General features: G+C 44.0%; 4 protein-coding genes and 1 long non-coding RNA gene across 13 annotated transcripts; 3 read left to right on the top strand and 2 right to left on the bottom strand.

Annotated features, from left to right (window-relative positions):
* The first annotated feature begins 26,374 nt into the window (after positions 1–26,374).
* Positions 26,375–184,183, top strand: mllt3 (MLLT3 super elongation complex subunit). Of its 4 annotated transcripts, none has more exons than XM_041187007.1 (11): positions 26,375–26,557; positions 26,887–27,070; positions 93,551–93,633; positions 96,623–96,766; positions 108,925–109,500; positions 139,309–139,390; positions 143,744–143,858; positions 151,363–151,465; positions 157,904–157,975; positions 171,976–172,047; positions 181,742–184,183. In XM_041187007.1, the coding sequence occupies exons 2-11, from the start codon at positions 26,974–26,976 to the stop codon at positions 181,871–181,873; spliced, it is 1,476 nt and encodes a 491-aa protein (XP_041042941.1). In that variant the 5' UTR covers positions 26,375–26,557; positions 26,887–26,973; the 3' UTR covers positions 181,874–184,183. The 4 variants fall into 4 exon arrangements, with proteins under 4 accessions (XP_041042941.1, XP_041042939.1, XP_041042942.1 ...); XM_041187005.1 differs by having other exon boundaries at positions 26,375–26,553; XM_041187008.1 differs by lacking the exon at positions 181,742–184,183 and adding an exon at positions 180,948–181,027 and having other exon boundaries at positions 26,375–26,553.
* Positions 184,184–322,219: 138,036 nt separating this feature from the next.
* LOC121276993 lies at positions 322,220–504,833 on the bottom strand. Its single transcript, XR_005942774.1, has 3 exons — positions 504,750–504,833; positions 324,789–324,844; positions 322,220–322,280 (listed from the first exon to the last, which is right to left on the bottom strand). It is a non-coding gene; the product is annotated as an uncharacterized LOC121276993 (long non-coding RNA).
* A 1,017-nt stretch (positions 504,834–505,850) lies between these two features.
* slc24a2 (solute carrier family 24 member 2) lies at positions 505,851–814,249 on the top strand. Its single transcript, XM_041185294.1, has 13 exons — positions 505,851–506,792; positions 517,908–517,918; positions 520,145–520,159; positions 521,492–521,504; positions 693,073–693,181; positions 703,423–703,473; positions 734,597–734,695; positions 753,852–753,935; positions 764,873–764,895; positions 791,290–791,433; positions 795,907–795,996; positions 801,465–801,631; positions 813,991–814,249. Exons 1-13 carry the CDS (start codon positions 505,851–505,853, stop codon positions 814,247–814,249), a joined length of 2,007 nt encoding a protein of 668 aa, XP_041041228.1.
* A 142,701-nt stretch (positions 814,250–956,950) lies between these two features.
* On the bottom strand, positions 956,951–1,037,236 carry acer2 (alkaline ceramidase 2). Of its 6 annotated transcripts, XR_005942824.1 has the most exons (7): positions 1,036,644–1,037,236; positions 1,032,818–1,032,932; positions 1,020,529–1,020,670; positions 991,471–991,608; positions 967,983–968,120; positions 961,236–961,338; positions 957,873–957,992 (listed from the first exon to the last, which is right to left on the bottom strand). XR_005942824.1 is itself a non-coding variant. In XM_041186234.1 (6 exons), exons 1-6 carry the CDS (start codon positions 1,036,743–1,036,745, stop codon positions 957,806–957,808), a joined length of 822 nt encoding a protein of 273 aa, XP_041042168.1. In that variant the 5' UTR covers positions 1,036,746–1,037,236; the 3' UTR covers positions 956,951–957,805. The 6 variants fall into 6 exon arrangements, 5 of the variants coding, with proteins under 5 accessions (XP_041042168.1, XP_041042172.1, XP_041042173.1 ...); XM_041186234.1 differs by lacking the exon at positions 961,236–961,338 and having other exon boundaries at positions 956,951–957,992; XM_041186238.1 differs by lacking the exons at positions 961,236–961,338; positions 991,471–991,608 and having other exon boundaries at positions 956,951–957,992.
* A 15,210-nt stretch (positions 1,037,237–1,052,446) lies between these two features.
* On the top strand, positions 1,052,447–1,065,928 carry rps6 (ribosomal protein S6). The gene is made up of 6 exons (XM_041185247.1): positions 1,052,447–1,052,558; positions 1,052,909–1,053,040; positions 1,060,732–1,060,942; positions 1,062,169–1,062,315; positions 1,064,883–1,065,040; positions 1,065,791–1,065,928. The coding sequence occupies exons 1-6, from the start codon at positions 1,052,553–1,052,555 to the stop codon at positions 1,065,884–1,065,886; spliced, it is 750 nt and encodes a 249-aa protein (XP_041041181.1). The 5' UTR covers positions 1,052,447–1,052,552; the 3' UTR covers positions 1,065,887–1,065,928.
* Positions 1,065,929–1,153,433: the final 87,505 nt, after the last annotated feature.

Raw genomic sequence — 1,153,433 nt, forward strand, 5'->3', positions numbered from 1 at the left:
CAGCACGTTGGGAGATGTTAACCCATAAAGATAACACGCATTCTTTGCAGAAGGTAATTATGCTTTCACGTTAATTTTATATGTCAAAAAAATTAAAGGGTTAATACAAAATGGTGGAGCTCAACGCATTGTATACAACGGATGTATTCCATACATCGTTCCCAGTGGCATTTCTCCTGGCTAGCTGAAGGGCAGACTATAAAGCACAATACTTGGATAAAGTGGAAACTGAAGGGTATGGAAATAGGAGCCTTTTTTTGTCCAAGTCAGTGGGGTGTTGTAGGACATGCCCAGTGCCACACGGATGTCAAAAAGCACACTCCTAATTATAGGGTAGGCCATTCATTTTTTTTAATGACCAAAGTAAAGCAAGCCCATGTAAATAAATCTTTTTTATATCTAATCGGAAGTTTCCGAACTCATCTTGTCCGTGAGACCAACCTGCTCCCACAACTTTCTTCCCACCAAAATGTGAATCAACCAACCTCCTTCCCTGGCCCCCATGTTAACTGACAATGTTCACAGTTTCCTCTTCGTGTGTGCTATCAGCTTCTTCTTCAAATCTGCTGACATCACGCCCCTTAAAAGAACCCACTCATGAGCCCTATGTCCTTGCAAATTACCACCCCAACCCATTCTTCAAATTCCTGGAAGGTATTTTCACCTGAAATCTTTTCCACAACTCCTGAGTTTGAAACCCTGCCATCAGGTTTTGTACTTCTCAACATGTCTGCAGCTTTTGACAAGGTGACTGCACCATCCTCTTCTAACGTGACTCCCCAAAACACATCAACTGCCACATGTACACTGATGGCACCCAGATCTAATAACCACCATCTCTCTTGACGCCTCCACTTCCTCTGATTCATTATGCTACTGATCCAACACCCAATATTGAATGAGCAAAAGTTTCTTCCAATTAGATATTGGGAAGACCAAGGCAATTGCCTTCAATCCCAACCTCAAGCTCTGTTTCCTACCCACAGACTTCATTGTTCTCCCTAGCCACTGTCTGAGGCTGAAGCAGACCGTCCACAAACTTGGTGGCCTATTTGAGCTTGAACTGAGCTATCAATCCCCTGTCGTCTCCAACAACACAATTGAATACTTCCACCTCCACAAAATCACCCATCTCTGCCCCTGCATGAGCTCATCTGAAATCTCATCCATGCCTTTGTTACCTCTAGACTCGACTATTCCAATGTTTTCTGAGCTAGTCTCCCATCTTGCATTCTCCATAAATTGACCTCAATAAATTTCTGCTGCCCATATCCTACCTCACTCTGAGATTCATTCACACACCATTCCTGTGTTTGCTGACCTATATTGACACATTGGTTAGTTTTCTAATCTCTCCATGGTCTTCTCCTTCCCCATCTCTGTAGCTTCCTACAGCCAGTGTTCCCTTTAATTTCCCTTTGCTGTGCACAGCCAGCATTTTTGCACTGTATGGTCCCTTTAAGATTGCAGTGCAGTCATGGATGTGAGCATGTAAAAGAGAATATTGGTTGTGCGTGGCCTGATTGTTCCCTGTGCAGTTTGTCCTGGATTGTTATGCAGCCATACACTCATGCAATTTAGAGATAACATTGCCTACAACCATTCGAGATCTCTGTGCTCATCCAACCCTGGACTCTTGTACATCCCCAATCTTAATCCTTCCAACATTCATGGCCAGGCCTTCAGATGTCCATAGGCCATAAAATTTGGAATTCCCTCTCTGAACCTCTTCTCCACTCTACCTCTCCTTTAAAACATTCCTTAAAACCTACCTCTGACCAAGCTGTCAGTCATCTGTCCTGATATCTCCTTATGTGGTTAAATGTCAAATTTTATTTGATAATGTTCTTGTCAAGTATCTTGGGTATTTCACATATGTTAAAGGCATGAGACAAACACAAGTTGGTGGTGTTGTTGATATCCTGAAGTGTCTAGTCACTATGGAAACTTTATACTTTGCAATAGTTTTGCGCCAATTGATTATTGATAAACTGTCCATTAAAAGGTTTTTACTTTGAAATTACTTTAAAATAGTTACCAAAAACAGAGATGTGACACTAAAAAATAAGTAGATAATCCCAAATTCTTATATCTTCTGATCTTTGGCCAAGGAATTTTAACTTGTAACAGTCAAGTGAGTGAGAATTTAGTGCAAAGCATTCAGTATTACATCTCGACAATCTGCCTCAACCAGAACATCAGAAGAGTAGCTCCTATTGTGGTAATGCGAATTTTTAAATATCCAATAGTAGCTATCCTTAATATTCATCAGTGAGAGACTGGAAATTTAGTTGGAACTTGAATTTAGTCAGAACTTGTAGCATGCTTCAAGCAGTTTTATGCTTGTAAACCTAATGTCCACTAATAATGAGGAAAATGCCTCTCATGACCTGAGTCTTGGTCACACTCATTCATTTGCATATTCTAAAGCAGTTTAATGAAGGCTGGTTTTGCTTATCCATTCCGATACTGTAGAATTCTCTTTCTACTTCCAATTACAGTTTCATCCCTCCACAGAGATTGACTTTCAGTATAAATGTTGGGCCATACATCTGCTTGATGGACTCCTTGTCCTTTCTTCAACTGTTTCTTCTCTAGTGGAAAAGCGATATCATCTGGCTTCCTCTTGTGATGCTGTGATGTGGTTCTTGTTGAGACATTATCTGCTCATATGTCCCAGCTGGCTGGGGGAAGTTTTTGCTGCTGATATGCCAGCTGGGTCTCTACCAATTGTAGGAGAAGTGAATGAGAGAATTGCCAGGAATATAAATCACCACCACACAACATGGTTATTATGTTATGACTATTTTGGAACAAGGGGTTGTATATTTTGGCATCAGTGTATTTTTGTTGCTTGATATTATGTTTTTACAGATTGGCAAAAAAAAAATGTTTTAAACTTAACTCATGGTACTTCTGCTGGTATATATAATTTGCAGAATTTCTGCATTTGTAATTCTTTTGAAGAACAACAACATTTATGTTGCATCTTTAATGTACAAAATATTCCAAGATGCTTCATAAGAGCAAAATATACAATGAGCAATAATGGAAGGACAGTTGAAAAGATATATTTTAAAACAGTTGTAAGGAAGGCATCAACTGGAGACTTCAGGGGCAGAGTAGGACCAAAAACTTAAGAGTCCAATGCTGAAAATTAACAGAAGGAAGGAGTGATACACAGGAGTAAGAGAGAAAACTCACGATAATCCAGTTAGCGTGAATGTGGGGCAAGCTTGATGGACCAGCTAGTCTTTTCCTGTCTGAAAATTCTCATGTTCGTATAGGTGAAGGTTGCAACAGTGCTTTTGAATGAGGCAGGAGCACAGATGGCTGATGTTGTGGAGGTGAACATGGCAGTCATGCTAATGTGTAGAATTTGGGGATTGAAATTCCACTGTGGGTTGAACATGGCATTGAAAAAGCAGTTCCTCTGGTTCAACCTGAGCAAGCAGTAGGAAAAGGGGATGCTGTTAGAGTTTGCAAGGTGCAAGATTTTTGTTTGCAAACTAAGTGTGATGTCTTTGGTTAATACAGTGTTCAGCTGGAGGAAGCTCTAGCTTGTCTATGTTTTGACCTGAGTCAGACTTTGTGCCTGAAATTCTGTGGAGTGACAATCAGAATCAGACTGCCACTCCACTCCTACTTCCCTACCTTAAAATTTTTTCAATCCTGCCTCGCCTGACTTTCCATCTCAGGCCAGGTGAGAACTGTGCAGTCCAGTGCATTCCTGAAGCCTTCAGCCAAGCGCTGCTGAATCGGAAACATGGAGGCCAGGCCCCCTTTTTAATGGCACTGGCTGCCATAAATCAGGTGAGTTTAAAGGTCCAGCCACTTTCAAGCCAGGGAGAAGGTAGGTTCGTCGCATAAGTGGTTAGAATTTGGCAGGTGGGGGGATCACGGCCAGTCGGGGGAGGTGGAAGGAGTCCCATGAGCGGGGGTCAGTATGGGTTTGTACAATTATTACGCAGAGGCTGGAAGTGGTTTTAATTTTCTAACTATTTCTGGGTAGCTATTGATGTAACACAGTCAGAACCATCTTCATGATTTAAATCGCAATTTTAGTTTGATTCAAAGTGCAGGGCAATTTCCCATGGGAAGTTTGCACTTCCCAGGCAATTGCCGTGCAAACCATACCTGGGAACTTCCTGAGGTTGGGGGGTTAGGCGGTGGGTTCCCCAGAGCCTCTTTAGGGTTCCCCCAGATACGTAACAGTAGAAGAGGTGGTTGTGGAATCAAGGCTGATGGTGCAGAGGTAGAACATGGCTACAAGGTGATTTGAACTCTGCACCTTGGGAATAGTGATCATAGTGTGTAAGATTTTGTTTAGTTATAGAAAATGACAAGGAACAATCTAGAATAAAAATGCTTAACTGCAGGTGGGATACTTGCAATACATTGAGGAGGGATTTGATCCAGGTAAATTGGAGCCCACGACTGGCAGACAGAAATGATATAGTGCAATGGGCAGCCTTCAAAAAGCCGATGGTTTGGGTAAAGTTTAGGCACATTCCCACATGGGGGAATAGAAGGGCAACCAAAGCCAGAGCTCCATCTATTAATGATGGAGGAGTTAGAGAGTAGGTTGAAGCAGAAAAAGGAGCCATGTGACAGATGTCAGCTTGATCATACAAATACGTAATATAAAATATAAAAAGGCAAAAGGACAAGTGAAAAGGGAAATTTGGGGGAAAAGAGAGAGTACAGGAATAGATTGGCAATTAACATTAAAGAGATTCCAAAGGGATTCCAACCATACACCAATATATATATTGGTATATTAAAAATAATACAGTAGTCAAAAGAGTGATGGGCTGATTAGGACCAAAATGGAAATCTATTGGTGGAGGCAGCAGGCTTAGCTGAGGTACTAAATGAGTACTTTGCATCACTGTTTTCCAGGAAAAGACAATTTTGTTAAACCTGTGGTAAATGAGGAGATTGCCAGGATTCTGGATCAGATAAAAATAGATAGAGGTACCAGGAAGGCTGGCAGTACTTAATATAGGTAAGTCACCCAGTACTTGGGATGCATCGTTGGTTGCTGTGAAAAGTGGGGCTAGAAATCTTTGAATCCTCCTTAGGTACAGAATTGGTACCAAAGGACTAGAGAATTACAAGTGTTGAATCCTTGATCAAAAAAAGGGAGAAGGATAAACCTGACTATTATAGGCCAGCCAGTTTAACGTCAATAGCAGGGCAGCTTTCAGAAACAATAATCAAGAGAAAAGTAACAGCCACTCAGGCAAACATGGACTAATAAAGGAGAGTCAACATAGATTTATGAATGGAAAATTGCGTTTGACCAACTTTATTGAGTTTTTTTGTTGAGATAACAAAGTGAGTGGCAGTGTGGTTGATGTTGTATATATGATCTTTTAAAAGGCATTTGATAAATTACCACATACGAACAAATGAACACATGAATTAGGAGCAAGGAATAGGCCATTCCGCCCGTTGAGCCTGCTCTGCCATTTAATATGATCATGGCTGCTCTGATTATTGCCTCTACTTTCAATTCTACTTTCTTGCCTACCTCCTATAACCTTTGACTCTCTTGTCAATCAAGAATCTATCTAACTCAGCCTTAAAGATACTCAATGACCCTGCCTTCACTGCTCTCTGGAGAAGAGAATTCCATAGACTAAAAAGTGTCTAAATGAAAAAAAGTCTCCTCATCTCCTTCTCAAATGGGAGATCCCTTACACTTAAACTGGGTCCCCTAGTTCTAACCTCTGTCACAAGGGGAAATATCCCCTCAGCATCCAACTTGTCAAGTCCCCTCAGGATCTTATATGTTTCAATAAGATCACCTCTCATTCTTCTAAACGCCATTGGATATAGGCACAACCTGTGCAAGCTGTCTTCATAAGATAACTCCTTCATTCCAGGAATCAGTTGAGTGAAGCTTCTCAGAACTGCTTCTAACGCAATTATATCTTTTCTTAAGGAGACCAAAGCTGTACACAGTACTCCAAATGTGGTCTTGCCAAAGCCCTGTACAACTGTAGCAAAACTTCTTTATTTTTATGTTCCCTGATCACTTGCCATAGCTGCATTTTTATAATTTACCAGGACACCAATCTACGGCTTGGGATAAAAGAGGCAAGAGCAGCATGGATGCAAAATTGGCTAAGTGATAGAAAACAGATCATGTGTATCGATGACCTGGGACACAATTTGAAATTTGCAGATGACATGCAAATTGGAAGTGTAGTAAAATAACAAGGAATCTAAGAAAAGACTTCAAGGAATGTAGAAAGGGCACAGAAGAACTTTATTAAGATGGTTCCAGGGATGAGGGATTACAATTTTGTGCATAGACTTGAGAAGCTGGGGTTGTTCTCCTTAAAGCTGAGCAGCCTGAGAGGAGATTTAATAGAGTTGTTTGAAATCATGAAGGGTTTAGCTAGTGTGAGCAAAGAGAAACTGTTTCCAATAGCTGAAGAGTTGATAACCAGGGAACACAGATTTCAGGTGATTGGCAACAGAACCACATATGACATGAGGAAAAACGTATATGTGACAAATGGTTAAGATTTGGAACATGCTGACTGATAGGGTGATGGATGCAGATTCAACAGTAGACTTCAAAGGGGAATTAAATAAATACTTGAAGGAGAAAAAATAGCAGGATATGATGTAAGAGCAGACAAGTGGAACTGAAAGAACTGGTGCAAATTTGAAGGGCTGTATAGCCTACTTTTGTGCAGGACTATTCTATGATTCTATGACTAAGAGACAGAAAGTTACCAATAAACCAAAGGTTCATTCCAGAAATATAAGTACAGTAATTGCTACAAGTTAACTGGCTACACTGGAACATGTAGGCATTAAACTAAACAAAGGCAGTTGAAACAGAGGAGAAGCAGTGGAAGAAATCAGAGTAACAATAGCTTCCATTTATATAGTTTTTAACAAACCAAGGCATTTCATAGAGGCATAACAAAAGAACATGTCAAGCCAAAGGCGAACATATTGGGAGGAATTTTAACCTTGAGGTACACATGGGTTTAGGTACAGATAGGAGGTTAAATGCGTGGAAGACAAATCCAGTGGGCCAGTTTCCAGGTTTAACTAAGGCACGTTCAGCTACGAGTGAGCAATCACCTCTGGAGAGGCAGGTGAGCAATTAGAATATTTAAATCAGTTAAAGCAACGATACTTTAGCCAGCATTTAAATTGAACAGGCATACTAGGACCACTGTGGTTCACTATTTACATAAATGATTTAGACTTGGGAATCAGAAGTGGAATTTCAAAATTTGAGCACAATACCAAATTGTGGGGTATGGTTAATAGAGAGGAGAGCTACAACAAAATACAGGAAGACAATAATAAACTTACAAAATGGTTGTGTCCTTGGCAAATGAACTTCAATATAAATAAAATCAAAATACTGTGGATGCTGGAAATCTGAAAAATAAACCCAGAAAATCTAGAAAAACCCAGCATGTCTTGCAGCATCTGTGGAGAGAGAAACAGAGTTACTTTGAGTTTCGAGTCCACATGACTCTTCTTTAGAGCCCCAAAGAAGAGTCATACGGACTCGAAACGTTAACTCTGTTTCTCTCTCCGCAGATACTGCCAGACCTGCTGAGTTTATCCAGCATTTTCTGTTTCAATATAGATAAGTTTGAGGTGATCCTTTTTTTTAGGAAGACTAGGGGCCATATATTCCATAGAAAATAAGTGTCAATAATGTGTGGAGGAGCAGAGGGACCTGTGGGTACTGGTACACAAATTGTTATAAGTAGCAGAACAGATCAATAAGGCCATAAAAATGCAACAAAAAAAACCTGTGATTCATTTCAAGAGGGATAGCAGAAAAATTGTAGTTAGATGAAACGGGGGGTATATTGAATGATTCTGCTCTCTATATTGTTACGATCCTGCTAGGGTCCACTGATGTTTAAAGAGAAATCCAAACACCTTGTAATTAACTGAAAGAACTATGCCACAAGATTTCACATTTTTAAACAAAAATAAACTTTATTGTATATAAAAATTAAACAAAGCAAGCACTAGTAACTTAACACAATAGTTTATAATTGCTTATGCTATGAACTCAGTTTTTAGTCCCCCTCGCCCCCCACCCCCAACAGTTCCCTTATACATTACAGCAATATTGAAGGGTTATTCACTTCTTTAGAGGCCAAACCACAAGGTATGCCACGTTCTCCGGAATTCATTTTAATCCTCCTCAGTGTTTCAGTTATTCTCCAAGGTAAGGTATGAAGAAAGAGTTGTCTAAAGTGGGCTGGGAAAATAGACTGAGGGGAAGATCAGTGGATGAGCAGTGGCAGACATTTAAGCAGATATTTCCTAATGCTCAGCAAAAATTTATCTTGGTCACAAAGAAGGGCTCGATGAGAAGGATGAATCACCTGCAGTTAACAAAGGTATCCAAGGAGAGTATCCAATCAAAACCTAAGGCATCCAAAGAGGCAAAAACTAGTGGTAGGCCAGAGGATGGGAGTTTTTTAGGAACCAACAGCAGGTGGCTAAAAAAGAGGGAGAAAATTGATTGTGAAAGTAAATTGGTAAGAAATATTAAAACAAACAACAAGAGCTTCTACAGGTATATAAAAAGAGAGTGGCTAAAGTGAGCTTGGGACCCTTGGAGGATGCAAGTGGAGAATTGGTAACAGGGAACAGGGAAATGACAGATAATTTAAACCAATATTTTGCATTGGTCTTCACGGTGGAGGACACTACAAACATCCCAAAGATATCAGATGAGCGAGGAGCTAATAGGAGGAAAGATCTTGTAACAGCCTCTATCGCGAGGGACAAAGTATTTGACAAACTAATGGGGCTTAAGGCAAACAAGTCACAAGGACCTGATGGCCAGTATCCAAGGGTTTTAAAGGAAGTGGCTGCAGAGATAGTGGAGGCATTAGTCAGAACTCACTGGATTCTGGGAGGGTCCCAGTGGATTGGAAAAGTGCCAATGTGACACCCCTGTTCAAGAAAGGAGGGAAACAAGAAGCAGGAAACTATAGGCCAGTCAGCCTAACATCTGTCATTAGGAAAATGCTAGAGTCCATTATTAAAGAAGGAATAACAGAACCTTTAGAAAAGTTTAACACAATCAAACAGAGTCAACCTGGTTTTGTGAAAGGGAAATCATGTTTGACAAATTTTCTAGAATTCTTTGAGGATATAACAAGCAGAGTTGATAAAGGGAAACCGGTAGATGTAATGCATTTGGATTTTCAGAAGGCATCCGATAAGGTGCCACATAAAAGGTTATTGCACAAGAAAGGAGCTCACGGTATTGGGGTAATGTGTTAGCATGGATTAAGGATTTGTTAGCACACAGAAAACATAGAATCGGGATTAACAGGTCTTTTTCAGGTTGGAAAGATGTAACCAATGGAGTGCCACAAGGATCAGTCCTAGGGCCTCAATTATTTACTATATATATTAAGGATTTGGGGGAGGGGACAGAGTGTAATGTATCCAAGTTTGCTGGCGATTCAGAAATAGATAGGAGGGCATATTGTGATGAGGACACAAGGAATCTGCAAGGGGATATAGATAGATTGAGTAAGTGGGCAAAAACTTGGCAGATGGAATTTAATGTAGGAAAGTGTGAGGTCATGCACTTTGGTAGGGAAAATCAAAAGGCAGACTATTATTTAAATGGAGAGAGACTCCAAAAAAGTGCAGTACAGAGGGATCTGGGTGTTTTTGTGCATGAAACACAAAACGTTAGTATGCAGGTGCAGTGAGTAATTAAGAAGGCAAATGGAATTTTGGCCTGCATTGCTAGGGGGGTTGGAGTTTAAAAATAGGGAAGTTTTGTTACAACTATATAGGATGTTGGTGAGGCCACACCTGGAGTACTGTGTACAGTTTTGGTGTCCGTATTTAAGAAAGGATATACTGGCATTGGAGGTAGTTCAAGAGATTCACGAGGATGATTCCTGGGATGAAGGGGTTGACTTATCAAGAATGGCTAAACATATTAGGCCTTTATTCATTAGAGTTTAGAAGAATGAAAGGTGGTGATCTTATTGAAACATACAAGATTCTAAGGGGGCTTGACAGGGTAGATGGTGAGAAGATGTTTCTGCTAGTGCGGGAATCTCCAACTAGGGGAGATAGCTATAGAATAAGGGGACACTCATTTAAAATTGAGATGCAAAGGAATTTCTTCTCTCAGAGGGTAGTGAATGTCTGGAATTCTCTACCCCAGAGAGTTGTGGAGGCTAGATCACTGAAAATATTTAAAGAGGAGGTAGATAGATTTTTGAAATATCAGGTTGAGGGCTATGAGGAGCTGACATGAAAGAGGAGTTGAGGCCTAGGGAAGATCAGCAATGATCTCATTGAATGGTGGGACAGGCTTGAGGTGCCTAATGGCCTACTCCTGCTCCTATTTCTTAAGTTCTTATGTAATATTTTAGAAGGATCTTTCAGTTAACCTTTTGGTTAAGCAACCCTCCAACTTTTATTTGATACCTCACAATTGTGTACACTTTGGCTCCTTGTTCTGGTTGCCAGCAGATTCCCTACTGCCTTCTCAAAGTTTCCAAGCTAACTGCTGACAGCTTTGTGCCACAAGACACTATGAGGACCACTGTAGACCTCTCCCTCTAGCTACAAACTAGGCCAAACTTTCAGCAGCTTTTCCCCTCATGAAATCTAAACTGCGCTTGAGCCCCACTCACATTCTGCGCAGTGAATGATAAAGTTGGTATTTTCTCTTCTTAAAGTGCAAGCCTGACTAACATTCATCTCCTGCTGGCTCTCTCAATCCAGTGAGATGCCGCCTACACCAAAGCAAAACTGCAATTGCTTACTTTCTGAGCAAAAGCACAGACAACTTAAACAAAAGAACCTTCTACCCCACAGCCCATCTGTATGATAACACGACATGCTTTGGTATGTCCTCAAACAAATTCATTATTTTACTTTCAATACAATTCTTTGATTCTGCAACTTAGATGAATAATTTATATTTCTAATGAGTGTAATTGCCCGTCTCTAGACTCTCTGGGTCTATGAGGAGATATCCGTGTTCACAAAGCTGCTTTCAGATTCTTTTATTGAGATAACAGTAGACAACCTAGCTCCACCAAGAGGTCCAGAGATGGGTCATCCATGGTTCAAGTCCTTTCACTTCTAAGTCTAACCTCATTAGATATTGAACTGTAATTAGCCCAGGTCTATTTGAATTGCATTTACTTAGGGGTTGTTTATAAGTTTCTCAATGTAATGTCCATTTAACACTTTACCCTCCAATCTCAAAGTTGTATTCCTAAAACTAAGAGTTATATTCTAAAACGTATTAATTATGAACTAGATTTTCACCACAAATTTATTAGAAGAATATAGAGGCACTCAGGAAGATACGGAAAACATTCACTGGGATGTTACCAGAAATGAAAGGTTATGTCTATCATGACAAATTCAATAAGATTTTCTCTAGAAAAAAGAAGACTGCATGGACCTGATCAAGGTCTTTAGGTTGTGAAAGGTTGGATAAGGTAGACATGGAGAAGACCTTTGTACTTGCAGGGGCAAACAGAAATAAGAAAGTTATGAATAAATCCAAGAGGGAATAAGGACAAAATTTACCCAGAGAGCAGTTAGAATGTGGAACTCATGACCAAAACTCGTAGCTAAGGTGACTAGCATTGATGCAGCTAGATAAACCATGAGGGCGAAAGGAATAGAAAGATATGTTAATGAGGTGAGATGAAGATAGTGGGAGGAGACTCGTGTGGAGCATGGACCTGTTGAGCTGAATGGGTTGTTTCTGTGTTGTAAATGCTTTGTATTACTATCTCATGGGGATAATGACTGAGCAAAGAGAGCTGTTTAGGTCTAAACCTTGGTTCAGTGGTACACTCTCAACTCTGATTGAGTAGGTTATAAATTCAAGATCGTCCAAGAAATTCTTGGAGTTTTCAAAGGATTTGATCTTTTCCTTCTTATTTCTTAGGCAGTCCTGCAGGATCAAGGATGATTTGCTTCCACTTCGGTTCAATGGGTTCTGAGATGGCTGATAAATCCCATGTGTGATCTGCAGATTCTGCCACATGGGGCAGGTGGTGCATGGAAGGTCAGGTAGATGAGTTATTTGGAGCTTTGAACACTCTGCAATACCTCAACTTGCCTCTGTGTGTTCCCAATGAACTCTCTCAATGTGTTCTGTGCCTTCCTGAATTAGCTTCCTTCATTTTGGTCAATCACAGGCCAGGGGCTCCCATGAGCGGGGATGTTTGACCTCTCCAGGAATGCTCTGAGGGTATCCCTAAATTGTTTCCATTGTCCTCCTGGGATTATCCCCCACGACCAAGTTCCAAGTAGAGCAGTTACTTTGGGAGTCTGGTGCCAGGCAGACAAATGATATGCCCTGCCCAGCAGAGCTGGTTTTGAGTGATTAGTGCCTTGATGCTGGACATCTTGCCTTGGGAGTGGAGTTAGACCATCTTTCTTCCAGCCACATTTGGAAGATCTTGCAAAGGCAACACTGACGGTACTTCTCCAGTGTATTGAGGTGAGTGCTGTAGGTTGACCAAGCTTCTGAATCATATAGGAGTGTGGGGATTTCTGCTGCATGGTAAATCATGACCTTAATCTCAGGTTTGAGATCCTGGTCTTCAAATATTTTTTCCTCAGTCAGCCAAAGGCTGAGCTGGCATATTGGAGGTGATGGCGAATTTCATCATCTGTGTCTCCCTGTGTCAAGGGGAGACTCCTAAGATATGGAAAAAGGTCCACATTTTCCAGGATCTCACTGTTCATCTTACCCGAGGTGTTGTGCTATGGCAGCTGATTGGTAGAGGACCTTAGTTTTCTGGGTGTTTACTGAAAGGCCCATTTTCTCAAGTGCTTTGGAGAAGGAATCGATGATGACCTAGAGCTTAGTTTCTGAGTGAACACACACACAAGCATCATTTGCGTACTGGAGCTCAATAATTGAGGTTGGAGTGACTTTGGGTTTGGATTGAAGGGGACATTCATTGAACAGCTTTCTGGCCGTTCTGTAAATTATCTCCAGTCGTGTGAATAGTTTGCTGGACGTAATAGCTCCTTAATCTTACAAAATCTTGAAGGCTCATTCACTTTTCCTGATACCAACCAGATGTATGCTACAGCTCTGTTAAGTTCATTTTAATTCTTCTCAGTGTCCCAGCTATCCTCCGAGGTAAGATTCTATGGGGTCCTTCCATTAGCTTTTTGGCTACACAGCCTTTTCTTTACAGACATCGCAACTGTGAATCCCTCAATTCCCAGTTGTAGTTGCCAGCAGATACCCAACTGCCTTCCCACAGCTTTCCAAGCTAACTTTGTTGACTGTTTTCTGACATAAGTTTCTGTGAAGACACTAGATTCCTTCCACTAGCTTAAAGCTAGAGCAAACCTTCTAGCTGCTTTTCCCTCACAAAATCCAAACTGAGGTAGAGCCCTACCACATGGGAAACAATGAAGTTAGAATTTCTCTGCTTGCAGGTCTAACTGGCTAGCATTTATTTTCTTTGGCTTTCCCAACTAAATGAGCTGCAGCCTACATCCAGTCCGAAACTGCATCTGCCTCTGTCTGTTCCCAAACTGAACTCCCTGCTTCTGTCAGCAAAAACACACAGATTTAATTTATCAATTAATACAAAAGAACCTTCTAACCAAGGCTCCACCCTGAATTATTTTCCAAATGGCAATGTAGTATGCTTTGGGATGCAAACAAATTATTTTCCTTCAACACAAACCATAGGAATAATTTATATATCTAATGAACATAATTGACTTCTCTCCAGACTTCCGGGCTCCATTACAAACTTAGAGATGGATCATTCATTGTTCAACTTTTTCACTATTAACTCTGACCTTGCAAGACAAACACAGGCTATCTTTTAGCTGTAATTAACCCCAAGCTTGTCTGAATTGCATTTACTTTAGAGTTGCATTCACCAGTTTCTCAGTCAGATGCTTCTATTAATCTACAGTCAAGACTTTAATTCCTAAAACTACAATTTGTATTCTAAAATATATGAACTATGAGCTGATTTTTCCAACAATATTCAAGGCTGAGTTTGACAGATCTTTGATCTACAAGGAAGTCAAGGTTTATGTGGGGCAGGCGGGAAAGTGGAGTTGAGGCCACAATCAGATCAGCCATAATCTTGTTGAAAAATGGAGCAGGCTCGATGGGCCAGTGGCCTATTCGTGCTCATATTTCCTATGATGTTATGATTTTATGGTGAGAGTAATGTGGGCATCTCTGCATCCCTTGCTTAGGAGCAGGAGTAGGCCATTTGATCCCTCGAGTCAGCTCGGCCATTCAACAAGATCATAGCTGAACTGGTTGTGGTCTCAACTCCACTTTCTTGTCTGTTCCCCCATAATCTTTGACTCCTTATCTACCTAAAATCTATCTAACTTTGCCATGAAACGATTCAATGACCCAGCCTCCATTACTTTCTGTGGGAGAGAGTTTCATTAACTAATGACCCTCTGAGAGAAAACATTTCTTCCTATCTCTTTCTTAAAAGGGAGACCTCTTACTTAAACTGCGTCCCTTAGTTATTGTGGATATTTCCCACAAGAGGAAACATCCGCCTTGATTCCACCGTATCAAGTCCCCTCAGGATCTTATATATTTCAATAAGATCATCTCAACATGGGGGTTTGTAGGGCCAAATAACAATTTCCTGTCCCTAAAAGTCCGTATGTTCCCCATTCAGAGTCCATTGATTCTGATTCAGGGTGCTCACATTTGCTGAGAGAAGATTAATCCAGAGCTGCAATGGGGAAGGAGAGAAGAGGAAGTAATCCCTACATAGCCAGCAGAGCAATATTTTAAAAATGTTGTCCTGAACTTACAGGAATTTCCATGGTTTTACTCAGCGTCTCTCTTAAAACTGGTGCCCAAATTTAAAAAGATTATATTCCCCAGCAGCGACAATCTTCAGATTTCAATTGTCTTTTTTGAAAAAGGTCAGTTATTAAACAATGGAATAAGATTTACTGAAAAGAAGCTGAATGGATGGCAGATAGCCATTATTTTATTAATTGATCAAAACATGTTATAAACAAATTAAGAAAGTGAAGCAACATGATGAAACACTTGCAATTTGGTCTAGATTGTGATATAAAATTGATTCATTATACACTGATCTTCACTTTTTCTTTTGTTTCCAGATACTTTTCTGTTACTTGATCCTGGAGTATAGGACATAGTACCTCCAACTCCACTGTGTTTTCCATCTCAACATCTTGGGAATATAATGTATGGAATTCAAGTGTCTCCTGATTGTTCCAAGAAAATTGGATGAAAACCCTATGGTTGGTTGCTCGCCAAGAGTGTAATTGATAGGCATAAACACTGCTTCTACCGAAGTCTCTTGGATGCAGGAGATGCATAACCTGGAGAATTGAGATTGATAGATTTTTATTAGGTAAGGGAATGCAGGGTTACAGAACCAAAATGGGTAGATGGCGTTTAGATAAAGACCAATTACAATGTAACTGAATGGAAAAACAGACTTGAAGGACTGAATGGTCTACTCTTGCTCTTATGTCCTTAACTACTGAGGGAGAATAAGAAGATGAAAAACATAGGATATATGTCCTCAAACAAAAAATGTTAGAAGTTTCAAAAATGTTAAAGTGCTCTTCTTACATCTTAACAAAGCATGGTGATGTGTCCCTTCATGGTCCCAAACTTGAAATGCAATAGCCAAACATCTTTTTGTTTTCTACCATTCTACACTTCAATGTTATTGTAACAGTGAAGGAAAATAATGATGTTGCCTCATTGATAGAAGATGTTTCAATGTCTTCTCAATTTTCTATTATTCTTGTACCCAGATCATGAATAATTGTATGAATGTCTGGCCAAGAGGATGTATAGGTTTTCTAATATCAGGTCTTTGCTAATGTCATACCGATCCAGCTTAAAACAGACTCACAATAAAACCTGAACATGACATTCTTGTCATTTTTTTTCCCCTTAGCATTTAGCACAGCACCTTCTTACAGTGACACAATTGAGTTCAAGAACTCAGCAATGAAGAGTATTGATCATGTAATGCATCAGAACATTAATAAAAAATCAAGGACATTCAATCTATCTCAGCTCATGCCATTCCGAGGGAAACTCCTGTCCATTCTCCTTTCTCTTCAACCTCACCTCATACGACAACATCCGTTTCTTAAGTAATCACAGGATTTCTAACTTCAATATCCTATCCAAAAAACTGATATTTAAATAACAAATTTTGGTTCAGCAATAAGCTTCCTATAGTTAGTGGTTTGCTGAGACTTGGTGTTAAGGTTTTCATGAATAATGACAACTAACACAAGATGCCAGCATTGTTGCATAAAATGTTTGCTTTTAAAAGCTGAACTTTTAACGCCCCCCCCACCCCTGCCCCTACAGAACGTGGCAACAGAGGCCAAACATTTTGGAGGAGCTAAGTTTGGGCCCTGGGAAGGCTCCCCGATGCCACAAAACAGGCAGGAAATTAGGCTCATTGAGAGCTTTGTTAAAGGTAAGTTTAAGAGGCTGATGGAACTTTCCAGTCAGCCTCCAGCTTCCCAACGTAACAGAGGGAGCGGGTTGGCAGATCAAATGCCTGGAGGTAGGAACCCAGTGGCAGGCCAGCATACTGGCACTCTTGGCACGCCCACATGCCCACTCTGCCTGTCTGTGTGGGGGTACAGCCAAAGACCACCCTATAGAGGGACTCAAGCCCATGCCCTCCCACTCCCCTACCCCCTCCCCCTCCACCTCTCCCACCCCATCTCACCCCTTCCCTCGCCGCCTCCTCCCCCTCACCCTTTCCCCCACAATGGTGACCTGGCTGCTTTTACTGTTTTTTAATTAAAATTTTTAAAGGTGGCTGAGGGGGCATCTTCTGTTTGAGGCACCGTCTCAGCTACTTAACTGGTACTGCAGGCGGGTGCTCCTCTGAAGCAAGAAGGCTCTGATTGGTCCTCCAGCTTCAACAGCTCACCAACTGCCCTTACTTGGACAAGAAACCCATCTTCTTGCCAATTAAGAGCTCACCCACTCAAAAATTTAACTTTAATTAGATCCCCCTCCCAACCCTGAAGTGGGTTTCTGACTCAAAGATAGTCCCAGCTCCTATTTCTCACCTCCATGGCAAAAATTCAGCCCTAAGTATTTAGACCGGAATTCTCATAATTTTTTATTTGAAGTACGGGAATTTGATAGTAGTAACTGATGGTTGTGATGGTGGTAGAGTTTCTTACGTTAGCATTCCATTAAAAAAAATCTGAACTCAGCTCATATATTTTGTTTAGATGTCACTGTTATATAATCTAGTGACAATATTGATCATTGCCTGTTTATCAAACTGAGAGACTTTGAAAGAATTTCTAATTTAAAAGGCAAAGTCTAACAATCTTTCCATCTTGCATTCATCAGGACAGATGGAAGAATGCCAATTTTCAAAGGGAGCAACAATCTATACTGCACGAGAAAAGGGTGCTGATTGGTAGGCAAGTCAACTCTCTCCGTATTGCCATATAGAATGCACCAGGATGCTATTGCACCCTACACTTTTGTTTAATTCAAAAAAGATGCAATGACTCAACATGTTCCATTTGCCTGCAAAGGACAGGATCCTGCCTATGAATATATGTAGCTTCTAGAAAGTGGAAGTGAGCCAATTGTGAGCCCAACTGATGATCTTAAATTAGTTGTTAGTTTAATCCTTAGTTCACTCGGGATTGCTTAGCAATTGCTGTCTAATCGCAGAAACACATCTAATGTTAGACATTATGTTCTGAATTTTGCAAGCATGGGCTCATTGAATACAGTCACTAATCTGCCTTTTGAGAACAGATGAAGGGACGTACTGTTTGATATGATCCGCCAGTCATTCGGATGTATGGCCTACATACATTGCATTGCCTTGGCTCTGAAATTCATATACTACACTACTCAATTGTGTGGAAGGCAGAACTTCTTTTTGGCATGATGGAAGCATCCTGTTAGTGGAAAATACCATTTGTGTTGCTACTGCATAGTAGCAATGTGAAATGGCTGGCTTCACCTATTGCTCAAGTTTTTGAGATGCCTTACCCTTCAAGGGTAATTTGAGATAGACTGGGCATTTTTGGGTCCGAAAGTGAAAGCCATAAGTCCATTTATGAGTATGCATGATACACAATGAACAATGATCTGGTTGGGGTAGTCATTATCCCACAGGATAACTTTGATGTGCCCTACTTCTGTGTCTATCTTGCACAGTGAGCAAATGGCTTGAGCCCTATTTACAAGATTGCCAATGAGACCAATCTTATAGCACGTGGAGCTGTCAGAATCCCAACTTGTATATTGACCAGTGAATTGACCTCTTGTAGTAGAGGCTAGTAGAGAACCCAGTGAATATCTCAACTAGCATGTTGAGGAAAGGGAGCTCATTAGACTGCTCCATTTGAACGATGAATTTCAACACAGGATGGAAGGTCATACGCAGGGACCTGTTCTCTGCAGGCACAAGGAGCATGTCCAGGCAATGCACATTTTTTTGTATTAAACAATAGCATGGGGGACAATAGTTCTCTGTTGCATTCTCCATGGCAACATCTTGACAAATCAAAGTCGACTTGCCAACCATTTGTTACTCCCTTGGAAATTTGGCATTCTTGCATCTGTTCTGATGAGTGCAAGACAAAAAGCTTCAATAACATGTCTTTTTTTCAACAATACTTAAGTTCAGTACTTCTAGGTGACTATCTGTATAATAATCAGTGTGTAAGTTACAACTGTAAGTAAGATCACAAACCCCTTCCTCCATTTACTTACTAAAATTTTATAAAGGTAAATCATGTTTTAAAATTATACCTATTTCTTGCTGAAACAAATACAAGTCTGTGTTTGAAATTATTCTGCTTTTCCCTCAGCAGTTTTCAAAGAATTATGTTCATTTGTAGCTGTAACTATTGGCAGCAGAACTGGTATTATTAGCTTAAACTCTCTTTCTTTGGAACACAAATGTTCTATTTTACTTACAAAATATTTACCACTATTTACCTATTTTCCTGTTTTACATTGATTTGTTAAACATGAAACTTGCAATTTATCAGTTCTGTATAATTTGTATCCTTTGATATTTTTGGCAGATGTACATCCCCACAAAGTTCCAACATTATACCGCTGGAAGTTCTTTGAGTTCTCCATGCTGCTTGCATCTGTCTTTTCTGGAAATCTTGGTCTTTTTCCTTTTCCTAAACAACTGCAACTGATTCCTTCCACTTGTCAGTCATCGACTCTTCTCAGTTTGAATGTCTGTCTTGTCTTGCATTTCCTTGCCAATAACTTTGAATTCAAAATGTCAGCTTAAAGTCAACTCCAAAATCTTGAAGGTGCCAAAATGTCAGGAGGCAGAAGATGTGTGACCTGAAATGGCATGGAAAGATTAATCCAAACCTTCCACATTTTTATCTGATGATCTAAAGCATTGATTCATTTAATAAGATTGCTTGATTTTGTTCAGCATAAATTAATTTACACTTACAATTTTGCTCTATAAAAAGCTATTTCTAACTAAACAGCAACTTTAATTAGATTAATTCAATACCAGGGACAATGCTAAACCTAATCTTCTCCCTTAATCTTGGCACTTGCTTTCTTAATTTTTTCCCTGCATTTGTCGACCATTTTGTATTGCTGTCTATTTAGTACATTTCATATGTTTCTGTCTTAGTCTTCTAGTTCCATGTTTCCAATTTTCCATATTGAGCTCTGATATCAAAAAGTCTTACACTGAATTCTATTATCTGGTAACCATTTATAATACACTGTGGTCTTAAAAGAGAACATAAGTGTTGAATGTAAAGTATTTCCTACATGTAACTAAGTTATTTTAATTACACCCTGAATAATAGAGGATATCCTAGAAATTATTATTTTTGATATCAGCAAACATTTAATATGTTCATTTGACGTTTCTCTGACCACCAAAATAACAAAATAAAAGAACATCACAAGCATATTAGGCAATCATCCACTAATATTGCCAATAGTTATTTTCATTTTGTTGCATTTAAAAGATTATTAAAAGATTCCTTTAGTATATCTTCCTGGCAACGTTCAAGTGTATTATTAAAGTACTATGCAAATTAACAGCTATGAGTTTTTGAGGCAGATTGTACTTATATCTCTGGAGATATTAGTAAGACAAAATTAGTGTGGGAAAATAAAGCCAGTGAGAGTTGATAATCAGATTCTGCCAAGTTTATAGTTCTGTTTCAATGCAATTTTCTCCATTCTGCCATATCACTGCACATTTCTGACTGGTAGATTCTGCTTCACTAAAATCTTATCACTTGGTTTCGATCTATCCACCCACATCCTTACTGTTCCATTTCTGTCCAGAACTTCAACATGAATTCAACTGTTTTGTGATCTTTATAACAAATATGTATTTTTGGCAGCTACTTTAAGAACATCCCTATGATATCAACACAGCTGCAAAAACACAAACTGAGCTCTGAGGTGCGATCACCCAGCACTGAACTAAGCACAGAATGCTACAGGCACAGTAACACGTCAACCTCATCACTTTGAACAGCTTAATTTTGATATTTTTCACCTATTTTGCAATTATATTTAAAACTTATAGTTTGGGGTGACTACTTGCTGCAATGTGTAAGACTACAGCACCGTTACCTCTGGAAATTGGATCTGACACCGCTACAAACTGCTAAAATACAAGGTTCATATCTCTGTCTCTCCCAGGTATAAGAATGCTATGTGTAATGATTTTCAGCAGGTTCACTCTAGCTTGGGCACAAACCCATGACACAAAATTGCCTAGATTCCTACAGTAATTAATGAGACATTAGTAATATTTCTCAGGGTGTCAGGTGTAGGAAATGGAAGTGTCACACTGTGCAGCAGAGGGTGCACTTCGAAGGCTGTGCTAAAGAAACATTGTTGATGTAGTTTAGAGAAGACCTTACTCTCCATGTACCCATTCCATATCTGCACTAAGAATGACTAAAAAGACAATTAAAACATTAAAATATTACTTTTTAGAATTTGAAAATGTGATCTACTTTTATCTATTAAAACTAAACATAATTCCACACTTTGCAATCATCTGTGCACTCTGAACACTTGCAATGTCAGATCTATTCCTGTAAAAACAATGCATTGTAAGCACAAATAAAACATTTATTTATATGAATCTGTGGAATTCACTACCTCAGAGTGCAGTGGATGCCGGGATGCTGAATAAATTTAAGGAGGAGATAGACAGATTTTTAATTAGTAATGGGTTGAAAGGTTATGGGGAGAGAGTGGGAAATTGGAGTTGAGGCCAAAATGAGATCAGCCATGATCGTGTTGAGTGGCAGGGCAGGCTCAAGGGGCTGAATTGCCAACTCCTGCTCCTAGTTCTTATGTTCTTATTTGAAATAACAATGTCATTTTCTGCAATAAAGCTAATTTCTTGTTCCTACATAGAATCAAGAAGTGCAGTTACATATTTTTGAAATTTGTTCTCAGGGTATAGGCAATGCTGGAAAGGCTGCTTTTGCTTTCCATCCCTAGTTTCCCTGAAAACCTGGTAGGCATTCTTCTTTAGCCCTTGCAGTCCTCATAGTGATAATCTTTGCACCATGATATTTGGTATAGAATTCTAGTATATTGAAACATCAATGATTAATAATTGCTGTTATGTGTCCAAGTCAGGAAAATGCATGAGTTCACACGATGTTGCTGCTCCTTACTCCTCTAAGGTAGAGATGGAAGTCTGAAGGGTGATGTTGAGATAAGCTTGGTGAATTACTGCAATTTCCTGGGTCCTCTTGGCAACATATCCAATTTCAAACAATATTCTAATATAACACAAAAAGATTTCAAATGTTGCAACACTATAAATGTAGCTAGTTAAAATGGTTTGAAGATAATACTGCTGAAAGGTATCAAAATGTGGACAATATCTCCAGGATAAATTATTACTGACAACTGCTGTTGTGGAGTATCTAAAAGACACTTGACTGTAAGTAGATTCAACAACAGTTCTTTATTTAGTACATATGTGCACAAGTGGGAATTCAAAGTTACACAGTTTCTGCCAGTAAATATACTATCTTTGGGTTAACTCATCATTAACTCACAATGTTCATATCTTGTATTTCTAATTGTTACATCCTTAATTACAAATGAGGATACAACATAAACATGGAATGACCTGTTCATCACCTCTGCAATTATAGAGGAGTTTATAAAACAATCACGGAATGACCTGACCTTTAGCACAAATGATGTTCACAGTTCATTCCAAAAAGTAAACTTTGCTTATCTATCCTGATATTTTGCTGCTATGCCAAGTCATCTGCATGTCTTGGCTTGACCCTGAGGTTAAGCAATCTGGCTTATTACAGTATAACTCATAGACCATTCATCAATTTATTTTATCCTGACCCAAGATCACATTCATTAGCTTTATCATGAACTGACCCATAGGCTAGATATTCGAGGTGATATTCAAGCCCTTTTAAAACTTACATCCGCAACTTGGCTAATCCTGGGTAATACCATGATGCATCCTGATATGCCTTGTCACTGCTTAGTTTGCTTTAACTGAATGGTAGAGGTCGGGGTGAGGGTGAGGGGGGTGCAGTTGGCAATGGCAGTGGTCTATCTGATGGTCTGCTAATTGTATTTTTTTCCATGGATCAATGTCTCGTGTGTTACGGTTTTAAAAAATAAACTTTCAATTAATGTGGAGAGGCAATATGAACCAACTGGTACAACTTGGAAGCAGATGCGGGAACAGAGGGACCTGTGGGTGTGTGTACACAAATCTTTCAATGTGGTAGAAGTTCAGAAGGTTGTTAAAAAGCATTTGGATGTGATCCTTGGCTTTATAAATAAAACAGTAGAGTACAAAAGCAACAAAGTTAGGCTGAACCTTAATAAAACACACTGATTAGACTTCATCTAGAGTACTTTGTGTGAGAATGGATGCTATTTTTTTAATTTTGGGGAATATTTTGTTATTCTGTAAAGAAGTCTGGTTGTCTCTGTGTGTGTGATTTAATTAGGCTGGGCAAGAGTTTGATAACAGTCAGGTTGTCTGGGGGCTGTGGAAACATGTAAAGGATAGAGGTGTTAAGTTGAGTGTAAGTAAATAGGTTAGATCTAACATTTGCATTTTTAGGTAAATCGAGAGTTTGTTTGAATATCAAAGGGGAGTCAGAGGTGTAAAGTAAAATGGTTCCATCTTGCAGAAGTCCATAGGTAATCAAGTGGTGGGGATATGATATTTTATTGATCCAACCACAAAGACAAGATAGAAACATAAAATATCTTATATTTGGAAGGATTTGAGTTTCATAAGAACAATGAGACTGAGATAAAAGTGAAAAACCATATATTAGAGTTACTGTGTAAGGCTGTTAAGCTAGAGATAGCCATTGAGCTGGATAGCTATTGAGCTGGAGATAGCTGAAGCTGTTTGAGCTGTTGAGATAGCTGGAGCCCTGTGCTGGGAGAGGATGCAGTTTGAATCACCTATCTGGGCAAACTGGAAAAGTCTTGGGCTGCAGTAAGCAGTTTTATTCTGAAGTGGATTCCACCACAGAGTGCAAGAGGGTAAAGGTCATGTGGTACACCTTTATTGAAGCTACAGCAGTTTGTCTTGTGTAATATTACTGGATTTCAAATGTAAACATCTACAAGGGAGTGTTGCCTGGAACGTGGTTACTTGTGAGTTTGACCAAGTAGAGAGTTTTCCAGGGAATATTTTGTAAGACGAGCCTTAATTGTGTAACTGTAATCTTGTGTATTTATTTTTATTTTATTTTATTTTTTATTAATAAAACTTTTATTTTTAATTTGTAAAAATCCTACAAGTGTTACTGCATCTCTTCCTGCTGAGATTGGTACATCTTCTTTTCCATTTCAGAATACAAAAAAAAGGTTGTTTCCCTCTGGGATTTGGTCTGCGCAGCAATTAACATTGGCTGTGGGCATAACATGTGTCAGTTCTAGATACCCTGCATCAGGAAGAGTATTGAGGGTGCAGAAAGGATTAACTAGAATGGTACAAGAGAATTTCAGTTGTCTGGAGAGACTGGAGAAGTTAGAGAATGTTAAGAGGAGGTCTGAAGGAGGTGTTCAAAATCATGAATGGTTTTGATAGAATAAATAAAGACAATTTGCCCAGTGGCAGAAAGATAGGTTGATAATCAGATTTAAAGTGATTAACAAAAGAACTAGAGGCAACATCTTTCTGAAACAACAATCTAAACTGACACTCCAGTGAAATGATGCTAGAGGTTACTGTCTACCTACTCAGGTATAGGCAAAAGATCCCATGGCACCATTTTAAGAACAACAGGAGATTCCGCTAATGACGCCGAAGCAAAATACTGTCCGAGCTGGCATCCCTCAACCAACATGAAATAAAGAGATTAACTGATCATTCACTCTATTGACGTTTGTGGGACTTCGATGGGAGCAAATTGGCTGCGTCCTTTGCCCACAAAATAACAAGGGACTACGCGTCAGAAGAAGTCCATTGGCTGTAAAGCGCTTTGGGAGGTCATGAGAACATATGACAGGCGTTATATAAATGTTCTTCGCTTTATCTTCTCAGTTTGCGGCTGGTTGGGGGATGTCGCGGGCGGTAAAAGAAGTACACCATAATGAAGAAAGTTGTTACAAAGTTATTAAACGTTGATTTAAGTACACTGCGGCTAAACCAGGAATAATAACGTCGAATGCAGAATGTTATGTTGAAGAACTGTGGCCTGAACTAGACTGCAATTTAATAGTTATCGATTTATTGATGCGCCCGATAAATACATCTAAGTATACGGACCGGAAGTGTTGATTTACGCGCAGAATAAGCAGCCAGTGCGGGGAACCGACAAATGCAGAAAATATTTTGAAGGATGCATCGTGCTCAGTATTAGGACCGTACGATTAAGAGTAGATTCAGTTTATAAATCTCATTTCAGGCGTATATTCAACAAGCGCCAGAGTTTCATCAGTATTTACATATATCAAAGGGCCCGGACGGTGAAGACTGTTACACAGCGGCACTTCTTCCTATTCCAGTAAATAAACACCTCGTACAAAATGCGGGTAGAAATAAATAAACTACTTTAGTACCAACTGATGGATGAATATTAAACTCATGTAATAGATATATTTAAAACGCGGTGCCGAACGTTTCTTCGGTGTTCTGCTATTTTACAAATTCTGAAATGTAGCCCATTGAGTTGATCAGATCTGATTTAACGTACTGATAGTCAGTCCAATGATGTGATGAGCCATGTTGCCGAGTTTTGTTCCAGAATCGAAATAATACTCTTAGGCAACCAAATGAACAACGAACAGCCGCTTTTATGACCCGAAAATATTTTGTTGACATTTCGAGAGGGTTCCTGTTCAGACTCAGACGACTTATTTGTGAGGGGAATATCTTTTGGTCCCTTTGCTCCAGGATTCTCAGGTGTCTTTCATCTGGCAGATTTACCTCCTGTATTTTTGCAAGATCTTTCATTGAGAAATGCACTTTATTAATTCACGTTAAAATTAAGTTACATTTTTCATCGAGTGAGAGTTTGAATACATTAGATCATTGCCTCCCACAGAAAAACGCATAGTTTTGCTTTATCTCTGCTGCTCTGAAAGCAATGTTTGTGCGGTGTCCTTCCACAACGTCCACTTGCCGCCCCCTGTGGGCTGAATAGCGGCAGTGATGTGGAGCTTGCAGCGCACGTTTTCCGATCCGCTGTGTCCTGTGCACCAAGACCAATAAATGACAGGAAAGGCAAAGGGATAAAGAAAGGGATTCGTTTCTTTCTGGGATTTGTCGGCATAAATACGATATCAGTGTTCCCTAGCTGTTCACACTACTGATGTCACTGTTGCGGAAATATAGCTGACCATCCACACGGCGTGACTTTAGCAGAGAAACCATGCACGTTTCTTTTTACAGAGACATGCTGTGCATTTTATCATTCTCCATAAAAATAATCACACCTCCCCTATGATGGGAATATATTTTTTCTTCTTACCCCAGCAAATATTGTTTACAAGTCCTTTCAATTGCCAGGGAAGGCTTATTTTCCCTTCGAGCTGGCCTTTCTGTCTGTACACTTTCCAGCTGGGTCTTTCAGAGCAATAACAATAAATATGTCCTTGCTTCTCTGCCTGTGTTTAGTGTTTGTATATATGTGTACCTGTGTGGGTATGGGGTTGATTTTACCCTGGTATTCGTGCACTGGGCTCGCTCTGTCAGTGAGAGAGCTGATTGTATCCAATGTTGAAGGTGCTCAGCCTGTCTGAGAGAGAGAGTGAGTGAGAGTGAAGTGGGGGGGTGGGGGGCAACGCGCATGCTCGGGGCGGCCGGACTCCCTCTCAGTGAGTAATAAGAGAGAGACACACACACAGAGTGAGAGAGAGAGTGTGAGTGAGTGTATATACAATGTCCGCCATCGGCGGGGGCTCCGTCTGTACTCTCATACCAAACCCCCACAGCAACTCTTCACTTTGCATCAACTGCCTCTGAGGCCTGTCTCTCTGTGAGGATGGCCGCCTCGGTAAGTAAGCCGCAAAAAGACACAACATCTCTGCTGCCAAGTGGCCCGTAGCTGACAGGGTGTTTTATATATATTTTTTGCCCGGAGTTTTTTTTTGTTGTTGGCACATGCCTGAAGATTGCAAAAAGCGGCCAGCTTCCCCCATGGTGTCCAAGTGCAGGGGGAGGGAGGCTCGGAGGAGCCCTGGCGCCTTTCGCCGCTCCTGTCGCCGTTGGACCCCCTACTCCCCCCCCCCCCCCCTCTCTCTCTCTCTCTCTCTCCTCTCCATATCCCGGGCTCCCGGCGCCGAGGCTCCTGCTCGTGTTTAATGTGCTGTCTCTCTCTCCCTTTCAGTGTGCCGCTGTTCAGGTTAAACTGGAGCTAGGCCATCGGGCCCAGGTTCGGAAAAAACCCACGGTGGAAGGTTTCACCCACGACTGGATGGTCTTTGTCAGGGGTCCGGAGCACAGCAATATTCAGCACTTTGTGGAGAAAGTCGTCTTTCACTTGCACGACAGCTTCCCCAGACCTAAGCGTGGTAAGGAAAGAATTCAGCAACAAAACTATATAACATATAAATATTTTTTTAAAACCCGGTTGTGTTTTCTGTTGAGTTTTGCTTGCTGCGGGTCATAACCTTTCTGCGTTCATGTTAAGCTCAGGTGTCCTCAGAGTCCGCTGGGAGTGGGTGGGTTTATGAAACAATAGCAGCAAGGCATTTGCAATAAGCTTGTGCAATAATGTTTAAATATTGCCGTGTTTGTTATTTAATGTAGTGATATAACCTTTGCATTGAGCTTCACATTCTCTGCTACCTAGATCAGCCTTAGATTAAACTGGCAGTAACGATTTCAAACAAACTTTTTAAAAAATATTGAAATTATGCTGATGTTTTGATTTGGTAGCAGTAGATTGAGTTTGCATTAGTTACTGAAACATTTTTTCCCAAATTTAGCATGTGTTTTGGGATGGTGGCAGAAAGTGTTAGTTTACACGTTTGTTGTTCGGATCTGTGATCTCTAATACTGCAGAATTAGACAGCTGGGATTAGAACTGGGCATTTTCCGTTAATCTTCCGGAATTGCTTTCATTGCCTATTGTTAAATAAATGCGGGCAACAACCATTCAGTCTGCGTTTGGTTCGTCAACTTTACTTTTAAGAAACACCCATTTGCGGTCGGAAACTTGAGTTAAAATTGCACTAAGTGCGGTAGTGACAAACACAAGTGCGAAGAGACATTGCATTTAGACATTGCACTTGTCTGCAAAGCCTAACTTCTCTAATCAAAGGTGTAGATGTAAAATACCAGAACTTTGTAGGTAAATCTGGAAATACCCTGCAGATCTCAGCATCCGAAAAAAGTTAGCTTTGAACCTAGCCCCTTAATCAGACTCGAACTGTTCAATCAGGTAAAACTTCATATGTGTCATTTTGCACAGCAAACATGATGGGAAGTTCCCGTAATGTTCCCGAGCTTGAAAGACTTGGCAATTTCATTTATAACTGCACGTCTCTTTTTGCAATGCCTTGATTGGGCTGCTTCTTGTTCTGCCAAGTACTCTGAGCTGAGGTTGCCAGGTGCGCAACTGGTGCGTTGGTTATAATCGTGCGAATTAAGGTTAAAGTCACTGTTTAACAAGCCCGGAGTTTAATTTATACAATTTGTGCATGTGTCTCTCTCAATCTGCTGGAGTGCTCGAGAAATGTGTTAACTGGTGTATTTCCTGCTCGTCCCGGTGTTTGGTTTGTGGAGAAGCGCCCAGCGCAGTATCGGCTGGTTGCTGCTGTGTTCCAGCGCTAAGGAAACTGGGGTTCACTGGGAAACAGGATTGAGGGGGAAGCGGTCCAGCAGGAACAGCGCCCTGCCTTACCCTTTTTAAATGTCAGAACTACCTTTGATCACAAAGCAGCATTTTAACATATTCCCTATTACCTGCTATCAAAATTGGTGTATCTTTTGGGTGGAAAGGATAGCATCATCTTGTTCAAAATCTACAGTCTCCTGAATTAAGTTTGATCGCGTTCATTTTATTTTATGGAGTTTTGGGCACAAAAGGAGGCCTTTCGATCCTCGAGTCCATGCTGGCTCTCTATCTGGAGCAATCCAGTCAATCCCATCATCCCCATAGCTCTGCAAATTTATTTCACTGGTGTCCATCCAGTTTCTTTTTGAAGTCATTGTATCTGTTTTTCACCACCCTCAAGTGGTTCTGACCTCTGCTTTCCCTATTCTGCAACTGTTAATTTTTGGGGACCATTTGACCTTATGGGGGCAGACAGAAATATCAGTCACATTTTTCTCATGGGCCAACCTAAGAAAATTAGTGTTTTGTTTTCCCTTCAAGATCTGGTACTTGGGAGTTAACTTAATGTCCCTGTATGCAGAAGGCACTAGCTGTTCAAAAACTTCAATTTTTTCCTTGGGTGTCATGCTCAAGATTTTTGCATTTGAATGGGATGGGTATACAAATTTGCAGCTCAGTTAAATCATTATTGTAAGTCAATAAGGAATGCTTACTTTGCTGGTGTCAACCAGTTGACTCATTGTTTAGGTAAAATCACATGCTCCTCAATTCATGTGTATATACTTTATGATGAATAGATGAATTGTAATGATTCAAGGCATCATAAAAAGGTCAGAGAGCCTCTGATATTCATTCATTTGTTTATTCGCTCATTCACCTGTCCATTTATGAAATGTGGTATTTGACATCCCATGTTAGTTAAATTAGATTGTAACCATGCTTGATTAATTATCAATTGATTCTGAGGTCTTCAGAGGCATACAATAGCATAGTAAAATCTGAGACAGCTTTACATTCGCTTGTTTGTTATGGTAACTTAACTCCTTTTGAACTTGTCAAAGGACCTCTGATGTTGTATACTTTGATAAATAACACCTGATATAATTTTGTCACATAAAGTGAGCCTAGTTGCTGTCTTCAAACCTATAAAATTGAAAGTGACAGGAAAAGCAATTTGTATGCTAACCAATTACATATGCAGCTTGTGGTAGTAATTAAAAATAAACAGTAGATGCCTGGCTTTACAATAACTTGCATTCGTGGAATATCTCCTTTTGTTAGCCCAGGGCACTTCACATTATCAGAGACTGAATCAAGCGGCAGCAGTTGGTTGAAAATATGGTGAAGAAAAAGTTTAGGTTTGGAAAAATGAGATAGGAAACAGTAAGATAAATAGGTTTGGGGAGGGCACTCCAAGGTTTATGAATTAAAAAGAAAGCAAGGTAAGAGAGATTAAAGCAGGAACATAAACTTGCAGAGTTGTGATGGGATACAACCCTGAAGGGATTTGTAGAGCTCAACAAGAATTTTTAAACTCTAATGTCCTCTTTTGAGGTGACGAGTGAATGATGGTTGTGCAGGACTTCATGAGGGTGGTGGAGTTTAGCTCTTGTTGGTGTTTTTTAGGGAGGATCTGAGATAGAGATTGTTGGAGTAATTGAGTCTTCAGGCAATAAAGCATGGAAATGGATTTCATTGGAGGGTGAGTAGAAGCGGAAGTGGAAATATACAATAGGATCTGAGGCTTGGCGAAAATGTACAGAATTGGGCTCCAATATTTGTAAAATGAAACCTGCTTCATATTAGCCAGAATGACTTTCTGGTTTGTTTTGTGAAAGAATTCCAGAATTTTATTTCAGTGGAATTATAAAGGGGGGAAATAGAGGCTGACAGAGAGGGAGAAGCTTCTTAGGACCGAGTTACCTTCTTGAAGGAAATAGGCAGACTGCCATGGATGGTGGGGGTGGGGAATGTTGGGAGAAAGAAGATTGAATGCAAGAGAATATAATCTGTAGAGAAGAAATGCACAGCTAAGGAAGATTCAAGAGAGAATTGCTGTTTGGGATTGGGGTTGTGGGGATGGTGGTGTGGGGAAGTTCAGGAAGGTATATCCAGCCCTGCAAGGAAGGGAAAAGATATCAGATTTTGGGGTGTCTGCATCATAAAAGTGCTCTTTCTCTGTCTGAGTGAACGATGCCTCTGAAGATCCACAAGTTGCAGTTTATATACACACTGCAGGATAACCCTGTCATCTTGCTAAAATTGATCAATTTGTACAAAGAACTGCAATTCATAAAAATGTGAAATACTTCATTTATTTCAAACAAGTCAAAGTCTGGAACTGTTAATGATGTTAGAAATTGTAAACAGTACTGTAACTTGAATACAACACTTGTGTAAAAGTCATCTGTAGGAAGAACAAACACTTATTTTTATATAGTGCTGATGTTTTCCGGATGTCCTGAAGTGCTGCTCAGTTAATGAATTAATTTTGAAGAGTATTCATTGACTGCCACATTTACTTGCTTAACAATGCGAAATCTGTTTTGATGGTGTTGGTTGAGGGATAAATATTGGCCAGGCCACCAGGAGAACTCCCCTGCTGTCCTTTGAATAGGGCCACAGGAATTCTGTGTTTACCTAAACAGGCAGACATCGTGTTTTATTTAGCATCTTGTCAGAAAGACCTGTACTGACCCTGATATGACTGAACTTTCTGGACTTTGCAAGGGTTGTTGTATTTACCAGAAATAGTCACTTCAAAGTTCCCTTGTGAGGAGTACCTATGTATTTTGGAAAGTTCCAGCTGATATTTTTTTTAAAAAAATTAATCATTTCACGCCCTTTTACATTTATTGAGAGATACGCTGGATAGAAGTTCTGGTCGCAAAATCCAGGAAAAGACTTTGAAAATCCATTAGTGTTTTCACTGCTTAAAATAAGATTTTACATGTGTGAAATGGTTTTCTTAACTTTTTTTTCTGACTTCTGACTGAAATTGAGTAGGAGGGAGAGCTGACAAGCTTGAGACTTTTAGCTGCCAAATGTTTTAAGGGACTTTTTTTTGGCAAGGCTGCAGTTTGGGCTCACCCATCAAAAGTTCATCTTAAAATACTGTTCTGTAAATTTTTAAGAATTGGCTCATCCTCTTTGTACACCCAGTGCTGAGCAGTTGAAACATCTAACTTTATTGGTCATGGCACGATGACCCGGAAATGCGTGAGATTTTTTTAAAAGATGAAACCCGAGGATACTTTTGTGACTTTGACATCTTGTGTTCCTTTAATGATATGAACTGTCTGACAAGTATAATAGTGATTTTTTTTTTACCTTTAACAATGATTGTAGTTAGTGTCTTGGACTGGTTTGTTCATTAAACTGCACACTCGGTTTGAGAACCAAAATGCTTGAAATGCATAAGTCAATCAGCAGTTAAGAGAAAGATGGGCAAGTTTTGATGCGTTTTAGGTTTGTACCTTAGGACTAAAGGCACAGTTGATTTGTGAATGGAAGTAAGCACGTCCCAAAGCCATCAAAGGTTTATACATGTGATTGGTGGGAAGAGGATGGAGACATTGAAGTTGCATTTCTATCTCATCTGTAGAGTAGGTATAGGCCAACTGCATCAAGTTCTGATGTTGCTGACAGATAATTGGTAGTAATAATAGGCCTTATGATTTCACTAATAATGTTTCTTGGGCAGACCTTCTCACATTCTAACTCTATTCCTGTAATGAATTGTTTTATGTGGTATTGCAGACTATGATTCTTAAAAGAATTACCAAGTTAACAAAAGCATTTGGTGGTTTTCGGTAGTCTCATTATACTGTCTGGAGCCCTCTGACAAGGTTTTTCTATGCGCATTACTGTCTTTTTGGTTCTTGAAGAGGTGAATCAGTAAAATTTATCTTTTTTAAGATCTGAATCAGGGGAGTGCTTAATTGTGTAGTGAGCTAGTTTTGACAGGTTAAATATTTAAAACAAAGTGCCAGAAATGCTTGACAGGTCAAGTCTACAAGTTAATGTTTTGGGTGTGGACCCTTATCAGTGTTCTGATGAAGGGCCTATGGTTAAAATGTTAACCAGAGATGCTGATTTTTGCTGAGTATTCCCAGCATTTTCTGTTTCTGTTCTAGATTTGCATTACCTGTGCTTTTGCCTAAGTGTATTTAGTTGGGTTTTGAAGCAAGTCAGGTATTAATGCTTCTATTTTAAATTATCATCCTTCCCTTACCTCCACTTTATATGCATACTAGGGTGTCCTCAAACCTCCTTGATTTGCACCAGACTTCATAAGCCATGTAATGTTTCTACTAATCCTCGTGAGGAATTGCAGCTGTAAATGGAACATTTTCCCTTTCTAGGCATTGGATGCTGGCATTGAATGTACCCAGATTAAGCATAATGCAGCCAGATGCAAAGTAAATCATTCTCTATGCGCACATATTTAAAAAATGCAATCTGCAGCATTGAAATTCTTACACTTATCACTTTGATTGGCGATGGAATTTTAGCAATGACAAAATCATCTCTAACTTTACATAGAGGAGCATATCTTTAAGTTCCTATTGCACTTGCTTCCCTGTCCATAACTGCTCCTTTGTCACATTTCTAAAACTTCAGACAGGGGCTTGATGTCTTTTGGATATGCTGATTTTGAGTGTTGTTAAATAGGTTTTGGTTTATTTACAGCAACAACCTGATTAGAAGTGCTTTTTTAATATTAAGTCTGTTTTTAGGGTGGCATAAAGCAACACTGAGAACAGAGAAGGATATGGATGCATTGCAAATTGGACTTGATTGTTGGCATGTTCACATTGAGACTGAATATCTATTTGTTAATTGGGTACAAATATGCAAAAGATTACCCGCACTCTATCCTCACAGCCCTGGATAGGCAAGAATTTGATAGCTGGCTTAGTAAACTCTTGGAAGCTATGTGTGCCATCCTTCCTGTAAAGTTGTCAAAATATGCTTTGTGTACTGGAAATGGTGGAGCAGGGTGTGAAATGGCTACTGTTAACCCCTCATCGTCCCTGTCAAAACTGAAAGGGAAGAGGGGGAGCTTCTTCATGCTAAACTTTCAGGCTCTGGCTTAATTCAGGATTTTGCCTCATTTCTTAAGTTGCACCGCAACTAGATGGCAGTCTATTCCACATTTAAAGGCTTTGCATATAAATTTATTTAAAATCTTTGCCTATACATGATACTTGTCTATAAGTCATCAAATGAATTTTAATTAAGCATTCCAAAAATTGGTGCAACTTTCTAGTAGATGTAATTTTATGACAAAATCTGCTAACCACTTAGCGCGATGTGAGTGGAAAAGGAGCATGTGTTTATTTTCAAAAGAATGTTACGTCTCCACAATTTTTTGAATGGAGAATTTAACTTGAAGAAATTTACATGTTTTTTGGGGGGGTGGGGGTGTTTTTAACTACTTTTTTTTCTGGAAGAGAAAGGAGATGCACACTTTTTTAATCAAAATTTTTTGCCTGATTTTTAAAAGATTAATATTAAAGTAGGGAATGTCCCTTGTCCAAATAAGAAGTAGCTTCTGTGAATCTGTTGACCACAAGCGGCCATTCATGTAAGCAATTATGGATACCCAGGAACCGTGTAGACCACCCCTCTGTTCTAATGAGAGGCCCAAATTGGTGGGTGTCCTAAAAGAACTTCAGGAACTTGCATAAATTGTGACTTTCCATTCTGGTGGAAAACTTTTTCTATGCTAGTTATATTTCTAATTTAAGGGGCTTTGACTTCTAGATTTCACTGAATAAGTAAAGAAGTTTTGGATGTTTGGATGAAAATCGAAACTCTGGTGTGTGTTACATTTGCTTTTCTGAGCATCAATTAATGCCAAGGTTTTGTGAAGCTACTGACCATGATATTATTAGGAGACTAACCTAGGAAAAACATGGTTCATGATTAAAATTTCTAGCCATCAAGCCCCAGCATTCAGATCTCTTCCTTTTAAATTCCTTTGCCTTGCTATGCCAAAAGCTTTCTCAACTCTTCCTTTTTTGGGGGGCTACACATTCACTTATCTCCCCTAATTGTTTTTCTTCACTCTTCTGTTTTACTGCTTTTGTTTGCACCTTTTGCCTACCCTTTCCATTTCCTACCCATCTTGGAAGCATAATTGGGCATTTAGTAAAAGTAGAACTTGCATGTGTTCGACAACAACCATGATGTTCCAAGCACCTGGCAGCCAGTGAACTACTTTATTTTTTTATTATGTGATCGCTGTTATTTTTTTTAAAATGTCAATGTGGCCGCCAATTTGTGCACAACAAGGTGTCTCAAAACATCAGTGAAAAACATGATCTTGCATTTTGATGTTGATTTGAGGGATACCTGCTGGCTGGGACAGCAGGTGAACATACTTGCTCTTAAAACTCTCTCTCTCAATTGTGTCCTGTCCTATTAATATAACTTTAGCCATGTATCCTTCTGATACTACTTGGTTCGGTCTCTTAGCAATTTATTTGCTGCGCTTCACATCTCCAACCCCCTTACCTAAACCTCTTCACTCCCTGCCTTAACAAAATTGATATTCACTTGGACAAATATGGATTAATTAAAGAAAGCCAGCACAGATTTGTTCAGGGCAAATTGTGTTTGATTACCTTGCTTGAGGTTTTTGATTTTCCTGACAAGACTGTTATGTGGCACTTTATTAAAGTTGAAGCTGATGAAATAAAAAGGAAAGTGACAACATGGATATAAAGTTGGCTGCGTGACATGAAACAGATTAATGGGGAAGAATTGTTTTTCGGACTGGGGGGGAAGGTGTCCAGCGGGATTCTATGGGATCATTGATAGGACCGTAACTTTTCTTGATTTATGCTAATTACTAAGACTTGGGTGTGTAGGGCACAAGTTCAAAAGTTGTGGATGACAAAACTTGTAAGTATTCTGCACTGAGGAAGATAATGCTAGGTAAAAGCAAAATGCTGCGAATGCTGGAAATCTGAAATAAAAACAATGCTGGAAAAACTCAGGTCTGACAGCATCTGTGGAGAGAGAAACCAAATTAACATTTCAAGTCCATATGATTCCTCTTCAATGCTAAGATAATAGACTTAGGTGGATGTGGACAGGATGGTGGAACAGGTGGACATGTGGCAGATGAAATTTAATGCAGAGAAGTGTGAAGTGATACGCTTTTGTACGGAGAACGAGAAGAAGCAGTTGAAAATAAAGTAATTCTAAAGCAGAAGCAGAGGGAACAGGGGTGGGAGGGCGAGGTAGGGTGGTATATGTGCACAAGTCGTTGCAGATGGCAGGGCAGATTGAGAAAGCAGTTAATAAAGCATATGAGATCCTTGGCTTCATAAATAAGGGTGCAGTGTATAAAAACAAGGAGGTTATACTTGCCCTTTATAAGACACTGGTTGGGCCTCAAATGAGTATTTGTGCCCAATTATGGATGACACATTTTAGGAAGAATGTGAAGGCTTTAAAAAGGGTGCAGAAAAGATTTAAGAGAAAAGTTTCCTGGTGAGGGACTTCCATTATGTGGATATATTGGAGAAGCTGGGGTTCTTCTCCTTCAGAAGAGAAAATTGAGAGGAGATTTGATAGAGATGTTAAAAATCAGGAGTGGTCTGAACAGAGTATGTCAGAAGAAACTGTTCCCATTAGTGGGAAGGGTTGAGGACCAGAGAACACAGATTTTAAGGTTGAATGGCAAAAGAACCAGACAACATGAAGGAAAATCTTTTTATAAGTAGCAAGTGCTGAGGATATGGAATGCACTGCATGAGAGTGTAATGGAGGTGGATTCAGTTGTGGCTTTCCAAAGGGAATTGGATAATTAAGGGCTGTAGGGAAATGGCAGAGGAGTGAGACTAGCTGAGTTATTCTTGTAAAGGGCCAGCATGGACACAATGAGTGAAATGGCCTCCTTTTTGTGATGCAGCTATTCTATGATGAAGCCAAAAGTTGCGTAAGTTAAATTCACAGAGGCAAATTTAAGATTCTTTCATAATGATCAACAAATGGAACAAACTTTCAGAAGGGGCAGGGTAGTTGAGGTAAAAACTCAGACCAATTAAGAAAACGAAGCTGTGAAAAAAGTTGGAGAGCGTTTCTTTGAGTGCTGTGTTTACTTGTGAAACAAAGCTTGAGTTTTCATACAGAATAAAAATAAAATGTTGGGAATGTTCACCAGGTCAAGTAGCATATATGGAGAGAGAAACAAAGATTAACACTTCAAGTCCATGACCTTCCATCAGAACTGAGATTAAGTGACAAAACGGTTCATGGTACAAGGCCAAAGGGAGTGTTAATGGGGCAAGTAAAAACCAAAATATGTCCAGAGGAGATGTGAATGGGCAATGCTGTCAAAAAAACAATGGTTGTGCCTTTTTTCTCTCAAAAATGGCAAAGGAAAGGGAAACAAAATGGGGTGCCAAAGCTACAGTTCGAAATTGTTGAAGTCACTACTTAGCCCAGAAAGCTTAAAGTGCCCAATTGAAAGATGAGGTGCTGTTCCTTGCAGAGAGGTCACCATGAGAACGAGGTGTAGGATTAAAATGACAGGCAACTGGAAGGGTTGCTTTTGCGGACTGAATGGAGGGTTCCACAAAGCAATCATCTTGTCAGCATTTGAGTTCCTGATCCCTGAAGTTGAGTGGAATTATGTAAAATCTAACAGTAATTGACCTGAGGCTAAAATTTTATATCATTGGAAATATTTATTCCTTTATTTGGATGAAACGTACTTAAGGTCTTGCAATGACTTGTCCTTATTTGTGGGGAAAAATTTTTTTGACTTATTGTTAGTCAGCAAAGCTTCCTTTTTTATGATGGTACTTCTAGTGCAATAAATTGTCAGTCTTTATGACCCCTTCAAAGACTAGTATGAAGGATAACCTTGGCTGGTGGCACTGTTGCTTGTGAATTGGAAAGTTTTTTAGGTTCAAGTCCCATTCCAAGACATGTACATATCATTGCTATTTCAGTAGAATACTGCTATCACTGCCATTTTTGGATGCATTATGATGCTGAGGTCTTATCTGCCTGTTCAAATGAATGTAAAAGGGCCTTGTGACATTATTTGAAGAATAGAATTCTTCTGGTAAAAGCAAAAGATTGCAGATGCTGGAAATCTGAAACAAAAACAAAAATTGTTGGAAAAATTCAAGTCTGACAGCATCTGTGGAAAGACAGAGTTAACGTTTCGAGTCCATATGATTCCTTCAGTTCCGAAGAAGAGTCATATGGACTCGAAACGTTAACTCTGTCTTCCTCTCCACAGATGCTGTCAGACCTGCTGAGTTTTCCAGCAATTTTTGTTTTTGTTTTGAGTTCTTCTGGCGTCCAGGTCAACAGTTGTTCCACAGCAACACCACTAACCTGACTTGGGGGCAGTGTTTCCTTTATCCCTCATTTTGTTGATTTACTTTATTAGGTTGGCTTTAAAAGAGCGACGTTTGCTCGTTGTCGCTTCAGTTGGAGCCAGAGAGTGAGGAGAGGAGGGTGCTCGGCCTGTATGCTCCTGCTCACTTACTGGCTGCTGCTGGATTGTTCCTGTTGGCACTGCCTGCTCCAACACCACTAAAACAGATTTAACTGATTCAGTCATCTCATCGTTATTGTAGTTTGTGGAATCTTGCTATGTGTAAATTATCTGCTTTGTTGGCCTACATAACAATAGTGATTACACCTCAAAAATAATTGTTTGTATAACATTGCAGGATATTCAAAGGCAATGAAAGAATGATAGAAATGCAAGTTTTTTAAAAAGAAATCCTTTTAAAAGAATGTGAAACATGGTAGCAGAGTTCATTTGAAGGAATGCGCCAAGATAAACTTTTACACTTAGGTGGAAGAGAAACTGGTTTCTACTCCATTACTTTGCTTTGTTCAACTACTGTAGAATTTGCTTCAATCAACGTCACAAAAACAGATTATCTGGTCATTATCACATGCTGTTTGTGGGACCTTGCTGAGTGCAAATTGGCTGCTGCATTTCCTACATTTTATAGCAGTGAATATAATTTTTTTAAAACAGTACTTCATTGACTCAAGTGCTTTTGAGACATTTGGTTGTATAGAGCGCTACTTAAATGCACATCTTTCTGTCTTCAATTTGGATCTTACTTTATTTGAGTATACGATGAAACAGTTTATTGTTTATATGTAAACACAACCACGGCAGTTGTTCCAAAGCAAAAGTAACAGGAGCAATTTGAATTGATTTAGTTGGAATGCAAAACCTGAATCTGCAAGGCAGCATTTTTTCATTCCTTCCATCTTAGCGCAGATGTGCACAAGTATACACTTGAAGTTACTTCCCTATGTGGGTATTCAAATTTACAGAATTTCGAGTTTTCTGGCTTAGTGATGCAGCTACAAAAATAACATGGAACTTGTTTGTGGCCAACATTTGTGCAGCTTCATTTTAATTTGTTTTCTCCCTATCCCACCTCCTTACCACAATAACCACTTTGGGTTAGACTACAAATACATCCTGGTTTACTTGGGGACAGGTTGGCCTAAATAGTTGAAATAATGCAATGTGCTAATAGTTTTGTTGTACTGAGAAATTTATAATTATGCAGGTCCACATTTAGCTGATTTTTACATAACTTACAGCCTAAATTTGTTTCTTTTTTAAATTGAGAATTCTGGCAATAGATTTTCATTAATATGTAGCATATGTATTTGAGTTGTTATAGAATGCAAATTTCCTGTATGTTATTCAGTAATCACGGAGAACTGTTGGTAATATTATAACTATTTGAAACTAAATCACATCACTTTTTTTGGCTGAAAAATGCCTTCAAGTTCATTATTTGAACAAGATTCTTCATTATCTCTTGCACATATGTTTAATTTTAAATTGTTTTATGTATTAGGAATGTTTATTTATGTTTTGGCACTTTCTGAATGCTGAACACAATTACTGATCCTTTATGTCTTTGAGGATCTTTATGCTTATCCTTGAATCTTAAATTCTTCCTCAAATGGCAAATACTTTATCTTTTAAATCTGTCAAAAACATGTTTAAAAGAATTGGTATGCCCAGGGTAACATGTTGAGGTTAGAGCTCACCAATTGCTTTGAACCTCAAGGCAAGCCTAGAAATCAAAGAGAAGCCAAGAATTTGGCAGTAATTGTTTTATGACTTGCCAGAAATCATACCTAACTTCTATAGGTAGAACACAAAGGATAGCTTTGAAGTGACAGGTTGGTGCTGCTAGCAAGAAACAAAAAAAAGAAATGGGAGAGCAAAGGGAGCTGGAAAGAACGTGTAAACAGGAACTGCACCATAAATACAAATTCTTATATGGTTTTCTCAATGAAAGGACTTCTCAGGAAGTAGTTTATTGAAGCATAGTTAATAAGGTCGTCTGCTGCTGGGTCACTTCCTCTTTAAATCGTGAGCTGCTGCAAAAAAAACTTTATTCTTGTAACATTTCTATCCTGCTTTTAGGACAGTGAACATCTGGAGTACAAAAGTCACAGCTCATTGATGTAATAGTCTCAATGACAAAATGGTTTCTGATTTATATGTGAATATAAAACAGTTACTTGGAAGCTGCAATGAGCTTGAAGTAATATTTTCCTTGACTTGCATTTCATGGAGCTTAATGCTGTGGTTGGGAATAGAATAGTCACCATATTGTGTTAGTAGGAACACTTTTTTTGCAACCTCACTGTTGAATTTCTAGATAACTGATTGTTTGATACAAGTGGCTATGTCCTGCAAGACCTGTTGGCTCTCAAGTTGGTTTTTTAAGAATTTTTGTCTTGTTCATAAGCTGCAGAAATGTACAGTTTCAGTTGAACCTCTGGAAAATTAATCCCAATTTCACAAATAGTTGTCAGGTTGCAGTTACCGGCTGTGGTTCCACAATTTGTGATCCTGTGTTTTAGGATTGGAATTGTCCTGTTGGCTGAACCTCACTGTCAGCAGTAGAATCCTGCACGTGCATGCACTGAGCATTTCTTTCTCCCTCTTCCCGGTGGCAATTTTAAAATCTTCAAGCCTGACCTCTGATGAAGAGTCATACGGACTTGAAACATTAATTCTGTTTCTCTCCCCACGGATGCTGCTGGATCTGGGTTTTTCCACTTTTTTTGTGTTTTTCAATTTCCAGCATCCATAGAATGTTGCTTGCAATCTGAATTGAGTTAGGCTGCTGTTTGTTGATTTTTATTTTAATTACTTGCACCTTTGCAAAATATGCTGTTTAATTGCAGTCTTAAGCTACCGCTTTTTGACCAATCATTGCCACATGAAGACCCTCAGTAAAGCTTGATGTCTAGCAGAGTGAGATGTACACTATCCCAGGTATCCTACTCCATTGTGTTATAGCCAAGAACAATTGAAACTTAATTTTTTCCAGCTAATGACAAAGGGCAACCTATAACTGTGTCAATGTTTTGCTTTCTGCAGCAACTATTCCAAGAATTTTTTTGTAGTGAGTTTAAATATCATTTTAAATGCACTTGGGTTCAAATGGAAGCAAGATTGTACCTACTTTTGGAATTGCATAATTTTGTTTGTTTTGGTTCCCACACTTTTTTCTTTGTTTTTGTGCTTTGTTCACTAGAGTAAAACAAATGGCATTTGTTTAAACCAGTCAGTGTTTTTTAAAGTTGTTGAATGTAAGTGCAAACAATACAACTTGTTAATGTACAACTTTTTTTTAGCACTTGAGTTGTGTTGCTTAGACCCCAGTAGCCTGAATTTTAAGCTTATCTTTAGACATATCTGATTATTCAAAATATCAATCTTGCTGACGCACTTTTAACCAAATGGGAAGTAGCAAATTGGTAACTACAAAGGGCCAGCAGTTTTTCTCTCTCTCTCTCTACTCTCTATGATCTTTACAACTCCCAATTGGGGGGTGTTGTTCCTGTTTGTTTTTACACACTGACAAATGAATAAGACTGAAACCCGTTAAAGCAGTAACAAACTCAATTTAGACAGGTGTCCTTGCTTTCAGAGTGACTACCTATGCAGAACTGACCTTAGAAGAATGGTGCTGGATTTTGTACTGCTTGATTACTTTAGTTTTCTCGCTGCCGCCCACCCCCCCTCCAACACCACGAATGATGATATGATTTATCCCTCAGTTGTCTCTACTCTCTCTTTCTGGAAGCTGCAGGGTGAGAGGAGTGGGTTATGTTTCAAGGATGCCAGAATATCAGCTACTTCACCACTGAACTCAACACACGAGCCAGGCCTAGACGGTGAGTGTTGGCAGGACATTCAGCAGTTGAGACGATCACAGCCAATCCTAACCCCCTCCTTGCGCAATCGTCTCGTAATAGCCATGTGCCTGTCAACAAATTTCTGGGTATCAATGTTTTAGTTTCCATTAAACCTTTTCAGCTATTCAAAATGCATGTCAAATGAGCAGTCTCCAGGAAATCCTACTTCAATTACTTATAATCATAAAATTACTTTTGGATTATGTTTGATGTTGAGACTTGCAAAATATTAATTATTTTACTTTACCCTATGTACAAGCAGAGTACCATAAATAACAATCAAAAGCAAAGAGACTTGTATGTTTTTTTTCCATATTCCTCACTCACCCATGTACCGAGCCTAGTTCTAGAATCTTTATTGCTCTTCTGGGTGAGAACAGCCAATTAAGTACAAACCTGAGACTTGATCTGTGTGGTTTTTTACTACACTCTGCTTTTGCCCACTAGGCTTTGCTTCTGCCATGTATATCCTTAATGTAAATTGATGTCTCCTCTTGATAGAACTCCAATTTAAAAACTAGCGAGGGTAACACATTTGTCTTCTAAAATTGAAAGTTATATTGATGCTCGCTGAGGGTGGGAAAAATAATTCTGATGTCCTTTGTTGCTTTCGACACATGACAACATTTCACTTATTCACCAACACGTTTTATTGCAGAATTTTAGGTTTGATGTTTTCTGCTATGGCTCTGGCTCTGTGCCATTGCACATGCACCAGTTTCTACTAATGTTATATTGTGACTTGTTCCACACGAAGTCAGGTTGAAACTATCCCTATTCCTGGAGGACTCTTAAGGTGCATTCATACTGCATGTCTAGTGTCCATGTGATTGTGCTTTGGCTTTGCACTTCTATGAAACTTTGGTGTCATGGCCTAATATTTTTAAATTGCCTGAAATCCCTGTACAAGCTTATAATTTTTTTTATATATGAATTTACTCAAATGTTTCAGCTTTCTAAATTTCCCTTTGGGTTTAACACCAATACAGATATTTTGGGTGGGGGGGGTGTTTGATCAAAATGAACATGATGATGTGATTGCATACTGAGCCACATAGACTTGGAAGGTTTATGATTTGATCTTTGATCTGTACTCAGCTGATTTCAGTATGAAGACAGTATAATTACAATTTTTCTCCCTCTTTAGTGCTGGGATACATATCAGCCAGATCCTGCTTCTCATTCACAACGCACTAGATGGAGTGTGTAGACATCAGGTCAGTCTCAAAATGACAAAAGGGTTCTTTGTTGGCTACTGGAGAGCTAGTAGTACTAGAGCATTTTATACCCCCGTGTAAGTTAGTGTTTTGAAAATGGGAGAAACTGAGGAGGAAAAATTAGGGAGGTGATTGCATAGTGGTATTGTCACTGGACTAGTAATCCGGAGACCCAGAGTAATGCTCTCGGGAGCTGGGTTTGAATCCTGCCATGGCAGATGGTGAAATTTGAATTCAATAAAAGTCTGGAATTGAAGTCCAAAGATGACCATGAAACCATTGTCGATTGTTGTAAAAAAAAACCCATCTGGTTCACTACTGTCCTTTAGGGAAGGAGATCTGTTGTTCTTACCTGGTCTGGCCTACATTTGAGTCCAGGCCCACTGCAGTGTGGTTGACTGTTAAATGCCCTCTGAAATGGCCTAGCAAGCCACTTGGTTGTAACAAACCACTACAACAGTCGCTAAAAAGGAATGAAACAGGATGGACTGTCTGGCATCAACCTAGGCACTGGAAACGACAACACAATTGCAGCCCTGTCGATCCTGCAACACCTGAGGGCTAGTACCAAAGTTGGGAGAGCTGTCGCACAGACTAGTCATGCAACAGCCTGACATAGTCATCCTCATGGAATCATACCTTACAGATAATGTCCCAGACACCACCATCACCATCTGGCAGGACACCCAGGAAAGATGGCAGCTCAGTGGTATACAGTCAGGAGGGAGTTGCGCTGGAGATGCCTCAACATCGACTCTGGACCCCATGAAGTCTCATGGCATCAAGTCAAACATAGGCAAGGAAACCCCCTGATTACCACGTACCGCCCTTCCTCAGCTGATGAATCAGTACTCCTCCATGTTGAACATCACTTGGAGGAAGCACTGAAGGTGGCAAGGATGCAGAATATATTCTGGGTGGGGGACTTCAATGTCCATCACCAAGAGTGGCTCAGCACCACTACTGACAGAGCTGGCCGAGTCCTAAAGGACGTAGCTGCTAGACTGAGTCTGTGGCAGGTGGTGAGGGACGCAATGAGGGAAAAACAGACTTGACCTCATCCTCACCAAGCTGTCTACCACAGATGCATCTGCCCATGACAGTATCGGTAGGAGTGACCACCACAGAGTCAGTGTAGAGACGAAGTCCTGCCTTCACATTGAGGATGTCATCCATCATGTTGTGTGGCACTACCACCATGCTAAATGAGTTAGATTTCGAACAGACCTAGCAACTCAAAACTGGGATCCAAGAGACGCTGTGGGCCATCAGCAGAATTGTACTCGACCACATTCTGTCACCTCATGGCCCGGGGTACCCCCCACTCTACCATTACCATCAAGCCAGGGGACCAACTCTGGTTCAATGAAGAACGCAGGGGGGGCATGCCTGGAGGTGCACAAGGTATACCTAAAAATGAGTTGTCAACCTGGTGAAGCTATAACACAGGACGACTTGCATGCCAAACAGCATAAGCAGCAAGTGAAAGACAGAGTTAAGCAACCCCACAATCAACGGATCAGATATAAGCTCTGCAGTCCTGCCACAGCCTGTCGTGAATGGTGGTGGACAATAAACAACTCGCTGGAGGAGGAGGCTCCACAAATAGCCCTATCCTCAATGATGGAAGAGCCCAGCACAGCAGTGCAAAAGATGATGAGGCTGAAGTATTTGCCACAAACATCCGGCATTTTTGGCTGAAGAATGATCCATCTTGGCCTCCTCCGAAGGTCCCCAGCATTACAGATGCCAGTTTTCTGTCAATTCGATTCACTCCATGTGAGATCAAGAAATGGCTGAAGGCGCTGGATACTGCAAAGGCCATGGGCCCTGACAATATTCTGGCAGTAGTACTGAAGACTTGTGCTCCAGAATTTGCCACACCCCTAGCCAAGCTGTTCCAGCACAGCTACAACATTGGCATCTACCCGGCTATGTGGAAAATTGCCCAGGTGTGTCGTGTACACAAAATGCAGGACAAATCCAACCTGGCCAATTACTGCCCCATCAGTCTACTCTCCATCATCAGTAAAGTAATGGAAGGGGTCATGAACAGTGCTATCAAGTGGCACTTGCTTAGCAATAACCTGCTCACTGATGCCCAGTTTGGTTTCCACCAGGGCCACTCAGCTTCAGACCTCATTACAGCCTCAGTTCAAACGTAGACAAAAAAGCTGAACTCCCGAGGTGAGAGTGACTGCCCTTAACATCAAGGCAGCGTGAGTGTGGCATCAAGGAGCCCCAGCAAAACTGGAGTCAATGGGAATCCGGGGGAAAACTCTCTGCTGTTTGGAGTCAAACCTAGCACAAAGGAAGATGGTTGTGGCTGTTGAAGGTCAGTCATCTCAGCTCCCCGACATCATGGCAGGAGCCCCTCAGGGTCGTGTCCTAGGCCCGGCCAACCATCTTCAGCTGCTTCATCAATGATCTTCCTTCCATCATGATGTCAGAAGTGGGGATGTTTGCTGATGATTGCTCAATGTTCAGCACCATTCATGGATCCTCAGATACCAAAGCAGTTCATGTCCAAATGCAGTAAGACCTGGACAATATCCAGGCTTGGGCTGACAAGTAGCAATTTACATTCGCGCCACACAAGTGTCAGGCAATGACCATCTCCAACAAGGGAGAATCCAACCATTGCCCCTTGATATTCAGTGGCATTGCCATCACTGATTTCCCCCACTGTCAACACCCTGGGAGTTACCATTGACCAGAAACTGAGCTGGACTAGCCATATAAATACTGTGGCTTCAAGAGCAGGTCAGAGAGGTTAGGAATCATGTGACGAGTAACTCACCTCCTGACTCCCCAAAGCTTGTCCGCCATCTACAAGGCACGAGTCAGGAGTGTGATGGAATACTCCCCACTTGCCTGGATGAGTGCAGCTCCCACAACACTCAAGAAGCTTGACACCATCCAAGACAAAATAGTCTGCTTGATTGGCACCACATCCACAAACGTTCACTTCCTCCACCACCGACGGACAGTGGCAGTAGTGTGTACCATCTACAAGATGCACTGCAGAAATTCACCAAGGCTTCTTTGCCAGCACCTTCCAAACTCATGACCACTATGATCGAAAAGGACAAGGGCAACAGATACATGGGAATACCACCGCTTGGAAGTTCCCCTCCAAGTCACTCACCATCCTGGCTTGGAAACATATCACTGTTCCTTCACTGTTGCTGGATCAAAATCCTGGAACTCCCTCCCTAACAGCACTGTGAGTGTGCCTACTTCACATGGACAGCCGTGGCTCAAGAAGGCAGCTCACCACCACCACCTTCTCAAGGGTAACTAGGGATGGGCAATAAATGCTGGCCCAGCCAGTGAAGCCCACATCCTGTGAATGAATAAAAAATAACGTAAGTGGTCATTTAATTGAATAAGTCTCTTTGCTAACTTTCTCACTGAAATTTCATCTATATTGATAACTAAAACCTGTTGATAGACAGAAAAAGCTAGAAGTGCACGCAATAGGTCAGTCAGCATCTGCGAAGGAGACAGATGGCCTATGTTTTATTTCTTTTCCCTCAAACTGCTTAGTGGTGGGACCAACAGTAACTGCTGCATTTAAGGCTTTGTGACTTTTTTTCCATATAAAATAGGTGGTGTGTGCAGCACACCATGTTCTATGAATTCTGTAGTGCTGCGTTAGTGGAATCTGAGTTTTTGAGGTTACAGGGTTAATTTTAGTATTACAAAGACAAAAAGTAAAGCTTTGCGCAGGAAGTAAGTTTTGAGGACAAACCATATTTTTTAAGATGGTGTCTCTAAATGGGATTTGATTTTAACTAATAGATGCAGTTCTGAAATCAAGTTTGTTACTATGGTGATCTTAATTTTAAAAAATGTGTCTTAATGCTTGTCTGTCAACTAGGTGAAGTCTTTCTTGGAAATTTTTACACCCTGAATCAATTCAACTGTCAGACTTCAAATCAGATTAATAATCTTGTACTGAGTGACTTCATGTGAAATAGCTTATTTAAGCATCAATAAATGATCATCCACTATGAAAATTGGGCATTTCTGAAAACCTGCTAAATGTTAATGCTGGCGTTATAGGCTCATGTTGGAGATTTTTATTCCTCATTGTAACTCTTAAAGTTTTGTTCAAACAACTCCCTGCTGCACCCCACAACCCCACTTGCACTTTTCTCTTTTCCTTCATTTCCATCTATCTTTTGAAAGTGCCAGGTGTTCCATGTTCTATAAATGCAGACTACTTTCCAGTACTTTATCCCTGCGACCATTCTACATGTATGAACTTGGACAAGAATTGCCAAGAAGCAATTCAATTTGAGGAAAGGGATTTGTTATGACATTTCCACACCGCAAGTTTAGATTTTCCCTATTGAAATCATGGGAGGAAGAAGCCTGAAACTTTTTTTTTAAAAAGCCACTCTTTTTAAATCCCGGTTGCAGAAAGGTCAATGCTGTTTGCAGTACCTTACTATTATCTCTGTGCATTATGCTGATTGGGTCCCTGTTGGTCTGTGGCTGTTATGCACTAGAAAATACACAACTCAAAAAGCACCTTTTTAGAATTGCTTTCTTTTCTTCCATAAAAAGCTTATTGGAATACTAACATTGATGCCTAAGTTTAGATTTCTGTTGAAAAAGCTTAATAAACTACATCTACTGCTGGCTTGTTTGTTTGGTTTTGTAATCGACAACAATTTTGCACTGCAAACAGCCAACAAATGTTATGACTTCAATGCTTAATGAAACTGGAATATAATTAACATATTCGGAGTAATTTTCTGACTTTGTGCTCCAGAGCGAGAAGATTGCCTGCTGGAAATGGGTGCTGAGAAATTCAGGCACATACTCTGCATGATTTTCTAACCATTGTGGTCAGCAAGTCATGCACACAAGTGGCTGCATTTCAGATGTGTTCCTGGTGAGCGAGGTTTCCCATTGGGGAATACAACGTCGGAAACTAACTTTTTTTTATGTAGAGATTTGAGTTGTCCAAATTTGACTGTAGGCTGTGGGGATTAAACTACTGAAAAATTAACTTGTGGTTCCATATGCTCACCAGCTTGAAGTCTGTCTGCGCTTGTACTTATTTGCTCTAATACTCTAGGTAAAAAGAAATAATGATTGTTTTTTAAGAAAAACCTGTGTTCAGTGAACCCAACCATTTTAAAATTTTCTGTGTAATGTTGGGGTAGGTTACAGAATGTTCTCTTTGGGAATTCCTATCCTAACTTCCTAAAGATATGACTCAAAAGAAACAATGCTATAGAAAATGTTGCTTGCTTTATAATGTGACAAAAATTGCAGAAAAAAATGTTTGTCAGGCACAGAAGCATGAACTTGAGGAGCCCCTTAGCATCTGGTGACTTAAGTTTAAAAATAATGGTTTAAGTGGAGAAACTGGTTTGAAGTATAAATATTTCAAACACCCTTGATTCAGATACAGTGAGTCCATCTTAAAAATGCCCACATCCTGTAGGCAGATTGAAACCATTTAAGCTTGGATTTAGATGTCAGCCCTAATCAAAACCAGTTCCCTTCAACTTACTTGAGTTCCTGCTAGTGCCTTTAGAGTGATACATATTTAGTGCTGATATTTTATTATGAATGGCATCTTTCAAACCTGCTTCAGTTAATAGTATCCAGATTTCATTTTGAGGAACGTTTTTGCATTTCGTTCAAGAGAATGGAGTAAATATTCAGTGCTATTAATAGCTTTCCTTTTCTTTAGTACAGTTTTAATGCTTGCTTATAATGTTTTTCTCTCAGCCCTGTTCTCGCTCCTCTTCTTGCCTTGCCTGTGATTAAACAGTTAGTTAAAGATGCATGGAAAGGTTTTGAAGCCCTGAAATTCTGGATTGGCATCCATATTTATAATGCCAGGCTACAGTTTTATTAAGTGGCACTGTTTAAAATTAAACCTTCTCTTCCCACCACTTCACACCAATCACTCAGATTTTTAACATCATGCAATCTAAGATTTGTAAACCTGTATAATTATATGGCAATATGTGAACCTCAATGAGGTGATATCAGCAAATGTTTCTTAATGATTCTCTATCCCATGGTAGGCCAAATGATCCCAAGTAAGCAAATTCACTCAGAGCAGTTTAGCCTGTGTCCAAGTAAATGTTATTTTTAAAGTACAGATTTTTCTGAATATTCAATTGTACACTGGTGCTCTGTGAAATAAATAATAAAGGTACTGGCATTTGGAATTTTTGAACAAAAAAAAAGGAAAATTATACAACTTCAAACTCTATCCATTGCGTGCAGTGACTGGATTAGAAGAGCAAAACTTCAAACTGGTGAAGGAAACTTTTTAAATTTTGCACATCCTCGAGCAAAGTTAAATTACTTGCATTATTGTAAGTTAAATAATTTTGAAGGATTATTATGATCCTTCTTTACTCACTGTATACTCGTACTACATTTTTTTCAGAGCTGGAATGGTTTGACTTTTTGGACAAAAGCCAGTGGAAGCGTAATCCAACCACAATTGTGTACTGCTTAACTGCTGCAGAGAAATGAACACTGTGGTTTTGTTCAAAGAATTTCTTTTTGGGTAGAAGAAAAAGATTTTACTGCCATGTGATTGCAGTTTGGTGTAGGTTCTAGATGGTGTACTCCATTTTGTGTCACCTGATTTCTGAAATGAACTGTGCAGTGCATTTATGTGGTAATCTGTGTCTGCACAATATAATGTTACATGTCTTCGAAATTGAGGTTAGTAGACTTGCTCAGAACTACATATCCTACTTCCTAAGCATCAAAGCAAGGAAAAACTAGGACTAATTTTTCCTTGTGATTATCCCTTCACACCAAAGAGCTTTCACATAAACAAAAACACCTGGAAAAACTCAGCAGGTCTGGCAGCATCTGCGGAGAGGAACACAGTTAACATTTCGAGTCCGTATGACTCTTCAACAGAACTAAGTAAAAATAGGAGAGGTGAAATATAAGCTGGTCTAAAGTGAACCTGCTTATATTTCACCTCTCTTCTATTTTTCCTTAGTTCTGTTGAAGAGTCATACAGACTCGAAACGTTAACTGTGTTCCTCTCTGCAGATGCTGCCAGACCTGCTGAGTTTTTCCAGGTGTTTTTGTTTTTGTTTTAGATTTCCAGCATCTGCAGTTTTTTGCTTTTAGCTTTCACATAAATTTCACTTGAATGGATTCTTTACAGTCATCAGTGAATACACAGCTTTATGCTGTCCCAGCTTGGGCTGCCTGACCTACTGTCTGATTTTGAACAGAAATGAAATAGGTAGTAAATGGGTTGGAGAAATGTTCTGGTTCTCTGACATCAGGCATCATTTGAGATTTCCCATTCATGTTTTCTTTCTGTCCATTGTGTAGAGAGGCTATCAAATTTAAAGCTTCAGTTTGGCTAGTGAAATTGATTACAGAACAATTCTATATTTATTAGGTAAAGCATGTTTATTTTTTTAAATGGCTGTAACCGTTTTTCCCAACTGAGGTGACATAAGTATTGCTGGGGGCCTGACACCTGATGGAAATAAGCCTGATCCCAGAAGATCCATTGGTACCATCACACTAATGAAGCCTATCCTGCTGCCTATCCAATGAGATTCCTGCAGGTTTGGGAAAAGTTTAACTCATCAGCTGCCTTTTTACTGTCAATACCACCCTCCCACAAATCATGTTGTAAATATTATGTAGTTGTATTGACTGCAGTTGTTTGGCTTTGTTGGTCTTGGGCAATTTAATGTGAATACACAATTTTTGTGGACTGGAAATGAATGAAGCTAAACGTTGAGAAGTCTGTATCTTGTGTAGTAGACATGACAATACTTTATTACACAGTTAATGAAAACCTTGAAGGATATTTTGACTTGAAGATCCTGTACACCATCAGCAACGGTCACGTAAAACATTGGAAAGGTTCAAGTTTAAATGATCATTCCAGAATTCAGGTGTTAAGAAAGCAGCACAAATGTCTTGTAATTCAGTCTATGTTTTTTAAGGTTGTCACACATTTTGCTATTTTTCATCAAGTTTAGAAAATGTCACTTCTGAATGGCAAAACTCCATTTGAGTTTTCATTTAATCCAATGGAGCAAGAAGCAGATTGGTGCTACAGGCATAGCACTGATTTGAGCATGGTAGATACAAAGCTTCTGCATTGTAGACCCGATGTTCTGAAAGATTTCTAAAGTAAACCTGTTCTTTAATCTTGCTGATTATATTACAAGTAAATCTTTATACAAGACACTGTTTTTTGGGGATAACTTTTACACCCTTGGAAATTTTTTTGAAAGTGTTATAGACTGGTAAATATATCATCAGTGGCTCTCTCACAAGTTTTGTTTTTAGGGGGGCTGTTAATGTAGGTAAACCTAGTGAGCATGGAGGATGCAGTACGTAAAAACACTAGTGCCTGATGGCAAGGAATAATCTCATATCTGTGTGGGTAGGACCAAGCCATTCAAGTAGGTTCCCACCCTGTCAGCAATCATTTGTCTTGGAGAACTCAGTTGAGAAATGAGAGGAAATATTTTCTAAAAAGCGAGGAAGGGGAAGAGAAGAAAGCTAGGAAGGGGGAGAGAAGTGCTTTTGCCTTCAACTAGGATATTTTTATCATTCCACATCCAGCGCACATGGGAATATAGTTTTAGCCTCAAAGATTATAGAGAAACAATGCATTAAAATGCACATGCAGTTACTTTATACTTCATTTTTGGTCACTTAACATCAGTCCCAATACCCTGGAACCTGTGATGACACTGGCTTTTCTTACTAAATGTTCCTTGCTACTTGTGTCAGACTGACTGTGACAAAGTCTCCAGTCTTTTTAAATTAGGCTAAACTGACAAAGTATCAAATATTGTGTTGCTAAATCTTTTCTGTCCAAGCTTTTGTGCTTCTTTCAGGTTCCTCAGGAAACTGATACCATTGAATTCCAAGAGAAATAGCAACTGCAGAGTCTATCCTATGCTGGAAAAGCATACAGAAATGTTGTGCTTTTTTTTTTTGGTCATATCACAACAGCAGTGACTAATCCCTGTGTTCCAAAATTAAGTAGAGAGCAAATGAAGCAGTCAAAAACAAATGAGCAGTTGAATGCATGGCACAAAGCTGAATTTTATCAGACTTTGTCCCAGCTGGCATGTGTTTTACTATATGGCACTGACCCATGTAATACATTAAGTGCCAATGCCAACATCTGCCAATGGCTTTAAATACTACGGAAAATGCAATAATCCATTCACAATTATTGCAGATTCCAAGTGTTGAATAGAATGTTCTTTTTTGATGTGGTGCTGTAACTTGCCAAATTTGCCTAAGATTCAAAAAATTGCACCCATAATGAATGCCTGAATTTTTTTTCCCACAAAAATATGTTGAGCACAATAGCTGAAATCCAACCATGCCCAGCCAGGCATCATAGAACACCAATCGGCATGAGTTCATCCCAAGTGAAAGATAAGCACCTTTTCACAAGTTGGAGCTAGAGAAACAAGTTTTCCTCTTCAGATAACTGTCTGTATTTTCATATTTTGAATGAGGTGTTTCCATAATTTTTTTGATTCCAGTGGTTTCAAAGTTATACTCAGACACATTGGGGTCTAATATGACACATGGATTTGAAGACATTTTGAACTGGTTATTGAAAGATGATGTTCTGAATAGTGTTCACATGAAAAATGTGCAGTTACGTTTTAAAACATCTCACAAGGACTTATATTTCAGAACAAAATTCTTAGACATTGGTTTACAACCTTGTTCTGCTTGGTTTTGTGTTGCAGCTATATCAAGTTTTTGATTGTTGGGGGAGCAGCCATTGAATTATTTCATACAAACTAAGAAATCAATACTGCCCTGCAGTACTTCACATTCATGTTCATTGTTTTTGAGATAATGGAATTGTTGTACCACTAATTTGTGAGTGTGAGTAAATGTCTTGCTTAATGTTCTGTAGGAATTTTTTTAAAGTTGGTACAATGGGTTTATTCCTTGAGCAAAAGTCAGAGCTAGAACACCCTTTCCACTATGTAAATGCTTCTGCAGAAATGTTTTAATTGGTCTCTGCAACTATTGGTTTGTTGTGGAAGAATCCAGAGTAAGATGACAACAAAAGAATGGGTAGCCAAAGGATAATGTGCATTCTTCACTTGATCATATCTTGCAGGAATAATCTGGGGGTCAATTTTCAAGGGTAACAACTACGATTTTATGACTATTCCTTAGGAAAATCTCAATTGGATCCCAGTTGATAAAGTACACAATGCTACCTTATGGAGCAATTTACAATCACAGTGACCATTACTGTCAAGATGTGATTGTACTCTATGACCTACCTTTGCCACATTGGTCTCAACAGCTGATGTTTTCTCTCTTTCCCCCTGCACTTTAGGAGGTTAAAGTACAGGGTGTGAAGGATGCAAAATCATGAAACAACTTGGGTTTTCCTTCCAGGTTTGCTTCATTCTTCAAATAGTATGCATTCTTTAGACACCAGGTCTCTATCTAAACTATTTGGAGACATAGCAAAGACATAGTTTAATGATGGAGTTTGTTTGTTTTAGTTTTCATACACCTTCAGGCAAAAAACCATTGGCACATGTCCTATATAGTATCAGTTTGGTATCTTTAACAGTGTTGAAACTGAAGTGCACGTTTGTATTTATATGATGCAGGAGACCACGTGTGACACTACTTGTATGCAATATCATGGCATTTATATACATGCTCAGTGCATGGTTCCCCAGAATTTAAGCAAGGTTATGCTGCTGTGATGTGGCAAGGATGCCTTTCATTCAAAGAAGAAGCTTCTACAAGGTAGGCGATCTTTTTTGTTGTAAATTTTAAGGATTTGAGCAAGAGAAGGGGTATTCTAACACCAGATGATGGTAGGGAGAATTCGACTTCTACCCAAAATGGGTGCAAATTTGGTGAAGTGGCCATGCAACCACATTGAAGTTTGAGTAGGGATGCCCAAGATGAATTTGCTGCAGACATATTATGATTGCTACCAGTGAGCTGTCAGCATGAAATGGCTCCCCTCTACAACTTGTTGATTCTAAGAAATAGCCAACCAGTGTGCTGAGCTGGCCAGTAGTTTGGCTGCGGGAGGGTGAGCTGAATTGACTGGTTGAACACTGGTCAGCAATAAGTCACAGTATTTTTAAAGAGCCAGGGAGGAGCAGTTTTGCTCTTGCTGGCTGCACAAATGTTCTGCCCCAAAAAATATGGGCCTTGATCGAACGGCTGATTTGGATGTTCACTGTCAGGTACAAGAGAGTGGAGCCTACTCAGCGTGTACTCTGCCATTTATACCTGAAAGTTGCCCCACCCAAAATTTGAATTTGCTGCTTGTCCATTTTAACGATGAGTGTGCAAACTGTCAGTTGTGCCTGGGGAATCATTTGGGTGGCTGACCACCCATTGTTTGGTTTAGCAAGAATGTTTAAAAACGATCATTAATTTTTTTTCCAAGTTTTGCAATAATATTGTGGGCATCAAAACAAACATTTTACTTTTTCATATTTAAGGTATGCTTGCATAACATGACCAACTAGCAGTGAGGTGGTGGTGTGGTGGGTTTGAATCCCACCACAGCAGGATCGTGAAATTTTAATCCAATTATATATATTTTTTAAAACCTGGAATTAAAAGTCTGATGATAGCCATGAAACCATTACTGATTGTTGTTTTAAAAAAAAAACCATCTGCTGTCCTTACCTGATTTGGCCTAATTTTGACTGCAGACCCACAGCAATGTGATTGACTCTTAAATGCCCTGAAACAGCTCAGTTATCAAGGGCAATTAGGGATGGGCAATAAATGCTGGCATTGCCAGCGACACCCCTATCCCATGAACAAGCAAAGAAAAACTCCATCTGTGTGACCATATAATGGAACAATAATTATCAAAAAGCTCAACTTAAAAATTTCCTCTTGGCCACTGAACATTTTTTTGAATTTCCCATTTGATGTACAAGTAAGATGATCCAATTTCCGAAATTCAAATCAGATTTTTGTTACATTTTTTTCTTGCAGAAACTTTTTTTCTGCCGAACTCTGGTAGTGCCCTTTCCAAGCTGTTTAGTTTCAGATTGTCTTGATCGACTAAATGTTTAGATTAGTAGGGCCAACAATTCAACCCCACGCACAATATGACATGGAGGGAAGATGAGATTTTTTTACCCTGTTTATGAATGAACCATTTGTTAATATTCTTTCAATGTATCTAACATTTAATCATCTTAGCAAATAGTTGGTGGATCAGCTCTGCACAGAGCAGGATATGTGGTTATCAATAATTTCACTCTTGGTGTTTGAAGCATTTAGCTCCAGTGAAGAGGTGGTGATGTTACAAGCAATTTTGACTTGTGATTTTCAATTAAAGGCCTAGTTAGAAAGTCAGAAATTTTAATAATTTAGTCATGCTTCCAAGCGGCCCATATGTTTCCCCATTTAAAAATTGAATAACAGTACTAATGCATTCCTGTCTTTGGAAGTTGTACTGAATTTAATGTTGTAGTGAGAGAGAGAGATGATGTCTACTTTACAGTGGCCACACACCAAGTCTTATGGAGAGGCAAAGCTTTCTTCTTTTGTAAAAGAATTTTCCATATGGGATGATTTCAAAGACCTCCAGTACTTCTTAAAAAGCTAAATCTTTGGTCCATTTCAAACCTGCAGTCCATCACCGTTAATTGTATGCAGGCTTAATCGAAATCAAATGCCCGAGACACTGGAGTGTTGCATGAAACTGGTGACAGGTTTACACGGACCCTTTCGATTATGAACCAGTTTAGTGATCAGTGAAGTTGTCTGCAAGGTTGTCCAAATGTTGGCTATCTGTCTGGGCTCTGACCAAAAATGCGTATATTGATGTCTTGAAGTCTTTTTTACTGTATAGTTGATGGGGGCAAGACTTGTGCTCATAGGCTCATTTTCTAAGATATGGAGTTTAGCATATAAGCTATTGCCTGATGACTTTCTATAACATCACTTGCGTATTTTAAAGTTGAGTCCACTGTTTCAATTGTGCACCATTTGAGTCATAATCATCATTTGGGAAGCTAAAGTCCATTCAGGCCTCTAAATTCTAGTGCCAGTTTGAATTTAAACTGTTATGAGCTGGATATTAAGAGATGGCTTTGACTGTTGTTCAAAATATAAAAAGCAATGAATTATTCTTCTGTCTGTCATGTTCATCTTTAAAGTAAAATCATGTCCGTAATAAAATGAGGATGAAAACCTTTGGGTGTTCAAGTAAAGAAAATTTCAGAACAGGCTTTTAAGAATTAACAATACTGTACAGGAAATTAAATCACTCAGAAAGGAAGTAGAATTGAGTTGATTGCAATGATTAATGCTGTTTTAATGAGGGCTGTATAATGGGATGTTACCAGGCAACGGAGATTTCCCTAGTGTGTCAATTATGAATTGTGAACCTGGAATTCTAAACAATTAACGGTTGCAGTGGATGATTCAAAAGACTGAAGCATGTAGCAGAATTAAGTTGCATTTTCTTCATAACATTTCCATTGATGATAATATAGTCATTATAGGATATTGTAAAGTGCAATTTTTTTTTGTTGGATTGTCAGGTGGGGGTGGGGTGGTGGAGTGGAATCTGATCAGTCTTTTCTTTGGAAGTTGATGCCAGCTGTATTTACAAGCCTGTCTTAGGCAGCCAGCTTAACATTTATAGATGCATTAAAATGCTAGCCAGCTGCAACTGGATAGTGAAAGTTTTTCCAGAATTAATATCCTAGGTATTCTGATTTGTGTAGCTTACATTCTGTTGGTGATGCCAATCTTGCATCAGTCTGTGTTTTTATACTGCCTGCGATCATTATGTTTTGCCTGGAAAGAGGTGTGTGATTTCTTACCCTCGGGAGTGTGGCTCCCAATTTAAAAACCTTCAGCAGCAAGCTTTTGAGGTTTTTCTCGCAGATTTACCTGAATTAAACACAGCATTTCTCTCACTCAAAGATTAAATACAGATAAGATAATGCACTTTTACAGATTGGTTATCTCAGTTTGATTTACAAACTCTGATTGGCCCTGTGGTGGGATCTTGGTCTTTTGAATGGATTTGAATTGAAGTGAGGAACTTTATATAGCAAATGTTTCTCAGCAGACTTTGAGGTTTTTTGTAGTCAAATTTCTAGGAGGTTGGTCCTTAGGTGAATTTGAAGTTGGGACTCTCTGGGATCTCCTGCTTTCAAGGTGTTGTTGTTAATTACCTTGGCTGCTTGGTGACTTGCTAGTTTGTGGTCTGGCTCTCTGACCACTGAACTGTTGGTTCGATGGCTTTGGTGCAACTGCAGCTACAAACAGCTGATTTTTAAAATCAAGGCAAGAACATGGCTTTCTCACCAGTCCAAGTCCTTTCCCAAATCAAGGGTGGTGTTTATGTTGATTCCACAACCTGTGTGATGGGTTAACACCTATGAGGGTTTGAGACAGTCAGTGCCTTTGTTCGTGAATGTCCCATTCAATCTGAAAATACCTTTTTTAGTTTCAGTGAAGGACACAATCACATTAGTCTGGAAGGTTGCTTTGGCCCATCCTTAAACAAAGAAATGCGTGAATTCCCTGGGTGCTGTGAAGGTCTATATTTAATTAGATATTTGCTTGATGTGGCACTGTCTGTAGTTCAAGGCCAAAGGTCACATGATTTGCAGCAGCCATTTTAATAGCCTGTTTGTGTCCAGTTTATAAAAGTATTGGCTGAAAGTTCATAATATTCTGGGGCTTGATATTGATAGTGGCTCTAGACCTTTCTGGTGGCAATAAGAGTAAACATTACGACAATACAGACTCTTATAATTACTGCCCACCCATTTGTGTAATTAAATGATCGTCACATTGATTAATGGATTCTAGGTTGAGCCAACTTGAATTGCACTGCATCTGAATAGTGAGTTGAAAAGCAAACCCGAGTGGTTATGTTGGTTTAAAAAAACTCTGATGTTCATATTGGTTGTTTCATGGTCTAAAAGCACTGTGGGCTTCTTCCAAAGGCTCAGGGACTTCATCTAGTAAAAGTTAAGATTTGATAGCTAATATCAACCCGATGACAGGAGTTGGTCTGAGCAGCCTTCTAGGTTAGGAGAAAGTTTACCATGGATTTTTATCTAGTGACCCCTGTTGAAAATATGAACAAGATCAATCTGGAGAACAAAACTGCCATTGTTTAATAGCCTGCATTCACAGTGTCAAAGTTCCTGCATGAATAGTACAATAAGTCAAGGTACCAATTGGAGCCCAGTGTTTGTAGAAATTCGGGAGAGAAGAAAATTTGGTGTGGAACCAACGAAAAAATGTCCCACTTGTATCAAATGAGCACCTTGGTTAATATCTGATTCAGTGTTCTGCAAATTTATTTTTAGTTACCTTTTCTGTAGTTTAGAAAAAGGAGAACTTGACCAGTTAATATGCCTAAAGTCGTTCTAGTCTTGTGCCAGGGCAGGTGTGGGTATGCATCAGATAGTGACCATAAGTATTGGTATCAGCGACGGCCTCTCCAAAACTTGCCAGAGTCTTTGCCCGTATTCCACTGCTGCCCAGGGGCTTTAAACATTTCAGTAATTTGTACAGTATTACGTTTTAAGTTAGCTACCTATTAAATACAACAGAATAAAGTTTTGCATGAAATAGTATTTTGTGAAATACCTATCTGTGGAATGTCATTGTGCACTAACACCCACAGCTTCAAGCACGTAAGTGTAGAGTTTATAAACTAGTGCTGCTGCTGTAGAACTTCATACATCAAGGATGTACATTTTGAGAATTTAGGGATTCAATTCAGCCTTTCCCAATGTGACTGCTCACTAAAACTAGAATCGATTAACACAATTATGTGGCCCACTGACTTCCACGCCCGAGTTCCTGATGTATCCTTAGTGACAGCTAATTTTGAAAAAATGCTCGCCTCATCCTCTGTATTGGAAATAAAATAATGCTCGTATAAATTTTACTTGTAACAGTTTTGGAAGAGCTGTGGAATGTGAAAGAAAAGTGCTGTGTAAATGCATTTTAACTATTGAAGTGCATTTTATTCTGTTAATATTTGTGCTTCTGGGCTCCTGCTCCCACTGGCACTTGTTAGAGCTACCATTCAACAACAGCCATCTAAAATATATTGCCACTTTGTTATATTAATTTGCCTCCACTTTTCAATTCTGCTTTTGAAAGAGGAATATGTTGTTGATGGCAGTGTGAGGGTGAGGATTGTTGCATCTTGTTTCTGCAGCTCATTTCTTTTTCAAATTTTAGCAAGTACAAGATCCAAATTTGGAAGGTAATTCCCTTCCCTTCAGTCTGCATTTATCACGCTTCTAGATTTCCTGTTGAATTAACTCCTCTATTTGCCTTGGTGTGGGGTGAGGGAGTTCCACAACCTGTTCAAGCCACATTTCCTATCTTGCAGACCACAGCAATTTGAAAGAGCGGTTGGCGAGGGTGAGCAGGGAGCTGCTTGTGTGCAGCTAACTTGAGCGTAAAGCTCAGTCTTCCAGTCACAGGAAATGCATGATCTCCTTCAGCTGGATGGGTTTGAAAGCCTCCACCACGCACCCTCTCAACAAACTCAACTCAGACATCAACTTGGATCTGTTTTAACTTGTGTCATTGTGCCTTACATTTGACATGAAGAAGCAATCTTGCCCATGTCCCTCTTAGGCTGTTTTTAAGGATATCAGATCTGAATTGAAGTACAATAGCTCCATAATGACAATGCACCAAATTCTGTCTGGAGGAGTTTTACTGTTTTATCAGTTTTACCAGCAACAATTTTAATAAAGGCATCAACTTTGGCTAAGTGGCAGCATTCTTGCTCTGAGTCAGAAGATTATGGGTTCAAGTTCCAGTCTAGAGTCTTAAACGTCAAGTCCATGCTGATGCTACAGTGCAGTATGAGGGGATTCTGTATGGTGGTCAATGCCATCTTTCACTGAGGCCTTTAAATAAAGTCCCTGTTTGCCCTTTTGGGTGGATGTGAAATTGAGTGACAAAATGGAAACCAATTCTCAGGAGTATTGGGGTGCATGTGCACTGGTGACAAATTGGTACAGCAAATAAAGATTTGCATTTACATAGTGTCTTTGAAGACATCGGAGCATCCCAAACACTTCACTGCCGATTATTTAATTTTGAGATGTGGTCACTGCCCTTAACTGTAATTGGTGTTTGCACAAACCTATGAATATTGCTGAAAAGAGAGACATGTCTAAGCTTTTTGTCTTACACTCATCTGGATACTCTCAAAAATACCAATATAAGGTGGGAAACAACAATTTATACTGTATATGTGAAGTGCTGATTGGTTGGCAAGTGGCATTGCCATGGAGAATGCACCAGAAATGGTGACTGATAGTTAACTACCAAACATATTTTGTTTGAAATTTAAACCGGGCAGCTTGACCCTGATTGGTCAAGGCATTTCTCTGAGTAATGAGTCAGCGAATGACTGTCACTTGTTTTGTTTAGCTGAAACAGACGCAATGTGTGTACCTGTTCTTTCTATCTATGAAGAACAGGGCCCTGTGTATTAATATATGTAGCCTGCAGTACACGCAAATGTGCCACATTGCGAGCCCAACTGAAGCTTAACTTGGCTGTCAGCATAATTTTTAGCACACTGAGGATTGTTTAGCAAATTTTGTCCAATTGTGGAATTGCATCTAATGTTAGATGTTTTGAGTTTTGCAAGTAAGGGCTGGTTGGGTACAGTCTGTGCCCTCTGCCCATTGCAAACTGCAGCCGGGACATGCTGTTTGATATGATCCGCCAGCCTTTGGGATGTACAGCCTACATACCTAGCATCACACAGGCACTGAAGTCCATGTACCACATTCCTCATTTGTGTGATGGGCAGAACACTTTTTTGGCTTGAAGGCAGCATCCTGTTAGTGACCAATACCACTTGTGTTGCTACTAAATAGTAGCAGTGTGAAACAGCTAGCTTCACCTGTTGCTCAAATTTTTGTGATACTTTGCCCTTCCAGGGTACTTTGAGGTAGACTAGGCACTTTTCAGGGTCGAACATGTCGGCCTTAGGCCTGCTCATGTGTTTGCATGATATATACAGTGTGATACAATCTGATCAGGGGCGCCATTATCCTGCTGGATTCCTCTGTGTCCTATTTTAGCTTCAAGCTTGCATGGTGAGCAAATGGCTTGGGCGCTATTAACAAAGTTGCTGATAAGGCCAATGTTAGAGTTCCACACTCTATACTCAACAGTGTTGGTTAAACCGATATTAGTCGAAAAAGTGACCAACATTAGATGTGATTCCATGATTCAGACAACATTTGCTAAATAATCCTCCGTGTGCTAAGAATTACGCTGACAACCAATTTAAGATTCAGTCGCGCTCTGTGTGGCACATTTTATGCTGTACTGGAGGCTACAGATAGTAATACCGAGGGCCCTGTTCTTAGCAGACAAAGAATATCCACACACACTGCACCTATTTCAGCTAAACAAAATAAGTGACAGTCATTCGCTGACTTATTCCTCAGGGCAAGCAATGCTTTGACCAATTGGGGTGAAGCTGCCTGTTTTAAATTTCAAACAATGTTTGGCAGTTAACTGTCAGTCACCAGCACTGGGGTATTTTCCATGACAATGCCACTTACTAACCAATCAGCACACTCTTCACAAAGAATATAAATTGTTGCTTTTATCCTTATATTGGTATTCTTGTGTGTATCCTGATGAGTGCAAGATGAAAAGCTTGGACATGTCTCTTTTTTTCAGCCAAACTCTAGTTCTGTATTATCAAACAACTATTAAAACTTATGAATGTGCTTCGCTCTCTCTAACTTGATGGCAATTATCATTTCAAGATTTTCAGGCCCTTTTCCTCAAAATTAGTCATAATTTTCATAAAATATATTTTTGAATATTCCTCTTTCAGGTCTAGAGCACTCCACCAGTGTTTTTTAAATTTATTTTTGGATTACAGCCCCTTACCAGGTTGACATAGATGTGCTTGTAAAGGATTTAAGTAACACACCACTAGACACAACAGCCATTTAAAATGAACATAATCTGCCTTCAAGCAAGAAGCACAGTTCTGGCTGAAAGAATCTGAAGTAAACTCTACCCTCTAAACTGAGTTGGCTAGCTGAAATTCTCCACGCTCCTTTTCTTTCCATTCAGCATATTCAGAAGAATTTCAGTAGTTCTCCTAGCAATTTTGGGCTGAGCTCTCCCACAGAATGAATGTATTGAGGCTTGAAAAGAATTGGTTGTTAGTTTTGACTTGTAGACTGACAGTAAGTAACATCACCTGCATAACATGGGAAAGTAGGTCATTGGAACAATTAGTATTTTTTTGTAATGTTTGGCTCTCTGTGGAAAAATTTACATATATTTTCTTTTAGTTTAAGCAAAGGAGTTTTGTGACCTCCAGCAAAATTTGGGGAAGATGTTTCTGCTATCTTCAAGGATGTTTCTAGGAAAGAAGTTATTGTTTTGGAATGTTGATATTTAATGAGAATAACTTGAAGTTATTGTTTCAGCAATTTCTACTAATTTGCTTTTGCGGATTGAAATTTGAAGTACATGTTGAGATTCAGTTTAGGCTTAATATGATTTACCCAGTCCTAAAATGTTGGCGTTATGATGTTTCTTTTTACACTCCATCTTTACCTATGCTTTTATTTTTTGAGCTAAAGCTTTGACCTTGGCTCGACAGCAACCTAATGCATTTATTTAGTTTGTCAATTAAGACAGATGAGTTAAATGCCAGCACTGTACTTCATTTGCATGCAAATTTTCTTTCCTTTAATCGCATAAACCAAAACATTGACAACTGAATGGAGTGCAACGAAAAAAATAGTTGAAACATGCACTGCTAGATGTATTGTGAGGAAGGTGTAAAACTTAAATTACCATTTGTAAATGGTACCATGGTAGCGATTAAGACTACTGACTGCTCATCCAATACATTAGCTCAGTTCCAGGTCATAGTGGAGAATGCAGCTTTTTGATACTAATTTGTTGCCCTTTTCTCTGATCCTGTCTGGTTGCTTTTAGTTAATGTGCTGCAACAAAAATGAATTAAAATACTATGATTCCCTTTGCTGATAGATGTTCTGCAATTGCAAAATGCTTTGAGATTCTGATGAGGCAGCAAAGCATGTGCCTCATTGCACCAGATAACATTTTCCAGTATTGATGACTGAATAACAAGTGGGACCTCTGACAGGTTTTCCTTTTTTCTGCCAACTATGGAGATACTGAGGCCAGAATGTATCAATCCTACTGCCATCCTGGTTGTGATTAGTTGGTTTGCATAAAGCAGGGATTGAAGCTAGGACTTGCTTGATTTCAATGGCTCTGTGTCACTCTATGGTGTGTTTGCTGATTTTATTGAGGGAAATGCAAGGGATTTTACTTTTACATTTGCAAGCGATTGTGGCTTGAAGCAATTGATATCTTTGTCTTAAAATAATGACTGGGAGTTGGCCACAACACAACTAAAGGTATGTTAGAACTTTGATCCACTTGTTATGGACAGGAGGGAGGTTAATTTAGACAGCCCTGATTTCTCCTCTTGCCACCCATTGATAAACAGGTGTTTTGATTTGTTTTCCCCTTTATTAATGGTGGCATATTTCCCAGCCCCTCAGTCTTGGTGTGATCCAATTTCATATTAATAACCCCACAGCAAGCTTGAGATAGAATGAGCTCAAAGAGTTAGTTATATGCACACACTCAAATGTGGGAGGAGGGTTGCAACATAACACCCTGTGCACTGATGCAGTTAAACAGGAATAGAGAAAAGAGATTTATAGGGAAAGGCCACAGATAAAATAATTATTGTTTCACCTGGGCCCAGAGTCCAGAATCAAAGTCCAATGAGGAATTACTTCAGGTAGGTTGGCAGGTTGTAAACCGATGCTGTATAATTCAATTTGCCAGTGCAGTTGGCTTCCCACAAAGAGATATGCACGGAGAGATGACTCCATCTTGTAGGCGATCGTACAGAAGTTCCAGCAGAAACCAGTGTAGATGGGGCCAGGTATTCAATCTGGGCAGAACTCCTTTTTTTTGTGGTGCTGCTTGTAGATGGTAAAATGTCAGACTGTGAGCTTTACAGCTCCATGAGGCAATATTACTGGTTCCACAAGCTAGGTTCATGCTAAATGACTCTCACCTCTCTACAAGGGAATGTTAGGATTTGAGCTGATGGTACCACTGGACAAGCATGATCTCAGGGTGGAACCCAGCTTGATAGATCCTAACTTGTATTTGTTTGTTTAGATATGTGGGGAGTAGCTACTGAACAGAGTCACATGAGTCACCTGATCTTTTAACAAATGCTTAAAACATTTATTAAACAAGAAAAGATGAACTATATTATAATACTCTTTCACCCACAACTATACCTTTACAGATAAATGCAGATTTGTAAGGATAACAAAAGTTACAAAGCTATCTTATGCTCAACTGTTCACAGTAAGTACAGGGTCCATGTAAAACAATTGACAACCTGTTGTCAGGCACACCACACTCTGAAACCTAGTGACAGATGCTACTCCAAACAGTTGCAATAAATCTCTCATTAACAAGCCCCCAGATACTTGTTGCACGGTGAGCCAACCGGTCTCACTGCACTCCGTCTTTCACACAAGGGCCTCCAATCTCCACTCTCCAAGAACTCACTTTGGAATCTTCTCCCAAACCAACGCTTTCTCTTAAATGCCTTCCACAAAGGCCTACCTCCAGCATTTCAAACTCTCCTTCCGATGTCCCTCTCCCCTGGACCACCACATACATTCAAGCTTTCTTCCAGGCATGGTCTCTCACCGACTCAGCCGTCAACAGTACACTACTGCTTCACATACCCATGGCAGAGTTACAGACCTTTAGCTGTCTCCTTGGACTATCTGGCCTCTCGCTTTAAATCTGCTTCCTGCAGCATTTATTCCTTTTTTTAGGCTTGGAGCCTCCCTCTGCTCCTCACTCTTAACTTCACTTAACAGGACCGTTTTTTTCCAGCTTCTTGTCCTGTCCTTTGACTGGAAGGTTGTCTTGGGACTTTCTCCCATTTGTGTGAGACTTATTCCTAACATGCACAAATGCAAATATAACTTAATTAAACTCTCTCTCTCTCTCTCTCTCTTTCCTAACAACAGGATGTGTAACCCTTGTCTTGGTCCCTGAGATGGTTAGTTGTCTCACCCATTAAGGATTGAAAGGAAGATTGCAGGATCCTTTGTCCCAGCAGACGAATAAACTCCAGTTGATCAGCCTGAGTTATGAAATGCAGATGGCCATTGTATAGTTCTCTTTGTGGGCTGCACAGACCAAATTCAATGTCATTTGTGTCTCCTTCACAGTTAACGAGATATAATTTTCTCCGAAACTGCCAGATCGCTCCTTTTGTTCAGGGGTCACAGACTGACACAGATTCAGCCATTTTAAAAGGTCTGTGTCCAGCTTTTAAAATTTTAGAAATAGCCATGAGGATATTTGTTGTATAAAAAGTATACAGGGTGAGGTCTTCAACCCTGCGCACGATTCTTAGTGGCCATTTTCATTGTATACATTTTGCAGTGTAGGAAGACTGCACAACAATTAATGCAGAAAGATGATCTTGTATAGCTCTGGCTCAATTAAATTAACTTTTGTAAAACCCCTTTTAGAAAGGACGTAATACTGGAAAAAAAATTTTTTGTAAATTGAATCTTCAAAAGTTTTTTCTCACAGCTTTCTTTCTTGGTTGGCAGGCGGGTGTGATGTGGGGAGAGAAGATATTCAATCCTCAGGATTGATGAAAGAGAAGGAGAGTGGTATTGCTGTTTTCTATTGTGCCAGCAGTGTACCCATAAGCACAAGGTACTCTGATTCTTTCTGCCTAAAAGGCAGATTTCAGGTGCAACATTTGAGCATGAAAAAAGAACTTTTCAACTATGTGCTGTAAAGGCTGTTGAGAAAAAAATTATACAGTACCACACCTGTTTAAATGTGCAGCACCTATTCAAATTGACCTGTAATGACTTTGTGTTTTCATATCTAAAGGATGCTTTGTTCTGTCTTATTCGCCATCTCCACCCACACACTGACGCCCCCCTCAATTTCACCAGAAGATACCCTTGTATAAAGGAAAATCATTTGTACTTGCGTCCTCAGGTCACTTTGCAGGCAGTGAATTGGCTTTGAATTGTGGCAGTCAATTCCACAAGGTCCTACAAACTGCAAATGATTGACTGATCAAATAGTGTTGGTTGTCCAGGATATTGAACTCGCTGTTACCCTTTGAATACTTCCAGGTGGACATTTGATGTTGACCTGATCAGGCAGAGGTGATCTTTGTTTCACACCTGCTATGAAAACAATACCTCTGACAACGCAGTATTGCCCAGTGCTGCACCACTCTGATTGTGGGCTCATGGCTATTGTAAGGCTTAAGCCCCTAACCTTACGAATCAGGAGGCAAAAGTGTCACCGACTGAATAAGGCAACTGCTTGTTCAGTTCCATATATCCTAGCAGATCTTGTAGTACAGTAATTGGAAACCTGAAATTACTGACTTGCCACAGTTAAACCTGTGATCTGTTTGTGTTGGCATGTAAATGCTCTTGCATTTCATCATACCACATACGCTTTGCAATAAATGAGTGTTTTTTTAAACTGTGTACTCTTGCAGTATTGGTTCTTATACATTTAATTAGCTGTTTTCAAGTTTGGAATTGTAATGGAAAACTGTATTTGGTGTCAAAAGTTAGTTACCTATTTAAGGATATTGAAGTTCAAGTAATTGTCTTTTAGATATGTCCCTAGTTAAAATTACCACAGTTATCTGAATGTAAATAACAGGATGGCTGCTTTCTTAAGGAATAATATTTTCACAGGACTACAGTTAAAGGTTGAATTCATTTTTGTTTCTTGGTGACACTTTAATACTAAATCTATAATTGGAGACATAGGGCTAAATCTTAACTAATGGTGGGCTGGGCGGGAGCGAGCGTGAAGCTGATCGCTGCCCACAGTTGGCTGTGTGCCGCCATTTTATGTTGGTGGGCCAATTATGGCCCACCCAGTGTAATGCACTACCTGTGCAGGCGGGAGAGGAGGGAGAATCAGGGCCTACACTCTTTCGAGCGCAGCAATCCCCCTGAGGCATGGAGCTGCCTCAGGGAGATGAAGGTGATAAAATCTTGTTATAAATAAAGTTAGAAAATTATTTAAACATGTCCCCTCATGTGACAGTGTCACATGAGCTGGGAAATGAGTGTAGCAAAATGTATTAAATTATTTTATAAAACCTTCTGGAAACCTCATCCTGCCCATGGATGAGGTTTCCTGAAAAACGTGAAGGCCTCTGCCTGCCTGCCAACCTTAAGGTTGGATGGGCAGCATTGTTAATAAGCTTGATTACTTTTTTTAATGACCTTAATAGGATGTTGACAGTTTGCTGGGCGCACACCTGCCAAACAAAAGATCTAAATGATGTGCGATGACGTTGGGACGCAAGCCCGACATCATTTTGTGTGTCGGGCCGGACCCCGCACACTAGCAATATTCTGGCCGTGTTACCTTGTATTTAACATAATAAAATGTCCCAAGATGCTTCACAGGAGTGTTACTGAATAAAATTTGACAGTCGCGTAAAGAAATGTTAGGAAAGATGATCAAAAGCTTACTCTAAAAGATAGGGTTTAAGGAGTGCCTTAAAGGACAGAGAAGAAGCGGGGAGGTTTAAAGAGGGAATTCCGGAATATAGGGCCTGGGCAGCTGAAGGCTCAGTCGCCAATGGTGGAGTAATGGAAATTAGGGATGCTCAAGAAGTCAGCATTGGAGGAGTATGGATATCGGAGGGTTGTCGGGCTAGGGGCATATGGAGGGACTTGAAAACAAGAATGAAAATTTTAAATCATGGTATTGCTAAACTAGAAACCATAATAGGTCAGCGAACACATGGGTGAACGAGACCTGGTGCAAGTCAGGATACCAGCAGAAGAGCTTATGGAAGGTGGCAGATGGCTACTGACCAGGTATCCATTGAAACATAGGCACAAGTGAAGATCTCAACATCTGATGAGCTAAGATAAGGGCAGAGTTGCTGTATGTTATGGGATGCAAATAGGCGTCCTTGGGGATAACACGGGTACGTGGTTGGAAGCTGATCTTGGGTCAGATATAACAAGAGGCTTCAAGTAGTCTCGTTCAACCTTGGACAGTTGCCAGAGGGATGGAGTCAGTGCCTAGGGAATAGGATTTATGGTGGGGACCAAAGATTGGCTTTGGTCATCCTAGAATTTGGTTGGAAGAAATTTCAGCTCATTGATTAATGAATTGTCAGGCTGCTTGTCTGAAACCAAGAAGCAATGGATAAGTCTGGAAAAGTGGCAAGACCAAGTGTGCTTGGGGAAACTGCTTCATTTTTGAAATTGCCAAGAGGCAGCATGTAGATGAGAAATAGGAGGAGACCTAGGATAGATCTTTGGGTGACACCAGAGGTAATGGTGCAGGAGTGAAAAGAAAAGCCATTGCAGGTGATTCTCTGGCTGCAACTGTATAGGTAAGAATGGAGCCAGATTAGTGCAGTACCATCCAATTGGATAACAGTGGAGAGGTGTGTGGTGTTAACCATATCCAAAGCAGCAGATAGCTTGAGAAGGACAAGGAGGGATAGTTTACCTTTTTATTTGTGTAGGATGTTACTTGTGACTTTGATAATAGCTGTTTTGGCAATATAGCAAGTGCAGAAACCTGATTGGAGGGATTCCAATATGAAGTCCTGGGGAAGATGGGTGTGGATTTGGGAGGCAGCACTATGTTTGAGGATGCTGGAAAGAAAAGGGATCTTGGAGATGGGGTGGTAGTTTGTGAGTGTGAGGAGCAGAATGATGCTGTCAGATTTGAAGGAGAAGGGGAATAGTACCTGAAGGAGGTGAGTTCAGTAGCATAGGGACTGAACTACTGAACGAGTGACCAGAATTCATATCACGCCATGGCACTTTTAGAATTTGAATTGCATTTGTAGATTTAAAACGAAAACTGGGAGTCAAAAGCTGGTATCCAATACGACTGTGAACCTGTTTTGATTAATAACCTGCCATCCTTACCTGATCTGGCCCACAACAGCTTAACCATCCTCCAGAGAGGCCTGTCAAACTTGCATTAAACCACAACGGTGAAAGTGACCTTTACATGAATAACAGTGGTGGAAGTAGATAGTCCAGTTCAAACTTCTTGGGGCTATTGCTAGGAAATAGTTTGTTATTTGTCTTTTGGGTGTGTTAGGAATAAGGTGCATCTTTAAGTTCAATTTATATATTTTTTTCTATTTGTGGGTTGAAAGGTGAAATCTGGGATCTGGTTTCATTTTTGAGTGGAGACGGCAGGTTTAAAGTTTTTGTCTATCTGTGTTTCTAATGAGATTTATGACTACTGGTAGTGGAGAGCTGTGTTATCAAAGTGAGGTGGGGGTAGTGGTTAAGGAAAGTTAAAATGAGGCTTTCTTAAAAGAAAACAGTTGTCTAGTAACAGGGATTCAAAGGGAAATGCAGACACATATGCACGCACCCAGACAGAAAACTAGAAAAGCAGTTTTGGTTCAGTTTGAGTTCAGATGAAGCCAGGATTCCAGAAAGGCTGGACAGCAGAGGGACAGATAGCAAGTTCCAAACTAGAGTTGAAGCCAGCTGCCAAGAGAAGCAGGGCGGGAGAAGGAACTGCAGAAGCAGGTTCCAGAAACTATAAAGAAGAAAGTCCACAAATTTAGAGAAGTGGAACAGTGAAGAACCAAGAGGAGAATCTAGTCAAAGGACAAGGACAGGAATCTGGAAAAGGTCCCCTTCTGTGGAAGTGAAGGAGCAGAGAGGAAGACTCCAAGCTTCAGGCTTAAAAAGAAAGCTACAAGAAGCAGGTTTGAAGTGAGAAGCTAGAAGCTTCAAGGGGATAGCCAAAGGTCTGTAACTCTTTACTGTGGACATGTGAGGTGTTCTGTTGGCACGGCTGAATATTTGAGTGTGTGCATGGAAGGAAGTTTGAATGCATGTGGCGATGCAAGAGAGAGGAAGGTGAATTTGAAACCCTGGAGGTGGACCCTTGCAGAAGACATCTGAGAGAAAGCATTGTTTGGGAGAAGATTCCAGAGTGAGTTCTTGGAGAGTGGAGATTGGAAGCCCTCATGTAAAAGACTGAGTTCAGTGAGACCATTTGGCTCACGGTTTGATAAGCATCTGGGGGGAATTGATGAGAGATTCATAGCATATGTTTGGGGTGGCATCTGTCACTTGGTCTCAGATTGTGGTGTGTCTGACCACAGGTCGCCTATTGGTTTGCATGTACTTACTGTGAGCATTAAGAGTGTAAGATAGCTTTTGTAACTTGTGTTATCCTTACAATTCTGTATATATCTGTAAGGGTATAGTTGTGGGTGAAGGAGTATTGTAATGGAGTTAATCATTTCTTGTTGAATAAATGTTTTATTATTTTGTTATGGTCATCAGCTGACTCCTGTGACTTGTTCAGTGGCAACTCTAGACAAATCTAAACAAAAACTTAAAGTTAGGATCTATCAAGTTGGGTTCAACTTAAGATCTGGCTTGTGCATTAGTAACATCAGTTGGGATCATGACACTACTAAGGATGGGCATTAATGGTAGCGATGCCTATAACCCAAGAATTAATGTACAAATAAGTGTAAAAAAGATTTGGACATGCTGTTACATTAAAATATGCCGAGAGCATATCTTACAACCAATTTTTTCACACCCAAGTTCTTCACTTTTCCATTTATAACTGTGCTGAAAATTTGAAATGACTGTGTATTAAATTTTTGGACCATTTAAAACTTCAGAGGTGTTTTACATTTTTGTTTTGATCTGATCATTTAAGATAGCCAGTGGTGGGATACTTTAATTCCTGCAAATGACTGAAAGCCTGTGTATAGTATTGTGTTTAATGTACAACAGGATAAAACTACAGCTGTGTGATAATTGAGTCTTCCCACTAAAGGCATTGGTTTGAGGCTATAGAACAAAATCTGTATTTGGGGACATTTTCATCCAGTATGGCCCAGATTTGAGGTCAGCAGTGAAGGTGCTCACCACTGATCTCCAGAGCTGCCCACAAATATCTCGCAGTCTTTCTTGGGTGTAGAGTGGATTTTTCTTTTCCTGAGGTATATTTCAATCTGGTGCCAAGCCCAGGGGATCTCCGTACATCCGGATGTCATTCAGCAATGTAAGCAGCCATTAAATTGAAGAATTCTCTGATGGCAAATCAGGAATTGAAATGCATTGATAATCGTTCTCTTTTTTTAAAGTCAATTTTAGAGAGTGAGATAAATGAGAATTGCTTAAATATTGTAAGTAAAATGTTGGCACTAGGTCAAAGGTATTTGGAAGCATGATGAAGGATATGGTAATAGATAAAAACAAAAAAACTGCGGATGCTGGAAATCCAAAACAAAAACAGAATTACCTGGAAAAACTCAGCAGGTCTGGCAGCATCGGCGGAGAAGAAAAGAGTTGACGTTTCGAGTCCTCATGACCCTTCGACAGAACTTGAGTTCGAGTCCAGGAAAGAGCTGAAATATAAGCTGGTTTAAGGTGTGTGTGTGGGGGGCGGAGAGATAGAGAGACAGAGAGGTGGAGGGGGTTGGTGTGGTTGTAGGGACAAACAAGCAGTGATAGAAGCAGATCATCAAAAGATGTCAACGACAAGATGTCGTTGACATCTTTTGATGATCTGCTTCTATCACTGCTTGTTTGTCCCTACAACCACACCAACCCCCTCCACCTCTCTGTCTCTCTATCTCTCCGCCCCCCACACACACACCTTAAACCAGCTTATATTTCAGCTCTTTCCTGGACTCGAACTCAAGTTCTGTCGAAGGGTCATGAGGACACGAAACGTCAACTCTTTTCTTCTCCGCCGATGCTGCCAGACCTGCTGAGTTTTTCCAGGTAATTCTGTTTTTGATATGGTAATAGAGGTGGTTTCAAGGGGGGCCTTTAAAGGAGAACTGAGTAGAGAGGTTTGAGTAAGAAATGTTGAAGCTTACAGTCTAAAGGCATGGCTGCCATTGGGACAAAGTGAGTGAGGGATACACGTGGCCAGGGTTGGAGGAATGAAAAGTCGTCAGGATTGTGCTGTCTAGACGATTGTAGGGATAGGGGGAGGGTTTTTAAAAAGGATGAGAATTTTAAGTCCAGCAACATGGAATTTGAGGGGTTGAAAGTGGTAGTGGTGAAGTAAAGGTGAGTCTTATTGGAGTACATGTAAAATCTGAGTCCATGCTTTCAGATGATGCTGCTCGGGGGCAGCATGTAGGAGAGCATCAGATGGACCCTTGTGGAGGGCTGGGTATTGGTTTCCAGAGATGATTGTATAAAGATGGGAAGAGAAGCCATTATTGGAAATGCTTGGCTACAATTGGATGGGTGCAAGTGTGGGGTCAAGCACTTTTGGGAATCGAGTGCAGCCCCATTTAGCTAAGCAACATAGGAAAGAAACAAGGGAGCCTTGAATTAAAGAGGGGATAGATAGAGACAGACAGACAACCCCCGCCGCCTGGCACCAATGCTAACAAACAGCAGCATGGTGCCGAATAACATGGTGATGCCTTGCATTCATATATCACAGGACTTCATTGCCAACTTCAACCCAATTTTTTAATGGTGCCGAAGGTAGTAAACTAAATAAATGAGTGAAACAAAAACAAGAAATGCTGCAAACGCCACAAGTCTAGCAGCATCTGTGGAGAGAGAAACAGAGCTAACGTTTCGACTCTATATGACCCTTCAGAGCTCTGAAGAGTCATATGGGCTCGAAACATTGACTTTGTTTCTCTGTCCACTGATGCTGCTAGACCTGAGTTTTTTTTAGCATTTTCTGTTTTTGTTTCACATTTCCAGCATCCGCAGTATTTTGCTTTTATATTAAATTGAGTGGCCTGAGCATTAATATATAAAAGGATGTAGTTAACCTGTTTCATATTGATATGCTGAAGTTTCTTCACTTCAAAAATCATCTTGTAACATAGCTTCAAATTGTTCCTGATTAGATTCTCAATTGCAATTTTGAGACTGCCTCTGGAAGGCTGTCTTTAAACTAATCATTCCTGATCCAGTATGGGCTGACATTCCAGTGTGGGGTTTTGTTGGGTTTTAAAAAATACTGAGGCAGCTTAGTTTGTTGGCCCACTTAGATTCTATGCAGTGGCTCTCGAGAACGGGGGGTGCTTTTGCCAGCACACTTTCACTATTAAAGTCATCATTCTATATTAATCCAAAAGGTCCCTGGTTAGGTACTGACTGTACTGGAATGTAAAAGTGTGTTGTGTGCCTTCCTGCAAACAGTTGCATTTTATAGTCCGTGAGCATAAGTATAGAGTCATCTGGGCTGTTCATGGAGGAAGCATTTGCAAAATCTTTCAAATTACAAAACTATTCTGGCTGTTTACACCAGTCTTTTGGTTCTATAAGGATACAACTTGCCTCAGGATTGATTTTTAGTATTCTGCTTTCAATTCGTATTCCCAATTGTCTTTATCATTTTGATTCTTCAAAGAAATCCATACCCACTATTTTCTTTTTAATGTAAACAGAAGTACTGATGTTTCACATCTGTAGTTTTGACAATTACCATAGGTAGGCCAGTTACACTGCAATCTGTCTCCATGTCCGATTGATCTGACTTGTTGAGCACAGACTGTGGCAAATCTAGATTACAATCATAGTATGGTGCAGAAGGAGGATATTTGGCCCACCCAGGAAAAGGTTTAGAAATGTTAATGGTCTCCTACCAACTCTCCTTTTTAGAATGAACTAAGCAAGGATTGCTTAGACAAGAACAGCTCCTTGTGTTGGGACCTTTTGGATTAATATAGAATGATGGGCTGGAGTGTGTTATTGCAGTGGAAGAACTCATGAAAGAGTACCACCATGGGAACTGAGTTGATATAATGATGGACATCTCCAGTTTGTAGTTGTGTTTGCACCATGGCTGAATGCAATATGTATCTTGGGAGTAATTTAACTGTCTGTCAGACGAGTTATTGTGAAATGAATGTCCATTTGAAAAGGTAATAAAATGATTGAGTTGAGCATCACATTAAAATAAATCATGGCGGGGGGGGTGCAGGGAAGGCAGCAGAAGGAAGAATGGCGGGGGGGGTGCTGCAGGGAAGGCAGCAGAAGGAAGAAGAGAGGAGAGAATTGGAAGGACAATGGTTGGTATTTTTCCATTAGCATAAATTGAGGCTGGATTTAAGATGAAATGCTCCATGACTGTTATATGCTGATGGGGTTAGATAAAGCGCTGTGAGCAGAGACTTGAATGGGAGCACAAACACTGGTATAGACCAGTTTAGTCGAGTGGCTTATTTCTGCGCTGTAAATGCTATGTCATGCATTGTATAGAGAGGAAGAACCCAAGAAGGTGGAAAAGTTATAGCTTTCAGTTAGTCGAGACTACATTTTCTTGGGTTAACTTCCATTAATCCATAGTGAAAGATGGTTCAATTTAAAAAATCTGACTGGCAACGCCTACATCTTTGCAGTATTACTTTTTATCAGACATTACTCTGTAGTGTAGAGCCCTCCCTGCTGCTCTCTTTGGGGAGGGAGCAATAAAGTTAGTTCAGTAATGGCTGCCAGCTGTGAGTTCACGTTAATCTTCTCTCCATGCAATGCACAACAAAAAATGGTGACAAGGCTGGAATGGAATTTTCTTTTACATTTCGTTTGACAAATTTAAGAACTGAAGAACATGATGACATTTTTTCTTAACTCCTAAAGTTGATTTTGAGTACCTTTTTGAATGATTTGGATGATTGCTTTGTGTGCCCATTGTATTCAGGGACATGGTGAGCCAGCCTGGCATCTAATTGAAAAATTGACACTGAAGGCATATTTGGGGATAATGGGGGAATTCAACCCTAGCTAAGAGAACTGTTGTTATTACTAACTAAGGTTACACGTTTGGCCAAAAGAGAACAAAACAAGATGAGGATAAAGTAAATGTTTTCCTCACTTTGGTGCGCCAGATGCTTTTGGTGATGTAGTTATTAACCAGTGTTGTCCATGAGTCCCCAGTGTTATGGAAAATTCTGAAATTGAGATTTTATTTTTAGTCATGGTGTGGTTGTCTCTGGCAGGGCAAGCATTTTTTTTTTTTTTGCTCATTCCTAATTGCCTTTGAGATGGTGGTGGTGAGCTGCTGCCTTGAATCACTGTAGTCTCTGTTGTGTAGGTATACCCACAGTGCTGTTAGGGAGGAATTTCCAGGATTTTAACCCAGTTACAATGAAGGAATGGTGACATATTTCCTAGTCAGGATGGTAGGTGGCTTGGAGGGGAATTTCCAGGTGGTGATGTTCCCCTATGTCTGCTGCCCTTGCCCTTCTAGATGGTAGCAGTAATGGGTTTAGAAGGTGCTGTCCAAGGAGCCTTGGTGAGTTCCTGCAGTGCATCCCATAGACGGTGTACACCTGCCACTGTACATCGGTGGTGGAGGGAGTGAATTTTCGTGGATGGAGCACCAGTCAAGCAGGCTGCTTCGCCCTGAATGGTGTCGAGCTTATGTTGTTGGATCTGCACCCATCCAAACAAGTGGGGAGTATTCCATCACACTCCTGACTTATGCCTTGTACATGGTGGACAGGCATTGGGGAGCCAGGAGGTGAGTTACTCACCACAGGGTTCCTAGCCTCTGATCTGCCCTTGTAGCCGCAGTATTTATATGGCTAGTCTATGTCAGTTTCGGGTCAGTGGTAACTCCAGGATGTTGTTGATAGGGGATTCAGCGATGATAATGGTGATGGTTAGATTCTCTCTTTTTGGAGATGGTCATTCCCTGGCACCTGTGTGGCATGAGTGTTAGTTGCCACTTGTCAGACCAAACCTGGATATTGTCCAGGCCTTTCTGCATTTGGACTTGGACTGCTTCAGTATCTGAGGAGTTGTGAATGGTGTTGAACATTGTGCAATCATCGGTGAACATCCCTACTTCTGAACTTATGGAAGGAAGGTCATTGATGAAGCAGCCGAAGCTGGTTGGGCTGAGGACACTACCCTGAGGAACTCCTGTGGTGATGTCCTGGAACTGAGATGATTGACCTCCGACAACCACAACAATCTTTCTTTTTGGTAGGTATGACTCCAACCAGCAGAGTTTTCCCACTGATTCCCTAGTTTTGCTCAGGCTCTTTGATGCCACTCTCAGTCAGATGCTGCCTTGGTGTCAAGTGCAGTCATTCTCATCTCAACTCTGGAGTTCAGCTCTTTTATCCATGTTTGAACCAAGGATGTCAGGAGCCAAGTATCCTGGTGGGACCTAAAGTGAGCAGGTTATTTCCAAGCAAGTGTCGCTTGATAGCAGTATTGATGACCCCTTCCATCACTTTACTGATGATTGAGAGTGGACTGATGGGGCACTAGTTGGTTGGATTGGAGTTGTCCTGCTCGTTGTGGACAGGGCACAGCTGGGCAATTTTCCGCATAGCTGGGTAGATGCCACTGTTGTCGCTGTACTGGAACAGCTTGGTTTGGGGCATGGCAAGTTCTGGGACACAAGTCTTCAGTACTATGTCAAAATATTGTCAGGGCCCATTGCCTTTGCAGTATCCAGTGCCTTCAGCCATTCCTTGATATCATGTGGAGTGAATTGAATTGGCTGATGACTAGCATCTGTGATGCTAGGGACCTTCAGGGGAGGTCTGATCATCCACTCGGCACTTCTGACTGAAGATTGTTGCAAATGCTTTAGCCTTATCTTTTGCACTGCTGTGCTGGGCACCTCCAGGAGGATGGGGATATTTGTGTAGTTATCTCCCTCTGGTGAGTTGTTTAACTGTCCAACACCATTCACGACTGGATGTGGCAGGACTGCAGAGCTTAGACTTGAGCCGTTGGTTGTGGGATTGCTTAGCTTTGTCTATTGCATGCTGCTTGTGCTGTTTGGCACACAAGTAGTCCTGAGTTGTAGCTTCACCAGGTTGGCACCTCCATATTTGTGTATGCCTGGTGCTGCTCCTGGCATGTCCTCTTGCACTCATTGCAGATTCTGGACTTATAGCCCAACAAGGAATGTGATTCCATTGAGATGCATTCCAGCAAAGGAAGTAGTTGCCAAGCAAGACTTTTTGCAGTATGATACAACCTTTAGTAATCAACTTTAGAGATCCATTGTTCCATCAACTTTCTACAATAAAATCCAGGCCAAGCTTCTGAGCCAATGTAATAAGCTCACATGACAGGAGGTCTTCACTAAGGCCACAGGCTGCAATTTGCAGCTTCCTGCCAAAGAGGTTCTTTGCTTAAGCCAGCAGCGAAGGACCACCAGATATCAGTGGGATCCTGGCCATAGCAGCACAGTTCAGACTTGGAGTCAATTAAGTACTCAGTTATGTCTTGAATGACAGGCCTAATGAGTGCAAAGATGAGAAATTGCAGGAGCATTTCACATGTAGAAATGTACTGAATGTAGATCAATGCTGTCTCCTTTGGGCTTTAAGAGCCATTATTCTGCTATGGTTTAGAGAGTGAATGTTAGAGGAACTTCATCAAGAGCACACAGGTTAGTCCATGTGAAAGAGCAGCAAAGACAGGTTGAGATATTGAAGAGTTGATGAGATACTGAAGAGTTGGTGAAAAGTTGTGAAGTGTGTCTCAAAAGAAATGACCTCATTCCATGGTCAAACACATGCAAACCTTGGGAATAAGTACATGTTGATTTTAAGTGAAAGGAAAAGTGTACCTTGTTTTGGTTGATAGCTATAGCAAGTGGATAAATGTTGAATCTTTGCCCAATACCACAAGTGCAAAAACTCTGGAGGCTTTGAAAAGTTGGTTTGCAATTTTGGGGTTGCCAGAGACGTTGGTATCAGATAGTGGTCCAGAGTTTGTCAGAGGTGTTTGAAATATTTAAGTAAGAATGGAGTCAAACATATTAATACTATCTTTATCACCCAGCATCAAATGGTACCGCAGAAAGTAGCGTACAAATTGTGGAAGAGGCCTTTGCAGAAATATTTGCTCAATGAAGAGGTAGGCAGTAATTTCCATGTTTCAACACAGGCTAAACAATTTTCTGTTTTCCTACAGAATAACCCCACAGCCTACAACAGGTGGGTCACTGTAACAGTTAGTGTTCAAATATGCTCCTCGGACAAGGTTTAGGTCGCTTAACCGTGATGTCAAAAGCAAAGTAAGAGAAAAGCAAGACTAAGTGAAGATGAGACATGAGATGCCAGGCATGAAACTTAGGGAATTCAGTGCTGGTCAGAACATCACGAGCTCATGAGAAGTATGTGACAAGTTGTTGTAAAGAGATGAGGTGCATTCGCATTTCTAGTGAAGGTTAGAGAGAGAGAGACTCCATCAGTGTTATGTAGGTCATTTGCTTGAAAGAGAAAACCTGACAAGGGGAGAGCAGGAGAAATCTCCTAATCCAAATACCTCTTACAGCCCAAAGTGAAAGTCAGAAAGAAATTGCAAGTTTGCCAGTATTACAGAATCCACTGGTAGACAAGTAAGTCAAGGTCTTTAGGGTGAATCAATCAATGTCACAGTCCCGACTATTAAGTGGAGTTGGTAGTTTAAAGTTCAGATTTGACACCGGGTTTTTAAGAGCAGAGAGTAGCTAATGGAAATGGAAGGAGATGCCCAGATAATCAGAAAAGTCAGATGGATTAATTGAAAGTATATAAGAAGGAAATAAGTTGTTTTCATTATTTCTTGTCAAATGATGATTTTGGATAACACAGGTGTTAAGGAAAACATCTTTTTTAACCTATAAATTACTCTGGTAATTTCAGTCCTATGTTTTGGTTGTTTACAGTTTTTTAAAAAAATCCTAGCCTGTTAAATTTCAGGTATTGTTGATATTGGTTTAGTCTTATAATATTCTGGCAAATTATTTACCTACACCATTATAACTTAACTTGGGAGGGAGTGCAATGAGAGCTCTCTCTGGGGAGGTGTAAATCCAAGGTAGTTTAATAATTACTGCTGGCTGAGAGTCCACATGTTAATTAATAATTTCTCTGTGCAGTACACAACTGTTTTACTGTTGAGCAAATGCTTATTTTGCTTCTCAGTACTGTTTGTAATCCTTGGGTCTTTCGCTCCAAAATAATCTTCCCTTCACCTTACAGAACTGTTGTTGGCTGCCTAAAGGTCGGTGGCAAGGCTGTAAAGTAAATAAAATGCAGCTGTTACCTTCAGGTGCCAAAAGTCACCTAAGAAGAGGTTTTCAGTGCTGTCTTCACAGATGGAGGCTGGCATTTTTCTGAATGTTCAGCTTGCCTGCGCACTCTCGTGATATAGTTTCCCAGTTTCTGGCCTCTGAACAGATTGTGGGCCTTGCACTGGGAGCCAGATAAGAAGTTCTGAATTATTATTTAGAAATGCCTTTGTATTACTGCATTTTCAGCCAGTAGAGAACTTCCTGGGGTCAGTGGCTCAGGATTGACTCCCAAGTCAGTGAAACTGTTACAATCTTTCCCCATTTTAGACAAAGCAAGAAGAAAGCAGCTGCATGACTACCAGCATCACTAGAACAGATGTGAACCGGAGGAACCCTAAACTGGAACGTAGTAACTTCTAAATAAACATTTCAAGCAAGCTTAGGTTTAATTAGTGTATACAACTGCAGGAGAAAGTGTCACCGAACTTTCTGTGTAAATTTAAGTTAATTTTGTAGATTGTACTTCAGGAAAACTCTGCTGGTAACGTGAAACTTGTATAGAACATGCCTGACTAGTTTGCTCATTCAGTTTTCAGGCTGAAAGTGTAACTGGCCATTTTATGTTACTACTTTGTGTCAAATGTGAAATTGTTTTTGGATACAGATCAACTCAAAACTAGTCATGTGTGTTGAAAACTGGAATTAGATTGCACTGAATGCAATAAATGTGAGACTACCTCCAGGAGATTCTATTGCATCACATTTTGCACTGGCTGTAGTGCACCCTTTTTAAAACAAAACATTTAATGTTGACTTGCACTCCTATGAACACTCTCACAACATCAAATTAAGTGGTTTGATGGGACATCTGTAGAATGCCATTTCTATTTGTGTGAATAAATAAAACCAAAGACATTAAGGGGAAATTGCAAGTGAATTATAAAGATCTTCATAAGAATATAAAGTGATGTCCTAGAATTGGTCTCTTTCAGTTTTACTCTTAATTATCCTGTACAAGTTTTGGTTTTCCAAAAGAATTTTGAAAGGGAGAAGTATTGAATTTGTGTAAAGTGGAACAGAGAATTTAGTAGAACAAACTCGGTAAGCACTTTTACACCTGTCGTTTAATGTATATCAAGAAAACAACTAAATCATGATATGGACTTACAGGCGCAATTTCAAAATTTGAAGCCTTGTGAACTATGAGTAGGATAGTGAAAGACTTCAAGAGGATAAAGATAGATTGATGGAATGGGCAGACACGTGGCAGATGAAATTTTAATGCAGAGAAGTGTGAAATGGTGCAATTTGGTTGCAAGAATGAGGAGAGGCAATAAAAATTAAAGGGTATAATTCTAAAGCGGGTACAGGAAAGCAAAGCATACAGGATCCTAGACTAGAGGCATAGTGTGCAAAAGCCAGGAAATTATGAATTTTTATAAAAGAAATAAACTGGGTCGGCCTTAACTGGAATATTGTGTCCAATGCTGGACACCATACTTTAGGAAGGATAAGCCGGTTTTAGAAAGGATGCCTCTAGGGAAGAGGGACTTCAGTTATGTGGATAGACTGGAGAAGCTGAGGTTACATCCCTTGGAGAAGAATGAGAGGAGAGTTGATAGAGGTGTTCAAAATCATGTATCTGGGCACAGGAGAGAAACTGTCCCTTTGAATGGAAGAGTTGAGAAACAGAGGAGACCAATTTTAAAATGATTGACAAAAGAGATAAAAGGCGACCTGAGAAAAAGTTTGTTGCTCAGTAAGTGGTAGGATCTTGAATGTACTGTCTGAAAGGGTGGTGGAGGCAGATTCACTTGTGGCTTTCAAAAGGAATTTTGATAAGCACCTGAAAGGGCTACAGAGAGTGGCACTGGCTGCAATGTTCTTGCAAGGAGCTGGTCAAGCAGAATGTCCTCTGTGCTTTAACCATGCTAATATTATTATAAGAATTTTAAATATAAAAATATTAAAAATCATCTTAAAAAGTTGCTCAGCCTCAATTTTTTAAAGAATTATTCAAAATGCAGCATGGCAAAAATCAAATCATTCAAATTTGTGCAAAGAAATTCTGATATCCTGGTGACCAATGACAGTTGTGAACAGGATTTTGGGTTTCTGCTGTGGCACAAGGAGGAGAGGTCTCACAGAGACTTTTGGAGGTAGGGTGAGGGAGCAGGGATACTGTGTTGTGATCATTCATGAAGGACCAGGGGAGCTTATTGAAAGATGGTCATAGCCCCTGGTCTGGGGCCAACTATCACTGAGAAATTAAAGGCAGTCCTGGGATTCTGTGGACCCCTCAGTCAGGGTGAGAGATTAAAGGCAGTCTTGGGACTTCGTGGGCCATGTTACAAGGCTTTACATGGCACACATGTTGTACTCCTGCTCCAGGAAGGGGAAAGGACTGTGTGCCCAATTGGGATAAAGCACACTTGGTGTGCAGGGTGCTTTCACAGTCTGTGGCCTGGCCTGGCTCAGTACTGGACAGATGGGATGGCCATGGTTCAGGGAGGCATGTACACGGGGGGCACACCCAAACCAATCGGGTGTAAAATTGCACAAAATGACATTGAGCAAGTGTCCTGATGTCATTGTGCATTCGCACGACATTTATCTCGGCAGGTACGTGCGAAAAAAACTGCTTGAATTGTTGAGGTCCCAAAATCCAATAATTTTTAAAAAAAATTAAATAATGGCATTTCATCTAAATATCTATATATGTTGACTACATTTCTGAAAATACTCTTTTTTTGAATAGGAATGTTCTGTTTGATTGGCAGTTTTGAATTATTCCCGTAACTACCATTATTCCTGTAATTACCATCTATCCCAAGTTTCAGAGAATTCTGTCTGACCTCACTAGAATGGATGTGAAGGGTAGGAACCCTAAATTGGAAAGTAGTAACTTCTGAAATCAAGCTTGGGTTTATTTGTTTAATAGGTGCATGCAGCTACAGGAAAAAGCACCATCAGACCACCTGTGTAAATTTAAATTATTAATTTTGTCAAATACACTTCAGGACAATTCTACTGGTAACGTGAAGAAGCTAATACAGACCAGATTGCTAGTTCAGTTTACCGGCCAAAAATATAACTGGCTATTTGTCATCTTGTATCTATTTGTCTGCTAAGCTTGTTGATTTTACTAAAGCTGAGTTGGTACAGTGGATTACAATTGCATTCACCTTTTTGCCTTCTTTGTATCCAGCCCATTTTGAAAGCATGGTATTTTTTCTCTGACTGTGGATCAGAAGCCAAATCGGTTTACAGCAATCTGTCCAGTCCCTAGTCAATGCTACAACGTGCAACAGACTGCATTAGGAACATGTGCTATTCTTGTGGAATGAATCTAAGCCAGTTTCATTTTGCAGTCATGCTGGAGAAGGCTCTTTTCCAGAATTGAGATTAAGGTTTCTTGGAGTAAAAGGGAAACCCTCCCTGTTCCTGCTTTCAGTTGGCCTGAAGAGTCCTTGGCATTCTAATGCTGAATGCAAAACTAGTGGATATGTTCCAATTCTTAACCATGATGAACTTGAATAACAGGAAGAAAAAACTGTGTGCATACAACTTTTTCAAGTAAAGTTTGAACAGAAGAAATTCAAGATGATAGTTGTGTTTCCAGTTGGAAGGTTAAACAAGTTCTGTTTTTAAAAAAAAAATTAGCCACAGAACTTTATTCTGATACTTTGTGAAAAGAGGGCAGAAGTTATGTACATTTGGGAGTCAGATCATATTACAAGAAATCATACAGAGAACTTCTCTTGAATTCTGGTGTTCAAAAAAGAAGAAATATCTGTAACACCATCTGTTTGTGCACCATTGGCTGTGACATTGCTGAGCACAAATTGAAAAGCCTGCCTCTTGTTTCCCCAAGTTGCTCGGAAAGCCTTGTTTAATGGGGTATTGCTGATACCAAGTTGTCATTTTTTGGGTATGATTTGCTGTACTGAATTAAATTGCTGTGGGGTGACATTTTAGCGGGGTGTGGGCACTGTGGCATCCTGCAAAATCTAGCTCATCTGTACAGAGCAAAAGGTAGTGACTGTCACTATTGGCTTACCTGCAGCATGGAAGGTCATTATTTCTCTGCTTCTAAGAGAAAAGCTGCAGGTGGGAAATAAAACAATGCACATTGTCATTTTCAGTTTTGCTGCAGACATTATGAAGAAATATCAATAAAGGGCAATAACGTGGAGGCAGCTTCACTAAAGTTGACATCAAGTTATGCACTTTTGGGCCCATACAAGGAGAAACTTAGCTTTGCATGAGGCTTAAAAGTGCAGTTGGGAAGAAAATCTATTAAAACATCAAAGAGCTGTCAGATATTCTTAGCACTATATACACAGTTCATATGAAACTTCACTGAAGGCATTGTGTATTTCAGGCCCTTTTTTTAAAAAAAAAGTTTCTGTCTAAACCTGTGTATTGATCGTATGTTTTAAAAGTATGAAACAATAAGATGTGTAGTTTAGTTGTGATCAAAAACTGCACACCTCTGTTTCAGATGCCTCGCTTGTGTTGACCCATTTCTTGCCTTCAGCTCCAAACAATTGAAGTGGATTTGTCTCTTTCTTAAACTCGAAAGCTGGAGGTGTCTTAGAGCATTTTGTCTGGTGGCATATCTACCCTTGTCTTATGAATTTTGGAGTAGTGATTAAGAAATCTCTTAACCAGTGAAAGTTTAAAAGGGAATAAGGTCAGTCATAGTTCAATTTGTAAGTGGTAAGTTTGCTGCTACTTAGACAGTTGGAATGAACATGATGAATCAAAATTACTTTTTTTTCTAACGGGTTTTAAGCTCTTATGGTTCTTCCAAAGGTGGGACCGAATGCCACAACTCTTCCATTTGTTCACACCAGGCTGATCTTAACTAGTTGATTGCCAAAGATCAAAGAATCAAATTTGGCTGTAGATTACAAGTTTGCGAAGGTAGTTTTCGATCAGTTCCCCTTTAGCCAGTTGGATTCCCAATGCTGAAATAAAAGAAGCTTCCTCTGGCAGAGTCAGGTATCTTTGCACTCTTTGGTACAGTAATGCAGCAGTTACCTTACTGGTTTAACAACCCAGGAGTTCAAATCCCACCATGCCATGAGAAAAAATACCATGAAAGCTACCAAATGTTTGATGAATCGGTTGTTTTATAAAATGTTTCAATTAAAGGACTCTGCAGCTTTCACTTTTTGATCTGCACCTGAGTCTGGACCACATTAGATGGTTTATTCATAAAACCCTCCTGATTTACCCAGCAATTTGCCCAATTGTGCAAACAATTGCAATGCAGCCTTGCTGTCACCATTGCCTACAAACACACCTGATGAAAAAATAAATACCAAGACAGTCAGTAATGTCCATGGACTTCATTCAGTTTTTCTTGCATCCAGCTATTTGGCATGACAGAATGCTTACAGACTAGGCCGCATTATTTGGCTATTGTACTTCAACAATAGCTGAACTGTGCAGTGTCTGCACCTCACTTGATATTAAAGAATGTAATTTCTTGCCTGAACCTTAAAGTTTTTGTATGCTCCTTTATATTGAGGATCAATCTTACGCTGCAGCAAGGGTATGGTGGGTATGTAGTCTCCTAGATGCTCATCTTCATGTATTTGGTGATTTTTTTGCTTGGCATTTTTTGTTGCATTAATGGAATAGGAATGCCTGCTCTTGAGTAAGATCCAGGTGGCATGTGCTACTAATAAGTCACTTTGGGGTGGTCTCAATTTATCTGAAGTTTGCTGATTTTGCATTGCAATGCAGATATCATTGTGTTAACAATTGTATATAGCTGTACAGATACTTAGTGAAGTTGAGCCAAAAATAACCCTTGAAGTAGATTTTTGACTGCTTTTGCCATTTATGCCTTTTCTTTCATATCCAGAAGAGAGAGTAAAATACAAGCATGATTCAGGGACGTATAATTCTTGCCTTTCTTCAATTCCCTAAGTTTTAAAAGTAGCATACAACTATTCTCTTGGGAAAGGAAGAATAAAGTGATCTAATTAAACCTTTCAAAATTTTGGATTAAATGAAAAGATTGTTCCAGGCAAAATGTTAACTAAGGTAAAGGGTTGAATACATGTACCATAAATACTTGAATTAGAAACAATAACAAAAGCAAAACTGACAGAGCAATACACAGTACAGTGTATTCATATTACCACTTTTAAGTGTTTGTTGAAAATTAAGTTCGCGGCAACTAACTCCTTTTCTGAAGAAGGAAGGAAATGAGTGAGGTCTGAGAAGATTGTTAGGTTTGATCAGTCATAGTGGTCTTTTCCTATATTTTTTTCAAAGAAACTGTGACCTTGAAACAGTTTGCCCCTTCCAATGAAAAACACATTGTACTTTCCGTCTTGACAGATATTAACAGCATGCATATTTATCTGCCTCTTATTTTCTACCAAATAAAGTGTGTACACTTAAATGATGTACCAACAACCATAATTAAGTTCTGACCATGTTGATTTGAGCTCCATTGCCCATCTATTCGAGGTAGGTTGAATATTGAAGCAGCCACATTACTTTCAGAGTTTCCATGTAGTCTTGTGTGTCAGCAAATGCTTGCAGCTAGTCATTTTGGTTCCTGCCAGTAAGTTGAATTGACTGAATTTGTTTATTGGGAAATGTAATCCATTATATTGCCTGGAAAATATCTTAATTCATTTATTACATCTTGGCAGGCATAATATTTGTAGAATCAAGTTCTTGTCATAGGGCAGTGGATGCACTTTTGTGGTGTCTTTGTTATAATAATTGGCCAGTGTTTGTTGAATTGTAACAGTGAGGCAGTTGGAGCTTTATTTATGCACAAATTGCATCTTTTATAGGTTAAATGTGAATATTCAAATGTCGTGCCTGAATTGGGCTGCTCCGCTTTTAGCTTGGCAAAAACAGCATCATGCTGTCTGCCCCAGCATTGAAATGCATTTAATGGCATGAAGTTGCTGCATTTACATGGTAGCTATGAAGTAATCTTGCCATAGAAAGTTGTCATTTCAGCAGCAAGATAGCTTGGAATGGATTTGATAGAAATATATTTACTCTATCTAAACCTTTCATAATTTTATAAAGAGCAATTGTAAGGTGAAGAATCAATAACCGGAAAGCACAGATTCAAGGTGACCGGCAGAAGAACCATGTGAAGCGAGAAAAATGTTTTTATCCAGCAACTGGTTGGGATTTGGAATGCCCTGTGTGATAGGGTGTTTGATACAAATTTAGTAGTAACCTTCACAAGGGAATTGGATAAATACTTGGAAGGAGAAAAAATTGCAGAGTACTTTGGAAATAGTCGAGGTGTGGGACGAATTGGATTGCACGTCAAAGGAGCTGGGTGGACTCAGTGGGCTGAATGGCCTCCTTCAGTACTGTTCTATTATTTTATAGTAATGGCACTTCAACATAGAACAATCACCTTGTGATTTTTAAAAAAAACTTATATGGGGAAATTAGAATCACCAGTGCTTCAATGTCTAAATTTAGGGTTAGTTTGTGGAGAGTCGTTGTATGAGTTATGCTGATTTGTGGCATTCTCTAGGGAAATTGTAATATTCAGTCAGAAAATAAAACAAGACTTGCAGCAATAGTACAGAGTCCTTTCCAAACTTTAAAAGTAAATTCGTAGTTGTTGAGCAGCTCAATCCAGTCACTTCTGCATACGGTTTAAAACCTTGTCGTAAAATGGATGCTAGGGGAATTTTGATAGTCTGTCTACTTGCTGTTCATCACCGCACACATACTGGTACAGCTATTGTAATTGAACTTCTAAGTGACTGTAGAGAGACTTGGGACTTTTGTTTTTAAAAATTAGTATGCTCTTAACAAAATTATTAGCTGATTTGGCTGGGGAAACACTTGTTCAATTCAAGTAACTTTATCACACCATCCAGCGAGTAAAATTTTGTAACTAGACATACCAGCTGGTTTTTAAATTTGATCAACTATGCATTGTCCTTGTGAAGTTCTTTGCTCAAAAAACAATGATCGTTACCAGTGCAGGAAGCTGGTATAAAATTTCTAGGAATGGTAGCACAGTGACATTTTGTTATTGGGCTAGTAATCCAAACGCCCAGACTAATGTATTTCACAGGTACAAGTTTGAATCCTGCCACAGCAGCTGATGGAATTTTAATTTAATGTGGATTAAAAAGATAGTCTCAGTAACGGTGACCGTGAAATTATTGTCAATTGTCGTAAAAATCCACCCGGTTTACAGATGTACTTTAGGGAAGGGAATCTGATGTCCTTATCTGGTCTGGCCTTGTGACTCCAGACCCGCAGAAATGTGGTTGACTCTTAACTGCACCCTGAAATGTTCTAGCAAGCCACTCGCTTGCAACAAAATGCCACTGAAAAGTCAAGTGAGAATAAAACCAGATAAACCACCCAACGTCGACCCAGGTACTGGAAACTCCAAAGACACACCCAGTCCAGACAACCCTGCGGAGTCATCCTCATTAACTATCTTGGAATTTGCGCCAAAATTAGGAAAGCTGTCCTACAGATTAGTCAAGCAACAGTCTGATTATAGCCATACTCTGAATCATACCTTTCAGCAAATTTCCATCTCTGGGTATGTCCAGCGGAGTGGGTGACAGAGTGGTATACAGTCATGAGGGAGTGGCTCCGGAGTCCTCAAAATTGATTCCAAACCTTATGAATCCCATGGTGTTAAGTCAAACATGGGCAAGGAAGTTTCCTGCTGATTACCAACTACTATCCTCCCTTTGCTGATGAATCAGAAGTCCACCATTTTGAGCATTGTTTGGAAGAAGGACTGAGAGGAGCATGGGCACAGAATGTATTGTGAGTGGGGCTTTTCCATGTTCATTGCCAACAGTGCTTTAGTAGCACCACCACTGACAGAGTCCTGAAAGACATATCTGTTAAACTGGGCCTGCAGCAGGTGGTGATAAAACCAACAATTGGGAGAAACCTAGTTCACCTCTCCATCACTAATCTAGATGTTACAGGTGCATCTGTCCCTGACGGTTGAGTGACTGCCACACCATCTTGTGAAGATGAAGGGGATCCTTTGTCATGCTGTGTGGCACTGCCACCATGTTAATTGGGCTAGAATCCAAACTGATGTAGCAGTTCAAAACGGGACACCCATAGACACTGAGATGCCTCACCAGCAGCAGAATTTTATTCAGTTTGTCACCTTTGTGGCATATCTCTCACTCTGCCATTACTATTAAGCCAGAGACCAACCCTTGGTCAGTGAAGAGTGCAGGAGAGCATACCAGGAGCAGCACCAGGCACACCTAAAAATGAGCTACCAACCTGTTGAAGCTACAGAACAGGACTACATGCATGCTAAACAGCAGAAGCAGCACGAGCGAGAAAGCTAAATGATCCAACAACCAATGGATCAGATCAAAGTTCTGTGAATATTGCTGGACAACTTAAACAACAAACGAGATAGAGGCTCCACAAATATCCCCATCCTTTAGGATGGGACGAGTAGTGGTGCCCAGGAAGTCAGTGCAAAAGGCAAGAGTGAAGCATTTGCAGCATTGCTAGCCAGAAGTGCCGAGTGGATGATCCATCTTGGCCTCCACCTGAAGTCCTCGGAATCACAAACGCCAGTCTTCAGCCAATTTGACATCGGGTGATTGAAGGCACTGGCTGCAGCACAGCAAAGGCTATGAGCCCTGACAGCATCTCTGCTGTAGTGCTGAAGATTTGTGCTATATAACTAGCTGCACTGGAACAGTTTGGCTCAGGGTGCAGCTACAACACTACATCTACCCAACAGTGTGAAGAATTGTCCTTTTTTTTTTAGATTGAACAGAAAAAGCAAATTCAAATCGGCCAATTCCTACTATGTCATCAGCAAAGTGCTGGAAGGTGCTGTTGAGTGCTATCAATTTGTATCTTAGTGACCCTGGCAGAACTTAGTTCCAGACTTATAAACATGGATGAGAGAGTTGAATTTTAGGTGATGCGAAGATGACTGACCTTGACATGAATATTGTGGTTGTTGGTGGCCAATCATATCTACCCCAGGGCATCATTGTAGAAGTTCCTTGGTAGTGCGTGGGGCCCAACCATAGTCAGTTGCTTCATCAATGGTCTTCCCTCCTTCTTCAAAAGTTCAGAAGTGGTGATGGCCTGAGTATTCAGTACCATTTGCAAATCTTCATTTGCTGCATGCCCGCACAAACTGGTTCAGTAAAATCAGGACAACGTTCAGGCTTGGGCTCAAGTTGCAAATGACATTGCCTGGCACTTGTATGGTTCCAATGACCATTTCCAAGAGAATCTAACCATCACCTCATGACATTCAATGACTACCCTCACTAAATCCCTGACCAACATTCTGGGACTTACCATTGATTAGAAACTGAACTGGATCGGCCATAACAGTACTGGTTGCTTTAAGATCAAGCCAGAGGCTGGGAATTCTGAGGTGAATAACTTATTTCCTGACTTCCCGAAGCCTGTCCACCATCTACAAGTCAGGAGTGTGATGAAATACTCTCCACTTGCTTGCATGAGTGCAGCTGCAACATCACTTAAAAAGCCAGACACCAGCCAGGACAAAGCAGGCCACTTGATTGCAGTAACAATGCGCGTGGTACTTTTCACTAACAGGATGCACCTGTCAAGCCAAAAAGATGGTTTAACTTCCACACAAATTAGTAATGTGGTATCTAAATTTCAGCATTCGAGCAATGCCAAGTAAGTAGGCCATATGTCCTAAGGATGAGCAGATCGTATCAAATAGCACATCCCTTCAGCTGCTCACAATGGGTAGAGTACTGACCATACTCAATGAGTCAGTGCTTGCAAAACTTAGAATATAATGTCTAACCTTGGATGTGATTCCATTATTGGACAGCACTTGCTCAATAATCCTGAGTGTGCTAAGAACTACTCAGTTGGGCTTATAATCCAGCTTATCTACACTTGCTGGAAGCTACATATATTTGTACGCAGGGGCTTGACCTCTGCAGGTAAATGGAACATATCCAGATATTGTGCCTTTTTATGAATTAAACAAAAGCCTGGGGACAATACTTCCTAGTGCATTCTCCATGGCAAACCTTGACCAATCAGTACCCTTTCTCATGTAGTATGAATTGTTGCTCCCTTTAAAATTTGGCATTCTTGCATCTGTCCTGATGAGTGCAAGGTCAAAAGCTTCAATAGCAAGCTGCATTTTTTGGCAATACTCAAGTTCTTTACTATCAAGTGACTAGATATTGGCAGGTTTAGTGAATGTGCAAAACTAGCAAATGGATTTCAGTGTAGATAAATGTGTCTTCATTTGAAGGGTATACTTTCTAAATGAAGAGCCAGAAGCAGTGGAGGTCCTGAGAGATTTGGGGCCCCTGTACCTGTTCATGTTTTAACTAAGAAGCCTAATGGAAGGCTAGATTTTATACCTAAAATACAAGGGGGTAGAACTCCTGCTTCAGCTCTACAAAGCTCTGGTTAGAACACACCTGGCATATGGTGAGCAGTTCTGGGCATGGCAATTTGGAAGGATATATTGGCCAGGGAGTGAGAGCAGTGTAGATGTACCAGAATGATAGCCTGGGCTCTGAGGCTTTAATTATAAGGATAGATTGTACAAACTAGGCTTTTATTCTCTGGAATTTAGAAGTTTCAGGGGTGATTTGATCAAAATTTTCAAGATATTAAGGGGAGCAAATAGGTTACGTAGACCTAATTCTGCTGGGTGGGGAGTCTAGGGCTTGGGGACACCTAGAAATTACAGCCAGACTTTTCCTAATTTTTCTGCTGAGCCATTTCTATACACTAAGGGTGGTGAGTGTTTTGGAACTTCCTTCCACAAGCAGCACTTGATGCTCAATCGATTCTTAAATTTAAAATCGAAGATGGATTTGGTTTAAAAAAAAAACTCATTACAGATTTGAGGCAAATGCGAGTATGTGGAGTTTGGTTGCAGATCAGCCACATTCATATTGAATGGCAGTGCGCACTGGGGTGGGTTTGGGTAGCACTATTCTTGAAACTATTTTACTAGAATATCCCATGAATACTGTCTTTTAAGATCGGGAAGTGCAAGTTCCTCCATTCCTTCCTGGTTAGCCTCGTGGCACCCTTTTGTCCTGGTGGCTGGAACAGCATGCAAGTTGCAGTCTGGCTCAAGCACAGTAATTTTATTTGTCAATATACTCAGACTTTCAAACTGTGGCTTTGCTTTGGTTAGATATTTTAAACATCAAGTTACTAGAACTCTCAATCTTTTTCAATTTCAACCTGAACTATTTCACTAGTTTTGTAATGACGTATATATATGTTGCCTGTTGTCCTGCCAGTACTTGACTTCTATCTGAATTAACTTTTTCATCTTCCATTATTTTGTCCACTTGCAGAATAAGTTGGGCAAAACATATGCAATATTGAAGCTCTCTGTTCACCAACTCTGCTATTTTGGGAAAAGTATTTGTATTGGTATCATGAGTCCAAGTTATTGATGTAAAATAGAAACTTTACTGGTCCCAACACTGATCCCTGGTAATTTTATTCCCCTTCGTTTTGGTGTCAGTTTAGGCTTTAACACACAGCTTACACTCCTAATCTTTAAATGCGTTGTCAAGCTGCAGCATCAATATTTAATAGGAGTACATTAAACCTACTCTATAAATCTATGGAGTCTGTTGGAATGCTAAAATCAAGACTCAAATGATTCACCCCTTGATTATAACTAACTCACCAATAGCTTCATTGCCATTGCTTAATTTTTATGTATTGTTAAAAACTATTTTCTTGGTCTCTATTGTAAAATTTTCTTTTGCATTTTTATATATTTAATTTTAGTACAGAAAGAAAACTGATGTGTAAACTATTGAAGGAGTAAAATCATTTCAACCCAAGATGGAAAGAAGCAAGAGGTAGCGGAATTAAGGAGAATAAAAAGGCAATCAAATTAATAGTGACAGGTTCCAAATTAATCTGTACCTCAAAATAAAAGATGATACCATGCATTTCTCAATCTGAAATTTTGAATCTCAATAATATGATTTCTGGTCGCCAGCAATTCCAGTGAATAGCATGTTGTACTAAAAACCTTTTGCTGTGCCGAACTGCTTCCTGTAAAGGCAGAAACCTGTGTGTTGTGTGTCATGGGTCACAATGTGCCTGACTGATGATAAATGGAGGAGTGGGGTAGGAGGTGTGGTACCCCTAACTTTCTGTCCCACTACTGATTTTTAAAACTTTTAACACCTTTAACAGCTCAGTGGCTCAAGTGCTTTGCAGCCAATAAAGTACTTCTGAAATATTGTCAGTGTTGTAATGTAGGAAACAAAACTTTGGAACCAATTTTACAAATGCATGTTAATGTTCTCCCCATAGATCTACCAGGTGGGTGAAGCTCCCTACCTGTAATACACATTTCCGAAGGTTGACTCGATATTAACTTTAAAAAAAGTCTTTGAAATTTGAAATAAAGAAAACCTTCAATGATGTTTAAAGAATGATACACCATTGAAGGAAGCTATTCAATCCATAACGTCTGTGCCAGTTCTTTGTTAGATTTATACGTTTTTTTCTTCTCACTCTCTTCCTCTTTCACAATAGTCCTGTGAATTGTTTACCTTTTAAGTATCCAATTCCCTTTTGAAGCTTGCTGTTGAATCTGCTTCCACCATCCTTGCAGCCATTCCAGATTACCACAACTTAAAAAAAGAAAACAGTATTTCCTCATATCGTCCCTGGTACTTCTGCTTATCTGTGTCCTCTGGTTACTGAACCTTCTGCCACTAGAAATAGTTTCTCATTTATTCAGGTTTTGAGCACCTTTATCAAATGTTAACCTTTATCAGATGTTGACATTGTGTTTTTCCAGCATTTTGATTCCAAAAGGCTCTTTTCTGCAACTTTAAGCAATACAGTTTAATTCTGAAACAAATGACTGATTTTGTTTAGGAATGTTATACTTGGGTTAGGTTTTTTGTTTCCAATCTGTAAATCTCTGTATCCAAGTCCAACCAATTACTCATTCAGCTTTGCAGTGCGAACTGCAACAAATGTGACACAAGTCAGTAAATCAAGTCTCTATTGTACTGCTGTCTTTAGGTACAGTCTGGCAGTAGGTTAACAATACATTTGTTTCGAACATCTATTTTCTTTCAACGGAGAACCTAATCATTTTGTTGAGAATTTTGCACTCGGTGAATGAAGGGGAACTTGCTTGGTACATGAAGATTCTAGACTTATATCTGTTTATTTATGAATTTGCTTCTCTTTGATATACTCTAGTTAAAAGGAAAGGTTTTCTCTAAGGGCCTATTTTGTTGTAAGCTCCAGTTTCTGAAGCTTGTTCAGCATTGCAAAAGATCCTACTTGACCTATCCTCTCCATCCGAAATGCTCGTCCTTTGCTGAGAAAAATGTGACATTTCTATAAATCTTGATGCTGAGAATCTAGAAAAGCAATTTCGGTCCAATTTTTCACATTTTGTATTTGTTTTGCTGCGTTTTTTTTATGGGCATGACTTGTGTTTTAGTAAGAGTTATTCTCAAATGTTTTGGTATCACATTGGTAGATTATTTTACTTAAAATTCCACTCTGTTACAGGTTATTACCTATACCTCTGGGTGAGTATTTTCTATTCTGAACTATTTCGTAATCTCTTTCTTTTTTGAGTGCAGTGTGCAAGGATCCACCGTACAAAGTGGAGGAGTCAGGATACGCTGGTTTTATAATGCCGATTGAAGTGTATTTCAAAAACAAGGTAAAGAAGTTAATGCGTGAAATTTTAGTGTGCAGTTGGAATGAAAGCAGGATAAAGTTGACAACTGCTTTTTAAGTGTGCACTGCAGCAGGGGTTGTGAAGTTGGCTGTATGCTGAAATGGGTCGACAGTTCAAGTTTGCAATGTAACATTACCCCAAATAAGATTTGCATAACTTTTAAGCTTTTAACTGGCAACAGGATTTAACTCTCCCCTCCATTCATTCTTACCAGAATTGGTTGAACACATTCAACTTGATGCCTAGCAAAATAGTTTTAAAAGGGGAATGAGCCCACAGTGATTGGGGAAGGGAGGAGAAGCCTTCTAAATGGTTGCTTAACACAATGAAATATCTTGCAAAATTGCCATTGCACTATGTTTACAAACTGATGAAGCATACATAAATAGTGTTCCTTTTTACTAATATAATAATACTGTGACACCCATATTCAGCACTTCTCACCTTGTTCTACAACATTGATGTAGTTGTTTCTATCTTTAGTTGCAGCAAATTTCAAGACAATGTTTATGGGGGAGGGGAATAGAAAAACAATGATCAAGTACTTTAACTTTTTAAAAAAAAATATGACTCATTGCGGTGAATAATTAATGGCTGAATTTAATTACATTGTGTAGCTGTTACACAAGCTAATGGAATCAGGAGCCTTGTTGCTGTGGTAGTTCAGCTCAGGATTTGGTTAGCAGACCAGAACATCTGCAAGTGCTAACAAAAGGATTGGAGATGACAGCAGTGGATTTTTCAATTGTTACACTTGGAGCTAGCTCTAAGTTTTTAATACAGCAATACTAATGTAAATGATGGGTCAAATATGCAAACTACTAGTTTAAAGGAGGAATAAGCCTGTAAAGGGTTTGGAGCAAGCCAGTTTGTTATACATTGCAAAGCATTTTCTTTCTCTTCCACTGCTTGCCATCCGCAACTCCCCTCCCCCCCTCCACCCCAAAAAGTGGCAATGCACACCTAACTTTCTGAGAGATGCTCTTCAACAAAATAGCTTTGCCTGGTAAGACAAAGCTCCAACGGTAAATATCCTGTGGCTAAAGTCAGCAGAGTTTGCCCTATTTCTCTTATTTTTCAATTCCATTTCTATATAGAATCTCACAGGACAAAAGGAGACTATTTAAGCCTCACATCTGTACCAGTTCATTCCCCCTAACTCTGCAAAATAACTCTTCAATTACATGACCAACTGCCTTTTGAAAGTTCCTGTGGAATCTGACTCCATCACCCTTTCAAGATAATACATTTTCAGGCCTTAACCCTCTGTGTTGTGGGGGTGGGGTGGGGGTGCTTTCATTTTTGTTTTGCTAGTGACTTCAAATTTATGACCTCTTGTTACCCACCCATGAGGAAACAGTTTCCCCCTATTTGCTCCGTCAAAACCTCTAAATTTTGAATACCTCTATTGAGTGGCCCTTTAACTTTCTGCTTTGAGGAGAGCAATCCTAGCTTCTGCAGTCTCTCCACATAATTGAAGTCCCTGACCACTGATATCATCCTAGTAAATCTTCTCTGTACCCTTTCCGAGACTTTGACATCCTTGCTCAAATGTGGTACCCAGAGTTATTCATAATACTCCAGCTGAAGCTTAACCAAAGATTCCGAAAAGAATGACTTCCTTGCTCTTTTTGTTCAATCCCCATAACTACAAAGCTAAAGATCCTGTATGCTTAACTGCCTTATCGACTTGCCTTGCCACCTTCAAAGATTAATGAATTTGTCGTCTCCTCAAAATAGTACCATTTAGATTGTACTGCCTCTCCATGTTGTTTCTCCAAAAGTGCACCACTTCACATTTAGTCACCTTAAATTGCATCTGTCATTTGTTTGCCCCTTTCACCAGTCTGTCTTCCTGAGGCCTGCTACTATCATGCCCACTATTTACTATATTGCCAAGTTTTCTATCATCTTCAAGCTTCAAAATTGTACTCTCCATGCTGAAGTTCCAGGTAATTTATATGTAACAAGAAAAGCACCAGTCCTAATACTAATGCACTGAGAGATGACATGGCATACTTATCTCCATTCCTATCTGTTATTTTGATCTTTTTAGAGTGGCATTATTGGCTAAAAACAGAAAATGCTGTAAATACTCATCAGGTCTTCCAGCGATTGTGGGGACACAGAGTTAATGTTTCAGATTGATGACCTTTCATCAGAACTGGGAAAATGTAATGGGTTTTAAGCAAGCGAAAGGGGAGGGTTTTTACCAAAAGAATGATCTGTGATGGGGTGAAAGGCAAAGATGGAATGGCAAAAAGTTTGGAGTTGCAAGGTCCAAGCAAGTGGTAATGGATCAAGTATAGAAACAAAAGATATGAGTAGAGGAGGTGTGGATGGCAAAATGTTGAACAGCTTCTGCCTGAAAGTTTTTTTCCAAAAAAAAAGGACAAGTAAAACCAACAAAGAAAAAGAAAACAAAATAGGGGCGGAAGTTAAAGTCTGAAATTGTTGAACGCTGCATCGTTCTACCTAATCAAAAGATGAGGCGCTGTTCCTTAAGCTTGCTTTGTGTTTCCTTGGAACATTGCAAGAGGCTAAGGACAGTGAGGATTAAAGGGATTGAGATTTACTATATAAAAGATCATGGACAAAAAGCCCATGTCCCATTGTCCCATGAGTAAAGCTGTGGCCCAGGATATTGGTGCATTAATGTTCTGCTGTATTGATTTTGTCAACCAATTTTGCAGTAGCTTTTCTCTTTGCAGCACCCTGAGTATTCTGGATGCAGTGCTCTAAATAATGCTGTGGTGATGAGCAGCATAAATCTCCTGACTATCAAGTTTTTGGGTTTTTTTTGAACAAATTGTTTGATAGCTTTGACTCAGTTTAGTGACTATTTTGACCAAGTGAGCTATTGTTCTTGAAAAAAGTCTAAGAAAATTAACTCTCTTGAAGCCAAAAATTGTCTGCTGAGATTGGAATTTTGAAACTAATATTGAGTTTTACGTGTTTTTTTGTTCCTTAGGAAGAGCCCAAGAAGGTACGCTTTGATTATGACTTATTCCTGCACCTTGAGGGGCATCCACCTGTAAATCACCTGCGATGTGAAAAACTCACTTTCAACAATCCAACTGAGGAATTCCGTCGAAAATTGCTGAAAGCAGGAGGGGTATGTTCTTTTACTTTAAAAATATTGGAGGTTAGGAAGCTAGCGGTATTGATAAATGAGTGTGTACATTTGCCTTTTGCTGAAAGGTACTGAATGGGTAAATTACAAGCCAATAAAATGAGCTTGTCTTTGTGAGGAATCATTGTTTGAAGATGTGTGGGTTGATAATTACCAGGTGATCTGAACAATCAACTTTTAGAGGATAGTTAACACACCAGAACAAGAGGCAAAGCAACGTATGTTTTTAAAAAAGCCAAAGGATTTAATGCATATGAAAAATTAGCGATGTACTGCTTATGCACTGCTTTGAATTCTTAGCACTGGTTTCAAGCTGTCACTAGTAGAGTTCTTGGAACAGTGCACGTGCACACCTTTTTGTTCTCCCCATTATCTTCAAGAAGCTTGGAAACAAATAAGATTGCAGAGTAGTAGAATAATTGGATGTTCATTGCAGAATCATAACCATTCTTTCTGTACCTTTTCAATTGAAAATTGAATTCGTTGTCCTTCTTAGTCTTCCTATTTCCCAATCATAAATCTCGTCGGTCAAGGAGATACCCTGTTAGTTGCTGTGCTCACTCAAGTCCCAGATGCTTTGTTTCCCTTGTTCTGCTATTAACAGCTCACACTTCCAGCAACTTTGTGGGGAAAACATTTTGAGCTGAAGGATGCAGGGCCGTTAGGTGCCATGCTACTACAGCAATCTGTCCAACTTTAAGGCAGCTCAATGGAGCATCCAGAGATGATTTATATTTAGTCTGTAGAGGAGGATTGAATGGCTGTTGGTCATTCTTTACATGTGCTCTTAGTTTTAGGTAACTCCACCTTGGTTAAATATTTAGCTCATGAGCAAGTTTGTATTATTTTCAACTAATACTCAAAATATCAAATGAATTAACTTGAATTTTTTGAAACACCCCATTTTTTTATCTCCCCAAGACATTCCAAGGAGTTTCACAGTCAATGAGTAACTTTCAAAGTTTGTTACTGGTAGACAAAACATGGCAGGCACTTTTTTCCCTGTACTGCCCCAGAAACAAGAATGCAGTTGACTAGTTAATTTGGTTTTGGTGGTGTTGGTTGAGGAATGAATGTTCACCAGGGCTTTGAAAGAACTCCCATCTCTTCTACAGAAAAAAGTACCATGGGATCTTTTAATGATCATTTGAGCAAGCAGATGGATTTTGATTTTAATATGTCAGGAAAAGATGGCACCTCTGACATTGCAGTGCATCTGTAGTAATACAGTGAAGTGCCAAGCTAAATTTGTGTCCTGGAGTGGATATTGGACACCAAGCTTCTGACAGGTAAGAGTCCCTACCGCTGAGCTAAGCTGATAGCCAAGGTTAAAACAGTTTGAAATTACAGAACAGCATTACTTATGTTCCAAATATCAAAACAAACTCTGAAATTGGATTACAATTTCTCAACATCTTTCATAAAACTTGAAGTCTGCTTTTGCTAAGATCTCCACAGTCCATGGTGGAAGCAGTATAACATAGTACTAAAAATGTTGATCGATTTACATAGACCAATCAGTGATTTTAATAGATATCAGCACTGGTATAAGTTAAATCTTCATTTAATGGCTTAGGTGGAACTTCATTTATGGATTAAATGGTTCATTCCCATTTCTTGTGCATGTTGGTGAAGATCAAAATAAATTTTATGCTCCATCTCATTGCTTAAACTGAAGCATACCAATTCACACTCAAATATGCTGCTTTTCCTCTAGTGTAAAGGAAATGCTTTTACAGCTGGTAAACTGGCATTTTCTGACCATGGAAAAGATTATGCAGTCAAATATTGCAGCTTAGAAAATGAACTTTTCTATGGCTTAGACGAAGTTTGGAGGAAAAGTCAAAACAAACTCTGAAATACCACTTTTAATGTAAGTAAGTAGTCTATTGCACACTCCATAAATCCTAATTTTATGTATATTGCACCTAGAAATGGAAAAAGTGGCACATATGTTGTATGTTTCACAGGAAGAAGAGGGAATAAGATGAATGAGGTCTGACATTGTATCAGGCACCCAACCCAAAAAAACTCATCCCATGCTTTTGTCACATCAGATTTCAAATATTTCACTGGCTGGCCTCCTGTACTCCAAATACAATAATTTTCAGTTGTTATAGTTGTGCACAAATTCCTGCTCGCCAGTTGCACCTGTCCCCATTGACCTTTTGTTGACTCCTGGTCCAAAATGCCTCAATTCAAAATTCTCTCCTTACATTTAAATCAGTCCATAGCCTTGCATCTCTCTATGTCTCTAACCTCTTCTCTACACCCACACTTTCGTTTTCAATTCCTTACAATAGAGTCATGTGCTTTCCCCACCAACTCCATCACCCCTGCCCTGCATACACACACACACACACACACACACACACACACACACACACACACACACACACACACACACACACACACACACATACTCTCACACACCCTCCTCCCCACCCCCCATGTAGTTGCCTGTATGGTTCCTGTATTCTAGAATTCACTTCCTAAATGGAGAAGTGGAAAGATGGACAGAAGGACGCTATTTGACGCATCATCTCCATGCCGGCCAAAAAAGAGCTGTCAGCCTAAACCCATCTTCCAGCTGTTGGTCTGTAGGCCAGTAGGAATGTTGTTTAAATGTAATGCAGTGAGCTCCAGACCCCCAATGTACTCTGGGTGAGAAAAGTACCCCTGCACACTTTTTTTAATCCTTCTACCAATTACTTTAAATCTATGCTCTCTATTCATGGACCTCTTGACTTATGGAAATTGGTCCTTCCTACACATACAATCTATGCCCCTCCATAATAATATAGATCTCCATTAGATTTTCCCTCAGCCTCCTCTGTTCCAAATAAAACAACCCCAGTTCAGGTGAAGAGATTTAAAATTCTTCTTAAAACTTACATCTTTGAAGCTTTTGATTGCTCCTCATAAAATCCTCACCTTTGCCTTCGTGTTCATCCCCCTCCTGTGATTAACAATATCAGCTAACATCAGAGCCATGACAGGAAGTTTAGTGAACAGCACTTGAGTGGGAATGGGATTGAAACAATTGGAGGTGATTTTCACGGGCAAGATGAGCTTGGAGAAAGCACTGGGTGAATGGGGCAAAAACCAGAGAATTATCCAAGTTCAGGGTTTCGGCCATGGAGGAACTTGAGAGGAAGTTTGGCTGATGGGCTAGTGGAAGGGAGGGACAAGCAGTTGATTGGATGATCTCAGCCTTAATGACAAATGTTTATGAGCCCCTCGCACTTAGTGTTAGACAAGAGGGTGAAGGAGACAGGAGAGGGTTTTAATAGATGGCTTGCAATAGAGAAAAGTCAGAAGTTATATTTGCTTTCCAGGATGAACCTGGAATAATGAGCAGTTTTAGCAGGTGAGTCACAGGACTTAAAACTTCCTTGTGGTCAAGCTAGATCTGGTATCAGTGAATGACTAAACTAGTTGTCCTTTCAATATGCACCCCTCGAATTTGAGATGTGAAGATGAGTCACACCAAGGGAATGGCCAGTGTGAGAGAAGAATGGGACTAGGGCGAACTCGGCCATTAAAGCTGGAGAAGAGGGTGCAGTTGATCAAATCAGTAGCTGCAGAAATGTGGTGAATGGAAGGCCAAAGGCTGGACAGTTGCGAATTTTGTAAGTACTTAAGTGAATTGGGGGCAGATACATTAACTTATTAAATGACTTCATCAACTTCATGTCCTTAACTGAAATATGGTTGAGGGGTGATAACACCTTTCTACTTAATGAAGTATCCTTGCCTGGCTGTATGTCCCACCGCTTGCCCTGTCAAGCTGGAAGTATGGCATTCGTCACCAAATCATATCTTGGTCAGCCTACCTTCTCCCTAGTATTTTATGTTCCACCCATCTTGTCTCTCATTCAAAATCCTCATTCTCTATTGCCATCCCAAGTATGATAAAAGCTCACTGAGATGCTTCGCTGCTTTTTTCCTTCAGCCTCTGCACCAAGTGACTTCTCATCCTCATTGGATTTCAAATTTCATCTCAACTCATCACGTTTTTTCTCCTGAGTTCACTGCCCTCCTTTCCCCCCAACTAATTCTCTCCCTCCATGTAAACTCCCAACCCATATTCACCCCCACGCCCTTTACCTTGTTGTTTCAAGTGGTCTTGCTAGTCTCACCATCTCAGCATCCCCTGTCCCTGCCCCAACCTACTTCCTTCTGTACACAAATGAATGGACATACTAGAGGGTGATGCATAAGGGGGGGGTGGTGGGTGAGAGCTGAACTGTTGGAGTCTAGAATAGGAGCAGTGGGAGAAGTGAATTGGTTGGCAAGATGAGCCCCCAGCAGGTTCACTGCGTGGGAAGGTTGATGAGAGAGTTGGGTGGGCAAATGGGGTTGCTGCTCATAATGAGGAAGACGTCAAGAAAGTCACAGAGGGGAGCTATAGGCCTATATAAGAGGGCATTTAGTCTGGAATGGCAACTAGAGAGCAGGAAGGTCAAGGGGTATTGAAGGGTAGGGGATTGGGAGGGCAGAGCGTCAGAGTGCAGAAGTGAACGAAGCATGTTGATAGAGAGGGATCTAGCAGGCCATTTGAAACTTCTAGAGAACATTGGTTAGCCCTCACTTGTAGTACTGTGACCAGTTATGACATATTATAAAAAGAATAGAGAGGTTTAGAGGAGGTTGAAAAAGGATTTGGTAGGATGATGCCTGAACTGAGATGTTATGCCTAATCAAGAAGGATTAAACAGGTTCTGGAAAAAAGACTGAAGGATAATCTAATAGTCTTTAAGATTTGGAGGATTGGATGGGGAAGACATAGAGAAACTGTTTCCACTTGTGGCAGGAAACCAGGACCAAGAGTCATAAATATAAGGTAGTCATGAACAAATCCTAGGGAAAACAGGAGAAACTTCTTTACTGAGTGTGTGGAATTCAACTGCCACAAGACAATTTGAGGCAAATAGTGTAGACGTTTTTGAGAGGAAGCTGGATAAACATATAAGGGAGAATGAAATGCAAAGTTTTATATTGAAGGGATTGGATAAAGCGGGGGAGGAAGCTTGTGTGGAGCATAACAAGCATAGTCCTGTTGGGCTGAATGGTTTGTTTTCTGTGCTACAAATATATATAAGATCAAACGAAATAAGTTCTTATGAACATTGAAAACCTGAAAAAAGCATGTTTTTACTTGCTAATTATATCAGTTACAGCCTAGCATTGAGGTCATGCACTCTGCTGTGGTAAGGCTTTTCATTGGGGACACTTTTCATGATAGTTTGGCTTCTAATAGATGAAATTAAGATGCCTAGTTTATTTTTTCAGAACACAATCATATCAATTTTATTCCCAGTAGTTTGATTTCTTTTTTCTCTGGAGCCTTGTAAAATTGCAGAAATGATTGTGTCCAGTATCCTGTGACTGCTCGTTTCTCTTTTTTTTAAAAAAGAGTTGAACTGCAGTTCATTTGAATCTCCAGGCTTACCAATGGCTAAAACTTCAAATTGCAAACCAAATGTAGACAATATAAAGTGGAAAATCCCATTTTATTTATTTTTTAAAATTTCTTGTCTTTGCCTAAGAAAAGGACTCTAGCAATTCCCCCCCCTATGGAAATGTGAAAATCTGATGTTTGGTTTTCTGATCTTCCTTCCCTGGTCTCAATTTTAATATAAAATTGTTTCCTTCAAGCTAACAAATGGTCAGTTCCATAGACCTTGAAATGACATCAGATAATGCGCTCAAGTTCCTCCTTATAACACAATTCACATTCAGTTGTCCTTTTATCTTAGACAGTGGCTAATGTCAACCACCCTGTATTTGTTGTTTGTCTAACTTTTATGATAGATCAGCATGATGCCAGATGGAACACCAGCCCCTTCTGGATTACATTTTCATCCCTGCCACCCCCAACTCCAGTCCTCCTCAGTAAGCTCATGTTTTTTTTCACATCAGAAAAAGTGAGGACACCACACTAGTTAGGTTAGACTTGAGTCTAACCTATGTAAAAAGTCGAGCTCAAACATTAGGATTATTTAATCAGCTACAATGAGAAATGGGCAGATAGCAGACGAGCTAAAGTTTTATTGCTTAGAATGTAATGTGCATATTCTGGCCATTGCTTTGTGGCTCAGTGTCTAATTTTGCTTCATAATGCTTCTCTAAAGTACCTTGAAACTTTTTAAACTTACATTAAAGATGCTATATAAGTGTAAGCTGTTGTCACTGCTGATGGTTGCAATTAATAAATCAATATGATTGATTGCCCTGATCACCTGGCAAAAGCAGATGAGGGTGCTCACTGTTTAAGTAGACAACAAATGGGAGTAGTTTGTTTTTCGGTAATCAAGCTATAAATCTCATGAGATTTGCAGTGTTTCATGTTCCTTTTTTGGAGTCTTGTTGAAGGCACTGACACAAGCTGATGTTTTCCTTGCAAATATTTTCTGTACAAATGTCATTTGGTAAGGCAATTGTCTAAATTCCAATAATGCTAATTTACTTCAATGCCGTGAATGCATTGTGAGGTGAAAGCCCTATTAGCAGCTTGGAAATGACTTAATTTCTGTTTCACTTTTTTAATGAGACCTGTTCATTGTCATAGATATGTGTACAGGAGTATTGAAGGTCATTTAATACTTCAAAATTTGCAGATGGTAATACTTGGAAATTGTGCCCTACACAACGAAGTCCAGGTCACTAATATCACAGAATAATTTCAGCATAGAAGACCACCATTTGGCCTGTCCTGTCTGTGCCAGCTCTCGGAAGGAGCAATTTACGTAGTGCCACTTCCTGGCCTTCTCCCCATAGTCCTGCACACTCTTGTTTTTCAGATAATAACCCAATTCCCTCTTCAATGTCTTGTTGAACATGCCTCCGCCGCACTTTGAGGCAGTGCATTCCAGATCCCAACCGCTTGCTGTGTAGATTTTGTTTTTCCTCATGCCTTCGTTGCTTTTTTTTTTGCCAGTTACCTTATATCTGTGCCCTCTTGTTCTTGATCCTTTCATTAATGTGAATAGTTTCTTCCTTATCTACTCTGTCTAGGCCCCTCATGATTTTGTATACCTCTATCTAATCTCCTCTCAGCTTTCTCCAAGGAAAACAGTCCTAATCTCTCCATTCTTTCTGTGTAACTGAAGTCCCTTATCCCTGGAACCATTTGTGTGAATCGTTTTCTGCATACTCTATATTACACATTCTCACCTTTCCTAAAGTGTGGTGCCCGGAACTAGATGCACTACTCTAGCTGAGGCCGAACTAGTTTTCAATACGTGTTTAACATAACCACCTTGCTTTTGTATTCTGTGCCTCTATTAATAAAGCCTAGGATGCTGTGTGTTTTATGAACCACACCTCTCTCAACCTGCCCTGTCACCTTCAATGGCTAATGCATATAGACACCTAGGTCCCTCTGCTCCTGTATATCTTTTAGATTTGTACCCATTATTTTGTATCATCTCTCCGTGTTGTTCGTATGAAAATGAATCACTTTATGCCTTTCTGCATAAAATTCCATCTACCACTTGTCTGTCCATTTCCCCCCAACCTGTGTATCTTGTTTTGAAGTTCTATGCTAGCTTCCTCACTGTTCACAATGCTTCAAGTTTGACATCATCTACATCAAGGTTGAGGTCATTTAATGTATATCAGGAAGAGCAAGAATCTTAACATTGGCACCTGGGGAACTCCACTGCAATCTCTTCAGTCTGAAAATTATTTTCTGTCATTCAGCCAATTTCAAATCCATGCTGCTACTGTCCCTTTTTATTCCATGAGCAATAACTTTGCTCAGAAGCCTGTTGTGTGGCACTTTAACAAATGCTTTTTGGAAGTCCACGTTCATCACATCAACAGCATTACCCTCATCAACATTCTGTCACCTTATCAAAAAACTCAAACAAGCTAAATGAATACAATTTGCCCATGCCAGATCCATGCTGGCTTTCCTTAATTTACCTGCATTTGACCTTGTGACAGTTTTGTCCTGAATTATCATTTCTAGAAGCACTCCCACCACTGAGGTTGAATTAACTGGCTTGTAGTTGCTGGCCTCATCTTTGCACCCTTTTTGAACTAGGGTGTGACATCTGCCATTCTCCAGTTCTTTGGCACCACCCCAGACTCTAAGGACATCTGGAAAATTATGGCTAATGCCATCGCAATTTCCACACTTTCTTCCTTCTTGGATGCATCTCATCTGGCCCTGATACTTCATCAACTTTAATTACAGACAACCTACCCAATGCCACGACCTTATTAATTTTAATATCTTCAAATGCCTAAATTGCCTCCTCCTTCACCAAGGCCTGTTCAGCATTTCCTTGGTAAAGACAGATTCAAAGTATTCATTTAATATGCTTAGCTGTGCCCCCTGCCTTCATGCATAAATCATTTTGGTCCCTAACTAACCTCACTCCTCCTCTTACCACCCTTTACCTGTTTATATGCTAATTTGCTGTTTATATGGATTCCTTTTTATGTTGCCTCCCAGTCTCTTTTCATACTCTTTGTTTCTCTTATTTGATTTTTTATTTCCCCATAACCTTCGATGTTCAACCAGGTTCTTGGATTGTATTATCCACTTGACATCATCTGTCATAAGCACACTTTATTCCATGTCTTAATCTCTATCTCTATCTTCATCCAGGGAGGTCTGGATTTGTTTGTTCTGCCTTTCTCCTTAATGGGAATATACACTGACTGTACCCAAGCACTCTTCTCTTTAAAGGCAGTGCATTGTTCAGTTATGGTTTTGCCTACCAGCCTTTGATTCCAATTCATCTGGGTTGGATCCATTCTTGGAAGTTGTCTTCCCCACCCCCAACCCCCGCAGTTAATTATTCTTACTCTGGACTGTTCAATGTCCTTTTTCCAGAACCAACCTAAACCTTATGATACAATGATCACTGTCCCCTAAATGTTCCCTTAATACACTTGGCTCACCTCATTCCCAAGAAACAGGTCTAGCAGTGCCCCCTTTCACATTGGAAGGAAACATGTTGCTGAAGATAATTTTCCTGTTTAGGAACTCCTGCCTCTCTCTGCCCTTTATTCATACAATTTAAGCCCCCATTATAACTGGTTTGTAATACTTGCCCCTCTCTGTAATTTAATTGCAAATTTGTTCCTCTACATCTTTCCTACTATTTGGCCCATAGATTACTTCAAGCAATATAATTGCACTTTTTTTTTATTCATTAACTGTAGCCAAATACTCTGTCCTTGATCCCTTTGGGACATCCTTTCTCTTTCTCACACTGCAATGTCCTCCTTGATCATTACTGCTATCTTTCCTTCCTATCCTGAACAACTTGCATCCAGGAATGTTTATTGCCCAGTCCTGCCCTTCTTTGAGCTAGGCTTCTGTTATAGCTACATCAGATTTCCACCTGCCAATCTATGCCTGTAACTCACCAATCTTGCCGCACTCCACGCATGCACAGTAACCCCACTTTAGACTTCATTGCTTTCTCCCTTAACTGAACCCATCTAATAACTTAGTATTTCCTACTCAATGCTATCTACCTCTCCCAGTATTCTGTGCAGCTTGGTATTCCCCTCTGATCTTAGGTCCTGGTTTCCACAACCCTGCCAAGTTAGTTTGAATCTCACCCAGCTGCACTAGCAAATTGCCCCGCAAGAAAGTTTGGTCCCAACTCTGTGTGTTTAGGCACCACCATTCCGGCCTGTACAGGTCTCAATTCCCCCAGGAGTGGCCCCAATATCCCTGGAATCTAAAGCCCTCCCTCCTGTACCATTTTTCCAGTCATGCGTTCATCTTCTCTACCCTCTTAATTCTGTACTCAATTGTGTGTGGAACCGGGAGTAACCCAGAGATTACTATTATTTGAGGTGAAAACAAAAAATGCTGGAAAAACTCAGCAGGTCTGGCAGCATCTGTGGAGAGAGAGAGAAACGGAGTTGACGTTTAGAGTGCGTATGACTCTTCAGAGCTCTGAAAAAGTCATACAGTCTCAAAAAATTAACTCTTTCTCTCTCCACAGATGCTGCCAGACCTGCTGAGTTTTTCCAGCATGTATTTTATTTCAGATTTCCAGAATCCGTAGTATTTTGCTTTTCTCTTCCTATTTTTTGATGTCCTACTTGCTAATTTCCTAGCTAATTCCCTAAAGTCTGAATGTAGGATCACACCCGTCTTTCTGCCAGTGTTCTGGACTACAGCCACTTCTCCCTACACACCTAGAGTGCTCTGCAGCCACTCACTGACGTCTGGAAGGTAACATACCATCCCCAGTTCATGTCTGTGGCTGCAGAAAGCCCTGTCTATTCCTCAAACTATTGAACCCCCTATCACTATTGCTCTTCTAGTCGTCTTTGAGTCCCACTGTATAGCTGAGCCATCTATAGTGCCATAGACTTGGCTCTGGCTGCACTCCCCAGATGAACCATCACTTTCATCTGTATTCTGAACTGAATGCTGGTGAGAGAGTGAGATGCCCTCAGGGGACTGCACTATTTGTCGCCTTCTTCACTGTTTGGTGGTCACCCATTCCCTATGTCCCTCTATACTTGAGCTCTGGGGTGACCACACAGCTCTGAACAGATGCACCACAATGAAATCAGCTGCTGCTCGAGCTCTGAAACCTGGAGCTCAAGATATCAAAAATTGTTCAACATGGTGAGATGCCCAGAAGCGGACATGCAGAGCTTTGGACTAATTCCCTGCTAACTTTAGTTCCATCCATCTGATGAATTCTTAAAAATCAGGTATCATTGTGGGCACTGAGAGTGGTTGGAGTTTATAATTTCATACTGAAGGAAAGGTATGGGAGTGGATGGAGGAGAAATGCAATTTCTGAGTACAGAAGCCAAGGGAATTGAAGTAGACTTGGTCTAGGAAGACTGCTAGATTGTTCCTGTATTCTCTCCAAAATAGCTGGAACAGTTTTTTCCATTTAAATGTAACCATATTTTAATTAGTGGTGCTTAACATGTTTGTAATTTGTTCATGTTCTTTGCCCTTCATTTATGCTTTAATATCATTGCACAAAACCAATGTAATGGAAAACTCTCTTCCCTCCTTAAAATCAAGCCTTTTCAACCTCAAAGGTTTGAGGTTTTTTAAAAGCTTTCCTGCGACGTCTTTTCTGTTTTAAAAAAAAATTTAATATGTTTTGATACTCTAGTTTCAATAACGTTTAAAAAATCCATTAATATGACATAATTACAGGCTTTGATTTATATTAGAAATACTAATCCTGCACAGCAACTGCATTCTATGTGTGTGGTCTAAAGTCTGGTGGTTTATTACCAGAGGATATTATTCAGTGGTGTTACCAAGATATAGAAGCTTTAGAATTTGAGGCAGGGTGCTGATATGGTGTTCCTGGGAAACTAGAAATTTTTTAAATCAATTTTTGAACTGATGTGAATTGCGCTCACACTTTTTTATGGGAAGAGTGACAGAGGTCTAGCTTCCAATCAGTTGCAGCAACAAAATTTTATTTTATAATTTCTAAATGTTTTAATATATACTGCAAGTGGGTGTTAACCTATTTCAATGCTAAGCTTCCCTTTCCTATAGCAGGCATAACAAGGAGCAAACTTTAAATTGAAGCAGGAATCATTTCCCGTTCTTTTCCTGCTTTCCCCATATCCTCTCATGGTAGATACGATCAGCCTTTAGACAAAATCGCAGGTCAGCTAGTGCACTACAGCAGTGCTACTTATCACAATCCCATTAATGTTGCTTTTAAATGTGACATCAAGAATGTATCTGAATGGGAATTGTTATGAATGCTGCAAAATTGACTAAATCAATGGGGACTTTTTTTCCTGTTAAATTCATCTATTCATCTCCTGAAGACACATCTAATGCGGCATAGTTCTATGGGTACTAAGCACCCTTCACTACCTTTCCCAACTGACCATTATTTGTGTGCACCACTTGACTGTAAGTGTGAACAAGAAAATATTTGCCTTATATACATGCTGCAATGATGTATGATCGTGTTCTGTCCTTCTATCCATATATGCATACATTCCAGAAGAAGCTGAGGTACGGTGCAATTTTCCTCACTGGTGCCAGGGCATCTAGATTCATTTGTAGCTCTCCTGCTACAGCTCTGTAACTCAGCACTATTGCACTGAGGTATATTTTCATATTTGGGTTTATAAAGCTCTTTTTTATTTCTATCTTCTAGGATCCAAATAAGAGCAGCAGCACTAACAATAGCAACAGCTTCTCCAAGCCCCATAAATCCATGAAAGAGCACAAGGACAAACCATCTAAAGACTCGAAAGAGCACAAAAGTGCCTTCAAAGAACCTTCCAGGGAACACAGTAAAATTTCCAAAGAGCTCTCAAAGAAACCCAAAGAAAACAAGCCACTAAAAGATGAGAAAACTGTTCCTAAGACAGCATTTAAGGAACCAAAACCAATGTCTAAAGAGCCAAAATCATTGGAAAACAACGTTGTATGTGGGGCTGGAGGCATTCAACAGGACATTAAGGCTCCGACCAAGAGGCCTCCTAATATGGACTCTGATGAACTTATAGCAAAGAGAAAGAAGAAAAGCAGCTCTGAATTTTTGTTTAAAAGCTTTTCCAGTGCTTCTCCTTCTGAAAAGAAACAAATGAAGGACAAATCGCATGCTAAGGCAGGAAAGGTCAAAATGGAAAATGAGGCAATAGAGAAAAAGAAGCCTAATTTACCACCATTTGAAGATGTTGTAGATCCAAATGATTCTGCATTAGATGATATGTCTTCTAAATCTGAGGTAAGTAAAATGTAATTTGAGCAATGGTGCCGGGGGTGAGGGGGCGTCTTTTTCTAAATATACATTATAAGATAGAGTTCATGTCTCTTAAAATGGGGAAGTAGGAAATTTTATTCCATGAGACCTAAGCCAATTTTCAAGCTGCTTTGAGACAGTGACAATAAGCTTCAAAGGGTACTGCAAATATGTTAAAGATAAGATCTACAAATTGATACATCAATCAACTCTGACCATTCCTAAAACTTTGTTAATACAATCCTTCAAAGTTTGTGGAGAAAAGCAAAACTGAAGTACATGTGGATTGTCTTATCTCATAAGGTGTTTAGTTGCAGCCTCTATTTCTCTTACTTGCTTCTTCATTATCAAAAAGTTCACACAATTTGCTTTTCCTTCTTTGAAAAATAAAATTTAGTTTAACGAAATATGTGTAGTTATTAAAGTTAGTATGTTTATGTGAGAAAAATGCAGAAAGATTAATTGGCAAATTTTGAATTCAGGTAATTTTTAAAAAATTGTACATGTGCTCACATTTGCTACAAGTAACAAGCAGTGCCATTCCCCCCCCACCTCCCCCCGCAATGTATGTACATAATACCATGAAATGGGTCATTGCCAATATAAATTTGCTGACTGGCTGCTGGGATTTTGGTGTTGCACCGACTGGAGCAGACGTTTTATTTATTTTTTTTGTTGATGACATTTTCGATTAGATTGGTTTTGTTTGTTTGACAGTCTCCTCTCCCTTCGTGGCTAAGTGATAAGCCACCTTTTGCCATGAAATAAAACAGAAAATACTAAAACAAAAATACCTGGAAACACTCAGCAGATCTGACAGCATCTGTGGAGAGGCATACAGTTAACATTTCGAGTCCGTTTGACTCTTCACCAGAACTAAGGAAAAATAGAAAAGAGGTGAAATATGAAAATACTGAAGTTGTACAGGCCAATCCACATTTGAGAGAGAAGGGTAGGTTTCACCTAAAATATTAACTTTTTTAAACATGCAAATTAGGCGCAGGAGCAAGCCATTCAGCCGTTGAGTCTGCTCTGCCATTCAGTAAGATCATGGCTGATCTGATTGTGGCCTCAACTCCACATTCTCACCTAACCCTGATTACCTCTTACTCCCTTATTAGTCAAGAAATGTACCTACTTCTGCCTTAAATATTCATTGACCTGCTACCACTGCTGTCTGGGAAAGTGTGTTCCAAAGATTCACGACCCTCTGTAGGAAAAAAATTCTCCTCATCTCTGCCTTAAATGGGAGACTCCTTTACTCTCAAACTGTCTCCTAGTTCTAGCCTCTCCCTCAAGGGGAGACATCCTTTCAGCATCTACCCTATCAAGTCCCCTCAGAATCTTGAATTTCAATAAGGTCACCACTCATTCTTCTAAACTCCAATGGGTACTGGCTCAATCTTTCTGCATAAGGTAACCACCAACCCCCATCCCAGGTATCAATTAAGTGAACCTTCTCTGAAGCGCTGCTAATGCATTTATAGCCTTTGTTAAATGAGACCAAAACAATACCCAGTGCTCCTAATGTGGTCTCACCAATGCCTTATATACAACTGTAGCAAAACATCCCTACTTTTATTTTCTGTTCCGCTTGCAATAAACAACAACATTCATTTACCTTCCTCATCTCTTGTTGTACCGGCATACTAACTTTGTGATTCATGTACCAGGCCACCCAGATCTCTCTCTCGCAGAGTTCTGCAATATCTCTATATTTAAATAATATGCTGCTTTTCTATTCTTCCTGCCAAAGTGGACAAGTTCACATTTTCCCACATTATGCTCCACCTGCCAAATTTTTGCTCACTCATTTAACCTAGCTATATCCCCCTTTGCAGATTCCTTACACTCTCTTCACAATTTATCTTTGGTTGCTAAAGCTGCTGATGATACATACCTTCATCCAAGCCACTGATATAAATTGTAAATTGTTGAAGCCCCAACACTGATTCCGGTGGCACACCACTTGTTACATCTTGCCAACCTGAAAATGACCCATTTATGTCTACTCCATTTCCTGTTAGCTACCAATCTTCTATCCATGCTAATATGTTAACACCTACACTATAAGCTCTTTTTTGTATTATTCGTTCATGTGATGTGGGCGTCACTGGCTAGGCCAGCATTTATTGCCGATCCCTAATTTTTTTCATTCAGAGGGCATAAAAGTCAACAACATTGGTGTGGGTCTGGAATCACATGTAGGTCATACCAGGTAAGGGCAGCAGATTTCCTTCCCTAAAGGACTTTAGTGAACCAAATGGGCTTTTACGACAATCGACAATGGTTTCATGGTCATCATTAGACTTCTAATTCCAGATTTTTATTGAATTCCACCATCTGCCATGGTGGAATGGAATGGGATTTAAAGCCGGGTCCCCAGAGCATTACCTCCGGATTACCAGTCCAATGACAATACCACTACACCACCGTGCGCGCGCGCGCAGCCCCCCCCCCCCCCCCCCCCCCCGCCCCCCCGGGCTAACTGGCCTGTGGTTTCCTGCTTTCTGTCTCCCTCCTTTCTTGAATAGAGGAGTCACATTCATTATTTTCCAATCTGATGAGACCTTTCTCGAATGTAGGGAATCTGGGAAAATTAAAAACAATCCTTCTACTATCACAGCAGCCACTTCTTTTAAGACCCTAAGATGCAGGCCATCAGTACCTGGGTACTTGTGATCCTTTAGCTCTAAAAAAAAATTTTCAGTACCATTTCCCTGGTGATTGTTCTTAGTTCCTCCCTCCCGTTCACCTCCTGATTCACAATTATTTCTGGGATGTTACTTCTATCCTCTACAGTGAAGACAGACAAAAATCTGTTCAATTCATCTGTCATTTCCTTATTTCCCATTATTAATTCCCCAGACTCTCTAGAGGACCAGCACTCACTTTGCTTACTCTTTTTTCTTTCTTTTCAAATACCTAGAGAGAAAACTAACTACTTGTTTTTATATTTTAACTACCTTTCTCTCATACTCTAATTTCTCCCTCCTTAATTAATATTTTAGTCATTCTTTGCTGTTCTTTATATTCTGTCCAAGTCACTCTTCTTTAGATGATTTTTCTTTCAATTTGATCCTATGCTTAACTTCCTTTGTTAGGATTGTATATCCTTCCCTTAAGAGTCTTTTTCTCACTGGGATTGTATATATTCTGACACATCTCCTTAAATGTCTACCACTGAATCTCGACCTATCCCTTAACCTTATTTCCTAGTTTACTTTAGCCAGCCCTGTCTCATTCCCTCATAATTGTACTTAAGTTTAAAACACTCTTCTCTCCCTCAATCTTATTGTCACTGCACCTAGGGGTATCTTCACAATGAGGCCAGTAATTAACTTTTATGTTTTCACATATAATTTGACCTTCTCTTTGCCCAGTGTTTCAGCTGAGGATGATCGATTGCATTTAAAAATCCAACAAGTTCATACAAATAAATTTTAAATGAATAGTATGCTTAAAGATTGCAGCATCTCTCAATGTTTTCCTCAGAAGATGGTTTTCCACACTCCCTATCCAGTTGCACAAAAGCTGATTTTCAGCTGGTGCTTTCTTGTATTTTTCCTCAAATCTCACTAAACTTTTAGGTTGAGGCTGTAATAAGCTAACAGTCGGGAGTGGTAAAGGGCACTTTGGAGAGCCATGTTCTCCAGTGGTTCTCAAAACATTTTTTAAAAAGTCTGCTTCTGTTTATCAAGCACAGTAGACTGCCTAAGCACTGGAGTTATATCCTCAACTGATATCAATCTTTAGCACAATTAGGCTCTGTGACCTGAGGAATTACACACCACTGTGGCCTGGAGTCACACTGGGACTGTCCAGAATTGCACTGACTTTCTAGTTATAAAACTTGCGTTGTGTCTGCATTGTTGTTGAGTTTTATTTGAGATACTTATCTCTGTGAATTTAGAAAAATATTTAGGATAATCTTCATTTGTGTATTGTTTTTCTTTCATGCCTTTTCGGCTCACTAAAGAATATATTCCTTTTGTGCTGCTTCCCCCACCCCCATCCCAAAAACTATTTCAGCTATCTTTCAGGTAAGTTTTTTTTTCTATTTTTTGTACACCTAAAGACACATAATTTAATCTAGGTAACTTTTGAGTAATTTGTGTTTTGCTGAAAAATGACACATGCTGTCGAAGCTTTTCGTCTTTCACTGATCAGGGCAATTTGCAAAAATACCAAATTGTAAGGGGAACGACAGTTTACTGCGGCAGCTATTCCCTGGTACATTCTCCAGAGGCAATGCCTTTACCAGTCAGAGTACACTTGCCAACCAATCAGTGCACTCTTCTCATGCAGCATAAATTGTTGTTTCGTTTACAAATTTTTGTTCTTGTGAATTGCCCTGATGAGTGCAGGACGAAAAGCTTTAACAGCATGTCTTTTTTTTTCAGCAATACTCAAAAGTTCTGTACTACCAAATGACTTTTTTCAGTGTATTGCAAGGAAATCGCCAGCAAATTCCAGGGATGAAAATATTTTTTTTTAAGAGATCTACTTGAGATTTTCACGAGTGCTACTTTTTGATTTTCTATGGTTACTTTTTGTTTTTCGGGGGCTCCTTTTTCATTCTCACTAACATTTTTATTATCCTGGCCAGACTCAGGCTCGCCTGAAGGAAGCCATGTGATTAAAGTTTCTGCTTTTATTTTGAGCATTGCTAACCTTTATTAGGTAATGCAGTCATATAGTGACATCTGTGTTGACATGTGTGTTGTTTAGACTTGCACAGAAGCAGAACTAGAGGAATCCATCAATATCCTCAATGGGCCAATTGCCATCTCCTATACTGCAACAATCCTGTGATTCATCACCCCTCCATTAAGCTTAAAGCCACAGCACAGAAGCAAGGTACTAATTTCTAGACACCTTGTGCCAATTTAAATACCATGAAAACAATAGGCATAAGTTAGCAACAAAAGTTTTTTTCAGAATAATTGACACACTTCTGCACATAAGAAGCCATCTACCTAAACATGCCTTCCACAGACTGGTGAGGCCACAGCTAATGCGTTTTCATTGCATATCTACAAAGCTGGAAGATTTTAACCAGGCTATTCCTATCCTTTTTGCTGCACCTCAGATCTCCACCTCAGATTTAAATTTAACAAATGATCTTGATATTGATTTAACTTCAGTAGATCCACAGAAGAGCGTTCCAAAAACTTCTACCATCTCATTCCTGAAAGATCTGGTTCTAATTTTTAGATTATGCACCCTAGTCCAAGACTCCCCAAAATTAATTGATCATTTACCCCATTACATTTCCTTCTTTACAACAGTGACTACACTTCCAAAATATTTCATTGACTGTAAAGCACTTTGGGTCATCCTAAGGTCATAGAAAAAAAAATGCTAAAAATGGAAGCCATTAATTATGCAGACTCAAAAAGAAAATAATACAACATCCGTAGAATCGCTTGAGTTATTCAGAAGTTGTTTGGCTGATTTACATAACTCAATAAGGATTATTTGTAGTATTATATTTGTAGACTCAACAGACTCCAGGCAGATGTGACCCACAAAGCCATTTCCTGGCAATGCATGAAAGGTACACAACTCCAGTCCAAATTGACAGATTGGGGCCACAAATTTGCCTCATTGTCCTCAATTGAGATGTAAAGAGATGTGGAATTTTCCTGTCAATTCTCAGCAGCGCTAAGACCTCCTCACTTCTTCTGCAGAAGGAGGAAGTATTCTGTGATTTCTCTCCCTCCAGCATGTAGACTGCCTGCACCACAATAGCGCAGCCTCCCTTTCTTTTTCTCCCGGCACCCCCTTCTCCCCAATGCCACCCCTGACGGGCAGCCTGTCCCTCATGGCCTCTTTCTCCCTGGTAGGCAGCCACTCCCATGTCTGGCAGCTGCTCTTCACTCCCCTGACAGGCCACCACTCCCTCGCAGCTGGTTCTCAGCCCTCTGGCTGATACACTGCCACTCGTTTTCTAACTGCTGACTGCTCCTCTACTTAGACTGTTTCTCTCCCATGTTTTCTCTCCTGCATTTGCTGCTCATTAGTGAGAAGTAATCAACAAGAATGGAATAGAAACAGCCTGGTGTTGGAGGAGTAGCTCCTCACAGGTTCTGTCATTTCCATGTATAGGGATGGCTTCCTCTGGTTGCCCCATGATTGAGTTTTCCCAGACACTTGGGGGGGCTTTTGAGGGCAGATTTGCCTTTTTCCCCCAGTGTATTTTGAACAACTAATCCTTCAGTTTTTGCCATTGTTGAATCTGGTTAATTTTTAAAGATAAATAACCTAAGGACTACCTCATATAACTGTTGCACGGTCTGATAGACTGTACAACTTACGTTCTCGCAACCCTTGTCTATTCCAGAGACCTTGGGGACCCAGCGTCAAATCTCACCAGATGAAGTTTGAATTAAATTAAAATCTGGAATTAACCATGACCATGAAATCATTGCTGATTGTTGTAAAAACCCATCTAATTCATTTTCCTGATTCAGGAAATCTGTCCTCCTTACTCAGTCTGGGCTACATATGACTCCAGACCCACAGCAACGTGGTGACTCTTAAATGCCCTCTGAACAAGGGCAATTAGGGATTGGCAATAAATACTGGCCTAACCAGCAACGCCCACATCCCACGAACAAATAAAAACAAATATTCCTTATTAACCTGCTAGTTTTTAAATGTATTGTGGGCCTGGTTGTCTGCTGTTTATCAACTATTTGTCTGAAGTGACTGGAAGCCACTTATGGAAGGTAGGAAGGAACAAGCAAGTGACTTTTTATCTGAGTGTTGATAGGCGAAGACATGCTGGAGGGAGTTAAAACCATACTAATGTGATATTGCACTTATGTTTGAGAAGGATCTAAGAAAAAGAGTCTAAGAAGAAAAAAGAAGGATCCGTCTTCTATAAAATTCAGCTGACATATCATTCCTTCATGCTCATGTTGTACGAGCTTGGTGTACTGCTAGTAGAGTTGCATTTTCTGTAAGTGGCTAGAAAGTATTAAATGATTTAAAGTAGAATGGTTTTGCAGTGTTTCTGAATGTGAAGTTGGATACTGATACCTTGCTAATAGACTAATTTCAGTAACATTTCTCCAGTCTGATAGACCGTACAACTTAAGTCCCCACAACCCTTGTCTGTTATAATAGGCACAATGCCTGGAGAAAAGTCAATGCGTGAAACATTTTTTGTTCACCGACTGCACATTCCTATTAAGTGAATTCAAGGACATTGTGTTCTTTTGCTGACCATTGTATTAACCCATGTATTATAAGAATTGTCATAAGCAGCTGTCAATCCATGTTGTGGAAAGTGAAGATATTCATCTCGCACATAGATTACTTTGTTCTACCATTAAAGCAAATTTCTGTGGATGCTTGAGATCTCAAGTATAAACAAAGTGCTGGACCTATTCTGAAGAACCATATTCACCTCCATCAGGTCTGCTTTTCTCTCCAAAAGTAACCAAACACTTTTCAGTGGTTGGGGGTGGTAAGGAAGAGAGTTAAATTTGCCTTTCTCTTCTCCCCTCCCCCCCGGAAAATAAAACACTGGTTGGGAGGAAAGAGGTTAACCGGCCCTACCCTCGTCCTCCCTTCCGTGGCGGGGAGGTGGGATGATGAATGGAGGTGTGGCTAAATTGTCAATTACCTGAAACTTGGCCCCAGCCAGTTGTGAATGTGTCTGCTTCTTCAGGCTTATGGCCAATTTGGGGCATCAGAGCAACTTGATGTGGAGACAATGGTCTGTAATTTTTGAATGAGGCTTCATTTCCTCTGATTTTTGATAGCCATTTGAATTTAATACTGGGAAAATAGTTTCCCGGTCTTGGAGAATGCAACAGCCGAAGTAACACGATCAGGCAGGTAAGTGCTTTTTGAAGAGCACTGCTTGCGGGCCATAAGGAGTGCTAACCTGAACTGAAGCACAATGTTTACTTTTCAGTGCAGTGAATGAAGGTAATGTTAAAATGAGTAAACCATATCCCATAAATAGACGTTTTCATACATGCGGTGAAAACAAGAAAAAAAGCTAACATTTGTGAAAATGAAGAGAAAATTAAGCTAGTTGGAGAGCAACAGTAGCATAAGAGTATAAATATACTTGAATGTCTGCTAAGTGCTAACAATCTTTATAATTTCCTGTTTAAAAATTGACAATTTTTATTTTGAAAAATTGACGTGGCATTGCTAACTCGTGTTTGCTCCTTGAAACTTGCACAATACATATTTACCAAATGTAATTTTACACAAGTGAGAAAACTGAAACCTTGTACAACTTCCATTTTTTCAGCAACAAAAAATCAATATTTATGCAAATCCATGAATTACTTTCTACAACTTGGCACTGAATACTGGATGCTTTGTATTCAGAATTTCAATGCTTTTTTGATGCAACCATGAACCTTTGTCATTATGATACACTGAAGTAGGGCTGATGTAAGATGCCAATTCTTTATGTGCATATTTTTCCAGTCATCTAAAATAGGTGCACCAACATAAGTGCCTTCTGGGTGTTGCATTCCTCCATGGATATGTAGAGCTCACCTACTATTTCACACAACCGCACCCTGTTCTCCTCCTCCCCTGCAGCCGCCACACCGCAGACACACACACACACACACCCCCCCCCCCCCCCCCGCCCAGCTGACTTGTCCCCCACTTCTTAGCTCCTGAGAACTGGAAGCTGGAAGGCACCAAGCAGGCTGCTCCCAAGTTGTCTCCTTTAAGAATCTGTGCAAAAGAATTTTAAGGTAACACATTTGAATTATCAGGCTGTGCACAAATGAAAGCATTTACCAAGGACATTGTCCTTTTCATCAATGTGGATGTCTGCTTTTAGCTGAGCCACAGGGAAGCTATTGAATTATTAGGAAATCAAATTGGGCTACTTTATTACATTTCTGACACTGAGGCCTGTCTTTTTTTTCCTGTCCCTGGTTGGAAGTGTGGCAAGGCAAATCTTAAAAAGGGCAAAGAAAAATAATAGAGATATAAAGAAATAAAATTTCTCAAACTTTTTTGACGTCACTAACCAAAAAAGCATCTTGGTTCCATTTATGTCAAACAAAGAAACTTTTGATTCATTGCTTAATCATTAATCTTAATGATATCTGGTAATTCAATATGGTAATATGCTACGACATCTGCTAAAATGATTTGAATGCAGATCCAGATGTGCAGCTTCTGAAAGCCAGGAAGACTCTTTAAAGAGTGGTTGATGGTGTGAGCATGTCAAATTGGTCTTTAGGTTGAACAACTGGTAATATGCAATACTTAAGTTATAAATGAGTCTTGTGTGATTCTGTGCCATGAGAAAAGGCTTTAATATTCTTATTTCTCTTGACTGTCTCTTCAGACTATGTTGACAGATGGCCTGAAAATTCAGCTGATGCATGAATAGCATTAACTTCAAAAGTTATCTGCAAATAAGAGCCAAGTGTTTGGAGTATCAGATTTGGGGCACCAAGTTCCATATGTGATATGGGATTTTTCAACAGCACAACTGCTGTCTTTTTATTTTAACTAACTTTTTTTCAATTTCTTCTGCCGCTGTCTTCCATCTGCTACTCTTACCTTTACTAGGTTCTCTTTTACATACACAACCTATGATTGAAATGGGTGGCCAGTTCCCAGAGCATTGTCAATGTGAAACTTGACTGATCACCTGTTCTGCCATTTGGTGACTTATGCAAGTGGTCCAGTTGTTCGTGGACAGTAGTTATTAGTGGGTTATTCAACTGCAGAAACCATCCTAGCTGAACTTACTTGTTTTCAGAAAGTAACAAGAATTTCTGATTGTCTATAGAGAGTTTCTGCATAGCCATCAGAAAAAGAAATGCTGATCATTGATGTCACCCCTTGGCCACCTAATGTTTTAGGCACTGATGTTGATTGTTGGGACCCTCTTGGCATCTTGCATTTGAGTTAACACACTTTGGAATCTTCAGGCTTATCTTTACTGGTCCGAGTTCAGTGGGGGTTTTTGACAACAAACTGTCAGTGTTCACTGTCATTTACCCCTCTGACAGTGACCACAACTTCAACATTTAGTGCATGAGCAGAATAATACAGATTTCCTAAAATTGCAATCTGTCTCTCTATTGCATCCACAACTCCCCTCATCCCCGTCTCAGCTCACAATTGGTGAAATCAGTTGATGTGCCAGAAACTCCAGAAAAAGTTAGTTTGTTCCATCAGGTGTAACTAGATTTTTAACAGTGAGCTGAGTAATAATTGTTGTTAAGCAATAGATCTGGCCCTGAAAAAAGTTATATCTGTGGAGTGGTGTTAATGTCTCCGTTATGCTTAAAGTTTAAAAGTTCTAGTTATTAAGTCTTTTTCAGCTTCTACCTTCATTACATTTGTAAGTCCCAAACTTTATTTTGCTCCATATAAGTTTTTTGAGGTAACCTCATTTTAGTGCTTTTCATTTCCTGGTTGACTGTCTATGATAATTCTTTCATGTGATTGGCATCTTGGACAGCTTGACGGTATCCCTGCAGCACCATGCAGGGAATCCTCATTAAAGAATACTGCAATCCACAAAGGCTAGGCAAAGCATTCAAGTCATCTATAGGAGAGCCCTGGAGTTGCTGGATACTTTCTGCAACCAGCGTTGTAAACTTCAAAAGTACTGTGGATTTGTTGAAATACTGTGCGTCCTTTGTTAATGGGATGGTGTTGCAGCAAGAACAATACTGCACATCAAGAGAGGATATAAAGTTCTCACCACAATGATTGCTTGATCCCTCAGTGACGGTTTCTTCAAGCTCTGCAGCGAAAGCCCTTGGTTTGCTTCGGCCACAATCTCTGGACTAATGTTTCTACATTTAGGTTTTATAATAGTTTACGTTGGTCAGTAATGCTTTGTAACATCTTGCCAGGGCACAATTAGCTGACGTTCTTCACAATGAGAATGGCAACTTATGTAACAAAGGCCAGGCAAAGCATTCAAGTCATCTATAGGAGAGCCCTGGAGTTGCTGGATACTTCCTGCAACCAGGGTTGTAAACTACAAAACTACTGTGGGTTTGTTGAAATACTGTGCGTCCTTTGTTAATGGGATAGTGTTGCAGCAAGAACAAAACACCACGAGTATATTTTGTTCCTGAGCAGCAGTTACCACTGTGATCAAGGCTAGTGAAAGTCCAAGCTAAGTAGAGTAGTTTAATTTTTTTGTAATTAGCCAGCTTACTGTTTTGCTGTAAGGCTTTTTAAAAGTCACACCAGTAGTCCCATTTAAAAATTGAACCTTGTGCTTAATTTAATAAAACTCACTGTATCACTTCATAACTTCTTTGCAACAGTTTAAAGATTTGTTTTGTGTTTTTGTGCATCCATCTGTCTCTGTCCTTCACATTTATATTGTGTCTGTTCTAATTTGAATTCGAGTACCTTAAATTTGATTTGCCTTTCGACCACTACCAACCCTTTTATTTCTCATGGCTGATTTGTTATTACTGTAGTTTTGTGTGTGGTTTATTCGGTGAATGGTGCAGGTTTGCTGCATAGGATCATGATTGATATTCATGTAATACCAGCTTTTCCCTGGTATTACAATTGAACACTACTACAAACTACCTAAGATAAATGTAATAACCAGCAGGAGACTACAAACATAGGCTTCTGCAATTTATAAAAATCTTTCTCAATAAATTAATGGCTGTGTTATCAACTTTATTTGGCCTGCTGTCAAGTCTATAGTGTACACTTGTATGTGGTTATGGCTCAGATGTTCAAGGATTTTGTGTGTCAGCATTTTCTCAAGTGTTTTTAATGCCCTTTGCATGATCCGGTAGGAATACCTCGAACCGCATTTTATAAACTAAGTTCCTTTGGATTGTTTTTAAAATTGAAAATACATTTTATCCATAAATAACTAACTTGATGGTGAATCACAGTTTCCCTGAATGCCTCAATAGGATAACACTGAAGCTTGTAATTCAAAGATGTGATGAACAAAATTCAATCTAGCAGCATGCTTCTGCTAGAAATTTGGTCTTGAGGTTTGGCTGTACATCCTTTTCTTTGCGTTTCTTCCCCATCCCCCAGTCAACTATTTTTTTTAAAGATTTCTCCAGATGTTAGTGTCCTCCATGCTAACCATTATGTTCCTTTCAAAAAATTCTTACACCTGAGATTTACCCATGCCATTTGGATCTCTGTAAGTAGTGGTGTATTCACTTTTCTGTTAGCACCAAACTTGATTGATTTTTCATCCTTAGTCAAAAACAGGACTGTTAGGACTGTGCTTTGGATCACATACTTTTGGACAATCTGTACTTGGCAAATTAATTTATCACCTCAATAATTGGATTAAAAAAACACCAGATTTGAGGCAATTTTTCTCCTCCTTAAATCAGTTCCTTTAGATAAGGATTTTGCATTTTTGACATTGAACTGAAAATTGTTTTCACATGTTTGCTTAATGAGCATGAATTTTTGTCACACCAATAAATTGGGTTTTAACCACACTTCTTGACTTGTTCTCAGAACATGGAATTTAGTTTTTAACATTCTATTACTAAAACCCTAACCCTGCAGTAGGCTAAATATGCTTGTACATTAGGTTTATATGGAATGCCGATAAAATATGAAACCTAAAATGGAAACCTTAACATTTTCCCCTGCAAGTAACTCAATACAAATTTTATGTCTTAAATTTGAGAAGCCAAGGTGAGGGACCAAGACTTTTAATGCAGGACACCGCCAAGGTTGAAAAGGCATAAAAACAATCAAAGGAAATCAGGACATTGTGATTTAATTACAAACTTGAGTTTTAAAGACGTGAGATTACAGAATGAAGGAAAGGGATGAAGGAGTTCCATAGTTTGAGGCCCTCAGATAACAAATTGGAGAAAGAAACTGCAATTACTTATTATCTCAATACATAGATCACATGAGAAAGAATGAGCTTAAAGGAGCAAGAATGGAAGGTTCTCATGGGCACTGTGCATAGCAAGGACAAAACATTAAAAAATTGAGCAGTTGCAGTGGAGTGTGAGATTTAAGATGAAGTGCCTTTTTTTTCTCTGTCTGGAGGACTAGCCTTTTTTATTTCCAAGTATGTATGAGAGGTGTTAGTGGAGCTTTCCTACAATGGAGATCAACATTAAGGCTTCAGTAGTTTTTGGATTTTAAGGTACATTTCCTACTTTTAGGAACATGGGAAACATACGAAATAGGAGCAGAAGTAGGCCATTTGGCCCCTCAGGCCTACTCTGCAGAGGGGGTCAGTGCTGTTTTGCTTTTAAAATCGACAAATAGTTCACACTAATTGGTTGTTATCTGCTTGTTGATAATTTGGTAAGATATGCCTGCCTTTCTGTTGGAAACATGGCCAATTTGAAATGGCCTATAATAATGCGACTCTCATGTCTTATGCATTTACAGTCATTTCAACTCATTGAGCAATGGCTAAAGACAATTATCCAGCTTTGGACAGTGGAAAACTGTTAGAAATTAACCATAACAGCGAGTTTGTACAATATAGAGCTATGGCATTGGAACCAAATCATTTGTTGTGAGATTTGAAATCCAAAATCAAGACACAACCACAAATTTTGTAAATTCTGCATTCAAAAGCTCAATGTTTAAAATTTTTTGTACAGGGAACAATCTACATACAAACTCGACTTTCAATTTCCCATGCGGTGGAAGGAAATAGATGACCAAGTAGTGCACTGATCCTTTGTTTAAAAAGCCTGTGGGTACATCGCTGCTAAGTGCCAGTGAGCTCAGCACAATTAACTGGTTTAAAAAGCTCCAACAGCCATTCTTTTTAGGGAAGCTGGAGGTGCTCTTGGTGGTGCCTGGTGTTCCTAGATCCTCGCCCACCAATTCTAGCAGCCAATTAATGTTACAATTGGAGCTGAATCCATGGTAAACAAGTACTGCGTCGAGAGTTTAGCTGCTGTATCGTTGCTTTAGCTTCAACTTGGCAAGTGAGTTTGTTCTTGTCTGATCATTTTCCCTTCAGAAAAAGATTTGCCTCTTGCACACATCAGCACTTTTGTTAAAAGCTTCAGTTTTTTTATGGTAGCAGAAGATGGAAAATAGAAAGCAGGGCAGAAAATGGAATATAATGTAAGAAAAAGAAGGAAAAGAACTGGTGGCTTCATCTGATCTCCCAGTATTCTATCAGCTTTATTGTCCTTCTGAAATGTGGTAGCTGTTAACAGCAAGCAGAAACCACTCCTGCCCATGCACCCCCCACCCCCCCAACCTTGAGCTTTTGAAAGGAAAGCGTTCTTTTTACAGAAGAACTGAGTGTTGCCCATGTTTCTTGCAATAAAGTTACCTTAAAGACGAGACTGTAATAGTCTACTCCAAGTAATTTGATTGTTTCTGTACTTCAATTGAGCCTTATAGCATAGAGGTGAAAATTTGATGCTTAAAATTATTCTGATCATTTGAGTTGAGAGTAAACTACTACATCCCATCTTTACATCGCTGACTACATGGAAACAACAATTTTAGTGCTGTTAAGAGTGCAGGATGTTTAATTTATAGCAGCTGCTGAGACAGGAATGCAGCTTTTTAAGGCTGTGTTGGGCTTCCAACATTGGGAATGCCTTCAACACTTCTGAATCTTTATCTTCTGGAGCTGATTAACAGAGGAATTGAGATTTTCTAATATTTGTTATGAAGAAAATTGGTGCTCTAGCCTTGCAGCAAGCAGCTGCTGATTGACTGCACAAATTTACCCCCAATATTACATTTGCTATTGCCAAGAGCTTAATTTTGTGAATTGCACGTGTACAGATGACATTTGTTTATAAAAGTAAGCCCACACAAGTAATTGTGTGTTTTGTGTTGAATCTGGTTTAATTTTATAACTTAAGTTCTTTTTGAGATTAAAACACCTCTTAATTCAGATGCAAGTACTTGTTTTTAGATTTTTCCTGAATTAGTGATAGCTGTGCACCATAGCAAATTTAGTTGGTTTCATGGCTTAATAGCAACATTGTAGAATTTCAAAATCTGTTTTTAATGAGTGAAGTGCTTTCAAGTGTCTGCCTTACCAAGTTCACATTGCCGATCTCGTAAAATTGGAAAGGTTGAAGTTGCAAAGTAAGTTGTATTAATTATTTTCTAACATTAAAAGGAGACGTATACTTTAATGCAGTTAACATCTTGCAGAAGTGAGGTCCATATTATCTTAATCTATTGACGTGTATGTTCTGGTAGAATCAATTGACAAACAATTTTGAATGTTTTACATACACCAATGTTCCCATGTAAACAGGTTGCATTTCGAAAGCAGTGCTTCCAGTGTAAGTTGATGTGCTTTCTGGTAACATTTGAACAGGAATAAAAAATGCTTTGTATGTCACACAGTCTCCGTACTTTTGTGGTAGATATGAATTAAACTTGCTCTAGAAAGTCAAGTCATTTCAACAACAAGAAGCCCTAGTGGAGATTTGGTAGAGGTGTTGAAAATCGTGAAGGATTTAGACAAGGTAAATAGATCAATCGCATCCAGTGGTTGAAGAGCTGGTATCCAGAGGGCACCGATTTAATGTGATTTGCAAAAGACCCAGTTGATGTGAGGAAAAACAGTTTTTATGCAGCAGGTGGTTAAGATTTAGCATGCTCTGCCTGGCAGGGTAATTGATACAGATTCAATGGTAGCTTTCAAAAGGACATTGGAAAAGAAGGGCATCATTGAAGGAGAAAAAATTGCAGGGAAATGGGGAAGGAGCAGGGGAATGGGACTGACTGGATTGCTCTTTCAAAGAGCTGGGGTGGACTCAATAGACAGAATGATGGTCTCTCCTGTGTTTGATTCTATGATTCATTTGGCAAGGGGAAAAGACTGTCAAAGTTTTTATTTCAAAAATATCTCATGCAATATTTTCCAGTTGTGTATTGTAGAACTCCCAAAATATTCAGTAGCACCTATAAATCTAAGATGTGGAAAAATGAAATTTTCAGTTTGGGATGCTAAAACTCTCATTATGATTAAATCATATACCTTTTATATTCACTACCTTGGATTTCTTGTGCATGCACTTCAGCATTTACAATGACATCAGAACACATTCTGAAACATATTGCAGAGTGTTACTAAATCAGCTTCCCTTTTGTGAGATTGTTCTGCTCGCTGTCCCATTTTCACCAATGAGAAAATAATTACATAGGAATAATTGGGAAATTGCAAGTCAGGAATTAGCATCTTCTGATTCATGAACCATGTGAACTGGAAGCAATTTGTATGCAAGCTCGTGTGAATTCCTAAATATCCATTTAACATGGCAAATAATAGAGCCACTTAATATGCTTTAATTTCAGTTTCTACTTGGATTATTTTCTAATGCATTTTGGCTTCTCGAGTGCTTTTATTCACTTCCAACCATGTACCGTTATCTTATCGGAATAAAGTGAAGGAAAATGGCATTGCAAATCTTTCAAGATGTGTTCTTTTTGATGTTTTAATGCAACAGTTCATTAATTGCCATAAAAACTTGACACAGTCATCAACTCAAAATTATGTAGGCTATTTGCTAACAGTATAGGACTTTTGCTGCATACTTAATGAAGCTTTGGACATCCTAAAATACAAGTCTTGAGCAGACATTTTTCCACTGGTTGTAGAGTGCACAGTATAAAAATATTGTGCAAAGATTTGTTTGGCTGAACTTTTTCTCCATTTTTGGATTTTCTAAGGAAATAGTAACAATTTGAGGAATATCCATCCCAGAATTCTTGTGCCTGTTTTGCTGATGGTCTTTAGCATTTATGCTGTTTTTGTAGAACTCTGTAGGCTTTCATAAGCAAACATGATTCATATTGATGCTTGTTTTTAGTTGAATAATACCATCATTTCTACTTCAGTATATAAATCTTCACGGAAACAAAGTTAATTGATCTACATAGTAACTTGCAGTTTAAAATCAAGGTTAGCTTGGTAAAGAGCAAACTGTCTCATAAAATACACAATTGAAATTAGGGTACTGATAAACCAATCATACACATATGGTGGCAATTGTGTTGGCTTGGCTCTGCATATCCTTAGAGATATCATGCTTCTGTATCATTGACTCTGCCATTCAAAACTGAATTAATTGGATGTGTTTTGTTTTACTATTCTTTGTGCATTCAATTTGTGGTATGTAATCAGGCTGATACCTTTTTTGTAATGGAACCATGTGTGGAGAATAGCTTCTGCAAGATGAATTGAAGTGTTCAAAGCAGTGCTGGTTTAAGTTGTGTTAAGTCTTTTTGAAACACATTTGTAAAATGTATTGATATGACAACTATATTGCTTCTTACAAGGTCTTTTAAGAAAAGTAACTTTTTTGTAATGATGAATGAAGCTTGTATTTTTACTGACTTCAAACAGTGTCCTGCAGGTGCAAGCTTTTATGATCCAGTTAGCGATTAATGTGCCTTTTGTCGACAGGAAACTCACACGGCCACCAAAGAGTGCCATGTTTATTGTGCCCTTTTGTTTTCCTTTTGTTTGTTTCAGGAAATTGATAATTGCAGGGTTCTGATTATTTCCTGTTTATGTTCCTGCTGACACGAGCAATCTATGTACCAAGGTAGGGGTGGTATTTCTAAAACCTACTTGGCCTAAAATGCTTGCTCCAAACTTAGTCGAACTCTCTTTAGTACTTAACTGTAGGTGAAGTCTGACTAGATCCAAGAATGATTCAATAATGAAATCTGGATTTCTTAAGTCATGCGTGCACATTAAAAAGTTAAGGGAGAAGAACCTTCACACAGGAGTGACAGTTTTATTGATAGAAGTTGAAACAGATTTATAGCTTTATGGTGCAAATAGAATAATAGTGCAGTCTGTGTGAAAACCAAAGTCTCTGCTTTTTCCTCCTTTCTTTTGTCCACTCCCTCCCTGAACAACTAAGCCCCTCAGGCTGCAGAGACCGATTGACTGACTTTTTTTTTGATGACTTTATTGTGTCCATGTTTTTAAAAATATATAATTTATCTTATTTGGATAATATTTCCTTCTGTCTAACATTTTAATGTTGCATTACAAAATTCAGCAGGAAATATTTTCAGTGGGTTAACAATTTCTAATGAGCTGTGTTTATTGTGAAGAAATTTCAGCCCTTGAGCTTAATGCAGTTGGGTAAGAGAGAACTTATTGTAGTGACAGTTTGGAGTTTGGTTCCATAGTTTTGAGATTTGTTCATTGAAATATATTCTAAATGCCTGCACTTTTCTATTTCAAGTAGGTTAGCTCTGTTGGTTCACTGTTGCACCAGGTCAAATGCAAGTTAGATTTCTGCCCAATTTTTCTTCGAACAGAGAAAATTCCACATGGCAGGCACTGCCTGTCTAGTTCTGTGTGTCTGTTGCCAACTTCCTCTGAGATGAGGAATATTATCCCTGCACAACGGTTACACACCTAGTGATTTGGTTTGGAGAAGTATTGGCAAAGACCTACAAATAGGTTCCCCACCTCTTTCCCCTCACTGTGTGGCTGGAGAGATTCAAACCATCATGTAAACGTGGATGAGTACTATTGGCAGAAAATTGCATGATTCAGCAACTTTATTTGAGGTTATTTTTTATATGGAGCACATGTACATTTTTAGAATCTTAATTTTTGGCTGTTACACTGGTTTGTCATAATTTGTAAGTTTGTGTAGATTTTCAAGCGTGGTCATTGTTTTTCTTTCATTTATTGAGCTGACAGCTTTGGAACTTCCAGGGTTGATTTTCAACATAAAATCGTACGGTTAAACTTCCCACTTTGGTTGGAAAGTGGGTAATAGCATATCAAAGTCAGTGGGCAGGAAAATAGGACAGGGTATATAATGAACTGCCAATCTACTATAGTCTTGTTTCACATCCCCACTGATATTGGAAGTTTTGTCCATAGGAATAACAACATAGTGTTGACTTATTGTGTCTGCCAGTGCTTACTCTTGACTAGAACTATCCACTTAGATCATTCTTCTCACCCTTTCCCAATACTATTTTGTATTTTCTTCAAATACATGTTTAATCCCTTTGAAGTTATATAGTCTTGGCTTTAATAGCTCAGTGTTTTAAAGCAATTCATAATCTAATAAACTCTCTGTGGAAAATATCTTGCTGATTTTCCCCCTTCGTTCTTTTATTTAATCCTGAATATTTACCACCTTGTTACCATTACTTTAACTGGCAGAAATGATTTTTCACTATGAACCTGCTTACAACCTTTAATCTTTGCTGTTCCCAGGCCATTCCTTGGTTCTTCAGTTACTTTCATTTCAGATATTCTGGTGATTCTCAGCTGTACCTTTTTTCCATGACTCTTAACATCCTTGCTATAAGGGTGTCCAGCATTAAATGCAATACTTGATCTATGACCTAGACAATTACTAAGTTTAATTTTCATTTCACTGCTTTTTATATTCAATGTCCTATTCATGGTGAATCCTAATTACCTTTTCTATCTCTACTCTCATCTCTTAAAGATGGCAACTGAGAATCCTAGAGTTTTCTCGTCTTTTTCTGAGTATCTTCCCATTTTCTGTTGCACTGATTTACTGCTCTAATTCTAGAACTTTTCTAATGGTACTTGAAAGTATTGCATTTAAATAAAGCTTCATTATGGCTTCATTGTCTCATATGGCTCTCGGAATAAATTCCTTTTTGCAATGCGTAATTTATTTGGGGACTATGGCCACAAGTTTGAGCAGTTAGTTGAGGGACATATTGGCGAAGATACTGGGAGAACTGAATGCTCCTTTTCTATTTGTACTATTGGAAATCTTGTCCAACTTCTATCTCCTAAAAAGTATGTTTCAAAGCTAGTCACTGTGTTTTCTTGCATGCTTTAAGCCATCTTTTCTTTTCCCCCTAATTTGCAACGTTAGTGAATTTTAAATTATTGTACATGAACTATATTGAGTTTCTCAAAATGTCAGCAATTTATATTTTCAGTGCGAGATTGGATAGATCAGCTTGGTTTTTTTTTTGCAAGGAAAGGATTATTAGAAGCTTATTTAAGTAATTTGCTTTTAGAACCTGAGATTCCTTTCAATTGTGTGTTTTCAGTAAGTGCCTATTTCCAAGATAAAAGTTGGCAATATTATTTGACCTTAGAGAAATCTTTTGCGTTACAAGATACAAAACCATTGGAATATATACTCCATGATCTACTTCCTCCTCTTCATTTTCTCAGATACATTTCAAGAGCAAAGTTTAAAAAGCAGTGTTTGAAACTGAAAGTTACCAAAATTCCAATTTATCACAGTCTGTACAAAAAAAAACTGGTCTTTTATGTCATCCTCCCAGAAACGTTATATGCTCACCTTTTTGTTCTGCTGGTAGCACTTGTACATTTACATGTTGATGTTGATTTGAGTACCATATCAGATCCTGTTACCAAATAATCTGTTCATGGTCACGTTGAGACTCCTACTTTGGGAAATATGTTTTTTGTTTATGCCTGTTAAAATATTAAAGTTCCATTTCACTTTCCTTTAATGTACTGATTTTGATATTTTAGGTGCTAACTTTTGTGCATTACCTATTGTTTTCACTCCTGCAATGTAGGAGTAAACATTCTTCGGGAGCTACGTTGTGGATAAAGCTGTTATTCATATTTAAAGTAAAATATAATTAATCATGGATGGTTGAGCTTTATAACACTTAAAGATTATGTACAATTCATAGATGTTTAAAAATATCATTGAGACATGCAAGACTTACAAGCAGTTTGGCTCACCAGATCTGTTCCTTCCCAGAATACAAATAATCCACCCATTTTGAGACGAGGCTCAAGGTTCTTTTGAAGTAAAGTTCTACATAAACGACTTCTTCTAGTTGTTTCAATTATTATTGAACAAAACTCAAATTCCTTTTATCTTCATGTTTCCTCCTATTCTATTCTGTCCTGTCAATAATGGACATTTCTTCCTGTTGTTTCCCACCCTCTCCCAACAATGCCGCTTCTTCCCGCCCCCGCCAAGTAGCAACATAGGAAATTATTGTTTCCCTATTGCTTCCTGTTTCTAGCCATATATTTCTCTATTTTGTTTCCCCTGAAAGGAGGTAATTGTTTTAATCTAAGCAGCTTTACTGGCGCCTATTCCATATAGCTTCTACTTTATGATGGGGGGAAATAGATTCTTTCTAACCACATATTTTGTGGTTTGTTAATTTTTATTTTGCATCCTGTAAAACATATAGTTCTAAGAAAGCTATTTGACCGGAGAAGCGAGGGCAGAGTTACTGGTCAAAATTGTTCTTGTTCTGGTGGTTGCAATTTAGCATGGAACCCAAAGTCCCATCATTCTCATTGTTCTCCTCTGTACTCTTGCCAAAATACCAAGGAATTTCTTAAATGGGGTAGGAAATATTACACACTCTGTTCCAAATATAATCGCATGAATTGTCTATTTAAGATTAAAGTAACTATTTTCAACTTGAACACAGCAAGATTACTGCATTACTATCTTAGATTCTTATTTTTGAATTATCATGTTACATTTTTATAGTGTTTAGAAGTATTGCGTGATAAATATATTAATAGCTATATTAATATTGCTAATACAATTGAAATAATGCTTTATTGGTATTTAAATGAAAAAATAAAAAAGCAAGACAGAACTATCTTAAATGTTTTTTCAAGAAATGAGAACCAGAAAGAGAGATATGCGTGTTGGGTTCTGTTCTTGAGTTCCTTAGTGATGACTGGCTAGCCAGAGCATGTGTTAGAAGATTGTGATTTATTGAAGATGCTTGACCATGTGTTTACTGTCAGCCAGACACCCAGACAGACAAACAGCCTGTAAATTGCATTAAAAAGACATCAAAGCACATCTCGTTCTCCCAGAAGTCCATAGACTTAACAATGGTTTACCACCCTAGTTGGTCCTTTAGGTTTCACAATGGTCAGATATTGGTAATGGTCTAACTTTAGCAGCATTGTGATTTGCAGTAGCTTTTGATCACCAAGTGTACAGTCCATCCTTAATGTCAAAACCTGTCTGATTATAAAATTGAGGATCTTTCAACTGCGTTAGAGAGAACACATTGGCTTTTACAGGTGTGGCATAAATGAGGTTGTTTTCCTTCTCTTCCCCCCCCCCCGGATTGTTTTCCTTTAGAATTAATTTCTAGCAAAGTTTGTCGGCTGCTGATCACAACCTAATCCGTATAAGTACACTAATTAGTACTGAAGAACTGCTGAAGAAATAAAGGAACTTGGACTAGTATTTAAATATTTTTATATATCTGGCTAGATTTTCTTGTGTGTATATTATGGAGCATGACATTACATAGGTTGCTGGAATTTCTTTTTTTTTTTCCTTAATATTTTTGGACCTGTGGAAACAGATGGCAGCAGTAATCTGCTGAGACCCTGCACATTAAAGACTTTGTAAAGTGGATATGATGAAGATGATGCCATGGTTTCCTTTTGAATCAGCAGGAGGGTATTAAGAAAATGAGCGCCTTGGAAAGCTATAAATCTTCCAGTGGGCCTGTGCATAAATGAGTAGATCTCGATGCAAATCTCATTAGTTTGTCTGGGACCAGAAAATGAGTAAAACAGGAAGAAGACATAGTTTCCGCTGTCAAGGGTCTATCCTAACATTTGTTTATTTTTTGGGGGAGGGAGGGAAACGAGTCCTCCTTTGTTGCAGGACGCCTTCACGCTAATTTTGGTCCATGAACTATCCATTCGGTGATTAGTAACCACAGGGTAAGTGGTCAAATGCCCCAAGTGAATGATGCCATAAATACCACAGTCTTTGGGATAACAGATTGTAAAACTGTCAAACGCATTTAGTGCTGAAGATTGCCTCTGCATTCTAGAGGTGTCAAAGCCAGCAGAATGGTAATCCTTTTTTACATCGAGAGCCAACAGGACACTAAACTACTACTGAACAAGAGTGCCTGTTGAATTCATAGCAGGCAAAATCTTTTTGCTATAAGCTTGGTGCTAAATTGCTTTCACTAATTTAAGATCTAAGATATTTAATGTATAATCCAAAAGAATCGTTATTTCACGATGTCTACATCACTTTAAAGAATTAGAGTTGTTGCATCCAGGGGTTCAGATTTTCATTGTTCATTTATCCGAATCCCAAATTGAATTATTGTTTTGCAATCATTGGGTCCTTAACACTAATTGATAAAGGGAATTTAATTTCATTGAGAGGGAAATAATAAACATAAATGAGAGATCTAGATTTTTCATTCCCATTTTATCAGTGATTTGTCCAAAATGACTCCATCTTGGAAGTTTAGTCCATGATTTGCTAACTGCCACCAAAATAGTTGCTTGTTTATTCCCTCTCCAACAAGAAGTTTACTTTGGGCTTGCCTTACTGGATTCAAATTGGTTATTTTCTGCATAAAATTTACTTAATACCAGTATTATCTCAATTTATACTAATCGCTACCAAATAAGTGCATTTTTGCTGTGGATAGGCAGTAACTGCTCAGAGCGGAATTTTACGGCCCCTCCTGCCAATGGGATTTTCTGGTCCCACTGAAGTCAGTGGACCTTTGGCCCGCCGCATTTTTTGACCCCGCCCTGCCGCAACGGGGCTGTAAAATTCTGCCCCAGGTGGGTTTGACAGAAGATAGGTGCTCAGGTTTAGAATTTTTTTTTTATAGAGAATGACTTGTGATAGTTACTGGATGACTTTAAGATGAAGTACATTTTTAATTGACTACCTTAACTTGATGCCTTAACTTTATTCCACTACCCCTATACACACCCTTAATGAGTTTCTATAATTTACCATATATACAGTAGAATCCATATAGCTATACCATAAGCAGTTTTCAATTCCCAAACACTACATTTTGTTATAGTAAGAGTTATGATTTATTTAATGTATAATCCAAAAGAACCATTATTTTGAGGTCTACATCACTTAAAGAATTAGAGTTGTTGCTTCCAGGGGTTCAGATTTTCATTGCTGTTCATTATCTGAATCCCAAATAGGATTATTGTTTTGTAATCATTGAGTGTTTTCTATATAATCCAACGCATCAGATTTTTTTGTTACTGCTGGTAATTAGTATATCTGAAGTTGCCTAGAATGAATTCAATTCCAAGTTAAGGTTCAGCAAAGCTTTCACTTGTCTATCAGCCTGGTCATTCCCAGTAATGCAAAATCACTTCAGGTTCAAGAAGTACAGGCTGTATGTCTTCTTTTAGACAGTCCCTCAGGATCAAGAATGACTTGTTTCCTCTCCGATTTGATGGGTTCTGAAATGGCTGATAAGTTCAGTGCGTGATCTACAGACTCTGTCTCATGGGGCAGGTGGTGCTTGAAGGGTTGGGTAGATAGGTGGCTTTGGAGGTTTGTGCACTCCCTCCAATGCCTCAAGTTCCTCTGTATGTTCCCGATGAAGTATCTCAATGTATTTCATGCCTTTCCAAATCGATCTCCATTTTGGTTGGTCATGAGCTAGGGGGGTCTCATGAGTTGGCTGGTATGTTTGACCTCTTTTTCAGGAACGGTTTGAGAACATCCCTAAATTGTTTCTGCTGTCTTCCTGGGAGTCCTCTTCTGTGCTTGAGGTCAGAATAGAGCAGTTGCTTTGGGTTTCAGATATCAGGCATATGAATGACATGTCCCACCCAGCAGAGCTGGTTTTGAGTCATTAGTGCCTCACTGGATTTGAGGCACTAATGACTCAAACTGGTTGCTTGTTTGCTTCAAGTTGGCTTGGGTGAAGACTCTGCTGTTGGACCACATTTCTGATCACCAAATTTGGAGGATCTTGCAAGTGCCCTACTATACATGTGTATTTGGAGCAAAACTACCCATCAAAACATCTGGCTTGAGTACATCAAGCTCTACCAAGACTTGCTGTCTTCTCTGTAAATCACTCAATGGTTCTAAGGTCTTCCTGGAGCCAAAATTGCTTTTGGCTTCCTTATGTTAAAACCAACTGTTGTCTTGAGGTCTTCTGCCTGCCTGTTTCGTTCCCATCGAGTTCATAATTTTGTGGCCATGACCTAGACAGCTTTGAGCTACTCAACTATTTTCAGCTCAACAACAACTTATATTGTAGCTTTTAATACTAAAGAACACCCCAAGGTTCTTCAGAGACATTATACAACAAAACGTGACTGAGCTACATAAAGAAATATTAGGACAGATGACCAAAAGATTGGTCAAAGAGGTAGGTTTTAAGGAGTATCTCAAAGTAGGAAAAAGTGGTGGATGAGGGTTTTGTCTGCAAGTGAGCTGAGGCAGGAGCGAAAGGGATGATTTTAGAAAGGTGAAAATGGGAACTCTTAGTGATGATGCAGGTACGTGGTTGAAAGTTCATTTCTGGGTCATGTGACACCAAAGTTGTGAACAGTTTAGTTCAGTCTCAAATATTTGACAGGGCAAGTAATACTGTCAGTGATGATGGAGTGGAGTTTGTGGTGGTAACCACAGGCAATGTGTTCAGTCTTCCCAATGTTTAATTGAAGGAAATTTCTGCTCATCCAGCTAGCGGATGTCAGATAACCAGTCTGACAAATTAGAAACAGCAGGAATGAGTTAGAGTTAGGTGTCATCAGCATTGGTGTGGAAACCGGAGTGTTTTCGAATGATGTCGCTGAAGGGCAGTATGCATATGAGAAATAAGAGGGGTGCAAGGATGGTTCCTTGGTGGGTGCCAGAGGTAACTGCAGGACTGGGAAGAGAAGATATTGCCAGTTCTCTGGCTGTGGCTATGATAGATGTATAAGAATGAACTAAACAGGTTGTGGCCCCACCCAGCTGGACTGTGGATGAGGAGGATGGTGTGATTAACTGTGTCAAAGGCTGCAGACAAGTCCAGAAGGACAGGTAGGGAAAGTCTATCTTTGTCATAGTCACATAGGATGTCATTTGTGACCTTTTGATAAGAACCATTTCCACACTCTTGGAGGAGTTGATCTAGATTGGAGGAATTCAAACATGGAGTTCCACAAAAGATGGGCATGAACTTGGGAGGTGACAAAACGTTAAAGGACTTGGGATTGGGAAGGGAATTTGGAAATGGGGCCAAGGGTTGGTCTTTGACCTTCTTCCACACAGCCCTCTGGCTGCCAGGCCACCTTCTACCCTTGCCATGAATTCCATTAGTCTAGTTTCATTCCCATCTTCTCTGAACCCATTTTGCCCATGAGACTGAGCAACTGCTTGCTTGACTTCCATTCCTACTAAATTACTTATTACTGAACTTCTCTTTCTAACCTCAGTGCTAGCTGATTGTTAGAAGTGGTACCTTCCCAACAGGCACTGCCATCATCAACTCTTTAAACTTAACATCTGTTTTTCTGCCCTTGCACATGTCTACCATTCCAATCTTCCTTTCCATCAAGTCCTTAAATGTGTTATCGCCTCCCAAATCCGCACCCATTGTTCTCACTGCACCAAAATGGCCCACACCAAAATGGCCCTAACTGAAGTCATATGGACATTTTTTTGACTATAACCGTGATGCCCTGCAAACTTCAACATAGACCACCAAATCGTCCTCTAATATATTGTTTACATCAGGGGGTTGATGATCTGACCTGTTTGTTAGGGCAATTCCAGTATAATGACTTTTCTTCCTGTCCCCACACCATTAACACAAGTTTCCAAGGGTCAGTCAGTAGTCCTCTTTTTGCCATCACTACAACATCGTGTAAGGACATGGGGCAACTTCTGTATATATGCTAATGACACCCATTTTCACCTATTTCACTACCTCTATATTCTAAAATCACCTGTCCAGTCTTGGACGAACTGCAGTTTCCTTCAGTTAAACATTGGGAAGACTGGAGATATTGTTCTCTGCCTCTGCCACAAACTTTTCACCCTTGCCACCAATTCTGTCCTCCTCCTGAACCACTATCAGGCTGTTTCAGACTTCTTATCCTGTTCAATCAGCAGCTAAGGGTGGAATTTTACAGCCCCTCCTGCCAGTGGGATCTTCTGGTCAATAGACTTTTGAACGGCTTGCTGCATTTTCCAGCCCCGCCTGTAAAATTCCATCCTAAGGTTTTGAATTCATCACAAAGCTGCATTCTTCCACCATTAACATTGGCTGTCTCTGCCCTTGCCTCAGCCATCTCTGCTGAATTCCTCATCAATGCATTTGTCCACCTCCAGACTCACTTATTCCAGTGCCCTCTTGGTCAGCCGCTCGTCTGAAACACATGTCCTACAATTAAAAATTTGCTTCCTTCCCATTGTTGTTCCATTATTGACCGTGCCTGCAGCCATTTTGATCCCTTGCTCAAGAAATCCCTCTTTAAACACCATACCTCTTCATCACTCTCTCCTCCCTTTAAGATCATCTTCTTTAAAACTGATCCCAGACCAATTTTCTGTCACTCCTTCTATGCATTAAAGACACTAAAAATGCAAGCTATTGCAAAAAATTGTGGGGGCAGAAAGAAGTTGAGTGACACATTATGGGAACAAAGAAGTTAGATGAACAAGAGATGTGGCAAAAACAGGAAGAAAAATGTTGGAACGATTTTTAAAAATGTAAGATTGTGTCAGAAGAGAAACTTGTTTACCAACAGAGGAAAAATTAGCTGGCTCAGGATGCAGGGATATTTGGGCAAACAGTCTAGAAGAAAAGTGTAATAAGGAGACCACTGGAGAAAGCAGAGGAAAGGAACATTCAGAAAATATGGAGATACACACAATGGTAATGCAGAAATAAGGCTACAAGAATGCTGAAATCTGTGGACATGGACAGATGAACATAGACCAAAATGTGGGCATGTTAACTGGCATGTAAAGATCAAGATTCTTGAAGAAAAGCACATTTCTTGATGGAAGAAAACAGTATGGGCATGAGAGCTCAGAGCAATACAGTTTAGGCACAAATATCAGGTGAACAAAGGACTTGGTGAGATCAATGCCATGAGAGTTTGTGCATTCCATCTTGATAATCTTAGTCCTGATTTCTCAAACACTGGATGCATTTTACTGAGGGTTTTTTCATATTTTGTATTTCGGCTGCTCTGCCTATTTGAGTAATGTGCAGACTAAGTAAAAATGATTTGGCATTTTCCAAGGCTTCAGTGGCTAACAAGTAGTGTTTTCTTGTGATGCCTTTACCTTATGATATGACCAGTTGAAATTACATAATAAATGGTCTATGGAGTCTAATTATGCAAATTAAAGGAAAATTCTGGTCTCTGTGGTTGTGGCCAGTTCTGGGCCATATAACTTTTCTAAAGCAAGCATATTTCCAAAAATTCACTCTTTGCTCTGACTGTCAAAGTGACCTGAGTCACTTGGAATTATGTGCAATTGAAAGGTTGCTATCATTTTGTATGGTCCCTACGTTTAGTGTTTTGGTTATGAGCAGTTAAAATTAAGGGAGTTAATGTTTGTTTCAATATGTTTCATCTCCTTTCTTCTGTCTGTTTTCCCTGCCCCCTCCTTTACCTAGCAGTCCTTATTACCCCATAGACTTAGCTGAATTGTTCCCGGGGTGGGTGGATGTATTGTGGGGGTGAAGCAATTACAGGTTATAAATCACTCTCCTCATTAGAACGGTACAATTGCTTGATTTATGAGCAGAAGCAACTGTTAAGATCATCAAAGATGTCTGCATGTAAGTGGTTTTGGTTCATGGCTTTGCTTTAAATGCCATAAATGTCACTGTTTTAACGTGACTCAGTTATCCCAGCAGAATGATTTGCCACCCCACAGAACAGAGTTTGTTTAATAGTCCAGTTTTCATGGTGGTATTTTTGTTACTGACCTAGTAACAGTGAACTGCCAGAATTACCTGAAGCCACGTATAAAAACAAAATGTCTGTGGGACCAAATTGACTGGCACAGCGACAAAGGTCAGGAAACTGCTTTCAGTGAAGGTCAGGGGAAACACAAGTGTTGTCCTAGGATGTGATGCACTTAAGTCTGAGAATTCTTGACTTTCTTTTTCAGAAGGTTTTTTATTCCCAAGTTCCCTTTATGTATTCAATTTGTTTTGTTACAGTATTATTATAACCATTATTTTTAAATGGGTTACTTTTAAAGGCTAATATCAATTTCAACTAAATTTTACCATCTCCCAGTAATTCTGAATGCCAGAGGACTCCAGAAGGATCCTCCTGCACTATGGCAATTAAGTTCATTCATTGGGAATCAATTGCCTGCAGTGTTTGGTCATTGATTTTGGTCATGATACCTATAATTGGTCAAGCAAAAGACCAATGTAGAACCAGAAGTGCATAAACTCCAGCATAGACCTGTTGAACCAAATGACCTATTTCTGTTGTGTCAATGCAATGCAATTATGTAATATTATGTTAGGCGACCTGCATACCCCCATTAACACACATATATATTGAGTGACCAAAGTGGTTTAAGGGCTGTGATCTTATTTTAGGGATTCCAGCAACGATTTTTGACTGTTGGAGTGAAATCTTCACTAAAACTAAATGGGGGGGAAAAAAAGTAAATTATGAAATAAAGATGAGACAAATGCTGGGAGTACATAAAAATGAAGAGACTGGTTAATATTTGGAGTAGACACAACTGTCTGTACCTGAAATATTAGTCATCTTTACAGTATCCCTGGATATAAAAATATTAATATCTATCAAATCACGATTTTGATTCTATTTAGACTGTACCTATTATTTCTCAGTCCTGGAGCTTAATGATTTGCAGCCTCATGTTTTAAATTGAGGGGAAGAGCTTTGAATTCTGTTTTGTAAACATTTTGAAATAAGGAACCTGTATACTAATGTATAAGCTGATATTTCCAGCAGGCAAATATGCTTTTAGAATAGCTTTCTTGGTAATTATTTTGATTAAATTTTTAGACAGCAACTGCAACAATATTAACTGTTTGTTTGTCTTGCTTTTTATTTTGTTCAAGTCTCAACAGCCAAGTCCTGCTGGCTCCAGTTCCAGTTCAAATTCCAGTTCAAGCTTTACTCCATCTCAGAACAATAGACAAGGTAAAGGTTTGAAATATTATCAATTTATGTATCTTCTGTGCCTTGTGATGTCATTTCTGTTAGCCCTGCAGGGATAAAAACTTAATTTTCTCAAAGTTTTCCTCTCTGTCCTCTAAGGTGAGAAGTCAGTCTTGTAGTTCATCTCTTTATCTGCCACCAGGGCTTCAGTGCCTTTGTAGAACTGAACACTCTGGTCCAGGTGTGAGCTGGGTACAATACTTAACACTTAGCAATATAGCATTTCATCTGTCATTGTTCTGCCACTTCCATATTTTGTTTAATTCATTTTATATTTTTCCTGATTTGATTGTCAAAGAAGCAGTAGTGTCATTAACACGTCTCTGGAGCATGCCACTTAATCCTCTTCCCCCCCAGGTTTTCCCCCCTTAATGGTTATTGCTTTAAATCAAACTGTTAGGATATTGTGAAGAACTTTGAATATGTTGTACAAGTTGAGGCATGGCCTGAATATCAATTTGCCTTTTTGCACTTAAAGATGTCCAGCAGGAATAGTTAATTGTGTAACTCTTCACTTCTCCTAGGATCACTTTTTTTTCCATTACAGAAGAGATTAAAACAAGCACCTCTTTCACTCCGTACTCTTATCTTTCCTGAGCACTGTATTGATCTGTTATATTCCTTACCATTCACTGTGGTCTACTGTATTTTTGTACCATTTTGTTCCTATTACCACAACAGTCTCTGTTTCAGTTATCTTACTTTAATGCTTCTCTGTGCCTTTAATGTCCTTGGTAGGCTCTGAAGTGTTTCACGCCAGATTATGGATTTGCCTGTTTTTTGTCTACTCATCTCTAGTCTCCTTGTTCCTCTACAGTATTTGTACCTGTCAGTTAGATGTCTTGTACTTTTTGATCTATCTCTTCTGGATTTAGCTTCTCACCTCTTTCCCTTTGCCACCAATGCACTTCCCCCCGCAAACCCTCAAGCCTATCAAGTTTAAATCATTCTCAACCACAGTATTCCTCATGAATGAATGTTTTGCTTAGATGCAAGGGGGGTGGTGGTGGAGGTGGAGGTGGAGGAGGAGGAGGAGGTGGAGGAGGAGGAGGTGGATGAGCTCATCCTCGTTAAACCAGTGCGGGTAAAAGGGAAACCTAATACAACTGTTCAATGCTGAGAGGTTTTGATAGAACAAGTAGGGAGAAACTGTGCTCTGTCAAGTGGGTAGGTAGCCAGGCATCTCAGATTTAAGCTAATTAGAAGATGTATTAGAGGGAAAATGGAAGAGAATTTTTTTCAAATCTTTGTCATAATCTGGAACAGTTGCTAGAAGGGTGGCTGATTCGGATTCCTTAGGAAATTCAAAAGACAGTTGGATAAATTAAGAATTTGCAGTTATGGGCAAAAAGCTAGGGTTTGGAGCTAAATTGGACAGCTCTTTAGCTATGTTTTAGATATTCACTGATTCTCATCATATTTGGGAATTGATTTTCGTTTGTCAGAGTTCAACAAACAGAAAGTGACGTAAATGACCAATTGTTCTGCTTTGTTTTGCTGGTTATTGGTTGAGATGAATGTTGGCCAGCTCATTGGAAGAAATTGTTTTTCAATTTTCATTACATACAGGCACATCTCACCTCTCTGTCATACTCCTATGACACTAACTGAAATGTCAGCCTACATTATGCTAAAATCAAGGACTGGGGCTTAACTCTTTTGATTAAAGCAGGTGTGCTACCACTGAGCTGTTTTCGCACTCCACATGACTCCATTTTCACATCAGTTTGCCTGCCACTTGACAACTGCTGTTTTGTTTTATGAACTCTCCTTGCAGCGAATGTTGCTTTGTATCCCTTAATTTTGAGGCTCATGGTCGATTAAAAGCCTTGTTTCACATAGGTGGACTGTTTGCTTGTGTGGCCCACAGTAACCAGATACTTTTTAAGGAGTGAATATGGGGAAAATATTAGGGCAGTTCAACTTGGGTTGCTTTTGCATGCAGTCTTGCAGGGAAAATATATGGATAAGAGGAGTGCATGGCAGAAAAGAAATGTGACAAAAATTAATTGACCAAGATAGGTTCAGTCATACTTGAACTTCACGAGTGCCATCGTTCTGTAACCAGGTGCCATCGTCCAGGTTCAGTATAAAATTTAGCAAATGGTATACTCTTAGCAGGGCCTCACTACATTACATAGTTTACTAGACAAACTATTCTTTCACTTTTAAATTTAAATTGGGCCAATGTTTAACAGTAGGCGAACAGCAGAAGTAATGGCATATAGCCGATAGTAAATGGGGCACAGAATATGAAGGATAAGGGAAGGAGCAGGACTGACTTGGAGTCACGCCTGCTCCCACTTTGTTAAAGTGGGTTTGAATTGCAAGCGAGCCACCCCTTCCAAGTTTGTTTTGCAATGTAAATACACAATTATTGGTTATTTGAATGTCTTTTACTTATCAGTCATTGGGAGATGTATTTTTAAAATTTTCATTTGTATGGCATTTTGTTTCAAAATTCATTAAATTGCTTTACATATGAAGAATTACTTTAACTGCTGTTTATGCAAAAACAGCAGGCATTTTCTACATACTCTCTACCCCCTGTTGTCCCTCACCATGGCACCAGGTAGGCATCATACAGTGTGGATCTCTCAAATATGCGTACAAAGGATGCTATCCATCTTCTACAAAGTTAGCAGAACCTCCAGCTCCAAGTTGTCATAGTCTGCAATCTCGCTATCCATTTAATTTTAAACCTTATTCTCACAGATAGCAAGTACATTGTATGGTTGGTTAGGATCAGTTTCTGTGGAGCCTTGTTCTCTACCTCACCTGTGGTCCCCTTTCTCTGCACACTATTGGTCACATCAATCATGTTCTTATCCTGCATCTCTAAGAAGTAGCAGAAGTCTGGAGCAAACTGGGCAGACACTTCTCCTTTTCCCTTTATGTCAGAGCATCTCCTGCTTGCACTCCAGCTCTGACTCTGAGCTGGTGAGATTGAAGATGGAGACATCTATTGCAGATGTGTTCATTTGGGACAGCCTTGCTGTCCACAAACTCTCACATGCTGCAGTCTAAGCGCACTTGCTCTGCCTATCTTAGTTTATACTTTTGGCAAGGATTTTTTGGTTTGTAAGGTTTATTTTCTCTATGCATTGACTTAAGCTGAACACTAAAACACTGCAAAAAATTCACTACTTATTGCCTTAAGCTTTTTGTGAACCACTACAAGTTTAAAGGGAAAAAAACAGTGCTTCCTTCCCACTCTGCACCAAATTTCCAACTTTTTCGACTGTTTACAATGAACTCCATTTGCACCCACTCTCATCAGTAAGATGATCTATTTTGGTTATATTGGCCAGGACAGAAATCTTCCTGCTTTCTGAATAGTGCCAAGGGATCTGTGGTGTCCATTAATGCCTCATCTGATGGATGCCACCATAGAGCACTATCCTAGTGCAACACTTTTGAGAGCTTGTCTAAATTACATGCTCAGATGCTTGTATAGGTTAAATCAACACCTTTTTGACTGTGTGCTACCAGTTTTCAATGTAGCTCAGAATTGAAACCAGATGTGAAACAAGAAGTCATGTTGTCTGCTCATATTTGGATTCAATTCTGAATTTTTCTCTCCTAACCAAATTTATCTTCTGTGCCTAGAGTTGGCCCTATGCATAACACATCTGCCCTGTTGCTTAACCTTCCTAATCCTCTACTATTGCTATGAAAAGATGAAAAATGGTATAAAACAATTTATCTTTGGGCAGTGAAATTAATTAATTATGGATTCTTGTGGCTTGAACTGTGGTGAATGTACATAAAAATTACTTATCATTATTTCAAGGATCTCAAGTTTTCGTGTACTTGTCTCTAGGTTATTCAAAATCAGGTTGACTTTTAAATTCAATCTAAAAGGAACAACTAGCATGAAACAAAATCATGGTGTGTGCCCAAGTGATTAATTGGTTGATGTGTGGTGCAGAAAACTTGAGAATTATATTATGGTTTCATTTTCTCAACTTTCCAGTTTTCCATAATGGGTCAAGTGTTGCCAAGTAGCGTACAAAGGCTTTAAAAGCATGTTCAATTCCCACTCTCTGCTGAATTAACTGGGATCAGTGCTGCAGTTTGTCAATGTGCCTCTTGGCTAGGTGAACCACAAGAGGAAGAACAAATTGGCCAACGTTCCTGCTCTTAATTTCCAAATGTTCACCCCTGTGGGAAATGTATATGTGGGAATGTGTAAAAGACTGGATATGATTGTAATGTAATATCTTCAATGATAAAATAGCTTTGGCTTCTCCTGGAGTTCATCCGTAGCATCCAAATGGCCTCCTCCTGTGCTGTAATGATTCTGTGAAGCTCCTTGCCTTTATTTTTGAGCAGGCCCGCTGAGATCTATAATGGAGGACCTCCATTCTGAAGACAATGAATCAGATGAAGATGAGAACAGAAGCCTGTCTGATGTAGAGAGATCGTTAAATACTCATTGTGGAAGAAGGTTAGTATTGCAATGAGCTAATTTAAAAACAAGGTTTAAATAAATATCTATTTGGCATCTTCTGTCAGCTGTGTTCATATATTCATTTGCACTAAAACCTTTAATTGTATTTTGCACTGTTACCTACAGAGTGCATGAATTATTTAGAAAATTAAATTTATTATAAAGATCCAAAACTAATTATACAAAACCTCAGCGTTACTTAAAAGCTGGTTATTTCACAGAATGATACGGATTGTATTTTATAGGGCAGAATTTTGCCCTCATCAGGCGGGCGTGCAGGGGCAGTTGGGAAGCTGACTGCCAGCTGCAATCAGGGCTGGACCACGATTTCACGCTGGCGACCCAATTAAGGCTCGCTTGGCGTGAAATGCATGCAGCAGCGCTCAGCGCTGCCTTTGTTGGGGAGGGGGGAGGAGGACAAGCGCATGCGCAAGTTCGCATATGCGAGTGGGTGCAGGCTGGAAAAGCTCTCTGAGGCACAGAGTTCCCTCAGGGAGATGAACAGTTTAAGAATTAAAAATAAACAATTTTAACTTGTTTAATAAAACATGTCCCCCATTGTGACTCTGTCACATGAGCAGGGACATGTTAGAAATTAGTATGAAAATGTTTCTTTTTTAATGACAGATTGAAACCTCCCGTGGATGAGGTTTCGCAAAAAAATGCAAAGGCCTTTTTGCCTTCCTGCCAACTGTAAGGTTGGACAGGCAGCGCAAGATTTAAATCAATTGGATTGTCAATGGACTTAATGGGCCTTTTAATTGTCGGCGGGCATGCTGCCAACTCCTGTGCGCCTGTCGACTGAAATATCATGCGAGTACATGATGACATCTGGATGCTCGCCTGACATCATCGCGTGTTATTTATCCTTGTTCGAGTCGGGTGCATGCCTGCCCAGTGAGCGCAAAATCCTGCCCATTGTCCTATTCAAAAGTAACTGTAAAAGAGAATATCCCAAGTCATGCTTTAGTTTAAACAAAGTATGATCCAGGTGTTAATTGAAGATCGTGCACAAAGTATTGAGTGGTGCTGCACATCATTAGACTGCTGCTCATCAGCAGTGCCCCATGTGTTGTGCTTGTAGCTTTTTTCATTGGAAGTATTAGCTTGCTACATCACCTGCATGAATGTTCTCTAACTCGGCTTTTTAAATGCCTGTAATAAATGGTACGACACTGTTACAGGTGTGCCTGTATTCTATTCCATGAATATACTTTGAAATGAAGGCAGATTCATTGTGTACAACTACTAATGCAAGTAAAATAATCAGAAGTTAGGTTTTAGTATGTGTTGCCATAGCATAAAGTTCTGTTAAGGTAAAAGACACACTGTCTCCACATTGATGTTTGGTGTAATGTTCCTTTCCACATTGCAGTTTGAGAGGTGACTTGAAATAACTTTTCAACACTTGAAGTGATGCAATAATGCATAAAGAATCTGATTTATAGTTCTTCTTACTGTGGTGTCCATATTAATAAATATTAACTGTAGACTTTTTCATAATTACTCTGAAAACTAAATGTAGAACTAGTTTTTTGTAAGATTGCCAGCGTTCAAAAACTGCAATAACTACAGTACCAGGCAGCAAACCTTGTTGATTGTGCATTTTTTCTCTGAGCAAATACCAATGACGATGATTTCATGAGAGAAATTAAACTACATGAGTAGGAAAGAGGAAAATCTCAGGAGAACTGTAGTGGCTTTTGCAGGTTTGTTAATGAAATTGCTACACACAAAAAATAGACTGACTTCAGACCATAAGATTCTTGGTAACATTGCTGAATCCAACTTTTCTCCAACTGAATAGATTTTAGTTTATGTATAAGTTGCCAATCACCTGTTACATTTACTCAAGCTTTCCCATGTAACTCTTTCGAGTACAAACCCGTTTCCATTTGTTTCAGATGAAGTTACATTGCTTCATAGTTTGCCATTGTGAGATTTGAACTCTTGATCTTGGGGTTACAAACCCAGTACCATAACCACTTGGCTATTTAGGCCAAACAGCTTTCCCATGTAGCTGCATCTCTATTGAACAATCCTATATTACTAGTTTTGGTGTAAAAGCTGAATGTTTCATGTTGCATTTGGGTATCTGTTACTAATGTAACTTATTTTCATTTTAAGTGCTTTATTAATTTAATAAACTACTTGCTGCCTCCCTCCCAATTACATTAGATCTAATCCAATCAAAGTCAAACAGTATCTGTGGAGAGAAACAGAGTTAATGGATGGAATTTTCCATGTTTGGCGTCGTGATTGGACAGTATGGTGAGAATCTGTGTCATGACGTCGTGAAACCGGTTTGCTATCATCCGCGCTGCGTTTCCCGCTGTCGGGGACCTCCATGTAATAGATCTGCATATTGTTATAAGCCCATCCCACTGGAATCATCCTCCTCACCAGAATCATCCGCCCCATGCTGGCTTACCAAGCACACTGGTGTGATTGCACACTGACGTGTTTCACAACAGCATATATGAGACGTACACTTGGCAGGCTGCGCTTTGAGGGAAATTCAGAAGTGAGTGCACAGTAACATTGCGTAGCACTTGTAAGGGTCGCCTGTTAGACTTCAAGGTTGAGGTGGGTTTGGGGGGACTGGTGGGCAAGGGCTGCCCTGCGGTTGAGACGAGTTGGGGGAAGAGGCAAGGGCTGCCCTGCAGGTGGGGGGTGGTGCGACAAGATGGTACACGAGCATATGTGGAGTCAGGGAGTAGGGGGGCATGAAGTGGCCACCCTTTAGGGAAACTTTGTATAAAGTGATCATTCCTGCACAGCTGAGACAGTTCAGAAGCAGCTACATTGACATGCTTGGAATTGGGCCTCTAGTTTACCTGCCCATTCAAGCAATGGAGAGGCATGAAGTTGCCACTACAGTGCTACAGAGCTTTGTACCCCTCAGGCCCAGACTGCAAACTAATGAGCATTTTAGTAGGTTGCAGAACTGTTGGATGTCTGCGCATGTTGTATAATCTCCTTGCAAAAGCTGACCACAGGCCATCACTGGTGGAGGCACTCATAGCCCCTTGCCACCTCATCATTCTGGTTTGGACCAGTCTCCCCCATGGTTCAAGCTAACAGTGCAGCCTTGCTGTGTGAGTTAGGAGAATGCCTGTGCCTGAGCTGAGAGCACAGCATGCAGTCCAATGGGCAAAGCTGCTGCCAATCGGTCAGGTGGAGTGGGGCGGAGGTGGGTGGGATTTCGGGCAGCCATGCAGCGCACTAAACTCTGGCCAGCCACTCTCCGGTATGTGTTAAGGGGCCTTCGGACTTAACCAAGAGAGGTTGTTAGAACACCCAAGCGTGTCTCTCTTTCACCCTGCAGGAGGAGTACATCAGGAGCATGGAGCCTGGTGAACTAGCTGTATGCCTTATGGCATACAGAAAGCAGAGGTGAAGGAGAAGGGAGTGACGGAGGCACCTGGCTGCACGGAGGGAGGAGCAGCACCCTCGGGAAGAAGGGGCGGCTGGGGATCCTGCACACATCGCCGAAGTTGCTGGTCAGCGCCTAGCTAGACCCACGGTCTATAGACCAAGAACCAGTGACGCCAACGACTGCGCGTGTCCAGGGAATTGGTCAGTCACAATTGCCAGCAGCTGCAGGATTTGGTGCCACTGGGACATGGAGGGCATCCACTACCAGTGGCTGTGAAAGTGACCGCAGTGCTCAATTTTTATGCCCGTGTCTCCTTTTCAGGGCTCCATAATTGACCTCTATGGGATATCATAAGCCTCCACCCATAAATGCATCCAGGAGGTCAAGGATGCCATCTTTGGGAGGGCACACAACTTTGTGCATTTTGCCCGGGACCAGGAAAGCCAGATGCAAGGACAATTAGATTTGCCCAGGTCTCTGGTTTCTCACAGGTGCAGGGTGCCATCGAATGCACTCACATGGTGCTCAGATCTCCGACGCAACAAGCGGACAACTACATCAACTGCAAGGGCTTCTGGTAGTTGCACACCAGCTGAATGTGCGACCACCAGAAACACAACCTGCACGTCTGCGCGCGGTTCCCACGGTGTGGCCATGACTCATATATCCTCAGTCGGTCACAGATCCCTGATGCCCTCCAGGGTCCACAGAGGCTGCAGAGATGGCTCTTTGAAGACAAGAACTACCTGCAGAGAACGTGACTGATGACACCATGCGGCGTCTTAAAATGCAGGAAAGCGAAGGTAAAATGAGGCTCGTGCTGCAACTTTGGTGGAGCAAACTATCGGGATGCTGAAAGTGAGGTTCTGGTGACCGCACCAGTCTAGTAAGCCCTGTAATATAGTTCGCAGAGGGTGTCATGCATCATTGTCGCCTCCTGTGCCCTTGACAACCTGGCACTGCAACAGGGAGAGGAGCTCCTGAGAAGGAGATGGAGGAGCTGGATGCCTCCCCCAAAAAGGAGGATGTCAACAGGGATGAGGGCGAGGTGGTTCTCGAAGGGGATGGTGATGAGGCCCTCGCACTGGCTGGACAAGGCAGGAGCCGTCAGGAGGCCCTCATAGCTGCTAGATTTGTGGAGGATGATGATGACATGCAGTGAGGAGACATCGTAGATCCTCACCTTGCATCTGTGAATGTTTGACTCCAGTCTGGCTTGTGCAGTGCACATACCCTCTATGATAAGGCTCCTGCCATGGAGATGCAGCGGAGGCCCTAATAGTCACTTAGCTCCAGAAGGATGATGACAACATGCAGTGAGGACACTCCATAGACCTTCACATGGCCTGTGTGGATGTCTGACTCCTGTCTGGCCAAGGGCGGTTCGCTTGTGCTCTGTAATCAGGGTCATGTCATGGAGATGCAGCCATGAAACTTTAAAAGCATCTGACCTTTTGTTTGCCTTCAGAATTTTGTTAATTTAGTTTGATTGTTTAACTCAAGAAAGAGTTACATCTTCCTAACCCTGCAGCTATGTGTTGGTGCCCCCTAGACATCCACAGCAGAGGTGGAGGCAGCCTGCTAACTGCTACATCCTGTTTTCTGTGATGAACTTGGCAAGCGTCATCTGGAGGGCCCTGGTCTGCTTTCGGGGTCCTGCTGTGTGGCAGTGGCACCCTCAACCTGTGGAGCTGGAGCTGCTGGGGTTACAGGAAAGAGGGGATTCAGATGGGCCAGACGCTCCCGAGTCACCTGGGTGGATGGCCCCAGGGTGTGCACCTGCTGATCCTCCTCCCTATGGGTGTCCGAGGGCCCCTGGCTGACTCCTTGAGGAGAAGGGAAGCTGGAGTAAGATTGAGATGCCCCACACCCCTCTCACATTGATGCTGTTGGAGGCCAATTATGGTGTCAGTGATGGAGTTCAGCCCACGCAGCAGTGCAGGAGCAATATCCTGGACCAAGGTCTTCATGGCGGCCACCGTCATAACAGTGTTGATCTCAGTGTGTTGGCATGCTGGTGCTATCACCTCAGACTGAAGGTGGATGGGCTCCTCCAATCTGAGGAGTGCAGTGGGCATCCTTTCCTGATGTTCCCCAGCTTGCCTTCGCAGCTCCAGCAACTGAGGTATGGTTGAGTCCAGAGGCTCGTTATCTGACTCTGACTCAGCAGATTTCTGGCCTTCAGTCCTCAGAGTGCTGGAGACTTGGGAAGTCCCTGCTGCCACCTGCTGTGGATCAGACAGTTTAATGTGCTCACCAGATTGTGATCCCAAGGCTACTCTAAAGCTAGGTTCCACTGAGGTGCATTTCTGCGCTGGTGGAAGGTGTGGGTGAGCGCTGTGATGGGCCTTCAATGAAGGTGCCTTCAGATTCCTCATCGGAGGTTTCTTCAGGGCTTGATTGGAGGACCTGATCATGGATGCCGTCGGCTGTTTCCCAGATGTGCCTGTGGAAGTAAGGGGAGATAATTACTGAATGGCAGTGGCCTGTGAAACAGGACACCTCATTCACAGCATGGTAGTCTGATGGATGTTGCACTGCTGGACTCTCACTTGGTAGAGCACCGCCAACTCTCTTCCTCCCCCCCCCCCAGCACAGGAACAGTCCAGATCCTAGCCGTCCAGCTAGATGGCTCTATTTTTAAAGTCCATGAGGACTTTTATTTCCGGCATTCCTCCACCAGTCTGTGACCTCTGCATCTTGTTGTGTGCCAGCTTGTCCTGCATGAATAGAGATGGAGAGAGCGTAAGCAGGGCACTTGTCAGGACAGATGATAAGTATGCCTGGCATGTGTGGGTGTTGTGGTCCCACGGATGGGATGAGGACAATGAAGGTGTGCATGAGAGAGTAAATGGTTTCTGTCCCTTGAACTGGCAGTGAGTGAGACCCCTGTGGATTTGTGATGGGCTTGAGTGTGTGAGTTGAGTGTTGAGCCAAATGGAGGAGATCATTCATCTCCTTTTAGCACTGGGTGGCTGTCCTCTTTTGTAGGGCGTTGGCACTGACCACCACTTATCACTAATCCAGCATGGGTGGCGGTGCTGTTGCTGCCCTTTCTGCAGCCAGAGCAGGGATAGAGAACAACAGGGTGGGCTTCCACTGTGTCCAAAAGGCGCTCGAGGGTCATTTAACCAGGGGGCTGCAGTCATCTTGCCTTTCGGGGCCCTGTCGCCTTTGCAGCAGTCGTGGGTTGGCAGCAGAGGTGTGTGCACGGCTGCACTTTAAATATGGCACCTGGCGTGATGAAGCAGCTAGTTGATGGTATGGTGGGCAAATGAGAGCCCATCTGCTGCCGATGGCATGTTTCCTGGGATACAATTAATTAGGTGAGATTGGGACAATACGGTGCGGAAAGCTGCCATTGTGGCCGGCGGGTAAAACATCCTTTTATCCACCTGCCACCACACTCTGTGCAAATCTGCGACAATTCCGCACCACTTTTCAGAACTGACAGGTGAAGAGTCATTGCGACCCAAAATGTTAACTGTTTCTCTCCACAAATACTGTCAGACCTCCTTCCAGCATTTTCTGATCTTCATTTCAGATTTCCAGCTTCTGCAATATTTTACTTTTTTGTTTCAATTAGAAAGTTCTTCCATTATGGGGACCTCTTTGGACTTTCTTCAGTTCACTTTTTTTAGATTTCAATACCATTGCATGATGTGAGTTTAGGCTGTGAAACTTGGATGGCAATTGCGGAGCTGCAGAAGACGAACAGAAGCAGTCTCTTCCTGAATAGATGAAAAGTTGGAGAATGAGTCTTCTCCCATGATATTTTCATACACTCCAAAGCACATTCATTTAAAATTAGAAAATGCTTGAAGAGTTTGACTGCAACCATTTAATCAATATCTTTTGCGGAGAGTTATAACACAAGTTAATCTGAAGAGATGATACTAGCAAGGACTTAAAAATGGATTCATCCTCTTGATCAGGAAGTGATGTTGTGTAAGGTGGGAAGAAGAGAAATAATATTTAATCATTGAAGATTAGCACTTAACAAGAACACATTTAAGCTGTTAAGTATATCCAGCAATCCATGTCCATATGAGAATGTATTGTTGGAAATAGAATTTCCTGCACCTCCTGTTTGTGCCTAAACTGTGGTGGTGTTTCTTACAGAATGAGTTTGAGTGATGGGAGTGACAGTGAGAACAGTAGCAGTTCTACCCCACCCAGAAATGAAGCACCTCCAATATTAAAAACCAGCAACAGCAATAACCAGGTATGAGGAAAAAGCCATGCAATAAACTGCAAACATCTTTCCACAAATTATTTCAAGAAAATTGAACTTAAAACCGCTTTGTTCAAAATTGGGGCCTGTGAAATTTCATATTTTTAAATTATGTTCCTTTTCACATGCTATAAATCTAGGTAATTGCACTAATTCATGAATGTGTCTGTTGGTCCTCCTGTGAGTTAGATGATATTTGTAATGCATGTTCATTAGTTAAAATATTTTACTAAACCCAGTTGTGATTTACATTCTTTGAAAGACTTTTTATTGAGGCACCCATCAGTTCATTCTTATAACTTGTAACCTCAACTGCCCCCCTCCCCCCTCAGCCCATCAAGAGTGCTGGAAGCTAATCACACCACCCCCACCTCCAGCTGTTGCATCGGATCAACACCCCTGCCCCTCTCTGCATTTCTCCCAGAATGTCTATTAACTTGTGGGCAAGGCCTTCTCTATCTATGACTGTAATTGATTATTGCTTTGATATCATGACTTTGCTTGAAACTTGTCTTTACACATGTTGACTCGGGCCCCTCACTGAATCTGGTTATACTGCCTACCTTCTCTGAACTGTCTTGATGGTATGATTCTTATCAAATTACAGCTTGGTTTTCTCCTCTCCCACTACTTTGGCACCTTCTAGAATCTCACCCACTTTCATCTCCTTTTAAAAATGCTGCTTCACTATTGCTCCATGCTGAGTTTTTCCATGAAGTTTCCTCTTCCAGTCTCTGTACTAAGCAGTGACTCACCCCTGCGATTTCAATCTTAATCTCTCTCGCTTTCTCCCTGTCCCACTTCCAATTCACTGCCTCCCTGTTCTCCATAAAATTATTTCTGTAATAACTCTCAACCTTATTCACAGCCATCTCATTGGCCCCTCTGCTACTACCATGGCTTTGATCATAGGCAAAACCATCTCCACCTACCTCCTTGTATTCCTCACCAGCCACATCCCCAGCCTCTCTCAATTCCAGTTGATTCTACATCAGCCCGTGGAAAAAGTTCTCACCCAAGTCACTTACAATTGCACTTAAAATTATCCACTACTTTTTAACCTTTTGAGTCCTCCATTTGTCATAATTATGCTGCTGTTGATCTGTTCAAGCACTCCCTCTCTTTTACCCTAGATGCCCTTGCCCCCAGTAAAACCTTTACTCACTTTGCCTGCACATGCACACTGAAATAGCCCTTGCCTTCACTTGCTCAAGTCCAAGGATGCAGACCTGAGTATATCTGGTATACAGCTGACTTTGCCAGCTATCACTAGAACTGACTGGACTAATCATGTGTTGGTGGACCACATGCATTTTTGCCAAAAGCACCCACTACTGCGGAATCAATCTGGAATGCAAAGATGCTGCCAGCTTCTTTTCTCCAATACCAGGCATCTCCTTCAACCCCATTTGTTTACCACCTCTATCCAACAATTGCGAAGAGGTCATGGGCTTTTTTTTTTAAACTTACTCTAGGATTGAAACTACCCATCTAGTACCCATCTTGCTTCCCCTCACTCCAGCTCTAATCTCAGGTCCTCCCTTGCCCTGTCCTTGAATTGTATGTCTTTCCGGTTTCTTTCCTTTTCTCACCTTATGCCTTCTTCGAACGATTCTTGTTCATGGAATCTACCTTCTATTCCGCATGCTGGTAAATGGTTTCCATGTATGAATCATGTCTCAGTGGGTAGCACTTTCATCTGAGTCAGCAGATTGTGAGTTCATGTCCCACTTCAAAAACTTGAACAAAAATCTAGGCTGGGACTCAAATACAGCATTAAGGGAGTGATGCTCTGTCAGAGGTGCTGTTTTCCCAATGAGGCATTAAATCGAGGCCCCATCTTTCCCTTTCAGGTGGATATGAAAGACCCCAATGCACTACTTTGAACAACGGGAGTCATTTATAACTCAACTACCATCGTTTACAATAAATTAAAAAAACATTATCTGGTCATTAATCGTAGTGCAGAACAAGGTCCCATGAACAGCACAAATTGGCTGCCATGTTTCCTACATTCCAACAGTGACTAGATTTCAAAAGTTCTTTGTGGCATCCTGAGATTGTGGAAGGACCCATAATATATGCAAGTTCTTTCTCTTGATATAGTTCCCTTTTTTCAAAACTGTTGTCATCACCCACTTGTCAAAAAGACCACCCTTGACCCCTCTGTTCTTGTGAGCATCCAACCTATTTCCATCCCCACTTTCCTCAAATCCTTAAATATTTTGCCACCTCCCAAATCCGTGCTCATCTTTCCACAATTCTGTTTGAAATTCTTGAAACTAATTCTGCCCCTGCCATGGTACTGAAACAACCCAAAAAAAAGATATAGAAGCTATACTGTATGCATTTTCTCCTCTTGTCTCCCTCTGTAGCCTTTTACATGGTTGATCACACCACGCCCTTCCAACAGCTCTCCTTTGTTGTCCAGCACAGTAGAACTGCTCTCATTTGTTTTTACATTGCAGCCTTTGCAGCCATACTTCAGCCTATCTTCTTCTGAATCTTTTATCTGTATCTCTTTCACTTGCATGTTTGATTATATCAATGCCATCCTAGACAGCTTCCAATCATCAAGCTCTATAAGCTTCAGCTCATTGAAAATTCTGCTGCTATGTCATACTCTGCACCTAACCCTGTTCACTTACCACCCCTATGCTTGCTGACTGACATTGGTTCCTGGTCCCTCAGTGCATAGTTATAAAATTCCTCATACACAAACGTTTAAAATCCTTTTTGTGATCCTGCTTTTCTTTCTCTCCAACCCTGGAAACTCCTTCCAATAACTTTCCATTCCCCTGACTCTACCTTTTGTGTATCTCCCCTTCCTTCTTCCCAATAATGGTGGTTGTGCCTGTAGCCATCTATGTTGCATGCTGTGGATTTCCCTCTCTAAGCTGCTCCACCTCCCTTTTTTTTATTTGAGCTTCTTTCAAACCCAACTCTTTTGGACAGGCTTTTGGTCACCCTTCCTAATACTCACTCTTTTGACTTAGGTTGTTTTTATCTGAATGTGTCTCTGTCAGACACCTTGGTGATTTTCTACTTTAAAGGTGCTATAAAAATTCAATTTGTAGGTTTACCATGAAAAAGCCTATCCCAGATTGGCGGTAGTGATTCCTCTACAGTAGACTTCTAGGAGGTGGGGATGACCCATCCTGTAGTTATTCTTCTCCCTCCTTGCAAGGAAATATCTGTTCTCCTCTTGCCCCATGGTCAGAACGAGATGGCATCAAATAAAACACTTGAGTGGGAGCAAGAAAGTATCTCTCTCTATCCATTTGAATCATCAGGGTGCCAATTGTAAATATGTTCTTCGTATTTTAATCCTAACCTGTTCATTTAGCCTGTACCTCTGTTTTTAATTTAGTGTAATGACTTGCCATTTGTATCCATATTCCAGATTGATTTTGGTTTGAGAGAATTCAGTTCGGAATGTTTTTTAAAACCATCTGGTTCCTTGGAACCATGTTGCTGTGAATGTCTTAACGTGTGCAGTTTTTACCTGAGATTCTTTTGTTTTTGATCACTCAAAAGCTGTCTCCTCAAGGTTGAACTATATTCTGTGCTTCAGTTTGAAATGAAGTCAAATATTCTACTGCATATATTTAGTCAAAATAAGGAAAAAAGTGAAAGTCAAACTATACAGTTTGTGAAATTCAAGGGAAATGTTTAACTTTGGTATACTAAAGTGTAATTATTTTGTTGCATCTTTTGACATTAAAAGTAGCACTTCAGAGCTTTATATTAACAAATGAGTTGCCTTACTGCAAAGCTAATTGCAGAAAAGGACAAGTGCTCTTTGCATTAGAAATTATTTTCAAACCTATAGCATAATTTGGCCTGTTGAGCTTTTTAACTTTGCTAACTTCTTGGTTTTGAAAAGATGATCAAGTGCCTTTTTTAAAAAATATGTAGTTCCTCTCACTAAATGTGCTCAAATAAGACAAGTTCTATCTATGTTGAAAATTACAGATAATCCCTAGATTCAATGATTGTGTTTATTCACCTTGTACCCTCAGCATGTTTAGATTCAATGCAGTACCTAATGATGGTGTGTATTTGAAAAAAAGGTAGCATTGAAGATAAGTGCTTTCAACTATAGCCACTATTGTGAATTCTTAACATAATAGAGATTATGTAATTCATCTTTTATGACCTCTGATAAATGATTTGCAAGGGCAATAGTGTAACTATTTTCTGCAACAAATACATAACACTTAAGCTTCAATTTCCTGCCTTCCTCCCCTTTTTCATTTTCAACTGATTCTGTTGACATCTTTGTACAGAAAACCATTTAAAACAGAAAAAATGATTTTTGATGTATGATATGTCATATTTAAATGAATTGGTACCTGGAGGGTATATTTCTGGTAAATTATGCCCATTTCTCTTTTGAACACAGGTGGTATACTCAGGGGTGTAATAGGCCAGTATTGCTGCTTTCCAAAGTAAGCTTTTCAAAAACTTAGTATGAAATCCAGGGGTAAGAAATGTTAGGCTGATGGATTTGTGTAACTGGATCATCTTTGACTTCTAAAAGTTTTCAGTGGTGCTCAGGTAAGATTAGGTATTAAGACCATAAGACATAGGAGCAGAAATTAGGCCATTCGGCCCATCGCGTCTGCTCCGCCATTCAATCATGGCTGATAAGTTTCTCAACCCCATTCTCCCGCCTTCTCCCCGTAACCTTTGATCCCCTTACCAATCAAGAACCTGTCTATCTCGGTCTTAAATACACTCAATGACCTGGCCTCCACAGCCTTCTGTGGCACTGAATTCCATAGATTCACCACTCTCTGGCTAAAGAAGTTTCTCCTCATCTCTGTTCTAAAAGGTCTTCCCTTTACTCTGAGGCTGTGCCCTCGGGTCCTAGTCTCTCCTACTAATGGAAACATCTTCCCCATGTCCACTCTATCCAGGCCTTTCAGTATTCTGTAAGTTTCAATCAGATCCCCCCCCTCATCCTTCTAAACTCCATTGAGTATAGACCTAGAGTCCTCAAATGTTCCTCATGTGTTAAGCCTTTCGTTCCTGGGATCGTTATCGTGAACCACCTCGGGACCCTCTCCAGGGCCACCGCAGCCTTCCTGAGGTACGGGGCCCAAAATTGCTCACAATATTCTAAATGTGGTTTGACCAGAGCCTTATAAAGCCTCAGCAGCACATCCCTGCTTTTATATTCTAGTCCTCTCGAAATAAATGCCAGCATTGCATTTGCCTTCCTAACTACTGACTCAACCTGCAAGTTAACCTTAAGAGAATCCTGGATTAGGACTCCCAAGTCCCTTTGCACTCCAGATTTCTGAATTCTCTCCCCATTTAGAAAATAGTCAATGCCCCTATTCTTCCTACCAAAGTGCATGACCTCACACTTCCCCACGTTGTATTCCATCTGCCCCTTCTTTGCCCATTCTCCTAACCTGTCTAAATCCTTCTGCAGACTCCCCACCTCCTCAATACTACCTGTCCCTCCACCTATCTTTGTATCATCTGCAAACTTAGCCAGAATGCCCTCAGTTCCTTCATCTAGATCATTAATGTATTGTTTGGTCCTATCTGCATTTATTTGTCAGCAGTACTTTTTGTAGCCATGGGTCAACCAATGTGCCCCCATATACATTGACAAAGATAACTTCTATCTATGGGAGAGGGAGAAGCAACTAGTCACAAGTATATTTTCCCTCCTTGGACAGTATGTATTATTTATTTAGGCAAATGTTTGCACCATTAATAAGCAGGAAGTAAATCTTAAAAAATATTGTGATACAAATTAAAGTTCTCTCTTAGCTGATGCTCCAGTTACAAAATGAAAACTAACTGGTTTTAAGTACTAATGTATGATCTTTTTCATAATGGATTACATTTTTGACTGGACTGAATTTTTACCGCATTTCCTAATTTTTTATCAGAAAAGACTGACTATTGAAGAACAACATCAGGCAATATCTTTCATAAAATGCAAGTATGTCAAGAAAACCCAGGAAATGCTTCTAGATAAATTAAGGTTTTTGCCCAAAATTTTCTACAGGACTTCCTCCTATAACTGTAGCAATTAAATACTAACTAGTAAGTGACCCCAATCCTATCACTATCTTAAATTGGCATTGAAATTGTGCAAAATATGTTGGCTTGTAGCCGAGAAACTGCTCATTGAAGTGCCCCATTTCTGGAAGAGGGAGGTTAAAGGGTGTTGTTGATAGCACAGATGGAGATGTAGAAAAGGCCATATCTTAGCTGATAAACCTCAAAGGAGTGTAGGATTGAGATGGGGAAATTGTGGAAGTTGCTCCAAGGTGTGGTGGGTGGAACCTTAAGACCAGTAGATTCTAATAAAATGTAGCTGTTTTTACTAAACCCGAGTACAGCCAAAAGTGAAGAGCACTGAGGATATTTGTAGCTGAAGTCTTTACGCCTCTGTTGTAACAGGTGTTAGAAGTCAAAAGCCCATTAAAGCAAAGCAAACCTGAGAAAACAATAAAGAATGGTGAATATGACAAGGTAAGCTGTGTTTCTTGCTTTCTTGAAGTTCTTTCATACAGCAGCATATTACAGTACAGAGGTTCTATCAGCATAGTGTTTGTGTACACGTATTTTTTTGTGTGCCACTCAAAGTAAAGCCACAGAACTTTGGCATTTTTCTTCTTTTTAAGTCCTGATACTGGTACAATTGCCCTGCCTCATTTATTTCATGCACCTCAAAAAGCCCAATGGAGAAAAGTCGCTAAGGGAGAAACAGTCCAGGTGTTTTAATACTTTATGAAGTTTCTTGTGTCATGATTTTTTTCCCCAAGATCATGACTTCCACCGTAGACTAGCCCCCTCTTCTTTCTGTTGTCAACAACTGTTGTTCTGCCAATGGACAATTCTTGAACAGACTGCTCTATTTCAGGATGAGACAGTTAAAGTTTGTGAATCCATCCTTGTCCTGACTTTGCTGAAGTTTCACTGTCAGCTTAGTTTCTTGTTATTTCTGTTGACATAGTTACACACATGATTAACAACACAAACAGACCATTTGGCCCAACAGGCCCATGCTAGTAAGTCACCAACTATTACACTTGCTAAAAGTCATTCTTCAGCATCGGGTTTGCAGATTGAAGTCTGCGGATTACCAGTAACTCCTCCAACACAGAAGGATATGGGAAGTTGGATCAACTGTTTTAGGAGCACTGGTCAAGGCATACTCTTGCCAAAAGACCTCTTTGCTCAAGCTGGCATTAAGGAGGCTCTTATGTAATGTTGTAAGAGTATATGTTTCAACACCTATCTGAGTAAGGAGACAGAACTATTCTAAACTAGGTATTTGTTGGCAGAGAAATGCATTTTGAAGTTTCAAGTGCCTTGACCCACACTAATGGTCGAAACAAGGTCCTGAGCTTTCAGGTGGAACCAAGGCTCTAACCGTACATGGGCAAAAGCATCATTCAAGATGTTAATCTAGAATCAGGGAGCCTATTGACTGGGAGCTTTGAGCTGTATCGTGTTTGACTACACAAAATAGTATTTGGCTCTGGAAAGTCCACAACCAACACTTTCTTACTGGGATCCTTCAAACCAAAAAGATTTGCCTCTTGCTCCAGCTATTCAGAATTTCTTATCCATATCTGTGCTGGTTTAGCCTCCACTCTGATTTTGAATCCAGGAGGTCTTTGGTTTTGGTTCCTATTCCTAAATACCATCAATGTGTGTGTCTGTCCCCTCTCACTATAACTAACTAATAATTGTAGGTCTACCTTTATGTACAGTCCTTGACAATTCAGATTGTGGTTCATGGACATGATGTTACGGAGTATGGCAGACTTGAGGAGTTTCTGGAGTTTCTCATCTCCGTTTGGGATTTTCTTCTATTTCCTTTTACACCTTCTGTGATCCATCATAAGCTTGATTTCAAAAGGCCTGAGTAATTTTCTTTCTCCATTTTAGCCAGAGTGACTAACTTGAGTGTTAGTGGCCTTTGCAGTTACAACCGCTGACAGTGATGCTTAAGATACAAGCTTGTCTAATTCTGTTTTATATGCTGGGAAGGACTATTGCTTTGATAGTTTAAAGTAAATGGCATTCGCTTTTACTATCTTCCCAAAATGTAAGATTTTGGATACTGTGTAATCACTTTATTTGGAGAAAAAAGACGAGAGTATTGGCATGGTGCAGGGCACAAATGCAGTGCAAAGCAGTTTCCCATACTAATTTCGTTCTCACTAATGTTCCAAGGTCTACTGACCTTCTTACCCAATAGGAAAAAACAGTTCAGACCAGTATCCTTATTTCCCACTTTTTACTGTTTTTTTTGTTCTAGGTAGTTTCACATGATTAGAAATTATATAAATTCAGTTTAATTATTCAATAATATAATCCACCTCTACTTCAGAATGAGACAATTAAAGCTTGTGAAGCCATCCTTGTTCTGACTTTTCTGAAGTTTCACTGTTGCCTTAGTTTCTTGGATTTACAAAGGATTTACAACACAAACAGACCATTTGGCCCAACAGGCCCATGCCAGTAAGTCACCAGCTATTACACTTGCTAAAAGTTATTTTGTTGGGCCAAATGGTCTGTTTGTGTTGTAAATCCTTTGTGTAACTATGTCAACAGAAATAGCAAGAAACTAAGTTGACAGCAAAACTTCAGAAAAGTGAGAACAAGGATGGCTTCACAAGCTTTAATTATCTCATTCTGAAGTAGAGGTGGATTAATTATTGAATAATTAAACTGAATTTATATAATTTCTAATCTTCTGTGAAACTAAAAGTCAGTGGCCATTAGATCAGTGAGAACTAATGGACGTATGTTCAATTTTTGGCATGTTCAGTTATAACAAACACGGCTTTTTAAATATTGCTTGAACAACTGCCAGGTCATCTGCTGCAATAAAGTAATAATCAGCAACCTTAATAGGAAAATTATATTTAGACAATGCAATTTAACTGAATCTGTGTTTTAATATGGGGGCAAAGATGTTAATGAAACAAAGCATACGGAATTTTAAGGACACATTTGATTCCATTGAACAGTGCTTTCGAGTATATTTGCAGACTAACAGCCATGGCAAGATGCCTGACACTTGGTAGGGAATCTTGACCTCGTGTTTTGACACCTTTTCACTAATCTGACAAAGTAGGTCTTATACACACTATATATATCCATTCCACCCACAGTTGTATGAGGAGTTCAGTCTGCACGAGCAGAAAGTTTTGCCACTTAACCTACAGAAGTGTCATTTCCTGACCATTCTGATCTTGCCCAATTGTTGAATTTTGAAAAAGTTGTTCGGATTCATTTGAACCTAGGTTCCAGAGGTCTAAGGATCGTGTACTTGATTCACTGCACCACTCAGCCAGTTAATTTGAGTTACATTTTTCTTGAGATACAATATACACATTCTTCCACAGTTACAATTTTGGAGGCCAACTTTCTGTGTTGTAGCTTTATAACCATCTAGCTGGCTGGTTGTTTCAGTTGGTAACCATATCAAGTAAATATATTGCTGGACTGAATAGAGAAGTTATATTTATTTGAGCTAGGAGGTTGATGGCTTTCATAAAGTTAATTGGACCAATATCAATAGTTGTGGAATACCTCATATGTGAGCAATTCTCATCCACTTAACATTTTTTTTTGTATGACTATTTTTGATTTTTCTTTTAGCTGGTTATCTCTGTGCACTGAATTCAAAATCATTGTCTTCAATCTTCAACTCTTCCTCACCTTGAGCCACCTCCAGTGAGTGTTCCATTATTGTCTACGCGCTCCACTCTTCCAGCTGTGGTCTGTTCTGTTTCTCCCCTCCACTCCACTTCCCCTTCAACTGCACCATTAGTAGCAGAACATTTAAACTATTTCATCCACGCATTCTGGGCCTGCCTCTCAAATCCTCTATCCTTAATAGATGACTTGGTCAACATCAAAAACCTCCTTTAACCACCTCCTTTGCAGCTTTTCACTAACTACCTTAATGCTCCCTCCTGGACAGTTTTGAGCTCCAACAATGACGCATCTTGAAATTTTCTGCATGAGAGGTACGATGCAAATAAGTTGGTGGTGGTTGTTGATGTACCTTCAATATCCAGTGACAGTTGCTAAACAAATATGAATGCAAGCCAGATCGAACTTCAGTATAGTGCTTCTCATTTTAAACCTTTTTATCAGGTTCTAGTTTTAGCATATGTAAGCAAAGGAAATAATGAACGGAAAATCTAGGAGGAGGAAAACTGGACCAGAACATTTTAAGGGATGAAGAAGGCTACTTGGCCTAATTTGATTGACCCTTTTGGAGAGATCCTAACACCTTCTCCATATAGCATCCAGTTTATTTAATGATTCCAGGATATTTGCTTTCACTACTCCATCAGAAGTCAATTTTACACGTTCGTCATTCTTTGTGTAAAGCGTTATGATCCTCAGCTGAGGTTACCGCTGGACAAGCCTGATCCCAGGGTGGAATCCAGCTCAATAGATTCTAACTTTTGTTGTTTGTTTAGATATGTGGAGAGTAGCTACTGAACAGAATCACGGAGTCAGCTGACAAACTTTTAACAAAAGAATGAAACATTTATTCAACAAGAAAAGATGAACTATATTACAACACTCTTTCACCCACAAGTATACCTTTACAGATGTATACAGATTTGTAAGGATAACACAAGTTACAAAAGCTATCTTATGCTCCACTGTTCACAGTAAGTACAAGGTCCATATAAACCAATAGGCAACTGTGGTCAGATATACCACACTCTGAAACCAACTAACAGATGCCACCTCAATCAGGTGCTATGGATCTCTCATCAACATCCCCCCCGGAGACAGTTGTCACACTGTGAGCCAACCGGTGTCACTGCACTCCATCTTTCACACGAGGGTTTCCAATCTCCACTCCCCAAGAACTCGCTTTGGAATCTTCTACCAAACCAATGCTTTCTCTCAGATGCCTTCCACAAAGGTTCGCCTCCAGGGTTTCAAACTCCTTCCGATGTTCCCCTCTCCTGGGTCACTACATGCATTCATGCTTTCTTTCAAGCACTCTCTCTCACGGACTCAGCTATTAACAGTACATCACTGCTTCACATGGCCTTGGCAAAGAGTTACAGACCTTCAGTTGTCTCTTTGGACCTTCTGGCCTCTTGCAAGCTGTCCTCACTTTAAATCTGCTATCTGCAGCTTTTGTCTCTTTAAATATGAAGATTGGAGCCTTTCTCTGTGCCCCTCACTCTTAACTTCACTTGACAGGATCTTTTCCAGTTTCCTGTCCTTTCTTTGAACAGACAGACTGCTTGGGACTTTCTCCTGTTCCACTCCCCTGGACTTTGGGGTCATTTCTTTAGCTTGGGACTAACTATCTGTTCCCATGGCTCCAGTGTCTCCTGGCAGCTGTCTTCAAAACCAACTGAACTCAAACAGCTTTCAATTTAACCTGCTGTTTCGAGTTTCTTCTGTCTCTCTCTCTGTGGGGGGTACCTGCCTCTCTGGACCATGTTGCGAGGCAACAGCCCAGCTTCTCTTCTCTTTGTTTAACTTAGCTCAGTTGTAAAACTCTCATTAGAAATGTAGACACCTTTTAAAGTGAAACTAAAACTCCATTTGACCTTTCTTAACACACACACATAGAAATACAAGTAAAACGTAAACATTAAAGCTAAAATTCATTCCTAACCCCCACAGATGCAAACATAACTTAAACTATCTCGATTTCCTAACAGAAGACCGATTCTTATGTAATATCAGTCTTAAAATTCCCTTTTTATTAGTTTTTAACTGGTGTCTTTTTAATTCATTCAGGGGATGTGGGCTTTGGCTGTGCCAACGTTTATTGCTCATCCCTAGTTGCTCTTGAGAAGGTGGTGGTGAGCTGCCACCTTGAATCCTGCAGTCCGTATGGTGGAGGTACACCCACAGTGCTGTTAGTAAGGGAGTTCCAGGATCTTGACCAAGCGGTAGTGAAGGAACAGCAATATATTTCCAAGTTAGGATGGTGAGTGACAAGGAGGGGAACTTTCCAGGTGGTGGTGTTCCCATCTATCTGCTGCCCTTGTCCTTCTAGGTGGTAGTGGTCATGGGTTTGGAAGGTGCTGCCTAAGGAGCCTTGGTGAGTTCCTGCAGTGCACCTTGTAGATGGTACACATTGCTGTTACTGTGCGTCGGTGGCGGAAGGAGTGAATGTTTGTGGATGTGGTATCAATCAAGCGGGCTGCTTTGTCCTGGATGGTGTCAAGCTTCTTGAATGTTGTGAGAGCTGCACTCATCCAGGCAAGTGGGGAGTATTCCATCACACTGCTGACTTGTGCCTTGTCGATGGTGGACAGGCTTTGGGGAGTCAGGAGGTGAGTTATTTGTCACAGGATTCCTAGCCTCTGACCCGCTTTTGTAGCCACAGCATTTATATAGTTAGTCCAGTTCAGCTTCTGGTCAATGATAACCTCCAGGATGTTGATAGTGGGGGAGTCCATGATGGTAATGCTATTGAACATCAACGGGTGATGGTTAGATTCTCTCTTGTTGGAGATGATCATTGCCTGGCACTTGTGGCACGAATGTTACTTGCCACTTGTCAACCCAAGCCTGGACATTGTCCAGGTCATGCTGCATCTGAACATGCACTGCTTCAGTATCTGAGGAGTCACGAATGGTGCTGAACATTGTGTAATCATCAGTGGACATCCCCACTTCTGACCTTATGATGGAAGGAAGGTCATTGCAGGAGTTCCTCAGGGTAGTGTCCTCGGCCCAACCATCTTCAGCTTCTTCATCAGTGTCCTGGAGCTGAGCTGACTGACCTCTAACAACCACAACCATCTTCCTTCATGCTAGCTATGACCCCAACCAGTTTCCCCCCCAATTCCCATTGACTCCAGTTTTGCTTGGGCTCCTTGATGCCACACTCAGTCAAATGGTGGCCTTAATGTCGAGGGCAGTCACTTACCTCACCTCAGGAGTTCAGCTCTTTTGTCCATGTTTGAACCGAGGTTGTAATGAGGTCAGGAACTGAGTGACCCGGGCGGAAACCAAACTGGGCATCAATGAGCAGCTTATTGCTAAGCAAGTGCTGCTTGATAGCATTGTTGATCCCTTCCATTACTTTGCTGATGATTGAGAGTACACTGATGGGGCGGTAATTGGCTGAGTTGGATTTGTCCTGCATACCTGGGCAATTTTCCACATTGCTGGGTACATGCTAGAGGGGTAGCTGTACTGGAATAATTCAGCTAGGGGTGTGGCAAGTTCTGGAGCACAAGTCTTCAGTAGTATTGCTGGAATATTGTAAGGGCCCATAGCCTTTGCACTAGCCAGTGCCTTCAGCCCTTACTTGGTTTCACGTAGAGTGAATTAAATTGGCTGAAGACTGGCAGCTGTGATGCTGGGGACCTCCGGAGGAGGCCAAAATGGATCATCCACTTGGCACTTATGGCTGAAGATTGTAGCCTCAGCCCTATCTTTTGCACTGATATGCTGGGTTCCCCCATCATTGAGGAAGGGGATATTTGTGGAGCCACCTCCTCCAGTTATTTCTTGAGTTGTCCACCACCATTCATGACTGGATGTACAGTGCTGCAGAGCTTAGATCTGATCCATTGTGAGATTGCTTAGCCCTATCACTTACTGCTTATGCTGTTTGGCATGCAATTAGTCCTGTGTTATAGCTTCACCAGGTTGACACCTCATTTTTAGATATGAACTGGTGCTGCTCCTGGCATGCCCGCCATCAGTCTTCATTAAACCAGGGTTGGTCCCTTGGCTTGATGGTAATGGTAGAGTGGGGGATATGTTGGGCCATGAGGTCACAGATTTTGTTCAAGTACAATTCTGCTGCTGCTGATGGCCCACAGTGCCTCATGATTGCCCAGTCTTGGGTTGCTAGACCTGTTCGAAATCTATAGCATTAAGCATGGTGGTAGTGCCACACAAAATAATGGGGGTTATCTTCAATGGAAAGGTGGGACTTTGTCACCACAATGTGCTGTGGTCAGTCCTACTGATACTGTCATGAACAGATGCATCCGTGGCAGGCAGGTTGGTGAAGATGATATCAAATATGTTTTTCCCTCTTGTTGCTCTACCTAGTCAGTTAATTTATTATAATCTAGTTTAACATTTTCTCAATCCCCAACAATTTTCTGTTCCTCCAGTCTTTCCATATGATTCAGACCCTGAACACGAGAGCATCCCTGTGGCTCTTCTATGTACTGCCTCCAGTACCTTGAACATCACTCTCTCTCTCGGTGATCAGAACCGTGTGCAGTTTTTGAGGTGCAATCTAACCAGTGTGATCACTCTTTCCTCCTTATGACTTGGTACACTGTTTGGCAATGTAGCTTAAAATCTTATTGGCATTTTTGAATGTTGCCCTTGCATTGATTTGCATTTTTATTGTTGAAGCTAACAAGATTCCTAGGCTATTTTCTGCTTCATTGTTTGCTTTTTCAATAGAGTGGTCATTTTATTGTTTTGTTTTCTCTTATGCATTGCACTATACACATGTTAAACAGTGGTTGATGCAGAGTCCTTGAATATCTTAAAGGTAGAGGTTGATAGATCTTTGATAAGCAAGAAGGTGAAAGGTTATCGGGGGCAAGCAGGAATGAGAAGTTAAAATCAGATCAGCCGTGATGTTGAATGGTGGAGCAGGTTTGAGGGGCCAAGTGGCCTACTCCTAATTAGTATGCACGAGTGTATGTATGCATCAAGATTTTTCTTCCTTGTTCTGCCCTTTTATCCAAATTATTCTGAAATTTCTGAGTGGTGTTTTAGGATTTCAATCCGCTTGTAGATTTTATCATTTGATTACATGTAGTTTCTGAATCCAAGTAATCAGATGTAAACTTAAAACGATAACTGTCCCAACACTGATCCTTGAGGCATTGTATTCTTCATTTTCTAACCTTGAGCCAGATTCTTCTCCATTCCCAGGGTTTATCCCAAATACCAGCAACTTTCCTGTGGAACTCAAGAAGTCAAGGTTCATCGAGTCAAAGCTTCCCACAGCCCACTTGGATTATTGATTTTTTTTTTCCAAAGAAATGAATTGTTAAAAATCATAATTTATATGAAATATCGCTATTATTCAAGATCTCAAGTCAGGGGCTTGTATTGTTTGGTTGATGAATGTGACGATTGAGATTCAGTATGAGCCACAGTGAAGTTGAACCAGATAATTGCGTTTCTTCCAACCCTCTTTGGAAAATGAGGTAGACACCACACCGTTTTAGCCAGAATCTCAAATTAGAAGAGGAGGAAATAAAATCTGGATTTTCTGGGATTTGTTTTGCCAAAAATTGAAGCTAGCAATTGATATGAATTGCGGCAGTGGCATCAACCTGCATTATGCTGAACCTGATTTTGGTGCAAAGAAATGAAAGATTCTGTTTACAGAAAAGCATTTGAGAGATGATTAATTTGTTGTTCCACCAATATGAAAAGTTCCATGAATTTGTGGAGAAAATGGAATGAAAAATATTTCTTTAACCATTTATCTTTCAGCTATTTGTTCTATTATAATCTCTGCAATGAGATATTTGGGAGGTTATAGAATAATAAAATCGTAGTTTGACAAGCTTTTCCACTGGTGACTATAATTTACATGGCAACATACCTAAGAGGAAAAAGTGAGGACTGCTATGTGACTGTCAATCTTTAAAATCATATTATACCATAAGACATAGCAGAAATTAGGCCATCGAGTCTGCTCCGCCATTCAATCATGGCTGATAAGTTTCTCAATCCCTTTCTCCCGCCTTCTCCCAGTAACCTTTGATCCCTTTACCAATCAAGAACCTGTCTATCTCGGTCTTAAATACACTCAGTGACCTGGCCTCCACGGCCTTCTGTGACAATAAATTCCATAGATTCACCACTCTCTGGCTAAAGAAGTTTCTCCTCATCTCTGTTCTAAAAGGTCTTCCCTTTACTCTGAGGCTGTGCCCTCGGGTCCTAGTCTCTCCTACTAATGGAAACATCTTCCCCACGTCCACTCTATCCAGGCCTTTCAGTATTCTGTAAGTTTCAATCAGATTTCACCCCCCCCCAACCAAACCCCATATCCTTCTAAACTCCATTGAGTATAGACCTAGAGTCCTCAAATGTTCCTAGTATGTTAAGCCTTTCATTCTTGGGATCGTTATTGCTCCAATTTGACCCATGATCTACCAAAGGAAAAATCAACCTTGAAGCTTGTGCATGCTAAACCATATTGATAGAAATGATGATTACTTATGGGAACAAACATCTTTAAAACTGTTGTTTTTACATGTCCATGGTTATTTTTTCAACAGCTTCTTGAATGATTTTTGTACCATTCCATGCTTCATCAATCTTGCAGTTTTTATTTCAGGAAAATTTACTGCAAATTCGGTTGTAAATCTTGCAAATTACTTTTGATTAGTTTAATCTGTAAATTTGAGAGTGGGTGCGTATCTTCAGAATTACTTATATTGAGGGATACGTTAACATGCAACTTTTTTCTGTACAAATTTAGTCCATTTGTATTAGAACGTACCTTAGCTAAAATGGCCAGTGCAAATGGTGCCAATTTTCATAAATCTATTATTATAATATAAGCTAGCACAAGCTTCATTGCTCGTCTGAGAATGTTACAATATTATGGAGATGTTTTCAGGATTCTGAATCATGTGAACATGTGCAAATAAAACAAGCATTTTGTTGTTGTTTTCATTAGTATAAAAGCACTTGGAATACCTCTAGTTGAATCTTGACAAGTGCACCAGTTCTGGGGGGAAAAAATTGTAGGGTGGAATTTTCTGTGCCCGCTGGAGTTGGGCATCACGGCAGGCGTGAATGGACACTAAGGCAGGAAGGCCAAAAATCGGTTTCACGCTGTTGAGACCAGTATTCAATCGTACCTCTGCCAGTCAATGGCAGGCTGCGTTTCCCGCTACCACAAGTCAGGAATTCATTGTAATACATATGTATACTATAAGCCCAGCTCGTCGGAATCATCCCCTGCCCTCAAGCTGCATCAACCGAGCATGTCAGCATCATTGCAAGCCGATGTGTTTTACACAGCATTTATAAGGCAGGGGAACTTGGAGCTGAGTGCACAGTAACGTTGCGCAGTGCTCAGGACAGTTAACTATTTGACCACAAGATTCAGGCGCCGGCACAGGCAAGTTGCATTTTTCCCAGCTGCCTAACAGTGTGATGCCAGGGTAAGGACTGCTCTGCAGTTGGGGTGGGGAGCAAGGGCTGCATTGCGGCTGAGGCGAATTGGGCTGGGGAGCAAGGGCTGCATTGTGGCTGAGGTGGGTTGGGGTGGGGGGGGCCGCAAGGGCAGTACTGCGGTTGATGGCAATTCATAAGCACGTGTGTGGGGGCCGGGGAGGGAAGCGGCCCCGCGTTAAAGGAAATCTGCATAAGGTAATTATTCCTCTGCAGCTGAGACGTTCGGGCGCAGCCTCAATGACATGCTTGGAGTCAGGCCTCTAGCTTGTGTGCCCACTCAAGCAATGCAGAGGACTGAAAGGGCCACCAAATTCTCCAGAGGTTTTCACCCCATAGGTACAGATTGCAAACTAATGAGCATTTTCGTGGACAGCAGAACGGTTGGACAACTGGGCCCGTTGTACAATTTTCTTGCAAAAGCTGGCCATGGAGCGGTCACTGGTGGAGATGTTCACAGCCCCTTGCAATGTCGTCATTCAGGTTTGGACCAGTCTCCTCCATGGTTCAAGCTAACGGGGCAGCCTTGCAGTGTGGGTTAGGAGAATGCCTGAGCTGAGAGCATAGCATGCAGGCCAATGGGCAAAGCTGCCGCCAATTGGTCAGGTGGGGGTGTGTGGGGTTTTGGGCAGACCTGCAGCAAACTAAATTCTGGTCTTCCATTCCTCCATACATCCTCTAATAGCTCATGTGAATGTCTGATTCCTGTCTGTCTGATGGCACCTCGTTTGTGCTGTGTGAACAGGGTCATGTCATATGGAGATGCAGCGGGGTAACTTTAACTACTCCTGATCCTATGATATCCTTCATGAGCTGAACCCTTCAGGGCCACGCTGTCACCGGACACGGATGCCATTGAGATCGGGGGCCAGCTGCACCTCAAAGGTGTTGGGAGCACAGAGAGAATGATGGAACTCTGTGCTGCTGGCCCAGAACATTCTGGCAGCAATGATAAGCCCCATCGAGATGCATGCATGACTGATGTGTCCAGCAACAGTGAAGGTGCACCATCAGCGTGCTGAGAAGGTTACACAAAGCACAGGGAAGAGGCCCTGGACTGAGATACCTGCCTTTGTCATGTGCAGGGACCAAGGTTTCACAGTCGAGTGACACAAACACTGCTCATCAGAACAAGGAGCCACAGGCAGGGAGACATTCTTAGGAGTTTATTAACAGAGTGAACGTTATGTACAAGTGATTAACACACGTACCAAGGCTGTGCAAATACATCTTGACCTTCCTAACCCTGTCTTGGTGCTCCCTCAACATCCACAGCAGAGTTGAAGACAGCCAGCTGACTGCTATGCCCTGTCTGTGATGACCTTGATGGGCATCCTCTGGAGGGCCCCGGCCTGCTTTAGAGGTCCTGCTGTGTGACTTGACACTCTCCTCGGCCTGTGGAGTTGGGTTTGCTGGGGTCACGAAGAGGGGATTCAGATATGCTGGACATCCAGGAGTCACCTGGAGAGATGTCTGGTGTGCATCTGCTGATCCTCCTCCCGACGGCCCCTGGCTGACTACTTGAGGACAAGGGGAAACTGGAGTGAGATCGAGCTGCCCCATGCCCTTCCCGCATTGACCCTGTTGGAGGCCAACTATGGCATTGGCGATGGAGTTCAACCCACGCAGCACCGATGTCCAGGGCCAAGGCTTACATGACGCCGCCATCCTACCTGTGTTGACCTTGGTGTGTTGGCATGCCAGCCCTATCACCTCAGAATGAAGGTGGGCGGACTCATCCATTGCAAGGCACAATCTGAGGAGTGCAGCGGACATCCGTTCCTTCCTGATGTTCCCAAGCTTGCCTTCGCAGCTCCAGCAACTGAGATATGACTGAGTCAAGGCTGGTCATCTGACTTGGACTCAGCAGGTTTCTGGTCTCCAGCAGTCTGCCAAGTGCCCTGCCTCCACCTGCTGTGGATCAGTCAGTGCAATGTGGTCACCAGATTGAGACCCTGAAGCTACTCTAAAGCTAGGTCCCACTGAGGTGTGTCTCTCTGCTTTGTTGGAGGGTGTGGGTGAGCGCTGAGACAGATCTTTAGTGAGGGTTTCAGCAGGTTCCTCTTCAGAGGTGTCTTCAGGGCCTGAGTCAAGGACCTGGGTCGTGGACTCCCACAGCTGTTCCCCAGATTTGCCTGCGAAAACAAAGGGAGATAATTAGTGCATGGCGGTGGCCTGTGAAGCAGGACACAACACTCTCAACATAGTTGTCTGATGGACGTTGCACTGCTGGACCCTCACCATCAGCACAGGAATGGTTCAGATCTTCGCCAGCCAGCTGGATAACTCTGTTTTCAAAGTCCATGAGGACCTTGATGTCAGGCATTCCTCCACCAGTCTACGACCTTTTCCTCTCGTGTGCCAGCTTGTCCTGCATGAATACAGTTGGAGAGAGTGTAAGCAGGATGCCTGCCAGGCCAGGTAAGTATGCTTGGCGTGTGTTGGTGGTGAGTGTTGCCATGGACGAGTTGAGAGCAGTGAAGGTGAGTGTGAATGGTGATGCCCTTGAACTGGCAGTGAGTGAGATCTCTGTGGATATGTGGGCATGAGTGTGTGAGAATTGAGTGATGAGAAGAGTGGCTTATCCTGGCAGAATGAAGGAGACCATTCATCCTTTTTCAGCACTAGGCGGCTGTCTTCTTTTGCAGGGCGTTGGCGTTGACCATCGCTGCCACTGCCTCCCAAACTGGGTTGATGCTGCCCCTCCTGCAGCCCGAGTGGAGGTAGAGGACATCATTGGCCTCCACAGCATCCAAAAGGCATTCCAGGGAGGTGTCACTGAATCGGGGAGGAGCTGCAGTCTTCTTGCCTTTTGGGGCCATGTCTTCCGTGCAGCAATGCTAGGCTGGGAGCAGAGGTGTGCGTGTAGCTGCACTTTAAATATGACATCCGGTGTGAGGAAGCGGTGAGGTGACGGAAGAATTGAAGGCCACCCACCAGCAAAACGGCGTGTTTCCCGGGAATGCATGATTGATGAAGCAGTATTGGGACGATACGGCGTGAAAGGCCACCAATGTGGCTGGCAAGTGAAATACTTTTTCCTGTCCGCTACCACACTAAGTGCAAACCTAGGATGACTCTGCCCTTAATCAGGTTTTATGAGCACTGCTCACAAAATGATGACCGTCAGTAATGTCGCAGCTGAACGTAAAACACTTGTGTATACCAAATATGATCTTTCACTAAATGTTGATCTCCCAAGGGTATAACTGGCATGTGAAACAAAGTTTTTTCAGGGGAACAGAGCAATGTTTTATATTTAAGTTAGGGGTATACATTTTTAAACATTCAAAAGGTGTCAAATAGTAATTCTGCATTTGACCATCTGTCTTCAGGCATATCTGGATGAGTTGGTTGAGCTTCATAGAAGGTTAATGACACTTCGCGAAAGGCACATACTACAACAGGTAGGTTTTTGATTGATGTACATTTCATCTTGTTTTATGCCATGTTAAAAATATTGTCTATTCTCGTTTTGCTATCCTGTAGTCCCACCTGGGAGTTCAATGCGAAACATGACAAAGGACACCTGTGCCTAAGTCAACTTGGCTTTCCTTTTTCAGCCTCAAGTGGATGCTTTCTGCTCTTCTGATATAATATCCATTTTGCGTATTGCTGAGGAAGGAGAGATGTCAGAGCTTTACGTCTTTTACACATCAGGGCACTTTGCAAGAAAACTAATAAAAGGGAAAAACAGCAATTTGTACTGTGTGGGAAGAGAGTGCTGATTGGTTGGCAAGTGGATTCTGGTAGAGGCGTTCTCATTGAGAATGCACCAGTGATGGTGACTGACAGTTAACTGCCAAGCATTGTTTGAAACCTAAACCAGGCAGCTTAACCCTGATTGGTCAAGGCATTGCCCTGAGGATTGAGTCAGCAAATGACTGTCACTTATTTTGTTCAGCTGAAACAGGAGCAGTGTATGTACATATTCTTTCTGTCTGCAAAGAATAGGGCCTTGTATATTAATATATGTATCTTCCAGTACATGCAAATGTGCCACATTGTGAGCCGGACTGATGATCCTGAATTGGTTGTTCATGCGTTTGCATGATATATAGCATAAAATGATCTAATCTCTCAAACTCATGAACCGGCCAAAGGCCATCATTTTCGGCCCTGAAAAGTTCCCAGTCTACCTCCGATTACCCTGGAAGGGCAAGGTATCTCAAATTTGAACAACAGGTTTCACGCTGCTGCTACACAGTAGCAACACAAGTGGTATTGGCCACTAATGGGATGCTACCATCAAGCCATAAAAGATGTTCTGCCTATCACATAAATGATTAATGTGGTATATGAATTTCTGTACCAGTAGGCATGCAGGCCATACGTCCCAAAGACTGGCTGATTGTATCAAACAGCATGTCCCAGTTGCTGTTTGTAACAGGCAAGTTGCAGACTGTACCCAACCAGCCTGTGCTTGCAAAACTCAAAACAGCGTCCAACATTAGATGTGATTCCGCGTTGGACAACATTTGTTAAATAATTCTCTGTGTGCTAAGAATTACGCTGACTTTCAATTTAAGATAGTCGGTTGGGCTTGCAGTGTGGCGCATTTATGTATACTGGAAGCTACATATGTTAATATACGAGGCCCTGTTCTTGGCAGACAAAGAAGATGTACACATTGCACCTGTTTCAGCTGAACAAAATAAGTGACTCCCATTTGCTGACTTATTCCTCAGAGCAGTGCCTTGATCAATCAGGTTCAAGCTGCCTGGTTTAAAGTTCAAACAATGCTTGGCAGTTAACTGTCAGTCGCCATTACTGTTGCATTCTACATGGCAGTGCCTGTACCAATCAGAGTCCCCTTGCCAACCAATCAGCGCGCTCTTCACATTAGCATAAATTGTTTCCCCTTGTATTGGTAGACTTGCAAAGTGTCCTGATGAGTGCAAGACGAAAAGCTTCGACATATCCTTTTTTTCAGCGAAACTCGAGTTCTGGAGGACAAAGTGACTATTAATATCCATTGTCTTCTGCTATTACTTCTCTAAATGGAAGGGGCAGCAGGGGGTAACAGGGGAAACATTTTCTTCAGGATAAAACTATGTCTAATTTTCAAGCTGAGATTTCCTAATTATTTTATTCTAAGAACTATGAATTTTGATTTTAAGTTTTTTTAGTGCATGCCAGGTTCCAGCACCAAAATAAATACCAAGTAAATTGAAACTTTTTCTGATTTGATGCTTTCCATTGAATCATTTCTGTGGACATGCAGACATTGTACTCAGGTTAAACTGCAGGAATCTTTTAACCAGTGAGAAGTTGATTGCATCTAAGCTGTCTTATAATAGTGATTGTCTTTGTAACCAAGTACAAGAATCGTAGCTTATTGACCTTAAGTCATCATCCTCATTTCTATAAGGGAAAAGCAGCTAAAAAATATCAGGAAAGAGTCGTGGAGTCTGACTTTTTTCCTGAAATCAATATTGGATTTTAAGTCTGTATCAAATATCTCATCCCTTGCATAAAAGTTCTGTGAGGAAACAACCCACCACTGATCCTCCCCGCCTTTGTCAAAAAAGTGAAGGATTTTGACTGGGCTTTGCTGTTTTTGCAAGGCATTGAGATTCAGTCATGCTGATTGTAGCATTCCCATCTACTCTATCCTGTCTACCGATAAAGAGGAGTTAACCTTAAATCATCATGTGCAAGTTTTATTTTAACTCTAAATCTAGGTTTAGAAGCAAAATTGCAATATTCATCAACTCTATGCCTAAAGAATGTGCTGAGCTTCACAATGTTTTGGCCGTTTGTCCACAGGAAAAATTTAAGAAAAAAAATTGCTTGAGCGTTGGGTTTTGAAACAAAGTGGATCTCCACAAGTTTAAAACACAAGATTGCAGACATTTGTGAAAATGTGTTAAAGCAACATATGTATCATGCTGACTGGGTTGATTGCAAATACAAGATGTTACGTCACCTTGGGGGTTTCTCAAAAAACAGACACCACTGGGGTCCGCTCATGTTGAGATTTGCATAAAGTTATTACCGTGGTGCAAGAAGAACCATAAAACCACAGAATGGTCACTGCACAGAAGGAAGCATTTAGGCCAACATGTCCTTGCTGACACTTTGCAAGAGCAATTCACCTTGTGCCACTCCCCGGCCTTTTTCCTCATAGTCCTGCAGATCTTGCCTTTGCAGATAATGACCCAACTTCCTTCTGAATGCCATGATTGAATCTACCTCCACCACACTCTCTGGCAGTGAGTTCCAGATCCTGACCACCCTCTGCATTTTTCAAAACAAAAGGTTTGCCACATGTTGCCATTCCTTCTTTTGCCAATTGCAAGTATCGCTGGCAAACCCAGCATTGATTACCCATACCTAGCTGCCCTTGAGAAGGTGATGGTGAACCACCTTCTTGAACCACTGCAGTCCATCTGGTGTAGGTACATCTGTAGTGCTGTTAGGGAACAAGTTCCAGGATTTCGACCCAGCAACAGTGAAGGAGCAGCAACATATTTCCAAGTCAGGATGGTATGTGGCATGGAAAGGAACTTGCAGGTGTGGTGTTCCCATGCATCTGCTACCCTTGTTCTTCTGGATGATAGAGGTTGCGGGTTTGGAAGATGCTGTCGACGGAGGCTTGGTGTGTCACTGCAGTGCATCTCATACATGGCACATGCAATTAGTGTGCCAGTGGTGGAAGAAAATGTTTAAGGTGATGGATGGGGTGCCAATCAAGTAGGGTGCTTTGTCCTGGATGGTGTTTTCAACTTTTTAGTGTTTTTGGAGCTCATCCAGATGAGTGGAGAATATTCAGTCACCCTCTTGATGTTGCTTTTTAGATGGTGGACAGGCTTTGGGGAGTCAGGAGGTGAGTTACTCTCTGCAGAATTCCCAATCTTTGACCTACTCTTGTAGCTATAGTATTTATAGGACTGGTCCAGTTAAATTTCTGGTCTTTGGTAACTCCCAGGATGTTGATGAGGGATTCAGTGATGGTAATACCATTGAACATCCAGAGGAGGTGGTGAGATTCTCGCCCTCACCCTCGCTGACGTTGGAGACAGTCATTGCCTGCCATTTGGTGCAAATGTTACTTGCCACTTAGCCCAAGCCTGAATGTTGCCAAGGCTTCAGCATCTGAGGCCTCGAACAGTACCGAGCACAGTAATCATCAGTGAACAACCCAATTTCTGATCTTATGGAGGGAAGGTAATTAATGAAGCAGCTGAAGATGGCTGGACCTAGAACAATAGCCTGAGGGAGTCTTGCAGTGATGTCCTGGGACTGAGGCAGGGTCAAATGCTGCCTTGATGTCAAGGGCAGTCACTCACCTCACCTGTTTAATTCAGTTCTTTTCCCCATGTTTGAACCAAGGCTGTAATGAGGTCTAGAACCAAGTGGCCCTGGTGGAACCCAAACTGAGACTTGATGAGTGGGTTATTGCTGTATAATTGCCGTTTGATAGCACTGTCAATGGCAACTTACATCACTTTGTTAATGATTAAGACTAGACTAATAAGGTGGTGATTGGCCAGCTTATATTTGCCCTGCTTTTTCCACATTGTCAGGTAGATGCCAGTGTTGTAGGTGCACTGGAACAGCTTGGCTAGTGGCACAAATGGTTCCTGAGTGCAAGTCTTCAGTACTACTAATGATAGTTTCTCATGTTGAATGCCATGTTCTGATGAAAGCTCACAAACCTGAACTGTTGACTTTCTCTTCATAGATGTTGCCAGACCTGCTGAGTATTTCCAACATTTTTTTTAGATTGCATCGGTAGTATTTTGCTTTTGTCTTCAGTATTAGAGCTTGGATGTTGTTGGGCCCATAGCCTTTGCTGTGGCCAGTGCATTCAGCCATTTCTTGACATAAGTGGAGTGAAACAAATTGACTTAAGACTGGCATCTATTAGTCGTTTGGTAGTACAGAACTTGAGTATTGCTGGGAAAAAAGAGACAGGTCGAAGCTTTTTGTCTTTCACTCATCAGGACACTTTACAAGAATACCAATACAAGGGGAAACAACAATTTATACTGTATGAGAAGAGAGTGCTGATTGGTTGGCAAGTGGACTGTGATTGGTAGAGGCGTTGCCTTGGAAAATCTACTTATTGATGGTAACTGACAGTTTTCTGCCAAGCATTGTTTGAAATTTAAACCAGGCAACTTGATCCTGATCCATCAAGGTATTGCTCTGCAGAATGATTCTGCAAATCGCTGTCACTTATTTTGTTTAGCTGAAACAGGCACAATGTATGTACAGGTTCTTTCTGTCTGCAAAGAACAGGACCTTGTGTATTAATATATGTAGCCTGCAGTTTACGCAAATGCACCACGTTGCGAGCCAGATGGACAATCTTAAATTCGTTCATGAGTTTGCATGATATACAGCAAAAATGATCTCATCATGCAAACACGTGAACAGGCCTAAGACAATCACTTTCAGCACTGAAAAGTGCCCAGCCTACCTCAGATTACCCTGGAAGGGCAAGGTATCTCAAAAATTTGAGCAACAGGTGAAGCTAGCTATTAAACACTGCTACTACGTAGTAGCAACAGGAGTGGTATTGGCCAATAACAGGATGCTGCCTATTTCACAAATGAGTAATGTGGTATGTGAATTTTAGTGCCAGTGCAATGATAATTGTATAGGCTGTATGTCTCAAAAGCTGGCGGATCGTATCAAATAGCATGTTCCAGCTGCTGTTTGCAATGGGCAAGGTACAGACAGTGCCCAATCAGCCTGTGCTTGTAAAACTCAAAACACAATGTCCAACATTAGATGTGATTCTGTGATTGGACAACATTTGCTAAATAATTCTTAGCACTAAGAATTATGTGGGCTACCAATTTAAGAATCAGTTGGGCTTGCAGCATGGCAAATTTGAGTGTACTGGAAGCTATATTTGTTAATACACAGGGCTCTGTTCTTGGCAGACAGAAAGAACATGTACACACATGTGCCTGTTTCAGCTGAACAAAATAAGTAAGAGCCATTCACTGGCTCATTCCTCAGGGCAATGCTTTGACTGATCAGGGTCAAATTGCCTGGCTTAAATTTCAAACAATGCTTGGCAATTAACTGTCAGTTACCATCAATAAGTACATTCTCCATGGCAATGTCTCTACCAATCAGGGTTCACTGGCCAACCAATCAGCACCTCTTCTCCTACAGTATAAATTGTTGCTTCCCCTTGCATTGGCATTCTTGCGACGTGTCCCGATGAGTACAAGCCGAAAAGCTTTGACATGTGTCTCTTTTTTCAGCAATACTGGCATCTATGTTGTGGACCTCAGGAGGAGGCCAAGATGGAACATCCACTCAGCACTTCTGGCTGAATGAGTGTAAATGTTTCCGTCTCATCTTTCGCACTAGCTTCTGGGTTCTGCCATCATTGAGGATTGGAATTTGTGGAACCTTCTCCTATGGTTAGTTGTTTAATTGTCCACCATTCTTGATTGAATGTGGCAGGACTGCAGAGCTTTGATCCGTTGGTTGGGGGAATTGATTAGTTATCTATAGCCTGCCGTTAATCCTTTTAAGGTAGCTTTACCTGGTAAGCACCTCATTTTTAGGTATGCCTGGTGCTGCTCTTCACATGCCATCCTACAAGCTGCATTGAACCAGGGTTGATCCCTTGGCGTGATAGGAATTTTAGAATGAGGAATATGCTAGGCCAGGAAGTTAGAGATTGTGGTTGAGTACAATTATGCTGATGACACTCACTGCCTCATGAATGCCCAGTTTTTTTCTGCTAGACCTGTTCTGAATCTATGCCATTTAGTGTGGCGGTAGTGCCACACAACACAATGGAGTGTATCCGCAGTGCGAAGACAGAACTTTGTCTCCACGGGACCATGCAATGCTCATTCCCACCAATACTGTCATGGATAGATAAATTGACGACAACGAGGTCGAGTAGGTTTCTTCTCTGGTTCTCTCACCACCTGCTGCAGGCATAGACTGACAATTAAGTCCTTCAGGCCTCTGCTACCACAGTCAGTAGTGATGCTACTGGAGCACTCTTGGTTACTCTGGGTAAGGGAGTTCATTCTGTGCCCTTGCTACCATTAATGTTTCTTCCAAGTAATGTTCAACATGGAGAACTTTGCATGGTTGACTGGGGAGAGCGTGCCTTTGTCATTTCTGGTGCCTAAGTTGATGCCGGGTGGTCCTTGCAATTTTATCTGTCTTTTCTGTAGTGGTTTGAGTCATCAGTTGAGGGAGGGCAGTTGGTGATAATCAGTAGGAGGTTTCCTTGCTCATAGTTTGACCTGATGCCATGAAACTTCATGAGATCTGGAAATAATAGTGAAAACTTCAAGGACTATTCCCTCCTGAGTGTACACCATTCTGCCATTGCCCACATGTGGGTCTGTTCTCCCAGTGAGATGGTACATAGGTATAGCGACGGAGGGGTCTGGAACATTGGTTTTAAGTATGACTTGATGAGTGTGACTAGGTTGACCTGTTGCTTGACTAGTCCATTGTGACATCTATCCCAATTTTGGCACAAGTCCCCAGATGTTAGTAATGAGGATTTTGCAGAGTGGATAGGGCCTTTGTTGTTTCTGGCATCTAGGTTGATGGTGGTTTTTCGGTCCATTATTCTTCTTTGAAATCTCTATAGTGTTTGGTACAACTGAGTGGCATGCTAATCTGTTTCAGAAGGCAGTTAAGAGTCAATCATATTGCTGTGGGTCTGCAGTCAGGTGTAAAGATGGTAGATTTCCTCCACTAAAGAACACGAGTGAACCAAATGGATTTTTACAACAATCCCATTATTTCATTATCATTACTAAAACTAGCTTTTTATTCCAGCATAATTAATTAAATGATTTTAAATTTCCCCCAGCTGTCATAATGGGATTTTGTGTATCTGGAATATTAGGGCCTCTGGATTACTAGTTCAGTAACATGCTAATGTTCTCTCATTAGATCAAGATTAGTTTTACCAATTTAAACTAAGTGTATCTGATCATAACTGTTGTTTTCTATGTTGACCTGACTGAAATAAAACTTCGCAACAATTTGCATGGAACCTTGCTTCGTCTGTTGGTAACTTGCCAGCCTTTGGAGTTTGAAGTAGCATTCATACAAAAGATATTATTGAGTCCAAACCACAAGATTGTCATTTCATTTGAGTTGTGCTTTTGTACAAGTAGATACAATGAGTCAGTTCCCATAAAAGTAAGGTGCTTATATTACAAATACAATGTGAGTGACTGACTTTGACTTTGAAGCCATTAAAGCTGAGAAGGTAACCACAAAACACTCAGTTCTGTAACAAAATTCTAAGCCTGGCCTATCTCATTGGAGAAAGTTGTGGCAGATAATTCTTTCTGGGCCGTTGAAGGTACAAATCTTAAGCGCTACAATTTTGTTCAGTTAGTAAATAGTATGCTATGTTCTCCAATTGTGCAATTTTTAAAATTGTGTCCAGGGCTCTGAGTCCAATTGTATGGTGTCCTCATTATTCGCCTTATTGAAATTGAAGCTGGGGCCGTGTGGCTGTAGCACCCCAGTGCATGTGGTGCATTAACCCACTGGATGATCAATAGAATTGATTGGGCAATCCAACAGATTACATCAGAAACCTTATTCCTCTGGATAGGGAGTTTATACACCAAAAGGTGCAGGTTGACGTCATAGGTACCTTCCAGGGTCACATGGCTGTTTTACCGAAGTATATTTTGTAGGGCTGATTGTAGAAATGATGGTGAATAGAAAATTGTGTAGTCATGCCTGTGATTTTCTGATGAGCTATTATAGCTAGGCTCCCCAATGGTATTGTGCATTTATAAAGTTAGCCCTTATATCATCAAATGAATCGGCTTCAAAATTGTTGTAAGGGCCTAAAGATTGATCAAAGTTTTGTCTTCTGCAGTGGTGGAAATTGCTACTACCTGAAATGATTGTGGCAAATAACATAAAAATATTTATGGGGAAAGCTAGATAAGTGCGTGATGGAGGAAGGAATGGAAGGATATTTTGGGACGAGATGAAACAGTGAGCTTGTGTGGAGCTCAACGGCCATTTTTTGGCTGTAAGTGCTATGTAGCCAGTGTGCAGCTAACTGCTTTCAACTTGAATCACTAGATCCTGCTTCAGGGTGGGCTGAATGTGAACATTAGCATTGTATTCAAAATTATTTTGTGTAGATTTGATATTACACAAATTTAGATTTAAATTTCCAGGGATTCTAACCAATAACACTGTTTTAAGAATCTGTGAAACATTTTCCCCTTCCTTTAATATAGTCAGCATTGAGCAGGTTATTATATTGTTGCAGATTTTTAATCCCTTGAATAATTATCCAATGTGTTATTACTATGCTCTGAAACAGAAGAACTTGGTACATGTGCAAGGTGATTAATCCATCTAATTGAATTGGCAATCAAATGGATCCAAAGTCGAGGATTGGATCTTTTGCTTCGGAGAGATTTTTCCCCTCAAGTGGTTTTCACGAAAGGTTTCCATTTCTTGGAAGATCTAATGGGGAGAAGGAAATTTACTTAAACTGCATGGTATGTTATTGTTGCTGTGATGCTGTGGAATCTGCCCCACAATACAAATATGGTAGATTGAAATCCAAATGTCTTAGAAAAAAACTCCTTGAAGAGAGGTAATGATTCTCTGGAACATTTTGTCTCTGTTTGCCAGTTATGTGCACTTTTAGTTCACATCTGAATTGAAAAAAAACTAAGTTGGCAACAGTGCCCCTGGAAAGGGAGTGCTCAGCATCTATCCTCTCATGGTAACTTGCATTGACGCAGTGCTGCTCATGTAAATAAATGTCTGGATGAAGTGGACACTGAACAGAGATTTGGAGTGGAGGGTTAGAGTGTAGAGACCAAAAATACAACTGAAAGAGAAGATTGCTTTAAATATAAGAGAGATAATGAAAAAAGCAATTTTGGAAGCAGATTTTGGTATCTACAGTATTGGGGAAAAGATTGTCCTCTGGCTGTGGCTCAAAGGGAGCACAGAAGCCGCAGTTACCTAATATTATTGCCTCTACCTGCTGATGGACCATTGATATTAAAGATTCCTTGATTGGAGCTGACATTTGCAACTGTATCATAAATAAATAGCACATAGCATTGGCAATCTGCTAATTTGTTGCTTATCTGTCTTCAGATTGTTAACCTAATAGAAGAAACTGGACATTTTCACATCACAAACACAACATTTGACTTTGACCTTTGCTCACTGGATAAAACCACAGTCCGAAAACTACAGAGTTATCTGGAGACTTCAGGAACGTCATGAGGGCACTGATCCCGGCTACGAGCTGGAGAATTGAACTTTTAGCGATGCAACCAATACAACTATCCCTATAGAGCTACTTAACTGCAGCTTTTTTCCAGCCAGTCATGCTTCTCTCTCCTGAACGTGTTGCTGGGGGAAAATGCCGAGAGATTCAACAGATCCTTACCAGCCTGAGGAATGTTCTGGAAGTTTTGGACCTGTGAGGTTCACCACCTCCTTTGCCTCCCATCCCCTGGATACTTGCTCTTTATGAATCTCTGCGGTAGTGTGTATCTTTGTGGTGTCCATGTCCACATGGCGAATGATGCATGTGCAGCACTGCCTTATTATGTAACTGATCTATCTATTTATTGAAAAAGTCCAGTCATGAAAAATATCTTGGATCTTTGGAACACTACCAGACATTGAGCACTGTGGTCACGTTTATGACCAAGGCTTACGAATGCAGTAGGAATCAGTCACCAGATGTCTGGTGAATTCAACTCCAGTGTTTTGATTTCCTTTGTAAACTAGCTGCGATCATAGTTACGATCATAGGGACACTATGTAACTACACAATGTTCTAGCCTTAGTAATTGAACTGTAATGCTTTAAAACCTATTACTGTGCACTGTTCGCAGAAACATTACCAGCTTTGATATGTTTTAATTAGTGATCGACCAATACAAATGATCAGATCTGTACTTATACTGGAAGGAATATTGTCTGCACAATCATGCTATTAAGCAGAGTTTTTTTTTAAATTTCTTCCAGATTTAATTCAAACTTTTTACAGGGAGCAAGAAGGGATTTTTGTGGTGTAAGATTCCTTGCCCTTTTAAAGTACTCTACAGCTTTTTTTTAAACAAAAATGTAATACTAGTCACCTGCAAGCACAGTTGCATCACAAATGTTTTGCCTACATTGGCCTTCCTTCACATTCTTAAATCTTTCTTTGGTTTCCTGGTATAAACTAGTGTGCACACCTTCCTGTTGTTTAGGCCTACAAATTAGGTGAAGAGTGAATACACCTGAAGAGTCACAAAACTAATTGAAGTACAGAAAAAAAACTGGTATAAACCAGGCTGGTTGATCACTAGTTTAAAGCTTTTGGCATATCAAATGTATTTAAATTGTTTTTTTTTAAGGTGGAATTGTCTAAAATATTGTTCCCAATTTTCTGTGTTTGTTGTAGAATATTCTTAATTTGGGATTAATTATTTATTTGAAATATTCCCTTCACTGCCAAATCTGGTTTTGCCATCTTCACCATCTGGGAAAATGTGTGTGCTTATTGGTCCATCCTTTGGATAATAAAATTATATTTCTTAAAAATAAATCTTTCTTTAGCAAGTATGTTGCAGTAAAACCATGTTTCAATGACATCATTTCCAGAGACCTCAACTGTTACTTTCAGTCCAAAGATGGGATGAATTTTAGTACTTTTTTTTATTACTGAAGGTTCTGAAACTGCTTCCAGCAGAACAAGTGTACTTTCCAATGATAACGAGGTTCAGATAAGTCAGTGTCCATTACTTGAAATGTTACCTTTGTTAGTATACTTTTAATGTGCAATTCATATCAGAAGCAGACTTTTTTAAGAAAAAAGAGGGAAAAAGAAAACTTGTTTCATTTCATGTATGTGATGTTCAGTGTGTGTTTTCAATTGCCATTACACTTTGATTTTGTCGTGTCAATGGTGAAACCAAGACTGTTCATTCTAGGGAAAAAAGCAGTCTTCAGAAGTTTAACTTGGTACTTTGAGTCCCTTTAATTTAATGTAGTTGCTTAATCCATCTTGATTGTTGTGGCTAAATTTTGTGGTACAACTCAAACTCTCAAAAATATTTTATTAAATTTGAAAGAGAATGTGTCCTGTGATTCATCTAGTCATTCTTTATTTGCATATACTTCATACGACAGAAATGCAATACAGTGAAAGCTGTTGGTATTTCAGCAGGATTCTACGCTCCATGAATTAGGAAATAAATATTAGTTTAAGATTGCGCTGCTTCGAAGGAAAAATACACGGTAATGGAAATTTGTGGTTTAAATCAGTAGATGTTATTTTGCAGTCAAACCAAGAAAGAAATGAATCGGTATATAACCATCTGTTGTACTGTGTAAAAGTGGGACGCCAGCCTAAATTAGTTTATTGCAAAAATCATGTATATAAAATATGACCTAACATTTCAAGCTTGAATCCCAATGAGAATTTGCTGCAATGTTGAGTTTGCCACAATATTTAATTAGAACAAATGTCATACTTGCATTAGCTTTTCCATCAACCTTTTGTAATCGAGAACAAAATAAATCCTTTTTTTAAAATAACTAACACTTGTGTACTTATTTTCTAATATTCTTAGTGCTGTTTCTTGAGTATCTTTGTTTAGATAACATGCCAATCATGTCTGGGGTTATTAGATTGTGACATTTTCCCTTAAAGTAGCTACTATTTTACTTTCAAATATTAAATGAAAAATTTTTAATGAGCAGTTTCTAACACTTTTTCACTCTCTACATTCTTAAAACAGTACCTGCAATATGATGAACTAGGAAATCTTTTGTCATTGCTTGCAGTTTAAGTACTGTGGGTGAAAGACTGGTATTGCTAAGCTTAATCAGTGACACTGAAACTGTGTTAAGAGGCCACTTAAGAACTAACTAACTCATGTTGTGACCTTCAGCAGACCCAGTATTATGTTGCTTTCTGGATCTCATTTTCTATCTTGCCAGCTTTAGAATATTGCTCTGGACACTATAGATGCTTGTATACTGAGGAAGAGATGTCAAAACAATTTTACAGGAATAATGCTGAAGTAACTTTTTTTAAACCTGAAAGTAGTTTCTTTGTGGTAGCTCTGCAAGAACAGCCTTTCAACATGTCACTGTTCTGGACTCTGACCCTGAACTAAAAGTTAGAACCTTCCTTAGTCATGTGGGTATTTAGTTCTAAAATGAATTACTGGATTCCCACCAATTAATGTAATAGACAAAATAATTTCAACTGCATTTTCTGAAATAAGGTATGTCTTCAAAGCTACATTTGTACATTGCAAAGGCCATCCTATCAGACTGTGAAACTCTTCTTGTAAAATAGTTTAATTTTATGACTCTGGAGTTCCACAGCAAAAATAAATGGCAGACTATACGAACACTTGATTTACTATTTAGATTTGCCTACAGGTAGGTTGTTCATCCACCGGAGTCAACAGTGCACTTTTTATCTTGGTGGCCTGTATGGAACTTACCCAGAACACGTGCCCCTCCTGTTCCCCCTATATTTGGGGAATGTTCACAAAGATCATCATGTTTGGAATTATCAAGAAACTGTATCTGTGCAATTGCCAAATGTCCACGACAGTATAAAATTGATATCAAGTCTCAGCAACATGTTAATTCATGTTTTCTACTTTTTTTACAATCAGCCCACATTACCAGCAGGGAATATTTGAGTATAAAGATGCTGGAATGCATAATCTTGTGTGAAATCAAAAGCAAACCCTTCGTAACCCATTTAGATTTTCATGTAGTGGCTCAACACCATCCTTTTGCAGCTCTCAGTATCAGTTAAGTACTATACATCTGATTTTCCTTGATGCAAGAAATGATCACATCAGATCAGGGACTTGTCAGCCTTTAGTCTCATTAGTTTTCCTAGTACTTTTTCTCTACTGTTAATTATTTTTAAATTTTAAGTTCATCCCTCTGTTTTGCCCCTTGATTTTATACTTTTCTTGGGCTGCTTCTTGTGGCTTTTACCATGAAGACATTCAAAATACTTCAGAGGCTGAGACTGGGGAATTGATAATGGCAAGCAAGAAAATGCCAGTGACTAAGAGGTCACTGTTTACTTGATCTAATATCTTCCTTTTAATGTACTGGTAGAAGTTCTTGCTGTTTTTCTTACTAGTTCACTCTATCTGTCTCTTATTCTAATTTTATTTATTTTTAAAGAAAGCAGCAAAGGAAGACAAATTTTCCAGTCTTCTGACCAACACTAATCTTTGCAGCATTGTACACCTTTTCTTTCAATTTGATATCATCTTAACTCCCTTGGCCACGGATGATGTATTCTGTTTGTGGAGTCTTTCTTAGGGGAATATATCTTTGTTGAGTGTTATGAAATATCACCTTAAATGTCTGCTTATCTACAGCCTTACCTTTTTAACCCATTTTCCCGGTCCAATCTGTCTTCATACCTTTGTAATTGCCTTTATTTAACTTTAGAAATCAAGTTTCAGACCCAAAGTTCTCACCTTCAAATACAAGTCACCATTGTTTATTGATGTGTACTGTGTATTACAATGCTGCTACTATAAACTACTCCCACTGGTGACTACTTTTCCTTGCTATTTCCTACCTCAATCCAAATTGATTCTACATCTTGATCTTCCAGGCCAAGATCATTTCTCACTACTGTATTGATCTCCTCAAGAGCTACCCAAACTTCTTTTACTTTCTTCCTATCCTTCTAAAATGTCAAATTCCTTTGAATATTCAGTTCCCAGCTATGGTCACTTAGCCCATTACAGAGACATGATTGCAATCATAGCACATAAAAATAAATGAGAATATGATATTAGTTCACCCATCTCATTACAAATGCTGTGTGCATTTAGATCAACAGCCTTTAATTCTGTCTTTTTACCACGTGTCCCACTTGACCCTTTTTTCTGGTGCACGCATGTTTGTTTCTTCTTATCAGACTCTGATTATCATTCCCTTTATTGCTACCCTGCATTATTGTCTTGTCATTTCTCATTAATTCTAAATCTCCCCTCCTGTCCCCTGCACTGGAGGAGGTGCAGAGGAGATTCACCAGGATGTTGCCTGGGATGAAACATTTAAGTTATGAAGAGAGGTTGGATAGACTTGGGTTGTTTTTGTTGGAGCAGAAAAGACTGAGGGGTGACCTAATCGCAGTGTGCAAGGTTATGAGGGGTATGGATAGGGAACAGCTGTTCCCCTTAGTTGAAGGGTCAGTCACAAGGGGACATAAGTTCAAGGTGAGGGGCAGGAGGTTTAGGGGGGAGGTGAGGAGAAACCTTTTTACCCAGAGGGTAGTGACGGTCTGGAATGCACTGCTTGGCAGAGTGGTGGAGGCGGGTTGCCTCACGTCCTTTAAAAAGTACCTGAATGAACACTTGGCACATAACATTCAAGGCTATGGGCCAAGTGCTGGTAAATGGAATTAGGTAGGCCAAGTGTTTCTCACGTGTCGGTGCAGACTTGATGGGCCGAAGGGCATCTTCTGCATTCTGTGATTCTACCCTTTTCCCCACCACCACTATTTAGTTTAAAGTCCTGTCTGCAACTCTAGTTATATAATTCACGCAGGCTACTGGTGTCAGTGCCCCATGAATCAAAAACTCTCCTTTGAGCAATGAGTTCAACTAATCTTATTTACCGTGCCCTTATTTACCCTCAGCCTGTGCTTGAATGTGGCCAAAACAAGACTCATAGCAACCCATACCTGGTCAGTCAAATATTGCACCTCCCATACCTGTTGAAGGAGAGATTCTGGAATATGTTAAGCACTTCCCATAGCTTGGCAACCACCTCTCTAAGGACCACCATTGACGAGATGGTCCGTAGAGATCAGCTGCACCAGCTCAGCCTTCTACAAACCTTGGCAGCGAGCGTCTGACAACAAAGATCTCCAAGTCAACAAAAGTCCAAGTGTACAGAGCAGATATCATCACCCTATTCTTGTATTGCCGCGAGACCTAGACTGTGTATCAGCAACTCATAAGAGCACTAGAAAATGCCTCTGCTGTATCCTCCAGATTCAATGGGAGGACCATCAAACAAATGCTAGTGTCCTCCTTGAAGCCAGCTCCATAAGCATTCAGGGAAAAACTCCTGCAAAATTGATTCCAATGGTCTAGACACTGTCTGGATGGTAAACCATTTCCCCCGCCAGGTCCTATTTTCGCAATTCTCAAATGGCAGGCATTCCATGGGAGGACAAGTAAAATGCTTCTGAAGCTCCTTGAAGCACAGCAGCATTGACATTAATGACTGAGTGGAGCTTGCTACCAACTGTTCAAAAATGGTAACAACTTGTCCATGAAGGCGCATCATGCTTTGAGTCCAAAGCCTTTAATAATAAGGCAGAGCAGTGGCAGAGAAGCAACTCCTGTATTCTGGATCCACTACCTCGTGGGATGTCCTGCCAGATGTGCCCAAAGACCTGTGCATTTCAGAATCTGTCTGCTCAATCAGATGAGGAACCATAGCAGAAATTTGTGACCCTGAATAGACATCATCCTTGAATCAAGGGGCAGCTGATGATGGCAACTTCTCTTAATAATTTGCTCATGCTCAGCTAGCATAATTACCTTTGTGATTCTGTTTGTTGTTATCCAAGTGGATCATGACAATTAGATTTTCCCTTCCCACTCCCAAGTTCCTCTGCAGCTGGAGGAAGAGATGTTCTTGACCCTGGCACTGGGCATGCAACACTGCCTCGACACTTGCTCTGACTGCAGAGAAATGTATCCTCCTCAAACCATGGATGCTACCTGGGATAATTCTTTGTGTCAGCCATTACTCATTTGGAAGCACTCTTGGCTCAGAGTCAGAAGCGTGACATCCTTCCGTCTATGAGATGATGGGAATGCAACCTCAGATCTTTGTTGAGGTCAGATGGGATCATCTTCACTTCTGGCTGAACAAGGAGATTCTGGAATGGCAAAGTCTGTCACAAGTGCCACACATGAAGTTGTCCCATGCTAGTGGTGTGGGATGATTTCTGCTGATGCCTTTTTGGAGGGCTAGCATCTGCTTCGGAGCAGCTGTTGCGGCTATTTCCTGCCCAGAGCTGGTGTTGTCATTTGCATCTATGGTCAGCTAGAGTTCCCCACTTGTCATGTTTGAGGTTGAGGGCTTTCATGTCTCTTTTGACAGCATCTTTGAATTGGAGCTTTGGGTTACCTGCTGGTCTCTTGTCACGCTCTACCTCCCACTATAGCATACCCTTAGGGACGTGGCCATCTTCTATTCTGCGCAAGTGTCCAAACCAGCAAAGCCTTTTTTGTTTGATTTAGTACTAGCATGTTTGCTGTAGAAAGGTCTGCTTCATTGGTGACTTTCACATTCTATGTGATGCCAACGATGCATCGTAGACACTGGACATGATGTGAAGTTGCAAACTTACGAATTAGGAGCAGGAGAAGGCCACTTGGCCCTGGAGCTTGCTCCACCATTCAGTTAGATCATGGCTGATCTAATTGTAACTTCAACTCCGCAATTCCGTCTACCTCCAGATTACCCTTTCATCCCCCTTGCTTATCAAGAATCTATCAAGCTCTGCCTTCAAAGTCACTGCTTCCACCACCTTTTGAGGAAGAGAGTTCCAAAGACTTACGACACTGAGCCTTTATTATTGAGCCTTTTTTGTTAGTAGGTGTAAATTGACCAGGCTTCACTGCCATATAGCAATGTGCTGAGGATACAGGCCTTAGATAAGCATGTTGGTCCTGTGAGCCCATGCTTGTTTTGTTAGTTGGCCAAGTTTGGTGACTCTCCAATGTATGTGCTGAGTCCTTGATCTAGAGACAGTTGTCTGTCACTGTAGATCCACTGTAGAATTTTCTGATTACTTTCAAAGGTGTGTTATTCAGTCTGATCACAGGAGGAGACGAAACACCCTGGGCAAGACTTTTCACTGAGCGGGCAGGCCCCTGATCCGCTCAAGCATAAAATGATGTGCAATGACGTCGGGTGAGTGTCCCGACATCATCACGCACTCGCGTGACATTTCAGTTGGCGGGCACGCATGGGAGTTGGCAGCGCACCCGCCAACAATTAACAGCCTATTAAGGCCATTAAAGTCACAAATATAATTTTTTGCTGCCTGTCCAATCTTACGGTTGGCGGGCAGGTGAATTGGCCAAGCGGCCTTTGTATTTTTTATGAAACCTCATCCATGGGTGGGGTGAGGTTTCCAACATAAATTAAAAATAAAATAAAAATGCTGAAATCTTTTGTAACATGTCTCTGCTCATGTGCCTCTGTCATATGAGCAGGGACATGTTTTTAAAAATCTTCAGCTCCCTGAGGCAGCTCTGTGCCTTCAGGGAGCTTTCAGTGCGTGCACACACAAACATCTGCGCTCCCCCTCCTCCCGCCCCCACCCCGGCAGCGCTCAGTGTTGCAGCGTGGGATTCACGCTGGCTGGCTGTTAATTGGCCAACCAGTGTGAAATCGCGTTCGGGGCCCAATCACAGGTGGTGGTCGGTTTTGCTGTCCAACGAAGTAAAAATCCTGCCCCCATCCATAACTAGTTTTCTTGATGCTGATAGCGAAGGGTAACGTAACACAAGCATTGGACAGACAATCCATGAGCCTTTGGAACTGGTCTTCTGTCTGGGCAACTAGTGCAGCATCATCAGCATAAGGAGTTCTCTGATCAGGACATGCCACACTTTTATCTTGGCTGTCAGTCTTGATAGGTTGAGAAGGTTCCAACTTTATCATTTGTGGAGGTAGACTCCTTCCATGTCGGCAGAAAAAGAAACAAAATTAAACTGGGGCTAAGATGCAGCCCTGTTTCGTCCCATTCTTGATCTCAAAACTTAGATGGAGCCGTGAAATGGGATGGTGCTATGCATGTTATCATGCAAGCCAATTTCCTCTAGCGTCTTGTAGAGACCTGTCCTGCTCAGTGTCAAATGCTTTTGTGAGGTGTTTGCTGCTCTCTGCACTTTTCTTAAAGCTGACCTTTTTTTAAAATTAACTTAAGGGATGTGGATGTTGCTGGCTAGGCCAGCATTTATTGCCCATCCCTAATTGCCCTTGAGAGGTGGTGGTGAGCTGCCTTCTGAACTGCTTCTGTCCATGTGGTGTACGTGCATCCACAATGCTGTTAGTAAGGGATTTCCAGGATTTTGACCCAGCGACAGTGAAGGAACGGCGATATATTTCCAAGTCAGGATGGTGAGTGACTTGGAGGGGAACTTCCAGGTGATGGCTTTCCCATGTGTCTACTGCCCTTGTCCTTCTAGATGGTAGTAGTCATGATTCATTCCTCAAAACAATGCCTTGATCAATCAGAGACAAGTTGCCTGGATTAAATTTCACAAAATGGTTAGCGGTTAACAGTCAGTCACCATTAACTGGTGCATTCTCCATGGCAAAGCCCCTACCACTCAGAGTCCACTTAACAGCCAATCAGCACTCTCGTCTCATACTGTATAAAGTTGTTGCTTCCCATTGCATTGGTCTTGTCCTGATGAGTGTAAAGACAAAAAGCTTTGACAAAATGTCTTTTTTTCAAACAATACTGAAGCTCTGTTCTACCAAATGACTATTTGGAGACGGTGGTATTAATTTGGAATTCTCGTTGAAGAACTCTTGGTTTACAGCAATGAGGTCTTCTGGTGGGTTTTTGAAATCATAAAGCTCAGTTTTGATGAGAGAGGTTTCAGGTGCTCGTGTGGGAGCCTCTCTCTGACTTTCCAAAAATCCAGTATTTTTTTTAAACCTAAGGGCTGGATCATGTGACCTCTCCCTGAAAGCTCCATAAAAGCAGCTTGTGTCCTTTTGCTAATGCAACATTTTGGCAGCTATAAGCCAGCGTCCTTTGCTTAGGAAAAAAATTCTTTTCAAAAAGTCCAATACTTCTTCATGCCCAGCCAGTGACATTATAAAGTAACATATGTGCAGCTGATGACATTCTGAAGTAATATTTTATATAACACAACTTCAAAACAATAATGCTATACATAGCGTGATGATTACCTAGCAGTTTGCGCTTTTCACATAGTTTGATCCAATATTTGTTAGCACACTACCTTGCTCTCTTTTGCCCAACTTCCTTGCTCAGCATGAGATTGTAATGTGCTTTGGGGTTATGAGACAGGTTGTAAGCCAGGTGAACTACACTCATGATAGGAGTCCTTTCTGCAAGGTGAGTCTCAAACTAATCTTTGTTCCTTTTTCTTCCTTTGCCAAATATAGTTACTGTAGCTTCATAGATAATTAACCACAGATTTCCGGGCTTCATCAGCATTTTATGGTGAACCCTCAGGTGGACAGGTCTGCCCGAGATTCCCTAAGCATGTCTGACATTTGTTGTCGTCCTTGTGCGTGGAACGTTAATGTGCGGAATTCCATTGTGTTTGGACTTGTGTATTTTCTGTGGTTGTACCTTGACCAGATACTGACAAGTGAGTGATCAGTATTGTAATCCACACCATGATAGATCCAGGTGTGAAGAACACTAAAGAAATCACGTCGTCTGGTGATTATTAGATTGAGTTGATACTAGTGGCCACATCTCAGATGGTGCTCTGGTATTTTATGCCAATGCCAGTCCTGGAAAAAAACCAGTTAACATTACAGGCCTGTGACCTTTCATCAGAACTTTGACGCGTTAACCCAGCTTTTATCACCATAGATGCTGTCAGACCTCTTGAGTCTTTCCAGCATATTCTGTTTTTAATTCAGTTCCATAATCCTCAGTATTTTACTTTGGTGCTATATAATCCTGTCAGAAAGACAAACAATATAAAATTACTTAGTAAGTTGTTTTCAGTGCTTGGGTTATTGTATTGCTACCTTCCCAGTACTGACAAGTTTGCCAGTGCAAGAGGCCATCAGACATTGCTTTTTAAGATATGACAGGCCTCACCTTGTCACATGATCAGGTGCGACTAGTTATCCTTTCTAGATGGACTATATTCTCATTTTAGTGTTGTTTACTGCTTTGGGACAACATTATTGAAGAAGATATCATTTTCTGACCACTGACTATAAATGGATAGAACATTTAGCTTGGCATTTCCAGATTTGTTATTAACGATGTTTCTCTTTCACTCTAGTATGGCTTTCTGAATTTATAGTATATCCTTCTGGCAGCTACAGATCTGGTGGAGAGTGGCGTCCTAATTTGTAAAATTTGCCTTCATATTTCAAAAGCATCTTTTGAAAAAAAAATCCCTGTTTTGAACAAATTCAAATTGATCCAGCAGATTATCAAGGATCTGGACATAGTACTTTGCTTAGTTATATGTAGTTCTCTGGGAAGAATAATTACAATGATATAAGTAATTGGGATCAGAATTACCTGGAAAAACTCAGCAGGTCTGGCAGCATCGGTGGAGAAGAAAAGAGTTGACGTTTCGAAATAATATTTCAACTCTTTCTTGGACTCGAACTCAAGTTCTGTCGAAGGGTCATGAGGACTCGAAACGTCAACTCTTTTCTTCTCCACCGATGCTGCCAGACCTGCTGAGTTTTTCCAGGTAATTCTGTTTTTGATTTCCAGCATCCGCAGTTTTTTTTGTTTTTATATAAGTAATTGGGATAGCTGCATAATCTGGCATTCTATTCAACCATTTATACATATTCTCCAATAGTGCATTCTGAGAAGAACACCTAAAAACTGGCTTAGTTTTATTTAGTTTTCACCATCGCCTTAGTGGGACAATTGACATAGTCTACAATCAAGCCCTTTCCATCTCTCCCTTTTAAAGGAATCAAGAATTATAGTAGTGACTTTCATTTTCTCAGCATTCCACTGTGCTTCATAGCCTATTAATTACTTTTGTAGATTAGTCACTGTTATATAGACAAATATGGCAGCCAATTTGCACACAGCAAGGTCCCACAAACAACAACGAGATAAATGACCTGACCTGTTTTTCCTGGTATTGGCTGAGGGATAAATGTCACCCGTAACATTAAAAATAAACCTCTCCTACTCTACTTTTAAATAGCAAATAGGGTCTTTTTACATTCACCTGAGCAGTCAGATGGGATCTGTGTCAGTCAACATTGCAAGTAAAAGGTAGCACTTCCAATAAGGGAGCACTCTTTCTATTTTGGGGAGATGGTGGTTTGGTGGTATTGTCACTGGGCTAGTAATCCAGAGGCCTAGAATAATGTTCCAGGAACACATGTTCTAATCCCACCATGGCAGCCGGTGGGAGTTAAATTCAATTAATAAATCTGAAATGATAAACCTAGTCTCAGTTATGGTGACCATGAAACTATCATTGATTGTTGTAAAAACCTATCTGGTTCACTACTGTCCTTTAGGAAAGGAAATCTGCCATCCTTACCTGGCCTGGTCCATATGACTCCAGACCCGCAGCAGCCTGGTTGACTCTTAACTGCCCTCTGAAATGGCCTAACAAGCCACTTAGTTCAAGGGCAATTAGGGATGTGCAACAAATGCTGGCCTTGCTTGCAACACCACATTCTATAAAAGAATGAATAAAATGGTGCTCAAGCATTAGACTAGATCAGATGGTCACATCCGTTATTGTGGATTGAAACCAGAATTTGTGCTTCAGGAGCACAAGTGCTGACACTTAGGTAGTCATGCTAACTTGATGCTTTTGGAATTGTGTGTGTGGATGCACGAGACACCTTGGAATGTTAATGTTACCACGTGGTTGCTCCCATCAGCACCACAGGATATTTTATGCTTTAATGTTACACAAATGCAAGTTTTTGTTATGTCAAAAATCTTTTGCTTAAGAGTTTGGCACATTTCTTATATTTTACAATCTCGCAGCAGAATGTAGTAGTGATTTGCAACATATGGGATCATGCAAACAGAGCAAATAAAGGCTGGAGGAGGAAAGGGTCTTCCCCTGCTTGATATTCGCAGATATATTAAAAATGCATACTTTTTAAGCACACTTCAACTTTCACTAGAATTAATGCGCAAAAGAGGCAGTCCCTCCAAAATTGATCCTCAACAATTGATCTTCCTCGTAAGGAAAGTGAGGTAACAACAACTTGTATTTATATAGCACCTTTACCATAAAGAAAATCCCAAGGTATTTCGCAGGAGTGTTATACAGTAAAGTTTGACACTCAGCCATATGAAGTGATATTAGAACAAAAAAACTGCGGATGCTGGAAATCCAAAACAAAAACAGAATTACCTGGAAAAACTCAGCAGGTCTGGCAGCATCGGCGGAGAAGAAAAGAGTTGACGTTTCGAGTCCTCATGACCCTTCGACAGAACTTGCGTTCGAGTCCAAGAAAGAGTTGAAATATAAGCTGGTTTAAGGTGTGTGTGTGTGGGGGGCGGAGAGATAGAGAGACAAAGAGGTGGAGGGGGGGTGGGGGTGTGTGGTTGTAGGGACAAACAAGCAGTGATAGAAGCAGATCATCAAAAGATGTCAACGACAATAGTACAATAGAACACATAGGTGTTAAAATTAAAGTTGGTGATATTATCTAAACGAATGTGCTAATTAAGAATGGATGGTAGGGCACTCAAGGTATAGCTCTAGTGGGTTTTTTTTAATTTTAATATATAATGGGAATAGGTGGGAAAAGGAAAATCTTTATAATTTATTGGAAAGAAAAGGGAAGGGGGAAACAGAAAGGGAGTGGGGATGGGGGAGGGAGCTGACGACCTAAAGTTGTTGAATTCAATATTCAGTCCAGAAGGCTGTAAAGTCCCTAGTCGGAAGATGAGGTGTTGTTCCTCCAGTTTGCGTTGGGCTTCACTGGAACAATGCAGCAAGCCAAGGACAGACATGTGGGCAAGAGAGCAGGGTGGAGTGTTGAAATGGCAAGCGACAGGGAGGTTTGGGTCATTCTTGCGGACAGACCGCAGGTGTTCTGCAAAGCGGTCGCCCAGTTTACGTTTGGTCTCTCCAATGTAGAGGAGACCACATTGGGAGCAACGGATGCAGTAGACTAAGTTGGGGGAAATGCAAGTGAAATGCTGCTTCACTTGAAAGGAGTGTTTGGGTCCTTGGACGGTGAGGAGAGAGGAAGTGAAGGGGCAGGTGTTGCATCTTTTGCGTGGGCATGGGGTGGTGCCATAGGAGGGGGTTGAGGAGTAGGGGGTGATGGAGGAGTGGACCAGGGTGTCCCGGAGGGAGCGATCCCTACGGAATGCCGATAAGGGGGGTGAAGGGAAGATGTGTTTGGTGGTGGCATCATGCTGGAGTTGGCGGAAATGGCGGAGGATGATCCTTTGAATGCGGAGGCTGGTGGGGTGATAAGTGAGGACAAGGGGGACCCTATCATGTTTCTGGGAGGGAGGAGAAGGCGTGAGGGCGGATGCGCGGGGGATGGGCTGGACACGGTTGAGGGCCCTGTCAACGACCGTGGGTGGAAAACCTCGGTTAAGGAAGAAGGAGGACATGTCAGAGGAACTGTTTTTGAATGTAGCATCATCGGAACAGATGCGACGGAGGCGAAGGAATTGAGAGAATGGGATGGAGTCCTTACAGGAAGCAGGGTGTGAGGAGCTGTAGTCGAGATAGCTGTGGGAGTCGGTGGGTTTGTAATGGATATTGGTGGACAGTCTATCACCAGAGATTGAGACAGAGAGGTCAAGGAAGGGAAGGGAAGTGTCAGAGATGGACCACGTGAAAATGATGGAGGGGTGGAGATTGGAAGCAAAATTAATAAATTTTTCCAAGTCCTGACGAGAGCATGAAGCGGCACCGAAGTAATCATCGATGTACCGGAGAAAGAGTTGTGGAAGGGGGCCGGAGTAGGACTGCAACAAGGAATGTTCCACATACCCCATAAAGAGACAGGCATAGCTGGGGCCCATGCGGGTACCCATAGCCACACCTTTTATTTGGAGGAAGTGAGAGGAGTTGAAGGAGAAATTGTTCAGTGTGAGAACAAGTTCAGCCAGACGGAGGAGAGTAGTGGTGGATGGGGATTGTTCAGGCCTCTGTTCGAGGAAGAAGCTAAGGGCCCTCAGACCATCCTGGTGGGGGATGGAGGTGTAGAGGGATTGGATGTCCATGGTGAAGAATAAGCGGTTGGGGCCAGGGAACTGGAAATTGTTGATGTGACATAAGGTGTCAGAGGAATCACGGATGTAGGTGGGAAGGGACTGGACAAGGGGAGAGAGAAGGGAGTCAAGATAACGAGAAATGAGTTCTGTGGGGCAGGAGCAAGCTGAGACGATCGGTCTACCGGGGCAGTTCTGTTTGTGGATTTTGGGTAGGAGATAGAAGCGGGCCGTCCGAGGTTGGGCGACTATCAGGTTGGAAGCTGTGGGAGGGAGATCCCCAGAGGAGATGAGGTCAGTGACAGTCCTGGAAACAATGGCTTGATGTTCAGTGGTGGGGTCATGGTCCAGGGAGAGGTAGGAGGAAGTGTCTGCGAGTTGACGCTCAGCCTCCGCGAGGTAGAGGTCAGTGCGCCAGACAACAACAGCACCACCCTTGTCAGCGGGTTTGATGACAATGTCAGGGTTGGACCTGAGAGAATGGAGTGCAGTAAGTTCAGAGAGAGACAGGTTAGAATGGGTGAGAGGAGCAGAGAAATTGAGACGACTAATGTCGCGCCGACAGTTCTCAGTGAAAAGATCGAGAGAAGGTAAGAATCCAGAGGGAGGGGTCCAGGTGGAGGGAGAATATTGGAGTTGGGTAAAAGGATCTGTTGAACTGGGAGAGGACTCCTGCCCAAAGAAGTGAGCCCGGAGACGAAGACGGCGGAAGAAGAGTTCAGTATCATGCCGAGCCCGAAATTCATTGAGGTGAGGGCGTAAGGGTATGAAACTAAATCCTTTGCTGAGCACTGAACGTTCAGCATCGGAGAGGGGAAGGTCAGGGGGTATAGTGAATACACGGCTGGGGTTGGGATTGGAAGAAAGGGTGGGGACGGAGGAACAGGCAGGGGTGGGGGGTCCTAGATGGGTGTTGCTGTCGATGAGTTGTTGGAGCTTGCGTTCCTTAGCACTTGAGAGAAAGAGAAAAAGTTTCTTGTTGAGGCGTCGGATGAGCCGAAGGATAAAATGAAACTGGGGGCACGCGCAGCTTTGAGAAAGGGTACGGCGGTGCTGCTGGAGGGAGAGGTCGAGTGTGTTCATATGGCGGCGCATGGCACTGAGTGTGGATTTCAGAATGTGACGGGAACAGCAGTCCGAGAAACGTTTTATGTCCCGGAGATACCTGTAATCCTGGGTGGGTTCGAAACATGAGGGGTGGAATTTCAGTTGAAATCCACGTGGGGTAAGTCGGAGACGGAGACAGTCACTGAGAAAGGAGATATGGCTGTGAAAGCGGGTTTTAGTAAACACCTTGTCAAACACGGAGGGAAATGGAAAGCAAAGAAGGTGAGCAAGACAACAGAGAGATACGGAAATCTTGTCGCAGAGTGGAACAGAACTTCTTCAAGGAGGTAGGCATTTCTTGAAGAGCAGTGGCAGTCAATTAAACACAGATAAGAACAAAAAAACTGCGGATGCTGGAAATCCAAAACAAAAACAGAATTACCTGGAAAAACTCAGCAGGTCTGGCAGCATCGGCGGAGAAGAAAAGAGTTGACGTTTCGAGTCCTCATGACCCTTCGACAGAACTTGCGTTCGAGCTCTCGTCAGGACTTGGAAAAATTTATTAATTTTGCTTCCAATCTCCACCCCTCCATCATTTTCACGTGGTCCATCTCTGACACTTCCCTTCCGTTCCTTGACCTCTCTGTCTCAATCTCTGGTGATAGACTGTCCACCAATATCCATTACAAACCCACCGACTCCCACAGCTATCTCGACTACAGCTCCTCACACCCTGCTTCCTGTAAGGACTCCATCCCATTCTCTCAATTCCTTCGCCTCCGTCGCATCTGTTCCGATGATGCTACATTCAAAAACAGTTCCTCTGACATGTCCTCCTTCTTCCTTAACCGAGGTTTTCCACCCACGGTCGTTGACAGGGCCCTCAACCGTGTCCGGCCCATCCCCCGCGCATCCGCCCTCACGCCTTCTCCTCCCTCCCAGAAACATGATAGGGTCCCCCTTGTCCTCACTTATCACCCCACCAGCCTCCGCATTCAAAGGATCATCCTCCGCCATTTCCGCCAACTCCAGCATGATGCCACCACCAAACACATCTTCCCTTCACCCCCCTTATCGGCATTCCGTAGGGATCGCTCCCTCCGGGACACCCTGGCCCACTCCTCCATCACCCCCTACTCCTCAACCCCCTCCTATGGCACCACCCCATGCCCACGCAAAAGATGCAACATCTGCCCCTTCACTTCCTCTCTCCTCACCGTCCAAGGACCCAAACACTCCTTTCAAGTGAAGCAGCATTTCACTTGCATTTCCCCCAACTTAGTCTACTGCATCCGTTGCTCCCAATGTGGTCTCCTCTACATTGGAGAGACCAAACGTAAACTGGGCGACCGCTTTGCAAAACACCTGCGGTCTGTCCGCAAGAATGACCCAAACCTCCCTGTCGCTTGCCATTTCAACACTCCACCCTGCTCTCTTGCCCACATGTCTGTCCTTGGCTTGCTGCATTGTTCCAGTGAAGCCCAACGCAAACTGGAGGAACAACACCTCATCTTCCGACTAGGGACTTTACAGCCTTCTGGACTGAATATTGAATTCAACAACTTTAGGTCGTAAGCTCCCTCCCCCATCCCCACTCCCTTTCTGTTTCCCCCTTCCCTTTTCTTTCCAATAAATTATAAAGATTTTCCTTTTCCCACCTATTCCCATTATATATTAAAATTAAAAAACCCACTAGAGCTATACCTTGAGTGCCCTACCATCCATTCTTAATTAGCACATTCGTTTAGATAATATCACCAACTTTAATTTTAACACCTATGTGTTCTATTGTACTATTGTCGTTGACATCTTTTGATGATCTGCTTCTATCACTGCTTGTTTGTCCCTACAACCACACACCCCCACCCCCCCTCCACCTCTTTGTCTCTCTATCTCTCCGCCCCCCACACACACACCTTAAACCAGCTTATATTTCAACTCTTTCTTGGACTCGAACGCAAGTTCTGTCGAAGGGTCATGAGGACTCGAAACGTCAACTCTTTTCTTCTCCGCCGATGCTGCCAGACCTGCTGAGTTTTTCCAGGTAATTCTGTTTTTGTTTTGAAGTGATATTAGGGTGGTTGAATAAAAATTTGGTGTCTTAAAGGAAGAATGAGAGGTAGAGAATTTAGGGAGGGAATTCCACTGCTTTTGGACCTTGGCAGCTGAAGGTATGGGCACCAATGCTGGAGTGATTAAAATTGGGAATGCCCAAGAGACCTGAATCAGTGAAGTGCTGATATGTTAGGATTGTTGGGTTGGTGTAGATTACAGTAAATAGGAAGGGGTAAAGCCATGGAGGGATTTGAAACAAAGGATAAAGATTTTAAAATCAAAGTGTTGCCTAACTGGTTGCCACCGTCAGTCATTAAGCACAGAGGTGATGGTTGAACACGACTTGGTGCGAGTAAGGACAGGGGCTACAGAGTTTTGGATGACCTCACATTTATGGAGGGTAAAATATAGGAGTCTGGCCAGGCTTTTGTTGTAGTAGTAGTCAAGTCTAAAGGTAACAAAGGCTGGGTGAGAGTTTCAACAACAGATGAACTGAGTAGAGGCAGGGTTGGGTGATCTCACTGATAGTGTGAATGTATGGTCAGAAGCTCATCTTGGGGATCAAATATAACACCAAGACTGTGAACAGTCTGTGACAGGCTTAGGCAATTACCAGGGAGAGGGATGGAATCAGTGACTTTGGAATGGAGATTGCAGCAGGACTGAAGACAATGGCTTCCAATATTCAATCAGAGGAAATTTCTGCCCATTCAGTACAGGATGTCTGACAAGCAGTCTAAGTGGAGGAACAAAAACAAAAAATACCTGGAAAAACTCAGCAGGTCTGACAGCACCTGCGGAGAGGGATACAGTTGATGTTTCGAGACCTTCATCAGAACTAAAAAATATAGAAAAGAGGTGAAACATAAGCTGGTAGAGAGGGGTGGGAGAGGTAGTGCTCAATAGTGGGCTAGTGATAGGTGCAGGCCAAGAAGAGATTGCCAAAGATGTCATAGACAAAAGTACAAAGGGGTGTTGGTGGTGGTGATATTATCTAAAGGATGTGCTAATGGGGACATAAAGAGTAGCAAGCAGGACAAGCTAGTGGCAAATGGCCCTAGTGGGGGTGGGGTGGGGGGAAGGGATCGAAATGGGCTAAAAGGTGGAGATGAAACAATAGATCGAAATAAATTTTAAAATAGTTGGGAAAAGAAAAATATATTTGTTTAAAAATTATAAATTATTGGAAAAAGGGGGATTGGAAATGGGGTGGGGATGGAGGAGAGAGTTCATGGTTTGAAATTATTGAACTCAATATTAAGTCCAGAAGACTGTAAAATGCCTAGTCGGAAGATGAGGTGCTGTTTCTCCAGTTTGCGTTGAGCTTCACTGGAACATTGCAGCAGCCAAGGACGGACATGTGGGCATGAAAGCAGGGTGGTGTGTTGAAATGGCAAGCAATAGGGAGGTCTGGGTAATGCTTGCGGACAGACCGAAGGTGTTCCACAAAGCGGTCATCCAGACTGCGTTTGGTCTCTCCAATGTAGAGGAGGCCGCATTGGGAGCAGCGAATGCAGCAGACTAAATTGAGGGAAGTGCAAGTGAAGTGCTGCTTCACTTGAAAGGAGTGTTTGGGCCCTTGGACAGTGAGGAGGGGGGAAAGTAAAGGGTCGGGTGTTGCACCTTCTGCTGTTGCATTGGAAGGTGCCATGGGAGGGGGTTGAGGTGTAGGGGTTGATGGAGGAGTGGACCAGGGTGTCCCGGAGGGAATGATCCCTGCAGAAAGCCACCGGGGGTGGTGAAAGGAAGATGTGTCTGGTGGTGGCATCGTGCTGGAGTTGGCGGAAATGGCAGAGGATGATCCTTTGAACGCAGAGGCTAGTGGGATGATAAGTTAGGACAAGGGGGACCCTATCATGGTTCTGGGAGGGAGGGGAAGGTGTGAGGGCGGATGCGCGGGAGATGGGCCGGACACGGTTGAGGGCCCTGTCAACCACTGTGGGTGGAACACCTCGCTTAAGAAGAAGGAAGACATGTCAGAGGAACTGTTTTGGAAAGTGGCATCATCAGAACAGATGCAAGGGAGGCAAAGGAACTGAGAGAATGGGATGGAGTCCTTACAGGAAGCAGGGTGTGAGAAGCAGGATGTGAGGAGCCATAGTCAAAGTAGCTGTGGGAGTCAGTAGGCTTGTAATGAATTAAGATGGACAGTCTATCACCAGAAATTGACACAGAGAGGTCAAGGAAGGGAAGGGAAGTGTCAGTGATGGACCACGTGAAAATGATGGAAGGATGGAAATTGGAAGCAAAATTAATAAATTTTTTCCAGATCCAGACGAGAGCATGAAATGGCACTGAAGCAGTCATTGATGTACCGGAGAAAGAGTTGTGGGAGGGGGACTGAGTAGGACTCGAACAAGGAATGTTCCACATACCCCATAAAGAGACAGGCATAACTGGGGCCCATGTGGGTACCCATAGCCACACCTTTTGTTTGGAGGAAGTGAGATGAGTTTAAGGAGAAACTGTTCAGTGAGAGAACAAGTTCAGCCAGACGGAGGAGAGTAGTAGTGGATGGGGATTGTTCAGGCCTCTGTTCGAGGAAGAAGTGGAGAGCCCTCGGACCATCCCGGTGGGAGATAGAGGTGTAGAGGGATTGGATGTCCATGGTGAGGAGGTGGTTGGGGCCAGGGAACTGGAAATTGTTGATATGATGTAGCGCGTGAGAAGATTCGCAGATGTTGGTGGGAAGAGACTGGACAAGGGGAGAGAGAATGGAGTCAAGATAGCAAGAAATGAGTTCTGTGGGGCAGGAACAGGCTGACACGATCAGTCTGCCAGGACAGTCCTGTTTGAGGATTTTGGGTAGGAGATAGAAGCGGGCCGTCCGAGGTTGGGAGACTATGAGGTTGGAAGCTGTGAAGGAAAGATCTCCAGAGGAGATGAGGTCAGTGACAGTCCTGGAAACCATGGCATGATGTTCAGTGGTGGGGTCATGGTCCAGGGGAGGTAGGAGGAAGTGTCTGCGAGTTGACGCTCAGCCTCTGCGAGGTAGAGGTCAGTGCGCCAGACAACAACAGCACCACCCTTGTCAGCAGGTTTGATGACAAAGTCAGGGTTGGACCTGAGAGAACAGAGTGCGGCATATTCAGAAAGAGACAGGTTAGAGGAACAGAGAAATTGAGATGACTGATGTCATATTGACAGTTCTCAATGAAAAGATCAAGAGCAGGTAAGAATCCAGAGGGAGGAATCCAGAGGGAGAATAGGAGGTCTCCCTTTTAAGACTGAGATGAAGGAGAAATTTTCTCTCTTGACAGTCATTAATATGTGGAATTCTCTTCCCCAGAGAGCACTGGAGGCTGGGTCATTGAATTTATTCAAAGCAGAGTTAAACAGATTTTTGATAGACAAGGGTTATGGGGAGCAGACAGGAAAGTGGAGCTGAGAACACAACCAGTTTAGTCACAATCTTATTGAATAGCAGAGAAGGCTCAAAAGGGCCAAATGGCCACCTACTGCTCCTCTGTTCCTATTCTTACTGGCAGAATACCAAATGCCATAAAACGGATGTCTGTGATAAGTCAAAATTCCACACTGATTACTCTGGGTTAGCCAAACTTGTCTGAGCTTGTCATATAACTGTGCTGAACAATCGGAGCAGAGTTGGACCACACAAGTGTGGAATCAGGGAGCAAGCCATCATTTTGATATTGGGATCTCCCTGTGAAAGGATGTGCAAAGCCTATGGGTATGGCTAAACCTGTGAGAAAGTGTTGTTGATTGGAGAGAAGGTGAAGACGATGCAACAAGTGGAACACTGTGGCATGAAGTGGAAAGTGGACATCTCAAAGGAGTGGGAGATTCCACCATCAAATGTGTCCACCATTATGAAACACAAGGTGAACATCTTGGAACAGTTTAACAAGCGGGCATTCTCTCCAGGAAGGAAGAGGATGAGAACGGCTGCCTATCCCGACCTTGAAGAAGCTCTGCTTAACGTGGTTCAAGGCAGCCTGAGCAGAGGAACGTTCTTGTCTCCGGCCCAATCCTTTAACAAGGACAGGCCATTGTAAGGTGTGAGTAAATTGAATAAAGACTTTTTCACACATGTGCTCTTTACTATGCTTTCATTTGTCATTTGAATCCTTTGTTTTTGATGTCGGCCATGTTTGTAAGCATATCAGGTTACATCACAATGCATTCATGTTGAAATGGGGCTTTCTTGGCTATCTCAAACCTCTGTTTAACACAAGTTTGTGAGCGGATCCCCTGGGGTTCAACTCATCAGGATTTTACTGTAGTTACTCCATCAAAAACTTCCAACTGTGTAGAAATCTGCTTAACCTTGAAAATAGTTCTTGTGAAGATGAGGATTTTCAAAGCTGGACAATGGAACCTTTTCAAATTTAGAAGCCCTGTAGCAGCATCAGGTACTTCTACCTGTTATAAAAGACTTTGAAGTCCCTTTCCTCTCTCCCAGCATTTGTTATTGCATAAATGCATTCAGCTTTCCATTCCCCACACTAACCATCCAAGGCCTTTTTGAGTATAATTCCTACTCTACTGCCAATGAAATACTGAATTACTGCTATGGACCTATGTTTACTGCAAGTTAGTTTGAAAGTACCCCAACTTCTTTCAAGTTGAACCCTTACGTTCAATAATTTGGACTGGATTTAAAACCAAGTTCCAAAAATTAGATCGTAAGTTTGGTGAAAGAGCTATGGTAATCAATGAAAACAGTAGAAAACCAATGCCCAGAAGGGTAAGATATGATAGTGAAGGGGGAGGCACTTAGAGAACTAAATTCATTCCTGAGCAAAGTACATATCAGATCCATTTGTGTAAACTTAGTATAAATACGTGTCAAATATTTCCTGTTGTGGTAATGTGCAGGGGTTGCCGTGGTTCATCAGTTAAAATTACAGCAACTGATGGGTAGAACCCACAATAAAGTTCATCCCTGTGTCTCCAAAACCACAGAATTATATTATTAAACAGGAAAAGAAGTTGTTTATAATATGATTTTCTAATTTTATTCCTATTAATACTTTTAAAATTTTTAAAAGTTAAACATTCTTAATATTTAGAAATACAGCAATATAAGTAGTTTAACTATTATACATTAGCACATGCAGAAATTCCACAAATTGTTTCCAGAGATTTGTTTATTGAACTGAATTAATGTTGTCAATAGCCATCATTTGCAATTTAATGTACATACTTTACAACTTGGTTTTGAAAATGTTTTCAATTTTGGGTAGTTGGATGGCATAGTATTCTAGTGCATCAGTGCCTGCTGCCATGAAACAGCAGGCGCCAGCTTTGCACCAGGCTTAATATTTTGGCTTCCACCGGATGGCAAAACTGCCCACATCAGATACAGCACCGAGCAAAAGGGAAGATCAGTAGGGTTCCTCAGGAATTGTACTTGAGCACCCTCTTCTGTCAATACAGTGTGGCATTGGCAGCAATTCTGGAGATGCCTACAACTGCTAGTGTGCACAAAATTGACAGTAAAAAACCCTGGTGAATTTCGAAAGGGATATGGAGAGGGGACAAAATTAACCAATGGGAAGGAAAATTATTTTAAAGTTACATTTGTTTAAAAACGAAGACTGCTACCACAGCAAAAATGGACATATAAAATGAATTCTTGTTTGGATGTCGCAATCCTGAGTTACTATTTCTATTGTACAAATGTGTACAAATGCTGTAATTGTTCATATTGCGTAACAATTGCTCACTGTTCAAATAATAATTGGGTTCTTAAGAAGGCCAGAGACAATAAGGAATAGAAAGGGAAATGGATTAAATACAAAGCAAGCATTGAATATGTAAGGAGGGGATTTAGTTGAAGTTCCACTGGTAAATTATAGTGGGCCTGGCATTAAACCAGTTCCCAAGGGTGGTCCTGTTTACAATTAAAAAGCATAAATCATCTTGATATGCTCTGTTTCGAGCAATGGACTTGGAGTAATTTTTTGATTCAATCCGATTTCTAAACATTATTATAGAATAGATTCAGATCCTACAAGCTGCCACAATGGAAGTATTTGATCTATATATTTACACGACAAAGAATATGGCACAGACTTTAGCCTGGAATCAATTTAGCATTGTAAATCCTGTGCCCATTACCAGCATAAATCACACCTCTGCCATGATTATCTGTATCATGTCAGTGTCATCAGAATATAAAAGCTGACATGAGTTTTTGACTTCTTCTACCCATCTCCTGGTAACAGTGACAGTGGTAGGGAGAGAGAAACATCAATGTGCTATTCTTGTCCCTAACCTGCATGATTGGGGTTGAAAGGTCCACATTGACCTGCCTCACTGGAAATACCACAATGTCCTGCCTGATACCCACACTGAACATAGCTCTGGAGGCACTCCAAAGTCCTGATATAGGCTGGAGGGCAAAAGTATCTAATATACCCTTCAGTTTCAGTATAAAACCAAATTTGGAGCTTATTTGATAGAAGTTGGTGGCCTTGATTATTTAATATTTGAAACAAATAAGCTGAGGTATATCCAAACATCTTGGTTTGTTCCCTGAAATTAGAACACATTATTGTAGCAACAAATCATTGGCTTCACTTTGTAAGGAGGAACAGCAGTCTATACATTAATTTAACCAAGTAGAGCACAAGTAAGACAACCTTCTGGCCTGTTATCATTGTGTTTGTGTTGTCTTTACCTTCTCGTAAATCAGATGTAGTGGGATACACAATGTAGTATTATATTCTCATCTACAATCAATATGTCAAAAAGTAGTTAAGTGAATTGATAAATAATTGATATTAGGTTTCAAACAGACATTATTCTTTGTTAGAATCAAGCTGCATCTGATAAGAAAATCAGCACAGTAAATTGTGTTTATATGCAACCACATAAAACTAACCAAAGATACCCAAAAGATGAAACAAGTGATCTTGTCTGAGAGCCAGCCTGTGCATATAATAGGGTCGTAATGCTGATATTGATTTCCATTAACAGCAGACATTCCTTACACATGTGGTTTTTGTGTGTACATCAATGTGGGTGGTCTCGAGTGGTAAGTGCAGCAAGATGGCTTAGTCTTGGAGAATTAGAGAAAGATGCTATTAGCAGACTTTTAACAGTGTTACTGAATTCCAAGATGCATAAAACAGAGTTTTGTTTCTTCTCTTTTTTGCAAAAAAACGCTTTTATTTTAACTTGTGCTAATCCTTTAAATCATAAAAAGACCATTACTGCACAGGCTCACTTACCTTGAGAGGGTTAGTGTTTCTCCCATTGCTCTGAGAACAATCATAAACTTAATGCTTTTGTTTTTTTTTATCTGCTTAAAGCTCCTGACCTTTTGAAATGCTGAGAGCTCATGGGTCCTTCAGTAAAATCCAGTGTTCAAAAGTTAATATTTTATTGAAAGTTAGATATTTCAAAAATTGTATCCTCGTTTCCTATGGATTGTTCCAATGAATGTCAAGAGTTGTATGAAAATATAAGAATCTAGGGTAGGAAAAGCCCATTAAATGTATCAAGCTTCCCATGTCATTTTGGTTTATGTAAAGAATCTATCAGACTATTTTCATACAGGACTTTTTTCTCTTGCTTTACATCTCTCCATGCACTGTTGAATGAGGAATCAGTTTGTTTCTTTTCCAAGATTTCAACTGATTCTACATTTACTGTACTATTGTGCGTAACCTACAAGCCTTAAGGCTGCAGTTATACTGTTATATCACAGCGTGATCTGAATCTTACTGACAGTTACAGAAGAGCTCTGCATATCCGTTGTTTGACATCTCTCTCTGCGGCTATTTTTTAATGTTGAGAGAGGAGGGCAGCAGCATCTGTTTCCTCTTAACAAAACAAAATTGTTCAAAACGTTAAAGGTTCCTAAGCACTCCAGTAGACTGCCTTAGATCTCTTTGAAATTCAGCTTCACACCAGACTGGAGTTAAACAGCAACCAGTATAAACTTCAAATTAAGTGAGATATCCCCTCAGAGGACTTAAGACCATTTTATTTATGACATGGAAATGGCAGTATAACTGCACCGTAAATGCAAGATATTTTCTTCCTTAATTTGTCCATATCTGCGTTACCAACCCATTTGTGACCGTATAACACATACCTAAGATTGAACCCATGATGTGGTCAGTTGAACTATCCACTGTAAACAGTTAAGTAACATAAATTTGATATATTTGTCATTCTCCCATGGTGTTGGACAAGGGGAATGAAGGACAAGCATAATTTTAAGGTGAAACGGGTTTGGAAGCAGGGATTATTTGGACCAGAGTGTGCAAACTTAATTCGCTCCTATTTGAAAGGCATACGTTCACTCCCTAATTTCATTATCCATTTCAATGTCCACATTTAGAATATAAACTGCCCATGTAAATTTCAGTACAGCTGGAAGTGTCAGCCTAGATTATAAGCGAGTCCTGGAGTGGGACTTTAATTTCTGATTTTTTTGCTAAAGTTGGGAGAGCATTTGAGCCGGTAACACTAGGGAAGTGAGCACATTAACCAGCACTCCGTTGCATTTCAATGGAGGAAAGAGCTGGACCATTTTTCAAGAAGATGTTGTGACAAAACATGGAAAACTTGTTCTACAGTTTCTTTTTTGTTACTGTTGTTACATTTTGGGGGTATCTTAACATTTTTTTTACGGTACATATGTTTTACTTCTGTATTTCAGACCACTTTCCTAGGTGCATTAGCACACTATACCCTAGAAAGAACATTTTAGTTTACCCTGACATCAAGATAGGTTTGTAGCATGCCCAAAGAATTAACAGGGAACCCTCTCCAGTTTGTTTCAGCTAGTGGTTTTATTCCAAGCTTTTACAAAATCTTACTTGTCTTCAGAAGACAGCTAATGACACGAGACCATGACTAAAGCTTTAGCTGCCAAACAAATTTACTAAATAGTAATTGATATTAACTATTTCTATTTCAATCTCCCAGTGGATCAGAAAATAATTCAAGTTCACAACTGCTGTTATATAAGATGTATTCTGACACTGCAGTTATTTTTCCTTTCTTTCAGTTTATGGCAGTTACGTGATCTGATTATCCTCTTTTTAAACACTTCAGATAGAATCAACAACTTAACCAAGATATATTGATAAATACCTTAAAGTTCCCAGGATTAAGCAGATTTAAATAATTTGCTGTTAACTTCAAAAAAAAGCTGCCAATCAAACATATATCTGAACAAATCCAAAAAGATGTTTGTAGTCAAATTGATTGGCTTGGTGCCAGCACTAGTCAATTAAAATCTATAACAATTATTAAGTTAAGCTTAGGTTCAATTTCTGAGTGAAGATTATTTATAACCTCTTATGTCCCTTGACAGTTTAAAACAGAAAAGGAGTGGACCTGAAGTTGGCCTTTATTCTTTCTTCACTTGTTTATACACTTACTCAATTGTGTATGATTCATTCACATGCATGGATTCCTGCACAATGGTATGACACACTCTGGCTAAATAAGCATTGTTTGAAATAGTGTCAGGAACAACATGATTTACCTTGCAGCTCACAGGACCCTGTGTCAAATATTTCACCCACAGCCAGTATTAACACAGCTATATCTGTTCTGGAGATTTGGGTTGTTCACTTAATAAGAGTGCACTGAGTGGAACGTACAAGTGAGCAGAAGCATGTGATGGCGGCAGGGGAGAAGCAGGAACCTACTGGCTGGCAGATTAACTAGCATGCTTCCTCAGCTGCAGAGCCCTGAGTTTCAGATGTCATGGCACCAGAAGAGGGATGCTGTCTGGGCACCAACCCTTTTTGTTGACATTAGGAACTGCAGCAAACATCATGAAAAGGTATGGCAGTGACTATGGAACTCTCAGAAATCTGCTGGACATTGGGAGCCACCACAAGACAAATTCAGCTCTTTGAAATGATTTATTTCTGATTTGGCTTGATTTTCATCATCCACTACATATAGGCAAAGTAAGCCCATAGCAGATTCCCCGCATGAAGGTAGGGAAATTGTGCTTGCACTTGTTATAATGTATAATATTTAAATGAGTTTCTTACATATTTTATGTGAGGGCACATTAGGCCGACCTAAAAGGTCAGCCATGGGACCGAACACTCTGCAAAATGGGCAGGGATGAGGGGGTATGGATCTTTGGCCAATTTCACAACACCCGCTTGTCCATTCTCTGAGGTGACACCAGCTACAAGAAATGTAAGATATCCACTCACACATTTTAGAGTAAATTTGAACTTGAACTCCTGAGGAAGTATATCCTAACTCTGAAATCTTTTATGCTGCAGTTATTCTGTACTATTAGAGTTGGTTTAGCTTTTCAAGTGCTCCCCTAAATGTCTGTAATGTTAACCAGATGGGTGCAGTCCAGGTAAGATACAAAAATTGTCAACACTAAACATGCTGGATGGTGAGAGATTTCTTTTCCATAGGTAGTTTCTTAAGGAGTTATCAATTTCAGTTTAGTGCTTTGGCCTAGTTCAAGTAACACTAAATAGGTTAAGAAAACCTATTTGAGAGGGTTGATGGCAACTTGGCCCCACAACCTTAGCATCAAAGCAAACGCTTTGCTTTTAATTTCGCTTCTGAAAGAATTGAGAGTTGCTGCAACACAAATAGTTTTGACAGGAGTTTTTGAATCATTCACAGTATTTATCTAGGTGTCCTGAGAGGAAACAGGGAGCACAGAAGGTACAATGAAGGAATGTATATAAGCTAACAAAGTAGGTAATAAAACTTTTATGAATCTGTTTCAAAAATGGTGCTGTCCATCAAAGTATTTTCAGGGTCTCACACCCTGAAATTATAGTATAGGCAGTCAGAGCAAAAAAGATACAGGAATTGGACATTATTACACTTTCCTGGGTTTCTGTAGCATTGCATTGGTAAATAGAAAATGTCTGTTAGTTGGCTGTTAGCAATCTTTACATATTTTTTTATATATCTTTCATATTATCCAGAATACAATTTATGTTAAAAATAACTTGTGGGAAATCTTAATTCTTCATGATTAATTTAAAAGAAATAATGAATTACTATTAATGTTAAAATTGCAGCAGGCCATTCTTGCAAAAAAAATCAAAATTACAAAAATTTTAAACAGATATTTGACTATGGTCTTTCTGTTCTCATCCACAACCTGCACTTTGTCAAGCGTGTCTGCACTTCAGGTTTTACTGCAGGGCTGAATATGATTTGTTAAAACTGTGACATTAACAGTTTAAATAAGTTCTCCACAAATGGAGGGATTAAGTAAAACTTTAGGTCCTCAGGAACTGGTTGCAGCCTATGGAGCATTGAGGAGCATTGTATACATCTTCAGTCTTCTATCCTAGCTCCACATCTGTTTTGCCTTTATATTTAATATAGCACAAAGCAATAAAATGTTATTGCAAAGTAAACAATAAAAAGGTCCAGAGAGATGTAAAATTCTATTCAGTTAAGTAACAGATTTATCATTTTGATGCATGACTTGAAAGTTTTCTGCTTAGTTGATTTGACATTGGCAGCAAGTAATACTGCAATACTGCCACTGAGATGGATCATTAATTTTCATTGACCATGTAAAGACAGATTTGGTTCCGATTATTTCTTATCTATGCACATTTCAACTATTTCCTCACTGTATGGGGAACTTTTCAAAAGAATCTTTGTAAAATATATGAGAAATTGGAAAATTATTTAAAATGTATTATCTTAAATGCTTCTCCTTAATAATTAGTGAGCTGTATCAGAAAAATTGTTTTGATAATGCATAATTTGAAAAAACATAGTTCACCCAGATTGGCATTCTACCTTGAGAGCAGAATAGCAGTTGGTAGGAAATTAGCTGCAGCATTAAAATTGTAGTTGCAGCATTCAACACCCTGAGGAGATAATTTTATGATGCAGCAAAATGAGGCTTTCAACTAAAATGTGCATTTTCTTGGAAGATGGAGTATAATGTGGAAAAATGTGAACTTGTCCACTTTGGCAGAAAGAATAGAAAAGCAGCATATTATTTAAATGGAGACATTTAGCAGAACTCTGTGCAGCAGAGGGTTCTGAGTGCCCTGGTACATGAAACGCAACGTTAATATGCAGGTAGAGCATATCCTGGAACTCCCTCCCTAACAGCACTGTGGGTGTACCTACACCACATGGACTGCAGCGGTTCAAGAAGGCAGCTCACTACCACCTTCTCAAAGGCAATTAGGGATGGACAATAAATGCTGGCCTAGCCAGCGACGCCTACATCCCATAAATTATTTTTTAAAAAGTGATGGGAAAGCAAATTAACTCTATCCACCATTCCTTTTTCTGCCCCACCACCGTGCCCCCACACTACCCCTCCCCCCTCCAGTGCCAGTCTTGCTCCCCTGCTTTGCTTTCAGGCAATGCTGACCCATTCTGCTATTAGCACCTGCTTTTGTCTTTAATATTATTACCACTCCATTTGTCGTGTATTCCATGACATCATTGTCATTTAATCTCTCCAGCTCTCCCACCTATCCCTGAACTTCAATTTTGCTCCAGCTGCCCCTCCCCCTCTTTTTAATGGCATAAAGCCCGCCACGTTTCTCTCTCCAGTTCTGATGAAGAATCATACTGGACTCAAAGCATTAATTCTGTTTCTCTCTCCACAGATGCTGCCAGATCTGCTGAGTTTTTTTTTCAGCATTTTCTGTTTTATTTAAAGCAAATGGAATGTTGTTTATTGCAAGGGGAATAGAATATAAGAGCAGGGATTTTGCATCCAACTCCCCTCCAACCCTTCGCCAGCAACCCTATCCCTGCAACCTCCATCCCACCCACTCATCTGTATCCAGGGATCAGCACCAATCCTCTGGGTAGGCCACAGAGCATTCCTGACAGTAGCCACCCTCCCGTTGCCAGCTTTAGAAAGCTAGTAGGCTCTGAATGGCCAGCAACTTCAGGGAGTGGGATTTCCATCCTCCTAGGACCTTAATCATGTGGGAGGCCATATGCTGCCCAGTTAAATGCCTGAGTACACTTAAATAGTGTTGGGCCTCTTGCACAGAAGCAATGCAGGGCTCCTTCTGGTTCTGCAACCTGTGGTGGGGGAGGCAACTCATGTCGTTGGAAGTAAATTCCACTCTGAGTGCCTACTCCCTTCGACGATAGGTCATTCTTCCCTGTTTCCAAGGCCAGACTCAGTGCCCAAAAGATTCTCAGTACCTGCTGCAAATGCAAGGCACCTTCCCTTGTGGAGGCTGGCTTTAAGCAGTGCTAGCAAGTATCAATTTTGGACCTGCCTCTGATGTGTGCAGCCAATCAATAGCTGTACAGGAAAATCATTAGAATGAGCAGGCAACAGGAAGATACCATGCTGCCTACATTATGTCAAACAGGCATGAGGTAATCGTGGATTGTGTGCCCTACGCTCAGTTTTGAGGGCTATTCAATTTAGATTCTATATGTGAAATTAAAACTTGGTGCACCCACATATCAATTATTCCCTTAGCCATGCAGTATGCTTATAATGGTTTGGACAACTACAGCAGATGTCTTCTCCAAACCCAGTTCTCTACACAAGTCACATTCTACCCTGTTATGCTGATGTACAGTGGCTGGACGTGCTTGAGCACAGTGATATTATCCAACCACTAAAACTGGGTTGGGTCTAAAGATATATGCTGAAAGATGTTCAGCAAGATCCTTCCAACTACTTTGAAACTGGGTGACTAATGTACAGAGAAAAAGTGCTGAACACGTTAATCAGCATTGCTGAAAATTTCCATTCTAATAGGCACTGTGACACAGCTATCACGTCTGTAAAGTAACTTTGATTTCAAAAACTGATCATACAAGTGGCTGGCTATCATTTTGAAATTAATTAGAGTGGTTATAGGCAATATTCTGCTGCCTTTAACAGGTCAGGAAAGTTTGATTCTGAACATGTTTAAAAATGCTATAAACTGTGATAAATTAGCACATTTTTACCCTGGGGCATAATCAGATCAGAGGAATTTATTTGTCTCCTATAGCAGAAAGCTAAAGTAAACAGAACATTTATTTTAGGCCAGGGTGCACTACTTAACCAATGCAAATAGTTGAATGCAATTGTCTCTCAGCTAATACATCATTTATTTTATTAATCAACAATAGAAAATTGTCAAATGTAATGCTCCTAGAATGCAATGCACAAAGCCAGTGGACTTTCATCTTAGGGCTGAAGTTTTTCCAAACAGTTTGAAATAGAGAAAGGTAACAGCTGTCCTGTTGACTAGGGAGCAGCAGATGGATGTGCAGAGAATGCCATGCGATTATAATCGGGTTTAGCACGCCTGTCCAACATTCCAAATTTGAAACTGTGTCATAATGTAATGTATGAATTCATGCGCAGCATTAACTCTCAGTTTGAATTTATATATTTACTCTCATAAAGTTAATCCCTTTTAAATTTTCTTCTTTCTGACTTCTTTCAAGCGACCAGTGGACATAACTGCCTTTAGTCTCCCCTTAATGCCTCCTGCTATTCCTAAGGTAAACCAAATCTTATTGTGGAATATATAATATAGAGCAGTGTAGATATGCCTTAAGAAGGGCTCGATATAATTTTTATGATGCCTAAAAGGAAGAAGATTGTTACCAATATTTTTTCCATTTTTGAAACAAGAATATTGAAACTTTTTTTAAAATTTAGATTAACCTTAAGGTAGACCAGACATCTTGGAGAAGTAATTTGCGTTTTGTAAGAAAACATAAAAATGTGAGTAAAACTTTAAGTGTTTTTATAATTTACTACTTACTGCTTTAAAATATTGCAATATTCCAGCTATAGATAAAATCACAATTAGTCAATGAATGGCTCGGAATCAGGTATCATACTGCCACCAGGAATGAGTATTGGAAATGCACCAGGATAAAGAAAAGTATACACAAAAATCTAGGCTGACACTCCAGTACACGATTGGTCATTATCACACTGTTGTTTATTGGAGTTTGCTGCATGCAAAAAGGCCTTGGTTCCTACACCACAACAGTGACTACACTTCCGAAGAACTTAATTGGCTGTAAAGTGTTTTGGAATGTCCTGAGGTCATGAAAGACACTATATAAATGTGAGTCTTTTGTTCTAATAGGCTGTCTATACAAGGCTGCTTAAATTCAGGTAAAAACAAAAAACTGTGATTGCTGGAAATCCAAAACAAAAACAAAAATAAAAATACCTGGAATGCAGGATGCTTTTCAATACAATCCCAATAAACTTGAACAGCGGTACCAAACTTGCAGAATTTTTCATTTTTTATGAATTGTTACTTACTCTTGGTTGTTTTTGAGTTGTCTCTCAGATGCATGGAATGGTAGAAAATGTTGTGCTTTACATGTAAAGACCACTTTTCCAAGTGCATGCTAGAAGTAGGGAGCCTCCACCACCTGGCCATACATATCAGGAAATTGCAAGCATGCTTCGCATCATTTTATATATGTGGTCAACAGGCAAGGCACCACACAAGTAGGGTGCTATTGGAAAATCAACCATTGTTATGACCAGGATAGGAGGAGTGCGCAGTTTATCTAGCCCCACTACTCTACAAATTGCACCATTAGTGTAAGTGTTTAATTTGCTTACCAAAATGGCCAATTATTTACTTTTACTCCTGTTAGATCCAGAATAAAAGAAACATTAATCAGGCTTCTTTCAATAAACTCAGATGATTGATTTATTATAAAAAGAAACCTTAAAAAAACAGGTTGCAAGAACTGGTTAACACACAATTGGTAATCTGGAAATATAACTATCTATCCCTTTTAAAATTCCTCAGCACACCCCAGCATGCGCATGTGCATGCACACACACACACACACGAACAGATAGGATCTCTGCAGAGGTGGGCAGTTGAAGAAAAAAAGTTATAAAAAGGATAAAGTTCACAGGGTTTTGACGCTGTCGATCTGGTGCTCGCTTGTATGAGGATGGGTTGCTAGTCCCAGTAGATGTCTGGAGGTAAAAACTGAATATTGAAGTTCAACAACTTTAGATCTTAAACTCCCTCCTCCATCCCCACCCCCTTTCCATTTCTTCCCCCTCCCTTTTGTTTTTTCCAATAATTTATATAGATTTTTCTTTTCCCACCTATTTCCAGTACTTTTAAATGTATTCCACCCATCGGTCATTTCACCCCATCCCCACTGGAGCTACCTTGCTTGTCCTGCTCTCCACTCTGCATTAGCACATTCTTTTAGATAATATCACCACTTTCAACATCTCTTTGTTCTTTTGTCTGTGACATCTTTTGGTTATCTCCTCCTATCACTGCTTGCTTGTCCCAACAACACACCCCCTTTTTCCCCCATCCCCTTAAACCAGCTTATATTTCACCCCTTTGCCATTTCTACTTAGTTCTGTTGAAGGGTCTGTTGAGGACTTGAAACGTCAACTTTGCTCTTCTCCGCCAATGCTGCCAGACCTGCTGAGTTTTTCCAGGTATTTCTATTTTTGTTTTAAATGTCTGGAGGTTCTCACCAACGGAGATTCAATGTGGAGGAAAATAGAGCCAGATCAATCCTTCTCATCTCAGCCTTTTGGATTTACAAATACAGACATATTCCCCTAAGATGAGGATTCCTACCTGGATACCGATAATCACACTGTATTTCAAGCAAGGAAAGGAATGCTCAAACCGGGCAGCTTTCTCCCTTCTCAGTTCATTCCCAACTGAGTTTAAAACAAGAAGCTCAAAACATAAAGCTACTCAGTCAGGTGATTTCCAGTAAATCACCAGGCCTTTGCCTTCAAAACAGTTTTTGTCCATCAATTAATGTGATTGCAGTTCAAATAAACAAATAAACAATTGCCATGCTGGTCATTTAGCTGACGTCATGTGATTTCTTAGAAAAGGCCTGCCCGTTCCCACAGTCCAAGATGAACTTATGACATTTAAAAAAAACCCAGCTCAGTTCCCACTTGTCCAAATAATACAATATCCTTCCAAATTTTAAAAGAAAATATAGTTCTTGAAGATATGTTTCTAACACCATATGGATTCCAATGCAAGCTGGGGTGTGTTACATTCAGGAAACCACAGGCTGGTATGTGACACAATAGATTGATGATATAGAAATGAGCATTATATTATTATTAACAACAGTTGCATTTCTATAGCATGATTAATATTGTAAAATGTCCAAAGGCAATTGACAGGGGTGTTATCAAAATTTGACAGTGAGCACATAAGGAGATGTTAGGACAGGAGACCAAATCTTGGGCTGGAATTTTCCAGCTCCCCACCCCCCACCCCCCACCCTCCAACCAAAGTGGGTTGCCCTGCGGCAGGGCCAACGAGCCATTGACACCTCTATTCACATTGGCAGGATGGGAAGATCCCACTGGCATGAGGGGCTAGAAAGTTCTGGCCTTGGTTTTAAGGAGTGCTTTAGAGGAGGAGATGGAGAGGGATTAGGGAGGGAATTTCTGAGCCTCTGGCCCAGATATTTCCAATGCAGTGCTAATATATTTGGAGCTTTATACAGCAGTGTCTACCTTTTTATGACTTTGAACATTTTTGAACAGCTCACCAGAAAACAGTAGTTTGAGAGAAATAACTGAATCATAGAATAGTACAGCACAGGGGAAGTCCTTCAACTCAATGAGTCTGTGCCAGCCCCTCACAGAGGACTTATGCCTTTAAATACATTTATAAAGTATTTTTTCACTTATTCAGAATGTCCAAAACACTTCACAGCCAATGAATGACTTCTTGACACGTAGTTTATGTTTTCATACAGCTATTGTCTCATATGAATCTTGTCCAGGACAATTGCCTATTCATCAAATAGTGATGGAAGTCTTTATGCCCACCTGAATAGGGGTCTTAGTTTAACAATTCACCCAAAATACAAACACCTCCTAGACTGTAATACTCCCTTACTACTGCACTGGGGTATCAAGCTACATGGTGTGCTTCAGTCCTGGAACGAGCCTTGAACTAGCAACCTTAACAAACAGAAGTAAGCATACGACCATTTGAGCCCAACTCGCTCGCGAGCTTGTTACCGCATCATATGATTAGAACTGAAGTGCTACTGCAGGACATCTCGAACGACTGAAGCGATCCTGGATGCAATTTCACATCGCGTTATTGAAAAGAATGGTAGACGGAGCGCAATTTGTTAAAAAGAGTTTAAATCAAAGAGTTCTTGCGGCACTGGGCTCCAAGGCGCCAATCTGTCGCCCTGGCTAATGTGTGATCTCAATACAGATTCGAATTACAGAAAACACGTTTCTTTCATGTTTATACACAAAGAAAGAGTAGTAAATGGGGCTAGACTAAATCGTTCTGGTGTGGAGTTAGCACCGGCACAGATACAATGAGCCAAATGGCCCTCATTTTTTCCCTGGGATTGCTTTGATACTGTTATTTTAAAATGTGATGAATAAGCACTTTGCACACTCAGCAGAACCCTGAGATTTTCCTAGGTAAGATGTTCCTAATTTTTGGCTTTATGTGCACAACTTTTTACACCAATTTCTCTTGACACCTTCGATGTCATTGTGCGTGAAGTCTTCGGCTTCTTGAGTTGCACTCTGTGCTGCGCTGCTCTCGACTTATGACTAATGAGACATTAGACCGCTAATGTTATACCCGCCTCCTCCTAACAGTTTCTCTTGTAATGCCACTCACTGGGCTGTATTTATTAAAGCCATTCTGCACACTTTAATTGGATGTTGAGATGTTTCTTTGAAAGCTGGTTTGCTGATTTGTTTGTAAAGCAGGGACACCACACCAGTGCAGCAGGCGGGAGAAAAACACTAGGGTCATGATGGCAGAGGAAGACAAGGGCGTATAAGAAGGAAATCATGCCTGCAGGATATTAGGATTTTGACTTATTGTACACACTCCTCAACTGATGCTATCCCTGTTATGTTAATCTGCACAATCAGTACAAAACAGTTGGCGAGGACAGGTGAGAGATTCAGAAACAATGAGTCATCCACTAGTATTCACATAATTTGTACAGAGCCATTCCTGTTGTGCACACTTATTAACCCAAACTGTGCTAAGGCGAATTTTCCGGACTTTCAGTGATAAGAGTTCCCTTTCTGGGTTCAAAGAACATCATAAAGTAAACGCTCGCTGAAGGAGCTGCGGAGTTTAGATTCCAATTATGATGAGATTCTGTATGGGTCAGTCCACTACAGTACTGCCGCCAATAACCCAGACACTGACAGAGTCGGCTCCTGGGGCTGCTTGTCACTCATGTCCACCCATTGTTTGCGAAATGGAGAGAATTTCACCAGTTCTTAGCCAGGCTACTAACCCAAAGTGCCGTGCAAAGAAAATAATAAAATTACAATGTCAGGTTCATCCTGCAGCTAGTCAGTCACAAGGCAGAAGTGATGTCTGGTAGCAGTCCGGGAAAAGTGTACAGCCTGCACGGGTCTCACCTTTATAACCGAAAGCGACTACATGGCACAAAGGGTTTGTGGGGTTAAAAGTAGTCAACATAGTTTAGGTTGAGGAACTCCACAATGCAATGGCTTAATGAGACGTTAGCCTTTCTAATGTACCCTCCACCCCCACTCTCTATTCATTACCTCTAGCTCCGGAGAAATTTAACAGCAACTTATTTTGCCTGTTCATTTCGCATAAAATGATTTTGTGGCTGTGGTATAAGGCATAAGGAACATTCATCATCACGGAATAAATGTTTCTCGGAATCTCAGTCGCCACTTCGGGCCGGTGAAGTATTCTTTTTGAAGGAAGCATGAAGTTATTGCTATAAGTGGCTTGAGTTATGACACAAAAGCTCATCCATAATGCCAGGCTGCATTCATCTCCGTCATAAAAGAAATCTGTGGCTGCGATGTACTCGTATGCAGGATTAAGCTAAGCCATTTTACAGAGCCTGCACAGCTGAAAAAAAAATGGAGCCTTTCACAGCCTGAGACATCAGCAGGACATCCTGTTTCAGTTTAGAAATAACCCCGTTCCCTAATAAAAAAGAAACTCTAGAAATAATCTCCAACAGAAGAGTCTGTTCAGTTGCTGATTGTCATACTGGCAAAGGTCCAGCGCTGTAGAAAGAGGTCCTGTGGAGCTACTGGAAAGCAGTCAAACAGCACCTAAGGAAGTCATTAAAAAATCTCATTTATTTAGTTCTCATTTTATGATAGTTTGTCCCGCAAAAGCATCCTCTAGGCTATTAAGGAAGCAATACAAATAATTATGCAATGAAGAAGCATTTCATTTGAATTAAAATAATCTCACAGTGCTGATTTTGGCACAAGTTCTGAATGTTTGGCATAACATCATGGGTAGCTCATAAATGATTATGTTATGATGTTTTTATGATGGGTTAAATTGTTTCTCCGTGTACTTTCTTACTCTAAAGGGCTTTGAGCTGTCAGTTCAAATTAATAGTTCACTTTAACATATATATTATATATTCTGCAAATGTTAACGGAGTGCACAGATACAGGAGGAGGGAAGGATTTTGAGAAGAAAGAACAGAAAGAAAGGCAAATGAACAGCTTTCTTCAAAATTGCAACTAATGGAAAAAGGCAAGGAAAATGTCAAAGTGTAAACACTCATTACTACTGACATTTTCGGTTTGTCACTTTTAATTGAGGTTGATTGGGTAATATGTGCTAACATAAGATGGAAGTGGAACTTTGCAAAGTTTCACTGAAATGTTCCTAAGACTGTTAATGTTGGGAATGATTCTAGGGATATCTACAGCAAACTTAATTTTGAACAGGTAATAATGAGCTGTGGGATCAAAAAAGGGGAAAAATATTAATTTAAAAGTTTAATAAAGAAAATGGTAGAGGCTGAAAACCATGCATACTGATCCCAAACCACAAGACACCAGAAGAAGCAGGTCAGCATCAATGACTGTACATCTCCCTGTGTTTTTGCACATATTTTGTTCAGTATTTCTCTTGATGTCTAACACATACATTTACAATTGCCTCACAAACATCTCATCTCATGTAAACAATTATAGTGTAAAGAAATACTCATAAACTAAGCAACAAATGAAGCATTGAAAGCCTTTCTTTTTGAAAATGATAATAGTTGCAGTGATGTGTAAGAAGCATTATTTTAGCAATAATACCCATTAAAATTTACACGCCATGCAAATGGGCTATTTCACCGTTGGTCATAGAAATCTCAACACTACATAGAGGTAATTGGATTTGTAAATACTGGATCTTTTTGTTGGTAAGTAAAGAACTTTTTAGAACAAATCACGTTCAAAACATGTTCTTTGATTTCATTTTCCTGACGACTGCTGTTAGAAGCACTTTGTTCTCTTCGATATTTCTCAGCTACTCACTGATGTGTGAGCATTCCCTGCCCACCACGTCTGGCCTAGCTAACAGACAAAAAAACAAAAATCGCAGCCAGCAAATCTGCACCAGTTGGCTTTGAAGCAATCTGGCTCTCTTCAGAAAGATTACTGACCTTGCTAGGTTTCCTTTTTTTACCCCTTCGTTCCTTTTTAGTCAGTCAGTGATGTGTGCATCTCCAGTACTGAAAATGTGAGCTCACAAAATGTCTGGCATAATTTACATGCTTGTCCTCCTTTCAGACAGGCAGTGTTCAGCAAAAGATTTCAAAGAAAGGGAAAAGGGAAGAAAGGATTTTGGTGTGGTCTATGTATGCAACATTTTCTATTGAAACAGGAAAACAAGCAGAAAATACTACAATTTAGTTCCCCATTCCCATCGCTGCTGAATGTGGAACCTCTTAGCATTTAGCTTGTTTTTAGCCACAACCCTTTTCCTGTTGTAAAGCCCCTGAGATAATTATAAATTCCACAGATCCATGAAAAGAGAGATATGGTAATAGACAGATTGAATGTGCTTGATTGGCAGAAATGAGCCCTGATCTTGTAGCCTGTCTCTTCCATACTCATCTTTCTATCATCTGTGCAGCATCATTAAAATTCAGTCAAATAAAATAGGCTTTATTAAACTCCTGGTTTTATTTTGCCTTTAAAAAATGCTGTAGGATATAATTTGAATTATTAAATTGAAAATTCAGTGAACATGGTGATCATTTTAATGTTACAGTAATGAACGATGAATCGTCAAAGCTACACAATAACCCACCATCACACACTGAATACGTTATGTAGTAGATCTGTGCCTCATAACTACAAATAGGAGTGAATTTTGTGGTCTTTTATTTGTGCAAAATCCACTTACATTCTGCACCCAGCTCTGAGTTTCAAAATGTTCGTACAGGAAAGATTTAGCTCAACGCTAAAGTTGCTCTAAAGTGCCAGAAAACACTTTTTACTTCATCTTCAAATCCCAATATAGAGGCTTTCTCCTGCTTTAGGTGCATTTGCATCACACAACTTGTCCAGGATGTGGGTAGCATGTCAGTTGTTCCTAATCCTTGTCAATCCCCTGCAGCTAGAAAGTATTCAAGATTGCCCAAGATTTATCTCCCCTCCCTAGAATTTCCCCTTCTGTGGGAGGAAGCAGATTTACACACGACTCAAGTGAGATGGGAAGCTTAACACATCAGGGGTTGTGAACTTACATCCCATCATTCCACTGTGTAGATTAGAAAATGAACACACTATATGTATTGGACTGACTAATGAGTAACACCTGCGTGACCATCCCCACGTTTGGACGAGTTTCATTTAGTTGATTTATCAATGATGTCCGTAATGAAAACCTCACTGGCCACCAAACAAGATTATTGCACTATAAGCAGACTTACGAAGGAACTCAACATGATTTTTTTTTAATCTTTCATGGGATTTGAGCATCACTGGCTAGGCCATCATTTGTTGCCCATCTCTAATTGCCCTTTGGGAAGGTGCTGGTGAGCTCAACCACCAATTCATCTGATGTAGGTACACCCACAGTGCTGTTACAGAAGGGAGTTCCATGTTTTTGACCCAGTGCTGGTGGAGGAAAGGCAATATAATTTCAAGTCAAGATGGTGATTATACATGGAAGAGCTAAGTATGTGAACGATCCTCCAGCAATGGAACCAAAATATTATTCTACCGGATCTATTAAAAACACCACATATCTTATCATAGTATGTTCAGCGTTTTACATTTAGTACAAGAAATAGCCTTTGTAGGTGACAATGCTAAAGGTTAGAATCAGACTGATAAGCAGTATTTTTAAAGGAGTATTCTCATGAAAAGTTATTTATCTTTCTTTGTTGGTTCATAAACACATGATCTAATGACAAAATCCATTCAAGCAACACCGCTTTGGGCTGATCTAAAAGACATGCTGGAGAATTTTGGTCAGCATGGATGATGCACAGATCTGGTCATATTAGTCTGAGCCAGGTTTTCCAGTTGCCCCGTATCTGTTCTGCTTCTGTGGCCATTTAGGTTCCTGGATACAGCACTGGAGTAGAAGGCCTAATGAAGCATTGACAAGGAGAGAGAGGTCTCAGAGGCGGCTATGTGACTCATGGGGGGAGATCGCTGGGAGTAACAGCAAGGAGCCCTGGCCCCAGAAACGGCTCTATCGCAGCAAGAAATTTAATGACTTGACATGACTGGTCAAGGTAAAATCCCATCTCACACACTGCAAATAACTACACCACCAACAGTATCACAACCTCAATACATTTCACCCACCATCTAACCATACATTGATATTACTGCACTCCATACCATTGCATTCTTCGTGGGCCCCATTCACATCTCAAAGCTCTTCAACCACATGGTGCATCAAACACACAGAAATGCACAAACACACCTGTCAATACACTCATTCACAATCACTACTCCCTCACTTCCAGGATAAAATAGCACATAACAGGCAGCAGGACCTGACTGAGAGGGGAGAAGCACACCTGCATGATCTCACTCCCCTAGAGGAGGCACTGTGGCCATCATCAGGAGGGGAGAGGGAGATGCTGTGGCCCGAGACAGAGCAAGGGGTATATTGCCTAGAGGTCTGTGGTCGCTCCAGCTTCCTTATAGTGGCACAACCATTCCTGATCCCGAATCCCCCCAAATTATCATCATTTGCAGGCTCCATATGGTTTTATCTCTTACATTCACTGGTTACATGTACAAACCCTTCCAGCTTTATCCCAGCAGCAAGATCCACCTCACTCCTGGAAGAAACGGAAGTTAAGAAAGAACCACCACACTGCAGCAGTCACCCACCACTCCTGATATTGCCTTGGGGTTGCATTTCATACAAGCACTAAAGTCGGCAAAACTACTTTTCTGTATAGCCACTAAGGAGTCGGGGCGGGGGGAGAGGTGGGGGTCGGGGGGAGCGGAATAGATTAATATTTCTTAGTTGTGTGACAATTCTATTTGTTGCTTTTACTGCAGATAAAGAGTGATCATGGTAGTCGAGTAGTGGTGGAAGAGTTTATCTTTTTTCTGTTCTTCATGAGGAAGAGTTGGAAAGGATTGAGTACAGATGTTGGATTTCCTGATTGATCCACAGTCATGGAAGCTAAGGCTAAGGCATGTGGTAACTGTGCTCCGAAGCCTGATGGTACAGCATGTCTCCCAAAATTCTCTTTGATTAAATGGCAGTGAGCACTGTTGGTGCAGCAGCTCAAGAAGTCAGCTGATCACCCATCACCTTCTTAGGGGCAATTAGGGATGGGCAATAAATGCTGGCCTAGCCAGCGACACCCACATCTTGTGAATGAATAATAAAGAAACACTCCCAGGCACACGCCGTAAACCTGGAAGCCTCTGGTATTTCCTTGGTCTCCCTCCTCCTCCTCTTGTGGCCGCTGAGCTTCACCCTCTGAAACAACCGCCAGTGGTAATGGCCGATCTCTCATGATCATCAGATTTTGGAACATGCAGTAAGTCATCATAAGTCTGTACAGCACCTTGGCTGATTATTACAGGGCACCTACTGACTGGTCAAAGCATTCAGACCTCTGATGGGAGGTCTGCCCTTTCTGGTGGCTGAGTAGCTGTCACTATACAAGTGCTTCACTGGTGTCCGAGGCTTTCTTAAGGGAGTCATGAATCATGACAGAGGATAACCCTGTCACCTGTTAGTCAGCCATGCACACCGCATTGGGGCTCAAAGATATGTGGGATGGATGACTCTCATTATAAACACATGGTGGTAGCTTCCTGGGTAGCAGTTTCAGCTTCATTTCAGTTTCATGAGCTGCACATTGAGGGAGTGGATTCCCTTCCTGTTCCCAAACGCTTCTCAGGCTCACATGACCACATGTGCGCAGTCAATGGCCCTTTGGACCATGGGGAATCCTGTGCATCCTAATGTTCTGCCTCTGGTATTCTCTGACAATAGGGAATTGATATATAATCATTCCACAGAGTGTATAGAGCCATAGAGATCTCCCTGACCCAGAAGCTCACAGAGAATTGTGATATGTGACTGATATTATCTCTGGAAAACTGGAAGATTCCAGCAGCATAAAAATTAAATGCGATTCTGTCCTTGACTACTACAGGTAAAGCAATCCTAGCTTCTGTGTGGTCTGAGCCTTCATTCCACAAGGCCACAGATTTTTGTGATGACCTTGGCAAATTGCAGCCTCCTGTATGGGTCTGGGTTATGTAAATGCAGGAGGCATACTCTGAAGAATTTGGGTAGATAGATCCTCCTGCTGAGAACCCTCCTCATCCTCCTCTCCCTTTCTCCTGTAGCAGTTGATGCTGCTCTGCTGAGCCTCATCTCCTCCTCCAGGTCCTCATGCAGAGCAAGGGGGAATTCCTAGCAAGAAGCCCATGGCTGAGCACATCCTTTCTGCTGCTTCCCATAGGGTGCCTGTAAGATAGGAGGTGAACAGAACTCACTCTTGGATGAAATCTGGAGAGAATTTCCAGAAAAAAATTGTTGATAGAATGTTGGTGAAATTTTAACAAACTGTTCCAGAAAGCTCCCATTGTGTCTTAAAAGTTGTCTTCAAATGTAGCCCATCTCCAGCAGCAAGTGAACATTGAAAGCTGAGCTTGGCTTGAAGCAGTGTTTAAAATATTGAACAATGACGTTTTTACTCCTGTTCAGCTGGTCACTGTTAGGGGAGGTTGTTGAAGTGTTTGCCACCAAAATGCCATGCAGTCTCTCTAATAGTAGGCAATTTAATTGTCAATCAGTCCCTTAACAATCCTCTGAGCAGCCGTTCCTAGCAGATGCTTCACCTCCTTTACCAAGATGGCATCTTGTGTCAATCATAGGTTTAGAGAAAGAGTTCGTGGAATCAATTCAAGACGGTTTGAGAACAATACGGCCAGGAACCAATTAGAGAAAAGACTATTTTTGATCCAGTATTATGTAATGAGAAGATGTTAATTAGTAATCTTATAGCAAAGGATCCTCTGAGGAAGAATAACCAAAATATGATGGAATTTCATATTAACTTTGAAAATAATATGGTTAATTCCAAAACTAGGGTTTTAACTTTAAGCAAGGCCAATTATAGAAGTGTGAGATGCAAGTTGGCTAATTAGATTGAGAAATTAGATTAAATAAGCAATGGCAAACATTTGGAGAGATAATTCATAATTCTCATTGAATATTTCTTGAGGAATAAGACTGCTGGTAAAATGGTACAGCCACAGCAAACGAGAGAAGCTAGGGATATTATTGACTAAAGGGGACTTATAATATTGTAACAAGTGTAGTAAGCCTGAGGATTGGGAACATTTTAAAAAGCAGCAAAGAATGACCAAAAAGAACATAGAATATGAGAGTAAACCAGCAAGAAACATAAAAACAGTTTTTAAGGGACTTAAAAATTTCAGAAAAAGGAAGAGATTAATGTGAACATGGATCCGTTAGACGCAGAGATAGGACAAATTATAATGAGGAATAAGGAAATGGTGGAGATGTCCAAATATTTTTTTAAATTAAAAACAAAAACAGAATTACCTGGAAAAACTGAGCAGGTCTGGCAGCATCGGCGGAGAAGAAAAGAGTTGATGTTTCGAGTCCTCATGACCCTTCAACAGAACTAGGTGAATCCAAGGAGAGGGGTGAAATATAAGCTGGTTTAAGGTGTGTGTGTGCGTGTGCGTGTGTGTGTGTGTGTGTGTGTGGGGGGGGGGGTGGGGGGGAGAGAAGTGGAGGGGGGTGGTGTGGTTGTAGGGACAAGCAAGCAATGATAGGAGCAGATCATCAAAAGATGTCACAGACAAAAGAACACAGAGGTGTTGAAGTTGGTGATATTATCTAAACGAATGTGCTAATTAAGAATGGATGGTAGGGCACTCAAGGTATAGCTCTAGTGGGGGTGGTGGGAACATAAAAGATTTTAAAATATTTAAAAATAATGGAAATAAGTGGGAAAAGAAAAATCTATATAAATTATTGGAAAAAACAAAAGGAAGGGGGAAAGAAACAGAAAGGGGTTGGGGATGGAGAGTTGGGGATGGAGGTGTTCTGCAAAGCAGTCGCCCAGTTTACGTTTGTTCTCCCCAGTGTAGAGGAGACTGCATTGGGAGCAACAAATACAGTAGACTAAGTTGGGGGAAATGCAAGTGAAATGCTGCTTCACTTGAAAGAAGTGTTTGGGCCCTTGGACAGTGAGGAGAGAGGAAGTGAAGGGGCAGGTGTTACATCTTTTGCGTGGGCATGGGGTGGTGCCATAGGTGGGGGTTGAGGAGTAGGGGGTGATGGAGGAGTGGACCAGGGTGTCCCAGAGGGAATGATCCCTACGGAATGCCGACGGGGGGGGTGAAGGGAAGATGTGTTTAGTGGTGGCATCATGCTGGAGTTGGCAGAAATGGCGGAGGATGATCCTTTGAATGGGGAGGCTGGTGGGGTGATAAGTGAGGACAAGGGGGATCCTATCATGTTTCTGGGAGGGAGGAGAAGGCGTGAGGGCGGATGCGCAGGAGACGGGCCGGACACGGTTGAGGGCGCTGTCAACGACCGTGGGTGGAAAACCTCGGTTAAGGAAGAAGGAGGACATGTCAGAGGAACTGTTTTTGAAGGTAGCATCAGCGGAACAGATGCAATGGAGGCAAAGGAACTGAGAGAATGGGATGGAGTCCTTACAGGAAGCAGGGTGTGAGGAGCTGTAGTCGAGGTAGCTGTGGGAGTCGGTAGGCTTGTAATGGATATTGGTGGACAGTCTATCACCAGAGATTGAGACAGAGAGGTCAAGGAAGGGAAGGGAAGTGTCCGGGATGGAGCACATGAAAATGATGGAGGGGTGGAGATTGGAAGCAAAATTAATAAATCTTTCCAAGTCCCGACGAGAGCATGAAGCAGCACCGAAGTAATCATCGATGTACCGGAGAAAGAGTTGTGGAAGGAGGCCGGAGTAGGACTGGAACAATGAATGTTCCACATACCCCATAAAGAGACAGGCATAGCTTGGGCCCATGCAGGTACCCATAGCCACACCTTTTGTTTGGAGGAAGTGAGAGGAGTTGAAGGAGAAATTTTTCAGTGTGAGAACAAGTTCAGCCAGACGGAGGAGAGTAGTGGTGGATGGGGATTGTTCGGGCCTCTGTTCGAGGAAGAAGCTAAGGGCCCTCAGACTATGCTGGTGGGGGATGGAGGTGTAGAGGGATTGGACGTCCATGGTGAAGAGGAAGCGGTTGGGGCCAGGGAACTGGAAATTGTCGATGTGACGTAAGGTGTCAGAGGAATCACGGATGTAGTTGGGAAGGGACTGGACAAGGGGAGAGAGAAGGGAGTCAAGATAATGAGAAATTAGTTTTGTGGGGCAGGAGCAAGCTGACACGATCAGTCTACCGTGACAGTTCTGTTTGTGGATTTTGGGTAGGAGGTAGAAGCGGGCCGTCTGAGGTTGGGCGACTATCAGATTGGAAGCTGTGGGAGGAAGATCCCCAGAGGAGATGAGGTCAGTGACGGTCCTGGAAACAATGGCTTGATTTTCAGTGGTGGGGTCATGGTCCAGGGAGAGGTAGGAGGAAGTGTCTGCAAGTTGACGCTCAGCCTCCACGAGGTAAGGTCAGTGTGCCAGACAACAACAGCACCACCCTTGTCAGCGGGTTTGATGACAATGTCAGGGTTGGACCTGAGAGAACGGAGTGCAGTAAGTTCAGAGAGAGAGAGAGATTAGAATGGGTGAGAGGAGCAGAGAAATTGAGATGACTAATGTCACGCCGACAGTTCTCAATGAAAAGATCAAGAGAAGGTAAGAATCCAGAGGGAGGGGTCCAGGTGGAGGGAGAATATTGGAGGTGGGTAAAAGGATCCGTTGAACGGGGAGAGGACTCTTGCCCAAGGAAGTGAGCCCGGAGACGAAGACGGCGGAAGAAGAGTTCAGCATCGTGCCGAGCCCGAAATTCATTGAGGTGAGGGCGTAAGGGTATGAAACTAAATCCTTTGCTAAGCACTGAACATTCAGCGTCGGAGAGGGGAAGGTCAGGGGGTATAGTGAATACACGGCTGGGGCTGGGATTGGAAGATGGGGTGGGGACGGAGGGACAGGCAGGGGTGGAGGGTCCTAGATGGGTGTTGCTGTCGATGAGTTGTTGGAGCTTGCGTTCCTTAGCACTTGAGAGAAAGAGAAAAAGTTTCTTGTTGAGGCGTCGGATGAGATGAAGAATAAAATGAAACTGGGGGCACGTGCAGCTTTGAAAAAGGGTACGGCGGTGCTGCTGGAGGGAGAGGTCGAGTGTGTTCGTTTGGCGGCACACGGCACTGATTGTGGATCTCAGAATGTGACAGGAACAGCTGTCCGAGAAACATTTTATGTCCCCGAGATACCTGTAATCCTGGGTGGGTTCGAAACATGAGGGGTGGAATTTCAGTTGAAATCCACGTGGGGTAAGTCGGAGATGGAGACAGTCACTGAGAAAGGTGATATGGCTGTGAAAGCGGGTTTTAGTAAACACCTTGTCAAACACCAGGAGAGAAATGGAAAGCAATGAAGGTGAACAAGGCAAAAGAGAGATACGGATATCTTGTCGCAGAGACGAATAGAACTTCTTCAAGGTAGGCGTTTCTTGAAGAGCGGTGGCAGTCAATTAAACACAGAGATAAAAACAAAAAACTGCGGATGTTGGAAATCCAAAACAAAAACAGATTTACCTGGAAAAACTCAGCAGGTCTGGCAGCATTGGCAGAGAAGAAAAGAGTTGATGTTTCGAGTCCTCATGACCCTTCAACAGAACTAGGTGAATCCAAGGAGAGGGGTGAAATATAAGCTGGTTTAAGGTGTGTGTGGGGGGTGGGGGAGTTGGGTGGGGGGAGAGAAGTGGAGGGGGGGTGGTGTGGTTGTAGGGACAAGCAAGCAATGATAGGAGCAGATCATCAAAAGATGTCACAGACAAAAGAACACAGAGGTGTTGAAGTTGGTGATATTATCTAAACGAATGTGCTAATTAAGAATGGATGGTAGGGCACTCAAGGTATAGCTCTAGTGAGGGTGGGGGAGCATAAAAGATTTAAAAATAATGGAAATAGGTGGGAAAAGAAAAATCTATATAAATTATTGGAAAAATCAAAAGGAAGGGGGAAGAAACAGAAAGGGGGTGGGGATGGAGGAGGGAGTTCAAGATCTAAAGTTGTTGAATTCAATATTCAGTCCGGAAGGCTGTAAAGTGCCTAGTCAGAAGATGAGGTGCTGTTCCTCCAGTTTGCGTTGGGCTTCACTGGAACAATGCAGCAAGCCAAGGACAGACATGTGGGCGAGAGAGCAGGGTGGAGTGTTAAAATGGCAAGCGACAGGGAGGTTTGGGTCATTTTTGCGGACAGACCGCAGGTGTTCTGCAAAGCGGTCGCCCAGTTTACATTTGGTCTCCCCAATGTAGAGGAGACCACATTGGGAGCAATGAATACAGTAGACTAAGTTGGGGGAAATGCAAGTGAAATGCTGCTTCACTTGAAAGGAGTGTTTGTGCCCTTGGATGGTGAGGAGAGAGGAAGTGAAGGGGCAGGTGTTACATCTTTTGTGTGGGCATGGGGAGGTGCCATAGGTGCGGGTTGAGGAGTAGGGGGTGATGGAGGAGTGGACCAGGGTGTCCCGGAGGGAATGATCCCTATGGAATGCCGACGGCAGAGGGGTGGGGGTGAAGGGATGATGTGTTTGGTGGTGGCATCATGCTGGATTTTTTTTTTTAAATTGTTCACTATAGAAGAGACAAGGAACACACTGGAAATTGTGGGGAATCAAGGATCTAATGGGAATTAGGAACAAAATAAATGCATTAGCAAGGAAAAAGTAGTGGAGAAAATAATGGGACCAAAAGCCAACAATTCCCCTGGATCTGATGACCTATATCCTAGAATTTTGAATGAGGTGCTTGCAGAAATAGTAGATAAATTGGTTTTGATCTTTCAGAGTTCCTTAGATTCTAGAACAGTCCCCATGGATTGGAAGATAGCAAGTGTAACAAATGTTCGAAAAGGAGAGAGGAAACAGTGAACTTCAGGTCTGTTAGCCTGGCATCGATAGTAGAATCTATTGTTGAGGATGTGGTAACGGGGCACTTGGAAAATTACAATACAATTAGGCAGAGTCAACACGTTTTTATGAAAGGGAAATCATGTTTGAAAAATTTGTTAGCGTTTTTGAGCATGCAACAAGCAGAGTACATAAAGGGGAAACCAGCGGATGTAATGTATTGAATTTTCAGGAGATATTTGATAAGATGCAACACAAGAGATTGTTACACAAAACTAGGTTCATTGAATTGATGGTAATATACTATCAAGGATTGAGGATTGATTAATGGACAGAAAATAAAGTAGGAATAAATGGGTTAGTTTCGGGATGTTTGTGTGCAACTAGTGAAGAATCACAAGGATCAGTGCTGGGGCCTTAGCTATTTACAATCCATAAAAATGACTTAGATGAGGGAACTGAGTGTAATACATCCAAGTTCGCTGATGCTACAAAGCTAGATGAAAGTGTTAGCTGTGAGAAGAATGTAAAGAGGCTGCAAAGAGATATAGACTAGTTAGGTGATCAGGCAAGAAAGCAGTAGATTGAGCATAATGTGAGAAAGTGTGAAATTACAACTTCGGTTAGGAAGAATAGAAAGCAGAATATTTTTACACGGTGAGAAACTTGCTAATGTTGATATTCAGAGGGATTTGGCTGTACTTATACAATAATTACAGAAAGTTAACATGCAGTTTCAGCAAGCAATTAAGGAGTCAAATGGTATGTTAGTCTTTATTGCAAGAGGGTTGGAGAATAAAAGTAGGAACATCTTGCTGCAATTATATAGGGCTGTGATGAGACCACACCTGGTGTACTGTGTAGAGTTTTGATTTTGTTGCCTAATGAAGGATATACGTACTGTAGAAACACACCCAGGGAGGCTTCTTAGTCAAACAAAACAAACTTTATTTACGAGAAAGCTTCCATGGCTCTTTGTATCCAGCCAGCCACTCCTACAGCCATTTTTCCTAGGGAACCCCTCCCTAGAATTTATTCCCCCACACTAGCCACACATTGGTTGAACAAATCACGTGACCCTTACTCAGTTGAACTGATCTTAAAGTGACAGTCATCACGCATACCTTGGAAGGCGTACAACAAAGGTTCACTAGATTGATTCCTAGGACAATAGGGCTGTCCTATAAGGAGAGATTGAGTAGAATGGGCTTTTATTCTCTGGTGATTAGAAGGATGAGAGTGGATCTCATTGAAATATATGAAAATTAGGGAGCTTGACAGGGTAGGTGCTGAGAGGCTTCTTCTTTTACCAAGTCTAGAACTAGAAGTCATAGAAACATAGAAACTAGGAGCAGGAGTAGGCCATTTGGCCCTTTGAGTCTGCTCTGCCATTCATCATGATCATGGCTGATCATCCAACTCAATAGCCAGCGCCCGCTTTCTCCCCATGCTCTTTGATCCCTTTTGCCCCAAGAGGTATATCTAACTCCTTCTTGAAAGCATACAATGCTTTGATCCCAACTACTTTCTGTGGTAATGAATTCCACAGGCTCACCACTCTCTGGGTGAAGAAATTTCTCCTCATCTTAGTCTTAAATTGTCTACCCCATAACCTCAGACTGTGACCCCTGGTTCTGGACTCCCCCGCTGTCTGGAACATCCTTCATGCATCTCCTGTTAGAATTTTATAGGTTTCTATGAGATCCTCCCTCATTCTTCTGAACTCCAGTGAATAGAATCCTAATCGACTCAATTTCTCCTCATATGTCAGTCCCGCCATCCCAGGAATCAGTCGGGTAAACCTTCGCTGCACTCCCTCTATAACAAGTACATCCTTCCTCAGATAAGGAGACCAAAACTGCACACAATATTCCAAGTGTGGTCTCATCAAGGCCCTGTATAATTGCAGCAAGATATCCCTGCTCCTGTACTTGAATCCTCTGGTTATGAAGGCCAACATACCGTTTGCCTTCTTTACCACCTGCTGCACCTGCATGCTTACCTTCAGCGACTGGTGTACGAGGACACCCAGGTCTCATTGCACATTCTTCTCTCTCAATTTATAGCCATTCAAGTGATAATCTGCCTTCCTGTTTTTGCTACCAAAATGGATAACCTCACATTTATCCACATTATACTGCATCTGCCATGCATTACCCACTCACTCAGCTTGTCCAAATCACACCGAAGCATCTCTGCGTCCTCCTTGCAGCTCAACCTCCCACCCAGCTTTGTGTCATCTGCAAATTTAGAGATATTACATTTAATTCCCTCATCTAAATCATTAATATATATTGTGAATAACTGGGGTCCCAGCACCGATCGCTGCAGTACCCCACTAGTCACTGCCTGCCATTTGGAAAAAGACCCGTTTATTCCTACTCTTTGTTTCCTGTCTGCCAACCAGTTTTCTATCCATCTCAATACACTACCCCCAATCCCATGTACTTTAATTTTACACTCTAATCTCTTATGTGGGACTTTGTCAAAAGCCTTCTGGAAGTCCAAATAAACCACATCCACTGGCTCCCCCTCATCAACTCTACTAGTTACATCCTCGAAAAATTCCAGTAGATTTGTCAAGCATGATTTCCCTTTCAATAAATCCATGCTGACTCTGTCTGATTCTGCCACTGTTTTCCACGTGATCAGCTATTAAATTTTTTTATAAACGGACTCTAGAATTTTCCCCACTACCGATGTCAGGCTGACTGGTCTATAATTCCCTGTTTTCTCTCTGCCTCCCTTTTTAAATATTGGGGTTACATTAGCTACCTTCTAATCTGTAGGAACTGTTCCAGAGTCTATCGACTCTTGGAAGATGACCACCAATGCATCCACTATTTCTAGGGCCACTTCCTTAAGTACTCTGGGATGTAGATTATCAGGCCCTGGGGATTTATCGGCCTTCAATCCCATCAATTTCCCCAACACCATTTCCCTACTAATACTGATTTCTTTCAGTTCCTCCCTCTCACTGAACCCTGTGGTCCCCAACATTTCTGGTATGTTATTAGTGTCCTTTGTGAAGACAGAACCAAAGTATGTATTTAGTTCGTCAGCCATTTCTTTGTTCCCCATTATAAATTCCCCTATTTCTGACTGTAAGGGACCTACATTTGTCTTTACCAATCTTTTTCTCTTCACATACCTCATGGTCTCAGGAAAAGGGGTAAACCATTTAGGACTAAGATGAGGAGAAATTCTTTCACTCACATAGTTATGCATCTTTAGAAATCTCTACCCCAAAGTGTTGTGGATATTCAGTCGATGGGAATATTCAAAACTAAGATTAATAGATTTTTGACCACTAAATGAATCAACAGATATGGGGATAGGACAGGAAAGTCAAGTTAATGTAAAAGTTCAGCCGTGATCTGAATGAACAATGTAGCAGGCTAAGAGGGGATGTATGGTCTACTTCTGCTCCTATTTTGTGTGCTATGTATAAATCTTGGACACCTAAAGTCTCTGGGGGAAATCATCCCTTTGTTGTTTAACTTATCAGTTATCAATTAATTCTTTTAGTTTTAAGTGCTAAGAATGATAAAAGTAACTGACAAGTTGCTGTAAAGACACAGTGCCTCTGACACAAAGCTCTTATCCTTCAGGTGTAATGTCATGATCAACTGTATTATCCTTCTATGTCAACTATTTTGAGATTCAATCGACATTCAGAATCCACTAAACATTGTTCTTGTGGTTTAGGACATTAGCCTAAACCTTTGGTTGACAGCCTTGTAAATCAGTTGCATATATGTACTATTTTATCTGCTGACTGTTTAAATGAAGTGAATTTGCATTGTACATAGTGTAAAAGTTAATAACTCACTCATACCTGGCCCTGTACATTTGAAGATCTCATTATTAATTCCTGTAATGTGTATACTGTACATTGGGTGCCCATATTAACAGAGCAGCTGATATTTAAAATTGGGAAATACCACAATGGTGGTGATAGACCTTATATTCATTTGGCTAACATCTCACATCCCAACAGCCATATCCAAGACATGTATTGCCAACCCCATATTAAAGGTGAATATCACTTGTGCACTAACTCATGTAGAATCATGTGCAAGTGTCAGTTTTGCATTTTGTGCACTGCATAAATTTGGCTAAATAGCCTTCTCTCATAGTACTACAGAGCTATAGAAAGGAATTTATTAGAGATTGAATCAGAATAGCCTAGTAGTGTGCACACAATGGAGCTTTGGTTTGCTTTCTGCCTCATGCACCCTGCAAATACTTGCATAACTGTACTCTCAAGCAGGTACTCATGTCATATCGACAACCTTGGTTTTGGAAATGACTTCAAAAGTTCACAAGTTACATAGAAAGCATGGAAGGCTATATAACATAAATAAATAAGAGTAAAGCTTGATGTTTACATGGACAGCAAAGCAAATTGATGAATGCTAATTTGAAATGCGGCCACCTCAGCATGCAAAGCCAACTTTATTTAGTTAAGACAGATAAAATCACAAAATACTTTTAAGCCACACAGAACTTGTGCGCTCCACAAACACGTTAAACAAAACCAAATAATAAAAAGAAAGCCCCTTTATTCTAGAACAAGGAGGTTAAAAAAAGACCCAAATTAATCATGTCAATGCACAATGTCCTATTAAAACCAGCACTCCACTGGCCTGAAAGTATTTGTCAACTTTGCTATTAGTGCCTTTATGCCCTAATGCACTCTTTAGCAACGAAATTAATCAACTTATGTCTGGGAGTTCAGGGCTTTGTGAATTCACTTATCGAAAATCATGGAATATTTTGTGATTTTTATTTCAATTAATTGAGAAACCCCCCCACATTTCAAGGAACTTCACACCTTATCCAGAAATGGGATAATTAATGTTAATGCTGTTGCTGGCCAAGCTGATTCTTTGGTCCATAATTTAAAAAGGGAGCTTTCAGGTTAAGTGCAATGAAAGTTAAGTCACTACCATACGTCAATCCCATGTAGTTTTTTTTAAAATGCCACAGTTAAATTAATTACATTTCGAAGGCTCCACTGTGGAGCCTCATTAGTCTCCCTTTGTTAAGTTAAGCAGTAGAGTTAACATTATCCAAAAAAATCATCGGAGACGTGATTACTCTGAGAATAGACACATAGCAAAACTGGTGTTTGGGTGGGAACGCACTCACAGAGGATACTGTAAATCTACACCACACCTAGGACGTGCACAAGAGAAACATATAAGAAACAAGAGAAAGCCAGTTAGTTTTCTCTTCCTCTCTTTAGGGAAATACCTTGACTTATTTCTGTGACTTTTCAGATGGCCCAGCAGAAGCTGGGAAATTGTGTAGGGAGTTGCAGGAGGTAAGACTGTTGCCTATCACAGAATGCATTATGAGTGGATGGATATCACTGAAATATCAACAATTGTACTCACTGCTTCTAACTTCTGAATGCATCAATTCAATTAAAGGTCTGGGTTCAAGGACATTTTTGCTTTATCAAAGTCACAATTCAAGTGGTGTAACAATCTCCACTTATTTACTTACAAGGTTGCTGGTTTCCTAATCCAGGTTCAAGTCTAATATACAGGTGAGAATATAATTAGATAATACCTGGTGTGCACTACTATTATCATTCACTTACTGGGAAGTGGTTTGAGAGTTCTGTCAGTAGTGCTAGCTTTAGTATGATTCCCAGTGAACTACATTTTTCATATGGCATTAAACAGAGTGAAATGTGCCATTAATTAAAAACAGGAATTGCATCAGTTTGTATGAGATATGTTTTTAGGGGTGGAACATTGTCTCTTTAGGTCCATCTAGTTGTAGGTTTTGATTCTTCCCAATATGTTGCTCTAATATTTCATTAGATTTGTAATTGATATTTATAATGGATGAACTTTAATTACAGAAATGTACTATAGTGTAGTAGCCAGTAATTTTAGTAAATTATAATGTAATAATATTTGTGATTTTGTGCAGATATATATGTCAGCTTGGCCCATTATAAGTACTCTGGTCTCTTACTCAAAGTTATGGGTCCAAGCCCCACTCCAGGAGTTGAACTGTAGGCTGACACTGCACTACAGTCCTGAGGGAGTACTACATCGTTGAAGATATTCTTTAGATGAGTTTTTAAGCATCTTGTTCATGCAGGCATAAATCATCCCATGTCCTAAGTAACATTTTTCCTTCAACTACCATTGAAGAAACAGGTAATCTCCATTTGCTGTTTGTGGGATCTTGCTGTGACTACACTTCATTGGCTGTGAATGCTTTGAGAAATCTAGAGGATGTGTAAGATGCTGTGTAAATGCAAGTTCTTATATGCATATATGCAAAGTATCTACTTTGATTATTGAAAGCAAGTGAGTAGGCAGCTATGGAGGAAATAGCAGAAGAAGTGGAAGAGCATAGAATTTTTTAATGTGTTCAGAAGTTAATAATTACAGTCATTGTTTTTAATATCTGAATACATCAATTCATTTTGAGACCCGGATTCCAAAACTGTTTTTAGAAACAGAAATTAATGGCACAGCAGGATGCCATTCAGCCCATTGTGTCTGTGCCAGCTGGCAAAGAGCTATCTAGCCTAATCTCAATTTCCAGATCTTGGTCCAGAGCCCTGTAAATTATAACACTTCAAACGCATAATCCAATATATTCTTCAATGCACTGAGGGTTTCTGCCTCTACCGCCCTATCACCAAGTAAATTCAGGTCCCACCATCCTCTGGGTGAACAAATTCTCTTCAGCTCTGCTCTATTCCTTCCATCAATGACTTAAATTATGCCTCTTGGTTATTTTTCTGCTAAGGAAAATAGGCCCTTTCTATCTATTCTTTCTAGACAACTCAATTTTCTACATCTCAAGTAAATCTTCCTTCAGTTTCCTTCGCTCCAAAGAAAACAACTACAGCCAATCCAATTTTCCTCATTGCTAAAACTCCCTATTCTTGGCAATATCCTTATAAATCTCCTCTGAGCCCTCTATAACTTTTCTTACAGTCCAAGTGGTACAACAATCTCCACTCATTTTTTTTTGCAAGTGTGCTAATGACTTTTATCCATTCATCTTGGTTTTTCAGTTTAAACTTTATCAGTTTGCATAATGGCCCTGCACAGGACTTTGCGTTGGAACTGTGACAGGCATGCCTCAGTCGGTAGCGCTCTCATCGCTGAGTCGGAAGGTTGTGTGTTCAAGTCCCATGCCAGAGACTTTGGCCAGAATTTTCAGTCAGCATGTGGGGGTGGACCCAACATGCTGGCATGTAAAATGACGTGTGATGATGTCAGGCGTGCGTCCCGATGTCATTGCGATGTTTCGTTCAGCGGGCGCACGCCAGAGTTGGTTGCATGCCCGCAGATAATTACAAGGCCTATTAAGGAACTAATTAATTTAAAATTTACACTGCTCATCCAATCTAATGGTTGGTGGGCAGGCAAAGCAGCCTTTATGTTTTTTAGGAAACCTCATCCCCACAAGCGGGATGAGGTATCCTAAAGCTTTAGCAAATTGAATTAAAATTTTTCTGAAACATAAAAACATGTCCCATCTCATGTGACACAGTCACATCAGGGGGCATGTTTAAATAAACTTTTCTTCCATTTATTTATTTGAGGCAGCTCTGTGCCTCAGGGAGATTGAAGCAATCTTTCGCGCCCATGCACGAAAGAGCGCTGGCCTGACTCTCCCTCCTCCCCCCCAACCCCCCCCCCCAACCCCAGTCTGCACACGTAGCACTGAGCACTACCACTTGCATATTACACTGGGCAGGCCTTAATTGGCCAGCCCGTGTAAAATGGCAGCGCGGAGCCGATTGTGAGCAGCGATTGGCTCCATGATCGCCCCTGCCTGCTCCCGCCAAGCACAGGAAAAATTCAGGCCTTTGAGTGTAAAAAATCTAGACACCGAGTGTGATACTTAGGGAATGCTGCACTTTTGGATGTGCGCTTTCCGAAATGTTAAACTAAAGCCCTACTCACTGTACAAACTGGATGTCCCATGACATTATCTTGATCAAGAGAAGGGAGTTATCTCTGATGTCTTGGCCAATATCTAGCCCTAAATCAACATCACTAAAACAGAAAATCTAATCATTGTCACATTGCTATTTGTGGGAGTTTGCTGTGTGTTCATTAGCTGCTGCGTTTCCTACATTAAAACAGTGATTATGCTTCAAAATGTGTGTCAGTGGCTGTAAAGAGCTTTGGGACAATCTGGGGTCATGAAAGATGCTATGTAAATGCAATTTTTTCTTTTTTCCCCTCTCTGATATCCCCCCATGTTTTTTTTTTCAAGGTTGTGCCATTTCCCCAAAATCTCCAATACTGTCAGATTGTATCCTTTCTTTTATTCTTGGGTTCATTTCCACCTATTCCTTGAGCACGTTGGGTTATTAATCTAAAGATTCAGTTGTTGCATTGGAATATACCCAAGTCATCACAGTGCCGATGATGTACAATGCAGGAATTATGAATTCATGCTGTACAGCAGAATAGTAAGGGTAAGATTCAGTCGTGGAGGTGATGCAAGTCATGAGACTGCATGCCTTAGATGATGCCAAGGTGGGTTGGAGTGGAAAATTGTGTCTCTATGTTGATTGCTACAACTTAATAAAATAGATTTGTGCTGGCTGCTTTGAAAATGCAGTGAGAATCATTTATAAATTATATCTGTCCCCAGTACATGAAGCTTGTGAGCTGATTTACCCAAATCTGGAACATTAGCTGCTGCCATCATTAGTTTGAGAATTAGAGCTTTTGCAGAGAAGAGTGTAAAACAAAGAAAAGATATGAATATGCAGTAGATTTTTGGGGAAAAAGTGAATCTGTTCAACTCAGAATGATGCAGTCTATAAAAGTCCATATAAAGTATTCAAAAGTACTAACTACTGCAAAGTAGAACTGACCTTAGGTATACAATCCCACTTTTAAAATTATTTTTATGAGCATTGACTGAGCAGTGATGTTCTGTTTATTTAGAACTTTTCTACCTGTCAGTACTTATCTCATGTCCTGTTTTGAAGACTGACTATGGAACTCAACTCTGGATACCACTTTGAATGAAGGGTATGTGAGCTACGTTAAAAATATAACAGATTGGAATATAGGATATTTTGCTTATTTTTGATCTTGTGTTACTGCAGAAATAAAGTGCTCATTATGAATGTTATTTTATGCAAATTGATTCATGTCAACCTTATTTATCTCAGAGAAAGCAATGCATTCCGATTTCCTGGGCCGCATTATTATTATGAAAAGCAAAAAAGTGTCTTTCCAATCTTTAAAATCTCAGGTGAGGTATGGCATTGTGGATTTGCTTGGCAAGACACACAAAAAAAAGACAAAATGTTAAATGACCTTTCAACCGAAGTACAATTAGAATTAAGGTTATGAAAACTTTGAATAAAGCTACAAAATTAGCTTTAAAATGACTGTTGCCAACCAAGTTATTTTAATAAGTGACTTTACTCGTTCAATTCTACCTTAGAGTACTTGCAATTAGAATTAACTGTAATGTTACTAGTGACAGAAAACAACTGTACAACCTTTTGGTTAAAACTAAATTCTAACTTGGAAACCAATTTAATTCTGAAACTTCAGTACACTAACCTTTCCACTATGGAAATCTATTGTTCAAAAACATCAAGTGGGGTGGAAATCTTTTGAGCAGACCCTCAATGTCATCAGCATCATTTTAGTATAGTACTTTTGGAGTGGAAATATGAACAATACAGTATCTGGATAAGTAACACAGTTTGTATTACTGCCTTATAATGTTTTATCACTGTTTATCCTTTCAGGTACAGTAATATTTATATCTATGATGTTTTCCAGTTCACACTGTTGTGGTTAGGCATTCTAACATCATTGTATAATCCAGAAAATTCCAAAATCCAGAAATGACTTGGTCTGGAGCATTCCAGACTGGAGAGGTTACAGAGTACAAAATTTCATTTGAAACAGAGGAATTATACAGGAATAATTTTATTAATACTCTGGAGTATTGACTTAGTTTTCCTGACTAAACAAAAACCATGTTGGCACAGGAAGGAGAATAAGCATAAAAGTGCGACTGACTTGTGATGTGAACTGCAGTCATGAAGCTGACATGATACAACAGACAGATCTTCATCTTGTTGAATACTAAAAATTGGATGAAACGTCTCACTGGGATGTAAGAATGAACGAGCATAACTTCAGTCCAGAATGTTACTCATCTTGCATTATTTATTGCATTTTTCTTAGCATTCTGCTAGCTGCTTACTGCATAATATGCTCCAGGGAGATAAAAAGTCAAGTCTTGACAGTTTTGATGTAACCTAGTCTTCTAGAAGCACTGAAAATTTGTAATGGACTTTGCTTGCTGGTCTTGAGGTAAAATTCATGTAGCTAAATTGGAAGTGACACTTGGACAGTGGTGGGGAAAACAGCAGATGGAAGATAAAAAGGGATCAGGCAGCAGATGCCAGTCACAACAAACCAGGTAATGCACCACAAGGTCACGGACTTACAGCAGCAGATAACTAGGCAATGGATACATGTTCATCACGGCTTATCCCTTTATCCGGAGGCCCAGGGATTTCCGTTGTTACTTTCGATGTAATAAAATCCCTGTCGGGAAATTCATTGTCTTGGATCATGAAGCAGAGCTAATCCAGGACAGACCACCAAATTCAGCATACATTACAGTAACATGGGAAATATTGTATCGTCACTGCTATCAATTTTCATTGAAGGGCCAGCACCACCATAATAAAGGTATTGTCAAACACAAACAATTTGAAAACACTTTCAGCTGTTCTCCGTAGTTTTGAATTTTCTGGAAATAACACACCTGATGCATTTAAGCAAGCATCTTGGGTACTCAACTTTGGTGGTTCAGATCTTTTCTCAAATACATGGAGGAGGATAATAAGAACTGACAGTTTATAGATCCTACAAAAAAAATCAAAATAAACAAAGTCTGAGAACAGATAGGCAGAAGGATTAGGTTTCAGACTGCAGAGGCTTCAGTCACAGTCACTTAGACAGCATTCTTGTACGAAGAGGCTTTGTTTGTTTTTCCTGTCGGCAGTCCAAGCAGAACATTTACGATGTTGTTTTATTTTCGTCATCCAGACAGTTGAAGGTTAAAGTTCGTGTTTCTGGGTGTTAAAGCTTGAATATTCATTGTTCATTTTTAAAAAAATTCTTTGACATGTTATTCATATTAATCGACACCCTCATCCAGAGAATCGGGGTAAGGGGTCAGAGGTGGAGCTGTTGAAATTGTTTTTTCCTCGTAGGTACTTCTGCTCACTATTCCAGGGAATTAACACTGGAGCTAATTACACCTTACATTTCTTTAGTTTATCCACTGTCTTGTGCGGCAATATCCTACAAGCTGGATTAACTTTACAATAAAATGAGACGTTAAAGAGCAGACTTAAAGAGTTTATTATAAAAGATACTGCACCATGGTCGCCACATTTAGGTGGACTAAGTTATAAAATGTGAGAAAGCTGATACAAGAGCCAATGATGTGAAGCTGTGGGCCTCTAGTTAGCACATTAACTAGACGGCAACAGGTGTGGTTTGCACTGTGCTGTAGGAAACAATCACCTTAGAATTTACTAAGCAAACTAAAGCTGTGGGGATACAGTCCTTCTTGTGCTGAAGTCCTTCTTGTGCTGAAGTGCTATGGCAACGATTAGTCCTGTTGAATGAGCTTCTGAGACTAAACTGCTAAAAGAATTGATTATATACCAGCTTTGACCAGTAAGGGGAGGGAAGGGGAAAGAGAGGGTAGTGAGGAAGAATTAACAGCATATTCCATCCATGAGCAAAGACGGTATATTCTAATTAATTTAGTCTCTATCCCACTCCTCTTCATTGGAAAGCATGGTGTGGCATACAGAACGGATTATTGCAACTTCATGTAGAGCTGACATATTGATTACACCTGTAATGTAATATTTTCTGAGATTTCTTCTGTCTAATTAAGAATACAGGAAATTGCACATCGAGCTAGAATATTCTCTCTGTAAGACGCTGAAGTGGTGTTCCTGCTGTGGAGAGATGCTTAGTTTCTGCTTCACACTACCCCATAGAGGGTGGGGAAATTGCAGAATCTTCTGGTCATTCTTGTATCCCCGGTGGTGGGCTTGAAGTAATTTTATTGTAGGCTAGGAAAGCCGTCTATCCACACAACTGTAATTAGTATGTGACATAAAGAGGGGAGGAACGAAGATATTTCATCTACTGTTTTTGAATATATGGATCCGGGACCTGTGTTAGATTGAAGCCTCGTTTTCTGCTGCCTTTAAATGGTGCAATATGAATTGGATCTGGGCCTAAATAGCCAAGTGTTTATGGTACTGGGCTTGTAACCTCAAGATCAAGAGTTCAAAGCTCACCATGGCAAACTATGAAACAATGAATTGGATCTGGATAATTTTAACCCTATTCTTAATGGTATTTATTCACGACACAAAAGCGCGCATTAAATTGAATCTCACTCGGAGGCTACTGTGAAATTCACTTATGCTTTATCAGAAAGTGGGTTTAAGACACAATGAAAGAATCTTCATACCATCAGATAGGTGTAACTTTAGCGTTACCTCTGTTCACTTACCACCGTCCAATTCCGTCTTTGGCTCCATTGAATTATGTTAAACTGAAAGTGAAAAATCACCTGAACAAGCTAAAAGAAATAGAGTCACTGTTCTGTATAAACTAATTAAGCAGTAATCTGCGATGGAGCCAATCAGATAATTGCACCCTTCACTTAAATGTAATCCACACTTTGAAAAACACAGGGGGTTAAGATAATTAAAAAAAACTAATGCCTTGTAATTTAGAGTTTGGAGGAAGGCTGAATAAAGTCAAGTGGAAAGTCGATATGATTTCAAAGTGCAGGCATAGGCCAGAATCTGCAAAAAATAACGCAGTGAAAAAGCTAATGATCGATCAGAGATTTAAACATCAAAATGACTCTGTAGTTAGTGTACCAATATCATTGTACAAACATTAATCACTTATCGAGTGTGTTGTATAAACAGAAAGTGCAATGAAGAGTGTGGGATGGATATGAGTTATCTCCCGCTCATAACACAAGCTAGGATTTGAGTAACAAGGTATCAGACTAGGCAAATTGTGCTCTGTAAATTTTGGAATAGATTTTTAAAATTAGCACTCCGAGTGAAGAATTTTGTGCAATGGGAAGAAGTCATGTTGGGAATCTCGGTTCAAAATCCGTACTGCACTCCCACCCACCAAATCCCATTCCTGTATTTCTAATATGCACTCCTGTCCAAAGCTCTTGTGTTGGGAGTACTAAATTATAAGCCTAATTTACGCTCCATGCCTCATCATCATGTAGCCATATCTCTTTAGATCAATCCATTATATATAAACCACTGGAATTACATGTATGCAAATGACGAGACATTTATCAGAAACATTGGGGCAGATGAAAGTCATCCCCAGCAGACCTGCTCCGTCACTGTTGTCAAGTTACAATTTAATCGTGTAATACAATTCGAGAAAAGAGACTACTTTATAATAGGGATATTAAATCCTCGGTTATTACGCAGATAACAATGGAGATTATGAATAGTGCGGAGTGATTATGTTTTGAGAACCATGTACATGCCACAATTATTAATCTTCAACTGCAGTCAGACTTTATTCATGCGGCAGTGACCAGTGTGTGGATTAATTGGTGTTTAATGCACTTCAACACAGTGTAAGCTTCCTATTTCAATTTGAGCTCCAACCAAGCTGGGCACAAACGAAACTATAATTTATGCACACCTTCCCATTCATTGCAGTTTAATTAGATTGCACAACCATGAGCGGAAATTGGGGAGACTTCAATCCACATTTCCACTGAGTAGATGCACGTGTGCTGCCGGCTTTTGAATAGACTTCATAAATTTAAAAAAAATCTGTAAATACAATCACCAGTTACTCAATAGACCAAAATAATTAACTAAAGGTCTTTTCGCACAGTGTGAAACACGTGCCAATGGATTGAATTAAATTATTTTCTCTCGCGATAGATAATGGCTAAATTAATCAAGAGGGAAGGCGCGATTGTTAATCTTAAATAAGTGTAAACTACCTCGTCGCTTAGGTAATTAGAGATGAATATATCAACCTGAAAACAACACCTGTTGGTATTATCACAGATGGTGGTTTGTTGAGGAGCACTTCTGATCTATTAGCGCTGTGTAAAATGGTTTATGAAGTTTAGGTTAATCCAGATATCCCGTCATTGTGTACTTGCTATTATCTTATTTAAACCGCACATCAGAACCAGCAGCAGATAAACCTTCCCTGCACGTTGGTATTTTATTAAATATTTTATTTTTGAGTAACTCTAGCTGTGACAGGATGATGAATTTCTCCGTTTGTGAATGATTTTTTCTTGGCCGCAAATGCTTTTACATTTACTCTTATCTGTTTCACTTCATCTGACTTGATATACATCTATGTTTATCTTTTGCTTCATTCGAACGCCACCTTCCTTCTGCCCCCTTCTCATGGCGGCCAAAAGTGTACAGGGACATCCGAGTGACAGGTTGAGGTTCTTAGGTAAGGGGAAGCGAGCTTCACCAATTCTTACGAAAAGTACTTGAATGGCGCCAAATCCGTAGCTTCCATTCTTTGTGAAACTGATTAATTTTTACGTGTGAAATGTCCAGGATACCCTTTTGGAATTTAATGAACCATGATGTTGATTGCGTCAGTAGCTGAGGACCAGTGAGTTATAAAGTCGTCTTCACTGGTAGAATTCTACCCAATAACCGTCGAATGCAATATTTTAATATGCATTCCAGTTTTTCACTATCTTAATACATTTAACACAAACTACCCCCTCCCCCTTTCGATGAAGTGCAATTTTGGTGTTTTTTTTTGTGTGCATAGACTTCAAGTTACGGATCCAAAATACTTGACAGTATTCATTCCCAAACGTGTGCCTCAGTCGCTGCTGGGTGGTTGTGGAAGTGTGTGTGGTTGGCTATTACAGTCTGGCAGGAAGGTTGTTGGATTGAACTCCGGTTCAGTTGGTTAGATGTTGAAGGACATATTTAACCACACGTGTTCGATATCACATTTATCATGTGATGACGCCGGCCATGTTGACTCGTAACGTCAACTTTTCTCCGCCGATGTTGCCAGACCTGAATTTTTCCAGGTAATTCTGTATTTGTATGGAACGTGCAGTTTTAAGAAGCAAATCCACGTAGATTGGTAAAATATGATATTATGTTATGAAGACATTGAGATTCTTCACAGTTGCAATAAATTCAAGCAAACAGCTTGAAGCAAAATAGTGCCCAAAATCTTGCACTGCCTGCCTACCTAAAACCGTAACAAATCCAAGTAACACAAAAGCACGATGTAACCGTGATTGCTGATATCTGAAGTTCAGACTACATAAGCCAACAAAAGCTCTACTATCTTTTAATATAACACAAATACGTTATACAAACCCCCAGCTGTGCTGTACTGTGTTTCAAATAATGACTGGAGGCAGTATGTCTTTACTGTAATGTTTTTGGAATAAGCTCAATGCATTACAGACAATAGGGCCCCATTGAAAGTGAAGCATTACATATATGTTGACATCTTCTGAAACGCAGGATTGAATTACTCAGAGCTGAAAGGCACAAAAAAACCCTGCCACTCCTAAAAGTAATATTTGTGAGCAATGATCAATTGGAAATGGTGTTCCTATCCCACTGGGTTTGAGGAAGAACTGATGCTGCCAGAAATTCATTTTTTCTAATGTAATGAGTACGTAGCTGTCCCTAAACCTCTCTACGTCACTCTCTTCCCTTAAGGTGTTCATATAAAACTTACATCTTTAGCCACTTTTTGTCCTTAAGTGTAAAGAATTTTGTAAATTTTTGCCAAGAATTTTGTAAATGTTTGTATCACACTCATCTGAAGTACCTCAGGACTTTTCACTAAGCTAAAGGTATTATGTAAATACAAGTTTTTGTCATGATTTCCCAGTGCCCTCTTTGAAGCTTTTAGTACATTTCAAATTATCGGTGCTGCAGGGGAAGAGATAGGACTTGGGCTGAGTTAATATTTTTGGCCAGTTTGCCTGTAAACGCTATATCTCAGAAACTAATGGAAAGATTTCAACAAAACTTTGTACACAGGGCATGGCCTAAGAAAGGTCTGGTTAGTTTCTTGCAAGATTTTTTAAAGGGTCCATTAACATTGGGAGATTGGGTAAATTTTCCTTTTTTGGATGTTGTGAGTTGTTTTATTTAGAACATTGTTGATTGTTTAAGAATGTTGTGGATTGCCTGAGCTGCTGTGGTAGAATTTGTCACAACTTCAAGATGTGAGCAATCAACATCAAACAACCTGCTCTGAAAACTCTGCTCACATTTTGATGTTGATTGGCCTGAAGCCTCCTCAGTGAGATGGATGCTCTTAATTTTTTTTTAGCATTGTAGTTACCATGCATCAACCAGTCTGGGAAAATCCTCGAGGGAGAGCTATGTAATTGTAATAACTTAAGAGTTAACACAGCTTGATGGAGGTATGTACTCTACTGAGTGCCCTCTTCTAGTTACTGCAGTATATTTATAAGTTTCAGGAGCTTTGTTACTTACTCCTTAGAACCATAGAACCATAGAAAAGTTACAGCACAGAAGGAGGCCATTTGGCCCATCTTGTCCATGCCAGCTCGAGGACACCCAGGTGCCCTTTCTAATCCCAGCTTCCTGCACTCAACCCATAGCCCTGCAGCTTACAGCACTTTAGGTGCAGATCCAGGTACTTTTTAAAAGAGTTTAAAGTTTCTGCCTCTACCACCAACTTGGGCAGCAAATTCCAGACACCCATTAACCTCTGCGTAAAAAGTTCTTCCTCATGTACCCCCTTCTGCCACTTATCTTGAATCTATGTTCCCTGGTTCTAGAATTCTCCATTAAGGGAAACAATTTTATCCTGTCCACTCTATATATTCCCCTCATAATTTTGTACACCTTCTCAAGCCATGTTTCCTCTCAGTGGCCCTTTGCCTCCTATGCCACACAGTTTGTTATTCTCTCCAAGCTGTTCAGACAACAGTTTGTAAAATAACTCCTAAACTTTTCTATGAGGCCCGATTTCACCTTGCATGAGTCAAAACCAATACTTCGTGGAAATAACTGTTTTTCTCTCTTTCATTGAATCAAACAGTATTTCTTGCAATCTGGGGTAACATAGAAGATTGTGAGAATACTTGTACTAATAATTCAGGATTAAAGACAGTATACAGATCACTAACATTTTCAGGTCTGTTCACTATGTTACAAAAGTAATTTTCAGATCAAATATACAAATCATTTCACCTGGAACAAAGGAAGAGGGCACTCAGTAGAGTACATGCCTCCCCCACGCTGTGTTAATTCAATGTTTTTGCAAGTATGCAGTTCTTCCTTGAGACTTTCCATGCCTGGTTGATACTTGGTAACTGCAAAGCTAAAAGAAATCTTGTCATTAAGAGCTTCCATCTCACTGGTAGGCTTCTGTCAATCCACATCCAACAACCTGCTCAGAAAATTCTGCTCACACTTTGAAAGCAGTGACAAATTCCACCAATAAACAACATTCTAAAACAATCAACAACATTCTATCTAAAACAACCCACAACATTCTTTAACAAAAAGCCAATTCACATTATCTCCCAATCTTAACAGAGCCTTTAAAAAATTCCAGGATCCAAATCTGGATCCATATCTTTGCCAAAAACTAATCAGTTCTTCCTTGGGCCATACCCTATCTGTGTACAAAGTTTCGAAGTAATCCATCCATTAGTTTTTGAGATAAAAGTAAAATACTGCGGATGCTGGAATTCGGAAATAAAAACAGAAAATGCTGGAAAAACTCAGCAGGTCTGGCAGTGTCTGTGGAGAGAGAAACAGAATTGCTGTTTTGAGTCCGTATGACTCTTCAGATATATTGTTTACAAACAAACAAATTAACAAAGAGGAGCAGAAGTATTATCTCCGCCCACCGTCAGTGGCAGAGGTAACAAACATTTTAGTCACAGGGAGCATCTTTTAATTGAATTAACAAACTGGCCTGATGTAAATACAGATTAATGAATAATAAATTCAATAAAACAATGTAGACTGATTCCAGCTTTGCCCACCAGCAGCACAGCAGCAAACATGCACAGGTCACAGATAGGACAGTCTAATGCAGTACAGAGCTGCTTGTACATTATAATTTACATAGATCAGTATTTTTAAGTCCACAATTTTCTTCGTGGATTCTGAAGTTCAATTCATATCAGGAACTAAGCTGATATTCACTGCATGTATTTGAGTGTTTACATGATTTATGAAAACACAAATGAGTAAAGTTTTATTAAATGCTTTACTTTTCTGATATCTATTCTCAAGCCTATCTGACCTAACTTAAAGGACAGGGTAAAGATGGAATAAGCCAGTTTTCTGCCATCCCAGTTGGGGTATGACTGTGTTTCTTAGTCAAGTATTTTAATATTAGACTATTCATCTCCTGTCATGTTGTACAAGGAGAGGCAAGACCAAATGCTGTCTTCAGCTGAAATTGAACCAAGGCATGCAGATATAATTCAGTCCCCATTTTAAAATCATGCTTCTGGTCTAACTTATATAAACTTTTGAAATTATGTTAATAGTTGAATAGCAAAATTTATGGCAACTTGGGAATCCGTGGGTAAAGTTGATTGAAGCATATTAGTTTCCCCATAGTACACATTGAGGAGCATGTGGAGAAAGTGGAAATAGATAATAGTTAACTTCCTGACTCCACCATCTACAAGGCACAAGTCAGGATTATGATGGAATACCATCCACTTGCCTGGATGAGTGCAGCTTCAACAATGATGAAGAAACTCAACAACATTCAGACTAAAGCAATTTGCTTGAGCAGCATCCCATCCATCACCTCAACCATTCACTCCACCACTTGCACAATGTGGCTGTGTGTGTACTATCTGCAAGATGTGCTGCAGTGATTCTCAAGGCTTCTTCAACAGCATCCTCCAAACAAGTGACCTCTGTCACCTAGAAGGACCAAGGAAGACCGGCACCTCCAAGTTCCCCTCCATGTTACACACCTCCTGACTTGGAAATATATCACTTTTCCTTCATTGTCACTGCTTCAATATCCCAGAACTTCCAACTTAACAGAACTGTGGAAGGACCACAAGGCTACAAGCAATTTGAGAAGACTGCTCACCATCACCACCTCCAGGGCAGTTAGAGTTGCACAATAAATGCTGGCTTTGCCAGCAACACCCCAAACTGTAAAAAAAAAATTAAAAGCATTTAGCAAAAGGGATAGCATGTAGAAGGAACATTGTGAATCAGGGAGGAAAATCAAAACAATCAGATTCAGGCAGGGAAAGGACTGATTAAAGGAAAAAAAAATCACATTACATATGAACAAAAAAGTGCATGAATTACGATGGTTAGAGTGTGCAAAATAAACTGAGGGAGGTAGAAGTAATTATGTCACAGGTAGATATAAACCTAATCTTCTTCTCCTTTGGCAGGCCCTCGGGATTGAGGATGACTTGCTTCTCTCCAGTTTGATAGGTTCTGAGATGGCTGAAACAAAAACAGAATTACCTGGAAAAACTCAGCAGGTCTGGCAGCATCGGCGGAGAAGAAAAGAGTTGACATTTCGAGTCCTCATGACCCTTCCACAGAACTGTTCTGTGGAAGCGTCATGAAGACTGGTGGCACTTCTCCAGTGTTTTGAGGTGCCCAGGTTGTACAAGTCCCCAAAGTATATAGCAGCATGGAGATCACTGCTGTCCACTAAAGCATGACCTTAATGTCAGGTTTGAGATCCTGGTCATCAAATACTCTTTTCCTCATTTGACTGACGGCTGAGCTGGCACATTGGAGGTGTGATACATAAATTGATATCACTTAAAGGAGTGGCTGTAAATTGTTCAGGAGTGAAAAATAAAAGTTGGGTTACTGTATATTTAGGAAGGATAGAACAGGAAGAGGAGGTGCTGTGGCTTGGAGCTTCTACCCCCAGGCCTGAAGCTCCGTATTCAAGTCCCACATCAGGGCTTGATGGCCTCAGAAGGTGTATTCATAAGCTGGCCAAACAGGTTGACTTATCAGCCTGTAAATCCTTCCAACACATGTGATGGCAGGCTGTCAGAATGGGAGAGTTTCCGGGTCAACCATACTGTAGAAGGCAACAGCAAACCACAGCAGTACTTTGCCGAGCATAACCATGGCCTAATCAAATGGAAGTCCATGGTCACCAACACCTTCTTCAGGCATGTACCTGGAGGAGGAGGAGAAAAGGAAAGAAATGAGGAAGTCTTGCAGTTTAAGTAAAAAGAGAATACATGTAGTACAAAAGATTAGTGTATACTTATGTAGTTCAGACAGTCAATATGGTTAAAGATCAAAAGTAAAAATGTGGAATCGATATAGTAATGGGGCTGCAATATGGGAGGAAAATGGAATACAACGTCTGTAGATAGATCAGGGAGATGAATAGGAATAACAGAATAAATTAGGAGATTTTATTGATTCACGCATTGATTGTGACAGAGAATAGGGATTGGAATTCATAAAAAGTGTCCTTTCTCAAGCAACTCGAGCAGAAAGCAAGGAAAAAACTGAAGAGAATTTCAAAAAATATCAAAGACCAGTAAAGTATTCTACAAATAGAGTTGTTAAATATGAGGGGAGAGGATGGTAAAGCTGATGGTTTTTAGAAATTATATCTAAGGGTTCTATTCAGTGTGATATGTGTGACAGAACTGGAGAGGGGCCAATGCAATACCCATTTGTGAAAAAGGAAAAAGCTAACCCAGATAATTACAGGTCAGTTAATCTAACATTTCTGAGAGACAAATGTTGGAATAGTTAATTAAACATGATTTTTAAAAATATCCTGATGAAGAGAAAGTAATTAGAAACTGGCAACACAGATTTCAGAAAGGAAGATGGTGCTCGAGAAAACCTGATGGTATTTCTTTAGTAGGCAGTGGTAAATGTAATCAATGTAGCATACATGGAGTTTCAGAAAACCTTTAACAAAGTACTACATAAGACTACTGGAGTTCTGGAAAAGAAAGCAAATTCGATTTTAAGAATTGATATAAGAGTGAATAGAGACTTGAAAACGAGGCCAATTTCTCACACTGAATTGAAATTAGTATTAGAGACTTTCTGTGTTCTGTTCTGGAAATATTTCTATTTGTATTCACTGTATATTGTTTTACATTTTCTTATGGGGGATTTTGAAAATTTTCCTTTTCCCCCAAATGAGAAAAAATGTCAAACATGAAGGCAGTGCCCTTTACCATAATGAAAACGAACTGTGGCCTTTGGCTACATTTCCCTGTTGTACATCATTTGAAGCTCTTTAGGTAAGGATTAATGCAGACTTTGTGCTATATGGATTAACAGCAACATCTGGTGCACTTCAGAGCTCTAGAAACTCTTATTTCAAACTGATCCATCAATGTGCTGCAGACAGTCAATCCATTTTGTAATTCTTAATTTTGCAATATTTTATAAACCTGCTATTTTCAGCCGCACCGCACAAATTAAGATGATCACAACTTTGTGCCTGAACATCAGGCAAGGTCATTATTATGATGTATTTTCCACAATCAAAGAACAAATGAAGCCATTTCTGTGTCAAATTCATTGTATCAAAGGGAAAATAGCACACTGGAGACCCAGAGGCACAAGTCATTTACAACCAATTTAGAATGATATGTTATTAATGCTGCCTCTTTTTAGCTCAAAGTCCATTTGACAACATAAATTTAATTGCTTGCACTCAAGTTATGCTTTTCCTAAAGTCACAGTTCTGCACTTTCAGTAAGTAAGAATGCACCTGTTTCAAGAAGAAGTTCTGGAGTTGTGCCAATTTTAAAATGTATTATTGAAGCGCTTTTGTTAAACATTGTCTATTTTGTGCTTGTTTTTAAGCATCTTAAATAACAGAAGTACACTTGTTCTAACATTTTTATAGATTATGCAAATATATAAATATCACCAATGTATTTCAAAGTTGCACAACTGAATTGCATCTTCGTTTGTAGCTGAGAATGATGTGAAGTGTAAGGAGACAAATAGCTATATGAAATTAAAGAGAAAATAAGAAAGATGTTATCTGCTGCCAGGTCTTTACAAAAACTATTGTTTAAGTGAAAGGTGCAAAATGTGTGGAACTCTCCCGGTTTGAGTGGCCCTCTGTTCTTGCTCCCTGTGCAGATGTACCTAATCTCCATGGTGTAGCTGTGATAAGTAATTCACCACATGGAGAATCTCTACCATACTGTGCTATTGTATGTTTGTCTAACGCATCTTTTGATGTTGTAATATATTTTTCTCTAACTTTAGGAAAAAAATATATGCGCATATGAAATGGCAGCCCCCACTTTATACACAAAAGCTGCTTATTTTGTTAAAATTAGCAAGCAGAGGAAAATTCACTACTTATTACTTAGTTTCTGGGTTGCCTTCTCTTTTTCCTCCTACACCACCATCTCAGATCATTTGCAGAAAGAGAAACCTAATCCTAGAGAACCGTCAGGGTGTCTGGTAACAAGAAAGGCCGAGGTATCCAACAGTAGGTGAAGAAAGATTTAATAACTGTGGGTAGATAATAAAAATTCATGATGCAAGTAGAGTCATCAATCAGTTGCTCATGCACGCTGAGGTATGGTAAAGGTTCTGCAGTTGCGCAATATGCACACTATATGGTCCAGCGACAGAATGGCTTTCATCTCCGAGATTGTGAGGGAGCTAAAACACGAGTGGAATAGTGGCAAATAGAGCTATCACAAACAGAATTGCATTCTGAAGGCAATAGATAGTGCTGAGTGTGACATAAAATAAGTTAAAACAATTGAATTGATGGGTATGTCTATATTAAAATAATTATGATTTGCTTCTTGATGACTCTGTCAAATTCACTGTCCAGTTTCAAGCTGGACCTGGGTCTTTTGTCCATATCAGCACCCCTGGGCTAAGGAGATGATGAATTAGTCTCTTCTGACATTACCATCTGATGACTCTTGCTGAATAGTGAGTATGTGGGATAGTTGGGTGAAGATGGATTGGTTGCAGCTGCATTGTCTCCTCAGTAAGATAGTTGTGTACTTTCAGTGAAGAATCAATGGGTTGATGTGAAACCCCAGTAAGAAAGCAAGCTTTCAGGAAAATGAGGAAACAGTGAGAGTAGGGTTTTGTATATCAAGCCCACACCACCTTCAGTGTACTTATAACTTTTTAAATGGCACATACGTTCAGCAAGACATGCAGCCCCCGAAACAATGTAACCAAGGTGTGAGGATTTAAAACTTAAATGGACTTGGTATCAAAGGAAATTATTGAGAGTTTTTTAATGTAAGTTTTTTTATTCTGCTCCACTATGTGCTCCTAGCTTGAATAATGCAACCACAACTGAAAAGAGATGAGTAATTGGAGGGAAAGCCATATCTGAGCCATTTTCATCATGTCCAGACCTGGTGCTACAGCCTCTTCTCAGCCAGAAGTGATGCATATGTTTAGGTGAATATTGGGAGAATTAAAAATTGATAAGTATTGGCATAATTGGCCAAAAAACTAGAGGGGAAATGAAGAGAAATCTTTTTAAGAGGTGAGTTATTATCATCAGGAATGCACTGCATAAAAGTGTGGTGGAAACAGATTCAAAGGCAACTTTCATATGAGATTGAATATTGAAAAGGAAAACATTGCAGGGCCATGGGGATAGGGCAGGCAAGTGGGGCTAATTGTCTAACCTTTACAAAGAGTCAGCACACAAGTGATGGGCTGATTAGCCTCCTTCTGAACGATTCTATGAATATCAACAACTAAGAACTGAAAATTGAAAAATTTTCCGCACTACCAGCATCAAGCACTCCAAAGTACAGCATTGTTAGATACAGAGTTAAAAACAAAACATCTACTACTTTGTGTCAATCATATGATTCAATTCCCAATTTAGGCAAGCTCTTGCTAATTCACCATATAAATATGTTCCATTTCCCACACCAGCCATGCTTATCATCAGCCAGTTTAGTGTTTTTTTTATTGACAAGTCATTGGATATTTTGTTAAGACTGCCTAAATTATTTTAGTGTAAGAGTTTCATTGTTGGCAGTGAGGAAAATGCACATCAGTCTTGACTGGATTCAAATCCAGGTCGCAGAGATGAAAGACCATTAACCTAAATCACTAATCTATCCATTTTGTTCTAAAATATCAACCCCTTTGCATAAGACGATTCTTCCACTATTTTGTAATGGAAACAATGGGACAGGTGTTGTATGCTTGAAAGGGACAACACCTTTAGCAATGGTTTCCTTCAATAGGCTGAAGTTATTTTATTCTTTTTCTAATTTTCCCCCTTTTTCCTAATAATTTTTCTTCCCTGTTGGGCTATGGTCCCATGAATGCCAATTATTACACCCACTACAGCCCCCACAATGTGGCCATATTTAAGCCTAGATCTTGAGCATCATTAGGGTACTTGCTGACAGCACAGCCTAATTCAGTTCTTGACTGTCTTGGTCCATCACCGCACATGCATACGTGCATGCACATGTGCCCATATACATGCACATATATACACAAATACATACACATTTTCCACATCGCCAACTTGGCAAAGACCATATGTCAGATTTGGGATATTAATTCATTTTTGTGAAAAAGAAGAGAGTAAGTAATTTATTAGACAATGCGCACATATATTGAACTTCTTACTCTTTTTTGCATCTTGTATACTAGATTTCTGCTCACTTCACATTATAGATCGGTTGCATTGATGCATTGTTCTAAATTACAGGGAACCCTTGTAAACATACTGTGTGCATCCATCTAAGTTATTTTATATATACATATGTATTGCAACTGTGATGGTGTAGAGATTATACACTTTGTAACTCAAAGGAAAATCGGCACACCAATGTTGTGTGACATTTTTTGACATAGAACAATAACATGTCACCCCTGACATCTGGTGGGTGCTTTTCACTTTTCATTCTATACTGGTGGTGTGTTGACTTGGTACAGGGAAAAAAAATCTTTCATTATGTCTCTTGCTAAGGTCCCCTTGATCTGTCTCATATAAACATTGTTCTCGCTATACTTGCTGTTTGATAGGAAGTTTACTTAAAGAATAACAGATGTTTGAGAGTGACTACATCACAGAAATCATGTAATATTTGAAGAGTGAGAACAAATTTGGAGACTGCAGTGGTTCAAGAAGGCAGCTCACCATCATCTCTCAAGGGCAACTAGGGATGGGCAATAAATGCTGGCCCAGCCAGCGAAGCCCACATCCCATGAATGAATAAAAAAACACACTCCAGAATATTAATAAATGGGTGGTGTTGTGGTTTCATAATACAAATTTAGCATTAGAAAGCAATTTCCTGACAGTTGAGTGTGTATTTACACAATCAAATAATCTATACAAACTAGTAGATTCTTGAGTTTAATTCCTGACTTGTTCTGAGATAACTTATCTCAGCCAGGGTGCTTTTCAAGGATGAGCAAGTGGGTTAAGTGTCTCTTGGGTTACAATGCTGCTGCTAAAAACTAACCTCAGCTTTGCCAAGTACAGAGATGAGACCAAGGGTGGATCCTTGGGGACTCTGGAGGTAGTAATGCAAGAAAAGGAAGATAAATTGGTTAGTGGAACTAAGCTTGGGCAGTCTGAAGAGTCGAGACAACAGAGAGGCATTGGAGGAGGAGGAGGGTGATGTTTAGATTTCCTTTCCCAGTGGTGTACAGGTCGTCAGCCAGCTGTTTATTTTTGAGGATTGGGCTTCATTAAGACATGGCTGGAAAGGTGGAGGTAGGAAATGAACGGTCTGAAGCAGACTTTTGCCTCCGGGCCACTTCAACATTTGGCGACTTGACTACTCTCTGGTGGCGTGTGGCAATGGCCCAGTTTGGTTTTGTGGATCCAAAAGGAGCACTCCTCGTCCTACAACAACAAGTAACAACCTACATTCTGGGCTTCTCTTTGGCTGGAATGGCAGCTGAATCTGTGCAGAATGCGCATCATATGCATTTCGTTCAGCAAGTCCTAAAATAGCAATCAGGTACCTATGTATGTCACCAGACTCTGATTTTTAAAAAAAATATACTTTATTCATAAAATATCTGGAAGAACATTCCAAAACATTTCAAAATCACCATCACAAAAGTACAATCAGATTCAACTTTTATACATGGATCACAAGATGCATCAATGAATCATTTCGATATGGTCAATATAGACAATCAGACAATGGTATTGGAGTCACCAGACTCTGATTTACATATTAAAAGGCCTAATGCCCAACCTGGGCAGGCAACTCTGCTGTCCAGTGGTTGACCCTTGGGAATAGAGAGAGCAGGTTTAACTTAGCTTGGGGGCTTGGCCTAAATAGCCAAGTGGTTATGGTACTGGGTTTGTAACCCCAAGATCAAGAGTTCAAATCTCACAATGGCAAACTATGAAACATGTAACTTCATCTGAAACAGATGGAAACGGGTTTGTACTCAAAAGAGTTACTTCTTCATTATTTGAAAAACCTTTTATTGATGTTTTGTTTGCACTTCAGCCCCACGCTCCTGATCTATGGGCACCCGGTGCGGAAGGGGGTCGAGAAGGAGGAGGACCTCCTCGTGAACCTGCTCCTGGGCCTGGCCAAGTTGGCCATTAACAGGTCCAGGCAGCGGGCGATCGACGGGGGAGTCCCGCCCGATTGTTTGTCCCTCTTCCGCGGCTACGTTCGCTGCCGGATGTCCCTGGAGAAGGAGCACGCGGTGTCTGCTGGCACTCTCGAGGCCTTCCGTGCTCGGTGGGCACCGCGGGGACTGGGGTGTTTTGTTGACCCCTTTAATCACATTTTGATTTAAAGTTTGTAAGTTTCCTTTAAAACTTTGTTCTTGGTTTTACAGCTGACCTGAATTAGGGGCTGTGCCTGATTTTTCCCAATTTTGTTGATTTGGTTTTCATTTAAAAGATTATCAAGAGTTCAAATCTCACAATGGCAAAACTATGTAACTTCATCTGAAACAGATGGAAACAGGTTTGTACTCAAAAGAGTTTAACTTAGCTTGCCCATCAGAGAGTAATATTGGATGGTGGGGTGGGGATGTTTCAATCTGGTGTTCCACACAACCCTGTGAGTTTCTCAACTGGTGAGTTAGATAGATTAGTTAGATTACCCCCAAAGTGTCAACTGCACTGTTGGTAGGAATGAGGCGGTGAATCCTACCCCACCATTTTCGGGGTGATACATCCCTGATTCCACCAGATGGGAGGTATCAAAACCCAAGGAAATTCCTGGTCATTGCTTTTAAATGAAAATAAACAGTCTGCACTACACCAGTAAACAAAGGATTAAACCTTTTTACTTTCTTTGTGGTCTAATTATTCAAGTTGAGTTTTATAATATGGCAAGAACTGTCCAGTTTTTCAGGACAGGTTTTATGTTGGATCATTTACTGTCATGTCTTTCATGCTAAATAAGTGAGAGGCAGAAGACAAACAATTGTCTGCCCATTCATTTGATATCCTAATATGGCAAGGATAAATCATGTTCAAAGCTAAGGAGTTCAAAGGACATGGTGCATGAGGTGTAAATCTTTCACTTCATCACTTTACTCATGCAGAACAGGCCTGATGGACTCAGAAAGGTAGTGAATCTGCACACTGGAGATTCCAGTCTCACTTCACATGAATAGCAAACAAACTGGAAGTTTGAGAATAAACAGTGAAAGACGTTGAAGAATGTCTTTTCAGCTGAAGTTTCCACTTTGTTTTGGAGACTGGTATTTGGGGTGTAACTTCCCACCCCCCAAAAAGGCAAATATTGAACTACTTCTTTAACACAAGTAAGCCATTCAGTACTTTTTTTAAAATTTGACACAAATGGGGAAAGAAGATGGACATAAAGTGTTTGTCCTTCTGATTTTTTTGCTGGTCATACTGATGAGGCAGCATATCTGAAGAGGTCTAATAATAAGAGGCAAAGTGCATGCCATTTATATTGAAACACAAACTTTTATCTTCATTAATCTGGCACACAGGCAAGTATTTGCCTAATAATAATAAACCTAATGATTTCGTAGATTGGGTTCCTGCCCAATGCAACACTAACATATATCGACCACAGAAGGGAGTCTGTGCAGCATCAGTTGATTGTTTAAAAGTTCAAAAAGATTGCTTGCGTACATTTTGTGAAATTGCTGCACTGCACTTTCGGGGCATATTGAAATTGTTGGTACAGTTATGGGAAAGCTGGGAACTGCATGCTCTGTGGTGTCAGTTTAATTCAGGTTTAGTTGAGCCGGAGAGATTTCCAGGGACGTCCCTGAACAGCAGGTCTCTCAAATGTGGGTGTTTCACAGTCGGGCTGAATGGAAAATGATCTTTCCCAGCTTGTGACTGTGCTTCTAGTTAAACTATTGTGTCAGCTGCGACTATAGCTCAAAAAGTACTTTGGCTGTAAAGGGCTCTGGGACACCCTGAAGTTGTGATAAGTGCTATATAAATGCAATATTTTCTTCTGTTTTTCCCATTGTCCCTGTCCTGTGGGGCAGCTTAGTTGTATGAGTGGGTATATAAGGATAGAGTAAAGAAATAAAATGAAGAACTTGCATCTATATGGCACCTTTCATACCCTTGGGATACAGCAAAGTGCTTTTTTTGCCAAAGAGCAGGTTTCTGAATAAAAAAGCTCCAGACCTCGATGCTGTGGGGATCCAGGTGCCATCAGACATTACCCATTCTGCTTGCTGTCTGTCCCACAAGTATTGCCGCGTGAATCTCCGGTGCTGATATTGGACAGTCCAGTGATTGAGTTTCCTTTTGGAAGAGTTAGGAGAAGGCAGGCATAGAAGAATGCTGGGATGTAGCCTGCAACTCTAAATTGTATAAAGAAGTCTGAAAAACACATCTGAATCTCCCTTGAGTCTGAGGTTAGTAGACCCCCTTCATTCTTATTTTTCTTAATTACTGTCATAATTTTTTGCTTCACGTGAGGTGGCAATGTATTAACCAAACCTTTCCCTGGTTTATGTCTCGTCATAATATTTTGTCTTATTTTGGATCAGAAGTGGGACATGAAAATGTAGTGCTTATGTTGGATGAGTAACCCAGAGAACTCAAGATCCTTGATGGTATGGAATAAAAAACAGAGGTTAAAATCAAGGCCCTTGCCTCTAGTGGTTGAATAATCCAAATTGAAGGATCATGGATACAGTACACAATTAAATGTAAGGCATCTAGGGCAGAGAGCAGGAGAAACTTTCTTTATGAAAGACAACGTGTGTGGAATGCACCAGCAAAGCAAATGATTGAAGCAGAGACAACGAGGTGAATTTTCTCGGCCCCATGGAGGCGGGGTTATAGCTGGGGTGGGGGGGAAGGGAAAGTAGGGAGGAGCCATGCGGGGATGGCTTCTCAACATATTCTGGTCTCTTAGGGACTTTCCCAGAGGTCGTCTGGGGCCAGAGTTAACTGCCCATTCCATGGAGGCGGGCAGCTAATTAGGGCAATTAAGGCCCCACTTAGCCTCCATTTTGTGAAAGCGCTGGTATTTTCTCATCATTGGAGCGGCCCTACCCACTGAAGGAGACCTTCAACTTATTCAAGGTGGTCTCCTGGCAGCAGGAAGTTCTGCCATCAGACCCAGAGGCTCAATGTTCCTATGTATGGCAGGGATCAAAGTCCACAACTGTCATTACTCCTGCAGATGGATTTCCTCTCCATCTCAGTGGCTCTCCCATCTTCGAGTCTCTTTATTTGATTAATTCTTTGAAGGCAACTGAATTTGCCTCCATCATTCCCACACTCACCTGCCTGCCCCAACAGCACAAACCTCTCCAGTAGGGCTGCTGGTCTGACATCGCTGGGGCCCTCTAATTGGACATTCATCCTCATGAACCAACCCAGTGACCTAATAGGATGGTGAACGCAGAGCCTGCCAATTAGGAGGTTGCCTCCTGGAAGGTTGCCCAGTGGGCACTCTGTGACATGGGTGGGCTGGGGACCCCCATATGGACCCTATGTTGGGATCCCAATGCCTCTTGGAGAACTCAGCCCCATGTTGCTGTTTACGAATAGGTCAGATAGGTGGCTGATGAGAAAAGGGATAAAGGAATATTGGAACAGAGCAGCTCTATGGGATTAGGACAATTGCTCGTGTGGTGGGTAAAGACTGAACAGCTTGTTTAGGTGGAATGGTTTGTTCCAAATTGTAATTTCTTTGTAATTCTATGCAGAAATGTACAGAACCAAGCTATATACAAAATGTTTCATTGATTTTCTTTTCATTTCTCTGTAGGAAGCAAAATGTGTTTTAAAAAATAAATGAAAATACAGAAAGAAGATGTGTTGTCCAGAAAAAAAGTGTGATCAAGAAATGAAAACAGTGAAACAGAGGAAACAAAACTGCACTAATACCGCACATAACTGGACTTAATCTTTAGTGAGAGCCACAAGCTCAAGAGGACAGTGTCAGGTTCAATTCATAATATTCTTGTCCAGAGTCAAAAAATGAACATGAGCTAAATAGCCCAAAAACTATTCAGCTTCTGTCCTTTGGTCCACATTTGACTCAGCCTGTGGATGAAATAAATAAAAGAAAATGACGTAAAGAGAGAGAGAAGCTGACTTCACAGCTCTAGTTTCACCAAAGCTACAGATAGATGCCCACCAGCAAAGAAACTACTTTTCTCCCAGCTAAGCCGTATGCAGCACAGAAAGACCATCAAAGGTTTATATACTTAGATGGTGAAGCCATGCAGCTTCATAGGGATGTAGTTGATTTATAAGGATGCTGTCAGCCCTTCTTTTTAACTTTACCTTGTTTCATACCATGTCACGTATTTTGTGCTGATATTTTCCTGAGCAATTTTATTTCAGTTTATTATTTGGGATACATTGCTTCCATTTCAGCAGTGATTTTTTTTAAAATCAAATTGCGTAGTAACTGTAAAAGTCAAATTAAATTTCCACTTGGAAATAAACATCTTGCGCCACCCTAGACTGACAGAAAATTGAATGCGTCACACTCAGAAGAGGAAATGCTTCACAGAGGCCAGAGACCATGGGCCCCAATCTTCATGAGGAGGCAGGAAGAATGTAGGGGAGGCTGAAACAGGCCAAAGAACTGGGCAAGGTGCAAAACCCAGGGGTCCAGCTTAATCTAGTAATAGGTTAAATTTGGAGTTGGTAATGAGCTGCTTTCTAACTGCATTAAGGTGTTATACATAGCTGTGCCTCCAAAACTCGCCTAAAAGCCATGAAATAGACCAGAAAACTCTCTGACATCTTTAGAAATTCTCTTTCTACAGAATTTAATGCCAATTATACTTATCAGAACCAACACTGTGGAGGAGTTCTGTCCACAGATTGGGAGCTTCTTTGATTCTGCCCCTTGTCCTCATTCATATTATGTTTAACAATGAAGCTTGGCCACATTCATACAGGTAAGTATGATAGGAAAATTGTATTTGAAAGATAGCTTTCAGTTACAACCAGGTCATATTGCCAGGAATCCATTTGCCCAGTTTCCACACACAGGAATCCATTTGCCCAGTTTCCACAAACTCATATCACACTGGCAAGAATGATACCAAAGATTAACAATTTGATCTACTTGTATTCATACCCTGCATTTATATAGTGCCTTTTAATATTAGGAAGTATTTAACACATTGTAAAATGTTATTGGTTTCATGTAGTTATCTCTTATTTTTGTGGACCCTGCTGGATAATCAGAAGTTATGAGATGTGACAGATGGCTATAATTTGGGGTATAAATTTTGAAATTATAAATTCATAATTGTTAATAAGTAAATAACTTTGAAACAGCATTAAATATAGCAAGTATGGATTAAATTCTTGTTCACTTACCACAATTATTTGTTTATCTGGGATTCACTTGCATGAAGCTGACTGCTTGACATTGGAAGGTGGGTCAGTCAGGGACATTTTTCATCTCAGCTTGAGCCTTAAGAACCAATTGTGAAGTCCACCTGTGGAAAAGGCTGTCCAATCAATCACACAGTTGACAATTTCAAAGAAAACTATCCCCTTCAATAGCATGGGTCCTTAAGGATAGTTCTGTGCAAACGTTTTTATCTTGACCTTTTGATGTTAGCTTTTGTTATAGTCAGTGTACATTTTCTTCAATATTAGCCTCCTCAAAGCACTGACTCAGGCTGAAATATGGTTCCTTAATTGATCATTCTCCATCTGTGAGCCTACTCAGCCAGTAATGTCAGAAGGCTATGTTTCCATTGAAGGCATCACAACCAACTCAGACTTGATCCTGCCCTCTCTTGACAGCTACAAATCACATTGTGAAAACTAACCACACCACAACTGGGAAGTCACAAAAAGCTCCATCTTTATTTTCATTCCAGGGCTGTGGGTGTAAGGCTGACATTTATTGTCAATCCCTAGCTGCCCTAGCTGAATGGTAGTAGAACCAATCACATTGGTGTGGGACTGAGTTACATATAGGCCAATAGCGATTAAGGCAACAGGTTTTCCTCCAGAAAATATATCTGTGAATCAGTCGGAGTTTTAATGACAATCCGACAACTTTATGTTCAATTTTACTGATAGCAGCATCTTTTCCAACTTTTTCTAAAAGTGAATTAAAATCCAATCTGCATAGGAGGTTGAAATATAAGGATTGGGCAACCTGACCCCATTCTTACCCATTTAAACTTTAAAGTGATGAAATAAGGCCATCAATAAGGCTCCTGCAAAAGGCAGGGGATCCCTATTAACCATAGCAAAGTTGCAGTCCAATGGTAATATGGAAAGAGAAGGCTTGAGCCCAGCAGTTGATCCAAAGCATGGGCTGTTGGCTTCCTAAGGTAAATGGCTCTTTTAGCACTCCTTGTGGGTAAGGAGGAGCAGGAATGCTCTGCTATTCCCAAACTCCTGCCTCAAACCCCCACTTTAGCCCTTCCAGTCAGCAACATTGTGTCATGGGTAACAGGCTGTCCTAAGATACACTAATGAGATCCTGCCATTAAGATTGACAGGGCCTCCATGCCTAGCCTTCAGTCAAATTTAATGTTTTATTTATTATTAATGGGGTGTAGATGCAATCTTCTTGGCTTCCTGTTAATATTGTGGTCAGCGCCCATTTCCTATGCCCATCCCTTCCTAATTTCAAATTCCTCTGTCAAATTACCTTTTAAGTTCTCCTGTTCTAACAAAAGAAACTGCAATTTTTTCCAATTCTCCTCTTCCATATCACCCAGCCTTTCCCTACTCAAAGTATAATTATGATGTTTGCTTTAACCAAACTGTACCGCCTCATACTGACTGACAATTCCACCTGTTAATTTTTTGCACTTTCCTACCATATTATTAGTATCCTCTTGCAGCTCCCTTTGATACTCAGAATTATTTATTGTGCCTCCTATTTTGGCATGTCTTGCAACTGTGGATACCACTCCCCCGGCCCTATATCCAAATCTCTGAAGTGGTTCCAGGATGGAACTCTGCAGGGCACCAGTACTAATGTCCATTCACTCTCTCCCTTCTCACCAGCTTTAAAATCCATTTTGCCACCCTTTTCCCAATTCTGCATTTTATAATCTTCTCCAATAATCTATCTTGTGAAACGCTTTCCTGGAAGTTGTGGTACACCACAGTCAACATATCTGTTACTACCTAACTCTGTCAAGCAGAAATATCTTTTCCAAAAGCTGTGATGCTTTTCTAATTATTTTCTTCATCTAGGTATTGCATTTGTTTTTTACTTGTTTGCACCTATCGTTTTACAATAGAACAGGGTACAACATTCTAAATATCAGAATTATACAGCATCATAATGGTATGTAGAGCTATTTGTTGTTCAGCTGTTTATTTCTTTTCTTTCCCATCTGCTCCTTGTATTTTGTTCTCTCCTACCTCTTTCTCTGTTTTATTGTTCTGCCATTGCATGCATTGCTTCTCTCAGTCCTGTCACCCTTCTATTAGAACCATAGAAATGTTATGGTGCAGAAAGGCCATTCAGCCCATCGTGCCTGCACCAGCCAAAAAGAGAAGAAAGAAAGCAGCCGCTTATTTTAATTCCACTTTCCAGCACCTTGCAGGTTACAGCACTTCAGATGTAGATCCAGGTATCTTTTAAATGAGTTGAGCATTTCAGCCTCAACAACCAACTTAGGCAGTGAATTCCAGATGCCTACCATCCTCTGGGTAAAAATGTTTTTCCTCATGTCCCCTCTAATCCTTCTACCAATCACCTTAAATCTATGCCCCTGGTAATTGACCCCTTAGCTAGGGAAACAAGCCTTTCCTGTCTACCCTATCTAAGCCTCTCATAATTTTGTACACCTCAATTAGGTCACCCCTTAGCCTCTGTTCTAAGGAAAACAACCCTAGCCTATCCAATCTCCCCTCATAGCTGCAATTTTAAAGCCCTGGCAATATTCTTGTAAATCTCCTCTGCACTTTCTCCAGAGCAATTATGTCCTTCCTGTGATGTGGCAACCAGAACTGTACACAAAACACCAGCTGTGGCCCAGCCAGCATTTTATACAGTTCCATCATCACATCCCTGCTTTTGTATTCAATACCTCGCCCAATAAAGGAAATATTCCATATGCTTTCTTGACCACGTTGTTCACCTGTCTTGCCACCTTCAAGGACCTGTGGACATGTGCTCCAAGGTCTCTCACTTCCTCAACCCCTCTCGATAACTTCCCATTTATTGAGTATTCCCATGCTTTGATTGCCCTCCCAAAATGCATTACCTCACACTTTTCCGGATTGAATTCCATTTGCTACTTTTCCACCCAATCAACCAAACCATTGATATCATTTTGGAGTCGACAGTTATCCTCTTCACTGTCAACTACAGAGCCAATTTTTGTGTCATCTGCAAATTTCCCAATTACGCCTCCCACATTTAAGTCTAAATAATTAATATATACAGCAAACAGCAAGGGCCCCAACAGTGGGCTCTGTGGAACACCACTGGAAACAGTTTTCCATTTGTAAAAACATCCATCGACCATTACTCTTTTTCCTATCACTGGGCCAATTTTGGATCAATCCTGCAACCTTCCCCTGTATCCCACGGGCTCTCACTTTCCTGACCAGTCTGCTATGTGGGACCTTGCCAAAAGCCTTACTGAAATCCATGTAGACAACATCCACCGCACTACCCTCAATCCTCCTTGTTACTTCCTCAAAAAATTCTATTAGGTTAGTAAGACATGATCTTCCTCTAACAAAACCATGCTGACTGTGCTTTTCCAAGTGACAGTTTATCCTTTCTCAGAATTGTTTCCAATAATTTGCCCACCACCGAAGTCAGACTGACCATCCTATAATTTTCTGGCCTATCTCTCATACCCTTTTTAATTAATGGTACAACGTTTGCAAACCTCCAATCCTCTGGGACCTTGCCTGTGTCTAGTAAGGATTGGAAAATGATCCTCAGAGCATTCGCTATTTCCTCCCTGGCTTTCTTCCACAGCCTGGGATACAATCCATCCGGCCCTGGTGATTTATCCACCTTCAAGAATGCCAGTCCCTCCAGTACTTCATCTCTCACTGTGCATATTGTATCTAATATTTCACACTCATCCATTTTAACTAGAATGTCTGCATCATCCCTCTCCTTACTGGGGTCAGAGACAAAATACTCATTGAGAACCCTACCCACAACTTCTGCGTCAACCCACAAGTTACCGTGTGCATCTCTGATAGGCCTTACCATTTCCTTAGTTATTCTCTTGATAATAATGTGCTGGGAAAACATCTTAAGATTTTCTTTGGTTTTACCTGCCAATATTTTTTCATACCCTCTCTTTGCTTTCTTAATTTCCATTTTTACTTCACCCCTGTACCTTCTGTGCTCCTCTAGGCTTTCTACAGAATTAAGTCTTCTGTGACTGTCATAAACTTTCTTTTTCTGCTTTATCTTGGCCTGTATGCTTCTGGATAACCAGAGGGCTCTAGATTTGGAAGTGTCACCCTTTTCCTTTGTGGGGACATGTGTAGAATGGACCTGTAGAACCTTGCCTTTGAATGCCTCTGACTGATTTGACACCGTTTTTCCTTCTAATTGCTGTAGCCAGTCCAATCTCGCCAGCTCACCTCTCAGTTTTGTAAAATTGGTCTATCCCCAATTTAGAACTTTTACTCCTTTGTTTTTTGAATGCCTCCAGTCCATATTTCACTAGGCCAAAACTAATTAAAACTTAAGTGGGGAATAAACTTCAACTATCTAACTTTTTGACCATTCTTCTCTGATACTCAATCCTCTTTATATTTTTATGATGCCACTCATACCTCTCCTCTTGGCTCTATTTGCTGAGACTTTTTGTGACGTTCTGGCAGGAAGTGGAGGGTTGGCCTCTTTCAGTTGCCAAAACATTCTTCTAGGCAGCGTGACAGAAGGCAGCAAATAGAGTCTACCATTTGTATCCACCATTGAGACCAAGAAGCAACTATGCTTTTTTGTAAAAGAAAAAATGACCCCCCCCCCAACACGTGCGGATGGTGTAGCCCGCATTTCAGTGTGTAAAATGGCGTGCGCTGATGTCACGCGAGCGTGCCGATGTCAGCACACGCCATTGCAATATTTTGGTGGGTGGGCGCGCTCAGTTCGCCCGCCATTAATTGAAGGGTTCATTAAGCCCCTTAACTTGCCAATTGTGTATGATTTTAACGGGCCCGTGTGAACTTCGGGTCGGCGTATGGGCCCAATGGGAAGGCAGGTAGGAGATTATTTAAGAAAACTTTTGCAATGTCGAGATATGTGGACTCAGAGGAGTTGTTCATGTTTTTCATGAAGGTATAATTGATGTAAGTGTTTAAAACATACCTGTATGATTGTTAGTCATTCTCATCGATGCCCAAGAGGTTTTTGTGTAAAGTGAAAAAATTCTGCAGACAGCATTCTTTTTCAGCCTTGCAGCTTTCCGGTGGTCTCCATTTAGCCTGGGGCTATGGGTTCTGACCTCTCCAGTGGAGGCAGCTCCCCTGAGGAGGAAGAGAGGGATAGAATCAGGAGTAGGCCAGGACTGGACAATCAACATCCAAGGGAGGCACCTTTGGGTGTCCAGGCGCAGGCACAAGGGGTGCAGGGCCAAGAGGCTGTCCAAGGTGCAAGGGGCCACAGAAGACGCCACTATCCTGCTGCCAGGGTAGACAGGCGGCGAAGCAGCTACCTCAATATGACTGACGTGCAATGCCGGAGGAAGCTCCGACTCTCAAGGGAGACAGTCAACTATATCTGTCAGGTGACTGGCCCTGAGATCTCCCCTAACTGTGTGGGAGGACACCCCATGCCAGCGGCTCTGAAGCTCACACTTCTATGCCTCTGGCTCCTTCCAGGGCTCAGCGGGTGATCTTTGCGGTGTCTCACAATCAGCTGTCCACACTTGTGTCAAGCAGGTTACAGATGTTCTGTTCAAATGGGTATCCACCTTTATCCACTTCTGCTGCAACCAGGCAAGTCAGGCACAGCGAACCAGAGGCTTCTCAGCCATTGCTGGATTCCCCCGCGTCCAGAGTGCTATAGACTGCACACATGTGACCATCAAGGCGCCAGCAGGTGAGAACAGTGCCTTTGTCAACAGGAAGGGCTTCCACTCCATGAACGTGCAGATAGTGTGCGATCACAGGATGCAGATTTTACAAGTCTGTGCAAGGTCCCCAGGCAGCGCCCATGATGCCTACATCCTCAGACACTCTCAGGTGCTGAGGCTCTTCAGTGCTCTGGCTCGGCTGGATGGATGGCTGCTGGGTGACAAGGGCTATCTCCTGCGAAGGTGGCTCATGATGCCTCTCCGCCATCCAAGAACAGAAGCTGAACATTGGTACAATGGGAGCTAGGGCACCACAAAGGCTGTGGTGGAGAGAGCCATCGGTCTTCTCAAGATGTGCTTCCGTTGCCTGGACTGTTCAGGGCACACCAGTACCCCCCAGATCACAACTCTCTGCTGCGCCCTGCACCATCTTGCGCTGGAAAGGGGGGATGGAATTGACAATGAAGACCTTGACGCAGTGGATGAGGCTGCACATGATGAATCCAACAGTGCCTCAGAGGATGAGGAAGCACAGGGCGATGATGAGGGCTACAACGACAACCCGCGTTTACACCAAGGAGGCAGGGACATCCGGGACAATTTAATCTAAAGAACTTTCAGCTAGCTCCACACACATGGATCAGCAGGAGCAGCATTGCCTGGCACTTCCACACGTGGGACTTAGGTGCTACATCTTCTACCTCATCAGCTGCAAATAAGGCCTTAGTACAGAAACATCAATCTCCACTCAAACACTCATGATAATTATGTGAAAATGAAAAAAGCACCACAATGAAAAGACACTCAGCCATGGTAACAAAGGTAGACTTTATTCTGTCCACAATTAAAGCCCACATGATTATTCTACAATGTTACAAAAAAAGGGTCCCTTTTCTAAGGCCAACACAAAATCACCAGTGACATACCTGGGGAGTGCCTAAGGTGCCTTATGTTTTCATTTCTGGGTGCTATGTCTACGCGCCACCCCATCGCTCGGAGTGGCTTGTGAGACAGCTTGGTGACTCTGCTGTCCTATTGACCTAGATGACCTTGGTGGGCGTCCTCTGGCCCGTGGAGCCTGTGCTGGCCCTGCCTGGGAGGGAGTGGCCAGTTCCTGAACTGACACCTCCCCAGTTGTCGCAGCCACAACGGATGCAACGGTCACTGGCAGAGGGGCGGAGGAGCTGCTGCCCTCATCCGGAGCGCCGTGAGAGGAGCAGACAGTGACGACAGGCAGCTGCTGTGCCAACGTGAGGTCCAAATCTACCTCACTGCTTACCACAGATGCATGGGCACCGAGTGCCGGCGCTTGGTGTCCACAACATCTTCTACAATAGGAAAGACCACCTGTGGCCAGAATCGCTTTGAGGGCTTGCAGGTCAAAGCGTAACCCAATCATATTTTGATCCATTTGGTGGAAGCCCCTCTCTATGAGAGTCGCCAATGTCTCATTGAAGGAAGCCTGAATCTCTGCTCTGAGGGCCAAACCTTCACGTGCACTCTACCTGGACTCCTCTGTCACAGAGAGTGACTGAACCACTCCCTCATGCAACCCTGCCAGATACAAACGCACTTCCTGCCGCCTGTCCTACAACTGCTGCAAGGGGGACAACTCCAGAGGCACATCATCAGTACCGGACTCAGCATGTGCCTCATCCCCTGCAGGCCTCCGGCTGCTGGCGCAATTGGCACTCTCCGCCTCTACCATCTCCTCCAGCGATTGTGATGTGCCCTCTCCACTGTGACCCGGGACACTAGTCGACGGTAAAGTCCCCACCGAGGTGTGTGTATCTGCGCTGGTGTCTGGCTGGCTGATATGATGTGCCGCAAGTTGCACATGTTGGCCCTCAGGTGTGGAGGGGGGGCTGCGTTGAGAATGTGTGGGTTGCTCTGGTGGTGATGTTGAACTTAACAACAAGGACAGTGCATCAGTTAGCGTGCATTCACTTCAACCTTTTATCCCTTTCTCCCTCCACCCTCATAAGTAGCTCACCCTTAAAGACCCTTAAAAGAAGAATGTTGGTGAGGTCCAAATGAGTCAAGATGGGCCTCAAGCATTAAGCACACATGCAAACAGGCTGGTTAGATAGCCTCATGAATGGCACATGGCTTGTAAAGAAACAGAGGAGCGGGCAGAGTGCAGAGGTATCTGATGTGGATGCATTGTTGCCTGGATAGTTGCGCGGCTGAGGAAACATTTCAAACAGTTGTGTCATTTTCTGCCGAACTCAGGAGATTGAGAGGTCATATAATTGCTCTTCATTCTGTAAGGAGGGGTATAGACCAGTTGGCCAGAAGGCAACATTTCCCCTTGGCACAGGGATGAGTAACGTGGTGACATTTATCTAAGTTGAGTGCCATGAGGTTCACAGCTGAGGTGCTGAGGACCTTCTGGACAGAGTAATGTGGGACGCACGGGCTGAAAGGGAGCAGGAGGTCCCAAACCCCCGAAAATGGAATAAGTCTTTGGCTGTGCAGCAGCGATCAAATGGCATGTGAGACCATGGTGATAGTGGTCACAAATGGGATAAGGTGACTTTGGAAGGCGGTGGAGAGGCTATTCCTCAAGGGGGTGAGGGTCCCTCCTGTATGACCCAGACTTCAGAATGTCTCAATCTGTGATTGAGCATTGTTTCAGCATTAACGATTGCAGCAACCATCAGTGGTTTGGATGGTGGGCACACAGAGTGGATGGGACTGTGGACCTCAAATACCTGCCTGCTGGACCCCAGCCTCACCGCCCCCGGCTGCCCTGGCCTCCTGCCTCCTGCCTGGCTCCATGGCCTGTTCCTCGAATGGGGTGAGGCACTGGAGGAGGGCGCACCCACCACCAGTCCTTAGGCACTCCCGGGCATTGTGGTGACTTTTTGCCTGCAAAACACATAAGAGCATTTATTGGGACAGGTCGCTAATGTACTCTGCATGCACATGCCACACTCCAACCACAGTGCCCATCTGAGGCCTCCAGCAACTCCTTTCCACACTACTAGTGATGAGTCCCCAGAAGATCGTACGGCTGGTCCCAACCCCCTCCCCCAACAGTCTCCTTGGACACAATCGGCTTCCATCACTTTGAATAGCACACGAGTCCTAGCACCCATGGAAAGGAGGATCAAATAGGTGCGGCGCCAATGCCAGCAGATAGGACTTGCTCAAAAGACCTTGAGGCACCCCTTGGAGCATCTCATTACCATCAATATGACATGTGTTGGAGTTCTGAGTATGCGTCTACTGTCCTCCCCAGCAGCTTGCTCCAAACTACTCAAACCATCAGAAACCAACATATGCTGTGGGGAAAGCCCTTCTTCTCCTCAATCACTAAGGCTGATGTAAACATTGTCAGTACCTATTTGCCCACCCAGCGTGCGACAGATGCCCTATGCAGTAACGACACTAATACATGGTAGGGGTGGAGACAAAGGCTAAGGCTGTCTTCTGCCTCAAATGGCCAAGACAGACGTGGTACTCACCTGTCTGGAGTGCAGCAAATCATTGAATAGTTTTCTGCACTGTGTGTCAGTGCGTCTGATGTCATCATGGGCACTTACAGCCTCGCCCACCTCCTCCCACGCCTGGCTGGTGACATGGTGGGGTCCTCCTCCTCCCATCCTCAGGATACAGAACATTACATCGCTGGCCCGCCTCTTCCAGGAGGACAGCAAGGCAGGAGTCCGAGAATCTGGGTGCATTGTGGCCCCCACTGGCCTCTTCTGCAGCCTGCCCCCCCTCCTCCTCCACCTCCTCCTCCTCTGCCCTCCTTGGAGCATTTCTACCTCTCTGAGTGGCCATGGTGCACTGCTTCAAGCAGGCTGCCTGGCCACTCTTTAAACAGGCTGCCAGCTCCCCATTGGAATTGGCAGTCTGAGGCACCACCCCCCCCGCCCGCCCCCCTCCCCCCGGACTATTTTCCTGTTCTCCACAGGAGTTGCAAAGCTGTGGTGCGGGCCTTAATTGGCCCGCCCGCGGAAAATGGCGGTGCGGCCCATTTCGCCAGCGGCAATCAGCCGCCCGACTGTCGCCGAGTCAGTCGGGCCCGTCCAACCGACAAACGTAAAATCTGCCCCAAGTCTCCAAAGTCAGTGCTAATCAGGATTCCACAAAATAAAGGAGATAGATAACACATCCAACTCGCCAACTGTTCCTTCTCATTTTATTTTGTACCATGACTGAGGCAGCATGCTCAGCCCTCAGAAAGCAGTTCTTCCTAAGCTGTACTTGCATGACCATGCTGCTGCGTTGGCACATTTTTTAACTGCATCTTAAAGCTACAATTGTAGTCTGATTATCTGGCAAGGTGACTACAAGGAAAACTTGACATGCAATTATATGATACAGGATGTCCACCTGCTCTAACTATTCAATGTGCTGTTCCAAATTCCAGTATCTTGCTACTTCTTGACAGCTCTACAGGGTCTTAGTTAGACAACATCTGGAGTACTGTGTACAGTTTTGGTCTCCTTAATTAAGAAAGGTTATAAAAGCAGTTTAGAGAAGGTTACTCGAATCATTTCAGGGATGAAGGTGTTCTCTTATGAGGAGAGGTTGAGCAGGTTGGGCCTATACCCATTAGGGGTTAGAAGAATGAGAGGTGATCTCATTGAAACGTATAAGATCCCAAGGGGACATGAGAGGGTGGATGCTGAGTGGATGTTTCCCCTTGTTGGGGGAGTCCAGAACTAGTGGACATGGTTTAAAAATTAGGGGTCTCCCATTTAAGACTGAGACAAGGAGTCATTTTTTCTCTGAGGGTGGTTACTCTGCGGAATTCTCTTCCCAGAAAGCAATGGGCTCTGGGTCATTGAATATATTCAAGACTAAGTTAAACAGATTTTTGACTGACAAGGGAGCCAAGGGCTATAGCGCAGAAGGAAGGTGGAGTTGAGGCCACAATCAGATCAACCATGATCTTGTCAAATAGCGGAGTAGCTCGGTGGGTAAAATGGCCTACTCCTAATTCTGTGCTCCCTGTGGGACACAGCAACAAATGGCAGAGCCAATTCAGTGAACAGCCTACATTCAGTTTGCAACTTGCACACAAGTATTATGACACAGCTGATGGTAAAGGCTGAGTTGTTCAAATCCCAGAGGGAAAATTGAAACAACTGTCATAACTCATTTTTGCACTTTGCATGTTTTGAGATGCAGGCTTTGAATTCAGGATATTTAGGAAGGGCAGACAAATAGGGAAAGGAGGGCAGCATTGCTAGTAAAGGAGGAAATCTTTGCAATAGTGAGGAACGATATTGGCTTGGAAAATCATGATGTGGAATCTGTTTGGGCGGAGAAAAGAAACACCAAGGGGCAGAAAACATAATAGAGATGTAAGGGAAGGCATTAAGCAGGAAATTAGAGATGCATGCAATAATGATACAACTGTAATCATGGTTGACTTTAATCTACATATAGATTGGACAAACCAAACTAGCAATAAAACTGTGCAGGAAGATTTTCTGGAGTGTGTACATGATGGTTTTTAGACCAATACGTTGAGGACCCATCGGGAGAGCAGGCTATCCTAGACTGGGTACTGTGCAATGAGAAAGGATTAATTAACAACCTTGGGGAAAAGCGACCATAAAATGATAGAATTGTTCATTAGGTTGGAGAGTGAAGAAGTTGAATCCAAAACTAGGGTCCTGAATCTAAATAAAGGGAACTATGAGGGTATGAGGCAATGATGGATTGGGGAACCTTACTAAAAGGGTTGACAATGGATAGACAATGGCTAATATTTAAGGAACGTATGCATGAATTACAACAATTATTCATTTCTGCCCGGCGCAAAAATAAAACAGGCTTACAACCATGGCTTTCAAAAGAAATTAGGGATAGAATTGGATCCAAAGAGGAGACATATAAAATTGCAAGAAAAGGCAGCAAGCCTGAGGATTGGGAACAGTTTAGAATTCAGTAAAGGTTGCCAAAAAGATTGATCAAGAAAGGGAAAATGGAGTATAGAGTAAAATTTCAAGGAACATAAAAACTGACTGTAAAAGTTTCTATAAATATGTGAAGAGAGAAAGATTAACCAAGACAAACATAGGTCACTCACAGTCAGAAATGGGAGAAATTATAATGGGGAACAAAGAAATAGCACAGGAATTGCACACATATTTTGGTTCTGTCTTCACAAAAGAGGACACAAATAATTTCCCAGAAATGTTAGGGAACCAAGGGCAGAATTTTCTGCCTGTTGGGTGGAGGGGCCCGATCCAATCTCCGGCGGGCAGGGAGCCAATCCCCGCCAGTGAAGTGGGCCACACCGCCATTTTATGTGTGCGGGCCAATTAAGGCCCGCCCAGCGTGACATCTGGCGGGAGCTCCGTGTGCGGGTGGGGGGGGTTCCCTAAAAGCGAGAGTACACTCTTTTGCACATGCACATAAAAGAGCAGCCTCAGGGAGATCACTTCCACTTTGAAAAATATTCAAAATAGAGAAAAAAAATTCCCTAACATGTCCCCTCATGTGACAATGTCACATGAGATGGGACATGTTCATAATTTACAGATTAACTTTATTAAAATTTTTAACACCCTGCATGAAACCTCATCCCGCCTGTGGTTGAGGTTTCTTGTTTTTTCTAGTTGCCGCCAGGGCTCCTTAAGGTTGGATGGGCAGGTCCTTTAATTGTTTAAATGATCCTGTCAATGGCCTCAGTTGGCCATTGACAGGTCGGCGGGCCCAGAGCTGATTTTGCTGCGGGTCCGCCTTCCTGAAAATTTAAATGGGGCAGGATGACGTCGGGGGTTCTGCCCAAAGTCAACCCGCGTCATTTTACGCATCGGTGAACGGGCCCCGCTCTCTGCTCGTTGAGGGCAAAATTCTGCCTCAAGGGTTTAGTGAGATGGAGGAATTGAAGTAAAATCAGTATTAGTAAAAAAATGGTGCTAGAGAAATTAATGGGGTTAAAGGCTGAAAAATCTCCAGGGCCTGATAATCTACATCCCAGAATACTAAAGGAAGTGGCACTGGAAATATTGGATGCACTGGTGGTCATCTTCCAAAATTCTATAGACTCTGGAGCAGTTCCTACAGATTGGAGGGTGGCAAATATAACCCCACTCCCAAAAAAGGAGGGAGAGAAAAAACAGAGAATTACAGACCTAACATCAGTAGAAGGGAAAGTGCTAGAGTCTATTATAAAAGATGTGATAACAGAGCACTTGGAAAGCATTAACGGGATTAGACAAAGTCAGCATGGGTTTATGAAAGGGAAATTATGTTTAACTAATCTATTGCAGTTTTTTGAGGGTGTAACTAGTAGAATAGATAAGGGAGAACCAGTGGATGTGGTGTATTTGGATTTCAAGAAGGCTTTTGATAATGTCCCACATAAGATGCTAGTGGGCAAAATTAAAGCACATGGGATTGGGGTAATATACTGGCATGGATTGAGGATTGGTTGACAGACCAGAAACAGAGAGCAGGAATAAATGGGTAGTTTTCCGGGTGGCAGGTGGTGACTAGTGGTGTACCACAGAGATTTGTGCTTGGGCCCCAGCTATTCATGATATATATAAATGACTTGGATGAGGGAACCAAATGCAACATTTCCAAGCTTGCTGATGACACAAAACTGGGCGGGGTTCTGAGGATGCAAGGAGGCTTCAGGGTAATTTAGACAAGTTGTGTGTGGGGGCAAACACACGGCAGATGCAGTATAACATGGATAAATGTGAAGTTATACGCTTTGGTGTGAAAAACAGAAGGGCAGAGTATTATTTAAACAGTGATTTATTGGGAAATGTGGATGTTCAAAGGGATCTGGGTCCCCTTGTACACCAGCCAATGAAAATAAATAGGCAGGTGCAGCAAGCAATTAGGAAGGCAAATGATATGTTGGCCTTCATTGCAAGAGGATTTGAGTTCAGAAGTAGGACGACTTATTGCAGTTATACAGGGCCTTGGTGAGACTACACCTGGGGGCAAATTTTCTCCCTGTTGGGTGGCTAAGCGGGAGCGGGCGCGCGACCGACTGCACACCGCCATTTTATGTGGGCAGGCAAATTAAGGCCCACCCAGCATGACACACACCCAGAAGCGCTGCACGCTCTCTGTGTGGTTGGGGGGAGTAGGCTGAGTCAGGGCCTGCGCTCTTTTGCGCGCATGCACGTGAAAGAGCACAGAAACCTCCCTGAGGCACAGAGATGCATCAGGGAAATTAGTTTCATTATCAATAATTTAAATAAAGAAGAAAAAAAATTTAAGACATGTCCCCTCTTGTGACAGTGTTGCAAGAGCTGGGATATGTCAATGAAATTTAACGAAAACTTTTATTCAATTTATAAACAATTCATGAAACCTTATCCCATCCTTGGATGAGGTTTCATGAAAAACGCGAAGGCTGTCTAGGCTCTTTGCCTGCCCGCCAACCTTAAGGTTGGATGGGCAGCTCCGTTAAGTATTTTAATTGATATTTAAATGGCCTTAATAAGCCTTTGACAGTTCAGCGGGTACACAGCCGACTCCGGTGTGTGCCCGCTGAACTGAAAGTCGGAATGACGTGCCGTGACGTCGGGGCGCACGCCCGACTTCACCGCATGTCACTTTATGTATCGGCAAGTGGGGCCTGCCCCTGCCCGCCGACCCGAAGATTCTAGCCCTGGGGTATTGCATGCAGTTTTGACCTCCTTACCTAATACTTACCATAGAGGGAGGGCAGCGAAGATTCACTCGGCTGATACCAGGGTTGGCAGAACTGTTGTATGAGAAGATATTGGTTTGACTAGAGTTTAGAAGAATGAGAGGGGATCTGATTGAAACGAATAAAATTCTATCGGAGCTAGACAGTCTGGATGCAGGGAGGATGCTTCCCCTGGTTTGGTGGGGGTGGGGGGGGTCTAGAACCAGGGCCACAGTCTCAGGATACGGGGCAGGCCATTTAGAACTGAGATGAAGAAAAATTTCTTCACTCAGACGGCGGCCATTCAAATGTATTCAAGAAAGAAATTGATAAATCTTTGGATATTAGGGGCATCAAGAGTTATGGAGAGAAAGTGGGAATATGGTGTTGAGATAGAGGATCAGTCATGATCATATTGAATGTTGGGGCAGGCTCAAAGGGCCAAATGGACTACTCCTGCTCCTAGTTTCTATGTTTCTATGTTTCTAGGAATAATAATAATACCAAGTCTCAAGAGGTTTTTATAAAACTAATAAAAATTAAACATTTATTAATACAAGAAAAATTGTAAGCACATACATATGCCTACAAAATTGCCACTATAATAATGACAAAAATCTCCTAATTAATCTGACTCTCAGTTACACCCCTGTTAAGGCAACAGTAAAATGCATAGATTTTAAAAAGACCCCAGGCAAAGCACATTTGACCTTAAGAATTCAAAATGAAGTTCCTTGCAATTTGGTTCTTTTGCAGACACAGTTCTAGGTTTACAGGCTGGTTAGATCTTAAATACCTCTGCCTTACACATACAAACTCCTTTCTGTTTATACCTAGCTTTTCCTTCAAAGGTAAATTTTCCATTGTATCCTAGGCTTTTAATGTCACTTCTTCTAACAATAACATTTTCATCCCACTAATTTCATCAGTAATATAAACACATTGCTTGGCATCTCCTAGCTAGGTACAAGATTTCACCCACAGTCTTGAAAGTTTTATTCAACAAATGTAAAAGTACGCCCTTGACTCCTATATTTCTAAACTTCTCCATGTTTATCTAATTACCATTTCAAACCTACTTCTTTCTATACATCAAAACACCCAGACTAGCTGGCTTTAATCCAATTAAGACATGCATACACATACACACACATAGACATAGACACGGCTCAACTCCATTTAAAAAAATAATTTCCAATTACATTATAGACATTAATCTCTTCATGACAACAAACAACTCTGCTGAACTTGCTTGTGCCAGAGAATGCTGAGCATAGTTGCTTCTTGGTCTCAATGGTGGATTAAATGATGGACTCTATTTTCTGCCTTCTGTCACACTGCCTAGAATGTTCTGGCATCTGAAGGAGGACAACCCTCCATGCTTGGGAGGCCAGAGGATTCCTGGAGGACTAGGGCTAATATCATCCTTTTGCTGTTACTCTTCATTTGTCTACAAACATCTGGTACTCATGTTGCAACAAGCTACCAAAAATACAAAATTTAACATGTTGATGATAATTCATGGGCTGCAGCTCAGCCTCCATTAACATGCAAGGTTCTTCTGTTTTACTGGCATCGCTGAAGCTGAAGTTGCAGGTCCACTTGGAAGCCCTGACACTAACACTTCACAGCAGTCAGTGTCACCCACAACACCTGTACCAACAGCATTGCAGATATATCAACCTTAGGAAATTCAGGCACTCAGGGTACCAGGTGACGCAAAGAGTCCAGGTAGACAGAGCAAGTGGTGGAGGGGCGGAAACAGAGAGGGCCAGCTCATGTCCAATTTCATCTGCAAATCCTTAATCAAGTGGGGCCTGGCTTTAAGGAAAAAGTTACGATTTGGCTACCACCATTTTCTATAGCCATTGCAGAAACTATAGATAATTACATGGCAAGTGGCAGCCATTTCAATTATTGGCTCTTAGAGCAATCCAAAAGAAATCATTCTACTTCAACTATTTATCCAATTTTCCTTAACATGCAATGGTCTCAGATTTAGCCACTCTGTGTTCAAGCATTCCATGATCCTCTGTGTAAAGAAATTGCTCTTCTTTTTCTTAGTAATAATTTGAAATGTATTCATTTGCTATCAAAATCCTTTATAGTATTAAAAATCTCCAATATATCTACTCAAGTGAAAATGGTCCTAGTACCCCAAGTTTCTACTACAGTTACCCATCCCTGATATCATTCTGGTGAATCTAGTTTCTCTATGGCTTTAATGTTGTTCCCATCATAAAGTGCTCAAAACTGCACACAGTAGCCCAACTGTGATTAAACCAATTTTGTGTACATTTTATCATTACTATTTTACTTTTAGACTCCATGCCCCTAGAGTGTTATCATGGCATTTGAACCCCTCCTTGCTTCTATTCATCCATACTCTTCAGTATTTCACAATTGAGTGTGTACTTTTGGACTCAAAATTCAGACACATGAAGCCCACTTTTTGAGTGCCATAAATTGCCTTTGATGTTTGAATTAGCATCCACAACACATCTGCACACTTCTGGTGTAAGTCACATTGGCTGCCATGTTTGTGAGCGACAGGGAGCATCCATCATAAATATGTGGAGTAGGGAGATCAGGACATCAATCGGCATGCAACTTGATTTGATGCCAGTGCTGCCACTTTGGAGATCAACGCTCCAGCTAATGCCACCTCTTAACCGTGCACATCTGATACACATTCAGCAGCAGAAAGGATCCCCTCCCCTCCCCCAACCAAAGCCATTTAAAGGAGTTATCAACTATTTTCAAGTTAGTTGTTGATTGATTTCTACTGGCAGTTGCTATGATTGTCCAAGTTGTTTAACATTGCAGAAGTCCGCAGGGAGTGGTGTGGCAGGTGCTGAAGGATTTGGGTCCTGACCTCAAGGTTTCTGCACAAACCAGACATGGGTGCAGCATTGGACATTCCCCTTAGATTGCAGCATAATTGGGAGAATAAGCACAGGGCATGCAAAACAGGGCAAGCTTCAAAGAGGGGGTGGGGGAGGCCATATCCACCCAGGGTAATAAGGAAGCAATTCTCCTACCTGAAACTTAGTGAGGAATAGTGTGTGAAACATCTGTATGTCACTAAAGAACAAGCCGAGGACCGCATTGCCAGTGGTTGTAATGGTGACTGTGGCCTTGAACTTTTTTGCATCTGGATCCTTCCAGGCTAGAGCTGGAAGTATTTGCAACATCTCGCAGTTTGCCACCCACTGCTGCATAAAGACCCTTTCTATTCAAAGAGACCTGACTACATTTTATTCTCTCTCACCATAGAGCAGTAGGTACAGTGAGCACATGGCTTTCAATCAAATCAAGAGCATTAATGGAACATTAACAATGGAACATTAACAATGTTATAAGTGCCCTAGTGATTCTCTTTGTGCAATAAAGATTGTTTTCTCCTAATGCTTTCTATAACTCTACCTGGCACTATACTTATGGTTTCAGCAGAGCTAGAGGCAGGCTGCTCCTTGCCTAGCTTTGACAATTGAGATGCATGCAGTGGACATCCTCTGAGCTTTGGAGCCTATGCTGGCCATGGCCAGGACTGCCTCTGTGGGGCAGACTCAGTCGTTGGGACAGGAGGCAGCATGCATGGCTCTGTCTGAGGAGAACAAGGAATGAGCAGTGGGAGTGCCTTAAGAAGAGCCCCCACTGCCATCAACCATTTCTCCCTCTTCCCTCTCAGGACCCACCAACACTTCCCTACAAATCATGAGCTGGAGAATACCTTCTGCATGTCAGTTTGGTATCCAGCCACCAAGTTGATGATTTGATCAGTGTTGTGCAAACTGGCAGCAATAGTGTGCAGGTCAATTATGTTGGTCAGCATGGACTTGGTGACCTGTCGCATCTGACTGTTCAGTAGGTTGGCCACTCTTTCAATGAAGGTTGTCATTAGCTCAAATGCCTGAGGCATCATGACACTCATGCTCAAAATGGACTCCTTTGTGCATTTCCTCTCTGGAAATTCTGACAGAAACCACACATTTTCTATTGCTGTTGCAGATGGTGCTGAACTTTGTGCAATCATCAGCGAGCACCTTCCATTTCTGACCTTATGATGACGCAGCTAAAAATGGTTGGGCCTAGGACACCCTGAGCAACTCTTGTTGTGATGTGTTACAGACTGGGGAGAGATGTGGAATAATTTCTCCCTTTTTCTTACCCCTCAACTGACCACAGCAAGATGTATTTTTAGAGAAGTGTTTCAACCCTTTGAGTGCTGTGACTTTTAAGAAGCCACAAAAAACAGCCTTTCTAGTAAGTTTAAATCAAAAGGAAAGGTAAACGTACATTTATTACAACACAAAAAAGTACACAACAAACACCCATTCCTTATTTACATGGACATACACACACACACACAAAAGATAATTATAAAAAAGGGTAGCATGTACTGATATCTTTAAAAAGAGTTTGAGAAAATTAGTAAGACCTTATCCTTCAAGGTGGAGATTGGAAATGTTGCAGGCCTGGAAAATCTCTTTTAGTTCACTGAAGAAATAAGAATGAAGGTCGAAGGTTTCTGGTGATGATTCCACAATGGTACTCCAAGCAGTAGCAGGTTTCTGGCTTTTCAGTTGTAATTGTGGTGGAGCGTCTGAAGTGAAGAAATATTGCTGGTAAAGTTAATTAGCCCCATTTCTCTGCCTATGGCGTATTTTTTCAGGCAGGGTCCTTTCTTGTTATGGGCAAGGTGGCTTTCCTCTGGCCTTCATATCCCAGACTAGCCCTCTCTGGCCTTTTCTTAGAATAAATGAGATATTTGCCATCTCAAGCTAGTTTCTGCCATGTGATAACAGTACCGATGTTTTCCATTGTCCACACAATGGGTTGATGACTGAGCAATTTGCCACACAATAGAAGATGGGTGATAACGCATCAATATTCCAGTCGTGAATAGCATCCGAGGTATCTTTATTTGTAATTCTGTCTTCCTGGGGCAACAAGTCTAGCAGTCATTGTTAATTTAATTCCCTTCAATGGAAGATCCTCTAAGGTCATTTACATAGTAATGCCTTTCCAAAGGCATGCTCAAACATGTATGTCCTCATCTGTACAGAAACCACAAAAGAAGTCACGACCTTTTTTGCCAAGATGAATTGACCAAATCCTTTGACTCTGTCATGAAGAGATATTAATGTCTATAATGTTATTGGAAGTTATTTTTTTAAAATAGAGTTCTAATGGCCTGTGTCTATGTGTGTGTCTTAATTGGATTAAAGGCACCTAGTCTGGGTGCTTTGACATATTGTAGTTTTGAGATATTGATTAGGTGAAGGTAAGGAGGGTGGAAGGTAAAGTGTAAATTTGTTAAAAGGAACCATTCAAGACTGCAGATGAAATCTTAAACCTAGCTAGAAGAGGTCAAACAATGTGTTTATTTTTTCAGTTTACTAATAAAATTGGTGGGATGAAAGGATGTTATTGTTAGAAGAGGTAAAATTAAAAACCAAGTGATACAATGGAAAATTTACATTCAAAGAGAAAGATATGTATAAAGGAGAAAGGAGGTTATGTGTAAGGTAGATACATTCTAAGATCCAACAAGTGTGAGAAGCTTCCAGCCTGTAAGCCTCAAGTCTGTCTGCGAGGACCCAGAGCTGAAAGAAACTCATTTTGAATGTGACTGTCCAGGATGTGCTTTGCCAGAGGTCTGTTAAATCTATGAGATTTACTGTTGCCTTTACAGGGGTGTAACTGAGAGTCAGATAAATCAGGGGATTTTGGTATTTATTATAGTAGTAATTTCTTAGACGCATGTATGTGTTTACAATCTTTCTTAACAAATTCTTAATAATTAATAAATGTTTAATTTGGTTTTATAAAAAATTTCTTGAGACTCGGTGGTCTTATTACAACTGAATTCAAAGCCTGCATCTCAAAACATACAAATTGCAAAAATAGGTTATGACAGATGTTTCAAGTTTCCCTTTGGGATTTGAACAATTCAGCCTTTACAATCGGCTGTGCCATAATAGCCTCTTTAAAAAGTAAAAATGTCCATCGTCTTCATGGGGTCATGGGCATTCGGTGCGAGCAAGACAGATATCCCAGAGCTGAGACGTTTGGCCACCAACAACTGCGACAATCTTCCTTTGTGCTAGATATGGCTCCAATTGGTGGAGAATGTTCCTCCTGATTCCCATTGACTTCAGTTTTGCTAGGGTTCCTTGATGCCACACTGGGTTATATGCTGCAGGGCAATCACTCTCACCTCACCTCTGGAATTCAACTTTTCTGTCCATGTTTCAACAAAGGCTGTAATAAGATGTAGAGTCAAGTGGCCCTGACAGAACCAAAACTGAGAATCAGTAAGCAGGCTATTGCTGTATAATTGTTACTTGATAGCACTGTCGATGACACCTTCCATCACTTTGCTGATGATCAAGAATAGACTGATGGGCCGGTAATTGACCAAATTAGATTTGTCCTGCTATTTGTGGACAGGACATACCTGTGCAATTTTTCACATTGCATTATAAGCTTGCTGATAATAGTAGAGTGGGAGATATGCTGGGCCATGAAGTTACAGATTGGCCTGAATTTTCCTGTTGGAGATTTAGGGGCGGGGCCTGCTTTCCGACGGGAAAATGACGTGGGATGACATCGGGAGGAACTGTCATCCCGGTCCATTTAAATATTGAGGAAGGCGGGCGGACAGCGAAATCAGCTGTCCAACTGCCGACCTGTCAATGGCCAATTGAGGCCATTGACAGGATAATTAAGCTCACTAAATGCCCTGCTTGTCTAACCTTATGGTTGGCGGGCAGGCTGGGAGCCTCAGTGCGGAATAGAAAATACATGAAACCTCATCTACTGGCAGGATGAGGTTTCATGTCCATTTTAAAAATGTTTAATAAACTTTATGTCCTTTTTATTAACATGTCCCATTTCAAGTGACATCATCACATGAGGGGGACATGTTAACAAATTTTTTATTTGTTTATTCTTGATATTTAAAAAACTTTGAGCAATCTCCCTGAGACAGCACTTAGTCCCAGGGAGATGTGCGCTCTTTCACGTGCATGTGTGAAAGAGTGCTCTTTGACAGTTGGGGAAGCATAGTGCTTCCCATTGGGTGGCCTGCTAGGTGGGCCTTAATTGGCCCGCCCACTTAAAATGGCGGCAGGGCCCGCTTTAGCGGTGGGGGTCGGCTGCCCGCCTGCTGCCGAGCTGGTGGAGCCCGCCTGCCCTCCAAGGGCAAAATTCTGCCCATTGTGATTTAATACAATTCTGCTGCTGCTGATGGCCCACAGCGCCTCATGGATGTCCACTAGATCTGTTCTGATTCCATCTCACAACAAGATGGATGGTATCCTCCGTGTGAAGATGGGACTTTGTCTCCACAAGGTGCTACACTCCCCATAGAGACCAATGGCTTTTAAAAAAGAAATTCGAACTTCCAGTTCATAGCTGAATGAATAACACAAGATTTCACAGTTTAAAAGACATTTACTGGAACAAAGCTGTAAAAGCACTATTGACTAAACATTACTTTTGTAGGGAACTTACAGCTTAAGCCATAGAACAGAACTTTTTAATACAACCAAAAAAACCTACTTTCAGGTACATGTTACAGTGTCCCTTAAGATATTCAATTCTCCCGGAACTAGTCCAATTCTTAACTCATGTGGGTTTACTTCCAATCTTTATCTTTCTCAGCCTAGAAACTTGTGGCTCCAGGATTGTCTTTCCCGGTGCAAGTTTTCCTGGAGACTTGTCTCTCTAACTAACACAATGCCAATCTTCCAGCCTCATTTTAACTCCTAACAAATTTAGTTTTTCTAATCTGAGTGCAAGTTCCCACCTGCATTCCTGAACAGTGAACCACAGAAGCTTTTGGCCTCTAGCTACTCTCCCTCCAGGACCCTGGCAGACCAACCTTATCTGAGAGTTTCCAGGGATATCTCAAACCTTTCCCCTCTGAAAGCACATCTCCATGGCAATCTGAATCACATGGACCTTGTTTTCAGCTGGAAATGCTGATTAGCTTCCTTGAGACTCCAACTCTTATCTTGGAAGTAAATGGACAGTTTAAAGCATAACTGTTTACAACCTGACATTCTCAACACTCTTCTGGGACTTTGGAGACTCTCAGTCTATCATCTGTTGCTCACAGACAGCTGCCATTGTCCCCAAATGTATACACATTGCACCTTCTTCCCAGTAAAACAATCTGGGCCCCCTTTAATCTCTAAAATCAAACCACTCAGGCTTGCTGCCAAGAAGGCTTCAGAACAAGACACTGTCCCAAAACATAACAATCTTTTAAACTTCATAATTGTAACACCTCTCTAAAGAATGAAAAGTCATCACCATAATTAACAGCTAGCTTCCTACAAACAGTACAAATAATATTCTTCCCCCATGCTGTCACATTTTCTATTAAACAGTCCATCTTGGAAGCATCATCATGTTTAACCTGAATCACCCAAATAAATGTAACAATTAAGATTTAAAGTTCACTTTATATCAGTTTTAAGTTCCTCTTCTCATATGCATGAGCATTTGTTTCTCTCATAGGGCCTTTACCTTCTGAGGCGTGTCATAGTAAATCTCCTTTCTCATGATGATTTAAGTTCACATTGTTTCCATGGCTTTGGTTAGACCATTTTATCCTTGGCCTGGTTTGGTTAACCTTGTCAAGAACAACATTGCTGACTTCTGATAATCCCTCTGGCTTTTGAATGCTGGCAGGTGTAAATTGTGGACCAGGATGTTAATCTCTGTTATAATGCTTCTTAGCCTCTGAATTCTTTTGTTCTTGTATTTCCTTTTGTCTTTCTTTAAAACCCAGATCTTACATTGTTGTCAGGGTGTTGACTTTTTAACTCAATCTTTGGATCATCCTTAAGATAAAAGCAAAATACTATGGATGCTGGAAATCTGAAGAAGGGTCATACGGACTCGAAATGTTAACTCCGTTTCTCTCTCCACAGATGTTATCAGACCTGCTGAGTTTTTCCAGCATTTTCTGTTTTTACTTTGGATCACCCTTCACTTTCAGAAGTTCTTTAAAGTCTACATTTAAAGAAAAGTTTCAGCTAGCTAATCATCTGATTCATCTTTCTTTTGTTCCCTTCACTGTTTTAAGAATTGCAAAGATGTAACGCTGATGTTCCTGTGAAAAATCCTGATATTCTTTTTTAATCAGTTCTTGCATTCTTTTACATTCTTTCTGTTTTCGCCTTCCCACACAGCATAAGCTTTGTCCATTTCCTTCTGAGCCAGAGGCACAGCTTCCTCATTTTGAAGGCTAATTTTCCACTCTTAGACTCAAACCTGTCCTCATAGTTCCACAGTAACAATGTCAGTTAAAGCCAAGCCATTTTGGTTTCAAGCAATTTTTGTATTTGTTTGTCCATTAGCCTGGAATTCTGCTGCTGTGTTCTGTTTTGACATCTGTGACTCAGTCTGCTGGCAAGTTTAATTGGGACAGATTCAATCAGTTTCCAGCTGGTTTTAACTCTATCTATTGTCTCTTTACTCACAGATGTCTGAACTTTTGATTCTTTGGACACATCTATAATTAAAACAGTACTTTATTCAGTAGGATTATAAATAGTCCCTGATTTCTTTAGTATAGTGTCAGTTTTAATGTACTTGCCTACCAGCCCTGGAGATGGCAGCATTCTATCTCCTGCGAGGACATTCCCTCATATGAAATTGACATAATTAATAGGTAAATTATTGCAACGATAACAGACCCACTGACTAAAGCACAGTTTTCTGCACAATGGAACAATTTCCATCAATATCTTGTATCAATTGACTTTTATTTAGCAAATTCTCTGGAGAGAAATTCATGTATATTGCTGGCATTAAGCTTTGAGATGACCCTGTTTCTCTTAGAATAACAATCTTTTTGGCTCCCTTATCCAACAAAAATGGAGTTTCTTCACCCTCAAATACAAAACTCCCGTAATCTTTTATGTTCCAATTAACACCCACTGTAAATCCATTCGATCGTATCCATTTGTCATAGGTTCATTCACAAGTACAGGATTTTCTGGAGAAACACTGAAGACTCCCACAAAAATTATATGCTTAGCTTACAACTCCTAGTAGTCTGCCTTTGCATACCCTGTTTTATAGCAAAAGTAACATGTTGGTTTCCTTGAATCATTTTTATCTCCCATACTATCTCTTTCACTACTCTGAGAAGCATCTGTCTTTTCATTTCTACTATCCCCCTCAGGGTAATTAGTGTTCTGCTCACCATCACTTCCCTTGTCTCTCCACTTTGTGTGGGTTTCCAAACAAAGGTTTGCTGCCATCCATGTGTTTGTGGGATGCATATAATCAGCCAAAACAGCCGTTTCCCCTTATTTTAGAAACTTTACGGTCTTCTAGGTGGGACTTGGTTCCTAAATGAATACTATTTTTAAATTTCTCCACTAATAACACCTCCAGTTTTCAAAACCTTGATCAAGCTTCCTCGCCCTATACCATCGATCAAACTCCATTTTTATTTTCTCCTGAAAATTCCACAAAAGTCAGATCTTGTCTCTACCGCAGGGGCTGGATTTTACAGTGGGTGAGTGGGGGCGGGGCAGAACTCCCGACATCATCATGCCCCATTTAAATTTTCAGGAAGGCGGGCGTGCAGCAAAATCAGCTGCATGCCCGCCGACCTGTCAACGGCCAATTGAGACATTGACAGGGCAATTAAAGTAATTAGTGGACCTGCACGTCCAACCTTAAGGTTGGCAGGCAGGCCAGGAGCCCTGGCACAAACTAGAAAAAGCATGAAATCTCATCCCACGGGTGGGATGAGGTTTCATGTAGGGTTTAAAAAAAATTAATAAAGTTTCTTTGGAAATTATGAACATGTCCCAACTCATGTGATATTGTCACATAAAGGGACATGTTAGGGAAATTTTATTTTTCTATTTTGAGCTTTTTCACATTTAGAGCCGATCTCCCTGAGGCTGCACTTAGCCTCAGGGAGATGAGTGCGCTCTTTTGTGTGCATGCGCGAAAGAGCGCACTCTTGATTTTAGGAATCCCCTCCTCCCACACAGGGTGCGCATAGCGCTCCCCTGCGGACGTCACGCTGGGCAGGCCTTAATTGGCCCACCCACATAAAATGGCGCCGTGCCTCCAATCGGGGCCACTGATCGGAAGCGCGCCCATACGCACCTGCCCATCAACTTCCCCCCCTCAACAGAGGGGAAATTCAGCCCCAGATTTCCAATTTTTTTGTCTTTAAGCTTTTGGAACTAACTCATATGCATTGAGCACAGCAGTTTTAACTGTATCATAATCTGCAGACTGTTCATCAGAAAGTTTTGAATAAACTTCCAATGCTTTTCCTACCAAAACACTTTGTAATAGAAAATTCCAAATTTCTTGTGGCCACTCTGACTTTGGAGTAATTTTCTCAAATGATTACAATATAAATTTTAACTCCTTCCTCACTGAATTTATGCACTAGGCAAATATTACTTGTCAATTCAAAGCCAGGACTTGAATCTTGCATTCTGAAGTCAGGTGTGTGCCCGACCCGAATGCATGTAAAATAGCGTGAAAGACTTTGGGTGTGCTTCCCGACGTCATCGCCCATGCATGCAACATGGAGGTCAGCGGGAGCATGCGGGAGTGGGAGCAACGCCTGCCAACAATTAAAGGGCTGATGAAGGTCATTAAAAAGCCTATTGGCTGTTATTTTATGTTGCCCATGTGATTTTTAGCTCATCGCATGGGCAAACGCGTGGTCGGAATTCATGTTTTAACCATTTCCTCAGCCAAGGGTGGGATGAAATCTCTGTTAGGATATAAAATAAAAATAAATATTTGGGGACTTTTTTATGAGGTATGCATTTAGATGCTTGATTGTGCTCATGGACATGTTTTGCAGCACTTTTGTGCTTTATTTTATTATTTGGAGGTCTGCAGCTCCCTGAGGCAGCTGTCTGCCTTCAGGGAGCTCAGTGGAAGCGCTCACCAGCACCCACGGTGACATTGGCGCCCACCCTCTTTCCGCACCCACCGGTAGTGCTGAGCCTTTCTCATGGTGTGCTTCATGCTGGCTGGCCATTAATAGGCCAACTAGTGTGAAATCACAGATGGGGACCCATTGCGGTTGGGGGCCCATTTCCCAGCCTTCCACGGGCCCATCGATTTCACGCGCCCAACGAGTGCAAAATTCAGACCCAGGAGTTAAATGTGAATCATTCTCAAGTTTGCCTGTTGGACCGTGCTCACATAATCGAAACCTTTTTTTTTACCCGTTCAAATTTCCTGGCTTCTCTCACTCTTTTGAAATTCAATTCAAGTTTTTGCATTTCCTTTCCTTTTTCTTTCTTTGCTCTTTTGAGTTTAAGTTTTTCATTTCTTTTTCTAATTCACGTTACGTCATCTGGAACTGAATCCTCTCTATGTGAACTACATTGTATCTTGATCAGCCTTCTCTTCCTCAAGGCTCAGGCATTGAACCAACACTCATTCTGACTTCTTAGTGCCTCCTTTTAACTCTATTTCTAACTTTTCTGCCATTGCTTTTAAAGTGACCTTTGTTAACTGTTGCAAGATACCCACAGACAAATTCTCTCTTTTGCGGAAAGCTTCAGTGACAGACATACCATTTTAACTTTTCAATAAATGCAGCAAAAGGCATTGTGAAATCTTGTTTGCCTAAACCCTGATCAAACCCAGAATACCCATCTCAGCTTGTGGAATCAAAATCCCAGATGAGCTCCCAATTTATTACGGTCACCATAGAGATCCCGTGTGGGGGAGGCAGTCACGTAGTGGTATTGTCACTGGACTGGCAATCCAGAGACCCAGGGTAATGCACCGGGGACCACAGCAGATGGTAGAATTTGAATTCAATAGAAATCTGGAATTAATGATGACCATGAAAACCATTGTCGATTGCTGGAAAAACCCATCTGATTCACTAATGTCCTTACCTGGCCTGGTGTACATGTGACTCCAGACACATAGCAATGTGCTTGACTCTGAACTGCCCTCTGAAATTACCTAGAAAGCCATTCATTTGTATCAAAATGCTAAAAAGTTTAGAAGGAATGAAACCTGATGGACCACCCGGCATTGACCTAGGCACTGGAAATGACAATGGCAAACTCAGCCCTGTCGACCCTGCAAAGTCATCCTTACTAACATATGGGGGCTTGTGCCAAAATTGGGAGAGGTGTCTCACAGACTAGTCAAGCAACAGCCTGACATAGTCATCCTCACGGAATCATACCTTACAGATCATGCCCCAGACACCACCATCCCCATCACTGGGTATGCCATGTCCCAGCAGAGGTGGTGGCACAGTGGTATACAGTCGGAAGAGAACATTGACATTGACTCTGGGCTACATGAAGTCTCATGGCATCAGGTCAAACATGGGCAAGGAAACCTCCTGCTAATTACTACGTACCAACCTCCCTCAGCTGATGAATCAGTGCATCAGTGCTTTAAAATGTTGAACACTGTTTGAGGAACTGAGGGGGGCAAGGGCGCAGAATGCAATATCTGCATCAAGGATGGCTCAGTAGCACCAACACAGAATGAGCTGGCCAAGTCCTAAAGGACATAGCTGCTAGACTAGGTCTGCAGGAGGTGATGAGGGAACAAACAAGAGAGAAAAACATACTTGACCTCGTCCTCACCAATCTGTCGGAGATGCATCTGTCCATGACAGTATTGGTAGGAGTGACCACTGCACAGTACTTGTGTGAACGAAGTCCCGCCTTCACATTGAGGATACTCTCCATCATGTTGTGAGGGACTACCATCGTGCTAAATGGGATAGATTTTGAATAGATCTAGCAACTCAAACTGGGCATCGATGAGGTGCTATGGGACATCAGCAGCAGCAGAATTGTACTCAACCACAATCTTTAACCTCATGGCCCTGCATATCCCCTGCTCTACCATTAGCACCAAGCCAGTGGATCAACCCTGGTTCAATGAAGAGCGCAGGAGGGCATGCCATACCAGGCACACCAAAAAATGAGATGTCACCCTGGTGAAACTACAACACAAGACTACTTGCATGACAAACAGCATTAACAGCAAGTGATAGACAGAGCTAAGTATTCCACAACAAACAGATCAGATCTAAGCTCTGCAGTCCTGTCACATCCAGTCGTGAATGGTGGTGAACAAGTAAGCAACTCACTGGAGGAGCAGGCTCCACAAATATACCCATCCTCAATGATGGGGCAAACAAGAACATCATTACAAGAGAAAAGGCTGAAGTATTTGCAACAATCTTCAGCCAGAAGTGCCGAGTGGATGATCTATCTTGGCCTCCTCCAGAGGACTCCAGTATCACAGATGCCAGTCTTCAGCCAATTCAATTCACTCCAAGTGATGTCAAGAAATGGCTGAAAGCACTGGATACTGCAAAGGCTGTGGGCCCTGACAATATTCTGACAATAGAACTGAAGACTTTTGCTCCAGAACTTGCCGCACCCCTAGCCAAGCTGTTCCAGTACAGTTAAAATACTGGGATCTACCTGACAATTTGGAAAATTGCCCAGCTTTGTCCTGTATACAAAAAACAGGACATATCCAACCCCGACAATTATTGCCTCAGTGTACTCTCCATCATTAGTAAAGTGATGGAAGGGGTCATCAACATTGCATTGCATGCAGTTCTGGAATCCGCATTATAGGAAGGATGTGATTGCACTAGAGAGAGTGCAGAGGAGATTTATCAGGATGTTGCCTGGGCTGGAGAGTTTTAGTTATGAGGAGAGATTGGATAGACAGGGGTTATTTTCCCTGGAGCAGTGGAGAATGAGGGGGGTTATGATTGAGGTGCATAAAATTATGAGGGGCATTGATAGGATAGACAGGAAGGAACTTTTCCCCTTGGTGGAGGGATCAATTACCAGGGGGCATAGATTTAAGGTAAGGGGCTGGAGGTTTAGAGGGGATGTGAAGAAGAATTTTTTCACCCAAAGGGTGGTGGGAATCTGGAACTCACTGCGTGAAAGGGTGGTAACATTTCATAACATTTAAGAAGTACTTGGATGTGCACTTGTGAGGTGCAGGCATCAGTAATAATTCCACAGAGTGGGAGGCCAGACCATCACTTTGGTCTGAAGGCTGCACAGAGCACAGTGAAGAGGCCCTGGACCGAGACACCCGCCTTTATCTTGTGCAGAAAGGTTTCACATCTGAGAGACATGAACACTGATCATGAGAACAAGGAGCCATAGGCAGGGAGACACTCTTGGGAGTTTACTGACAATAGTGAACAGTATGTATAAGTGATTAACACCCGTGCCCAGGCTGTGCAACTACATCTTCTTAACCTCCTAACCCTGCCGCTACGTCTTGGTGCTCCCCAGACAACCACGGCGGAGGTGGAGGCAGTCTGCTGACTGTGATGTCCTGTCTGTGATGACCTTGGCGGGCATCCTCTGGAGGGCCAAGACTTGGGGGGCCCCCAGCCTGCTTTTGGGGTCCTGATGTGTGACAGTGGCACCCTCCTCGGCCTGTGGAGCAGGAGCTGCTGGGGTCACAGGAATAGGGGATTCGGATGGGTTGGACACACCCGGAGTCACCTGGGTGGATGCTCCAGGGTGTGCACCTGCTGATCCCCCTCCCTATGGGTGTGCAATGGCCGCTTGAGGAGACAGGGAAGCTGGAGTGAGATGGTGCTGCCCCGCACCCTTCTCACCTTTACACCGCTGGAGGCCAACTATGGCATCAATGATGGAGTTCAGCCTGCACTGCAGCGACATCCTGGGCCAAGATTTCTATGATGGCTGCCATCCTACCAGTGTTGGCCTCAGTGCGTTGGCATACCGCCACTATCACCTCAGCCTGAAGACCGACGGATTCTTCCATCGTGCCTTGCAATCTGAGGAATGCAGCGGACATCCCTTCCCTATGTTCCCGAGCTTGCCTTTGCAGCTCCAGTAACTGAGGTATGACCGAATCCAGAGGCTTGTCACCTGACTCGGACTCAGCAAATATCTGGTCTCCGGCAGTCCTCCGAGTGCTGGGGATCTGGGTAACCCCTGCTGCCATTGGCCGTGGATCACAAAGTGCAATGTGCTTGCCAGATTGTGACCCTGAGGCCACTCTAAAGCTAGGTCCCACCGAGGTGTGTGTCTCTGCACTGGTGGAGGGTGTGGGGGACTTCAGGGGGGGTGCCTTTATATTCCTCTTCAGATGTTTCTTCAGGGCTTGATTGGATGCCCCGGGTTGTGGACTCCGTTGGCTGTTTCCCTGATGTGCCTGTGAAAGCAAGGGGAAATAATTAGTGCATGGCAGTGGCCATGATCGTCTGATGGATGTTGCACTGCTGCATCCTCACTTGGTAGAGCAGCGCCGACCTCATTGTCAACACAGGACCGGTCCTGGTCATCACCAGCCAGCTGGATGGCTGTGATTTCTTAGTCTGTAATGACCTTGATTTCAGACATTCCTCCACCGATCTGTGACCTCTCCACTTGTTGTGTGCCAGCTTGTTCTGCATGAATAGCGATGGGGAGAGTGTATCAGGATGCCTGCCAGGCCAGATGATAAGTATGCCTGGCATGTGTGGATGGTGATTGGTCCCATGGATGGAATGAGGGCAATGAAGGTGTGTGTGAGAGAGTGAATGGTGATGTCCCTTGAACTGGCAGTGAGTGAGGGCCTTGTGAGTATGTGAGTTGAGAGTGATGAAAAAAGTGACGTACCCTGGTGGAAAGGAGATCATTCATCCTCTTGTGGCACTGGGTGGTTTTCCTCTTTTGCAGGCCGTTGGTGCTGACCACTGCTGCCACCGCCCCCCAAGCCGGATTGGTGATGTTGCTGCCTATTTTGCGTTCAGAGCGGGGGCAGGTGGGCCTCCACAGCATCCAAAAGGTGCTTGAGGAACGCAATACTAAACATTGGGGCTGCAGTCTCTTTGCCTTTCGGGCTCTTGTCTTCAGTGCAGCAGTTGTGGGCTGGAAGCACTGGGGGGTGCGTGTGAGACTGCACTTTAAGTATGGTGCCCGGCGTGATGAAGCAGTGAGGTGATGGTGTGGTGGGTGAATGAGAGCCAGCTCGCCATGGAAATGGTGTGTTTTCCTGGAATGCATGATTAATGCGGCGAGTTTGGGATGATCTGGTGAGAGAAGCTGCCATTGCGACTGGCAGGTAAAACGTTATTTTCCCCACCTGCTCCCACACTTACTGCAAATCTAGGATGACTCTGCCCTTTGTTTCCATCAACCTACTTTCTACCTACAAAAGCAAAACACTACAGTTGCTGGAAACCAGAAATAAGAACAGATAATACTGGAAATACTCAGTAGGTCAGGCCACATCCATGGTGAGAAACAGAGTTGGTAGGCTGGATATTACACCCCCAATCTGGCATGTATGAAGATGGTAAAATGCTTCTTGCAGCCTGCCTTCCATGTTCCCGCCTGCCCCTGATCTGTCTCCCATTTTACAGGGATGTGGTGGAGGCACTGGGTTGCTAGGTCGCCTTTGGGCCTATTGAGGCCCTTAAGTGTCTCATCCCAACTGGGCCGCTATTTTACCTGGGGCAGGGGGAGGCCCATGCCAAGCCGGTAGTTCAGCTGCTTTTACTATTTTTATTCATTCATGGGATGTGGGCATCGCTGGCTAGGCCGCCATTTGTTGCCCAAACCTAATTGCCCTTGAGAAGGTGGTGGTGAGCTGCCTTCTTGAACCGCTGCATGTGGTTTAGGCTCACCCACAGTGCTGTTAGGGGGGAGTTCCAGGATTTTGATCCAGTGACAGTGAAGGAATGGCAATATATTTCCAAGGCGGTCTCCTGGCAGCTGATATTCCACAACGGTGGCCCGGCTGCTGAGTCTATTTTAATTTAAAATTTAATAAGTTGGAGAGAGAACATCTCCACCTTAAGACACCCTCTTTCTCTTACCTGAAAAGTGAATCTGCTGCTCCTTCAGTGGTGGAGGCCCTCCTATAGGCCCTTCAGCTGTCCTTGATTGGATGGCGAGCTGGCTCACTGATCACTAATTGGCCGATTTGAGGATTTTCTCTGCTTGGTCACTGTTCCCCACACATGGGTTGTGACGCCCATTTGACTCTGACTTAGGGGTCCTGACCCAAAATCCAAAATCTTACCCTCTATTTCTCTCTCCACAGATGCTGCCTGACCTAAGTATTTCCGGCATTTTATGTTTTCACTTCAGGTTTCTGGCAACCACGGTATTTAGCCGTTATGTTTGAGAGTTTAAAAAAATTTGTTCATCGGATGTGGGAGTCACTGGTTGGGCCAGCATTTATTGCCCATCCCTAATTGCCCTTGGTGGAGGTGAGCTGTTTTCTTGAACCGCTGCAGCCCATTTGGTTTAGGCACACCCAGAGTGCTGTTAGGGAGGGAATTCCAGGATTTTGATCCAGTGACAGTGAACGGCGATATATTTCCAAGTCAGGATGGTGATTGGCTTTGAGGGGAGCTTCTTGTTCTTTTCTGTACAGTACAGGACAGTACTTTTCTGGCAACCCTGTAAACCCTCCTTCACCCTTTTTAGTAAATGCAACTGGAGAATATTTGTTAATTGGCTCCAATGTCCATCCTGCCACCACTATAAAGGCTGCCTTATTGGTTTTTTTTTACTGTCCTCACCCCTTCTTTGACTATCCTCTTGCCTTTGCTGTTTTTACAAAATTTCTTGATTTGACCACCAGTCTTTTAATGTTGTAATCTCCGTTTCTTGCTCTTCTTTTATGCCTTTGGTGTTTCTGCTGGGTTTGGTCTGCATTGTTAACTTTAATTTGATTGCACAACTTAATTTTTTTTTAGGCTTAATTTTAACCTAATCTTATTTACCTAAGCCTGTCCTTTGTCTCAAATGCTTTACCCCTGGTTCAAATATTTTTAGTTTGTAGTCTATCCATGTCATACTTAAGTATTTCCCACTGCTGGTCTGCTGTTTTATCTGCCAACATTTCCATTCAATTAATCAGATGTGTCATGTTAAGTCATTCATCTGGAGTAAACCAATGTGGAATGAAAGAGAAAATAGTTGCTACTCCACAGGGAGCCAAGTTCTTTGAGTGATTACTAATCTTCCTGAATTTTCTTCAAATAATGAACAATGTTTATAGTGTCTGCAGTAATATAAGATTTTTCTAGGAAAATGTTATTTTACATTTGTAGTGAACTGGCAGCACAAGAAGGGTACATCTAACTTACACAGGTTTCAGAGCACAGGATACATGTTTCTGTGCAATATTCAAGATTTGTACACGTTTTCAAGTTGCTAACTCAACTTGTCAGCTATTGCCTGCCATTAATTTGGACAAGTTGGGTATGAAATTATGGTGGCAAGATTTCCATGTTGGGAACCTCTGACACCATAGCCAGAATTGTTACGATGGCTGGGTTTCTCTTCCTGCCATCTGAGGAGTCAATGCGTCACCACCTATACAGTTTATTGCTTATTACAGAGCTTAATACCCCACTCTAACATCAGATACCCAGCGCTTTTCTTTTGATGAAACCAACTAAACTAAATTTTTAAAAAACGAGGGACAAAATAAGACACAATCCCTTGAAAGGACATTGCCACCTATACTAGCTGCCCTGCAGCCATTTAGCCATTCAAGGAATGTTAATTTGCTGGAGGCAGGACTTCTGTCCCTCAGTCACGAGGGAGTCCCACCTCAGAGAGCTGCCAGCCAATCTGATTGGCCTGCAGCTCCCTAGCTGCAGCAGTGCCAGAAGCTGTAGTGGACAGGACTGGGACTGCAAGCAGTCCCAGAGTCTAAGTCCCCAGGAGTCCAGGACCAGGTAACTTTGGAGGGCTCAGGGCAGGGGGGGACGTGGAGGCTAGTCCTGGGCAGGCATGGTGCTGGTCAGAGAGGGGTGTGGGTAAACTGCAGAGGCCGAGGGATGGAGGGAACACCCACAGGAACTAGACCTTGTGGGGTGTGGGTGCTCGAAGTTGAAAAGAGGCTGCTTATGGAGGCTCCCACCCTACTTTCCTGCTCAAGGCCTGAGCAGGGTCATTGTCCAGGCTTTCCCGCATCTCTGAACTGCTCCCGGCAGCCTGAAAATTGAGGCTGGGTGGGAAATGGCCTTAAGTGGTCACTTATTGGCCACTTAAGAACCCCAACTGGGGAAAGGGTAGGTATGCCAACTGTTGCAACCCAACTCCAGGTGAGGTTCCCCAAAGTTGGTGACCCAGGCGAGACCTCTCAATTTATCACCATTTGGCTGGGACACCCCAAATTGTTAAGCCCCTGGTGAGGAAGGATGAACTGGCTCCCTGTCTTTATTCAGCAACCCCAACCCCCCCACCCCTTATGTTAGTTGCAACAAGCTTTAATCTAAAAAGGATCCCTTTTCGGATACCTTTTTCCCAGACCCAATCGTTCAGATTTTGAAGGAGCCAATTTGGTCAGACTTTCTTGAGTTAAATGTAAGAGTAAGTTTATTAACTACTAAAGGCAAGAAAGGGTAAAACACATGCATATACGGCCATACAAGTTAAAAGTAAGAATTTGGCTTCAATTAAGTGAGTATATGTATTTTTTAAGAGGTAAATGGAACGGTCCTTGACTCATGGGGAGTAGGTGATTGAGCCGTTGCAATTCAAGATTCCAGTAGAATTGTCTCCGGTAGACCGATAGTCAGTTTCAAGGTTCTAGTAGTGTTGAATTCGGTAGAGAGGGGGAGAGATTAGGATACCTGCAAAATGGCGATTTGCAAGGTTACTGGTGTGTGGCTATTACTTCTGAGTCAAAATTCCAGCACTTGCTTTCTCAGAACACCCACCGACAGACAGACCCCGGGGCAGCTTTTCAGCTCATTTTTTAACCCCTTCTTTGTATATTCCAAGTGGGAAGCAAATTCAAAAATCTGTCTGGCCATTTCTCACAGGATTTCTTGATGAAATTATACTCATCTCCTATTATGTCCCGTTGTCTTGATCAGAGGGAGCAATTAGTTCCTGGGTGTCTTTAGAAGTACCTTGTCTGGCAACAGGGTGTGGTTCCATTACCTCTTGGGGAGTCACCCTGCAGCATTCCAGTCAGTGGCTTGTGTGCATTTTTATAAACTCAGGTTTTATTTTTAAAGTCCAATATTCCTGGACGCAATTCAGTGTTTTTCTTTCAGTATCATGACACTTCTCCTCCCCAGAATGAAATGAGATTCGTTCTCATTTCTTTACAAAAAGAGAAAAACTTATAAACAACAAAACACTCTCATACAGATGTTCATTCTTTTAGCAATGGTCAATTTAACTTTCCTGGTTCTAACTGGGCTGCTTTAAACTCTGGACAGGGCATCCACAATCTCATTTGATTTTCCAGGAATGTGGGTGATTTTTAAGTGGTTTTGCTGGAGGAATAAGCTCCAACAGCATAACCTGCTATTCTGGCCCTTAAACTTTTCCACAAAAGTTACGGATTGTGGTTGGTATAAATGGTGGTCTCTCTGTACCCATTTTGGACATATATCTCAAAGTGTCTGAGGGTCAGTAATAAACCGAGGGTCTCCTTCTCTACTGTGGAGTACCATTTCTGATGCTTGTTAAGCTTTTTAGAGAAGTACCCGATTGGTGTCTCTATTCTAGATACTTCATTCTGTAGGAGAACAGCCCCTACCCGATGTCACTTGCATCAGTGGCTACTTTAAATGCTTCATTAAAGCCTGGGGCTGCATGCATGGGCTCAACTATTAAAATGGCTTTCAGCCTTTCGAAAGCTGTCTAACATTTCTTGGTCCATACTGCTTTTGCTTTTTTCTGTTGTAGGTCTGTCAGCGGGGAGGCTAGTGTGCTAATGTTTGGGACGAACTTGCGGTAGAGCCCACACATCCCCAAGAACCTCCTGATTTCCTGTTTTGTGGTGGCAATGGGGAACTGGGCTACGATTTGTACCTTGGCAACCCTGGGCAGTATCTGTTGTTGACCTACTACATGTCCTAGATAGATCACTTTAGCCTTAGTGAACTCGCTCTTTATGAGAGTGAACACTAGGTCAGCTGACTGTACTCTCTGGGCGAGGGCTTCCAGTTGCTCTACATGGTTTTCCCAGGTGTCGCTGTACACTAGGAGGTCATCCAGGTACACAACACAATTGGATAAGCCCACTATTATCTGGTTCATCAGCCTTTGGAAGGTAGCCAGGGCATTTCAGAGCCCGAAGGGCATAACCCGACACTGGTATAACCCACCCAGTGTTACAAAGGTGGAGATTTTCTCAAATGAGCTGTCAAAGCAACTTTCCAATATCCCTTGAGTAAATCTATCTTTGTAATGTAGGCTGCTTTACCCACCCTTTCTATGCAGTCTTCCAGGTGGGGTATCGGGTAGGAGTCGGCGTGGGTCACTATGTTAACTTTTCGGCAGTCAGTGCAGAAACATGTGGAGCCGTCTGGCTTGGGCACGAGCAAAATTGGGGAGCTCCAGCTACTGCTGCGAGGCTCTATTAGTTAGTGCTCCAGCATGTAGTTAATCTCCTCCCAAACCTGGGTCAGCTTTTCTGGGCCTAGACGATAGGGATATTTCCTTTTGGGAGGGGCCTCTCCCATATCCACATCATGTAGGGCTAGTGTGTTGCAGTCTGGCTTTTCTCTGCATAAACATTTAAATGCAGTGAACAGCCTTGTCAAGTCTGCCCGCTCCTCTGCACTTAGGTGGGTGAATAAGGAGTCTAAGTTCGCTAGTATCTGTATTGGTTAGTCGGGTAGTAAGGGGTTCAATGTGGGCTTCACCCACGTCAAGGTTTGATAAGAAATATAAAGGCCGCCTGGATAATTCGTCCATCTGCCAATCGTAATGTTGGACAGGCCACAAAAAACCTGAGACAGTTGCACTGTTAATGAGTTTAATTGCCCTATTAATTGTTGGTGGGCGCACTTCCAACTTTTGCGCACACTCACCGAGCAAAATATTGCGCGAGTGCACGATGACATCAGGATGTTTGCCTGACGATGCTTGTCGCGCGGCTTTATGCCCAATTAGGTTGCATGTACGCCCACCCGCAGGACATAAAATTCAGCCCACAGGCTTTGCTTTTCATCTCAGCACCACACTGTCTGTCCTGAAGAGGGTCCCCAGCATTTTCCTTTCTCCCATGGGTGCTCAGTTTCCTATCACTCCCTTCACCTCTATCCTTTCCAGTTGGTTGGGGGTGACTAGGGGAGGGTCTCTTCTGGAATAAGGGTTTGTGGATCAATTCATAACCATCAGCCAGTGTGGCTGCCTGTTTGGCCCCTGTTATCCTTTGTCCCTCTATGTGTGTTCTTATTGGGGAAGGTGTGGAGTTTTTAAACTCCTCCAGGAGAATTATTTCACAGAGGTTTTCGTAAGTAGCTTCTGTTTTAACTGCAAGTTAAAAGCAAGTTGCTTAAGCTTTTCAAATTCCAGGTATGATTGGTCAGGTGTTTCCTGAGGGTACAGAATTTCTGATAGCACACCTCCAGCACTAACTGGTACGCACTTAAAATAGCCCTTTTTGCTCTCTCATGGTCAGTGGCACTTTCCTCAGGCAAGAGGGAGTAAACCTCATGAGCCTTCCCTGAAAGTTTACTCTGCAGTAATAGAGGCCAGTGCTGAACTGGCCACTTTAACTGCTGTGCTAACCGCTCAAAAGATATGGAGAAGGCTTCCACCCCTGCTTCACCAAATTTAGGGATTAGATGAGCAAACCGGGTTACTTTAATCCTTAAGTCTGAGCTTGTGGTGTCTTCAAGGGACCTAGTGGAATGACTGCGCCTCAGTTCAAGCTGCTTTAGTTGAAACTCCCTTTCCTCTCTCTTTTCTCTTTCCTGAAATTCTAATTTCCACTTCTCCAATTTTAACCTCTCTTCTGCTATGCTATCCGTTTCATCGCCTTCCATTCCACCTGTAGACCCATGGCCACCCCTTTTGAAATTTCAGGTTTTCTGGCTTTCGGCTGTAATTCTAATCCTAAATGCCTCATTAACTCTTTTAACTGTTCGAAGGACAGAACCTTTTGATCCTCAAAAGTAACTGCTTCTGGTTCTGCTAGAAAGGTACTGGCATCAAAAGTGGACATTTTAACACTTCAGTAGTATAGACTCAAGAAAGTCATTTTGCAGTTTCTAAAAAATTGATTTCAAAAGGACAACTTATTTTCCCCCCTCTAATTCATTTGTTTCGCCTCTGGGAGAAAATATTCCAGACTCTGAGCCCCCAGTTCATTCAAATCACAGACGGGGGCTCCAATTTGTTATGACCTAGCCCCAGGTGTGGTTCCTCAAAGCTGTTGATCCAGGCAAGACCCCTCAATTTGTCATCGCCTAGCTGGAACATCCCCACATTGTTATCCCCAGGTGAGGAGGAATGAACTGGCTCCCTGTCTTTATTCAACATCCCTCCCTCCCTTCTGTTGGTCACAACAAGAGTTAATCTAAAAAAGATCCCTTTTGTGGATACCTTTATCTGAGACCCAATCATTCAGATTTTGAAGGAGCCAATTTGATCAGACTTTCTTGAGTTAAAGGTAAGAGTAAATTTATTAACTACTAAAGGCAAGAAAGGATATAACACATGCATGTACGGTCATACGGGTTAAAAGTAAGAATATAGCTTGAAGTAAGTGAATATATATATTATGTATATATCAGAACAAGTCCTTGACTCGTGGGGAGTAGATGATTGGACTTTGCGTTGTGAACATTGTGATTCGAGATTCCAGTAGAATTGGCTCTGGTTGACGATCATGGGTTTTGAGGTTCCAGTATTGTTGAATTCGGTAGAAAGGGAGAGAGAACAGGATACCTGCAAAATGGTGATTTGCAGGGGTACTGTGTGTGTGGCTGTTACTTCTGAATCAAACTTCCAGCACTTGCTCTTTCTCAGGGCACCCACCAACAGACAGACACTGGGGTAGCTTTTCAGCTCACTTTTAACCCCTCCTTTGTATATTCCAAGTGGGAGGCGAAATCACAAATCTGTCTGGGCATTGCTCACAGGTTTTCTTGATGAGATGATAAATGCAAATCAGCAATAAATGCTGGCCCAGCCAGTGATGCCCACATTCCATGAACGAATAAAAAAAATAACTCACCTCCCATTATGTCCCATTGTCCCTACCAGAGGACGCAATTAGTTTCTTGATGTCTTTAGAAGTACCTTGCCTAGCAACAGGGTAAGGTTCTATTACCTTTTAGGGAATCACCCTGCAGCATTCCAACCAGTGACTTGTGTGCATTTTTTTGAAAGCTCAGGTCTTATTTTTAAAGACCAATAGTTCCGGGCGCATTTCAGTGCTTTTCTTTCATTGTCATGACACAATTGAAGCCTCACCTGTCCCACTCTAAAATCGCAGAGAGGTTGGGGTGGGCAGGAGCCCAGTGGGAATGCCATATGAGGAAATTTACAGGCCCACCTGCCTACAAACCCTGTAAAATGCTGCCTCATCTTGATTCGGCTTCTGCAGAAGAGTCCTGATGGCCACCTCAAACATCCATTAGATCCCTTGTCTTTGCTAATAAGGGGCTTAACATATACTTTAGGACTCATATCAGGAATTGGTTTGCCCTGAGTGCAACAGGTGTCGGACTTACTGCATCCAGGATCACCAGGTCTATACACAACTTAACCTACAGTCATTAAAGGGACTGCTGGAGGCCACCACCAAGAAGGTAAGTCTTTAAAAAAAATACATTGCTTTAATCTGGATCTAAGATGAGTAGGAATACTAGTCCTGGCTCCACAATAAAACTGAAAGTCATTGCTAGCCTCTGGTTACTCTCCACTTCCCATTAGCCTTCCTCTACCAGGTAAGCCAGTTGATGTTGCAACCTCATCTCATCATTGGTGAGTTACTTCTAGGTCTGTGATTGGCCCTCATGGTTCATTAGTAGCATACTAATAAGGCCAGTGGACAATCTGTTGTGGTGCTGCTGTTAGTCTCATTAAGGCATGTGCTCTACACACAGATTGTGCCCTGCTTTGGGCATGGTCCAATTTTAGGCTATCTTCTTTCAGCTCTGAATCAACTAAAGCAGACATCCTTTACTGTATTTCATGAAGCAACTTCTCAAGCTCAGAAGCAGGGAATCTAGGAATGAGGCTTGGAATACTTTTGCAATATTGCAGATAGCTACAATCATCTACAAGATTGCCTCCTTCTAAATAATTGCTGCAGCTGAGATTGTAGAGTCTTTCTGAATGGATAATCCTGTGGCTCAAATGGTTTTCCTCATCTTTATTTGAATAATCCATTTATGTTGATATATTATTGAAAGTCTTAACAGCTATGCATACATCTTGTCTATAAAACCCAACTTCACACTTTTCACCAGACTTTTGCAACAATTTTTTGAACAAAAAAAACTTAAGCTCAAAATTATAATGGAATCTACCTATGTAAACTTGTCAGATCTCAAATGTAATCTAGGGAGCTCTCTCGCAGCTGTATTATCATCCTGTCAGATGGCTGTGAGCCCAAGTGAGAGTATGAAAATTTACTCTACAGTTTCTTTTTACTCATTTATTTGGGCGATTTAAAAAAAAACACACTTTAGTTGAAGCAAACAACCTCAAATACTCTTAAAATCACTTGGATTATGTTTTAGACATTCTAATTGCCAACCACTGCGAAAAACTGCCACAGAGAGTGTGTTTTTTCTTATCTTAAATTGAGATATTTTTTACATTTAAAGAAACAAATGAGATGAATTATGTTTTATTAATAGTTTGTAATTAGACCACTTGGAAGCAGAGAGACACAGAGGGCAGTCCTTGCCAGCATGTGATTTCTGTCCTTGCCTCCTCCCTCACTCTAATTAAAGTGAATGGGTGTAAAATCACAGACAGGCAAGTGCAGAGGTGAAAACCCAAGCTAGTGATACATGTCCAAAAACCAGTCACAATACACCAAATTTCATGTTTTGTGATCTCTTAGAAAGTCACATATCAGTATTTGCAGACATGGAATTTCAATCTTTCTGTCAGATTCATGCCCCACCCTTCTTTTCACTTACTGCTGACAGAAACTCAGAATCTACCAGAGAGTGAAATCTTACATTTCAAACCCAGTTGTGCCCTCCAGAATCCTGGCAAATCTCAGATTTCCCCTTTGCAGAGACGCAGGAGCAAGCCTCACCTCAATATTAAGAAATAAACCAGTACTGACAAACTCCAGGGCTTGAATTTTACCTTTGGTGGGCGTGCACGATTGGCAGGCCTGGGATTGGCTGGGAAATGGACCACAGACCATGATTGGCCCCCAACTGTGATTTCACGCTGGCTGGCCAATTAATGGCCAGCCAGCATGAAACTCGCGCTGAAAAGCTCAGCGTGCTGGAGTGGGGGGCGGGAAGAGGGCAGGACGATGATGTCACCATGGGCGTGGTCAAGCGCTGCGAGAGAGCTCCCTGAAGGCAGACAGCTGCCTCAGGGAACTGCAGGCCTTCAAATGATTAAATAAAGTTTTAAAAAGCTGCAATAAAATGTCCATGCATCACAATGAGGCCCCTGAAAATATGCCTCATAAAAATGCTGCCCACAGATATTTATGTTCATTTTATTTCATAAAGGAGATTTCATCCCGCCCTAGGATGAGGTTTGATGAAAAATGTAATGGCCGCCTGGCCAATTTGCCCATCCGCCAACCGTAAGGTTGGATGGGCCATGAAAAATCGGAGATAATTGCACTGTTAATGGGATTAATTGCCCTCTTAATTGTCGACAGGCGTGCTTCCAACATTTGTACGTGCCCTCCGAGCAAAATATCGCGCGAGTGCGCGATGACATTGGGACACTCACCCGATGTCATCTCGCGTGAGTTTACACCCGATCGGGTTGGACGCATGCCTGTCCACGGAATGTAAAATTCTGCCCCAGGACTCTCACGGCAGGACCATCTCCCTTTGCTACCGAAGCCCATGAAGTACAGGTAAAATTTAGTCACAAGCAACAATATTGCTAAACACCAGATATCAACCTCCAGTTGGTGCATCTTAAATAACAGCTTGCTGTACATTCTTAATTATAAAGATGCAAAGGATAGAAACTAAATGCATGTGGGTAAAGGGATAAATAAAAATCTAATTTGACTTATTCAATGAATCTTGAATTAGTGGTCTGGATGTCATTCTCTAGATGACATTGTTATGACCACAGCTGATGTTATTGCTGAGCAAGCCAGACTCCAGAGTGAAGTCTGTCTTGCTGACATAAGCATTTTTGTAAATTGTGAAAATGAGAAAGAAGACCTACTGACCTCAAGAGCATAGAACTCCCCTAACACCTTTAGAATTTTAAAAATTAAAAGATTATTAAAAAGAAAAAATAACATAACCACACAAGATAAACATTTCACAGTTTAAACAGTCTTATAGAACAACCCCCAAAAAAATGCTTGGTTAAAAGTACACAATTAAACTACCTTTATGGCAACAACCCTTTATAGATTTTAACCATAAAAATCCAGTAGCTATTACCTAAGTGAAGGAATTGTTGTCGCTTTAATAAAGGTGCCTCACAACTTCTCAGACACTTCCATTTTGATGTGTAATTCCAAAAGGCAGTTCAGAAACAAACTGTTTCCTAAAACAAAGACTTTCTTGGCTGTGCACTGAGTTGCTTTCTTCAATTTAAATCTTTCTTAGCTTTTCAGCACTCCAGCACATAGAAGCTGTTTTCAGTGGGCATCTCCTCCACAGCAACAGCTAAACAGTTAAACATCCCTTTCCCTAAATATCTTTTCCCCCTTTCATCTCAGGTTCCATTGTCCTCCATAAACACCTCTTTGAAACTCAACTTCTCCAAATATAAAATTTTTTCATACTTCCTATTTCGCCTCTACTTTTGGGTCAATAAAATTTAATATATACCTTCCCTTGTTTACTCATGGAACCCCTGGAAGATGCAAATCATCTCTGTCACCTTTGAACTCCCTTTTGAAATTCAACAGCTGAAAACCAATTTCTCCACTTATCTGACAATGAAAATGTCAGATCCAAGCTATTTACTTGTAACTCAAACCCAGCATAACCTCTCATTACAAATGCACAAACCTAACACCTTTAACCTTTCATCTCTTAGACCTCATAGACAACCTGTTTCTAGTAACCTTCCCCCTGTTTAATTAACCCTGGACACACATCCACAGCTTTCTGGACAACATAATCACAAAAATATAAAAAATATACATTGTTCGCCATAGCATGAACAACCCTATTGTGAAATAACTACCCCTCTACCACTCCAAGAGCAATGCCATAGGAGATCTATTAATGAAGAAATAAAAGTAATGGACAGTAAGAAATTTGAACACTCATTGTGGATGTAAACTACAAATTGTAACAAAACAAAACATTAAATACCACACAACCAAACATTTAGGTGCCTTAGGTTTTCCTTAATGTTTCAAAAATGATTTTTGGTGGTATAATGTGCAAAGCGAAATCATGAAATGTTTATTAACATCTATCGGTTTTTCATGGTAAATGAGCATTTGTCCTTGTATGGACAACATTCATGTTTACTGTGAATTCAGTCATAGAAGCAGAAGCCTGAAAACACCATTTTATAAAAAGTCTAACTTGATTTATTCAGTTATTGTAAACCAGTGGTCTGGATGGCCTGGGACAATGCATTTAAACTAGAAATATTCAGGTACACAATAAATGGTTTAGCCTGAAACTACAACCAAGGTTTTCTGTAAAGCTTCACAAAACTGAGGCAGATTGGTACCTTTATTGTCTTTTTCAACTTATCCTGGAGTGAAAACTGCATAATGGGGACAAATCTGGCATAGACTCAATGGACTAAATGGCCTTCTTCTATGCTGTATGATTCTACGAATAATGTCTTCACGTTCGGGCTTAAGAACAATTGAATGAATGTATCTTTTTCCAAATGTGCATTATGGAATTTGATTTGTATTTAACGTGTTAAAACTAGAGCAGAAAGTTCAAAGAGTTAGAGATGCTAGAGCAGATGCTAGAAGCTATGAAGCAGGTCTTTGTTAAAGGGAACTATATTTATAACCACTGGATACAGACCATAGCGATTTTCGGCACTAGGGCTAGAACTTTTTGAGAAGTGAGGGAAATGTCACTGTAAATCTTCCTCTCCTTCCCCCATTCAAAAATTAACAAACCTAAGTATAGGAAAGTATATATTAAACACTCATCACCTTGATCACACCCAGTGAATGAATTAAATTTTCTTTATTTTAACAGGTATCCTCCTAATTTAAGTTGTTATACTTGTGACAAATTGCCTTATGAAGGAGCTTGCCAGGCAAATAGAAAAGTGCAATTATTTCATTGATCATCAACCATGTTTGATTTTTTTAAAATTGTAAAGCAATAGTGTAGTTGAAGTTTAACACTGCAGCTTTTATCATTTCTCCTGCAAAGCAAATTTGCCATGGCAACCAACATAGGAGGTTTTGAAGCGGGTTTTTCAGGAACTGGGTTAAAAGAACACACACTGAGCAGTCTACGCCCCTTTAAACAACCACAGTTAGCTTTGAACTAGCATAGCACTAATGCTCCAATCAGAATGCACAGAAAGACTGCCACTGCCACTGAGAATTAAACCAGTTATCACACTATAAACAGCTGGATTATGGAACCCAATAAAATATGCTAAATTTTTTGTGAATCTTTTTGAACATCACTGATGCATTTCTTGTGTCTTTTTTTTCAATTTTATAGTTAAGAGCATGCAGCAAAGAAAAATTAATGAACACAAGATAGCTGAGACCACAGCTCATAAGCATCAGGGTCTGAAACTGAATCTTAATTATGTTATGGTGACATGCATAGGATAAATATGCAATAAATAACTTATATTCTTTCTTTTACACAATAATAAATAATAATGCATTTTGTTTTAAACAAAATCGCCTCACAATTTGGGGTACTCCATCAGAGCTCCTCTTAACCTCCCCGTTCAAGTAAAAATAGCCCTAGGTTGTTGGGTCTCTCTTTATAACCAAAGCTTCCCTGGCATCACCTCCCTTTATCTTTTGTGAGCCCTCTCCATGGCCTTGACATCTTTCCTTCATTAAAGCAGCAAAAAAACTGAAAACAAACCCTAATTGTTGTATAATCAACTAGTTTGCTTTGGTTCTTTCACTTTCTTTTTTTATTTCACCCTCTTCTTTGCACTCCTTTTTGCTTTCTTTCACTTTATTCCTCCACGAACCCCTTCTCGACGATTTGCTCTCATTTGATCTTTCTCTTTGCTTCGACCTTTATTTGCTCTCCTCTCCAGCCTTGTTGGTCTCTCTGGATGTTTCCTCACTCTTTCATTGTCCTGATGTGCTTGGCCTGAATCCAGTTCATCCAGTTGATAGCTGGGCCATGGTTAGGCATTCACTGTGTGGAGAAATCCGAAATACAAACCAATATCCTCCCACTCCATGTCAATACAGATGTACATCAGTCTACACCATCCTGTGCATGTGGATTGATGCATGGCTTTGGAGTATAGTATCTGCTGTTTTTTTTTTAAGCAATCAACCGATGGGCTATTCTATATGGATCTTGCATATTTTATATGTATTGCTTGGTTTGGCACGAAGACTCTCAAAAATATTATAATATCACTCACCTACCTTCAGTGCACCTATACATTAGACCAGCATGAACTATTATTTTGAATACACCATAAAGCTTGCAGTAAGAGACATACACAACACCTTATCAACATGTAAAAAGATAAACTGCACTCGGTTCAAAAACTCTGTTTATGATCAGTCTTTTCTAAGATATGTCATTATATTCCATCTAAGCTTTAGCTATATTCCCTTGTACCTTACCTGTGTATTATCAAAAAATAAACACACCTAAATATAAGTAAATATTTCAAATATGATCTTAAAATCAATAGTGTATTTCATATCTATTTATTATTCACAATTTATATTGGAAAAGACACCACGCTTTTAGCCCATGAGTCAATCACATCCACTAGACTGACAATGGGAGGGAATTGTCTCACTGCAGACCCAGCTGTGAACAGGGTATTGCTTAAGGCACACCCCTGTGGTATCTGAGGACCCTAGCTGGTGGACAGTGTTCTCGAGGATCCACCAACTTCACATCAACAGAGTCTGCTTCACATCCGCTTGAATGAAATGGTCGTCTCCTGGGCTCTACGGAGAAGCTCTTCAGCTGAGTATTGCTGTTCAAAGAAAAGAGGCTATTAAAGTTAACGATGCGGAACACACATGGGAGTAGGTAACTTACACTGAAAACATTATGCCCATGGTCATTTTTCCTTTAATTATGATTTTTTGTTTGGTGTGTGAAATAACCTCAGAGGCCAGTTAGAAGTTACACCCAATGTTTGTTACATATTTTTTCAAAGAACTTTGCACATGTGTCAATTTGCCTGTTAAAGTGGAGCCTGCTGTAAAGAGAACAAACTCAAGTCCAAATTAAATGAAACGTCAGACACACTTCATTCTGGGTTCTCAGATTACGTGATTACTATCACAGAACTTATTGCAAGTTTATCCATTGTTTCAACATATTCTTTGTCAGTAGGGACAAATCCATATATAAAAATGTTGAAAATATGTCTCAAAGAAGATTTTTATTTATTCATTTATAGAATGTGGGCTTTGCTGGCTAGGCCAGCATTTATTGTCTATCCCTAGTTACCCTTGAGAAGGTGTTGCTGAGCTGCCTTCTTGAACCGCGGTAGTTCATGTGGTGTAGGTACACCCACAATGCTATTAGGAAGGGAATTCCAGGATTTTGATCCAGCAACAGTGAAGGAACAGTGGTATATTTCCAAGTCAGATGGTGAATGGCTTGGAAGGGAACTTCCAGGTGGTGGTGTTCCCATGCATCTGCCTCCCTTGTCCTAGATGGTAGCAGTTGTGGGTTTGGAAGCTGCTGCCTAAGAAGCCTTTGTTTCTGCAGTGCATCTTGTAGATAGTACACACTGGTGCCACAGTGTGTCGGTGGCGGAGGGAGTGAATGTTTGTGGATGGGGTGCCAATCAAGTGGGTTGCTTTGTCCTGGATAGTGTCCAGCTTCTTGAGTGTTGCTGGGGCTACAATCATCCAGGCAAGTGGAGAGTATTCCTTCACACTACTGAATTGTGCCATGTAGATGGTGGACAGGCTTTGGGGAGTCAGGACGTGAGTTACTCCCGACAGGATTCCCAGCCCCTGACCTGCTCTTGTAACCACTGTATTTATATGGCTAGTCCAGTTCAGTTTCTGGTCAATTGTAACCCTCAGGATGTTGATAGTGTCGGAATTCAACGATGGTAATGCTATTGAATGTCAAGGGACGATGGTTAGATTCTCCCTTGTTGGGGATGGTCATTGCCTGGCACCAGTGTGGCACAAATGTTACTTGCCACTTGTGAGCCCAGGCCTTAATATTGTCCAGGTCTTGCTGCATTTGGACATGGACTGCTTCAGGATTGGGCAGAGCAGTAGGTTAGCACACTGTACTTGCATGCCAGAATCCCTTGCTCAAGTTAAGCCTAACCTGATGGAATGAAAATCTTCACTTTCCATTTGCTGTTTCCCAAATTTAACAATTTCAACTTCATTCCAGTAGGCAGGGAATAACTGTGCAAAAAGCCAGATTTTCATGTCTGAGGTGGGAATCAGGTGATGATATTAATCCCACTGTTGCAATCCTGCCAGTCTTGAGACTGCTGACACATGGGATATTTTAGGTATCCTGGCCCTAATTGGCCTGGAGATGGGCCTGCCACATCTGAGGTGGAAATAGAGGCAGACCCAGTTCAGAGCAGACAGGTTAAAAGGCCCGCTTCCGTTTCCAAAGAAACCTCAGCTCCTGATGCATCGGTGGCTCATCTGTGAATCTTCTGACCACTTTAAACCCCCTTCCCCTCACCCTCATCCCCCCTCACACCCCTCAAACTCCTCACTCCCTCACCCCATCACCTTCACCCCTCACCCTTACCCACCACACACTCATACTCTCATCTCCTCACCGGCTCATCTCCTTAAATTGACTCCCTCACTCCCTCACCCTTACTTCCTTTACCCCTACACTCCTTCAACCCCATCACCCTCACCTACTATCCACTTTATGAACAGAACTCATAAGCTCTATTATAACAGTTGGAAGCCGTTGGATAGCCCATAAAAATAAACAAACTCTTCACACCATCTGTGTAAACAAATTCGAGCATTTCTAAAATGATTAGGCAGTTGGATTGCAGCCAAGAGCCCATGAAACTCCCCAAATAAAGAAGCAAACTTCAAAATTGCTATCTTAATAGATGTATGGACTGAATACATAAAAGCAATGGAAAAAGATTAAATATCTATACATTATTATCATAGTAGGCTACCCTTTCAATAGTGTGAAATGCATTCTATCATTTTATCCTTCAAATGGACATTTTTAACTTATCTGAAGACCATTCCATATACACTATGTTGATCTTTTACTTGATAGCTTGTCAGTTGTCAGAAGTAACAATCTGACAAACAGATTGTTTAAGGGGGAGTAACGTCTTCCAATCACAGCATTGTCATAACTCACCTTAATGAACACAGGTACAACTCATGCTACAACATTTAATGATGAACTGTAAAGTAGGCAAACCATATTACTTCCCTTTTAAACTCTTCCCACCTCCATTCCATGGTTAATAACTCCACGCAGCTGGTATAAAACCTGACAGCTGCTAAAGTCTGGCCACCTCCATGAAAATTAAGAAATTACTGGAGATAAGCTCTTAATGAGCCCAGAACACTGTCAGTTGCCTGTTTCATAGGACCGGGTGAGTTCCAGGGCCCTCCCTCTCTCCTGCCCTTGTGAAAATGGCCAAGGGCACAAACAAAGATGGAATCCTGGTGGGCTTGCTTGGCGCCCAATCTTTTCCAATCCCGCATCCATTTGACCTTGATCAGCACCATGAAAATCCAGCCCAAAGTATCTAAAATTCTACTGAACACAATTTTACAGGGTGTTGCCGTCCTAGCTCCACTGGCTAAAATATTGGGGGAGCCCCCCATGATCCTCACGGCTGCCCCGTTGCAATTTAACATTGGAAGCAGCACTTGATTGCTTTAAGGTGAGACTTCTATCCCTTTCTCAGGAGAAAGTACCGCCTTAGAGAGCTGTTGGCCAATCAGATGTCCTACATCTCTATAGTCCCAACAGTGCCAGCCAAGAGTAGCTGACCACAGCTGGAACTACAGGCAGTCCCACCACACTGAGGAGCTCAGGTATTCGGGGTCTCAGCAAGGGGAGTGGGGCGGGGGCCAGGATCAAGAAGCCAGGTAGAAGGGCTAAAGGTGGTATGACCTGCCTCTGATGGCCTAGAGGGCCTGCAAAGGTGGTCCGTCCCCCTTGCGCAACACTAGCCCATGCAGCTAAAGGTGGCAGGCTTCTCACATGGCATGGGCCTCTTACCTGGGGGCAGTGGGTTGAGGCTCTCATGTGGCCATTAATTGGTCACTGAAGTTTCTCAATAGGACCAATGCCCTGCCCTGCATAATATTGGGTTGGGGTGGGTGGCAGCAGGATTTTATGTGCCCCCCACCTTCAAACCTGCCAGTGAGGGAACATTAAAATCCGGTCCAATGGTTTGGATTTTGCGATCAGCTGTGAAGTGACAGTGCTTGCCACTGACTTCGAACAAGAATGTCCAAAAAGATCTAGCACATTCTGCCATGTGGATTTCACCTTCCCTAACGTTATTTTGACTCTGGCTTCAGCTATAGGGCATCTCTAGTGTCCAGCAAAAGTGACGTCGTCAAGCAGGCTGTGCAATCAATCACCTTGCAACATTTTCACACCTAACGAACCAGGTTTTATCATTTGCTTTTTAAAATCTCATAGAAAGCAAAAGAAAGATTGGCACATAAACATTGTAAGGAACGTATCTTTTTATTTTTTGTTGGACTGCAGATTAGAATTACAATGGCTGCAGTTTAAAGGACATGTCCACTGGTACAGGATGAGAGATAGATACAATGTTGCAGTCCTGAGGCAGAATTTCACAGTTGGCGTGCGGGGGCAGGCCAGACACGCATGCATGTAAAATGACATGCGATGACGTCAGGTGTGTGTCCCGATGTCACTGCGCGCCATCACGATATTTCAGAAGGCGGGCGTGCTATGAGTTTGGAGGCACGCCCGCCATTAATTAACGGGCCAGTTAAGATCCTTGAGGCAGCAATTGACATCAATTTTGTGCAGTCCGTGCAATTTTCAGTGCGTTGTACCGGTGCAACGGGCAGGCAGGTAGGCCACATTTTTAAAAACCTCATCCACGGGCGGGATAAGAGGGGTGAGTGGGCTCACAAATGCGAGTTGTTAGGACTTTAGTTTATTGATTTCTGCTACTTATAGGAGAACTTCATTTCACTTCAGAGCTGCTTTAACAGAAATAACAGGCTTCAGTTCAGGACTCTGGAGGAGTCATACCACTTGGGGCCTTCAGGTATCAGACAGGCTTCTCTTACCCTGGGAATGGGGATTGTGGTCTCCGCTGGAGGTGCCTTCTCTGACGAGGAAGAGAGAGCCAGTAGGGGGAGGAGGCCAGGAGTCCATATTCAGCCTCCAGGGGAGCCACCTGTGGGAGGACATGTGCAGGCACAGGCACAACAGGAAGTCCAAGGCAGAAGGGGCTGCAGCAGATGCCATTATCCTGCTGCCAGGGTTTACGTGCGGCGATGCAGCTCTCTCAATGTGTCAGAGGTGCAATGCCGAAGGAGGCTCCATTTCTCAAGGGAGACAGTGACCTCCATCTGTCAGATGATTGGGCCTGAGATCAGCTCCTACTGTGGGAGTAGACATCCCATGTCAGTGGCGCTGAAGGTCACAGTGGCCCTCAACTTCTATGCCTCTGGCTCTTTCCAGGGGTCAGTGAGGACTCTTTGTGGAGTCTCCCAACCAGCCTTCCACAGTTGTGTCAAGCTGGTGACAGATGCTCTGTTCAGGCATGCATTGACTTTCAATCATTACCGCTCGGATGAGGCCAGCCAGGCAGAGCGAGCCAGAGGTTTTGTCATGATTGCTGGCTTCCCCCGTGGTGCAATAGATTGTACACATGTGGCCATCAAGGTGCCAGCAGGTGAGCCCGGTGCCTTCGTCAACAGGAAGAGCTTCCACTCCATGAACATGCAGATAGTGTGTGATCACAGGATGCTGATTCTACAAGTCTGTGCAAGGTACCCAGGCAGCTCCCACGACGCTTACATCCTGAGACACTCCCAGGTGCCGGGGCTCTTCAGTGCTCCAACCCGGCTGGATGGATGGCTGCTGGGTGACAAGGGCTATCCCCTCAGAAGGTGGCTCCCATGATGCTTCTCGACCATCCAAGAACAGAGGCCGAGCAGCGCTACAATAGGAGTCACACCTCCACAAGGGCGGTGGTAGAGAGAACCATCGGTCTTCTCACAATGCGATTCCGATGCCTGGACTGTTCAGGGGCGCACTCCAGTATCCTCCAGATCGTGTGTCACTGATAGCGGTTGCATGCTGCACTCTCCACAATCTGGCACTGGAAAGGGGGGGCATGCTGTGGAGGAAGAAGATGTTGATGCAGCTGCTCTGGCAGCAGACCGATAAGTCCAGTAGTTTGAGGATGAGCACGCTCAGGGGAACACTGAGGGGATAGGCACCAACCTGGGCAGCCTCCAGGGTGGCAGGGACACCCGGGAGGCTTTGACCCAATGCTCTTTCAGCTAGTCTACCAAAGATGAACCACATGCCAGGGCTGCAGGCTCCATACTCGATACCTGACAGGAACATTTGCTTGGTGAACAACGTGCACTATGTGCCTTGTCAGTAAAGCTCAATAACAAACAAGTCACTCATAACATTATGGGTTACCTCGCACCTTCAGAACTAATGAAGCACCCAGAGGCTTGTTGAGAACCAACACATTAAATGCTTTTCAGCTTGGCATACAGAAATCAAACTAAATGAAAAGGTGTTCAACATCACACCACCTGAACAGTAATTTAAAAGTGGGGCAAGAAAAGAACACCAGTGATAAGCCCGTGTTGTGCCGAAGGTGATTTATGTTTGCATTTGCAAGCGCTATGTCTAGGTGCTTCCCCCCTCGCTGGCAGCAGCATTGGAGACAGCCTGCTGACTCTGCTGTCCTGTTGGCCTTGTTGGCCTTGATGGCCTTGGTGGGCATCCTCTGGCCCGTGGAGCCTGTGTTAACCTTGCTTGTGAGGGAATGGCCAGTGGCACGGCTGGCATCTCCCCAGTCGCTGCAGCCTTATTTGTTGCCATGGTCACTGGCAGAAGGGCAGAGGAGCTGCTGCCCTCATACGGAGTGCCCTGAGAGGAGCCCGCAGAGACGACAGGCAGCTCATGTACCAACGTAGGTTGTTTTGGACCTCCCTACTCACCATTGATGGACAGGCACCTAGCTGGGATACTGGGTGCCCAATCCATCTCCCACACTGACACTGACCACCTGAGGTCATTGCCTGTGTGAGGGCTTGTGGGTCCAAGCACAGCCCCTGGAAGCCCTGATTGAGCTCCTGGAGCAGCCTCTCCATGAGAGTCGCCACTGTCTCCATGGAGGAGACATTGCGCTCGGCCATGAGGGTCATTGCATTGCTCATGCTCCGCATGGACTCCTCCATCACAGAGACCATGGCATGCATTCCCTCATCCATCTCCACCAGATCCTCCCACACACCCTGCTGGACATCCAGCATCTGCTGCCTCAGGGACGGCTCCAGAGGCCCATCATCAGCTACTGACTGAGCAAGTTCCTGGTCCCCAGCAGTCCTCTGACTGCCGGCACCCTGGGCACTCTCTGCTCCCGCCTGCACCTCAAATGAGTGTGAAGTGCCCTCATCGCTGTGCACCAAGATACTAGCTGACGATCTTATTGCTACCGAGGTGCTGGTATCTGTGTTGGTGCCTGCCTGGCTGAGAGGAGTCATAGCATCCGTGTCCTCAGGGGTCAGCAATGGCTCCTCAGGCTCCTGAGACTGGGCATGCTCTGGTGAGGCTGAAAGGAGAAAGGAGAGAGGAGCATTGATTAGTCCACCCTGTACCTACATTGCCATTGCAGCCTGTCCAACCCCCACCTGAGTGAAATCTTGCAGGGCTCAGCTGATTTGTGACCCTGGTGCTGCAATACATTCATTCCAAGCTGCCAGGGCTCACCCCCTTGCACAGATGCTGCCTCCATGACATCTGCCACTCACACTCTAAGAACTTCCAAACCCACATCCACTACTACTTAGAAGGACAATGCCAGCAGATGGATGGGAATGCCAGCAACTGGAAGTTTTCCTCCAAGTCACTCACCATCCTGACTTGGAAATGTTTCGCCATTCCTTCACTGTCGTTGGGTCAAAATCCTGGAACTCCCTTCCTAACAGCACTGTGGGTGTACCTGCACCATATGGACTGCAGCAGTTCTAAAAGGCAGCTCACCACCACCTTCTCACGGGAAACTAGGGATGGGCAATATGTGGCACTGCATCCATATGCGTCTCACCACATCGTGGGAGCTGACCCGTGATGCCACCTCCTCCCAGGCACGTTTGGTTAGGTTGGCGGGGCTTCCTTCTCCCGTCACTTGGGACAAGGATATCCCGACGTTCAGCCACCCCCTCAAGGAGTGCAGTGAGGGGCTCATTGGAAAACATCAGGGCCGACTGCCCGCCAACCTGCCCTCCCGCCTGGCCTGCTCTCCGACGACATTGTCCATTGCAGCTAACCAAAGTCAGTGGCAGATGACCGAGCTCATTGGCAGCTAACTGAACTCAATAGCAGCTAACCGAAATCAGTGGCAGCCTTAGGACAGCTGCCTGCACTGCTTTTGAATAGGCTGCCGGGCCGCCATTGGACCCAGCGGACATTGGCCTCCTGCCGCCGCCTGATCCTTCCCACAGATCTCGGGAGTCCCGAATTATGCTGGGCCCGCCTGCATAAAATCACAGTGCGCAAGTGATCACAGGCAGCGGTCAGGTTCCCGGCCACCCCCGCCTGGTCCCGCCGAGCCCACCGAGCCCGCCTGCCAACTGAAAAATTCTGGCCCTGGAACAGAATGTGTCATGAAAGACAGGATGGTGCCGTAAAGGAGTCCTGGACCAAGGGAGCTGCCCGACAACAGCATTTTAATTGGCTCCTGACCAGATGACCAGGGTTTGCGTGAAGAGCAGGGCAAAAAGAAAACATCTAAAATCTCCTTTCCTCATATCTCTATAACCTGCTCTATCTCTGTGGAAACCCTGTAAAAAGGAAAAGGGGAAAACCACTGTAAGAGACATTGAAAAGCAAGCCCTCAACCAGTAAACTAAATACTGAATGTGCTGGAAGACCACCTCGTGCCATCAACAAGAACTGAAAGGAATTTGGAAGACATCGATCAAAATCAAACCATTGAATCTTGTACTCTGGAATTGGTGCTATTGCACTATTTTAGTCCCACCCTTAAAATCCATGTTTTGTGTGTCTAATGTATCATGTGTAACTCTTTTGAGTATAAACACGTTTCCATCTGTTTCTATTCAGATGAAGTTACATTGTTTCATAGTGAGATTTGAACTCTTGATCTTGGGGTTACAAACCCAGTACCATAACCACTTGGCTATTTAGGCCAAGCTTCTATCTGTCTCTGTATAGGGATTTATGAGGGTGCGGTAGAGTTTAAGTTATAGTGTTATAAGTTAGCGATTCATATTTCTTTTCTTCTGCCACTTGTTAATGACAGTTTGTTCAATAAACAGTTATTTATTTATTAAGTTTACAAAGCTGGCGCTCATATTCTGTTAACCTAAATTAAACAGTGAGGTAGAATTGGGGCAGTCTGGTGGCTTGGTCAAACTTTTCACATTTGCCATGACTCGGGGAACAGTGGGGCTTGATATTATTGTGCACTATCCGCAGTGAGTCGTGGCTATATCAGATTATGGTTAAAAACCTATGGAATGTTTTTATTATGGCTTGGAGAAATTTGACATTCTACAAACTTAAAATTAGCTTTCCAGGGCTCGAGAGGGTGTTCAGTAATATGGCTTAGTATGCCATTAAAAATCCAGTTGTATTTCATTCAAGTAGGCATAACTTTTTCAAGAGTTTTTAAAGCAAGAATAATAGCATAAAAAATGAAAGTTCACATTAATTCAGTGATTTTTAGATGATTTTGAACTGCAAGGACTTCAACAGCACACTCTGCTCACAGCAATTTTTGTATTTTCACATTTCATTGCACAGGAGTTGCTGTCAGTATCATGATGGTAAACACTGGCAGCTTTCCCATCATTACAACCGCAAAATCTGGGCCGTTATTTCCTGGGCTGCTGGGATAAAGAGTGAAAAGATTCGTCGCAGCATGCTTTACATGCAGACTATAGAAAACAACCAGGGCTGAGCAGTGGAGGGAGAGTATTGACAGTGCAGTTTTGTTTGGTGAGCAGAAAGACATTTTGCGGAAATCTCTCTGAGGAGATGTGGTCAGTTGATTACTGTCCATAGTGGGTAGGTTGCACATATGATCACTTGTGGAAGAAATGTGCTTTATAGAATGAGTACTTGAATGATTGAACTTATCTCATTTTCCATTTAATCAATAGTCAATTGGCAATCTCACTCAGAGTAACTATATAAATGCCTGCTACATGAAATAGGGAAACTGCCAATCTGGTGCGGTAAGATGTTACACTGGAACAACAGGGAGAGGTTTGTTTTTCTAAGGTTGTGGTTGAGGTACGTTGTTGTGGAAGTGCAGAAAGGGCTTTATTCCACATTTACTTCAAGCTATGCCTGATTTAGTAATGTTCAATACTGGCATTGGCTGTTAAAATAGAAAAGGGTTCATTTCCAACCTTAACTGGGATTACAAAACCATATTCACTTCAAATAATTACACTTAAAGAAATCACCTATGTATTTTTCTGATCCTTTGAAATTGGCTTGTGAAGACCTTTACATTTTTCAATTTCATTATCAAAAGGAATGTTAAATCATATTCAAACACACACTAAAATCTTTTGTAAATCATCTTGGAGCATCTGCGCACTAAAATCACTCTACTTCTGATTGTAGGAGATTTATTTTACAGTGCTGAGGAGTGTCAGATGAAACGACGTAGTCAATCTTGTGATTAGAAAGCTAACCCAAACTCTTGGAGCCCTCTAGCGGTGACACCATCTAATAGCTCCATAGTAACATTTCCCACTAACATGTCTTTTGTTAACTGTAAGCAAATTGTCACCACAAATCAAGAGAAAACCATTTTGTTCCTTGATATAATCTCTGATTTTTACTTTCAAGGCGATACTATCGATTTATGGCTTTAGGAAAAATTCCTGCTGTTTCCCCTGAAGTATGTGGCACTGTTTTGCTAAACCAACCTATATTATGCTAAGGGGAAATAGTATAGCTGTTAGCATATTATTAACCTTCCGTCCAAAAGTGCTGTTAGCTGCTAGCTTCCACAGAACAATAACCATAAAGAGAACCTTAATGTCATCTCCTAGTGTGAATAGGAGAGAAAGATAATGCAAAGATCCATTAAATATTTCATACCAGCAAAGAGAAGTTTATGTCTGTTTTTTATTAATCAACTAATGACCCCAAGGCACTCCATATGTATTCATTAACACAGCTGTTGTTGGTCAGGAAATGACAGTAAATGGTACAATTCACATAAGAACATTTATTCCATTGCTGTTACGGATAATGAGATTAGCACAAATAAGCACTAACTGCACAGCATGCAGGACACAGTCTTATATTCTCCACTGGTCAGAGGCCATAAAAAACAACATTACTGTATATATACATGCACAGAGGACACTGTCTATTAAAGACATAGTACCATTCAACATTTGAAGGTGTCTGGGAATGCTGTCTCACCATGTTATATGGTAGAGCAACAATCAGTGATAGATTAATGAAAACAAACAACTTCTGCAGAACGTTTGTGACACTGGTTAAAGCAGTTGGTGGTTGGCGGATAATTTTCAAAAGAGCTGTTTTGGTTAATGTAAACAGCCTGTAGTTACTATTACTGATGAGAATTCAATTAGTGCAATCATTACTTGGTTTGATCAATTTTTTGATCAGTAATTTTTAAACAAATCTATTATTGTTTTGTGAAGAATCCTTGCTTAATGAGATCAATTTTCCATTCTTGTTTCTTGTTTTGCTTTCTCTTGGCATGCGAAAATAAAATTCCTGACCAAGAGTCAGTGTCTGTCAATTCTGTCAAATGATCTGGGGCAGTATGACATCCTGTGACAAGCTTCATGAATTTCTATATGTGCCACGTATACGCTAACTTACTGCAACTTGTACCAAATGTCCCGGATAGGATTAACCCTCACAAGAGGCAGAATAGGTTCAAAGTGGATGCTGTTAAACATTTAAAAATAGAAATGCAACCCCAGCCCACTGCAGAAAATGCTGGAAAAACCTGCTGAGTTTTAACAGCATCTGTGGGGGGAAAAAAAAAGAGTTAACGTTTTGAGTCCTTATGACTCTTCTTCAGAGCTCTGGAGAAGGGTCATACGGACTCGAAACATTAACTCCATTTTTTTTCTCTCCACAGATGCTGCTAGACCTGCCAAGTTTTTCCAGCATTTTCTGTTTTTCAGATTTCCAGCATCTGCAGTATTTTGCTTTTACTCAGCCCACTGCATATGCTTTTCTCACCTTTTCACAGCAGTGGGTTGCACTGGTGTTCTGCTCCCAGGCGGCAGAATGGTTCAATATCATTTTTAAATCAGGCTTCAGTAGTGCAGTTGGAAGCCTGACTTAAATGTAACATTTGGGAAACTCGGCAGCCAAATGGAAGTGGGAGCAGCCAAATCAAGTGGGTAAGTGTGTTTTATAACTCTGCTTCTGAGCCAGGAGGTACGCTGCATTCGAATCCTCAGAAAGATCTGCTGCGGACTGCAGTCTCTTCCCACTGCCAGAATCAGCTAACCATCCCACCCTTTAAAGCCTGCAATCCTGAGCCGCCCACCCTGTGATATGCCAACACTTCCCATCCCAAAACTCAACTTGTGCTCTGTGATCTTTCCCGATTTTTGGGAACCATCCCAACAGTCACCAGTTGCAGCCTTCTCAAGCTGGCTTTCCTGCCCAGCAGCAGCCAGCCTGTCAATCTGGCCAGTAGCTGGGCAGGAAACAGAGTTTAAAAAAAGACAATAAAGCCAGGGCCTCTGCATTTCTGGGATTTCTGTTTCCAACACACTCTTTCCCCATGACAAGGATACTCCCCAATCTCTCTGCCTTACACAAAGAACGAGGCCTCCCAAGAATATGAATGTCAGTTTCTGAGCAGATTAGAGACAATAAATCAGTTATCCATCGTTATTAGTGATAATCTACATTCATGAAAACAGTAACTTTTGGAGGGTTGATCATCTCCTGGCATCATTAAAGTGGAAGTTAATAATAGGAGGAAAGGATTTGAGTGGTGAAGATTTGGCTCTTATGTATGCCACATGGATAATTTTTAAAAGCCTTCCTTTGAAGGCAATGCTTAGTTATAAGTGTTGCCTTTTACCTGCTGTCATCCAGCCAATTACCATTGTATTCAAGCAGTAATAAAGTGAACACATTCTGTACATGTTAGACTATGAAGAGGAATAAATCATCAAGCAGTATATTAGAGGCTTTTCTAAAGGATGAACACATTCTGAGCAGTCAGTAAAAATAAGGTTCACTATTAAACAAATTCCACAAGAATTCCTGGCCAGATATTAGCACAGAACATCCTCTCGTTAAGGAGAACTGATTATTATGGTTTGGCAAACCATTTGACTTTTCTTCTTCTGTTGTGTTTAAGTATGCTACTTTATGGTTTTTATTAGCCTGAATTTGTATGGAAATAACCCAGGGTCCTATTTGTTCCTTCTCCCCAGCCATGCCTAAATTTCATGATTCAAGCCTTAGTCAAGGCAGGACCTGCCCCTTTGCATGGAGCAGCATTCTAAATTTGAGACAGAAATCCAGCCACTGTTGCAGGCCTCTCATAAATGGTGACTGTGGTGCTGTCTGACAGCTACCTAATGACAGTATATAGAAGGTCTCAAAATCTGAATTCACATTGGTAATTTGCAAGCCAAAATTTGACTTGCTTGTTGACACCTCCCTGCCATTGCTAAGTGATCCGTTCAGACTGGTGGGCTGGTGGAGAGGTCTGGATAGCCAGGGCTTGAGTGTCTGGTTAACTAGGTGTGATGGCACACATGCTTTTGGGGGAAAATAAACCTATATTTTACCTTGTGGTGATGCTTCCTTTAAGAAATAGTTTTCTCTAGGATCTGATTTGCTGGTAAAGTACCTGGCTTCCAGAAAGCAATCATGTGACCAGGTTGCCTGGGAGATAAACAACAGAGAAAATAGAGTTGAGCATGAGAGAGAGAGATAGAAAGATTTCAAAAAGGCAAATCAAGGATAATTTGTTTTCACATTCATATAAACAAATTCATTTAATAAATCCGAAGAACCATTTTAAGTAGCTTGCCCTCAAATCAAACCTGAAAAATTTACTCATCTTTGGCAGTTGTATTCCTTTGTCATATTAATGGCAAGAGTTTGAGTTTAATTTTGCAAGGCGGGCTGCCAGATATTCAGTGAACTGCCCTGTTATGTCATGGGGAAATATTCAGGGTCATTGCAGAAGCAGTTTGAGTGAACAAATTAAAGGTGAGAGAAACACTGGCATCTGTCATTGAGTGATACCTTAGACAATTGTAGAGTTTTTAATTTGATACTCTGATTCTCCCACTTCTACTGCTAATTAATATGTACAAATGCAACTAAAAATTAGGTAGGACCTTTTTCATAAAAGAGTCAGCTCAGATGGGACAGTTATCTTAATACATTGCCTTTTGTATATGTGGAGGTATGTAAAGTTTATTTCTGATGGCATGCCTATTTGAAAATTGATTTCCCTTAATACAGCAGCAAAGACTGAAACATAAACAATACCAAAATACCTGGCTGCATGTAAATACTCAGGGCTGCATCTTTTGGTTGGCGAGCGAGGGGGGAGGGGGGCCACTCGCCGATGTGTAAAATGGTGCAGGGTGATGTTGGGCGTGCATCCTGACGTCACCCTGTGTCATTTCGATTTTCAGTTCAGTGGGCGTGCAGCCGAACTGGCAATGGTCACTTAAAGCCTTTGAAAAACTAATTAAGCCAATTAATGGACCTGCCCATCCAAACTTATGGTTGGCGGGCAGGCCGGGAGCTCAGGCGGGCTTCTGAAAAAGCATGAAACCTTATCCACGGGCAGAACGAGGTTTCATGAGGGATCTTAAAATTTCAGAATATTTTAAAATCAAAGTTATGGACATGTTCCAACTGATGTGACAGTGTCACATGAGGGGACATGTCAGTAAAATTTTTTCGATTCTTTAAACTGCTTTTCACATTTGAGCTGATCTCCCTGAGGCAGCACTTTGCCTGAGGGAGCTCTACACGTGAAAGAGTGCCCTCCTGGCTCAGGGAAACCGCCCGCCCCCCGCCCCACCACTGCCTGCACAGGGAGCGCACAGCGCTTCCAAATGGACATCATGCTGGATGGGCCTTAGTTGGCCTGCCCACGTAAAATGGGGGTGCGCCCCCAATTAGGGGCGCCAATCAGGAACCCACCCTCATGCGCCCTCTCCCGCACATACCCCCCAACTGGGGGCAAAATGTTGCCCTGAGTGTAGTTGGAAGAGAAAGAAGCTGATGGTAAATATATTGAGAATGAAACATTTAACTTCAGCTGTGTTCCAGTACAGCTTTTTAAAAATTACTTTTCAATGCTAATTGTCATTTCTTTCCTTACCTTACTAAGATTTTTTATTCACCTTTCAGATGCTCATCCTGCTGACCGGGACACACACCTGGATGCCACAATCTGTCTTTTCTGATCACAGATGCTACCTGATCTGTATGATTCCTGCCTTGATTTCAGCTGTCTGGGAGTTGTGGTTTCTTTTTCTTTGAACATAATAGGGTCAGAGGTAATTTCATATTTGAATGGATGCTCCATATAGGCCTGGACTCCATTTACTCTGAGATACAAACAGAAGATGTTCTTAGCCAGTAATGCAGCTTATTTTCTTTTGACTCTTTCAAGATTATTAGGTTTCATCCGTGATAAACATGAAGCAGTTCTGTTTTGTTTTGATCTGTAGTAGTATATTTAAATCAGGAAAAATCAACAAATTAACGTTAAACATTTTTAATAGGCAAAAGACCAAATTTTTAAAAACCACCTCTGAGACCTCTAGAATGTAAGAGTGATTATTACAGCTTCCGTGTAACAAGTGTGCATGGAATTGTAAGATGCAGAGTTAAAAATTGGTTTGTCCCATTTTTTGGGCACAGGGGTCATGCTTCACAACCTGCCTATGCTGGTTCTGGTGAAGGGGCTTAGAACACAACTTTGGTGCTGTCCACCTCGTTTACATGATAGTAGCACTGGGCCAAGCAACGCCCACGATGCCAGCTGCCTCTGCACGCAGCACGGACCAGGCAGATCAACTCCTTGCACCTGGACTCAAGTGTTAAAATTTACTGCTCACTGAGTAAAGGAGGAATCTGGAGCCAGTCTTTACTTAACACAAGTTTATTGACAAAAATCCCAAGAACATAGGTACTGACTCCCTTTTCCTTCCCCTCACACGGGTGGAAACCAGTTCTGTATACGCTTAAGAATAATGCCTTAACCTTACCCCAATTAGTAATAGCAGTTATTATCTACAATATACGCTTCATTGTGACAGGATTGCAACTTTAACAGAATTCTTTCCTAAAGAAAAAACAATACATATTTACAGACAAAATTTCAATAAAACCGAAGAAAGAGAAATAAATCTCAAGACTCACACGTGAGTTGTGCTTCTTCTAAGACTCCCAATAACTTCTCACTGGAAGCGATCCTTCTGGTAAAACAATCAGAAAATTGGTGGCTTGTATGTACCCATTTAAGTTTGGAGATTTCCCTTTTCTCCAACATTTACTTCAGACTTGTGATATCAATTCTTAAGCTCTTCTCATTCACACACTTTGTGGAATGTACATTATCCCAAAGGGAACAAGTGTCTATATAACATTCTATTGGTATCATTTAGTATCACCTTAATATAGAATTTCCTCTAATATCTTTGAGAAGAAGAATGCCATGTCATCTGCCTCGACAAGTGCATGAGTTTCAGAAGACAAAGTACATTTTACTATTTTTCTTATTTTCTTGGCTTCCTAAGCCAAGGGCCAACATTTCCCACTTTCTCCCATAAGAAATATTGTGAAACTGGCTTCACTTGAAAACCCATCTCAAAGGTTTGCATGAGAGGCATTGCTAAAAAAAAACAATTTTATATTCTTAGGTTTGCCCAAACATGGAAATTTCAGCACACATTTCCCAGTCTTTCATTTTTCTTAATATTTTGTACGCCCGTAAAATGTCCTCAAACTTTGGATGTTTCCTTATAGTACTCATTTCTAAGACATCAAAACTTGCATCCAGCCTTGTCTGTGTGCTGAGCCAATTCAATTGTCCAATGAGACTTTGCAGCTGCTTCATCTCAGCTTTGGAAGCATCTGCATCTTTTTAGGAGGACCTGACACAATTGACTGTGTTGGGGTTAACACTTTCTAACTAAGATTGTTGATGTAAAGTAACATCAGAACCTTAATGCCTTATTTCCAACCCAATATATATTTAAAGGCCACAGAAGCATGAGTCCCAACTTTAAATTCTGTTCTATTCTTGTCAATAACATTGTTTTGGAACTTACTAGTACCACCTCATAGGAATACATAAACATGCATCATAAAGATGCCTGAGAGTTTCCAGCTATGTTATCAGTAAAATGTGGCAGGATCGGCTTTCAGTCTGAGAGAACTCAACTTTAATAAAACAGATCTAACTGAAAAGTACCATGCTCTGGATGCACTATTCAAATCATAGACTTATTTAATTTCCAAAGTCTTCTTTCTACATCTGGAGGTTGAAGAAACACTTTTCTCTGGTGGTGATCTGAAATATATACTTCATTCTGATGACCCATGAGGAATGGGCTTTTATTGTTTGATTCCTATTTTAGATAGTCACTGTTTTCCCCTCACGTCCTACAACATTCCCTGGCCCTTTCCATTCTCTATGCTTCCCTGTCTTGTAATAAACCAGATTACTGGAAATAAAGTGTACCTCAGATTGTCTTATGCAATGTTGCAATGCTCTCCGAATTCTTTCCAAAACTTAAGACTTGATAAAAGCTTTCCTGCCTGCATGTAATGCATTCAAGTGGGAAGAGAAAATAAAACTAATGGTAGTTCCTTCTAGTGCAGGGGGAGGAGCAGACAGCACCAAAGGCAACTTTGGATTCCTTCCATATACCAGTTGGTATGGGCTATACCCCCAACTGTTTGCAAATAACTTTTAGCATGGACTGCCCATGCCAGTGCCATTTGCAACTTGCAAACTTTCAAATTCTCATACATGTCCCGAAATTCATCATTTGCAAATTCTCCTCCATTATCCATCAAAGATTTTATTGGTGTTCATTACCACTATGTCATTAAATTCTCTGGCCAGTGGAATACTTACAACAGGACATGTTGGTGTCCTCTGGTATTTATTACAAATGTCACATTGAGATGTAACTTACTCAATAAGGGTATCATATTCCCTATTGACTACTCCAGCACCCTGCAGCAGAGCTTTTAGTTTCTGTGATGAGAGATGTGTGAATTATCTATGTAATTTTCAAATAATTCTTTTCCTGTCAGCCAAACTCTCATCCCCTGAAGCCAACAATACTGCCTGAATTTCTCGATGAGAAACATCTGGTTTCCTCAATGGTATGCAATAATGCCCTGATAGAGTGGAAGGTAAATCCATGGTTTTCCAGAATACAAGTTCCCTATCATTTTTCATGTCAAGTTTCATCTGTGCTTTTTTCACTGATGGCTTGTTCAATAATAAAAGTATCTCATGGGAGACCACATTAGAACTAATGAAGAGACTTATCCAGCTATCTTGCACACAATGACCACTCTCTTGAAAGACTTTAACCTTATATTCCAGGTAGCAATTGAGCCAGTCTACCCCACACACTGTAGAGGTGCAACTGCTATCCAACACCTCACAGATAAATGAATCAGCAACCAAAATGCTCATCATCAGACTAAAGTTTCCAGTAACTAAAATAATTCCTTCAGGTGAGTCATCCTCATCATTCTCAGTGTCAGAATTATCCATTTCATGCGTTACCTCAAAGACTCAATTTTTTTGCGCTTCAGGCCACTCATTTTGTAATGAATCTTGGAACCACAACAAAAACAACTGTTAATCACTCCACGTACATTTGTAAGGATTAACGACCTATGGTTGCCATCCCAGACCCACTTTTTGTCTTGATTCTCAAATTGGCTAAAAGCACGACTCTCTTCAGACAGCCTATCAGCAACTCTGTCATTGTATTGATGTCTGTGCCTAGTATCTTGAAATTCAGCAACAATGAACTCCTCCATTTTTTGCATCACTGCAGAGTTGCCTGTACTTAATCTGAAAGTAGCTGGAAAGGGTTGCTTTCCCAATTTTGTTTTAGCCCAACAGCCATTTGGTCTAAAACAGAGTCTTCTCCGTGAAATTGAAATCCTATCAGTACCAGAGGTTTATCTTTGAGCAGAATATTGCTGTTGGCATCTGGGGGCGGGCCTGACATGCCAATGGGTAAAAGGACGCGAGATGACGACAAGCCTGCACGCCCGACATCATTGCGCATCATTTCGATATTCTATTTGGCAGGCGTGCGCCAGAGTTAGCTGTGCCCCCGCCGAACTGTCAATGGCCTATTAAGACCATTAAAAGAGTAATTTAACTTATTAACAATGTTGCCCATCCAATCTTAAGGTTGGCGGGCAGGCGAAGAGCCGAAGTGACCTTCGTGTTTTTCAGGAAACCTCATCCACAGGCGGGATGAGGTTTCCCGAAGGTTCACTATAATAATTAAAGAAATTTTGTAAACTTCACAAACATGTCCCAGCTCATGTGACACTGTCACATGAGGGGACATGTTTAAATCATTTTTTAGGTCATTTATTGAGAAGTTTCATTGTCAACTTAGTCTCCCTGAGGCAGTTCTGTGCCTCAGGGAGATTGCTGCACTCTTTCTCGCATGCACGAAAGAGCACAGGCCCTGACCCTCCCTCCTCCCCTTGCCCTCACAGGTAGCACTGAGTGCCACTGGCAGGGTGTTACGCTGGATGGGCCTTAATTGGCCTGACCACATAAAATGGCGGCGCACAGCCAATTGGCTCCGCGCCCACCCGCACCTGCTCCCAAACATCCTGCCCGCCATAGGAAAAATTCACTCCCATATGTGAAATCGCTGCACAATCCAGTAACTTGAATGCAAGCACAGACTCAGAAATCTCTAGGTCAAACTTTGTCAATCTCTTATACAACTTATCAAAGTCCATAACATACTTTTCCGTGGACTGATTGTCTGTCTTTTTAAATTTATCAAAAGTTGACCATGCTCTTTAGGCTTCCAACAGATCACCTTCCTTGTAAAACCTATGGATAAATTGTAATAGAAGAGCTCACCCCTCCCCAGTATCCAAGTCACTCACATCCAGCTCCAAAAGTACTTACAACCTTATTTTTTCCAGGTAGTGACAAAGCCAAAGACATACCTTGCTCTCTCTTGGATAACAAGTTAACCTGAGTCCACATTTCCACCTCATTTTTCCACTGCTCATATAGTTCAGACTCCAAAATACCAGTGAATAGTCAAAGCTTTAGAATTTACTTTGGGCCTCAGTCATTTTGCACCAGAGGTTGCCAGGAGCAGTATTTTTTTTAGAAGATAAGACAAAGTCTGGAATTTTCCACCCCCCCGTGACAGGTTTCCTTGTGCGGGGCTGGCAAGCCAATGAAATCTCCATTCACTTCGGTGGGACAGGTGGATCCCGCTGGTATGAGAGCTGGAAAATTCCAGCCAAAATTTCTTAGTTTAGCTTCCAACCACCACAGCTCGATGTTCATTCTCTGCCACAGGGTTATAATTTGCTGCTCATTCACCGAGTAAAGGAGGAATCTGGAGCCAGTCTTTCCTTAATATAGGTTTATTCACAAAACCCCCAAGAACATAGATACAGACTCCCTTTTCCTCCATTCCCCTGCCCTACAGGGGGAACCTATTCTTATATATACTTAAGAATAATGTCCTAACCTTTCCCCAATTAGCGATAGCTGCACTCACTTAGAACTAGGAATACTTCATTGTGACAGGATTGCAACATTAACACTGAGGACCTGGCAGCAATGCCACGAGAGGTCTAATGACCTCATGCAGGTGGTCCGGGTCTGTGAGTGCATCTTCACATGACAACTCCTACTCACCACTGCACCAATCTCTCAGGCTGCTCAATGCACAACACCATTGCTCACCCTGTGTCCACTCCCTGGCACTCAGGAGTCTCATGCCTGACACCCAGACACTCCACCTTACCCTCACACACCTACCATTGCTGCCAGCCTCAGACCTCCCTCTTGCCGCCTCTGCTTACTCTAGCTATGGCAGGCACATCACCCAAACACCGTGCTACACAACTACTGACATTCTGCTCTCTCTTCCTGCAGGACAAGTTGGCACACAATAGAGGGGAGCAGAGTTTTATATTCCAGAAAGACAGGTGGTGAAGAATAGGACTGGAGCCAACCCTTTCACACTTTTAGAAGCTTTTATTCAAATCACCTCATTTTCACTCTTCTCCTATTTATAGGAGCACAAGTGAACTCCCAGCTGATGCCCACCAACGGTATACAATTAGATACCATTAATATACTAATAACACACAGCAGAGATGGTGGGGGACAAGGAGACATGCATCTCGTGAGCCATATAGAGGAGGTGGCTCTTTGATTCATGGTGCCGGTGGTGACAGAGCTTGGCACATCCGCCATCACGGAGAATGTTGAGGATGATGGTATGCCCCTTCTCAACTCCCAGCTCATCCTCATCCTGCTATCTGGCCTATCTGGCATGATGAGCAATCTGCAGAGGTGTCAACATGGACCTCTTGCTTCCCAGCCGACACCCCATTCCCTCACACCAACCTTCTGCTTCTGATTTTCTGCTTTCAATTCTGTCACCTGCCCAGTCACAGCAGCCTCTGGAGGTGAAGAGAGAGAAACCCCACACTACTGATGAAAATCCACCATCACTGGATCTGACACTCACAGCCACTGGCTCAGATATTGGCACTGCACATACCTTAAAGACTATTATAGATTTGAGATCTGCATATGGTAAACCATCTGGACTTAAGTGGGCAGTAACCAGGTCCGGAGAGAGGATGGTTCACGTGCCAGCTCACTGAAGGACGAGGTCACAGAGTAGTTCCAGATGATGACTTCTACTTGGTGGCATACAGGAGACTGCTGATTGGGCATGTACACTGAGGTGCTGGGCACATTGGCTGATCTATCAGACAGCTTCTTGTCACTGGAGGATTTTAGGTCCAAGTTGGCAGAGGGCATGGCGCAAAGTTTGCTTTCTCTGTGACACCTGCTTCATTTCCTTGGCATGCTGCTGACCCAGAGGGACTGCCACTGCAGCCCACACCCTTTGCAGCCTTTGTGTGGAGAGATCAACTACTCCTCAACCATCACGGTCAGGATGCAGCAACTCTCCTTGGCAAATCCAGGGACTCATCACAACTGCAACAACTCCAGAACACTTTCAGACTCTTTGCAGTAGCAGATGCTCTTCAGGATCACCTTACCTGTAAATTGGTTACCTGGCCCTTTAAGTAACGCTGGTTAGGGTCCAGCCTTCAGCTGAACACTTGAAACTTTGGTGAGTTACGTGCAAATTGGTTGAATAGATGCAAATGGTCCAAATTTGCCAAATGGGCATCACATCAGCTGGTAGTTTGAGTGACATCTTGTTGGGAAGCAATCAGTTGCTTCTGGTGCTTGCAAGAGGTGCCTGTGTGAGTGCCCTTTTCAAGGTGCTGCACCGTGCTGGAAGCGGATGGTGTGCAGCCCCCACCCCAGGAAGGCATTTGGCTTCAATGCTCCAGTGACGATACTGATCCAAATTTCATGTTCACAATTTTCAAAATGATTCACATCATGATTCAGTTATGAATCTGGCAACAGAATGGGATTGTCAGTTATGAATTTCTAATGTGCCTAGGCAATGAGTCAAGAGCTAGAAACGTAGCGACCTGTGAACAGTATTTTGAGTAGTGTATAGTTAAAAGAAACTGCAATCTCCCTAAACCTTGGAAACTTTAAGTTAGCTCCCACAGCTAGTAAGGTAACAAGGAGGGTAGCCTTGCAGTATCAGATCTTCATAGAGATACAGATTAAGTTAATCCACATCATTTTTATACGTGTCCAATTTGCAAAGATAGATTTCCTACCGTAAACATATAATGCATGTGTTTATTATATTGTTAGATATTTGCTTGTTCACTATGTAATAAATTTGCTTAACCATTTTGAACTAGGATATGATGTTTTGGATAAGTGGTTCTCAACTTTTTCCTCTATGGACCATTTAAGCAAGGTAAAAGATCCCTTCAGACCACCTGCTGGTGCTACCCCACCTGCTTTTGCTTTCCACTGCTAATAAGCTCATCAGGGTAAATGGGCAGAATTTTACACCTCGTGTAAATGTGAAATAGCGCGAGATCATGTTGGATGAGCGTCCCAGTGTCATTCTGTAGTTGAGCAATCTTCAGGTCGGTGGGCATGTGCAGGTTGGAGCCTCGCCTGCCAACAATTAAAGGGCCACTTAAGGCCATGAACAGCTAATTATACTCAATTTCACGTTGCCCACTCGACCTTGCGCTCGTCTCATGGGCAAATCAGGCAGGCAGACAGACCACTTTTAATGCAACCTCATCCATAGTTAGGGTGAAAAAAGTCAGCAGTATTGCCAGTGTGAGTAGTGAGGAGGTGAGGAGATATTTCGCTGCTGGTTGCTTATTTGAACTTGACAGCTTCATCTCAGTTCTGAGCTTCAGTCTTAGCATTTCCGGGCTTCATTCCAGGGCTCATTGGTGTCCAAGGCATCTGGAGAATTTTGACCGTGTGGACCCTTCCAGATATCTGACAGCCTTCTGTTACCCTGGTAATGGGGATTGTGGTCTCCGCTGGACACACCTCCTCTGAGGAGGAATAGAGGGGCAGAAGGGAGAGGGGGCCAGGTGTCCCAATGCAGCTTCCAAAGAAGGGACCTGTGGGAGGAGAAGCGCAGGCACAAGGGGCACAGGGCCAGCAGGAAGTACAAGGTGGAAGGAGCCGCAGAAGGTGCCACTATCCTGCTGCCAGGGTTTACAGGCAGCGATGCAGCTACCTCAATATGTGTGAGGTGCAGTGCTGAATGACGCTCTGCCTCTCAAGGGAGACTGTGACCTCCAGTTGTCAGATGATTGGCCCTGAGATCACCACCAACTGTGTGGGTGGACACCCCATGCCAGTGGTTCTGAAGGTTACAGTGGCCCTCAACTTCTATGCCTCCGGCTCTTTCCAGGGGTCAGTGGGGGATCTGTGTGGAGTCTCCCAATCAGCTGTCCACAGTTGCGTCAAGCTGGTGACAGAAGCTCTGTTCAGGTGGGTAATGGCATTTATTCATTTCTGAACGGACAAGGCCAGCCAGGCTGAGTGAGCCAGAGGGTTTGCAGCAATTGCTGGGTTCCCACGTGTCCAGGCTGCTATCGACTGCACACATGTGGCCATCAAGGTGCCAGCGGGTCAGCCGGATGCCTTTGTCAACACGAAGGGATTCCACTCCAGGAATGTCCAGATAGTGTGTGACCACAGGATGCAGATTCTGCAAGACTGTGCAAGGTACCCAGGCAGCTCCCATGATGCTTACGTCCTCAGACACTCCCAGGCACCGAGGTTCTTCAGTGCTCCAGCTCGACTGGATGGATGGCTGCTGGGTGACAAGGGTTATCTGTTGACAAGGCTTATGATGCCTGTCTACCACCCAAGAACAGAGGCAGAGCAGCGTTATAATAGGAGTCATGCCTCCACAAGGGTGGTGATAGAGAGGACCATAGGTCTTCTAAAGATGTGCTTCCGCTGCCTGGACCATTCAGGGTGTGCACTACAATATCCCCCAGAGCAGGTGTCACTGATAGTGGTTGCATGCTGCACTCTCCACAATCTGGCTCTGGCAAGGGGAGACCTACTGGAGGAAGCGGATCTTGAGGCAGCTCCACAGGCCACAGAGGATGAATCCAGTGGTGAGTCAGAAGAGGAGCACGTTGAGGGGAATGCTGAGGGCGTGGAGGCAGATCTCTGGATCCTTCAGGGAGGCAGAGGCACCAGGCATGCCTTGATCCAATGCTCCTTCAGCCTGTGCTGGCCACGCTTGGGAGGGAGTGGCCAGTGCCATGATTGGCATCTCCCCAGTCATCGCACCCTCGTCAGGCGTAGAGTGGCCGTGATCCAGAGCGCCCTGACAGGAGCCTGCAGAGACGGCAAGCAGCTCATGCACTAAAGTAAGGTCGCTCTGGACCTCCCTGCTCGCCATTAATGGACGGGCACCTAGCTGGGATATTGGATGCCTCAACCATCTCCCACACTGGCACTGACCACCTGAGGTCATTGCCTGTGTGAATGCTTGCAGCTCCGAGCACAGCCGCAGGAATCCCTGATTTTGTCCCTGGAGCTGCCTCTCCATGAGAGTCGCCACTCTCTCAATGGAAGAGGCAGTGTGCTTGGTGATGAAGGTCAACGCAGTGCTTATGCTACACATGGGCTCCTCTACAACAGAGACAATGGCACTCAGACCCTCATGGATATCCGCCAGATCCTCCTGCACATCCCGCTGGGCATCTAGCATCTGCCACCTCATGGACGGCTCCAGAGGCTCATCATCAGCCTTCAACTGAGCACCATCCTGGTCTCCAGCAGTCCTCCAACTGCTGGCACCCTGGGCACTCTCTGCCTCTGCCTGCTCTTCAAGCAAGTGTGGAGTGCCCTCACTGCTCTGCACTGACATTCTAGCCGATGAGCTAATGCCCACCGAGGTGCTGGTATCTGCCCTGGTACCTGGTTCAGAGAGCAAGTGTGACACAGGAGCATCCAAAGCCCCATGGCCCTCCTGTGTCAAGGGTGGCCCTCCAGGGTCCTGCATTTGAGTGCATGCAGATGAATCTAAGGGAAAACAACGACATGCTATTAGTTTAAGGCATCATACTGTCGCTGTGCAGGCCAGGCGTCCTGGTGACACAATGAAGATCTGCATTGCCTTTCAATGATCGGTGTGGGCTCCTGGTTTGAGGCTCCCATTAATGATGAGACTACACAAGAATGTTTGCACCATTTGAAACTCTCACCTCTGTGCACTGTACTCCTACCTTCGCCTGACACCCCAGCCTCTTCACGACTGGCTGACCAAGGTGGGTGGCGGCTCTCCAGCTCCAATGCATCCATTTCATACCTTGTCAAGATTAGGAGGCTTTGGGGCCTTTCACCTGTCCTTGACCTCTCGGTGTTATGGGTCCTCTTCTCCTGAAAAGACAGAGGAACATTGATTAATCCACTCTCTATCTTGCAGCACCATTGCAGTCTGGCCAGCCCCACTTAAAGAACACCTTGCAGGGCACATCTGAATCGTAGCCCTCGACCTGCAAGGCACTCAGTTCAAGCAGCCAGAGCTCAACCCCTTGGCCAGCTCCGGCGTCATTGACAGTTGGCACTCAGATTCTAACACCCCTGAGCCCCATGGGGGGATGGCCAGTCCTTAACACTTCTACACTGATCCATGCCAACATGGTACTCACTTGTTGAGTGCAGCAGGTGGTTGAACCTTTTGCATCACTGCACCCATGTGCGCCGCACAATGTCATGGCTGCTAACCTGGGCTGCCACCTCCTCCCAAGCTTTGTCGTCAGGTACGGTGGCCTCCTCCTGCCATCCCTGGGTACGAGAGTGTCCCCCCGACACTGACCTCCCCCACGCGGATCGCAAGGCACTCATCCAAAAAACGGGGGGCCAAGTGCCCACCTGACTCGCATCCCGCCTGACGTGTCCTGCCGCTGGTGAGGTAATTGTTCCAGTCTCAGGACCGACTCTAGAGATTCTCCCCTGGCAGCTGTCAGGGAGCTGCCTTTGCCGGTTTTAAAGCGCCCGCTGGGTCTCCATTGGACCTGGCATCTGACAGGCCCCGCCCCCACCCGGTCCTTCCTGACCATTCAGAAAACGGGTTTCATGCTGGGCCGACATTAATTGTCCATCCTGCATGAAATTGTGTTTGCAATGCGGCCGCAGCGGGAAGTGGATTCCACATCCGCTCTGCTGCGGCTGACTTGGCGTGCACACCAAGCATGAAATTCAGGCCAATGGGAACTTATGGAAACTATAAATATTTCACTGCTTTTTCGCTAATAAATTTACATGCTTTTTTATTAAGTATACTAAGTAAATTATTAATTTATGGCAGAAACAAAAGTTTAGGCATTTTCATATTATAAATATTAATACCACAGGAGAACACATTTGTTTGAAACATTTTAATATGTGGTATAAAATCAGCACAATAATCTTCTTCTGAAAACTGATACTCATCTTACATCTATACTAATCAAACAAAATCAACAGTAACATAAATCTTGCTTATAAAATTGCATTCTTATTTCTCACACTTATGGCGACTCATGCATGCCAGTGCCAGTCTGGTTGTGTGATGTCAGCCGAGTGGTGGGGATGAGGGTTCTGCCCTGTTCTCGCACATGGCTTTGGCATGGCTTTGTGCATCAGTGGCTTGCATTTTGGATCAATGGACGATCTGGAGGGCCCTCATGGACTGACCACAATTTGAGAACGCTATTCTAGCGGATGTGAAGATCTGGAAATAGAGCTTGTAGAAGCATATCAATAACTCCAGAAGCTCAAAAATAATTTGTGTTTGTGCACTTATTCCCAAAATGTAAGTTCAACTCAGATTTATTAGTTAATAAATAAGAATAGAAAATGTTGAAAATACACAGGAACAGGCACCTGAAAGAGTGGGGCCGTATAGTGTGTGACATTTCACAAGAACTGGCAACATTAACATTGCACATGATGCATTTCCAGGAGGAGTCTTCCTTTCTTCTGCCCTGTATTTTTTTCAGAACTTTGTTTGTATTTCAGATTTCAAGCAAGTGCAGGTTTCCTGTTTATCTCAGAAGTTCAGAAAGGAAATAAATAAGTTCGATGCATCTAAAAAGATTCATGGTTATTAAGAAGTCCTAGCAGGACTGAACAGCTTTGTCCTGCCTGAATGTAATGCATTACTATTGTACTGTGACTGATGTTGGAGTCTTGGTGCGTACAGGTGAGTTGTTAAGACTAGTTTCACTTCGTAAGATAAATGTCAAATGCACAACGGAGCGCTAAAATAGTTTATAGCACCGTGTAGGAATTTAGGATTGAGGTCAAACATACTAGGATAAATGAAGAAAACCAACAAGCATAACACTTCAGTAGAGTGCCTTCATAAATCTAAATTTAATACCACAGTGCATATCAAACACATCCTGTCACTACTCGAGGTTATACATGGACAGTACTTGGATATCACTTGTAGTTGTTGGGGTAACAAGGCAAAAGCAATCAGCTCTCTCAGAATATTAATTTCCTACATCAGTGTTTTATAATATAAAGACCTTAACTACCCTCCGTCTCAAAAATTAGTCAATTTAAGAGAACAATGTGTGGTCCATTTTCTGAAAAAAATAGGATTAGTGATTATTCAGATGCAATGTTTCTCTTGTCAGCTATGAAAGATTCCCATGCCTAAACAATGCACTAATGGCTACGAGATAGCCTACCTTATGGTATTTGTGGATTTCCAAAAGGCATTTGATAAGATGACACATCAAAGATAAGAGCACATCATGTAAGGAGGATAACATGTTAACATGGATAAAGGATTGGCTAGCTAACAGGAAGCAGAGAGTAGGGATAAATAAGCCTTTTTTGGGTTGTCAAGCTGTAACTCATGGAGTGCCACATGGGCCAGTGCTAAGGCTCAACTATTTATAATCTGCATCAATGATATGGATGAAGGCACCAAATGTATGGTAACCAAATTTGTTGATGGGACCAAGATAGGTAGGAAATTGTCAAGAGGAGGTAGAGATTCTACAAAGGGATATAGGCAAGTTAAGTGAGTGGGAAAAAATTTGGCAGATGGGGTATAATGTGGGAAAATGTGAACTTGTCCACTTTGGCAGGAAGAATGAAAAAGCAGTATACTATTTAAATGGAGAGTGATTGCAGAACTTAGTGGTACAAAGGGATCAGGGTCTCCTGGTACATGAATCACAAAAAGATAGTATACAGGTACAGCAAGTGGTTCGGAAGGAACGTGGAATGTTGGTGCTTATTGCAAAGGATTGGAATATAAAAGTAGGGAAGTGTTACTGCAGCTGTAAAGGGCCTTGGTGAGACCACATCTGGAATACTATATTGTGTACAGTTCTGGTCTCCTTATTTGAAGAAGCGTATAATTATGTTGGAATCAGTGCAGAGAATGTTCAATTAACTCATTCCTGGGATGAAGGGCCTATCCTATGAAAGGTGGAACATTGGAGTTCTAGAAGAATGAGAGGTGAACTTATTGAAATATATAAGGTCCTGAGGGGACTTGACAGGGTAGATAATGGGAGGATGTTTCCATTATGGAAGAGACTAGACCTAGGGGACACAGTTTTAGGATAAGCCTTTTAAGACTGAGATGAGAATTTTTTTCTCTGAAGCTCGTTAGTATGTGGAAATCTCTTCCCCAGATAGCAGTGGAGGCTGGGTCATTGAATTTATTGAAGGCAGGTTCAGACAGATTTTTGATAGACAATGGAGTCAAGCGTTATGGGGGCAGACAGGAAAGTGGAGTTGAGCCCACAATCGGACCAGCCATGATCTTATTGAATGATAGAGCAGGCTCAAAGGGCTAAATATCCTACTCCTGCTCCTAAGTCCTATGTTCCTCTCTTCCTATAACATGTGAAATTTCTCTCATAGAAAGCATGGATATGAAGGTGCCGTTAACATTTTGGTGAAAGGTTTCTGAAACTACAAAACTGTTACGAATGCATTTCATCCATACTGGCAGTCCAACGCAAAAACTTGTTAAAAATTTTATTAAGAGAAAGAGAGTAGTCAGTAGTAGTGTGGGCCCTTAGAAAATTGATAACAGTAATATTAGCAATGAAAATACTGTAACAAAATGATGGACATTGGGTCAGTTTTTACAGCAGAGGAAGAGTTTGTCATGCCGGACATCCCAAGGAAACTAATATTGAATCAGGATCAGGGACTAACTAAAATTAACATAAGCAAAATAATAGTAATAAAGAAAATGATACTAATGAGTGATAAATACCATGGATCAGATGTTTTTTGTTGTGTTTTCTACCATACACAAACACACCAACCACAAGAAGAGGATTGGTAACTCAACCAGGTGGGTTCTCTTAACTGTTAAGTAAAGTTGAAGCTCATGGAATTGAAGGCTAATTATTGACCTGGTTATGAATTGGCTGGGCAGCAGAATATACAGAGTAGGGGTAATGTCCAGGGACCCTAATTGGTAGGTGGTGTCCCACAAGGATCTGTGTTAGGGCCTCTGTATTCATTAATGACTTAGATGATGGGATGGAAAGCCACAGATTTACCATTGACACAAAATAGGTAGCATTGTAAGCATAAAATTGCAAAGCAATATTAATAGATTAAGTGAATGGGCTAAACTGTGGCAAATGGATTTCAATGTAGACAACTGTGAAGCCATCCACTTTGGATCTAAAAAGGATAGAAGACAGCACTTTCTGAACCTTGATAGGAAGAAACAGAGGAGGTCCAAACAGACTCGGGCCAGGAATTTACATTGGGCATACAGGGACGGGCCTGACACACCGGAATTTGCATCCCGACATCATCACACTGTTTCGCAATATTTCGTTCAGTGGGTGCATGCTGGAGTTGGCTGTGCGCCTGCTGATAATTGAAAGGCCTATTATGGCCATTAACAAAGAAATTAATTTCAAGTTTACACTGCCTATCCAACCTTATGGTTGGCGGGCAGGCGAAAAGGCCAAGCAGTCTTTACATTTTTTTAGAAAACCTCATCTATGAGCGGGATAAGGTTTCCTAAAGCTTTTACGAAACAAATAAGAACTTTTTCTGAAAAATAAAAACATGTCCCATCTCAACTGCGGATGTTGGAAATCCAAAACAAAAAAAAAAACAAAAATACCTGGAAAAACTCAGCAGGTCTGGCAGCATCGGTGGAGAGAAGCACAGTTGACATTTCGAGTCCTCATGACCCAAGGGTTGAAACATCAACTGTGCTTCTCTCCACCGATGCTGCCAGACCTGCTGAGCTTTTCCAGGTATTTTTGTTTTTGTGTTAAAAATTAGAGCCAGTTCTCTCAGGGGCCACCGAGGAGGGAAGGCTGTGGAATGGCAGTGAGAGGGAAGGGTGAATACTAGGGGAGCCTTTCTGGGGTCATCCTCTAACCTCTTGTTGCTGCCAGAGTGAACAGGAGTCTGCTTAGAAAGAAAGGAGGGAGACATCCTTGTGACAAAAGCCACTGAAAGCCAATGGCTTCATTAGCACTGTTAAAGGACTACTCAGAACCCACTGGCTTCACATCACAATCACTGCATCTCAGGAGAAACATATAGGAATGTAGAATTTGGGAATGCAGGCATTAGTGAAGGAACATAAGAACATAATAAATAGGAACAGGAATAGACCATTCGACCCCTGGAGCCTGCTCCACCATTCAATAAGATCATGGCTGATCTTCTTGTGTTTCAATTTCCACATTCCCATCTAACCCTGAATAAGAAGGAGGCACAGCTGTATCATATATGGCATTCCATCAATGAAGGCCTGTTATGTGTTCACCAGATTTGACACTCCTAATGGGCCAAAGGGCATCGACTCAGTGACTCATCCACACTAGGCTCAAGATGTTACATATCTGCGATGCCATCCTGGTCACCTCGATGTGTGCACTAATGTCTCAGGGACAAGGGGCATCAGCCACCATGCATGTAGGGCAGGAAAAGCTATGAATCCTTACAATTTCCAAACATGTCATCCTCTGAACTTCACTTTCTTGCCCCTTGAATCATTAATGTCTTCAATGTCTCCTTTCAGAGAGAAGGCAGAAGTAGATATGGATCCAGGGCTCAATGTTGCCTTTGTCAGGGTCCTAATGCAATGGAGGAAGCAAAGGACGGAGCGATGACTCTGCGCGCAGTTCTAGCAGGAGGGACATGGTCAAGCAAAGCCAGAGCATGAACAGGAGGGTCAGGAGAGGAGACCCAGACAATGGAGATGACTCGCCAGACCTAGGGTTTATCACAGAAGAGTCTCCTATTTACAATGAGTGGGAGGCAATGACATGCACGTCTGCGCTTGTCCTGAGCTCTGATAAATCATGTATGCCACATTCTTCATGAAGACCTGATGCCACGTGGAGTTGGAGGGTTTCCCCTGCCAGTGGCTTTGAAGGTGACTGCAGCACTCAATTTCTTGGCCTCTGGTTCTTTCCAAGGATCAACAGGTGACCTGTGCGGCACCTCTCAGTCCACAACACATTGATGCATAAAGGAAGTCACAGATGCCCTTTACAGGAAGGCCCATCATTATGTCAGGTTTGCTCTGGATGAAGATAGCCAGACTGCGAGATTCACCGGCTTCGCTGCCATCTCAGGCTTCTCAAGAGTGCAGGGTGCAATAGACTGCACCCATGGGGCTATACGGGCTCCATGGCAGCAGCCCCTAATGTTTATAAACCGCAAGGGCTATCATTCCATCGATGTGCAACTGGTGTGTGATCACCGGAAGCACAAACTGCATGTTTATGCACGGTACCCTGGGAGTTGCCATGACTCCTACATCCTGAGTCACACCAAGGTACCTGAGGTTTTTGAGGGGCCATTACGTCTGCAGGGATGGCTGCATGGGTTTAAGGGGTTCCCACTGAAATGCTGGCTGATGACACTTCTGTGTCACCCTGAGTCTGTCTGAGGAGAGGTACAACACTACTCACAGGTCCACACGCTCCCTTACACAGCAGACCATAGGGGTTCTGATGCTTGGACTGCTCAAGTGGCTCACTCCAATACACTCCTGACAGGGTTTCCCGCATCATCACAGTGTGTTGTGCCTTTCACAATCTGGCAGTGCAAAGAGGTGAACCCCTGCCAGAGGGTGAACTGGAGGAGGATGACAGCTCATCAGAGGATGAAGATCTGGAGGCCCAGAAACCTCAGGAGACTGCTGAGGGTCAGTATGAGCGGGATCACGCCATAGACGAAGGAAGATATTGGAGACATGCCTGTGATATATTAATTGCTGACAGGTTCCAGGTAGAGTAAAGTTAACTGAGGGAACATAGCCACATCTCTCCTAGCCCTCAAAGCCATTTTCTTTCATGATAGGGAATGTCCACCCACTTGCAGCGAGAACGAGTCCTGCATTCACACTTGCGTGGTGTGGCCTCATGAATCACCAGGCTATGACTTTTGCTTTGGTTCCTGGAGCCCTGTGAGTGAGCTCACTCTGGGAACTGAGAGTCCACTTAGGAACAAGGGCAATGCGAGAGAAGACTTGAAGCCTTTGCGGCTATTTAATGATGCAAATACCGCTACGACTGAGATGTGCACAGGCCGAGGGATCTCCTCCTCCCATGCATGTCTCCCCTTCTGCCACTACCACTGAGGAGACACAAGTGCTGCTAGAATAACAAGGCTGATGAGCTGCCCTCATTCAATAGCAGTCTTTGAGGAAGAATAGTTAGAAACGTTTACATCACACATTTCCAATAAGGATTTAAACACATCTCCCTGACATCACACAAGAGTGCGGAGACTGGCTCAACAGTGGTTGACATCACGGGAATGTGAATCTCACAATGGGACACTATCACTGAATGGGAGGAAGGCTAAACCTCAACATAAGAGAATTCCAAAGTATAAAATCATAATGCCTTCAGTTGCCAAGAACATTCACATAACCATCAAATGTATTCACAAAAGTGATTTTTTTTTACATGTCTAGCACATCCGTGACCCTAAAATGACATCAATTTTTCTTAACTTTCCTAAATCTACTGCTATGCCTGGGTGCAGTCCCGACATCTGGAGTAGAGGTGGAGGCAGCCTGTTGACTGCTATCTCCTGATGTCAGTGATGACCTTAATGGACGCCCTTTAGTGGCCCGAGCCCTGGATGGCCCTGGTTTGATAAGGGTCACCTACTCAGGGGCAGAAGTGCCCTTGGCGGCCTGAGAAGCTGTCTGATGTTCCGCCACCTGTTGTTGCATCTTCAGCATTGAGTTGGCGGCCCCTTCCAGATGTTCATCATCTGACTCGGACCGAGCGGGTGGCTGATCTCCAGCAGCCATCACGGTGCCAGAGTCCTGGGCTGTCCCTATCTCCGACTGCTGAGGGGAGGTGTTGGTGAGGTGTTCCCTAGAAAGTGAGGCTGAGCCTAATCTACAACGCGTGTCTCTGAGCTGGTGGAGGGTGTGTGTGAGCGCCATGACCGATCGTCCAGAGTTTCCTCCTTGGGTAAAGCCTGGGGGCTCACACTGGTGGTGCTGGTCTGGCTTGGGGGCCTCGATCTGCTGTGCCTAGAAAATAGAAAACAGAGTTTCAGTTAATGAGCATGAGCTATGTAAGACTGTACATGACTCACTGTGAATGTCAGGATTTGATGAGGTGATGGAGCTGTGATCTGTACTAGGTTGCTGGGAGAGGCTGATCTCCCCTTTCCCCACAGGAGCGATCCCTGTCCTACCCAGCCGGCTTGGCTGCAGCCTCCTCAAACTCACTGAAGGCAATGATGTTGGCCATCTCTCCCCCGGCCTGTGCTCTCTCGCGCTTGTTGTGTGCCAGCTTGGCCTATATGAAGAAGAAAGAAAGGCATGTGATGAGAAGGAATGGAGCAGAGTCTGGGTGAGATGTATTTCCCCTGGGAGTGGTGACCCCTTCCCAGAAGAGCCAGAGGCTGGAGTGTAAGCGACATGATAGGTGGGATTGTGGTGAAGTAAAAGTCTCAGTGAGGGAACGAGTGTTGATATGTATCCCCCTCTAATAGTTTTGTGAGAGTACTGAGGAGAGTAGCTGTTTGAATGCATGATGCCAAAATGAGAGTTTGATATTGGAGGATGACTTACCCTGGCAGAGCGGATGAGATCATTCATCCTCTTCCTGCACTGGTTGGCATTTTGGGCATGGTTTGCCAGCTGTGCTGACCTGCTTTGCGGGGGCGTCCCATGCCAGAGAGGTGAGGCTGTTATGCTTCCTGCAGCCATCCCTGGGATAGAGCACTTGCCTGTGTGCCTGTACCGCTCTGATCAAGGCCTGAGGGGCTTGGTGGGTGAAGCGGGGGTGCTGCCTTCTTCTTGAGGCGCTCAGACTTCTTCTTCTGGCTGCCAGGCATCTCTGGTGGGCTGGAGAGAGTGAGATTATGTGTTGGACTGGCCTTTAAAAATGGTGCCTAGACCTTCAAACCCGCCAGCTGATGGCAGGGGGATGGATTAGTTCCTGATCCGCCAGTTGATTTGAGCCTATACCTTTGCATAATTAACCACCCTCCAAGTGCGGAAGTGGGCACAAGTTCCTGCCATTCCGGCCAGCGGGGCGGGCACTGCCGGAACCTCCCGCTACCGCACTGAGTCTCAATATCGGAAAATTCTGCCCCCAGTTTGTGTAGTCAGCCCTCGTAATTTAACCCTCGGAGTCCATGTATCATTTAGTAAATTAAGCTGCACTCCATCCAAGGCAAAAGTATCCTTCCTAAGGCGTTGCGGCCAGAACACCTTATTATTACAGATGTGCTATAACCAGGGCACATAGCTGTAGTATAACTTCGACCGCCCTTTATATTTAGTCCTTTAAACGTAAAGGCCAGCTTTCCGTTAATTCTTCCTGATTTTTTTCTGTGTTAGCAGGATAGGAACCCCATTCTGATCCCAGATTTGCACATAGTGTGGTCGCGGGTGGGAAACATAATATTTTACCCGCTGGCCGCAATGGCGGGTTTTCGTGCCATATTGTCCCAATCCTGGCACATCCTGCCTCATCAATAATGCAGTCCCGGGAAACACATCGGATCGCTGGCGGGGCAGCCTCTGATTCGCCTGCCTGCCCTCACCCCAGGCCTTCAGTACTGTGGGGGCCATATTTAAGGGTGCCCCTGAACAGAGCTAGCTCTCTCTATAGCATCAGAAGTTGCTGCAAAGTCATGGCTGTCAAAGGGAGGAAACATGCTGCCCCCAAATTTGGCAACACTTTCCTTGGGCTCCTACTGGATGCAGTGGAGGCCCGCTGTGAAGTCCTGTACACCCGCTCTGGGCAAAGACCAGCAAGCAAGGTCAGCAATCCAGCCTGGGAGGCAGTGGTCACTGCCAATGCCCTGCAAAAGATGGCAGCCATCCAGAGCCAAAAAAGGATGAATGATCCCCTCTGTTCTGCCAGGGTAAGTCACTCTTCTCATCAGTCTCAAATCACACACTCACAAACCCATCACACATCCACAGGGATCTCACTGACTGCCAGTTCAAGGGACATCACCATTCACTCTCTCACACACACACCTTTATCTGCTCTGCAGATCATTCATGCCCTTATCTTGTCCATGGCACCACTCACCACCCCCACATGCCAGGCATCCTTCTCACCTAGCCTGGCAGGCATCCTGCTTACACTCTCTCCATCTGTTTTCATGCAGGAAAAGCTGGCATGCAACAAAAGGGAGAGGTCACAGACTGGTGGAGGAATGCCTGAAATCAGGGTGCTCACTCACTTTGAAAATAGAGTCATCCAGCTGGCCGACGACGATCTGGACCATTCTTGTGCTGACGGTGTGGTGAGTGGTGCTCAACCAAGTGAGGATCCAGCAGTGCAACATCGAATGGACGACCATGCTGTGAGTTAGTTCCCCTGTTCCACAGCCACCTACAATGCATTAATTATCACTCCTTGCTTTCGTAGGCACATCTGGGAAGCAGCCGAGTGGGTCCTCAACTCAAGCCCCGAAGACACCGCGGGAGAAGAATCTGATGACACCCTAATTGAAGACCCATCACAGTGCTTACCAACACTATCAACCAGCGCAGAGACACACTTTGGTGGGACCTATTTCTAGAATAGCCTCAGGGTCACAATCTAGTGAGCACATCGCACTGTCTGATCCACAGCAGGTGGCAGCAGGGACTTCCCAGGTGTCCGGCTGGGACTGCTGGAGGCCAAAAATCTGCTGAGTCTGAGTCAGATGACGAGCTTCTGGACTCAGTCATGTCACAGTTGCTGGAGCTGCAAAGGCAAGCTCGGGAACATCAGGAAGAGATGTCTGCTACACCCCTCAGATTGCAAGGCACGATGGAGGAGTCTGTCTACATTCACTCTGAGATGACAGCTCTGGCATGCCAACACACGGAGGTCAACACAGGTAGGATGGCAACTGCCATGGAGACCTTGGTCCAGGACATCAGTCCTGCAATGCTGCATGGGCTCAACTCCATCACTGATGCCATGGTTTGCCCCAACATTGTCAATGCGAGAGGGGTGTGGGGCAGCTCAATCTCACTCCAGCTTCCCCTTCTCCTCAAGGAGTCAGCCAGGGACCCCCGGGCACCCAAAAGGAGGAGGATCAGCAGGTGCACACCCTGGAGCCATCCACCCAGGTGACTCCATGGGTGTCCAGCCCATCCGAATCCCCTCTTCCTGTGACCCCCGCAGCTCCAGCTCCACAGGCTGAGGAGGGTGCCACTGCCACACAGCAGGTCACTGAAAGCAGCTGGGATCCTCCAGGTCTTGGCCCTCCAGAGGATGCCCGTCAAGTTCATCACAGACAGGGTATAGCAGTCAGTAGGCTGCCTCCACCTCCGCTGTGGATGCCGGGGTAGCACCAAGACATAGTTGTAGGGTTAGGAAGGTGAAGAAGATGTAACTCTTTCGAGTTAAAACCAATAAAACCAAATTAACAAAATTGGGATAAATCAGGCACAGCCCCTAATTCAGGTCAGCTGTAAAACCAAGAACAAAGTTTAAAGCAAACTTACAAACTTTAAATTAAAATGTGATTAAAGGGGTCGATAAAGCACCCCAGTCCCCGCGATGGTGAAGAAGATGTAGTTGCAGAACCTGGGCATGGGTGTTAATCACTTGTACATAACATTCACTATTGTCAATAAACTCCCAAGAATGACTCCCCACCTATGGATTCTTGTTATGATGAGTAGTTTTCATGCCATTCAGATGTGAAACCTTGGTTCCTGCACAAGATAAAGGCAGGTGTCTCAATCCAGTGCCTTAAGACAAAAATGATGGTCTGGCTTCACACTCACTGGACACATTACTGATACCTGCAACTTGATGGTGCTGGTCATTGCTGCCAGAATGTCATGGGCAGGCGTCACAGAGTTCTCTCATTCTCTTTGTGTGCTCTCAGCACTTTAAAGTAGGGCTGGCCCCCATCTCTTCAGTTTCTATGACCAGTGACGCTGTGATCCTGAAGGGGCCAGGCACTGAAGACTGACAAAGGCTCAGGTGCTTTTAAAGTTTCATGGCTGCATCTCCATGATACGACCCTGATCACAGAGCACAAGTGAGTTGCCCTCAGCCAGACAGGAGTCAGACATTCTCCAAGGCTATGTGATGATCTGTGGTGTGTGGATGGCCAGTGTGTAGTGCGCTCATTGGCTGTCTGAAACCCCGCCCTCCTCTGCCCCACTCCACGTGACCGATTGGCAACAGCTTTGCCCATTGGACTGCATGCTGTGCTCTCAGCTCAGGCACAGGCATTCTCCTAACCCACACTGCAAGGCCGCACTGTTAGCTTGAACCATGATGGATACTGGTCCAAACCTTAATAAAGACATTGCAAGGGACTGTGAGCACCTCCACTATGGCCACCTTTCGCACGGGGATTGTACAACTTGCCCAGTCGGCCAAGTGCTCTGCTGCCTCCTAAAATGCACATAAATCTGCAGTCTGCACGCAAGAGGTGAAAAGTTCTGGAGCACTTGGTGGCACGTTTATGCTTTTGCGTCGCTTGAGTGGGCAGAAAAGTTTCAGAGGCCCGACTCCAAACATATCAATGGAGCTGCAGCTGAACGGTCTCAGCTTCTTGTCACTTCTGACAAGCTTCTCCTCACTACCCCTCCCTGTCCCCCCCACCCCCTGCCATTTGCTTGTGTACTTCCTTCAGTCTATGCTGCCTTGCCTCCCCACCTCCCCCACCAGCCTGACCAGTCTGACCCACACTGGAGCCGTTGCCCTGGCACTGCACTGAAAGCCAGCTGGGATAAAGCGACTTGCCTATACCCCCTGCGAATGCTTGGCACCTCTTCCTTGATGTCCTATGGGTGATGCTTGTGAGTGCTGCGCAAGCTTGTGTGCACTCACCTCCCAGTTCCCCTTGAAGTTCAGGTCGCCAGGTGCATGCCTTTTAAAGGCAGTCATGAAGCATGTCACTCTGAAGTCACGCCCACGTGGGCGATAAATTATAATGAGATGCAAATGCATTAAAATTAGGTTCCCGATGTGCAGTGGCGGGAAACACATCCACCATTGATGGGTGGAACGAACGATCGCAAACTGGGCTTGTGACGCCGTTAAGTCGATTTCTGGCTCTTTTGCCACTCCCCCCACCCCACACCCCACCCACCATGATGCCTGATGTCAACAGGGCCAGAACATTCTGGCCCCAGCCTGCAGAAATGAATTTGCTAGTAGTAACAAATGGGGCAGTGGAAAATTATAATATAATGCACAATGCGCCATTCTTCACTTATGTTATCTACTGGTGGCAATAGTCCATGTGTAGTACATTTGAGAGTTTCATTACAGGTACAGTGTATCAACTCCAGTTCACCGAAAACCAGAGATGTCCAAAAGCAGACATTTTTCTAAGCTGCCATGCATGAATTTTAATTCTTAGTAAATGAACAAAATAACTTACTGGCTTGTTCAGCTAGGTGTTGCATTGGCACAGTGCGCGTAGGTCTAGCTATAAGCTTCGCACACCAGTTTTTTACTTTGCTCCGAACAGTCTGAGCGACCCTTGACCCCACCCAACTTGGCTTGGCCTGATCCACCTGACCCGAAAACCAGCAAGATCCGAAATCTGGCACGGAATCAGTCCCAAGATCACCAGTTTTGAGACATCGAAACATAGAAAATAGGAGCAGGAGTAGGTAATTTGGCCCTCCGAGCCTGCTCAGCTATTCAGTATGATCATGGCTGACCCTCTATCTCAACTCCATACCTCCTCTCCCATTCCCCTTTACACTCTTATAGTCCAGAAATCAATTTCCTTCTTAAATATTTCAGTGACTTGGCCTCCACAACCTTCTGTGGTAGAGAATTCCACAGGTTCACCATCCTCTGAGTGAAGAAGTTTCTCCTCACCTCAGTCCTAAATGGCCTACCCCATATCCTGAGACTGTGACCCCTCGTTCTAGACCCCCCCCTGCTGGAGGAAACAACCCTGCATCCAGTCTGTCCATCCTTGTCAGAATTTTTTATGTTTCACTGAGATCCCCTCTCATTCTTCTAAACTCCAGTGAATACAGGCTTAGTCAGCTCTTAGGGAAGGAAATCTGCTGTCCTTACCTGGTCTGGCCTATATGTGACTCCAGACCCACAGCAATGTGGTTGACTCTTAAATGCCCCCTGAACAAGGGCAATTAGAGATGGACAATAAATGTTGGCCTAGCCAGTGAAGCCCACATCCCATGAATGAGAAAAAAACCTTTCCTCATATGACAATCTTGCCATCCCAGGATCAGTCTGGTGAACCTTCGCTGCACTCCCTCTATGGCAAGTATATTCTTTCTTAAGTAAGGAGACCAAAACTGCACACAATACTCCAGATGTGGTCTCACCAAGGCCCTGTACAGCTGCAGCAAGAGATATTGGCCGGGATTTGCCCGCCCTGTCGTGGGTGGGACCCGCCGTGGGCGAGGTGGCGCCCCAGCCATAAGTCCATTGACTTGCGGCAGGACCGGAAGATCCTGGCGCCAGGCGGGTGTGGAAAATCCCGCCCATTGTACCTGCACTTATACATAATCTATTTAAATGTGAACCTTGCTATACCTTCTGAGATTTAAGCGAATGTCCTTCCCTAAGTTTGCCTTTTGAGAGCAGGTATCCTGCATGTCAGGGACTTCTTAAAGATGCGCTGCCTTTTTTTTAAAGAAGAATTTCTTTTGTAAATGTTGATAACACGTTTCAGGACTTGTTTGTCCGTTTTACCCCCCAGAATGGAATTTGGAAATGAATTCCTGTTAATGCTGAATGTTCAAGAAAAATATGTTGTCGCATGTTTAATAAAAGACATTTAAATGACAGGTGGCTGATAGGTTAAATGGGAGTTGTTTTCCTATAGAATAACCAATAAGCAATTAGGTATAAACACAAAATACTGCATACGCTGGAAATCTGAAATAAAAATAGAAAATTCTGGAAACGCTCAGCAGGTCAGGCAGCATCTTTGGAGTGTGAAACAGAGTTAACATTTCGGGTCTGTAACCTTTCTTCAGAACTGAGTAATTTGATAGCTTAATTAAATCATAAAAAACACTTTACACTCATTCTGTTGAAAAGTCCTTTGCTCCTTATTTCTGTGAACAGATGGGAGATAAACAGAGACAAGGCACACTGGGAGTAAGACTTTTTGAAACAGCAAGGCTGTTTTGACATTCACCTTTGTAATTAAGTATGTTAAATGATTCATATCAGGCTGTGTCTCACCAAATGTTCATTCATCTGCATTAAGGGGATTACTAAAGTACATAAGAGAAAGACACACATTCATGATACAACGGGTACCATTATTACACTCCCAGGTTATGCTATCATACTAGGATACACAGGGCAATATCAGTTTATAAAGATAAAATATTCAGACAACTTATAGAAGTGACTGACCCAGTTGGATCTGAGAATGTAGCTACAGCAGCCACTGGAAGAGACTGATTGCAGTCTGCAGGTTTTGCATGTGCAGTTTCCACACAATCAGAATGATACAGGACAGGGGAGGCCATTCGGCCATTGATGCCCATGCTGACTCTTGGAAAGACATGCCCATTCAGTGCCACTAAACCGCTCTTTCCCTGCAAGTATTTATCCAATCTCTTGAAATTTATTGGAATTGTGGACATAGGAGTCCATAGTGGAAAATGTTGACCAATGGTTCATGCAGAGGTAAGATTTTAAGATTGCTCCCAATGCGGTTTCCTCTACATTGGAGAGACCAAACGCAGACTGAGTGACCGCTTTGCACAACACCTTCGGTCTGTCCGCAAGCACAACTCAGACCTCCCTGTCGCTTGCCATTTCAACATTCCACCCTGCTCACATGTCCGTCCTTGGCCTGCTGCATTGTTCCAGTGAAGCTCAACGCAAACTGGAGGAACAGCACCTCAACTTCCGACTAGGCACTTTACAGCCTTCCAGACTGAATATTGAGTTCAACAATTTTAGATCATGATCCCTCTCCTCCATCCCCGCCCCCTTTCCAATACCCCTTTTTTCAAAAAAATGTATAGATTTTTCTTTCCCACCTATTTCCATTATTTTTAAATGTATTTCCATGCATTGTTTTATCTCTACCCTTTAGCCTATTTCGATCCCTTCCCCTCACCCCATCCTCTCTAGGGCTATCTGTACCTTGCTCATCCTGCTTTCTACCCTTAATCTCACCTATTAGCACATTCCTTAGATAATATCACCACCTTCAACACCTCCTTGTCCTTTTGTCTATGACATCTTTTGGCTATCTCCACCTATCACTGGCCCTCTATCCAGCTCTACCTGTCCCACCCCCCTCTTAAACTAGCTTATATTTCACCTCTTTTCTACTTTTCCTTAGTTCTGATGAAGAGTCATATGGACTCGAAACGTTAACTGTGTTCCTCGCCGCAGATGCTGTCAGACCTGCTGAGTTTTTCCAGGTATTTTTATTTTTGTTTAAGATTTTTAATACATTGTGCAGGTTGCTGATCTTCACTTACTGCAGTGTGGAATAAGGTCAAAGTTGACTTGTTTGCAAATAGCTTGTTTCATTCAGTTGTACAATGTAATGTGAGCAGTGACCACAACATGAAGATGACTGAAAGACTGGTCCTTTGTTATGACATCTGAATGTTGCCTCTTTTCGTATCCTTTTGATACCTGCTGATGCAATCTGAACCAATACAAGATTCAGGTCTTGCCTTGGATATATTTTGGAATACTGTGATATTGGTCACTATTTCAAAGAATCTGAGTGCCTTGAACTTAGGGGTGTGTTGTAGAGTTGAATATCCAATATGTGATACTGGAATCCAGGCATGTAACAATATGATCAGAAATGGGATCTTTGTGCCTTTTACACATGGCCTTATCCATTCCTGTCCAATCTTTTTGAAGGTGAACTGTGAAAACATTCAATGAGGTGAGGGCACTTTTTAAGGTTGTTTTATTTCACAGGTAAGTGAACATGCAGAAGAAAGACTCAGTCATTCAATGCATCTTCATGTACTATTGTGATCTTTGTAGACACCAGTAATGTGTTTATTTATTTATTTTTAGAATCCAAAAATCCAGGTATTTCTTAAAGAATGAAGCCACAAGGTTCATTCTTTAAACCAAAAGTAGTTTATTAAATAAAAATCAAAGAACATGAGTATTAACCACACTATCTTAAAGGTCAGTTACATTAAAGATAATTGAAGTAAAATGAACACAGTTACATATGCTGTAAACCAAACTGCTTAACTCAAATTTCCTTCTACATCCAAAACAAAAACAGAATTACCTGGAAAAACTCAGCAGGTCTGGCAGCATCGGCGGAGAAGAAAAGAGTTGACTTTTCGAGTCCTCATGACCCTTCGACAGAACTTGCGTTCGAGTCCAAGAAAGAGTTGAAATATAAGCTGGTTTAAGGTGTGTGTGTGGGGGGCGGAGAGATAGAGAGACAAAGAGGTGGAGGGGGGGGTGGTGTGGTTGTAGGGACAAACAAGCAGTGATAGAAGCAGATCATCAAAAGATGTCAACGACAATAGTACAATAGAACACATAGGTGTTAAAATTAAAGTTGGTGATATTATCTAAACGAATGTGCTAATTAAGAATGGATGGTAGGGCACTCAAGGTATAGCTCTAGTGGGGGTTTTTTTTTATATAATGGAAATAGGTGGGAAAAGGAAAATCTTTATAATTTATTGGAAAAAAAAGGGAAGGGGGAAACAGAAAGGGGGTGGGGATGGGGGAGGGAGCTTACGACCTAAAGTTGTTGAATTCAATATTCAGTCCGGAAGGCTGTAAAGTCCCTAGTCGGAAGATGAGGTGTTGTTCCTCCAGTTTGCGTTGGGCTTCACTGGAACAATGCAGCAAGCCAAGGACAGACAGGTGGGCAAGAGAGCAGGGTGGAGTGTTGAAGTGGCAAGCGACAGGGAGGTTTGGGTCATTCTTGCGGACAGACCACAGGTGTTCTGCAAAGCGGTCGCCCAGTTTACGTTTGGTCTCTCCAATGTAGAGGAGACCACATTGGAAGCAACGAATGCAGTAGACTAAGTTGGGGGAAATGCAAGTGAAATGCTGCTTCACTTGAAAGGAGTGTTTGGGTCCTTGGACGGTGAGGAGAGAGGAAGTGAAGGGGCAGGTGTTGCATCTTTTGCGTGGGCATGGGGTGGTGCCATAGGAGGGGGTTGAGGAGTAGGGGGTGATGGAGGAGCGGACCAGGGTGTCCCGGAGGGAGCGATCCCTACGGAATGCCGATAAGGGGGGTGAAGGGAAGATGTGTTTGGTGGTGGCATCATGCTGGAGTTGGCGGAAATGGCGGAGGATGATCCTTTGAATGCGGAGGCTGGTGGGGTGATAAGTGAGGACAAGGGGGACCCTATCATGTTTCTGGGAGGGAGGAGAAGGCGTGAGGGCGGATGCGCGGGAAATGGGCCGGACACGGTTGAGGGCTCTGTCAATGACCGTGGGTGGAAAACCTCGGTTAAGGAAGAAGGAGGACATGTCAGAGGAACTGTTTTTGAATGTAGCATCATCGGAACAGATGCGACGGAGGCGAAGGAACTGAGAGAATGGGATGGAGTCCTTACAGGAAGCGGGGTGTGAGGAGCTGTAGTCGAGATAGCTGTGGGAGTCGGTGGGTTTGTAATGGATATTGGTGGACAGTCTATCACCAGAGATTGAGACAGAGAGGTCAAGGAAGGGAAGGGAAGTGTCAGAGATGGACCACGTGAAAATGATAGAGGGGTGGAGATTGGAAGCAAAATTAATAAATTTTTCCAAGTCCTGACGAGAGCATGAAGCGGCACCGAAGTAATCATCGATGTACCGGAGAAAGAGTTGTGGAAGGGGGCCGGAGTAGGACTGCAACAAGGAATGTTCCACATACCCCATAAAGAGACAGGCATAGCTGGGGCCCATGCGGGTACCCATAGCCACACCTTTTATTTGGAGGAAGTGAGAGGAGTTGAAGGAGAAATTGTTCAGTGTGAGAACAAGTTCAGCCAGACGGAGGAGAGTAGTGGTGGATGGGGATTGTTCGGGCCTCTGTTCGAGGAAGAAGCTAAGGGCCCTCAGACCATCCTGATGGAGGATAGAGGTGTAGAGGGATTGGACGTCCATGGTGAAGAGGAAGCGGTTGGGGCCAGGGAACTGGAAATTGTTGATGTGACGTAAGGTGTCAGAGGAATCACGGATGTAGGTGGGAAGGGACTGGACAAGGGGAGAGAGAAGGGAGTCAAGATAACGAGAAATGAGTTTTGTGGGGCAGGAACAAGCTGAGACGATCGGTCTACCGGGGCAGTTCTGTTTGTGGATTTTGGGTAGGAGATAGAAGCGGGCCGTCCGAGGTTGGGAGACTATCAGGTTGGAAGCTCGACCTCTCCCTCCAGCAGCACCGCCGTACCCTTTTTCAAAGCTGCGCGTGCCCCCAGTTTCATTTTATCCTTCGGCTCATCCGACGCCTCAACAAGAAACTTTTTCTCTTTCTCTCAAGTGCTAAGGAACGCAAGCTGCAACAACTCATTGACACCAACACCCATCTAGGACCCTCCACCCCTGCCTGTTCCTCCGTCCCCACCCTTTCTTCCAATCCCAACCCCAGCCGTGTATTCACTATACCCCCTGACCTTCCCCTCTCCGATGCTGAACGTTCAGTGCTCAGCAAAGGACTTAGTTTCATACCCTTACGCCCTCACCTCAATGAATTTCGGGCTCGGCATGATGCTGAACTCTTCTTCCGCCGTCTTCGTCTCCGGGCTCACTTCTTTGGGCAGGAGTCCTCTCCCAGTTCAACGGATCCTTTTACCCATCTCCAATATTCTCCCTCCACCTGGACCCCTCCCTCTGGATTCTTACCTTCTCTTGATCTTTTCATTGAGAACTGTCGGCGCGACATTAGTCGTCTCAATTTCTCTGCTCCTCTCACCCATTCTAACCTGTCTCTCTCTGAACTTACTGCACTCCATTCTCTCAGGTCCAACCCTGACATTGTCATCAAACCCGCTGACAAGGGTGGTGCTGTTGTTGTCTGGCGCACTGACTTCTACCTCGCGGAGGCTGAGCGTCAACTCGCAGACACTTCCTCCTACCTCTCCCTGGACCATGACCCCACCACTGAACATCAAGCCATTGTTTCCAGGACTGTCACTGACCTCATCTCCTCTGGATCTCCCTCCCACAGCTTCCAACCTGATAGTCTCCCAACCTCGGACGGCCCGCTTCTATCTCCTACCCAAAATCCACAAACAGAACTGCTCCGGTAGACCGATCGTCTCAGCTTGTTCCTGCCCCACAGAACTCATTTCTCGTTATCTTGACTCCCTTCTCTCTCCCCTTGTCCAGTCCCTTCCCACCTACATCCGTGATTCCTCTGACACCTTACGTCACATCAACAATTTCCAGTTCCCTGGCCCCAACCGCTTCCTCTTCACCATGGACGTCCAATCCCTCTACACCTCCATCCCCCACCAGGATGGTCTGAGGGCCCTTAGCTTCTTCCTCGAACAGAGGCCCGAACAATCCCCATCCACCACTACTCTCCTCCGTCTGGCTGAACTTGTTCTCACACTGAACAATTTCTCCTTCAACTCCTCTCACTTCCTCCAAATAAAAGGTGTGGCTATGGGTACCCGCATGGGCCCCAGCTATGCCTGTCTCTTTATGGGGTATGTGGAACATTCCTTGTTGCAGTCCTACTCCGGCCCCCTTCCACAACTCTTTCTCCGGTACATCGATGATTACTTCGGTGCCGCTTCATGCTCTCGTCAGGACTTGGAAAAATTTATTAATTTTGCTTCCAATCTCCACCCCTCTATCATTTTCACGTGGTCCATCTCTGACACTTCCCTTCCCTTCCTTGACCTCTCTGTCTCAATCTCTGGTGATAGACTGTCCACCAATATCCATTACAAACCCACCGACTCCCACAGCTATCTCGACTACAGCTCCTCACACCCCGCTTCCTGTAAGGACTCCATCCCATTCTCTCAGTTCCTTCGCCTCCGTCGCATCTGTTCTGATGATGCTACATTCAAAAACAGTTCCTCTGACATGTCCTCCTTCTTCCTTAACCGAGGTTTTCCACCCACGGTCGTTGACAGGGCCCTCAACCGTGTCCGGCCCATCTCCCGCGCATCCGCCCTCACGCCTTCTCCTCCCTCCCAGAAACATGATAGGGTCCCCCTTGTCCTCACTTATCACCCCACCAGCCTCCGCATTCAAAGGATCATCCTCCGCCATTTCCGCCAACTCCAGCATGATGCCACCACCAAACACATCTTCCCTTCACCCCCCTTATCGGCATTCCGTAGGGATCGCTCCCTCCGGGACACCCTGGTCCGCTCCTCCATCACCCCCTACTCCTCGACCCCCTCCTATGGCACAACCCCATGCCCACGCAAAAGATGCAACACCTGCCCCTTCACTTCCTCTCTCCTCACCGTCCAAGGACCCAAACACTCCTTTCAAGTGAAGCAGCATTTCACTTGCATTTCCCCCAACTTAGTCTACTGCATTCGTTGCTTCCAATGTGGTCTCCTCTACATTGGAGAGACCAAACGTAAACTGGGCGACCGCTTTGCAGAACACCTGCGGTCTGTCCGCAAGAATGACCCAAACCTCCCTGTCGCTTGCCATTTCAACACTCCACCCTGCTCTCTTGCCCACATGTCTGTCCTTGGCTTGCTGCATTGTTCCAGTGAAGCCCAACGCAAACTGGAGGAACAACACCTCATCTTCCGACTAGGGACTTTACAGCCTTCCGGACTGAATATTGAATTCAACAACTTTAGGTCGTAAGCTCCCTCCCCCATCCCCACCCCCTTTCTGTTTCCCCCTTCCCTTTTTTTTCCAATAAATTATAAAGATTTTCCTTTTCCCACCTATTTCCATTATATAAAAAAAAACCCTCACTAGAGCTATACCTTGAGTGCCATACCATCCATTCTTAATTAGCACATTCGTTTAGATAATATCACCAACTTTAATTTTAACACCTATGTGTTCTATTGTACTATTGTCGTTGACATCTTTTGATGATCTGCTTCTATCACTGCTTGTTTGTCCCTACAACCACACCCCCCCCCCACCTCCACCTCTTTGTCTCTCTATCTCTCCGCACCCCCACACACACACCTTAAACCAGCTTATATTTCAACTCTTTCTTGGACTCGAACGCAAGTTCTGTCGAAGGGTCATGAGGACTCGAAACGTCAACTCTTTTCTTCTCCGCCGATGCTGCCAGACCTGCTGAGTTTTTCCAGGTAATTCTGTTTTTGTTTTGGATTTCCAGCATCCGCAGTTTTTTTGTTTTTATTCCTTCTACATCCATTTGACAAAACCCAAATTTGAAGCCAGATACTTATCAAAATTTGGAAGATTGACCACTTGGTCTGAGTATTGCTTCAAAGATTCATATGAGTGTTGAGATTTATTGGGCAGAATCGTCCCAGATTTGCACTAAGTGCAACGAACATTTTACCCGTCGGCTGCATTGGCAGCTCTTAATGCTGTATCATCCCAATCCCACCTCATTAGTCAGGTATTCCCGGGAAACATGCCGCTTTGATGGTGGGTGGGCTCTCATTCGCCCACCACACAATCACCTTGCCGTTTCCTCATGCCAGGCACCATATTTAAAGTGCAGTCACATGCACAGCTCTCCGTGCTTCCAGCCCAGGGCTGCTGCACAAAAGACATGGCCCCAAAAGACAAGAAGACTGCAGCCCCCCAACTTAGTGGTGCATCCCTGAAACGCCTTTTGGACGCCACGGAGGCCCACTGTGATATCCTCTACCCCTGCTCTGGCCGCAAGAGAGGCAACAACATCACCAATCTGGCTTGGGAGGCAGTAGCAGCAGTGGTCAGTGCCAATGCCCTGCAAAAGAGGACAGCCACCCAGTGCCAAAAGAGGATCAATGATCTTCTCCATTCCACCAGAGTAAGTCACTCTTCTCATCACTCTCAACTCACACACTCAGAAACCTATCACACACCCACAGGGATCTCACCCACTGCCAGTTCAAAGAACATCATCCTCATCCCATCCATGGCACCACTCACCATCCACACATGCCAGGCATACTCATCATCTGGCCAGGCTGGTGTCCTGTGTATACTCTGTCTATCTGTATTCATGCGGGACAAGCTGGCATGCAACAAGAGGGAGAGGTCACTGAACGGTGGAGGAATACCTGGTATCAAGGTTCTAACAGACTTTGAAACTAGTCGTACAGCTGGCCAGCGAGGATCTGGACTGTTCTTGTGCTGATGGTAAGGTCGGCTGTGCTCTATAAAGTGAGGATCCAGCAGTGCAACATCAATCAGACAACCATGCTGTGAGTCTCCTCCAACTGTCCCACAGTTGTAGACTGCCAGTTCAATACAGGCATAGCTGGCATCTTAAACGTAGCTACCTTGGGTCAGAACTCTCAGGTTCTAATATTCTTAACTCTTGAGTCCTGTAAGTAGAATTCTCTCTCTATCTCTCTCTCTCTCTCTCTCTCAGCCTCTATCTCTTCTCATCCTGGCTAGCCAAGAGCCCTTCAGTTTACTAGAGGTTTGAACTCTTTTAGCCAGCACACCAAATTTCAAATGAACTCTGCAGGAAAGAAATGTTCCCTGCTCTGCAGCCAGATTGTTCTACAGACAAAAAACCTTGCTTGAGACCAGAGCCATACCCACAATCTACTCATCCCCATAATTAACATCCTGTTGACCCTTTGCTATTCGATTGTTTATCTGCCAGGTAACTTGGTCACATGATGATTTTCTGGAAGCCAGTTGGTTTACCAGAAACCAACTCCTAGAGAAACCTAGTTCATAAAGGGATCCCAAAAGCACATGGGCCATCACAATATAAAATAAGGGAAAAGCTGTACTGCCTTTGAACTTTATGCCCAGGTGTGAAAGTGGCACTGTAGATCAGCTTCTAATAATAAACTTTCAATGAAATCAATATTATTTTGCATATCTAACCCCACACCCCCAAATCAGTCAGTGAACTCGTTTAACTATAACAAAATGAGGTCAAAGTTGGTTATTGGTTTTCAGAGCATGCACTCCAGCTGAGAGAACTGAGGTTCCCCTTTAATTGGGGTTTACTCCTCATTTGCTTAAGTTAGCTACCTGATGCATCTCCACAAGAAGATTGCTTATTTTGCCTACATGGATGTCATGATGTTTGCCTTGCCAGCAGTGGCCCAGAGGATGTGTCAGGGTAATGGAGTGGGATGACCATGAACACTGTACTCCTGCTCCTCCTGACATTTTTAGAGATCCATTTTTTTTAGAAACTAACCTTTCCTTGGAGGTCACTGCTTAGGCCCCTGTAATCACTGAGGATTCCTGGGGGAAGCCTGATGCTTTCCTCTACCCATCACTGACATTTATATGTAAAGAGGCTTAAAATGTACATTGTTTCCCTCTTTACAGATGTAAGTTACCTGTTGTAGGTTGATACTAAAGATGTCTGGAAAAATGGCTGACCAGTTATGTATGGCACTGAATAAGACTAACACATGTTCAACTGCAGGCAACCATTATTGAACAAATTTATTTATACCTCCCCAACAGAGAGGGCAGTATAAAAAAATGCTCAGCTATTACAATATACTACACACCCTCCCCACTTAAAAACCAACTTATGCATTAAAATGTAAAATAGTACATGTACATAATTTTCCAGAATACAATATGACTAAAGCAATATCAAAAGCACCTGACATTTAGATTGCATACCTGCAATCAGAGCTAAAACATATATCACCGACACCGCTACAGTAATTTACCTGTAAAGAAAAACATTCTTACTTCACAACAGTACGTGTTTAACAAAAATATCACGATTTGGCAAGAAGAAATGAAAAGAACAACTTATTTATTCTTCTTTCCTGTATACTTTCAATTAATCTATCTGGCTTCTTTCTATTACTATCTGGCTATCTCCTCGGATTTCCATTAGCTTGACTCTGCTGCCTCAACATTTCTGTATTAAATCCGACTTTGACTACGAACTCCACTTAATAGTTGGGACTATGACATTGATTTATTTGTTTTAGTCAAAGACCCTTTCTAACTTTGCTAAACCAGTGAATTCTGTAATAACGTTAAACTTTGTCTTTGTGACTTTCACTTTCTTTCTGACTTTCACCTTGGGCTGTAAGAGATATTTGGACTATTGGAAATTTCTCCTGCTCTCCCTTTGTCAGATTTTCTGACTCAGGCAAATGATCTACATGACACTGATGGAGTCTCTCTCTAATCTTCACTAGAAATGCAAATGTACTTCATCTTTTTACAACAACTCCAGTCACATACTTCTCCTCATCAGCTCGGTGGTGTTTAACCATGACGTTCTGACCAGCACTGAACTCCTTAAGTTTCATGCCTGGCATCTCATGTCTCATCTTCTCTTTGTCTTGCTTTTCTCTTATTTTGTTATTGATATCACAGTTAAACAGACTAAACCTTGTCCGAGATGTGTGTTAAACACTAACTCGTAAGGGGAGCAACATGTTGTAGACTGTGGAGTTATTCTGTAAGAGTACAAAATATTGGCTATCCTGTGTCGAAGAGAAACATGGAAATTACTGCCTAGCTTGGCACCGAGCAAATGTTTCTGCAAAGACATCACAGTCTGTACACTTCTTTCTGCAGTACCATTCGATATGATAGTATTAGAGTGTTTTTGGCTGCATTCTTACCTTGGAAACATTTCAAACTCTTCTGAAGTAAACTGTGGACCATTATTTGACACCAATACCTCTGGCAACCCATAACTTGCAAACCAACTTCTTAAAACCTCAATCGTTTGGACATTTGTGATATTGGGCACAGACTCAACATTTATCCATTTGCCACATATATTGACCAAAACAAGGTACTCTTTCGTTTCCACTTCAAAGAAATAGACATGTACTCATTCCCATGGTTCTCTTGCATTCGACCATGGAATGCAAGGATTGCTTCCATATGGACTGTCCCTGTGTGCTGTTGATGAAGTTCCTCTAACAATCTCTCTCTAAACATTTGTGGAATAATGACTCTTAAACCCCAGAGAAGGCAGCCTTGATCTATACTCATTTCATTTCTATGTGTGAAATACTCCTGGAATTTCTCATCATCACACTCTTTAGGCCAGCTATTCATGATATACTTTACTGAGCACCACATTCTTGCGAGTTTTTTCACTAATATCTCAGGCAGACACTGACATGTTATTTGTTTATATAAAGTAACTTATAGGAAACAAAGTGGCTAAAAAGAATCACCTTCATGGGAAATCTTGAAAGAACATCCACATTTGCATGATCTGTTGACTTACGATATTTAATATCGCACTGATGGGCCATCTTCCCCGAAGCTGAGCTGCCACTAGGGATGGTCTTCCCCTTTATGAACTAAATATGATCATAAGGGCTTAGTGGTCAGTTAACAAAGTGTACTTCTTACCATACATGTATTTGTGGAACTTAGTAACACCATATATGATTGCTAATGCTTCCCTCTCAACTTGAGTAATTTTATTCTGACTTTGTTACAGCACATGAAACAGGGTTCTCCACTTTGCCTTCTATTAGTGTCAGTACTTTTTTCACTTTCTGTGAAAATACTTTCTAACAATCTACTCCCCACTCCCAATCTACTCCATCTTTGAGCAATTGATTCAGTGGAGTGAATGCTTCATCATAGTACCAAGTTCCAACACGTCATAACTGGCATCAGATCCAGTCTGAGTATATAGCCAATTTAATTGCCCAATCAAGCTTCTTAACTGTTTTTTTTTGGATGTAAGATCACCTTTCTGTGATAACCTACCCTGATGTATTGGGATACGATTAACACTTTCAAGTTATGATTGTTGGTTCAAGGCTACTCCTGACTAATTCTGATTCATGTCTAAGCCTATATACTTAAAGACCATCAAAGCCTGACTTCCAATCTTAAATTCCCTTTTGATCTTATCTATAACAAATTTCTCAATTCTGCAGAACATCCCCATAGAAAATCATTGACATACATCATAAAGATACCTGACAGTTTCTCTTTGTGATATCATTTGAACATTGTGGGAGTGCAGCCTACTTTCAGAGCAACATAGAACTAACCAAGGAATAGCATATCCTTGACGCATCATTCAATCTATAAATGCATTTGTGGAATTTCCACAGCTTTCCTTCTATATCACTAACTTCTTTAGGTGGTTTCAGAAACATTTTGAAATTTTTAAACCTGCAAAAATGTGGCTTTTATATCGACTGACCTGCATTCCCATGGATACGTGGCAAACAGAGCTAAGAAAATTTTCAAGGTTAATTCTGCCATACGGTAGTCCACTCTAATATCTTGATCTCCAAGTCTCTCTTTGAAACCCCAAGCCACTAGTCTTGCTTTAGCCTTTTATGTCCCATCAGGAAGTACTTTTTCCATATATATCCATTGTATGATAAGGCTGGCTGTCTGCTATCTGGCACGTCAGAGTAGACATCAACTTCCCTCTAGCTATCCAACACTTTTTGTTTTGCCACTCTTATTAAATTATTTTCTAATTTGTTTGTAGCCACCAAAACTTCCAGATCATAAGGGCTTCTACTTCTAGTAGTGTTCTTATATTGTTCTATAACCCTTATTCTTTCATATAGCCTAGTCAAGCTATGGCCTCTGCTTGCCCTCCTATGTCTTTCTGGATTACTACTACAGGATCTCTCCCTCCCATGATCAGCAGTTCTATTGCTGGTACATGATTATTTCCTAGTGCCAGAGTCACTCCCAGATCTATTATAGGGACTCGCACAGCATTTTCTTGCTTTCCACTGTTCATCTCATTTTGCCAATCTATAGATCTTACCTCTTGTCCATCATTTTGGAGATTTAGTCGATATATGAACTTGCCAGTGGCTTTCCCTGCTCTCTGTACAATAGTCTCCTGCTTCCATTCACTGGACCTTCTGGTATGTATCTCATCCTAGTACCCATTACACGCAGTTGTCCTTTTGGCATGATAGCCCTGTTCTGTGTTTCAGTATCACTTTGTTTATCATCATCTGGTCCCTCATCAACCATTTTCTGTTCATTATAACTGTCAATCATGTGAAGATGTGAGGTACATGATACCTCATCATCTTCTATTAATTACTCAGATTCTGAAAATTAATAATCAATATTGATTAACTGAGATGAATGGACATTAATAGTTTGACATTCATGTTGGAGAACCACTGTCTTCCCATCACACTCTATCACCTTACCCAGATCTTTCCACTCTTTCTGATCCTCTCTCTCTTATAGAATATTAAATCCCCAGGATTAAAGTCTCTCTTGGACATTCTTATGCAATGCCATAAAGCTCAATGAATGTTCTCTGAAGTTTTTCTGTTTTGATGAATGTCCTTCTCCCTGCATGTAGGGCATTCAGATTCACAGAAAAAGTGGAACTAATTGTAGTCCCTTCTAGGGCCAGTGGATGACCACATAGCACAGAGGTATTTTGGGATTCCCCCCAAAGACCAATTCATCCGGACAATAGCCTCAACCATTTGAAGTGAATTCTTTGTATGGGTTTCCCAGGCCAGGGCACATTAGCTTGTAATTTGTTTGGTCGGCTAAGATTGTATGGCATCTCATTGATCACTGCGTGATTTCTTTCAGAGAGTCCATTGTCGAAAGGACTTTCAGCTGTGATGTTCATAGTAATGTTTATATTTTTGTACATTCCTTTAAGTTCATTATTGGCAAATCCCCACCCCATACCCACCGCCCCCACCCCCACCGCTATGCCCAAACATTGTAAGCCAGGAATTTAGATGTGCTCTCAGTCTGGTGCCTATCCATTTTTAATTCTTTTATCTACAATAACTGTTTTGTCTTTATCATGTATTACTGTAGAAAAACTGAATCTGGTTGACATGTCTACGAAATGCAAGATGAAAATGTTTCTGTCCTTGTCCCACAACTGTAAATCCATAGCTACTACTTCATTGAAGTCTTGTGTTAATGGGACACTTACAATTGCCATGACAGTTCCGCCATTGCTTTTTGCATTTATCATATTTTTCACTAATCTCTTCAATGAGTTTTGAGTACTCATTATCAACCACCCCTGCATCCTTCAGTAGGATTTTTAACCTGTGACATGAGGGAAGAGCAAATTGTCAATGTAACTTAAAGTCAATTTGCTATTTTTCTCTCAAGCTCCTATCCCCTGATGTCATTTACACTTCTTTAACATTCTGATTAGAGATGTTAGATTTTGATAAAACAATGCAACAATGTCCTGATCAGATGAATTGCAAATCTACTGACTTTCCAAAGGCAATTGCATTTTTGCCATATTTCATTTGTGTATTGCATTAAGACAAATATGTGCTCTGCTGCAGGCTGCCATTATTGAACTTACTTTATTTACACCTCTCCAACAGAGAGGGCAGTACAAAAAAAATGCTCAGCTAAATGTATGAAAAAATGGCTGACCTAATTTTGGATCAGAGGTCATTCATGTGTCCTTGGGGCACAGAATGTTGCTTTCCAGAATTGGGTCTCATTGCAGCCTTTTTGCATCCCTAAAACTGTTGCAACAAAGTCTAAATTCTAGCCTAATGACCTCTAACACTTGGGTATGTGTAAGGGAAAGGATTTCAGAAGGGCCTCTTGATTTGGGAGAGAAGTGGAAGGAAGCTGGTACAGGAGAGGCCTAAATGTTCCTTGTGGGTCCCAGAGAATCACTCCTGACCCTTCAAGGAAAGTAAAATTAAATGTTCTTTGGGCCTTGTCTGATGGGGAATTGATGTTGTAGTGGTATGGTTGCTGGACTAATAATTCAGAGACACAGGGTAATGCTCTGGAGACCCGGGTTTGAAGCCTGCCATGGCAGATGGTGGAATTTGAATTCAATAAAAATCTGGAATTAAAAGTCTAATGCTGACCATGAATCCATTGTCAATTGTTGTAAAAACCCATCTGGTTCACTAATGTCCTTTAGCGAAGGAAACTGCTGTTCTTATCTAGTCTGGCCTACATGTGACTCCAGACCCACAGCAATGTGGTTGACTATTAACTGCCCTTTGAACAAGGGCAGTTAGGGATGGGCGATAAATGCTGGCCAGTGACGTCCACATCCCATGAATGAATTTTAAAAAATGTTGGCTCCTCTTCGTGTTAGGCCACAAATGTTTTCTTGCTCAGGCCCATGGCTAAAAGAGCAGCTTAAAATCTAAAACTATGAGATGAATGTGGTACTTCAGTGAATAAGTGATCTGGGATGATTATAACTACCTACCATGGTTTCTGTTGGGTGAGTGATTACAAAATCATCCCTGCTCTTTTTTATCCTTCTGTGTTCCATTAGTTACAATATCAAATTGCTGAGCACAAACAAGTGCTGCTCTTACATGTACTAGTAAATTGCTTTCTTAAACTATTGCTGAAAGCTAGATTGCAACCACAAACCAATTAACTGCTCCATTGTGTGAAAACTATTATGCAGTTAACAGAAAAAAGCAAAATTGTGGCTTCAAGTTATGTGCCTAACAGTGCTCACATACCAAAAATTTAGTGCAATTTATTTTTATTTGGCAGCATCAAAACAGTGATTTCCAAGCTAGTGTTCATGGAATGTGCTCTTGATCTTTATGGGGTCATTTTATCAATTTACTTTCCTGTTGTGGAGCATTGTCTGCTAGGAGACATATAGGGAGTTTTAATCTAGACTTTGCACAGTTTCCCATCATTAATTTTCATAGGTACAAATCATTGTGGTGGAGGCAGAAAAGAGAGAGGGAGAGAGATTGTATGCCTGAAATCATTAAATTACATCTCCAGTGCCAGATTATCAAAACTACTTAAACTCTTTTCATAATATTGAGAGATTGTTGAATTTCTAAACAGGATATGACCTTTGGATAGATGGACATATGATTGAATTTAATATTTTTAGTGGGAGCCAGCCTGAACGAAGCACCATATGTCCCTTGTGTGCATTTTGTTTTCTTCAGAAATACTTGTAAATGTCTCCTTTCAAATAAATTATCAGACTTTAGCTGATAGATCAACCCTCCTCTGCCAATAATAGTCACTATGTTCGAAGCTGTTATCCTTATCATGCTACGATATGGATTGGTATTATGGATCTTCTGTTGTCACATCAGGCAAGTTGACCACTTCCATTGTCTACAATGTAATAATGGCCTCAGGTAGCTGGACAAGGAGCCCAACACAGATGACCTCAAGCACTGCAATATAGCTGGAACTGAGGTTACTATCATAGGTGGCCAGTTGCATTGGTCTGGGCATGCCACTCGCATCCCTGATTATGGAATTCCCAAATGTGTCTTCTATGTCAACCTGTGGTCCGGATATTGCAGCAGAGGTAAGCAGATAAAACTTAATAATGGCACATTGAAATTCACCTTCAAATATTGCAATATTAACTCCACAACCTGGGAAAATACAGACACAATAGCAGCATGTCTGCCAGGTCATTTTAATGAATTTAAGAGTATGAGCTTGCAAGATCTGGCTGCTGAGTGCCTGGCAGAAGGTAACTTGATTATCCACCTCAATCTGATAATTTGCAATTGTACTTGTATGTCCAGGATCAAGCATTGTTCCCATCAGTGCACCCACACTTGCCTATCAACTTGACAAGATATACCATCACATGTCTGATCAATTAGATGCAGGTAAATGTGCAGAGATGAGTATGTGGCTATACTAATATATAAATGTACAAGCACACATATCCAGGAGATCCTGTTCCCGTGACTGTAACTGTAATGACTTGATGGAGTGGATAGGTTTCAACAAGAAACAGATGAACTTTATTACAAAGAGCTTTTCAGGTGCTACGTGCTCGATCAGGACTCTCATCTGGAAGCCCCGACGCCCCTCACGCATTTGCACACACTTAGGGCTTAGAGGTCAGAGCCTCCCAGAACATCACCTGATAGACAGCAGGAGACACTATAACTTCAGCTACTACATTTCCTCCCCATTTAGTTTCTTATAATTTCTGTTTATAGGGGAACATTTGAATATCCAACAATACGGGATGCGGTGTTGTTGTGGTATTGTTGCTGGACTAGTAATCCAGAGACCCGGGGTAATACTCTGGGGATCCGGGTTCGAATCCCACCATGGCAGGTGGTGGAATTTGAATTCAATAAAAATCTGGAATTAAAAGGTCTAATGATAACCGATTGCTATAAAAATCCACCTGGTTCACTACTGTCCTTTAGGGAAAGAAATCTGTCGTCCTTACCTGGTCTGGCCTACATGTGCCTCGAGACCCACAGCAATGTGGTTGACTCTGAAATGGCCTAGCAAACCACTCAGTTGTAACAAACCGCTACAAAGTCATAAAAAAGGAATGAAACTGGATGGATCACCTGGCATCGACCTGGGCACCGGAAACGACAACAGCAAACTCAGCCCTGTCAACCCTGCAAAGTCCTCCTTACTAACATCTGGGGCCTAATGCCAAAACTGGGAGAGCTGTCTCACGGACTAGTCAAGCTACAGCTTGACATCGTCAACCTCATGGAATCATACCTTACAGATAATATCCCAGACACCACCATCACCATCCCTGGGCTTGTCTTGTCCCACTGGCAGGACAAGCCCAGCAAAGATGGCGGCACAGTGGCGTACAGTCAGGAGGGAGTTGCCTTAACTTTGACTCCGGACTCCATGAAGTTTTATGCCATCAGGTCAAACATGGGTAAGGAAACCTCCTGCTGATTACCACGTACTGCCCTCCCTCAGCTGATGAATCAGTGCTCCTCCATGTTGAACATCATTTGGAGGAAGCACTGAGGGTGGCAAGGGCGCACATGTACCCTGGGTGAGGGACTTCAACGTCCATCATCAAGAGTGGCTCGGTAGCACCACTACTGACTCAGCTGGCCGAGTGCTAAATGACATAACTGCTAGACTGGGTCTGCAGCAGGTGGTGAGGGAACCAACAAGAGAGAAAAACATACTTGACCTCATCACCACCAAACTGCCAGCCTCTGGTGCATCTGTCCATGACAGTATTAGCAGGAGTGACCACCGCACAGTCATTGTGGAGATGAAGTCCCGTCTTCACAATACCCTCCATCATGCTGTGTGGCACTACCACTGTGCTAAATGGGATAGAATTCGAACAGATCTAGCAATTCAAGACTGGGCATCCATGAGGTAATGTGGGCCATCAGCAACAGCAGAATTGTACTCAAACATAATCTGCAACCTCATGGCCTGGCATATCCCCCAGTCTACCATTACCATCAAGCCAGGGGATCAACCCTGGTACAATGAAGAGTGCAGGAGGGCATGCCAGGAGCAACACCAGGCATACCTAAAAATAATGTGTCAACCTGGTGAAGCTGTAACACAGGACTACTTGCGTGCCAAATAGCGTAACCAGCAAGTGAAAGACAGGGCTAAGCAATCCCACGACAAACAGATCAGATCTAAGCTCTGCAGTCCTGGCACATTGAGTCGTGAATGCTGATGGACAATTAAACAACTCATTGAAGGAGGAGGCTCCACAGATATCCACATCCTCAATGATGGAAGAGCCCAGCACATCAGCGCAAAAGATAAGGCTGAAGCATTTGCTACAATCTTCAGCCAGAAGTGCCATGTGGATGATCCATATCGGCCTCCTTCGGAGTTCCCCAACATCACAGATGCCAGTCTTCAGCCAATTTGATTCACTCCTTGTGATATCAAGAAATGGCTGAAGGCGCTGGATAGTGCAAAGACTATGGGCCCTGACAATATTCCAGCAATAGTACTGAAGATTTGTGCTCCAGAACTTGCCGCACCCCTAGCCAAGCTGTTCCAGTACAGCTATAACACTGGCATCTACGCGGCCATTTGGAAAATTGCCCAGGAATGTCCTGTACACAAAAAGCAGAACAAATCCAACCTGACCAATTACCGCCCCATCAGTCTACTCTCGATCATCAGTAAAGTAATGGAAGGGGTCATCAAAAGTGCTATCAAGCGGCACTTGCTTAACAATAACCTGCTCACTGACGCCCAGTTTGGGTTCCACCAGGGTGACATCAAGGAGCCCTAGCAAAACTGGAGTCAATCAGAATCACAGGGAAAACTCTCCACTAATTGGAGTCATACCTAGCACAAAGGAAGATGGTTGTGGCTGTTGGAGGTTAGTCACCTCACCTCCAGGACATCACTACAGGGGTTCCTCAGGGTAGTGTCCTTGGCCCAACCATCTTCAGCTGCTTCATCAATGACCTTCCTTCCATCATGATGTCAGAAGTAGGGATGTTCGCTGATGATTGCACAATGTTCAGCACCATTCGTGACTCCTCAGATACTGAAGCAGTCTATGTAGAAATGCCGCTGGACCTGGACAATATCCAGGCTTGGACTGACAAGTGGCAAGTAACATTCATGCCACACAAGTGTCAGGCAATGACCATCTCCAACAAGAGAGATTCCAACCTTGCCCTGTGATATTCACTGGCATTACCATCACTGAATCCCCCACTATCAACACCCTGGGGGTTACCATTAATCAGAAATTGAACTGGACTAGGCATATAAATACTGTGGCTACATGAGCAGGTCAGAGACTAGGAATTGTGCAATGAGTAATTCACCTCCTGACTCCCCAAAGCCTGTCCACCATCTACAAGTTACAAGTCAGGAGTGTGATGGAATACTCCCCACTTGCCTGGATAACTGCAGCTCCCACAACACTCAAGAAGCTTGGCACTGTTCAGGACAAAGCAGGCCACTTGATTCGCACCACATCCAGAAATATTCACTCCCTCCACCAGTAGCAATACTGTGTACCACCTACATGATGCACTTTAGGAATTCAACAAGACTCCTTCGACAGCACCTTCCAAACCCAAGACCACTATCATCTAGAAGGACAAGGGCAGCAGATGAATGGGAACATCACCACCTGGAAGTTCCCCTCCAAGTCACTCACCATCCTGACTTGGAAATATCTCACCATTCCTCCACTGTCACTGGGTCAAAATCCTGAACTCCCTTCCTAACAGCACTGTGGGTGTACCTACACCACATGGACTGCAGCTCACTACCACCTTCTCAAGGGCAACTAGGGATGGGCAATAAATGCTGGCCCAGCCAGCGAAGCCCACATCCCATGAATTAATAAAAAATATATACATATATACAACTTCAGGTGACTAAAGATCAAGTCTCTGAAGTGCTCTCCTTACGCTGCTAGAGCAATGTAGCTCTACCACTTGAGGTTCCTCAATAGGATCCACTGAATCTGGAACTGCAGCACGAGACACATCATTAGAAAATGGCAGTTCTGTGTTTGGCAACTCTATCTGGTAACTGTCTATTCTAGGTCAATCTGTCACCTCAGGCATTGATGGTTTGATGTTATTCACAGGCGGAATAGTTGGTCGTTGGAACGTATCTCTAGCATGAATATGATCTACGTGCTTACGGATGATTCTATTTTCCATTTGTACTTGGAAGGACCAGTCTCTGAGACAATGGTTCCAGGAACCCAACAAGGTCCAATTCTGAAATTTTGCATGAATACAGTGTCACCTACACTGAATGTGTGAGCTTTGCTGAGTATATCATGATTCAATTATGGAATACTCTGATTCCACTCTACCTTCCCCTCTAAATTTGGAAACACCAGGCTTAACAGTGTAAGTAGGCGGTGTTTCATCAATAATTCAAACAGTGTTGTACCCGTAGTGGAATGTGGTGTTGTACTATAACTGAGAAGAAATCAGGAAAGTCGACTTTCTAGAGTACCTTCTGATAACCTTTTCGTACCAGATTTGAAAGTTTGCACAGCTCTCTCAGCTAACCCATTCGATGATGGATGGTAAGGGGCTGTTTTAATATGTCTGATTCCATTCAGATTCATGAATTTCTGAAACTCTGTACTGGTAAAGACTATACTGTTACCAGAAATGATGATTTCCAGTAGGCCATGTATGCTAAAACAGTGATGCAGCTTCCCGATAGTTGCACTCGATGTTGGTAATTTGACTTCATATACATCTGTCCATTTAGAATATGCATCTACGATCAGCAAAAACATGGTACCTAAGGATGGTCTTAGATAATCCATATGTAGTCTACCCTAGGATCAACCAGGCCACTCCTATGGATGCAGGGGAACTGAAACAGGCAACTTCAGTTGCCGCTGACAATGGAGACAGTGCTTGACCATGCTTTCAATGTCACTGTCAATGCCTGGCCAACTGACACAGCTTCTCACAAGCAGTTTCATCTTTGATATGCCTGGATGTGCACTATGAAGCTCTGTCAAGAGTGGTTCTCTACCTTGTGATGGGATGACAACTCTTGATTCCCACAACAAAATTCCATCTTGACAGCTTAACTCTGTTTCTGGCCAGGAATTGTCTCAAAATTTCAGATACTGGCAAATTTGGCCATCCTTGCAAAACAAAGTCTCTGACTTTCAACAAAATTGAATCTCTGTTCATCCAATTTCCAATTTGCTTTGCACACACAGGCAAGAATCCAAGAAGTTCAGTAATAGCACAATCTCTTGTGGAACATGAGCATGTACAATGCTATTCAGTAACAGGAGGTGACTGAGTGCGTCCATATTTGCAATGTGTAAGCTAAGACAGTACATAAAAATATACTCATATGCAGGTAATATCAGGGCCCAGCGTTGTATTCTTGCTGATGCTATTGGTGGAATGCCCTTATCCTCACTGAATAAACCCATTAATGGCTTATGGTCTGACACAAGGATGAAATGTCATCCATGCAGGTACAGGTGGAATTTCTTCACTTCCAAATACCACTGATAAACCTTCCTTTTCTAGCTGGGAAATACCCTTCTCGGCTGTGGAGAGGGATCTTGAGACATAGCCAATGGGCCTTTCTCAACCATTTTCCATTCTATGTGATAACACGGCTCTTACACCATGCAGAAAGGCATCACAAGCTCTTTCGATGAGTCATAGTGTACCAGTAATCATGATGAATGCAACAGTTTCTTTACTTTCACAAAGGCTTCCTGTTGTGAATTCCACGACCAACAGTGATTCTTCTTCAACAAGTGTAATGGTGTCAACACAGTTGATAAGCAGCTATAATAGGGATCATAACCAGGAAAGACTTGAGTTCGGTTACATTGGATGGTGAGGGAGCATCTTTTATTACCCAAACTTTCTCTTCTAGCGGATGCAAACCCATGGCACCCACCCTATGACTCAGGTAAGTAACTTCTGGCACTTGAAACGTGCATTTTTCCTCCTTTCACAATGCGCCGGCTTCCATGAACCTCCTTGGCACCTCTTCCAGGTTGGCCAAATGTTCGGTTGTGGTTGACTCTCTGATTAGAACATCATCTAGGTATATTACCATTCGGGGAAGTCCTTGCAAAAGACACTCCATTGTTCTTTAGAAGATAATGCATGCACACAATACTTCAAAAGGTAGGCGAGTGTACTGATAAAGACCCTTGTGTGTGTTAATAGCCAAGAATTCTCTTGACATGCTGTCCAGCTCTAATTGTTGGTAGGTGTGGCTCATATCCAATTTTGTATCGGACTTGCCTCCAGCCAGCTTTGCATATAAGTCCTCTACCCTTGGAATGGGATACTTGTCTAGTTTTGCTATCTTATTTACGGTCAATTTATAGTTCCCACAACGGGTATGGTTTGGTCAGGCTTAACCACTGGAACTATGGGCATTGCCCATTCCGAGAATTGGGCAGGTTGAACGATGCCCTGCTTTTCTAACCAGCACAGTTCTGCATCAACCTTCTCCTTTAATGCATATAAAACAGGCCTGGCCTTAAAGAAATGTGGTGTTCACCTGAGAATCCACATATATCTTGGCCTGCACACCTTTTAATTTCCCTAATTCATCCGGAAATACCATGCTGTATTTCCTTAGCAATTCAGGAACTCCTCCTGTTTTCAGGTGAGATATCTCAGACCAGTCAAGCTTGATCTTCTGTAACCAGTCTCGGCCTTAAAGGCTGGGTCCTTCTCCTTTCACTATTATCACAGGCAGTTGGGCAGTCTGTTGCCTATAAGACACTGGTACTGTGATGTTCCCTTTACCGGAATAGATTCTCCAGCGTATGTCTTTAATTTAGCGATTGTCCGCTCCAGGTTCATTGGCTGCCTGTCTTCATTAAGGTATTTAAAAGTGTGCTCTATCACCGCTGTAGTTGAGGCACCCGTATCCACCTCCATTAGTGGCGGTTTCTCATCAATTTGGATTGTGACAGTGATAGGTTTGGTTTTTACAGCGGTTACGTTATGCACAGAATAAATGTTGTGTCGGCTGCTTTAGGATCTGCTGTATATTTTAATTCAATCATGTTGGTTTGCTGCTTTATGGGCTGTTTTGACTTTACCCTGCATTGCCTAACTACATAACCTTTCTTATGGCAGTAATGACATTCTCCCTCCTTGAATTTACATGTTTCTGGTCCATGGCCACCTCCACATTTATAAGAACTTAATCTTGGAGTCACTCCTGAAGTGTTTCTACTAGGCCTTTTCAAGTTTCAAACAGCTGACATTGTCTCTAACTTCGATGCTGCATCTCTGATTTTTGCGCCAAATTTGGTAATAGGTTCCCGACCCACATGAAGAACAGCGCCATGTTGTAAGTGTTGCAAAGCCTGCGAGTCTCTCACAGCACTTTCCATGACGAGGGAGATTCCTAGGGCGTGCTTAAAGTCGATGTTGACCTCTGTGAGTATGCGGCACTGTATGACGTTGTCATGAACTCCACAAACTCGGTCCCGCAGCATTTCTTTTAATGTGTCCGTGAAGTTGCAGTGTTCTGTCAACTGCTTATGGCTCACCACATAGGTTGCAATGGACTCTCCCAGGGCCCTAACTCTGGAATTAAATTTAAAATGCTGCATTATTACGGTACACTCAGAAGGATGGCTTTCTGCTTTTCCTCCGCGGTAATTTTGTTCGGTACGAAATAAAATCTGAGGTGCTTTACATACTGGCTCCAGTCTTCCATAGTCACATCATAAGGATTGGTTCTGCCGAAGGGTGGCATGAGTGGTGAGTAGTTTTTTATTTTTCTTAAGATTCGATATACTCACGGTAATAAGGCAATGTGCAGCGCAGGAGCTATTTTACCCTCGTCGCCAAAAGCAATGGCTCGAAGAAGTGGACAGGTTTCAACAAGAAATAGATAAACTTTATTACAGGGAGCTTTTCAGTGCTACATGCCTGATCAGAATGCTCAGCAGGAAGCCCCACCCCCCAAATTGCCTGAGCAATTGGTTGGAGCTTCCCAGAACATCACGCGACCCCTGATAGACAGCAAGGAGAGGCTATACCTTCAGTTACTATGGTAACTATAGTTTTTGCTGCAGCAGGGCACTACAATAAAGGACCGTGCTTTCTGTGCCAAGCACTTCTTCCTTTATAGGTCTCCCATGAACAGCAAAACACTCTTTTCACTGTGGTTTCTCATATAGCCTCTGAAGGTATAGCCAGTGAATGGCTTCATTGCATCTGAGGTACTACTGCTCAGTAAGAAACAAGTACATTTTGCAGGTTGATATATTGTTTGGGAGACAAGCTCTCCTCCCCTTTCATTCTGTTGCAAAGAGGTGGATAAATACTGCAGCTGACTTGGCCATTTCCACTGACAGTACTGTGTACGTGCCTACGCTTAGAGTACTCTAAGGTTATTGGGGCCAAGTGAATGTTGATCTTAGTAAAGCCAAGCAATGATGCTGGAATTCATATGGGTGTATTTAACATCCAGACATATTAAAGCTGTTACACTCATGTTCTAAGGTGCAAATTACAATGCTGTCAGTTTATGAACAAGAGGCACTTGCAGATACTCGTGTTTCTGCCTACATTGCTCTTGCAAATTCTTGATCATTATTTGTGTATATATCTATAAGTGAAAATGCATCAATAAACATATGGTAGCAGATCGGTGATAGGAGGGAGCTCATTTTAGATTTGGTAACCAAAAGGCATTCATTTTTGAAACCAGTATAAAATAATTGAACTCTAAAATACTAGTTGCCTGCTGGTGGGAAATAGATCATCTGGGTAGGATATGGGCTAGGGTCAGGGGTACATCCATAGGGCAAAAGATCTTTCTCACCTCAAATCAAGCCCCAAATAAGCTAGCTTGGAATTTCTGGGTCCAGAAGCAGAAAACACAGCTCATTTGGAGGTTTTACCATTTTCCTCCGCTTTGGCAATATTTTGCGTTTAGAAATTCAGAATAGTCTATCAACATGGGAACATCAACACTGAAAGGTACAAAGCATGACTGGCTTATCTTGAAGGCTTGAATCCTAATAGAAATGTTCCTGATGGAAATTAAGCAGTATTAAGCTTTCAAGGTAACGTTGCCAAAACAAAGTGGAGAATAACCAGAAAAATGAGAGAAAAAAAGCCGAATGGAAAAGATAGACCACTGTGTGAAAAGTTTCACACAGGAAGACAGAGCCTGTGATCCAGACCTCCACCAGTGCATTTTTAAGTTAATTGTCAGGAGTTCAGTGAGAGTGGCCTAGGCTGAGTCACTTTCTTTGTCCTGTTCTTACAAATAAATCATTGTTTGCTCCAGCTGATATTTTCCTTGATGGTGTGTTAGTTTCAATATCTCATTCTGTGAAAAAGTGTCAACAGGAGTTCTGCCTGCCCAGTGCATTATTGCAACACCAGGGAAAATGTATTTAAAAGACCATTAACTATGAAGAGCCTTTACTGTTTATCATCGCTTTGTGACATAAGTGATATGATAGATTATTTACAAAGTGGTTAATTTTATCTGATTATTTTGCTGGGTTGGGTGGTGGTGGGAGGTGTTGGGGGGTGGGGGCAGTTCCGGGCAATGAATGTGAAACTGTTTGTTGGCCTTAGTTTCAGACAGGTATTTTAACTCCCATGAATTTCCTTTTCCTGCCAGGAATGGGTGATGTTAGAATCATATCTCTCAAGACTGAAGTTTTCCTTTACAAAATGGAAGGACCTGGCATGATCTGGTCATCTGGGTGTTAACCTGGAACTTTTTTAAAAAGAAGGTCGTAAGTTCACTATGGAACTGTAAACAAGCAGGCCTCTTCCAAAGAATCACCTGACCTATATGGAATTTGAGAAGGTGTTGTTTGTTTGAACTGCAAAGCACTTTAATTAATGAAAAGCTGGGAGACAAAAAAGGCACTCATATGGGAGAGAGGAAAAAAAACTTAAGTTGTGAACCTGCTTGTTTTGAAGGCAGTTGTTGGAGAACAAGCTGAGAAAGGAAGGCTACCTTGACTGGCTCCCCCTCTCTACCTTGCCTAAAATTGTGTGTGGCTATCAACCTGTAGCCAGGGAACACTCATCTGAGTGTAACTAGTCTGCATTTGGGCCTGCAAAGCTGAGGCCAGTGGTTAGAACGTCCAGGTCTCCACTGGGACCAGTGTCTTCACATGAGAGAACTCCAAATCGACAGTGTTGAGACCCTGTGGACTTTATCCCTTATTTTATAATGCCCATTCTCCAAAGCCCATCTCTGCAGAGAGACTGCATCGGTTTGTCCTTTGTTTGTTTGCATGTGTGTCTGTATGCGTGCTGGGGGAATTCTTTAGGAAGAGGTAAATAGTTATACTTCCCAATTACAGTTGTGTGTTAACCAGTACTTGCAACTTGTTAAAAGAAGTTTTGTTTTAAAATAAATTAATCATCCTGAGTTTTTGAAAGAAGCCTGGTCAGAATCTCTTTTCTTCTGGGTGCTAGAAGTATAGGTACACAATTGGCCATTTTGGTGAGAAAATTAAACATGGCCTGTGGAGTAGTGGGGCTTGATAATTCACGCTCTCCTCCCATGCCAGTCGTAAACGTAGGAAGGGGGTACAGAGCAGCTGCCAGCAGGGATAGATTGGACAGTCAGCTTGCATGTAAAAGGAGAGCTGCAGGGGTGGGCTGTGGGGTGGGAAGGGGGTACAGGATTGGTGCAAGAAAGGGAGGAGTCTGGGGCAAAGGAAGCTGCACCTTCATTGTGAGGCTGCTCCTCTTCACCCCACAAAGGAAATAAACTTCCCAACTCAATTCCTGGTTAAAATGTGACTTGGATTCTATTGACATCATAGGACCATGATTAGCATAAATTCATGAGGCTGCCATTTAAGTTCCCAACTGGTGCCTAAAACAGAAGCGCTAATGTTGGGAATCAGAGGAATGGAGCTGCTTTATTTTGGCATCTCGTCACTTCTGTCCCTGCCTAGCTGGAGAGGCAAAATCTGTTACAGCCCCCACCACTTATAATGGGTGTACGGATGTTTTAAGCAGTGTACGATTAAACCATAACAGGTTATGTCTCCTTGTAGCTCAAAAAGGTGAAACAAGCTAACATATCTTCACCAGGCTTAAATCAAAGAATATTCTGGCACTAAGGAGTAAATGTCAGCCTATGAAAGGAGCTGTTACAATTGTGCATTTCGCTCTTCATGACTCTATTTTCATGTCTTTGATGAATCTAACTATTAAGCCAAGGAACTGCTTTTATAAATACAGGAGACTAATGAGGTGCAGATTCGTTGTCCCAAACAACAGCATGCTTCAAATGTTATAAGCAGTACCTTTTAGAATTGAATTCAACGATACTAGCCAATGGTTATTGCTATTTTCCTGATATAGGCAGCTGCCATGATGATTAAGGATGATGGAAGAGCTGGGGACGGAACCATGTACTAGCCAGTTAAAGCTTCCCCTTGCAAATGAATGCATGACAAAGACAGTATGCTTCTAACAGCTTCTGTGCATGATGTTGAGAATCCTTTCACCTCCACACAGAGACCTCACAGTAAAACTGGGATAAAAAGTGGTAGTGGAAGCTCTAAAACACAATGAAATGGTTGTCTGCCTCAGCACTGCTGTGTGTTAGTTTGATAACTGACCAGTAGCCACATGTTGCCAATTCTTGTCCCCTAACCAGTGAACTGACCATTTCAATATGGTCAGGTCATCAGTTGTGAAAGCATTGGTAACACACCAGTACACATAGCCACCCACAATTTACTTTCAAAATGACCAGACACAATATGTTTCTCAGTTTGAGGAATGTGCAGGCTCTTCAAGGGCAGCTCCATCCTAATTATTATAATTGTGGATGATTTACAAGGTCACTTTCCAGAACAATTGGCCCTCATTTGTTTGAAGCTAGGAATGTCGGGAATGGCAGACGACCTGAATTTTTAAAGCCTAGTCTGAAGCCACTAGCTTAGGTTAGTTCCAGATTCTGTGCTTTTCTATTGCTTATCGTTTAGTTTTTTATAGTTGTGATCCCCTTATTAATTTTCATTTTCAAACTACCCTTTAAACTCTCTTTCCCAGGGCTGAACACTCCTGCCCCACTGAAAGCATAGGCAGCAAACTGGGCCTCAGCAACTAATAAAGACCCTCTGAGGGGCATGTGAGAAACTGAAGAAGCTGCACCATCTGGTGTTTCTCCTCTGTCTACAGAGAAGGGCCTTGCCCACCGCTTAGCCCTCGGCATGGCAGCTCAACCGTAACTGGCATTTCACCCAGGAATTCCAGTTATCAATCCAGTTTTAACAGTTTGTGGTGCTGGACATTCCAGACTGAACAACAGCTGTCAACAACACTGGCAGGGGTTTTGTTTTCCTGCCCGCCACAGGACCAGGAATTCCCACCCGGAAGTCAATGGACCTTTGGCTGGTGTGTCAAATTTACCATCCTACCTGCAGCAATACCCACCACAGGCGGACCGGACAATCCCGGCCTCTATTTCTTTTTGTTGGGGAAGGGGTGGTGATGGTAGTGATGGGGGATTGGGGGTGGGGGCAATTCCTCTTTTTAACAAAATTGGAGAAATCCTTGTTTTATGTCATCAACCAAGGGCCCCTGACTGAAAGCAATGGATGCAAGCAGCTTTGCAATGTAAGAGTCTAGAAATTTGATCCCAGCCGAACTGGGGTACAATCTGGGTGCAGCATTTGCTGCGCAAGCTTATGGGGTGGAATTTTCTGACTTGGAGGCTAAGTGCGGTGGCAGATGGATTTCGTGGCATATTTCCCGCCGGGCGGTGGGGTGGGAACTCACACACAATTTCATGCTCAGAAGCTAATTAATTATGCATCAGTGAGTAGCTCCCGAATCACGTGGCGGGGCGGGAATTGATTCAACTGCCCTGCCATTACCGAATGGGGCTGAAAGTCCAGGCGCCATATTTCAACGCCAACCGAACACACACATTCACTCGCTCCAGCCCAGCTGTGTGCAGGAAACTTCTTCACATGGCTATAGCCAAGAAGAAAGCTGCTCTCAGGTTCAGCAATGACTACCTCGAGGCCCTCGTCTGTGGAGTCTGCCACCATTGGGATGTGGTCTACCCGAGGGATGGCTCCAGGAGGCCCAGCAGCCTCGCCTCACCAGCCTGGGAGGTGGTTGCAAGCGAGGTCAGCTCGTCAGACACTCACCCGAGAAATGCCATCCAGTGCAGGAAGAGGATGAATAATCTCATCCGCTCCACCAAGGTAAGTCAACCTTCAGCTCACTCCAATCTCACACTCTCATAATAACATCATGCACTCAAAGGGTTACACTGCTCAGGGATCTCACATAATATTAGTGGAGCACTGATTGTCTCACGGGCACTTTAACATCACCAGCGTCTCGCCTATTATGCTGCACAAACTCCATCCTCAGCCCTTACTGGGGGGGGGCTCAGCACACACAGCAGGCACGCATCCTTCCCAATATCTGCTCCATCCCTTCTCATCACTTTACATCCCTTTATCTGCATGCAGACCAAGCTTGCCCACAACAAGAGGGAGAGATCCCAGACCGAAGAAGGGACGGCCGACATACAGGAACACGCCAAATTCGAGGAGGATGCTGCTGAGCTGGCTGGGGAGGACAGACATCGCTCCTGTGGGGAAGATGAGATCAACTTCCCCCAGCAAGCCAGTATGGATGAGCCCTCCATGAGTTGATTACAGCCTGACATTCTCAGTGAGTGACGTTCAGTATTGTATTCAGCCTGTTCATGAACTAAATCTATCTTGTCTCTCTTACAGGCAGCAGCAAGTTCTGACAGACCACCAGGGCCAACATAAACCCCAGTGCACAGGCCACCTCAGAGGAGGATGATAAGGATCCATTTGAAGAACACCTGTCACTGCGTTCACCTTCACCCTCCACCAGCACAGAAACACACCTCAGTGGTGCTAGATCTAGATTAGGCTCGGGGTCACAAACTGGAGAACACGTCAGTGACACATCTCCACAGCAGTCGGAGGCAGTGACGGCCCAGGACTCTGGCACTCAGAGGACTGCTGGAGAACAGCCACCCGCTGAGTCCGAGTCAGATGCTGAGCCTCTGGAAATGGCCATCTCACACATGGTGGAGATGCAACGACAGGCAGCAGAAAATCAGGTAGAGTTGTGAGAGGCAATTAATAGACTAGAGCAAAGGATGAGGGAGTCTACCCACATTCTATCTGATGTTGTGGCTGTGACATGCAAGTGCCTTGAGGTCTCCATGGGAAGGGTGGTGGCCGGCCACCATGGAGACCTTGGTCTAGCAGATCTTGTTGGATTTGCACTTGGATTTGCACTCCATCTCTATAGGCATTGGTGGGATCCATCAGCGACTATACAAGAGGGGATGGGGCATTTTGTCCTCCTTCCAAGAGCCTTTTCTCCTCAGGGAGTCAGGCAGGGGTACTCATGGGGAGGATCACCAGCAGCTGGAGACCCCGGGGCCATCCACCCATGTGACTCTGAGAGTGTCCAGCTGATCCCAATCCCCTCTGCCTGTGACCCCATCACCTCCAGCTGTACAGGTTGAGGATGGTGCACTTACACCACAGCAGGACACCCAAAGCAGGACAGGGCCCTCCAGATCTTGGCCTTCTATAGGGCGCCTGCCAAAGTCATCAAAGACAACAGGGCGTAGCAGTCAGCAAGCTGCCTCCAACTCTGCTGCTGATGTTGGAAATGCACAAAGACATAGCGGTCGGGTTAGAAAAATTAAGAAACTTTGACATCACTTCTGGGTTATATGTGTTCAATCACTGTATATATCATGCACCTTTGTAAATACATTTGCTGTTCGTGAGAATGGTCTCTTCATTTGGAAGTGTTGTGCATTTGCATCTATGTGCCCCCTTATTGCGAGGATGAGACATGACCCCAATGAGTAACCTTTTGTGAGCCTCACACACATGTGATGTGTAGCTGACTCATGATAGTTACTCAACCCTTGTGTTATGTCAGGGAGATGTGTCAAACTCTTTTCTGGAAGTGTTTGTAAAATGTGTTAGCAACATCAACTCCTTACAAGACAACATGGAGTTAGGTGAACTCAATAGCCTTAGAGGATTAGCTGTAATTTTTTCTCAAAATGAGAAGGCTGCCTTCATTGGTGGTGCCAAAGCACAAGAGCTGCAGGCACGATGCTCTCTCCAACTATGTGTGTCTCTCAGTGTCCACTAAAAATTTCTCATTAAGGTGGCGACGACTGCACCAAGTCCCTTGACGCAGTGATGGGCTGTTGTACCAACTTTCACTTCCATAGTGCACAGATACAGGGTTTGCTGCTGACCTTTCCAAAGATTAGGGCCTGCTGAATCATGAGGGTTGAAAGTGCAAGTCCAAATGCTGAGCTAGTTCTCAATGTAACTGGTTGTAAAGGCCTTTCATGGCACTTTATTCCTCCTGGAATCTTGTTGCTGTCAGTGTGGCATGGTCACATCTTCCATGTCATGCTTCTTCAATTATATCCTCATATGCCTCAACTCCCTCTTCAGGTTCCTGCTTTTCCTGATCTTCATCGTCTGAGGAGCTCTCAGCTTTTCTCCATGTCTCCCTCTGGCAAAGGATCCCCCGTTGAAGGGTGCAACAGACCACGATTATGTGGGACACCCTCTGTGCAGAGTACTGCAGAGTTCTACCTGAGTGGTCCGAACATCAGAAATGCATCTTTAGGATGCCAATGGCCTGCTCGATGGTGGATCACATTGACCTATGCACCAAATTGTATCTATCCTCCGAGACACTCTGAGGATGACGCACAGGTGTCATGAGTCATCATTTGAGCAGGTACTCCTTAGCCCCAAGCAGCCAGCTCTGTAATTGCTGAGGCCTTCGCATATGTGAGGCACCTGGGAGTGACTCAGGATGTATGAATCATGGGAACTCCCAGAGTACCTGGTACAAATGTGCATGATGTGCTTCTGATGATCGCACACCTTTCCTGTTAATGAACATCAGGGGCTGCTGCCATGGAGCTCTCAAAGCCACATGTGCACAATTGAGTGCACCTTGAACTCTAGGGAAGTCTGAGATAGCTGCAAACCCCAGAAATCTAGCAGTCTGGTTAGCTTCATTGAGTGTGAACTTCACGTAATGATGAGCCATATAGTAGAAGGTATTTGTCACCTTCTTGATACATTTATGTGTTGAGGACTGAGAGCTGCCACATAGGTCTCCTGTGGATCCCTGGAATCATCTGCAGGCAAAAAAATTGTGCTTTGCGGTGACCTTCAGGGGTATTTGCAGGGATATCCTCCCAGTCCACAGGGCATTAGATCGTCCCACAGAATGTGGCAGATATGATCCACCACATCTCTTGAGAAGCACAGACATGCACAGCATTGTCTTTCGCTCATCTTTAGATAGGAAAGTCTTCTTTGCTATACCCTTGATCGTGTGAGTCACCTCCTTGGGATGGGCCTAATATCCTCATCCTCTGGGTCTTGCTGGGGCTCCCTTGGACCTCAGTCTTGGTCTCCTCGCAAAGCTGCACTATGCGGTGCTGAGGACCTTGATTTCAGACATACCTCTCAGACTGGTCTGTGACCTCTCCCTCTTGTTATGTGCCAGCTTGTCCTGCACGAATAGAGATGGAGAGACTGTAAGTAGGACACCTGTCAGGCCAGATGATCAGTATGCCTGGCATGTGTGGGTGGTGAGTGATCCCATGGACGGGATGATGACAATGAAGATGTGTGTCAGAGAGCGAATGGTGATGTACCTTGAATCGGCAGTGAGTGAGGGTCATGTGGATGTGTGATGGGTTTATGAGTGTGTGAGTTGAGAGTGATGAGAGTGACTTCCCCTGGCAGAACAGAGGAGATCATTCATCCTCTTGCAGCACTGGTTGGCTGTCCTCTTTTGCAGGGCACTGACCACCGCTGCCATTGCCTCCCAAGCCAGATTAGTGATGTTGCTGCCCATCCTGAGGCCAGAGCAGGGGTAGAGGACATCATGGTGGGCCTCCACTGTGTCCAAAATGCACTCAAGGGACGCGTTATGGAACCTAGGGGCTGCAGTCTTTTTGCCTTTCGGAGCCATGTCTTCATTGCAGCAATCATGGGCTGGAAGCGCTGAGAGGTATAACTGTGGCTGCACTTTCAATTTGGCACCCAGTGTGATGAAGCAGTGAGGTGATGGTGTGGTGCATGAATAAGATCCCGCTCACCATGAAAACGGCATGTTTCCTGGGAATGCTTAACTAATGCGTTGAGTTTGGGATGATACGGCGTGAAAAGCCGCCATTGCGGCCGGCAGGTAAAATGTCGTTTTACCCGCCCACTACCTCACTTAGCGCAAATCTGGGGCGATTGCACCCTTTAACAGTTGCCTACATTTTCCATTCTCACATACCTCACATGGAGCAATGTATTGTGAACCAATCACTCCTGCAGTCTCATGTTAAAGCGAAACAGAAGAAATGGGTTCGAATGGCACCTTTTCAAGAAAGCTTTCCTTTCTCTCAGCTCTGATTCTAATTTAAAGTTGTGAGTCTAAACAGTTTGAGGTTGACCCCTGGATCCAGCGGTTGGCTCCTCCCCAACTGCCTCAGACCCCTCCTGTGCAGATTCTTTTCCAGTTTCGATTTCAAACTGTGCAGCAACTTCGGGCTTTCAAGGTGGTGGTGCTGCATTTTTATATTGAGATCAGCTTCAACCCTCCCCACGTCAGTGTTCGGGTCCCTCCAATTTTCCTGGAACCTCACCACGTGCAGGTGGATCTCCCTCCGGTTATTCTTCAGCCTCCCCCAGTAACCTTGAATTCCATTGTCATGTGGTGGACCTTCCAGCCCTGCCCCCCAACTGGTCACTGTTGGTGTCCCCATGCCCCATGTGGACTTCACCCCTCCCCATCTCAACACTGTGTGCATGGTCACATACAGAGGAGAGCATCCCGCAGGAGAGCTTTGAGTAACCCCCTCCATTACAATTACCCCATTTGCAGATGCCTTCCCTAACCATGACCATCCCATCTGCAGCCCAGTACTGAGCCAGACAAGCCCATCGCTGCCAACTGTAAGATTATGTCCACATCCTGCAGACCGAGCTGTGCCTTGTCCCAATTGAACACACAGGCCTTGCCCCTCCCTGGAGCGGGCCTACAATATACGGGCCATGCATTGCCCTGTAGCATGGCCTGCAAAACCCCAGGACTGCCTTTAATCTCTCACTCCAACCTCTTGGCCCCAGATCAAGGACTATGGTTGTCTTTCAATGATCTCAGCCATTCCCTCATGACCGCTCACGACTCAGTCTCTGCCCCATCCCCATGGGTCTTTGTGCATCCCATTCCTCTTGTGACACACTAGCACAACCCGGCCACTACTTCTATTCCAGAGTCTACATGCCTGTCCTCCTATTCATGCAGTTCGTACCCATCCACCTCCTTCTGTGTCTGCATTCTAGTCTTCCATGTTGGGCTCCAATTTCCCCACCCTCTGTTTCCCATATGCCTGTCATGGTACCTCCAGCCCTTCCAGCCCCACGATACCCAATTAACCACCATGTCTCCGTCATCCTCCCTTCCCCAATCCGCCGGTCGCAATGCTGGTCGCTGTTTCAGAGTAGCAACCCTGCCTGGGAGATACTACACACACTGAGTGCTGTCCTCCTGGAATATGGAGGCACCAACTGAGAGCAGACCTACCCTACACCCAAGGCACCCACTGTGAGCCAACATATCCTACACCTGAGGCACCCACCATGAGCAGACCAACCCTACACCCGAGGCACCCACTGTGATAAGACCAACCCTACACCTGAGGCACCCACTGTGAGCAGACCAACCCTACACCTGAGGCACCCACCATGAGCAGACCAACCCTACATCCGAGGCACCCACTGTGATAAGACCAACCCTACACCTGAGGCACCCACTGTGAGCAGACCAACCCTACACCCAAGGCACCCACCGTGAGCAGACCAACCCTACATCCGAGGCACCCACTGTGATAAGAGCAACCCTACACCTGAGGCACCCACTGTGAGCAGACCAACCCTACACCCGAGGCACCCATCATGAGCAGACCAACCCTATACCTGAGGCACCCACTGTGATAAGACCAACCCTACACCTGAGGCACCCACCATGAGCAGACCAATCCTATACCCAAGGCACCCACTGTGATAAGACCAACCCTACACCTGAGGCACCCACCATGAGCAGACCAACCCTACACTCGAGGCACGCACTGTGAGCAGACCAACCCTACACCCAAGGCACCCACCGTGCGCAGACCAACCCTACACCCGAGGCACCCACCATGAGCAGACTTACCCTACACCCGAGGCACCCACCATGAGCAGACTTACCCTACACCCGAGGCACCCACCATGAGCAGACTTACCCTACACCCGAGGCACCCACTGTGAGCAGACCAACCCTACACCCAAGGCACCCATTGTGAGCAGACCAACCCTACACCCGAGGCACCCACTGTGAGCAGACCAACCCTACACCCAGGACACCTACCGTGAGCAGACCAACCCTACACCCAAGGCACCCACTGTGAGCAGACTTACCCCACACCTGAGGCACCCGCTGTGAGCCACCAACCCTACACCCCCACCAATGTGGTGTCACATTGGCATTGCTGAGAAACCGGAGCAGTGTTGTTGTTAGTAGGCTCCGAATGTTACACTCACCTCGAAGTCACGAGTGAAATGAGGGTGGACAGCTGCGTGACACTCATTTCCAAATGTGATTTAGACTGGTATAATTTCCCACTGGCAAGATTGGGAGGGGGAATGTGATCCCGGTGAGTATTGTTTGTGATGAGTATTCCTGAAATGGAAATGCATGCAAATGGCATTCCCGACATGGATCGACAGGAAACCCGACCGGCCATCAGCCTACCAAGAACTGCGGACACTAGTGACCATAAGAAACAAATATGTCCAGGGGTTGGGAAGGGTCAGGTAGGGGCGGTGTGATCAGCAGCGGAGGGTGGGCGAGCAGTGGCCGGCTCCTGTGTGCACTTTTAATGTGGAGTCAGGAGAAGCACTCTTGATCCTCCTGGCACCTCATTGGTCAAATCATAGAACCATACTGCACAGTAGTAGGCCAGTTGGCCCTATCATGCTTGTGTTGGCTCTTTGAAGTTATCCATATAGTCCCACTCCCCTCATAGACCTAAAAAAATTTACTTTATAACTGTTTAGCAAATTCCTTTTCGGAAGTTACTTTTGGGTCAGCTTCAACCACTTTTTCAGGCACTGCATTCCTGATCATGCCAATTTACTGTGTAAAAGTAAAACTTTCCTCATCTTCCCCTGACCTTTGTTGCCAATTATTTAAATCTGTGAACTGTAGTTCCTGACTATGTAAGCAAAGAAAGGTGTCTTGACTTTATTACTGGCAGCATGTAGCAGTCTGTTTAATGCCTACTGGCTTGTTTGCTACGCACCTGAGACACTGGCACACAGCATGTTGCAATCAAACAGGAATTATTTTAGCAATGGGCCTGAAATAGGTGTTAGTTCCCTTATGTGCATAAGCAATGAGCGTAATACCAATATGGTGTAGTGCATACTCAGAATGAATGCACACATGCAGCATGCCTGATATATGCTTAAAAAGTAAAAATGTGTAGGGCTACAAAGAAAGAGCAGGAAAATGTGATCAGATAGCTCATTCAAAGAGCCAGCACAATCACGATGGGCCAAATGGTCTCCTTCTGCACTTTATGGTTGTATTGCTCCATGTCTGAGGAACCAGGATGAGCAAGAGTGCTCCTCCTGAGTCCACATTAAAATTGCAGGCAGATGCTGGCAAGACCCCCACACCCCCTGCCCACCCCAACCGACTACCGATGTACCCACTCCTGGTCTGACGTCCTTCCATTGCAACTGGCACACATAGCTCACCATTCGTCTGCCTGAGGCCAGCAGACCAATTTCCTGTAATCCTGTGTTGGCCTCTGAGGGTGTGTCCACTGCACTGCGTCTCCACCTGAAGAAAGGGGCACTGTGCTATCCAATTTCTAACCTGTGATTTAGTCAGTGGGTTTCCTGTTTTTTGTTAAATGGAATGTCTACGGGCGAAGAAATGACAATGAAAATATGGCATTCATGCATTGCTTTCTGAAGTGAAATTTACAGTGAAAAAATTTCAATAGATGCTAACATTAGAGGGCTATCTGTTACAGGAACCGAAAACGATTCCCTAAACATAGGGCAGAATTTTTGCCCTTGTCGGGTGGGCTCGGTTGGCGCGAGCAGCGCCGGTCGGGAAGCCAACCACTGCCCATGATTGAGGAAGGAAGGCAATTTCATACTGGCGGGGCAATTAAGGCCTGCACAGCGTGAAACGCAAGTGGCAGTGCTCAGCGGGCAGTAGGGGAGGGGAGAAAGTGAGCGGGGCTAGTGGAAGCTTCGTGCATGCATGCGAGTGCACACTTGGGAACCTCCCTGAGGCATAAAGCTGATTCAGGGAGATGAAGAATTTTCAAAAAAAAATAAAGATGAAATTAATAATGTAATAAAACATGTCCCCTCATGTGACTCTGTCACATGAGCAGGGACATGTTATTAATTAAATTTTAAAATGTTTATTTTATTGTTACTTGCTTTAGGAAACCTCATTCCGTTCATGGATGAGGTTTCCTAAAAAGTGCAAAGGCCATTTGGCCTTTTTGCCTGCCCCCCAACCGTAAGGTTGGATAAGCAGCAAAAAATTTATGTTAATAATCTTATTAATGGCCTTAACAGACCTTTTAGTGGTCAGCAGGCACATGCCTGCTCGCTGAGCTAAATATTTTGCCCACAATTATAAAGAAGAAATAGAAGAAAAGCATTGTTCTCCCAAACAAAAATATTTCAGTGACCCTGGTTTCAGTCTTTTCAGATCTGCCTGTCAAACTAAAATAAGATAGCAAATGATCATTTCAGGATAATTTACCTACCAATCAATACTAGCCTTAAGACTTCCTCAAACACACTAGAACTTGCAGTTCAGGTGTGTGGGAGGAAGTAGTGCAAATCCCTTCATAGGTGGAGATTAATGTCAAGTGCCATTATAATAATTTTACAAATCACTTCTCTAAAATTAGGAATGTAACTTGTTTATAAAATTAGAGTTGAAATAGTTTATTCTGTAATCACAATGACAGTGATGGAAATAAAGTAAACAACTGTAAAGAATTTGATCAGTAAATTTTTGAAAGAAAATCATGGACAGAGGGTTGCCTTTGAAATGAAACACTCCATAGGTAATGGCATAAGTTCAAGGTATCTCTGTGCTCGCTGAAAGTGTTCTCTGCAGTTGTCAATTCTGTTCCTGATGGTTGTGATTTTCGTCACCAATTCATACTGTGCTTTATATTATACTCATGTCAGAAACATGCAGATTATGAGTCGAGTATCTATGTACAATGTTTGGGATTAATTTGGCAACATTGGTTGATAGGTATATCTTAAGTGTGCCTTCAGAGCTCAGTAATACTGCCCATAACTGACCATGAGCACCACAGAGCTGTCACAGAGTGCTGACCCATGCTATTAACACATTCTGCTATCTTACCTTTTTGCCACTATCAACACCTTCTTTACTCTTTACCACTACCATTAACACTCCCTTTGTCTTGTGTCCATGACATCTTTGTCAATCTCTGCTTAGCTGTTACCTACCCTGGACCTTCTATTTCGTTCTACTTGGTCCACCCACTCTTAAACAGTATAAAATCCATCATATTTCTACTTCTCTTTATCTTTGAAGGAGAGTCATATGGACTCGAAACGTTAACTCTGTTTCTCTCTCCACAGATGCTGCCAAACCTGCTGAGATTTTCCAGCATTTTCTGTTTTTATTTCAGATTTCCAGCATCTGCAGAATTTTGCTTTTATCTTATATGGGCAGCACAGTGACTTATAATGTGTGAATCTTTTTGAAAATGGATGATTTAGGAGCATAAAGGAACATTCCATCAAAAAAAGTTTTGTTGCTACGTCCTGCAGAAGAGAATTTAATAGTATAGGATTTTCCTCATCTGATATCTTGTTGGGTATTGAGTGAACATTGCTTTGTTAGCCTACTTTGTGGCTCACTGGATGACTGTACTACCAGATTAGTTGCAGGTTTAATCCCAGGCATATATTGAGTTAGCTGATGTCAGCTGACAGGACAGTGTTTAGGGGGAAACTTGGGCAATGGAGGGTAGAAAGGTCAGGCAGGGATCCTGTTCCTAATTGCTATCTAGTGAATCCTGTCAGAATGTGAATATTAACTAAATAGAGGATAATTTAACTATGGTCCTATATAAAATAATATGTAAGCACATGGTTACTTGGCATGAAAGTGCTGCCAAATCCCCAGCATGAGTTAGTGCCTGACTGAGAGGAAAGGAGAAACTAAAGAAAAATGTTTTTGCTTTGTTAAAACATATTTTATGGTCCAGGTTTTTGTTATATGTAGAATTGAAATTTGGTCACAAAATTTGTGCAATATCCTTTGTTTAAATTACCAAGGGCAGGGGGAGTGACTTTAACAAATTAAACTTCAATAAAAGTAAAGTAATACATAACCAATAAAAATAACTTCAGTTAAAAGTTATTTTTTTCTCTTGCAACTGATACATTTACTGTGTACATGGGAAAAGTTAGTTTAATCAGTAGTATGTGTTTATACATGAGCTGGGAGCCCACTCCCTCTTTGTAATCAATCAGCAGTGGGAAGGAAGAAGTATGTGATTCTTTTTTTTATTAAATCTGAGCATCTGTTTAAGCAACAAATGGCTGTAAGGTGTAATTATGTGATCACCACTGACCTCCAGAAAATTCAACATGACCTGTCTTTGAGATGGCTGATAATGATAATGGAGGGGGAAGGAAAAGAGACCTGTCAGTCGGTTTCCTGGAGCTTATTGACTTTGTCTACCAGAAAGCTTTTCAGCTTTGGTGTTCATGCCCATATTAAGCAATAGTTGAATGACGATGGCAATGAATGTGAATTATCCTGGGTGTGTCAGGTCATGTCAGGTAAATATTAGTGTTGAAAGAGTAGCAAGCAAAGAAATAATACTGTGCACCCGGTTCATTGAAATAAGCCTAGATTTTTCACCCAAAGTGCCAGGCAGAGGTCAGGTGGCACTGATTCCTCTGCATGCATCCATTTTGTGTATGCAGTGTCATGGTTTCTGGGGTCAAACTCAGTAAAATAACTTGGGCTAATTCCAAGCATTAGGCGAGTCTTTTAGAAAGAGGTGAAGGAATTCAATAGGGCCAACGTCTAGCATGAAGTTGAAGGTACGCTGAGAGTGTGAGCTTGAAGGTGTTGGCCCAAGGCCTGATCACTGTTAGGCCTCAGGGCTTGTCTTTTTGAAACCATTGAGCTGGAGACACCAATTGGCCTACCTGATGCAGCTTAAGTCAGAAGCTCAGTAATTATTGGCTGGCTCCAATGCTTAGCTGGCCCACAGCTAATTGCTGGGTAAGGGGTGAACTGGTAAGGGGAAGGCAGAACCAGAGTGGGGAGATGAAGGGCATGGGAGTGACTGTTGGATAGGGCAGGCAATGAACAAGAAAGGCAGAGGGGGAAGGGTGGAGATCAGCCTGTGCTGGCAGTGACCTGCTATATCTTTATGAATCCAGAAGAAGCACTCCTGCTTTTGCAATACAAGAGTTACAAGCAGTACGTTCTCACTGCTTCTTTTCATCCCCAACTAAATACCCCTCCTCTTTAAGGTACTGCTGGAGGTTCTTCACATTTAGTTAACCCTAACCCCGATCTCCTGTCTTCAGATCACTGAGGTGCTATAGGGTTTCGGTGAGGTTTGGCAATTGCTTTCATAGATTGTTACAATTTGTGTGTCAAAGCTTGGTGTATTCATCTGCCTGCAAAGGTGGGTGAGCATGTACAGCATTGAGCTCCTCCTGAACCACTCGATTTGCTTTAAACCTCTTTGTTGGTAACCCCCCTTCATGCAGAAAACCTTGGATAAGGTGATTCCCATTGGGGAACCCATTAGTAGCTCTGAAAGAAATACAACAACGGGCATTAAAACAGAAGAAAGCCCACATAATAACAGGCAAAACAAGAAAAATGGTGAAGAATAGATGAAATACATTTAAATTTACATCACTGTGCTCTGTTCATGGTCACCTTTGTACTCTCCGACACCTAGCAACCCTGGACACCCATTTCACATGAGCATGATTTATACCAAATGCCAGGAAATGGCACAGAGAAAATCTTCCAATACCACTGATTTCTGTCCCATTTCTCCATACCATTTGCTCAATTAGCACCAAAAGTTAGACAATGACTGGTGGCAAATACCAGCCATTGCCTTGAGCACACTTTACAATTGCACTCTAGTCCTTGGAGCAATAATAATCTCAACGAATAGCAATAATGAATGGCTCAGTGGGTTCAAGGGCTTGGGCACAAATTCCAGTACAGTACTGAGAGAGCACTGCATTGATCCCCCTTGCCCTGGCTAATATTTATCCCTCAAATTGCATCACCAAAAATAAAAACAAATTACCTGGAGATTATCACATTGTTATTTGTGGGAGTTTGCTGTGCGCAAATTGGCTGCCAGATTTCCAACATGACAACAGTGACTTCACTTCCAAAAAATTATTTCTTTAGCTGTAAATTGCTTTGAGACATCTAGTGATCATGAAAAGTACAAGCCCTTTTTATTTATTTGGAAACGAGAAAGTCTTGCACCATCTAGTCCAGGTTGCAGATATACTGCCATTTTTAAATTTGATTGTACTATCTAGAAATTTGTTTTAGCCCTGGGGTTCGATTAATAATTTAGACACCACAGCTCATTTGTGTTTTTTTAATTTATTCTTCCATGGGGCAGAATTTTTGGCTCAGCGAGCGGGGACAGGGCACGCTTGCCGAGGCGTGAAATGACGTGCAGGGATGTCGGGCGTGCAAAGCACGTCGCCACGTGTCATTCAGACATTCAGTTTGGCGGGCATACATCTAAGTCAGCTGCGCACCCGCTAAACTGTCAAAGGCCTATTAAGGCCGATTGACTATCAATTGAAGCACTTAACTGAGCTGCCAATCCAACCTTAAGGTTGGCGGGCAGGTGAAGAGCCCAGGCGGCCTTCGCATTTATCATGAAACCTCATCCACAGGCGGTTTTTAAAGTCTTGTAAAAATTTTTAATAAAATTAATAAACATGTCCCAGCTCACGTGACAATTTCACATGAGGGGTCATGTCTAAAAAATGCTTTTTCCTTTATTAAATTTTTTTGAGCTTAAACTAATCTCCCTGAGGCAGCTCTGTGCTTCAGGGAGATTTCCGTGCTCTTTCACACGCATGCGTATGAAAAGCGTAGGCCCCGACTCAAGCAACCTCAGGCACTGCCTACGTAAAATGGCGGTGCCCAGCTAATCATGGGCGGCAATTGGCTGCATGTACGCCCGCACCCGCTCCCTCCCAACCTCCCTGACGGGGAGAGAATTCTCCCCATGGGATGTGGGCATCAATGGCAATGCCAACATTTGTTGCCTATCCCTAATTGCCCTTGAATTGAGTGAATTGCTAGACCATTTCAGGGGACAGTTAAGAGTTAGCCACATAGATTGGGAATCTGGAGTCATATATAGGCAGATTTCCTTCCCTAAAGGACATTAGAGAACTAGGTGGGTTTTTATGATAATGGATGATAGTTTCACAGTCATCATTACTGAGACTAGCTTTATATTCCAGATTTATTATTTGAATTTAAATCCCACCAGAGTATTAGCCTGTGTTTCTGGGTTACTGGTCCAGTGACATTACCACTACAACACCATCCCTCGCAAAGAGAGGTTGGAGAAGTGAAATTCCTGATAGTTGAGGATTTCAACCCCTTTTTCAGGTTTCGGCCTATAATATAATTTGAGTTTCTTAGAGTTTGGTTGCACAGTAGAATAATTACAGCAGCAGATTAGCAGTCTGGGAGCTGAGACATCAGCAGGATACAATTCCCTGAATACGAGTATGGAACTAGAATCTCAAAGCTAAAGGCTGTGAAGTGATAGTAAAATGCTGACTTATCTGAATGCGGTATACTTTTAGACAAATCTTTTTTCACATCACATGAGTGGTATAAATGCATATTTAGTGGTCATAATCCTACCAGTGGCTAGGAAGATTACTGTTTGCTGGTTTCAATAATGTAGACCATGAAGCACAAATTTCTAATTGAGCACCAAGGCCTGGATTTTACAGTCGAAGACTAAGCAAGGGCATTCACCACTGACCTCAATGAAAGCTGCACTGAGAGACCTTGTGATCTTTGTGGCAAGAACTTTACCTTACACTACACTCCATTGCATGAATAGAGAGTTAATGAGGAGTCCCAGCGTGGAACTATCGTAATATCATCAAACTATCCAAGCAGCCAATCATATTAAAGAATCCTCACAAGCTGTTAACCAGGAAATGAAAAGCACTAAAATCAAATCACTTCTTAAAAAATTTTACCTAAAGCAAAATAAAGTTTGGGACATACACGTTGATTGAAGGTAGAACATGAAGTATGATAAGCAAACTTACGTTTTTGAAATTATTTTCAGAAGCTAGTTTAAAAAAATCTTAGAACGAATCACAATGGAGACATTTCACAACAGTCGACAAATAGAAAATTATTTTTTCAGGGCCAGATCTGTTGATCAGCAACAGTTATTATTCCAATTTCCATCAAAAACCTGTAAAAATCACTTGATTGAACAAGGTGTAACTTCGTCAGGGGTTTGTAATAACAATGCGAAAGCAGAAAAGGGAGAGTTTTCACTAGGCCACGCAAATTCAATGAAGGGGTGTTTGGGGTTAGAGGGGGTGTATCCACAGTGCAGCTTGGGGCAGAGCAGTGAGGTGATAGACTGCAACTTTGGGATTTCTGCATTAATCCGCCCATGCGCTAAATTCTGAAGTAACATTCAGTTCCTGACAGCTTACTGTCAAAATCCCTGCAAATTCTGGGCCTGTACCTTTTTCATCACCTCTGAGTCCAGTCCATGTATAAGATTTATTTTAGAAATGTGCGCTGAAGTTTCACAACAGACAAGTTGAAATGGGACATGCTGGAGATCGGCATGAGATATTTTGCCTAATAGTCTCTCTGATGTCTGGAATTCCTGTTAAGGAGTAGCTATAAATCATTTGAAATATCCAGATGCAATTTGGATAATGCCTTATGACAAGTTGGGTCGTATCAGTTTAAATAAATGATGCAAGAAACATGAAGAGGATTGTGACAGAAAAATAATTTATAAATGAAATCTATAGGGGAAATTTTAATAGAAAAAACGATGGGTTTGGGTCGAGTGGCAAGTTAAAATGTTAAAAATCAGAATCCCAACACCAACCCACCTGCAACCCGTCTACATTTGGTTTTAATGGAGTTGGGGATGGGGTTCAGGAGACCAACCTATTCAAAGGAGGTGCGTTTGCCACTTTAAGATGATAATGCAATCCTCATTGTTATTCAACAATTTGAATTTAACTCTGAGCGACTGGGTTTCCTGAGCCTCTGGATACCTAGCAGCTATACCAAAGCCTGGGCTAGGAGATAAATTAGCTCCTCAATCCAGCAAGCCTACCTGGGAAATTGGACCCACAGCCCTGACCTTCATGATTTTCCCCCCAACCTCCTGACAAAGCCTTTGATTTTCTCCCCAGTGCACCCCCTCTCCCATCCCCTGGTCTTCCTGCCCTGGGGACACCGACATTGGCACCTCTCCTCCAGGACTGGGGAGGGAGAACTTTACCTTACGCTACACTCCACTGCATGGCGAGAGAGTTAATGAGGAGTCCCAGTGTGGAACTTTAGTAATGTCATTGAACTATCCAAGCAGCCAATCATATTAGAGAATCCTCACAAACTGTTAATCCCCAGGTATCCCTCCCCAGGTATCCCACCCCAGGACTGACACCCGCATTCGCAAGATTGAATCCCTGTCCTGAGGCATGGGCCTACCTTGTCCTGCGGCCTCCTGTGGACTGCTCCTCATCTGACTGGAAGCCAAGTCTGTCAATCATGTTGGTGTCCAGTTCGGGATCCTATCAGTGATGTCAGCTGCATGCTTAATCCACAGTGTGTGGGGGAACTCATGATTTCTGGGTTCCCTGTTCTCTACTGGCCCACCACCACACCCCATCCTACTCTCGATGGGTCAGATAAGTTAAAATCCAGATCCACGGCTTTGTATTTTATTAACAGAGCACTGTGTCAATCTGGTAACAGTTCTGCAGGTATGGTGCTAAGCTATTATAAGTACAGTTATATAGTTATATAGTGCCTCATCACATTGTAAGATCTGAAAGTGCTTCAGGCTATTAATCACTTTTTGGAGTACAGTGATCATTGTTATTTGGGTAAATAAGTTATAGAGACAAAGTCTTAGTATTAATTCCTGATCTGCGCTTTGGTAACTCATTTTAGTTCTGTTGGTAGTAGAGTGTTAAATTTGATCTTGATGTCCTTTGGATCTTCAGTTAGGGTTCTCATTATAGATCAATATCCAATGTTCCTATGAATGTGTGAAAGTTGGTGATTACAGAATCAGTCTCTGCTAGGGTGCCTCTTTCCACGTTCAATAAGATGATCGCACTCACTATCTTCACACGTGCATGAAGTATAGCCACTTAGTGACATGCTTGAACGATGCCAGTGACTGTAGGATAATAACTCAATATGAACCAGTGGGAAAAAGACAAAATTGCGTGGATATTAAATGGTGAGTGTTCCTTTAAGTGCTATTGTTGTATTTCTGTGTTTGCTTAATACAAACTTACCAACTCATACAGGACTGGTAACCTAAATGTAGGTTCCGTTTATTTGAAGATGTAGTACAGGAATAACTATAGTTGACAGATTTACTATAAAGATTCAACAGCTATTGTTAACAGGAAAGTACAGCTGCGACTCTTCCATACCATATGCTACTACCTAAACTGAAGGAGCCTGTGAACAATGTCTGCTGGTCACATGGTTTACATTCTGGCTACTTATTCATTAGCATGCTCCCACTTAAAGTGATGTCACAACATCCCCATTTTTCCAAGATAACGTTACATACATTAAGAGTGAAAATACATATACATTGACGGTAGTTGCAAAAACTATACAAAAAATAAATCTCTATTCAGGAGTTTAAGGATTTAAGAGTTTAAGAACCTACATAATGTATAGGTAGTTTAACAATCCTCCCAGATCTCGTAGTGGTATGACCTCCCTGAGATTTAGATTTACCACTTGCATGTTCTTAACTTGTAGGTGCATTGTAGGTGATATCTTGTATATTGTCAGAGTGTTGATTATTTACATGGTGGTCTTCCACAATTTCACTCTCCAAGTCCACCGTTGGATATATTCTATACACAGTTGTACTGCTAGATGATATACAGTTGTACAATTCCCTTAACTGGCTTTGGTTCCTTCTTAAAATCGCTCCATTTGGTGTTGTGACTTCATAGGCTCTAGGCTCAGTTGCACACTTTGGATCATTCTGCAGGTAACTAAGCTCCCTGGGTAGGATGTGTGACTTGAACATTTTGTCCTACGTGTAGACTAGGCAGTTCCACACCTGCATGTCAGTCGTACACTATCTTCGTTCTCCTTTGTTTTTCAAGAGGTTTCTCCTGTACTTCCGAGAAATGGACCAGGTGATGGCTTAGCAGGGTTGTCCTAACCTGCCTTCTGAACATGATTTTCGCTGGTCATGGTAAGCCCATGTCTGAAGGCGTTGCTCTTAAATGGTGATATGATCTTGTTTTGCTTCCCTGCAGTTCATGATTAATGACTTAAAAGTGCAAACCATTCACTTGACGAGACCTTTGCATCCGGCATAATGTGGTGAAGCTTTCACATGGTTTATGCCCCCTTTAGCACACATGACCCTAAAAGGTCTGCAAGTGTACTGTGGCCCATCGCCCCATATGATCTCTTCAGGCATACCAAAGAAGCTGAAAATTGAACTCATTGGCCCGAATTTTCCAGCCCCTCATGCCAGTGGGATCTTCCGGTCTCACCGATGTGAATAGAGATTTCAATGGCTCACCAGCCATTGTGTCTGCCATGGAGGCACTTGAGGTATCCTTCAAATGTCTGATTATTGAATACTTGGAAAAGTAGTCGGGGACGAGGAGAAAGTCATTGCCATGGATAGTGACTCTGTTGCGATTTTATAACAAGGGAACGATGGATTTCTTGAGGATGTAGAGGTTCTTGGCATTGATGTAGCTGGTGTCTCTGGCTTTCTTTGAACATCTTCACTGCCTTCTCAATATCGTTGTTGATCCTTAGCCAAAACACAGTGGGCAGAATTTTCTGGCTGGCGGACAGTTGCGGGACTGCAATGGCCGCTGGGTCCAATGGTGACCCGGCTGCCTGTTCTAAAAAATCTCCTGCAACCTTTCAAAGGCTGTGAATTGTGGCCAGTGGAAGGGCTCCCCGGAGCGCTGCTGGTGAGCAGGCCGGGTGGGGGGCACTGTGCCCCTCGTTTTTCCGATGATTGCCTTGCTGCCCTCCCCGAGGAGGTGGAAGCATGGCGGGAGCTCCTCATACCCCAGGATGGGAGGAGGAGGCCCCCCCACATGACCAAACGTGCCTGGGAGGAGGTGGCAGAGATTGTGAGCTCCCGCGACGTGGTGCGACGCACGTGGATCCAGTGTCACAAGCAGTTCAACAACCTGTTGCACTCAGGAAGGGTGAGTATCGTGCTATCATTGGCCACTTAACCCAGCAGGTAGGCTTTCCCCCCCCGGCGCCACACCCGCCAAGTCTGAGTGTAGTGACTGCAATGAATCATTGACAGCATGTGTCCTTCGCTGGGTGGGCCAGCAGATATTGCCCATGCCAAGATCACCCTGAGAGGGTGGAGAAGAGATGGGTTCTACCCCCGCAGCATGTGGTGCACTGAGACCCACATGACTCTTTTGGGGGCAACCTATTCTGGAAATCCAGGACATGTCAAAGTCAGGGTGAAGACATGCTGGGAGGGGAGCTTCAAGGTGGCGTTGGCACCGATCGATCTGCCGTCCTCTGCATTCCACATGCTTGTGCCTCCTTGGTATGGAAGATTAGACCGTGTGGTGCCTAATGTGATGTAGGCTGCATTTGGCCAAGGAGGTGGGGAATGGGGACACGCCTAGCATCTTTGTGTGAGTGTTCAGCAGCAGCGGGGCGAGAAGACACTGGAGCCCTGCAATGTCCCACTCTGGTTGGGCTGAGCCGTCCGTGAAGAGAGTCCAGGTACAATTCTCTTCTCTCCTTTTCAGGGGAAGAATGCACATAATGCCGCCGAGCGGGTGAGGACTGGCGGCGGCCTGGCACAGCTAGCAATTCTCAGCTGTTTTGAGCAGTAGGCCCTAAATCTGGAGAGGTGCCATGCGCCCAGGTCCACCAGTGTCGGTGAGGCTGGGGTGCCACGGGCAGGTATGTTTGCCCAGCAGTGAGGTCACCATTGTTCTCCCAGCAGCCATGGCAGTGCTGAATGTTCAGTGATTGAAGTTTACAACATGACTTGACCATTGCTTATGGAAGGATGAGCACACAATGATCCAGGGGACAGGGATGCACATTGACATTGTCTCCACGTTAACTGATCCAATGTCCTTGTTCTTTCTTTCAGCATCAGCGGAGCAGGAACTGGAGGAGCAGCAGGGGCCCCCTCTCACACCTGAGGGCCCTGCAGTCTCGGACTCACCAGTGTCACACCATTTCTGCCAGGCATGTACCAGTGCAGATACTAGCGCCTCGGTGGGAATTAGAACATCGGCTAGTGTCCCAGGGCACAGCGGTGAGGACACTTCACAGTTTCACAGTCGCTGGAGGAGCTGGCAGAGACAGAGAGTGCCCATGATGCCAGCAGTTGGAGGACTGCAGGGGACCAGTCACATGCTCAGTCAGTGCCTAATGATGTGCCTCTGGAGTTGTCCACAATGCAGCAAATGCAGGAAATGCAGCCGGGTGTGTGAGAACATCTGAGGGAGATACGTGGGTTCTGCTTGGCTTGGTGTCCATGGTGGAGGAGTCTACACAGACTATCGCCGAGGCAATAAGCCTCATGTCCGAGAGTCATGCATCCTCCATGGAGAGAGTGGCAACTCTCACGGAGAGGCTTCTCCAGGAGACCCATCAGGGCTCCCTGGGGATGCGCTCGGACCAGCAAGCCTTCACATTGGCATTGATCTCAGCTTGTCAGTGCCAGTGTGGGAGATGGTCTGGGCACCAAGTTTCCCAGCTCAGTGTCCATCCATCCACGGTGAGCAGGGAGGTCCGAAGTGACCTCATGTCGGTGCAGCAGCTGCCTGTCGTCTCTGCGGGCTCCTCTCAAGATGCTCCGGATGAGGACAGCAGCTCCTCCGCCCCTCTGCCAGTGACCATTGCATCCAGTGAGGCTGCGACGACTGGGGAGATCCAGCTGTGGAACTGGCAGCTCCCTCCCAGGTGGGGCCAGCACAGGCGCCACAGGCCAGAGGACGACCGCCAAGATCATCTTGGCCAACAGGACAGCAGAGTGAGCAGGCTGTCTCAGATGCCACTCCCAGCAAAGGGTCAGCACTAAGACATAGCACCAAAAAACATAAACATAAGGCACCTTAGGCACACCACGGGTTTATCACTGGTGCTTTTGTGTTGGCCTGAAATGAGGTCATTATGAGTTGGTGTGATTTCTAACACCTTTGTCATTTTGTTTCATTAAGTTTCTTTGGCTGTAATATTAAATTCAGATATGTCACCATGGCTGAAGGTGCCTCTTTTCTTCTGCAGGTGGATGGTTTCCAATGATGTCATGAGTGATTTGTGGGACATTCAGCTTTATTAACAAGAACCAGGCAAATTTTGCACTTAGGTATCAAGTATGGAGTCTGCAGCCCAGGCTTGTCATGGAGGTTCGCATGTGGTGTGCTAGCTGAAGGTTCGTTAGATTAAAACCTCCCTGGAGTTTGCCCAGGTAAGCGTCTGCCCCCTCAGCGCTTCCCTGTGTGTGCTGACCCTCGGACTCACTGCTGGACTCATCGTGTGCAACCGCAGCCACTACGCCGACATCTTCATTGTCCACTGCGTCCCCCCTTTCCAGCGCCAGATTGTGGAGAGGCAGCATCCAACCACTTTCAGCAACACAGAATCTGGGGGGTTACTGGAGTGTGCCCCCTGAACGGTCCAGGCATCAGAAACGCATCTTGAGAAGACCGATGGCTCTGTCCACCACAGCCCTTGTGGAGGCATGGCTCCTATTGTACCACTGCTCAGCTTCTATTCTTGGGTGGCGGAGAGGCGTCATGAGCCACCATTTGAGGGGATAGCCCTTGTCACCCAGCAGCCATCCATCCAGCCAGGCTGGAGCACTGAAGAGCCCCGGCACCTGGGAGTGTCTGAGGATGTAGGCATCGTGGGAGCTGCCTGGGTACCTTGCACAGACTTGTAGAATCAGCATCCTGTGATCACACACTATCTGCACGTTCATGGAGTGGAAGCCCTTCCTGTTGACAAAGGCACCAGGCTCACCTGCTGGCACCTTGATGGCCACATGTATACAGTCTATTGCACCCTGGACGTGGGGGAAGCCAGCAATGGCCGCGAAGTCTCTGGTTCGCTTTGTCTGGCTTGCCTGGTCCCAGTGGTAGTGGATGAAGTTCAATGCCCATCTGAACAGAGCGTCTGTAACCTGCTTGACACAGTTGTGGACAGCTGATTGGGAGACACCGCAAAGATCACCCACTTACCCCTGGAAGGAGCCAGAGGCATGGAAGCTGCGGGCAGCTGTGACCTTTAGAGCCACTGGTATGGGGGGTCCACCCACACAGTTAGGGGAGATCTCAGGTCCAATCATCTGACAGATATAGTTGACTGTATCCCTTGACAGTCGGAGCCTCCTTCGGCACAGTGCCTCAGACATACTGAGGTAGCTGCTTCGCCGCCCGTATACCCTGGCAGCAGGGTAGTGGCGTCTTCTGCAGCCCCTTCCGCCTTGGACTACCTCTTGGCCCTGCAACCCTTGTGCCTGCGCCTGACCTCCCAAATGTGGCTCCCCTGGAGGCTGAATGTGCATTCCTGGCCTCCTCCCCCTACTAGCCCTCCCTTCCTCCTCAGAGGAGATGCCTCCAGTAGTGAGTTCAGCTCCCATTCCCAGGCTATGGGAAGGCTTCCTGAGTCCTGCAGGCCCAAAAAAGATTCCTCATTGCAGAGTGCTGACTGAAGGTTGTGAGTCCAAACCAAGCAGCTGGTATGCATTTTGAAGTATTGAAGATCACACAGGCAAGTATCAGTAACTTTGAAACATCAATATTTGACAGAGCAAATTCACGACCCCACTGAGCCCTCTTATCCTGCCCGTGGATTCAATTCTTCTAATGTTGGAATCTTGTGTGGGTGCCTCCTTGAAGCAAAATTTAGACACCTTTGGTCAACGCATATCTTTTCAGTACGCGCATGATAGAACTGCACCAGCCGGTGTGCTGATGCACACAATGTTATGCCATTACGCTGCATAAGAGTGAGTCATCCAACTCACTCTTTAGCTTCTCCTGTATGTGCAGACTGCACTTTCTAGGAGGACCAATCGATGGAATTGGATCTTCTCTGAGGTGCAGTAAAGCATCACCTCTGAAGTTCTCTAAGGCATTGAATCTGTCTGGTTATATCTGTTGTAGGTCATGGACTGACTCAATGCAATTATTCTTGGCCTCTTCTGCTGCGATTGATACTTTGGTGATCTCATGTATGTTACGTTCTGTACATGGCAGTAGCTCTGCTAGTGCTGGTCTGCTTGTGCCCTCCAGATAGAATACTTATGGTTCCCATGCAGACTTGCCATAGCTGCATTTCAATGTCAATGTACCTATGAAATAAATGGGTCACCCCCAGCCCCACCCCCATCACAAATGAGATTAGTGTAGTCAGATCTTTGTTGACCAGCATGGACAAGATGGGCTGAATGGCCTCCTTCTGTGCTGTTAGTGTCTATGAGTCTATGTATGCAGCTAGTTTGTCTGTAGTAGGCTGCATCTTTGACTTCTAATGATCCAGATACATATCATTCAGGATTCTGACTGGTAAAGTACTTGCGCTCAGTCCTATATCAAATTTGGTTGAGCATATAGTTGCTGCTTTTCTTTGTGCAAATGGTTTTGCTAGTGACAAAAGCCTCTAACTGTTTGACTTAATCCACACATTGTGCCACACTGACAAAGTGAAAAGCCTGTTTGTTATCCTGTTGAAGATCTTACTGCTCTGCATCTTCACTCTGGACTGTCTTGCCGCTAATCTCATGTATGTGCTTGCCCTTATGTGGGTCTCTGGCACACTCCCTGTTGTTGCTGTGAATACACTGCACATACTTTTTGCTTGGTTGCATCTTACCTCTGGCTGGACTCTGGAACCAGATTTCCTGCATAGGTGAGCCCAGTGTTTTTGCACTGCATAGCTTGCAAAGATCTTGGAACGCGGGACAGCTTGGCAGGGGGTGTGGTAGATCACATTTCTCATATGACTTACTGGCTTCTTGCGTCCTGGCTACCACGCCACCACTGATAGTTTACCTAATGCTTGCAGGTGTTGTCCAGCTGTAATGGCTTAATATTTTCTGTTATCTTTTAGCAGTGTGTCAATACCAGGACTTTTCTTATTCTCCAAAAGACTTTTTGGAAAGCTTCAATTGACGATGATGCAATAACCAGCTCCATTTTTCACTTGGACAGTTCAGCTTCTGAGAAATCGCAGTCCTTGCCCTTATCATGGCAGCTACTGACGATCTGATTGATTAATTCTTGTGGCTGTTGTCTGGAAGCCATTTTTTCTAAATGATGCATTCTAAAGTTCACCTTTACACAAAGCTGATCCACATTCCACAGCTTGGCAGGATCCCTCTAATTTTCCTCAGACACGCCTGAAGTGTTGATTCTCACAACTCCTCATTTCCAATGGCTATCTTTATTGTCGCCACTTATTTAAAGAGCATAGCTCCATCCTTAGTTTAAAAAGCATAAATTTGAATAGGCCATCTGTGGCCTTCCAATTCACACTGGGGAATTTGGTGGTCACCTTCCTGGTGTTTCCTGTCCTTTATGAATGCTCTCAGTGTGCAGGGGAGTTTCAGCGATGCAGCTGTTCTGCGGGTTTTGTTTCTCCTCCTCTTTCTTTTTGGCTGGAGCTTGGGTTTTTCTGTTTTGCACTTGCTGCCTTTTGCTCGAGAGTGGCACCCGGGATGTTGCGATGCCCTGCAGCCTGTACTGTCTGACTGAAAATCAGCTGCCCAATTCAAAATGGACTGCCTGATTCACCAGTGAGCTAGCTATCCCACAAACCAGGTACTCACGGCAGAGGGAATCTGCTTATCTGGGCCTCCAATGCCTATACAATCTTTGGATACAGCATAAAATTTTGTCTGTGGCTTTTCCCATGATCTTTTAATCTTCATTTTTTTTAAAGAGGAACCACTGCTGCTCACCATGCTGCATTTCTTACTTGTTTAATACAAACTTTCCAATCTCACACAGGACTGGTAATCTAAATGTAAATTTGGTTTATTTGAAGATGTGGTAGAGTATTGATCAGCAGACAGATTTAATAGAAAGATTCAACAGCTATTGTTTACAGGAAAGTACAGCTGCAACTCCTTCACACCACGTGCTGCTAGCTAAACTAAACTAAACTAAAAACTCTGCTGAACGATGTCTGCTGGTCACATGGTTTACATCCTGGCTACTTACTCATGAGCATATTCTCTCTTAAGGTGATATCAAAACAAATACCACTTTAAATAGCACTTGAAATCAATATCAATGCCCTGTTTGATAGCTGGTTGCTGTGAGGCGAGAGTGTTATTTGAAGCACTAGCCACCAAAATGCCATGCAGCTTTATTACTGAATGCTGACAGACCCTTAAGTGAAAATCAACTGTTTAAAGAGTTTTGGGCTGGGGAAGGGGCAGGGTTGTTGGTGAGGTCCCAAGCACTGTGTCTTCAACTCCTTTACCAAGATGGCTTAAACTCAGGCTTAACTGGCATTTCAGCTTTAAGATCCCATCTTAGCTACATCTTTAATTACCTATTTTGCAGCTAAACTATTCAACGTAAATCATTATGAGAATACATAACCTGCTTTACGCTGCTCAGCTTGGGTTCTGCCAGGACCACTTAGCTGCAGGCCGCTTTACAGCTGAGGGTGGGCAGTACATGGACATAAGTGCTGAATTCCAAAGGTGAGATGAGAATGACAGCCCTTGGCATCAAGACAGCATTTGGCCAAGTGTGGCATTAAGAAATCCTAGGAAAATTGAAGGCAATGGGAATCAGGATGTGAACATCCCACTGGCTGAAGTCATACCTGGTATAGAGAAAGATAGTTATGCTTTTTGGAGGCCAGTAATCTCAGTCCTAGGACTTCACTGCAGGAGCTCCTCAGGGTAGTGCCCTAGGCCCAACCATCTTCAGCTGCTTCAACAATGACATCTCCATCATTAGATCTATGGGCATTACGATTGACCCTAACGATTGTTGCAAATATCTATGTTCATAATTCATACGCCTTAGAATGTAACTTTTAATTTTAAGAATTAAAGTTTTAACTGTAGATAAATAGCAGCATCTGTTTGAGAAACTGGTAAACCCAACTCTGATGTAAAGGCAACTCAAGCAAGCCTGGGTTTATTACACTTAAAAATAGCCTGTGTTTATTGAATAAGGTTGGAGTTGAGAGTGGGAACACTTGAACAAGGGATGACCTATCGTCAAACTTATGGTAGAGCCAGAGAGTCTCCACTCACTTCAATAAAATATTTAAATAATGCATGTAGTTCCCAGTTGAAAAGGAGTTGGAAGCAGTTGGTCAACAAGGGAGTTCCTTGACATGGCCAGAAATTCTGGAGAATGGGCCATAAACTCCATTAGCAATATAAATTTTTCAAAAGGGTTGCAGCATCAAAGAGTTATATTGAAGGTAAAATAATTAAGTTTACTTGAGAACATCCTAAAGCATGACACATTGTCATAGAGATGGGCTGTGTTTGGAGTAGGGTGGAGGGAATTGGTCAGATGATGCTTTTGGCTAAGTAATCTGGGTGTTTGCTCAGAAAGCAGGCAGAAACCGATAGTTGCAGTTTTGCTTTGATGTAGATTGCATCTCACTGGATTGAGAGAGCAAACAGGAGATGATTGTTAGTCAGGATTAGTAATCCAGAGACCCTGGGCAATGCTCTCGGGACCGGGGTTCAAATCCCGCCACGGCAGATGACGAAATTTGAATTCAATAAAAAAAATCTGGAATTAAAAGTCTAATGATAACTGTGAAACCATTGTCAATTCTATAAAAACCCATCTGGTTCACTAAACCTGCCGTCCTTACCTGGTCTGGTCTACACGTGACTCCAGACCCACAGCAACGTGGTTGATTCTTACATGTCCTCTGAAATGGCCTAGCAAGCCACTCAGTTGTATCATACTGCTCCAAAGTCTCAAAAAAGGAATGAAACTGGATGGACCACCTGGCATCAACCTAGGCTCCAGAAACAACAATGGCAATCACAGCCCTGTCGACCCTGCAAAGTCCTCCTTACTAACATCTAGGGGCTAGTATCAATATTGGGAGAGCTGTTTCACAGACAGTCAAACAACAGCTGGACATAGTCATCCTCATGGAATCATATCTTATAGATAATTCCCCAGACACCACCATCACCATCCCTGGGTATGTCCTGTCTCACCGGCAGGACAGGCCCAGCAGAAGTGGCGGCACTGTGGTATACAGTCAGGAGGGAGTTACCTGGGAGTCCCCAACATTGACTCTGGACCCCATGAAGTCTCATGGCATCAGGTCAAACATGGCAAGGAAACCCCCTGCTGATTACTATTTACTGTCCACCCTCAGCTGATGAATCAGTGCTCCTCCATGTTGAACACTGTTTGGAAGAAGCACTGAGGGTAGCAAGGGCGCAGAATGTACTCTGGGTGGGGGACTTCAATGTCACCACCAAGAGTGGCTCGGTAGCGCCACTACTGACTGAGCTGGCTGAGTCCTAAAGTACATAGCTCCTAGACTGAGTCTGCAGAAAGTGGGGAGGGAACCAACAAGAGGGAAAAACATACTTGATCTCATCGTCACCAACCTGCCAGCCACAGATGCATCTGTCCATGACAGTATCGGTAGGAGTGACCACCGCACAGTCGTTGTAGAGTTCAAGTCCCATCTTCACATTGAGGAAACCTCCATCGTGTTGTGAGGCACTACCACAGTGATAGATTTCGAACTGTTCTAACAACTCAAGATTGGGCATCCATGAGGCACTGTGGGCCAACAGCAGCAGCAGAATTGTACTCAAACATAATCTGCGACCTCATTGCCTGGCATATCCTCCACTCTACCATTACCATCAAGCCAGGGGATCAACCCTGGTTCAATGAAGAGTGCAGGAGGACATGCCAGTAGCAGCACCAGGCATACCTAAAAATGAGGTGTCAAACTGGTGAAGCTATACACAGGACTATTTGCATGCCAAACAGCATAAACAGCAAGTGAAAGACAAAGCTAAGCAATCCCACAACCAACGGATCAGATCTAAACTATGCAGTCCTGCCACATCCAGTCATGAATGGTGGTGGACAATTAAACAACGCACTGGAGGAGGAGGCTTCACAAATATCCCCATCCTCAATGAAGGAGGGGCCCAGCACATCACTGCAAAAGACAAGGCTGAAGCATTTGCTACAATCTTCAGCCAAAAGTGCTGAGTCGATGATCCATCTCGGCCTCCTTCAGAGGACCCCAGCATCACAGATGCCAATCTTCAGCTAATTCAATTCACTCTACGTGATTTCAAGAAACGGCTGAAGGCATTGGATACTGCAAAGGCTATGGGCCCTGACAATATCCCAGCAGTAGCACTGAAGACTTGTGCTCCAGAATAGCTGTGCCCCTAGCCAAGCTGATCCAGTACAGTTACAACATTAGCATCTACCCGGCTATGTGGAAAATTGCCTAGGTGTGTCCCGTACGCAAAATGAAGGGCAAATACAACCCGGCCAATTACGGCTCCATCAATTACTCCCAATCATCAGTAAAGTAATGGAAGGGGTCATCAACAGTGCTATCAAGCGGCACATGCTTAGTAATAATCTGCTCACTGACGCTCAGTTTGGGTTCCGCCAGGGCCACTCAGCTCCTAACCTCATTTCAGCCTTGGTTCAAACATGGATAAAAGAGCTGAACTCCTGACGTGAGGTGAGTGTGACTGCCCTTGACATCAAGGCCACATTTGACCGAGTGTGGCATTAAACAGCACAAGCAGAACTGTAGCCAATAGGAATCAGGGGGAAAACTCTCCACTGGTTGGAGTCATACCTAGCACAAAGGAAGATGGTTGTGGCTGTTGGAGGTCAGTCATCTCAGCTCCAGGACATCACTGCAGGAGTTCCTCAGGGTAGTGTCCTCGGCCCAATCATCTTCAGCTGCTTCATCAATGACCTTCCTTCCATCATAAGGTCAGAAGTGGGAATGTTCGCTGATGATCGCACAATTGTCAGCACCATTCCTGACACCTCAGATACTGAAGCAGTCCATGTTGAAATGCAGCAAGACCTGGACAATATCCAAGCTTGGGCTGACAAGTAGCAAGTAACATTCATGCCAGACAAGTGCCAGGCAATGACCATCTCCAACAAGAGAAAATCTAACCATTGCCCCTTGACATTCAATGACATTACCATCACTGAATCCCCCACTATCCACATGCTGGGGGTTACCATTGACCAGAAACTGAACTGGACTAGCCATATAAATACTATGGCTACAAGACCAGGTCAGAGGTGATGAGTAACTCATCTCCTGACTCCCCAAAGTCTGTCCACCATTTACAAGGCACATGTCAGGAGTGTGATGGAATACTCCCCACTTGCCTGGATGAGTGCATCTCTGACAACACTCAAGAAGCTTGACACCATCCAGGACAAAGCAGCCCACTTGATTAGCACCACTTCCACAAACATTCACTCCTTCTACCACCGATGCATAGTAGCAGCAGTGTGTACCATCTACAAGATTCACTGCAGGAATTCACCAAGGCTCCCTAGACATCGCTTTCCAAGCCCATGACCACTACTATCTAGATGGACAAGGGCAACAGATGGATGGGAGCACTGCCACCTGGAAGTTCCCCTCCAAGCCACTTACCATCCTGACTAGGAAATATATTGCTGTTCCTTCACTGTTGCTGGGTCAAAATCCTGGAACTCCCTCCTTAACAGTTCTATGGGTGTACCTACACCACATGGACTGCAGTGGTTCAAGAAGGCAACTCACTACCACCTTCTCAATGGCAACTAGAGATGGGCAATAACTGTTGGCCCAGCCAGCGAAGCCCACACCCCATGAATGAATTAAAAAAAGGCCTGCACTTTAAACAGATAAAATGCTAATGTTATCATTCACTGCATGGAACTTGGGTGTGGCTCAAGCTGAGTTTGGATTTTGTGAGGGAAAATGCAGCTGGAAAATTTGCCTAGCTTGCAACTAGAGGAAGAAATCTACAGTGATCCTCGCAGAGCCTTGTGGTAGAAAGTAGCCAGCAGAATTAACTTGGAAACCGTGAAAAGCCAGTTGGGTATCTGCTGAGGCATCCACAGTCATGAGGTATCCAAGTTGGAGGGCCACTTAGCCAAAAAGCTAATGGAAGGATCCCCATAAAATATTACCTTGGTGAATAGCTGGAACACTGAGAGGAATTAAAGCAAATTCCAGAGATCTGTGGCATACCTTGTAGGCTGATCCTTGCAGAAATGAATGAATCTGCAAGATTTTTGTAATGTATAAGGGAATTCTTGTGGAGAAATATAAAGTACAACTAAGTTCATAGCATAAGTGATTATAAACTTTGGTGTTAAATTAATAGTGCTTGTTTTCTCTAATGCTTCTATTCAATGAAGTTTGCTTTTGTTTAAAAATTTGAAATCTTGTGGCATTGTTCTTTTGGTTGATTGCTGGGTGTTTGGATTTCTCTTTAAATGCTAACGGTCCCTAATAGGATTGTAATGTGATCCAAAATAGTGCGAACTAGCATCAGAAGCAACAGGTGTGGGTTAATCCCACATTGCCAATACTGTGCCTATTTTCAAGGGTGATGGAATTTAGCCCCTGAACTCTTGAATGTCTCAATTTAAAGGGACAGAAGGTTGGAATTTCCTGTGCCAGTTTTCCCTCATGGAAGTGAACTTTCAATTAGAAAATTCAACACTTCAACCTCTAAAACCCAACCACAGTTACGGAGCATCTGTAATTTACAGAGATTAATTTTCAAGATGTTAGGATTAAAGAAATGGTCATTTACTGCTCTAGTAATCAAGTTAAAAATGGAGTTTTGCTGTTCATTTAACTGTATCATTTTAACTGTATTTTGAAAGGATTACTATTATTACATTTACAGTTTTTTTTATCCATTATTGTACAATGTTCTAATACTTCTGTTGAAACAGTGAGAAGATGATTTCTGTGGATTTGGTTAAACTGTGCCTGACAGTACAAGGGAGTTCAGTTAGACACTTCTATTTTCTAAGTTGCATAAATGAGTCATTTTTAAATTGTGTTGTGTTTGTAGTTCAACCTAGTTCATTGGTTATATAAAAAATATTGTCAAAATTATTCGGAAAAGTTAGGGGGATGAAGATAGGGTTGTTGGAACTGAGAAGGACATTTTAAAAGAGTGCTGTGTCAATGAGATGTACTTTTTAAGTTATTGGTTTGAAGATATTTGCTTTATACAAGGTCATTTAAATTACTGAATGAAACAAAATTCAATAGAAAACATTTTATATAATAGGTGGCTGTGGTTGTCTGATATCTAACATATAGCCTATCTATGAGGAGGGTATTCAATTAATCAATACAAAAGTTGCCAGTAACATGGACCGGGGAAGGTCAAAAATTGGAGGTCATACGTTTAATTACAGCCATAAATATTTTTTGTCGAGATAGATGATGTGCGGAGCTGAGAGAATGAAAATTTCAATATCAACAAACTGCTTTCCCTCACTGATTTTCCTTTATATATGTTTTTTTGATCATGACAATGCGCACTGGCAGAAGTCATTTTTTTAAGTAGTCCCGATAACATAATGAATTCTGACACTGAAACCTGTACATCTAACTATTGTCTAAAACAAGCTAAATAAATGTTCAACAACAACAACAACAACATTGCCTTTGAGGTAATGAAATATCTCCAGCTGCTTCACAGGAGCAGTAAAAGATAAACTATGACACCGAGCCACATAAGGAGATATTAGGTCAGATGACCAAAAGTTTGGTCAAAGGGGTAGGTTTTAAGGAGTGTCTTAAAGGAGCCAAGCGAGGTAAAGGAGCAGAGTGGTGTAGGGAGGGTATTCCGGAGCTTGGCGCCAAGGCAACCTGAAGGTTTAGCCACCAATGGTGGAACAATTAAATTTGGGGATGCACAAGAGGCCAGAATTAGAGGAGCGCAGATATCTCAGTGGGCTGCAGGAGATTATACAGATAGTGAGGGGCAAGGCAGGGAAGGATTTAAAAACAAGGATGAGAATTTTAAAATCAAGACATTGCTTGAGCAGGAGCCAATGTAGCTCAGCGAAGAAAGGGGTTATCAGGAAATGTTGATCACATTAACGTATTAATTGGTTTTTGCTCAAAGTAACAGCGCAAGGAAACTAAGTGTGTGTTTACACCACACAGTAAACTTTTGTCAATTTATATGTCCCTCGTGTAGAACTTTATGCGTCAGGATCTTGGGTTTGGAAGTCTGCAGAAATCCATCTATTCATTTTAATGACTCCATAATTGCTTCAAATTAGCGGTCCCAATTGGTTTCTCAGGCAGTGGTTTGGCCTCCAGCTCTTATACTGGAGCTACCACACTTGTAATGAAGTGTCAAGCTATATTTTGGATCTGATTTAATTGCAACTTTGGTGTTCTATGATGTTTTTTTCATTCATGGGATGTGGTGTCGCTGGCTAGGACAGCATTTATTTCCCATCCCTAATTGCCCTTGACAAGGTGGTGGTGAGCTGTCTCCTTGAACCATTGTAGTCCATGTGATATAGGTACACCCACAGTACTGTTAAGGAGGGAGTTCCAGGGTTTTGACTCAGCGACAGTAAAGGAACGGCGATATATTTCCAAGCCAGAATGATGAGTGGCTTGGAGGGGAACTTCCAGGTGGCGGTGTTCCCATCTATCTGCTGCCCTTGTCCTTCTAGATGGTACTGGTCATGTGTTTGGAAGGTGCTGCCAAAGGAGCCTTGGTGAGTTCCTGTAGTGCATCTTGTAGATGGTACACACTACTGCCACTGTTCGTCGGCGGTGGAGGGAGTGAATGTTTGTGGATGACTGTCAATCAAACGGGCTGCTTCATCCTGAATGGTTTCAAGCTTCTTGAGTGTTGTTGGAGCTGCACTCATTCAGGCAAGTGGAGAGTATTCCATCACACTCCTGACTTATGCCTTGAGCATGGTGGACAGGCTTTGGGGAGCCAGGAGGTGAGTTACTCGCTGCAGGATCCCTAGCCTCTGACCTGCTCTTGTAACCACAGTAACTGGCTAGCCCAGTTCAGTTTCTGGCCAATGGTAATCCCCAAGATGTTAATAGTGGGGGATTGGTCAATAGTAATCCCATTGAATGTAAAGGTGCAATGGTTAGATTCTCTCTTGTTGCAGCTGGTCATTGCCTGGCACTTGTGTGGTGCGAAGATTACTTGGTGATGAGCTGCCTTCTTGAGCCACTGCAGTCCAGAATGGGATTGCCAGACTTACTGTCCCACTAATGCTAATTCTAATGCCACTACTACATATACCAGAGCCTGCCACTGGACGGCTGCAATGCCTCCTGTTTCAGGCCCATATTAACTTGCAAATCAGCATCCTGTGATGTATGTATAATGCCGATTGACATTTTAGAATAGAACTAGTGGGAGTGTGTGCCGTGCAGTCTCCGACCAATTTCGCTAGTGCCAGAGGTAACACGTCTGAAAAAAATGCAAGTTTTAAATTATTTCTGTAGGACCAGGAGGAGGAGCAGTAGAACATAAACCATTAACATTGAGCTAATGTTTCCCTTGAGTCAGGTGGGAGGAGAAAAAAAAACAATGCATTGAAGGTGGACCACAGGGAGGGACATTGGAGGTGGATCTGACAGAGAAGGGGAACCTGTTGAAGGTAGCAGGGAAGTTAAGGAGGATGAAGTAAGATGGAGAGCCACAGCTGTAATGTCATAAGATGTGGTTGATCAATTTGGCCAATATAGTCTGTGTACTGTAGGAAAGATGGAAGTCAGTTTGTATTAACTCTAAGAAATATTGTGGGCACTTGAACATATATTGCAACTATGTATGTAATTTCTCTAAACCAGTTCTTTTCATAATGTCATCAAAACCTATTGCTCAAATAAAAAAATCTCAAAAAAAGCATCTGAAAACTCCAGAATGAAAGAACTGTTGGTTACTTATAATTATTTGTTTAACTTTTAAATTGAATGTTATTTCCTCAGAAGATTCTCTACCTTTTATGACCTATATGAAATATTCCCTTGTACTAATTTCTGTTACATTTCAAAAAATCAGTTCCTTTGAAAAGTGACCAGGATTTATCTCATTGAAGTCCAAGTCATTGTTGGCCAAAATTAAAACACTTAACTTGAACATAACGTAAATGATCCTTTCAGTGTACTATTCTTAATAGTTTTTTATGCTGTTCTTAATGACAGTCTTTTCATTTTTATTAATCCCCAATATTCCCATGTGTTTATCAATAAAATATATTTTGGCTGTGCTTCTAGCTTTACTGAGAGCCTCTGCCTTTGCACAGTGATGCTATTTTTTAAAATCCTGTGCATTTGTGTATTAATTGACTTGAATAGGTAGTAAGTTATTACGCTTCTGGACACTATATAGAAGAAGACACTTAAAAGTGTGTTCCAAGGCAGTATCTATCCCAAAGTATAATTGATGCCATCCTAAATATAGGGTTTATAACAACGTCATCCTTTGATGTGTTGTACTGTCACATAACATATTGCAGGCTGTGTGCTACCCGATATGTAACATGACAGTGTGCATCAGTCTTTTATGATTATAATCCTTATTGTCTCCTTGGATAATTTATTATGTATACTGGAAAACATAAATCACTGTCAGTGAGAGAACACCTGCAACTCTTTGAACTCTACCCAGAGGAAATGAATTTCAAAAATGAATAATATACATCTTTGGTGTTAGTCAGTTGGATAGGGGAGAACGACAGCAAGAAATGAGAGAAAAAGACAAAAAGAGCAGTTCTCACTGAAATGTATACACTAGGTTCTAAATTTCAAACATTAAGCTTACAAAACAGTGCAGATATAATCCCTAATTGCCTAATTGATAAAATCTTTGAATACTGAATTTTTGAGGTGCAACCAGGATATTTTCCATGGATTGTTTTGACATACTTTCTTTCTAACACGATAGCCCAGATCCTCCGTTCTCCGGATAGTCAGAGGCTGGACGTATCCCAGAAGATGCCCCACAGGACCCTTCGGAAGTCCCAACACAAGGATTCTGTGAGAAATGCCCAGGAAGTTTGAACTTCTGATGGGCAATTCCCCTACACCTGGGAAAAAGCTTCCAACTCTGAGTTACAGATGGAGATTTCGGACCGTTCCGGCTTACTTACCTGGATACTACCCTGGAAAACCCTAGTCTAACTCCTGGGTAACTATACACTGACTCCCCAAGCACTCACACTTACCACCTCCGACTACCCCACCAACCCGACTTAACTAGGCCCCATCACCCAACTCCCCCCCACCCCCCCAACTCCCCGTCGACTCCCCCAGACTCAACTCCACCACCTGAACTGCCCCCGAAACCCTGTTTCCCCCCATAACCCAGCATCACTAGCCCCAAACCTGACCTGAGTAACTCCCATTACCCACCTCAACCTCCTGACCCAACCACACCATCTGACTCCCACCATGACCCCCTGACCTGACCTGACTAGCCCCCACCGCAACTCTCCCCCTAACCTGACCTGACTAGCCCCTGCTCTGACAACCCCTCCCAACCCAACTAGTCCCCAAACCATCTATCCATTCGCTCACCTGCCACCCTAACCACCTGCCACCCCCTCACCTTCCACCATTACCACCTGTCATCCTACCCACCTGCCATCCTACTGCCTCACATGTTGCCACCTTATCACCATACCAAACTACCCGACTCCCATCCTGCCCAGCTGCACCCTACCCCCTTACCCACTTACCTTACCCACCCTACCCACTTATCCTATCCGCCCTACCCCTTTACACACTTGCCTTCTCTCCGTAGCTTTTCAAAGAAGCTTTGAGACATTTAAACTTTTTACTTACTGAATATGGCAGCTAGTGCCATAAAAAGGGGGAGTGGTCTCTGCACGGATTCTCTCCGGCACTCCGGCCGAGGTTTCCAGTGTTGAATCAGTTCTGCAGTATCCTCCATTGGAAAACTGCCCTGAAAAATCTGAAGAAGGTAAGTATATATTTTTTCTGTCTGATCAGGGTTGGAAATAGGGGTTCCAGCCCTGAATGGAAGACTTGGGCCATAGTTTCTAGCAATTTATAATTAAGCACAAGTATATACTGTAAGTTACTGATACCCATGTATTTGTGCACTGCTGAGATAACAATTTAGAAGATTGGCATTCTACTTCTCCTGGAAATCACAGATTCACCCAATTTAATTTTGATAATTTATTTTATATCTCTTGCCTTCCTTGCTTAACCATTCCTTCATTGAGAACAATGCAGCAAAAGAGTGAACTGCCTGTCACCAGCCAAAGACAACCCTGCCCTCACCTCCAGAAGGCACAAGATTCACCAGTTGATTTTCCTTCCTTTCTTATTATGAAGCAACAGGCCTCTTGACACATCTCATTGACTCCACATCTGAATTTGGGAGTAAGAATCTGTCACAGAAAGAATGTATTTGCTCTTTTACTGCTCATAATAAGTATGTTTTGTATGGAAAAGGGTCTATTTATTCCTACCCTTGGAGTATGTATTCTAATTAAATAATTCAGCATCAAGCCTTTGTGAGTTTAAAATAAAGGAGGTTATTTGTTCTCACATTCTAACCCCAAATTAATGCAATGTAACACACAGTCTCACAGACACATATGCACAAAGTTTGGATACAAATGACAGATTACAGTTAATTCAGTATCTGATTAATGATTTCCGCTCTCCTATGTGGCAAGACTGTGATTTTGTGAGTGGCTTCAATGATTTAAAGTTGAAGGTGAGCCTTTCTTGTAGTCAAATATCTAGGTGGTTAGATCTCAAATGAACTTTGAAACCGGAACAAGTTAAGTACTTTGGCTGCTTGACATCTTGCAGCTAGCTTCAGAGAATGGCTGTCAGACTAATTGATGACTGATAGTTCTGATGGATCTGCTGGGGTAATAGAGTGCAGTCTCTGAAACTAGTTTCAATCACATGAAAGCTGGGTTAATACTTCTGAGGCCCACACAGTCTTGTTTGGATAGGGGAGGCAATTGTGATACAACAGGAAGTTGATTGTGACCAGTGAGTTTAGATCTTCCCTTTTGTCTAGTATGAAACATGAAGACAGGCAGTCTGGAAATTCTTTAGTCTTTAGGTGTTGGCCCATCCTTAAACAATGAGATGTGTGAATTCCACAAATGGCTTTGAGATACCCTCACCCATGTCCATATTTAATTAGTTACTTGCCAGAGATTTGATACCATCTATAGTTCAAATGTCAAAAGTCATATGATTTGCAGTAGCCATCTTAACAGCTTGTTTGTGTCTAATTTTAAAAGTATTGATTAAAAGTTCATTGTATGACACGCCTGTACTGGGCATGACAGAACACAAACTCATGCCCTATGCTCTATTTGTAGGCTGTGAATCTCTGCAAATATTAGACATGGACAGTAATCTGCTAGTTGTGCTCGCTCAGAGTTCCCTTATTAAATTTCCATCCAGCAAAGTAACTGTGCTGAACACACCTGAGCTTTATTGGATATGGGATACAAAGCCCACCTGTGTAGTAATTATTAAACACTCTCGCCATATAGTGAAGACATAAACAACGACACTATTTGAATAGAACTTCACAGTATACTGCATTATTGAAATTTGCATTTTCTTAAGAAATTGGCTAAGCAACAATTGGTGACTGACTTTGTGTTTTTCTGTAAAACCCTGCCTCTTTTCTTTTCCTATTTGTCATTTTTTTTGTCTCAGTGCTCATCAAAGCAAGTAAAACCCAAATTAAATATTTTTCCTCTTTTTGTTCAATGTTAGTGTCAGGCATTCCTTGTTTGAATAGAAGCCTCAATGTCCTTTTGCAATACCTTCTCAATATGTCAAAGCCTCAGGGCCAGACTTTGTTCACACTCCAGATGTCTTCTTGCCCCAACACTTGTGGAAGTGTGAGAGGAAGAGTTGAATATTCCAGGTCCTCATCTATACTAGGTGCTCCCTAGGATGGCAGCATCTTTATCCACCTTTTACATGGCCAGTGACTCAAGGGGACAGAGTTGGAGAGCGACTCCTTGTGGTGGGACATCATTCTTGCCTGTCCTTAATGGCGTGCCTAAGGTGATGGATGCACCCTGGCCCCAGAAGGACTGAAGCAGCCTGGACCCCAGAAGAATTTTAAGAATTATTTTTATAATTGGCTCCCCCATACAAAGTTACTGAAGAAGTCTAATAAATTGTTTCTCCAGGAGGGAAACTACCCAAGAGGGCACCATGTAAATGGCATGTTCTCCCATTGGTTCAACATACTCCAGCACAGTGAATGTTATCTGGGTATAAAGTGCTGGAATTGCAGCCTGTATAATTTCAGGGTCTCAAATCTTCAATACACATCTGAAGAGGTAAGAGGAAGAACTGAAAATCTGAAATAAGACCTGAAAAAACTAGAAATAGACAGGTGTGTCAAAAATTGAAGAGACTGAAAACAGTTCAATATTTTATGAACATTTTGTCAGAATAGATTTTATCAAAAAGACTTTTCAAATACTGACAGATTAGCTATAGAATGCAGAAAATTTCAAGGTTTTCTAACTTTGCTTTGGTTTGTATTTAAATTGAATGCCATTTTAACTTGTCACATTTTAGCCTAATCTTCCCACTCAGTCTACCATCTTCTCCCCTCCTGGGCCAGAATTTTTACCGCGGCGGATGGACGTGTGCCAGAACCGCTCGAGTGTAAAATGATGTGCGTCCCAACGTCAATGCACAGATGTACTATATTTCGGTTGGCGGGCATGCGCCGGAGTTGGCAGCACACCCACCAACAATTAAAAGGCTTATTAAGGCCATTAACAAGGTCAATGAAACAAATTTTTCACTGCTCGTCCAGCCTTACCGTTGGCAGGCAGGCGAAAAGGCCAAGCGGCCTTTGCATTTTTTTGGAAACCTCATCCACGGGCGGGATAAGGCTTCCAACATCAAATAAAAATAAAATAAAATTTTTAAAATGTAATTTATAACATGTCCTTACTTTTGAGACAGAGTCACATGAGGGGACATGTTATATAACATTTTTTAAATCTTTATTTCTAATTTTAAAACTGTTCATCTCCCTGAGGCAGCTCTGTGCCTCGGGGAGATTTCCAAGCGCGCACTCGCTTGAATTGGCACGCCAGCGTGAAATCATGTTCCGGCCCCGATTGTGGGCGGCGGGTGGCTTCCCAACTGACCCCACCCCCGCCGAGCCCACCCAACAAGGGCAAAATTCTGTCCCTGGTTTAGTTCTTTCATTATCATCATTCCTGCTTCATGTGGGAGGAAATGTTTGTCTGCTTTACGCATTTGTTCAAGGTATACGTTAATACCAATCCATAAAACGCAACAGGAGATGCTTAAGTAGAGGAGATGCATTCTTTTTTATGTTATACTTGGAGATGATTAATCAGCCATTTCAAAATAATTCTTCTAAATATAGCCTAGATAAAAATTAAGACTTGCCTGAGACACACATGTCAAAAACTATGATCCAGGTTTTAAATATTCATTAAAATATAAATAAAATGTTGTGCATGCTGGAAATCTGAAATAAAAATAGAAAGTGCTGGAAAAACTCAGCAGGCCTGGCAGCATCGGTGGAGAGAGAAGCAAAGGCCAGAATTTTCCAGCCTTGCTGACATCGGGCAGGGGGACAATATAGTGAGAAGGCCAAAAATTGGTCTTACGCCATCGTGAAACTAGTTTGCAATTGTCCACTCCACCCGTCAATGGCGGGCCACCTTTCCCACTGTCCAACGTTGGGAACCTAATTTCAATGCATTTGCCATCATCATCTTGCCTGCTCACCAGAATCAACTCCCCACATCAAATTTACCACCCACAATAGCGGGAAAACATGTCGGCCCAGGACACGTCCTGACAAGAGTGAAGTGCAGAAGTTGGGACTTGCTCACATCGTGGACATTCGAGGAGCAGAAGATGCTGGACCCCTACAGCTACCGGACCCTGGAGGAACATGTGCCTCGCATGATGGGTGGATTCCCATGGACATGGCTCTGCCATGAAGCAGCTCACAGAAGATGGGAGGCCTCGGTTGATGTCTGGGGTCTGCTTCAGAACATCACAGTCTTGGCCATGGGCTGCTACAGATGATTGTTCAGGGGCAGGAGAGGAAGGTCCAGCTGTGAGTGGGAGAGGAGGGTGTACTGGTATGGGGGGGGGGTGGTGGAGGTGGTGATGGAAGAGGAAGGTCTAGGCTTGACTGGGACAGGAAGGTGCACTGAGGGGGCTGATGTTGGGAAGGGGAGGTAATGAAGGTGTCAAGTGAGGGTGAGGTTGGTGGGGTTGATAGAGGAAGGTGTAATGGGGGAGAATGTAACAAATGGGGAGGTAGGTGTAAAGGGGGGGGAAGGTGTATGTGAAGGAGTTCAGAGGGGAAAAGGTGTCTGGGGAAGAAAGAGTAAGGGTGGAGGAGGGAGTAAGGGTGGAGGAGGGAGTAAGGCAGGAGGGAATATCAAGGTGAACATGAAAAGGAGGGATATGTGGAGTCAATGACTATCTCCTGGGGAGTGAACTGAGGGTGGATGTGGTAGAAGGGAATGGTCAGTATGACATGGTGCAGAGTGGGCCAGAGGGGTGGGAGGGTGAAGGTGTGATGGTAGCAGTAGAAGGGACAGTGGGGGTGGTTGGAGGGGACTCAGAGGCAGACAGAGACCCTGGGGGTGGGAAGGTAGACATTGGGGAAGTCAATTTGGATGGGGGTGGGATTCTCAGGAAGATAGAGAACATGCACATTCACCGAGGCATCCTGGAAAGAAAAGGGTTCTGGCTGGTGGGTGACTGTGGGGAGGTGGAAGGGGATGACAGGGAGTCAACAGTGATGGGGAAAGAACATGGGTGGCTTGGGGAGGCGTAAAGATGGGGGAGCTGAGAACGACCATGTTTTTGAAATCGAAATTGAGAGGAGACTTGTGTTGGACGGGCACAGGTGCTGTATGGGAGTGTGGTCAGTGGGTGGGCAGAGATGCAGGTCAGCTCAGATGGACAACTGAAAGAGAACCCCAGCAGGCAGCATTGAAAATACTCAGGACATTAGATGAGTGTGATGGATGAAGGCTCTACGTGCATGGGAGAGTGCTTACACGAGGGTTCAAAAGGCCCTGCCACACACACACTTCAGAATCACTTAGCGCTGGCTGCATGCAGCTGAACTGCTAGTGGGGGGAGTAGGTGGTGGTGGTGATGCAGGGGGAGGACTTGCAAAGCCTGTAAATGATACTGAAAGACACCATTACGCATTGTTCAGTGAAAGTGGATGTATTTCCAGATTATAAAGTGACAAAATGTATTCATCCATGCAACCACTTGTGATCAGTAGTTCTTAACTTTTCTAGGCCTACCACTTCTTCCAGGTGTGGCCATGACATCCGCAGCAGGGGTGGAGACAGCTGGTGCAATGGTTGGCCCTGTTGCCCCTGATGACTTCGGCGTGGGCCCTCTGGAGAGCTGAGGCATTGAGGGCCCCGGCTTGCTTTGCTTGCTCTCCTGTGGGCCAGATGCTCTCTCGGTGCTGACAGAGGATGAGGTTGAGGGGGTCACAGGCAAAGGGAACACAGAGGGAGAGGACAACCTCTGAGATTCCTGAGTGAATGACACTGGGGTGTCCAGTCGCTGCTCCTACCCCCTTTGGGTGCCCAAGGGAAAGGAGCACCTGGAGGGGCATCGAGGTGCCCTGGTTCCCTTTTGCATTGCCACTGCAGGAAGTCACCCAGGGCTAGCACGATGGAGTGCAGGTCTGCACGCATCTCCAAGTTCTGCTGGATCAGGGTCTCCATGGCATCCACCATCTTTCCCATGGAGGTGTCCATACTCACACATGTGGGCATCACTTCATCAGAGAGCAGGCAGACTCACTCCTCCAACTCGTGAGCCACTCTATTGAGGGCTTCCAACAGCTCTGCATGATTTTCTCCACCTTCTGCTGACTCTCCAGGATGAGCTGGAAGGACAAATCCAGAGGCTCGTCATCTGACTCGGAGCTGACAGATGCCTCTTCCCCAGCAGTCCACTGAGTGCCAGGGAGCTCAGCCAAACCTGCCTCCTCCTGCTGCGGACATGTGGTGACCACCAGATTGTGAACCTGAGCCTGCTCTCGATCTAGGTCTCACCACCGTGTGTGTCTCTATGCTGGTGGAGGGTATGGGTAAGCGCTGTGACAGGTCTTCCAGGATGCTTATTTCCAGCTCTTCAATGGAGGAGAAGTCCTCTTGGCTGGAAGTGAGGGTCTGGATGGAGCTGAGGGACTGGCTGGCTGAGGGTGTCGGTCACTTGGCAGAGCTCCCTGTGAACCAAAGTAGAGATAATTAGTGCATGGCAGCAGAGTCAAAAACAGGAGAGAAAGCTCTCACATTTGGTTAAGAGAGGGATGATGTGCTGCAGAATCCTCATGAGAGTGTTTGCCACTGACCTCGCCATCCTCGCAGGCTCAGTCCACGTCTTCACCTTTCAGCGTGATGGCACGCTCCTCAAAGTGAGTGAGGGGCCTAATGTGGGCCACTCCACCCCTCGTCTGGAACAATTCCCTGCTGATATGAGCAGGCTTCTCCTGCATGAAAACAGATGAACAGAATGTGAGCAGGATGCACGGCACTGCATGGAATGTTTGTGTGGTGAGTGGAGCCATGGATGGGATGAGGACACGAGCTCCAGAGAATACGAGCCTGATGGAGATGTGCTGGGTGGCTTTCCTCTTTTGCAGGGTGCTGGCACTGACCACCGCTGCCTCTGCCTCCCATGCTGGATTTATGACATTGCTTGCTGGCCTTCACCCAGAGCAGGGGTAGAGGAATTCATAGCAGGCCTCGACTGTATCCAGTAGGCACTTGAGGGAGGCATCACTAAATTTGGGGGCAGCATACTTCCTCCCTTTGGCAGCCATCAGTCCCCAGCAGCTTCCTATCCCTTAGAGAGTGCTAGATCCGTGCTGGGGCACCTTTTAGATATGGTGCCTGGATTACTGAAAGCCTGAGGTGATGGCTGGGTGAGCAAATCAGAGCCTGCCCCACCAGTGACCGGGCATGTTTCCATGAAATGAATTATTAATGAGGCAGGAGACATCAGGAATGGGACAGCATGGCATGAAAAGCTGCCATTGCTGCCAGCTGGTAAAATGTCATTTCTCCTGCCCACTACTGCACTTCATGTAAATCTGGGATGATTCCACCCAGAGTTTCAGAAACAGAAGAAAAAGCCACATTGGACTTGAAATGTTAACACTGTTCCTCTCTCCACGTAAATAAGAAGAGTCATATCGGACACTATTCCACACATGCTGTCAGACCTTCTGAGTTATCCCAGCACTTTGTGTTTATTTTAATTATTCATTTTTTGAGTAGCAGCTGGTGGCGTAGTGGTATTGTCACTGAACTAGTATTAAACTTTCAGTGGCCAGTTAGCTCAGCTAGTTAGAGTGTGGTACTAATAATGCCAAGATTGCATATTCAATCCCTGTACTGATCAATAAGGCTTACCTGTCTTGGAGTAAGCATGGTGCTTGTTTTGTTCAAATGTAATCCCTATATTGTTGTGTTTTAAGAGGATTTTGAATAGGGCCATGTTCTTCTGCAGGATTGCAGGATGTGCCTTTGGATCTGGGCAGAGCAGATAGGGAGGAGCTGCTCCTGCTTGTAAAAGGATCAAGAATGAGAGGGCACAGATTTACAGTGATTTGCAAAAGAAGCAAATGTGATGTGTGAAAAATCTTTTTTACACAACGAGTGATTCAGGTCTGGAATGCACTGCCTGGAAGTGTGGTGGAGACTGGTTCAATCGAGGCATTCAAGAGGGCATTAGATGATTATTTGAATAGAAACAACACACAGGGGTATGGGGAAAAGGCAAGGCAATGGCACTAGGTCATAATGCTCATTTGAAGAGCCGGTGCAGACATGATGGGCCGAATGGCCTCCTTCTGTGCCAATAAAATTCTGTGATCCTGTGATTCTGAGATGTGGGCATTACTTTCAAGGCCAGAATTTATTGCCCATCACTGGTTGCCTGGAGAAGGTGTTGGTGGACCTTCTGTAGTTGCTGCAGTCCATGCAGTGAAGCTTCTCCTACAGTGCTCATAGGCTGAGGATTCCAAAATTTTAACCCAGAGACATTCCAGTTCCAAAAAGGGAAATAAACTCCTGTTCTCTCATGTCCCTTGAATATAAATATGACATTCTGTCCAAGGTTGTTTTAGAGCAATATGTTTTAGAGCAAGAGTCTATGTTGTAAGAAAGCTCTACTAAAATAGAACAACTTTTTAACTCCTACTATTGGACATTTCCAAGATGTTCTTCAAAAACATGATGCACTAGTGACATCCGGTGGAACAAAATCATCATAAAGATCACTATGCATTATGGTAAAGGTGTGGTGCATAAACAGATGATTAAACTGTTGTGATTTTGTGTAAAGGGCTTTAAAATTGTATTAGAATCACCTTTGCAAAGTAATGATGTATGTAAATAATAAAAGTAGAAAAAAGGGTTTGTTAAGGACTTATTAATGTCTTATCAGTGTTAGGAATGTGCTTTTAAAATCTCTTTTCACAGAAATAAAAATGGTATTGTTGTCTCATCAAACTTGATGTCGATTTAGGAGCAGGGTTTGAAGGGGCAAGGAGGCATTTTTTTCCCTTTATCAAGCTAAATAAAAATGTTTTCACAAAACAGTCTTTGTGAACAATAACAATTTAGCAATACAGTTTTTCTTTAGGTCAATAGGCAGAGAAAAATATATCACAAATAATCATCTGGCCACACAAAGCAAATCAAAGTACCTGATTTCCAAGGGATATGAATGATTGTCCCACTGTCTTTTCTGAAGGAGTCCTCCCATTACATGCAGAGTCATGGCCTTCACCTTCACCTCAAACTCCACCTGGTTGCAGTTCATATGAAGTACATGAGACACAAGTGTGCTTTCTTTGTGGGATAAACTTACACTATTAGCGCAGTAAGCCATATAGATAGCAAATTGCTGCTGGGCGTGCACATACTAAAAATCACCAAAGTTGTCACTACTTTTTTCCTACAATTTATCAGAGAAAGAAAATCACAGAATCCCAGATATTTAACGGCACAGGAGGAGGCCTTTCAGCCCATCGTGTCTGCACCAGCTCTCCAAATGAGCATCATGACCTAGTGCCATAGCCCTGCCTTTTCCCCCATATCCCTGCACATTGTTTCTATTCAAATAATCATCTAATGGCCTCTTCAATGCCTCGATTGAACCTGCCTCCACCACACTTCCAGACAGTGCATTCCAGACCCGAACCACTCGCTGTGTGAAAAAGTTTTTTCTCATGTCACATTTGTTTCTTTTGCAACTCATTTTAAATCTATGCCCTCTTGTTCTTGATCCTTTTACAAGTGGGAACAGCTTCTCCCTATCCACTCTGTCCAGCCCCCTCATGATTTTGAATATCTCATATCAAATCTCCTCTTAGCCTTCTTCTCACCAAGGAGATCAGTCCCAACCTCTCCAATCTATCTTCATAACTGAAGTTTCTCACCCCTGGAACAATTCTTGTAAACCTCTTCTGCATTCTCTCCAATGTGTTCATATCCTTCCTATAATGTGGCGCCCAGAACCATACATTATATTCCACAAGTGTCTTATATGAATTCAGCATAACCTCCCTCCTCTTGTACTCTACGCCCCTATTAATAAAGCCCAGGACACCATACGCTTTATTAACTGCTCTCTCCACCTGCTCTGCCACCTTAAATGATCTATGCACATGTACACCCAAGTCTTTCTGCTCCTACACACCCTTCAAAATTTCACCCCTTATTTTATTTTGTCTGTCCATGTTCTTCTTACCAAAATACATCACCTCACACTTCTCTGCATTGAACTTGATCTGGCACCTATCTGCCCACTCCACCAACTTGTCAATGTCCTTTTGAAGTTCCACCCCATCCTCCTCACGGTTTACAACACCCCCAAGCTTTGTATAGTCCGCAAACTTTGAAATTGTCCCCTACACACCAAGATCTAAATCATTAATATGTGTCAGGAAAAGAAAGGGGACAAAGGACAAGGACAGTAGATACATTGTAACACTGCCAACTGGAAGTTCTCCTCCAAGTCACTCACCATCCTGACTTGGAAATATATCACCGTCCCTTCACTGTCGCTTGGTAAAAATCCTGGAACTCCCTTCCTAACAGCACTGTTAGTGTACCTACACCACATGGACTGCAGCAGTTCAAGAAGGCAGCTCACCACCACCTTCTCAAGGGCAACTAGGGACGAGCAATAAATGCTGGCCCAGCCAGCGAAGCCCACACCCCATGAATGAATAAAAAAAACATCGATACCTGGAGAATTCCACTACAAACCTTCCTCCAGCTTGAAAAATATCCATTGGCCATTGCTCTCTGCTTCCTCTTTTTCAGCCAATTTTGTATCCACATTGCTACTGTCCCTTTTATTCCATGAGCAATAACTTTTCGCACAAGTCTGTTGTGTGGCACTGTTTCAAATGCCTTTTGAAAGTCCATGTAGACCATATCAATGGCATTACCCTCATTGACCTTTTCTATTACCTCTTCAAAAAACCCCAGCAAGTTAGTTAAACACAATTTCCCCTTTAGAAATTCATGCTGGCTCTTCCTTATCAACCCATATTTTTCCATGTGACTTCAAATTCTATCCTGAATAATTGTTTCTCGAATCTTGCCCACCACTGAAGTTAAAATGACTAGTCTGTAATTGCTGGGCTTATCCTTACAACCTTTTTTAAACAAGGGCGTAATGTTTGCAATTCTCCAGTCCTCTGGCACCACCCCTGAGTACAGGGAAGATTGAAAGATTATGGCCAGTGTCCCTGCAATTTCCACTCTCACTTCCTTCGGTATCGCTGGATGCCTCTCATCCGGCCCCAGTGCCTTGTTGATTTTAAGTACTGACAGTCTATTCAACATTTCCTCCTCATCAATTTTGAATCCCTCTAGTGACAGAGTTTCCTTGTCTGTCACCATGGCCTGAATAGCATCTACCTCCTTGGGAAAGACGGGTGCAAAATATTCATTTAATATCTCAGCCATGGCCCCTTCATCATTTGTAAATTCCCTTTTAGATCCCTAATCGGCCCTTCTCCTCCTTTTGCCACCATTTTACCATTTATATGTCAATAGAAAACTTTGGGATTCCCCTTTATGTTGGCTGCCAGTCTTTTCTCATAATCCCACTTCGCTTCCCTAAGATGCTTTTTCACCTCCCCTCTGAACCTTCTATACTCCTTTTGGTTCTCAGTTGTATTTTCTGCCTGACACTTGTCACACGCACGCTTTTTCTTCTTTATCTTAATTCCTATCTCCTTTTCCATCCAGGGAGCTCTGGATTTGTGTACCCTACCTTTCCCTTTCGATGGAATATACCTTGACTGTACCCAAACCAATTCTTTTTTGAAGGTAGCCCATTGTCCAGCTACAGTTTTTCCTGCCAATCTTTCGTTCCAGTCTATCTGGCCTAGCTCTGTTCTTGCCCCATCAAAGTCGGCTCTTGTCCAGTTAATTATTCTTATTCTAGATTGCCTATCATCCTTTTCTATCATCATCCTAAAATGTACAATACAATGATCACTGTCTCATAAATGTTCCCCCACTGACACTTGATCTACTTATCCCACCTCATTTCCAAGAACCAGGTCCAATTGTGTGTCTTTTCTTGTTGGATTGGACACATACTGCTATAGAAAATTCTCCTGAACACAGTCTAGGAACTCTTGCCCCTCTCTGCCCTTTATACTACTACTGTCCCAGTCTATATTCTGGTAATTAAAATCCCTCATTATAGCTACTCTATAATGCTTGTATCTCTGCAGATTTGTTCTATGTCCTTCTCACTATTTGGCTGTCTGTAGACTACACCTAGCAATGTAATTGCACCCTTTTTGTTCCTTAGCTCTAACCAAATTAATTCTGTCCTTGAACCCTCTGGGACATCCTCTTTCTCTGGCACTGCAATGCTTTCCTTAACCATTACCGCCATCCTGCCTCCTTTCCTTCCTTTCCTATCTCTTCTGAATACCTTGCACTCAGGAATATTTAACACCGAGTTCTGCCCTTCCTTGAGCTAGGTCTGTGTTATGGCCATAACATCATATTTCCACATGGTAACCTCCCCAATTTTATTTACTGTACTCCATACATTCACATACATGCATAGTAAACCTGATTTACATTTTGTTACTTTCTCCCTCACCTCGACCAAACCTAGTAACTTACTATTCTCTATACTAATGCTATCTGTTCCTGCCAGTATTTTGTGCACCCTGGTTCTCCACCCTAATATTTTCTCTTGGCTCCCACATCCCTGCTGAGTTATTTTAAAGACCTCCCAACAGCACTAGCAAGACACCTCGCAAGGAACTCAGTTCCAGCTCTGTTCAGGTGCAACCCGTCCAGCTTGTAGAGGTAACATCTCCCCCAGAGCCAGTCCCAGAGTCCCAGGAATCTAAAGCCCTCTGTCCTGCATCATCTTTCCATCCACGCATTCATCTGCCTTATCCTCCTGGGCTGAATTTTGCCCTTGACTCGGCAGCAGGCAGGCAGCCGATTGCTGCCTCCGAAATGGGCCCCGCCGCCATTTTAAGTGGGCGGACCTATTAAGGCCCGCCCAGCGTGATGCCCGACGGGAAGCGCAATGCACTTCCTGTGCGGGTGGGGGGAGGGCATTCCCCAAATGCAAGCGTGCACTCTTTCACGCATGCGCACGAAAGAGCTCACATCTCCCTGAGGCTAAATGCTGCCTCAGGGAGATAGCTGAAAGGCTTTCAAAGTTTAAAAATGGAAAAATACAAAAATCATTAACATTTCCCCCTCATGTGACAATGTCACACGAGATGGGACATGTTAATAAAGTGCACAAAAACTTTATTAAGCATCTTTAAAGCCGACATGAAACCTCATCCTGCCAGGGGATGAGGTTTGTTAAAAAATCACCTACCTGCCTGCCTGTTGGGCCCGTGCACCGAGCCGAAGTTCGCACAGGCTCCTCAAAATCGGCGTCAATTGTTGAGTTAAGGACCTTAACAAGGCCTTTAATTAATGGCGGGCGTGCATCCCGCTGCATAGCGCACCCGCCCACCTAAATATCGCAATGCTGCGCGCTGACGTCAGGAAGCTCGCGCGACATTTTAAGCGCTGATATGCGGGCTCCGATGCCTGCACACCAGCCAGGAAATACAGCCCCCTATTTCTGTACTCACTGACATGTGGCACTGGGAGCAATCCAGAGGTCACTACATTTGAGATCCTGCTTGCTAATTTTCCACCTAGCTCCCTAAATTCTGACTTCAGGACCACATCTCCCTTCCTACCTAAGTCATTGGCACCAATATGGGCCTCAACCTCTGGCTGTTCATCCTCCCAGGAGAATGTCCTGCAGCCGCTCTATGACACCCTTGACCCCAGTACCAGGGAGGCAACATACCATCCTGGAGTCACGTCTACGGCCACAGAAACATCTGTCTATTCCCCTAATCAATGAATCCCCTATCACTATTGCTCTTTCTTTCTTCTTCTCTCCTGTACAGCCGAGCCGCTCGTGGTGCCACAAACTTGGCTCTGACCGCACTCCTCTGAAGACCCAGCACCTTCACCAGCTTCCAAAATGGAAAACTGATTTGTGAGGGGGATCCGAGGGCACTCCTGCACCACCTGCCTACTTCTCTTGGACTGCTTGCTGGTCACCAATTCCCTCTCTGTCTCCAGGCCCTTAAGCTGCAGTGTGGCCACCTCTCTGAACGTGCTATCCATGTAGCTCTCAGGCTGGCGGATGCACCACAGTGACTCCAGCTGCCACTCGAGCTCTGAAACCCGGAGCTCAAGTTTCTGCAGCTGGCAGCACTTCCTGCCCACGTGGTCGTCTAGGACACCAGTGGCGTCGATGATTTTGCATGTTGTTCTCCTGAACTGGTACTACATGAAATATGCATTCACATTGGATTCATGCATTTCTGACATGTTTTTTAACTTTTCTACAGTGAAAATAAATTCACAACCTGCTTTATGGCCAGGAAATGACTCAACACTGCTCCCGATCTGCCTGCATTACTTGCTGGAAATACGTCAGAGAGCGTGTTTACAAGTATAGCTTTCCAATATTGCCTCGTTGTCCAAATCAAGGGCACCTGGACAATGAGCCAGCATTTACAGCCATCAAAAAGTCAATGCATAAGGAAGTTGTAGATCTGGAAAGTTAGTGGACAGATGTAAAAAGTGATCAGAAAGGTTGAAGGAATTTTGCCCTTTATCTCAAGGGCTGGATGACAAAGAGGAGGAAGTTATGCTTCAGTTCCACAGAACCTTGGCCAGGCCCCATCAAGAGTACTGCATTCAGTTTTGGCACGGCTCCGCAGGAAGAATATATTGGCCTTGCAGGAAGTGCAGCGCAGATTCATCAGGATGAAGTCACAGAAAATAACTTAAAAAGCTAAAGGAATGCTGGCTTTTAAATGCAGCAGACTAGAATGCAGGATGATAGAAATTGTGTTTCAGCTCCAAAAGCTCTGGTACACCTGGAATACTGTTTGCAGTCCTAGGCACCACAGCTTAGGAAGGATTGGCCTTGGAGGGAGCGCAGCGTTGATTTACTACAATGATACCCGGATTCCAAGGGTTAAGCTATGAAGAGAAATTCCACCAACCGGTATTGTATTCCCTGGAATTTAGAGGGTTAAAGGCTGACTTGATTGGAGTTTTCAAGTTATTAAGGGGAACAGATAGGGTGGATTGTGAGAAATGATTTCCACTAGTTGGGGAGTTTAAAGATTTTTAAGTTTGAGGATTAGAGTTTAGTCTTAAAGCCAGACCTTACAGAAGTGAAATTAGGAAACTAGAAGCACGTGAAACCACTTAATCTTGTGTAAATACACATTGTGAATTTGACAGTAGAGATTAGAGAGCCAGAGTTGTCAATCAAGCAATGTTTTCTTCGGGACTCGAGTGTTCCAGTACTCTTAAGGATGTCTGGGCTTTCAGCAAAGCCTCATAATGTACCCTTGGCTTGTATGAAGTGGTTATAGATGGGTATGGAGAATGAAGGGGTGTGAAGGGTAAGGGCTAGAGGGCCTGACTTTTTTAACTAAACCTGAGACTAAGTCCCACAGCGCTAAGGTTGGCCTTTTAAACAGCCTGCCTTCGCACTCGGCAGCCCCTGTGGCCATCTCTGAACTCTTTCCAGGGTAGGTTGGATGGACTGCAGCTCACACCCACCCCACCACAACGAAAATAAAATCTTTCCTGGCATTTTTTCCCGAGGCAGGTGGGCTGAGCTAGGAATTTCCCGATTTCCCGCAACTCACCTTGAGAATGAAACTCCAGCCCAATATCTCAGGGAACTTTACAGGAAGGTGGGCCAACACTGAACATCAAACAGGAGGGAGAAAGGGAAAAGTGGGAGAGAATGGGCCTTAGGGGGGCTTTTGAAAATAAAGAGAGATGATAAAATTGAGTTCTCAAGGGAGCATAAGCATACTGGTTGAATGAGTGACCACCCTATGATAGGATGGAAGGAATGGGAATGAAATGCAATGCGACATCAGAAGAAAAGAGGTAGGATGGTGTATAAGGCCATGTGGATAGATTTTAGGGAAGGACAGGGATCTCAAGGACAATTTCATAAGCTGCCGCTTTCAGCAGTAGTTGTAAGGTTGATGTTTAAGGGTGAAAAAATGATCTTGACTGTCTTTTCACTTTCTATTTGGACAGCATGGTCTGGATTCACTTTTTCGTAAGCTCCCCCATCTTTTCCCCTTCCCCAGTCGTCCATTTCCTTTCCTCCATCACTGTTGACTCCCCTGGCATCACCTTCCACCTCCCCTCCGTGACCTACCAGCCACAACCCTTTTCCTTCGGGGATGTCCTGGTGAACATGCACGCTCCTTACCTTCCCGAAAATCCCACCCCCATCTACTTTCACCTCCCTAACTTCCTCCTTCCCACCCCCAGGGTCTGTGTCTGCCCCCAGGTCCCCACAAATCACCATCACCGTCCCTTCTACTGCTACCGTCAAACCCTCACCCTCCCACCACAACCCCTCACTCTGTCCTCACCATTCCCTCATGTTACGTCCACCCTCAGTTCACTCCCCAGGAGGTAATCATGTACCAATCAAAACCCTCCTTTGCACAATCACCTGGACATCCTCGCCTCCCCTTCCCCACTCTGGACCCCTTCCCCCGAAATCCTTTCCCCCTTCCGGACTCCTTCACCCTTTTACCCCTCCAGACCCCTTCCCCCAGAACCCCTTCATGCTCCAGACCCCTACACTCCCCCTTAGTCCGCCCACCCCATGGACTCAACCCACCCCACTTAGTCCAATTGATATATTCTACTTTAGATTATTCCTTGCTTTTCTGCATTACCAGTCTAAAGCTTATGGTATAATGATCACTCTTACCTAAGTGCTCCCCCACAGGCACTTAGCCCACTTGGCCCATCTCACTTCCCAGCACCAAGTCCAGCAAAGCCTCTTTTCTAATTGGGCTGAGAGGATACAGATCAAGGAAGCCCTCCTGAACACACATTACATAAATTCCTCCCCCTGCACCCCACTTATCCTTTACTCTACCATTATCCCAATCGATATTTGGGTAATTAAAGTTCTCCTGTATCATCACTATATTGTTCTCTATTGTTCTTTCACATCACTCTCACTTCCCTGCAGATTTGGTCCTCTCTCTCCCTCTCTCACTCTTTGGAGACCTATAGAATACCCAAGTAGTGTGACCATATCATTTTTGTTTCTCAACTCAAACCAAATGGTTTCCAACACTACACTGTATTCCCTAATCAGCACTGTCACCCCACCTCCCGTTTTTCCTTCTCTATCTTTTCTGAACACTTTATATCTTTGTATATTAAGCGGCCGGTCCTCACCATTTTTCAGCTATGTTTCCATTATTGTCACTGCATCATATTCTCATAGGGCTATTTGTGTTTGTTGCTCACCAACCTTCTTCACCAAACACTATGCATTTACGTACATGCATTGTAATCCTGTTTTTGCATTCCTCATAGTCCTTCTTAGTTCACACCAATCTAATATGGAACTATTCCCTTCTCTAGTATTATTCAACATTCTCAGTTATTCCTCTTTGCTACTTCTGTATACTGGCGTCCACCTTTGTGCCAATTTAATTTAAACCCTTCCCTGCCACACTAGTGAACCTCTCTGCAAGGAATCCTACTGAGATGCAACACCTTCCCTTTTGAATAGGTGCATTCTGCCCCAAAACTAGTCCCAGTATCCCTAGAATGTGAAACTCTCCGTCCTGCACCATGCCCCAAACCATACATTGATCCTCCCGATCTTCCTATTTCTACTCTGGTTAGGGAGTGGCACTGGGGAGTAATCCAAAGATGACTACTTTTGAGGTCCTGCTTTAACTTCATCCCTAACTCCTGAAAATATGACCGTAGGTCCTCAATACCTGCCCTTTGTTGGTACCAGTGTGTACCACAGCTGCTCGCTCACTCCCTTCCCCCTGCAGAACCTACTGCATGCTCTCTGTGATGTCCTTTACCTTGATACCAGGAAGGCAACATACCAAGCAGGACTCACGATGACAATGGAATCTCCTATAATGACTGCATTTCTGTACTTTACTGTTCCCTCCTGTGTAGTCCCTTGTCCATTGGTGCCATAGTTCGGACGGCACTCCTTCAAGGTGTCATCATCCCAGCAGTCTGCCTACCAATGCTGACTACCTGTTTGAGACTAGCACACCTCAAAGCCTCCTGCACTTCCTGCCTCTTTCTACTCTTCCTAATGGCTACCCATCTACTATCCTGAGCTTTTACTACCTATGAGGTGGCCACCTCCTGGGGTGTACAATCCAGGAATGCCTTATCCTCTGTGATGCTCTGCAGTGACTCCAGCTGCCGCTCACACTCAGGAATCCTGAATCTGAGCTGAAGCAGTCGGAGACATTTTCTACACACATGATCCCCCAAGGAACATGAATCTGCTTTGCCGTTATTTATTAGCAAGATATTGGATTGGTGCCTCCAATGCATTGCTTGCTGTGAGGGGGAACCTCTCAGGAAATCACAAACTGCTTATCCATGTTTCCTCAAAATGCATTTCCTATGAGTGGCACTTCCCCTGGGGATGAAGGATCTCATCATCACCCTTAAAGTGATTCTTGAAGCTCATGATATTTATGGTAAAATGTTAAAATAAAAGAAGCCAGCCCAGTCAATTAGCATTCCCTGGAAATGTATGAGTTAATAAAAATTGGACTTTGATTCACATAAATCAAATCATTTGATGGACTTGAAATGACTGCTAGTTACACCAATTACAAATGATTTAGAAAGCAGCGGTCTATCGTGGTTCAATGTTCATAACTCAGTGTAACCAAACCTTTGCAATACTTTTCAGTTTTAGTATTGTTCACAAATAGGGTTGCCAACTGTTCCAGAATGGCCAGGGGCCCTCCTGAAAGTGGCATCAATCTCCCAGGTTAAAAGCTAAGGTCTAAGCTCTCACGTGTAGTTATAGAGAAGAGTTTACGTGAGTAATGGAATGGCCACCGTTGTCTCTGGGTGCTGGTTTTCTCTGTGGAAGACTCTGTGGAGGGTGGGGGGGAGGTGGTGTCTGCTGAAATGCCCCTGGCCTGTGAGGTGAGCGTAGGGTGAGTGGGCAGGGGGAATGGGCACTTCTGCAGGAAGTAGGTGCAGGGCCCAAAGCCACGGTTCCACGGATGGAGCACACACAGCAAATGTTCCAATGCCAAGTCTGTTACTAATGTGACCATTGGAAGGGAGCAGGCCAGGCTGGAGAGCAGAGTCTGAGGAGGCTGCTTGGCGGCACCGTGTGTACCAGTCCATGTGCGTGTTTGTGTGTGTGCCTGCTTGCTCAGGGGAATGTCTTTCAGGAGGCCCAGGAACTGTATGGGGGGGTGTGGGGGGGAAAGTGGAAAGGCCGGGGTCTGAGCCGGGGTTGGGGTGGGGGGTGGGGGTGGGGGGGGGTGGGGGGTGCTCGAGGATTCAGCAGCAGCGGCTTTAAATTGCTGCCTGATTGCAGGCATCCAGGCGCAGCAGTACCTGCACAAGCCAATTCTAAACAAGATTAGTAAAACAAAGTACTTTTGTTCATTTATGTGGATCAAAGAAACCCATCCTTTTCCGCTAGTGTCCATAGCTTTAAACTTTGCCCCCCCACCCTCCCCCCACAAGATGGGCTCACCTGCTTGCGCTATACCGCTGGGATTCTGTGACATCACTTCAACCAACATCTCCCGGAATATGTCCAGCGGAGTTGGGAACCCTATTCACAAGGCTACAGAATAATTACTAGTGAGGAAAGTTAGATCTGTTTTATAGAATCATAACAAGAGGCTATCTGGCCCATTGTGTCTGTGCTATCCAATTAATCCAACCCTCCTGTTCTTTTCTCATAGTCTTGTAAACCTTTCCACTTCAGGTATTTAACCAATTTCCTTTTGAAAGTTATTATTGAACCTACTTTCACCATCCTTCCAAGCAGGCTGTGCATTCTAGATCAGAACAACTCACTGAGGTTTATTTTTCCTCTGGCACCTTTGCCAATTACCTTAAATCTATGTCCTCTGGTTAACAACCCTTTTGCCACCCGAAACAGTTCCTCCTTATTTACCCTATCAAATTCCTTCATGGTTTTGAACAACACTATCAAACCTCCTCTTAAACTCCTGTGCTCTAAGGAGAAGAACCCCAGCTTCTCTGCTCTTCCTACTGAACTGAGCTTCCTCAACCCTAGTACCATTCCAGTAAATCCCTTCTGCACCTTCTCTAAAGCCTTGACATCCTTCCTAAAGTGACTATCTAACCTTAGCCAAAATATCTCTAGCAGTAATCTCTCTTTCCTTTCCAACATCATCTCCAATATCTCTCAACGAAATGCCTTTGGCCCCTCGTCACCTTAATCAACACACTGTCCAAGGTGAGATTAACCTCAGACATGTGGTCAGCTTGCACGTGTACACCAACAACAACTAGCCCTTGTTAGCCACTACTTCTTTTGGTCTTGTCATTGTCTGTGCACTGTCAGACCACTTGTCCAACAGTCAGTCCTAGATAAGTCTTAACATCCTGCACCTTTTAAAAAAAATTTTCACGGGATGTGGGCATTGCTGTCGAGGCCAGTATATTTTACCCATCCCTAATGGCCCTTGAATTGAATAGTTTGCTGGGCCATTTTATACAGCGGTTAAGAGTCAATGACATTGATGTGGGTCAGGAGTCTCATATAAGCCAGACCAGGCATGGACGGCAGGTTTCCTTCCCTGGAGGACATTAGTGAACCAGCTGAATTTCTACAACAATCGTTGATGGCTTCATGGCCACCATTACTGAGACTAGGGCTGCTCCGTCAAATTTTCTGACCCACCCATAATGATTCCTGCCACAGGTGGGACCAGAAAATTCCAGCCAAGCTTCCAATTCCAGATGTTTATTAATTAATTGAATTTAAATTCCACCAGCTGTCATGGTGGGATTCGAACCCTTGTCCCCAGGACGTTAGCCTGGGCCTCTAAATGACTAACCCATTGACATTACCACAGCACAGCTGTCTCCCCGACTTACAGGTTGGTGAAATCAAAACCACTTTTCCTCATCCACGAATTCCACGCTCATCTTACTAACTATCTTAGGTTGAGCTAGACTGATTGTAGCCTATACAACCTTTTTGAATCCTCAGTAACAACACCTGTCTCTACTCCAACCTCTCCCCATTCACTGCTGAAGCCTTGAAAAGATTTGTCACTTCTAAACTTGGAGGTGGAGAATATAAATGAAAGGCTGAATACCTGGTTTGGGCCCCTTCTGCCAAATTGGATTGTGATGAGCAGAGCAGCTATTGGGCTGGGGATTCTTAAGTAGTCACCAAAAAAGCATAATTTTAAAAAATATCTGAAAACATGTTTGTGGAGTTAGGAGGAGCAGAAGTGCTCCCTCGGCCCCTTGACACCACAGCATGACTCACCCAAACAGTGAGACCCTAGCTCCAGTTTCTCCCAGTTGGAATGCTGCCTGCATCAGGTTGTGAACCTGAAAATGGACTATAACCAGTCTCTCGGGTGATGACTCCAATGTTGTCTTGGCTGGTGTCCCATCCTGCACCCACTCCCACCTCCCCCAACAAAATCAACTATTCCAAAACCCTGGTTATTTCACACCCTGACCAATCTTACTCTCTAGAATTTTGGGGGGTTTTTGATGGTAAACTGCCATCACTCCCTATCATTGCCCCTCACCAAAACTGACCACGACTTCATAATTTATCACGAGCACAGATTAATGCAAAAATCCTAAATTTGCAGTCTGCTGTCAGAGGCTGCGCTGTGAATTTTCTTCCTTATATTTTAGATTCTACCTTAACCTCATGTGTTTGTTTCAATCTTTATTTTGCTGACTGTGAAATTTTTAAGAAGTGGATTGATCATTAGTGCTATTCATTTCCTGGTTTGCTGTCTGTGAGAATTCTTTAATGTGATTGGTTGCTTGGACAGCTCACTGACATTACTCAGCTCAACACCAGGAATTCCTGTGAAAACCCTACAATCCACTGCACGGCGAGAGAGGTAACCTGCTTGCCACCGAGATTGCTAGATCTCTCAGCAAGGCTATCTTTTAGGTCAGTGGCGATTGCTATCATTTAGTTGTAGACCACAAATTATGGACCCATGTCTTCTGCATCAGTTTCCTAAGGGTCAATTAAGTCCGAATTACTCGTCATCTCTCTGAAAAGATGCTGATGGACTGACTGTCTATTTCCTGCACTTTCAGGAAATTGCATTCATTTATGTGTATGGAATTCTCCTGCAGGGCATCCTTCCTTCTGTCAAAACTTACAGCTAAAATGTCACTGTCAGAACAAACACATTTCTCTTGCCTAAATTATCAATGAGAAATTTCCTGTATGAGTGCCCATCAGTAGAAAATGGTGAATATTTTGTCATTTTATCATGTTACCAGTTGTCACCACATTTATTTTGTTTTGTGTACTTATATTTTTGTATCGTGTGTCATCGAAAAAAACAGGCAGTAATCAGAAGAATTAATATTTTTCAAAAGGGTCATACTAGGTTGGTAATCACACATATCTCATTTTTCACTAAAGTTCATTTTACAATGTACGAACTCTTCCCTGCTGGAGCTCCTATTCTGTGGAATTTCTCCAGTGGGATCCATACGCATAACTAAGCTGAATTACATTTTGACTGTGATCTAAACTAATAGGAGCAGCACAAGTGCAATCGTCTGTGCTTAATTTTGCTCCCTTGAGGGAGCCTGAGGGTCACACCACCCAACACATCTGCTGAAAAACACTTCTACACACTCTTCTCTGTGCCAGTCTAATGTAAGATGCTTCAGCAGACAAAATTAACAATTGTTTGCTTACTATACAGTGGAATGTACTTTGTGAAGCAAACAGTGAGAAAATGAGTGCTGTTTTGAAGCTGAGGAAGCCATGCCTGTGGGCAGGAGTATGTAAAGCTGTGACCCCTTGAAAACAAGAGGGAGTTCCTGATGTGGTTGGTGTTCCTGCTGTGAGAGAGCCAGCCCATTCATTGCGCTTCAGGGCAAAGGCCAAGACATGACAAATGACCATGGACTTGGCAATAAAATTTCTTGGCTTTCAAGCTAAAGAATTAGTAGTGTACTGGGAAGAGAGAAGCAGATTTTTAAATATACATTGACACAGAGGGATACCTCCCTAAAATTGGTAAAGCAAAGTAAAGAATTTGATCCAGGCCAGGGTTGGTGTTTTGTGAAGATATGGAATTAGTCATGTTATTGAAAATAGGTGGTCTTTGTGATGGAGATGCTATGCAGCCAGAGGTTCAAATATCAAAGAGGGCTCAGGTTATGAAGAGTCTGGTTTGACCTGAGATAGTGGCCAGGCCACTTAAAAAAGGGCTCTCCACCTTGAATCAAATTTGGATTCATCTTCCAAGTTCCATAAAGATTAATGTAAAACTCCTGATAAAGCTTCTTGTACAACTTCGGTTGGAGTCGATAGTTAGGGAATGGAGTTTGTGGAGGGGCCCAAAGGCAATGACTTCTGTCTTCCTAATATTTTTAGCTGGCGAAAAGCTCTGCTCATCCAGGACTAAATGTTGGATGAGAGGTGTGACAAAACAGAGACAGTAAAGGGGTGGAAAGAGATGCTGGTGAAGTTAAGCTGGGTGTCATCAACATGCACATGGATCTGACGTGTTTTTAGATAATATGGCTGAGGGCAGCATGTAGGTAAGAAATAGAGAGGGGGTGAAAGATAAAACTTGGGGAGCTCCATAGTTAATGGTGCAGGAGCTGGAAGAAAGTTGTTGCAGATGATTCTCCGACTATGACTGGATACGTAAGAGTGGAATCAGGCAAGACCAGTCCCACTCGGCTGGAGAATGGAGGAGAGGCATTGGAGGAAGGCATTGTGTTTTACCATGTCAAAAGCTGCAGTTAAGTTGAGGAGGATGGGGAGGGATAGTGCACCTCAGGAATGGAACTTGTTGCTGTTCCATTTGTGTGGTAGTAGCCACTGGGAGGGGTCGGAGAAGATGACATTTTGAGCACTTGCTGCCTTGTCCTACAGTTCATGTTGCACCTTGGCAAGTGCATGTTATTGACCCTTCTGCTCCCCACATCAGTCAACATAGTCATGTCCAACAACAACTTGCACTTATCTAGCACCTGTAACATAGTTAAATGTTACAAGGAACTTTGTAGGAGAGTTATCAAATAAAATTTGACACCAAGCCACAAAAGGAGATATTATGATTGATATCCAAAAGCTTGGTTAAAGAGGCAGGTTTTTATGGAGCGTTCTTAAAGGGTAAAGAGGCAAAGAGGTTTAGGGATGGAATTCCAAAACTTAGGGTCTACCCAAATGAAAGCACGGCCGTCAGTGGGGGAGCAAATAAAATCGGGATGTGCAAAAGGGCAGAATTGGAGGAGTGCAGATACCTTGGAGGATTGTAGGGCTGGAGCAGTTTACAGGGATAGGGAGGGGTGAAGGCCTGGAGACACTAGAAAACAATGATAAGGATTTTAAAATTGAGCGATTGACAGACCAGGAGACAAAGTAGGTCAGTGAACACAGAGATGATGAATGAACAGGACTTGGTGCGAGTTAGAATACGGGCAGCAGAGTTTTGGATGAGCTCAAGTTTACGTGGGGTGAAGGGAAGTCAGCCAGGAAAGTGTTGGAACAGGGCAGCCCGAGAGATAACAAACGCATGGATGAGGGCTTCAGCAACAGGGGAGATGAGGTGGGAATGAAGTCCGGTAATGATACGGAGGGGAAAATGGGCAGTTTTGGTGACAGAGTGGAAAAGTGGTCAGAAACCCTGCTCGAGGTGAAATAGTACAGCAAGGATGAGAGCGTTCTGGTCCAGCCTTAAACAGTGGGCAGGGAGAAAGATGGAGTCAGCGACTCGGGAATAGAGGTTGTGATGGGGACCCTGGCTTCAGTCTTCAAAATATTTAGGTGGAGGAAATTTATACTCATTTAGGTGCTCGGAAAAGTAACATGATGTATCAGAGACAGTGGAGGGGGAGATGTGATGGTGAGATAGAGCTGGGTGTCGTCAGTGTACATTTGGAACTAGACGGTTTTCTGAGTGATGTCACTGAGGGACAGGATATAGATGTGAAATAGGAGGAGCCATGGAAAGATTCATCAGGGACTCCAGAGTTAACAGTGTAGGAGCAGGAAGAGAAGCCAGTAATTCTCTGCTGGGTAGAACACAGCTGGAAAACAGAGGAGAGAGGCATTGAAGGAGAATGCAATAAAAGAAATGATTCTTCCTTGCAGCACTTTGTACAGTATACAGTTAAGGATAACGTGAATCAAATTGTTGTCATTGGCCACCAGAGGGCAGCAGCAGACCAGCATAGCAACTGCCATCAATGTCCAGATGAAACGAATCTTCAGTGAAGATAAATTAAATTAGGTTAGAAACTTAATTGCCTTCAAATTAGAAACAACACAAACAGGACATTAATATGCTGCGTGTGCTTCAGACAAAGGAGTGCTTATGACATATCTGGCTCATCCTTCTGTAGATGTGTACAAAATGCAGACGCAGAATCACAGAAAGGCCCTGGAGGGAGCCTAACAGTGTGGGAGAATGATTGGTGGCCCCACTGCAACTTATAGTGACAGAGTCCAAGGTAGAAAAACTAAGTGACCAATTATTTATTGATGCTTCATTATTTAATTCTATGGTAGAATAGGCATCTACTAAATCAAAAAAGTAATAATACATAAAAGGCAAGGGTAATGACCTAACTGTCTGCTTTAAATAAGTAAACAGATGTAATACGCTAAATCCTAAACTCAGCAATGGAAGTAATTTATAGAAATCAAATTAAATCCCTCTGATAATTCATATCCAACTGAATCAGCAATGCCAATGAATCCATTACTGGTGGACACAAAGTAAATAAAATCAATAATAGCAGCACAGGCAGTTTGTTAGGAATGCAGAATGAGGAAGTTTTTGATCAGTGAGATTGTTCCAGGTGACAATACTTGAGAGGAAAGTGTCTGGAGACACTTAGGCTCAGCCGTTAAGCCAGAGGATAAGTTTGAGACTTTGGCACATAAGGAAGGGCAAGGTGGTTTACTCCAGAGCACAGTACACAGCACAGAGATACAGGTAGGGAAGAGGAATGTGTGACTCACAGTCTCCAAGGCGGGGGTGGGGCAACTAATGGATGGAGGACGGAGGAGCTGCAGAAACTGGTCCTGGCTAACAGGCACGATGTACTTGCTGCCTGTGGGGATAAGATAGAAGATTGGCCAGAACGCTGACCAAGGCACTGACCAAGAGCAGGACACAGTTTAGCGAGGGGGTGGAGAGGATCAGAATAGGAAGATTATAGTGATAGAGGATTCAATAATTAGAGGGCATCCTGTACAGTTGCAACCTCACAACTTTGGGCAAGATTTTTCAGCCCTGCCCGTTGCCAGGATGGTCCGGTCCCGCCAAAAGTCAATTGACTTTTGGGGCAGATCGCCAAATCTCCCATGGTGGGCCCCGCCACAATGGAACCGGAGAATCCCGGCCTCTGTTGCACAGCCGCTTCCAAGATAGACAATATATTGAAGCACCGAAAAGGGAAGTTTGTTGTGGTCCATGTCAGTACCAACAGCATAGGGAAGAAAAGGGAGGAGGTGCTGCTGAAGGTTTACCTAGATGTCGGAGCTAAATTAAAAAGCAGGGCCTTGAGAATGGTAATCTCCGGGCTACAGCCCAAGCCATGTGCCTAATTGATGTAGGGATAAAGAGACCAGGAAAGTAAACATACAGCTGGAGGGACATAGGAAAGCAGGACTTCCATTTCATGGGACCAGCACTGGGATAAGACACCTGCGCTGTGGGGATTGGCTGCAACAAACCAACTGGAATCAAGGTGGTAATGGAAAGGGATTCATAGTTTTGTAGAAAGTAAGGACTTTAAACCAGTAGCAGGTGGAAGGTAGAATGATAAGAATAAGAGTGGAAGAAAGTAAGGACCAGAGTGTAAAAAGTGATAACATATACACTCTTAGAACAGAAGAGGTTACATAGCAGTTTCTAGAGAAAAGAGTTCCAGTCTGCTCAATCTTTATTAATAGGTGTAACCTCTCAGTGCTGGTTACATCCTTATAAATCCTATTTTCACCTTTCTGTATCATTTTTACATTCACTTGCAGGGCAGAATTTTAAACTCCCCAGGGCCAGGTTGGCAGGTGGGTAGGGGATATAAAGTTAGGTGTGATGCCATTGGCTCCTTTCTCAGTGGCTATCTGCCCACCCCCAACCCCACCAAAATTTCATGTGTGGCCGGGGGTGGGGGGAGACAAGTATTTAATTAAAGCCCGTAAGTGGCCAATTAGTGGCCATTTATGGGTCTCTTACAGCCCCCATTGTAATCCTTCACCCGACGGGCAGGGGAGGGAGCCAGTTTGAAGTCCTGGCCTACTGGCTGGAAAGAGAATATACCTCCCTTCCCGGCTCCCTGCACCAATCAGAGGCATTACCCCATGCCATTCCCCCCCACCATCACCTCTCAAGGTCTGGCCACCTCCTAGGTTTCCCCTTTCCTCTGGCCTGTGCATCGTGCCACCCACCCACCTTGTCCCCCATTGCCCTGCTCTTATCTTGGCCCTGTCGAAAATCCTCCAACTTACCTCCCCACCCGGTTCCAGTGATGATCTCCATTGGGAACTGGATGCAGAACCAGCAGTGGCCACCACCCCCGGTGGCGCTGCTGGGACCAGAGAACTGTCAGTAATATGATTGGCCGTTACTCTTGGAGGTGGGATTTCCTCCCCAGATGGGGGCAGAAGTCTCATCCTGAGTCACTTCACATCCTCCTGAGCGTTAAACAGCTGTGGAGCAGCATGTGGTGGGGGCAGGAACTCCAGTAAAGTATAAAATGTGATCCAAACAGGATTCTGTATAGGTTCAGCATCGCGTCTCTGCTTTTCAATTCTATCCTTTTAGAAATCAACCCCAATGCTCACTTTGCTTTGAATGACCTTACTAGCATGTGTCGTGCTTTTAGTGATTTATGTGTCTCAGAAAGGAATCTCTTTGTTTCCCTTCCTCTTTAAGGGGCTGAATTTTCCTGCTGGATCTGGGACCCCGATGTTAGGGGTTTCAAAATGGGGGTCCAAAGCACACACTCGCCAGCAGCGAGATTGGTGCAAGGATAATCCCAGAAGCAGCCTCCTGATTGGCCACCTTCAAGCTTGCCGTCCAATTAAGGATGGCGGCTGGGCTCCTGATACTGCCCAATCCCGAAGCCGGCAGTCCCACCGGGAGAGGTAGATGCTGCTGTAGCAACATGGAGGCACCCACAGAGAGGCCTGTTTAAAGTAAAAACTCCACCTTCAATGGAACCCCTGGCAGCTGCCTCCATGGATCTGGCACTTGCCCCAAAAGGCAAGAAGCCACTCTGCCATTGGCATAATGCTGGTAGGCCATCTGAATCTAACTGGGGCCTTAAATATGGTAATTGGCTGCCCATCTCCATTCAGTGGGCAGCCAATACAAGTCCCTGCCCAGCAGTGGGAACGTGTTGCGGAACTGATGTGGTGCGCCACGATTTACCCACATCTGCCTCCCGCCTTGACTTCCTCCATCCTATGGCCAGGACAGTTCTGCCCATGCCTTTCAGGGAATCACAGATCTTAACAGTTGTGACCTCCTCTTCCTCCTACCCATAGTGCACCACCTTACACTTTTATTGAAATTACTTAGCCAATTAGGTGCCTATTCTTCATGTTTATTAATGTCTCCTTGTGATTTGTCACAGTCTTCCTCAGAAGTGACCATATGTCCCAAGTTGAAGCTGTACCTCAATTGAACCGTGTTATCTGTTAAAAGAGAAGCAGCAAGTCATGAAAAATGGGAACATGCTGGCCCAGAGCCTCAATTCCCCCGGTGGTCGTACCCTGGAGGTACCCCAGAAGATGAGCTGGGGTCACCCCTGCCCACACCAAAGCCCCTATGCAAGGACTGCATGGGAATTGCTCGGGAAGTTTAAACTTCCAATGACCAATTACCCTGCACTGGGTATCATCTGAAATTCCAATTTAAATAGGAGATTTCGAATGGTTCCGACTCTCTAAGCAGCATAGTTACCCAGGAAAAGTTAGAAGGGTGAGAACCAGTTGTAACTATAATACTGACCACCACCACCCCCCACCCCACCTGACCTCCCATCCCCCAAATGGATCCTCAACACAAACCCCATCCCTGACTACCCTCCTGATCCCCCGACCACCTACACCACCACGCCCCCCCAACCGACTACCCTCCCGAATCCTCGACTACACCATACTCCCTGATTCCTCCTGCCCCAACCACCTCGCTGACTACCGCCCCACTCCCCCCCACTACCCCCCCATTCCCCTGACTAACTCCATCCCCCACTACCCCCACCCACCTTAGTCCCCCTTCACTACCTCCCCAACCCCCCCAATTATCCCTCAACTACCCTCCCCAACCCTGACTACTCTCCCCACCCAACCATCCTTAAACTACTTTCCGCACCCCAATTACCCCCCCAACACCCCCGACTAACCCCCAACTCCTGACCCCCCCACCTCCCTGACTACACTGGGTCCTTCCCAGCTCCCGACAACCACCCCAGCCTTTGACTATTCCCTGAATACCCTTCCAGTCCACCTGACAATCCCCCAACTACCCTCCTGACTACCCTCAATTATCCCCCCCGACTACCTCCATCTCCCCGTCTACATTCCCAACCCCTGACTGACCACCCAACCCCATCAACCCCTGCCCACCTGACCCATCCTCCCCCAACCCATCCTACTCACCCCACTCCCCAACTAGCCCCCACCCCACCAACTGACCTTCTAATTCCCCGACCCATCCTACTCACTGCACTCTCCAACTGGCCCCCAGCCCCCAACGGACCACCCAACCTCCCAACCCATTCTTCACCCCACCCCTCCCACTCCTTGATTACATCCTCCACCCCCCCAACTGACCATCCAACCACCTCCGCGCCATTCTAGACCTCCCAACCCACCCTAACCCCACACCCACTTACCTTACACATTTACCTTCTCCCTAGCTTCTCAAAGCGGCTGAGACCTTTAAATTTACATGTTTTACGGCAGCTAGTGCCATATAAGGGGTCATGGCTTCACTCCCCCCGATGCTGTTGCCCTCCACAGAAGAGTCCCAGGAGCCAGTACACTGCACAGTTCTTAGCAGGCCTAAGTCAGAAGGTTGGGCAAGAAATGTGCAGCTCCTGACCAAGGTAAATAAAAAGGAGTGGAGCGGCAATCCAACTTTGACTCTTATTCAATTTTGTGTGCTTACATGCACTAACCACTTTGTTACGATCCTGGCTGATGTTACTACTGGACAAGTCAGATCCCAGTGTGAAAGCTGGCTTGATAGATCCTAACTTTTATTTCTGGAAACCATGGAGGAAAATTACTTCCAAGAGTCTGCTGATGAACTTTTAACAGAAAGAATAAAACATTTATTACACCAGAAAAATGAACAATATTACAGCAGACAAAAAGATTGGAAAGATCTCAATACAAACACAAGAAAATGATTCAAATATTCATGAGCCTTCACCTCAGCTATATCTTAACAGACACGTGCAAATTCAGAAAAATAGAATGCACACACACACACAAACACACGCAAACACACACACACACAAACACACGCGCACACACACAGCTATCAGAAATAAGGGGAGTTAGAATCCAATAAAAAAAGGTAAAAGAATATATGGTTAAGTGTCCATTGATTGTCCTTGAGGTGTAGATTGTCAGCGCTGCAGCCGATTTGGGTTAGCTGGTTTCTTGAATGCGGTCAGACGTAGAATTGCAATTATTACAAGATCTCGGTTCGCTGGTAGGTTTCTTGTAGAGTTGCTTCTTGAACCTGGCACCACATTTATTCCAAAAGAGAGAGAGGGAGAGAGAGCAGCCTTCAGCCTGTTTCCTCTGCTGAAGACTTTCTTGACACAGTGCCAGTGTTACTTGCAATCTCTCTCTAGTGGCTGGCAACCTTGCCCATCATATATTTCCAAGAGGTTTTCGGGCGTCTGCCTGTGGCAGCCATTGTTTCAATATCCAATACTTTGTATTTTTAATGTCTCTTCCTTAGACAGTTAGGGGAGAATTTTTCCTATGGCGAGCGGGGGTGGGCAGGGAGCTGATTGCCTCCCGTGATCGGTTGCGGGCTGCCATTTTACACGGGCGGGCCAATTGAGGCCCACCCAGCGTAACACATTCAGCGCCAGCTGTGCGGGTGAGGGGAGGAGAGACAGTCGGGTCCTGTGCTCTTTCGCGCATGTGTGCAAAAGTGCGCAGCAATCTCCCTGAGGCACAGAGCTGCCTGAGGGAGATTAAATAGATAATAAAACTTCTTAATAAATGAAGTAAAAAATTATTTAAACATGTCCCCTCATGTGACATTGTCGCATGAGCTGGGGCATGTTTGTGAAGTTTGCAAAATTTATTTAATTATTTTATAAAACCTTCAGGAAACCTCATCCTGCCCGTGGATGAGGTTTCCTGAAAAACACGAAGGTTGCTTGGGCTCTTCGCCTGCCCGCCAACCTTAAGGTTGGATAGGCAGCATTCCTAACAAAGGTTAATTGCTTTTTTAATGGCCTTAATAGGCTACTGACATTTCGGCACGTGCCTGCCGAACGAAATATTGAAATGACGTGTGATGACGTCGGGACACACGTCCAATATCACTTGCTGATGGTTGCTTCTGTGAACAGGACAGCTTCATTTTGTTTCAGAACTGCATTCAGAGAATTTAGAGCATTCAGTTCAGGACTCAGTGTTGTCTTCCAGGCCCCCGGAGGATTCACACCGCGTGGGGCCTTCCAGGTATCAGACAGCCTTCCCTTACCATGGTAATGGAGATTGTGGTCTCCGCTAGAGGCACCTCCTCTGAGGAGGAAGAGAAGGGCAGAAGGGAGAGGAGGCCAGGTGTCCCAATGCAGCTTCCAGGGGAGCGACCTGTGGGAGGAGAGACGCAGGCACAAGAGGTGCAGGGCCAGCAGGAAGTCCAAAGCGGAAGGGCCTGCAGAAGATGCCAGTGTTTATAAGCAATGATGCAGCTACCTCAATATGTCTGAGTTGCAATGCCAACGGAGGCTCCGCCTCTCAAGGGAGTCAGTGGCCTCCATCTGTCAGATGATTGGCCCTGAGATCAGCTCCGACTGTGTGGGTGGACACCCCATGCCAGTAGCGATGAAGGTCACAGTGGCCTTAAACTTCTATGGCTCCGGCTCTTTCCAGGGGTCAGTGGGGGATCTTTGTGGAGTCTCCCAGTCAGCTGTCCATGTTTGCATCAAGCTGGTGACAGACGCTCTGTTTAGGTGCGCATTGGCTTTCATTCATTACCGTATGGACGAGGCCAGCCAGACACAGCGAGCCAGAGGTTTCATGGCCATTGCTGGCTTCCCCCGTGTCCAGGGTGCAATAGACTGTACACATGTGGCCATCAAAGCACCGGCAGGTGAACCCAGTGCCTCCATCAACAGGAAGGGCTTCCACTCTATGAACGTGCAGACAGTGTGTGACCACAGGATGCAGATTCTACAAGTCTGTGCAAGGTACCCAGGCAGCTCCCACGGCGTCTACATCCTCAGACACTCCCAGGTGCCGGGGCTCTTCAGCGCTGCAGCCCGGCTGGATGGATGGCTGCTGGGTGACAAGGGCTATCCCCTTGGAAGGTGGCTCATGAGGCCTCTCCGCCACCTAAGTACAGAAGCTGAGCAGTGGTACAATAGGAGCCACGCCCCCACAAGGGCTGTGGTGGAGAGAGCCATCTGCCTTCTCAAGATGCGCTTCCGACGCCTGGACCGTTCAGGGAACGCACTGCAATACCCCCCAGATCGTGTGTTACTGATAGTGGTTGCATGCTGCACTCTCCACAATCTGGCGCTGGAAAGGGAGGATGCTGTGGGGGAAGAAAATCTTGACACAGCTGCACATCAACAGATGATAAGTGCAGTAGTGAGTCCAAGGACAATCATGGTCAGGAGGATGCTGAGGGCATAGACGCTGACCTGGACAACCTCCAGGGAGGCAGGGACACCTGGGATGCTTTGATCCAACACTCCTTCAGCTAGCCTACCAAATAAGGACAAAGGTAGCAGATACATGAGAACACCACCACCTGGAAGTTGCTTTCCAAGTCACTCACCACAGTGACTTGGAAATATATCGCCATTCCTTCACTATCACTGGGTGAAAATCCTGGAACTCCCTCCATAACAGCACTGTGGGTGTACCCACACCACATGGACTGCGGCAGTTCAAGAAGGTAGCTCACCACCACCTTCTCAAGGGCAGTTAGGAATGGGCAATAAAGTCTGGCCCAGCACACATGAATGAATTTTAAAAGAAGAACCACCACCACAGGCCAGGCTGCAGGCTCCATATCGATCCCTGACAGGACCAGCTCCTTGCTCAACATTATGTTCCACCGCAATAAAGTTTCAGGAGACGCACATCCATCATAACACCATGGCCTACCCTCCACCTACAGAACAAATGAAGCATACCAAGGCCAATTGCACAAAATAACATCTCATTAACTTGTGAATGTGAAACATTGCAGAAATTAACATTAACCATTGTTTTCCATCACACCATTAAAAAAAAAGAAAAGTGGGGGAACCAAATATCACCCGAGCTCAGGCCATGTTGTGCTTAAGGTGCTTTAAGTTTTCATTTGTGGGTGCTATGTCTAGGTGCTCCTCCCTCCCTGGCACCGGCATTGGAGACAGCCTGCTCACTCTGCTGTCCTGTTGGCCTTGATGACCTTGGCGGGCGTCGTCTGGCCTGTGCAGCCTGTGCTGGCCCCTCCTGGGACGGAATAGCCAGTGCCACGGCTGGCATCTCGCCAGTCACTGCAGCCTCATCAGATGCCACGGTCACTGGCAGAGGAGCAGAGAAGCTGCCCTGAGAGGAGCCCACAGAGACTACAGGCAGCTCATGCGCCAACATCAGGTCACTTTGGACCTCCCTGCATTGATGGACGGGCACCTAGCTGGGATACTGAGTGCCCAATCCATTTCCCACACTGACACTGACCACCTGAGGTCATTGCCGGTGTGAGGGCTTGCAGGTTCGAGCACAGCCCCAGAAAGCCCTGATTGAGTCCCTGGAGGAGCCTATCCATGAGAGTTGCCACTCACTCCATGGAGGAGGCCATGCACTTGGCCATGAGGGTCACCGCAGTGCTTATACTCCACATGGACTCCTCTATCATGGAGACCATGGCACGCCTCATGGATCTCTGCCAGATCCTCCCACACACCCTGCTGGACATCCAGCATCTGCTGCCTGATGGACCACTCCAGAGGCCCATCATCAGCCATCGACTGACCATCACCCTGGTCCCCAGCAGTCCTCCGACTGCTGGCGCCCTGGGTACTCTCTGCCTCTGCCTGCACCTCAAGCAAGTGTGAATTACCCTCACCAATAGATTACACTGTGATGTTATGCCTACCGAGGTGCTGATATCTGCACTGGTGCCTGCTTAACAGAGAGGGTGCGACGTAGGTGCGTGGCGAGCATGGTGGTCCACAGGGGTCAGGGGTGGGCCTTTAGGCTCCTCATAGTGAACTGCTGGTGAGACTAAAAGGGAGAAGAAGGACCTGTCATTAGTTTAACTCATTACACTGTCAGTGTGCTTGCCTGGCCCCCTGATGAGACAGAGATCTGCATCATGGTGCCCTCATCTTTCCATTATCAATGGGCATTCCAGGTTTGAGTCTCACACTGATATCGAGATTACACTGAATTGGTAGCAAAAACCAACATTCTCACCCCAGTGCACTGCACTCTTACCTCCATCTGGCACCCCAACCTCACCGCAGCCACTTGACCGAGGTGCATGGCGCCTCTTGAGTTCCAGGGCCTCCTGCTCGTACCTACTAAGGGTGAGGAGGTGTAGGGGTCCCCTGCCAGTCCATGGCCTCTCTGCATTGTTATGGGATGTTTTCTCCTGAAAAGGCAGAGGAGCACTGATTAGTCCGCCCTCTACCTGCAGCAGCATTGCGTCCTGCCCAATCCAACCTGAGGAACACCTCGCAGGGCTCAGCACATTCGTGACCCTAGAGCCGCAAGGCATTCAGTCCAAACAGCCAGAGCTCACACCCTTGTCCAGCTCCTGCCTCATTGACATTTTCCACTCACGCTGTAACACCTCTAGGTCCACAGTGGAATGGGCAGCTCTTAACTGTTCTGCAAAGTGACCCATGCCACCATGGTACTCACCCTTCCTGATCACAGGAGATCGTTGAAGCAATTCCGGCACTGGACCCATGTGCGCCTCACCATATCATGGCTGCTAACCCTGGATGCCACCTCCTCCCAGGCCTTTTTGGTGAGGTTGTGGGGTGGGTGGTAGGGCGTGGGGGGGGTGCGGTGCGAGGTGTGAGGGGACTCTTCCTTCTATCCCTGAGGACGTGTTTCTCTCCTCGCTGCCACCTCCTCCAGGAGGGCAGCGAGGCACTCATTCGAGAACAGCAGGGCCAAGTGCCCCGCTGACCTGCCCTGTGCACCCACTATGATTTCCATTCACAGTGCTTCCGCGTCTTTCAGTGGCAGCCTTCCGGGGCTGCTGAGGCCACATTTGAATCGGCCGCTGGTTCCCTTTTGGACCCGGTGGACATCATGGCCCCACCCCCGCCCGGCCCTTCATGCTCATTCCCAGGCCGCGTATCACACTTGCCAGGTCTTAATTGGCCCACCTGCGTAAAACCGCAGAGCGCTGCTGATCGCAGGCAGCGGTCCCCTTCCCGCCCGCCCCCACCGATCTCACAAGCCAAGGGTAAAATCCTGCCTCAGGTAAGTTTAAAGGTTCCACTGAAATTGACAGGCCAGGGAAAAGGTGAGTCTCAAAGTGCACGGATAGGACTTTGAGGGTGTGGGAGTTCAGAGTTCAGGTGGGGGTTGGGGGGGTCAGACATCAGGGGGGTTTTGCTTATTCATTCATGGGATGTGGGCTTTGCTGGCTGGGCCAGCATTTTTTGCCCATCCCTAATTGTCCTTGAGAAGGTGGTGGTGAGCTGCCTTCTTGAATCACTGCAGTCCATGTGGTGTAGGTACACCCGCAGTGCTGTTGGGGAGGGAGTTCCAAGATTTTGACCCAGTGACAGTGAAGGAACGGCAATATATTTCCAAGTCAGGATGGTGAGTGACTTTGAGGGGAACTTCCAGGTCGTTGTGTTCCCATCTATCTGCTGCCCTTGTCCTTCTAGATGGTCATGGTCGTGGGGTTGGAAGGTGCTGTCGAAGGAACCTTGGTGAGTTCCTGCAGTGCATTTTGTAGATGGTACACACTGCTGCTACTGTGCGTCGGTGGTGGACGGAGTGAATATTTGTGGATATAGTGCCAATCAAGTGGGCTGCTTTGTCCTGGATGGTGTCAAGTTTCTTGTATGTTGTGGGAGCTGTACTCATCCAGGCAAGTGGGGAGTATTCCATCACACTCCTGACTTGTGCCTTGTAGTTGGTGGACAGGCTTTTGGGAGTCAGGACGTAAGTTACCCATTGCACGATTCCTAGCCTCTGACCTGCTCTTGTAGCCACAGCATTTATATAGCTAGCCCAGTTGAGTTTCTGGTCAATGGTGACCCCAGGATGTTGATAATGGGGGGGGGTTCAGTGATGGTAATGCCATTGTACATCAAGGGGCGATGGTTATATCCTCTCTTGTTGGAGATGGTCATTGCCGGACACTTGTATAGTGTGAATGTTACTTGCCACTTGTCAGCCCAAGTGCAGATATTATCCAGGTCTTGCTGCATTTGGACATGGACTACTTCAGTATCTGAGGAGTCGTGAATGGTGCTGAACCTTGTGCAATCATCAGGGAACATTCCCACTTCTGACCTTATGATGGAAGGAAGGTCATTGATGAAGCAGCTGAAGACGATTGGGCCAAGAACACTACCCTGAGGAACTCCTGCAGTGATGTCCTGGAGGTGAGATGACTGACCTCCAACAGCCACAACCATCTTCCTTTGTGCTAGGTAGGAATACAACCATTGGAGAATTTTCCCTCTGATTCCCACTGACTCCAGTTTTGCTAGGGCTCTTTGATGCCACACTCGGCCAAATGCTGCCTTGATGTCAAGGGCAGTCATTCTCACCTCACCTTGGGAGTTCAGCTCTTTGTCCTTGTTTGAACTAGGGTTGTAATAAGGTCAGGAGCTGAGTGGCCCTGGCGGAACCCAACCTGAGCATCAGTGAACAAGTTATTGCTAAGCAAGTGCCGCTTGATAGCACTGTTGATGATCCGTTCCATTACTTTACTGATGATCGAGAGTAGACTGATGGGGCGGTAATTGACCGGGTTGGATGCGTCCTGCTTTTTGTGTGCAGGACACACCTGGCAATTTTCCACATAGCCGGGTAGATGTCAGTGTTGTAGCTGAACTGGAACAGCTTGACTAGGGGTGCAGCAAGTTCTGGAGCACTTCTGTACTATTGCCAGAATTTTGTCAGTGCCCATAATTTTTGCAGTATCCAGTGCCTTCAGCCATTTCTTGATATCAGATGGAATGAATCGAATTGGCTGAAGACTGGCATCTATGATGCTGGGGACCTCTGGAGGAAGCCGAGGTGGATCATGCACTCGGCACTTCTGGTTGAAGATTGTAGCAAATGCTTCAGCCTTATCTTTTGCACTGATCTGCTGGGTTCCTCCATCCTTGAGGATGGGATATTTGTGGAGCCTCCTCCTCCAGTGAGCTGTTTAATTGTCCACCACCATTCACGACTTGAAGTGGCAGGACTGCAGAGTTTAGATCTGATCTGTAGGTTGTGGAATCGCTTAACTATGTCTATCGCTTGCTGCTTATGCTGTTTGGCATGCAAGTAGTCCTGTGCACAGAAACAAAAATAGCTGGAAAAACTCAGCAAGTCTGACAGCATCTGCGGAGAGGAATAGATTTAACATTTCGAGTGTGTATGACTCTTCATCAGAACACCTGTAGCCCTGTGTACAGCTTCACCAGGTTGACAGCTCGTTTTTGTGTATCCTGGAGCTGCTCCTGGCATGCCCTCCTGCACTCTTCATTGAAGCAGGGTTGATCCCCTGGCTTGATGGCAGAGTGTGGGATATGTTGGGCCACAAGGTTACAGATTGTGTTTGAGTACAATTCTGCTGCTGCTGATGGCCCACAGTTGCTAGATCTGTTCGAAATCTATCCCATTTAGCACGGTGGTAGTGCCACAGAACATGATGGAGGGTATCCTCAGCGTAAAGATGGGACTTCGTCTCCACAAGGACCGTGCAGTGGTCACTGCTACCGATACTGTCGTGGACAGATGCATCTGTGGCAGGCAGGTTGCTGACGACGAGGTCAAGTATGATTTTCCCCCTTGTTGGTTCCCTCACCACTTGCCACAGACCCAGTTTAGCAACTGTGTCATTTAGGACTTGGCCAGCTCGGTCAGTAATGGTGCTACCGAGCCACTCTTGGTGTTGGACTAGAAGACCATAAGACATAGGAGCAGAAATTAGGCCATTCGGCCCATCGAGTGCTCCATCATTCAATCATGGCTGATAAGTTTCTCAACCCCATTCTCCCGCCTTCTCTCCGTAACCTTTGATCCCCTTACCAATCAAGAACCTATCTATCTTGGTCTTAAATACACTCAATGACCTGGCCTCCACAGCCTTCTCTGGCAATGAATTCCATAGATTTACCACTCTCTGGCTAAAGAAGTTTCTCCTCATCTCTGTTCTAAAAGGTCTTCCCTTTACTCTGAGGCTGTGCCCTCAGGTCCTAGTCTCTCCTACTAATGGAAACATCTTCCCCATGTCCATCTATCCAGGCCTTTCAGTATTCTGTAAGTTTCAATCAAATCCCCCCTCATCCTTCTAAACTCCATCGAGTATAGACCCAGAGTCCTCAAACGTTCCTCATGGACATTGAAGTCCCTCACCCAGAGTACATTCAGCGCCCTTGCCACCCTCAGTGCTTCCTCCAAGTGACGTTCAACATGGAGGAGCACTGATACAACAGCTGAGGGAGGGTGGTGCATGGTAAGCAGCAGGGGGTTTCCTTGCCCTTTTTTGACCTGATGCTATGAGACTTCATGGGATCCGGAGTCAATGTTGAGGACTCCCAGGGCAACTCCCTCCCGACTGTATACCAGTGTGCTGCCACCTCTGCTGGGTTTGTCCTGCCGGTGGGACAGGACATACCCAGGGACGGTGATGGTGGTGTCTGGGACATTATCTGTAAGATACGGTTCCATGAGGATGACAATGTCAGGCTGTTGCTTGACTAGCCTGATAGAGAGCTCTCCCAATTTTGGCCCTAGCCCCCAGATGTTAGTAAGGAGGACTTTGCAGGGTTGGCAGGGCTGAGTTTGCCGTTATCGTTTCCGGTGCCTAGGTTGATGCCGGGTGGTCAGTCTGGTTTCATTCTTGTTTTGTGACTTTGTAGCGGTTTGTTACAACTGAGTGGATTGCTAGGCCATGTCAAGGGGCACGTAACAGTCAACCACATTGCTATGGGTCTGGAGTTACGTGTAGGCCAGACCAGGTAAGGATGACAGATTTCCTTCCCTAAAGGGCATTAGTGAACCAGATGGGTTAGTACAACAATCAACAATGATTTCATGGTCATTGCTGGATTTTTAATTCCATATTTTTATTGATTTCAAATTCCACCTCAGCCATGGCAGGATTTGAATCTGTGATCTGTGTCCCCAGAGCATTACCCTGGCTCTCTGGATTATTAGGCCAGCAACAGTACCACCACACCATTGCCTCCCCCTGGGGGGGTGGTGGTTGGGGGGTGGTTGGACATTGGCAGGGATTGGACTTCAGGGGGTGTTGGACATGTGGGGTCAGACATCGGGCAGTCAGAAGGGTCTGAATATCGGGTGGCTGGGGGGGCGGGTCAGACATCACGGTGGGAGGTGTCGGAGGTTGAGTGGGAGGTCCTGCTGGGGCCGGGTCGGGAGTGGGGGGTTGCTCAGGTCGGGAGGGGTGGGGGTCAGTACTGTGACGGAGGAGTCGGGTCAAGGAGGGGTTGGGCCTGTAGAGGCTGGGGGGTGGGGCCGGGTCAGTGGGGTGGATCAAGTCGAGTTGGGTCGGGGGGAATCCCATGGGAAGTTGGGGGTGTGGGGAATACTGTGTGGGGGGTAATCGGTGGGGGGGTGGGAGTGACCCCTGGGTCAGCAGTGTGGGAGTGGTCCCCGGTGGTGGGGGGGGGGGGGGGGGTCGGGTGTGTCAGGGGAGTCCTGTGGGGGGAGGGAGTTTTCTGTGTCTTTACAACAGTTACCCAGAAGTCAAAAGAGGTTTTAATTTTTCTTACTTTTTCTGAGTAACTATTTGTGTAACACAGCTGGAACCACCCAGAATTTGCAATTTAAATCACATTTTTGGATGGTTCCCAGAGCAGGGCAATTGCCCAGAGGATCTTGGCACTGTGGGCAATCCCCGTGCAAACCCTTACCTTTGAAGTTCCAAGAGGGGTCCCCAAGCGCACCTTTGGGGCACCCCCCAAATCCGAAGTTGGGGAGCTTGGAAGTTACGGCCCAAATAAACACAAGATCTGCCTGGAGCAGGTGTGCTGCTGACTGAAAGCAAAAACAAGAGAAAAGCCAAAACATGCAAAGAAAAGGAAACAAAATAGGGTTGAGATTATGGTCTGAAAAAAATCACAAGACCTGACGGCTTTTAGCCCTAATATTAAAAGAAATAATCGAGGGGATTGCAGCTATGTTCATCATAATTATTCAAAACATTCTAGGTTCAGGAATTGGATCATTTGATTGGAAAATTGTGAATGCCATTCCATTATCTAAGAAGGGCTGGGGTGGGGTGGAGAAATTGAAAGCTAGAGGCCCATGAGTTTACCATCAGTTGTGGAGAAATAATTGGAATCTATGATCAAGAGACTGAACACTTGGACAAGTATGAACTGATCAGAATCAATGTGGATTTTTGAAGGGTAGGGCATGTCTAAACTGATTAAGTTAATTTTTTTTGAGGAGATCACTATCATGATAATAGAGGAATGTCTATGGATGTCGCCTGTATAGACATCTACAAAGCATTTGACTGAAATAAAAATGCACAGGTTTTGAGGTAACCTTGTGACATAGGGTGGTAAAGTATTGAGAGACAGTTGATAGAAAGTAGGGATAAAGGGAAATATCCTACCTGGCGGTATGTTCCCCATGAATCTATACTGGGGCCACAGTTTTTCATTATTCCATTTTCTAAACCTTTACTGTTAGTGAATATTAACCCAGTAAAAACAAATAAGTAATGTCCAAGATTGAGACAACGTACACAGTAGAGAGAAAGCTTAGCCAGTGTTGCAAATGCTGATCATTATCCAGTAATTTTTGCTTTGTTACTTGGATGCAAAGCTCAAACACGTTGCTCCTCAAGGCACATAACCCTGCTGCCATTTAATTCTAAACTAACATGGGAAGAGTGACCATTTGGGTGAAGTACTTAGGTCTCGCTGTGTTACTCTTCCACTGCAAATCAGCACCTTGAGGGGAAAACAATAAAAAAAAGTTTAAAAGCAAAAAACAAAAACAAAAATTGCTGGAAGAACTCAGCAGGTCTGACAGCATCTGTGAAGAGAATGACAGAGTTAACATTTCTTCAGAACTAAAGAGAAGTGAAAAAAATATACTGTTTAAGGGGGATGGGACAGGTGAAGCTGGATAGAAGGCCAGTGATAGGTGGAGGCAAAGGAGAGATTGCAAAAGATGTCATAAGTAAAAGGTCAAAGGGGTGTTGATGGTGGTGATACTGGCTAAAGGAGGTACTAATGGTGATATGAAGAATAGAAAGCAGGATGAGCAAGTGACAGATGGCCTGAGTGGGGGTGGGGCAAGGGTAGGGGACAGTGTGAGAAAAAAGATCGAAATAGTCTAAAAGGTGGGGATAAAACAAGGAATGGAAATAAATTTTAAAAATAATAATAATAGAAATAGGTGGGAAAAAATATATAAAAATTAAAAAATAAATATTTGAAAAAAGGGTATCACATAGGGGTGAGATGGAGGAAAGAGTTCATGATCTGAAGTTGTTGAACTCAATGTTAAGTCTGGAAGGCTGTAAAGTGCCTAGTCGGTAGATGAGGTGCTGTTCCTCCAGCTTGCGTTGAGCTTCACTGGAACATTGCAGCAGGCCAAGGGCGGACATGTGGGCAGGAGAGCAGGGTGGAGTGTTGAAATGGCAAGCGACAGAAAGGTCATGCTTGTGGACAGACCGGAGGTGTTCCGCAAAGTTGTCACCCAGTCTGCGTTTGGTCTCTCCAATGCAGAGGACACTGCATTGGGAGCGGCAAATGCAGGAGACTAAATTGAGGGAAGTGCAAGTGAAGCGCTACTTCACTTGAAAGGAGTGTTTGGGCCCTTGGATGGTGAGGAGGAGGGATGTAAAGGGGCAGGTGTTGCACCATCTGCGATTGCATAGGATGGTGCCGTGGGAGGGGGTTGAGTATTGGGGGTGATGGAGGAGTGGACCAGGGTGTCCTGGAGGGAACGATCCCTACAGAATGCCGACAGAGGGGTGGTGAAGGAAAGATGTGTTTGGTGGTGGCATCATGCTGGAGTTGGCAAAAATGGCGGAGGATGATCCTTTGAACACGGAGGTTTGTGGGGTAAAAAGTGAGGACAAGGGCGACCCTATCATGGTTCTGGGAGGGAGAGGAAGGAGTGAGGGCAGAGGCACAGGAGATGGGTTGGACACAGTTGAGGGCCCTGTCAACCACTGTGGGTGGGAAACCTTGGTTAAGGAAGAAGGAAGACATGTCAGAAGCACTGTTTTAGAAAGTGGCATCATCAGAACAGATGCGATGGACGCAAAGGAACTGAGAGAATGGGACAGAATCCTTACAGGAAGCGGGGTGTGAGGAACTGTAGTCGAGGTAGCTGTGGGAGTCGGTGGGCTTGAAATGAATATCAGTGAACAGTCTATCACCAAAAAAAAGCTTATTCATGTCACTCTTCAGCCTGGCTCTTCTTGTTGGATGCTCAGTATAATATAATGGTCCAACCCTTTAATAGCTACTCTCATTCTGTGTTGAAGGGCACGTGGAGGTTGCACTGCCTGAGAAAGTAGTTGCATTGCAGTCCCGTGGTTATTTTGATTATTGGAACAATGTAGCCTGACTGGAAAACAAAGAGATTTGCATATCTGGTACATGGCAGTCAAAAGGCTTATGCGACCAATCTTCAGATAGCACCTAACAATCTGCTCATCTGTGGAGGTACATCTGAAAATGTAACTTATTTCTACGTAGGATAAACATTGTTGGGTTTTAATACTCAGGAATGAATGGATGGTTAAAATAAGTTCTCTTTCCACTCACACCTACAACCTGGTTCCAAAGTAGTCCACTTCTGAGTTTAATGGAAGCATGTTTGGATCCCTGTGAATAACCTACTTGCCACAGTTAGGACATTCATTAGCACATACAGGTGGGTAGTTATCACAGCAATTAGGAGATGTTAATGAGATCTTTCTGTATTGAATTTTAAATAGATTTAAATTCAACATCTCCATGATTGGGAAACTAACCAGTAAAACAGAGGCACGATTGAGCTGTAGTTCATGTGGCTATTTTAATTGTCTGAATAAAAGCTCATTTATTACATCTGGTGTTTCAGTTCCCTCTGGCAAATCTTTGGCCAAGAGTTCTTGTGTTGATACAGCTTTTTCAAAAGCTTGGAGCCTTTCGAAGTGGCAGGACAGGAGCCAAGTTGGATATGTTGGACAATGTGTTGGGAAGGGAAGCCCACCATCATGAACCATGGCAGTGACAAGGTGCTGAGATGGGATCAGCACTTACATAGCAGAGAGATGTACAGGAGGGAGATTTCAGCTCAGGGGCCGAGGTCATAGCCCTTTCCACGCCGATGCATAGAGTGACGCGCGATGATGTTGGGCGTGCGCCCCAACATCATCGTGCGTCATCTCAATATTTCATTCGGCGGGCACGCACCAGAGGTGGCTGCACACCCGCCAAAATGTCAACAGCCTATTAAGGCCATTAAAAAGGTAATTAAATTAGTTAAGAACGTTGCCCATCCAACCTTAAGGTTGACAGACAGGCGGAGAGCCCAAGTAGCCTTCTCATTTTTTAGGAAACTTCATCCATGGGTGGGATGAGGTTTCCTGAAGCTTCAGGGAGATTGCTGCAGTCTTTTGCACACATGCTCGCCCCTGCCCTCTCCCGCCCAGCCTGCCGGCCATAGGAAAATATTTACAAAGAGAGATTCCATTTTCTTGGTCTTGGAACAGCAATGGCTCTGTAGCCTTATGTTATTACATCAGATGGTAACAGACATTTGAAACCTCCTAGAAGACGACCTGTTACCCTCTGGACCAGGTGGCCCATGCATTACTATTTGTGCGCAAGTCACCAATTTTTTTTGCTATTGTAGATTCAGTGGGGTTTTTGTAGTCTGCCGCACATAAGTGCATAAAACAGGTCATGTTTGGATTGTTTGCCAGGACAGGGGGCAACATTTTCCATGCCCATTGGTAGCAGGTGTGTTTGGCGGCGTGAGCGGACAATATGGCGAAAAGGCCAAAATTCAGTTTCATGACGTCATGAAACTAGTTTGCAATAGTTTGCTCTGCCCATCAATGGTGGGCCGCGTTTCTCACCATCGGACGCCAGGATCTTCATTGTAATACATCTGTATATCATTATAAGCCCAGGTCGCTGGAATCATCCCCCCACACTGGATTATCCGAGCACGTCGGCGTGCAAGTCACAACTGTACATAAGCGATGTGCACTTGCACGACAAACTGCACTTCACTCGGGACTTCAAGATTTGTTTGCCTACCTTGCTTACAGCAGCATTCACGGTCATCAGTGCCAGGCTTCACAGGCAGCACCACGTTAATTTTTGGGAGGCTCACGGGTGGGCCTCTACCTGCCAGACCAGCTGTAAGGCAGGGGTGGATTTTCAAAGGTTGCAGGGCTAGGGTTTGCTTCGGGAAGGGGGAGAAGTGGCCTCAGGCAAGGGAGGAGGCTCCAGGGCGAGGGCTGTACTGGCGAAGTGGTTATCCCAGAGTGTGTTTGGGGGCACATGTTGATCTGTGCAAGTGGCCTCAAGATGGTGAGGGCTAAGGAGGCAGTCTCCAGAGGAGATGAGGCCAAATGGAGATGTAAGGGTGTATGTGAGAGATTGAGTGATGATGTCCCTTGAGATGGCAGTGAGTGAGATGCCAGTGAATGTGTGATGGGTTTGAGTGTGTGAGTTTAGAGTGATGAGATGGCTGCCGTACCCAGGCAGCATGAACGAGATCATTCACACTCTATCTGCATTGGATGGCCATCCTCTTCTGTGCAGCATTGGCAGTAACCACCACAGTCACCACTTACCAAGCTGAAGTAGTGAGATTGCTGGACCTCCTGCAGCCAGAGTGGGACTAGAGGACATCACAGTGGGCCTCCACAGTGTCCGAAAGGCACTCAAGGAACGCGACATTAAACCTGGGGGCTGCAGTCTTCTTGCCTTTCGGGGCCATGTATTCTGTGCAGTTGTCCCAGGCTGGAAGCACTGAGGGGTGGGCACATGGCTGCACTTTAAATATGGCACCTGGCATGAGGAAGCAGCAAGGTGATGGCGAGGTTGGCGAATAAGAGCCCGCTTGCCATGGAAGTGGCATGTTTTCTGGAAATGCATGGTTAATGAGACAATAAGGATTGTGACAATAAGGTGTGAAAAGCCACCATTGAGGCCGACGGATAAAACGTCCTTTCTCCCACCTGCTTCCGCATTTACCAAATCTGGGACGATTCCGCCCTGGGAGTTACGTAAATTTCTCCTGCGATGGCCATAGCCAGAATGAATAGAATCTCCTCTTTGGCTGGATTCCCACAGGCACCCTGAGCACTGCCGTAGGAACCAGGAGTTTTTATAAACTGCAAGGGGTATTCTTCCAAAAGGGCTCAGCTGGAGTGCAACCACAAGAGGAGGTTCACGCGGGTCTACAGAGGCTTCCCTGGGAGCTGCCATGATACATAAGTACTGCGACAATCCAACATGGTGAAGTGTAATTGTCTTTTCTTTTATTTCTTACTGTTGCTACATGGTGCACCCTGTGTGGATTCAGCAGAAGTAGAGGCAGGCTGCTCAGACTCCTGTCCTGATTGCTCAGATGCTTTTGGCCCACACCCTCTGGGAAGAGCCCCTCACAGCTTCAACTACACCTGTACATGAGCAGAATCGCCATTGGAGACCATTGGCTATGGTGATGGTAGGGCACCGGGGGAGATGATTGAGAAGTGGGAGGACATAGCGTTCCCACGTATGTGCTGTCTTTCACCATTCCTTCTCATCACATACCCGGTTTGATTTTATTTTCTGAAAATTGATTGGGTTGTACAAGAAGCAGTCAATTTGCTGCCAGTTTTCTGTCACCTGATAAATTTGAAAATAGTGTATCGTACATTTCCCTGAACTGAGATGGAGGATGACCAGAGTACTGGATCTGCAATGCCACGACCATAAGCTTATATTAAGTGAGGCTCCCGACAAAAAAAAAATCATAGTTTCTAGCAGAAACGTATCTGTTATCCTGTTCCACCTCAACACTTGGTACACAGAGGTAGATAGATTCTTGATTAACAAGGGGTAAGCAGGTTAGTGGCATTTAGATCAGCCATGATTTTATTGAGTGGTGGAGCAGGCTCGAGGGGCTGAATGGCCTACTGTTGCTCCTAATTCATTTGTTTGTCTTGATTCACTGCAGGAGAAAAGCATAAGTGGGATTGATGGCGCTGAAGGAGGTCGGTAATGCTACACTGTACTCAAAATGGAGAAGAGTAGCTATGGTGTGTGACAATAATTTAAAAAATGTTAAAGTAAATTATTCATGCCTACGCCTTAAAGAAAATGTATCCAAAGGTTACTCCTAGTAATTAAAAAAAATGTCTCCTGTTCCTCTATTCAAGGAAAGGAATGCCACCTATACCTCTGCTGGGGGATGAGAAACCACTTCCCTCTGAAATCCTCAGCAAAATTCCAGTGTAATAGTGGGCCAGAAATAAACATAAAATATCTGATGACTAGATATTCATTCACCAAATCAACGAGGTAAAGTAGTGTCCCAGAGTATAGGGATGAATGTGTAGGCAGGGCTATTCCTTCTTCCCAGAAGATTAGAATTCAGCCTTGTATGCTTTAAAACATAAGAAATAGCGGGAAATGAATTTCAAGTAATAATTAAATGTCACAAATCTGATAATATCTTTGACCCACCCGACTGAACCATGACCCGAAATGCGATTGTGGCCATGAGTCATGGAACATGATCATGGCCACAACATTAAATTGATCTCCTTGTTTGATCTGTTCCAAGAGGCCTCTCAGTTCTCCACTCAGCAGGTGGAATTGACTGTAACCTGCCAAAGTGGGATTCATGGCGAGGGGGACCATAGAATCGCACAGGAGTGGGCGAGCTGGAATCCCGAACGCCAAAACTGACAGAGGAATTAAATGGACGGCGGGGCAGTGAGGTGGCAAACCCCCAAGAATGCAGCAGGAAGCCGGTTCAGGTTGTTAAGCAGGCAGATAGGAGACATTTGTATGCTGCTGAAGGCTATCAAACAAACCTTTTCGGGCATCATGGGTTGTCAGATCCCTGATCAGAGAAAGTTGGCAGTGCTGAAAGAAGTGGAAGGTTAACCAGTTTTCCACAGGAGGACAGAGGGAGTTTTGTTAAGATATGGCAGGTGGTATTTGCTAGGCTGACCAAATCCACAAGGGAAACTTGGCCACGTTATCACAATGATTTTGCAATTTGTATTTATCGTGAGAGGCCTGTACACTGAAGTCAGAAGTAATGTGTCCACTACTACCTTTAGAAATTCTAAAGGTTAAATTAAAACATTTATTAAGAGAAGAACAACAAACTTAAACACGCACAAGATTATAGTTATACAGTTATAACAGTTCCCAACATTTCTACTTAACCAGACTCCCAAATACATACACCCTTTAGGGCAACAGTCCAAATAGATTACAAATGTATAAAGTCATCCAGCAATTTTACCACAAGCACCCACCGGATAATGGAGTTCCAAAGGCTTTTAACACAACTTAGGTTACTGGAACAGCAAACTTCTGCAGGGTGGCTGGAGTTTTTTTCTCCATGTCTGTTTCACACAGTCACCTTTCCAGATCTCACATGGCCACATCTTGCATGGCTTTCCAGCTTTCCTACATATATCTCCCCTTTTTGATCTGTAAATCCCATTGTTTCTACTTGTCTACAGTCGTTATTTTTCCCAGAATATAAAAATCTTTCATGTTCTCTTTATGTCCAGCACTTTTGGGAAAAATCAAAGTAATAACCTTGCCTTATTTATTTTGCCAGTTGTAAGCATTTTCCATTTCCCTGTGAAAATCAAACACTTTTCCACTTATCTAAAAATGTAAATTTAATTCACAATATATCTTCTGACCTCACCCTAGCTTTACTCATCTCCATTTTAACTATATGTTTTACACCTGACTTCTTTGATAATTTAAACCTTGGAGCACAATTGTCCCTAATTAAATTAGCCCCACATACAGAATGATACACACACACACACATGCATGCACACACACACAATGTACACACACACACCTGCTTTAAAATTTTCCAATATCCCTCAATAATATTGGGAAAAATATGATAGTTTCTTGACAGTTTACAAAGCTACAGGCTGCGAGGCGTGAATCAGAAGGGGAAGGCCTGATGGAACAGTCTGAGGGGCCTAGCTGGGTACTTTAAATCCAGAGTAAGCAGCTAGTGACAGGGCTAAAATCAGACCCATGAAGATCACAAACTCAGTCATGTTGGAAATGGTGCAGGAGCAGTGCCAAAGCCACTTTTCACAACCAAGGATGTCCCGAAGTGCTTTACAGCCAATGAGATATTTTTGAAGTGTAGTCACTGTTGTAATGTAGAAAATGCAGCAGCCAATCTGCACACAGCAAATTCCCACAAAAAGCCATGTGATAATGACCAGATCATATGTACTTGTGATGTTGATTGAGGGATAAATATTTGCCAGGACACCAGAGATAACTCCCTTACACTTCCTTGAAATAGTGCCATGGGATCTTTTGCATCCTTCTGAGAGAGCAGATGGGGCCTCAGTTTCACATCTCATCTGAAAGGCGGCACCTCTGACAGTGTAGCACCCCCTCAGTACTGCACTGGAGTGTCAGCCTTGATTTTTGTGCTGAAGCCTTGGAAGGGCAATATCAGGTCAGCTGCCTTTTACACACCTCATCCAATCGTCCTTTATATTAACTTCAGTTTGAAAGAAAAATCAGGCCACCTCCTTAATGGGTGGGAGATCACAATATTGCACATTTTACACTATTGTGAACAGTTAAAATTAATCTCTCTTCTTACACTTTTCTGATTATAATCAAAATTTTTGCCTTTCTTGTTCACTTGCAAGCTTTTTTAAAATCAAGTTTAGATGAGGGATATTTTGTGTACGAGTACAGTTTAAGATGCAATTAAAATGATTCAGAAGAAAGGTGGATGAAAAAAGCAACTTGACTCACCAGTCATATTTTTTGCTCAAGTGTAGTCAGTCTGTCCTTTGCTACAACATTTTATTGAATCTGTTGAATAATACAGTAAGCATACTTTATATGCACCATCTGGAAGGTCCCCTCCGAGCCACATACCATCCTGACTTGGAAATATATCGCCATTCCTTCACTGTTACTGGTCAAAATCCTGGAACTCCCTCCCTAACAGCATTGTGGGAGTACCTACACCACAAGGACTGCAGTGGTTCAAGAAGGCAGCTTACTACTACCTTCTCAAGGGCAATTAGGAATGGGCAATAAATGCTGGCCTAGCCAGCGATGCCCACACCCCATGAGTGAATTTTTAAAAATTCCGATAGATGGGTACAACTGCAAGGTAACTTCCCCTTCTATTCCTTTCATAGGCATCCTTTTCCAACCATAGTTTTCCAGTTGACCAGTTTCAAAGCTATAGTAGCTAAACCACCATCACAGGAATACTGAAACCAGTTAAATAATGTCATAAGAAACTCACAACCCTGAGTAGAGGTCATCCTTGAATCAAGGGACAGCTGACAACTATGATTATGATAAAAGATTAAAAATCTATGAGTGCCCAAGAGTTTCGATGTTGCGATGTAAGATAAGGACTAATAATTTCAACAATAAAATTAGAATAACAATCCATTACCTTTTACTAAAATCATGTTTTTTCACAATAATATTAAAATCATCGCATTCTCATGCTGTATTTTATAGATTAGTCATAATTATTTACTATCTGGTTGATTCCCTGTGAGATTGCACAGAGCTCAAAATATAGTCTTATTCCTGCCTTCTCTTCTCTCTTTGTTGCTGTTTTCTCTCTCTTTGCACACTTAACTCTTTTTATTTCCCTTTATTGTCTTCTGCTCCACTTTTGGCCGGAATTTTCCATGGCTGTTGGTGTCGGGCATCAGGGCGTCAGCAGACAAGATAGCCAGAAGGCCAAAAGTCGGTTTTACGCCATCGTGAAACCAATTTGCGATCGTCCGCTCCACCTGCCAATGGCTGCCACATGTCGAGAACATCATTTTAATATATTTGCACCTAATTATAAGCACTGCTCGCAAGAATCATTCCCCTCCCGAGCTGCATCATATAGGCATATTGACATATTTCACAACAACATTTAAAAGCCGTGCACCTGGCAAGCTGAACTTTGAGGGGAGCTCAGAGATTGCGCACACTAATGCTGTGCAGCGCTTGCAAGGGTCGCACGTTCGACTTCAAGGAAGAGGTGCCATACATTCAGGTGAGGGCACAGGCAAGTCACTTTTTCCCAGCTGGCTGACAGTGCGGTGCTGGAGTAAAGGTTGCACTGCAGTTGGGGCGAGTTGGGGGCAGCATGTTAGTGCGTGGTAGTGTACAGCACATGCGGGATGGGGTGGGTGAGGGAAGCGGCCACACATTAGGGATACCTTGTATTAAGTGCCCATTCCTCTGCAGCTGAGACAGTTCAGATGCAGCCACATTGACATGCTTGGAGTCAGGCCTCTAGCTTATCTGCCCACCCAAGCAACACAGAGGCCTGAAAGTGCCACCAAATGCTCCTGAACGTTTCACTCCTTGGGCACAGTCTGCAAACAAATGAGCGTTTTAAAGGACTGCAGAACAGTTGGATGATTGGGCACGTTGTACAATCTCCTTGCTAAAGCTGGCCATGGAGCAGTCACTGCTGGAGGCCCTCACAACCCCTTGCAATGTCATCATTTAATTTTGGACCAGTCTGCCCCATAGTTCAAGCTAATAGCGCAGCCTTCAAGAATTCCTGCACCTAAGCTGAGAGCACAGCATACAGTCCAATGGGCAAAGCTGCCACCAGTTGGTCGGGTAGAGTGGGGTGGAGGTGGGTGGGGTTTCAGGCAACCATGCAGCGCATTAAACTCTGGCCATCAAAGTGATGGACAGCATTCTCCAGGATGTGTTAAGGGGCCTTCAGACTTAACCAAGAGAGGTTCTTAGTACACCCGTGCTAACCCTCTCATCTCTCTCTTTCATCCTGTAGCAGGAGTACATCAGGATCATAGAGCCTGATGACTTAGCTGTATGCCTGATGGCCTACAGGGAGCAGAGACGAGGGAGAAATGAGCAACGGAGGTGCTGAGCTGGGTAGAAGGTGGAGCAGCGCCCTCAGGAAGATGGGGAGGCTGGGGCTCCTGTGCACACTGCTAAAGAGGCCCAGCGAGCCATCACAGGTCGGCGCCTATTTAGACCCAGGGTCTATAGAAGGCGTTTGTCATTCTTGCAGATGACTGAGAACCAGTGTTGTTGAAGACTGTGCATGTCGAGGGAACTAGTCGGTCACATCTGCTACCTGCTGCAGGATTTGGCACCACAGGGACATGGAGGGCATCCACTGCCAGTGGCCGTGAAAGTGACTGCAGCGCTCAATTTTTATGCCAGTGGCTCCTCTCAGGCCTCGACAGGGACCTCCACAGGATCTTGCAAGCCTCCACCCACAAATGCATCCAGGAGGTCACTGACGCTATATTCGTAAAGGCACACAGCTTTGTGCTTTTTGCCTGGGATCAGGAAAGCCAGGAAGCAAGACTGCTGGAATTTGCACAGATCTCAGGTTTCCCACAGGTGCAGGGAGCCATTGAATCCACTCATGTGTCGTTCAAATCTTAGTGGCAACAAGCGGTCAATCACAAGGGGTTTCCATTCTCTAGTATGCGACCACCACAAATGCATCCTGCAGATCTGTGCAGTTTCCAGGGAGTGTCCATAGCTCCAACATCCTCAGTCGGTCTCAGATCCCTGTTATCTTTCAGGGTCCACACAAGCTGCAGGGTTGGCTCCTCAGGGACAAGGGCTACCCGCAGACAATGTGGCTGATGACACCCGTAAGACAGCCTCAGACTGCAGCGAGCGGCAGTATAATGAGGCTCATGCTGCAGCTCGCACTTTGGTGGTGCAAAGCATCAGAATGTTGGAAATGAGGTTCCGGTGCCTGGATCAGTCTGATGGAGCCCTGCAATAAATTCCACAGAGAGTGAAGGTGTATGTGAGCGAGTGAATGGTGATGTCCCTTGAGCTGGTAGTGAGTGAGATCCCTGTGGGTGTGTGATGGGTTGGTGAGTGTGTGAGTTGAGGGTGATGAGAAGAGTGACTTATCCTGGCAGAACAGAGGAGATGATTCATCCTCTTTCAGCGCTGGCTGGCTGCCCTCTTTTGCAGGACGTTGGTGCTGACCACCGCTGCTACTGCCTCTCATGCTGGATTGGTTGCTTTGCTTGCTGGTCTTCGCCCAGACCAGGGTTAGAGGACTTCACAGCAGGCCTCCACTGGTTCCAATAGGCACTCGAGAGAAATGTCGCTAAATTTGAGGGCAGCATGTTTCCTCCCTTTGGCAACCATCAATGCCCAGCAGCTTCCTATCCCTTGAAGCCTACTAGCTCTGTGCAGGGTCAGTCTTTAAATATGGCGCCCGGTTTACTGAAGACCTGAGGTGATGGCAGGGTGGGCGAATCGGAGACTGCCCCGCGAGCGACCCCCAGTTGTGTTTCCTATGAATGAATTACTAATGAGGTGGGTGCGCTGGGACTGGGGTGATACAGCGTGAAAAGCCGCAATTGCAGCCATTAGTGCAAATCTGGGATGATTCCGCCCTTAGTCCTTTCTTTCTTCCATAGTTATGGGGTAGGGCATGGTGGGTAAAGGAGCCACCAACAAACTTATGCTCATACAATGTATGTAACATCAAGAGAATTGTGATATGTATCACCTATGAGATAGAGTTTATCGCTGAATTGTGACCAATCATCCCAAACTTAGTCACAGGACCAAGTGCCATCAATTTTGATTATATTTTCCAAAAAGAAAGTAGCAAAATAAAACTTCACCAACATCAAAGTGTTGAAGATACTAAATAAATGTCAAAAAAAGATAATTAGAATGAAATCAAAAATACAATTGAACCCCCATTTGATTTGTGAGAAACTGTTTTACCTGGTCACAAATAAAAACCGAAAATGCTGCAAATACTCAGCAGGCTAGGTAGTGTCTGTGGAGAGAGAAACAGAGTTAACATTTCAGGTCAATGACCTTTTATCAGAATGGGGAAAAGTTGGAGATGTAATAGGTTTTGAGCAAGGAGTGGTTAGGACATAGTTAAAAGGAAGGCCTGCCTCTATTTCTGGTGATAGGCTATTTTTACAATTATAATGTTCATAAGATAATTATTTTTTGGATCGTGTCTTTAAACTGCATCTTACAAAAAGTTACAAAATGTTTATTGCTTGGAATTGAGTTTCTATTAGGATAAACCACTGCATTTTTGTAAATATTCAAAATGAGAATACTTAGGTCGTAAATATGTGATCCACTGATAGAAAATATATTGTTGCAATAAGCTTGCTATGATCTACCTTGGGTCTAATGCAAAAAGAATCAAACTTGAATGGGTAGCACTGTAGTGATTTAGGCCAAGGCACAAAATTCTCCATGTATTTTGCATGTCATCTACAGTCCCATAGTGTATACTGCTGGAGAGATGATGCATTTTATAAATGTCACAAAATCACCACAAGGTGGCAGGAGAGACATTGTATTTAAATTTACAAACAAGTCCATGGAATAAATACAAAAAACTGCGGATGCTGGAAATCCAAAACAAAAATAAAAATACCTGGAAAAACTCAGCAGGTCTGGCAGCATCTGCGGAGACGGACACAGTTAATGTTTCGAGTCCGTATGACTCTTCAACAGATCATGCTGAAGAGTCATATTGACTCGAAACGTTAACTGTGTTCGTCTCCGCAGATGCTGCCAGACCTGCTGAGTTTTTCCAGGTATTTTTATTTTTCCATGGAATAAATGATCACTGGCAAAATGCTAAATTCTGTAAATTATACATTTTTATTTTAAATAATATACAAACTTTATGACATAACTTTGCTTCCTTAAATGGTGTTATTACTGTAATTTAAAATGCATTTAGAAGAATATGTTGTACCAAGCTGATCCATAATCACTAAATTGTATGGGAGGAATATCTGTACAATAACTGGTGTCGCTGCATTTTCTGAACGAACTACTGGTTAGAAACACGCTGGGAACAGACGCTTTGTGTAGAATTCTTTCTAATGCGGCAGTACAAAGTCTTACTCCAGTGATGTTGCGGACACAACAATTATAGACAGAAGGAAAAATATTCAATTGTTTTAATGGTTTATTTTTTTGAAGCAACTTATTTTTAAATGCATAGAATTACATAGAACATGCAGAACAGGAACAGACCATTCAGTCCAACAGGTCTAAATGGGTGTTTCAAGTTTGACACAACATCAACATTCTGGGATTACCATTCAACAGAACCTGAACTGGACCAGACATATAAATACTGTGACTACAAGAGCAGGTCAGAGACTGGGAATTCTGTAGAGAGTAACTCTCTCCCTGCCTCCTCAAGTCTGTCTGTCATCTACAAGCCACAAGTCAGGAGTGTGATGGAATACTCTCCACTTGCCTGGGTGAGTGCAGCTCCAACAACATTCAAGAAGTTCGACACCATCCAGGACAAAGCAGCCAGCTTGATTGGCACCTCATCCACCACGTTAAATATTCACTCACTCAACCACTGATGCATAGAGGCAGCAGTGTGCACCATCTACAAGATGCACTGCAGCAACTCGCCAAGGCTCCTTCACAAGCACATTCCAAACTCCTGACCTCCACCCCCTAAAAGGATAAGGGCAGAACCTTCATGGGACATAACCACCTGGAAGTCCCCCTCCAATTCACCACCATCCTGATTTGGAAATATATTGCTGTTCCTTCAAATTTACATGGTCAAAATCCTGGAACTCCCTCCCTAACAGCACTGTTATGGACTGCAGCAGTTCAAGAAGGCAGCTCACCACCACCTTCTCAAGGGCAATTAGGGACGGGTAATAAATGCTGGCCTAGCCAGCGACGGCCACATCCCATGAAAGACAAAAGTAAAAAAACAGGAGCTTTTTCCACCTCTTTTTCATGAAAGCCTATCAGTATAACTTTCTATTCCTTTCTCCCTCATGTATTTCCCTAGATTCTCTTCAGTGCGTCCCCAGTCTTTGGAAAGATTTTCCGCACCTGCCCGCCGCCAGGATCTTCTGATCCTGCCGTAAATCAATGGACTTCTGGCTGGGACGCCGCCTCGCCCGCTACGGGGCCGGAAAATCCCGGCTTTCATCTCAACTACTCCATGTGATAGCAAGTTCTACATTCTAACCAGTATGGGTAAAGAGGTCATTCCCAAATTACTTAATGGGTTGAATGGTGACTGTCCTGTATTTATCGCTTCCAGCTTTGGACTCCCCTAGATGTGGAAACATTTCTCAAAACGCGTACAGCATAAAAGGATGAATCCAAAACACAGGATTATATTTTGAAAAATATTACAGAGTTGCATTCTAAAAATGTTCTGTGTGCATCCCATAAAGGAAAATTAATTAATGATGAAAAATTACATTTTTATTGAGCAAATCTTCACTAGGAGAAAGAAAATAACCTATGTTCTTATTTTTGCATAATAGATTAAAAGGTTGAAAGGTAAACTAGCTTTATTTTTTCCCTAAAGAATATACCTAATGTGAGGGAGAACATTATAAGGAGACATCACTACAGGTGCTAACTCCAGAGTGGAAACACATTAACCACTGTGGGACTTGAATTTATCCCAATAATTTTACTGGATTAAACAAAACTCTAAAGTAACTTGGCACTCTTGGTCATATTATTGATTAACACACATGAATCAAAATCCTTTCTCCATCAAATTCTTGGAGGTATTAACCCATTTATTTTAAATGATTCATGGCACTGTAAAAGAAGTACAGAGAGAAAAGTAATGCAAATGCATAAGGCACACAGTTCATAACGCCACTGAGATTTATTTCCAGGCTCCTATATGCAAGGAAGCCTGATTGGTAAGACCCCTGATCAGTACTAAAGAAGATCTGATAGCTTCACATTCACATATTAAACACTTCCTGCACATCAGGTAACCACTTTCAGATTTATAAGCATTTATTTTATGAAACAGAGAAACAAATCCAGGCTGCAAGTATTGGTTTTACAAATATTTGGCAATCAAAATTGATCCACAGTAAGTAGTCAGCTTGTCTTAGTCTATTCAGTGGTTTCTTTATTAGGTTGAATTCCTATTTGTGTGGTAATATGAGAAGCTGCAATTAATTCACAGTACAAAAATATAACACCCAAAATGGATTTTATATCTTGAGGACAGATGATGCCAAAACACAATAATGGACAAAATAATCTCATCTGCAGTGTTTACTGATTGGCTCATTACAACAATAGTTCCATAAATCGGAAGTTTTATATATTGCAGAAAGCATACAACTGATTTGTGAATAAAGAGTTAAAAACTGGAATACTTTAACACTAAGCATTGGAACTCTTTCACTTCCTTTGTCCCATTGCACAGCCATAGCCTAGACATTATGTGGTTACATTAGATTATGACTGTTTAATTTAATCAATTGAAATAATACCAGCCAACATTTCAATTTTAATCTATTAAATTTTAATTTCATTTAAAATGTTGAAAATGGACAAAGTAATGTTATATGAACTCAATTAAGCATTCATACATTAAAACCAAAATGTAATTTTCAGTTTGAGTTTCTAATGTTCATCTTTAACCAAAGCAATTGACTAATTGTTATTGGTAAAAGTCATTGATACATTTCAAACCTATTCAAATAGTATTCCCAAAGTATAAGATTATGTTTACTCTATTAGCCACGTTCCTTTTCATTTAAATGTGACATGAAAACATCATGCAATATTTTACAAGTTTAAAAAAAAGCCTCCTGGCTCGATAGAGTTCAATCCAAGAAAGATGGGGGGCTGACTATTCCGCACCAAAGTTCTGTTCCACAGCACTGAAGCTATCTGCCTGGGCTATTAGTCCTCTCTACTGCAGGGACATATAAAGAGATACTACACTTAGCCCAGACTGCCTCGTGAATATCAATAAATTGAAACGGTTCTAGTTGCATGTCAGCATTCGGAATCACATTTTGTTGCAGCTCTTCAATTTTCTTGGACCAACGATTGACGGTGGTGTACTCATGGGCAGAATTTTATGTTCGGCGTGCGGGCACGCGCCCAACACGTCCGAGCGTAATATGTCGCGCGATGATGTCGGGCGTGCGTCCTGACGTCATTGCGCACTCACACAATATTTCGTTTGGCGGGCATGCACCGGAGTCGGCTGTGTGCCCACTGATAATTGAAAGGCCTTTTAAGGCCATTAACAAGCTCATTAAAATCAAATTAGTGCTGCATATCCAACCTTACAGGTGGTGGGCAGGCGAAACGGCCAAGCAGCCTGTACATTTTTTAGGAAACCTCATCTGCGAGCAGAATGAGGTTTCCTACAGCAAATAAACATTAAATAAAAACTTTATTTTTGAATTAGAAACATGTCCCAGCTCATGTGACAGAGCCACTTGACAAATTGAAACGCTCTTCCGTGCGCATGCGTTAACTGCACTGCAGGTCCTGCTCTCCCTCCTCCCCCCACCCGCACAGGTAGTGCTCAGTGCTACCGCTCAGATACACACAGGGCGGGCCTTAATTGGCCTGCCTGCGTGAAATCGTGGAGCGGAGCCAATCACAGTCGGCTTCCCGACCACCCCGACCCGCTCCCGCTGAGCCTGGAAAAGTTCTGGCCCATGTTATGTGACAGGTGCAGTTGAATTAGTGATTGAGAAAGGAAGGAATATAGACTCGTATGTGTGAACTATGAACATATGGCTGAGGAAGATGGTGCAATGAGCAGCATGCACAACAGATCCGAGCTATTTGAACAGAAGTACTGTTTGTTCTTTTTTTCACTATAATTTCATGTAATAATTTGGAGTTCAAATTGTGTGCACCATATTAGTACCAAGACATTAGCCTTTTTAAATAGAGGACAATAGAGTTTCATATAAATACATTACCAGTGATTTCAACTCATGGCTCCATTTCGAAAAACTGCTTTGAGATAAAATACAATTCATAAATTGATGCAGGTTTTATACACATATTACAATATTCGACCAGATTATTGTACACAGATTATCCAATTCTCTTAAGCTTCATAAAGAGGATATCCATCCAGTGAGAGAGAATCATAATCCTGTCTAATAGGATAAGGGAAAAATAAGCATCTTTAGTTCTTGAACTCAATATCTAAGAAAGTCAGGGGCTGGGTAAGGTTAGACTGTTCCACACCAAAGTCTTTTTACTGAACACTAAAACTGTCTGGCTAGAGTACTGGAGAGATACAAGAATAGTCGCCATGCTTAAGCCACACTGCCTAATGAATACGAGGAAACCATAACCGTAATGCTGCAGATCAGCATTCTGAATCAGTTCAAAAAGTCTGCATAGAACATCAATTTAGAAGCTACACATACTCCGGCCAACATACTCTCTAATTTTCTTTTTCGAGTGTGCGGGGTGATTTGTTTAAATGCGTGGGCTCTTAAAATTTTTTTTGCGTGGCCATACATGAGCGGTTACTTAAAGGGAACGACTTTTGGAATAGAGGGAATATTGACCATAGGGCTAATTTTTCTATCTATTATTCCCCAAATGCACAAATTGACAGGATGTAATGATCAGAAAAATGGAACCCAGAATTGTTGTATTGGAGTTTTAGCCCTTCTGCATTGACACGTATTTCCAATGAGGTGAGCAAAGTGAGCTTTGACATAAAAGAGGTGGAGACATATCAAGAAGCTAGAAACAATATGGAAGTAATATTACATTTTCCTGTTAAAGCTGGGTGTGCAGCAGTTTTGCACAGTGCTCAAATAAATTGAGGCTATGCTGCATTCTGAGATTGAAATGTCTTTAAAGGAACAGCCAGACACTTAGGCCCGCATCTTATCTGAGTGACACGCTGGAAGCTGGTAGGGTTGGGTGTTTGATATCACATGGGAAAAACATCTGTCAGAACATTCTTAAAAATGCACAGTTAGAGTTTGCTGAGGAGGTTAACAGCAGGATCATGCAAGGCAGGAAGCGCTTAATGACATAACCGGGTTAGGAAAGGTAAGTACAGTGACACATTCACCCACCTACAGCTGTGCACATCACCAACCCTACCTTGCCTTCTCAAGTTATTCTATGACACCACTCCTCATACCCATTTACCTTGCAGGTGTACCCACCCATCTCTCTCTATGCACTTCCTCACATCCCCATCCACCTATCCTCCACTGACACTCACTCTCACCCTTATGTAATGTCATGCCTCTCCCTGATACTCACCCTCAGAAAAGGTTTATCATCCATCAGGTGAACACATTCCACTGCACTCTCATTGGTCCCTTCTTTCCCTCCTTGAAGGAGAAGAAAGAACAGAGCACAAGTCAAAGGCAGAGAACTGGAGTGATCCTTCAGTCATCTCGCAATTCACAAGCGCAGAGGAGAAGGCACTGGAGAGTATTGGAGTCTCAGCATGTCTGTCCATCAGAGATGAGAACATCCCAGCTGCTGGTGACACAGTTAAATATCAGACAGCCAAATGTCATACGGCACTCAGTGTCATGTAGACTCGATGTCAATAGTCAGTGAAATATTATCATGTTCTTATGAGCAGTTGAAATATTCTTGCCTTGCCTGTACATATTCATCTCTTTTATTTCTCACGGGGTCTTCACACATGCAGCAGGAGTTAATTGAAGTCATGAATAATGATTTTTCAGATGAGTTCATTTGTTCTGTGGATGCACCGTCACAGGACTCATAAAGACCATGCACCAACTAAGATACTCACACTTTGGTGAGACCAGATCGACAGTTGAGGTTTCCCCTGCCGCCTCTCACACTTCACAAGTGAGCGAGAGCAGATGGTGGTGGTGGGGGCAGCTGTTAATATTGGAGGGCACATTCCTCTCCAAGCCCTGCTCAGCTGGACACAGACACTATATCCTGGGAACCATCAATGAAGAGGATGATCATTGAGCAATAACAGAGGATGTGCAATAGACTGACAGGCCTTCCAAGCACAAAGGCAGAGAGATTGGAGGAGCCCACCTCAAGCAAGAGTGGATTCAAGTCACATGCACTATGATGATGTTTCTTGCATGGATAGAGTGGCTAACTGCATAGGCATCAAACATGACAATCTCATGAATCCATGTAGGCCTTGAGCAAGGGCTTGCAGGCTATGGATGCCATCTTAATTAAGATAAAAGGGACTCGAACTTAGGCTTTACCATGTCCCACTGAACTGCAGCAGAATGGGCTCCAGCACAATGGTAGCTGTGAAATGCACTTGGACCATGAAAGAGATGATGGCAAAAGTGCTTCCACTTCTCACCCACTGCACAAGCCCGGTTGGTACCCTACCTGCTGCCTTAGAGGCAGCCTGCCGGCCTTGATGACCTTGGCAGTCGCCGTCTGGCCGGCGCAGCCTGTGCAAGCCATGCCTCGACAGGAGCTTCCAGCACCATGGCTGGGCACTCTTCAATCATCACAGTTTCATCAGATGCGACAGTCACTGGCAGAGGGGCAGAGGAGCTGCTGCCATCATCCAGAATGCCCTGGAGAGGAGCTTGCAGATGTGAGCTGCAGCTCCTCCACCACTATGAGATTGGCGTCCCTGCTTACCATCAATGGACGGACAGCTAGCAGAGTTACTAGGTGCCTCATCCATATATCACACTGGCAGTAACCTGCTGAGGTCAATGCCAGTGTGTGGGCTTGCAGGTCCAAACACAATCCCAGAAACCCCTGATTGAGTTCCTGAAGCTGCCTGTCCATGAGAGTCGCCACACCCTCTATGGAGGGGGCAGTGCACCCAGAGCTCCGGCTCAACACAGAGCTCACACTCCACATGGACTCCTTCAAACCAGATACCATGGCATGCAGACCGTCAGAGATCTTTGCCAGAGTTTCCCACCGCACCTTGTTGAACATCCCGCATCTGCCACCTGATGGACGACTCCAGAGGCTCATCATCTGCCATGGACTCAGCATCATCCTGGTCTCCAGCAATCCTTTGGCTGCTGGCACCCTCTGGACACTCTTCCACCGCCACCACCTCAGGTGAGTGTGATGTCCCCTCACCACTGTGCAGTACCATCTGATCCAACTCGCAAATGCCCATCGATGTGCCTGTGCCCGCGCTGGTGTTTGGTGCAGAGAATATGAGGCAGTTGCATCTGTGAGCGGCTCCTTCTCGGAGGTCAAGGGTGGGGCCCTCGGGGACTGCCTAGCATCATGAGGGAGGAAGAGAAAATCTCAGTAACAATCATCATTACGAAGTCACAGTGCAGGCACTCTGGTTGCTTCTCACAACGGACAACTGCCTCACAGAGGCAATGTGAATGGACAAGCAACAGGAACTATTGGTTTAAACATCTCATTCCAAATGCCACGACCCCACATTTCTTTTACCCTCCCCCAGTTGCTTCCCTGTCTACTGGACTCTTACCTTCCCCCGAGACCCCTGCCTCTGTGTGACCTGTGGACTTGGCTCCATGCTTGCAGGCCATCTCCACAGCTTCCTTCTCCACCTCCGTCAAAATCAGGAGGTTGGGCACACCTCCACCCTTTCATCTTCGCTCCTGAGCATTATGACTCCTCTTCTCCTGTAAGGACTTAAGTATTTTCATGAGATCCCCCCTCTACATGCCAGATCATAGCAGTACCACCCACCCCCCAAGAGACACAGGTGCAAATGCCCATCACATGAGCATTCCTCAACCTTGCATATGTCCAAGCCAACCAGGCACATTTTTCAGTCTCTCAAGGCACAGGGATATCTGCCATTTGGCACTCTGCATTTCACACCCATGATCGCTAACAAGTCTTGCCACCCACTAACACATCCATACATGCTCCAAACAGAATCAATACTCACTATGGCAGAGTGCAGAAGATCACTGAACCTTTTCTGCACTGGAGTCCAGTGTGGCGCACATCATCATGCCCGGTCACCTGGGCAGCCACCTCCATCCACGCCTCCTTAGTTTGGCAAGATGGCCTCCTCTTAGTGTCCCGCATGATCAATTTATCAGGCTGGGCACTCATTGCCTCCAGAAGAACACGTAGGCACTCGTTGGCATGGGATGCAGGCCCTGAGGCTATAATTACTGCCCTAACCGGAAATATCCTTCCAGGCACAGATACACTCACATACAGCTCCCTGAGGCTTCTGACTGCCTCTTAGCAGCTTTCAGGGAGCTCCCTGTCCACTTTTAAACCCTTCCCCCAGCCCCCCAGAACCCCATTGGACATGACGCCCACCCTACATCTGCCCCCACTGGCAACGCTGAGCCAGTGTCAATGCGTTTCATGCTGGTCGGCCATTAATTGGTCAGCCAGCGTGAAATCGGGGCCGGGAGCTGATCGCGGGCGGAAGTGGGTATCACATCCGCTTCTGGGCCCGCCAGTCACTCTCCTGTGCCAAGTGTAAAATTCAGACCTATGAGGGGCCTAGATAGAATGGATAGGAAGGATCTATTTTTCTTAGCAGAAAGGTCAATAACCAACCAGGGAGCATAGATTTAAAGTAATTATTGGAAGCATTTGAAGGAAGTTGAAGAGTAATTTTTTAACCCAGAAGGTGATGGGGATATGGAACTCACTGCCTGAAAGGGTAGTAGAGACAGAAACACTCATTGCATTTATAAAACATTTGAATATAGCCTTGAAGTGCAGTAGCTTAAAGGGCTACAGGCCAAGAGCTGGAAGTTGGGATTAGGTTGGATAACTCATCTTTGGCTGGCACGGATACAATGGGCCAAATGGTCCCCTGCTGGGCCATAAAGTTTTCTATATTTCTATGAATCTAGGTATGACTCCAGCCAGTAGAGAACATTCCCCCTGATTCCCTTTGATTTCATTTTGTTAGGACTCCTTGACACCACACTCAGTCAAAAGCTGCCTTGATGTCAGGGGCCGCCACTCTCCCCACCACCTGTGGAATTCTGCTCCTTTGGATCAAGGCTGTAATGGAATCTGAATCCAGTGGTCCTGGAGGAAACTAAGCCAAGCTTCAGTGAGAAGATTGTTGGTGAGTTTGTACCATTTTAAAACACTGTCAACTTCCACCACTTTACTGATGATTAATTAAGAGTAGGCTGATAGATTGGCATCTAGGACCCTCCACCCCTGCCTGTCCCTCCGTCCCCACCCCGTCTTCCAATCCCAGCCCCAGCCATGTATTCACTATACACCCTGACCTTCCCCTCTCCGATGCTGAACGTTCAGTGCTTAGCAAAGGACTTAGTTTCAGAGCCTTACACCCTCATCTCAATGAATTTCGGGCTCAGCACGATGCTGAACTCTTTTCCACCGTCTTCATCTCCGGGCTCACTTCTTTGGGCAGGACTCCTCTCCCCGTTCAACGGATCCTTTTACCCACCTCCAATATTCTCCCTCCACCTGGACCCCTCCCTCTGGATTCTTACCTTCTCTTGATCTTTTCATTGAGAACTGTCGGCGCGACATTAGTCGTCTCAATTTCTCTGCTCCTCTCACCCATTCTAATCTCTCTCTCTCTCTCTGAACTTATTGCACTCCGTTCTCTCAGGTCCAACCCTGACATTGTCATCAAACCCGCTGACAAGGGTGGTGCTGTTGTTGTCTGGCGCACTGACCTCTACCTCGCGGAGGCTGAGCGTCAACTCGCAGACACTTCCTCCTACCTCTCCCTGGACCATGACTCCACCACTGAACATCAAGCCATTGTTTCCAGGACTGTCACTGACCTCATCTCCTCTGGGGATCTTCCTCCCACAGCTTCCAACCTGATAGTCGCCCAACCTCGGACGGCCCGCTTCTATCTCCTACCCAAAATCCACAAACAGAACTGTCCTGGTAGACCGATTGTGTCAGCTTGCTCTTGCCCCACGGAACTCATTTCTCGTTATCTTGACTCCCTTCTCTCTCCCCTTGTCCAGTCCCTTCCCACCTACATCCGTGATTCCTCTGACACCTTACGTCACATCAACAATTTCCAGTTCCCTGGCCCCAACCGCTTCCTCTTCACCATGGACGTCCAATCCCTCTACACCTCCATCCCCCACCAGGATGGTCTGAGGGCCCTTAGCTTCTTCCTCGAACAGAGGCCCGAACAATCCCCATCCACCACTACTCTCCTCTGTCTGGCTGAGCTTGTTCTCACACTGAACAATTTCTCCTTCAACCCCTCTCACTTCCTCCAAATAAAAGGTGTAGCTATGGGTACCTGCATGGGCCCCAGCTATGCCTGTCTCTTTATGGGGTATGTGGAACATTCCTTGTTCCAGTCCTACTCCGGCCCCCTTCCACAACTCTTTCTCCGGTACATCGATGATTACTTCGGTGCTGCTTCATGCTCTTGTCGGGATTTGGAAAAATTTATTAATTTTGCTTCCAATCTCCACCCCTCCATCATTTTCACGTGGTCCATCTCTGACACTTCCCTTCCCTTCCTTGACCTCTCTGTCTCAATCTCTGGTGATAGACTGTCCACCAATATCCATTACAAGCCTACCAACTCCCACAGCTACCTCGACTACAGCTCCTCACACCCTGCTTCCTGTAAGGACTCCATCCCATTCTCTCATTTCCTTCGCCTCCGTCGCATCTGTTCCGATGATGCTACCTTCAAAAACAGTTCCTCTGACATGTCCTCCTTCTTTCTTAACTGAGGTTTTCCACCCACAGTCGTTGACAGGGCCCTCAACCGTGTCCGGCCCATCTCCCGCGCATCCGCCCTCACGCCTTCTTCTCCCTCCCAGAAACATGATAGGGTCCCCCTTGTCCTCACTTATCACCCCACCAGCCTCCGCAATCAAAGGATCATCCTCCGCCATTTCTGCCAACTCCAGCATGATGCCACCACCAAACACATCTTCCCTTCACCCCCCTGTTGGCATTCCATAGGGATCGTTCCCTCCGGGACACCCTGGTCCACTCCTCCATCACCCCCTACTCCTCAACCCCCACCTATGGCACCTCCCCATGCCCACGCAAAAGATGTAACACCTGCCCCTTCACTTCCTCTCTCCTCACCGTCCAAGGGCACAAACACTCCTTTCAAGTGAAGCAGCATTTCAATTGCATTTCCCCCAACTTAGTCTACTGTATTCATTGCTCCCAATGCGGTCTCCTCTACATTGGAGAGACCAAACATAAACTGGGCGACCACTTTGCAGAACACCTGCGGTCTGTCCGCAAGAATGACCCAAACCTCCTTGTCGCTTGCCATTTTAACACTCCACCCTGCTCTCTCGCCCACATGTCTGTCCTTGGCCTGCTGCATTGTTCCAGTGAAGCCCAACGCAAACTGGAGGAACAGCACCTCATCTTCCGACTAGGCACTTTACAGCCTTCCAGACTGAATATTGAATTCACCAACTTTAGGTCTTGAGCTCCCTCCTCCATCCCCACCCCCTTTCTGTTTCTTCCCCCTTCCTTTTTTTTCCAATAATTTATATAGATTTTTTTTTCCCACCTATTTCCATTATTTTTAAATTTTTTATGCTCCCCCATCCCCACTAGAGCTATACCTTGAGTGCCCTACCATCCGTTCTTAATTAGCACATTCGTTTAGATAATATCACCAACTTCAACACCTCTGTGTTCTTTTGTTCTTTTGTCTGTGACATCTTTTGATGATCTGCTCCTATCCTAACACCACCCCCCTCCACTTCTACCCCTCACCCCACCTTAAACCAGCTTATATTTCCCTCTCCTTGTAAAAAAAAAAATCAGTTCTGTCGAAGGGTCATGAGGACTCGAAATGTCAACTCTTTTCTTCTCTGCTGATGCTGCCAGACCTGCTGAGTTTGTCCAGGTAATTCTGTTTTTGTGATAGATCGGTAATTGGCTGTATTCAGTTTGCCCTGCTTTGTGTCGACAAACTGGGCTATTTTCCACCTTGTTGAATATGTGCCGTTGTTATAGATGTACTGGAACAGCTGATAGTATATGTTCCCCGCAGACTCTTTGGGTAGCTGGGTGGGAAACCTCCTTATCCGAATAGTCCTGCCCACTGTTCCAGGAGTGAGGCTCCTACCTGACCACAGAATATATCAGCCTTGGCAGACTATCAGGACCCGACTGGGGCGGCAATGCATTCAGAGGTTCCGAGGTAATCCCTGTACCTTGATGGGAATCAAGCTTTGGGATTTTGGGCTAGATGGAAATTTTGTTTTAACCTGACTTATAGTTTTGATATAAAGTCAGATTCAATATTTTTATTTCATACACCCAAAAATCTAAATGGAAAATTTGGGAGGCAATGTTCAACTTCCAATATTGCTGGTAACCTGAGATTATTAGGATGAAATTGGACAACTACATAACAGGGAGGAGATCCACTTTACCAGGTTACTACCCAGGCAACAACGTTGAAACTTACCTCATTGTCTGTTAGTGAGCTCTGCTAGTATTACAAAGAGAAAGCTCTCTTCAGACAGAATAATTTCAATGAGGATGCGAGTTAGAAAATATTGTATTTAGCACACAATTAGGTGTAGTGTTCCATATTTTACTTTGTGTTATGAGAATCATAGAAGCTTGCAGGACAGAAGAAGGTTTTCAGCTCATCATGCCTATGCCAGCTCTTTGAAAGGGCTATTCAATTATTCCCACTTTCCTGCTCTTTCCCCATAAACCCTGTACATGTTTCCATTTCAAGTACTGATTCAATTCTGTTTTGAAAGTTACTATTGCATCTGCTTTCATCATCCTTTCAGGCAATGCATTCCAGATCATAATATAAAAAAAACTAAACAAAAATACTCACATCTGGCTATTTTATCAATTGCCTCAAATCTGTGTTAACTGGTTACTGATCCTTCTCCCAATGGAGGCAATTTCTCTTTATCTACTCTATCAAACTCCTTCATTATTTTGAATTAAATCTCCCCTTAACCTTTGCTGCTCTAAGAAGGACAATCATAGCTTCCCTAGTCCATCCACGTAACTGAAGTCCCTCATTGTACCATGGTACCATTCCAGTAAAGTTGCTCTGCACCCTGTTTAAGGCAATGACATCCTTCCTAATATATGGGCCAGGATTTTTCGGTCCTGTTGTGGCAGGACCCACTGCGGAAGAGTCAGCCATCCAGACAAAAGTCCACTGACTTTCGGCTGGACCAGATGATGCCGGCAGCAGGTGGGACCTGAAAATTCCGCCCAGGGTGTCCAAGTTGGAAGAATTATGAAATAAGTTGTAGTTCATGGTGAATTATTATTTTGCTAGTCATTTGAAAAATAAGTCAATGAATTGGGTTATATTTGGCCTATCTCATGAAAGCATTCATTAGAACGCATTTCAGAAAATAGGAGGAATCCATGTGAGATTACAGTGTACTCATGACAAGGAGTTTTCATCGCTATGACATTGGGCTATTCGATCCTGTGACTAGACGTTGGGCTGGAAGAACAAACTCCTGATCTTAAAGGATGCTGGTCCACTTATGGGAGAAGCTGGGGAGGCTTAACCATAGAAAATAACAGGCTGCATTTTACATGCCCCCGTCAGGCATGTTTCCAGCAAAGAGGCGGGGTGGGGGGGGGGGGGGGGGGGGGGGGGGGGGGGGGGGGGGGGGTGGGTAGTGGGTGGGACACGTATGTGCACATCCCATCACCTTCCCACCCAGCCCTGAGCTCACCTCATAATATGGGGAGTGAACTCAGGGCCGAATATGGCAGCCTGCCCACCAAATAGTCAAGGGTCAATTGAGCTCGTTAACAAGCCAATTGACCTTGATAATGTCTGCACCATAACAGAGTTGGCATAGACAGTCGGACGGGTGTGGGCAGGCCATTTAAAAACAAACTTCTTGAAAGAGCAGGAAGGGGTGTATTAAAGGGTGTCCTTTGCGCATTGGGGGCAGCCCCCCTAAAATAGTACCACCCTTTCTTCCTATTCACCACCCTGTAAAACACACCCACCCTCACCCCCATGCCCCCCTCCCTAAACTGCCCAAGACCTCCCTACCCAAGACCCTGGACTTACGTTGCTCGGGGATCCATTGGCCTTCTTCCTGGGCCTGCTTGCAGTCCCAGCAGCACCCACTAATATGCTCTTGACGCTGCAAGGACTGCTGGAGCTGCCGGCCAATCCAATTGGCCAGCAGCTCCCATGGGCGCGATTTCTTCCCCAGTGAGAGGCAGAAGTCCCACTGGCTGCCTAATTAGCCAGCCCGCAGCATGTTCTGGCTGCACAACAGGCTGGCATCCAGCAAGTCGGCTTCACATCAATCTTGCTTCAGGTGGGAAGGCCATCTGCCCCCTGCTCCGTAAAACGCTGTCAAGCTAGTGCACACTGGAAATTTATAATAACTGGTGACGAATATTCTTCAATCAAAGGTTTCAGATTAATCATCATGTTCCTCCTCCTAATGGCTAATTTGTGGCACTGTCCTTCCTAATCTTATGTTTCTTCTGACTGCGACTCTCAGGGTTGGGTCCTTTAAAGTATCCAGCTGCTCTGTGTTTGTGAGAAGCTCTTGTAATTGAGGGTGCTTAACAACTCTTTGAGCATAGATCTGAGATCATCTATCTCAGGCGTAGCCCTCTCCAGCCCATTAATCTGGTTTGTTAAATAAGCATGGAGGTAGTCAAACAATATGGATTGTTGTGGCTGGAAAAGGCATCATCCATTGCCACTATACACCTGCCCCTGTCCAACTGAGATTCCATTACATAACCAGAATTTAAATAAATGAAGAGTAAAATGTCTAAACATTCAACATATAGGAAGGACAGGCAAAAAGGAATAGGAGGTGGTGGGCTGATAATAAGGAATGGGATCAGTACAGTAGTAAGGGAGGATCTCAGATCAGAAGAACAAAATGTGGAATCTTTTTGGGTGGAACTAAGAAACAGCAAACATTGGTCAGCGTTGTTTATAAGCCACCAAACAGAAAAGGTAGTGTGGGGCATGGTATTAATCAAGAGATTAGAGAAGCATGTAGTATAGGTAATACGGTAATCATGGGTGACTTCAATCTGCATATAGACTGGGTAAACCTAAAGAGCACTAATGCTGTGGAGGATGAGGTTTCTGGAGTGTGTTCGGGATTGTTTTTGTTATGTTGAGGAACTGACTACAAGACAGGCTATTTTAGATCTAGCATTATGTAATGAGAAAGGGCCAATTAATACTCTTCTTGTAAAAGAAAGAACCTTTAGGGATGAGTGACAATAATATGATAGAATTTACATTCTGTTTGAATGTGAGGTAGTTCAGTCTGAAGCCAGGGTGTTAAAGTTGAACAAATGAAATTATGAAGGTATGAGGGGCAAATTGGCTGAGGTGGACTGGGAAAATACATTAAAATGTTAGATGGTACATAGGCAGTGGATAGTCTTTAAAGAATTATTACACATTCCTTCAAGACATAAAAACCCAAAAAGAAAAGTCAGTCACTGTAGCCAACAGAATAAGTTAAGGATTGTATAAAATTAAAAGAAAAGGTTTATAAAATTGTCAGAAATAGTAGTAAACCTGAGGATTGGGAGCAAAGGAGGACCATACGACCATACGAAATAGGAGCAGAAGTAGGCCATTTGGCTCCTTGTACCTACTCTGCCATTTAATAAGATCGTGGCTGACCTGTTTGTGTTTTGAATTCCACATTCCTATCCACCCCCAATAACCTTTGATTCCCTTGCCTAACAAGAATCTATCTACCTCCTCCTTAAAAATATTCAATGACCCCACTTCCACTGCCTTCGGAGGCAATGATGTAATGGTATTGTCACTGGACAGACAATCCAGAGACCCAGGCTCTGGGGACCTAGGTTCGAATCCTGCCAAAGCAGATAGATGGAATTTGAATTCAATAAAAAAATCTGAGATTAAAAGATGACCATGAAACCATTGTCGATTGTTGTAAAAACCCATCTGATTCATTAATATCCTTTGGGGAAGGAAATCTGCTGTCCTTACCTGGTCTGGCCTACATTTGACTCAAGACCCACAGGGATGTGGTTGCCTCTTAAATGTCCTCTGAATTAGGGATGTGTAATAAATGCTGACCTGGAATGCCCACATCCCATGAATGAATTATTTTTAAAAACCCTCTAAGAGAAAAAAATTCTCCTCATCTCTGTCCTGAAAGGGCAACCCCTAATTTTAAAACAATGCTCCCTCGTTCTGGACTCACCCTCCAGAAACATTTGGCTAAGACAAATGTGGGTCCATTACACGGAGAGTCAGGTGAATTTATAATGGGGAATAGAAAAATGGTAGGGAAGCTAAATGATTACTTTATGCCTGTCTTCACTAAGGAAAATACAAGAAATCTCCTAGAATTAGAGATCCAAGGGATTAGGGAGAATGAGGAATTGTAGGAAATTAGCACTAGTAAGAAGGTTGTATTGGGGAAATTAATGGGACTGAAGTTGCTAAGTCCTGGGGACTTGATATTCTATATCCCAGAGTGTTGAAAGAGGTTGCTATGGAAATAGTGGATGCATTGATGATCATCTTCCAAAATTCTAAAGATTCTGGAATCGGTTCCTGTAGATTGGAAGGTAGCAAATGCCACCCTACTATTTAAGAAGGGTTGGAGAGAGAGAAAACAGGGAACTACAGACCTGTTAGCCTTACATTGGTCATGGGAAAAATACTAGAGTCTATTCTAAAGGATGTGATAAATGGACACTTGGATAATAATGATCTGATCGGGCATAGTCAACACGGATTTATGAACGTGAAATCTTGCTTGATGAAACTGTTGGAGGTTTTTGGGATGTTACTAACAGAATTGATAAAGGGTAGTCATTGGACATAGTATATTTGGATTTTCAGAAGGCTTTCGATGAAGTCCCTCACATGAGGTTGGTTAGCAAAATTAATGTACATGGGATAGGAGGCCATATACTGGTATGGATTAAGCATTGGTTAACAGGCAGAAAACAAAGAGTAGGAATAAATGTCCAATCTTGTGTTGGCAGGCTGTGACTAGTGGGGGTGCTGCAAGGGTCAGTACTTGGGCCCCAGCTGTTCACAATATATATAATGATTTGGATGTGAGGACCAAATGAAATATTTCAAGTTCACGGATGGCACAAAACTAGGAAGATGTAAAAAGTGACTTCAAGGGCATTTAGACTGACTTAATGGGGGGGATTGTCCCAGATTTGCACTAAGCGTGGTAGCAGACGGGAACATTTTACCCGCCAGCCACAATGGCGGCTTTACATGCCATATTGTCCCAAACCCGCCGCATTAAATATGCATTCCCAGGAAACTCGCCATTTCCATGGCAGGCGGGCTCTCATTCGCCCGCCACGCCATCACGTCATCATGTCATCACACCGGGCGCCATATTTAAAGTCCAGCCCCATTCACACCTCAGTGCTTCCAGCCCACGATTGCTGTACGGAAGACAGGATGGCCGCAACATGACTGAAGCCCCCAGGTTCAATGACTCGACCCTTGACTGCCTTTTGGATGCAGTGGAGGCTTGTCGTGATGTCCTTTATCCCCGCTCTGGCCACAGGATGGACAGCAACATCACTAATCTGGTAGCAGCAGTCACCACCAACGCCCTGCAAAAGAGGACAGCCACGCAGTGCTGAAAGAGGATGAATGATCTCCTCCATTTCGCCAGGGTAAGTCACTCTTCTCATCACTTTCAACTCGCACACTCACAAACACATCCACAGGGCCCCCATTCACTGCCAGTTCAAGGAACATCACCATTCACTCTCTCACACACACCTTCATTGTCTTCACCCCATCGGTGGGACCACTCACCATCCACACATGCCAGCAAACTGATCATTTGGCCTAGCAGACATCCTGCTTACACTGTCTCCATCTCTTTTTATGCAGGATAAGGTGGCACACAACAAGAGGGAGAGGTTGCTTACTGGTGGAGAAATGCCTTAAATCAAGGTCCTCAAGGACTTAGAAAACAGAGCCATGCACAGGCCAGCGAGGATCTGGACCGTTCCTGTGCTGACGGTGAGGTCGGCGGTGCTCTACCAAGTGAGGATCCAGCAGTGCAACATCCATCAGACAACAATGCTGTGACTGATGTGTCCTGTTTCACAGGCCAGAGTCATGCACTAATTATCTCTCCCTGCTTTCGCAGGCACATCTGGAAACGGCCGGAGGAGTCCATCACCTTGGGTCTCCAATCAAGCCCTGAAGAAACCTCTGAAGAGGAATCTAAGGCACCTTCCTTGAAGTCCCATCACAGTGCTCACCCATACTCTCCATCAGCTCAGACACACACACCTCGGTGGGACCTAGCTTTAGAGTAGCCTTGAGATCACAATCTGGTGAGCACATCACACTTCCTGATCCACAGCAGGCGTAGGCAGGGACTTTCCAGGTGTCCAGCACTTGGAGGATTCCTGGAGACCAGAAATTTGCTGAGTCTGAGTCAGATGACGAGCCTCTGGACTCGGTCATGTCACACTTGCTGGAGCTACAAATGCAAGCTCGGGAACATCAGGAAGGGATGTAACCTGCACTCCTCAGATTGCAAGGCACGATGGGGGAGTCCGTCCGCCTTCACTCTGAGGTGCCAGCGCCGGCTGGTCAATGCACTGAGGTCAATGCTGGTAGCGTAGCAGCCACCATGGAGTCCTTGGTCCAGGTGCACTGGACCTGCACTGTGCACTGCACTGCTGCGCGGGCTGAACTCCATCACTGACGTCATAGTCGATCTCCAACAGTGCAAACGTGAGAGGGGTGCGGGCAGCTTGATCTCAGTCCAGCTGCCCCTTCTCCTCAAAGAGTCAGCCAGGGGCCCTTGGGCACCCATAGGGAGGAGGATCAGTCAGTGCACATCATGGGGCCATCCACCCAGGTGACTCCAGGAGTGTCCAGCCCATCCAAATACGCTCTTCCTGTGGCCCCAGCAACTCCAATTCAACAGCTCAAGGAGGGTGTCACTGTCACACAGCAGGACTCTGCAAGCTGCCTGGGGACCTCCAGAGGATGTGCGTCAAAGTCATCACAGTCACAGTCAGCAGGCTGCCTCCACCTCCGCTGTGGATGTCTCAGGAGCACCATGATGTAGCGGCAGGGCTAGAGGAGGTTAAGGAGAATTATTTGCACAGCCTGGGCATGGATGTTAATCACTTGTACATACTGCTCACTATTGTCAATAAACTCCCAAGAATGTCTCCCTGCCAAAGCTCCTTGTTCTCATGAACAGTTTTCATGTCACTCAGATGTGAAATCTTCCTGCACAATATAAAGACAGGTGTCTCAGTCCAGGGCCTCTTCCCTGTTCTTTGTGCAACCTTCAGACCAAGGTGATGGGTCAGCCTCACACTCCCTGGGCACATTACTGATGCCTGCACCTCGACGATGCTTGTCATTGCTGCCAGAATGTAGTGGGCAGGTGCCACAGAGTTCTCTCATTCTCTCTGTGTGCTCTCAGCACCTTTAAGGTGGGGCTGGCTCCCATCTCTTCAGCATCTGTGACCAATGATGCTGTGCTCCTGAAGGGCTCAGGTGCTGAAGGCAGACAAAGGATCAGATGCTTTTAAAGTTTCATACCTGCATCTCCATGACATGACCCTGATCACAGAGCACGAGCGAACTGCCTTCAGCCAAACAGGAGTCGGACATTCTCAGAGGCTATGTGAAGATCTATGGAGTGTCCACATTGCAGGTCGTCATCATCCTCCTACAATCAAGCAACTATTAAAGCCTCCACTGCATCTCAATGACAGGAGCATTATCACAGAGGGATTTTGCACTGCCATAAGCCAGACTGGAGTCAAACATTCATAGAAGCATGTTGTCTCCTCATTGCATGTCGTCATCATCCTCCACAAATCTAGCAGCTGTGAAGACCTCCTGAAGGTATCTGCCTAGTCTGATCAGTGCGACGGTCTCATTGCCTTCGTCAATGCCTTCGAGGACCTCCTCACCCTCATCCCCGTCAAGGTCTTCCTCATCGGAGGAGACCTCCAGCTCCTCCATCTCCTCCTCAGCCAGCTCCTCTCCCGATTGCAGTGCCAGGTTGTAAAGGGCACAGCAGGCAACAACGATGCGTGACACCCTCTGTGAACGATATTGCAGAGCTCCACCAGACCAGTCCAGACACCGGAACCTCATTTTCAGCATCCAATGCTTTGCTTCACCAAGTTGCAAGTTGCAGCCTGAGCCTCATTATACCTTTGTTCTGCTTCAGTCTGAGGCCACTGCACAGGTGTCATTAGCCACATCCTGTGGGTAGCCCTTGACCCCAAGGAGCCATCCCTGCAGCCTCTGTGGACCCTGGAAGATGTCAGTGATCTGTGACCAACTGAGAATGTAGGAGTCGTGCACATTCCCTAGAAACTGAGTGGATCTGCAGGATGCATTTGTGGTGGTCGCACGCCAGCTGAACATTCTGCGTATGGAATTACTTTCGGTTGATGTAGTTCACCGTGTGTTGCCACAGAGATCTGAGCGCCATGTGAGTGCAGTCGAGGGTACCCTGCACCTGTGGGAAACCCGAGAACTGGGCAAATCCAATTGCTCATCCATCCTGGCTCCTTTGGTCCTAGGCAAAATGCAAAAAGTTGTGAGCCCTCTTGAAGATGGCATGCGTGACCTCACGGATGCATTTGTGGGTGGAGGCTTGTGATATCCCACAGAGGTCACCTGTGGAGCCCTGAAAGGAGCCGATGGCATAGAAATTGAGTGCCACTGTCACTTTCACAGCCACTGGCAGTGGATGCCCTCCATGTCCATGTGGCGCCAATTCCTGCAGCAGGTGGCAGATATAAGTGAGCAATTCCCTCGACATGCACAGTCTTCAGCAACATTGGCTCTCAGTCATCTGCAGGAATGAAAGGTGGCAAGTGTAGACCCTGGTATTGCTTGGCACCGACCAGCGATGGCTCGCTGTGGCTCTTTGGCAGCATGTGTGGGAGCCCCAGCTGCCCCTTCTTCCTTAGGATGCTGCTCCTCCCTCTGTGCAGCCAGGTGCCTCAGTCACTCTCTTCTCTGTCATCTTTGCTCTCTGTATGCCATGTGCCATACAGTAAGTTCACCAGGCTCCATGCTCCTGATGTAGTATACTGAAAACCTGTCTTGGTTAAGTCTGAAGGCCCCTTAATGCAGCCCAGAGAGTGCTCACCACCACTTGGATGGCCAGAGATTAATGTGCTGCATGGGCTGCCCGAAACCCCACATTCCTACACCCCACTCCACCTGACTGATTGGCAGCAGCTTTGCCCATTGGACTGTGTGCTGTGCTCTCAGCTCAGGCACAGGCATTCTCCTAACCCACACTGCAAGGCTGCACTGTTAGCTTGAACCATGGGAGAGACTAGTCCAAACTGGAATGATGACATTGCAAGGGGCTGTGAGCACCTCCACCAGTGTCCATGGCCAGCTTTAGCAAGGAGATTGTACAACGTGCCCAGTTATCCAACTGTTCTGCAGTCCACTAAAACGCTCATTAATTTGCAGTCTATGCTTGAAGGGTGAAAAGCTCTGGAGCACTTGGTGGCACTTTGATACCTCTGCGTTGCTTCTGTGGGCAGATAAGCTAGAGGCCCGACTCCAATCATATCAATGTGGCTGCAGCAGAATGTCTCAGCTGCAGAGGAATGGTCATTTTATACAAGATGTCCCTAATGCGTGGCTGTTTCCCTCGCCCACCACTGCCTCCCAACCCGCACGTTCTTGTGCACTACCTTCAACCACAGGGAAATCTTTGCCTCCCTCCCTCACAATGTGCTTCAACCTTGAAGTCCAACAGGCATCCTTTGCGAGCACTCCGCAATGTTACTGTGCACTCACTTCCGAATTCCCCTCAAAGTGCAGCCCTCCAAGTGCACACCTTTTATATGAAATTGTGAAACATGTCAGCGTGATGTGAGCGGACGATCCCATGGGGGAAATGAGGCTGGCAGGCTAGTCTTATAATGATATGCTTATGTATTATGATGAGGTTCCCGATGTCTGATGGCAGGAAATGTGGCCCGCCATCAATGGGCTGAGCGGACAATCACAAACTGATTTCACGATGTTGTGAAATCGATTTTTGACCTTTTTGCCATATTGTCCGCTTAAGGCACCAAGCACGCCCAAAGGCAGTGGGCACAGATGATTTTGTCCAATGAGTGGGCAAGAACATAGCAAATGGAATATAATATGGCAAAATGTGAGGCTATCCACTTTGGTACGAGGAATGGATGTGCAGGGTATTTCTTAAATGGTGAGAGATTAGAAAGTGCAGATGTAGAAAGGGACTTGGGTGCCCTCATCAATACGTCACTGAAAGCTAACATGCAGGTGCAGCAGGCAATTAGCAAGGCTAATGGTATGGTAGCATTTATTGCAAGAGGATTTGAGCACAGGAGTAACAAAGTCTTGCTTCGATTGTTTATAACTTTGGTTGCACCTGCAGTAGTGTGTGCAGTTTAAGTCCCCTTACCTTAGGAAGGATATTATTGCCATAGAGGGAGTGCAACAAAGGTTCATCAGACTTGTTCCAGGGAAAGCAGGCCTGTCGTATGAAGAGACAATGGGGAAAACTGGGCCTGTATTCTCTGGAGTTTTGAAGAATGAGAGGTGATCTCATTGAAACCTACAAAATACTTAAAGGGATAGACAGAATAGATATATGCAATGAAGATATTCCCCCTGGTTGGGGAATCTAGAACTAACGGACACATTTCAAAATAAGGGGGAAGCCACATAATGTTTACTAGGTGGATATCCATTTACCAAATCAGGCAGCAGAAGACATTCTGTGAAACACAACTGTTTTATTGTTAAACTATAGTTCAGTACAGATTCCAGTTTCCATTCTTCCCTTCTGGATTCTTTCCCTGTCCAGAAGCATCCGCATCCACCACCACCACCACCAGGGGAAAAACTAGCTCTTAAGTACAGGCTTCAATGAGCATCGCCTGCTCTCAATTGACTCGGAAGCTTGTCCTGGTTCACTATTAAAGGGACCTGCATTTCTAACATTGGCGCATAGGACTGAGATGAGGAGAATTTCTTACTCAGAGTGTTGTGAATTTTTGGAATTCTCTACCCCAGAGGGCTGTGGAAGTTTGGTCAGTGAGTAGGTTTAAAGCAGAGGTTGACAGATTTCTAAATATCAATGATATTAAGGGATATGGGGATAGTGTGGGAAAAAGGCATTGAAGTGGATGAACAGCCATGATTGTACTGAATGGCGGAGCAGGCTCAATGGGCTGAATGGCCTACTCCTGCTCCTATGTTACAACTGGTAAAGCTAAATGTAAAGAACAAATATAAAGGATATGAAAGGAATTAAAGGATTCAAATGATTTGATGAAAGACCACAGTTAATGTGTTTATGTAGGCTGATTAAGCTAAGTGGCCTATTTATATAGTCTAACTTCTAGTTATGAGCCTGCTTAAAGAAGAGTTCATCCCTCTTTGAAGTGATTTTCAAGCAGGCTGTCTTCCTCAAACAGCCAGAAATAACCTGCTCCAATGGTTTAGCTTTGAGGCTGTCATTCCAGCTGCTATGAAAATTGATATATTTATTTTTATAGTTACAGCCCCTAAGGGTCATTAGTATATTCCTTTATTAATCATTGCACATTGCTTATGTGCTCGTTTTTAAAAAAATTCCCTGAACACGTCTAAAGGAGATTCATTGGTCTAACTGAATATATTGTGAAGATATAGAAGTTGTGCATGTTGCGTTCAGGTAAATTGGAGGTAGCTAAGGAGCTTCAAAGAGAAAGGAAAAATGGAAGGAGGTGAATATTGGGAACTCAGAAGCAATTATGTTTGGTTCCTGACCCAAACTCCATTCCCTAACTATCACCTCCAGTCCTCTCCCTAGCAACAGTCTGAGATTGAGTCAGTCTGTTCGCAACCTTGGTGCCACATTTAGCCCCAAGATGAACTTCCAAACTCAAATTTGTGTCATCATTACCACCACCTTTTTCCACCTCAACACCACCCGACTTTGTTCCTGTCTCAGCTCATCTGCTGCTGAAACTCTTGTTCATGCCATCATTACTTCTAGAATTGACTATTCCAATGCACTCCTGGATGTTCTCCTGCATTCTACCCTCTGTAACCTTAAAATCACCTAAAGCTCCACTGTCTTAATTCGTACCAAGACGCATTCCCCTATCATCCCTGAACTCGCTGACCTACATTGGCTCCCAATCGAGCAACGTCGGTGATTTTAAGATTCTCATCCTTGTTTTCAAATCCCTCCATGGCCTTGCCTCTCTCCATCCCTGTACCTTCCTCCAGCCCCACAACCCTCTGAGAAATTTGTGCTCCTCTAATTCTGACCTCTTGTGCATCCCTGGTTTTAATCATTCCATCATTTGTGGCTGTACCTTCAGCTGCCTAGACCCCAAGCTCTGGATTACCCTCCCTAAACCTCTCTGTCTCTCCACCTTGCTTTCCTCTGTTAAGACAGTCCTTAAAACTTACCTCCTCAATTTAAGCTTTTGTTCAACTGACTTAATATCTCTTTATATGACTTAGTATCATATTGTTTTACATTGCTGCTGTAAAGCTCCTTAGGATGTTTTATTACATTAAATGCACTGTATAAATATAAATCGTTGTTGTGAGGAGTTCCACAGTTTTGACACCATGTGAACTAATGTGTTAGACTGGGAGAGTGTATGATGAGCCTTTATTTCAACGCAGAGAGGACAACACAATCCATATTTTTTTTGAAAGAAAAGTCTGTATAATAAAATTTAACAATATGCAATAACCTGTGAACAGAAATATTGGGACCTGATAGAAATGTAACTTGCATAATCTAGGGTAATTAGTCACTTTAAGGTGCAGGGTTCTAAACTGTCATTAAAACAACTTCTTGATGCTGTTCTATATGATAATTGTTAATATATTCCGACTGGACAATTTTCTGGTTATCAATTGTAGAATAGCACTTGACAAATATGCAGCAATTGTTTTATAATCAGTGATCCTCAAGTGTGGATGTCATCACATGCCAGCTTCCTGGAACATCCTTGCATCATTATCTATTTCAATACTGCATCTGATGGAAAAAAGGGACTAAATTAAATAAGGCTTTCCTTGTGAATTTTACAGATATACTTGAGACCTGTTTTTATGACTCAATATCATTTAAACGTTCGACTTGAAATTACGGTACTATCAGTGAATCATTCACGGTGTTCATTACTGTTAATTTACTATTAATGATAACGCAAAAATACTTCTCCACACTTGCAAATTCATCTCAACTGAATGTTTGTATCAACTGAAACAGACATGTAGCATCTGAATATCTGTTTATCTGGTGTTAGTCATTAGAATTTACATTTCCACCACACCCTCTGCACTCTGTCCCATCATCCACAGGCTCCCTAGAGCTCACTGCTCTTGGCTCTTGGACTTCACTCTCAACGTTCCCACTCTTCTGACATATACCCAATTTGCTATTGCACACAGCTAATACCCAAAACCACTATCCAGCCCCACTGAGCTTCTGGGTCAACTTCTGCCAGCTCCTCATCGACTCTCTACACCACCTCAACCCTCTCATTCCACATTTGGCAGCATTTCTACTGATAATTAAACCCCTCATTCTGGATACACTCTCTACAGTGTCTGCGAACTTGGACAATGATCCATGGGTGTTCTAAGCTGACTCCAAGCTTTCTACAACTCAACTTCATTCCAGCACAGGACTTATTACTCTCTCATATTGAAATGCCCTGCTCTCTGTATATAACATCTCCTAATTTCTATTATGCCTATGTAACCTGAATTCCCTTGTGTTCATTTATCGAACCATAGAGTGGTTACAGCACAGAAGGAAGCCATTTAGCCCATCATGTCCACACAAGAGCAACTCAGCTAGTGCCATTCATTTGCCCTTTCCCCATTACCCTCCATATTTTTTCTTTTTAAGTAAGAATCTAATTCCTTTTTGAAAGCCATGATTGAATCTGCCTCCATCATACACTCAGAGATCCTAGCCAGTCTCTGCTTAAAAAAGTTTTCTCCTCATGTCGCCTTTGGTTCTTTTGGCTATTACTTTAAATCGTTGTCCTCTGGTTCTTGACCTTCTGCCAATGGGAACCATTTCTCTCTATCTATTCTGTCCAGGCACCTCATGGTGTTGACAAATTCTAGCAAATCTCCTCTCAACCTTCTCAAAGGAGAACAGACCGAGCTTCTCAAATCTACCCACATAACTGAAGCCCCTCATCCCTGAAACCATTCCTGTAAATCTGCATAATCTCTCAACCCTTCACATCCTTCCTCAAGCACGGTGCCCTGAATTGGACACAAAATTGCAGCTGAGGCTGAACCTGTGTTTTACACAGTTCTTTTGTACTCTATACCTCAATTTATGAAGTCCAGGCAGGATCCCATATGCCTTTTTTAACCACTTTCTCAACTTTCCTTCACTTCAGTGTTGTATATGGGTTTGTTCTTGCACATCCTTTAGAATTGTACTTATTACTGCCTCTCTTTGTTCTTCTTACCAAAATGTATCACTTCAATCTTCTCTGCATTAAATTTCATCTACACATGTTTGCCCATTCCACTAACCTATGTCATCTTGAGGTCTATTACTATCCTCCTCACAGTTCACAATGCTTCCAGGTTTTGTGTTATCTGCAAATTTTGAAGTTCCTCTGCAGACATCTCCAGTCTAACCACAAACCCACATTTCTCTCTTTCTATTTTGTCTCCTGTAACTTCATGCGCTGAGCTCAGCTCGTCCAGGGTAACACCTCCTACTCTCTCAACCCTATTCCTACTAAACTACTGAATACTCAACTTTGTTTACTGGCCCCCACATGAGATAAAATTGTAAATGGTTTCTCTACTCATACATTACCCACCTCCACTTTTGAAAGCACCCTAGTCACCCCTTCCACAACCACCTTTGTTTGCTCTGTCTTTACAAACTATAGTCCTACCCACAAACTGTTTTTCCTCTCAGGTCCTTGAAGCTGCCAAATCTGTGCCCATTTCCCCACAACTCTCCAGCTGATTCCCTCCAGTCAGGTCTTCGCCCTTACCATAGCACCAAAATGGCCCTAAGCCAAGTCATACGTGACATCCCTCTGTGACTGTGACAATGGGTAGGATTATTAACCCCTAATGAGGGCAAGCACAGAGGTGGGCAGGTGTGTAAGTTCACGCCACCTCCCAGCATGCTAGTTTGTCAACTCCATCCTGCCTTCAGGCCACTCTGTGTACAATTCTAAAACAAAGTAACTTAGGAATGAGTGAGGAGCATTTCTTTATGAGGCTGAGGCTAAGCCAGGAGACTGTGATGAAGCTGTTCCATATGCTGAATGAAGCCCTACAATCTAGGTTCAATATGGCACTCAAAGTGGCAATGAAAGTCACCATGGCCATCAATATCTGTGCCTCAGGATCATTTCACATAAACATTGATGATGCACACACTGTCAGCCAATTTGCTGTATACAAATGCACCAGAGGTAGCAGATGTCTTGTTCTGCTTGCCCAACATTTTAATTCTTTGAATGGACCAACAGCATCAGCACAATAAATTCCTATAGATTTGCTGACTTCCATGTATCCACTGACCTCATGCATGGTATAATTTGGTTCCCAGTACCCAATATGATTTTCTATATGAATGGCAATACTCCATCAATTTGCAGCTGGAATGTGGCTACAAGTACACAATTACGCAGTTAAGTGCCAGGAAAATTAGTTAGCTTTAAGGATAATTCTCAGTGAAATGATTATTTGAAATAAAAGGAAGACCAAGATTACTCACTACAGACATGGTTTATGGCACTTTTGTACCAAACACAGACAGAAGCAGAACGCACCTTACCTAGAAGGATGGTCACTGACCATTTGATTGGAACCTGAAGCTGAACTTAAGATATTTGGAGAGGTAAGTCAGGGATATGAGGGGTTGTCAAAGTACAAACCTTGCAGTATTTCAGGAGTAAACGTTGCCCACTGCATAACATTGCTCTGCAAAGACACCTTTCCCTTGAAGAGGAGCAAAGGCCAAAGTTGTGTCAGAGTAGGGAGCTGAATGATGACAAAGAAACAGCTAAGAAACCACTAGCACAACAAGAATAGTATTATATCAGTAATCATTCATGGGATGTGGGCATCACTGGCAAGGTCAACATTTATTGCTGATCCTTAATTGCCCTTGAGAAGGCAGTAGTGAGTCACCTTCTTGAATTGCTGCAGTTTATGTGGTATAAGTACACCCACAGTGCTATTAGGAAGGGAGTTCCAGGAATTAGACCCAGTGACAATGAATTTCAAGACTAGGTGATGTGTGACTTGGAGGGAAGCTTGAAGGTGATGATATTTCCATGTGCCTGTCCTTCTGGTGGTAGAAGGTGTGGGTTTGGGAGAAGTCTTGGTGAACTGCTGCAGTGCATCTTGTATATGGTACACACTGCAGTCATAATATGTCAGTGGTGGAGGGAGTGAATGTTTAAGCTAGTGAATGAGGTATCAATTAAGTAGGCTGTTTTATCCTAGATGGTGTCAAACTTCTTGAGTCCTGTTGGAGCTGCACTCATCCAACCAAGTGGAGAGCATTCCATCACATTCCACCCTTGTGCCTTGTAAATACTGGACAAGTTTTAGGAGGGTGATCAGGAAGTGAATCATGACTGCAGAATTCTCAGCCTCTGATCTGCTCCACAATATTTATGCGACTGGTCTGGTTAAGTTTCTGGTCAATGGTATCCCCCAGGATGTTGATGGTGGAGGATTTGACCATAGCAATGCTGACATGAATGGTGCAAATTTTACTTGCCACTTATCAGCTCAAGCCTGAATGTTACCCAGGTCTTGCTGCATTCATGCAAAGACTGCTTCATTATTTGAGTAATTGTGAATAGAGCTGAACACTATGCAATCATTAACAAATGGCTGCTTCTGACCTTAAGATGTAGAGAAGGCCATTTATGAAATAGCTGCAGGTACCTGGGCTGGCAAATATGCTTTGAACGCCTACAGTAATATCCTGGTACTGAGATGATTGGTCACCAACAAAACAACAATTTATGCTAGGTTTGGCTCCAGCCCGTGGAGAGATTTCCCCCCAGTTCCTATTGACTACAATTTTACTGGGGGCCCCTTATGCCACTCAGACAAATGCTGCCTTGATACAAGGGCAGTCTCTCAACGCATCTCTAGGGTTCAGCTCTTTTCCGCAGGTTTGAACTGAACATCGGCAAGCAGGTTATTGTTGAGTAAGCGTCATTTGATAGCACTGTTGACAACAATTTTTATCACTTTGCTGATGATTGAGAGTAGGGCTGATGGAGCAGTGATTGGCTGGAGTGAATTTGTCCTGCTCTTTGTGAACAGAACATACCTGAGTAACTTTCCACTTTGTCGGATGGATGTTTTGTAGCTCTATCGGAGCTTGGCTAGAGGCTTTGCTAGGTCTAACACACAAATCTTCAGCGCTACAGGCAGGATGTTCTGGGGCCCAAAGCCTTTGCTGTGTCCAATGTGCTCAGCCATTCCTTGAATACATTGAATTGACTGAAAATTAGTTTCTGTGATGCTGGGGACCTCAGAAAATGGCTGTGATGGATCATCCACTTGGCACTTATGGTGGAAAATGGTTGCAAATGCTTCAATCTTGTCATTTGAACAGACATGCTGTGCTCTGTCATCATTGAGGATTGGGTTGTTGATGGACCCTCCTCCTCCCATTAGTTGTTTAATTGCCCACCATCACTCATAATCATTTTGGGTTCAAGGCCCACAAGTGAGCACAAAAATCTACCTTGATACCTCAGTGTAGTACTGAGGAAGTGCTGCACTAATGAAATTGCCATCTTACGGATGAAACGTTAGAACAAGGCCTTATCTGCCCTCTCTGTTGGACGGAAAAGATCTTGTTGCACTATTTTGAAGGGTGTTGTCTCTGGTGTTCTAGCCAATATTTACCCCTCAATCAATGTCACAAAAACAGATTAACTGGTCATTATCACTTTGCTGTTTGTGGGAGCTTGCTATGTGCAAATTGACTACTGCATTTCCTTCATTGCAACAGTGACTAAACATCAAAAAGTACTTCATTGGCTGCAAAGCGCTTTAGGTCAGTTGTTGATCATGAAAGGCACGAGATAAATGTAAGTCCTTTATGACTGGGTGAGGCAGGGCTGCAGAGCTTTGATCTGATTGCTAAGTTGTGGTATATTTAGCTCTTGTCTATAGTTTGCCAATTGTCATGTATGTAGACTTGTGTTTTAGTTTTACCAGGTTGGCACTTCATTTTTAGGTAGACCTGACATTACACTTGCCATGCTCTTCTCCACTAAAAGCAGGAGAGTTATCCCTAGTCCCTAGAGTTATCCCACTGACCTAGTCAATGTTAATTCCTCAATTAATATCATAAACAAAAACAGGTTATCTGGTCATTATCACATTGCAGTTTGTGGGAGCTTTCTGTACACAGATTGTTTTGCCTAGTTTTCTACATTACAACAGCAACTATATTTCAAAATAGCCAATTGGCTGTAAAGCACTTTGGGGTTTCCCAAAGTAAAAGGAAATATTTAAATGTGCACCTTCTTTTGCTCATAATTAAACCAGGGTTGGTGCTCAGACTTGATAGCAATGATGGAATAAGGGAAATGCAGGGTCATGAGGTTCCAGACTGTGCTAGCATAAAATTCTGTTGATGCCCCATAGTGCCACATGGATGCCCAGCTTTGAGCTGCCATTTAGCATGGTGAGAGTGCATCCCAACATGTTGGAGGATGTCTTCAGTGTGAAGATGGGATGTCATTTCTACAAAGTCTGTGTGATGGCCAGAAGCATTTGTCACAGGTTGATTTGTAAGGATGAGATCAAGTAGATGTTTCCTTTGTATTAGCTCTCTCACCACCTGCTGCTGGCCCAGTCTGGCAGCAAAGTCCTTCACAACTCATTCAGCTTGATCAGTGGTTCTGAGCCACTCTAATTGATGGACATTGAAGTTCTATCCCTCCAACTCAGTGTTTTTTCCAAGTTGTTTCATCAGCTAAGGCGGGGAGGGGGAGGGGGCGCAATGGATCATCATCAGCTGAACGCTTCCTTGACCATGTTTGACCTTGGCTTGACTTGACCCCATGATGGCAAGAAAGAGTCTTGGACAAATGGTTGTAAGGTATGGCTCTGTGAGTATGACTATGTCAGGCTGGTGCTAGACTAGTCTGTGGCACAGCTCTCTCAATTTTGGCATAGAGCCCCAGATCTGAAGCAGACTTTTCAAGATCAACTGCATTGGGTATGTCTTTGTGGTATCCAAATCTGGTGCCTATGGTGATGCCAGGTCGTCTATCCCAGTTTATTCTTATTATGCTTTTTTTTTTTAAAACAGTGGTTTGGTACAACTGGGTGGCTTGTTGGTCCATTTCAGAAGGCAGTTAAGAGTCAACCACATTGTAATGGGTTTGGAGTAACATATAGACCAGACTGGGTATGGATGGAAAATTCATTTTCCTAGAGGACATTAGTGAACCGGTAGTTTCATGGTTACCTTTACTGATACAAGCATTTTATTTCAGATTCATAACATTAATTGAATTTAAATTCCCCAGATGCCCTGGTGAAATTAGGACTTGTCTCCAGCTCATTAGTCCAGGCTTCTGAATTACCAGTCCAGTAATCACAATGCTATTGTATTCACTGCTGGTGGTTTATGTTGGCCCTTTATAAGCCCATTATTCTTATCCCACATTCTTCTCCATCGTTATGCCCTATTATCTGTTCCCACATTTTTCTGTGGTTTGTTTCTCCTGAGCACTGAAATATAAATACTTTATGCAATACAGTCCATGCAGTATTTTTAGTCTTACGATTTTGTTGCCAATATAAGTTGACAGTTTGATTTTCAGCACTGCTTTGCTCTCTGGGACATGTGGCATACTACTGCTTCTCTGTGATTCCTAATGGAAAACAGCAGGTGCAATGGCTGGCTGCATGGTTTCTCTGCCAGCATTCTTAAATTGGGGGTGAAGTGTGGCCTCCATGTGTCAAGGATCTAGAAGCTCTGCAGGCAAGTCAGTCAAGCCCATTACTGTCTGCCTGCCTGGTCCTAATGGTTTCTGGCACACATAATGTGACTTTATCAGAGGCAATGATAGTCACATAGCGGTGTCATCATGAGAACCAAATGGCTTATTCTTCAATACTATTTGCGTCACCTGCCTTGAAGACACACCCTCAACATGTTCATTGATTTGTTTGAGAGCAGAGCATTGGGCACCTGAGATTTATGAATTTCCACCAAAAGGAACAATCCTACTCAGACAGCAATCTCCACTTGTAGTCAGGCTGTACAGCAGGACCAGTAACCAGGCTGGATCTCCACATAGCAGGTGTATGGACTGTACCAATTTATTTTCCTCAGCTGTAAATCATGTGTGTGTCTCTTCTAACTTATCAAGATCCCCTGGAGTGTGATGCCTGGCAGATCCTCTATTTCTACAACAAAAAAAAAGCCCAATTCTGCAGACTGCAGAATCACTATTATTGCATGGTATTCTCAGTGACATTGCCCAAATGTGCACCTGGATGACTGTTCTTCAGCAGGATAATGTTGCCTGACATAAACATTAGGTATTAGCTGGCATCCATTGTAAAGCCTCCAGCTTTGCTGGCCTTCATTTTTTCCACGCTTTCCTGCAAATGATTTCCAATATGATCCTGTCGAATAGGCCTAGAAATCCATACTACTTGGGTCCATTTCAAGTGCAAGAGTCTTAATGTCAGTTGAAGATCACTTTGTCCTGCAAGTAGAACAAAATCATGCATTGAAACTGCATGAAAGCAGTTAGCTGGTTCAGGATCAGCATACTTTCTCTGGCATTATGGATGTTTTTAGTGAAATTGTATCATCCTTTGAAGTATCTACTACTTAAACTGGCTTTTGGAATTCTTGTTGTACACACAAATTGCAACAGCCGAGCATAATAACTTAGTCACTTCACAATTGCATTTTTCTATACATTCTCAATCATGCAAGTTAGTAATTCTGCAAATTACCTTATAGAAAGCATTGCATTGGTTAATTTCCTCGTATAGCTTTCATAGGGAAGCAGTTCAGGATGAGAAGAGACACCATATATACAAGACATAATGTAAGAGATTGATAGGAAAACTTCCTGTCACATCCCCTTAGGTAGGTGCATTTCATAAATGTTTATTTATGTGTGGTCCAACTCAGTTAGTAGTATTCTTGTCTTTGACTCAAAGAATTATAGGGTCAAGCCCTTGCCAGGAATTTGATCTTACAATCCAATATTACACAACTGCCAGGCAAAGAGTGCAACAGTGTTGCAGAATCCATTTTTAAATGAGAAGTGAAATTAAGGCAGTGTCTGCCTATTTTACTTTACTGGGTGGATGTTACCCAGGAGCAATAAACAAATTGCTGTGTATTAGCTAATACTCCTTCCTGAATCAGCAGTATCAAGATTTTGTGTGGGAAAGATGACTGATATCTACATCAGCTGTCACTGCAATGTAATCAAATGTATATGAAGTGATTAGGGATGTTTCTGAGATATATGGAATTAGTGGTTGCAGCACAAATCTCTGTAGTGACAAGTGGTCCTCATGTTTTTATCCAAGGCAAGGCTCAACTTTGGCATTTGGCACAAATGTCAATGCAATAATTCAAGCCGTGAGGTGCTATATAAATGCATATCTTTCTTTTATATTTTGCATATGCTTTAGTGTATTCTGAGTTTCATAACGTTTTCCATCTTCCTGACATTATTTCAGGCCTATTGGGTTGTAACGAGCATTGACTAATTCAGCGATTTCTTCATATCAACTGAACCAGGCATTCCTTGCAGGTCTCCTTATGTCCCATATAGGTTACCCCACTATTTCCTCACTTCTATTGAAGGAGTGGCCTGATCTGATCTGATCAAATATCCTGGCATTTAGTGTGGGCTACATTCAGCAACAGTCATTGAAATAAAAATAGAAGATAAAATCTAAATATAAATAAATACCAATATAATTTATTTACTGCTCAATTCCTGGCACCTCACGGCTTGAATTATTGCATTGACATTTGTGCCAAATGCCAAAGTTGAGCCTTGCCTTGGATAAAAACATGAGGACCACTTGTCACTACAGAGATTTGTGCTGCAACCACTAATTCCATTACCTCACAAATCTGTAGAAAGCTTTTGCTTTTGATCAGTGTTCTAAATCTCTTACATTTTATCTTGTATATATTTGGCCCCACAACCACTGAAAGAGGCTACTTCTGTTTACACCATCCTTCATAATTTTAAATGTTTCTATCATATTACACTGGAATGCATGTTTTGAATATGAGCAGGATGAGTCCTAACAGAAAGGGCACAAGGTCAGAATGGCCTAGTTCTGACTCATGCTATTTAGGGATGCACATACCTTGTTCTATTTCCTACATTCCTAAACTGTTCTATACAACTGGCTACTTTAGCGGTTATTACACGCAAGTCACAATCTCAAAGCACTCTTTGTAAGCAGAAATGGATCCTCTGCAGTGATAACGGGGAGCTTCATTAGGAGAGAGGAATCCTTTCTTCCCAATGGGAATCTGCATACTTTATTCTGTAACCTATACTGTTCAAATAAAGTAACCCTTTTCTGTTTTTCACTTGCCAACCAATCAGCACTCTCTTCACATGCAGTATAAATTGCTGTTTTCCCCTTATATCAGTATCCTTGCGAAGTGCCCTGGGTGCAAGATGAAAATATGAAAGTAATACTTTATCGTTGCTAGCGTGCAGTTTAAAAGTGCGCCAAATTCTGTGGCACTCCTGATAGCACCAATCCATATGTAAATAGCAGCTTCTGTAGTATTTGTTTGGTTTACCCAAAGCCCTGGCATTCCCAACAGCTTACAGACAGTACATTTGACACATGTAGAACTTCATCCCTTCTCATCCACGAACAGAAACGTTTTGCAATGTGTAATTTGGTGGACAGTCCGTCCCTTTCAAACGCGCGAAATACCAGCTAACAAACTGCTAACAGCGATAAAAAAAAAACAAAGCTCCGGATCAAGCTACTGCGGAGCTGTGGAAATGCACGTATAGCATTGGCCCCCATTGTGGTGCATCCCATGACTATCATCCCGCATTCAAAACGAACAATTATCTATTATTAAAACAAGCTGACTTGCAATTCATCTAATCAGCAGCATTTCTGTCGCTGCAGAATGGCTAATCGCAGTTAATGCAGTATAGTCAGCAAATAAAGCAGTTTCATCGTGTTGAATCTTGCCTGCATACTGTTTAGTAGTCTGTAAACACCGTGGGAATGCGCAAAACGCACGATAAATGATGATACGCAAGTATACCAGATGTGAACTTTTACAAACACGCTCTTTGCTCACATTACACCTTTCAACTGATTTCCTTTTAATAAAATGCTCAAGCATGATTTTGTAACGTTCAGGATTATGCCAAGATGCACTGGTGGACTAAGTGATAGTATTCGGTTTGACCGAGATGCATTTTCCAGATGCTGTCACTATTTGACGCAATACACGCCGAGCTTCTCTATCCCAGTGATATTTCCTGTTTAAAGGTTCCCTTTAGTAAGCCTATTATGGTCACAGGTGAACCTTGCCCTGATACAGGTCACTCCCAGTGAATTCCAATCCCACAAGTGTCCCCTCCCCACCACGAATTAGCACTTTTAAACATCATTTTTCGAATGTGCACCCCGTATTCAAATGTGCCGCGTTGGTAACCATGGCTACTGCCCTTCGGCAAAAGATTAATCCGAGGACCGTGTAGATAGATTTCTTGGTTTGTCCGATGCTTTCTTTAGTCTCAGATCAACAAAGGAAGAGCTAAAATGATATCGATTATTTTAAAGAGTGTTCACGTGGTACGCCAGCGTCTGATGGTAAGATTATGGCGCTCTGCCTCTCTGGTCTCCTGAGGATGAGATTTGCTGGGGAAGGAGGATGAGGCTGACTGATAATGTGCGTGTGTGTGAATGCTGCCCTGCAGTCAGTCTCCCGGAGCTCTTCCTGATGGCCGGACAGCAGCAGTTCAGTCAGAAGAGGAGAGAGGACAGGACTGCACACTTGAAGCCCGTCTGCTACTACTGAACACCACGGTAAGATTTAGTCTTAAGTGTATGAGATTAAAGTATCTAGAAATGCGCAGACTAGCGTGTAAATATAAACAGAATACTTGCTTTAGCGATGTTTATCCCCCTTCGACCATTTTTTTATACAAGGGAATCAAATCGACAGCATTTACCACAGATTTCACTCCCGGTTCTCCCTCCAGTAAAGTACAGATCGGAGAACTATGGAACATTTGTGAATGTTAAAATACACATTAGGAGTCGGGCGAGCGTCGCTATTGATATGAACCTCTGAGCAAGTCAAAGCAAGATTTATTGGGGTTTTTTTGAACGTACTGACTACCGCAGAAAACATCAGCATGTGACCGACCCCATTCACCAAAAGCTCGTAAATATTAGTGAAATAATGTTGGATGAAAGACATGCGGTTGGCTGTATCAGTGTCATTTACCTGTTCCCTGGAGTAGAAAAGGCATTTCAGTTGTATCCAGTTACCCTTCAAGACTCGGTTCTACTCTGACACCAAACTGTTTCTTGAATAATCGGCTCACAGGGAATCAGTACAGCATTTCTGATGCTCACAGTTTGATTTGATCCTCCTGTGCGCTTCTGATCTTCCCGTCAAAGGCAGAAAAGGGCAAGCGGCTTTCCTTCTCATGTGATCTAATTTAAGACTATAATCAGTTCGCCCCTGATGGTTAGGAGCAAATTTGAACTGAAGACAAGACAAAACAATACTGTAACAGTCGGCGTTCCGTGTCGACTTATTATTTTCTGCCGGTGTTTACTCAATGACATTGCCGCTGAAATTGTTCTGTTTCCAGTGAACGGTTGCAAGTGTTTTTTTTAGTCTCGGAGTTGACGCGGTTTCTGCTGCTGCTTTCCCTGAAGAGCGAATGAACGCGCCTCGCAGGCTGCGGTTTCTCTTGCCCATGTGGACGCTCTTAAATCTCTGGGCTTAGACAATAAGAGTTACCCGATCTATAAAGGCCATTGCAGGTGGATCCTGATCTCGCCCAGCCTCCTCTCACTGTACCCACCAGCAGGGGTCACTGGACTGTGATTAAAGGCCAGAACCTTGGCTGTTCTTTTTCCCCTCCTCTTTCCCCTCCCTTTCTGTTTGTATGGCTTAGCACTACAGGGGAGGCTGACTTTACCCAGAGCACTAGCCAGTCAGACTGCAGTCGTTTGTGCCTCCTGGTAATGTAGAATAGAGACTACCTTTCGCCTATTGTTGCAGTTAATTTTTGCCTTGTGTTTAACCCAATTGTATGTGTGTGTTTTAAAACTAGCTGCTTTAGCTTAATTAAAGCTCAACGATTATAGACTGGTGTTAAATAACCTCTTTACATTCAGTCTTGCCTTGTTTCCGCAGGATATTGAAGCTCACATCAGCTCCACCAGCAGAAGGTTCATTTTAAAGTTGGCTTTCAGACTATCTTCTCAATGTCATGAAGACGAAAAGTGCATGAAGAATAAATTACCATCAGTCAAGTTTTTTAAAAAAAGAGAGAAAATAACGCATCATATTAAGTGAAGAAAAAGGCCAGCCATGGATTCGAAGACCTTGAACCGTGAAGTTGTGGAGCCGGCTGTTTGTTGTACGGGGCAGCAACTTTCTACCGCGGGACAAGCTTTCAGAAGGCACAAGCAGCAGATCATGAGGAAGCTGAGACTACCGCGAATTGTGGGCTTTTCCCTTGGTTTACTGGCTCTTTGCGCGTTTTCCCTCTTATTCAGTGCCTTCGCCTGCACGTCAGCCAACCGAGAAATCCCACAGGTTAAACGCAGAACTCTGCTGGGTTTCGAGGAGAAGCAGAAATTTTCCAAGCTTCAAAATTATACCCCCAAACCCAACCTTACTTTAAAGTACGAAGTGCGGGCAGCCACAACCTCTGTCAATAATGAAACGTCTGGAGACTATCCTCCCGATATCTTCACACTGGCGGAAAGAAGAAAAGGAGCTATCCTCCTCCACATCTTAGGCATGATTTACATGTTCATAGCCTTAGCCATAGTGTGTGATGAATTTTTTGTACCCTCACTGACAGTTATCATTGATAAGCTGCAGATATCCGATGATGTGGCAGGGGCAACTTTTATGGCTGCTGGTGGGTCAGCGCCAGAACTCTTCACTTCTTTAATAGGAGTTTTTATATCTCACAGCAATGTTGGGATTGGGACCATAGTGGGCTCTGCAGTCTTCAACATCCTGTTTGTAATTGGGATGTGTGCTATATTCTCCAAAGAAATCCTGCACCTCACCTGGTGGCCACTGTTCAGAGATGTGTCCTTTTATATTGTTGACCTGATTTTGCTTATACTTTTCTTCCGGAGTAATAGCATCGTTTGGTGGGAGAGTGTAATTTTGTTGTCAGCCTATGGATGCTATGTGATCTTCATGAAGTTCAACGTTGTGCTAGAACGATGGGTGAAAAAGAAATTAAACAGGAACAAAGTGGTGGAAGCAACAGCAACAGACAGTGATGAAAAGGTACATGCAGTTTACTATTTAAATTAATTAGAACACAGTTAAGGAATTACCTTCCCCAATGCCAGTGTGTCTTGTGTGCTGGCTGTACCTAATGAAATAAATTTTGAGGAGGGCAAGACTGGACTTTCAGAATTAAGAGATTCTCTAATGAAGAGTAAGTGGTGCACTGAGAATGAATCTGTGTTCTCAGGGATATAACTTATGTAATGTCCAGTGTTTTCAGATTTTTTACACGTGGAGCACAATTTTCATGTCAACTGGGGCTTTTGATTAAATCCTTGGTTCTGTGGATGATATTGTTATCTATGAGATACATTCTGTTTTGAGCCTATGCTGTACAACAAAAATATGTCCCGCTTTAAATTCAATGCTTGGGTTTAGACACATTGATTCCTATCAGTAATAGGAGCATGACTAAAATTAACGCAAAAGCATTGTCAAATTATCAGGCCATGGGACTAGCTGTAATTTTAACTAGTTATTGTTTATACTTGGTGCCCAAAATTGAGATGCGCTCTGAATTATTGGCTACAATTCTTAGCAAGTTACAAAAAAAAAGCCATCATTACAATTTAGCCAAATGGTCTATTTCTTTAGAATTGATGCACATTATGTTTGAGAAGTCAAAGCTACTTTAAAAAAAAACTGAATAATGGAAACGGGATGTTCCTACATGGTACTCATTGACCTGTCAGAGACCACAATATTGGTCAGTATGAAAAATATCAGAAAAAGTCCCCTGGTATGGTAGAGAGAAATCCCTTTCCAACAAAAGCTAAGCATAAGGCACATTATTAGAGCAGAAAAGAGGGAGCTTTACTCTCAATCTATTGTACTGTATCTGAAGAGAGGGTGCTTGATCCTAACTTTGGTTTGCCAAAATGTTCTAATTTCCAGCACTGAAATAATTTACTTTCAGCGTGTAATTCCAGTTTATTATCAATCAAGTGTTTTTTTTTTTGAAAAAGGAAGCTGTACTTTCCAGTTTCCATTTCTTCTTTCATTTTTAAAATACAGACTAATTTCTTGTAGTTGTACTTTTATCAAGATTCATCTGTACATGTTAATCTTTTTATTGCAAAATCTCCATGGACTGAGATCTGATCAGATTAGTACATAGAATATTGTTGCCAAAACCAACAGTCTGAAATGCACAGGGCACATGATATCAATGCTTCCTTTGGATTTTTTTAACCAAAATTTTATGTTTACTGTATTTTTGGCAAGGATAATGTTTCTGCCCTCTTCTGATCCCTGTGCTTCTCAGACTTTGACTCTTAGCTTTGAGACGCAGGAGATTCCCTGCATTTTTTTTATCCCTCTTTGAACAAAAATACTTGTTCCCTGCTTGCTAGCTTGCCATGACAATATGGTTGAGATTGATAACCTGAGGAATTGCAATAGACAATCCACATATTGTCACAAAACATCAGAGCTTCGAAATATCATTGAAACTTCCACACTTATCCAATTCACTAATTCCTGTTATAATAAAAGATCTTGCTGCACTGTTCAGTTTGCTAATGACGGAACTCTGTGCTAACTGAAGCCAAACAGTTAAGTGCCCACACAATGTAATAATGTTTTTCAATATGGCCCTTGCCCACCACCTGAGTTTGACTCTTTGCACTGTTATCAGTAATTCCCACAGCGATGCAGTCAACATTAAGAACTCTGAGGATGGTACAACATATAGATAGATGATCAGGCTAAAAGCTTTGAGCATCACTATATGCATTGAGAGTTTGGAGACAACTGCACCTCTGAATTCATGCAGAAACATAACACGGCATGAGTGAGGTGACATTATTAAATGTATGTTACTTATATTGGTTAGATGCTGGTGCAGCATCAAGTATTCAGCTGAGTTAGGCTAACTTTGTGGAGGTTGAAGCATGAGCCTTAGCTTTGACATCAGTGAGAACTATATAGGTGGGCAAGGTCAGTGGCAAAGACTAGATCAGTTGGGGGAATGGATTTGGAAATTAATAGCTTTCCCAAGGGCAATGAACTGATGTGTGAAGCACTGTTGGCTGTGTTGGTATATTTAGAGGGCTTCCTGTTGACTCCTCAAAACATCCATGATCTAATTTGACTGGATCAACTGTTTTTATATGTATATTTAGAAATCCAAGGAATCAAATTTGTGCAATATTTGAGAGTTTATTATCGACTAATTTAAACGAACTTTTATGTCTAATTGCTCAGGTTGTACTGAACTATGAAAATGTTCCCCTGGGGGAATTGCAGATCTGCCTGGTAATTTAGCAACATCATCTGTTCAGAAGGGATTCTGATTGTTGTTGGTTCTACAGTGATTAATGCCCTGAAGAAAACACAAAATGGCTAGCATGGCTCTCAAGGTTAACTAGTTAGAACTTAGTAACTGAACAAAATTTAATTTAGTACTGCTATCATTCTGCATTTAGATTTTCAAATTCTCTATATTTTGTTCATAATTTTCTTTTTCATTTTCAAATTGCTATTTTTTTCAACAAGCCTTGCACTTCCATTGTCAGAGGTGTCCATTATTGGCTGAACATCTCTCTTGGCAATTAGTTGTAATACACTGAAGGCCTATGGGTTAACTCATTATTAGCACTAAAATTACAAATGGCTAGATCATCATTTTGGGCATGTAGGGTGATAAAGTATAGATAAACTTGCTGTTAACTGTACATTGCAAGGTGGGGGCACACGGTGACCTTCAGTTCATGCTAAACTACAAGAATGAAGGAGTCAATGTCATCACTATCTTGAAATTTAATACTTTCTGACGTACTTTTTCTATGTGCACAATTAAGGACTGCTTATTGTTCTTCCTGGCAGGAGGAGCAATGAGCAACAGGCTTGCATTACCAAATCGAATTGTGTTGTATTAACAGAAAATTCTGGAAACACTTAGCAAGTCAGCACCTGTGAAGAGAGAAAGAGTTTACCTATTATGTCAATAACCTTTCCATCAGAGTTCTAATGTCTCGGGCCAACGACTTTTCGTTAACTTTCCTCCTCTCTCCACAGAAGCTGCCTGACCTGCCGAGTGTTTACAGAATTTTCTGTTTTCAGTTCAGACTTCCAGCACTTGGAGTATTTCATTACAAATATTGTCAAACCATTTGAGCATCAGGATTTATTATATTTGCCATAAGTGGCAGGGAGCTCAGCATCAGGAAGAGAAAGAGCAGCTCTTATCAAGGATCATGCCTGAAGCATAATCCTGTCTCTATTATCTTAGTTACTGACTGAGCCACTGTGCATGGCCAACATCTTTTTTTATTTTGGATTCCAATCCCTTCTTAGCCTTTGGCTTTAAATATCTGATACTAAGAACAAAGACCAAGAATTATCACAGTTATGTTGCTGTTGCTTTTTTTTTTGGTGGGGTGGGGGGGGTGTGATTTTTGTAAGTTTTAAGGCATCTGTCAGTGGCTTCTATAAAGACAGATATTCCCCATCACTCAAGACCTCCAATTTTTTTTTTTTGACAGCAGGCATTCGCTTATATCAGTCAAAAAATGATCAATTTATAATCAATTTAAATAATTCAACATTGCTAGTTAGTGTCTTTGCTCCATTAATTTTGGGCAGAAATAGCTGTTCTTGCTCATTTAGTTTGCACCTCATTTAAGTGTACTAAATATAATAAAAGGACTGCATTGAGACATATTTCATTCCACTATTTCACATTTTGAGTAAGAATTATCCATTAAAACCTTAAATGACTGTTCGTGAGACTTTCCCCATTAAAGACTGACCATTCTATTGAATTTGTGCCAATGGTCCACCAGTTGTAATAATTTCCCAGGTTTGAAGATCTAGCTAGTAAATATAAAAAGAAAGGAAAGAAATTAGTTTTAGTAAAGAGGTAGTACTTAAAGTTAATTGGGTTGAAGGTTGATTAAATCCCCTGGACCAGGTGAGCTTCATCTTGGAGTCCTGAAGAAGGAGGCTAGAGAGATAGTGGATGCTTGGTGGTTATCTTTCAAAATTCTATAGATTCTGGAAAGGTTCCTGTGGACTGGAAAGTAGCAAATGTAACCCCACTATTTAAGAAGAGAGGGGGGAGGGAGAATGGAGAATTGCAGACCTGTTAGTTTGACATCAGTAGGGGAAAATGTTAGAATCTATTATAAAGGATGTGATAACTGGGCATTTAGTAAAGAATGGTAAAATTGGGCAGAGTCAACATGGACTTTATGAAAGGGAAATCATGTTTGACAAACCTTTTGAAGTTTTTTGAGGACATTCACTTGTAGCATTGATAATGGAGAACCAGTGGATATGGCGTATTTGGATTATCAGAAGGCTTTTGAGATGGAAGATGAGTAAATAAAATTAGAGCATATGGGACTTGGGGAAATATATTAGTATGGAGTGAGAATTGGTTAACAGACAAAGCAGAGAACAGGAATAAACAGATCATTCTCAGGATGGTGAGCTGTTACTAGTGGAGCAGCACAAGATCTGCACTAGGTCCACAGCTGTTCACAATCTTTATAAATGATTTGGATGTGGGGACCAATTGTAATATTTACAAATTTGCGGATGACGCCAAACTGGGTGGGATTGTAAATTGAGGAGGATGCAAGGAGGCTGCAAGAGGAGTTGGACAGGCTAAACGAATGGGCTTGAACATGGAATATAATGTGAATGTGTGAAGTTATTAATTTTTGTAGAAAAAACAGGGAGGCAGAGTATTTTTTAAATGGTGAGAGGTTGGGAAGTGCGGGTGTCCAAAGGGTCATGTGTCCTTGTTCATGAACTACTAAAAGTTAGCATACAGGTGCAGCAAGTAATTAGGAATGCTAATGGCATGTTGACTTTCATTACAAGAAGATTTGAGTACAGGAGTAAAGATGTCTTGCTGCAATTTTATAGAGCCTTGGTGAGGCCTCACCTCGAGCATTGTGTACAGTTTTGATCCCCTTATCTAAGGAGGGATATTCTTGCCATAGCAGAAGTGCAACGGAGGTTCATCGGATTAATCTCTGGGATGACAGGATGGTGAGGAAAAATGTTTTCACCCGGAGGTTGGTTGGAGTCTAGAATGAACTTTGAGAGGGTGGTGGAGACAGGTTTAATCGAAGTATTCAAAAGCCAATCAGATTGCTATCTGAAAAGAGAGAATGTGCAAGGTTACGGAGGTAAGGCAAGAGAGTGGGACTAGGTAGAATGCTCTTTCAGAGAGCCAGTGCAGACTCGATGGGCTGAATGGCTGGTCCTGCACTGTGAAGATTCTGTGGATTGTCTTATGAGGAGAGATTGGGTCTGTGTTCCCAGTTTCAAAGAATGAGGGGTGACCTCATTGAACGTTGCAAAATTCTTACAGGGCATGACCGGGTAGATGTAGATATTTCTTATGACTGGTGAGTCTAAAACCAGGGGACATAAATGGCCTGCCCCTTATCCTGAGATTAAGACTGAGATGAGGAGGAATTTCTTCACTGAGGGTGGCGAACCTTTGGAATTCTTTACCCCATTGAGCTGTGGAAGCTCAATCATTGAGCATGTTCAAAGCAGAAATCAATAAACTGGAGGCTAATTACGGCAAGGGATCTGAAAATAGTGTGGGAAAGTGGTTTTGAGCTAGATGATCAGCCGTGTTCTAATGGTGGAGCAGGCTTGATGGGCTGAATGGCCTACTCCTGTTCCTATGTTCCTAAACATTTAGAGGTGGAGACTCTAAAGCTGAAGTCTAACCCCCAGTTGTGTGTTACTAGCCATCAGTGTGTTCAATAGTATTTGCTGTGATATCCTAATGAGCACTTAGAAGTACAAAGCCAGTTAATTGGTTTTCACTGTCAGCTGTCTCTGGAAGGATATGTTCTGTTTCTGTGTTCTATCTAGTGAGCTATGCGTGTGATTTTGGAAGGAGGAGTGGTCTGGTTTATTTAAAAGAAACTGTACACATTGAACAGTTATCCACATTCCCACCACACTTTCCTTGTGACACTGGCTAAGACTGAAGACTGCTGCCACAGCTGTTCTCTTAACAAGCACCCGATGTATGAAATCCAGCAGTGATCATTTGTGGCTTGACTGCAGGTGACTACAAGGATGGTACTTGCTCCATTGTCCACTACAGTGATGATAGAGAACCATTGCAGCTGTCAGAATACACTGTAGCAAGATGCTCATGGTGGAGTCAAAAGTTTGCAAATGCCTTTTGCTCCTGCATTAATACCTGTATGAAAACAGAACTGGTTGGATATTAGTACTTGCATGTACTATCATAACTTGGTCAGATCTTTGTGTCCATCCTTAACACCTTTTACTTCATATGCTTTATTTCTTAACTGAAAGCTTGAGGTGGGTAGGTGGGATTGAGCCACCACTTCCTTATGTCAAAATCAACAGGAAAAGAACTTTTGAAGAGGATATTTTATAATATATCCCTGAATATTGACTTCCAAGGCAAATGGAATTCCACAACATTTAGTAAATCATACGGCAAACTAATAGTTAATGGGCTCACTGGCATTGCCAATATAAAGGATTGTAGGAAATGCTTGCTAGATGGCAGCATGACTATACCAAACTCTCTCCTGCCAAATCCTCTACCGATTTATAAGTATTGTCTCCTTAAAAGTGATGAGTTGCATTAATATTGGTGGCCCACTTCCAGTCCTCTTCTTTCCCCATGGTCTGTCTTACAAATAGAGCACACTCTTGAGGATGTTAGCAAGTGGTAGAGTAGACAAAGCAACATATGCCCCCACGCACCTACTCCCAATCAAGCCCTGAGGATGTCACTTGTATGGTGGCAGTTTTCAGAGAATGAGTCTTTATTACCAGTGATCTGTCGAGCTCTGAATGTGGAGCCATTCTGTGGAATGCAGGTCTGCTGCAAAAGGGAAAGGCATGCAGTAAATGGCTGTTACATTTGGGACGCAACTCATATGAAGGAACAGTTGAAATGTACGCAGAAGCTCCCAAGGAAATTATTGAATGATATATTCCCATGAGTATGAGGAGCAGCTTAAATTGGAAAATTGTTCCTGGACAGCCTGCTGTTACCACCGGTGTGCAGAGCTCAAATTCTAGTAGGGCTACTATGTTTATTTAAAAAAAAATGTCATAGAAATGGTAATCCCAGAGTATTTAATAAATATATTTTCACAACCAGTACACATCTATGAAAGAACAATGGCAAAATTAAAGACAATACAGGAACAGTTCTTCAAATTACTTTCTCTTATCTGGACTCCTAGCCATCTTCATCTGCCATACACTGCTCTGCAGCTGAAAGGGGGAAGCAAAATGTCCCCAGGCAACAACACTTGCATCTATATAGCACCATTTAATATTGTGAAGGTCCTAAGGCCTATCACAAGAGTTTATCAAACAAAGTTTGACACTGAGCCAGATAAGATATTAGCACAGGTGGCCAAAAACCTGGTCAAAGAGAGAATTTTTAAGGAGCATGGCTACCAATAATTTGTGTATCCTTGAGTTTTATCAGAGGCCAGAATTGGAAGAGCACAGAACTTTTGAAGAGTTGGAGGAGGTTAGTGAAAAAGGAGTGTGGTCATGGAGTGAATTGAAAACCAGGGTGAGAATTTTAAAATAGTGCTGCTGGACTGGCAGTCATTGTGAGTTAGGGATGATGGGCCAATAGGTTTTGATGTGTGTGAAGATAAGTTCAATCTGGTGGAGGACAAAAGATGGGAGGATGGCTGGGAGAGAACTGGAATAGTCAAGTTTGGAGGTAGCCACCTTTGGTGTTGTTGCATAACTGCTAACTAAGTTATGTACAGGAATGGAATGTGTTGACTCATCTTCCAATTCTTCTGTTTCTCTGTATGCACGTATTTATTCTGATATCCCTGCTGTTAACTTTAGCTCTTGCCTTCGATCTCCTGTAGGTAAAAATATCTCTCCGCTTCAGTAAATTCATCCATCTCTATAGCTCTTCTAACCATGAGAAATGTACTTGTTCAGCAAAATTGAATCAATTCTGACTTCCCCCTACTGAAATTACCATTTTTAATAACATCTGTATTTATCATGAAGAATGACTTTGCTTCTTCTCAAACTAGGCTAGTAGTAAAGCCAAGTCTACTACTACTTAATGACTTTCACAGCTTAACAATCAGCCTAGTATTTCAGCTAATTTCTTGGACTTTACCTCATCTCACCTCTTAACTCTTATATTAGATCTATCTAACCACATTTTTTTAACTTAACTACTTTGCCTTCTGCACAATACTATGTATATAAAAAAAAATGCCCTGAAACTGCTTGAGGATTCTGCCTTTTGCAGAATCACAAGGTTGCAGAATTGTTACGGTGCATCATATCTACACTGGCTTTCTGAATGAGCATTATGACTCAATGCCATTCTCTTGCCTTTTCCCTGTAACCCTGCACATTGTTTCTATTTAAATAATCATCTGATGCACTCTTGAATACCTTAACTGAACCTGTCTCCTCCACACTTCCAGGCTGTGTATTCCAGAGCCGAACCACTTGCTGTGTGAAAAAGGTTTTTCTCACATCACCTTTGTTTCCTTTCCTTTCCTAAATTGTGCTGGCCAGAAATATATACACTACTCCAGCTGAGGTCTAACCGGTGTCCTTTACAAATTCAGCATAACCTCCTTGCTCTTATACTCTATGCCTCTATTAATAAAGCCTAGGATACTGTATGCTTTATTAACTGCTCTCCACCTGCCCTGCTACCTTTTAATGACTTGTGCACATATACACCCAGGTCCTTCTGCTCCTGCACACCCTTTTGAGTTGTACCCCTTATTTTATATTGTCTCTCCATGTTCTTCCTACCAAAATGAATCACCTTACTCTTCTTTGCATTGTTGTTCATCTGCCACCCATCTGCCCACTCCATCAACTTGTCTATGTCCTTTTGAAGTCCTACACTGTCCTTTCAGTTTACAATGCTTCCAAGTTTTGATCATCCGCGAACTTTGAAATTGTCCCCTGCTCGCCAAGTTCTAGATCATTAATATATATCAGGAAAAGAAGGGTCCCAATACTGACCCCTGGGGAGCTCCACTACAAACCTTCCTCCAATCTGAAAAATATTAATTAACCATTACTCACTGTTTCTTATTACTCAGCCAATTTTGTATCTATGCTGCTACTGTCTTTTATTCCATGAGCTATAACTTTTTAGTACAACTCCTATTTTCATGGTTTTGACTCTTCCTCTGTACCAATGATGTAACTGCATGGAATATTTATTATCTCCCCTCCATTAGGTATAATATTGAATTTTGGCTTAACCATGCCTATCATAATTTGGACAAGAATCTCCTCCATGTGGGGTTCATTGGTATACAGGGCAGGTGGAGTTGGAGCCCACCTCTTTGTATAAGCCTAATTGATTCAGAAGGGATTCCTTTTTAATTACATCTTGTCACATTCAACGATAAACACAAAATGTGAATTTAGGAGAAATCAGAGGCACCCATCTCTCAGGACATGTTTTTCACTTCAAATTATATGATTGATGTTTCAATCTTAAAAATAACTAGTGTTAACTCACCAGTGCATTGAAAAAATAAACAATAAGACAATTGCTGTGTGTTTTTTTGTGAGCTGTTACTGTGGCAACTCGTATTACTGTGACAGCTCTTAATATACAATTGGATTTTTTTTTATGGTGCTGTTCATGGTTGTTGACTTCAATGTAAAATAAATTGGGCAGAGTATACAGTGGGCAGCTAAATAATTATCATTCATTTTACTGTAACAGCAAAAGTTAAAACCAGCTCTTGGTTGTTGCAACTGGGTAAATCCTTGTTACAATTGAGGTGTTGGCGTAGTGGTATTATCACTAGACTAGTCATCCAGAGTCCCAGGGTAATGCTTTGGGAACCAGGGAGGGAGTTCGTAACATCAACTCCGGACCCCATGAAGTCTCATGGCACCAGATCAAACATGGGCAAGGAACACTCCTGCTGATTACCACTTACAATTTTCCCCCACCCCACCTGATGAATCAATACTCTTCCATGTTGAACACCATTTTGGGGGAAGCACTGAGAGAACGGCGCTCTCGACGGGGTACTTCAATGGCCATCACCAAGAGTGGCTTGGTAGCACCACTACAGAGCAAGCTGGCTGAGCCCTAAAGGACATAGCTGCTATACTGGGTCTGCAGCAACGACTGAGGGAACTAATGAGAGAAAAGTATGCTTGACCTCCTCACCAACCTGCCTGCCGCAGCTGCATCTGTCCATGACAGTATTGGTAGGAGTGACCACTGCACAGTCCATGTGAAGATGAAGTCCCATCTTCATATTGAAGATACCCTCCATCGTGTCACTATCACTGTGCTAAATGGGATTGATTTCGAAATGAGATCTTAACTCGAGACAGAACAACCATGAGGTGCTGTGGACCATCAGCAGAACTGTACTCAACGACTGTCTGTAACCTTGTTGCCCGGCATATACCCCACTCTACCATTACCATTAAGCCAGTGGATCCATCCTGTTTCAATGAAGAGTGCAGGAGGGCATGCCTGGAGTAGCACCAGGCACAGCTAAAAATGAGGTGTCAACTTGGTGAAGCTATAACACAACTACTTGCATGCCAAATAGCATAAGCAGGAAGTGATAGACATAGCTAAGTGATTCCACAACCTACAGATCAGATCTAAATTCTTCAGTCCTGCTATATCCAGTTGTGAATGGTGGTGGACAATTAACAACTCACTGGAGGAGGAGGCTCCACAAATATCTCCATCCTGAATGACGGGGGAACCCAGCACATCAGTGCAAAAGATAAGGCTGAAGCATTTGCTGCAATCTTCAGTCAGAAGTGCCGGGTGGATGATCCATCTCAGTCTCCTCTGGAGGTCCCCTGCATCACAGATGCCAGTCCTCAGCCAGTTTGATTCACTCCACGTGATATCAAGAAGTGGCTGAAGGTACTGGATACTGCAAAGGCTGTGGGCCCTGACAATATTCCAGCAATAGTACTGAAGACTTGTGCTCCAGAACTTGCTGAGGCCCTAGCCAAGCTGTTCCAGTACAGCTACAAAACTGGCATCCACCTGGCTATGTGGAAAATTGCCAAAATGTCCTGTGTACACAAAGCAGGATAATTCCAACCTGGCCAATTACTACCTCATCAGTTTACTCTCAGCCATCAGCAAAGTGATGGAAGGGGTCATCAATAATGTTATCAAGCGGCACTTGATTAGCAATAGCTTGCTCACTGATGCTCAGTTTGGGTTCTGCCTGGGCCTTCCAGCTCCTGACCTCATTACAGCCTTGTTTCAAACATAGACAAAAGAGCTGAGCTCCCATGGTGAGGTAAGAGTGACTGCCCTTGACGTCAAGGCTGCATTTGACCAAGTGTGGCATCAAGGAGTCCTAGCAAAACTGTAGCCAATGGGAATCGGGGAAAACTCTCTTGGAGTCATACTGAGCACAAAGGAAGAAGGTTGTGGTTGTTGGATGTCAATCTTCTCGGTTTCAGGACATCGCTGCAGGAGTTTCTCAGGTTAGTATCCTCGGCCCAATCATCTTCAGCTGCTTCATCAATGACCTTCCTTCCATCTTAAGGCCAGAAGTGGGGATGTTCGCTGATGATTGCAAAGTGTTCACTATTCAAGTCTCCTCAGATACTGAAGCAGTCAATGCCCAACTGCAGCACAACCTGGACAATATCCAGGTTTGGGCTGACAAGTAACATTCACACCACACAGGTGCCAGACAATTACCATGTCCAACAAGAGAAAATCTAACCATCCCTCCTTAACATTCAATGGCATTGCCATTGCTGAATCCCCCACTATCACCATCCTGGGGCTTACCATTGACCAGAAATTGAACTGCACTAGCCATATAAACACTGGCTACAAGAGCAGGTTAGAGGCTAGGAATCCTGTGGTGAATAACTCACCCCCTGACTCCCCAACGCCTGTCCACCATCTACAAGGCACAAGTCAGCAATGTGATGGAATACTCACCACTTGCCTGGATGAGCGCAGCTCCAACCACACTCTAAACTTCACATCCTGGACAAAGCAGCCCATTTGATTGGCACCCCACCACAGTCACTCCCTCCACCACCAATGTGCAATGTACCATCCACAAGATGGACTTCCAGAAGAACCAAGCCTCCTTAGACAGCACCTTCCAAACCCACAACCACTACTTTCTAGGAGGAGAAGGGCAGCAGATAGACGGGAACACCACCACCTGGAAGTTTCCCTCCAAGCCACTCACCATGCTGACTTGGAAATAAATTGATGTTTGTTCGTTGTCGCTGGGTCGAAATCCAGGAACTCCCTCCCTAACGCACTGTGGGTGTACCTACAGCACCCAGACTGCAGCAGGTTAGGCAGTTCACCACCACCTTCTCAAGGGCAATGAGGGATGGGCACTAAGTGCTGGCCTAGGCAGTGATGCCCACGTCCCACCAATGAATAATATAAAAGAAACAATTAGCTACTTGACTCCCAAATCAAAAGGACATGTTCTGGGCATGTCAAACAGATCACTGAACTGGTACATTAAGGAGTTTGTTTTTTGCTTGAGGCATTACAATAACGTAATGCAATACCATATGGTGCATTCCTATATGCCAATGAAAATGACCTGTTCTATCAGTAAGTGGAGCAGTAAAGTTGCTGCAAGATAGTATTTGATTTTATGTTAAAATTTTATTTCAGCTTTAATCCTCATCTGGTCAGGCAGTGAATAGGTGCAAGTAGGATTCACATCCTCAATGTCCTGTTCTCCTAGTGCACAAATTCAGAACATGATCTTCCTTTTAACAGTTGTGTGGTCAGTCGTTTGAACACTGGGGGCTGCCTTCCAATGTCTGTTCTTTCTAATCATGTTACATGCTATTTATATGAGGCTTTACTGTTACTGTAAATAAAATTTCTCATCCAATTAATAGATCTATATATGTACTTTTTCCCATTTATCAAGAAAAGCTAAGAGAGCGGTTTAAGTATGTTGCAAGTTTCATAGCAATTACAACTGTGGAGGTACATAAATATTTTACCTATTTATAATGTGTACATTTCTAAAACAGGAGAAGGATGTGATCTGATCATTTTATTTCATACTTAGGATTAAGTGGGATTTAAAACTATTTGCAGTTTCAGAGATACCATTGGTGATTGACCTTAGCTAATTGTTTTAGCTAGACTTTGGTTACATGATGTGTTGGTTTAGCTGAGTTCCAAAAGTTGCTACTGGATATTTTTTATTCAGCAATAATGGAATTACATGATGCTTGTTGCTGTTCAGAATTATTATAGTACTACCATGAACAGCAACATGCATTTCATGCAGAGCTATTGTCTCAAGGCAGAAGAAAAATCAGTACTGAACAATAATGGTGGAATGATAGCTGGTCAGAAGTATGGATAAAGATGAGTTTTGAAAAAGCTTTTGAAATGGATAGAAAAGCTGAGCAGGATGGAAGGCTGAGAGGTTGAAAGCAGTGTCTGACGTTGGAGTGAAGGATGGTTCATATGCACAGCAGGCTAGAATTGGGGAGTCTCAACTAAGGAGAGGCAAGGCCATGGAGGGACATGTAAATGAGGATTTTGAATAAAACATTTGGGGACCAACAGTCAATGGACATAGGTGGGTGAATGGAATTTGTGGTTGGCAGTTTTGGATAAACTAGCATTTGCGAAGGGTGGACCTTGGGAGGCAAGTGAAGAGGATATTGGAGCAATCAGCCCTGGGAGGAATGAAAGTGTGGAGGCAGAGGCCATTAGTTCCCTAAACTACCTGAGGGAGTGCACTCTCTCTTTTCGTCTGCTTCATTTGATACACATGCCTTATCTAATCTGGTTCATTGCAGAGCTTTACATTTCCCTGGCAACAGTGTGTTTAATACAATGCTTAACCATGTATGTTGCTTAACTATATTGGACAAAAGGTTAGACAAAGAGGCTGTATGCCTTATGCACCTCCACAGAAATCAATGTCAGAAACAGAAGTAAGTCATGTTTACATTGGAGAATGCACAAGAATAAGCTATACTATACAAAGGAAATTTGAAATGTGTGAAAATGGAATTCACTCTAGCAGCCTGGCAGGAAGAGTGATTCTAGGTAATGAGGTGGTGGTGATTAGAGGATTGGAATGAGGGAAGGGAAGATGGTGACTGGACTGGGTGTCAGCGGACAAAGGGAAACAGACAAATAAGGTTGGGGCTGTGGTCTTGTGGGAAAGGGAGCATGGATTGGATCTTGGACAGGGGGAGAGAGTATGATGGGATGGTCGCTGTCATTGGAATGTAGTATTTCCTGCATAGCAGACAGCCTGCTGCATCAGTAGTAAGTCCTAAGAGGTGGGCAGAAGAAAATGCAGGGCATGCTGAATGTGGGCTGGCAGTAGCCCACAGTGGAACAGTTGTGGAGGGGAGGTGGGGAAACTAGTCGGGCTTCTGTGGGGCATAGTCCATAGTCCACCCAGTTTTCGTACATTTTGCAGAAGGGTCTTGGAACAAGTGCAAGAAATGGCTTTGGAAACTTAAATTGATCCAATGCTGATTTCAGGTACGGTAGAAAATGGGACCAATATGGCTGTACTGCCTGTGTTGATTCTAGGCGCAGGATCTCCCGCCCAGAAATTGATATGCACTATTCTGGATTTACACCCAAAGAATAGGCAAAATGCTCATCAGTTTATACCCTATATACAAATAATTTTTGCAGACTGTGGCCTACATCAAGTTATAGGATATTGGATAAGACCCACCATAAAAGTTGAGCCTGGCACCTAAGATCTAGACACATACAGATGTTTGGATTTTCTATTATGGGTAATCCATTTAATTTAAATGGATTTTAAAATAATGGTTATTGGAAAATTCAAGTTAGCGAGAAGTTTTGTGAAGTTGGGGCTGAGATACTTTTGGCACAAAATAGAGGGAACTTAACACGATCAGTTGCTCGAAGTGCTTGATGTTTTCTGAAATGTTTTCTACTCCCAAACATTACCATTGCACAACTATATAATCAACTTTTAAAACAGTCTATGCTATCCATAAATAGTGGAGCATATTTGTACAATAGCTGCCATCAAAATGTTTTAATATCGATATACAAGACAAATGCTTTCCTCAAACAGAGTATATGAGCCAAAATATTATACAAACGAATACTACTGTTACTGTAATATACATTGTCTTAAAGTTTGACTTCCTGCTTTGTGGAAGTCCACAAATAAATTTAAATACAAAGCAGTATAAACGGCAGGCTGAAGGTGAAAGTTCACAATAATGATGCCCTGACATACTTTCAAAATGAAATAGATTATGCTTCAGAAGACCTGAAACCAATATCATGCAATAAAACACAACTTAGCAACAGCAACAATGACTACAGGCAACAGATGCATTTCAGGTAATAGATGTTCCCAAAGAACTGAGAGTACAATGCAAAACACAACAAATCGCGCAAGACACTCAAAAGCAGAAAATATATTTCATGCATTTTGGCAGAAATAAATATGTAACGTTGTCACCATAAGTTCAGCAGAGGTCTTTGGTTACCAACACAAAGAACACTTGAACAACTATCAAATACATGACCAGCGATTTCATAAAGAATTTTATGAGGGTGCATTCCTTCATCTTGTCAGGCCAAACATTAACTATGACCAAGAATGTCCAGATAACCTTTGCTTAGCACTTGCAAGTGAAGGTGCATTGAAGGATGGTGTGAGTTGATATGTCAAAAGGCTGCAGAGAAGACAGAATAATGATGTTCCACGGTTAGAGAATAGTATTTGTGACTTTAGTTTGGATAGTTTTGGCGCTATGAAGGAGGTTAAAACCCAAACAGAAAAATTCAAACAGAGTTGCAGGCATATGAGGAAGCAACATGTTCAAGAACTTTTGGAGAAGAGAGGTTGGAAATGGAATGCAGTATGCAAAAATAATTGACTATGACATTGTTTGGCAATGACAGAAGGGGAACAATGCCTGAGGAGAGGTTGTCATTTATAATCTCAGCCAGTGTGGAAGTCAAGTAGGGAAATTGGATGGATAGCAATTTGTTTGTCCCATGGGAATAAATACAATGCTATATGGAAAATCATTCCAAAGACTGCACAGACAATATGACTAAATACTAATCAACCATTCAGCCAGAAAACATGATCATTATTTTAATTTTTCAACAGAACCACAACAGCTCAAATAAATGTGATGAGTACAGGAAAACCTTCCCACACCTCAGTGAAATAGGAAAGCAAGGCACCTTGATCAGGTCAAGATCAAAATTGAAAAATTAAACACTGCTGTGAGTTTCATTAACTCATGAGCCTGAAGTGACAATTCACATATCTACACAGTAATTATGTATTTGATGTATATAACAATAAATAAAATTTAGCTGTCATGCTTCCATATCTGATCATCAATTTTTCTTTATACAGTTTCAAGTACATTAATAGACATCAAGAAAATATTCAACCTGATTTTAATACAAGCCCACATTACAACTATTGTGATCACTCTCCATTTTAAAATCTTTATATGGTCCTTTGCTTTATTTTCCATTTCATATTAATATATGTTTTCTTCAACACTTATCTCAAAAAGCAAATATGTAAGTTGCTGTGTTTTAGAATGGTGTTTTTAGTACAGAGATATAACGAATGCTTGCTTTAAAAATATGAAGTCTGTTGTTAGAAAGACATGCATATGTAAGGTTGGAAAGCGTCCTCCATGAGACCTTTCAGTTTGTGGTCCGGATATTCTGAACCTTTTACGGCACTTGTAACCCGTTATTTCGTTGTGAACCCAGGAACAGCTAAATTGTTCTCCTTGCACTCTCTGGAATTTTGCTTTTAAAAAAAATAACAACTTTTAAAAGCTTCTGCATAATCGTACACCCAGTAATCCCTTAAGTATCACAGGCTTCACTATTTGGAAATTTTAATGTTTGCATGTAATTATTTCTTTAGCTTGTATTTATTAAAAGTACAAAGTAAATACATTCCCAGGGCAGTCTGAAGAATTATTTTTGTCAACGACCTTGTAAATACCCCCAAGGAAATTTTCTAATCACTTTTATATCAAAACCATTAATCTTATTTCATTTGAATGTGTTTCTAATTTTGCCACAGCTAACCAGAGGAAATCTTCCTCTGGACATTGAAATACTGAAGACATAGCACTTGGAATAATTTTTCCTACCACGTACCACCATTCCTACCATCATTCACTTAGAAAATATCCATCCATCGTTTTTCATATGTTCATGGGATATGGGCATTGCTGACCAGGCCAGCATTTATTGCTCATCCTTAGTTAACCTTGAAAAGGTGGCAGTGAGAACTGCTATGGTCCTTGTGCTGTAGATACACCCATAGTGCTGTTAGGTAAGGAGCTTCAGGACTTTGATCCAGCCATAGTAAAGGAGTAGCAATATATTTACAAGTCAGGATGGTATGTAACTTGAGGGGAACTGGCAGATAAGTGGTGTTCCCATGTGCTTTTACCCTTGTTCTTCTAGGTGGCTTTGGAAGGTACAGAAGAAGGGAGCCCTGCTGAGCTGTTGAAGTGATGTCTTGCAACTGTTACACACTGCTGCTGTAGTGCACCAGTGGTGATGGGGCTTCTTTGTCCTGTATGGTGGCGAGCGTTTTGTGTGTTGTTGAAGCTGCACTCATCCAGGCAATGGAAACACTGGAGGGGAATGAAAAGACTGGGAGGAGTGTGAAACAGGTCAGGATCAGACACAGAATGGGAATTGCATGCTCAGATTGGGATCACTGTGCAGCCGGTCGGGGTCACTGGGAAGCGGACCGGGAGGAGCGTGCAGCCGGTCGGGGTCACTGGGAAGTGGACCGGGAGGAGCGTGCAGCCGGTCGGGGCCACTGGGAAGCGGACCGGGAGGAGCGAGCAGCTGGTCAGGCTCGGTTCTGATTACTGATTAAACTGGTGGCTCATCTGGGGAGTGAAGCCAGTGTCCAGTCTATGGCACTTCAGCTGGCTCAGCTGTACAGTGGGGGCATGAAGAGTGGAACAGCAATAGTGAAAGGAGATTCAATATTTAGGGGAACAGGCAGGTATTTCTGTGCTTGTAGACATGAACCAGGATGCTACGTTGCTTCCTGCTGCCACTGTCAAGAGTGTCATCAAACAGCTGCGGAGTATCCTGAGAGGGGAGGGTAAACGGCCAATGGTTGTGCTCCTCATCAGGACAAGTTACATAGGAAGAAAGAGGGATGTGATCCTGCAGTCAGTATTTAGGGAGCTAAGTAGGAAATTGGCAAGCAGGATCTCAAAAGTCGTAATCCCCAGATTACACCCAGTACCATGCACAACTGAATATTGAAATAGAAGGATAGCACAGATGGATGTGTGGTTGGAGAGAGAGAGTGCAGGAAGGAGAGCTTAGATTTTGCGATCAGTTCTGGGTAAATAGTGTGGTAAATAGAATTGGTTATTTGCAGATAGTCACATGGAAATATGATGTGGCAATAATGAATACCTGGCTCAAGGAAGGGCAGGGCTAGGTACTAAATATTCCAGGATACAAGGTATTTGTGAAAGATAGGAAGGAAAGGAGAAGGGGTGGTAGTATTAAGAAAAGCATTACAGTGCTGGAGAGAGAGAGAGAATATTTCCCAGATAGGTCCTGGACAAAATCTATTTGACTAAAGCTAAGGAACAAAAAAGGTGCAATTACATTGCTTGATGTAGTTTATTGGCCACCAACTAGTGGGAAAGATGTAGAGGAACAAATTTGCAAGGAAATTAGAGAAGTGCAAGAATTTGGGGGGCTTTACACTAATTATCCACATAAAGGGCAGAGAGGGGTGGGAGTTCCTATAGTGTGTTCAGAGAATTTTCTACAGTATGTTTCCAGTCCAATGAGAAAGGAGGCATTGCTGGACCTGGTTTTTGGGAATGAGGTGGACCAAGTGGATCAATTGTTAGTAAGGGAACATTTGGGGGCAGTGATCATTATATCATAAGGTTTAGGTTGGCTATGGAAAATGACAAGGAACAACCCAGAGTAAGGATAATTAACACTGGGAAGGCCAGCTTCAATGGGGTAAGAATTAATTAATCTAACCCAGTTAAATTGGAATCAGCAGTTAGCAGGAAGAACTAACTGAACAATGGAAAACAAAAACAGAATTACCTGGAAAAACTCAGCAGGTCTGGCAGCATCGGCGGAGAAGAAAAGAGTTGACGTTTCGAGTCCTCATGACCCTTCAACAGAACTTGAGTGAACTGAACAATGGGCTGCCTTTATAAAAAAAAAAGGTGTGGTTCGAATATAGTCAAGGTATATTCCCATGAAGGGGAAATGTAGGGCAATCAAATCCAGAGTTCCCCTGGATGATGAAAGAGGTAGAGATTAAGATTAAACAGAAAAAGTGTGTTTGTGATAGTTAATACAATCGAGTACCAGGCAGAATATAGAAGGTTGAGAGGGGAAGTGGAAAAGCAAAGGGACTGACATCTAACATAAAAAAGAATCTAACAGATTTTATAGGCATATTAAAAGGGGAAGTGGAGCCAATTAGGTACCTAAAAGGGGGTTTATGCGTGAAGGTAGGGGCATGGTTGAGATCCTAAATGAATACTTTGCATCTTTCTTTCCTAAGGAAGAAGATGTTGCTTAAGTCATGGTGAAAGAGGAGGTAGTTCAGACGCTTGAAGGTTTAAAATTGAAAAGGAGATGGTATTGGATAGGTTTACTGTCCTTTAAGACACCAGAACCAGATGCAGTGCATCCTAGGATACTGAGAGAAGTGAGAGTGGAAATAGCGGAGGCACAGGCTACAATTTTTCAATCTTCCTTTGACTTGGGGGTGGTGCACATATTTAAGGTAATTACCAAAAGAAGGAATGGTGACATGGGCAAAAATGTTTTCAAGCAGTGAGTGATTTAGAATCTGGAATTCACTGCCTGAGTATGTGGTGGAGGCAATGTCAACTGAGGCTTTCAAAATAAAATTGGAGAAAAGTCAAATGATGGCACTATAGCGAATTGCTCCTTCAGAGGGTGAGTGCAGGCACAACAGGCTGACTGGCCTCTTTCTGTGCTGGAATCACTCTGATCTGTTCTTGTATATTCTTCTGATGGCTCTGTATTCAAAATTTCGAATGAACCATAGAATTACAAGGAAAATCCTATCATGTTTTCTTTCACAAATACTAGCTTTTTTATCTGAATGTAGGTTTCTATGTTTAGAAAACTTAGATTCTGCTGTATTTAGTACTGAATTATAACTCATGCTGGCTTGCCTCAAATTAGTAGTCTATTGATAAAGTCATACATAGGTGACATTGGAAAGTTTTCTGTACTAATCTGAAAAGAAAATGAAGCTCTATGCATTTAAGAAATAAAATGCTTTCCACAAATCAAAGTACGTGCACAATATTCTCATCTCCAATTGCTTTTGACTGTCTGAACTCTTGATGCATGCTTCAGTATCAAGAGGAAGGTGGTGACGCAAATCTATTAGAGTCAAATGTGGATTTATGTAGGAGTGAATCAAATCAGTAAATGTGAGACCAAAATCAAAATGGGCATTACATCAATTAAATTTGATCAAATGTTTTTTAATATTGAGGTAGTGTATTAGTGTTGCTGTACCTCTAAAATATACTGTAAGATTAACTTTTAATAATGGAGAAGCACTCTGAAAGCCCCCGGCCCCACCAGATAAGAGAAAACCAATTAACAGCAGACAGTGCTCACCTTGGAGCTATTTTTCCTCAGGGTCATCCAGGGTCCCACAATTTATTTATAATTATCATTAATATTCCTTTGGTAGTAGAGAATTTGAGTATTACTGAAAAAAAGAGACATGCTGTCAAAACTTTTCATCTTGCACTCATCAGGACAAATGGCACATTCTCCATGGCAACCCCTCTAACAATCAGAGTCTACTTGCTAACCAAGTAGCGCACACTTCTCAAGCAGCATAAATTGTTGTTCCCTTTACAATTGGTATTCTTGCAAAATTTTCCTGATGAGTGCAAGATGAATAAAGTTATTATTAAATGTGACAGTTATTCCTAAAGACTCATTGTTACAGTTCGCATATTGCTGGCGTGTATTTCTCCACGCTAATACTAACATACTGTTGAATTAATTTTGTTTCTATGGTCCATAATTGCATCCATTGTGTGTAGTCTTTCAGGGTTTGCTGGGAATTATGAAGGTAGGGACATTTGTTAACCACCCTCCTGCTGTAGCTCTTGTTCTCTCTACACTTTACTGTAGAAAAGCAACAGTCAAGTACTGTAGCAACTTTTTAATATATTCTGAATGCCAATTCCCCTATTGAAGCAATTCCTCCAGGCGAGTATATATTTACTGCTTTGCAGAACTAAGCCTACAAGAAGCATGCTTGCATGATTTATCGTTATATACTTATTTAAGGATGACCAACCTAATTTATTGGAATAAACTGCAGATGCTGTACTGGTAACATTCATCTCTTTCACAATGATATATTGCAATTAAACTTTTTCCCTCCTTCATCCAGTTCAGAACTTCAGTTTGATTCATGCTCTGTTCAACCAAACAACACAATGTTTGTTGTGTGATTATCGCTTCTAATTAACAATAAGGAGCCTCAATAGTCAGAAAAGAAGTCACATTATTGATATTATCCAACATTCCAGCTAGTGTAACTGATTCAAAAAGAATGTAGCTGCAACTGAACCACAAAACATTCCATTCATAAAGATACCTTGTGGATCAATTTTATTTATCAGACTTTCTTGGAGATTATCTTTGCTTCCGCATTATTTTGTTCATTATATGGAACCATTACTAGTCATCACTTGACCAGGCATCCTCTAATTGAGAACAAAATCTTGAACAGAAGAATTACTATTTATCCATTTTTTTTCTTAACTGGATTCATAATTATTTTGATTATAATATTTCTTGCCAGCCTTGATATTAGCCATCCTATATTTAGTTTTTAATTTGCTTCTGTAGCTAGGATGATTAGAGGCAAAACTCTTATTTGAAATAATTCTTCATCTTCAATTACTTCCCTGTTAACTTAACTCCAAGACAAAAATGTCTCCTGATTTTTTTTTCAAGGATAATCTGGCAGTTGATTTTCCCCAACAAAAATGGATCTTTTAAAGTTGAGCCATTAAAATCATTTTGAGCAAGGGGAAACTCTGTGGCTGGAAAAGGGAACTTTTTTTCATCCAATTGAAGATTTCCCCTTGCCTGTTTATATAGTTCCTTAAACAGCATCTTCCAAACCCACCATCACTACCACTAGAAGGACAAGGGCAGCAGACACATGGGAACACCACCACCTGGAAGTTCCCCTCCAAGTCACTTGCCATCCTGACTTGGAAATATGTCACCGTTCCTTCACTCTCATTGGGTCAAAACCCTGGAACTCCCTCCCTAACAGCACTGTGGGTGTACCTACACCACATGGATTGCAACAGTTCAAGAAGGCAGCTCACCACTGCTTTCTCTAGAGCAATTAGAGATGGGCAATAAATGCTGGACAAGCCAACGACGCTTACATCCCATGAATGAATGATTTAAAAAAAGTTGAGAGAATTTGCACTTTATACCCTTGCCATTCTTAAGTGTGTTTATTCTTGCATACATTTTTTTTTACAAATGATTTAGTGCATAGGGAAGGGAGAAAATGGGCACATATTAGTTGGAACTCTTTGATTCTTCAGCAAATTCACTGGAATCCTTGTGAAGGAAAATTGGCAAAAATGTTTAATTATGCCAACTAAGAATAGGTGTAATGGGTTGTTCCTACTAAACTCTGATCTTCTGCAACACACTTCTAACCTGGTTACATCTCAGTTAGTGGATTAACATCTTATCAATCCAATTTAGAAAAGATTACTTCCTGCATTTCTGCACAGATTTTCTCATTATCAAGGGATTTACCCTTAGATAAACTGGACCCTGCCCCTCCCACCCTAGTTCACCATTTCAGCTGTTTAAAAGAGAAGCATTTAGAAGATATTCCAGATTTAGAAAAAAAAAGATTTGCATTTATATAGTGCCTCTCATGACCATTGGACGTCTTGAAGCACCTTGCCTCCAATGGAAGTGCTCGTGAAGTGTAATCACTGCTGTAATCAAAGAACTTCTAAAATCCAGACTTTAAAAGATGTTTGAAAATGTTTCTACCTCCTTTTCCATTTATAACTTGGGGAAATGGTTGCTGATCTCAGTTTAAACCTGGTCTAACTTGTCAATTTCACCTATCCATTTCTTTGTTTCCTCCATTTTACTACTCCTATTCCCTCTTCCTTTATAACTTCATATCAAAAAGGAGCACTTCAAGTAATCAATCTTATTACCTGTCTCGATTGTGGTATAACTTTGTGGAAGGTATGGTGGAATTGCTTGGCGCAACATAAACATAATTTAGCTCCCTCATGCTCTTGTGTTCAGGGAAATTGAATGGCGGTTAAACAACTCTGGGCCATTTGGCTTTTGCATCAATCTCAGTCCTTTGCGTTGTGATGCTGTTGCTTGATGGCATAGGCATCAGTTCATCTGTGGGCAATGTTTGCTTCAATGCAATATCACTGACATTTTCCAGCAGTGTCAACCACAGCCTCATCAAATGAAAAATCAGTGACAAAACCTATTGGGTTGCTGGAACTAATGCTGAGCTGTTAGGGTCTGTTTCCTGCAGTTGTAAGCCCTTACCATTTCCCATTACTATTTCATTGGCTTTCCAAATCCCACAGTACTTATTTTTCTCTCTGGATGCTCAGAACTGAAGTCTCATTTTAGGCACTATTCTTACAAGTAAGATAGGGAAAGACATTGAGAAATCTCAACCAATAGCAGGCGAGGGAAAACCACTCATCAAGCGACACTTCTGTTAGATACAACAATCTGAAAATAAAATCAAAATTAAAACTTTAGAAGTAGGAGTAGGCCATATGACCTACTCCGCCATTCAACAAGGTCAGGGCTGATCTAATCTTGGCTTCAGCTCCACTTTTCCTACCTGTTTTCCCCCATAACCCTTGACCCCTTCATCCAAGAATCTTTCTAACCCAGCTTTTGACATGTTCAATCACTCAGTCTCGGCAGCTCTTGGGTAGAGAATTAACGACCCTCAGAAGAAATTCATTATCCCAGTCTTAAATGGGCCCTTATTCTGAACGTGCCCCCTAGTCTGGTTTTCTACCACCCCCCAAGGAGGAGCATCCTCCCAGCATCTTCCCTGTCAAGCACCCTCAGAATCTTTTATGCTTCAATGAGATCGCCTCTCTTCTAAAGGTCATGAATTTAGGCCCAACCTTCTCAACCTTTCCACATTAGACAACCCCATCAGCCCAGGAATCAAATCAAGTGAACTCTCACTGAAATGCCACTAATGCAAGTCTAGCCCCCTTTAAATAAGGTGATTATAACTGTATGCAGTACTCTGTGTGGTCTCCCCAATGCCCTGTAAAGTTGTAGTATGATTTCACTACTTTTATACTCCTCCCCCCTTGCAATAAACACTAACATTCCATTTGCCTTCCTAATTACTTGCTGTACCTGCATGCTGACTGTTTGTGATTCATATATAAGGACACCCAGGTCCCCCTGTACTCAGCATTCTGTAATCTCTCTCCATTTAAATAATCTATTTTTGTATTCTTTATAACAAAGTGGATAACCTCACATTATACTCAGTTTGCCAAACTTTTGCCCACTGGGTTAACCTATCCTTTTGCAGACTCTTTGAATCCTCCTCACAACTTGTGATACAAAGACAGGTAGAAAAGCAAACTACATTATAAATTATACCTGAGAATAATGTAAGTTTATTTGTAATTAATGTTAGTTTTGTTAAAGGTCATTTATCACTTCAGTGCTGTAGACAGAGTGCTGGACTGTTAAGAGGCACATCTTTCAGATGAGACATTAAACTACAATCCTGCCTGCCTCTTGCTGGATGGAAAAAATTCCATGGAACAATTTGAAGAGCAGGGAGTTCTCCTGGTGTCCTGGTCAATGTTTATCTCTCAGTGTAGCGCCACAAATAATACCTGATTATTATTTTATTGTTGGTTTGGGGATTTTGTGTGCAAATTGGCTGCCATTACAACAGTGACTATACTTCAAAGCACTTTTGGACATCCTGAAGTTGTGAAAGATGTTGTTAAATGCAAAATGTTTTTCTAACGATATACTGAAATTGTACCTTGTTATTCAGTGATCCTTCATTCTATTATCAATGTTGAATTCCTTTTATTTTGAGTCATTTTTTCCATTGTTTATGGTATCAATCCTTCAGGATTTGGCACAAGATGTATTTCATTTTTAGTTGCAGGAACAAGTCAAGGTATCTTTAAAATATAAGGAAGATTTGTAGCTTGAGATTGGTCGTTCTGTTACTTTCTCCCAGCCAGAGTACAGACAAATGAACTATTTAAGCAAGATCGCTTAAATGCATAAGGTTTACACCAAGGGGTTGGAGAAGGGCTAGCAGGAATTAGATGATTGAGCAAAATGCTTTGAGGATCTCACAATCAGTTATGGCAGCAAGTAGAAGAAATTGATTGAACAATGCAACTTGATATTTTAAATTTGAATCAATTATGTTTCAGAAATACATTAAAGATTTTAAAAATTGATTTAAACCATGGAGAAGCTCCATGAACAATGAACCTCGAACAGCATTGCTCGAGTGAAGAACGCTTAGCAAAATCTGTGGGGATTTGAGAGAATTTGTTGGTTCCAAGGATAAGCACATTATCCTTTCACCTCTTAGACCTGGATTCGACCCAGACTGATGGGATGACTGTTAGCTGTATTGGTCTTATGAGTTTGAAGATTGTCACTGCAGTTCTACTTCAGCTAAGGCCCACAGCATAAAACTGACCTAATACATAAGAAATAGAAACAGGAGTACACCATTTGGCCCTTTGAGTCTGCTCCACTGTTCAACAAACGATGGCTGAAATCCCACCTCAACTCCAGCTTTCCACACAAACCCCAAAACCCTTAATTCTCTCTGTACCAAAAGATCTATCAACCTCAGTATCAACAACTGAGCATCCATAACTCTGAGGTAGAGAATTCCAAAGACACTTAACTTTGAGTGAAGCCATTTCTCCACATCTATAAATGACAGGCCCCTTATTCTGAGATTGTGAACCTGTGTTTTAGATTCCCTACCCAGAGCAAAAATTTTCTCAGCATCTATCCTGTCCAGCCCCTTAAAAGTAAAATATTCCACTTCCAAAAACTAAAGTAAATCACCTTGATGAGCGCACAATCTATTGAACAAACAACACAATTTAGGGTTTTAAATTATAGGGCTGGAGGAGATTAGAGATGGGGAGGGCTGAAGCTATGAAGGGATTTGAAAACAAAGATGAGGATTTTTAAATAGAGGTGTTGTCAGTCTGGGAGTCCATTTAGTCAGTGGGCGAGTATGATTTAGTGAGAGTTTGGAAACTGGCAGCTGAATTTAGGATGAGTTCCATTTTGAAGGTGCAAGAAGAGAGGTCAGCAATTGAGACCATTGTGATAGCCTAGAGGTAACAAACCACTAATGGATGAGTGGTTCAGGAGCAGATGAGCTGAGGCAGGAGTGGAAACTGGTGATGTTATGCAGGTGGAAGTAGGCAGTCAGTGATAGTGACCATGTGACGTTACAGGTTCATCTCTGGCAAAAATGACACCAAGGTTGCCAACAATCTGTTTCTGCCTTAGATAGTGGCCAGTGAGAGGGATGAACTCCATTTGTTTGTAGAGAAGATGATTTCACCTGTGGGAAGACCACAATTAAAGCTCATATATAGAAGACTCACATCTAAATTCAATAGGGAATTTAGAAGAAAAGTCTTCATCAAGAGACTGATTAGAGTATGAAACTCATTACCACAAGGAGCAGTCAAATAAATATAAGTATCATAATGGAAAGCTAGATAATCACATGACAATGAATTACAAGGTTATGCTCATAGCATTGGATGAAGATGGATAGGAGGAAGCTCATGTGGAGCCTGAGCACTGGCATGGACCAGTTGAACTAAAATGACCTGGTTTTGAATTCTGACCAATTTGTTTGTTAGAAGTCATGTTGCAATAACAGCTTTTCAGAAAGCATGGAATTTGCACTCAGTACTTGTGTATGGTGCCCAGATTCTCTCTACTTACTAACTTGGAATGCGAATGTGCTCCCAAGTGATGACAACATGAGGTTTCAGGTCCTTTTGAAATGTACCAATTTGTAACAGCTTGGTGTTCCAGTGCAACTTGAGGATACCACTCTTTCAGAGATCAGTCAATTCTAATGACAAAGAATCATCAACACTTGTCAGCATTTGCCATCAAAGGTATAGAAATGGAGAATGATATTGGACAGTTCATTGCCTCAATCAGAAATAATCACTGGCTCTTATTATAGCATCCATACGTCCACCAATGGTTATGATGAGGAACACCTCTGTACCTTTTCCTGAATGGCTTGAAGATCCCCATTGTCCATTTTGAATGTTAAACCATGCCTTTGTATCTCAATTCCAAATTTGACTATTCTAATACTTTTCTGGCTAAACCCCCATCCTCCACCCTGTCAACTGTAGCCTATCAAAAACACTCTAGTACGTCTATCCTAACTTTTTTTTTATTCTTTCACAGGATGTGGGCATCACTGGCTGGACCAGCATTTGTTGCCCATTCCTAATTGCTCTTGAGAAGATGGGTGGTGAGCTATTGCCTTGAACTGCTGTAGTCCATGTGGCATAGGTAAACCCACAGTGTTGTTAGGGAGTGAGTTTCAGGATTTTGACCCAGTGACCCTGATGGAACGGGGATATATTTCCAAGTCAGGATGGTGAGTGGCTTGAAGAGGAGCCTGCAGGTAGTGGTGTACCCATGTGCCTGCTGCCCTTGTCCTCCTTGCTGATCGAGGTTGTGGGTTTGGAAGGTGTTGCTGGATGAACCTGGATGAGTTGCTGCAGTGCACCTCATAGATGGTACACTGCTGCCACTATTCATCAGTATTGGAGGGAGTGTATGTTTTAAGGTGATGGATTGGACATCAGTCAAGCAGGCTACTTTGTCCTGGATTGTCTTGGATGAGTGCAGCTCCAACAGCATTCAAGTAAGTGGACAGCATTCTACCACACTCCTGATTTGTGCCTTGTAGATGGTGAACAGGCTGTGGGGAATCAGGAGGTGAGTTCCTTGCTGCAGAATTCCCAGCCTCTGACCTGCCCTTGCAGCCACAGTATTTTTATGGCTAGTCCAGTTCAGTTTCTAGTCAATGGTAACCCCCAGGATGTTGATAGTGAAGAAATTCAGCAAAGGATTCAGCATTGAATGTCAAGCGAGATGGTTAGATTCTCTCTTGTTGGAGATGGTTATTGGCTGGCACTTGTGTGGTGCGAATGTTACTTGCCATTTATCAGCCCAAACCTGAAAACTGCATCTGGCTACTTCAGTATCTGAGTAGTTGTAAATGGTACTGAATGCTGTGCAATCATCAGTAAACATCCCCACTTTTGACCTTATGATGGAGGGAAGGTCATTGATGAAGCAGCAGAAGATATTTGGGTCTAGGGCACTACCTTGTGGAGCTCCTGCAGTAATGTCCTGGAACTGAGATGATCGACCTTGAACAACCACAACCATCTTCCTCTTTGCTAGGCATGACTCCAACCATTGGAGAGTTTTCCTTCTGATTCCCATTGACAGTTTTGACAGGGCTCCTTGATCCCACACGTGGTTAAATATGGCGTTGATGTCAAGGGCAGTCGCAATCCCCTCATCCCTTGACATCCCCCTATTTTGTTCATGTTTGACCAAGGTTATATTGAGGTCAAGAGTTGAGTGGCCTTGCTGGAACCCAAACTGAGCATCAGTGAGTTGGTTATTATTGAGTAAGTGCTGCGTAGCAGCACTGTCAACAACACCTTCCATTACTTTGCTGATGATCTTTGCGAGTAGACTGAAAGGGTGATAATTTGCCGGATTGGATTTGTCCTGCATTTTGTAGGCAGGATGTACCTGGAACATTTTTTACATTGCTGGGTAGATGCCACTGTTATAGTGTACTGGAAGAGCTTGGCTGGGAGTGTGGCTAGTTCTGGAGCACACGTCTTCAGTACTATTGCCGGAATGTTGTCAGGGCCCATACCCTTTGTAGTATCCAGTGTCTTCAGTCATTTCTTGATATCACATGGAGTCCATCTAATGGCTGAAGACTGGTATTTGAGATGCAGGGGACCTCTGGAGGAGGCCAAGGTGGATCATCTACTCGGCACATCTGGCTGAAGATGCCTTGTCTTCTGCATTGATGTGCTAGGTTCCTCCAGCATTTGAGGATGCAGATAATTGTGGCGCTTCCTCCTCAAGTGAGTTGTTTAATTGTCCACCATGATTCACGGTTGGATGTGACAGGACTGCAGAGTTTATCTCTGATCCATTGGCTGTGGGTTTGCTTAGTTCTGTCTATCACATGCTGTTTTCACTGTTTAGCATGCATAAAGTTCTGTATTGTAGCTACACCAAGTTAACACCCCATTTTTATGCATGACGGGTGCTGCTCTTGCACTATTTATTGAACGATGGTTGATTGCCAGGCTTGATGGTAATGGTAGAGTGAGGGATATCGTGGGCCATAGAAAAATTAGAGTGCAGAAAAAGGCCATTCAGCCCATCATGTCTGCGCTGGCCAAAAAAGAGGAAAATGAAACTAGCTGTTCATTTTTAAGCCCACTTTCCAGCCTGCCAGGTTACAGCATTTCAGATGCAGATCCAGGTACCCTTTTAAAATGAGTTGGGCATTTCATTCTCAACCATCAGTTTAGGCAGTAAATTCCAGATGCCCACCATCCTCTGGGTGAAAACGTTTTTCCTCTTGTCCCCTCTAACCCTTCTACCAATTACCTTAAATCTATGCCCCTTGGTAATTGCACCCTCAGCTAAGGGGAAACAAGTCTTTCCTGTCTATCCTATCTAGGCCCCTCATAATTTTGTACACTTCAGGTCGCCCTTAGCCTCCTCTGTTCTAAGGAAAACAACCCTAGCCTCTATGCGCTCTCCAGGGCAATTATGTCCTTCCTGTAATGTGATCAGAACTGTACACAAAATTCCAACCGTGACCTAATCATTTTATACAATTCCATCATTACATCCCTGCTTTTGTATTCAATACCTCGCCCAATGAAGGAAAGCATTCCATATGCTTTCTTGACCCCCTTGTCCACCTGTCCTGCCACCTTCAAGGACCTCTGGACATACACTCCAAGGTCTCTCACTTCCTCAACCCCCCTGAATAACAAGGAGGATTAGTTAGGTTAGGGTAGTGCAGTAGATGTTGTCTACATGGATTTCAGTAAGGCATTTGACAAGGTCCCACATAGCAGACTGGTCAGGAAAGTGAGATCTCATGGGATATAGGGGAAGACGGCAGGATGGATCCAAATTGGTTCAGTGACAGGAAACAAAAGGTTGATGGATGCTTTTGTGAATATAAAACCGTTGGTGTCCCACAGGCTTAACAATGTTGGGGCCCTTGTGTTGTATATATTAATGATTTAGACTTAAATGTGGGTCGTATGACTAAGAACTTTGCAGATGACACAAAAATTGGCCATGTAGTTGACAGTGAAGAGGATAGCTGTCCACTCCAGAATGATAACCGAGGTTATAGATTGTGGGTGAGTACAAATCTGCTGCTGCTGATGCCCAAAGCACCTCCTGGAAGCCCTGTTTTCAGATGCTAGGTCTGTTTAAAATCAATTCCATTTAGCAAGGTGATAGTGCCACACAATACAATTGAGGGTATCCTCAATGTGAAGATCGGACTTTGTCTCTACAGGGATGGTGAGGTGGTCACTCCTACCAATACCCCCATGGACAGATGCATCTGTGACAGGTAGATTGATGAGCATGAGGTCAAGTAGGTTTTTCCTTGGTTCCCACAGCACCACCTGCAGACCCAGCCTAGCAGCTATGTCCTTTTAAGACTCAGCTAGCTCGGTCAGTAGTGGTGTGTACTAAGCCACTTTTTGTAATGGAGATTCAAGTCCCCCACCCAGAGTACATTCTATGCCCTTGCCAACCTCAGTGCATTTTTTTACTCCAATACCCTCCACACAAGATTTGGTGGCCCAGCCAAGCATCCATTGACTTTCAGCGGTACTGGATTATCCTGGCAGCGGGCAGGGCTTAAAAATCCCACCAATGGAGTGCTGGTTCATCAGCTGAAGGTTGGGGTGGTAGGTGGTAATCAGCAGGAGGTTTCCTTATCCATGTTTGACCACAAGAAGCTTGACACCGTCCAGGTCAAAATGCCATCCACAAACATTCACTCCCTCCACCACCGATGCACAATGGCAGCAGTGTGTACCATTTACAAGAGTAAGGAACTCACCAAGTCTCCTTAGACAGCACCTTCCAAACCCACCACCACTATCATCTAGAAGGACAAGGGCAGCAGATGCATGGAGCATCACCACCTGGAAGTTCCCCTCCAAGCCACCTACGTTCAAGGGCAATTGGGTATGGGGAATAACTGTTGGCCTAGCCAGCGATGCCCATTCATTCCACTGCCACGGTGGGATTTGAACCTGTGTCCCCAGAGCCTGGGCCCCTAGATTGCTAGTACAGTGACATTACCATTGCCTAGTTCAGCCCTACTTTCAACCCTTTCTGTCTCCTTCCTGAAATCTCCATTTCTACAACTGTGGCTTCTTGTGATCTTGCCTCCCTCCATTCGTTCATCATTGGCAGTCATATTTTCCAGCTGCCTAGGGCCAAGCTATGAAATTCTCTTCCTCAATTCTTTCACATCTCCAGCTCTCCATCTTGAAGATCCTCCTTTAAAACTCACCATCTTCAACCAAGTTTTTAGTCATCCCTTAATATTTGCTGCTTTGCTGTGGCATCCATTTTCATTTCTGATTGCTCCTACACAAGGTGTCTTTGGGCATTTTCCTTTGTTAAAATTGCTGCATGAATGCAGCTTGTTATTATATGGTCCACTGGATTCACTTACACATATTCAATGACTGTAAAATTTAACCCGTACTGCCATAAACAGAGGTTCAAATTTTGTGTACTACCAGGGCACAAATTGTTACCCAAACCCATTAGCCTGCTTTGAGATACTTATCATAAAACGAAATCCTAAATGTGAAATACATAATTTACACATTTACCACTTCCTGCTTTTTGCCACTCGAAAAACTGTTAAATTTATAATTTAATATATAATTACTAAACTTTGGATGACACAAATGCATTTCAGAAATTTGGTGATGAAGGCTCTTATGCCTGATTCTAAAGCATAATTTTCTGCCTGTTTTGAACAGGAAATTGTGCAGTCCTAGAAGTGAGCATAATGATTTGTATGCCTGAATTGTCAATCTGTGTTTTAGTCATGCAAAGCTCCTCACTGGGATAGTTAAATTGGAAAATTCTCTTACCAACGGCCTCACATTTCCACCCCCCCCCCCCCCACTCCAATCTTGCCATGATCTGTTGCAGCTTCTGTAAATTTTTCTTAATTTTTTCAACATGCCTTCTTGAGCTTAACCCTTTCAATCAGTTATAGTTGATTTTATGCAGCATTTCAGTGTTGTGTAAAGCTTGTCAATCTTAGCAGAGCAACAGTAGATATCAGTCATAATGGAAAGTCACCATGATGTGGCTCAAAATATTCCACAAAATAAAGCCTGGTTTTAAAATGAGGCATTGTCGATTTTGCTGTATAACCCACTGACCACCTCTACTAGATTAAAAATTAAATTAGTGTAATTAAATACAGGTACGCACAAAATAGCTCCCCTATTGCTAAGTTACAGTCTTAAATTAAAAATTAATTTTGTGTAATTAAAAACACACATAAGCTCCCCCCACCAAGCTAACTTAGACTTAAATTAAAAATTAATTTTGAGTAATTTAAACCACCATCTGACATCTGACACAACGCATGTATTGTGGGAACTCGAGTCTATCACCAAACTTTCGGTCCAATATTTGCATTAATGGAGGATATACCACAGAGACATCCAAACTCTGACTTCCTAGGTTTTTGCTCATGCTATTCACTGTTTATATTCACACTTTTTTTAAAGTATTCTTATATTGTTGAATTTGCTAGCTCTAGTGGTTTGCAGCACTCTGTGCTCCCTAATTCGTGGATTTAAGATTTATCTTAGGAGTTAAAAGCACTGCGACAAAGCTTCCTGAATTTTGCAGATCAAGCAATTTGTACAGATCAACCCAGAAGCTTTGGAGAACATAAGCACAAATGAATATGGTGCAGACTGCAGGTGAGTGAATCACTGGCCTTTGCCGGTTGGATGCTCAGGACTTCAGATGCCAGATATACAAGGCCTGAAGAACCATTGTTTCACTTCTTGGTTCACTGATGAAATATGTTTGATGCTGCTTCCTCATGCATAGTACTTGTAAGGATTCTAAATGTAGTTACCTATGAGCTAATCTTGATTAGTCAAATCTTCAGTAAAGAAGGTATGACATCTTATCCTAGATAAAACTGATTTTCTAAGATAGACAAATGCCATTATGTAGATTAAGGTGTAAGCATGCTGCTGAAAAGCACATTGACAATACATTGACAAATGTCAATTTAACAATGTAATGTATCTCCAAATAATCTAGAGTTTGATTAAATTTAATGGAATTTTTATTTTTGAGTTGGGATCTAGTATAATGCAATGAGAAAGGGTTAATTAATAATCTTGCAGCAAAGGGGCCTCTAGGGAAGAGTGGCCAAAGTATGATACAATTTTTTCTTGAGTCTGCCAGTGTTTTAGTTAAGTGCAAAATTAGTGTCTTAAATCTAAAGGAAACAAACAAACAATGTAGGTAAGAGGGGCAAGTTAGCTAAGGTAAACTCAGAAACTCAACAAAAAGATATGATAGTAGACAAGCAATTGCTAGCATTTAAAGAACTAATACATAATTTTCAACAAATATGCATTCCTTTAAGGTGCCAAGACCCCACAGAAAAAGTGGTTCCATCCATGGTTTACAGGAATTAAAGGTAGTGTTAGATCAAAGAGAGAGACTTCTAATGTTGCCAAAAGAGTAGTAGGCCTGAGAATTGAGGATTTTGGTAATCAGAAAAGAAAGACCAAGAAATTGAGAAGGAAAGAGAATATATCAGTGGATTAGCAAGAAACATAAAACCGATTGTAAATTATTCTATAGGTATGTAAGAGGGAAGGAATCAATGAAGGTAAAGGTGAGCCCATTGGGGACAGGTGAAATTGTAATGGGGAATAAGGAAATGGCAGAGACATTAAACAAATACTTTTATATCTGTCTTTATAGTAGAAGACAAAAAACATTCCAGAAATAATCGGGAGCCAAAGGTCAATAGAATGAGGAACTTAAAAGAAATCAGTATAACTATAATAGTCTCGTACTAAGTGGTGACATGTCCCTTGGACCTGACTATCTACACCCTAGGTTTTTAAGAGGTCGTTGCAGAGATAGTGGATACATTGGTTTTGAGCTTCCAGAATTCCTTAGATCCCAGAAGAGTTCCCAAGGACTGGAAGGAAGCAGGCATAACCCCCCTATTTAAGAAAGGAGGGAGAGAGAAAACTGAGAACCATAGGTTAGCTAGCCTAATATCGGTAGTGGACAAAATGCTAGCAAGTATTATTAGGGAAGTGTTAACAGGGCACTAGAAATCATATTATGAAGCAAAGTCTACAAGGATTTATGAAAGGAAAATCATGTTTAACAAATCTGTTAATTGTTTCAACATCAGAAAACTCTTATAGTTAAAACGGAAACCAGTGGATGTAGTGGATATGGATCTTTGAAAAACATTTGATAAAGTGCGGCCACACATTGTTATTATGCAAGGTAAAGACTCATGAAATGTGGGATCATGTATTAGCCTGGTTTGAGGATTTGTTAATGAACAGAAAACAGGGTAGGTATAAATGGGATATTTTCTGTTTGGCAGGCTTAACTAGTGGGGTACCACAAGGATCAATGGCCCTCAGCTATTTACAGTCTATATCAATGACTTTGAGGGGACTGAGTGGAATGTTGATGGTCAGTGGGAAAGTAATGGTGTGAGGAGGACCCAAAGAGATTGCAGATGGATATAGACAGGTGGGTGAGTGGTGATTGGTGCAAGATTGGGAAATGTTTGTATTCGTAGACACCTGGGTGTCCCTGTGCGTGAATCACAAAGTTAACGCGAACAGGTGGGAGGGCGGCAGGTGGACACCCTGCTGCCTTCCCACCTCCACCAAGATTGTCTGTAGCGGGAGGTCCAGTGACCGTCCTTCCTGCTCCACTGCCAATTGAGGCCCTTGAGTGGGCAATTAATGTGGGGGTCTCGCCATATGGGCAGCACGACAAGCAAACTCATGCCGAGTTGCTAATGGGTTTCAGGGAGCGTGGGGGATAGGGGTTCCCCTTGTTCATGATCAGCGTCGGGGAGGTGGGTGCTAGGAACCACACCCCTACCCTTCCTCCTGAACCTCCCACCCCCACACCCACCAACTATCACTCACTTGTGGCCTAGGATCTAACGATGATCCAAGGCCTCAGGTGGGGGTTGTACCGGCAGTAGCCACTGCCTCTCTGGTGGCACTGCCGTTCAATAGAGCTGCCGGCCTCTGGCTGACAGCTTTCAGCATGTCCAGCTAAGGGCCTGAGTGTTGCTTTTTTCAAACCCTAAAAGAGATGACGTGGGCCTCCCACTAATTCTCCAGCCAGCAGGTGGGACCCTTGTCACGTCCGTTAAATAAGTTCTATGTCTCAGAATAAGGGGTTGGCCATTTTTTAAATTAATTCATGGGATATGAGCTTCACTGGCTAGGCCAGCATTTTTGCCCTTCCCTAACTGCCCTTCAGAAGGTGATGGTGGTGAGCTGCTGCCTTGAACCGCTGCAGCCCATCTGGTGCTGGTGCTGTTAGGGAGTTCCAGGACAGCAACAGTAAAGGGACGGCGATATAGTTCCAAGTCAGGATGGTGAGTGACATGGAGGGGAACTTCAGTTGGTGGTGTTCCCATCTATCTGCTGCCCTTGTCATTCTAGATGGTAGTGGTTGTAAGTTTGGAAGGTGCTGTCTAAGGAGGGTTGGTGAGTTCTGCAGTGCATCTTATAGTGGGTACACACTGCTGACACTGCGTTGTTGATGAAGGGAGTGAATGCTTGTGGATGTGGTGCCAATCAAGTGGGCTGCTTTATTCTGGATGGTGTCAAGCTTCTTGTGTTGTTGGAGCTGCACTTATCCAGGCGTGTGGAGTATTCCATCACACTCCTGACTTGTGCATTGTAGATGGTGGACAGGCTTTGGGGGATCAGGAGATGAGTTACTTGCCATGGGATTGCTAGCCTTTGACCTGCTCTTGTAGCCACATTATTTATGTGGCTCGTCCAGTTCAATTTCTGGTCAATGGTAACCCCCAGGATGTTGATACTGGAGGATTCAGTGATGGTAATGCCATTGAATGTTAAGGGGCAATGGTTAGATTCTCTCTCGTGGGGATGGTAATTGCCTGGCACTTGAGTGGCGCATATTTTACTTGACACTTGGACAATATCCAGGCTTGAGCTGCCATGTCCAAATGATGGACATTTAGGGCTCATGAGAAATTTCTTCACTCAGAGGGTTTGTGAATCTTTGAAATTCTCTACTCCAGTATTGTAGATGCAAGTCATTGAGCATATTCGATGCAGAGATTGCCAAATTTTGGAGTACAAAGGCAATTAAGGGATATGGGGATCGGGGATAGGTGGAGTTGAGGTATTGGAGCAGCCATGATCTTGTTGACATGGGGAAAAGGATCAAAAAGCCTAACCGCCTATTCTTCCTCCTATTTCTTACATTTTATCATCTCTGAGCTCGCGGTATATGATATAAACCCAAGGACATTTTGGAATAACACTTTTTTTGTTGAGGCTTATAAATGGATGAGAGAGGGATAGGTGCTGCAAGGGCCTTTGGTATTGGATTCACTGTTTCAGAGCTATTAAAAAGTGATTTTTAGGAGAGTGCACAATGAACTGTTCTTCTAGTTTCATAATAACTTTGTGGCTCCTACATCTTATCTCAAATTGTAGTCCCTCCTTTCCTGTGATGTTAATATTGACTCTAAGAAATTTACATTCCTCTCTGATTAACTTCCCCTCCCACCCCCTTTCCCCAGCTATTCTTAATTTCTTAAAGCCAAATTTGTCCAAGAGTACATACTTAGAATGTAAGAGGAGCAGGAGTCGGCCATTCGGTCCCTTGAGCCTGCTGCACCGTTCAAAAGGTCCGGTTTAATCTGATCTTGACCTCAGCTCCACATTCCTGCCTGTCCCTCATAATGCTTGACTCCCTTAGAGTTTCAGCATCTGTTATATATCAGTTTTATGTCTTGAGTCTGAGTCCACTAGTTGAGTAAACTCGAATTGCATGCCTTCACATACACTTGTTAGTTGATGCTCACTATCCATAATGAAGAGAGACCAACATAAGAACAAACTGTGATTGCTTATTGCAACAGAAGGCAGAGCACTAAATCCTTGCGTGCTCCCACAACCACCTCCAGCACTAGACTTACAGTTAACCAGTAGCCTGGGCTGTACAGTGATTGATCTGTGCTGTCACATGGTTAGTCCACTTGCATTCTCTTAAAAGTACATGGTACTCCACTTTACCATATCCCTCCCTCTTTATTTAAAAAAAAAATACAGTTGACAAACTTAACATGTGAACTATTTACAAATCAAGTCTCTCAAGAGGCTTTCTCAGGAGTGTTGAGCATCACAGTTGAACAACCTCAGCTGGTTTTTCCGAGACCTCCTTTTCAGGGGACAGTTGTTCACTGGGTTCCTCGGTGGATAATTTCACCATCTTCAGGGTGAGGTCATGTTCACTCCTGCTGCACCTCCCCTCCACGTTGAAATAGATAAAGGGCAACAAGCACAAAGCAATACAAAGATATTTAAAAATTTGTTTTTCTTTTCAAGGATTGTCAATTCCTCTTTCTTCCTGAGTGCCCTTTTCTTGGTAGTGTTGATCCGTATCTTAGTCTTCCCTTCAATTTCGCTATTGGCTGGACTAGACTCGGGTGCAAGCTGAATGTGAGTGAGCTCAATAGTTGGGTTTTCTGACAGCTCTTTTGAGAACTCGGCCTTCTAGTTTTAAAACTTCAGGGTTTTTATGTAGCTGCTGTTTCAGCTCTTTCAATTCTTTCCTATTCTCATTCATAGTTTCCTAGAGAATCTCATATCATCGCCTCTTAGCTAATTTGTTTCTTAACTCGGAAAGAGACAGGTTTAACTCTTTTTATCTTTTCAGTGGCACAAATTGGGATTGAATGTTGTAGCACACAAAAGTCCTTTAATGGGTTTTCCTTTTCATTTTGAAGGACGCTGACTTCAGCTTGAACTCTGTCCTGGTGTAACACTTCTACAAGCTTCTCCTGTCAGGTCTTCGTGCACTCAATTTTTCTTGCAGCAGCGCTTCTGCTTTCCGATTGGGAACTTAGTGTGCCCTCAAGGTTTATCTCTCCCAGCCAATTCCTTCTGAGGAGACTTGGTCCCCTGCCTGACATTACAAATAGGTGTAATGTTGTAGACTGTTCCTCATACTGCACCTTGACTTGACATATCCCTTTTGGTCTTATTTCTTCACCCATGTATGTTCTCAGTTTGTGTCTGAAACTTCCAATCTTAAAAGAATGGGTTCCTTTATTCAAGTACCTGAATGTTTGTTCTCCAATGACGGACATCGACGCTCCAATATCAACTTCCATCTTTACAGGTTGTCCATTGACCATAATGACTACTTGGATTGGCCCGGTACCACCCATTTTCAGGTTATATAATGAGTGAATGTCTGATTCTATTTCTTCTGGTTCTTCCTTGAGACATATGTCACGATTCCTCCCTTTGTCTTTTAAATGCTGTCTCAGCCTATCTCTGCAGTGCCGCCTTATGTGACCATAGCGGTGGCAGAAAAAGCATTCGATTTGTTTGAATTGTTGATCACCCACTGGATGCCTGGATGCATTTCTCTCATTCGTTTTGTGGGTTTTCACTGTGGTGCTGCTGTTTTTATTGATCTGTACATCGGGGGCATTTCCTGCCTTTCTATGGGGTCCCATGTTTTTGCGTCTTTTGTAGCCAGTCTGTCCCACCCTACCAGATGGACAGTGCCATTTTGTGCATCACTTAAAGCTTCCAAGTTTCTAACAGCACTCTGCATGGTCATGGCTAATTCTGATGCCTTATTAAAGTCTAGATTAACTGTGGCTAGCAAATGCCTTTGAATAGTAGCATCTCCAATCCCGCATATCAGTCGGTGTCTCAACATATTACTGACAGGCGTTCTGAATTCGCAATGTTCAGTTAATGCCTTTAAAACGGCCACGTAGTCAGCTATTGGCTCCCCTGGAAGCCTGTTCCTTGAATTGAACTTGAAGCACTGAATAGTAACTGAGGGTGTTGGTCTTAGGTTTTTATTAACTCGTCGAAAGTTTTTTGATTCGGGGGTGTTAGGTGACATGAGGCTGCGGATCAGTCTGTAAGTTTTGCTCCCGCATGTGGACAAAAGAATTGCCCTCTTCACTTTTCCTTCCCCGCAATGTCATTAGCAGTAAAAAAAAAAAATGGTAGGTGTTTGACATGCTGACACTAGTCATTTGAAATGGGGTCAAATGGATCGACACGCCCGAACTGCGCCATCGTGAATGACTGCAAGAGGACTGCGCTTCCGATGGCTTCCCAGTTAATGACAAATTCAGGTATTTGGCTTACTGTGGCTTTCTTGACTGCCGTCGATCAATTCATGTTTTGCTTTTCACAGAGTTGCCCGCTCTCTGGGGTCTCTTGTAATTTTCTGCCCATAGCCATTTTTCTTGCAAGTACCTCTAAATGTAATACTGCTTTAAGAGCAGCACCAGTTTTTTCCAACTCCGCTGCAGCTGTTGGCTTTTCTGTGTTGGGTTTTGTGCTGCTTTTTTGAGTTTTGGCGGGATCCCTGCGATTGTGATTCTTCAGCGTTTTCTCAAATTTAAAACTGTAGCACTGCTTTCTGCTCTGCTGCCTATTCGACAACATAAGTACAGGTTCGCTTATATTTTGCTCACTCATCTTGTGGATTGTCACACGGGTCTTACAAATTTGCTATTTTAATCCTCATTGCCAGTTTCATGTGTTGAATCAGAGTTCACTCGTCAAGTAAACTTGAATTGTCTTCACATATGCTTGTTAGTTGATGATCGCTATCAATAATGGAGAGAGACCGACATAAGAACAAACTGTGATTGTTTATTGCTACAGAAGGCAGAGCACAAAATCCTTGCTTGCTCACAACCACCTCCAGCACTAGACTTAGTTAGCCAGTAGCCTGCACTGTACAGTGATTGGTCAGTACTGTCACGATTAGTCCACTTGCATTCTCTTAAAGGTACATGGCACTCCATTTTACCACAATCAAGTTTGGATATAATCAGTGACTCAGTTTCCACAGCTCTCTAGGGCAGAGCATTCCAAAAATTGTGACCCTCAAAGAAGAAATTCCTCCTCCAATGCATTTTAAATGGGCAACCCCTATTCTGAAACTATGCTCCTTAATTCTAAATTCCCCCATAAGGGGAAACATCCCCTCAGCATCTACCTTGTCAAACCTCTTTGGAATTGAGTGCCTCAGTAAGATCACCTCCCATTCTTCTAAACTGCAATGAATATAGACTCAACATTTTTGCATAACCGCTTCATCCAGGAAAGCGACCTATAAATCTTCTCTGAACCGCCTCCAATGCAAGTAAATAAGGGCCCGTAACTTCTGAGTTCAGGTGGGGACAAAACTGCAGAGTACCCCAAAGATGCGATGGGGAACCCCCACCCTCCAGAAGCCCCCAGGTAAGGATTGTAAGGCAATTGCCCGGGAAGTTAAAACTTCTGTTGGGCAATTGCCCTGCAAGGGGATCCATTCCAAAATGCCATTTAAATTGCAAACTTTGAATGGTTTTAAATGTCTTTCAGTAATAGCTACCCAGAAAAAGTTAGAATTAAAACCACTTCTAACTTTTGGGCAACTATAGTACTGACCTGTCTCCCGTGATGAGCCCCCCCAATAGGACACCCCCACTGGCCACCTGACTTCCTCCCCCCCACCCCCAATCCTACCATTTACCTTACAAACCTATCTTCTCCATGGCTTCTCAAAGGGGCTGGATCTTTAAGCTTACCTACGTTATGGCAGCTTGTACCTTACCTCTGACTCTCCTGTACTCAACACAAACTCTCAGGCACCTGCTGCACTACACTGTTCTCGCCCGGCCTGAGTCGGAAGATTGGGTGAGAAAGGAGCGGCTGGTTTCAAGGTAAAAAGCTAGAAGCGGAGTGGCAATCTGACTCTATCACTCCATGGAACTTATGGACCAAGGAGACAAAAACTGTATGGTACACAGTACTCTCGGTGTGCTCTCAGCAACACCCTGTACATTTGTAATAGGACTTCCCTAACTTTATACACTATCCCCCTTGCAGTAAAGGCCAACATTTCATTTGCCTTCCTAATTACTCCCTGTACCTGCATGCTAACGTCTTGTGATTCATTTACAATGACATCCAAGTCCTGGTGTACTGCAGCATTCTATAGTCTCTATTTAAGTAATATTCTGTTTTTCTATTCTTTCTACTGGAGTGGATAACTTCATATTTTCCCACATTATATTCCATCATTCAAACTTTTGCCCACTCACGTAACCTATCTATATCCTATTGCGGATTCGGGGTCATCCTCACAACTTGCTTTCCTACCTGTCTTTGTATCATCAGCAAATCTGGCTACAATACTCTCAGTCCCTTCATTTAAGTCATGAATACAGATTGTAAACAGTTGAGGTGCCAATCATAATTGTATTATGATTTTCTAACTGTCCTACTATTTATTTAATAATAAATTCTAGCATTTTCCCAATGGCAGATATTAGGTTAACTGGCCTATAGTTTCCAGCTTTCTATCTCCCTTGAATAGAGGTTTATTTTTGTGGTTTTCCAAGCTGCTGAGACATTTCCAGAATCTAGAGAATTTTGGAAGATTAAAATCAATGTATCAGCTATCTCTGCAGCCACTTCTTTTAAGACCCTCAGATTCAGGGCATCAGGTTCAAGTGACTCATCAACCTTTTAGTTCTATTAGTTTGCTTAGTATTTTTTTTCTTATTATCCTTGCAACTTCCTCCCTCTCATTTGCCTCCTGATTTTTCTACTATTGGGAGACTTAGTATCTTCAACCGTGACGACAGATAAAAGTAATAATTGATTCAAAGTCATTGCTATTTTTTTGTTTCTCATCATTAATACCCTAGTCTCATCTAAGGGACCAACATTTACTTTAACTACTCTCTTCCTTGAAGTTCTTAATTCAGTTTTTAGTTTCTGCTAGTTTGCACACACACGGCTGTGTGCTCAGGGAAAACCTGACCTGTGCACTTGTGCACCTTCTGAAATGCACACCTGACCTATGTATGACTTTGTCCAGGATTTTTTGTCTTTTCATGCAGCTTGTGTTCATGGTGCATTCTGCAAGCTGCGATGGAGTGCATGAGGAGACAGACAGATGGTCCACCTCAGTTCTCCAACACAGCAGCACCTCTTAGCACCTGCCTCACTAAAATCCAACACTTGCCAAATTCCCTTTCCCTCTGAAATCTGCACTCAGGTGAAGCTGCCCTGTTATATACTTCAATATTACACTTAATTCGCTTAACTGTTTTACTTACTCCAATTGATGTGCATGTTCAGTACAATTCGGAACTGAAGCAGTGTCCATATGCAGCAAGACCTGGACAATATTCACACTTAGGCTGATTTAAGTGGCAGGTAACGTTTACGCCATCCAAGTGCCAGACAATGAGAATCTCCAACAAGAGAGAATCTAGCCATCTTCCTTGATATTGATTGGCATAACCATTGGTGAATCCCCCACTATCAACATCCTGGGGGTTTACCTTGGACCAGAAACTGAACTGGGCTAGCCATATAAATTAAACAGATAAAAACAAAGATAAAAACAGAGATAAAACTCTTCTCTGCCGATGCTGCCAGACCTGCTGAGTTTTTCCAGGTAATTCTGTTTTTGTTTTAGCCATATAAATACTGTGGCTACAAGAGCAGGTCAGAGGCTAGGAATATTCAATCCCTCCACCACCTATACATACTGGCAGCAGTGTGTACCATCTACTAGATACACTGAAACAACTTGCCCATGCTCATTCAGCAGCACCTTCCAAACTCACAATCTCTACCACTTGGAAGGACAAGGGGCAGCAAATGCACGTGAACGCCACTTGCAAGTTCCCCTCCAAGCCACTCACCATCCTGGCTTGAAAATATATCACTCTTCCTTCACTGTTGCTGTGTCAAAATCCTGGAACTCCTTCCCTAACAGCACTGTGGGCACATGGACCGCAGTGGTTCAAGGTGGCTGCTCACCACCACCTTCTCAAGGGCAATTAGGGATGGGCATTAAATGCTGGCCTTACCAGCAACGCCCACATCCTGTGAAAGAATATTTTAAAAATTGAAATTTTTTATTTCCCAGCTTTTAGTTTAAACCAGTGCCCGATGATTTAGAGAGGAGAAAAAAAAGAGGAAAAGAAAGGAACAATACTCCCAACTAAAAGGGAGAAACCACTAACCAATCACTGCTTTCCTGTGGTGTCTCATTTTGATTTTTCTCTTTTTTTACAAACTTTTGATTCGAAAGCAATGTGCCCACTCCCACTGCAGTTGCTCCCAAAAAGCTGGATATGGGCCTTGAGCTTTAGACTTTATTGAAGTCTCCTCTGCCGCCAGGTCTGTCCACTTGACTACGGCTTCCAACTCAGTGATCATTGTTTACCTTTCTGTCCCCCTGAACAGGATACGAAGAAAAAGCTTGTCTTGAATGGTTGAGCTGCAGGCTCACTCTAGTATCCAACTTCCCTTCTTATCTCTCTCTGCTTTGTAAATACCATGAGTGGTGCTCTCCTGACTTTTCTTCTTTTCCTTTAAGTTCCAAAGATGCTGTCCTATCCTTGATCTTCTATCGTCTTTTTCCTCACCTTATTGAAATCGGAACTCATCAAAGCCCCCTACTTCCACTGTCTTAAATTTACAGTACTTCTCACCATCTTCAATCTTTTGTACTTCCAATAATTTGAAGATTTCTAAACCCAAGGTCAGCATCACCTAATCATAACCTCCTAATTTACCCAACCTCGTTCACTGATATCAGCTGTGGTTTGTTCTCCATTATGGTCTTGGCTTTTCATCGTGATTTATCAATAAGAAAAAACTGAGAAATATTGGAGGAATAGTAATGATGTTACAACAAAAGTTATTTAAAATGCATTTGAATACAGTATTTGCATATTCTGAATCATTCTAGCGTATTTACTTGTGGGTATAATCCATGTATTTTCCTGTCGGAGATGGGTGCAAGGTTTTTGGGATGTTAAAAGTCTGTGTTTCCAACTTTTGAAAAATAGGTCATATGAGTCATTCCATCGACAATTTTACCAGTATGGTGAGGATTCTTTCAGGCACGTCAGTGTCTCAGTCTGGATAGTGCTTTGAAAGTCAATCAAACCTCCTAGAATATTATTTTCTGGCATCTTTGATTCTGCTATTTATATGATCTTTCATTTATGGCCATAATGAACTGGGGCTCTGTTGGAGATGCTTTGGGAGATAAATGGTGAGGACACATTGTCTGATGGGTGAAAGGATATTAGTGCTGCAGCCTTCAAGGTCAGCCATCCGCCACAGATTGAAGTAAGAGGACATGTGGAGAGGTGCAAAATTTGTTCCACATTTGTCTATGCCAAGTTACTGAGAATAATTGGACTAAATTCTGATGTAGGTTAGAAATTTGAGTATTGATGTCCAACAGGATCTCATAATTGGCCTTTTGGTGGTGTATTTGAGCTCCTAGAAGTGAAAAAGACGCTGAATAATTTTTTTTAAAAAAAATCAAAAATGGCAAGAGATTTGGTTCTTGTTCACCAGTGAGCGGCAGAAGGAGGTTGCTGAAAGTTGAGAAATTTATGCCTGATTTGTTAATTTGGGGTGAAAAATTGGGGGGGAAAAACAAATAGACAAACTGTTAGCCAACAGACACACAGCTGGCATTTCTCCAGTCACTACAGCCTCATCAGATGCGATGGTCACTGGCAGAGGGGCAGAGGAACTGCTGCCATCATCCAGAGCACCCTGAGAGGAGCCGCAGAGATGACAGGTAGCTCATGCACCAATGTGAGGTTGCTCTGGACCTCCTTGCTTGCTATTGATGGATGGGCACCTAGCTGGGATACTGGGTGCCTCATCCATCTCTCACATTGGCAACCCCAGGATCCTAGACTCATAGATGTTTACAACACAGAAGGAGGCCATTTAGCCCATCATGTCCATGCCAGTCAACAAAGATTTGACCACACTAATCCCATTTTCCAGCACTTGGCCCATAGCCCTGGAGGTTATGGCAAGGCAAGTGAATATCAAAAAACTATTTAAATGTTACGAGAGTTTCTGACTCAACCACCCTTTCAGTCAGAGAGTTCCAGACTCTCTCCACCCTCTGGGTGAAAAACCTTTTCCTCAACTTCCCTCTTAGCTTTCTACCTCTTACCTTAAATCTATAACCCCTAGTTATTGATCCCTCTACTAATGGAAAAATTGCCTTCCTACCCACCCTCTCTATGCTCCTCATAATCTTATACACCTCTATCAGGCACTCTCTCAACCTTTTCTCTTAGAAAGACAACCCCAGCCTATCTGATCTTTCCTCATAGCTCAGACCCTGCAGCCCAAGAAGCTTCCTGATGAATCTCCTCTGCACCCTCTCCAGTGCAATCACATCCTTCCTATAATGTGGTGACTAGAACTGCACTTAGTACTACAGTTGTGGCCTAACCAGTGTTTTATACAGTTCCAGCACAACCTCCTTGCTCTCGTATTCTATGCCTTGGCTAATAAAGGCAAGTACCCCATATGCTGCCTTAACCACCTTATCTACCTGCCCTACTACCCTCTGGGATCTCTGGATATGCACACGAAGGTCCCTCTGATCTTCAGTACTTTCCAGGGTCTGACCATTCATAATGTAATCCCTTTCCTTGTTAGCCCTCCCCAAGTGTACTACCTCTCACTTTTCTGGGTTGAATTGCATTTGCTACTGCTCTGCCCACCTGATCAGCCCATTGATAGCTTCCTGCAGTTTACGGCTATCCTCCTCACTAATTACCATCCTACCAATTTTCATGTCATCCGTGAACTTCTTGATCATACCCCCTATGTTTAATTCAAAATCATTTATGTACACCACAAACAGCAAGGGTCCCAGCACCGAGCCCTGCGGGACCCCAATGGAAACAGATTTCCAGTCATGGACACATCCCTCACCATCATCCTCTGCTTCCTGCCTCTCAGCCAATTTTGGATCCAACATGCCACTTTGCCTTGGATCCCATGGGCTCTTACTTTCTTGGCCAGTCTTCCATGAGGGACCTTCTCAAAAGCCTTGCTAAAGCCCATGTAGACCACATCAAATGCATTACCCTCATCGACACTCCTGGTTACCTCCTCAAAAAATTTGATCAAATTTGCCAAATGCGACCTTCTCTTAACAAATCCATGCTGACTATCCCCGATTAATCTGTGTGTCTCCAAGTGCAGATATATTCTGTCTCAATTCTTTCTAGTAACTTCCCCACCACCAGGGTTAGACTGACTGGTCTGTAATTTCCTGCTCTATCCCTTCCTCCATTTTTTTAACAATGGGACAACGTTAGCAATCTTCCAGTCTTCTGGCACCACACCTGTGCTTAGAGGATTTGAAAATTACTGCCAGGGCCCCTGATATCTTTTCCCTTGCCTCTCTCAACAGCCTGGGATAAATCTTATCCAGGCCTGTGGAGTTATCCACTTTAAAGACCACAAAACCAGCTAGTACCTCCTCTCTCCCTATGTCAATTTCCTCTACTATTTCACAGTCCTCCACCCTAATGTCTATACCTGCATCGTCCTTTTCCATTGTGAAGACCAACACAAATTATTCATTGAGGACTGTACTCACGTCTTCTGAGTCCACACACCGATTACTTCTATGGTCCCTAATTGGCCCTACCCTTTCTCTAGTTATTCTCTTGCTCTTTTTACATTAAAAATACCCTTTAGGATTTTGCTTTATTCCACTCACCAATGCTTTCTCTTGCACTCCCTTAGCTTTCCTAATTTCCTTTTTAAGTCTCTCCAACCCCGACCCCCCTGCACTTCTTACACTCCTCTAGGGATTCTGCCATATTGAGCCTTCGGTATCTGCCATAAACTTCTCTTTTTTTTCTTAATTCTAATCCTAAACTTTTATGGCCCTTGACATGCAGGTTCTCCAGACTTGCCCCCCTCACTTGTCTTTATGGGAAGATAATTTCCCTGTACACTCACTATTTCCTCCTTGAATGCCTCCCACTCCTCTGACCAGTTTTATCTGCAAGTAGCTGCTCCCAGTCCACTTGGGCCAAATCATGTCTCATCTTAGTAAAATTGGCCTTTCCCCAGCTTTATTCCAGGCCCAACCTTTTCCTTTTCCATAACTATCCTAAATCTAATTGAGTTATGGTCACTACCTCAAATGTTCCCCTACTGATACGCCTTCCACCTGCCCAATCTCAATTTCTGAATATTAGGTCCAGAACTGTCCCCTCCTTTGGGATTTCTACATACTGGCTAAAATAGTTCTCCTGGATGCAATTTAAGAATTTTGTTCCCTTCATACCTTGCACACTCAAACAATCCCAGTTAATGTTTGGGTAGTTAAAATCCCCTATTACTTATTGTACTTCACTGAAATTTGATTACATATTTAATCCTCTATCTCTCTGACTGTTTGAGGGCCTATAGTACACAACCAACAGCGTGACTGCCCCTTTTGTGACTTTTACTTCTACCCATATGGCCCCATTTGATGATCCTTCCAAGATATCATCCCTTCTCACTGCTACAATTGATTCCTTGATCAATTTTGCGACCCTCTCCTCCTCTCTATCTCGTCTGAATACCCTATGACCAGGAATGTTGAGCAGCCAATCCTGCCCTTTTATCTAAGAACCCCTGATTCTGTTCCTGGAGCTGCCTCTCCATGAGAGTTGCCACTCTCAATAGAGGAGGCATTGCTCTCGGCCATGGGGGTCAACGCAGTGCTGATGGTCCGCATGGACTCCTCCATAATGGATACAGTCATGAATCTCTCCCAGATCCTCCCACACATCCCACTGGACATCCAGCATCTGCTGCCTAATGGATGACTCCAGAGATTTAGCATCGTCCTGGTCTCCAGCAGCCCTCCGACTGCTGGCGCTCTCTGCCTCTGCCTGCACCTCGGGCGAGTGTGAAGTGCCCTCACTGCTGTGCAATGACATTCTGGCTGCCGATCTAACGCCCACTGAGGTGCTGGTTCAGAGAGTGGGTGTGACGCAGATGCATTTGGAGCCTGACAGTCCTCTGGCGTCAGTGGTGGCTCTTCGGGGCCCTGTGATTGGGTGTGTAGTGGCAAATCTAAGGGAGAACAATGACATGTCATTAGTTTAAGTCATCTCATTGTCACTGTGCATGTCAGGCACCCTGGGGAGACAATGGAGTTCTGAATAATGGTGCCATGGTCTTTCAGTGATCTGTGGGGAATCCAGTTTTGAGGCGCCACAATGTTAGCACTATCCAAAACTCTTACCTTTGTGCACTGTACTCTTACCTTCGTCTGACACCCCAGCCTCTCCACGGCCAGTTGATTGAGGTGTGTGCCAGCTTTCCACCTCCAAGGCATCCTGCTTTACCTCATGAGGATTAGGAGGTTTGGGGTCCTCCACCAGTCTGCCACCTTTCAATGTTGTTATGGTCCGTCTTCTCCTGAAAGGACAGGGGAGCATTGATTAATCTACACCCTATTTGCAGCCCGGCCAACCCCACCTGAGGAACACCTTGCAGGGCACATCCGAATCGTGGCCCTCAAGCTGCAAGGCACTCAGTCCAAGCAGCCAGGGCTCACCCCCTTGGCCAGCTCTGGCATCATAGACGGTTAGCACCCCAGAGTTCCACGTGGGGAGGCTACCAGACCTTAACGCTTCAACACACTGATCCATGCCAACATGTTACTCACCCTACCTGAGTGCAGCAGGTCGTTGAACCTCTCGCAGTACTGGACCCAGGTGCACCGCATCAAGACGTGGCTTCTGACCAGCGCTGCCACTTCCTCCAAGCTCTTTTTTTTGTTAGGTGTGATGGCCGCCTCCTTTCATCCCTGGGGACAAGTGTGTCCCTCCTGGCAGCCACCACATCCAGGAGGATCACGAGGCACTCATCAGAAAACCGGGAAGGGGGCTGCCGAGTGCCCACCCAACCTGCCCTCCCGCCTGGCGTCTGCAGCCGCACTGGAAGCCATAATTCGATGTCATCTTTTCTGGCAGCCTTCCAGGGGCTGCCTGGGCTGTTTTTAAACCGGCTGCTGGGTTGCCATTGGACCCGGCGGCCAAGTCGGCCCTTCCTGACCAGTGCGGAGCTGCGTTTCATGCTGGACGGGCCTTAATTACTCAAAATTCTGCCCCTAGAAAACTTTTTATTCCTGTACTTGTTCATCTCTTCTGGCCTTAAGAGAAGCATTTGGTTTCAACTTGTCTTTTCCTGACAATGGACTAACAGATTAATTTTTTGAAAAGACCTCACCGTATAAAGAATCCCAGTAGCTGCATGGCAATTTGGTGGAGGCTCTAACATGCTCCAACTTCTGCATTGAATAGGGCTTTTAATTGGGAGGCACGATTTAAGAGCAAACTTATCAAAACAAATTATTTTCCTTCTCTCCTTATGCACAACCTCTAAATGTCTACAGAATTTCCACAACACAATGTAGTATGATTTTATGATGCTATGGCTTTCAAAGGCTGCTGACAAGCCCTGTAGTAATTGGAGGCTGCTGTCTGGACACTTAAAACACGTACTTTGAAACTTGTTTTACAAGTGAAATGAAAGTGTGCTGAGGTGGTGGGGGACACTTGTAGTCACTCTCATAATGGTGAGGGGCAGTAGTATCTCCAAAAGTGGTGGGCAAAGACTCACTGCGCCCTATGTTATACCCCAGTCCTCAAGAAACTAAGCCTGGTTTATTGTAGAAAGGCATGCCAAGAGCAGCACTTGGCATACCTTAGAATGCAGTATCAGCTCGGGGTTACCTGCATGCTAAACAGCAAAAGTCATAGGCTGTGCACATTGTGTGCAGTGCAGCTGCTGGAACCTCCAGGATGCCTGGTGTTGGTCTGCTATCTAAGTCCTTACCTGTCACACTTGTCATGCTGGTAGTGCCACATAACAGTGAATGGTGTCCATGCTGTGAAGATAAGATTTTTTTTCTCTACAAGGGCAGTGTCCATGACAGGAAGTTGCTACAAATAGATATTTTCCTGTGTTGTTTCCTTTGCCACCTGACGGAAGCCCAGGCTAGCAGCTATGTCATTCAGAGAATTGGCTGATTTGATCAGTCAATGTAGTGACATTGAGGTACCTGCCACCACTCATCCTCCACAAACCCCCCCCACCTCCCTTTTCTTCCTCCGGTGTAACATTCTGTGCTCGCTTTTCCCCTGAGTTCCTCCAAGTGGTGTGGAGGGGACACAGGTGATAACCAGTAGAAGTTTTTCCAGATCTTTAACCTGGAAATAAGAGACTTCAGGGGCAAAACTTTTACCTCAGCAGCTGGGCTGGCATGTGCCGATCCTCTCGAGGGTAAAATGATGCATGTTGATGTTGGGCGAGCATCCTGATGTAAACACACAGTCGCACAATATTTCAGTCAGCGGGCACACACCATGTCGGTAGCGCATCCACCGAAAACTTAAAGGCCTATGAAGGCCATTAACAAGGTATTTAGAAGAAACTTTTCACTGTTCATCCAACCTTATGGTTGGCAGGCAGGTGAAAAGGCCAAGCGGCCTTTGCACTTTTTAGGAAACCACATCCACAGGCGGGATGAGTTTTCCTAAAGCAAATAAAATAAACATTTTAAAATGTCCCTGCTCATGTGACAGTCACGTGAGGGACATGTTTTATAGCTTTTTAATTTCTTTATTATTTCTTTTTAAAACTCATGTCCCTGAGGCAGCTCTATTCCTCGGAGATGTATCAAGCGCGCGAAGTTCACACTCGCCCTGCTTGTATTCCTCTTCTCCACCCCCCCGCCCCCCCTCCCCACACAGGCAGCACTGCCACTCGCGTTTCATGCTAGGTGGGCTCTGTCTACCCAACAAGGGCAAAATTGTGCCCCATGAGGTGTGGACTCAATGTTTGACATCTACAATGGTCACTCCCAGCTAAACGTATAACCCAGTCTCTCACCTCTCCTAGGATGATGATGCAGTCATCTGGAACTTCAGCTGATACTCACGGTTAACACCTTTGTGTCAGCCTGAGGGGGACTTTTAAGGACTGGGTGTGCCTGAGTCTTGTCCTATTTGTGTGCCGTGTAATTGCTGATCGATCCTGCTTATATTTTCCCTGTGTATGGGCAGAATTTTACGGACCCCTGCTGGCGGGTTTGCTGGGTTGGGTGGGTGGGCATGTAAGATTACCTAGGCCTGAATTTTTCACTGGTCAGGCACGTGTGATTGGTGGACTCAGGAGCCGATGGAAAACAGGGCGGGGCCCCTGACCACGATGGACACCCCCCCGGACCACAATTTCATGCTGGCTGGCCAATTAATTACCAGCTCCAGTGTGAAACACGTGCTGAGAAAGGCTCAGCACTGAGGAGGCGGGAAGAGGGCGGGTGCCAATGTCGCCACAGGAACTGGTCAGTGCTTCCGACCAGTGAAGGCAGACAGCTGCCCCAGGGAGCTGCAGACCTCCACAGAATAAATGAAACAACACATATGCTGCAAAATGCAGCAGAATCAAGCACCTGAGAGCGTACCCCAGTCCCCAGATATTTCATTTTATTTCTCCATGGAAATTTCACCTACCCTCGATCAAGGTTTGAGCAAAAATGTAAAGGTTGCCTGCTCAATTGGCCCGTCCTCCAACTGTAAAAGTGGTCAGGCCACAAAAAATATCACTTTCAGTTGCTTCCTTAATGGGCTTAATTGCCCCTTTAATTGTTGATGCACGCGCTGCCCGTGACTGGCGAGCGAGATATCATGTGAGTGCACGATAATGTCGGGACACTTGCCCGATGTCACCTCGCATTATTTCATGGCCAGATGGCTCGGGCACCCCCCCCATCTGTGGGACGTAAAATTCTGGCCCTAGGTGGCCTTCCAGCCGCCATACCACCCACCTATGACCTGGCTGCAATTTTGTGGATCGGGCAGTGGGTGAGTCCCTGGGCTGCCTGTCTGACTTTGGTCCCATTTAAGGCCTTAAGTGGCCACTTGAGGCTGGGCAGAAATCAGCCCTTAATTTTGAGGCCGGTGGGAGGAAATCAGGCATTGGGTGAGAAAGGGGGCAATCGCCTCCCTTGTAGGCCCCTCTTCCTGGATAGGGGGTCCCACCACGCCCTGGCCCCTCTCTCAGAACCCAACCCCCTCAGTCTCTTACCCCCCCACCCACCCACTGCACCCCTCCTTTCAACCTAGGCTTCCTGCTCTGCCCCACTGAAAAATCCCCGCCCAATGCTTACCTTCTGTCCGGATCTTGCCATGATTTTGCTGGAACTGGATGTAGTCCCAGCAGTGGCCATCACTCTGGCTGGCAGATCTGTACCAGCACTGCCACCGATCAGATTGGCTGAGGTGGGACACACTGCTGAGTGAGGGGGAAAAGTCTTGTCTCAAGCCAATTACTCCCAGAAACGTCAAATAGCTGAGAGGCGGCTGGCATCCCTGCCCATGTGTGTGCGCTCTTCTGATAATCAAATGCTGTCATTGAAAAATCTTTGCAATATGTAACTTCAAGTTCTAAGTTACTGGCACCATTTGTCCTTCAGCTTCATAATGTTTCTACAATCCTTGATGTGCCTAGTGGACAATAAGAAACAAAAACAGCTCATTTGAGAAAAAATAACGTATCACGTGGAAAAAGTGATGAGTTCCTATCTTTAAATTTTTTTGAACTCTACTCTTGAAGTTGACGACATCGGGTCATCATTGAGTTACAGCCATACTGTTCTCTGCCAGATATACACTATAGATAAGGAAAAGGAATATCGTAGCAATAGATAAAAACCATTAAGCCCTATCAGCCCATCTTTGATTGTTTTCAAACGGACTGTATCACTTTATTCATTAGTTCCCTTTCTCTCTAAAAATACATTGTTTCTCCTGAGCCCAATTATGCTGTCTAGTTCAGTGACTTTTCTAATTATTTATGTTGTTTAAAATGTGTTGATCATCTGGTGTTGTTTAATAAGAAGGCTTCATCCTACTTTTCATCTTACTGTACCATACTAATTTTTATTGTGGATCTCCTGGCATTGAAACCATTTACTGGACACTCAATTTGTGTAGACCAATGTCTAGTGGGTAGTGTGAAATTTCGTCAAATAAGCCAGAAAGTTACAGTACTAATTCCTGGATTCTCCTCCAGCTGATCTCAGATGGGCCTCAGTTGAGGTATTCCAGTAGGGCCACCGTGCTTCTGGTGGCTTTGCAAAACGCATGCTGGGAAGTGGGCATATGTGGATGTTAAATGAGGATGGGATTAACTTCTGTTCTTCTGTCCTCAATGATTAAATAGCCCATTGATGCTCACTGTCGGAATTTGTGCATGAAAATGACCACCTGGGTAAATACAGCACTGCAATTATGCCAGTGTAACTATATCTCCTGCAAGAAATCAGTGCCTCCAAGAGGAGAAAATTTGGACAAACAGGGTTTCATTTTCTTTTTCTTCCAGGGTAAAGCAGTTCTAAATTGTTTTCCATGGTTTTAAGATTCACCTGCATCTCAAGTGAAAACTCAATTCTTTGGTCTTAGCTTGCTTGCATAATTATTCACAACTTGAGCAGCTGCAAACTCTGATGGGCCTCGGGATGATGCCAATTATAGAGAACAGTTGCATGTAAGTCAAATTTAAGGTGATCGGACAATTAAGGTGAGGTGTAGAGGTGAAGCAAAAATTCAGCATGCTTCTCAATCCATCAGCAGCCTTCATTTAGGTTGAAAGGGCAGAAGATTAAGTGGCAAGCCAAGATAAAGAGAAAGGGTGCAGGAATAAACCTGAAGACTAGATGATTGCTATCCAGCAGCCGGTTCCATCTTTGGCTCCTGTTGTGCATGAGTTGTTCACTCCACAACATCATTACTCGGTCAACACTGGAACTTACTTGCAAGAAGGTTCAGCCAAATTTCGGGCAGTAACTGACCATCACTGTTCATATGTAAAATCCCTATACTGCATGATAGCCACAGATGACACAGCCTGGCATCTGGCCCTCGCTGACTCAGACCATGAGAACATAGGTTCCCTTGACAGTCTTGGGCAAGGTTTGAAATGGCAAATGCTTCCTGTTTGGATACCAAAAACAGTAGATCACCCTGGCAAGCTTCTTATCACACAGTAACGTGGAGTATAGCATGCTGTGATTGAGGTGCTTCTTCCTGCAGGGTGGTTAGTTATGCCTTCACATGTCATAGTGATGCTACTCTGCCAGCATCACACCTGTCAATGTAAGGTATTGCACCTCTCTTTGCAGATGGTGGAATGTAGATGCTGGTAATAGGGTATCGGGTGCCTCTTGAGTATCCCTCTGCAATTGGCTTTTAATTTTATAGCTCAAAAGCAGACTATTCAGCCTCCCTGTAAGACCAGCTCACTTCCCTGCTCTTTCCTCATAGCCTTGACATTGTTTTCCTTCAGATAATTATCCAATTTCCTTTTGAAAGCCATGATTTGAATCTGCCTCTCATCACACCCTCAGACAGTGCATTCCAGATTGTAACTATAAACTGCACAAAAAAAGGATTTTCCTTTTGTCACCTGTTGGTTCTATTGCCGATTGCCTTAAATCAGTGTCATCTGGTTCTCGACCCTTCCATAACGAGAACAATTTCTCCCAATCTACTCTGGCCGGACGCCACCTCTATCAAATCTGCTCTCAACCTTCTCTTTCAGGAGAACAGCCCCAACTTCTCCAAACTATTCACAACTGAAGTCTCCCATCCCTGGAACCATTCTTATGAATATTTTCTGTGTCCGCTCATGTCTCCACATCCTTCTAAAGTATGGTGCCCAGAGTTGTACGGAATACTCCAGTTTTGGCCAAACCATGATTTTTGTTAATGCTCAACATAACTTATATATATAAAAAAAAATAAATAAAAGTCTCTCTCTCTCTATCTCTCTCTCTCTCTCTGTTCCTGCACACACACCCCCCCCCCACCCCACCATTTCAGAATTGTACCCTTCTTGTTCTTCCTACCAAAATGTATCTTCTCTGCATTAAAGTTCATCTGTCACATTCTGCTCCTTCCACCAGCCTGGTTATATCCTGTTGGAGTCTCATTATCCTCCTCGTTTGCAATGCTTCTATGCTTTGTGTCATCTGCAAATTTTGAAACCATGCCCTGTTACCCAAGTAGAGAATATTAATATTGCTCAAAAAATTGTGTGCTTAATACTGACCCCTGAGGAACCCCACTGTATATCTTCCTCCACTCCAAGAAATGACCATTCATCACTACTGTTTTCTGTCACTCAGCCAACTGCATATCCATGCAGCCACTGTCCTTTTATTCAATGAGCTTTAATTTTGCTGACAAGTCGGTTATATGGCACTTTATCAAAGACATTTTGAAAGTCCATGCAGACCTCATCAATCCATTCTGTTATCTCAGTTTAAAAAAAAAATTCTCAATTTTGTTAAACCTGATTTACCTTTAATAAACCTGTGTTGGCTGTCCTTTATCATTCAGATAAACGTGAATTAATTATTTGGGAGAAAACTGTTTCCAAAAACTTTCCCACCAACTTTTTTGAACAAAGATGTAAAATTATCCAGTTCTGGTCCCACCCCTCTAAGGAATATTGGAAGATTTTGGTAGTGCCTCTGCAATGCCCCACCAACCCCACAGCTTGCATTTGAGGATACTGAAAGAAGCAATTCATCCAGACTTGTAACTTATCAAGTACAGCCAGCCTTTCTAGTACATACTTTTCATCAATTTTGTTGCTCATCCAATTTCTCAATACCTCCTCTTTCACTATAACTTTGGCAGCATCTTCCTTGGCAAAGACAAATGCAAAGCACTGTATTCATTTCATAGCTTCAGCAATGCCCTTTGCCTCTATCCATATATCCCCTTTGTAATCCCTAATTGGCCCCAGCCCTCCTATTACCCTTTTACTATTTACTATTTTTGTTTATAGAAGACTTTTTTTGATTTCCTTTTATGTTAACTGCCAGTCTCGTCTTGTACACGCTCTTTGGTTCTCATTTCCTTTTTCGCTTCCCCTCTGAACTTCCTATATTCAGCCTGGTTCTCACTTCTATTGTCATCCTGACATTTGTTGTATGCAACAAAAACAAAAAATGCTGGAAAAATTGAGCAGGTCTGACAGCATGTGTGGAGAAAAAGACAACAGTTAACATTGAGTCCATATGACTCTTCTTCAGAACTCTGACTTTCTTTGTCCCACCTTTTCCATTTGTTGGAATATACCTCAACTTTAATGGAATCATCTTTTTAAATTGTTAACAGTTTTGCCTGCCAATCTTTGATTCCAATTTACCTGAAAAGAATATGCAAGGTATTTATACCTGGAGACAATGGCAGTGGTCTCTGAGTTTACTATGTGTGGATTCTTGAGTCTCCCAAAGTCCCAGAAGGTATTGTTGGTATCCAGTTATGCTGTGAACTATTCATTTCTTTCTAAGATGAAAGGATGTTGAGATCAAGGATAGCTAATTACCATTTCTACCTAGATACAAAGTTAATGTGTTTCACCTTGGTAAAGCAGAGGGAGCCATTTTTTGAGATCAGGTTACAGGTTTCCCTAAAATAAAAAGTCAATGAATAGCACAGATAGACAGTAGAAGTTTGGTGTGGTCAGCAGAGATAAAAGGTTGCCTGGCTTTGTGAAGTACCACAGCCAGATGTGGGAAGGAGACGGCCTCTAGTTGATGAGCCACATCTGCAACTATCTAAGGATTCCAGGAGATTCATCCTGGCATGGGCAAGTGAAGAAGAATCATGGGATCAGGCTTTACTGCTGGTGGTGGATTTAAACTCTCCAAATCCCAAAGTATCTGAAGACAGCCACCTGAGATTGCTAGTTGGCAAGGGTGGGATACTAGAACTCATTGGCAGCTGGGAGCAACTGTGGACTGTTTGCTAAAAGGATTGCAATTCCATGGAGATTGAGATGTGTGATAAATATAAAAGGGGAATGTTCCTGTTTATAGTTTTAAGTATAAGTTGTCTATAAAAAGAAAATAGTAAATAGTGCTTTTAGTAATTTGTTATAATAAAAGTTTTAAAATATGAAATCTTGCTGTGTCATTCCTTCAGCTAGTAACTATAAGTTTGAATCCCTTTTTAAAAGTTATCAATCTCTTTGGAGATCGTAACAATATACTTGCCACTAATTAGCTATTGGACAGGTAAGTTAGGGTAGTCTGTGTTAAATGTGTTACATTCAGAGGTCCTGATTTAAGTTTGTGTAATTGAGATAATGCTATACTTGTGTACTATTCTGTAAGCTGCCTTTTCACTATTATTCAGACAGATACGGTTTTTGGTTCTTGAGTGGGACATCTAGAATTGGTTGATATTTCAGGTAATTCAACTTTGGCAAGGCACAAAGTATGCAGCAATGGATCACACCAGTAATGCATCAAGTTGAGTTCACCTCTCCACTAATGAAAAGTCAGGGGTAGGTGTACAATGGGCAGTTCTCTTTCCCCACACCTCCACCGCATGTTTTCTGCAGCTGACTCTGTGTAATTGTTCCTATGCTACACTGCAGTGCAGTATTTGTCCAATAGTCCAAGGCCATTCTTTTAGGATACTGATAGTGTGCCAGATCAAGACTCAGATTAAAATATGAACTACATAATATAACTCCTTCACATCTTCACTCAATTTTTGTGGTTCTTCAAATAATGGTGGATTGCAATAAAATGAATTAACTACATGGATAGCAAACGTTACTGTACATAATTTGGCATTAGTGGTTCTGGACTAGCTGCAAATTGGTGAAATGGAACCTTTTTCTGTTTGTGAAGGTGGTAGCAATGGCAATAACTCTGCACTTTAAGGAACCCAGCCAGAAAACACTCGTTGCTATCTATTTGCTGTGGAAAGTTGATGAATTGGGTAACTGAGTACGCCATGCATTTGTAACCTTCATATAACAACTGTGCATTGCAGGTTAGGAGAGTTGGCTGATAGCTCCTGCAGTTATTTTGAATGACCCAAATTGCAGTCACCTTAACTGTGACTGATGGAATTGTCTTAGTTGATGAAGTTGTGAGCCGTTTTGACTGCAGAATGTGTAAGCTTCAGTGATAGCCTCATTGAAAAACCACAGGCTTGCAATCTGGTTTCTTTTGACAACATCCAGTATTGAATGTCAGGGACATTGTAAGGATAGGCCATCATTTATCTCCTTAGGTGTAAACACACCTGCCTTGACAACCTGTGAATTCTTCTCCCCTTCTAGAACTGACATGCAGCTGGATGCCCAAAAAAATTACCATTGCTATTCTCAAAAGCAGGATTAGATATTTACCCTATTTGTAAAAACTGGGTGGGCGGGCATGTAGTTAAAGTAAAGTTACTAACAAGATCAGATCTTGACTATTTACAATATTAACCTGCAGGGTTTTGCAGGTGAATAAGCCTGAGACAAGCATGCAGCAGCCTCATTATTTTAGGAAAACCGGAGTGCTATTCTGACCCATCTGCAGGGCCTTTTGAATAGGGGCCCAAATGTGGAGGCTTTCTCCATAGACAGAAACAGATCTTAGGTTGTCTGAGGACCAGACTCTTCATACAAATCTAAATCTTTTCTTCTGGTGCATTTTGAGGGATAGGAGTGTCCTTTATGCCCCACAAAAGAAGATTGTGGCATCTTCTGCCATCCTTTCCCTCCTGTGAGACCCTCAAACTCCCTGCATGCCACTTACTGGTGGCCAAGGACCCTGCCCCTATCAGCAACTAACCCGTATTATCTTACACCCATTCTGGGTGGGATGTGGACCTGCTGTATTCAAATGAGGCTGGTTATTTAAATGGCATGGCCATCTTCTGTCTCTACTGGACAGGAAATTAGCTTGTCAGTCATTTCCTGCCAGAAATGTGCTCAAAAAGTAAAAAGCCACCACATTATCTGTTTCTTGAGGAAATAGGCACAGATAGCAAATGTGGAGCAGCTTTAGGAAGCTCTCAATAAGTTTAATTAACTTTCCTTCTCTATCAACAGCACTATAACATAACCAGTAAATAGCAAACAGCTGCAGAGAAATCAGCAATATGCCTTTTTCTAGCAAAGGTGTCTCCTGAGGGGAGAGACTTCTCTGCCCCACTCTTCATAAAGGTGCTGAGCACCCACAGTGAGAGTGACTGCTCTTGATGTCAAGGCAGCATTTGACTGAGTGTGGCATCAAGGATCCTTAGCGAAACTGGAGTTAATGGGAATCGGGGGAAAACTCTCTGCTGATTGGAGTTATACCTAGTACAAAGGAAGATGATTGTGTTTGTTGAAAGTCAATCATCTGTTCCAGGACATCACTGCAGGAGTTCTTCGGTGTAGTATCCTAGGCCCAACCATCTTCAGCTGCTTCATCAATGACCTTCCTTCCATCATAAGATCAGAAGTGGGGATGTTCGCTGATGATTGCGCAATGTTCACCTTTTGCGATGACTCAGATACTGAAGCAGCCCATGTTGAAATGCAGCAACACCTGGACTATCCAGGCTTGAGCTGACAAGTGGCAGGCAATGACCATCTGCAACAAAAGAGAAACTAACTGTCGCCCATGACATTCAATGGTATTAGCATTGCTGAATCTCCCACTATCAGCATCCTGGGGGTTACCATTGACCAGAGATTAAACTGGACTAGCCACATAAATACTGTGGCTACAAGAGCAGGTCAGATGCTACAGAACTCTGTGGCGAGTAATTCACCCCCTGACTCCCCAAAGCCTGTCCGTCATCTACAAGGCACAAGTCAGGAATGTATGTGATGGAATACTCTCCACTTGCCTGAATGAGTGCAGCTCTCATAACACACTCAAGAAATTTGACACCATTCAGGACAAAGCAGTCCACTTGGTTGGCACCACATCCACAGGCATTCACTCCCTCCACCACTGATGCATGGTGGTAGCAATGTGTACCATCTATAAGATGCACTGCTGGAATTCACCAAAGCTCCTTAGACTTCACCTTCCAAACCCACGACCACTACCATCTAGAATGACAAGGGCAGCAGACACATGGAAGCACCACCTTAAAGTTCCCCTCCCAAGCCACTTACCGTACTGACATGAAAATATTTAGCTGTTCCTTCACTGTCGCTGGGTCAAAATCCTGGAACTCTCTCCCTAACAGCACTGTGGATGTAGCTACACCACGTGGACTGCAGCAGTTCAAGAAAGCAGCTCAACACCACCTTCTCATGGGCAATGAGGGATGGGCAATAAATGCTGGTCTAGCCAGCAATGCCCACATCCCATGAATGAATTAAAAGTAAAGCTCCCAGTGCCATTTGTATACTTTAAATATAAACAGAAAATGCTGGAAATTCTCATTCATTCAGGTAGCTATCGTGGAGTGCTGTGTTTGATAAATTAATTAGGTTTTTTGAAAGATGTAACTAGTAAGATGGATAAAGGAGAACCAGTAGTTTTGTTTGCTTGAATTTCAGAAAGGCATTGGGTAAGATGCTGCACAATAGGTTAATATGTATGATGAGGGCTCATGGTGTTGGGAGTAATAAATTAGCATAGATAGAGGATTAGTTAATGGACAGGAAGCAGAGAGTAGAAAATGGGTATTTTCAAGTTGGCAGGCTGTAGTTAGTGGAATGCTGCAAAGATCAGTGCCGGGGCATCAGCTCATTATAATCAATGTTAATAACTTGGATAAAGAGACAGATTAATGTATCTACGTTTGCTGATGATGCAAACCTGGGGATGTGACCTGTGAGGAGGACACAGAGGCTACGAAGAGATAGAGACAGCTTAAGTGGATGGGCAACAAGGTGGCATATGAAGTATAATCTGGGTTATTAAGGCTTTTCACCAATCTACCAATTTAAAAATACCTATGTATCCTTACTCTCTGCTTTGTAGATTTGTGCAGTGCTTTCTCTCAATTTGATGCTATCCTTAATTTCTTTCTTTAGCCATGGATGATGCATCCCTCTTAGGGTCTTTCTTTCTCACTGGGATGAATTTTTGCTGAAAGTTCTATGGTTCTATGTCTCCTTAAGCCTGCCACTGCATCTCTACTGTCCTAACTTTTAACCTTGCTTCCCAGTCCACCTTAGCCAACTCTGCCTCATACCCTAATAATTACTTCAGGTTTAAAGCACTAGTCAATGTGAAATTCCATCATGTTATAAAAGCTGTTGCCTAGAGGCTCCTTTTACTGTGAGGTTATTGATTTTAATCTGTCTCATTATACATTACCAGGCCAAGAGTAGCCTGCTGCCTGGTTGGTGCTAAAATGTACTGCTCTAAGAAATTGTCCTGAGTATACTCGAACTAATTTTCCAAGCTACCTTTGCCAATCTGGCCGAATCTACATGTAAATTAAAGTCACCCATAATGTTACTGGACTAGAGACCTTGGCTAATGCTCTGGACATATGAGTTCAAATCCTACCATGGTAGCTGGTGGAATTTAAAGTCCAATTAATAAAATCTGGGATTGAAAGCTAGTCTCAGTAATGGTGACCATGTTTTAAAATAAAACTCATCTGGTTCACTAACATCCTTGAGGGAAGGAAATCTGCCATCCTTGCCTGGCCTATATGTGACTCCAGACCCACAGAATTGTGGTCAACTCTTCACTGCCCTTTGAAATGGCTGAGCAAACCACTCAGTTCAAGGACGATTAGGTTTGGGCAACAAATGCTGGCCTTGCAGCAATGCCCACATCCCATGAAAGAATTAAAAAATAATCAAGCAAACTGCATCTATTGGTTCTCCTTTATCTACCTTACTAGTTACATCCTCAAAAAAATAGAATTAATTTGTCAAACATAGCACTCCACAGCTGCTACCTGACCGAATGGGAATTTCCAGCATTTTCTGTTAATGTTTAAAGTATCTGAACAGCACTGTGTGTGCTCAGCACCCATATAAAGAGTAGGACAGAGGAAGCCTCTTCCCTCAGGGAACAATCTTTGTTAGTAAAGGCATATCGTTATTTTGCTAATTTCTATGGTTATTCATATTAGCAGTAATAATAGAAAAGCAGAATAATTTTTAAAGTGTGAATCTTCTAAATGTTGATGTTCAGAGAGACTTGGATGCACTCGTACAAGGAGCACTAAGCTAGCATGCGAGAAATTAGGAAAGAAAGTGACATGTTGAGCTTTATTGTAACAAGATTGGAGTACAAGAATAAAGGAACCTTGCTACAATTCTATGTGACTTTGATGAGACCACATCTGGAATACTGTGTGCAGTTTTGAACTCCAGTCATTTAGGACTGAAATGAGGAGACATTTCTTCACTCCAAGGATTGTGAACCTTTGGAATTCTCTATCCCTAATGGTTGTGGATGGTCAATTGTTGAATATATTCAAGGCTGAGATAAACAGATTTTTGGCATCTTGGGGGATAAAGGAATATGGGTTTCAGGCAGGAAAGTAGAGTTGAGACAGAAGACCAGTCATAATCATATTAAATGGCGAGGAGGCTGGAGGAGCCGTATAGCCTAACTCCTCTTTATGTTTTTGGAAGCTTCCATCAGAACTGCATAATATTATTGATGTAATAGGGTTTTAAGCAAGTGCAGGAGCAGAGAAAAAGGGGGAGGAGAGGGAAGAACAAAGGGGAAGGTCTCTGATGTGCTGGAAGGCAGGAAAGAATAAACGTCAAAAGGGATGAAAATACAAGGCAAAAGGGGATGGCTGTGGGATTTTAGACAAAGTGTAAATAACAACAGCACTTGGATGGAGTGCTTGGAGCCTTAGATTATGGAAAGGGAAGAGGTCCTTCCAGGGCTTGCACATGGTAAGGGAAGATGATGTAGGGGGTAGCGGAAGAGTGGACCAGGGTGTTGCAAAGGGAATGGTCCCTTTGGAATGCTAAAAAGGAAGGGGAAGATGTTTGGGGGCACTGCAGTATTTTGCCTAGCCGCTATTTACGTTGTTTTAATGCCTCAGCGAGTTTATCACCCGACAAGTGCTCAAGGCCAAAGTGTCACATGCTTGGCAGGAAATCACGCATTTCAAATTACTTACTAAACAAGCCACAGGCTCCAGCTCCTGATGATATTGAGGGGAAATTGCCATCCATTGCACATCAAAAATTAATGTGTTGAAGATTGTGTTATCGGTCCCATAATCTAATCTGCATTTCAGTTAATTTTCATAAATCAAGATAACATCATTGTCTTAGTTTATAGCATCATTTGAAAAATCACAAGTTGTAGTCTAGTGATCACTCCTTACTTTCCATTCTATACATTCTTCACTGTTGGCGGGGATGTAGAGGGCTCTGAAAGTTGGGGGGGTGCAAATTTTCACCTTCACAGCCTGGGCAGCAATCTGGTGTGGTCAATTGACTGCTCTTTATGGAATCCATCTATTTTAATTCCATTGAAACAAAAGCCTGGCAGATCCCTATAAAGGGAAGGTGATCTGCTTCACCAGATTACTGTCTGGGCTGCAAAGGTGAAAATTTACACCTGGACCTTATGACATGGCTTTGACTGAGTTATATTTGTAACTGCCAGTGGAAACATTTCACAGGCTCTTGGTAGCAATGTTTTCTTTTAAAGAAATGGTTTTAAAAGCTTTTTTTGTCAGAGCATCCAAAGCTCACAAAGCTTTGTCATGATGTTTAAAAAGCATTTTTACTTTCCCAGCACTAAAACCACAACGGTATTGTTAAAGTAAAAGTTAAATGGGAGGTTCCATCTTGAACACTTTGTGTATCTGTTTGAGAGATGGGCAACAAAAACAATTTGCATTTATATCGAGCCTTTAAGGAAGAAGAACTTTGCGGTATTTCACAGAAAAGTACTCGGACAAAATTCAAAAGCTGAACCCAAGATGGAGATATTGGATGAAATGATGAAAAGTCTGCTGAAATGAAAAGTCTCAAAAAAAAAAAGCAGAACGTTAGATTCGATGTGAGAATATTACAGCTTGAGGTCTAGGCAGCTGAAGGCATGGCTGCTAATGCTCTAAAATGGAGAAAGGGAGGGGATGGACGCACAGTTAAATTTCTGGTGAGTAGTTGTCCCAGGATATTTCTGATGGGGAGCTTGGCAGTAGTGGTACTGTTGTTGAAAGTTAGGTGATTAGGCTATTTCTGGTTGGTAGCAGTCATTGGCTGCCATTTGTGTGATGTGAGTGCTACATGCTAATCTGTCAGGTTCTGCTGTAGATGAACATGGGCTGCTGTATTATCAGAGGAGTTGTAACTGGAGCTAACTACTGCAGAATCATAATGGAGAGCCACAATCAGGACCTCATGATGGAGGGGGAGTCATTGACAAATAAACTAAAGATGGTTAGGCCAAGGATGTTGCCCTGAAGAATGCCAGCAGTAATTTCCTAGGGCTGTGCTGACTGGCCTCTGGCAAACTTGCCTGTTTCGTTTGTTTCAGGTGTGGCACCAAACCTGCTAGATTTTCTCATTGAACCGCATTGACCTTGTATTTGCTAGGGCCCCTTGGTAGCATACTTGGTTGAATGCTGCTTTAATGTCAAGAGAAGCTACTTACAACTCTCTTGTGACTTTCAAGTCTTAACATTCATGTCCCATTCACCAATACTTGATTGCCAGCCATAGTTGGTAATGCAAAGATAATTTGTCTGTCATGATTGTTGTCACTTGACTAGTAATCCAGAAACCCAGGGTAATTCTCTGGGGAACTGGGTTTGAATTTCACCATGGCAGGTTGTGAAATTTGAATTCAATAAAAAATCTGGAATTAAGTCTACTGATGACTACGAAACCATTGGTTGTTGTAAAAACCCATCGGGTTCACTAATGTCCTTTTTAGGGAAGGCAATTTGCTGTCCTTATCTGGTCTGGCCTACATGTGGCTCCAGACCCACAGCAATGTGATTGATTCTGAGATAGCCTAGTATAGTATTCCTGTGTTCCTTTTAGATCTCTCCATCAGAATATGATGAAATCATTGTTTATTGACCAAAACATTAAGGTTTAAAAGTGGAAGAAGTCATTTTGAAGACCGTATTCAACCAAAAGGTCAGAGAGGTCCAGAGAAAAATGTCCGTATCCAGGATTTCATGTTATTTATAATATGCTCTAAAAGTAGCACATGTTCCCTTGGTTTACAGATTATGACAGAAGGTACCTCTTACACACACATGCCAAGATTTGTACCAATTATCATTTTCTGTCTTGTAGTTGCTGTTAATTGAACCATTTGTTAAATTTCTCTCCAGAATTATTTACCTGACATTGATCTTTGAAGTGGAGGAATCTAATACAAGGGATTCTCAGGATGTGATTTCTGTGGTTAGCAGTAGCTAAGCGCTGAATACTCAGGTCCTGTTGATATGCTTTACTGACCTCCATCAATGTTAGGAAAGCATTTAGTGTGCAATGCTACTTCTGTCTTTCACACCCAAATTAGCCTTTCAAATCTTGGCCTTCAGAAAGCATGTAACTGTCCAAAGTCTCTGACTCTAAGTCAGAGTCAGAGACATTCACAGAGGGTCCCCAGCAGCAAGGGAATTTCTGTTGGAAGCTGAAACTTCCTGGGCAATGCCCACATAGGCGTCAGGATTCCTCCAGGATCCTGACAGCATCTTCGGTTATACGTCCTGTTTCTGTTCTTCCGGAGGCCAGAAGATTTGACTCCATGCTGCAAATTTCCACGCTGATATTCATTTGGGTCGCTGTTGTGCTATAACTCTGCCTATCCAAGAAGTGTGTCCCTCTCAAAATGTTAGAATTTCTCTTTTCACCATGTTTCTCCTTTTCATGATTTGGTTCTAGTGCTCCAGTTGTTCTCTAATGCTATAAATTCAAGTATTAAAATGAGTACTGTTGTGTATAATACTTGATGTTCACTGCACAGTGACCACATTGGCAAATTATTAACTGAAGTAATTCTATTTAATATGACAAAGCAGTGTGACATTACTGGATTATTTACTTATATGCATGATAAAAATGCTAATATTTAATTGTATAATAAAAGGATGGACCAAATAATAATATTTGGTCAATTTTATTAGATTTGATTTACTTTTGGTTTGGCTCCCAAGCATTGCATAGCCAGGCTACCTTAAACATAACTGAGCCTTAAGTTTAAAAAATAATCTAGTTCACTAAAAATACTGGTGTGAGAGATCAATGTACAATTGGCAGGGCAAAACTTGATCGAAGCTGAGCTAACAGCCAGGGTAAGGATTATTACAAATATTTTAAGTAGGTTCCCAGAATAATTTGTGCCTCCAATGAGCTGCATGCTTTGGGAGAGGCAAAGTAAAGCCTGTAACAGGCTGCAGATGACTCTGGCAATGCAATGGAGCCCATACACCTTTGGGAGACCTGAAACAAAGCCTCAGATTTTCTTTTTAGAAATTTAAAACTTGCAGGGTTAGGAAGTATACTTAATCCCTTGATTGATTGCATTCTCTTGGGTCTTTAAAACTCCCATTCCATTGCAATGCTGACCTAAAGGAGGTATAGCATTCCTGACGCAGTTTTGCTATGACATCAATGTTAAGAACTAATGTTGTATATGCCTGTTCTTTGCAATTCATTGTAATACTCCAGAGCATATTTGGACAGACATGGGATATCTTGTTGGGAAGCTGGGAAAATGACTCACTGTTCGATTTTCTTCTTCTGCCTCAGCCCATATCTATCCTTTTCCTTGTGGAAAGAGAGAAGAAAATCTTTTCTTCTATTCCCCTATTTTTTCTAAAAAGTTGTTTATATCTGTTACCAATATTGGAGCTGAACCAAATTTAAATTAAAACTTTTCTGTCACAAACTATGAAGTGTTGAAAAGCGTAATTGGCATGTGGGATGAAATGTGCCTAGTATGTCGAAATGAGAAGAGGGGAAAATAGAGGAAAAATTGTGTACTAAAAAATGAAACCCTAAATTGAGTATACTTTATACATGATTGACAGCAATACGAATACATAGTTTGAATCTTGCAGACCACTGGCTTTGCACATGGAGTTAGGCAATGGGGCATTAATGAATGCACAGGTACACTTATCCATTTGGGTCTTGTAGTGCCATTACATGCACAATTAGTACATATAGACAGGTGATGAAGCATATCTTGTAAAGCATTAGAAAATATTAATATCCTTAGGCTGCACAGCCCCCTGACATCTGCAATTCTCAGGGCTTTGGTGGCCTTTCTGGCATATATCTACGATTCTCCCATATTGCACTTGAGATTTCAGATGATACGGCCAACTACCTGCTCCACTCTACTCTGCGGTTATCTCCAAGGCTAACCTTTAAAATCAGAGCGCTGTTTGGTCTATGGAAATTTCTTGCTGCAGTACATTCTCTCCCCATTAATGGCATAAGTAAGCTATTTTCCACAGTTGTTTTCAATTATATTCCTTGCAAATAATTCCCCGATTTTTGCACATATCTTTGACAACATCAACTTTCCTTAATCTCCGTATATTTTCTATACTGCTCCTGTACAGAAGTATGCTTGACTGACTCTTGTATTTTTTAAGTTATGCAATTTCTCCCACAAGGTCCCCTGTGACAATTTGCCAAATGTAGCCCCCAGCGTACTATGAGGCAATATGTTCCTACCTTAAAAATATCTGACCGTTTCTCTAAGTGCGTTAAGAAGGGGACCATTGGCATTCCTTGATTTTTCTCTCACTGCTCAGCATTTCTTTGAGAGCAGTGTTCAGTATGAGATTCTGAAAATGCCACAGTAATTTGAGAATTTTTTCAACTTTTGACTCCTTGTGCATTTATTTGACACCTTTTTCAGTTAAACCAGCCCTCCACCTCAGGGGAAATATAAACAAATACAAGGAGCCGATTTTACTCAGATATGATTGTTAATTTGACCTTTCCTTTCTCTCTGACATTACTAAAAGTGCTGAATAGTTCAGAGTATTTGAACATTGGACTGAATCTCCAGAAGATCCTTAGGCTGAATCTCACTAGGAGATTCACTCAACTTTCCAGTGTTTCAGCTGGATAAAGTTTCCTCCATTGCAGGGTGTGGGGGTGGGGTGAGGGACACGAGGGAAGAGAGAAGGGGATTGACAGGACTGTAATCAGTGCTTGCCACACGTTTACGAGTAGTGCTGCAATGCTAGTAGAAGAAACTGCTATCCGGGTCATCTTATTAGTTTCTTTCGATTGCCCTCTTCCTATTTGAAAGTTTGTTAACATTGTAATATTTGGGCATGGCAGTGACTATTTGCAGAATGTCAATAGTGTTGCTTTTTTGTTAAACTTGTTTATATTCAGCTGATTTTGAAAAATAATTTGTTATTCTAGCCCCAATTTGTGTGTTACAAAGTATTCGTCAGCATATGTTGGTAAATCTTGGAACATTTAACTCATCCTGCAATACCACAACATCTGCTGCATGCATGAAGCCAGGGCAAATGCTTGGCATTGATTATATCAATTACCAAAGTTCTATGTTTTGTGCACACTAAACGTGGATAGTCATTTTCTGCTAACAATTTCTCACCCGCAATGACTTTTTAAAGTACTATTTAATTGTGAACAATATGTTGTTGTACACAAACAAAAGTCATTCATAAAGCTTTTAGATAAAATAGGAAAATTTAACATATGCTCAAAAACAAAATGGTATTTCCATAGTCAAATTCATCATTAATTTTTAAATTAATAGCTCATTTCTGCTTAAGATTGTTGTGTTCCAATGTATTAAGCGTACTTCAAACTGGTAAATGTCAATAACACTTGTTTAGTAATTATAAATTCTCTGTCCTTTCCCTGCCCATAGCCTTTCAATGTGTTACCAGCTGTGTCTCAGGTGGTTTTATGCTTTCTTGGCTTACAGGCTGACTCACCAGTCATCTTTCATCAGTTTCTCTTCCCCTGCTGCCATTCCCTTCGCTCATTGATCTCATGCCACCTCTCTGTGTTTGTTCCATCCAGGGTCCTCTTTGTGCTGCAAATCATCATGTGCAATATCTAATTTTATTGTTTATTACTTATGTTCTCTTATTGCTCATATGTGCAACACTTATATTTCTTTCTTACTTTAGTGTATTGAATTTCTTCTGCACTGCCACACATTATGTTTCTGGGAATTCATTGCGCTGTTGTATCTCATTAACCTTTTCAAGAGTAGCCAGTACTCTTTTACTAATGTTTAGATATTTATCTTCTGAATACTGTTTTGCCAGAGTTGCTTACCTTTTTAAATTTATGCTTGTTTTCTTTACATTAGTTTCTTTGTTGGAAATTGAAATGAAAGACTTGCATTAAATGTAGATTTCACAACTGCCGGTGCTATTTCTCCTTTAATGAGCATTGGGTTTTATATTGTGCTGCTGCACCAGGAGTCTGCCTGACTTCCAGATATTTTTCAACCCACGTCGCCTCTCGCCCCTCTCCCTAACTCACTACCCCCGCACTATTTCTCCCACCAGATATTTTTCAGAATGCTCCCTCTTATATTCATTGAAGATGCACTTAGTCTCCCTCCCACCCCTGCTCCGTTCGACCGCATCCCTTTCCATCATAACTAAGATGTTGCAGACAATTTTACAGTCTATGTACCAGTGCCTGATCAAGTTATACTTTTAAGGTGAGTTGACTTCACCTGCATTCGAATAGTGCAACAGCTGCGTCAGAATTTCATCCCTAACCTAACATCTAAACGTGTTGCAGAAGCTCCTTTTTGACTTGGTTTTCCGAATCACTGTGTTTTAAGTAGTTTGAAGGCCAGAGACTCCAAAAGTAAACTCAATGACAAATTCCTTTGATAGATTGATTCAATGTTCATTACTGTTATACTGAGAGATTTCACTACTGGTTTGTTTTGTTTTCCAAAGAAGAATATTTGGCGATCTACTTTTGCTATTTTTTTAGTATTTTTCTCATGTATTTACAAGACAACCAGTCACCTGAAGTATCAGCTGCATTAGTGTGGCAAAACAAAACGTAATGATGTAAAATGTAAAGACTCTGCCATTTGGACATGATACTACAATGAAAGTGGTATGCATTACTTAACACCCCACCCCCCCAAAAGTTTGCTAAAGGTATTTTTGATAAAGCCATTTACTTTTCTAACATTCTATATATTAAAACAGGATTGTTTTGTTCATGCATTTATACTTGATCTTATTTGTTCTGGTATATTATTTGTGTAGCAGTGAGTAAACTGTTTTGGAGAACCAGTAGAAAAAATTATTGGTTAATGTGTTGAATTCCGAAACATAAATAGTTGAGTCCAGGCATATATTCTATTTAAAAGCATGTCCAGAAATAATACTAAATATACCAGTGTAATTTTACTACCTGAGTCTTGTTCTGAAATCAAGATGAAGTCACTTTAATAATGCAATTCTAAAGTAACAACATTACAATTGCATAAGCTGACAGCAATGCCTAGCTGTTTATTAAGAGTATTTCACTAGTTCTATATAGCTGAAAATATAATGCATGAAGACTAGTGAAGTAGCAGCTATGTAAATTAATCATATTTTGAGACTGACAAAAATAGTTCAATTCCTACTGTTGCAAATCAGAAAAGGACAATATACCTATGTTGGTAGCTGCAATGAACATTCAGGATTTACTGAGTTGAAAAGTGATCTACTAATCAATATAGTTATTAAACTTTGCTCTCCATAATACAAATATTGTTTATTGTAGCTGGCTCTCTATTCTTGGGTAAAGATTGATCAGTTGGTACTTACGATCAGATGGACTACTCAGTTTAAAAAATAAATACTTTCACAATTCTATCTCCTCAATCATTGTATTGTTTTCTGAATAATGAGAAGCAACCCAATACATACGCTGCACAATATACAATGGGTGTGCTCTGAATAAAGAGTGCATCATTTATGTGCCTTATAAAAAGGCATTCAAGATTTAATAGCACTTAACATTTTTCATCAAACAGCTTGTAAAATATGCATATTTGAAGAGCATTTTCCAAGTTGGAATCCTCTGATGCTTTTATGGCTTATATCTTGTGACCTTATGTTATGAACTATTAAAGTGATTTGAAAATTAAATGTCTTCATAAATATTACAATAGAATTATAAATAGATATTCTCATTCAAATGATTTTTGTATGTGCATCAGTGCTTACCAATACTGTTTCTTTAAAACTGATGTATCAATTCCAACAAATCTGGACTATGCATTGTTTGACATTAAATTAAAAGTATATTGTAATTAAGATTTGTTAGCTCAGGGTTGCTTTGCTGTTGTACTATTGGTGATCTGCCAAAATAATCTGCTTAAAATTCATTTTTTTTTTAAAAAAAGGAATATTTGTTATTCATCCATAATGGCACAAGAAAAAGGAGCAGGTGTAGACCACATGGCCCCTCAAGCCTGCTCAGCCATTCAATACGATCATGGCTGATCTTCTGCCTCAACTCCGCTTTCCCACCCACTCCCCATATCCCTTGGGTCACCTGAGAGATCGAAAGTCTGTTTCTGTCAGCCTTGAATTTATTCAACCATGGAGCATCCACAACTATCTAGGGTAGAAAATTCCAAAGATTCCCAACCTTCTGAGTGAAAGAAATTCTCTTAATCTCAGGCCCTAAGTGGTCGACCACTTATCTTGAGGCTTTACACACCTGCTCTAGATTCCCCAGCTGGAGCAAGCAAAATCTGTGTCTATCCTGTCTAACCTCTTGGAATTTTATGTTTGAATAAGATCATTTCTCCATTCTCCTAAACCCCAGAGAATATAGACCCAATTTACTCAGCTTCTCATTAATTGTCATTTCTGATATTGGTAGGTTGAAGAAACTCGAGTTGTATATTCCTGTATGCACCTGATCCCCCTTATCCCAACTGAATTTTCATACAGTTCATCATACAGGGAACGTTTAACTACCACATCTGTGACCATGTAAACCATAAGAATACAGAACCTTATGGGTTGGCTGGACTCGGTGAGTTTCTGAATTTCATTCCTGCCACCATCACTTATAATTGACAATCTTCCACTTCAACAGCTTACATTTGTATTGTGAACCTCATCAAAAAAAAGTCAGACTACAAAGGCAGAGCTGGTGATTACCACCACATTGTTAAATGGATAAGATGGCCACCAATATAAAATGGCATGTCGAATCAACAAAAGTGAAATCAAACCAAGTATTTCTGACCAACTGCTCCACAAATTGAGAGAAAAACTGTAACAAAAGTTCAGTCACAGGATGCCAACTTTAGGATCTTTAAGATCCATCATTTGAGGCTTCCAGGGACTCCCAAAGTATCAAGCATGCATTATTATGCAATAAATACTGAGCAATATTAATTTTTCTAACACCAAGTCCTGATCTCTTGTCACCCCTGTGCTCACTGACTTATATTTGGCTTCCAGTCAAGCAATGTCTTGATTTTCAAATTCTCACCTTTGTTTTCAAATCTCTCCATGGCCTTGCCCCTCCTAATCTCTAAGCTCTTCCAACCCCACATCCCTCAGATATCTGCACTTCCCAAATTGAGGCCTCCTGAGCATCCCCACCATTGGCCCCGAGCCTTGGAACACCTTCCCCAGACCACCATGCCTCTTTACCTTGCTTCTCCTTTAATGTTCATGAGGGTATCTGCAATGTGAAGATGGGACTTTGTCTCCACAAGAGCTATGAAGTGGTCACTCCTAATACTGTCATGGACAGATGCATCTACGACAGACTGGTGAGGAAGTGGTCAAGTATGTTTTTCCCTCTCTTGTTGGTGCCCTCATCATGTGCCACAGACCCAGGGTGGAATCATCCCAGATTTGCACTAAGTGCAGTAGCGGGCGGGTAAAATGACATTTAACCGTATCATCCCAAACCTGCTGCATTACTGATGCAGTCCTGGGAAACATGCTGTTTTCATGGCAGGTGGGCTCTCATTCACCTGCCATGCCATCACCTCGCCACTTCTTCAGGCCGGGCGTGCACATCTCCGTGCTTCCAGTCCACGAATACTGCAGTGAAGATGTCCACAAAAGGCAAAAATACTTCAACCCCCAGGTTTAGTAATGCATTCCTCGAGCAACTTTTGGACACTGTAGAGGCCTGCCGTGATGTCCTCTACCCCCGCTCTAGCCGCAGGATGTGCAGCAGCACTCATCCTGCAGCCTTTTCCCTTGGCTGAGGCCCCCCTTCCCTAAGCAAGACCTTGACCTGCAGTGATTGAAAAGCCACACACACACATGGCTGATCTGGTAGATAGAGACCTACCTGTGGTCCCCCCTAAAAGTGATGTAGTGTTGTCTGTGAAGCCAGCAGGGTTTGGGGGAAGAATGAGTCAGGTGGGCTGGCCTTATAATGATATGCTGATGTATTACAATGATGATCCCAATATTCAATTGCAGGAAATGCGGCCCACCATTGGCAGGATAAGCAGGCGACTGCAAACTGGTTTCATGCCTTCTTGAAACCAATCGCACCATATTGTCCGCTCATGCCATCGAACATGCCTAACGTTGGTGGGCACAAAAAAATCCCGGCACCAGTCTAGCAGCTATGTCCTTTAAGACTCAGCCAGCTCAGTCAGTCATGATGCCACCTAGCCTTGGTGATGGACAATGAAGTCCCAACCCAGAATACATTCTGTACCCTTGCTGTTCCATTTGGAGGAGTAGTGATTCTTCAGCTGAGGGCTAGGCAGGTCATAATCCAATTTCCTTGGTCAAGTTTGACCTGATGACTTGAGACTTCATAGAGTCCAGTGTCAATGTTCAAGAGCCCTGGCCTCCTGACTGCATACCCCTCTGCCGTCACTTCCAATGGGACAGGACACACTCTGGGATGGTGATAACTGGAACATGGTAAGGTATGATTCAGTGAGAGTGACTATATCAGACGGTGGAGGGGGAGGAGGGATCGTTATCATCTTTTGAACATTGCCTTAAATTGACTTCGAACAAGTACCAATGCCAAACCATTATTTCACATTCTTGGGATGAGTTACCACCACACCACCCCTCCCCCCTGCATGCCTTGGTATACAAATTACTAAACGATGAACATTCAGTACTGGGTTACTAATGATGCAAAGTATTGAGATTCATTTGAAGTTAGATGAATTGGAGCTCGGCAAACTGGTATGGGTCAGGCAAAAACTTAAAGGAATGCTGGTTGCTGCTTTCCGTGACGTTTATCATTTTTCTCCAGTGATGAGGGAAGCAAATAGTGAACCATAATTTGAGCCAACCATTAATGTTCTTTCTGTTTTCTGTCCAAAGTATGAGATCGCTGGATGAAGTGACACCGAACTCATGAAGATCTGATCTATTTATGGAATACACGTTCTTGGCTGATTTCATAGCTAAGAGTCTGTATTTATATATACTTTTCAAATCAGAAATACTCACCTCTGCCAGATGTACGATACATACTTTTTTTTTTAAAGGAGATTGAGTTTTAAATAAGTTGATAAAATATTCAGTCGAATTTAGCTTCTTTATTTGAAAAAGTGTTCCTGAAGTGGCTCATTTGAAAGCAGTCTCATCTCTTGAGTCCTGCATAGGTCCTACACTGAGACTTGAAATTGAGAATAAAATCCAATCTGACACTTCAGTGCTGTACTGATGGAGATGAAAATCTTGAGCTCAATGCACAAATTCTTTATATATTTGATCTGGAAATTACTAATAACTGGGTACATTTTTCTAAGTTCTTGCCAGCCAAGGCATATTGCTTGTGGCTTTCTAATACAGAAGGTCTCCTAAAATTTACCCTGAAAATTGACATGGCTCCTTCGATGTTAGCCCTGATATTTTTTACCTTGACAAGATTCATTCTCTCTCAAGGCTAAGCAGAATTCAACATTCAACTGTTCTGGCAAGTTAATAGCCTGGGAGAGAAAAAAAAAATCATCTTTGTTCTGGCATCATTTCTGATTTTCCCTGTTACTTTTCAAACCTTGACAAATGTAGATTAATTTACTTAAAGCAGATCCCCTACCCCACCCCACCCACTTATATTGGCCAAAAAAAGGGATAACCATTATTCATGTTTATTTTGGTCAAGAGCAGCTGTGCTTGCTCAGTAGTTTGCACTTTAAGGTGTGTTGAATGTAATTTTTTTTTAAAATAAGCCCCATTGAGGCAGATTTACCCTTCAGCTTCCATTTCTTCAACAATTTAAAATGCAGATTTAGAATCCCCTGAACACCGGCTCCAGACTTCATTGTTTTTTTTTACTTGTCTTCTCTGGCAGTCTTGTACAACTGTAAAATTGTACTTAGCAGCCGCTCAAAGTCAACTAATTGGAATTAGTGATTTTTTAACACTGGCAATGAATTGTATGTCTTAAAAGCACTGTTACAATAAAAACCCATACTGGAAAAAAACCTCCTAAATGAGGAGTTTCTACCTTTTTGTATTGCTCCAGGTTGAGTTGCACACCGGTAAGTTTGGTGTGAGCAGATTGCTGTCATTCTGCGGCACAGCATTCTGCAGTTAAGTACATGATGGCAGGAGCAGAGGTGCTTGGGGTCTTGGCTGGTGATCCCCATAAGGGTGATGGCCAGATTACTGAAGGTTCTTGCAGGTTTTAATTTTTTTTTCTGGTTTTGATGAGACGCTGTCAGTACATGGGGGTTCTATCGAGAGTAATGCCTAGATTAATTGGGTGGGCATCGTGCTTCAGTCCCTGGCCATCCAGGGTGATATTCAGTTCCTTTATAGTGCTGGCATTGTGAAGGCGGAGTGCACTAGAGACTGTTTTATTGTTGCTCAGTTGTAGGTGTCATGTCTTGCGGTAGTCGGCCAGCTTTTAGAATCATTACATTGCACATCATTACAGTTACTCTTCCACCAACTTAATTCCCCTGGTTCCCAGTCCTGAGCAACACTACCCCCACCCCCTGCCAACCAGACATTGAGAGGGTAGTTGCAACAGGCAAGCTATTGCAGAAGGTTTACTCCAACCCAAGGCTGCCCTTGTTCAATGACCTCCTCAGCCCACCAGCAGTACACTTTCCCTCACACCACCCTGTATGGTTAAACACATCACGCCGAGGAGTAACAGCTAAGGATTGGCAGGAGAAAACGTCCACCAGAAGCCATTCTCTCTTCGCAGATCCCATTGCTTTTATCTCCTGACAGCCCTTTTAAACTATTCTGGACTGGTCAAGGCCTCAGTGGAGTCACTAAGACCATTCAGGCTGCAGTTGTGGTGCAGTCCAAAGAATAACTCACTTTGAGGAGTGTCTGCTGACTAAACTTGAAGCCAGGAGTAAAGAACTCCATCTAGCCACTGACAAGGCTATCGCTTGGCTCTGTGACTATGTGCATGCTAAGTAAATAAATAAATTGCTCTAGGTAACTGGCAGTGTTTAACAGTGTCAAATTTTGCTCAACAGCCACTCAAGGCCAACTAACTAAAATTAAATGAAATGTTATACTGACAATTGGATATAAAGGTCAAATTTTGTGTCCATACAATTGTGCCCCCTGTAAGCAATGGGGACTGTGCTACATTTGCTCATCTTTGCAGCTTGGGAATAATAGTGCCAGATTTACTGGATGAACTTGTTCTTGGGTGAATGCTCTTACATTTTATTAACTGACTGGCTTTTTTTTTACTGGCCAGTTGCCCATAGTAATGACTAAAAGAGCCACAATTTTGAGATCTTGGTCTTGTGCACATTAGGCTGGCAACATGAGGGATACCAAATGAGTAATCTGATGCCAACCAATGTCAAGTATGGGAAAAGGGCTAGCAGCTGCCCAGATTATTTTGAATTTGGTTGTGCTGAGCCTTTTCAGCTATCTGATCAGTTCCAACCTAAAATGACTAGAGTTCCCAGGATCCTGATTTGCATATTTGAAGGTACCTGCCACTTGAAACGGGCAGAAGTTTCAGGTGACCAACAGTAAAGGAAGACCCACATTTATATTTGTATCTTTCACAACCATGTCGCCAACCAAATTTTTGAAGCCAATGGGGTAATAAGACTAGATCCCAGCTGTTACTGCCCCATTAGCACCAAGCAAAACAAGCTAAGATCAACACTGATTTTTCTATTGGAATCTTGTGGCTTTTAAATGATGCTGTGGTGTTGAGTGCAGTAACGTTTTGTTGGAACCTTTTATAAATTGTAGTTAAATCAAACTGCAGAGGGAAAACCTCTTTCCACAACCTTTCTGGCACGCAATTATAGAGTGCTCAGTACTGTAATGTTATATTTGTAAGCAGTTGTGGCTGAGAGCTGTTAATGTACTGGTTTCTGGAACACACTGTGGGCATGAAGGAACGTTTTCTTTTAAACAAAGGCCAACCAGAGAAAAGCCCCTTCATTTTTAGTCGTTGCTTCCTTTCCTCACTCCTCTTCAAGGTAATGTTACCAATGTTGTTTTAATGTAGGTTGCCTTGTGCACATCTTAAAATGATGGAGAAAGCACAATTTAACTCCAGCTCTCAAACTGTTCTCCGTACACCTATTACACTAGCTGTCCTCCCAAAGAATTAGCATTAAGATCAAATTTTCTTTACAATAGTTCTACCGATAATCTTTCCAATTTAATTCGCTGCTTCAAACATTAACTTTTCCTACAGCTATGCATATCAATATTGAGATCACATCTTGATCGATTGGTGTAAAAACGGAAAAGATAAACATTTTCCTGCTTTCTGCTTACACTTGTGTTTATCAGCTCTACTGTTTGTTCTGCTGTTGTTATTGTTCTGAAGGCTGCTTTTTTTTCTAGTTGGCTTATCAATGTGATTGCACCACACTGCAGAAATCCAGCTTGGGATTGAAACCTTCCTTTCTTTTTCATGTTGTGGAAAACCACTTGTGTTAACTGGAAAGTGTCAATTTGTAATGGTACGGTTTGTAGCTGGAGATTATGTAATTTTCTCCTATTTTAATTTGGGTGCAGTCATGAAAGATCTGCATGTAACACTGCATTCTCATAGCTCACTTGTAACAGATGAACAGTATTAGGTAAAAACAAAGCTGCAGATGTGACCATCTACTACCTTCCGGCATATTGTTACTGAATATGTTTTTTAAAAAAAATCAAACCAGGTGAATGCTTTTGCTCCAACCTGCAAAAAGGAAAACAGCTGACAAGTCATAATGACGGCAGCATTACTCATTTATTTTTAATAAACGTTACCATGGTAAACAATTTTCAGGGGGAGGTATTGGGGTTGTCACTAGGAAGCTCAAGTTATTTTGTATTCATGCTGGCTATGATGCAAAGAGTGGTGGTTGTTCTCTCACCAATACTGACACCAACTTTAACTTTAGTAAATTATACATAACAAGTTAAGCAATCAATCCAAAGGAGCATGCCAGAAAACCTTAAATAACAGAACTTGTCATGGAATAATGCAGGTATCAGTGCTATTGCTATGATTATGTGGGGCAGGGTTTTGCATTTTACGCTGGGACCTTAACTTCAGGGTCAAATGGGTGTTGACTCCAAACCACGTCGCCTGACACTGATTAATTAGCCAAAAGACACGCTTGCCATCCAATCAAAGACTATGGGCTGGCTTTTGAACCTGGAGGGCCAATAGGAGGAAGCTGCTGTAGCCTGCTGTTGCAGGTAAGGGAGAGAGAGGACACTTTTTTTCTATCAAGAGGCTTCCTCTCTGCCACTGGGAGACTGCCCTCAGGCAGCTGCCTTGTCACCAATCCCAACTGGACCGGGGCTCCACAGGCAGCTGAAAAGCTGCATTTTGCCTCTGATCCATGGCTTTAATTGGTTAAAAAACTTGATAAGCTACCTGCCAATTGTGAGTGGGTAGCTGTTCTGTCCACTGATCCAACCACCAGCAAATTGGTTTAGGGTGGTGAAGCGGATTGGTGCTGGCAAACCGTGCTTTGGCTGGCAGCGTGCACAAAATTTCTTGCCCACCTGCATCCATTCTTATCCAGTATTGGGACAAAAATCCTGCCCAGGGTGTCAGTTTGTGGCTAAGGCCAAAGGAATCCTATTTTTCAGGCGCCTTCTTGGACCCTTGACAATGGTAATCATACTTCTGAAGTATTGACAAATATGTCAGCATTTTAAAACATTCAAAAGAGGCCATTTTAATAACACATCTCCTGTTGCATTGCTCACTATGAAACGGGATATTGGCTAGAATTGTTCTCCATGATCCCATCTGAAATCGGGCAGGATCATGGTGAAGAATGAAGTATGATGTGGACAGTGAGGTTTATCACTACCACTCTGTCCAAGATGTGTTTCCTTTATCTGCCTGTTAAATGATGGGGAGGGAGAGCTGGAAGACGCTGACCAAAAGAAAGAACTGAAGCTATGGTGAATCCTGCTCATTGGCTCTTGTATTTCCTCCTCTCCCCCCTGTCAGTCTACATCACCCAGTTTGACCCTCAGAGCCCTTCAAAGTGCTGTAGCCCATAGGACTACAAGTGGAGTACTGGACTTTGAACAAGAATTTTTTCTATGTTTGGTTTATGAAGCTGTTGACTGGTAAAGGAGGAGGCAATGGGGAGGGAGAGCAGGATACTGGAGACCAATTTCACTTAGACACCTTGTAAGTCTCCAGCAGCATCAAAGTTTTTGTCCTCTGGTAAACTTGATTTCTATTAGTAGAGCTTTCCTTTATCCAGATACCATGTGCAGCATTGTGCAGTCGATGGCTTGCATCAGCAAAGTACGGGCTTCCTCTGACACACCCAGTTACAGATCCCACCCAGAACAAGAAAACAGTAAAAACTGGGAAATAAGAATACTGTTCTGAACTGTTTTTTTCCCTTCTGGGCAGGGAGGGGATGGATGTGACCAGGATTATTTGGGCATTGGCACAGCTTCTTTGTCAAATCTTCAAACTCCTTTTTCCCCCCATGTCCAGTTTGCAGGATATTTGGGAATCTGAAAGGAATATTCAGCATCATCACTTTCATAGTACAATTTGAACACCAGGAACCGTGAATCATAAAGAAAAGTACTATCAGGGAAAGAAAAAGTTCAAATCTTTAGATAGAGCATTACCCAACCAAAGCAGTTAATGCATGACGCAATAAAGAAGCAGTTAAAAAAAAATCCTGCATCTTTGAGACTTTCTTGTGCAGCCCTGATCCTGAGTCTCGCCAGCAGTCACTTTTTCTGGGCTAGGTTCATGTGATTAAAATTTGGTGAGGGATCTCAGTTGCTTCATTTCAATATTGAGAGAAGGCTCCTGCATGCTGGTGGGACAAACCTGTGCCCAAAAACATGAGTAAAAAATTGGGGTCTAGTGAATTTTATGTTCTTCCCACCTCTGGCACCATAACTTGGGCAGAAGATCATTTACCTGATCTATCCTGGGTCATTGTGGATGTGCTGGCTGATTAGGAAAATCTCCAACTAATCCCCAATTGCCAGTGAATAAATATAGCCATCTGATCATTCTTTAACTCTTTTCTGCTCTAGAGTTCAGATCCATGAGCATCTCAGCTCCTGGTTGCATTGAGTCTTTCCCACTCTTGACAGGCCTTCACAGGCCCCACTCAATACTGTTCTCAATCGCCGGAACCAGGAAACTAATTTCCATCTCTGCTTATATTCAGGCCTGGCATGTTATCCTACCTACCAGTTTGTAACTCTGCTACCCTTTGCTTCCTCCTTATTCAATCTCTCTGTTGCCCAACCCATGCCTCAGACAACCTCTGAGCAACCAGAGATCTACAACTTAACAATCGTGGGTCCTTTTAATCCATACAGTCTCCCAATTAGTAGGGGGGAGGAAATATTTCAGGTTTTTTAAATTTAAATAAAAAACACATTCACAGCAGAAGTGATGGTTCATTTTATTGTTTAGTAGTAAGTATAGAAAATGTCTTTCAATTCTTTTAAAATATAGGTTTGGTCCTGAGTTGTTGATAAATGGCAATTTTTCATCTTAAAAGTATTTTCCTTTTTGCTGTGGAGAACAGGAGCCAACAATAAACACTCTAATCATTATCTTGGCAGCTCATGGACATTGAGGATAGCTGATTGCTGAATGAAAAATAAATTGGTTCTATACTATTCACTTCTGTCCCTGTCGTGCTAACGCTTTGAAATTTTCCAATCTCACAATTGATTCATCAGATAATAGCTGAGAACAGCTGCACAAATTCCTTATTAATGACCTTAACGAGCAACATCGGTGCACTCCATTTTTTTTTTGCTAATGTTCATTAAATCCACTGTTGGCAAGGTGGAATTCAGAGCAGTACTAAACAGATGACTAGTCCATTAGATATTATATTTGTACATTTACTCCTGTGTTTTGAAGTACTGTTGGGCTATCACTGTTTGCAAAGCAGAAGCTGCTTTGCCAATAGCATAAAAAGAATCTGATCCAGCTGTGCAACTCCAATGTGATAACAAACTGAGTTTTAAGGAATGCCCAGGGGACGTTTTGGCTCTTTGCGGGGAGTTCTCCCCTGATCAAGAGTTGGGTTTGTAGCCTGGCAGTATTATTCAGGTACTAGCTGTTCTATGCATAGGCTGAAATTTCCAATTTTGATGGGCAGTTTTTCCCACGTCTATATTAAAACTAGAACAATGTTTTTCGAAGTTGAAACCTAAAGCAGACAAAGAACTAAGATTACTTCATTGTGTCACATTGTGAGATTTTCACCTATTTGACAGCGAAGGAATTTAGGGATTAATTTTATGTTGTATTTCTATGGTATTAAATTTGACCAAAGTTAACTCCAGTCACATACAAATGTTGCGCCCTCCCATTTACTCTATGGCCTCCAGTAGAGTCAGTCCTGGAGCTCACTGTCTTAACCTTGAAAAACTTGCAGGACTACAAAGGAAAGTGAGGGGAGTGGGGCAAGGCAAATTGCTCTTTCCAAGAGCCGGCACGGATACAATGGATTGAATGTGCTGTGACCATTCTACGGTGTAACTACCAGGAACACAGACCATGCATTTTAGGGGTCATACTGGTACTTTATTTCACTGGGACACTGTTTTCTGTTCATATATTTGGTGTAAATATTTATCGGCTTACAACTCATCACAACTTGGAGGACTGTGGTAGGGGAGAAAGGCAGGACTGTCTTCCAAACAATAGGCAAAACACATATGTGATCACAGTACGCAGTTCACACAATTGAGGGATTTTGTTACACTCCCACCTCAAGCTTCCCTGATCTTGCTGTTGTTTAACTCTTTATTGGGCAATAAATACTCCTGATTGTAAAGGGCACAGGTCTGCTAATGAGAGAAGTTAGACCAAACTTTTGGAAAAGAATTGAAAAAGGACCAGCGAATCCTCGGTTGTTCAATCACCATTGGAATGTTTCTCAGCAATTTTTTTGTACCCTTGGAATAACTAATACATTTTACAAACAGGTTTATAAGAATATTCTTGGAGAGTGAAAGCAAAATGTAAATTGACAACTTTATTTCCTCAAGGCAAATTAAAATATGACTAAAGCTTTGGAGCAAAAAACTGGTCTAAAATTAGAATTCTTTTTTCCACCAAAAGGTATAGGGTGAGTTTTCACCATGAATCTCCCATTCATCTCCATAACTTAGGAAGAGCTGTGGAAATCCCAAGAAATTCTAAGGTTACTATAGGTAATTTGGAGAACCCTGTGGAAATTTGCAATGCCTTGACTAAAATGACATCTATTTGTAGGTCTAGAGATAAGATGATAAACTATTTCTATGACTGAAACATGTCGTTTATTGCTGAAAATTACCAAACAGGGAAAAAGAGGTACTGTGCTGTACCATGTGATGTAACGTGGCACCAGGTGGCACAGCAGAGGACATCTTTCATCTGCTGTATTAACCTGTCATAAGAATATTTTCCTTGACCTTGAGAACAACAGTCACAACTTGAAGAAAGAAAACTGTTGAGGATCAAGGCAGCCTCCCTTTCTGTTGAAATTATGTTGTATTGCATGTTTTTATCATGCAAGTGTCTTTTACTGGAATGTAAATAAATTGTTAGGAACAGACAGAAAGCAAATGAGTATTATGTGCACCATCCCAGTATGTAATGATCAAAGCCCTTAGTACTGTAATAGTATAGTAACACTGCATTGTAGGAATGCATTAAGCTATCTACCATTGAAATGAAATGCTATGAGTTGGTTTTCATGACCACAGAAGGGTAGGAAGTAATGATCCATATAAATATATACACTTTGATATTCTTTATCAAATATGATTTCAGTTAAGGCTGTTCTTCATTATAAATGTGCTCTCCTTAAAAAAAAAGTCAACATTGTAGTCACAGGGAAGCATGTTTTCTCACTCACCAGCAACTGCTTCGTGGTCTAAGAGAAATGAAAACAAAATTCTCTGAGCTCTTTGTGTCATGTGAGTACTGCAGCAGCATCAAGGTGGCAGCTTATGTGACATCATTGCACCAAATACTGTTCATTTTAGAATTCAACTGGGCTATATTTTTCTTCCCCTCCCCCTTAATATACATGGAAATAAAACAAAGACCACTGCTTTCTAAGCACATCTACTTAAATATATCATACATAGAATATTAAAACCCCAGGAGTTTTCAATCTTTAATAAATTCTGCAGTGGCTTTAAAGCAGCATAACTGCTGGTACGTGAGAGATCTGCACCTAGATGTCTTTAGCGCGTTAAATAAATTACATTGCATGGTGGAGGGAGAAAGAATTGCTGTGACATCATAAACACTTTTTTGCAATTAATTTTCACTAAGGCACAAAATTCGTGGATATCCCAGAGACATTTGGTTGGATTTTCACCAAGTCAGGATGACTTTGGAGCCCTTTAAACATGGCGGCTGGGACCCGATTTCAGGATTCCCGACCCCATTCCCAAGATTTCCAATTTTTGGGAATGCCTTTTAAGGATGTGGGCTGTTTTGGGCCTAAAGCCCACACCCTGCATTCCTGACCTGCCTGGCTCACTACGGGAACAGGCACGTCCTAGCCCTCTGCAATTTTCATGGAGTCGGACCAGGTTTTCAAAAAGTCATGTTTCATGAGCCCTCGGGGATTTCGTGAACCATAGTTTGCATGCGGGGATCTTATTCAAAAGTAAGTTCAAAAGGTCCTCCCCATGTCAAGGTCTGTCTGCCCCAAAAAACCCTATGACCCCTAATGCCCCCTCTACCCAAGCTGTGGCACTTCATGTCCATTGACACACTATACAGTGAATACTACCAATTGCCCCTATAGTGACAATAGACTATATATTAAAAAAAAGTTAAAAAATCAGCCATTCATTCATAACTTTCCACTATGTTTTTTAAAAAAAAGTTCTTTTACTACAAGGCAATAGTTGGAGCTCAGTTACATTCCTGGGTTGTGGAAATTCTGATTACTTTTGTACTTATGGATCAACTGTGATTCCAGTAGCTTGTGCCATGTGACCTAGAAACGTGGTGACCATAGGCTTGGTGAGCTCACATTTCTCATTCAATGTTAGGCTTGCATCCTGTAAGAGTCTCAGAAGTGTTCTGACATGGCAATCATGGTCTTCTATCGTGGAGCCATGTACCAGTATGCCGTCCATATGGCATAATTACTCCTTTCATGCCTTCTAGAATGTGAGGCGTTGTTCTCTGGAAAATTCCTGGAGTGGATGGTATTCCAAAGGATAATTGATTGAAACAATAATGACCGAGTAGCATTATAAATTCAGTAATCCAGATTCTTTGTCCAGAGGCAACTGCCAAAATCCACTCTTCGCTTCAAATTTGGTGAATAAAGTACTCACGGCTAGTTTGGCAAGGCTCCCATCCACTGAGGACACCGGGTGGATCTCATGTTCCAGTAATTTGTTTGGCTGAGTTAAATCCATGCAGATTCTAGTGGAGCCGTTTGGCTTTGGGACCATTCCTGAACATCATTTTATTGGCATGGTTACTGGCAAAATAACCCCTTTCTGCTTCATCTTTTCAATTTCAACTTGACATTATCCAAGAGTGGGTGAGGGACTTTCCTTGGTGTAAAGAGACAAATTGATTTCGCATCCGCCTGTAAGGCGATATGGTACTCAGTCTTTAGTTTCCCCTAGGCCTATAAACAATTTTAGAAATTCATTTCTGAATGTACTGCTGTAAGTTTCATGAGCAACCTCATCTGCTTTATAGCTAAGCTTCAATATTAAGCATGCCTTTCTGCTAAGTAGAGAGCATTCTTGATTTTGAATGAGAGTTTTGAGGATTCCACTGTCTTTATATTTCAACTTTGCCATGAATTGGCCTTTGACTTTCAATGTAGTCCCAGCAGCCCTGTAATTTAATAGATGAGGGTTGCAATGTAATCTGTTTGAGCCATTTGACTTCATCTGATAAAACCAAAACCCCTGCACCTGGGTCTAATTTTAAACTCTGTGGGATGGCCATCCACTTTGAGTTCAATACTCCAGTATTTAATTTCAGTGTCCTTTTACCTTCCCTAGGAAGGTTAATTCCTTTGCTTGTGGTTCTTCCACTTTTCGTATGTGGCTTTGATTTAAAATATTCTCCCTCTTCTCACAGGTTCAGTTTTTTTGAATGATAAACAATTTTGAAGTGGCCTATTTTTCCACAGTTGTGGCACTCAGCTCCCCCTGCTGGACATTTTTCTTGTGCATGTCCAAATGCAGCAATACCTGGACAAAATCCAGGTCAAGTGGCAAGTAACATTCAAGTCGCACAAGTACCAGGCAATGACCATCTCCAACAAGAGATAATCTAATTCATTGCCTCTTGACATTCAATGGCATCATCATCACTGAATCCCCCACTATCAACATCCTGTGGGGTTACCATTGACCAGAAACTGAATTTGACTAGTCAATAAATATTGTGGCTACAACAGCAGGTCAAAGGCTAGGAGTCTTGTGGCGAGTAACTCACCTCCTGACTCCCCAAAGCCTGTCCACCATCTACAAGGTACAAGGCACAAGTCAGGAGTGCGTTGGAATACCCTCCCATTTGCTTGGATGAGTGCAGCTCCAACCATGCTCAAGAAGCTTGACACTATGCGGGACAAAGCAGCCGCTTGATTGGCACCCCTACCACAAACACTCACTCCCTCCACCACCAATGCACAGTGGTAGCAGTGTGTACCATTTACAGGGTGCCTGCAGGAATTCACGAAGGCTCCTTAGATGATATCTTCCAAACCCACAGCCACTACCATCTAGAAGGGCAAGGGCAGCAGACACATTGAGAACACCACCACCTGGAAATCCCCCTCCAAGCCACTCAGCATCCTGACTTGGAAACATATCGCTGTTCCTTCACTATCGCTGGGTCAAAGTCCTGAAACTCCCTGTGGATGTACCTACACCACATGGACTGCAGTGGTTCAAGAAGGCAGCTCATTGCCACCTTCTCGAGGGCAATTATGATGGGCAATAAATGCTGGCCTAGCCAGTGACGCCCTCATCCCATGGATGAATTTTTAAAAATGCAGCTTGTTCCCCCACATAGATGACATTTCAAGATGGCAGTTGGCATGATTTTCCTCATTTTGGCAGGCTTAGGCATTGTCATGTTTTCTCTCTTGTGGCCTATAAACTGGCCTCAGTTTAGTTTCTCCACCAGGATGACCACCACCTTTGCAAACAAACATCCTATTCTGTTTTCTAGTTCAGTTTGTCTCAGAATCTTTGCTACTTTTACTACTGTTAAACACTCTTGTCTGTATTCGAGGCTTGATAATGTTCCGTCTAGGAACCCTACAACCATTCTGTCATGAATCAACTTATTCCTTAAGATTCTGTAATCATGGTTGCCTGCCAGCCTTTATGGATCGTTGATGAACAAATCCATGGTTTAATGTCTTCGGTTACGTCTTGTTAAATGTATTCCTTTCAATTATTAGGCTCCCATGGATGCCGAAATGTGAATTAACAGCTTGCAAGACTTCTTCGTAAGAAGTTGAAATCTCATCAAATTTCTACCTTACATACACTTCGTGAGCGATAGACCCAACTGCAAAAAGTAACGTACTGACTTGGTCTTTTTTTGATCATTTTTGTGTAAACCAGAAATAGTTCTATACCTTGTGAACCTCTTTCTTCAGTTGTCTCACTTTGGGGCCTGTTGCGAGCCTTTAGTGCTCTGAAATGGTTCTGCGAGTGGTAGTGTGAATTCCATGCTTCTGAGCACTGGAATTGTTGCTGTTTTGGGCCTGTTTTTTGCTGCCTTCCGACCTGGTGTCTGTCTCAGCTTGCATCTGCTGCACACTCAATGCTTCAAATTCATGGTGAGTCTTGAATTTGTCCCTTTTGTCCTTCTTTCAAGGATCTCTTAACTTTCCAGGCCTGTAGTTACTCGCTGGATTTTACTTGCTGTCCGCTGCCACCATGTTGTTGTGTGCTTCGGGTCTAGACAGGAATCTTTGGAACTTGTCTGTTCTCTCAAAGTAAACTGCTTGAGATTATTGTTTTTTAAAACCATTACTCTATATTTACAGCAACTATGTACATGTTAGGACTTCTCCTTCCAGATATCTATCTCTCCATCATGTGATTATTATTCCTTCAGCATTATGTATGCTTCTGATGGTAACCCTTTACTTACACCCTCTTCCCTGCCGCAGTCTGAGACAAGCAGGACAAGGGCAGCACCAGATGCCGCCTGGGGCTCAATACTGCAGTAGGGTATGGTCTTGGAGGAGGGGGAGCTCTCAACCCCACCTGCTGTTTCTGTGACCCCAACGGGGTCGTGACCCACAGTTTGGGACACACTGCATGTGGAGCACAATATTCTGCGGTACCTTACAGAAAATCAAGGAAAAGTGAACGGGAAACGTGGTTGGAGAGAGGGTACGAAAGCAAAGCCAAAGAGAGGTTTTAAATAGACTTGAAGGTGAAAGAGATGGCAAGCTGGGAGGAGAATGGCAGCAGGTTAGGGCATAGTTGTGAAAGGAATATGGAGTGTTAATTGTGGAACAGAGATCAAGAAGTAGATCTGTCAGGGTAGCAGAAGGTACGTGCAAGGATGTACAGCTGGAGAACACAGGAAGCCGTTGATGAATTGGACCATCTCCTGGAACTAAATCTGAAACCGCAAAGCAAAAGCAACACTATACAGAGAGTCTCAGCAAAAGTGATGACATTCAACTTTCAGGCATCAGCAGGAGTTGGCAAGGATCAGCCAGCTTGCATCTCTCTGCTGCATAACCAAGGTCACAGATGTTCTATTTCGACATGCTGCTGACTACATTAATTTCAGCACTGGGGTACAGCAACAGTACAAAGGGCACATAGTGTTTCTTGTTGAAAACATAACTTTTAATCGCAAGCAATGATGCCAAGTTTTTTGTGCTTTGTGCCTTTTTGGCTAATGAAGATGTCCTTTTATTTCATATGAAATGCTACTTTTGTGTTAGATGTACTGGTGTTTTTCTTCTATTTTACTATTCCTCTTGTGATGTACTACTGGAAGGAATAGATGATCAGGGATCCTGAGAGGTCTGTTGGTGATTTGCTTCTAATTTAGCTGGTTGGCTGCCTTGAAGTATTTCAGAGAGATGTGTGTGTGTGCGTGCATTTGTGTGTCTGTATATGAGGCCAGTGCTTAATAATCTAAATTATTTTTGGTTGGGGGGGGGGGCCACATTTCAATTTTTCTCATACTTGGACCAATGAGCAAATTTCGGAAAGGTTTGACACAACGTTAAACATGAATTTTTTTTAAAAATGCTGACATATGAAAATTGCTTGATAAGCAAAAAAAGTCACAACAAATTGATTTTAAAAATGAGTAATAAATAAAGGCGAGCATTCGAGCATGAAAGGGTGAGAGTGTGTGTGCCGAGCTCACTCCCAGTCTCTGGGTGCTCACTTATTCACCCTCACCCACTGAAAGAGTGGGTGAGATTGTCTTTGGTTTGTGGAGTGAGGATGAATGAGAACCCTGAAATTGGGGGTGAGCCAGACACACACACCCTTCCCCTCCATCTCACCCCAGCGTCCCCTCACACTCTCTCATACCCTCCATCAGCCACCTCTCAGCCTCCTCACACACTTACCCAGCCACCATCACGCACTCCCCAGCCTCCTTCACTCAGCCACCCTCACCCACACTGCCTCACTTGGTCACCCTTACACTCAGCCATCCCCTCGGTCTCTCTCACTCAGCCACCCTCTCGCACCCCTCCACTCAGCCACCCTCTCGCACCCCTCCACTCAGCCACCCTCTCGCACCCCTCCACTCAGCCACCCTCTCGCACCCCTCCACTCAGCCACCCTCTCGCACCCCTCCACTCAGCCACCCTCTCGCACCCCTCCACTCAGCCACCCTCTCGCACCCCTCCACTCAGCCACCCTCTCGCACCCCTCCACTCAGCCACCCTCTCGCACCCCTCCACTCAGCCACCCTCTCGCACCCCTCCACTCAGCCACCCTCTCGCACCCCTCCACTCAGCCACCCTCTCGCACCCCTCCACTCAGCCACCCTCTCGCACCCCTCCACTCAGCCACCCTCTCGCACCCCTCCACTCAGCCACCCTCTCGCACCCCTCCACTCAGCCACCCTCTCGCACCCCTCCACTCAGCCACCCTCTCGCACCCCTCCACTCAGCCACCCTCTCGCACCCCTCCACTCAGCCACCCTCTCGCACCCCTCCACTCAGCCACCCTCTCGCACCCCTCCACTCAGCCACCCTCTCGCACCCCTCCACTCAGCCACCCTCTCGCACCCCTCCACTCAGCCACCCTCTCGCACCCCTCCACTCAGCCACCCTCTCGCACCCCTCCACTCAGCCACCCTCTCGCACCCCTCCACTCAGCCACCCTCTCGCACCCCTCCACTCAGCCACCCTCTCGCACCCCTCCACTCAGCCACCCTCTCGCACCCCTCCACTCAGCCACCCTCTCGCACCCCTCCACTCAGCCACCCTCTCGCACCCCTCCACTCAGCCACCCTCTCGCACCCCTCCACTCAGCCACCCTCTCGCACCCCTCCACTCAGCCACCCTCTCGCACCCCTCCACTCAGCCACCCTCTCGCACCCCTCCACTCAGCCACCCTCTCGCACCCCTCCACTCAGCCACCCTCTCGCACCCCTCCACTCAGCCACCCTCTCGCACCCCTCCACTCAGCCACCCTCTCGCACCCCTCCACTCAGCCACCCTCTCGCACCCCTCCACTCAGCCACCCTCTCGCACCCCTCCACTCAGCCACCCTCTCGCACCCCTCCACTCAGCCACCCTCTCGCACCCCTCCACTCAGCCACCCTCTCGCACCCCTCCACTCAGCCACCCTCTCGCACCCCTCCACTCAGCCACCCTCTCGCACCCCTCCACTCAGCCACCCTCTCGCACCCCTCCACTCAGCCACCCTCTCGCACCCCTCCACTCAGCCACCCTCTCGCACCCCTCCACTCAGCCACCCTCTCGCACCCCTCCACTCAGCCACCCTCTCGCACCCCTCCACTCAGCCACCCTCTCGCACCCCTCCACTCAGCCACCCTCTCGCACCCCTCCACTCAGCCACCCTCTCGCACCCCTCCACTCAGCCACCCTCTCGCACCCCTCCACTCAGCCACCCTCTCGCACCCCTCCACTCAGCCACCCTCTCGCACCCCTCCACTCAGCCACCCTCTCGCACCCCTCCACTCAGCCACCCTCTCGCACCCCTCCACTCAGCCACCCTCTCGCACCCCTCCACTCAGCCACCCTCTCGCACCCCTCCACTCAGCCACCCTCTCGCACCCCTCCACTCAGCCACCCTCTCGCACCCCTCCACTCAGCCACCCTCTCGCACCCCTCCACTCAGCCACCCTCTCGCACCCCTCCACTCAGCCACCCTCTCGCACCCCTCCACTCAGCCACCCTCTCGCACCCCTCCACTCAGCCACCCTCTCGCACCCCTCCACTCAGCCACCCTCTCGCACCCCTCCACTCAGCCACCCTCTCGCACCCCTCCACTCAGCCACCCTCTCGCACCCCTCCACTCAGCCACCCTCTCGCACCCCTCCACTCAGCCACCCTCTCGCACCCCTCCACTCAGCCACCCTCTCGCACCCCTCCACTCAGCCACCCTCTCGCACCCCTCCACTCAGCCACCCTCTCGCACCCCTCCACTCAGCCACCCTCTCGCACCCCTCCACTCAGCCACCCTCTCGCACCCCTCCACTCAGCCACCCTCTCGCACCCCTCCACTCAGCCACCCTCTCGCACCCCTCCACTCAGCCACCCTCTCGCACCCCTCCACTCAGCCACCCTCTCGCACCCCTCCACTCAGCCACCCTCTCGCACCCCTCCACTCAGCCACCCTCTCGCACCCCTCCACTCAGCCACCCTCTCGCACCCCTCCACTCAGCCACCCTCTCGCACCCCTCCACTCAGCCACCCTCTCGCACCCCTCCACTCAGCCACCCTCTCGCACCCCTCCACTCAGCCACCCTCTCGCACCCCTCCACTCAGCCACCCTCACTAAATCAGCTGGGGGAGCTGGTAGGGTTGTAAGGTGCAATGAAAGCGGAAGAGAGACCTGGAACGAGGCCTAGTCACGCCTGAGCTCAGGTGCCCACTGAGGGGAACACTGAGAGAACCGGGGATAGCCGGGGGAATGCAGCTGCAGCCAGGCAGAGCACCAGGATCTGGGGGAAAGTGGCCAGAGCCAAGGGAAAGCATGTTGAGTGGAGAACTCACATGCTGCAGTGTCTATTTATCTTCACAAACTTACAGTTGCTAATAAGATTAAAACAAAATACTGCGGATGCTGGAAATCTGAAACAACAACAGAAAATGCTGGAAAAACTCAGGTCTAACAGCATCTGTGGAGAGAAAAACAGGGTTAACATTTCGAGTCCGTATGACCCACTCTGAAGAAGAGACGTGGACTAAAATGTTAACCTTGTTTTTCTCTCCACAGATGCTGTCAGACCTGCTGAGTTTTTCCTGTAATTTTCTGTTTTTGTCGCAGTTGCCAATGTTCACTGCTCCTCTAATCACAGCCTGTTTCTCTTGCACATTTGTTGCTGATAGGCTCAATCAGCAGCAAATGAGGGAGAGAAACTGACTGTGATTGGAGGAGCAGTCCCCTGCAGAAATCTTCAAACTCGCTGACCTCTCTTACTGGAATTTTCAACAATCGTTCGGTGGCCACATAGAGGGGCTTCACAGGCCTTGGGCTGGACAAGCCTGGTCTTTGACTGTACAAATATCTGCATTTTTGAAAACTGACGTCTACCCAATTGATAAAACAACACTACATAGATGTTTTAATTTTTAAAATGAAGCAAGTGAAGATCTTGATTCTTGGACTAGAAATTAGATTAGGAGAAGCAGGATCCAAGATGGCATATGATGCAGACACACTTTACAGGATGTCCTAGCCAATATGGACAGTAGTGATGGAGGTCCCCTACCTGAAACTGGTTAGGCTTATTGTCTATGCTTATTGAGGGCCTAATGCCCACATCAGGCCGATTTTTGCCAAGTTCAAGTGTGACTGACTGCAGTTGTACTAAGTGCACAGCAGCCAAACCAAGGGACCTTATAGAGACCACTGGAGGCTATCACCAAAAAGGTAAGTAAAGGTTTTTTTTTTTAAACACTTGCTTGAATAGGATGACTTGTAGCTCCAGATTAAAATCGCCAGTTGTGTTTGGCACTCACCTGTTCCTTTTCTCATTCCACTTCCCAAGAAGACATTATTTTTCTACTGCATGGTTTACAGTACAATATATTAATTATTGGACAACACGCAGAATGGAGTAAACAAAAATAGCTGGAAAAACTCAGCAGGTGTGACAGCAACTGTGGAGAGGAAGACAGAGTTAACATTTTGAGTCCGTATGACTCTTCGTCAGAACGAGAGAGATAGACCTGCTGTGTTTTTCCAGCTATTTTTGTTTTTGTTTCAGATTTCCAGCATCCGCAATATTTTGCTTTTATCACAGAATGGAGAATTTTAGAGGCTGCAGCATATCAGAGGGGGCTATATTTATAATATAAACCACAAAGTTTATGATTAACAATGACATCTGAATCTTGGAATATATGTGTTACTCTTTTTTGTTTTTGTTAGAAAACATGCAGAGCAGTGAACCCATGAGCAGTCTGTGTCTTACATTTTTGGTATGCCTCATATTTCTCTATATTTACTTGCACAAGATCCTGGTTGGGTGTTACAATATTCCATAATTGTCAGATGGATAGATGTTCCTGTTTTTTGCATGAATACTATTTCAATCTCTCCAAAGGCGGGCTGAGCAATCATGATATAATGCTTGGGACAAATTATTGAGCTGCTTTATTTCACAGCAAATTATGTGATTCACCTAGTTCAACCAATACATCTTATCCAATTGTGCTAATGCAAACAAAAAACAAATATCCCAACTTCTGAGATCTTCCATGGAATTTTACAGTGCAGAAACAAGTCCCTTGGGTTTACAGGCCCATGACGATGTTTATACTCCGTGTGAGTCTATTCCCATTTTACATCCATCTCACCCTATCAGCATATCCTTCTATTCCTTTCCCCCTCCATGTACATATCTACCTTCCACTCAAATGATTCCACGCAAATTGCCTCAACCACTCTGCGATAGAGCGCTCCACATAAGGACAACCCAGTACAATAAATGTGAGATGTTTATCAATCACCAAGGCAGCTAATGAAACACTCATTATTTTTACTCCTTGAAGGAGCATCAAAGTTAGCTGTTTAGCATCCTAACTACCTATCAACTTGTACCCAATTTTTAGCCTGTGTGCATTCACTGCTTTGAAAAACCAGATTTAAAGTAACAATTTTTCCAAATCCTTCGTGGGGTTGGGGGGAGGGGGTTTAAATTGTCTCAGCAACTGTGACATTCTTGAAACACTCCCACCTGTGTTGTCCCATAACATTCATAAATGGGAAGGTCAGTTCCATCTGTTTTTTGTTTTTGCTGCCAACAGGTGCATTTTGGACAGTAACGGTCATCTGGCTGTGATAGCTAAGCAGTGATTTGAACTGAATTGTTTTTGTGCTGTGTTTTATACTTTGATAATTGATGGGCTTAAAATGGAATCAAGTCGGGCAAAGCTGACCGAAGCTAATTCTTCTCACTGTTGGTAGGAATGCCAGGACTGTGTACAGCTGAACTGCTAGTGGGTGGGGGGAGGGGGCATACAGGGGGAGGACTTGCAAAGCCTGTAAGTGAAGCTGAAAGACACCATTACACATTATTTCGTGAAATTGAATATATTTTCAAATTGTAAAGTAACAAAACATGCAACGAGACAGCCTCTGAGATTCCTGAGTGGATGACCCGTGATGCCCAGCTGCTGCTGCTCCTCCCTTCAGTTGCCCAAGGGCCCCGGCCTGACTCCGTAAGAGGAAGAAGCACCTGAGGGATGTCGAGGTCCCCCGTTTCCCCCTCTCATTGCCACTGCAGGAACTCACCCATGGCGCCTGCCATCCTTCCCATGGAGAACTACATATGCACACACATAGGTACCAGTTCATCAGAGAGCAGGTGGACGCACTCCTCTGACTCGTGTGCCACTCGGCTTCCAACAGCTCTGCGTGATATTCCCCTGCCTTCTGCTGATTCTCCAGGATGAATTGGAAGGCCAAATCCAGAGGCTCATTACTCCTGACCTCACAGATGCCTCTTCCCCAGCAGTCCTCCCGAGTGCCAGGGAGCTTGGCTGGACCTGTCTCCTCCTGCTATGGGCATATGTCCATGCGGCGACCATCAGATTGTGAACCTGAGCCTGCTCTAGATCTAGGCCCCGCCAAGTCGTGTGTCTCTGCGTTGATGCAGGGTGTGGGTAAGTGCTGTGATGGGTCTTCCAGGCTGCTTATTTCTAACTCTTCAGTGGAGGAGGTGCCCTCTCAGCTGGAGGCGAGGACACGGATGGAGCTGGGTGAGTGTCGGTTGCTTGGCAGAGTTCCCTATGAACCAAAGTAGGGATGATTAGTGCATGGCAGCAGAGTCAAAAGCAGAGACACACCACTCTCAATTGCACTGAGAGATGGATGATGTGGCTCAGGGTCCTTATGCGGGTATTCGCCGCCGACCTACCATCACTGCAGGCACAGTCCACATCCTTACCAGTCAGCCTGATGGCACACTCCTCAACATGATTGAGGTACCTAATGTGAGCCATTCCACCCCCAGTCTTGGTTCTCTCCCTGCTGTTGTGAGCCAGCTTCTCCTGCATGAAAACAGGTGGAAACATTGTGAGCAGGACACATGGCATTGCATGGAATGTTTGTGTGATGAGTTGAGTCATGGACGGGAGCTCCAGATGATATGAGCATGATGGAGATGAAGGTGTGTGTGAGAGTTAGTGGTGTTGTCCCTTGAGTTGAGGTCGCTGTGGATGTGTGATGGGTTTGTGAGTGTGAGAGTTTAGAGTGATGAGACGGTTGATTTACTCCAGCAGCACGGATGAGATCGTTCAACTTCTTACTGTACTGGATGGCTGAGCTCATGTGGGCAGTGTTGGCACTGGCCACGGCTGTCACCACCTCCCAAGGTGATGTTGCTGCCCCTCCTGTGGCCAGAGCAGGGGTAGAGGACATCACAGCGGGCCTCCACGGCATTCAAAAGGCATTCTAGGGGCATGTCACTGAATCAAGGGGCTGCAGTCTTTTTTCCTTTCAGGGCCTTGTCTTCTGTGCAGCAGACCTGGGCCGGGAAGTACTGAGGTGTGCGCGCATGGCTGCACTTAAATATGGTTCCCGGCGTGAGAAAGTGGCCAGGTGATGGCATGGCAGGTGAATCGGAGGTCGCCTGCCAGAAAAACAGCATCTTTCCTGGAATGCATGGTTAGTGAGGCAGCATTGGGACAAAATGGCATGAAACTCGCCATTGCGGCCAGCAGGTAAAAAAATCTGTTTTCCCGCCGACTACTGCACTTAGTGCAAATCTGGGATGATTCTGCCCTTTGAGATTTCTGCTTGAAAACTGCAAGGATTATTGAGGGCCTTTTTGTTTTTTGAGTCACTGATCTGTTCAGGTACCTTCGTGGGAACGGTTGAACAAAGCCATTTTTGCCCAGCCCTGTTAACAGCACTGCAATAGGTTTCCCTGTGAATCCCCCATATTTGTGTGTTTTGGAGGGGTGGAAAAAAATGGCCAATGACGGCTAAATGGCGGCAGATGAGAAGGGACCAGAAGTCTGCACCCATTCATCAGCACCCTTGCAGCTGCGTTTATAAACTGAGATACACAAACCTGTGAATGTCAGGAAAGCATTGCATGTGTCGATTTGCAGTTCACATTAAGATTGACTGAATTGGCCCATGTGTTACATCTTTACCTGTAACCAAACACATCCATTGGTGTAACACTGTGTCACTAACTGTGACGTTTACAATAAGCCCTTAACTCTGGATCTTGCAAGCAGATGTTTCCCACAGTATTCAATCCTCAGTACATTCCTATGCAAAGTAAATGTTGTAAAGGTTGTTTGGTGGTTTGTGGAGAAGTCTGGGGGCTTGTATGGTTGAACAAAATCTGTTTATTGATAACCCATAACTATGTACATATCCAAGGTACTGCCATGCATCTGCAATTAAGCTCCTTCCAGACTCTACCGTCTATCATGTGTTTCTCTACATCACACCATGGGTGGTATTGTTCTCCTGTCCCACATTAACCCTTGCACTGCTGAGCACCCTTACATTACAGTAAACAGCTGACTAATTACTTGTGCAAATAAATAAGTTCATAATTTTTATTGTTGACAATAGGGTAATTTTCTGAGATGATAGAATCCTAGAAAGTTCAGATGATTATAGGTTGTACCCTATGTCCCTAATTGCTTCACTACATGATGACGTTACCTACATGTATCCGACAGATTCCTCTTTCAGAAAATTCATTCATTTGCAATTATTCGGATGGAATTATTCAAATTAATGCTAATTTTCCAAGCAGCTCTTATTACGTTTTCATTCTAAGGCAGTTTATAGTCCTTCCAGTGTTTGACTTACTAAGGCAGGTGGTGCCCAGGTGATTAAGATTTGCCTCTGAAACCATGGCTTATAGCATCTTTGCAGTGTTCCAGAATACCAGTTGAACAAAGGTACAATGAGATGTACATATCCACCTTCAGAATAATCAAGCAGCCCTTTGGAATATTGAAGCAGTGCTTCAGGTGCCTGGAAAGACCAGGTAGCATTTTGCACCTTGGTATGGCTGATACTTCAAGCATAGTGGTTCTGTGCTGCATAACTTCACCCTACAAAGAGACATCATCATTAAGGCACCAGAGGGGGAACTTAACCGGCATAGCAAGGATAGCGCCAAGAGATGCTGTGAAGAGGCTGTAGAAGAAAACCTGTTACAGGAGACCTACGCTTCACTTGGAAACATGCCCACTGTATCAACTGTCCTATCTACATATGTCATGTTCTCCACAAATGTGCTTTCATTAAATCTTCAACACAACTCTCAAATCTCCCATTTTTGCCACCTCATGAAACATGTTTACAAACCTTTACACAAAGCAACTTGAGTGCAAGCAGATTTTTAATGACCACAAGTATCATGTTAATTAGTGTTTTCTTCATGGTGCTTTCCTTAGTGTGGCCTGCATGCTTTTAAGACTAGGCATATGCTTTGTTGTTACAAACTCTGGTCTACCTGGTCAAGTTCAGTGGGGGTCAGTCATTTGTATAAGCAATCTGAGCCGCCTCATATTTTTATAGGAGTTGGCTTGCATTGTTCTATACTTATTAGTACTTTAGCATGAACCAAGGGTATCATGATTAACCTGAGTTAGGTATACACTCTTCACACAGTACTTTAATCAATCTGTGCAAAGGTTGTCCAAGTATACATATGGATTCTGATGAAAGAGTTCACATTTTAGGCTGTGACCTATTTCTCTTTTCACAGATGCTGCCAGGCCTGTCATGTATTTCCAGCATTTTCTGTTTTTACTTCAGATTTCCAGCATCCTCAGTATTTTGCTTTTGTGATGTCATGATGAGCCTTGATACAAATTTACAAGCTGTTGTATTTCAGTGATTGAATGTATGTAGCAACAATGATTTAGACCAAATGTCAGAGCATGATTAAGAAGTTTGCAGATGATACAAAAATTGGCTGTGTAGCTAAGAGTGAGGAAGAAAGCTGTAGACTGCAGGAAGATATCAATGGACTGAACAAGGGGTTAGAAATGTGACAAATAGAATTCAATGTGAAAAAGTGTGAATGCTTTTGAGATGACAAACGGGGTAAGGGTAATATATAATAGGATACTGAGAAGTGTAGAAGAACAGGGGGATCTTGGATTGCACATCCACGGATGCCTGAAGGTAGCAGGTGGTCAAGAAGGCTACCGGATACCTTTATTAGCTGGCATATAGAATATAAGATAGGGAAGTTATGCCAGAACTGTATAAAACACAGGCTGCTGTATTGAATACAGTTCTGGTCACTGTATTACAGGAAGCATGTTATCACATTAGAGATGGTACAGAGGATATTTACAAGGATGTGGCCAGGAATGGAGAATTTTCTGAGGAAAATTAAGATATGACTCCTTTTCAGAGCTGACAGCCTAAGGACTCAAAATGTTAACTCTGTTTCTCTGTCCACAGATGCTGCCAGACCTGCTGAGTTTTTCTGGCATTTTCTGTGTTTATTTTAGATTTTCGTATTATTGGATAGATTGGGCTTGTTTTCTTTGGGACAGAGGAGTCTAAGGGGTGATTTAAATGAGGGGTATTAAGTTATGAGGGGCCTAGGTAGACTGGATGGATAAGACTTGTATGTCTTAGATCAATAACCAGGAAGCATAGATTAATAATTAATTAATAGAAGGATTACGGAGGAGTTGAGTTTTTTTGCTCAGAGGGCAGTGGGGATCTGAAGTCATTGTGTGAAATATGTTAGAGGCAGAATCCCTCAATGCTTTTAAAAAAAAAAACCAGGAAATACACTTGAGCTGTAACCTACAGGGCTACAGAACAGAGCTGGAAGCTTGAATTGGACTGGATAACTCCATTATGGCTGACATGGACATGATGGGTCAAATGGGCCTCCTGAGCTGTAAATTGTTCGATGTTTTAAAGTTCTAACAGTTCTGATCAAATTCACTTAATTCAATTGGTGCAACTTATCTTTGCATAAGAATACAAAATAAAGACATACTGCACATCACATCTTACTCGGCACAAACTGGACAAACCACTGGTATTTCTTTGTTTCTGAAAAGACTTCCTCACTTTTACAGTAACAAACCTGACTGCCACCTGAGGGCTTCCCTATTTCAAAAACTTTCTTCTCTCTCAGATCAATTGGCTGTTTAATGCCATAAATGGAAGATGTTTTCCAATTACCCAGGTAAGTTAGCAGACTGCTTAATGTTACACTTTGGGGGGGGGAAACAATTTTCACAAAGCATATTAGTCACTTTTTGCCTTTTTAAAAATTCTTTTGTGGGATTGGGTGCTCCTGGCAAGGCCAGCATTTGTTGCCTATCCTTAATTGCCCTTGAGAAGGTGGTGGTGAGCAGCCGCCTTGAACCGCTGCAGTCCATCTGGCATAGCTATACCCTCAGTGCTGTTAGGAAGGAGTTCCAGGATTTTGATCCAGTGACGGTGGAGGGAATGGTGATATAGTTCCAAGTCCAGATGGTGCTGTCTTTTTTTAAACTCTCTGGACAAAATGTGAAACATGCTGGCACAATGAGGAGTTAAGAAAAGAGCTTGGATGCAGTTAAGGATCTAGTGTTGCCATTCTAAGACAGGACCATCATCTGAATCCATTTTAACCTGCTGCTTGGCACAGTCTCACCATGGTCACTGATCAATAATATAGCAAAACTCCTTCATGGTTTCATCTGGCCAAGCCCCAAGCATATCTAACAGAAGAGAGAGCAATTTGAGCATTCATGGGAAAATTACCAACTGGTCTAGAATCTCTGCCCATTATAAATGTCTCTAGAATGCCAGATGTTCCATGATGAACCACAGTTTTGTGAAACTTTCATGTAAGGCAGTAGAACGTTTAGTGAATCTCTCCATGTAAGCTTCCATTGGAGTATTAACAGTGGCTCAGTTGGTAGTACGCTCACCTGAGTCACAAGGTTCTGGGTTCAACTCCCACTCCAATGCTTGACTGACACCCCAGTGCAGTACTGAGAGTGCTGCACTGTTGGAGGTGCTGTCTTCCTGCCTGCTGGGATGGATGTTTTTGAAGATGAGCATGGAAGTTATCCCTGGTGTCCTGGCCAATATTTATCTCTCAATCAACATTCCAAAAAACAGATTCTCTGGTCATTACCATATGCTGTCTCTGAATTTGTGCATAAATTGGTTGTAAAGCACTTTGAGACATCAATGGAAAGCACTATATAAATGCAAGTTTTTTTCAGTATGTTGATTAGCACCACTCCTAGTATTTGCACTAACGTTCAGAAAGCATTCTACTTTTGAAGGCAAGGCCCATGAGGCTCAAGAACACCAGGCTCGTTAACTAAAGAGAAACAAGGGCCTGCTTTCAGGACATCAGATTCCTGATCTTAATTTGCCTCCACCAGCTGCTTCTGTTCATTTATGCTCTGGATCTCACTCAGTACATTTCCCTCGACACCAATATCTAAAATCACCAGGTGCAGTGTATGTATATTTGGGAGAGAGAGTGTCACTGAGGGCCTGTAAAGGAAAGAGCTAGTAAGCACAATGTCATTGTTGCTGGTCTCTGGCATACCTGGTGTTACAATGGTATCCTTATGAGACGCCTTCACATGCGCCTTCCAATTGGAGTGATGTGGCAAAGGGTTTCAGTACTTTGTTTGTCATCACTTGAGCGTTGAATGTGTGCAATCATTGAGAGGAGGAACACTCCTCAGGAAGACCACTGCTGCTAAGTGTGCCCTTGAAATTAGCATTTATGGAAAGCATTGAAAGTAATTCGTGTGTGAGGGGGAGGTGATTAAGCTTCATTGATGCTTAGGATGCTAAAATAGTGAAAATTGTTCGTGAATTCTCCTACCTTGCTGAATTGGTGAGGTCACTAAACATCATCCTACACTGTCTCCTAGCAGCAGTGTATTCCTCATGATATTCTTGCTGCTCTACAGTGCTCCAAGTTAAAGGGACCTCATCACCTTTGTTCCATGGCCCCTTTGGGGAAACATAATTTTATTGTCTCTTTGAGCTGCTGACAAATGTTTGGAGAAAGAATGATGCCTTGCAAACCAGGATGCTAGCCAATTTAAGTTGTCGCAGGCAGTTTGTATGTGAGGAGTGCCAAAGGGCTTAAGCAAGTGTTGTTAAACCCAGCAATATGTATTATGGGTTTGGATAGATGATCTTTTTGCATTGCCCCACTTCCAGTCAGGCTGGCGTGCAATCAGAAAATCTAGGTGTCCACAAATATACTGTAATACTGAGGATATTGCGCTGATAACATAATAGAAAACCTACTTAAGTGCAAAAGACCTAAAATTCACAAATTTCACATCAGTGTAAGATTTTTTTTGTCCAACTTTGAACAGAAAAATAGTGTGTAATGCTTTATATACTTGTATACTTTTGTAATTTTCAAGAAGCCTGGTCTTGAGTATTGTAATAATTATGATTCCTCTTATGGTGTGAGTCCAGATTGCTCCCATGAGCACCTGTGGAAGGTTGTTCAGATTTATGCTTATATTCAACAGTTGTAAATATAACCGGGGCTGTGAATTGTTTCACAATGGTGCTATCACTTCGATTTTTACTGGTGCAAAAGGACAGTCGTATAGACTGTCATGTGGACTATGTGGACTTTATTAAACCTAATGAATGTGGCACTTTAAATAGTCTGCAAATTAGAAGTTGTCCATGGTATAAGTCCATGATAGAAGTTGTATGCTCTCTATTAGAAGGCAGTATTGAAGATATGGGGCTGAATTTGCCCAATTTAAGATCTCTTACTTGCAAAATTAACCACAGTGGAATTGGGATATGTCCCAGATGCTTTGCTAAGTTATGAAGTTTTCTTTTTATTCTTTCATTGGATGTGGGCATCACTGGCTAGACTAGCATTTATTGCCCATCCCTAATTGCACTTGATAAGGTGGTGGTGAGCCATCACCTTGACCTGCTGTGTCCATGTGGTGTATGTACACCTATAGTGCTGTTTGGGAGGGAGTTCCAGGATTTTGACAGTCAAGGAACGGTGATATATTTCCAAGTCAGGATGGTGAGTGGCTTGGAAGGGAACTTGCAGGCGCTGGTGTTCCCATGCAACTGCTGCCCTAAGATCATGGGTTTGGAAGGTGTTGTCAAAGGAGCCTTGGTGAGACGCTGCATTGTATCTTGGTAGACACTGCTGCCAATGTATGTTGGTGGTGGAGGGAGTGAATGTTTAAGTTGGTGGGGAGGGTGTCAATTAAATGGGCTGCTTTGTCCTGGATAATCTATAAGTTTTGCCTAAATAAAAACATATTGATAGAACAGATCAAAACAGCTTAAAGAGGGAGAATGAGAGGCTCTTGGGGCTGGAAACACCTAGAGATGGCCAGAATTAAAAATGCACAAGCACAATGGCTGGGATTTTCCAGCCCTGTTGTGGCTAGACCTGCCGCGGGAGATTCAACGGCCCAGCCAAAAGCCCATTGACTTTAGAGAGGACTGGATGATCCTGGCAATGGGCGGGGCCTAAAAATCTTGCCCAATGGCTTAGTTTAATTAAAACAGCTTCTTCATACTATTAACAACAGCTTGCAGACTCCTTCTGCTAGTACAATTCTGTATGGTAATTTCAAGTAAATAAAATATATATACCTGTATTGCATTTTTCAAAATACTAATACACTACAGTGTAAAATAGAAGATTCATCTTAGCACATTTGTGTTGTAATATGTTTATGGGGAAAATTCATGCCAACTTGTAAAATGGGTAATTTATTTGTTGTAGAAGCTATACTGATGGACAATATTCCATCAAATTTCAGTACAATATACAAAGCCTAATGACAAACTTGTGTCTCATTTGTCATGATATGGCAGATGTGTGCCAGGTGGACCAAATCCACAAGGGACACTTGGTCATGCTATCACAACGGTTTTGCAATTTGTATTTATTACAAGATTTGTGCACTGAATTCCGAAGTAATCAGTCCACCAAGACCTTTAGAGATTTTAAAAGTGTAAATCAAAACATTTACTAACAAAATATAAAAGGTTTCAAGCACATACATAAGATGACAATTACTACTATAATAACTTTTAAAATTCCCAATTAACCTGATGGTCAGTTATACCCCCTTTAATGTAACAATCCAAAATAGATTTTACATTTAAAACAGAACCAGCAAATTACTACACTACCCACTTGACAGTGAATTTCAAATGGTTTTTCCCCAACTTCAGTTTTGTTATATAATAGACTTGTGCACAAATGCTGTAAGCTTCATTTAAGTCTATTTCACACACACCTGTTAGATTTTACATGGCCTTCTGACACACAGCCTTTCATTCTCCTTTATATATGTTTCCCTCTTTTTAATATGTAAATTCTATTGTTCCATATGTCTTTGAAACTGTACCTTCCTCATAATATAAAACTTCCATGTTGCCAATATTAGCATTAAGCTTTGGGAAAAATAAACACATTTCTTAGCCTTGCTTATCTGGCTATTGTAAACAGACTAAGATCCCTTTGAAATTCAAATTCCTTTCATTTATCTAAAAATATAAATTCCTGTTACATCTTACATGCTAAGCCGGCATCCATGTTTACTCATTAGCATGTCAAGCACTTAGCTGCTTTTGATTGGTTTCAAATTTTCAGTCTACTTGACTCCAAATGTAATTAAATCACACAGACCAAACTATACTTACCCCAATAAACCTACTTCACAATAAACCAGAAAATTATGAAACTTTCATCACAATATGGCAGCTAGAACCATACACCGTACTCAACATGTGGTTGAAGCAAGAGTTGATACAAGTTTAGCATAGCTTCTCTACTTTTCTGTTTCATCCTTCCTGAACTCCGGGTATTATCAGCAGCACTATTTTTAACATTTTTGTGTTTGAACTCCCAAATCCCTTTCTTCCTCTACACCATTTAGATTCTTAGGGCCAGATAGTCAGGAAGGCCCTGTGGACCTTTAAAAATGGCAGCAGGATCCAGATGTGGGAGTCCTGCCCCCATTCCCAACAGATCCAATTTTTTCAAGTAGGGAAAAGGGGAATTCAGTGCTGAGTTCAAATAGACCCTACTTTGGTTGGTCCAAGGGCCTTAATCCACATTTTGGGAGTCATAAATTGATGGAATAGATGTAAGGGTGGATAAGGTCTGTATAACTCATGATTTGAAGTGTTTTTATATAGAATCTTCTCAAAATAAAAAAAAACAGGTTGCAGCTGTCAGTGAGAGTTTAAAAAGTCCTCCTGCTGGACTGTTTTGGCAGGTGTAGGTCAGGAAATAAAGTTGCATCTGGTTTAGCAGTTTCAATAGAGCTCTTTGTTGACGTTTCCCCAAGGGCTGCTATTATGTTATTATGAATGCTTGGCTGAGTTGTAATAGCTACAATTATCTTGGGGTGGGGGAGGGATTCTGAGTTCAGTTTAATTGACAGCTGAAAGAGTATTAAAGGATTCATTGTCTTTGATATGGCTACTGAGTAGAAATTTGTTTTTTATAAGAGATTAGCCACTTGAGATTTAAAAGCTTCAAATGGATATTTGTTTCTTTTAATATCAAGTGTGTAGAAGTGAGAGCTGTATTGGATTGTTAGAATATTTTTTTCATCCCCACATGGCTCCTGAGGTCTGCTTATGATGGATTCTGGGTGAATGGCTATGGAGGTAGCATGGAGGGTATGAGGCACCATGTGGGGTGAGGGCTAGAGGGCCTAACAGCTTTAAAAATGACAGGGACAAAGTCCCAGAGAACCAAGGCAGACCTTTTGACTAGTCTACCTCGGCACTCGCCTACTCCCTGGCTGTCTATGCTCTGTTTCTGGAGCTGGCGGGCCTGACCTTATCCCACACCTGTTGCTCTGAAGCAAAAATCGTGTGTTTCAGAGTACTTTTAACCACAGCGGTTTTGCCAAGTCTGGAGACTTCTTGATTTGAGCTATTGCCTCAGTTGCCAAAATCCAGCCAATGCTTTCTAATAGGTAGCCTCCTTATTTTTCTTGCCAAAATTAATTTCTCGCCTTCACCTTGATTGAAATTAATTTACCAATTACTGTATATGCCCATTCTATAAGTTAATTGATGCTGTCTTTTGATTTTTGCAGTCCCACTCTATTGTCTGCTCTCCACCATCTCTCTCTCTCTTCTCTCTCCCCCCGGCCCCCCCACCCCACCACCACCAACCCAACCCCCAAAGTCTAAATATAAATGGTAAACAACAGTGATCACAGCACTGATTATTATGGGATCACCTTACACCTCTGCCACCCTGGTGAAGAGGAAAGATAGATATCCATAAATATGAAAGAGAGCAAAGTGTTAATGACTAAATTATGGTTGTTGCTTAACATAAGGAAATCCTGAACTGGGCACGATGTAAAAATGAAATATTGTACTCTTTAAGAGATGCATTTAAAAATTGAGGCCTTTTTTAAAAAAAATAAACTCAGTAGGACCAAAACCCAGAATACAGGGCAAATCTAGAGTTGAAAAGTGTGGGACAAAAGAGAAGTAGTGGTCAGGTGAATATGTAGATTTTGGGAGGATCAAAAAATTTAAGAAGGTGTATACTTCCAGCAGTTTCGATATCCTGATTTTGATTTTTTTTAGGATGATTTCTCGCAACTGCCAAAGGCAGTGTGTCTACAATAGGAATCCATATCAAGTTCCTAACAAAATGTTGCACATTTAACTAATTTTGCGATTTACCAATCCTTTGATTTCCTCAACATCTACAAAGTAATCAATTGTACTCATGGAGTGTGAAGGAGATGTTGGCTATGTCATGGCCCCATCTCTTATTCATCTCTTTGTCTAGTGAGACTGTGTGTCTAGTGAGGCACAGCTCGAAAGCACAATCTCTCATAATTTGCTCTAAAAAGTAATGAGTAACTGTCAGAGTATATGACCAAAGGTTTGTCAGGACATAATAAAATGCAATAGGAAATTGGGAACTGATTATAAAGTTTCATAATTGTGATTTGTCAAAGTACCTTAATAATTTAGCCATTTGTGCTAGTGGATGAAAGTTATTACAAGGTTGCATCTTCAGATTAGTTGGTAGGATTTTTCATTTGTGGGCATATGTAATGTTCCTTTGTAAAGAGTTGTAGGTTCTGAAAAGATGAATGCACTCTGAAAATGTCTTGCCAGAGTCTGACTAAAGTCAGGAAATGCAATTAATGTTGTGGAAGAAATTATTCCACAAACTTTCCCACGTCATGGGGCAGAGAAATTGCTTCATTTCATCCATCTCATAGATGCCATCCTCAACATTCATCTCTTGTGACTTGAACCCAAAGAGCAGTGAGAATGTGGAACTCGCTACCACAAGGAGTAGGTGAAGTGAATAGTATAGATGCAATTAAGAGGAAACTAGACAAGCATCTGAGGGAGAAGAGAATAGATAGTTTTGCTGATAGATTTAGATGAGGAAAGGTGGGAGGAGACTAGAATGAAGCATAAACGCCAGCATGGACTAGTTGGGTCAAGTGGTTTGGTTTGTTTCTATGCCTTATACCTGATATGAACATTCACCTTGAATTTCTTCTAATCAGCATTATTGTTAATTTTAGACAAATTCCCTTGTACAAACTCTGGGTTTTGAGGATAATTGATTTTAAACTAATATGTCTTTATCCTGTATTAAGTGATAACCTGATTTTTTTGATAAGCCGGCAGTTTGATTAAAATTAATTGCTTTCTGCATGACAACAGCTTTTATTGTGCTTATTATCATCATACCTACACTTTGCCTCGTTAACTGGCTTATGGCTTACTGATGTTTAGCTTAAAACTAATGGTTAAATTATTAATTGTGAAGATAATGTTCAGGAATCATGAACCTAGGAAATATTCATTATTTAGTCCCAATAAAGATTGAATAGTAGCTCTGATTTTATTTTTAAAAGCTGTATGGACCTTATTTCGTTGAAGTTATTTGATAAACTAAATCAGCTGGTGGAAAAATGTTCTGCTAATTTCAAGCATGTTATTCTGGCTTAATGATGAATAAACCTTGTCTTGTGGTTTTCCTTTCCTGCTACTAGATAGGAATAATTACCCATACTGACGAGAGAGAATATTGATGCCGCTTCAGCTGGTTTCAATTTGTTCCTTTTTCCTATGCTGTAATCCTCCATAATCTCTGCCAATATCATTCTGTTGTAAACTGGTGGAGGGTAGTATTGAAATTTGACTGAAGTAGAATACTTGCAGATTTTGCATTTCCATCAGCTATGCACAATGCTCTCTGTTCAGTGCTAGGTCTGATGACTCACCAGGCATTTGCAGTCAGTACTGAGGGAAGCACGAATGTAAATGACAGGTGATGCTGAGATTACAACCTTTGTTTTCCAGATGGTCTTGTCAGCTCTTTTTTGTATTAAGTGATATAATATGTGGTCAGGGCAAACAGCAACTAGAACTAGGACAAATGTCTCTAAGACCTGATCCTATAGTTTATTGGGACCATGCAGAGAGTTTGAGAAATTGTACAAGGGTATTAACAGACCATAGATTTTCTATTGCCAGATGAATACTTTGGCAACATTTATTCAATATTTGATAGTTAATTCTGCCTCTGAATGCAAGGGACACAATTCCAGGCTACAGTGCTGCCTGGGCAAGAGACAGGGTAAGCAGTAAGACTCAGGGCTAACATGCTGTACAGGCTTTTTGGCTTAACACAAATGATGAGGTAAGGTTGAAAGTGCTCTTGTGTTCCTGACTTAAACATGGGGACTGGCTTAAATGTTGACTGTTCTTGTGGTACTAATCTTGTTGACAACACACTGGCTACATTCAGTCTAATGTTGCACAGAAAGGAATCTCTAACTTTGAGTGCATATATACTGCTGCTAATGGTCCAAGATGGTAGTAACTGTGGTACCCATCCCGGCATAGAAGCATCTCTTTTTATATTGCTTGGTTCACACTGCATTGGATGCATGCTTGTGTATACACACTTGTGTGCACTGATCTCCTCTTCTACTCCTGATCCTTGTGCTTGCACAATAAAACATTTAGACAGTGCTCAGGAAGTTCAAGGAACTCCCTGAACACTGTTTAAAGTGTCTAGGTTTAATGCTGCCAGGGCTATATTTCTTGCAGTGTCAAACATATTGCTTTGAGAAGATGACTTGCTTTTCCCACAAATAAATGCGGAAATTGATTATACCTAGCGCAATGGAAAATAAATGATTGTGGTAATTGGAGGCTAATCATCTGAGTTCAGGACATCGCCACAGGAGTTCCTCAAGATAGTGTCCTCAGTCCAACCATCTGCAGATGCCTCATTAATATTCCTTCCATCATAGGGCCAGAAATGGGAATGTCTGTTGCTGCTTACACAATGTCCTGTGCCACTCATGACTCCTCAGCTACTAATGTAGTCCATGTCCATATGTAGCAAGACCTGGACAGCATTCAGGCTTGGGCTGCTAAGTGGCAAGTAACATTTCACACCATAAGTGCTAGGAAATCACCATCCTCAACAAGAGAAAATCTAATTACCTCCCATTGACATTCAATGGCATTCCTAATGTTGAATCCCCCAGCATCAATATCCTGGAGGTCACAATTGACCAGAACTTAACTGGACTAGACATACAAATGCGGTGACTACCAGATCAGGTCAAACGCTGGGAATTCTGTGGTGAGTACCTCATCTCCTGACTCCCCAAAGCCTGTCCACCATCTACAAGGAGTGTGAAGGAATACTGTTGACTTGCCTGGATGAATGCAGCTCCAACAACATTCAAGAAGCTTGACACCATCCAGGACAAAGTAGTCTGCTTGATTGGCACTTCATTCTCCATTTTAAACATTCACTCCTTCCACCACCAATGCACAGTGGCAGCGTGTTCTATCTACAAGTTGGACTGCAACAACCCACCAAGGTTCCTTCATCTGCACCTACAAACCAGCGACCTCTACCATCTAGAATGACCAAGGCAGCTGAGGCATGGGAACACCACCACTTTCAAGTTCTCCTCCAAGCCACATACCATTCTGGCTTGCAACTATATTGCTGTTCCTTCCCTGTCACTGAGTTAAAATCTTGGAACACCCTTCCTAACAGCGCTGTGCATGTAACTACAACAGTTGGACTGCAACGGTTCAAGAAGACGGCTCACCACCTTCTCGAGGGTAATTAGGGATGGGCAGCAAATGCTGGACTTGCCATGATGCTCACATCCCACGAAAGAATTTAAAAAGAACTTCATAATTTATCAAAGCTTGTGGGACATATTCCAATCTGATGTGGTTAACTTTGCAAGTAAGAGATCCTAAGTCACAGAAACATGTACTGTGGCTGAAGAATAATCTTGTTTAATAAAGCAGATCTTGAAGTGGATCAGCAGTAATGATCTCTGCGATTGCCCTCAATGTCCTCTGACCTCCTATAATGCCTGTATTAGACACGCACACTGCACACACACATCACCACACCACCTGCACACCACACCACCCTGCGCCCACACACACCACACATTTAAAGTTTATGTATGTACCAGAATGAGTTAATATGTTGGTGTTACAGTCCGCTGACCACATATTGTAATATATTACCATTGACAGCACTGGCAATTACAACTCTGCCTATAATTTGGAGGTGCTAATATGGTTTGCAAGTTTATTTGAGGTGTGGTTTTGGACCTCTTTCTGTTCTTTTACTTTCAAATTAGTATCTCAATTTATCTGCTAAATTTGTCATCCAACTAAAAGACTTGACTTCACAAAGGTGTAGAAAGGTGCATAATGTCTGCATTTTAAGGAATCTATGCAAAATCAGATATTTAGAAGGTTCGTAATGCACTATGACCTAGGTTTTGCAGTCAACAGCAAAGGAATGCACTAGCCATTGACCTCTAAAAGATGCTGCCTGGTAAGATTTATGTGGCATTGATTTTCCCCTGATACAATGCTAGTCTCATCCTGCCACCATCCGTAGGGGAACTCTGGGATCAGGAACCGAAAAGTCATTAAACAGGTTGAGCAGCCAACCTGATTGGAGAATGTTTGTAAAGCAGACCAGCAAATAAAAAGCATTTACAATCATTCACTTTAATCATCAATAAGGATTGGGACATACGAGGGATTAAGATAGGAAATGAAGTATCATATCTTTTAAAAAAAATCTTAAAAATCTTATGGAATTTTTTTATCATGGAATTAAGGCACTGATGCTTCACATTTCTAAAATTAGGTTCAAGACCAGAGAGGTTGTTCAGCTCTAACTATAACTTAACTGAGTTTTTAAACTGTGTACTATGCTTCATTGAACAGGGCATAACATTGTCGGTTGCTTTTTTTTTACAGCAAAAATAATGCAGAAACAAGTTTGAAATTCATGTCAAATATCACTGTTTCCTCTGCAGTGCATCCTCCCTATGGAGGAGCAGAGTATCTCTGACAGCAACTTTCAGATTTCTGAGCTGAACTGTGCATGTGCAGGTGCCAGCAGTTGCTGAGAGTTCTATACGGTAATGACTCTGAATGCTAACAGTTTTGCTATCCTTTCAGCTGCAATTCCGGAGCAATGCTTTCTTTGAAGTTGTATCACTTCCGTAATTTAATGAAGTCATTAACTCATTTAAATAAATTGAATAAAGATTCTTTAATTTTTACACAGTAAAAGAACACGAAATAGGTTAACTTCATTAATTTAAATTCACTAAATACCTGGTTTAATGGCTTCATTAAAATAGGAAACAATAACTTTTGTGTTAGAGTTTTAATACCTGCACAACTGAATGTCAAAGCCTTCTACAGCTAAGATTAGATCATATTCACTGAACAGTGAATTAATATTTCAACATTTAAAACTGTACTTTACACAATCTTTTAACTCATTGGCATTAAGTAAAACACTTCATTTGTCTTAAAGAAATAAAAAGCAGGCACCACGTAGCATGACATGCAGAAGTTCAATTACTGGACATGATTGTTTGAACCTAATTTTAGAAATCTGAAGCATCAGTGCCTTAATTCCATGATTTAAAAAAAATCCTTAAGATTTTTAAAATCTCTTTCAAAAGATATGACATTTCATTTCCTATCTTAATCCCTTGTGTGTCCCAATCCTATTGATAACTAAAGTGAATGATTGTAAATGCTTTTTATTTCCTGGTTGCTGTACAAACATTCTCCAATCAGGTTGGCTGATAGGGAAACCATGTAATTTGGATTGTAACTGGTTCTCCTGCATAAAGAAAAAGGAGTTGGGTTTAGAAGCGATGGAGGAAAAAACACTTAATCTGTAGTAGGACAACATGGGGACAATGAGAGCACCGGGGAAGAACTGGCCTCACATCCAGGACCAGGCAGTGCAACTTCCTCTTTTTATCTCGTCCCCTCCCTCCACACCACCATTTTATTTTAAGGACAGTGAGCAAAAGGATTTTGTTGGCATTATATTTGAATATTCGTACAATGCTTTGTGACACTGATGTTATACATGTTGGACAGGATATCAGCATATGTTTACATTTTTCTTGTAGTTTGAATTTAATGTGGAAAATATTAAAATAGTTTTCAAAGAAAATGAGTTAACTTTACTATTCATTTACAAATATCTCTAATATTCTAGATTGTACAGTGGAGTTATAACTTGGTGCATCAGATTCACTCTCAGGAAACTCCACAAGGTCAACCCCTGAATGGAAATGATACTAGAAGTTGGTATCTGGTTGCAAAGCAGTGCAGTCAGCAGATTAACTGCAGAGGCAACCAGATCAGCTAACTATTCCCACTTTACATTTATGCTCTGCAAGGATGAAGTGTTATATTGCAGCTGCTGTGAGGTGACTTTATGGCATCTCTAACACCTGCTGGGCAATGATTCCTCAAGCAAATATATCTCTTGCAGGCTGAGAGCTTCAGTAAGGGGAGGGGAGTGGAGAGAAGGGAACTTCAATGAAGTCAGCCTTTTGTAATCTAGCAGTATGGAGGGAAGTGGAATTATATAGAGCGCTGCATGTTGTGAAGATGGACGTTATTATTTTAATACTTTGGGAATATGGTGGTATTCTGTAAAGAAGGCTGTGCGTGTCCATGATTAATTAAACTGGGGGAGGGTTAGTAAAGACAGCTAGTTGCATGCATTTGTAATGAGAGGCTCTGGTGAAGTGGATTTATGAGTAAATAGGTTGGGTTTTAAAAATTGCATTAGGTAGGGACATTACTTTTCAGCTGTTAAATTTCAAAGGGGAGTTCATAAGTAAACAAGGGAAGGTAACTAAATTTTATTTGACCTGAAAGTAGAGGGAATAGAAAAACATGAAAGGTTTTTATGTTTGGAAAAGTTGAGTTAAAAGAGGTGTGTGAGAACAATGGAATCTAAAAGAGAGGGAAAAAGATATTTAAGAAACGATGATAAGCTGAGTTGTGGTGGGGGAGATGTCCTGAGACCAGTTCTGTGCGCTGAGAAGGTGTGAAATCTGAAACAACCATCCAGTCAAACCAGAAAAAGCCTTTGTCTCAGAAAGCAGTTTGTTTTCTGAATTTCCTTTGTTTTCCATAGCAGATTGGAAGAGAGTGAGAAGTCATGTTGTATACCTTTAATAAAGTGACAGCAATTTTGCCTTGGGGTAATATTAGTGGATTTTTATGGTTAAAACTCTAAGGGAGCTGTTGCCAAGTAGTTTACTTGTGTGTTCTGATCAAGCTGTTTTTTTTTATTTGGTTGGTAGGGAGTGGAAGGGGTGGATGTTTAGTAAAACTGTTTTAACTGTGTAACTTTAATCTTGTATGCTTAAATTTTTTTTCTTAATAAATCTTTCAATTTTAAAATCTTAAGTATTACTGCGATTCTATGCTTCTGGGATCAGTAGTTCCTTCCCTCATTTTCAAAATACAGAAAGAATGGTTATGATCAGTTAGACATTTCGCTCTGGGATTTGGCTGGCTCAGCAAATAACATTGGCTGTGGACGTAACAATGTGCACTGTCCTCCTAAAGATTTGTTTTTTAGATTTGTTCTTCACTGTTATTGAGGCAATTAAAAATAACCACTCTGGTTTTGGCCTTGTTTGTAGCAAATGTAATGATCTCCATAGAGACTGATAAGTTTAAAGAGATATTTGAATTTCTGATGGTCAATTTAAGGAATCACATGACAAAATTTCAAGTTTTAAGACCTTAAAAATAACAAGCAAACTAAAAGCATCATTGACTAAACACTGTTGTTTGTAGGTAACTTAAATTCTAAACTATAGCAAAGAAATTTCCACTTAACTTATTGCATGACTGAACATCTCCCACTACAGTTATGTTACGCTGTCCATTAAGTGGACACTTAATTCTCCAGGAACCAGTCTAAAGTTTTTCTCAGCTCCAGATGGCTTGCTTTCTTCCAGCAGGGTAATTTCTAATCCCAGAACTGACTTTCACAGTGAGGGTTACACTGCAGATCCCTTCCATCTGGCCCAAGCTAGGTGGATATTCCAGCCTCCCTTAAATCTTCATGAACTCTTCAATCTGAGCATGACCTCCTACCCACATTCTACATGGTGAACTTTAGAGTCAGTATTTTCTCTGCTTCAGGTGCAGGACTGACTGCTCTACCTCCTCCTCTCTGCCTCTCAGATGACTGCAGACTTACTTGTATCTGTGAGTTTGTGATACAGTTAGAAAAACTGCACTCAATCTCAATGACTTTCTATTGACTTTCCCTTCCCAAAGCCCATCTTCATGGCAACATGAATTGCACAGTCCCTGTGTCCAGGTAGAAATACTAATTAGCTATCTGTTGACACCAACTCCATTCTAACTCAGAATTAAATAGTTTAAAGTATGACTGTCTCTAAAACCTGACAAGTCATAATACGTCACTGTGACTTGGCGACTAGTCAACCCACAGACAGCACAGCTGCTGTCTATTATGTACAGGTATGAATATTTTGCATTTTCTTCTCAGTAAGTCAGCCTGAGCCCCACTGACCCCCTCCTCCCCGCCCCTTCCCTTTAACCTTTAACAACCAAGTTATTCAGGCTTGTTGGCAGAATTCAGCAGGTCAAATGACCCCCTTAATTCCTCCAGTTTACCTGGAATTAAAGAGACAGTCCTAAAACATAATCTTAAACCTATAGTAGCACAAATCTGTTGAGCATTGTGAATGAAAACACAGGTGAGTGTTCAGTTTCGAACATATTTACACTAGCAAACTGTCACTAAAGAGAAATCTGCTCCTGCATCAAATTGTTCTGACAATTCTAGGAAGTGTCTTGGAAAATGTATACTTATGTCAATTTATTTGCTTTATAGTGCAAAGGACTTTTTTTTCTGGCCCATTTTTCTTGTATACCTTGGATCCACAGGGACGTGAAAAATTGTTCTGAATGTGAGAAATGTCATTTTAGCTTAAGTTGCAGATGTTACAATAATTATGGAACACTTCTGAAGAACATGTTCTGTTGGTGGTCATGTTACTTGTTCAATGTTGTTTGAGGGTAAAGTTCACCACTGTTTTCTTTGGACGTTTGATAAGTCATTGTCAATTCAACACTAGGAGATCCCCTTTGGGATAGTGATTGTTAATACGTTATTTATCTTACTTTGATTTTGTGTTGAATGTATTACATCAATGTAGCCAAGGGACACAAAAACAAAAATTGCTGGAAAAACCCAGCAGGTCTGACGGCATCTGTGGAGAGAAAGGCAGAGTTAACGTTTCGACTCGGTATGACACTCCTTCGGAACTGAAGAAGTCATACGGAGTCGAAACGTTAACTCTGCCTTTCTCTCCACAGATGCTGTCAGACCTGATGAGTTTTTCCAGCAATTTTTGTTTTTGTTTCAGATTTCCAGCATCCGCATTATTTTGCTTTTATATTGCACAAGGGACGTTGGTCAGGTGCTAATTTATGCTGCTGCCAAAAACTGCTCGTAAACACAGAACAACTGTGTAACAATTGCACAAACAAACGGGAAGCCCGCGTGCACTAGGAGACTTTTCTCGCAGGATGACAGCTGTTTTCAAAGATTGGCCCCAGTGTGCCGTGTACTCTGATTTGTTCCATGCAAACAAAAAGCATTTATTTTGTGGTAAACACTACCATACACCACCTGCCAGCACTGATGATCTAAAACCATACTTGCAGCAAGAGAGTGTAATCCTTCCTAATCATTTCTTTATGCTGTAGATTAAAGCTAAGCAAAGCATTTCAGCTTTCAGTCAACTAATTTTGCTGCCACTAATGGAACAAGGTTTGTCGAGACAGATTGATTCAAGTTTCTCCAAGTCAATCAGGTGAGGTAGGCCGTTCCGTGCAGAAGGGTACTTAAAGCAAATAAGGCCAGTGAAAGCAACATTGATTGATGAATTTCTGAAGGCAATTATTTTGGGTCTGTTCAAATCATAATGGGAATTTTCAATCAGGGTTTCAAAATGTACTGTGGCCATATGAAGTCTGCTGTTTCGCCTAAAATTGTGCAAGGCAAAATGAATCTTTCATTTAATAATCAATCAAGAAGCTGTTCCATTACACACAAACCTGGAAAGAATGACATCTTTCAGAGGGAGGGATTTAGAGTGAATAGCCCCGGCGTGGAAATAATAGACAGGAAAGAATCTTGTCTTAAAAGAAAAATTATTATGGCCGGAATTTTACGGCCCCTCCCACTAGTGTGAAAGTCTGGTCCCACCGGCGTGAATGGGCGTTTGAACGGCCCTACCCCCTGCTGCGGCGGAGCCGGAAAATTCCGCCCTTTGATTCGAAGTTTTTCAAAATTATTTTCCGGTTATTCTCACCAACCCCCGCATCCCAGTTTATTTTTCGAACCAGACTTCAAACCAGTAACCAGTTTTGTGGCCTTAACACCAGAGACCCCATTAATCAACAGCAGCTTCCAGCTCATGTCTTTTTATTTTGTTTGTGACTTACAATTTTTTTGCAGATTTCATAATGATCAAAAATGTTACAGAATCCTGGGATTTTATTGTTGTTGGAGTCATGTAAAATGTAAGTGGGCAGGTTAGTGACAGAGAAAATTTAATATAGAATATAAAGTCTTGCACCTAGAAAGAAAAACAGGATTGTACATACACAATAAACTGGTAATTTAGCTTAGGGTGAAGTTGAAAAACATCGAGGTTAAATAGTTGACTCAGTGCTTATGCAGTCAGTATAAAGCAGCAATCAACGGATGAAATAAAGTACTGACCTATATAAGTAAAAGCCCAAGTTGGAAATGAAAGTAACTAGAATGTGAAAATTGCTGTTAAAGTTGCATAGCCATTGCCAAAACAAAAACAGAATTACCTTGAAAAACTCAGCAGGTCTGGCAGCATCGAAAAAAAAGAGTTGACTTTTCGAGTCCTCATGACCCTTCGACAGAACTGCCATTGCCAGTCTGGTTGTACGTTACCTATTTGGCCATTCTTCACATGTGAGCTCAGACAAATGATAGCATGAGAAGCAATATAACAGCCTGATGCAGCCCTCACATGTGGTGCCATACACATTGTCCAACAAGGAGTAAGGTGGTCACTCGAGAATAATCAAAAGCAGCAACTCTTTCTAGCTTAGTTGTACACTTACAAATGTCCAGAAAACATCAGTCAACTATAGACTATCCTGCATTGTACAGCTTAGTACAATACCACATGTGCTTTGCCACTGAATCAGCAGAATAAAAGTGTTTCATCAGTTTTTCTTATTTTCTTTGCTCAAAATCGCAAATACAGAAATATTTTGTTAATGGAATTTTAATTCTCCCCCTGCATTCTCATGCTTAATCCTCAATAGTAATAAAACAGTATTTAAAAAAAAAGTTAGATTCTTTATATTCTTGAGAGAGAGATTCATTGAGCTTGTGTTTGGAGAAATTTAATTTTTCATTCCAACCACAGTTTACAGAAATGAATCTAATGTAGCTAACATAGACATTTGTAGGCTTTCAAATGATATTGACGGAATAACCATAAGAGAGTGCATATGGACATTGGTATTACTATTTCAATCCTATTACATTCTATAATCAGTATTTCAGTACACAGAATAATAACTGAAGCCGATGAGGGTTTTGGAAAACAGATTAGATTTCCATAAGATCAATATCTTTTATCCTTAGCTGGCTATTTATAGACTAATTCAGTTAGAAGTGACTTGTACAACAGTGTGTGTTTTTAGATGAGCTGGCTGATGCTGCTTTTTAAGTTTAAATTCAATAAAGGTAGGGTATAGATTGATCTTTTTGTGGTTATGCATTTGTGTAACATTAGAGGTGAGACGAAGGGGAACTGAAATATATGAAGATATTAACTTGGAAGTGTTATAAAAATATATTAGATTCACTGTTTCATTTTGAGAAGCACCTGATGTGACTTTTTAAAACTTTTATTATATATATTTATATTAGTTGCTGATTTTGGCCAGAGGCTAGCCCTAATGCAGTCAGATGGTTGGCAAGAAGGTAGCAGTGAGTGAAACCTCTAGTACTGGTGGTGACATGACCTGTCCTGTCAGCCAGGGCCTGCAGCACAGGATGGCGCACAAGCCATCTGCCGCTGAATGATTTGAAAGGAACAGCGGAAGAACATACAGCTCAGTGTTCTTCCTTTTTAGCTTTTAATGAAGAAATATCAGTAAATAAATAAGTGATAGCTCGTCAGTGACAGTGAATTGGTGGCAGTTTTTTTGTGTGAAAGACTTATAACTCATTAGCACCTCAGGTGCAAGTGATGCATAATTGACTTCTACTTGAGAGATATTTCAAAGGCATCCTCACTGATAAATTTTCTGTTACTGCATGTGTCACACTTGGTAAGAACACTAAGCATTGCTCTCTTTATAATTCTGAAAGATACCTTTTTCTTTGGTTCTGGCCAACCATAAACCATCATAACTGCAAGAGTATCTATTGCCAGGTCTTGGCCATTGCTACTCAGTATCTCGCAGTTAGAATGCATTCAAAGGTGATATAGGATGATTCCAATTAGTCATAGAGTAGCACAGAAACAGGCCCTTTGGCCCATCATGTCCACGCAAGCCATCAAGCACTACCTATTCTAATCCCGTTTTCCAGCACTTGGCCTGTAGCTCTATATGCTATGGCGTTTCAAGCGCTCATCTAAATACTTAAATATTGTGATGGTTCCTCTAGTTTTTCTTTCCCCACCTTCTCTCTGGGAAGATGTCATCCTCCTCAGGAGCTCCTTCAAATGATCCTGCTGGAACAGGGCAATTAGGGAAATGTATTAAAAGCCCTTGTCAATATTGCTAATGTCCTATATAATAAAAAAAATCATAAGGTCTCTTAAAGAATTTCGGTATGAATGATAGCTCTCAGGCACAAAATAGTGCTTTAACTTCTATGGGTCTGCGCTATAGAAACCTTCTCAAGTGATCTTTGAACACTTTGAGGTCCCATGAATCGAGTATTTTGCCAACATGATTTCCCACCCTTAATTCTTGTTGTATTTCTGAATCTGTAAGCAGTCAAATTGTCAAACACAATTTACAGAATAATGCAGTTTATAAAAATGCAAGAACGTAAGATCATCCAGCCCATCTGATTAGCTGTCGCATGCAAATTCTGTTTCAGGGTCTAATACCATCTTCGTTTCTGTAAAAAAAAAAAATCCAACCCTCTTGATTGAATCTGTAATTGATTCATTTCACCTTAGAATGTTTTGACAATCAATGTTAAGCATACTAGATGGAAAGATATTCCACAGGTGCAGCCATGAGTGAAGATAGCTATACATGAAGTAATTGTTCTTTACTAAACTTAGTTCAGTGCTTTCCCTGTCTATAATTCTGCCTTCTGGTTATTCTACCTTGATTTGTCACAAAATATTAAACCTGGATTTCCTTCCGTATTCAAAAATATTGGGGGTCTTGGGGCAGCACAGTGGAGTAAACATTGAGCGTTCAGGGGCTGAACTTTGTGCCCCCAGTGGGCATGTTTCCTGCAAGGAGGGGGGGCAGGTAAAATAGGGGGTGTGCACGGGTGCCAAAATCAGCAGCCCGCCTGCCATATTTAAATAAATAATCAAGGGTCAATTAGCCTTGTTATCAAGCCAATTGACCCTGATAATATGCTGCCTACACCATAAAAAGTTGGCGTGGACAGTCAGGCGGATGCAGGAAGCCTCTTCTTGTAAATCACCTGTTTTAAAGTTTGGGGGGGGGTGGGGTTTGCTCTTTAGGGGCGCTGGCCGTTTGCTGATCACAGGGAGCACCCCCCCCCCCCCCCCACTTAGAATAAACCTCCCTTAAGCCCACACCCTCCCCAAATGCCCCTCCAACCTGAACTTTCCCAAACCTTCCTAGCCCAAGATCCCAGACTTACGTGCTTCCGAATCCATGGGCCTTGATCATTATCATCATCTGCAGGGCCACTGACACCTTCCTGATGCTACCAGGACTGATGAAATTGTCAGCCAATCAGAATGGCTGGCAGCTCCAAAGGGCAGGACATCTACATCTCCCACTTGGCTCTCATTAGTCTGCCCTGCAGCAGCCTATGGGATATTGGCTCCCTGCCAATGTTTCTGGGGGGGGGGCGGTGGGGGCGTGCCATCCATCCCCTGCTCCCTCCCCCTGTATTATTCACCCCCAGATCTAGGACCTATGATGAAAGTCTCCTTTAACAGCTATCTATAAGTATTGTATTCAAAATGATATGGTGCAAGCTCAATCCAGTTACCAATGAGGGATGGCACACAGCTCATTCCTGCACTAATTTGCCACTGAATTGCCAAACTCATTTAGTGGCCATGATGCTAGTGGGGAGAAATGGGAATGTCATTAGAGGCAGTAAGGGCTGTTCTTCTGAGATTGGGATTGAGAAAAAGTCTTGCTCATGTCTATTTATGCTAACTTGGAAGTGATTACTGCTGATAGTGATGGTCCAAAGTTATTCTACATTCTGCTTAATGAACACACAAATTCAAAACTGCAAAAGAACAATTGAAAAGAATGGCGTAATCATCCCTTTAATTTTGTAACAGGGACGTTATTATGCAATGAAAACAATGATTAGGCTCTATGCATACTACACACTGCATAAGACGTTTCCATGAACTATTTTTAACGAGATCCATTATATAAAAAAACTGTTTATCCCATTATGTTTTCCTGTGATGCTATCTTAATGTAATGCATCTTGCTCTCGCATTCATTTTTCTCTCTTCCTCCTCTGAATTTCTCTGATTGCAATCTTTAGCCTCAAATTCTTTGACATCAAAGGACATTGTTCGAGTTAATGCAAAGTGTGGTAGGGGGTAGCAGAATTTGAGGCGGGTCCCATTTCTGTGCGTATCTAGCACTTCTATGAAGAAAAATCCCAGTGGAAGTGGGAGAATGTGCCAAAGGGAATTCATTCTTTAAATTTGTCATAAGACACTGAGCAGACACCAGCTGTTTACCTCACAGGAATGAAGGGAAAATCAAAAACTTATTTTAGTATAGTTTTGTATGACTCAGGGATTGTGTTGGAAAAGGTTTGGTAACCTGCTCTCTTGGCCAAGAGGTAGTTCATGGCACAAATGTACCTAAATGAGAGTGCTGGGCCTGGATTTTTGTCTGCGAGTTGGGTGTGCAGAGTTGGGAGAATTCCCAGCTCCTCGGGCCTGAATTTTAAAAATGTCTGGCGGACAAACCTGGAGGTAATGAGAGATTGGGGTATGTGTCTGGTGCGGGCTGAGTAACTTGAGCGCATATAAAATGCGGGCCTTCAGAAAGGCCCATTTGAGAGATTGATTGTTAATGGTGAGGTCCCTGTACCTTGAGGGAGACGTCTTTGCCTTGCCTGAGTGTCAAAGCTGTAAATGTTGTCCAACTGCTAGTTGACCCTGGAATGATGGCCCATCTTGGGCTTTCCCTATGGGAGAATTGTCATTTTGCTGCCACATCAGTGTATTCTACTGAAGCACTGAATGCATGGAGGGATTCTCAAGACACACACCCGTGGAGATAACAACATCATCTTGCCACCGCTACCTGGTACAGATATCATGCAGTCATTTAGTTAGCTGCCAAAATTCAGTGGATGAATGATGAACAGTGCCATGCTCATTATCCCATCCACTTGCCTGTTTTCTACCCATCTACTTGCCCTTTTCCTACCCATCTATCAGGATGCGCCCAAACTATTGACCCTTGACCAGGTTCCTTACATCTGCACACTGTCATGGCGTAACATTGTGACTAAAGGAGAGGAAACCAGTAGGGCTGTCAGTGGTCCTGGAGCACAGCATGCTGTGCTATCTTGGAGTCACAGCCACAACATACTAACACCAAGCATTTGCACAGAACCATTCTCTCCACCATACTGTTAACAGTATTTATTGATATGCAGAAAATGGTTAGTGCATGTAAGAGCGCGCACAAGAGAATGAGAGCAATGTAATCTGAATGACTCTTCTCGCCTTACATTTTTATTGATAGAATGTCACACGGAGGAGATGTGGGGGAAGGGATGGGTCCAGCTGCCCCACACTTCTTTGATCAGGCCTTTGAGGTGTTAATGGAAGAAGTCCAGAGGAGGAGATTTGTCCTGTATCCTGCTGGCCATTGAAATCCACCTGCCACAATCAAGGGCTGGATACAAATTGCAGCTTGCTGTTAGCACAGCAGGAGAGCACGAGCATCCCATGGTCCAGTGCTGAAAAAGGTGCAATTACCATCTGCGTTCCGGCAAGGTGAGGAGCTTGGCTCATCCACACACCGCTCCAAGGGAAGGGTCGTATCTGCATGCTGCAGCTAAAGTATGAGACATGGCACATGCCTCTGCTTCAGCATTGAGGCTTGTATGTGGACACAGCTTATGAATGTTCACACAGAACAGATGTGAATGAACAATGTGATGCACTGATGTAGTGAAGAGAAATATCCCTCCATGCACTATACGTCAGGCTAACATTAATCCATGTTGTCATTGCAGTTGAAGTGGGAGGAAGCTGTGGAGATAGCCCAGGCTTGGGGTGGGTCAGCCTTGCTGAGACCCATTCAGATGATTGAATAGATGGACATGGAGATTGCCAGGGTGCCTGAACGCACTCTGATAGTGAATCACCATTAGGTGATAAAGGAGTTGTTGAAATCACCTTGACACATGGTGGTAATGATGGAGGTCATGCTGTCACTTCACTGAGCACAATGGGATGTTGGCATGAGAGGGAGTGTGATGATGGGGTTGTGTAATAAGGGCAGCTTAAGCATGTTTAAAGGCAATGGCATGCATAAGAGGGTGATTTCACAATGAGAAATACCATTTTGTGTCTCCCACAGGTCCCAGCTCTGCTTGCTCACTCACTAACTCCCAACAACCAGCACCTCCCCCACCACCCCCCGTGGGCCAGATCATCCATCAGGTGGAAGAAGAGATGTCTGAGTATGCAGTGTCAGATCTGACACTGGATTGGAGGGATCGTAGAGTCAGTGGCACAGAGTAAAGGGCACAGCACCAGGGTGCAGGAGAAGCTATCAGAGTCAGAGACATCTGTGCAGTCCCCCTCAAAGGAGAGAGGAAAGTCACGATGATGCCCCAGTGGATAGGAATGTGGAGTCTCAGGAGTCATCTTGTAAGGCACAATATTTGTCCAATCAGCAGCAGATATGTGGACGTTGGCAGAGGTCCCAAGGCAGTGGGAGTTCTTGGACTGCAAATGGAGGAGTCCATCACCATCATGAGCTCTGACCATGAAAGATTGGACAACCTCATTGAGGGACACTTGCAATAACACTCGAGCCGGATGCAAGAGCAACATCTCAGCCAGGAAAGGGTGTAAGCCTCCCTCAGTAGCCTGGAGCAGTCTGCTCATTGTATGAGTGCTGACATCCACGGAATACATGAGGAGCTGAGTACCCTTAAACAGGACGGCCACCCTGTTGGCACAGTGGTTGCTGGAATGGAGGACTGCTGCGCACCAGCAGCCAGCTCCATCAAATGCACACGATGGCCAACCCAGGGCTGTGCAGGCCACTAAGGAGGGTGAAAGTACCAAGAACTTCAAAGCACCCTTATCATCTTCCACCTTCCCAACCCCTCCGCCAGAGCCTCTGTGTACTCCACAAGTGCCAATGACCATGCTGCCCACGCAGAAATGCAGAGGCCATAGTTTGAAGGAGGTCCCCAATGGGTACCTGCATGACGAGGCAGTTCACCTTGCTTATCATTGCTGTTTAGACAGAGAAGTGAGCAGCCTGCCTCCATCTCCCCTGAGACAATGTGGGGATTGCTTCATAGAAGTGTACAAGAGCAAAAGGTGCCATCTCTCCTAGAGTACTGATGGGTTCACTGTGATTACACTTTTCACATTGCATATATCGCATCTATATTTACTGATGCTGAGGCCCATCTTTCATGTGCCGTTAACAGGATCAAGGGTGTTGGCTGATTTGTGATGCTTTGGAGGGCTTCTTCCTTCTCTGCTGTATCACGTAGGATTCCAGTGTTCAAAAGCTCAAGCACTGAGTTGCTCCTTGTATCTTTCATTGTCCATTAAAGATTGACATTAAGGGAGACTCAACGATCAGACTCCACTCTGCTGGGCTGTAGGTCCATCTCGAGCATGAGAGCTGGGTGCAAGGCATTCATCTGCACTGTAGTGTTACATGTTGGCCTAGCTGTAGGCAATGCAGCTCGAGAGGCTGTAAGTGCTCCAGGTAACATTGTTTGTCATCTGTGCCCACTACTTTAGCTGCATCTGCCTTCCAGGTGTCACAGGATGTACTTTGTTCAGGAAGCGGAGGCATATAGAAGCCAGGAATGTTGCACATGGTTTTCCATGTCAGAAACTGGACCATTGGCCGGGATGCACAGGCTCTTTGAAGGAGCTGATGTTGCACAGATGTGGTCGTCTCACATACAAGATGCCTTCCTGCATGTATGCTGAAACTTTCATCCTGTAGCATGTATATAGTTTGAATTCTGACGTCGTGTCACTCTCAGTATTGTGGATGAGCATGGTTTGATTATGGACAAGGTTGAGGCTTTGGCACCTCATTTACAGGCACTGGCATTTATGTGAGGGTCCAGCTTGTGAACCATGTGTGTTTGCAACGTGATGAGGCCCACGGTTAGGATGGTGAAAGTTGCAGCAATTTACATGTGACTGAGTCAAACTCTGGGTGGAATTTTATGGCCCCTCCCCCAGCGAGATTTCCCAGTCCCACCAAACTCGATGGACTTTTGAACAGCTCGCTGCATTTTTACGGCCCTGACCTCGCTGCGACAGGGCTGTAAAGCCCCACCCATTGATTCTCTCCATTGTGGGAGAGGGGCAGTCCCTTCAGTAATTGTGGCGTTAGTGCACAAGGTTCTTTAGGTGGAAGTTTCTCACCAGGGACTGCCTGATGGCAATTGGGAGATCGGAGGACATTATGAGAATCTATTTTGCACAAGGACCCATCTGGCGATGATCCCTTCCTGCACAGAGTCAGCCCTGGCTACATGGCCATGCCTCCCAGCTGCTCTACCATTGGCAGCTTCCTTATCCTTCGTCATCATTGATTTGGAAGCGCCTCCACTGCACAATGTTGTGCAGCAGGCAGCACACCACTGCTATTTTTGATACCCTTGCTGGGGCATATTGCAGAGCTCTACATGAGTGATCGAGACACCTGAAACACATTTTTAAAATGCCAATGGGCTGATCGATTGTGCTCCTTTTGACAACATAGCTGCTGTTGTTGTGTTCTGCCTTAGTTTGAGCGCTCCTAATGGGGATCAGAAGCCAAGTTCTTAAGGGTTTGCCGTTGTCCCCTAGAAACCAACCACAAATCTACGTAGGTGGCTAAAATAGCTGAGAGAGTTGGGAACTCCTAAGTACGAAGGAGTTGTGGAAGTTGAGAGGGAACCTTGCACACACATGAAGGAAGATCTTGTGGTTACAAACCACCTGAATGCTGAGTGAGTGAAAGCGTTTTCTGTTGCTGAGTTGGGGCCTTTGTGACAACATGGGTGCAATCAATGGCACCCTGCACTTGAGGGAAGCCTGCTAATTGGGCAAAGGCCATTGCTGTCTGCGTCTGAGGTGCCAAGTCAATAGGAAAATTAATCTGATGCCCCAGACTATCAAACAGTGATGTGCTGCTGACTGGAATATGCCAGCCATGTCTCCTGGTAAATCCTGGAGAGAGCCTGAGGCAAAGAAATTGAAGGCAATGGTTACCTTCACAGCCACTGGCAGGGCATGAGGGGTGTGTTGATGGACTGTGGCTCAAGTTGCCACTGGTCTATATGACATATGTCTGTCACCACCTCATGGCTTAGCCTCAGTTGCCTTTGGCTCTGGTTCACCATCATATTGAGGTAGAATGTCCTACCCTTCCCACAGGGTAGGACCTGCTTCTCCTGCCTCTCCTCCTCCTTCCTGATGCACATGCCACCACCTCTTCCTCCTGACCTTCTGCCTTCCCTCTGGCATCCGGCTGACTTCTATGGCATCTATGTGCGAGGGTGCTGTACCTATCTTCTGTCTTCCTTCACACGAGCACATTGTGCCCTTCTCCGGCACACAAGTTCTTCATGGCGCCTGGATACACGAGGCAGTAGGGGTTTTAAAAAAAAAAAAATTACCCTGAGGACACCAGCCCCACCCTCCTCCTCCCTTGGCTTAAGATAAGACAATTGGAATTGATTTAGCGTCAATTCTGGGGCAATGAAGACAAGATTAAAACAAATTCCACAAGGTACCTGCACCTCTCCAAAGGATACCCTAGCTAGCCAAAGAAGTGCACAAGGTTCAGACTTGCTGTTACCAGGTCTACTTTGCACGCTTTGGGTTCCACACGCCTAAAAAGCAAAATGCAACTTGAGTGGAGGCAGCTCCTGACTTAAATGGCCAGCTGTCTCCATGAACTACACATGTATGAAATGAGCTCCGCCCCCATGGGGAAATGGGAAGTGCCGTGTTCGGGGGCGGGACTTGAAATCCCTGGACTCGTCCACCATTTTTTGCCACAATGGAGAGGCTTTCCATCGTGGTGAAGATCCAGGCCATAGAATTCAAAAGCATGCCTAAAAATTAACTAATTAATATTTAGCAATTGAAAAATATTCAAGAAAAAAGTTCTTGCTTTATTAAAAGCTCTTTTTCAATAGACTAAAATAATATATAAGTTACTGGATTGTTGAAAATAATCATGCAGACAGAATGTGTGAAACCATTGTACATTTACCTTGTACTTCTGGGTTTAAGTCTGAGAGCATTCTGCTAAACGTGATGACCTTTTACTGTTCTTAGACTCACATCTTAGATAAACTGTTGCCACTAAAAAGGGGTCCTACAGATTAATTCAACAATGCTCTGTGGCTATCCATTGAAATATACCAATGTTGACTATTGGCCCTTTCACAAGCTCCACAGTTGACTGTGACCCAATATTTAAATGGATTCGGGCAAAGGAAGTTTGACATTTTGACCTCCTGTGGGTGCACCAATGCAAGACAACTAATCCAGAGGTAGATGCAGTTTTACTGCCTTTTCCTCCTGCTTGTAAAATCAAGGAAAGCGCATTAAGAGCTGTGTTATAAATGATGATGCAGTCATGGTGAGATCTGAATTAATATTTCCACTGGAGTGAAATTGCCTTAATTCTTTAGTGATAGAAAATCAGAAAGTAAATGAGAAATGGTGGAACTGAATAAAAATGGAGGGAAATTAGAGATGTCTGCAGTGTATCGCGAAATGAAAGGATTCTCATAGCATGTAGATAAAAAATAGGAGTAGTTTTAAGCAAAATGAATTGCACTGAAACTAAGTTTAGTTGTACTTCCTATAAAATAGAAATTCTGGTATTTTACCATGTCTTGTTTTCAGCAATGTAACATGGTATATTTAATTCAAATTGAAATATTAATGTTTTGATTACCTATCAAGCAGATGCCACTCATAATACAGCTGGTAAAAGGCAATACATTGGTATGTTTGGATCACTGACTGCAGTAAATATAAAATAATGGCCATTAGGAATGAGTTATGAGACTGAAACCTGATCAAAAGATTCCCAAAATGCTAATGTAGTTTGCCACGTCACTGGAACACTCAGATTTAATTCATCTACAACTTACTCACTGTATTTTTATATACATAGGCATGTTTTGCATCTTCATGCTCCTGGTGCAGAGCTTTGTGCTTGGGGCTCAGCACACCATCTTAGGATTTTCTGTCTTTTTAGTGGATGTAAAATCCTGTCGTGCCAATTGACCTACTCGTTGAATTCTTTCAATATGAGCAGCCAGTACCTAAAGCTTTGTACCTGTACAGGAGGTCCTGATTGTAAGCACTGACGTTAACCCTGAAGGTTGCACTGGCAACTGCATCTTTTTTTAGTATTTTCTTTCTCACATCTTGGGAATCCTAACTTAACCATGCCACAAACTATTCCTTGACAAAGGGTAATGAGGCACCCTGCTGAGATGTTATGCTATACCTTAACTTCTCGTCTTATACTCTTTATAATAATGGGATAAGAATTGCCCTTCCACTTATTTCTTCAGCCTTATGGTTCAAACAAAAAAAATCTTAAATGCTGCCAGTTTCAATGAATAGGGTGATAGAAGTTGAGAATAATAGTTCATTCAGAGCATGATAGAGGGCTGTGAGAAGGCTGTGGCCAGCTTGAGAAGTTAGGCGATGCACAACCTCCAGACCAAAGTTTGCAAGTGTCATCTGAACCAAGGATCATGCTACTGGCTTCAACCCATCCCAGTTCGATCCAAAAAAATTAATTCACAGGAACTGGGACATTGTTATTTTACAGATGAAAATTAAATGCATCAGCAGGGTTATGGCAGCTTGGCCAGCAATGTCTGCAAGAGGAATTAGAATGGAACGTTTGCTGTGGCATTGTGGGCAGGGCAGACAGGTTGATTGGACTTCTGAGCCAGGGCAGGATTCTTACAGTATCATAAAGTCCATCCTGCTCATAGTCTGTACCATTGTCCACAAACATCCAGCATAATATTAGTGTAACACAATAGCTATGATTGAATGCTCTGGCCTATTGAGAAGGGTGACAGATATGATCAGTGAACACCCTGGAACCCAATTGAGCTCTACAAGGTTTTATTCCAGGACGCTCATTTCTGATTACAGCCACCCTTTGCTTGCCTTCAGGAGACAAGAACTTTTTCAGACACTTTGAAGACTTTCAATCATATAAAAGGACAAAGATCCCCAACCTTTGTTCATCGTAGGGGCCGATAACCCTATAAAACCTTTGACAATGTCCAGAGTGCAATTGCCCACACTGACCAAACCAGCTTCATATGGGATGATCATTCAGGTGATAATGCCAGATGTCCATTCAGCATTAAGCACCACTGCATGTTCACTGGCATCTCCATAGCATTGCTTTCCATTGTCAGGAAGAAAGCATTTGACAAAAAGGAGTGGGAACTTCATTTTGCTCATCAGTGCTTTCCAGATGTGAATTAAAATCCTGTACTTAATGCAAAGAACCCATGTGAGCTTTAATTGTCTTTGCCTTCTCAACTATATTTAGAAGGCATAAATAAACATCAAGTCTAAAATAGTATGAAAGGTTAAATGATTTACACCCCCCCCCAAAGAGAAGTGGGTATTTAGAGTAAACTCCCAGAAAGGACAAGTAATACAGTTCCGACTAACTTGAACAAGACTTGTGCTGGGGTTCAGCTGCCTGTTGTCCAATTGGCCTAGAGCCTCCAAGAATTGAAGATCAATCTCTAGGATAGTGCTGTTTGCAATCCTGGAGAAAAATCATAGGGACAAGATGTTATTTTTGTAACTTTTCTTTGGACTTTTCTCTTTACCAGATTCACAAATATTGAAAATGGAGGAAAAGGGCTGTTTGGCTGATAGTCAAGCATCATCCAAATAGGTAGTGAGTCTTTTTGCTTTCCAATTAGTTTAGGAAGACAGTATGTCACAAGGATGGATGTGTTGGCTGATGAATGGCTGGAGTATTTGATCAAGTCATGTGATGAAACATCCAGGAATACATTTTAATCACATCTGGCAACCCTTAATTATGGCAGAGTCCATTGAGCTCAGCCCAGGCCAGCAAATCCTTTTTGAGCTTTGTGCTTTTTTTTTCATTCTTTCATGGGATGTGAGCATTACTGGCAAGGACAGCATTTATTGCTCATCCTTAATTGCCCTTGAGAAGATGAATCACTTTCTTGAACCACTAATCTATTTAATTGTTGTAAATACATCCATAGTGCTGTTAAGAAGGGAGTTCCAGAATTTTGAACCAGCAACAATAAAGGATGGCGATATAGTTCAACGTCAGGCTGGTGAGTGACTTGGAAGCGAACTTGTAAGTGATGGTGTGAAACAAAAACAGAAAATGCTCAAAAAACTCAGCAGGTCCAACAGCATCTGTGGTAACAAAACAGTTCATGTTTCAAGCCCATATAACTTCTCTTCAGAGCAGAGTTTTTCCAGCATTTTCTGTTTTTGCTTTTATATTATTAAGTGGGGATGTTCCCATTCACCTGCTGCCTTGGTCTTCTAGGTGATGGAGGTCATGTGTTTGGAAGTTGTTGTCAAAGAAGCCTTGGCAAGTTGATGCAGTGCATCTTCTATTGTCATCATTTGCTGATGGTAGATGGAGTGATAATGAATTGTGCTGCTTGTCCTGAATAGTGATTGTCCTTCTGTGTTGTTGGAGTTGTACTTGTCCAGGAAAGTGGAAGAGTATTCCATCACACTCCTGACTTGTGCCTTGTAGGTGGTGGACAGGCTTTGAGGAGTCAGGAGGTGAATTACTCATGGCAGGATTCCTAACCTCTGACCTGCCCTTGTAGCCACAGTATTTATATGGCTAGTTGAGTTCAGTTTCTGGTTAATGGTAACCCCCAGGATGTTGTTAGTGGGGGATTCAGCAAGGTAATGCCATTGAACGTCAAGGGGTGATGTTTAGATTCTCTCTTGTTGGAGATGGTCATTGCCTGGCACTTGTGTGATGTGAATGTTACTTGCCTCTTATCAGCCCAAGCTTGAATATTGTCCAGATGTTGCTACATCCGGGCGCAAACTGCTTTCACGATTAAAGAGTTGTGAATGGTGTTGAACATTGTGCAATCATCAGCAAACATCCCCATATCTGAAGGAGGGAAGGTCATTGATGAAGCAGCTGGAGATGGTTGTGCCTAAGACCCTACCCTGAGGAACTCCTGCAGTGATGTCCTGGGGCTGAGATGATTGACCTTGAATAACCACGACACCTTCCTTTGTGCTAGATATGACTCCAACCAGTGGAGAGTTTTCCCCCTCGTTCCCCTTGACTTCAATTTTTCTAGGGCTCCTTGATGCCACACTTGGTCAAATGCTGCTTTGATAATAAGGGTGGCCACTTTCACCTCAAGCTCAGCTCTTCTGTCCATGTTGGACCAACGCTGTAATGAGGTCAGGAGATGTGGCCCTGGCGGAACCCAAACCAATTATCAGTGAGTAGGTTATTGATGTGAAAGTGCAACTTGATAGCACTGTTGATGACACCTTTCATCACTTTGATTTAAGAGTAGACTGATGGGTCAGTTAGTGGCTAAATTGGATTTGTTCTGCTTTTTGTGGGCAACTTCCCACATTGTTGTGTAAGATGCTTGTCTTGCAGCTGTGCAGGAACAGCTTGGCCAGGGGCATGATTAGTTCTGGAGCACAAGCCTTCGAGTTAGTACCACGGTAAGGGGGTGTGCACAAACCAACTGAGCTAAATAACATGATATTAATGTTAGATTGATACTTGGAGATTGCTAGATTTAGGAAGTTGGAGAAATGTTAGCCCTGTCTTCTCAGAAGTTTTCTATTTAATGTGGTTAACAACATTATTGGGGAGAGTCTATATAGGTGCAAATTTTATATTGTCTGTTTGAAACATGAGGGCTCAGTGGGCCAAGTGGAATTGTCATTCCTCAAGTAATGTCCTTCAAACTCTTCACATTCCTATTCAGTGTCTTCTGTATGACAGTTTTTTTGCTGATATAGAGATGCCCTTTAAACAAATCCCTCGCCCTCTCTCATTTCTTATTAGGTCCTGCATACAGATGGGATTGTGCTTAAAGTAACTATTCTTCCTCCAGTCCTGATTTTCTAATTCATTGGCAGTTCATATATTGCTGCATTGCATTGTTTGAAAGCATTTTTAAAAATGTGTGGAAATTAAACAGCTAATTCATTTTCTTTCAAAATCCAAGGATTAGATTTCATCACAATCTCAGTGGAGATTCTTATTGATTTTTCTGGTCATGGATATATACTTGACCTTGATTGAAAGTATTTTACTGGGACAAGTGTTATACTTAACCTGCCTCAGTGCATATTTAATTGTAGATCCATGTTTTCAAAGTGCCTTTGAATGGCTCAGTAAGTATCATCAACCTTTGTGAAGCCTGGTGTGCACTATTCACCAAACAAATAAAGTTAATGTAGAAAGTGCTGGAAAAACTCAGCAAGCCTGGCAGCACCTGTGGAGAGAGAAAGAGTTAACATTTCAAGTCCAATATGACTCTTCTTCAGAACTTGTCATGTCAGGCTCAACGTTAAATCTGTTTCTGTCTCCACAGATGTTGCCAGACTTGTTGAGTTTTTCCATCACTTTTGTTTTTATTTCAGATCTCCAGCATCAGTAGTATTTTGATTTTATTGACTGATTAAAAGGTCAGAAATGCAAGAGTTGATTACTGTGCATGGGAGGCCAAGGATCAAGTGGTTTCAAGGTCTCAGAGTTCCTGTTGCATTGATCAGAGCTACCTGTCTGTGCAATAGTTTCTCTGTTGAATGATGAGAAATAATGTTGCATCCAAAGTTGGTGCACATCCTCAGCCTTGTCTGCTTGGGGACTCTGAATTTTTTCTTAAAGCAGCTAATTCTTATAGATAACCTCCAAATCATGGGTGCATGTGCACCTTACACATGTAATAGTACTTTCTAAGTAGTAAGGGAAGAGGGTGGAAAGGAGAATGGAAAAATTCAGAGTAAGTAAATTCAGAGTAGGGTTAAGGACCTGAAATGTTAATTAGTGTGTTTCTCTCCACAGATGCTGCCTGACCTGTTGGGTATTTGCAGCATTTTCTATTTTTAATCTAAGGTTTCAGTAGGACCTGGCTCGAGTCTAGCTTTTTTTAAAACTGTCAATGACTAAGTCTGATGGGTAGAATTTTATTGAACCCCCCCACCCACAGTACCCTGGAGGCGGGGGAGCCAGTGAAATCGCTGGGAGCAGCGTTACATCGGGTCCCTCACCCATGTCCCGTCATCGGACACTTTTACCAATGACAGGACTGGGATCGGGCTGGCTTTCTGCAATTTAAATATATCAGGGCCCTTTTACCAATAGCAGATTGATCCTTGCGCAGTGTGGAAGGCCGCCGACCAATTGGATGCAGCCCAGCGGTGTGGGGGGGATTTCTGCAACAATAAAAGGGGGCTGCCGGCAGGATAAGCGATGTTGCGGCTCCAACGATTTCCCCAGAAGGCTTTCACCTCCAGTACTCAACTCCTCAATTTTTTTGAAAGAATTTTTTCCCCTTACCAGCTGAAGGCTGTGCTCAATTGGTTGCTGTTTGTAAAATTCAGAGTGCAGCCCCGCTGGCCGCCCACACACGTTGGTGACATGCATTTCCAGCTGACACTGGGTCATCCACCCAACTGGCAAAACTCAGCCTAATATCTCTGCACTAGATAGATATCCGATTGGTGTCAGGTGAAGTTATCTTCACTTGTTTAATAATTTTATGTTAAGAAACGGCAGTTGGTGTTTGTGTGATTCCCAGCAGCCTTGCGTTGCTAAAGTTGCAGAGTCATGATGGGGTTTGCGGGGGTTGGGGGTGGTGGTGTGCAGGTTAATGGCCTTGGGTGACTCGACACCTCGGCAGGACCCTTGCTGAATATACTGGAACAGTCAATGTCAATGACTGGTCTTGGAGCAGGTGTTTAGGGTGGTCAGGGACGGGCTGGGCTGGGTGGGTGCCAGGCTTATCCACCTCTGCCTTGAAAAGGTGATGAAGCTGCATTCTATGAAGGGACCACTTTTTGCATATTCTCTTAAAGAAGTGTTGCTCTCTACTCTTTGTGGGGTCAAGGCTCAAATCCCAGCCTGGATACCCAGGTAGACTAAGTGACGTATGTGTACCGATGTGAAGATTGGGCATAGAAACTCCAAGTTAGGGATTTCTGGCCCCTACTCCCTCGCATTGATGGCCTTGTAGGGGCAGGCAGAGGCTGTCGCCCCACATGTACATCCCAAAGTTCAACTGAATTTCTCGCCATTCCAGTGGACTTGATTCAAACCTTAAGCGACTGTTTTAGAGGCCAAAGTCTTGTAAGTGAATGATCTCTTTATAGTTTTCTGTGCCACACAGTGGAATTAACATGTCTTTCCTTGGTAGAAGCAACACTTAGGTAGTTCACTGCAATCTTCAGAAGTATCATGGCCTTACGTTTTCTCTTTTGCCAATGATAATCTGTTAAAATAATTAGTGTTGCATTCATTGATTTAGCTGATATGTAATAAAGGTATCTATCATTCCTATAAGCTGGTTTAAGGGGGGAGGGGGGGTGGCGGTGGTGGGACAGGAGCTTATATTTCACCTCTCTTCTATTTTTCCTTAGTTCTGTTGAAGAGTCATACAGACTCAAAACGTTAACTGTATTCTTCTCCGCAGATGCTGTCAGACCTGCTGAGTTTTTCCAGGTATTTTTATTTTTGTTTTCCAGCTTCTGCACTTTTTTGCTTTTATCCATCTTTCCTAACTGGTTTTATTGTTACTAAGCAAGAGAAGGTACTGCAGTATTCAGAAAAACTGGGGAACGCACATGTTCAGGTTTCCCAGCTGGAAACCAAAATCTACAACCATCTGGTTGAAAGTTGATTTCTGTAGTCAGAACCAAATCAACAATTTTCAGGACTGAGATTTTCCCTGCATTATTTAGAATAGTTTCCAGTCTATATAAGGGGGAACATTCAGATCTTATCTGCTTATTACATCAGTTTAATATTTGGAAGGATTGCCAGCCATGAGAAACACTGCAATGTGTTCAAAAGTCTGACAGTCTTTCTTGCAATGAAGATGAAAGGACTGTTGTCATTTTTCACAACATAGTTACTGCAAGTACCTTGAAGGTCAAATGTGGCTTTTATTTCTGCTGAGGAACTTTTTCATTCATGTTATAATGACAATGCACAACAATAAGAAATCAATTAAAGGGATGATTTTCAGAAGGGAGTGTTGCTGAAGTGCATATATGCACGCAGTCTGCTTTGACCTTCCCAAGCATGACACAATATTTTAGCAAAAGCAAAACATTTTGAATTAATCTAAAGATGCGTTATTGTATGATGCTTGTGAAATTGATTAGGCCTCTTACTGGTGACTTCAGAAACCTCACCGCAGATTTAGCATATAATCTACAATACCATACACCTATACTACAAAACTGTGCACCCATGGCAGCTGACACTGGTTCCATTTGAGCAATTACTCAATTAAAAACAAGCCGTGCTAATAGCAGTAGATACACAGTCATTAACCCAGGGTGCTTCAGAGACTATATAATTTCAACTGGGGATGTCAGTTCAGCTTGTGTCCAATGTTAGGCAATGCTTCTTGAAAGGAATATCACAGCACTCACTATTTAAGCAGAGCTATTCAAAATATCAGTCATTGAGAAGATGAAACAATGATATTCAAAGTTGATCCTAAAATTTTATATGGGTTGAATGTGAGGTGTCACACTCTGGATTCTTCAGGGTTGGGGAGGGGGAATGTAAAATTCCCTTGCCATTACATAATACACAGAGAACACAAAATCAAATGAAAGTCATTTTCAGTCTTGTTATTAAAATGCTTCTTCCGCGTTCCCTCATGTTTTTCAGCCTTCCTGCGATCGGACCCTGAATCCCCACTGACCTCTTTTGCATATGTCAATGAGCACTAATGGCGTAGCTCTTGGACTTGCACTGCTAATACAACAACAGGCGGGTGGTACTTGTGTTTACATAGTTCCTTTTAAGCATAATAAGATTAAAATTGAGTCAAACAAGGCGATATTTGGAAGGGTGAGTAAAATCTTAGTCCGGGGGCTCTTAAAGGCAGAGAGAGAAGTTGTGAGACAGTGAGAGTTACAGTGAACTCCAGTGTTAGGACCTAGAAGACAAGGCTGTCAATGTCATGGGAAATGGAGCGGGGGCTGCATAACAGAGAAGAGTTGGAGCATGCAGAGTTCTCAGAGGGTTGTAGGGATGAAGAAAGTTAAAGATACTATGTAGGGTTATAGAGAGGGACAAGTCTATGAACTTATTTCAACAAGAGGATAAGTATTTCTTATTTAGTTAATGGTCTCGCTTCTACCACAATGTAAATCAGTGAGCACGACTTGGTGTGGGTTAGGATACGGGCAGCAATTTTGGAACAGCTTAAGTTATTGGACAATGGAAGAGGAGGTCAGCCAGTAGAACAAGGAGCTTTCGCCACTATTCAGATGCTGAAGTAGTCTGCATGCAACTAGACCTGGACAACATTCTGGTTTGAACTGATAAGTAGCAAGTGATATTCACACCATACAAGTGTCGGGCAATGACTATCTCTAACAAAGAGAGAATTTCACTATCTCCCCTTGACATTCATTGGCATTACTCAATACCTCACTGTCAACATCCTGGGGGTTACCATTGACCAGAAACCAAACTGAACCAACTATATAGATACTCTAACTGCAAGTTCAGAGACTGGGAATTCTCAAGCGAGCCACTTGCTTCCTGACTCCCCAAAACGTGCCCAACATCTACAAGGCACAAGTCAGAAGTGTGATAGAATACTTCATCAGCACCCCATCCACCAGCTTAAACATTTACTCTCTTCACCAGTGCACAGTGGCAACAGTGTATATCACCCAGAGGGTGCGTGGCAGCCATTCACCAAGGCTCCTTCAACAGTACCTTCCAAACACATGATCTCTATGACCTGGAAGGGCAAGGGCAAGGACAGCAGGTGCATGGCAACACCACTGGCAGCAAGTTCACTTCCAGGACTTGGACTATATTGCTGCTCCTTCACTGTGGTTGACTTAAAATTCTGGAGCACTGAGAGTATACCTACACCACATGGGCCGCAGCAGTTTTAAAAAGTGGCTCACTACCACCATGAGGGCAACTAGGGATGCGCAATAAATGTTGGCTTTGCCAGTGACACTGATGTGCCAAGAACTAATAAAAAATTATAATTAAGTTTGGAGGCAACAAAGGCCTGGGTGAGGATTTTAGGAGCAGGCAGACTGAGTGAAGGGCAGAAATGGGTGATGTTGCAAAGGCTCAAGTAGAGGGTCTCCGACGGAGAGGATATTTGTTTGGGAGGTCAGCTCAGAGTCAAATTTGCCTGAGGTTTGTTCAGCCAGAGACTGGTCAGGGTGTAGAATGGAATCGGCAGCAAGTTAACCAAGTCTGTGATGAGGGCCAAAGGCAATGGCTTCAGTTTTCCCAATGTCTAAAATGAGGAAATTTTGGCTCATCCAGGGCTGGATATCACTTGAGTATGCGGACAACACAATGGCATGGTGTTGAAAGAGGTGATGATGAGGTAGAGTTGGCTGTCATCAGCACACGTGTGAAATCTGACATTGTGTATTCGGATGAAGGTGTCCCTGATGAAAGTTTCAGAGTTGATGCATGGAAATGGAGGAACAAATAATGCAGGAGATTGGTTCAACTGACGACTGTTAGTAAGTAGAATAACTTCTAAATGTCAATGTAACAGATGAGTAATTAAGGCCATTTGCTTCAAAATTTAAATAAAATCATTACAATGAGAAAACCAACACACGGATGAAATTCTATGGAGGTTCCATCCCACTGACAGTCCAATGGAGGGTCAGCAAGTCAGCCCGGGAAGAAAAGCAGAATATCTTTCTAACGATGAATGAATGTAGCTTCTGAAATTTATAGAACCCAAAACAAAAACTTCAGGAGTGTGTGTGTTCTCTCACCTATCTTTCCTCACACAGCTTTGATTCCAAAAAAGTGTTGCCCAGCTTCCCTGTATTTATATAAAAAAATATATATCAATTTGACCAGTATGAAGGTTTTTGAAGTTTGTTCTCTTGCTTTTCCTCAATTGAAATCTAGAATATTCCAGCAGTTTCTGCTCAACTATCAGTAGAGATGACTGGTAATGATGTATGTTGTACATGATCACACTGCATAATTCAAATTCAGCTCAGAGTCACAGCAGAGCGATGTTAAAGTCGAGACTTTTGAGAGAAGCTGAGGTTTTCAAGTAAAGATTTTAATCAAAGTATTAAAAGATACAAAAGGTAATTCAAATAATTTAATCATTTGATTTTGTTTTAATTTTACTTTCAAGCCTTATTTTGAACATTAGAAATTTCTGTTTCAGAATGAAAACATTTTCAGGAAGTATTTTGAACAAATTGTGGGAACCCAGTGATTGAATTGCTTTCCTCTCTATAAATTTGCAGCAAATTTGTCACATATGCATGGCAGACAGCCATGAAATCTTTAACAATAAAAAGCCTCATCACTCTACCATTCTTTTACATTATTTTGTGTCATTTTATTTCTATAAAATGGGTATTTAATTTTTTTTAACAGCAAAACCTTCACCTGTTATGATGATTGTTATGACTGGTCACCAGGCGAGGTCCCCCAATTTATGATCCCGGATGAGATACTCCAAATTGTTAACCTCCCGAATGGAACCCCAATTTTGTTATGCTCCCAGGAGAGGAGGAATGAACTGGCTCCCCTTCTTTACTCAGCCCTGTCAGTTGGTCACTACAAAGTTAATTTGAAAGGGATCCCTTCCCACGTGGATACCTTTTCCCAGTCCAAATGTCTTTATTTTAGAAGGAACCAATTTAACCAGGCTTTCTTGAGTCAAAGAAAGAGTAAGTTTACTAGTTACTAAAAACCTGAGAAAAAAATAATAAAAACGCAGATCAGAAAGGAGAAGTAGAGTCCAAAGATAAATGTTAAAAAAGATATACAAATCAGTCTTTGGCTTGACCGTGAGGAGCAGATGATGAAATGTTGCAGCCATTAAGTTGGGTGATTCTGGTGGAGCTGACTTTGGCAGCTGAGTAGTTGGTTTGGAGACACTTGCTTCTGCAGGTTAGCTGAAGGAGCTGTTCTATTTCCTGTTTGACTATGACTTTGCTGACTTGGCCCCAAGCGAGAGAGACAGACTTTTATCTGCAAGCTGCAGAGATGCCTAGTTGATCTTCTGCTGTGATCCTCTCAGCCCGCGCACTAGCACACCAGAACTAGAACACAAAAATTAGGTTTGCAGCTAGCTTTGTAATCCCGTTTCTTGTGTATTCCTGGAAGGGAAAAACAAACATGTCTCTGGCCCAGAATCTGCTTTCTTTCAATTAGGACCATTTCCACATTCTGAGATATAACTCAACAGGAGATAGTTCCTGCTGAGATGGTAATCAATCTCCATTGTCTCTGCAACCACAGGAGATTAAAGTTCAGTCTTTTGCATTGCATCCCTTCCTCTCAAGTGTTGTTGTCTGAAATAGGCCTTGATGTTTTAGGTGTGACACTCCATGGGCTCTCTGGATTAGTCAGTCAAGTATAATCCACACAGCAATTTTCCAGAAAGTGGTTACTTTACATCCTCAGCCGACTTAAAAACACACATCTTCCTTCAAAAAGTTCAGTATGCCTATAAGTAATTTGGGGCTGTCATGACATTATTAAATTGAGACCAAGGTGTGAGTAAACTATGCAGCATATGTAGGGAAAAGAAAGTTTGTGTTGGATACCCAACAGTATGGATTTTGAAGGTCAGGCCATTGCCTTTTATTGTATAAAACTCACAAAGCAGAAAAATAGACGCTGAGTCAAGAAGTTAAGCTTTATGTTCTTAAAAGGGGTGACCAAAAGTTTGTCCAAGGATGGATTTTAAGGGGAATTTAAGGTTGGGGAGGGAGAGGTGGAGAGGGAATTCCAGAGCTGGATAGCTGAAGTCATGGCCAAGATTGACTAGACAAAAAGATTGGAGGTTGCACAAGAGGCCAAAGTTTGCAGTTACATAGGAACAGGAGTAGGCCATTTAGCCCCTCGAGCTTGTTTTGCCTTTCAATGAGAACGTGATTGATCCGTGACCTAACTCCAGATACCCACTTTTGCACACATCCCTTTAGTTTCTGTTAACCATAGGTACTATCAAGCTCAAATTTAAAATTATTAATTGATCCAGCATCAGTTGCCACTTGCAGAGTACAATTCTAAACCTCTATGACCCTTTGTGTGTAAAGTTGTGCCTTAGCTTTACTCCTGAAAGGCTTGGCTCTGATTTGCGGGTTATATTCCCTTATCCTAGGTCCCCCAAACAGTGGCAATAGGGTAGATAGTTTCACTGTATCAATTCCCCTTAATATTTTGTAAAGATCGATCAAATGACCCATTGGATTCTAAATTCCAGGAAACGCAACCCTAGTTTTATAATTTTCCTTCATTAACCCTTGGAGTTCAGGTATCATTATAGAAAATCACTCCCTCCAAGGTCAGTGTATCCTTCCCAAGGTACTGTGCTCAGAGCTGAACACGGTTCGAGTGGTGAATTGTAGGGGTGGAGGAGGTTCTAGATAGGGCGGTCAAGCCCGTAAAAGAAATTACACACAAGGATAAGAATTTTACATTGGAGGCCAGCAATGACCAAAGCGATGAGTGAGTAGAATTTGTGAGACAGGATATGGGCAGCAACATTTTGGCTGAGCTGGTTTATGGAGGATGGAAGGCTGGCCAGTTTTATTGGGAATGGAGTCAAGGGAGCAAGAGAGGAATCTAATGGACAGGAAGGACTTGGAGAAAATATGACGGAGGATGGGGCCAAAACTAAAAAGACGTGGGCTCAGGACTGGGACAGTGGATGTTTGGCTTGGTGAGCAAAAGGGAAGAGGCAAAGCTGAATGTAAGGTTTCTGTCTTGATGAAAAGTCAGAGCTTCTATCATTTGTTGAAGTGGGTGAATGTGGCAGGGGAAATGATTTAAAGAGATGTCTGGTAGTGGATTAAGGTTGATGTGGGACCTCATTGCTCTCCATGATGATCCCAGAGTTTTTGGTGATTCGGCAGGGGAGACCCATTAACACGCAATGTGGTCAAGCCAGACCTGATGATTTGTTAAGTCAGTGTGCCAAATGCATTAAAGTCAGCATCCATTGGACTTGAGGGTGGCCCTTATCAGGGGGAATAACCAGTGTTAGAGAGAATCCATGTTTCCTGGAGATTAATGAGACATATTTGAGGTGAACATTCATTTTATGTATCAATTTTATTTATTAATTATATGTTCATTGTTGCAAGGAAAACCCTGTGACATTGTTTATGATGACTTGGAAGACATGCTGCTTTATAACAGCAGAGAAGAGAAGAACAACAAATACAACTGACAGCAATTGTTCTCCTAATGTTGGGGAATAGAATACATGTTGGGTCCAGATAGAGCAAGACGGACTATAGGTCAGGCATCATATATTGAAACCTATCTGTATGAAAAAGGCTACTGAATTTGTTTTTGATGGCCACCCTGCCCACTGGTGGAAATTTGGGATGTCTTGGCCACTTTGAGCACTTTGACAGTTTATTGATTGGCCCTCCTACTCTGAGATATCTGATCGATATAGCCTAAAAAAAAGTTGACAAACTAGATATTTGTATCAATAACCTCCTATTAATACATCCGAGAAGACTAATTGTTGAAATGTCTCATTTACTGTTGTTTCGGTTCAAGGTGATGATGACATTTTTGAAAATTGCGAGTCAATAAATTGGAAATTGAATGTTTGCTGTTTTTGATTTTGAAGGTAATCTATGATTTGGAAAATATTTTTAAAATGGCAAAAGGTCAATTCAAATACTGACTACTGTGATTTGCCCTACAAATAGTCTTGGTGAAGAAAAAATGTTTCCATTCTTCTTGCATAAGGTCAGATTCCTGTCAATTTGGACTCTGTTCCAACGTTATTGCTAGGTAGAAGATTTGGTATCTTTCTAATAAATAATTGTTCCTATTCAGCAGGCCAAAGGGGTTAGGGAAGTTCCAGAGGAGAACAGCAACAGAATCAAGTAACAGAGCTAACTCCTGACAATAGAACCATAGAAAGATTATGGCTCAGAAAGAGGCCATTCAGCCCATCATGTCTGTGCCAGCTGAAAAACCAGCCGCCCATTCTAATCCTACCTTCTAGCACCCAGACCTTAGCCTTGCAGGTTACAGCACTTCAGGTGTTGATTCAGGTGCCTTTTAAATGAGTTGAGGGTTTCTCCCTCAAACCACCAATCTGGGCAATGAGTTCCAGACACCTACCACCTTCCTGAGCGAAAAGGTTTTTCTTAATATGCCCTCTGATCCTTCTACCAATCACCTTAAGTTTGTGCACCTTGGCAATTGACCTCTCTGCTAAGGGAAACTAGTCTTTCCTGTCTATTCTACCCAAGCCCTTCATAGGGTACACCTCAATCAAGTCACCCCTCAGCCTCCTCCGATCTAAGGAAAACAACCCTGGCCCACCCAATTTTTCCTCAATAAATATCAGTGGCAAAGAGACAGTGATGAATCAATGGCACTTCCATGTTTTATCACAATGTTATAGTTAGGTTTCATATGCAATTTGATACTGTTTTGCACCAACTATGCCAAGCAATACTTATAGATGTACTACTTGCCAGTTTGTAACACTCAAGTCTGGTATGAACATTTCACTTCAAAATCAACAAAGTGAATTTATATTTTATTTCAGTTTCAGAAGCAGTACTTAGTGTAGCTGGCTTGCACACTGCCCTTTTACCTCAGGGACTTGGGGTCAAATTCAGCCTAGGTTGAGGGGTAAAAGTCTTTCTGCTAGCTATCAAAGCTTCATGTGAAATAAGCTGAGAAGTCGAAGCCAAGGTATTAGGGCTGTTAAACTATCAACCAAGCAGTAAAAGAAATGGGCATCTTGCTTAAAAATGCGGCAAGGATTTAAAAAAATGATACTGATACACTCAAGGCCTGAATCGTCTCACATTTGCACTAAGTGTGGTAGTGGGCAGGCAAAACGACTTTGTACTCACTGGCTGCAATGGTGGCTTTTCATGCCGTATCTTCCCAAACCCACCACATTAATTATGCATTCCTGGGAAAACGCCGTTTGGATAGCAGGCAGGCTCTCATTTTCTCACCACACCACCACCTCGCTGCTTCATCCCGCCAGGCGCCATATTTAAAGTCCAGACGTGTATGCACATCTCAGTGCTTCCAGTCCATGACTACAGGGAAGATGTCCCCAAAAGGCAAAAAGACTGCAGCCCCCAGGTTGAGTGACGTGAGACTGGAATGCCTTGGAGGCCTGCCACGTTATCCTCTACCCCCAGCTCTGGCCGCAGGATGGGCAGCAGCATGACCAACCAGGCTTGGGGGGGGTGGTGGCAGTGGTGGTCAGTGCCAATGCTGCACAGAAGAGGTTGGCCATCCAATGCCGATAGAGGATGAATGACCTCAATGTGCAGCCTGCAACTATCTCATCACTATAAGCTCACACGCTTAAGCCCATCACACATTTCACTGGCACCTTCACCACCGTTCTCTCTCCCTCATCCTTGCATCTCCATCTGACCTCATCTCCTCTGAACTCTGCCTCCTCAGCCCTCACCATTTTGAGGCCTCCTGCGCAGATCAACATATACCCCCACACACACCCTGGATTCCTTCCTCCTTCCCCAGTACACCCCTCGTCCTGCAGCCTGAGGCCACTTCATCCCCTTCGCCAAGCAAGTCCTAACCCTGCAGCCATTGAAAAGCCACCCACATATGGCTAATCTGGTAGGTAGAGACCTGCAGTGAGCCCCCCCTAAAAGTGATGTGCTGTCTGTGAAGCCTGGCGCTGAGGACTGCAAGTGCTGACCAAAGCAAGGTAGGCAAACAAACCTTGAAGCCCCTAGGGAAAAGCAGCTTGCCAGATGTACATTGCGTATGTGTTGTTGTGAAACACGTTGGCATGTTTTCGGACGATCCAGTGAGAGGTGGGGGACAATTTTGGTGGGCTGGCCTAATAATGATATGCAGATGTATTACAATAAGGTTCCTGACGCCCAATGGCAGGAATCATGGTCCACCATTGGCGGCCTGAGCGGATAGTCGCAAACTGTTTTCACGCCGTTGTGAAATTGATCATGCCATATTGTCCAGTCATGCCACCGAACATGCCCGACGCTGGCGGGCACAGAAAATCCCAGCCAAGGCTGTTCTAAGGTTGAGATTAAGATACAATGGGAAAAGGTTTCCCTTTTCATAAGCAGTGGGAAATCTTCCTACGTTATTGGGACTCTGAGTTACTCTGCATCTGGAGTAATTGATTTGGAAGTGATTGTCTGCTGACTGAGTTCTAAGTGTGGAAAAGTCTCCATTCCAAACCAGTGACTTCACTTTGATAATCACCAAAATTCTAAAGTAATTATTTGCAAGAAATGGATGGGACATTGCAGCAATGTTTTGGATATTAAAGCAAGGTAGTACTCAAATGATATTACCAGTGTTGATCAGTAAAGAATGTCACAAGACAGTGGTTAGCTGGTGACGTTTTTGACAGGTGAGGCACACGCTATACGTGGTCACAATAATTAAAATAACACAGTTGGAACTGCAGTCTCCATATGTCCCATTATTAATTTGAAAGAATAATAGTATTCTACACTAATGTTAACTTAATTCAAATCCAACAAATTCTCAACTGCAAAGGCTGTTGCACACTTTCTTCTTGGACAATTTGAGTTTGCCTAAGCCATCACCTAGCTAAATATGGGTGAGAAAGGACATTTGACCCATTTTAATTAATCTAACCAATTAGATCCCAATGCCCATACTTTACCCCAAACATCAAATGCAGCATCATATTTGTTTCTCAAATTATTTCTCTTCACTCAGACATAACTGTAACAATAATTCATAGGCTGGGAACCACTTTGAACCTGGTCCTGTTCATCACTCTAGCTTTGCCAGAAGGTGCCAGAAATCTCATTTCTGATTGTAAATGGGGTTACCGCAGCATATATGGCAAAGCTATGGTGGTGAAGCAGGAGCATCTTGACACTCATGGCCTTTGTATCCGAACCTTCGGCCAACCTCATACCCATTCCCAGGTTTCTCCTGAATCTCACAGCTTTGAGCTTAACTAAAAGCCTTTTATGTGGAACTTTGCCTTGACTTCCAAAAGTCATTTGATAGGATGCCATATAGGGCTGAATTTTACGTTGATCGGGTGGTTGTGCGCCTGATCTGATTGGGTGTGAAATCGCACGAGATGATGTCGGGCAAGTGTCCTGACGTCATTGTGCACTCGCGCAATATTTCTCTCAGCAGGCACGCACAGAAGTCAGAAGCATGCCCACCGACAATTAAGAGGGCAGTTAAGCCCATTAACTCTGCAGTTGTCTGCTTTTTTTGTCACCTGTCCAACCTTATGGTTGGCGGATGGGCGAATAGGCCAGGTGGCCTTTACATTTTTCAAGAAACCTCAGCCAAGGACTGGGTGAGGTTTCTGTAATGAAATAAAATAGAAGTAAAAATCTGTCAGCAGCATTTTTAACATCTACATTTTCAGATGCCTGATTGTGGTGATCGGACATTTTTTTTTTCTGCTTTTTAAAACCTTATTGGAATGTTTTCAGATCTGCAGCTCCCTGAGGCAGCTCTTTGCCTTCAGGGAGCTTTCTCTCCGTGCTTGCCTGCATTGATGTCATCCCCACTCTCTTCCCACCCCCACCCCCGCCCTGGCAGCACAGAGCTTTTCAGCACACACTTCATGCTTGCTGGCTGTTAATTGGCCAGCCAGCATGAAATTGTGATCGGCAGTCCGGTTCCCGGCCGATCGCACCTGCCCACCGAGCTAAAAATTCAGGCCATAGACTTTGAGAGGCTACTTTTTGAAGAAGTTGGGTCATTCATCAGACAGAATATACCCTTTCCCAATATTTGACTGTTGTTTGCTGGATAGTTATTGATCAGATGTTCGCGTTTACTCCTGGTTACATTTCCAAACAATCTTAGACCTGTTGTGGGTCTCTTGATTATAAGAGAAATTTATTGACACTCTGACATCATTACAGTCCAGTGGTATTACAACATCTTATTCGAAGTTATTATCTTGTAAATAAAATAGAACTTCAGTTAATACATATTTTACATGTACTTTGCAAAAAAGTAGTGGGGCTAATTTTAACCTAGCTAACCTGGAGAAAACTGACTGGATTAGTTTGAGTATCCATTTTATAATGTCAGATTTAACTTTCCTGCATTGTGAAATTGGATGGGGTGCAAAGTGGGTAAGTAATCCATTCAATTTCTTGTAAATGGGTTAAATTAAAATTTCCTTGCAAATGTTTCAATATAGCTTGTAGTTTGCTACAGTAAAATGCTGTATTAATTTATGCAATGAGGCAGAGAAAGAAACACATTGAGCCTCTGGGCATGTTTAGGATAGGGTTGCCAACTGTGATTCACAGAATTACAGTGCAGAAGAGGCCCTTCGGCCCATCGAGTCTGCACCGACACGTGAGAAACACCTAACCGACCGACCTACCTAATCCCATTTACCAGCACTTGGCCCATAGCCTTGCCAAGTGCTGATCCAGGTACTTTTTTAAAGGATATGAGGCAACCTGCCTCCACCACCCCCCCAGGCAGTGCTTTACAGCCTGTAACCACTCTCTCTGGGTAAAAAAAAGCTCCCCCCCCCCCCCCGCCAAACCACCTGCCTCTCACCTTGAACTTATGCCCCCTTGTGACTGGCCCTTCAACTAAGGGGAACAGCTGTTCCCTATCCATCCTGACAATATCCCTCATAATCTTGCACACCTCAATCAGGTCACCCCTCAGTCTTCTTCAACAAAAACAACCCAAGTCTATCCAACCTCTCTTCATAACTTAAATGTTTCATCCCAGGCAACATCCTGGTGAATCTCCTCTGCACCCCTCCAGTGCAATCACATCCTTCCTATAATGTGACGACCGGAACTGCAAACAGTACTCCAGCTGTGGCCTCACCAAGGTCCTATACAATTCCAACATGACCTCCCTACTTTTGTAATCTATGCCTCGATTGATAAAGGCAAGTGTCCCATATGCCTTTTTCACCACCGCACTAACATGCGCCCCTGCCTTCAGAGATCTATGGATTAAATGTATTCCAGGAGGTTTCATCACATGACTTGTCCCCACGCTCCAGCCATTCATTGTCCAACACATCCATCCTTGTGACATACTGCTTGCCTATGCCAATTGGAAAGCAAAAAGACTCATTGTTCATTTGCTTGATGCTTGAATGGCGCCAAACAACCATTTTCCCCCATTTTCAAAATCTTTATATCTGGTAAAGAGAAATTTTCAATTTTTTTTAAAAAACTATCCTTTTTAATGTCCCTATGATTTTTCTCCAGGATTGCATACAACTGTGTCCTGGAGTTTGATCTTCAATTCCTGGAGAATCCAGCCAACCCTGGGGGGCTTGACAAACCTCCTTCAGAAGGTTGTCAGAATGGATGAATACTAGGCTGCTACTCATATGCATGGACTCAGTGGCAAAGGTTACACTTTTGCTGAGAAAGTCCCTCTAAGCCCCAGGGATTTTTGTTTTATTATAGTGGCTTGATTGAAATTAATGCACATGTAATAACATTTTCTATTAACTGGTTATTACTTCATTGAAAATATAAAAGTTTCACTCTTGGCCAGAACGTAGCCAATTGCTGACGGGTTAGAGCAATAGATTATAAGGCAATGCCAGGCCTGGACACCAGCGTGCAAATCCAACTTTTAGATATGTTTCCAAGGGCACCTTTCTCTGGTGGATGCTAAAAGGAAACCAATTCTTTTGTTTGCTGCTAGAAAAGGTAAGTTTAGATCATCCTCTGTTGTCCTCAACCTCACCAGTACAAGCTGAATGATTGATAGTGTGGTTTGTCACGACAGTGGATCATAGGCCGAATTACTTAGACATATTGAACTTTTTTAAGAAAGACATCTTTTCTTTAAAAAAAGACCTACAAGCAAAAGCTGGCTGAGAGTGTAAAATAACCACTTGCTGGAAAATTTCTATGTGGATTACGCTTGACCAACTAGTCCAGAGAGAACGGAATGTTGCACCTAAAAGGGTGTCAAGGCCCACGTTAGACAGAGACATTTGAAAGGGAGAGATGCAATGCAACAGACTGAACTGTAATCTCCTGTTGTTGCAGAGACAATGGAGACTGATTACCATCTCAGCAGGAACTATCTCCTGTTGAGTTATATCTCAGAATGTGGAGATTGTCCGAGTTGAAAGAAAGCAAATTCTGGGCAAAAGACGTGTAGTCCTGGAAAGGAAAAAAACAAGAAAAGAGGTTAAAGTCAGCTGCAAACATGATTTGCGTGTGCTGGTTCGGGTGCGCTGTGAAGGTCACAGCAGGAAAACAGCAACTAGGCAGCCCTGCAGCTTGCAGGTAAAAGTCTCTCTCTTGCGCCAGGAAAGTCACAAGTCAGCAAAGCCACAGTCAGAATGTACCAGAACAACTCCTTCAACTAACCTATGGAACCAAGTGTCTCCAAACTAACTGCTCAACTGTGAGTCAGCTCTGCTGGAATCACCCAAATTCACGGCCGCAACATTTAACTATTTACTCACGGACAAGCCAAACACTGATTCGTATTTTTTTAACTTCTACTTTTGGACTCAACTTCTCATTTCTAACCTCTGTGTATATGTGTTGCGTTTTTATTATTTTTTCTTGGGTTTTTAGTAACTAAACCTACTCTTTCTTTGACTCAAGAAAGCCTGGTTAAATTGGCTGCTTCTCAAAGACACACACATTTGGACTGTGAATAGGTATCCTCGAAGGAAGAGAGATCTTTTAAATTAACCTTGCTGCAACCAACTGAGGGAGTTGAATAAAGAAGGGGAGCCAGTTCATTCCTCCTCACACAGGAGCATAACAGAATTGGGGTCCCATTCAGGAAGTTAACAATTTGGGGTATCTTGTCTGGAACATAACAAATTGGGGAGACCTCGCCCAGGCTACAGTCATAACAATAGCATAACAGGTATTCAAAGCAATGATAGTTTTACTGTTTAAAATAAATAAATACGATTTTATAGAAATAAAATTAGATAAGAGAATGTGAAAGAGTGGCATGGGAGCATAACAATTTGGGGTATCTAGTCCGGGATCATATTAAATTAGGGGATCTCACCTGGGACTGGTAGTAACAGGTTTTACCTATGAACATGTGATGTTGGAAGATTAACATAATAAGTAAAACTGGATTTGTTTACTAAAGGATCCTGAGAGTGTCAGCTGGCTTTGGTGTCGAGGTAATCCAGAAACATTTCCAGTTTAATAATTGTTCTTGACAGTAAGGGGATTATTCAGATGATAGAATCTTGAATTTGTGCTACATTAACTTAATTCCATTCTTCTAATATCCAGAGAAAGCATGTAATATTCAGAGCAGCTAAATAAACTTTGCCAACTGGCTCTGACCATGTGCCCAATTTCATTTTTGCTATCTTTCTCCTTGAGTCTATAATATTATTTAAGACCCTGGAATTTAGTGTATAAGGAGTCTAAATCATTTTGGGCTCTCCTAAGAAATTAATATGGAAGCTAATGAAATTCTTGGTGATTCCAGTTAGCGCTTCTGTCCGAGGTGAATTTAAGTAACAGAGTAGCCACAGTTAATGCAATGGATATAATCTTTATAAACATTAATAAAGAACCAATAGTGGACCCGTCAGGAGTCTGATATTGGAGCTGCCCAAAGATAGCTGTTTTCTTATATTGCTGCAGTGATCCACTGAGGAGCTGGTGAGGGGAAAACAAACTGTATCCTCTATCTTGGAAACTATCAATCTTGAACATCATGTCCAAGAATGTAAGTTTGCAAGACCACAGATACCTCCTCAACACTTCACTGTTGAACATATTCTCAAAATTACAAATTTATGTACGTGAGTGGTTGGCATCTGCCAATATTTGTTTTCATTGTGGCAAAAAGTTGGGCACTTCCATGTCTAGCTGGAGAATGCACCGCATGGCAAGGACTTGGAGTGAATGTTTTAGTACTGTGTAATATTAGCAGTAGGCAGCTGTTACTAAAGGTTAACAGTCATATTATAAAACAAAATCTAGCACATTTCATAAATAGCAGTTTATCATCTGCTTAATTTTTTGTGTAATAAAGTGTGTTCTTAAGTTACAGCTTGCCTTAGTTGGTAGCACACACCCCTATGAGTCAGGTTGCTGGTTCAAACTTCACTCCAGGACTTGATCTTGACATAATATAGGTTGATGACTCACTGCAGCACTGAAGGAATGCTGCATTGCTGTAGATGCCATCTTTTGAATGAGATGGTAAACTGCGGATCCATCTGTTTGTTCAGAGGTAGCTTTTTTTTTAAAAAAAAAATTGAAGAGGAGGGAGCTTTCCTGGCATCCTGGCCATTGTTCACCTCTCCACTGACACCAGCAAAATGGGTCAGTTATCTCACATGCAGTTTGTGCACAAATTGGCTGCTGAGTTTACCTACGTAACGGCAGTGTCTATCATTTGAAAGTAGTTAATTGGCTTAGAAGCGCTTTAGGATATCGTGAGGATATAAATGGCATTGCAATGCAAGTCGCTTTCTCTTTATTTTTTAGAATTTAAATTTTAACTTGATAAATTAAAAGGGCCAAAATGGCACTTAACCAAGGAGCAGAGCCCTAGGTCTGAGAGGGTGCCCCATCATCCTCTTTCCCCCACCCCTCTTCCCAGAAATAGTTGGAAATGTTTCCTTAGTTCTCTTTTTGTAACTTTAAAAAATTACCTGTTATGTTCAGGGGATCCAGGTCATGTTCCGGATGTGCTCCACAGAAGTTATCTCAGTGGCCTGTACATAGTTTCAAGCATGCAGTGCTGTGTGTAGTGTATTACAGGCCAGGCAGCAAGAATCCCTCACTTAGGAGTTGCAATTCCTGCCCACTCCCCTTCCAACTGAGTTCAACTTGATAGAGTGAGCAGCTGGGAGTTTGGTGAGTGAGCGAGTTTGGTGAAGAGTGAAAGGAGGTGCTCCTTTTTCTATTTTTTAGCCTCCAGTATTTGGTGGTTGCTTTGGTACAGAGGAAGAAGCTGTTTGGTGAGTAACTATTAAGTTATTTGATTTATAATTTGTAAAGTTAAGGATTGACAGGGAAGCTTGGCTGAGAGGAATGTCCATCCGGTGGCATGTAGGAAGTCATGGATGCAGCATGAAATTAGAGCTGCATGTAACATGGATAATACAAAAATAATGGGCAACTTTTTAATTTACATCTAGACTGGGTAAATCTAATTAGCATTGATGCTGTGGAGGATTAATTCCTGGAGTGTGTACGAGATGGGTTTCTGAAGCAGTACATTGAAGAGCCAACTAGGGATCAGGCTATTTTAGATTTAGTATTATGTAATGAGAAAGGGCTAATTAATAACCTTGTCGTAAAGGAGTCTTTAGGAAATAGTGACCGTAATATGATAGAATTTTACATTAAGTTTGGAAGTGATGTAGTTCATTCTGAAACAAGGGGCAGGATTTTCCCCCTCCCCATCGGGCAGGCGCAGTGGCTGGGCCCAGGAGCGGCTGTGAAACGTATACTGCAGTGCTGCCAGGGTGGGGCTGGAGGAGGGCAAGCGCAGAAGTTCATGCGTGCGTGTGAGTGCATACAATGAAAGCTCCCTGAGGCACAGAGCTGTCTCGGAGATGAAGATTTTAAAAATCAGGAATTAAAAAATTATGTTAAAAACATGTCCCCTCATGTGACTGTCACATGAGCAGGGACATGTTATAAATGAAATTTAAAAATTTTTATTTAATTTTTCATTGCTGTTGGAAACCTCACCCACCCGTGGAAGAGGTTTCCCAAAAAATCGAAAGGCTGCTTGGCCTTTTCGTCTGCCCGCCAACCATAAGGTTGGACAGGCAGCAAAAAATTTCATTCAATTATAACTTTAATGGCCTTAATAGGCCTGTTTAATTGTCAGCGTGTCCACCGACCTAATGTCGGGATGCTCGCTTGACATTGTTGCGTGTCATTTTACGCTCGAGTGGGTCGGGCATGTGCCCGCCCGCTCACTCAACACAAATTTCTGCCCTAGGGTCTTAAACCTGAACAAAGGAAACTATGAAGGTATGAGGGGCAAGTTGGCCACGGTGGATTGGGAAAAATACGCTTAAAAAAATTTGGTGGTAAACAGGCAACGTCTGTCTTCAGAGGAAGATACCGAAAATCTCCTGGAAATATGAGGGAACCCAAGGGGCTTGCGAAAATAAGGAATTGAAAGAAAATAATATAAATATAGAAGTAGCACTCAAAATTAATTGGATTGAAGGTTAATAAATCCCCTAGACCTGATGTGCTACATCCCAGAGTGTTGAAGAAGGTGGCTATAGAGATAATGAATGCATTGGTGGTTATCTTTCAAAATTCCACAGATTCTGGAAAGGTTCTTGCAGACGGGAAAGTAGCAAATGCAACCCAACTATTTAAGAAGGGAGGGAGAGAAACCGGAGAACTACAGATCTGTTTGACATCAGTTGCTGGGAAATGTAGAATCTGTTATAAAGGATGCGATAACTAGATAGTTAGAAAATAGTGATATGATAGGGCAGAGTCAACATGGATTTAGGAAAGGGGAATCATTTGACAAACTTGTTGGGAGTTTTTTGAGGATGTTATGTGTAGCTATTTAGATTTTCAGAAGGCTTTTGATAAGGTCCCACACAGGAGCTTAGTAAACAAAATTAGAGCACATGGGATTGGGGGTAATACACTTGCAAAATCTTAGGAATTTTCTACCAGAGAAGGCTGTGGAAGCTCAGTCATTGAGCATGTTCAAGAAGGAGATTGATAGGTTTCTAGATACTAATGACATCAAGGGGTATGGGAATAGCATGGGAAGGTAGCATTGAAGTAGATGATCAGCTATGAATGAATTGAATGGCAGAGCAGGCTCAATGGGCCGAATGGCCTACTCTACTCCTATGTTCCTCCACTGCTGACTTCTTTAGTGTAGGCGGATATATTATCATTTGAGAGTCCTGTGGAAAGCTAGGATCTAACCTATCTGGGTACCTCATTTATAGCTCCCGCCATAGTTTGAAAGGAAGAGTGAATAAACAAACTTGCATTTATGTAACACCTTTCATGATCTTGGGACATCCCAAAGTGCTTTACAGCCAACGAAGTATTATTGAAGTATAATCAAAGTTGTAACATAAGAATCACAGCAGCCAACGTGTGCATAGAAAGCTCCCACAAATAGCAATATGATGATAAATAGATAACCTTATTTTTGAGGTGTTGATTGAGGGATCACTGGGGATAACCTCCCTGCTTTTCCATGGGATTCATTGCAACCACCAGAAAGCAGATGAGGCCCTGGTTTCATACCTCTTTTTTTAAAAAAAAAAGCACAGCACTTCTGACATTGCTGTATTCCCTCGGTACTGAATATCAGCCTAGGTTTCTGTGTTCAAGCCTCTGTAGTGGGATTTGAACTCGTGCTCTTCTGGCTTGCAGGTGATATTGATTTTTAACTTGATTTGAGAGAATAGTTTTGTCCTTTGGGTGCTTGATATTTATTGCTATTTGAGATTTGTGAAATTGAAACAAAAATTAATATGCCAATTCTGACTGTGAGCTGCAGGCGAATAAGTAATTATTTGGACTAGAGTTCTGAGCCAGCATAAGATTATTGTAATGTACTGGGTCAGTTTTTATTTATCTTGTTTATATAGCAACAAATTAAACTGATTTAATTCAGTTCTGTCATGAAGAAAACAATTAGAAATTATTCTCAATCTGGCTTACATTTGCTCTTGATTTTGATATTGCCTAAAATTGCTGATAGTTAGCAAAACCTGTTAATTATTCTATTCTTGGGTTGTCTGTCTTCCACTGGGGCTGCACAAAGTGTACTGTATACTGTATGTATAACACAACCAGAGATTAAAGGCTCTCCCTCTGTTTAAAGAATCATATATCATAAAATCATATATAAAGAAATCAGCCTTGGCATGTTCTCCTGCACTAGAGTTACTTAATTTGTCACACCAACTACTCTTATGACAGCCCCCCATTATATGTAATTTTTATAAACCTATTTTTAAACTTAAAAATATATTAACAAATTTTATTCTGTGGAAACACATCTGCCAGCAACTAGAATTGAAACTGACAAAACTCTTCTCACTTTAGATTCTTGCAGCCAACCAAAGGAAGACTTTCAGTTCATCAGAAAGAGAATCAGGGAGGGGAAGATTTTTATTTATGCAGCAGATTGTTATGATCTGCAATGCACTGCCTGAAAGCAGATTCCATAGCAACTTTCAAAAAGGAATTGGATATCTACTATAACAGGAAAAGAACTGCAGAGTTTATGAGGAAAGAGCAGAGAATGGGACTAATTGGATACCTTTTCCGAAGAGCCTACAGAGGATGTTAGGCTAAAGGATCTTCTTCTCTGCTGTGCTGTAAGATTCAATGTTAAATCTAAGCAACATTTAAGCACAGTTCCAGAGTGGTCAGGTTCGTGCACTGACCAGCTGCACCACCGAGGCTATGGTGCTTCAACAGGAGCACAAAACATTCTGTGGCTGATTTATATACAATTCCTTCATTTTTCTTTTCATTGAAATCAGCAGATAGGAAAACCTGGGCAAGATGAACATCAGGCAACTGCTGTTTTTATTGTGCCCCATCAAAGTTTAGTTTAGTCTACCTGCCTCGCCAATCTCCTGTTTCATTCCCACCACTGGTGGCCTTCGCATTGAAGTGCACAGAATTCACGAAGAATTAAAACAAAAACTTCATTTATTTAAAAAGAAATCCATCTCCTATCCTTTTCACCTGAGCTTTACAAACACATTGTAGTTGAGAGGACCAGTTTATAACTAAAATAAAGACATTTATCTTTAATATAACTAAATCTATTGAATTGAAAATTTTCCTTTGCCTCTAAGGTTCAAGTTTTACAATTTGAATGTTCAAGTAAGATATGAAAGTTTGTTGGAGAAAACATGATCAGTCTTATTCAACTGACTGTTGCTGCATTTTACCTATCATGAGTAATTTTAAGTTTCTCCTCCCAGGATGCCTGAATCCCACCAGGAATGCAAATTTGTAAAATTGCCTAAAATTGCTGATAGTAGCACCTGTGAATTTAATTTGTGCATCAGCATTTTATTCTGAGTGCAGTCCACTTTCACTGGGGCTGGATGAAGTGCATCCATAATGGGTCTACCACAGCCATGCTGTTGAGTATGGGAGTATTTTTATAATTGTTCCCTGGATGTGTGTCTAGTCCTAGTTATCCTGAGAAGTTGGTAGTTGGTATTCTTATAAACATACAAAGAATGACAAACAGGTAAAGATCCTTTGGTCCATCCAGCCTGTCCTTCATAATTGTGATATCTAATTTGACAGTCCCTTGGAGGGAGGAGGTTGCTTGCCATGGAGTCCTAGAGTAAAGAGAAGGAGATTGAGAAAAAGAGGGGGAGAGAGAGAGATGGGGTGAAGTCAGTGTAAGGTCAAGTAAGTGGAAACAGGGAGAGTAAAAGGCTATAAGAGGAAAAAATCCAAAATACACATGCCACATTGACAGCCAATCATTAGTCAGTCTGTGGTTGATGAGGGGTTCTGCATTGTCTTGAACTTTCTTCTTGCTCACGCTTCTTCGGCCTTCACCACTGATCTTGCTTGAAAACCAGCTACATCTCCATCCCACCCAAAAACCATGTGTGACCTCTTGGTAGAGTCTAAAGAAGACAAATAAAAACCCAGGCCAATTTGTCGGGGTGTGGGGGAAATCTGGGTAATTCCTTTCCACCCTGTACCCTACTCCAACCAACCCTGAACAAGGTGATCAAAACTAGTTTAGGAAATAACTCTGGCACTGAATTCCCTGCAGTGTCCACCTTTTTTTTTATAAATGGTGGTGATCACCCCAGTCAGAAACTGGTCCAGTTCTCATTTGAACTAATAGAATTTTAATGCAGCCGAATGGCCACTTCAACAGGAAATTGAGTCAACCACCTTGGCTTGGATTAGAGTTAGGCTCTTGTAACAATCCAACAGCTTTAACTACTGCTTGCTTTTTTGATAAATAAAATCAAATTTCTGTCTTACTGAATTCAGATTCTCAAACTGTCATGATGAGATTTCAGCACTCATTTACTGAAAGCTGACGAGTACAGTAACATAACCACTACACTATCATACATAAAATGATGTAATCAGAATATATATACTTGATGCATAACAAAACATTCTGTGTGTTCTGTGTTTCTTTTTATTTAGGTAACAGTGAGAGCAGGTGGGCTGGAGTTTCCTGCTGTAAGGCACTGGGAGCTGTTACGGTCAATGATGCCGATTTTCCATCGTTTTTTTTTCCAAATTAGCTGACAGCTGCAATAAAATGTAACTGCAGGTGGATCATTTCATGCTTGTCTTTAGCTACTGGAGGGAAACTACAGATGTTCAGGGACCAATGTAGGTCAATGTAAATAAAAAGGTGTTGAGGTTGGCGTTGCTGTTGTCCCACAAATATTGAGTTAAATGTGTGATCGACAGTGAGATGAGATGGGTCTCGCCCTTCTCTGTACAGACGCTGCTACCCTCCCAAAACGCATAACTGATCTTGTTCTCAGTGCCACCTTTATCTGCATTTCAGTCTGGCTATTTGGTTGCCGGTGTATTATGCCCTGTTAATAACACTATAATAACGTTATATGAAACAGGGGCCGGGATTTTCCACACACGCGCACACACACACACACCCCCCCCCCACCCCCCCCCCACCCCCCCCACCCCCGAGGTTGGGCATGTTCGGTGGCGTGAGCAGACAATATGGCACGATCGCTCTCAGGACGGCGTGAAACCAGTTTGCAATCTTTCACTCAGCCTGCTGATGACGGGCTGTGTTTCCTGCCATCAGACGTCGGGAATCTCACTGTAATACATCAGCGTATCTTTATTAGGCCAGCTCACTGGAATTGTTTCTCCCCACCCTCCAACCCACTGGATCATTTGCCCACATTGGCGGGAAAACACGCCAACGTGTTTCACAGCAGCTCATAAGTGACATGCACATTCCGGACTGTACTTCGTTTGGGACTTCAAGGCTTGTTTGCCTACCTTGCTTCAGGCAGCACTCAGTCATCAGTGCCAGGCTTCACAGACAGCACCACATCAATTTTAAGGGGGCTCACAGCAGGTCTCTACCTACCAGACCAGCCAAATGTGGGTGCTTTTCAATGGCTGCGGGGCACGGCTTGTTTAGGGAAGGGGAAGGAGTGGCCTTAGACAAGGGAAGAGGCTACCGGACGAGGGCTGCACTAGTGAAGGAGGGTATCCCAGGGGACACATTTCAGTCGTGCAAGTGGCCTCAAGATGGTGAGGGCTGAGGAGGCAGTTTCCAGAGATGAGATTGAGGCCAGATGGACATGTTAGGGTATGTGTGAGAGAATGGGTGGTGATGTCCCTTGAACTGGCAGTGAGTGAGATGCCAGTGAATGTATGATGGACTTGAGTGTGTAAGTTTAGAGTGATGAGATGGTTGCCATATCCTGGCTGCACGGATGAGAACATTCATCCTCTTGGCCAACCTCTTCTCTGCAGCATTGGCACTGATCACAACTGCCACCACCTCCCAAGCCTGGTTGGTCACGCCCCTGCCCATCCTGTGGCCAGGAGGAGGGTAGAAGACATCACGGCAGGCCTCCACAGTGTACAAAACCCTGGGGGTTGTAGTCATTTTGCCTTTCAGGGCCATGTCTTCCGTACAGTAGTCCTGGGCTTGAAGCACTGAGATATGTGCGCACGCCTGGGCTTTAAATATGGCGCCCGGCGTGATGAACCAGCGAGGTGATGGCGTGGTGCGCAAATGAGAGCCCACCCACTGTCAAAATGGCATGTTTCCCGGGAATGCACAACTAATGTGGCGGGATTGGGACCATATGGTAGGAAAAGCCGCCATTGTGGCTGGCGGGAAAAACTATAGCAGTTAGTGCAAATTTGGGACAAATCCATCCAGAGATGATGTCCACAATCAAAATTTCTTTGCACAGATTAAGGTTAAACACTGATCCAGTATAACCTCAACAACCATGTTGTGAAGATGACCATTTCTTCTCTCCTCTTATTTGTTTAACCATCTGGTTTCTTATGATGATCTTGACTCAAAATCTTGCTTAACCTTTACACTTATGTGGACTAAGAGTATCTCTTTTGGAGTAAATTTAAGAAAACATGACTGATCTTAAGTGAGGTTGGATTTTAAAAGAAATTTAAGTCAAGTCGAATAAAGAAATGGTGAATTGTCACAAAATGAAATTAGGGAATAGAAGAAAGAAATCTATTAAGAATACGAACCATTGAAAGTTAGCTCCAGCTACAGCTACTCAACAAATTACATTGAGTTGTGTTTTATAAACTAATCAATTCATTCTCATAAATTACCTCCTCCTTGCTCTGCTCAATAAATAACGAATCAATCTTGATTGAATACTACACAGTGCACTGCACAAAATTGTACCAGCAAATTAACACCTTGAGAGTTATGTTCAAATCAATAATTTGTTCTTGATAACTTAACCCCTTCGACTAGCCTCAATAAATTGTGCAATTTCCTTTTTTAGCAGTTACGATAACTGTAAAAACAGCTGAAGAAATGACGCGTCCATTGCTGCTCCTACCTGTCGGTTACTTTGCTCTGCTCTCCCTCCTGTTTTGCCAACATTCCGTTGCTGGAGGTGGAGCTACAACCTGCTTTACACAAACAAACCAGGCCTCTGCTGCACTTTGCCAAAACCACTGATTTACAGTTTTCCTGGAAAGGTAGACAAATCTGACCCCTAAAAGATTAGTTTAAAAATATCCTTAAAGCAATAAAATAACCATTTCACTTATTTAGCCAATGCTAGTAAGTTAGCCAACTAAAAATGCTTTGTGTGTGAAGCTGGCCAGCACTATTAACACAAAAGCCAGCTGATAGTGATGTGGCAGCTGTTTTACGCCTCACCCAATTTTTGCTTCCATTTAAATCATCAGCATCACCAACTAGGTCCTGCTCCTCTGTGAGGTAGATAGATGCAGACAGCCTTTCCATGTCTAAATTCAGGCCAAGACATCGGTAACGTGTTCATTATTCTCCCACAAAGTTAACTCCACTAACAGACAAGTTGGTGGAGTGGGCAGATAGGTGGCAGATGAAGTTCAATACAGAGCAGTGTGAGGTGATGCATTTTGGCAGGAAGAACATAGACAGACAATACAAAATAAGGGGTGGAATTTTGAAGGGAGTGCAGGAGCAGAGGGACCTGGGTGTACATGTGCATAGATCATTGAAGGCGGCAGGACAGGTGGAGAGAGCAGCTAATAAAGCATACATTATCCTGGGCTTCATCAATAGGTGCGTAAAGTACAAGAGCAGGGAGGTTATGCTGAATTTATATAAGACACTCATTAGACCTCAGCTGGAATATTGTGTACAGTCTGGGCACCATATTATGGGAAGGATGTGAACGCATTGGAGAGAGTGCAGATGAAGTTTACAAGAATGGCTTCAGGGGTGAGAAACTTCAGCTATGAGGATAGATTAGAGAGGTTGGGGCTATTCTTCTTGGAGAGAAGAAGGCCGAGAGGAGATTTGGTAGAGATGTTCAAAATTATGAGGGGGCTCGACAGAGTAAATAGAGAGAAGCTGTTCCCATTCATAAAAAGATCAAGAATGAGAGGGCGCAGATTTAAAGTGATTTGCAAAAGAAGCAAGTGTGATGTGTGGTTCAGGTAAGGGATGCACTGTCTGGAAGTGTGGTGGAGGCAGGTTCAGTCGAGGCATTGAAGAGGCCATTAGATGATTATTTGAATAGAAACAATGTGCAGAGCTACGGGGAAAAGGCAGGGCAATGGCATTAGGTCATAATGCTCATTTGGAGAGCCGGTGCAGACATGATGGGCCAAATGGCCTCCTCCTGTGCCATAAAGATTCTGTGAACCCGCGCCATTCCTGTTGTACTGGATAGATTAAAATCAACTTTAAAATTTTAAGCGGTTTGTTTGCGTTTGTGAGCTCTCTCCTTTCTGAAGGCACTTGTGTTGGTGTACAATTCTAAAGGGGTTAGCCACCTTCAAGTACCCACCCAAATGGTCAGTTTTGATGGCCTATTTAGAGGGAGTGGGCTGGAAGGTGGGGGAAGCTGTAAAATCAGATGTGATGGCTGGATTTCCAAACTTGTTGCATACCTGCCTCCGTTGGTATTTTTTACAAGCACTGAGGGTACCTGGCAGTGGCCTTTTTTTTTGTGAGCAGGGTGTCCCAACAGAGAACCCCCAAGTGGAAAGGGCCACCCTGCTTGAACCCCCACCCTTGACCTCCCAATTGAAGTCCACCATTTTCAGTGTCCTCGGTGGCTCCTGATTGGGGACTGACTTACGTGGTCACTGCTCCCGGTGGAGCTGATGGGTCTGGAGAGCTGCTGGGTATCTAATTAGCCGGCAGTTCTTGAACATCCTGCCAAGTGAGACGTAAGCCATGACTATGGGAAATTAATTGGCTGATGATTGAAGTACAGTTGTGACTTCCTGAGCAAGCGGAAACTGGCTCATCCTTGACTTTTCAGTGGGGCCACTGGATCTGCGTAAAATCTGAAGTGCGTTGTGTACATACACACTAGTACAGGCCAGTGCCTAACCTTCCCCTCAGTCTCCCATCTGTTTGCTACTCTTACCATTTCTATTATTGTTCTGTACCCAGTTTGCACAACACCTTTGGACTGGAACCTATGTGGAAAAGGAAAGTGATTCCTTTTCCCCTCCATTATAGAATTTTTCTTATGGGGTTTTGGCATCAGTTCAAAATAGCATGGTCTAGAAGGACAAAAGTTAAATGCAGATTAGATTTTTAAAAAGTAATCTACAGAAATTTTACAATAACCGTTGGCAATTCCCTGTAATAAAATGTTCTTTAACAATATTACCAATTGACGTTAGTTGTAATACGGACAACAGAGAAGTATTGTGGTGGAATTACACTCATTGATGGTATCCTCTGTAAAGTAAACTATAATTAGCGGTGCATAATTTATATATTATGTGATGATGCCCTTTCTGGCTGCGCAAAAGTATAACTTCGAAAAGGTTTTGTGTTTTTTTGGTGACCTTCAGCCATCCTCCTTTAGGGCCCACACAAGACCAGATACAAATAGCTGATCTTGTGTGACACGAGCATTCCTGATTTGTATTTAGCTCCTGAAGGAGCAAAATTCTTTTCTTCAATTCCTTCATGGGATGTGGCAACGCTGGCCAGGCCAGCAATTTTATTGCCCTTCCCTAAATGCCCTGAGAAGATGGTGGAGAGCCACCTCCTTGAACCGCTGCAGTCTATGTGGTGTAGGTACACCCACAGTGCTGTTAGGAAGGGAGTTCCAGGATTTTGATCCAGTGATGGTGAAAGAATGGTAATATATTTCCAAGTCAGGATGGTGAGTGACTTGGAGGGGATCTTGCAGGTGATGTTCCCATGCATCTGTTGCCCTTGTTCTTCTTGGTAGTACAGGTTGCAGGCTTGGAAGGTGCTGTCGAAGGAGCCTTGGAGAGTTCCTGCAGTGCATCTTGTAGATGGTGTACACTGCTGCCACTGTGCATCAGTCGTGGATGTTGAAGTAAGTGGATAGGGTACCAATCAAGCAGGCTGCTTTTTCCTGGATGGTACTGAGTTTCTGGAGTGTTGCTGTAGCTGCACTTATCCAGGCAAGTGGACAGTATTCCATCACACTCCTGACTTGTACTTTGTAGATGGTGGCTTTGGGAGTCAGGAGGTAAGTTACTCTCTGCAGGATTCCCAGCCTCTGATCTGCTGTTGTAGCCATAGTATTTATATGGCTAGTCCAGTTCAGTTTCTGGTCAATGGTAACCCCCAGGATGTTAATGGTGGGGGATTCAGTGCTGGTAAAGCCATTGCATGTCAAAGGGAAATGATTGAATTCTTTCTTGTTGGAGATGGTCATTGCCTAGCACTTGTGTGGTGCGAATGTTACTTCCTTATTTACATTATTGAGCAGTCTTGCATCTGTTTGAACAGATGGGATGCTCAGCCACATTACTGAACAGGGGATCGGGGACACGGACATCAAATGGAGGTAGCCAATGTTCTCCCCACCTGTTTTTTTTAAAATTACATTCTTGTCCACTGAATTGCTTCAATTATACAGCTACTTTTCCCAGCACACAATTTCAATTCCATGGCCAACCCTTTTGTCCTGTAAAGTTTTAAATAGGACTATTTATTGTGCACACAATCAAAGCACTGGGGGGTCATGCTTTAACACAATTGTGAGCATCAATTATTGATAACTCAGCTGCTGTTCCCTACATTCCTGTAATACAATTATATCTAGAATTTAAATTTCATTCTTTGTTTTAAAAGTAATGTTTTTCTACTCTGACTACGAATTACTATAGCAAATTCTAGTTTAAATTATATTAATGACAATGAGATCAACTTCCATTTTTTATTTAATAGAAACTACTTTTTACTCTGTGTAGATACAGACAAAAAATGTATTGAAACCTTTAGGAGCACATTCAGAAGATTTAGTCACAATTATTTGATTCTACTTTTTGATATTTAATGTAAAGAATTAGCTTCTTGCATTTATATAGATTTTTCCAATATTCCCAACAAGAGAAAATCTACCCATTGTCCCTTGACATTCAATGGCATTATCATCACTGAATCCCCCACTATCAACATTCTGGGGTTACCATTTGACCAGAAGCTGAACTGGACCTGCTATGTAAATACTGTGGCTACAAGAGCAGATCAGAAGCTAGGAATTCTGCAGAGCGGAACTCACCTCCTGACTCCCCAAAGCTTGTTGCTGTCTACAAGGCACAAGTCAGGGGTGTAATGGAATACTCCCCATTTGCCTGGATGAGTTCACCTTCAACAACAGTCAAGAAGCTCAAGGACAAAGCCCACTTGATTGGCACCCCATCCACCCACTTCAACATCTACTCCCCCCATGACTGACACACACAGTAGCAGCAGTGTGTACCATCTACAAGATGCACTGCAGCAACTCACCAAGTCTCCTTCAACAGCGCCGTCCAAACCCGCGACCTCTAGAAAGACAGGGGCAACAGATACCTGGGAACACCAACACCTGCAAGTTCCACTCCAAGCCACACACCATACTGACTTGGAACTATATGGCCATTCCTTCACTGTCGCTGTGTCCAAATCCTGGAACTCCCTTCCTAACGGCATTTTTGCTGTACCTACACCACATGGACTGTTGCAGTTCAAGAAGATGGCTCACCACCACCCCCTCGAGGGCAATTAGGGGTGGGCAACAAATGCTGGCCTTGCCAAAGATGTCCAATTCCCATGAAAGAATAAATTTAAAAAAACTTTTAAGATCGTGCTGGACCAGCCCCTGGCTGAGCTGAAGATCACATGATGGAAGATGTAGATACCAAGCAATGCATATCATGGACAATGTGTTCTCCTCGAATAATTTCAGTCATCTGGAGGAATTACCCAGATTTTTTTCCCTAATTGGCCCTGGGTTGCTGAACTGGTTTTTCACAAGCTTCCAGGTGACTACTTAGCATCTATTGATTAATGAGTCTCTTGACATGATGCATTAGACATCACAACCAAATGAGAGAGGCTAGTTGAACCAGTTGGCCTTTTCCTGCCTGACTTGTTTGTATATTGGGGTATTCCTACATAAAAACCAGTCGTTTGGGCATTGTACCGATGGCAACAGTACCTGTTGAACCTTTACCCCTCCCCCCATTTTCACCCCTGTACCTTCAAGAAGGGCAAAAACAAAATGGGGGTAAAAGAATTAACTTCAGATGCAACCTATAAACCATGCAGAATAAAATGTATTCTTTTTGCCTCTTAATCAAGAACTGTGGTTTAGATGGTCATTTTATAGCCAGAAGTGACTTTGAGGCATCACCATCAGTAACTCTGCTACTTTCAAGGTCCCTGATGGCTGAGTGACTTTTAATGCTGTATTTTGCCATGGGAACCAAGGAAGCCTCATATTTGTGCAGAGTTACCTGAGCTGAAAACTGCCTTTGTCCTCGGTGCCCTTGGATATGAATGGAAAATATAAACAAACAAGACTCTCACTTCTATATCCTATCCAGGAATCTCAGTGCCACAGTGTTTGTATGTGGCCTTCAGGTGACCATTCAATCAGTATTTGATGTTTCCTCACAGTAGATAGAAAATTGGGTGGTTGGGGAAAAGCATTTCTTAGGCCTGAAACCAAACTGATGTCTAGTAACCCACCCACCCAAAGCTAAAAGTCCTCTGAGAAAACAAGATTGAACTGGATTGGGTTGCCACAAGGGTTTTTCTTATCTTGTTATACCCACGCTGAATGTAATTTAGCCTCCACTTATTTAACATAAGGTGAAAGCAATTGTATCGGGGATTAAAAATATCTTTGGAAAAAAGAAAATAGAACAGGATTTTTGAAGAGTTGACCTCTGTGGTGGAAGTGATATATTTGAAATGATATAACAGTATTGCTCGCAGGTTATAGAAAGAACTTCAATTCCAGCAGACACAGATGTTCTTTGCTTCTCAAAAGGTGGCCTCCATCTATTGGTCATGCTCGTTACAAGAAGTATTATTCAAAAGTTTAGTCCATTGTATTGTCACAGCTGACATACTGCATGAAAATACAATTAAAACCAAAATACTGATCAGTCAGTACAGTTGGTGGTGCACTGGCATGACTGTTCACCCTAGTGCATTTTGTATAATTTTTTTGCCAGAACTTGTTTCTATTCCATTAATATCTACTCTTGATAGAATAAGCTTAGAAGATTAGACAGAAGGCTTTTAGGATTCAGCGCATATTGAATGAAAAGATAATTACATAGAGAGCAGGGATTTTTCACCTGTTGTGATCCTCCCAGACTGTCATCTATCCTTCATCACTGAGCAAGTACCCAGCATCTTATGCCTTTGAAATGATTGTTTTGTTCATCCTATTCACATTTAAGCACTTTGTTTGGGTCTCCAAAGAGCTGCCTATTTGATAGAATCTTTACAGACTTGATTGCTCATATGCACTTGTGATAATGTAGGGCATTACTCAGTGAGAAACTCTTTATTCCTGGGTCAGATATAACAGTGTGGTGTTCTTGTCCACAACTGCGACCAACGGAATGGTATGAAGTGTATACATGTTGCAATAGCTAAAATAGTTAACCTTTTGGCCAGTTGAAGATGCTTACCAAACCTTGTTACCAGGAAGGAGTCATTGTGTACAGTTTTATTATTTCAACCAATGTAATGTGTTCGTTAATTTTGGATGGAATTGCCTTTGTAATAATTGTAATTTAAACCATTTCTTGCTGTTAAGCTGATCATGTGACTTTTGACGAATCAGCCCTAAGTGTGAGGAATCTTAGGGGCGGAGTTTCTTAGCTTTGGTCTTGGAACAAGCATGTAGCCTCATCAGGAGTCTGTAAATAAATTTACTGTTTCCAACAAGAAACTAGCCCTGCATTCAGAGTTTATTACAACCTTAATTAACGATAGTACCAAACATATGTTTTTAGTGAGGTTGTATGTTGGTAGAGCAGTATACTATGCCCAAGAATGATTGAAAACTTGTAGAAACCCATTTACCTGTGCTGTTCCAATATCCCTTCAGCCTGTTTTCCTCCTTGTATTTAATCATTCTAATCTTGTATATTGATACAATGGGCCCAATTTTGGCCAAGGAGGTGAGATTGGTGAAGCGGGTTCATTTCCAGGATGCGGATCCTCCCTGCTCCCAATGGAAAAGCAGACAAAACTTCCAATTTTAGTGAAGGTCAGGGGTTAATTGGTGAGGGTCGGGAGTGGCTGGTAGGATGGAAATGGAGATGGGACATTAGGAAATGGACGCCTTCTGGGGTTGCCATTTCTGCAAGAGTTGAAAAAAATCGTAATGATCTGAATTTTCAAATTGGCCAGGGCAGACGGCGAGCTAGAACCTTGGATAGAGTAGGGAAATGCTACTGTTGTTAAAATCTAATTGCTCTGGAATAGATTGTCTTGAGAACTTTCACTATTTCAATCAAGTAGAACTTTTGCCATGCCACTGACCCTGTTTCCAGCAGCTCCCAAAGGCTGCCCACCCCTGCAGAAATGTTCAGACCTTTAGTAGGCAACCTCATAAGCAGCTGCTTAATTACCTAAATGCACCCAATTAATGATGAAGCTGACTTCACTTTCCCGCTCTCCTGCCCTTGTGAAAGTCCACAGGGTCTGGAACTGTGGCAGATGTCATAATGCTCAACTTCGATGCCCTTGCTTTTGTCTCTGTTTCGACCCCATTTGGCTCACAACAAGCCAGCCCATGATCTTCCTAAACAACAACACTGGATGGAGAGCCTACAACCCCTCAATTCTGAAAAATTTCTCCTGCCTGCTGCTTTAAATCCCTTGAATTTCATCTTTTATACATATTCCCTTACTCCTTATTCTTCAACTACCGGACAGAGTGCTTCTATCTACCCTCTATCCTTCTGTCATATCATCCTATATTCTGTATTTTCCGAAAACATTCCTTTTGTGCTTTCACAGCACCAAACCTCCTTCCATTCACAGTATAATGACTGCTGTTTTACTCACGTTTACCAATATTGAATCCAAACTGCCACTTTTTAACCCATTCCCAATCCCATCAATATCCTTTTTGCAGCTCCCATTGATTTTCCAAAGAATTAACTATACATCATCTCTTGGTGTGATCTTCAAATTTTGACACCTCTCCTCCTGAGCCTATATTCAAATAATTGATATGAGCAATAAAATGAATTTGCTCCAAAACTGAACACTACTATCCACTTTTAACCACTCTTGGAAAAATTGCCCTCAACCACTCCCAGCTCTCTCCTCCCTTCCAAAAAATTTTTAGTCCAGTTTCCTGGCTTCCCTCAATTCCTTACCCATTAATCTCCCCTAGAATTTTCCCATTTGGTGCTACTAACGGAGCCACAACTGTAAACATCCCAGCCTTGCGTGGCGGTCTGCCTGTCTTGTCCACACCGTTACTGGAGATGTTGATCAGAGAATAGGCTTCTCTTTCAGTAGGATAAACAATCAGAGGAAATGTTGCACTAGGCTGCTAACATACACATTGCACCTGCCTTTTTCAGTCAAATGGTGCCAGGTCTGAAAAAGCCTAACGAGGTTTAACGTAAAAAGATTGTTAAAAAATAAAAGGGGAAACTTATTAATTGCTAAAAACGTTCAAACTATGTTTAGCTTTATTTAGTGAGTGGAAAGGAGGTCAGGAATCAGTAAGATTTTGTACTTTGCATCTTTAAATATATTTTAAATTGTGCAATTTCTTTAAAATTCAGTTATAATTACTGTACCGTGGTGTTTCTTGGCGTTTCTGTCTTTGTTTTGATCCCATTCATTTTTTGCACCAGAAATTGCTTCAGCAAAAATATGTTACAACAAATCCCAGTTCCGACCCTGGTATATTTGTTTTGCAGGAGAAAGGAAAAGGTGAGAGGCAAACAATGCATTTCACAGAGCATGTTGAGAAAATGTTCTTTAGTACTGAAATAATGCAGAGTTTTTCTTTGATTTTGTTTTCTTGGATATCTACGCACAACTGATTTTTTTCTTGCTTTTCAATGTACACCCAGAACATAGTGTGATTTCTTTTTTTAAGGAACTAGTGGCTGCCACACAAAAAGGTTGCTACAAATCAGCCACTCACTAATTGTACTAGGACTAAAGTCAGATCCAGCACCAGAGCAATCATCACTCTGTCTCCCAGTTCAGTTCATGTTGTGGATTATTATTTAGTAGGAGGTTGATGCACAGCGGATTCTGGCAATTCATATCATCATCACCAGGCCTCACCTCTGCTTCCCACCCTGAGACCCTCACACTTACTGATCCTGGACTCCTGGGAGTTAGACTCTTGCTTGGAAATCCAATCCTGTGCACTACAACTTCTGGCCCTGCTGGGACTAGACAGCTGCCAGCCAATCAGATTGGCTGGAATCTCTTTGAGGTTTGGGCTTCCTCCCGAATGAGGGGTGCAAATCTCATCACCAGCCAATTACCACTTTGTTCGTTAATTTGTTTTTTCTGGGTATTGCTGGCTAGGCCAGCAATTTATTACCCCTGTTCAGAGGGCCACATGTAGGCCAGACCATGTAAGGACAGCAGATTTCCTTCCCTAAAGGACATTAGTAAAGAAGATGGTTTTTACAATAATCGGCGTTCATGGTTATCATCAGACTCTTAATTCCGGATTTTTTTATTTGAATTCAAATTTCACGATCTGCCATGGTGGGATTTGAACCTGAGTCCCCAGAGCATTACCCTGGGTCTCTGGAATACCAGTTCAGTGACAATACCACTATGCCAGCCAGTATTGGCAACAACGCATCCTCCAATGACTCTTCAGGTGAAACCTTGCTATCCAAAAAAACCTTGCCTCTGTTTCCTTGATCACAAATCCTGCCTGATCTGCTGAGAAATTTTAGCATTTCTGTTTTTACTGGAGGATGGTAGGCTAGCAGCGAAAGCAATAGACTCAGCAACATGGATGGACCATTGTCAAATACAGAAATTTAAGTATTTTACTAATTTTGAAGTTTGCCAACTCAAAAATTGAGCTGAACAATATTACAAGTAGAACCTGTTTAAATATTAAAATTGATGATAAAGTTAAAATGGAGAGCCCACTTTAAAATCAGCATGGACTATGGGTTTTTAAACTTAACAGGAAATGAAAGTTTGTGGAGGTATATTCCTTTCAAACTATTTTCCTCCTTCAATTTCGGGACAGAAAACCCAGCCATCAGCATATGTATTGCCTGATGGGAATTTTCTAAATGTTGTCATTTTATGGAGAGTGGCCATTTTGTGTGCCTCACATTAAATATCCACTCCAGTAATGTGAATTATGAAGAGGAACTTCCTACAGCTATGATTCCATTCATGGGGTGGGGGGCCAATACTTTGGCTTGGGAGCTCATCCAGAGTTGGTCGGCCTTGGAAATAACTTCTACAGACTGCTCAGCCCGGTTTATTCTAGAGAAGTAGAGAGTTTCCAGAGTCTGATGTTGGTTAGTCTTTTGTCGTTACTGTGGTGCCACTCGAAATGCATGATTGTGTGGTTTTATCTGTTTTGAATTGTCTCTTAAATGGTGGCACTGACAGCATTAAGGAGACCAGGTCACTAAAACATTTTTAAATGTATTTTGGAAATATATTTAAGAAAAACAGAGATGGTTCAAGTCAAGATTTTGACATCAAATCAAAAAAATGTTCACTGATATTTTATGATGGAACATAGCTCATTCTTGATGGCTGCACACATATGGATCTCTTTGATCAAGAGTGTTGGTTCTTACAGATCAACATAAGCTTTGAAATTTTGGTTCCAAAGCCCAGATTTCCCCTCCTATGGTGGTACAGAATTTAGAACAGACCCTATGGTCAAGTTTTTACACCCATTGAAGTTTCCCCAAGTACTGGAAGCCATTGTATCCACTTGCATATAGGTGAGAAGTTAACAATAATGATGAAAATGCAACACAGGGAAGTAAAAGACATGTACACTTTGGGCATCCAGCATTATTACAGACCTCAATGGAGACTGGGTTTCAGTAACTACTGAGGTTGACATTAATAAGAAAATGGCGATTTTAACAAAAGGTATTGAATATTCTCTGAGGCCATATGGGTACACTTGTACAATGGCATCCAGCAGTAATGATTTCCCTTCCCCATTCCATGTGAAGCAAGTGGTCCAGTGGCAGATGTGCAGGAGCTTTCTTGGACAGAGGTGGGGCTCATAAGAGTACTTGAGGAACATTGAAGCACATACTGGATCCCAGAGAAATCAACCTTCCTGAAGGAACCAGTTAATTAGCCAATTAAGTTTTTAAAAGATTTCTAGTTGGACTAATTGGCTTTCTGGACAAGCATTTGGTCACTGCACTGTTTTCCTCATTCCTCCTGCCAGTGGTGGCCTTTGCCACACTGATACTGCTATGGGTGCCAATACAAATATTCATAAATACATAAGTGATCTGTAAGGTCACCAGTGAGTCACAATGCCTCTTTGTCACAGTTAAAGAAGCAGAACACGATCAGAGTTTCTGGTCCAGTATGTTTATCAACCTGATGGATTGGATGAAGAATAGAAGGAGAGAAAATAAAACCTTATAAATGGGGATGCAGACTGAAAACTAACTACCCCAAGTAAGCACTCCAAATTGTCCTAAATAAAAATACACATCATTTAAAAATACATACTTGTAATAATGTAGGTCACTCTACATTAATGGATGCATTCTTTTCACGTTTATTTTTATTGGTCTCGATGTTCAAAGTTATGAAGGATTCTGATAGAGTAGATAGGGGAAAACTTTTTCTGCTGATAGCCAGAAGGCACAGATTTAAGATAATTGGCAGAAAGCCCTGGGGCTGAGAGAGGGATGGTAGTGTAAGATTGTTTTTTTAGTGCAGCAAGTTGTTATAATCCAGAATGCACTGCCTGAAAGGTTGGCGGAAACAGAATCAATAGTAATTTTCAAAAGGGATTGGATCTGGACTTGAAAAGGAAAAATTTTTGGCTGGCACTCTTGAGTCTTTTATTCATCTTAATCTGAATTCAGTATCTGTTCACTGCAGATCTTAATATCTCTCTCTCTTTCAAATTATCATCTAATGTTGCTGGATAAATTCCTTGAAAGATAGTTCAGGAGATCTTGCTACAGTATTTACTTAAGCACTTGATATAGGAAAACTGAGTACGAAATGCCTGGGAACAAGGTTTCGTTTTCCTTCAGGGTTTAATTTGAATTCAAGGAGCAGAACTTTGCACATCCATATAAAGACAAAGTGCTGGATTGTCATTGTGCTGAAGTGTAGAATTGCAACCATCAGTTTGATTGGAATGGCACAGGTCCCAAGTAGCTGACCATGTCAGAGTGGTGGCCCAAATGAACTGCAGTTTGAAACTTCTACAGAACATCACATGTGACAAAGTTTGCTTGGTACTTTTCAAAGTAATGTGCAGCTAGCATATAACTAAAGTGCAGTGGTGTTGCTCTAAAACACACATCATTGTGTGAGGTTTTTCTGCAGCACAACACTACCATCAGTGACCTCAGATTTGAAAATTCAGCCATCAATGCTAATTGGCTAACATGTGCTGCTGCCAAATTTGGATCTCACTTTATAGTGAACCTTGGGGCAGAATTTCCACCTTGACTGGTGGGTGCATGCCTGACCTGCTCGAGCCTGAAATTATGTGCATTGATGTCGGTCGAGCGTGTAGATGTCAGTGCAGTCACGCGATAGTTGGGTCGGCGGGCATGCACCAGAGCTGACGCCACACCCGCCGACAATTAAAAGGCCTGTAAAGGCCATTAAGTTAGCATTTAAAGTAAATTCTTCACTGCCTGTCCAACCTAACGGTTGGCGGGCAAGCAAAAAGGCCAAGTGGCCTTTGCATTTCTTTTAGAAACCTCATCTGTGGGCAGGATGAGGTTTCCAAAAGCAAATTTAAAAAAAACTTTATTTTTCCATTAAAAACATGTCAAAAAAATGACAGTCACGCGAGAGGACTTTTTTTTTACATTTTAATGTTCTTTATTATTTTTTTAAATAACTCTTCTTCCCCCTGAGTCAGCTCCATGCCTTGGAGATTATGCAGCACTCAGTCACACACATGCACGAAGCTCATGTTTGGCCGGCTCGCACCACCCCACACACTCCTGCACAGGCAGCGCTTAGCGCTGCTGCTCGCGTCTCGCCTTGGGCGGGCCTTAATTGGCCCACCAGCATGAAATTGCAGTGCGATGCCGATTGAGAATGGCAGTCGGCTTCCCGACTGCTCCTGCCGACCTTGCATGCCAACGGCAAAATTCTGCCCCTGTTCTTCTGGTCACCCTGACTGACTGGCTATGTGTATCAAATAGTGTTTTTTTTTTTAGCCTCAGCTACTTACTATGACCTATATCTGATTTAAGAAACCAACTGCTGCATAAGCAATAGGGTTGGTTAAGATCAGAAGGCTACATCAATCTAAGTAAATGTAACATTCAGTATTTTACTTCTATTTAATAACAAAGAGAGGTTATTTTTCTATTTTTATACTCTTATCACCCCTCCAATCTGGCAATCTTTTGATGAAGTTACTAGCTGTGAATTTTCTCTGGATTTATTCTGCCACTAGAAGTACGGTGAGCCAATACTTACACCTCTAACCCAATCTCACTTGCCAGGGTTGGGATATTTAAATATTTAGGGCAGAAACCATCACCATTTACTGCACAGCTGGGGTAAAGAACCATGAGGTCTCACTGTGTAAATTAACCTGAGTTCCACCCAAGATTTAAAAAAGAATTATTAAAGATGTGGCTCTTTTTTTGATAGGCTGAGTTCTATATTGTAACCAGTTGTTCTGAGAATCTTGGCAGCATTGAACACCAGAGACACATACTTGGTCCTTGTGCCCCTTGCATTTAGTGCTGCCAGAGCAATATGCTGATTTCATAGAATAAATTCAGAGTGAATACTTTTGGGGGAGTAAGATGTTAATTTTCAGATAGAAAAAATAATTGACCATGGCATCAGAATCCATCCTTAAAAACTTGAAGGAACTCACTTGGAGGTTGCTCAAAATCACACCTACATACGCAACACATTTTGTAGATTTAAAGCAGTGCTTTTTTGAAGGTAGTCAGGTTTTTTTAAATACTCATTTTCAGATATTACTGGAGCTGTCCACACTTTTTGTTCTTCCTATTGGCATAGGAATAATTCCATGACCTGGATGGAATAGTTGGACTGGGATGCTACTATATTTCACACTAGTATGTTAATAATGACTTACATTAAGTACCATTTTGAGGAATAAAAACTGTTGGGAGTCCACAGATAGTATCTGAAAGTCAAAATAATGTTTCAGTTGGAACCCTTCATCAGTCTGAAATGTTAATCATAAGATTATAACTAACCAGCTGCTTAGCTTCAGGAGTGTGATAACCTAAAAAATATAAATATTCTTTGTACCACAAAGAATGTTTGTCTCTTCTTTTGCTGGTCATACATGAAGTATAGAATTGATGATTATGGCCTTACTTTTTCTACGTGTCACTCTAATATCTTGTAGGGTTGATCACTATTTGAAACACCATTGTCCATTTTAATGGTGCGTGTGCCCCATGATTTAACAGCACACACAAGACTTAAACCATTTAGCATGTAAAGTACAGCACCAATGTATGCACGCTAGACCACAGTAGTACAGTTTGGTTGATAATTAGTTGAAACCACTGAAGAACCAAAATTTAGAGCTGGGATCCTCAAAACCCTGCTTTTATTTGATTCTAATTTTTTAAAGGGTGGAGAGCATGAGAAGTTTAAAGGTTCAGGGAGCTAATCATCCTACTGGCTAAACACTTGATTGCAAACCAGGTCACAAAACATCAGCTCATTACTTGCTATTCAAATTTCCTAACCTCACTTGGCTGAAGATGGTTCTCAAATGAGGCACTAGGTGGCACAATGCACAGTAATAAAATGTTCTTTCTGGAATGGGGCTAGAAGAAAAGTATCCACCTTCCTTGAGTTGAGTCACAATTCTGCCTACTTTACCGTGAAGTTACGATGATAGTAGTTACAAGTTGGTGTCCTCTCATCTCTTTTTCCAACCTCACCCAACACTGACCACCCACCACAATCTTTCTGTCTTCGCCACAGGAAATGAGGACGAGTGGTTGTAAGAAAGCCCAAGATTAGAAGTAAGCCTAACAGTTAAAGGTGATTTTTAAAATTTTATATTGAGCTGTTTTCATTTCAATAGCAGAAGCTAATTTATCATCTGGTAGTTTCTATATTTTTGACATCTTCATCCCCAACAAATTGATTACTATCTCCCATCCCAGTCACTCTCCTAGTATAACTTCTAACTTTGCCCCTTCAGGTTAAATGGGAATTCTAACCCTTAAGCTCCTTGTTGCAGATTCTCACCTATCTCCCCATCTTCAAACTTCTCAAATTTTGGCTGGTCAAAAAAACTTATCTGCTGCTCCCTCAATCTCCTCTCCACTGAATCCCTGCCCACCAGTTCTCCATTCTGTCCACGTTAGTTTCTTTTACTGAGTCATCACCCTCTTCCCTGTTAACACTGTTGTTGTCACCCAGGCCACAAGTGAGTGATGTCTGGAGGTGGGCCACTTGGGAGAGGATGGGTAAGGGGATGGGAAGCAGGCTCCCCTTTCTCAAAACTGGGGTCCCTTGATCAGGCACTGAGTGACTTCGAACAAGGGATCCCCTGGGAGCTCGCAAGCAACCCCACACGTTAATAATGGTGATGGGATGAGGCCCTTAAGTAGGTGTCTCAAAAATCTAAGCAACAGTGAAATTAGCCACTTCACGCTGCTACTATATAGTAACAACACAAGTGGTATTCTCCCAGGCTGCCGTCAAACCAAAAAGAAGTTCTGCCTACCACACACGAGTAATTTGGTATATGAATTTCAGTGCTGGTGTGATGCCAGATATGTAGGCCATACTAATGGATCATATCAAATAGCACATCCCTTCAGCTGTTCGCAACAGATAAAGGGTGGAATCACCTGGAAAAATTCAGCAGATCTGGCAGCATCGGCGGAGAAGAAAAGAGTTGACGTTTTGAGTCCTCGTGACCCTTCAACAGAACTAGGTGAATCCAAGGAAGGGGTGAAATATAAGCTGGTTATAATTCACCTAGTTCTGTTGAAGGGTCACGAGGACTTGAAACATCAACTCTTTTCTTCTCCGCTGATGCTGCCAGACCTGCTGAGTTTTTCTAGGTAATTCTGTTTTTGTTTTGGATTTCCAGCATCCGCAGTTTTTTGTTATTATTATTATTATTATAATAAAGGGTGGAATCATCCTAGATTTGCACAAAGCGCAGTAGCAGGCTGGAAAAAAGTCATTTTACCCGCCGGCCGCAATGGTGGGTTTTCATGCCGTATCGTCCCATGCCCTCATCATTAATTGTGCAGCCACAGGAGGGTGGTCTCCAATTTGCCCGCCACGCTGTTACCCTGCCGCTTCCTCATACAGAGCGCCATATTTAAACTGCTGCCCCGCACACTCTTAATGTTTGCAGCCCAGGGCTATTCCAGTGAAGACATGGCCCCAAATGATAAGAACAGTGCAGCCCACTGATTAAGTGATGCATTCCTGGGACGTTTTCTGGAAACTGTGGAGGACTGTTGCGATGTCCTCTACCCCCGCTTTGGCTGCATGAGGCCCATCAGTCTCACCACTTCGGCTTGGAAGGCAGTGACGGAGGTGGTCAGTGCCAATGCTGCACACGAGGTCAGCCATCCAAGCAGAAAATGGATGAATGATCTCATCCATACCGCCAGGGTAAGGCAACCATCTTATCACTCTCTAAACTCTCTCACTCACAAGACCATTGCACATTCACTGGCATCGCAATGACTGACAGATCAAGGGATATCACTGCTCTTTCTCTCACACACATCCTCACATCTCCATCTGGCCTCATCTCCTCTGGAGACTGCCTCCTCAGCCTTCACCATCTTGATGCCACTTGCACAGATAAACATGTGTCCCCACACAAACCCTGGGATACCCCCAGTACAGCCCTCGCCCTGCAGCCTCTTCCCTTGTAAGAGGCCACTCCTCCCTCTTCACCAAGCAAGTCCTAGCCCTGCAGCCCTTGAAAAGGTACCCCCGCCTAATGGCTGGTCTGGTAGGCAGAGACCTGTCCGTGTGCCCCCCTAAAAGTGAAGTGGTGCTGCCTGCAAAGCCTAGTGCTATTGACCCTGAAACAAGATAGGTAAATGAATCTTGAAGTCCCGAGGGAAGTGCAGTTTGCCAAGTGCACGTCACTTATGTACAGTTGTGAAACACTTAGGTATGACCCTGATGATCCAGCATGAAGGGATGATTCCAGCGAGCAGGGCTTATACTAAAGTATTGAAATTAGGTTCCTGACATGCAGTGGCAGGAAACACGCCCTGTCGTTGATGGCTGGAGCAGACAATCGCAAACTGGTCTCACAGCAATGTGAAAGCAATTTTTGGCTATCTCGCCATATTGTCCCCCTTCCCACCATGATGCTCGACGCCAACAGGGCCAGAAAATTCCAGCCTAAGTATTGACTGTACTCAACCAGCCCACATTTGCAAAGCTTAGAACATAGTGTTCAATATTAAATGTGATTCTGTGATTGGACAACACTTGCTAAACAATCCTGATTGTGCTAAGAATTACACTGACAACCCATTTAAGATTCAGCCAGGCTCGCAATGTGGCTTACTTGTGTGTTAGAAGTTAAATATATTCACACACATGGCCCTGTCCTTTGCAAACAGAAAGAAATGTCCGCTCATTGCACCTTTTTCAATGAAACAAAAGCTTGGATACTGCCATTCCCTATGGCATGCCTTGACCAGAGTCCACTTGTCAACCTCGAATCATGCAATACATTTTGTTGTTCCCTTTGAGATTTGGTATTTTTGCGAATCTGCCCTGATGACAGCACATCTCTTTTTCAGCAGTACTTAAGTTCTGTACTGCCAAGTGACTATTAGCAATTAACATCAAAGTGACCATAATAAAACTTAAGCGATAAAGAGAACAGTTTAATTTCACAATGATCTGCTTTAATTCAATTAATGGCACACAAACTACAGTTTAGTTTTACTACTTCATTCAGACAATATTCCAGCTGATTGGCGAGATTCATTGTCCATATCACTGACATGTTAAAATACTGCACTCATTCTCAAGTGTTACCTCTTAGCCCCCCCTTAAAAAATTGAGTGGAGAATACAGTTTAAACAAGCCCCAAGGGGCCTTCAATATGTGATTAAGGCAATAAGTGTATAGACTTCTTTGAAGCCTTTGTAAAGTCAATAACCAGGCACCACAATGGCTGTCCAAACTGAATTTTAGATCAGTTCTCATCTTAGAAACAAATGAGAGGTTGAATCATTTTAATTTTTAATGTACTATTTTTTGAGAATCTAATTGGAATGGTGTCTGCTTATCTCAATAGTAACTTTTGTTGAAACATTCATCGTTTAGTGCACAGACCAAAAATGACACCAAGTTCACGAATTGTTTTTTTTAATAAGTGGAAGGTCAGAGAAGCTGGGAGACTAGTTAGAATTCCTTATGATGATTTTTTTCTTTTTCAATTGTAAGTTGTTATCCACCTTTTTAAAAAAGTAGAAAGTAATTTGATTGTATAAATTCTCATTAATTTGATTAAAGGAAAGTTGACTTTGTAACTAGAACAGAATTACTGGATTGAATTTTTAAAAATACAGTGGGCAAAATTTTGCCATCGGCGAGCAGGAGACAGGGCCCGCTCGCCGATGCGGGATGACATTGGGCGGAACCCCTGATGTCACCCCGCTTCATTTAAATTTTCAGGAAGGCGGGGGCGCAGCAAAATCAGCTGTGGGCCCGCCAACATGCCAATGGCCAATTGAGGCCATTGACTGACAGGATCATTTAAACAATTAAAGGACCTGCCCGTCCAACCTTAAGGTTGGCGGGCAGGCCATGAGCCCCGGTGGCAAATAGAAAAAACATGAAACCTCATCCACAGGCAGGATGAAGTTTCAGGGATTTAAAAAGTTTAATAATTTTATAGTGTAAATTATGAACGTGTCCCAGCTCGTGACATTGTCACATGAGGGGGACATGTTAGGGAATTGTGTTTTTTCTATTTTTAATCATTTTCAAAGTGGAAGCGATCTCCGAGGCTGCACTTTGCCTCGGAGATGTGTACTCTTTTTCGTGCGCATGCATGAAACAGCGCACTCTCGCTTTTCGGGACTATTCCCTGCCCGCACAGGGAGCACATAACGCTTCCCACTGGACGTCACACTGGGCGGGCCTTAACTGGCCTGCCCACGTAAAATGGTGGTGCGGCCCGCTTCTCCGGCTGGGATCGGCTTCCTGCCCAACAGGCAGAAAATTCTGCCCCAGTATCTGTGATATCTCAATTTTCCATTTGCTTGGCAAATACCTTCATATATACTTGTCATCAGGAGCATACTTCAGGCTCAAGTTGTTAGGCATCAAACCTAATATGAAACATAAATATGAATAAAAACCTATTACATACATCTAAGCCTGATGGTACATTTAGTTCTCAACTGTCTGTCTTTTACTAACAAATGATCAAACACAACAGAAATAGCTGAAAAGAATATCCAATTGATCAAGAAAACCATCAGATTTCTCCTCCCCCCACCCCCCGCCTCTTATTCCTGTTAGTATCTAATTGGGCAGTTAGTTAATCTGTGGAATTCTCTTCCCTAGAAAGCACCGGAGGCTGGGGCATTGAATCTATTCCAGGCAGAGTTAGATAAATTTGATAGACAAGAGAGTCGAGGGTTATGGGGGGGCAGACAGGAAAGTAGAGTTGAGACCACAACCAGATCAGTCATGATCTTATTGGATGATGGAGCAGGCTCAAAGGGCCAAATGGCCTATTCGTCCTAAGTCCTACCCAATCAATAGATTCTTATCCCACTTCTGACTATGCTGTATTTGGAATCAATTTGTAACAATCCTCATTGAAATGTTCCAGTAAGGGATTAGTCCAGATTGTCCTATTTTCAGGTGCAAGCATTAGTTTATAAGCATCTGGCTTGCATCCATGCTGGAATAATTGATTTTACCTCTCCATGCAGTGCAATTATAAACCAAAACTTAGAATGAAATGACAGCTTGTGGCTTTGGCAGTAAACAGTGCACAGTGGAATGACCCTAAGGACGATTATAATTGATTACAGTCTGTAGTCATGATCTCACAATTTTCTTTAAACATTTTTTAAACTTCCAAACCACATTTAAGAAAGAACCTGTGTTTATATAGCAATTTACTCTCTCCAGATCATACTTTGCGTAGAAATTATAGCAATTTCAACAGCAATCATGCTGCTAGGAACTTGCAGTGGAATTTCTTGCAGCGTTCGTTTGTCTATGCCAGAATGTAGAACCAGTGCAAGCACAAATGAAGTCCCACCAATAGAAGTAATAACGTGTGGCCTGCTGTCTTCTGCCTTGCCATCAAGGAACCCTTGTAAAACTGAAGTCAATGGGAAAGCATTCTACTTGTTGGAGTCTTACCTAGCACAGAAGGAAGATGGTTGTGGTTGTTGGCAGCCAATCATCTCATCCCCAGGGCATTGATGCAGGAGTTCTTCAGGGTAGTGTCCTAGGCCCAACCATTTCAGTTGCTTAATCATGCACCATCCTGTTGGAAGTATATCACCATTTCTTCATCGTCACTGGGTCAAAATCCTGGGACTTCCTCCCTAATAGCACAGTTGGCCTACACCAGATGTTCTGCAGCAGTTCAAGAAGCTGGCTTACCACTACTACCTCAATAGCAATTGGGGATGGGCAATAAATACTAGCCTTGTCAGCGATCCCCACATCCCATGAAAGAACTTTTTAAAATGCAGAGTTCAGGCCGAGGCTTGTAGGGCTGGAAGAACTTATAGAGATGGGGGGGTGGGGCGGGGGGCACAAGGCCAAGAATTGACATGAAGGTGAGGATAACTATTTTAAATTTGAGGTTCTGTTGACAAGGGTGTTAGTTTGGTAAAGCTAGGTGACATCAGCATACAGGTGGAAGCTGACCCCACGTCTGCAGAACATGTTCCTAAAAGTCAACATGTTAACCAGTAGGAGCAGCAGACCAAGAATAGATGGTGGTGGGGATCTGTAGAGGTCATGCTGTGGGACAGAAAGTGAAGTAACTATTAAGATAACCTGGTTCCACTTAAAATAAGTGGGAATGGAACGAAGTGAATGCAGTCCCATCAAACTGAACGTCACAGGAGAAGTGCTGGAATTGGCTGTAGACAGCCATGCTAACCACCACTTGGGTGGTAAACTGGTGCAGTGAGATCACATGCTTATTTTAGAACTAAATTGATTTAATTTTCATTGATTTTAACAGGATAAAATTTGACCAGGTTTAATGATGGGCAAGACCCACCTCTCCACCAGGTTACCAATCGAGTGACGATAAACATGCCCCCTGCATCCCCTCCTCGTATTTTCAACCCTTTCAGGAGAAGTTATTTTGGCCTTTAAAGGCAGAATCACTGTGTTTCAAAATGCCAGAAAATGCACCATGTGCAAGAATCAACACTTGTTGAGCCTCATGGCTCCAGATCTCCATTTCCAATTTCCACCCATCCCCAAAATAAAGATTTGGATCTTTATTGCTCGTATCCTCCTTTCGTTACTTGTAAGTTCGCTACTACTGCAGACTATAGTTTAAATTAGATTTCTCCTGAAAAAAATATGCTCCAATCTTATGTATGTCTACAAATCCTTGGCGTGCTGCTGCCTTTTTGATGCAAATCATTTGTCATACCTAGCACAAAGGAAGATGGTTGTGGTTGTTGGAGGTCTATCATCTCAGTTCAAGGACATCACTGCAGGAGTTCCTCAGTGTTTTGTCCTAGGCCCAGCCATCTTCAGCTGCTTCATCAATTACCTCCTTCCATTATAAGTGAGGATGTTCGCTGATGATTGCACAACGTTCCGCACTATTTGCGATGACTCGGATATTGAAGCAGTCTATGTCCAAATGCAGCAAAATCTAGACAATATCTAGGTTTGGGCTGACAAGTGGCAAGTAACATTTGGGCCACACAAGTGCCAGGCAATGACCATCTCCTACAAGAGAGAATCTAACCACTGCCCCTTGATGTTCAATGGCATTACCACCACTGAATCCCCCACTATCAGAATCCTGGGGGCCACCATTGACCAGAAGCTGAACTGGACTAGCCAAGTAAATACTGTGGCTTCAAGAGCAGGTCAGAGTCTAGGAATCGTGTGGTGAGTAACTCACCTCCTGACTCCCCAGAGTCTGTCCACCATCTACAAGGCACAAGTCAGGAGTCTGATGGAATACTCTCCAATTGCCTGGGTGAGTGCAGCTCCAACAACACTCAAGCTTGACACCATCCAGGACACAGCTGCCTGCTTGATTGGCACTCCATCCACAAACATTCAATTCCTCCACCAGAGACGAACAGTGGCAGCAGTGTGTACCATTTGCAAGATGCACTGCAGAAACTCACCAAGGCTCCTTAGGCAGCACCTTCCAAACTGATGACCGCTACCATCTGAAAGGACCAAGGGCAACAGATACATAGGAGCACTACCACCTGGAAATTACCCTCCAAGCCACTCACCATCCTGACTTTGAAATATGTCACCTTCACTGTCGCTGGGTCAAAACCCTGGAACTCCCTAACAGCACTGTGGGTGTACCTACACCACATGGATTGCAGCGGTTCAAGAGGGCAGCTCACCACCACCTTCTCAAGGACAATTAGGGAAGGGCTATAAATGGTGGCTTAGCCCACAACCTGTAATGATTTTTTTAAAAACCATCAAGCTGATTTTCAGGACTGTTTTTGGCATTGTCAGCATTTTTTGAGGCTGTACCAGCTTTTCTATTTTATTTGGTTGCTGGGATTGGAGGTGTATGAAATAGCATAGGAGATCTGGTGGAACAGAATCCCATCAAAAGAATTTAATAGTGTATTGATTAACTTTAAAAAAAACACTGGATCAATATCTGGTTAAAATAAGACTGAGTGATATTGGGATGAGTACAGATGTAGATGATCAAACACCCTGTGGCACTCAATCCTGTTTTGCTATAGGGACCATGAGAATGTCATTATGGAATGAAACATTCAAAGGATAAAGGCTTAAATGTTAGTTTGAGACTCTGGAGTTTTGCTAGAATATTTTTGGGGGTCAGGGTGACATTCAATAATGTTTTATCTTTTAACCTCCCACAGGAGGTTAAATAACTTGGGTAGAGTCCATAATAGAACAAAATTGTGCATTACTGGGAGGTCTAGTCTCAAAGGATTCAATGGTCTTTTTACTCAGCACTTGATAATGTTTATGCAGCAGATACTGGCAGAAGGATCACAGCAGACGGGAGCACTGTTTTGCTGGTGACTGATGTTTGTATTGAAGAATTAATGATTTTATGATAGAATTTCTGCAAGTTTGTCGAGTGACACTCCACAGCTGATAATCATGAAATAAGCTAGTCCAAATGTAGTTTATTTAAATTTAATTTCTAACTGTGGAAGAAGTAGCTAAGGAACCATAGAATTATTTCCATGATCTCATGCCAGGGTCACTTCTCACCTCTTTCTATTAGCAATTAATTTTCAGAAGGTCCCATTTGTAATCTACAAAGGTTTCACAATGGTGATTGAGCAACTTGAGACAGATGGATACGTCTGACATTGTCTGACATTGCCATGAATTTAAATCATAAATTTGATGAATTTTCCCAGAAGGTTACGTTATGTGAATAACTACAATCTCATCAAATCAATGAGAGTACATTTAGTTGACTCCAGAATGTTGTTCAGATCGTACATCACAGCAGAATGAAATGGTGCAGATAACTCGAGTTGTCTGTTAAGTTAATATCAGTCTGAGGCCCTGTGTCTTTCGGACAGTGCTGAGTTAATGTTGTTTTACTCTTTAGGAACTTACTGTCAGAAGGTAGCATTAGAAATCTTGCAGTATGGTTGCACTCATTACAAAAAAAAACTTCTCTGGCATTTAACTCTTTTTAGTAAGACAAAGTCAAATTTCATTTATTTCAATTATAATGTTTGATGTTACCATTTTAAGTGCATGCTTTTGTACAAAGTTATAATGGAAGCTAATTCATACAAGTTGTTATTACAAATATATCTCCGTGGTGAAGTTACTTATGGATCTCAAACTTTGACCAAATGAACCCTTAGGAAGGACTTAGCTGCAGGTTCCACTGTTTCTTTACATAATGAGACTTGCAATATCAAGAATACGGTGGAATATTGGTCATCCATTTAAATACCGTGGCTACAAGAGCAGGTCAGACGCTGGGAATTCTGCAGCGAGTAATTCACTGCCTGATTCCCCAAAGTCTGTCCACCATTTACAAGGCACAAATCAGGAGTGTGATGGCACACTCTCCACTTGCCTGGATGAGTGCAGCTCCAAAAACACAAGAAGCTCAACATCATCCAGGACAAAGCAGCCTGCTTGACTGGCATATCCACCACTTAACCTAATGTACAGTGTTAGTAGTGTCTACCATCTACAAGATGCACTGCAGCAACTTACCAAGGCTCCTTTGACAGCACCTTCCAAACCCCTTACCTCTACCACCTAGAAGGACAAGGTCAGCAGATGCTTGGGAACACCACCACCTAGAAGTTCCCCTCCCAAGTCTCACAGCATCCTGACTGGGAACTACATCACCACTCCTTCACCATTGCTAGGCCAAAACCTTGGAACTCACTCACTAACAGCACTGTGGGTGTACCTACACCACATGGGCTGCAGTGGTTCATGAAGGCAGTTCACGAACACCTTCTCAAGGGCATTAAGGGATGGGCAATAAATGCTAGCCTAGCCAGCAATGCCCACATCCTGTGAAAGAATGAAATAAAAAGGTACCGGACTAACAACCTAGTGTTTATGAATTAAAATCCAAACATGTCTAGTCTGAGGAAAAATAATCATGAAAGCTGTGCAGTTGTCAGAAAACACCTATTTGTGCTGTCTTTCAGGAAGGGAAGCTTGTCAACTCTATCTGGTCTGGCCTACAATGTGGCTGCAGTCCCACACTGTGGTTGACTCTTAAAAACACTCAAGTAACCTAGCAAGCCATTCTGTTGTAAATAATTGCAACAAAGGTCAAAAATAAGGAAGCTGGTGGGAAGACTTGTGTAATTGCCTCATCTTGCAGCATTTCGGGAGCATCACCACTGAAAGGCTCCAGTGGTTGGCTCAGCACTGGATTCTCAGGGCAACTTGGAATTGGCAATAAATGTGGCCTTGCCAAGATTGCTCATGTCTTAAAATCTAAAAAATACAGTTGATCGTTTTGGGAAAATTCTTATTTGTATAAAATATTCAATGGCAATTGTTTGGTTTAAAAAAAAACTGGAGAATTGAAAGTGTGTCATCCATGTAACGAATTTGCTTTTGTAAATAAAACCATAATTTCAGTGGAATTGGTCCCTAAACTTGGTAAACCCAGTAAAATTGCATGTTGGCTTCATTATTCCAGGGAGTGTTAATGATCCACATATTGAACAAATAAATGCTTCAAATTGCTGTGCGTCTGAACAAGTTCTCGAACTTTGACAATTAGTTCTACATTTCAAGTTTTTTTGCAACCTTTGTGTAAGGCTTTGTTTTAAGGGCCGTCTATTGTGTTATCTCTTTAGTATTTTCTACCTCTTTGCTGAAATTTCTTTGAAATGCTTTCTTTTTTTTGTGATACACAGCCTTTTCTTCTGACATCAGTCATTTTAAGATTGCTTTGCTGATTGTGTCTTTTATGTTGCTTTCATTTAATTTATGGTTTACTGTTTTGTTTACTTCCTCCACCCTCTTGCTACCTAAAAGGTGGATAATCATCAGAGAGTCAATGCTGGCCAGAAGGATCCCAACATGCTCACGGTAGGAGCAATTGCAATTAGTTCTCGTGGTGATGTTGTGTGATACCTAGTCATTAATGTGTCTTAGCTGTCCACCCCAAGTCGTGTGGTGTAATTGTTCAAATTATCTTAATATTTTTCTCTGTTGCAAGAAATCTGAATGCAGAATACACACTTGTGTGAAATTTATAGATGTATGTGCAATTGTTAAGTCTTGAGAATGTGCGTTGGCTAGCGGTGCAGTTTCTAGCTGCATGGAATAAGCAGGGGTCAGGGGGGCTAATTAAAACATAAGATAATTCCTTAATCAGCTCAAGATCCCAGATCCAGAATAGAATCAGGTGGGGACCGCACTGCAGCTTAATAGATGCTGCAGATCCCATTCTAATAACATTCCTTTTCATTAAGGATTAGCAGAAAAATTATTGAAATTCATCCCTGTGACTGACTGTACAGCTGGCACTAAATTCATGAGAGAATTTTGCATTTTAGCAAGTAGGCAAGCGAATAATAGAATCATAGAATGATAAAGCATAGGTGGCCAGTTGGCCCATCATATCTGTGCTGGCTGTTTGGTGGAACTATCCAGTTAGTCCTGTTGTTTCCTTGTAAGTGTTTTCCCTTCAAGTATTTATTTAATTCCCTTTTAAGAATTAATATTAAATCTGCTTCCAACACTCTTTAAGGCAATGCATTCTGGATCGTAACAAATCACTGTGGGGGAAAAAAAAGTTTCCTCATGTCACCTCAGGTCCATTTGCCACTCACTTTAAATCTGTATCTTCTAGTTACCAAGCCTTCTGCCACTAAAATGGGCTTCTCTTTACTTAGTCTATCAGAACCATTCATGACTTTGAACACCTCTATCAAATCTCCTCTTAATCTTTTCTGCTGTAAGGAAAACAACCCCAGCTTCTCCATTCTATCAAGATAACTGATGTCCTTCATCCTGGTAACACTAGTAAATCTTTTATTACTGTTGTCAAAGGCCTTGGCATCCTTCCTAAAGTTTTGTACCCTGAACTGAGCACAGTTGAGCTGAGCCCTAACCAGCCTTTTATAAAGGTTTGACATTCCTTTGTTTTTGTACTCGATTTATTTGTAAAGCTAAAAATCTTGGTTTTTTTTTTTCAATAACAGTCTTCTCAACTTGTCCTGCAAGTTTCAAAGATTTCTGTACGTACACTCCCAAATCCCTCTGTTCTTATGCGTCCTTTTAAAATTGTACTATTTTAGTTTATGTTGCCTCTTCCCATTCTTCCTACCAAAATGTATCTATTCACACTTCTCTGGTTTAAATTACACCTGCCATGTGTCTGCAGATTTCACCACTCTGCATTTTTTTAAAAATTATGCCCTGCATGCTAAAATCCAGGACATACATTAATATATATTGGAAAATGCAGTATTCCTAATAATGATCCCTGGGTCAATTTTATATTTAAAAATTCTAAACAATTATAAAGACTAATGACTTACTTTAATATTCAATTTATTCCTCTATTCCCTTCCAAATACAATTTTTTGTAATATGTTGGTCAAACCATTGCTAGTGAGGGAATTGGTTAGCAGGAGAACTTGAGAATGTTTGAAGGAGATGCCTTTCGCACACCCCCATACACATAATCGCGGAAGCATTCTAGCTTAATATATTAATTGAGTCTCCTTGCATCATTGAGTTCAAGGATCTCTCCAAAAATGTTCCCTTGATGGCATCTTGAGCAGGCTGTTAATCCTTTATCAAAAATCAACATCAAATATGGAAAGCAATGTCGATTTAAGGGTCTTTTGCAACTGTTTTTAGAAAAAAAAGTCTTGCTTGTTACACTTAGGCCCTAATACATCTTTAATATATCCCCAGCAGCTGCTGAGTTCTAGGAACTGGTTTAAAATGAAAACTATCGCTAAGTTGCATACATTAAATGGAGTTGATGCCATATATTGCTTGTATTATTCAAAATGTTTTTTTTACCTGAATAGTCAAAATTGTATCTCAGAATATTGTAGGAAGATTAATCTTGAAGAAAATGAAAACTGTCATTGAGTGCCTCCTAATGCAACAGTCTGCACATGAATATTATGCCAGAATAAGCAGTTTGTGTTCTACAGTAGCTGATTAAAGTGCCCAGCTATCTCCTTTGATCAGCTTACTGTGCCTGATTCCAGCACAGGCCACACATGTTTGTTGTCCACTTGCTGCACAAACAATAGAGATAAACTGGATAATCTCTCTACTGCAATGAGCACCATCTTCATGCCAGGATATTGTATTTTAAGGATGCACAGTGGTGTTTCTGTTGTGTTTCTCACACTGCATTAACTGGAATTTGAAGTGTATCCATATGCAGGGAGGTGGAGATAAAACTATGATATTAAATATATTAATTTTTTCACCATTTTACAGATACTCTGCAGTGGTGGCTTTCAAAATACAGAGGAAACAAACAAATGTAGTGCTTATATATCTTTGTTATTTTGCAGCCCAAGCCACGTCTCCAGCGGGGTGGGAGCTCTGCTTCCCTGCACAACACCCTCATGAGGAATAGCATCTTTCAACTAATGATCAACACTCTGGATCCACTTGCTGAAGGTAACCTACCAAACTCGGATGTGAAACTTTACACACACAGAATTGCTTATGGTTCAATAAGGAAATTTTACAAACAGGTTTGCTTAACTTTACTGTACTCCGTTTTAAGCAATATGCGCTCTACCTTTAGTCCATTGTATCATAACATGAAGTGATACTTACTACCGAAACAAAGCATAAACTTGCATCTGCTACAGATTAAATACTGCTACACCTTCCCCTCCCCCAAAACTTGCCCTTAGAAGAAAATTGCTGTGAATTGCCTGAGCAATTGCCTAATGCAATCTTCAGAGTCCGCTGAAATATAAATTCAAGTTGAGCAGTATAGAACAAAATGGACGAAAGTGAATTGACAGTCCATTTGGGAATCCTCCTGTAATTGAAACCAATGGAATAGAAAATCGGATGGAGTGGAAAACTGGCTGTCATAAGGCAAGTAGAAGAAATAAACATCTAATGTCTTTTGCACAGGGATAGGTTTTCTTGAGTGGCTAAAATCAACTTTGTTCTAAGACAAAGGTGAATGGTTGAATACTTCATTGAGTCACTTCTGTGGCATTTGGTTGTGGTCTGGGTTTTATTGTTACAAGGTACTAGCAGCATCATGTTACTTTGATTTCACAAACATAAGATCTAGGTTTTAAAAAAATTAAAACGTTTTCTCCAAAGCCTTCACCTATAACATCCAGCTCATGAAATGTAGCCTTGTCTTATCAATATATCCATGCTATTTTCTTCATTTCCTTTGTTGTATTAAATATCATACAGATATGAGCAATAGATTCAGATTTAATCAGTAAGGTAAGGGGTTTTTACTCATTGTCTGTGTCTTTTGTAATGTCTTGTATGTATACCTGTAGTTGTGGTTTGCTATAAACACTGGATAGCATAGTTCCACAAATGTTACTTGTAACTTTTCTTTGGACAGGTGCAGCTTTGGAGGTACTTGTAATGCATTTTACTTTCCAGGAAAAAAATTATGTTGATAGGGAAAGAAACATTGTTTTTGTTTATTTTCTCTCCTTGGTCGGGTACAGTCTGATTGATGTACACTGACTAGCTGTCATTGCACCAGCCTAAAGATGCATGTTAATCCAAGCCACAACACTGTGCTATTGCAACATTTATATTTTCTACATCAGGTATCTTCATGCAATTTTTAAAAAAATGAGATTGTTCAATTAGTGACATTGTGAGTAATTTTGTGCTATTAGCTTAAGCCCACCTGGAGATGAATTCTAATGGACAAATTCATTTCACTAAAAAGTTCAGCAGGCATCAAGGGACAGAGACTTTCACTTCATCACATTAGATTAGATTAGAACACAGCTTTCAGTAGTTAGAGGTTTTAACTCATTGTACTAACTAACTGTTCCCTAAGAGAGTACTTAATTGAAATTGATAAAAGACTGCACGTTAGAAGTGTTGTCAGAGGTGACTAGCCCAGGTCTAAAAGAATTTAATTTTTCTAATGCAGTCAAACCTGGAAAATTAAGGTGGTAGCAGTTTTTTTTTTGTTTTGGCTTTGGCTCCTTTATGATTTTATTTTTCATTTAAGGAAAATTCTAAATTGTTTACACATTTCTTTCCAGACTATCTTAGCTGTCAGTATCTAGAAATAAGATGAACAAGCTCTTGCCAAGTTGAAATATATTTTCAAAAGGCAATTAGGGGTCATACTAACCAAATAGCCAGGTTTGATTTGGTCTCTCATTTCACACCCCTCTTGATTTTACTTTGCACTCATATCCTTCCCAGAATGTGAATCCCAGCACAACTCTCACAGCATTGAAGCAGTCTCTAAAATGCCATCATCCTTCAAAGAACTGCAATAGGTACTTGTATTCTGTATTGGCAAAGCACCTGGGAGAAAATAAATCTTTGAACATGTATATCATTATTAGAAATAAAAGCAGAGAATGCTGGAAATACTCAACAGGCACGGCAACATTTGTGAATGATGAAAGGTCACAGGGCTGAAACATTAACTCTGTTTTTCACTCCTCAGATGCTACTTGACCCACTGAGCGTTTCCAGCATTTTCTGATTTTACTTCTGAGTTCACGGTATCTTGCTTTTACATTATTGGAAAACCTTCCTTGAATAAACTAAGTGCAAGATGATGCTTATAAGAAATAGATTAAGCAGACATTTCTGAGCTGAGCACCAAAATAAGAGATCCCGATTTGCCTACCCTAGTGTTTGCAGGATTTAAGTGTTCAATGAAATATTGAATAAGTTAAAATCTCATGTTTTCATTTGCTGTTTTAATGAAAAATCAGCAAAACAATTCACCTTAAATGAAAAAAAGCTGGCTAATCATGTAAAATGTCTGTTAATGATACGAAGTACCAAAAAAAAATCCAAGTTATTGAAGGGGTATGCAAATAGAGTAATGCAATAAAATCAGCACTTTAAGCTTCTAAGGTGCATTTCCTCATGCAAGAATTCCAGCCCCCTGGGCTGTTAGGTGAAGCACTATGGAAAAGATTCTGGAACCATTTTAATGATGTCAAAGAAAAATACACTGCAAACAAAATGCTACAGAAGAAAGATCAGTTCACAATGACCGTCACCCTGCTCAAGCTATGCCAACTGAACTGGTTTCTCCTGGATCTATCAGTGGTGTGAGCGAAATGGAGGGAGACATGTTGGAAATTGGTAAGTACTCAATTCTCAGATATTTAATCATCTGAAGTAACCCAACGTGCCCCATCCAAGACATTTTATCTTAAATTATTAATCACTAGACCCTTGTAGCTATGCAACTAATTAAGTATATAATTCTAACCATTAACTGCATGCTATCCTAAATTATACACTGTAGCAAGCCAGACATAGTTAATGACAAAAATTACCGATACTGTAGTCTAATCTGAGGACTGAAGTTTTAACTCTGTCCATCCTTTCCTTGCAGATTATGCTTTCCGTCAAACACAAGGCATTTGTTTCTCCGTTGGAAAGCCTGAGACATCACTGAGAGGACCAGCCACAGCCCCATCAGTATATCTAGGGTCTCTAATAATAATAATGAATTGTTGCCATCAAAAATGGGCATTTAACCCGGCTTCTGAAGCTTTTTTTTAATAAAACAATTATAGTACTTGAGTAGCAAATCCTGCTACACATAGTATAGGAATTCACAGCATGGTGTGCTGTGTCAAATCACTTGCCCTAGCAACATCTAGGCAGACTTATTCCTCCAACTGATCAACCCAAAGAGGCATGTTAAGGTATCCAAGTCTAATGGTCTTCCAAAAAACCAACTATCCTAGATGAAAAGCAGCTTGAAAGAAAAAAATAATTTCTTTCACTATTTTTAAATAGAAATCAAGGTTTTCCCTTAAGCTTCCAAAACATAACTGTTTGCTCACGTGTTAATTTTGGTGACCGAATTTGTCATCCAAACCTGATAGGAGCCAGTTTGAGGCCTCTCTTCAAATTCCCCAATGCAGCTAATTTGGTCACCCAACCAAATTTTACACACACAAATTTTTTTTTTTTTTTTTTCAAACCCTAGCAGCCTATACTTCTCATTTCTCTGTTAGGTAACTTTGCAAGACTCTAGGGAGATAAAAGTAAGTTGTGCACTATGGGCTGTTCAGCACATAGCAGAGAAACCTGGCCAGCAATATCCTTTGAGCTCCTCCTACTTCATTTACTAATTTCACCAGAAATGCATCGGAAACTTTATTTACACAGGTGAGTGAGGCTTCCGCTATACTTGTGGCAAATTGCACCAGTGGGATAGTTCTGAGGAAATTCTTGGCTGGGGATTCAGAGGGAGCCACTTATCTCAACATCTAGTAGCAAGATCAGCTCAAATGGATTCATCAGGAAACTAATTTTGATTACACCAACCAGAGGCAGGGGATGCACAACATATATTACAAAGAAAACAGTTTCCACCCCCCAGAAGAAGCATAAAATAATTTGAGGAGCAATACTTCTGTAGATGATTTTGGGCATGAGGCAAATGATCATTTCTATTTATATATGCCTAAGCATCACATATTACCTTGATTACAGTTACCCTAATACTTGCTTACTCTTACAGAAAAAAGATGGTCCCAAATTTTTTGAAAGAAATTTGCTATGAGGAACAGATATGCAGAGTATTTCTTAAATGGTAAAAGATTAGAAAGCGTAGATGTACAAATTAAGGGACCTGGATGTCCTCATCAATAAGTCTCTGAAGGCTAACATGCAGCAAGCAATTAGGAAGGCTAATGATATGTTAGCCTTTATCACAAGAGGATTTGAGTACAGCAGTAGCGAAGTCTTGCTTCATTTGTATAGAACCTTGGTTAGACCGCACCTGGAGCACTGTGTGCAGTTTTCGTCCCCTTACCTGAAGAAGGCTATTATTATTTGTTCCTGGGATGGCTGTCCTATGAAGAGAGATTGGGTAAACTGGGACTGTCCTATGAAGAGAATTTGGGGAAACTGAACCTGTATTCCTTAGAGTTTCGAAGAATGAGAGGCGATCTCATTGAAAGCTACAAAATACTTAAAGGGATAAACAGGGTGGAAGCAGGCAAGATGGTTCTCCTGGTTGAGGAGTCTAGAACCAGGGGACACAACTTAAAAATAAGGGGGAAGCCTGAAATGAGAAATTCTTTCAATCAGAGGGTTGTGAATCTTTGGAATTCTCTGCCCAAGAGGTCTGTAGAAGCTCAGTCATTGAGTATGTTTAAAGTAGAGGCTGACACATTTCTAAATACCAATGACGTGACGGGATATGGGGATAGTGTGGGGAAAAGGGACATTGAACTGGACGATCAGCAATGATCGTATTGAATGGCAGAGCAGGCGCGGCGGACTGAATGGTCTACTCCTGCCCCTATATTCCTATGTTCCTAAGCATCTTCATTATCCAATAGAGACATTGGAACATGTTAGTTCTTTGAGAATAAAACATCTTTGAGGAAAACTATTATTTGCAAAGTTTGTAAATATAACATTAGTTGTGAATGAGGTCCATGATGTGCAACAGATTAATTGCTTCAGGGAAATTGAAGCAGATTATTGCTTACAGTAACAATGTTGTTGAACTAACATAGTCCTGAGTTATCTGGCCACCTTAGCCGCTTTGGTTCCATCTGTATGCAAGTTGAACTTTCTGTCAGTAATTAACCAATCTTGAGAGATTCTATTGTAACAATTTAATGGGCAGGATTTTGAGGTCGTCGGACAGATGTAGGGGGTCGTCCCGGGAGCAGCCGGGAAATAGCCTGCCGACTGCTGCCGATCAGCGCTGCCAGGGTGGGGGCAGGAAGAGTGTGAATGCTGAAGTCGGTGCAGGGAAGCGCGCAATGAAAGCTCCCTGACGGCAGAGAGCTGCCACAGGGAGCTGGAAAATTTAAAACCATCAAATAAAGATTTTAAAATGCAGAAAAAAAATGTCCACACATCAGACTCACTCATCTAAACATATAGATTATAAAAATTCTGCCCAAACATTATTTTTTTAAGTGAATATCAGAAACCTTATCATCCCGGCCTTGGATGAGGTTTCCTCAACAATCCAAAAGCCACACAGCCAATTCTCCTGCCCGCCAACTGTAACGCTGGGTGAGCAGTGAAAAATCCAGGTTAATTAATACATTAATGGCCTTAATAGGTCTTTTAATTGTCAGCGGGCATGCTGCCAACTCTCACGCACGCCTGCTGACTGAAATATCGCACAAGTGTGTGACGATGTCGGGATGCTCGCCAGACATCTTTGCGGCTATTTTATGCTTGGGTGTGTTGGGCGCTTGCCTGCATACTGAGTGAAAAATCCTGCCCAATGAATGTAGGTATTGCACATTACACAATGCATTATGCCACAAAAATGTGACACCTTTTCTGAGTGTTATGGTGCCAGTGGTCTAAGCTATGCCAGATGGCACCCCTGTAACATTCCGTGGTCTAAAAATGCAGGCGTGCCTAATTGTCCCTGCCTTAATCCCACAGTGTGAACAGCTTGCTCTCAAAAAGGGAGGCCTGAGGGGCCCTAGGCTTTAGGGCTCAAGCCTTCCCTAATATGCATTGTGCTGCAGGTCACTGTTTTCAAGCAAGTGACTGGGTTGTATTGCAGGGGTCTTGGGGAGGAATAGATGGGTCCATGAGTCCTTGGTCAGTGTAGGATCAGGCAGGAAGAATGCAAACCTCAAGAGCACTGTTGAGGTCAGGTAGAAAGATCACAGACCTTAGGAATGCTGTTAGTGATTCAGGTTGGAAGATAATAGACCTTTGAAGAACTGTTGGGAGTACTGTTGGTCAATTAGGAAGGCCACAGGCATCAGGAGCACAATGGGGGTGGTGGAGTTGGGATGGGGGTAGGAGAGGGATTTCGGGAGTACTGTCAGAAGCCATGTAGGAAGATCGCAGACTTTTGAGTACTATTGGCGGATTCAATTAAGGATATCACTGGCCTCGGGAGTACTGATGGTGAGGTGGCTTGGGCAGGAAGATTGTGCACATCAGGACTGCTGTTAGGGGCTGGTGGCCAGTGTCTGGGAATTGGCAGGACTTGGAGTTCAGAATCATGAATGAGGTCGGAGATCTCTGATCCGAAAGCAGTGTTGATTATGCTAAGTACTTTTTTTTAAACTTGTATTGTGTTCAGCAATGGTCTCCCTGGAGGCAGTCAGCACCGTCACTCGCTACTTCTGGCCAAATCAAGGTTGTAAGTGGGTCCAGAAACAGGTGCTAGGTTCTTAATTGCAAATGGATTAATGCCTGCTTCAGGTGTGGGTAAAGGACACTTCTTGTTTGCCTTTTACCAAGATGGCATCCAATTCATGGCAGAAGTGTGCGCATGCTCATTAGATGCTACTTTGGTCCTGAAGTGGCATCCATAATGCCCAAACAATGGGAACTACTGATGTTGCTCATTGTGTATCAGTGCATCTGCTTGTTTTTTTTTTTACTACAGATAGCTGAGGATTAGAAGCCATCCAAAAGCCACTAGATCCCAATTAAAGGAAACAAAATAAACATTGTCGCTGTATACTGGCAGTAGGAAATTACTACACAACCATACTGGTTGGTTGACTGATAGCACTAGTGTAATGTGAGATACAATTCAGTGTTTTAACATGCATTTTGCATGCAAAGCATTGCAAATTCATATTTGACGCTTATCCATTTAATATTTATGAATGCAAGTGCTATCTATGAAATAAAAATGGAACAAAAATAGAAACATAATTGATTAAAGTATAAATATCTGATCCAGATAGTGAAGTCAATAATTTAAATCATGGAGAAGTGGAAGTTCCCAGATTCAATCCTTCATTGTGCTGAATTATCTGACCTTAACATCGGAACAGTATTAAACTATACAGCCCGTTGGCTCCGTTCTGGCATTCATTTAGGTCACGATTGATCTGTACCTCAACTCCATTTAGCTGCTTAGCTCCATCTTGATGCCCATAGCCAAGGGTTGTGATAGGAACAATCTTGCTGACTGTTGGGAGGAAAACCTGCTGAAAGTTTATATGATGTCTTGCTGTTAAATTCAGAACGTGCAGGAAACCCATATTTATAGGATCTGATCTGACAATCCAACCACCACTCTCTCCTGACTCTGAAGGAATATTTTGGCCTGACTGGCACATGGTTGCACATGAAGAATAGACAATTAAATGAGGAAGCAGAACTTTGCCAGTGCTTGCACCATATTCCAGTGTGAATAATCTTCCAGGAATGAATAAAGTCCCAGGAAAATATAAAATGCACCTTTTGCTCCAATTTTATATAAAAATTCTGTTCCATTTAGTAAAACAGTTGTTACAAATTTTTCGTAATTCAGCAGCATTTAATACGCTATAGTAGAAACTAAGGTCCTATCCAATGGTCCATTAAACAGCTTTTACCATATTTATCTTACTAAGATTATGGTCATGAATTGCTGCAGAGAGCTATCTTGTCACCACCTTGCTTTAACAAGTAACTGTTCTAATCTACCTGTTAACATTAATTGTCAAAAAGGTAGATAATGCTTATTGTTTCAGTTATAGTGACTAACTTGCCCAACCTTTCCTTTCAACAACATGTCAATAAATTAGTGTTTCCTATCTGATAAATATGCTGCGTTAAAGGCATCAATTTGGTTTGATCAGTTTAGCAAAAAGAGGCTATACTTTGATTTCCTCATATCTTGCATCTGGATTTTTGGGGTTTTATTTTATAAATAAAAATTTCATTACTTTTTCAAATGAACCTAGATGTGAAAGAAGTCCACCCACTTGTACTATCAAATAGCTTGGATTTTATTTATTCTAAATGGAGAGATTTCATCAACCACACTTGGCAGTGACAAAGAGTTCCCCTCTAACAGGAAGTAGAAACATTTTATCCAGTGTCAGGATAACAGGGGAGGCAGAAGGTTTCAAAAAGGGACATGTGCCAACACGACCTCACAAATAACACCTTGCCCTTGTATCAGATGTCAAAACAGTGGAGGGCTAATGAGGGATACCTGTTGAGGTTGCAGATTAGTGAGGATAGATCATCATGTATGTATGTATGTGATGAAGTTCGTCAATCATTCACTTAAAGAGCACTCAGTCAATAGTAGTCCCTCTCTCTTGAGCAATATATTTTTAATTGAGATAAACGTCACTTCGTAATGCATTCACTCTACCTATCAAATGCTAAAAGACAAACTGCACCTTGTAGATTTTGCACATACTTTTATGTCGCCATTATGGCAGTCCATAGGATATTGATCAGTTTCCAAATAATCAATATCCTATCAATTCCATCTAGCATCTTTATGCAGTACTAAGCTCCTGGGTCTTTATTGCCCTCAAGATTTTCACTAAATGCAGGTCAGTGTTGGAATTCACATTGCTTCTTATTTAAATACTATTTAAATGATTTGATTGGTAATACGGCACTCACATTGTTGCAGAAAGTAAAGAAGTTATTCCATTTTCCTTCCTTTCCCCCTTATATATTAGAAATAAAATGTAGATTATAAACATATGGACATATACAGATGTTTCATTGTTTTGTAACAAGATCTAATCTGGTTTAACGGATTCTGTTCTATATTAGCAATTACCAAATAAAACTGCCAAATTCCTTAACTGATGACTTGAGTCATTCTACTAACATTGATGAAATATCATTTAGCAAAAGCTGTCGGTGTGATACAGTATTTGAACTTACAACTTAAAGTAGTTTAGAAAAATAGTTTTTTGTGCTCAAATCCTGCAGTGATGCATAAATCTATTGCCACCCAACTTGGTCAAGAAATGCTGCCAGCCAAACCAAACCGATAGCAAAACTGGACCTGGAAGGGAGGCTCATGTCTAACCTGAATAGGGGTGGATAGTTTACTCTAATTGCATTTTTACTGGACAGTGGCTCTAATGCTAATCAAAGAAACAACATTGAAATAGTTGAAGTAATTAACATTTATTTATAAAAATAGCTTTAGTTTAATTGAGAGATTTACAATAGTTTTGAAAGGAGCAGCAATAACTTTGTATTATCAGGTTTAAAAGTAGTTTCCATCCTTTTGATTGGTAAGATTTAAATTTTGCAATCATTAATTTAAATAAAAACAACAGGCAATTATGTGGATTATTTTATAGGATGTGAGAAAAAGCAAAGGGAATGGTGTATGTGTACTGTTCGAGGATAATACACCTAACAATTTTTTTTTCTGGCTGGCTTTTCATTATAACCCACAAATCTGTTCTGGGAGCTTAATGGGATGAAGGTAATGGGGACTGTTTTTTTTTATTAGTATATGCAAAATCTCTAATCAGCAAAATAGCTTGAGTAGGACAAAAGCCTTAAACATTAATTACTTTAAATTGTTTGCTGTATCAAGTAAAATGAATTATAGAGTTGATTTTTCCTTTGGAAGGTAGGCCCTAAGAAAATGCCATTTGAGCAGAAGACAAATTGCATATTTTTGGCATTCATTGTATACCTCAATTTTCTAAACTGTACGTGTTTAAGAATGATGTACTGAGTAAAACTGACATTTTTCACATGGTATTGATTATTTTTGTTCAAGAAGATGATCACCTACTTTTCTAATTTGAACATTGAATGTGTTGCAGCGATATTCTAAATTTTGTATTTTAACATTCACCACTGATCTTAAATCCTCTGATTTTGGAGCACGTTACTTATGTGTGTGCCTTCTTAAATTGCATTCTGCTGCTTCCTGATTTTTGATCTCTTTTTTTGCTTTTTGCTCATTTGTCTTTTTTTTTACTGTGATGTTGTAGAACTTGGAGCATATGGAAAACTAAAATATTATGACTCAATGACAGAAGAAGGTAAGAACTTCAACATCTTTCTCCGTTACATTATCTGTAAAGCCATGAACATACACATTCTTTATTACAATAAAAATTCATTTTAACAATGTACGTGTCTCATTGTGTCATTTAACATTTTTCCCTGGTCTTCACTACATCTTTACATAAATGTTTCATTTGTTTCTGTGTATTGGTATAACAAATGTAAAATGTGATGTTTAAAATATTTGAATGTAACATGAAACTGTTGTTTTTCTTGTTTATAAGTGTTTCAGTCACTTCCTATGCCTCACTACTTCCTTGTTTTCAACTGTGCTCCATTCTTTAATAAAAGTAACCTTCACCTTCTCAGCTCTGTGATTTTGCAATTCTGTGTGTGTGTGTGTGTGTGTGTGTGTGTGTATGTATGTGTATCTTGATCACTAAAATGTGATCTTCCTCACCATAACCAATTAAACAACTGGCTTGTAAACTGGGGGTAACTCACTTGGGGTTCTAATGCTGTTGAAATGTCATTTTACCCTCATCGACAGACAAATTCAGGTTCCAACATGGTGTGTTTTCATTTGGTCCACTTCAGTGAAGAGATATACCACATCCATGTTTTGGTTATTGCATTCAGCTCTAAAATATGGATATGATTGAGTCCAGAACAATGAGATGAAATGTATCTTGTATCTGCTGGCTGTCAGGAGCCAGCCAAAAATAAGATTGAGAATTCTCAATCCAGCTCTTACTGTGTGCAAATCTATAAGACAAAATTGCTCGTGATCTGTGCTGGTTGACATCAAGTTAGCAGCCTTACTCAAAACATAACATGTATGATTTAGGAAATAAAACTTGCCACATATAAGGGGTGCTGTACTGAGGTTGAGGTTGAGATTGAGGTTAAGGAACATTTATTGAGGAGCTTTAGCCTAAAATTAATATATTTATGCATTCCCTAGGAATTCTTGATAACCTTGGGCGTGTAAACTAAATTTAAAATCTGCTATTTTCAGGTTTGGGAAGGGGTGGATGCATTTCTATGCAAACACATTGCTTAGAATTTCCATTTTTCATCATTCTACCACACCTTTCTCCATAGTTGCCTTTTTAACTAGGATGATAAACACTGGACTATTATTTGTTTCCTACCCTGGACATTCTTACTTTGAAACTTCCTACATTCTGCCTCAGCCAGACATGTGCAAAAGTTTAGCAAAGTTACTTAGCAAAGTTATTTATGTATTTGTGTGCTTAGGATTCCTTGAGATTTGATGGTAATTTTTGTGATTCAGAACAGACTTTGTGGTAACCTCACCCTTGCAACCCTTTCCCACATCAATTAACTTTTCTAAAACTGGGACTGAAAATAAGCAAACTTTCAACTGTACAGCCAGCATTTCCTCAATTGCCTGCCTGTAAATTGGAATATTTGAACTGAGTGTCATAATAGAGTTCCGTGACTAGAAACTAACCGTCCTCGTCCTACTTATTACAGAAAGATTGAGATTTCAGGACCTGCCAAGTTAATGAGTTATGACTAGGATGGGAGTTGTATGTTTGATTTTATATTTTCTTTTGATTTTTGGCTTACTGTGAAACAGTTGACTACTCTTAATGTCAAGGAGATCCTGGAGAAAACAAATTATTTAATAATTCTCCCACCAGATGGATCTTCAATGGACCTTAAAATAGTTTCTCAAAGTTTAAAAATAGCAGAAGGGAAGGAAATGGTCTTTGTCATCCTGATCAATCCTTGTCATCCTGGACAAAAAATAGTCAGCTGGGAACTGGTTACCAAGTGTGATGTCCAGGGAAATTGGCATGAGCAGTGCGCCAGTCGCTGAGCACCTGAGATGCCCATCTAATGTCTCTTTTAGGAACCCAAAGTCAAGTTCTGTGAAAGCCTGGATGAGCATATGTCAGTCAGGTTTTTTAATTCTGTAACAGCCTAATCTATAGTTCTTAAAGGACCACAAGACCGTGGAAGAACAGCTGAGTTTTCATTTTACTCCACAGCAATTCTGAATACCGTGGGGCCATTGAATTTCCCTGGGCTCCAACTTGCAAGTTGCATTGAGATGCCAAACTGTTGTTCACAACTCACAATTATTTTGTAGATGAGGCCCAACTTTCAATCCACAGATGAGCCTTTCATCAACAGGCTCATGTTGTAAGCACATTGTCCACTTGCACCAGTTTTCAGTGTAAGACTAATTTTCAATCATCATCATCAATGACTAAATTTCCTTTAGCATTTATATATTCTGTCAGTATATGGGCCAATTAAACTCATTTTTACAAATGTACTGTTCTGAAAGCACGCAAAACAAAGTTGTCAATTGGCTTGAAAGCAGCTTTACAAGTGGAAATACATTCACAGTATCACTTTCCATATGCTTTAATGTAAGAAATATGAAACAAGCCTGGACATCATTGATGCAGTGGGATTGAGAGCAAGAGAGATGTTTAAAAAAATTTGCAGTTTTGCAATCATCAGCTTTGCCTAAATTGTTCACAAATATTCAGACATGAGTCATGAAGCTAGGAGGCCAAATTTGCTGAGTGGTAAATACATCACCCGGATTTTTCAGTCAGCAGCGAAGGAATGGAATCACTGCTTACAGCTGCCCGCAAATGTTTTGCGATTTTATGCCAATTTATGCTATTTACAGATCCTTCCCAGTGTGGCGCCCTCTACAGGGGACTTGTTGCTTTTGCGTGTAAGGCAAGCAAAAGTTTTGCTCTTCAACCACTCGGATTGAAGAGTACTTAGTGAGACACGCAGGCCTCAAATTTTACTGCGATGAATTTTCTAAGGCAAGAGAGTAGAAATTCAAATGAGAAACCCAGAAGTCCGGGTTCGTCTGCATGCTATGGAGTTTAAAATCCACTGCGGATTTAGTTTTTTGCCTGATAGGCTTGGCTTCCATTCTGGCAGGGAACAATCGGAGTCCTGCAGCTGCTATTGGGGAGGTGGGGGGGGGTGGTGGTTCCAGCTCCCAAATCTGGAAGGGGATCAAGACCGATCACTCACCCTGAAGGTGATGTTTCTGGGGGGGTGATCCCAATTTGGAGCAGTGCAGGGGGGAGGTGCCTCTTTTGGGGCAGGGGATTGTTTGCAATCCCAGGGAATAAGGTAAGCTTGGGGGACCAGGAGAAAGCATGGTGCTCCTGACCCACAAGAGGTACTGGAAAGGTGATTATGTTTTTCCTGAAGTCGTCCTGCCTCCCTTGGGCTATTGGGTTTCCCGAGATCTGGGAAGCACAGCTGGCTATGGTAAAACATGTATGTGAAGCTAAATATGAGGCTCCCATGTTTACATGGCCAACCCACCTCCTGAGAGCACCTTGGCAGTTCTCTCCTGTGTCCCATCTCCATTAAGCTCACCCACCTCCAGGTTTGTGTTGAGGTTTTTAAAATTTTTACATACCTCGCCCTTGCTCCCCTACCTCAGCCCAACATTTTTGGAGGGTTAAAATTAGCCCCATGGAATTTAAATGAGGAAGTATAAATTAGAATAATTATTGATAACATCAGACACAGAGCAAAATAGAGGGAATGAAAGTTGCAATTAAGAGAAAGAGATGAGACAAAAGAGAAAATAAAATCAAATCTCCAATAATTCAATTCTTCAGGAATGAGACTCCACTATTGAAATTGAAATTTTCAGCACCAGAGTGGTACTTTGGCAATAATTAAGACTTACTCCTTTAAAGATTCATTTGCATCTAAATGTGCTAGCCCTGTCCTTTTCTGGCATGTGTAATGGGTGAGTACAGCAAATTCTTGCATTTTCAGGAAGTTAAATGCTGAGAGTTTCAGTGAGGTATCGGTATAATGAAGCTTGTGGAGGAGCAGGGAAAATTGAACAGCAGCTTCCTGATTTCCACTTATAACTACATGTGCAGATTCAGGAAGTTGCTGTTTAATCTATTCCATAAAAGTGAATGCTGATAGCCTCACCTTGATTAACACAAAATCTGGGCCTTTATATCCAAAACTGTAGCGAGATGGTTATTTGTTGGTTCTCAGTTTTATAAGAAAGTAAGTTAGGGACTTGTAATCCCTGTAATTATTAACAATGTCTCTGTGCAAATATAGAATATATTTTGTTAAGATCTCCATAGCGACCATTAACATTTAAAAATTAATCTGAACTTTCATTTGATAGATGAAGGGATGACACAGCAAGATTTCACATTTTAAGACTTTTACTGTAACAAATAGACGAAAAGCACTTATGACTAAACACAATTATTGCAGGCAACTTATCCTTTAAACTACTGAACAAAACTTTTCATTTTTAGTTTTAACACAACCAAAACACCCACTTCACAGTTCTGGCAGCATCTGTAGAGACAGCAAGAGAGTTAATGTTTTGGGTTGATGACTTTTCATCAGAGCAGAGTTCACTGTTACTCTCTCCACAGATGTGACCAGAACTGCTAAGAATTTGCATGATATTGGAGGCTCTGAAGATGAAATGTCTAAGACATAGTTTTGTTGGCATTTCTATAATAGTTTGCTCCAAAAACTTAATTATGCCGAAGTCATACTGGCTGCTAGAAACATTTGTTTTGCAAAATATATGGCAGTACAAATTGATAGAGCCCAATTTTCACAAGGAATGCTACATTGTGAAAGAAATGTATACGTGTATTTATCTTTATCACAACCATGTTCAATGACCTGATTACATGCTTTGTGTAAGTATCATTACCAGGATGGTGTACCATAAATATGTTCCACAATGCATAATGTATATGAAATTTCACTGGAAGTCAGTTTTTTTAGTAGCAGTAGTGATGTGATTAATTGGCATTGTACAGTAGAACATTCCTCAAAGAAATACTGGAATATTCCACACTTTATAAGAAATAACTTAAAGCTCTGCATAGTTTAAATCATAGCAACAACTTGTATTTATGTAATGCATTTAATGTAATAAAAATGTCCCAAGGTGCTTCCAGTGTGCATTATAAAGCAAAATTCGCCACTGAGCTACAAAAGGTGACATTACGGCAGACGACCAAAAGCTTGGTCAAAGAGGTGGGTTTTAAGTGTCTTGAAGAAAGAGAGGAGGAAAGGTTTAGAGCCAGAATTCCAGGGCTCATAAGGCCATAAGACGTAGGAGCAGAAGTAGACCATTCGGCCCATTGAGTCTGCAACGCCATTAAATGAGATCATGGCTGATCTGATAATCCTCAACTCCACTTTCCTGCCTTTTCCCTATAGCCCTTGATTCCCTTACTGATTAAAAATCTGCTTATTTCAGCCTTCAATATACATAATGACCCAGCCTCTACACCTTCTGCAGTAAAGAATTCCACAGATTCACTACCCTCAGAGAAGAAATTCCTCCTCATCTCTGTCTTAAATGGGCACCCCCTTACTGTGAGATTATGCCCTCTAGTCCTAGACTCTCCCACAAGGGGAAACAGCCTCTCAGCATCTACCCTGTCAAGCCCCCTAAGAATCTTATATGTTTCAATAAGTTGCCTCTCATTCTTCTAAACTCCAATGAGAACAGGCCCGACCTACTCAACCTCTCCTCGTAAGAAAATCCCTCTACCCCCGGGATCAACCTAGTGAACCTTCTTTGGACTGTCTCCAATGCCAGTATATCTTTCCTTAGTTAAGGGAACCAAAACTGTTCATGGTATTCTAGTTATGGTCTAACTAGTGCCTTGTGTAGTTTTAGCAAGCTTCCCTATTTTCATACTCCATTCCCATTGAAATCAAGGCCAACGTTCCATTTGCCTTCCCTATTATCTGTTGAACTTGAATGTTAGCTTTTTTGGGATTTATGCACAAGGACTCCCAAATCCCTCTGCTGCAGCCTTCTGCAGTCTTTCTCCATTTAAATAATATTCAGTTCCACTATTCTTCCTGCCAAAGTGCATAACATCACATTTTCCCACATCTGCCAAGTTTTTTGCCCATTCACTTAACCTTTCTATATCCCTCTGTAGACTCTTTGTGTCATCCTCACCACTTGCCTTCCCACCTATTTTTTGTGTTATCTGCAAACTTAGCAATAGTACATTCACTTCCCTCATCTAAGTCATTAATATATATTGTAAATAATTGAGGCTGCAACACTGATCCCTTTGGCACTCCACTAGTTACAGGTTGCATTCAAGATCTTGTACGTAATCCTGGTAAAGTTACCTGACTGAGGAGCCTCTGTTTTTCTTTCACGTGCCGAACCTTCTTCCCTTCCTTCCTAAACGGGCTGTAGTTCCATAGACTCCGTGTCCAATGACCATTCCTCATGTGCCCACCTTGACTATTTTGATTGCCAAGGGCATCAGGGCCAAACTCACTCTTGCCCTCACCCAAAATCAACAAACCAGCAGGGTTCACTGGTGGAGAGTGAGATTGGGGCCCTTCAACTCATCCCTGCTCCCTAACCCAGGTTGTGGCTCTCACCTGAGATCAGCTAATCTCAGCACATCATATGTTGAATTTTTGTATGGTTCAACTACTCACCAGGTAAACAGACTGAACCATGGGTTAAGGGAAATAACGCTAATGTGGTTGGTTGGCTGGTGGCTGAGGGCCAAAAACGCAACTTGAGAAACTGAGATCTCCACACCTGAAGCAGAATGAATTAGTGCTCAGGGAAGTGAATGTTGGGGCAAAATGACCCATGTTAATAATGATACGGAACTTTGAAATTGCTAATGGCCAAATCTTCTGATCTCCAGATTGTCAGAGATCAGATGCAACACCCAAGATTTATGTAGGAAGCCTGTGGAAGTCCCACCACGCTGACCTCCAAAAGAATTGCCTGGGGAGTTTGAATTTCCAATGGGCAATTCCTCTGCTCGCCGGGTTCCTCTGCGAATGACTGTTCCAATTTACTTCTCCAGATAGTTACCCTGGAAATGTTAGACAGGGAAAATCCTAGTTTAATTCCTGGATAAGTACAGAACTGATCGCTGCCACCACCCTCCCTCCGCCGCCCAATTCACTTACATTAACCAAGACTGTCCTCTCGATCCCCCAACTAACCCCCGGACCTGACTATACCTCCTGACTACGCTAACCACCCGACTAACCCCACCCGACCCTCCGACTACCCCACCATCTGCCTAGCTCCCTGACCCAACCTGACCACTCCACTTCCGGACTACCCGCTGACCCACCTGCCACTTCACTCACTCACTCACCATTCACACATTCACTTAACCTTCACACTGGACATTTGAACTTACCTTACGGCAGCTAGTGCCATAAAAGGGGTAGGGCTGGGGGTGGTGAAGCTCATCTTCCCCCTGACGCTCCAGCGCTGTGATGAAGCTCTTTGTGGAACTGTCAACTCAGCATTTCTAGAGAAGCTGGACTCAGAAGACCCGGCCAGGAATGCCGAGCAGAGTCGGGGTGCAGAAAAGTACGAGTGGAGCGGCACTCCGACGATGATTGTCACTTCACAGAAGATCTAGGCCAATATTTTCTAAAGACCGAAATCTCACCTTCAGCAAGAGGCCTGGCACAGTGTCACAGGCTTCTGTATTTACACAAAATATGACAAAGGACAGAGTGTTCTAATTGGAGAATCCTATCACTGCTTTACCTGTAGGATCATGGATACTACAAGTGTGGACATAATTTTCATGGTATTTTCCTTTTGCAGTGTTTGCTGGTGATGGAATTTACTCATTTTAAAGTATAGCCACAAGAATAAAAATACAAGGTGAGAGACATGTCGAGTTCAAATGAAGAGAAGCTGCTTTTCCTCTACCAAATACAAAGCCAGTGTGAAACAGGAACAAGCAGGAAACTCTGCACCTTCCTCAGTATAGTACCTCCATTGCTCAGCTTGGGTTGCTGGGTTGAGAGGAAGGGGATACTAGAGACAGAAGGGGTAAAAAATGCAGCACAGGTTACAGACACAGGTACAATGTATGCCAGTGGCGTTCACAATGCAGCCCAGGGCCAGTTACACCTCATGTCTTTCTCACCTGTGGCCCTCAGCAGATGTGCTGCTCCATGTGTCTCTGGGCATCCATCCCAGCCTGCCAGCTCTGGAATGTTGCTGGCACCAGATATATATATATATATAGAAAAAAATATAGAGCAAAAAAAAGATATTGACCCAAAATAAGTGATCGGCATCGTTTCGATAACAACAGTTAAACCAGCCTTCTCTTCCTCACCACCCCCTGGCCCCGAACCAATCTCTGCACGTGACCGTACCATGAAGGATGTGTGCCCCAATGAAGCTACTCTGTTTTAAAAGTAGCATTCAACCTTTTATTTTGCTTGAAACAAAAAAATATATAATTTTTTACAATTTTAGACGAGAACAGATTAATCGCTCACTGGCAAACCCAACATTCAGAGAATTTGGGGCCCATCAAGGTTATCCACATGATCAGAACAACCAGTCAAAGGGCTTAACCCCACAGACTTTACCTAAGTGTGACAGGATGAAGATTACACCATTTGAAGATATTTGTGAATGGCACAGTTGACAAGATCAATGTTTGAGTTCAACCAAGCAGTTTCTGATTACAATTTACAAGAGTTCAGAACTAGCAAAGTGGCTATTGGGAAAATTCACTCCTTCCCCAGCATCAGGAGGACATTCACCTCTAATTCAGATCAACTGCACATTTGGATGAAAGCCAGGTGGAACAATGTTATTGGTAACAGAGTTTTAGGTTGCTCAGATGGCTTTGGCAGGGAAGGCACGACCACTGGTACAGAGTGATTAAAATCAGAGATGCTCAAAAGGACAGACTTAGAGGAGTGCAGATATTTTGTAAGGACATGAAGCTGGAGGCAACTCAAAGCCAATTACATAGGTATGAGTGGAGAGCTGGCTAAGGTTGATTGGGTAAATAGCCTAATAGGTATGGCGGCACATAAACAGAGCATTTTGGCCTGGGTATCATTTAAAGAAAGAATTCAAAATATTCAATAAAAATACGTTTCATGGAAAACCAAAAACTCTGAGAAAGATCCATGTATGGTTTGCTTAGGAAGTTAAGGATCATATCTGATTAAAAGAAGAGGCTTATAATGTTGTAAAAAATATTAGTTAGTCTGAGGATTGGGGGTGTTTTAGAAAACAGAAAAGGGCTAGCAAGAAGTTGATGAGAAAGTGAACAAATAGAATATGAGAGTAATAAATATAAAAACAGCTTATAAGAGCGTTTGCTATAAAAGTATATAAAAAAAGAGTAGCTAAAATAAATGACAGTCCCTTATAAGCAGAGACAGGAAAAATTATTATGGGGAATGAAGAAATGGTAGAGACATTGAATAAAGATTTCGGGCAGAATTTTTCCCTTGGTGGGGATGCTCGGCAGGGACGATTGGGAAGCCGACCGCAACCCACGATTGGCACTGCACTGAGATTTTATGCTGCTGGGTCAGTTAAGGCCCGCCCTGTCTGAAATGGGAGTGGCAGCACTGAGCACTGTCTCTGTGGGGGGAGGGAGGTGGTGGTTGGGGAATGTGAGCGGGCTGAGTGTGAACTTCGTGTGTGTGCATGAGTGAGCGCTGCATAATCTCCCTGAGGCACAGAGCAGATGAATAAAAAAAAAATTTTTTAATGTAACAATACTTGTCTCCTCGTGACTCTGTCACTTGAAGAGGGACATGTTAATAATGAAAAGTTAAAGTTTTTATTTGATGTTGGATAACTCATCTTGCCAGTGGATGAGGTTTCCAAAAAAAAAATGCAAAGTCCGCTTGGCCTTTTCACCTGCCCACCAACCATTAGGTTGGATGGTAGTGATGTTAATTGATACCTTAATGGCCTTAACAGCCTTTTAATTGTCACCTGGCGCACTGCCAGCTCCAGCACGTGCCCACCGACCGAACTATCGCGTGATTGCGCGTTGACGTTGGCATGCTCAGCCGACATCAACGTGCATCATTTTGCGCTTGACCAGTTCGGGTGCATGCCCGCCCGCCGAGCGAAAATTTCTGCCCTTTGTGTCTGTCTTCACAGTAGAAAACACAAGTTACATACCAGAAATAGAAGGTAATACATGGGCTAATAACTGTGAGGAAATTAAAGTAATTAACATCAGCAGAGAAAAAGTACTGAGGAACACAAGGGACTAAAATTCAACAAATCCCCAGGCCTATAACCTAGGGTTCTAAAAGCGATAGCTGCAGATGTAGTGGATGCGCTGCCTATGATTTTCCAAAATTCCCCAGATTCTGGAATGCCCCAGCTGATTGGAAACTAGCAAATGTAACAGCGCTATTCAAGGAAGGATGCATTGAGAAAACCGGGAACTGAAGGCCACTTAGCCTGACTTCAGTCATTAGGAAAGTGCTCACATCTATTATTAAGGCAACTTAACAATGCACTTAGAAAAGCGTATATGATTAGAACAAGTCAATATTGTTTTACCAAAGGGAAACCCTGTTTGACAAATTTATTAAGAGTTTTTTGAGGATGTAACTAGTAGGGTAGATAAAGGGAGCCAGTAGATGTAGTATACTTGGTTTTCCAAAAGGCATTTGACACAAAAGATTAATGCACAAGATAAGGGCCCTCAGAGTTGAGGGTGATATATTAGCAAGAATAGAGAATTTGTTAATGGAAGGAAACAGAGAGTAGGGATAAATGGGGTATTTTAAAGTTGGCAAGCTATGACTTGTGGAGTGCTGCAGTGATCAGTGCTGGAGCCTCAGCTATTTACAATCTATATTAATGACACAGAGAGTAATGTATCTAAGTTTGCTAATGATATAAAGCTGTGGGAATGCTAGCTGTGAGGTGGACACAGAGGCTGCAAAGAGATATGGACAAGCTAAGTGAGTAGGCAACAAGGTGGTAGATGGAGTATAATGTTGGGGGAGTGTGAGGTTATTCAATTTGGCCATAAGAATAGAAAATCAGAATATTTTTGAAAAGATGTGAAACTTGTAAACGTTGATCTTCAGAGAGACTTGTGTGCACTCATACAAGGAACACAAAGTTAGCATTCAGGTACAGCAAGCCATTAGGAAAGTAAATAGCCTGTTGGCCTTTATTGTAAGAGGATTGGAATACAAGAATAAAGAAGTCTTGCTACAATCATATGGGGCTTTAGTCAGACCACACCCGGAATACTGTGTGCGGTTTTAGCCTTCTTATTTAAGGAAGGATATACTTGCATTGGTGACAATACAGCAAATGTTCACAAAATTGGTCACTGGGATGAGGAAGTTGTCCTATGATGAAAGGCTGAGTAAATTGAGTCTATATTCTCTGGAGTTTAGAAGAATTAGAGGTGATCTCATTGAAACATTTACCATTATGAAGGGGCTTGATAGGGTAGATACTGAAAGGTTGTTTCCCATGGCTGGGGAATCTAGAACAAGGGGGCGCAGTTTCAGGATGAGGAGTTGATCTTTTAGGACTGAGATGAGGAAAAATTTCTTCACTCAAAGGGTTGTGAGTCTTTGGAATGCTCTACCTCGGGAGGGCTGTGGATGCACCCTCATTGAATATATTTAAGGTTGGGATAGACAGATTTTTGGAATCTCAGGGAATCACAGGATATGGGGAGTAGGTGGGAAAATTATGTTGAAGCCCAAGATCAACCATATTCACATTGAATGGCAGAACAGGCTTGAGTCTTCTGGTGCTCATATTATGTTCTCTTGCAGTCTAGTGGAAAAAGGGTGAAAAAGATTGTGAAGCTGATTTTCTGTCCCTTCACTTGTCTCGGTTCTGAGGAGCATTGCATGAGTGCCTAAAATTCCTATCATAATACACCTAAGAACATGGCAGAGAGGCATGAAGAGTTCCTGAGATGGGAGAGAGAGAGTGATGGATGCAATCAGGAGAGGGTGGGGAGTAGTTTTGGGTTGCCACAGAGCAGGGACTGATAATGGTCTGAGGGATCGCGGTGGAACCATTTAGGGCACTCTTGCAATCAGACTACCTGAGTTCAAGTCTGTCTAATTTTGGGAAGAGGTCCTCCCATTAATCGCTGCTGAACCCTTCATTAACATATTCAAGTGGCCTACAGGTTGGATGCCTGTTTTTTAGGTGTCTGCTGGGGAAATCTAAAAAACAGACTCTACAAATTTAGGAATGGGGCCAACAACTGCACTGTTTAAGCTTCACTCTTTTATAGTTTGCATCATTTATACCTGAAAAGATTGGGTACTTTGTGTAATGCATATCAATTTCTACCCCATGCACTTCCAAAATTCCTTTTAATTTGGACCCTTAACACTAGGGATTAGCTTTGGGTGTCTTCAGAAAAATATGTAAAACCTGCTACAGCAACACTCATCCCATGTACTATAGGAGAAGGAAGGTCAAAGGTATATTGTCAGAAGGTCCACAAAATTCCCCATTTTGAATTGGGATGCAGCTGACCTACTATCCAAATTCAAAATGTTTAAACAGCATAGAACGCTATGATTTCTTGATTCAGGTGTGTCTGAACCAGACAAGCAAGCCATAAAAATTTGCCACGCTATTGGGAATGAAGGTCTACACAGGCTGAGCACATCAGGATTAACAGAAGAAGAGCTAAAGGGTCCCCAAAAGATAAGGACTTCATTGGAAGACTGGTTCAGAATCAGGTTAAACTTGAGTATTCATTGACTAGAGTTGATGTCATTTCAACCACAGCCTACAGAATCCATAGACCACTTCGTCAGCAGAAGCAGGGAAAAGGGTACTTGCTGCGATTTTTCAGATGCAGAGCTAGCAGACAGAATTGTTGAGTTGGTGAGCGCATCCACTCCCATGGAAGCATTCCAGCAAGATCTGCTAGACGAGCCCAAAATGTATAGCATTGAAGAGCTACTCAAGGATGGACATAAGTATGAAGTGATCCTTGCAGGTCAACAAAGCTTACAGGTCCTAAGTACCATCCCAACTGTTGCTGCACCCACTAGCACACCCAAACCCAGCAAGACATGTGGATAATGTGGCCTTCTGAATGTACCAAGGAAATGTCTAACTTTCCAGAAATTCTTCAGGGCATGTGGCAGAAAGGGCCCTTGGCAGCGCCAGTGCACTAGAGTAAAGGCTGATGCAACTATGAAGAGATATGCAGTAATCCAAACAGACCGTATACAATAGCTACATTCAAGCAATAACAATGACTGGTATCCTATCAGAAATGTATACATGAGGTGATTAACAAGCCAAAGAATGACAATGATGTGCATGACGTGACGAAGAGCGCTGAACACGTTTCACATTGTTAATCTCATGGAAAACATAGATGCCATCAGACCGTCTGAAATGTTTGTCAAGATTTGAATTATTTACCAACTTTCTTAGGGAAGATATTTGTTATTGGCCAAGACTGACACAGGCAAGTACCAACATACTACCTCTGCAGATTTTAAAAGACATGTATCCACAGACATGGATAGCCATACCGAAACCAACTACTGCAAATCTTTTGGTGTACAGCGGTTCACTAATTCCATCTGCAGGATCCATAGTCCAGGAGTACAAATACCATCAATCTCCCTGGGTGTCACAGATATTCTACTTCGTGGAAACTAAAGGCCCAGCAATCATAGGCCTACCAGCATGCTGCAACCTCACGAGTAATGCTCCGTGGAATTAGTCAGACATCACAAGGCGGATCAACCTCAAAAACTACTACTATTGCCTCAGTTCATGACCTAACATTGAAATATCCAGAATGTTTCGACAAAATGGGCAGTTTCAAGGGCACTGCAACATTACACTTGCAGGAGAATACAAGTCCCTCAATTCATCTGGTACATTTTTGCATTGTGCAATGACATCAGCTACAAGAAGAAACATCGAAAGATTCTTCACTACAGTAATTGTGGTAAACCATCATTGAAGGATGGCCTGATACAATTCAACATGTCTACGAACACATGGGATTATTTTGGCCTTATTGGGAAGAGCTAGCCATCTCCCGGAAGCCATTGTAAAGGCAGGCAGGTCACCATACCAGAATCTTTGTGACCTGGTATTCTTCAATAACTTCATCACTCACACATGGACTTAGATTGGACAAGAAGACTTGAAAGGGATACAGTCTATTGGCCAGTCATGAACAATGACATTGAAGTCGTCATCAAGAAGTGCAAGGCATATCAAGAGCACATGAAGTTCCTCCTAATCCTTGGTCTAAAGTCACATTCAATCTCTTTCATGTCCATGGCATTGACTTCATCATCACCGTTGACCACTATTACTTACCCCATTTTTCAACAATAGCACAATACCACAAGCTCAACTGTCATACACACCCTTAAGTGCTATTTTCAGTTTATTTGATGTGCCTAGAGAGTTCATTATGGAGAACAGTCTGCAATTTATTGGTAAGCCATTTCATGATATGTGAGAAATGGAATATAGATCACACTACTACTTTTCCTTGTCATCCTAAATCTAACAGCTTAGCTGAATGAATGATTCACATAGTGAAATCCCTAACACTCAAATGTAGATAGACCAAGCAAGATCTACACTTTGCGAATTTACATCTGAGAGTGACACTTTTAGGTGCAACTACTCCAACACAGGAAGAGGTCATGTTTGGCTAATCTACCTACTCTTACCCATTCTACTCTCTCAGAAACTAGACAGCAACTTTTAAAACTGCAAGAGAAGATGACCAATGTGCACAATAGAAATGCGGGTAAAGAATTGCCAGGATTACAGTTGGGACAACAAGTTTGTATCCAGGATTCCACAGAAGGTAGTGGCAACCAGCCAAGGTGATAAGAATTTGTTTGGAACCAAAGTCCTATGAAGTCATTACACACAAAGGCACAACGGTAAGGTGTAACCCAGATCAAATCCAGCTCCTCAACCATTGTACAGCCCTATTGCATTGTAGACAAGATCCCAAATGCAATCAGAAACAACATCTAAGAATGACAACCTCAGATCACTGAGTGATTAAAGAAGCCTCCAGACAAGGTTATAAGATTATAAGATCTCGGCATACCAGCAGATTACCTCTATGCTCTAGAGTCTCATAGATTCATCAGCTCTATACACTTCGGTTATGGTAACTAAACATGGACACGTATTGTAAATCATTATACTTCTTTGGAAGGGGGAGAGTATGCTAAAAAGAAAGAGGGGTGTTGTATAATGTCTTTAAGAGATAGCGGCATGGCCTCACTAAAAGCGAAGTGTGTCATGTGATCCAGTCTTACTTTCACTTTTGCCTTTGAGCACAGCACACACACATACCTCTGCTCAAGCTTTCTATCTTGGTATAAATGTTCTCATGTGCTTAGTCTCAGTAAATGGACCCAAAATAAATTCGCTCAATCTCTTATGAGTGGTTGTTGTTTTTATACCATTATAACAACACACTATGTATTGAGTCTACTAGACTCCCAAGATCTCTTTCAACTCCATCCTTGTCTATTTGAACATCATTCATGGAGTATGTTTTTCCTCTCTAGGATAAAGCTTTATAATTGTTTGCATTACGTTCCACCTGCTATGGTTTGGCCCGTTAATTTTGTTTAGCTCATACTGTCATTTCTAACTTTTGATTCTACTGAGCCTCCTGGTTTAGGAGCATCTACAAATTTGACTAATTTGCACTGAGTTTCCAAATACACGTGATTGATCTAAATTTGAAACAATCGTGGGCATAATACTGAACTCTGGGGCACTCCACTCAGCACATCCCCCATTCTGACAGAACTTTTCTAACTAGTTTTCAACCTTTCAGGCAATTTCTTATTCATTTCCAGTTTTTACATAGAATCCCCACAGCTTTAAGCTTTACATCTCATAATGTGGGGCTTTATTAAAAGCCTTTCATGAGGTAAAAGTACAGTGCATTGGTAGGGTCTCCTACAGTTACCTGGGTTGTCACTTCTGTGGCAAAATCAAGAAGACTAATCAAGTAAGATCTTTCCTGTCTAAAGTCATGTTGATTGCTGTTTGCTCGGTTACTGCTATAAAAATAATGAAGTTTGCTCTCTATAAGTGATTGCATTATTTGAAATGGACTAGAAGTAAGACTAGTGGGTCTATCTGTTTTGTTGTGTTGAATATGGGCAGTATGTTAATCTGCTTCCAATTGATTGATACTTCTCCTGTGTTCGTCACTGGGTCATTCATCATGTGAGTCATTGTTTTGCAAATCTTCTTCCTGCTTCCCTCAATAGTGTGGAGTAACCCAGGAGTATGTATATCTTAAAAGTCCTCTGAGCTTGTTTAGGACTTCCATGTCATTTCATATTGAAGTCTATTGGTGCTCTTTTTATTTTTATGAAGGGCACGTTGTTCTCAGGCAGAATATTAAGCTCAGCCTGCGGGCCGGCCGAGTGTAAAATGACGCACGATGACGTCGGGCAAGCATCCCAACGTCATTGCGTAGTACTGCCATATTTCATTTGGCAGGTGCGCGCCGGAGTCGGGAGCACGGCTGCCGACAATTAAAAGGCCTATTAAGGCCATTAAAAAGTCATTACATTCAAATTTACACTGCCCGACTAACCTTACAGTTGGCAGGCAGGTGAAAACACTAAGCGGACTTTGTACTTTTTAGGAAACTCATCCACAGGCAGATGAGGTTTCCTAAAGCAAATAAAAATTAAATTAAATTGAAAACATATCCCTGCTCATGTAATGGAGTTGCATGATTCATGTTTTGGTTGCATGTTTTATGACATTTTTATTTTCTTCATTAGTTTTTTTTTAAACAGCACTTCATCTCCCTGAGGCAGCTCTGTGCCTCAGAGATTGAAGCGTGCTCTCGCGCATGCATGAACTGCGCACTAGGCCTGCTCGCCCTCCTACCCCCGCCCGCACAGGCAGCGCTCAGTGTTGCCACTCACATTCCACGCTGCGCAGGCCTTAATTGGCCTGCCATGAAATCGTGGTGTCGTGCCGATTGTGGGTGGCGGTTGGCTTCCCGACTGCCCCCTGCCGAGCCCGCACGCCAAGGGCAAAATTCTGCCCCATGTTTCCTTGTAACTGCATCAAAGTAGTAATTATTAAGAACATTTACCATCTTCAAACCTTTTAATATTAGCACCTCTTCTTTGACAGTCCTCTTCCTGCTTTAATAAAGAAGTTTTTGTTTTTGCATTTTGACTCTACAACATTACTTTTATTCTAGGTCTCTATTTAAAGTTACGGTTTGGTATTTGACTGTAATCCTTATCTCTTCCAGTGAGTGCTTCTTTTTATTCCTGCAAAATATATAGCTTTTTTTTAATATGCTTTTGAAATTCATTAATTCAGTATAGCTCATATTTATTTAGTTTGAGATTCATTATCTAGTTGCCGTTGGTATAAATTAGAATGAAATTCTGCCTGGTCCATGATTTGACCAACCACCTTACTCTAGCCTGATGCCAGAAGCCAGAGTAGGGAAAAGCAGCTCAGGCCTGCTGTTGCATTCCTGGCTGCTGGCCTTCAATATTTCAGGGAAATGAAACAACATAGTTGTTAATTGTATTAATTAAGGTTAAGTACACACAGGTGGAGGGCATTGATTGGATGGTTATTTCAGCACATACAGTTTAAAGAGACACTTACTGACACAGGAGTATAGTGGAGTCAGGAGATATATATCTGTAATATTTTACTCTATGAATAAATTTATTCTTAAGTAAAAACTGGCTTCACCAACCGGCTATCCAGAGCTTAACAGTGTTGACCATCAGGCAACTATATGATGTTGTTTTTGCCAGTGATATGAAAGATTTGTGCTGGAAAACTGCAATCAAAAGACTCCAAGACCTGAAGATCCAATGGGTGAATTGAGAAGAGTTTTAAACTTGCCTTTTAGCATCTTATTTGGTTTTGTACCCCCAAAGTGGTTCCCTCATTCCCCACCTTCTAAACCTGCATGAATTTGAAAAAATATCAAATTGGCCTTGACTGTCCATGTGAATTTGATGGGCAATCACTAGGAATGTATTAAAGATCATGCCTGTGATACACACATATTTCACATATTGTTAAGATGCAAAACAACCATGGAATTGAAGGCAAATTATTAACTTAGCCACTGAGTGGCAGGAGACAGTGGGGCTAATGGACATTTACTCTAATTGGCAGAATCCCACAAGGATCTGTGCTGAGGCCTCAACTATTCACAATATTTATTAATGAATGAGATGATGGCATAGAAATGCAAATATCCAAGTTTGCTAATGACACAGAGGGGTAGCATTGTAAGGAGTGTAATGGAACATAAAAGTAGCACTGATTGATTAAATGATTGGGTAAATCTGTGGCAAATGGATTTCCATGCAGGAACATGTAAAGTCATTCACTTTGGATCTAAAATTGATAGAACAGTGTACTTTCTAAATAGTGGCAAGTTAGAAACAGTGGACCCCCCCCTCCCCCCCCAAAAAAAAGAGACTTGGGGTCCCAGGTACATAGATCATTAAAATGTCAGAAACAGGCACAGATAATAATCAAAACGATTAATGGAACGCTGGCCTTTATATTTAAAGGAGTAGAATACTTCGGGGTAGAAGTCATGCTTCAGTCAAACAAAGCCCTGGCTAGACCACACCTGGAGTGTGAGCAGTTTTGAGCACCACACCTTAGGAAGGATATATTGATCTTGGAGGGAGTGCAGCATAGATTTACCAGAATGATACCTGGACTCCAAGCATTAAGTTACAAGGCAATATTACACAAACTAAAGTTGTATCCCTTGGGATTTACAAGGTAAAGGGTGATTCAATTGAAATTTTCAAGATATTAAGGGGAACGGATAGGTAGTTGGAGAAAATATATTTCCACCGAATGGGGAGTGTAAGAACAGTGGGCATAGTTTAAAAATTAGAGCCAGTTCTTTCAGGAATGAAGTTAGGAAACAATTCTACACAGGCTGGTGGAAGATGGAAATCTGTTCTGCAAATGTAATTGGTGCTAGATCAACTGTTAATCTTAAATCTGAGATTGATAGATTTTTATTAGCCAAATGTATTAAGGGATAGGGGATAAATGTGGGTCTTGATGTTAGGTCATAGATCAGCTATGCCCTTATTGAATGAGGGAAGAGGCTTAAGGGGCTAAATATCCTACTGCTTTTTCTATGTTCCTACAATTCTGAGGCGATTGAGCTGTAGCCTGAAGCTAGCAGTTGTTTTCCTGTTTGCAAAATTCTCTGAAAGTAAACAATTAAACTCTGATCTCAACCTGTATTTACACAACAGTAATTAGCCTTTGTGGCTTTCAAGGGAATCAGCTTTATCTGCCCTTATAAGGCAACAAATTGTCTGAATTACCATCAAATTTCTAGAATATCAAAGACCGTGCTACTAAAACAATGAAACAACATCTCTTGTCTTTCGTTTTGCTTTCATGCTTCCTCAGAACTATCTCTAACAATGCATGATTACTGTTATTAAACATGTGAAGGAGGACCATTTGGCCTCTAAACTATATCGTAACCTTATTTTTAGGTACAGTTGTGACTGTTGTCTATAATTTCCTTTCTGTTGACCTTTGAATAAAGTGTTGGATGGACTTGAATAAAAAAGAAAAACAGGCTAAGTTACTGTCATGCATATACTTGTTTGTGCTTGTGTTGAAATTATGACTTAAGGCCAAGGGTCCCGATTCAAGCTCACGAAATTGCTTGTGGTAACTGTTGGATTTGTTGGCCTACCCTATTATCCACTCAGCTGCAAAGCTCATTGTCATTCCATTTCTCTCACCTTTTAATTGGATCACTAACAATGCCTTCAAGAAAGTCATTGCCTCCCTTTTTTGGATAATAGATTTATAGGCTAGTCAGAAATGATTTTTTTTTAAATCATGCTTCAATATTGAAGATTAATGTGGCCATTTGCCCCTTGAATACTGATAGATATCTTGGAATCTAATCTGAGAATGTTCTTCTATATTACTGAAAAAGAGACATGTCTAATCTTTTCGTTTTGCACTCATTAGGACACCAGTCTGTGCTTGCAAGACTCAAAATACAATGTCCAACATTAGATGTGATTCCATGATTGGACAACATTTGGCAAATAATCCTCCAATGTGCTAAGAATTATGCTGACATCCAATTTAAGATTGTCAGTTGGGCTCACAGTGTGGTGCATTTGTGTGTACTGGAAACTACACATATTAATACACAGGGCCCTGTTCTTAGCAGACAAGAAGAACGTGTATATACAACACAAAAACAGAATTACCTAAAAAAAACTCAGCAGGTCTGGCAGCATCGGCGGAGAAGAAAAGAGTTGACGTTTTGAGTCCTCGTGACCCTTCAACAGAACTGAGTGAATATTAGGAGAGGGGTGAAATATAAGCTGGTTTAAGGTGGGGGGTGGGTGTGATTGTAGGGACAAGCAAGCAGTGATAGGAGCAGATAATCAAAAGATGTCACAGACAGAAGAACAAAGAGGTGTTAAAGGTCGTGATATTATCTAAACGCATGTGCTAATTAAGAATGGATGGCAGGACACTCAAGGTACAGCTCTAGTGGGGGTGGGGTGGAAAGGCTAACAGGGCATAAAAGATATAGATTTAAAAATAATGGAAATAGGTGGGAAAAGAAAAGTCTATATAAATTATTGGAAAAAAACAAAAGGAAGGGGGAAGAAACGAAAGGGGATGGGGATGGGGATGGAGGAGGGAGTTCAAGATCTAAAGTTGTTGGATTCAATATTCAGTCCTGAAGGCTGTAAAGTGCCTAGTCGGAAGATGAGGTGCTGTTCCTCCAGTTTGCGTTGGGCTTCACTGGAACAATGCAGCAAGCCAAGGACAGACGTGGGCAAGAAAGCAGGGTGGAGTGTTAAAATGGCAAGCGACATGGAGGTTTGGGTCATTCTTGCGGACAGACCGCAGGTGTTCTGCAAAGCGGTCGCCCAGTTTACGTTTGGTCTCTCCAATGTAGAGGAGACTGCATTGGGAGCAACGAATGCAGTAGATTAAGTTAGGGGAAATGCAAGTGAAATGCTGCTTCACTTGAAAGGAGTGTTTGGGCCCTTGGATGGCGAGGAGAGAGGAAGTGAAGGGGTTGCATCTTTTGCGTGGGCATGGGGAGATGCCATAGGTGGGGGTTGAGGAGTAGGGGGTGATGGAGGAGTGGACCAGGGTGTGCCAGAGGGAATGCCACCAGGGGAGGTGAAGGGAAGATGTGTTTGATGGTGGCATCATGCTGGAGTTGGCAGAAATGGCGGAGGATGATCCTTTGAATGCGGAGGCTGGTGGGGTGATAAGTGAGGACAAGGGAGACCCTATCATGTTCTGGGAGGGAGGAGAAGGTGTGAGGGCGGATGCGCGGGAGATGGGCCGGACAGAATTGAGTGCCCTGTCAACGACCGTGGGTGGAAAACCTCGGTTAAGGAAGAAGGAGGACATGTCAGAGGAACTGTTTTTGAAGATAGCATCATCAGAACAGATGCGATGGGGGTGAAGGAACTGAGAGAATGGGATGGAATCCTCACAGGAAGCAGGGTGTGAGGAGCTGTAGTCGAGGTAGCTGTGGGAGTCGGTAGGCTTGTAATGGATATTGGTGGACAGTCTATCACTAGGAATTGAGACAGGGAGGTCAAGGAAGGGAAGGGAAGTGTCAGAGATGGACCATGTGAAAATGATGGAGGGGTGGAGATTGGAAACAAAATTAATAAATTTTTCCAAGTCCCGAAGAGAGCATGAAGCAGTACCGAAGTAATCATCGACGTACCGGAGAAAGAGTTGTGGGAGGGGGCCGGAGTAGGACTGGAACAAGGAATGTTTCACATGCCCCATAAAGAGACAGGCATAGCTGGGGCCCATGCAGAACATGTATATACATTACACCTGTTTCATCTAAACAAAGTAAGTGACAGCCATTTGCTGATTCATTCCTCAGGGCAACACCTTGACCAATCAGGATCGAGCTGCCTGGTTAAATTTCCAACAAAGCTTGGCAGTTAACTGTCAGCCACTATCAGTGGTACATTCTCGATGGCAATGCTACTTGTCAACCAATCAGCACACTCTTCACATACAATATAAATTGTTGTTTTCCCCCTTATATTGGTATTCTTGCGAGTGTCCTGAAGAGTGCATGATGAAAACCTTTTTTCAGCAATACTCAAGTTCTGTACCACCATACAACTAAATGTTCTTCTATTTTGATAATTCCCATTTTTCTCTGTTTACATCTTCCTTACCATCTTAGAAGGCTAATGGAATGCTATCCTTTATTACGAGAGGGATTGAATATAAAAGTAAGGATGTTATGCGTCAGTTATACAGGGCATTGTTGAGACCGCACCTCAAATACTGTGTGCAGTTTTGGCCTCCTTATTTAAGGAAGGATATAAATGCATTGGAGGCGGTTCAAAGGAGGTTTACAAGATTGATATGTGGAATGAGTGGGTTGTTTTATGAGGAAAGGTTAGACAGACTCGGCTTGTTTCCACTGGAGTTGAGAAGAGTGAGGAGTGATTTGATTGAAGTAAATGAGATCCTGAATGGCCTTGACAAGGTGGAAGTCAAAAGGATGTTTCCTCTAGTGGATGAGTCCAGAACTAGGGGCACTGTTTTAAAATTAGGGATCGCCCTTTTAGGACAGAAATTAGAATTTTTTTCTCTCCGAGGGTTATGTGGCTTTGGAACTCTCTGCCTCAGAAGGTGGCGGAGGCAGGATCATTGAATATTTTTAAGCAGAAGTAGATAGATTCTTGGTAGGCACGAGAATTAAAGGTTATTGGGGTTAGATGGCAATGTGGAAATCGAAGCACAAGATCATCAGCCATGATCTTATTGAATGGAGGAAGAGGCTCGAGGGGCCGAATGGTCCACTCCTGTTCCTATTTCTTATGTTTTTATGTTTCTTACCCTTCATTAGTTCTCATTCAACATTGCTGTCATTTATCACCTTTAACACCCAACTACCTGCCTGATGCCATAGAAACTATTTCATGCATCCCCTTTCTCTGCTGTTATCAGACTATCTCCTCTATTGTGCTTCCTTGTATATTTGGGACACCCAATTTTACAACCATTTCTTGGTCACCACTCCTCCCTGGTGATTCTCACTCCCATTCTTATGTTCTCTGCCTTGCTATTTTTCCCTTAAAATGGGTAAATAAGGACTGGCATAGTATTCCTATGTCCTAAGGCTTGTTTGTTGGTGGATGGGTGGGCAGGCACGGGGGACAGGTGAGCAGGGAGGGGGCAGCAAGTGGGGGTTGTTGGGGATGTCTAATCATTGGTGTCTGGGCTGAATCCAGCCCATTTTGCAATTCCAAATGGCCTGAGGTGCAACTCGATTTATTTTTCTTAAAGCCACTCTGAAAAGCCTGTCAGCCAATGTAACTAACTGTTGGCAAAGAATGAAATGGACAAACACTGCTGCTGGTTCTCGTGGGGCACAATAGGCTCACAGTTGGCAGTTCCAGCAACATGACTTTGCTTTATTGTTGAAGTCTGCAATGTTGTTGATTGTTAAAGGGACATCAATGTTACTTGGTGAAGTAAGTGACCCACTAAAAGCCCCATCTATCTCCTTTCACATCAGTAACACTTTTGCTTCAGTCAGCATAATTCATGGTCGGTACTTAAATTCCTAGTACCCTTCCAATGGCTCTCCGTCGGAGGGGGAGGTAGGGCTTCAATACAGGCTTGGTCAGAGTACCTTGAAGCCAGCCGTGCAGGACTTTTACATATGCTAATTCTAACTTCCTGCCTCCACCAGGCCTGTAGAAAGCAGGTAACTTGTCAGACCTTCCCATTAACTTCCATCCCCAACCAACTTCTGCATATGGCAATATCCCCAGCACCTGTTCCTATCAAGACCTTAACACGATGGTTACTGGTTGTTTACCTGAGGCCCCGTCTGAGTTCTAAAGCTACCAAATCCAATCCGCTTAGAGGATGGAGTCAACAGTGAAAAAGGAAGGAGTGTGTATAGTAGAGTAAAGGATAATAAAGGCATACAAGATGTGTTGCCATGCGTGTGTAGGTTAGTGCATCTCTTGCCTTTTGCCATTGGACTATATAATGGTGGTGGTGTGCCAGCCAATGGCATTAGATCAAAAATGAGAACCCAATTTAATGGAATTTCTTTTGGCTCAAATTCAACTGGTGCACTTTTTTTTAATGACTGGGCTATTTCCCATAGCACTTTGACCACATTAGCCAAGTCTGCTGTTTCTTTGTGAGATGTGGTTAAGAAGAAAATTAGGAGTTTAACGATGTTTAAGTCCCAAGGGACCACTACAGAGAGATTCAGAAACCAATACACTTTCTGTATTTGCATATTAACTTACTGATTATTTAGATTTAATTAAGCAGGTTTTGCCAGTGGGCCTTAGTCCCTGGGCAAAACAGAATACGTGATGGAGTTGCCTTCCCCAACAAAGCTCCTCCAGTATTTCGCTGAGACTTCTGGGTCCATTTTTCCAGGAGGAAAAGGATATGATATGTCGTATATTTTTCAGCACGAGATGAAGTTGCTGAGGTGATCTTGCTGTGTCTGGATGGCCTTTCTAGGCTGGAACTACTTGGGGAGCCACGGTGCAGGAAACATCAAGATTAAGGCAGGGAACTGTTCAGAGAAATAGCAACCATGGGTAGTGAAGTAGTTTTAATGCTTTACCATATTGGTGCCTCTAAAACCATGTGGCTGAATTTTACATTGATTGGGCTGGTGCGCGCCCGACCCAATTGGGTGTGAAATTGCGCGAGATGATATTGGGCGAGTATCCCAACGTCATTGCGCACTCGCGCGGTATTTGGCTTGGCGGGGGTGCGCAAAAGCCAGTAGCGTGCCCGCTGACAATTAGGCCAATTAAGCCCATTAGCTCTGCAATTGTCTGCTATTTTTTGTCATCCATCCAACCTTACGGTTGGCGAATGGGTGAATCGGCCAGACAGCCTTTACATTTTTCATGAAACCTCTTCCAAGGACGGGATAAGGTTTCTGTTATGAAGTAAAATTAAAATTAAAATCTGTGGGCAGCATATTCATCATCTATATTTTTAGGTGCCCGATTGTGATGCTTGGACATTTTTTTCTGCTTTTTAAAACTTTATTGGAACATTTTCAGGTCTGCAGCTCTCTGCCTTCAGGGAGCTTTCTCCTGGCGCTCGTCTGCACCCTCGTTAACTTCATCGTCCACCCTCTTTTCCCCCACCCCGACCACACTGAGCTTTTCAGCACATGCTTCACGCTGGCCTACTGTTAATTGGCCAGACAGCATGAAATCGTGGTTGGAGGCCGATTGCGGTCCATTTCCCAGCCGGCTGGTCGCGCCTGCCTGTCGAGTTAAAAATTCAGGCCCATGACTCGAAACAAAGAATAATTTAAAGCAGCAGCATGTGATATTTGGAGTTATTGAAGCTTTGTGACTGACGCAGGAGACCATAAACTGACATTTCATTTCAATATCTAGGTCACATCACAAGGCTATGACAAAATCTAAGGATGACTGGCAATTTTATATTAAACATCTGTCATACAGAAGAGTATAAAATTAATTTGGTTGCTTCTCAGTGTCAAGTGGATATTTTCATCAGTCCTTTCACTATGAGGTGATCATGACAGATATTAATGCCTAGTTAACCATTTTAGAAATATCTGCACGCTGCAAAAGCATGAAAAGACGTCATAATTTAACCAAATATCAAATAGTATGAGCAACAAAAGCTATTCAGCCCATTGAACTTTCCTTAACATTTAAATCCTCTTCCATGTTCTTCACAGGTCATGTTTCCCCCCGCTATTCTTTGCTTCAAACCTGAACGCTTTATGATTTCAGGTTTTTTACTTAAATCTTCAACCATTCCTAATTCATTTTTGGTGGCAGGCTCATCCACAAATTACCAATTGCAAATTCTGAATAAATTATCTTTTTCAAGATTGCATTGTTTCAGCTTTACAAAAACAATAATTTTTTTCATCAGTTTTCAGTGGATCTGGTGTGGCAGCAGTTGCAGTTTTCCCTTTCTTTCAAGTGTTTTCTCAACCTTCAGTTAGTGATTTATTTTCACCGGGTTTAGTTGAACTGTTGCTCCATAGGCAGCTAGTAATCTTTGTAGGCTATCTATTATTTGGATAAAAGTGACTGGCTAAATACAGCCGAGCAACTTGAATAGTCCCTGGTATAGCCTCTAACCCATAGTCTTGGAAAATGTTTAAAGTGAATAATGATCGAAGTTTTGGTATTGATGCTGTAGAAGATATGCCACCTTAAAGCAGCAAAATTGCCCTTTGCTCTTCTCTCCATGGGTTAAGTAACAGAAGAAGTTAACAGCTTGGAGGCTGAGGAGCAAAAGCATCAATGAGCGGGAAACCCTGCTTAAACCCTCCACTATCGCTACCGGCTTGCAACACAGCAAATGCTCTAAATACTTTATAAACATAATTATTTGTTATTAGCGTCAGGTGAGTTAAGTTACTGGGTAACAAAATAATAGCAATTTGTCAAAAAATAATTAATCTCCCACCAGCAATCTGCTACCCATGCTGGTGATTTTTCACCATTTGAACAAAACAATTGGAAGTCATTTAGTGATTACAATGCGATATGAATGAGGTGGGAGTTTCTTTAATTTTTAAAATGGCTAATTATGTTCTTTGTCTTCTATCTTTGCATTTTGACACCACCTTGATCAATATTAATTCTGGACAATCAAATGTAAAATATATCTCCTCCTTTTGGAAAGTAAGTTGAAGAAATAGTGGAGATGGGATTGCTATCATAGGAAACAAAGGTCATTGGGGCAAATGAGGTAATATGAATAGGTGAGGAATTAGGGTAGCGGTTTGTCAGGAATTTGAGCACAAACTGGACTTCATCCTATTATTTGTTATAAAAATGGAAATTCTATTTAACTTATATGCAAGCAATGGCAAAGCACTTGCCTGCTGGTAGATGGAATATGACAACATAAGTAATTGGTTATGTTTTATGTTTGAAATTTTTTTTGATGTCACATTCTATGATTATGTAACATATATAGCATATAGAATTGGAGGAGCTGGTTGTAACGGCTAACAAATATGTAACTATACTCCCATGACCTCGATACTGAACAATCCTTAGTATTGCTTATATCATAGTTATTAATGTGCAGCAGTTTGGCACAAGTAAATTTTTATATCATTTGTTTACCCCTTGCCAAACGTTTCCATAGATTCTTACCAGTGCAAAAGTGAAATCTGCAATTAAATCAATAGACAGCAGCAAAGAGAGCAAAATGTGTTAGTCTCTGCAGTATATAATTGCTTCAGGTGCTGCTAGTTTTAATTAGCAGCTGGCAGAGAACTAGATGGCTGAGGCTAAATTGAACTCAGCTATAATGACAAAGATGGAACTGCATTGTGAATACCAATTCTTGCCACTGATTTGCGGGAAAGAAAAATCAGTTCATTCTGAAAGATTAGGGTAAAATAGGGTTAGAAGAAAAATTAAATAACAATGAGAGAGCATAATAGATAATTTGGGACTAACAATGATCCAGAAAGGATCAAATTAGCAAAGCCTCAGAGAATGAAGTAGTTCTGAAATTCACTGAGAATGTGAAATGAGCTGCGGGATACTAACGTAAAAGCACTTAATGGCACAAAATGTAGCTGACAGTACTTGCAACACCCTCCACACATAGTGCCTGCTCCAACTTCTCTTCATGAATTGAACAAACGGATCCAGAAATGGGTGCAGGCCCCACATGTCAATATTGACATGAGGCCTGTGCTTGTTTTAGGCTGCCTGTCAAATGAAAGGCTCTGACAAATTTAGCAAAACCCAAACTCTCATACAGGTGAGGTGTAAACCATCACACAGCTCCATTTATCATTGTCGCACCCATTTTACGATCAATAAATAGGTGAATGGCATTGAATTTCGCCCTCAATATTTTTCTCCCTTACATTCATATGCTTCCATTAAAATTCTGGATGAAGAAGAGTGGATCAGAATTGGAACACAGCAGCAAGGAGGTGGTGGCATTGTGGTATTGTCACTGGACTGGTAATCCAGGTAGCAGGGGGACCTGCGTTTGAATCCCACCACAGCAGATGGTGAAATTGGAATTAAAAGCCTAAGGAAAACCATTGTTGTAAGCCACCAATGGTTAGGGAAAGAAATCTGCCTGGTCTGGCCTACATGTGACTCCAGACCTACAGAAATATGTTAACCCTGAAATGGCCGAGCATTCGGTTCTCAAGGGCAATTAGGATGAGCAATAAATGCTGCCCTAGCAAGAGATGCCCATGTCCATAAGATCATGGCTGATCTGACTGTAACCTTCTGCCTACCCTGATAACCCTTCACCCCCATGTCTATCAAGAATCTATCTACCTCTGCTTTAAAAATATTCAAAGATTTTGCCTCCAATGTCTTTTGAGACTCCTGAACCTCAGAAAAAATTTTCCTCATCTTTTATGAGTGACCCCTTATCTTTAAACACTGAATCCTAGTTCTAGATTTTCCCAGAAGAGGAAACATCCTCTCCACATCCACCTTCTCAAGACCACTCAGGATCTTATATGATTCAATCAAGTTGCTGCTCACTCTTCTAAACTCCAGCGGATACAAGCCTAGCCTGTCCAACCTTTCCTCATAAGACAACCTGCCCATTCCGGGTATTAGTCTAGTAAACCTTCTTTGAACAACTTTTAATGCATTTATATCCTTCCTTAAATAAGGAGATCAATACTGTACACAGCCCTCCAGATGTGGTCTTACCCAGTATCTTATTTGGCTGAAGCATAAACTTGCTACTTTTGTATTCAGTTCCCCTCGCAATAAACAATAACATTCTATTAGCTTTCCTAATTACTTTCTGTACCTGCATACTAACCTTTTGTGATTCGTGCAGGAGGACACCCAGATCCCAGATCCCTCTGCAATCAGCTCAGCTCTGCAATCTCTCACCATCTAGATAATATGCTTTTTTATTTTTCCTGCCAAGATGGACAAGTTCATATTTGCCCATATTATACTCCATTTGCCAGATCTTTGCCCACTCACTTTTTTATTCATTTGTGGGATTGTGGGCGTCACTGGCTAGGCCAGCATTTATTGCCATCACTAATTGCCCTTGTTCAGAGGGCATTTTTAAGAGTCAACCACATTGCTGTGGGTCTGGAGTCACATGTAGGTCAGACCAGATAAGGACAGCAGCTTTCCTTCCGTAAAGGACATTAATGAACCAGATGGGTTTTTACAGTCAACAATGGTTTCATGGTCATCATCAGACTTTTAATTCCAGATTTTTATTGAGTTCAAATTCCACCATCTGCCATTGCAGGATTCAAACCTGGGTCTCCAGAGCATTACCCTGAGTCTCTGGACTACCAGTCCAGTGACGATACCACTACGCCACCACCTCCCCCTAACCTAACGTAACCTATCTAAGTCCCTTTGTAGCCTCCTTGTGTCCTCTTCACAACTTAATTTCATTTCATTTTTATCTATCTTTGTGTCATCAGCAAATTTAGCAACCAAGTCATTTATATAAATTGTAAAAAAAAACTGAGGCCCCAACACTGATTCCTGTGGAACACCACATCTTGGCAACCAGAAAATGACCCATTTATGCCTGCTCTCCGCCTCTGTGTTAGGCTAGCCAATCTTCCATCCATGTCAATATGTTACCCCCTACACCATGAGTTTTTATTTTCCATCCTAAATTGAGGAAAATCTATTCATGCTTCTTAGTAAATAAGAACCTGTGTTTTGATAGCATCCTAAGGTTATGAAAGGTTCTCCTAAAGTGCTTAAAATGGAGGAATTACATTTGTAGTCACTAAGGTTACAAAGGCAAATGCAAGGCCACACATTCATCAATGAAATAAATGACCAGACAATCTTTGCAGTTTGTGATCCTTGAAGAATACATATTTGCCAGGACATTGGGAGAATTCTGCTTTCTGCAGATAATGTGATAGAATCTTTTATATCCGCTTACGCAGGTAAATGACACTTTGATATAAGAACAAGTCCCAAGGATGTTATCTCTTGGCATAGGTATGAGCCTCAGTCAACACTTTTGCCTTAGAGTCTGAAGATGGATTCAAGCCTCATGCCAAGTCTTGAGTGCATTATATAGGCTAATACTTCAGTGCAGCAATCCTCCTTCATGGCCTTCAGACTGTGATATAAGACTGCTGGTACATAGTTCAAACCAATGCCAAGCCTCGTGAAAGTCTGACCTCCATAATTGATCATTCTTTCCTCTACCGCAACAACAACCACCAGAATGAAAATATAGATAGCTTCGGCTGAGTCAACTCACTCTCCTAAGATTGCATAACAATGTTATAAAAAAATGTAACTCCAGAATGCTGCTTCTTGAATATTACCCATTAAATGGTGTATCTTTATAGCTGCAACACACCTTCCAAACATTGAACCTATGAACCATCCAATTTTGGAGCTGAGCTTAAGAGTTGAGGTTTGTTAGGAGTGCAACATTGTTGTTATCCTTAGTGCCATTTTGAATAGTAAATGTTTTAAAGTTCAATTAAGGCCTCATTTAAAAAAAAATCCTACCTTCTTGCTGTCCATCCTGTCCTAGGTAAAATAGAAATGTCCACATGATCAAATGTCAACTTTGTAAATGGATGTTGGAGTGATCTGTCTTTTCATCCATCATGTCATCAAGTCTGCCATTTGTATGCATACATTCCAATGATAAGCAAATACTGAAAATTCTGCAAGTGGTTTGAAAATCCTATGTGTTTTTTGAAAAGCAGCTTTATTCTGTCAATTTATTGCCAACACATTAGAATACCATCACCTTCCATAGATCATTTAATTCATCCAACCATTATGCTGCTAAGATGTTACCCACAAATATACTTGGCCTGATTTTAACATTTGCCAGGAAACTGGCTGATGTGAACAGCAACCTTACCAAATAGCTTCCTGACAGCTCGCCCAACCGGGTGCCCCACTCAGGAGTGGGATAAAGTGAAATATAGGTCCCATGTTCACATGGGATCTTGATTTGTAATTAATTATTTGAGACAGTACCTAATACTTTAAGTTAAAAGGGAGAGTTGGTCAGAGTGGAGCTGCACTGATTGAACTGCTCCCCACTCCTTTTCCACAGACTAGGAGGTGTTAAAATTGCCCCTATTGTGTTCCATTAGAATATTGTTAATCATCCAGTCGCACAAAATGTCAATTGCTTATTTGAAATAGATCAATTTATTGTTCTTTGTGCTATTATAATGTTTCAGATTTAAGAGGAAAAAATAAATATTATATCCTTTATTTTCTTTCCAGGTAAATTCCGTCACAGAGCATCAATTCTTCACAAACTGGCCAAAAACAAATGTCAAGTAGATGATGGTGAGAAAACCAATGTGACTGCTAATCATGCAGGTAACTATCTTTGTATGAAATTAAGTAATGCACCACAAGAAATACTCACATGCCCATGTTCTGTTTTGTAGCACATCATCATTATTCTTTCAAACCCTTTTTTTTCCCACTACAAGTGCTTTTGCAATTCCGTTCAAGTGTGTATGACAAAAACAAAGGCCTTTGTAATCATGTTTTCCCCCTCATTCTGCTTAAGCTGTCTTACCAAATCAGAATATGAAGATACACTAACTGCCACTTTACAAATTGTTTATTGATCCACATTTTAAATTGGTTGAACAAGCAAATGTCCTTCAAAAGTATTTTGGAGCCAAAAAGGGGGATTTTTGCTCACTTTTATAGATTAGATTTAAAGTCAGAATTGTAAATTATGCAGAGTTGTACCATGACTTGGAAGCATAAGAACAGGAAAGAACTATTTTATCCATCAAACCTACTTCATCATTTTGTTAGCCATGCAAAATTCTCTGCCATTTCTTCAGAGCTGTTAATATCCTTGTTTCCCTATTTTACCACTTCAGTTGATCTTGTGTCTATTCTCTTCTGGAGCAGCATGCTCACAATTCTTTGAAGATTTTTTTTTTCTGTACTTGCTTTTATAGAGCTTGGCTCAAGCTTTGATTTTTCTCATCTCCTAAATTCTCTTACTAGAGGGAATCTCCATTATTTTAAATGCCTTAACTGGATCATCTCGGACATCAATATATTGTGGAAAAGTAGTGTGCGCCATTCTATTTTCTCTTGTTACACTCTACAATCATTTTTCTATCCTGTTTTCAGTTCCACCTGAATTTCTCTTAAACAAAGCAGTGCTTTGTTCAGTATTTGAAAAAAGAATATATTTGGGGCCAGACTATAATTAGACACAGACTATTTCTTATTAAAATAAGTTCCAATCCATCTTTAAAATTAGCATTCTCTATTTGCTTCATTAACCTTGCATGTAGTGATAGGTCTGACAGAAGAATTTTTACAATTATCATTATGCCTGAAAATGCAATTTAAAGTTTTGATATTTCAAGACATTATAGGATTTTCCAGCTGCCCTCCACCTGTTTTTTTTTGACAGGTCTTGGAATTATATATACATAAATATATCCTGTGACACATTTCCTTCCATTTACATCACTCCTACATTGGATGCAAGATCTGTTTGTCCTAGATGTCCACCATTTCAAAGCCAGTGAAAGTACTGAGATGTGGATTGCAATTGTTTTAAATTGGGCTTTTCACAAGCAGTATGAAAGCTGCCTAAGTCACTGCATTAAGGTCCAAGATAATTTCTGTCCCGAATTCAGTGAGACTTCCTGCATTAGCCTGCCCCAATACTTAAATGTCTGTGGCCAGAACATCAACGGGGGCAGAGCCGTCTACACGGTGGGTAGAAGTCCCATCATCATCTCCAGGAATGTCCCCACTGATAGAAATAAAAACAAAAAAACTGCGGATGCTGGAAATCCAAAACAAAAACAGAATTACCTGGAAAAACTCAGCAGGTCTGGCAGCATCGGCGGAGAAGAAAAGAGTTGACGTTTCGAGTCCTCATGACCCTTCGACAGAACTTGAGTTCGAGTCCAGGAAAGAGCTGAAATATAAGCTGGTTTAAGGTGTGTGTGTGGGGGGCGGAGAGATAGAGAGACAGAGAGGTGGAGGGGGTTGGTGTGGTTGTAGCGACAAACAAGCAGTGATAGAAGCAGATCATCAAAAGATGTCAACAACAATAGTACAATAGAACACATAGGTGTTAAAGTTAAAGTTGGTGATATTATCTAAACGAATGTGCTAATTAAGAATGGATGGTAGGGCACTCAAGGTATAGCTCTAGTGGGTTTTTTTTTATATAATGGAAATAGGTGGGAAAAGGAAAATCTTTATAACTTATTGGAAAAAAAAAAGAAGGGGGAAACAGAAAGGGGGTGGGGATGGGGGAGGGGACTCACGACCTAAAGTTGTTGAATTCAATATTCAGTCCGGAAGGCTGTAAAGTCCCTAGTCGGAAGGGACTAGGGACTTTACAGCCTTCCGGACTGAATATTGAATTCAACAACTTTAGGTCGTGAGTCCCCTCCCCCATCCCCACCCCCTTTCTGTTTCCCCCTTCTTTTTTTTTTCCAATAAGTTATAAAGATTTTCCTTTTCCCACCTATTTCCATTATATAAAAAAAAAACCCACTAGAGCTATACCTTGAGTGCCCTACCATCCATTCTTAATTAGCACATTCGTTTAGATAATATCACCAACTTTAACTTTAACACCTATGTGTTCTATTGTACTATTGTTGTTGACATCTTTTGATGATCTGCTTCTATCACTGCTTGTTTGTCGCTACAACCACACCAACCCCCTCCACCTCTCTGTCTCTCTATCTCTCCGCCCCCCACACACACACCTTAAACCAGCTTATATTTCAGCTCTTTCCTGGACTCGAACTCAAGTTCTGTCGAAGGGTCATGAGGACTCGAAACGTCAACTCTTTTCTTCTCCGCCGATGCTGCCCACTGATAGAAATCTAGGCCATTGTTTTGCTTTGCTTCGTGTAATAGCTGCAGTATTGCAAATCAGTGAAGTGTAGTTACAAGCCTGTACAGTGGAATATATTCAATGTTTGTTCAATGGAAACTGCACTGTCACACGGCCTGGCAAATAAGAGGTAGCTCAGCACTGAAGGAAGGGGAGAGGTGACAACAACATCTCATTAAATTTGTAACTAGACAAGCTCAGTTTGAATCCTGACTTCAGCCAACATTTATAGCATTATATAGTACAACAACAGCTGCATTTATATAGCATGTGAGGAAGTGATTCATTGGGTAGGATTTCCCAGTTGGCGTCCGGGGGCAGGGCCCATTCACCAACATGTAAAATGACGCGGGATGACGTCAGGTGGAACTCGACGTCACCCCGCGTCTTTTCAATTTTCAGGTTGGCGGGGGCACAGCCGAATCAGCAGTGCGCCTGCCGACCTGTCAACGGCCAATTGAGGCCATTTAAAAAGTAATTGAATTCGTTAAAGGACCTGCCCATCCAACCTTAAGGTTGGTGGCAAGGCCAGGAGCCCTGGCGGGCTTCAGAAAAAGAATGAAACCTCATCCACGGGCGTGATGAGGTTTCATGTAGGTTTTGAAAAATTTAATAAAAGCTTAATTTTAAGTAATGGACATGTCTCAACTCATGTGACCGTGTCACATGAGGGGACATGGCAGGGAAATTTTATTTTTCTATTTTTAACATTTTTGAATTTGGCGCCGATCTCCCTACAGCAGCACTTAGCCTCAGGGAGAGGAGGGTGCTGTGTCATGCTCATGAGCGAAAGAGTGCACTCCCGGTTTAGGTAATCTCCCTCCCTGCCCGCATAGGGAGCGCATAGCGTTTCCTGGCGGACGTCACACTGGGCGGCCTTAATTGGCCCGCCCACATAAAAATGGTGGTGCATCCCCGATTGGGGGCGCTGATCAGAGGTGTGCCAGCATGCGCCCACTGCCGAACTTTCCCCCCCCACCCCCCAACAGGGAGAAAATTCTGCCCATTATGTCTATTCTGGCTCTTTGAAGGAGCTATCCAATTAGTCCCATTCACATTTGGTGTTTGACTATCAAAGAAAGTTACCCACATAGATTGGCCAATGACACATACCACTGTGCACTACTCAATTGAATATAATGGCAGGTTATCACAGAGTGATATGACACTTTGCTATTGACTTAATATTGACTGCCATGTCCTTTCCCATTATGGAGGGCACATTGCATGCAATTGCAGGGATAGCAAGAAAATAAAGATATTTTAAATAATTATGGCATAGGGAGAAAATTTACATTAGCTCTAACCTTTGAGAATACCCAATTTAATACTTAATCTAAATTAGTTTGTCTAATGTACTTTTGACATGACTAAATAGGTTGCTTTTTTAACCACATCAACACCTAACTTTATGGCTATTGTCTAGAATTATTTGTTTGCTTCTAACAACAGTTTAACAGTAGCCATTGTTGGATTATGTGCAGAATGCACCATCTTGTAATTTTTCTCTGGTTTGGGCAGAAGTTGGTCTGACATTGTGAAGGATATGAATTAACGCAAAATTGAATTGATGTAATTACTAAAGCAGCCAGGTTAATTTTGTCAACTCTCTTTGATACAGACCTTTCACACGGTTAGGTTTACTAAACTTTGGCAGCTTGATTTATCCTGATACTATTCACAAAAATCATGATGTGAACAAATAAAATGTCAAATGACAGATCTCTGTTCTAGACATTATGTTGTGGGGTAATAGCAAACTTTGAATATGTTCATCAGAAAATCCGTTCCCTGGCATTGTAGGAACTAAGTGTCTGTACACCGTGAGAAAGATTTTAAGTATCTAGTAGCTGGTCGACAAGGTGTGCATGGCAGGCTGCTTGGTCCCTCTGGTAGGAGGCCTAGAATATTTTGAAGGCAGGCCAGGTTAATATGCCGTTCCAAAAATACGTTTTGCTGCTCAATGCGTGTGGCTTAGTGCAATGTTAGGTGGCTGACCATGTCTGCAGGAGGAGATGCAGGAGGACTCAGGGTTTGGGGGGTTGAAGACTGAAGCATCACCAGCCCACGTGATCTTTCTGGAGCCTGGGGGAGCACTCCCACTCCTCCTGGACCATAACCAAATTCGAAACTTACTTTCTTGAGGCCTATTCCTCTTGAGCAGCAGATTTTACTGAGTAAAAAATTGCACCAGGGCTCCTCATAAATCATAGGACCCAGTTTGCACAGGTGGTTAATGCACCACCTGACTCAGGCCACCCAACATGTATTAAAATGGCTGCAAAGTTGCAACAAGCAGTATGCGAGCCACCTTGATTTTTAACTCTATTACTATTATTGCTGGACAAAAGAAGTTAAAATTGGTCTTTATAATCCTACAGTATAATTTCAAAGACTCAGTTTTTAAATTTCACACCTCTGGAAAACAGGATTTTCTTTTATTTGGAATCTGATTCAAATACAAAAACTAAGAATCAATTTCATGCCTGGGTAGATTTAAGAAATACATAACACAATGTAATTCAAAAGTAATGTAAAGCTATCCCAAGTAAATAACGTGCAGCTATGTAATTGTTGACTGTATTGTCCTTGACTATAGTCACTACCTAATATCACAATATCATTGAAGTAATGGAATTAGATGGATTTGCATTTCATTCAGCATCAATGTAAGAACATTTTAATTGAATTGAATAATGTAAAATGGGAGGATGATTAGTGAGACATTAAAGCAATCTGTCCATTTTCTAATTTAACACAATGTTTGAAAACCCAGTTTGTATGTCAATATTTAATAAATATGAATTGCATGTATTCCATCTTTGAACAGTGCTCATCATTGGGTAAGTATCGCTGTAATTACTTATTCAACAGCCCAACAGGAATGTCATGGCTTCTGAATGAATTACTCTAAATTTTTTTTTAAAAGCAGGGATGCAGTCTATTTGGAAAAACTTAATTTTAATGTTTAAAATAAATTTTCAACAAACAAAGGAGAAGACTGATAACTGTGTTCTCATTTAGTAGCACAATAAAACAAACAGAATTTTCAGCATATTACCAAATTGTTGCTTCAACACTTTTAATTAGTTCAGTTGCTTTTTGTTATATGTTGGGCAGAATCATACGTGCCCACTGTCGTCAGGTGTGTTTGGTGGCATGAGCGGACAAAATGGCGAGAAGGCCAAAAATTGTTTTCACGATGTCATGAAACCAGTTTGCGATCATATGCTCCGTCCACTAATGGGCTGTGTTTCCTGCCATTGGACGTCAGGAACCTCATTGTAAAACATCTGCATATCATTATAAGCCCATCTGCTAGAATCATCTCCTGCCCCTGCTGGATCGTCCACCCACCCACACCAACGTGTTTCGCAACAGCATGTAAAAGGCACTTGGCGGGCGTGCAGGGGAACCCAGAGGTGAATACTGTAATGTTGTGTAGTACTCGCCAGGGCCACCTGTTGGATTTCGAAGTTGAGGCAATTACAGGGCAGGGGGGTGCGGGTGCAGTGCAAGGGCTGCGACAGTAATTTTGGCTAAGATCAAGTGTAGTCGTGAAGCGATGGCTAGAACCAGTCGAGCCCCATACCATGGGGTACTTAACACCGTCCGGGTGACGATAAAAGACAGCAAAGGAGGAGCACCCATGGATCAGGCCTTCTTCATCAAGAGGATCCTGTAGAAGGCGTGTGGATTTGAAGCGGAGGAGATCTACTCCCTGCAAGGCTTCCCCGGTGCTGGATGTTTCAACGTGACTTTCAAGCGTCTGGCAGCTTGTGTCAAGTTCCTCACGGTGTTCGAGGAGAAGAGAGACCAGCCGGAGATGAAGATCCTGACGGTGGAGTCATTCTTTGCTCTGCTGTTGCAATGGGACCGTGTGGTGAATGTGCATCTCTACAACCCCTACGTACCTGCCGCTGACGTATTCACCTTCCTTGCCAGGTATGTCGACAACGTTGGGAGCTGCACCGAGGTTAGAGACACCTTCGGGATTTGGACATGCAAACGCCAGGTTAAGGTCACGCTCAAGACCGATGGTAAGGGAGCCATCCTCCACCCTCCTTTCAGCTTTGCTATCAGGGGAAGCCGTGGCTACCTTGTCTATGCTGGGCAGCCCAAACTTTGTCATTCATGTGGCAAGTCTAGTCATGTGGCGGCCAACTGTAGCGCCGCCCTCTGCAAGAACTGCAAACAGAAAGGGCACCAGACAAAGGACTGCAAACAGACTAAGTGCTGCAACCTGTGTGGCGAGGCAGGCCACCTCTACAGGACCTGCCCCAAACACTGCCCCACTTATGCACAGGCAGCCAAAGCCAACAAGGGGGAAGCAGAGAAAATGTTTCGTGTCACTACTACCAAGGACACCTGCAACAAGTCCCCCAGTGAGAACAACAGGACAAAGGAGGACACAGAGAGAGACAAGGTGGAGGAAAAGATTGAGGCAGCAGACAGCCAATCAACAGCACTGACCCCTGAACCTCCCACTCCTCAAGAGAGCGAATCAATGGAGGAGGAAGCAGCGGAAAATCAGCAGGGGGAGTGGCAGCTGGTGAAGAGAGCCAAAAGGAAGAAGGGGCTAAGAAGGGACCAAGTCACTTCCCAGACAAGTGGCAAGAGGCGTCTCCCATCCAACACGGATGACAAGGGCAGCTGCTCTTCAGACGAAGAAGGGAAAGGGCAGGATCTGCAGAAGAAGCGGCAAAGCTCTAGGGAGTTGGAGGATGAGACACCCGAGCTCCAGAACATTGGAGACAATGAGGAGACCAGCGCACCCCCATTTTTCCTGCAACCAGAAGAGGCCAGCGCACCCTAGCCCCAGGAATCTGGGAGCAGTGAAGTGCTCAGCGCACCCCAGCTCCGGGAAGCCGGGAGCAGCAACGCCCCAGAGGGGGAGAGGATTGGAGAAGCTTCTCCAACAGAGGACATTTCAAGTCCCGTTCTTCACACGAACCCCCAGATGCCACCTGAGCAGAACATTGCCAATGGGGAGGTTCAGGACAGTTTCCTCAACCCATCCAAAGTGAAGCGATTTGTGAACACTATGGGTATGCAGGAGCAGACCAAAGGTCTGGGACTCTCAGAGACAACAGGTTTGGTAAGAGACTAAATATTTTAAAATGGGTGTAAAGATTATATCCATAAATGTGCATAGCATTAAGTCTATTACACGATGTGTTGCGACCTTGGACTACCTTGTTGTTTCTGCAGGAGTGTGCGATACCGCACCTCAGCTCCTACAGTCAATGGTCACGATGGTGGTCCCATGGGCCATCGATCTGGTCGGGAGGAAACGACTCTCGTTCCTCCAGCCTGGGTATTCTGCTGCGGGGAGGCAATTTCACCGTCTCCGAGGTTAAGGAGGTGATGGGTGGGTGCAGACATAATGTACAAGAATGCTCCACTCCGGTTAATTAACGTGTATGCCCTGGCACAAAAGGCCGAGCAGCTGGCGGTTTTTCAGCAGCTCCCACTGCTGCTGGCGACCTCCAGGCCGGTCATTCTGGGCGGTGACTTCAACTACATCATTGATGTGGCTGGATAATCCGGCAGGGCTGACAGCAGATTGGACGCTACGTCCAGATCCCTGATGGAAACAGTTAAGGATGCCAAGCTGCATGACGTCTTCAGCAACCCTGCAGAAAGAGCGCAGCGTAGATACACCTGGTCGCGGCCTGACGGGTCCATCTGTTCCAGGATAGACTTCCTGTTTGTGGTCCTGTGCGTTTGCAGTCAGATCCACCGAAGTCAAGCCAGTGTTCTTCTCTGACCACTGCCTCCTACTGGCTGACTGTCACTTAGAGGAAGACCAGAGGGTGGGCAGGGGGGCATGGAAGCTAAACGTGCAGCTGCTGACCCCAGAGAACATTGAGGAGCTCAAGAGGGATTACAAAGGTTGGAGAACCGTGAAACCCCTCTGAGTCCCTGACACACTGGTGGGAAGCGATCAAGGGAAACATCAAGAGGTTTTTCATCCTCAAAGGTGCCCAGAAAGCTAGAAAAGAACAGAGGGAAATGTCCAGACTCCAGAAAAACATGCAGAATCTGCTCCGGCTGCAGTTGATGGGGGTTGATGTCAAAGAGGAACTCCAAGAGGTGAAGAGCCAGCAAGCCTTGCTCTTTGCCTCGGAGGCCTCCAAGATCATCTTCTGGTCCAGAATCCGCTCTGTGGAGCAGGATGAGATGTGCTTACATTTCTTCTTCCAAAAGGTACACAGAGAGAGCTCTGTGATCAGCAGCGTGAAGGAAGAAGACGGCTCAGTAAAATCATCACAGTCCGACATTTTGAGGATCAGCAAATCCTTTTATGCCAGATTGTACGATGTGAAGCCCATAGACATCACAGCCTCCCAGTCCTTCCTGTCCTCTATCACGGAAGTCTAAGATGACGGTACACGAGAGAGCCTGGACAAACCGCTAACTCCTGACGAACTGACTAAGGCCCTTGAGTCCTTCGAGAAGAGTAAAACTCCTGGAAGCGACGGCTTGCCGGCGGAGTTGTATTCGGCTCTGTGGGACTGGATCAGCCCAAACCTGCTAGAAGTGTACGAGAGTATGCTTCTGGCCGGCAGCATGTCAGAATCCATGAGGAAAGGCATCATCACCTTCATCTACAAGCACAAGGGGGAAAGGGAGGAAATTAGAAATTGGTGACCCATTTCACTGTTGAATGTGGACTATAAGATTCTGTCCAAGGTCATCACCAATCGGGTCAAGTCCGCTCTGGAATTGGTGATCCACCCTGACCAGACCTGCACTGTGCCGGGCAGAAAGGTCTCTGACAGCCTCGCGCTGCTCAGGGATATGATTCCCTATGTACAGGACAGGGATGTGGACACCTGCCTCATCAGCCTGGATCAGGAGAAGGCCTTTGACAGAATATCGCACACCTACATGGTGGATGTGCTCTCCAAAATGGGGTTTGGGGAGGGAATTCGCAATTGGATCCAACTGTTCTGCACTAACATCAGTAGCGCAGTCTCAATCAATGAGTGGGAATCAGATAGCTTTCCTATTAAATCTGGAGTCTGGCAGGGCTGCCCTCCCCTGTCCTGTTTGTGTGTTGCATAGAACCCTTTGCTGAGTCCATCAGGAAGGATCCGGGCATAAGAGGAGTGATGATCCGAGGCAGTGGAGGCACTCAGGTCAAAGCCTCCCTGTACATGGACGATGTTGCCGTCTTCTGCTCGAATCCGCTGTGGGTGCGCAGACTGATCAACATCTACGACCAGTTCAAACTGGCCTCGAGAGCCAAGGTAAATCATGGGAAGAGCGAGGCCATGTTCTTTGGGAACTGGGCTGACCAATCCTTTGTCCCCTTCATCGGCAGGGCTGACGGCCTGAAGGTGCTGGGGATATGGTTCGGAGGGACTGGGGATTGCATTAGAAACTGGAAGGAGCGAGTGTCTATGGTGCAAAGAAAACTGCGCATGTGAGAGCGATGCTCCCCCTCCATTGTGGGTCATCAGGTAAGAGGCACTCTCGCTGTTACTGTACATGGCGCAGATCTGGCCCATTCCAGACTCCTGCGCAGTGGCAATCACCCGAGCCATCTTTCGCTTTATCTGGAGGTCGAAATGGATCGTATCCGCAGGGAAGCAATGTACAAGCCTCTAGATAAAGGGGAAAAAACATGCCCAACATCGCCCTCATACTGATGGCCACCTTTGTGTGCGGCTGCGTCAAGTAGACCCTCGGTACGCAAACACCAAGTGTCCCTATGTGCTGAGGTTTTACCTGTCCTCGGTGTTGCGAAGGATGGGTCTCGCCACGCTGCCGCGGAACGCTCCAAATAGTTGGACCATGACATACCACCTGTCCCTCGTGGAAAAATTTATGCAGAGAAACACCTTTGACCATAAGTCAATCAGGCAGTGGTTGGCACGTAACGACTTAGAGGCCCTGCAGGAAAAGGAGAGGCATCCCTGTGGGATTGTCTGATTGTCTGCATTGACCATATTGAAATGATTGTAATATTCATTGATTGTATTGATGCAGCTTGTGATCCAAATGTAAAAGTTGAATCTGATTGCTCTTTTGTGATGGTGATTTTGAAATGTTTTGGAATGTTGTTCCAGATATTTTATGAATAAAGTATATTTTTCAAAAAAAAAAGGGCTGCCCTCTTTGGGAACTGGGCTGACCGATCCTTTGTCCCCTTCACCGGCAGGGCTGACGGCCTGAAGGTGCTGGGGATATGGTTCGGAGGGACCGGGGACTGCATTAGAAACTGGAAGGAGTGAGTGTCTATGGTGCAAAGAAAACTGGGCATGTGGGAGCGACGCTCCCCCTCCATTGCGGGTCATCAGTGTGAGGCACTCTCGCTGTTGCTGTACATGGCGCAGATCTGGCTCATTCCAGACTCCTGCGCGATGGCGATCACCCGAGCCATCTTATCTGGAGGTCAAAAATGGATTGTGTCCGCAGGGATGCGATGTACAAGCCTCTAGATGGGGGGGGGGTGCGAAACGTGTTCAACATCGCCCTCATACTGATGGCCAGCTTTGTGTGCGGCTGCATCAAGCTGTGTGTAGACCCTCGGTACGCAAACACCAAGTGTCACTACGTGCTGAGGTTCTACCTGTCCCTGATGTTGCAAAGGATGGGTCTGGCCACGCTGCTGCAGAACGCTCCAAGAAGTTGGACCGTGTCGTACCACCTGTCCCTTGTGGAAAAATTTTTGCAGAGAAACACCTTTGACCATAAGTCAATCAGGCAGTGGTTGGCACGTAACGAATTAGAGGCCCTGCAGGAAAAGGAGAGGCATCCCTGTGGGATGGCTCCCCAAGCAGACTGTCAAAGTCATTTGGCAGAATGCCTCATCGCCAGAACTTTCCAACAAGCACCAAGATATAGCTTGGCTGGTGGTGAGAAAGGCCCTCCCCGTCAGATCCTTCCTACACGCCAGGAGTCTCACCCCCTCTGCACGTTGCCCTCAAGGTGGCTGTGGTGGGGTCGAGACCGTTGTTCACCTCCTTAAGGATTGTGCCTTTGCAAAGAAGGTCTGGAGAGAGATGCAGTGGTTTCTGTCGAGGTTCATCCCAAGCAGTTCCGTGACACAGGACTCTGCTCTACGGGCAGTTCCCAGGGACACACACTGAGACAAACATCACTGCAGCTGGAGGATCATCAACTTGGTGAAAGACGCTCTTTGGTCTGCCCGAAACTTGTTGGTCTTCCAGCGCAAAGAGTTGTCCCTGACCGAGTGTTGCGGACTGGCACATCCCAAAGTCCAGGACTACGTGCTGAGGGACGCACTAAAGCTTGGGGCAGCCACCGGAAAGGCGCAATGGGGAAAGGCCACTGTCTAAGACCTTTCTGCCACAGGGCACCGAGGGGCTGGGAACTGTTTAGAGCCCCTCGGGCTGTACAGCTCAAAATGAGTGTGTGCATTGAATACTAATTGTATTATAATTGTATTGAAGCACCTCAGACTGCAACATGATGTATGTTGATAACTCCAATACCATCGTCTGATTATCTGTAATGACCATATTGAAACGACTGTAATATTCATTGATTGTATTGATGCACCTCGTGATCCATGTGTATAAGTTGAATCTGATTGTACTTTTGTGATGGTGATTTTGAAATGTTTTGCAAAGTTCTTCCAAATATTTTATGAATAAGGTATATTTTTCAAAAAAAAGGGCTGCCCTGTGGTTGAGGCATGTTGGGAGAAGGGGTGGCAAGGGCTGCTCCGCGGTTCAAGGCAGTGCACAAGCATGTGCGGGGTGGGGTGCTAGGCAGGGGAAGTGGCCACGCATTTGAGAAACCTTCTTATAAAGTGACCATTCCTTTGCAGCTGAGACAGTTCAGGTGCAGCCACATTGATATGGTTGGAGTGGGGCCTCTAACTTTTCTGCCCACTCAAGCAACCAGAGTCAGACACAGACTGCAACGTAATGAGTGTTTTAGTGGACTGCAGAACAGTTGGATGACTGGGCATATTGTATGATGATCTTGCTAAAGCTGGCTGTGGAGCAGTCATTGCGGGAGGCGCTCACAGCTCCTTTTAGTGTCATCGTCCTGTTTTGGACCAGTCTCCCCCATGGTTCAAGCTAACAGTGCAGTCTTGCAGGGCGGGTTAGGAGAATGTCTGAGCTGAGAGCACAGCAGGCAGTCCAGTGGGCAAAGCTGCCGTTAATTGGTCAGATGGAGTGGGCTGGAGGTGGGTGGAGCAGCCATGCAGCGCACTAACCTCTGGCCGTCAAGTGGTGGCCAGCACTCTCCTGGATGCATTGAGGGGCCTTCAGACTTAACCAAGACTGGTTCTTAGTAAACCCATGCTAACCACATGTCTCTCTCTTTCATCAGATGGAGCCTGGTGAACCAGCTGTATGCCTTGTAGTGTACAGAGAGCGAAGACAACTGAGAAGAGAGCGACTTAGGCATCTGGCTGCGCAGAGAGAGGGGCAGCATCCTCTGGAATAAGGAATGGCTGGGCCTCCCACACATACCACCAAAGAGCCACAGCCAGCTATCGCGGTTGGAGCTTAGTGACACACAGGGCCTATAGTCGGTGCCTTTCATTCCTGCAGATGACCAAGATCCAGTATTGCCGAAGACTGCGCATGTCCAGGGAATTGGTCAGTCACATCCGTCAGCTGCTGGCGACACGGGGACATGGAGGGCATCCACTGCCAGTGGCCGTGAAAATGACTGTAGCGCTCCATTTCTACACCAATGGCTCCTTTCAGGGCTCCACAGGTGACCTCTGTGGGATATAACAAGCCTCCACCCACAAATGCATCCATGAGGTCATGGATGCCATCTTCGCAAGGGCAACACAACTTTGTGCATTTCACCTAGGACCAGGATGCAAGAGTGATTGGATTTTCTCTGGTTTCCCACAAGTGCAAGGTGCCATTGACTGCAGTCACGTGGCGCTCAGGTCTCCATCGCAAAACACTGTCAACTATGTCAACTGCAAGGGCTTCCATTTGCTGAATGTGCAGCTGGTGTGCGACCACCAGAAATGTATCCTGAAGGTCTGCACACTGTTTCCAGGGTGTGTCCATGACTGCTACATTCTCAGTCAGTCACAGATTCCTGATGTCTTCCACAGTCCACAGAAGCTGCAGAGGTGGCTCCTCTGGGACAAGCGCTACCCGTAGAGAGCGTGGCTGATGACACCCGTATGGTGTACTCAGACTGCAGGAGAGTGAAGGTATAACGAGGCTCATGCTGCAACACACACCTTGCTGGAGCAAACCATTGGGATACTGAAAATGAGGTTCTGGTGCCTGGACCAGTCTGGTGGAGCCCTGCAATACAGTCCACAGAGGGTGTCACGCTTCATCGTCGTCTGCTGTGCCTTTTACAACCTGGCGTTGCAATGGGGAGGGGAGCTGGCTGAAGAGGAGATGGAGGAGCTGGACATCTCCGATGAGGAGGAGGATGAGGATGAGAAGGTCCTCGGAGGTGACAATGAAGGGGATGAGGTCCTCGCACTGGCCAGACGAAGCAGGCGTGCACAGGAGGCCCTCATAGTTGCTAGATTTGTGCAGGATGATGACAGCATGCACTGAGAAGACATCATAGATCCTCACATTGCAACTGTGAACATTTGACTCCAGTCTGGCTTATGGCAGTGCACAAACCCTCTGTGATAATGCTCCTGTCATGGAGATGCAGTGGAGGTGCTAATAATTGCTCAATTGTAGGAGGGTGATGATGACATGCAGTGAGGACACTCCATAGATCTTCACATAGCCTCTGAGAATGTCTGACTCCTGTCTGGCTGAGGGCAGCTCGCTTGTGCTCTGTAATCAGGGTCATGTCATATAGATATGCAGCCATGAAACTGTAAATGCATCTGATCCTTTGTCTGCCTTCAGCACCTGACTCCTTCAGGAGCACAGCATCACGGGTCACAGACGCTGGTGTGATGGGGGCCAGCCCCACCTTAAAGGTGCTGAGAGCACACAGAGAGAATGAGGGAACTCTGAGGCACCTGCCCACGACATTCTGGCAGCAATGACCAGCACCACCAAGGTGCAGGCATCAGTGATGCTTCCAGGGTGTGAGAGGCCGGACCTTCATTTTGGTCTGAAGGCTGCACAGAGCACAGGGAAGAGGCCCTGGACTGAGACACCTGCCTTTATCTTGTGCAGAAAGGTTTCACATCTGAGTGATATGAACACTGCTGTTCAGAACAAGGAGCCGTAGATAGGGGGACATTCATGGGAGTTTATTGACAGTAGTGAACAGTATGTACAAGTGATTAACACCCATGCCCAGGCTGTGCAACTACATCTCCGACCATCGCTTGGCCTAAATAGCCAAGTGGTTATGGTACTGGGTTTGTAACCCCAAGATCAAGAGTTCAAATCTCACAATGGCAAACTATGAAACAATATAACCTCATCTGAAACAGATGGAAACGGGTTTGTACTCGAAAGAGTTACATCCCCGACCATCCACAGTTTAGATGGAGACAACCTGCAGGCTGCTATGCCCTGTCTTTGATGAACTTGGTGGGCATCCTGTGGAGGGCTGAGACTTGGAGGGCCCCAGCCTGCTTTCGGGGTCCTGCTTTGTGGCAATGGCACCCTCCTCAGCCTGTGGAGCTGGAGCTACTGAGATCACAGAAAGAGGGGGTTTAGATGGGCTGGAGTAACCTGAATGGATGGCCCCTGCTGATCCTCCTCCCTAATGGGTGCCTGAAGGCACCTGGTTGATTCCTAGAGGAGAAGAGATAGCTGGAGTGAGATCGAGCTGCCCCACACCCCTCTTGCATACACACTGTTGGAGGCCAGGTATGGCGTCAGTGATGGAGTTCAGCCCACACAGCAGTGCAGGTGCGACCTCCTGGACCAAGATCTCCTTGGCAGCTGCCATCCTACCAGTGTTGAACTCTGTTGGAATGCCGGCACTATCACCTCAGTCTGAAGATGAACGGACTCCTCCATCGTGCCTTGCTATCTGAGGAGTGCAGCGGACATCCCTTCCTGATGTTCCCAAGCTGCCTTTGCAGCTCCAGCAACTGTGACATGACTGAGTCCAGAGGTTCATCACCTGACTCGGGCTCAGCAAATTTCTGGCCTCCAGCAGTCCTCCAAGTGCCGGACACTTGGGAAGTCCCAGCCACCGCCTGCTGTGGATCAGACAGTGCGACGTGCTCACTAGATTGTGATCCCAAGGCCACTGTAAAGCTCGGTCCTACCGAGGTGTGTGTCTCTGCGCTGGTGGAGGGTGTGGGTGAGTGCTGTGATGGAACTTCAGGGAGGGAGCCCCCCAATTCCTCTTCAGCGGTTTCTTCGGAGCTTCATTTGAGGCCCTGAGTCGTGGACCTCCTCCGCTGTTTCCCAGCTGTGCGTGTGAAAGCAAGAGGAGATAATTAGTACATGGCAGTGGCCTGTAAAACAGGACACATCACTCTCAGCATGGTTGTCTGATGGATGTAGCACTGCTGGATTCTCACTTGGTAGAACACCACCGACCTCACTGTCAGCACAGGAATGGTCCAAATCCTCACCGGTCAGTTGGATGGCTCTGTTTTCAAAGTCTGTGAGGACCTTGATTTCAGGCATTCTCCCACTAGTCTGCAACCTCTCCCTCTTGTGTGGCAGCTTGTCCTGCATGGAGAGAGTGTAAGCAAGATGCCTGCCAGGCCAGATGATAAGTATGCCTGGCTTGTGTGGGTGGTGAGTGGCCCTATGGAGTGAGTGAGTGTTTGTGTTTTCAGCGGGGGGGTGGAATAGGGGTCACATAAAATAGGGCAGGTGCTACCCCACCACCTTCCCACCCACCTCTGAGCTCACGCCATAACACAGGAGTGGATGGGATGCGGGGTGGCTGGGTGGGTGCTGAAATTGGCAGCCTGTCTGCCATATTTAAATAGATAATCAAGGGTCAATTAGGCTTGTTACCAAGCCAATTGATCCTAAAGTACACTGCTCATGCCATAAAATGTTTGGTACGGGCAGTTGGCTGGGAGTGGGCAGCCTGATTTATTTTTTAGATAAATTCTTCAAAGGGAAGGAAGGGTTCTTTGGGGGATGCCCTTTTGCAATCGGTGGGTGGCTCCCCATGATAGAACCCCCCTTTCTTCCTACCCACCGTTGTCTTAAACCTGCCACCTCCCCACTCCCTCCCTGATCTGCCCAAACCCTCCTTGCCCAAGACCCCGGACTTAACCGGCTTCAGGATCCCTGGGCTGTCTTCCTCCTCCTCCTCCTTGCAGTCCCAGCAGGTGCCCGCTACTGCACTCCTGACGCTAATCGGATTGGCCAGCACCTCCCGAGGGTGGGACCACCTCCCCAGTGAGGGGCAAAAGTCCCACACTGCCGCTATTTAGCTTGCCCGCAGCATGTTATGGCTGGAAGGCGGGCCAGTGTGATGTAGGTCAGCTGCATGCCAACTTTGCTTCTGGGATGTTGGGGGGCATGGGGGGGGGTGAGCCGCTGCACCCCACCCCATCCACCACCCCCCTCTCCTTCCCCCCATTGTATTCTGCCCTATGAATCTATTCTATGATAATCATAGCTATATGTTAGAAGAATAACATTAAAAGCACGCTGGACAGCAGTGGGTTCTTTTGTGGAAAAAAATCACTTCTTTAATCTTGGAAATCTAAAAATGTTTTCAGATACTAAAAGTCCATTTAACATTTAAATTTAATGCTTACAATGGCCAGGTGGTTGTGTCTGTTGTTTTGTGGTAGGACACATGTTTGCCAACTTGGCTGAGCCCTGAGTTTGGCGTGCCAATTGGAGGTCACGCAATTTCACATTGTGGATGAAGGGAAGTTGGTGTGTGAGTCGCACTGCACATTTTAATCCATCAAATAGAAAATATTAGCATATATTTCATCCTATTTAAGTGTCATCCTTTCACCTCCTTCCCAACCTACCTTCTCTTCAGGCTTGGCATTAGCTATTTTCCTTGTTGAATGCCCTAAGCTGTTTGCCTTTTGGGTGAGGAATTTTATGCAAGTGCAGCTGTTAATGTCCCAGGATCAAGTCTTCTGCTCGGTCTGTTAACCAGGGATTGTGAGAGAAGATGCGAGGGTCATTTTGCTGAGGAATGAGAGGAAATGTATAAGTTTTTAGAAAATTGTCATATTGAGTTTCATTTTGTGTTACTTTATTTGAATTTTTATTATGCATTTCCATTAATTTTAAATTAAATTACAGCTATTAAAATTCAGCTTAATGTCTTGCCTTGCAATTCTTTATAGGGAGCAGGATTGGATTGGGGGCAGGTGATGTAAGTTTTAAAGAGCCATAAAATATGCCAATATTAATATATCCTATCCCTTGTACAAAGAACACATAGGATAACTGTGCAAACATGAAATAGGGATACACTTACTGATGGGTACATTTCTGTGGGCTGAATGCCACTTATGTCCCTGAAAAATGGGTGATTGGCTGTTGAACATTAGGGGTAGGGGGCACCTTGGTGAACAATTAATATAATTGGACATACAGCCTGCCCTTGCCCACCTGTTTTGGGCAGGAAGTGGCTTACTCCTGCAAACCTGTTGGAGTTGATATATGGAAGAAAGTGATTCCTGAACAACTTTCCAGGACAATGCAGCATGAAAGTTGGATTATGCAAAATATATTTAAGCATTCCATGTCCCAATGCAGCAAGACCGGGACAATACCCAGGCTTGGGCTGACAAGTGGCAATTAACATTCGTGCCACACAAGTGCCAGGCAGTGACCATCTCCAACAAAACATAATCTAACCATTGCCCAGTGGCATTCAATGGCATAACCATCACTGAATCCCCCACTATCAACATCTTGGAGGTTACCATTGACCAGAAGCTGAATTGAACTAGGCATATAAATACTGTGGCTACAAGAGCAGATCAGAAGCTAGGAACCTTGTGGTGAGTAACTCACCTCCTGACTCCCCAAAGCCTGTCCACCATCTACAAGGCACAAGTCAGGAGTGTGATGGAATACTCTCTGCCTGCCTGGATGAGTACGCTCCAACAACTCAAGAAGCTCTATAACTTCCAGGACGTAACAGCCCACTTGATTGGCACCCCATCCACAAGCATTCACTCCCTCCACCATTGACGCACAGTTGCAGCAGTGTGTACCATCTACAAGGTGCACTGCAGGAACTCACCAAGGCTCCTTAGGCAGCACCTTCCAAACCCATGACCACTACCATCTAGAAGGACAATGGCAGCAGACACATGGGAAAACCATCACCTGGAAGTCCCCCTCCAAGCCACTCACCATCCTGACTTAGAAATATATCTCCATTCCTTCACTGTCTCTGGGTCAAAATCCTGGAGCTCCATTCCTAACAGCACTGTGGCTAGACTACATGGACTGCGGCAGTTCAAGAAGTTGGCTCATCACCACCTTCTCGAGGGCAATTAGGGATGGGCAATAAATGCTGGCCTAGCCGTGACGCCCACATCCCATGAATGAATAAAAAGAACAGGTTTGTTTTTAATGTTACAACGATTTATGGCATTACAAAGTTACAATTTACTTCATGGAAATAAATCATAGCAAACTATCAGCAGATACCATAATTTTTGTGAAAATTAAATCTGTTCATTTTTTTAAAAAGCTTTTGGAGGTTTTGAGGTTTGCTTCCCATGGTTGGAGGCTTTCAGTACCATTCTCTAATTTGTTATGCGTTCCTTCTTTCATACAGATAAAGTAGAGCTGCCAAATACAGCCAACGTAGAAGTTGAAGTGACACCTCCAAAGGACCCTCCCACAACAGTGCAGAACGGAAGCCTGCCCAATGGAGCAGAGGTTACAGCTGGACAGGTATGTGTTGTGTGTGGAAACATTTGGGGTTTCTGGAAAGGCAGCAGTTGATTGTCTATGCAAAAGATTTGAACAGATTCCACTTGAATTGCTATCATTGTTGATGTGAGGAATGGGAGGTTGAGCACTAACATTTTCAGTGACAAATCAATCAATTTAAAAAAGGAATTGCTAATAGCTAGCAAGCAAAAGCTCTGTTTGGAAACAATTTCACCATAAGAATACAGGCATAATGTATGAATAGAACTGATCAATGAAAGAGCCAACGTATTTATCTTAGCTGCAATGCACAAATATGCCAGTTTGGTTTTCTATGTCTATTTTTTGTAAGAGTATGCTGCAATTGTTCTCTGGTGATTAAAACACATTTCCTGGAATGACATCTCTTTCTGATGCCCAATGGAGTATATTTTATATTAATAGAAGATAGCCATCTATTGAGTCCAATGTTCTACTTTCCTTGTAATGCCAAACCCTGCTGATATGAAATAGACATCACATTGGCCAGTGCACACGCTAGTCTTCCTATTATCAGTGTAGTTATCCTTTGGAATTAGAAAACCAGGTATTTAGTCCATGTGGCAACGTCTATATTGGTAACACCCCTAACTTCACCCCCATAGGTACAACTTCCTGGCTGTAGAGGTAATTTGATAAAGATAAATAAGGCTCTTACAATTCACCCATTGAAGACAGTCATAAAGCACATCTCATGGCAACAGATTGAATTATTACCAGAACTTGGTGAAAGCTGGTACAAAAATAACTTCATTACTAATACCAAAAATTGTCTTATATTTTGTGACATTTTGCTGCTTGTCATTAGGATTGCCTAGGCAACTGATTAAGAGTTTTGTTGAATTGCAAACTATTACAGCCTTAATGATAACATTTATTTAGAGTACCTTAGTTTTTATTTCTTCAGAAAAGGCCATTTGGAAAAATGATGAAGCATTAAATTTTGCAATTTTATAATATTTTCTCTTTTAATCTCCCTTTGTGAAATGACTCTATTATCAACAACAGTTTTGATGTCCCTTACAGAGTAAACCACTCGAGTGCAGTCACTGTGGTTATGTAGGCAGACATGGCAGGCAATTTTCATATAACAAGGTCTTACAAACAGAAAATTAAATGAATGACCAATTCACATGTTTTTAGTGGTATTTGAGAGAGAAATGTTGTCCAGGACATTGGGAAAACTCCCTACCTTTCATTGAAAGCAGTTGTGGGATCTTCTAAATTCAGCAAACAGGTAAATGGGATCTCACTTTAAAATCTCATATGAAAGGTTGTACTGGAGCACTCCCTCAGTACTGCACTGAAGTAGCAGTCTAAATGCCAGTCAATGATATATTGCTTGTAATGCTTTACATAATTAAATGTTGCATATCCAAGAGTGGGCCCAAATTGGCCAGCAGTTTTTTAGAATTTATTTTTGATTCAAGAATATATAATTCAGATCAGAATGTTTTTTATTCATTCGTAGGACATGGGACAAATTCAGCATTTATCACACATTCTTAGTTGCCTTTTAGAAGGCGGTGGTGGATGGGCTGCTGCCTTGTACTGGTGCAGTCCAGGATTTTCACCCAACTGCAATAAAGGAATAGCAATATATATATCAAAGTCAGGATGGTGTGTGACTTGGAGGGAAATTTGGATGTGATTGCGTTCCCATTCATCTGCTGCCCTTGATCTTCAAGCTGGTCAAAGTCATGGATTTTTGAAGTTCTATCAATGAAGCCTGGGTGAGTTGCTGCAGTGCACCTTGTAGATAATACACACTACAGCCACAGTGAAGTGATTGTTTAAGGTGGTGGATGAGATACCATTCAAGATTCCTGCTTATGTCCTGGATGTTGTTGAAATTCTTATTGGAGCTGCACCCTCCAAACAAGTGCAGAATATTCCACCACGTCCTGACTTGTGCCTTGTAGATGGTGAAAAGACTTTGGGAAGCCAGGAGGTGAGCCAATAATTGCAGAATATCCAGCCTCCTACTTAACTTTTGTAGCCATAGCGTTAATGTAGCTAGTTCAGTTAAGTTTCTGGTCAGTGATAAACCCCAGGATGGTAACAGCAGGCAGGCGGGGTTGGGGTTCAATGATGCTAATGCCATTGAATGTTAGAGGGAAGTGTTAAGATTCTCTCTTGCGGTAGATGGTCATTACCTAGCACTTTTGTTGCATGAATGTTATTTTCTACTCATCTACCCACCCTGAATGTTGTCCAGGTCTTGCTGCATGCACACACTGCATACTTCAAAATCTGAGGAGTTGTGAATAGAACTGAACACACTGAGCATCCCAGTTTCGATCTTATGATGGAGGAAAGGTTATTGATGATGCTGCTGAAGATGGTAGGGCCTAGTGTGTTGCTCTGAGGAACTCCTGAAGCAATGTCCTGGGCCTCCAACCACCATAACCATCTTCCTTTGTGATGGCTACGACTCCAAACGCTAGAGATTTTCCCCCAATCTCCAGTTTTAATAGGACTTCTTGATGGCGTACTCAGTCAAATGCTACCTTGATGTCAATGACTATCACTCCCATCTTACTAGGAATTCACCTCTTTTAGTGCATATTTGTACCAAGGCTGTATGAGGTCTGGAGCCAGGTTGTCCTGATAGAATTCAAACCAGAACATTGGTGAACAGATGATTGGTAAGTGCTGCTTGATAGCACTGTTGATAATCCTTTCTTTCAATTTGCTGATGATCGAGAGTAGACTGAGAGCACTATAATTGGCCAGATTGGATTAGTCCTGCTTTTAGTGGACAGAACATACCTGGGCAATTTTCTGTGTTTGGTAAATGCCAGTGTGGTAGCTGTATTGGAACAGCTAGGCTAGGGCTGCTGTGTGAAAGGATTTCAGCACTGGAAGATGGAACATTTCCTTGTTAGGTACAAATGAGTTCCTCTACGGCTCCCACAACAACTCAGTTTCAGAATGGAATTATGTCCTGTTGAAACAGATAGGGGAAAAGTTTAATCACACATTGGTGCTTGACACGATTTCCTGGCAGCGGGTAGAATCATGGTTTGTTATTTTTGCTACCCGTGCATTATTATTTAATGATATCGATGGGGAAACCCACACAGCCTGAGACGCTGTTTGTTCCCAGGTAGTCAACGTAGTCTGTGTAGCAGTGCTACATGGGCTGGCTTTTCCTCTGTTGAATGTTTTCACTTCTCATACCAGCCATAACGATGACCTCTTTATATATTGTTTACTTTGGCTCAATTGTGAACAAATTTTGCTAGAAAAATTGCCCACTAGAGAAAATAAACTTTCACCTTAACTGTTGTGTCTATGTTCCAGAGGTAAGACGATGAGCTGGATTTTCCGGGGCGGACCGCCACTAGCCCCACCCCCACCCCACTGCAGCCATAACACACTGAGAATTGGACTTCAGCCTCCTCGAGAGCTCCCGGCCAATCTAATTGGCCAGCCGTCTCGGCAGTGCCAAAGCTCAGTAGCGGGTGCTGCCGGGACTGCAGGAAGGAACACAAAGGAACGCAGTGGCTACTGCAGAAAGACAAGCCTGAGCTTTTAGGGTGGGGAGGGATCTGGGAGCCCGGGGAGGAGTTTGAGAGGCCTGGTTTTGGAGGGCAGGGGGCAAGGAAGGAAGGGAGGAGGGTGACATTTTGCGGGGAGGGACACCCCTGATGCGCACACAGGGCATGCTCCAAATGAGGTGTCCCCTCCCCTCTCCTAACCACTTTTCATCTAGACCACAAAAAATGGCCAGCCCACGCCAACCATATCGTGGCGCTGACGAGCCTGATTGACCTTAATTATTCATTTAAATATGGCAGATGGCCTGCCAATTTCAACACCCGCCCACTTAGCATAATATTAGGGTCAGCTTGGGGTGGCAGGAAGGTGGTGGGGTAGCCAGTTGACAAATTCTTTGTGCCCACCCCCTTCCCCCAACCGAAAGCATGCCCTGCAGAGGGGTGGTAAAATCCAGTCCAATGTGTAAGCTCATTGTCTGGCTCAGCTCAGTAGACATTTGTGCGTTCACTCAGAAACTGAGCTCTAGGTCATTGTCGACAACTCCGAAGTATATGAGAAAATGGGCCTTTCACTAAACACCCGGAAAACTAAGACCCTTTTCCAACCAGCTCCCACAGCAAAACACCCTCCCCCGGCGACTAAGGTCAACAGCGAGATCCTGGAACATTTGGATCTTTTCCCTTATCTTGGGAGCCTCCTCTTGACACCTACAACGTGCCAGCTCAGCCTTTGGCCAACTGAGGAAAAGAGTATTTGAGCACCAGGGTCTCAAAACCTGAGACAAAGGTCATGGTTTACCAGGCAACAGTAATTCCTGTGCTCCTATATGCTTTGAAAACTTGGGACAGAATTTTTAGGTTGGCAGGCGAGCATGACTGGCAGGTGCGGGATTGGCCGGGGAATGGACTGCCGACCGTGATCAGCCTCCGACCGCAATTTGATGCCGGTTGACCAATTAATGACCAGCCAGCATGAAGCACGCACTGAAAAGCTCAGCGCTGCTGGGGTGGGGGTGGGAGGAGGGCGGGCACTGACGTGGGTGCGGGCAAGCGCTGAATGAAAGCTCCGTGAAGGAAGAGAGCTGCCTCAGGGAGCTGAGGACTTGAAAACAATTAAATAAAGCTTTTAAAATCAGGAAAAATATGTCTAAGCATCACATATCAGTCACCTGAACATATACATGATAAAAATGCTCTCCCTGGATTTTTATCTTTGGATGAGGTTTCATGAAAAATGCGAAGTCCACCTGGCCGATTCACCCGTCCGCCAATAGGTTGGACAGACCATGAAAAATTGGAGACAATTGCAACTTTAATTACACTATTTGGCCTCTTAATTGTTGGCAGGCCGCTTCCAACTTTTGCATGTGTCCGCTGACCGAAATATCACACGAGCACTGGATGACGTCAGGACGCTCGCCCAACGTCTCCTTGCGCGATTTCGCGTTCAGTTGGGTTGGACACATGCCGGCCCGCCGACCTAAAAACTCTGGCCTTGGATAACCTACAAAGCACCGGAGAAATACCGCCAGCGATGCCTTCACAAGATCCTCCAAATCCAGTGGCAAGAAAGGTAGTCCAACAACAGCGTCCTGTCCCAAGCCAATATGCTCAGCATCAAAGAGCAAATCAATCTAAACCAGCTCCCTTGGGTAAGCCATGCCATTCGTATGGTTGGCATCAGGATCATGAAGCAGCTGCTCTGCTTGGAACTCTGTCGCGACAGGACACGACCAGCAGAACTGCTTTAGGGATGTCCCCAAAGCACCCCTGAAGAGATCAAACATCCCCACTGACTCTTGGGAGATCCTGGCTTATGGCCAGTGAAAATGGAGAAGGTTCACTTGGGAAGGCACCGAACACATCGAGAGAGTTCATCGGGAACATGCAGAGGCAAAGTCGAGACGTTGGAGAGAGTGCACAAGCCTCCAAACAACTCATCTACCAAATATTTCAAGCACCACCTGTCCTGCATGTGGCAGAGTCTGCAGATCACGCATTGGACTTATCAGCCATCTCAGAAGCCGCCAAACCAGCATGGAAGCATCGTCCTCAATCCCAAGGGACCGCCTAAGAGAAAGAAAATGTTTATCAATAATTGATGAGCTATAGAAACCTAACGTAACTGGGTTATCAGAATATGTGCATATTTATCGTATTTTCAAGATGGCATTTTTGTTTGTGTGCTGATAACAGCACCAGCCTCTTCAAGCTTCATATTGAAGCTGCTGCCATCCACACTTGACTCTCTGATTTGCAGCAATTGTGCCCCCCATGCTGGTTGTTTGGACACGCTTTTACTGAAATGCACTGAGGCAGATGATCATGTTCATGGCGAGCCTGCACCTACCCCTTGTGCAGGGATAAAATGATCTATCTGGATGCTGAGAAAATCTCTCCATCACCTTATAGGCCTGATGATTTAACAATACAGTTCTGCACTCCTATTCCCTCTTCACTGCACATTTAAAACAGAGTGTTATCCAGACTAGAAATACCCAACCAATTGTTCTTGTCCCCATTCTTAACCAAAGAGTTTTAGAAAACTCAGTATTACAACTGGTTTTAAAGCTAATAGGCTGGAATCTTCCGGCCCCGTTGGCCTTGGGCATTGCGGAGGGCTGGGAGGGGGAGGTGGTAGGCGCAATATGGCGAGAAGACCAAGAATCGGTTTCATGAAATCAGTTTGCCCTCGTCCGCTCCACCTGTCAATGGCGGGCAGCATTTCCCACCACCGCACGTCGGGAACCTAATTTCAATGCCTTAGCATCTCATTATAAGCCCTGCTCTCCGGGATCATCCTGCCAGGCTGGATCATCTGGGCATCACACCGGCATATTTCACAACTGCATAAGTGATGTGCACCTGGCGAGCTGCACTTCACAAATGAACTTTCGAGGTTAGTTTACCTACCTTGCTTTGGGCAAGACCAGTGACCAGTCTCTCCAGGCAGCTATTCTGCAAAGAATATTTGAGTATGGGGTGGTTGCATTGCTGGTGGGTCAGATAGATCTTGGAGAGTGGGAGGCAGTGGGTGGGACACAGGAGTTATGGGGTATGCTGGACAACCAGGTGAGTGGAAGGATCAGGAGAGGGAAGCTAAGTCGAAGGGGAAGATGGTTGGTGATAGACAAGAGGGGTGAGTGGTAGTCAGCAGCCAGCTGTAGTTTTGATTTGGAGCTCGGAGGCTCCATATTCAGGTACGTACTTTAAACAAAACTTTCCCTCTTGACGGTGACCTGCAGCAGTCTGTTTAAGTATTGTTGGTTAGGCTGCATGTTGTGCTGGCTATTCTCAGGCAAAGCAAGATGGTAAAGGAGGCATTAAACAAAAATTAGGCCTCTTATTTGCATGTGGAAACTGCTAATCGACTGTTACATACATATAACCTGGGCACTGCTTTTGATGCTCATACCCATATGGCGGGCTATGCATAGGCGGAATCTTCTTGGTCCCGTGAGGGCAGGCTACAAGGCCAGACTAGAAGGAACTTCTGAGAAATGCAGGTTGGATCCATGCCCCTTGTGTTTTCGCCTCCAGCAATCCACAAGGTAGCGGCAGCGGGTAACCAATTTGCCCATTTGTGGGCTGATTGAGCATGCTGCGGGATCTCCCCAGCAGGAGGTGAGTCCCAACTGTGGTCCAAGCCCAGCAGGTGCCTGGATGTGGTTTGCTTGCAGCTGCCAGGGTCCTCTGTAGCCCCCTGCTTTAATGCCACCCCCATCCCCCCTCCAAAAATGAGCCATGGCCATCAGCAAGCTACAGCTGCTGCTGCTAACCATCCTGTGGAGGAGATTGCCCTCCACAGGGGTGGCCTTGCATCTGTGGCCACAGTTCATTTAATTGAATTTAGTACCTCTTTCTTCAGAGGTACTTCTTAAGACGAAGGATCTCTCACGTCTGTACCCTCCCCACTCCCACCCTCCGAAATCGGTGGGACCCTGCAGCCTCAGGACCCTCCCAGAAGTGGATTCTTAAATGATGGCCTCCGGGAAGATCTCCCAAATGGGTGACCTGTCCTGCAGAGTGGGATTGGGATCCTTAATTGGCCCTGATTCACGTTCATAACCTAGAGGCAGAAGATTCCTCCCGATATGTGAGTAAGCTGTCTACAATAAGAGATGCTTTGACTGCCATGTCATGCTTCTAAAATGACTGCAGAATCATGGAAAATCAGCGTGGAAGTTCAATCTCCTCAGGCTTTTGGGAGTCCTTTGGCTTGACCTTCGCGTATTCATTTTAATCACACAGGATGATTATAAATTTAACAATTGCTTTAAAGATGCTGTCATCCCAGCACACTGAAGTATCTTTCTGCTCCTCGTCTGTAATGATTGTAAGTGGAATGTCTGCACACTTGACAGGTGTGCTTGACAGTTTCAGATAAAACCACAGTGACCTTGCAGCATCTGCAGTTACATGGACAAAGGGGCATGCTGGGAAACTCCAAACCTTTTTCTGGTTGTTGTTTAATGAGTATTATATGTGAAAGGAATTAAAATTAGACAGAATCTAGAAAGGGCATACGATCCACTGTCAGTGAAAGTCTACCCCCTGTTTTGATATTGTTATGACATGGGCAAATAGTTATTTATTTTCACCTCTTATACATAACCAGGTAAACTTTCTTGTGTTTATTGCTTTTATGAAATTTCAGTCTGTTACTAATTAAAAAATACTTGCATATGCACTTGAAGTACCGTAACTTACAGGGCTATGGACCAAGAGCTGGAAAGTGGGATTGGGCTGGTTAGCTTGCTTTTGGCTGGTATGGACAAGATGGACCGCATAGAAAATTTGCAGCACAGAAGAAGTCTGTTTCTTTTTACGTTTCTATCACCAAATGGTGTTCTTAGATGAGTTATCGAAGAAATCAAAGTCCGTGTCTGACCGATTATTTTTCCATTTGTTATTCTTCATGAAAATCTCTGATCATGTTGCTTTGTTTGATACTGATCAGATATGATGATATACAAAGCATATAGCATCCACATATAAAAATAGTACAGGCGGAATGGTGGACACCAAGCAGGCAATGGATGAATTTAGGAGGGAGGTAGAGAACCAAAAGCACAGGTGAAGAGATGTGTCTTGGGAGAATTTGTAAGGCAGGGAGGGAAGTGGCCAGACAATGTGATTTTGGAAGAAAATCCCAGAATTTTCTAAAAGATTAACTTCTGACAGTGTAGTAGGAAATCTGCAGCCATCCTAAGGCGAAAGAGTGGAACAGGTAGGCAGGGGGCATGGCTGAAAAAGATTATTTAAAACTAGGCGGAAAAAGACAGTGGAGGACCTTTGAATTAAGTCATGGGACACAGGCCTTGTTGAGGATAGGGGTGACTGCTATCGAAGAGAAGATAGTGATGTGTAGTTCTGTAAGTTCGTAAATGGTGTTAGAGACGCTGTTGTATTCCAAGTCAAGTGAGTTCATTTCAAATATTTCATTTCATTAAGTTGTCCACCCCATCTTGTAGAATTTCTTTTTGCCTCTGCTTCATGCTTGTCAGCCTCCACTAGACAGTTTTTTGGGATCCCCTGGCTGACGCTAGTCTCCGAGCCCCTTGATTGCAGCGAAAACCTCATCAGTTTTCCTCCCTGTGTCCTTGGTCCCAAGGCTACTTGCTTTGCTTTGTTGTCTTCCAATGCTCTATAGCAGTTCTTGAGGCTACTGAAAGAAAACAACATGCGAGCATTTTCCTTTAATCTTGTCTTAATGTAGAGTCAGGGGGAGCAGTAGGGCAGCTTCTGCCCTTACATTACTACTGTGGGCCAATGTCTGCCCCTCTGCTGATTGCTTCCTCCCCTTCCCCTTCTGATGTGCCCGTGGGCTAGCTTGGTGCCTGAACCTGCTGAAATGTTAAGACCTGGATTGGCAAGCTGCATGAGGGAGGCTGATTGACACTTGACAGCTCACTGGATTTATTCTTGGACAGTCCTTGGACCTCTCCTGGCATACAAGGTAAGAGTGATGACCATTTTGCTCCTGTTATCAGGCACAATCAAATTTAGGCCCCAATAAGGTTTTTTTTAAAAACCACATAAATAATACATTGATACTAGAAAAAAAGTTAAGATTATCATGATGAGATGTCAGTGTAAATTGAGATTAAGTGCATTATTTGCCCTTGAGTATAATCACTACATTTATTTGAATTTTTTATCTGAGAAAATGATAATCAGCTCTCACAATACTTCAGCTTGCATACTCAGTCAAAATAAGCAGTGCCAATTTTTAAGTTGTACTATAAATAGCCTTTTGCCTTGGATTAATTCTCTTAGACTAATTCATGTGAGGAATATTTATTTGAATAAGCTCTTTTAAAGATTAGATAAACACAGTCAGTCTAAAATTAGAAAGAAATTTACATTAGCAGATTTCTGAAAAGCCTTCATAGCTGTGGTTTCAACAGAAGTAATTTAGCAGCAAGAAGTTTATTTGGACGATCCTTTCACATTATCTCCAACCAGTTGCTCAATTCATGTGCAACTACAGGTTAATCTATTTGCGGCTGTCTTTGCAACATTTGATTGCTGTGCAGTTGCAGATCTGCTGATTTGTAATGATGGCATTTACTCTAATGTACTTTCACCCTGCTGCCATAGTAGCATTTGCCGGTTTGTCTTCAACTTGCTAATGGTATTATGTATTTACGACTGATTGTGGCATGTTAGCGCTGGTAATCCAAGATTTACCAGAATTATTGCTACACTCCATGTTCCATCTTATATCCAACACATTTTTAATAGAGCATCTTAACCTGACTAACCACCCCAATTGATAAAACTATTCTAAGAACCGCAGTTCAATAAGCCAGATTAATGTGTTTGTGTTTTTGGGTAGTTACAGGGCATTGATAGAGTAAAAATATTGGTGTTGTCAGCTGTCCCCTGATTCGAGGATGACTTCTACTCAGGGATGTGAGTTTCTGCCATGGGTCAACTTGTGATTGAACAGACTGATTCTCAACCCACAGATCTTTGGGCACATGGGGCAGGCTGATTCACAAAGTGGTGGGATCCAGAGTGCAGGATTTGCTTCCTTTCCTTTCCTTCTCTGCTGCCACTCAACCTCATCATTAAGAAGCTGTGACTCAAAGTGTGATGCAGGTTGATGGACAAGTTTTCGCCGTTCTGAACTTTGGTTGCATGCCCCACCTGGTCATTAAGGTCAATGCTGCTGTATTTCACGGAGAGCTTCAGAGTGTCTTTGAAGCATTTTCTTTGTTCTCCTCTGGAACATTGGCCGTTGAGAGTTGAAAAAAAGAGGATCTGGCAGGGGAAAAGGTTTCGCCATCCAGACATGGCGTTCAGTCCTTTGAAGTAGTTTTGCCTGAATGCTTGTGGACCTGGCTTTAAGAGGACATTAGCATTTGTTTGACAGACCTCTCATTGAATCTGGAGGATGTGGCGGAGGCATTGCCATAGTTCAGGTTTCACTGCCGTATAGATGTATGGTGATGACCACTGCTCTCTACACCAGCACCTTTGTTGACTTGTGGAGTGTTGACTTGCAGAGATCTTTGTTGTCAAACAGTTGCTGCCATAGTTTGTAGAAGCTGGAGCAGCTGAATCCAGTGTTGGACCTCTACATCAATGGTGGCTTTTTGAGAGAGATGGCTGCCAAGTTGTGGGAAGTGCTCAATATGCTCTCCTTCAATGTATATGGGAGTGGAATACTAGGCTGACCAGGTATGAGTTGATATGAGTTTTGTTTTCACAACATTCAAGGATATGCCGAGTTTCTTGTATGCAAAATTGAAGATTGGCTTGCAAATCTGGTGCAGAGTGGACAAACTGTAGCCTGTATATATTTATGGTGGTCACTTCAGTTTTGGCACGGAGCCGGCTGAGGTTTCCACCCAGGCAGTATTTAATACTCACACCAGAGAGCAGATGATCTTTGATGAAATGAATAACCACTGTCAAGTTGATAGTAATAGATGGGGCTATAACACCACTTTGCTTGATTCCGACCTGGATTTTGAAGGCACCTGTTTCTGATCTTTCACCCGATGCAGTTGCAGTCATATCATCATGAAGCAATTGCAGGATTGTGAAGATGTTTCTTGGGCAGAAAAATCTTTGGAGCACAATCCACAGAGCCTAAATTAAATGCTTTGGCCAGGTCAGTAGATGCGATGAAGATTTCCTGGTGGTGGTCTTGACATTTTTCTTGGCCTTTGTTGCCAGACAAATCTATGTCAGAGGCTCCTCTGTAAGGTCTAAAGTCCCAGAGTGCCTCTGGGACAATTTCCTCAGCCACAGGAAGTAGCCGATTCAGGAGAACACATGTTAGGATTTTTCCTACTCTGGACAAGAGGGAAATAACTCAATAGTTTCCACTGCATGATTTGTCTCTGTTCTTGAAGATAGTTACAATCATCAGATTCCTGAAGCCAGTAGAGGGATGGGGAGGTATGTACGTAGGATAAAACATGGCATCATGTTGTGAGCAGAAGTCCACCAGTTTTGAAGACCTCAGCTGGAATACCTTCAGGCAACAAGCTTTGTTGTTTTCATCTATTTTAACTACTGGTTCATCACCCCATGCTCATTTACCTGCATTGGTTCCCTGCCCATCAATACCGTAAATTTTGAAATTCTCTTTCTTGTGTTGAAATTCTTCTATGGTGTCACCATCCCTATTACTGTAACTTCCTAAAGCCCATGGAGAACTCTGCATTACTACAATTCTGGTCTTTTGTGCATCCCTCATATCCTTTGCCCCACCAGTGATATCTTTGCCTTAGCCATTCAGGGCCTAAAGTACTGGTTCCCAAACTGTGGGCTGCACCCCAAACAGGGCTGCACAGGTCACATTTGGAGTTACAAGCACCCCCTCGTCTAAGGGAACACCACCACCTAGAAGTTCCCCTCTAGGCAACTCACCATCCTGACTTGGAAATATACCACCGTTCCTTCACTATCACTGGGTCAGAATCCTGGAACTCCCTAACAGCTCTGTGGGTGTACCTACACCACATGGACAGCAGAGGTTCAAGAAGGCAGCTCACCACCACCTTCGTAAGGGCAACTTGGGATGGGCAATAAATGCCGGCCCAGCTAGCAAAGCCCACATCCTCTGAATGAATAAAAAAGAAGCAGCAGTGGTGACTCTGGAAAGATGACTGACGGGATAGCCTTGGCCCCACAGGATCTATTCTGCCAAACAGCACAGGGCAGACAGTGAGCCAAAAGTGCTCTTTAACTTCAGAAAACACTTCTTTTAACAAGTGCTGAGTGAGCCTGGGATGACTGTGTGCCAATTTGACACTGAGAGGCTGGCAGAGGGGGGGGTGGGGGGGGGGTGGCGGGGCAGGAGGTCATGGGAAAGGTGAGGGGCATCTTCAAACTGTGGGCTGGATTTTATGACCCCTCCTCAAGTCACTGGCCTACCATCTAAATAAACAGCCTCGAAATACAGTCAGTAGGTTTCCTGCCCCATTGATATTGTAGCGACAGCCATCTTTGTCAGCTGATTGGCCAAACAGCCTACTTGTTTCAGGATGTAGGCTCCATTTAATATACAAATGACAATCTATCAGTTGGCCACCCAAAATGACAAATACCCTAATCGATGGGGGTAATTTTAAGCTAATTTATTTGGTAGCATTGGATCAGCTGCCCATTTCACATCCATGTAAATAGGATGGAATCTAAACAAGGCGACTGATCCTAGCCATCCATCCATTACCCTAAGGCGACATTGGTTAAAATTATTCCACAATTTAAAAAGAAAATTAAAACCTTTTGATCCCTATTTGAAAACATTATCCATGATTTTGTTTTTGTATTCCATTTCAAATACAAGATCTGATCTTAGGGGAAAACCCTCGGTTATCAACATTCTAATCTTCTTTTCTTCACTTCTGCAGGTGGCAGGTAATGTTTGTCCAAATTTTTTTTTTACCTAGCTATCTAAGATCATGCTATTTGTATTGGATGACTCCTATTATTTCTCTCTGCTGGCTGGCTGTTATTTTCACATGTACAATGTATGGTATAGGACACCTTACACTCCAGGGGCTCCATTCTAATCTGCACTCAGCCGTTTTAAGTCAACAGCTCCCACTGAAACAGAATGAGGTGGACTGACTTAAAGCAGCTGACTAGAGTGCTTAATTAACACTGAGCCTCTGAGACACCATCAGTATTAGTAGTAGATTGCTGATTTGTGCTCTTTGCGGCTGATATAATCAAAGGTTTGGCAAGACCAAATGTGATTGATTTTTTTTTGTTAATCTGACGTGAGATCAATGGAGAATCCAATTCTGCATTCACAGTAAGCCATTGCTCATGGCACAGGGCAGAACCTGGATTCTGTGCACCGAGAACCGTTGAAGTGGTGTTGTGATTTTGAACATTGTCAGATTAATATGCCAGTCACAATTTTTCTTGCCGCAGCTGTTATTTTTATGTTGATGCTCAGCAGCAAAGTGGAAGGAAAAAGGATAAATGACCCCTACGAAGAATTTATCTTTTAGGATTTTGGTCAGACACATGGGACTAAGTTTTCCTGGTTGGGTCACAATCCCAATATTGTACTAAATTCTGGTTAGTCCAAGAAAGTGGCAAGCCCAGTAGGAGGGCTCACAGCAATATCCGGCTGGTGGCCTCTCGAGGAGAGGTGGGCACTGCTGAGGCAGGCAGGAGACTACAAGGGTGTCTCAAAATAGGGGTGCTCTCTGCAGCAACGAACAGAAAGTAAAAATCCTGCATGGTCACAACTTTCAGGCCATCAGTGTGGAAGAGGAGCCCCTCCACACTGGCTGCAGCTGTGACTGTCACAGCCCACTGGGGTCCATGCAGCATTAATTGAGAGGATGTCTCAATGTCCTCTGACCTGCCACTGGAAGATCACCTCCCAGCCAGCAGAATCCTCATCCTACCCTGATATGGGCCATTTAATTGGGCAAATTGTCCACATGCTCCTGCCAGACACTTGGCCGGTACCTCATTAACCTTGTCTCTGACAAAGGAGTCCTGAAATCGGTGTTTTTTCCTATCCCCACCTCGAGATCTGCCTCCACAGAGCTGTGAAAATTCAACCCATGGAATTGATAAATTAATAACGATTTTAATTGAGTTAGGGCTGCTTTCACAATCATCTACTCCAGCAAAGCAACATGTAAATCGCATGGAGTTCTCACCCCTTGAATAAATTAAGCATTTCTTTGTGCAATTCCTGGAATATCTCATTTAGCATTGCAAAGAAATGTCAGATTCAATGATTTCTGACCTCTGAGTTGCCCGAGGCTCTAGGCTTCACTCCTGAAACAAATCTGAAGTACATCTGGCTGTCTACCCTAAACCTTTCTGAGAGAATATAGTCAACAGCTTTCTAGCCCGTTCCTACCCGCTCGTGGTTGGTTTACATGCTGATGTGATTTATTTTCCTGGCCATCGCGGCTGCAGACAGACAGACTGAAGACATCTGAAGTTTGAAGAGAAGTTCTCTGTACCTGTATATGCACCATAGAAAAGCTACAGCACCGAAAGAGGTCATTCGGCCTGTTGTGTGTGCGCCAGCTGAAGAAACTAGCCACCTGTTCTAATCCCACCAGTCAGTGGCCTTGCAGGTTACAGCACTTCACGTGTAAATCCAGGTACCTTTTAAATGAGTTGAGGGATTCTACCTCAACCACCAATCAAAGCAGAAAATTCCAGCCATCTACCACCCTCAGAGTGAAAATGTTTTTCTTAATATCCCCACTAATCCTTCTACCAATCACTGTAAATCTGTGCCCCCTGGCAATTGACCTCAGTACTAGGGGAAACAAGTCTTCTCTGGCTACTCTATCTGGGCCCCTCGTAGTTTTGTATACCTCAATCAAGTCATCCCTTGGCCCCCTCTGTTCTAAGGAAAACAACCCTAGCCTACCCAATCTTTCCTCATAGCTGCAATTTTCCAGTCTTGGCAACGTTCTTGTAAATCTCTTCTGAACTCTCTCCAGAGCAATTATGTCCTTCCTGTAATGTGGTTACCAGAACTATATGCAAAATTTCAGCCCTGGCCTAGCCAGTATTTTATACAGTTCCATCATTATATCCCTGTTTTTGTATTCTATATCCTGTGCAATGAAGCAAAGCATTCCATATGCCTTTTTTACCACCTTACCTACCTGTCCTGCCACCTTCAGGGACTTGTGGACATGCATTCCAAGGCCTCTCTCTTCCTTGGCCCCTCTCGATAACCTCCCATTTATTGAGTATTCCCTTGCTTTGTTTGCCCTCCCAAAATGCATGACCTCACACTTCTCTGGATTGAATTCCATTTGCCACTTTTCCGCCAAACCATTGATATCATTCTGGAGTCCACAGCTATCTTCTTCACTATCAACTATACGGACAATTTTCTCAATCATGCCTTCTTACATTTAGGACCAAAACATTAATATATACAGCAAATAACCAGGAACCCAATACTGGGCCCTGTGGAAGGCTACTGGGAACCACTTTCCATTTGCTAAAGCATCTGTTGATCATTTCCCTTTGTCTCCTGTCACTGAGCCAATTTTGGATCCAATTTGCCACATTCCCCTGTATCCCATGGGCTTTTACTTTTCTGATCAGTCTGCCATGTGTGGGACCTTGTCAAATGTGTTCCTAAAATCCATATAGACAACATCCATTACACTGCCCTCATCTATTCTCCTTGTTACTTCCTCAAAAAATTTGATTAAGCTAATAAGACACATCTTTCCCCTAACAAAACCATGCTGACTATCCCTAATTAATCCATGCCTTTCTAAGTGACAGTTTATCCTGGCTCTCAGAACTCTTTCTAATAATTTGCCCACCACTGAAGTCAGACTAAGTGTCCTATAATTATTTGGCCTACCCCTTGCATCCTTTTTAAAGAATGGTACAGCGTTTGCAGACCTCCAATCCTCTGGTACCTCGCCTATATTTGGTGAGATTGAAAAATGATCCTCTAGGCATCCGTTATTTCCTCCCTGACTTTCTTTAACCGCCTGGGATACAAACCATCTGGCCCTGGTGATTTATCTACCTTCAAAGATGATGGTCCCTCCAGTACTTCTCTTATTTAATATTTTACACTCCTCTTTAACTAGAATGTCTGCATCATCCCTCTCCTTAGTGAAGACAGAGACAAAGTGCTCATTAAGAACCCTACCCACATCATCTGCATCCAAGCATAAGTTACCTTCTAAGTCCCTGATAGGCCCTACCCTTCCCTTACTTATTCTCTTGCTCTTAATGTACTGATAAAACATCTTTGGGTTTTCTTTGGTGTTATCTGCCAATATTTTTTCAGATCCTCTCTTTGCTTTCCTGATTTTATTTTTTTACTTCACCCCTATTTTCTATACTCCCCTAGACTTTCTAATGTATTTTTTTTTGTAACTCTCAAACTTTTTTTTCTGCTTTATCGTACCCTGTATGCTTCTGGCTATCCAGGGGGCTCTAGATTTTGCAGTGCCATCCTTTTCCTTTGTGGGGACATGCCTACAATGTGCCTGTAGAATCTCACTTTTGAATGCCTCCCACTGGCCTGTCACTAATTTCCCTTCAAGTAGCTGTAACCAGTCCATTTTCGCCGGATCACCTCTCAGCTACGCAAAATTTGTCTTTCCCAAATTTAGAACTTTTACTCCTGTTCTATCTTTATCCTTTTCCATAATTATAGTAAATCTAACTGCATTATGGTCACTATCTCCAGAATGGTACTTCATCCACTTGCCTAGCTTAATTTCCTAAGACTAGAATTACTCTCCTCGTGGGGCTGGTTACGTGCTAGCTAAAAAGTTTAAGAATTTTGTGCCCTCTGTGCTCTTCACACTGTTTGTATCCAGTTGCTATTAGAGTGGTTGAAGTCCCCAACTATTATTGCCCTATTGTTTTTGCACTCAAGTTTGCCTACATATTTGCTCTTCTGTCTCCCTCTCACTATTTGGGGGTCTATAGTACACTCCTAGTAGTGAGGCCGCCCCTTTTTTATTTCTGAGCTCAACCCATATGGCCTCATTTGATGATTCATTTAGTATATCATCCCTCCTCACAGTTGTAATTGATTCTTTAGCCAATTATGCTACACACCTGCATTTTTTAGTCCCCTCTCTATCCTGTCTGAACACCCTTTATCCAAGGATGTTGAGCTGCCATTTTTGTCCCTCTTTAAGCCAAGTTTCCTCTACAGCAATGCTGTAATATCATATGTATATCTGTGCCCTCAGCTCATCAGCCTTGTTTGCTATACTACATGCATTCAAATAAATAGCTGTTTACATTGCCACATTCCTGTGCTGTACACTTTTTAAGCACCTTCTGTCTTTCAGAGTCACTCGCTAATTTTCAGTTCCCGTTTCTTGCTCTGAATTTGTCCTATCTGAATCTGCCTGGTTTCCATCACCCTGTCAATCTAGTTTAAACCCTCCCCAACAGCATTAGCAAATCTCCCTGCAAGGATATTCGTCCCGGTCCTATTCAGGTGTAGACAGTCTGGCTTACACAGATCCCACCTTCCCCAGAACTGGCCCCAATGCCCCAGAGATCTGAAGCCTTCTCTCCTTAACCATCTCTCCAGCCTCGTAATCATCTGGTGTATTCTCCTATTTCCATACTCACTACCACATGGTCTTGGGAGTAATCCAGAGATTACAAACTTTTAGGTCCTGCTTACCAATCTCTTTCCTAATCCCCTGAGTTCAGCCTTCATGACCTTTTTCTATTTATATTGTTGGTACCAATGTGGATCACGACCTCTTGCTGTGCACCCTCACCCTCCAGAATGCTCTGTAGCCACTCGGTGATATCCTTGACCCTGGCACCAGGGAGCCAACATACCATCCTGGAATCACATCTGCCACTATAGAAGGGCCTATTTATTCCCCTAACTAACAAATCCCTATTACTACTGCTCTTCTCTTCTTCCTCTTTTCCTGTACAGCTGAGCCGCTCAAGGTGTCATGATTCTGACTGCACTTCTCTGAGGAACCAACACCCTCACCAGCATCCAAAATGGAAAACCGATTAATGAGCGAGACCCCAGGGGACTCCTGCACTACCTGCCTGGTTCTCATGGATTGTCTGGTGGTCACCTATTCCCTTTCTGCCTTCATGCTCCTAGCCTGTGGTGTGACTACATCGCTGACTGTGGTATCCACAGAGGTCTCAGCCTTGCGGATGCGCCACACTGACTCCAGCCGCTGCTCAAGCTCCATAACCTGGAGCTCAAGTTTCTGCAGCTGATGACAGTTCCTGCACATCTGGTCATCTAGGTCACCAATAGCGTCCACAACTTCCCACGTATTACAGGACATGTATTCCATATGATGGACCTGCTCTGCCATGCCTTAACTTTACTACACTTAACTTAATTGTTCCAAAGTCTCGCCATTTAAATGGCCCCGAAGTCTCGCCACTTGTACGAACTCAACCCGGATCTTCTGAGGAGCAGCAATTGTTATCAGATTGTTATCAGATTATTATCAGATTGTTATCAGATTGCTACTCTGCTCGAAAATTCCCCCAACTTGACACTGATCTGCATTTCTTCTGGGACCATCCAAGCCCAGCTTTTCCAGAAATCTGCACTGCAGTATCTGTCACCGAACTCCATCGAAATAGAGTAGAGCCAGGGGAAGACAGGACGCGCCCTCTTTTTATGACATTAGGCCTGCATGTTAAGTTTAAATGTCCAGTCTTTGAATGTTAACGACAGGGCGATTGGATGAATGAGTAGACGGGTGAGGTGGGTAAGTGGGTAGGGTGGGTGAGGTAAGTGAGTAGGTGAGTGGGGTGGCTGAGGTGGGTAAGTGGGCAGGGTGAATGAGGTGGGCAGATGGGTGAGTGGGTCAGGGGTTATTTGGCTCATGGGGGTAGTCGGTTGGTTAGGTGGGTGTTTGTTGGGTTGGGGGATAGTTAGTAGGTGATTGTGGGCAGTTAAATATGGTGTTGCGCAGGAGTTAGACTGGGTTTTAATCTGTCTAACATTTCCTAGATAGCTATTCAGATAATTGCATCGAAACTGCCCCAAGTATTCAATTCTAACTTGGAATCAGAGATATTCATGGAGGAGCCCAGAGAGCAGGGGAGTTGCTCATCAGAAGTTGAAGTTTCCTGGGCGATTCCCACATAGGTCCATACATCAGGACTTCCACAGGGTCCCAATGCATATGACCAGTCTCTGCCAATCTAGATACCAGGAGATTTGGTCCATTGTTTTTTTTTCTAGAAAGCTTAATTTTAAATGTTGGTTTTTGAGTAATACTTTTGCATTTGGTTCCAGTACAGGAACTAATACAAATCACTGGAGCGGGTGGCAAAGTTTCCACATGTAGTCACAATAGTTTGTGGAGGTATCAACAATGTTTCCACATTACCAGGAAGCTTCACAAGTTGCTAATAGTATAGTTGACACCAGAGCCACAGATTCAAAAGTGAATCTGACTGTAATGACTTGACGGAGCAGACAGGTTTCAACAAGAAACAGATAAACTCTATTACAGAGAGCTTTTCAGGTTCTACACGCTCGATCAGGACTCTCGTCAGGAAGCCCCAGCCCCCCCAGATTACCTGCGCATAGGGCTCATTGGTCGGAGCATCCAAGAACATGTGACCCTTGATAGACAGCAGGAGAGGCTATACCTTCAGTTACTACATTTCCTCCCCCTTTAGTTTTTTTACAGTTTCTATTTGTAGAGAACAATTGAATATCCAACAATGTAATATATATCTGTCGCAGGCAAGACCTGCCACGGGCGAGGCGGTGCCCCAGCCAGAAGTCCATTGACTTGCGGCGGGACTGGAAGATGCTGGTGGCGGGCGGGTGCGGAAATTCCTGCCCTAAGTCTCTAAGGTGCTTAGCTTATCCAGCTAGAGTGGCGTAGCACTACCATTTGAGGCTCCTCAACAGGATTGACATGATCAAGAACTGCAGCACGAGACACATCATTAGAAGGCAGCAGTTCTGGCTTTGGCAACTCTACAGAGACATTCTAGGTCGATCTGTCACCTCAGGAATTGATGGTTTGATGTAAATCACAGGAAGAATAGTTGGTTTTTGGAATCTCTCTCTCTCATGAACATGGTGCATGTGCTTTCAAACGATTCTATCTTCCACTTGCACTTGGAAGGATAAGAGACTAGTCTCTGAGACAATGGTTCCACAAACCCAACAAGTTACACTTCCGAAATTTTGCACGAATATTGTGACTCCTACGCTGGGCAGAATTTTGCCCTTGGTGGGCGTGCGGGCCCCACCAGCTCGGCGGCGGACAGACAGCTGACTCCTGCCACCGAAATGGGGCCCGCCACCATTTTGAGTGGGCGGGCCAATTTAGGCCTACCCAGAGGCCTGCCTGACAGGAAGCGCCATGTGCTTCCTGTGTGGGTGGTGGAGGAATCCCCAGCTGTCAAAGTGCGCTCTTTCACACCTGCGCTCCACTCCCTGAGACTAAGTACTGTCTCAGGGAGATTAATGACAGTATACAAAACTTAAAAAAATAGAAAAATAAAAATATTAATAACATGTCCCCCTCGTGGCAATGTCACACAAGTTGGGACATGTTAATAGATATGACATTACATTTATTAAAGTTTTTAAAAAGGAACATGAAACTTCATCCCACCAGTGGATGAAGTTTCATGAATAAACTGGAGCCCGCTGGGGCTCCTGGTCTGCCCGCCAGCCTTAAGGTTGGATGGGCAGGTCTTTAATTACTTCAGTTATCTTGTCAATGGCCTCAATTGGCCATTGACAGGTCAGCGGGCGGACAGCTGATTTCGCTGTCCGCCCGCCTTCCTGAAAATTTAAAGGGACCGGGATGATGTCAGGCGTCCCTCCCGACGTCATCCCGCATCATTTTCCGATCGGCAAGCAGGCGCCGCCCCCAAATCACAGACGGGAACATTTTGGCCACTGTGAGAGCTTTGCTGTGAATTGTGTGATTCAATTTTTGATTACTCTGATTCCTCTCTAACTTCCTGTCTAAATTTGGAAGCACCAGATTTAATCTTGAACGTAGGCTGCGTTTCATCAATAATTCAGACAGTGTTGAACACAGAGTTGAATGAGGCGTTGTACTATAACTGAGAAGAAAACGGGAAAGTTGAGTTTCTAAACCTTCTAATAACTTCTTCATTCTAGATTTGAAAGTTTGCACAACTCTCTCAGCTAAACCATTTGATGAGAGATGGCAAGGGGCTGTTTAATATTTCTGATTCCATTCAGATTCATGAATCTCTGAAACTCTGTATTGGTAAAGACTGTCCTGTTCTCAGAAATGATGATTTCCAGTAGGCCATGTATGCTAAAACAATGGTGCAGTTTCTCAATAGTTGCACTCAATGTTGGCGATTTGACTTCATATACATCCATCCATTTATAATGTGCATTTACGATCAGCGAAAACATAATACCTAAGAATGGTCTTACATAATCCATATGTATCTAACCCAGGGCTGACCAGGCCACTCTCATGGATGCAGGGGATCTGAAACAGGCAACTTCAGTTGTTGCTGATAATGGAGACGGTGCTTGACCATGCTTTCAATGTCACTGTCAATGCCTGGCTACCAGACATAGTTTCACACAAACATTTTCATCTTTGATATACCTGGATGTGCACTATGAAGCTCTGTCAAGAGTGGTTCTCTACCTTGTGATGGGGCAACAGTTCTAGATCCCCACAACCAAATTCCATCTTGACAACTTAACTCTTTTTCTGGCATGGATTGGTCTCAACTCCTCAGATATAGGCGAATTTGACCATCCTTGCAAAACAAGGTCTCTGACTTTGGCTAATATTGGATCTCTGTTCATCCAATTTCTAATTTACTTCGCACACACAGGCAAAGAATCCAAGAAGTTCAGTAAAAACACAACTTCTTGTGGAACAGGAGCATGTATAATGCTATCCGGTAACAGGAGATGACTGAGTGTGTCCACATTTGCAATGTGTAAGACAGAATGGTGCATAAAAGTACACTCATACACAAATAATATCAGGGCCCAATGTTGTATTCTTGTTGAGGCGATTGGCAGAATGACCTTATCCTCATTGAATAAACCCATTAACAGTTTATGGTCTGACACAATGGTGAAATGTCGTCCATGTAGGTGCTGGTGAAATTTCTTCACTCCCGAATACCATCGATAAACCTTCCTTTTCTAGTTGGGAATAACCCTTCTCGGCAGTGGAGAGGGTTCTCGAGACATAGCCAATGGGCCTTTTTGATCCATTTTCCATTCAATGTGATAACACAGCTCCTATACCATAAGGAGGGACATCACATGTTAAGACCAACTCTTTTGATGGATTGTGGTGTACCAATAAACACGACGAATGCAACAGTTTCTTTACTTCCACAAAAGTTTCTTCCTGTTGTGAATTCCACGACCAACCGTGATTTTTTTTTTCAACAATCAGTGTAATCATGCTAATACATTTGATAAGTTAGGCAAGATGCAGCCAAGTTAGTTGATCATACCCAGGAAGGACTTGAGTTCAGTTACATTGGCGGTAAGGGAGCATCTTTTATTGCCCAAACTTTCTCTTCTACCAGTTGCAAACCCATGGCATCCACCCTGTGACCCAGGTAAGTAATTTCTGGCACTACATTGGCTCCCAATCAAACAACATCTTGATTATAAAATTCTCCTCCTTGTTTTCAAATCCCTCCATTTTGCCTCATTGCCTCTCCCTCTCTTTTAATCTCTTCTAGCTCTACAACCTTCCAAGATGCCTAAGCTCCAATAATTCTGGCTCCTTGTGCATCCCCAATTTCAATTGCTCCATCATTGGTGGCAGTGCCTTCAGGTGCCTAGGCCCCAGAGCTCTGGAATACCCTCCCCACATCTCTCTGCCTCTGTTCCTCTACCTCACTTTCCTCCTTTAAGACACTCTTTGACCAAGCTTTTGGTCATCTGGCCTAATTTCATCTTATTTGGTTTGGGCTCATACTTTGTTTTATAATGCTCCAATGAAGCATCTTGGGGCGTTTCATTACATTAAAAATGCTGTATAAGTATATAAGCTATTGCTGCATATGTTATTTACAAGGTCAAATATTGTCTTAGTGGGTGGAATCGTCCCAGATTTGCACACAGGTAGCGAGCAGGAAAGAGGATGTTTTACCTGGTGGCAACAATGGCAGCTTTTCGTGCCGTATCGTCCCATTCCCATGCGCCTCACCTCATTAATGATTCATTCCTGGGAAACATGCCATATCACTGTTGGGGAGGGTTCTGATTCACCTGCCCTGCCATCACCTCAGGCCATCAGTAATCCGGGCGCCATATTTAAAGGGCGCCCCCGCACAGAGCTAGTTCTCTCGAAGGGATTGAAAGCTGCTGGAAAGTCATGGCTGCCAAAGGGAGGAAACATGTTCCCCCAAATTTAGTGACGCCTACTGGACGCAGTGGAGGCCCACCGTGAAGTCCCCTACACCCGCTCTGGGTGAAGACCAAGCAAGGTCACCAATCCAGCATGGAAACGCGTTGGCAGCGGTGGTTAACGCCCTGCAAAAGAGGACAGCCACCCAGTGCTGAAAGAGGATGAATGATCTCCTCCATTCCACCTGGGTAAGTCACTCTTCCCATCACTTTCAACTCTCACGCGCACAAACCCATGACACATCCACAGGGACATCACCATTCACATTCTCTCACACCTTCATCTGTCCTGCGGATCATATCCTCATCCTGTCCATGGTGTCACTCACTACCCACTCTTACCAGGCATCCTTCTCATCTGGCCTGGCCAACGCCCTGCTTACACTTTCTCCATCTGTACTCATGCAGGACAAGCTGGCACACAACAAAAGGTAGAAGTCGCAGACTAGTGGAGGAATGTCTGACATCAAGATCCTCATGGACTTTGAAAATGGATTCATTCATCTAGCCAGCGAAATTCTGGACCATTCCTGTGATAGTGGTGAGGTCAGTGGTGCTCAACCAAATGAGGATCCAGCAGTGCAACATTGATTAGACGACCATGCTGTGAGACAGTTCCCCTGTTCCACAGCCCCCTTCCATGCACTAAATATCTCTCCTTGCTTTCGCAGGCACATCTGGGAAGCAGCCGAGGGGGTCCATGAGCCAGGTCCCCACTCAAGCCTCAAAGACACCTCGGGAGAAGAATCTGATGACACCCTAATTGAAGACCCATCACAGCGCTCACCCACACTCTCGACCAGCGCAGAGACACACTTCGGTGGGACCTAGTTCTAGAGTAGCCTCGGAATCTCAATCTGGTAAGCACATCACACTGTCTGATCCACAGCAGGCAGTGGCAGGGACTTTCCAGGTTTCTAGCACTCTGAGGACTGCTGAAGACCAGAAATCTGCTGAGTCCAAGTCAAATGAGGAGCCTCTGGACTCGATCATACCTCAGTTGCTGAAGCTGCAAAGGCAAGCTCGGGAACATCAGGAAAGGATGTCTGCTGCACTCCTCAGATTGCAAGGCATGATGGAGGCTTCGTCCGCCTTCAGTCTGAGGTGATAGCGGTGGCATGCCAACACACTGAGGTCAACACTGGTAGGATGGTGGCTACCATGGAGACCTTGGTTCAGGACTTGGGTCCTGCACTGTTGTGCAGAGTGAACACCATCACTGACGCCATAGTTGGCCTCCAACAGTGTCAACGCAAGAAGGGTGCAGGGCAGCTCAATCTCATTCCAGTTTCCCCTTCTCCCCAAGAAGTCAGCCAGGGGCCCTCAGGCACCCAAAAGGAGGAGATCAGCAGGTGCATACCCTGGGGCCATCCACCCAGTTGACTCTGGGAGTCTCCGGCTCTTCTGAATCCCGTCTTCCAGTGACCTAAGCAGCTGCTGCTCCGCAGGCTGAGGAGGGTGCCACTGCCACACAGCAGGACCCCGAAAACAGGCCGGGGCCCTCCAGATCTCGACTGTCCAGAGGACATCCATCAAGATCATTACAGACAGGGTGTCGCAGTCAGCAGGCTGCCTCCATCTCCGCTGTTGATGTCAGGGGAGTACCAAGATGTAGCGGCAGGGTTAGGAAGGTTAAGAAGATGTAACTCTTTCGAGTACAAACCCGTTTCCATCTGTTTCAGATGAAGTTACATTGTTTCATAGTTTGCCATTGTGAGATTTGAACTCCTGATCTTGGGGTTACAAACCCAGTACCATAACCACTTGGCTATTTAGGCCAAGCCTTAAGAAGATGTAACTCTTTCGAGTAAAGACACATCTAACAGTACAGCAGTCCTTCAGTGGGAGTGCTAGCCTGGATTATGTCTGTAACTCTTTTGAGTACAAACACGTTTCCATCTGTTCCTATTCAGATGAAGTTACATTGTTTCATAGTTTGCCATTGTGAGATTTGAACTCTTGATCTTGGGGTTACAAACCCAGTACCATAACCACTTGGCTATTTAGGCCAAGCCTTAAGAAGATGTAACTATTTCGAGTACAAACACGTTTCCATCTGTTCCTATTCAGATGAAATTACATTGTTTCATAATTTGCCATGGTGAGATTTGAACTCTTGATCTTGGGGTTACAAGCCCAGTACCATAAACACTTGGCTATCATACCAGAACTATAAATATTGTGCTGTCAAGATCAGGTAACTCTTTCGAGTACAAATATGGTAACTCTTTCGAGTACAAACCCGTTTCCATCTGTTTCAGATGAAGTTACATTGTTTCATAGTTTGCTATTGTGAGATTTGAACTCTTGATCTTGGGGTTACAAACCCAGTACCATAACCACTTGGCTAATGTTCATTATTGTAAGTAAACTCCCAAGAATGTCTCCCTGCCTATGGCTCCTTGTTCAGATAAGCAGTGTTCGTGTCACTCAGATGTGAAACCTTGGTTCCTCCACAAGACAAAGGCAGGTGTCTCAGTCTAGGGCCTCTTCCCTGTGCAGTGTTTAACCTTTAGACCAAAGTGATGGTCCAGCTTCACACTCACTGGACACGATACTGATGCCTGCATCTCGATGGTGCTGGTCATTGCTGCCAAAAGGTTGTGGGCAAGCGTCACAGAGTTCTGTCATTCTCTCTGTGTGCTCTCAGCACATTTTGAGGTGGGGCTGGCCCCCATCTCTTCAGCATCTGTGTTCAGTGATGCTGTGCTCCTGAAGGGGACAGGTGCTGAAGGCTGCAAAGGGTCAGGTGCATTTAAAGTTTTACGGCGGCATCTCCATGATATGATCCTGATCACAGCGCAAGCAAGCTCCCCTCAGCCAGACAGGAGTCAGACATTCACAGAGAGAATGTAAAGATTTTTGGAGTGTCCTCACAGCATGTCGTCACCATCCTCCTGGAATCTAGCGACTTTTCGGGCCTCCATTGTGTCTCCATCACATGAGCCTGAGCACTGTGAGGGTATGTGCCCTGCCATCAGTCAGACAGGAATCAAACGTTCACAGATTCATGGTGAGGATGTCAGGACTTTCCTCACTGTCCGACATCATCCTCCATGAATCTTGCGACAATGAGGACCTCCTGATCGCACCAACATCAGCTGGCCGGCGCGGTAGCCTCATCGCCGGCATCCTTGCCTTCGAGGTGCACATCACCGTCAATCCCTTCGACAACCTCCTCATCGGAGGAGACATGCAGCTCCTCCATCTCTTCCTCTGCCAGGTCCTCCCCCCTTTGCAGACAGGCTGTGTCACGCACAGCAAGCTACAGTCCCCACTGGGGACTGTATTGCAATGCTCCACCAGACCTGTTGAGGCATATGAACCTCATTTTCAAAATGCCTATCACTTGCTCCACCAAAGTCCGGGTTGTGGCATTCATTATACAGTCACTCTGCTGCAGTCTGAGGCCACTGCATGGGGGTCCTCTGTGGGTAACCCTTGTCCCCGAGGAGCCAACCCCGTAGCCTCAATGGACCCCAGAAGATGTCAGCGATCTGAGACCTGCTATGGATGTAGGAGTCATAGACGCTTCCTGGGAGTTGTACGTAGACCTACAGGGTGTGTTTGTGGTGGTCACACATCAGCTGAGCATTCAATGAGTGGAAGCCCTTGTGGTTGAAGTAGTTGACTGCTTGTCGCCACGGCGATCTAAGTGCCACGTGAGTGCAGTCGTTGGTACCCTGCACCTGTGGGAAACCTGAGATCTGGGCAAATCCCAGCATTTTTGCTTCCTGGCTTTCCTGTTCCCGGGCGAAATGCACAAAGTTCTGTGCCTTCACGCAGATAGTGTCCATGACTTCCTGGATACACTTGTGCGTGGAGGCTTGCAAGGTGACCTGTGGAGCCCTGGAAGGAGCCACTGGTGTAAAAACTGAGCGCCACTGTCACTTTCACAGCCACTGGCACTGGATGCCCTTCATGTCCCCCTAGCACCAGATTCTGTAGCAGGTGGCTTTTGTGACCGACCATTTCCCTAGACATGTGCAGCCTTTGGCAACACTGGATCTCTGTCATCTTCAGGAGTGACAGGCGCCGTCTATAGACTCTGGGTCTAGCGAGGCGCCTATGAGCAGTGGCTTGCTGTAGATCTTCAGGTGTGTGTACAGCAGGCCCTGCTGCCCCTTCATCTTGAGGATAGTGCTCCTCCCAAGTCAGGTGCCTCCGCTGCTCTCCTCTTCTCTGCTCCCTGTAAGCCATGAGGCATACTGCTAAATCACCAGGCTCCATGATCCTGATGTTCTTCTCCTGCAGGATCAAAGAGAGAGAGATGCAAGGGTTAGCACATGTGGCCTAAGAACCTCTCTTGGTTAAGCCTGAAAGCCTCTTCCCACATGGCAGGAAAGTGCTGGCCATCATTTGGATGGCCAGTGTGTGGTGCGCTCATTGGCTGTCCAAAACCCTACCCAACTCCACGCCACTCCACTTGAGTGCTTGACGACCGCTTTGCCCATTGGACTGCATGCTGTGCTCTCAGCTCAGGTGCAGGCATTCTCCTAACCTGCACTGCAAGGCTGTGCTGTTAGCTTGAACTATGACGGATACTGGTCCAAATCTTAATAAAGACTTTGCAAGGGGATGTGAGCACCTCCAACAGTGACTGCGCCATGGCCACCTTTCGCAAGGGGATTCTACAGCTTGCCCAATTGGCCAACTGCACTTCTGCCCCCTAAAACGCACATTAATTTACATTCTGCACCCAAGGAGTGAAAAGTTCTGGAGAACCTGGTGGCACTTTCATGCTTTTGCTTTGCTTGAGTGGGCAGAAAAGGTTCAGAGGCCCGACTCCAAGTAGGTCAATGGTGCTGCAGCTGAAAGGTCTCAGCTGCGGAAGAATGCTTTCCTTTCAAGCTTTTCCAAGTGCATGGCTGCTTCGCTCACCCCTCCTCCCCCCAACCCCCAGCATGTGTTTTGAGTCTTTGCCTCAGTCTGTCTGTGCTGCCTTGACCCCCACCACTCCTCCCTGGTCTGACCTGGAGCCCTTGCCCTGGCACCATACTGAAAACCAGCCAGGAAAAAGCGACTTGCCTGTGCCCCCCACCCTCACGAATGCGCGGCGCCTCATCCTTGATGTCCTACGAGCGATGCTCGCAAGCGCTGCTAGAGGTTGTGTACACTCACCTCCGAGTTCCCCTCGAAGTTCTGGTTGCCAGGTGCATGCCTTTTAAAGGTGGTTGTGAGACACGCCCTTCTGAAGTCACTCCCACGTGGGCAGTAAATTTGACGTGGGGGAATGGTTCCGGCAAGCAGGCTTATAATTAGATGCAAATGTATTAAAATGATGTTCCCGATGTCCGGCAGCAGGCAGTGTGGCCCGCCATTGACGGGTGGAGCGGACGATCACAGAATGGTTTCACGATGACATAAAACCGATTTTTGGCCACCTTGCCATATAGTTCCCCGCTGCCTGCCATGACGCCTGACACCAACGGGGCCATAAAATTCCAGCCAGTGACATCAATGTAAAAAAGCTGCCCTGTTATAAACAACACATTATCAATATTAGGGAACCTATTTTCATTGAAATAAAGAAAGCCAAAAGGGAAGGACAGCTAATCTTAGATAATGATTCAAGTGATTAAAAGAGATTTAAGCAGATTACGTGACTGCAAAATCAATAAATCCCAAGTGAGACTAGGCACTTGAGGATAGTTGTTCCCCATGAAGTAATGGACACGTGGCATAGATTCCCAACAAAAAATGTGATGCAATGCCAATCAGTTCTTTTTAACAAAGGAATGAATTAATACCTAGTTAAGAATACCATTAATGGTTACTTGGATAGGTGCAGAGGATCAAATTCTCTGTGCATAATATTCCCCTTATTGTTAGCTGATGAAAAGTAATTAGTTAATGCATTTGCTGAGTTGTAAGATGAAAGCAAGATACTGCAGGTGTTGGAAATCTGAAATGTAAAAAAAATGCTGGAATAACTCAACAGGTCTGGCAGCATCTGTGGAGAGAGAGAAACAGAGTTAACATTTCAAGCCCGTTTGACTCTTTTTCAGAGCTGAGTTTTAAGCATGGGTTTAAACACAGGAATGATTTTCTAGATTTTACTTAATTATTCTGATGGTTCTACTGGATGCTCAAGATCCCAAGGTATGTGTTAAAGAAGACAGTGGAATTCTCCCAATGTCCTGCTTGATGTTTCTGCCTCAAACGCCACCTAAAACACACACAAACCTGAGAAGACTCTGTCTGTCCAGGGAAACAGTCACATCAAGCTGTGACATGCTGGCTGAGGAGACATTATCAAATTGTATAGGTGGACACCTGATGCCTGTGGCTTTGAAGGTCACAGTGGCACTGATTTTTTTTGCCACAGCATACTTCCAGGCGTCATCTGGAGACCTGCGTGGGATAACGCAGCCAGTTGTGCATCATTTCATCAAGGTGTTCACAGATGCTATGTTCCGGTGTTTATCTCATTTAGCAAGGACAATGCCAGTCAGTCTGAAAGAGCCAAAGGTTTTGGTAGCATTTCTGGATTTCCAATGGCCCAGGGCATAATAGATTACATACATGTGGCCTTTAAAGCACCTTCTGCACAGCCAGGAACATTTGTTGACAGGATGGGGTACCATTCCATTAATGTTCAGCCTGTATGTGACCACAAGCAATGGATAATGCAGGTGTCCACACACTATCCTGGCAGCAGTCATAATGCTTACATCCTTAGACACTTCCAGATGCCAGGGATATTCATCAGGCCAGAATCTGCATGGCTGCCTTCTGGCAGACCGAGGATACCCTCTAAGCAGATGGTTTATGATGCCCTAAGGAACCCATGAACTGAGCCTGAGAGGAGGTACAATGAAAGCCACTCATCCACCAGGGCTCTCATTGAGCAGATCACTGGTCTGCTCAAAATGTGATTCCATTGCCTAGGCAGGTCAGCTAGAGCTCTGTGATATGCTGCTGTGAGAGTGTCACTTATGGTCTTTGCCTGCTTTGTGTTGCACGACATGGCCCTCCAGGGAGGGCAAGCTTGGCCAGAGGAAGATTTGATGCAAACAGCCCCGTCCTCTGGTGACAATTCTGATGGAGTGTTAGCCATTTCAGCCAGCTGTTCAAGCTGGTCTAGGGCAGGGTCTGGATGCCTGGGAGACACATGATTCCCTTATCCAGAAAAAATTCCAATAGCAATGTGTCTCCAGCTCAACAACAGCTCCTTTGCCCTTTTCCTGTTATCTCCCTCTCATGAACACCAGGGCCACATCTGTGTAGGGCTATATAGAGCCACCAAAAAATTGCCGAGCAGAGGGACCCACCTGAACACAGACTCCCTTAACAACATCTGGTATATCCAATTCAAAACTATCACAAAACGCACACACAATGCACAAATGCAGCTGGAGTATCATGTGAAAAGAACAATCCTTTATTTACAACATTGACAATTATTCTTCCTAACTCACAAATATAAAATATACCCATGTGTGACTAATGTGCCTTTTAATTCTTTTATGGTTGCTACAGCATGGTGCTCTCCCCTCACTGCCAGATCTGCTGGAGAAAGGCTTTTGACCTTTATGCCCCCTCATTGGGATGACTACTGGGCATCCTCTGTTTGCCTGAGGCCATGAGAGTCCTGGAATGGCAGAAGGCTCACCTGTCACTGGGGCACTCAGAGGCAGTTGATTCAATGGCAGAGGGATGGAGTAGAGTCTGTCCACATCAGAAGCATCCTGAGAGGATTGTGATCATGAGGTCCATTTGGGCCTTCCTGAGAGGAACCAGAACCTGGACGTGACCCCAGGCTCCTTGTCTCTCCCCCCATCCCCCCCCCCAACAACCCCTCACCCTGGGCCTGGAGCTGGGAGAGAAGGTGATGGAGTGCAGGTCAGCATGCGTACCCAGTGGCCCATCAGTGAGCTGCTGGGTTTGGCCTGCTGTGATGGTTTCCGGCCTCTCAATGGAAGAAGCTCCAGCCATTGGCTTCCAGTTCCTGGACCCCCACCTCAATAGGGGTGAAAATAGCGAGTTTGCAGTTCCATCTCCGGTCCTGGTCCTCTTTCAGCCATTATTGCTCCCTCTTCTCATGCAAATAAAGATGGACATTGTCATGCCCATGCTATGCTACAATCATGCCTTCAAACATGTGGCCAACATATACTTTGTCAGCAGCCAACACTTCTCAGTGCTCCTTGCCAACTAACAGGTGTTGCAGCTCAACCATCGCCACCTCTCCCAACACCCCCATTGCCATGCAGAGAAGCATACCTGCATCATACTGCATTCATCACTTGGGCAATACACTAGGCTGTCCTACATTTAAGCCACTTCATACAACCTTCCATACAGGTCCATCTGTGAAATGGTTGCACACCAACCCTGGCAGATCTCAAGAGAACATTGAACCTTTTACAGCTCTGCAGCCAGGTTCTTTGGCTGACCTCATGGCTGCTTACCTCCATCTCCAACCAGCTTTGGTGTGGCTAGGAGATCTCCTCTTCCCATCACTGGCTTGAGAGCATCCCATCTATCACTCACAACCTGGAGAAGTGCGCACAGGGAATTATCATCAAACCATGGCACCAACCTTGGCCTGGGCCCCGCAGCAGCTGGTAGCTCCATTCTCTCATCCATTTGTGCAGAGACATAGAGAGACAAAGGGTTGAATTTGAGTCTTTTCCTAGACACTTGCTATACATAAGGAGAATGGGTCAGCTACGTTCAAATGTTCCTTCCACCCTGGCAAGAATCCTAAATGATTCACGGCTAGCACAATAGTTATCGACATTTCCAACCAAGCTCTTACCTGCTGCAATAGTTCAATGGATTTAAAGTCTTCTTTCAAAAAGGCTTCAGCCTCCAAACAATGAGTTCTGGTGCAGGTTCTGCACTACTGTGCCAAGGGGTGCCTGTGACCGACTTTCAGGTGAGGACCTCCTCTGTCCCCAGACATCCGGCCCTTAACCGCGATTGGGCTCGCTGTCCACCATTCTCCTCGGCAGTTGACCCACTTCCCACCAGGCAGTTGTTGATTGGCTGCAGGACTCATTATTGGGAGGCAGAAGCAGGAGCCAGCAACATGCACCTCTGAGTCAGACTCCCACCCAATGCCGAGCAGCATAAAATTCAGCCCCACAATCCGTTTCATTGCCACAGAATTTATCGAGCCTCCTTTTGGTTGCTTCAGTCTTGCTGACCATTTGATATTATGTCTTGACGGTCGGTATTCTAGTTGAGCTCCAGCATATGGGTGCCCACCATTGACTTGCTCATGAGAATTTCCGACTGACCCTAAAAAATGTTGCAGGGTCACCAGCAGAGGCTCCCAGCAGGTGTAGTTCAGCAGATTTATTGGGATGCACCCCATTGTGGATTTTTGTGACCTTCAATTTTCTGGAGAATTAGGATCTCTATAAACTAGCAAAATATGCTTTCATATAATAAATACCAGATGACACGCATTCTATGGGAAAAATAACTTCCGGCCCTGTACCTTTTGCAAGATCAGTAAGGGTACCAAAACTGATTAATTTTAAGCAGGAGGAGTGTAAGTATAAATCAACTGTCTTCTATGTTTGCCTTCATTTCCATTCTTTAAAACAAACTATAAGAAACAAGTTATATACATAATGAAAATTAAAGTTAACCATAATTTATTACATAGGGATACACAGCGGGCGGAAGTTTACGGCTGCAGGATTTTACGGCCCCTCCAAAGTCAATGGACTATTGAATGGCTCGCTGCATTTTACAGCCCTGCCTCACCGCGATGGGGCCATAAAATTCCGCCCAGTATTTCTAGTTTACTCTGACAGTGCAGCTGCAATGAGGGCAGTTGCGTTTTCTCAATCCAATATCTCGAGCAGAAGTGACAGCATCAGAAATAAATGTATCTAACCACTAGGTCTTCATGATTGCAATCAAAATCCATTCATTGCAATCGTTGCGATGGTCTATGAAGCTCACTATTTAGATGTATTACTGTTCATTCTTTTTAGTGGCTCATAAGGAAAGCAGCTTTTTAGGTTAAAAACAAAAAAAAAATCCTGAAATGGCTGAGCAGCAAATGAAAAGGATCCATGACTGTAAATACAATTGGCTTAAAGCTCAAGTCTTTAAAATCCTTATGACTTGTTATCTATATCCCCCTGGTCAAGGGTCAGTAATGGTTGCACTCTAACTGTTTGTGAGGGGAAGACCTTGGATCCATCAAACTCACCAATTCCCACACCATTCCTTTGGTGCATTTCAAAAAATCTTGAATTCTATTTAAAGAAAGAGAGACTTGCATTTCCATCAAAACTTTCACAAAGCACTCTCCAGGCACTTAAATACTTTTAAAGTGTAGTCACTATTGTAATATTGATGAGAACCTGTTTAGTTCCTCCTTAAGCTACATTCAAGTTTCTTGTTTCACCCAACTGTTGGTAGGAATCTATTCCACCTACTGATCAATCATTTAGTAAAAAAAAGTTCCTCATACATTTTTTAGTTAACTTAATATGTATGTATGAGCCCTTCCTCTTTACCTGCAAATGTTGTGGATGCTGTAATCAATTCATAAACCAACTGGTACCTCTCACTTTTCAATTGTAAAAACAATGGCTTACAGTTCTGCATATTCTTTGAACACTTAGGCATGATATGCAGCTTAAGGCAATTATGGGAAGTTAACTTATATGATAATACAGTGTACATACTGAAAGCTGCAAAAGTTATTCAGACCTGAAACTAGAATGCTTGTTTATATTGCTGAAAAGAGAGACTTGTTTGCCGAAGCTTTTTGATCTGCACTCATTGGGACAAATGCAAGAATGCCAAATTTCAAATGATCATGACAATTTATACTACAGGAGAAAAGAGTGCTGATTGTTGGCAAGTCAGCTTTGATTACTTGTTCATACTTTCTCAAACACATAGAGGTCAATTTTAACTTATAGGGTGAGAGGTACCAGCACAAATGTGCTGCCAACCCACTCTCCTCAATGAGAGACCTAAGCCAATTTAGTGACTGGTGGCTGGCCTGGTTTTAATATACACAGCATTCATGATCCTCCTGGCCCCTCAAAATCTGTATTTTTTTTAAATGAAGGTAATATCTTTGCTAGTTTTTCTGACTAGCCTGCAGTGGTCCCTGTAAAAACAGTTGCTTTGATCATTTTCTGCTCGGTGCCGATGGGCAGAGCATGCACGGAGCATTCCACATCTGTTGATATCTCAAAGGTACGTTGAGTCCAAGTATGTTAAGACACCACTTTAAGTACCTTTAATGCAGCTCCCTGCTGAAATTGGGAAATCCTTAGCAAAACCCAGTGCAAAATGGCAGCTGGTGAATCAGGAACAGGATTTTATTGCTACGATTTTTCAGAACAGCACCACCCCATTCCTGCCAGCTCAAGCCCATGAAAACCAGCCCTGTAATCTCTCAATTTTGTGTGTTTCCAAAGTATATCTGAGAATAACTTGGATAATTGGGAGCTGTTCTAAATCACTAAGCTGCATGGCGGAATTGTCCCAGAATTGCACTAAGTGCAGAAGCAGGCGTGTAAAACCACGTTTTACCCGCCAGCTGCAATGGTGGGTTTTCACACCTTATCATCCCCTTCCCGCTTCATTATTTATGCAGTCTCGGGAAACAAGCTGTTATCTGATGGGCTTCCTCCGATTCGCCTGCCATGCTGTCACCTTGCTGCTTCCTCACGCCAGACGCCATATTTGAACTGCAGCCACATACACAGCTCTCAATGCTTGCAGCTCAGGACTGCTGCACAGAAAACATGGCCCCAAAAGGCAAGACAACTGGAGCCTACCATTTTTCTGACGAGTCCTTAGAACACCTTTTGGATGCCTTAGAGGCCTGCCGTGATGTCCTCTATCCCCACTCTGCCCGCAGGAGGGGCATCAATGTCATCACTCTAGCTTGGGAGGCGGTACCAAAGGCAGTCAGTGCCAACGCTGCACAGGAAAGGTTTGGCATCCAGTGTAGAAAGAGGATAAATGATCTCGTCCATCTCAGGCAACCATCTCATCATTCTAAATTCTCTCTCACAAGCCTGTCACATATTCACCGGCATCTCTCTCACTGTCAGTTCAAGGGACATCACCACTCACTCTCTCTCACATATTCTCACATCTCCACCTGGCCTCATCTCCTCTGGAGGCTGCCTTCCCAGCCCTCACCATCTGAGACTAGTTGCACAGATCAACTTGTGCCCTCACACACACCCTGGGTTGCCTCACTTCCCCATTGCAGCCCTCACCCTGCAACCTCTTCCCTTGCCTAAGGTCTCTTGTCCCCCTTCCCCAAGCAAGCCCTAGCCCTGCAGCCATTGAAAAGCCACCCCCACCTTATGACAAGTAGAGACCTACCCGTGAGCTCCCCTAAAAGCGATGTAGTGCTGCGTGCAAACCAAGTGCTGCCTGAAGCAAGTTAGGCAAACAAACCTCAGAATCCCAATTGAAGTGCAGCTCACTAGGTGCATGTCGCTTATGTACAGTTGTGAAACACGTTGGCGTGCAATCACGTTGACATGCCCGGATGTTCTAGCATGGGGGGATAATTCCGGCAGGTAGGCAAGATGATGACATGCAAGTGCATTGAAATTATGTTCTTGACATTGGATGGCGGGAAAGGTGTGCCGGCATTGATGGGCGGAGTGGACGATTGCAAACTGGTTTCATGGCATAAAACCAATTTTTGGTCTTCTCACCATATTATCCACTCAAGCCCACCATGACGCCTGACACCAATGTGAGTGGAAAATTCCGGCCATAGTACTGAAAATGTTAGTATATTTTGCTATAGAGCTATCACTCAATCATGTGAATAAAACTAGGAAAGTAGGATATGGCCTGACAATGGGTGATTGGCAATAGCTTCAATGATGAACAGATATAATAGACTATTACCCTATTATAAACTCGTTGTAATAAAGGGTTTTTGGAGCAGACTTTGTCAAGTTGATTATTCCTGGAACTGCTTGAGAAATGTATAAAGAAAATGATCAGATCATCCATTGACCTTTTATTTATTACTCAAAAATTAGTGAGCAACCAAATTAAAATCAGTAGTCGGATTGGTCAGATAGCCTATGTGAACAGGAAGCATCAGAACACACGTGAATTATTTCAAATGATTTTAAGGTTGTAGCTGTCCTCAACAAAATTCAGGACTGTGACCATTTTAACATAATCTTCAAACATATGAGTGTGTTTTATGGAGAAGAATTTTGACCCCCGTTTAATCATCAGCCAATAGAACCTTTCACTCCTCAATCAGCATAGCCTATTAATCTATACATTTTTCATTTATCCACACTGTTGAGTGAGACCAACAGCCATTATTGAAGTGCTAACAAAACAATTGCTCGGTCTTGGTGATCAGGTAAATAACAATCTTTTTCCATATTGGGTATTTTATTGTGTTACACTTGCAATGAAAATTGAACTGAATTCCTAATTATAACTCATACTTTTGTTAGGCTGAAGTTGCCGTACAGAATGAAGAAGACGACCAGCCACTTAGCTTGGCTTGGCCAGATACACCACGAAAACGATTTATCTATTTAGTTATACTGCCTATCATCCTTCCACTGTGGATCACCTTGCCTGATGTCAGAAAAAAAGTAAGTATCTGTACGATTTTATTTCTTGCTCTCATTTTCTCTCCCCCAGTCTCTTGCTCTTGTTTTTTCACAAATGCTTGCTTTTGGCCTTTGCAAGCAAGGTCACTGATTATGTGTTTCTTCAACCAGCAACTGCTTATGAAATCAGGCTTTCTTATGTAAATAGTGATGTCTCTATGCATAGTCATTGAAAGCAGTTATTTCATGTCATTGGGTAAGTGTGTCTGATTAAGTACCAAAATGGAGAAAGCTGCGGTACAGAGAGATTTGGGGGTCCTCGTGCATGAATCCCAAAAAGCTAGCATACAAGTTCAGCAGGTAATAAGGAAGGCAAACAGAATGTTGGCCTTTATTTCAAAGGGAATGGAGTATAAAAATAGGGAATTCTTGCTAAAACTATACAAAGCACTGGTTAGACCACACCTGGAATACTGTGTATACCGGCCTCTTATCTAGGGAAAGATATACTGGCATTGCAGGCAGTCCAGAGAAGGTTCACTAGGTTGATCCCAGTACGGAGTGATTTTCCTATGAGGAGAGGTTGAGTAGGTTGGGCCTGTACTCATTGGAGTTTAGAAGAATAAGAGGCGACCTTATTGACACCTATAAGCTTCTTAGGGGGCTTGACAGGGTAGATGCTGAGAGGCTGTTTCCCCTTGTGGGAGAGCCTAGGACCAGAGGGCATAATCTCAGAGTAAGGGGTCACCCATTTAAGACAGAGATGAGGAGAAATTTCTTCTCTGAGGATGGTAAATCTGTGGAATTCTTTACCGCAGAGGGCTGTAGAGGCGGGGTCATTGAGTATATTCAAGGTTGAGATAGACAGCTTTTTAATCAGTAAGGGAATCAAGAATCATGGGGGAAAAGGCAGGAAAGTGGAGTTGAGGATTATTAGATCAGCCATGATCTCATTGAATGGCGAAGTGCATTCGACGGGCTAAATGGCCCACTTCTGCTCCTACGTCTTATGGTCTTAAAAAAAGTGTGCAGCAGTAACTCATCTGTTTCTCGGGCAAATAAAGAAGCTGTTGGTAGATGTAGTCACACATCAGGAAACTTCCTTAAGAGTTCTCCTCATTGGCTGCCGAAGTTATGGCAGCCAATCAGGGGCAATCTCATCTATCCAGAGTTACTACTAAAGTTTCACTGGCCAATTGGGAGAACTCCTCAAGAAATTCCTATCGACAGCTGTATGCAATGGATCATGCTGATTTGTGCAATTTATTTTCAATCTGGGCCCCTTTAAAACTTGCAAATAACTGAAGGGTTGTGATGGTTTAACTCAGCAGTAAGCTAAATAAAAGACGCAAAGAATCAAAGTATTTGATCCCAGAAGTGATACCAACTTCATGTTCCTAGTGGTCAGTGGAAAAATCAACTTCCACTTTTAAAAATGGAATTGTGTTGGTAGAAGTTAGTGTGCATTGGGAGAAAAGGTTAAAGCAGTTGTTAGGCCCTTTGAACATGTAAATTAGAGGCCTAAACTTGTTAAAGATTCCCTTCCTGTGGAGCCAAGAGGAGCAGGAATGCTCCTTCAACTCCACAGGCACAAAGATTGCCTTTTCTAGCCCATTCCAACACCCCTCCTGGGGGTTATCTGAGGGTGGCTATTGGCAACACAATGGTGTGACATTGATGTGTACTTGCGAACCAGCTGTCTGGGGGGACATAGTTGTCCACAGCAGCTAACAGGTATAATTTAAATGAGGCCCAAGGCCCAGTTTTGATCAGGCCTAAGGCCTTACCTCTTCCATCAAGGGGATCATTTCCTATGCCCAGCTTTCGCAAGCAGGGCAGGATAATGCAATATCTACCCATGGTGTTCAGTTTACATATTAGTAACTTTCTTTAAAACTGAAACCATGTGGTAAACTGAACAAATTTCGAAAGTTCTTTAATCAGAATATTCTGACAGTTGAATTTCAAAACTAATACAGAATGAATATATAAATAAATTGCATTAATTTCATGTTTATTTTAATACAGGAATGCTAATAATGTTTTTACAGTTAAATCAGAAGTTTGAGATGAAACAAAATGTGACAGTATAGATCAAATCTCTAGGCTAATCATTTGTCTTGATGTTGGGTTAGTTGATCTCAATCAAGATGGTTGTGGAAATACTAGAGTTAACCTTACTGCCTCTGCATTAGGGAAGGGGAAAAAGTACCCAGGGAATAGGAAAACAGGAACAGGAGCAGACCATTCAGCCCTCGAACCTGTTAAGCCATTCAATTAGGCCATGGTTGATCTGTACAGTATCTTGAATTCACCTATCCACCTTGGTTCCATAATACTTAGTACCCCTGCCATAAGAATCTCAATTTTGAAATTTCAATTGACCAAGCTTCAACAGCTTTTTGAGTTAGTGAGTCCATATTACCACAACCCTGCATGAAGAAGTGCTTCCTGACATTGCCTAGAACAGTCTCGATTTTGTGCTCCTAGCTTTTATCCAGTAATTGGTCCTGGAGAATGAATATCTGTGGACATTAAATGAAACTGAGATTTGGTTTGAATGTGATGGCTGAATGTTTATATTAACACCTGTATCGAAAGATCAAATACTTGTTCCACCTACTGTGTGGCTGCCTGTGGAGCTACACCAGGCATCAAGTGACAGAGAGAAAGAGAAAAAAAAATGCGGAAATAAAATCAAAAGCAAATAGAAATTCTAGGGCTTTGTTTTGCTGGCACCTATTTTATGGAGGAAAGAAAGTATTTACAATTAAAGACCCACTTCATAATGTCCACACCTCTGCTGTGTAAGTGCTCTCACCTGGCACAGAATAATAACATTTATGGGTCTCTGTTTCAATCAGATAGCATTCATGTTATTGAAACTATTGACATTGTAGTGTTGTTGACATCATCTCATCAAACTCACTAAACTGGCTTTGAACGTTTAACAGCCCAGCTACTCAAACAACCCTGGAACAAATTGTCTCCTGACAGTTACTGGAAGAATAAAGGTTAGGTTTGAGCTGTGACCAGTGGAACCATTTGTTTGCTATACCCTGCACTTTTTTTCTGAATGTAGAAAAGCATCTTCTAGCAATTTTGCTTCAGGCATTTCAGAGCTACAATGAAACTGGAGGATTTAATAATTTAAGGAGCTGTCGAAAGACATTATCAAGAGAACTTCAAGAAAATAAATTGGTTAGGGAATATTTGAGGACACAGAACAGGGGTTTGAAAGGAAGAAAAAGAAGAATGTGCATTGATGCAGCATCTTTCGCACCATTAGCTCAACTGCAAACATTTTATAACTAATGGATCAGTTTTGAACTGTAGTCACAGTTATTCTTTAGACAAACCCAGCTGCCAATTTGAGTATAGTCGGGGCCACAAACAGCAATGATATGACTAGCTAATTCATTAGATTTTTAGTCATGGGGTAATTGCTAGCCAGGACATTGAAGGAGTTCCTTGTTGCACTTAAGAATGCCATAGGGTCTTTTACAACCACTTGAAAAAGTGATCAGGGTCTTGGTTTAACATCCCATCGGAAAACAACACCTCGGCAATACAGCACTCCCTCAGTACTGCACTGAAGTGTCAACCTAAATTTATAAACTCATTTGCTAGAATGGGGCTGAGCCTTGATGTGGCGACAATTGCGATAATGGTACTGCTGAGACAAACTGACACTTCATAAATCAGTAAAGATGAAAATGTCTAAATTATAGAAGAACAGCTGTTATTTTAAAAAGTATATATAAAACATGTACATTGAGATCAATTTTCCATCTAAGCTGTATAGCAACCTGAAAGTTCCTGTGCAGGCTCCCTTCAGTTATCGCAAGTGCACGGCCTCACACACACATTCGAAGGGCCCGCATATTTAACCAAATTGGTCATGTGTTTAAAAATAAAGCTAAAGGGTAGGTTGATGGAGTTAATGAGGAATTTTGAAAATAGAGTGGTTGCAGCCTGGTGAAAGTGGACTTTTCAATTTAGAGAGATTGTAGAGTAAACTTGTATCAAATGCATTTGATGGAAAAGACTTAAAAAATGGTGGCTGATTAAGAAGCAGAAGTTGAATAATTAGAAGAGAGAGGCAGTGTGAGAGCCAGAAGCCATTTGAAACCATAGTAGCAAGTTTGGCCTTAAAAGAAAACATTGTACAAACAGATGCACAGTAATGGATTCATGCAATAACAGGAACGAAACAAGTGAAGTATGGAGACACAGAATGATTGGCAACATAAAGACTCCTGGCTGCTTGCTCCTCATCATCTCAGCTACAGTTGGTCTATGGCACAGGCAATGGCTGAAAAGGGGCAGATTGGAGGATCCTTTTTTAATTATTTTATTAATAAAAGAATGATTTGCTTGATGCTTAAAAAAGACACTGATGAACAGTAGAAAATTGGTATACAATGATGGTTACCTCAAGATTCCCAGGTAAGCGTTCGAGATGTTTTAGTTCAGGAACATCCACTCAAAACCAAACTTTGTTTTGTGTTGCAGAGATTACGAAATTATTTTGTACTTTCCTTCTTTGGGTCAATTTCCTGGATCGCGGGCTTTTCCTATCTAATGGTCTGGTGGGCACATCAGGTAAGCAGAATGATGTCCAGTAATTATTTACCAAAGATTAGAGTTTTGCTTTGCAAGTATCATCCTTTTCCTTTATAAGTGACCATTAAAAAGTTAGTCTTAACATAATTTCAAAGAGAAAGTGACTTCATCACAAATGATGGATAAAACTTATCATTTGCAAGATCAACAACTTTTATTTATTATAGTTCCCTTAACACAGTACTGTAAAATGCTGAAGGCACTTCACAAAAGGATTATCAAACAAAATTTGACATTGAGCCATATGAAGAGATATTGGGGTAGTTGATCAAAAGTTTGGTCGAAGTGGTAGTTTTTATGGAGCTTCTTAAAGGAAAAAAGGGAGCTTAAGAGGTTTGTGGAGGGAACTCCAGAGCTCAGGGCCTTGGCTGACGAAGGCTTGGTTGTTAATGGTGGGGTGATTAAAATTGAGGATGCTCGAGATCAGGGCTGGAGAAGGGTTTTTGGGCTGCAGCAGGTTAAAGATCGGGTAGGTGAGGCCAGGGAGGAACTTGAAAACAAGAGAATTATAAAATTAAGGCATTACTTAAATGGAAGCCAATATAGGTCAGGTATGATGGATGAACAGGACTTGATGCAAGTTGGGACATGAGCTCATGCAAAACTCTGCAGCTCAAGTTTACAGAAGGTAGAATGAGTGGGGTAGGCCAAGCGTTTGTTGGATTAATTAAGTTTAGAGATAGCAAGGACATGGATGAGGGCTTCAGCAGAAATGAGCTAAGGCAGGGATGGAGACAGACAATATAACAGAGATCCAAATAGGCAGTCTTGGTGATGGCGCAGTATGTGACTGGCAGCTTGTCTCAAGGTCACATATGCCACAAAGTCTGCAAACTGTCTGATTCAGCCTCAGTTCCTAGGCAGAGGAATGGAGTTAGTAGTGAGCAAACAGAGTTTGTCATGGGGAGTGAAGACAATTTCTTTGGTGTTCCTAATATTTAATTGGAGAAAATTTCTCATTCGGGACTGGATGTAGGACCAGCAATGTGATGATATAAAGACCGTGGAGGGATCAAGAGAGCTGGTAGTGAGCTAGAGCTGGGTATCATTGGCGTATGGAAACTGAAGCTGTGTTTTCAGATTATGTCGCTAGAGGACAACATGTACTTGAGAAAAAGAAGGGGACTAAGGATCAATCCTTGGGGAACTCTGGAGTTAATGGGGCGGGGTTGGGAAGAGAAGACATTGCAGCTGATTCTTTGGCTACAACTGGATAGGTGAAGATGGAACTATCTGATTGCATTCCACCCAACTGGATGACGGTGGAAACACATTGAAATCGGATAGTGTGGTCCACTAGTGTGGTTGCAGACAGATCAAGAAGGGTGAGGAGTCCGCTTTGTGAGCAGTGAATACAGTATACTGAATTGAAAGAAGGGCAATTAAATGCATGTTTACACCTAGAAGGAGTGATTGAGCCTTGTGCAGTGAGCTGGGTGGAGGCAATAGGATAGATTGCATGGAAAGAGTCCATGCGAAAAAGGGAAGGGGTGTAGGGCATTACTGAAAGTGGACTAGGGTGTCGTGGAGGGAACGGTCCCTTCAGATTGCTGAGAACAGAGGGAAAAGATGTGTTTGATCGTTGCATCGCTGGAGATAGTGGAAATGATGGAGAATGAGCCTCTTGTGGTGAAAGGTGAGGACAAGGGGAACTCATTCATGGTTCTGGGAGGCGAAGAGATGAGAACAGAAGTGCTTGAAATAGAAGATATGGTTGAAGACACTGTCAACCTCAGTTGAGTAAAAAGGAAGATATGTCCAAAGGTCTTGGATAGAAAGTATTGTCATCTGAACAGATGTGACGGACACAGAGAAACTAGGAGAATGGAATAGATTCCTTACAGGAAGCAGGGTGTGAGGAAATATTGTCAAGGTAGCTGTGCGAATTGATGTGTTTATAGTGAATATTGTTTGCCAGCCCATCCCCAGAAATGGGGACAGGGAAATTGAGGAAGGGAAGAGTTGGACCATGTGAAAGTGAGAGAAGGATCAAAATCAGAAGCAAAGTTGATTGAAATTTTTCAGTCCAGGATGAGACCCGGAAACTGCACCGATGCAGTCATCAATGTACTGGAAAAAGAGGTGAGGGATGGGGGGGCTTAAGTATCACAGTCACAAAGAATGTTCCAGACAACCCACAGAAAGGAAGGCATTGCTAGGACCCATGTTGGGTACCCATGGTAACAACTTTTATTTGAATGAAGTGAGTGGATGGAGTTAAAGGAGAATTTGTTCAATGTGTTCAGCCAGCCAGAGGAGGATGGTAGTGGTGGATGGGGACAGATTGGGCCTTTGTTCAAGGAAGAAACAGCAAACTCCTCAGACCATCCTGGTATGGTGGAGGTGTACAGTGATTCAATGTCCATGGTAAAAAGGAGATGGTTAGGGCTCAGAAGCTGGAAACTAATCAAGTAATGAAGGGCATACGAAAACTCATGGATTAAGTAGATGAGGTGGACAAGGGCTGAAAAACATAGTTGAGATAAGAAAGAATCTGTTCAGTGGGCAGGAGCAGGCTAAACAATGGGCCTACCAGGGCAGTCCAGTTTGTGGATCTTGTCTTACTTGCACATGATGCCTAAGAGCCCTGTGGGTATACTTACCACAAATATACTGCAGTAGTTCGAGAAGGTGGCTCCCCTTGACCACCACCTCGAGCATTTAAGGATGGGCAACAAATGCTGGCCTTACCGGCAATGCAAACATTCCATGAAAGAATAAAGTAAATGGGTTAAATATCCTGAAAAAACATAATGGATAGAGGAATATTATTACAAGTCTGTCAAACATATGTTCACTTCTGTTGTGATTTGAAATCAACTTTACTAATTTGTTTGTGACTATTTCACAAAAGCAGTGCTTCTTTAAGAACTAAACCATTAAAAGGAGAAATGTTTAAATTTAACATTCTTTGGGATTTGTTTATTTCTTTTTATGTTTTCAATACATTGATTTAAATATGCTTTGCACCATCAGGAGAATTGATTGAGAAGAATCATTTTGCCTGATAGTGTGATGGAAAAGAATTAACATCAGCGGATGCTGTCATTCATCAAGTGTTGCAATATTGGTGCCTGCTTCTATTTTGTGCTTTTCCATAAGTGTTATGTTCATCAAACTGTAAAGCATTTGGGTGCAGGTGTCATCAAAAATACAAGTCAAGTAGAACATTTGCTAAGGGTAGAGTTGAACTCTTTCTACTTTGACCCAGCTGGATGATTAAACCCTAACCTCAAACATTGCAGTAATACAGCCAATAAAATATTTGCTACCTCTGATGAAGGCAATCGCTCCCAGAAATATTTAATTGCCCAGGAGTCTAGGCTTGTAAACTTTATTCAACACCAGTCAATATTGTGCAGTTTTCAGAACATGCTCTTTCTGGTTTTGTGTTCCCTCATACTTACAAATCACAAATTTAGTTTCATTATATTAAAGCAGCAGCATTGCAAGGAAGGCAGAATACACACTCATGTTGAAGGCCACTGGAAAAACTCAACAGATTGGTAAAATCTAGGGGGATTTTTCCTAATTTGTTGCAGAGAAATGTTGAGCTAGCTCATATGCTATTTTAGATGTGTTCTTACGCTGTTGCTAATCCACTGGCAGGGAATTAGTTTGGGATGGCCAGGAATGCATTTCACATTCATCCTTTACAGAATGCTAAGGGAGAGTTTCCTCTCATCAGTCAAAACTGAATTATCCCTAGCCATTTTTTAAAATTTATTTTTATTGCAGTTGTTACTTTGTACTGCATCATGCACAGTATGTAGTGAGTGAGTTGTGCTGAGTGGTTTAGCTTATCAATGGCCCTAATAACTGATTTTAGTGTTGTTAGTGGGGACTGCTATGCTTGCTCAGGTTATCAGTGTCCATCATCTGTGGATGCTCCAGTGTCTTAAACAGTTTTGAAATCAGGACACTTACATAATCTGGATACAGCTTTCTTTCCAAACTCTTTACCCAATGTGTTGTACCATTGAAAACAATGCCTACAGCAAAATTTTAGAAGAGAAGTGACAGCATGTTTTGTTTTGCAATTCAAGATCTGTGAGCATTCTATTTTTGTCTGGTGAGGGTGGAATACTAGCTAGCAAGACAGGTGGTCAAACAAAGTGCAACAAAAATGAAGAAATCGTATGCTGACGACTAATTGGAAAAGGAAGATAATATTTGTGAAATCAGTGCACAGGAAGGGGCAAGGGAATCAAGTGTTTTTCTTGAAAATTATCTGCCCAGATAATTGCAGTAGACCTGGATGGCAGATGTTCAGCATGCATAAAATGAGTTCATACATACGGTTAAAGTGTGTTATTGGCCCATAGAGTAGTATTTCATCCATGTATTGTGAGGAATGAAATAGTATCCTGTATCTAAAAAATGAGCATCCAGACAAGGTAATTATTTCAGGTTCCCATTGTCTGATTTTTCTCCCTAACCCACATGACATCTACTCAGCAATTTGTCAAAGTAATGCAACCAGACTGGGAGCTCAGTGACATGGAGCTTTGAATGAACTACCCACTAGCTGCTGTGGTTCCCACTCCCAGTTGTTGTAAACTCTCTCGCAATGCATGTTGGCTGTTACGTGAAGCAGCCACCTTCACATTGCCACTGAAGAAGAGTAGCAGGCGTTGCGGAAGGTCATTTAATGCAGAAGTCAAGTTTTTCCAAATTGAAATGCTTTATTTTAAGCAATGTTCATTCATGAGAACAATTTCAAAGGCAATTTCTCTCGTTGTCTCACATCCAGAGAGTTAACCCATCAAAATGGCAAAATGAATCTTCATGAGACACAACAGAATGTTGGAAACATTGGAATTTGTCAAATCTCAGCTGCTGATTAATAAATTATATGAAATCCTTACAATAATGCATTTTCTAAAAAAAAATGACTGTGCAATGAAATTTATGGTTGCCTGTTATTAACAAGTGGGTTTTTTTGAAAAGTATAGATCACTATTTTCCTTTGCTTCCACACCCTCCAAACTACTGTCATTCATATTGTTAATGCTTGATCTGTGCCATTAGTGAAATAACACATTTCTCAATGAGCACAAAGCTGCTTTACCATGTAATATATATGAAAAAGCCTTAACCTTTTCAGTATACAACGACTGGTGCAAAATACTCCACTGAGCTGATTTACCTTCAAAGATATTTATCTCAAATTGTGATCATTTCTCTCAATCTGAATTGACTTTTTATTCTGTGCTTATGTCCAGTCCAGCTCAGTCCAATATCCAATACTGTACCTTGAAAATGATTCAAGCCTCTTAATATCTATCCTCTACTGAGTTAATCTCTTTTTCCAGGAGTTGTTTAAGCAGAATAGATTGAATGATGCTTCAGAGCACTGACCTTTTGTGTATGTATGCTGATGATGTTAGAAGCTTTTCTTTTTTACAGTGTCACTGAAAGAAATATTCACTCTTTCAATTGTGTAGGTTGGGGAGACAATTGGGATCACTGAAGAGATTATGGGATTGACGATTTTAGCTGCAGGCACTTCTATTCCTGACCTCATCACAAGTGTAATCGTAGCACGGAAGGGACTTGGTGACATGGCAGTGTCCAGCTCAGTTGGAAGCAATATATTTGACATTACAGTTGGGTAAGTTCATGAAAAATTGTTTGAAATTATTTTAAAATCATTTTTGCCACTTCTGTTTATTTCTTTAGGAAAACTTTGCAGCAGACTGACTGCATTATTTTTCTAACAAGTAGCATTGCACAAAAACTTTTTGGATATCCTAGAAAAGGGCCCAAATGGCTTCTTCCCTCCATTACAATTGTCTGTTTTAGCTTTAACATTTGAGTACAGGAATCTATCAATATTGGATCTGATTTTCTCCCACTTTGTCCCATTAGTTCCATGCACAGTGCACTGGCCACAGAATGGCAGCAGACCAAATCATAGGGCTTCACCAATATCACTGCTGACTTGCATGTACTGAAACATATTGAGGGATATAGTACATTGCAAGACCTGGGCATTTTGTTATATTGCCCACTCTGGGGAGGTATAAATAAAGTTGGTTCAATAGTAGCTGCCTGCTGTGAGTCCACATGTTAATCTTTTCTCTCTGTAATACACAACAGAAAGATGATCATGAAGATGGAATTTTCTTTTACATTTCATTTGAGAAATGAAGGATCGAAGAACGTTATGGCACATTTTTGGAACTCCTAAAGTTGACATCCAGAAAGTCTGAGCAATTTATAAGATTGCTCCATGTACACATCGTGTAATTGAAAAAGATAACACTTTTGGGGAGAACGGGGGAATTCAGCCCTAATGAGGAGGACTTTCATGTTCACAAACGAAGGCTACGCATTTGGCTGAAAGTGAATAAAGGAAGAGATGAGGATAAAGTAAATGTTTTCCTCGCCATGATGGGGCCAGATGAGGTGGTGTCTAACCAGTGTTGTCCACGTGACGCCAGTACAATGGACTATTCTGAAATTAATGAGTTTCTTGACTCATATACAACGCATAACTTAGAATGAGATTTCACTGAGGGTTGCATTCCATGAAAGGAAGCAGTTGCCAAGTGAGACTGTTGCACATTATATTTTTGAATTAAAGAAATTCTAATCACTGTGCATATGACATGAACTTAGAAATCGACCTTAGAGACACGTTCGTAGGAGTCCTAAAGAACAATAAAATCCAGGGCAAGCTTTTGGACAAAGGTGACAAGCTAACATAGATGGAGGCCTGCAATGAGGTGACAACCATGGAAATGGCAAATCGAGAGAAGTGCAAATTGCAAGGAAGTTCTTTCCTGAGCTGGCAGAGGAGGCCCACTGAATTTCAGCCAGATCCAAGCCACTGCAGCCAAGTTCACACTCTCAGAAAACAGAAATTTAGATACTACCATTGCAATGATAGCCGCCAACAATTTAAATGCCCCCATTTCCAGTCAAAGGGCTATGCCTGTGGAAAAGTCAGTCACATCCAGAGGGCATGCAGGAGTAAAGGAAACAATAATGCTCCAGGTTGTGGTAAAGTTTCAGGTGGCAGCCGTGCACCAGGTCGAGGTAGAGGTAGACCTAAAGCTAGTTCTGGAGTCTGGAAATCCAAGAATTGGCATATGATAGATGTGGAAGCAGGAGTTGATGCTATCAAGCAGGAAGATTGAGTTGTACTCTGAGAGCAAGAAAAGCAGCACATGGAAGAGAGTGATAGAGCTGAAGATAAAATCCCAGCACACACTGTAGAAATGAAAGTTGGAGGTTTACAACTTAGGGTGGAATCGCGACAAGTCCAATATGAATGACACAAAATTCTGGTTATATTGAAGTTGTCAATCACTCCCGCAGGCAGAATAGCCAATCCCATGGAACAATGCGCCTGATAAGCTGAAATTCCACTCTGGTAACTCGGATTAGCTAAATTTGTCTAAACTTGTTATATGACCGTGCCAACCAATCACAACCGAGTTAAATGACAGAAGACCATAAAATCATGGAGTGCTGGACAAGCCATTGAGATCTCCCTATGAAAGGACGTTCAAAGCTTGTGGGCTGAATTTTTCCGTCGGTGATTTGGGGGCGGGGCCCGCTCACCAACAGGAAAATGACACGGGATGATGTCGGGAAGAACCCCTGACGTCATCCCACCCCATTTAAATATTCAGGAAGGCGGGCAGACAGCAAAATTAGCTGGCCGCCCGCCGATCTGTCTGGTCAATTGAGGCCATTAACAGGATAATTAAGCTAATTAAAGGCCCTGCCCATCCAACCTTAAGGCTGGCGGGCAGGCCAGGAACCCTGGCAGGAAGGAGAAAAAACATGAAACCTCATCCACGGGCGGGATGAGGTTTCAGGTCTGTTTAAAAAATCTTTAATGAAGTTTGTCCTTTTTATTAACATGACCCATCTCGTGTGACAATGTGCCTCCTGTTGGGCAGGCCACTGGGCGGGCCTTAATTGGCCCACTCACTCAAAATGGCAGCAGGGCCCATTTCGGCAGCGGAGTTCGGTTGCCTGCCCACCCACCGAGAGCTAAATTCTGCCCTGTGTATATGGCTAAACTTGTGAGAAAGTTATAAGTATTATTGATCAGAGATCTGGTTCAAAAAGCTTACAACTGCACAAAATATTGAGGGCAAGGAGGAGCAGGGTGAGACCAACCAACCCACTGACGAGGCATTTTTCACTCTGCTGTGGGAGGTTGGCATGGAAATTCCAGCAGAGACAACAGTGGAAATATACCCGGAGGTGTACTATGTCTTACGCTGCATGATGCAACTGATAGATGGTCCAATCTTAGATGCAGTATGTTCTTCAACTGTTTAGCCCGAGGAGGTCAATAACCCTGAAGAGATCATGAAAGCCCACCTGTTCACCCGAGCAGAAATTGATTGTGGAGTTTTTTCCGGAGCTGACTCCTTACATTTTTCGATGCAAAGCTCTGGCCTCTTACAAGGTCAGGCCATTGTAAGGTGTGAACAAATTGAATGAAGACTTTTTCACACATTTACTACTTTTATGTGTTTTCTTTTAGTGTTTGAATCTTTTGTTTTTGATATAGACCGTGTTTGTAAGCATATCGGGTTACATAGAGATGTATTCATGTGGGACTAGAGCCTCTTCAGATATCTCAAAACTCCGCTTAACAGGAGTTTGTCGGGGGATCTCCTATGATTCAACTCATCGGAATTTTACTGTAATTTCTTCAATGATACAGCTTCAGCTGTGTCTGTTATCTCAGAAAGCCAAGAAATCCCTAAGTCACATTCCCTTATGTGGTGGTATTAGAGTGTGTTTGACTCCATTCTTACTCAGAAGTATTTCAAATTCTTCTGATGTAAATTGTGGACCATTAGCTCACACCTGCACCTCTGGCAATCCATGAATTACAAAGCAGCTTCTAAAAACCTCAATCATTTTGGCACTTATGTTGGGCATGGATTCAACATTTATCCGCTAGTTATAGCTTTTGAATAAATCAAGGTACTCTTTCCCTTCCACTTCAAAAAAAATCAGCATTCCAATGGTTTTCTTGTGTTGGAATGATAAGAACCTTAGTTGGACCTTTTCTCATTATGGGATACACTTCAGAATTTCAATTCTCTACCTTCCTTTGGATACCAAAAACAATTTCTTGCTACTGCTTTCATACAAACAATCTCTCTGTGTTTTTGATGACGTTCCTCTAACAATTGCTCTTTAAACCTTGATGGAATAATGGCTCTTAAACCCCATGGGAGACAGCCTTAATCTATTCTCAGTTCATTTCTATCTGTGAAATGCTCCTGCAATTTCTCATAATCAGACTCTTTAGGCCAGTCACTGTTGTGAAAGTAACTAGTTATTTCAATAACAGTATTCCAGGCTTAAGTGAAGTTAGTGTTAGAGTGGAATGCGATGATACATCCTATCAACTTGCCACTGGTCATAGTAAGAGGGAACAAAGTCTCCCTGCAGAAGAAATTGACTTAAGAAAATACAGTTAAACTAGGCTGAGTTATTTACAGTAGGGATCAGTAAGAGTATGCCTATCATTGAAGAAGTGGGAAGAGAGTAAAAGTAGCCTTTGAGCAAGGAGGACCTAATGATAAAATAAGTGATTAGTACGATATTGAATATTGTAAAACAGCAGATTATGCTATTGTGGATGTTCTTTTGAGATTTCCCATGAAGTCTGGTTCATTTCTGACCACTGAGTTACCTACAAATAACATGCCTGGTTCTGCTAGAGTAATCAATGAAGAAACTTTCAAGAATGTGGTGCTCAGTAAAGTGCTCAATTATGTCATGAATGGCTGGCCTAAAGAGAGTGAAGGGTGAGAAATTATAGGAGTAATACTAATCAATCAATGTCACAGATCCAACTATTAAGTGGAGCTGGTAATCAAGGCCAAAGTTCAGATTTGACGCAGTTTGGGGTATTGAAAACCTTGAGTCAAGCTAATGAAAGGAGATACTCAGACAGATAGCGAAAGAAGCCAGATAGGTTAATTGAAAGCATGTTGAAAGGAAGAAGAAAAGGTTCTTTCTTTTGTTTCTTGTCAAATGATATTTTTGTTAAACACTGTGTTAAGGAAAAGCATTTTTCCTTATAAATTACTATGGCAGTATCGGTCATATATGTTTTGATTGTGATAATAGTAAAAACGAGTATGCTACCCAAACTGTTAAATTTTTGGGTATTGTTGATGTTGGCTTAGACATATTATATTCTAGGAAGTTATGTACGTGTATCGTTTTGCAGTTTAATGTATGTGCTTTAAAGTGGGAAGGGAGTTTAGTAAATTGCAAGACTTGAGCATTTTGCTACATTGCCCTCTGATGCCCTTTGAGGAGATGTAGACAAAGTTAGTTCAATAATGGCTGCCTCTGAGAGTCCTCCTGTTAATCTTTCCTCATTGCAATATACAACAGGGGCTAAATTGTACAGGCCCTGAAAACAGATCGCGATGTGCAATTAACCCGCACCCACTGATTGCAATGCAGGCAGCAAACCAACTTTGTGCTACCTGCTCATTTGCTACCTGCTCATTTCAATGATTTCCATGTCCAACCAGCACCAACTGTACTATTGATCAGCAGGGAGCCAATATCTTGAGTGGCTACCACCACTTAAAAGCTAGGCTACACTGCTTAAAGCCTACCCTGTACCTCTTAATGAGAATCATGGTTGAAGAGAATCTGACTTGGTAAAGAGTGAGGAATGGCACGACATAGGAGAGCGCAGGTACCAACGTTTTCAGACACTCTCTTGGTGGAAGAGATGGAAAGGAGGAGCAACGATCTATATCCGCAGAAAGGGAAGGAGGCCCTTCAGACACAGTTTCAAAAAGCCATGGGAGCAGATAGCTGTGGAAGTCTATGCCAGGAGTCGCGCCCCCAGGGCCTAGGTGCAATGCCACAAGAAGTTCAATGACTTCACACAAGTGGTCAAGGTCTGTCAGTGCGTTTTCAAATGCTATATTCTGCCAACTGCAGCAGCCTCAGCCACTGCTCAAGTCACCACACCCATATCACTCAAACGCTACCATTCTCTATCAGTCAGGCCTCATACACCCCTACATTCATGGTTTCACCTTTCCCTCGCACATCTAGCACCATTGTCATAGTAACATCTCACAAGTCGCTACCAGCTACTCAACACTGTCAGCCACATAAGACAAACAGATTGCAAAACACTCACTGACGAACCTCCCTCTCTCTTGCCGAACCACGTAGTGTAGTTGGAGCTAACTGGAAGGGTACAGGTGGACCTGCATGTCTTAACTTCCCATGAAGAAGATATTGCTGGTAATTATTTGGGCGGCTATTGCTGAGGCTGTGGCCAGCAGCAGGGCTGAAACCATTGGACAATGACGGTCTCTTCATATTTGATTTCACACTTCCAGACTCCAGCTCAGACACTGTGACTATCTTAGAAGATTGATTGGAGAGTGGGATTGCACATGGTGAGTTGTAAGGCATGAATGACATCCAGCCAGGATAAGGAGCAAGGATAGCATAGGTGGCAGCTCACCGACGGTGTGCTCATACATTGGTTCCACTGCGATGGGACAGCCTACAGAAGAACATTGCTGGTTATACACAACAAAATGCTTTGCGCATTGGGATCCTGCTGGAAAACCTATGGTCGGCATCAGGTAACATGGAGGAGTCCGGCATCAAAGCATGGAGCCCACCCATTCCAGCATGAAATTGGTGGCCAACATCATTCGCACACTTTCCCCATCATGGCAGCATCTGATGGTCGATGTCAAAGCTTTCATTGCAACTCAAGCAGCAACTGCCCAACATCTGTGCACTATAGTGGAAGTTCAGATCACTATCAGGTAAAGTCAGTTTGCTGCCATTATGGCTGTGGATATCAGTGTTCAAAAAGGCTTGCAGACTGTCATAGCAGTTCGGCATTCTGTCCCCCAACAGATTACAGGATTGCTGAAGCCCTGCCTTGGGGGGGCGTGGCAGTGGATCCATGGAGCACAAAGATACTGTCCTCTCACAGGATGATAACATTCACACTCCCACCTCGTCACTCTGTCAATGTCCTTGCTGCTGTCTTTCAGTTAACCAGCCCAGACTGCTGCCACCTAAGCCAAGATGGTGCAGTCCTCAGCTGAGCTTTCCAGAGCTGTTCAAGGTCATCCTCCAAGACCACCTGTATTCTCCTCCAATGGGAAGTCAGCAGACTTCCACTCTGCCCACGGTCACTTCAGCTGAATGTTAACAGATTGGAATCCTTTTCAGTTCCAATATAGGCAAGAGTTAACAAGTTGTGTCTGCAAATTGAATTGACTGCAGTCAGTGGCACCATGGGGGAGCCTACAATTCGGTGTTTGTTCCACCTGCTTCCCTTTGGCAAGAGAGAATGAAGTACATTCTCCTCTTGAGCACAGAACCTCTGTGCCCTCCCTTGCACAGCAGTGGTTGGCAAACTGGGATGTTGCAAATATCTCCAGCTCCTGCCTGAAGGAGCAAAACGCATAAGTTCATGGTCATGTTCAGCTTCATACCCACTGACAATGGTGCCTTCACCCTGCTCTGAGGGCAGAGTCATGGTTACAACGGGTGGCAGATTTCAGTGAGGACCTCCTTAGTAAAGCGCAGATATCTGACCTCTTGGGCAGAATCACCGCAGATTTACACTAACATTTTACCCACCAGCCGTAATGGTGGGTTTTCACACCATATCATCCCAAACCTGCCGCATTAATTATGCATTCCCAGGAAACATGCTGTTTCCATGATGGGTGGGCTCTCATTTGCCTGCCGTACCATCACCTCGCCGCTTCATCGTGCCAGGCACCATATTTAACGTACAACCACGCTCACTGCTTCCAGCCCAGGACAACAGTAAAGAAGACACAGCCCGGGAAGGCAAGAAGACTGCAGCCCTTGAGCACCTTTTGGACGCCATAGAAGCCTGTTGTGATGTCCCCTACCCCTGCTCTGGCTGCAGCAGGGGCAGCTATATTACCACTCCGGTTTGGTAGGTGGTGGCAGCAGTGGTCAGTTCCAGTGCCGCATAGAAGAGTTTGGTCATCCAGTGCAGATAGAGGATAAATAATCTCATCCAAGTAGCCAGGGTATGGCATCTATCTCATGACTCTAAACTCTCACACTCAAGCCCATCACACATTCACTGGCATCTCACTCACTGCCATCTCAAGGGACATCACCGCCCATTCTCACACACATATCATCATGTCTATCTGGCCTCATCTCCTCTGGAGACTGCCTCCTCAGCCCTCACCATTTTGAGGCCACTTGCACAGATCAACATGTGCCCCCATACACACCCTGGGATACCCCTCTTCCCCAGTACAGCGCTCATGCTGCAGCCTCTTCCCTTACCTGGGGCCACTTGACCCCTTCCCCAAAGCAAGGCCTTTCCCTGCAGCCATGGTGGCTGATCTGGTAGGTAGAGACCTACCCATTAGTGTTCCCCACCCCCCCCAACCCCTAAAAGTGATGTGGTGCTGTCTGTGAAGCCTGGTGCCAATGACTGTGAATGCTGACTGAAGCAAGATGGGCAAACAAGCCTTGAAGTCCCGAGTGAAGTGCAGCCCACCAGGTGCACATCACTTATGTGCTGTTGTGAAACACGTCGGAGTATTTTCCCACTGATGTGGGCAGACGATCCAGTGGGGTGGGGGTAGGGGATGAGTCCGATGAGCTGGCCTCATAATGATATGCTGATGTATTACAATGAAGTTCCCAATGTCCAATGGTGGGAAATGCGGCCCACCATCGACGGGCTGAGTGGACGATCGCAAACTGGTTTCCTGCTGTTGTGAAACCAATCACGCCTTATTGTCCACTCACGCTACCAAACAAGCCCGACGCCAGTGAGCACGGAAATTCCTACCATTGTTCCTTACTGAGATTCAGGTAGGAGAATTGATCATTGAACACTCTGGGGCGCTATGTGTCCTGCTGAGAGCCCTCCTTCCCCTTCCCCTCTTCTCGCTTCCAGCAGCTTGTTCTGCTCTCCATGTCTCCTGTTAATTCTCCAAAGTGAGTTCCTACTAGTGCACATATGTCTGGAAGCAGCCCGTTTATGCAGAAGCCATGAAATCAGCAAAAAGTCCTGCAGCATCTGCACTGCAGACAACCATCGAACCAGAACCAAGAATTGTGCAGAGCGCTCACTGTAGACCTTTGCAACATCCAAACACTTGTAGAATTAAAGCAGCCACCAGAAGAACTTAACTAGCAATTGACCAATGGGTAGTTGATCCCTTTAACTAGCAATGGTGGGCAGGGTTCTTCCTGCTACTGAATGTGTGTTCAGCTGTGTGAGGTTGAAAGAGCGCATTAGCTGAAACATGAAGCCCCAAAATGGCACTGCTGGCATCAGCTCATCACTGTACTCTGACTGAGGTCATGATCTGCCTGTTTTGCAAATTTCTGGTGGATGCTTACAAAAAAGGCATTAATCAGTCTAATTCCTTGTCCGTTTAATTTTATTTTCTTCCCCTCCTTTGCCAGTACCCTTTCCAAGTGGCCGTTCAGCTTGAGTGAGTATTGGTGGTGATCCACAATGTTTTGAAAGCATCAAAGCTGAACCTAATCTTGTCTTTGCCTAACATCACAATTTTCAAAAATTCATTCTCCGGCTGTGGTGTTAATTGTCCATCCAGAGTTCCCATGAGAAAGGTGGTGGCAAGCCACCTTCCTAAACCACTGCAGTCAATGTGCTGAAGGTGCTCCCACAAAGAAGTTGGGGGCCTGGTGGTGGTGGTGGTGGTGGTGGTGGTGGTGGTGGTGGGGGGGGGGGGGGGGGGGGGGGGGGGGTGGGGGGCGGGGGTGGTGACGGCTGCAGGATTTTGACCCAGCAACAATGAAAGAACAGTGATATATTTCCAAGTCAAGGTATTGTGAGACTTGGACAGGAAGTTGGAGGTTGCAGTGTTTGCATATACCTGCTGCCCTTGTCCTTCTAGCTGCCAATGTGTCTGGCAGATGCTGCCAGTGAAGTCACAGTGGGTTGTTGCAGCGCATTCTGTAAATACTGAAGCCACAATATGCCAATGGTGGAGGGAGCAGATGTTTAAGTCAGTGAATGTGTGCCGATTAAATCGATTGCTTTATCCTGGATAGTGTCGAGCTTCTTAAGTATTCAGATATTGTTACATACACTTCATATAACTCGGGTCACTGTAGAGCAATTAGAATTAGGAGCCCTGGTTGAGCTGCCCTAACTTGGATCAGCTATCTTCACCTGGCATGATATGTAATCCTCTGGTCAATGTGATGTCATACTATGCAATGCAATTATGAATCATATTTAAAGTTTTCAGTCGTGAGCACAAAGAAAGCAAAGAGATCAGGCAGTAAAACTCATCAACCGGCAGTACAAAATCTAATCCATGTTGTTTCCAAGTGTGTCTGACCTGCGCTCTGCACCTTCCTTGGTTCTTGTTTTGTGATTATCTCCACTACATCCTTCTTTCCTCTTACCTCCAGCTCTGACCTACCATCCCTATAGTTTCCCCTCGATTTATCCAGTCCCTTCATGCTTTGCTTACCTATGAGACTCCCCAAATACTTTATCAATTATCATCCCACCCATCTATCCTTTCAGATCCACATGCGCACCGAGACTGTCAAAGAATCCACCTCCTCAGAAGACTCCATCTCTATAATTAATAATTTTAAATCTGAGGTTGAAATTTAATGTATGAAATGATACATTTTGGCAGGAAGAATGAGGAGAGGCAATAAAACATAAGAGGGTACAATTCTAAAGGGAGCGCAGCAATAGAGATCCCTGTGGCTGTATGTGCACAAATCATTGAAGATGGTAGGGCAGGTTGAGAAAGTGGTCAGAAAGCATAACTTTCCGTCCCTGTTGGCATCATGGCAGGTGTTTGGGGACCATGTGATGGGAAGGCCAAAAATCAGTTTCACGTCGTCATGAAATCAGTTTGTGATCATCCTCTCCACCCATTAATTGCAGTCATGGCTTTCAAAGGGGAATGGAATAAGCACCTGCAGAAAAGTGGATTTGCAGGTCTGTGGTGAGGGCTGTGCAGCTGTGAGGTGTGGGAGTGGAGCAGGGGAGCAGAGAACCAGCAGATACAGGATGGTTTGATTGGCCTCCTCCTCTGCTGTAACCATTCTGACTACCTCCTTGAAAACCAGCTCTTCGGTCCTTGCCAGCTAGAACCCCATTTCCAACCTAACTTTCTCACCTGAATATTCTTCTACATGCAGCCTCCCAGCACCATGTCCATCACTCACATAACTCCACATTTGAACCCTTCTCAGCCAAACCCTTACACCCTCACAGACCTGAAATAGCCCTAATCAAAATCATGAATGACATTCTCTGTGACAGTGATACATTATGTCTCCTCGTCTTCATTGGCCTTTGCACCATTCAGCAGATTAACCACACCATCCTCCTCCGATGCCTCTATTTTACTGCACAGCTTCATGAGGCTACCAGCGCATAGATTTATCCATTTCCATAAGAACATAGTCAGTACCTCTCCAGCAATGCAAAGGCAAAATATTGCAGATGCTGGAAAGTTGAAATGAAAATGATCAAAATACTCAGCAGGTCAGAAGAGGGAATAATGTTTAATATTTCAGGTCACTGAATTTTGGTCAGTAAACTATCTGATGAAAGGTCATCGACCTGAAACATTGGCCAGAATTTAGTGCTGGTGGCAGAGGTCCTGTTGACAGCTCCCAAAGTAGAGGTGATCATTGCCACCAAGGGTCCCTCCATGTGCCAGAGTGCCCAAGTAAGAGCCTGCTGGGGGAGGTCACCAGGATTTACCTGGTGTTGTCCATACATGGCGCTAAGCTTCTGTGCCATTGGTAAAATGCCAACGGTGGGAAGAGGCCCTAAACTGTCTGATTAAGGCATTCAATTGGCCTGTTGATGTGAGGATGGTCCTTCACCTGCACCACCATTGGCAAGTTGGCATGACAGTGGGAAGATGATGGGCGTGCCACTCCCTGCCTTCCCTTGTCATTTTATGCCCCCAGCCTATCCACAGAGGACTGGTAAAATCTAGCCCACTAACTCTGTTTCTCTTTGTTCCATCTTGAGCTGAGTTTCAAATTCCATATCACAAAGACTGTAGCATGTATGCATTGAAAGTTTCCTTTCTTCCCTTAAGTTTTTTTGCTACTCAAACCCTTATACATGTCTTTATTCCTCAATGCAATAGCTGAATGTTAGCCTTGGCATAATTCTTTGTTTCTATTATGCTTTAAGAAGAAATAAGTTAACTAATGAACAGTGCCAGTATGGCTGAATGCTAATACTCTGGTCTCAGTCAGAAGGATTGAGCACTATGAAGGACTGAAGGCGTGCTGCATTGTAGGAGGTGTCGTCATTCAAGATGAGATGTTAAACTGAGGAGTCATCTGGCAATTTGAATGTATAAAAAAAGATCCGTGACACTTTTCAAAGTGGAACAGGGAATTTTCTTAGTGGCTTATATTCATCAGATTGACTATTTAGCTGTATCGTTTGCTGCAGCAGTTGACATTTAAAGGTACTGGGCAAATGTTAGTTCTTCTCTTGGTAAAAATAAACTCATATCTTCAAAACATTAACAAAATCTCAGCATAAATGGTAATGAAAACATAACTGTGGATTATTCTTGGTAGAGGTAAGAGTTCGACCTCCTTCAGAAAGATTTAGGAGCTTAGGAAATAGGAGCAGGCCATTTGGCCCCGTGAGCCTGCTCCGCCATTGAACTAGATCATGGCTGGTCTACCACAATACCATTTTCCTGTGCTATCCCCATATCTCTTGATATCTTTAACATCTAGAAATCTATCGTTCTCTGTCTTGAATATACTCAATGATAGCCTCCACAGTCCTCCGGTTTAGAGAATTTCCAATGATTCACCACCCTCTGAGTGAAGAAATTCCTGCTCAATCCTAAATGGCCTACTTCTTATTCTGAGACTGTGACCCCCGAAACGTGAAGCGTGTTTTAAAGTGTGTTTTTCTTTTCCATGTTTTTGCAGCCTTCCCTTGCCATGGCTCCTGCACTCATTTTTTAACAACTTTACCCCAATCGTAGTCAGCAGCAATGGCCTGTTCTGTGCTATTGTTCTCCTCTTCATCATGCTTCTCTTCGTCATCCTTTCGATTGGGGCCTGCAAATGGAAAATGAACAAAATTCTTGGACTGATCATGTTTGTACTGTACATCCTGTTTCTGATTGTCAGTGTTCTGTTGGAAGAGAAGGTCATCGAATGCCCAGTGACAGTCGGATCATCGTGACTGTACATTTTTTTCATTTAAGGTACTGTTGGGAAAATTATGACTCATCCCACCTGCTGCAGCTTTGTTTTTTTTAAGATTGGCTCAGCTGGCCATGCAATTTAATGGAGAATGAGAAAGTAATACTAAACAATAGCAACTGTATTTTTTTGCTTGAGTAATTTTCTGTTCTCATTTCAAGCAAATGAATAAAGTTGGTGTTTGCATCTGTGGCATTCCTGGACAGAGAAATTTCCTCTTTCTGGGATTTTTCTCTGGGTTAATCTAATGTCTGTGGGATGACCACAACCCAAATTGGTTATTAAGCCCCTTAAGAAAATTATTTTCAATGTTTTTATTTTGTTGCTAGGTGATATTTCAGTGGCAGAGATTTTTCTGCTAGTTTTTCAGAAATTGAAATAATGCATTATATTTCAGAATGACTGGTGTGAAGTAATTTATTTTTGAAAAGACAATGGTGCAAAAAACTGACTTGGGGAGGGGACGTAACATTTTTGGGTTCTCAGACAGTTAGCCAAACCTGCCTGTTCTTTGGGCACTGAAAATCAGATTAGTGCTGGAGCTATAATGTTTGATACAAATTTACTTCTGTAAGTCTTAGGGGGTTTTTTTACATATTTATTACACAATTTTATGTTTTATAACTTTTTTTGGCTTAGCACAACAATTTTAATCACCAGTACATCTCTTGAATAAAACAATGAAGCTGCTATAGATCGTGGTACTTGAAAGCAAATTCAATCAGGTGTGAATGGCAATATTAAGGTTATAGAGCTATTAATCTATTATTAAGGTCGTAGCTATTTATCTAGTATACACATCATTGCTTGCTGCCTAATGCAGAATAAAATGTAATCACTGACATTCTGCCATATTGTGGAATTAACAGTAGGGCCTATAGATCATTTCTGCACTTTACTTGGACAAATATCAACAAACATGTATGTATTCTTTTTATAGTATGTCCTTTTTTTAAAGACCATAATACATTTTCGAAGTAAAACCTGATATGTAGTAGGGTACGATAGCCTTTCTTTGAGTTGTGGTTTAAGAAACTGTTGAATTGAATCTTAAATGTAACTTAAAAAAATTATTCTACATTCCTTTATTTGATTAGATTGTGTTTGTACCCTTAAATTGCAAGTGCAGTAATGAATCAACTTGCTGATCCAATAGAAAAGAACTCACTGTATAAACACTTTTACACAGTTCTCTATGTCAGTTTTCTTCTCACTGGGTATAGGCTTTGTGCAGTATTTACTGAGAAACTCTAATACAGATAGAGAGTGTGGCATGGCAACTCACATTGTGCACTCATAACATCACATCTATTGTAGATCTTTACTCTTCATTGTGCTACTGTTCTGGCTCTATGTGATATGGTCAATATTTCAGATTCAGTAAATTTGGAATAAAATGGAAGTGTTTTTTTAAATAAATACATACATATAAAAACTAATACTTAAACAACTAGAGCTGTTTAATGTTAACACTCAGCAGGTATTCTGTTTAGTTAGGATTCAATATGTTCATTTACAGCTGTCAATAAAAATCGATAATACAGCAATAACCTCATTTTGATGGGCATTAATGTCTGAACTTGGGCTAATGGTAATCATAATGCTCCGAATGGAATGACATTATAAATCACTACTATTGTCAATCTCGAGATGGTTTTTGTGATGTTTCTTGTGTTGTTGGGGAGATGTTGTTCCTGGATTTGCACGGGAACAGTATTCTGGGCAGTAATAGAAAGGAAGGTTTGTATGCACACCGGAAACTTCTTCAAGCCAGTGATCGTTTTGACAAAATGAATGTAAGTGCTGAAACAGAATCTTACAGTAAGAGGCTCAGTTATGCATATATCTTTTCATTGATTATAATCATTAGGTTCTTGGGATTTACTCTCCTTACATTAAATATTCTGTGTCAATAAATGTGAATAACTTCTGAAAGCCATTTTTAAAAGGGGGTGACTGGTTCTGCTGCCAGCAACAGAAAAGAATGTGGGCTGCCAACAAGGCAAAAAGGGGATTCTGATTATAGACTTTGAAACGAATATGCAGATTGCTTTCTAATATCCTTAGCCAGCCGCAACATTCATTTCAACCTCTCTACAGCCTGAGAGGTTAAATTGAATTAAAGTCCAACTAAAGGTCAAGGTTCACAACAAAAAATGTATTTTCACTACTATCTGTTATTGGCTAAATCACCGGTCTCCCCTTTCTTCAGCCATTTCGCCTCAACATAAGAAATGGAATCAAATGAATGTTTCTTATTTGATAGGGGAATGAGCTTTAGCAAAAAGCAATCTTCTTTCTGGGGAGATTTCTCTGATTTGGTATGCATGGTTTTTTTTGCATGTCTTGGCATGATTAGAGTTTCCAGTTTTTTTGTTTGATCTATTGTTTTATGTCCTTGGCACTCTTCACCTAATTATGTTCTATTTTACTTTCTTACTGTTTCCCAACTCCATATTGTATTTACTGAGTAGAGTATTTTGAGTATTTCCATTCCATTGTGCCCCTCTTTCTTTACATTCTTTTTCTTGGTTTTTTTTAAGTTGCCTTTCTATTTTCAAACTTAATCCTAACACTCTCAATTTACAAAATTAATATTTTAATTGTATATATGTGATTGCTTCAGACATGGGCCGGGATTTTCCAGCCCTGTCGTGGGCGGGACCTGCTGCGGGCGAGGAGGTGGCGCCCCAGCCAGAAGTCCATTGACTTGCGGCGGGACCGGAAGATCCCGGCAGCGAGTGGGTGCAGAAAATCCCACCCATCGTGATTTTTTTAGATAAATAATCAAGACACTTCAAAAATCAGTACCAAACAAAGAAAAAGAACAAAGAAAAGTACAGCACAGGAACAGGCCCTTCGGCCTTCCAAGCCCACGCCGATCATATTGCCTGTCAACTAAAACATTTTGCACTTCTGGGGTCCATATCCCTCTATTCCCATCCTATTCATGTATTTGTCAAGCTGCCTCTTAAACACCACTATCGTACCTGCTTCCACCAACTCCTCTGGCAATGCCAAAATAAAATTATGTAGCTCCCTTGTATGATCCAACTCCTAACTACGGTCTCTGAAATTGATCCTCTTTTTGCCAGTTTTACGCCTATAATGGGTGCAATCAAGTCCAATTTCTACCTTGCTAAAGGTTTTGAGGCCAGAGATAAATTAGATCTTCAGATAATGTCAAAAAATAGCATAAGCTTTCTTCTTTCAATTCATCACATCCTCTAAGCCTTTCCATATGTTACAAGCTTTAACAAACTCATAAATATCTCTTTCTTTATAAATTATGTAGGATTTTAAATTATTCAAGGGACTAATGGTCAAGTGCATAAAAATAACCTGAAAGAAAATGGCATGCAGTTTTTTTTAGAGCAAGACTCCTTTTTCGTTCTCCATTCCTTTTTAGACTTCGCATTTAAATGTGGTCAAGAAAGTAGTGAAATGTGTTGACTCTGCCATTTCATTGTTACAGTGAATACATCAATGGATGGCTCAAAACAATGGTGCTATCTCCATTATTTCCTCCCTGCACTTGGCCATTGCCAAAACTTCACAACAGTAATAAACCCAAGATGGGCAACCACTGTTGCAAGGATCACAGGAGCAATCCTGCTTCTCGCCATCCTACGCAATACAGTGGCCCCACTGTTCAGCTGCATTGTCCTTTTATGAAAATTACATATCACTTCAGTCTAATTGTAGGATCACTTACAGGAAGCCATGTATCAGAAATGAATAATTCAGCAAGATGTTTTCCTCATCAAACCTTAAAACAGGGCTAATATTTTAATGATTCCATTGTAAGGAACAATCTTCAACTTACTACTACTCAGCTTTGGATTATAAAATAGCAAGTACTGCCGGAGGGTTTATTAATTACAGGTAATTTGCAGTTGCTCCAAGATCTCAGGTGATGGTCAACATTGAGCCCGAAAGTCTGAAGTACTTGCAGTTGTTAATGATAATGCAGCTCAATAGGAGTCATCAGTTGCTTTCAGCTTTGTTCTTTTATGTCAAACCATATGGTTGCTTTTGCTGCTGCCTTTTATGCTCAGGATTGGCCACAAGTTGTAGTCTTTCATTAGCACTCAGGCACACCTTAGTTAACTATACTTTTAAATTGGTATGGGGCTGCAATATTGACCACAAAGAGTTGACTCAGAAAACTGAAAATAGATATATTAAATAAAATTACTTAATGCAATATTATTGAGTTGTTGGCAAATAATGGAGCTCACCATGTCAAATAGGTGTTTGGCTTTGATTAAGCAAATTATGGTTCTTTTTAAAGATTGCATTGCTTAGGATGACAATAGTATTGAATTAAAATTGTTATTGACAGCAGTAAATTAACAGAAAATAAACAAAAATATTGTTGTAATAGAGTAATTATTTTGGGTCTGTAAAGATTTTAATGATCTTACATTATTCCTTAATAATTATGGATAAAGTGCGGTAAATACTAAATGATAAGTTATTTCAGTTTCCAAATAGATTTTGCTCTCTTTCTCTCACCTCTCCTCCGACCACCCACTAATATTCCTGGATGTATTGCATGAAAATGAAATGTGGCAACTTTTAGTGAAACTATTTCTAAACAGCCTGACCCTTCTAAATAAAAAAAAAGAAATGTGGCATATATTCCACCCAGCCAGTTTTGTTTTGGGTTTACTGTACCTGGATTTATTATAAACTCCTACCTTTGTGCCAGGCTACCAGTGTGTACAGTCTCAGTTATAAAAGACCAAGTCCAAACTCAATGGGTGGAATAACCTCAGATCCCTCCATGCTTTAGAAGAACATCCATTAGATTTTGCATCGTGCTTGACTGCAAACTTTATTGCAGATAAGCAATAGGCTCTCAGAACGATCACTATCAATATACTTTTTAATCTGTTTTGAAATATAATACTGGATAGAGATTTGAAAATGCTGTGATCTAGTGTCAGGTGGAAGACCTTACAAATATGTTTCAAAGCTAACTATTAAATATAGAGGCACATAATAACCTTTATTAAGCACTATAGAGCACTTATGTAAAAAGATAAAAGACAAATGTTGAAATGTGCATGTATTTTAATGATGCATACTTCAGTTTGGGGAATTAACATACTGCATTTCAGTAGGAAAACTCATCAGTGCTGTGAGCCCGTGAAAACTGTTTAAAATTTGCTTCTCTTATATCCGAAGCAAAGCAATATTTGGTTGCAATATTTTGATGGTAACCATCCATTCTCAAATAGTCAGTACATCAGTGAGTATCTGTCAATATGCCTGGAAATTATGGCTAGCCTTTTGGTTTCAGATTCTATTTTCCTGATTTAAAATGCTGGTCATATAGAAGAACAATTTCTCCTTCACCAGTTGAAAAGAATCTGCAAATGCTAGAAAGCTGAAATAAAATAGGAAATATTGGAAACATGCAAAGTGAGTCAGTATCGGAACAGACAGTTTAATGACACAGGTAGAGGCTTTCTGTTAAAATTTGTAAAGGTTCTCCACTTTAACCCATTAACCTGTCTTTTCTTTTTAAAATTGCTGATTAACATAATGTGTTATTTGCTTCATTTTTTGTTCTTTAAAATTTTTTTTTACCTCAGTTGGAAGCTTTACAGACAGGCTGGAGTTCCTAGCAAAGCCAAGAACAACCTGGATAAGTTTGTACTGCAGAATAGATTGTATCTGCTGCAGCACAATCACATTATTGGCAAAACTTTTTTTAATATATATACTTAATATTTTAGCAACACATGTAATCTCCTCTGTTTACTTGCCTGACAAATTGTCTTGCAATGCAGTTTACCAAGCAATAGTTATCTCTTTTGGTCCTGTCCCTGCAGACTGTAATCTTCCCTGATATTAATTATGAAAGCTCTGCACATTAGTGTTTGCAGTAGCCAATGCAACTTTAATATTCCAATATTGATTAAAAATAGAGAAATCTCTGACATGCATAATTTCAAGCTATTGACGAAGCATAGGCTTGAAAACAAATGTACTGTACTGTGTATTGGTGTAGTCCTTGTCATTCCCAATCTCATTAACAGTAGTGCACGACTGTATATAGAAAGAAAAATATTTATTTGTACATAATCTAATTAAAATATATACCAATGGCTTTCTGATGAAATAATTCTTCTTGCACTATTGTTATTTTCGCTGTGTCTGTGTAAGGTTTCTCCACTGTGATAATATTGTACACCTGAAGGCAATCTATTTCAATTGTGTCTCTGTAAGAAATATAATGTATTTAAGTGTGAAAATAAAAATTATAAATGAAAACAACATTATTGGCCATTCTTGAAGTCCGGATGCCGTTCACCATAAACATTTTCGAGGACCTTCGCTATGATAGTAAGTTCATATGACCTAATGTATCCGCATTAGTTACCACAGGAGAACATGCAACAAGAATCTATTGCTGGGAAGTTTTGGATCCAGCGCAGCGGGTCTCGCCGCGGCGGATGCAGTGAGCCAGCCAAAAGTCCCCTGGCTTTTGGGGGTAGGATTAGTAAGTTTGTGGATGACAAAGATTGGCCGGGTGGTTAATAGTGAGGTTGGATGTCTTGGGCTACAGGAAGATATAGACAGGATGATCAAATGGGCAGATAAATGGCAGATGGAATTTAACCCTGAAAAGTGTGAGGTGATACACTTTGGAAGGAGTAATTTGACAAGGAAGTATTCAATGAATGGCATGACACTAGGAAGTTCTGAGGAACAAAGGGACCTTGGCGTGTGTGTCCATAGATCTCTGAAGGCGGAGGGGCATGTTAGTGGGGTGGTGAAAAAGGCATATGGGATACTTGTCTTTATCAATCGAGGCATAGATTACAAAAGTAGGGAGATCATGTTGGAATTGTATAGAACCTTAGTGAGGCCACAGCTGGAGCACTGTGTGCAGTTCTGGTCGCCACAATATAGAAAGGATGTGATTGCACTGGAGGGGGTGCAGAGGAGATTCACCAGGATGTTGCCTGGGATGAAACATTTAAGTTATGAAGAGAGGTTGGATAGACTTGGGTTGTTTTTGTTGAAGCAGAGAAGACTGAGGGGCAACCTGATCGAGGTGTACAAGGTTATGAGGGGCAAAGACAGGTGGATAGGGAGCAGCTGTTCCCCTTCGTTGAAGGGTCAGTCACGAGGGGACACAAGTTCAAGGTGAGTGGCAGGAGGTTTAAGGGGGATGTGAGGAAGAACTTTTTGACCCGGAGGGTGGTGACGGTCTGGAATGCACTGCCTGGCAGGGTGGTGGAGGAGGTTGCCTCACATCCTTTAAAAAGTACCTGGATGAGCACTTGGCAGGTCATAACATTCAAGGCTATGGGCCAAGTGCTGGTAAATGGGATTAGGTAGGTAGGTCAGGTGTTTCTCACGTGTCGGTGCAGACTCAATGGGCCAAAGGGCCTCTTCTGCACTGTGAGATTCTGTGATAAGATCCCGCTGGTGGGCGAGGCTGGAAAATCCTGCCCTTTTTTTTGAAGCAATGTATTTATTTTCTTCATGCTTTTAATTTAAATTGGAGCAGTAACTTCCACTCAAGGTGGCAAAGAACTTGACAACGCCACATATGAAACCTTGGTATTTATCTATCCTTTTTAAGGAATTATTAGGTTGGAGAGCTAAAGCTATTCATAAATAAATGTGTTGAGGAAATGTCACATGATCAGTATAGCTGCCAGCACACTATGCAGGCATGTGAGGAACAGTTCAACAAGAACCCTTTAATGGAAAATTTTCTCTCAAGTCAATTAGACTAAGCTTGATCTGTTGATGTCAAGTTATTTGAATAAGAACATCCATGTGTTTGAGGACCGTTTTCAGTTATATGATTAAAAATTAATAGCATAAGCCTGAAGAAATTGCTGTGACATTAACATAAAAGCATTTACCTTATACACATGACATGACTTTACCTGGGGCAGGATTTTTAGGTCATTGGGCAGGCACGGCAGGCGGGTCCGGGAGCAGCCAGGAACTGGCCCACCGCCCACAATCGGCCACCGACCGCGATTTGATGCTGGCTGGCTAATTAACATGTGGCGTAAATGGTGATTAGAGAGACTAAAATGGTCAGAGATAGGATCTACAGGTTGTCTTGTAGTGTGTGTGGGTTGAGATAAAAGGGAAAGAGGATTAGGTATAAAGAAACCCTCTGTGACATCTCCCACAATGCCATTCACCACTGCCATGAATCTCCAACTGCCAATGGTGGTTAGTATGCTTTCTTCAAGGGGAGAGTCTTGTGCAAGCAGGCTGTTCCTCCTCTGGTCTAACCTACAGTCTGGATTTGTGTACGATCCTTGGGAAAAAAGGAAGTGTATTAGTGAAGTCTTGTGCCTAATGCAAACTGAAGCTGGACTTGATGCTCTCAGCCATAGTAGAATAGTTGGCAATCAGTGTATCACATGTGAGTTGTGGGTATGTGAGGGTTGCTATAGTGGAGTATGAGAAGGAGATGTAGTGGAGTATGGTGTAGTGATTGTCGGAGTGTGAAGAGCACAGGGGGGCGGGGGGCAGTGTTGTGTGTCCTGAGGCCAAATAACACAGCTCTAGCAAAGTCAGTGAACTATTTCTGATGTTGCAGCCATGCCCTGGATGGTAAATTCCTGGCATTCATGTGCTCTGTGGCCTCTTTGCACTGTCTCCTGAGTTGATGTCTGGAGAGCTTCCTTCCCCTGCGAAACGAGGATATCCCTCATCCTGGCTCCTCCCTGCACCAGGGGCCTCCAAGGCAGCAACAGAGAACTTAAGTGTTGTCTCAGCACTTGCTGCAGCCATTTCAATGTTGTTGGATCCCCCCTTTATTCTGTGAGAAGAGTGCACCTCCACTTTTAATTTCATATCTCCACTGTGCAGCTTACAGGTTACCAATTAATGGCTCCTTCTACCCATTCCCATAACCTTATAGTACGAAGGGGCTGAATTTCCAAAGAAGCTTTTTCCCTGATCTCTCAGACTTTGGCAGAAGATCTGTGAAAACTAAAAAGAATCTATCTAAATAGAAGAACTTCTAAGGAAAATCAACCCGCAAATGTACATTAATCAGACTATCAGCAAATATCTTTCCATGATTTTACTTCGATTCATAACAAAGGGCATACAAGTGTCAACTAATCACCCCTGTTCGTTCCCTTAGTGCTTGTCTTCTGTGATGTGCCTTTGCCTGTCACAGTGCCACCCCAGGGGATGAGACATGACTTTCAGTAGACTGCAGATGGCCTCGGGCAGTAATCTTGAGCAGTACTGAGCCTGGATTGCTGAGCTGTGGATTGTACTATCTTGGTATGGGCAGTAGTAGTCTGGGCTGCCTGGCTGACAGGCAAACAGAAAATAGGAGCAGGAGTAGGTCATTTGGCTCTTTGAGCCTGTTCCGCCATTCAACATGATCATGGCTGATCCTCTTTCTCAATGTCATACTTCTGCTGTCTCCCCATACCCCTTGATGCCTTCAGTGTCTAGAAATCTATCTATTTCCTTCTTAAATATTTTCAGTGACTTGGCCCCCACAGTCTTCTGTGGTAGAGAATTCCACAGGTTCTTCATCCTCTGAGTGAAGAAATTTTTCTTCATCCCAGTCCTGAATGGCCTACTCCGTATCCTCAGACTGTGACTCCTTGTTCTAGAACCCTCAGCCAGGGGAAATATCATTCCTGTCTCCAGCCCTGTCAGAATTTCATACGTTTCAATGAGGTCCCCTCTCATTCCTCTAAATTCCAGTGAATACAGGCCTCGTCAACCCAATCGCTCCTCATACGACAATTCTGTCATCCCACGAATCAGTCTGGTGAACCTACGCTGCACTCCCCCTTTGGCAAGTATATCCTCTCTTAGGTAAGGAGACCAAACTGCACACAATACACCAGGTGTGGTCTCAGCAAAGCCCTGTACAGCTGCAGTAAGACATCCTTGTTCCTGTACTCAAGTCCTCTTGCAATGAAGGCCAACATACCGTTTGCCTTCTTAACTGCTAGCTGAACTTGCATGTTTGCTTTCAGTAATTGGTATACAAGGACTCCCAGGTCCCTTTAAAATCAACATTTCCCAATCTATCACCATTTTAATAATATTCTGCCATTCTGTTTTTCCTACCGAATTGGGTGACTTCACATTCATCCACCTTATACTGCATCTGCCATGTATTTACCCACTCACTCAACCTGTCTAAATTGTCTTGAAGCCTCTTTACATCCTTCTCACCACCCACTTTCCCACCAAGTTTTGTGTCGTCAGCAAATTAGAAATATTAGTTTCCGTTCCCTCATCTAAATCATTGATATATATTATGAATAGTTGGGGCCCAAGCACTGTTCCCTGCAGTATCCTACTAGCCACGGCCTGCGACTCCAAAAAAGACCCATTTATCCCTACTCTCTGTTTCCTGTCTGTTAAACAATTCTCAATCCATGCCAATATATTACCTCCAATCCCATGTGCTTTATTTTTGCACACTAACCTCTAATGTGGGACTTTATCAAAAGCTTTCTGAAAATCCAAATACACCACATCCACTGGCTCTCCCTTATCTATTCTGCTAGTTACATCCTCAAAAATCTCCAGCAGGTTTGTCAAACATAATTTCCCTTTCATAAATGCATGTTGCCTTTGTCTTATCCCGTTGATATTTTCTAAGTGCCCTGTTATCGTATCCTTTAGTACAGACTCGAGCATTTTCCGTACTACTGATGTTAAATTAACTAGCCTTGGTCACCCTGCAGACATGTCTCCATAATCTCAATCATATCGTACCCGTTTACATTTATTTGAGCTGTTAATTCATCTACCTTATTGCAAATGCTCCATGTATTCAGATATAGTGCCTTTAGGTTAGCCTTTTTAACATTTTTACACATCGTTTTTTTGAACTATGGCCCCATTTGCTGTTGGTACTTGTTTCCTCTGCCTTCCACTTTTGCTTTCTACCTTTCTGTTTTTCATTCATATTTTTGTTTCTCTCTCTTGTGTCTCCCCACTCAGGTTCTTATTCCCCCGCAGCTCTAGTTTAAACCCTTCCCCACAGTACTAGTAAATACCCCTTAGAGGATATTGGCCCTGGACCTGTTGGGGTGCAACCTGCCCAGCTTGTACTGGTCCCATCTTCCCCAGAATTGGTCCCAATGCCTCGAGAATCTAAATCCCTCCCTCCTACACCATCTCTCCAGCCATACATTCATCTGGTCTATTCGCCTATTCCTGATGTCACTAGCACATGGTACTGGGAGTAATTCTGAGATCACTACCTTTGAGGTACTGATTTTTAATTTATTTCCTAGCTCCCTATATCCTGCTTGAAGTACCTCATCCCTCTTTTTACTTATGTCATTGGTCCTGCTATGGACCAGGACCCCTGGCTTTTCAAACTCCTCCTTCAGAATGTCCTGCAGCCACTCAGCGATATCCTTCACCCTGGAACCAATTCACCTTCATTGCTTTCCATTTCTCTCCTGTTTCACCTTCATTGCTTTCCATTTCTCTCCTGTGTTCTGTTGAAGGGTCATGAGGACTCGAAATGTCAACTCTTTTCTTCTCCGCCAATGCTGCCAGACCTGCTGAGTTTTTCCAGGTAATTCTGTTTTTGTTTTTGGCAACATACCATCTTGGTATCACATCTGTTGCTGCAGAAATGTCTACTTGTTCCCCTTACAATAGAATCCTCTATCACTATTGCTCTGCCACTCTTTTTCCTCCCTCACTGTATGGCTGAGCCACTCGTGATGCCATGTACTTGGCTGTTGCTGCATTCCCCTGAGAAACCATCTCCCCAGCAGTAAAATCTGTTAGAGGAGGAGATGGACACCGGGAACTCCTGCACTACCTGCCTAGTGCTTTCACTCTATCTGGCGGTCACCCATTCCCTTTCTGCCTGTGTACTCTTTACCTGTGGTGTGACCACCTCATTATAAGTACTATCCACGAAGATCTCAGTCTTGTGGATGTTCCACAGAGACTTCAGCCGCAACTCAAGCTATGAAACATGGATTTCAAGTAGCTGCAGCTGGAAACACTTCCCGCACATGTGGTCACCCTGGACACTGGAAGTGTCCCTGACTTCCCACATTGCACAGGAGAGGCATTCCACGTGGCTGAGCTGCCCTGCCATGACTTACCCTCAAACTACTCCATTTACTTTTACATCCTCTAGTTTAAAGAATATTAAGTATGTATTAGGAACCTTACTTTACTACTTATACTTTAACCACTACTTAACATAAATTAATCTCATTAGTGAAACAACTTTACAGTTAACAATAAATTGTACCAGTATCAAAAGATAAATAAGCAAAACAAATAACATACTCACCAACCAATCACTTACCTAGTTCCCTATGACGTATCTTGATTTTCTCCAAACCTGGTCGGTCCACTAAACTCACACCAGCAGCAGCTACTTCTTTTATCCTCCCAGCTCCGCTCTCAATCTCGCTCTTTCTTGCACTCTTTTATCCTCCTGGCTCCGCTTTCAGTCTCGCTCTTTCTTGCGCTCTTGTATCTTCCTGGCTCCACTCTCAGTCTCGGTCTTCCTCGCGCTCTTTTATCTCCCAGCTCTGCACTCAGTCTGACTATGTCTCGTGCTCATTTATCCTCTGGAAAGCTGGTACCTGTTCTTTGCTTTCTCCCTAGTCTGGTTGCAGCACACTTGTACCCAGTGACTCAACACGTACAGATCCCACCTCTAAACTATCCTCTAAATTATGCACAGGGTCAGTATCTGAGCCAGTGGCTACAAGTGTAAGATTGAGTGACAGTTTCTTCACTGTGGTCTTCTGCTCTTCCACCTGTTGCTCTTCCACTACTGCCCGACCTGCTTGCAGTTCTTGGGTATTTATAAGGAAGACAGAAGGATAGGAGAGTGGTGCGGGTATGTGGAGGTAAAGTAAGAGGTGTATGCTTACATCATCTGCGGTTTGTAAATCAGAAGAGATTTTGGAATGAAGGGTAAATGGGATGTGCGAAGAAGGATTATGCACGAGGATACTATAGTTTTCTATGGTTTCAGCCCTGCTTCTGGCCACATCCTCAGCAGTGGCTGCTCAAATCTATGGAGCTCAGGACGTGCAGGCATTCCTGTTCCCTGCCACTTAACACCTACTGGGGGGAAGAGGTGCATGCTTACGCCATCTGCAATTTTCAAATCAGACAGGGGTGTAGGATGAGGGACGATGGGCTGTGAAAAGCAAGATTGGGCATCATCTTCAATGGTTTCAGCCCGTCACAGCCTGGGCAATGGGTGCCCCACTGGAGTTAAAACATGCAGGCACATCTGGCCCCTCTTTTAAATTTCTGTTGCTTCTGGTTGTGTACCACTTTGTCATACAAGAGAAAGGGAGGAATATCAATTGGATGATGTGGCTGTTATGGTTAAATATCTGACTGCATGGTAAATCTGTGAGATGTGAGTATGAGGCTTGCAGCAGTGCTAAGTGTGTGAGGGTGAGGTGAAGCTAAGAATGTTAACTATGAGTCTGAATGGATAGGCATTGTTGATAAGTCAGTGATAGGGCTGTGGTGCATTGAGCTGTGTCTGAGGCTAGTGGTACAGTTGGTAGGATATGGTATTTGAAGATGCATTCACTGACCTTGACCATTCAAGTGAGGTCATTGAACTTTGAGTGGCACTGCATCCAGGTTCTTGGGACTTGACCCTTTCTATTGTCCATGACTACCTGGTCTCATTGCCTCTTAAGAGTTTGTCTGGAGGGCCTCCTGTGGAAAGAGCGCATCTCCACCTCTGCACCTTCTTAATCAGAAAACGCTGGAGTCCACTGTGCTTTATAATCTTTAGAATGATTGATAAACGGAGTTGTTGTATTTGGTGACCGCATTGGTACCTTCAGAGACGGCATGTTTGGCCAGTTTCCCTGGCAGCATGAGGCAGACGGCGCACTGGATCTCCCTGGCTGAGATGGTGTGGTGCTTGTTGTAGTGAATGAGGTGCAAAGACTTGAAGGCGATGTGCTCGAAAATGATGACAATGAAGGAATTCATATCACACATGGCCTTGGACAAGATCCTGATGAGAGGGTGGCCCTGGGTCAGCACCCTGTACAAGTAAGTGGAATAGCTCTGCTTGCGAGATTTCCTCCGCTTCTTGGGCGGCTCCTTGTGGCGTTAGTCCGCTACTATTTTGATGCCTTGTGGACGCACTGCCCTTAGCCACAGCCGCCCACCTCAGGCATTCCATTCGACTTGGACCAACCATTCTTATGTTTCCCAGGTCAAAATCAGTTATAGATTGACTTCCAGCCCTTGCTCTGTCACAATGCACCTCCTCTTTAAGAATGCAGATTTGCTTTAATTGGTGCAGACTTATGGTTTTGTGTCCCCAGCTGAGGTAGTTCAACCTCATGGTTAGCGCTGGCTGCACATTAAGGTAATGAGAATGTTTATTGCATCAGAGGCAACAGATGTTAATTCCACATTGGGATCCCTGCGTTCATTTTTGGGGGTATGGAATTTTGCAGACATAATGTTAAGGACACAAGTCATCAAAAGCTAATTTGCTGGTGCAATAAGTGATCAAAAAGGCTAATTGACTGTTGGGCTTCATTACAAAAGGCATGAAGTATATAAGTAGAGATCTTTTATTGTACAAAGCATTGGTCTGACTTGAATCATGTGCATCCTTGGTACCCCACATCAGGAGGGATACATTAGAGGAGATTTTAACTTTCATTGCTGGTCAGAAACATTGTTATACAACACCTAATTGAAAGGTGAGTCGGGCAGACTGCCTAATGAGCAGAGAAATGTGTGTTGTCAGCTTTCCTCATGATATTGAAAGGTAAAGTTTACCCCATTGACTTTTGCTAAGTCAAGTGATGGTTCATTGACTGACACTGAGTTAGAGATGTGGATCATCAGGAAAATTGTCAGAGATAGCCATGTCAGTGATTGAGAATGAAGGAGAGACCACAAGACAAAAGGATATGTTACTATAGTGGCGAAGTAGAATTGAAGTTGTTAGGATACTAAACTAGAAACTCAAAAGTTGTTAGTTTAAATTCCATCATGGCAAGTTGTGAAATTTAAACCCATAAAACTAGTAATTAGTTGCTAATAAACTATGTTAATTATGAACACTGCTGGATTGTCATTTAAAGTTCAACTGGTTCACTTGAGGAGAGGCAACCTGCCACCTCTACTCAATATTCCATATTCCATACTCCAGTCCCACAGGATAGAGTTGGTTCAATGCTCTCTGAGGTGACCGAGATGCTACTCTAATGTTAGGGCAACTAGAAATAAGTAAAACATATGGCCATTCCACCCACGGCCATATTCCTGGAAAACAAATTTTAAAAATAGTAAGGTCCAGGGCTCAAGATGAGGGTGGATGGCAGAATTGGGGGTGGAGCTTATGTGAGTAGTGAGCTGGAGTTAGGGTAGGAGGTGGGAAAGTTGGAAGGGCTAAGGAAAATTTAGGTGCAAGTTGAAGCTACCGAGGACAGGAGTTACTCTCTTCAAAGGCTAATGGAGCAAAGAAAGAACATCTTGCTGAAGAAATATGCATCAAACATCTTAAGTGAGGTAGAGAGAGTGAGGTACTCAAAAGAGGAGACTGCAGCAGGGGTGGGCAAGGGAAGCTGGAAATCTGAAATAAAAATAAAGTTCTGGAAATATTCAACAAGTCTGGCAGCATCTGTGATCATTGACTTGAAATGTTAACTTTGTTTTTCCCCCACAAATGTCACCTGACCTGCTGAGTATTTCCAGTATTTTGTGCTTTTGATCTATGTATAGTTGGGAAGAGAGGCTTTGGTGAGAGGGGAGGGCTTATAGCTTGTAAGCCATGTTGCTGTCAGTATCAGGATGTTGTTGCTACCATTCATAATGAGATCATCAGTAAGGGCATTATTCTTAATGAAGCGTGATCTGATAGGTAGTAAATGATGATCCATCAGCAGGTTCAAAGCGGAAGTTACTGGAAGAGGCAAGTGACTGGAGGATTACATTAGTCTCCAAGGGATCAGTTCAGTGAGCTGGAGATGGTGAAGCAATTGTTGTTTTTTATCTTTATTCTTTCATGGGATGTGAAGGTCACTGGCAAGTGCAACCCTAATTACCTTTAAACTGAGTCGCTTCCTAGGTCGTTTCAGATCGCAGTTAATAGTCAACTCGATTGGTGTGGGTCTGGAGTCACATGTAGGCCAGGCCAGTTGAGGATGGCAGATTTCCTTCCCTCAAGGACACTAGTGAACCAGATGGGTTTTTACGACAATTGATGACAATTTTATGGTTACCATTACTGAGACTAGCTTTCAATTGAAGATTTTTTATTTACTGAAGTTAAATTCCACCAGCTGCTGTGATAGGATTTGAACCCATGTGCTAAAGCATTAGCCTGGGACTCTGGATTACTAGTCCAGTGACATTATGTCCACGGCACCATCTCCCCTCTCTTGTTGCTGTTGTGGGAAATCTAGCAATGGTTGCCATAATGCACATGAAGGAAGATGATTGGCATTTTCAAACGGAACTTGAACTTGGGACAGCAATAGGAGAGAGGATAGGTTCAGGAATGCTGTCATTTGGAAGAGAGGATCATGAGATGCATACACTGAAATTATAATGAACATAACTGGAGGAGTTGAAGAGGAGGAGAAAATAAAGCATGGTCGGAAATGGCCAAAAGGGAAAGTAGGAGTGGCTCAGATGGCTCAGATCCAGAGTAGTAACATGCAACTGTGAATGAACACGGTGGGAAATATTAAATTACATGGCCCATAGGTAGACAACTAGATATAGCACAGAAGCATCTTAGGTGATGGGCTAATAGCCAGTATAACATCTTATGGTCTCTCTTGCTGTGGGAGGCCTTCAGGTGAAGTTAGGTCTGCTTTGGGAGCCAGAATGGAAGCAAAGGCCTAACGTGGAAACAGGTTTGACCTAGGTTGGTCTGGGAGCCACTGCAGGAGTGAAGCTCATAGCCTTTGGTTCAGGTGCTAGTGTGAAGGAGTCACCAAAAAGGCAATGTATGAATCAGTGGCTAGCAGAGTTTGATCCAGGAAATGAGTGAAAGAGAAGATTGGTTCTGAGGAAGACGGATGCAGGGTCCAGACCAGGACACAGTAGAAGAATAAAACACAGCTGAGATGAGAGGCTATGTTTTAGCACAGGAAATGAGCAGAGCCGCAGATTTCCATCCAGGTACCAATGAAGTTACAGATGCTAGCCAATGCAGCAGTAGTTTAAAGTCAAAATGCCATCAGAACAATGAAGTTCCTCACAGAATCCAGGATATAGCTCCAGGTAAAAAAATAAAGTTATATTGCAGTGAAGGCAGGTGATTCAGTAACAGCACAGGGCTCACTAGCAGAGAAGTTCTAGGTGGTCCTCCTGGGCAGCAGAGCATCTGCCACAAAGGAAAGTGAGGTGGGATCAAAGTCTCCTTCGTGGAAGCATCATCCAGTTGAAGGACAAACAGTAGGGTGGAGAGATAGACAATCTGGTTGACTTAAGCAGCTATAACTTGAAGATTTAACTGGTAATGTAAATACACAGCAGCCCAAGTGATTGAGCAGAGCAGCACAGTCTCCATGACAAAGGAATCCAGAAAATCAAGTGGGTGAGGTTTATAACAGTGGAAACAGGAATCAGGTGAAACATTGGACAACCAGATGGAGAATGGACATTTTGCTCTTCAGGCAATTTTTAACTTGCAGATTAAGGTAAAGTATATCCACTAATAACAGCAAGTGATCTTGATCAGAAGAGACTGGGTGAAAGAGTATGGGGGAAGAGACATGGAAACCATTGAATGGCCACAGGTTATATTTCGGAATGGAAGAGCTCATTATAGAGCTGTCAGCTTAGGATCCATTTGAAATTATTTATCAAATCATAAAAAGATAATACACAAATTCTACATTGATTGAAGCTGTTTAGAACATAAGAACATAAGAAATAGGAACAGGAGTAGACCATTTGGCCCCTCAAGCCTGCTCCACCATTCAATAAGATCATGGCTGATCATCTTGTGTTTCGAATTCCACATTTCCATCGAACCCCGATAACCCTTGATTCCTTTGCCTATCAAGAATCTATCTACCTCTGCCTTAAAAATATTCAATGAACCCACCTCCACCGCCTTCTGAAGCAGAGAGCTCCAAAGTCGCACAACCCTCTGAGAGAAAAAATTTCTCCTCACCTCTGTCCTAAAAGGTGACCCCTAACTTCAAAACAGTGCCTTCTAGTTCTGGACTCGCCCACAAGAGGAAATATCCTTTCGATGTCCACCTTGTCAATGCTGTTCAGGATCTTGTATACTTCAATCAAATCAACCCTTGCTCTTCTACGCTCCGGTAAAAACAAGTCCAGTCTGTCCAACCTTTCCTCATAAGACAACCCACTCATTCCAGGTATTAATATAATAAACCTCCTGTAAACCGCCTCCAGTGCATTTACATCCTTCCTTAAATAAGGAGACCAAAACTACACACAGTATTTGAGGTACAGTCTCACCAATGCCCTGTATAACTGGAGCATAACATTCTTACTTTTATGTTCAATCCCTCTCATAACAAAGGATAGTATTCCATTAGCCTTCTTATTTACTTGCTGCACTTACAAGCTAAGTTTGGCCTAAATAGCCAAGTGGTTATGGTACTGGGTTTGTAACCCCCAGATCAAGAGTTCAAATCTCATAATGGCAAACTATGAAACAATGTAACTTTATCTGAAACAGACAGAAACAGGTTTGTACTCAAAAGAGTTACAAACTAACTTTTTGTGACTCATGTACTGGAACACCTAGATCCCTCTGCACCCCAGAATTATGTAGCCGTTCTCCATTTAAGTAATGTTCTGCTTTTTTGTTCTTCCTGCCAAAGTGAACAACTTCACAGTTTTCCATATTAAACTCCATTTGCCAGATCTTTGCCCATTCACTCAACCTATCTATATTCATCTGCAACCCCATGTCCTCTTCACAACATACTTTCCTACCTATCTTTGTGTCATCTGCAAATTTAGCTCCCGTGTCTTCACTCCCTTCTTCTAAGTCATTGATTTAAATCGTAAAAAGTTGAGGCCCCAGTACAGAGCCCTGTGGGACTCCATGCCAATCAGAAAAAGACCCATTTATGCATTCTCTCTGCTCTCTGCCAGCCAGCCAACCTTCTATCCATGTTAATATGTTACTCACTACACCATGTGCCTTTATTTTCCTTAATAATCTTTGTGGCACCTTTATCAAATGCTTTCTGGAAATCCAAGTACAGTATGTCTCAAACTCCCTTTTATCCACTGCGCATGTTACTCCTTCAAAAAACTCCAATAAATTGGTTAAACATGATTTTACTTTCACAAAACCATGCTGACTCTTCCCGATTGCCTTGAGCTCTCCTAACTGCCCAGCTATAACTTCCTTAATGATTGATTCTAATAACTTCCCCACGATAGACATTAATCTAACTGGCCTATAGTTTCTTGTTTTCTGCCTCCCTCCCTCCCTTGAATAGAGAAGCTATATTTGCTACTTTCCAATCTGATGGAACCTTTCCAGAATCTAGTAAATTTTGGAAAAGTAACACCAGCGCATCGACTGCCTCATTAGCCACCTCTTTTAAGATCCTAGGATGTAGTCCGTCAGAACCCCGAGACTTGCCAGCCTGAAGCTCCATCAATTTGCTCAGTACCATTTCCCTAGTGATTTCAATTTCACCAAGTTCCTTTCTCTCTTTCACTGCCTGATTTGTAGCTATTACTGGAATTTTTTTTTTATCCTCTATAGTGAACACAGAAGCAAAATATTTGCTCATTTCTTCTACCATTTCCTTATTATCTACTATTAACTCACCACTGTCACTCTCTGGAGGGCCAACACTCAATTTACTTACTCTTGGGCTGGGTTAAGGAAGGTTGGATTAGAAAGGGCACCTGGGTGTCCTTGGGCTGGCATGGACAAGATGGGCTGAATGGCTTCCTTCTGTACTGTAACTTTTCTATGGTTCTATGTTTGTTTTCTGTTTCAAATACCTGTAGAAACTCTTGCTATCTGTTTTTACATTTCTAGTTAGCTTCCTCTCATGTTCTAATTTCTTTTTCCTGATTAACCTTTTAGTCATTCTCTGTCGTTCTTTATATTCTGTCCAATCATCTGTCCTGCCACTCAACTTTGCGGAGTTATATGCTTTTTCCTTAAGTTTGATGCTTTCCTTAACATCATGGATGGTGGGTCCTCCCCTTAGAATTTTTCTTTATAATAGGAATGTACTTATTCTGAATACTCTGAAATATCCCCTTATAATGTCTGACACTGCTTCTCTATTGATCTATCCTCTAGCCCAGTTTCCCAGTTCACTTCAGCTAGCTCAGCTTTCATCCCCACATAGTTGCCCTTATTTAAGTTTAAGATACTAGCCTTAGACCCACTCTTCTCTCTTTCAAACTGGATGTAAAATTCAATGATATTGTGGTCACTGCTACCTAGGGGTGCCTTTACTCTGAGGTCATTAATTAATCCTGTCACATTACACAATACCAAATCTAATATAGCCTTCTCTCTGGTTCGTTCCAGAACATGCTGCTCTAAGGAAGTATCTCGAAAGAATTCTAAGAACTCTTCATACAGGCTACTACTGTCAATCTGATTTTTCCAGTTTATGCGTAGATTAAAATCACCCATGATTATTGCCGTCCCTTTATTACAAACACACAATATTTTCTCTTGAGTACTTTGTCCTCCACTGTGGCTACTGTTGGGGGGCTTGTAGACCACTCCCACTAATGACTTTTTTCCCCTACTATTCCTCAACCCCACCCAAACCAATTCTACATCCTGATGATCTGAGCCAAAGTCATCTCTAACTATTGCACCAATGCCCTCTTTGATTAACAGTGCTACCCCTCCCTATTCTCCTTGAATGTCATGAACCCCCTCAATATTAAGGACCCAATCATTGTCGTTTTGCAATCACGTCTCTATAATTGCTATCAGATCATATTTATTTACTTCAATGTGGGCCATCAATTCAATTACTTTGTTATGAATGCTATGTGCATTCAGATAGAGAGCCTTCAGTTTTATCTTTTTGTTATCTTTGTAACATCTAGGCTTGACTGTTGATGTATTCTCAGGCTTTTTCTCTTTGTCCCTTCCTGCCATTCTCTGACCCTCATTTCTTATGTTACTATTCTGCTCTCCTGTCTTGATTCTACACATTGAATTGCTACCTCTACCCAAGTTTGATCCCTCACCCCTTTTGTTTAGTTTAACCGTAAACCAAAGAAGTTATGATTGTGTTAAATATTAACATTTTGTTGTATAATTCATTCTGTGGTCTATATCATTTGTGATATAAAACTAGGACTTATTTTCCAATCATGGCTCAGAAATGAATTCCTTTTCATATTTGGAACTGGTGCCAGGTCATTATTCTGTTGCAGGATATCCTGCAAAGGAGCAACTATTAATTATCCCCCAATTCATTTATGAGTGCAATTTCAAAATTCCACTTGTTACAATCAGGAGAGAAGGGGTGAACTGAACAAACCTTGGTTAATCACAACAAAGTTTAAGTTTCTTTTTCACGAGGGTATGTCTTTTCCAAAGCAGAATTTAACTATTTAAGCTGTAAGCAATGAGGAGACAATCAAACAAGGCTGCCTTGAGTCAAAAAGCAAAGTTATTAACCACTAACCCTGAGGAAAGTAACAAAAACACGACATCAAGCATTTGACCCTCCTGCAGTCATTCAGGCACGCACGCGCATGCACACACAAACAGCTATCAGAAATAAGGGGAGTTAGAGACTGGTTTGAAAAAAGGTAAAATATTATATGGTTAAGTGTCCTTTGATTGTCCTTGAGGCATTGATTTTAAATGCTGTGGCCGATTTGGGTTACCTGGTGTTGTGACACAGCAGTCAGTAAAGCTGAGTTATTTAAAAATCCCCGAGGGAAACTTTAAATAACTGTCATAACCTATATTTTAAAGTGGTATGTTTGAGATGCAGCTCTAAATTCAGGAATCAGACTGCCAGTTCTCAAGAGGTTTTTATATCAAACTACATGAGACATTTATTAATTTACACAAGTTAAATATATACACATGGCTACAAATTACTACTATCATAACTTTTAGCAAATTCCCAAACTAATCTCCATTAAGGCAGCAGCAGCCCATAGACTTCAAGCAGACACCAGGCAAAACATTTTCACCGTACAAATTCAAAATGAGGCTCCTTTCACTTTAGTTCCTTTGCAGGCACAGGGATAGGCTTACAGGCTTTGATCTTACATTGCCCCTGCCCTGCACACACAAAACTACTATCGGTTATACCCAGCACATCTCATTGAATGTCAATTCTCATTGTATCACCAGCCCCTTTGAATTCCACCTCTTCTAACAATAAAACCCCTTGCATAGTACCAATTTTATTAGTAATATAAACATTGCTTGGTCTCTGCTAGCTAGATGCCAGATTTCACTCCCCCTCTTGAAAACTCTATTTAACAAAATGCAAATGCACTCTACCTCTCTTACATCTCAAAACTAGTATACATCAAAGCACCCAGACTAGCTGGCTTTGATCCAATTAAGACACACCCACAGACTAAACCTCTATTTAAAAAAAACAAAAATTCCAACATGACATACATTAATAGCTTCATGGCACCGGTTACTTGGATGCGGTCAGATGTAGAAGATCTTGCAATTGTTACAAGATCTTGGTTTGCTGGTAGGTTTCTGGTAGAGTTGCTTCTCAAACTGGGTGACACACTTATTCTGAAAGAGACAGAGGGAGAGAGAACGGCCTTCAGCCTGTTTGCTCTGCTGAAGACTTTCTCAACACAGTCTGTGTCACTTGCAATCTCTCTCTGGTGGCTGGGCAAGTCTGGTGAATATTTCATCCATTACGTATTTCCAAAAGGTTTTGGGTGTATCTGTCTATGGCAGCCAATGTTTCAACATCCATACTTAGCATTTTTAATGTATCTTCCTTAGATTGTTATGAGTTTTGATGGGTGTGTGGATTATAGGAAATGTTGCTCTCTTCACACTTCCCTGAGGGTGATTTGTTTATTTCTCACCTTCACCTTGGAATGTGGCCTTGCATTTTAAGCAGTTTGCTCTGTCTCAGTCTAAATTGCAAAATCTGCAGTCAGTTGAATGTTGAAAAAGCGGTAACTTCCAAGCTCCAGGACAATGCAAACTTCCCATGGGCAATAGCCCTGCACTGGGAACCATCCCAAAATGCAGTTTAAATGATTCTGACTGTGTTACATCAACAATTACCCAGAAAAAAAGTTAGAAGAATTAAAAAATACTTTTCATTTCTGGGCAACCACAGACCCACACCGACTCCCCCCCCCCCCCCCACCCCACGGGACTCCCCACACACATGGCTGCCCCCACCCATGGGGATTCTCCACCCCAGGGGATTCCAACCACTCTGAACTCCCTGCCCACCCCGTGACTACCTCTTCCTATGGGACTCTTCCTCCGTATGGGGAGATCCCCCATGGGGATTACCATCCCATGTGTACTCCCCTGCCAACCTCCATCACCAGAGCTGACTCTAACCCTCACCACCCACCCAGCTAGGCCAAACTCCCCTTTCACCCCCAACATCCCACCAAGGCCCTACTGGACACCCACCAGCCCCCAACCATGGCCCAACCCAAATTGACCCCACATCCCTCTGGCCCAACCTGACCCACAAAGCCCAACCTGACCCCGACCTCCCACAAGGCCTGACCCGACCAGCACATCCAAGGCTTAGTCTGGCCCAACTCCACCATGGCCCAACCCCTACCCCCTCAACATCTACCACCATCTGCATGGCCCAACATGACTCCCACAGGCTCCGCCAAGACCAGGCTGACTCATGGTAAGGCCCGACCCAACCTTCCAACAAGGCCCAACCCCTACCCCACCAAGATGCGACCTGACCCCCACACCCCATAAGGCCTGACCCAACCCCTACACCTCCCCCCCAAGTCAAGGCCCCGTCTGATTCCATCCCATGCCTAGGCTCAACCCCAACCTCTACCCACCAAGGCCCAACCCAACCCTCCCTACAAAGGCCTGACCCAACACACACTGCACCCCATGCCAAGGCCTGGTCTGACTCCACCACCACCCCCCACCCCGCTAAGGCCCGACACAATCCGACACCCGCTGCCAAGGCCCAAACCCCAAGTCCCGCCAAGGATCAACTTCCAATCCCCCAGCTCAACCCAAAACTCCCGCCAAGGCCTGTATCGACCTCCACTCTCCCACAATGCCCAACCCTAACCTCATCCCCCTGCCAAGGCAGACTTAACCATCACATCCCAGCTAAGGTCAACTCAATCTTCACAGCCCCCACCAAGGCCCAACCCCCAAACCCCCAAGGCACAATCTGACCTGACCCTGCTGCCAAGGTCCAATCCAACCCCCCCCGACAAAGGCCTGACCCAATCACCACAACCCCCGCCATGGCCCTGTCTGACCCGCCCCCACCCCTGCCAAGTCCTGACCAACTTCCCTCCACCTGCCAAGGCCCAAATCGACCCCAAACTCCCCACCAAGGCCCAACTCAATCCCCAAACCCCCACACCAAGGCTCAGTTTGACTGACTACGTCCAGGCCCAACCCAACCCCCATGGTAGGGCCCAACCTGACCCTCTCGCCAAGGCCCACCCAACCAACACCACCAAGGTCATACCCAGACCACAACCCAACTAACTGTCAAGGTCCTACACATGACCCCATCCCCCCAGAAAGACCTGGCCCAACCCCATTTACCCCCGACAAGGCCCAACCCAGCCCCCAAAACCCCACCAAGGCCCAACTCATCCTTCAACACCCCCTCCCCCGCCAAGGCCTGACCCAACACCTCTGCCACAGCCCAAACCAGCCACATCCTCCTACTAAGGTCAGGCTTGACCCAACCCTACCCAAGCCCACCGGGGCCTGGATCTGATTTCCCCCTCCCCCCTGACCAAAGCCAGAACCGACACCACCCCCCCACCCCCCCCACCGCCCAAGGCCTGACCTGATCTGAAGCCCCTGCCAAGGCCTGACCCAAACGTCCCCGCACAGCCCTGCGAGTTGATCCCTTGCACCAAGGCCCAAGCCAACCCCTCCTTCACCAAGGCTCAACCCCCTCCCCTTTGCCAAAGCCTGACTCAAACCACACCCCCCACTCCCAAATCCTACCCACTTACCTTATATACTTACCTGCTCCCTGGCTTGTCAAAGACTTTTAAACCTGGTTGGACCTTTAAACTCATCTGATTTATGACAGCTGGTGCTGTAAAAAAGGGGGCCTGCCCTCCTTGTCTCCGATTCATCAGTGCTTAACTGAAAACTTCAAGATTGCACCGGACTGTACAGTTCTCACCTGGCGGGAGGTCGGGTGAGATGGGATCGAAAATATTTAAAGGTAAGAAAATAGGAGCGGAGTGGCAATCCAACTCTGATTGCCTCTATGCAGGCATTCGTGCCCCATGTTTTCAAAATGAAAGGGGCATAGCCTCATGACACACTATCCAGCTTTTGGCCCTTCATTCATCACAACATTTCTACAGCTATCAGTTTTCTCAGCCACAAACTCACCTCCACTTTTGATCAACATCTCCTCTGATGTCTGAGGTCTGTTTGTTTAAGTGCACAGGCCTTTTAAATCTTTTTGTGCAGCAGTGCATTGCAGTGACTTGAAGGAGCCCACTTTGTGCAGCCTGTGTGAAAAATTCGAGGTTGCTACCACACTGCTGCTCAGCTTAGAGGAAACATTGCCATAGATCCCATTGTCTCCATTAAAATAATTACTCTCTCACCCTGGCTATTCCACCAGTGCGGTCCTCATCTCCGCAGACTTAAGTCCAAGGGGTGCAGACTTGAATGGATCTGGCAGACAACTGGTTCAGCCATTCACGGACAGATCAAGCTCGACCACATAAAGCACTATCAGCTCCTGCTCTTGGGCAGAATTCTTATCTGGATGGGTGGGCTGGCCCCACTGGCTCGGTGGCGGACGGGCAGCCGACCCTCGCCGCCAAAACAGGGCCCACCGCCATTTGGAGTGGTCAGGCCAATTAAGGCCCGCCCACTGGCCTGCCCGACAGGAAGCGCAATGCGCGTCCTGTACGGGGTCGGGGGGGAGGGAATCCCCAACTGGCAAAGTGCGCTCTTTGGCGAAAGAGCGCACTGCTCCCTGAAGCATAGTCCCGTCTCAGGGAGAATCGTGAGAGATAAGTAAACTCTAAAAATAGATAAATATTAAAATTATTAACATGTCCCCCTCATGTGACAATGTCACACGAGATGGGACATGTTAATAATAAACACATAAAATGTATTAAATGTTTTAAAAACGGACATCATGATCAGGCACCTGAAAATATAGCTGATAAAAATGCTGTCCGCAGGTATTTATGTTTATTTTATTTCATAATGGAAATTTCATCCCACCCTTGGATGAGATTTGATGAAAAATGTAAAGGCTGCCTGGCCAATTCGCTCGTCCGCCAACCGTAAGATTGGACAGGCCATGAAAAATCAGAGGCAATTGTGCCGTTAATGGGCTTAATTGCTCTCTTAATTGTCGGCAGACGTGCTTCCTACTTTTGAGCATGCCCGCCAAGCGAAATATCACGCAAGTGTGCGTTGACATCAGGATGCTCACCCAACATGTTCTCATGTCATTTTACGCCCTGTCAGATTGGGCACATGCCACATAAAATTCAGCCCCAGGATCCTCCTGGAATGCAAAACTAACCCCCATCTTCCTTTTTTCTACAACAAGATTCTCTTAAGCCACATTCCACTGTCTCCTCCCCCTCACATCCAACAATAAGAGTGTGGAGTTCATGATCTTTTTTGTCACTAAGATTGGGATCATTTGATCAGCTCCCCTAGTCCACCAGGCCAAACATCTTTAAAGCTCCCACTGTCCTAATCCAGAACTTGCATCTTTCTCTCCTATCCACCTTCATGCCATCTCCGAACTCATCTTGTGCATGAGATCCAGTTCCTGCTCCCTATTCCAAACAGCTGACCACCCAGCTTCCCTTCCTGGTCCCCATGTTAGCTGATATTGTTAATGATTCTCTCTCTTCAGCTATTGTCCCTCTCTCCATTTAAATCTGTGTCATCCCTCTCCCAAGAAAACCAACCTTTGACCCTATCGTCCTTGCAAAACTATTATCCCATCTCCAACCTCCCATTTCTCTCCAAAGCCCTTAAACATGATGTCACCTTCCAAATCCATACCCATCTTTCCTGGAACTCCATGTTTGAATCTCTTCATTTGGATTTCCAACCCTGCCACAGAACCAAAATGGCGCTAATCAAAGTGACAAATGATGTCCTATGTGACTGTGACAAGAGTACGCAATCGCTCCTCGCTCATCTTGACCTGTCTGCTGCTTTTGACATGGTTGACCAGACCATCCTCCTCCAATACTTTTGCACTGTCATGGAGCTGGGCAGGACTGCACTTGCTGAGTCCATTCTTATCTATCTGATCATAGCCAGAGTTTCATCTGCAATGGCTTCCTGTACTCTTACCTCAGGTGTCCTCCGTGAACCTATCATTGGTCCCCCCTATTTCTCACAGTGCCCTTTGGCAACATCATGTGAAAATGCAGTATTAGTTTTCACATTACGTTGATGACATCCAGCTTTACCTCACCACCACATGGACTCCTCCACTGTCATAAGTTATCAGACTGCTTGTCCGACATCCAGCAATGGATGAGTGTTAATTGCCACCAATTAAATATTGACAAGATTGAAACCATTGTCTTCTGTTCCCAGAACTGATGCTATCCCTCTCTCACACCTCTCTGAAAATGAAATCAGTCCGTTCGCAAGCCTGGTGTCATATTTGACCCTAAGAATTGTTTCTGACCATACATCCGTGGCATCACTAAGACTAGCTATTTCCACCTCAGTAAAATCACTCAACTTTACCTCTGCCTCAGTTGTTCCACTGCTGAAGCCCTCATTCATGCTTTTGTAACCTCTAGACATGATTATTCCAGTGCACTCTTCAGCCTCCCACAAACCACCCTCTGCAAAATTGAAGTCATTCAAAACTCTACAACCTGTGTCCTTACGAACACCAAGCCCCATTCGACCATCACCCCTGTGCCTGTTGACCTACTGGTTAAGCAACACCTTGATCTTAAGAAACTCATCCTTGTTTTAAAATCCTTCCATGGCTTGGTGCCTCCCTACGTCTGTAAGCTCATCCATCCCCTCAACCCTCTGAGATATCTGTGTCCATCTAATTCTTGTCTCTTAGTACTCCCAGTTTTAATTGCTCCACTAATGGCTGCCATACCTTCGGCTCCATAAGCCCCATGCTCTGGAATACCCACCCTACAACCCTCTGCCTCAATACCTCATTTTCCTTCTTTAAGACACTCCTTAAAACCTATTTCTTTGACCAAGTTTTTGGCCATCTGCCCTAATACTGCCTTGTGAGGCTTGGTGCAAAATTTTGCTTTACAACACTTCTGTGAAGTGTCTTGGGACATTTTATTAAAGGCACTATATAAATACAAATTGTTATTATTAAAGGGCAACTGCTGTTCTTTAAAAAGAATCAGCTCTTGATGTTGCTAGCTGCCACTTTGGAACCATTTTATGTCTGACGATCGAAGAAATAAGATTTTGTATTTAAATTGCTTTTTAAGCGAGAGATCATAGCTAAAAATGTCACCTTCCTAATAATGGGATATTGAACAATGCAGACACATTCCTGAACAATTGAAGAAGTTGCTAGCCTCAGAAGAATGCTAAGGTAAATCTTACATAACATTTGATTAATCAAAATATATGGCACAATGTGCATGCTAGAAAGAAGTTCCTCTCAACTAAGTGCAGCCTGAATGAGACCAAATATAATCCTCCATTTATAGACACGCATGCCCAGACTGCAGCAGGCGAAGCTTTGTAAATAACACTGAAATAAGTAGTCCACAAGCAACATGCTGGGGATGCAGGAAACCTGAAAAAAAGCAGAAAATGTTGGAATTACTCAGCTGGTCTGGCAGTATCTGTGGAGAGAGAAACAAAACTAACATCTCAGGTTGTGACCTTTCATTAGAACTGAAATATGTAACTCTTTAAAGATATGTCAATGAATCAAATTTCCAACCAATATAGGTGCAGGATGCATGTTCAATGGTTCATGAGTTGGGATACAAGATGGTCACTTAGATGTCAATGTTTGACCTCTTCAAATTTGCAATACATTCAACATTTTGTATTTAATTGCCATAACAGGAGGCACCTGAGGTGCACTGGAAGAGGACATTACAATTGCAGGTCCTTCAGTGGATTTGAAGAGTTCTTGTTATAAAAACCTGGGCCTGGATGACCTATATAGAATGGAGAATAGAGGTACGGAGGTTTCCATCAAGCCCAGGACCAGTATCTTCCTTTCCTCCTTCACCTTTCGCTTTCTACTCCCTCACTAACATACAGGTACCGATATCTCATATTCAGAAGTATGTCCATATTGCCTGATGGCTTAATCCATTTTTGACCTTAATTGGATATTGTGGGGTCAATTTTTAATTGCAGCATGCAACAGGTGAGGGACGGACAGGCTGACTGCATTACCTGCCGAATAATGACGGCAGGAGGCCTGATCAATTGTTTTAGTTGTGCTTTACTTAAATAGAACAGATGAGCCATGAGGGCATTGAACCTTTTTCAGAACTGGTTGGGGCATTAAACTGATGTCTACCACATCCCTCGAGATAATGTGGATTATCCTCTTATGGGGTTTCCTACCCTTAATGCCCATTAGTGAAGGTTTCTTGTGTCCTGACCATTGATCCTGAAGTCATACAGGAAGGAAAATTTGTAATTTCTTTAAAATGCCTATGGAATCTGTAATTGTTTAAAAATATTTGAAAAGCATTTTTAAGAGTTTGTATCAAGTGTAAAGGGATCAATTGTAATTTTCTTGGATAATAAGAAATACTGGTTCACGTGACCGAGCGACCTTTGACCTGGAAGCAGTAGCAACAAGAAGGAAGTTAAGAATGAAGCCATGTGGCTAGCAGACACAAAGGAGAGCTGCAAGTAGAGGAACTGGAGGGTGAAGGCAATCAGCACACAGATGCAGACATAAAGAGAAAGCAAACAGAGACACAAAGAGGAACACACTGAACTCTTGTGAGGAGAAAAGCAAATTACTCTCAGGAAGACTTCAGTTTTTCTGTTTGGCAGAAGAGGAGACAGAAGCTCTTGCAGGCATTGTATTAGCTGGCTAAAAAGCTTTGTGAATAGCTTGGAAATCCTAAAGAGCTGGATGTTTCCCAGAAGTAGCCAAACTGCAAACCAAGGTGTTATTTGTTGGCCAGTTGATAAGGAACTCTGGAAAGCTACATCACCAGGACTACAATGACTCGAGGGAGGGAGGTTCTGAGAAGGAGAAGTTTTGCTGATCATAATTCTACACGTTAAAACTTGAAGGTGGAACTCCTGGCCTACCCAGCACGAATGAAGAATATTGTGGAACTGTATAGCTATGTAGTGCCACATGTCTGTGGGGAGTGATGTGAATGCTTGTGGTTGTGTCCAATGTATCTTTGTTGTATTGACTATTTAAAGTGGAATTTGTCTTTTTCATTTGAAGCATTATTTACCTGTTAATTCATGTTTAATTTGCATTGGTTTTGATTCATGTTAAAGTAAAAGTTACAAAAAGTGAGATCTTATTGGTAATTTCTTCTTTAGGGGTAATTTGGTAAATTTGGTTATTTTGGATTACAATTCCCCCACAGGGATCGTAACAAATGTGAAATAACAGGTGCAAGTTAAGGGGGAACTTTAAGGTCAGAATGACTGAGATTGCTGTAACTGACTGATAACCAGTCACCAAATCCAACAAGTTGCAAAGGATGAAACTCAAACCAATGTTCTGAACGTACCACAGCCAGCACACTCCATAGATCCAGCCTCATCATGGTCTGATAAATGCTGGAGTGTTTGTGTCTTGTTATTTTTATTTATTTAGCAAATGCAAATCCCCGAAGCCTAATGATCATCTTCTCCTTAGCTGAATTTAAGGTGATTAGTCTGCCACTTAGTCTGTAGAGGGTACACTCCTCAGTAATGTGCAGCATTGTTTGTGTCTCTCCACAATTGCATAAGGGGTTTGTACTGAGGCCCGAGTGATGGAGATTGGCTGCACAGGGACCCTGGCTTGTCCTGAATCTGTTTAGTAGGGACCACTCCTGTGTGGTAGATCAAAACCTGCCATTCGACAGGTGGGGATTGTCACAAGCAGCTTATTAGTGATTTCCCATATTTCCTATTCATTGGTACAAAGGATATTTGTTGGTAGGCATAGCCCAGGAGATTACTCCATTTGGGGGGCCACGATGGAAGACGGGCAGTAGGTGGATGGAATATATCATTGTGGAGTGGTAAGTGAGATGCATCACAGATGTTTTCAACCAGCTTGTGGGTTTTTGTCAGCTGGTGAATGTGTGGGGGATGATGTTTGCGAGGGCAAGAAGCCAGGGAGGGGTGTTGAGTGGAGAGTTCCAGTTATGATGCACATTGTTACATTCAATTGAGTGTCAACAAGATGTGTGTGTGTGATGACCTGTGCCAGACAGGTGCACAGTATTCTGCTTCGGAGTATGATAGGGCAAATGCTGAGGTCCGGAGAGTTGTGGCAGCTGCGCCTCACATAGATTCAGCAAGTTTGGTTAATAAGTTATTTCTGGTTTTGACCTTTGCTGCTGTTTTCTTTAGATGTTCCCAAAAGGACAGAGTCCCATCTAGAGTCACTCCCAAGTATGTTGGGATGGGGTCATGCTTTAGTCTCTGACCATCCATGAAAATATGCAAATCTCTTTTGGCACAGGCAGTATGGAGGTGGAATACACTGAATATAGTTTGAGAGGAATTCAATGTAAATCGCCATGTGCTGCAGTAATCCATCAACTTTGTAACACTTTTTTTAAAGAGCTGGTCCAGGGTGCAGAAGGATGGGGCTTGGGTGACACAACAGATGTCGTTGGCATAGATAAGCTTATGGGATGTGATTGTTGCCATGTCATTTGTATATATGTTGAACAGTGTTGGGGCTAGCACTGACCCCTGTGGTAGGCTGTTGGCCAATCATCTCCATGCACTTCTCCGTTGTCCAAGATGGACTCTAAATCATCTGTTGTTAAGGAGTGTTTCAACAACTGCCCTAACCCAGGTTGGAAGCACTCTGGACAGTTTTAGGAATAGACCAGCATGCCACACTGTGTCATAGGCAGCTGTGAGGTCCAGCAGCACCACGCCTTCAAGCCTTCAAGTTCTTTTGGAAACCATTTTCGATTATAGGTGGTGAGTGCCAGAACGTGATCACATGTGCTGCGCCCTTCCAGAAACCAGCTTGTTCAACATTAAGGATGGTGTCTACTTCCAGAGATATGGTTTGTTATGACCAGGTGAGAAGAAGTGACCTAGCTCCCCTCTATTCAACCTCCTTTGTTGGTCATAACAAAGGTTTAAGTTTCTTTTTCAAGAGGATATGCCTTTTCCAAATCAGAATGTATTTAACCATTTATGTAGTGAGCAATAAGGAGCCAATCGAGCAAGATTTTTGTAAGTTAAAGAAAGAGAACATTTATTAGCCACTAACCCCAAAGAAAAGAAATAAAATTGCCATGTCTCTCGCGCACACACACACACACACACACACTAAGACACACAGGCACACACACAGATACACAGACATATCAGAAATAAAGGAAATTAGAGTCCAACAAAAAAAGTTAAAAGAATATAAGGTTAGGTGTCCTTTGGGGCATAGATTGTTGAATGTTGCAGTCAATTTAGGTTAGCTGATTTTGTGGATACGGTCAGATGGAAAAGATGTTGCAATTATTATGAGATCTTGGTTTGCTAGTAGATTTCTAGTAAAGTTGTCTTCCGAACCAGTTAATACACTTGGTCCAAAAGAGAGAAGTAGGGGAGAGAGCACAGATTTTCAGCCTGTTTCCTCTGCTGACAAATTTCTTGGCAATCCCTCTATCAATTGCAATCTGTGCAGTAGCTTCAGCCTGGTCTGTTCTCCTTCATTCATTGTGTTTTTCTAAGGGGTTTTGGGTGGGTCTGTCTGTGACAACCATTGTTTCAATATCCAATACTTTGCATTTTAATATTTATTCCTCAGACAGTTATGAGTTTCAGTGGATCTTTGAATTATAGGAAATGTCTCTCTCTTCACACTACCCTGAGGGTGTCTTGTTTGCTTCTTCACCTTCACCTTGGAAGATGGCCTTGCATTTTTAAGTAGCTTGTTCTATCTCATTTCAAATTGCAAAATTGCCATGCAGTTGAAAGTTGAAAGGCATATTTTCAAAAATAAAGGACAGAGCCTCATGACAGCCATATTCCTACACAATGTCTACGCTTCTAGTTTTCCTAAATCAAACCCCTCTGGTCAGTGATTTGGAATACTACAGACACAATGATTAGCACTGAGACCTACTCAATCCATCTCTCCTGACGACTATGCAGCTCTCAGTGGTGCAAAAGTGCTCCCCTTGATTTGTAGACTAGCAAACTTTCATTACTGGAAGTCAGAAGATTCATTTCTCTGCTATTGAAAAGTCATCACCCCAGTTATAAAAACATGGATTAAGCATCTAAATAATACATTTACTTCAGAGTGTGTGATCTATAACTTTTGTCTAGGGCTAGGGGAGTGACAAGTAGAGCAATTCTTGTTGGAGACTGATACAAGGACCTCTCACCAACTGCACAGCCAACCTACCAATGGGAGGAATAGGCTGTCATAAGAAAACCTGTGAGTCAACCAAAACTTACTCCTAGCACCACAAGAACAGCCCAACACCACCTCAGGAAAAGCTGAGATGCCCTATGACCCTCTCCCCTAATTAGCACTCCTGCCTCCTATAATACACCAATTATGTACCACCATAGCAGCAACATATATAATGACAGAGAAAGAACATTATATCATACATGAAAAATGTAAAACTACAAACGTATCATTGTTTCAGTGACTCTCCCCCCTACTGTTTGTGTGAAGACATTGATTCCAGGCTAGGGTGAGGGTCCAACTGGCAGTCATTCATGTGTGAGTACAAATGTTATAGTTGCTATGGCCCACCAGTGCAAACTGGGCACAGAGAACATTCCCAGTGCTGGTACAAGTCAGGCTGAGGCTCATTTGATATTGGGCCTTGGGCTGCAGACACCTGCTGGGCAATTTGCCAGCAAAGACCTTTTGTTTTCAGGCATTTGCATTGCTGTTAAAATTTGGTAGAAGCAGAGAGGCAATTAAAAAAGGAGAAGGCAACTGGGGGAAGCAGAAAAGCTATCGGGGCATCAGGACGGAGTGGTAGGATTTGCTAATGGTTGCCGGAAGCAACGTGGAGCTGGGATGAACACTTCTGCTCCATCAGGCCCCCAAATTCAAGTATTTTTGTTTGACAAAATTTGCCTTCATTCTACTTGTGGCCTTGTAGTCTGCAGCAGTCCCTTTAAGGGGAGCTAGTTAAACCATTTGCCAAACTGGTTTTCTTGAACAGAGCGGGCTGGACCCTGACCCTCTCATTTTGCAAAGAGTAACTCATGCATCTGGCTTCCAATTTGCATTTACAAAGTTCCTAATGCCTGGGTCAGGCATGGACTCCGGGCACATCTTTTGATGCGATACCAACATGGTAGGTGCTGCACATGTGGTTCAGAACACACCACCTGCTCTATTGGATGCTTTTGTGCCTGTAAAATGGGGGCAGCATCATCGATTTTCCAAGCCTGGGAGCTCTTGTCTACCTTAAAATAGCAGGCGGCAAGATCAATCCAGGTTTACCTTCACCTGACATCTACAGATATGTTCTTTACAGCTGGAATGACTATGTACAAATCAGCAGTGGAAATCATAGGCAATTTTCTGCTCTCTATCACAGGGCCACTGAGGCTAATTGTAATATCCCTACTGCCCTTCCAGCTGTAATCAGCTAACTCAGCTCTGGGCAGAGATAAAAATATTTTTTATTTTGTAAAATATTAGGAAATATTATTGACGCTCACATTGTGGGTTTGGATTCTTCCTAATCTCATTTTAGCTTTATAAGAAAAGGTGTTCTCTTTTTACTAATTGTCCATTGATTGTTTCCAGTGCCTGTTCCTGTGCAGTGATTCCTTTGTAGTCTTGGGTTTCTGCTGACAGTAGCATCTTTCTCTAAGCTTCCCAACTTATTATAGAGCAAGAGAAAACATTCTAATACTGTTCTCTCAGATTCCTGTGAGCCAACGACATTGGAATCATTAATGTAGATTGTGGTGTTGGAGTCATGCCTGCAGCTTGTAACAAAAACCTTAGGTCGGAGTTATCCTAGATTTGCACTAAGTGTGGTAGAAGGCAGGAAAAAGGACAATTTACCCACCGGCCGCTTTTCACGTCGTATCATCCCAATCCTGTCTCATTAATCGTGCATTCCCAGGAAACAAACCATTTCGCTGGTGGGCGGCCTCCGATTCGCCCGCCACGCCATCACCTCGCCACTTCCTCATGCCAGGCACCATATTTCAAGTACACACCTCTCAGTGCTTCCATCCCAGGACTGCTGCACAGAAGTTTCTGTGATTCTGTTAAGACTGCAGCGCCCAACTCAGTGACGAGTCCCTAGAATGCCTTTTGGAAGCCATGGTGCCTGGTCACTGGTGGAGGCATTCTTTTTTTAAATTCATTCGTGGGATGTGGGCGTCACTGGCTAGGCTAGCATTCATTGCCCATCCCTAATTGCCCTTGTTTAGAGGGCATTTGAGAGCCACTCAGGTTGCTATGGGTCAGGAGTTACATGTAGGCCAGACCAGGTAAGGTCAGCAGATTTCCTTCCCTGAAGGACATTAGTGAACCAGATGGGTTTTTACAAAAATCATCAATGGTTTCATGGTCATCATCAGATTTTTAATTCCTGATTTTTATTGAATTCAAATTTCGCTATCTGCCATGGTGGGATTCAAGCCCGGGTCCCCAGACCATTACCATGGGTCCTTGTAGAATACTAGTAAGTGACAATACCACTACACCACCACCTCTCACAGCCCCTTCCAATGTCATCATCCTGGTTTGGGCCAGTCTCCTCCATGGTTCAAGCTAACAGTGCAGCCTTGCAGCGCGGGTTAGGGGAGTGCCTGCACCTGAGCTGAGAACACACCATGCAGTCCAGTGGGCAAACCTGCCACCAATGGTCAGGTGGAGTGGGGCTTCAGGCAGCCATGCTGCAGACTAAACTTTGGCCATCCAAGTGGTGGCCAGCACTCTCTGGGCCATGTCTTGGAGCTTCCCCAACATCCACATTGGAGGTGGGGGCAGCCTGCTACGCCATGCCTGTGATGACCTTGATAGGTGTCCTCTGGAGGGCTGAGACCTGGAGGGCCTCGGCCTGCTTTCAGGGTCCTGCTGTGTGGCAGTGGCACCCTCCTGGAAGAAGGGATTTGGATGGGCCCCTCCCAGAGTCATCTGGGTGGATGGCCCTGGGGTGTGCACCTGCTGGTCCTCCTCCCTATGGATGCCTGAGGGCCCCTGGCTGACTCCTTGAGGAGAAGGGGAAGCTGGAGTAAAATCAAGCTGTCCCGTACCCCTCTCGCTTTGACACTGTTGAAGGCCAACAATGGTGTCAGTGATGGAATTCAGCCCACGCAGAAGTGCAAGAGCAATGTCCTAGACCAAAGTCTCCATGGCAGTCACCATCCTACGAGTGTTGACCTCTGTGCGTTGAGGTATCGGTGCTGTCACCTCAGCCTGAAGGTGGAGGGACGCCTCCATCATGCCTTTCGATCTGAGGATTGCAGCAGATATCCCTTCCTGATGTTCCCAAACTTGCCTTTGCAGTTCCAGCAACTGTGACATGACCGAGTCCAGAGGCTCCTTATCTGACTCAGACTCAGTAGATTTCCGGTCTTCAGCAGTCCTCTGAATGCCAGAAACCTGGGAAGACCCTGCTGCCACCTGCTGTGGATCGGACAGTCTGATGTGCTCACAAGATTGTGACCCCAAGTATACTCTAAAGCTAGGTCCCACCAAGCTGAGTTTCTCTGCGCTGGTGGAGGGTGTGAGTCAGCGCTGTGATGGGACTTTAACTTTAGTTTAGCTAGCTTTCACAAGGAGGTTGTACAACAAGCCCAGTCATCCGTGTCCGGCCCATCTCCCGCGCATCCGCCCTCACTCCTTCTCCTCCCTCCCAGAAACATGATAGGGTCCCCCTTGTCCTCACTTATCACCCCACCAGCCTCCGCATTCAAAGGATCATCCTCCGCCATTTCCGCCAACTCCAGCATGATGCCACTACCAAACACATCTTCCCTTCACCCCCCTTATCGGCATTCCGTAGGGATCGCTCCCTCCGGGACACCCTGGTCCACTCCTCCATCACCCCCTACTCCTCAACCCCCTCCTATGGCACAACCCCTTCCCCATGCAAAAGATGCAACACCTGCCCCTTCACTTCCTCTCTCCTCACCGTCCAAGGACCCAAACACTCCTTTCAAGTGAAGCAGCATTTCACTTGCATTTCCCCCAACTTAGTCTACTGCATTCGTTGCTCCCAATGTGGTCTCCTCTACATTGGAGAGACCAAACGTAAACTGGGCGACCGCTTTGCAGAACACCTGCGGTCTGTCCGCAAGAATGACCCAAACCTCCCTGTCGCTTGCCATTTTAACACTCCACCCTGCTCTCTTGCCCACATGTCTGTCCTTGGCTTGCTGCATTGTTCCAGTGAAGCCCAACGCAAACTGGAGGAACAACACCTCATCTTCCGACTAGGGACTTTACAGCCTTCCGGACTGAATATTGAATTCAACAACTTTAGGTCGTGAGTCCCCTCCCCCATCCCCACCCCCTTTCTGTTTCCCCCTTCTTTTTTTTCCCAATAAATTATAAAGATTTTCCTTTTCCCACCTATTTCCATTATATAAAATAAAAAAAAAACCCACTAGAGCTATACCTTGAGTGCCCTACCATCCATTCTTAATTAGCACATTCGTTTAGATAATATCACCAACTTTAACTTTAACACCTATGTGTTCTATTGTACTATTGTTGTTGACATCTTTTGATGATCTGCTTCTATCACTGCTTGTTTGTCGCTACAACCACACCAACCCCCTCCACCTCTCTGTCTCTCTATCTCTCCGCCCCCCACACACACACCTTAAACCAGCTTATATTTCAGCTCTTTCCTGGACTCGAACTCAAGTTCTGTCGAAGGGTCATGAGGACTCGAAACGTCAACTCTTTTCTTCTCCACCGATGCTGCCAGACCTGCTGAGTTTTTCCAGGTAATTCTGTTTTTGTTTTGGATTTCCAGCATCCGCAGTTTTTTTGTTTTTAAGCCCAGTCATCCAGTTGTTCTGCAGTCTGTGCCCAAGGGGTGAAAAGCTCTGGAGCTTTTGGTGGCACTTTCAGGCCAATGCATTGCTTGAGTGGGCAGATAAGCTAGAGGCTTGTGCCTGAACTGTCTCAGCTCTGAAGGAATAGTCACTTTATACAAGGTTTCCCTAATGCCTGGCTACTTCCCTCGCCGTCACTCCCATCGCACGTGCTTGTGCACCACTATCAACCGCAGTGCAGTCCTTGCACCTCCCCAACTTACCTCAACCACAGGGCAGCCCTTTCCCCAGCATCGCACAGTCAGCCCAGCCAGGAAAATGCGACTTGCCTGTGCCCCCGGGGCCTGAATGCCCTTGCCTGAATGCACAACCTTGAGGTCCGACAGGCGACCCTCACGAGTGCTATGCAACATTAGTGTGCACTCACCTCCCAGTTCCCCTGGAAGTGTAGCCCGCCAGATTTTGATAATACTACTAACTTTTAGGGTTCTATGTTAGCTTGAACTAACGTTTATGGGTTTTACCCGAGTAACCTTTTTAAAAAGTTCACTTTGAATCTCTGCTATTGAGACAATTAATAGCTATGGCAGTCTGGGAACAGGAAGGCAGCTGCTTGCGAGGGAGTGTTCTTGATGAACCAAATTACTTTAAAGGTGCCAGAAGGTCTGGGTTCAAGCAGCTGTATTTGCAGAGTGTGCAGTTTGAGGTCTCCTTGTCAGCTTTGAAGAAATAACAAAGGGTTTGAACTCAGCATCTTGAACTTAGCATGACACCTTATCTTTAAACAAGAACCATATATTATAATTAGGTTTTAGCTTACTAAATGCCTGAATCTATTAACCATTTTTGTAGGACAGAATCTGTATCCACAATAAAAACAGAATTACCTGGAAAAACTCAGCAGGTCTGGCAGCATCGGCGGAGAAGAAAAGAGTTGACGTTTCGCGTCCTCATGACCTCAGGACTCGAAACGTCAACTCTTTTCTTCTCCGCCGATGCTGCCAGACCTGCTGAGTTTTTCCAGGTAATTCTGTTTTTGTTTTGGATTTCCAGCATCCGCAGTTTTTTGTTTTTTTTCTCTCTGTATCCACAATGATGTCTTATTTGTTCACAAGGAAATGTAACTCCTGGGGCCTAAAGGCAATAAGAGATGGACATTTGTCTCATATGGCTCTAGTTATAGAGGTGGAGTGACACCAGATGATCCTCACCCTAAGTCAATGAAAATAGGCAATTCAGATTATTTCTTGACAAGGGATGAGGAACAGTCAGAATTTGGGATAAAAGTTGGAAACTCAGAGCCTTTGTTGACACAGTTTCACCATTTCTTCTGTAGTGTAATTCTTCTGCCACACTGTTCAATGTTACTTCAGAAACAGAGGAAAAAAGGCATTGCCTATGTTGGCAACATTCAAGGAATCCTAGACCTTGAGAGATAAAAAGCTTCCATGCTATCTTCACTGCTTTTGTTAAGTATTTATAACATCTTCCTTAATAAATTCTACTTGGTTCATAAACACTGGTTGCTCACATGTTGTTAGGTCAGGCACAACTGAGGACCCCATTGTTATAAACAGAGAATTTGGAACCTAGATATTTGAATTAAAAGGGCTTTATACCACAGAACCCTGAGAAACTTATAATGCTGTGGAAAGAACAGTTTATTACACAATTATCTGGGTTGTATTGTCACGAACATAGACAGCTTCGGCTGTCGGTGTTCTCATGTGGAACATCCTAATGCCTCATTCTGTGAAAAAGGAGGTTAACGAGTGGAGCACTTAAACACAAATTTCTACTTCCCATTACACTTTTAGACAAATGGCATACATAAATTCTAATAGCAGAAGAACATTTCCAGAAGATTTTCCTATAGTTAGTTGTTTCATCAACTATTCATGCGGCCATTGTTATTGTAAATGTAAAAGCTGTTGGGTCCCCAACAGGTCTGCTTTGTTGGTGTTAGTCAAGGTGACCTCCCGACATTCTCTGCCACAGCTACTGATATTTCCTCAGACATCCGCAAGTGCCATTTGGGTTTTTCTCAGCTACCAGTGACAAGCTGGGTTTCTCTGATTACTATTCCAGGAGGCATTGCAGTGCTTCCTGCAAAAAACCTTAATGCTGTTTCCGAGTTCATTATGTAGATTTTTCATACCAAATTTAGCCACATTTGCTGCTTGGCACTACAGTGGCTTATATGTATGTATAATTCAAAAAGAATATTGATTAATGTTTGCATAAAAGAGAACATGACAGTATTGCTAGGAAGTTTCCTAAAGGAAAGAATTTTACTGTTCCTACTATAGGGTCAGAGGGGCTGAAATGAATTATATTGGGAGATTAAATGTAGGTGGCAGTAAATGTAATGGCTGACAATAGTAATGGACATCTGTAGAAATTATTTGTGACAAAGAAGCTTGGAGAGGTCACTTTGACTGACACACACAAAGCAAACCAGCTGGAAGCCCAACAGCTTTAGATATAATTTAATACACTCGCCACTGACCTCGAAGGAAGCAGCCCACAAAGATCTAGTGATCTCTGTGGCCGTGGTTTTCCCCTGTCTTCAAAGCAGTTTAAATCTGGTACCAACCCAAAGGGATCTCGAGGCATGCAATCAAGGTGAACAGCCAATCACATTGAGGTACTTTAACAGACAGAAAACCAGGAAGTTAAAAGCACTTTATCCTTCAATTGTAATTTAAATTTTGGCATATTCAACTGCAGTTAGAGCATTGTGTTTCAATCTCAATTAGCCAACTGGACATAGTATACAAACTGTGGATTAGGAGGAGAAAATGTGAAAAGCTCAGATGCTGAGTGGAAGATGTGAAGTGTGGGGAAGTGAGAGTTACAATAATTTTGAGAGCAGCAAGTATAGAGTGTGAGTAGAGTGAGAAGGAGGCGAAGTGAAGTGTAGGGTAGTCATTGTAGCAGAGGCAAGGGTTGCTGTGCAGGAGAGTATTGTGTGTAAAGAGGTGGTTCAGATCTGAGGAAAGAGTAATTTTTAAAAATTCATTCACGGTATGTGGGCTTCACTGGCTGGGCCAGCGTTTATTGCCCAACCCTAGTTGGCCTTGAGAAGGTGGTGGTGAGCTACTTTCTTGACCACTGTAGTCCATGTGGTGTAGGTACATCCAGAGTGCTATTAGGAAGGGAATTCCAGGATTTTGACACAGCGACAGTGAAGGAACGGCGACATATTTCCAAGTCAGGATGGTGAGTGACTTGGAGGGAAACTTCCAGGTGGTGGTGTTCCCATCTATCTGCTGCCCTTGTCCTTCTAGGTGGTAGTGGTCGTGGGTTTGGAAGGTGCTGTCTAAGGAGCCTTGGTGAATTCCTGCAGTGCAGCAGGAGCACTGCTGCTACTGTGCATCGGTGGTGGAGGGAGTGAATGTTTGTGGATTTGATGCCAATCAAGCGGACTGCTTTGTCCTGGACAGTGTCCAGCTTCTTCAGTTTTGTAGGAGCTGTTCCCATCCAGGCAAGTGGAGAGTATTCCATCACACTCCTGAATTGTGCCTTGTAGATGGTGGACAGGCTTTGGGGAGTCAGGAAGTGAGTTACTTGTCGCACAATTCCTAGCCTGACTGACATGCTTTTGTAGCCACAGTATTTATATGGTTAGTCCAGTTCAGTTTCTGGTCAATGGTAACCTCCAGGATTTTGATAGTGGGGGTTTCAGTGATGGTAATGCCATTGAACATCAAGGGGTGATGGTTGGATTCTCTCTTGTTGGAGATGGTCATTGCCTGACACTTGTGTGGTGTGAAAGTTAGTTGCCACTTGTCAGCCCAAGCCTGGATGTTGTCCAGATCTTGCTGCATTTGGACATGGACTGTTTCTGTATCTGAGGAGTTACGAATGGTGCTGAACAATGTGCAATCATCAGCAAACATCCCCACTTCTGACCTTATGATGGAAGGAAGGTCATTGATGAAGCAGCTCAAGATGTTTGGGTCTAGGACACTACCCTGAGGAACTCCTGCAGTGATGTCCTGGAACTGAGATGACTGACCTCCAACAACCACAGCCATCTTCTTTCATGCTAGGTATGACTCCAACCGGTGGAGAATTTTCCCCTGATTCCCATTGACTCCAGTTTTGCTAGGGCTCCTTGATGCCACACTTAGGCAAATGCTGCTTTAACATCAAGGGCATTCACTCTCACCTCACCTCAGGAGTTCAGCTCTTTCGTCCATGTTTGAACCAAGGCTGGTAATGAGGTCAGGAGCTGAGTGGCCCTAGTGGAACCCAAACTGGGCATCAGTGAGCAGGTTATTGCTAAGCAAGTGCCGCTTGATAGCATTGTTGATGACCCCTTCCATTACTTTACTGATGGAGAGTAGACTGATGAGGTGGTAATTGGCCGGGTTGGATTTGTCCTGCTTCTTGTGTACAATTGATGTAAGAACTAAGATTCCTACCTTGACAACTCTGGTGAAGTCATTGAATTTTTTTCTGCAGTTCAGTTATGACCTGGGAGCTAAGATGCTGGCATTAACCTCCTCTGCAACCTCCAACAAATGGTGGCAGAGGTTTGCTTGTAAGGCTTTCTGCCTGCATAATGGCACAGCCTGGACCAGGGTCTCCAAAGTCTCATCTGAGAACCTGGGTCCCATCTCGGTATCTTTTCTAACATCTTACAGTTTTGACAGCATCTCCCTGCTATCTGCAACCAGAGAGCAGTGTTGATTGTATATTAATTGTAATTATTGGTACACAATGCTGAGCATTAACTGGGGATTCACTTGTGCTCAATAAAAAGGATTGGACTGCAACTGGGGTTGTTGGGTGAGGAGTTGCATGTTTGTAGTTTGTATCTTTGTGAAGAAATACATATAAGTTTGTGTGTAAAGATTGGCTCCAATTCTAGCTTTCACCAACTGACTTTCTGGAATATAACATGTAGATCCCATACATGTGGTGTTGACTGTCTTTAAGTGGTGTAAATCAAGCCCAATTTCCCTCCCTTTCAAAGAGGAGAACAGTGTCAGTTCTATTTGTCCTCTTACCTCTCTGTTGCTAAAGGCTGTTACTAATGCTGGTTTATAATTCAAAGGGCAGCAACAGGCACAGGTGGAACTTAGGGTTAAATGACAGTAGCGAGCTTGGATGCCTGCCCATATACCTGCCCCACCCACACACCTCTTCAATGTTTCATTAGCTCCATTATTGACATATAATCAGTGCAATGGCTTGAGTGTGGGTTCTTTCATCAGAATTGTGCTTTGCAAGTAGACAGCTGGCTAAATACTGAAAAGATGTCATCTCTAAGCAACATTGTGTGTTTTGACTTCCTGTCAGAAGATTACTGCTGCATCATTCGTGAATCTGTGTCAATAGCTGATGACTTGTGAGCCAGTACAAAGAATTATTTACTATTTCAAAATAAAATACCTGAGATACAATTTTTCAGACAAAAAGAATATTAAATCTAATACTCTCAAATATACACTAGTTGGAAGAGCTTTTTAGATACAACTTAATATTAAACTTACAATTAATCTGCTTTATTCCCTCTTTTTAGGTGTTAACATTTCAGTTGTAGACGTTGTTGGTATTTCTTTCATTTCCAGATGTTAATAGCCCTGCTGTTTATTACTGGCATTTTCTGGTTTTATTTTAGATTTCCAGCATATAAAACTTTTTAAGTATATTTTTCTGGATTAACGTGCAGTTAGAAGCCACCATCACTGACCATAGTTAGTTGACTCTAGCTAGTTTGAGTAGTTCAACAACAACTTGCATTTACATAGAGCCTTTAAAGTAGTCAAACATTCTAACACATCAAGGTTATCAGAGGAAAAAAAATTGCTACTAAGCCAAAGGAGGAGACATTAGGAGAGGTGACCAAAAGCTTGGTCAAAGACATAGGTTTTAAGGAGCATAAATGATGGAGAGAAAACTTGAGAGAAAAAGTTCAATGTTTTTTTTATTTTGCAGGTTATTTTCGGTGCATGGTTCATAACACCACCTACTATAATGGTAATAGATAAAAGCAAAATAGAGCTCTGAAGAAGGGTCAACAGACTTGAAACATCAACCCTGTTTCTCTCGCCGCAGATGCTGTCAGACCTGCTGAGCTTTTCCAGCAGTTTTTGCTTTTGTTTCATAATGGTAATAGAACTGTTTTGTTGCCAATCTAGAAACAATTAGCCATCTTGTTGGAGCTGAAGAAGATAGAAATGGCTAGAAATATTGAAGGGTGGGAGAAAGATTTTGATGAACAGGAGACAGCTGCCATGGATCCGAAGAAACATTTCCAGCAGTGCAGAAAGTTGACTGGGAAGTTGGCAAGGCTTAACAGTCAGGGAGAGGGGGCAGCCTGGAGCTGGGGGAGGGTTCTTTGTTGAGTCCAGAGGAGGAATCCTACTTCTCTTGGTCTATAAGGAAACCTTTAAAAAGGAATAAAATACTTGCTTACCTGGGTCTACCCTGGCGAGAATCCTGTCTCCCATCTCTTTTCTCCTTGCAACTCTAGCACAGGCCATTATAACTACAAATCCCTGTTAAAATCACGTTAGAATTCAACCAACATTATCAGATCCCGAGATTTCATTATTAATGAGGCCTCCACCTGCCTGAAGCTGGTGTCTTGACAGTCTCAAAAATCTTGAATTTAAAATGGCGCTGAGTGTGAAAATAGATGTCTTGCCTGACTGTCATTTTAAGCCCTCCTTCCACACTGCTCCTGCCAGGCGGGTAGAGTTAAAATTGAGAATGGAGTGTGAGAAATGGGAACCATGGCAAAATCAAAGACATAACCACTCAGGTCCTGTGAGAAACTCTGCACCTATTGAGCAGCCATCAGCTTATTCTTATGAGTCACTAGTTGTGCAGCCAGATTCACTTACAAATATCATAAGTCTTGAGTAGCAGTCTATATCCTCTAAATATGATGCAACATGTAAGAAACAAGCTAAATTACTATCCAATTGGAGAGAATTTTGCAATTAATCCTTTGATAAATTATTATTTAGTGAATCTTACAGACCGACATTACTGAGTTCCAACTGGCACATCTTAGACTCATTTGTTTCTATTCCAAAGATAAGGATTATTACTGTTGATGAACTGCCTGCTGATTTTTCCAGCTTAGTGGCCCAAGACATTCATTTCAGGCTCCAATACACCCTGTTTGGTGTCAAAATCCCATTATCATTGTTATCATTTGCTGCCATTAATGACAAAAGCCTATGAAGAATTTTCTACTAATTTCTGTGATACATCCAATAATATCTAATCAATCAAGCGCCATTCCAGTTATGGTTCAGAACCAGCTTTTCAAAAGTAAAACTCTAAGCTTCTGGTACACGAGCTTACTTGAACCATTTAATCTACAGAGCAAATAAGTTTTAGAGTGAATTTTTTTTCATTAACTAGTAGTGAGCAATATCATCATCTGTATCATCTGGTCATTATATTTTTATACTAGTGACTAACTTATTGTTATCTCAAGTACATGGGTAAATTTTTTTTATTCAATCATGGGATGTGGGCATCACTGGTTGGGCCAGCATTTATTATCCACCCCTAATTGCCCTTGAGAAGGTAGTGGTGAGCTGCTTTCTCGAACCGCTGGAGTCCATGCTGTGTAGGTACACCCAGTGCTGTTAGGAAGGGAGTTCCAAGGTTTTGACCCAGTGACAGTGAAGGAACGGCGATATTATCCCAAGTCAGGATGGTGAAGGGCTTGGAGGGAAACTTGCAGGTGGTGGTGTTCACATATATTTGCTGCCCTTGTCCTACTAGATGGTAAGGACATGGATCTAGAAGGTTCTGCCTAAGGAGTCTTGGTGAGTTCCTACTGTGCATCTTGTAAATGGTACACACTGCTGCCACTGTGCGTCGGTTGGTGGAGGGAGTGAATGTTTGTGGATGGGGTGCCAATCAAGTGGGCTGCTTTGTCCTGAATAGTGTCAAGCTTCTTGAGTGTTGTTGGAACTGCACTCATCCAGGCAAATGCAGAGTATTCCATCACACTCCTGATTTGTGTCCTAGTAGATGGTGGACAGGTTTTAGAGAGTCAGGAGGTGAATTACTTGTCACAGGATTCCTAGCCTCTGACCTGCTCTTTAGCCATAGTGTTTATATGGCTAGTCCAGTTCAGTTTCTGGTAAATGGTAAACCCCAGGATGGTGATAATGGGGGATTCAGTGAGGTAATGCCATTGAATGTCAAGGTGCGATGGTTAGAGTTTCTCTTGTTGGAGGTGGTCATTGCCTGGCACTTGTGTGGCATGAATGCTATTCGCCACTTGTCAGCCAAACCTGGATATTGTCCAGGTCTTGCTGCATTTGGACATGGACTGCTTTAGTATCTGAGGAGTCACAAATGGTGCTGAACATTGTGCAATCATCAGCAAATATCCCCACTTCTGACATCATGATGGAAGGAAGGTCATTGATGAAGCAGCTGAAGATGGTTGGGTCTAGGACACGACCCTGAGGAACTCCCACAGTGATGTCCTGGAATTGAGATGATTGACCACCAACAACCACAATCATTTTCATTTGTGCAAGGTGTGACTCCAATCAGTGGAGCTTTCCCCCGATTCCTGTTGACTCCAAGTTTTGCTCGGGTTACTTGATGCCACACTCTGTCAAAGGATGTCAAGGGCAGTCACTTTTACCTCGTCTTAGAGTTCAGTTCTTTTGTCCATGTTTGAAACAAGGCTGTACTGAGGTCAGAAGCTGAATGGCCCTGGAGGAACCCAAACTGAATACCAGTGAGCATGTTATTGCTAAGCAAGTGCCACTTGATGGCACTGTTGATGACCCCTTTCATTACTGATGATCGCAAGTAGATTGATGAAGCAGTAGTTGGCCAGGTTGGATTTGTCCTGCTTTTTGTGTAAAGGACATACTTGGGCAATTTTCTATATTGCCAGGTAGATGCCAGTGTTGTAGCTGTATTGGAACAGCTTGGCTAGGGCCTCGGCAAGTTCTGGAGCTCAAGCCTTCAGTACTATTGCTGGAATATTATCAGGGCCCATAGCCTTTGCAGTATCCTTTGCAGTAGCCTTCAGCTGTTTCTTGATATCACATGGAGTGAATCAAATTGGCTGAAGACTGGCATCTGTGATGCTGAAGACTCTGAAGGAGGCCAAGATGGATTATCCACTTGGCACTTCTGACTGAAGATTGTAACAAATGCTTCAGCCTTATATTTTGCATGATGTGCTGTCCTCCTCCATTATTGAGGATGGGAATATTTGTGGAGCCTTCTCCTCCAGTGAGTTGTTTAATTGTCTACCACCATTCACGACTTGATGTGGCAGGACTGCAGAGCTTAGATCTGATTGTGGAATTCCTTAGCTCTGTTTATCACTTGCAGCTTCTGCTGTTTGGCACACAAGTAGTCCTGTGTTGCAGCTTCACGAAGTTGACACCTCGTTTTTAGGTATGCCTGGTGTTGCTCCTGGCAAGCCCTCTTGCACTCTACATTGAACCAGGGTTGATTCCCTGGCTTGGCAGTAATAGTAGAGAGGGGGATATGCTGGCCATGAGGTTACAGGTTGTGGTTGAGTACAATTCTGCTGCTGCTGATGGCCCACAGCATCGCATGGTTGCGCAGTCTTGAGTTGCTAGATCTGTTCAAAATCTATCCCATTTAGCATGCCACACAACACAATGGAAGGTATAGTCAATGTGAAGATGGGACTTTGTCTCCACAAGGACTGTGCAGTGGTCACCCCTACCGATATTGTCATGGACATATGCACTTGTGGTAGGCAGGTTGTTCGTGTTGAGGTCAAGTATGTTTATCCCTCTTGGTTCCCTCACCACCTGCCGCAGACCCAGTCTAACAGTTATGTCCTTTAGGACCTGACCAGCTTGTCTGTAGTGGTGCCACTGAGCCACACTCAGTGATGGACATTGAAGTCCCCCATCCTGAGTACATTTTGTGCTCTTGCCACCCTTGGTGCTTCTTCCAAGTGGTGTTCAACATGGAGGAGCATTGATTCATCAGCTGAGGGAGGGTGGTATGTGGTAATCAGCAGGAGGCTTCCATGCCCATCTTTGACCTGATGCCATGAGATGACATAGGGTCCACAGTCAATGTTGAGGACTTCCAGGGCAACTCCCTCCCAACTGTATACCACTGTGCCGCCACCTCTGTCCTGCTTTTGGGACAGGACATACCCAGGGATGGTGATGGTGGTGTCAGGGACATTATCTGTAAGGAATGATTTTGTGAGGATGACTATGTCAGGCTGTTGCTTGACCAGTCTGTGAGACAGCTCTCCCAATTTTGTCACAAGCCCCCAGAGGTTAATAAGGAGGACTTGGCAGGGCTAACAGGGCTGAATTTGCTGTTGTTGTTTCTGGTGCCGAAGTCGATGCTGGGTGATCTGTCCAGTTCCATTCCTTTTAGGCTTTGTAGTGGTTTGAGATACTCAGTAGGGCTTGCTAGGCCATTTCAGAGGACATGTAAGAGTCAATCACATTGCTGTGGGTCTGGAGTCATGTGTAGGCCAGGCCAGATAAAGATGGCAGAATTTCTTCCCTAAACGGCATTAATGAACCAGATGGTATTTATGAGAATCGACAATGGCTTCATGGTCATCATTAGACTTTTAATTCCAGATTTTTATTTAATTTAAATTCCAGCACAGGCTGTGGTGGGATTCAAGCCCTGGTCTTCAGAGCAATAACCTCTGGATTACTAGTCCAGTGACGATATCACTACCCCATTACCTTCCCTGTATACAGGATACCGGGCGGCCCAGAACAATCTGAATCAATGGAAACCTGGTAAGGTTAGTGAGGTAATGCTTGTGTTGCTGGAGGTGAATGTACACACACCATTGAAAAAGGGGGTTTGGACCAAATGCAACATGATTCAAAAGGGGCTTGTCATTGGAACCAGAGGTTGCCCTATTTTTTTCTAACTACATGGCAAGCTGAGGGTTTGAAACACTGCCTCATGACCTCTGCAGACATTAGCCTCAGATTGTTGGAGATGGTAATTCCAAGACATAGGGCTCAACTTTCCATGCCCATTGGAGTCAGGTGTCATGGTGGACGTGAGCAGACAATATGGTGGGAAGGCCAAAAATCAGTTTCATGATGTCATGCAACCAGTTTGCAATCATCTGCTCCACTCAGCAATGGTAGGCTGCATTTCCTGTCGCCACACGTCGGGAGCTCCATTTTAATACATCTGCATATCCCTGCTCGCTGCAATCATCCCTCCCCCCCACGCTGAATCATCCAGGCACATTGGCGTGATTACACACCTTTTCACAACAGCATTTATAAGGCGCATAACAAAAACAGAATTACCTGGAAAAACTCAGCAGGTCTGGCAGCATCGGCGGAGAAGAAAAGTGTTGACGTTTCGAGTCCTCATGACCCTTCAACAGAAGGGTCATGAGGACTCGAAACGTCAACTCTTTTCTTCTTCGCCGATGCTGCCAGACCTGCTGAGTTTTTCCAGGTAATTCTGTTTTTGTTTTGGATTTCCAGCATCCGCAGTTTTTTTGTTTTTATCTTTATAAGGCACATACCTGGCGAGCTGCACTTCGAGGGAAACTCGGAGATGGGAGCTCACTAATGTTGCACAGCATCTGCAAGGGTTGCCTGTTGAACCTCAAGGTTGAGGTGCCGCGCAGTCAGGCACGGGCACAGGCAAGTTGCATTTTCCTAACTGGCTGACAGTGTGATGCCAGGACAAGGGCTACACCGTGATTGAGGTGAGTTGGGTAGGGGTGCAGGGGTTGCCCGTCGGTTGATGGTAATGCACAAGCACTTGCAGGGCAGGAGGGAAGCGGCCTAGCATCAAGGGAAACCTTGTATAAAGTGCCCATTCCTCCGCAACTGGGACAGTTTAGGTGAAGCTACATTGACATGATTGGAGTTGGGCCTCCAGCTAATCTGCCCACTGAAGCAACGCAGAAGCCTGAAAGTGCCACCAAGTGCTCCAGAGCTTTTCACCCCTTGGGCACAGACTGCAAACTAATGAGCGTCTTAGTGAACTGCAGAACAGTTGGATGACTGGGCACTTTGTACAACCTCCTCGCTAAAGCTGGCCATGGAGCAGTCACTGGTGGAGGCACTCACAGCCCCTTGCAATATCATCATCCGTGTTTGGACCAGCCTCCCCCATGGTTCAAGCTAACAGTGCAGCCTTGCAGTGTGGGTTAGGAGAATGCCTGTGCCTGAGCTGAGAGCACAGCATGCAGTCCAATGGGCTAAGCTGCTGCCAATCAGTCAGGTGGAGTGGGGCAGAGGTGGGTGGGGTTTCAGGGAGCCATGCAGCGCACTAACCTCTGGCCATCCAGGTGGTTGCCAGCACTCTCTGGGATGCGTTAAGGGGCCTTCAGACTTAACCAAGACAGGTTCTTAGTACACCCAAACTAACCCACACTTCTCTCTCTTTCAACCTGCAGGAGAAATACATCAGGAGCATGAAGCCTGGTGACCTAGCTGTATGCCTCATGGCTTACAGGGAGTGCATACAAAGGAGAAGAGAGCAACGGAGGCACCTGGCTGGGCAGAGGGAGGAGCAGCACCATCAGGAAGGAGGGGTGGCTGGGGCTCCCCCGCACGCCTCTGAAGAGCCACAGCAAGCCGTCACTGGTCAGTGCCTAGCTTGACCTAGGATCTGTAGACACTGCCTTTCATTCCTGCAGATGACTGAGAACCAATGTCACCGAAGACTGCTCATGTCCAGGGAACTGGTTGGTCACATCTGACACCCGCTGCAGGATTTGGCATCACAGGGACATGGAGGGTATCCACTGCCAGTGGTCATGAAAGTGATCACGGTGCTCAATTTCTATGCCAGTGGCTCCTTTCAGGGCTCCACAGGTGACCCCTGTGGGATATCATAAGCCTCCATCCACAAATGCATCCATGAGGTCATGGACACTATCTTCGCAAAGGCACACAACTTTGTGCATTTCTCCTGGGTTCAGGAAAGCCAGGATTCAAGACCACTGGGATTTGCCCAGACCTCAGGTTTCCCACAGGTGCAGGGTGACATCAACTGCACTCACATGGCACTCAGTTGGCCGCTTGTCGCCACGGAGATCTATATCAACCACAAGGGCTTCCACGTTGAAAGGTCCGCTGGTGTACAACCACCACAATCCTACAGGTCTGTGCACAGTTCCCAGGGAGAGTCCACAACTGCTACATTCTCAGTAGGTCTCAGATCCCTGACATCTTCCAGGGTCCAGGAGGAGGTCCTCAAAGGTGAGGATGATGGCGATGAGACCATCGCACAGGTCAGATGGTGCTCGGGAGGCCCTCATAGCTGCTGGATTCATAGAGGATGATGATGACGACATGCAGTGAGGAGACACCATAGATCCTCACATTGCATCTGTGAACGTTTGACTCCTGTCTGGCTGATGGCAGAGAACTTATGCTCTATGATAAGGCTCCTGTCATGGAGACACCGTGGATTCCCATTGTCCTTACATTCCAGGAGGGTGATGACGATCTGCAGTGGGCACACTCCATAGATTCTCACATTGTTTATGTGAATATCTGACTCCCTGTCTGGCTGATGGCAGATCACTCACTCTCTGTGTACAGGGTCGTATCTTGGAGGTGCAGTGTTGAAACTTTAACTTCTCCTGATCCTATGGCATCCTTCATGAGCTGAACCCTTCAGGACTGCGCTGTCACTGGGCACAGATGCTGATGAGGTGCAGAGGTGCCAACCACACTTCAAAGGTGCTGGGAGCACAGAGAGAATGTCAGAACTCTGTGCTGTCAGCCCAGGACATTCCAGCAGCAATGATAAGCCCCATCGAGGTGCAGGCATGACTGATGTGTCCAGTGACTGTGAAGGCGTTCATCAGTGTGCTGAGAAGGTTACACAAAGCATAGGGAAGAGGCCTTGAACTGAGGCACCAGTCTTTATCTTGTGCTGAGATCATGGTTTCACATCTGAGTAACACGAACACTGCTCATCAGAACAAGGAGCCATAGGCAAGGAAACATTCTTGTGAGCTTATTAACAAAGTGAAAATTATGTGCAAGCGATTAGCACCCGTGCCCAGGCGGGGATGTGTATTAACCTCCCCAACACTACCGCTATGTCTTGGTGCTCCCCTGAGCGGAGTGGGAGGCAGCCTGCTGACTGCTATGCCCTGTCTCTGATGACCTTGGCAGGCATCCTCTGGAGGGCCCTGGCCTGCTTTCAGGGTCCTGCTTTGTGGCAGTGGCACCTTCCTCAGCCTGCGGAGCTGCAGCTGCTGAGGTCACAGGAAGAGGGGGTTCGGATGGGCTGGGCAATCCCAGAGTCACCTGGGTGGATGGCCCCAGGGTGTGCACCTGCTGATCCTCCTCCACATGGGTGCCCAAGGGACCCTGGATGACTCCTTGAGGAGAAGGGGAAGCTAAAGTGGGATCAAGCTGCTCTGCACCCCTCTCACATTGACAATGTTGGAGGCCAACTATGGCGTCAGTCCACGCAGCAGTGCAGGTCCGAGGTCCTGGACCAAGATCTCCATGTCAGCCACCATCCTACCAGTGTTGACTTTGGTGCATTTGCATGCTGACGCTATCATCTCAGGCTGAAGGAGGACAGACTCCTCCATTGTGCCTTACAATCTGAGGGGTCCACCAGACATCCCTTCCTGATGTTGCCAAGTTTGCCTTTGCAGCTTCAGCGATTGAAGTATGACCGCGTCCAGAGGTTAGTCATGACTTGAACTCAGCAAATTTCTGGTCTCTAGCGGTCCTCCAAGTGCCAGGCAACTGGAACAACACTGCTCCCACCTGCTGTGGTTCAGAAAGTGTGATGTGCTCACCAGACTGTGAACTGTAGTCTACTCTAAAGCTGGGGCCCACCGAGGTGTGTCTTTCTGCACTGGTGGAAGGTGTGGTTGAGCGCCATGACAGGACTTCAATAAGTGTCATATTCCTTTTCTAAGGTGTCTTTGGGACGTGAGTTAAGGACCTGGGTTGTGGACTCCCTTGGCTGTTTCCCAGATGTGCCTGTGAAAGCAAGGAGAGATAATTAGTGCATTGGAAGGGGGCTGTGAAACAGGACACATCAGTCACAGCATGACTGTCTGATGGATGTTGCACTGTTGGATCCTCACTTGGTTGAGTACCAACGATCTCACTGTCAGCACAGGAATAGTCCAGATCCTTGCTGGCCAACTGGGTAACTTTATTTTCAAAGTTCGTGAGGACCTTGATTTCAGGCATTCCTCCACCGGTCTGTGACCTCTCCCTTTTGTTGTGTGCCAGCTTGTCCTGCATGAAGACAGATGGAGAGAGTGTAAGCAGGACACCTGCGAGGCCAGATGATAAACATGTCAGGCATGTGTGGGTGATGAATGGTGCCATGGACAGGATGAGGACAATGAAGGTGTGTGAGAGAGAACGAATGGTGATGTCCCTTGATCTGGCAATGAGTGAGGGCCCTCTGGATGTGTGATGGGTTTGTGAGTGTGTGAGTTGAGAGTAATGAGAAGAATGACTAACCCGACACAATGAAGGAGATCATTCATTCTCTTCCAGCAATGGGTGGCTGTCATCTTTTGCAGGGAATTGGCATCAGCCATCGCTGCCACTGCCTCCCAAGCCAGATTGATGATGTTGCTGCCCCTCCTGTGGCCAGAATGGGGGTAGAGGACATCATAGCGGGGGTCCAAAAGTGTTCCAGAGATGTGTCGCTGAATAGGGGCCTGCAGTCATCTTGTCTTTTGGGGCCATATTTTCTGTACAGCAGTCCTGGGTTGGAAGCACTGAGAGATGTGTGCACAACTGCATTTTAAATATGACGCCTGGTATGAGGAAGTGGTGAGGTGATGGCATGGTAGGCAAATCAGAAGCCACCTGCCAGCAAAATGGCATGTTTCCCAGGAATGCATGATTAACGAGGCGGGATTGGGACGATATGGCATGCAAAGCCGCCATTGTGGCCGGCGGGTAAAACGTTCTTTCCCATCTGCAACCGCACTTTGTGCAAATCTGGGACGATTCTGTCCATAATTATAAATTGCCATTTTTTTCAAACAATGTGTGTACAATCTGTGCAGTTGTCTGAATGTTGAATTGGCTGCTAGATAAACTGCTGTGCAATGTGAACAGGATGATTCCTTTCGCAAACAAAATACAGAGTTATTTGACATAGCCTTGGGAATAAGTTCCATCCATTTCTTTAAAGAGGATTTTCCCCTCATCAGGCAGGCGCGGCAATCGGGCCCCGACTGTGATCTCACGCTTACTGGCCAATAAATGGGCAGCCAGCGTGAATTACCCGCTGAAATGCTCAGCGCAGCCTGGGTGGCTGGGTGGGGAAGGAGGGCAAGCATGGAAGTCAGCGCATGCGCAAGGGTGCGCTCACAGAAATCTCCCTGAAGGCACAGAGCTGCCTCAGGGAGCTGAAGATTTCCAACATTAAAAATAAAGATTTTAAAATTAAGGTTAAAATTAACACATTCCCTCATGTGACTCTGCCCATGCCAATGGGACAGCTCTCTTTTTCCTGAATGTTGGTGTCAGTGCTCTACAAATGGAAACCCTTTCTTCCTACACTACTTTTTGAGCCATGCGTTTATTTCTCTAATCTGCTTAACCGTATTCCAGTTGGCATGTGGCACATCTTTCGATTAGGCAATTTACCATGTTACAATCCCTGTGGGGACACCTTTAATTAAAATGTCCAAATTTAGTGAATGACACCCACATGAGGAAATTATCAACAAGATTCTCTCACTCGAGTCACAACAGTCCTGATGGTGTAGCTTTCTAGATATCCTTTTCCACCGACCAAGCAATAATACCCAGGTTCATGGTTTGATCACTACTGGGATTACGCCCATCTCTTTAGCTTCTAAGAACTATTCACACAGTTTTCCAGGTTTTGGACCTTTGCTAGCCAGTTCACACATTGGCTTCAAGAGCTCCTGTTTCTGTTTTTATTTCAGTTTACCAGCATCCTCAGTATTCTGCTTTTCTAACTAGGTTGCAGTTTTAAAGTTCTAAGTCAGAGACTGAACGTTAATCTAAATTATAGCTTGAGGACTTACCAGAGATATCCCACCTGCACCAAATTCCTGACTCAGTACTCGTTCCTCCTCACACTTAGGTCTCGTCTCTGTGCTTCCCTTACTTAAAATTCTGAAGGAGTTTGACAGGGCAGGGTAGGCAAGCTGAGAGGTTGTTTCGATAGGTGGCAGAATCTAAAACATGCGTTAAAGGGATGATCATTTGGACTGAGCTGAGGAGAAATCCCTTCACTCAAAGGGTTGTGAATCTTTGGAATTGTCTACCCCAGAGGGATGTGGATGCTCCATCGCTGAATATATTTAAGGCTGAGATAAACATATTTTTGGTCTCTCAGGGAATCAAAGATGTAGAATGGCAAGAAAGCAAAAGTGAAGTCCAAGATCAGCCATGATCATATTGAATAGTGTAGCAGGCTCAATGGGCTTCTCCTACTGATATCCCTTGTGTTCTAGAGTGTTGTTGGAGCTGCGCTCATCCAGGCAAGTGGGGAGTATTCCATCACACGCCTGACTTGTGCCTTGTAGATGGTGGATAGACTTTGGGGAGTCAAGATGTTAGTTACTTGTCACATGATTCCTAGCCCCTGACCTGCTCTTGTAGCCACAGTATTTATATGGCTAGGCCAGTTCCGTTTCTGGTCAATGGTAACCCCAGGATGTTGATAGTGGGGGAATCAGCGATGGTAATGCCATTCAATGTCAAGGGGAGATGGTTAGATTCTCTATTGTTGGAGATGGTCATTGCCTGGCACTTGTATGGAACAAGTGTTACTTGCCACTTATCAGCTTGAGCCTGTATGTTGTCCAGGTCTTGCTGCTGATGGAGACAGACTGCTTCAGTATCTGAGGAATCGCACATATTGCTGAACATTGTGCAATGATCAACGAACACCCCCGCTTGTGAACTTATGATAGAGGGAGGGTCATCGATGAAGCAGCTGAAGATGGTTGGGCTTATTTTACCACAGCAATGCAATCTTATGAGCAGTGCATGGGCCCCCCTGCTGTGTCAGCACCCTGCAACTTGGAAGAGGTGGCTGTATAGCAGGATGTTGGAGGTGCAATCAGTTTGAAGGATTTTAAATGTAAACATGCAAAAAATGGCAAGGGTGCTGACTTTCTGAGTCAGAGGCTTCCCGTTGTGTTAGGATCTCCTGGAGGCTGATGTCTTCGACAGTGCAGAGACTGATGCAGGGGCAGTTGCTCCAATGGTACTGATGGAGCCTTCATTTAGTTCCTGCTGCTTCTGCTGCTTAGGCCTCGGCAGCTCTCCACACCCTCAGCGTTCTCCTCACCGTGCTCCTCTTCTGACTCACCACTGGATTCATCCTCTGTGGCCTGTGGAGCTGCGACAAGATCCCCTTCCTCCAGTGCTTCCCCCTTGCCAGTGCCAGATTGTGGAGAGTGCAGCATACAACCACTATGCATAAGACCATAAGACACAGGAGCAGAAATTAGGCCATTCAGCCCATCAAGCCTGCCCCGCCATTCAATCGTGGCTGATAAGTTTCTCAACCCCATTCTCCCGCCTTCTCCCCGTAACCTTTGATCCCCTTACCAATCAAGAACCTATCTATCTCGGTCTTAAATACACTCAATGACCTGGCCTCCACAGCCTTCTGTGGCAATGAATTCCATAGATTCACCACTCTCTGGCTAAAGAAGTTTCTCCTCATCTCTGTTTCTCCTCATCTGCAAACTTAGTCAGGATGCCCTCAGTTCCTTCATCGAGGTCATCTAAAAGGTCTTCCCTTTACTCTGAGGCTGTGCCCTCGGGTTCTAGTCTCTCCTACTAATGGAAACATCTTCCCCATGTCCACTCTATCCAGGCCTTTCAGTATTCTGTAAGTTTCAATCAGATCCCCCCTCATCTTCTAAACTCCAATGAGTATGGACCCAGAGTCCTCAAACGTTCCTCATATGTTAAGCCTTTCATTCCTGGGATTATTCTCATGAACCTCCTGTGGACCCTCTCCAGGGCCAGCACATCCTTCCTGAGATATGGGGCCCAATATTCTAAATGTGGTCTGATCAGAGCCTTATAAAGCCTCAGCAGCACATCCCTGCTTTTATATTCTAGTCCTCTCAAAATAAATGCCAACATTGCATTTGCCTTCCTAACTACTGACTCAACCTGCAAGTTAACCTTAAGAGAATCCTGGAGTAGGACTCCCAAGTCCCTTTGCACTCCAGATTTCTGAATTCTCTCCCCATTTAGAAAATAGTCTATGCCTCTTTTCTTCCTACCAAAGTGCATGACCTCACACTTCCCAACGTTGTATTCCATCTGCCACTTCTTTGCCCATTCTCCTAACCTGTCCAAATCCTTCTGCAGCCCCCCCACCTCCTCAATACTACCTGTCCCTCCACCTATCTTTGTATCATCTGCAAACTTAGTCAGGATGCCCTCAGTTCCTTCATCTAGATCATTAATGTATAAAGTGAAAAGTTGTGGTCTTAACACTGACCCCTGCGGAATTCTGCTAGTCACTGGCTGCCATCCTAAGAAGGACCCCTTATCCCCACTCTCTGCCTCCTGCCAGACAGCCAATCTTCTATCCATGCTAGTACCTTGCCTCTAACACCGTGAGCTCTTATCTTACTGAGCAGCCTCCTGTGCGGCACCTTGTCAAAGGCCTTCTGGAAGTCCAAGTAGATAACATCCATTGGTTCCCCTTTGTCTAACCTACTCGTTACCTCCTCAAAGAATTCTAACAGATTTGTCAGGCATGACCTCCCCTTGATGAAACCATGCTGACTTTGCTTGATTTTACCATGCACTTCCAAGTATTCTGAAATCTCATCCTTAATAATGGACTGTAAAATCTTACCAATGACCGAGGTCAGGCTAATCGGCCTGTAATTTCCCATCTTTTGTCTCACTTTCATCTTAAACAGGGGGGTAACATTAGCGATTTTCCAGTCCTCTGGGACCCTCCCTGACTCCAGTGATTCCTGAAAGATCACCACTAATGCCTCCACTATCTCTTCAGCTATCTCCTTCAGAACTCTGGGGTGTAATCCATCTGGTCCAGGTGATTTATCCACCTTCAGGCCTTTCAGCTTTCCTAGCACCTTCTCCTTGGTAATGGCCACCATACTCACCTCTGCCCCCCGACTCTCTTGAACTTTGGGGATGTCACTTGTTTCTTCCACTGTGAAGACTGACGCAAAGTACCTATTCAGATGCTCCGCCATTTCTTTGTTCCCCATTACTATTTCTCCAGCGCCATTTTCCAGTGGCCCAATGTCCATTTTTGCCTCTCTCTTACTCTTTATATATCTAAAAAAACTCTTGCAATTTTCTTTTATATTACTGGCTAGTTTACCCTCATATTTAAACTTCTCCCTCCTTATTTCTTTTTTAGTTGTCCTCTGTTGGTCTTTGTAGGCTTCCCAGTCCCCTGGTTTCCCACTGCTCTTTGCTGCATTGTATGCTTTCCCTTTAGCTTTTATGCTGTCCCTGACTTCCCTTGTCAGCCATGGTTGCCTCATCTTCCCTTTAGTATGCTTCTTCTTCCTAGGGATGAGTTTTTGCTGTGTCTCCCAAATTACTCCCAGAAACTCCTGCCATTGCTCTTCCACTGACTTTTCTGCTAGGCTCATCTCCCAGTCAATTCTGGCCAGCTCCTCCCTCATGCCTCTGTAGTTGCCTTTATTCAACTGTAATACCATTACATCTGATTCCAGCTTTATCCTCTCAAATTGCAGGGTAAACTCTCTCATGTTATGGTCACTTCCTCCTAAGGGTTCCTTCACCTTAAGCTCCCTTATCAAATCTGCCTCATTACACATCACTAAATCTAGAATTGCCTGTTCCCTAGTGGGCTCCATCACAAGCTGCTCCAACAAGCCATCTCGTAGAGTTTCCACAAATTCCTTTTCTTGGGATCCACTACCAACCTGATTTTCCCAGTCTACCTGCATTTGAAATCCCCCATGATCACTGTAACCTTGCCTTTCTTACACATCTTTTCTATCTCCTGGTGTATCTTGTGCCCCACATCCTGACTACTGTTCGAAGGCCTGTACATAACTTCCATTATGGTTTTTTCACCTTTGCGGTTCCTCAACTCTACCCACACAGATTCTAAATCATCTGACCTTACATCATTTCTTGCTATCAATTTAATTTAATTTCTTACTAACAAAGCAACCCCACCCCCTCTGCCAACCTGCCTATCTTTTCGATAGGATGTATATCCTTGGATATTTAGCTCCCAGTCCTGATCGCCTTGCAGCCATGTCTCCGTGATGCCCACCACATCATACCTGCCAATTTCAATCTGCGCCACAAGCTCATTTATCTTATTTCGTATACTGCATGCATTCAGATACAACGCCTTCAGTCCTGTATTTCTCATTGTCATCCCTTTATCTGATGTGCTTGAGGTTAGATTCCTAGCCCTTTCCAAACACTCTGTCCTATTTCGTGTTCTGGAGACCTTAATAGCCTCTCCTGGGCTCTCCTTTCTTTTCAGTTTTTTCATAACTTTCCATGAAGTTGAATCCACACACCCCCCCAGAGGTAGATAGATTTTTTTTAGGCAAGGGAATCATAGGTTATCAGGGTAAGAAGGGAATGTGGAATTCAAAACACAAACAGGTCAGAGCCATGATCCTGTTGAATGGCAGAGCAGGCTTGAGGGGCTGAAAGGCCTACTTCTGCTCCTATTTCGTATGTTCGTATGTAATTCACTACCTATAGTTGCACACCAGCTGGACATTGAGGGAGTGGAATTCCATTTCATTGTGGTTCATCTCAAAGTTGACACTCAATGCTCGCAAAGCAATGCATGTACAGTCAATGGTACGCTGCACCATGGGGAAGACTGCAATCCGCACAAAGCTGTGTACCCTCACTGCCTGCCAATCTCTGTAAGAGAGAATGAAATATATTCAGCTCTCTTGGAATATACAGTCTCAGTGACCTCACACAACAGTGGATGGTAAACTGGGAGATGGTAAACTGGGGATGTTTCAAATTTCTCCTTCTCCAGCCCAGAAGCAGATACATAAAAGTGCATTGTAATGGTCATCTTCACAGCCACTGACGATGCCATCTTCGTGCCACTCTGAGATTGCAGTTGTAGCTGCAACAGATGGCAGATTTCAGTTAGGATGTCCTTGTTGAAGCACAGACGTTTGACACACTGTTCCTCGCTGAGGTTCAGGTAGGCAAATTGTTCAGTGAGTGCTCTGGATACATATGGTCTCGAGCCCTTCTCCCCACTCCTCCTCCCTCTTCCAGCAACTTGTCCCACTCTGTGTTGCCTCGGCTATTTTCCCTGTCAAGCTGTGGTCCAAGGGAATGCCTATTATTGCACACATGACATGGAGCAAGTGGTTTGTGCAGATTTCTTGAAGTCAGAACAAAGTCCTTCAATGCATACCACACCACTCCCTGTAGACTTTGGTGACTTTAAAGAACTCTAAAAACTACCTAACACTTCCACAATTGTGGCAAATGCCAGTAAAAATCTATCAGCAGCAGCATAACAGCAGTTTATGATTCCTTTAAATAGCATTGGTGGGGATATTTCCTGCTTCTGAACACATGTTCAAATGCATGATAAAGAGATGACATTAGCTGGAGTGTGGAGCTCCAAAATGCCAGTGTTGGCATCAGTTACACACTGATGGAATTCAAGGTCTGCCCACTCTGCATATCTGCAAGTTGTTGGTGTTGTTGTTTCTGTTCACGGTCGATTATCTTGGCTTCTTCCTGTCACAGCTAATGAGAACCCTGGTTCTTCATTGCAGTTGTGACTGAATCTGGCCCCCTGCCATGATCTTCATCAGGGGAGATCAAACACATGCAGTGAAAGGGTCATTATCACTTCACAGGATCAGGCCTACATTCCAAATCACTGAGTGAATATAAGCCAAAGAAACCAGCCACCAGGTACCACTCAGAGTGCCAGAACAGGAAGAAACAACTCTTCCAGAGAATAAGACAGGAAGACACAGCGTCATTTTAATCATAATTCTACTTTAGCTTCGATTAATTATGCTGTATCTACATGCTCCTCATGGATCAGGCTTGAGAAGCTGAAAGGCCTACTTCTGTTTCTATGTTTCTCCTCCACAGGAACAATTTCTAGCCGATCTATTCAAGATACCAAGGGAGAGAAAGTTTACCTTTCCTCACCCAATATTCAACCCTGTGAGGAACATGACAAGATGGCTGCTGGGGGAACAAAATGTACCTGGCTGATGACGCCCTAGCACAACACCACCATATCCCAACGACATAGGCTGGAATTTTCCAGCCCAGCCCTGCCCTGCCCTGCCCATCACCAGGATATTCCAGTCCCACCGAAAGTCAGTGGACTTTGGCTGGTTCACTGCACCCCCCGTGGCAGGTCCCATCACAGCGGGGTTGGAAAATCCCAGCCACAGATACAATCAAAGCCAGGTTAAATCCAGGGTCACTGTAGAGCATGCTAGAGTGATGCTGAAGCAGAGCTTCCAGTGTCATGATGACCCAGGTGGGGACCTGCAACATGCCACAGGTATCTCATAGCCTCATGCAACATCATTGTGTGCTACATATTGTACAAAGCTGCATTGTAAGTAGAGTGCATTTGAAGGAGGCAGTGCAGAAGCAGCAGTGCTCACTGGGTGATGAAGAGCCTAGGAATGAGAACAGATGGAAAGGGCTGAGCTCAATGCAAGAGAGCTAAGGATCAGCTCGCATTTCAATGATTCCACTGAGCAGCTCAAACCTCTGCCCTGAGAAATTAGATAGCACTTATATGCATTCATTTTACATCCTTCATCCCCACTTCAGCATCAAAGCACATGGAAACCATTGGAACAACTTTGATATCAATGCCTTTCTAACAATTCATGTCAGTAAGATGTGCAAGAAGCCAAAGAGCACCCCATTTCATGATAGTGGCCATAGAAAATCTTCTGAAGGAAGTGAGATGGAAGATGTAGCCCTCTTCAGCAGTCAGTGTCACATATGTACAAGAAAGGTGGCCCAGGGCAAAATAAAAGCAGGTGTGCAACAGTGTGGATAACATGAGCAACATCCCACATACCTGGAGACAACATTGGAAGCAATGGCCTGAACCTTGCAGTCAGCAGTGAAGCAAGGTTGCTCACCAAAAGCCTCACTAAAAGGTCTGGCGTGCTCTGTGGTGAAAGTTTTGCATCTCTTGTGTGCAGTGAATTGTAGTGTTTTTTAATGGGAATTCCAGACGTTGAGCTGCAGTGATGTCATCAAGTTGTCCAAGCAGCCAATCACAGAAAGCTAACCAGTAAATAAAAAGCACTAAAATCAAATCACTTTTTACAAATTTTACGTAGAGCAAAATAAAGATTGGGACATAGACATGGAGTTGAGATAGAAGGCAGATTAAAAAAAAACTCTCAAAATTAATCATAATTGTGGCATTTAACAACAGCTGACAAACATAAAGTTATTTTTTCAGTTACAGTTATTACTCAGATCACCATTACAATTCTGTTAAAAATCACCTGACTGAACAATGTGTAACTTTTTTGGGGGTTTCTAACAGTGATGTGAGAGCGGAAAAGGGAAAGCTCTCGCACATGAACAGATTTCAAGGATTGCTGTCTATGGCAGGGGGTTGGGGGTGCAGTCTACTGCACAGCCTATGGAACATCAACTTCAAAGTTTCTGTATTAATCTTCCTATGTGCTAAATCTTGAAGCTGCAGCCACTTACAGAGGGGTAACGATGTTGAATGCAGACAGATTGCCATCAAGAACCTTCACACAATCTGAACTAATATAATGACCTTACTAGGTCAGGAGAACACCTTTTAACAATAGGGTGTAGTAATGCATGGAACTTACAATTAACTCTTCCTGATATTGAGCCAAATATCTGCAACAATTTCTTTGTATTTCTGAATAACTCTACTCCAGCTCCCAGCCTTTCAAAGAAACCACAGTGCAGAACAAAATGACAGACATGATCAAGCTGATCAAATTAATGGAAAACATAATAAATTCCTTCCATTCATTTCTCATCCAGATGATCAACAATCCTTAATGCTTTCCTTTAAATAAAACTGCTCCTACCAGGTACTCCTGTAGTGGCAGAGCTGAGCTGAGCAGAGCTGGTCAAAGGGGTCATTCCTCATTTGGGACCCTGGAGATTCTAAAGGTGATAACTTCTGGGTGCTTGAGCCTAAAAAGGTCTGGCCCTTGACTGTGGATCTCAACTGCTGCTGGGACAGCCTGACCCAGCTGACTTGCTGGCTCCATGTGGGTAGTGGTAGAGGCGCTGATATGCATATGTACTGGCAACCTGAAAGATGCTAACATGCACATCAAACAGTTAAACACAGAACCCAGAAGTCTTGGTTTAAAAGTTATTCAAACATTCCTTGCAATATTGCTGAAAAAAGAGACATGTCAAAGCTTTTCGTTTTGCGCTCATCAGGACACTTTGCAAAAATAAGGGGGAAAAAAATTATACTGTATGTAAAGAGAGTGCTGATTGGTTGGCAAGTGGACTTTGATTGGTAGACGTGTTGCCATGGAGAATGCACCAGTGATGGTGACTGACAGTTAACTGCCAAGCATTGTTTTAAATTGAAACCAGGCAGCTTGACCCTGATTGGTCAAGGCATTGCCCTGAGGAATGAGTCAGCGAATGGCTGTCACTTTTTGTTTTAGCTGAAACAGGCGCAATGTGTGTACATGTCCTTTCTGTCTGCAAAGAACAGGGCCCTGTGTATTAATATATGTAGCTTCCAGTATATGCAAGGATTGTTTAGCAAATGTTGTCCAATCGTGGAATCCTCAGTATGCTAAGAATTACACTGACAACCAATTTAAGATTGTCAGTCATCAATAATCTAGTTCTGTACTACCAAACAACTATTCCTTACAAGACTAATGATGAAACTGAGTCTCTCCTTCCTCCCCTGGAAAACTAAATGTTTTTTTTTAAACAGACTTAACAGACCAGCTCTGCACTAAAATAAAAAAAGAATAAAACTGCAAAGTATTTGCTTCATAAACCATAGTCTGAATTGAGTAGTATTATATGAATGGCTCTATTTCTCAATCTGTTTTATAATATTCAACTCTAGGTGTTTCATAACATAGAACAGAAAAGGACTCATTAATGAAAAAGTTGAGAAACCATTTTAAACCATATGTTTCATAGAGCCTATTATTTAATCATTTTGAATTAACAATGAAGGGAAGCCAATGAAAAGAAGGCTGTCATTTTCAGTACTTGTACAGTGCATGCAAAGGATTGGAATTTTAATTAGCAGGGTTCAGGCCTTTATGATGAAGGTTAAGCGTGACTTTATCTGGATAGTGGGAGAATCTATTATATGCAGATAACAACATTTCATTTTCATTCCAGTGAATTTTATCTATTCATTTTTAGTCATGTAGGCAGTATTAGTGAGAATGCAGAATTACACCACTCCATCCATTGATTTCCTACAACATTCTGATAAATTTGTAGCAAAAACATTAAGCTATTATCTATTATGTTTCCTGTGATACATGTACACATGTTGGTCGTTCAATATCCTGGTTAGATGCAGAGTAACTATACCCCGAACAATGTACTTTAGCCCTTCAGCCTTCACTTTAAGTGCTCCTGACCATCTTTCATAGATGCTTTAATCACAAAAAATGGTTCACCTTCAAGGACTAAGAACATTCTGGAAGAATTTGTGTTTTTTAAAGGCCCTTAAGAAGTTAATACAAGAGCTCTGGTTACTCCTGTTCCATTTTACAAGGAAAGGTAATTAAGCAGTTTTAAAGAAGCTGGAAACCTCCTGGCCCAGGTGGACTGTTTACAAAAGAGTCACATGGTGGTTTACAGCTTTGGACGCCTGGAAAACTGCATTTAAAAAACTGGTTTTGGTTTTGCTTTTGAGGAGAAAAGAAGGTCAACTGCTTGGGGAAAGGACACACCAGCTCCTGAAACTCCAGACCCAATCCCAAAGCAAAGAGTGAATGGAAGCTGCTCTGAAATCACTCCACATTCTGAAATCAGCTGACTGCAAGTTTTCCTTGAAGTCTGCCTGAAAAGTAGTGCAAGAGTCATCAATTGTTTCTCTGACCAGTGCTGAGAAACCAGCCGTATAACCTGGATGCCATTTCAAGGACTCCATCATCTATCCTTTTCCCTTAAACCATTAACTATTAACCTTTTGACAGAATTCCTCTATTTTCTTTTATTATTTTATTGGTGTGTGTGTGTGAGTTATGCTATTTAGAAAGAGCAATTATTATGCTTTCATATTTCATTCTATATGTTAATAAGCTTTGCCTTTCTATTTGACAAGTTTGGTTTGATAACAAAATAGTAATTTTGTTGTTTATTGAAAAAACCTGGACATTGAGTGATCATTCTGAGATTCATAGATAAAGCATACATTTAGCTACATTGCTAGCTGGAAAAATCATTTAAATATATGATGTGACCCACAGAGTAGTGGGACTAGAGACAGACAGTGCGCTCCTCCCCTCTCAGTCATAATACATGACATGTGTTCATATTCCAGCAGGTTTTCTTATTAAGATTTCCAAATTAGGGGCACTTTTATGTTCCCACTGGAAACTTGATTGAGACTACTCCTTTGAGACTGAGACTTTACACAAAATCTTCATAACCATCAAACAGTAAGGATTTTCATCCCATTAGACTAGGTTAGGGACTTAAACCAGATTAGTCTAGTTCCCACAAGTAAAAAGCTATTTCGTTGCTTGACAGTAGGAAAGTATTTTGAACAAGAAAAATCCTGCTAGGATCTCTTTAATTACTTGGGATAATTAGAGAAAAATTCTTGAAAAAAGAGAAAGGAATATTCCTGAATAATTCCTGGAAATCAATGAACAGCGACAACCTAAACACAAAGGTTTATCCGAGATTTGAACTAAATCAGTGCTCAGCCAGTATCAAACCCACTAAGTTATCATAAAAGCTGATTCAGCCCCTTCCAGTTGGAGTAACCTGCTTAAATACTTTTTACTATATTTTCTATGAAACATTTATTTTTAATTAAACATAATAGGACAAGTTGCTTGGCTTTTCCACTGCAAATCCACTGTTAGTCCAGGTCCTAGCCTGAATCACCTGTGAATTAGCTAGGTAATAGGTTTAAATGGTAGTACACTGAACAAAATAGCATGTCCTGGATCTGCAAAACAAAATAAAAAGTGCTGAATCAATAGAATAAAAATCTGAGGCCATCTTGCTGGAATGAAAGTGCTCTGGTCAAGTTATCATTTGAGTAATGTGTTAAATTCTGGTCACTGAGAATCACAAGACACATCCAATCCTTCAGATATGATTCCTACCAAGACTGAGTTTTGAGGAAAGGCTAGAAAAATGCCCACTTTCCAGCCTAGAAATATAGTGAAGGAGAGGGGAATTTATGGAATTGTATGATGCTAAGCAGAAAACCACAACTGCAGAGCTAAGACGTTATGGGTACAAACTGCTAAAGGCAAGATTAGAAAAACTTTTCTTCATACCAAAGCATTTAATATCTGAATTGTCTCTAGGTAGGATGGTGGAATCAGAATTTCTAAGTATTCAAGGGGCAGGTTAATAATTTTCTGGGTGTAGTGATTGTAAGTAAAACCTTTTCCACTGTTTTAGGGATCACATGATTGTACTAACGAATCAGCCCTAAGTGCAGATAATCTTAGGGGCGGAGCTTTCTAGTTGTAGACCTGGTTCAAGTAGGTAGCTTCTTCAAGAGCTCTGTAAATAAAATTAACTGCTTCAAGTAAGAAACCTGTCCTGTACACCAAGTTTATTACAATTGGCAATGAGGATAAATAGTTCTGGTGCTGCACCTCACCTCCTGAATGTGAGTACATCAATTCTTAAGGAAAGAAAGAAAAAGATATTCACCAGCTAGTCACTCTTTGGCGGAATCAACCCATATGACTCATCCATGGAAGACTGGAGCCAGTACATAGAGCACCTAAGTTTCTATTACATGGCAAATGAAATAATAGCAGAGGAGAAGCAGAAAGCAATTCTTTTAAGTGTCTGCTGGTGCAAGACATATAACCTTATCTGAAATCCCCAAACATGCCCAATTACAAAATCTTTTAGCAAGCTGGTAAACTTCATGAAGATTCATTTTCAGCCGAAGCCTTCGGCAATTATGCAAAGATTTAAGTTCAGCTCCGGGGTAAGGGCCCCAGGTGAATCAATCACAACTTATATCGTGAAGTTAAAACAGTTGACTGAGCGCTGCAACTTCGGAGGTACACTCAATGACATGTTGTGTGATCATTTGGTTTATAGCGTACACAATGCCATTCAGCACTGTTTACTTGCAGAAGTTAATACTGACCTGAAACATGCCATGAAATTGCACTAGCAATGGAAAGTGCTGAGAGGGAATCGCAAGCTTTGCAGAGTATGCAACATGGCGATGTTCTTCAGTTGGGGTGGGAACTTACCATTGGGCATGGTGCAGAAACCAGGGAGACAGCCGCAAACTGCAAGCAGTCTCTACTGCTTGAAAAACAAAAAGACATACTGGAAGCAGCTCACCAGCGATTCAGAAATTAATTTGTTACTGATGTGAGGGTAACCATGTCCCGGAAATCTGCAGATTTAAAGAGGCAAATGCCACTACTTTCACAAAAGCGGGCATGTTATAAAGCAATGCAGGGCAAAATCATGACAGCCAATCAGACAGCAGACCAAGATGATTGAATTGAACAATATAACTGAACCAGATGCTGCTAATACTAATGTCTATTTCTTATACAATGTCAAAGGAATAAAAACTAAACCAATCACCATTACTCTTCAAGTGAATGGGAAGACTCTAGTCATGGAGGTTGACACAGGAGCATCAACCACAGTGGTGGGACAACGCACATTTGAATACCTAAGTGAAGGTACCAGCCACTGAATCTGGAGCAAACCACAGCTCAGCTGAAGATGTACAATGAAGAGGCAATACAGGTGAAAGGCATCACTTCTGTACCAGTGTCCTACAGACAACAGACAGCCCAGCTAATTGTAAGAGGTGAAGGACCTGGTCTTCTGGGCCGTGATTGGTTATAAGAAATTAAACTCACTGGCCAGAAATTTTTCAAGTTAGAACAGGAGGAATTCCTGCACTGTTAAGTAAATACAACAGTGTATTTTATGATGAATTGGAAAAGGTAATAGGCCCACAAGCAAAAATATATGTAGATTCAGAGGCAACACCCCAGTTCTTTAAGGCCAGACCTGTGCCCTACACCCTAAAGGAGAAGTTGGATGCAGAATTGTGTTGCTTAGAGAAGTTAGGCATCATCTAGCCAGTCCAGTTTTCAGACTGGGCATGGCCCATTGTCCCTGGGATGAAACCAACTCAAACAATTTGCATTTGCGGAGACTACAAATTAACTGTGAACAAGGCTGCTAAGTTAGACAAATATCCAATGCTGAGGATTGAAAATCTGTACACTAAGCTTGCAGGAGGAAAATCCTACACTAAACTGGAAGTGAGCCATGTATACCAACAGATAAAGCTGAACAGCACATCTAGAGGGTATATAACCATCAACACGCACAAGGGCCTGTACCAATATACACGCCTGCCCTTTTGGAGTATCATCTGCCCGTGTGATTTTCCAAAGAACCGTGGAAAGTGTATTGCAAGGACTCCCCCAAGTAGTGTACCTGGATGACGTCCTGAATACAGCATTAATGGAAGCCGAACATTTGGCTAACCTAAAAGAGGTTTTAAGGAGATTTTTGGAAGCTGGTGTACAATTGAAGAAAGATACGCGTACACTCCAAGCAACTGAATTCACTTATTTGGGTCATTGAGTGGATGCCAAGGGTTGCATCCAGTTGAGGAGAAAGTCAGAGCAATCAATGAGATGTCCTCTCCTATCAGAGTCACTGAATTCAAATCTTTTTTGGGCATAATAAATTATTACAGTTGCTTCTTGTCAAACTTGTCAACAGTGTTAGCTCCTTTACATTTATTATTGAAAAAGAACCATTGTTGGTCATGGAAGGTGCAACAACAAGAAGCCTTCATAAAAGTAAAGCAGCTATTACACTCATCATGTCTACGCGTACATTATGGCCCATTAAAAGTATTAATGTTATAACCTGTGATTCATCTCCCTATGGTGTGGGATTGGTGTTGTCACACAGGATGGAAGATGGTTCTGAAAGGCCAATAGGATATGTCTCCAGAACCCTTTCTACAGACGAGAAGGGTTACTCACAACTTGAAAAAGAAGCTTCATTAGTAATATTTGGAGTAAAGAAGTTCCATCAATATTTGCATGGTTGACATTCCACCATAGTGTCAGATCACAAGCCACTAATGGGTTTATTTAGCCAGAATTCAAGGATGGGCTTTGATTTTGTTGGCTTATGAGTATACTTTTATGCATCATCCATGTTTGCATGTAGCAAACACAGACACCCTCAGTAGTCTTCCTTTGCCAGATAGCATTATATATTCTCCAGTGCCAAGAGAAGATGTACTTGTGTTGAATTTTCTGGACTCCTCGCCAGTCTGTGTGAAGCAAATAAAGAATTGGACAAACTGGGATCCAATTTTATCAAAAGTCTGAGACCAGGTATTACAAGGATGGTCAAATGCACCAGTCTCTGAAAAGATAAAACCATTCCATGCCCATAAAACTTAATTAAATTGTCAAGATGGAATCTTGTTATGGGGAGCAAGTGCCTTATCCATTCACAAAGAAGAGAACCACTCTTGCCAGAGCTTCACAGTGTGCATCCAGGCATTTTGAAAATGAAGAAGAAGAGACCTTGGTGTGCATGTCCACTGGTCCCTTAAGGTAGCAGGACAGGTAGATAAGGTGGTTAAGAAGGCATATGGGGTACTTGCCTTTATTAGCCGAGGCATAGAATATAAGAGCAGGGAGGTTATGCTGAACTGTGTAAAATGCTGGTTAAGCCACAGCTTGAGAATTGCATGCATTTCTGGAACCCACATTATAGGAAGGATGTAATTGCACTAGAGAGAGTGCAGAGGAGATTTACCAGGATGTTGCCTGGGCTGGAGAGTTTTAGTTATGAGAAGAGATTGGATAGATTGGGGTTATTTTCCCTGGAGCAGAGGAGATTGAGGGGGGACATGACTGAGGTGTATAAAATTATGAGGGGCATAGAAAGGGTAGACAGGAAGGAACTTTTCCCCTTGTTGGAGGGATCAATAACCAGGGGGCATTGATTTAAGATAAGGGGCAGGAGGTTTAGATGAGATGTGAGGAACAATTTTTTCACCCAGAAAGTGGTGGGAATCTGCCTGTAAGGGTGGTTGAGGCAGAAACCCTCATAACATTTAAGAAGTATTTGGATGTGCACTTGGGATGCCATGGCATTCAAGGCTTTGGGCCTAATGCTGGAAAATGGGATTAGAATAGTTAGGTACTTTTTTGACTGGCACAGATTTGATGGGCCAAAGGGCCTTTTTCTGTGCTGTTGACCTCTATGACTCTATAAGATGCCTGCACGAAGCTATATCTGGTGGCCAGGTATTGACAGAGCCAGCAACAACAGAAGTTGCCCATTTCAGCTCCACAGCATCCATGGGAGTGGCCTGGTCAACCCTGGGTTAGATACATATATAGGACCATTTTTAGGTACCATGTTTTTATTGATCACCACCATGTATTCTAAGTATTTAGCTTATATTTCATCTCATTTCTATTTGTCTTAGTTCTTATGAAGGGTCATACAGACTCGAAATGTCAACTGTGTACCTCTCCGCAGATGCTTTCAGACCTGCTGAGTTTTTCCAGGTATTTTTGCTTTTGTTCATGTATTCTAAGTGGACGGATGTGTATGAAGTTAGATCACTGACATTGTTTGCAACTATTCAGAAGCTGTTTTAGTGTACATGACCTACCAGAAGTCATTGTTTCAGGTAACAGTACTGCCTTCAGTAGTACAGAATTTCAGAGATTTATGTGTTTAAATGGGATTAAACATATTGAAACAGCACCATCTCATCTCTCATCCAATGGGTTAGCAGAAAGAGCAGTGCAAACTTTTAAAACAGGAATGAAGAAGTTATCCAAAGGAATGTTAGAAACACGAATTTCACAATTTCTTCTCAACTATCGCCTGACTCCTCATACAACTACAGATTCAACACCATCTGAATTACTGATGAAACACCACCTTCATACAAGGTTGAGTCTGGTGTTTCCAAACTTAGAGGGGAAGGTAGAGAAGAACCAGAGTAGTCAGAAAGTGAATCATGATATTCATAGCAAAGCTATGTGGGAGAGACAGTTTTCGTGCGAAATTTTGGAAATGAATCTAGTTGGGTTCCTAGTAAAATTGTCTATAAAGCTGGACCTTTGTCATACTGAATAGAAGCAGAAAACTGGATTGTTTGAAAACATATGGATCATCTAAGGAGTAGAGAGACACTCTGACAATCAGTTTTTCCACCTGAAATTGGTGTCGAACCTTTAATCTCTGAGGTGCCAGATTGACCTAGAATAGACATACTTGAAGTCTCTGTTGAATTAAATAATTCTGAACTGCCATTATCTAAGGATGTTCCTGATGTTGCAGTTCCTGATCATGTCAATCCTGTGGGAGAATCTCAAGTTGTAGACTGAATTAGAAAACCACCTCAGAGACTTATTCTATATATGTATTGCTATAGATTAAGATATTCTTGTAAACAAGAGATGTAAAAAAATTAAAGGGATTGGAATGTAGTGATTGTAAGTGAAACCATTCCTACTGTTTTAGGGATCACGTGATCGTATTAACGAATCAGCCCTAAGCACGGATAATCTTAGGAGTGGAGCTTCTGATCATGGACAAGCATGTAGCTTCTTCAAGAGCTTTGTAAATAAAGTTAACTATTTCAAGTAAGAGACCTGTCCGGTACATCAAGTTTATTACACTGGGGAAGGGTCCATAGATTTCTTAATAGAGAGATGGTCCAGATGGGCTGTTTGCACCTTTCTTATCTTTGTGATCTTCTTCAACATTTAAAATAAGAAACATTGCAGAAAGTGAAACATTGAGTTTACAGCTAAAACAAATTCAAAACATATCCTGCAAAAGTGAAAACCAGTGAATTAATTCTAAGGATAATCAAAACATTTTTGTAAAACAATTACTGGAACTTGGAAAAATAAGAATAAGCTAAATGCAAAGTGTTTGACTCAAACAATCCAACTTGTTATACAGCAGTGGACTGAAGTTAGCTTTCTATAGACTGATTTTGTTCAGTGCTACACACCCACACTTAACCACTGAACCACTAGAGAAATTGAAATAATTCCTTCTCAAAGTGAGTAAAAACTGACAGTTTTTATTAAACATAATCGAGGTAATTTTAACACCCTCCTCTGCATGGGATTGGGGCTGCAGTGGAAATAAGACCTCAATAGAAGACAGTTCTCACTTACTTCCTACCTACCGTCATTTTAATTCCAGAGTTTTCTTAGGTGGCCAAGGTGCCTGCATGAAGTAGGCTGGAGTCTCATGAATGCATTCTAATCAAGGGCCTATGATGTACTAAGAATCAGATTTAACACAAACATCTGCATGGCTCATGGAAGTGACCACAGGGTAGACTGCAGGCTGCTGGTACACTGGGACAGGATGTCACACAAGTAGGAAGCTGGCTGCTCTAAGCAGTCAGACATGGTGTGGCAGCTCCTTGACAGGCCTTCCAATACATCAAACAATTGCATGAGTGCAGAAGACGACTTTCAAGTTGAAGGCTTGGCCCCTGAAGTTTGCAACTCTGTCCTCCTCAGCTTGGAAGTGAGTGCGCCCTCTAGTGATCCATCTCCTGACCATCTTTTCCATTAATCCATACTCCCGCTCATTTTGTTGCGTGAGTCACCAAGTGCAGATTGCTCTATCTCAGGCTCTGTGCTGCTGCTTGGTGGGGAAGGCAGAAAATATTGATACTTCTTCTGGAGGATTGTCTTCCTTCAACTCCCCTTCCACTTGTTGCAGGTACTGAGAAGGACCTAGAAAAAGGGAGAGGGTTAAGTTTTAGCATGGCACTGAAAGCTTAGACTGCAGCAGATGGTTGGCATGACCATGCAGCATGCAGTTGTCAATGAGTGATTACGTTGATGTCTATGAAAGTGTACAACCAATAGGTAGACACCCTGCTGAATGCAGCCTCCAGCTTCGCCGTCACAGATGCTCAAGTTATGAATCATCCATTGCTCCACTTGAGTGAGGGCCTGGATGCTAACTCATTCTACCCCAGTTTTGTTCTGTTCCCTTGCGTCATCAGCCATTGTCTCCTGCAGAAAGAGGAAGAAGGTTAGTGACTGACCACTGGAAAGGCAGCTAGGATTTTATAGGCACACTGTGGTCTTAACTGACAGCAAAGTTGGAGCCCAACCTCCCTCAGTCAGTCATGGAAACCCAACTTCATTTTACTTTCCTCAGGCAATTAACTGCTTATGGTCACAACTTCTACCCGTTTAAGGAATAAGCTCATAACCCCATGAGCTGTCAGTCAATCGGACTGCAGCAGGCCCGGACCAGCCACCATGCAGGAGGCTCTGGAAATAAAGTCAGTATTTGGGGATGGCCGGGATCTCAGAGGCTGGCTCCTGCGAGGGGATTTGTCGGTTGCAAGGGCGGTGGGTGGGGGTTGGGCTGATGAATCTTTTGTGTCACCCTCCATTGTGCCAGAGTAAAGACTGGTCAGCAAATTTCTTTTCTCAAAAAAATGGCTGAAAGATTTATCTGCAGTCTCCCTAGACAATCCCACTCAGTTTGTTTAGGCTTGTTTTTTTTCTGCATTTCATCCCAAATTTATATCCCACTGTCAATGCTCCTGACAAGACTCTGCCAATGCCAGGGTGAGTGAATGGCAGGCAGGCAGAGCATGCCTTTGGGACGATGGGTGATTCACAGATCATACCGAATACTATTTTGGCAGCTGGGCAGTTCACAATTGAGAACTACCCAGTCAATTGCCCTGACCCCACAGAGAAGTTTTTGCCTTATCTTGACTCCTCTGCTGATGGCTCAAATTAGATGTATTCAAACATTGTCCTCCCTGTGGTGGTGTGCACTGTCACTCAACATATAGCTCCACTGCTCTGCTTAGAATTGCCTTTTGAATCACAGCAGGAAGAGATGTTGCTGTGTCAACATAGCATTTGGATTCCTCCCCCTTAAAAATACCAAATCAGAGAATTCCACCATTTTGTTATGGTAACTGCCTCGCTGTAACATAGGTCCAGAGGTCCCTTTGGAGACTGAATCTGTGAGTGAAGATGCACATCAAGACCCTATCAAAGTCCTGACGTAGGGACCTACATTGGATCTTGTCTGGGAAGTTTAAACTTCTGATGGACAATTCACATTCTCCTCAGGACCCTTTGTGAATAACTCCGAGTCAGAATTAGAGTCAGTGACTTGGGACACATCCATATAATTCACCTTGATGGTTACTCATGAAATGCTAGAGATTAAAACACAGTCTAACACCTGGTAACTCCAAAACCAATCTTCCTAATCCTTCCCATTCACCCTCCCCCAACTACCAACCCTGACCACCTCCCCCATCCCCGACTACCCCACACCCGACCCAAGCCAACTACCCTCCCATAAAGCAGGCTACTCCCTGAGCGCCACCCCCCCCCCCCACCCCACTACCCCTCCTGACCTGACTACCCACGTGAAAACACAACTACCTCCCAACTACCAACTACCCCCACCAAACACCTGATACCCCTCCAACCACACAGCTATGCCCCGACCCGACCACCCCTGACCACCTGACTACACCCAACCACCCAACTGCCCCCCAATCACCCAACTACCCTTCCCAACCTGACTACACCCCTAAGCCGACTACACCTCTAACCCAACTACCCCCGACTGGATTGAACCAGCCACCTGATCTGAACCAAAAACCCTACAATCAGATTCAGCTACACTCCTCACCACCCGCCCACCCCCCCCGAACCAATTACTCCCCTGACTAGCCCCGACTATCCACTCACCATCTACCCATCTCACCTACTCACCCACCTACCCAAAAACTCACATAACCACTCACTCACCCACCTAGCTACCTCGCCCACCTACCTCTGCACGCTCATATCCACCATCCCAATCACTGCCTCACCTAACTACCTACCTAACCACCTACCCATCTCATCACATCTACCCACCCTAATCTCCTACCCACCCACCCACTTCATCCTCCTATCCACCCACTGACCTCATTCCCCTATCCACTTCTCTACTCATCCACTCACCTACCTGCCAACCTCACCCACTTACCCAGCTCACCCACCTCATCCAACTTACCCACCTACCTCACCCACTTACCCAGCTCATCCTACTTACCCAGCTCACCCACCCACACACCTCATCCAACTTACCTACTCACTCATTTACCCGCCCTGTCCTCCCACCTACCCACTTTACTCACCAAACAATTCACTCACTCACCCATTAATTCACTCACCCATTCTAAAAGACAAGACCTTTAAACTTATCACACGGCAGCTGGTGCCATAAAAAGTGTTCTTTCTTCCCCCGACTCTACTCTGCTTGAATGGAGTTCCCTGGGAGATGCTGCTCTGCGCATTTCTTTGACAGCCGGATCAGAGGATCCCAGAAGAAATGTGCAGCAGCATCGCCTTGGGAGAATCGTTACACATAGCAGCAGCTGAGGAGATTTAGGCCATTATATTACCGCAGGTAATGTCACTGACAGATCATGAGAGGGTTATACTTCTGCACTATACTGAGATCGGCACATAAATACAAGCAGGCATGGTTAAAACAGGTGATTAGCCTGTGATTACAGTTAACACTGAATCGGTCATTATGGGCTGTGCCTCATCATCATATCACATTAGCATTACCAACTCCCCAGCTTTACTCTTAGACTGCTCAGTCTTTTAAATCTTACAAAGTTAAATCTTTAATTCCTGAAAATGTACAACTTCCATTTGTCCAGCATGTTTTAGCAGTAAGTATTTCTCTGACTTTGATTAAATGCCTGCAGCCTCGGTATTTAATCAGCGGAGGGTGTTCTTTATTGCCTTGTAAACACTGATAAATGGAAGTTATTAAGTAACCAGGTCAATATTTAAACCTTAGGATGCATGGAAAGATTGCAATTTTGGTGCAATGCTGAATTAAATTATTTCCTGATAGAAATTATACAGGTTATTTGTTCCTCCGAGGAGTCTGTATAACCATAATTGATCATATTTTGTGTTCATTGAGAGTGCTTTTAAAAAAGAACAATAACCTTAAAATACAGAAAAAAATCTAATTTGTCCATGGTTGCAATCTAATGTAATTGATGAGGGTTCTGCCCACCATTTGGAGAGAGTGGGGAACCCAAGTCATTTCTGAGGGGGTAGCCTGACAGGACTAAGTGCCTGTCAGGCACTTAACTGGTCAGCATTGGGTCCTCCTTGGGATTTAAGAACTCAGGGGCAGAAATTCCACTGGCCAATCAGAGGCTGCTGTTGGTATGTCAATAATGCACTCAGAGAGAAGACTAGGAGGGCTGAAGGAGCCAGGATACAGGTGAGTGATTGTGGGATGGAGATCACAGGGAAGGGGATGTGGGAAAGGAGGGGGCCTGGTGCTGGGTCCCTCAATCGGTCACTAAGTGCCTTTCAAAGATGAAGCCCCCCAGAAGGCCACCCAGCAAACCTGACAGGATTTGCTGGATGGCCTTCTGGAGGCACAGGAAAGCCATGCCATTTGTATGTATCCCCTAAACCACTACTAAATTCTGGTAGGCTCAGGAATAATTGGTGTCAATTGGTTCAATAATGAGCCTAATTGACCACCCGATGTGAGCAGATGAGCTCCCCCCATGGGCCCATTCCCAACTGCAACTTAATCGAGGGAGGGCTTTCCCACCGCCGGGAGGTGCAGCCTCTCTCACGATTAAGTGGGCCTGGCTGCCATGTTTTTCTTCACTAAGGGTTGTATTAAATCCAGCCCCATCTGTTTTATCATGTGCTTGGGATCTAAATGGGGTTCTTTGGGGCTTGTCTATTCACCCAAAGCAAGTCGCTTGAGACTGTAGTTTGTTAAAACTATTATTCTTTATTTACAGTTATTATATATATATATAGGGACCTCTGCATGAGCTTGCTCCCTCCTGATCTTTGTTACTCAGTCATGTGTCATTAATCATCACTACATCAGGAACATGTGCTTCTGGTGTTAACCCTTTACTCTATATCTGCCCCCAAGTCTTTACCTTAACTATATACATCCTCCTACGCTGTGGGCTGAATTTTCGGGGGTGTTGTGCAGAGGCGGGTGGGAGTGAGCTAATTAAGGCCCACCCAGTGTTACACTCACCTGGAAGTGCTGAGCGCTCACTGTGCGGGCTGGGGGTTCCCTGAGTCGGGGCCTGCACTGTTTCACACGTATATGCACATAAGAGTGCAGAAATCTCCCCTAGGCACCTCTGTGCCTCAGGGAGATCAGTTTGATATTTGAAAATTTAAATAAAGGGGAAAAAAAACTTTTAAAACATGTCCCCTCATGCAACAGTGTCACATGAGCTGGGACATGTCAATGAATTTTTAAAATAATTTTTATTGAATTTTAAAACACTTCATGAAACCTTATCCTGCCCAAGGATGAGGTTTCATGAAAAATGCGAAGGCTGACTGGGCTCTTCGCTTGCCTGCCAACCTTAAGGTTGGACAGGCAGCTCATTTAACTGTTTTAATTCGTTTTTAACAGGACTTAATAGGCCTTTAAAAGTTTGGCAGGCGTGCAACCGACTGGGTGCCCGCTGAACTGAAAATCTAAATCACGTGCAGTGACGTCAGGATGCACGCCTGATGTCACCGTGCGTCATTTTACTTGTCGGCGAGCAGGCCCTGCCCCTGCTCACTGACCGGAAAATTCTTCCCCATGTATCAGTCACCAGCAAGACATCATACCTGGTGGCAAAAGGTCATAACTATCGAATGAGTAGTTGGTGTCACTGAAAGGAAAATGTCAACTTGGAAACTTATTTTAACTACATGCATGTTACAATAATAAATATTTTGTTAATGGAATTCGAAGATAATACAGCTGAAAGCAACAATAACAGTGTAGTCCCTTGGAACTCTGCCCCTCGCATCACATGCAGGACTCAGTATTAGACAATGGGCACTTCGTTGTCTGTGGGACCCTAGTCCAATTCCTTGAAATTCCTCTGTGTTCCCAGCAATTTTACATCTATTCCTGCTCAAAAGAAAAGGCAAGTGAGTCCTGAATTCAACTGTAATAGCAAAGCAAAACCCGAAATAAAAACAGAAAATGCTGAAAATAGGTCAGGCAGCATCTGTGGAAAGAGAATTTAACTGTGATAGTTCCAGCACCAAGGAAAGACAAAGATAAATTGTAATGGATGCTCTTCCAACTTTGCGTCAGGAAGCAATTGTTAACTTTGCATATGAAGTGGGTACAAGGGAAGAAATTCCAGGAATCTGACAAACAGAACCAAGTGCAAGTAAAATGATTTGCTAAGTTTCACTGCTAATATTCCTTGTGGACTTTTTGAAAATATTGAGATGCAATTGTGTAACAAGCCAAACTTTACATGTGAAATATTTGTGCTTGTTTATTTTATAATATATTCTGACCAACTGGACCAATTAAATCTTTTGTATTCGTATGTATTGATGGGTATTTGAGAACAAAAAAGGGGTTGATTTGAAGGAGGGAAATCCCAGGAGGACTGTACCATCATTCGAGTAAGGAGAGAAGGTCTGTATGAAAAGTCTTGGACACTGTGCACAAATAAGAACTCCTTTGTGACAATAAGACTTATTTCAGAAGTGTTGGTATAGAAAGAAAGCAATCAGTTAGCTTAATATTTTTTGAGTCTCAGGCTATTGATTTTCTCCCTGTTTGTTTGTTCGATTTTAATAGATAAGCCCCAAGGTGTTCATTCTGTCAGCAATGTAGTATACATTTTATACGGAGACCTAAGCAGAAAAGCTATTGTGGCTTTTACACCAAGTGAAGTTAGCTAGAAGAGGAACTGGCAACAAGAAGGGCCTTAAGAGGTAAATTTTTTCCCTTTTTTTTTAAAGTTTCAGAGTGGCACCAGATGAAGCAGGATCACTGCTCTAAACAATATAAGGAAAGTTTGGAGCTCTTCTGTCCCATGCTCACCCTTTCTCGAGACCCTTCCAAAATTCTTGCCCTCCAATTGCTGGGGATCATTCCCTCAAGCCCAACCTGCGATCTGCTGCCTGTGGATAAGTAGCTGGGCTTTGGGAGTTATAAATGCCCATGTCTCACATTGCCATCAGAGGACAGATTCTGCAAGTTGCCTTCATTGACTGATTGACTACAGTAGCAGCACCACACCTTCTACCCACCTTACCAGACGCTGCCTCAGTAAACCTCTTTGGTCCAACAAGAACATCATTAAGCATCACCTGTGTGAAAAAGAAATGAGTGTAAAATAGTTGCTTCCGTTTCTGAAAGATGGTAGTGACCATCAACACTAAAAAGTAATAGAGAATGACATAACTGCAAAGTGTATTTCAAAAAAAACTTCCCTTTTACAGAAAACAATATTTGTATCCAAACTAAGACTCCTTGCTCTTTCTGGGAAACATGCTTCCCCCTCTATGTTTTCTGTGCTTTCCTATCTCCTCTTCTAGTGCCACATCTAAGTGTTCCTTGAGGGCTTGTAGCCCCAGGAGGTGGTTGGCTGCGCAGGCTGTACTAGGGATCATGGGAATGGCTCATGGTCACTGGTTCCCAAGAGGGAAGATACTGCTGGCTGTATTTCCAGAGGCAATGGCATAGTGGTATTGTCCACAGGCCCAGGGCAATGTTCTGGGGGCCCTGGTTCGAATGCCACCATAGCAGTTAGTGAAATTTGAATCCAATAAAAATCTGGAGTTAAAAGTCTGATGATGACCATGAAACCATTACTAATGTCCTTTAGGACTGCTGTCCTTACCTAATCTGGCCTACGTATGACTCCAGACCCACAGCAATGTGGTTGACTCTTAAATGCCCTCTAAATGAAGGCAATTACAGATGGGCAATAAATGCTGGCCTAGCCCACATCCCATGAATGAATAAAAAAAAGCATATACAGATATACCCTGAGTGTGACCACTGAAGTCCTGGCTTTATTCATGGTTGCGTTTTGGAACTAGTAATCCAGAAGCCTGCACCAATAATCTTGAGGTATGAGTTCAAATTGCATCATACTTCTTGCTATTTTGCCCCATAGTAAACCCCACTGTTTATCCACCTAGCTTTGATCTCTCAATGCAACAGTTTCAGACTGGCCAAGGTTTCTGTGCAGCCACCAAACATCAGTGGGGTCGCCAAGACCATCCAGCCTGCAGCTGTGTGCAGTTGAAACAAGGACTCACATTGTCAAGGAGTGTCCGTGATTAAACTTGAAGGCAGGATTAAAGAGCTCCATCTAGCCACTGACAAGGTTATCGCTTAGCTCTGTGACTATGCGCACACTAAATAAATTAATACCTGGTCAGGCCTATGTCCAGACCCACAATGTCTGTCTTTCTCTCTCTCTCTCTGCCCATTCCTCCTACCTTTTCCCATATCCCACCACCCTGAAAAAAATCTGATTGAATAGCCATCTAGCTGCCCTCTAAAATACCCTAGCAAGCCGTTCAGTCGTCAAAACGGTGGTTCACCATGACTTCTTCAAGGGCAATAAATACTGGCCTTACTGTGACGTCCACACCATGATTGAACAAAAAAAATCTGACAAAAGAAATTCAGGGTTATAGATTTTTTTATGGAGTCGGTGAGTTTTTTTTGAGGTGAGATAAATGGGAAACTTAGCTATTCTGTCCAATATACTTACTCTGGAAGCAAGGGGGAGATGGTGGTTTAGTGGTAATGTCACTGGACTAGTAATCTAGAGGCCCAGGCTAATCCTCCGTGGGCATGCGTTTAAATCCCACCATGACAGGTGGTGAAATTTAAATTTAATTTCTAAAATTCCAGATTAATAAAATAATGGTGACCACGAAACTATCATCGATTGTCATCTGGTTCTTTAGGGAAGGAAATCTGCCATCCTTACCTGGTCTGTCCTACATGCGACTCCAAACATATAGCAATGTGGTTGACTCTTAACTGCTCTTTGCAATGGTCTGGCAAGCCAACCAGTTCAAGGGTAATTTGGGATGGGCAGAAAATGCTGGCCTTGCCAGTGACACCGACATCCTATGAAAGAATAAATAAAAGCAAGGTGAGCAAAGATTAGCAAACGTGTATTTAAATATGGCACGTCAATATGTTACTGCAAAACATGAGAAGGGAAGATGATTTTTTTAGATATAATCTAGGCAGAAATAATTGTACTAACCAAACTGAGCAAGCATTATAAGGCAAATTAGGCCTCTTACCACTGATGACCTTCTAGGACATTAACCAATATTATTGTGGTGCATTGGTACAGAGCTATAGATGAGGTCAACTGAGTTCCAATTACTGAAGAACAAGGTTTGTCTTCTAAGAATTATGGGATGCTGCCAATAATTTGTTGCAACTGTTAGTGCCCCTGCTGGGACTGGAGTAGAAATGAATGCTTTGCAGCACAGAATTCTAATTGTGTGGTGTAAGTGGTGTTAAAGCAGATGGTGATGTTCATAACAAAAAGTGACTTGTCTCACCAAGCTCTGCGGCAGATAGATCATTTGAGAATATTGAGAAATTTAGGGCTGAAAAATGCAAAAGCAGCTTTTTAGTGCCTATAGTTTAATCTCAACTAGATGTGAAAGCATCTCTGTGAAACCGCAAGACAAACGGAAGCATTTTAATCAATTATTCAAGTGCCACAGTAAGTGTCCATAAGTAAAAGTAATCTGACAAATCTCTGAGGAAAAATGCTTGCCAGTAATTCCCTGCAAGTTGTGATTTTCTGCAAAAAATAACAAAATGATGCAAAGCTCCACAAAAAATGAAAGCTTTTTCATAGTTGCAGTGGAAAACATAAGCAGCATGAACCTCACAGTGAATCCATGTAGAAAATGAGAACATTGCTAACATGGCAGTGAATCCATGCAGAAAATAACAGCATCACTAACTAAGCACACTGATGAAACCCTGACAAAAAACTAGAGCCTTTCCAATGTGGCAAAATGGTTAGCCTAGTGATAAATCTCCCTTACATGCTGGAAACAAGGTCATGTGGGGGAAGGAAACAATTTTGTAGGAGTTTCAACGAATCTTCCAATCTAAACGAGAAGGAAATTTCATGTTTGTCACTTCTCAGTTTGATTGAATTTCCTTGTATTGGCCATAATTATGTCTACAGACAAGCCCTCAAACCCTATTATGATTTATGCTGGGAACTCAATAAAGGGTGGTTGAAAACTGCAACCCAGTGGTCTTTTAATTTAAATGAAGTATACATTTTGTTAACATTTTAAATGTTTGCAAATGTTTTAAATAATTAGCTTGACCTTTATATAAGCTGCTTAGAGCAAGCTAGTGGCTGACTCGAAAAGACAGAAAGCAAAGTCTGTGCGTTAATGATAAAGGGAACAGACCACCATTTGATAGCTGGCAAACAGGAGCTGTGTATAAGGAGGACATATTTATTTATTCGTTCTTGGGATGTGGGTATTGCTGGCTAGGCCAGTACTTATTGCCCATCCCTAGCTGCCCTGAAGAAGCTGATGGTGAGCCGCTTTCTTGAACATCTGCCGAACATGTGGTGTAGGTACACCCACAATGCTGTTAGGGAGGGAGTTACAGGGTTTTGACCCAGCGACAGTGAAGGAACAGTAATATATTTCCAAGTCAGGATGGTGTGTGACTTGGAGGGGGAGTTTGCAGGTGGTGGTGTTCCCATGCATCCAGTACCTTTGTCCTTCCAAGTGCTAGAAATCGTGGGTTTGGAAGGTGCTGTTGAAGGAGCCTTGGTGAGTTGCTGCAGTGCATCTTGTAGATGGTACACACTGCTGCCACTGTCCGCCAGTGGTGGAGGGAGTGAATGCTGAACGTAGTGGATGGGATGCCAATAAAATGTGTTGCTTTGCCCTGGATGGTGTTGAGCTTCTTGAGTGTTGCCCCATTTGCTAATTCAAGAGACCCTTCCCAAAGGAGAGCAGCACAATATAAATATGATGGCAAAATGTTGAGGGTAAAACTGATCTTGACTGTTAGTGAAAATGCCGCCATTATAGTGCAAAGTGTCTTTGAAGCAAGTGGTCTAGAGACGTAATTGGTGGCATAATTAGGGAGTCAGTTTGGCTCAGCTGGTAACACTCTTGCACCTGAGACTGAAGATCATGGGGTAAATTTTCTTGCTTTATTCACTATATTTATTAAAAAACAGGAAGCTTTTTTTTAATTGGAGGGTGTTTCTACCACTCATGCTTCATTAAAATGATCGTCCTGAGTTTCCTTGTGCTTTTTGAGCTTTCTTGTCATCAGCCAGAGTTTCCACTGGTCTTATTTGCATATGTAAATTGAGAGGCAGTGACCTGACAGCTCTGAGTTTCCTGGGTTTGGCTCTGGGGCTAAGTTAGATTGAGATTTATGAAGCACAGAAATCCCCCTCAAGATCACTTGACTGAGGCAGAAGAGTTTGAAGTTAAAGAGTCTGAAAACTTTGTACAGTGATTTTTGCAAATTGGAAAGGCTTTCTTGAATTTTTTTTTTTGCTGCCAAGGCCTGCACTTAATTCTATCTTTTCCCACATGGCCAGCTCACCAGAAGATTTTCACCCTCAGCCTCAGCTAGGAAGGTGACACATCTTCCCCCACTTCCCACTCCTTTGGGTCTCCAGTGCTCTATGTATCATTTAGTACCTACCACCATCGTCAGTGACATTGTCTAATTCCCCAGTGCAGGAGTGAAATGCTGAGCTGGCGCCTGTGAGTGAAGAAGCAATTGGCACAAGTCCAGGCAGATGAAGATGGATTAGGTTGAAGCAGCTGCACGTTGAGGGCCTCGTGCCTCCCACACCCCTTTTCCTCAGTGTCAATGACATAAAGGAGATGAAAGAAACATATCTTTCCAACTTCTCCACCTTCTGCCCCCTCTGTGCTCCCTGTTGCTGTGGATGAACTACAGAAGTGAGTCAAAGCCCAAGAATGTGTGAATATCTGTCCTCTGGAATTAAGAAAATGGAGAGGATGATGGAAGGTCTTGGCTATGTGGTGCTTTACAGGAATGCCAGGGTAACAGTGTAAATGTTCAATTACTAACCTGTTGTTGGCAAATTGATGGCAAGAGCTGAGTGAGTCCCCAAGAATGGCATGTTCTTGTCCTCAAAGGGAATGAGGGGTTTAAAGTTGGATACACTTCTCTGGTGGCCCACCTTTGGTGGGCATTACACACAAATTTGTTCTGCAAGAAGATAAAATAAATGAAGAGTGTGTGGGAACTCTCAGTGCAGTGGTGAAGGAAAATATGTTGGGGTATGAGGCTATTAAAGTGGAGGAAGAGGTTTTCATCCCAGTTCTTGCTGTAAGTAGAGCTGTGTAGCCATAGTGCAGGATACAGAGATGGAGCTGCTCATAACAAAAGTGCAGTCTGAAGAGTTAGTTGTGCAGGTGTTGCTTTAAGAGAGTGAAGAATGTGCTGGTGTCCAGGATGGACAAAGAAGGAAGAGAGACAGAGTCCAGTGGGATGCTTTGCCAACCCTGGTGGTGTCATTGAACTTTTTGTGACACTGTTCTGCAGTGCTGGGGTTCAACAAGTGGGTGTTCAGGCCAATTTATATGTCTGTCTGTCCTGATGGGACCCGCACCCAGGATTCTGTGTCTTTTACCCTCAAACACCTCAAGGAGGTCCTGGAGGTCCAATTCAGGGCAACTGCTTCTCTAACTTAATGCCAGGCCTTTATGCCCATGGTGTATGTGAAGTCATAATTCTATACAAATATAATTAAGATATTGCTAAGGCCTGCAGTTTTTTAAAACATTCTTAAGCACACTTTTTCCCTCCTTTGAGAAATAGTGGTGAGGTAGTCAGCCCTTTGAACGACATCATGAACACTCATGGCCAACAATCCTGGCATGGGGTTTGAATCCAAAGATATCTGGCCTAGATGTAGGGATGCTATCACTGTGTCACAAGATGTCCTTAGGCATGCAATGAAGTTATTTAATATTAAAGGGGAAGTGACAAGCACTGAAGTTCTCTTACCTATCTGTCCCTGCTGAATAATGTGAGGTAGTCAGATAATGCAGCTGCTTATAACCATTTTGCACTAGAGGCTGCACCAGCAGGAATACATATCAGCAGATCTAGAAGTGTATAACTCCCTCTCGAGACCACCAACTGACATTTCTTTTTAAAAGGGGCAACAGCAACTAACTTGTGTTCAAATCCCAGAATTGAAGAGATCTAATCAGCCACCTCAATGTGGTACTGAGGATGTGCTGCTCTGTCAGAGGTGCCATCTTGCAGGTGAGACATTCAGCCGAGACCATCTCTAACAATGACATAAAGATCACATGACATTAGTTCTCTTCCCATCACACTTAACCAACACCACCAAAAGTGCTTACTTGGTCATTTGGCTTATTTGGCACCTTGTTGTACACAGCAACAACTTGCATTTGTCCAGCATCCTTAATGTAGAAAAATGCCCCCATGTACATCGCAGTGGCATAACAAGACAAAATAGATGCCGAGCAAAGATGGAGTTATCAGGAAAGCTGGCCACAAGCTTCGTTGAAGAGATTTAATTTTAATGAGAGTCTAAAAGGACAAAGAGAGAGGCAATGGGCTTTAGGGAAGAAAGTTGAAAGTGTGGGCTGCAGGGTGGAGTGCACAAGAGACTAGAGTTGGAGGAACAGAGAAGCAAAATCATTAAAAAAAAGACTTTCAACAGCAAATGAGCTGAGGCAGGATTGGAAACTGCTGACATAATAGAGATGGGAGTAGGCTATACCTGTGATGGACAAGATATGGGATTCAAAGCAGACCTCAGGGTTCCAAGATTGTGTACAGTCAGGTGCAATCTAAAAGAATGGTCAGGAAGGGAGATGGAATCAAGGGAACTCCCTTTCAGCCCATTGCAAATAGCAGAAGTGAGTTCCCAGCTCTAAACTGATGGAAAATGGTGTCCTCATTTTAATGTATTATCATATTTAAAGGAAGCAGTGAAACATTTTCCTTGAGAGCACAAACTAGATGCATACATGGCCATATGGAGTTTAACTGTTTAACTGATTGCTCGGCACCTGTTTAGTTCCCATGCCACCAGCCCTAGAACTAGAAAATCAACTGTATCATGAAAAATGAAAGCATTTCAGTAAGTTGTCATGAAAATTGAGAATGTCATAGCAGCAATTCCAGGAAGCAAGCGTGTAGATCCAAAACATTGTGAAAAATGAAGCTGTTTAAAGCATTCAGAATCCCCAGAGATATGATAGTGACATGGTGCATTGTGAAAGGCTAACATATCTCTGGAAGCTATTGAAAAAGAAAATACTACAATGAGTGCCCAAAAAATCATGGAACTCACAGGTGAATTATTGAATACAGCTGAAAACATTTGAAAACAACCTAAATTGTTGTAGGAAATGATAATGCTACAAGCATCCAAAATACCAGTGATGAAACATTCTGTTATGGTCTTGCTTTTGTTTTTTTAATCTAAAATGATCAAAGTCAAATCTTGTCTTGGCTCTTCGAATGCAAGTTGTCAGCCAGCTAGAATTTCTGAGTTGGAATTGGGGCATTGGTTTGAAAAACTAATTGATTGTAAGCAAACATCTTTGCTGAGTAACATGATTTTATTTCTATTCCTGTAGAGACAAAAATGTTGTGTGCTTGATGATACGTGTGGCTTGTTGTTACCCAGGAAGCTTCTAATGGGGGAAAGCTGTTTTGATCAGATCATTTATGCCTTTGTCTTTGGTAGCAGCTGTCTAAATGCAGTTGGACAAAAATTACCTGCATTTTAACATTAGTGGAAGTCACTTTGCCGTGCATCAAAGCGTGTTCCAGGTTAACATTGTTTTCCCCCTCCTCGCATTCCAATATCTTCCTCCCCTATCCATTCCCCTCCACTTCTAGAAACATTGGTGTCTTGTTGGAATACAGTCACCCTATAGCAGTGATGTTAAATTATTTTGACTGAAGGTTTGCTTGCCAGGAATTTTATTGAACCTGATTCTGCAGTCCAAAGGGACCTTTAGTGATTATATTCAAATTGATTAAATTGTTAAATGATGCAATAATATATTAATAATTTAGCATTGTAATAACACTCATTCTTTCATATATTTAGACCTGAGTAACCCTACATTACAGATTTATACAGAAGGATTATCCACATGCTGACAGGCTTAGATTGGAAACATTTATAAAAAATACATCCTCATGCACTGTCCTTGTTCCACATACCTGTATTCTCTGCCTTCACTTGTTTCACTCTTTTACTTGGTTTATTTCTCTCTTACATCCCTTCACTTCCTTATCTCTATCCTCCTTCACTCCTTGATTCACTTTCTGCTCATCTTCTGTTTCTCACTCTCTCTTTCTCTCCTTCATCTCTATCTTCATTCCTCTCCATCTTCTTTTACTGTTCTTCTATTTTTGTGCTCTTTCTTACGCATTTTTCTCGTTTAAATTTTACCTGCTACAACATCTGAATTATAGACAAACTGATGAAATGGGCAGACATGGCAGGTGCAATTTAAAACAGAGAAGAATGAAGTCATTAATTTTGGTAGGAAGAAACAGTAGAAGCAATAAGAACTCAATTGTACAATTGTAAGGGGGGGACAGGAGCAGAGAGACATGTGGGTGTATATATGCAAACAAATCTTTGAAGGCGGCAGGACAAGTTGAGAAAGCTGTTTACAAGTTAGGATCCTGGATTTTTAAAATAGAGGCATAATGTACAGAAGCAACAGAGTTATGTCAAACTTTTTCATCACCAGTTAAGCCTCAGTGCTGTGGCCAATTCAAGGCACTACACTGTAGAAAGGATGCAGATAAGGTTGACAATCCTCCAGGATTGGCCTGATGTCTCTAGGAATTGAAGATCAATCTCCAGGACACTGCTGAGTGCAACCCTAGAGAAAAATCATTGGGACATTAAAAAAGATTTTTTTTTATTGTCATTTTCTTTGAATATTTCTTTTCACTACGTATTAAAATATTGAAAATGGGGTGGGGGGGGAAACTGGCTGTTTGGCTGAGAATCGAGCATCATCCAACTGGATAATCAGTCATTTTGCTGTGACGTAGGTAGTACGTCACAAGGATCTGGATGTGTTGGCGGACTAATGGCTAGAGCGTGGGAGGCAAGTCACATGTTGAACCCTCCAGGGTTGGATTTAGTCACAGTTGGCAAACATAGATGCAGAGGAAATTTATTAGAAAAAGTACTAGGAATGAAAGACTTCAACAATGTGAGAGACTGGAGAAACTGGGGAAGAGAAGGTTAAAGGGAGATTTGATAGAGGTGTTCAAAATTATGAAAGGCTTTGATAGCATAAGTAAGGAGAAACTGTTTCCAGTGGCAGATAGATCCAGAGGATAGAAATTTAAGGTGATTGACAAAAGAGCTAGAGTTGACATGAGGAATTTTCACTCCAGATATCTGAGCACATAATGCAGGCTGATATTTCAGTGCACCACTTAGAAAGGGTTGCACTCTCAGAAGTGCTGTCTTTTGGACAAGATATTAAACCAAAGTCTCAGCTGCCTTCACAAGTGATGATGATGAAGATGGCATCTGTCCTTCTTGGGAGATGATGGACTGCACCCAGGGTATATGTCACTTCTATATTGAACATCATCTGTTGTGGCTGTGGAGGCCAATTTGTGAGTCGCAGTCCCTTCCATAGCTGGCACAGATGAATAGAGTTGGTCCGAGGTTGACTGATGTTTTTCTCCTTTCCAGCAGACTCTCTTATCCACCATCTTGGGGGGAAAGCCTACCTGCTGTGTTAAGTGACCCATGCCAACATGGTACTCACCCTCCCTGAGCGCAAGAGGTCATTGAAACACTTACAGCACTGAACCAAGGTACGTCTCACCATGTCATGTGAGCTCACTATCTCTGCCATCTCTTCCCAGGCACATTTGGTTATGTGGGGGGGGGGGCCTCCTCCTCCCGTCCCTAGGAATGAGGATCTCATGCTGTGCTGCCACCTCCTCGAGGGCAGCGAGGCACTCGTCTGAGAAGTGAGGGGCACAGTGCCCCCCTGCCCTACCCTCCTGCCTGGCCTGCTCACCAGCAGTGCTCCAGGGAGCCCTTCTGCTGGCCATGATTCACAGCCTTTGCAAAGCTGCCTGAGTGCTCTTTAAACAGGCCACCAGGTTGCCATTGGACCCGGAAGTCATTGCAATCCCACTGCGGCCCGCCCCCTCCCACTGTCCTCGGGACACGCATTTCACGCTAGGCGGGCCTTAATTGGCCCACCCACATAAAATGATGGTGTGGAACTGATCGTGGGTGGCGATCAGCTCCATGCACGCCTGCACCCGCTCCCAACCAGCCCGCCTGATGAGGAGAAAATTCTCCCCCATGCTTTCAATAAGATCACCTCTCATTCTTCTAAACGCCATTGGGTATAGGCCCAACTTGTTCAACCCTTCTTTCTAATTGTTTAGCTCTTTCAAAGGGAATGCACAGGCACAATTAGCCAAATGGCCTCCTTCTGTACCGTGTTGTTGTATGATTCAGTGATTCAACAGGCAAGAAGCAGGACTTTCGGGTAACATTTCTGTGGAGCTCTTGGTTTTTCACCTTTGCACATGGTTTGATGTTTGCAGCTCTGATGATAAAGACCCTGGACTCTGGAAGACTTCCAAGTTGGAGAAATTGGGTGCCCTCTCCAGCTATTGTCTCCTTCCACTTGAAAATTCATAAAGGTGTTTCTCTGGTAGGCAAGGCATCAGTCACTTGCGTACAGCAAGCGTGAGCTGCTTAATCTGGCAGATATCCCTGCAGAAGCCTGGAAGGATCCTGTTGCATAGGAACATAAGGGACAAGAGTAGGTCATTCAGTCCCTTAAACTCATGTATCATTCATTAGATCATGGTTTAGGGTTGGGGTTAGGTCAGCTCCATTTACCCAGATTTGCTCCCTACTTCACTAATTCTTGAATACTCTACCATCCTATCATCCACAGCTTTTTGGGAGAGAAAATTCCAGAATTCGACTACCTTTTGTTTGAAAACATTCTCCCGACTTTGCACCTGAATGGTCTCGGCCTAATTTTAATATTGTGTATATTTGTTCATGATTCATCCACCAGGATAAATAGTTCTCTGTATCTACCTTAGTAAACCCTTTTAATAGTTCAGAAGCTTCAATCAGATCACCCCAAAAATTTCTATACTGAAGGGAATACAAGGCAAGTTTATGCAACCTGCCCTCAAGACTGAACCCCCTAAGTCCTGTGTAATAATTACATTAAACCATTTACAGCCACAATTGTGCCAACAATTGAAATTGTCTGCAAATTAGATTCCAGCAAGTGGATTAGCAGAGCGACTGCCTCCAGAACAAAGTGAAAGTAGGGTCCAGATCTTTTGGTCTCCAGATAGTCGGAGACCAGACATACTCCTGAAGATACGGGACCCCCTCGGGAAGCCCCAGAGCAAGGGCTCCATAGGAATTGCCTGGGAAGTTTCAACACCACCTGCTGGAGGGTCATTTAGAGATGGGCAATAAACTCTGGCTTTGCCAATGATACTCATGTCCCAAGAACAAATTTAAAAAACATGTCTTGTGTTGCCCTCAGGTTGCAACCAGGAGAAACACTGAAATATATGAATGTAAGGCATGTGAAACTACCCAGGAGGAGCACGGTGATAGGAAAAAAATCAGCTGACTTCTTTTCAATTTAGCATTATTGTAATTAGATGATATTGTGCTTGTTATTCATGGAGAATAGTCATATAGGAAAGGGTCCACTTACTTGGTGCAGACATAGATGTTTCATGTGGTCGGGATCTAGATGGAGGTCTTGGGAAGTGTCTATTCCCCCAAAGTATTCTGCTCGAGTCTGTAGTTTCTCAAAACCATTACCCTTTATTTACTGCAGTATTTACACATTTGGACCTCTACACAAGGTTGGAGTTCTCCTCCTTCCAGATCTCTCTTACTTCTCAGCAGGGCCGGGAGACTGGAGCGGGAGATGATGCCAAACACCGGGGTCCGGGACTAGGGGGGGCCCAGATTCCATGTTTTAAACTGAATTTCTCGTTGTCTAGCCAGAGCTGCAGACCGGCATTCAAAAATCAGAAGCGTGGAGTTCCGATCTTTTTAAAGCCAGTCTGTCAGTGTGAATTTCACTGAGTTGCTGCGCTGCTGCTTCTGACCTTTGGGCAGCTCTGTGGGTTCAATCTTTTTTTTCGAAAAACCCACCAGAAAATTGAAGCTGCCCGAAGGTCAACAGCAGCGCAGCAACTGTCAGGAGAATGGTCTTGCCTGAAAAATGGCAAGTGAAGTCCCTGTGTGTGTGTGTGTGTGTGTGTGTGTGTGTTTGTATGTGTGGGCAGAGGGTGTTGAAGGGGGGTGAGGTGAGGTTGGAGGCCTGTGGAAGGGGGTTGGGGGCTAGTGGGGAGATTGGAGTGGGGGGTTGGGATGAGGTTAGAGGGGAGGTTGGAGGGGAGATTGGGGGGTTTTGCAGGGTGGTTGTGGGAATTTGATGGGAGGTTTGAGTGAGGGTTAGGAGGTGTTGGGGGGATGTTGGAAGGGAGGTTGGAGAATGGGTTGGAGGCGGCGTTGGGGGAGGTTGGAGGGGAGGTTTTGAGTGTTGGTTGGGTCAAGGTTAGGAGGGTTGGGAGGAGGATGGAAGGGGTCTGCGGGGAAGCTGGAGTGGGGGTTGAAGGGGGCATTGGGGGAGTTTGGAGGGGAGGTTGGGGGAGGTTTGAGTGTGAGTTGGGGGAAGGTTAGAGGGGGAGTTCGGGGGGGTTGGAATGGGGGCTGGGGAGAGGTTGGAGGGAGGTTAGCTACAAAGTTGAATTGTTTTGTAAATTGCAGCTACTTTCCTAACATGAGTTGATTCTCTGTGATTAATTATCCTTAGAGAATGAGCATTGGGCCTCCATTTTCACCATTGTTACAGTCACTCTGCTTACTGCATGCAGATGTAATGAAAGAAAGACAAAACCTGCATTTATACAGCACCTTTCACAATTTCCCAAATCGCTTTACAGCCAATTAAGTTCTTTTGATTGTAGTAACTGGTATAATATAGGCAATGTTATCAAATGGTGGAGCAGGCTCGAGGGGCTGAATGACTTACTCCTGCTCATAATATTATGTTCATTTGTCATTCTAGGAAGGATGAGATGAACTGGACTAGATAGTCTTTGTCATCCATAATTATCTTGTGAATAGAAAGTGGAATCATGGCTGGAGTTCTATTTATTTTGTTGCTAATGAAAGTTTATTGTGAGTGCGATTTGTGGGTGAGATTGAAGGACAGAAGTGTGTAATGGGCTCATAGTGAATCAGTAATATACTGCATATGATTCTCAAGAGTCTTCCATTGACTTCAAATTTGTCCTTTTGTCTACTTACCTATTATCTTACTCTATCTTGGTGCTTATATGTGTTTTTTGAGATATTGAAATATCGTATAAAGTTGTAGATATTGAAATAGTAAATATTGAAAATATATTGTAGTGAGAAGCAGCAATCAGCAGAGTCTTCAGGCTTACTGATCAAGAAAACACTGATACAATTGTGAACCATTCAGTCTTTGTCCTCTGGACTCTTAAAAGTTGGGATGCACAGAGACACCTGATGTCTCCAATGTTTCTCACTGATAATGAAGATCTATGTTGTTCCATTTTGTTGCTCAGGAGTTATTTGATCTTTCTACACAATGAGATTACTGATAAAACAGAATCCAATTACACCCCTTGTATGAAATAATTATACTGAATAATAGCATGCACCCAGGCAGAAGAAAGTTTTCTTCTACTTCTTGTAGAATGAAAAAGATCTTGTGCAATACTTGCAAGTATTGAATCTTTCCCCCAAATATGAATTTACTGTCACCATGTCCATATGGTGCAATGCGCAAAACAAGTTAATGAGGGTTGAGGCAATCGCCGAAATCAATGTTATTGTCTGCACAGTCTTATAAATAACTAATGGGAAATTTTCCTGTCAAATTAACAATATTGCATGATGCTGTTAAAGCAATATTTATACTTTACGATTTGTTTAATAGTCATTGTGGGATCACTTATACAACGAATCCAAACTAACACTGCGTTAAATCATTGCTGCTCTTAATATTAAGTACGCATACTGCACATATATCAAATGATATTTGTAACCTGATGCCAATAATGAGCGTCATCATTTTACTAGGACCTTTCCGTGATTGTTTTGTGAATGGATTGATGAATCTTCAAAGGGGAAAAATTATCATGCATGACTGAGGGGGAGGAATATGGGGCCCAGAAACAGGAAAAGCACCGGGGCCATGATTTCTCTCCTGGCCCTACTTCTGTCATGTGATCTGACATGATTAATACATCAGCATCATGTGTGCTTCTGATGTTAACCCTTTACTCTACATCTCCCCCCAAGTCTTTATCCCTATCATATCTACCTCATTCTACATCTCTCCCCAACGTCCCAGGCATCACAGAGTTAGTCTCTGAGATGCCTTAACCAATCTCCCTGATCTTGTTCTGATCTCCTTTTGAGGTTGAGAATATTCAGTACTCTCTCTTCTCATCGGTGTGAGTGTTATTCTCCTGGGTGGCTGCAGAGATTGCAATAAGTCGGCTTCTCCATCAGGATCTGAGTAGTAAGCCCAAGTTGCTATTGGCATTCTCTCCAAGGATATTACGGCACTGCAGTTTCTCTTTATGATACCCTGGTCTGTCTCAACCCTGTATGATCTTGGTGGTGTAGTTTTTTCAATGACTGTGCCTTCCTCCTGTTGGTCTCTGGCCCATATTCTCTGCTCGGGCTTCAGCACTGGGAACTAACATGCTCTATGCTTGTGATTAAAGTTCCGAGGCTGATTGCTTCTCTGTTCTTCCACATGCTGTTTTACCCTCTCATGGTCATTCATGGTGATATTGAGGTTGACATTTTGTTCTAGAGATGGAAGCTGTGTCCTTAATCTCCCATTCATAACTTTGATAGTGAGAAATCATTTAGTAGTAGTGAGGTTGGATAACTCATAAGAGCTAGATTGAAGCCTTCATTTTTCTTCAATAAATCTTTGACACTTCTTAACTCTCTCTCAACTTTTCCATTCACTTGAGGATAGTGGGGTGAACTGTTTACATGAACAAAGCCATATTTGTTTATGAAATTGTGGAATAGCTCATTAGTAAATTGCAGCCCATTGTTGGACATCACAATGCCCAAGATGCCATGTATTGCATAAATTCTCTTGGGAATTCGATGACTGTTTCTGCTGTGATACTGTGCAATTTGTTTACTTCAACCTAGTGTGAGTTGTAGTCAGTGGCAATCAGGAAGGTTTCTCAACTCAATTCAAATAAATCTATTCCCAGGTACTCCACAGCCTTGATGGAAAAGTTGAATGTAGTGGTAGCTCTTTTTGTTCTTGGCTGTTTATGGCACAAGACAGTTAGAAATCATTTCTTCTATAGAATTAATAATGCCTGGCCACCAAACTGATTGCTGTGCTCTTGCATGACATTTTGTGATTCCAAAATGACCTTGGTGAAGTCGTTGAAGAATATCAAACCAAAGTCCTCTTGGGATGACTATTCTCTCATTGAAGATTAGAAAGTCACCAATGACTGTGAGGTGCTTATGGTGTTCAAAGTACCACTGTACTATCGGGTTAGTGAGGATTTAGTCTGGACATCCTTCCAGACAATATTCTTGGACTTGGAGACATTCTTCATCTCTTTGTTGTGCTTATTTTATTTCCTGCATTTTTTGCAGCAGTTGTTAATTGCTGAGTGATTAAGCATGTATATAGTTCAACCTCCTCAATGAAGTGTAAATCCTCTTGCTTGGTTCCTTCTGATGGTGTTCATGAAAGTGTGCCTATCGTTGTTTGCTACTTCCCTTGCATATACTCTGTGATGGAGTCATATCTCATCAACCTTAATCTGAAGTGCTGGATTCTGGTGTCATCTTTGCAATTTATTTCATGTTCAAAAGGGTGACTAGTGGCTTATGGTCTATTTCAATTTTGAAATGCAATCCCATAACATAGTCTTAAAAGTTTTTGCACACCTAAATTCCTACCAATACTTCTTTCTCTATCATGGCATAACTTTGTTCTGTTTCTGTTAGTGACCTAGAGGCCATAGACTGGTCTATGCTTGCCATCTCTCTGCGCTTGAAGTAAAACTGCTCCCAGACCTGTAGATGATGCATCTGCTGTATTCAGTAATTCTGGGTTGTAATGTGCCAAGATTTCAGAAGAGATTAAAAGTTGTTTAATCCTTTCAAAAGCATCTTGCTGGTCCACAGTCCAGCACCACTGTTGACCCTGTCTGAACAGCTGTCTCAAGGGCTCATTGGCCTCTGCTAAATTTGATAGGAACTTGCCTACTTGGTTGACCATCCCAAGGAATTTTTGAAGCTCAGTTATGTTCCTGAGATGCGGAAATTCTCTGATTACTTATGTTTTTTGTGGAACCACTGTGTGACCTAGAAACTTGATCATAGGCTTGGCAAACTAACATTTTTCATTCAGTGTTAGGCCTGCACACTATAAGACTCTCAGAACTGCTCTGACTCTGCAGTCATGTTCTTCTCTCGTGGAGCCATGTACCAGTATGACGCCCATATGGAATATTACTCCTCCCATGCCTTCTAGAGTATGAGACTGTGTTCTCTGGAAAATTTCTGGAGCAGACAGTATTCCTAAGGGCAATCCATTGACTGAACATTGTTATAAATGTGGTCAGCAATCTAGAACCTTTGTCCAAAGGCAACTGCCAAAATCCACTGTTTGCATCCAATTTGGTAAATAAAGTACTTGTTTGGCAAGGCTCTCATCTGCTGAGGCCATTGGGTGAATCTCACATTCAACCAGTTTGTTTAGTTGAGTTAAATCCATGCAGATTCTTATTGAACCATTTGGCTCTGGGACCATAACCATCCCTGAACACCACTTATTTTTTGGCATGGTGACCAGTGAGCTAGCCACTTGCTGCTCCATCGTTTCAATTTCACCCTTGACTTTGTCCAAGAGTGGATGAGGGACTTTCCTCAGTGTAAAGAGGCAAATTGGTTTAGCATCAGCCCTTATATGGTACTCGGTCTTTAGCTTCCCTAGGCTTGTAAACAATTTTGGAAATTTATTTTGAAATGTGCTGCTGTAGTTCTCATCAGCAACTTCATCAGCTTTATAGATTAATTTCAGTTTTAGGTATGCCTTTCTGCTTAATAGAGAGCACACTTGATTCTGGGTGCACTAGACAGCTCTGAGGATTTCTCGGTCTTAATATTCAGCTTTGCCAAGCATTGGCCTTTGACTTTTAAAGTTGTCCCGCCAGAGCCTTGAAATTTGGTAGATGAGGGCTAAAATATGATCTGAGCCACTTGACTTCATCTGACAAAACAGAAACCCCTGCTCCTGTGTCTAATTTAAGCTTTCTAGGGTGTCCATCCGCTTTGAGTTAATATTCCAATACTTGTTTTCAGTATCATTTAGCTCCGCAAGGAATTTTAGTTCTTCCACTTTCTGTACATGGCTCTGTTTTAAAATTTTCTCCCACTTTTTACAGGGTGTCAACTTTTTCGAGTGACGAACAGTTTTGAAGTGACCTATTTTTCGACAATTGTGGCACACTGACCCCCGCCCCCCCCAGCCCGCTGGACATTCTTCTTGCTTGTGTGGCTTCTTCCCGCCACACCGAAGACATTTCAAAATGGCGGTTGGTGCGCTTTTGCCCATTTCGGCAGGCTTAGGCTTTTGCACACTTTCCCTTTTATGGCCCACAAACTGAATAGTCTCACATAATCTTCTCCATGAGATCCCCTTCCCCACGAACAAATGCCCAATTCTGTTTCCTGAGCTCAATTTGCCTCGCAATCTGTACCGCTTTTTACCAGCATTAAATCTCTCTTGCCTGTAAGAGATCTGATAATGCTTCATCTAGAACCCAGACTACAATTCTGTCGCAAACGAGCTCATCGTTTAAGATGCCATTATTGCAGTTTCCTGCCAACCTATAGAGAATGTTGACTAATGAATCCATGCTTTCGCCTGGTCTTTGCTTTCTTTTATAAAATTTAGCCCTCTCTATTATTAATTTCCAATGGACACTGAAATAAGAGCACACAGGACTCCTTCATAGGAAGTTACAGTTTCACCAACATTCCTGCCTTACTATCACTTCATCAGTGATGGATTCTACTGCATAAAGTAGTGTACTGACCTGATCTTTCTTGTGTAATCCTAAAGCAGTTCTGTCCCTTGTGAACCTTTTTCTCAAGTTGCCCCACTTCTAGGCCCTTTGTGAGCCTTCTGCACTTTAAAATGGTTCTGGGACTGGTAAGGCAGATTGCATGCTTTTGCTGAGCCTTGGAATTGTTCCTGCTTCTGTGCTGCTGCTTGCTGCTTCGGGCCTGTGTGCACTGCTGTCTGGTCATTAGGTCTGTGTCTTAGCTTATATCTGCTGTTCCCGTGATGTTCCGGTGTCTTGGTGAGTCTTATTTTTTTTCTTTGTCCTTCCTTTCTTTTCTTACCAACCCCGTAACTCTTTTTTAAGGTTCACGGGTCAGTCACTCACTGCCACTATGTTTCATTGTGTGGTAGAGATCTAGACGGGTGTTTGGAGGATTGCCTATCCTTCCAAAGTGTGCTGCTCGAGTCTGTAGTTTCTCAAAAGCATTACTCTTTATATGCAGCAAGTATTTACACATTTGGACCCCTACATGAGGTTGGAACTTCTCCTCCTTTCAGATCTCTCTTACTTCTCAGTCAGGTGATCTGACATCATTATTACATCAGCATCATGTATGCTTCTGATGCTATCCTTTTACATTAGTTACTCAGAAAACAATTATTGTCACCCTCAAGCAGGGCTGGAGGGCTAATGCATTGGCAGAATGTAGGAGGGTAATGGGTTGATTGAATATCCTTTTATTTGAAAATACGGGAGAAAGTAGAGCTCTTTTATTAAATGTAGAATGTGTTACACTGAAGAGAAGACTTCAGTGGTCAGCTGTGCTCTAATGCTCCTTGCAGAAGATACTGAGGCCTCTGAGTGCAGGTTCATCATGGTGCTTTCCTCCATGTTGTTCTGGCTCCATGCATCCTCATTAGCAATGTCAAAGACCAGATCAATTTGAATGGCAAACTTGTGAAGGGTACAACAAGCTAAAACTATTGGTGGAAAATGATCTGTAGCATATTGTAGAACCTGTCCAGGCAGCAAAAACATATCTTTAAGACTCTGATGGCTCACACGATGACCGATTTGATAGTGCCAAGTGCTTTGTTGTAGTGCATCTTTGCATTTGAACCATTCTTGGTGAGGTCATTATTCATGAGAGCAGAGAAGTCATCACTTGATCTGATTTTGTTCCCTGTACAGGTTAAGCAGGGCTGAATTCTGAAGGATGCAGTATGACAATTTTCTGCCCATCTGGTGTTGACTTGTCGGATCCCCGCGTGTTCTTGCGCACAATTAAGAGCCTGTCTTGTTGTTGAGGATGTTTTCTTTGAGAGCTGGCAAAGCAACCCGGTGCTGTTAGTTGTACCCTGGACCTTGGGGAAAGCAGCAACTCCATAAAGGTGGATGGACATATCTCATTGTTATCTGTTCTGATGCCAAAGGAAATGAACTTATGAGCGCCCTTGTAAGGTGCCTCAGTCAACGGACGATTGCTGATATTACATCGATCACCTACAGCTGCTGAAATGAGCCAATGCCAAGAAATATGAGTATTGAGGTCACCTTAAGAGCACAGGCATCAGAAAGAGCAGTGAGGGCAGATGACTGTGGCTACAGGCTGTCATGCAGTAGGTGACATTATGGCTTATTTCCTCTCTGGTGAAGCTCACTGGTTTTCATAAGTTATTTGGTTGCTGAATGGTTGCAACTATTTCTTAAATAAATATACACATGTGAACTGTATTTACCTGTATTGTGAGAGTGTTTTCTGAGTGTGAAAATTAGTTCTTTTCTTCTAAAAATAGTGCATGTGGCTAACATGGTGCCACCAGAGCCTCACCTGTGGCTAGTAAACATTTTCTATTGGACAATAACGGTCTGAAGAGACAATCCTAAGCAGGCCAAAATAGTTTCCCTGTCATGCACCCATTTTATATTGACAAGGTGTCTTTATTGATCATATTTTGTCTAAAGTTTAGAGTTAAATGAGGTTTACACATACCCGCAGTGCAGTCTCTTTGTTCGCCTTCAATTGTAATCCATAAAATGCATTGTCAAAGATGCATTTGAGATACAGTCAAATACTCCATTTTTCAAAGGCAAGAGCCTTTTCAAATTGAAGCGAAAAATGTAATACATGGATCCTCTTTGACTTTCTCTCTAATTGGGAAGGACAACATTCTTGAATAGACATTGCATGCCTGAGTGATTTTAACAGTAGGATGAACCTGGGAGGCCAAACTATAGGCAGTCAATTCACAAAAAACATACTGAGTTGATAATGATTTTCTTTCCAGGATGGGTGGCTCATGATCAGCTCCAGGCTGTTTTGACACTGCAGCTCCCATTAAAATCAATGAAAATGCTCTGGGATACAAGCAGAAAACAGTTTTGTCTGTTAAAAAATTTAATTAATTATCATAAGCATCATGACTGCTCCTGAAGTCATCTAATTCATGCCTTGAAAAATCGATGAGTTTTAAAACTCTTATATTTCGTTCTGTGCTTCAGAGTGTGACCTCTGAGGTGAGGAATTTACTTATTATCTTATTTTTATTGTGATCTATCTTTTTTATCTCTGTCATTGTTGTAGATTTTGTGGAGATATCGTAGTCCTTAAGATGCTTTCCTCTTTCAAAAGCACCAGGACCTATTATATTCCTGGAACATTACCCTCAAAAAGTTTGGACATTTTTGCTATTATTTCCTTCTGTCATGTTGTAAATAGTTCATGTTATGTCTGACACAATGCTAAGATTAAAAGAGCTAAAGCTGATGACACAGCAAAGAAATAACCTAATGGACGCAGGAAGGGAGTAACACCCAGTTTCTGCCTAAGAATCTTTAAAAGCTGTTGTGAATACCTAGTTCATAATTCATCTGTTTTAGAATATAACTCCTAGTTTTAGGGATTAAAATGTTAACTGTAGAAAAATGGGAGCATCTGGTTAAGAAACTGATAAAGCAACCCTGAAGTAAATGCAATTCAAACAAGCTTGGAGTTTATTACACATAAAAGGTTGGGGCTATGTTGGCTTAAGAGGTTAGCAATTAGAAAGGTAAGATCATAAACAGCAGGTAGCTTGCTTTCAGCTTTGTAAAGGTATCAGTAAGTCTCTGAAACATCCTCCTGTCCTTGTTTGAAATATGTTATTCATGTGGTTTCCCAGAATTAAGGAAAGTTTTGGAATTAGTTAATTTGCATCTCTACCTGAGTATAGACCATGTGCGTCACGCTGCCATAGAGATGGGCGAACCTTGGTTAGAAGGTTCTTTTGTTGATTTATCTCTGTGTGTATTTGCTGACAGAAGCCAGCAGTTCAGTTTGGGAACAGAGGCAGCTATAGCTTTGCTTTGGTAAAGACTGTATCTCACCAGATTGAGAGAGCCAACATGAGATGATAGTCAGTTGGGCCTGAATTTCAACCAAAAAAAAAGTAACTTCATAGTTCGCAGTGTGGAATGGAGGTTCTAATTCAGTTTGGATTTTGAGAAGGAAAGTTTGGAAAAGTTTGAAAAATTTAGAAGCAAAAGCTGGACAATTTACTCTTACTTGGAGGTAGTGGAAGAAAGTTACAGTGGTCTTTGAATTTTCCATCGTAGAGGCTAAGTGCATTGGTGGGAGGAAGTTGATGTGATTCCCATTGGGCAGCAGGGCAGGTGAACACATGCGATCTTCTGCTTTTCGGCTTATTAATTATGCATCAGTGAGGAGCTCGGCAAATTTCGTGGCAGAGGGGGCAGGAAATTACCTGTTTCGCCATTACCTCCTGGCATCGAAAGTCCTTGCACCATATTTAATTAGCACCCTGACAGACAAACACTCATTCCAGGCCAGGAGCTCCGCGTTACTTCTCCAGAGTTGTCGCAGCCACAGCTCATCCCGGAGAATCTGGCAGATGTGAATAACCACATCCTGGGACATACAAGAGTACCTCTGGCATTGATTTTTGTTGATCTACGTATATTAGCGCCGCCGGCGATACACCCATGGTTGGTCCAATGCTTGCTATTGCAGTGATCCATGTTCACCAGCCTTTTGACCTTATAGAAGCCCCGCTGCCTCTTGCTCCTCATGGCCCTGTGCAAACCAGCGATGAGCCCTCCATCTCCTCATCTGGATGAGAGCCATTACCAAGGCAGAGTTGCCTGCGGCCTACATCATTGACACCTCAGTAGGTGCATGAACGAATTGGAGTGATAAATTCAGTGAGCATGTCCTTTGCAGGTTTCCCTCCATCTCAAAGCCAGCAGGCCAGTGCTGAGCCCTTCATCTGGCCTCTGTCTAGACATGGCAGCCCCACCCCACTCCTTCCAGGTAAAGGACATCCTGGAGGACCAGAGTTGGGTGTACCTCCTGTTCACACATGAATGCATTTGGAGCTATTGCTCTTTGACTAGGGTAATGAGAGGCATGTGCAAGAAGCCTCACGCGGACACTTTTCCACTTGTCTCTAACACCCTCAAAACCCTGTAGAGAGACCTTTGTCTCGGCAGCATAGGAAGACTAACTGCGTGATCCCTTGTCAGCCATGACCATTCACCCAGGAGGATGGAGGTTTGGAGTCGCGAGCTGGCTGCCCTCCACCAGCCACGCCCCTTGGAGGCATCCGCCTCCCTCCCTTCATCCTTGCCTCTGACTGCAGCTGATGGCAAATAGCACCGAACGAACAGCAGCTCCACACCTCGCTGGGATCTCGATGTTATGAGACCCATGAGTTGGGAACAAACCTGCTGCAATGTGAACTTCACCATAGAGAGGAGAACACAAGTGAGCATCTTTGACATCCAGTTGCCTCATATTAGGATGTCCTTTTTGTTGGCCACTTGTGCTGAAATCCACCTACGTGTAAAGACTCTACTCCCACTTTGAGGATTCACATGTACAGAGCAACTATGTTGTCAAGAAAATGGTGCACGTAACTTTTCAGACATGATCCATCACCTCCTAGCCTCCCCCATCACCCACCATCTTCCACTCATCACCATAGATCCATCCAATATCACCATTCCTCTCCCTCCTATCACCCTTGAGCCTCTTCCTGTAACCCTGGACCCTATAATGAACCATCTTCACATGACTTTCTTCCCCTCAGAGCCGGCACCCTTTACTGTCCATATGCCCACCCTGACCCAGCCCCCTCCCTTTATCTGAGCCATCTGTCTTGTCCCTCTCCATGACCCACTCGATGAGACCTTCACCTGCCAGCCACAAACCCCTGGACCTGCCACTCCTCCGCATCTCACTTCCTCCTGTGACTGCGACTGTTCCCTCTTATCAGCAGTACCCTGAGTTCTCTCCCCAGAGCCTCACCACCACCACTACAAATCCCACCCCATAAGGCACTCTCCCCTTCCCCAGACACACCCTCTTCCTGGCCCAACCCACTTCCCAGATCGCTCTTCCCCAAACGTTCTTCCCACCCTCCCCCCATCCCTGTGAGCCTGCCTCCCTTGCCCAGCCTCAGCACAGCATGTGATACACACACCCGAAATCTCGCAGCAACCTTCTAAACGGGAGGTGAAAACAATGTCTATGTACTTCGAAGTTGTTGATGAAGTGAAGCTCACCGGGTGCACGCCAGTTATGTACATTTGGGAAACAGACCATTCTAATAATCTGCTAGCGGGGCACTTAATTAGGAGGGGGGGAAGTAATTCTGATGAGTTGGCTTTTTAATGAACATTCATGAGTTGCAAATGAATGCAAATGTGGTTCCCAAAATAGATCAGCGGGAAACTCAACCCGCCTTTGCCTGCCATCAAAGTCATGAGAGCAAAATTCCAAACTAATTTCCTGTTGGAGGGAACATCATTTTTCCCATCACGTCAAATTTAGTGCCCCCGCCTGCCACAATTCTCACTTTTGGCAGGAGCATAAAATTCCGCCCAAAGCCTTACGGCAGAAAGCAGTCAGTGGAGTTAGCTGGGAAGCTGGGGGAAGGCAGTTGAATGTCTACCAGCAAACCGGCCAAGGAGCTGAGACCTCCACAGTCTTGAGTTCTGTAAAGAAAAGGTGGAGGGTCTCATAGCCAAAAAACTGATGGAAGGACCTCCACAGAATTTGTACCTCAAGGAATAGCTGGAATACTAAGGAGAAATAAAATAAATTCCATAGGGCTGTGGCATACATTTTGGGTTGGTCCAGGAAAAGTGAATGATCCTTTAAGATTTTATAAGGTAAAGGAGCTCCTGGAGGGAAGTAAAAAATGAACTGAGTTTATGGGTTAAGTCTTTATAAACTCTAGTGTTAAGTTAGTAGTGCTTATTTTGCTTAATTCTAATTGTTTAATACAATTCTTTTTGATGTACAGTGTTTCAGATTTGTGACCTTTCATCAGAACTCTCATCAGCCTCCACAAATGTTGCCCTTCCCTACTGCTCACATAAACCATTACTGACACTCAACACCTCTGTTTTCTATCCTTGCAGGAAAAGAAAGCTCACAATATAAAGGAGAGCCAAAAACCTAGGAGGGGGGACGAGATGAGTGGTTGGCCCTCCAGTGGCAGGGACCTTGACAATCACTGGCAAAGCATACCCACCTGGTCCAAGAGGAATGAGGTCATGTTTCAGGAGACTGCTGACGGCAGTGAGTGCGCTCTCACCTCGGTGACCCTGGCATGTCACTGACAGCTTGGGAAATAGGTCTGATGGCTGTGAAAGCCAGAATCCTTGGTTAAAACAGAACTTGATGAGCTATTTGAATATTTAAGTAACTTACGCGACAGCTGCAGGTCGGGGGGAGGGGGGGCGGGGGGGATGGTGGGGGTGCTCCCTGCTCACCTTCAAACCAGCCTGGGTGAAAACCATAAGAAGGCTGGACGTTGTCAGGATATCAACCCGATGTCACTTTTAGGGGATTTCACTCCTATGCACCCAAACCTGCCTCCCCTTACCTGGGAAAATTCCCCCCAATGTCTCAGGTAGATGGCATTTCATCTTTGTAGATGTTGCAAAAGCTGCTGAGTGTTTCCAGCATTTTCTGTTTTTATTTCTATTTTTTAGCTGCTGCACTATTTTGCTTACGCACAAAGTTCAGATCATTAACTTAACAGTGAGTAACAGTGGTGCCAGCACTGGGCCTTGGTGGAATGCTGCTTTCTCCAATCTGAGGCACTACCACCTCCCTCTCCTCTCCACTTTCTATTTTTAAAGCTATTTGCTGAAATCAGCGACCCGCCCACCATTTTAAAATAATTAATTAAGTCCCAGAAGGTAAAAACTGGGAAATGAGAATACTAGTCCAAACTGGTCTTATTTACCTTAAAATGGAACACCAGTAAAACTCAGAAATAAGAGTACTGGTCCAAACTGTTTTTTCCTTCTGGAGCTTGTTACCAAGCCAATTGATCCAATTAATACACTGCCCACACCACATTACAGCTGATGTGGGCAGGACTAGGTAGGCTGCTTTTTTAAGCAACTGCTTACAAGGTAGGAATGAAGGGGGGGTGGGTACGTCCTTTGGTGGGTACCCTGTATGCATCAGTGGCAACCCCTTGCCCAAGATGATACCCTCATTTTATTCCTCCCCATCTGGCCTACAAAACTCGCCCCAACCTCCTCGCTCCCATCCTTAGGCACCCCGGCCCTTCTCCATCTGAAACCTGGGACTTACCTGCATGTGGAGGCCTTGGATGTCTTCATCCGTGAGCCTGCTTGCAGTCCCAGCAATGCCCACTATTAAGTTCTAATTGATCGCCAGCTCTGAAGGGTGGGACCTCTTCCCACTGAGAAGAGGTGGGAGTACAACTCTCACCTCATTCATGCATGTTATCGTTACAGGGCGGTCTTGTTTAACGTGGATTGGCTGGCTTCCGGGTTTTCTTCTGGGGGGTGCCAAGCAATATGCCCCTGCCCTGGAAAAATTCAGCCCACAGATTAGAAATGAGAAGTTGAGTCCAAAAATAAAAGTTAAAAAAAAAAAGATATATGAATCCATCCTTTGGCTTGCCTATGAGGAGTAGATGGTGAAACATTGCAGCTGTCAAGTTGGATGATTCTGCTAGCACTGACTTTGGCAGTTGAGCATTTGGGTTGGAGACTCTTGGTTCTGCAGGTTAGCTGAAAGGAGTTGTCCTGTTCCCTTTTTGACTGTGGCTTTGTTGACTTGTGACTTGCACCTAGCAATCGGAGAGAAGGAAGTTTTTTACCTGCAAATGCAGAGATGCCCAGTTGGTGTTCTTCAGCTGTGACCTTCATAGCACACACACACACACCAGGACAGAACACCAGACTAACACACAGAACCAAGGTTGCAGTTGACTTTTTTTTAAAACCCCTTTCCTTATGTATTCCTGGAAGGGAAAAACAAACATGTCTTTCACCCCGGTCTGGTTTTTTTTTCAACTCAGTTCATGTTCACAATCTGGGATATAACTCATCAGAAGGTGGTTTCAGCTGAGATGGTAATCATTTTCCATTATCTCTGCAACCACAGGAGGTTACCATTCAGTTTGCATTATATATTTTCCTTTGAAGTGCCTCTTTCCAAAGCAGGCGGTGTCACAGCTTTTAGATGCGACATTCTTTCTCTCTGAACTAGTTGGCCAAGTAATCCACTTGGGAATTTTCTAGCAAGTGGTTACCTTGCAGTCTCAGCAACCTTTTGCTTATATGTCCTTTTTTCCAAAAACACATGTCTTACTTAAAAGTTCAATATGTCCATAAGTAATTCAGGGATCGGATCTGTGCTCATGACAATGTTAATTTTGAAAATATGCTGATGTATGAAAAGAAACAACTTGCTGAGCAAAAACAAACACAACAATAAATTGATTATTTATTACTCTTTTTGTAACTAAGACGACCATTCAAGTGTGAAAGGGTGAGATAGTATGTTTCCAGCTCACTCCCAGTCTCAGGGTGCTCACTCACTCACCCTCACTCCTTGTGAGAGTGGGTGAGAGTGCCTGTGGTTTGTAGGGATGAGGGTGAATGAGAACCCTGAGACTGAGAATGAGCCACACTCTCCCCTCCCTCTTACCACCCCACCCTCTCTTTCTCTTTCTCAGTTTCAGACACATACATGCTCACCCTCTCTCTCTCTCTCCCTCTCTCAGTCTCAGACAGATGCATGCTCACCCTCTCTCTTCTCTCTGTCTCATACACACACACTCACCCTCTCTCTTTCAGTCTCAGACATACATGCACTCGCCTCTCTCTCTGTCTCAAACACACACTCACCCTTTCTCTCTGTGTCTCACACACGTTCACCATCTCGCTCTCCTTCTATTTTAGATACACACATGCTCACCCTACCTTTCTCTATCTCTCAGACACACTTGCTTATCCTCTCTTTCTGACATACACACGCTTACCCTCTCTCTCTCTCTCTCTCTCAGACACTCACTTGACCACCCTCCCTCATTCACCTACCTTTCCTCACCCATACCCACTGACCCACCCTCACCCACTGACCCACCCACCCTCACCCAACTTCTTACTCCCTCACCCACCTTCACACTCACTTACTTACCCTCATTCATCAAATTGGCTGCGAGGGTGGGGGAGGTGCGATGAAAGTGGAAAAGAGGCCTAGAGCGAGGTCTGAGGCCTAGCAGTGCCCGAACACTGAGCGCTGAGAGCCAATTGAATGCAAGGAGGAATTGGGGGAACACAGCCGGAGCTGGGGGAACACAGGGAGAAACTGGGGAAACACGGGCATGAACTGAGGGAACACGAGAGGCACTGGGAGAACATGGAGAGAACTGGGGTACATGGCCAAGTTAAAGCACTGTAAACCAAGGTGGAAAGCATGGTGAGCGGAGGCACTGCACATTCCAGAGTTGCCAGTGTTCGCTGTTCCTCCAATCACAGCCTGGTTCTCTTCCATGTTTGCTGCTCATAGGTTCAATGGTGAGCCTATCAGCAGCAAACACAGGAGAGAAACAGGCTGTGATTGGAGGATCAGTCCCCTGCAGAAATCTTCAAACTCACTGACTGACCCGTCCTACCGGTATTACCAGCTCTGGGGGTTGGACAAGCCTGTCCTAGGTCATTTACAGGGAGGGAGATCTGCAGAAGGATGGGGAATTTGATTGAAATCAGCAGCCAGAAGCTATTGCCTCTAAGCATTCTAGGATAGAGATAGAAAAAGCTAAAATTTCAACTTACCTGCCTTTCCTCAATCAGCCTAGAGCACCCTTAGAGCAGGTTGCCACTCAGACCTGATTTTGTTGTTTAAACTGGATGAACGCCACAGCAACCTATTTCAGTGGGGAGCCTTGCAGTTTACCAGGAAAATAAAAAGAACGACCCGGAACAGTCCCTCCTCCTTATTAGCATCGGCATGAAGGGCCTGCAGGCTCAACTCCAAACCTCTTCTCCACAGACGTTCTGGCATCCCAAAATAATAAAGAGATCCTGTAACATAGGTGTGCTCCCGACCTTTGCATCTGGGTAAACTGCCATTCGCCCAGGATCAAAGGTCACTAAAACTCGGATGTCATACAGCACTTTATTTTTTAAAAAATTAAGAGCATTTACTTAATTGTGGTATTACCATCCATTTTTAATAACTTTGTATTCTTTAAAAAAATTGTATTGCCAATGGAAATAACAAACATTGGGCTGAATTTTACCAACATTGCATATAAAAGGGCATCAGGACCGTTGGCGAGTCCCAACCCCAATGATCCGATCTGCCTGTGCAATCTTCCAGGAGGTGATCAACTAAGATGCCCTCTCCTAGAGGCCCTGTCAGTGGGTGGGTAGCATTGAGGGGTGGGCCAATCAGAGCAACTGAGAGGTGAGCCAATCAGAGCGACTGAGAGGTGGGTGCCATTAGTATGGGCGAGGGACCAGAAAGGTGCTTTGAGACGGAGACTCTCTGACCACTTCAAAAAATGGCAAAAATAAATGTGGCTACAGCTGCCAGGTCATCATTGTGGAGGGGAAATCTCCTCCACAGGATGACCTACAGCTGTGGCCCTCTGGCACCTGTGGCTCCGGGGTAGGGTGCAGACTTAAAGGAAGCCTCATTGACCCCCAGCTTGCCGCCAAGAGTCTGAGTCCAAGCAACAACCAGGCTTCAGCCTCAGTGGGGACCTGCCCTCTGCTGGAAAGATCCCAGTGGCATCATCAATTTACTCCCACTGGGAAATAAGAATCCTGGCCCGAACTGGTCGTGTATACCTTAAAATGGAACACTGGTAAAAACTGGGAAATAAGAGTACTGCTCCAAACTGTTTTTTCCCTTCTGGGGCCATCGGGGCAAGAAGCTGGTGCTGGTCAGACATCACCTCTGGGAAGGTCGCTCAAAGATGGGAACATGTATGATAAATGAAAATATGTACAACTTTTCAAAATTCCGCATCCTCACACCTCCAAAGCAGGCTACTAAAATGCTGCCCATTGACACTGCAAAAAAAAATTAAACATTTTGATACTTATTTCAGGAATGTGTATTGATCAGCATGGGACAAATAGTATATATACAGGAAGCATTTAAGTTTTATCTGGTTTATTCATTTAATCATCACATAAAAACTAGCATTGGTTAATCAATATGGAAAATGTTTTCTGCTTTACATCCACATGGCCTGTGTCTTTACAGTCTGCATTTACTTGGGCAGCACTTCATCAGTAGCACTTAACTGCCTGTGCAAGGAAAAGGATTAGCTTAGTGTGTGGACTCAGTGCCCCCTATTGCTCTATTGAATGTAATAATACAAAATCCAGTTTAATCTATTCCTTGGAATGGGAAAATTGTAATTTTAAACAGGCTTTTGCTCACTGCTGTCTGGAATTTTCTCTTCACCTATCAATCATTTTTCCTCTTTTTCCCTGACAATTGGTTTTGGCATATTTGTACTGTCACTTAACTTCTAGTTTAAGGATTTACATAACAATGTTGAGGAGCGAACTGCAAGAGATAAAATTCCAAATTGCCAATAGCCTAAGGTGTCCTGTATTACAGCAAATCAGGACAGCGAAGGAATCACAAGGGGAGACCAAACAGCAATAAAGTTTGGTCTCAGGATTGGGTCAATAAATGTTCTAAGATCAAGAGAAGAACGAAAAATTACCAGTGGACTTAATATGTTGATCTCCCACGAAACAACAATAAATAAAATAAATAGAAAGGTCATCATCATGAAATGTTGGAGACAATTTTAACCTTGCCTGCAAGCAAACTGATGACCTTAGCTGCAATGGTGGTTTTACGTCCCATCTGATTTTAATGGAGCTATGTTGTTCAATATGGTTTGTGTCACACAACTCCCTAGGGAGCTCCTTGCTGTGCAACCCTATCCTTTTCTCATCTTATTTCCTCCTTTCCACTGTTTAAATTCCTTTGGCTCCAATAATAGGTGGATTTTAGCCTTAATTATAAATTTACCTGCTAGATTAAAGTGACTTGGGGCAACTGCCCAATGCCCATCCCATAATTATGCCTATATTTAGTTTTTCTCAGTGAGCACTAGATCTTTTCTCAAATTTGACTTCCAAATTCCTGGACTTCCCTGGACATCAAGACTGCGCTTCTGCATTTATTTCTCTTTCCTTTTTTACTTATTTTCTCTTTACCCCTCCTAGTTCACTCTCTCATGCCTCCTTTCATTTCTCCTCTCTCAGGTACTCTGCCCCCCAAGACCTTCGGCATTCCCTGACTTTACTGCTCTCCTGCCACTGATCCAGGCTTGACTCCCTCTTAGACAAGCCTGTAGCTTCCCTCTGTGCCTCTCTTGGCATAGGACCCTGTCAAGGCACTTGTTGCTGCTTCCTTACAAACAGGAATTTCAAATGCCCCATTCTACTCTCTCACTAACCTTACCACCAGTTGAGGGCTAATCTTTCCTAACTCCTTCTCATCCAACTCACTCCTCCCAGTGATGTCCCTGTGAACTCTGCATCGGTTCAGCTTACCCCATTCCTCTCTGCATCTCCCACCAGAATGTCCATTCACTTGTGAACAAGCCCCTTGCCATTCATGACTTTATTATGAATGATTGTATCAACAGCATGGCTTTGACGGAAACCTGACTAAGGAGCAATGACACCTTCCCCCTAAATGAGGCCTACCCACCTAGCTATAATTTGTTCAATTTTCCATGGTGGCTGTGCAACTCTCATCACCAAATCACCACTTGATCTGTCCTCCAACTCCACTGACACCATCTCTTCCTTCGAAAATCTCACTTTATACCACACCTCTCACCTCTAATTTAAAATCCTCATTGTCTAACACGTACCCAAGTACTTGTGGTGAATTTAATTCACCATAGCATTTTTATAGCATTGGATCTGCATAGCCACACCCTCACCTCCACTGTTGATATCCTGGTCCCCATTTAAGCCATTACTCTCTCTCATCCTGAGCCTTCTCCCAATAAGGCCACATCTCCAATCTCTTAAGTCCAAGGAATGCAGACTTGAATTCATATGGTGGACAACTGGTTTAGCCATTCATTAGCAAACCTAGCTGGACCACATAAAGCACTATTAGATTCTACTTCCATCAGACAAAACTGCTCATTCTTCCTGGATTACCCTGGAATGCAAAGATAACACTGCTTTCTTTTATCTACTGCAAAATATCTTTACAACCTCATCTCCCCTGCCTTCTCCACCCTCACCTCCAACAAGCATGAGGAGCTCATGGGCTTAGATCATTAGATCATAAGATCATACGAAATAAGAGCAAGAGTTGGCATTCGTCCCATCAAGTCTGCTCTACTATTCAATAAGATCATGGCTAATCTGATTGGGGCCTTAACTCCACTTTCCAGTCTGCCCCCCATAACCTATGACTCCCTCGCAGATCAAAAATCTGTCTAACTTGCCTTTGAATATATTCAATGACCCAGCCTCCACTGCTCTCTATAATTAACAACCCTCTGAGAAAAGAAATTCCTCCTCATCTTTATCTTAAATGGGAGACCCCTTATCGTAAACTGTACCCTCTAGTTTCAGAATCCCTCATGGGGGGGGAAAACATCCTCTCAGCATCCAACCTGTCAAGCCCACACAGAATCTTATATGTTTCAGTAAGCTCAACCTCTCATTCTTCTGAACTCCAATGAATTTCAGCCCAATCTGCTCAATCTTTCTTTTTAAGTCAATAACTTCATCCCAAGAATCAAGCCAGTGAACATTCTCTGAACTGCTTCCAATGCAAATATATCCCTGTTTAAGTAAGGAGACCAAAACGGTACATAGCACTTCAAGCTAGGTCTCACCAATGCCCTGTAGAGTTGTAGCAAGACTCCCATACTTTTATACTCTACCCCCTTATAATAAAGGCCAATATTCCATTTGCCTTCCGAATTACTTGCTGTACCTGAATGCTGACTTTATGTGATGCATGTACAAAGACACCCAGGTTGCACTGTACCACATCATTCTGCAATCTCTCTCCATTTAAATAATATTCTGCTTTTCTAATCTTCCTGCCAAAGTGAACAACCTCATATCTTCCCACATTATAGTCCATCTGCCAAAGTTTTGTCCACTCACTTAACCTATCTAAATCCTTTTGCAGACTCTTGGTATCCTCTTCACAATTTGCTTTCCTACCTATCTTTATATCGTCTCCAAATTTGGCAACGATACAGCCAGTCCCTACATCCAAGTCATTAATATAGATCGTAAATAGTGGAGGTCCCAACACTGATCCCTGTGGTAGTCCACTAATTACAGTTTGCTAAACTGAAAATGACCCATTTATCCCAACTCGCTGTTTCCTGTTAGTAAGCCAACCATCTATCCACAGTGCTGTTAGGAAGGGAGTTCCAGGATTTTGAGCCAGTGACAGTGATGAAATGGCGATATGGTTCCAAGTCAGGATGTTGTGTAGTTTGGAGGGGATCTTGCAGGTGGTGGTGTTCCATGCATCTGCTGCCCTTGTTCTTCTGATTATAGATATCGCAGGCTTGGAAGGTGCTGTCTTAAGAGGATTGACAAATTGCTCCACTACATCTTATATATGGTACAGGCTGTTGCTACTGTGCATTGGTGGTGGAAGGAAAGAATGTTGAAGGTGGTGGATGTGGTGCCAATCAAGCAGGCTGCTTTTTATTGCATGGTGTCAAGATTCTTGACTGTTGTTGCAGCAGCACTCATTCAGACAAATTGAGAGTATTCCATCACACTCCTGATTTGTGTCTTGTAGATGGTGGATGGGCTTTGGGGAGTTCAGGAATTGAGTTACCTGTTGCTTCTGACCTATACTTGTAACCACGGTATTTATATGGCTAGTCCAGTTCAGCTTCTGGACAATGGTAACCCCCAGGATATTGATAGTGGGAGATTCAATGATGATAATGCCATTGAACATCAAGGGGAGATGGTTAGATTCTCTCTAGTTGGAGATGGTCATTGCCTGGCACTTGTGTGGCATGAATGTTCCTTGCCACTTATCAGCACAAGCCTGAATGTTATCTATGTCTTCCTGAACATGATCATGGACTGCTTCACTATCTGAGGAGTCACAAATGGTGCTTAAAATTGTACAATTACCAGGGAACATTCCCATGTTTGACCTTGTGATGGAACGAAGTTCATTGATGAAGCAGCTGAAGATGGTTGGGTAGGTCACTACCTGAAGAAACTCCTGCGGTTTTTATCCTGGGACTGAGATCATTGACCTCCAAAAACCATCTTACTTTGTGCTAGTATGGCTCCAATCAGTGGAGAGTTTCCACTGATTACCATTGACTTCACTTTGCTCGGACTGCTTGAAGCCACACTCAGTCAAATGCGGCCTTGATGTCAAGAGCGGCCACTTTCACCTCACCACAGAAGTTGAGCTCTTTTGTCCATGTTTGGACCAAGGCTATAATGAGGTCAGGAGCTGAGTGACCTTGGCACCACATAGACTGCAGCGGTTCAAGAAGGCAGCTCACCACCACCTTCTCAAGGACAACTAGGGATGGGCAATGAATGCTGGCCACATCTGTGAATGAATAAAAAAAACAAACTGAGCATCAGTTATTGCTCTGGATGTGTGCTGCTTGATAGCACTGTCAATGACACCTTCCATCACTTTGCTGATGATTGAGAGCAGAATTATGGGGCAGTTTGGATTTGTCCTGCTTTAGTGAACAGGACATACCTGAGCAATTTTCCACATTGCGATGGATGCCAATGTTATAGTTGTACTGGAACATCTTGGCTAGGGGTATAACCAGTCCTGCGAACAAGCCTTAAGTACTACTGTTGCAATGTTGTTAAGGCCTATAGCCTTTACAGTGTCCAGTGCCTTTTAGCTGTTTCTTGATATCACGTGGAGGGAATTGAACTAGCTGAGTATAGGGACATAGGAGCAGGAGTAGGCCATTCAATCCCTCGTGCCTGTTTCACCATTCAACTAGATCATGGCTGATCATTTACTTTAATGCCATTTTCTTACACTATCCCCATATCCCTTGATGTCATTAGTATCTAGAAATCTTTCAAACTCTGCCTTTCTCGTACTCAATGACTGAGCTTCCACAGCCCTCTGGAGTAGAGAATTCCAAAGATTCACTATCCTCTGAGTGAAGAAATTCCTCCTCATCTCAGTCCTAATTTGCCTGCCCTTATTTGGAGACTGTGTCCCCTGTGTTCTGGACCACCCCAGCCAGGGGAAGCATCCTTTCTGCCCCTACCCTGTCTAGCCCTTTAAGAATTTTGTAAATCTCAATGAGATTACCTCTCATTCTTAGAAACCCTAGACAATACAGGCCCAGTCTCCTCCATCTCCTTATTGGACAGTCCTGCCATCCCAGGAATTAGTCAGATGAACCTCCGCTGCGCTCCCTCTGTGGCAAATATATCTTTCCTTAGCTAAGGGGACCAAAACTGTAGACAATACTCCAGGTGCGGTCTAACCAAGGTTCTATACAATTGAAGCAAGACATCTTTACTCCTGTACTCAAATCATCTTGAGATAAAGGCCAACACACCCAGGTCCCTTTGGACATCAACACTTCCCAATCTCTCACCTTTTAAGAAATACTCTGCACCTCCATTCCTCCTTTCAAAGCTGATAACCTCACACTTATACACATTATATTCCATCTGCCATGTTCTTGTCCATCCACTTATCCTGTCCAAATCCCCTTGAAGCCTGTTTGGATCTTCCTCACAACTCACATTCCCACCTAGTTTTGTGTCATCGGCAAACTTGGAAACATTACATTTAGTCCCCACATCAATTTAATTTATATAGATTGTGAACAGCTTGGCCCCAAGTATTGATCCTTGCAGTACCCCACTAGTGACAGCCTGCCAACTTGAGGAAGACTCATTTATTTCTACTGTCTGTTGTCTGTCCATTAACTAGTCCTCAAACCATGCTAAAATATTACCCCTTATCCCATGTGTTCTAATGTTATTTATTAAACTCCTGTGCAGGACCTTATCAAATGCCTTCTTAAAATCCAAATACACCAAATCCACTGGTTCCCCTTTATCTATTCTGCTAGTAACACCCTCAAAAAACTCTCACAGGTTTGTCAAAAATGAAATGACTTTCATAAATCCATGTTGACTCTGCCCAATCATATCATTATTTTCTAAGTGTCCAGTTATTATATCCTTTATAACAGATTTTTGTATTTTCCCTATTACTGACATCAGACTAACAGATCTGTAGTTCCCGATTTTTTCTCTCCCTCCTTTCTTAAACAGTGGGGTTACACTTGCAACCTTCCAATCTGCAGGCATTGTTCCAGAAACTATACAATTTTGAAAGATGACTATCAATGCATCCACTATCTCTATAGCCACTTCTTTCAACACGCTGGGATGTATATCATCAGGTCCCGGGGATTTATCAGCTTTCAGTGCCATTAATTTCTCCAATACTACCTTTTTACTAATACTGGTTTCCTTCAATTCCTCTTTCTCACTAATCCCTTGGTTTGCTATTATTTTTGGGAAATTTCTTGTATCTTCCTCCATGAAAACAGACACAAAGTAATTGTTTAGCTTCTCTACCATTTCCCTATTCCTGTTCTCTGCCTGTAATGGACTCACTTTTGTCCTTGCCTTTTCCTTTTTACATACCCATAGAGACTTTAATAATCTGTTTCATATTCTATTCTCCCTTTCTTTATCAGTTTCTTGGTCCTCCTTTGCTGAATTCTAAAATGTTTCCAACCCTCAGGTGCAAAGATGAGTGGCACATCATGTGATTGGTCAGAATATAAAGAACGGCAGAGAATGCCTAAAAGGTTAATCAGGAAAAATAAATTAGAGTTTGAGAGGAAGCTAGCTAGAAATGTAAAAATGGATAGCAAGTGTTTCTACAGGTATTTAAAATGGAAAAGAGTAAATAAAGTATTGGTCCTCTAGAGAGTGAAAATAGGAAGTTAATAGTAGATAATAAGGAAATGGCAGATGAAATGAACAAATATTTTGATTCTGTCTTCACTATAGAGGATACAGGAAACATTCCAGTAATAGCCGCAAATCAGGAGATGGAAGAGAGAGAGGAAGTTGGTGAAATTATAATCACTAGGGAAGAGGTACTGAGCAAACTGATGGAGCTGCGAGCTGACTAATCTCTAGGTCTTGATGGACTTCATCCTAAGGTCTTAAAAGAGTTGGATAATGAGGTGGTAGAGGCATTGGTGATAGTTTTCCAAAATTCACTAGCTTCTGGAAAGGTTCCCTTAGACTGGAAAGTAGCAATTATAACACTTCTATTCAAGAAGGGAGGGAGGCAGAAAACAGGAAACTATAGGACAGTTAGCTTGATGTCTGTCGTGGGAAAGGTGTTAGAATTGATCATTAAGGAGGTTATAGCTGAGCACTTAGCAAAACTCAAGGTAATCAGGAGGAATCAACATGGTTTTGTGAAAGGGAAATCATATTTAACCAATTTATTGGAGTTGTTTGAAGAAGTAACATGTGCTGTGGATAAAGGGGAGCCTGCAGACGTACTGTAGTTGGATTTCCAGAAAACATTTGATAAGTTGGCACATCAAAAGTTATTGCAGAAAATGAAAGCTCATGGGGTAGGGGGTAACATATTAGCGTGGATTGGCTGGCTGGCAGAAAACATGCATAAATGGGTCTTATTCTGACTGGCAGGATGTGACGAGTAATGCCCCGCAGGGGTCTGTGCTGGGGCCTCAAATTTTTGAATCAAATTCATATCAGTGACTTAGATGAGGGGAGTGAAGACATGGTAGGTAAATTTGCAGATGACACAAAGATAGGTAGGAAAATATGTTGTGAAGAGGACATAAGGAGGTTGCAGACGGATATAGATAAGTTGAGTGAGTGGGCAAAAATCTGGCAAATGGAGTTTAATGTAGGAAAATGTGAAGTTGTTCACTTTGGCAGGAAGAATAAAAAAGCAGAGTATTATTTAAATGGAGAATGACTTCAGAACTCCAATGTGCAGAGGGATCTATGTGTTCTCATGCTTGTGTCACAAAAAGTTAGTTTGCAAGTACAACATGTAAGGTTAATCGAATGCTATCATTCATTATAAGAGGAATTAAGCATAAAAGTAAGGATGTTATGCTTCAGTTATACAGGGCATTGGTGTGACCACACCTTGAATACTGAGTGCAGTTTTGGTCTCCTTACTTAAGGAAGGATATAAATGCATTGGAGGTGGTTCAGAGGAGGTTTACTAGATTGATACCTGGAATGAGTGGATTGTCTTATGAAGAAAGGTTAGACAGACCGGGTTTGTTTCCACTGGAGTTTAGGAGAGTGAGGGGTGACATGATTGAAGTATATAAAATCCTGAATGGTCTTGACAGAGAGTTGTGCGACTTTGGAACTCTCTGTCTTAGAAGGCGGTAGAGGCTGGGTCATTGAATACTTTTAAGGCGGAGGTAGATAGATTCTTGTTATACAAGGGAATCAAAGGTATCAGTGGTACTGGAAATGTGGAATTCAATACACAAACAGTTCAGCCATGATCTTATTGAATGGCGGAGCAAGCTCAAGGGGCCAAATGGCTTACATCTCCTATTTCATATGTTAGTACCACTTTTCTTGACAATTTTATAAGTCTCTTCCTTTGCCCTAATATAACCTTTCACTTTCTTTGTTAACCACAGTTAACTCACTTTTCTGTTGGGTTTTTGTGCCTTAAAGGAATGTATATTTGTTGCAACCATGTATTAGTTATTTAAATACTCCATTGCTTGTTTACCGTCATACCTTTTTATGTGCTTTCCCAATCCACCACAGCCAACTTGCCCTTCATACCTTCATAGTTTCCAATGTTTAGACTTAAGACCCTAGTTCCGGATTGGTCTGGCATCCGTGATCCTGTCAAAGTCCTTAAGACATAGGAGCAGAAGTAGGCCATTCAGTCCATTGAGTCTGGCTCCGGCATTCAATGAGATCATGGCTAATCTGGTAACCCTCAACTCGACTTTCTTGCCTTTTCCCCATAAACCCTTGATTCCCTTACTGATTATAGTAAAAGAGAAGGTAGGTAAGATGCTGTGTTGACTAAAAACTGATAAAGTGGAGGTATTAGAAAAGCTGTCCTTACTTAAAGTTGATCAGTCACTAGGACGAGATGGGATGCATCCGAGGATGCTGAGGGAAGAACGTGTGTAAATTGTGGAGGTACTGGCCATAATCTTTCAATGTTCCGAAGATACAGATGTGGTGACAGAGGACTGGAGAATTGCAAATGTTACAAAAAAATTTAAGGATAGACCCAGTTAGTATAGGCCCATCAATTTAACATTAGTGGTGGGAAAGCTTCTAAAAACGATAATCCAGGGCAAAATTAACAGTTATTTGGACATGTGTGGATTCATTAGGGAAAGCCAGCATGTATTTGTTAAAGCCAAATCAAGAATTCCAAAATGTGTTTGGTAAGATATCACATATTTTAAACTTGCCAGCAAAGTTGAAACCCATGGAATAAAATGAAAAGTGGTAGCATGGGGATGAAGTTGGCTGAGTAACAGGAAAGAGAGAGTAGTGATTTTGGACTGGAGCAAGATATACATTGGGGTGGCAGGAGAAAAGCAGACACCACTCACGGTGCAGGTTGTTACGCAGTGAGACCAGTGTTTCCCCTTAGACTGCGCGGCTGGACGGCAAAGTCAAAAGTCCCCACCGAGGTCGCGCAGAAATCGATCCTGTGCGTGCAAAACATTTGAGGGACTGCACATTTTTTTAAAAATCACCCGCATACTCCAAAAACATGAGAGGCATTGGTGACACCTACTGAAAAGTGCGTGTTGGGTGAGGCTTGATTGTTGTGTCCTTCATGGTCACTGTCATCTCTGCATAAGTGACAGGGTGAGATTCTGGAGGAATCTGGCCTTTGAACCCATAACCCAGTGAAGGACAAGAGGAGCAAAATAACTTTGGTTCAGTTACTGAATGCAAACTCTTCCCTCTATTAAATATCTTAAAGGTTTAGTATTCAAAACACCTTTTCTCCTCTTCTTTTGATTAACTTGTTACCCTCCATTTTATCTTCACGGATCATTCTTCTCCAGTGGCCTGTTTACACTTCAGTCACACTTGCTGCCCTTCAATGGCACTGCAGTAATTCAACAATGAATTAATTTGAACTTCCGTCCCAACACTCCCCTGGTAAGAACCCACCTTGGGGGGTGGATTTTATGGGGCTTGCAAAAGCAGGAAAGAGTAGGGGGACTGCATTATGCAGGCTGCCAAATTTTGATTTCCTGACGGGGTCTTTGAGATGCAGAGATCAAGTCAGCGCATTGTTTACAGCATGTCAGACCCAATGCCAGCCTGTGGTGGGTTCATACTTACAATACATTTGCATGCCACGAATATTCACTAGCACGAAACACTGTTAATTAGGTCCTACCTTCAAGATAAAGTTAGCAGTGCACAAGAATCTCTTTGAATCTGGTTCATGTTTGTTTAAAGGTGGCTTTGAGCAGTTGTGCCTGAGGGTCAGCAGTATTCCCTGTTGAACTCTATGACACAAGGGAGGGGAGCAGGAGAATGGCAGCTTACATTAAGGCTCAACCTGAAAGGGGGTGGGGGTGGTGGTGTGGGGTCGGGAGCATGGAGGAGTGGAAGACAGATCCAAGGGAGGATGGAGAGTGGGGTCGGGGACGTGGAGCTGTGAAGTGGGAAGCCCCTGGCGATATGGGTGTGGCGGAAGGGAGGTTGGGGACAGTCAGTCAAGGTATAAAAATGAGGATGCTTATTCCAAATGTGGTTCCTGTTGGGTAGCAGAGTCCTTACAGGGCTTTGAGTTCATCTACAACATTTCAATTATCCTCACTGAGAGGGATCTCGGACAATGTCCTTTACAATGCATAGAAGGGAAGGCCAGCTGAGCCTGCAAGTTCAGACATGTACCACAGAGTGGTGAGTATAACACTGGACACTAACATGAACTTTGAGTAAAGAATGATCACAAAAACACATAATTGTTTCTTCCACAATATTTTTTTTTAATTCATTCATGGGATATGAGCGTCACTAAGCCAGCAATTATTGCTCTTGAGAAGTGGCGGTGAGCTGCCTTCTTGAACTGCTGCAGTCCATGTGGTGTAAGTACATCCGCAGTGCTATTAGGGAGCAACAGTGAAGGAATGGCGATATCTTTCCAATTCAGGATGGTGAGTGGCTTGGAGGGGAACTTCCAGCTGGTGGTGTTCCCATGTGTCTGCTGCCCTTGTTGTTCTAGATGGTAGCAGTCATGGGTTTCGAATATACCATCTGAGAAGGCTTGGTGAGTTCCTGCAGTGCATCTTGTAGATGGTACACACTGCTGTCACTGTGTGTCGATGGTGGAAGGAGTGAATATTTGTGGCTGTGGTGCCAATCAAGTGGGCTGATTTGTCCTGGATGATGACAAGCTTCTTGAGTGTTGTTGGAGTTGCACTCATCCAAGCAAATGGAGAATATTCCATCACACTCCTGACTTGTGCCTTGTTGATGGTGGACAGGCTTTGGGGAATGAGGAGGTGAGTTACTCACTGCAGAATTCCTAGCTTCTGACCTGCTCTTGTAACCGCAGTATTTATGCAGCTAGTCCAGTTCAGTTTCTGGTCAATAGTAATCCCCAGGGTGTTGATAGTGGGGGATTCAGTGATAGGAATGCCATTGAATGTTAAGGGATGATGGTTAGATTCTCTCTTGTTGGAGATGGTCATTGCCTGGGATTTGTGTGGCATGAATGTTACTTGCCACTTGTCAGCCCAAGCCTGGAAATTGTCCAGGTCATGCTGCATTTGGACATGGACTGCTTCAGTATCTGAGGAGTCACGAATGGTGCTGCACATTGTGCAATCATCAGTGAACATCCCCACTTCTGACCTTATGATCGAAGGAAGGCATTGATGAAGTAGCTGAAGGTGGTTGGGCCTAGAGCACTGCCCTGAGGAACTCCTGCAGTGATGTCCTGGATCTGAGATGACTGACCTCCAACAACTACAACCATCTTCCTTTGTGCTAGGTATGACTCCAACTGGTGGAGAGTTATCCCCTTGATTGCCATTGACTCCAGTTTTGCTAGGGCTCCTTGATGCCACACTCGGTCAAATGCTGCCTTGATGTCAAGGGCAGTCACTCCCACCTCAACGCTGGAGTTCAGCTCTTTTGTCCATGTTTGAACCAAGGCTGTAATGTGGTCAGGAGCTGTGCGAACCTGGTGGAACCCAAACGAGCATCAGTGAGCAGTTTATTGCTAAGCAACTGCTACTTGATGGAAACAAAAAAACTGCGGATGCTGGAAATCCAAAACAAAAACAGAATTACCTGGAAAAACTCAGCAGGTCTGGCAGCATCGGCGGAGAAGAAAAGAGTTGACGTTTCGAGTCCTCATGACCCTTCGACAGAACTTGAGTTCGAGTCCAGGAAAGAGCTGAAATATAAGCTGGTTTAAGGTGTGTGTGTGGGGGGCGGAGAGATAGAGAGACAGAGAGGTGGAGGGGGTTGGTGTGGTTGTAGCGACAAACAAGCAGTGATAGAAGCAGATCATCAAAAGATGTCAACAACAATAGTACAATAGAACACATAGGTGTTAAAGTTAAAGTTGGTGATATTATCTAAACGAATGTGCTAATTAAGAATGGATGGTAGGGCACTCAAGGTATAGCTCTAGTGGGTTTTTTTTTATATAATGGAAATAGGTGGGAAAAGGAAAATCTTTATAATTTATTGGGAAAAAAAAAGAAGGGGGAAACAGAAAGGGGGTGGGGATGGGGGAGGGGACTCACGACCTAAAGTTGTTGAATTCAATATTCAGTCCGGAAGGCTGTAAAGTCCCTAGTCGGAAGATGAGGTGTTGTTCCTCCAGTTTGCGTTGGGCTTCACTGGAACAATGCAGCAAGCCAAGGACAGACATGTGGGCAAGAGAGCAGGGTGGAGTGTTAAAATGGCAAGCGACAGGGAGGTTTGGGTCATTCTTGCGGACAGACCGCAGGTGTTCTGCAAAGCGGTCGCCCAGTTTACGTTTGGTCTCTCCAATGTAGAGGAGACCACATTGGGAGCAACGAATGCAGTAGACTAAGTTGGGGGAAATGCAAGTGAAATGCTGCTTCACTTGAAAGGAGTGTTTGGGTCCTTGGACGGTGAGGAGAGAGGAAGTGAAGGGGCAGGTGTTGCATCTTTTGCGTGGGCAAGGGGTTGTGCCATAGGAGGGGGTTGAGGAGTAGGGGGTGATGGAGGAGTGGACCAGGGTGTCCCGGAGGGAGCGATCCCTACGGAATGCCGATAAGGGGGGTGAAGGGAAGATGTGTTTGGTAGTGGCATCATGCTGGAGTTGGCGGAAATGGCGGAGGATGATCCTTTGAATGCGGAGGCTAGTGGGGTGATAAGTGAGGACAAGGGGGACCCTATCATGTTTCTGGGAGGGAGGAGAAGGAGTGAGGGCGGATGCGCGGGAGATGGGCCGGACACGGTTGAGGGCCCTGTCAACGACCATGGGTGGAAAACCTCGGTTAAGGAAGAAGGAGGACATGTCAGAGGAACTGTTTTTGAATGTAGCATCATCGGAACAGATGCGACGGAGGCGAAGGAACTGAGAGAATGGGATGGAGTCCTTACAGGAAGTGGGGTGTGAGGAGCTGTAGTCGAGATAGCTGTGGGTGTCGGTGGGTTTGTAATGGATATTGGTGGACAGTCTATCACCAGAGATTGAGACAGAGAGGTCAAGGAAGGGAAGGGAAGTGTCAGAGATGGACCACGTGAAAATGATGGAGGGGTGGAGATTGGAAGCAAAATTAATAAATTTTTCCAAGTCCTGACGAGAGCATGAAGCAGCACCGAAATAATCATCGATGTACCGGAGAAAGAGTTGTGGAAGGGGGCCGGAGTAGGACTGCAACAAGGAATGTTCCACATACCCCATAAAGAGACAGGCATAGCTGGGCCCCAGCTATGCCTGTCTCTTTATGGGGTATGTGGAACATTCCTTGTTGCAGTCCTACTCCGGCCCCCTTCCACAACTCTTTCTCCGGTACATCGATGATTATTTCGGTGCTGCTTCATGCTCTCGTCAGGACTTGGAAAAATTTATTAATTTTGCTTCCAATCTCCACCCCTCCATCATTTTCACGTGGTCCATCTCTGACACTTCCCTTCCCTTCCTTGACCTCTCTGTCTCAATCTCTGGTGATAGACTGTCCACCAATATCCATTACAAACCCACCGACACCCACAGCTATCTCGACTACAGCTCCTCACACCCCACTTCCTGTAAGGACTCCATCCCATTCTCTCAGTTCCTTCGCCTCCGTCGCATCTGTTCCGATGATGCTACATTCAAAAACAGTTCCTCTGACATGTCCTCCTTCTTCCTTAACCGAGGTTTTCCACCCACGGTCGTTGACAGGGCCCTCAACCGTGTCCGGCCCATCTCCCGCGCATCCGCCCTCACTCCTTCTCCTCCCTCCCAGAAACATGATAGGGTCCCCCTTGTCCTCACTTATCACCCCACCAGCCTCCGCATTCAAAGGATCATCCTCCGCCATTTCCGCCAACTCCAGCATGATGCCACTACCAAACACATCTTCCCTTCACCCCCCTTATCGGCATTCCGTAGGGATCGCTCCCTCCGGGACACCCTGGTCCACTCCTCCATCACCCCCTACTCCTCAACCCCCTCCTATGGCACAACCCCTTGCCCACGCAAAAGATGCAACACCTGCCCCTTCACTTCCTCTCTCCTCACCGTCCAAGGACCCAAACACTCCTTTCAAGTGAAGCAGCATTTCACTTGCATTTCCCCCAACTTAGTCTACTGCATTCGTTGCTCCCAATGTGGTCTCCTCTACATTGGAGAGACCAAACGTAAACTGGGCGACCGCTTTGCAGAACACCTGCGGTCTGTCCGCAAGAATGACCCAAACCTCCCTGTCGCTTGCCATTTTAACACTCCACCCTGCTCTCTTGCCCACATGTCTGTCCTTGGCTTGCTGCATTGTTCCAGTGAAGCCCAACGCAAACTGGAGGAACAACACCTCATCTTCCGACTAGGGACTTTACAGCCTTCCGGACTGAATATTGAATTCAACAACTTTAGGTCGTGAGTCCCCTCCCCCATCCCCACCCCCTTTCTGTTTCCCCCTTCTTTTTGTTTTCCCAATAAATTATAAAGATTTTCCTTTTCCCACCTATTTCCATTATATAAAAAAAAAACCCACTAGAGCTATACCTTGAGTGCCCTACCATCCATTCTTAATTAGCACATTCGTTTAGATAATATCACCAACTTTAACTTTAACACCTATGTGTTCTATTGTACTATTGTTGTTGACATCTTTTGATGATCTGCTTCTATCACTGCTTGTTTGTCGCTACAACCACACCAACCCCCTCCACCTCTCTGTCTCTCTATCTCTCCGCCCCCCACACACACACCTTAAACCAGCTTATATTTCAGCTCTTTCCTGGACTCGAACTCAAGTTCTGTCGAAGGGTCATGAGGACTCGAAACGTCAACTCTTTTCTTCTCCGCCGATGCTGCCAGACCTGCTGAGTTTTTCCAGGTAATTCTGTTTTTGTTTTGCTACTTGATGGCACTGTTGATGACCCCTTCCATCACTTTACTGATGATCGAGAGTAGACTGATGGGGTGGTAATAGGCCGGGTTGGATTTGTCCTGCTTTTTGTGTACAGGACATACCTGGGCAATTTTCCACATAGCCGGGTAGATGCCTGTGTTGTAGCTGTACTGGAACAGTTGGGCTTGGGGCACAGCAAGTTCTGGAGCACAAGCCTTCAGTACTATTGCCAGAATATTGTCAGGGCCCATAATCTTTGCAGTATCCAGTGCCTTCGGCCATTTCTTGATGTCATGTGGAGTGAATCAAATTGGCAGAAGACTGGTATCTGTGATGCTGGGGCCTCCAGAGGAGGCCAAGATGGATCATCCACTTGGCACTTCTAGCTGAAGATTGTTGCAAATGTAACAATCAGCCTTATCTTTTGCACTAATGTGCTGGGTTCCCTCTTCATTGAGGATGGGGAGATTTGTGGAGCCGCCTCCTCCAGGGAGTTATTTAATTGTCCACCAGCATTCATGACTGGATGTGGCAGGACTGCAGAGCTTAGATCTGATCCGTAGGTTGTGGGATCACTTAGTTCTGTCTGTCACTTGCTGCTTATGCTGTTTGGCACACAAGTAATCCTCTGTTGTAGCTTCACCAGGTTGACACCTCATTTTTAGGTATGCCTGATGCTGCTCCTGGCATGCCCTCCTGCACTCTTCATTGAACCTGGGTTGATCCCCTGGCTTGGTGGTAATGGTAGAGTGGGGGATATGCCGGACTATAAGGCTACAGATTGTGTTCGAGTACAATTCTGCTGCTGCTAATGGCCCACAATGCCTAACAATTCCCCAGTCTTGAGGTGCTAGATCTGTTCTAAATCTATCCCATTTAGCACAGTGGTAGTGCCACACAACAAGATGGAGGGTATTCTCAACGTGAAGATGGGACTTTGTCTCCACAAGGACTTTGCGGTGGTCGATCCTACTGATACTGTCATGGACAGATGCATCTGGGGCAGGTAGGTTGGTGAGGATGAGGTCAAGTAGGCTTTTCCCTCTTGTTGGTTCCCTCACAACCTGCCACAGACCCAATCTCACAGCTATGTCCCTTAGGACTCGGCCAGCTCAGTCTGTACTGGTGCTACCGAGCCACTCTTAATGATGGACATTGAAGTCTGCCACCCAGAGAACATTCTGCTCCCTTGCCACTCTTAGTGCTTCCTCCAAGTGATGTTCAGCAAGGAGGAGCATTGATTCATCAGCTGAGGGAGGGCGGTACATGGTCATCAGCAGGAGGTTTCCTTGCTCATGTTTGATCTGATGCCATGAGTCTTCATGTGGTACGGAGTCAATGTTGAGGACTCCCAGGGCAACTCCCTTCCAACTGTATGCCACTGTGCCACCACCTCTGCTGGGCCTGTCCTGCAAGTGGGACAGGACATACCCAGGGATGGTGCTGGTGGTGTCTGGGACATTATCTGTAAGGTATGATTCCATGAGGAAGACTATATCAGGCTGTTGCTTGACTAGTCTGTGAGACAGCTTCCCAATTTTGGCACAAGCCCCCAGATATTAGTAAGAAGGACTTTGCAGTGTTCACATGGCTTAATTTGCCATTTTGTTTCTGGTGCCTAGGTCGATGCCGGGTTGTCCGTCTGGTTTCATTGCTTTTAGACTTTGCAGTGGTTTGATACAACTGAATGCCTTGCTAGGACTTTTCAGAGGGCACTTAACAGTCACCCACATTGCTGTTTATCTGGAGTCACATGTAGACCGGCCTAGGTAGGGATGGCAGATTTCCTTCCCTAAAGGGCATTAGTGAACCAGATGGGTTTTTACAACAATTGACAATGGTTTCATGGCCATCATTAGACTTTTAATACCGTGTTGAGATTTGAACCCAGGTCCCCTGAGCATTACCCTGAGTCTCTGGATTACTAGCCCAGTGACGATAGTACAATACCACCGCCTAACTCCCCTGTAACCATCAGTGCATCTCAACCATGAGGCATGCCAGTACACTTAGCTCTCTGACCAAGCAGTCTCAACAAATAACAATGATGCACACATGGGGCAGAATTTTACGCCTTGGGGGAGGGTGCGTGCCTGACCTAATCGGGCATAAAGTAGTGTGAGACGACGTCGGGTGAGCATCCCAATGTCATCACACAGGCACTCAATCTTCAGGTCGACGGACGCGCACATGAGTCGGAGCCGCATCCACCATCAATTAAGAGGCCATTGAAAACCTAATTGAACCCGATTTCACGTTTTCCATGAGATTTTGTGCTTGTCGCACAGGCAGGTGAGCAGCCCACATTTTGCAAAACCTCATCCAAGGGCGGGATAAAAAGGATCAGCAGCATTGCCAGTGTGAGTAGTGAGGAGATGAGGAGATATTTTGCTGTTGGTTGCTTATTTGAACTTGACAGCTTCATCTTCATTCTGAGCTTCAGTCTTAGCATTTCCAGGCTTCATTTCAGGACTTACTGGTGTCTCCAAGGCCCCAAGAGGATTCAGACCTTGTGGAACCTTCCAGGTATCAGACAGCCTTCTGTTACATTGGTAATAGGGATTATCGTCTCCGCTGGTAGCAGCTCCTCTGAGAAGGAAGAGAGGGGCAGCAGGGAGAGGAGGCCAGGTGTCCCAATGCAGCTTCCAGGGGAGCGACTATTGGAGGAGAGGCACAGGCACAGGGGGCACAGGGCCAGCAGGAAGGCCAAGGCGGAAGGGGCCACAGAAGATGCCACTATCCTGCTGCCAGTGTTTACAGGCGGCGATGCAGCTACCTCAATATGTCTGAGGTGCAATGCCAAAGGAGGCTTCACCTCTCAAGGGAGACAGTGATTTCAATTTGTCAGGTGATTGGGCCTGAGATCACTCCGAACTGTGTGGGTGGGTACCCATGCCAGTAGCTCTGAAGGTCACAGTGGCTCTCAACTTCTATGCCTCCGGCTCTTTCCAGGGGTCAGTGGGTGATCTTTGTGGAGTCTCCCAATCATCTGTCCACAGCTGTGTCAACCTGGTAACAGAAGCTCTGCTCAGACGGGTAATGACATTTATTCATTTCCATACAGACGAGACCAGCCACGCTGAGCAAGCCAGAGAGTTTGCAGCAATTGCTGGGCTCCCCCACATCCAGGGAGCCATCGACTGCACAAATGTGGCCATCAAGGCGCCAGTGGATCAGCCAGGTGCCTTGGTCCACAGGAAGGAATTTTACTGGATGAACGTCCAGATAACGTGTGACCACAGGACGCAGATTCCGCAAGTCTCTACTCATTACCCTGGCAGCTCCCATGATGCTCACATCCTGAGACACTCCGAGGTGCCAAGGTTCTTCAGTGATCCAGCCTGGCTGGATGGATGGCTGCTGGGTGACAAGGCTATCTGTTGAAAAGGTGGCCTATGACACCTCTCCACCACCCAAGAACAGAGGCAGAGCAGCGTGATAATGCGAGTCATGCCTCCACAAGGGCGATGATAGAGAGGACCATAGGTCTTCTCAAGATGCATTTCCAATGCCTGGGCAATTCAGGGAGAGAACTACAATACTCCCCAGAGTGGGTATCATGAATAGTGGTTGCATGCTGCACTCTCCACAATCTGACACTGGCAAGGGGGGGACCCACTGGAGGAAGAGGATCTTGACGCAGCTCCACAGACCACAGAGGATGAGTCCAGTAGTGAGTCAGAAGAGGAGAATGCTGAGGGCGTGGAGGCAGACTTCAGTATACTTCAGGGAGGCAGGGACACCAGGGATGCCTTGATCCAACGCCCCTTCAGTTAGGCTGCCAAAGATCTGCTATCACCTCATGCCAGGATTGCCGCCTCCATCCCAGAAGTCTGAAATGACCCTTTCGTTTGAGCCCAAAGTCCACTCAATGCCTGTGCAATAAAGTTTAGAGCCACTCACGTCCAGCATTACATACTGACGTACCCTGCACCAAAGAAATGCAAAGGTGAAATATACTCAGGCCATTAAGCCGAAAACAAAATGTATCTCATTTTGACAATCCAAAAAAATTAGCACCACCTTCTCTGGTCTTAATTCCCAGACTAGAAAGCAGACACAAAACATTACACAGCAGAGGATCACCTGTGACTTGTCCCTCTTGTGCTCATAGTGCTATGCACCCACCCCCCCCAACCCCCCAACCGGACCACTTCCCCAGCCCCCCCCCCCAACCCCCCTCCCCAGGCAGCGGCATTGGAGGCTGCCTGCTGACTCTGCTGTCTTGTTGGTATTGATGACTTTGGTCGTCCTGTGGCCTGTGGAGCCTGTGCTGGCCCTGCCTGGGATGGAGCAGCCAGTGCCACTGGCATCTGCCCAGTCATTGTTGCCTTATCAAATGCCATGGTCACTGGCAGAGGGGCAGAGGAGCTGCTGCCATCACCCAGAGCGCCATGAGAGGAGCCTGTAGAGATGACAAGCAGCTCGTGCGCCAACGTGAGGTCACTCTGGACCTCCCTGCTTACCATTGATGGACAGGCGCCTAGCTGGGATCCATCTCCCACACTGGCTCCGACCATCTGAGGTCATGTGTGAGGGCTTGCGGGTCCGAGCGCAACCCCAGGAACCCCTGATTTTGTCCCTGGAGAGTCGCTACTCTCTCAATAGAGGAGACAGTGCACTCAGCCATGAGGGTCAACACAATGCTTATGCTCCACATTGGCTCCTCCACAATAGAGACCATGGCACGTATAGACTCATGGATCTCCACCACATCCTCCCGCACATCCCGCCGGAGATGCAGCATTTGCCACCTAGTGGACAACTCTAGAGGCTCATCATCTGCCTTCGACTCAGCATCGTCCTGGTCCCCAGCAGTCCCCCAACTGCTGATGGCCTGGGCCGGCTGCCTCCACCTCCTGCTCAAGCAAGTGTGAAGTGCCCTCACCCATGTGCACCGGTATTCTAGCCAAGGATCTAAGGTGCTGGTATCTGCGCTGGTGCCTGGTTTGGAGAGCGGGTGTGACATAGGTGCATGTGAAACCTGATGAGACAATGGAGATCTGCATCGTGGCGCCATCATCTTTCAATGATCAATGTGGAACCCAGATTTGAGGCTGCCATCAATGATGAGGCTACACAAGAATGTTTGCACCATCCGAAACTCTCACCTCTGTGCACTACACTTTTACCTTCGTCTGACACCCCAGCTTCCCCACGGCCATTGACCAAGGTGCTTGGTGCCTCTCCAGCTCCAAGGTGTCCTGCTCGAATCTGGATTGGATTAGGAGGTTTGGGGGACCTCTGCTGTCCGTGAACTCTCTATGTTGTTATGGGTCGTCTTCTCCTGAAAGGACAGAGGACCATTGATTAGTCCACTCTCCACCTGCAGCACCATTGCAGCCTGACCAACCCCACCTGAGGAACACCTTGCAGGGCACATCCGTGTCGTGGCCCTCGAGCTGCAAGGTACTCAGTCCAAGCAGCCAGGGCTCACCCCCATGGCCAGCTCTGGCATCATTGACAGTTGGCACTCAGACTCTAACACCCTTGAGCTCCAAGGGGAGATGGCCAGACCTTAACACTTCTTCTCAATGATCCATGCCAACATGGTACTCACTCTTCCTGAAAGCAGCAGGTCATTTGCGGCACTGTACCCATGTGAGTTGCACAACATCATGGCTGCTGGCCAGCGCTGCCACCTCCTCCCAAGCTCTTTTTGCTAGGTGCAGTGGCCTCCTCCTTCCAGCTCTGGGGACAAGGGTGTCCCTCCTGGCAGCCACTTCCTCCAGGAGGACCACGAGGCATTTATCCAAAAACTAGGGGGCCGAGTGCCCACTCAACCATGGCATCTCCAGCCACACTTGATGCCATAACTTCTGTGTTCATAACGCAGAAGATATGATCTTCCATGGCAGCCTTCAAGCAGCTGCCTGTGCCGTTTTTAAACCAGCCACTGGGTCGCCATTGGACCCAGTGGCCAACAGGCCCCACCCCACCCACCCCTTCCCGACCATTGGGAAGACATGATTTACGCGAGGTGGGCTTTAATTGGCCAGCCAGTGTGAAATCATGGTCGGGGGCCGATCGCAGGTGACAGCCCATTTCCCGACCAGTCGCAGGCCCGGCGATCACGCCCGCCCACCAAGGGTAAAATTCAGGCAATGAATAAAATTAAACCAGTGTAATGTGAAACATTTACAAGTGGAATTTAAATTTGGAAAAAAAAAACACCTGCGCTTCCTTTATGCCCTCAATAAGTCTAAAGTTAATAGCAATGGAGTTGGTCAGGAATGGAGTTGGTCAGGAAAGTTGTGGCCGTGATGCAGTCTCCCTGTTTGACCAGGAGTCTCAGTTATAGCCCATCCATAGCTGCAGAGCTGTCAGCTGACAGCAGGTTTCACCACTGAAAGGCTTCCTGCTACAGAATCGCATGTTTGCCATGAACACCTTCAACACTTCAGCATGGGAAATTGGAGAAGGCGAGAGAACAGAAGTTGTGTGTGCTTCTGGTTTTGCCATCGGGAACAATGCCTGCTGATAAAATTCTGCCCAGAATCTTTATGTTTTTTCTGTAATGACTCAGGTGCAACATAACATAAAACCAGCTTCCCCCAGTAGCAAATTATTTTTGGGATGGGTGTAGCTGATAATTTTATACATTTTTTCAGACCTTATTATTTTCCAACCAATGACTTGCTTTAAGGCTGCTGCCAGTCTTATTACCTGGTGACCCAAGTTAAAAGCCCTTTAATTTCTTTTACCTCAGTGCTATGAGCATTATGAGGTAAGGTTACAAATCCATTCTAAGACCCATCTCTTGTAGGATGAGGAGAGAACCTGCTAAATAAACAAAGAAAATTTCCTCAGAGGGAGGTGGGGAAATACGTTTTCCAAATCACATCAGGATGTTTTTAGCTTCTTGTAGCATTAGCAGAGAACAGATGAACAAGTTATATTCTCTGCCAGTAGCAACACTAGAAAAATTAAGAAAATGCAAAAAGGATCATTTTGAATGGAGGCACAAATATGGGGGGAACCATCCAATTTTTTTTTTAAGGATGGTGGCAATCAGGATTCTATTTATATTTAATCCTTATTCTTTTTGGAACCCTCATGCATAAACTTTCTGAGTGTTAAAATATCTGAACAAATTATTAATGAATGACCAGAATTGTTTTACATTGTAAAAATCTTTTATTGATTGCTTTAGATAAAAATGTATAACTTTTAGTCAGTAACAGAAAATTTTAAAAAGATGACAAAAGTACATTTACAAAGTACAAGCTTTTATTAGGGCTTCAGGTTTTTTTTAACAATATAAATGCAGATTGACAATTTAATCCGCCATTATTTTCTTGCAAAAGATTAAGGAGATCTGAAATAACTAATTATGAACTATAGCAGCATCCATGCATTCACAATGAAGAACAGTACTCTACAACCTATCATTTTTTGGTCTGCCAAAATAAGAAAATACATTGGCCAGAAATTTCCGCCCGTTGGGGGTTTGTGCGGGGGCGGGCAGGGGCAGGCGTGAACCCGATCAGTGCTCCCGATCAGGGACGCACCACCATTTTATGTAGGTGGGCCAATTAAGGCCCGGCCATCCTAACACTCCCCCGGAAGCACTGTGTGGGCAGGAGGGGATTCCCTGAGTGGTTCCCTGCACTCTTTCGCGCAGAGATCTTCATGAGGCATGGAGGTGCCTCAGGGAGATTTGTTTCATTGTTAACCTTTTAGATAAAGGATTTTAAACTTTTGAAACATGTCCCCTCATGTGACAGTGTCACACGAGCTGGGACCTGTTAATGAAATTTTGGAAAAAATTGTACTGATTTTTTAAACACTTCACAAAACCTCATGCCGCCCGTGGATGAGGTTCTATGAAATATGCAAACGCCCCCTGAGCTCTTCACCTGTCCGCCAACCTTAAGGTTGGATGGGCAGCTCATTTAATTGTTTTAATTAGTTTTTAACAGGCCTTAATAGGCCTTTGACAGTTCAACGGGCGCAGCGCCAAGTCAGCTGCACGCCCGCCGATCTGACAATCTAAATGACGCGCGGTGACATCGGGACTCATGCCCGACATCACCATGCGTCATTTTACGCATCGGCAAGCAGGCCCTGCCCCCCCCAATTGCCAACAGGAAAATGCTGCCCGTTATTTTTATTCAGTACCTTGCTGTGAATTGTCTTGTAATATTTAAATGGGTCAGTAATGGCTCTGGTGTAGAGGAGAGTAGCAGTAATTCAGTAGAGTTAGTCACCAATCACATTAATCCTTTCTAGTTTTAATGCAAAATAAGAGAGATGGTGCAGTATGTTTGAAGCTTGAATGCAATCCCAACACTTTATGATATAAAGTAAGTTGTTTGCTGCCATTCCGTGATCTCAAACGTCACTAAGGAAAGCTGGCTGAGAACAGAAAATCTGAATGCAAACCTGGTGAAATGCTGGTCATTGGGTGGGGGGATATTAACTCTCAGCAGGCAGTAACAAAGTGATATTGGGGTATGTCTTGTGGATCATGGTAAAATCTAGCATTGGAAGAGGCAATTAAATATCTTAGGGAAATAAAACAGATGAAGCCTGAAAACTGCTTGTGAAAAGTTTGCAGGTTCAGAGCTCACAACACTATCCTTCTAGGTATTATAGCAATTTTCAAGAACTAAAAATAAAACAAAAATATTTTGAAAAATACTCTACAAGTTATTAAGTTCACCAGGATCTTATTCATTACTAAGCATTCTATTCCAATCATTTTTATATAAACATTCAAAAATATTAGACACAATTAAATTCAAATAGAATGTGGCATGCAAATTAAAAATCATGATTAATACAAGTCTCATGAATGTTTATTTCTATTCAAAACTGGCTAAGTAGTTACAAATCCTAAAGCAGCTTCTAATTCATAATTAAATCATTATTTGGATCATATACTTTATAAATATTGATTTCTGAAAAGAAAATATACAAAACATAGCTAGTAATTTTAAATACCTGGAGGAGAATTCACATTTTAAGTACAAGAATTTTATTCACAAAATAATTTTTATATCAAAGTAGCTTAATAGCCTACTAACAAAGGCCATTGTTCTAACTGACTACAGTGTATAGTTTGTGGTAGTGGGAAAGTAACCATCTAAAACTGCAACACCTCGATATATGATCACTAATATATGGAATAGACCCACAAGTGACACAGAATGAAATATAGTATATAATAAATGGCTGTATTTATATAAAAAATATGCATTTTTGTGCCCATCAAGTCTTTGTTCATGACTCTAACCCCTCATCCCTGATAGCAGCCTAGGAAATCCATACTACATCTTTTCCATTGTTATACCCTTCCCATAATGGGATGATCTAAATTGTACTCCAACTGAACCTAACTGAGGTCTTGTACAAGTTTAATTTTTCACTCTATGCCTCTGGATAGAGACCCAAAGATTCTGTCGACCTACACACATAGTGAGGGTCCTTGGGTTTACATATGAAATTTAAATCCCATTACCACTAATTTGCATGTTCCTCGGTTTTCTGATACTAACTGATACATGGAGCTCCGACCTAGAATTTATCTACCACTGGTGGCATAGTGGGGCGGCACAGAGGTGCAGTGGTTAGCACTGCTGCCTCATAGATCCAGGGACCTGGGTTCAATACCGACTTTGGGTGTCTGTGTGGAGTTTGCGCGTTCTCCCCATTTCTGCACGGGTTTCCTCCCACCATTCAAAGACGTGTTGGTTAGCTGGATTGGCTATGGCAGATTGTTCCTGTGTGTGAATGTGTGCCCTGTGATGGACCAGTGTCCCATCCTGGGTTTGCCCTGCCTAGCACCCATTGCCTGTTGGGAAAGGCTCTGACTTCCCGCGACTCTCAATTGGATGAAGCAGTTTTGGAAAAGTGAGTGAGTGATGGAATTGCATTAAGATGATTCCTTTCCCAAACCTCCACAAAGGATAAACCAGTGAATAAAAAATAGGATTGAGATACTGGGGCTTCACAGGCAGACTGGCTTTATGTTTACTACATTACAATAGTCACTATACTCCATAAGTACCTAATTGGCTGTGAAGCGCTTTGGGACATCCTGTGATCATGCTAGATAAAGGCAAGACTTTTTCTTTAAAAATAAATGGTTTGCACATATCATCAAAGACTGCAATGTCAAAAAAAATGCATCTCACTGTATATAAATGTAAATGAACATCAATTACAGATACAAATGAGTGTTTAAACATATTTAAAATTAGTCTCTTCTAAATGTAAGATTAGAATGTCACATGTTGTTGATATGTATCTACCTTTCCAACTTGCCATTTGTAATTTCTAGATACGTTCACACTGGAAATGAGTGCTTGTTGATACTTTGCAGCTTTTAATGGTCAGACGTAAGCAATAACCGAGAATTAAATATTGGCAAGTGGGCTGCCTGAGTGGATTTTAAATTTTAAAGTAAAAGTTAACTAAAGATGAGTGTATACTTGGTTGAGTGGATAAGGCATCAAACACAAATATAGTGTTTCTTGTGAAATGGCAGTGTTATCCTGCATGCTGTGGTAAAAAAGAGCGCAACACAATGACTCCAAGTAGAGAGTATAACAGGGGCAAATTCAATCATTGCGCTCCATGGTTACAAGCTTGAAATTAATTATTTTATTCAGACTTTGCTTTACAAGTGTAAAACAGTGAGAGCAATGTTGGGAGTAATTTTAATTGTATTCACCGAGTGATAAAAGTTAAAATTTCCACCATGTTTTTAAACTCTTAAATCAGCTTTGAGTGGTATCAGAGCCCTGAAGTTTCAGGGGTTTTTCTTAATGAAGAAAAAAGATGCTGCAGCTTTGCATTCCAAAGCTGAACAAAAAAAAAATAATTAAACCCCAAATGCTAAGTTTCTTCAATAGCTTACATTCCATTTCTACAATGTATTGTTTTATACAGCATGGTAATAATTGTACGTTTTAAACACTAACATTAACTGGTCAAAAATATATTTTTTTTAGAAATAATAAAGTTCTTACATCATTTTTAAATAGGTTGCTGCATAGTCTATTTGTAATTATAGAAAAGTAAAAATAATATTAGTGCTACACTTTGAGACATGAAGTTAATTCCCTTAAACATACCACGACATGGCAAACTTCAAATACTGACAGCCTCACAGGAACCCTTTGTCATAATACTTACCATAGGACGCAATGCAATATGATTTCAAACCTGCAAATAATGCCCTTAGTAATGAAATTTATATTTCTGCCATTTGTTTATAGTAGCGTTTTATCACGTTAATTGAACCTCTTTGAAATGCATCTATTTCACATTGACTTTCACCTATTTGTCACACTGCTCCAAATCTCTTTATAATCTCAAACTCTGCATTTCAGGCAAACATTTCACATCCGCTCTTCATCCACTAAATCCTAGCAAAAATAGACTTGCATCTGCACAGCATCTTTCTCATTCTCAAGATGTTCCAAATCACTTTACAAATGATGAACTCCTTTTGAAGTGCAGTCACTGTAGTTAAATGTAAGAGCCTGTGCAGAGCAAGGTGACACAAGTAAGGATAAGATAAATGACCAGATAATCTATTTTTTTATTTGTACAAGAGCAAAGTATTGTGGATGCTGGAAATCTGTAATGAAAAACAGGAAATGCTTTAAATACAGTTCTGGCAGCATCTGTAGAGATAAAAAAATGAGTTAACATTTCAGGTCATTGACCCTTTTGTCAGAAGTTTGAATATTTCCAGCATGTTCTGGTTTTTAACTGTGCTAGTTGAGGGATGAATTTTGGCCAGAATACCAGGGGAACTTCTCTGCTCTTCGAATAGTGTCATGGGATCGTTTACCTCAACCTCAGTTTAATGTCACCACTGATAGTACAGCACTTCTTTAGTACTTCCCTGAAATGCCAACGTGTGCTCAAGTCTCTGGTGTAGGACTTGAATGATCTTTTGAGTGGGAGTGCTACCACTGTTATGGCCTTGCAGACCCTTGAAGAACTGAACTGAAGACTCTAGATTATGAGACAAACACCGGCTGCCAGAAACTGTTTGAGCAAGCGGAGCAAAAAAAGACAAGACAATAGAATGAGAAAAACAGAATTGAAGAGAAGAAATAACATAGCGAAAGGAGAAAGGAAAGAGATAGAGGGAATAATAACTGAAAGAAAAAGAAAAATAAGAGAAAACTGGCAAGAGAAAATGAGGATCAGCGAATGAGGGAAAGGAAGAAAGAAGAATTAAGAGAGATAATAAACAAAAATGTTTCTATTTGTTGGGCATCACATTGCTGGCCAAGCCAGCATTTATTACCCATCCCTAGTTGCCCTGGTTCAGAGGGCATTTAAGAATCAACCCCATTGCTGCTGGCCTGGGTCACATGTAGGGCAGGTAAGGACAGCGGAATTTCTTCCCTAAAGGACATTAATGAACCAGATGGATTTTTACAACAATTGACAATGGTTTCATGGCCATCATTAGACTTTTAATTCCAGATTTGTATTAAATTCAAATTCCACCATCTGCCAGAGCATTACCCTGGGTCTCTGGACTGCTAGTCCAGCGACAATACCACTACGCCATCACCTCCCCAAAAAAGAGCAAAAAGAAGAGAATGAGAAAAATGATGAAAAGGAATGAGAAAGAGACAGAGATGGAAGAAGTGCAAGAGAAATGAGAGGGTACAATCCAATTTACAAAATAGCTGTAAACAATGCATGTCAAAAATCATACCTTAAAAAATTCTTGGATGCCATGATTACATTTCAGAGGAGAATACTTAGTATTAAATTTAGAAGAAATAGTTAATTCTAGTTGTACAATAAATGGCCCAATCCTGCTCCTTTTTTCCTAAAACTTATTTTAAAATAGAGTAACACCTCTGCTAACTTAGCTAAGAAAATAATTTCAGACAAAGGGATTATGGATTCATACATTAGCATCCTACAACAGCATTTCTGAGTGTCCTTGTATTGACTTTCAGTATTGTTGGTCTGATGTCAAAATTTAGAAGCTCTCCTCTCAAAAAATAGATCGGCAGGGCATATTGTGGAAAGTTAGTTTTCTTTAAAACACTATTAATTAGTATACACACACATAAAGTTCCACAAAGATGAATTAATAACATGCCTTTCAATGTAGAGACATAAAACTGCACACCTGTTATGCGTCCAGAAGTAGGACATGGTTACAAGTGTAATGGTTAACTGGTCAGCAATGGATTGGCAAGAAATTGTGGAATGGAGGAAAAGATTCATATTAAAACCAAACCCATTTAGTACCAGGCTTTCCATAAAACATTAACTTACGTCTTTACAAAGGTTCTCAACTTAGAGCTATATCTCTGAGAAATTTACAAGGTGGTGCACATCAAGTGGAATGGAAAGGAAAAGACTTGAGAGGGTTGGAGGCATGGTTAATGATGTGGATCATTAAGAGTCTGTTGAAAGCTGAGGGAGAGACAAGACAAAGTTGTAGTGGAAAACAGTTACAAAGTGCAAGGACATTGTGACTAAGAGGTTAACAGTAAAGAAAAGAACAAGCAGTAAACTGGTATCAAAGGAGATCGCTGAGGTAGGATGGTATGAAAGGATTTGAAGGTGAGGATAATGATTAGAGGCATAGGAAACATGAAATTTTTGAAGATGAGGTATTGGGACTGTGGATTAGAATACAGGCTGAAGCATTTTGATGAGTCCTGGCTTCTGAAGGCCATAGTGAATGTTGGATAAAACAAGTCTCAAGGCAATAATAATGTTGACTTGGGTTTCAGCAGCAGAGGAAGACAGCTAGAAGCTAAAAGCTTTGGAGGTGAAATATAAGTAGATATGGTAACAGATTGGATATGAAGAAGGAAGCTGAGATGGGGTGGGGAAGGGTAAGTGATCCCAGAATTCTGTAGGAGAGGTAATTGAATCCTGACATCGGCTAGGAATTGGTCAGAGGCCTCTTTGGGGTTTGGAAGGTCAAAGGGCTTGTGGGGAAGGTTGGAGGCTGGGATGGGGAATAGGGAAGGTCAAGGAGGGATCGGTAGGGTGGGTGCCCAGTCACAGAGGGTTGCTGAGGCAGATATGCTGGATTCAGCAGGTAAGTGAAAAGGCACTCACCTAGATCAAGCAGTCCAAGCCTGGGTTTCACTGTCAGGCTCCCCAAGGCTTGGGAAACCCGGCCATGCAGAATGGAATTCCAAATCTTCAATAACAATGAAGCTTGCAACCTCATTATAAAGTGCCAACCCCAACTCCTTGAAGCAGGTTGGTCACCCGCCCACCATCCCAATTCGTTTAAAGCCAAGAATGGACAGGTTGGAGACAAGAATCGGTCAGGATTCAGATTTTTAACACTTCAACCTCCCAACTGACCCAAACCAAAACATTTTTTCAGGTAAAAACTCCCACATAGGTGTTAGCTGACAAGGATGGCTGACATTTTGCTGGCTTTTAAATAGAGCAAGTTTCAATTGGTCCATATCGAGATATGAGACAAATAATTGCGAGTGTGACAACAGCCTTGGATTGATTGGAGCAGGGTGCATGGAGGAGCTGAATACCAAAAGTATGTGTGTGGACCCTGACCTCACAGGTTCACTGGTAGCACTCTCACCTCTAAGTCAGAAAACTGAGAGTTCAAGGCCCATTCCAGAGACTTGAGCATTTTATCTTGGCTGATACATCTGTGCAGTAATGATGGAGGGCTGTGTTTGTCATGTTTTAGACAAGATGTCAAATCAAAGCCTCATATAAGGTGGCTGTAAAAAAAAAAATCCCATGTAGCTATTTAAAGAAGAGCAGAGGCATTCTCGCCTGCGTTCTGGCCAACACTTAACCCTCAACCAGCATCCAAAACAGATTATTTGGTCACTGCCATTTGTGGGACTTGGTTGTGTGCAAATTGGCTGCTGTGTTTGCTACATTACAACAGGAGGCAAGGTGAGAAGTACCTTAACACAGCAGATCTGGAATGCACTGCCTGAAAAGGTGGTGAAAGCAAATGCAATAGTAACTTTCCGCAGAAAATTGGGTAGATCCTTTAAGGAAACAATTTTTCAGGGCTGTTGGGAAAGATCAGGGAGTGGGACTAATTGGATAGCGCTTTCATAAACCTGGCATGATAGGCAGAATAGTCCCCTTCTGTACTGTATCATTTTAAGATTCGACACCAGTGTCCTAAATTTCAATGGTCAGCATCTTCCAGTCGGCGAGCGGGCCCCCGCCCCTGCTTTCCAACGCATAAAATGCCACGGGGTGACACCGGGCGTGTGTCCTGATGTCATCCCGCGTCATTTAGATTGTCAGTTCGGCAGGCATGCATCCAAGTCGGATGCGCACCCGCCGACCTGTCAACGGCCTATTAAGGCCATTAAAAAACCAACTGAACTCATTAATCGACCTGCCCATCCGACCTTAAGGTTGGCGCACAGGCTGGGAGCCCAGGCAGGCTTGTGAAAAACCATGAAACCTCATCCACGGACGGGATGAGGTTTCATGAGTGATTTATAAAATATAGAATATTTTACAATAAAAGCTATGGACATGTCCCAGCTCATGTGATAGTATCACATGAGGGGACATGGCAGAGAAATTTTTTTTCTAATCTTTATTGAAAGTTTTAAATCGGTGCCGATCTCCCTGAGGCAGCACTTTGCCTCAGGGAGATCTATGTGCTCTTTCATGCACATGCGTGAAAGAGCGCATTCCCGGCTGAGGGAATCCTCCCCTGTCCACACAGGGAGTGCATAGCACTTCCAGGCGCACGCCACGCTGAGCAGGCCTTAATTGGCCCGCCCATGTAAAATGGCGGTGTGCCCCCAATCGGGAGCACCAATCGGAAGCACGCTCACTCCCACACTTTCCCCTCCGATGGTGGGACAATGTTGCCTGATAAGTATTTGGTTAGCTCAAAAGCACTTTAGAATATCCTGAGATTATTAAAGGTGCTTGATAAGGTCAGATTCTAGGAATTCTGCAGCGAATAACTCCTGACTCCCCAAAGCTTGTCCACCATCTACAAAGCACAAGTCAGGAGTGTGGTGGAATACTCTCCACTTGCCTGGACGAATGCAGCTCCAACAACACTCAAGAAGCTCAACACCATCCAGGACAAAGCAGCCCGCTTGATTGGCACCTCATCCACAAACATTCACTCCCTCCACCACCAATGCACAGTGGCAGCAGTGTGTACCATCCACAAGATGCACTGCAGGAACTCACAAGACTTCTTACACAGCACCTTCTAAACCCCTGTCCACTGCTGTCTAGAAGGACAAGGGCAGCAGATAGATGAGAATGTCACCATCTGGAAGTTGCCCTCCAAGCCACTCACTATCCTGACTTGGAAATATATCACCATTCCTTCACTGTCGCTGGGTCAAGATCCTGGAACTCCCTCCCTAACAGCACTGTGGGTGTATCTACACCACATGGACTGCAGCGGTTCAAGAAAGCAGCGCACTACCACCTTCTCAAGGGCAAGGAGGGATGGGCAATAAATACTGGCCTAGCCAGCAATGCACACAGCCCATGAACGAATAAAAAAAGTGCAAGTCTTTTCTTTCCAACTTGCATTGTTAAGGGTAGCACCAGAGACACACATTATCACAAATTCAGCGGCAGTTCTCTCCCTGGTCAAAACGCTTGTCAACATGCACAGCCAAACCTCACACACTAATAATGGCAACTTGAATGAGCTATGGAGGGCACCAAACCATCGAGGATTTGTATGCATCACCAGCAAAAACAATATCTTGATTTATGCAGTGTCTGTAATGTAGTGAAATGCTACAACCCAGCGAGGGGCATATAGAAAATGGATAAGAGAAAATACTATAGAGGAAAGTTTTGTTTGTTTAACACAACTATTCAGACTACAGTACATATTTTTCTCAGGAGCAGACAGCTAGCACTAGCAGCCACTACGTGTACGACAAGCATGGATATCTTCCTCCAGCATGATGCCACCACCAAACACATTTTCCCTTCACCCCCCCTGTCGGCATTCCATAGGGATTGTTCCCTCCGGGACACCCTGGTCCACTCCTCCATCACCCCCTTCTCCTCAACCCCCACCTATGGCACCTCCCCATGCCCACGCAAAAGATGTAACACCTGCCCCTTCACTTCCTCTCTCCTCACCGTCCAAGGGCCCAAACACTCCTTTCAAGTGAAGCAGCATTTCACTTGCATTTCCCCCAATTAGTCTACTGTATTCGTTGTTCCTAATGCGGTCTCCTCTACATTGGAGAGACCAAACGTAAACTGGGCGACCGCTTTGCAGAACACCTTTGGTCTGTCTGCAAGCATGACCCAAACCTCCCTGTCGCTTGCCATTTTAACACTCCACCCTGCTCTCTTGCCCACATGTCCGTCCTTGGCCTGCTGCATTGTTCCAGTGAAGCTCAACGCAAACTGGTGGAACAGCACCTCATCTTCCGACTAGGCACTTTACAGCCTTCCAGACTGAATACTGAATTCAACAACTTTAGGTCTTGAACTCCCTCCTCCATCCCCACCCCCTTTCTGTTTCTTCCCCCTTCCTTTTGTTTTTTCCAATAAATTATATAGATTTTTCTTTTCCCATCTATTTCCATTATTTTTAAATATTTTTAAATCTTTTATGCTCCCCCCATCCCCACTAGAGCTATACCTTGAGTGCCCTACCATCCATTCTTAATTAGCACATTCGTTTAGATAACATCACCAACTTCAACACCTCTGTGTTCTTTTGTTCTTTTGTCTGTGACATCTTTTGATGATTTGCTTCTAACACTGCTTGCTTGTCCCTACAACCACACCACCCCCCTCTAATTCTCTCCCCCCACCAACATCCCACCGCCCCCCCCACCCCGCCACACACACACACACACACACACACACACACACACACACCTTAAACCAGCTTATATTTCACCTCTTCCTTGGATTCACCTAGTTCTGTTGAAGGGTCATGAGGACTCGAAACATCAACTCTTTTCTTCTCTGCCGATGCTGCCAGACCTGCTGAGTTTTTCCAGGTAATTCTGTTTTTGTTTTGGATTTCCAGCATCCGCAGTTTTTTGTTTTTATGGATATCTTCCTGCCTGGCCCAGGGAAATTATTGAAAATCTGCATAGCCCATGCAAACAAATTTTCCCCCTCAATTTTCCCAAACCAGGTAAAGGTCTACTCAGAATATCAGTGTACTAGGTGGCTGGATCACTACAGTGATCATTAATAAAAATAATAACTTTCAGGTCTGATTTTAAGTATTGAAATATTGCCCTGAGGAATGGAATGTAAATTCAAACATACAATAATGACATCAATCTTTGGCTGGGGATTTCCTCCCCTTTACATGTGTCAATGTGGTTTCTACCACATCCCCACTTAAGTTACAGCAGTGGAAGAGAATGAACTTTGAGAAAATTCCTGACCTTTGACTTTAAATGTTTTGTAGATTATCATATAGCAAAACTACATTAACAAACTGACATTGGAACTGGAGGCCGATTGAAATTTCAGAAATTCTCATTGTACGATCAAATAATATGGTAATAGAATCATTTTCCTCCTTTAAAAATCTTAAGGTTCCATCAAAAGTTGATTTCCTGACGTAAAGTATATTGCAACAAAGTGGTCTGCATGTCTTCAAAAGCATGCATTAAATCTCATTCCAAGCCAGTAGCCTAAAAATAACCCTTTTGAGAGCTAAATTTCCCTGAAGTTTTCAAAACATGTACAAATTTTCCTTCAAAGTATTTTTTAGAAATAAAGCTTTGAGTGCTGCACTAATAAGAGTAATTACAGAAATCTATTGAACTTCCAAAAAATTATTTCACAGTATTTTCTGAAACACATTTTTCTTTTTTTAAAAAAAATGCTGTTATCCTGCCATAATTTCCATTTGGATGCAAAAGCAACTTTCACCCCCTCGTAAACAGTTTGTTTCAATCGGTTTAAAGTATGGCCCCCTGAGGGAGTGTATAAGCAGGAAGATAAATTTGATCTAAGGTGCAAAATACATAAACTGGGAGGCACCCCCAGCCTCATGGGATAAAGTTTTCCAAAGCTTGTACTCAAAATAACGTGCTGCCATATCTGTCACTTTCCTCTTAGGTGACTTTTAGCTGAGACTTGTTTTCAGCAAAAAGGAGAGAAACATATGGAACACCAATGAAGGCCCACTTCTCGCTAGGCCAGAACTTGATGACTGGGCCCTGTTCAGGGATTTCTGAGACAGCATCAAAATAAGCAAAACAGACACAACCCAGATAAGCAGCCAGACAGATCAAGATATGCCTAGAACAAAAACAGAAGGAAAAAAATAATGAGAATGCAATAAGATTTTTCAAAAGGCTGTTCTTACAGCTACTGGACAACATTTTTCATGAATCAGTCAACGTCCTACTGTTCCTACACAAACCAACAGTCTATCCTAGTATTCCATTCCCTATTGAATTGTGAAGCTTTTATCACATGGCTGACACTTTTATTGTTAGTTTGACTAAACATAAAAAGTATTCACAATCTATATTAATAATTGGATTCTGGGATAGAAAGTACCATAGCTAAATTTGCAGATGACACCAAAATAGGTGGTAAAGAAAGTTGTAATGAAGAAATAAGAAATCTACAAATGGATATGGACAGGTTAGGTGAATGGGCCAAAATTTGGCAGATGGAGTTTGACGTGGATAAGTGTGAGATTATCCATTTTGGTCAGAGGAATAAAAAGGCGACTTATTATTTAAATGGAGAGAAACTTCAGAATGCTTCAGTGCAGAGGGATCTGGGTGCCCTCATGCATGAATTGCTGAAAGCTGGTATGCAGGTACAGCAGGTAATAAGGAAGACAAATGGAATTTTGGCATTTATTGCTAAAGGAATAGAATATAAAAATAGGGAAGCATTGTTGCAACTGTACAAGGCATTGGTGAGTCCGCATCTGGAGTACTGTGCAAAGTTTTGGTCCCCTTACTTGAGGAAGGATTTAGTTGCATTGGAGGCAGTTCAGAGGAGGTTCACTAGATTGATTCCAGAGAAGCAGGGCTTGTCTTTTGAGGAGAGATTGAGCAGTTTAGGCCTATATTCGCTAGAGTTTAGAAGGATGAGATCTAATTGAGGTATATAGGATGCTAAAGGGGATAGACAAAGTAGACGTGGAGCAGATGTTTCCCATTGTGGGGCATTCTAGAATGAGAAGCCATAGTTTTAGGCTAAGGGGTGGCAGATTTAAATCAGAGAATAGGAGGAATTACTTTCCTTAAAGGGTCGTGAATCTGTGGAATTCACTGCCTCAGAGTGCAGTGGATGCCGGGACGCTGAATAAATTTAAGGAGGAGATAGACAGATTTTAATTAGTAATGGCTTGAAAGTTTATGGGGAGAGGGCGGGAAATTGGAGTTGAGGCCAAAATGAGATCAGCCATGATCATATTGAATGGCGGGGCAGGCTCGAGGGGCTGAATTGCTTACTCCTGCTCCGTGTTCTTATGTTCTTATGTATAGTCCTAATATGTCACCAATTTTCTAAAAAATAATCTCACTTCCATTTGTTGTTTATATCATTTACAGATCCTTCACATGACTGTTAATTTAACAATTACAAAGTTTGCAGGGCATAATACAGCTCAGAGTTGAGATAACATCAAGAGAACATTGAGTCATATCTTCCAGAGAGTGGCAATCACCATCGGATTGCCACTCCGTTCACATTTTGTTATCCAATGCAGGAGCTGCGCATTTCAGGCCTGGATTTCCGAATCAGGCCTCTTCAGAAATGGGCTGGAGGAGAGTTGGAGGGTTGAGTTGAGTTGGAGGATCAGAAGGAGTTGGAGGGTCGGGGGAGATGGAAGATCACAGGAGTCAGGGGTCGGAGGATCAGAGGGCTGGGGTACCAGAGGGTTGGGGGGAGTTAGAGGGTCGTGGGGGATCAGAGGATCAGGAAGGTCGGAGTACCCGGGTTGGAAGGGCAGTCGGGGTCAAGAAGATCGGAGGGTCAGAGGGTAATCAGGGGATCAATTGTATAGTTACCCAGGAGTTAGACATGTTTTTTTCAGTCTAAAATTTCCTGCTTAACTACCGAGTTAAATGAGTCAGAAATCTCCGAAGTCTCTGACTATAACTCTGTTCTGGAGACTTTATCGAGGGTCCCATGTGTTGTAGGATGTTGGTTACCATTTGGTAGGTCTGAAGAAGTCTTTGTAGTCACACATAGGTCAACTGATATTTAGAACTATTTATAAATATACAATAAAGGGCGCAAGCAAGGCACTATCTCCATGCTGGCTGGTACACACAGCTCATTCCAACTGACCTTGGGTGCCGGTCATGTGCTCTCTTACATCACTCTGTGGGCAGTACTGAACTCAGTTCCACATTAACCTTATATGTGCCAGACCCTTAAACTACACCTCCTCCCAAAGTCTTTAGCCAATGTATTTTCAGTGATTATAGTTTACCTTATGTCATACATTGTTATTGCTATCATACATTTACATAGTCATTACTACATTATCGCTACTCATCTCCCTCCTTCAAGTCCTTGAATTCAAAGGTTCAGATGATCTGGAAGCCTTATAACCCTTCCATATCTCGTTTGCACTACTTTCAGAAGAGTAGTAGGGTCTGTCACTGCTGGTTCTTCCTGTATGTTTGGAGGTTGTTCTTGCGCACAGCCTTGAAAAAATTTTAAACAATGGCTGCTTGGGTCAACTAGCTGCAGGCTTCTCCATTTCAGCGCTATGCTTTAGGGTCGCAAAAGCGTTGAATCCTAGCCTTTACCTTTAAAGCTGATTCTTTATCACGCCACATGTTTGGGCATTGACTCGTTAATCAGATTTTTCGAATGGAGTTTTTAAACAGCAATTTCTGACCATTAACCGATTTAAAAGTTTCTCAGGGCTTGCTGTATCCTGGAGTATAAAAAGATTTAGCTCACACCTGCTTTGATAGCTGACTCGGCACTCAGGGATCTGAAGTTGGACTTCCAAAGGATACTCAATGGACTCTTCTGCCGCAATAAGGAATTTTAAATTTCTGCCTCCAGCTCCCAAGCCTTTCTTCAAAGCTTTTTCCTAGTGATTTTTCCTCTGTGCCTCTGCTTCTGGAGCTCCTTGTCAGATCAGATTGCTTTGTTGATTTTTTTCTCAGTCTTTCAGCATTCTAGATTTTCTCTGCATTTTCTGCGTGGCCTTGGGTTTTTCCACAAGCTGCTACCATGTTGTAGGCTGCTGGTTATAGTTCTGTAAGTCTGAAGAAGTCTTCATAGTCATACGTAGGTTAACTGTAAGTCTTCATTGACTTTTAGCACTATTTACAAATATACAGCAAAGAGTTTAAGCTCGGCGCTGTCTCCATGCTGACTGGTACACACACCTCTGTCCAACACTAGACTGACCCTGGGTGCGGAGCATGTGCTCTCTTGTGTGGGTAGTGCTGTACTCAGTCCCACATTAACCCTATATGTGCCAGACCCCTATACTTCCTGGGCAATTTCCACAGAGTCCTTGCATTGGGACTTCTGTGGGATCCCATAGCACACCTTCTGTTCTGGTCTCCAACTATTGGAAGGCTGGAAGATCTGGGCCACTGAGTTTCTTCCCTGAAATTTACAGCATTATTTCAGTCTTGAGATGAGTCACTGCCTATGACACAAAGGCATGTTATTTGTTATGGCACACAAAACATATCCTTACTGTTATATACAGATAATAATTTTTACTTTTTATTGACAGAGTTGTGTTCTGGTTAACCATAACGAGCAGCTTGTTCCCTGGTTTGAATTACTTGATTTGAATATGTGGGATATTGAATTTATAACTGTTTCAATTCAGGCTTTCTTTTCAACATTTTTCATGTATCTGTCTTGGTTACAAAATTTTCAATTGTCACAGCATCCACAACCCTTTGGGAAATTGTGTCCTTGTGTCCCAGAGTGTCAATATCCTTTGTGGGGGAAAAAATGATTGCTGATTTCACTCCTAATTTTAGGACTAAGCCTTTGTTCTGGATTCACCAGGAAATAGCTTCTGTTTATCTGCTCTATTGAGTCCCTTCATCATTTTTAAATAGCTTAAGTATGTCAACCCCAACTTCCTAAACTCAAGGAAATAAAAGCCAAGTTTATGCAATTTGCTCTTATAGTTTAATAATTTGAACTCTGTTATTATTTGGTGAATCTGTGTTGCACCCTTCCAAGGCCAATATATCTGCCCTGAGATTGTGCACCCAAAATTGAATGCAGTTTGGGGTCTGACCAAGCTCCTGTGCAACTGAAGCATCACTTTCTTACTTTTGGATTCCAAGCACCTAAGTTGAACACCAGTACTCCAGTAACCTTTTTGTTTCCTTTTTGGACCTGTGCTTCTTCACATTAATGGCTTCATTAAACACTATCCACAATAGAGTTTGCCTGTCCAATTAGTCTATCTATAAATACTTTGTAACTGCTTACTGCCATTCACATAACTTACTGTGCCTCCTAGCTTAGTGCTATCTGCAAACTTGGATATACAAGAGGGCATTAGATGATTATTTAAATAGAAACAAGGTGCAGGGGTACAGAGAAAAGGCAGGGCAATGACACAAGATCATAATGCTCATTTGGAGAGCCGGTGCAGACACGATGGGTCGAATGGCTTCCTTCTGTGCCGTTAAGATTCTGTGATTCCGTGATTCTTCCATCTAATTCATTAATACACATGGTGCAAAACTGAGGCCCCACTAAGGATCCCTGGTAAACACTATTAGGCACGCCCTGCTAATTAGAGAACAAGTCCCAGATCACTACTCTCCTTCTACATCCCAACAAATTACTAATCCATTTTACAAGTTTACTGTAACCTACCTTTCCCCTTCAGTAGTCTGGAATATATATTCAGGACTTGGATTCTTTTTAAATGCAGTTTCATTTTCAATATTTATCTCTAGCAATGACCCTTTTAGCACCTGTTCAGTCAAGCTGCAGTCCACTTTTACATTCCTTTGTAGAATCTAATGCAAAGTATTGCTTTAATATCTTTGCCATTCCTTCACTTTTAAATATAAGGTGCCCCTTCATTTTTAAATAATTCAATTTCTTTGAGTATTTATTTACTTTTTATAAAAGATTATCCAACATCCCTTATGTCGACAGCAAATATAATTTCATAACCTTGACAATTTTCTAATCTCTCTCTTTGCTCTGACTTTATATCTTTTATAATTCTCATAGTTCGGTTACTTTCCCTATATATTTATTTTATGCCTTTGCATCTCATATTTAATTAAACCTCAACACAGGGTTTTAATATACATTTTACTGTAGTACCCTATTGTGATGTATGACATTGCGACCAGTTCTGGACACCACGCTTCAGGAAAGTGAGAATTGATGTTATTTTTTAATATTTTGGGGAATATTGTAAAGAAAGCTGGGTGTCTCTGACTGTGTGTGTGAGATTTAATTAAGCTGGGCAAGAATTTGGAAACATGAGATGTTTAAAGGTGTTAAGTTTGAGGTACAAGTAAATAGGTTTGATCTAACATTTGCATTTTTAAATAAGTTAAGAGGTTGTTTGAATTTCAAAGGGGAATCAAAGGTACCAAGGAAAATGCTTGCATCTTGCAGGAGTCCTTAGATAATCAAGTAGAGTGGAATATTATATCTTTATTGACCCAAAAGCAAAGACAAGATGGAAACATGAAAGATCTTATATTTGGAAGGGTTTGAGTTTCAAGAACAATGGGACTGAGATGAAAGAGGAAAGAGGTATATTAGAGTTATTGTGAATAGCTGTTTTTTAGGTATTGAGCCGTTAAGCTGGAGATGGCTGGAGAGAGCTGGAGCTATTTGAGCTGTTAAGAAGTCTTGGCCTACAGCAAGCAGTGTTATTCTGAAGTGAATTGCATAACAGAATGGAAGAGGGTAAAGGTCATGTGGTACATCTTTATTGAAGCTATAGCAGTTTGCCTTGTGTAATATTACTGGATTTCATATTTAAATATCTATAAGGGAGTGTTGCCTGGGAAGTGTTTACTTGTGGGTTTGACCAAGTAAAGAGTTTTGGGGGAATGTTTTGTATGACTAACCTGAATTGTGTAACTGTAATCTTGTGTGCTTAAGTTTTTGTTTCTTTCTTGATAATAAAACTTTTACTTTTAATTTTTAAAAGCCCAAACGTGTTACTGGATCTCTTACTGCTGAGATCAGTGCTACTTCTTCTCATGAACAGGATACAAAAAAAAGGTTGTGGCCCTTCAGCCAAATTTCCCTCTGGGATTTGGTTTGTGCAGCAGTTAGCACCAGCTGTGGTTATAACAGAAAAGATATGAAGGTGGATTGGAGAGAATGCAGAAATGATTCATGAGAATGGGTCCAGGGATGAGAAACTTCAGTGATGAAGACAGATTAGAGAAGTAGGGACTGTTTCCCTGGGGGAAAAGAAGGCTGACAGGAGATTTGATAGAGGTATTCCAAATCATGAGGAGTCATGACAAAGTAGATAGGGAGATTTTGTTCCCACTTGTGAAAGAACAAGAAGGCACAGATTTTAAGTAATTGGCAAAAGAAACTAAAGCGACATTTGGAAAAACTTTTTCAGCGAGTAGTTAAGGTCTCGAATGCACTGTCAGGGAGTGTGGTGGAGGCAAGTTCAATTGAGGCATTTAAAAAAGGAATCAGACTGTTATCTGCAAAGGAAGAACGTGCAGTTACGGGAAGAAGGAGGGTGAGTGGCACTCGGTGAATTGCACATTTGGAGAGTTGGTGCAGACACGACAGGCCAAATGGCCTCCTTCTGCACTATAATAGTTCTGTGATTCTGTGATGCAGACAGGTGGGGGGGAAGCTCAGCGGGTCACCCCGTTCAGGTCTCGGGCAAGAAGGGTGGCACCTTTCTCTTAAGGCACCTTTCCGCATTAGATGATGCTCACCCTCCCTCTCCTCCCCCAGCCCCTCTATAAAGACCTCAATCCTCTCGTCCCACCTCTTCATGCCTCACCTCACCACCTCCCCCAACCCCCATCCCACTCCCACCACCGTGAGATTCCTTGCACTTACCTCGTCCTGGATTCTGGGATATTAGAATCTTGGTCCTGCTTGTAGGAACATTGGAAATAGGAGAGTAGGCCATTCGGCCCCTCGAGCCTGTTCCAACATTCAAGTAGATCAAGGTTGATCTATTTTAATGTCATTTTTCTGCACCATCCCCAAACCCCTTGATATCTTTAATATCGAAAAACCTATTGATCCCTCTCTTGAACATACTCAATGACTGAGCCTTCACAGCCCTCTGGGATAGAAAATTCCAAAGATTTACCACCCTTTAAGTGAAAAATTACCTCCCCATCTCAGTTCTAAATGGCCTACTTCATAGTCTGAGACTGTGTCCCCTGGTTCTGGACTCACCTGCCAGGGAAAACATCCTTCCTGCATCTACCCTGTTGAACCCTGTAAGAATTTTGTATGCTTCAGCCATAGTCCCAGTCCTGGCCACTGCTGCCACTGAGTGCACTGGGACTACAGAGCTCTCTGAGGCACCTAAGTGAGGGGCGGAAGTTCCAACTCCTACCAATTAACGATCCCCGGAGCATTAAATGGCTGTGGGGTTGCTATGATCGGCATGCATGTGTTATCCAGTGACTCTTATGGTGATGGGGTGGGAAAAATTCCTGCCCAATATAATGTCAGTGCTGGACTAGGGGCAGCCAGTCAGGTAAACAAATTGAATGCCCCTTTCCTGTTTCTGCAAATAATTGTTTTGCATACTTTATTGTTTTCTACAATAATATCAACATGTAATGATTTTAATTTCCAGTACAAGAATGTAAACATTTTTTGGCAGGTTCAAAAGGACAACTTAGGCTACGAATTACTCTTGTCAACAATAATCCATTATTGCTTAACATGTTCATTTGGCATTTCTCCATCCACTATTTTAACAAAGGGTGTTGACTCAACCATTTCAACTTCATCCTGTAAAGTTGTACTGAAATCCATACAACTATGTTTATTTTCATATTTGAAATATTTGTAATCCTTGCAGGAGAAATTATATTTGGGTTGCAAGGCAGAATAATTGTATGCTCTGAAATAAAAGTTCACAAAGTGTCAAAAATCAAAATATTCTAGGGAAGGCATGGTCCAAGATTTCTGTAAGAAAATAAATTTCCTGCCTTCAGCATTCACATTCCTTTTCAGTAATTTCTGAATTTGCTACTGGTGTAAACTGCACTTTTGTATAGTGGGTCCATCACTGAAGCATGCAACTCATTAATGTTTTGTGCCAAATTAACATCTGGTATAGTAGCTCATAGGATCAAAAGATTTTCTTATTAGTTTACTGAAAACCAAATTCAAATTTCAAATGAAAGTTGCCTGTCCTTGCTTCTCTTTCTGAATACAGCTAATACACTAATCAATAATGATGTAGATCATTAGTGAACTTGGAATCCACCACTCAACACTATTTGCAAGTAGAAAATAGTTGGCAGCATCTCATTTCCTGGCATATTGTAATGAAAACCATGCAATCAACAGAAGAACTGCTTCCATTTTACATGTTAAATCTGCAAGCTGTAAGTGCTCCTCAACCATAACAGTATTGTCCTTGTAGTTTGATAGAAACTCAGTAAGATGTATTTCCTTGTAGAGTCCTCAGAGCATGCCTTCCTCCAAAACATATTGATTCTTGACACTTCAGTTTGTAAACTTTCTGGTATTTTGGGACAAACAATAATTCTGTTCCATTCAAGACTCCTCAGATAATGAAGCTGTCTGCATGAAGGAAGACCTAGATAACTTTCAGGCTTAGGCTGATAGGTAACATTCATACCACATAAGTACGAGGCAATGACTATTTCCACCAAGGAACAGTCTACTCACCTCCCTTTGACTTTCAGTGGCATTTAGTATCACTGAATCCTACACCATCAAAAAGCTGGGAATCACCATTGACCAGAAATGTAACTGGGCCAGCCACATAAATATGGTGAGTACAAAATCAGGTAAGAGGCTGGGAATTTTGCAGTGACTGACTCCCTAAAGCCTTTCCACCTTCTTATAAGGTACAAGTCAGGAGTATATTGGAAAATTCTCCACAGCCCTGGATGAATGCCACTTGAACGATACTTAAGGCTTCATCCAGACAAAGCAGGGAAGGTCTGATTGGCACCCCAACCCCACAAATATTCACTCCCTGCCCTACCGGCACAAAGTAGCAGCAGTGTGTACCATTTACAAGATGCACTACAGCAATTCACCAAGACTTCTTTGACAGCACCTTTTAAATTTGTGACCTCCACCACCTAAAAGAACAAGGATAGCACATGCTTGAGAGCACCACAGCCTGCAAGTTCCCCTCCAAGTCAGATGCCATTCCGACTTGGAAATATATTGCAATTCCTTTATCATCGCTGGGTCAAAGTCCTGGAACTTCCTACCTAACAGCACTATGAGTGTAGCTCTACCATAACAACAGCAGCAGTCCAGGAAGGCGGTTGACCACCACCTGCTTAAGGTTTGGCAATAAATTCTGGCCTTGCCTTCTATGTCCACATCCCATGCATGAATAAAATATAAACCCTGTTCTATCAGGCTAGCTCTCTAAAGCCAAACTATCAGTTCTAAGGTGCTGCTTGAAGCCAATGAACCAGATCTAATTCCCTGAATCCCTTTCCATTTACAGGAGATTCAGACTGGTTGATCGCTGTTAGTAAGTGTAAGAGGAAATTTTCTTCACCCGAATCTTTCTGGAATTGTGCAGAGTCTTTTTTTTTGTTCTTTCACAGAATGTGGGAATCACAGGCTGGGCCAGCATTTGTTGCCCATCCCTAATTTCCCTTCAGAAGGCCATGCCCATGGTCAAGTCTCTTTATGTGTCCCGGTATGTATGCTCCAATACACTAAGTCCTATTCCCACTAACATGAGCAACGAAGGCAAGAACTGCAAATGTAGTGTGTCCAGAATATTAAGCTAGAGGCAACATCTAAGGGGATACAATTTAGTGCCTCCTGATCAATGAAGAATGTGTTGGAGTCTTTACCTATAGGAGAGGAACAGAAAGACTCTGCTACCCATTACCTGAATAAGAACTGAGGATTACTTTGTACTTGCCCCACTTACATAACTTTACATCAAGGAGGGTCAGATGGCCATTGAGGCCAATACAAGAAAAGCTTTTAAAGTGGCATGGTTGCTGTTATTTGCCCTATTTCATGCCAGTCTTACTTTAGTGTAACATGGAGAATAAATTAATAAGGCAGAATTATCATTACTTCAAATAATAATTTTGTTAGCACGCAACTCACCAGGCACAATGTAGGTATGGAAAGTTGAATGCAGACCAAAGTTCACAGAAAAGGTTATCACTAATCCAGCACAATAGAGCAAGAGCCCACCAAAAACCTGCTAAGAGACCCAACTTGTACACACGAACATTTTCACACCTGAAATAGCAGGAAACACAAATTAAGTAACTGAAGTGAATTTTAAGGTGATGTACATACAGCAGAACCATAGGTGGAATTTTTAATTGATGATCCCTGCTAAAACGGTGGGAGGAGTCAGTCAAGAGCCTGTTGACAGTTTCCAGCAGGCTTTGCTGAGGTTCTTTCCCAGAGCCACGATATTAGCAGCCTGCTGCCGGGTTCCCTGGCCAATCAGAGAGGGCTGGCGGGATGGCATGCTCAATCTGTCAAAGGGAAGGATTTTTAATTGAAGTGGCCATGGCATGGGTTAGAATGAGAAAACTGGACATGGATTTTTCAGGTTTTAGTAAACAGGGGAATGGAGAGTAGACTCGGGAAAACTGCACCTCAGATCTCTCATTCTTACCTGGATGTCCTGCTGTAAGATCTGAGGGGCTGCAGTGAGGTGAGTTCTCCTAAGGACAAGAGGAAGACGAGAACCTCTCCAATCAAGCAGGTATGGATGGAAGTGACCAAGAAAGTCAGCAGCAGAGGTCTGGCCAGAGGTCAGAGGTGCAAGACTTGCATAAGCTATTCCTAATCTGTTGTAAAGGCAACATGGAAGTGCAGCTTAAGGTGAGGGAAGTGCAAGACAGGTGACTGACATCCAAGAAGTTGGCAATCACCTGTCAAATATTGAAAGCACTCACTGAGGAATAGCGCAGTATGCAGCAACCTCTGACCTGGCCATGGCTGTAGCTCTTCAGTTTCACTGATAAAAGGCTTTCTAGCCTGTCAGTTTCATTGAAGAAACATCCTCCACTGTGCACTCACCTCAGTGACCCTGGCAAACTCCTGATGATGTGGGAAATAGGTCTGCTGGCTGTTAAAGTCAGAATCCTTGATTAAAACAGAACTTAATGATCTATTTGAATATTTAAATGACTTACCCGAAAGCCTCAAGGGTGGGGATTCCCCACTCACCTTCAAACCATCCCGGGTGAAACCCAGAAAGAGCTGAATGATATCGTGATCCCAACCCAAAATCACTTTTTGGGGATTTATCTCCCCGCGCACACCCAAACTCACCTCCCCTCATATGTGAAAACTCCCCCCATAGTTTCTCCTGGGTGGATGGAATTGGAAGAATGATAATTTAACAAAAGATTATAGTGACATTTGTACTTTGACATTTACAAACAATTGCCCATTTCCTCATTGCCTCTCTCTCCCTTTTGTTAGCTTCCTCTACACCAAGCATTAATCCAGAACAAGGTAATCTGAAAGCTTCTGCCGATGCTGATCTTGAATTAACCACTAGGTGGTGTGTGAAATGTAGAAGTTTTCACTCCTTCATTTTGGGGAGCCATCATACTTCTCCACAGCATTTCCTGGCCTGAGATCATGAGTTCAACAAATGGGACACATGCTCCCATCATTTCATATGATGTTCTGAAAATTGCAAATTGTATTTCTCTTCCTTATCCTTTAGGGTTAAAACTTTGTTTTAATAAACCGTAAACAGAGAGAGATGAAAATATATCAGGGCTCTCAAAATTGTGGAATGTTACGAGTGGCATTAACATGAACATTAATGATGATAGTTTGCAAGTTCATTTAAATATAGGGAGCTACATTAATATTTTAGAGTGACATTCAATAAAATAAGCCACAATTGTAAATTAATTTCAATGTCTGACAATGCCATAAAAGCTCAACAGGCAAGGCCTTATTAATTTATGTATATGATGGTCCTGTGATGAAATTAGGATCCTAATACTACTTTAATACAAAATCAAGGAGGTCCCATTATCCACCGTCCAACCTGCCACTAAAACCTTAAGCCAAAAGAACCTGCTATCTGCTGGAACAGGGAACCATGCAGTGTCAATGACTCTCAAGGTCACCACAGTCCTTAATGTCTTTGCCCCAGCTCCTTCTCATCTTCTAGAGAGGATGTATCCCACATCTCTGCAGTCCAGCTGTATTAATAGACCACCAACGTCTAGGATTAATCAGTACATCACCTACCTCATTGACCTCGAGAGTCAACCCAACTACGCCTGAACAACACAAGTATGATCAATGGTATGAGAAAACCAAGATCATTACTGATCAGGACAGAACCATTCTTTGATTCTATAAAACCATCGAACACGATGGTTTGCTTGTTTTGTGCCGACTTACTTTGACTGATAAATGATGACAGGGCAAATTTAGTGTGAGTTTTAAAAATGTTCAAATAATGTGGGCATAACATACTGTACTCAAAAGCAAAGGTAATGAATAGCAACTGCACATATGTAGCATATTTCCTTTTTTGTTTTTTTTTAAAACAGGAACAATTCTCTATTGGATGCCACAGCTTCAAACATGGCTTGAAACTCTATTCCCTGTGGATAACTTCTTTAACTTGGTTAGTCTCACAAGCTGTCTGTAAGAATTCGAAGGCAAGCAGTTCCCATTTCTCCCTATTCCTACACAAATTATATTTCTGACCAGAACGAGGAGTTAGAAAAACGGCTATTTTTATTACCTAATACTAGTTACATCAATTGCAGTCCTATAATCATAGACTTATCCATTGTCCTTAACACATTAAGGATTAATTTCTATATCTAACATCCGATAAGATACTAAGCTGATTCTGTGCAGGACATCCTGAACCTTATTATTGTGACTGAGGGAAGTGACCTTTCCATTCCTGCAGTTTCCTCTTGAAGTGGTCATTCAGTGCCAGCTAAAACTCCTGCAAGTTTACAAAAATGTCTGGTTGGGGATACAGGTTGAGAATGTAGGTTAAAACACAACAAATTTGATCCAAACTCCCTCTCCTGTTCCCACTGAATTAAATCCAGTGAAGGCTGCTACTCTGTACAGCTGAGAAGCAGTGAGATTAGATATTAGAAGGGACTATAGATTTGCTTCTCACTTTGACAGAAAGCTACTTTAATTAAAAGACAGGGTTAACTAAATGTGATGAATTGGCTACATATATGCCAAAGCAAGGTACAAAGCGTTTGCAGAGCTACTGATAAACAGGACTTTCCCCTAGCTTTACAGAAGAAGCACTTAATCCTGGAGCTCTAAAGTCATTAGTAAAAATACAACAACAGGTAATCTAAGGTTATATTTTTGGGAACCTTATTGGAATACTTCAGGCTCAAGATCACAATTGAACTAAAACAGTATTTTAATTTTCAACAACTTGCATTCATATACTGCATTTAACATAGGAAAACATCACAAGGCACCTCAGAGAAGCGTAATCAGTCAAAAATTGGCATCAAACTGAAGATTTTCCCATAAGAACAACCATCGACGGCTGGAATATTGCCTTCCTCCATCAATGCTTCTCGATATTTAGCTCCTAGGAATTGTGCAACACTGCTGGTTCAGGATGACTAACTTTCCTCTCTGTGGAGTTCATGTGACAGTATGGTAGAAACTGGGGATGCTCAAATTCTACCTCCGTGTGATGCAGCACATAAGCCACAGCACAACTTGTAAAGCACTGAATCTGGAAAGTCTGTGTTTGCTGAAAATGACTATGACTTCTTCCACCTTATCTAAAGTTCAGCCCAATCATGCCTTTGCAGCTTGCAAATGCTTCCCGCACAAAAGTGGAGGAAATGACTGTAAGATGTTGATAGGTCATCTGCTAAGTGTTTTAAGTATGGCATTCTAAGCAAGGCTAATTAAACAGTAGTAACCCACCACAATCTAGATGTGGAGTAACAATGAAAATTATTCATGTCAAAAGTAGAAAGTAAATTTGTACAGGATTCTCAGTCTCTTGATGCTGAACTGCTACACAAAATGCAAATTCTTTCTTTTCAATGTTGTCTACAATTGGTCAAAACCAAAACACATATACATATGCAAAGTTTACTGAACATCAGGTTTTATTGATACATTTATAACTAATTACAAAGTGTATGTGCCTGCTAGAGTTGAATCCTATTGGATTTTCTTTGTACAGTACTTTGTAGAGACGTGTGTGTATATATACATTCAGTTCTTCAGATACTTCTGCATACTTAGACAATATGCAGTGAAGGACAACCTGGCTGTCAGTTGGCATTAGACTGCATTCATGCAAGTAATAACATGCAGGTGAAGGCCATTTTTATATTAGCATATATAGCATTATGTGGATCATTACTGCTTTGGGTTTTTGTGGTTTAGCACATTTGCTATTCTGATAACTTGGTGTCTGCTAGCTCCAAGGAAAGGCAAATATTTTTCTGCTCAATATATTTACTGTCTGGAGACAGTGAGGGAAAGCAAAGTGTCTGGCTGCAGCTACATATTGTAGCAAAATTTGTTTAAAATTTAAGTAAGTTTTAAAACTTTATGGGAATTTAAATAATAACCAGATAAACAGAGTACATGGGGAAGATTCTAACTCATTCAAAATCCTCCCACTTGCACACAGTTAAAATCAGGCTCCATATTGTAGAAACCTAGGCTCCAATATTAATGCAGAGGTTGGCTCTAAAAGCAGAGGGGAGTGGCGGGGGTGTTGTGAAGTGGGTTAAGATTACAAAACTCTGAAGTAAAATTCACAGATCGAATTCTTTGATTTTGACTTGATTCAACCATTAAATTTTCCTCCCAGCTTTCACATCTCCAAGCTATGTAGCAGGTGTTAAAATGCACCCACAGGAAGCAATCTCAATTCCATTATTCAAAGGAACAATGCAAAAAGATCATTTGGAGGAGCCAGGAGATGTTTAAAATGAGCTGTCAAAGAGCAAGGGATTTAATGTTGCTTCCTTGGAACTATTGTTATGTGCAATCAGGAACAGGTGGTGCAAACTCCTCCCCAGAAATGCGAGCAAGAATGTCCCAAGAAGGTGTGGTTGGAGGTGACTGAGGAGGTGAGCAGAAGCATTGTGCCCCAGTCTCAGATGCAGTGCAGGAAGTGATTTAATGACCAGGTCAGGAAAACTGAGTATGTCAATTGATTTGCCTATATCCTGCGGTGTACAACCCCACCGATTTCACTTTGTCCTGCCCAGCGTACTACAACACATCACTCCTCACACCTATTTAAGATTCAGCACCAGCCTTCCTGCACTTTCTATGCACTTCCTCACCTCTACTGTTGCCATTCATCCCAATACTTATGCTATGTGATGCATCTGACCGATTGTCACCCTCACTGAATGCACTGCATCAAGTACCTTATCTTCACTCACTCACAAGTCTGCTTTTTTCACCTCTTTTAGGAAACAGCACAAATGCCAGGGAGGTGAGGACTGAAAGTGGGCCGCCACAAATAGTCTAGCTCACAGATGCAGAGGGGAACACCATAGACATAAGTAACACATTTGGACTACTCTCAATTGAGGATGGAGAGACAGGGAATTTGCAATAATTGGTGACAGAATTTAAAATTATCCCTGACACACTTATGCTGACTTTTCATCAATGACTGAACAATGAGTATCTGAGTGGTGATTGTCAAGATTGTGACCTTGCCACAACTAATTCATATTCCTGTCTTTTGTCTTTTAAGGCCTTCACATGTAAAGTAAGTGTCACTGGAGACGTATGAGGACTATTCATCAGAGGATCTCGTTCCTTCAGAGGATGCATCAAGCATACAGCCATACATATGCGCAAGTACTCTCACTTTGGCAGGTTCACTGACAGCGAGTTGGACTTTCACCTTTTTCATAATTCACAAAAGAGCACAAGCAGATGCCTATGGCAGGCACAGCTGAAGAGAATCTGTGTAAGCAGAAAGACAGGTAATCCTCTCCAAGCGACACTGAGTTGGACAGGGGCTCATCATTAAAAAGGATAATAGCGACACATCAGCAACTTTGTGGAGATACTGACAAACGTGCCCTTCACACCCTCTACGACACAAACAGGATGGGTCCCAACTAGTGGATTGGGGCAGAGGAATTGCAAGAGCTTCAAGTCCAATTCTCAAAAAAGTTCATGTGGACCCTAACCACAGCCGTGCATTCTTTAGATGCCAACATGTCTTCCGCCTTAAACAGAATGACATATCCATTAGCAGCATCCTTACAATATGTCATTAATCCTTATCAAGCTGATATGCAGCAGAGTGGTAGGAATGATGTGGCACTGGTCCAGGACAGGGATGATAGCGAACTGGGAGTTCCACTCAGAAAGCTCTCACTTCTTACCTGTTGTCCCGCCTCAGCCAGTACCCATCATGTTGCCTCGTCTCCTGATAGCCACATCTGCTCCTGCACAGGTGCAGGTAGAATTGTCCTTAGTGGGGCCCTCAGGGACTCCAAAACCTAGAAGGCACGGGCCAAAAGCTTCTGAAAAGTCAGGGCAGGGATCTGAGCAGCCTGCTTCAATCTCTGCTGATGCCACACAGGATGCATCCTGCAGAAGCATTAGAGAGAGTGAGTTGAAGAAATTGTAATTTACTAAGTGTATGCATATGGGTTTTTTAATAAAATGTTAAATTGCTAAGTTTCCTTTTTGTTAATGCCAATAAAAATTATTGATGGGCACCACTTCCAAGTCTTGCCCATTATAGCCTACCAAGTGCCAACTTGGCCTTTCACTTGTTTAATGATAAATGACAGTACATGGCAGTGGAGGGGGAAAAAGGATTGGTGGTGGATGGGGAGTGGGGAATGGAGGACGGTGGTGTTAGCTTTCACTGCTTCAGAATAATTAAATTAACCTTCGATTTACAAGGTCTTCCCTGCTAGCAACGCACGTGGCTGGTCTGGCAATGAGTGCCCATCTTGAAATTATGCCTGCTCCTCTTCTTCAACCCTCCCATCAGAAGAGGTCTTATGAATGCTTTCATCCTCTACAACCCTCCCATGTGGATAGTGCTTTCTGTAACCTCAATCCCCCTGTGGCTCTCCTCTCTACTGTTCTGACCCTCTGCCCTGTGCATCTCCCTCCTAAGCACCAGCTAAACCTACCAAAGAATGTTGTTGCTGCAATGGCTGGATATTGTCTTCCTCAACCAATTTGGTGTAAAATATACATGCGCCACCCTCAATATCTGTTTGAAAGCCTCCAAGCTTCTCCCAATCCTCTACTCTGACAAGAACTTTTATGTGAAACATTTGCCAGAGCAAACTGACAAAAGCAGCTGTAAGAACTGAGCCTTTATTAAGTTTGGACAATTTCGAGTTGAGAGATCCTCATGAAGTGATCTAAAGCTTGCCTCTTTCTCACTGTCATAAAAACAGAAAATGCTGGAAAAACTCAGCAGGTCTGGCAGCATCTGTGGAGAGAGAAACAGAGTTTAATGTTTCGAGTCTAGACTCTTCTTCAGAGCCGAGACCTTTTTCACTGTTTCCTGAGCCTTGAAACCCTTGAGACCCTTGAGACATTAAACTCAAATGCCTGTTTATTTCAATTATAGATCCCCTCATTACCATGTGTTGATGAGTTTAACAGCTGTGGTAATTACCACTCAGTCTGTCCTAATGATCATCATGACTCCAGTGAGTGGGTATCTTGCATGCAGCCAAACGGGCCAGTGTTAATGGGCATGTTAGAGGTTGAAGTTCTGATTAAAGTTTCTTCAAATTTTACTTCCCACTTGATCCCAACCATCCACCTCCCTGCACCTCCCCAGACACCCTCCCCCCCTGCCCCACCCCTGCCAAACACACCCACACCATTTTCTAAATCCTGAAAAAAGCACACGTTACATATTTCAAAGTTGTTTCATAAAATGTGAATTTGCAGTGGCAGGGTGTTCTAAAATAATAACGTACCACACCCACAAGGTTGTCAAGAGAAGCAGATAAGCAGATCCTGGGAAAAGAGGCAAATGTTGCTAGTTCGACCTTTTTCCTCCAACTATACTTGTTTTGTACATGATGTGCCAAGAAAAATTAAGTAGTGAAACATCTTTTTATATGCAACGTTTTGAATCACAAGTGTTGAAAGTATTATGAATGCCTGTGAGGAAACATATCTTATAAAACTCTGGCAAATGGCCTCACTTTGCAGTACCTAGACTAAATTGGCATCAACTGCCCATGCAATATTAATGTGCAGAAAAGATTTTTTATCCTCCAGACTGCACACATAGGAATATCTTTATGCTATTTCACCAATCTTTAATAAGATGTGAATAAGTACATGCTGCATTGTTTTTGTACATCATGTAAAAGGCCAATAAATTGTATTAACAATACATTGTCTTTTAACCCTGAAATATTATGGTTCTCTACAAAACAAACAGATTTTGCTATGCAAGGACAGGGTAAGTATTGTGGGTAATTTTGACTTTGTGCAATAGACAATGGAAATAAATATGGAGAGAGATATAAAATGGTCTGTGATTTTACACTGTCGCAAAAGTCAGATTTACCCTTATCATGTAATTAAAAATACAATAATACTATAGGATAACAATTTTTATCAGTAGGCACACCACATATAAACTTGCATAAGAATCCGTGCGTCACATAAAATCTCCTGGTTAAAGAGGTTGAAATAGAAACTGTCTTCTAGAAATCCATTGCTAGGATGTACTTGGGAGCTGTCTAGAGCAGATTTTACTTGCCTTCCTTGGCCTTTGCTGTGCACTTTCCACAACAGTTTCTCTCTCTCTTTATGTAGCATCTTCGTGTCTCAGTTGCTAATCATGGCTTGATGCCATGATATTACAATAGGGCAATTAGAAGAGTACAAAAACTATGTCAGCCAATACGGTATTAAGCATTACTAAACATCACCCTCTAACCAACTGAGCTAACCAGTCCTACTCCTACAACATGAGGCTTAGATTCATAACTGTCTGTAGCGCATCAAGGACATAAACTGCTATCCTACAGTTGGCTCTTTCACTTCATGTCACTGTATATCCTGCCAATACTTTTGTTGCAAATATAAAGAATTATGGTCACTCATGCACAATCTTTGCCCAGGAGGAACAAAACCATGGAAGAAGAATGTACAACGTCATTCATTCAGACCTTCAAGCGCCTGGAGGGCATTGAAAACAGCACAAACTCTTGGGTAACCCAAGTCACTGAATTCTTGATACCCTGAAATGGCACTGACAATGACTGTCAACACCCTCATCCCGTGGGCAGGGTGGGTGGGGGGGAATGCTATAAACAATTCCAAGTCTTCAGCTGGACAGGCAAAGTAAACCACTGCACATCTTTTCCTTTTCTGTCCTGGCCACCCTGAGTACAAACACACACTCCACCACCTTTTCAAAACAACATTTGCCCAATTAACTCTTCACAGTGCTTCCTAGCTAAGGGGTTGGCTCCAACTCAATATCTTGTACAAGGCTACTCAGCTCCCCTCTCAGCAATTACCTATATGCACAATCCCAAAATCATTTAATTTAACAGCTTCATGCCCCTAAGTTGTTAACTGCACATCTCCTACATGACTTGGCACATACTCAACTGCTAGCCTTACCCTCTTTCACTCCAGCTTTCTCCAAGACTAATTGCCACACACTGCCAGACACAAGCAGGGCAACGAAGGATGGGTGTTCAACCTTATGTACCTGCCCTCCTTCAAGGAGAAGGCCATGGAGTTGGTTGGGAAGCTTGCTGTGGGAGATGCTGAAGTTGGTGGCATCTCTCTGATGCTAGGTTACTGACTGGGCACTTACACTGTTTCCCTGGTGTCTCGGTGACTCATCAATTTTCCAAACCTCTTCTGTCTCCTTAATCCCAAGAAGTGTGATGCTCACCCATTTCTGGATTCTACCCTTCTTTCTCACAGCAACAGATGGTACAGGAAGAAGAGGATGATGGTGAAGCGGATGGTTAGATCCAGGACACAGGCACCACAGCCTGCATAATACTGTTATCTCTCGGGTAGCTGCACATATCAAGGCTCCAACCATCACTCCTCAAAGCACCACACCCCCCAAAGTGCCACTTCGGCACCTCCAACCAGGGTCTGGGAGAGGGGGGTGCAGATGGTTCCAAACACTGGGGATCGGGCTCAGTGTTTTAAACAGAGTTCTCATCATCTATGCTGGGTGGCCAGAGTATAGGACCTGGCAGACAGCCTTAAAAAAAATTGAAACTTTCAGGCTGAGAGTTCTGATTTTTTGAAGCCAGTCCATTGGGTTAATTTCATTCATTGCTGCGCTACAGCTGAGGAGGTTGGGGAATGGGGAGAGGGGGTGGGGGGGTTGGTTGAAGGATGGGGAAGGGGAAGGGAGTGGTGGTGGGGGGAAGGGTGAGGAGGAGGTTGGGGGGGTTGAGTGGGGGATTTGGGAGGAGGGAGGTTGTTGGAGGGAGAGGTGAGACAGAGGTTGGTGGCAGTGGGGGTGCTAATATTTTTCACTTAAAAAGCACAGTTTTACTAACTTTTTGGGACCCAAATGATCAATACATAAGAAAACAATGTAATAATAGATATAGAAATGATATAGCCTACATATTTTCTTAGCGCTCCAGCGCCTCAAAATTTGGGACCAAAACCCTGACACCAATGGAATGTAAGAGATAGCACCAAGTTGCCAAGGAGCAAGCTAACATGAGACAAGGGCCACTTCAGCCCCATCAGCTTCTGTATAGCATGAACGACCAAACATAACACACAATACTAGCCCTAAGGTGACTTCTAGAAAAAGCTGGAGAATATGTTAAAAAAAAGTCATGTAGACACTCAGGGGATGCGCAATGTTAAAAAAGAGTACGGTTACTGCAAGCCCTTTGGATTTCACTGTAGTAGATTGGAATGTGCACTGACATCACACTGGTTTTGAGGTTAGGCTGCATTTCTGTGATTTTGATGTCTTCATTGAGGTGGTGCAAAGATATATGGTAATATTGAAGGATAGGGAACAGTTTGAGGGAATGTCTCTTTATTTGAAATTAGGGGAGAAAGAGGGAAGATTGCAGTGTCAAGAGACCCTTATTCCACAGAAGGGAAGACTTCAGTGATGATGTTTGTGCTGTTTCTTGCAGTAAAATTGTACCCGAGTTTCCTTTGCTTCATCCTGTGGTGCTGCATCCTCTTCATCATAATGGCATACAAAAATACCTCCATGAGGAATGCTATATCTGCTCCTGACAAGGTATGACCATGGGGAGGGTGTGGTTGAGGGGTGTGGTGGGTGGTCTGAAAATCTGCTGATGGTCTGACCCTGTGAAAAGCAGTAATAAGTGTGGGTGTCTTGTTGACAGGATGGCAAAAAAATACCAGTTTTAAAATAGCTCTCTGCCTGCAGAAACCTGTAACCAAAGATCTCTAGACTCTCCTGCATCTTGATGAGCTGATATTACAGCTGATGCACCTCATAGGACTCAATATAGCTCACCGGGGAACATCTTGACTTTCTGCAGTAGTGTAAAACTAATGATAGCGAGTGGCCAGCCCATTTTACATTTCTCCCATTTTTATTTTCACGGAAAGCAATGGGGAGAGGTGCCAACTCACCATCGCCTGTAGTACATTGTTGGTGTACCACAAGGTCAAGATTCCCCATAAAATTGGAGTGGTCCAAGCCCAGGTGATTCAGAGTTACTTTGCTACTGGCTCTCACTTTGATGTATTCAAATGAAGTAGGTAGTGTCTCAGTGGGCAGAACTGCAATGCTGTGGATAAAATCTTTCATGTTCCTCCTGGTGATTGAATTAAGAACCGTTATTGAAAGAGATCTGGGAAAAGGTTTTCCAACTCCCTGTTCAGATTGAGAACAGTGTGGGGATATCCAAATGGGGAAAAATATTGGAGGATCCTGGGGGAGGAAAGATAAACAATAATACACCATAGTGGATTCCATATTAAAACTTCATAACCCATTTGTAATCTGAGGCCAAAATACAGTCGTAAATCTCAACACAGCTTTGCTCAATGCTAAAAGCCATGCTAGAAATTTAATTTGTAGATTTCTCTTGTAATAATGACAGCACAGTTTATTGCAAATTACTGAGAACAGCATCAATATTGGCTAACATATGGAAGGCAATTTAGCGCCACAAAAGTGATTTTAAATACATCTGTGGCCCCTGATGACAGTGTATTCGACATCTGCGTCAGCCTCCTGAACTGGGGGGGCAGGGGAGGAGACTACTGATCTGACTTCCAAATGGGCCAGAGCCAAGAGATAACTGGGCTTGCTTTAGTAGATAGTCTCAATGCACTTCTCTTTGTACCAGGTGTAATATAAGTCCAACCACATTTTGGAGGTGTTCAGTCAGTGACTGACACGTTTTGGTGTTAGCAGAAAGCCAAATTTCTCACCTAGTCTGATTTAATATGAAAGATGATGTGGCCAGGCAGCAAAACTCTGGGGATGTTAATAATTATGGGGGTGGGTTGGGGTGAAGTTGGTCTTGAGCGGTAACATAAAATTAGCTATAGTGATTTGGCAGCCCTGTTGACTTCAATGGTAAAGAAAATAGTGCAGCACGTAAAACAAGCTGTCAATTCATTAACACTCAGGACCAATTCCATGCACTGCCATGCTGTGCAAAGTTCTCTCTCTCCTGGGTAATGTGCAAGGAGCAGCCAGCAGTGTAATTCAGGTCAGTTACACATCACACCCCACGGATATCTGTCTGACAAAGTATCTGTGCTGTTACAGTATACTTACGTCACTCTTCTCCAGTTCATAAGCACATATTACTACATTTCCCATATACTGGGTTGGCTAGTTTTCCTTTTCCCAGTCATTTCTCAATGCCACTCTGGAATTGGTCACTATAAATCACTGAGTGTGAGTTGACAGCCTTTCCGGCTGTGCAGAACCTATTTTCTCATTGTTTGCTGGATGGCACAACTGAGAAAAGAATTTAAATTTGTGACTATTTAGTGAGATAAGAAAAAGCCATTCTGCCCATCATGGCTCATCATTCTGCTAGATCTCGTCTCTGAGTCAGATGGTTCCATGTTCAAGACCCACTCCAGGATTTAAGTACAATAAGATCAACGTTGGCACTCCAATACAGTACTGAGGGAGTGCTGCACTGTTGGAGGTGCCATCTTTTAGATGAGACAACCAGCCAAGGCCCCATCTGACTTTAAATTTTCAGCCTAGTTTTCGAGGTCTTCCTCCATGGCCTGCCCCTTCCTAGCTCTGTGATCTCCTCCAACGCCACAACCCTCCGTGGCGTCACAGTAAATCTGTGACCTGACTGGCTGGTAGAGAAACTACACTGAATTTGAAACTAAAACATTGTTAAACTAACTAAACCAAATAAATTAATCACTTAATTAATAAGTAAAGGGTATCCAGACCAGAATCAGGGGATTACTGTTCTTAGAATTTAGCATTTGTAGTAGAAAACTAGCCCTAGGGAATGTATAGTTAATAAGGAGTCTATAAGCAGATATTAGAGTTAAATTAATTTATTAAATAGTTCTAGAAATGGCAGTTGCTGGGGTGAAGTGCTTCACCTATGGGATGTGGGAATTCTGTGATGCTTCAAGTGTCCCAGACAACTACACCTGCAGGAAGTGTACCCAATTGCAGCTCCTCACAGACCGCATGGATTGGTTGGAGCAGCAGTTGGATGCAATTAGGAGCACTCAGGTGGTGGAACGCGTCATTGACAGGAGTTTTGGAGACGCGGTCACACCCAAGGTACAGACGATAGATAGATGACCACTAGAAGGGGCAGGCATTCTGTGCAGCAATCCCCTGTGGCTGTCCCCCTCTTGAACAGGTATACCATTTTGGATACTACTGGAGGGGATGGTCTATCAGGGGAAAACAACAGCAGTAGCCAGAGCAGTGGCACCACAGCTGTCTCTGTTGTTCAGCAGGGGGGGTTCAAAGCACAGAAGAGCACTTGTCATCAGGGACTCTATAGTCGGTGGCTCAGATAGGCGCTTCTGTGGTCGTGAAAGAGACACCAGGATGGTATGTTGCCTCCCTGGTGCCAGGGTCCAGGATGTCTCTGATCGGGTACGGGACATTCTGAAGGGGGAGGGAGAACACATTGTACACATTGGTACTAATGACATAGGCAGGAAGAGTGACGAGGTCCTGCAGCGGGAGTTCAGGGAGTTAGGCAGAAAATTAAAAAACAGGACCTCTAGGGTTGTAATCTCAGGATTACTCCCTGTGCCACATGCCAGTGAGGCTAGAAATAGGAAGATAGTGCAGCTGAACACGTGGCTGAACAGATGGTATAGGAGGGAGGGTTTCTGATATCTGGATCAGTGGGATCTCTTCCGGGGCAGGTGGGACCTATACAAGAAGGATGGGTTGCATCTAAACTGGAGGGGCACCAATATCCTGGCTGCGAGGTTTGCTAGTGTCACTCGGGAGGGTTTAAACTAGTATGGCAGCGGGGTGGGAACCAGAACAATAGGTTAGCATGTGAAATAAATGACTGGGACCCAGTGAATATGGCCAGTAGGACTAAGAGGAAGGGCAGGCAGGGAGAAATTACTGAACACAGTGGGACTGGGGGTCTGAAATGCATTTGTTTCAATGCGAGAAGTATAACAGGCAAGGCATATCAGCTTAGAGTTTGGATTAGTACTTGGGACTATGATGTTATTGCTATTGCAGAGACTTGGTTGAAGGATGGATAGGATTGGCAGATAAACGTTCCAGGATTTAGATGTTTCAGGCAGGATAGAGAGGGATGTAGAAGAGGTGGGGGAGTTGCACTGCTGGTTAAGGGGAATATCACAGCTGTACGACAGGAGGACACCTTGGTGGGTTCATGCAGCGAGGCAATATGGGTAGAGCTCCAGAAAAGGAAGAGTGCAGTCACAATGTTGGGGGTTTACTATAGGCCTCCCAATTGCCAGTGGGAGATTGAGGAACAGTTACGTAGGCAGATTTTGGAAAGATGTAAAAGCAATAGGGTTGTTGTGGTGGGTTATTTTAACTTTCCCTATATTGACTGGGAATCACTTAGTGCTAGGGGTTTGGATGGTACAGAATTTGTAACCAGGAGGGCTTCCTGAGACAATATGTAGATAGTCCAACTAGGCAACGAGCAATACTGGACCTGGTATTAGGGAATGAACCTGGCCAAGTGGTCAAAGTTTCAGTAGGGGAGCACTTCAGGAAAATAATTCAGTAAGTTTCAAGGTACTAGTGGATAAGGATAACAGGAGTCCTCGGGTTAAAGTGCTTAATTGGGAGAAGGCTAATTATAACAATATTAGGCAGGAACTGAGGATCTAGACTGGAGGTGGATGTTTGAGGGCAAATCAACAACTGACATGCGGGGGGCTTTCAAACGTCAGTTGATAAGAATTCAGGACCGACATGTTCCTGCTAGGATGAAGGATAAGCATGGCAAGTTTCAGGAACCTTGGATAATTAAGGATATTGTGAGATTAGTCAAAAAGAAAAGGGAAGCATTCGTAAGGGCTAGAAGGCTGGGAACAGATGAAGCCTGTGGAGAATATAAAGAAAGTAGGAAGAAACTTAAGCATGGAGTCAGGCGGGCTAAAAGGAGTCACGAAAGGTCACTGGCAACCAGGATTAAAGAAAATCTCAAGGCCTTTTATACATATGTAAAAACCAAAAGGGTAGCCAGGGAAAGGGTAGGCCCACTCAGGGACAGAGGTGGGAATCTGTGTGTGGGGCCAGAAGAAATGGGAGAGATACTAAATGAATACCTATCATCAGTATTCACCAAAGAGAAGGACTTAGCGGTCGATTTGTCTAGGGAAGAGTGTGTAGGTAGCCTGGATAATGTTGAGATCAAAAAAGAGGTGTTAGGGGTCTTGAAGAATATTAAGGTGGATAAGTCCCCAGGGCCAGATGGGATCTACCCCAGAGTACTGAGGGAGGCAAGGGAGGAAATTGCTGGGGCCTTGACAGAAATCTTTGTATCCTCACTGGTTACGGGTGAGGTCCCAGAGGACTGGAGAATGGCCAATGTTTTTCCATTGTTTAAGAAGGGTAACAGGGATAATCCAGGAAATTACAGGCCAGTGAGCCTTACGTCAGTGGTTTGGAAATTATTGGAGAAGATTCTTCGTGACAGGATTTACTACCATTTGGAAGCAAATGGGCGTATTAGTGAGAGGCAGCATGGTTTTGTGAAGGGGAAGTCGTGTCTCACTAACTTGATCAAGTTTTTCGAGAAAGTGACAAAGATGATCGACGGTGGAAGGGCAATGGATGTTATATATATGGATTTCAGTAAGGCCTTTGACAAGATCCCTCATGGCAGACTGGTACAGAAGGTAAAGTCGCATGGGATCAGAGGTGAGCTGGCAAGATGGATACAGAATTGGCTTGGTCATAGAAGACAGAGGGTAGCAGTGGAAGGGTGCTTTTCTGAATTGAGAGTTGTGACTAGTGGAGTTCCGCAGGGATCAGTGCTGGGACCTTTGCTGTTTGTAGTATACGTAAATGATTTAGAGGAAAATGTAACTGAGCTAATTAGTAAGTTTGTAGATGACACCAAGGTTGGAGGAGTTGCAGATAGTGAAGAGGATTGTCAAAGGATACAACGGGATATAGATCAGTTGGAGACTTGGGGGGAGAAATGGCAGATGGAGTTTAATCTGGGCAAATGCGAGGTAATGCATTTTGGAAGGTCTAATACAGGCAGGAATTATACAGTAAATGGCAGAACCCTTAAGTGCATTGACGGGCAGAGGGATCTGGGTGTAAAGGTCCACAGGTCACTGAAAGTGGCAACGCAGGTGGATAAGGTAGTCAGGAAGGCATATGGCATGCTTGCCTTCATTGGCAGGGGTATTGAGTATAAAAGCTGGGAAGTCATGCTGCAGCTGTATAGAACCTTGGTTAGGCCACACTTGGAATATTGCGTGCAATTCTGGTTGCCACATTACCAGAAGGATATGGAGGCGTTGGAGAGGATGCAGAGGAGGTTTACCAGGATGCTGCCTGGCCTGGAGGTTATTAGCTATGAGGAGAGGCTGGAGAAACTCGGCTTGTTCTCACTAGAACGACGGAGATTGAGGGGCGACTTGATAGAAGTTTACAAAATTATGACTGGCATGGACAGTGTAGATAGTCAGAAGCTTTTTCTCAGGCTGGAAGAGTCAATTACTAGGGGACATAGATTTAAGGTGAGAGGAGAAAACTATAGTGCAGATGGGGCAAGTTTTTTTATGCAGAGGATAGTGAGTGTCTGGAATTCGCTGCCAGAGGAGATGGTGAAAGCAGGTACAATAGTGGTGTTTAAGAGGCAGCTTGACAAATACATGAATAGGATGGGAATAGACGGATACAGACGCCGGAAGTGCAAAATGTTTTAGTTAATGGGCAATATGATTGGCGCAGGCTTGGAGGGCCGTAGGGCCTGTTCCTGTGCTGTACTTCTCTTACTCTTCTTACTCTTACTTTCTTACCTGTGCTCCTTGAATTCTGGTTTTCTGCTCAATTATAATTTCCGCACCATTGGTGGCTGTGCCTTCAGTTGCCTAGGCCCCAAGCTCTGGAATTCCCTCCCTGCACCTCTCCACGTTTCTAGGTCACTTTCCTCATTTCAGACACTCCTTAAAACCTCCCTCTTTAGCCGAGCTTTTGGTTATCTGACCTCATATCTCCTTATGTGGTTCAATATCCTAATTTTTTTTTTATATAATGCTCCTGTGAACAGTCTTGGGATATTTCATTATGTTAAAGGCACTGTATAAATATACTGTATATACTTGTGAAAAAGTCAAGTTTCTAAGATCACATTTTTAGCCAAAAAGTAGGCGGCCAAATATTACACTAGTAATATTTGAAGGGTTGAAGTTCACCCTCTCTCATCATCTTGCTACCTAGCCATTTAATGCGGTACCCCAGCTGATCACAGAGCTGCCAGGTCAGATACTGTTCCTACTAACCCCATCCCCAAACTAGCATAACAGGAGGCAAAGAGTATTTTTATTTTGCACAGATACGAGGAGCTGAACAACTCCCTTCGAATGAGTAGGTTTGCACCAGCGTGAGTTTGACTTCAGCAGTGAATGGGTGGTAAGTAGAAGGTTGGATTTTTTTGACCAAAAGATGGGGCCAACTTTTACATGAGATTATTACTCGAGTGTATACAGTAACTTGTGGCTGTTGTCTAACCTCTCGGGTAGATGTAAAAGATCATGTGGCACTATTTCGAAGAAGAGCAGGGGAGTTATTCCTGGTGTCCTGGCCAATATTTATTCCTCAATCAACATCACAAAAACAGATTATCTGGTCACTTTCACATTGCTGTTTCTCTGCGCAAATTGACTGCTGCATTTCCTACATTTGTTATGATCCCAGCTGAGGTTACCACTGGACATGCCTGATCCCAACTTTTATTTGTTTATTTAGATACTTGGAGAGGGGGCTACTGAACAGAGTCACCAGAGTCAGCTAATGAACTTATAACAAAAGCATAAAACATTTATTAAACAAGAAAAGATGAACTATATTACAACACTCTTTCACCAACAACTATATCTTTACAGATATATACAGATTTGTAAGGCTAACATAAGTTACAAAAGCTATCCTATACTTTTACGTCCACTGTAAATACACAGTCCATGTAAACCTATGGCGACCTTTAGTCAGGCACACCACACTTTGGAACCAAGTGACAGATGCCACCTCAACCAAATGCTATGAATCTCTCCTCACCTACCCCCAGACGCTTGTCACACCGTAAGCCAACCATTCCCACTGCACTCCATCTTTCACACAGGGTTTCCAGTCTCCAGTCTTGAAGACCTCACCTTGGAATCTTCTCCAAAACCAATGCTTTCTCTCAGATGTCTTCTATAAGGGTTCACTTCCCGGGTTTTGAGCTTTCCTTCCAATGTTCCTCTTCGCTGGGTCACCACATGCATTCAATCTGTCTTCCATGCACTCTCTCTCACCGACTCAGCCGTCAACAGTACCACTGCTTCACATGCCCATACCAAAGAGTTACAGGCCTTCAGTTGTCTCTTTGGACATTCTTGCCTCTTCTCAGGTTCTTACTTCTTTAAGCTTGAAGCTTTAAACTTGAAGCTTGGAGCCTTTCTCTGTCCCTCACTCTCAACTTCACTTAACAGGATGTTTTCCCAGGTTCCTGTCCTTCCTTTGACTAGAAGGTCATCTTGAGACTTTCTCCTGTTCCACTCCCCTGGATTTTTGGGGTCTTCTCTTTAGCTCGGGACTGGCTATCTGTCCCCTTTGCTCCAGTTTCTCCTGGCAGCTATCTTCAAAACCAACTGAACTCCAACAGTTTCCAAAACAAACTGCTGTTTAGTTTTTGTGTGTGTATGCCTGTGGGATGTCCCTGCCTCTCTGGACCCCTGTTGCAAGGCAATAGCCTAATCTTTCTACTCTTGTTTGTAGACTTAGCTTACACTCGCAAAACTCTCATTAGAAATGCAGGGCAAACTCAATTTGACCTTTCTTAACACATAAATACAAAAATACAAATCAAACTTAAACATTAAAGCTAAAACTCATTACTAACACCTACAAATACCAATATAACTTACTTAAACTGTCTCTATTTCCTAACACATTATAATAGTGACTACACTTCAAAAAATACCTCATTGGCTGTAATGTGCTTTGAGATCTCTGGTGGTCATGAAAAGCACTATATAAATGCAAGTCTATCTTATTTCTTTTCTCCATTATGCAAGCAATTGTGCTCTGAATAATCCCAATGGTTTTCCCTGAAGTGGTGCTTTCAAACTCTACAGCAATCATGGGGTTAAAATGGTTTCTGGATGCTAAGCTTATAGAGCCTCACAAACACATCTCCTGAGGACAAAAATAAAAATAAAAATACCTGGAAAAACTCAGCAGGTCTGGCAGCATCTGCGGAGAGGAACACAGTTAATGTTTCGAGTCTGTATGACTCTTCAACAGTTCTGTTGAAGGGTTATACGGCCTCGAAACGTTAACTGTGTTCCTCTCCGCAGATGCTGCCAGACCTGCTGAGTTTTTCCAGGTATTTTTATTTTTATATTTGTTTTAGATTTCCAGCATTTGCAGTTTTTTGCTTTCATCTCCTGAGGACGTCTTGCTGGATGATTGGTGCTTAGCACCCACTCTGAGCCAGCATGTCTGTTCTGGACAGACCTGCTCAGTGCTGATGTTATTTCCACAATTGAAAACAATGGATCCCACCAAGATGATATTTATGTAAAAGATTTCTCTCTTTCTGTGACAGGGGTGAATGGATGTTGTCTGGGGGCACTTGTGACAATGGCCTCCTTCATTTCTTAATTAGATTACATAATGGTGGTTATCCTGTGTCATTGTTGTGATGTTGCAAATTCCAGTCCTTCTTAAGGGTATCAGTTTCTGGTGTAGGCGGCACTATGATTGTAATGCAATTAGAATAGTAAATAAAAGCAAAATACTGCGGATGCTGGAAATCTAGAACAAAAACAAAAATACCTGGTAAAACTCAGCAGGTCTGACAGCATCTGCGGAGAGGGATACAGGTGACGTTTCGAGTCCGTATGTCCCTTCATCAGAACTAAGACATATAGAAATGAGATGAAATGTAAGCTGGTAGAGGGGGGTGGATGGGACAGGTGGAGCTCGATAGGGGGCCAGTGATAGGTGGAGGCCAAGAAGAGACTGCCAAAGATGTAATTGACAAAAGGACAAAGGGGTGTTGACGGTGGTGATATTATCTAAAGGATGTGCCAATGGGGACATTAAGGGTAGAAAGCAGGACGAGCAAGTGGTAGATGGCCCTAGTGGGGGTGGGGTGGGGGGAAGGGATCGAAATGGGCTAAAAGGTGGAGATGAAACAATAGATCGAAATAAATTTAAAAATAGGAGGGAAAGAAAAATATATCTGGAAAAAAATTATAAATTATTGGGGAAAGGGGAATCAGAAAGTGGGTGGGGATGGAGGAGAGAGTTCATGATCTAGAACTGTTGAACTCAATATTCAGTCGGGAAGGCTGTAAAGTGCCTAGTCGGAAGATGAGGTGCTGTTCCTCCAGTTTGTGTTGAGCTTCACTGGAACATTGCAGCAGGCCAAGGACGGACATGTGGGCATGAGAGCAGGGTGGTGTGTTGAAATGGCAAGCGACAGGGAGGTCTGGGTCCTGCTTGCAGACAGACTGAAGGTGTGAATAGTATATAAACTGCTTGAAGCTCTGTATTGTTGGAGAAGCCTCCTGGAGATTGTCTCCCCACTGGTGTAAAAAAATAAAGGCTGCTTGACATTTGAACGAAAGACCCTGTGTTGAGTGTTGGTTTAAAATATGCCACAAAATCCCCTTTTACCTTAAGATAAAAGCAAAATACTGCGGGTGCTGAAAATCTGAAAGAAAAACAGAAAATGCTGGAAAAACTCAGCAGGTCTGGCAGCATCTCTGGAGAGAGAGAAACAGACTTAACGTTTCGAGTCTGTGTGACCCTTCTTCATATGGACTCAAAACATTAACTCTGTTTCTCTCTCCACAGATGCTGCCAGACCTGCTGAGTTTTTCCACCATTTTCTATTTTTGTTTACCTTTTACCTTACTTGTTAATCTTCTCTCCGCTCTAAATTTATTACTCATTTCCATTAATATTCTCATGCCCTACTTTCTTGTTTTAATACAGTAATACACTCAACTATGAGATTACGTACAAAGAACATAAATGGGCATATTTTAGCTAACAATTACTCTTCCCTGATCACATGCAACAAAACTTAATTTTATATCAGGTGTGAGATTTAAAGTTAGACATGGAAAGGTGATCTTCAGAACATAAAAATTGCTGCTGGGATTTTCCTTAAATGTTTTCCCAATGAACCACTATAACTTCAGCTAAAAACAGCACAATAAACAAGGGGCAAGATTTTTCAGAAGGCAAGATTTCATGCCCTGCCATCTGAAGCACCAATGTTGCTCCGTAGCCATTTAACATGCGGCGGGGCATTAATTGGCTCAGGGAAGCCCCGCCTTGGATGGCCGGCAGCTCTGTGGTCCCAGCAGCATTAGGTTTGAGGACTGACCACTGCTGGGACTACAGTCAGTCCCTAAAGAAGAGGAGCTATTGGAGGCTGGACTGAAGGCAAGTCCAGGCTATCGGCAGGGCCTGGTTGGCAGGCCCCAGTGAGGGAAGGGTGGAGGGGGTTAAAGGAGGGCATGGCCTGGGGGGGTGCCTCCAATGGGCACAGAGGACCCCCAAAGGAGGTACCGCACCCCCCCTCCCCCCCCCAACCCGATACCAACCCATGCAGCTAAAGCTGCCAGGCTACCTGCTTGGGGTAGGCGTCCCTCTGCCACAGGTAAAAAAGCAGCAGGACAGGATGAGGCATTTAAATGGCAATTAATTGGCAACTTAAGGATCTCAATAGGGCCAAGGGCAGGGCGGCTGCTGACACCTTCCTCTCCCACAGTAAAATGGGACACAGGTAGCCTAGGTAGGCAGGCAGGTAGGTGGTGGGCAGACCATTCGTTACATTTTATGAGCCACCCCGCCTTCAAATCCACCAGTGGGACGCGTAAAATTCCACCCAAGCTTTCTGACAAAACTATGGCGGGTGACCATCCAAGGAAATTCATGACATTTATTCTCAAGCAGTTTCTGATCCATGAGTTTCAAAAAATCTCACTGCAAGTTTGGACATTGTGATATTGTGCAATCACAGGTTTAATAGTCAAGGATTCATGACTGCCTGGCAAGTCTTTTCTTAGTGAATCAATTAACAGGAATATGACGAATCTCATTTGCTTCATTTGTGCTTGAGGCCACAGGCTGAATTTTCAGGCCCAGTCAAGGTCAGGACTTGTACCGAACTGAGACCAGCCGGTGTGCCACTTTCCCACTGACGCTGGCCAGTTTTTGTCAAAGCAGTTTCAGGACTTACAGGGTTACTCACTCCCATGAGTCAGGTAGCCAATTAGGCTCATTAAGAGGCTTGTAAACCTCACTTAAAAGAGGTCAATTGAGATTTTCCAGTTAGCCTCCAGTTTCCTAATGTGACTAGAGGGAATTTAACTGCTTAGATGCAGGCACCCTGTGGCAGGCTGGGATGGTGAGGTGGGTGGGGGCCTCCCAGCCTGGCTGGGTGCTGGTGCAGCCAAAAGCCATCCTGTCGAGGGAATCCCCTCCCCACTCCTTCCATAGTGGTGGCCTGGCTGCTGAATATGCTTTTTCTTTAAAAAATTTTAAAAGTTGGTGAGATGGTATCTTCATCTTGAAGCGCTCTCTAAGTTACTTACCCTCTACTGCAGCCTGCTGCTCCACTCAGCTTGGAAGACCTGTCTCCATATCAATTAAGGGCGTGCCTCTGTGAAAACCCCAGGACAGTGACTGTTTTGCCTCGGGGGCAGGTTTAAGTCCCAGAAACAGTCCCAACACCTGTTTGCTGCTCGCAAGGCAAAAATTCAGCCCCACATATATGATTATGGAATTGATGCTACTGGTGGAAAAAAAATCTTTTGCCTGCACATAAAAATTTACAAACATATGATTATAGGGTAACCATTTCTACACATTTAATTAAAAGGTATCACTTACTGTGAAGGGGAGCAATTATATTTATGTGTAATGACTTACCTTTTTAATTCAGCAATAAGTAGAGCTGTACAGGGAACACCCAATGTCATCAATGAGATGTTATTGATCGCTGGTTTCACAAATGCAAGACATGTGGCAACACCAGATAGAATGCCAACTGCAGCCTTAAATCGGCTCCTAGGACAAGAACCAAATATTATAGATGGGCTCTTCTCCAATTGAGAGCAACTCAACATAGCACAGAGTTTTCCCTATCGCCCAATACTATGTTTAATCTTTGTAACTAGATTCTTGATAAATGGCTAGTTTTATTATTAGGTTTTCACCACCTGACTACAAATATTTGCCAGTTGCATAAGGTAGCCTTATATAATTTTGCCATGTAGCCTTCAGGTGTCATTAGCCCACTGATGTAAAAGAGAGGCCTCAGGAATAGGTTTGTAATCAGCTTATTAGGAGAGAGAATTGAGTTAACCAAGTATTATACACACAGAGGGATATAATAAGTATCGTAATATTACACCAAGTCTAACATAAATACTTATGTAAAGTTAAAGAATCCCATTCCCAAATATATGAAATGTGATACAGTGAAAACTGAAAGCAAACATTGTTCTGGAAACAGCAGAACTAAATCAGGTTTCAGAGACTTTTGGACATGCTTTTTGTTCAGTTTCTGGAATGGGAAAATAAACAGAAACTTGATAAGTGTACACATCCCTTTAGACACCAACACTACCGAGTTTATACTCTTTTAGTAAAACAAAAATCAATAAATGAGAGAGCTGACAGCCCCTGGTGGGGCACTGTAACTAAAACAAAAATGTGATTTTGTCCTAATTCAATTCCTATAGACATTCTTGAAATGACAAACTTGACCAGATATTCAAACCAGATATTACACTGATTCAAGGTTCTCTCTAAAACTATATTTAGTATTTTGCCTGTGAAACATTTCATTGTATTTAAAAATAAACTGGACTCCCCCATGTCATCAATTGAGCTTACCCAATGAGTAGATAAACCGGACAAACCAGAAGCCAATTCCAAGCAATGTAGGGTTTGACAACTGAGCTTAGTGTTGCTGGATTGGAGAGAAAATTGGCCAGTGTCCCAACTCAGCAAACTCTGCTAGTTTAATTGAAATACCAGAGCATAATCAGTGTCCGTGGAACCCTACCCAGAAGCAGCTAATGTCGTCAGACAGAGGAGGAGGAAAATTGGCAGGATAAAATGGAAATTTTAAAGAAAATATTCTCAACATCATTTTTCACCCAAAATAAAATCTTGAAACAACAAAAGATTCCCAGAATATTATAGGTCATTAGATTGGTTATCATTACATAGTTAGTAATACACTAATTGTAAGCCAATTTATAAGAATTAAAAGATTAATTGTAAATGAAAACAATTACAGTTTATGTAATTTTTTTTGTTTGCATTTAATAAATTATTTCATTTGCTAAGAACTTGCTGGTTTTAGGACAAGCACCTTTAAGGTAACAATGAGAAATCTAGGTCGCACTTTTGATTATCATAACATCCTTTCACTTTTGAGTCTTGGGGTCAAATTCAGCTGAGACTAGTGTGGTGGTATCTCCTCTACATGCGTCAGAAGGTTTAGTGAGTCACACCAAGTATTGAGAAAATGTCATTTTTTTTTCCCACCAAACCCACTTCTTTCACAAACCATATACAATCAACTTAGTTGCAGACTCTATTCCACCAGTCAAATCTAGCAAATGTTCCACAATAGCTCCATGAACTTCAAATTTAGTGAAGGACAGCCACAGAAGACTTATCCATCTTTGCACGCCCTGCAATCAACTCTGGCCTGGAAGAACCCAGGAGGTTTTTAAAAGTACCCAAGTCTGTCCCAATTATATAATGCTAAACATAATGCCACTTATAATAAATAATTCAGGGCATTAGCTGATTTACTGCCATACATTGGTAAAACACCCACTGTTAATTTATATAGTCATCATCATCAATAATGCCTGCTAATGAAAAAAATGGAACTGCTGTCCACAAAAAGGAGCAAAAATTCAGGACAATGTATTGTATTCCGGACAACTGTGAATTTCAACAACAAATGCTACCAACAGACCTTGGAGTTTGGAGTTATGGTATAGTTTTCCTTTCCACTCCCTCAACATCAAGCTGGTGTGCGACCGTAGGTAGTGAATTACATACGAACATACGAAATAGGAGCAGAAGTAGGCCATTTGTATACTTGAGCCTGCTCCACCAGTCAATAAGATCATGGCTGATCTATTTGTGTTTCAAATTCCACATTCCCCCAAAAGTTTCTCCTCATTTCTGTTCTAAAAGGGTGACCCCCTAATTTTAAAAAGGTGTCCCCTAGTTCTGGACTCACCCACAAGAGGAAACATTCTTTCCACATCCATCATGTCATGACTGTTCAGGATCAACTCTTCAGGATCACTCTTCTAAACTCCAGTGGAAACAAGCCTAACCTGTCCAACCTTTCCTCATTAGACAAAGAACATTACCACATGAAGAACTACCACTGGAAAGCTGCCAGTGTCCATGGAATTGCCCCTCAAAATATGTTAGTTCTTAGAAAAGTAGAGAAAACTTGGGTGGATAGGACAGTGATTTGCTTATTTAAAGGTCTCCCCCACCCATAACAGCTGAGCATACTGTTCACTCAGTTACAGGTCCAACTGAAAACTGCATCCAAATGCCCCTCCCAATCCAATTTTCAACTGCTAGCCACTGTTTCTCAGGCAAGAGACGAGCAGACAACGGTTGAAAATCATCTCCAATGATACATGACAAAATGCGCTTCTAGCCACATGTTAACATAGATGTTATTGAGGTATACAGCAAATGAGTGATTGTTAAAACTGGAAAAAAGGAATAATAACAAGTTTAACTTTTTTGATTTCCATTTGACTACTCAAAAACCCTAGCGTTCCACTACGCAAGTGGTTCAAAATTGCACAATAACCATTAAAATTCTTAATAAGCTCTGAAATACACTAGCAGAGCACTGATTACATTATAATTTTGGTAAGTTAGCTTGTCAGTTTAGCCAACAGGGTGTGATGAGTATAAATGCAAATGAACTGATTCAGATTCCTCTTCCCCCTCAATAAGCATTAAATGTTAAATCAGAGCCATCTGTTCACTGATTGATAATATCAGCATAATAACAAACTAGCTGGACAGATCTGATGCAATTAAACCTTGCAGATTAAATATAAAGTTTTAAAGGGTACACAATCATCATCATGAATTATTGCCAGTGATTGGCTAATCTGATAAGTGGTTTCAAGCATCAAAAAATGTAGCAGTTTAAAAAAAATCATTCATAGGATGTGGACACTACTGGCAAGGCCAGCATTTATTATCCAATCTGAATTGCCCTTGAGAAGGTGATAGTGAGCCACCTTTTTGAATTTCTGCCGTCCATGTGGTGTAGGTATGCCTATGGTGCTGTTAGGAAGTGGGTTCCAGGATTTTGAACCTGCAACAATGAAGGAACACAATTTGTTTCCAAGTCAGGATGATGTCCAACTTGGAGGAAAACTTGCAGGCACTTGTGTTCCTATGCATATGCTGTTTTCTCCTTCTAGCTGGTAAAGGTCACTTGTCAAAGAAAACCTTGGTAAGTTGTTGCAGTACATCTTGTACACGGTACAGATGCAGCTGTGGTGCAATGTTGGTGGAGGCACTGAATTTTTAAAGTGGTAGATGGGGTGTCAATCAACTGAGCTGTTTACCCTGGATGGTGTCAAGTTTCGCGAGTGTTGTTGGAGATGCACTTATACATTATATATTTGAAGATATTTCCATTACACTCCTGAATTGCGACTTGTAGATGGTGGAAAGCTTTGGGGAGTCAGGAGGTTAGACATTCCCCCAGATTTCCCAGCTTCTGCGCAAAACTCATAGCCACAATGTTTATGGTGTCTCCCAGGGTGCTGACAGTGTAGGATTCAATGATGGCAATACCATTTAATATCAAGGGGAGTGTTGGACCCTCTCTTGTTGGATATGGTCATTGGCTGTCAGTTGTGTAGCATATATGGTACTTGCCACTTGGCAGCCTAAGCCTGATTGTTATCCAGGTCGTTGGTGAAGATAGTTGGGCCTGGGATACTATCCTGTGGAATTTCTGCAGCAATACTTGGGCTGAAATAATTAGACTCCAACAACCACAATCATCTTCCTTTGTGCTAGTATGACTTTAGCTAATGGAGATTTTCCCTTTGGTTTCCGTTAGCTTTAATTTTACAAAAGCTCCTTGATCCCACACTTGGTTAAATTCTTCCTTGATATCAAGCGCAGTTGTTCCCACCTCACCTCTAGAATTCAATTCTTTTGTTCTTGTTTGGACCAAAGTTGCAATGAAATCTAGAACCAAGTGATTCTGGCAGAACCCAAACTGAGCATTGGTGGGCACGTTAATGGTGAGTAAGTGTCACTTAATAACACTGTCAATGACACCTTCCATCATTTTGCTCATGATTGGGTTTAGGTTGATGAGGAGGATCAGATTAGATTTGTGGACAGGACATAACTGGACAATATTCCACCTTCTCATTTAGATACCAATGTTGTGGTAGTTGTAGATTTGATCTTCCAGACAAGTTTCTCATAAGAAACAGTGAACTTTATTTTCAAGGCCCCAGCAGCAGTCACATGCTTCCATCAAGATACACAACTGGACACAACTCCACCCCTAAGGTTCCCCATGCTTAGGGCTGATTCGTTCGCACTGTCACGTGATATTACACAGTACAATAAGTCTTAAAGCTACAATCACTGCATTCCTTAAAGCTACGGTTACTACACAGTTGTACTGGAACATTGTGGCTAGAGGCAAGATTAGTTCTGAAACACAAGTCTTCAGATTTGTCAGGGTCCATAGCCTTTACTATATCCAGCGCTTCCAGGCATTTCTTGATATCATGTGGAGTGAATCAAATTGGTTGAAGACTGCCATCTGTGATGGTGCAAAAATGTGTGTTCAAATCCGATGCTAGGTTTATGCTGGGTGTTCCATCCAGTTTTATTCTTATTATACTTGTGCAGCAGTTTAACATATCCAAGCGGCTTGCAAAGGAAGTACACTTTGTTAAGTGCGTGAGGATTTTTAAATAATATATCTATATCTGAGATGGAAAAAGGAACAGCAAATATCTGATATGTAGCTTATCTGAAACAGCAATAATATAATAACCTTAAATTGTTTTCCGGAGTCATTACCATTTTGAAACATTCTTTGCTGTAAAATACATCGGCATGATTTCCATTCCTCGGTTGGGAGTTGCGTACAGTAACATTTGTTGCTGATAATTTTGGTCCTGTAACTTTTCCCCCTCCCTCTTATTATTTTGTTGACAGCACTGTCTTGTACAATCTTATTTATCTTTTCTCTGCAATTGCTGTAAATGTAATAAACATAATTTTGTTAGAGATTCTGACTTGAGGGCTATGGATGTGCAGCTTATGTTGCATTAGTTTAACTTTTGTACATTACAAATTACTGTGAAGAAATTAGCAGTGTAAATATTTTTCAATTGTGACATGTACAGGACTATTGCTTAAAGTAATTCAGCAATTGGCACCAATTTGAAGCATTATCAAATTATTTGCAAACACTATAGTATTTACCCAATTTACTGGCCCAGATCTTCCGGTCTCTGGATCATCGGAGACTGGACGTACCCCCCCCACCCCCACCCCCCCAACCCCCACAAGACCCCTTGGAAGTCCCAATGCACTGACTCTGTGGCAATTGCCTGGGAAATTTGAACTTCCAATGGGCTCCCCAGGGCCCTCCAAGAAAATTTTCAACTCTGAGTTAGAGTCAGAGACTTTGGGCGATTCTGACTTACTTACCTGAATAGTTAATGCTGGAAATGTTAGACAGAAAATCCTGGTCTAACTCATGGGTAAATATACAACTGATCCCACAATCACTCACACTGACCCACCTACCACCTGCCACCTGCCCACAAAAAAACCCCAAGAAAATCAAGAGGCAAAAGGGAGAGAGGAACTCAAAACAATCACGATCACTAAAGAAAAAGTACTAGGAAAACTAATGGAACTAAAGGCTGACAAGTCTGCTGGACCTGGTGGCCTGTATTCTAGGGTCTTAAAAAAAGTGGCTGCATAGTTAGTGGATGCATTGGTTGTAATCTTCCAAAATTCCCTAGATTCTTGAAAGGTTCCAGAAGATTGGAAAATGGTAAATGTAACACCGCTAATCAAGAAAATGAAGACAGAAAGCAGGAAACTATAGACTGGTTAGCCTAACATCTGTCATTGGGAAAATGCTGGTATCCATTATTAAGGGGACACTAGCAGGACATTTAGAAAATCTTAATAAAATAAGGCAGAGTCAACATGGTTTTATGAAAGAGAAATCGTGTTTGACAAATTTAATTGAGTTCTTTGAAGATATAACAAGCAGGGTGGATAGAGGGTTAGCAGTAGATGTGGATTTCCGAAAAGCATTTGATAAGTTGCCAGATAGATCACTGCAGAATGTAAGAGCACATGGGGTTGGGGCTGATATATTAGCATGGTTAGAGAATTAGCTATCTACCAGGAAACAAAGAGTCAGGATAAATTATCAGGTTGGCAAACTAGTAGAGTGCCACAGGGATCAGTGCTGGGGCTTCAGCTATTTACGATCTATATTAATGACTTGGGTGGAGAGACCCACTGTATCATCTGCAAATTTGGCTTCATACAAAGATAGGTTGATAAGCTAGTTGTGAGGAGGATACAATAAGTCTGCAAAGGGATATAGATGGGTTGAGTGGGCAAAAATCTGGGAGAATGTGAAATTATCCACTTCGGCAGCAAGAATAAAAATGCAGAATATTATTCATGGAGAGAATTTGCAGAATGCTGTGATACAGAGGGATCTGGGTGTCCTTGTACATGAATCACAAAATGTTTACATGCAGGTACAGCAAACAATTAGGAAGGCAAATTGAATGTTAGCCTTTATTACAAAGGGGGATGGAGTATCAAAGTTGGGAAGTCTTGTTACATCTGTACAGGGCATTGGTGAGACCACACCAAGAGTAATTTGTACCAAGTTTTGGTCTCCTTACTTAAGGAGGGATATACGCCCATTCAGGTATTAATCTAGTAAACCTTCTCTAAACTGCTTCCAATGCTTTTACATCTTTGCTTAAATAAAGAGACCAATACTGGTCACTGTACACCAGATATGGTCTCACCAACGCTCTGTATAACTGAAGCATAACCTCCCTACTCTTGTATTCAATTTCCCTCACAATAAACGATAACATTCTATTAGCTTACCTGCTGTACCTGCATACTAGTCTTTTGTGATTCATGACCTAGGACACCCAGATCCCTCTGCATCGCAGAGCTCTGCAATCTCACAATTTAGATAATATGCTTTTTTATTCATCCTACCAAAATGGTCAACCTCACATTTTCCCATATTACACTCCATTTGCTAGATCTTTGCCCACTCACCTAACCTTCTACATCCTTTTGTAGCTTCCTTATCTCCTCTTCACAACTTAATTTCCTACCTATCTTTGTGTCAACAGCAAATTTAGCAACTATACCACTGGCCCTTTCCTTCAAATCATTTACATAAATTGTAAAGAGTTGAGGCCCCAGCACTGATTCCTGTGGCACACCACTCGTCACATTCTGCCAACCAGAAAAAGACCCATTCATGCCTACTCTTGTTTCCTGTTAGCTAGCCAATCTTCTGTCCATGCCAATATGTTATCCCCTGCACCATTAGCATTTGTTTTCCGCAATAACCTGTGATGAGGCACCTTATCAAATGCTTTCTGAAAATCTAAGTACAGAAAATCCAACAGATCCCCTTTATCCACAGCACCTGTTACTTCTTCAAAGAACTCCAATAAATTGGTTAAATATGATTTCCCTTTCACAAAATCAGGTTGACTTTGCCTGATTACCTCGTATTTATCTAAGTGCCCTGTTATAACATCTTTAATAATAGCTTCCAACATTTTCCCTATGACAGATGTTAAGCTAACTAGCTTATAGTTTCCTTTCTGTCTCCCTCCCTTTTTGAATAAAGGAGTTACGTTAGTGATTTCCCAATCTAATGGAACCTTTCCTGAATCTATGGAATTTTGGAAAATTAAAACCAATGCATCAACTATCTCACTAGCCATTTCTTTTAAGATCCTAGAATGAAATTTATCAGGACCCGGGAACTTGCAACCCGCAGTTCTAACAATTCGCTAAATACCAATGCACTGGTGATTGTAATATTCTTGAGTTGCTCCCTCTCTTCTATTTCCTGACTTACAGCCATTTCTGGAATGTTACATCTTCTGTAATGAAGACCGATGCAAAATACCTGTTCAATTCATCTGCCATCTCCTTATTTTCCATTATTAACTCCCCAGACTTACTTTCTATAGGGCCAACACTCACTTTGTTAATTATTTTCTTTTTTAAATATCTATAGAAACTCTTACTATCTGTCTTTATATTTCTAGCTAGCTTTCTCTTGTACTCTAAAAGACTAATAAGGAGAGTAATATTCATTCCCGTTTTTTATATTCAGTCCAATTTTCTGATCTGCCAACCACCTTTGCACAATTCTATGCTTTTTCTTTAAGTTTGATACTCTCTCTAACTTACTTAGTCAACCACGGATGGTGGTCCTCCCCTTGGAATTTTTCTTTCTCACTGGAATGTATCTATTTTGTGTATTCTGAAATATCTCCTTAAATGTCTGCCACTGCAGCTCCATTGACCTATCCCTTAACCTAAATTGCCAGTTCACTTTTGCTAGCTCTGCTTTCATGTCCTTATAATTGCCTTATTTAAGTTTAAAATGCTTGTCTTTGACCTACTCTTCTCTCCCACAAACTAAATATAAAATTCAATCATATTATTATTACTGCTACCTAGAGGCGCCTTCACTACAAGGTCAGTAATTAATCCTATCTCATTGTAAAATACCAGGTCTAGTATAGCTTGTTCCCTGGTTGGCTCCAGAACGTGCTGATCTAAGAAGTTATCCCAAAAACATTCTATGAGTTCGTCATCCACACTACCTTTGCCCATCTGATTATTCCAGTCTATACGTAGATTAAAATCTCCCGTGATAATAGTTGTACCTTTCTGACAAGCTCTTACTATTTCTTCTTTGATATCACATCCTACCATGTGATTACTGTTAGAGGGTCTGTACACCACTCCCACAAGTGACTTCTTGCCTTTATCATTCCTCATCTCTACCCAAACTGCTTCTATTTCTCTGTTTCCTGAACTTAGGTCATCCCTCTCCATTGTGTCAATATTGTCTTTAATTAACAGAAACACTCCTCCACCTTTTCCTAACTTCCTCTCCTTCCTAAAAGTCACGTAATCTTCAATGTTCAGGTCCCAATCAATCCCATCCTGTAGCCATGTCTCTGTAATGGCTAATAAATCGTACTTATTAATCTCTATTTGCACTATCAGTTCATCTGTTTTGTTTCGAATGCTATGTGCACTCAGATGCAGAGCCTTAAGTTTTGTCTTTTTATCTTGGGCGGCAGCAGTCAGGACCAGCTGCCTGACAGACAACAGTAAGGGCACTGGTGGATGGTTAAAACTAGAGGATGTGGGAAGGGGAGATAGGGAGATTCCATTTGCTGTAGGCATGTTGCTCCAGTTCAGCAACATTTTGCCCACTGATAATCAGGTCTCAAATCGCTACTTACTCATTCAGCTAAAGAAAGCACCTGACAATGGAAAACAATCCTTTTTTAAAAATAAAAGTGTTTTAAAATGAACAATTTGGATATAGCATGTCAACTGAACATTCCAGCACAAGGTCAAGGCAAAATTTATGACTTCAACAAAAAAGCTGAACTTTAAAAAAACATTTTGCCTTGATTTTGTTTATGCAACCCTGTTATAATAAACAATGGTAAAACTGTTTGCTCTTTTTGATAACTTTACTTTGTTATTTTTGGTTTTTGTAAGAATTTACTAGGAAAAGGTACCAGTAGCTTAGCCTCTGAAATGGTAGAGGTCAGCTTCTTTGTCAGACACTACTTAGGGCAGAATTTTACCAGATTTGCACTAAATGCGGTAGCAGGTGGGTAAAATGACGTTTTACCCACCGGCCGCGATGGCGGGTTTTCACGCTGTATTGTCCCAAACCTACCACATTAATTATGCATTCCCGGGAAACGTATCATTTCCATGGCGGGTGGGCTCTCATTCACCCACCCGCCATCACCCTGCCATTGCATCACGCCGGCCGTCAGGTTTAAAGTCCAGCCACAAGCAGACATCTCAGTACTTCCAGACCACCACTGCTGCACAGAAGGCATGGCCCTGAAACCGAAGAAGACTGCAGCCCCCAGGTTCAGCAACGCATCTCTCGAGTGCCTTTTGGATGCCGTGGAGGCCCACCAGGATGTCCTCTACCCCTCTTCTGGCCACAGGATGGGCAGCAACTGCACTAACCCAGCTTGGGAGGTGGTGGGAGTGGTGGTCAGCACCAACGCCCTTCAAAAGAGGACAACCACCTAGAGCTGCAAGAGGATGAATGATCTCCTCCGTTCCACCAGGGTAAGTCACTTTTCTCATAATTTTCAACTGACACACGCACAAACTCATCACATATCCACAGTGATCTCACTCACTGCAGTGTTCAAGGGACATCACCATTCACTCTCTCTCACTCACTGTCATTGTCCTCATCCCATCCATGGAACCACTCACCACCCACATAGGTCAGGCATACTTATCATCTGGCCTGGCAGGCATCCTACCTACACTTTCTCCATCTCTAATCATGCAGAACAAACTGCCACACAACAAGAGGGAGAGGTTGCTGACCGGTGGCGGAATGCCCAAAATCAAGATCCTCTTGGATTTTGAAATCAGAGCCATCCAGCTGGCCGGCAGCGAACTGGACCGTTCCTGTGCTGACAGTGAGGTCAGCGGTGCTCTACCAAGCGCAACATATATCAGACAACCATGCTGTGAGTGATGTGTCCTGTTTCACAGGCCACTGCCATGTACTAATTATCTCCCCTTGTTTCCGCAGGCACATCTGAGAAACAGCTGATGGAGTCCATGACCCAGGGCCTCCGATCAAACCCCGAAGAAACCGCTGAAGAGGAATCTGGAGGCACCCTCCTTGAAGCCACATCACAGCGCTCACCCACACCCTGCACCAGTGCAGAGACATATGCCTAGTTTTAGAACAGCCTCAGTATCACAATCTGCTGAGCATATCGCACTGTCTGATCCAATGAAGAGTGGAGGAGGGCATGCCAGGAGCAGCACCAGGCATACCTAAAAATGAGGTGTCAACCTAGTGAAGCTATAACACAGGACTATTTGCATGCCAAACAGCATAAGCAGTAAGTGATAGACAAAGCTAAGTGATCTCACAACCAACGGATCAGATCTAAGCTCTGCAGTCCTACCACATCCAGTCATGGATGGTGGTGGACAATTAAACAACTCACTGAAGGAGGAGGAGGCTCCACAAATATCCCCATCCTCAATGATGGTGGAGCCCAGCACATCAGTGCAAAAGATAAGGCTGAAGCATTCACAATAATTTTCAGGCAAAAGTGCCAAGATCCATCTCAGCCTCCTCCGGAGGTCCCCAGCATCACAGGTACAAGTCTCCATCCAATTTGATTCACTCCACTGATATCAAGAAATGGCTGAAGGCGCTGGATACTTCAAAGGCTATAGGCCCTGACAATATTCCAGCAATAGTACTGAAGACTTGTGCTCCAGAACTTGCTGCACCCTTAGCCAAGCTGTTCCAGTACAGCTACAACATTGGCATCTAACTGGCTATGTGGAAAATTGCCAAGTATGTCCTGTACACAAAAAGCAGGACAAATCCAACCCGGCCAATTACTGACCCATCAGTCTACTCTCGATCATCAGTAAAGTGATGGAAGGGGTCATCAGCAGTGCTATCAAGTAGCACTTACTTAGCAATAACCTGCTCACTGACACCCAGTTTGGGTACCGCCAGGGCCACTCAGCTCCTGACCTCATTACAGCCTTGGTTCAAACATGGACAAAAGAGCTGAACTCCAGATGTGAGATGAAAGTTACTGCCCTTGACATCAAGGCCGTATTTGACTGAGTGTGGCATCAAGGAGCCCTAGCAAAATTGGAGTCAATGGGAATCAGGGGGAAAACTCTCCACTGGTTGGAGTCATACCTAGCACAAAGGAAGATGGTTGTGGTTGTTGGAGGTCAGTCATCTCAGCTCCAGTACATCACTGCAGGAGTTCCTCAGGATAGTGTCTTTGGCCCAACCATCTTCAGCTGCTTCATCAATGACCTTCCTTCCATCATAAGGTCAGAAGTGAGGATGTTCGCTGATGATTGTACAATGTTCAGCACCATTCATGGCACCTCAGATACTGAAGCAGTCCATGTCCAAATCCAGCAAGACCTGGACAATATCCAGGCTTGGGCAGACAAGTGGCAAGTAACATTTGCAACACACAAGTGTCAGGCAATGACCATCTCCAAGAAAAGAGAATCTAACCATCGCCCCTTGATGTTCAATGGCATCACCATCACTGAATCTGCCACTATCAACATCCTGGGGGTTACCATTGACCAGAAACAGAACTGGACTAGCCATATAAATACTGTGGCTACAAGAGCAGGTTAGAGGCAGGAATCGTGTAATAAGTAACTCACCTCCTGACTCCCCAAAGCTTGCCAACCATCGACAAGGCACAAATCAGGAATGTGATGAAATACTCCCCAATTGTCTGGATGAGTGCAGCTCCCACAACAGTCAGTCCAGGACAAAGCTGCCCGCTTGATTGGCAACACATCCACAAACATTCACTCCCTCCACCACCAATGCACAGTACCAGCAGTGTGTACCATCTACAAGATGCACTGCAGGAATTCACCAAGGTTTCTTCGACAGCACCTTCCAAACCCATGACCACTACCATCTAGAAGGACAAGGGCAGTAGATAGATAGGAACACCACCACCTGGAAGTTCCCTCCAAGTCCCTCACCATCCTGGCTTGGAAATATATTGCTGTTCCTTCACTGTCGCTGGGTCAAAATCCTGCAGTTCCCTCCCTAACAGCACTGGGGGTGTACCTATAGCACATGGACTGCAGCAGTTCAAAAAGGCAGCTCACCTTCTCAAGGGCAACTAGGAATGGGTAATAAATGCTGGCCCAACTAGCGAAGCCCACATCCCGTGAATTTATTTTTAAAAAGCAGGCAGTGGCAGGGACCTCACTGGTATCGGGCACTCGAAGGACTGCTGGAGGCCTGAAATTTGCTGAATCTGAGTCAGATGACAAGCCCCCTGGACTCGGTCATGTCACAATTGCTGGAGCTGCAAAAGCAAGCTGGGGAACCTCAGGAAGGAATGTCCGCTGCATTCCTCAGATTGCAAGGCATGATGGAAGAGTCTGTCTGCCTTGATAGCGCAGGCATGCCAACGCACCAAGGTCAACACTGGTAGGATGGCAGCCGCCATGGAGACTTTGGTCCAGGACTTCACTCCTGCACTGCTGCATGGGCTTAGCTTATGATGCCATAGTTGGCCTCCAACAGTGTGAACTCAAGAGGGGTGCTGCGCAGCTTGATCTCACTCCAGTTACCCCTTCTCCTCAAGGAGTCAGCCAGGCACCTCTGGGCACCCATAGGGGGATGGATCAGCAGGTACACACTCTGGGCCCATCCATCCAGGTGACTCCAAGATTGTCCAGCCTATCCGACTCCCCTCTCCCTGTGACCACAGCAGTTCCAGCTTCACAGGCCAAGGAGGATGCCATTGTCACACAGCAGGACTCTGAAAGCAGGCCAGAGCCCTCCAGAGGACGCTTGCCAAGGTCATCACAGACAGGGCGTCGCAATCAGCAGGCTGCCTCCACCTTCGTTGTGGATGTCCAGGGAGCACCAAAGCATAGTGGCAGGGTTAGGAAAATTAAGGCGAATTAACTCTTTTGGAGTCTACCAAATAAACTAAATTAACAAAATCAGGGACGAAATAAACACAGTCCCTAAATTAAGGAACTGTAAAACCAAAGACAAATTTTAAATGAAACTTACAAACATCAAATCAAAATGTGATTAAGGGGGTCAATAAAACACCCCAGACCCGCAGTGCCCACCGGGCATGGAAGGCCTCGACGGTGCCGGCAGACACCGCGTGCTCCCTCTCCAGGGACACCCGGTCGCGAACATAGCCGTGGAAGAAACCCCTCGATCACCCGCTACCTGGACCTGTTAATGGCTAACTTGGCCAGGCCCAGGAGCAGGTTCAAAAGGAGGTCCTCCTCCCAGCCCCCCTCTGCACCCATAGATCAGGAGCATGGGGCTGAAGTGCAAACAAAACATCAAAGGAGAATTAACTCTTTTAGAGTCCACCAAATAAACGAAATTAACAAAATCAGGGACAAAATAAACACAGCCCCTAAATTAGGGAACTGCAAAACTAAAGACAAAATTTAAAGGAAACTTACAAACATTAAATCAAAATGTGATTAAGGGGGTCGATAAAACACACCTGGCCCCGCGATGCCCACTGGGCACGGAAGGCCTCGACGGTGTCAGCAGACACCGTGTGATCCCTCTCCAGGGACACTCAGCCATGAACCTAGCCACTGAAGAGGGGCAGACAGTCGGATCGGATGACCCCGCTGCCTGGACCTGTTAATGGCCAACTTGGCCAAGCCCAGGAGCAGGCTCACGAGGAGGTCCTCATCCCTCCCGGCCCCCCTCCACACCGGGTGCCCATAGCTCAGAAGCGTGGGGCTGAAGTGCAAACAAAACATCAAAGGAAAATTAGTTGCACAGCCTGGGCACGGGTGTTAATCACCTGTACATACTGTTCGCTATTGTCAATAAACTCCCAAGAGTGTCTCCCTGCCTATGGCTCCTTGTTCTGTCAGCAGTGTTCTTGACACTCAGATGTGAAATCTTTCTGCACAAGATAAAGGAGGGTATCTCAATCCAGGGCCTCCTCCCTGTGCTCTGGGTAGCCTTCAGACCACAGTGATGGTCCAGCCTCACACTCCCTGGAAACATTCCTGATGTCTGCACCTCGGCGATGCTTGTCATTGCTGCCAGAATGTAGTGGGCAGGTGCCACAGAGTTCTTTCATTCTCTGTGTGCTCTCAACACCTCTAAGGTGGGGCTGGCCCCCATCTCTTCAGCATCTGTGACCAGTGACGCTGTGCTCCTGAAGGGCTCAGATGCTGAAGGTGGACAAAGGATCAGGTGCATTTAAAGTTTCATGGATGTGTCTCTATAAAATGACCCTGATCACGGAGCCAGACAGGAGTCAGACATTCTCAGAGGCTATGTGAAGATTCATGGAGTGTCCTTACTGCATGTCGTCCTCACTTTCCTGCAATTGAGCAACTATTAGGGCTTCCACTGCGTCTCCATGACAGGAGCATTCTCACAGTGGGTATGTGCACAGCCATTAGCCAGACTGGAGTCAAACATTCATCAATGCAATTTGAGGATCTATGGGGTCACCTCACTGCATGTCGTCATCATCCTCCACAAATCTAGCAGCTATGAGGGCCTCCCAAGTGTGCCTATCTCGCCTAGCCTGTGTGAGGGCCTCCTCTCTATCATTGTCGCCTCTGGGGACCTCCTCATCCCCATCCCTGTCAGCATCCTCTTCATCAGAGGAAATGTCCAGCTCCTCCATCTCCTCCACTGCCAGCTTGTCTCCACACTGGAGTGCCAGGTTGTAAAGGGCACAGCAGAGGACAATGATGCGTGACACCCTCTACGGACTATAATGCAGGGCTCCACCAGACCGGTCCAGGCACTTGAACCACATCTTCAGCATCCCGTTGGTCTGCTCCACCGAGTTGTGAGCTGCAGCATGAGCCTCATTATACCGTCGCTCTGTTGCAGTCTGAGGCTGCCGCACGGGTGTCATTAGCCACATGCTCTGTGGGTAGATCTTGTCCCCGAGGAGCCAGCACTGCAGCCTCTGTGGACCCTGGAAGACTACAGGATCTGTGACTGACTGAGGATGTGGGCATTGTGTACACCCCCTGGAAACCGTGCGCACACCTGCAGGATGCACTTCTGGTGGTTGTGCGCCAGCTGCACATTCAGCGAATGGAACTCCTTGCTGTTGATGTAGTTCATCACGTGTATTGTGACAGAGATGTGAGTGCCATGGGAGTGCAGTCAATCACACCCTGCACCTGCAACCATGTTCCTGTGGCACCAAACCCTGCAGTAGCTACAGATTTGACCGACCAGTTCCCTAGACATGCGCTGTCTCTGGCGACACTGGTTCTCGGTCATCTGCAGGAATGAAAGGCAGCGTCTATAGACCCTGGATGTCGCTAGGCGCCAGCCTGCTATGGCTCGCTGTGGGTCATGGGTGATGTGTGCTGGATCCCCAGCCACTCCTTCTTCCTGAGGTTGTTGCTCCTGCCTCTGCCCAGCCAGGAGCCTCAGTTGCTATCTCCTCCGTTGTCTTCGTGCTCTGTAGGCCATCAGGCACACAGTTTACCAGGCTCCATGATCCTGATGTACTCGCCTGCAGGATGAAAGAGAGAGAGACATGTGATTAGCACAGGTGTACTAAAAACTGTCCTGGTTAAGTGTGAAGGCCTCTAACACATCCAGACATCCAGGGGAGTCTGGGCCACCACTTGGTTGGTGAGAGATTAGTGCGCTGCATGGCTGCCCGAAACCCCAACCTCCTCCGCCCCACTCCACCTGATCGATTGGCAGCAGCTTTTCCTACTGGGCTGCATGCTGTGCTCTCAGCTCAGGCACAGGCATTCTCCTAACCCGCACTGCAAAGCTGCACTGTTAGCTTGAACCATGAGGGAGACTGGACCAAGCCAGAATGCTGACATTGTAAGGTTGCTGTGAGTGCCTCCACCTGTGACTGCTCCATGGCCAGATTTAGCAAGGAGATTATACAACATGCCCAGTTGTCCAACTGTTTTGCCATCCACTAAAATGCTCGTGACTTTGCAGCCTGTGCCAGGGGCAGGAGGGCGGTGGGGAGGGGGTGAAAATCTTTGGAGCACTTGGTGGCACTTTGATGCCTCTGCATTGCTTGAGTTGGCAGGTAAGCTAGAGGCCCGACTCCAATCATACCAATGTGGCTGTGCCTGAACTGTCTCAGTTGCAGAGGAACGGTCACTTTATACAGGTTTCCCTAATGCATGGTCTCTTCCTTCACCCACTCTACCCCCCCCACCCCAAATGCTTGTGCTCTATATTCAACGGCAGTACCTTGGGCCCACCCCTCACAAGTCACCTCAATGGCAGGGCTGCCCTTAACCCCAACCCCCCCAGCACCCCTGAAGCTTGAAGTCCAACTGGCAACCCTGGCGAGCACTGCACAACAATACTGTGTGCTCACCTCTGCAAGCCGCCTTTTATGTGCTGTTATGAAACAGGTCAGCATTGGTGGGCAGACAATCCGGTGAGGTGGGATGACAATCCCGGCGGGCTGGCCTGATAATGATATGCTGGTGCATTACAATGAAGTTCCCGACGTCAGATGGCAGGAAACGGAGCCTGTCATTGGTGGGCTGAGCGGACAATCGCGAACTGGTTTCATGCCATCGTGAAATTGATCGCTTCATAGTGTCTGCTCACGCCACCGATCATGCCCAACACCAGTGAGCATGGAAAATTCTGCCCTTAAACTCTGTGCCCAACAAGACACCCCTCCCCAACCAGATAACCAAATCCATGATCGTAATCCTGCCAAGGAGTAAGCCTGCCCAAATGTGAAGAACTGTTTGGCAGTATACTATCAGTATGTGCAACTGTATGCTTCAGGTAACCGACAAAGTTGCACAGGCTTTCCCATAGATCATGTCTTATGAGACAACCTGTGAAGCTTCCACAAACAGGGGTTGGTTTATACACTGAGTATAAAATGTGAACCACCAGAGCTGGTGTAGGTGGTCACCATTTTGAAAGGCATGGGTGTGTTTTAAGCACCCACGCATCTTCTTGGCAAAGCAGCATGTATCACCTGCTTTCTCCCATGCGCCAACATATTAGGTGAGTATAACCCTAAACATGTGTTGCTGAGCTGAAAAATTGAGGCCAACTCCTAATGCCATTATAGTCCTAAACGTGCATTAGATGAAAAATGGTGGGGAGGGCAGCAACATATACACCAAGAGTAGGACAAAGCATGCATTTTGGCAACATCTAATACACTGGGTCAACTGAGGTGCCATGAAAGGTATGCTACCTTTACGAGATTGTCACTAATTAAACTTTCTGTTTATCTGCTCCAGCAGAAGGAAAAAACAGTAAAAACTGGGAAATAAGAGCACTGGTCTGAACTGGTCTTGTATACCTTAAGATGGAATGCCAGTAAAAACTGGGAAATAAGAGCACTGGTCCCAATTGATTTTTCCTTCTAGGGCGAAATGCAGAAATACAACAACAGGAGGAAACCACAGCTCCTCGAACCTGCTCTATCATTCAATTAGATAATAATTGATCTGTATCTTAATTTCATCTACCCGCTTTTATTCTGTAACCCTTAATAACTTTGCCTACCAAAACTTATCAGTCTGTTTCTAAATTATTAATTAACCTAGCCTCAACAGTTTATGTGACGAGGTGCTTCTTGACACCACCCCTTAATGGTCTGCCTCCCACCTCCCCACCCCGTTGTTCCAGATTCCACTTTCCCCACCGGGGCAATAGTTTCTATATATCCCAACAACTCCTTTCATCATCTTATACATCTCAATTAGCTTCAACCAAGGAAAGAATCTTAGAACTCATTTTATCATCAATTATGATGCTTACTATGGTAAAGTGTTGCATTTGTGAAGAAAATATTTTATTAACTTAGAGCTATTGTCAAGCTCACTTATTATTAACACAAAGAAACTTGTTACAGTTAATAGAATCTGTGTAATTTCCTTTCAGACTTTAATTCACATTTTATTGCTGCTATATGTTCTGCCCAGTATATAATCCACTGTGATTATTTTAAAATAAATTATGAATAGCTGGTGACCCAATTTTCTTGTTCCATGTTTTCTTTCAACAAGCTTCCCTGGTATTTCGATTCACCACTTAACACTTAAATGTCTTGGGTCCTGGGTCCCTGCTCCATCTCAAGTAAGTGCTGCAGGATGAGACTTCTGGACATGTCCTGAAAGTGCCAATGGCCCCTGTTCCAAATACTGGGAATGGACTTATTTCAGTATTTAGGGTGAGCACATCCACACTAGCACCTCCCCCAGAGGATCTACTCTGATGGGTCGGAGCCTGAGGTCTTTAATGGGCCAAACATGAAAGTTAAAAAATATTATTCTCTGGCAGGGAATCTTTTGGGATCAATTGCCTTTGTATGTTAATATTTTTTATACTTTTACCAGGTCCATAATGGAACCCACACCTGTTCTCAGCAGACACTGGGCCTAAGGAAATCAAGCCCATTTGGGGTGACAGCAAACCTTGATGCACACCAGTTCTGCAGTCACTGTGCCATGGTTAGAAATTAATGACACTGCATTGGTGAGGCCTGTTTCTTTCAGTGCTAGTAAGGAGCTTAATATTTTACCAAGGTCAGTCATGCCATATATTGCATCAGAAAAGTTACTGTATAATAGCAGTAGGGAAAGCACAGCTGCACATAGGTTGTGGTAATATCACAGTGTCCTTGACAACTTGGGAGTAACACATTGGAGACTGAAATTAAAACAAACTTCCAATGTAACATCATTTATTGAACACTACAGAATGTATGTAGCACAACCTCCCATATTTGCAGGTTTTTTCACCCTTCTTCACCACTTTCCTGAAGTCACTGATTCATTCTAAGGGTACAATTCTATAGGTGTGAGGGATCTTCTGTATATCACCTAAATGGCCATGATTCATAGATGAACCTAGCCAGGTGGTGTCAGCAGGCTCTCCAATTGTGTAGCATGTCACAGTCAAAATAGATCGTGTGTCACCCATGCGCATGCACTCTCCAACATTTAGGTTAGCAATTAACCATGCATGATTTTTTTTCCTCACCTTAATATTGTTCAGTTCCACACTAGACAAGTAAAAAAAAGAGGGAAAGGAAACAGCAAATACTGGAAATCTGAAATGAAGTAAGGAACTGCTATGAGTACAAAACTAATTCGTCAATATCTCTTCAAATACGTAGCAAGTCCTTCAACAGCTGCTGACAGACATGGAATGTATTTCCAGCATTTCCTGTTTATAATCATTCCTGGACAGTGCCTTTGTCAACTGAGCCACCAGGAGAAACTCATATTTACAGTACCGTTCCCACAACTAATCTAGATAAACATTAAGCTTTCATTGCGCAGAATGAAAGTCTTAAAAAGTCAAAATCTTTTGCCCAATCCATCGAAAGGCAATGATTGAGTGTTTTTTTTAATATCAATACCACAATAAGAGCTTGTCATCTCACTTTACTGCACCATGTTTACAAAAATGAAGATAGTTCATGAATTCTCATGGGGAGCCTGTTTTAAAAATATGAATTATCAATTGGATATTGGACAAGCAGGCTGACAGCAGAGGCAGTGAAGGGGGCGAGATAGTTGGTGGTGAGGTAGAGCTAGTGGCCTCAAAGTACACATAGAATCTGATGTTGTGTATTCAAATGATGTCACCGAGCAGCAGCAACAGAAATTAATCTCTGTTTCTACTTTGCTATTCCCATCTCAGGACAAACTCTCTAGCTAAGGCATCTTGTCAAGGTTGACTGCTTTCACTCTTTTATTAATGAACTTTGCTAGGATCAAGAATGCAATGAATGTAATTCAATGAATGCAAACAACCACTTAATAAGAAAGTTAATGCAAAATTCTAACCGGCTTTTTAAGTCTATCAATTCATAATTCACCCTTTGCAAAGTTACAAATTCCATGGACAACATGTTTTGGAAGTGAGAAAGCACTTGTTTAAAGCTTTCACTCTGCAGCCATGAACAATAATATTTATTAGGAAGAGTTGTGGGAATGGTAGTTAACTGTGTAAATATGAGCTTCTCCTGGTGGCTCAGTTGACAAAGGCACTACCCAGCAATGATAAAAACAGGAAATGCTGGAAATACATTGTCTGTCTGTCAGCATCGGCTGAGGGACTTCCTGCACATTTGTACCAATATTGACAAATGTGTTTTGTATTTGCAGCCGCTCCTGACTTTATTTCAGATTTCCAGTATTTACCCTCAAGGGTATGGTTATCATAATGGACTAGTTATCCAGAGGTCCAGACTAATAATCCAGAGATAATCCAGAGACATTGGTTTAAATCCCATCATGGCAGCTGGAAATTTAAATTCAGCTAATTAAATATAATCTAGAATAAAAAGCTAGTATTAGTAATGGTGGCCATGAAACTGCCAGATTGTTTTAAAAATCCATTTGGTTCACTAATGTCTGTTAGGGAAGGAAACCTGTCATCCTTACATGGTCTAACTGATATGCAAGTCCAGGCCAATGGCAATATTGTCAACTCCTAACCACCTCTGAAATGGCCTAGCAAGTTACTCAGCTGCACCAGAACCACTAGAAAAAAAATGAAAAGAATAAAACAAAACAGATCGCCCAGCATCGACCTTGGCACCAAAAATGACAAAGACACACCCAAACCAATTGACCCTGCGAAGTTCTCCTCACAATCATCTGGGGATTTGTGTTAAAATTGGGAAATCTGACCCACAGTCTACTCAAGCAACAACCTGACATAGTCATACTCACAGAATAATACTTTACTGTTTATCACCCATCCCTGAATATAATCTATCCACTGGCAGGACAGACCCACCAGATGTGGTGGCACAGTGATACACAATCAGGAGGGAGGGTTCCTGGGCATCCTCAACATTAACATCAGATTGCATGATGTTTTATTATATCATGTGAAATATAGGCAAGGAATCCTTCTGCTGATTATCACCTAGCACCCTCCCTCAGCTATCAATACTTCTCCATGTTGAAGAACACTTGGAGGAACCACTGAGGATAGCAAGGATACAGAATGTACTCTGGGAAGGGGTTTTCAAGAGAGGCTCGATAGTACCATGACTGACCGCACTGGCTATGTCCTAAAAGACAGAACTTCCAGACCGGGCCCACAGCAGATGGTGAGAGAAGCAACTCAAAGGGAAAAACCTACTCGATCTCACCCTCACCAATCTACCTGTTGCAGATTCATCTGTACATGACAGTATCAGTAGGGGTGACCACTGGATTTCCTTTTGGAGGTTAAGTCCCGCCTTCATACAGAGGATATCCTCCATCTTAAACAAAAACAAAAATTGCTGGAAAAACTCAGCAGGTCTGACAGCATCTGTGGAGAGGAAGGCAGAGTTAATGTATGACTCTTCATCAATATTTTGCTTTTATTTACATCCTCCATCTTGTGTGGCATTACCACCATGCTAAATAGGAATCTAGAAGTTCAGAACCAAGTATCCACAAGCCACTGTGGACTATCAATGGCAGTAGAATGGTATTCAACCACAATCTGTAACCTCATGGTCGGCATATTCCTCACTCTACCATTACCATTAAGCCAGGGGTCAACCGTAGTCCAATGAGGAGTGTAGGAGAGGATGGCAGGAGAAGCATCAGGCATACCTAAAAATGAGTTGCCAACTTTGCAAAGTTACAACACAGGACTATGTGCATGCTCGACGGCAGAAGCAGTATGCTGTAGACAGAGCTAAGCAATCCCACAACCAATGGGTTGGATCAAAGATCTGCAGTTTTCCCACATCTAGTTGCGAATGGTGGTGGACAATTAAATAATCAGCAGATGGAAGAGGCATCATGAACATCCCAGTCCTCTTTAATGGGGGAGCCCAGCATGTCAGTGCATAAGGCAAGGCTGAAGTGCTTTCAACCATCTTCAGCCAAAGGTGTCAAATGGATGAGCCATCTCAGTCTCCTCCTGAGGGCTCCACCATCCCAGAAGCCAGTCATCAGCTAAATTGGTTTATTCAATGGGATATCAAGAAACAGTTAAACACATTAGTTACAGCAAAGGCTATGAGCCCAGGCAACATCCCAGCTTTGTGCTGAAGTTTTGTGCTCCAGAAGTAGCTGTACCCCCAATAGGGATATCATTGGAATCTACCCAACAAACTGGAAAATTGCCCAGGTAGGTCCTGTCCACAAAACGCCAATCTGGTCAATTATAGTTCCATCAGTTTACTCTCAATCATCAGCAAAGTGATGGAAGGTATAACTGACAGTGCTATCAAGCAGCACTCGCAAACAACCTGCTCAATCTGTCTCCAGGCCTTCTTACATTTCTGGTTCAAACATGAATGAAAGAGCTGAATTCCAGAGGTAAGGTGAGAGTGACTGCCCTTAACATCAGGGCAGCACTTGATTAAGTGTGACATTAAGCAGCCCTTGTAAAATTGAAGTCAACAGGAATCAAGGAAACACTCTCCACTGGCTGGAGTCATACCCAGCAGAAAGGAAGATAGTTGTGGTTATTGGAAGAAAATCATTTAAGTCCCAGGACATTGCTGGAGTTCCTCAGGGTAGTGTCCTAGGCCCAACCATCTTCAGCTGCATCATCAGTAACCTACCATACATCATAAGGTCAGAAGTGGGGATGTTTGATGTTGATTGCAAAGCCTTCAGTTTCACTTACAACTCCTCAGATACTGAAGCAGTGTGTGCCTGAATGTGGAAAGACCTGGACAACATTCAGGTTTGGGCAAGTAACATCTGTGCCACACAAGTGTCAGACAATGACCATCTCCAATAGGAGAGAACCTAACCATTTCCCCATGACATTCAAAGGCAATATCATCACCAGATGTTAATGGTGAAAGAGACTGCAGAATACTGCAGCACAGAGGAACTTTTGTGTCCTTGTACACCAATCACAAAAGGTCAGCATGCAGGTACAGTGATTAATTAAGAAGGCAAATTGAATCTTAGCCTTTATTTCAAGAGGGTAGGGAAGTATTGCTACAACTGTACAGGGCCCTGGTGAGACCATACCTAGAATACTGTGCGCAGTTTTAGTCACCTCACTTAAGGAGGGACATACTTGCATTGGAGGCAGTTCACAGAAGATTCACTCAGCTGATTCCTGGATGAAGGAATTGTCTTATGAGGAAAGGTTGAGCAGATTGGGCCTATACTCATTGGAGTTTAGAAGAATGAGAGGTGATTGTATTGAAACATAAGATTCTGAGGAGGCTTGACAGGAGGGGGATAAGAGGATGTTTCCCTTCGTGGGAGAATCTAGAACTAAAGGGCACAGTTTCAGAAAAAGGAGTTTCCAATTTAAGACAGACATGAGGAAGAATTTCTTCTCTCCGAAGGTTGTTAGTGTTTGGCATTGTCCCCTCGCCCTGCAAGCAGTGGAGGCTGGATCACTGAATATATTTAAGGCTGAGTGAGACAGATTTTTGATTGCCAAGGGAGTCAAGGGTTGTGGGGGACAAGCAGGGGAGTGGAGTTGAGCCCACATCAGATCAGCCATGGTCTTATTGACTGGCAGAGTAGGCTCAAGGGGCCGAATGGCCTGCTCCTGCTCCTATTTCCTATGTCCTTATGTTCACATGCCCCAGCATCAACATCACTACTGATCAGGGAACTACTTGAATCAGTCACTTAAATACTGTTGCTTCAAGAGCATATCAGCTGAAGAGAATTCTGCAGTAAGTAACTCACCTCCTGACTCCCCAAAGCTTTTCACCATCCACAAGGCTCAAGTCAGGATCATGATACTCTGCTCTTCTTGGATGAGTACAGCACTAACAACAATTAAGAAAGTCAACACCATCCAGAACAATGCAGTCCGCTAACTTGGCACCCCATACACAACCTTAAACATTCAGTCTTTCCACCATTGGTGCACAGTGGTTGCAGTTTGTAACATCTACAGGATGCACTACAGCAACTCGCCAAAGCTTCTTGACAGCACCTCCCAGAATCCACAACCTAGCAGAACAAGGGCAACAGTTGCATATGGGAACACCACACCTCCACGTTCCCAAGTCACATAACACCCTGACTCGGAACTATATCGCCATTCCTTCATCATTGTCAGGTCAAAACCCTGGAAGTTCATCCATAACATCACTGTGGGTGCACCTGTACCACATGGACAGCAGCAGTTCAAGAAGATGACTGACCACCACCTTCTCAAGGGCAATTAAGGATGGTCATGCCCACATCGCATGAATGAATTAAAAAAATCTTGAATGAGCAGCAATTTCTTTCAGTTAAACATTGTAAGAGTGAAGCCACTGTCTTCGGGCCCCATCATGAATCCATTCCCTAAAAACTGATTCTATCCCTGGCAACTATCTCAGGCTGTTCACAACCTTGGCTTCCCTACTGACCCTGAACTGAGCTTTCAAATCTATAATCCCATCCATCACAAAGATCACCTATTTTGAACCCTATAATATCACTCATTAACCCTACTCCAGCTCAACTGCTGCTGAAAATTACCAAGCTTTTGTTCCCTCTTGACCTATTTGAGTATTCTCCTGACCAGCCTCCCATCTTCAACCTTCCATAAATTTGAGCTCATCCAAAACATTGTAAGCCCCATTCACCTATCACCCCTGTGTTTGCTGACTTACAGTGGCTCTCAGTCCACCAAACCCTGAATTTAAAATTCTCAAGCTGGCACCCAAAGTTCTCCAATGTCTTCCTCTTCCCTGTGAGTACTTCACCCTACAACCTTTAGAAATTCTGCATTCCTCCAGCTCTGGAGTCTTATGCTCCCACCATTCCCTTCACCCCATCATTGGCAGCAAATGCCTTCAGCTATCTAGGCCTAAGTTCTGAAATTCTTAAACCTCTCTGTCCTTATTTAAATCCCTCCTCAAACCTATAGGTGGAATTTTCCCTGCCTGTAGGAGTCAGGTGTGTTTGGCAGCGTGAGCAGACAATATAACGAGAAGGTCAAAAGTCTGTTTCATGATGTGAAAGCATAATGACATGTTTCACATAAGCGACATGCACTTGGCAAGCTGCACTTCACTCGGAACTTTGAAGTTTGTTTGCCTATCTTGCTTCGGGCAGCACTCAGAGTCATCAGCACCAGGCTTCGCAGACAGCACCACATCACTTTTATGGGGGCTCACGGGCAAGTCTTTACTTACCAGATCAGCCATAAGGCGTGGGGTGGTTTTGTACAGCTAGGGCTTGCTTAGGGAAGGGGGAGAGGTGGCCTCAGGCAAAGGAAGAGGCTGCAGGATGAAGGCTGTACTGGGGAAGGGGGGTATCCCAGTGTTTGTGTGAGGGCACAAGTTGATCTGTGCAAGTTGCGTCGAGATGGTGAGGGCTGAGGAGGCAATCTCCAGGGCAGATGAAACCAGTTGGAGATGTGAGGGTCTGTGTGTGAGTGATGATGTGCCTTGAGCTGGCAGTGAGTGAGATGCCAGTGAATGTGTGATGGGCTTGTGAGTGTGTGAATTTAGAGTGATGAGATGGTTCACTTACCCTGGCGGCACAGATGAGATCATTCGTCCTCTATCTGCATTAGGTGGCCAACCTCTTCTGTGCAGCACTGGCACTGACCACCACTGCCACTGCCTACCAGGCCAGAGTGGTAATGTTGCTGTCCCTCCCACGGCCAGAGTGGGGTTACAGGACATCTCAGCGGGCCTCCACGGCATCCAAAAGGCACTGGAGGGATGCATCACTAAACCTGGAGCCGCAGTCTTCTTGCCTTTTGGGACCATGTCTTATTTGGGGCAGTCCTAGGCTAGAAGCGCTAAGAAGTGTGTGTGCGTTGTACTTTCAATGTGGCACCCAGCATGATTAAACGGCGAGGTGGCAGTGTGGCGGGCGAATCGAAGCCCACCACTGTTGAAATAGCACGTTTTCCAGGAATGAATAATTAATGCGGTAGGATTGGGACAATACTGCGCGAGAAGCCCCCATCACAGCCGCTGGGTAAAATGTTGTTTAGTGCAAATCTGGGGCAATTCCACCCTTTGCCTTTAACCAACCCTCCAGATATTATCTTTAGCTCAATATAAATTTTCATCTATTGTGCTCCTGTGAAGTGCCCTGAGATATTTTCCTATGTTGAAGGTGCTATTTAAATATAAATTATTATTGTTGCTGGCACAAGGGCAAGGACAGATATGAGACAGCAGGACTATATTAACTGCAGAGGCAGCTAAGAGGAGATTAAATTGAGGTTTCCATGAAGGCTTTGTAGGGTGAATAGGGAAAAACAATTTTATCTTGTTGAAGAGTCAGCGACAATTTTAAAATGGTCATTAAGAGAGTGAAGAGACGGGTCATGCAAAATTTCTTTACGCAGAAAGTTCTTTCAACATGTAAAGTTTTGCCATGGGGAGAAGTTGAGGCAGACATATTGTATATTTTAAGTAAAACTGGATAAATATTTGAAACAAAGGAAGATAGAGGGCTATGGAGTGAGATCAGGAGTGGAATCTTCTGCTCCCACTGGTGGCAAATTTGGAGATGGGAAGGGCATTAGGTAGGATAGTGGTGTACTAGAACCCTGCTGCCTTCCCACCTCCACCAGAATTAAGTTCTAGGTGGGAAGGCCCATGGTTGGCCCTCCCACCACCTGCTGAGGCCCTTAAATGGCCAATTAATAATCACCTAAGGACCTCATCCCAACACCACTGGCATTAACCCAGCTGCAGGCAGACCTGTTGCCATGCGGTGTACATGGCAGCTAAAACCACGCGGCCTTGTCACCTCTGGGGAGCAATGGGGGCCGGTGTGCTGTCACTTGATCAAAGGCACTCAGTGCCTGATCAACAGATTGGACATTAAGAAGGGGGGTGCCCACTGAAAGCCACATCTGGCCCTTGCATCCAAATCCTCTATACACCTCTCCCTGTGACCCCCACCCCACAAAACCCACCCACCCCCAACATTACTTACCTTTCGCCTGGGTAGCTCCATGATCCTGGGATTCTTGTAGGTGTTTTTGCTGCAGCAGCCACTGCCTCCCATGTGGCGCTGCTGAGCACAAAGAGTTACCAGCCTTTGATTGCCCAAAGGCTCTCAACAGGTGAGACTTCTGCCCCTGGGGTCGTGATTCCGGGGGAAGGCCAGCCAGTGGCCTCGCCACTGCCTGGTTGACTTGTGGTTCAGCAGGCCTTCCCAAAAAGAGGCAGCACGGTTCTCTCGCTAGCTCTCCAGTCAGCAGGCGAGACCCTGGATGCCTCAACAGATTTTGCCCCAGGAGTGGGATTACTTCTGGATTTTTCTAGCAAAGAACAAGTACGGACATGATAGACGGGATGGCTTCCAACCGTGATTTAAACTTTTATCATAACCTCATTGTTCTTGTACTCCATCCTCCTTTTTATCAAGCACAGAATGGTTTTGGCCTTTTTTTTAAATACCTTTGGTCCTAAGTTGGCCTCAGTCTATTCAGGTGATAAGTTTATGCCAAGATTTCTGAGAAGTCAACAGAAATACTGTGTGAAAAGATTAGCCCAAGTTTTGCAGAAATGTACACTCCTGGCCCTGGGCCAATACAGGGGTGGGAACTCCCATCATGGCAGGCTTTTGATTAAGGATTATCTGTAAGCTACTTTGAATTTTGTTTACAAATCCAATGTATATAAGGCAGTTCTGGAGGAACAGGAAAACTTGAGCTGGCTGAAGCTTCCTATTATATACTCATGTGGATTTTACAAAATAAATGAGCAAAACAATTGATATTTCTACAATGCTTGAAAAAGTAAGTCGTTATAAAATGTTGAAGTCTTAAGGGTATAAAAGGAAATGCCAGTACAGGTTTAATTTATGAACACAATTTACAAATGTTTCAGACAACATTTGACAGTTTCTCATGCTACATTTTGACTCAAAGTGTAACTTATCAAACTGCATAAAGGCCTGAAACATTAAACGCCTTTTCTCTCTCCACAGATGCTGACAGACCTGCTGAGCTTTTCCAATATTTGCTGTTTTTGTTTCAAGTTTTCAGCATCCAGTGTTTTGCTTTTGCATGAAGGAACATGTCCTTCCCACACAAAAGATTTTCCGATGGGTCATCAATGCAAAAAATAATTTTTGAGACTTTTAGCTGACTATATGAAATACATGATTTGACACTTTTGTGTCCAGCCTTACCTGTCTCGTCGAAAAATCCGTGGCAAATATCGTCTTGGGAACCACATAGCCAGGGCACACATTAAAACCCAAAGGATTGCTAGTTCATCTAGCATCTGACCAAGGAAGCTCAATGTTGCATGAAAGTAAACTGATCCTATACCTGCAAGGCAGAAAATTTACAGGATTTTGGTTGGTTACAAGCGGCAATAATTTGTTAGCTTAGGGTACATCATTGGTTTGCGTACTATGACAGCTTGGAAACAGCAAACTTCAGGCATGTTATTAACAACTCCATCTCTCATTCAATTACTTTTCTTAAAAATACAGCTACAGTTAAGTCAAGTTCTCTTAATTACTCCTCTGAATTCAAGGGTCCATGTTGATGGTTTGAGAAACTGCATACAAACGAGCCTGTGAGATTCAAATCATCCATGCTGTCCTTTGAAACAAATGGAAAGTGATGTTTATTTGATTTTTGTATGCTGTTGGGCACATCAGCATATATAGAATTAAAAGTTGGAAGTGAATTACACGGCTACAATGTAATCAAGAGCACCAGATGACGTCAAGCCTTAACAGCAAATCTAGGGAGGCTTGTGATTATCTGAGTACAAGTTGGTTGACATCCTTAGCTCACATCCAGAAAACCTGTATGAAGTGGCATATTTAGGACTTTAATAATTGGTTAAGTTAGTGTAACAAAGGCATGCAAATATGGTTTATTTAATTACCAAATTACAGCATGAGAGGCACAGATTTGACTGCAAGCTGTTTGGTTTCCCCCATCTCAGCTAAAGTGTTACAGAAGTGCAATTAATTTACCGGGAATGGATTAGATACCTATAGCATATTTGATTTCATAATAAGGCTAGAGGTATAAAAAAGCCTAAAAGCAACACTTATCAAGTAATTTGACTAGGATTCCTATAATGATGAGGTAATTTTAAACGCAGCCCTTAAAAGTTTAATTGAATCAGTCCCTATCTGTGACATCAATTGATTTTAAAGTTTTATTAAATAATATTCCCCATCTTTTAGGTGATCTCAAGAATTGCATACACGATAGGAAGAAACATCCATGTCCAATTATAACTTAATGCAATGTGCTAGTTGTACAGTGCAATATTGGTAAAGAAGAAGAACAAGTACATCAATATACTCTACACATTAGTATCTAAAAAGAGAAAACATGAGTGAAAGTTTTTAATTTAAATTAGCAATAAATCATGGGGATTGTGAGCTCAAGTTTTTGATTAGCATTTCTGGTAGTGAGACTCCTCGCCATGAGTGCGATTTCATAAAATGACCTTTCCTTTGTCAGAACTGAAAAACAGAGACAAGTGAGGTTGTACAGCAAACCAAGAAAAAGGAGGCAGTAAAAAGGAATAGTTCCAATATAAAACACTAGCCTATATTTCTTTTCAAATGTTGTACTGCATATTATTAACCTTTTCTGTTCCTATTTCACAGTTCCAGTATTTGCACCTTTTCTTTTCATCTTTAATGAAAAAAGAATTAGGTCTCGGGAAGGACTCGGTCCTAGAATGTAAAATCAGCAGTCGTTAAAGAAAATGAAGTTAGGCTGTCTTCAGTTATTACTATGCTAATAAAATTAGGCCAAGAGATAAGTGGCAGCTGAAACTTTTGAAAAAATACTATTTTAGGTGTTAATACTTCTTTATATTAACTGCCTTGGCTGGGTGAAACACTCATGCCTCTGAGTCAGAGATTTTGGATTCAAATCTCCAGGGAGCTGGGCACATAATCTAAGCTGACACTCCAGAGTAATACTGTGGGACTGTTGCAAATGGAGTACCAAATTTTGGATGAAACATAGGTGAACATGAAGACGTGATATGGCATAATAATCTTGGCCAACATTAATTCTTCAGCTGATCAACACCACTTAAAAGATAGATTATTGCCAATTTATCTCTTTGCCATAAGAGAGACCTCACTGTATAAAAACTATTTTCCCTACATTACAATAGTGACCACAATTCAGACATAGGTCACTGGCTGTGAAACATCGAAAGGCATTCTGAGGTCATGAAATGTGCTATATAAATGCAAGTTTTTTTCTAATCTGGCTTCAAACTGTGTCATCTACTCTCCCCCAAGAGTACATTAGAAAATGCCAATGATAACTTCTAATTAGTTAAGCACACCCAAGGAGAAAGCTGAGAGAATAATACTAAGGGCATTTTCGTATTTCAGCTATGATACTGGATGATTGGCATTTATATATAAGCTGGCATCCACTGTGCATCACCCTCTCAATTTACATTCAAAGTGTAGGCCCATTTAGTCATGCTCTGCACATTTCCACAATTTGCGAGATAGCATTAGTACAACCTGGAAGCATGATCTCAAGACATAGCAGGATCATGACACTGATTGCTTTTTCCCAAGTCAAGCTTAAGATAGGCCTGGAATTAATCACTCTTCTTGAGAGTTAAAGAGAAGTAGAAATGTGATGGATTTTATACCATTTAAGAGGGGGTGGAGCAGATGTTGCAAAATACAAGATCAGGGATAGGTGGGAGCTAAGGAGAAATTTGACAAAGATGCATTGGAAACGTTTGGTAACAGTGGAATTGACATCACGGGTTCAGAGGTTTGGGGCGCAGGCTGCAAAATCTCAGAGCAGCTTGGAGAACCCAAAAAAATGCACCACCAATGCTAACGGGATCTCACAGTTTGCGATGGTTCTGTTGCTTCCACGACTTAAAGCAACTCTGACAAACAGGGCCTGGAGACGATGGAAAGCAGTATACTTGTAAAAGATATTGCCCAACCCAGAAGTGAAGTTTTTGCATTAAGTTCAAATTGTTCGCGGCAAAAACAGAATAACTCCATATTCCTCCTCGCCCAGTTAGGAAAAGCAACACTCCAGTTTGACAATGGTATGACACCATTACTACTGGCACGTCAAATTAATAAAATGTTAAGGTTAGCATTATAGCATTTGTTTAAATAGCTTTACATTGATAACAAGACTAAAACCAGTATTTTATGTTTAAATCAAAAAATGGGAAAGGAATATTTTGCCCACAAAATTAATGAGCATCTTCTCCAGATGAAGTGCATAACTGAACTCCTAAGAGTATAAGATAAAGAACTAAGGGTAGAATTGACACTTACAAGGTAAAGATTTAAATATAAATTGTGGTGTAAATAATTTGGTCAATTTTATATCTTTGCTTCCGGTTCTTCATTAGAGTGTACTTACACCTACCAAGCAAATGGTCCAACAACCTCTCCTTATGATAAAAGCAAAATACTGTGGATGCTGGAAATATGAAATAAAAACAGAAAATGCTGGAAAAACCCAGCAGGTCTGACAGTCTCTATGGAGAGAGAAACAGAGTTAATGTTTCGAGTCAGCGTGACTCTTCTTTAGAGTTCCAGCATTTTCTGTTTTTATTTCATATTTATTGTAATCTATCCTTATCTTCTAGTATACTCTTGAGGGGTTATTTCAAACTAAATCTGTGTGTGTGAAAATGACACAGTAAACATAGAAAACATCAAACTACTCTAATGGCTCAACAACATTGCCTAATGAGAATCTAAGACACAAAAGCCTGGATATATATAAGGCAGCAGGGGAATGAGATTGTGCTGGGGGTCGGGGAAAACTGTGAAGGTGGAGAGCTTGCTAAATCTAATGGCAGACCTCATCGTAACATTTTTATTCCTTTGCCCACCTGGCAGCTAGCCAGATTGAGGGGCTGTGCAGCTGAGGGGCAGGAAGTCAGTGGTAGAAAGCGAGAAACGTTGGGGATTTGGCAGGGGTAGTCAAGACTGGAAATCAGGACGGAGAGGGGGAGCCAGCAAAGATAGTGAGGTTGGTAGGTGAGTCAGCACAAGATTTTTTTAAGGGGCTGGGAAAAGCACTCCTGCTTCTCCTGGCCCAAAAGCAGTGTTCTAAAAAGTGCTTCGCTGCTGCATCTGGCTGTTCCTGCCTCATCGAAAACCTGGTCAACTAACACAAAATTCAAAGAACTACCAAAATATGATGAATGGAGCCTCATTAACATATTATAAACACTGAACTGCCTCTCCAGAACTCTGATGCCCCAAAACCTATCATGGTTAAAACAGAAGTGAGTTGGATTCAGTTTTCACATATCTGCCAATTTAACTCCAACACTCTCCCACACATAGTGGAGGGAGTTAAATTCTCCCCATAGTAACAAAAGGCCTCAGATTTGATCGACAGACTAAGCCAACTTACTTTATATTAGCTGTGACAATAATATTGGTGGCACAATTGGTCTCAGTGCCCTTGGGTTAAGGAAAATAATGGTTTGGGTGGGCTTCTTGTTCTTGGACACTACCCTGCAACATCTGCTGGGAAATCACATGGGATACATCAGATGAGTGAGCAAGCTTCAATTCACCCCAAGTCAAATAATCAGCTGTCACTCTCTGTGAAAGTTCAGACATCAGTGATGGCTACTTGAATAGGTTCTGGAGGTGACCTCATACCTGAGGAACCATCCTTTAGTAAGGAGATGAGGAGAGGAAAGAAAACTGCAAAGCTCCGAAAAGCACAGATTGCACTTGCCAAGCTCATCAGAGCTTGAGCCAATTTTTTATTAAATACAATATATAGCATGGCCCAATTTCTCCTTCTGTTGCTATATCTTTTAAACAAAATCCATTTCTACCTCCATCCCACATCATCTTTTACTTTATAAAAACTAAAAAACTACAGATGCTGGAAATCCAAAACAAAAACAGAATTACCTGGAAAAACTCAGCAGGTCTGGCAGCATCGGCGGAGAAGAAAAGAGTTGATGTTTTGAGTCCTCATGACCCTTCCACAGAACTGAGTGAATATAAGGAGAGGGGTGAAATATAAGCTGCTTTAAGGGGGGGGTGGTGGTGGGGTGAGGGGAGAGAAGTTGGGGGGGGTGGGTGTGGTATGGTTGTAGGGACAAGCAAGCAGTGATAAGAGCAGATAATCAAAAGATGTCACAGACAAAAGAACAAAAGAACACAGAGGTGTTGAAGGTGGTGATATTATCTAAACAAATGGGCTAATTAAGAATGGATGGTAGGGCACTCAAGGTACAGCTCTAGTGGGGGTGGGGTGGAAAGGCTAGCAGGGCATAAAAGATTTAAAAATAATGGAAATAGGTGGGAAAAGAAAAATCTATATAAATTATTGGAAAAAACAAAAGGAAGGGGGAAGAAATAGGAAGGGGGTGGGGATGGAGGAGGGAGTTCAAGATCTAAAGTTGTTGAATTCAATATTCAGTCCGGAAGGCTGTAAAGTGCCTAGTCAGAAGATGAGGTGCTGTTCCTCCAGTTTGCGTTGGGCTTCACTGGAACAATGCAGCAAGCCAAGGACAGACATGTGGGCAAGAGAGCAGGGTGGAGTGTTGAAATGGCAAGGGACAGGGAGGTTTGGGTCATTCTTGCGGACAGACCACAGGTGCTCTGCAAAGCAGTTGCCCAGTTTACATTTGGTCTCTCCAATGTAGAGGAGACCGCATTGGGAGCAACGAATGCAGTAGACTAAGTTGGGGGAAATGCAAGTGAAATGCTGCTTCACTTGAAAGGAGTGTTTGGGCCCTTGGACGGTGAGGAGACAGGAAGTGAAGGGGCAGGTGTTGCATCTTTTGCGTGGGCATGGGGAGGTGCCATAGGTGGGGTTGAGGAGTAGGGGGTGATGGAGGAGTGGACCAGGGTGTCCCGGAGGGAACGATCCCTACGGAATGCCGCCGGGGGGGGTGAAGGGAAGATGTGTTTGCTGGTGGCATCATGCTGGAGTTGGCAGAAAAGGCAGAGGATGATCCTTTGAATGCGGAGGCCAAGGGGGACCCTATCATGTTTCTGGGAGGGAGGAGAAGGCGTGAGGGCGGATGCACGGGAGATGGGCCGGACACGGTTGAGGGCCCTGTCGATGACCGTGGTGGAAAGCCTCGGTTAAGGAAGAAGGAGGACATGTCAGAGGAACTGTTTTTGAAGGTAGCATCATCAGAACAGATGCGACGGAGGCGAAGGAACTGAGAGAATGAGATAGAGTCCTTACAGGAAGCGGGGTGTGAAAAGCTGTAGTCGAGGTAGCTGTGGGAGTCGGTAGGCTTGTAATGGATATTGGTGGACAGTCTATCACCAGAGATTGAGACAAAGAGGTCAAGGAAGGGAAAGGAAGTGTCAGCGATGGACCATGTGAAAATGATGGAGGGATGAAGATTGGAAGCAAAATTAATAAATTTTTCCAAGTCCCGATGAGAGCATGAAGCAGCACCGAAGTAATCATCGACGTGCTGGAGAAAGAGTTGTGGAAGGGGGCCGGAGCAGGACTGGAACATCTTTTACTTTACTGTTTCTTGCAATAAGATTCCTTTTATCCCCTGAAGTTTCCATTTTGTGCCTTTCTTATTTATCTCCGCCTGTAGTTTCTGTGTTAAATTTTCTCTCATTTCTCTTTCATTTTCTTTTCAATTATTCATTTGATCATTTGTTTTTTGATGGTTGTATTCGCAAAAGAATTTGAACTTTCACACTGCTATGGTGACTGGCATAATACATTAAAATTTTCCTTTGACTGCAGGAGCCCTAATTAAGTTAATATACACAAAGGCACTCATGCACCCAATCAGATAAGTAAAGTGCACTGTGACAAATGTAAAACTAATTCTTCTCTATTTGTGAGAAGATAAATCATTCTAAGACTACTTCATAAACAGCATAGCTACATTTACTGCAGCAGTAGCTAATCTCACTGTGGCTTCAGTACAAAGCTATTTTGTGTGTTTACATCTCGTATTAGTTCTGCCCCAGATGAAATAGTGCCTCATTGGGATAGGATGCAGGATCCTTTTCCACACTGAATTATACTCCTAGAACTAAACATGAGCCTGGGGAATAAATCTTGAAACAATATTCACCCTAATACAAGGTCTTTGCGCAATTCCAGTTTCTATTTTTGGTCTGTGTCATGGCCGTGATACTTGATTATCAACTTTATTCAAGGACATTACAGATGAATTACATCCTTCAACATTTAAAACCCAGAACATATTCAAAAGTAAAAGGGACATAAATACATTGTTTAATGCATGACTCAAAAAAAAACATGCTATCAGACTATCTTCTGTCCAAAATCCCTACAGCAATAAGCCTTGTAACAGACATAAGCTACCACAAGTGAGCTATAATTTCTCCTACTGATAATTTTAGCAAAAGCATATGCTCACTATTTCAATAACATTTTCAATTCAATGGATTTCATCACAAGATTTCAGAAACCTCCTTACATGGAACCATTCAGATGAATAAATCACAGCAATTTAAAACCCATTTATTTTTAAGTCTCTTCATACTGTGGGAGCAGATGGCTACTGCCACAGCAATAGAATTTATTGGTCCCTATTCTTCTGATTGAATACTTAACTGTGCACAATAAGAGCTGCAGCTGTATCAAATGATTCTACATCCATAGTTAGATATCACAGCATCCATAATGACTTCAATGAAGCATAAACTGGAGTCCCAAATGATGCCATTTTAAAAATAAGAAAATAGAGATCTACAAGCAGACAAAACAAAGATAGGAAATAAGTACATACATACAAGCGCTGCAGTGATTCAACATACTGGAGAAATATGGCAAGGCCTTGAGCCCGTAATCCTCCACCTGCTATTATCAACTGAACTTGAGCCATGTGTGAAATTTGAAGCTTCTCACAGATTCACTACATGTGTGTACCTCTACTTTCAATCAGTGTAGGTATTGTATTTGCAGTGTGTGTTCCAATAAGTCTTACGATCAGTCTGAAAAAGACAGAGATCTTGTACCTCAAACTCCAAGACCCCATAGTCACAATCAACATTACATCCAACTCAGTTCAGAAGTTCTGCTATCTTGGGAGTCTCCTCTCCAACAATGCCACATTGGAAGATGAAATTGACCATCGTCAGACAAAAGCAAGCTCAACATTCATCTGGCACACCCACAGGCTATGGAGTGAGCATGGAACTTGTTTCAAAACAAAGATCAAAGTTTACCGGTCGGTGGTTCTCACATCTCTTCTCTACAGCCGTAAGGCATGGACAATCTCCCGGCATCACAAAAATCAACTAGATGAATTCTGCTTTCATTGTTTTAAAGATATATCTGCAACATCAAGCATCAAGACAAAATCCCTAACACCAAAATTCTTGCAAGGTGTCGCATACCTGGTAACTAGAGCATGCTCATCAGAGGTCAGCTTTGCTGGGTCAGCCATATGGATCACAAGGAGGATCCCTGCACAGCAAAGATAGTATTCTACAGTCCCCTGAGCTGGTAATTCACATCATAGGACATCCCAAACTTGGATACAAAGACATTCTGAAAGCCAATCTGGGAGCCTGTAAGTTGGACCCCACTACATGGGAAAAAATAACTCTGGGACAGTTCCAAGCAGAGAATTCTCTATCATCAAGCAATCTCAGTGTTAGAGAAGAGCTAGCATTAAATTGGCAATCTCATTCAAAGAATCATATTATAATGGTGCACTATAACAGAAGTGTCCAAACTACAGCCCATGTCCACACACGGACAATATAGGACTGTATTTTTGCTTTGAGGGGGGAAACAGTCAGGTGCTGGGGCTGTTGGGGGGGAGTGGGTGGCAGTGAGGGGAAACAATCATTCATTGGATTTTGACTGGGACTACCCTTAGTTGACATAAAGATGGCTTTCGTGTCCAATTAAGGGTGGCAGGGGGCCTCTTGAAGCTGGAAGGCCAACCAGAGGTCTTCCACCAACAGAGGAGAAGGTGGCTCCAGTGAATTGTGCTTCAACAAGACGGTGCCCTCTCAGCCACTTTTGTAGAAATTCAATTAAAAAATAGAGGAAGTGGCCAGGCCACCAGTGTGGTGGTGGTGGTGGTGGGGGGGGGGGGGGGGGGGGGGGGGGGGGGGGGGGGGGGGGGCGCAGGGGACGGGGAGGGAGCAGGGGAGGGGGCGGGGGAGGGGGGTTAGTGGGAGGAGGGTAAAATTCCTCTACAGGACAACCTTTGCAGACAGGCAGGCAGGGAGGGCCTATGGGCCTGCCTGGAGAACTGGCACCCCGACCTGCCGCTGGTTGCCTGCCTGATCTCCCCACCCCTGTCATGTTAGGAAACCGGAGGCCAACTGGAAAATCCCACTCAGTTTTCTTAAGTTTCATTTTACAAGGCAAGTGAGCTTAATTAGCTGCCCACCTTATGGGAGAGGGCAGTCCTGCCAGCTCAAAACCCACATCACCCAAAATAAATGGCAGGAACAGGATCAGGAAACCGGCATGCCAACCGGTTCTGGTATTTTCGGACTGCATCTGCTTTCTTACCCGATCTCAGCAGAACCCAGAAATCCTACCCATGGACTAGTAATAAGGCCATCAAAATACAGGCCAGTTTAGTTCTCTTTGCACTAGATTTATTACTCACTGATTTGCCCTTTTTGAATTGCCTGGATTTTTGGAGAGGGCTTACTACTATTACCTCATATATCCCAAATCATAATTCCAAGATCTGTTAATCTTCACAGTCCTGCAGGTATATGAAAACAATGGGAATATTAATTTAAATGTTATGTGTAACCACCCAAGGCTCATGGTATACAACTCAGCGGGCCACAATGATAAATAATAAACACCTACATTGGCAGTCACTCTGAAGTCATGACTGAGGTTCAAGAAGAGAGCAGAGAAAGCTTAATCTGTACCTCACCCATCCTATATGTTTAATGTTGATAATTGACAGTTGAAATGCAAAGCACTTCTTGCCTAATATTATTCACCTTGATGGGGATTCAGAATAAAAATTCACAATAAGAAGAGGTTTGAAGGGAGGGTCCCAACAATATAAAACAATCTGTGGTACTAGCCAATCACTGAAAAAAAGAGCTTGTGCCCGCAAGAAAGCAAACCATACCAGAACGGGTAGATAGCTAAGGTTGTGTCTTAAATCTTCATAGTTAATTGACTTCAAGAACAACGACAACAACTTGCATATATATGGCATCTTTAATGTAGTACAGCATCCCAAGGTGCTTCACAAGAGTATTATCGAACAAAATTTGATACCAAGCCACATAAGAAGATGTTAGGGCACATGCCCAAAAGCTTGGTCAAAGAGGTAAGTTTTAAAGAGTGTCTCAAAAGATGAAAGAGAGATAGAGAGGCAGGGAGTTTTAGGGATGTAATTCCAGAGCTTTGGGTCTCGGCAGCTGAAGGCACAGTCCCCAGTGGCGGAGCGATTAAAATCGGGGAAGCTCAAAGGGCGAGAATTGATTGACCACAGATATCTCAAGAAGGTTAGAGGGCTGGAGAAGTTACGGAGAAAGGGAGGGGCAAGGCCATGGTGGAATTTGAAAACAAGGTGAGAATTTTAAAATCAAGGCATTGCCCAACTGGGAGGCAATGTAGGTCAGCGAGACCAGGAGTGATGGCTGAGTGGGGCTTGGTGCAAGTTATAATATGGGCAGTAGGATTTTGGATGAGCTGATGTTTTTGGGGACCTCCCTGAAACCTCACAGTGTCCTATCTAGTTATTTGAATTCATCCCATTTACACTTCGGGATGGAACTCAGAGTAGTGATGAAAATAGTGTAATTGTCTGATGAGGGTTGATTCATAAAGCCCCGTAACATGAAGGCGATGTTACCTAAAGGGCAAGATGAAAAGTCAGCCTACTTGCATCTAGGACAAATAGCAACCCGCAACAGTTTGCTTCACTAAAATTGGCTATTTATATTTACAGCCTGTAGTTCTTTGCTTCAAGAAAAGACACTTATTTGGTCTATTGCAAGCACTAGTAGTGCTCTGTTTATACTACAACACTGCTACCAGAATTCATAGCTGCCCTTGTAGCCAGCCCTGAAACATAAATGCAACATTACCATGTCAGACAATTAATAGCTGCTCTGATGCAATGGGAAGCAGATGTTACTCAGGCTCCCTTGTGTTACTGACTCTGCTGCAAATCGACAATCACACTGTATTAATATACCACAAATCAAATATTTTTCTATAACAAATTAAAATTACAGATTTATTTGCTTTTTACTAGACAACATTATTGCAAAGTAAACAGGATTTGAAGTGCTAGTTCACCTTTCAAAAACCTATTTGTGTTCAACTAAATAATACAGATGTAGCAATAATGAGCCAGCAAGAGAGATGTTTTTGTTTAATTGAAGTGCCATAAGTTGTTTTTAAATTCAGAAGAGCATAACAAAATTACACCAATTTTACAAACCCAAAATTCCTATCATTACCCTACCAAAATTGGATGTCACGATGCACCTGCATCCCTTCTGTGTATCACTGTGGGCTGTCTGTGCATACATGTTACACATTAGATGCACACATATCTCTAGTAATTCAGGAAAAGAAATGGGTATTTGCATTTCTTTATTTTGATTGCAAATCTTACTTCTGGTCTGCAGTCAGTCCCAAAGAGAATGACTGAGTATAGGAATTTAGAAACTGTAAAAAGCGATTCTAGGATATGCCGTCTCTGAACCTACTTCATTAAGCACACCTTTGGATACTTTACATAATTTCTCCCCACTATCTGTTCAGTACTCTCTTTGCTCTTGTAAAATGCCGTTGGATATTTATTGCATGAAAAGATAAATATGCATTACTGTTGCTGTTCACACATGGACTTCCCTGAGGAGTGGTTGGATTGAGGTTACGAGAAGGAACCCTTGCCAATTTTCCCTTCTCTGGGTCCATAGGCACTGTGGCTAATTGGGACACACCTACCATTATCTCAACTGGAAACAATATGGACACAAGATCAAACCTGACATCTCCCTGTATGATTCAGATGCCCAATGGATAGACTTACAGAGCCAAAGGCAGAGGTGGATATATTGCTTATAGAGAAGTCTAAGTATTCTTTCTCCTCCTTTCCCCATAACATTGATCAAAAGAAGGATGGAATCATTTACAATGAACTGGTGTAACCAGCATTCATAAGCAAATCTACTGGGAATCAAGAATATAATACATGGAAAAAATAATATCCTTGATGAAACTGTTGATAAAGCCTTAACATAAAGAAGCATCAACGTGATTTTAAAAATAAAGTTAAAGTAGAAAAGTGCAAATTACATAATCATGTAGTTTGTAACTATTTGTAGATTGCTTTGTTTGATCATATCAATTCACCTTTCACTTAAAAACTTTAATAATTAAAAAGACAGCAACTTGAACTATTTACAATTCCACACATTCATTGGTCCATGAAGTAACCAGCTACAAGCCTCAGAAAACACACTTGAGAAATACAACTGAAACAATACAACTTACCTACAACAACGAGCAGAGTCCAAATTAGATATATCCCACTGTTGAAACATGTTGCATATTGTCGAAATAAGTACATGCATATAGGTGGCAACACAAAAAATAAAACATTGCTGATCTGCAAAATAAAAATTAAACTTATGTATAGTATGTAAATATTACAAACACAATGAACTCAATATGATTGACATTACAACAAAACAATTGGTCTTGAATCAACAAGCAGCAGTCAGAAATTGTAATAACGACGGACTCTAATGGTGAACAGAGAATCTTTGAGAAATTTTACTGTGGTACCAATGACTAAGGCTGGGACTTTCTGGCCCTGTTGCGGGCAGGACCCGCCATGGGTGAGGCGACAGCCAGGAATCCATTGACTTGCGGCGGGACCGGAAGATCGTGGTGGCGGGCGGGTGCAGAAAATCCCGCCGTTACGGTTCTCTCAGGGTTGCCAAAAAATAATATACGGTTGGGCCACATAATTTACACAATTATGGCTAAAAAAACAAAATCACTGAGTAACTATTGCCAGAAAAGGCTATTTGGCCTAGTTTAACTCATCCATGTAGTAAAGCCTACAAGTCCCTTCATTACATCACCCATTTGTGTTTTATGTAGTTCAAGGTTTTTGCCACAATTTCACAACCCAAAATACCATTCCTTGTGCAAAACAAGCATTGCATGAAGAACTTCCATGTACTGGCTCTATATTTTTCTTTCATCATCTGTGGATGTAGCAAATGGATTGTACCTGAACACAGCCCCAGTGCTAGATTCACTGCATATAGTTAATGCAATTGACTGCAGGGCCATGGGAAATTGATCCATCAACCTCAATTTTCTTTTGTCAAAAAATATGCTTGATTCATAAAATTTGTAGAAGTACATTACATAACAGTTCAAATGTGACATTATATGAAGTGCAACAATGTAGTGTTCAATTTCTTTCAGCATATTGCATGGCACTCCAAGGTGACTCACTATACCTATAATTACAGGTTGTGTTTTCAATTTACATTTGTATTTCATGTCAAACATTCTCTAGTGCATACAACACAAGGGGTTTTTACATAGTTTCCAGCCTCTTGGTGTATGATGGTGAGAGAGTCGTGAACTGTGGCCTTTCCCCAGCTTTGCAGTGGCAGCCCCAAGCTTTAGTACATCACTTGCACATTGCACATAGTCTTGCACCTTGGAATGTGACTGTCAGTAACACACGGTCATGGCCAGCTCTTTGCAGGGGAAGAACAGCAAATTTCAGGCAGACCAAAGAGCATCTTTCACTGAGTTGACGGTCCTGAAACGGCACTTGATGATTATCTCAGTATGCATCTCTGGGGACAGCCCAGCACAGAGTCTTCTGTTTTTGAACTGCTCAGAATAAACCTCAACAGAAATCACTGCATCTCTTTCCAGACCTTCTTTGCAAAGGCACATTCCAGGAGGAGGAGGAGGAGGAGGGCAACAGTTTCTTCCCTACAACAACTGCCCTGAGGACAGCATGCAGTGGTATTTAGATTCCAGGTGTACATTAAGGATCTGACAGGACGATCCCTTCTCACCACTAGCCAAGCTATGTCTTGGTGCTTGTTTAAAAGTTTTGAAGATGAGGCATTCTGCCAAATGGCATTGACAGTCTGTGCAGGGAACCATCCAACATGGTCTAACTTCTGAATTTCCTATAAGACTTTGAGGACATTACGTGTGGAGCATTGCCTGACGGACTTATGGTTGAAAGTGTTTGTTTGCACAAGTTTTTCCACAAGGGACAGATGGTACAGCATAGTCCAACCAAACGGAGCATTCTGTGGTAATGTGCAACACCAGGGACTGATAGAACCTCAGCACATAATAATACCTGGTGTTTGCGAACCAAAGTTCTACACACAACTTGATGCAGCTGCACACAAAGCTGAGCCTCATTATTATAATAGCAGCAAGCTGTGGACACATGTTATGGTTTTTTAAAATTACATTAATAGTCTGTCACATAACCAATGATTTCTATAAATTCATTGTTACTTCTTTACTCTTGCTCACTTTGTCCCTATTCTTAAAACTTCAAATTCTATTGGCCTTTTTATGATATCAATGCAGGTACACTTCCATGAAGTGAAAAAATGAATCCCATTTCTCTCTTTTCCACGTGTTCAGTATCTTTCCATTAAATGTTTACACCCCCTTTATTCTCTCCAAAAAACTTACCTCTCAATTATCCACATTGCATCTGCCTGCCCATTCTGCAATGTCCTCCAGCAATCTTTCAAAGTTCTCTTTGTTATTTGTCAAACCTTCTACTTTTGAATCACCAGCAAACTTTAAGATTGAGTTCTCTACGCCCAAGTCCAAACCATACATCCAACCAAAGTGGTTGTCATACATACAACCAGGCATGATTCCTAACAGCCAGTCACACACAACTTAGAACATTGCAAGAAGGAGCCTCTTAGTATGAATACACAGCCTGGAAATACTGCCCATAATCAAACTGAAAGGGTACAATTCATTTCTGTAAGTGTTCAAGATGATGTAACTGACTGAATGCACAGAGGACCCGACTTAACACTGAATATCATTGAAAGTCAAGCATATTATTGCTTTGGAAATGAGAGAGGTAAAAAAAAGGTAAGAATATAAATGTTGCAGGCGGGCCAACTGTGGAAGGATGAAGAAATGAAGGCTAGGAAAGTTTATGTTGGAGGAAGAAACCCAAACGATATGTGAAGAGTTGGAGACTGGTTTGTTGGTGAGAGCTTGGGGCTGCCGCGGGCAGTCAAACCGCCACTAACGCATTAGCTCGGAATCACTAAAAGCAGAACAATTCTGCCTTTGGACTCTAGGGGGCATGTCAAAAGCCATTCTACAAAAATGCAACACAAAAGTTTATTTTAAAAGGATATGCACCAAACGGGGTCACTGTGGGCACACTTCAGGAGTTTATAGCTTCGCCCTGTCACACAAATATGCCTGGGGCGGACAATAACAGGTTGGAACAAAAACAAAAATACCTGGAAAAACTCAGCAGGTCTGACAGCAGCTGCAGAGAGGAATACAGTTAACGTTTCGAGTCCATATGACTCTTTATCAGAACTGAGGGAATATAGAAATGAGGTGAAATATAAACTGGTTGAGGGGAGTGGGACAGATAGAGCTGGGTAGAGGGCCAGTTTTAGGTGGAGGCAAAGGAGAGATTGCCAAAGATATCATAGACAAAAGGACAAAGGGATGTTAATGGTGGTGATATTAGCTAAGAAATGTGCTAATGCGACATTAAGGGTAGAAAGCAAGACGAGCAAGTAACAGATAGCCCTAGTGGGGCTGGGGTGAGGGAAGGGATTGAAATAGGCTAAAAGTTGGAGATGAAACAATGGATAGAAATACATCTAAAATAATGGAAATAGGTGGGATAAGAAAAATATATTTAAAAAATATAAATTATTGGAAAAAGGGATGGAGGAGAGTTCATGATCTGAAGTAGTTGAACTCAATGTTAAGTCTGGAAGGCTGTAAAGTGCCTAATCGGAAGATTTGCGTTGAGCTTCACTGGAACATTGCAGCAGGCCAAGGAGCATGAACAGTCTGGAGCATGAATGAAGAGAGCACCACAATGTGCAGCACAAACTTCCCCATGGACGAAAACAACAACAAATTCCATCAAGTCAGTTTCCTGCTCCAGCCGCTTCTCCCTCCTTACAAAAGTTCAGAGCGACATCGCAATAATCAATCCGCAATAATTTCAATTTCTTAAGAATAAAATTTGCATCTTATTTCGCTTCAATGTAAAACAATAACCCTATTTTTTAAAGAAATACTAAAAATTGATACAAACCGTGTTGTAAAATTCAGCAATGTTTGAGACGATCATGTAATTCCCCTCACACCAGTCCACTTCAGAACTGCCAGCCTGCAACTGGTTCCAAAATCGGCTCATACTTCGACTTTATTGATCTATAGTTGCTTCTAGTTAAAGCTCTAGCGTGCCGGCGATCCCTTGGACCCGTCTGCTCTCACTCTGCAGATTCTGCCTCAGAAGCCCTTCAGCGCCCAAGCGCAGGCTCAGCAGTGAGCTATTTCTCCTTTTTCCTGCAATGTCACTCAGGATAGTCACAGCTTTTTTTTCTGTTTTCCTGACCCCGGGTTTCCCTTGACGTGAACCATGTTGCGCTGGTTCAATGGGACAGCAGATCTGCTGCTTCGATCCCCACGGTCAGCCGGGTCGCACCCCCGCCCCGCGGTTACTGGTCCGCCTGGACGCCTTTCTGCTCCTGGGTCGGAACTTGTCCACACCGCCCCCGCAAAACAGGAAGGTGGCAAACGCTGCTTTGGACGAAAAGTTTGAACGATGCAACAACCGTACACAGTATCATCATCTGGTTTACCGTGTCAGCATCAAACGCGAGTTTTCGTCTGTCACCACCTCCCTGCATTATCTCTTTACCGTAATAAACTTAAGACCATTTCTCATCAGCTTGACACATTCCTGTTAATTGAGGAGGACCGATGCACACGATGGGACATGTCATGGATTAGATAAAAGGACAGGTTAAAACCCTAAGTCACCACTAAATACGAAAAACTAGTTTTAAAAATATGAAGAATGTAAGAGGAAGGAAAGACTGAAATATATAAAGGAGTCTGGAGAGTCTCTGTTTCAATTCCGTGAAGGTGTAGATAAGAGATCAGTAACAGCAACACCTTTGAAGCTTCAAAGAAAAATGAGCAAAGTTAAGGCCATAGAACTATTTTTACAAAGCTATCGCAATACTGGGTGTTATGTTAAGGTGTTTCAAACATAAAAGTAAAACCTCAGTAAACTCACTAGTGGGATACTCTGCAGTTTTTGGCCCCACGCTATAGAAATTATCTTAAAGCAACAGAGGGTACAGTGCATATGCACGAGGGTGCCACCTAGTGTGATGTATTGCAAATACAAAGGAAGCCTGGAAAATGTGGGACATTTTTTTAAGCGGAGATTACAAATGATTTGACATTATAAAGAGATGGAACTGGGTAGTTAAAACAGACTGGATCTAAAATAAAGGGATGTAGATCTAAGGATGAATGTAAGAGATTTAGGGCAGAGTGCAAGAAGATTTTTTTTTTACAGAGTTTAGTGAGGCTTTGGAATATACTACTAAAGACTGTAGCAGAGGTCATGTCAACATTTGACAATATGTGTGATGTGTGGTCCAAGGAACAAGAAGTAAGATGATATGGGAACAGGTGGGCACACAGGATTAGGACTATTGCACAATCAGAACATTCTGGTTGGGTTGCTTCCTGTTGTAATTCTATGTAAAAATGATTAGGCCAAATCTCTGGATTATTAGACAAATAACACAGTGGTTATGTTATTAGTCTATAAATCCAGAGGCCTCGATGAATAAATCAGCAAATGCAAGTTCAAATCCCACCAAGGCAGTTTAAGAATGTAAATTTGGGTTAAAAATCTAAACTAAAAGCTAGTATCAGTAAAATTAACCATGAAAGTCTTAGATCGTTATAAAAAGCTAACTGGTTCACTTATACCATTTAGGGAAGGAAACTGGTCATCCTTACTCAGATTCCAGTCTCACATCAATATATTTGGTTCTGACATGGCTTCTGAAGTAGCCTAGTAAGCCACTCAATTGAATCAAACTGCTATAAAGAATAACATTGTAGGAGCACCTTCACCACATTGAAAGCAGTGGTTCAAGAAAAAGGCCCACAACCACTGTCCCAAGGAAACTGGGGGATAAGCAACAAATGCCAGGCTTTCCAGAGAGGCCCACAATCTGAAAATATGCCTTAAAAAAGAAAATGAGAAAAATTAAACATAGTTACACAAATAAAGTCAAGAGAGGTGTTGGTGACTAAAGGTTAGGGATGGTTCACATATCAGACAACCAAACTTCTTATATATTTTTCAGGAATATATATTTCAGAATATGTTGGAAGCATATGCAACATATTCAGTTGTATGAAGTATCATAGAGATGGGACACAGATTTGATTTCCACCCAGTTAAAATTCTGACCTCAACTATGTTTCTGTAAAGACATGCCATGCAAAGTGCAAGTATGTTCTGCAAGAAAAATTTGAAATGGAGACTTCCACAGCAACCTGCCCTTTCTCTCTAATATATGTTGCGTAGTCAGGAAACGCACTTCTATCTCTAGAGTTCCCCAAGGATCTATCCTTGGCTAAAATAAAAGCAAAATACTGTGGATGCTGAGATCTGAAATAAAAACAAAGTGCTGGAAAACTCAGCCAGCCTGGCAGCGTCTGTGGAGAGAGAGATAGAGTTAATGTTTCGAGTTCAATATTACTTTTCTTTGGAACTCCGAGAAGAAATCCAACACAGAGTTCGTGGAAAACATTTTTTTCCCTAGTGTGTGGTTAGAATGTGGAAGTTGTTACCACAAGGAGTACGCAAGGTGAATAGCATATATGCATTTCCGTGAAAACTAGATAAACACTTAAGGGAGAAAGGGATAAAAGAAAAGGACTTGCATCTAAATAGTGTCTTTCATAACTTTAAGACATCTCAAAGTGCTTTACCATCGATGATGTAAATCTAAAGTGTAGTCACTGTTGTAATGTGGGAAATGAGGCAACTAATTTGTATACAGCAAGCTCCCAAACAACAATTAACAATGGCTAGATAGTCTGTTTTAATGATGTTGATTGAGGAATAAATATTGAAGAATATGTTGATAAAGTTAGACAAAGAAGGGAGGAGGATCATATGGAGCATTAACACCAGCATGGACCAATTTGTCTGAATGACCTGTTTCTATGCTGCAAATACTATGTAATACTATTATTTTAACTCTGAGATGAGCTTCCAAATACATATCAGCTTCATAATCAAGACATCACATCCAAGATCATAAGAGTAGGAGCCTGCTCTGCATTTCAATAAGCTCATGGTTGATACTGATTGTGGTCTTAATTCCACTTTCCCTCCTTTCCCCATAACTTTCACCCCCTTGTTGATCAAAAATCTGTCTAATTCTGCCTTTTATGACCCAGCCTCCACTGCTCTCTGTGGAAGACAATTCCAAAGACTAACAGTCCTCAGGGAAGAAATTCCTCCTCATCTCTGTCTTGAACAGCAGATCCTTATTCTTAAACTGTGCCCCTAGTTCTAAATTTCTCCACTGGGGAAACATCCTCTCAGTGTCAACTCTGTCAAATCCCCTCAGAATCTTATGTTTCAATAAGATCACCTCTCATTCTTCTAAACTCCAATGAGTATAGGCTCAACCTTTCCTTATAAGGAAAACCTCTCATTCCAGGAATCAGCTTAAGGAACTTTCTCCAATGCAAGTATATCCTTAGGTTGAAACCAAAACTGTACACATTACTCTAGTGGGGGTCTCACCAAGGCCCTGTACAGTTGAAGCAAGTTGTAGCAGACAACCAACTCCACCCCAGCTCAGTGACTGCTGAAACCCTCATCCATGCCGTGACTGTTCTAAGCTTTCCAAGTCAGCCTCCAATTTTCCACCCTCCATGAAGTAGAGCTCATTTAAATCTTTGTTGCCTGGATCCTAACACACAAGTCCCATTCATCCATCATCACTTTGCTCACTAACCAACATTGGCTCCCAATCTGGCAGCATCACAATTTTAAAATTCTTATCCTTGTTTTCAAATCTCTCCAAGGGGTCTCCTCTCACTATCTCTGTAGTCTCCTTCAACTCTACAAGTCTTAGATCTGTGTTTTTTCCCTTTTGCTCTTATGCGTCCCCGATTTTAATCACACCACTATTGGCGGCCTTGGTTTCAGCTTCCAAGACCCTAGGTTCTACAGTTCCCACCCTGAGCCTCTCAACCTCCCCATCTTTTAGGCATTCCCTTAAAAACTCGCTTTTTAACCAAGCTTTTGGTCAGCTGTTCAAATATCTCCTTATGTAGCTTGGTGTCAAATTTTGTTTTGACAATGCTCCTGCAAAGCATCTTAATACTGTATGTAAAGAGGCCAGATAAATGTGAATTATTAGTGCTGTCCATACACATTGGTAATTATCACATCCATCAGTGTCCAATTCAAATTCCCTTTTAATACCTTTTACTGATAAAGGACTATAATTTTGTGCTGCCCTTTTCCTTATGGAAAGTACGTGGAAACACATCTCATTATCATCTATCTCGTCTTGTGGTATGGTTTCTCCCCAAGTTTCCTCAACAGAATCAACATTATAAACACTGGAATTTTGCCTTTTATTGTTGATTGCTCCCACCCTCAAAATCTACTACCATCCCATAACATAGCTAAAGAGCCTGAACCTGTGCAGTTATGAAGTTTAACACTTAAACTGACACTGTTCAATCTGGACATGGTGGACTACATGGCATGGAACAGTCTAACAATCCTGGCAATAGCCTCCATCTCAAATGCTATTTCAAGAGCAGACACAAGTCAGTCTCCACCAGAATTCATCTGTATCCGGCATTTTCAGTTCTTATTTACCTGTATCAGCATTTTCTCTTTCTCTCTGCCCTATCCTGAGGAACGACTCAGCAGTTGGAGTGGACCTGGGTGCGCCAGAGTTTGAAAAGTAAAAACATCAAACAGTGGCATCACAGGAAAGCCATGAGTTGATTGGCTTGTGAGTATTGCTAATGTTTCCCTTTCTCCAAAGTTAGGCACTGATTCTAAGCAGCTGGAAAATTAAAAATTTTAAGTAAAGCATTGTTAGCTTCCCTATATTTGAGTGACATCAGCAGAAGGGAAGCGAAGTCTTGTCTTTTTTTTAAAGTAAGGTTTATTAGTATTCATAAGTTTATTTGGATTAGTAAGATTTATTAGTTATAATAAGTTTATTATCAGTAGCAAGGTTTATTATCTAATGGAAAGAGGAATGACAGGTCAACTCTGACCTCTCGAGTACACATCCTGTGCTATGTGACAACTCATGCTGGCATCACCTCAGTGCATCCAAGAGATGGAGAGTTTCGTGGCTAGTGCATTTATAGATGTGTTTATCCCAAAGCTTAAGAGTTTGCAGGGAGTGAGGGAATGGGTGACCACCAGACAGTCAAAGAGAAACAAATAGGTAGTGCAGGAGTCCCCTGAGTGCATCTCACTCTCCAACCAGTATTCAGTTCTGAATACTGATGAAAGTGATGGTTCATCTGGGGAGCGCAGCCAAAGTCAAGTTTACAGCACCATGAGTGGCTCAACTGTATAGGCATCAAAAAGACTGGAACAGCAATAATGACAGGAGATTAGACAGTTAGGGGAGCAGACAGGTGTTTCTGCAGCCACGGACATGAATCTAAAATGGTACATTGCCTTCCTGGTTCCAGGATTATGGATGTCAGTGAACAGCTGTAGAGCACCCTGAGGGGGAGGGTGAACAGCCAGCAGTCATGGTCCACATTGGTACCAATGACATAGGCAGAAAAAGGGATGTGGTCCTGTAGTCAGGATTTAGGGAGCTAGGTAGAAAATTAGCAAGCAGAATCTAAAAAGTAGTAATCTCTGGATTACTCCTGGTACCACCGAACGACAAAGATTGAGTCCTTAATATCGAAGGGTACGTGACATTCAAGAAGAATAGGAAGCTAGGTAAAAGTGGAGGGGTAGCACAGTTAATTAAAGAGGCCATTGGTGTAATAATTAGAGATGACCTTGGTTCAGGAGATCAGGATGTAGAATCAGTTTGGGTGGAGATGAGGAACAGTAGGGGTAAAAAGTCATTAGTGGGAGTGGTCTACAGGCCCCCTAAAGTAACCACAGTGTAGGACAAAGTATTCAAGAGGAAATATTGTGTGCTTGTGATAAAGGGATGGCAATAATCGTGGGTGATTTTAATCTACACAAACTGGTAAAATCAGATTCGCAGTAGTAGCCTGGATGAGTTCTTTGAATGCTTTCAAGAGAGACCAGAGAGCAGGTTATATTTGACTTGGTATTGTGTAACATGACAGGATTAACTAACAACCTCAGAATGAAGGCACCCCTAGGTAGCAGCGACCATAATATGATTGAATTTTACATCCAGTTTGAAAGGGAGAAGAACGGGTCTAAGACTGGTATCTTAAACTTAAATAAGGGCAACTATGTGGGGAAGAAAGCTGAGCAAGCTGAAGTGAACTGGGAAACTAAAGGAGAGACCAATAAAGAAGCAGTGGCAGACATTTAAGGGCATACTTCAGAGTAATCAGAATAAGTACATTCCTATTATACAGAAAAATTCTAAGGGGAGGACCCATCATCCATGGTTAACTAAAAATGTTAAGGAAAGCACCAAACTTAAGGAAAAAGCATACAACTCCACCAAGATGCGTGGCAGGGCAGATGACTGGACAGAATATAAAGAACAGCAGACAATGACTAAAAGGTTAATCAGGAGAAAGAAATTAGAGTATGAGAGGAAGCTAGCTGGAAATGTAAAAACAGATAGCAAGAGTTTCTACAGATATTTAAAAAGGAAAAGAGTAAGTAAAGTGAGTATTGGTCCTCAAGAGTGAAAGTGGTGAGTTAATAGTAGATAATAAGGAAATGAACAAATATTTTGCTTCTGTGTTCACTATAGAGGATACAAAAAACATTCCAGTAATAACTGCAAATCAGGTGGTGAATGGGAGAAAGGAATGGTGAAATTGAAATCACTAGGGAAACGGTACTGAGCAAATTGATGGAGCTGCAGGCTGGCAAGTCTCCAGGTCCTGATGGACTACATCCTAGGGTCTTAAAAGGATGGCTAATGAGGTGGTCGATTGCTGGTGTTAATTTTCCAAAATTCGCTAGATTCTGGAAAGATTCTATCAAATTGGAAAGTTGCAATTTTAACCCCTCTATTCAAGGGAGGCAGAAAACAGGAAACTATAGGCCAGTTAGATTAACGTCTGTCATGGGCAAGTTATTAGAATCGATCATTAAGGAGGTTATAGCTGGGCACTTAGAAGAGTTCAAGGCAATTAGGAAGAGTCAGCATGGTTTTGTGAAAGGAAAATCATGTTTAACCAATTTATTGGAGTTTTTTGAAGAAGTAACATGGGTAATGGATAAAGGGGAGCCTTTGGATGTACTGTACTTGGATTTCCAGAAGGCATTTGATAAGGTGCAACATCAAAGGTTATTACGGAAAATAAAAGCGCATGGTGTAGGGGGTAACATATTAGCATGGATAGAAGATTGCCTGGCTGGCGGAAAGCAGAGAGTATGCATAAATGGGTCTTTTTCTGTTTGCAGGATGCGACAAGTGGAGTCCCACAGGGGTCTGTACTGGGGCCCCAACTTTTTACTATTTACATCAATGACTTAGATGAGGGGAGTGAAGACATAGGAACTAAATTTGCAGATGACACAAAGATAGGTAGGAAAGTATGTTGTGAAGAGGACATGAGAATGTTGCAGATGGATATAGATAGGTTGAGTGAGTGGACAAAGATCTGGCAAATGGAGTTTAATGTGGGAAAATGTGAAGTTGTTCACTTTGGCAGGAAGAACAAAAAAGCAGAGTATTACTTAAATGGAGAACGGCTGCATAATTCTGACATGCAGAGGGAGTTAGGTGTTCTAGTACACAAGTCACAAAAAGTTAGTATGGAGGTACAGTAAGCAATTAAGAAGGCTAATGGAATGCTATCCTTTATTACAAACGGGATTGAATATAAAAGTAAGATGTTATGCTTCAGTTATACAGTTCATTGGTGAGACTGCACCTCAAATGCTGTGTACAGTTTTGGTCTCCTTATTTAAGGAAGGGTGTAAATGCATTAGAGGCAGTTCAAAGGAGGTTTACTAGATTGATACCTGGAATGAGTGGGTTGTCTTACGAGGAAAGGTTGCGCGGACCAGGCTTGTTTCCGCTGGAGTTTAGAAGAATGAGGAGTGATGTGATTGAAGTATACAAGATCCTGAATGGCCTTCACAAGGTGGATGTCGACAGGATGTTTCCTCTTGTGGGTGAGTCCAGAACTAGGGGCAACTGTTTTAAAATTAGAGGTCACTGTTTTAGGACGGAGATGAGTAGAATTTTTTTCTCTGAGGGTTTTGCGACTTTGGAATTCTCTGCCTTGGAAGGTGGTGGAGGTGGGGTCATTAAATATTTTTAAGGCAGAGATAGATAGATTCTTGTTAGGAAAGGGAATCAAAGGTTATCGGGGTTAGATGGGAAAGTGGAAATCAAAACACAAGAAGATCAGACATGATCTTACTGAATGGTGGAGCAAGCTTGAGGGGCTGAATGGTCTACTCCTGTTCCTATTTCTTATGTTTTTATGTTTATGTTCACATGCAAGGGAGTATAGAAAAAGTAGGATAAAGCAGATGAATGTGTGGCTGGAAAGATTGTACAGGAAGGAGGACTTTAGATTTCTGCGGCAATAGGACCAGCTCTAGGGGAGATGGAATCTGTATGGACAGGACAGGTTGCACCTAAACAGACCTAGGGCCAATTTCCTTGGAGGACGATTTGCTAGTGCTATTGGAAAGGGTTTAAACTAACTTGGTGTGATGTGGGAACCAGGGGTTAATATCAGAGTACCACCAAGCTGCACAGAATATGGGGAAGATAGCAGTAGAGTAGGAAATAGTAAGCTTTTAGGTGGTTTCAGAGTAAGGGAGAAAGTAATAAAGTCTAAATTGGGGTTATTGTGCATGTATGTGAATGCACAGTGTGATAAATAAGATTGGTGAGTTACAGGCACAGATTATCATGTGGAAAATGATGTTGTGTCTGTAATAGAGACCTGGCTTAAAGAAAGGCAGGACTGGGTTTAAATATTCCTGTATATAAGGTATTCAGGAAAGATAGAAGAGGAAGGAAAAGGTAGCAATATTGATTAAGGAGAACATTGCAGTGCTGGAGAGAGAGGATGTCCCAGAGGGATCAAGGACAGAATCTATTTAGCTAGAACTAAAGAACAAAAAAGATGCAATTACATTGCTTGGTGTAGTCTATAGGCCACCAACTAGTGGCAAAAATGTAGAGGAATGAATTCTCAAGTAAATTACAGAGAGGTGTAGAGGAATAAATTCACAAGTAAATTACAGAGGAGGTGCAAGAATTATAGAATAGCTATAATGGAGGACTTTAATTGTCTGAACATAGACTGGGATAGTAATTGTTTAAAGAGAAGAGAGGGTCAAGAATTCCTGGACTGTGTTCAGGAAAAATTTCTGCAGCAGTAGGTTTCCAGTCCAATGAGAAAGGAAGCATCGCTAGACCTGGTTCTTGGGAATGAAGTGGGCCAAGTGGATCAAGTGGGAGTATTTAGTGTACAGTGATCATTGTATCATAAAGTTTAGGTTGGCTATGGAAGAGGACAATGAACAATTCATAGTAAGAACAATTAACTGGGGAAAGCCAAATTCAATGAGGTAAGAATGGATTTGACCCAGGGAAATTAGAATCAAAAGATATAGTTCAGGGAGAGACAGTGGCGTAGTGGTATTGTTACTGGACTGGTAATCCAGAGATCCCAGACTCTGGGTTCAAATCCCACCATGGCAAATGGTGAAATTCAATTTGACAAACACCTGGAATTTAAAAAGTCTAATGACAACCATGAAATTATTTTATGAAATTTTTACAATTGTCGTAAAAACCGATCTGGTTCACTAATGTCCTTTAGGGAGGGAAATCTACTGTACTTACCTGGTCTGGCCTACACATGACTCCAGATCCACAGCAATGTGATTGACTCTTAAATGCGCTCTGAACAAGGGCTATTAGGGATGGACAATAAGTGCTGGACTAGCCAGAAACGCCCACATCCCATGAATGAATTTTAAAAAAAGGTGTAGTCAAGGCATATTCCCATGAAGGGGAAAGTTAGGGCAAACTAATCTAGAGCTCCCTGGATTACAAAAGATATAGAGGTTAAGATTAAGAAAAAGTGTGCTTATGACAGATGTCAAGTGGATGACACGACAGATAATCAGGCTGAGTATAGAAGGTTCAGAGGGGACCTGAATAAGTAAATAAGAAAAGCAAAGAGAGTGTATGAAAAGAGATTGGCAGTTAACCTAAAAGAGAATCCAAAAGTCTTCCATAGGCATATAAACAGTAAAAGGGTGGTGCTAATTAAGGACCAAAAGGGGATTTATGCATGGAGGTGGGGGGCATGGCTGAGATATTTGATGAATACTTTGCATCTATCCTTACCAAGGAGGAAGATGCAGTGCAGGTCCTGGTGAAAAAAGAGGCAATTCAGACACATGAAGCTTTTACATTTATAAGGTGGTATTTGTATATGCTGCTTTTACTTAAAGTTGATAAGACATCAAAACTGGGTGAAATGCCCCCAAGTATACTTAGGGAAGTTATAGTGGAAATTGCGGAGATATCAGCCATAATTTTCCAGTCTTCCTTAGACTTAGGGAGATGCCAGGGACAGGAGAATTGCAAATGTTACACCCTTGTTCAAAAAAGCGGGAGAAATATAAACCCAACATCTGCAGTTTAACCTCAGCAGTGGGGATACTTCCAGAAATGATAATTCAGGACAAAATTAATAGTTACTTGGGCAAATGTAGGTTAATTATAGAAAGTCAGCATGGATCTGAATATAGACTGGTGGAGTAGTTATTTAAAGAGCACTCCCTATCCCCCCACAACCCCAAACCCCTGGTCCACCCATCACTCCCCCCACCGCCCCAACTCCCCCGGTCCACCCGCTCACGCAGCACCCCCTGGTCCACCCCTTCACTACTACCACCCACATCTGGGCCACCCCCTCACTCCCGTCCATGTCCCCACCTGCCCCCACTCTCCCCTCCATGTCCCTGTCCACAAAGTGCTCTTTCCCCTCCGTGTCTCCCATCCACTCTCTCCCCATCCACTCACTCTCTCCCCCATCCCCCTCTCTCTCTCTCCCCCAACCACTCACTCGCTCTCTCCCCCATCCACACTCTCCCTCCCCAGCCACTCTCTCTCTCTCTCTCGCTCTCCAGCTATTCTCTCTATCCCTCCCCCAGCCACTCACTCTCTCTCTCTCTCTCCTCCCAGCCACTCTCTCTCTCTCTCTCTCTCTCTCCCCACCCCCCAGCTGCTCTCTCTCTCTCCCCCCAGCCGCTCTCTCTCCCCCAGCCACGCTCTCTCTCTCCCCCCCAGCCGCTCTCTCTCTTTCTCTCCCCCCAGCCACTCTCCCTCTCCTTCCAGCCACTCTCTGTCTCCCCCCAACCACTCTCTCTCTCTCCCCCCAACCACTCTCTCTCTCCCAACCACTTTCTCTCTCTCCCCCCAACCACTCTCTCTCTCCCAACCACTTTCTCTCTCTCTCTCTCCCCCCCCAGCCACTCTCTCTCTCTCTCCCCCCCCAGCCACTCTCTCTCTCCCCACAGCCACTCTCTCTCCCCACAGCCACTCTCTCTCCCCACAGCCACTTTCTCCATCTCTATCCCTAAGCCACTCTTCTCTCTTACCCCGTCCACTCCCCTCCTCCCAAGTCCACTCCGTCCCTCTCCCCATCCACTCCCTCCCTCCATCCACTCTCTCCCTCCGTCCACATCCTCTTTCTCCCCATCCTCAACTCTCTCTCTCTTTCCCTCGTCCACTCTCCCCCCATCCACTCACTCTCCCCTACCCCATTCCCTCTCTCCGCGCGTCCACATCCTCTTTCTCCCTGTCCTCAACTCTCTCTCTCTCTCTCCCTCGTCCACTCGCCCCCCCATCCACTCACTTTCCCCTACCCCCATCCACTCCCTCTCCCCCTCCACCTCTCCCCTCTCCCACTCTCCCTCCCTCCATCCATCCACTCTGTCTCCCCCCCCATCCCATCCATTCCCTCTCCCCATACATCCACTCTCTCTCCCCCCCATCCCATCCATCCACTCCCTCTCCCCTCCATCCCATCCATCCACTCCCTCTCCCCCCATCCCATCCATCCACTTCCTCTCCCCATCCATCCACTCCCTCTCCCCCCCGCATCCCATCCATCCACTCTCCCCCCAGCATCCCATCCATCCACGCCCTCTCCCCCCATCTCCCTCCCATCATCCCCCATATCCACTCCACACCCCCCATCATCCCCCCATATCCACTACCCCCCATCATCCCCCCATATCCACTCCCCCTTCCATCCACCCCCCCCGTCATCCCCCCATATCCACTCCCTCCCCATAGCCACTACCTCATCCCCCTCTCCCCATACCCACTCCCCTCACCTTCATCCACCACATATGCAAAAACCCCCATATCTACTCCTCCCCTGCATCATCCCCCCGATATCAACTCCCCCTCCCTCCATATCCACTCCCCCATCCCCCCATATCCATTCCATCTTCTCATATCCACTCCCCCATCCCCCCATATCCACTCCACCCATCCCCCCCATATCCACTCCATCCATCCCCCCCATATCCACTCCACCCATCCCCCCCATATCCACTCCCCCCAAATCCACACCCCCAATCCCCCCATATCCACACCCCCCAATATCCACACCCCCCATCTCCCCATATCCACCACTACATATCCACCCCCGTCTCCCCATATCCACCACCCCATCCCGCATATCAACCTCCCCATTCCCCCTCATATCCACCCCATCCCCCATATCAACACCCCCATCCCCCATATCCATACCCCCTTCCCCCCATATCCACCCACCCTTCCCCCCATATCCACCCCCCATCCCCCATATCCGCCCCCCATCCCCCATATTCACTCCCAAATCCACACACCCAAGCCCCAATATCCACACCCTCCAATCTCCCCCAATCCCTCCATATCCACCACCCCATCCCCCCATATCTACCACCCCATGCCCCCTCCCCCCCATATCCACTACCCATTCCCCCTTACCCCGTCCCCATCCCCTCTTCTCACCCCTGTCCCCCCCATCCCCCTGATTCCCCCCTATCCCCCATCTCACCTTCTCCCCCCACCCTCTCCCCATCCCCCTCTCCCCCCCCATCCCCCCATTCCCCCCCACCCTCTCCCCCATCCCCCTCATTCCCACCCCATACCCCTCATTCCCCCCATCTCCCTCATTCACCCCCCATCCCCCTCATGCCCCGCCCAACCCTCTCTCCCTCTCCCCCATTCCCCCCCAACCCTCTCCCCCATTCCCCTCATTCCCCCCCATCCCCCTCATTCCCCCCCATCCCCCTCATTCCGCCCCCGATCCCCCTCATTCCACCCCCCATCACCCTCATTCCCCCCACCATCCGCCTCATTCCACCCCCATCCCCCTCATTCGCACCATCCACCTCATTCCCCCCACCATCCGTCTCATTCCACCCCCATCCCCCTCATTCCCCCCAACCCCTCATTCCACCCCGATCCCCCTCATTCCGCCCCCTGCCCCCCTCATTTCTCCCCCCCGTCCCCTTTCTCCCCCCCGTCCCCCTCATTTCTCCCCCCCGTCCCCCTCATTTCTTCCCCCCGTCCCCTTCATTTCTCCCCCCCATCCCCCTCATTTCTCACCCCCGTCCCCCTCATTTCTCACCCCCGTCCCCCTCATTTCTCACCCCCGTCCCCCTTATTTCTCCACCCACGTCCCCCTCATTTCTTCCCCGACCCCCTCATTTCTCCCCCGTCCCCCCATCCATCCTCCCCTCCTCCCCATTCATCCTTCCCCATTTCCCGCCTCCCCCTCCATCCTCCCCCATTTTCCCCCTCCCCCATCCATCCTCCCCCATTTCCCCCCATCCATCCTCCCCCATTTCCCCCCAATCCCCATTCACCATCCACCCTCCCCCATTTCCCCCCTCCCCCCATCCATCCTCCCCCATTTCCCCCCTCCCCCATCCATCCTCCCCCATTTCCCTCCTCCCCCCCATCCATCCTCCCCCATTTCCCCCCCCGCCCCCATCCATCCTCCCCCATTTCCCCTCCTGCCCCCATCCATCCACCCCCATTTCCCCCCCTCCATTTCCCCCCTCCCCCCATCCATTCTCCCCCTCCCCCATCCATTCTCCCCCATTTCACCCCCTCCCCCCATCCTTCCTCCCCCATTTCCCTCCCTCCCCCCCATTTCCCCCTCTCCCATCCATCCTCCCCCATTTCCCCCCTCCCCCATCCATCCTCCCCCATTTCCCCCCTCCCCCCATCCATCCTCCCCCATTTGCCCCACCCCCATCCATCCTCCCCCATTTCCCCCCCTCCGCCCCAGTTCCCACCTCCCCCCAATTTCCCCCTCCCCCCATCCATCCTCCCCCCAATTTCCCCCCTCCCCCCATCCATCCTCCCCCATTTCCCCCCTCCCCCCATCCATCCTCCCCCATTTCCCCCTCCCCCCATCCATCCTCCCCCATTTCCCCCCCCCCCATCCATCCTCCCCCATTCCCCCCATCCATCCTCCCCCATTTCCCCCTCCCCCCATCCATCCTCCCCCATTTCCCCCCTCCCCCATCCATCCTCCCCCCATCCATCCTCCCCCATTTCCCCCCTCCCCCCATCCATCCTCCCCCCATCCATCCTCCCCCATTTCCCCCCTCCCCCCATCCATCCTCCCCCATTTCCCCCCTCCATCCCCATTTCCCCCCTCCCCCCATCCATCCCCATTTCCCCCCCCATCCATCCCCATTTCCCCCCTCCCCCATCCATCCTCCCCCATTTCCCCCATCCATCCACCCCCATTTCCCCCCTCCCCCATCCATCCTCCCCCATTTCCCCCCTCCATCCTCCCCCATTTCCCCCTCCCATTTCCCCCTCCCCCCATCCATCCTCCCCCATTTCCCCCCATCCATCCGCCCCCATTTCCCCCCTCCCCCATCCATCCTCCCCCATTTCCCCCCTCCATCCTGCCCCATTTCCCCCCTCCATCCTGCCCCATTTCCCCCATCCATCCTCCCCCATTTCCCCCTCCCCCCATCCATCCCCATTTCCCCCTCCCCCCATCCATCCCCATTTCCCCCCACCCCCCATCCATCCCCATTTCCCCCCTCCCCCCTCCATCCCCATTTCCCCCCTCCCCCCATCCATCCCCATTTCCCCCCATCCTCCCCATTCCATCCTCCTCCATCCATCCACCCCTCCATCCTCCCCATTCCCCCATCCATCCTCCCCCATTTCCCCCCTCCATCCTCCCCCATTTCCCCCTCCCCCCATCCATCCTCCCCCATTTCCCCCCTCCCCCCATCCATCCTCCCCCATTTCCCCCCATCCATCCGCCCCCATTTCCCCCCTCCCCCATCCATCCTCCCCCATTTCCCCCCTCCATCCTCCCCCATTTCCCCCTCCCCCCATCCATCCTCCCCCATTTCCCCCTCCCCCCATCCATCCTCCCCCATCCATCCCCATTTCCCCCCTCCCCCCATCCATCCTCCCCATTTCCCCCCATCCATCCTCCCCCATTTCCCCCCATCCATCCTCCCCCATTTCCCCCCATCCATCCGCCCCCATTTCCCCCCTCCCCATCCATCCTCCCCCATTTCCCCCCCATCCATCCTCCCCCATTTCCCCCCCTCCCCCCATCCATCCTCCCCCATTTCCCCCCCATCCATCCCCCCTCCCCCCATCCATCCCCCCATCTCCCCCCTCCCCCCATCCATCCTCCTCCATTTCCCCCCATCCCCCATCCCCATATTTCCCCCCCCCATATCCATTCTCAATTTCTCTGTGTCCCATTCACTCGCTCAGCACCCTAACTCCAGCTATTTCTCCCTCTAATTATTCGTGTTCTGACTCTCGCCTCATTCTCCACTCACACCGCTGCACCGCCACATCTTGCGCCTGTGCGCGGCGCTGTTATCATCTCGCGAGAGTTGTCTCTATGAGGCTCCGCGGAGCCGGATTTCCGGTCTCTTTCTCGGGGTGGCGGTGGGGTTAGGCGCTGCTGATCTGATATGAAGGTGAGGAGCTGGGGTCCCGAGTGCGGCCATCGATTCATCCCCTCCGACCAAACTGGCTCTCTTCACACGCTCACGTTCCCTACGGCAGGCCGGGGCTATTGAGCTGTCCGTGCCGGCTGTTAGCGCTCGGATGGAGGCGGATTGATAGCGGGGAGGGCAGGGCCTCAGCCCCGCTGGAGGATCCGTCAGCTCTGAGGCCTGGATGACCCGGGGGGCGGGGGGGTCCATGAGGCTTTGACCCATTAACGCGCTCTGTTTTATTGAAGCGCCGGCAATGAGCTGCTTGCCGCTTGCAGCATTTTTTGTATTCACGTTGTCCACAACTGAGGCGACTGCTTTCACTTTTCCAGCTCAACATCTCTTTCCCAGCCACTGGCTGCCAGAAGCTTATCGAAGTCGACGATGAGCGAAAACTGCGAACTTTCTATGAAAAACGCATGGCCACCGAGGTTGCTGCGGACTGCCTTGGAGACGAATGGAAGGTAAGCCCGAGCCATGTGTCGCGTTGGATCGTGGCTGATCGGATTGTGGTCTCAACTCCGGTACATGTTTTACTGTGGAATGAATATTCTTACATCCAGAAGCGCTGTCCATATGGTGTAGGTTTGCTTCATTGAAAGTTTGATATTACAGGTGTCCTTTTTTTGCTGTCACGTCAACAGTATTATGAAGGCAGCACTTCAGCAATAACTTGCTCACTGACACTCAGTTTGGGTTCTTCCAGTGCCATTGAGCTCCTTACCTCATTACAATCTTGGTCAAAACATGGACTGAACTCAAGAGGTGAGATGAAAGTGACTGACTGTCCTTGACATCAAGTCAACATTTGACTGAATGTGGCAACAAGGAGCCCTAGCAAAACCGGAGTCAGTGGGAATCGAGGGGAAAACTAGAGACACTAGGAAGTTCTGAGGAACAAAGGTACCTTGGCGTGTGTGTCCATAGATCTCTGAAGGTGGAGGGGTATGATAGTTGGGTGGTGAAAAAGGCATATGGGACATTGTCTTTATCAATCGAGGCAAAGATTACAAAAATAGGGAGGTCATGTTGGAGTTGTATAGAGCCTTGGTGAGGCCACAGTGGAGTACTGTGTGCAGCTCTGGTCGCCACATTATAGGAAGGATGTGATTGCACTGGACGGAGTGCAGAGGAGATACACCGGGATGTTACTTGGGATGAAACATTTAAGTTGTGAAGAGAGGTTGGATAGACTTGGGTTGTTTTCATTGGAGCAGAGAAGACTGAGGGGCAACCTGATCGAGGTATACAAGATTATGAGGGGCATGGATAGGGAGCAGCTGTTCCCCTTAGTTGAAGGGTTAGTCATGAGGGGACATAAGTTCAAGGTGAGGGGCAGGAGGTTTAGGGGGATGTGAGGAAAAACATTTTTACCCAGAGGGTGGCGGGGGTCTGGAATGCGCTGCCTGGGAGGGCGGTGGAGGCTGGTTGCCTCATATCCTTTCACAAGTACCTGGATGAGCACTTGGCACGTCATAACGTCAGGTGTTTCTCACTCGATGGGCTGAAGGGCCTCTTCTGCACTGAGATTCTGTGAAAACTCTCCACTCGTTGGAGTCATACCTAGCACAAAGGAAGATGGTTGTGATTGTTGAGGGTCAGTCATCTCAGTCCCAGGACATTATTGCAGGAGTTCCTCAGGGCAGTGTCCTAGGCCCAACCATCTTCAGCTTCGTAAGGTCAGAAGTAGGGATGTTCACTAATGTTGAGCACCAGTCATGACTCTTCCGATATGAAGCAGTCTGTGCCCATATGTAGCAAAAGCTGGACAACTTTCCAGCTCGGGCTAAGTGGCAACTGACATTCGTGCTGCACAAGTGCAAGGCAATGATCTCCAACAAGAGAGCATCTAAGCACCTCCCCATGACATTCAATGACGTTACCATCACTGAATCCCCCAATAACAATATCCTAGGGGTTATCATTGAGCAGACACTGAACTAGACCAGCCACACACATACTGTGGCTACAAGAGCAGGTCTGAGACTAAGTTCTACAGCGAGTTACTCACTTCCTGACTTCCCAAAACCTATCCACAAGGCAAAAGTCATGCTCTCCACTTGCCTGGATGAGTGCAGCTCCAACAACACTGAAAAAACTCAGCATCATCCAGGATAAAGCAGCCTGCTTGAATGATACTTAATAAACCACTTTTAACATTCACTTCATCTACTGCCAACACAGTGGCAGCAGTGTGTACCATATACAAGATGCACTGCAGCAACTCACCAAGGCTCCTTCGACAGCACCTTCCAAATCTGGCCTCTACCACATAGAAGGACAAGGGCAGCAGCTGCATGGGAACACCATCTGCAAGTTCCCTCCAAGCCACAAACCATCCTGACTTGGAATTATATTGCCATTCTTTCGCTGTTGCTGGGTCAAAATCCTGGAACACCCTTCCTAACATCACTGGGTGTATCTACACCACCTGGACTTCAGAAGCTCAAGAAGACGGCTCACCACCAAGTCTCAAGAGCAATTGGGGATGGACAATAAATGCTGGCCCAGCCTGCACTCATATCCCTTAAAGAATAAAAAAAATCTAATTTCATAACTGGCTTCTCTTCCAACTGGCTATTTTTATTGTAGGGTGGGATCCTTTAATGACAGTAAAATGTAATTGCTTTTGAGGTATCTGTTCTTTGCTTCTTATTACGTGGTTGTAAATTAATAACGTATCAGCATTCAGTTGTAGCGGAGCACAGCATCAGTGAGGTGGTTGTATAATCTCTGGTCCAGTGTGATTTGACATGGTCCCTGTATGGAATGTTCACACACAACTTAGTCTTTAACCTAAAATTTTAAAAAAAAGTGCTGGAAAAACTCAGTAGGACTGGCAGCATTTACAGAGAGAAACAGAGTTAATGTTTCAAGTCCAATCTGACTTGTTTAGAAGAAGAGTCATATTGGGGCTCAAATTGTTAACTCTTTCTCTCCACAGATGCTGCCAGACCTGCTGAGTTTTCCCAGCACTTTCTGTTTTTATTTCAGATCTCCAGAAGCTGCAGTACTTTGCTTTTATTTTTGTCTTTAACCTGTTTCCTGCCATTGGGCTAGTAATCTCTTATGTAGAATCTTTTTCCCTTATGGTCAGTCTAGATGTATTTGTTGAGGCAGAGATGTAAGAATGATATGATTGCTGGTTTTGTAGGTTGTGAAGTCTGTGTCCTTTCTAAATTGTAATACTTTCTGAAAAGGGAAGCACCACAGTTATAATCCTGTCATGCATCTTGATGCCAATAAACATACAAGAATATTTTGGTATCAAGTCTATGTAACTGTAAATAAGCAGAGATCAGTTCATTAATTGCCCCCTGAGAATGTTGTTGGTTCAAGTCTCTCTCTCTCTCTCTCTCTCGACTTCACATAATCTACGCTGGTACTTCATGCTCAGAGAGTTGCAACAGTGTCGAGCGTCGCATCTTTCAGATGAGTGGTTAACAGTGGCTTATATTTATATAGCACCGTTAATGTAATGAAATGGTCCAAGGTACTTCACAGGAGCATTTTGAAACAAAGTATGACATAAGGAGCGATGAGATTAGATGACCAAAAGCTTGGTCAAAGAAATAAGTTTTAAGGAGTGCCTGAAAGGAGGAAAATGAGGTAGAGAGGTGCAGAGATGGATGGAGGGAGGATATTCCGGAGCTTTTGGTCCCAGACAACTGAAGGCACATCTGCCAGTGGTGGAGAATATATGATCAGAAATACATAAGCTAGAATTAGAGGAGTGCAGATATCTCGGAAGGCTGTAGAATTGTAGGAGATTAGAGAGATAGGGAGGGGCAAGACCATGGAGGGATTTGCAAACAAGGGCACGGATTTTAAAATCAAGACATTGCTTGACCAGGAGGAAATACAGGTCGGTGAGCGCAGGAGTGACAGGGGAATGGGACTTGCTGCAAGTTAAGACACAAGCTGCAGAGTCTTGGGGTGACCTCAAGTTTACAGAGAAAAGAATATGAGACCAGCCAGGAGTGTGTTGAAATAGTCAAGTTTAGAAGTAATGCATGGATCAGGAATTCGACAGTAAGTTGAGCAGTGTTACAGAGGTGGAAATAGGTGGTCTTATAGATGGCACAAGTATAAGATTGGACATTCATCTCGTCATCAAATGTGACTCCAAGTTTGTAAACAGACTGGCTAAATCCTAGATTGTCACAGGGAGGTGAATGAAGTCTAGTTAGGGAGCAGAGTTTGGAGTGGGTACCGAAAACAATGGCTTCAGTCTTTCCAATATTTAATTGGAAGAAATTTCTGCTTATCCAGTACTGGATGTTGGCTAAGCAGCCTGATTTAACAATAGTGGAGGAGTCGAAAGAGGTGGTGGTGAGGTACAGCTGGGCATCATCAGCATGTGAAAACTAGCGCCATACCTTCAGATGATGTCAAGAGGCAGCATATAGATGAGAAATAGGAGGGGGTCAATGATTGATCCTTGGGGGACCCCAGAGGTAATGGTGCAGGAACAGGAAGAGAAACCATTGCAAGTGATACTACATGAGAGCAGTCCCACCCAGCTGGTCAACAGTGGAGAGGTATTGGAGATGACTGGTGGACAGCTCAAGGAAGACACGTAGGGAAAGTTAACCTTTGTCATAGTGATGTAGGCTGTCATTATTAGCTTTGGTACTGTGGTTGGCATGGAAATCTGATTGGAGAGATTCAAACATGGAGTTCTGGGAAAGATGGGAATGGATTTTGGAGGCAAGAACACATTTCAGGGACTTTGGGGAGGAAGAGGAGGTTGGAGATGGTTTGCCAGGATAAGAGCATATAAACATACATATGAACTTACCAATTCAGAGCAGGAGTAGGCCACTTGGCCCCTCGAGTCTGCTCCATCATTCAATAAGCTCATGGCTGATCTGATTGTAACCTCAATCCCACATTCCTGCCTACCCCGATAACCTTTCACCCCTTTGTTAATCAAGAATTTATCTAGCTCTGCCTTAAAAACATTCAGATTCTGCTTCCATTGTCTTTTGAGGAAGTTCCAGACTCAACCCTCTGAGAGGAAAAATTTCTCCTCATCTTTTTCTTAAATGAGCGACCCCTTATTTTTAAACAGTGACTCCTAGTTCTAGATTCTCCCCACAAGAGAAAACCTCCTCTCTACATCCTCCCTGTCAAGCCACTCAGGACCTTAAAGGTTTCAATCAAATCGCCTCCTATTGTTCTAAACTCCAGTGGATACAAACCTAACCTGTCAGACCTTTCCTCATAAAACAACCCACCCATTCCTGATACTAGTCTAGGAAACCTCTGAACTGTTTCTAACACATTTACATCCACCCTTAAATAGGGAGACCAACCAGCACTGTACACAGAACTCCAGATGAGGTTAGGTAGTTAAGTAGTATTTCATAAATGATCAGGTTAGGTTGTTAAGTAGTATGTCATAAATGATTAGCTGTTGTTTTTTACTAACAGGCAGATTGATATTCATTCTTGATCATGCGCAACTTAGAATTATCAGAAAGCAAAGCATGATTCTATTTAAAAAATAAAGTTCAGGATTAAGATCACCAGGTTTTAAGTTCCCAAAAGGAACATGAGAAGCAGATTTGTTGCTGACATACAGCAGATTGTGAATGGAGAAGGTAAATGTTGTGTGATTATAGCCAAGCCCTGCATATTCAATGCACGATCTTCAAGCTTGCTCATGTTTGTGTGCCAAAAGCAGGAGACAAATCAAATAATGATTTCGCTCGAGTCTCAAGAGCTCTACATCAAAAATCAAAGTAGCATTAGATGGAATGTCGCCAGGGTGGCCAGCAGCTCCATAAGCATAGTCAGAGGTCTCACTAATGCCCTGTACAATTGAAGCATAACCTCCCTACTTTTGTAATCAATTCCTCTCACAGTAAATGATAGCATTCTATTAGTTTTCCTAATTACTTGCTGTACCTGCATACTAGCCTTTTGTGATTCATGCACTAGAACACCCAGATCCTTCTGAATCTCAGAGCTCTGCAGTCTCTCACCATATAGATAATCTTTTCTATTCTTCCTGCCAAAATGGACAATTTCACATATGTGCACATTGTACTCCAGTTGCCAGATCTTTGCCCACTAACTTCACCAATTTATGTCCCTTTGTAGCCTCCTATTTCCTCTTCACAATTTACTTGCCTACTTTGTGTTGTCAGCAAATTTAACAACCATGCTTTTGGTCCCTTCATCCAAGTCATTTATATAAATTGCAAAAACCCTGAGACCCCAGCACTGATCCCTGTGGCACACCACTCGTCACATCCTGCCAATCAGAAAATGACCCATTTATACCAACTCGCTGCTTCCTGTTAGCCAGCCAGTCTTCTATCCATGTTAATATGTTACCCAGTAAACCATGAGCTTTTATTTTCTGCAATAACCTTGCAAGTGCCTTCTGGAAATTGAAGTATTGTACATCCACCAGTTCCCATTATTCACAGCACATGTGACTCCTTTGAAGAGCTCTGATAAATTGGTTAAGCATGATTTCCCTTTCACAAAAAACCCATTTTATCTGCCTTATTGGCTTCAATTTTTCTAAGTGCCCTGCTATAACATCTTTAGTAATAGTTTCTAACATTTTCCCTGTGACATAGGTTAACTGACCTGTAGATTCCTGCTTTCGGTCTCCCTCTTTTGAATAAAGGAGTTATATTTGCTATTTTCCAATCTAATGGAACCTTCCCCGAATCTAGGGAATTTTGGAAAATTAAAGCCAGTGCATCAACTATCTCACTAGCCACTTCTTTCAAGCACTTAGGGTGAAATCCCTATGGACCTGGAAATTTGTCAGCCCACAGCCCCAGCTATTTGCTCAATACTACGTCCCTAGTGATTGTAATTTTCCCGCGTTTCTCACCCCCCCCCCCCCCCATTTCCTGATTTACAATTATTTCCAGGATGTTACTTGTATCCTCCATGGTGTAGACCGAAGCAAAATACCTTTTTGATTCATCCGTCATCTCCCTATTTTCCATTATCAATTCCCCGGTTGCACTTTCTATATCTTATTAGCTAGTTTTCTCTAGCACTCTGATTTTTCCCTCGTTATTAATCTTTTTGCCATTTGCTGTTTATATTCTTTCCCATCTTCTGACCTGCCACCCATCTGTGCGTAATTATATGCTTTTTCTTTAAGCTTGATACTGTCTTTAACTTTTTTAGTTAACCACAGATGGTGGGCCCTCCACTTAGAATTTTTCTTTTTCATTGGAATGTATATATTCTGTGTATTCTGAATAATCCCTTTAAATGTCTGTCTCTGAACTTATATTGACTTATCCCTTGAATTTACCAGTTCACTTTAACTAGCTCTGCTTTCGTGCCCTCATAATAGCCCTTATTTAAGTTTAAAATACTAATCTTGATTCACTCGTTTCTCCCACAGAATAAATTTAAAATTCAATCATGGTCGCTGCTACCTAGGGGCGCCTTCACTATGAGGTTATCAATTAATCCTATCTCGTTGCCCAATACCAGGCCTAATATAACCTGCTCTCTGGTTGGCTTCAGAATGTGCTGTTCAAAGAAACTATCTGAAAACATTCTTTGAAAGCCTCATCTACGCTACCTTTGCCCATTTTATTTTTCTAGTCTTTATGTAGATTAAAATCCCCATGATTATTGCTGTTAAAAAAAAACTGCGGATGCTGGAAATCCAAAACAAAAACAGAATTACCTGAAAAAACTCAGCAGGTCTGGCAGTACCTTTCTAACAAGCTCCCATTATCTCTTATACTCTGTCCTACCGTGTAAAAGGGGTCAAGTGTCCTTTGTTTTTAAGGAGAGGGGCAATGACATCAGATTTAAAGGACAAAGGGGTGACCTAAAGGAAGAGGTCAGTTTGCAAAAACAGCTAACATGGGGCCCAGGAGCAGAAGGTGGGTGATCAGTTTAGTGGGAATACGATTGCGAGGTTGTGGCCCTGTCTGCTCCCTCAGATAGACAGAAAAGATCCCTTGACATTCAAAGAATGGTGTTCTGACCAATATTTATCCCTCAACAAACATTAGTAAGTAAAACAATATCGAGTTCATTAACACATTGCTGTTTGTGGGACCTGGCTGACTGCAAATTGGTGACTATAGTTCAAAGGTAGTCTGAGGGTTTGAAAGATGCTATAAGTTCATTCTCTTGAATTTTGGATTTTTTTCAGGGATATGTTGTGCGCATCAGTGGTGGCAATGACAAGCAGGGCTTCCCCATGAAACAAGGTATCTTGACTAATGGCCGTGTCCGTCTGCTGCTCAGCAAGGGGCATTCCTGCTATCGCCCTAGGAGAACCGGTGAACGCAAACGAAAATCTGTTCGTGGATGTATTGTTGATGCCAACCTCAGTGTCCTGAATTTAGTTATTATTAAGAAAGGTAAGTGAAAGTTTCTACTGTGGGTTGAAGAGATTTGTTTTTTTGCAATTTCGAATTCACTCCCTGAACCTATGCCTACTGAAGATTTTCTGAGTCTTCCTTACAATAAAGCAATACAAATTGTTAAATATAAAATAATCTTAACAGTTTGACTTTCTACCCTTTTTCAAAATCTGACACTATTTACACAGGGCAAAGTCTGTAAATTCTGTCTGATGTGATTATTCAGCCAAGGTCCCCACTGAACTCATGGGTAAAGGCACTGCAGTAAGCTATACAGACCAGACAGCCCCAGCTTTGATTCTGGATTCATTGGGTTAGCTGATCTCCATTTGAGGCAGTGGTGCTGTAACATACTGAAATCAAAAAGTCTAGGGAGACAGAAAGTCAGACACAGAATTTTACTTTTAACCCTGCTATGTGTGGTTGTACTTGAGGGAAATATGTCCTAGAATACACTTGTGCAGTGTACCACTTCTTGGTTTTAGTGTGGGAACTGCTTTAAGGTTTGACCTTACATATTTTGTTAGTTGCTTTAATATTTATCCATCTTTTCCAATATATTTTCTATTTGACACACTGGCAGTGATGGCATTGTTTAGCCTTCACGTTGGCTAATGCGGCCATAGAGCCACTGCCGCCAAATACAGATTTCTTTCAGTTAAAATGGAAAACAGTATGATGCATTATACTGCTTTACACAGCTTACATAATCCTGAGCAATCTGGCTGGTGTTATAACCAACATCATCAAAGAAAAATCACATTGCAAAGATATGTTGTATGCAACACCCCCTGCTATTGCCAGTTGGAATGGATGACTTTGTTGAGTAAGTGGTCTATATGGCTCCCTGGTTCAGGTTCAAGATTCTGCCAGGTTAGGTTATCTCGGTCAGAGTGATGAGGAGAATTTGCTCAGGATCCCACTTCTGCCTGCTTTCCAGTAATCTGCTACAGGCATGGTTATTCGGACATTTGGCAAAGGCAAGATTGGCTTTGATTGTAATGCCTGTTTGTACATCGTTCAGTCTGCAAAATTGCTGATTGAACATAGTGCCGGAGAGGACAAAGCTGTCAGTGGGAGAGGTGGGGAAATTGGCAAGAAAAGGAAAGAGAAATAGATTTTTGCATATGTTGAATGTTCGATCTAGTGGTGTGACAACATTGCATATTTATTTAGAAATGTGTTTGAAAGGACAACTCCTCAAGATTTCTTTTTCTGAATAGGTGAGAAGGACATCCCTGGTCTGACAGACAATACTGTGCCCCGCCGTCTTGGACCGAAGAGGGCTAGCAAAATCCGCAAACTGTTCAACCTGTCCAAGGAGGATGATGTGCGCCAGTATGTTGTGAGGAGACCTCTGAGCAAGGAAGGTATGTACATTTTCCCGCCTACTCGAATAGTTTTAAATCTCTACCTTGTTTTCTCCACCCTTTCACCGCCAACAACTTGGGAGTAGCTGATGGACTTCTGGCAGAAAGGTCTGCTGCTTTCTTCTCTTTCCCTAGCCCATCAGGCCAAACTTCCCCAAAGGTTCCCCCATCTTAGCCCTAAACTTGCATCTTTCTCTACTTTTCCTGTTATCTCTTCTCTGAACTCATCTTGTCCATGAGACCCACTTCCTGCTCCCTTTTGTGCTGAATTTGTGTACTATATGTTATTGCAGTGAATCATCTACATCTGTTCCTATCCAACTTCCTTTCCTGGTCCCTACATTAGCTGATATTGTTAACAGGTCTCACTTCAGGTACTATCATCATCCTTTTCTCTTGGTCCTTGAACATACTATTGCCTCCTGAATGAGGGAACAGTAACAAAGTGGTTATGTGAGTGGACTAGCAATCCAGAGACCTGTGTTAAAGGTCTAGAGACTCGAGTTGAAATCCCACCCCGACAGCTGGGACATGTAAATTCATAAATTAATATCTGGAGTTAAAAAGCTAGTAACAGTAATGGTGGCCATGAAACTATCGGATTGCCATAAAACCCCATCTGGTTTACTAATGTCCTTTTAAATAAGGAAGTCTACTGACCTTACCCGGCCTGGCCTATGTGTGACGCCAGATCGACAGCAATGTAGTTGAATGTGTTGAACTGCCTTCCGAAAAGGCCCAAAAAGCCACTTGGTTGTATTCAAAAAGTGGTTCACTAACACCTTCTCCAAGGCAATTGGGAAAGGGCAATGAATGCTAACCTTGACAGTGACAGTCAATTCATATGAGTTAATTTTTAAAAGTTCTTGCTCTCCTTTCCTACAGCTTCACATTTACATTTCTCCAATTTGATTTCTGCCCCACCTCACAATACTGAAAGCCAACAATGACATCCTATTGACTATGACTTTAAAACTATTCGTCCTTGTCCTCCTCTGCCTCTCTTCAGCCTCGACATGGTTAACCACCACCATCCTTCTCCAATGTCTCCCCTCCGTTGTCTAGCTTGGTGGAACTGCACATGTCGCGTTCGTTCCTTGTCTATCCAGTCATAGCCAAAAAATTGCCATCATTGGCTGCTCCCACATCATTATCTCTGGCCTTCACCACAGATATGTCCTTGGCTCACCGTTTTTCTGATTTACATGATGCCGCTTGACAGCATCGTTCGTTAACACGGTTTCAACATACATGCTGACAACACCCAGCTCTGCCTCCACATCGGTCGACCCCTCCACTCTGTTATATCGCCTAAATTCTGCCTCAGCTTATTGCTGCTGCTGAAACCCTCATCTGTGCCTTTATTACCCCGTGACTTGGCCCTTCCATTGTTCTCCCCTGGCCTCTAACTTCTAAACCTAAGCTCATCTAAAACTATGTTGCCTGTTTCCTAATTCACATCAAATCCTGTTTACCCATCACCCCTGTGTTTGCTGGCCTACATTGGCTCTCAGTCAAGCAATGTTCAGTTTTAAAGGTTGCGTTTATTTGCACCACAACATTAGGGGCAGCACTTCCTGCACGTGCACAGATGCGGTTACAGTGATGCAGGAGTTACAATGTTGCATCTACTGCATGCCCTACCCTAAAAGTATGTCTGAAAATGAGGACCAGGATAGCAAAACTATGACAGAGTAAGAGGCAAAAATGTCAAAGAGAAAGCAGTGACAGTACCAACAACTGCTTCCCTAGGTGCCACATCCAAATGCCTTTTAATGAATCATCAAATAATGTGAGCTCCAGACCATGGCGCTAGTATTAAGAGTCCCATTAGCTACCAGCTGAGCTAGTCAGGCTGTGCAGGAACTTGACCCACAAAGTTTTTACAGCTGCACAATGCATTGCCAGAAACTTTCAAACTTTTACCCCCACTGGTCTGAGCAAGAAACCTTTAAATTCTCATCTTTGTTTCCAAATCTCCCCATGGTCTTGCTCTCTCGATCTCTGGAGCTGCTTCCAGCCCCACAAAATTTCGATTTCTCTAGTCATCCCCTTCTGGCCTTTGGATCGTCTCCAATTTTAATCGTTCTACCATTGGCTGTAGCCTAAGTTCTGTAATTCTCTCCCGATAGCTATCAATCTCCCACTCCTTTAGAATGTTCCCTAAAATTCACCTCTAACTAAGCTTTTGGTCACCTGTCCTAACATCTCCTTATGTTGCTCAGTGTCATATTTTATTTGGAAGCCATTGGGATGTTTGCTGCATTAAAAGTGCTCCTTAGTTGATGAAGGTATGCCCCAAATATGGCTCTCAAAAACAGAGGTGTTCCTTTCAAATATTGCTGTGCTGTTTTGAAACATTGTTTTTATCAGCCATGCACTTCAAAATAAATTTGGTACTGTGGTAGAGTGGTGCTGAAGAATGTTCAAAATATAAAGATAGTCTTTTTTGAGGCTAGAAAAGCAGGCAAACTGTGGCTCAGTGGGATTCCTCTTTTGTGAATGTTTAAGAGCTGTTAGAATTTTATTTTTATGCATTTATTTTGCATTTTGTCTTCAATTCCCAGGTAAGAAGCCTAGAACCAAAGCTCCCAAGATTCAGCGTCTGGTAACTCCCCGAGTTCTGCAGCACAAACGGAGACGCATTGCCCTGAAGAAACATCGTACCCAGAAGAACAAGGAGTCTGCAGCAGAGTATGCTAAGCTTTTAGCCAAGAGAATGAAGGTTAGTTTGTTCTGTTTTAAGGAAATATTTGATTCTCTGCATCTTGGTTTTGCAGATACATGGGTGTGTGTGGTTAGGTTCCATCTTTTCGGTTATACTGAAATAGTATAAGGTCCCCTTGGCAATGTTGCCTTTTGTCCTAAAGAGTTACGCTTGGACTGGCAATCTCCTCCAAGACATTTAAATTGAGTGGGATATGCTGCAGAACCATGAAGTTTTGTCATCTTATATGAGAATTCTAATACTTTCCTCCACCTTCTGTAAGCTTCAGCACATCCAAAGTTCTACAGCTCATATTCCTTCCATCACCAAGACATGCCCATCCTGTCCCTGTAGACCTACATTGACTAAGTTCTGCAAGGACCTCAATTTAAAGTTTCCATCCCAATTTAAATCCTTGTCCCACCCTGTCTTAAAATTCCTCTGACACCACCTGCGCTCCCCTGCCCTAACTCTGTTCTTTTAACCTTTGGCTTTAAGCTCAAATTCTCTCATTCTTACACCACCTATAAAAGTTATCTTCCTCGTAAAACTTCTGATCATTCTGAACAATATCCCATTTTTTGATTCCACTTTTTTTGCATTCAGCTTCTATGGCACTTTGAGACATTCTTCCACATTACAGACACTACATAAATGTTGTGATTGAACATTTGTTGAAAGAGAAGTTGCCTCAGTAAACAGCAATAGTATTGAGTGGCGTGCAATAGTACTATTGTATTAACCTGACCTATTTGAATTATTTTGCAGGAGGCTAAGGAGAAACGCCAGGAGCAGATCGCAAAGAGGCGTCGTCTTTCTTCACTGAGGGCCTCCACATCTAAATCTGAATCTAGCCAAAAGTAAAAATATTGGTGGGATAGACAAAATAAACAGTTTTTGTTGAAACCTCCTGATTTCATTATTTGCATATTGAAAACAAATGTTTTACACTGCTCAACAATTTGCTTTGCGAAAGGATAAATTATTGGTGGGCCTTCCACATTTAAATGGTGTTATTGTCCATTTATTCACATCAATTTAGGGTGAAATATTGTTTGAAGAATTTTTCAACATTTGTAGAAACAAAAAGATACTCAAGCTTATTCCAGTCTTAAATAGGGTTATACAAGCTCTCGTGAGCAGCTGCAGCTAGTTAATTGAGTAACTAGCTTAAATTTTTTCAGAAGCTTGAATCATTTGGTTTCGGAAACTATAAAAATGAGGTCCTCACTTGGTCTGCACAGAGAGCTATTTTGAATATGTTGTGTCAAGCTGGGAGTTTGGTGAGTGGGGAGGTTCGGTAAGGGAGGTGCTCCTTTTCAGGCCTCTGGTAGTTGGCTCTTTCCTAAGTATAGAGGGAGAAGCTGATTAGTGAGTAACTGATAAATTAATCTACTTACTCTAATTGCGATACGTACTTTTTTGAAGGTTACAGTATGGCAGGTCAACTCAGCCGAGTAGAATGCATATCCTGCAGTATGTGGGAAGTCATGGACGCACCAAGTGTCCTAGATGAACACATCTGAAGGAAGTGTCACCAGCTACAGAAGCTTGAGCTCCAAGTTTTGGAACTCGAATGACAACTGGAGTCACTGGTGCATTGGCAAGGCAGAGAACTATGTGGATAGCGCATTTAGGGAGGCAGTTGCACCATAGATTAGGAATGTGCAGGCAGCAAGGGAATGAGCAACAGTCAGGGTAAGTTAACCAGGCAGTAGTGCAAGAGTACCCCAAGTCTATCTTGCTAATCTGTTTTTGATTTTGGATACTGATGACGCCAGTAGTTCCTCAAGGGAATGCAGCCAGAGCCATTTTTGCACAGGAGGGAGAAAGGAGAGTGGAAGAGCAATAGTGATTCGATAGTCAAGGGGATCAGACAGGTGTTTCTGCAGCAGTAAACACAACTCTAGGATGGTGTGTTGCCTCCCTTGTGCCAGAGTCAAGGATGTCATGGAGAGGCTATAGGACATCCTGGGGGAGGCTGAACAACCAGAGATTGTGGTCCACATTGGTATCAATGACATAGGTAGGAAGAAGGATGAGGTCCTGAAAGCAGAGTTTAGGGAGTTAGGAAATTAAAAAGCAAGACCTCAAGAACAGTAATCTCAGGATTATTTCCAGTGCCACATGCTTGTGAGCACAGGAATAGGAGGTTTGAACACGTGGCTGCAGAATTGATATAGGAGGGAGGGCATCAGATTTCTGAGGCATTGGAACCTGTTCTGGGGCAGGTTGGACCTGTATTAGTTGGACAGGTTACACTTTAACAGGACCCGTGCTAATCCTTGCAGGGATATTTGCTCATGCTGTTGGTGGTTTAAACTAGCTTGTCAGGGGAGACGTAATTCAAATTGGAATGAAGTAAAGGAGGTAACAGGAAGTAGCAAGAGAAATTAGATGGCAGGTGAAACAAAGGTGAGCAGCAACTAGGCTTAGAATGTGGAATAATAAGATTTAGTTAAGGGCAGTCTACCTGATCGCGCACAGCATTTGCAATAAGGTAAATGATTTAAAGGCACAGGTAAATGGGAATGATCTAATTGCCATTATGAAAACATGGCTATGGAGTGACTAAGTTTGGGAGCTGAATAAAGGATATTTGACATTTAGGAAGGAAAGAGAAAAGGTGGTGTTGCGTTGGTGATAAAGGATGGGATTAGTACATTAGTAAGTGACTATCTCAGATTGGAAGAACAAAATGTGGAATCTGTCCAGGTGGAGCTAAGAAGCAGCAAACATTGGTAGGAGTTGTTTAGGAGCCACCAAAAGTAGTGGTTATTAATCAGGAGATTAAAGAAATATGTAGCATAGGTAAAACAGTAATCATAGGTGACTTCAATCTGCATATAGCGGGGGAAGAGGATGAGTTTCTGAAGTGTGTTAGTAATGGTTTTTATAAAGCAGTATGTTGAGGAACCAACTAGATAACATGTTATTTTAGATCTTGTATTATGTAACAAGGAAGGGCGAATTAATAGGCTTTTGGCAAAAGAATCTTTAGGGATGAGTGACCATAATATAGAATTTTACATTATGTTTGAAAGTGAGTTAGTTAAATCTGAAGCCATGGTGTTAAATTGGAACAGGAAATTAAAGATATGAGAAACAAATTGGCTGAGGTAGATTGGGAAAATACATTAAAAGGTATGATAGTACATAGGCAATGGATAGCCTTTAAAGAATTATTACATAGTTTACAGCAATTATACATTCCTTCAAAGCACAAAAGCCCCAAAAAGGAAAGTTTGTCAACTGCGGCTAACAAAGGAAGTTAAGGATTGTAATAAAAAAGGCATATAGAGCAGTGTCGGGAGTTAAAGAGCGCAAGAAGGGGTGAGACTGAGAGCAGAGTTGGAGAGTTAAAAGAGCATGAGGAGGGGCAAGACAGGAGTCGGAGAGTTAAAGGGGCGAGACTGAGATAAACAGTAAATTGTATATATAGGAATTATTCTAAAGATAATTAAAATAAACTAGTAAATACTGTAGTAACCACTTTATAGCAAATACAAGGTATGTGCAGGTTGGCCATGTGGAATGTCAGTCTTGTGGGATGTAGGAAGTCAGGCAGGCACAAAGTGCTCTCATTGACTTCACCTGTAGGAAGTGTCACCAGCTGCAGAAACTTAAGTGCTGAGTTGCAGAGCTTGAGTGATGGCTGGAGTCACTGGTGCATCCTCAAGGCTGTGGATTACATGGACAGCACATTTAGCGGGATGGTCACACCACAGCTGAGAAGTACACGGGCAGAGGGAATGGGTGACTGCCCAGAGGAAGAGAAACAGGCAGGTAGTCCAGGAATCCCCTGAGGCTATCTTGCTTGCCAACCGCCTTTCTATTTTGGATACTGGTGAGCGAGATGGTTCCTCAGAGGAATGTAGCAAGAGCCAAGTGTGTGGCACCACAGGTAGCTCAGCTGCACAGGAGGGGAGGTGGAAGATGGAAGTGCTGTAGGGGATTCCATGGTGTGGGGAGCGGACATGTGTTTCTGCGGCTGTAGGCGTGACTCCAGGATAGTATGTTGCCTCCCAGATGCCAAGGTCAAGGATGTCACAGAGAGGCTGCAGGACATTCTTTTGGTGAAGGGTGAACATCTAAATGTGGTCTACATTGGGACCAATGACAGGTTGGAACAGGGATGAGGTCCTGAAAGCAGATTTTAGGGAGTTAAGAAGGGGATTAAAAAGTAGGACCTCAAGAGCAGAAATCTCAGGATTACTCCAGTGCCACATGCTGGTGAACATAACAATACGAAGACTGAGCAGTTCAACAAATGACTGGAGAAATGGAGTAGGAGGGAGGGCTTTAAATTTCTGAGGCATTGGGATCGGTTCTGGAGCAGGTGGGACTTGTACAAGAAGGATGGCTTATGCCTTGAAAGGACTAGTGTTCCCATGGTGAGGTTTGCTAGTGCTGTTTGGGTTTAAGCTAGATTGGCAGGGGGGTGGGAACCTGGAGGGAAATTCAGAGTGCAGAGAAGAAAAACTGGCAGTGGAAAGTAGTGAAGTATCAACTGATAAATGAGGCTATGTCAGAGAGTTGGATCAAGATAGAATACTTGGAGGGTTTGATAGAATTGGAGTAGGCAACAGTAAGTTATTAGATGGGGTCAGAATAAGCAGAAAAGTTTTCTTTTAAAAACCTAAATCAGGGCTGTGCATATATGTGAATGCACAGTGTGATTGGTGAACTGCAGGCACAGTTTGACAGATAGAACTATGATATTGCCATTAACAGAGACCTGGCTCAAAGAAGGGCAGGACTGGACATTAAATACTTATGGGTACACGGTATTTTGGAGAGACAGGAAAGAAAGAAAAGGGGGTGGGGGAGTGGAAATATTGGTTAAAGGTGACTTACAATATTGGAGAGAGAGGATGTTCCAGAGGGGCGAAGGACAGAATCTCTCTGGCTAGAGGTAAGGAATGGGAAAAGTTCAATAACATTGATTGGTGTAGTATATAGACCACCAACTCGTGGAAGGGATATGGAGCAACAAATTTGCAAAGGAATTACAGAGAGATGCAAGAGTTATAGAGTAATCATAAAGGGGGACTTCAATTATCCAAACATAGACTGGGATAGGAATAGTACAAAAGGACAAGAGGGGCAAGAGTTCCTGGAATGTGTCCAAGATAATTTTCTACAGCAGTATGTTTCCAGTCCAACGAGAGGACATGCTCTTTTGGACCTAGGGAATGAGTTGGCCCAAGTGGATCAAATATCAGTGGGAGAACCTCTAGGGGACAGTGACTATTGTATCATAAGGTTTAGGTTAATTATGGAAAAGGACAGGGAACAATCCAGAGCAGAGATAATTAATTGGGGGAAAGCCAGCTTCAATGGGATGAGAATACACCTGAGTTGAGTGAGTTGGAATCAAATGTTGGCAGAAAAGACAGTGGCTGAACAATGTGCCACCTTCAAAGAAAAAGTACTGCCGGCAATGTCAAGGTATATTCCCTTGAAGGGGAAAAGCAGGACAAATAAATCCAGACTGTCCTGGATGATGAGAGAGATAGAGGTAAAGATGAAAAGGAAGAAGTATGCATACGACAGATGTCAGGTAGAAAATACAATGGAGAATCAGGCTGAATATAGAAGGACCAGAGGGGAAGTGAAGAAACTAAGAAAAGCAAGAAGAGGACATAAAAAGAGGCTGGCAGCCAAAATAAAAGGGAATCCCAATGTCTTTTATAAGCATGTAAATAATAAAAGGGTGGTAAAACAAAGAGTAGGGCCGATTAGGGGACTTGCATGTGGAAACTACAGAAATAGCGGAGGTGTTGAACTAGCACTTTGTATCTGTCTTTACAAAGGAAGAACTTGCTACCCAGGCTGAGGTGAGAGAGGAGGTAAATGGTACAATCAAGAGGAAGGGGGATACCAGGACCGAACGAATTGCATCCAAAGAGGGAAGCGAGAGTGGAAATTGCACTAGTGATAATCTTCCAGTCTCCCTTAAACACAGGGAAGGTGCCCAAGGACTGGAGAACTGCAAATGATACACCCTTGTTCAAAAAGGGGTGCAAGGATAAAGCTGGCAACTACAGGCCAGTCAGTTTGACCTCAGTGGTAGGGAAGCTCCTGCAAACTATAAAAAGGGATAAAACCAATAATAACTTAGACAAATGCAGGATAATTAAGGATGAAGAACTGTAGCTATGAGGATAGATTGGAGAGATTGGGACTGTTTTCCTTGGAGAAAAGGCTGAGGGGAGACTTGATATAAGGATTCAAGGTCCTGAGGGGTATGGACAGGGTAAATAGTGAGAAACTGTTCCCACTCGAGAACGTCAAGAACTAGAGAGCAAATACTCAAAATAATTGGCAAAAGTAGTAAATGCAATATGAGGAAAAATGTTTTCACCCAGAAGGTGGTTGGAGTCTGGAACAAACATCCTGAACAGGTTGTGGAGGCACGTTCAATCGATGTATTCAAAGGGAATTTGATTGCTACCTGAAAAGAGAGTATGGGTTCATCAAGGGAAAATCATGTTTAACTAACTTGCTGGAGCTTTTTGAGGAGATAACAGAGAAGGTTGATAAAGGAAATGCTGTTCCTATGGTGTATACAGATTTTCAAAAGGCATTTGATACAGTGCCACACAACAGACTTGTCAGCAAAATTCTAGGTCACAGAATAAAAGGGAAAGTAGACACTTGGATAAGAAATTGGCTGAGTGACAGGAAACAACAGTGGCGATAAATGGTTGTTTTTCAGATTGGAGGAAGGTTTGCAGTGGAGTTCCTCAGGAGTCAGTATTGGGACCCTTGCTCTTCCTGATATAAATGAACTAGACTATGGTGTGCAGGGCATAATTTCAAAATTTGCAGATGATACGAAGATTGGAAATGTTATCAGCTATGATGGGGATAGTCTTGAACTTCAGAAGGACATAGACTTGATGGTGGATTAAGCAGACAAGTGGCAGATGAAGTTCAATGCAAAGATGTATGAGCTGATTCGTTTTGGCAGGAAAGACATGGTGAGACAATATAAAACAAAGGGAGAGCCTCTAAAGGAGGTGCAGGAACTGAGGGACCTTCCAGCACCCGCAGTATTTTGCTTTTATCTTAGTGAATATGTACATAGGTCATTGAAGATGGCAGGGCATATTGAGAGAACTGTTAATAAAGCATATAGTATCTTAGGCTTTGTTAATAGGGGCATTGAGTACAAGAGTAAGGAGGTCATGTTGAACTTGTATAAGACACTAGTTAGGCCTCATCTGGAGTACTGCGTCCAGTTCTGGGCACCATATTTGAGGAAGGATGTGTAGGCATTGGAGAGAGTACAGACAAGATTCACCATAACGATTCCCAGGATGAACTGTAACTATGGCAATAGATTGGAGAGATTGTGACTGTTTTCCTTAGAGAAAAGAAGGCTTAGAGGAGACTTGATAAAAGGATTCAAGGTCCTGAGGGGTATGGACAGGGTAAATAGTGAGAAACTGTTCCCACTCAAGAGAACATCAAGAACTAGGGAGCAAATATTCAAAATAATTGGCAAAAGTAGTAAATGCAATGTGAGGAAAAATGTTTTCACCCAGAAGGTGGTTGGAGTCTGGAACAAACTTCCTGAACAGGTTGTGGAGGCAAGTTCAATCGATGTATTCAAAGGGAATTTGATTGCTACCTGAAAAGTGAGAATGTGCAAGGTTACGGGGATAAGGCAGGGAAGTGGGACAAGGTGGAATGCTCTTTCAGCGAGCCAGTGCAGACTCGATGGGCCGAATGGCCTCCTCCTGCATTCCGTGATAATGTGAAGTTGCCAGAAATAGTAGTAAACCTGAGGATTGGGAACATTTTAGAACACACCAAATGACCATTAAAGAACTGACAAAGGGAGAATAGAATATGAATGTAAATTAGCAAAAAACCTCAAAACGGGCTATAAAAGCTTCTATACATAAATGAAAAGGAAATGTTTGGCTAAGACAAATGTGGGTCCATTACAGGCAGAGTCAGGAGAATTTATAATGGGGAATAGAGAAATGGCTGAGAAACTAAATGATTACTTTGTGTCTGTCTTCACTGAAGAAGATGCAGGTAATTTCCCAGAATTAGAAATCCAAGGGTTTGGGGAGAATGGGGAATTGAAGGAGATTATTATTAGTAAGAAGGTTGTATTGGAGGAATTAACAGTACTGAAGGTTAAGTTGCTGGGACCTGATATTCTACATGTCAGCGTGTTGAAAAAGGTAGCCATGGAGATAGTGGATTTTTAGTGCACATCTTCCAAAATTCTAGATTCTGGAATAGTTCCTGCAAGTTGGAAGGTAGCATATGTCATCCTACTATTTATAAAGGGAGGAGAGAGAAAATGGGGAACTGCAGACATGTTAGCCTTACATCAGTAGTAGGGAAAATTCTGGAATCTGCTATAAAGAATGTGATAAATGGGCACTGAAGTAATAATGATTGGGCATAGTCAACTTGGATTTATGAACGGGAAATCATGTTTGATGAACCTGTTGGAGATTTTTGAAAATGTTACTAACACAATTGATAAAGTGGAGTCGATGGATATGGTGTACTTGGATTACCAGAAGGCTTTCAATAAAGTCTCCCACAGGAGGTTAGTTAGCAAAATTAAAATACATGGGATAGGAGATAATACACTGGCATGTGTTAAAAGGCAAAAGACAGTAGGAATAATCGGGTCATTCTCATGTTGGAAGGCTGTGAGTAGCGGGGGATTGCAAGAATCAGTACTTGGGCCCCAGCTATTCACAATCTATATCAATGAGTATTGCTGAAAAAAGACATTTTCTTGAAGCTTTTCATCTTCCATTCATCAGGACAATCACAAGATTACCAATTTCAGGGGAAGCTTTCAAGGATTCGGTATCTTCAGGCAATTAACGACACCACTAAACACATAGCAAATCTCCCTGACCATGTACTCGCAGAAAGTGAGGAGTTTGTTCTTGCGCATGGTTTCAATTTTAGTGTGCCTTCGTCCCAAATCAAATGGGAAGGGGTATTTACTGAGTTTGACCTCCTCTACTCCCAACTATCCTGCCACAAACCAGCAATCACTGAAGATGCTGAATCTTGAAAGCGTGCCTAGCCGATCTAGCACACACATATTGTGGGATTCTGAATAACCTGTCTGATTTTCACATGCAACGTGAATGTCTAACAGTATTGCGAAGCCTTATGGGTTCGTCCTCATGGTTCACTGTGTCCACGCATGTATGGGCTAATGATGTTCCTTTACACTCTATCTTATCTATTACCGGTTCTGCACAGCATGAATTGGCCAGATGGTTGGGCAAGTAGTTACAACCAGTTTTGAACAAGTTTTCCAGATACACGGTGAAGGATTCCTTCACATCTGCGAAGATCATACAGGATTTGCATATTGATAGCAATGCCATGTCCATGTGCTCATCTGACACTACCAGCCTATTCACCAATGTTCCACATAGCCATAGATATGTGCACAGCAGCACTATATCATGGCCACCTAGATCCACCACCATTGAGTGAATCAGTATTCATTAAGCTTTTGACCTCGGCAAATTACTCAGCTTCAACAACACCATGTATGCCCAAATAGATGGTGTTTCCATGGGATCTCCTCTAGGCCCAGCTCTCGCAAACAGCTTTGTTGGGTATCATGAGAAATGTGTCTTCGATGGAATGACACCAAACCTCCTACCACTCGCATATATATGTTTGCTATATTTAAATCCGTAGCAGCATGTAATAATTTTCTTGCATGTTTTAATGGGCTCCATCCTGCACTCAAGTTCACCTATGAAATGGAGCAGTCAAATGAACTCCCTTTTCTTGATGTACTAGTTGAGAAATCTGCCAGGGTTTCTCTACCATGGTCTACTGCAAGCCTACCTTCATGGTCAATATATGCATTGGATTATTATAGTTCCATGCATTATAAAATTGGCCTTATCGGCAAGGTTGTAAATAGGGCCCAAGCCATTTGCTCACCATGCAAGCTTGATGCTGAAGTAGGTGCAAAGACATCCTGCGGGATAATGGCTACCCTAGTCAGGTCATTTTGCTCTACATATTGCCTAAGGCTGTCACTTGTGGCTCTGAAAAGTGCCTGGTCTACCTCAGGTTACCCTAGAAGGGTAAGGTATCTCAAAAGTTTGAGCAACAGGTGAAGCTAACTGTTTCACTCTGCTACTATGCAGTAGCAACACAAGTGGTATTCGCCACTAACAGGATGCTGCCGACAAGCCAAAAAGACCTTCTGCCCATCACACAAATGAGTAATGTGGTATATGAATTTCAGTACCAGTGTGATGCTAGGTATGTAGACCCAAAGACTGGTGGATTGTATCAAACAGCTTGTTCCTTCCACTGTTCACAACGGGCAAGGTACAGACCATACCCAACCAGCCTGTGCTAGCAAAACTCAAAACACAGTGTACAACATTAGATGTGATTCCGCGATAGGACAACATCTTCTAAATAATCCTTAATGTGCTAAAAATTACATTGACAACCAATTTAAGATTGTCATTCAGGCTCACAATATGGCACATTTACGTGTACTGGAAGCTATATAAATTAATACACAGGGCCCTGTTCTTTGAAGACAAAAAGAACATGTACAGCTAAACAAAGTAAGTGACAGCCATTCACTGGTTTATTCCTCAGGGCAATGCCTTGACCAATCAGAATCAAGCTGCCTGGTTTAAATTTCGAACATTGCTTTGTAGTTAACTGTCAGTCATCATTAACTGGGGCATTCTTCATGGCAACGCCTCTCCAAATCAGAGTCCACTTGTCACCAATCAGCACTGTCTTCTCATACAGTATAAATTTGTTGCTTCCCCTGACATTGGTATTCTTGCGATTGTCCTGATGAGTGCAAGACAAAAAGCTCTGACAAAATGTCTTTTCAGCAATACTCAAGTTCTGTACTACCAAATGACTATTTTTCAATGATTTGGGTGTGGGGACCAAATGTAATATTTCCAAGTTTGTGGCTAACACAAAGCCAGGTGGGGATGTGTGTTGTGAGGAAGATGCAAAGCAGCTTCAAGGAGATTTGGATAGAATTAATGATGGGCAAGAACATAACAGATGAAATATAATGTGGAAAAATATGAGGTTATCCACTTTGGTAGGAGGAACAGATGTGCAGAGTATTTCTTAAATGGTGAGAGATTAGAAATGTAGATGAACAAAAGGGCTTGGGTGACCTTGTCAGTATGTCACTGAAAGCTAATAAGCAGGTGCAGAAAGCAATTAGTAAAGCTAATATTTGTTAGCATTTATCATAAGAGGATTTGAGTACAGGAGTAGCAAAGTCTTGCTTCAATTGTATACAACGTTGGTACATGTCACCTGGGATACTGTGTGCAGTTTTGGTCCCCTAACCTTAGGAAGGATATGATTGCCATAGAGGGAGTCCAATGAAGGTTCCCCCAGATTTGTTCTGGGGATGGTGGGACTGTCCTATGAAGAGAGATTGGGGAAAACTAGGCCTGTATTCTCTGGAGTTTCGAAGAATGAGAGGTGATCTCATTGAAACCTACAAAATACTTAAAGGGATAGACAGGGTAGATGCAGATAAGATGTTTCCCCTGGTTGGGAAGTCTAGAAACAGGGGACACAATTTCAAAATAAAGGTGAAGCCACTTAGGACCAACTTGAGGCGAAATGTTTTTACTCAGGGAGCTGTGAATCGTTGGAATTCTCCACAACAGAGGGCTGTGGAAGCTTAGTCATGGAGTATGTTTAAAGTAGAGATTGACAGATTTCTAAATACCAATGACATAAAGGATTATGAGGCTAGTGTGGGAAAAAAGCATTGGAGTGGATGATCACCCATGATTGTATTGAATGGCAGAGAGGCCCAATGGGCTGAATGGCCTACTCCTATGTTCCTATAAAGCAGGCTTGTCAACATTTTTGCCGGTGGGGGGGCTACATTTCAATTTTTCTCACACTCGGGAGGTGTGGAGGTGGGGGGTGGTGGTGCGATGAGTATATTTTGTAAAGTAAGGTTTGACACATTAAACAAGAACTTCAAAAGAAAGCTGATGTACGAAAAGGAACAACTTGCTGAGCAAAAAAAGTCACAACAATAAATTGACAATTAATAAAATGAGTAACAAAATAAAATTAGAGTGTGAAAGGGTGAGGGTGTGCATGTCCAGCTCACTCCCAGTCTCGAAGTGCTCATTCAGTCACTCACACTCATTCTGCGAGTGTGGGTGAGAGTGCTTGTTGAAGTGTGGGGGTGAAGGTGAATGAGAACCCTGAGACTGGGAGTGGGACACACTCTTCCCTCCCTCTCACCCCCATCTCCCCCCTCTCACACTCACCCCACACACATACTCCCCGCACACATACTCCCCGCACCCCATACACACTCACCCCACACACCCCTCATACACATTCACTCAGCCTCCCGCACATCCACCAAGACACCCTCGCACCCACCCACTCACACAGCCACCCTTGCACCCACTCACCCAGATACCCTCACACCCAGATACCCTCACACCCAAGCAGCCTCGCACCTACCCATTCACCCAGACACACTCGCACCCACCCACTCACACAGCCACCTTGCACCTACCCACTCACACAGCCACCCTTGCACCCACTCACCCAGACACCCTCACACTCAGTAAATCGGCTGGTTGAGGGGGCTGGAAGAGAGAAAAGAGAGACTCAGTGCAAAGCCTGAGGCCTAGCGGTGCCTGAATGTGGGTTCCTGCTAAGGGGAGCAGGGAGAAGCAGGGGAAAGTGGCCAAAGTCAGACCAAAGCACCAGAAATGGGGTGAAAGCAGCCGCAGCTGGACTAGAGCACCAGGAGCCGGGGTAAAGGGACCGGGGCCACGGGAAAGCATTGTGAGCAGAGGCCCCACGTGCTCCAGAGTTTCTCTATCTTGGCATTTTCACAGTTGCCGATGTTCGCTGCTCCTCCAATCACAGCTTGTTTCTCTCCGATGTTTGTTGCTGATAGGCTCAACAGTGAGAGAAGAAGAATGCCATTGGAGGAGCCATTCCCAGCAGAAATCTTCAAATTCACTGACCTGTCTTAGCGGCTTTTTCAACAATCGACTCACCCAGACATCCTCACACCCACCCACTCACCTAGACACCTTCACGCCCACCCTCACACACAAACACCCTCACACTCGCCCAATCACCCTGAAACCCTCACACCCGCCCACTCACCAAGACACCCTCACACCCACACTTATACTCAGAAACCCTCACACGCACCCACTCACACAGACACCCTCACATCCATCCACTCACCCAGACAGCCTCAGACCAGCCACTCATCCAGACACCCTCACAACCACCCACTCAACCTCACACTCACGCAGACACCCTCACAACCAGACAGCCTCGCACCCACTCACCCAGACAGCCTCGCAACCACACACACAGACACCTCCACACTCACTCAGCCAGACAGCCTGGCACGCATTCAGCCAGACACCTTCACACTCACGCACCCAGACAATCTCACACCCGTCCTTACGCCCAGACACCCTCACAATCACCCACACAACCAGCCACCCGCACACACACTCACTCACCCAGACACCCTCACAGCCACCCTCACTCCCAGAAACCCTCACATCCAGCCAATCATCCTGACACACTCACACCAGCCACTCACCCAGACACCCTCACACACACCCGCTCACCAAGACATCCTCACACCCACCCGCTCACCAAGACACCCTGACGCCCAGGCACTCACCCAGACACCCTCACACCCACCCGCAAACCCAGACATTGTCGCACCCAGCCACTCACACAGACACCGTCACGCAAAGCCACGCACCATAACACCTGCATGCCCAGCCACACAGCCAGACACCCTCACACCCACCCACTCTCCCAGACACCCTCACACGGCCTACTCACCCAGTCACCCTCACACTCACTCACTCACACAGCCACCCTCATTCTCACTCACTCACCCAGACACCCTCACATCCAACCACTCACCCTCACACCCAGCCACTCACCCAGACACCCTCACACCCAGACACCCTCACACACACCCATTCACCCAGACACACTTATACCCACTCACTCACCCAGACACCCTCACACCCACCCGATCACCCAGACATCTTCGCACCCAGCCACTCACCCAGACACACTCACGCCCACTCACTCATCCAGACACCCTCGCGCCCAGCCATTCACACAGACACTCTCACACCCAGACACCCTCACACACCCCCACTCACCCAGCCACCCTCATACTCACTCACTCACCCAGCCACCATCACACTCACTCACTCACCCAGACACCCTCACACCCACACTCACACTCACACCCGCCCAGACACCCTCACACCCACACTCACACACCAAGACACAATCACACCCCACCACTCACCCAGCCACCATCACACTCACTCACTCACCCACATACCCTCACACCCGCCCAGACACCCTCACAATGAACCACTCACCCAGACACGCTCACACCCATCCAGACTCCCTCACACACACCCATTCACCCAGACACCCTTACACCCAGCCACTTACCCGGACACCCTCACACCCACCAACGTGCACAGACAGCATCACACCCACCCTCACACCCAGACACCCTCACACCTACCCACTCACCCAGACACCCTCACACTCACTCACTCACCAAGACACCCTCACACTCACTCACTCACCAAGACACCCTCACACTCACCCATTCACCCAGACACCCTCACACCCACCCGATCAGCAAGACACCCTCACACCCACCCGCTCACCCAGACACCCTCACGCCCAGCCACTCACCCAGACATCCTCACACCCACCCGCTCACCCAGACATCCTCGTACCCAGCCATTCACCCAGGCACCCTCGCACCCAGCCACTCACCAAGATACCCTAACGCCCAGCCACTCACCCAGACACCCTCACACCCAACCGCACACCCAGACATCCTCGCACCCAGCCACTCCCCAGACAACCTCACGCACACTCACTCACCCAGCCACCCTCACACCCACCCACTCTCCCAGACACCCTCACACCCACCCTTACACCCAGACACCCTCACACACCCCCACTCACCCAGCCACCCTCACACTCACTCACTCACAAAGCCACCCTCATACTCACTCACTCACCCAGAAACCCTCACACCCAACCACTCACCCAGACTCCCTCACACTCACTCACTCACCAGGACACCCTCACACCCAACCACTCACCAAGTAACCCTCACACCCACCCGCTTAACCAGACACCCTCATGCCCAGACATTCACCCAGACACCCTCGCACCCAGCCACTCACCCAGACAGCCTCATACTCACTGACTCACCCAGCCACCCTCACACCCACCCTTACACCCAGACACCCTCACACACCCCCACTCACCCAGACACCCTCACACACACTCACTCAACAAGCCACCCTCATACTCACACACTCAACCAGACACCCTCACACTCAACCAGACACCCTCACACCCACCCACTCACCCAGCCACCCTCACACTCACTCACTCACTCACTCGGCCACCCTCATACTCATCACTCAGCCAGACACCCTCACACACAACTACTCTCCCTCACACCCGCCCACTCATCCAGACACCCTCACACCCACTCAGACTCCCTCACACCCACCCATTCATCCAGACATCCTTACACCCAGCCACACTCAGACACGCTCACACCTAGCCACTTACCTGGACACCCTCGTACCCAGCCACTCAAACAGACACCCTCAAACCCACCCTCACACCCACCCACTCTCCCAGACACCCTCACACCCACCCTTACACCCAGACACACACACACCTGCCCACTCACCCAGACAGCCTCAAACCCACCCTCACACCCAGACACCCCCACACCCCCCCCACTCCCAGCCACCCTCATACTCACTCACTCACCCAGACACCCTCACACCCAACTACTCACCCTCACACCCGCCCACTCACCCAGACAACATCACACCCACTCAGACACCCTCACACCCACCCATTCACCCAGACACCATTACACCCAGCCGCTCAACCAGACACCCTCACACCTACCCACTCACCCAGGCACCCTCACACTCACTCAATCACCAAGACACCCTCACACCTACCTGCTCACCAAGACACCCTCACACCCACCCGCTCACCCAGACATCCTCACGCCCAGCCATTCACCCCAACACCCTCATGCCCACCCCTGACCCAGACATTCTCACACCCACCCGCTCATCCAGACATCCTCGCACCCAGCCATTCACCCAGACACCTTCGCAACCAGCCACTCACCCAGACAGCCTCATACTCACTGACTCACCCAGCCACCCTCACACCCACCCTTACACCCAGACACCCTCACACACCCCCACTCACCCAGACACCCTCACACACACTCACTCAACAAGCCACCCTCATACTCACACACTCAACCAGACACCCTCACACTCAACCAGACACCCTCACACCCACCCACTCACCCAGCCACCCTCACACTCACTCACTCACTCACTCGGCCACCCTCATACTTATCACTCAGCCAGACACCCTCACACACAACTACTCTCCCTCACACCCGCCCACTCATCCAGACACCCTCACACCCACTCAGACTCCCTCACACCCACCCATTCATCCAGACATCCTTACACCCAGCCACACTCAGACACGCTCACACCTAGCCACTTACCTGGACACCCTCGTACCCAGCCACTCAAACAGACACCCTCAAACCCACCCTCACACCCACCCACTCTCCCAGACACCCTCACACCCACCCTTACACCCAGACACACACACACCTGCCCACTCACCCAGACAGCCTCAAACCCACCCTCACACCCAGACACCCCCACACCCCCCCCACTCCCAGCCACCCTCATACTCACTCACTCACCCAGACACCCTCACACCCAACTACTCACCCTCACACCCGCCCACTCACCCAGACAACATCACACCCACTCAGACAGACACCCTCACACCCACCCTCACACCCAGACACCCTCAAACCTACCCACCCACCCAGACATCCTCACACCAGCCACTCACCAAGCCACCTTCGCACCCACTCACTCACCCAGACATCTTCACACTCACTCACTCACTCAGACTCCCTCACACCCACCCGCTCACCCAGACATCCTCGCACCCAGCCATTCACCCAGACACCCTCGCACCCAGCCACTCACACAGACACCCTCATACTCACTCACTCACCCAGACTCCCTCACACTCACTCACTGACCCAGCCACCTCACATCCACCCACTCACCTTCACACCCACACAGACACCCTCACACCCAGACAGCCTCACACTCACCCAGACACCCTCATGCCCACCCAATCATCCAGACAGACTCGTGACCAGCCACTCATACAGACACCCTCGCACCCACCCGCACACCCAGACATCCTCGCACCAAGCCACTCACACAGACACCCTCATGCCCACCCACTCATCCAGACACCCTCGCACCCAGCCACTCACCCAGTCACCCTCACACCCACCCACTCTCCCAGACACCCTCACACCCACCCTTACACCCAGCCACACACACACCCGCCCACTCACCCAGACACCCTCACACCCACCCTCACACCCAGACACCCTCACACCACCCCACTCACCCAGTCACCCTCACACTCACTCACTCACCCAGACACCCTCATATTCACCCGCTTAACCAGACACCCTCATGCCCAGCCACTCACACAGACACCATCATGCCCAGCCCTCATCCAGACATCCTCGCACCCAGCCATTCACCCAGACACCCTCGCACCCAGCCACTCACCCAGACACCCTCACACTCCCTCACTCACCCAGACACCATAACACGTACTCACTCACCCAGCCACCCTCACACCCACCCACTCTCCCAGACACCCTCACACCCACCCTTACACCCAGCCACACACACACCCCCCCACTCATGCAGCCACCCTCACACTCACTCACTCACCCAGCCACCCTCGTACTCACTCACCCAGCCACCCTCACACCCACCCACTCTCCCAGACACCCTCACACCCACCCTTACACCCAGCCACACACACACCTGCCCACTCACCCAGACACCCTCACACCCACCCCCATACCAAGACCCCCTCACACCCCCCCACTCACCCAGCCACCCTCACACTCACTCACTCACTCACTCGGCCACCCTCATACTCACTCACTCAGCCAGACACCCTCACACCCAACCACTCACCCTCACACCCGCCCACTCACCCAGACACCCTCACACCCACTCAGACTCCCTCACACCCACCCATTCACCCAGACACCCTTACACCCAGCCACACTCAGACACCCTCACACTCACACAGACACCCTCAAACCCACCCTCACATCCACCCACTCTCCCAGACACCCTCTCACACACCCTTACACCCAGTCACACACAAACCCACCCACTCACCCAGACACCCTTACTCCCACCCACTCACCCAAGACACCCTTACTCCCACCCACTCACCCAGACACCCTCATGCCCACCCCTCAACCAGACATCCTCACACTCACCCGCTCACCCAGACATCCTTGCACCCTGCCATTCACCCAGACAACCTCACACCCAGCCACTCATCCAGATACCCTCGCACCCAGCCACTCACCCAGTCACCCTCATACTCACTCACTAACCCAGACACCCTCACATCCACCCACTCACCCTCACACCCACCCAGACAGTCTCACACCCAGACAGCCTCACACTCACCCAGACACCCGCATGCCCACCCACTCATCCAGACACCCTCGCGCCCAGCCACTCACCCGGACAACCTCATACTCACCCACTCACACAGTCACCATTGCGCCCAGCCACTCACCAAGACACCCTAACGCCCAACCAATCACCCAGACACCCTCACACCCACCCGCACAACCAGACATCCTCGCACCCAGCCACTCACACAGAGACACACTCACGCCCACCCACGCACCCTGACACCCGCATGACCAGGCACTCAGCCAGACACCCTCACGCCCATCGACTCACTCAGACACCCTCACACCCAGCCACTCATCCAGACACCCTCACACGCACCCTTACACCCAGCCACACACACAACCGCCCACTCACCCAGACACCCTCACACCCACCCTCACACCCAGACACCCTCACACACTCCCACTCACCCAGCCACCCTCATACTCACTCACTCACCCAGCCACCCTCACACCCAACCACTCACCCTCACACCCGTCCACTCACCCAGACACCCTCACACTCACTCACTCACCAGGACACCCTCACACCCACCCACTCACCAAGACTCCCTCACACCCACCCGCTTAACCAGACACCCTCACACTCAATCACTCACCCAGCAACCCTCATACTCACTCACTCACCCAGACACCCTCACACCCACCCGCACACCCAGACATCCTCGCACCCAGCCACTCACACAGACACCCTCACGCCCAGCCACTCACACAGACACCCTCACGCCCAGCCAAGCACTCTGACACCCGCAATTCCAGCCACTCACCCAGACACCCTAACACCCACCCGCACACCCAGACATCCTCGCACCCAGCCACTCACACAGACACCCTCACGCCCAGCCAAGCACTCTGACACCTGCAATTCCAGCCACTCACCCAGACACCCTCACACCCAGCCACTCATCCAGACAACCTCATGCCCACTCACTCACCCAGCCACCCTCACACCCACCCACTCTCCCAGACACCCTCACACGCACCCTTACACCCAGACACCCTCACACTCAATCACTCACCCAGCCACCCTCATACTCACTCACTCACCCAGACACCCTCACACCCAACCACTCAGCCTCACATCCATCCAGACACCCTCACACCCAGACAGCCTCACACTCACCCAGACACCCTCACGAACACCCACTCATCCAGACACCCTCGTGCCCAGCCACTCACCAAGACATCCTCACGCCCAGCCACTCAGCTATTCACCCTCACACCCACCCTTACACCCTTACACCCAGCCACACACACACCCCCACTCACACCCAACTACTCACCCTCACACCCACCCGCTTAACCAGACACCCTCATACCCAGCCACTCACACAGACATCATCATGCCCACCCCTCATCCAGACATCCTCGCACCCAGCCATTCACCCAGACACCCTCGCACCCAGCCACTCACCCAGACACCCTCATACTCACTCACTCACCCAGACACCATAACACGTACTCACTCACCCAGCCACCCACACACCCACCCTTACACCCAGCCACACACATACCCGCCCACTCACCCAGACTCCCTCACACCCACCCTCACAGCCAGACACCCTCACACCCACCCATTCACTCAGCCACCCTCACACTCACTCACTCACTCGGCCACCCTCATACTCACTCACTCAGCCAGACACCCTCACACCCAACCACTCACCTTCACACCCGCCCATTCACCCAGACACCCTCACACCCACTCAGACTCCCTCACACCCACCCATTCACACAGAAACCCTTACAGCCAGCAACTCACCCAGACACCCTCACACCCACTCAGACACCCTCACACCCACCCAATCACACAGACACCCTCACACTCACTCACTTACCCAGCCACCCTCATACTCACTCATTCACCCAGACACCCTCACACCCACTCATACTGCCTCACACCCACCCATTCACCCAGAAACCCTTACACCCAGCCACTCACCCAGACACCCTCACACCTAGCCACTTACCCGGACACCCTCGCACCCACCCAATCACACAGACACCCTCAAACCCACCCTCACACCCACCCACTCTCCCAGACACCCTCTCACACACCCATACACCCAGCCAAACACAAACCCGCCCACTCACCCAGACACCCTCACGCCCACCCTCACACCCAGACACCCTCACAACCCCCCACTCATCCAGCCACCCTCACACTCACTCACTCACCCAGCCACCCTCATACTCACTCACTCACCCAGACACCCTCACACCCAACCACTCAACCTCACACCCGCCCACTCACGCAGACAACCTCACACCCACTCAGACACCCTCTCACCCACCCATTCACCCAGACACCCTTACACTCAGCCACTCACCCAGACACCCTCACACCTAGCCACATACACGGACACCCTCACAACCACCCACTCACACAGACAACCTCACACCAGCCACTCACCAAGCAACCTTCGCACCCACTCACTCATCCAGACATCTTCACACTCACTCACTCACCCAGACACCTTCACACTCACTCACTCACCCAGACTCCCTCACACACGTCCACTCACCCAGACACCCTCACACTCACTCACTCACCAGGACACCCTCACACCCACCCACTCACCAAGACTCCCTCACACCCACCCGCTTAACCAGACACCCTCACACTCAATCACTCACCCAGCCACCCTCATACTCACTCACTCACCCAGACACCCTCACACCCACCCGCACACCCAGACATCCTCGCACCCAGCCACTCACACAGACACCCTCACGCCCAGCCAAGCACTCTGACACCCGCAATTCCAGCCACTCACCCAGACACCCTAACACCCACCCGCACACCCAGACATCCTCGCACCCAGCCACTCACACAGACACCCTCACGCCCAGCCAAGCACTCTGACACCTGCAATTCCAGCCACTCACCCAGACACCCTCACACCCAGCCACTCATCCAGACAACCTCATGCCCACTCACTCACCCAGCCACCCTCACACCCACCCACTCTCCCAGACACCCTCACACGCACCCTTACACCCAGACACCCTCACACTCAATCACTCACCCAGCCACCCTCATACTCACTCACTCACCCAGACACCCTCACACCCAACCACTCAGCCTCACATCCATCCAGACACCCTCACACCCAGACAGCCTCACACTCACCCAGACACCCTCACGAACACCCACTCATCCAGACACCCTCGTGTCCAGCCACTCACCAAGACATCCTCACGCCCAGCCACTCAGCTATTCACCCTCACACCCACCCTTACACCCTTACACCCAGCCACACACACACCCCCACTCACACCCAACTACTCACCCTCACACCCACCCGCTTAACCAGACACCCTCATACCCAGCCACTCACACAGACATCATCATGCCCACCCCTCATCCAGACATCCTCGCACCCAGCCATTCACCCAGACACCCTCGCACCCAGCCACTCACCCAGACACCCTCATACTCACTCACTCACCCAGACACCATAACACGTACTCACTCACCCAGCCACCCTCACACCCACCCTTACACCCAGCCACACACATACCCGCCCACTCACCCAGACTCCCTCACACCCACCCTCACAGCCAGACACCCTCACACCCACCCATTCACCCAGCCACCCTCACACTCACTCACTCACTCGGCCACCCTCATACTCACTCACTCAGCCAGACACCCTCACACCCAACCACTCACCTTCACACCCGCCCATTCACCCAGACACCCTCACACCCACTCAGACTCCCTCACACCCACCCATTCACACAGAAACCCTTACAGCCAGCAACTCACCCAGACACCCTCACACCCACTCAGACACCCTCACACCCACCCAATCACACAGACACCCTCACACTCACTCACTTACCCAGCCACCCTCATACTCACTCATTCACCCAGACACCCTCACACCCACTCATACTGCCTCACACCCACCCATTCACCCAGAAACCCTTACACCCAGCCACTCACCCAGACACCCTCACACCTAGCCACTTACCCGGACACCCTCGCACCCACCCAATCACACAGACACCCTCAAACCCACCCTCACACCCACCCACTCTCCCAGACACCCTCTCACACACCCATACACCCAGCCAAACACAAACCCGCCCACTCACCCAGACACCCTCACGCCCACCCTCACACCCAGACACCCTCACAACCCCCCACTCATCCAGCCACCCTCACACTCACTCACTCACCCAGCCACCCTCATACTCACTCACTCACCCAGACACCCTCACACCCAACCACTCAACCTCACACCCGCCCACTCACGCAGACAACCTCACACCCACTCAGACACCCTCTCACCCACCCATTCACCCAGACACCCTTACACCCAGCCACTCACCCAGACACCCTCACACCTAGCCACATACACGGACACCCTCACAACCACCCACTCACACAGACAACCTCACACCAGCCACTCACCAAGCAACCTTCGCACCCACTCACTCATCCAGACATCTTCACACTCACTCACTCACCCAGACACCTTCACACTCACTCACTCACCCAGACTCCCTCACACCCACCCACTCACCCAGACATCCTCGCACCCAGCCACTCACCCAGACACCCTCACGCCCTCCTACTCACCCAGACACCCTCACGCCCACCCACTCATCCAGACACCCTCACGTCCAGCCATTCACACAGACACCATTGCAACCAGCCACTTACCCAGATAACCTCACGCCCACTCACTCACCCAGCCACCCTCACACCCACCCAGACACCCTCACACCCACCCAGCCACCCTCACACTCACTCACTCACCCAGCCACCCTCACACTTACTCACTCACCCAGAAACCCTCACACCCACCCACTCACTCTCACACCCGCCCAGACTCCCTCACAATGAACCACTCACCCAGACACCCTCACGCCCAGCCATTCACACAGACACCATTGCACCCAGCCACTCACCCAGATAACCTCACGTCCACTCACTCACCCAGCCAACCTCACACCCCCCCACTCACCCTCACACCCACCCACTCACCCTCACACCCGCCCAGACACCCTCACAATGAACCACTCACGCAGGCAGCCTCACACCCACCCAGACACCCTCACACCCACCCACTCACCCAGACACCCTCACACCCACCCCTACCCAGACACCCTCACACCCACCCACTCACACAGACACCCTCACACCCACCCTCACACCCAGACATCCTCACACCCACCCGCTCACCCAGACATCCTTGCACCCTGCCATTCACCCAGACACCCTCGAACCCAGCCACTCACCCAGCCACCCTCATACTCACTCACTCACCCAGACACCCTCACACACTCACTGAACCAGACACCATCACATCCACCCACTCACCCTCACACCCAAACAGACACCCTCACACCCAGACAGCCTCACACTCACCCAGACACCCTAACGCACACCCACTCATCCAGACACCCTCGTGCCCAGCCACTCACCAAGACACCCTCGCACCCAGCCACTCAGCCATTCACCCTCACACCCACCCACACACCCAGACATCCTCGCACCCAGCCACTCACACAGACACCCTGACGCCCAGCCATGCACCCTGACACCTGCATGCCCAGCCACTCACCCAGACAGCCTCACGCCCACTCACTCACCCAGCCACCCTCACACCCACCCACTCTCCCGGACACCCTCACACCCACCCTTACACCCAGACTCCCTCACACACCCCCACTCACCCAGCCATCCTCACAATCACTCACTCACACAGCCACCCTCACACCCGTCCACTCACCCAGACACACTCACACTCACTCACTCACCAGGACACCCTCACACCCACCCGCTTAACCAGACACCCTCACAATCACTCACCCAGCCACCCTCATACTCACTCACTCACCCAGACACCCTCACACCCACCACTCAGTCTCACACCCACCCAGACACCCTCACACCCAGACAGCCTCACACTCACCCAGACACCCTCACGAAAACCAACTCATCCAGACACCCTCGTGCCCAGCCACTCACCCAGACACCCTCACACCCACCCGCTCACCAAGGCACCCTCACGCCCAGCCACTCACCCAGACACCCTCACGCCCAGCCAAGCACTCTGACACCTGCAATTCCAGTCACTCACCCAGACACTCTCACGCCCACCGACTCATCCAGACACCCTCACACCCGGCCACTCATCCAGACAACCTCACGCCCACTCACTCACCCACCCACCCTCACGCCCACCCACTCTCCCAGACACCCTCACACGCACCCTTACACCCAGCCACACACACACACCCGCCCACTCACCCAGACACCCTCACACCCACCCGCACACCCAGACATCCTCGCACCCAGCCACTCACACAGACACCCTCGCACCCAGCCACTCACCAAGACACCCTCACGGCCACTCATCATCCAGACACCCTCGCACCCAGCCACTCACCCAGACAACCTCATGCCCACTCACTCACCCAGACACCCTCACACCCACCCACTCGCCCAGACACCCTCACACCCATCCACTCACCCAGACACCCTCACACCCACCCTTACACCCAGCCACACACATACCTGCCCATTCACCCAGAAACCCTCACACCCACCCTCACACCCAGACACCCTCACACCCACCCACTCTCCCAGACACCCTCACACCCACCCACTCACACTCACACCCGACCAGACACCCTCACAATGAAACACTCTCCCAGACACCCTCACACCCACCCAGACACCCTCACACACACCCACTCACCCAGACACCCTCACACCCACTCAGACACCCTCACACCCACCCATTCACACAGACACCCTCACACCCACCCACTCACACATCACCCTTACACCCAGCCACTCACCCAGACACCCTCACACCCACCCTTACACCCAGCCACACACATACCCGCCCAATCACCCAGACACCCTCACACACACCCTCACACCCAGACACCCTCACAGACCCACACTTACCCAGCCACCCTCACACACATTCACTCACTCGGCCACCCTCATACTCACTCACTCAGCCAGACACCCTCACACCCAACCACTCACCCTCACACCCGCCAACTCACCCAGACACCCTCACACCCACTCAGACACCCTCACACCCACCCATTTACACAGACACCCTTACACTCAGCTACTCACCCAGAAACCTTCACACCTAGCCACTTACCCGGACACCCTCACACCCACCCACTCACACAGACACCCTCAAACCCACCCACTCACACAGACACCCTCAAACTCACAAAAACACCCACCCACTCTCCCAGACACCCTCACACCTAGCCACTTACCCGGACACCCTCACACCCACCCACTCACACAGACACCCTCAAACTCACAAAAACACCCACCCACTCTCCCAGACACCCTCACACCCACCCACTCTCCCAGACACCCTCACACCCAACCACTCACCCAGACACCCTCACACCCACCCGCTAACCCAGACGTCCTCGCACACAGCCACTCACCCAGACACCCTCACGCCTACCCACTCATCCAGACACCCTCGCGCCCAGCCATTCACACAGACACCATTGCACCCAGCCACTCACCCAGATAACCTCACGCCCACTCACTCACCCAGACACCCTCACACCCACCCACTCTCCCAGACACCCTCACACCTAGCAACTTACCCCGACACCCTCACACCCACCCACTCACACAGACACCCTCACACCCACCCAGTCATCCAGACACCCTTGCGCCCAGCCACTCACACAGACACCCTCGCATCCAGATACTCACCCAGACATCCTCATGCCCGCTCACTCACCAGCCACCCTCATACTCACGCACTCACCCAGGCACCCTCACACCCAACCACTCACCCTCACACCTGCCCACTCACCCAGACACCCTCACACCCACCCAGACACCCTCACACACACCCACTCACCCAGACACCCTCACACCCACTCAGACACCCTCACACCCACCCATTCACACAGACACCCTTACACCCAGCCACTCACCCAGACACCCTCACACCCACCCTTACACCCAGGCACACACATACCCGCCCAATCACCCAGACACCCTCACACCCACCCTCACACCCAGACACCCTCACAGACCCACACTTACCCAGACACCCTCACACACATTCACTCACTCGGCCACCCTCATACTCACTCACTCAGCCAGACACCCTCACACCCAACCACTCACCCTCACACCCGCCAACTCACCCATACACCCTCACACCCAGTCAGACACCCTCACACCCACCCATTTACACAGACACCCTTACACTCAGCTACTCACCCAGAAACCTTCACACCTAGCCACTTACCTGGACACCCTCACACCCACCCACTCACACAGACACCCTCAAACCCACCCACTCACACAGACACCCTCAAACTCACCCTAACACCCACCCACACTCCCAGACACCCTCACACCCACCCACTCTCCCAGACACCCTCACACCCACCCTTACACCCAGCCACACACACACCCCCCCACTCACCCAGACACCCTCACACCCACCCTCACACCCAGACACTCTCACACCACCCCACTCACCCAGCCACCCTCATACTCACTCACTCACCCAGACACCCTCACGCCTACCCACTCATCCAGACACCCTCGCGCCCAGCCATTCACACAGACACCATTGCACCCAGCCACTCACCCAGATAACCTCACGCCCACTCACTCACCCAGCCAACCTCACACCCAGCCACTCACCCTCACACCCGACCAGACACCCTCACAATGAAACACTCACCCAGACACCCTCACACCCACCTAGACACCCTCACACACACCCACTCACCCAGACACCCTCACACCCACTCAGACACCCTCACACCCACCCATTCACCCAGACACCCTTACACCCAGCCACTCACCCAGACACACTCACACCTAGCCACTTACCCAGACACCCTCACACCCACTCACTCACACAGACACCCTCACACCCACCCAGTCATCCAGACACCCTTGCGCCCAGCCACTCACACAGACACCCTCGCATCCAGATACTCACCCAGGCAACCTCATGCCCGCTCACTCACCAGCCACCCTCATACTCACGCACTCACCCAGGCACCCTCACACCCAACCGCTCACCCTCACACCCGCCCACTCACCCAGACACCCTCACACCCACCCAGACACACTCACCCCCACCCACTCATCCAGACACCCTCACGCCCAGCCACTCACACAGACACCCTCGCATTCAGCCACTCACCAAGACAACCTCATGCCCACTCAGACACCCTCACACTCACTCACTTACCCAGACACCCTCACACCCACCCGCTCACACAGACATCCTCGCACCCAGCCAATCACATAGACACCCTCACGCCCACCCACCCATCCAGACACCCTCGCGCCATTCCATTCACAAAGTCACCCTAGCACCCAGCCACTCACCTAGATAACCTCACGCCCAATCACTCACCCAGCAACCCTCACACCCGCCCTTTCACCCAGCCACACACACACCCGCCCACTCCCCCAGACACCCTCACATCCACCCTCAGACCCAGACACCCTCACAGACCCCCACTCACACAGCCACCCTCACCCTCACTCACTCACCCAGCCACCCTAATACTCACACACTCACCCAGACACCCTCACACCCAACCACTCACCCTCACACCCGCCAACTCGACCAGACACCCTCACAACCACTCAGACACCCTCACACCCACCCATTCACCCAGACACCCTTACACCCAGCCACTCACCCAGTCACCCTCATACTCACTCACTCACCCAGACACCCTCACACCCAACCACTCAACCTCACACCCGCCAACTCATAAAGACACCCTCAAACCCACCCTAACACCCACCCACTCTCCCAGACACCCTCACACCCACCCACTCTCCCAGACACCCTCACACCCACCCACTCTCCCAGACACCCTCATACTCACTCACTCACCCAGACACCATTACACCCAACCAATCACCCAGACACCCTCACACCCACCCGCTCACCCAGACGTCCTCGCACACAGCCACTCACCCAGACACCCTCATGCCTACCCACTCATCCAGACACCCTCCCGCCCAGCCATTCACACAGACACCATTGCACCCAGCCACTCACCCAGATAACCTCACGCCCACTCACTAACCCAGCCAACCTCACACCCACCCACACACCCTCACACCCCCCTACTCACCCAGTCACCCTCACACTCACTCACTCACCCAGAAACCCTCACACCCACCCACTCACACTCACACCCGACCAGACACACTCACACCCACCCAGACAACCTCACACCCACCCACTCACCCTGACACCCTTACACCCACTCAGACACCCTCACACCCACCCAGCCACCCTCATACTCACTCACTCACCCAGACACCCTCACATTCACTCACCCACCCAGACACCCTCATACTCACTCACTCACCCAGACACCATCACACCCAACCACTCACCCAGACACCCTCACACCCACCCGCTCACCCAGACGTCCTCGCACACAGCCACTCATCCAGACACCCTCACGCCCAGCCATTCACACAGACACCATTGCACCCAGCCACTTACCCAGATAACCTCCCGCCCACTCACTCACCCAGTCACCATCACACTCACTCACTCACCCAGAAACCCTCATAACCACCCACTCACACTCACACCCGACCAGACACCCTCACAATGAAACACTCACCCAGGCACCCTCACACCTACCCAGACAACCTCACACCCACCCATTCACCCAGACACCCTTACACCCAACCACTCAACCAGACACCCTCACACCTCGCCACTTACCCCGACACCCTCACACCCACCCACACATCCAGACCCCCTCGCGCCCAGCCATTCACACAGACACTCTCGCACCCAGACACCCACCCAACCAGACACCCTCACGCCCACCCACTCATCCAGAAATCCTCGCTTCTTCCATTCATACAGACAGCCTTGCACCCAGCCACTCACCCAGGTAACCTCACGCTTACTCACTCACCCAGCCACCCTCACACCCACCCACTCTCCCAGACACCCTTCCACACACCCTTTCACCCAGCCACACACACCTGCCCACTCGCCCAGACACCCTCACATCCACCCTCACACCCAGACACCCTAACCCACCCCCACTCACCCAGTCACCCTCAGACACACTCACTCACCCAGCCACCCTCACACCCACCCACTCTCCCAGACACCCTCACACCCACCCTTACACCCAGACACCCTCACACACCCCCACTCACCCAGTCACCCTCACACTCACTCACACACCCAGACACCCTCATACTCACTCACTCACCCAGAAACAGTCACACCCAACCACTCACCCAGACACCCTCACACCCACCCACTCTCCCAGACACCCTCACACCCACCCTTACACCCAGCCACACACATACCTGCCCATTCACCCAGACACCCTCACACCCACCCTCACACCCAGACACTCTCACAGACCCTCACTCACCCAGCCACCCTCACACTCACTCACTCACCCAGACACCATCACACACATTCACTCACTCAGCCACCCTCATACTCACTCACTCAGCCAGACACCCTCACACCTAACCACTCACCCTCACACCCGCCAACTCACCCAGACACCCTCACACCCACTCAGACACCCTCACACCCACCCATTTACACAGACACCCTTACACTCAGCTACTCACTCAGACAGCCCAACACCTAGCCACTTTCCTGGACACCCTCACACCCATCCACTCACACAGACACCCTCAAACTCACCTTAACACCCACACACTCTCCCAGACACCCTCACACCCACCCACTCACCCAGACACCCTCACACCCACCCTTACACCCAGCCACACACACACCCGCCCACTCACGCAGACACCCTCACACCCACCCTCACACCCAGACACCCTCACAACCCCCACTCACCCAGCCACCCTCACACTCAATCACTCACCCAGACACCCTCATACTCACTCACTCACCCAGACACCCTCACATTCACTCACCCACCCAGACACCCTCATACTCACTCACTCACCCAGACACCATCACACCCAACCACTCACCCAGACACCCTCACACCCACCCGCTCACCCAGACATCCTCGCACACAGCCACTCATCCAGACACCCTCACGCCCAGCCATTCACACAGACACCATTGCACCCAGCCACTTACCCAGATAACCTCACGCCCACTCACTCACCCAGTCACCATCACACTCACTCACTCACCCAGAAACCCTCACAACCACCCACTCACACTCACACCCGACCAGACACCCTCACAATGAAACACTCACCCAGGCACCCTCACACCTACCCAGACAACCTCACACCCACCCATTCACCCAGACACCCTTGCACCCAACCACTCAACCAGACACCCTCACACCTCGCCACTTACCCCGACACCCTCACACCCACCCATACATCCAGACCCCCTCGCGCCCAGCCATTCACACAGACACCATTGCACTCAGCCACTCACCCAAATAACCTCACGTCCACTCACTCACCCAGCCACCCTCACACCCACCCACTCACCCTCACACCCACCCACTCACACAGACACCCTCATGCCCACCCTCACACCCAGACACCCTCACACCTACCCACTCACTCAGCCACCGCAACACTCACTCACTCACCAAGACATCCTCACACCCACCCGCTCACCCAGACATCCTCGCACCAAGTCATTCGCACAGACACCCTCACACCCAGCCACTCACCCAGCCAACCTCATACTCACTCACTCAGCCAGACTCCCTCACACTCACTCACTGACCCAGATACCCTCATATCCATGCACTCACCCTCACACCCACCCAGACAACTTCACACCCAGACAGCCTCACACTCACCCAGACCCTCTCACGTCCACCCACTCATCCAGACACCCTCGCGCCCAGCCACTCACCCAGACACCCTCGCGCCCAGCCACTCACCCAGACACCCTCGCATCCAGCCACTCACACAGACAACCTCATGCCCACTCACTCACCCAGTCACCCTCGCGCCCAGCCACTCACCAAGACACCCTAATGCTCAGCCACTCACCCAGACACCCTCACACCCACCCGCACACCCAGACATCCTCACATCCAGCCACTCACACAGACACCCTCACGCCCAGCCATGCACCCAGACACCCTCACGCCCACCCACTCATCCAGACACCCTCGCACCCAGCCACTCACCCAGACAACCTCACGCCCACTCACTCACCCAGCCACCCTCACACCCACCCACTCCCCCAGACACCCTCACACCCACCCTCACACCCAGACACCCTCACACTCACTCACTCACGCAGCCACCCTCATACTCACTCACTCACACAGACACCCTCAAACCCAACCACTCACCCTCACACCTGCCCACTCACCAAGACACCCTCACACCCAGCCATTCACCCAGACACCCTCACAACTAGGCACTTACCCGGACACCCTCACACCCACCCACTCACACAGACACCCTCAAACCCACCCTAACACCCAGACACCCTCACACCCACCCACTCACACATACACGCTCAAAACCACCCTCAAACCCACCAACTCTCCCAGCCACCCTCACACCCACCCTTACACCCAGCCACACACACACCCCCCCACACACCCAGACACCCTCACACCCAACCGGTCACCCAGACATCCTCTCACACAGCCACTCACCCAGACACCCTCACACCCACCCATTCATCCAGACACCCTCACACCCCCCCACTCACACAGCCACCCTCACACTCACTCACTCACCCAGAAACCCTCACACCCACCCACTCACACTCACACCTGACCAGACACCCTCACAATGAAACACTCACCCAGACACCCTCACACCCACCCACCCACCCAGACATCCTCACACCCACTCAGACACACTCACACCCACCCATTCACCCAGATACCCTCACACCCACCCACTCACCCAGACACCCTCACACCCACCCGCTCACCCAGTCACCCTCACACTCACTCACTCACCCAGAAACCCTCACACCCACCCACTCACACTCACACCTGACCAGACACACTCACAATGAAACACTCACCCAGACACCCTCACACCCACCCAGACACCCTCACACCCACCCAGACATCCTCACACCCACTCAGACACCCTCACACCCACCCATTCACCCAGATACCCTCACACCCACCCACTCACCCAGACACCCTCACACCCCCCCACTCACCCAGACATCCTCCCACACAGCCACTCACCCAAACACCCTCACGCCCACCCAGTCATCCAGACACCCTTGCGCCCAGCCATTCACACAGACACCATTGCACCCAGCCACTCATCCAGATAACCTCACGTCCACTCACTCACCCAGCCACCCTCACACCCACCCACTCACCCTCACACCCACCCACTCACCCTCACACCCACCCACTCACCCTCACACGCACCCACTCACCCAGACACCCTCACACCCACCACTCTCCCAGACACCCTCACACCCACCCTTACACCCAGCCACACACATACCCGCCCATTCACCCAGACACCCTCACACCCACCCTCACACCAAGACCCCCTCACAGACCCTCACTCATCCAGCTACCCTCACACACATTCACTCACTCGGCCACCCTCATACTCACACTCAGCCAGACACCCTCACACCCAACCATTTAACTCTCACACCAGCCAACTCAACCAGACACCCTCACACCCACTCAGACACCCTCACACCCACCCATTTACACAGACACCCTTACACTTAGCTACTCACCCAGACACCCTCACACCCACTCACACGCCCAGCCACACTCATACTCACTCACTCACCCAGACACCATCACACCCAACCGCTCACCCAGACGTCCTCGCACACAGCCACTCACCCAGACACCCACACGCCTACCCACTCATCCAGCCAACCTCACACCCCCCCACTCACACAGCCACCCTCACACTCACTCACTCACCCAGAAACCCTCACACCCACCCACTCACACTCACACCTGACCAGACACCCTCACAATGAAACACTCACCCAGACACCCTCACACCCACCCAGACACCCTCACACCCACCCACCCACCCAGACATCCTCACACCCACTCAGACACACTGACACCCACCCATTCACCCAGATACCCTCACACCCACCCACTCACCCAGACACCCTCACACCCACCCGCTCACCCAGTCACCCTCACACTCACTCACTCACCCAGAAACCCTCACACCCACCCACTCACACTCACACCTGACCAGACACACTCACAATGAAACACTCACCCAGACACCCTCACACCCACCCAGACACCCTCACACCCACCCAGACATCCTCACACCCACTCAGACACCCTCACACCCACCCATTCACCCAGATACCCTCACACCCACCCACTCACCCAGACACCCTCACACCCAACCACTCACCCAGACGTCCTCGCACACAGCCACTCACCCAGACACCCACACGCGTACCCACTCATCCAGACACCCTTGCGCCCAGCCATTCACACAGACACCATTGCACCCAGCCACTCACCCAGATAACCTCACGCCCACTCACTCACCCAGCCAACCTCACACCCCCCCACTCACCCAGTCACCCTCACACTCACTCACTCACCCAGAAACCCTCACACCCACCCACTCATACTCACACCTGACCAGACACACTCACTTTGAAACACTCACCCAGACACCCTCACACCCACCCAGACACCCTCACACCCACCCACCCACCCAGACATCCTCACACCCACTCAGACACCCTCACACCCACCCATTCACACAGATACCCTTACACCCAGCCACTCACCCAGACACCCTCACACCTAGCCACTTACCCCGACACTCTAACACCCACCCACTCACACAGACACCCTCACGCCCACCCTCACACCCAGACACCCTCACACCTACCCACTCACCCAGCCACCGCAACACTCACTCACTCACCAAGACAACCTCACACCCACCCGCTCACCAAGACACCCTCACACCCACCCGCTCACCCAGACACACTCACTCCCCGCCACTCACCCAGACACCCTCATGCCCACCCCTCACCCAGACACCCTCACACCCGCCCACTCACCCAGACACCCTCCCACCCAGACAGCCTCACACTCACCCAGACACACTCACGCCCACCCACTCATCCAGAAACCCTCGCGCCGAGCCACTCACACAGACACCCTCACATCCAGGTACTCACCCAGACAACCTCATGCCCACTCACTCACCCTCACACCCGCCCACTCACCCAGACACCCTCACACCCACCCAGACACACTCACGCCCACCCATTCATCCAGACACGCTTGCGCCCAGCCACTCACACAGACACCCTCGCATTCAGCCACTCACCAGGACAACCTCATGCCCACTCAGACACCCTCACACTCTCTCACTTACCCAGACACCCTCACACCCACCCGCTCACACAGACATCCTCGCACCCAGCCACTCACACAGACACCCTCACGCCCACCCACCCATCCAGACACCCTCGCGCCCTTCCATTCACACAGACACCCTAGCACCCAGCCACTCACCCAGATAACCTCACGCCCACTCACTCACCCAGCAACCCTCACACCCACCCTTTCACCCAGCCACACACACACCCGCCCACTCCCCCAGACACCCTCACAGCCACCCTCAGACCCAGACACCCTCACAGACCCCCACTCACACAGCCACCCTCACCCTCCCTCACTCACCCTGCCACCCTAATACTCACTCACTCACCCAGACACCCTCACACCCGCCAACTCAACCAGACACCCTCACAACCACACAGACACCCTCACACCCACCCATTCACCCAGACACCCTTACACCCAGCCACTCAACCAGACACTCTCACACATACCCACTCACCCAGGCACCCTCACACTCACTCAATCACCAAGACACCATCATATGTACCCGCTCACCAAGACACCCTCACACCCACCCGCTCACCCAGACATCCTCATGCCCAGCCACTCACCCAGACACCCTCACACTCACTCACTCACGCAGCCACCCTCATACTCACTCAATCACTCACCCAGACACCCTCAAATCCAACCACTCACCCTCACACCCGCCCACTCACCAAGACACCCTCACACCCAGCCATTCACCTAGACACCCTTACACCCAGCCACTCACCCAGACACCCTCACACCTAGCCACTTACCCGGACACCCTCACACCCACCCACTCACACATACACGCTCAAACCCACCCTCAAACCCACCCACTCTCCCAGACACCATCACACCCAACCTTACACCCAGCCACACACACACCCGCCCACTCACCCAGACACCCTCACACCCACCCTCACACCCACCCACTCTCCCAGACACCATCACACCCACCCTTACACCCAGCCACACACACACTCCCCCACTCAACCAGACACCCTCACACCCACCCTCACACCCAGACACCCTCACACCCTCACACCCCCCCACTCACACAGCCACCCTCACACTCACTCACGCACCCAGACACCCTCACACCCAACCGCTCACCCAGACATCCTCCCACACAGCCACTCACAGAGACACCCTCACGGCCACCCATTTATCCAGACATTCTCACGCCCAGCCACTCACACAGATACCCTCGCACCCAGCTACTCACCCAGACAACCTCATGCCCACTCACTCACCCAGACACCCTCACACCCACCCACTCTCCCAGACACCCTCACACCCACCCTTACACCCAGCCACACACATACCCGCCCATTCACCCAGACACCGTCACACCCATCCTCACACCCAGACACTCTCACAGACCCTCACTCACCCAGCCACCCTCACACTCACTCACTCACCCAGACACCATCACACACATTCACTCACTCAGCCACCCTCATACTCACTCACTCAGCCAGACACCCTCACACCTAACCACTCACCCTCACACCCGCCAACTCACCCAGACACCCTCACACCCACTCAGACACCCTCACACCCACCCATTTACACAGACACCCTTACACTCAGCTACTCACTCAGACAGCCCAACACCTAGCCACTTTCCTGGACACCCTCACACCCATCTACTCACACAGACACCCTCAAACTCACCTTAACACCCACACACTCTCCCAGACACCCTCACACCCACCCACTCACCCAGACACCCTCACACCCACCCTTACAGCCAGCCACACACACACCCGCCCACTCACGCAGACACCCTCACACCCACCCTCACACCCAGACACCCTCACAACCCCCACTCACCAAGCCACCCTCACACTCAATCACTCACCCAGACACCCTCACACTCACTCACTCACCCAGACACCCTCACATTCACTCACCCACCCAGACACCCTCATACTCACTCACTCACCCAGACACCATCACACCCAACCACTCACCCAGACACCCTCACACCCACCCGCTCACCCAGACGTCCTCGCACACAGCCACTCATCCAGACACCCTCACGCCCAGCCATTCACACAGACACCATTGCACCCAGCCACTTACCCAGATAACCTCCCGCCCACTCACTCACCCAGTCACCATCACACTCACTCACTCACCCAGAAACCCTCACAACCACCCACTCACACTCACACCCGACCAGACACCCTCACAATGAAACACTCACCCAGGCACCCTCACACCTACCCAGACAACCTCACACCCACCCATTCACCCAGACACCCTTACACCCAACCACTCAACCAGACACCCTCACACCTCGCCACTTACCCCGACACCCTCACACCCACCCACACATCCAGACCCCCTCGCGCCCAGCCATTCACACAGACACTCTCGCACCCAGACACCCACCCAAACAGACACCCTCACGCCCACCCACTCATCCAGAAATCCTCGCTTCTTCCATTCATACAGACAGCCTTGCACCCAGCCACTCACCCAGGTAACCTCACGCTTACTCACTCACCCAGCCACCCTCACACCCACCCACTCTCCCAGACACCCTTCCACACACCCTTTCACCCAGCCACACACACCTGCCCACTCGCCCAGACACCCTCACATCCACCCTCACACCCAGACACCCTAACCCACCCCCACTCACCCAGTCACCCTCAGACACACTCACTCACCCAGCCACCCTCACACCCACCCACTCTCCCAGACACCCTCACACCCACCCTTACACCCAGACACCCTCACACACCCCCACTCACCCAGTCACCCTCACACTCACTCACACACCCAGACACCCTCATACTCACTCACTCACCCAGAAACAGTCACACCCAACCACTCACCCAGACACCCTCACACCCAGCCGCTCACCCAGACGTCCTCGCACACAGCCACTCACCCAGACACCCTCACGCCTACCCACTCACCCAGTCACCCTCACACTCACTCGCTCACCCAGCCACCCTCACACTCACTCACTCACACAGAAACACTCACACCCGACCAGACACCCTCACAGTGAAACACTCACCCAGACACCCTCACATCCACCCAGTCACCCTCACACCCACCCTCCCACCCAGACATCCTCACACCCACTCAGACACCCTCACACCCACCCACTCACACAGACACCCTCACACCTACCCACTCACTCAGCCACCGCAACACTCACTCACTCACCAAGACATCCTCACACCCACCCGCTCACCCAGACATCCTCGCACCAAGTCATTCGCACAGACACCCTCACACCCAGCCACTCACCCAGCCAACCTCATACTCACTCACTCAGCCAGACTCCCTCACACTCACTCACTGACCCAGATACCCTCATATCCATGCACTCACCCTCACACCCACCCAGACAACTTCACACCCAGACAGCCTCACACTCACCCAGACCCTCTCACGTCCACCCACTCATCCAGACACCCTCGCGCCCAGCCACTCACCCAGACACCCTCGCGCCCAGCCACTCACCCAGACACCCTCGCATCCAGCCACTCACACAGACAACCTCATGCCCACTCACTCACCCAGTCACCCTCGCGCCCAGCCACTCACCAAGACACCCTAATGCTCAGCCACTCACCCAGACACCCTCACGCCCACCCACTCATCCAGACACCCTCGCACCCAGCCACTCACCCAGACAACCTCACGCCCACTCACTCACCCAGCCACCCTCACACCCACCCTCACACCCAGACACCCTCACACTCACTCACTCACGCAGCCACCCTCATACTCACTCACTCACACAGACACCCTCAAACCCAACCACTCACCCTCACACCTGCCCACTCACCAAGACACCCTCACACCCAGCCATTCACCCAGACACCCTCACAACTAGGCACTTACCCGGACACCCTCACACCCACCCACTCACACAGACACCCTCAAACCCATCCTAACACCCAGACACCCTCACACCCACCCACTCACACATACACGCTCAAAACCACCCTCAAACCCACCAACTCTCCCAGCCACCCTCACACCCACCCTTACACCCAGCCACACACACACACCCCCACTCACCCAGACACCCTCACACCCAACCGGTCACCCAGACATCCTCTCACACAGCCACACACCCAGACACCCTCACGCCCACCCATTCATCCAGACACCCTCACACCCCCCCACTCACACAGCCACCCTCACACTCACTCACTCACCCAGAAACCCTCACACCCACCCACTCACACTCACACCTGACCAGACACCCTCACAATGAAACACTCACCCAGACACCCTCACACCCACCCAGACACCCTCACACCCACCCACCCACCCAGACATCCTCACACCCACTCAGACACACTCACACCCACCCATTCACCCAGATACCCTCACACCCACCCACTCACCCAGACACCCTCACACCCACCCGCTCACCCAGTCACCCTCACACTCACTCACTCACCCAGAAACCCTCACACCCACCCACTCACACTCACACCTGACCAGACACACTCACAATGAAACACTCACCCAGACACCCTCACACCCACCCAGACACCCTCACACCCACCCAGACATCCTCACACCCACTCAGACACCCTCACACCCACCCATTCACCCAGATACCCTCACACCCACCCACTCACCCAGACACCCTCACACCCCCCCACTCACCCAGACATCCTCCCACACAGCCACTCACCCAAACACCCTCACGCCCACCCAGTCATCCAGACACCCTCGCGCCCAGCCATTCACACAGACACCATTGCACCCAGCCACTCACCCAGATAACCTCACGTCCACTCACTCACCCAGCCACCCTCACACCCACCCACTCACCCTCACACCCACCCACTCACCCTCACACGCACCCACTCACCCAGACACCCTCACACCCACCACTCTCCCAGACACCCTCACACCCACCCTTACACCCAGCCACACACATACCCGCCCATTCACCCAGACACCCTCACACCCACCCTCACACCAAGACCCCCTCACAGACCCTCACTCATCCAGCTACCCTCACACACATTCACTCACTCGGCCACCCTCATACTCACACTCAGCCAGACACCCTCACACCCAACCATTTAACTCTCACACCAGCCAACTCAACCAGACACCCTCACACCCACTCAGACACCCTCACACCCACCCATTTACACAGACACCCTTACACTTAGCTACTCACCCAGACACCCTCACACCCACTCACACGCCCAGCCACACTCATACTCACTCACTCACCCAGACACCATCACACCCAACCGCTCACCCAGACGTCCTCGCACACAGCCACTCACCCAGACACCCACACGCCTACCCACTCATCCAGCCAACCTCACACCCCCCCACTCACACAGCCACCCTCACACTCACTCACTCACCCAGAAACCCTCACACCCACCCACTCACACTCACACCTGACCAGACACCCTCACAATGAAACACTCACCCAGACACCCTCACACCCACCCAGACACCCTCACACCCACCCACCCACCCAGACATCCTCACACCCACTCAGACACACTCACACCCACCCATTCACCCAGATAACCTCACACCCACCCACTCACCCAGACACCCTCACACCCACCCGCTCACCCAGTCACCCTCACACTCACTCACTCACCCAGAAACCCTCACACCCACCCACTCACACTCACACCTGACCAGACACACTCACAATGAAACACTCACCCAGACACCCTCACACCCACCCAGACACCCTCACACCCCACCCAGACATCCTCACACCCACTCAGACACCCTCACACCCACCCATTCACCCAGATACCCTCACACCCACCCACTCACCCAGACACCCTCACACCCAACCACTCACCCAGACGTCCTCGCACACAGCCACTCACCCAGACACCCACACGCGTACCCACTCATCCAGACACCCTTGCGCCCAGCCATTCACACAGACACCATTGCACCCAGCCACTCACCCAGATAACCTCACGCCCACTCACTCACCCAGCCAACCTCACACCCCCCCACTCACCCAGTCACCCTCACACTCACTCACTCACCCAGAAACCCTCACACCCACCCACTCATACTCACACCTGACCAGACACACTCACTTTGAAACACTCACCCCAGACACCCTCACACCCACCCAGACACCCTCACACCCACCCACCCACCCAGACATCCTCACACCCACTCAGACACCCTCACACCCACCCATTCACACAGATACCCTTACACCCAGCCACTCACCCAGACACCCTCACACCTAGCCACTTACCCCGACAATCTAACACCCACCCACTCACACAGACACCCCACGCCCACCCTCACACCCAGACACCCTCACACCTACCCACTCACCCAGCCACCGCAACACTCACTCACTCACCAAGACAACCTCACACCCACCCGCTCACCAAGACACCCTCACACCCACCCGCTCACCCAGACACACTCACTCCCCGCCACTCACCCAGCCACCCTCATGCCCACCCCTCACCCAGACACCCTCACACCCGCCCACTCACCCAGACACCCTCCCACCCAGACAGCCTCACACTCACCCAGACACACTCACGCCCACCCACTCATCCAGAAACCCTCGCGCCGAGCCACTCACACAGACACCCTCACATCCAGGTACTCACCCAGACAACCTCATGCCCACTCACTCACCCTCACACCCGCCCACTCACCCAGACACCCTCACACCCACCCAGACACACTCACGCCCACCCATTCATCCAGACACGCTTGCGCCCAGCCACTCACACAGACACCCTCGCATTCAGCCACTCACCAGGACAACCTCATGCCCACTCAGACACCCTCACACTCTCTCACTTACCCAGACACCCTCACACCCACCCGCTCACACAGACATCCTCGCACCCAGCCACTCACACAGACACCCTCACGCCCACCCACCCATCCAGACACCCTCGCGCCCTCCAATCACCACAGACACCCTAGCACCCAGCCACTCACCCAGATAACCTCACGCCCACTCACTCACCCAGCAACCCTCACACCCACCCTTTCACCCAGCCACACACACACCCGCCCACTCCCCCAGGACACCCTCACATCCACCCTCAGACCCAGACACCCTCACAGACCCCCACTCCACACAGCCACCCTCACCCTCCCTCACTCACCCTGCCACCCTAATACTCACTCACTCACCCAGACACCCTCACACCCGCAACTCAACCAGACACCCTCACAACCACACAGACACCCTCACACCCACCCATTCACCCCAGACACCCTCACACCCACCCACTCACCCACACCCTCACACCCCCCCATCACCCAGACACCCTCCCACACACCGCTCACCCAAACACCCTCATACCCACCCAGTCATCCAGACACCCTCGCGCCCAGCCATTCACACAGACACCATTGCACCCAGCCACTCACCCAGATAACCTCACGTCCACTCACTCACCCAGCCACCCTCACACCCACCCACTCACCCTCACACCCACCCACTCACCCTCACACGCACCCACTCACCCCAGACCACCCTCACACCCACCACTCTCCCAGACACCCTCACACCCACCCTTACACCCAGCCACACACATACCCGCCCATTCACCCAGACACCTCACACCCACCCTCACACCAAGACCCCCCTCACAGACCCTCACTCATCCAGCTACCCTCACACACATTCACTCACTCGGCCACCCTCATACTCACACTCAGCCAGACACCCTCACACCCAACCATTTAACTCTCACACCAGCCAACTCAACCAGACACCCTCACACCCACTCAGACACCCTCACACCCACCCATTTACACAGACACCCTTACACTTAGCTACTCACCCAGACACCCTCACACCCACTCACACGCCCAGCCACACTCATACTCACTCACTCACCCAGACACCATCACACCCAACCGCTCACCCAGACGTCCTCGCACACAGCCACTCACCCAGACACCCACACGCCTACCCACTCATCCAGCCAACCTCACACCCCCCCACTCACACAGCCACCCTCACACTCACTCACTCACCCAGAAACCCTCACACCCACCCACTCACACTCACACCTGACCAGACACCCTCACAATGAAACACTCACCCAGACACCCTCACACCCACCCAGACACCCTCACACCCACCCACCCACCCAGACATCCTCACACCCACTCAGACACACTCACACCCACCCATTCACCCAGATAACCTCACACCCACCCACTCACCCAGACACCCTCACACCCACCCGCTCACCCAGTCACCCTCACACTCACTCACTCACCCAGAAACCCTCACACCCACCCACTCACACTCACACCTGACCAGACACACTCACAATGAAACACTCACCCAGACACCCTCACACCCACCCAGACACCCTCACACCCACCCAGACATCCTCACACCCACTCAGACACCCTCACACCCACCCATTCACCCAGATACCCTCACACCCACCCACTCACCCAGACACCCTCACACCCAACCACTCACCCAGACGTCCTCGCACACAGCCACTCACCCAGACACCCACACGCGTACCCACTCATCCAGACACCCTTGCGCCCAGCCATTCACACAGACACCATTGCACCCAGCCACTCACCCAGATAACCTCACGCCCACTCACTCACCCAGCCAACCTCACACCCCCCCACTCACCCAGTCACCCTCACACTCACTCACTCACCCAGAAACCCTCACACCCACCCACTCATACTCACACCTGACCAGACACACTCACTTTGAAACACTCACCCAGACACCCTCACACCCACCCAGACACCCTCACACCCACCCACCCACCCAGACATCCTCACACCCACTCAGACACCCTCACACCCACCCATTCACACAGATACCCTTACACCCAGCCACTCACCCAGACACCCTCACACCTAGCCACTTACCCCGACAATCTAACACCCACCCACTCACACAGACACCCTCACGCCCACCCTCACACCCAGACACCCTCACACCTACCCACTCACCCAGCCACCGCAACACTCACTCACTCACCAAGACAACCTCACACCCACCCGCTCACCAAGACACCCTCACACCCACCCGCTCACCCAGACACACTCACTCCCCGCCACTCACCCAGCCACCCTCATGCCCACCCCTCACCCAGACACCCTCACACCCGCCCACTCACCCAGACACCCTCCCACCCAGACAGCCTCACACTCACCCAGACACACTCACGCCCACCCACTCATCCAGAAACCCTCGCGCCGAGCCACTCACACAGACACCCTCACATCCAGGTACTCACCCAGACAACCTCATGCCCACTCACTCACCCTCACACCCGCCCACTCACCCAGACACCCTCACACCCACCCAGACACACTCACGCCCACCCATTCATCCAGACACGCTTGCGCCCAGCCACTCACACAGACACCCTCGCATTCAGCCACTCACCAGGACAACCTCATGCCCACTCAGACACCCTCACACTCTCTCACTTACCCAGACACCCTCACACCCACCCGCTCACACAGACATCCTCGCACCCAGCCACTCACACAGACACCCTCACGCCCACCCACCCATCCAGACACCCTCGCGCCCTTCCATTCACACAGACACCCTAGCACCCAGCCACTCACCCAGATAACCTCACGCCCACTCACTCACCCAGCAACCCTCACACCCACCCTTTCACCCAGCCACACACACACCCGCCCACTCCCCCAGACACCCTCACATCCACCCTCAGACCCAGACACCCTCACAGACCCCCACTCACACAGCCACCCTCACCCTCCCTCACTCACCCTGCCACCCTAATACTCACTCACTCACCCAGACACCCTCACACCCGCCAACTCAACCAGACACCCTCACAACCACACAGACACCCTCACACCCACCCATTCACCCAGACACCCTTACACCCAGCCACTCAACCAGACACTCTCACACATACCCACTCACCCAGGCACCCTCACACTCACTCAATCACCAAGACACCATCATACGTACCCGCTCACCAAGACACCCTCACACCCACCCGCTCACCCAGACATCCTCATGCCCAGCCACTCACCCAGACACCCTCACACTCACTCACTCACGCAGCCACCCTCATACTCACTCAATCACTCACCCAGACACCCTCAAATCCAACCACTCACCCTCACACCCGCCCACTCACCAAGACACCCTCACACCCAGCCATTCACCTAGACACCCTTACACCCAGCCACTCACCCAGACACCCTCACACCTAGCCACTTACCCGGACACCCTCACACCCACCCACTCACACATACACGCTCAAACCCACCCTCAAACCCACCCACTCTCCCAGACACCATCACACCCAACCTTACACCCAGCCACACACACACCCGCCCACTCACCCAGACACCCTCACACCCACCCTCACACCCACCCACTCTCCCAGACACCATCACACCCACCCTTACACCCAGCCACACACACACACCCCCCCACTCAATCAGACACCCTCACACCCACCCTCACACCCAGACACCCTCACACCCAACCGCTCACCCAGACATCCTCCCACACAGCCACTCACAGAGACACCCTCACGGCCACCCATTTATCCAGACATTCTCACGCCCAGCCACTCACACAGATACCCTCGCACCCAGCTATTCTCCCAGACACCCTCATGCCCAGCCACTCACCCAGACACCCTCGCACACAGCCACTCACCAAGACAGCCTCACGCCCACTCACTCATCCAGACACCCTCGCACCCACTCTTACAGCCAGCCACACACATAAACGCCCACTCATCCAGACACCCTCACACACACCCTCACACACAGACACCCTCACAGACCCCCACTCACCCAGCCACCCTCACACACACTCACTCACTCGGCCATCCTCATACTCACTCACTCTGCCCGACACCCTCACACCCACCCTTACACCCAGCCACATACACACCCGCCCACTCACCGAGACACCCTCACACCCACCCTCACACCCAGACACCCTCACACCACCTAACTCACCCATGCAACCCTCACACTCACTCACACAACCAGACACGCTTATACTCACTCACTCACCCAGACACCCTCACACCCACCCGCTCACCCAGACGTCCTCGCACACAGCCACTCACCCAGGCACCCTCACACCCCCCCGCTCACCCAGAAACCCTCATGCCCAGCCACTCACACAGACACCCTCATGCCCACCCGCTCACCCAGACATCCTCGCGCCCAGCCATTCACCCAGACACCCTCGCACCCAGCCACTCACCCAGAAACCCTCACACTCACTCACTCACCCAGTCACCCTCACACTCACTCACTGACCCAGACATCCTCACATCCACCCACTCACTCTCACACCCACCCAGACACCCTCACACCCAGACAGCCTCACACACACCCAGACACCCACACGCCCACCCATTCATACAGACATCCTCACGCACAGGCACTCACACAGATACCCTCGCACCCAGCCACTCACCCAGGTAACCTCATGCCCACTCATTCAAGTAATTACCCTCGCGCCCAGCCACTCACCAAGACACCCTCACGCCCAGCCACTCAGCCAGACATCCTCACACCCACCCGCACACCCAGACATCCTCGCACCCAGCCACTCACACAGACACCCTCGCACCCAGCCACTCACCAAGACACCCTCACACCCAGCCACTCACCAAGACAACCTCATGCCCACTCACTCACCCAGACACCCTCACACCCACCCACTCTCCCAGACACCCTCACACCCACCCTCACACCCAACCAGTCACCCTCACACCCGCCAACACACCCAGACACCCTCACACCCACCCATTTACACAGACACCCTTACACTCAGCTACTCACCCAGACACCTTCACACCTAGCCACTTACCCGGACACCCTCACACCCACCCACTCTCCCAGACACTCTCACACCCACCCTTACACCCAGCCACACACACACCCGCCCACTCACCCAGACACCCTCACACCCACCCTCACACCCAGACACCGTCACAGACCCTCACTCACTCAGCTAACCTCACACACATTCACTCACTCAGCCACCCTCATACTCACACTCAGCCAGACACCCTCGCACCCAGCCACTCACCCAGCCAACCTCACACCCACCCACTCTCCCAGACACCCTCACACCCACCCTCACACCCCGACACCCTCACACACCCCAACTCATCCAGACACCCTCACACTCACTCACTCACGCAGCCACCCTCGTACTCACTCACTCACTCACCCAGACACACTCAAACCCAACCACTCACCCTCACACCCACCCACTCACCTAGACACCCTCACACCCAGCCATTCACCCAGACATCCTTACACCCAGCCACTCACCCAGACACCCTCGCATCCAGCCACTCACACAGACAACCTCATGCCCACTCACTCACCCAGTCACCCTCGCGCCCAGCCACTCACCAAGACACCCTAATGCTCAGCCACTCACCCAGACACCCTCACACCCACCCGCACACCCAGACATCCTCACATCCAGCCACTCACACAGACACCCTCACGCCCAGCCATGCACCCAGACACCCTCACGCCCACCCACTCATCCAGACACCCTCGCACCCAGCCACTCACCCAGACAACCTCACGCCCACTCACTCACCCAGCCACCCTCACACCCACCCACTCCCCCAGACACCCTCACACCCACCCTCACACCCAGACACCCTCACACTCACTCACTCACGCAGCCACCCTCATACTCACTCACTCACACAGACACCCTCAAACCCAACCACTCACCCTCACACCTGCCCACTCACCAAGACACCCTCACACCCAGCCATTCACCCAGACACCCTCACAACTAGGCACTTACCCGGACACCCTCACACCCACCCACTCACACAGACACCCTCAAACCCATCCTAACACCCAGACACCCTCACACCCACCCACTCACACATACACGCTCAAAACCACCCTCAAACCCACCAACTCTCCCAGCCACCCTCACACCCACCCTTACACCCAGCCACACACACACACCCCCACTCACCCAGACACCCTCACACCCAACCGGTCACCCAGACATCCTCTCACACAGCCACACACCCAGACACCCTCACGCCCACCCATTCATCCAGACACCCTCACACCCCCCCACTCACACAGCCACCCTCACACTCACTCACTCACCCAGAAACCCTCACACCCACCCACTCACACTCACACCTGACCAGACACCCTCACAATGAAACACTCACCCAGACACCCTCACACCCACCCAGACACCCTCACACCCACCCACCCACCCAGACATCCTCACACCCACTCAGACACACTCACACCCACCCATTCACCCAGATACCCTCACACCCACCCACTCACCCAGACACCCTCACACCCACCCGCTCACCCAGTCACCCTCACACTCACTCACTCACCCAGAAACCCTCACACCCACCCACTCACACTCACACCTGACCAGACACACTCACAATGAAACACTCACCCAGACACCCTCACACCCACCCAGACACCCTCACACCCACCCAGACATCCTCACACCCACTCAGACACCCTCACACCCACCCATTCACCCAGATACCCTCACACCTAGCCACTCACCCAGACACCCTCACACCCCCCCACTCACCCAGACATCCTCCCACACAGCCACTCACCCAAACACCCTCATGCCCACCCAGTCATCCAGACACCCTCGCGCCCAGCCATTCACACAGACACCATTGCACCCAGCCACTCACCCAGATAACCTCACGTCCACTCACTCACCCAGCCACCCTCACACCCACCCACTCACCCTCACACCCACCCACTCACCCTCACACGCACCCACTCACCCAGACACCCTCACACCCACCACTCTCCCAGACACCCTCACACCCACCCTTACACCCAGCCACACACATACCCGCCCATTCACCCAGACACCCTCACACCCACCCTCACACCAAGACCCCCCTCACAGACCCTCACTCATCCAGCTACCCTCACACACATTCACTCACTCGGCCACCCTCATACTCACACTCAGCCAGACACCCTCACACCCAACCATTTAACTCTCACACCAGCCAACTCAACCAGACACCCTCACACCCACTCAGACACCCTCACACCCACCCATTTACACAGACACCCTTACACTTAGCTACTCACCCAGACACCCTCACACCCACTCACACGCCCAGCCACACTCATACTCACTCACTCACCCAGACACCATCACACCCAACCGCTCACCCAGACGTCCTCGCACACAGCCACTCACCCAGACACCCACACGCCTACCCACTCATCCAGCCAACCTCACACCCCCCCACTCACACAGCCACCCTCACACTCACTCACTCACCCAGAAACCCTCACACCCACCCACTCACACTCACACCTGACCAGACACCCTCACAATGAAACACTCACCCAGACACCCTCACACCCACCCAGACACCCTCACACCCACCCACCCACCCAGACATCCTCACACCCACTCAGACACACTCACACCCACCCATTCACCCAGATAACCTCACACCCACCCACTCACCCAGACACCCTCACACCCACCCGCTCACCCAGTCACCCTCACACTCACTCACTCACCCAGAAACCCTCACACCCACCCACTCACACTCACACCTGACCAGACACACTCACAATGAAACACTCACCCAGACACCCTCACACCCACCCAGACACCCTCACACCCACCCAGACATCCTCACACCCACTCAGACACCCTCACACCCACCCATTCACCCAGATACCCTCACACCCACCCACTCACCCAGACACCCTCACACCCAACCACTCACCCAGACGTCCTCGCACACAGCCACTCACCCAGACACCCACACGCGTACCCACTCATCCAGACACCCTTGCGCCCAGCCATTCACACAGACACCATTGCACCCAGCCACTCACCCAGATAACCTCACGCCCACTCACTCACCCAGCCAACCTCACACCCCCCCACTCACCCAGTCACCCTCACACTCACTCACTCACCCAGAAACCCTCACACCCACCCACTCATACTCACACCTGACCAGACACACTCACTTTGAAACACTCACCCAGACACCCTCACACCCACCCAGACACCCTCACACCCACCCACCCACCCAGACATCCTCACACCCACCCATTCACACAGATACCCTTACACCCAGCCACTCACCCAGACACCCTCACACCTAGCCACTTACCCCGACAATCTAACACCCACCCACTCACACAGACACCCTCACGCCCACCCTCACACCCAGACACCCTCACACCTACCCACTCACCCAGCCACCGCAACACTCACTCACTCACCAAGACAACCTCACACCCACCCGCTCACCAAGACACCCTCACACCCACCCGCTCACCCAGACACACTCACTCCCCGCCACTCACCCAGCCACCCTCATGCCCACCCCTCACCCAGACACCCTCACACCCGCCCACTCACCCAGACACCCTCCCACCCAGACAGCCTCACACTCACCCAGACACACTCACGCCCACCCACTCATCCAGAAACCCTCGCGCCGAGCCACTCACACAGACACCCTCACATCCAGGTACTCACCCAGACAACCTCATGCCCACTCACTCACCCTCACACCCGCCCACTCACCCAGACACCCTCACACCCACCCAGACACACTCACGCCCACCCATTCATCCAGACACGCTTGCGCCCAGCCACTCACACAGACACCCTCGCATTCAGCCACTCACCAGGACAACCTCATGCCCACTCAGACACCCTCACACTCTCTCACTTACCCAGACACCCTCACACCCACCCGCTCACACAGACATCCTCGCACCCAGCCACTCACACAGACACCCTCACGCCCACCCACCCATCCAGACACCCTCGCGCCCTTCCATTCACACAGACACCCTAGCACCCAGCCACTCACCCAGATAACCTCACGCCCACTCACTCACCCAGCAACCCTCACACCCACCCTTTCACCCAGCCACACACACACCCGCCCACTCCCCCAGACACCCTCACATCCACCCTCAGACCCAGACACCCTCACAGACCCCCACTCACACAGCCACCCTCACCCTCCCTCACTCACCCTGCCACCCTAATACTCACTCACTCACCCAGACACCCTCACACCCGCCAACTCAACCAGACACCCTCACAACCACACAGACACCCTCACACCCACCCATTCACCCAGACACCCTTACACCCAGCCACTCAACCAGACACTCTCACACATACCCACTCACCCAGGCACCCTCACACTCACTCAATCACCAAGACACCATCATACGTACCCGCTCACCAAGACACCCTCACACCCACCCGCTCACCCAGACATCCTCATGCCCAGCCACTCACCCAGACACCCTCACACTCACTCACTCACGCAGCCACCCTCATACTCACTCAATCACTCACCCAGACACCCTCAAATCCAACCACTCACCCTCACACCCGCCCACTCACCAAGACACCCTCACACCCAGCCATTCACCTAGACACCCTTACACCCAGCCACTCACCCAGACACCCTCACACCTAGCCACTTACCCGGACACCCTCACACCCACCCACTCACACATACACGCTCAAACCCACCCTCAAACCCACCCACTCTCCCAGACACCATCACACCCAACCTTACACCCAGCCACACACACACCCGCCCACTCACCCAGACACCCTCACACCCACCCTCACACCCACCCACTCTCCCAGACACCATCACACCCACCCTTACACCCAGCCACACACACACACCCCCCCACTCAATCAGACACCCTCACACCCACCCTCACACCCAGACACCCTCACACCCAACCGCTCACCCAGACATCCTCCCACACAGCCACTCACAGAGACACCCTCACGGCCACCCATTTATCCAGACATTCTCACGCCCAGCCACTCACACAGATACCCTCGCACCCAGCTATTCTCCCAGACACCCTCATGCCCAGCCACTCACCCAGACACCCTCGCACACAGCCACTCACCAAGACAGCCTCACGCCCACTCACTCATCCAGACACCCTCGCACCCACTCTTACAGCCAGCCACACACATAAACGCCCACTCATCCAGACACCCTCACACACACCCTCACACACAGACACCCTCACAGACCCCCACTCACCCAGCCACCCTCACACACACTCACTCACTCGGCCATCCTCATACTCACTCACTCTGCCCGACACCCTCACACCCACCCTTACACCCAGCCACATACACACCCGCCCACTCACCGAGACACCCTCACACCCACCCTCACACCCAGACACCCTCACACCACCTAACTCACCCATGCAACCCTCACACTCACTCACACAACCAGACACGCTTATACTCACTCACTCACCCAGACACCCTCACACCCACCCGCTCACCCAGACGTCCTCGCACACAGCCACTCACCCAGGCACCCTCACACCCCCCCGCTCACCCAGAAACCCTCATGCCCAGCCACTCACACAGACACCCTCATGCCCACCCGCTCACCCAGACATCCTCGCGCCCAGCCATTCACCCAGACACCCTCGCACCCAGCCACTCACCCAGAAACCCTCACACTCACTCACTCACCCAGTCACCCTCACACTCACTCACTGACCCAGACATCCTCACATCCACCCACTCACTCTCACACCCACCCAGACACCCTCACACCCAGACAGCCTCACACACACCCAGACACCCACACGCCCACCCATTCATACAGACATCCTCACGCACAGGCACTCACACAGATACCCTCGCACCCAGCCACTCACCCAGGTAACCTCATGCCCACTCATTCAAGTAATTACCCTCGCGCCCAGCCACTCACCAAGACACCCTCACGCCCAGCCACTCAGCCAGACATCCTCACACCCACCCGCACACCCAGACATCCTCGCACCCAGCCACTCACACAGACACCCTCGCACCCAGCCACTCACCAAGACACCCTCACACCCAGCCACTCACCAAGACAACCTCATGCCCACTCACTCACCCAGACACCCTCACACCCACCCACTCTCCCAGACACCCTCACACCCACCCTCACACCCAACCAGTCACCCTCACACCCGCCAACACACCCAGACACCCTCACACCCACCCATTTACACAGACACCCTTACACTCAGCTACTCACCCAGACACCTTCACACCTAGCCACTTACCCGGACACCCTCACACCCACCCACTCTCCCAGACACTCTCACACCCACCCTTACACCCAGCCACACACACACCCCCCCACTCACCCAGACACCCTCACACCCACCCTCACACCCAGACACCGTCACAGACCCTCACTCACTCAGCTAACCTCACACACATTCACTCACTCAGCCACCCTCATACTCACACTCAGCCAGACACCCTCGCACCCAGCCACTCACCCAGCCAACCTCACACCCACCCACTCTCCCAGACACCCTCACACCCACCCTCACACCCCGACACCCTCACACACCCCAACTCATCCAGACACCCTCACACTCACTCACTCACGCAGCCACCCTCGTACTCACTCACTCACTCACCCAGACACACTCAAACCCAACCACTCACCCTCACACCCACCCACTCACCTAGACACCCTCACACCCAGCCATTCACCCAGACATCCTTACACCCAGCCACTCACCCAGACACCCTCACACCCACCCACTCACACATACACGCTCAAACCCACCCTCAAACCCACCCACTCTCCCAGACACCATCACACCCAACCTTACACCCAGCCACACACACACCCCACTACTCACCCAGACACCCTCACACCCACCCTCACACCCAGACACCCTCACACCCCCCCACTCACCCAGCCACCCTCACACCCAACTGCTCACCCAGACATCCTCCCACACAGCCACTCACACAGACACCCTCACGCCCACCCATTCATCCAGACATCCTGGCGCCCAGCCACTCACCAAGACACCCTCACACCCACCCGCACACCTAGACATCCTCACACCCACTCTTACACCCAGCCACACACATAAACGCCCACTCATCCAGACACCCTCACACACACCCTCACACACAGACACCCTCACAGACCCCCACTCACCCAGCCACCCTCACACACACTCACTCACTCGGCCATCCTCATACTCGCTCACTCTGCCCGACACCCTCACACCCAACCACTCACCCTCACACCCGCCAACTCACCCAGACACCCTCACACCCACCCATTCACCCAGACACCATTACACCCAGCCACTCAACCAGACACCCTCACACCTACCCACTCACCCAGGCACCCTCACACTCACTCAATCACCAAGACACCCTCACACCTACCCGCTCACCAAGACATCCTCACACTCACCCGCTCACCCAGACACCCTCACGCCCAGCCACTCACACAGACACCCTCATGCCCACCCCTCACCCAGACATCCTCACACCCACCCGCTCACCCAGACATCCTCGCACCCAGCCATTCACCCAGACACCCTCACACTCACTCACTCACCCAGACACCCTCACACTCACTCACTAACCCAGACACCCTCACATCCACCCACTCACTCTCACACCCACCCAGACACCCTCACACCCAGACAGCCTCACACACACCCAGACACCCTCACGCCCACCCATTCATCCAGACATCCTCACGCCCAGCCACTCACACAGATACCCTCGCACCCAGCCACTCACCCAGACAACCTCATGCCCACTCATTCACCTAATCACCCTCGCGCCCAGCCACTCACCAAGACACCCTCACGCCCAGACATCCTCGCACCCAGCCACTCACACATACACCCTCGCACCCAGCCACTCACCAAGACAACCTCATGCCCACGCACTCACCCAGACACCCTCGCGCCCTTCCATTCATACAGACATTTTCGCACCCAGCCACTCACACAGATAACCTCACGCCCACTCACTCACCCAGCCACCCTCACACCCACCCATTCACCCAGACACCCTCACACCCACCCTCACACCAAGACACCCTCACACCCACCCGCACAACCAGACATCCTCGCACCCAGCCACTCACACAGAGACACACTCACGCCCACCCACGCACCCTGACACCTGCATGCCCAGGCACTCAGCCAGACACCCTCACGCCCATCGACTCACTCAGACACCCTCATACCCAGCCACTCATCCAGACACCCTCACACGCACCCTTACACCCAGCCACACACACACCCGCCCACTCGCCCAGACACCCTCACACCCACCCTCACACACAGACACACTCACAGACCCCCACTCACCCAGCCACCCTCACACCCACCCACTCTCCCAGACACCCTCACACACACCCTCACACACAGACACACTCACAGACCCCCACTCACCCAGCCACCCTCACACCCACCCACTCTCCCAGCCACCCTCACACACACCCTTTCACCCAGCCACACACACACCCGCCCACTCGCCCAGACACCCTCACACCCACCCTCACACCAAGACACCCTCACACTCACCCTTACACCCAGCCACACACATAAACGCCCACTCATCCAGACACCCTCACACATACCCTCACACACAGACATACTCACAGACCCCCACTCACCCAGCCACCCTCACACACACTCACTCACTCGGCCACCCTCATACTCACTCACTCACCCAGACACCCTCACACCCAACCACTCACCCTCACACCCGCCAACTAACCCAGACACCCTCACACCCACTCAGACAGCCTCACACCCACCCATTCACCCAGGCACACTTACACCCAGCCACTCACCCATGCACCCTCACACTCACCCACTCTCCAAGACACCCTCACAACCACCCGCTCACCCAGACACCATCATGCCCACCCTTCACCCAGACATCCTTTCATCCACTCGCTCACCCAGACATCCTCGCACCAAGTCATTCACACAGACACCCTCACACCTACCCACTCACCCAGCCACCGCAACACTCACTCACTTACCAAGACACCCTCACACCCACCCGCTCACCAAGAAACCCTCACACCCAACTGCCCAACCAGACACCCTCACTCTCAGCCACTCCTAGACACCCTCATGCCCACCCCTCACCCAGACACCCTCACACCCGCCCCCTCACCCAGACAACCTCATGCCCACTCACTCACCCAGTCACCCTCGTGCCCAGCCACTCACACAGACACCCTCGCACCCAGCCACTCACCCAGACAACCTCATGCCCACTCACTCACCCAGTCACCCTCACGCCCAGCCACTCACTAAGACACCCTCACCTCCAGCCACTCACCCAGACACCCTCCTATCCACCCGCACACCCAGACAACCTCGCACCCAGCCACTCACACAGACACCCCCACGCCCAGCCATGCACCCTGACACCCGCATGCCCAGCCACTCACCCAGACACCCTCATGCCCACCCCTCACCCAGACATCCTCACACCCAGCCACACACCAAGACAACCTCATGCCCTCTTACTCACCCAGCCACCCTCACACCCACCCACCCTCCCAGACACCCTCACACCCACTCTTACACCCAGCCGCACACACACCCGCTCACTCACCCAGGCACCCTCACACCCACCCTCACACCCAGACACCCTCACACTCCCCCATTCACCCAGCCCCCCTCACAGTCACTCACTCTCCCAGCCACCCTCATACTCACTCACTCAGCCAGACACCCTCACACCCAACCACTCAACCTCACACCCGCCCACTCATCCAGACACACTCACACCCACTCAGACACCCTCACACCCACCCATTCACGCAGTCACCCTTGCACACAGCCACTCATCCAGACACCCCCACACCTACCCACTTACCCAGACACCCTCACACCCACCCACTCACCCAGACACCCTCACACCCAGCCACTCACCCAGACACCCTCACGCCCACCAACATATCCAGACACCCTCGCGCCCAGCCATTCACACAGACACCCTCGCACCCAGCCACTCAAACAGACACCCTCACGCCCACCCACTCATCCAGACATCCTCGCGCCCTTCCATTCATACAGACACCCTCGCACCCAGCCACTCACCCAGATAACCTCAGGCCCACTCACTCACCCAGCCAGCCTCATACCCACCAACTCTCCCAGACGCCTTCACACCCACCCTTTCACCCAGCCACACACACACCCGCCCACTTGCCCAGACACCCTCACACCCACCCTCACACCAAGACACCCTAACACACCTCCGCTCACCAGTCACCCTCACACTCACTCACTCACCCAGACACCCTCACACCCACCCTTACACCCAGCCACACACACACCTATCCACTCACCCAGACATCCTCACACCCAACCACACACCCTCACACCCACCCGCTCACTCAAACACCCTCACACTCACCCGCTCACCCAGACACCCTCAAGCCAAGCCACTCACCCAGCCACCCTCATACTCACTCACCCAGACACCATCACACCCAACCACTCACCCAGACACCCTCACACCCACCCGCTCACCCAGACATCCTCGCACACAGCCACTCACCCAGACACCCTCACCCCACCCACTCATCCAGACACCCTCGCTCCCAGCCATTCACACAGACACCATTGCACCCAGCCACTCACCCAGATAACCTCACGCCCACCCGCTCACCCAGACATCCTCGCACACAGCCACTCACCCAGACACCCTCAAACACACCTTTACACCCAGCCACACACACACCCGCCCACTCACCCAGACAACATCACACACACCTTTACACCCAGCCACACACACACCTGCCCACTCAAACAGACACCCTCACACCCACCCCCACACCAAGACCCACTCACGTCCACCCACTTACCCAGTCACCCTTACACTCACTCACTCACCCTGCCACCCTCACACTCACTCACTCACCCAGAAACACTCACACCCACCCACTCATCCTCACACCTGCCCGGACACCCTCACAATGAACCACAAACCCAGACACCCTCACACCCACCCAGACCCCCTCACACCCACCCACTCACCCAGACACCCTCACATCCACTCAGACACACTCACACCCACCCATTCACTCAGACGCCCTTACACCCAGCCACTCACCCAGACACGCTCACGCCTAGCCACTCACATAGACACCCGCACACCCACCCGCTCACCAAGACACCCTCACACCCACCAACTCACCCAGACACCCTCACCCCAAGCCACTCACCCAGGCACCCTCACGCCCAGCCACTCACCCAGACACCCTCATGCCCACCCCTCATCCAGACATCCTCACACCCACCCTCTCACCCAGACACCCTCACACCCATCCTCACATTCAGACAACCTCACACTCACTCATTCACCCAGACACCCTCACACACTTCCTCACACCCAGATACCCTCACACCCAGACACTCATCCAGACACCCTCACACTCACTCACTCACCCAGAGAGCCTCACACTCACTTACTCACCCAGACACCCTCACGCCCACTCAGACACCCTCACACCCACCCACTCACCCTCACACTAACCCAGAAATCCTCACACCCACCCACTCACCCAGACACCCTCACACCCACCAGACACCGTCGCATCCACCCAATCAACCAGACAGCCTCACACCCAGATACCCTCACATCCACCCACTCACCCAGACACCCTCACACCCAGACACCCTCACACTCACCAAGACACCATCACACTCACCCACTCACACAGCCACCCTCACACTCACCCATTCACCCAGACACCCTCACACCCACCCTCACATCCAGACACCCTCACACCCCCCCACTCACCCAGTCACCCTCACACACCCCCACTCACCCAGACACCCTCACACCCCCGCACTCACCCAGACACCCTCACGCCCAGCCACTCACCCAGACACCCTCATGCCCACCCCTCACCCTGACAACCTCACACCCACCCGCTCACCCAGACAACCTCATGCCCACTCACTCACCCAGTCACCCTCACACCCACCCACTCTCCCAGAAAGCCTCACACCCACCCTCACACCCACCCTCACACCCAGACACCCTCACATTCACTCTCTCACCCAGACACACTCACACCCACCCTCACACCCAGACATCCTCACACCCACCCACTCACCCTCACTCCCGCCCAGACACCCTCACAATGAACCACTCACCCAGACACACTCACACCCAACCAGACACCCTCACACCCACCCAATCACCCAGACACCCTCACACCCACTCAGACACCCTCACACCCACCCATTCACCCAGACACCCTTACACCCAGCCACTCACCCAGATACCCTCACACCCACCCACTCACACAGACACCCTCACATCCACCAACTCACCCAGTCACCCTCACACTAACTCACTCACCCAGACACCCTCACTCCCACCCACTCACCCAGCCATCCTCACACCCACCATTTCACCCAGCCACACACACACCTGCCCACTCGCCCAGACACCCTCACACCCACCCTCACATCCAGACACCCTCACACCCCCCCACTCACCCAGCCACCCTCACACCCACTTTCACATCCAGACACCCTCACACTCGCTCACTCAGCCAGACAACCTCACACCTACCCACTCACACTCACACCCGCCCAGACACCCTCACAATGAACCACTCACCCAGACACACTCACAATGAACCACTCACCCAGACACACTCACACCCAATCAGACAGCCTCACGCCCACCCACTCATCCAGACACCCTCGCGCCCAGCCACTCATCCAGACACCCTCGCACCCAGCCACTCACCAAGACATCCTCGCACCCGCCCACTCACCCAGACACCCTCACACCCAACCATTCACCCTCACACCCGCCCACGCACCCAGACACCCTCACACTCACTCACTTACCAAGATACCCTCACACCCACCCGCTCACCAAGACACCCTCACACCCACCCGCACACCCAGACACCCTCAAGCCCAGCCACTCACCCAGACACCCTCATACTCACTCACCCAGACACCATCACACCCAACCATTCACCCAGACACCCTCACACCCACCGGCTCACCCAGACATCCTCGCACACAGCCACTCACCCAGACACCCTCACCCCACCCACTCATCCAGACACCCTCGCGCCCAGCCATTCACACAGACACCATTGCACCCAGCCACTCACCCAGATAACCTCACGCCCACTCACTCACCCAGTCACCCTCACACCCACCCACTCTCCCAGACAACATCACACCCACCCTTACACCCAGCCACACACACACCCGCCCACTCGCCCAGACACCCTCACACCCACCCTCACACCAAGACCCCCTCACGTCCCCACACTTACCCAGTCACCCTTACACTCACTCACTCACCCTGCCACCCTCACACTCACTCACTCACCCAGAAAACCTCACACCCACCCACTCATCCTCACACCTGCCCAGACACCCTCACAATGAACCACAAACCCAGACACGCTCACACCCACCCAGACCCCCTCACACCCACCCACTCACCCAGACACCCTCACACCCACACAGACACCCTCACACCCACCCAATCACCCAGACACCCTTACACCCAGCCACTCACCCAGACACCCTCACACCCACCCACTCACATAGACACCCGCACACCCACCCGCTCACCAAGACACCCTCACACCCACCAACTCACCCAGACACCCTCACCCCAAGCCACTCACCCAGACACCCTCATGCCCACCGTTCACCCAGACATCCTGACACCCACCCGCTCACCCAGATATCCTCGCACCCAGCCATTCACCCAGACACACTCGCACCCAGCCACTCAACCAGACACCCTCATACTCACTTAACCAGACTCCCTCACACTCACTCACTGACCCAGACACCCTCACATCCACCCACTCACCCCCACACCCACCCAGACACCCTCACACTCACCCAGAGACCCTCACGTCCACCCAGTCATCCAGACACCCTCACACCCAGCCACTCAAACAGAACCCTCGCACCCAGCCACTCACCCAGACAAACTCATGCCCACTCACTCACCCAGTCACCCTCGTGCCCAGCCACGCACCCTGACACCCGCATGCCCAGCCACTCACCCAGACACCCTCACGCCCACCCACTCATCCAGACACCCTCGCACCCAGCCACTCACCCAGACAGCCTCACGCCCAATCACTCACCCAACCACCCTCACACCCACACACTCTCCCTGACACCCTCACACCCACCCTTACACCCAGCCCCACACACACCCATCCACTCACCCAGACGTCCTCACACCCAACAACTCACCCTCACACATGCCCACTCACCCAGACACCCTCACACTCACTCCCTCAACAGGACACCCTCACACCCACCCGCTTACCCAGACACCCTCACACCCACCCGCTCACCCAGACACCTTCACGCCCAGCCACTCACCCAGACACCCTCATGCCCACCCCTCATCCAGACATCCTCACACCCACCCTCTCACCCAGACACCCTCACACCCATCCTCACACCCAGACACCCTCACACTCACTCACTCACCCAGACACACTCACACACTTCCTCACACCCAGATACCCTCACACCCAGACACTCATCCAGATACCCTCACACTCACTCACTCACCCAGAGAGCCTCACACTCACTTACTCACCCAGACACCCTCACTCCCACTCAGACACCCTCACACCCACCCACTCACCCTCACACCAACCCAGAAATCCTCACACCCACCCACTCACCCAGACACCCTCACACCCACCAGACACCGTCACACCCACCCAATCAACCAGACAGCCTCACACCCAGATACCCTCACATCCACCCACTCACCCAGACACCCTCACACCCAGACACCCTCACACTCACCCAGACACCATCACACTCACCCACTCACACAGCCACGCTCACACTCACCCATTCACCCAGACACCCTCACACCTACCCACTCATCCAGACACCCTCACACCCACCCAGAAAACCTCACACCCACCAGACACCGTCACACCCACCCAATCAACCAGACAGCCTCACACACAGATACCCTCACCTCCACCCACTCACCCAGACTCCCTCACACCCAGACACCCTCACACTCACCCACTCACACAGCCAACCTCACACTAACCCATTCACCCAGACACCCTCACACCTACCCACTCACCCAGACACCCTCACACCCAGACACCCTCACACTCACCCAGACACCATCACACTCACCCACTCACACAGCCACCCTCACACTCACCCATTCACCCAGACACCCTCACACCCACCCACACATCCAGACACCCTCACGCCCCCCCCACTCACCCAGTCACCCTCACACCCCCCCCACTCACCCAGACACCCTCACACCCCCGCACTCACCCAGACACCCTCACGCCCAGCCACTCACCCAGACACCCTCATGCCCACCCCTCACCCTGACAACCTCGCACCCACCCGCTCACCCAGACAACCTCGCACCCAGCCACTCACCCAGACAACCTCATGCCCACTCACTCACCCAGTCACCCTCACACCCACCCACTTTCCCAGAAAGCCTCACATCCACCCTCACACCCACCCTCACACCCAGACACCCTCACATCCCCCAATCACCCAGACACCCTCACACCCACCCTCACACCCAGACACCCTCACATCCCCCACTCACCCAGACACCCTCACACTCACTCACTCACCCAGACACACTCACACCCACCCACTCACCCTCACTCCCGCCCAGACACCCTCACAATGAACCACTCACTCAGACACACTCACACCCACCCAGACACCCTCACACCCACCCAATCACCCAGACACCCTCACACCCACTCAGACACCCTCACACCCACCCATTCACCCAGACACCATTACACCCAGCCACTCACCCACACACCCTCACACCTAGCCACTTACCCGGACACGCTCACACCCACCCACTCACACAGACACCCTCACACTCGCTCACTCACCCAGCCACCCTCATACTCACTCACTCACCCAGACACCCTCACGCCCACCAACATATCCAGACACCCTCGCGCCCAGCCATTCACACAGACACCCTCGCACCCAGCCACTCAAACAGACACCCTCACGCCCACCCACTCATCCAGACATCCTCGCGCCCTTCCATTCATACAGACACCCTCGCACCCAGCCACTCACCCAGATAACCTCAGGCCCACTCACTCACCCAGCCAGCCTCATACCCACCAACTCTCCCAGACGCCTTCACACCCACCCTTTCACCCAGCCACACACACACCCGCCCACTCGCCCAGACACCCTCACACCCACCCTCACACCAAGACACCCTAACACACCTCCGCTCACCAGTCACCCTCACACTCACTCACTCACCCAGACACCCTCACACCCACCCGCTCTCCCAGACACCCTCACACCCACCCTTACACCCAGCCACACACATAAACGCCCACTCACCCAGACACCCTCACACCCACCTTCACACACAGACACCCTCACACACCCCCACTCACCCAGCCACCCTCACACACACTCACTCACTCGGCCATCCTCACACTCACTCACTCAGCCAGACACCCTCACACCCAACCACTCACCCTCACACCCGCCAACTGACCCAGACACCCTCACACCCACTCAGACACCCTCACACCCACCCATTCACGCAGTCACCCTTGCACACAGCCACTCATCCAGACACCCCCACACCTACCCACTTACCCAGACACCCTCACACCCACCCACTCACCCAGACACCCTCACACCCAGCCACTCACCCAGACACCCTCACGCCCACCAACATATCCAGACACCCTCGCGCCCAGCCATTCACACAGACACCCTCGCACCCAGCCACTCAAACAGACACCCTCACGCCCACCCACTCATCCAGACATCCTCGCGCCCTTCCATTCATACAGACACCCTCGCACCCAGCCACTCACCCAGATAACCTCAGGCCCACTCACTCACCCAGCCAGCCTCATACCCACCAACTCTCCCAGACGCCCTCACACCCACCCTTTCACCCAGCCACACACACACCCGCCCACTCGCCCAGACACCCTCACACCCACCCTCACACCAAGACACCCTAACACACCTCCGCTCACCAGTCACCCTCACACTCACTCACTCACCCAGACACCCTCACACCCACCCGCTCTCCCAGACACCCTCACACCCACCCTTACACCCAGCCACACACATAAACGCCCACTCACCCAGACACCCTCACACCCACCTTCACACACAGACACCCTCACACACCCCCACTCACCCAGCCACCCTCACACACACTCACTCACTCGGCCATCCTCACACTCACTCACTCAGCCAGACACCCTCACACCCAACAACTCACCCTCACACCCGCCAACTGACCCAGACACCCTCACACCCACTCAGACACCCTCACACCCACCCATTCACCCAGGCACACTTACACCCAGCCACTCACCCAGACATCCTCACACCTACCCACTCACCCAGGCACCCTCACACTCACCCTCTCACCAAGACACCCTCAGACCCACCCGCTCACCCAGACACCATCATGCCCACCCTTCACCCAGACATCCTCACACCCACCCGCTCACCCAGACATCCTCGCACCAAGTCATTCACACAGACACCCTCGCACCGAACCACTCAACCAGCCACACTCACACTCACTCACTCACCAAGACAACCTCACACCCACCTGCTCACCAAGACACCCTCACACCCACCCGCTCACCCAGACACCGTCACCCCCAGCCACTAACCCAGACACCCTCATGCCTACCCCTCACCCAGACATCCTCACACCCACCCGCTCACCCAGACACCTTCACGCCCAGCCACTCACCCAGACATCCTCACACCCACCCGCTCACCCAGACATCCTCGCACCCAGCCATTCACCCAGACACCCTCGCACCAAGTCATTCACACAGACACCCTCGCACCCAGCCACTCACCCAGCCACCCTCATACTCACTCACTCACCCAGACTCCCTCACACTCACTCACTGACCCAGATACCCTCACATCCACCCACTCACCCTCACACCCACCCAGACAACTTCACACCCAGACAGCCTCACACTCACCCAGACAACCTCACGTCCACCCATTCATCCAGACACCCTCGCATCCAGCCACTCACGCAGACAACCTCATGCCCACTCACTCACCCAGTCACCCTCGCGCCCAGCCACTCACCAAGACACCCTAATGCCCAGCCACTCACCCAGACACCCTCACACCCACCCGCACACCCAGACATCCTTGCACCCAGCCACTCACACAGACACCCTCACGCCCATCCACTCATCCAGACACCCTCGCACCCAGCCACTCACCCAGACAACCTCACGCCCACTCACTCACCCAGCCACCCTCACACCCACCCGCTCTCCCAGACACCCTCACACCCACCCTCACACCCAGACACCCTCACACAACCCAACTCACCCAGCCACCCTCACACGCACTCACTCACCCAGCCACCCTCATACTCACTCACACACCCAGACACCTTCACACCCAACCACTCACCCTCACACCCGCCCACTCACCCAGACTCCCTTACACTCACTAACTCACCAGGACACCCTCACACCCACCCACTCACACAGACACCCTCACACCCACCCTCACACCCAGACACCCTCACACCTACCCACTCACCCAGCCACCGCAATACTCACTCACTCACCAAGACTCCCTCACACGCACCCGCTCACCAAGACACCCTCACACCCGCCCACTCACCTAGACACCCTCACACCCAGACAGACTCATACTCACCCAGACACACTCACGCCCACCCACTCATCCAGACACCCTCGCGCCTAGCCACTCACCCAGACACCCTAACTCCCAGCCACTCACACAGACACCCTCGCACCCAGCCACTCACACAGACAACCTCATGCCCACTCACTCACCCAGTCACCCTCGCGCCCATCCACTCACCAAGACACCCTCACGCCCAGCCACACATGCTGACACCCGTATGCCCAGCCATTCATCCAGACACCCTCACTCCCACCCACTCATCCAGACACCCTCGCACCCAGCCACTCGCCCAGACAACCTCACACTCACCCACCCTCCCAGACACCCTCACACCCACCCTTACACCCAGCCGCACACACACTCGCTCACTCAGCCAGACACCCCCATACCCACCCTCACACCCAGACACCCTCACACACCCCCACTCACCCTGCCACCCTCACACTCACTCACTCACCCAGCCACCCTCACACCCAACCACTCACGTTCTCACCCGCCCACTCACCCAGACACCCTCACACCCACCCATTCACGCAGACACCCTTACACACAGCCACTCACCCAGACACCCTCACACCTAGCCACTTACCCGGACACCCTCACACCCACCCACTCACACAGACACCCTCACACCCAACCACTCACACAGACACCCTCACACCCAACCACTCACACAGACACCCTCACACCCAACCACACACCAAGCCACCTTCGCACCCACTAACTCACCCAGACATCTTCACACTCTCCCACTCACCCCGACAGCCTCACACTCATTCACTCACCCAGACACCCTCACACCCACCCGCTCACCCAGACATCCTCACACCCAGCCACTCACATAGACATCCTCAAGCCCACCCATTCATCCAGACACCCTCACGCCCAGCCATTCACACAGACACCCTCGCACCCACCCGCTCACCCTGACATCCGCGCACCCAGCCATTCACCCAGACACCCTGATACTCAGTGACTCACCCAGCCACCCTCACACCCACTGACTCTCCCCGACACCCTCACACCCACCCTTACACCCAGATGCCCTCACACACTCCCACTCACCCAGCCACCCTCATACTCACTCACTCACCCAAACACCCTCACACCCTCACACCCAACCACTCACCCTCACACGCGCCCACTCACACAGCCACCCTCACACTCACTCACTCACTCGGCCACCCCCATACTCACTCACTCAGCCAGACACCCTCACACCCTCAAACCCAACCACTCACCCTCACATCCGCCCACTCACCCAGACACCCTCACACCCACTCATACACTCTCATACCCACCCATTCACCCAGAAACCTTACACCCAGCCCCTCACCCAGACACCCTCACACCTAGCCACTTACAAGACACCCTCACACCCACCTACTCACACAGACACCCTCAAACCCACCCTCACACCCACCCACTCTCCCAGACACCCTCACACCCACCCTTACACCCAGCCACAAACACAACCGCACACTCACCCAGACACCCTCGCACCCACCCTCACACCCAGACACCCTCACACACCCCCACTCACCCAGTCACCCTCACATTCACTCACTCACCCAGCCACCCTCATAGTCACTCACTCACCCAGACACCCTCACACCCACTCAGACACCTTCACACCCACCCATTCACCCAGACACCCTTACACCCAGCCACTCACCCAGACACTCTCACACCCAGCCACTCACCCAGACACCGTCATGCCCACCCCTCACCCAGACATCCTCACACTCACCCGCTCACGCAGACATCCTTGCACCCTGCCATTCACCCAGACAACCTCACACCCAGCCACCCTCATACTCACTCACTGACCCTGACACCCTCACATCCAAACACTCACCCTCACACCCACCCAGACACCCTCACACCCAGACCGCCTCACAATGACCCAGGCACCCTCACGCCCACCCACTCATCCAGACACCCTCGTGACCAGCCACTCACCAAGACACCCTCACGCCCAGCCACTCACCCATTCTCCCTCACACCCACCCGCACACCCAGACATCCTCGCACCCACCCATTCACACAGACACTCTCACGCCCAGCCACGCACCCTGACGCCCGCATGTCCAGCCACTCACCCAGACACACTCACGCACACCCACTCATCCAGACACCCTCTCACCCAGACACTCACCCAAACCACCTCACGCCCACTCAATCACCAAGCCACCCCCACACCCACCCATTCTCTCAGACACCCTCACACCCACCCTCACACCAAGACACCCTCACATCCCCCACTCACCCAGCCACCCTCACACTCAATCACTCACCCAGCCACCCTCATACTCACTCACTCACCCAGACACCCTCACACCCAACCACTCACCCTCACACCCGCCCACTCACCTAGGCACCCTCAAACTCACTCACTCACCAAGACACCCTCACACCCACCCGCTCACCAAGACACCCTGACGACCAGCCACTCACCCAGACACCCTCACACCCGCTCACTCACCTAGACACCCTCACACTCACTCACTACCAAGACACCCTCACACCCACCCGCTCACCAAGACACCCTCACACACACCCGCTCACCCAAACACCCTCACGCCCAGCCACTCATCCAGACACCCTCGTGCCCAGCCACTCACCCAGACACCCTCGTGCCCACCCACTCACCCAGACACCCTCGTGCCCAGCCACTCACCAAGAAACCCTCGCACCCAGCCACCCTCACACTCACTCACTCACCAAGACACCCTCACACCCACCCGCTCACCCAGACATCCTCGCACCCAGCCACTCACCCAGACACCTTCATACACACGCACTCAACCAGACTCCCTCACACTCACTCACTGACCCAGACACCCTCACATCCACCCACTCACCCTCACACCCACCCAGACACCCTCACACCCAGACAGCCTCACACTCAACCAGACACACTCACGCCCACCCACTCATCCAGACACCCTAACGCCCAGCCACTCACCCTGACACCCACACGCCCACTCACTCATCCAGACACCCTCGCACCCAACCGCACACCCAGACATCCTCGCACCCAGCCACTCACACAGGCACCCTCACGCCCAGCCAAGCACTCTGACACCTGCAATTCCAGCCACTCACCCAGACACCCTCACGCCCACCCGCACACCCAGAAATCCTCGCACCCAGCCACTCACACAGACACCCTCACGCCCACCCACTCATCCAGACACCCTCGCCCCCTTCCAATCACACAGACACCCTCGCACCCAGCCACTCACCCAGATAACCTCACACTCACTCACTCACCCAGACACCTTCACACTCAATCACTCAACCAGAAACCCTCACACCCACCCACTCTCCCAGACACACTCACACCCACCCTTACACCCAGCCACACACATACAAGCCCACTCATCCAGACACCCTTACACCCACCCTCACACACAGACACCCTCATAGACCCCCACTCACCCGGCCACCCTCACACACACTCACTCACTCGGCCACCCTCATATACTCACTCACTCAGCCAGACACCCAACCACTCACCCTCACACCCACCAACTCACCCAGACACCCTCACACCCACTCAGACACCCTCACACCCACCCATTCACCCAGACACCCTTACACTCAGCCACTCACCCAGACACCCTTACAACTACCCCACTCACCCAGGCACCCTCACACTCACTCACTCACCAAGACACCCTCACACCCACCTGCTCATCAAGACACCCTCACACCCACCCGCTTACCCAAACACCCTCATGCCCACCTCTCACCCAGACATCCTCACACCCACCCGCTCACCCAGACATCCTCGCACCAAATCATTCACACAGACACCCTCGCACCCAGCCACTCACCCAGACACCCTCACACTCACTCACTCACCAGAACAACCTCACACCCACCTGCTCACCAAGACACCCTCACACCCACCCGCTCACGCAGACACCCTCACGCCCGGCCACTCACCCAGACACCCTCATGCCCACCCCTCACCCAGACATCCTCACACACAACCGCTCACCTAGACAGCCTCACACCCACCCGCTCACCCAAACATCCTCGCACCCAGCCATTCACCCAGACACCCTCACACCCAGCCACTCACCCAGACACCCTCATACTCACTCACTCACCCAGACTCCCTCACACTCACTCACTGACCCAGATACCCTCACATCCACCCACTCATCCTCACACCCACCCAGACACCCTCACACCCAGACAGCCTCACACTCACACAGACAACCTCATGCCCACTCACTCACCCAGTCACCCCCACGCCCAGCCATGCACCCTGACACCTGCATGCCCAGCCACTCACCCAGATACCCTCACATCCACCCACTCATCCTCACACCCACCCAGACACCCTCACACCCAGACAGCCTCACACTCACCCAGACACCCTCACGTCCACCCACTCATCCAGACACCCTCGCGCCCAGCCACTCACACGGACACACTCGCACCCAGCCACTCACCCAGACACACTCACACCCACTCAGACACCCTCACACCCACCCATTCACCCAGACACCCTTACACCCAGCCACTCACCCAGACACCCTCACACCTACCCACTCACCAGGACACCCTCACACCCACCACTCACACAGACACCCCCCAAACCCACCCACTCTCCCAGACACCCTCACACCCACCCTTACAGCCAGCCACACAAACACCAGCCCACTCACCCAGACACTCTCACACCCACCCACTCATCCAGACACCCTCGCGCCCAGCCATTTACACAGACACCATTGCACCCAGCCACTCACCCAGATAACCTCACGTCCACTCACTCACCCAGCCAACCTCACACCCCCCCACTCATCCAGTCACCATCACACCCACCCACTCATCCTCACACCCACTCAGACACCCTCACACCCAGACAGCCTCACACTCACCCAGACACCCTCATGCCCACCCACTCATCCAGACACCGTCACGGCCAGCCACTCACACAGACACACTCGCACCCAGCCACTCACCCAGACAACCTCATGCCCACTCACTCACCCAGACACCCTCACACCCACCCATTCACCCAGACACCCTTACACCCAGCAACTCACCCAGACAACCTCACACCTAGCCACTTACCCGGACACCCTCACACCCACCACTCACACAGACACCCTCAAACCCACCCACTGTCCCAGACACCCTCACACCCACCCTTACAGCCAGCCACACAAACACCAGCCCACTCACCCAGACACCCTCACACCCACCCATTCACTCAGACATCCTCGCACACAGCCACCCACGCAGACACCCTCACCCCACTCACTCATCCAGACACCATTGCACCCAGCCACTCACCCAGATAACCTCATGCCCACTCACTCACCCAGCCACCCTCACACCCACCCACTCTCCCAGACACCCTCACACTCACTCACTCACCCAGAAACCCTCACCCCACCCACTCATCCAGACACCATTGCACCCAGCCACTCACCCAGATAACCTCACACCCACTCACTCACCCAGCCACCCTCACACCCACCCACTCTCCCAGACACCATCACACCCACCCTTAAACCCAGCCACACACATACCTGCCCACTCAAACAGACACCCTCACACCCACCCTCACACCAAGACACCCTCACACCCCCCCATTCACCCAGTCACCCTCACACTCACTCACTCACCCTGACACTCTCACACTCATTCACTCACCCAGAAACCCTCACACCCACCCACTCACATTCACACCCGCCCAGACCCTCTCACAATGAACCACTCACCCAGACACACTCACACCCACCCAGACACCCTCACATCCACACACTCACCCAGACACACTCACACCCACTCAGACACCCTCACACTCACCCAGAGACCCTCACGCCCACCCACTCATCCAGACACCCGCACACCCACCCACTCACCCAGACATCCTGACACCCACCCGCTCACCCAGATATCCTCGCACCCAGCCATTCACCCAGACACACTCGCACCCAGCCACTCAACCAGACACCCTCATACTCACTCACCCAGACTCCCTCACACTCACTCACTGACCAAGACACCCTCATGCCCGCCCACTCACCCAGACACCCTCACACCCAGACAGCCTCACACTCACCCAGACACACTCACGCCCACCCACTCATCCAGACACCCTCGCGCCCAGCCACTCACCCAGACACCCTGACTCCCAGCCACTCACCCAGACACCCTCACACCCACCCGCACAGCCAGATATCCTCGCACCCAGCCACTCACACAGACACCCTCGCACCAAGCCACTCACACAGAAACCCTCACACTCACTCACTCACCAAGACACCCTCACACCCACCTGCTCACCAAGACACCCTCACACTCAACTGCTCACCCAGACACCCTCACGCCCAGCCACTCACCCAGACACACTCATGCCCTCCCGCATACCCTGACATCCTCGCACCCAGCCACTCACACAGACACCCTCACGCCCAGCCATGCACCCTGACACCCGCATGCCCAGCCACACACCCAGACACCCTCACACCCACCCACTCATCCAGACACGCTCGCACCCAGCCACTCACCCAGACAACCTCACGCCCACTCACTCACCCAACCATCCTCACACCCACCCACTCTCCCAGACACCCTCACATCCACCCACTCACCCTCACACCCACCCAGACTCCCTCACGTTCACCCATTCACCCAGACACCCTCACACCCACTCAGACACCCTCACACCCACCCATTCACCCAGACCCCCTTACACCCAGCCACTCACCCAGACACCCTCACACCTAGCCACTTACTCAGACACCCTCACACCCACCCACTCACCCAGCCACCCTCACACTCACTCACTCACACCCAGACTCCCTCACACCTACCCACTCACCCAGCCACCCTCACACTCACTCACTCACCAAGACACCCTCACACGCATCCGCTCACCAAGACACCCTCACACCCACCCGCTCACCCAGACACCCTCACGCCCAGCCACTCACCCAGACACACTCATGCCCACCCACTCACCCAGACACCCTCACACCCAGACATCCTCACACTCACCCAGACACCATCACTCACCCACTCACACAGCCACACTCACACTCACACATTCACCCAGACACCCTCACACCTACCCACTCACCCAGACACCCTCACACCCACCCAGAAAACCTCACACTCACACATTCACCCAGACATCCTCACACCTACCCACTCACCCAGACACCCTCACACCCACCCAGAAAACCTACACCCACCCACTCATCCAGACACCCTCACACCCACCCACTCACTCTCACACGAACCCGGACATCCTCACATCCACCCACTCACCCAGACACCCTCACACCCAGACATCCTCACACTCACCCAGACACCATCACTCACCCACTCACACAGCCACCCTCACACTCACACATTCACCCAGACACCCTCACACCTACCCACTCACCCAGACACCCTCACACCCACCCAGAAAACCTCACACCCACCTACTCACCCAGACAGCCTCACGTCCACCCACTCATCCACACACCCTCGCACCCAGCCACTCACCCAAACTCACGTCCACTCACTCACCCAGCCACCCTCAAACCCACCCACTCTCCCAGACACCCTCACACCCACCCTTACACCCAGCCACACACACACCCGCCCACGCACACAGACACCCTCACACCCAGACACCCTCACACACCCCCACTTACCCAGCCACCCTCACACTCACTCACTCACCCAGCCATCCTCATACTCACTCACTCACCCAGACACCCTCACACTCACTCACTCACCCAGACACCCTCACACCCACCCACTCACCCTCACACCCGCCCAGACACCCTCACAATGAACCACTCACACAGACTCCCTCACACCCACCCAGACACCCTCACACTCACTCACTCACCCAGCCACCCTCACACTCACTCACTGACCCAGACACACTCACATCCACCCACTCACCCTCACACCCACCCAGACACCCTCACACCTAGACAGCCTCACACACACCCAGACACCCTCACACCTACCAAATCACCCAGCCACCCTCACACTCACTCACTCACCAAGACACCCTCACACCCAACCGCTCACCCAGACACCCTCACGCCCAGCCACTCACCCAGACACCCTCATGCCCATCTCTCACCCAGACACCCTCACACCCACCCGCTCACCCAGACACCCTCACACCCACCCACTCACCCAGGCACCCTCACACCCACCCTTTCACCCAGCCACACACACACCCCCCCACTCACCCAGACACCCTCACACCCACCCTCACATCAAGACACCCTCACACCTACCCACTCACCCAGTCACCCTCACCCTCACTCACTCACCCAGACACCCTCACACCCACCCACTCACCCTCACACCCACCCAGACACTCTCACAATGAACCACTCAGCCAGACACCCTCACACCCACCCAGACAACCTCACACCCACCCACTCACCCAGACACCCACACACCCACTCAGACACTCTCACACCCACCCAATCACCCAGACACCCTTACACCCAGCCACTCACCCAGACACCCTCATTCCCACCCCTTACCCAAACATCCTCACACCCACCCGCTCACCCAGACACCCTCACACCCAACCATTCACCCAACCACCCTCACACTCACTCACCCACCAAGACACCCTCACACCCACCCACTCACCCAGACACCCTCACGCCCAGCCACTCACCCAGACACCCTTATGCCCACCCCTCACCCAGACTTCCTCACACCCACCCGCTCACCCAGATATCCTCGCACCCAGCCATTCACCCAGACACCCTCGCACCCAGCCACTCACCCAGCCACCCTCATACGCACTCACTCACCCAGACACCCTCACACTCACTCACTCACCCAGACACCCTCACATCCACCCACTCACCCTCACACCCACCCAGACACCCTCACACCCAGACACACCCACACTCACCCAGACACCCTCACGCCCACCCACTCATACAGACACCCTCGCGCCCAGCCACTCACACAGACACCCTCGCACCCAGCCACTCACCCAGATAACCTCACACCCACTCACTCACCCAGCCAACCTCACACCCACCCACTCTCCCAGACAACATCACACCCACCCTTACACCCAGCCACACACACACCTGCCCACTCAAACAGAGACCCTCACACCCACCCTCACACCAAGACACCCTCACACCCCCCCACTCATCAGTCACCCTCACACTCACTCACTCATCCTGCCACCCTCACACTCACTCACTCACCCAGAAACCCTAACACCCACCCACTCACCCTCACACCCGCCCAGACACCCTCACAATGAACCACAAACCCAGACACCCTCACACTCACCCAGACACCCTCAAACCCACTCAGACACACTCACACCCACCCACTCACCCGGACACCCTCACACCCACCCACTCACATAGACACCCGCACACCCACCCGCTCACCAAGACACCCTCACACCCACCTGCTCACCCAGACACCCTCACCCCAAGCCACTCACCCAGACACCCTCATGCCCACCCTTCACCCAGACATCCTGACACCCACCCGCTCACCCAGATATCTTCGCACCCAGCCATTCACCCAGACACCCTCACACCCACTCAGACACCCTCACGCCCACCCACTCTCCCAGACACCCTCACACCCACCCTCACACCCAGACACCCTCACATCCCCCACTCACCCAGACACCCTCACACTCACTCACTCACACAGCCACCCTCACACTCACTCACTCAGCCAGACAACCTCACACCTACCCAACTCCCTCACAGCCACCAACTCACCCAGACACACTCACACCCAATCAGACAGCCTCACGCCAACCCACTCATCCAGACACCCTCGCGCCCAGCCACTCATCCAGACACCCTCGCGCCCAGCCACTCAAACAGACACTCTCGCGCCCAGCCACTCACCCAGACACCCTCACACAAATCCTCACATCCAGACACCCTCACATCCCCCAATCACCCAGCCACCCTCACACTCAATCATTCACCCAGCCACCCTCATACTCACTCACTCACCCAGACACCCTCACACCCAACCACACACCCTCACGCCCGCCCACGCACCCAGACACCCTCACACTCACTCACTTACCAAGACACCCTCACACCCACCCACTCATCCAGACACCCTCGCGCCCAGCCATTCACACAGACACCATTGCACCCAGCCACTCACCCAGATAACCTCACGCCCACTCACTCACCCAGTCACCCTCACACTCACTCACTCACCCAGAAACCCTCACACCCACCCAGTCACCCAGCCACCCTCAGACTCACTCACCCAGACACCATCACACCCAACCACTCACCCAGACACCCTCACACCCACCCGCTCACCCAGACATCCTCGCACACAGCCACTCACCCAGACACCCTCACCCCACCCACTCATCCAGACACCCTCGCGCCCAGCCATTCACACAGACACCATTGCACCCAGCCACTCACCCAGATAACCTCACGCCCACTCACTCACCCAGCCACCCTCACACCCACCCACTCACCCTCACACCCACCCACTCTCCCAGACAACATCACACCCACCCTTACACCCAGCCACACACACACCTGCCCACTCAAACAGACATCCTCACACCCACCCCCACACCAAGACCCCTCACACCCCCCCACTCACCCAGCCACCCTCACACTCACTCACTCACCCAGTCACCCTCACACTCACTCACTCACCCTGCCACCCTCACACTCACTAACTCACCCAGAAACCCTCACACCCACCCACTCACCCTCACACCCGCCCACACACCCTCACAATGAACCACAAACCCAGACACCCTCACACCCACCCAGGCACCCTCACACCCACCCATTCACCCAGACGCCCTTACACCCAGCCACTCACCCAGACACCCTCACACCCACCCACTCACATAGACACCCGCACACCCACCCGCTCACCAAGACACCCTCACACCCACCCGCTCACCCAGACACCCTCATGCCCACCGTTCACCCAGACATCCTGACACCCACCCGCTCACCCAGATATCCTCGCACCCAGCCATTCACCCAGACACACGCGCACCCAGCCACTCACCCAGCCACCCTCATACTCACTTAACCAGACTCCCTCACACTCACTCACTGACCCAGACACCCTCACATCCAACCACTCACCCCCACACCCACCCAGACACCCTCACACTCACCCAGAGACCCTCACGCCCACCCACTCATCCAGACACCCTCGCACCCAGCCACTCAAACAGAACCCTCGCACCCAGCCACTCGCCCAGACAAACTCATGCCCACTCACTCACCCAGTCACCCTCGTGCCCAGCCACTCACACAGACACCCTCACGCCCACCCACTCATCCAGACACCCTCGCACCCAGCCACTCACCCAGACAACCTCACGCCCAATCACTCACCCAACCACCCTCACACCCACACACTCTCCCTGACACCCTCACACTCACCCTTACACCCAGCCACACACACACCCATCCACTCACCCAGACATCCTCACACCCAACCACACACCCTCACACCCACCCGCTCACTCAGACACCCTCACACTCACCCGCTCACCCAGACACCCTCAAGCCAAGCCACTCACCCAGCCACCCTCATACTCACTCACCCAGACACCATCACACCCAACCACTCACCCAGACACCCTCACACCCACCCGCTCACCCAGACATCCTCGCACACAGCCACTCACCCAGACACCCTCACCCCACCCACTCATCCAGACACCCTCGCTCCCAGCCATTCACACAGACACCATTGCACCCAGCCACTCACCCAGATAACCTCACGCCCACCCGCTCACCCAGACATCCTCGCACACAGCCACTCACCCAGACACCCTCAAACACACCTTTACACCCAGCCACACATACACCCGCCCACTCACCCAGACAACATCACACACACCTTTACACCCAGCCACACACACACCTGCCCACTCAAACAGACACCCTCACACCCACCCCCACACCAAGACCCACTCACGTCCACCCACTTACCCAGTCACCCTTACACTCACTCACTCACCCTGCCACCCTCACACTCACTCACTCACCCAGAAACACTCACACCCACCCACTCATCCTCACACCTGCCCGGACACCCTCACAATGAACCACAAACCCAGACACCCTCACACCCACCCAGACCCCCTCACACCCACCCACTCACCCAGACACCCTCACATCCACTCAGACACACTCACACCCACCCATTCACTCAGACGCCCTTACACCCAGCCACTCACCCAGACACGCTCACGCCTAGCCACTCACATAGACACCCGCACACCCACCCGCTCACCAAGACACCCTCACACCCACCAACTCACCCAGACACCCTCACCCCAAGCCACTCACCCAGGCACCCTCACGCCCAGCCACTCACCCAGACACCCTCATGCCCACCCCTCATCCAGACATCCTCACACCCACCCTCTCACCCAGACACCCTCACACCCATCCTCACATTCAGACAACCTCACACTCACTCATTCACCCAGACACCCTCACACACTTCCTCACACCCAGATACCCTCACACCCAGACACTCATCCAGACACCCTCACACTCACTCACTCACCCAGAGAGCCTCACACTCACTTACTCACCCAGACACCCTCACGCCCACTCAGACACCCTCACACCCACCCACTCACCCTCACACTAACCCAGAAATCCTCACACCCACCCACTCACCCAGACACCCTCACACCCACCAGACACCGTCGCATCCACCCAATCAACCAGACAGCCTCACACCCAGATACCCTCACATCCACCCACTCACCCAGACACCCTCACACCCAGACACCCTCACACTCACCAAGACACCATCACACTCACCCACTCACACAGCCACCCTCACACTCACCCATTCACCCAGACACCCTCACACCCACCCTCACATCCAGACACCCTCACACCCCCCCACTCACCCAGTCACCCTCACACACCCCCACTCACCCAGACACCCTCACACCCCCGCACTCACCCAGACACCCTCACGCCCAGCCACTCACCCAGACACCCTCATGCCCACCCCTCACCCTGACAACCTCACACCCACCCGCTCACCCAGACAACCTCATGCCCACTCACTCACCCAGTCACCCTCACACCCACCCACTCTCCCAGAAAGCCTCACACCCACCCTCACACCCACCCTCACACCCAGACACCCTCACATTCACTCTCTCACCCAGACACACTCACACCCACCCTCACACCCAGACATCCTCACACCCACCCACTCACCCTCACTCCCGCCCAGACACCCTCACAATGAACCACTCACCCAGACACACTCACACCCAACCAGACACCCTCACACCCACCCAATCACCCAGACACCCTCACACCCACTCAGACACCCTCACACCCACCCATTCACCCAGACACCCTTACACCCAGCCACTCACCCAGATACCCTCACACCCACCCACTCACACAGACACCCTCACATCCACCAACTCACCCAGTCACCCTCACACTAACTCACTCACCCAGACACCCTCACTCCCACCCACTCACCCAGCCATCCTCACACCCACCATTTCACCCAGCCACACACACACCTGCCCACTCGCCCAGACACCCTCACACCCACCCTCACATCCAGACACCCTCACACCCCCCCACTCACCCAGCCACCCTCACACCCACTTTCACATCCAGACACCCTCACACTCGCTCACTCAGCCAGACAACCTCACACCTACCCACTCACACTCACACCCGCCCAGACACCCTCACAATGAACCACTCACCCAGACACACTCACAATGAACCACTCACCCAGACACACTCACACCCAATCAGACAGCCTCACGCCCACCCACTCATCCAGACACCCTCGCGCCCAGCCACTCATCCAGACACCCTCGCACCCAGCCACTCACCAAGACATCCTCGCACCCGCCCACTCACCCAGACACCCTCACACCCAACCATTCACCCTCACACCCGCCCACGCACCCAGACACCCTCACACTCACTCACTTACCAAGATACCCTCACACCCACCCGCTCACCAAGACACCCTCACACCCACCCGCACACCCAGACACCCTCAAGCCCAGCCACTCACCCAGACACCCTCATACTCACTCACCCAGACACCATCACACCCAACCATTCACCCAGACACCCTCACACCCACCGGCTCACCCAGACATCCTCGCACACAGCCACTCACCCAGACACCCTCACCCCACCCACTCATCCAGACACCCTCGCGCCCAGCCATTCACACAGACACCATTGCACCCAGCCACTCACCCAGATAACCTCACGCCCACTCACTCACCCAGTCACCCTCACACCCACCCACTCTCCCAGACAACATCACACCCACCCTTACACCCAGCCACACACACACCCGCCCACTCGCCCAGACACCCTCACACCCACCCTCACACCAAGACCCCCTCACGTCCCCACACTTACCCAGTCACCCTTACACTCACTCACTCACCCTGCCACCCTCACACTCACTCACTCACCCAGAAAACCTCACACCCACCCACTCATCCTCACACCTGCCCAGACACCCTCACAATGAACCACAAACCCAGACACGCTCACACCCACCCAGACCCCCTCACACCCACCCACTCACCCAGACACCCTCACACCCACTCAGACACCCTCACACCCACCCATTCACCCAGACACCCTTACACCCAGCCACTCACCCAGACACCCTCACACCCACCCACTCACATAGACACCCGCACACCCACCCGCTCACCAAGACACCCTCACACCCACCAACTCACCCAGACACCCTCACCCCAAGCCACTCACCCAGACACCCTCATGCCCACCGTTCACCCAGACATCCTGTCACCCACCCGCTCACCCAGATATCCTCGCACCCAGCCATTCACCCAGACACACTCGCACCCAGCCACTCAACCAGACACCCTCATACTCACTTAACCAGACTCCCTCACACTCACTCACTGACCCAGACACCCTCACATCCACCCACTCACCCCCACACCCACCCAGACACCCTCACACTCACCCAGAGACCCTCACGTCCACCCAGTCATCCAGACACCCTCACACCCAGCCACTCAAACAGAACCCTCGCACCCAGCCACTCACCCAGACAAACTCATGCCCACTCACTCACCCAGTCACCCTCGTGCCCAGCCACGCACCCTGACACCCGCATGCCCAGCCACTCACCCAGACACCCTCACGCCCACCCACTCATCCAGACACCCTCGCACCCAGCCACTCACCCAGACAGCCTCACGCCCAATCACTCACCCAACCACCCTCACACCCACACACTCTCCCTGACACCCTCACACCCACCCTTACACCCAGCCCCACACACACCCATCCACTCACCCAGACGTCCTCACACCCAACAACTCACCCTCACACATGCCCACTCACCCAGACACCCTCACACTCACTCCCTCAACAGGACACCCTCACACCCACCCGCTTACCCAGACACCCTCACACCCACCCGCTCACCCAGACACCTTCACGCCCAGCCACTCACCCAGACACCCTCATGCCCACCCCTCATCCAGACATCCTCACACCCACCCTCTCACCCAGACACCCTCACACCCATCCTCACACCCAGACACCCTCACACTCACTCACTCACCCAGACACACTCACACACTTCCTCACACCCAGATACCCTCACACCCAGACACTCATCCAGATACCCTCACACTCACTCACTCACCCAGAGAGCCTCACACTCACTTACTCACCCAGACACCCTCACTCCCACTCAGACACCCTCACACCCACCCACTCACCCTCACACCAACCCAGAAATCCTCACACCCACCCACTCACCCAGACACCCTCACACCCACCAGACACCGTCACACCCACCCAATCAACCAGACAGCCTCACACCCAGATACCCTCACATCCACCCACTCACCCAGACACCCTCACACCCAGACACCCTCACACTCACCCAGACACCATCACACTCACCCACTCACACAGCCACGCTCACACTCACCCATTCACCCAGACACCCTCACACCTACCCACTCATCCAGACACCCTCACACCCACCCAGAAAACCTCACACCCACCAGACACCGTCACACCCACCCAATCAACCAGACAGCCTCACACACAGATACCCTCACCTCCACCCACTCACCCAGACTCCCTCACACCCAGACACCCTCACACTCACCCACTCACACAGCCAACCTCACACTAACCCATTCACCCAGACACCCTCACACCTACCCACTCACCCAGACACCCTCACACCCAGACACCCTCACACTCACCCAGACACCATCACACTCACCCACTCACACAGCCACCCTCACACTCACCCATTCACCCAGACACCCTCACACCCACCCACACATCCAGACACACTCACGCCCCCCCCACTCACCCAGTCACCCTCACACCCCCCCCACTCACCCAGACACCCTCACACCCCCGCACTCACCCAGACACCCTCACGCCCAGCCACTCACCCAGACACCCTCATGCCCACCCCTCACCCTGACAACCTCGCACCCACCCGCTCACCCAGACAACCTCGCACCCAGCCACTCACCCAGACAACCTCATGCCCACTCACTCACCCAGTCACCCTCACACCCACCCACTTTCCCAGAAAGCCTCACATCCACCCTCACACCCACCCTCACACCCAGACACCCTCACATCCCCCAATCACCCAGACACCCTCACACCCACCCTCACACCCAGACACCCTCACATCCCCCACTCACCCAGACACCCTCACACTCACTCACTCACCCAGACACACTCACACCCACCCACTCACCCTCACTCCCGCCCAGACACCCTCACAATGAACCACTCACTCAGACACACTCACACCCACCCAGACACCCTCACACCCACCCAATCACCCAGACACCCTCACACCCACTCAGACACCCTCACACCCACCCATTCACCCAGACACCATTACACCCAGCCACTCACCCACACACCCTCACACCTAGCCACTTACCCGGACACGCTCACACCCACCCACTCACACAGACACCCTCACACTCGCTCACTCACCCAGCCACCCTCATACTCACTCACTCACCCAGACACCCTCACACCCACCCTCACATCCAGACACCCTCACACCCCCCCACTCAGCCAGTCAACCTCACACCCGCCAACTCACCCAGACACCCTCACACCCCCGCACTCACCTAGACACCCTCACACCCAGCCACTCACCCAGACATCATCACACCCACCCGCTCACCCAGACATCCTCGCACCCAGCCACTCACCCAGACACACTCGCACCCAGCCATTCACCCAGACACACTCGCACCCAGCCACTCACCCAGACACCCTCACACCTAGCCACTTTCCCGGACAGCCTCACACCCACCCACTCACACACACACCATCACACCCACCCTCACACCCAGACACCCTCACACCTACCCACTCACCCAGCCACCTTCACACTCACTCACCCACCAAGACACCCTCACACCCACCAGGTCACCAAGACACCCTCACACCCACCCTCACACCCAGACACCCTCACACACCCCCACTCACCCAGACAACCTCACACTCACTCACTCACCCAGCCACCCTCATACTCACTCACTGACCCAGACACACTCACACCCAGACACCCTCAAACCCCTGCACTCACCCAGTCACCCTCAAACCCCCCCACTCACCCAGACACCCTCACACCCCCGCACTCACCCAGACACCCTCACGCCCAGCCACTCACCCAGACACCCTCATGCCCACCCCTCACCCTGACAATCCCACACCCACCCGCTCACCCAGACATCCTCACACCCACCCGCTCACCCAGACACCCTCACACTCACTGACTCACCCAGACACCCTCACACACACCCACTCACCATCACACCCCCCCAGACACCCTCAAAATGAACCACTCACCCAGACACCCTCACACCCATCCAGACTCCCTCACACCCACCCAGACACCCTCACACCCATCCAGACACCCTCACACCCACTCAGACAACCTCACACCCACACATTCACCCAGACACCCTCACACCCAGCCACTCACCCAGACACCCTCACACCTACCCACTCACCCAGCCACCCTCATACTCACTCACTCACCCAGACACCCTCACACCCACCATTTCACCCAGCCACACACACACCTGCCCACTCGCCCAGACACCCTCACACCCACCCTCACATCCAGACACCCTCACACCCCTGCACTCACCCAGTCACCCTCAAACCCCCCCACTCACCCAGACACCCTCACACCCCCGCACTCACCCAGACACCCTCACGCCCAGCCACTCACCCAGACACCCTCATGCCCACCCCTCACCCTGACAACCTCACACCCACCCGCTCACCCAGACATCCTCGTACCCAGCCGTTCACCCAGACAACCTCACACACACCCACTCACCATCACACCCCCCCAGACACCCTCAAAATGAACCACTCACCCAGACACCCTCACACCCATCCAGACTCCCTCACACCCACCCAGACACCCTCACACCCATCCAGACACCCTCACACCCACACATTCACCCAGACACCCTCACACCCAGCCACTCACCCAGACAGCCTCACACCTAGCCACTTTCCCGGACACCCTCACACCCACCCTCACACCCAGACACCCTCACACCCACCAACTCACCCAGCCACCCTCACACTCACTCACTCACCAAAACCCCCTCACATCCACCCGCTCACCATCACACCCACCCACTCACACAGACACCCTCACACCAGCCACTCACCAAGCCAACTTCACAACCATTCACTCACCCAGACATCTTCACACCCACCCGCTCACCCAGACATCCTCGCACTCAGCCATTCACCCAGACACCATCACACCCACCCTCACACCCAGACACCCTCACACCTACCCACTCACCCAGCCACCCTCATACTCACTCACCCACCAAGACACACTCACACCCACCACTCAGTCTCACACCCGCCCACTCACCAAGACACCCTCACACCCACCCTCACACCCAGACACCCTCACACTCACCCACTCACCCAGCCACCCTCACACTCACTCACTCACCCAGCCACCCTCATACTCACTCACTCACCCAGACACCCTCACACTCTCTCACTCACCCTCACACTCACCCAGACACCCTCACACCCACCATTTCACCCAGCCACACACACACCTGCCCACTCGCCCAGACACCCTCACACCCACCCTCACATCCAGACACCCTCACACCCCCCCACTCACCCAGTCAACCTCACACCCACCAACTCACCCAGACACCCTCACACCCCCGCACTCACCCAGACACCCTCACACCCAGCCACTTACCCAGACACCCTCGCACCCAGCCACTCACCCAGACACCCTCACTCTCACTCACTCACCCAGACACCCTCACACTCACTCACTCACCCAAACACCCTTACATCCACCCACTCACCCTCACACCCACCCAGAGACCCTCACACCCAGACAGCCTCCTACTCACCCAGACACCCTCACACCCACCCGCACAGCTAGACATCCTCGCACCCAGCCACTCACACAGACACCCCCACGCCCAGCCACTCACCCAGACACCTTCACGCCCACCCACTCATTCAGACACCCTCGCAACCAGCCACTCTTCCAGACACCCTCACACCCACCCTTTAACCCAGCCGCACACACACCCGCCCACTCACCCAGACACCCTCACACCCAGACACCCTCACACCCACCCACTCTTCCAGACACCCTCACACCCACCCTTTAACCCAGCCACACACACACCCGCCCACTCACCCAGACAACCTCACACCCACCCTCACATCAAGACACCCTCACACCACCCCACTTACCCAGTCACCCTCACACTCATACACTCACCCAGCTACCCTCACACTCACTCACTCACCCAGACACCCTCACACCAACCCAGACAACCTCACACACTCACACCCACTCAGACACCCTCACAACCACCCATTCACCCAGACACCCTTACAGCCAGCCACTAACCCAGACACACTCATTCCCACCCCTCACCCAGACATCATCACACCCACCCACTCACCCAGACATCCTCGCACCCAGCCATTCACCCAGATACCCTCGCACCCAGCCACTCACCCAGACACCCTCACACCTAGCCACTTACCCGGACAGCCTCACACCCGCCCACTCACACACACACCATCACACCCACCCTCACACCCAGACACCCTCACACCTACCCACTCACCCAACCACCCTCACACTCACTTACCCACCAAGACACCCTCACACCCACCCGCTCACCAAGACACCCCCACACCCAGCCACTCACCCAGACACCCTCACGCCCACCCACTCATTCAGACACCCTCGCAACCAGCCACTAACCCAGACAACCTCACGTCCACTCACTCACCCAGACACCCTCACACCCACCCTTAAAACCAGCCACACACACACCCGCCCACTCACCCAGACACCCACTCACCCAGCCACCCTCACACTCACTCACTTACCCAGACACCCTCAAATCCACCATTTCACCCAGCCACACACACACCCGCCCACTCGCCCAGACAACCTCACACCCACCCTCACATCAAGACACCCTCACACCCCCCACTCACCCAGTCACCGTCACACTCATACACTCACCCAGACACCCTCACACTCACTCACTCACCCAGACACCCTCACACCCACCCACTCACCCTCACACCCACTCAGACACCCTCACAATGAACCACTCACCCAGACACCTTCACACCCTCCCAGACAACCTCACACCCTCACACCCACTCAGACACCCTCACAACCACCCATTCACCCAGACGCCCTTACAGCCAGCCATTCACCCAGACACCCTCACGCCCAGCCACTCACCCAGACACCCTCATTCCCACCCCTCACCCAGACATCATCACACCCACCCGCTCTCCCAGACACCCTCACACCCACCCAGACAACCTCACACCCTCACACCCACTCAGACACCCTCACAACCACCCATTCACCCAGAAACCCTCGCACCCAGCCACTTACCCGGACAGCCTCACACCCACCCACTCACACACACACCATCACACCCACCCTCACACCCAGACACCCTCACACCTACCCACTCACCCAGACACGCTCACACCCAGACACCCTCACACCTACCCACTCGCCCAGCCACCCTCACACTCACTCACCCACCAAGACACCCTCACACCCACCCGCTCACCAAGACACCCTCACATCCACCCTCAGACCCAGACACCCTCACACTCACTCACTCACCCAGCCACCCTCATACTCACTCACTCACCCAGCCACCCTCACACCCACCATTTCACCCAGCCACACACACACCTGCCCACTCGCCCAGACACCCTCACACCCACCCTCACATCCAGACACCCTCACACCCCCCCACTCACCCAGTCACCCTCAAACCCCCCCACTCACCCAGACACCCTCACACCCCCGCACTCACACAGACACCCTCACGCCCAGCCACTCACCCAGACACCCTCATGCCCACCCCTCACCCTGACAACCTCACACCCACCCACTCTCCCAGACACCCTCACACCCACCTTTACACGCAGCCACACACACACCCGCCCACTCACCCAGACACCCTCACACTCACCCTCACACCCAGACAGCCTCACACACCCCCACTCACCCAGCCACCCTCAAACTCACTCACTCACCCAGCCACCCTCATATTCACTCACTCACCCAGACACCCTCACATCCACCCACTCACCCTCACACCCACCCAGACACCCTCAAAATGAACCACTCACTCAGACACCCTCACACCCACCCAGATTCCCTCACACTCACCTATTCACCCAGACCCCCTTACACCCAGCCACTCACCCAGGCCCCCTTACACCCAGCCACTTACCCAGACACCCTCACACCCACCTACTCACACAGGCACCCTCACACTCACCCTCACACCCAGACTCCCTCACACCTACCCACTCACCCAGCCACCCTCACACTCACTCACTCACCAAGACACCCTCACACCCATCCGCTCACCCAGACCCCCTTACACCCAGCCACTTACCCAGACACCCTCACACCCACCTACTCACACAGGCACCCTCACACTCACCCTCACACCCAGACTCCCTCACACCTACCCACTCACCCAGCCACCCTCACACTCACTCACTCACCAAGACACCCTCACACCCATCCGCTCACCCAGACACCCTCACACCCATCCGCTCACCCAGACACCCTCACGCCCAGCCACTCACCCAGACACACTCATGCCCACCCCTCACTGAGACATCTTCACACCCACCCGCTCACCCAGACATCCTCGCACCCAGTCATTAACCCAGACACCCTCGCACCCAGCCACTCACCCAGACACCCTCATACTCACTCACTCATCCAGACACCCTCACACTCACTCACTGACCCAGACACACTCACATCCACCCATTCACCCTCACACCCACCCAGACACCCTCACACCCAGACAGCCTCACACACACCCAGACAACCTCACGCCCACTCACTCACGCAGTCACCCTCACACCCACACACTCTCCTCAGACACCCTCGCACCCACCCTCACACCAAGACACCCTCACAGCCCCCACTCATCCAGCCACCCTCACACTCACTCACACACCCAGCCACCCTCACACTCACTCACCTAGACACCCTCACACCCACCCGCTCACACTCACACCCGCCCAGACACCCTCACAATGAACCCCTCTCCCAGACTCCCTCACACCCACCCAGACTGCCTCACATCCACGCAATCACCCAGACACTCTCACACCCACTCAG

The sequence above is a fragment of the Carcharodon carcharias genome, chromosome 4 (genome assembly GCF_017639515.1).
Source record: "Carcharodon carcharias isolate sCarCar2 chromosome 4, sCarCar2.pri, whole genome shotgun sequence".
Lineage (NCBI taxonomy): Eukaryota > Metazoa > Chordata > Chondrichthyes > Lamniformes > Lamnidae > Carcharodon > Carcharodon carcharias.

Excerpts from the sequence above, each read along its gene's own strand:
- slc24a2 (XM_041185294.1), top strand. The coding sequence starts at position 505,851 with ATGGATTCGAAGACCTTGAACCGTGAAGTTGTGGAGCCGGCTGTTTGT. Across the intron at positions 753,936-764,872 it reads CACAACAGTGCAGAACGGAA|ACCTCTCATTGAATCTGGAG; the intron begins GCCTGCCCAATG and ends TTTGTTTGACAG. Across the intron at positions 791,434-795,906 it reads TGCCTGATGTCAGAAAAAAA|AGATTACGAAATTATTTTGT; the intron begins GTAAGTATCTGT and ends TTTGTGTTGCAG.
- acer2 (XM_041186234.1), bottom strand. The coding sequence starts at position 1,036,745 with ATGAGCCGATTTTGGAACCAGTTGCAGGCTGGCAGTTCTGAAGTGGAC. Across the intron at positions 968,121-991,470 it reads CTTATTGCTGAATTAAAAAG|GTGTGAAAATGTTCGTGTGT; the intron begins GTAAGTCATTAC and ends CTGCTATTTCAG. Across the intron at positions 957,993-967,982 it reads CCATACCTACATTGTGCCTG|GCATATCTTGATCTGTCTGG; the intron begins GTGAGTTGCGTG and ends TTTTTGTTCTAG.
- rps6 (XM_041185247.1), top strand. Across the intron at positions 1,060,943-1,062,168 it reads TTTAGTTATTATTAAGAAAG|GTGAGAAGGACATCCCTGGT; the intron begins GTAAGTGAAAGT and ends TTTTCTGAATAG. Across the intron at positions 1,065,041-1,065,790 it reads TTTTAGCCAAGAGAATGAAG|GAGGCTAAGGAGAAACGCCA; the intron begins GTTAGTTTGTTC and ends ATTATTTTGCAG.
- mllt3 (XM_041187005.1), top strand. Across the intron at positions 93,634-96,622 it reads AAGTGTATTTCAAAAACAAG|GAAGAGCCCAAGAAGGTACG; the intron begins GTAAAGAAGTTA and ends TTTGTTCCTTAG. Across the intron at positions 172,048-181,741 it reads AAAGGCACATACTACAACAG|ATTGTTAACCTAATAGAAGA; the intron begins GTAGGTTTTTGA and ends ATCTGTCTTCAG.